The 986,559-nt window shown below is 39.2% G+C and overlaps 1 protein-coding gene and 1 long non-coding RNA gene across 2 annotated transcripts; both read left to right on the top strand.

Annotated features, from left to right (window-relative positions):
- The first annotated feature begins 4,407 nt into the window (after window positions 1-4,407).
- On the top strand, window positions 4,408-713,455 carry LOC131418212 (ADP-ribose glycohydrolase MACROD2-like). The gene is made up of 9 exons (XM_058562207.1): window positions 4,408-4,523; window positions 207,020-207,050; window positions 279,043-279,116; window positions 610,404-610,485; window positions 626,960-627,004; window positions 641,281-641,364; window positions 685,822-685,890; window positions 713,104-713,181; window positions 713,421-713,455. Exons 4-9 carry the CDS (start codon window positions 610,464-610,466, stop codon window positions 713,453-713,455), a joined length of 333 nt encoding a protein of 110 aa, XP_058418190.1. The 5' UTR covers window positions 4,408-4,523; window positions 207,020-207,050; window positions 279,043-279,116; window positions 610,404-610,463.
- Window positions 713,456-772,606: 59,151 nt separating this feature from the next.
- Window positions 772,607-789,400, top strand: LOC131418690 (uncharacterized). Its single transcript, XR_009222960.1, has 4 exons — window positions 772,607-772,780; window positions 782,739-782,810; window positions 785,611-785,679; window positions 789,304-789,400. It is a non-coding gene; the product is annotated as an uncharacterized LOC131418690 (long non-coding RNA).
- The last annotated feature ends 197,159 nt before the right edge of the window (window positions 789,401-986,559 follow it).

Here is a 986,559-nt window from a genome sequence, read left to right on the forward strand (position 1 = left end):
AGAGTAGCAAAATAAAAGAAAGATATACCTAGTGGAGTCATTCTGTTAAAGCCCTTGAAATAATATCTTCTTTTAAATTTGAGTATTTTCACATTTGTAGTGATATAAGATCATCTTTGAAAAACACATTAACAATCTTTATATGAAGTAGGAATATGGTAGATGGAATCCAGGAACATGGTTTAAGAAACCATGTACTCTTTGTTTTAATGTTTCATTTAATTTTTAATAGGTAAGGTATTCACATAATTTGAACATCAAAACATATAACAAATAAACATTGAAAAGTCTCCTTCCCATATTTGCCTCCATCTTTGCAGTTTCCATCTCTCCCCTTATAGGTAACCACTGTTGTGAATTGCTTGTTAATCCTTCCAGAGATGTTTTATGCAGGAATTAGCTAAAACAAACATATTCTTTCCTACAACTATGGGCTATTTTATACTAATGGTGGTATGCTAATCATACTTTTCTGCATCTTTTTCTTTTTTTTTTACTTAGCAATATGTCTTGGATATCTTTTCATATCCATACATAAAGACCTTCATTGTCCTTCTTACAGAAGTATAATAGTTTATTGTATAAATGTACAATTATTTTACTAGTCCCTTATTAATAGATATTTAGGTTGTTTCCTATCTTTGCCTATTTATACAGTGTAGCAGTGAATGATCTACATAAATGCCATTTTGCATATGAGTAAGCATATAATCCATAGGATACATTCCCAGAAATAGAACTCTTGGATCAAAAAGAGCCTACATTTGTAATTTTGATAGATATGGTTAAAACACTCTCTAGGGATGGTACCAATTTGCACTTCATTGTATAAGCCTGTTTGAGAAACTTGAACCATCAATGCTGCTCATTTATCTGGACAAGAATGAATTAGACCACTTAAGAATCTGCAGATCAATTCTAGATAGGCATGTAGAAGAGGAATTACATTTGCGAGCTGCAAAGAATCTTAGAGATCATCTTACTCAACTCCTTTTTTCAGCTTTGAGGATGGAAGCCCAAAGAGGAGAGTGACTTGCCCAAGGTGACACAGCTGGTTAGTGATAGATCTGTGATTTCTTACTTATAATCAGACCTTAGGACTAGTGTCTAGTGTTCTTTCCATACCAGAGGAGAGAGGATAACTGTCTGTCATGCCTGCCTATGTGCTCAAGATATCTTGGATGCTGCTGCTGCTGGTGATAACTACCATTTCTTGAGCCTCTACGTGCACCAGGCATCAAATTGAACACTTCTGTTTACATTATTTTATTTATACCATGGGATCTGCAAACTTATGTGCAAGATAAATCATTGTCCATGGGTTGAATGCATATGTCCACTGTGAATATGCTATTGTGTTTAATAAAATGTAAATTAATACAAAGCATCATTGAAGTTATAATAGCTGTTTGTCTCTAACCTGTTTTCAATCAATGGATTTTGAAACTACTAGTGTGAAAGAGTAGCCCATAATATTTTTGATACTAAAAAAGGATCCTTATACTCACAAAGCTTGGGAGCCACTTAATCATGTTTAAGGTATCCTTTAACAGCCCAGACACCATTCTGTACTCCATCTGTCTCCAGTAAATAATAATGATACCACAAAACACAGATGAGACTACAAAGATCATCTAAATAGCTGATTTGTTTTACAGATAAGGAAACCAAGGCAGGGACCAATGAAATGATGACTTCATCTAGGGTACCAAGCAAGTCAGAGCTGGAGCTGGAATTAAAAGGCAGGCCTCCTGACTGAATTATATAGCAGAAAAAGAGAAACTCCTCTGTGTGGAAGAGTTACTCATAAGTACTATGAACAATTAAAATAATGAAGGAAATTTCCTTTCAAGCCTCACATTGATTCACCTCCAGCCTTGTGGATCTGAGAGGTCATTGTGTTGGTCGATAATAACAGTTGATCTTGGACGCTGTAAGTGTAATATAGAGCGTAAAATACAGAGATCAATATTTTGATGTTGAGGAGGCTTGTTTATTGGCTGTCTTCAGACTTTTAAATTAAATGGAGAATTGAAGAAATGCAAGGAATAATTTTTCATAAATTCCACTCAAGTTATGCGGACAATGATGGCTAAGAGAAAAAGCAAAGAAAAAGTTTATTTATTACATCACTATTTCCTGCTCTTATGGGCTCCTCTGTCTCTCTCTCTTGTCTTCCCATTAATGCCCCTAAGCCCTGTTTTTACTTGGCTGAAGTAGACACATCTTTATGATCTCGGATAAAAGATACTGATTCTTGACCTTCTCCATCCATAAAATAAGGAAACCAAGGTCACGTCTTGTTGCTCCTTTCTGTATTAAGTGGTTGATATACAGAGGCAATGAGGAAGGAGGGAAAAAAACATGGACTTCACCTTCAACAATGGTATTAAGGGTGCCACAATTGCCTGGAATGACATTTCCCAAAGGTCAATTTGTGGAAACTTAGTGTCATGAGGTACTCTACAAAACACAGGTTTCAATAGTCAAACATAGTTTGGAAACAGAGCATTCTGTATTCCCCTCATGGAGATTCACAATTCATTGTAGCATACTAAATGTCCAGAGAATTCCTGCACTAAGGTAATTGGTTTGACTTAATTTCACCTAGTGATTCTCAAATTTAATTGACTTTTAAACCCATATCTTACTGAACCCACTTTGGGAAACGCTGCCCTGTAGAACCCCTGAACTGTTACTCTTCAGGTTTTCTCCCATTTGTATTTATTAGGGGATTTAGAATATCATAGCTGGGCGTCAACTAGTAGTCACAAAGGAGAAAATACAGTAAACCTAAGTACAATCCTCCTTCTTCATGTATTCCAGCAGTCATTTAAAAACAGAAACTGATGTAGAATATTCACATAAAAATTCACTAAAAGGGGTATAGGACTTGTATTTCTTCAATATATGCAACTCTTATTTGTTACTATTTTACAAGAAAATGGTATCATCGTGTGCTGTTTTTTGTTTGTTTTTTTGTTTTGCTAAATATGACCTAATCTCCCTCTATCCTCTCCTTGTGTATTGTAGAGCTTCTCACTTTAAAGCCAGGTTTGCCTGTGAAATAGCATCTGCATGAACTCACTGGTGACCTTTCTACCTATTTTGATCATAAGATATCATCTTTAATATTATCTGACAAGAGTTTAAATACTGTTTCAGAGTTAAAAATTGAAATCAATGTTTTGGGGATTTTCTCAAACATCAAGTAACACTCAACCTTTGGCAGGCAATCAACAAAGATTTTTCCCTTAGTGATTTGTTTTCTGCTATTCAAATTTCATATGCAATTTAAAACTATTCCACAGTCTCATTTTTGTAATATGTTCTTATTCTCTTGTCATTGTAGTTGAAATTAAGTGGTACTGACTAGCCAAAGCAAATAATTTCATTTCATTATAATATGCCAATAATATTAGACTGAATTTAAGTTTTTGATTAAAGTTGATTAGTTGTTGTTACTGATATCAATGAACTAGGCTAATAATCCAGATTAACAGATAAGACTGGGAAGCAGGAGTTATAAGGCGTTTTAAAGTAATTTGGATTAAAATTTAGGTTCTTTCTTGTAATCTTTATTGACTTTTTAAAATTAGGACAGTCCTATTTCATTATGTTCATAAATTTAAAAGTTTATGTATTTGTAGATATTTAAAGAATACAACAATAGCTGGTTTTATGTGCAAAAAAATTCAAATTTTGTGTTTTAAATATAAGTGGTGGTTGAAAAGTATAAATTGCTTTTTGAAAGTTTTAATAGAGTAAAAATTAGAAGCTAAGTAATCATTAGGGACTATTATCCCTAGCATACCTCATGTATGTGAGGATTGGTAGGTTGCACTTTAAAATTGGTAGGGAAGTTTTAAAATTATTCCTTTTAAGGTTATTACTGACTGTTATCAACCCTCTTGGCATATTTTCAGAAACTTGCCTTAATTTATTTGTACAATGCCCAAAACTATTGTCTTATTTGCAAGTAAAGTGATGTGTAGCATTGGTTCTTCCTTCCTAAGTCAATTCAGAATGCAAAATGTTGCAGGCAATTATTTCTCAGTTTATTTTCCACTGAGGCTATTATTTCCACTGGTATCTTTTACCAGGGTGCCAATTATTCACATCATATATTATAATCGGTCTCACTTGGATCTGACCAGTGATATGGAACAATTTACTAGTAGGGAATTCCTTTTCATGATTATAGCCTGCCTGGGAAATTGCCTACTGTGGGAGGCTGTGCTATCTGAAATCTTTTACCAGAGAAGCATTTGCATCATCAATATTTCTTAGCTTGCTTGTCTCCAGGCTCCAACACAAATACCTAAAATAAATAAAGCACCAATTATGTGAAAGTGAAAAATACCTCACTTATCCTATTTTTCTTTCCTTTTGCATCTACAGATGTCATCCATACTGTAGGGCCAATAGCCAGAGGCCATATTAATGGTTCCCACAAGGAAGACCTCGCAAATTGCTATAAATCATCGCTGGAGCTGGTGAAAGAAAATAACATCCGATCAGTTGTAAGTACTTTTATGTTCCTATTTCTTATTCTTTTTTGGCCTTTATATTTTGGAAATCAATCTTGTCCAAAATGAGGGCAGAAAACCATTTCCAAAATTCTGAAAACTAAGTTTAAGGATCTTAGTAAGTGATGTAATCTGTTGGTTATCATGACTCCACTCTTTTGTATGCCCTAAATATTTGCTTAATTGCTCGTGATGTTTTGGGATTTAAAACTATAGAATCCCAGAATTGGAACCATCTCATCAACTTTCTTCTCTCCATTTTGCCATTTTCTTTTGAAGAAAGTGCATGTGTTTTAACTTGAAAGTTATTATTCTTTCAGCTTTATTTCGCTCTTCCTACGCTAATACTCTGTTGTTGGGTATGCCATATCCCTTCTAAGTTTTATCAATTTAGACAGAGTTCAGAAAATGTGAACCTAATCTATTTCCTTACTAGTAGGCTGAGATGAAAAGAAGTCTCCTCTTGCTGGATTTGGAGATATTTATTCACCTGCTTTTCTTTTGCAACATGTACTAGGTTTATTACATCTCAATTACACCAGGAAAATAAAACTATGAGAAAAATGAGAGTGTAAATACTCAATAGTAAGTTAATTTGGGCAGAATCCCTTGGGTCTTTTCACATAGATTATAAACTTGCTGAAATTGTAGGGCAGGAAGATAAACACTTGACTCCTTAGCAGGCTGAATGAATCAGCACTGCTTGGGAGTTCACAAAAGTAGTGGTTTTATTATTTGCATGAAGGAGCACTGAGAGTCAGACACATTTAGATCACCTTGCATGGTTGCTGGACTTTTCACGCACGATTGTAACTATGAAGTTCTTTGCTTAAAATAAGAAACATTGTGTGAGTTTGCTTAAAATAAGAAAACTTTTTGCAAGCCAATAATACAGCCTTCTAAATCTTTGCATAATTATTAACAGGGCTGGATATTTTATTTCACTCTTTGATTTTAAAAAATTTTCTCTTTGCAAATGAATCGATAAGTTAAGACGCTATTCTGTCTTAGAAGAGAAAGCTGAAGTTCAAAGAGAATTGAGCAAAGCAAACTGCTAAACCAGTTGGTTAATTTTGTTTTCTACAGGAAAATAAGGAAAATCAAAACAGGTGTGCACATTCAGGGAATAATTAAAATTTTGTCAATGTGGCTTATTGATTTAAAAAAGCAAGGGGTTGAAGTGCTTGGGAAAATGGATATGTATAGAAGTTTTCAACTTGGGAAATATGGATCTTCAGACCTGAAGAGAATTGGCTAATGAATTTGCTGGCATCTGTAATGATTTTTTTTTTAAGCCAATAAAAAGTAAGAAGAGGCTAGCCCATTAGCAACAGTGTAAAAACAGCACCCATCCTTTTAAAGGAAAAATAAACTTAACTATGCTGATCTTAAAACAATCATATCTGTTGTTACACTACTAGCTACCATTAGTAAGGAGGGGAAGAACCAGTGACTAAGTTAACTTTTATCAGATGGTCTGCAGATAGACTGAAACGACACACTTGTCATCCAAGGACGGGAATTAGGTCTACCTTAACATCATTGATGATGATTGTGAGGGGTTAATTACATGTTACTTGGATAAAATTAGAAGTCATTCCAATATTGGTAAATAAAAATGGAGATGGAAAATATCCACGGAATGTGAAGCAAAACGTCTGGCTAAATGAATCACCCAGTTCTTGCGTGGTTGACTGGTGTTACCATCAAACGTCTTGTCTCTTATTCATAAAAAAGAAAGAATCCATTACCCTTCCTTTCTTCCTTCTTTTTTCATTCTTTCTTTCTTTTCTCTTCTTTTCTTGAAGAAGGAAATGGGGCTTTCTACTTTATATGGAATGTCATGTTCTTCACCACCATTAAAAATAATAATAATGCTAATGTCATCAAATCCTTATTATTCGGTGGGAAATGGAAAATTCTTAGAAACGTGATTGTGACTGGATATGTGTTTTATAGTAAAGGACTGTACCTTATAGACTTATCACAATAGTTGGGGAGAGATGTTTGGTATAAAAAGCCTGGTTATTGGGATGGAAAATAAACTTAACTTGAGCTCATTTATATATATGTCAAAGAAAATTTCTCACAAGCCCTTTTACCAGAGCAGCTTAGTGTATGCCCTACCAATTATCACTGTGTGACCATGGCCAAGTCTTGTCCATGATTTGTAGCCTCAGTTTCCACACACAAAGAATCAGTAAATTATTACTGTTATTTCAGACCTGTCTAACTCATGAGGCTATTATGGGTATCAGTTGAGATAATGGATATAAGATAACTGGAAAACATGAAATTTTCTATAAAAGTCCTTGGCAATATTACTTCAAGTATAAGATATTTTCACATTTTATGATTTGGCAAATTTAGGAGATTGAGATCATTCATGCTTTGATATCTATTCTGAAAACCAGATTTCTAGACATTTATCATATAATTTCTTGATGTTTTTAAATCAGATATAAATTATTATAAAGTATTGTTAGTATATTTGTAAAGGAAAAACTCAATTTTTTCCTCCTCCTATGTAGAGAAAAATCTCATTCTTCCCTATTGTGTGTTTCTTCTCTGTGAGTCTCCTTTACTATTCACACAAAACACTTCACTTCTGGTCCAAAATGAGTCATTTTTCCCCACACTAAGCAATTATGTGTGACACCAGCTAAGTGTCCTACAATTCAACTCACTTCTGACACTATCTACCCGAAAATAGCATCAGATCTCATAGGTTGAGGGTGCAGTCCCACAAGACTGCCTTTCCCTGCCCACCTCCCCCCAACACACATTTCAGACGCCAGCCAATTGCAAGCCCAGATTATCACCTGTGCTTCTGACCAATCGGCTGTAGACTGGAGCTTTCATCAACCCCCTCCTTAGGTAGCAGTTAATTTGCTAGAGTGGCTCATAGAGGTGAGGGAAAAACTTACTTACATTTGCCAGTTTATTAGCAGATATGATAAAGGATAGAGTCATGTGTCACTTAACCATGGGGGTACATTCTGAGAAATGTGTCTTTAGAGGATTTCATTGTTGTGCAAACATCCTAGAGTGTACTGAAAGGGAACAAAATTTGCTACCTCAAAATGTGTCTCTTCAACATGAGGATTATTTTAGGTTGATTATTTTTAAGAAACAAAAGAGTCAGAAACTTTTTCTTGTCACCTCTCCCTTAACTGCCTAAAAGAATTCAGATAAAAAATCCTGTCTCAGGAAACGAGCTATCACCTTAGCCTAACAGGAACTAGGAGGTAGACAGGGATGGGCTTCCCTCTGTGTTCTTCTGTTTCTGTGTGGCCAAACACTTGTTTTCCAAACATTTGCTCCTTTTCACCTGCCTGTGAATTTCCTTCCTTCTCTTTGAAGTCCCTGACTCTCCCCATCCCCAACTCTTTTGTCTTTAGCTGAGGATGGTATTTAAAGTGAGGACTTTGGCCATTTTAGTGAGTTACTCAGTTTTTGTTGGTTTCTCACATGTACACATATTATTAAACTTTATTTTTCTCCTGACAATCTGTCTCATGTCAATTTAATTCTTAGACCAGTCAGAAGAACCTAGAAGGGTAGAGAAAAATTTCTTCCTCCCTTACAGTACTTATACAAACCTGGATGGTATAGCCTACTACACACTTACGTTATATGGTACTATATGGTATTTGTATGGTACTACACCATCATATATGTGGTCTGTCATTGACTGAAATGTCGTTAGGCAGTGCATGACTATACAGATGAACAGCCAGGTGGAGAGATACATAAGGCGAATTCTGGCAGGGTCCCAAGTGCAGGAGCTTATGTCCAGGTTGAGTGGATATGCATCACCCTCCCAGTGTAGATATGTTCACCAACCTGGAAGCTCTCTGAACCCTGAACTATTGAGATTTTATGGAGGCTTCATCACATAGGCGTGATTAATCATTAACTTCATTTCAACCCCTCTCTTCTCTCTGGAGGATGGGGGGATGGAGCTGAAAATTCCAAGTCATGGCTTGGTCTTTCTGGTGACCAGCCCCTATCTAGGAGTCATGCAGGATCCCAACCAGAGTCATCTCATTAGAACAAAAGATGCTCCTACTGCTCTTATTACTTAGGAATTTTCAAGGGTTTCAGGAGCCCTGTGTCAGGGATAGAGTCAAACACAAATATTAGAACAAAAGATGCTCCTAGTGTTCTTATCACTTAGGAAGTTACAAGGGTTTCAGGAGCTCTGTGACAGAAACTGGGGATAGAAGCCAATATATATTTTTTATTATATAATACTATATTTAGGCAATTGAAGCTATTATTAATATTGTCAATAACTATTAATATCATCTTATTTGTAATCATTAATAATATCATTGTTAATGTTACCAACTCATGTCTGTATTGACAGCACAGAGCATACCACAGAATTATTGCTCAGTAGATGCATTGGATTGAATTAAATTATACTAATCGTGTCACCACAGGTAACTATCTTAAATTTGTAGTCTAATTTTTAACTATTCAAAAAATACTCTCATATTGTTATAGTTTCTCCCACTATGTATTGTTTTACAAGAAAGGTACAAAAATGAATAAGGAGTAAATAGTTAACATGGGGTAGGAAATATGTAAGAAAGTAGCTTTAAGGCAATATGGTAAATGCCATAATGAGAATACATTACTTTATTGGTCTGGATCAGCTAGGCTGTGCTACAAATCAAAATCAGATATGCCGGCTTATGGACATTCTATCATCTCATAGCTGTACTATCTGGAACTGACAATCTCCTCAACCATAGAACAGAGACTTCGCAAAAATCATGCATGAAGTTTTTACCGCCTCAGGTTAGAAGTCCCACACATCATTTCTGCTCCCATTTCATTGGTCAGGGCTATTCATATAGCCCTACCTACAAGGGGTCAGGGAAATGTCGGGAATAAATGAAATATTTGGTGAACACCACTTTTCTGCCAATGTTAAACCAAAGGCTTTTGGATCATAGCAGAGGGATCTGAGATATTGCTTTACTCTAATTTCTCCAAAGGAAAAGGTTCTCCAAATTTTTGCTGGAGGTAAAACAAATAGTATGTTCATTTATTTATTTAATAAATATTAATACCAGAGTACCAAGCTATTTTTAGGTATCTTCTAAGACCTGCAAGATATGATGGCTATCTTCAAATATATAATTTGTCTCAATCTCCTGACCATCCAGACAGATAAATAGACAAGATCATCATGTCCATTGTATGATTTGAGACTACTCTCTAGTTCTCCTGGCACTTTTTTTTTTTTAATAATTTTATTTATTTATTTTTCCCCCCAAAGCCCCAGTAGATAGTTGTATGTCATAGCTGCACATCCTTCTAGTTGCTGTATGTGGGACACGGCCTCAGCATGGCCGAAGAAGCGGTGCGTCGGTGCGCGCCAGGGATCCGAACCTGGGCCGCCAGCAGCGGAGCGCGTGCACTCAACCGCCAAGCCAGGGCGCCGGCCCTCCTGGCACTTTTTAATATCTTCCACAGGTGCCTGAAATTTCATAATTAATGAGTAATTTATGATGGTCAGGCATTGTTCTATCTCTGCAATTTTCCTTTAACATGCAAATACTCATGAGATCAGTAGATAATTAATTTCTTAATACCTTAATATGAAGAAATTTATCAAATTACTTTTCACTTTGGCAGGATAAATTAGAGGATGATAAAAGTACTAAGCACCTCAGCCTAAGGGAGGAGGAGAACTGGAAGGGAATCTGAAGAGAGGTTGGGAGAAACAGAAAACAAAGTGAGGTACAAATAAATTTCACTGACCTCCCAGTTTGGCTAAAAGGAAATACTTTCTAAATAGAGAAGAGGGAAAAGTGATAGTCACATACAACTATCTAAAAATAACATAGTTATTTGGTTGTTAGATGTGACATTTGTGGGTAATATTTTTGCTGTGAAAAAAGAATATTCTTTTTATTAAGTTAGGAGAGAAAATTTCCTTACATTTCCCTCCTCTGTCGATTCTATTTGGTGGCTTTTTTTCAATATATACCCACATGTTTGTTTTAGGTTGTAAAACAAGAAAAATAAATTAATAAATCTAATGGCTCATTTTACAGTGGCATTTCTCTTCTGTGAATTATTAATTCGCATAGCTTTGTTAATACCAAGGAAAGTTTAAATTTAGGATTTTAACCATGATTCTCCTTCCAGTCTTACCTTAAAGAGCTTCAAATGCAAAATCTGACCAATCTTTTGTGCTTCCTAGACCTAGTTTGTGCAAGTACCTTATTCCTTCCAACTTACTTGGAATATAATTCAGTTATTTTCCTCCAACTATGAGATCTCCGTGGGCAAAATTCAAATATATGCAAACTTACCTTTGTATACATTCTTGACAGCCTTGAGAATGTTGATTTCCAGTACAGTCATGCACTGCATAATGACATTTCAGTCAACAACAGACCACATATATGACAATGGTCTCATAAGATTAGTACCATATAGCCTAGGTGTATAGTAGACTATACCATCTAAGTTTGTGTAAGTACTATAGAGGAAGAAGAAATTTTCCTCTACCCTTCTAGTTTCTTCTGGCTGGTCTAAGATTTAAATTGACATGAGACAGATTGTCAGGAGAAAAACAAACAAAATTTAATAACGTGTATACATAGGGGAAACCAAGTAACTTGCCAAAATGGCCAAAGCTCTCACCTTAAATCCCACCCTCAGCTAAGGACAGAAGAGGTTGTTGGGGGTGGGGAGAGTCAGGGATTTCAAACGGAAGGAAGGAAATTCACAAGTAGATGAAAAGGAGGAAATTTTTGGAAAACAATGTTTGGCCACACAGAAATTGAAGAACACAGAGGGGAGCCCAACAAGCAGGCTTTTCTAGTTTCCTCCCCGCCTACCTCCTAGTTCATGTTAGGCTAAGGTGATAGTTGTTTCCTGAGACAACTTTTTTTATTTGAATTCTTTTATGCAGTTAAGGGGGAGGTACCAAGAAAAAGTTTCTGACTCTTTTGTTTCTTAAAAATAATCAACCAAAAATAATCCTTATGGTAAGGAGACACATTTTGGGGTGGCAAATTTTGTTCCCCTTCAGTACACTCTATGATGTTCATACAGTGACAAAGTTGCTTAAAGACACATCTCTCAGAATATATCCCCATCATTAACCAACGCATGACTGTATAGGCAAAAATGTAAGGCACCACGTAGAGGATAATTAGAAATAGAATGAACTAGAAATGGGACCATGAAGAAAAGCTGAGAAAATAGTCAAGAATGGTGCAGATTTTCTCAGTAAAACCTTGGGAAAGATAAAGATAGATGTCAAAATACAGACCCAGGTCTTAGAACCACAGTATTCTCATGTATGTGACTACAGAAATGAATAATTAGGCTGGTGAAGTCAAGCTACTGAATTATTTTGATTTCTGGGACAGTGTTGTGTTCTGAGAAAATTAAAAGGGTGTTTGGGGCCTGGAGGAGGACTACACATATGCAGAATATCCTTTTGAATATATATTACCGAAAACATACAAACGGAAATTGTTTGTGTTGGTGAAAATCTTGGTGAAACTTCAGGGTTGAATGAAGGGTTGAAGGCAGTGAGGAAAAATTCCTATTGAGCAATGGAAATTAATAATACTGTATCCATGGGGCCGGCCCGGTGGCACAAGCGGTAAAGTGGGCGCGCTCCGCTGTGGCAGCCCAGGGTTCGTCGGTTCGGATCCCGGGTGCGCACCGATACACTGCTTGGCAATCCATGCTGTGGCGGCATCCCATATAAAGTGGAGGAAGATGGGCACAGATGTTAGCCCAGGGCCAGTCTTCCTCAGCAAAAAAAGAGGAGGATTGGCATATGTTAGCACAGGGCTGATCTCCTCACAAAAAAAATAAATAAATAAAATAATAATAATAATGTATCCATTACCATTGGCATTGATGTAGAAATATTATGAGTATAGATATCTTATATATCATACTGTCTTTGTTTTTGTTTAAGTGAGCATAGAAATATTTTATAAGAATTTTTGTAAGTTATTCTTAACCTGTTTTTCTCTTTTTTACAATATGATCTTAAGTTTCTCAACAGCAAATTCTTCTACCACCTTATTCAATTTTAGGAACCTAATCTATGCCATTCAAAAAAGATCACAGTGATTTCTTCTCTCAGCAACAATTAAAAGGTATAGAGTCATATTTGTCAATGATATTAGGTATGCAAGAAAATTCCTTTTAACTGACAAAATATCGTATACCCAGTTTCACATTCTTTGAGTGAGAACACGTAATAAGAAAATAGATGTTTTTATTCAAATGATCATAATCTGAATATGAACTAGATATCACCTAGGTTAAAATGAATTTTCCCATGAAGTATAACTGATAATTGATATATGTATTTGGTAGTTTTATGTGATTACGGGCAGACTAAAAGTTGGGTGTTTGTTTAAATGGTTTGTACCACTGTGATTTCCATGTCAGTGTCATGGTAGATGATTTATTAAATGGAAAAAAATATTGTAAATCTTTACTGGTAGGAAACACCCAATGCCAATAGAGATCTCTCAAAGCTAGATGATTGTCCCTCCATGAGTCATAGATTTTAAGAATTAATAGCTTCCAATGGAAGAAACGATGAACCTACACCTTCAGTGCTACCTCTAGGTATCACGCCAATAAGCAGATTTTGAATTCTGAATTTAATTGTTTCACTGGAGTGTAGGTTTTTATTTTAAGGCGTAGTCAAGTAAATCTTATTTTCTTATGCAAGTTCCCTTCTGAGAGGGTTGCCATGGCAATGAGTTCTCACCCTGAAATTCTTAAATGCTGGTTTTATTTCATTATCTGAGTTTCCATTACAGGCCACATCAATCAATGCTGTACCTTCTTCAAGAGGGCTTCTGCACCCTTAAAAAGTTGACCCTTTAATTTGTTACCTCCGCTTCTCTGCCTAACTTGATATCACTATTTCTCAGCCAGCTCTTCATCTCAAAGTACCCTCTTCTGCAGAGCCGTCAGTTTGATCTTTTCTCATTTCTTTTTAGCCAACATCTAGTCTTGGATCTCATCTATCTCACTTATAAAGGATGATGCTAAGTCTCTGTGCCCTTCCTGGCTGAGGTTGTAACAGCTGTGTGACTAATGATATTATTAATAAATAACAAGAACAAAAGCATTTTTACATTTGTGCTTCACTTTACAGTTTACAGCAGAGCATTCCTATACATCATCTCGTTTGTTATTCAAATTCTCTAGCTAGCTGCCTGTTTTTCTTTGATTTAGCCGAAGGTGGGGAAAAAGGCTAAATCAAGACTTTCCTTCCTCTTTCTTCCCTATACTCACCTTTTACAAGATCTCCTAATTGGGCACAGAGGTACAAAATCTGTAATAATAATCTCATCAGCTTATTAATACTGGGAATGACAAGTGATCAGGATGGACAGCAGAGAGGAAGAGGAAGGAAAGCATGGAATGATGAAAAATCCACAGGTCATGCCTGGGAAACTTATAATTATACACCTAAACCCATATTTTCATATATTGCACAATTTGTGTCCTGCGGTGGCCACATCAGAAAGATGATTTGAGTTAGAGAGATGAGATCAGTCATTTAGGCATGAAATATAGTAATAAGAATAGCTAATATTTTCAAACCCTTACTTGATTCAGGCACTGTGTTTTACTCATTTAATCTCGAAACAATCCTGAGTTAGAAAGTGTGGTTTCTTCCACTTAACAAATGAGGGACAATCATCTAGCTTTGAGGGATCTCTATTGGCATTGGGTGTTTCCTACCAGTAAAGATTTGCAATATTTTTTTCCATTTAATAAATCATCTACCATGACACTCACACGGAAATCACAGTGGTACAAACCATTTAAACAAGGACGATAAGTAAATTGCCTAAAATCTCACCTCTAACAAAAAGTGGAGGGGGGATTTAAACTGAGGAAGTCTAAATCCAGTGGCTTTAGCCACTGTGCTCTTCCTTTTCCCTTTCCTCTGCTGTCTTATGTCTCTTGTTTGTTTCTTTGTTTAAACCAACGGCTCTCAATGGTACTGCCTTGTAGGGAGCATTTTGTGAGAGTAGTTCTGGGCAGTCATAACAATTGGAGTATGCTGCTAACATTTTAGAGGCAGGGCTAGGGATGCTGCAACATGTGGGCCAACCAGACAGACAATGAGAAACTGTTCCTTATCCCACACAATGTTTTAATGTTTTGCTGGACAGTCATATAAGTAAAAAGCTATTTATAAACAACAGGGTACATAAAAACAGTCTTTTTGCTCTCAATATATTACTGAACTACCGTGAAAGTTAAGGGAAGCTTGTGCTTAGTTTGCTCAGAATTTTACCAAGAGTGCTTGAGAAAATCTTGCCATAGGTGGCAGTGCCACTTATGGTAGTTGACAGTACGTTACACCTGTTTGAGTCTGCATTTGTAAATGTTCTCTTCATGGTGATTCTATGTAGGGAAGCAACTGTCTGACTACTTCATTATGTGCTGCTTAATTCATTATGTGTTGCATTAGGCAATATGTCATCATACATGAGTCTTTATATGTTGAAAACAGAATTTTACTGTGTGACTTTCCTTTTATGTCTCTTTTATATTCCACTTATGGCATTGATTTTTGAAAATTGATGTATTGTCTTGATTTGGGTTCCCCTGGAAGCAGACCCTGAGACAAGGATTTGTGTACTGGTACTTTATTTAGGAGGCTAGGGTAGGAAGCACTGGCAGAGGAGTGGGGAAGTGAGAAAGGGAAGGGAAGGCAGCCAAGAGTCATGTTATCAAGCAAGTTACCACTGGGGGCAGCTGAGGCTCAGTCCTTCTGGGGAGCTCTGGGAGATCACAGAGAATATGCCTAGGAGTTGTCCCATCTGAGGGATGAGGAGAGTTGGGCTGTTTATCTCCACTTCCACCTGTGGTTGGCTGAGGACTGCTCCTGGGACATTAACTCCCCAGCATTTCTTGTCTGCTCCTTGGCCAAGCTGAGAGAAAAGCCTCAGGCAGAGTCACATAAAGAGTGTTTGCTAGAGGATGCTGTGAGTAGGCATGCACCGGAACAGTAAGTTCTGAGAAGATACGAGTGGGGCACTGACACCTTCTGCTTCATGTATTTGGGTGAGTTGTACTATTTGTAGATGTCATTTCAGCATAGTCGAGAGGGCTTTACAAAATGTTTATTATAAAAAGATAATGCTGGGTCTGATTCAATTGAGAAGCATTGGTTTAAGTGAAACTGAGTTTCCTGTGGGGCAATATGCTAAACACAGGTTGTCCAAAGATTTCTATTGTTGAGCTCAGGCATTCAAATTCTCTGCTTCTATAAGTATAGTGTAATATAGGTGTCATAAGGATGGCAATTAATGTGACTAGTGTTATAGCCTATGAAATTCATGGAGTTATGTAAATGAATGTAATGTTTAGGTAGTGGAGAAATAGGATCACAATATTGTGTCACCTTGGTGGAATTTTTTCTCCACGTTTCATAATACTAAACTTGGATTCATCATGCAGACTGCAGAAGAGTTGGCCACCCAAGGCTGGATGTATGTAAAATTGTTCATCAATTAGAAGATACATATTGGGGGTGAGCAATTTGATTAGGAGTTTACCTTTGATTTTATTCTAATATAAAGATTATTTTAAATTGTCTTCTTTTAACATTTTAGGAAATACTTATATTTTCTTCAAAAATCTTACAATGTAACTTTGATCAATTCTTTCTATAAGAGTGTCTGAAACTTCTTTGCTTCATCTCATCTATAGTTTGAAAGAATTATTTTTAGTTAGTTGTGCATTCTGCAGATGTAAATCTACTAGCAAAGGCCAAGGAAAGTCTATTTAAAGTGAAAGTATAAAACATCTCAATTTGGCTGGATTTGTCAACTTAATTATTTTCAGTTTTTTTATTTCAGTTTTACTTCCGTTTCAGGCTAGGGAACATTCCCCGGAAAATCATTACTGGTTTCTTCAACAGTATCTTCCAGAAGAAATACTGGCCCAACACACTGTCAAAGAAAAGTATATTGCAGTGAAATTTGTATAGAAACAGTAAACAGATCTGCAATGCAAGCTTTCGTCTTGAATGTTTTATTTTTCCAAGACCTGAGCAGCAGTTATTAGATCACTGTATCATGAGGAAATAGTCAATTCAAAACATGGACCGCAGAGTCCCAAGCCTGCCATTAGGTTTGAACAACAGGGCAATTTTGGCGTATATCTGGAGGGTTAATAGTCTAGAGCAAAAGCAATGGGTTTAAACTGTGCATTTTTTCTTGCAAATGTCCAGATATGTTTTTTTTAGAAGAGCGATTTCAAGGTATAGAATCTAAGCTATTCTTAAGCTATTGAACTAGAAACTAAAATAGCAAATCAAACAAAACCAGCAAAATTTTTAAAATAAAAATAAATCTGTCAGTATCAAGAAAGCTCTCTAGATTGGTATATGTACAATTCAATAGAGTTGCAAAGGGGATTCTTTTGTATGGAAAATGTGTTATAGATTGGGTCCAAACCACAACCTAACTATCTTTGTTTTGAACAAACATACTTCTAAAATTTGTAAATGGTAAAATACTTGCTTGGCAGATGTCTCATGGAAATGGTATAGTGTTGTAGTTATATTATGGCTCAACTATAGCAGTATATTAACCATCTACATTTTAGCCCCTATGAGCTGAGTAACCTTAGTGCAGTCTCTCCATTGCTTCTGAGCCCATTGTTTGGGAGATGTTCTTGCTGAAAATATACTAGCAGGTAAGCTATCCTAGAAGATACACAACAGAAAAGCTTTACAGACCAAATTAAGAGTTATGACCTACATAGTTTGTTCAATCAAGGGGAAAGAAGCCAGGGGACAGAGAGGGATAGGTTAACACATTTGGGCTGGGTGGCAAAGAGTGGAAGGCCTGCCTACATGCATCTTGGTTACACAGTGTTCCCATGCTCTCTCCCTCTGCCATCTTAGCCTTCTTGCTGATGGTATGGCTATGGAGACCAGAATTGAGGATTGAGCAAGTCAACATGGCAGATGGCCAGTACCTGGGGCCAACAACATACACTTGGTCTATCAAAAAGACACAGGGGCAAGAGCACCTGGCCAGTAGCTCATCAATTAGATGGTGAACAGCACTGGGTTTTATCTATATTTCTAAGTCAGAGCAAATGTAGAGCCAAATGAGACCATGATGGATATCACCAATAGAAGATTACTTTAAGGATGACGTTGTCACCCTAGAGGTGGTATGACTCGTGCTCATGACATGGTCTTGCCATCTCTTTCTATTTAGAAATAACACTCTGGTTTATTTCATCCCTCTTATCACATATCATATCTTAGTGATTACTAACTTAGTACTGTATTTAGCACATTCTATGAATCCTGCCTATATCTCAAAACCTACTTTCTTAGTTATTATCATTACTTAATATGAGAGTTTCATACATCCCATTTCTTTTTCTTCTATAGAGGAATTGAATATTCTCTAATAACACAATAAATATATTATACTTTTTGGATTAAAAGGCATGACATATATCAGTAAATGATTATCATAACTGGGGATAAATGGGTATGTGGGTGTTTATTATCCTATTTTCTCTATTTTTTGTATATGTTTAAAATTTTCCATAATAAAACAAACTTAAATGTTTAAAAATATAGAAGACAATGATAAATGATAGTAGTGTTTACATCCTAGGATTTTCACAGGCTAAAATGAAACAATATTTATAAACTGCTTAGGAGATAGCATAGTAAGGTTCATTAATGGTAATCTGTCCAACAAATATGTATTGAGCAACTACTATGTTCCAGTCACTGTTCCAAGTACTTGAGATATATTAGCCCTTGGGGAGCTTGCATTCTACTGGTAGTAATTTTCATTGTTATTATTATTATTAGGTGGTTTCACAACATTTCTAGATGCTGTGACTTTTATTATTATCACATTCCTGGGAAATCACCTCACCATTGTTGTATGTTTTACCCTATTTCTGTGATTCCTGAATCTTTGAAGAGCTAAGAAGGTAATAGAGCTAAGTATAGATCCAGTAAATGGCAATTCCATGAAATGGTAATAATGTAACTCTCAGTTAACATATATACATAAAGATAGATGATTATGTGACTAGTCCCATAAAGAAAGCACAGCAACTATTTCTGAAGATCAGGTTTTATGGGGTAGTCTGATGTATTGATCAGAAAGCTTTCTGGAGGAACAAGTGAAGCAAACCACTACCAAAAGTCCAAAACAGTGAAAATCCAGAAACAACTTCTCAAGCATTTGATATTTTTCTGTGAAAAAGCTAGATATTAAGGGTAGTTCCCTAGTAAAAAGCAATAGCTAGATTCCATGTTAAATGCTTTAAATTTCTTGGGATGTTTGGCTACCATGAGGAGACTCACATGAGAATGTGGTCAGCAGCATAAGTAAAGAGTAAGTGACATGTTCTACTGCTTAAAATAGAACCTTTTCTCCATCAGGTCCATGCTTCATGCAAGAAGCTGAGCTATATTATTTTTTCCATCAACAAGACCATAATTAGATACCTCAAGACATGTATTAAATACTAAGGAAAGATATTAACTTTATATTGGAGAAACCCAGCTGATACCACCTCAGCCAACTGATCAAGATTAACATCACCAGTAATAAGACATATCAAAATCATGAGCCTCTTAACATGATGGACTAAGAAGGGTACTCCATCTTTGCTGTGGTATTTTTCTCCAAAATGAAAAACCTCAGTCCAATCATGGGAAACCATCAGGCAAACCCCTGATTTTTCTGAGGCACATTCAGAAAAATAACTAATCAATCTCTTCAAAATTGTCAAGGTCAAGAAAGACAAAGAGAGGCTAAGTTTACTTTCTTTCTATTTTATATGGTATATTACATTAATTGTTTTTTGAATATTAAACCAGCCTTGCATTCCTTGGATAAATCCCATTTAATCTTGATGTGTAATTCTGTTTATACGTTGTTGGATTCATTTTCCTAATGATTTTTGAAAATTTTTGCATCTATATTCATAAGCGATATTAGTCTGTAGTTGTCCTTTATTGTCATGTCTTTGGTTTTGGTATCATAAAATGAGTTAAGAAGTGTTACCTCCTCTTAAATTTTTATAAGAGTCTGTGAAGAATTGGTATTAATTGTTTAAATGTTTGGAAGTAGATTTAATAACTCTTGAAATATTGTATGAAAACATATTTCTTTGGTTCATACTTATGGTCTCTAAGAAATGACCAAGAGATAAGAAATAATTCTACATTATTAAAAATGTTGGTGCCAGCCCGGTGGCATAGTGGTTAAGTTCGTGTGCTCCGCTTTGGCAGCCCAGGGTTTGCAGGTTTGGATCCCGGGCACGGGCCTACACAGTGCTTATCAAGCCATGCTGTAGCAGGTGTCCCACATATAAAGTAGAGGAAGATGGGCACTGATGTTAGCCCAGGGCCAATCTTCCTCAGCAAAAAGAGCAGGATTGGCAACAGATGTTAGCTCAGGGCTAATCTTCCTCACCAAAAAAAAAAAAGTAAAAAATAGGGCCAGCCCTGATGGTCTAGTGGTCAGTGCTCTTACCACTACAGTGACCCAGGTTTGTTTCCCAGTCATGGAACCACACCACCCGTCTGTCAGTTGCCATGTTGTGGCAGCGGCTCACATAGAAGAACTGGAACAACCTACATGCTCTAGGAGACTTTGGGGAGAAAAAAAAAAAAGAGGAAGATTGGCAACATATCTTAGCTCAGGGCGAATCCTTCCCTGGAAAAAAAAAAAGTAAAAAACAAAAAACTCCTAGAGCCCACATTGTGTATTTTAAGTTAAAGATATTTGCTTACGGGTTTTATTATTCCACCATTGCTTTGCCATTTGTTGCAGGTTGTGTTCCCCAGGAAACACTGGGGTGGAGTTTAGCTTGCGGGAAGTTAATGAGGCAGTGTTTTTGTGATGACCATCTGCAGAAGGAAAGAGGAGGTAGACTAGAGCGGAGGGAGATGTCAGGCGGCAATGCAGTCTCATGGGAGAATCTCTGACCCTATGTGGAACTCTGAACGCTAACCCTTAAAAGTTGTCCCAAATTGGTGTGAGGAGTCTAGACCTTTACACTGCCATGCCAATTAGTCATTGGTTGCAGGCTGCACCCAGGAAGGAGCATGACCCTGGAGTAAGCAGCTCTCCTCAGTCAAGTGCAATTTCTGGAGAGGGTTGATCGCTGAGGGCTGTCTGCTAGTGACATTCCTAGCAACTACAGAAATACAGCCTTCTGTCCTAGGTGGTACTTCACAGTGTCCATCACACCAGACACTGACAGAGATTGGGACTCTTAAGCAGAGCTTCATCCTGCTCCAAAGCCCAGTTTAGTCAAGAGTTATTACGTATTATCTCTTGGGCAGAATTTTTTAATCTAACGGCTCGAGGAAAATAAGAATTGAGGAAAACTACTTTGCTTCTTTTAGGAAAGTGAATTAAAAGAATGGTAGGCTGAAGATTATGTGTTTACTGGTCAGTCACAGAAACATTTTGATCCATCTATAGATAATAGAACTGCAGCAAAGAGTCTTCATTTGTTCACAGAACTGACCCAGTCCTTTTCTAGTACGTGCACTTATATTTCCTTTGATTCTATAGTTTTCTTGGTTGTTTGGCTCATTTGCAGGAATAAAATACACACACACACACACACACACACACACACACACACACAGATCAATATATGCATATCTTAAATTACAAATATATATATACAGTGGGGCCAGCTTATACTGACTTGTAAGAATTGATTGTTACAATTTCATAAATTTTGTGAGCCAATTGTTAGAACATAGCCTTTATTAAAGATAAAAGTATATGTAGGCTGGCCCAGTGGTGTAGTGGTTAAGTTCGCGCACTTCGCTTTGGCAGCCTGGGGTTAGCAGCTTCAGATCCTGGGTGCGGACCTATGCACAGCTTATCAAGCCATGCTATGGCCGGAATCCCACATATAAAGTAGAGGAAGATGGGCACAGATGTTATCCCAGGGCCAATCTTCCCTAGCAAAAAGAGAAGGCTTGGCAATGGATGTTAGCTCAGGGCTAATCTTCCTCACCAAAAAAAAAAAAAAAAATTTAGTTAATTAAATTAAATTACAATTAAATAAATTATATTAAACACAAAGATAATAAATTATCACTTCCTAATTATTTTATTACATTTTCCTATTATCTATGCTCTTGGGTTTATTTAAGTCTATTGTAACTGTATGGTGGAAATACTATATAATGGTGGGCTACTGTGCATCTCTTCCCAATTCCATGTTCAGCGACATCACATAGGTAGTTTTAAATTGGCCTTGGTGAGAGTGTGTACACCACAGAAATCAATAAATGTTATAAATTAGGGCTTGGTTTATTATTTTGTTGATTGTCTTGACTTAAGAAAGTGATGAAAAAGTATTAATAAAGTAGATTAAACTTAAAAATGTGTTGTGTCCATAGCTATTACATTGTGAATACCACAAGAAACTGCAGAAATATTCCTCCAGTATTTGAAAACTGTTATTCTCTTCAGCAAAGAAGCTGCTCACTTATTGACAAATGAGTGAAGTTCTGGTATATGTTTTTGTTATTTTGCTTTTGTCTTATTTGTTAATATAATGAAAATATCAGCCAACAATGATGTTGGAACTACACTCATTTGTCAATTGCTGCACTAATATGGTTATGTGTATACATATAACTAATACTATATATATATATACGTATATATAGTATATATGTATATGTTTTTTGAGGAATCATAGAAACAATTCCTAAAATTATTTTAAAACTTTGCAAGTGCTCCCAATTTTAGAAACAAAGTTTCATGGATAGAGCCTTTAGAGATTCTAAACATAGTAAATATAATTCAAAATAAAAACAATGCTGAACAGTGAAAAAAATGCAAGGAAGCCCAATAATACTCTGATTTTCCCCCAATGATAACTATTGTTTTTCTCTTTAAATTGAACTATCAAAAAGCAGACTATTTCACACAGGCACACTCATAAGCAAATACACAATTTTTGGTTGGTGCCCCTGCTTTGCCAGCATGTGTGTTGTTGCCCATTGGGTGATTCAGTACTAACAGGGCAGGCAGGGGAGAATGATGAAGAGAACACAAGACTTTCAGAAATAGCTCTCAAACTTCCTAGAAATTACATCAATTATGTTATTTTAAAATGAGTGCAGAGTGCTGCAAAATACATGCAAAAGTGTGGGCTAAATTTGAATTTAACTTCCTCTTGCAAAGGGCAGAGAAATGGCTCTGCACTAAGTTTGCATAAACTAAGGGCTCTTGGTTCAACCTTTCAGGGAAGAGTAACTGCTCTGTCAACTCCTTCTGCTTACAATTTTATAAAAACTTGCTTATCTGGTTAACTACAACTGCCACTACTCCAATCATGTATATTCACGAGTATTTGTGAGTCAAGGTCAGGGAGGAGGAAGGCTAGCTCTTCTCCAAAGTCACACAGTATTTATTCTTTGAAGCAAGTCTTATCTCTCTTCTCCCATTTTATACAGGTTAACATCCATTGTTTATCTCGTTCTGCTATAAACATTAGAAAAAAGATGTGTTAGCAATATTAAGATGATCTTATTACTGCTCGTTTAGTAGTGACACCAAAGCAGATTCTGGTAATTTTATACCTAAGTACTGGTTTTTGTACCTGGCAAGCTGGGATATTTAAGAAGAGTTTTCAATTGCCTAGGTTGGATCTTGAGACGCAGAAGGCTTTGACGCAGGGAACGCTCCTTGGTTTGATGCTTCTCTGATTCCCAAATTGGTCTGACTTATATGGCTGAGTAGGCAGACACTTCCTTCCCTTCTCACCACCCCGTGTGCGTTGTTCTAAAAGTTATGGTTTTGGACAAAAAAGCATAACATTCCTAGAGAAAGGAATTCCAACAATTTTTCTCTGCTAAAAAATCTAAATACATGCTCAGGGTCTAATTTTACTTTTGATATCAGTAATTTTAGCTAACTCAAGCCGAGTATAATATATTTTTTAAATTATGGGTAATTAGAAACCTCCTTTCTTTTAAACAGTGGTAAAGGCAAACTCTGCAAACATTTCTTTATCTGCATTACCTAAAATATAATGTATCAGGCAAAAGATATAAATTAAGTACAAACACCAGTATTTCCATTAGCCTGCTGGTTTACCTGCACACATTTGAGTACTGTAAGCCATTACTTAGAAGAATCATTTTAAATTCAAGCTCAGCAGGACTCTCCATAATATTATATACCTGTAACATTATCACCAAATATAACGTCATAGACTTGCTTTCAATAATGACTATTCACTATGGTAGTGTTAATATGAGACATGGAGAATAAGCATCTGAAATGAAAAATTCTGTATTTATTTCATGGCTTCATTTATTTTCCACATTGTACTGTTTTTATTTAAATAAAGAGAGGGAAACGTTCTCAAAATTCATTCTTAGCTTTCTTATGGAGTTGATTTCTTCCAGACTAGAAATTTTCATTCAGTGTAAGGGTTCTGACATATTGCATCAACACCTTTCTATTGCTTTAAATAAGAAAATACGTTGAATCCATTTCCTGTGACAAGTGAGGGGGATGCTGTTATGGCACTCGAAATGTATTTATATTATTTCCATTAAAGAAAATGTCAGGGACTAATTCGGGGGCCAGATACTGTCAATTTTATTGTTCTAATCATACAACCTTGTGTGACAGCATTTCCATTTTTGACAAATTTGACTTAAATAATAATCAAATGAATGTCAAAGTTTCAGATACCTATTTTTCTAAGGACCTGCCATAGAGAAAATTTAAAGACATTGTGCTTTGTGACAATTGAAGCAGCAGTTTGAAGAACTGGATGCTTCAGCTTTAGACAATACTTTGCCTCTTTCTAAAATAACCCAGACCTGACGGCATGAGTAGAAGTTTCCAGATCTAGTGAACCACAGACTAGAATCACATCATAAATCAATCTGAAGAACTATAAAGACATATGCTTTTAATGCTAATGAATCATCTTCTCTCAGTGTCAAAGATATTACTGTAAATGAAGTTCAACTTCTTTGAAAGCTTCTAATTAGTACACTGGCATTCTGTTGAGTATGTACATTATTAAACCAGTACATAATGAATAGGGTGCACATATGTGAATGTGAATGTATGTGTACTGTGCACACTTGTGTGTTTTGTAAATCCACATCACTTCCCCAAGTTATCACACCTGAGTTTTTTTAAGGCATCATTCTATGCCTTTATAACATCTTGATGTTGGTGTGGTTTCAGAATGACTTTGTGGTATCATAGAAAGAAAGCTGACCTAAGAATTTGAAAACTAATATTTGAGTCCTGGCCTTTCTAATTGATTGCTGTGTAGGCCCATCTTTCTTTATCTGAGAAATGGGGATAATAAAATCTGCATTTATCATATCAATGGAAAATAACAAGTGTTACTGAAGATGTGGAGAAATTGGAACCCTCATACATTGCAATGGGAATGTAAAATGGTATATTTGATATGGAAAACAGTTTGGCAGTTCCTCAAAAGTTAAACATAGTGTTACCATATGACCCAGCCATTCCACTCCTAGGTATATACCCAAGAAAATTGAAAATATATGCCCACACAAAAACTTGTACACTAATGTTCATAACAGCATTATTTATAATAGCTGTTATTTATAATTTATAATAAATAAAATAATAATATTAAATTATAATATAATATAAAAATATTATTATTAAAATGTTATAATAAATAAAATTTATTATTTATAATTTATAATAACAGCATTATTTATAATAGCCCCAAAGTGAAAATAACCCAAGTGCTCATCAATTAATGAATGGATAAACAAAATGTGGTCCATGCATACAATGGAATATTATTTAGCAATAAAAAAATGAAATACCAATATATACCGCAATGTGGCTGACCCTTGAAAACATTGTGCTAAGTGAAAGAAGCCAGGCACAAAAGGCCACATGTTGTGGTTCCATTTATATGAAATGTCCAGAATAGGTAAATCCATAGAGACAGAAAGTAGATTAGTGGTTGTGAGGGGTTAGGGATTGGAGATGAGGGAGAAATGGGGAGTAACTGCTAATAGTAGGGAGTTTCTTTTTGGGGTGATGAAAATGTTATGGAATTAGATAATGATGGTTACACAACTCTGAAAATGCTAAAAAACACTGAATTGCATACTTTAAAGTAGTGGATTTTATGGTATATGAATTATATGTCAATAAAAAAGTCATTTTAAAAACTCTGCCCTGCCTCTATCAGAGGATTGTTGTAGGAATCAGATAAAACTGGAAAATTCCATAGAATATAAATCATATTCAGGAATCCATGCCACTGCATAGAGAACACAGGCTTCAGTGTTTGTAACTGGATAGAGAAGGTTTGCATAAAAATCATCTTTATGTCCAGTTATCAGGAAAGTCACACAGAGGGCTAATGTCACTCAGCACACTCGCTGTGAGGAGCTTTATAAAAGAGTTATTAACTGAACAAAGAAGAATTGATTTTAAAGAACAGAAGGCACAGGGGAGATGTAGAGAACTTGAGCTTTCTGTTGGGATCTGCCGCTATTTACTTTTCATGTTAATAGCAGCTGTATAATAACTGCCCTATTGGACTGAAAAACCCTAAAAGAGAGAGGCTTTATTTGGTTCATCTCCACTTCTTTGCACCCCTGGCCAGGGCGCCCTGCCTGCAGTGAGTACTCAACTAATCACAGATGAGCTTTGATGAGACTTTTTTTTTTTAACCAATATTCTATTTGCAACCCTCAGCAAAGTCTGCTGGCTACTGAATTGGCTTCAAGCACCGCCCTCTGAGGGCCTCGTATGCTGTCCCTTTCTTGTCTAAATGAGGAAGGATGTAAGCTCACCGCAGGGCTCCAGGGAGAGCCAGAATTGAGGTCAGTTCATTCCATGCCACCTCTAGGCCACCATGGTGTGTCCTCTCCAAACTCTTCTGAGGGCTGTTCTCTGCAACTTTCCAGGTATGATTATTGCACAGTCCTCCCTGCCCTTCTTTGCCCTTATCTAACTTGAGCTCACTGTAGTGCTTGACATTGTGACGTATTCTTCTGTCTTAGTTCTTGTTTTCCCTAAAGCACACCATGAGACAAGTATCTGGGTTCAAGAAATTTATTGGGGAGTTCATTTTTCCCAGGAAGCACCATGAGGGAGTAGTGAAGTGAGACAAGGAAAGAGGAAAACCTATAAAGGTTTTGTCAGTAAGCAGATTATTGCTAATGGAAACTGGAGCACAGTCTAGCTGTGGAATCTCTGAGAAACCACGTAGAACCCACTTCAGAATTGTCCCACCAACGACAAGGAAGCTGGGGTATTTATCCAGCCACCTCTGCCCCTCCTTGTTTCAGGGTTGCCCCCTATAGGGAGGAAAATTTTCCCTCTACCCTTCTGAGTTCTTGGCTGAGACCCCTGTAATGAAAGACAGATTAACAAGAGAAAAACAAACAGAAGTTGTTTAACATGTATATCTCATGTATACATGTGAAATACCCAGGGAAAAATGAGTAACTCAAAAGAGTGGCTTACAATTCAGGCTTAAGTACCATCTCAATAGAGAAAGTGGGGAGGGTATATAGGCCTATTAGGAGACAGTAAATGATTTTTAGGAAAGAATGGGCCTTAGAAGAATAGATGGAAGATAATGATAGTTTGTGAAGAAGTTTTTCTGGGTGTGGGGTCAACTTCTAGTCTCTTCTCCTGTGATAAGGGTCAATCCTCCCTGGTTGATGAAACTCCCCAGGAGGGGAAATGTGATGGTTGAATTCCTTTTGGAGGATCTGTCCTTAGGTAGATAAGAAGAATTCAGAGAAAACCTCTTACTGCATTTGCTGTTTTTCAAGTTTCTACACCTCAAAATAATCAATATACCATTTTGAGGTGGCGTGCCCTGAACTCCTATTTTGGCATGGCATATTCTGCTCCCCTTCTCTCCTTGCCCAGTGAGCAGTTCCAAAGCCAGGGATCATCCTCAGGCAGAGATTCAGGAGGCGGTCCAGTGTGGATGAAAATTGCAGAGGACCTCTGGGAAGGCCAGGGGCAGAGGGGTGGATGAGAGTCTCTGCTATACTGTCCTCTCAGCTACCATTTCCCTCCCTTCTCAGCTGAGCCATCAAACTGGTCTCCTTGAAATTTTAAAGTTTTTTAAAACTTTTATTAATTTTTTACACATCCTGCGAGACTTTTTTACACACACCTAACCGTAGCATACCTCCCTTCCCTTTAGTTAGAGATCCTTAGGAGCGCCTCATGTTTTTTAGGATGAAGCTCGATTACCTTAGGCTATGCTTCCCAAACTATATGCAAGTTTGGTGCCCAAGGCACCCAGGGCATCATAGCAAACTCACAGGGGTAGGGCAGCATACTTTAAAATTCTGAGAGAAATAAAGATTCTGAACACCTGTCAGACACCGTGTAAACTATTTGTTTCATGGTAATTCGGTTTTAAAATTCAATTGTACAAAATTCCTTTCTGTGATGCCATATTATTTCCAAGATGAGATTTTGACTGTTATTGTGATGAAAAGTGAGCACCAAGGGAAAATCCCTGTGGAACAGGAAATGTAGGTGGCAGAGTCCCATCTGCTTCCAAGGTTGGAGGACTTGCCCAGTCCCAACAGGAGCACCAGCCCATTAACAAATAATTATAGTTATTTAAGAGTGAAATCAAAGTATTATTTTTTTCTTTCAATTTATCTGGATTACTTTTTCAAATGGCTACTGAGTTGTTGGAACATGAATAATTTGTTTGGACCCAACTACTTTAGAAACGAAACCGTTGGCATTTCTTTTGGCCTAAGGGCAGCATGAAAAAATGACTGAGACACTCAGGGTACAGTGAACTAAAAATTTTGGGAACCCCTACGTTAGGCCCTTCACATAAGGCCCTTGCCGACCTCTTGCTTATCTGCTCCCACTCTCATATACGAATTTTTACTCCATGAAACGTCCTGAAAAGTCATCATGCCTTTATACCTTAGCATGTACTATTCCCTCTGCCATGATTACCTTTCTTAGTCCCTCATCTCCTTCACAACTCAGCTTAAGGAACACTTCTGCTAGGACAAGTTTCCCCTAACTGATGCTTTTTGCCCCCACGTAGAATTTAGGTGTCCCCATAGCATCTGTACACAGCTCGTGTGTGGCGCTCTTTGTGCTGTACCTCCACTGGTGATTTACTTGTCTCTCTTATATGTCATGATATATTTACATATGCCACAGCACCTTTGCATATGTCACTCTCTGTGTCTGGAAGGATCTTCCCTTCCCCTTCACCGGGGCTATCTGCCCTCCTCATCCTTTGCATCTCAACTCTATCTTCTCTTCCTCAAGGAAGAGTTTTACACTAATGTTTGTATGATTATTTGAATATTTTCTTCTTCCTCCCTAGATAGCAAGCTCCACGAGGATACGGACCAGGTCTGTCTTGCTCACCATTACATCTATAATTAAGCGTACTGCCTAACATGTAGCAAATGCTCAGTAAATATTTGTGGAATGAGTGTGGGATGAATAAACGAATGATTAATCTGTGAAAGCTTCATTTATGTGTATCACAACCTGATGACTATCCTAAAGAGATGGTGAGATAACAGTTTTTCCTACAGAAGGTAGGAAGGTTTTCTACTTTGTGAGAACAGAGGCTTTTAGGCAAGGGAAGACAGGGATTGGAATTTTAATTTTGAGTTGAAAAGAAAATGGGGACAATTTTAGGTTTCTGAACAAAGGGGTAGAGGTCAGATGATCAAAATAGGGCTGAGTACAATATCCAAAGTTCTGTTTATTTAACCACTTGCAATAGTTCACTTTAAAATGGATTTACCTGCCATTGAAAAGCTGCCACATTTTCATTTCCTGGAAATTGACGTAGTTAGATAAATGATAATGCCATGTCTTTGCTCATTTCTTGGTTAGAAACTTCAGACTTAAATGTTCCCCAGTGCAAACTCGCACTGAATAAACATGAAGTGTATTGTTTTACAACATGTTGCTCAATGAAATTGCAACACATTTGGCACTATTGAGCATTTTAGCATGAGGAGGGAGAAAACAACAACAAAAAAGGCCCATAAAACAAATTGTGTCCCCTAAAACTCTTGATAAAGGACTTGAGAGTAAAATGATAGGTTACACCAACCTTAGAGAGGATTCATTTATTGCAAAGGTTGGGGAATGTTGGATTTGCGCATAATTTCCTTGTTCTCAGTGATATTTTACTAACATTTCTTTCTTCTCCCTCCCTTTCTCCTGTCTTATTTTCTATTTTTCCATCTTTATTTCTAAGTGACTACCTTTAAAAAAAAAAAAAAAAGTCAGTACTAAACTGCTATTTTTTCCATTTTAAGAGATTGATTCTTAGACATCAAGATACTATTCTAAATTTTTAAATTGAGAAAGTGCCAGGTAACAACCTAAAAAAAAAGACAACTACCCACCACACAGTTAATTAAATGTCTCTGAATTGCTACTGTTTGAGGTTGATAAGCCCCAAGTATGAATTCTTCAGCTCAAAGCAGGAAGTTATATTAAGAAGACAATAGAAAGGAAAAATAATTAGCTAGTCTTTTGTAAGAGGGTACATAAACGGTGTCTGTGCAGTCCTGACTAACTTTGTTAGTTCAGTCTATTTCAAAATTCAGTCATTTGAGGTGTTTGGTATTACGTAGATTTTAGGCACCATGTAAACAAAGGACTAATGTAAAGATTATTTTATTGCATATATTTCTGTGAATTAATTTTGAGCAGATATACTAGGCTTCTGTTTTATTTGTGTCTGTGGGCATTTTAAAAAATGGAGTTACATATATACTGCTAATTTAAAAACTCATCTTGTGGGGCTGGCCTGGTGGCGTAGCAGTTAAGTGTGCATGCTCCGCTTTGGCGGCCCAGGGTTCGCAGGTTCGGATCCCGGGTGCGCGCCGACACACCGCTTATCAAGCCACGCTGTGGTGGCGTCCTATATGAAGTAGAGGAAGATGGGCACAGATGTTAGCCCAGGGCCAGTCTTCCTCAGCAAAAAAAGAGGAGGATTGGCATCGGATATTAGCTCAGGGCTAACCTTCCTCACACACACACAAAAAAACACTCATCTTGAAGTTTGTTAGAAACCAGAGTGTTCGAGATTGTGTAGAATGAGCATCTACTTCAGTCATGTATCAGTCAGGATAGCCTAGGTCACGCTGAAGTGACTCCCAACAATTCAGTGGCTTACAGCCACAGATGTTTAGTTCTCGCCCAGGCTGCGTGCCCATCATGGGCGGCTGTAGCTCTACTTAAACATCACCTTCACTCCGGGCCCTGGCTGACAGGGCTGCCTCGCACTAGAACGTTGCCTGTCACAGCAGCAGAAGTGAAAGGAAGAAGGCAGTTCTTAAAGCTTCTGCATATCACTTACCCTCACATTTCATTAACTAGAACATGTCATATGGCCATACCTACATTTAATAGGATAGGGAAACAAGGAAGTATAATCATCCCTCAGGGATCCTTCGTTTTTTGGACATGAAAACATCACCAGAAGGATTAAGCAACTTGCCCAGGATCACCGGCAGAGATGAGACTGAACCCAGATCCCTGTTTCCCCTTCCCACAACGCCTCTTGTGTGCAGACCATGGACAGGCTGTTGTAGCCACAGAGTCACAAGAAAAGGATGCCAGCTAGAGAGGCTGGCAGCTCACCAGGGCCTGTCTCATGCCATGGTATCACTTTGACGTAGTCAGCACATTCTCTCTTTGGCTCTGTAGGGCCAACATTTGCTTTTGTTAAAGTATTGTGTATCAGTCAGGAATCAATCATGGAAGCAGAGCCATTATAAATTTTAATGTAAGGAATTTATTATAGGAATTAGAACTTAAACCATGTGGGCGGAGCTGGGAAAATGAAGGTCCAGGGGGAAAGTTGGAGGCTCAAAGGAGTCACAAACCAGTTACTCTGATATGCCAAGCATGTCCAGTCAACAAAATAGGGCAGTGAAGAGAAAGTTTGTGGGAATCCAATGGGAAGCTGGGCTTCTGTGTGGCTATCACCCCTATAGCATCACCATTAAGCCTCTGTGGTTGGCCTGGGGCGATAGTGGGTCAACAGGCCCAGGAGTTGGTAGAAGATAATGAGAACAACCTGGAACTCATAGGCTCCTCTGTGCTGGTTTGTAACTGCAGCTAACCATTACAACCTTCAGAGTGTAATGGCTGCTACTTCACTTCTGCCTTTCAAATTGAACCTGGAAATCATACAGGGCAGGGATTCTAGAAACATAGTTCTAGCTTAACCAAGCAGACACAGTACAACCCCTCACACATTCCAAGTTGAAGAGCCTAGACAGACTCATGCTAACGCAAATGTATTAGTTTCTTCCTGCTGTTATAACAAATTACTACAAACTTAGTAGTGTGGCTTACAACCACACAAATTTATTATCTTACAAATCTGTAGTTCAGAAGTCCAAAATGGGTCTTACAGGCTATAATCAAAGTGTTGGCAGGGCTGTGTTCCTTCTGGAGGCCCTAGGGGAGAATCTGTTTGTTTCCTTTTCCAGCTTCTAAGGCCATATCACTCCAACTTTTGCTTCCATCATCACATCTCCTCTCAATCCGGCTATCCTGCCTCCCTCTTTTTCCTTAGGACCCTTGTGATTACAGTGGACCCACCCTTATTAGGATATCTAGGATACTCTCCCTCTCTCGAAAGCGTTAACTTAATTACATCAGCAAAGTCCTTTTTGCTGTGTAAGGTAACATATTTACAGGTTCTGGGGATTGGAGGTAGACATATTTGGGAGGCCAGTATTCTGCATATCACACTAACTCACAAGATCCTGATGGTCTATAGCAGGGATTGGCAAAATAATATCCTGCGGGCCAAACCTGGCCCATTGCCCATTTGTGGAAATAAAGTTTTGTTGGAGAACAGCCATGCCCATTTGTTTATGTATCGTCTTTGGCTACTTTTGCACTATGATAGCAAAATTGAGTAGTTGGAACTGAGACCATATGACCCACAAGCCTCGGATATTTACTATCTGACCTTTTACAGTAGAAGTTTTCTGACCCTTGGTCTATAGGCCAGAATATTGGTTTCTTGATTTATAAGAAACTTGGCTATACAGCAGCCCCAGAAACTTCAGATTTGTATGGTAACATATTATCTCCCCATGTTAAATCTATGTGCAAGCCCAAATTATGATAAGGTTAACTGCAATGTGAGGAATCATTTCATACCATTTATAAGACAATGAACACTTGTATAACAAGTTCTGAGCATGGAAGCTACCACCTGCACTATAGTCATGGACCTCCTACCTGGGCTGGATGCTCATGACCGTGGGTGTGGCTATGCCTTCCCCTGGGACAGAACTATAGATAACTGTAGAAAACTGATACAGTCTTACTCTCTAGATTCCCTTTTCTACGCTGAAGGTCACAATCTTTTTCCCACTGAGTAAAAAAAGAATTGATGAGGCGACATCGACACACTACACACCATGTTTAGAATTTCAGTATTGCCTCAAATTTCTCAGCCACCCAGGCAAAGACTATAACTTGGTGTCAATTGCTTTCTCTTGTTTTATCAAGGGCTAATCTCATTTATTTTAGGTTCATTTTGTGTAATTTTATTCTCAAAGGTAACCTTATCTTCAAATTTTATAGATCACTCTCTTCTTCATCCTATATCACCCCCAGATGAATTTTCCTTGATATGACTTAGAGGACTTTAACAGTGTTTTCTTTTCAATCACACTCCTGTTCAGTTAGTTCCAACATGGGGGAGCACTTATTTTAAAGTCTCTCTCTTCTATCTGCAAGGAAATGAAGTTATTAAAGAAACCTTCAATGCACAGTTTTAACCTAGTTATGTGGTTTCTCTCTCTGTGCCCTGTGAGGCAAAAGAGTGGGATTTCACCAGGTTAAGAGGTAATTAGGTTTTTCCTTCAGTTCAGAAATTTGTAAACACTACAGATTCCATTAACTATCTCTTGGACTTTTCATCATAAAGAAGAATCAAGATATGTCAGATAGAATCATTAATAACTTGGTGGATGTTCAAATGCAATGGGACCTCTTGAAACTTTCATTGTCTTCAGTTTTGTTATCATTTTTGCTCAGCAGCACAGTGGGGAAGAGTGGGACTACAGAGCAAACTGCCTGGATTTGAATCTCAGCTCCCCATTTCCTAACTGTGTCACTTCAGAAGTTATTTCATGTTCTGAGCCTCAATCTTCTCATCTGTAGACCAGGGATATTAATAGCTCTTGCCCCAAGCACAGTAGTAACAGTTAAATGAGTTCATACAGGTCAAAAACTTACAATAGTATCTGCTAATAGATGCATTAATTAGTCCCTTTATTCGTCTAACAAACAAGGTGCTAAATACTCTGCATTATAATCATCACAGTAGCTCTGTGAGGTTGGTATAGTTTTATAGTTGGTATAGTTTTTTATAATTTTATATATATATTTTTTAACAGACAAAGAAATTGAGGGTCAGAGCAGTTAAATAACTTGCTGGTATCACAAGTCGAGAAAAATTGTAGAGGTAGAGATACAATTCAGCTCTGTCTGATTACAAAGCCCAAGCCTGTGGACTTAACCTGCCATTTGTAAAACATGAATTTCTTGAATTGTAAACCATTTAGGGCCAAGGCACAGCATTCCTTAAGCAATTCAGAAGCTGGTAATTGAGTGAATGCAATATGGTGGTACCCTCAGCTAACTGGATCCCCTGGGAATACATCATATGGACAATCTAGTTTTCCAGAAAGCTTTAGGTGTTTGTCAAAACTTTAAAAATGTTATTTAATTTGAATAGAACTCTGTAAAATATATTATACATCTCTTTGTCTTCTTAAACAGATTATATTGAACGTGATTTAAGGTTATATTAATGACTGAGTCATTTATCATTATGAACTTCATTTTTAGCCAGTATTCTAATATAGGAACATTCTGAGTTCATTGAAATAAAAAGGAATATCATTGACCTGGACTGTTATGCATTTTCAGTTCCTCTGCTTGATTTGTAAGGCTTTAGATGTTTCCTGTCCCAGTGGTTACTACCTCTCCTGATCAGTGCGCCTGTTTGGACTGTAGTCTCCGAAAAGTCCACCAGAAATATTTGCTGATCAAGCAAAGGTGGGTTTATTAAACCTATTGTAAAATGAGAGATCATCACTTCGATAGTCTAGGTAGTGTTTCAGAATGAGGAAATTAGGGTAGAATATTTATAGTATAGGGTATGATCTGGGTGATTTTAAGGTCAGTCTTACAAGGCAGGGAAGGGGATGGGATTTGGTAGAGTCTAATGCCGTAATAGCTCTGGACTAGTGAGCACAGCAAGGTGAGAGATCTGAAGCAGGCCTTGACGATCAAGCTAATGGTATTAATAAGCAAGCTGTTTCATTTGGTTCAGTTATATGTTATAAGAACATGTATTTCCTGGTAAGAAGCTGTTATTTTTGCCTGGTTTCAATAAGGAAGTACGCTTGATCCCAGAATTGTATAGTACAAGGACAGGAAAGTATATTGGTTTGGTTTCTCTCTTGCCTCCAAGACTTGGTGCTTCTGTACGCTGTGGAGTGAAACACTTGATAACTGGAATTGTGAGTCAACAGAGAGCCAATAAAAGCTTAGTGGGAGCCTAAGAAATTGACTTGTATGCATGTGTTTTGTGCTTAGGCAGAGACCTCTTATTTTTTTGCATAGTTCCTGGATGGCTTCCTAATGCCATGTAATCAACATGGTCAACTAGCTGAGCATCTGCTAGGTATCTATTACTATATTGTGAATGATGGATTTGTAAGTTCTAGTAGAATGTGAATTAAAGAGCTTCTTAATTCCGCAAAGTAGCACTTGTTTTTTTCCACCTTTGTTAAGGGTTTATTTGCTTGTTTATATTGAGTTTTTCACAGCTCTTCGTATCCTTTTCTTTTGTGTTTGAAAATTTTAAAAGTGATGCTTTTTAGGCCCAGCCCCGTGGCTTAGCGATTAAGTGAGCATGCTCCGCTACTGGCGGCCCAGGTTTGGATCCTGGGCGCGCACCGAGGCAGCGCTTCTCCAGCCATGCTGAGGCCACGTCCCACATACAGCAACTAGAAGGGTGTGCAACTATGACATACAACTATCTACTGGGGCTTTGGGGAGAAAAAAAAAGGAGGAGGATTGGCAATAGATATTAGCTCAGAGCGGGTCTTCCTTGGCAAAAAGAGGAGGATTAGCATGGATGTTAGCTCAGGGCTGATCTTCCTCACAAATAAATAAATAAATAAATAAAACTGTTTAAAAATAAAAAAAATAAAAGTGGTGCTTTTTGGATGCAACTTTTTTTTGTAACCATGAAATTTAGAATGTCTGGGGATTTTATCCATACTTTTGGAAAGTTCTTCTAGAGTCTTTGAACTATATTATTGAAGTAAATAGCCTGAGACATTGAGATTTGCTTTGGAATGCATGGAAGATAAAGTTATTGAGCAAATCTAAAGTGTATAATTAATATCTAAAATAAAATGCGTATTGTTTTACATCTGCAGTCTAGTGATTAGAAAATAATAAAAAAGATTTAAAATCCTAATTGTATAATAGCAAACTGGGAAAAAAATGAATTTGACTCATTACTTAAAACTTGAAAAATAGAATACATATTCTGGCCAATAAAAATCCTTTCTAAGAATTATGTATGGTAAGAGGATATAAGAAACTGATCAAACAAGGTTTTTGAAGTCTCATTAGCCATGGAATTTTCAGTGAAGCAACATTGATATTGTAGGCTTGGATTTATTTTGAAATGACAGAAATTCCCTAACAATATTTGAAGCCTATTTTGGTTACTGCTGTCAATGTCTGTTTTTCTTTTCTTTTTTTTTTCAGTCACATATTCAGTCCTATAATTTGTTTGGCATCTAGCCCAGAAAAGAAGCCCATTTTCAGAAAAAAAATTTCTTCAGCAGCTTTATACACTAAAAAGCAAGTTCAAATTTTATTGTTAAATTAACAGCTTTTATGCAAGGAGAATCTGCAGAAACTACAGTGTAGATGATAATGTGGCCTCTTTCCTTTCTCTTAGCTAAGTTTCCTACTCTTGACTACAATGTGGATATATACATATATACCTTTTTATTAAACATAAGGAGCAAAAAGAAAACCTGCCAGCACATCTGAATATTTCTTAGGATGTACATATATGTGAAGTACCAAATGAGACAGATTATGATCCGTTTTATGTTATGTATGTTAAAAAGCAAAATTCAACCAAGTAAATTTAAAGATTTAATTGGCTTTACTAAGTAATTCATAAATCAGGCAGCATCCCATCTAGCAAATAGAGAGACACTCCTGTTGTACAAAATGGAAGGTTTTTATAGGCAGAAGGGTAGGGCAAGGAAGTTATTAGCAAAAGAAAAGAAAAGATTGTTTCAGGCCAGGTCATCTTCTTTTTTTAGAAGGAAGGGAACAGCAGGGATCTATCACGCAGATTACCTCACTAGTGCTAATCAGGAAATTTCAGATTGACTGTTTAAAGGTCACATTCCTGGAAGAAGTTGAAACTGCAATTATGTCTTGGTTTGCCATCGTGGGGGCAAATGACTCCATTTTGGGCCTGTTATTTCCTTTTTAACAATTTTCCTCCTTTTGAAAAACCTCTGAGCCTAACTGAGAGATGTGATAAAAAATTAAGGCATTAGCACCGCTCTCAGCTACTGCTCTGTAGTTCTTACAGCTTTTAACTGATCCTCTGTGTGATATTCACAAGTCATGACTTCAGGTTCACAACTTTAAAGTTAGTCATTCTCTTCATGCCTTTCCTGACATTCTAGTCTTAGGGAAATCATTTGCTTGGTAGTTAGCAGCTGCAAACATGCTTTCAAAGCTTTTGAGAGGATACAATGCACCAGAGGGATTATTATGATTATAATAAACAGGATAATTCCCAATGTTTGGAGTGCACTTTGGAGTCATGATCCCCAAGAGTCAAACCAATCAAAATGAAATGAGTCAAAGAAAAACTCCATTGAAGGAGCCACCTTTTTAAGCCAAATGGCTTGCTCAGTGATCTTATGTAACTGAGTTTCAACTTTCCCAGAAGTGTTGATCCAGGTACAGCAGATGCTGTTGGCCCCAGCACAGACACCTCCTTGCTCAGCTAAAAGATAATCAAGAGCTGTTCTATTAACAGAAATAACTTTGGCCAAAGAGTCTAAGAATTTTTGTTGAGCAGCTAATGTCTTAGCAATGGAATCTTCAATGTCTCCAAGAGTTAAAAAGAGGTTTCTGATTATATTCTCATTTTGTATTTACTCCTGACCAGGGAATTAGGGCCCTACTGAAGGCAGTGAGTCCTAAATCATGAAAGCCTCCTGGTAGGTCCTTTCTAGAACATTTAGGGGCACAGTTGGATAACCTAAGAGGCATTGTCCAGCTGTGCACCAGCCATCTAGGCATTCATAGGCCCAAGGAGGGTGATAATCACCACAGACAAAGATAAATCCTGTCAGGGCATAAACCACTTCCACTAAAGTGGCACTGTTAATGGGTTCATTTGCAGGCATTGTTGCATTTGCCCATTCAAGCCAGAGGTCAATTAGATTTTCTCCTAGCCTGAAATAAAAAGTTGCTCTAAATTCCAGAGGTTACCCCCCTTAGCAATGGCCTGGGAGATATGGATGATAGTGTTATCTTTCCGGGCCAATTCTGGAGTAAAGGAAAGGAAAAGAAAGAAAAAGCATTTCATGTTTAAAGTATGAAGTCTTCATGCATCATCTTGGGTGGAAGCAGTCTACCTCAATGTCAGCTCCTTCTCTTCCTCATCAATTTGGTTCAGAGGTCTCTAGCATTTGTTATCCAAGGCTCAATGCCTTCTAGCTTTGCAGCAGTGTCAGTGGTCAGGAGTACTTGGTGAAGTGCCTTCCAATGGGGCTTAAGGGCTGTCTTCTTTGATGACACTTCCAGAATACCCAGTCACTAGGCCTTACACTGAGACCAATAGGATCTCTCGAACTGGGATCCAGGAAAGCTTCTTTAACCTTTTGATGATAAACTTGAGCATAAGACATTAGAGACGGTAGCTGGTCATACTAGCGTGAGACAACAAGGGATCAGCAGGAGGTTGCATACCAATAGACATTGATCTGCTGGTGACTATCTCACGTGGAGTGAGTTTATGCTTCCCAAAGTGGGTACTGTAAACAGTCAGTAAGACCAAAGGCAGTACCTTAGGCCAGCACTGGAGATTGTGGAAAGTATACCCCACGTAGGAAACACATTTTCCAACAGTAGGGGAATGCTTCAACCCATCCGGAAAACATATATACAATAACAAGAACATATTGATGGCCCATACGTGTGGCAGTTGAATGAAGTCCAGCTGCAGGCATTCAGAGAGTCCAGAGGGATGAGGTCTGAGGCCTCTGGGGACAAAAACAGTTTTTCCAGGATTATGGACCTGGCTGGTCAGACATTGCCGGTAAACTGTTTCTGCAATTTTTATAGAAGTCTCCCCACCAATGTCTATTTACAATTTGAATCATCTTAAATGCACTATGGTGGGTGAAGGAATGTAAAAACCAAAAAATGGGGTTTGCCGGGGTGCCAGGAAGAACCACGTGGCTGTCTTGGGTTTCCCATAGCCCTGACTGTTTGTTTAATTTACAGCCATTGTTGACATCTTAATTTCTCTGATTCAGGAGTGGACTGTTGCCATGTTACAGGGACGTCAGGACGGCTAAAATCTGGCAACGAGGGGCCATTTTTTGCAGAAGCAGAATGGACTTCATCCACATGTGCCACAATCTTTATAGATTCTGTTGCTGCTGCCCTTGCATGAAAGTCAGCTAGGATATTTTCCTGATACTCAGATTCAGTCCTTTTAGTGTGAGCCTCAATTTTGATGACAGCAATTTCAGAAGGGAAGAGAAGAGCAATGAGAAGGTTGTTTACTTGTTGCTCATTTTTGATTGGGGTCCCAAAGAACATAAGAAAACCCTTTTGTTTCCAATTGTGTCCTGTTACAAGGAGAACAGATTCTTATTGAACCTATGCAAATAAATATATTGTCATGAAAATGAGAATACTGCCTGAGAATTTTTGAACTGTGGAGAGATAAAGTAGGGAGAAAAAGTAAATGTTTCATCTTTGTTCACAAAGGTATATCTTACCAAATTGTAGGTAGCTTAAGAGAAAAGATTTCTTTAAATATGGAAAAATATTAAAGAACCAGCAATATTTTAAACACAAAGTGATAAAAATTATAATCATCCTCATCAGTTCATTCAGTCCCATGTTATTAATTCTTGTTCTGCTTGAATCAAGTTTTTCCATTATTTCTGGAAATTCTTACTCAGTTCAGTTTTATGAGCTTAAAGCTACCAGAAACCTGTATTTGTCAAAAAGTCCTCTCTAGGAATCTCCTTGTAGATGAAGCATTTTTGCAAAAGCATCAGAGTAAAACAATAACTGTCTATAAATGACAAAAGACTTAAAAAATGGTTCATCATAGTGCAATTGATAAAGAAATTTAGTTATTTCTGTGACAGAGAACATTTTAAGGTAATAATTAGAATTATGATTGATAACGTTAAAACAGGACATAGAATTTTAGGAGTCTTATATAATTTTTAAAACATTTATGTTAATAACATTCACTCATGCAATATAACCTAATAAGGTTTATCATCACTTATTTGATAATACTTCCCACATAATTTAACATACTAAATAAGCCTAATTAGTGCAATATCTCTCTTGTATAAAGAGAGAGAGCAAATCCTTTGAAATATTCCAAGGTCCCTCTGGAAAACTTCAAAGTTATTTTGTGGTCAAAAGACTTCATTTTTAGAATTTGACTTTAGGAAGTTTGTCAAAAAAATATCAAAAGGTTTTAAAACACTTGACTAAGTAGGATCACAGGTTATTATGAAACAATAATTATCTATCTGACCAAGGTGACAATGAAAGATTTGAAAGGTAAATACAAAAGGTTACATAGTTGTAAGCAAAGCTTAGCTCTTTTAGTATTAAGAAGACTCAGTTTTCCTAGGTAATCAAAGACCTGCTAAAAGCAACCAGGAAATTATTTTGATAAAACATGAAATCTTTGCTTTCTGGACAGATTACTTAAAAGCTAAAGAAACTTTCACAATCTGTTATCAAAAGCAAAGAGTCCAAGAAAACTTTGTCCTTTAACAAGAGAAAACCAAAGTTTAGTTTTGCACTAGCTACTTTTGATATTTAAACTCATTCACCTAAATTTATTCCTTTCTTAGCCAACCCTGACCATGCATAAAACTACTTTTCAAGGATTCCTTTTATAACTTTCTTTTTCCTCAAAAAAAATGCATCTCCATTCTTCATACCTTTTTTTTTACTGAAAACACACATTTTACTTTTCTTGCATACAGAGTTGTTTTCCTTATTATATTTAGTAGCTTTAATTTCATATATGAATTAGAATTCTTAATCCTTAGAATCCTTAATTTCTAGTGAAAATTAAGAAGTAAGCAATTCTGAACTGTCTTTTATATTAGCATTCTGTGGCTTGGAAAATTTTGTAAATATATTTTATAATTTTTAGAAACATGCTTTCCAACGTGGCACAAAAAGTTTACAAATAGACTCAAATATCTTTAGTTCCTCTGTTAAAAGTAGGTAAACCTAGACTGGTTTATTAACAAGTAATGTTTCAGTACTTTATCTTATTTGGAAATAATCTAGGCATTCAATGAATTCCCATAATTTAATTTAACTTAGAAAAATGCTAAGGTTTCAGATTACCAAAAAGATCTGGGGAGACTATTTAAAAAGTTTGCCTAAAAACTTTTATCCCACTTATATCTAATTTATTTGTTTCAGTCATACTTAGATTACTCATGAAAACTTTATAAGACATTAGACAAAATCAGCCATCATTCTAAGTTATTTTTTTTGCAGACAAATTTTGCAGAGATAACGAATTTAACTAGTAAACCCAGGTGGAATAAAAGTTATCGGCATTACATTTAATGCCGATAACTCTAAAGACATGCCTATTTTAATTAAACCAACAAACTAAAACTAGCTCTAATACCTAATATTTGCCCAAATCATGTGAACCTGAAATTCATTGGGGCTAGTTTTTTATTATATTTCTGACAGTTTAATTTATATAAGTGCTTAAATTTTTTTTTAAGCCGATTAAATAGAGCTCTTTTAACAAACTAATTTTGGCAATACCATCCAGAAGTAAAAGAAAATCACACATCTACAACATATATATAAGCACATACAGACAGACACAGAGACCTTATAGTTACTAATATTTGTGGAGAAGACATTTAAGAATTTTCATTGGCCCAATTTCCAAATACTGCCTTTTATTTTTTACCTTCTAATGAAAAATTTCTCCCTAAAGTTTGCATTTCCAAGAATGGCTCTTAGTTCCTAAAGAAGATAGGAGTAGAAAATTTACATTGCAAAAGCACTGAGAAAAGTATTCAAGTTTTCTCCAAGATGGTGTTTTGGGGACATTTTTGCCTATTATCAGAAGTCTAGAGTAATTTAAACTTTTAAGTGCAAGACAATTCTGTTTTTAATGTCTCAATATCTACAAGCAGCTTGAGAGGAATAGGCAAGATTTGGGGAATTGGCCAAAAGAGCAGGTAAACTTTGAAGTTGTAGAGCCACATCTTTGGCCCTGCCGAGATTTGCAAGACAAATACAATTATGTCAAGGGCTGGGGTTTACACGTTACTGAGGATGGCCAATAGAAGGCCCTGTGCACATCTCCAGCAATTCCCCCATGAAAGCTGGGACTGGAGAAAGGGCTGAACCAGCAGACCCCAAAGAATGGCTGCTGCGGACTGATTCCAAACAAATGGAGAGCTGCAGCTGCCACCAGCAGTTCCCAACATGGAATCTGGGGAAGCATGCCAAACAAATGGGGACTGCAGACTAGACCATCAGCAGTTCCCAATGTGAAAACCGGGAACAGAATGAAGAGCTGGGGGTCTGCCACTCAAAAACCTGGGAACTGTGGGCTGCAAAGCCAATTAGATCAAGAGCTTCAATGCAAAGAGAGGGGAGCTCAAATCAAGAGGAACTTACCCAGGGCCCTCAGAAATGGCGAGAAAGACAGTGAACTCAAAAAGAGGTTCACAGGCACCACGCCTGTGTTTCTTGTCCCTTGTCACTGGAAATTTGCTTCAGATCCTGTCGCTGCCAAATCTGTTAAAAAACAAAATTCAACCAAATAAATTTGAAGACATAATTGGCTTTACTAAGGGATTCATGATTTTTATAGGCAGAAAGGAGGGGCAAGAATGTTATCAGCAAAAGCAAAGAAAGAATTGTATTGGGCCAGATCATCCTTTTTTTGAGGAGGAGGGAATGGCAAGGGTCTTATCATGCAGATGACCTCACATGCTAATCAGGAGATTTCAGATTGACTGTTTAAAGCTTACATTCCTGGAAGAAGTTGAAACTACAATTATGTCTTGATTTGCTGTTGTGGGGACAAATGACTCCATTTTGGGCCCGTTATTTCTTTTTTAACATGGAGCATGAATTAAAATAAAGCCTATTCAGTTATACAAATGCCAAACTAAGGAGAGACAAATATAAGCCTCTAGGACCAAATGTAAGTGACTGTGCTCCATTGATTTATGAGTGTAGTATGAAATTGAATTCAGCAACAGATAAACAGTATTTATTGAGCACCTATTAAGTGCTAGGAACCCATGCTGGGTGCTGTAGATGCAGAAATAAAGGTTCTGGTTCTGAAAAGTTCACAGTATAATTGAAAAGTAAAGCCAGTTAATTAAACAATATGATAAGTAATAGAAGTGTGTAAAAAAAATTGATTACTGCCAAAGTGTAATTTTCAAAACTTTTTAAAACTGTGATTCTTACGCAAATATAAAAGTGTCAAAGATTTTGTTCAGCTCACTAATTAATGAGAGAACCAGCAAGATGATAGAACCAGTTCAAAGAGTATTTGCAGAGCTAGATATTTACAGGCAACTTAATGAAAGAATAGTAAAATAGTAAAATCAGTGAGTTGAACAAAGTTCATTCCCATAGATAATTCTTGGCTGGGCCTTTGCCCATAAATGACATCGTGCTGCCCATCTATTTGCCTTATTTTCAAGTTTTGGATATATATATTGTCGGGGGAAGAGGGAGAATCTCCCTCTGCCCTTTTCCTTAAGGTTCTTATGGCTGGCCAAATAATTAACAAGACAGGTTAGCAGGAGAAAATAATACCAAGTTTAATAACATGTATACATGGGAGAAACTCAGAAATGAGCAACTCGTCCCTCTGTCTAAGCTGCTTGCTTAAGTATTGCAGCTAAAGGCGAGGAGCGTGTTGGGGGTGGGTAGCGGCCTGGGACTTCAGAGGGCAGGAGGACAATTCTTTTCAGGGTCATCTATAGATAATGTGGTCAGGGAGAGACAGAGTTTTTGATAAAAGGGGCTTGGTGCCTTTCCTATTGTAACCTCTATCCTACATTATCTTTACAGCCATCATGATAGAAGATCTGTTCCAGGAAGGAGCCACCATGTCGAATTCTTTAGGCAGTTAGTGGGGGAGGTCAAATGTCCCTCAGAGAAAACAATCAAGGTAAAGAGATATATTTCAGGGTGGCCAAATCTTGATCTCCCACAATATATTTTTTAATAAAAAAGAATTCAAGAATAATGGAAAGCGGGAGAGAGCAAAGTTGAGAGAAGACATCTGAAGTAGGCGTTCTATAAACGAGGAGAAAATTTCCAATGAGACAAAGTCTTTTTTTTTTGGAGAGGGTGTGTGGTCATAGGTAGAAGGAAGGGAGAAATAGGTGAATTCAAAGTGCCATTTCACAAATAGTTTTGTATTTATTTTGTGACAGATGAATCACTATGACTAGGGGCTGATTTATAATTGATATTTATCTGATACTTCGCTGCATTTGTCGTGGTGGTGTTGGTTTTGAAAAAGTCGGAAAATCAAATACGTGTGCCAGCAAATTGTGTGCTGGCAAGGAGTTATAAATTAGTTGTTTTTAAAGCCATCAATTCATATGTCAAAGAGTTGAAACTCTTTTGGAAGGAAATGCCAAGGACAATGAAAGCAGGAGAGAGTGAAGATAGAGAAGACTGGGATCCACTCAGGCACTAAAACTGAGCAGAGCCTCTAGTTATTAGCCATACCTCTGCAATTCCCTTTCTTCACCCCATGGTCTTTTTTTCCCTTCTTTTCTTTTTTTTTTTTTTCCCATTCCTTTCCTCTGTTACCCCAGACACGGAATGAAAACTGGGAGTGATCACACCGTATGTCTCACTGGCTGAGGAGGATGCATCTGAAAGCAGCAGCATCCAGTTTTCCTTCTTAGGCTGCAGGCAGGGAAGGAAGCAAAATGGAATGAAATGTCTCCTGAAACACCTTTTTCTCTAAATTATTTCTGCTCTTAAAAATATATTGTTTACTTAGTTTCATTTTTCCTCTCTGATATTAATTTTCCTTTTACAAAACAAGTCACATCCAGAAATGTTTATTAATTTAAAATCTCTTTTGCTATCTGAGCCTCCCCAGTGCGTAGTAAACTGTGGGCCATGGGGTTATTCAAACTTTTTAGTATTATTTCCAAGGAGGCATTACAATGTGACTACACCACAAACCCTGGGCCTTGCTGTATGAGCTGCTATGATTGGAAATTTCCAGGCCCAGTTTAAAGCAGCATCTCACCAGGAAAGCTCTAAATACAAAATAAATGAAGTGTTGCTCTAGTAATTCATTTATACACAACATTTATTTTAGCCATTTTTTTTCATCTGAATGTTGACAATCGATCATTGGATTTATAGTATTTAGCATTGATTTTGGAAAAGGCCAGTTTGATGTCCACATCAAACATGTTCAATATTTCACTGTTCATGTTGCCCTCTAGGATTAATTAGGGAACAATTTCAAAAGGGCCAGTCTAGGATTTAATATTGTTAATAATATTTGTTTAACTAAAAAAATGAAGAACGCTTATTTTATTCATTTCTAAGTGGGCAGTTTCACATTTTGCTAACAAGTACAATTAATAAGCAGGTTAAGTCTAATTGGCTCGCTTTGACTGAGGGGCTGAATCTTTTCAATAAAGAAACCTAGATTCTTTTCATAACTTGGGAAAAAACATCACAAAATCATTCCTGAACAATTTTTCTTTTAAGGGGACTTCAACATCTTGGGTCTTTTTAGATAAATAGCAGGACTTAAGCTTTCAGAAGAAAGTCTATCTTCTGAATGAAATGGCTTATTTTTGCATGGAACAATTAGCTATAATTAGCATGTAAGTTTTAATGCTTTTGTGTTGTGAAATTGATTATGCCTGTGGGACTGGGGATGCAAGTCACTTCTGTTGTTTATTGTATGCAAATATAGCCACTTAGCTTTAATTAGACATTGAAATCCAGAACAATTATCAGCAATTGCTTTAGTATTAAATGAGCAGCATGAACTGCACATCATGACTTTTTAAATGGCAAAGACTTACAAGCTATTGATTTGGCTTCCAAAAAATGAACAGGCATCTTAGAGCCCATACTTTGCACAATCAAGTCAAGTTTGGGCCAGTCTGGCTGACAAGATTTCTGTGTCTTCCTATTTCCTCTGATTGTGCCTTTTCACTTTGTGAATATTAATGGAAGGTGGCTCTTTGTATAAAACGAAGTTTGAAATAAAACTTAGTATTTAAGAAGAGCCAGAATGTGAACTGTTTTCAATCAGATATTTGATGATTCACAATCTGGTGGGATTCTAAAAGGTCAGTAGGTTGGGTTCCTCCTAGTTATTAACACTTATTATACGCTGATATTGTAAAGGAAAATTGTTACATGAATTAACAGTCAGACTATGATGTTCTTTTAGCTACATGGCAGAACCTGGGGAAAACTGTAAACTGGATGTAGTTGATTTAGTCTTCCTTGGCTGCAGAATTACAAGGAGGAGGTGCTAAGCACTGGCTATCTGATCACCCTGCAAGCTCTCCTCTCTGTTTCTCTGGCTTGTTTCCCCATTACGCTTTAATCTGCCTGCCCTAAAGAGGACATCTTAGAAAGACATTCACACTAAATTGGGAGTGACTTACTTCCATTCACTTTTCAAGGATTCCATTTGTATCTCAAAATGGGACCCAGAGAACGAAAATGCATTACCTGAAAGAATAGATGCCAATTTCCAGCGATCAAATGAGGAAATTTTGGGAGGTCTTCCCTGTGCCCCTCAAATCCAGCCATATATTTACCTATCTCACTCCACTTAAACAATAAGCTGCCCTTTCTTGGCACTTCAGTCTTCTTCTGTCAAGATGTTTAGATAAGGATATTATCAGGTAACTTATTTTTTTTCCTATCTAACTTTAGCTGCATGCAGAAATAAAGTTGTTTCTTAATAGCAGATCTCAAGAAGGACAAATCACAAGAATGTTCCTGTTAAATTTGTATTTCCTGTAAGTATGCCAACCCCACTTGCACTCCTCTTTCTTTTTTCTTATTTTTTTCACTTCCGTACTTTTCCTGAACCTTCTCAGTGTAAAAAAAAAAAAAAGCTATAAGCATTCACACAGACATTGGTCTGTTTTGAATTAGGTTGGTATGTTAACAAAGTTACTGGCTACCATTGTTCCAAAGGCTGATTTCTGATTTCTCTAACTTCTGTTGTGTCTGGCTTTCTCTCCCCATTTTTCAAAGAATGACCCTCAATAGCTTAATAAATCAGCTAATAAAATGTTTTAGCATCTGCTAATGTTCCCTATGTGTTACATGCTTGTTCAAAGGCTTTCTACGGGAGCACAATGGAGAGAAACCACAGGCAATTCTGAAAGGCAACACGATCAGGTTTCAAAATACTGCAGAACCTCAGTCTTTGCTTGTACAAGCCTTTGCTTGTAAATATTTACAGTGTTTGCTCAGATGGTGGCAGAACTGGAAAATGTGGGTAACTTTTTCTTTAAAACATCTATTAATAAACTTAAAAAAAGAAATCCGGGCCGGCCCCGTGGCTTAGCGGTTAAGTGCGCACGCTCCACTACTGGCGGCCCGGGTTCGGATCCCAGGTGCGCACCAACGCACCGCTTGTCCAGCCATGCTGAGCACGCGTCCCACATACAGCAACTAGGAGGATGTGCAACTATGACATACAACTATCTACTGGGGCTTTGGGAAGAAAAAAGGGGGAAAAAAAAGGAGAAGGATTTGCAATAGATGTTAGCTCAGGGCCAGTCTTCCTTAGCAAAAAAAGAGGAGGATTGGCATGGATGTTAGCTCAGGGCTAAGCTTCCTCACAAAAAAACACAAAAAAACAAAAAAAGAAATCTATAAGCTGGGATTGCCAACTATAGCAAACACATTAAATGTTCACTTGAAAAGTTTTGTTGCCGTTTTAATGTTTTTTGAGTTTTTAAATTTTTTTTTATCACACGGGGAGGACATGAAAAGATACTAGTTTTCTTCAGGTTTTGAGGGCAGTATATTCTCGTACTGTTACAGCCCAAGGAGGGGTATTCCGCTCGCTGCAAGACATGCCAATAGGCAAGGAGGTAGGAGAGAAAGGACTTTATTACAGCTTGCTAGCAAGGGGGAAAATGGCCAGCTAATGTCTGAAAGAACCATTTTAAGGGGGGCACAGAATCTTGAAGCAGTTATATAGGCTAGTGGGTTATAGGGGAAGAGGTTAGGAAATGTTGAACCCCTGGTGTCGCAGACTGGGAATTGCCACATCAGATCTTTCAGTTGTCATGGATATCAGCATAGAATCTCTGTCCAGAGGCTATCACCTTCCTAGAGAACTCAAAAGAACAAAGTTATCATCTTATAGTAGCTGAGAGGGGCCATAAAATCTACAGAACCTGGAAATCCCCCAGAGACAGACCTTTACTTATCTAGGCAAATTAAAGCAAGGATTCAAAGGGGCTGGTGAGTCAGTGTTATTCATAGCTCCAACATGGCTTTCTTCTATAAGATGGCTTCCCTTACGCTAACTTTTGACTGTGCCTATATCAGTTAAGTCAGCGGCGCTAACAGTACTGCCCTTCACCTAGATAAGCCTGAGACCTTGATAGCTCCATAATGTTTCAATTCAAGACAATGAACTTTTATTGAATACCAATCACGTGCCGTACACTGTGCTGATGATTCCAAGGGGCTCTGCTGTGTAGTCAGGCAGATAAAGGTTATAGAGTTAAAGGAGAGAGGATGGGACTGCTGCTAAGTAACTGTAATCAGGCCTTGGCCAGAGTCCCCAGTGGAATCCTCTCTAACCAGATGGTGAAAGGCAGTGGCAAGATACCTTCTTCCCTCACCTGGAGAGCTGCTTCTCTCACCTGGAGAGCTGTGGTTAGTTCCTAAGTATTCTCTCTGCTTCCATTTTTCTATCTCTCCAATCCATTCTCAGAACCATAAATTTTCCATGTCTCAATTCCATACCACTTGCTTCTTGTTTCAGTGGATCCCTTCAATGGATCCATGATCCTCGGTATCAAGTCCCAAATCCTGAAGATGCTTTTCAAGGCCTGCCATAATCCGTCTGTCTCTTGGTTACCTCAAAGACCCTATCTCCCCGCACCCTTTTTCCTACCTCCCACTATTTGACTCAGCCACACAGAATTACTTGCAGTTACCCACATGGGATACCTGCTTCTGCCTCTGTGTTTTTCTCTGTGGAAGAAAATCAAGCAGAACACCATTAGCACAAGCCTCTATTTTATTTCAAAATGCCAGGGCATGAGAAGACTGGGCAGAGGTTCTAACTGGGGAAGGAGGGTGGAGTGTTTATAGGCTTTAACAGGAAGAGGGAGGGATTGTTGTTAGGGATTAATAGTTATTGTTTAACAAATTGGATTTTATCAGGAGAAATGGAGAGAAACAGCTGGAGGATAAAGCCATGTGCAAGAGGCAGTGGGAAGGTAGGAACAGCTGTGGGGACAAGTCCACGCAAGGCCTCAGTGCAAATCTCTTTCTCCTTCAGTGTCCCTCACGTGTTCCTCTAAACTGTCCTTCCACCCCTCTCCTCTCTGCATCCCCACCCCTACCTGAATAACACCTAATAACTGTGGTTCGGAGGTTACCTCTCCTTAGAAGTCTCCTCATGCCTCGTGGGAACTCAGCTCCCCACATCCAGCCAATGTCCCTCAGAGTTCTGTGTTCAAATCTGGAAGAGTGCTTATCACAGGGCATTATAATTCACTGTTTGCTTCTCTGCCTACTGTACCCGATTGCTGAATTTCTGGAGGGCAGGGACAGTGCCTTGGCCACCTTTGTGTTCCCAGAGCCTGGCGTAATGCCTGGCTCTCAAAACCTTTTGACCAATATATGTAGTGAACGTACGATGGCATCAGACATTCACTTATGAACATCCCAGCCTCTGACCTAACCCCCAGGGAGAGGCCACTACCCTCTCATTCTCCCCACCCCCTCCCATCAACAGATTTCTAGGCTTTTCTCCTGTGGATTTGGAGACTGGGCAGAAAGAAAAAAAAAAAGACCAGATCCCAGCAGGTGGGAAGTGGGTATGGGGAGTTAGTGAGAGAGGAGAGAGGAAGAGAGGGGGAGAGGCTGAGATTTGAGAAGAGCAAGAGAGAGAGAAGAGAGAATTTTAGATTTGTTTGATTTGATTTGTTTTGTTTGAGAAAGAGGTATCCAAGACCAGTGCAGGATTTCAGAAAATTGCAGTAGAAAAAAGAGGAAATGGAATACAAGGTGATTATTGAGACTTATGATCTTGGTGATATCTTTTAAGAAACACCTTTTAAAAATTGGAATTCTTCCAAATCAAAATGGTATTTAAAAATAAGTTGGAATTCTTTTTTCTCCCTTCTTCCTCCCTTCTTTCCTTTCTTCCCTCCCTCCTTCCCTCTTTCCTTCCTGTTTAAATGGTGTTTTTTTGCATGAGTATAGGGATCAGATTATGAGAATCTAGGATTCTTAAGAGTTATGAATAAATGAATGAATTAATTATTGAATAAATAAGTGAATGAGTGACCGTTGTTTCCCTCAGGGTCATGGCCAAGATAGCGGCTGGAATCTCCACCCGTGAACTCCCCAGAAAAAACGCCTTCCCTGCAGACCTTGGGGAACAGGAAGCAGCAGACCATAATAGAATCAATTTTTTTCTTTCTGCTCATTGTCTCCTCAGAAGAGGAATGCCTTCTGAATTAGCTTTCTTAAAACTCCAGAACCACAAGATTTCTATCAGCCTCTTCTGAATAGATGGCAAAATTTTAAATAACATTCATTTCCAAATCCTCCTGACTGAATGTGTGGTTCAGATTGGAGCTTATTATATATCTTTAAATTATTTTGTTGGGTTATAAATCACTGCTTTCACAGTTCTCTGTAGGACACACACAGAGGCCTGGTTAAAAGATTTTCAGTATCGCAACCCTCCCAGAGGGCATGCCCATGACTCTTCTTCACACAGATGGTCTGACTACACATGTGTGCTCAGGCCAGCCAGGCCCACATGGCTCAGACTAGCTTCCGCTTCCTGTACTTGAGCAAGGCTTTCCCTTGGGATTTGATCCTGTCTCATTGTCTCCAGGCCTTATGTCCACCCATTCTTTAGCTGCCAACTCCCCCCAACCTGTCCGCATGGACCCACCCATCTCCCTGTGGCTGCCTGTGGCTGGCTGAGATACATGTATTGTTTTTAACTGAAAAGTAGAAAAATAAGTACATTTTAAGGTGAAATGGCTGACTACTGATAAATACTGTTTGGTTATAAAGGGAATTGTTGGGAATAAGATTATAGTCAAGAGTGGATAATCAGTGGGAAGATTATTATCTGTTCTGCAGATTGCCCCCAGAGGAGATTTGTTCTTATGCTCTGGGGCCACCTTCCTGTGCTTTAGGATTTGCTGCAGCAGCTGTCATCATAATTACTGAGGAATTTGATGCAACTTTGTCCGTTTTGGGCAGGCAGACCATGGAGAGATTTGTAAGGAAGACAATTCATACTTCATATGCGCTTACCTTCTTAATACCTCTTGTTTTCAACTGGTGTCCCTGAAACTCCCTTGTCCTCCACTTTTCCACTCCCTGCCTCACTAACAAGGCATCCATTTACCCCTTTAATTAATTCATTCATTCAATATTTATTTGGCACCTACTAGCCCCCCTGTGGGATAATAACTCCTTAACTGTGATCTCATTTAGGAGAATTTGCATTTGTTAAAAGACTCTGGAAAACTTAAATTCTTTTAAGTCCCCAAAGAAGTAAATTTCCAACGGTTGGTGACCTACCAGCTGGGAGACACTGATGTAGACTATGAAATAGCAGATTATCAGCATGTAGAGCCCAGAGGCAGATTTCCCGTGAAGTTAATACAGCTTCAGCTTTGGAGTCCCACACTTGCACAGGCCAGTTTTTGTAAACGTGTCTTCTTTTTGGTAAATAGGCCCTCTAAAATGGTATAAACTTCAGGCCCTACAAAATCTGGTCCCCAAATGACCCCTCTCAAAAAATAAAAACACCCAGAAAAGTTTTATGAGGGCAAAAGCCACGTCTGCCCTGTTTACCAGTTTCTATCACTGACACATTGTAGGAACTCAAGAAATATTTATTGGATGTTGAATAAATGAATAATACATGTAAAGTGCCTAGCTCTTTTCCTGGCATATAGTACGGGCTCAATACATGTTTGTTGGAAGAATGGTTACTTTGATGAATGAATGTGTGAATGAATGTGAAAGGCAAGCAAACCCTAAATCTCTGCAGAGCAAGATGCTCTCTCTGCCCTAATCTCCCGTTTCATCTATGGTGCAGCCGAGCTGGCCTCCCTAACCCCAAGACCAGCGATAGCCCAGCATGGATGAGCCCACTCAGAAATAGTTCCAGGACACAAACTGCCTTTTCCCTCAAGGCACCGTGTGGTCCACTGTGGTTCATAAACAGGCTCTTGTGAATGGAGATACAGTTATGTGGAAATACTGCACTTCCATCTATGCAATTCTAGATTTCAAAGTACAGATTTGGGATCTGTTCCCACTCCGCCCACTCCTAACATTTATAATAAAGCACTGCCTAACACAGAATTCTGTTCCTAAGGAAAAATGAAAAACATGTTTTAAGAATTCAAACCTTATTAACACCATTTTTTTCAGTAACAGTAACCATTAAACAGTTATGTATTTAACCTTTGTAGTCTTTAAGCCTGCTAAAATGTCTAATTAGTTAATTAGGAAAATAATTATGTGCTTAAAAAAGGGAATTTGAAAATTGTCTGTGGATGTAAACTTCTATTTTGAGGCTTTAGTGCTGTCCCAGTGTATTAGCATTTCATGATTCTTTATATTCATTAAAAGATTTTTCACAAAAATATTGGAAAGTTTCCCGAAGTTCTCCCCTCCCCCCTCTTGGTGTATATCAAACGGAATATTGGATTTATCTAGTCAAATCATTATTGGAATTGTATTTTATAAGAGGCTATTTCCTTGGAAGTCATTCAAAAGATACATGTAGGGAAAAATTAATTTATAGGGTCAATGTTTCTCTGTCATAAGTCATTTATAAGTAAATTGTTTCTCAGGACTTTCTTTTTTGCTGTTTATAATAATCAATTTGTGAAGCATTTAGCATAGACAAAAACGTGTCTGACACCAAGATCACTGTTAAGAGGCTGCTTTTTTGTTTCTTTTCAGCACTCTAGATACATATTGTTTACATTTACTATGTGAATGGTGGGAACTCATGGTCTTGAAGGCATAGAATGAACAAATAATTTTTGAATGTAGTATGCAAATTGGAAAGGAGGAATTGGTCATTTCGAGATCGTAGTGAGGTCAATTATCTTTTCCAATTGGAGAAGTAAAATAATCTATATAATGTACTTCCAAATAAAGAACATTTTATATGGAGTAGTATTTGCAGTTGCCTATCGATCTTCCCGTCTAATGCCCCTTTCCTATGATTCCCAGTATCCCTATGCCTGGTTAGCCTGGACTTGTCATGATACTTCTGTTGGGAAGTTTTTACATTTGTTCATGCTGTTCCCTTGACCTTGAAATCTGTTAAAGGAAATCTACTATTGCCTGAGATTCTAAAAATTAAATTCCACTCAAGCTAACACCATCTCTACAGTGAATTGCAAAGAAAATGAAAGCCAACAAAGAAGGTGAGATTTTAGCTTTTTAAGAGAACTGCTGACTAGGCATAAAAGACCTCAGGGTGGGGAAAAGGCATCTTCTCCTGAAGGCCTAGAGATGGAAAGGGCAGTATGGGTAGCTAAGTGGTTGATTTCTCCACTGCCACATAGGACATCTGGATACAATTGTTGGCTCTGACAATTGGGTGCTGTGTTTGCAGGAACACAGTGTATAGTAGATGGTGGGAGAATTCAAGTCTTAGAGTTGTATGACAGAAGAGTATGTTCCAATTCTGCCTTCTGCACTGTTGTAATAGCTACAATAGTGGACAATTTATGTAATTACTCTGAGCTTTGGTTTCTTTATCTTTGAAGTGGGAATACTAATATCTACCGGGCCAAGTTGTAAGGATTGAAGGTAATGTATGCCGAGCACTTATCACAGTGGTTGGTTAGCACATAAGCACTAAACAAACAGTAGCTATTATTATAGCTTCTATTAAGGGTGAAGTGAGCTAAGACAGTTCTAAGGACTTAATAAAGCAACCTTGCCTCCTGACTAGTAAGAATAAGGAGACATGAGAGAAGTTGTTTATCACCAGAGGAAGCAAGGTGGACAGGGGAAGCAAGAAAGAGTTGCTACTGTATCTTTGTCTGGAAACAGGGGTAAAACTGGAACACAGCCATCAGCATCTCTGTGTAGTAGGCTGAAAGCCCAGTTGCAATTAAAAGTTTAATTTTCTTGATGAAACAGTCTGGCCTGACTGAGGCTGTGTTTTGAACCCATTACAATTAGTCTCCAGTAGTTCAGTGCCCGACTGCACAGGGGCTGTGTTGTTCTTCAGACTTGGGACATGTCAGACCCATTCCTTCTGCTAAAGTGATTTTGGTCTTTCTTCCCGTTCCTACTCTAGATACAGAAATGTTGTCTGTGCTCTCTGTTTTTCACATCACTTCTATTTCTCTAACCCACTCACGTTCAACTAATGTAGGTGATGTGTTAATAATGAGACAATTAATTCATGTCCTTTGGTATGAAAGACCTGAATATTCTAGCTCTTCCTCACACTTCTCTGAAGTTTTGACTCAAGCAGGAATGAGTGGGTTTAATTCATTTATTCATTCAGTATTGAGCACCTACTGTGTGTTAGGTGCTCTCCAATGTGCTGAGATAAAATGATGAGCAAAGCAGACATAGTCCCTGGCTTCATAGAGCTCATTTCCTCCTGAGAAAGATGAACGCCTATCAAATAATCCCAGAGGTAAAAATGTTTCAATGCAAATTGTGATACTTGAAACAAAGGGAAAGTTCAGGATGTTCTGAGTTTTTAACAGGGGCTCTGACCTAGTCTGGGAGATTGGAAAAAATTTAAGGCTTCTTGGAGGAAGTAACATTGGAGCTGAGCTGTGAAGGTGTAAGTAGGCTTATGGGTTTGGGAGGGGGAAGAGTGAGGCATATTCTAGGCCATTTGGGCCAAGGTCCTTAGCTGAAAACTATGGGGTACTCGAAGAACTGAAAAGGCCAGGGAAGCTGAAGTAACAAGAGTTAAGCTAGAATGCAACAGGCTGCACATTAAGATCCCATGGGGAGATTATAAAAGACTAGACAACTATGCATGGACCCCTCCTCTAGAGATTCTGACTTAATTGGCATGGGATGGGTCCATGCCATTATTAATTTTATGGAAAAAAACAATAACAAAAACTCTCCAGAAGATTTTAGTATAGAGGCAGAAATTCTGAGTTACAATTCAGTGCCCTGTAGCCATGTCTTTCATCCTAAAACCAATGGGGAACCCTTTGAAGATTTTAAGGAGTTGGGCAATTGGTGTTAACACTATCAGATTTGCATTTGAAAGGATTCTTCTTGTTGAAATATGGTGATGGATGTTCATCGCATCTAGCAAATTTTGCTATGCACCCGGTAAACATATAGTATTAGATTCAAGGTAGAGTGGGCATCAAATTTACTGAATATGACATCTCTAGGTCAAAATGCAACTAGTAAATGCTCCTCTGTTGAGAGAAACAAATGAGTAAGTTGATCATTCCATATGAGGCAGTAAGTTCTAGGTGGAATGCCGGCACAGACTTCCAAGCTAGTTTGTAGAAGTCCTTGACCTGGTTTGGGTCCATATGGAGAGGGTTTTAAAGGGAAGAAGAGAAATTTAGGACACAAAGCTGTACCAGGCACGAATGACTTGTGTTTGACCTGTCAGGATCAGGCCTATCTCTGAGCAATGAAGGTCTCTGAACTCCCAGCACTTCTTGAGTGGCTCTCAGATCTCTAGTGGAAATATGGAAACACTTTAAACTCCCTTCATGATCACTGAAGGAAACAGGATCCAGTTTCATCACAGATGTTGCCTTTTTCTAAATGCACCTCAAATGCACAGAAAGTTACTGTAGCCAGAAAGTAAGGAGAAAGCAGGGCATCCTGGGCAACCATTTTACATTCAGGAAATATTCACAAAACACTGGGACATATGCAAAAACAAGGTCCGGGGTAAGGGCTCTTACAATAAAAGTGGTTTGGAATAGCATTGCTATTTAACCTGGCTGAATTTTATGTCTAATGAGGACCAATGAAATAAGTTGTGCTAAGTGTTCTACTGTTAAAATTCTCCTACTGTGAAAGAAGCCCAGCTAGGAAATGAGACAGTCTCATATCCCTCCTCTGGTATGACAACTCATATTCTGCTCAGGTGATTCTGATACCCTGGCTTCTGTGATAAAAATATGGACTATTATTTTTCAAAAAGATTTGTGATTTGAAAAACACAAAAAAAGGAAAAATTAGACCTAATCCCAACACTTAACTTAGGTGTCCACAGAATGAATACATCATTATTATTGAGTGACTATCCATTACCCCATACTTAATTTCTGAATTATATAATATAGAAAATAAGAGTCCCCACCTTTGTTTTCTTTTCTCTTCTCTATCCACACGCTTAAGTGGCTCTGTTTTATGCTTGCTTTACCAAGCAGTGCAGCAATGAATATTCTTACCCAACCATCATTACACATTTGTGCTATTATTTCTGTAAGACAGCATGATTGTAAAAGTAAAATCTTCATTATAAACAATTTAGTAATAAAGTAGTAATCATTTTTTAATGATGTAGTAACACTGAAATATTTTATCAACTGCATTAATTTCACAAAAATAATTTAGACTTCTAGACTTTGAAATTTTGCCAACCTTGCCTCATTCTTTCCACAAATGCTTGTGGAGTCTCTTCTATGCCAGGCAATATGTGATGCCATAAAAGATGAAATGCAAAGTTTTGCCCTTAAGGCTGGTGAATTGTACTTGTGTCTCAGATTTAAGTATCAAGAAAATTTTCTTATCCTAATGTCGACCCTTAGCCTAGAATTTGTCAGGATTTTTGCACTGGATTAAATGCGATTAAAGGAGATAATACCTATAAAGCTCTTAGCACAGGGTTTCACACATAATAAGTACTCAATAGATGTCATCATGCTTATTATCATATTCATTACTACCAGCATCATTATTAATTATTGCTTTTAGATAGGACTATTTCTAAACCATCTCAATATATGAATATTCTCAGGGAATTCAAAAGAATAATTCCCAATTGGAGCATTATTATGCTGTATGAACTTGTATTTTACTTTTTCTGATCACTTGCTTGTTCAAGTTACGAAATTTGAAAAATGCCTCTGTGTTGTGTTTTTAGAGACTGGTTTGCATCATTAATTCATGTGTAACAACTGAACAATGAATTATACTTTGGCCCTGAAATTTGTATTCTTTGAAATCAGGCTAAAGCCCTAACTTCCAAACCTGGGGATGGCTGAACGTCCATTTTAGCAGTCATGGCATCTGCAGCGAGTAGCCAGATTCATCAGCCTGGCTTTCCTGTGAATCTCAGGTGCTTGTCCAAGATGCCTCTCCAAATGTCATATGGATAATTGTAAAGAAGGCAGCAATGCGGGTTCAAAATGCCCTGACCTTTTGTTCATGTGTGTCTCCAAGGACTATTTAGATGTTCTCTACGCTGTACAGGAAGGCCCAAATGTAAGCCATTAATGACATAGAAGAAAATATATTTTAAAGTCTCTCACAGCTTTTGCCTTTAAGGAAGGAAAATTCTACTAACTACTTATTGCAGATATTAGACAAAAACCTTAAACTTCTTTCATCATCATTGAAGGAAACAGAACTCAGTCTAAGCACAGATATTGCCTGGTTTTTTTTTTTTTTTTGAGGAAGATCAGCCCTAGGCTAACATCTGCCAATCCTCCTCTTTTTTTTTTTTTGCTGAGGAAGACTGGCCCTGGGCTAACATCCATGCCCATCTTCCTCCACTTTATATGGGACACTGCCACAGCATGGCTTGACAAGCGGCTCGTCGGTGCGCACCCGGGATCCAAACCAGCGAACCCCGGGCCGCTGCAGCGGAGCGCACGCACTTAACCGCTTGCGCCACCAGGCTGGCCCCTTGCCTTGTTTTGAATGCACTTCAAGTCCACTGAAGTGTAATGTAGCCAGAATTCAAGGAGAAAGCAGGACATACTGGGCAACCATTTTACATTTAGGAAAAATTTACAAAACACTGAGACACACACAGAGCAAGGTCCAATAAGCACTCTTATAGTAAAAGTGTTTTGGAATAATCATCACTGTTTAACTTCACTGAAATTTATGCCTGATGAAGGCCAATGAAATAATCTGTGCTAAATGTTACAGTTCGATCGTGAAAGAAGCTCAGCCACCCTCATTTCTTTAGAAAGAAGGTAGAGAAGGAAGAGCTGGTTGGTTGGTTGCGGCAGGGGTAAGGGAAATGATCAGTGTTATAGAACACCATCCCCTTGCCTGTGAGTTAGTAACACATTTTCGTATCACCAATATTATGGGGTTGGGGGGACAGTAGTTAAGATAATAGACCTCCATGTGATGCCTGTGTGTCAGGTGTACATGGACCACTGATCTATTATTTCAGTAGCTCTTGATGGACACCTATTGTACGCAGCACAGGAACCTCCTTCTAATTTAAACCTTTTATCATGAGTTATTATAATCATATCTGTTCCCGTTTATTAAGCACTTACTCTGTCCAGACACAGTATTTCCTATTCGTCTCTAACATTTACTAAGCACTGAAAGAAAGGTGTTGCTTTCCTCATTTTATAGACAAGGAACTTGGACTTGGAGAAATTAAGCAAAGCACTTAAGGATGTGGGGCTACTGAAAAGCAGGACTGGAAGGAGTCCAGACTCAAGCCTCCTGCCAAGGTCTTTTTAGGGTCTCATTCTGCTGTTGAATCCTGTTCACTTTTTCTATCTCACCTGTCCAGATGGGAAACAGCCAATTATCTTCCCATCAAGTAAGGACATATCCTGCTCTGAAGTTGGGGTAGTTGTGCCATTTAGTCTTCTCAGAATTAGGATTCCTCTTCCTTCACTCTTTCCTCATGACCTGTCCCTCAGTCTGCTACTATTCCCTTCTGGGTATGATGCAGGGGCTAAGATCTTTATCCTTCAAAACGCTGTAGCCCAGAACATAATATATGCATTGTTAGGCATCCCCAAGGCAGGGTAAGTTTTATAATGATAACATCACTGCAGTATTTCAATATAGTTTCTATCACTGGGACTCTGAGGCCTTTTATTCTGTCATACATATACATTTGTCACCATTCCCAGGCTTTTATTGGTACAGTTTATTTATTTTTTCTTCCCAAGTGTACTTATTAAATACCATCCTGTTTATTTCTGCCCAGTTCTCTCATTTGTCACTACAGAATGACCTTGACAAATCAGAAAAGTGAGCAGAAATCCCACTGCTTCAGAGATTTCCGTTATCAAGTATACTACCCTCCCACCCTCCCTCCCTTCCTTCCTTCATCTGAGGCTTAGAAAATTTAAGTAACATACCCAAGATCACACAGCTGGAAATTCCATTCCAGGCTGGGTTCCATCTACCAGACTGCTTTTTATCTAGTTCTCTGGGGTCTAGTTCCTCTACCCAAAGTGTTGTCTATGGACCAGCAGCATCAGAATCACCAGAGAGCTTGTTAGTAATGCAGAATCTCCGGCTCCAGCTTAGATCTTCTGAATCAAAATCTGCATTTTAACAAGACCACAGGCAATTCTAAAATTAAACTTTGATAAACACTGGTCCAGGTTATAGGAACCTATTTAACAGATATTCAACCTTTCTTCCTGTCCAGCAGAACTCTGTTTGTTCACCCATCCTCCACATTACTCAAGGTTAAAGCCTCATTAGTCAAACTCCAATCAGGGAGATCTTGTTTATTTTGCTGGTAAATGAATTGGGGATGGGATTTTGATCCAGTTCTTCCCAATGAGACATCAGAGAAGTAGGCTGGGGATCTCAGAGAAAGGATTTATTTTTATAATTAATCACATAGGAAGAGACAGTTTCTCTTCTACCACTAGATATCATGTTGTCTTCTTAAGATGCCAGAAACTATGGCAGCCATCTTGCAACCATGATGGGATGGGTCCCAAGGACAAACCTAACTGGGTGAAGATGGCAGAGAAGAAACATGGAAAGGGTCATAGCCACCTCATTTCAGGATTCCCTGCTTTTTGAGAAAACAAATTTTGCTTAATGTTTAAGTCAGCTGACTTGGGATGCTACTTGTGGCCAAAAGCATTCCCGCTGATACCAATTATGTTCTTCCTTTGGTGATAAATATATTACAAGAAACAACATCAGCATGTTTGCTAAAGGCAAAATAAATTATACCAATCATTCAGTCCACTGAAAGACCATTAGTTTGATCAGATAAGAAACTTATAAATCAGACTCTAAGATTCCTTTGTCTTCAGGTAAATTCCTGTCTTCCATGACTTCTTCTCTTGTACACCTATCTCTCCCTATTCTCATCTGCTATCTTTTTTTCTATGTACTATCTTAAAATATGTACACTCTTTAATTTTTTTTAGAGAATTATTTTTGGTTTCTACTGAAAAGCTACCACAGAGAGTAGATGAGAGAACAAGAAGCGTGAAATGCAGAAGATAATTTAGGAGTCGAGAGCAGAAAGGACTCAGTAATTACTTCTTAGTTTTTACTTAACCTCCTGATCATTTTATGATGAGACTTACTTGTCTTTTTTGTCTTTCAACGTTGGTCATTTGAAGACATCATATTTGGTAGAAGTTTTCAAATAACTAATAAAATTATTTCTTACAAAGCAAAAGTGATCAATGCAATTTTTAATTAACTTTTTATATTACTTAAATGATATTCTGTTAACAAAAGCTTATATATGATTTATGGGAATATTTATAACTCTTTCCCCCCACAACCAATTTCTGATCCCGTATTGATTAATGACCTAATCTTGAATTTGGAATAATTTTAAGGCCGCTTCTCTAGTAATAATGGGAATTGGCAAGGATGAAATTTTTTCAGCCACCTGGGAAGGACAAAGAAGTTAAAAGATTCTCTTTATAGATCAGTAATGCCTATTATAAGTGCCTATCTTAGAGGCAACATATAAAACATATAAAAACAACATATAAAAATATTGTAAAGATTATTTTAGGAGAGTGACATCATCAAGATGGCAACATAGTTCATTCCCAACTTCAGTCCCCCTAACAAGAAGACCAACTAGCAACTATCCATAGACAAGATGCCATTGTGAAAATCCCAGAACCCAGAGGTGAGGCTGAAGCATCCCCCCGAGACCACAGAGACCAAGAAGGACCGCATTAGAAGGGTAAGAGGAGTGGCTTCATTCTGATTACATTGTCCATCCTCCAGGCCAGCACGGTGAGGTACTAAGAGGGACCCCTTGGGCCTATGGTTTCTCCAGTGGGAAAAAGAGAGTCCAAGGTGGACATCCAGCTCTCCCTGTGCTGCCTGAGAAGCCGATTCAGGTCGCTCCTGATGTGGATGACTAGGGGAATCTTCGGAGATTGACACTGGAGATCAGATAGAGATGGAGAAGGGGGAAGGGGCTTATAGTAAGCAGTGCTCAGGTTTCTGTGGACTGTATTCCTACTTGCAGCAGTGCCCGAGCAGAGATCCCAGCTAGTGGCTCTGACCATCTGCAGAGCCAAGCTGGTGGCTCCATCTGGCCAGGGAGCTTGGTTGACAATTCTGCCTGATTTGGGTCCCCAGCCAACACACCATTCTGGCTGTGGAGCCTGTTCTACAGCCCTACCTGGGCAGGGAAGAAAATTCACAGCCTCGCTCAACTGCTGAGTATAGCCTCCAGGCCTGCTGGACCAGGAAGCCTGGCCAGAGAACTCAGGGAGCTGTGGAGCCCGTCCTACAGACCTGCTTGGGCAGGGAGACAAGCCAGCAGCCCTGCAAACTGTTGAGCATAGTCCCTGGCCCTACATAACCAGAGATCCTGAAGAGTGACCTTGGCAGCCTTAGATCCCAGCCTAAAGTACCATCTAGCTGTGGAGTCCAGCCTACCGCCCTACCCCACAGGACAGCCTATCCTAAGGCCCTACCCAATTGCTGAACACAGCCTGCACCCTTGCCCAGGCAGGGAGCCCAACCAGCGACCCCACTCAATCACGGAGCATAGCCTGCGGCCCCACTTGACAAGGAAACCTAGACAGTGACCAAGCCCAACCACAGAGCACAGTCTCTAGTCCACCCAAATGTGTGTTACAGCTGGAGGCCCCTCCCAATCACAGAGCCCAGCCAGCAACTTTGCCCAACAGTGGAGCACAACCAGCGGCCTACCTGATCATGAAGCCCAGCCTGTGGCCCCACTCTACATCAGGGTACAGTCTGCAGACTCACTTAAACATGGAGTCCAGCCAGTGGCATCACCCTGCCAGGGAACACGAGCCTGCAACCTCACCCAACCACAAGTGATTTCAGAGCCCAGCTAGTGGCCCTACCTGACTGCAGAGCACAGCCAGCAGCCTTGCGCAATCTGGGAGCCCACTCAGCAGCCACAGTTGGATGTGCCCATCAAGCTGGCCCATCCTACTGTAGAGCCCAGTCAGGAACACCAACCCTCCTTACCTCAGAGCACAAGTAGTGGTCTTACCCAGTTGGAGACCCCAATAGCAATCCCTGACTGCCCACAGATGCTACCAGCTGACCCATCTAGTACCCCAAGCTGAGCTGACTGGTGAAAGTCTTTCCACCCCAAAGTGAACCTGTAAAGTCTGGAAGGGGAGACCACTCATTCAAATGTGTGGATACCAATGCAAGGAATCAAGGATCTCAAAGAATCAAGTAAACATCATGTGACCAAAGGAAACTAATAAAGCTCCAATAACTGACCCTAAAGAAATGGAGATATATGAACTGTCTGACAAAGAATTCAAAATAATCCTCTTAAAGAAGTTCAGTGAACTACAAGAACACACAAACAGACAACTAAATGAAATTAGGAAAACAGTGCATGAACAAAATGAAAAGTTCAACACAGAAATAGAAACCATCAAAAATCCTGGAAACAAATAAAAATCCTGGATCTGAAACCTATAATGACATAACTGAAGAATTCAAAAGAGAGCTTCAACAGCAGACTTGACCAAGCGGAAGAATCAGTGAACTGAAAGATACGTCATTTGAAATTATTCAGTCAAAGAAGCAAAAGAAAAAAGAATGAGAAAGAGTGAAGAAAGCCTATGAGACTTATGGGACGTCATCAACTCATAGAAACAGAGAACAGATTGGTGATTGCTAGGGCTGGGGTGTGGGTGGGTGATGGTGGTCAAAGGGCACGAACTTCCAGTTATAAGATAAATAAGTTCTGTGGATGTAATGTACAGCTTGGTGATTGTAGTAAACAATATTGTATTGTATATAAAAGTTACTAAGATAATAGATTTTAAAAGTTCTCACCACATACACGAAATGTAAGTATATGAGGTGAGGGACTAACCTTATTGTGGTAATCATTTCATAATATATACATTTATCAAATAATTACATTGTATACCTTAAACTTACATAATATTATATGTCAATTTTATCTCAATACAGCTGGAAAACAAAAGATTATTTATTACGTTATTTGTTTAATTTATTTGTATACAGCCTAGTGAATTTTTTTCTATCATAGAAAATTCCAAGTATATAAAAAGATAGAAATAATAGGATAGCAAATTCCCATATACCCATCACATAGCTGCAACAAGTATCATCTCATGGCCTAAATGATTTTATCCGTACCCTCTCCCATCTTTTCCCAACCACTGGATTATTTTGAAGCAATTCTCAGTATAGCATTTGTTCTGTAAATATCTCCATATGTATTTCTAACAGATAGGATACTTTAAAAACATAACCATAATACTTTTAATACACTGAAAAAATTAATATTCACTTAATTTTCCTTGATATCATCTAATAGTCATTGCTCAATTTTTCTAATTGTTTTGACATTTTTTACATTGTTTGAATCAGTCTCTCTCTCTCTCTCATTGCCATTTATTTATTTAACAACCTGGTTTGTTTGTCCTGCAGAGTTCCCTCTATCTAGTCCTTCCATGTAGATCTAGCTGATTACATCTCAATGGTGTTATTTAATATGTTTCCCTGATCATTGTATTTTCCTTAAATTAGTAGTTTTGTAGCTAGAGGATTGATCAGATTCAGGTGTGAGATTTAAATTTCTTTTTTTTTTTTTGGCAAAGGTGTATTCTTCTGTAAGGAGATATTATGAGGTCCATTTTTCTCTCTTTTTAAGATATTTGCAGTCTTTGATGATGTTATTTTTTCCTCTCTGTCTTTTGCAATCTGAGGGAAAATTTTGTCTCTGGTTACATTATCTGATTAGGAATCATGAATTTTGGCTACTTCGCTTTGCTGAGAAAATGTTGCTGGTTTGCCTATGAAGTTTAGCTGAGTTAGCCTAGGAGTTTTTCTGACTAAATGAAACAAGGAATGAGTTGTTTTAGCTCTTTGGAGTATTGAAATGCCAATAGAGAGCTGTATGTATCAATTTGTAGATAGTGGCTGGAAAGTAGATTAATAACTCCACTGGTTGGAGTGGATAACACTGGTTATCAATAACACTGGCTGTGTGATGTTGGGCAGGTTAAGACCCATGACTGCCATTTTCATCATTTGTAAAATGAGCATAACTATACCTGTTTTAATATATACATATATATATATATATAAAATAAAGACAATGCTCAATGAATGATAGCTATTATGTTCATATTTAAATTGTGATTTATTTTGATAATGATTAAATAATAATATGGTGTGATCTGCCATATTGTAAGATTGGTTTGCTGATGGTATAGATTTTCCTGTGTATGTGTGGCTGGTAGAACATTTATCTAATCATCAAGTTTGGTCTATTTCTTTCATTTTTATGACTAATGTTAAGAAAATAGTATCCAATCTTGTAAATAGATAAAAAGAATGACTTCATATTCTTTCAGTGTCAGAATGGGATATTATCTAACAGGCCTACCCAGGGATAATTTCATTCTCTATGGGCATGTACTCCTTTTGTTTAGATATTTTACATCTTTCTAAAGGTAAATGTTAGCTTGTAGAAAATTGAGAGTGATACAAATGATTCTTGTCCAATAGAAATGCAAGTGAAATTTATCTGGTAGAAAAGATAACCTCAAAGGTTAGTGTTCAATTGTCTGTTAGAGCAATAGCCAGTTTCGTATCTATCCCAGCAAGCTAATTTCACAATGCTTTCAGTGTCGATATATATTCAGTCTCTCAAGTTCTCTTTGAACCATCTATGCCATCATGCTGTTTCCTTCATTAATTAAGTAAATCTTTGACACATGCTTACTTTATATTTCTATGAGAGCAATGTGTTTAGCTTTTTGAAAATTATGCCTCAATACTATGGTTTTCAACCTCAATGGTGAACTTTGCTGACCACTGTGTTATTAATTATGGATTCTAAGTACACAGATGACATTTCTCTGGAACTCATTGGAGAGTACATATCTCACCTCATTAACACATCACCAGCTGGATCCAATATTGGTTTTAGTTATTTAGCCAAAGAACTAAACATCTTTATTCATATCAAATCATCCTAAGGGTGGTATCACTGAATTATTGGATTTTAACATCGGTCATGGACTATGATATTTTGAATTTGTCAGTATATTCTATTTAGAAAGACAAAGATTTCCTTCTATGAGAGTTAGCTCTCTTTGACTCTTTATTTTTCAAGTGCTTTAAGGTGTAAGTTTCTATTTTTTGGAACATTTATTCGTATATATGCAATAATTCTAAATGTGTAATAAGAAAGTATTCATAAATTCCTCTTTCCTGTACCCTTCATCTCCATCTCTTTCATCTGTATAAAGAGGAAGGAGTCATTCTTGCTTGGAAAAAACAGTTAAATTCAACTACATTTTTAAATGCTGAGAGAGAAGGGAATGGAGAAACAGATGGAGGCAAGGAATTCATCAGAGTTGAGGAACGGGAGGAAAAGTTTTCCAAAGGTTTTAGAGAAAAGAACACATGAGGGTTGTAGATTGAAAAGGGAAAGGAAATTTTAATAAAAAGTTCAGTGAGCAATGTGTTGGACCTCTTTTAATGTACTTTGAGATACTTGGGTATAGAATGGAATTACCATGAAATTACTCAATAAATATGGTTTGATCCCTGAACCATGCTTTTTAATTAAAGAAGTACTTGGAATCTAACAACATGATTCTCCAGGTTTATTAGATCATATTTAATTCTGCCAATGTTTATTGAGCGCTGATTATGTGCTAGGCTCTTATGTGTTAGACAAAGAACCCGCCCTTAGGGAACTTACATTCTCATTGGGGCTTGGTAAGAGTGCAGAAAATAAACAAAGGCGTAAAGATAGGACATGTTTTATTCGTCAGGTAGAGATGAGGGCTATGAAGATATAAAATAGGCTGAGTAGGGTGGAGAGAGAAAGGGTGCTATTTTACATATGGGGATGAAGTAAGGCTGCTGTTTAGGAAATAGTGCATTCCATTCTAGGCAAGTAGACAAAATTCGTCAGATTGAGTAGACCAATCTAAGTAGACGTAAAACTGAATAAAAGTTTCGTAGATCTGGCCCCTGATGACCTAGTGAATTTGCAGTATTTTACATCCTTCAGAAGCTAGTGCTGATATTAAACTTTTTTTTAACAGCATTGTAGAACCCAGAAATATTTTTGAGGGTGAGCATGTCTTGGAGGTACACACTCGAGAAGAGAAAATTACATGATCCCTCCCTAAAAGCATTTTCTACTTAGAAAAAGAGAAGTTATATGATATTTCCATAGTCAAGATTTATATCAGTTCCATGGAATTCTCGTAGAACATGTTTGCTCATCAGGGAAGGAGAATGTGAAGCAACTCTCTTTTATCAATTTAGAGCTCCTTTGTCAAGGGAGAATTCTTTTCCCATAAATTCAATTAAAAGGGAAGGAAACATAACTCACTTTCAAGGTCATTAAAAAGAATAAGAAAAGTTAGATTCTATAAATAAAACTTTAATATACTAAACTAACTGGCAGCAAGAAAGAGAGCTATTTTCTCAATAAATATTGTATGGATGTGCTTTGTCAATTAACGTTTTTTTTTTTTTTGACTGAACGAAATGTAAATGTCATGGATAAATGATAGCTCTAATGATGTTTTCCAGCCTTGTGCTCCATGTTACCGTGGCTTCTTAACAAAGATGTTAAATCATTAGGAGTCATATTTCATGATAATTAACTGCAAATCTGGTAATATTACCACTTTTCATTTGGCATGAAATCATGAGGGAGAACCACAAGGTTTATTGGAGGTACATGGGAAAGGACAGAGTAACTTAATGTATGTATATAAATCTTATAAAACTACCTATTGGACAGCATTTTATGATGGATATAAATTCCCATTCACTCTGCACTAGTGATAGACAGTAGAAGCAGTAGAAGCAGAAAGCTGAGATGGGAAGTCACCCTAGAGAATAGAAAGGTCTTATGGTTTTCTTCTTCCTCTTGCTCACTCTATCTTGCAACAGCTAAATAGTTCCTTGTTCTTGTCTAAGTTATGAACAATTAAAGTACACACTCATTAATTCTGTCTTATTAAATGTTCTCTATTATAAAATATGCAATGATGCTTTTATAATTAAGGAGCTATTAGCATTTGCCATTTTAAACTACTGTTCTATCAGTATTTCTTTGAACTCTGAAATGTACAGCAAGCTCATTCAAGATTTCATTTTAGGGAAATGAAAGTTCAGGAGCACTCTGTGTTGTAAATATTTTTATCCCAACTTGCTGTTAAAATATAGAGACAGTTGTTTGACATAGGAAGGACACTTTTTATGAGTTGGGTGACCTGGTTTGATTTTTCCCTTTTGCTTATTAATTTTTTTCTTGAGCACTGTATTAATCAAAGCTTTTCTGTTGCAAGTGATTGAAATCCAACCCAAAGTAGCTTAAGAAAAGAGAAAGGCACTATGTTGGCCCATGTAATTGAAATTTCAAGGACTTTTGGCAAGGCTGGCAAGAACAAATTGCCCCAACAGGACCATCTGTATCAGTCTCTCCATGTCTCAGCTTTGCTTTCCTGACTGCTGGCTTAATTTTCAGGCAAGCTCTCTCCACATGGTAGGCAGACTCTTTTATCCTGAGAGCTGGAAATCCTGGAAGAAGACAGAAACTGTTTCTGATACTTTTGAGTTAAGTTAAAGTCTCCAAGTGAAGACTCTCATTGGTCCTGCTCAGACCAGCAGTCCATTTTAGAACTAATCCCTGAAGCTAGAAAGAGAGAACATTGTACTTTGATTGGCCAGGTCTGAGTCTGTGCTTGCTTGTCCCAGGAACCAATGCTGAATCATATGGTCTGAAGAGAATAACATGAAATGAAGGAAGAGTAGTTTCCTGAAAAAGGAGTTGTTGAGTAGTCAAGTCATGAATCTGCCACTTGACCTTGCTCATACAATCATTCTTTTCCAACTAACTTTTTAAAACTAGTCCCACCTTTGTGCTATATCAGGCTCTATGCTGGTAGTGATAAAAGGATTTAAAAAGAGAGAGCCTTTGCCTCCAGGAATTTTGTGTAAGCATGTAAGAAAACACATATAATGTAATAAGATAATGTATTCAAAGTCAATGATCTCCTAAGGGAAAGATTTTTCTAGGTTTGCTTGTTAGAATCAGGGAAGGCTTCAAAGAAGCAACTTAGAGCTGTGCTTGACTTCCACTCAATGAAAACAGCATGGATGGAGGCATGAGAACCCCGTGCACACCAGGGCTGGAGTGGTTCCCACTACGGTATGGAACAATCACAAAGAACAAGGAAGGAAGCAGGAGATGGAGCTGAACAGGAAATCAGAGGCAGATCTTGAAAAGATCTTTATTTTGATCAAATGGGGCTTTATTGTTTTTAATTTCTGTCAGATTGAGGGTATTAATTAGAAGAATAATATATATCAAGTGTGTACACTAAAAATATCACTCTTGTGGGCATGTAGAGGGTTGTTTGAAAGATTTTGAAACAAGAGGTAAAGTAGCTGATAAAAAGAAATCCTCCCCAGCATCAGAGGATTCACTTACTCATTCACTTATTAACTCACTCACTCATTCCCTCCCTCCTACTTCCCTCAGCAGATATACAGTAAATGCCTGCTATGTGCTGGGTACTGTGTGACACAAAGTTTAAGGCAATGGCAAAGAGGATAGAAAAAAGGAGACAAACATGAAAGCAATTTAGCAAAGAGTAACTGATTTGATGTCAAATAGCTGTAAAATGGAGAAGACAAAACTTATAAGTTTCCAGCCTGAGCTCTTGGGAAGAGGGTGATAACATTCCCTGAGCCAGGTATTGTCCAAATCTGTTTACTCATGTGTAACATGACAACAATAACAAGAACCCAGCATCACAGAACTATTATGAGGATGAGATGAAATAATACAAACATAAAAAGGTTTTGCAAACTTTAAAACATAAAATGAGGGCAAGGTGTTATTTTAAAATATGTGTAATATATTTTCAAACAATCTCTGTGGTTGATTTTGATTCCATGAGTCTGTAATTTTCTCTCCACAAGATGTACCTGTTGAACAGAATAAATTAAACCAGAAGTCTTTACTATCTAGCTGAAATAAGCATTATTTACTTCGGAAATGTCAGTCTTTACAAGCCTCATTTTTTTGTTGTTTTTTTCTTCTATTATGCAGAGTGTTGGGCTGAGGGGTGGAGGAGGCTAAAAGCCAGTTGAGTTTCTCATACAATTGCACACTGCAGACTTGGGCGAGAATGGTTTTGTTTAAAACTGATTCATTGGGATTTCATAAGAGACACTATTGTACGGGTACAATAACTGTTTAGCGAGATTCTTTATGAGACACTCAGGATTATAGATCCAAAATTTGCATTCATTGTAAACATTGTAACAACTTCCTTTGAGCCATTAAAACGAAGGTATTGAAAGGCTGTTAAGGATGCCACAAAGCAGTGAAATCACAACAGGTTCATTTATTGGAGAAAGTACTAGCAAGGTACAAGGCAACATTACAAATCCAGGCCTCATCTGCTCAGCTGTCACATTTGACTTTTTCCAGCCTCACTGTGCAAAGGAAGAGGCTGTGATCTGAGTAGCCTGGAGACTCTGAAATCATATTGCAGTATACTCATCCAGCCATCCATCCATTCATCCACTCATTCATTTCAGTTCCTAGGTGCTGGGGCAGATGCTAAAAAAAATAATGTGCTGTCCCTACAGAATCTGGAGAGACAGATACATAAAATATATTTGCAATAAAATGAAAATGTGAAATGATAGGCTAAGTGCAGAGTGTTTTAGATGCTGCTGGGAAGACAGGGCAGTTTGCTGAAAAGAACAGAAAAAGAAAGGACATTCCAGGCAGTCAAATTAATAAGTGAGCGTTGTGTTGCAAATTAAGTTGTGAATTCATTTCCCTGGGAGTCACTAATGCTGGCAAATTCCATCAGCTAGCCTTTCACTTCCATCTCCAGGATTTCTGATTTAAAGGCAAATTAAGTCTTTAGACAAAGCCCATCTAAATCCAACAAACTTGAGAGATGAAAAATAACAAGAAGTTGAGAAGTTCCCAGTGATGGCATAATAGAATGCCAGCTGATTGACCTTTGCTGTTGTCCTATGAGGGGTAAAGATATCATTCCTCATATACCTAAATCACCTAGCACAACACTCGACACACAGTAAATCCGCAATAAACAGCTGATATTATCCATCGACAGAATACTGGCTTGGCACAATATTTAAAACTGTAAAAGAAGAATTATTAATCGCACACCTGATTCTTTTAAAATAATTGTACTTCCTTCCATCTCTTAATTCAACTTTGCCCTGTGCCTACAAGACATTAACAGTACAGATTCATTTAAACAAATTAAAAAGAGATTCAAATTTATTTTAAAAATTTCAGACTGTCTTTTGCAGGTGCATAGGAAATGAAATGTTGTTGGTTTAAAGGAAATCATGACAGTTTCATGACCAAAAAAAGGGAAAACTTTTGTGGAGGGTGCAGCACATCTGGTATACATCAAAAATTAATTTCTAATCTCATGTGTTTATAACATAAATCACCTTTATTTCCAAAAGTAATAGCATACTAGAACATCTATGAATTAAATATTATCAGTTTTATACTACTAAAGATAGCTAATTCATTATGATTCAAATAAAGCTATTTTTGTGTATAAATAGGCAAAGGGAATCACAGGAAGGGAAAAAAAAGAAAAATCCTTGTGATCATTGGATAAAGTATCAGGTCTCCTGAGTCTAACCAGCTTTTCTGCATATTTTAACTGAAATAATCGGGGCTAGTTTTACAATCTAGGTGAAAAATTTCAACTCTGATCCTCTCAAATTGTGTGGCCTTAAACAAGCTAATTAACTTTTCTAATCTGTCAAATGGGGATGATATTAATACCCACCTCATGTAGTTATTATGAGAATAAAATGAGACAGTATCTACAAAGGTCCAGCATATGACCCATTGTGGAGAGGATATTTAATAAATATTTGTCCCACTTATTTCCTCTGCTTTATCATTCACCCAGTATTAGCTTTTGCAACGTGTTTTGATTAATAAACAAAGTCAATCAACCTTTTATACTCAGGGTTTGGAGTATGTGACAATTCCAATGCAAAATAGAAGGAAGTGGCTCAGAGTCAAAACTCTGGCTCTAATTCTGATGAGAATGCTGACTGCCTTATGACCTTAGGCAAGTCACTGAACCCCAGTGCCCTTAGCTCTGTAATTAGTTATAGTTATAAAACACTGTTTCATTATTATGAAGTACATTAAGTAAAATAACTGAAATAATGGGTGTTACTTAACATTCTTATGCATGCCTTATATCAATTTACATTGTTTTACTATTTTCCTCTTGATTTAATCCTTCGATCCAACTTTTTTTTTTTTTCAGTTCTTACTTTATTATAGTGGGAGATTTTTTCTCTTCGTTTATGGATTTCAATTTCATATAATCATTAATGTCAGCGTTGGATAGGAACTTACATGTTATTTAATGAGGAGAGGGCTCCCGATGCCATGATTTCATGCTCCCATGTTATAGTAGACATCAGTTGAATGCTTTCAGAACTCTTTGCTTCCTGAAGCAGTGTGTTCCTGTATCCGAGAAGTACCACTATGAGATTCTTCTGTCGGGGGAAGAGGGAGAATCTCCCTCTGCCCTTTCCCTTAAGGTTCTTCTGGCTGGCCAAATAATCAACAAGACAGGTTAGCAGGAGAAAATAATACCAAGTTTAATAACATGTATACATGGGAGAAACTCAGAAATGAGCAACTCGTCCCTCTGTCTAAGCTGCTTGCTTAAGTATTGCAGCTAAAGGCGAAGGAACGTGTTGGGGGTGGGTAGTGGCCTGGGACTTCAGAGGGCAGAAGGACAATTCTTTTCAGGGTCATCTATTGATAATTTGGTCAGGGAGACATAGAGTTTTTTGATAAAAGGGGCTTGGTGCCCCTCCCATTGCAACATCTATTTTTCATTATCTGTATAGCCATCATGATAGAAGATCTGTTCCAGGAATGAGCCACCATGCCAGATTCTCTAGGCAGTTAGTGGGGGAGGTCAAATATCCTTATTGTCTTCAGCTCGAAATAATCCGCATACCAGAGTGGTGCTTCCTGGGGCAGCTTGCTCTGAGCACCATCACTTCCTTGTACTTAAAATAAGCCCTGATCTCTTTCTCAGCTGCTCTTGCCTAAATTCTACCTTTAAGGGTTACACAGAATAAGTTGATACTGTCTGCCACCTGGCACCCTTCAGATATTTGAAAATGGGTAACATACATATCTCCAGTCTTTATTCATTCCTAATATGCAATGCTTTAGGTATTTCAGAAGTATGTTTTTTACCCAAAGATTTATAATTATAATTAACACACTGCCACATCTTATTTATTTTATTTTATTTTTTTGAGGGAGATTAGCCCTGAGCTAACGTCTGTTGCCAATCCTCCTCTTTTTTTTGCTGAGGAAGACTGGCCCTGGGCTAACATCCATGCACATCTTCCTCTACTTTATATGGGACACCTGCCACCACATGGCTTGATAAGCAGTGTGTAGGTCCTGCACCCAGGACCCGAACCTGCGAAAGTGGAGCCAAAGTGGAGCGTGTGAACTTAACTGCTATGCCACAGGCCGGACCCTGCCATATCTTAGAATGAACTGTTTTATAACATTTTGTCTTTCATATATCTATACCTACTGTTTGAACACAAAGTATTTCTATTCCTCCTAAAGTTACAGGGACCTTATGTCCCTGTACTTCCCCACCACTTCCCATTTGTAGTAAACTAGGCCCACTGCTTCCTTTTTATTATCAACTTGCTTCTTGTGGGCATTTGAGACCTTGGTTACTGGGTATCTCCTGGCTGTGCCTGCCTTTATTATTCCAGCAACATCCTTCCCTCTTCTAAACCTCCTGTTCTCTTTAATTTTTTACTCAGCCTAACACAGCACACACATGTGCAAACTGTCTCAGGTGTAATTCTTCAGGCGACACAGGGCTGCTTTGATGCTCAGATCTCCTCCTCTGACAGATGTTGAGACTTCTCACCATCACCTTTTCACCTCCAGTCTGGTGGTTTTCCCACATTTTTTCCTGTCATGTTGCCAGACCAACAGTATTCTCACATGGGACACAGTCTCATTCCTAACAGTGCTCACACTGGGCTGCAGGGAGGATAAGACCAGCTGCTGCTGCGTGCATTGGCTGTAACCTTTGCCCCCTCCTTCCCTTGTCCATGTGGCATCTGACCCTCCTGGTCTTTAATAAGAGAAAACCAGAAGCCAGTTAAATGTTTACCCGGCCAGTAAACACATGTGAAAAACACTTGCTCTCATTAGTAATTAGGAAAATGCAAATTAAAACAAAGTGAGAAGTTTCCCAACCATCAGACTGCGTGTTATATTACTCCTTATAATTTTTAAATGTCTAATATAGTCATAAAAACAAAAGTTGAAAAAAGAAAAAACAAATCTTTCTGTTTTTCCTTTCTTCCTGAGTGCAAAGTCTGCTGAGATGTGTATGAGAAAGGAAATGTGTTGATCTGGCTTTGGAAAACACATGCTGGACCTAGTAACCAAAAATTAGAAGGAGGGAAGTTTCTCTTTATAGAAGCGTTCCTTTCATAAGTGAAAGAACAATGATAGAATGAGGCAGTCACCATTTTGCAACCCTAGTGAATTAAAGGATCTAGGCAGTGCTCACCCATAGCTGCCAACATCATACACATACATACACACACACACACACAACCCACTAGACCTTATGTGCCTCTCATACATCACCACTTATAGAGTAGTTTAGCCACTCGCACCCCCCACAAAAATTGAACCTACATCGGATCAGTCCTCTAGATACAACTACCAATTTATAGGAAATACAAAGAAGAAAGGAAGATGTTAAATGACACGATGAGGCCAACAAAATCCATACTGGAAAATTCTACAGACCAAATGATCCAGCTTTTTCAACATATAAATTAGAAGAGAGAGAGAGAGAATCTATAGAAAATGAGACTTAAATGACATCCCATCTGAAACAAATGTAACAAAATATCATTTGTTCATTCTGCTTGATACTATAAAGATATTACACAGACTTATTCCCCACACTACTGTATTTGTTTAGTTTGCATAATTGTAATTACATTATGTTTCTTGTAGTAAAAAACAAACATAAAAGACCTGCCAACCACTTCCAAACAAAATTCAAATTTGGATCTTATTTCATACATAAAATGTTTAAAAATATGAATTTTGTGATACAATTTGAAATTTGAGCCCTAACGAGGCATTCAATGATCATAAGGAATTACTGTTAATTATTTAAAGATGTAGTAATGGTATAGTACCATTACTATATAGTACCTTTACAATTACTATACTATAGTACCAAGGTACTATACTTATGCCCCTCCCCCACCCCTAAAAAAAGAAAGTCTTCCTCATTTAGAAACATATACTTGGAATATATATCAGTGACATAATATAATGTCTGACATTTGGTTCAAAAAACAAAGGCAAGAGGGAAGTGGGTAGAGGCATAAATGAAATTCTCTCTAATTTTGTATATGTTGCGAATATTCCACATTAAAAGTTGAAATACAAACAGAGAGCAGATGCTGGACCACTGTGCCGCCTTACACAATCAGAATAGTAGCATCCCGTAAAGATTCATCCCACGCATCACTGGACTGGGCCCTGATGGACCCTCAGAAAACACATGATGTTTAAAGGATAATATCCTGGCCTAACAAGACTGTAACTACTCAGCCTGGAAAGGAATTTGATTGTTTCTGATCCCAAAGAAGAAAATCTCATTTATCTCTTGCAATGTTATCAGAGAATGCTATGCAGCAAATAAATGGCAACTCCATAAGTGGATGTTAATGAAACTTTAATGAATTTGAGGTGCTGGTACAGTATATCCCTGCAGAGCTCAGTTTAAAAAAAAAAAAGGGCTGCTGTAATGTTGAAAGCTTACAGATGACAACAGCAGCACTAAGACCAGAATGAAGGTAGCCTCAGTGAGGGTGAAGATTTTTCTCCACCTAGTAAACTATTTGGCCTTCATTTTCCTGGTCTCCTGGAGGCCCTGAGCACCCCATGGTCAGACATCCTGTGGTTTCGCATGCTGGAAGCCTTACACAGAAGGGATCCACAATTTCTGCTCTCATCGTTTGCTGCCTCTCTGGATATTGAGGGCTCCTGTATCACTTCCAATGTTTATTGCAGATTGTTTCTTTTTGCCCTTCTAAGTAGTCTGTAAACTCTATCCCAGGGAGGGGCACGGAGAGTTATTGCCTGTTGATACACTCACCCAAATAAGTGCTGAGTGTTCTTTGCTATAGACATATGGACTTTGGCTCTGGGCCCAGAATACCTGAGTCAATTTCAGAATCCAATTGTTACAGGGGGTTTGTATTTTCAGAGAAGAAAAAGGTGTGCATCCTAAGATCTAAAAGCTGTCCACATTTACATTCCAACTTTCTTTTCAATTAAGCAGACCACCAAGATCAATAGAGAATTTACTGGCCTAGAGGAGCATACTGGAATGATTTGATGAAAGAATTTTGCTGCCTTGACAAAGGGAGGGCAGGGGAGGTGTTTATCAAACCATCTTTAACTGGATGGGTGTTTCTCATTTATTTTAGATTTAATTCTCTCTCTCTACTCCTCACCCCATCCCAACCTTGGACCATACCGCTTCCAGAATGTTAACGATGCCCCATGGCCTTGGAATGTATTTTCCATGAGAGAACAATTTCCCACTTTTACAATGCTAGAACAATCATGTGCATTGTTAGAGACCCCTATATGACTTTGACTTTGTCAGAAGAGAATTGTAATTCTCCATTGACAGCTCCCAGTGACTAAAAGTATAATCAAAGTCAATGCATTATTAATGACTCTTCTTTTTAATGACTCAATCACAGTGTGAGATGCTTTTGAAACATTTTATTTTATATAATTTTACCCCTTAGAGAAGTCTGCCCACAAATTAAAGAAATACAATAGCTGAATAAAACCAGAAGTATCGTGTTGGATGTTCTCCAAACAAATTGTCCTTCAAAGATATTGCCAGAGTAAGCTCTGCTCACTTTTTCCTTACAGGTTGTGGATCAGGTAAATAATATACCTAGGTCTAGTTATCTGAGCACACATGTTGAGAGCTGGGCTGTGGAGTCTGCGAGTCCTGATACATCTGGCTTTATTATTCACTAAAGATGTGATCTTGGGCAAATCTTGAAAAAGCTCTAAGTCTTGGTTTCTTCCTCTGTGAAATAAAGCTAATGATGCCCTTGACACAGCTATCGTGTGAGGATTAAATGAGATAATGTATGGGTAGTAGGTTGTTAACTTCTTATTCTGGTTCCAAGCTCCCAGAGTGAAGACAACAGCATGGAGAGGAATCCTAGCAGCTGGCCACCCATACTGCTCTGAACTCGACAGGGCATTAGAGGAGCGAACATTTACCTTCCTCATTTCCTTCCAACCGGAGAAACAAGTCAAAATATAACTATGGCCCTTGGCTAATTTAATAGATGCTCTCCGAATCCCACCCATATCCCCTTGGCCCACCAGCTTCACCTCCAACTCTCGGCACTTGCACCTCTTTCCTCTGGAGGAACCCAAACTGAGGCAGTTTATTAACTAAGGCTGGCTTTGACCAGCAACAACTGGCACTGAGCTTTCAAGCCTTTTTGGAAAATACAATACAGCTGGACTGGCAAGACCTAATTCATGTTTATGACTACACATTTCAGATGCGCAATCAACCCTGGTAGAGAAGCTTACTGAATTTTCCTAATAAAGTGATTTTTTCACCTCTTGTCCTCTAGATGGTTGAACCACCACTTGGGCCCTGGATTGTACCCTCTTTTGCCTTCTCAGAGACTTCACTCCTAGAATTATCCACTTTCCTTTATGAAAACATCAATTTCTTCCCTTGTTACAAGATAATTCCCATTGGGATATAATAAAAACAATAAAAAGCAAAACCAATTTTTTTAAAATGCCCACGGACCCCACAAAACCTTCTACCTCATTCTCTGTCATTTGTTATCTTTCACCACAAAACTGAAATCATTATCTTTACTACCCTTTCCACCACTTCATCTCCCAATCTCTCTTTAGCCTGCTCCAACCAAGATGTTGCCCTCATTATTCCACCGTAATCATTCTTATTAAATAGCCGGTAGTCTACATCTCATAAAGGCCAGGGATCAAATTTCCATTCTCATCTTACTTGGTCTCCCAGCAGCATTTACTATAGTTGACCACTTTCTCATCTGGGCCGTCACACCCGCTTCATTTCCCTCTTGCCTCACCAGCAGCTCCTTCTAGCCTCTTTTCCTGACTTCTCTTCTTCTAGACCTCTGAATGTTGGAATGCCTGCCTCTCCATTGACACCCATTTCCCTGGTAATCTCTGCAATTGCATAGCTTTAAATTCCGTCTCTGATATATACATCCCGTCTAGACTTCTCCTCTGAGCTCCAGAATGTATATATCAAACATCCATTATTGGCATAATGATTATATCTAATAGAGTAGCTTAAAGAAGGTATGGCAAAAGAAATCTACAAAGAGGCAATTCAGGATTGGCATGGTGGCTCCATGATGCTATCAATATTTCACACTTCCTTTTTCCTAGTCTGCTAGCCTTTGCACATGGCTTCTGTTCTCTAGTTTGCCTCATGGTCTTAAGGTAAATGCCACGCTTCAGCCGTTATGTACAAATTCAGAGCAGGAAGAAGAGGGAAGAGAAAAGTAATTTGCTAGCTGAATCAGATCCGTTTTTAAAGAACTTTCTTGGAAGCACCCCAAAATCTTTTTGTCTACATCCCATTGGGCAGAATTTAGTTACACTGTAAATCCTACCTGCACAGGAGACTAGAAAATGTTGTTTTCCAGGTTGGTACATTGTCAGCCTCAATTAAGAGACGGATCTATATAAAGAAGAATGGAGAAAAGATATTGGATAGCCATACCATAATAATGATAATAACAACTAATAAGTATTGAACACATTAAATGCCAGGCATGTGCTGAGCAACGTCTGTGAATTTTCTCCTTTAAGCCTCACACCAACTTAACAAGGTTAACTACTATTATTATCTCCATTTTACTGATGAAGAAACTGAGACACAAAGCATTAAATAACTTGCTAAGTATGACACAGATGATAAATGTTAGAATCTGGCTTGAAACCTTCGCAGAGACGCTCAAGAGCCCAGGCTTCTAAACTCTATGCCAAACAAAAGTTGATATTCCCCAGCCTGGTTCCCATTCCCATCACCCATTTCTCTTGGCTGATATGAACCACACCTCTCTTATTAAAAACAAAACAAAACAAGTGTGTGTGTGTGTTTAACATTATACTTTAAATTGAGAAGTCCCAAATAGAGTATTATGATAGATTGGTACCTGGACTCTGACCTTTGAAGTCTTTTACCACATCTCAATTCCCTCCATCTCTTCCTCCATTCCAATCTGAAATTCAAGGCCAGCTCTAAGCATCTTCATAGACAGTCCTCAGGGTGGAATACTAATGAGTTGACCAAAGGTGCGCATTCTGCAAATTTCACCATTACTTCTGGTTAGTAAAAATATAGGCCTAAGAAATACAATGGCACATGTCTAGTTTTTGATGTTGGATTTAAGTGCTTTCATCGTGTTTATTATTTCAGTCTATCCTGATATACACTCTGAATATGTCAAGGCAAACATCATAATCCCCATTGTACAGATGAGGACGTTGAAGCTTAAAGACTTGAGGATGGGTAGGTTGCATGTCAAGGGGGTAACACTTCTGAGCCTCACAGTCAGCACCTCTGACACATCAGTGGCACTAAAGTGATGAAGCCACTGGGAAGGGGCTCCTACTTAGATAGGAACCAGGCTTTAGATTTGAAAGAAACTTGTTTAGCTCTTCTATTAATCATCTGTTTTAGAACAAAACTGTGAATACCTGGCAAAGGTAGGGAAGTGGGAGGAGATGGAAGTGGAGTAGGATGGGCAGGGAAGAGAAATGGAGAAGAGAGAGACACTGGTTGGCATATGTTCAGCATGACTGCCTTTGAGATGTAACTACCAAGCAGCGTCCAAGGGTAAAGGAAGGGGTCCAAGAATTTGAGACACAGGTCAAGTTCATGTAGTTACGTGGGAATGATAAAGACTGTGACTAGTGTTTGTCTATGACCAGTGTTCAATAAATTACCTTTTAAAATTTTAATTTTAGGTGGGGTCATGCCAATGGGTTGTTGGGTACATGTTATATTTACATTTACATTTACATTACATTTACTTTAAGGCTTTATTTTATGTATTAAAAGAGTGTTTATGGAACTACAGTGGTGACAGTCTAACTGGCTACCAGTTACTGAGTACCTCCTATGTGCCAGGCATTATGTTTTGCACCTTTCACATATGACCTCATTTAACCCTTCCACAATTCTGCAATGTATTATTATCCCCATTTTACTGATAAAGAAGCTGTGGCCCAGAGAGGTTAGGCAGTTTCCCTCAGTTCACACAGCTTTGGAATGGCAGGAATGAGAATTTGAATTCAAGTTTTTGGCATATTAATCTATGATCTGACCCCTAAACCCATGGTATACCACCTACTGAAATAATGGATGAGTCTACTATTGTGATAATGCTAATAACTGGACGTGATAAATTAAGAAACTGATGCATACTTTCATCAGGGTTGGCTGTTTGGTTATTTTTCTAACTCGGTTGCCTCTGAGACAAGGGCAGGAAAATAATGTATAATTGTGTGTTTGTGTGTAGACTGGTAAATTCCATCCTAATTTATTTGCATCCTTTCTTCTGCTGTTTCTAACTCCCACTTTGAAACTATCTCGAGTCATTATCTAGGGATGCAGCTACTCACGGAACAAAGCAGTCAGGGTCATTTAAAATCTCTTAGGCAGAGAGCATTTAAGTTTTCTTGTCTCTGGCTACCGGTAACAAATCTTCATTAAATCTTAAACACAGCATAAACAAAGCATGAACAGATTGTGAATGCTTCCTAATTCAACAAAGAGAGATTACGGCTTTGTAGATATTGTTAAATGTTGGAACAGACCCCGAGGAAGTAATTTTAAGGCCCATAGTATTTTCATGTATTTTGGCCTCTTTAAATCCGATTTTCCTAGAGGAATTGACATTGCCAAAAAATACGCATTTTTGTTTGAGGTTGTCTGGACAAAGATTTATACTTTCTGTGACCATCTTTATTATCACCCTGTAAGGCAATCAATACTGACTTAACCCAGTCACATCCCTACTGAGGCTTTACGTATATTTCACACACCTACCTGTACAATTGAAGGAAGTCATTGCAGAGATAAAGCAAAGCACATGTGTTAGGACCCAGTTTGATCCAGCCCTTTCACTGGAACCCACCTGGAATCTGCTTGAATGGGGAGAAAACTTATCTAAACAGAATCTGGATTAGAGCGTGCAAGTGTCAATGCCTCATTCAACTGAGAAGAGAGGCAGGAGTAGTAGAGTCTAGTTTTGTGTGTGTGTGTGTGACAGGCTTTGGATTTTTTGAAGACAGCTGTTATGGCCTTTATAACATGGCTCATTAGCCCCCCAAACTGAACACGATATGTGGCCCAGCCAAAGTACAGTGAAAACTATTGACTTTTCTTTTTTTTTTACTTAGAGAAGTTACTTTTATTTATTTGGCTTAAGATCTTGGCTTTGTAATACCTAAAGCCTCCAGATATTTGTTACTCATATTTAGCCCTTGCAAAGATGCTACTCATTTCAAAATAGTGGTTCCCAAACTTGGCTGTTCATTGGAATCACTTGGGAAGTTTTAAAAATAGTGTTTACTGTGTCGCACTACCAGAGATTATGATTTAATTGGTCCAAGGTGTGGCCGAGGCCTGGGGATTTTTAAAAGATCCCCAGGTGATTCCAAAGTGTAGTCAAATTTGGGAACCATTGTTCTAACCCTTTCTACTCAAAATGTGATACATGCCATTGGCATCATTTGGGAGCTCGTTAGAAATGCAGACACTTGGGCCCCACCTAGACCTACTCAAGTAGACTCTGCATTTTAGCAAGATAGCCAGGTTATACATATGCACATTAAAGTTTGAGAAGTACTGATTTAATCCTGATTAAGATATTTCAATTTTAATTTTTGTTAAATTCTACTTTTTTTTGAGGTTCAAGAAGGAGCTATAGTCTCCTCAATGGGGCTCAGACCACGTATGAGGTAAATGGGTTGGGGCATGGTCAAATCAGTGGGGTTAAAGATAGTTAACGACAAACCTGATATGGTCAATACTGAAGACTAAGGTTGGAGTTTCCAAATAATCACTCTCTTCTATTCCTCCCGAATCTGGATCAAGGTGGATGTAAGAATCAGATGAAGATTAAAATATAGTTTTAGCACTTTGCTGGCAAAGCTAGGTTGGGAAAGGAGTGCAATTTGAGCTGGAGATCAAAACGAAACTACCTGTTCATTGTACTTAAATTGATTTACTCTCCTGTCTCAGACAGCTAGTCTCCAGAAAGGCTAGAGAACAGAGGCCTTTCCTGTGGAGTTGGTGTAGGGGAGGAAGACTATCCTCTACCCACTCTGGGTCCTTTGTGGCTGGGGTACAAATTACATTGACATGAGACAGAATAACAGGAGAAAATCAAACAAAGCTTTATAACATGTACATGTGGGAGACAGCTGGAAAAACTGGGTAACTCAACAAAATGGTGGAGGTTCTCATCTTAAATACTATCTTCAGCTAAAGTCAAAGGAGGATGTTGGGGGGGGGAGTCAGTTTGCTAGATGACCAGAAAACACAGTAAACAAGAGTAAGGTTATTATGCAGATTTAAGGCCTCAGCTTCCGCACTGATAAGTTTCTAGAGATGAGGTCATACCCCCCTTCTTCCTGGTACAGAGAGGGAGATACCTTTACAAATGGAGATTTCTCTTACAAGTAAATGTTTGGTAAACAGAACTTTGATAAGAATGGGCTTAACAAGGACCCTCCCAGTCTATCCATACCCAGAGTTATCTATGCTGATGGGGACAGGCCTTCTATCTTAAATCCCTTTAGGCAGTTAGTAGGGGGGAGGTAAAAGTTTCTTTCAGGGTCTTCTGAGCCTTTAGTGTCTTCAGCTCAAAATAATCTGCATACCAGAGTGGCACATCTTGGGGCAGCCTGCCCTGAACCCCATCAGTGGGAAGTCGTTCCCTGGTGAGCTTACCCTGCCTTTGGCAGCACTAGGAGAGAGAAGAACATGTTCCACTTCAGAACAGCTTCAGAGGTGGGAGAGCTAGCAAGATGGTGGCCAGTCGGGCAAGAGCAGTGACATTCACCCATCTCACTGGCCTGCTGAGTCACTTCTTCCACTGGGAGGGAGGGCATATAATTTCCTCAAAGCAGTTTTCTAGCAGCTGTTTCTATTTTAGGGGCTAGGGTAGAAATGCAGGGAGAAGATATGAGTCATGCCCCCAATCCCTTTTGGTTGATTAGGACTAGGGAGCAGATATCTGGCAGGCCTGCCCAGGAGTGCTGCTGAGAATGCCTTAGAGGAGGAACCAGATTGGTGAAAAGGAGGCATGAGACAGACCAGCAAGCCAGCACAGGGGACTGATCGATGGTGCAGAGAATAAGAGGTGGCACCTGGAGGAGCAGCTGGGGTGATGGTCACCGCCTCACACTGTCCACAAATGATGTTTGTTCCTCCGTGTCTCCTTTCACTCAGGAACTTGGGATTTGCTTTGGTGTCCTTACTTTCAGACAGGTCACCACAGGTATTTAAGAATCTTACTTATCACCAGGTAAAAGTTCATGGGGGTAGTGGCTGGCTTCCTCTGATCAGTGGCTGCATTTTTTTTTTTTTTTCCACTCAGAAATCTTGAACTTATATCTCTTAAAGAAGTGATTTTAATACCGAACCAAGTGGGCTCGCCTCCTGGTGAGTTAAATAAGACTCTACACCAGTGGAAGTTGTCTCACAAAGTAAAGTGTATTTGCAGCAAATAGGAGGCCATGAGGAATCATTTCCAAAGTCATGGCATCGCCAACAAAGGGAAGCAGGAACTTTTATTTCATTGGAGAATGAATATTCAAAAGGGAGAGGCAGGTATTTGCTTGCACAGGCTCAGTTGGAGAACATGCTTCCACATAATGAGGCCTAAGCTCCTCCTGGAGAGACCTTTGCATTAAAGATAAGGCAAAGGTCATGGGCGTAGCTCCTGTGGTGAGGCTTGGTCAGTTTCAGGATGACTGGTGGTTACATCTCCCTTGATGCCTGGCTTGGTCAGTTTCAGGACGGCTGGTGGTTACATCTCCTTAACACACAAAAGGAAAAGAAACAACTTGGAAAAACAGTTAATTGCTTCCAAACCTACCTTTGAGTTTCTCGAGGCACCTAGTCGGTGACAATTTGTCTTTCAGGGACATTACTAAATGAGGGATCCAGGAGAGAGAGACCAATAAGCGGCTCTTCACCTTTCCTCCGCCCACTGTGCCGGGACCTGGCCATTCTCTTGCATCTACCTTTCTTCTTAACTTATAGATATGCTAAGTCTGTCTTAAACTCAACGAGACAGAACAATGCAAAAACCCAGCCACCAAGATAAAACACAAACATATCAAACACAAGAAAACTCAATCTTAGCTCCCCTTTCTCCTGCCAAACCCACAGTCTGCTCATTGCCAAACTCTCTCTAAAGCATTGGCAGCACTCTTTGGTACCACTTCTTCACCACACCCTGGCTCTTTGGCTCCTGGCATCTGGCTCCTCCCCAAGTGCTCAACTGAAAGATCTCTTCCAAAGGGCACTGTGGCCTCCTCGTTGCCAAATCCAAAGCCTTTTCTTAGCTGCGGCTCATTTAATCTCTTTCTGAGAGCATTTATTTGACATTGTTGAATATATTTCCTTTTTTTCTTTTGGGTAGTCAAATGTGACCTTGGACAAATAAACTACACATGCACGTGCGCGCGCGCACACACACACACTTACACAGATGTGTATCTTTTCTTTTGCTTTATACAAATGGGATCATATTTTATAATCTTTGCTTCTTGCCTTACTCACTTAGCAGTTCATTGTGGGGAGATCCCTTCAAATGAGCTGGCATAGAACTCATTCTTTTAAATATTGTGAAAGTACTGCAAATTATTCAACCATTCCCCTATTGATGGATATTCCATTTGTTTTCAGACATTTTCTGCTCTGGGTTGGTGATTTCATATTACGGAATAAATTCCCAGTTGGGGGATGGCTGGATCAAAGGACATGTGTATATTTAATTTTAATAAATGTTGCCAGATGGCCTTCTAAAAAAGCTGTCCCATTTCACATTTCCACCAGCAGTGTATGAGTGGCCCTTTCTTGAAGCATTATAGTCCTTTTTCACTTTTTACAAATCTGTTGCATTTTCTCAACTACCACAGAAGTTGAACATCTTTTCAAATGTTTATTAGCTATTTGGAGGTGCTCGTCTGTGAACTTGGCTATTTGTATCCTTATTCCAGTTACTTAACCTCCCTGAGCTTTAGCTGCTTCATAGGTTATTATGAGGATTAAATAAAATGTTTATATGAAGGCTTTGCCGGAAGTCTGGCACAAACTACATGCTTGATAAATGGTAGCTGGTGTTAATTGTTTTGAATTCCTTTTTCCTTATTTAATTGATCTTCATTCTCCATCCTTTAAAATGTAGGCATTTTCCAAAATTCTATTGTCAAATCCCTTTTTTCTTAACACTCCACATTCTCTCTCTGAACAATATCAATCACCTCCACAATCTCGCTTTACATTCCATCATACCCATTTCCTTCCTCTCCACCAATATACCAGGCTTGGGAACGTTTATGTGTTTTTGCTCTGCTGGCCTCTCAGCCTACGATGCTTTTCCCTTCTCCACCTGTTGAATTTTTCAAGGCCTTTTCCTTTACTGAGATCCTCCTCATTCATTTAGTTAGAATGAATGAACTACTTGAGCAGTTTCCCATAGTATCTCCCAATTTAATTCTTCTATAATAATTAATATAGTAGATCATTTACATAATTCTTCTTGCTGCATTAAATTCTAAGCTTCTTGAAGGGCAGAATCTGCGTCTCATTCTTAATTACATTTTCTTTCTTTGCTGTGCTTCCTCGTCTCAGTTTCTTATCTGTTACCTTGTAAGTGCGCCTTCTTTTTTTTAAATTTTAATTTTAGCATAAAATTTAAAATTTTATTTTAAAATAAATAGGACTGGGGATTGGGGACAAATAGAAAAGGGCTGGAGAGAGAAAGCTTTGCCAAGGACCAGTTGTCTTAGATTCTCAGAGGTGGCCAATGATGGCAATGTGACTGATCCATCCCATAGATACCTCTGTTTGCTCATATACAATAGTATATGAACCCATGTTGTACTAGTTGGCCAACATTTACAATCACAATGTTTCTTATAAGCATCTGGCTTCTCTTGAAAGAAGGAGCATTGGCAAGAGTAGGTTTGCATTCTTGGATGGCACAATGGGTGGAGATGAGCAACTGTAGCCTCCCTTGGGCTGGCACAGGCTCTCATCATTGCTATAGCTTCCACCTGGGCCCCCATACCCATGGACATTACCTGCATGAACCCTACAGACATCTGAGTCCATGATCACAGCACTAACTCAGTGTGTGACCCTAGGCTAATCAACTGACCCTTGGGCCTCCTGTTCTCATCTGTATAATGGGTGATAAACCACATCATTCTACATCTTTCATTTACCAAGGGTTTCTTTTGTTCATTTTTTCCCGATGGACCTCATGTTTGAAATTTTTCTCCATGAAATAGTGTACTTAGTCAGCATAACTGCTTTGTTCCACATATGCTATCCTCTTTTTCCAAATTGATTCTGATTTTAACCAATAGTTCATAATTATCTGGGTTATAATACTATTATGAAATGCCATAATTTTTATACTTGTTTTGCCAACTAAGCAATAAAGTTATGAATGCATATTAATGCTTAAGTAGTCTTTGTTGCTATTGGTTGCTAAATTTTTCTTGGTTCTCTGCCTTCTTTCCCAGACTGTTACTGTGACAACCTGGCATGGGCTTCTGGGAACAATAGCTGAATCCACTAGCTAGTAGCTCTGGCAATTCCTGTGATACTATCATGAGCCAGTAAGAGCTATTACAATGCTGAATTGATAAAATTTTAGTATGTATATAAAAAGAAACTTTCAATTGCATGTCTGGTAGCCTTATTATGAATATATGAATAATGCTTATTATTGAAATGACCAAATAAACAACTATAGATAGAAATGTAAACAACTATAGATAGGAATTTGAATGTTTTCCACTCCTTTCCCAGTCTCATTCCCAGTTATTCCTTGATTGTTATGAATATAATTGTCTAATTCCTTTTTCTTTCCTTGTGCACATTTTAAGAAATTGCAAGCATACTTAGATGCAATTGTTATATTTACTTCTTTTCCCCTTACTTCCCAGTATGAATTGGATATCCTTCCATTCTAGTACATTTTCATCTACCTCGTTTTTCTTGATTGCTTCTTATCATTCCAACAAAGATGAGGATCATATAGTATTTAGCAAGTTTCCTGCTGATGGACATTTAGGTTGTTTCCAATTCCCTTTCTAGTTTAATGATCAGGTTCCTTGATGGAGAAGAAGGAGGTAAAATAGTTATTGCATGACTGTATTTCTGGCCAAAATATTAACTATTCATAGGTATTTGAGAATTAACTCCCTGTACACATACAAAATCCTCTAGCACTTGAATTATTCTCTAGTTCACTTTTTCAAAAATGAGAATCTAGACTTAATGCCCATTTTAGTCATAAAAATAACAACTCACACGTTCTGAGCACTTACTGTGTGCCAGGCTCCATGCTAAATACTTTACATAAATTGTCACATTTAATCCTCCCAATAATCTTAAAGTCAGATTCTGTTATTATATCCATTTTAAAGAAATATAGTCCAAGTATTTGCTCAAAGTCGCATAGGTATTAAAGGGGAGAACTAGAATTTGAACATACACAAATCCAAGCTAGAAGCTATGTTCTTCACTTTGATTGCTGAGGGGATAGGAGACCTCTCACAGGGTCTGTTTTCCTCCCCAACTCCCCACGTATGTGAAACTGTGACAGAGAAGTGAAGGAGGGAAGAAAGGGCTCTCCTGTGTCCTAGGCCAAAAGTGTAATGGGACCTAGGCTATTCCCAAAAAGAGCAGCAGAGTAAAAGCTCGTTTCTGTTACAAATTCATAGCCCTATAATGCTTTCAAATTGGAAATTCTATGCACATCTCTTGAGATCAACTTTATGTTTCTGAAGAAACATAGACTGTAGTGGGGAAAGCCTCAGACTCTTAAGATTTAGATTTGCCATGAAGCAGCTGTGTGATCATGGTTCTCTCTGCCAGAAAATAAAGCTTGGATCACTTGGTCTCTGAGGGACATTTTTATTTTGAAATAATTTCAGATGTACAGAAAAATTTCAGAAACAGTACAAAGAATTCTCATTCCCATTTACCTTTCACATAGAATCCCCAAATGTTAACATTTGACCATGTTTGCTTCATTGTTCTCTCCCTCTCTCTCTCTTTCTCTACACACACGTGCACACACACACACATGTGTGTAGATTTGTTTTTTTTTTTAACCATTCTTTTTTTTATTTGTTTGTTTGTTTTTTGAGGAAGATCAGCCCTGAGCTAACGTCCATGCCAATCCTCCTCTTTTTGCTGAGGAAGACTGACCTTGGGCTAACAACTGTACCCATCTTCCTCCACTTTATGTGGGACGCCGGCACAGCATGGCCTGACAAGCGGTGCATCAGTGTGCCCCTGGGATCCGAACCCGGGCTGCCAGCAGCGGAGCGTGCGCACTTAACTGCTACGCCATGGGGCTGGCCCCTGTAGATTTGTTTTTAATACGTCATTATTTTTATTTCTGAACTGTTTAGGAGTAAGATATACACATAATATATCATTTTGTTTTTCTTGAAAACAAAGACATTCTCTTATATAACCATAGTGCAATTTTTAGAATCTGGGCTTTACTATTGATAACAGTAATATTATCTAATCTATACCTTATTCAAATTTTACCAACTGTCTTACTAATGTCTTTTATAATAAAATAATTTCCTTTTTCTGGTCTAAGAGTCAATGCAAAATCACATATTACATTTTATTGTCATTTCTTTTTGGTTTCCAAAAATCTGGAAAAGTTCCTCATGTCTTTTGTGACTTTGACATTTTTGAAGAGTGCAAACCAATTATTTTATGGAATATCCCTAATTTTGTTCATCTAATGTTTTCTTATGGTTAGATTCAGGTTATGCATTTTTCTCAAGAATATCACAGAAGTGATGTTGTGTCTAGTGTATCATAGTAGCAGGTACACAATGTTTATGTGTCTCATTACTGGTAATGATAAGTTTCAAGACCTGACAAACATAGTATATGCCTTTTTCCCTTGTAAAGTTACTATTTTCCCTTTGTGGGTAACTTGTCTTGTGGAGAGATACTTGGAGACAATGTAAATATCCTGTTTATCATCAAATCTAAAACATTATATCTAAGTTGGTTGCCAAATGTGTACTGAGATTCTTGTTTTATAAATTTAATTATAAAGGGTTTATTGGACAATAATAAAAACTGAATATTGAGTCACTTCCGTAGCATGCGGGTGAGTTCATAATTCAAATAGGATCAGTCATATTTAACTTTGCAGATTGTAATTATTGATTGCATTTACTACTGAGATTAAGGGTAAGGATATAAGGAAAAAAATATAGCTCTTAACATCCTGTTAAGTATTTCTTTAAATATATCCAAGTGAAATTTTTGCTTTGTGAGAAAAACCACTCAAACTTCTGAATGTTAAAGTTGAAGGTCATTCACATTGGAATTTACACTCTTTTTAATGGCTTATTTAGAATTGAGGTCCACTTACTTGCCAAATAGCAAACATTTAGGTTCAAGGAATTTCATGATTGTTTTCAAAGGGACAAATAAAAGAAATGTAGACATTCATGACTTCCTGGCTGCAAAATCAACACTAAGGATTAACTTTTATAGCACACATAACCTGTGCTCCTTCCTGCCTTGGCTTCATGGTCCCCATGCAGAGGGCTCTGCAGCTGCACTGTGGTCTTCAGGAAAGCGCTGAGTCATTTGGGTCACACGCTTGGTTAGGCCTCCTTGTGCTTTCCTCCCAAAGCTTGGAAAATTATAATCAAAACATGTGTTCTTTAAGTTCTGAGCAGTTTCACTTCCCTCTGGGGGTTTTGGGCCTTTCACTTCTCTCCCCTAAGAAAACAATATGGTGAAAGACATGCTCATTAAAATTGGTCCATTTCTCTACACATTTAACTGTTCCTTATCATTGTACCCTTCTCTCAGATAGAAAACTGCAGGAAATACTCATATGTATGAGAACCTTTTCTCATTGAGATTATGGAGTTATTTTTCATACAAACTCCTATGTTCGATAACCAGCTGGAGAAAATCTTACAGATCACATTTGAGACCAAAAAGAATGCAGAGATTAGTGAGAAAGATAGAGTCTGCTTCACTGCTCCCATCACTCAGGCCACCCATCTCCCAGGGAAAGACTGCAGACATCTTTTCCTCCAAGTCCTCTTTTTATTCTCTTTCTCCTCCAACAGGGGAATGGAAGGACTAAATTGGGGGAGGACATAGATATCTGCTGATTCCCAAACTAATCCTGGCATCACCCTGAGTGACACCTACCATCTTGTGTTACTGACCAGGAGGAATCCCTTCCTCCCATTTGCTTTTCCAAAGCATCTATAGATCTGACGAATTACCACCATATGTCCTGTCTTCATCTAGTGCCCAAAGCAGCATTTGAGTGACTTCTTAATGGATTGATTACTTAATTTCAGAAATACTTATTTTGTGTTTACTTCATATCAAAAATCATATTATGGACTGGGAATACAGCAACAAATAAGACAGGAGACCTGCTTTGGGAGGAAACAGACATGAGACAAGTAGAATATTACATTTTACTGTGTTTAGAATGCTATAGAGCCACAGAGGAGAGAACAATTAATCATGTCTGCAGAATTAAGGAAAGGCTTCAAAGAGGCAGTGACATTTGTGTTGGGTATTGAAGACTGAGTGCGAGTTCATCAGAAAGAGAAGGGGATAGGGATTTTAAGGAGAGGAAAAAGCGTGTAGAGGAGATGCTTAGGGGTATGTAAAAGTATAGTGTACTCAGGCAAAGATTTAGAGTCCGACGTGGCTCAAGCTTGTGCCATTTAAGGTCTCCTCAAAGTGGCGTGAATTGGTAGGGAGAGCAGGCTCAGCAGCCAGACTAACATGGGTTTCAATTTCATTTCTATGTTTTACTAGGATAGTATGGCCTGGTTAAGTGAGTTAACCTTTCTAAGACTTCATTATCTCATCTGTAAAATGGGGATGATAGTATCCATCCCTCAGGGTTGTTAGGAAGATTCAATGGGAATGTATACCAGGTGCTTGGCACAGAGCCCTAGACAGAGTGATTTTTCTCCCGGGTTTTTTCTACTTTCTTACCAGGTGGAAAGTTAAGAATGGCAATTGATGAACCTGGCAATAGGGTTTGGGCTCAATATTGAGAGTCTCAAATACTTTGCTTTGAAGTTTGGATTTCATGCTGTCTGGTCAGCTTTCTTTCAACCAGCCAGACTTACTTTAAGCTACAAAATTGCGCTCATTTGGTCTTGCTCCAATCAAAATAAATCCTATTTCCTTGAGGGCTGTCAATCACAGCTGAGTGTATATCTGATATCTGAATAAAGTAGTTTGCTTGAAGGCATGACTATAGTAAGAAAGAGAATGATGCAAATCAGAAAAAAAATAGTCTTCAGCAACAACTTCAGGAAGTGTTAATCAGCATTTGGGAACTGATGGGTGAGAAATGCGTATCACCACAGACATGCATGAATCTGGAGGACAAAACTGCATTAAAAAATTGAGTTAAATCCTCAGTGATCACAGCATCTTGCAGAAACAAAAAATTCCTCAGATAAGGCAAAGGTGAAATCCAGTCAACCAGAAAGAGCTTGAGGAACGGCCCTCCTCCCTCATCACCACTTAGACAACACAAAGGAATTCTCAGTCCAAACAGGAAGGTCAACTGTCACCAGCCCATTTTTCAGTATCAGTATATCCCAAGAGAACCTGCATGTAGATTTTTGTGACCAAAGTTATTCCGCGGAAATATTAGGATATTTCAATAAAGAGTGGCCAGCTTGGTTTCTCTTCCCATGTGTTTTACTGCCCAGTAAACCCAAGAGAAAAAGCTATTTCCAAAGTCCAAATGGGATAATAACAAAATAGTGAGCCAATGATTTGGAAGAAAATTATGAAAAATCCAGGTAGGAAACAAAATCTATATTTTAAATGATTTTCCTATATATGTTTTAGGATATGTGCTGAAACTATGCAATAATGGTTAACCAATAGTATTAATGATGCAAATAATGACATGATTTCAAGGATATACAGGGTAGTGATGTTTAATAGCAAAACAAGTATTACAAATAATGACAGGAAATGGTTAAACAAATTAGTATTCCTCATTTGGTGAAATTGTATGCTGCTATTAAAAGTTATGTTTTGGAAAATGCATTTTAGTGACCAAAGAAAACGTCATCAAATAATTTAAGTAAACCAAAAAATAACGAAAGAAATAAAGGTAAGTTGACGATACATAACTGAAAAAACTTCACTGCAGAAAAAACATAATGAAGTTAAAGAATAAAAGACAAACTAGAGAGGACATCTTTGAAACACTTGTGAAAAAGACCTACAGGAATTTATCCTACAGACACTCTCAGATGTTCATAGCAACACATTCACACACAATCACGCTTTTGAGACAATTGGAATTCGAACACTGGAAATTTGAAGATATTTAGGAATTATTGTTAATTTGTTCAGGTGTGATGCTGCTACTTGGTTTTGATTTTTAAAGTCCCCTTTTAGAGATATAATTAGGAATATTTATAGATAAATAATATAATGCCTGGGATTTGCTTCAGAGCAAATCTCTCTTCTGCTTTAGAGCTAGAAGAGAGGCTGGAAGGGTCATAGATAAGATGAATTAATAATTGTTGAAGTTTTGTGATAGGTACACAGGAGATTAGTGTTTCGTTTTCCCACTTTTGTGTATGTTCAAAATGTCCCATAATATTTGTTCAAAGCAATGTACAGAAAAGTGTGCATTGTATGCTTTTGTCTGTTAAATTAAAAGGAATGTGTGTTGTGTGTGTATTCATTCTCTCATGCTTAAGTGTGTATAGAATAATACCTGTAAGGTTACAAGAAAGCAGGAGCAGCATATATGCAAATGCTTGTATAAATACATACACATGTGTACGTATATATATATATGTTTGTGTATGGGTATGTGTATATGTATATGTGTGTGTGTATATATAACTTTGACATTATCTTATCAAAAGAGATCAGAAATAATTTTACACTATGCTTTTATAATTTTCTCCATAAAATACAGATCAGAACATAATTTTCTGAAAAGAAAGTAATACATTTTAAGTGTTTGTTTTCTTTGGGAAAAAATGGAGAATCTTTGCCCTTTAAAAATTGAAATGCAATAACTGAAGTGGATTTCTCACTTGAGTAATATCCATGATATTTCCCTCCTGTTTTGCGGGGTCCCCTCTGGAGCTCTCACCTTCTCTAGGGCCTTTCTTCTCACTTCTTTTGATGAAAAAGTCAAGGAATAATATGTGTTCAGCTGCTCGCTATACTCCTGCCCACCACTACCTCCTCCACTGGGTGGGGTGGAGGTGGGGATTGTGGAGGAGATAAATGAAGTTATGTATGTATGTTGGCTCAAACACAGTGAATATTCTAAAACTCAGATTCCTGAATGTGGCCTTTTTCCCACCAATAATACATTTGGGCAGACTATGAAGTACATTTTGTCTTATCTATTTGCAAAAATGATTTTTATTTCCTGGCTAAAACTCTTCTGCAAACCTGTCCCATAATTGTGTTATTTATTTTTTTCACTATTTATTTTGCGGTTTTAATTAGTTGATGTCTGTGATGAGCTAACTAAATTGGTAGTAATATGGTAATATTGAATATCTAGGTCAAGGGTATGGTCTCATTTAGGACCAATAAGTTTTTACACAGTGTCGTGTCAAAGACCATATGCTGAGCGATGTCAGCAACAATGGAGGAAAAAGTAGCTCCAAAGACCTGTTCGTCACAGAAACATTGAAAAGTCAAGCAAAAACTGTCAGAATCAACTTTTCCAGGACTCTGGAAAACAGTCAAATGTTACAGCAACCAAGTGAATGCTGTATCAAGAAAAAGGCAACTTAAAAATTATAGAAAAACTTTATAGCATTTTTACTTGCCCTTGCTACACACCCCTCCCCAGGTTGGTGGAATTCCTGAAGCCCATGTTCCCAGTGAGGAACCCTGCTCCTTGATTCTGGAGGAAGAAAATAAGACCTTATTCTGAAAGAATTGTGTTTGTCTCTTCAAACCTGCTGGGGCTACCTGAAGGTCTGATGCAAGGTGCTTATATTTGATTTACATAACTTAGAACTCATTCAGGATGGAAAGGCAGTTGGCATTTCTCAAAAACTTTGTAAGACAAATGAACAACCTGCAGCCACCTAGGGAAAAAGATTACACTTGAGTAAAACACTACAGCCCTGAAAGCCTGGGAGGAAAAGCTGGGAAGGGAGTTTCTTTGGAAAATTGAGACATTCAGAAGTGCCAATTTATACTAGAGAAATCAGAAAGCCACAGACTTGCCCAGTGCAGGACACATGCTCAGAAGAGAACTGAGCAGACCCTACGCTTTCACCTCTGGCTGATATATAGGCTCAGTGCAAGCAGGAAGTAAAGGTAAGGCAGAATTCTAAATGGCATGGCTAAGCATTGAAGGAGTGCCCCAACACAGAGCCAATGTCACCAGAGGGTTTTAATATCAGATTTAAGAAGGCAGAAGAGAGATCAGCAAACTTAAAGATAGGTCAACTGAAATTATTCAATATGACAGTCAGAGAGAAAAAAAGAATGAAGAAAAATGAACAAAACCTAAGAAACCATCCAGCATACCAACATATGCATAGTGGGAATCCTAGAAGGACAGGAGAGAAAGGGGAAGAAAGACTACTGGAAGAAATAATGGCTAACACTTTCCAAATTTGATAAAAGATGTGAATCTACCGATTTAAGAATCTCAATGAACTCCAAGAAGGATAAACAAAGATATTCATACCAAGACACACTATAATCAAATTATCATAAGACAAAGATAAAGAGAGAATCTTAAAGGCGGGAAGAAAGAAGTGATTTTCCACATACAAGGGTTCTCAATAAGATTAACAGCAGATTTCCCATCAGAAGCCCTGGAAGCCAGAAAAGAGTGGGATGATATATTTAAAGTGCTGAAAAGGAAAAAAAAAACCCAAAACCTGTCAACTAAGAATTCTATATCTAGCAAAACTAAATTTCAAAAATGAAAGAGAAATTAAGACATTCCTGGATAAATAAAAGCTGAGGAAGTTCATAGCTAGTAGAGCTAATCTACAGGGAATGCTAAATGGAATCCTTTAGGCTGAAGTGAAAGAAAATTAGACAGTAACTTGAAGTCATAAGAAGAAATAAAGAACTCTGGTAAAGGTAAATAAATATGTAGGTAAATAAAAAATCCAATATTACTGCATTTTGGTTTGTAACTCCTCATTTTATTTCTTGCATGATTTAAAAGACAAATGCATAAAAATTATAAATCTATGTTAATGGGCACACAATGAATAAAGATGCAATTTCTGACAATAATAACATAAAGGGGAGTATGGAGCTGTGCAGGAGCAGAGTTTTAATGTGAGATTGAAGCTAAGTTAGTATCAATGAAAAATAGATTGTTATAAATTTGGAATATTAAATGTAATCCCCATGGTAAACACTAAGAAAATATCTAAGAATATACCCAAAAGAAAATGAGAAGGGAATAAAAATAGCACATTAGAAAAAAATCAGTTAAACACAAAATGGAGAAAATTAGGAACAAAAACGTATAAGACATACAGAAAACAAATAGCAAAATGAGAGAATTAAGTCCTTCCTTATCAGTAATTATTTTTAATGTTAATGGATTAAACTTTCCAAAAGGCAGCAATTCTTGTCAGAACAGATAAAAACACATGATCCAAGACACTCACCAACACTTGTTATTTTCAGTTTTTTATTTTTTATTAAAGTCATACTAGTAGGTATAAAGTGGTATATCAATTAGTCTAATAAAAAAGGAAGGTATAGGGTATGATAAAATTGGAAACTTTGTATATTGCTGGTACGGATGTAAAATGGTGCAGCTGCTGTAAAAAACAAGTGCCTCAAAGAGCTAAACAAAATTACCATATGACCCAGAATTACCACTTGGAGGTATATCCAAAAGAATGGACAACAGGTACTCGAACAAATACATATGCATACATGTTTGTCGAAGCGTTATTCATGATAGGCAAAAGGTGAAAATAATCCAAATGTCTATCAATGGATGAATAGATAAATAAATTGTGGCATAAAATAGAATATTTTTCAGCTACAAAAAGAAATGAAATTATGATATTGGCTACATTGTGGTTGAACTTCAAAAAAATTATCCTAAGTGAATGAAGCCAGATACAATAGGTCACACATTGTATGTTTCCATTTGTATGAAACATCTAGAATGAGTAAATCCATAGAGACAAATCAGATTGTTGGTTGCCAGGGGCTAGGGGAGAGGTAGATGAAGAGTAATTGCTTAATGGGTATGGGGTTCCTTTTAGGGTACTGAAAATATTTTGGAACTAGATAGATGTGATGATTGCACAACGTTTTAATGTTCTAAATGCCACTGAATTGTTCACTTTAAAATGGTTAATTTATGTTATGTGAACGTTATTTCAATTCAGAAAACAAAACAGTACAGGCTTCTTCCTTGATTCATAAACTGATTACTAGAGTACTTGGTGAGAGGGAATAGATTTTAGAGTCTGACAAACTTGAGTTCAAATTCCTGATTCATCTATTTTACTTATCTGATCTTAGGATAAAAATACCACTACCACAAATTGTTGTAGTTATTAAAGTAGATAAACAGATGTGTTAGTGAAGCCAGCTTTAGTTGCAAACAAATCTTCAAATTTATGTGGTTTAACACAATAAATGTTTATTTCTCACTCATGCAACAGTCTATTGTGGGTGTTCATGAGTAGGGGAACATTATCCATGGTCATCAGGGACCTCCTCTCTAGGTTCTTGTGGTTTCCTCTCCTGTCAACCAACAAATGTATAAAGACACGGTGGATCACTTACGGAAGGTTTTTATGAAATGGTACTAGATGGTGGAATGTATCACTTTTCCCTAAATTCCATTGGTCGTAACTCAATATCATCACCATGCCTACCTGCAAAGACATTGAGAAATGTAGACTAACTGCATGTCAGGAGGACAAAAAGATTTTAGTGAGGACAAAGCCACTTGGGATAATGTATATGAATCTTCTAGTTCAGTGTCTGATAAAAGTAGACAATAAATGTGAGCTCCCTTCTTTGTGGTAAGAGAGAATTCATCACAGCTTCTGGAAGTGTGTCTCAGAATGCATGCCTGAGGAAAGACGATTAGTTGTGGCCCTGTGACAAAGTCAGTTGATGTGGCTGCCAGGTAGACATTCAGCAGAATTCTTTCTGGGCTCTGTGCCTGCTTGCTCTTGTCTTTTGTGCTTTGGAACTTCCCTTGGCTTTGGTCCAGTTTAGTTTCCAGTGTCTAATTTGGGATTTGCCTTTCTTACACAGCTTGCTCACCTCCAGCTTCTGGGTGACTCAGGCCCTGGATTTTGCCCTCTCAACAAACTCTTCCTAGTCCTTGGCTCAGTATAGGCAGGCCCATAAACTCCCCTTCACCATTCGCTACTTCCCAGTCATATCTTGAAAACTTACAACTTGAACACATTAATTTATTCTTGGTATGATTGTTAAAATTTCTATCTCTTCCTACATGTTATAATTAGCTTAGCTGATTTTTAAAGAAGTCCTCTAAGAACTATTTTTGTGAAGGACATCTGGTAAAACAAATTACTCTCCAAAGAATGTTAATCAGACTAATTGCTAATTAAATGCCCTCTTTGATTATATTAGTTATAGATTGGAAAGTGTTCGTGATGTATGTTAATTTTTGTAAAGACACTGACAAAACATTCTGTTTGCCTTCAAGGTAATATGTGAATTAATCTGCATGTATGGTGTATATGTGTGGTGATATTAAAAGGTGTGCTTTTCCATCTTTCAAATGAATTAGTTGTCCTTAAATCAGGTCACTACACATGATCTTGGAACTTTGAGGGCTGAAATTTATTCTAACCTATTGTTAGTGTCTCAGCTTCATTGTTGTTCAAATGGATTTGTGGTTCATGGAGTTTGGGAAATACATTTTTTAATATACAAAACAATTGCCAGTGGATTCAACTGAATCAAAGATGGGAAATGGGTTTAATTTTATATGTCAATGAATTACTAGTAATTGCTTTGAGTATGCTGTAGAGAAAGACTTGGAGGCCAGTATAGCAGAAGAATATTTACCATGCACACACTATGCCTCCTTTTTATGAGATCGAGTAATGACTCACAGAAGAGGAGCCAAAAAGAATAAAAATTATTTTTGCTTAACAATGACAATGTGAATCTTCAAATAAAATAAAATTGATTGGAATCAGAAAAACTTTAGGGTAAACCCCAGTTCCTTACTGAAATCTCTTTGTCCCAAGGTAGTGAAGTGGAAGAAGATGGAAGGTGGGTTGAAAGCCAAAATCAGCCCCCTCATTTAGCTTGAATTAATTATTCATATATGGAAATGAGTGAGCATTTTTAGTCAAAGTGATTTAGGTTTTATGACTTACTTCTTCCCGTGGTTTTTGGCTACATATTTGTATGAGTATGAATGACATTTTTGAAAGCAATTGCAACCATTCTCCCTAAACTTGTCTTTTATTTAGTGGTGGATTAGTTTACAATTGTATAAAACCTCAAGGATCTACCTTTTTTATTATAGATTCTCCTTTTGTAACTGAAGCATGAATAAAGTGTGCCTACTAGGAATATAAGTGTGAATCCATGAAACATATTTATAAGAAATGGAATTTGGTATCAAGGAAAGAGAATTTTGTCTGAGGAGTCAGATCTGAATTCTAGTCCTGCTTCTCTGTCAATGAGTCCTATGATTGTCATTCCATGTGGTCCCCAATGACTTCAAGTATAAAATAAGAGCTTAGGGCTCAGTTTTCAGCTAATATAAGGCTATATGTTGACATTGACATTTGCCATTCTGCATTAGTAAATTGCATAATTTGCCTTTGTCACTCATTGAGCACAAGGGGGCAGTAATTGGCAGATTGCTCCCTTTATTTCCTCCTGACAAATAGTCAAAAGTCCTTGGCAGCTTGGAACCTTTATTCTTGACTTTCTTGCCATCACTGACAGATGGATTTGACAGGACCATTGGTTTGCAATCGCATTCCACTCTTAAAACTAAACTCTGTAATACTTACAGGAACAAACATACAGTATTCAACTTTTATAATAAAAATGCATATAATATACTTCATCTATCAATGTTGAAATGGTCAAAAACTTTGAGACTTATGTGATTTTCTTTACCCTGAAAATTAGTTTTGTAAGGATTTAAAGGAATTATATACAAAAACTCATAAGCGCTCTCAATCCAGTGGGTCTAAAACTGACTAATTTTGCCCCCACCAATTGCTGTTCCTTTGCAAATATTTTTTATCTTAGTAAATGATGCCACCATCCAGCCTCTGGCCCAAGCCATAAACCTGTGAGTCATCACTCTTAGCCTTTCTTTTCCCTCTTCCTTTCATCATCCTGTGTCCTATCTAATTGATTCTATAAATTTTGTTGATTCTATTTCCTATGTATTTTTATCATCTGTCCTTTCCTCACCAATGGATGTTTTTATGATGCTAGTTTATACTACCATCTGGATCATTGCAGATGTCCCCAGGTTGTGTCCCCAATTTCTAATCACATCAAGCTCTTTCCTTTAACCTCACCGTCAGGCTACACTTGAACAGATAGAGCTGAGACTGCAATGTAGGCCTCATGTATCCAAGTTCTGTTATTTCCAGTTCATTCCTTTGCTTTTATTTTAAAAGCTACCTAAAGAGAACTTTTTCTGTGCTGTTCATGCTGGTGCATTTTTTGCTCAATGTGATCTGATACAAGATCTATACAATGAATTGTACTAATTCTCCAGGAAATAATTACCCCATTGGTTTTTGTTTATTTTTTTTCAGCTTTGTTGAAATATAATTGAAAAATAAAATTATGATGCATTTAAAGTGTACCACTTGATGATTTGGTATACATATACATTGTGAAAGGATTCCCACAATCAAGTTAATTAACACATCCATCACCTCACATATTTAACTTTTTTGGTGAGAACACTTAAGATTTACTCACTTAGCAAATTTTAATTATATAATACAGTATTATCAGCTATAGTCATCATGTTTTAAATTAAATTCTAAGAACTTATTTATCTTATAACTGAAAGTTTGTACCAGTTTACCAGCATCTCCCATTTCGCTAACCCCCTAAGCCCTGGCAACCACCATTTTACTCTCTGTTTTTATGAGTGTGACTTTTTAAAAAAAATTAGATTCTGCATATTAGTGATATCATGCAGTATTGGTCTTTGTCTGTCTGGATTATTTCACTTAACATAATGCCCTCCAGATTCATCCATGTTGCCACAAATGGCAGGATTTCCTTTTTTTAAGACTGAACAATATTCCATTGTGTGTGTATACATATATACACACACACCACATTTTCTTTATCCACTCATTCATCAACAGACAGGTTATTTCCATTCCTTGGCTGTTGTGAACAATGCTGCAATAAACATGGAAGTACAGATATCTCTTCAAGATACTGATTTTTTTTCCCTTTGGATATACACCCAGAAGTGGGATTACTAGATCATATATTAGTTCTATTTTTAATTTCTTGAGAAACCTCCATGCTGTTTTCCCTAGGGGTTGTACCAGTTTACATTCCCACCAACAGAGCACAAGGGTTCCGTTTTCTCTACATCCTCACCAGCATTTTTTATCCTTTGTCTTTTTGATAATAGATATCCTAACCGGTAGGATGTGAGATCTCATCATGGTTTTTATTTACATTTTCCTGATGATTAGTGAAGAACACCTTTTCATATACCTGTTGGCCATTTGATCGTCGTCTTTGGAAACATGTCGTTTCAGATCCTTTGCCCATTTTTTAATTAGGTTATTTATTTATTTATTTTAATTTATTTTATTTTTTTGCTATTGCATTGTATAAGTTCCTTATATATTTTGGATATTAACTCCTTATTGGATACGTGGTTTGCAAATATTTTCTCCCATTCCATAGGCTGCCATTTCATTTTGTTGATAGTTTCCTTTGCTATGTGGAAGATTTTTAGTTTGATGTAGTCCTACTTGTTTATTTTTGCTTTTGTTGCTAAATCCAAAAAATCATTGCCAAGACTAATGTCAAGGAGCTTTTTCCTTGTGTTTTCTTCTAGGAGTTTTACAGTTTCAGGTCTTATGTTCAAGTGTTTAATCTATCTTGAATTGATTTTTGTTTATGGTGTAAGATAAGGGTCTAGATTCATTCTTTTGCATGTGAATATCTAGTTTTCTCAACACCATTTATTGAAGAGACTATCCTTTACCCAATGAATATTCTTGGCTCCTCTGTAGAAAATAAGTTGACCATATATATGGGTTTATTTCTGGGCTCTTGATTCAATCCCATTGGTCTATGTGTCTGTTTTTATGCCGGTACCATACTGCTTTGATTACTATAGCTTTGTAAGATAGTGTGAAAACAGGAAGTGTGACGCCTCTTGCGTTGTTATTCTTTCTCAAGATTGCTCTGGCTATTCAGGGTCTTTTGTGGTTCCATATGAATTTTAGGATTGTTTTCTCTGTTTCTGTGAAAAATGCCATTGGAATTTTGATAGAGACTGCACTGAATCTGTAGATTATTTTGCATAGTATGGACATTTTAACAATATTAATTCTTGTAATCCATGAGCACAGAATATCTTTCCATTTATTTGTGTCTTCCCCAATTTCTTTGAAGAATGGCTTACAGTTTTTAGTGTACAGAACTTTCACCTCCTGATTTACATTTTTTCCTAAGTATTTTATTGTTTTTGATGCTACTGTAAATGGGAGTGTTTTCTTAATTTCTTTTTCTGATAGCTCATTGTTAGTGTATAGAAAAGTAACCAATTTTTTGTATATTGATTTTGTATCCTGCAACTTTACTAAATTCGTATATTAGTTCTAACAGTTTTTTTGTTGAGGGTCTTTACAGTTTTCTGTATATAATACCACATCATCTGCAAAAAGACAATTTTATTTCTTCCTTTCCAATTTGGATGCCTTTTACTTCTTTTTCCCGTGTGATGGCTCTGGAGAGGACTTCCAGTGTGAGATTGAATAAAAGTGACAAGATTGATGTCTTTGTCTTGTTTTTGACCTTATAGGAAAATATTTTAGCTTTCCACAGTTGAGTCTGATCTTAGCTGTGGACTTGTCATCTATGGACTTTATTATGTTAAGGGACATTCCATCTATACCTAATTTGTTGAGAGTTTTTACCATGAAAACATGTTGAGTTTTGTCAAATATTTTTTCTGAATTTATTGAGATCATCATATGATTTTATCCTTGATAAAAAATAATCATAATTTATGATTTATTGATTTATGCATGTTGAGTCATCCTTGCATCCCAGAGATAAATCTCACTTGATCATGGAGTATGATCCTTTTAATATACTGTTGAATTCAGTTTGTTAGTATTTTGTTGAGAATTTTTGCATCTATGTTCATCAGAGATATTGGCCTGTAATTTTTTTTTTTTTTTTAATAGTGTGTGTGGAGGGTGGGGATAGCCATGGGGAGTGCTCATGTGCCTGTTTAACACCGGCTTCCTTATTTGCTATAGTTGTATGGAACTTGTGCATGCAAGTCTTGTTGGCTTTCAGAGCTAGGTGATTTGAGATCTTTTCCTCAGGCGACAGCCTTAAAAGTTGGGGCGCTAGGTGCGTGGTCCAAACGCTTTAGTCTTTAGGGAGAAGATGGAGTTGGGGGTTTGCTTCTGATTCTAAGATGCTGTGCTGGGGTGGGATTGTTGAAAGTGTATCTCAGCTTTCCCTACCCATTTTAATGTGGATATTTTCTCAGTCGTCTGATGTGTAGGAGTCAGGCAACTTGTTTCTAGATTTCTCTCAGAGGGAATTGATCGTCATGTAGCTATAAATTTGGTGCATCCACTGGAGGAGGGAAAGTCAGGAGCTTCCTATGTCACCATCTTGGTGACATCAACTCTCTATTTTGGTTTGTTTTAATTGCTCTAAAATATAAAACTGAAATATTTCTTTAGACACAGTTTTTTATTTTTATTTTCTCTTAGAAAGGCTTAAAGCTTTTATTCCTCTAGGGAAGTACAATTTTCAAATATGCTGAAATCTCATAAAACCTATAGACAAAGATTTAGTTATAACCTGAATTCTTCCTCTTCATGCTCAGTCTTTGATTTTATACAAAATCTTCCTATACTCAAGAATAAGCTTTAGATTTTGTCTCCTCTCTGAGAGCTGTCCACAATACTCCAATTCAGTAATCTTGCTGTGAACTGCTAATGTTCTTCTTGTTACTACATATATTGGGCAGCTAATCAATGTCTTGTGTGAGTTTTCTGTATGTATGTCTTGATTTACGAAAAACACTATAAACATTTTGATGGCACAGACTCTGCCTTTACTTTCTAAGCTCTCAGATTCCCTTGTTTAATTGATAGTTTAATATAAAATGCTCAAAATTGAAATATCATTCTCCTCAGCCCCTACTCTCTTGTACTATCACATTAGCTGACATTAATCAAGACATTGAAAACACCAAAAGAAAGACTGGTGCCTTCTGAAGAGGTCTTTCTTGTCCTTGGAAATTTTGAATAAATCTCACCATCAAGGTCGTTACCTAACACAGGTAGAAAAGGTGATGTTGGTCTTCAGCCACAATTAGAGAATCTATTAGCTGAATCCCAGGCATGCCAAAGTTGAAGACAATATAGATAAGACTTTCTTGCTACCCTCTTGAAAATAAGGATCAGATATTTCCCAGAAGCAGAGACTACCTTCGCTTGCAAAGCGTATTCAAATTGTCCTCAAAGAATTTTTTCTGCCCATAATGTAAAAAGGAATTCATAAGGCTTCCTTCCACAGGCAGACAAATTGTTAGCACTGGGACTTGATAAAAATGTTGACTTTTCTGTGGTAGTGGCAGATAGGGTAGACAGACATGGATACTAACTGCATCCTAAATACTTGACAGTAGAAGTCTTAAGGTGTAAGGTTACAATGACATAAGATCTTTCACCCCGTTGATCCTGGTGGGTTGTCAGTAGTTCCGGTGGCTAGGAATGTATCCCTTTCCTGCTTTGGCCAAGGTTCCACATTTATACCTTGCAAATCTGAACATCTGATCAAAGTAAATGACCTTCCTAGGTATAAGAGTACAGGTTCTCAGTAAAGAATATTTACAAAGTAGAAATTGCAAAACCTCATCACAGCTAAGGTCAGAAACACATCTGTGTTTGTCTATGGCTTGTCACATTTGGGCATCTCCATAATATTAAATCATACCTTTTTATTTTAAAGTTTGCTTTCTCATTTATGCCTTTATTCTCATTTTTATTTGAAGTGGTAGATGGGTAGGTTTAAGGCAGCTCTGGGAAGGCAGGTGTTAAATTCTAAACTGGTGCTTGGTAACCTCCATGATGAAATATGCCACTAATTTAACAGATGACTGCTGTAGACAGCCGTGCCCAGGAGAGAGGAGGTGTTTGTTCCAGAATCTGATCAAGCCATGGCCTGTCTGCATCCTAACTTATGTAGTGTGATCATTTGTATCATTCATAGTGTGTCTTTCGTTAATCAAAGCTTATGCAGGCAACAAGGGAACAGGGTCTATTAGCATGACATATGGTGACCTTCTCCAAGTTTTGGATGTTTTGGAAGAGGGTTTCAGGATTTGTCCCAATCCTACAAGAGCTACTTGATGACTTAGATAATAGCACACTTTTTCCCAGGGAGTTAGTGTCTTCCTCATTTCTTTCTTAGTAATTGTATGTAAGTTCTTGATATACCCTGTGATGTTTTCATATCCATCACATTCAGGTCCAAACTGTTTGATTTGCTGCTGCCTCTTGGCTTCCTTGTATCTGCCTCTAGAAAGCAAATACGTAAGAGGAAGAAACCATCTCTTTTTAATTGCAAAAGTGATGAATGAGATAGGCCATCAGGACCATTTTTCGTATTTTCTAGAGATGCCAAAAATACACTTAGATTTGTTTTCAGGACAAAATGAGAAAGTTAGTTTGGAGAAAAATGTTATAGGTTTGGTCACTTTGGAAATTCCTTCATACTTACCTTGATAACAGCATTTATCTTTGCTAGTCTTATAACATTGTTGTTTCCTTTAAAATTGGACATTTTTAATAAGTCTAAAGATCGCAGCTCTATACATAGCCCCAGACATTCAAAAATATATTTTAGCATTAATTTTTCGCCTTATTGGATAAGCTGATATCTGTTTCACACAATTTTAATTTATAAACTCTAAAGAGCCTACATTATTTTAAATTTCTTATCAAATTATTGTACTTTCCCTACTCTTCCCCTCTCCATATGTTTTTTTTTTAAATTATTTATTTATTTATTTATTTATTTATTTATTTATTTATTTTTGTGAGGAAGATCAGCCCTGAGCTAACATCCATGCCAATCCTCCTCTTTTTGCTGAGGAAGACCGGCTCTGAACTAACATCTATTGCCAATCCTCCTCCTTTTTTTTTTCCCAAAGCCCCCCAGTAAATAGTTGTATGTCGTAGTTGCACATCCTTCTAGTTGCTGTATGTGGGACGTGGCCTCAGCATGGCCGGAGAAGCAGTGCATCGGTGCGCACCCGGGAGCCGAACCTGGGCCACCAGTAGCGGAGTGCGCGCACTTAACCGCTAAGCCACAGGGCCGGCCCCCCATATGTTCTTAAATGTACATTTCCTGTACCCATTTTTAAAAATAATATGGGATTCTGAAATCTTTCACCTATCTATCTTGGAAGAAAATTGTTGGGTTCCAGGACCTAAAATTTTACTCACATTGGGTAGGACAAGGTTAGGGCTCTAAGAAGACAAGCAAGAGAAGACTGTTGTGTTATAAAGAAGACGGAGAACTTCCCTCTCCTCTGCCCCCATCTCCAAGACCAAGCATGTGAGAAATAACCACAGGTGGCCATTGAATGAAGACCAGAAGGCACCCAGGGGCACAAGGAAAGGCAGGGACTATTACACACTGCTGAGTGAGGTAAACTGGTTCAACTTTTTGGAGAACAAGTTGGGAATACAGTGAATCCCCAAAATACTATGACAACAATAATATGAATTTGACTATGATGTGGTTCTGTTTTCTACCCAGCCTCTATTCTCAACTTGGGACAGGCTAAAGTTCTTGAAAATAATATTTTTGTGTTCCTACTATGTGTTAGGGATTGTGCCAGTTGCTTAGGACATCAGGTAACAAAACACAGTTATCACTGCTCTTGTGGAGTTTACAGACAATAAATAGTAGACATAATAAATGACTAAATTACATAGTATATTAAAAGGTGATAAGTACAGTGGATCAAAAAAAGAAATGAAGATAAGATGAATTAGAAGGGCCAAATGGCTGGGGCCAGGGGCCAATGTGGGAAAGTCAGTTCATAGTAATTAATGGGGTGGTTAGAACAGGCCTCACTAAAAAGGTAATATTTACATAAACTCTTGACAGAAGTGAGAGAACTAGCCAAGTACTTTGGGGAAAAGCATTCCTGGAAGTAGGTACAGTAACTTTAAAGACGTGTGTGGAATACAGCAGGAGACCAGTGTGGCTGGACACAGTGAGCCAGAGAGAGAGAACAGGGGATGAGGTCAGAGGGGTAAGCAGGATCTGATCATGCAGGGCCATGCAATGACCTTGATTTTTACTCTGAGTGAAACAAAGTACTTTTAGGATTTTGAGCAGAGGAGATAAACACTCTGATTTATGTTTTTGAAAGGATCCTTCCGGCAATTTATTGAGAATAGACAGAAGGAAGCAGGGGGAATGGCTGGGGGTTATTGCAATGATCCAGGTGCAGAGGATGGGGACATCCTTATCTTCTGGAGAGGGGATGAGGGGATGTAGAGGAGATGGTCAGGTCAATTGGGGAAACAGCAGCCATAATCTGTAGTATTATCCTAAATTAGGTTGAAGAAGCAGGAGATTTTTGACATCATCGCTACTATTCTGGAATTCCCATTTAGGTACAGGACCTAGAATCATCCCCATAGATATTTAAATCAGAGCAAACAAGTGTGACCTGGTGGTGTCAAACTACAGCCCAGACAGGAATGGATTTCATCCCACAGCTGGGATTCCCTGCTGGTTCTCTGGGCTAGCTGGTGGTCATTTCCCTAACCTTACAGTGACACCCACATTATATGTGATTAAATTATTTGGATGCCACTTATCATGTTACGGTACAGTTTTACTATAAGTATCAAAAACCCTAAAGATCTTATTTTTGACATAACTATTACACTTCTAGAAATTTCCTTAAAGGAAATTATCCAAACTGCAGGAAAAAAAATATGCCCTACCAAAGCATAGTAGTATGTATGTATTATATAAGAGTGATAAATCAGAAACAATCTAAATATACATATACAACAGTGGAAGAATGGTTAAAATACTATGGCATATTTATGCACTAAATATTAATCACCATTGAAAACAATTTTAACTATGAGAAAATCCTTACGAAGTAATGCAAATAAAAATAGGATACTAAAAAGGGCTGACCCCATGGCCTAGTGGTTAAGTTTCGAGTGCTCCACTTCAGTGGCTGGGGGTCAGTTCCTGGGCACAGACCTACACCACTCATCAGCAGCCATGCTGTGGTGATAACCCACATACAAAATCGAGGAAGATTGGCACAGATGTTAGCTCATGGCAAATCTTCCTCACAAAAAAAAAAAAAAAAAAAAAGGACGCAAAAATATGGAAAAAGTCTGGAAGGAAATGCAACAGATGTTAACGGAGTCCATATGATTATGTAAAATATTTTTCTTTGTGCTTTTCTATGTTTACCCTACCTGTACCCCCCACTTCTAAATTATTTTCTAATGGTCTTTCTAGAAGGTACCATTAATGAAAAACATTAGAGAAAGTCCCAATATCAAGTTCAGAGGCCCTGTGGACTTGTGTAGGGTGGAGATGTTGTGTCTGTAGGTGATTTCGAGTGCTGTTTGAAGTCTGGCGCTCCCTATCTGCATGTATACATTGCTTATCTGGCAGTCGGGTAGGATATACTTTCCCAAGTAGTTCAGCCTGAAAGAAACACTCATATCATTTGAAAAGATTATCATGGAAATGAATATGTGATATTTTAAAACAAAATCTTTCAGTGAACTTACAGGTATCTGAGAAATACACATCTTTCTCCCACTGTCTGAGAGTCTAGCCTCTGTGTAAATGGTTCTCAAAGTGGACCTAGAAGCTTACTAAAGATACAAATTCTCGGACTCCACTTCCAGAAATCCGTGTTTTAACAAGCCTTCCAAGTGATTCTTAGGCACGCTGAAGTTAGGAGAGCATCGTTCTATGTCAAGTATTCAGAAGTGTCTGACTTTATCTCAAGGGGCAGCCCTGGCTGCCGAAGGCTTTTCCACGGGAGCTGATGGAAAATGCAGAACAGCTTCATCTCCTCATAAAGAGAAATGTTCCCTAGTCAAGGTGTAGATTAGTGGTTGGGCATGTAGGGGAGGGCTGCACAGAGGATAATAAGCAGCCCATTTCTATGGCAATGAAAAGTGTAGAATTATTTTGTATTTTAATTCATATCTCCAATGAACCCAAACTCATGTTCAGTGATCACAGCAAGGGGAAAAAAATGCCAAGGAGGTAAGCTAACTCAGGAACCTGCCATCTTGAGTGGGGAAGTCAATATTGCAGGGTGCAATAGAAGACTTTTTTGCACTTCTGACTAATGGATTAAAGTGATACAATTCAAACAGATGTTAAATCATCCTTTGTGATATTGTTGAACCACTAGGTTTTATAAGCTCAAAAGGCTCCCCAAGTTTAGAGCCAAAAAGTGAAATTACTCTTCTTAGCAAGCTTCCTCCTGCCCTGAGATAATTTCACATGTGTCTTCTGCCCCTGGTGATCACCTTCCTGTGGCTTACATAAGAGTCTCTACATGCACTGCTGTTATTTTTCTTTTCTTTGAAAATAGGGGAAAAAAATTCAGCTTTGCTGCTTTATAGGAACAGAGAATTGTGATGTCTCCTTAATGTGAAAAACCGGGCAAGGTTGTTAATATTTAATTATCTAAACCAGATGCAATAACACATGGGAATGTACTTATAAGTTTGGGATAGGGATTTGACTTAACTCTTCCACAACTTTCCAAATGTATTTTAGTTATTTTACAGAAGCACATACAAATAACCGATGAAATCTACTGGTTAAAAAATTAAGTGGATTTCTAATATGAAGAATTGTTTTTATGCAAACTAATATTTGTCTCATAGATTTTATCTTTAATTTTTAAATCTCTGTTATCTTGATCATGATGAAGTCTATTTGGTTGAATTATTAATGAACCACATGCTGACTAGAGTTGTTGTGATTCTTTCATATATCAGAGTACAGTGCACTTGTAATGTACATCAGTATTTTTCCCTAGAAAATACTATCTGTGTGAAAATTTATGATTTTAAAGGAAATAGTTAACTTCAAAGAGATGCCTTGGGAATTTTATCTTAGAAAATTAGAAAAGTAAAATAATTTAGCTTCAGATAATTTATGCTCAATCCTCAAAACATAAGCTCTAAGCCATGTAAAACCTCATTTGGTCCATTGCTCAGAGGAGTACCAGAGGGGACTATATTCCTAAAGATGGTATTTCTTTCAAAACTTCTCTTCTGATGTCATTTTCAGGAACTTGTTTTGTGAATACTGTTTTCCAAGCTTTCTGATAGCATCAATGTGCAAATACATATATTTATGCATACAGGTATGCTTAAATGCAAATACACACTGACACATGCACACATAACTTCTCTTAGTGTCATTTTCAGACAATAAAACAAAGTAAATTTTCCTGTACTCCTGACTCTCTATGTGACTTTTTTAAAGTATGTTATTCTAGAATGTTACTGACCAAAATTGGGGTTCTCTTGCCCCATGTGCATGAACAGCCAATTAATTATGGCATCGGCCTTTGGGAAAAGAGATCAACTTTATTCTGCGAGATTGATCTGCAGGGAGACAGAGGGTGTGTGCCCTCAGATCTGTCTCCCCGACTCAAGATTTGGGGCAAAATTTAAGAGGTTAGGAGAACAGGCTGGCATGCGGAAATGCTGGTGGGACAGGTTTTGATTGGCGGGCTTCAAACATTTATGGTAAGGTTCTAAACATTTATGATGAGGTTCCAAACTTTTATTATTAGGTTCTAAAGATTTATGATAGGGTGGCGAAGGAATTCTAAGACTGGATCTTCCTGAATGAGGGACCCCTCACTTCTGATAAGAGTCCAAATGTCTGAATTTTAAATTCTGGTCATGTGCCGGTCCTTTGGTTCCACAGGGAGGAGAATCCTTGGTTCCGCAGTCATTTCAGGTCAAGATTTCTTCTTCTGCACATGCTCTGGCTGCATGATTTTGTGAATTTTCTGAAAGACAATTCTTAATCACTTTTTTGATAAGAGATGGGGTCAGTTGGACTGGTCATGGAGGGCCTGTGGTTACAGAAATAGTAATGAAAAGTAAATAGTATTTCTGGACCTGAATGGGCTTCTCTCCAGTTCTCAGAGGAATCTTATTTCTCTGTAATAGAAAAAAGTTTGAGATCATACTTAATAGGTAAAAGCAAGGATCTTAATCAAGATGAGTTCAAAATATGAAGAAATGGTTCATGACTGTATAGGAAATTGGAAAAGATTGTACTGATTGAGTGGGCTGCTCTCTTCAGTGCTGTTGACGTGGGAGTCCCATTTTTGTCTGGGATAGGACAGTATTTTAAATTTTCTTTTGTGTGTAATATAAGCAAAATCGCATTTGCTGCTAAAGTAATGCATTATTTAACATAGCTGAATAAATCTATTTAAGTCATCTGGGAAGTGCACATAATAAAATAATGCTTGTGTTCCTTCAGCTTAATCAATCCAAATCTTCTATTTACTCTAGATGTATAATTCCATGCACTTGTGTAACCGTGGGCCCTCCAGGACCAGTTCAACTGACCCCATCTCTTATCAACAGAGTGATTAAGAATTGCCTTTCAGAAAATCTACAAAGTCATGTAGCCAGGGCATGAGCAAAATAAGAAATCATGACCTGAAATGACCTCAGGACCAAAGATCCTCTTTCCCACGGAACCCAAGGACCAGGACACGACCGGAACTTGAAAGTTGAAGTCTTATCAGAAGCTAGGGGTCCCTCATTCAGGAAAATCTGGTGTTAAAATTCCTTCCCCAACTCATCATAAATGTTTAGAACTTCATCATAAATGTTTAGAACCCTGTCATAAATGTTTAAAACCTTATCATAAATGTTTAAAGCCCACCAATTAAAACCTGTCCCACCAGCGTTTCCACGTGCCAGCCTGTTCTCCCTAACCTCTTAAATTTCACCCCAAATCCTGAACTGGGGAGGCAGATTTGAGGGCACATGCCGCCTGGTCTTCCTGTAAATTGATCTTATAGAATAAAGTTGATTTCTTTTCCCAAAGGCTGATGCCATAATTAATTGGCTTTTTTTTTTTGCACATCGGGAAGAGAACCCCAATTTTGTGCAGTAACACTTGGCGAAGGGAAGACTTTATGCTCTAAAAATTCAGGTCCTAGGGTACAAAACAGAGATCTGAATTTGGGCCTCACAGGCCAGCATTAAAAATAACCTATATGCAGTGAATTCATGCAATTAATTTATAATTCAAGTGAAAATGAGCTTTAAATATGGAATTCTTAATACAAATATATTCATGTTTTACAGAAAGAGTGTGTTCCTTCATTGATACCCTTCATGAGAGGATATCTGACTCGATGATGATGATGATTTATTGTGGTCTTCTCCTGCTGTCAGCTTGTCAGCTATCCCTTGTATTTGCTTTGGTGTATTTTTCTTTTATCAGTTTGTGTAAAGAAGCTATCCCTCTATGACCCTTATATGATAGTGAGTATCCTTTTCTGTTGGGCTATAAGCTAAGTCCATAGCTGTTTTTGCATAGGAATTGAGGTTACTAGTACATAAAGTTAGAAGAGGGGGGAGGCTATTGGCAGGAAGAGGCAGGCCTCCAAAAAGGTAATGGAAACTCAGATGGCTGGCTTTAGCAAAGAGGGAGAGAAAGCTCGGCTTCTTCCTCTGGGTCCCACTTCTCTTAGGCTGGGACCAACAATACCTGGTTAGAGGAAATTAAACCCAAGGAGGAGTTGCTCTTTAGTCTTGGATAATGTGGAAGAACACTTGGATAATTGAACAACTCAAAGTAGAGTTCTTCCTTCAAGAAGGAACAAAAAGCTTTTCACCCAGAATGTGGTCCTCATAACAGCATCAACCTGGAACTTCTTAGAAATGTAAATTTTTAGGCCCCACTGCAGATAAACTGAATGGGAAACTCTAGAGGTGGGGCCTGGGAATCTGTGTTTTAATAAACCCTCCAGATGATTCTAATGCATGTTCAAGTTTGAAAACCATTGCTCTTTAAAGAGTCCCTTGCCTCTTTTCTGCTCTCCCTTCCAGCTGAAGAGCATTCAAATTTCATCACTCAATTTCTTCCCCTCCCTTCTTTTCCAAAGGGGATTATTTCCTTGACAGATTAGATTCTTAGTTTAGATTTTTGTGATGCAGAATTGAGAGGAAGGGGGAGATCAGGTCAGAAATAAGAAAGTAATTTTCACAGGAGTTTGGAGATCAATGCTGGAGGAGGCGTTGCACACCTAGGGGGAGTAGAAATGCAGCTGTAGAGACTGAAGTTGTCGCCAGGTTTGAATCCCAACTCTGCCACCTATATGATACATGACTTTAGTCCACTTATTTGGCTTCTCTAGGACTCAGGTTCCTCATCTGTGAAATGGAGGTAAAACAGCAGTAATAACTCAAAGGGGTGTTATAAGGATCCAATTACTAGTTAATTTATATAAGGAGCATAGAACAGCGTTCAATATTCATTAGCTATCATTGCTGTATGCCGTATATTCTCTTCATGGTGTTCAGAAAAACAAGCAAAGAATCTCAGTGATTTTGAAATTACTTTTTGATTGCTGGAATCATTACTTTGCTTTTAAAAAGTGGTTTTTGAGACTGGACCACATATGTCACAGCTTTAAGGTTTCATAAGAATACGTTTTTCCACTTAGGACAATGTTAAAAGGCATTGACAATCCAGGAAAAATGAAATGTCCGGCTGTGACAAAGCTATTGTAGGCTCTCAGTTGAGTTATCATTGTCTCTGCTGCAAATCTCTGAAAGCTTCTCAAAACAAGCTCACAGTTCTTTGTCCCCAGTTCCCTCATTAACTAACTCTGAACTTCTTGCCTTCTAGTATGTGGGTCTTTTGTTTTAAAGCTGGCTTCTTAAAGATGTCAACTAGTTTTTCTTGTGTACCGGTTTTGAAAACATGATTGCTTCAGCCTTTGATAGAATATCCAGTGGAGATTTCTGTAATAACTCTCTGAGTTTTTTTTTTTTCATCTATCTTGTAAAGTCCCATTGACCAATAAAGAGACCATTTTGACTCACCAAAATAGACTTTTGTTTCTGATCTCTTCTCTGTATTATGGCAAAATAGTAAGACTATGTGGGATAGTGGAAACAGCATGATATTTGGAGTCAGAGACAAGATTCTGACTCTCCCTCTAATTAGCTTTTGACTCAGGAAAGTCTTCTATACTCTTGGATCAATTTTCTCACTTAGATCAGTTTTTCCACTGGGATAATAGTGCCTCCTCACAGGGATGAAGAGAAAATCAAATGGGGGAAAAGTGAATGCTTTTTTAAATTACAAAGTGCCATTCAAATATTTATTAAAAGCTAATGATAGTGAACATTCATTGAGTGCTTAAGAGGTGCTGGGCACCTTGAAAAGCCTTATATGTGCATACGTATATTTACATATAGGCATACGACATTATTGCAATGTATTTTAATGTTCGATTATTAATTAATTAAACTTATATAACTAGCGAATAAAACTTAGAAAATGCAATTTTCTTAATCAATGTTTAAACCCTGACTAGAAACATTTTCAACTTTTGCCTGAAAATAAGAGAAAAACTCTGACGCAAACTGACTTAAACAATAAGGAAATTTACTATCTCCCACGACGTGAAGTCCAGAGCGTCAGTGGACTCCAGTGTGTCTTTGGCCATATTCTTATAGTCTCCACCTTTCAAAACCAGCGTCACAGAAGGCTTCTCATGTCATAGATTTCTAAAGCTGGGAATAACCTCAGTGGTGATAGAGTCCGGAACTATCATGGTGAGGAAAATCAAAAATGGAGAGGTTTGCAATAGCACGGTATATAAGACCCGGGATTCTGATCTCTTCACCCTATCCCTGGTTAGAAAACAACTCTGGGCCGTGGCAGGGACAGTGACTAGACAACCACAGGGCATTATGACGTTATTCAGGAGTTTGCAGCCACTGGCTCTTCACAATTTTTGGCTAGGACTAGATATTGCTCTTTCTTCCTTCTATGAAGAGATTGAGTCCTTTAGGCGCCTTTGTTGTTACTTTTCCATTAAAAGGGGAACATTCTATAGAAATGCTGTAACTGGGTAATTCCAAGTTATTTTTCTTAGCAGGTATTGCGTATAAAGAGATTTGCACCTCCATCACAGAAATAGTCTTGTCTTTCTATCTGTTAAGATACTGATAGACTCTCTATTCTGCAAATGTGATTTTTCTTTTTATTCCTGTTCATTAGGGAAGGGACACATTTTGTTGTTTTGTTTTAGTTCTGTTTTTAAATCTGCATACCAAAAATGTGGTCCTACTAAGGCATGTAAATAATAAATAGTAATGCAAAGACAGCATACCAGACAATTTGGCAGAAAGGGGATTTCTGGCTGTGGTAATCATGAATTCTGGATGCTCTGCATCATAATTCTTTTAAAGAATGTAAATATAATCCCTTCCCTCAAACTTTCCTTATGTAGCCAAAGAACATAAAAACAACATTTAGGAGTTGAAATAAATGAGGCTCTTGAGTCAATCACCACCTCAAGTGTTTGTTAATACCAAGCCCAAATACCCAGGACAGTTGTGGGTATAGCAGGTCAGATCTTGGATGCCATTCCCCTCTGGGCACCATTCTTCTAGCCTAACGCATCTATTTGTATTTTCTAGAACTTTCCTTTCCTAGAACATTTGCCTTGCACTTTCCAGCCTACAGACATTTGCTCACTGCCTTCCCCTCATGGATGCCTGCTTTTAGTAGCTCCACCTGTCTGAACCCCACCCTTTCACCAACCCAGTTGTAATATTGCCTTTTCTTAAAGTCTCCTGGACAAGCCCAGGCCAACCAAAGACCGAAGATCCGATTCCTTTTTGGCACTTCTTAAATACTAGTTCAACATCTCTTTTTGTAAAATTAAATGAAACCTGGTATATTTAAATGTTTAAATCTTATCTCCATACCTAGATTACAAGGAGTTTGAGGGCAAGGCCCCTGTCTTGCAAGTCCTTGTAATTTCCCCCACACCTAGCTCTGTGCCTCTGGATGAAGCACAGTTTGGTGGATGCTTAATAAACTTTTTTTTTGATTGATTATGTGATTAGAATCTGATAGTGCAAACATTTTAGAGTAAGAAGATAATTTTGGTTTACCTAAGAGAAAATTACAAACTAGGACTAACCATGCATATTTAACCAAAAAAAAAAATGATATGGAGTATATTTTTTGTTTGCTGTAAATGTTTCCCTTTTAAGGACTTTCACAGAGATTAGGTAGTTCTGTGTTATCTCTTTGACCCATCTTCTGCCTTCACCTCTCACTCTTTCCTTACCACCCCAACATGGGGCAGGAGAGATGTTTATTTTTTTTTGAATGGAGTTTTCTCTAGGCTCCCCTCTGCCCCTTCAATATGCTTATATATTTTTCTTCTTAGAAGTCCTGGGAAGAACTCAGTGACATTTCAGAAGTCTTGCTTCTTTAAAATTAAACCTTCACCTCTGTGCATTCTGGTTGGGTCACCCAAGCTCTGGTCTCTGCCCGGCCCTGTGAGGTCAGTCGTCAGAGTGGCGTCTCGCTTCCAGCTTGGCGTTTTCTCTCTCTTGCACATTCGATTTCTCCTTTTAACCTTAGCACTGCTGCTTTTAAAAAGTTAATTTTTCAACAGGTCTTTTGACTTTGATAACTTCCCAGCGTATTGTGTGTGGTGTGTTTGTGTGTGTGATTGTGTGGGCTTGTCCTTTACCAAGTCCATAACCACCTTGAGAGAGCTTAAGGAACTAAACAAAGCTATTTCCTTGAGTAAGAGAATTATGATTGAATACAGTTCTATTTTTCTCCATCTTTGTCGTGTATTTAGTTTCCCCATTTATTTCTTCTTTTTGAAATATCCATAACATTTTTGGCCTGGAACTTTATTCCCTCAACCATCCCTATCAATATTGTACAGTTTTAAACTTAGGAGGTCATAAAGCCAGCAAGTAATACTGAAGACTCTTCAGTAGCTTTGAAGTACTTGATAAAATATACTAAGAACACACTCTCCATCAGATTAGCTACGATATTCATCCTGGCAGCACTTAATTCTCCCTATCTGCCTCTCTCTTCTCTTCTCCTCTCTGCACGTAGACACAAAACCCAGTTAAGCCATGATATTGCAGTATAATTTTGATTCTACCCATTATGACTTATAAGACATTGCTTAAAAATATCCTATCTCATATTCACTCATTCAAATTTCCTCATCTAGATTTTCAACCATGCTTTACCTTCATATGCCAATGAGTTTCTTTCCCATAGACTCTAGCCAAATCTTCTGAGGTCTGCTGTTAGCTCCATCTCCAAAGCCTTCACTTCAAAGTGCTCTGCTGCCATGGCTGAATCACCAACAGTCCTTTGCAAAACGTTGGGGATTTTTTCTTCTTAGATCTGGTTGTCAATCAGACCCAGAGGAGCTTATGAGAACTGGCAACCTAAGCTCAAGGTGGTAATAACAACAACTGACATTTATCAAAGACTTAATGTGTGCCAGATACTTTTTTAAAGGAACTTTCCTTGTGTTATTTCATTTAATTCTCAGAATAACTCCATAACATAATATTATTATCCCTCTTTGAAAGTGAGGAAACTGAGGCATAGAGAGATTAAGTTACTTGCCTGAAGTCTTTTAGTATGCAGTGGAGCATGGATTATGAACACAAAGGGTCAGCTTCCAAAATTTCAGTTATAATCACTCTGCCAAATGCTGCATTATGCAAGTATGCTCACCCTCCTTTTGTCAAACTCTGTCAACAAAAGCATTATGGTTCATTTTAAAATATGATTCTAATTTTTCAGTTTATAAGCACAATGTTTACAGTTTAGATGATACCCTTTGGAATGGTACATTCTGTATATTTGGAACATTTCATCCTGCAATTATTGAAGCTTGTTAATATCAACAACTGGCTTTACAGGCTCCTTCAAATAAGCTCGTTTAATCTGTTATAGCTGTCCTCTAGCAAATATGTCATTAGTAGGAAAGATATTGTTGTAGGGAATATTTACTGTGTTTAGGAACTCAAAAGAAGTATTTCAAGCGTGTGCATGCATATATATATAACTATATATGTACAGATAGATAGATACTTTTGAAAATCATTTTCAGTTACTAAGTCATTTAGTATATAGTGGTAACAGAGTTTCATCTCTTGTGGGTGAGGTGTTGGGTTGTGTGTATCCTGATGTTCAGGTTATGTTTTTAAAATAATTTGGCAGAGATTAAAGTATTGGCAGGTGGGTTGCAGCTTTGGCAATTTTCACTCTAAGAAATCAATCGACAAAGCACCAAACAGCAAAATATATCACTCACTGGCTGGTAAGTCACAAGCCTCGGAAGCTGTTGATCATCCTGGCTCCGGGCTGCTTGCCTACTGTAGGGCAGATGGAAGAACTGGCTGCTAAATCGTTTCTAGCACTTGAAGCCCAGCGTGATTGGGGATTCTGAGCATGGCTGGAAAAATATTTCTGTAGTAACGTATCTTGTACTTATCAGTGAATTTGCACAGCCTGAGAGAAGTCTGTTTCGTTGAGAAGACTTCTGAACAGTCAAACTTATGTTTCTGGGCCAATTTCTAATACTATGATTATTGTTGGATATTATTTGAAACAGTTTCTGTTTATGGAACACTTAGAAAAATCAGTTGGAAATATTCATTTTCTGATCTGAAGATTATTTATTGTAGTTTTGTTGGCAATGCTTTAAGTAAAATACAGTTAAATATCGTGCTATTATTTGGCCTAATTTTATGATTCCCTCCCCCCCAAAGAGTATAGTCTTGTTTTGTCTCTCTTCCATTGCATTTTCAATAATGCAGTGGTGAATGGATTATTGACCAACAGTTCCTAGTCTTGTAGCTACAGAAAAAAATAAGTTATGTAGGAAAGCCAGCATGGCCTCACTGGCTCCCAATATCTTGGTAAAATAACCAGGATATAGAGTTAGGTTTTTCTTTTTTTCCAGGCCCCAAAATTTGCTTTTTCCCTCTTGTCCGCTATTTTTTCTTTTTTTATCTCTCCTTTGGATAAACTCAACTCACACGGCACTTTTGAATTTTGATGAGTATAAAACAGTACTTTCTTTGGGTTTCCTGGATTCAGAGCCATGGAAGAGATGAATTAACAGAAGATTACTTGGTGAAGAGAAAACACAGTCAAGTGTCCTGGAGCTCTCTCCTCCAGACTAACTCCTTCTTGTTTCACAACAGAACACACTTTTCTAGACTTTGGCTTTTCACATCATTCCAATTCAGTGTCTTTCTCCCCTGACCAGTGCTGAATGAAAACTACAAATCCTCGCTCTCTGACTACCCAACCTCCACATACATACTTTTTTCCCTTCATGCTTACTATTCTCTTTCTGTTCACATGGTTTTTCTTCAAAATATGGTATTTTTAGATTTCCTTTCCATGAAATTATAATCATGTTATATTCCTACCTTACAGAAAATATAACAAAATTATTTTGAGTAGAGAGTTGGGAATAATAAAAATTCTTTAATTATTAATTTACAGCATTTGAGCTCCTTCTATAGATGGCTAATCACTTACATTTTTGGAAGCGGAGGACTACTTGTTTCATTCTACAGTGATGTATGAAGAGACCCTGCACTTCACTCATTGCACAAAGCACTTCCCACAAAAACATCCCCATATTCACATTCAGATCATTTGGATTTTCTTTGGGACATAAAATGGTTAGGAAAGTATTGGCAGGTATTTGCATATTTTGATTATGTGATTAGCTTTGGTAACTTTTAAGTTTTTAATATTACTCACTAAACATTTAAGCAAAGTCCTATTCATGTAGACACCATCATCAATTCGTGTTATATTAAATAGTAATTGTGAAAATCCATTAACTTGTACTAAGGTAGTATTATAGTATCTAGTAAATTACCTTAATATGATGTGATTCTGATAAGTCCAAGACTACCTCACAAGAAAGTGTGCTTAGATGCAACCAAGAGAAGAGTATAAATAATCTCTAGAGGTTTTTATACATCTGGGCTTCACTATCAGAAAAACATTGCCCTGAAGCCATCTTTGAAGAACCTTTCTGTTTAATAACGGCATTGACATCCATTAAGAAAAATGTTGGCAACAAATCTAGAAGATGAATTGAGGGCTTATTCACTTTACAAAGACGTTTCTTAAATATACAAAAGCATACACCTCTAAAACTCTTTATATTTCAGGCTCCTCTAATATTGATTGGTAGATACTTCCTGAGGAAAAAAACAACAAAGAGAAGGAGAAAAAGTAGATGCATTTAAAATTAAGGCATTAGGAATGATTGACAGTTTGATATGCCTCTAACCTAAGGGTAAAAAATCTATTACATTATAATGTAAATCAATAGAAATGTGTCATATAATTTATAAAATGATGGTGAACATACAGCCTTTTAGAAATACAATCTTTGTGCAGATCACAGCAAGTTGCACAGATATAACTAGGCAAATGACTTCCAGTAATCAGAGCAGGGTTTCTTAATTTAGATTTTGTTAAGTGGGTTCATTAGATCCTGGAGTAGGGCTTGGGGGGTGTGGCAGTGGGAATGGAAGCCCTAGGGAGCAGTCAGCATTCCTATAGTAGGAACTTGAGTCCCAGGAAATCTGTGGATGGACATCAATGGATCTATGAAAACCTTAAAAACATGGATAGGGGCCTCTTGGCATAGTGGTTAAGTTCATGTGTTCTGCTTTGGTGGCCCAGGATTTGCGGATTTGGGTCCCAGGGGTGGATTTATACAGCACTCATCAAGCCATGCTTTTGCGGTGTCCCACATACAAAATAGAGGAAGATTGGCACAGATGTTAGCTCAGGGACAATCTTCCTTAACAAAAAAAAAAAAAAAAAAAGGACAAAATTGTATGGGATGGGGATAAGCTAATGATGTAGTTTAAGTAGTTCAGGTCTTTTCCCCTCAGTTAGGAAGGGTCTTTTATTAACTTCTATTAGACTACAGCCAGGCATATCTGATTGAGTTGCAAATAGCAGAGGACTAAATCACTTTAACATAGTGAAAATGTGACATCAGACGTTAAAGGGATGAGGGAGATGGCAAGAAAGAATGGAGATCCGGGAGGTCAGTTTTTGGAGGGGTTAACTCTATTGGTGGTAAAGGCATAGGTGTGACCTCATTTTGGAGATCCTCTCCATCACCCACCCTCCTTGACATATCTGCATGAAGAGCAGAGGGCTCTTGCTTCAATACTGCCTTTTCTCTTTGCAGTTTCTACCACATCATTTAACATCTTCCTCCTGTTGTTTCTTCATCTGTGCTCCTGGTGTTTTGCTACTGACCTCCCTTGGAGGGATGTTGTAAGGCTTAAATCATTAATGATTATGAAGTGCTTTGGAGATAGAAAGTATTGCTTCAGTGCTAACTCAGATGCACCTAGGAATTGCAGCATGCACAGTGAAAAGCAAAAGGCAAGTTGTCAGAATTCCTTACGGGGCTTCAGATCAGCCAGGCCTCCCCCTCACATCGGGGTGAATTAGGGCCGGGGATCCAGAAGCACGTCTGATGCTGCTTGGCTTGTGCATGCTTCTGCTACAACATTATTTTGACATTTTGTGTGTTCATTTGTTGGACAATTTTAAACCCTCTTGTAACCAAAGGAAACCAAAGTGCCTATTACAAGCATTTTCCAAAGATGATGTCAACCTGATTAAGGATGAAAAATTAATCTACTGAATAAAAATGTTGAAATGGCGTGTTTATTTTATTTGTTTGGCCAGACATAAATAGGGCAATGATGCAGAAGTCTACATGAGAACACACTGTGGATCTAATACTTTGACAATCAATGATATCTTCTCTCTCTTTTTCTTTCTCTTTCTCTCTCTCTATCAAATCTAACACTGACTCATCTCCAACCTCCCATATCACATATAAGAAAGCAGAGACCAATGGAAGTAAATAATCCATCTAGTTAGTGCTAGGATTAAGACTAGAAACCAGATATCTTGTCTCCCAGCTCAATACTTCTCCATGTGAGTATTCTTTGATCATTTCTAAGACTCCCAAGTAGCTTTTAAAGAATCTCAGCTTCTCATTCAAAGATCCTAAGATACCAGTTATTCGCAAAGCGATTGGCCATGCATTTAGAATGTGAGGCTGATCGGCTGTAACATCTGTCAGTTCACCGAACTCCAAGATTGATTTCTGTGTTCTATTCATTTTGATGAGACATCCCTTCTTCTCTTCCAGTCTACGTATCCCCTTCAAGTATGACGTTAGCAGATAGATCAGGGTTGGTACATGAGTAACTACACTTCCCTCCTATTCATTTCTTTTTATCTATTTATAGAAAAGTATGGAAAAAGAAATGGGAGCATCAATCCAAATAAGTTCCTGAAGTTTCAATTATTTGGCGATGCAACGTTCAAAGGAGATTCTTCTAGACTGAATTATTCAGATAGTAGCTGAAATTCTCCATTTTACATTCCAAATACAGATCCAGCCTCAACAATGAACACCTAAGTATAATTTCCAATCTTTTTATTTCTCCTTCTTCTCCCCAAATTCCAGCCTCTTCCTCCCACTTCGGAGACTCCTAACTCTAACTTTTTTTTACTAGTTCTTGCCCTCTTCTCCTTGATACTCCTCAATCTATATACTCTTTTGGATTGGACCAGCCCAACTGAGAAAACATGGGGGGACAGAGACAGGAAGAAGCATGACTCAATCTTGTATGTACAATTCTGGGTGATTGGGAGGACCAGAACAAGCTCTCCTATGCTACAAGCTTGGGGACAAACCAACACTATTACTGTTAAAAGATGTTAATAGAGCGATCAGGGGTTTGACTGCTCAGATGTGGCCACAGCAGGGACCAATTTGGTCTAAGCTCTGAGTCTCACTTTGTTTTGCTTAGAAACATATTTTGTGTGTTCTTCCAGAGAACATCAGCCTTGAAAACCTATTCATGATAACCAGACTCACGGAGGACTGATTTCTGAATATATGTGCCAGTTTATTCAACTCCAATGTAGCTAATCTAGTTTTGCAGCCACAATGGCCCTCTCTGTCTTTTCACTCTTTCTTGGTGTTAATGGGCCCAAGATGTGGAATTAGTGACTAGAAAATTGGTGATCATAGAAAAAGGATTGGCCCTTTTAATGAGTTATTTAATCTGACCTGTAATGGAGTCTAGAAAATTATTTCTATTCCTCTATGCTGATCCCCTTGTAATTAACTGAACCATATGTGTCTGTTCATCCATTCAGTTTTTATTTACTATGCTTCTACAATGTTCTACTGTCCTAGGTTCTTGTATTTATCAATGAGCAAAATAGACAATGATCCCTGCCTTTAATTATCTATATCCTTCAGCCCATGCTTTAAGCCTATTAGAATATTAGTTCCATTAGGGATAGGATCAGCATAGTTTAGTACACATATTTTAGTGGCGTGAATGAATCGGGACTGACCCTCTTGGTCAAATCCTTGTCCTTTGACATTTCATTTCCAGGCTCTAGATCAGTATTGTCCAACAGAGCTTTTAGTGCTGAAGGAAATATTCTCTGTGCTGTCCAATATGGTAGCCCCTAGACACCTGTGGCGTTGAGAACTTGAAATGTGGCTAGTGCAACTGAAGAATTGAATTTTTAATTTTATTTAACTTTAATTTAAATTTAAATTTCAGTAAGTGCACGTGGCTAGTGGCCACTCTATTGGACAGTGGAGCTCTAGATGACCCAGAGCTCCCTGTTGTCTCTGTAAGATAGAGACTGCTACTTCTTTGTCAGGTTGCTGCTCAGGAAACTGCAGTTGGCCATTCTGGATGTCCAGGGCTCCTGAAACCAGACTGCTCACGTGTCAAGTGTGAAGTGATAAGAAGGTGCATAGCTAGGCAAGGAGAGTTTGATTCCTGGAGATGATGTCAACAGGTAGCCACCCATGCAGATGTTTGCTACTTGGGAGATCTTCAAGAGCTCCTAACAGGACATTTCAGCTGGTGAGGAGGCTGACAAAATGCCCTATGTGACCAGAGTTCATGAGGCCTCGGCTAAATAGAGATCTCTTAACACGAGGCTGCTTTTCAGGAGCAAAATTCCTTTTCCTGTGAGGGCTGTTGAGAGGGAGGCAAGACCCTAGTTTTTGAGAAACTGTAACACTGGGATGGATTTTGAGCCCAAGAAGCCAATGTATGTAGCTACTCAGTGACTAGAATTGGGGTACCAGGCAAGAGGCAGATTTCCAAATAAAAGAACTTATTCTCAAAATCATGCAATGAACAGCAGCAAAGCTCACACGCTGTTGAACCCAGCGAGTTAAACTAGCTCCTTCCATTCTTCTTGCATGAAGCTGGCTGCTCTGGGAGGTGGAGACAAGGTTGTTCCATTGGTTGCCAGGGAAGGAATGAGGGAGAAGGGCAGCAATATATTCTCTTTGTTTTCTTAGAGATTCAGTGTGTCTCCTTGAGGATATTTAGAAGAAACAAATCATCTCTTGGAAAGGTTCGATATAAATGCATTATAAATTCTGTCAAGGTAGCTAATACTACCAGTGGTTAATTCTTTCCACTTAGGATGCTTGTCTTAAGCTTTAATTCCGTGATACCAACCACAATGAAGCCTGGAAGAGATGGAATACTGTGGCACGCTGAGTCAGGAGCATCCACCGGACATCAATTTAGTCTGAAATTTCTGGGACTGAGAACCACACATTCAAAGCAAAAGGGGCAGAGCTGACTTGGGCAGCTGAACACATGGCCAGTTGTTAGAGAGAAAAGCAAGGATTTAGGCTAGGAAAACCCTGATAAGTAATTTCACTTCAGCTCTTTGCTTGCTGCCTTGACAACTTTTTGTTGGACCAGTTCTATGCAAGATGCCACTGTTCTGGGTGATTTTAAAAGTCTTTCAAGGCCACAGGTAATTTGGAACTTGCAGCTCCCTACCTCCTTGAAATTATTTCTTGAAAATCATTTGGCTTAAATGGATTCTTGTTCTGACTCTGACATTTGGTAGCCTCATTGGTCAAGATGTTTAATTTTCCTTAACTTCAGTAATTTCACATATCAAGGGATTCAATTGGAGTACATGAGGTCCAAGGTGTTTTTCTTCTGAATAAAAAAATATCTATCTTGGTTTTTATTTGTTAGAAATGGAAAGACAAGCACTTTATACTTAGTTTTTAGGCCAGTGATTTATCACCTGGGTTGGTGCAGGAGGGAAAATGAGTATCAGAATCTCAGGGAAGTGTTATATTTTGACAAGCCGTATTCAGGATTATATAAAATTATATTGGAAAAAATTTAAATACAAAACAGCTAATGAATGCTTTGCTACATTTTCTCATGGTACACATCATCACTTCGTTTTGAGTCATGACCACCGTACTTAAAATTGTAACCCCTTCCCCAATGCACTGGCATTCTTTGCCTCTCCTCTCTCCTCTATTTTTTTCTTCCCAGTCCTAATAACTTCTAATACGCTATAAAATTTACCTATTTATTTTGTTTATTGTCCTATCACTCTCCCTTAAAATACAATCTCCATTTAGGAAAAGATGTTTTTTTCATTAGTATATCTTCTTAAATGGCTTCTGGCACACAGCAGGCATTCAATAGATATATGTTGAATGAATAAATGGATATTCTTGGCTGGTAGGGACACAGAGTATATAGACTCTAAGACAACAGCTTTGTAGGTGGAACATTCTATGAGGATTTATCAAGATTTTCCTGGGGAGTGTGAAAAACACTAATAAGTGCTCACCCAGCCCATTTCCTTTTCTTCCTTGGCATCCAACTAGACTACATTTCCTATCCACCCTTGTTAGATGATACTATGTGATATTGTTCTGGCCAATGAAATTTGAGTGGAAATGATATGGGCTTCTTCAGGATCTGGCCATGACAACCTGCCTTCCTGGTCCTCCATGCTCTTTTCTTCTTCCAGTTGACTCTCAAATGAAGCTGACCCCCAGGGCATTCTTAGACCTCTTTGTTGAAGGTGGCCAAATGCACAAGAAGGAAGACTCTGAATCCCTGAGGAGAGCCACCCAACTGGGGACATGCCCCCCACGAAACCACACACAAATGGATTTTAACATTAGCATTGTTGTAACAGGAAGTAAACTTATTTGGATTAAATTACTGAGATTTGGGGTTGGATCTATTACAACAGCAGTTAGGGTTTTCTTAACCATGAGCATGAGATTTTTATGTTTGTTAAAAGAAGAACTCAAATTTTAAAAGGGGAAGAAACACTGCTATAGAGTGTGACTGTGTTACTGAGACAATCTCAGTGCCCCTCATTATAGTTCAATGTGTCAATTTAAGAAGAAGAATCAACCTTAAAATACAGAGAGAAAATGTCTTTCTTCTGCTTTTTCTAATCAGTTAACTGACATGCTTTCTTTTTTTCCTTTTTTAATGGATTAGTCTCCTTCATGGGAGAGAAGCATTAGGCTCTGGAGAATTTTAGCATACGCTCAGATAATTTTTTTTTACTTGGCCTTTACATTTCTTCCAGAAACCACCCTGTGTGTTGTGTTTTAGAAACATTTTAAATTAATTGAATGTTTGTGTCAACTCGTTCAATTCAATAGTGCCACCGTGAGAGAACCGAGAAACATAATCTTTCTTTTTCAGTTTATTTGATGTAGGTTTTCCTTTTTTAGTTATTTGCTGGAGTTTTTCATGTTTCTCTTTCGTGTCTGGAGTGTAACTTGTGGGCCATATGTTACTACCTAAGTAAGCTGGCACACTGTGTTTCTGTGGAGACACTAATCTTTTCCAGTTTGTCTCTCTCATTAATTTTGGAATTTGTAATTCAAGCAATTTCTTTTTTGGAACAAGCATTAAGAAAAACATGGCTAAATGACGAGTCTTAATTATAGTGGATGAAATGGTCAAAGTGGAAAAGCTTTCTAAGAATTTATTTTCCTTTGCTGGGGGTCTCTTTGAGGGACCTCATCTTGGCTAGAGCAAGATGTTATGGGGCAATGTCGATCCCCTTTATAGCCCCACTGCCATCCTCCACCATCTGAGGCAGGTTTCTAATTGCTGATAGCTGAGAGTAAACTGGGGCTTCCTCTTCCATAAACTTGAAGTGAGTTTATACAGTGCATTACACACACGATTTTCAGCCTGGGTTTTAAAAAGTATATGCAAAGAAAAGTCTAATGAAACTGACCTCGGCTAACTTAGAGATTTAATAAGCTGACAGAGTAGAAAGAGAAGACACCTTTTGGCTTTCAGAAGCTTAATACCCCTTGCTTTCGGCATTCGTTTCTACATCCTTATAGCTTTGACTGCTCGTTTTCAGTAAGGCTGCAATGATCATAATGCTGAGGTTGCTCACAGTCACCCTGTAGGACCTCATTTACACAGGCTAGTAGGGCTGGGGAGGCTCAGGTAAAAATAATAATTATTAAATGTGTTTATATTTAACTTTCAATTGTGAGTTTTTTAAAATTGCAGATGTACTTCCCTAAATAGCATTAACTTTTAGTTCTTATGGATGTAGGTAAATGGGAGGAAGTGATGAGTGGAAGGAAAAAGCCAGCTTGATATTAAATATTCCCATAACCTTTAATCACAAATGCAAATTGGTGTTTACTTGGGGAATTGAAAGTTCTTGATCTCCTATAGGATCCCATATTAGGATTTGAGTACTATGCAGATTAATCTGAACAGGTATTCATCAGAATACTGTGAACTAAATTTATTTAATTCTACACTATTCCAGAAACTTTCATTTTAAATCTGCATGTGCATGCGGACAGCATGTTAAAATATTCTTATTATGTGGGTCAAAAAACCGGTATTCTAGAAATCTCTAAACAGTATTCATTGAAACAAGTTAAACTTGTTACAGGTTCTTGATATTGTGGAGAAATCAATGTGTAACACCTAGAATAATAAAGGTAATTTCGCCTGTAAGTTTTAGTTATTTGCCTTTTTGTACATTCTGGAAAGTGTTAACAGGAGCGATTTTTGCTGTTTTGAGTGAGAACAATTTTTTAGTTTTTGCCCCTGATTAACTCCAAACATTCACTTGGCTCTCTGGCTATTCCTTTCCAAAAAAAGTGTGAGATAGGAGGTATGTGGGAGATGGCATTAAATTGGGGTTAAGTGACTGTTTCACAGCTACATTATGACACAAGAGGACACATTGACACCCCTGAATCTCTAAGGCTGGTTGTTGCCATACGCTGGGCAATAGAGAGGGGAAAGAACTAGTTTTGGAGACTGATAGACTGGAATTTGAATCCCATTTTGGCATTTGCTAGCTACACGACTGTGGGCAAATTATTTAACCTCTATGACTTTTGTTTTATTCATTTGTGTGATACAAAAATTATTATTTTACTGTATTGATGTGAGGATTAAATGAAATAGTATGAATAAAACATTTCTACAAATGTTGGCTTAATTTTATCATTAATTTCTTTTTTAAAAATATCTCATATTGTGTAGTAAAGAATTAACCTCCCCAAAGAAAAGATCTGGCCTTTGCCTTTGACTCCTGGGAAGTAATTCTTGTTTGTTAGGTAGCGTTGGGCTAGCCAGATAGTAACAATGTGATTTAGGGTGCAGAGTGGCAGCACCTGTATAGTCTTGGAATGGAACTGGACACACCTCACAGTTTTAGGATGGGACTAGCCATACCAGATAGACCAACCATGTGATTTAGTTGGTCATCCTGGAGATTGAATTCAACCATGTGGGCATTCAATCAATCAATCAATCATGCCTGTGTAATGAAGTCCCAATAAAACCTCTGGACACTGAGGCTCAGTTGAGCTTCTCTGGTTGGCAATACTCTGTGTATTGTCACATATCAGTATTGGGAGAGTAACACATCCTGACTGCACAGGGCAAGACAATGGAAAGTTTCCGTTTGGAACCCTCTCATACTCTCCCCTGTGCATCTCTTCACTAGGCTTATTTTGATCTGTATCTTTTCTCTCCGTCTAATAAGCAATAATTGTGAGTATAATAGCTTTCAGTGAGTTCTGTGAGTCCTTCTAGCAAATTATCGAACCTGAAGTTGGTTTTGGGGATGTCCTAAACTTGCAGTTGATATCAGAAGTAAGGGCAGTCTTGGGGACTATGCCCTCAAATTTTATCATTTGGCTAACTCTAGGCACATGGGAAACCAAGGTTCTACATTGTTTCCTGTTCTAGGCATGCCAATCATTTTCTTAACCAATTCCATACTCTTTTCTTAGAGAAACTTCCCTTCCAAAGGCTTAGATGAGACCAATCCCAAATAATGCATGACTTCAGAACCCTGGACACAGTTGGTGCAACCAGAGTGGACATTTCAGTGAAAATGGTCTAATCTGATTTGAAATATAAGCACAGAGACTCAGTTAGCTGATGTTGGGTGCTCAACTTGTGAGATCACCTGGACTTGAGGGCTGTAGCCAAAACTGTGAGGTAGCCAGGATTGTCCATGTGCAGCAGAGTGGACAAGTCAGTTTATAGAGAGCATGAAGAATGAAAGTGACTTGAAGGGAGAAGCCGAGCCAGCAGCTGAGGCTTAGCAAGAGGAAAACAGGGCAGATCACTTTGCAGGTCATGCAAGACCCAGTATTTCTCTCGGTGCTTCCTTTTCATGATTTTCCTCTCTATCCTTCCAAGCATCCTCTACCAAAGCACAAGTGTGAGCATTCCCATTCTTTACAACCAAGAGAGTGCTGGTGAAGACACTCCCTGTGATGTTTATGTGATTTTAAAATTGCTACAAAAGAGAGTGGGTTAATGTACATTCAATGCAGAACTCATCAAATTGCTAAAACATATAAAAATACTGATAGATACTCAAAAGATGTCAGAAAGAACTAATTTAGAAGATGAGATTCATTTCTCTTAAGTGGAAAAAATATAAACTTCACTAGTATTCAAAAGAATGTAAGAAAAATACATTAATACAGCAAGAATATACCATGTTACACATTTAAAATTAATATATTAAAATACTGGTAGTACCCATTGTTAGAGAGCTTGTGGTGAAAACATGCACCCTTATACATTGCTGGTGAATGTAAAATGATACTACTCTTTTGAAAAGCAACTTGACGATATGTTTTAAGCTGTAAACATAGTTATATCTCTTGGTCTAGTAATTTGATCTTAGGCATTTATCATATGTAAATTGTATTGTATCTATGCCATGATAAAATTGCATAATAATAATAAGGATAGTGATAATTTATCAATTAACTATAGGTTAGGTACTGTTTTTTGTGCTTTATGTGTATGATTTACTTAAATTTCACTGCCACCCTAAAAGGTGGCACTATTCTTATTCTCATTTTACCTATGAGGAATCGAGACACAGATAGTTTAAGTAATTTACCTAAAGTTCTGTAGCCAAATGAAGAGACACACAGGGCAAGGTCTGGGGGTGGGGGGGACATAGAGCTTCTGTGGCCTCTCCTCGTGGAATCCAGGCATGCGACTCTCCCAGCATATCAATGTGTACATCAACCGGGAAGCTCCACTGAGCCTCAGTGCCAGAGTTTTTATTGGGGTATCATTATGTAGGCATGCTTGATCAAATCATTGGTCTCATGATTGAATTCAATCTCCAGCTCCCCTTTCCTTCCCAGGGGTTAGGCAGGCCCAAAGTTTCAACCCTCTAATCATGTGGTTGGTCTTTCTGGTGACCAGTCCGCATCCTGAAGCTATCTAGGAGCCTACCAAGAAATACTGCATTAGCATAACAAAGATATCCCTATCACTTAGGAAATTCCAAGGGTTTTTAAAGCTCCATACCAGGAACTGGGGATAAAGAGCAGGTATATTTTTATGATATATCAGGTGTCTTTCAGGAGTTAGGAAAATTTATCTTTTGTTCTTGAGAAATCATTAGGCCCTCTGTATAGAAAGAACATTGGGTTCTAACTCTGTTCCAATGCCTTACAAGTTCTGGTTTTGGTCATTTACATGCACTGTGACTCTCCCCAAGTCACCTCACCTTCCTGGCCTCCTTCCCTCTTCTGTAATGGCTCCTTAAATGATATTATATAGCTCTTCTACTTCTACCTTTCCATCACTCTGTTTGTTTGAGCATGGCTTATATCATAATTGGAGGCTATTTGTGATTTATCTTAAAGCTCAGGAGTCGTACTGTCTGGGCCCATGCCCATCTTCACCATTTTCTAGGTGTGTGAACACTGGCCACTTACTTAACCTCTCTTTGCCTCAATTTTCTCATTTGTAGAGTAGTGAGAATAGTAGTATCTCCCTCACAGTGTTGCTAAAAGAATAAGATGTGATAATGCAGGTAAAGACTTTAGCACTGATTTTGGCAGAAATATAGTAAAGACTCAATAAATGTTCTCACAAGTAATTTATATAGTATCAAATTTTTATATGATTTTAAGTCAGATCCTCTCTAGAATAAAAGTTGAATACATCAAGGATCTATTGAACTTCAGTTGATTCTTAATAAAAATATTAGTCATACTACCAGTGATATAGTTTAAAAAGTACACGTATCCAAAATTTTGGGGAGGAAAAGAATATAGTCATTTGTCCTGTAACAAAATACTGTTATTATAGGTTATCCAAATTGCTGTGAAGGAGAATGTGTTATAGACATTTTCACTGTCATGAAAGAATTACAAACTGAGTTCGGAGTATAACAAACTTATTGTATGTAAGTCAGGAGAGAGTAACAGAAGTCTTGGAAAATCCTTTGTATGAATGGAAGAGCTGAGGTGGCGATTATGCAGTCAATGATGAATACAAGATGAACTTGTATACCTAGTTAATGGAGCCATCTCACTGAAGGGTTAGAAAGAGTAGATTTGTCTTAGAACAGTTCTGGTGTTACCATATTCCAGTCCTGGGGCTTTGACTTCTGTAACAAACAAGTTATAAAAACAGCTAATGTGAAATACTTGACTAAATGAGAAGGATTAAATTATATGATGCCATCCTGAAAATGTCAATTATATCTATCTTTTTATATTTGTTGGCGTATATTTTTTTTTTTTTTTTTTTTTTTTTTTTTTTTGGTGAGGAGATCAGCCCTGAGCTAACATCCACCAATCCTCCTCTTTTTTTTTTTTTTTTGCTGAGGAAGACGGCCCTGGGCTAACATCGGTGCCTATCTTCCTCCACTTTATATGGGACGCCGCCACAGCATGGCTTACCAAGCAGTACTTCGGTGCGCGCCCGGGATCCGAACCAGCGAACCCCGGGCCGCCGCAGCGGAGCGCGCGCACTTAACCGCTTGCGCCACCGGGCCGGCCCCCTGTTGGCGTATATTTTATTTTTTATTTATTTTTATTGTGGTAACAATGGTTTATAACATTATGTAAATTTTGAGTGTATATCATTACTTTTTGATTTCTGTGTAGATTACCTCATGTTCACCACCCAAAGAGTAATTACAATCCATCATCAAACACACGTGCTTAATCACCCCTTTTGCCCTCCTCCCTCCCCCTTCCCCTCTGGTAACCACCACTCCAATATCTGACTCTATATGTTTGTTTGTTGTTATTTTTATCTTCTATTTATGAATGAAATCATACAGTATTTGACTTTCTGCTTCTGACTTATTTCACTTAGCATAATACCCTTAAGGTCCATTCATGTTGTCACAAATGGCCAGATTGCATCATTTTTTATGGTTGAGTAGTATTCCATTATGTATATATGCCACATCTTCTTTATCCATTTGTCCCTTGATGGGCACCTAGGTTGCTTCCAAGTCTTGGCTATTGTGAATAATCCTGCAATGAACATAGTGGTGCATATATCTTTACTCATTCATGTTTTCATGTTCTTTGGACAAATACCCAGCAGTAGAATAGCTAGCTACTATGGAAAACAGTATGGAGATTCCTCAAAAAATTAAGAATAGAGCTGGCCTATATTTTATAAATACAATTAAAAGTTTATCTTAAAATTTAATTTACTCTTTAACAAACCAAGAAGACAAGAATATGTCAAGCTTAATAGGAATTTCATTTTTAGCATTCTTTTTGCTTTTTGAAATTTTGGCCTAAAATAATCAGTGTTGCCATTTTGGCGTATATGCTAATTTTAATTTAATTCTCTTGTGTCGAAGAGACACCAACAGCCCTTATAGAAATAATCAATCATGAATATTAATATTACCAATAGCCACATAATTAATAATAATTCCTACATTCATTACATGTTTATCAGGTACATACCTTTATAAGGTTTATTATCTCTGTACTTTTATTTCCTCTTATCTATTTAGTATGTAATTCATGCAACTCTTGGACAAATATATAAATAATTTTAATAAATCTAAACAATATTTTTCTGATTTTGAGATAAGTTGATCTATCAAAGTAAAAATGATATCTACATTACTACTATTCATTCATCATACATTCATTCAGCTAATATAGGCATGAAGTGCTAATGGTGGGCAAAGCACAGTATTAGCTCTATGAGAGGTTGACGAGCATAGAGCATTTAGCAAGAGAGATAGGTAATGTATCCACATGGCTGTAATCAAAAGCATCACACACTGAAAAGTCGTAAGAAAGTAGGAAGGGTTGCAGAAGTTTGAAGAGGAAAGATTTTTGAGGGGCTAAGGTGATCAGAAAACACATCTAGTTTATTGAATGACTGATTAAATAAATGAGTTTTCCAGTGGCATTGTTCTAGAAAAATTTCAGCTGCTCCTGGACAACTGATCAACATTTTTAAAGTATTAACAAATGAATATATTGTAAATATTTCCAAGTTTAATGACTAGCTAAAGAAATTGCTTAACAATATATCATTTTATTCATTTAATTTTATATGGATATAGTTATATTCTTTGGCAAGAAATATTAATTACTTAGAGGTCAATGATCATTTTTTCCTCTTCCAAACATTATTCTCTTGCTATAGCTATGAAATAATTTCACATTAGTGGCCTATTGAGGTGAAAGTTTTATTGTCTGTTCTTCAAGGAGACCAGTGACCTGATTTTTCACTTAGAAAGGCTACAAAGTTGCTTGTAGAGTTTAATGGATTCAGTCTCAGAGAATAGATAACCAACGAACTGTACTCATCTCCCGCATTAGTTCCTTTATGATTTGCTTGCTCATTCATTCATTCCATGTATATATTGATGACTTGATCTTATGAATCAGAACTTTCAACTGAGGAAACTCTTCACTCAGACTGGGCAGATACTTTAGGAGATATTTTCCAGTTTCTTGGCCATCTAGAAGAACCAATTATATTCAATAATATTCTGGCAGCCGCAAAACTATCTGTACCATTCAAATTGGTGAGCTTAAGGAACCTCTAGAAGAAATGCAATCTAAATATTTCTCGGTCACATATAGATGTCCTTATTATTTCTTTCATGTTCTCCAGATTTTGATGAGGAGTTTAGATCCAGTTATAAAATTATTCAAAGAATATTAAGCATATATATGCTTATAGGTATTCATCTATCTATGTATCCATCTATAATCTCTCTCTATATGCATATATAGCACTTATATCCCTTGTCACTAATTAAAAGAAAGCATTTTATTTTTAAAAAGTTTATTTTAAAATAATTATATGTTAGTAGAAAGTTGCAAAAATAGTACAGAGAGGTCCTGTGTACTCTTCATTCAGTTTCCCCAAATGGGGAAGACTACATTTTACATGACTATATTACAATAACAAGCCCAGGAAACTGACATTGGTGCAAATTGGTACATAGTTCCAATGTCATTTGGTCATATGTGTAGATTCCTGTAACTACCACTACACACATGCAGAAATATTACCGTACCACAAAGATCTACCTCATGCTATCCATTTTGTAGTCACACTCACCCCTAACTCTGATACCAAACCAAGTGGGCTCACCTCTTGGTGAGTTAAATAAGACTCTACACCAGTGGAAGTTGTCTCACAAAGAAAAGTGTATTTGCAGCAAACAGGAGGCCATGAGGAATCATTTCCAAAGTCATATCATCCCCGAACAAAGGAAAGCAGGAACTTTTATTTGTCTGGGGAATGAAGATTCAAAATGGTGAGGCAGGCATTCGCTTGCATAGGCTCAGTTGGAGAACATGCTTCCACATAATGAGGCCTAAGCTCCTCCTGGAGAGATCTTTGCATTAGAAATAAGGCAAAGGTCATGGGCATCGCTCTTGTGGTGAGGCTTGATCAGTTTCAGGATGGCTGCTGATTACATCTCCTTAACATACAAAAGGAAAAGAAACAACTTGGAAAAACAGTTAATTGCTTCCAAACCTAACATTTGAGTTTCTCGAGGCCCCTAGTCGGTGACAACTCCACCATCCCTAACACTTGGCAACCATGAATCTATTTCCAATCTCTATGATTTTGCAATTTTGAGAATATTACATAATAGGTGACTTTTTGAGATGAACTTTCTTTCACTTAACATATGTCCTTGAGATCTATTCAAGTTATTGCATGTATTAATAGTTTATTCCTTTTACTGCTAAGTAGTCGTCTATGGTATGGATAGAATACAGTTTGCTTAACCATTCATCTATTGAGAGACAGTTTGGTTTTTTCAACTTTTTGCCTATACAAATAAAGCTGCTATGAATATTCATGTACAGGTTTTAGTGAGGATGTAAAATTTCATTTCTCTGGGATAAATGCCCATCAGTGTGATTATTGGTTTGTATGATAAGTGCATGTTGAGTTTTTTTAAGAAACTACCAAATAACTTTTTGGAATGCATGTGTAATTTTACATTCCCACCAACAATGCATGAGAGATCCTGGTTCTCCATATCCTTGTCAACTTTTGGCATTGTGACTATTTTTTTCCTAGAGGTTCTGATAGGTATGTAGTGTGGGAGATCAAGATTTGGCCATCCTGAAATATATCTCTTTACCTTGATTGTTTTCTCTGAGGGACATTTGACCTCCCTCACTAACTGCCTAAAGAATTTGACATGGTGGCTCCTACCTGGAACAGATCTATCATGATGGCTGTAAAGATAATGTAGGATAGAGGTTACAATAGAAAAGGCACCAACAAGCCCATCTTATTGAAAGTTCTGTCTCTCTGGCCACATTCTCTGGATGGCCCTGCGAGGAGTTGCCAGATAATCATTTACATTTATAAGGGAAATCTCCATTTGTAAAGGTATCTCCCTCTCTGTTTTGGGAATGGGGGGGATGGCCTCATTTCTAGAGGCTTATCAATGTGGAAGGTGAGGCCTTAAATCTGCATAATAACCTTACTCCTGTTTACTGTGCTTTAGTGGTAATCTCCTGTAACTGACTCCCCCCACCCCCAACATCCTCCTTTGTCGTTGGCTGAACATGGTATTTAAGACGAGAATTTCTGCTATTGTGCTGAGAAACGCAGTGTCCCTGCTTTCTCCCATGTATACATGTTCTTAAACTTGGTATCATTTTCTCCTGCTAACCTGTCTTGTTGATTATTTGACCAGCCATAAGAACCTTAAGGAAAAGGGCAGAGGGAGATTCTCCTTCTTCACCCACAGTAGTGACACCTCATCATAGTCTTAATTTGTGTTTCCCTAATGGCTAGTGATGTTGAACATCTTTTCTTATGTTTGTTTGCCATCATCTAAATATCTTCTTCAGTAAAATGTCTCTTTACGTTGTGGGAGATCAAAATTTGGCCACCCTGAAATATATCTCTTTACCTTGATTGTTTTCTCTGAAGGACATTTGACCTCCCCCACTAACTGCCTAAAGAATTTGACATGGTGGCTCCTTCCTGGAACAGAACTTCTATCATGATGGCTATAAAGATAATGTAAAATAGATGTTACAATGGGAGGGGCACCAAGCCCCTTTTATCAAAAACTCTGTCTCTCCCTGACCACATTATCTATAGATGACCCCAAAAAGAATTGTCCTCCTGCCCTCTGAAGTCCCAGGCCACTACCCACCCCCAACACGCTCCTCACCTTTAGCTGCAATACTTAAGCAAGCAGCTTAGACAGAGGGACGAGTTGCTCATTTCTGAGCTTCTCCCATGTATACATGTTATTAAACTTGGTATTATTTTCTCCTGCTAACCTGTCTTGTTGATTATTTGGCCAGCCAGAAGAACCTTGAGGAAAAGGGCAGAGGGAGATTCTCCCTCTTCCCCCTACAATGTCCTTTGCCCATTTATAATTGGGTTGTTTGTATTTTTACTGTTGAGTTTTGAGAATTCTTTATGAATTCTAGATATGAGTCTTTTGGCATATATATGGTTTGCAAATATTTTCTCCCAGTCTGTATCTTGTCTCTTCATCCTTTAACAGGGTCTTTCACTTAGCAAACTTTTAAAATTTTGGGACGTCTAATTTATCGATTTTTTTCTTTTATGGTTTGTGCTCTTGCTGCCATGTCTAACAACTTTTTGTCAAGCACTAGGTCCTGATGATTTCCTGCTATGTTTTCTACTAAAGTTTTATAGTTGTCTGTTTTACATTTAAATATATAATCCATTTGATTTGACTTTTGCATAAGATGTGATATTTAGGTTGAGGTTATTTATTTATTTATTTTGCCCATGAATATCCAATTGCCACAGCAACATTTGTTGAAAAGGCTATCCTTCCTCCATCGAGCTTCTTTTACACTTTTGTCAAAAATCAGTTTGTCATACTTGTGGGAGTTTACTTTTGGGCTCGCTATTCTGTTTCATTGATCTATGTTCAATCTCTCTGCCAGTATCATACAGTCTTGATTAATGTGACTATAGAACAAGATTTAAAATCAGGTAGAGTGATTCTTCAAACTTTATTCTTCTCTTTCATAATTGTATCGTATCAGCTATTCTAGTTCCTTTGTCATATAAATTTTGGAATAAACTGGTCTATATGTACAAAGAATCTTGCTGCGATTTTGATTGGAATTGTGTTACATTTGTATATAATTTAGGGCAAAATTGACATTCTTATTATGTTGAATCTTTTAATCCATGAGCACAGTGTGCTTCTCCATTTATTTAGATTTTCGTTGATTTTTTTCATCAATGTTTAATACTTTTCAGCATGAAAGTCTTATATGTGTTTTGTCAGACTTTTACTGAATTATGTCATTTTTGAGTGATTGTATTTTTAATTTCAGTGTCCATGTGTTCTTTGCTAGTGTATAGAAATACAACAGATTTTTGTATATTGATCTTGTATCTTGTGATCTTGCTGAACTCACCTATCCCAGGAGTTGTTTTGAGATTCCTTGGGATTTTCTATGTAGACCATTGTGTCGTCTGCAAATAAGATTAGTTTCTTTTCTTCCTATCTGATCTGTATACTTTTTATTTTATTTTCTTGCCTTATTGCACAATGCAGGAGTGGTAAGAGAGGACATCTTTGCCTTATTCCCAGTCTTAGGGAATACACATTCAGTCTTTCACCGTTAAGTATGAAGTTAGCTGTAGATTTTTTGTAGATGTATTTTATCAGTGGAAGAAGTTCCCCTCCTTATTTAGTTTTCTGAGAATTTTTATCATGAATGGATGTTGAATTCTGTCCAATTTAGCCTGTTAATATGGTGATTACATTGATTGGTTCAAAAGAACGTTTTTAATAGTTATTCAATTCATGATTAGAAATTAGTCATTCTTGTACAATAAACAAACATTTCATCTTGTGATCAACTAAACTGTTGAATGCAGGTGAAAAGAAAATTTTTAAAAAGATAAAGCTATGGAATCTGATATAGTGTTGATATTAGAGATAAAGAGATAACAGCTCCATAGGAATTCATGATAGTACACAGGTTAACTTAGTTTCTATTCAACTATATTACTATCTCCCTGATATTTCTTCCTTTGTTTATGTTCTGCTACCACATCCTTTTCTTTGTAAAGCTAGATGCTCCCTGACTTGAGAACTCCCGTGGAGTCCAGATGCAGGAGACAAGTAGCCATTTGCTTATTTAGTGGTGACACATTAAATGGTGTGGTGTTCAGGAAGAACCATTCTGTTAATAGAAGACCTAAGAGTCTCCAGTTTCAGCAGTCTGTCTCTGACAGAGAGATAAGGGTAGAGCAAAGAGAGATAAGGGTAGAGCAAAGGCAGGGCAAACAATGAAGGTGAAATAATATCACCATGTAAACCTATGCACTGTGTAATAAGCACATTTAAAGCTTATAAGAAAAAGTTTCAAAACACACAGCGGTAGTATGTCGGTTTTATAGAACAATGCTTGAGTTAGTGGCAGAAATGACCATTTGAGAGGGTTTTCTCATTCCATCAGCTTTTACCAAACAGGGGAAATAAGATGCCCCTTGTGGTTGATCAGGAAAGCCGACTGTGTTGTGGATCATTTGACCGACATACATAAACTACTGCAGGCAAACATTGCCTCCTGTCCAGCCCTGACCTGTCTGACATGCTAAGATTGTATTACTGCAAGAGAAGAGAAAGAAATATGGACCCAAAGATTCATTTGGGAGCAATAAAAGCTCAAATTTACTGTAATATAAATAAATGCTATAGAGATGGAAGACAAGATGAATTATCATTATTACCCAGTATTTTTGTAGCATTTTATATTTTGCAAACAGCTTCACAATCCAGTGTAACGTATCTGTTGGGGGGCGAGTGAATGGAAATGTTGCAGGCTACAGGGAATTGCAGTTAGCGCCTTCATTAATAGTGCTCCGCTTACGTTTTTATTGTCTGATTTGTTCAGATGAACTCACCTCTTTTATTTTCTTTACAATGGTTTTTGGTAACTTTTGGTAATTACTAATGTAATTTTAATGGACATGTTTAAATTTCTTTGGTTTTAAATTTCCTGGTAAAAGCCTGGCTTTATGTGAACATATTATTGCACAGGATACAAGCAGGAGAACTGGGTTAAACTAAGAAATTTTTATCCGTAGTAAAACAATGACTAACATGGCCTTCATGATTGTGCTTAATATTCTTCATTAAAGGTCTCCAAGTTTTTAAACTTTTGCTCTCTCCTCCAACCTCCTTTCCTCTTCAAATAAGCATGGATGCCACTGCACCACTGTATTTTAGAGGCCTTGTGTGTATTGGCCATCTGTCAATTTTACTCCAAGGTACTTGCACTTTGAAGCTTCCTGCCCTGTTGTTCCCATGAACTCACCTGCACTTGTCAGCACATGTACCTTGGTTTTTCATATGGAAAGGACTGTCGCTGTACCCAGGCAGCCCCACTGTCCTTCCCTGTGTGAAGACTACTAGTTTATTATGCATCCAGTCTTGGAGGAATGGTTTCCGATGGTTCTATTACTCCTGGTCTTATTGATTATCCCTCATCAGCCCGGATCGAAATCTTAATTCTCACAGGAGCGGAATTCACAATTTTCCAGAGATTTATTTAATAACAAATGAATGACTGAATTATGAGTCGTGTCAATGGTTTCTCAGATCTTCTTTTCGTCAGGTCATTGCAAGCGTGCATATCTGCCTGCCTTCCCTTTCTCCCTGAGACTACAGAGAGCTTAGCACAGGGATGAAGTTCAGTGCTCGGCAGTAGTGGGCTCTCGGTGTGTGCACGCTCACGGATGAGCGGAGCCGCCGCAGGGGTCCTTGCATGAACTGGAGGTTACAAAAGAGTTATCTTTAAGTTTAAAACCTGTGTAGACAATGTGACACAAAATTGTATGAACTGGGAAATATGTGTGATCCAATTTGTTTCCTCTAACATTCTGGTAGCTGTAGAACAGGAAAAAAGGAAAGTCTCAGGTGAGTCATGAGAGAAAAGTTAAAAAATCACAAAGTTTAATCAGTTCACAGCTGTTTTACAGACAAAGGCAGAATGAAATTCAACAGTGCATTTGTTAGAAAGAATCACATTTTACTCTGATTAAGAATATGCTGAGACTTGCTTTTTAGGGCAACTTTGTAATTGTACCACACATCAGTTTTTAAATAACTAGAAAAAAAATGTTCTGTACTTCTAAATTATTCTTTGAGGGTCAGAAATTTAAGGCAGCTGTTTTAAATCAAAGGCGGTGTTTTGTAGAGAATACATTTCTATTTCTGAATATTGAAAAATCTATGTAAAGATATTATAATGAGAAAAGAAAAAAGCTGTGAGTAACAAACTCAGAGGCTCTCTATCCAAACTTCAAAATCCTGAGCCTTTTTAGTAAAAATATGGGGAGACAAGATTATTTGTAATCAGCAAGATCTCGGATTTCATGCTAACTTTTCATTACAATGAGGAGAAGTTTTTTATTTGATGAGAAAAATTACATTTCTTTAAGAGGAGTAAATTGATCCCACAATTAAAATTTTAACCTGGCTGCAGTTAAAGAAAAACAAAGTGGTTTAAAGTTCTATCCACTAGGAAAAACCCTAGAATATATTTCCCTTACCCTCAGCTTATTTTAAAATATAGAAAATAAGAGAAACTAGTTGGAATGTCAGGATGCAAAAGTGATTGTTAATTTCAAATGGACGAAAACCTGTCCTTGTTTTAACTCAAGAGGAAACTACTCGAGTAAATACAGATATGCGGCCTTAAGGTGATGCTCAACAGTCAGCGGAAGGTGAAGGCGGAAAAGAACGAAGGCCGATATTCTTTTTTAAAAATTTCAGTTGTGTCTTTTGAATGTAAAATTCATCTTGTCCTGGACATTTTCCAGCTTGGGCCAACTGTTTGTGTCCACTAAGCCCTAGTTTAAGATATGAAGAAAATTAAGTTATAGAAGCTTCCAATCTCCTTTTATTCAGTATATATTTTTTTCCCACTAGCTTATTACCTAACTATTCTGGAAACTCTTAACATGTTCTGAGCTTAATGCCAGCTGCCGGAAAATTAAAGTGATACTTTTTGGGGAGAATGAACATATTGATAGGAACATTTAAAAATGTTCATATATTATTAAAATAACATTGACATATTTTTGAAAGAAAAACATAAAAATCATCCATTTTCGATGGAAACAAAAACATAAAAATAGTCCATTCGACTGCTTTCTCTCTGACTCTTCTTATGTAGTGCTATCTAAGCAGAGAAGAAATTTTGAGATCTGTTTTTGCACATAGCAACCTTATGTTGTCACATCCTTCATAACTTTCCTGTTTAATCTTGAAACCCTGTCTCATCAATTTAATATCCATAATCTATTAACTCTTTCTTTGTTTGGAGACATTTAATTTGTTTAACTTTAAAAAATATTGTAGATAATATTGGAAACATTATTTCTGGGCATAAACTTTTTCTTCTTTTGAATTATTTAGTTGGGAGAGTAAAGCCTATGAATATTTTCCGTTTTTACAAGGTTATTTTCTGTAGTGGTATCAATTTACAGTACTAGTAGGTATTTATTAACATAAGAATTTCCCATTAGAAAGACAAATTTTCAAACACTTTAATAGAAAGCCCAAGGAGTCAATGAACACTTAAAAGATCATTACCAAGAAAAGAGAAATCCGGAATCTTTTAAGGTTAGTGAGACTTTTTAAAGTCTTTGTTCCATCTTCTTCTAAGGAAGCCCCTGATAATAAAATTTTGTAAATGGAAAGATTATTTGATGATATATATTTTGGACCTAAGGAATTTGACATTTACTGATATTATCTATTTCTCATTTCACCTTAATTCTTATGCATTAAAAAAGTAAACTGTGTATATCAAAGGTAACTTCAGTATTATCACTTGTCATAAATTGCAATGAGAAGATAAATATCTTCATGAGCTGTATCCCATATTTTTTCAATTTTCAGAGGTTTGTCAGTTGTTTATAAAATGTCATTGGAAGTTAAGGAATCACTTCTTCTCTCATTTGTTTCCAGAATTCTTTCCCAACCTAAAGTTTTCTTCCAGCCAGTGGACCATAAAACATGTTTCTCAACATATATTTTAGGGAACACTAGTACCTTAAGATGAAACTTCCATAAAGAAAAGAAAAAAAAAATCCAATAAAATTGAAATATATTCTTAGGCTCAAAGCTTCTCAAAATATGGTCACTGGATTACCAGCAACCACATCATTTAGGAACTTGTTAGGAATGTAAAATCTCAGGCCCATCCCAGACCTAGTGAATCAGAAAACTCTGGAGGCAGAACCAGCAATCTATGTTTCAACAAGTCCTTCGGGTGCTTATGCTGCTCACTAAAGTTTGAGAACTACTGCTTTAGATTCTTCTTGGTAGCTTATAATGTCATTACCTTTTTAAAGTTTCTGAGAAGTTGTGCAGAGGAAAGCAAAACCACATACCACAACACAACAAAAATCTAAACCTTGTTTGCCCAAATATTGACCGTGGAACATCTGTGGTATGTTCCATTAAACACCACACTCTTATAGAAATATATTGTTCGAGTTTAGGCTCAAATTGCAGTTGCTAGCTTCAATCAATATATTTACATGTGTTCATTAGTGTTTCATGTATTTCTTGTGGCTAGACCATGGGGAAAACCACAGCCCTTCATTAGTCAGTAGCAGGATACTTCATTGACTGCTGAGTTGATTTACCTTTGTTATCCCCTAGTACTTGCCTGTAATGTACATTTTAATATATGTGAGCATGGGTGTCTGGTATGAAATGTATCATTGTAATGGCTCCTGTGTAACCAAGACCAATAGGAGAGATTCTATTTGCATTTGCTTACTATTAAGGATGATAACATATCCTTGTAAAAATTAAGTATTAATATTCAATATGTGAACAGATCCTTGGTGAAATATATTTAGTGCCTTTGGACTGAATATTTATTATCTGTCAAGAGAAGAAAAACCATGTTACAAAATGAGAATATAAAAATAACAAAATTGGTGAGCCAGCCCTGTGGCTTGGCAGTTAAGTGTGCACGCTCCGCTACTGGCGGCCCGGGTTCGGATCCCGGGAGTACACCGATGCACTGCTTGTCCAGCCATGCTGAGGTGACGTCCCACATACAGCAACTAGAAGGAGGTGCAACTGTGACATACAACTATCTACTGGGGCCTTGGGGAGAAAAAGGGGGAAAAAAAAAGAGGAGGATTGGCAATAGATGTTAGCTCTGGGCTGGTCTTCCTCAGCAAAAAAAAGAGGAGGATTGGCATGGATGTTAGCTCAGGGCTGATCTTCCTCACACACACACAAAAAAACAAATTGAAAATTGGGAATAATTAACTTTGTATGTGCTGTAAAGTTGCAAGTTGAATTTCTTGCCTATTATTTGTTGCCAGTTCAAGGGTTAGTGGGAAAATACTGTTTTGATAGCAGACTTCTGACAATTTAAAATAGTGATCAAGCTTTATCCATTTTATTTAAACATCTATAGGCAACATCTTCTATTAGTAGCTCTCTTTATACCTTTTGCAAAGATTAGATTTTAAGGGAAATGTTGTATTTTATCTCAACAAGGAAGTCTTGATTTGTGTATGTTTTACCTTTGCATGTCTCTTATCCTGTGTGTTTAAATTACAAAGAAATTCCATAGTTCAAATGAGCATGAAGTTGTTTGGCAAACTGAGATTATATAGCTACAAAACCCTCGGTAGATGATATCTATAAATAGAAGGATCTAACATGGAAAGTCTTCCGAACAATATAAATGGCCCCGTTTCAAAAAAAGTGAAGAGGAGGAAAGCCTACAGCATTGATTTAAAAGACTGTAATTAGAATTAGATTCCGATAATTAGATCCCAATAGACTTGAGTTCAGACTTTCTGTTTCTTCAAACAAGCAAAACATAAATGAGTGTAGGATGTCATTTCTGCAGGAATGAAAATAGAAATGGAATTTTAAATAAAGATTGTGAAGCAAAATGAGGCATTTTAATTCTTGCACCTGGAATCATTTCATAATGAAATGCAAATTAATTCTAAAAATCTCTGACCTCTGTTTTGCTGATTACAGCCTAAAATCATCCTTTTAGTTTTTAGAAAAAGAGAAAATGCGTATCAAGATGAAAGTATTTAGTACACCTACCTTGAATTTCATAATAATAAAGTTATATGATTGACTCTATGGCTGAATGATTTCACATTTCTGTTATGAAGAAAGATCAAAGACCAAGGATGGAATACTTGATATAAATTGGGAGTGAATCTACTATGATTATTTGAAAACATTCATTGGCTTAAAATTGTATTCATCCTTCACCATTGAGCTGTTATGGAATGTTCACTTATTGTAGATTCTTTATTTCTAACTTTCCAAAAGAAGTAAAACTGGAATATCCTTTTCAGCTTTGAAAAATATAAATCTGACTTTCGTTAAGTAGTGTTTATGAAAAAGAAAACAGACTCTAATTGATACTCTCACATAGATGTTTAAGTAAGAAGTTTTATTGCTATGATAGTAGGATGTATGTGAGTTGACAGAGAAGTGAAGGATTTTTAAATCTCCTGGAGTCTACTGCCCAATTACATCTTGTTCTCTTTATTATTTTTGCGACTGATGTTATCATCAGTTTATCTAGCAGAAAAACAAAAACTAGAATGTCATTAGAAATATGCACTCAAAAAAATTACTATTAATGTAGACGAAGAAGTAAATGGTATATTCACAGATATTCATAAAACAACTATCAAATAAGATTGGGAGACTAGAATGAAAATTTTGAACCTAATGAAAATGTCTTCCTATTTATTTATACCCACACCTCTTTCTAAAAAGAATTTGAAGCTATTTATAATAAGAAAATATTGACTTTATTTTTTTTAACCTTGAATAGAGACGTAAAATCGGAACATATGGGGAAAAAAAAGCATAATGCAGGGTGGTAACCCAGAGGCTTAATATATTTATTATAATATACATAAAGTTAGGCTCTGAGCTCCTTGTGAGTGTGTGTGTGTGTATATATATGATCTATGGTACGAAGGGAAGAAAGCAGGATTGGACAGAGGGATAAACTGAGCCCTTCAGTTGCTCCTCTTTTCCTTTTGCAAAAGCAAATAAAACCTGAATGTTCATATTGTCTTAAGTTTTAACTGTAAATATAGTGAAGGTTTCTGTTAGGCCTAATATAATACAGATACTTAATAAATGTTCATCCATAGGTCACCTGGTTCAACTGTCAATGTCCAAGTCATCTTTTAAAATCTCTCAGTGCTTTTACCTTATTCTTAAATCACTCAAAACCAATCAACCAACTAATAATTGAGTACTTTTTTTTCTTCATTTTATTCACTACTCAGCCTGTTAATGTTGGAAACTTGAGCAATAGGGTGGTTTGGTGATTGACTGGGCTTCTCATCCCAGCTTGCCTTTCAACATACAATATTAGAGTAGTGGTTTTCAAATCTTGTAGCTCAGAGTCCTCTTAGAGGTTTCAGAAGGCACTTCCTAGGTAATAGGGGAAATGATTTACCCAGGACAGTTTACCCACAACTGCTTTACCCAGAACAGCTTAGACTTTCTCTGTTTTACCATGTTGGATTCTACTCAGATTTGCTTTGAAACGAAGTTCTGCCGAGAAAAGTTTGATAAGCACTGGGTAAAGACCACCAACTGTGCTATAGTGGAAGGAATTCATAGCTGACCCTGAGAGGTGAAATTTGTTGAACCTCTAACCAGGAGATTCTAACTCAGCTTGATGGTTTTCAGAATATTAGCAATCCCCTGAAATTATAGGAATATTCTGTATGCTTTACGTGCAGTCTATCTGGAGAGATGGCCAATAGTTTTCTTTGGTTCTCTTTTTATTATTACATTTTAAAAATGTGCAAAGAATAAAAAAGAAGCATGTAGAATTAATATTAATTAATTAATTTGTTAATAAAAAGTAAAACATAATAGAAAAAGTTGAAATCCCTTTTTTAAATATTCTCAATCATATTCTCTGTTTTCTCTCTAAACACAACTACTGTCTTTAATTTGGTGTGCATGATTACTGTCTATGTTTTCATACTTATACTACATATGTAATGGTATTTATTAAAATATACAGTTTTAATTGTGTATTTTTGAAATTTTCATAAATATTATACTGTAAATATCATTGACCATCTTGTTTTCTCATGACATTGTATTTTTGATTTCCATGTTGATACATATAGATTCTCGTTCATTCATTTTAATTGCCTGTTGCAATTCCATATTACGAATGTCACATTTGATCTGTAAATTTCATCTCTATGGAAAAATATTAAAGTGCCTTCTACTCTCTCTGTCTGACAAACAGCATGGCAGGTAACATCCTTGCACATATATTCAAGGGTTGAACTAGGCTGGGCATATGACTAGAGGTGTACTTGAGACTCAGAGTGTGCACATCTTCAACTGTATTCATAAAAGCCAAATTATTATCCAAAGTGGCTGTGCTTGTTTACATTCTTCCCAGCATTATATGAAGGCTTATGTTTTCCTGCATTCAACAGTGGTATTTTCAGACTTTATTTTTTCCAGTCAAATGAGTATGAAATAACATCTCATTGCTGCTTTAATATGCAGTTCCCTGCTTACTAGTAAGATTAGCTTCTCAATTTACTGTCCATTGGGTTTCCTTTCTGTGAATTACCCTTAATATACACCGCTCATTGTTTTTCTTAATAGATTAATGGCTTTGTCCTGTTGTAATGTAGGAGTTCTTTATATATTTATCATAATTTTTTGCCAATTATGTATGTTGCTATTTTTTTTTCTCAGATTGGAGCTGTTTTTTTAACTTTTTCCATGGAGAGTTAAATCATGTTTTAAATTTTATTGTTAAAAAAATGTGCTAATCCTTTTCTTTATGGTTTCTGCCATGCATGTCTTATTTTAAAAATCCTTCCCTATCACAATTGCATAAAACTATCCTATCAATTCTGTAAATTCTTATAAAAAGGTTAAAATTTTGGTATTCATACTTAAGCCATTAATCCATCTGGCCTTCTTTGATAGGCTGTTTCCATAAATGTACGACTGCATTTCTATGACCTTTTTTGATACATTGGTCTATCTCCATTCATTTAAACTGTCTCAATGACTCTAACTTTCTAATATTGGTATCCGGAAGGGCAAAGTCTCATATGTCTTATTTATCATCTTCCAATCATTTAAATATTCTCGACATTTCCTCTTCCAGTTGAATTATAGGATAATTTGTCACTTTTAAAGAAGTTTCTTTTGTGATTTTTGTTAAAGTACCATTGAATTTATAGATTAATTTGGTGAGAGTTGATAACTTTCTGAACTTGAATTCTCCAATCCACGAAAATTGTATGTTTATGTATATTTTTACATTTTCCTTTGCAAATATTTGCATTGTTTTTCCTGATAGCTTTCAATATCTTTATCTTTTATATGTATGTGTTGAAACTTCATTTTGACATGTCTGAATTGCTTTTATACATCCTATTTTGGTGTCCATGTTTTTGCTTTTTGCTTTTTTCCCCCAAGATTGGTACTGATGTCTTTCTTCAGGTCTGGAAAATGCACAGTCATCATTGCCTTTCTCCCATTCTCTCTTTTATTCTCTCTGGAACTCTTGCAAGTTACACATATGTGTATATATTTGACTTGTACTACATAGTCAAATATACATAAAATCTTACAAGCGTTCCAGAAAGAATATATATTCATATATATGGGTACATATATATATGTATATGAGTGTATATATATACGGTCTTTCTTGGTCCTCAAATACTCTTTATATTTTCCGTATATACCAAACCCATTTTCAACCAGAATAATGCTATTTATAGCTTTATATATTTGCCTTCCACTTAAGAGTCATTTGAAGAAAGGATCACAGCTTTCCCTGGACCCAGCTTTCCCTAAGCCTATGCAACTTTCCTTTATATAGTTATGTTTTAAGACTGTAGAGACATTTTATGTGATTTGCCTTTGGAAATTTACCCCCAAAAGAATTCTATTCCTGTGCAAGAGAAAGAGAGAGACTCTTCCAGTTTCATACCCTGAACCTCCCCTCTCTCCCAAACATATACATAAACACATGAACATATTGTATTGCACTTACAACCATCAGAGATCCAAGTCAGAGAATTGGCCAGGATGTATAATAATCACTTTTGCTGCTAATGGTACAGAGCAAATTTTTTTAAAAAGGCATACTGTTTTTCTTGAGGGGCTTAGTTACCATGTAAAATATATGGATTTGCCCCAGACTAGTGCACAACGGAGACCAAACAATTGTGCATGGATGAAGATGGATTGGTTTGGCAAAATTTCTTCACAACTTAAAAGAAGGGATTTGTTTGTTCAGGAAATGAGCTGACACTGGATCAACTTCCATTAGTTTCTGCCTCCACCTGTGTACTCTTACATTTTGCAAAATATGCCAGTCTTCCATTATTCAAGTATATGTTTCAATTGTCCCTATAAATCATTTATCTTGGTATCACTAAATTAGCCAACTTAGAAGGTTCATCTATCAAGGGCTTCTCAATTTGTTGTTATTTTAAATCTATTGGTTTACCCAGTAACAGAACATTTACTGACATAATAAAGTCATATGGATTATAGATAAACTAGGATACCTGGGACTTGGAACTATCGTCCATACACGACACTAAATAATACACTATTGATTTGGACCAAAAAGTTGGAGAAAATTAAGCCTTGCCAATCCCAGCTAGTCTTTTAATTGAAAGAGCTCCAAGAAAGACTCAGGTGCTATAATTATGTGGTAATTTGGTAAGGCAGCTGCTAATTATGAATCAAGAGTGACAACAACCTTGGGAAAAATCTCAATATACCAAGATTCACCCATTGCAGAACTACGGTCTCAGCAAACAGTAATTGGGGAGGTTATTAAAACAACTACTGAAGTAGAGGTACCTGGACCAGATGACTCTCAGCTCCTTCTGAGCTTTGAGTTAACCAGAAATTGTTCAGTTACCTTTCTGGAGATTTTTCCTTTATCCTTTCATTCCCTTAAAAGAAAAAAAGGCAAGATTTAGAGAGAAGCCGACAAAACAAGGAAGAAATGAGACTCCTCATACTGTCTATCTATTGCATACTGAATGCTATGCTAGGCGTTTTTGTATTTTAGCTCATTTAATTTAATTCTCACAACCCTGTAAGGCTAGTCTTATCCCATTCTATGGATAATAAAATTGTGTTTCAGAGGGGTAAGCAAATTTTTCAAGGTCACGCAGTTAATAACCATTCAAATCCAGTCTGTCTTTTTCCAGTCTGCTTACTTTCTTCTACACCAACAGTAATAATGAATATAAATATCAACATATGTTCATCTTAATTCTGTCTCAACATTCCTTGATTTTTATGTATTATCTAGTTTAACTGGGAAATCTTTTGAGACCACGTGTTTCATGTTTACCGGACGATTCTGGCATGTCTGGCTGTTCTTAAGAACTTGTGGGTGGATATAAAAGACAGGAAATATTGTTAGTAATTGTTATTGATACTTGTTTCAGGATTCCCCCACTCTGTAGCCATGGGACTTTTGGGTTGGGAAGTAATGAATAGAAGATAGCCTTACAGAATGTTGATAATTTTACAGCTTGTTTGAAGTCTACACCTAGGAAAGTTGTGTGTGTGTGTGTGTGTGTGTGTATATATATATATATATGATCTATGGTACTAAGGGAAGAAAGCAGAATTAGACAGAGGGATAAACTGAGCCCTTCAGTTGCTCTGGAGCTGAGTTGAATGTTTCAAGATGCAAAGGGGTAGGCCTTTATTATCTCTGGATTGACTGGTCACTGGATGTGGGCTTCCCCTAGAAGGGGACGTGACTTTGAATGAGGTGGCTTTCTTCAGTTGAGGCAATTCCTGGGGAAGGCTGATAGCTGAGAACTTTCAGCCTTCCCAGCAGTTGAGGGAATAAATTTCTTGCATCTTGCATTAGTTTTCTATAATTATATGACATTCTACCCAAACTTAGAAGCTGAACAAGACTCACTTGTTATTTCACAATTTCTGTGGGTCAGGAGTTCAGGCACAGCTTACCTGGGTCCTCTGCAAGGCTGAAATCAAGATGCTGACCAGGATGTATTCTCATCTGAAGGCTTGACTGGGAAATGGTTTGCTTCCAAATTCACTCAAGTTGTTGGGAGAATTTATTTCCTTGCAACTGTAGGACTTAGGACAGCTTGTGTCTTTAAAGCCAGCAAGGAGAGCAAGACTCTAGAGCAAGTCTGCTAGCAAGAAGGATTTTTACATAATGTAACATAATCACATCTCATCATATTTGCCATGTAAAATAACATAATCACAGAGAGACATCCCATTTTCTTTGCCATATTTTATTGGTCAGAAGCAAGTGACAGGTTCTGCTTACACTCAAGGGGATAAAGTTACACAAGGGCATGAACACCAGAAGATGAAGAATCATAGGGTCGAGCTAAAAGTCTGTCTATCCCAGTCCCAATGGGGAAATCTGTGTGGCTCAGCATAGAGACTACAACACCAGTGTGCATCAGCTCCAGATAACATAGACAGTAAAATTTCATAAAGCCTACAGATCATCAAGGAGAAAGCTGAGACAGATATCAGGACAAATGGGACTATAAGTTATCTTTCTGTTTAATAGGTAAGAAAATGCAGAATCAGCGTGGTCTGTCACTGTCATTGTATTTACTGCTGGAAAATAAAAGTGAAGAAATATTAATCAAGACAGATTTTTCTATACTCTGTTGCTTAATAGTGAGAATTATAGAGGATCCCTTCTAATTTCAGTAAAGGCACATTTATCCCATGTTAGCTTACTCTACCAAAAGGATTGTGAGGAAACACTTGTTAAGCTACTAGTATTGTCTAAATTGCTACTACAGATTTACTTTTAGCCAGGAAATAAGAAATTAGAGAATTATGATATTTGAATGCTAGATAAGACCTTTGAGATCACTTCTATTTTACAGATGTGGAAACTGTGAAGTAGAAAAATGAATTAAGTAGTTTAAGGCCAGACAATTAGTTACCAGTAAGACTAAGACTGAAACTCAAATTCTAGCTCAGTGATGAACCGACCATATCATGTCAATTCCTAGTTTTCTGTAGTTTTGTAATTCTTATTTCTGATGTTCATTTGCTTAAGTGCATTGCACTTGAACAATGTAAAAATCATCTTTATTAGAAAACAGTTATAGCTCTAGAATCTCTTACTATTCATTGGTCTCCACAGAGATAATGAAAGCCAGAGGCCAAAACAAAACAAAACATAAAAAAAGCCCTTTTACTTCACTAGTGCCTGCTTACCTTTAGATAAAATTGAAAAGTGAAATCTGGAAACCCTCAAACTCATGACTTACTTTCATTATGAAGGAATTAGAGCTTCTCATTATCTTCCAGCTCACAAGTACTCCCTGCGTGAATTCAAACATTTAATCCATTTAAGAAACACCACAAGAAATGTCCACAGTCTAACATCTTTCCAGAATGAGAATATTTTCCCTAATACATCATCCTCCTGGGTAAAGAAAGAAGCCCTCTCCTTAGTGGTCTGAAACCTAGAGAATAAAACAGTGGTCTTCCTTTAATGGCTTCACATATGTTGGGGTAAATATCTTTTCAGGGTGGTTACAATTCCACACCTAGCCTCCTACAGAGAGGTCTGTGGTGAGCCATACATATGGTGTCATTGGTCACTGATGATGCCCATGAGGACAGGAAGATTGGAGTGGCAGGATTATAGGGAGGAGAAAAGATGAGTGGTGGGGAGAACCGTTAGAGGGCAGCTTTGGTAACCCAGGCAAGAGGAAATAATGCCATGCTAGATTGGTGATAGGTGAAGGAAAAGGTGGGAGCACATGTTAGAGATGCTTTAAAGGAAAAATTGAGAAGATCTATGACTCACTGAATGTATTGGGGCAATTATACTGATAATTATAATAACGTATCTTGTGTTTATAGGTAATATTATACATTTATTTGTGTTCTACAATAGTCTATTATTATATAATTGATTTAATTATTATATAGTATTCCTTTGCTTTGAGAGAGTAATTTATTTCTTAAAAGAAGAAATCAACTATCATAAGGTAAGTCCTTCTAAGTCAAAAGTTTATTTGCCATCAAAATTAATGACACACAATCACCTCAACAGTTAACAGAGTATATGTGATAATTGATTTTTATATATTTAAAACTTTTATGCAAATAAAACCCAAACAGAGGAGTAAAAACATAAGAAGATGAAAAAAAAATTGCAAATGGTGCGTGGAATTATCTCTACTATAAACTGGCAAACTACTAGTACCCTGAGAGGAAGATCCAGCACAACATGTGCCAGCTGTGAAACTGCAAAGATGACTGTATGGTGACTCTCATTTTATGGTCCTCAGCTGCCACTGAGGCGTGTGAATTCTAAATTGGGCCTCGTAAATGTGAAGAAATTCCTTTAAGCCAAAGTAGAGTATTAAAGGAAACCCTTGAAGATGTTGAATTCTCATAATCTGATTGATTATATCAATGGGTATGACTTTATGTGAATGTGTTACAAATAGTACCATGATAAACTATGCTCACATGGTATTTTATGTTTATAAATTACATACAACCTAACAGTTATGTAGGCTTCATTATGTGGACAGCATCTTCACATGTGTTTGATCTTTCCACTGGGCTTCAAATACATATTACATTAAACCATATGAAATCTCCAGTATTCGATCATTTTTGGTCTACAAAAATGACAATTTCACATGGTTTGATCTAATATATGCCACTATCAACTTGACATTTCCTCTTGGCATTGTCTTGGCATCATCCAGGCATATCAAAATAAAGTCTTGTTTTCTCCACTGAAACCTCTTCCAAATGCAGATGTTCACATTTCAACAAACAATTCACTCAATTGCTCAAGCTTCAAACTTGGGCATCATTCTCATTTCTTCCCTTTTCCTCACACCTCACATTCAATTTAACTGCAATGTCTTTCAGCTTTGCCTGGAAAATATACGTCTAATTTATGCACTCTTCTCTATCTCCACTGTCAATACCCTTGTTTGTTATTATTATCTTTTGATTGAATTCATGCAAGAGAATCCTAGCTACTCACTCAGCTTTTCACTCCTGCCTTCTAAACCATTCTCTAAACAACAACATGAAAAACATTTTAAAACGTAAATCGGGTTATGTCACTTCCTTAAAACTTTCCAAGGGCTTCCCATGACACATAGAGTAAAATCTAGACTACTTACAATGGCCACAAGGCACTGCATACTTTGGCCCAGCTTATCTGATTTCTTCCCCTACTCTAGTATTAACCATGCTTAAAGTACATTGAAAATAGATTGAACATCCTCTCTTGGGGCCTCTGCAGTTCCCACTTTCCTGAAAAATTTCTCTCCATATCTTCACATAGTTGGCTCCTTCTTATCAATCAAGTCTTAGTTTGAAAGTCATGTCTTTGGTGAGATCTTCTCTGACAACATATTCTAAATAATCACCTCCATCTACCATTCTTTATCATGCCGTCATTTAAAAAACTGCAGAGCACTTACACTAGCTGAGGTTGTCTTATTCACTTCTTTTTGTAGCAAGATGTTAGAATGAGTTTTAATTGGGGAACATTCCTTTACAAGTGAACAAGATGCAAATAAACTTTCAAAGTAGGACTTGGGAATCAGGTGGATGACTGTAATAATATCTCACTCACAAAAAGAACATAAAAGAAGCACAAAAATGGAGAGTAAAAGATAATTTTGAGGGCCGGCCCCGTGGCGTAGTGGTTAAGTTCATGTGCTCCACTTTGGTGGCCCAGGGTTCGTGGGTTTGGATCCCAGGCACAGACCTACACACCACTTATCAAGCCATGCTGTGATGGTATCCCACATACAAAATAAAGGAATATTGGCACAGATGTTAGTTCAGGGACAATCTTCCTCAAGCAAAAAAAAAAAAGAAAGATGATTTAGAGAGAATTTTTTTCTTAAGATGGCCATTGAAGTGCTATTATTAAAAATTAAATTATATAAACTTATAATTAATAAATTACATTTTGCTATTATTTATGCTCTTGAAGTTACTTAAGTCTATTGTATCTGTGTGGTGGAAATACTATCTATATAGTGGTGTATAACTGCACATGTCTTCTCAGTTCTGTGTTTAGTGACATTACACTGGTGTTTGAAATTAGCCATGATGGGAGTGTTTACACCAAGAAATTGGCAAACACTATAAATCAGGGCTTAATTTATTGTTTGTTGAGAACTTCAACTTAAAAAAGTAATTGAGGGGCCAGTCCCATGGCATAGTGGTTGAGTTTGGCATACCCCGCTTCAGTGGCTCGGGTTTGCAGGTTCAGATCCTGGGCGCAGACATATGCCACACATCAGCCACGCTGAGGCGTGACCCACATGCAGAATGGAGGAAGATTGGCACAGATGTTAGTTCAGGGCTAATCTTCCTCAAGCGAAAAAAAAAATAGAGGAAGATTGGCAACAGATGTTAGCTCAAGGTGAATCTTCCTCACCAAAAAAAAAAAAAAAAAGTAATTGAGTAAATGTTAATAATGCAGACTAAAGTTAAAAGTGTGTCATGTCTGTAGCTGTTTTTCTTAGTCCATTTGGGCTGCTATGACAAAATATCACAGACTGGGTAGCTTATGAACAACAGAAATTTATTGCTCACAGTTCTGGAGCCTGGAAGTTCGAGATGCGGGTACCAGCAGGGTTAAGTGAAAGCCCTCTTCTGGGTTGCAGACTTCTTGTATCCTCACTTGGCAGAAGGGCCTAGGGAGCTCTGTGAGATCTCTTTTATAGGAGCACTAATCCCACTCACGAGGGCTTGCCACTCCTGACCTAATCACTTCCCAAAGGCACTGCTTACTAATATCATCACTTTTGGGGGTTAGGATTTCTGGATATAAATTTGAGGGGAACACAAATATTCAGACCACAGCAATGTTACACTATGATTAGCAAAAAAATTGAAGAAATATTCTTCTAGTATTCCAAAACTATTATCCAATTTTTTAAAAAGTCGCATTACTGAGAACAAGTGAAGTTCTGATATACTTCTCTTTTTTCTTAAGAACCAGCTTTATTGAGGTATATGATATACTTCTTTATTATTTCACTTACATATTACTCATTAATGTAAATGAAATATCAACCAATATTCATGTTGGAATTATACTTGTTTATTGGTTGCAACTATCGGTTGGCTACAGATAGAAAAGTTTGGCAAAAATCAATTAAATCATTCTATGAGAATCAATTGGCCGTGTAGAATTTACAATAAATAGTATTGTATTTATTATTATTATTCTATAAATTGTGTGCTATACCTCCTTTGTTTCAGTAAAATTTATAATAAACTTATGTACATGTATAATGCATCCTTTTTTTTTTTCCCAGAGAGCTCTTTGTTAAACATTTATCAGCATAGCACTGTGCTAGACCCAATGTCTGTCCCAGAGGAAGGCAGGTTATTTCTCTTTTCACCTCAGTTCAAGAGAGGGCACTTTCCTGAGACCACTGAGAGAACACAGACTGTGTCCCCCACAGTTGGGGGAGGGGCACTGTGAATTGAGTCTTACTCCTCTTGGAAAATCTAAAAGATGAGAGAGAGACTTGGCTGGCTGCTGCAAGAGGAGGAGTAAAGAAAATGTTGCTGCTATAGAGACTCACCAGCATGTCCAGTGATGTTGGGGCAAAGTTTGAGTGTTTCTCACAGAGATGAGCTTTACATGGGACAGATCAGGCTCAAGGTCAACTTAAATCCTTGTTAAGGGGGCTGCCCAGATGAGTAAAATAAATTGGTATAAAGAAGCTGGAACTGACCCTTGGATTTCTAAAGCTAAAGAAGGTTCTCTTTGTCTTGCATAAGGAGAATGCTAGATGAGAAGTCTCCAACTGGGAATGGAGAATCTCTAGAGAACCCTTTAATACGCCCAAAAGAGAAGGAGGCAGCTTTGAACCCCTAGAAGAGGAGACTATATTGCCAGTTTGTGACAGTACCAATCCCGTTACTTTGGGGGAAGTAACTTTGCTGCTCCATTTCCTCATGGCTGTCACCAGATTAGCAAGTTGAGGGAGGGGAAGAGAAGTATACGTTGGGAAAAAGAATCAAAAGACATCCATCTACCTCCTCATTCCCCAAGAGCTGGCTTCCCACCTACAACGGGCCTGGCTGTGCTAAGAAAAACTCCTCAACTTTTAATCAGGTTTACATTTGACCTTTATACTAAGTAACTTAGGAGCAAAAAAAGAGCCAACTCTCATCAAATCAACTGAAGGAGACAGTGGGAGACAAAAATATGATTGCCTTATGGTTAAACCCTATAAGCCATTCTTGTTGAATGAACCAGTTATATTTATTTAGTATATTTATTGTCTTTCCTCTAAACTGAAAGCTTTAAGAGAATATGACCTGGCACACAGGGGGCACTCAATAAATATTTGATGCATGAATGAATGTGCAAAGGAGTGAATGATGACTCACTGGTTCTTTCGGCACATGATGAAGCAGGCTCAGAGAAGCTATATATGTAAATTGCTTTCAATATAAATGTTCTCTGGGTAGGAAGAAGAGAAAGGATGAGAAAATTCAATTCTGAATGATTAGAAGGAGGATGGAAATGGGTGGATCTGGAGAAGGAGCCACTTTCACGTGGGAAACCAGTTCATATGGTGTTTGATCAGTGAAAGGGAGGAGCAGTTGTTCTATACACACACACATGCGTGCACACACACACACGCACATTGTCAGTAATTAGAATAGGGTACTAGATTCTAAAAGAGGGAGACAGAAAATGGGCCAAGAGCAAAGGTATTGTTAAGTGATTTGGAATGTTCTCTGAGTCTGAGGGAAAAGAAGAAAGGAGGAACATAAATTCAGAGATATACAGGGGCAGAGAAACCCTTACATGAGGTAGAGCTTTACAAATGGCTTCTGCATTTTTGTCTTCATGTATTTCTCCCCACCCCCTAACTCCAAAAAAGAGTCAAAGCTGAAGCTACATGAAATTTTTAGTCTAGAATGAAGAATGAGAAAACTCCAGGAGGTAGGAGCTTAGTTTTAGTGGGATGAAGAAAAAATAAATTTAATAAATTGAAATTTGAACACAAGTTGTATGAAAAGAACTGGAATTTAACTCTACATGTTTAGAAATATTCCCAAATATTTTCTAACAAATTCCCATGTTGGTAAGAAATTTGTAGTTCCTGTCAGAGTGAGCCAATGTTGGCTAATATGTATTGAGTACCTGCAATAAACCAGATGCTGCATTTTTAATCCTTCCAACAGCCCTGAGAAGCAGATACTATTTTTCCAGTTAAAGGATACAGAGAGGTTAAAGCCTGCCCAAGTTCTCTCAGTTAGTAAGTAGAATTCAAACACAGGTTGAACTAACCAAGAGCTCAGATTCTTTTCACAACAGCATTTGTTTCCCAGTAAGGGTTTCAATTTTATTTTAAGATGATGTTCCTTTTAGATTTAATGCTGTTAAGGGACAAAATGGATGAGGCTGAGCATATTTCGCTGGCTTTCATGAGGATCAAACAATTGGATTTCCTTGTCTCTATTATTTTCAGTCCTCTGCGTGCAGACTCACAACATTGATCTACAGGAAAGCTTGTGTTTTCTGTTGTTATGGTGCACTTCCCAGAAGCGAAACATGATGTGTCTTCTCTTTTGAACACAATTGATAAGTTTCACATTGAGCAGAAACATTTCATTTTCCCAGTCGTTTATCTACTCATCATAAAAGGAGTTATAATAGTATGTATGTTGGTTTCGGTAATCCAAGTCCACTCTTTTTAGTGGATTTTCTTTTGTTAATACTTCTCTACTTAAATTCTGATCTCAAAAAGTGGCCGTTAATTAGCCCTGGGAGCAACTCAGCCATTTTTTCTGGGAAATGGGAAATCTAGTAAATGCTTTGTACTTCTGCTTTGTCAAAAATATTTATTTTTCAAAACTGCTTGGGAACATTTAATGGCACTCCATAAATTTCATATATTCAGTCACATTAGAACGGAGACTTTGGGGACCGCATGCCCTTCTTCTTCTTCTTCTTTTTTTTTTTTTTGTGAGGAAGATCAGCCCTGAGCTGACATCTGACAATCCTCCTCTTTTTGCTGAGGAAGACTGGCCCTGGGCTAACATCTGTGCCCATCTTCCTCCATTTTATATGGGACGCTGCCACAGCATGGCTTGCCAAGCGGTGCGTCCCGGACCTGAACCGGTGGACCCGAACTGGCGGACCCCAGGCCGCCGCAGCGGAGCTCGTGCACTTAACCACTTATGCCACCAGGCCGCGCCAGCATGCCCTTCTTCTTAATGACGTGTTGGCTTCAGCTCAGCACCATGGCTTCAACTCAGTTCTTAATGGACATTAATCTGTAGTGTATACCCTTCAGGTAGCACAACTGGTTATTTGTATCTTTTTTTCTGGAAAGGCCTAAGATAGATCCAAGATTATCTCCTTTCATTTTGAGAAAATTAACTATGGCTTTGAGTTAAAAATATTTCCAATCAACTACATGAAACCTCTTAAGATTGAAGACCTCTTGAGAGCAAAGGATGTACCTTGCAAACCTGTACATACCCTAAGTCATTAATTCTTTAGTTCACCCATTCATTTATCCAATAAACATTTATTGAGCTCCTACTATATGCCCGACAAAGTGCCAACTACTGAGGCAGGACCCATACTTATGAAAATTGCATAGTTATATAGTGTCTTTCAAATCATTACTAATCAGTACGTTTTTAAAATTAAAATATGAAATAAAATTCTCCTGGCCCACACGCGTGTCTGTCTTTGAAGGGGTTATGCTAGCAGTAAAATAAGCAAGAAACCTATTTACCTAGTGTTCATGCTCACTTGCATCTTGGCAAATAGGCAAAGGATTCTTCCAAAACTGGTCTAGTATACACTTTGGTGTTAATCAGGCAAAGTAAGACTCCCCACCTTAATCTGGCCTTTTGTCTTGACAAGTTCCTGTGAAGCTGTGGTAATATTTCCCAGGAAAGAATCAAACTTCTAAATCAGAATACAGGGGAGACAAAGAAAATGTTGGTGCAACAGCTGCAGAGACTATTCTGAAAGTTCTGTAATCAAAAGGGACTGGAGAGCCACATCTGAGGTAGATCATTTCCACATGCACACAGAGGGTGGAGAGGGAAGGAGAGGTTTGGAGTTGGGAGGGCAGATGGTATCTACACATGACAGATTCAAGTTCATGCAAACACCCTGAGGACAGACAGAGAATCTGTCTTGGATAATTTTTAACTTAACAAGATAGAAATTTGACCTCATAAAGAATGGAGGTCAGTGAGTTTTGGAATAAGATGACTACTCTTTGGACTCAAACCATGGAAAGTATTTTCCTGTAGAATATAGTGTATCTATTTTCTTTAGCAGGAAATAAATGAAATTATTTCAAAATGGTGTCCCAGAGAAGGCCTGAGGCACAGTCATATTTTAAGAATCTGAATACTGAGTGACATGATTGCATAATTCAGTGTGGTTTGGATTATTTGAGCAAACCTTAGGGACATACTTGTCTGTTTATTTTCCTATGTGTTCTTGACATTAGTGTCTAAGAACTACCCTGAGACCTGTCTTAATATCCTCTTGAGAATGGATACATGGACTGACATAAATTATTAACTTCTCCCTGGACAGGTCCATTAATATTCTGTGGTTTATTATGGCTTTGTTTGTTTCCCATCAGTTATTCTTGGTATCTTTCCATTAAAGAGAAATTCACTCTTACTTAAATTTATGTCTTACAGTGAAGATGAATTTAGCCAACTGCTCTTTGAATCTATTTAATCCTAAAATTATTTCTTTAGGTAAAATTTAATGTATCCTCAAGAGTCTCTTTTCCCGAAAATGCCAGGGAGAAACTTCCCTTAATTGGGCATAAAATAACTGTTCTTAGACTTGAGTTGTTCTATAAATGACAGTCTGTTCTATAAGGTTACTAGGTCAAAGTAGTCAGAATTGTTGGTGGTTTTTTCAAACTGATACTTGAGGGTCTGAAAGACTGCTCTGTTTCAGTCTCACACTGACAAATATTAAGATGTCAAGGTTCCAGGAGTACCTAATGCACGGAGATGACAGCTATCGGGATATGACCAGGGAGTGGCCATGAAGTGATAAATCATCTGTTTTTTTTCTGTGCTGTCCCAGTAGAGGTGTTCTTAAGAAAAATAGATTACATGTCATAGTTATTGGCGAAAGCAGTAGACTTCAGTACATTTGCCCTGCACTACATTATGTCTGTAAGATCTTAAACAATATTTCAACCTACACCAGTAATATATTAGCTCATTTTCTTCTGTATTCTTAAGTTTTGCTCCATGTGATTGTCAGAATTTTAAAGTTGGGAGGGATATTAAAAATAATTTTGTACAAATCCCTCACTTTAATGATGAAGAAAGTAAGACTCAGAGAGGGTGAGTGACCTAGCCAGATCAAACCACTTATAGTAGTAAAACTTTTAAGAGACCAATGGGAAATTCCATTATGATTTCAATGGAAGTCACTAAAAGTACTACTGAGATATTCAAAACCCCAATGTCAGGGAGCGATCCTGAATTGCTGGGTCCAGGGCTGATGAAAATTCCACTGAAGCTGTAATAGCTTAGCCAATAATTATGTTATAATTTCAGACCCCTTGAAATGCACTCCAGTCATTGGCTGAAATGGTGAGAATGGTAGTAACAGAGGCTATGTTCCTTCCAGAGGTGGGCCTGATGCCCTATTCATTTTTTTTTCCTCCTTGGACAATAAAAGTGGTGCTTCAGGCTTTATGGACCAAATCATTGGAAAATCAATTATTATTGAGTTAGAGCTGAACAAAAAATTTTGAAAAGTGTTTAATTTGTTCTTCATAACATCTATCCTTTTAAAGTTCTTGTAATCTGAGATCCCTGGCTGACTCATCTGTGATTCCTGACTGAAAACTTCATTCTCAAATCTTTTTTCTTTCTTTCCCCCTGCTGTCCTTCCAAATAAGAAAATCACTAAAGGAAAAGAAAAAAAGCATTCAGCACAGTGAGAGAGGAACAATTCAGCCCAACTATTATTAGAGTAAAGCCTATTTCCCTAACTAATCAAAATTCACAGTAAGTGTGAGGAAAACAAAGCCAAACTGGCGGGAATAATACAGTTAGACTTAGGAAAGGCTTAGAATTCAGTCATAGCTCATAAAAAGGTTATTCAGAGAGAATTCGGATGGCTGCGAGGTGTGAAGTTAATGCGAGCATGGAGCAGAACCTTAAGTTGCTTGGTGCTCTGCTGTTTCTGAAAAGGTCACCTGAAGTCAATCATATATTCTACTTTCTTCCCCTCCCTCCATTTCTCCTTCCTCCTTTCTCCTCTCCCTCTCTATATTCCTTCTCCCCTCCTTCTCTCTGTTTCCATTGCTTCTTCCCTCTCCTCTTCTCTTTCTCCATTCCTCCCTCCTTCCTTTCCTTCTTCGTCCCTGCATTCCTCTCCTTTCTTCCTTCTCTTTCTTGCTTCCTCCATTTCTCTCTCCCTTTCTCCATTCCACTTTGCAACTTTATTCCATCCCTCATTTCATTTAACTCTCCTCTTTCTCTCTTAACTCCATCTTTCCTCTCTCTTCCCCCTCTTTTCCCCACTTCCTTCCACAAACATTTTTCCAAGCTCTTCTTTTGTTTTACCCTCTATACCAGGTCCTGGGTCAGCACATGGAGTCCTCACACTCCAGACCTTACAGGCAAGGGCAACGGACAAGTTACCGGTACTAAAACAAAGTGTTAAATATGAAAACTCAGGGATGTTTTAAACTCTTATTGGAGAAGGGGTTTCTCTAAATTAACCCAGCCTGGGATGATCTGAAAACGCTTCTTGGAGGAAGGGAAGAAAGGAGAAGCTGCAGAGTGAGAGCTGAGGGTCCCGCCTTGGGAAACAGTGTGTGCAAATGAGGGAATGGGGAGAGAGAGAGGGAAAAAAGCAAACACAAAATGGAGGAAAAAGGGGACTAAAAGGACACATCATCATCATCATTATTATTATTAAAACCTCAAAGGGACTGTTTGATGGCCAGGAGTACAGTGGTAAATGAACTCTTTCCCAGGGATCTGTGAGGACAAGGACTCTTTCTTGGTTAAGCCCATGAATCTGTCCCCGTATTCAAAATATTTGACATGCAAGGTATTTAATAACAGGCATGGCTCAGGCACTGACCAATAAGAAGGGTCATAGGCTGAAGTGCTGAAACAGGTCTTCGTCTTAGAAGCCCCATCAGTTGCCTGATTAAGGGTGTTTATGAGCATTCCAGAGGAGAGCCTGGGATGGCCAGGACTACTTGAGGGGAATTTAGGGAACTTGAGGAAGCAGCTATTTAAGACCCATCACCACAGGAATCTTAGTATTTTAGCTACCAATATGTATATAAGTAGTCAAAGATGAGGCCTGTCTGCCCTAGAGGTTCAGGTCAATGTCCTAGCCCCAGCCTGGGGTCTCTGGGGGCCCCTGTAGGGCCTTAAGTCAGATATACAAATCCTCCTCCCAGGAAGAGCATGATGAGGAGCTAACCAGTACTCCCCAACTCACTATACCTGAAGTTACTGTTCCTACAGAGCTCCTTCCTCCTGTTCTCAGACATATTTCTCAGCGGAATCAATCAGGAGGATGGTGCCCAGCACAGTTAGATCACATGCTGGTCCATGGTCCCACCACTCAACCCTGAGGACTGAGGAAGGAAAGAGAGGAAATGGCTGAGGGTATTTGTCTCCAGGCTCCAAAGCACTTTGGGGAGTTACCCTGGCAGGAAGCCAGTGGTATCTATAGCCCTCTTTCCCTTCTCCTCTACCTCCTCTATGCCTTGCCTACTCCTAACTGGTCTCTACACCTGCCATGCTCTACCCCCTTCCCTAGCTTCATGAAGACAGAAATTTTGCCTGTCTTGTTTATTTCTAATTCCTCTTCATTCATTAAAAGATTCTTTTGAGCACTGAATGAATTGATGAGTAAATGAACTCCCCTCTGCCCCTGCTCTCGCTGTGGAACAGAGGAAGCAAAAAGAATCCATATTGAAAGGAAAGAGATATAGTCCTGAAAATCCAAGGACAACTCTGAAATTATTTCCCAGTAGACCATCTTAGTTGAGTCCCTGAAGAATAGTAGTAGAGATGATTTAAGGTGTATGTAGGGGATCTGGAACTAGTAAGCATTGTGCAGTTAGAACAAAGCCCAAATACTTAACCGTGGTTGAAAAGGCCCATGTCTTCTGACCACTACCTAGCTCTCTAAACTCACCTCCTACCACTCAACCTTGTCCATGTTATTCCAGCCACACTGGCCATACATTTGTCCTTTGTACACACCAAACATTCCCACCACGGGGCTATTTTTGCTGTTGCTATAATTTCTGCTTAAAACACTCTTCTCCCAGATTGTCTCATGCGCACATCCTTTTGTCATTCAGGTCTCAGCTCAAATGTAATCTTCTCAGAGAGAACATCCTATCAAATATAGCCCCACTCTCCCCACCTGCTCAAGGCCACCCCAGTTAACATTCCCCACCTTCATTTTTTTCTGAGCACTTTTTACTGTCTAAGATGCTGCTGCTTATTCATTGTTTCATTGATTCTTTTACCACCAGGATCTAAATCCCTTGGGAACGGACACCTTGTAGGCTGTGTCCTCAGCTTCTGGATAGTGCTTGGCACACAGTAGGTGCTCAATAACTATTTGTTTAATGAGTAACTGCATTAGTGGGGTAGACAGCACCAAACTCTATGAAGTAAATGAGTATCTGTGACCCCACCCTAGATTCCTATCCATAATTTACAAATCTATTTTTTTTTCGAAAAAATAAGTTCTATAGTTTCACCAAGCAACATTATAAAAAATATCTTTTGGAATACGACCCGTTTATAAATTTCAAAATTTCTGTGTTTTAAAAACAACCAGAAATGAACTATTTGAATAAGTAGACATTTTGAAATTTAAGTCCTCCTAATTGATTGATTGGTCATATAAATTCAACCCTTTGCAAAGCAGATTTATTTAAATCAGGAAACCAAAAAAATTGAAGCTCAGTAGCTGAAGCTCTCTGTCACCATACTTCCTAATCCATGCTGTTTCATTGATGCTTCATTCATTTGGAAGACAGAGAGGATACCAAAGTCTGTGGGTCCAAATATCCTGGGGTGGGGGGTGTCCAACACTATCTTACTTCATCAAAACAAGAAAACAATGTGAGAACTGGCTGAGGCACCTAAGGAAATAGCTAGAGATAACTGGAGAAGTTGGTGGCAGATAAACTCTACTGCTAGTAAATAAAAGTGAGCTAATAAAGATTGGGCTGGACCAGTTGAAAGACTCCTACCTGCTTATGGTATTTGATTGATCATTCTAGCCTTTTAAGGTGGGATCTAGGAATTCTCCTAGAAACTTTAGCACAAACATCTGCTCAGTCCGTGCATTTGTTTTTATGTGTTGGCTTTTAAAAACTAAAATATTTAATGGCTGTAAAAAATGGGAGAGGAATAATCTTGGAGTTATAAAGTTGTGTTCTGGGATTTGATGATTTCATTATGTCACAGCTGGGTTAGTATTTCTTTTGTGAGGAAGATTAGCCCTGTGCTAACATCTATTGCCAGTCCTCCTCTTTTTGCTGAGGAAGACTGGCCCTGGGCTAACATCTGTGCCCATCTTCCCTACTTTATATGGGACGCCGCCACAGCATGGCTTGATAAGCAGTGTGTAGATCCACACCCGGGATCTGAACCTGTGAACCCCGCGCTGCCAAAGCAGAGCATGTCAACTTAACCACTGTGTCACCAGGCTGGCCCCTGGGTTAGTATTTTGAGTCGGCACTTGTAAGCCCTGGTACAAGTGCTTGGGGTTGTGCGGAACATGGGCAAGGTCTGCGCTGATGGAGCTGGCGTTGCCAAAGGAGGGCCAGTGTCCCAGCCACAGTCAGAAGTGGAAAGGAGTCCATGTCTTAAGGAAGCTGTGAGGAGTCATTCCTGCCAGCCATGTGGTTGGATGGCAGTACGAGAAAGATTTTTAGGGAGGATTCTGGGGAGTCACCAAGGTCTTCCATTAACCCCTAAATGCTCATTTCTTCTTTATTTTCTCTAATTTATTGCTTTCTTCTTTATCTGTGTAAGCTCTTCTTGGAAACGGCATAGAATTGTCTGGGTATCTGTCCATTAAAACTGAAAAGGCCCTCTAGCCATCCCAGAGATTTCAATTTAGGCCGCCATTAAAGGGCTACACTTTTATTTATAAAACTTACCTATAAGTAAGAAAAAAAAGGAATTCAGGTTTCATGTTAATCTCTGACGATAAACAAAACAACACAAAGCCCGGAAGTTATCAAGCTGTCATCTAATGTAAGTCAGTCCTCAAACTTTGCTTTTACATCATTATCTCAGTATTTTGGGTCAGGAGATTTTTGGTTGGTTGTTTGTTTTTTGGTTTGCTTGTTGTAAGTGGGAGAAATGTGGAATGGAAAGAGAGAAGTACTCCTGATAGATTATTTAATTAACTTTGCTATATGGTAAATGCAGATAACGCACAAGAGACCGGTTATTATAAACTTCAAAGCTAGTGTAAGATATACTTATCATCTCTAGGAGTTTTTGATAGAGGAACTAGAGGAAAATATCTTTTTATATTCTAAAAAAAAAGAGAGAGAAAAAAGTCCTAATTCTTGCCAGTGTGGCTTGGGTTCACTAATACTAATTATCCACTGTCATTGACTTTTATTATGATTGGTTTTCTAATAGGTAATATTAATATTCAGTGTTTGATTATGTTGCCCATTAGTGTAAGGAAAAGCCAATAATGTGACACTAATATCATATTTAATGTGATTTATTATTTTAATTTTTAAGATGGCTCTTGATTATTTCATATCTTTAATATTCACATTTCAAGATTGTTAGACTTCTTTTTCAATTACTTCTGTTTTTGCATAATTGGTATCATTTCACCTCACATCATTCTCTTAGGTGAATAGTAATGCATCATTATGCCTCTCTACGAATAGGAAAACTGAAGATTCAGAGATGGTAAAGTAATTTACGTAATTTTTCTGAAGTTCCTAACTTCCGTTTTGAATATTGGTGATATCCTTCCTCCTTCCCTCTAGTTCTTCCTTCTTCTTGCTCTTTCTCTTTCCCTTGCTCCCTACCTGTCTTCTTCCTATACTTTTCCCTTCCTCCCCCTCTCCCCCTCCCTTTCTTTTCCTTCCTTCTTCCTTCCTTTATTTTTTCCTTCTAAAGAATATACTGTAAGAAAAATTTGTTTCTGCTATTTTATAAGAAGAAATTGTGCAGTATAAAGTTACAATGTATATTCAAGGAAAATACTTTCTAGGACATGTCTTACTGGACTCTCAGTTCACAGTGCTGGTAGGGAGGGCAGATAAGAGACCATGGCAAAGCAGCTGAGAAAGCACTGGATGAGGAAGCCGTGCCTCATGCAGCCAGTCTCTTTTCTTGTCTGGAAGTAAGATTGCAGTCTAAGAGTTTTCTAAAACTTTCTCCTCTTATTCTGCGGGAAAGGGTGAATCCTATGATCCCTGAGGTTTACATGAAGTAAGAGTGGCCTGGCCTCTTGTCAGTAGATTAATGACAGTGCCATAAGCCAATCATCTTCAATTATTTCATAACACTGATTGGAATAAGTGTGTGATAGGAAAAGAACAGATGGTAACAAAGAGTTAACTCTACCTATCTAAAATCTAACTCAACGTCTTGTTCTCCAATCTGACTCTTTCTCCAGACTTTTCCATTTCTGTTAACAGTTTCATCATTCTTCCTTGCTGTCACCTGGGCTCAAAATATCAAAGTTATCTTTGGCTCTTTTGTCTTTCTATCCCAAGTCAGTCCCATAAATTTTTCTTTTATTACTTTTGAGAAATCTATCTTTTTCCATTTAATTCTGAGCTTTTATCCCCTCCCACTCCTGCACAAACTCTTGAGGCTTTTTCCTTCCTATCGCCCTGACTCTGGCGTTTTCTTTTCAACTCCATTCCAAGTCCACTGTTACTTTAATCAACTACTTTGGCCAAATCTGCCTTTGCCCCAAATCCTTCAGTGCTTTTCTATTAGATACAAAATAAAGTATGAAATCCTTAGTCCAGAGTGTAAGGTCTTCCATAATCACTCTTCACTCACAAGTCCTTTAACACCATCCTTGTTCTAACAAGGCAAGCCTGCGTTTGAGTTACTTCTTGACTACTCACTCCCTCTCTGAGCATTTGCTAACAGGATTTTCTCTGGGAGTAATATTTCACACCTTCCCTCCTCTTGTGTGTGCATGCCCCTCCCCCGAGCCACATGCACTCATGCATGCACACCTGCCTATGACCATCCTTTCCTATTACTCTCTGAATTATAAGTTCCTAGTAAATGTTTTCATAGTGATGAAGATAAAGAGAAAGAAGAGAACAAGTTCAAAGGGGAAAACTTCTGAGGTGAGTTTCTGGCCAGAAGGCTTATGGGTGGAAATGACATACTTGCCCTGTTGCCATTCACAAGAGATTCCCTAAATGAACACAAGAGGGGAGAAGTTCTCTTCAGGTCATTTCTTCTAACAGTGGAGTAAAACCAACTGTGAGACATAGTTGGTACAAAAAAATTATAGAACTGTTTATGAAACAAACAGGTTCTCCCTTTGAGCAAGGAGCACATATTGAAAAAGAAAGAAAGCCAATGGTCACAATTTGGGTCTCTTTTCACAGCAGCCAGGAGGCAAGGGCAGGGTCTTAGTCCTTGGATAGGGCAGCATCTTTCTTCCATTACTTATTTCCCAGGCTCTCGTAGACTTCCCAGCTTTCTGTGGCCTGCCAGTTTCCATCTCATCCCCAGGAATTGTGATATTTAGTGTTAGTCAACAGAAGGGCATGACTGATCCTGTTTTACATCTTAAATTCTTCCTCACAGCACAATCTGATTTAAAGTTGACAATATTAAAAGCAGATGAAGGAACCAAGTAAACCAGCCATCACATGAGGTCACCCACATTTTTCAATCTAAGTTATTCTGAGGGACTGCCTTTACCCGTTTTGAGATTGCTTTAGAACAATAGCTCAGGTCTTAAAAGTCAGTCCAAACTCTCATTCATAAAGCTTCTCGCATGTAAGTTCTACTCTGCTACTTTGTTAGGGTGTCTATCAAATCCCAAAACACTCCGTAAAATCATCCCAGTTACAGGGTCAGCAGTGCACCTGCTGGCAACGTGGCTTCTTTTTTATCCCTTATTTGTTTTCTCTGATTCACAGTTAGAGAAACCTGGCAGTCCACTGTAGCTTAAACTCAATGAGTATTTTGGAGCAGAGATGCCAGACCAAATCTCTTTAGGGTCATAGGGGTCAAGCAGAATAGATTTTATTAATGCCCAACTAAGGAGCACCTACTCTACAAAATGGTACCTGTCCTTCAAGTGCATCAAGGAACTAATTACCCTCTCAACTCCCCCTCCCTCCATTGGATGGGCCACGCAGAAACGAGATAAGGTAAATAAAAGATATTCTTTCTGCTATGTGATTTGATTTCATAATAAAATCCTGGAAAATACCTCATTTTATTTGTCCTTGACTATTACCCTTGCCTCACTCCACCCCCTATGACATCCACCTAACAGAATGCTTTCAATACAGGTTTCAAATATAAGCAGAACACCATAAATATGTGCTAAAGAGTATGCATTTGAATGTGATCCATTATTTAGCAGTAGCGAGCTTCCAGCACCATTTATCTTTCTATTATATGTTTTTGCCGTTTTTTGTCCTAAAGCAAAAATTAGTCGTTCTTCTTATCCTTTTGTTTTTGTTTTTGGAAATGTTTTTAAAAGAATTCTATAATTACATTTATTCATTCGCTCATGTAGTCATCATTTATTTAACACAAGGGTTGGCACACTTTATTTATAAAGGGCCAGCTAGCAAAAATAATAAATATTTTAGGTTTTCCAGGCCATACAGTCTCTGTCACAACTACTCAAATCTGCTATTGAACATGAAAGCAGCCATAGATAGTACGTGAATGAATGGGCCTGGCTGTGATCCAATAAAACTTTATTTACAAAAAACCAGCAAGTGGGCTGTTATTAGCTAACCCCCAACTTAAGACATTGATTAGCTCCTATGTTCTCATTATTATGCTAGGTTCTGGGGGACAAAGATGAATAGAACTTGGTTTCTGCCTCAAAGCACTAATAGGTTAATATTTCTAGAAACAAGGCTGGTCTTCAACCAAGCTACTTTTGGTGTCTGGTCCATCTCTCTGCTGCTCTTTTCCCTGCCAGTGTCTCAGGCCTTGTGCTGTCCATTCTGATATGCCATCCAGAGTGTCTTGGTATTACATAAATTCTCTCCTATTTTTCCCCGTCACAAATTGCTGGCTCTCAGTGCATTGTCCTCAACTAGCCAGAGGACATAATAAAATAAGGTGCGTCAAAGAGTGAATCACTGGCAGTAGCTTAATTTGTTCATCCTTCAAGAGTACTTACATATTAAAAGAGGATATTTTAAATCACAGATGTCTACTTCAACTCGTAAAATTCCTGGCAGAGGGCTAGGGCAGAATTTTGGTTGAGTGAGTCTTCATGAAGCAAACCCACTCACGGTGCTCTGTTGAGTGGAAGAACAGAACAATACATTCCTTCATTAAAAGCTCGCACGTAGACACCGGGACTGACTATGCTTTCTTTGAATTTCCCAGAGGGTAGTTGAAAGTCCTGACAAAACATAGCTAAGGCAAAAGATAGCTGTCTGTTTTATAAAGAATGTAAGGAATTTCCCAGTCAGATGGCTCCAGGAAAGGCTTTGCCTGAGCGGTCTACTTTCTGTAGTGAATTCTAGTGCATTAGAGCAAACTGTTCAATTAAAAACAACCATAATTGTAAAAAAAACTTAAAGTCATATGACACATTCCTACATCTTATGTTTATTGTAGGTATAATTTTAGCCTCTCATGTTTTCTGTGGGTGCGTTTTCATAATAGCTTTTTAAAATCAAGGTGGATCTTAGAAGTAAAAGAAGGTCTAAGTATCATATACTCTTGAGATATGGAAATCCGATTGTGTAACTTGTCATAAATCTAATGGAAACTCACAGCCTTAATCTGCGCCTCATGTTGGGAGTTTATCTTCCCAGTGTCTTCTCAAGATTGGTTCACATAAAATCAGGATTAAACAGCAGGGATATCCTCACCAACTCTGCTGCTGGCTTCATTTTCATTTGCAAAAAAAAGAAAAAAAATATTGGGCAGAGAGAGATTATCTCTACAAATATGTAAATTGTATGTCAAATCTCTTCTATATATGTCTATTTAGGAAGCTCAAAGCAGAGGAAAGCCACAAGTTCTTGCTACAAGAAGTATGCAGAGTGTAGATGCATTGGTTAGCTGCCCATGCAGAGGGTCAGGTAACTCTGAGAAGTCCTAAATTGACAAGGCAACAAAGGGACTGAATATTCTGGAAATATAGAATATGATGGTAAAAACTGGGTGACTTTGAAGCTTATCCAGGAAGAAAAATTGCTATTCATCTCCTACCCCCATCTACTTTTTGATTTACAGAGATTTTCCACCCCATCCACTTTTTGATTTGAGATTCTAAGGCAACCATTACTTTTTTTGTGTTGTTCGGCAAATGTACTGTCAACTCATATCATTCTCTTGATTTTTATAGAAGAAATTGAGACTCAGAAATTTAAGTGCTCAGTATTACCTTGTGGTATAGCTAGAACGTGAAGCCAGGTGTCTTCTTCCAACCCAGATGGATATTCTTTCTACTGCATCAGGCTGCTCTCCATGGTGGGGGTTGGGGCACAGGTAGGAGTGAGAGGGTGGTGCTGATGGTGGCGACGGAGGAGGAGGATACTGTTCGTTTCTCTTCATATATGCTTCTAAGGATATCAAGAGCAAGATTATTATGTCAGGAACAGGCTCACCTGTAAATAACGATTTTCTCACAGTTCCAGAGTTAGGTTGTCCAGAGCAAGTACAGCTGCTCAACATTGTTAAAAAAGACCTAAGCATCTTCTCTCTTCCTGCCCTGACATCTTTAGTGAGTTGGTTGTGGTTTCATGGCGGTTGGATAGATGTTGCTGTTCCAGTTATCACAGCTGTTTTGAAGCATCCATGTCTACGCTTTTAACAGGCAAAGCAGATGTTTACCCAGAGCTCCTGGAAGTCTTCTGCTTCCACCTTGTGCGTTATAGTTGTGTCGCATGGTCACCCCAGATTATGGGAGTGGTTATCTCCCCTGGGGCTCGGCACATTGCCATCCCCGAATCAACAGGATTCTGTTTGGCAGAAAATGGAGAAAATAGATATTAGATAGGCAATACACATTGTCTGCAACAGTTGCTAATAGGGTACCATCAGCTTCCTTCTTCCATGTACCCTAGTCCAGAGATTTCATTGTCAAAACTCACCCTGGTCTCAACCTGGTGATTTTGTTAATCTTCAGGGAAATAAAATGTAGCTGCTGTTCAAAAGAAGGTGGCAGACCCTGATTTACTGCAGGATACATTGCTTGCACTCTTGTAGTGTTTTCCCAAAAAGAAAAATAAACCTGGCCCCAGAAGCCTCACTTTGTGGAGAGTATATCTAGCATGGAATACTATTCTATTTTATCCATTCTGTTTTCTTTAGCACTTCTTGAACATTCCTCTTTACTTATTTTACTATTTCTCTAGGACTTCTTATATAATTTTAGAAGTCATTTCCTCTTATTCCTCTTTAGCATAGCTAGATTGGAGATATCCAAATGATAGAATTCTTCTTTTCTCTGTGGGAAGAATAAGTATTCTAAATGAAAGAAAGAGTATTAGAAATTTAAGTTGTTGCTTCTAAAACTAAGGTTGACTACATAAAGCCATTCCACATTTACGCCCTTTCATGACTGGCTTTTCTTGCACCGAGAAACGAATATTTAACGGTCATCCTACAATGGCGTAAGTACACTGTTTGAATTGAAGATGCATCAGGGGCCTCTTTACAAGGAAGAAACAAAATCTGAATTAGGGCTTAATAGCATCCCACATCTGTTCCAAGTGGATCTTTCTCTGCTGTGGGAGGGGTCATTGTTTTATGTCCCCTTTGCTATGGTGACCCAGCAGTGGTGGAAGCCAACCCATGCAGAGTGACCAGCAGAAATGACCAGAAACAACTCTGAAAGATCCATGCTCACTGTCTTCCAAGAAAATCCACTATGAAAGAAGCTGGGAAGTTGAAAGGAAAGTGAGTTTTCCTTCACTTAGTTTTTCTGCTAAAGGCTTAGAATAGTTCTATATTTACCACTTAAATTTAAACGACAAACCTATTTAAATAACCCACAAAATATAATTTTCTTTAGCTTAGTCTGAATGTTTTCTCAGGCTGTGCCAGTGTGACAGGCTGCCCCCCATTTCTCTCTTGCTTGGGTAACTGGGCACTGCTGGAAACACTGGGCCTCAGGACACCCTCATTCATTTGGCCTCAGCTTAGGTATCTCTTGCTTTCTGGACGCATTCACTGACCCCATGATTTCGTTGCTTGATCCTCCTGAAGTTCCATTACACACTAATTTTTCTTAGAACTCCTATCACTATTTTGTGGTTGAGTTATTTATTGTGAGTCTGTGTCTAACTCACTGTTCTATCCTGAGGGCCTAGTTGTGTGCCTCCTATCCAATGGGAAGTCAGTACATATTTTTGATTTGAAATTGATCTTGTGAGGGAAGCTGGGTATACAGGGTTAGCTTTAGGAAAAAAAGAAGGAATAAGGGAGCTTTTGATGGCAGTTAGTGGCTGAGTGAGAAAAAGGATGAAAATTCTTTGGTTCTGGGTTTTCTCTCTGTTATTTTGAGATGCCATCATACAAATTGGCTTTGATTATTTATTCTTTTCCATTCCAAGTAAAATAAGACATCTGCATTTGGAGTATTTCAGGATGCTCTGCCAAACCACAATAGTGACTTAGTTTGCAAGAGTGGCTGGGATATTAAAACTCTACTGGTTTGCCTCCAGATTTACCAGGTAGCGCTGGCTAACAGAATAGAGAGGCATAATTGCAGGGATCTCATTTGTGCCTCAGGAGAGAGGAAAGAGAAATAGCCACAGTCTCATAACTAGAGACGTTGGCATCCACTTGTCCTTTGTGTTGGGTATGAAGCCAGTCACGTGAGATGAGATTCACCATTAGTGACTTGGATCAAAGAGCAGGAGGGCATTTTATCCTAAGGGAAGAAGGAATCCAAGTCAAAGCTGAAAAACCATCTTTTACAGGGGCTTTCATAGGAATTTCCTGATCAGTAGAATTTGACAACGTGACCTCCAAGGTCAAGACCCCTTACTCCAATGAGACGGGTTATGATTGCTTGGTAGTTAAAGCCTGGAATCAAAAAGCCTGGGTGCAATCCCAGGCCCACCACTTACCAGCTAGATGATGTTGGGCAAATTACCTGACCTTTCCATTTTCCTCATCTGAAAAGTGGGGATGATAATGGTAACTACTTCATAGGATTGTTATGAGGATTAAATTTGTTAATATTTGCAAAGCTCTTAGAATAGTACTAGGAATATAGTATACACATTTGTTAATAAGTTATCAGCAAGAATAACCAAGGGCTTTGAGGCTGATTACAGATAACAATAGAGAAATTGTAGTCATAGGATCCACCAGGTAGAGTTGAGAGCCAGGCAAAGGTGACCCAGCTAATAGATGGAAACCTTGAGGGAATGGTCTCAATGGTGGGTGGTTGAGATGCAGATCAACAACTAGGGCCAGGCATCCAGAGGCCTGGAAATGGCAAGGGCTTTGTGACGTTTCTGGATGCCAAGAGCTTACATTGCCTAAATATAATTTATTCTTTTTGAGATGGTAAGATTTGCCGGTGTTCTGCTGTGATATTTTGCAAGCTGTGCTTCCCTTCTGCACCTTTCATCACCTCATGCTCCTTCTGGGCATTTTCCATGTCTTAGTAAACTCCCTTGACAAGAGAAATGTAGCTGGGGCTCTCAGCAGTGGTCCAAGCCACCCAGATGTTATGGGTCAAGAAAAATCAACTACATTTCCTGAGGTTCTCTTCACTGGGCAGTGGCATTGTGTGGATGGCACTGTAGATATTCATCCTTGGAACCTGGCTGGTTGAAGGTTCAGTAAAAACAAGAGGAAATTAAAAGGTAAACTTCACTGTGTATATCCTTTCCATTTTATAAATTGCCTAAATATTAAGCATGCTGACTGGCAAGAATTAGATCTATAATAAATGCAGTGAAATTGCTCATTAGTTGCATAATTGAGAACTATAAATATTTTAAATAATAAAATTGTGAAAAAATTTTCTATTAATGCTCTGGGAATGTCTTAAATCTGTAAAGACTGGGGAATTCTTAGGGATGACTGAATATGAAATCTTTCCTTTCATATCTTTGAGATCAAATATTTTTCCTAGATGTTTCAAAAGGCTTCAAAATTGAAAAGAGTGAATATATGAGCAGTTATGAGGAAGGAAGTGCAGAAAAATGAGTACAGGGTAGTCCTTCTGGGAAGATGTATTTAGGAAATGGGGGAAGAGCAAAGAAAAAAGAAATGTAAAAATAGAATTAATTTGGTGCTGCAAAAATGCCCTTCTCCATTGCTGTACATCTTTTTTTTTTTTTCCAAAGGGTATAATTTGATGTGATTGAGTAAGGCCTTCTGCTTTAATTAGGTATCTTAGTCCTTGAAAATTGAACTAATTCCCAATGTGGATGAGAGACATGAGATATTTAAATATTAGGAGAGAAATGCAAGAGCAATATAAACTAATATCCCAAGGCAGGTACTCTTAATAGATTTGTAATGGTCATACATAGCGAAATAGTATGTGTTCTAATATTTTCTATAATTCGGTCTTTAATAATTTTGCATATCTAAGTGTATATGTGTGTGTGCGCGCGCGCGCGTGTGTGTGTGTGTGTGTGTGTGTGTCTGTATTATATAATTAATGGCAGACTTTGTCAGTTTTAGAAGTAATATCCACTTTTACTTCTTTATTAATAAGAAACCCAATTTTACTTGGGATGGCAATGTACCCAGCTATTAAAAAAACCCAAAACATGTTTCCCAGACTCCTTTGCAGCTAGATGTGATTGTGTGTCATGGTTCTGAGCAATGCAATCTAAGGGAAAGTCTGCTGGGGATTTCTAGCAAATTTTTTTTTGATATATGGAATGCCCCTGCTTCCTTATACTTTCCTCCTTCTTCTTTGGAATTCAGCCCATGAGGCTGCAGGTGGAGAACATTAGGATGGATGACTTACCCTAAGGATGGCAGAAAAGAACAACAACAATCACTGGGCATTGATAAATTTGTGAAACTATGCCTTCACCTGTTATAGGAGAAAAATAAACTCATATTTGTTTGAGCCACTCACATTACTATAATTGTACCTACAAAGGAATATATGGAGCGATAAAGCAAGAGGGGAAATAAGAACAATTCTCATTCAGCATCTACTTCCAGGACGTGGATAGGCCTGTCTCAGATTTGATACCTTGTGGGTGGATGAACTATTTGGAAATTTACAAGAAGACCCAACCCTCACTACAATACAATATTTCTATATTTACAGTGCTTGAAAGTAGATATACTGTAGATAACCTTGGTGTATTCACTTTTAGAATAATTCTATATTTGTTTTTTTCTGGGTGGGAACATCTCGATAGAAATTTATTAACAAGATTTTTATTTTATACAAAATACATTTAACTTATTTATTTGACTTGATCCTTCCTCAATATCTTGTTTATTCAGTGTTCTGTGTTAGAGTTAAAGAGGATCTAGTTGGCAAGATTGTTTTTAGTGCTGCTATGTAGATAAGAGGACACATTTTCAAGCAAATTGTAGTTAATAAACCAAGAGATGTTAGGTGTTTAAGAAACTGTACTAGGGAACAGAATGTGTGTGATAATTACAGCAGGATCAGGCATATAGGTGCTATTTATTTTCTTACCTGATCCAACCTCTGGGCCAAAAGGGGAAGTTGGTCTCTCTTGGGTATTTCAGGGAGCTACTATTCCACCTGCTTGTAAAAATTCTGTTCCTTTGAGATTTATGCCATTGAGCTACCTCTGCTGTTATCTACCAATCTTCACCTGCACACTCACCTTCACTGACTGAAGACATTGGCCTAAGATGTGCAGTCTTCCTCTCTATTCAGGCCTTGCTCTTCCTCAGTGATTGAAATCTTTATGTGTGCAACCCTCCAACATTGCATCTCATTTGTGGGACATCATATCATTCCATCCATAAATACTTCAGCGTGTACCTCCAAAAGATAAAAACACTAGTAAGAAACACATTTATAATACATTAATATGAGCAAATATTCAGTCATAGTTCACATGTCTTTGGTTGTCTCATTTGTTTTCAGTTTGTTTGTTTAAATAAGGATCCAAACAAGGTCCATATGTTACATATACTTGGTATGTCTTTTAAGTTAGTCTCTCTCTCTTTTAAATTTATATTGAGATATAAAATACATACAGTAAAGACAGAAAAGTACACTAATCTAAGGTATACAGCTCAATAAATTATTGTATAACTCCCACCCAGATCAAAATATAGAACATTTCTGGCACCGCAGATTTCCTCAGGCCCCTTCTTAATCTATACCACTCCCTCTAGAGGTAACCACTATTCTGTCTTAAATCTGTATGAATCTATCAGTCTCCTCTCCATTTCTCTCCTTTTGTCTCTCTGTTTTCCTTTCTTTCTTCCTTCCTTCCATTCCTTCTTTGTTCTTGCAATAGTTTGTTCTGCAGAGTGTCTCATAGTTGGGGCTAATGACATCATTAGTATCGTTTAACATGTTCCTCTGTCCCCTATATTGCCTGGATCTGATAGTTATGGCTGAATTAGATCCAGAATACAAATGCACACACATACACACACATATAAATATACAGACGTGTATATTTATATACATATATATATACACACACACAAACACACACATGCATACACATACACCATTAATTTATTAAGAATTGCAAAATGGTAATATTCTAATTCTATCATTCTTTCTCTATTTATTAACTGCAATCATCTATAAAGAAAAACTTCCCTTCATCAGCTATTAGGTTACCCAGAGTTATAGCTCCAATAGGAAAGGCAGGAGAAATGCTCCATATTTCTGTTTATTTACCAGTAGTCAAAATAGTGTGTTGACTTCTAAGTAATCTCCAAAGGTGACCAATAATTTTATTTTTACATATCATTAAAAAAAAACACACACATGAATTTAAACCTAGTTGGTGTGTTCCAATCCACTGCACTTATTATCCTCATAAATACCCCAATTGTCCCATCACTGGCCAATAAGAGCCTATTCAAATGTTCTCCTGAGTCTTTTAGACATGATCCTAATTGTTTTTGATAGCTTCCTTGCTCTCTGTTGTGACAAGATATTTCAGGCTTATCTTGTACATTTTCTGCCCCAGTTCTGGAAACAGCCGTTTCTCCAAGGAGCATAGGAAAGGAGATATTTTAGGATGAGAGATAAAACCAGTGATACAAATGATCCAGCAGCAAAACAAAACAAAACGAATACTGATGACACAAGAGACAGAGGGAAGAAATACTTGCATGTTTCTGAGTAGGCAAGAGGGTCTGGGCTCTGGTAAAAGGATTGGATTTCAGTGGGAGCACACAGCTAGCCTTTCTATGATAACATGAGTGTATCAGGGGTCTCCAGAGACTCAAATATATATATACTTACAGAGAGAGAGAGAGAAGAGAGATTTTAAGGAATTGGCTCCTACAATTGTTGGAGGCTGCCAAATCCAAAATCTTCAGGGTTGACCAGCAGGCTAGAGACCCACGGAAGAGCTGATGTTGCAGCTAGAGTCCAAAGATAGACTTCAGACCGAATTCTCTCTTCTTCAGAGGACTTCAGTCTGTTTTCTCTTAAGGCTTTCAACTGATTGGATGAGGCCCATCCACATGATGGAGGGTAATCTGCTTTACTCCAAGTCTACTGATTTAAATGTTAATGTCATCTAAAAAAATACTTTCACAGCATCATGTGGACTAGTATTTGGCCACATATCTGGGTATCATGGCCCAGTCAGGTTGACACATAAAATTAACCATCTGAAGGAGTGAAAATGGAGATGCTGGCAGGTAGACAGATATGATGGAGAGTCTGCAGGTTTCTTCATGTCGCTGCTCAACTGTCACCTCAGAGAATGCACCTCTGACCTCCCTGACTATATCCCACCCCCATCATGCACGTATCTCCATCATCCTCATCCAAGCTACCACTATCTCTCATGTGGAATGTAGCACAGGCCCCCTAAGGGTCTCCCTGCATGCATATTGCCCCCATACAATCCAGTTCCTCCATTGCAGACAAGCAGATGTTTTCTTTCACCCCCCCCAAAAAAAACCTAATTACATCATATCCTGCTCAAAACTTTAATGTTTTTCCATTGTACTTAGATAGACTTCTCAACATGACCTTTAAGCCTCTTCAATGCCTAGTCCCTACCGACCTCTACAGTTTCATTTGTCCATGTCCACCAGAGATGCTCACCAGTTTTTGATCCCTTGAATGCTCCATTCTGCCCCCTGTAATGAGACCTCTGCACCTTTGCATATGCTGTACCCTCTGCCTGGAATGCTCTCCCTTGCCCTCTTTACCACAGCAGCTTCTCTTCTTCATTTGTATCTCAGCTAAACTGTCTCCCCACTGCATCTCTGCTGACCCCTCCATCACACTCTCAAGCATCCAACACCTGTCCTTCATAGCACTCACCACAGTTGCAACCTTGCACTCATTTATGGAACCCTTCTATTAATGTCCATCTCCCACTCACAGCAGCAGACTGTAAGCTCCATATGGACAAGGACTGTTGAAACCCCAGACCCCCAGTGCCTGACACATAGAAGGTGCTCAAAAGAAGTTTGTTTAAGTGGTTGAGTTTACAAGGCATGACTATCAGGATTATTTTTTAGGTTACAATATTAAATATTAATTAGAACATACAAAAGTAAATACACGACACATAATAAATGTTATGAGTTCAGAAGACAGAGAAAGTTTACTGTGAGCTATTGAAAATCTGGCGGAGGAAGGACCTAAGATACGTCTTGCAAGATGAGTGGTGTTCAGAAGTAGCACAGTGTCATAATGGATAAGGGCAAAGATGCTGACGTTTGACATTTGAATCCCAGCTGGACCACTCACAAGGTCTGCATAACCTTGGAAAAGTGCTTTGTCATCTCTAAACCTCAGTCCCTTTATCTGTAAAAAATGAGAATCATATTAATGCTAGCTCACATTTACTAAGCACTTAGTATGAACCTGAGAGGTTGCTCCTAGTGGTACGTGGATTATCCAATGAAGCCCAAACCCATGAGATGGATGCTCGTCTTATTCCTATTTTGCCAATAAGAAAATAGAAGCTCAGAAATTTGAACTGACTTGCTCAAGGTCGCATATCATGATAGCACCAACTCCTGAGTGAGGATTAAATAAGATAATGTAGAGATCATAGCACAATGCTTGGCACATAGGAAGTACTCACTAAAGTATTATCTTCATCTCTACCGATACAAAGTGGAAAGGAAGTTGTCTGGCAGCAGGGCAAAGGCCTGGAGATAGTGGAGCATAAGATGGACCCCAGGAAAAGGGACCAGGCCAGTCTGGCTCCTTAAGAGCACATGAGTAAGGGTAGAGTGGAGGACCTGGCCAGAAAAGATGGCAGGGAGGGCCTCTGAGTGCTTGACAAATACTGCTACTCAAGGAGGGGATAGCAGTGTTTGGCACCAAGTTTTGCTGTGTACTACCTTACTCTGCACAACAAATAGTGGATGTAGGTGGGAGCTAAGCCAGAATGTGTGATTTGGGTACCTAATGTGTGTCCCTAGGTGTGTCCCTAATGGTGCTGTTGTTTGCCCACAGCTTATAGGTGTTCCTTCCCTCTAATCAATAAGGGTCAGGGATAGATTTTACATATTTTATAGATTATAGATTTTTGCATTCTTGCTTTTCATTCTTGCTTTCTCCCCCCTCCCTACAAAGGATTCAGGGAACTCAGCAGTGTCCTACAAGATTTTTAATTGAAGGCTCCTTAACTCATTAAGTCTGCCCTCCTTCCCCAGCTCCTCAGCTCTGCAACTTGCTCAATAGAAAAGAAGAATTCATCTGATTCTGCCCAAAGGTTGAGCCCAAGGTATACCTGGGGGCAACTCCAGTCACTGGTTTTCCAAAAGCTGGTAGCCATTAGCCGAATGGGTTGCCACAAGCTGCCCTAGGGAGCATTTCATTTCCAAAGCTGGTGCCAAGAGTTACCTGAAGGACCTACTGACTTGAAGGGGGAATTTGGAAGAGGCTTTAGAGAAGGGCCCAAAGGTGGAATAGCGACCCTCATGGGAACACAGAATATGCTCAACATGGGCCCAGGGACAGACCTGCTCCTACTCCTGAGCATGGAGTGTTGGCTGAGATTCCACCCCAGGTTCTTTAGGTAACACAAATCCTGTGGAAGCATCCCAGAAATCTTTACAGAAAGTCTTATCTGAGAAAGCAGTGGCACCTTAAATAATTAAACGACAAACAAATCCACGCCTCGCCACAGAACCTAAAGGCAAGGGGAGAAGAGAATAACGTTTACCTCAAATTCCTGTTGCCTGTGCTTTTCCTGCCCCCCACAGCTTCATAGTGCTTTGGGCTTGTGCTCTTCTAGCTGAGGAACCATAGGTGCCACTTGGCTGATTCAAAGACATCTGAAAGGCTGTTAACATGACATTAAAAACTAGAACATCGGGAATAGCTTGTTTGGAGTCTGTGCAGATGTGCGAAGAGAGATAAGGGACAACTGTGAATGTCCTGTAGGAATGGGATCTAAATCTGGCGGAGTTTGCTGCAGCTGGCTAGAACAGACCACAAGATGTTTCTATTCATGAGAATGTTAGCAAGAGGGCTCCAAGGAGGCTAGAATGGGTCTTTTGCTATTATTCCATGGAACACCTTTTATATAATAATGATAATTATTATTGTTATTACATCTATCTCAGTGTTAGTATTCCATAGAAATTCTTCTATTACTTTTCTCATTCCACAGAGCAATGGACCGATGCAGTGTTTATAAGGACCCTTATGAACAAAGCATCTGAGTGGCTGTAGTCTTGCCAAAAAAAAAAAACCTGGTGCAACCACTATTCACGTTTCTTTTCTGCTATGGAGCATCTTCCATTGATAGCTGTGTCTGTAGATGTTCAGATGTCTTTAGAGTTAAGAAAAGTGTTTTTTCCCACCACTAGATTTATGAAAAGTCCTCATCTAGCATTTTTCATACTATATTCTACTTGATTAATTAGTGTTTTTCCCCCTAAAATTTTCTTGGTGAAATAAATTTGGAATTTACTAGCTTAAATAAGTTTATTTTTTCCAGAACACTAGAGCTTTTAATATGCATTTTGGCAGTATTTCCAAAATTTACTTGAAAATGAAATACTTTTCTTTTTCTTTCATAAGGAATCACCTGGGGGCTTGTTAAAATCCAGATCCCTGGGTTCCACACCCAGAGATTTTGGAAGAGTACTCTGGGGAGAGACATGGGAATCTGCCTTTTAAATCAGCCCTAAGGTGGTTCTGATGCAGGGTTCTGTAAACCGCATTTGAAAATGCTGACCAGGATGAAGTACCACTTAGTGAGAAGACTGAAGAGGCAAAGAGGGGTCATGGGTGGTAGTCTCTAGGAAAAAATACATTTTCTTTCTTGGAGGTTAAAAAAAAAGTCTGTTCATTCTTTTTTTTTTAAAGAGACTGATTGAAAGACCGTCTATGAAAAACTCACAGCTAATATTACACTTAATGGTGAAAAACTGAAAACTGTGCCCTGAGATAAGAAATAAGACAAAAATATTCGTGATCACCATTTCTATTTAATACGGTGCAGGAAATTCTAGACAGGGCAATTAGACAAGAAAAAGAACTAAACAGCATCGAGACTGGAAAGGAAAAGTAAAAACGTGCTCTATTTGCAAATGACATGTTTTATATAGAGAAAACCCTAAAAAATCTGCAAAAAAACAAAAACCCAAAAAACAAAATAAAAAATCTATTAGAGCTAACAAATGAATTCAGCAAACTTGCAGGATATAAGATCAACATTAAAAAAACCAGTTTTATTTCTATTAGAAATGAACAATCTGAAAATGAGATCAAGAAAACAATGCCAATTATAATAGCATCAAAACAAATAAATACTGATGGATAAATTTAACCAAGGAAGTATAAGACTTTTGCATTAAAAACTACAAAACATTGTTAAGATAAATTGAAAAAAACTTAATAAATGGAAAGACATCCCATATTCATTGATCGGAAGACTTAATATTGTTAAGATGACAATACTCCTCAAAGTCATCTACAGATTCAGCATAATCTCTATCAAAATTCCAACTGCCTTTTTCGCCAGAAATGGACAAGCTAATCCTAAAATTCGCATGGAATGCCAAGGGAACCCAAATAGCAAAAATAATCTTTTCAAAAAGAATAAAGTTGGAGGATTCATACTTCCTGATTTCAATATTTACTGCAAAGTTGCAGTAACCAAGTCAGTGTGATACTGACATAAGGATAGACATATAGACCAATGAAACACAATTGAGATTGAGATACCAGAAATAACCCATATGCATATATATACATATATATATATGTATATGGTCAATTACTTTTCTGCAAAGGTGCAAGATAATTCAATAGAGCAAGAATAGTCTTTTCAACAAAAGGAACTGGGACAACTGGATATCAACAGGCAAAAAAATGAATTTAGATTCCTTTCCTCACATCATATACAAAAAAGGAATTCAACATAGGTCTAAGACCTAAATGTAAGACCTAAAACTATAAAACTCTTAGAAGAAAACATAGGTGTGAATCTTTGTGATGTTGGATTAGACAAAAGTTTCTTAAATATGACACCAAAGCACAAGCAACAAAAGAAAAAACAGATAAATTGGACTTCATCAAAATTATAAAACTTTTATGCATCAAAGGACACTGTCAAGAAATTGAAAAGACAACCCATAGAATGAGAGAAAATATTTGAAACTCATATAACTGGTAAGCATTCTGGTATACATTTCTACAATTCAACAACACAATGACAAACCACTCAATTAAAAAAATGGGCAAAGGACTTGAATAGACATTTATCCAAACATATACAAATGGCCAATAAGCACATGAAAAGATGCTCAGCATCATTAGGAAAATTCTAATCAAAACCACGATAAGATGCCACTTCATACCTACGAGATGTCTATAATCAAAAAGGCAGACAATAACAGGTGTTGATGAGGATGTGGAAAAATCGGAACTCTCATGCATTGCTGGTGGGAATGTAAAATGGTGCAGACCGCTATGTAAAACAGTGTAGAGGTTCCTCAAAAAGTTAAACACAGAGTTACCATACAACCCAGCAATTCTAATCCTACGTATAACCAAAAAGAATTAAAAACAGATATTCACACAAAAACTTGTAGATGAATGTTCATAGCACCATTATTCATAATAGCCAAAAAGTAGAAACAACCCAAATGTCTATGAACTGATGAACAGATAAGCAAAATGTGGTGTATTTATACAATGGGATATCATTGAGCCATAAAAATGAATGAAGTACTGATTCATGGTACAATATGGTTGAACCTTGAAAATATTATGTGAAGTGAAAGAATCCAGACACAAAAGACCACATATTGTATGACTGCATTTATATGAAATGTCCAGAATAGGTAAATCCAAAGACAGAATGTAGATTAGTGGTTGCCAGGTGTTGAGGAGAGAGGAGAATGGGGAGCAGCTGCTAATGAGCATGAGGTGGTTCTTTGAGTGATGAAAGTGTTATGGAACTAGATAGTGGTGATGGTTGTAGGAGTGTGTGAATATACTAACAACCACTGAATTGTACACTTTATGGTATGTTAATTTTATCTCAATAACATAAAAAAAAAAGAGACTGATTAAGCCAGTTATGTTGCTAAGTTCAGAGGAGGCAGAAACAAATGAGGCCTTATCTCAGCTCTCAAACATCTCCTGCTGCACAAAGGGGATGTACAATTGAATCAGCACATCAGTGTGGGGCACCCTCCAGGAGTGGTAGGAAGATACTCCCAAATGAAATGCTGCTGAAGATAAAAGCAAAAATCCCTAAATAAGTCTTTCTGATCTCATCTTGTGCCGTGCTTCTCTTGGATTCTGAGCTCCAGCTCCATCCTAGCCTCTGTACCCCTCCCTACCACAGGGTCTTTGCACATGCATTCCCTTCTGTGGGAATGCTGTTCCCTTACACTTGTTATTTAGTGAATTCTTCCTCATCTTACAGATCTTAGCTCACATATAATTGCCCAGGGAAATCCTCCTACCCTGACCTTCATAATCAGGTCAAATTGCCAACTGTGTGCTCTCTTATCATCTCGCAATTTTCCTTCCCCACTACTTTTAGGGTGCACTTTTACACAGGTTTGCTTCTTTTACTTAAATGTCTTTTCCTGCCAGATTTTGAAGTTGTTGAGGGTAAGGACCTGCCTGCTTTTGCTCACCAAAATAACATCAGCACTTCTCAGTTTCTGGCACACAGTAAGGTCTCAATGAGTACATGATGACCAGCTGAATGAATGAATAGATACAGTGGTCTACTGTCTATATGTCCACCCAAGAGAATATGGGGTTAGGGACTTCTGAGAGGAGAGATTGGTCCCCTCTGACCGCGGGTGATCTGTTCACTGCTGCATCCTTTCTCCCCTAAGTTGCAACCATTTGGTCATCTTATCCTCACAGGAACCCAGTGAGGTAGTTTGATGTTGCGGTTGTCATTTACATTCGAATCACCTGTGGGGTAATGCGAGGATAAGATGACTAAGTGATTGAAATGCTCAGTGCAAGTGTCCAGCATTGTTTTATTGGGCTCTTGGGTCATGTCCAGTTTGCTCACTCAAATACTTCATCGTATTCTGCTGCCAGGTCTGTAAATGTCAAATAGTAACAACCCTTGACCTCCTTGCTCAAAGCTAAGCGTGCTACCAAATGAGGCCTGCTGACCTTCTTTAACAAGAGAATCTTTAATATGGATTAATCATGTTATAATAATATATTTGTTCTTTTTATTGGAGTCCTTGGAGAATGTCTTTTACTGGTGAAATGTTATCTTACAGAGTAATAAGATCAAACTGGGTTTTATTCTTTAATTAAAAGAAGATGAAAAGTTTTGCTTAAAATATTTTTTAAATGCCTTCAACTTGAGCATAAACGGCAATCATGTATCATTTTGCACTTGTACGAACTTTACTAGTCTTGGCAACTGAACTAAAAAATGAGTCTGATAGGTAATGGAACATTTGTGGAGAAGACAAACAAATTGCGCAGAATAAACAAAGCCAGCGTTTATTTTTAATCGATAGCTGAGCACAGGGAGATGCAGTTAGCTCAAGGCACTGATCACGCTCATTAAGGATCCTGGTCCTTTTATAAATCATGGGATGTGTTGAATCTGGAATTAAATCAAACAAAAGAATGGTTCAAGATTCTTCCTGTGCACCAGGCAGAAGCCTGGTTGGCAGAAAGACCCTTGGAGGAAGATTGAACAAGGCTGTTTTTCCCCTTAGTAACTTCTGAGCCCACACAGTTGCCGACATAGGTGATTTGCCTGTTCAGAAGCCAAGGATTGGAGCCACGTGGCCTATGTGAAAGTCCTGGCTCCTGCACTTGCTAGCCAGAGTGGACAGGTAGCAGCAGATGCTGTCAGTACCTAACCCTGCCACTTGGCCTACGCAGGATGCTGCTACCTGTACTTGCTGAAAACTGCCTGCATCTCAGGCCTAGAGGCATTCTCTGGTTGAGAGGGCGTGCTTGGCTCAAGTACGGGCAGGCCAGAAATGCAGACAGTTAGCCAGTCAGGATGGGAGTTGGTGGGCAAATACCCTCTCTAAGTCACCCCTCAATGCAAACTCCGAGTTGTGTTCTACACAGTTCCTCAGAGTGCCCCCAGACGGACTGAGCACCAACTGCCCGCAGTAGAACCCATTCGTTAGTGTACACTGTACTGGCTTTCCTCTCTTCCTGTCTCACTCATCTTCTTCCTCACAGTGCTTTCTGGAATCATCTCCCAAATAAAATACTTTCATCCAAAATCCTAGTTTCAGTGTCTGCTTTTGGGAGAACTTGACCTGAGACGCTATGTAACTGAGGGCCTTTTACTCCTAAGACAGCATTAAGGAGGACAGAGGTGGCTAGAAAGCAGGCTAGCCTCGTGGATAGGAGAGCACTTTCTAGAGGCAGAGTGCCTTGTCACATCCTGGCTTTGCCACTCACTAGCTATGTGATCTTACATGAGACATCAAACCTCTCTGTGCCTCAGTTTCCTCCTCCATAAAATGGGGTCAATGATAAGTAGAGTACCTACCTTATGGGCGCATGTTGAGAATTAAATGAGTAAATCATATACTACTTTTGAAATACTGCATAGCACATGGTAAGTGCTCCTTGAAGGTTAGCTATGGTTATTAGAATCACAGAGCATCAGACTGGGGAAGAAGTTTACAGAGTAGCTAATGTGACCTCATTTTGCACATGAGGCAACAGGCCCAGAGAGACATGAAGTGGTTTCCTCGGGGTCTCACAGCTAATTAGTAACAGCAAGACCCAAAGATCTCTCAGCCCAGTGTCTGCTGTCCCAAAAATCCAGCTTCAGAAAAGGTGTACCTCCAAATATGCCGCTAAGAAATGGGACCCAGTGTGGTCATTTAAATTTGCTGATTTTTAAAAAAAATTCCTAGGCAGGAAATGTGCAGGAATTGTGTAAGGTTTCAAGGATCTCGTGAATTTGAAACCAGACACTTATTTTAAGGGAGTAAAAAAAATCAACCTCTCAATGCCTTAGGCAGAATGTCCTTGTAGAGAATGTATGATTTAGATACAAATGCCCTCTTCTGCAGAGTCTTTTACAAACCTCGGCTTAACCCCTTGACCTGGGTGGATGACAGGTTCTGGCTGTGCAGAGTGGAAGTCCTTAGAGTATTTGATAGCATTTATCTGATTCTAGCTCAGAGCCTTGGTAGTATCTGCCAGCTTATGGAGGTTTGTACTAGGCCTAATAAAATAAAAATACATGTTTCTGTAACAGTCCTTTGCATTTTTAAGCCTCTCTTTTTTATCCACTGTTCCATGCAAGCCACATCTTCTTGTCTTACTTTTGACCTTAAATGATGAAGGGGCAAAGCACATGAAGATATCAGAAGAAGTGAATCGGAGAAAAGAGCTCACTAAATGAAAGCTCTCCCTCCTGTTCAGCCACTGAGATTAGTGGAATAAAACCACATTAAAGATGACCTCTGGCCCTTACCCTCTAGAGATGACATCTTTCAGCGGCAGCAAGTGTGCCTCCGTATAAATACACAAAACATTACAGAAAGGAGAGCTCTGTGGTGCCGAGACTTGTAAATATTTGTCTGAGAGTCATGTTTCTATTTATCTTTGAGTAAGTCTGGCAAAGAAATCTGGAGAGAGTCTCTTAAAAGGTGAAGCAAGTTGGTTTGTGAAAATGGTCTCATTTTATTTCTTCTGCCTCAGGGAAATCTCTTTGGTCTCACAGTAAGTAGCTGCCACCAGATCATCAGGTCAGGGGAGTTTTATTCCTTGGCTTCAATTCCAACTACACATCTTGAACACCACTTATTTCACCAATAAACAATTATTTCTAATATCTCATTTACTTGTTATCTAACCCATTATTAATATGTTGAGACTCCTTTCTTCTATGCCTTTCCTTAACTACAACTGATAATTAAAACTATGACAAAATCAATGTATTATTATTATTATTATTATTTTAAAGCTCCCACGGAAGCCAATTCTGGTTGGATATAGATCAACTCTGTACAAATGGACTATCTGCAAGCCTTTATGCAATAAAATAACCTCTACTCGGGACCCAATGATGCATGATACACATACTGAAGCTCTCCCTCATCATTTTTATGGTTAAATTACCATGATTGAGCATCAAGCTTTCCTAAGATTTCACTTCTCTATTCCCTTGTCTTTATTTTCTGTATATCAAGTTGCAAGGAAGGTTTTTATTTTGCAGTTCATTTTTCCTGTTGAATAGTGATTATATGCAGTTCCAGGAGTCATGATGCTGCAGTTTATAATTCTTCCAAGGGGAACTAGAACGTGGCAATAGAATGCAGAAATAGCAACACAGAGAAGGGGCTATTTGTTCATGTCTCTGGGAGAATAATGATGGTTTAGAATATGTGCTTAATATGGGCAATAATGTGAGCACACATACCTAATATGAGCACGTGTTTGAGGCTGAGTTTCCCCGAAAGCAGACAGTGACTAGCCGAGTGCATGTCGTTGATTTTGGAGGTGATACTAGGACCCACTGATGGGAATGGGGAAGTAACCATGGGAATGGCAGAAAGCCAGTACAGGTACATTATCGAACAGGTTACTGCTGTGAGAAACAAGGGCTCAATCCTCTGATAGACTGCGTGGGGCATCACGGAATTGTCCCACCTCATATCCATCGCCTTCCTTTCGTCACTCATCCATGGCCCAAGAGTCACAGGGGCTTGTGATGAGAAGGCACTGGTGTGCATGGGAACAGTGAACTTCAAGGGGCCATGGGTAGAGCACTGGCAGCATCTGCTACACACCACATTAGAGTGATAACCAAGACTGGCTAAGCTAAGGAAACACACCCCAGTGAGACCTCAGAACTCAGGATATTAAATTGGCTGTTAAAATCTGGCCCACTTGTTTTCTTTTCTGTCTTGGTCTGGGTCTGTTCCTTTCAGTCTTTTTTTTTTTAATTCATTCTTTTTTCCTTTTAATTTCTCTGAAAGATTGAAAATAGATAAATAAACAGAATTAGGAAATAATAAAGTTACTTGTAAGCAAGAGAAAATTCTTTGCCAACTGACATGAATGAATGTTAATGGAAGAAAATGTTTCAATCAAACCAGAGCTTCCCCCACCCCCCGCCCCCTAAATATCTCTAGCTGTCTAGTACTTATTGCCATCAGATGGATCTTGACAAGGAGATATATACTGTATGGTAGCATTAATTTTTGAGCTGATAGTATGTTTTGTAATTAGATTAAAAAAACCAATCACGTCTCCCCTGCGTTAATGGGTTACCTTCCTTGGCTGTATTTGGGGCACACCAGCTGTCTCATGCCTGCTCCTGAGTCAGTCTCTCCAGCATGCTGCGCCGCCTTTGTTACTGTGTTTCTGCCCACAACTTTCAGCTCCACCAACCATCATCAAGTCCATTTGTCAAATATTATTAGCCTCTGCTAGAGGTGAAAACCAGAAAGAGATGAAAATTTTCTACTGATATCTCACAGCCATATTGAACTCTATGTTACAATACGAGCACTTCTCAGGCTGAATTCTGTCACACATACAAATATCCATTAGCAAGCAGTCACAAAAATAGCCACCCGGTCTTATCGTGTAGACTTAGTGATACCCCTCCATCTGCAGGCATTCCAACAAACACTTTACAGGAGAAGTTCATTTTGAGCAGCCTGTCCTCTAGGCGGGTCAGACCTTGGAGTCATCTATTCAATGTGTGATTGTAGTGTCAGACACAGCTGTGGACCTTGGCTTGGCTCCCAAGATCTTAGGTGGCTAAGCTTGCCAGAATCTCTAGACTTTCATACATCTCTCATGCAAAGGTAATGGTGCCCATACAATTTCTCTAGCCACCTACATATCTTGAACACTTCTTATTTCACCAATAAAGAATTATTTCTAATATCTCATTTGCTTGTTAACTAACCCTCTGCTATTTGATAAGGATAGGTGATATGTTGATGTAGCCATCTCTGGAGGGTGAATACCTGATTAAGGTTCTTCGTGTTAACTAATTGCCTCCAGGGTGTATACTTATACACACACACACAAACAGAAATGCACACACACAGAGAGATATTTAAAACCAAATCACAACGAGGGCAATATTCCAAGACAGAAACTCTTTAGAAATCATGCCTTGTCTTTCATGGAAAAATATTTTATTAATGTGAAATTTCCTATGGTTGTTAGTCTGAAGTTTTGGTGAAGATAATCTTAATATTCTTCACATATAGTACTCCTGCCTTTACTTTGTTAAATGGCTTACTTTAGGAATTTACCAGAACTGATTTTGTCTGCTAATGAAAAAAAATTCAGATTTTGAAAATCCTTTTCCACATCCCCTCATTTCATCCCCCTTCTCAGGTAAATTTTGAAAGACTGCATCCTGCTATAGATGTTTTATTAAATTTTCTCATTGGTCCTTGAAAACATGGATAAAACTATATTTGCATAAGTTTGAATAAATCTTATAGAAAAACATGATTTCCTCTAACTTCACAATGATATTAAGCCTAATAAGTTGGTATTAAAACCTTATCCAGAGCCAGCCCTGATGGCCTAGTGGTTAAAGTTTGGTGTGCTCTGCTTCTGTGGCCTGGGTTCAGTTCCCAGATGTGGAACCACACCACTAGTCTGTCAGTAGCCACGCTGTGGTGGTGGCTCACATAGAAGAACCAGAAGAAGCTACAACTATACGCAACTATGTACTGGGGCTTTGGGGGGAAAAAGGATGAGAAGATTGGTAACAGATGTTAGCTTAGGGTGAATCTTCCCCTGCAAAAAAAAAAAAAATAAAGAATTGCCTAAGGCCCACTGTCAAGTAACTTTGAAAAAAAAAAAAAAACTGTCTTCAAATTACTTACCTAGTGTTTTACACTATATCTAAAACTTGTGATGATTTTATGCTTTGACTGCAGTTGAGTTTTTAGACTCCATGTGGAGCTGTGAGAAAAATATGACCTAATGGGAAACACCAGTGTTTTCTTACAAGCTCATCCTTCATTTTCAAAACCATAAAGCCCCTCTACTACTTGCTGAAGTGGAATCCCAGTCTGCAGGAGGATATGCACAGTGGGCTTAATGCTGGTGCTGCATGGAATCATGGGAGTGGGGATGGAAGTCTCTCTGTGCCAGCTGTTGCTGTGGGTATTCCTGTGCCTCTTGAGGCACCTGTGGCTGGGCGGAGGTTCTCAGCACTTCCCAGCACTCTCCTCCCTGCCTCCTCCATTGTTCCTAATGCTCACTATTTAGTGGGTGACAAAGAATGCCTGAAAAGTTCAGATGCTAAATCAGTGGTAATTAGTTTCTCATTATTTACCCAAAGGTGTGACTGCTGTCAGAAAAAGAGCTGTAAATACTATTAGTTGTTACCAGTTGGAGCCTCAAAACACCCTATAATTTTATTTGTGTTAATGAGACAAATGACGACCTGCAGAGCAGAGGTTAAGCAAGTTCAAGGGAATTTAATTTTGCACATGCACTATACAAAAAAAAAGCTGAAAAAAGAGGAGAAAAGATCAAGACGAGAAGAGAATCTGGCCCATTTAATAGAGTTATTTAATACCCTTTATGTGTTGCCTTTTAACCATGCCGTTTCTCACCAATCAGTCATAACGTAGTAACTACAACATCAAAGCATATGGGCTCAGTGAACAGAGTATCAGCACACTGTAGGTTAAAGAAAACCCTTGTCTAAAATGATTTCCATTTTGACTGATTTATCCAGATACTTGCATCGATTTTCTGAAGTTGTGGGGCCTCTGTAGACCCAGATGTTGTTTTCCACCTAGAAATTGACAGCTTTCTGAGATCTTAGCACAGACAGCATACCATTTAGATTATTGAGAAACCTCAGGGTAAAATTTCAGTCCTCTTAAAGCCAGAAAACGGCCCCAGTGAGATCCGCCCAATCAGTTCATTCTTCTGGGAAGCTTAGGAATTATTATGTCTAATGACTTTGCCAGTGGTTCTGGCCTGTGTAATTAAGATCTAAATATAACTCTATGTTCATTCTTTAACTAAATTTCTTATCTGGACAAATGACCCATTTATGAAAGCTCATAAAATATCATAGGCAAGTCATTACGTACTTAAAAATCTCTCTAATAAAATGTACCCAAAGATGTTCATATCTGCATTGCTAATAATTTTCCAAAAATATCCCTTACCATAAGTAACTAGAAAATACTGTATATTATTATTCAAGGGGAGAAAAATAGAATAAAGATCCATAATTATAAATAAGTACCTTTCCTTGATTTCATTTAGCAAAGATATTTGCATTTTTCTTCTATCCTTTGAATTTCTGGGTGTAATAGCAGAGTCACTATCACATCATCATAATCTTGCAAGCTTGCGCATTCACTGCAGAATGCAAAATGTCATGACATTTCTTATAGAAATAGGAAGACTTTTTTTTTTTTTGCAAGTTTTGCTCCACATCAAAGGTGAATGAAAATGAGACTTGAGATTTCAGGCACTTCAGAATTCTGAATGGAAGGACTGGAGTGACCAGATTAAGGGATACACACCACAGCTAAAGGAAACAGAAACTCTTGTCTTTCCCTCCCCTTGTTAACTTTGCTAAAGTTATCCATTAGGAGCTTCAGTCCTATGGAATGACCCAATGTGCCTCATTAAGATGATTCCATTCTGCCAAATCAAAACAAGTAAAAGAGGAGGAAACAGCAGAAGGGAGAAAATTTATATGTGATTGGGGAGGGTTATTAAATATTGGGTTGAGAGTTCAGAGAATCTTTAATGGAGTTTTAAAAAATTATAAATTAGGGGCCGGCCCAGTGGCGTAGCAATTAAGTGCGTGCGCTCCGCATAGGCGGCCTGGGGTTCACAGTTTCAGATCCCCGGCAGGGACCGATGCACCACTTGTCAAGCCATGCTGTGGCGGCGTCCCATATAAAGTAGAGGAAGATGGGCATGGATGTTAGCCCAGGGCAAATCTTCCTCACACACACACAAAAATTATAAATTAACTGTGGGTTTATGTTTCAATCTAAAGGCAGGACATAAGAATTTATATGTTTGTGGCTTTTTTCTTAGTCCTTAATAATCTATGCCTTCTAATTGTGACCAGGTTCCTGAAAGTTTCTCAAATCACTGAATCATAGTCTTTAGAGCAGAAGTAGTTCTCAGAAATCATTCCATAGGGCCTTCCTCTCAACCCAAGAAAAAGTCCCCTTGCAATTTTGACAAGAGGGAACATCTCAGCTTTTGTCTTAGCAAAAAAGAAAAAGAAAAAAAGCACCTGATGTACTACTCAACTTCCTCCTCATCAGGTAGCATGTTCACAACTACTACTACACACATGTGGTTAATGCCAGCCAATTAGCCTAAGTCAAGCAGTTACTTAGTATAGTAAATGGAGATATCATTGAGAAAACTGGATCAAGCCTTACCTGAAGCTATACATGTCATTGGATTTTTTTTAATAAAAGACTACAAATTTATTTCATTTGAGTGAAGTAACTTGGAGTTAAGTTGCCCGTCATTTGCACCATAAGAAAATTTACTAATAAAATGGTCAACATGAGCAGAGGAATCAGAGTGTGAAAGTTCAATGAGTAATGGTCTAAACTCTTGCTACTCAGAATATAGTTCCAAGATCAGCAGCATTGTTTTCATCTGAGAGCTTGTTAAAAATGTAGACGCTAAGACCTCAACCAAGACCTACTAAGTCAGAATCTGCATTTTAACAAGGTCCCCCGATGACTTGTCTACACATTAATGTTTGAGAATTATTTGAGTCCAAATTTCTGGAATACATTGTGGATCTAAAATATAGAAATGACATGGACAGGTAGAAGCAGACAAAATAGTCCCGTCAGGAAGCAATTGAGATTCTAATGTTGACTTCTGTTCGTGTGAGCAGAAGGACAAGTATATTTATTAGGATGAGAGGAGTCGAGTGTTTAAACAGGGGAGTTTTGTGGGAAAGTACAAAGGTCGGGGGAAGAGCTGGGCTTCATTGTCTGGCCTCTTCCTGGTTTATGATTAACTTCTGTAAAGCTTTGGAAGATTGGTCATCTCAGGCATTCATGTGTTAAGTGGAAGCAATAATTTCCTCCCTGCCTTCCCCAGGTTTCAATTCATGCACTGTTATCTTGAAAAGTAGAATTCGAAGTGGCATTATTGTCTAGTTACTTGCTACTATAAATGTACACAGATCAGCAACATTAGCACCACCTGGGAGACTGTTAGAAATGCATCATCTCAGCCTGCCCTGGATCTACTGAATCAAAATTTGCATTTTAGCAAGATACCTAGGTGTGTGAATGCACTTGAAGTTTGAGAAGCACTGGTCCATGCACTTTCTGAGTCAGTGAACTCCCCATCCTGGGAGAGTTCAGGTGGAGCCTGGGTGAGCCCTATCAAAGATGGTGGAGAGAGGAGCCATGCATGGGATAGCTGGAACAGATAACTACCAGGGACAATTGCACCTCTGCGATATCTGCACTTCTAGCAGAACACTAAAAACCAGTAAAGCAGTGTGAAGTGTGGCCAAAAGGGATCATTTAATTTATAGCTTCTGCAGTTAGATATGAGCTAGAGATCCCATGATGAAATGTTGGTTGAGAAATGAATGCGTTTCATGGGGTGGAGGCACCTTGGACAGCTCTTTGGAACGTAACTGGAAATAAATCTCTAGCACAGAAGCCTTTCTAATCATTGGCTTCTTACTGTGTTCTCAAAAACCTTCCTCAATTACTTCAAGTGACATTTGTTACTAATGAAACTATTATTGTCTATGTTGAGGATGTGCCCTACTTTCAAAGAATCCCAAAAAGAAGAAACAGTGACATGAAGGGAGAGGAAAAGCAGGGCAGAAATCCTTCCACACACTCAAAAGGAATATAACTCTTGGCTCTAGTAAGTTTTATCTGAGACAGAGTTACAACTCTGTATGGTTGGTTATGGATGGATGGTTATGGATGGTTTTTATTTTGTTTGTCCCTAATCAAGATGCAATTGTGAGATTGTGGTTAAAGATTAAATCCTTCACTTTGTGAAATTAAACTTTCAATGAAGTCAAAGTCTACCAGAGCTACTGATAGCTAAAAGTGTTCATCTCTAAATCAAGAATTGTTCCATCCATCCATTCATCCATCCATCTATCTATCCTTCCATCCTACATCCATCCATCTATGCATCCATCCGTCCATGCATGTGTGACCTCCTCATTGCCTCTCTAACAATAATGATAGCTAGTGTATACACTAAGTTGACTCCCTAAGAGTAGAAAGAAATTTAGTCTTAACTAGTTCTTAGTGAATCACAGGTATGTCACTTTCTGTGAAACTTGGTTTGTTCATCTTCCAGTGCACTGACCCTCAGTGTATACAGTGAAAGGCCAGCTGCCTGCTCCCCTCCTTGTGATTCTGGGATGCTCCTGGTTGGATTAATGCAGAGATCACTGGGAAATGTGTACAAATAACTCACCTCTTGGGGCCTGAGCTGTCAGACGTCTCCTTGCAGACTGGCTGTTCCCGTCTTGTTCTTTCTGCTCATTTCCATAATAGACTCCAGTTGATAAACCTCTTCACCATGATTGATGGCCCACAAAGCACAGCCATTTTCAGGCCATGAGTAGCAATTCTTGAACTTGGGAAATATGACTACGATCAATTTCCTTTTCCTTTTCCTTTCTTGTTTTCCTCTATTTTAGTCACTGCTACATGGTACGTCCTTTAGACACCTCTTTCTTAGTTATTATTCCCTAATTAATTCCCTTGTTAAATATAAAGTGTACATTAGGCTTGACTAATGTCTTCCTTTGTGACTAAGAAAAGAAGAATTTATTACCTTTACATATTGATTCAAGCTGCATAATCACAACTCGTTTTATTTAAAGCTCTTATTCTTTACAAACCACGCTGTAGTTTAGGCCCCAAGCAACTGTCAAGAGAGTCTCATCTGATTCCCACAAATATGAAATGGAGTCAGGAGTTTGCACGTATAACTGACTTACGAAGTGGTTGTATTCATGTGGATGCCCAGCTCTCTTTCTACGTAAAGTTTTCAAGTTCACACCGTGAAATTATGGAGGGGCTGAATTGGAATTGCCTGATCTGTGAAGAAAACATGCTGACATTTGAAGAGTTGGAACAGAAGTGTCGAAAAATCTGCAGGCATAAAACCTGCATATGTGTTGGTAATCTAGCAATCTGCTTCCTCTCCAGTTATACGGTCTGCGACAGATTAGTAAACACAGAAAAGAAAGGACCTCAGCTCTTCCCAGGGGAGAGAGTCTGTGCCAGATATGAGGAGGTTGCATCCTGGGCTACAATTGTGTGGTGCAGCAGGGGGAAAACATGACTTTGGTTAGAATAGAAAACATAGTGATTCCAAAGTATCCTAATCTTCATTTACACTGTTAAACTAATCTTCAGTTTGATGGCAAATTTAATACTCTTAAGATCTGGTGGCTAGTGCCTAGAAGGGCTTTCATACTGTGTTGATGCTGAAAAAGAATTCTCGTCTTTAAGCAGTCCTTTCTTGTGGACTGAGGATGCTCACGATGGACTCTTCTCTCTTCACCTTCCTCCTTCTCCCTTGACCTCACTGACTCCATTCTGCAGTGGGAAGGGCTTAAAATTTTGAGTCAGAAGATCAGGGCTTCTGTCTGAGCTTTTCCTCTTAGCTACTGTGTGACTTGGGAGAGATTATTCATGCCATCTGGTTAGTAATAATAATGCCTCCTCTCAGTCTTACATGTTATTGTGAGAGACAGCAAGACCCATGTGAAAACATCCTGGAAGCTTTAGAATTTGTTAGGTGCTAACTTTATTCCTATTTGTTTTATTAAGCCACAAGAGGAGAAGAACCTGATAGCTGAAGCTTCTGGACACCCTGCTATCCTGTCTGTTTCCATGGTCTTTCAGTAAATATTTGTTGAATGTGTCTGCTCTCTCTCCCTTCTAAAAGTTGTTCAGTTTGTTAGCAGATCATTAGTGAGGCCTGGAAGAAGACTTGAGACAGGTTGGCTAGGAAATGGTGGAGTTACTGTATCCATAGTGCCCAGTCCGTAGATTCTTAGAAAATATCACCTCACCACCCAACTGTGTCAAGGCTTTTGGGCTGCTCCTTTGTGAGAACATCTGTGTTTGTTGTTTTGTGGTTATTTATTGTTAACAAGTTTTCTTAAATGTTTCCTATGGAAGTGAGACCTTCAACTTTCTAATTAAGAGAGATCTGAAGATACAACTTATTATTAATTGACTCAAAACCATGCCTAGATAATAACCCCTACTTGGATTTGTTTAACAAACCTTTACATGGCGTGCATTCTGTGTGGGGCTTTGCACAGAAGACGTAGGGTCCCAGGCTGCTACCTTCTCCCTACCTGGTCACTCCCTGAGTTTCCTCCCAGTTGTATGTCCTCGGCAGCCCCTCCTTGGCTTTGAACCAGGTCTGAATCACTCAGGTTGTTCATGGTCTTGAGGAGGTCTTTTATTCTTTCTTGTGACTTCACAAGGATTTACTTGCTTCATCTTCTCCCTCTTACCAAGACTGACTGGAAAATGACTATGTGCTTAGTTGCCTCTGAGATTCTCCCAAAGTAACCCCCAGGTTTATTTCACTTTATAAATTCTCCTGCCAGCCACCTCAGGGTACCTAACAATAACAAATGTCTTGTGTTGACTCCCCAGAGGCAAACTCTGAGGTGAGGATTTGAGGAAAAGGGATTTATTAGGAAAAAACCAGGTGAAATGTGAGGAACTGAGATTAGAAAGGAAGGGTGGATATCAGGCCAAATCCCAGGTGGCTGCAAAATCCCGTGGTGACACTCGCCAGACAATGAAGTTCGCTCCTCAACATTGTCCCCACCAGGGCAAAGATGTGGGAGTATTGACACCCTCCCACACCCCACCCGTCAGTCATTGGTTAAGAGCTGCCCTAGGGGATTTAATTCTCAGACTCTTTGCTCTCTGAGTGCACTAGCAAATCGAATTTTAGCAGCCCGAGGGCAGTCCTGTGACAGGTCACCGTGTGTGGGGTCTCCCAGGGGCAAGGGCACACCGGAATGGTAAAGGACAGGATGCCAGCAGTGTCCCTTACAGCCATGCTGAGAACAGCTCCAAGGTCCATAAGTCCTCCAGAGCTCTGCCTAAAGCCCTGTGCTCTTTAGGGCAGTGCTCCAGGCTCTGCGTCCTGTGTGTACAGGGTTCCTCCTTGTCATTGCAACCTTCTTCAGCCAGGAAGGCCCCTCCCTGCAGACACAGTCAGGCCTCGGCAATGGCTGTGAGCTGTGGGCATTTCAGTCTCAGGAGAGTAGTTTACTTCTCAGGGGATCTGAAATCATTGACCGTTATCTCAATTTCCCCTGGGCTCTGCACAGGAAAAGCTCACCTAAGGGTATCCCCTCACGCTGTCCACCTCTCGTGCTAGGGATGCAAAAGTTGCCAAATACATGTACATAATTGTGAGGAAGATGAGGAGCGGATGCTTACAAAATTGGAGGTGATTAAGGTTATTGGAAAGTCATCATATTAGGGACATTTGGTTTCGGTAGGAGCTTTCATACTGCACAACTGGTTTGCTGTTGATATGAGGATTTTTTTTTTTCTTTTCTTTTAACCTTTGTTTTTTCCCTTTACTTCTATGTAAAGAGAGTTTACAGATGTAGACATTTTGGAACAGAATGCACATTCTTCTGAGTTCACCAGGTTTATAGTGACCTGTTCTTGTTTTCACATACATATAGTTTACGGTAAAACATTCCTACCAGTGACACAAGCACGCTCGGACAAAAGGCAAGTTTTTCTCTTTGCTGGTTCTGACATTTTCATCCTAGTAAATTCAGGGTGGAACTAATCCAGCTGTCTTCTTGGAAAATATGAAGTTTGGAAGCAGACTGCTACTATTCATGGCTATGTAATAGTTTGTTTTATACTGCGCGGAGTTGTAGTTATAAACATGAAGCAGCTGGCAATAAATGACTTTATGACAGCTATTTCCAAGGTATAATGAAGAAAACCAAAACAAAGTTATTGCTTGTAATTATGGTGCCTAGGTGAGCTTGCACAGTGCACTCCAAACACGTCACTGGCCATTCCCATGTGATCTCATTCACAGTCTCCTTTAAATGACCTCAGCCTTCGGGTTATTTAGCCTGGGGGATGGGAGGTGCACTGATACTATTTGCATTTTCCAGTGCATTTTGTTAGAGAGACAGCATCCTTTTGCTCTATTCACCCACGTAATGGGGGAAAAAAAGTGAAATTATTGACTCTTCTCTACTGTTGAAGAGATTTTATATTGAAAGAAATTTTTTCAGGGAGCAGTTTGTCAGTATTTTCAAATTTTAAATATACTTTTTCTTTAACCCAATGGTTAAACAAGTTAATTTTATTTCTAGGAATGGATCCTACCGGAATATGCTAGCTACATAAAGGAATAGTCAAGAATGCTTGTTGCAGAGTTATTTGTTATAGTAAAATTTGCAAACAACCTACATTTTCATCCATTTGCAATAATTAAATAAATATAGTGTAGTTTACGTAGCCATAGAATAGTATGTAGACATTAGAAACACAAGATAGATCAATAAACACTGACACTGAAAGATCTCCGAGATCTAGTACATGAGAAACACTAGTCTCAGAACATAAAACACAATGGATGCTCCAATTTGTGTAGGAAAAAATATACGTGACTGTGTTCGTATATGCCGTACAACTCAATTGTTAGTTCATTCATCAATTCAACAGATATTTATTGAGTTCCAGGCCCCATTCAAGGTGCAGGTCATACAACAGTAAGTAAAACAAAGGTCTTCGTGGGAGTTTGCATGCCAGTTAGGAAAATTGAAGTTGAGGAGACAACGAACAAGCAAACAACTGTGTGTCAGGTGGCGATAGGAGTCATAGAGAGATACCAAGCCGCCTAAAGGAATAGAGAGTAATTTAGCTAGAGGCAGAAAGAGCCTCTTTGAGAAGGTGATATTTGATCAGAGATCTAAAAGGAAGTGTGCCGGGCACAGCAAGGCCATAGGCCCTGAAGCAGGATTGTGCTTTCTGTGTTTGAAGAACAAAAGGAGGCCAGTGTGGTTGAAACTGTGAGCAAGGGGAAAAATGGAAGGAAAGGAGGGCAGAGAGGAAGCTAAGAAACAGATTGCTGGGAGCTTGGAGGCCATGCACAGGACTTCAAATTTTATTAAAATGTGATGGGAAGTGATTAGAGGGTTAAGATCAGGAAAAAGACACAATCTCACTTAGGCTTTAAAATGTAAATGCATGGAGTGCTGTGATGCTCGCCATACTATTGACCATGAATTCTAGTTGAATCAGAGGAAGGAAGGGGCATGGCTGTAGGAGAAAGCTGTCACTGATGTCTGCCTACACCTATCTTGTTTGAGCCTTTTGAGAATGTATTCATATGTTATTTGTATAATTAAGAATATGAAAGGTGAAAAAGAAGTAGAATCAATTATGCCTTAAGCAAAATAATAAATAAATCCCTTAGCATTCCTTTCTGTGACCTTGAACAAATTTGCTTTCTTCGCTTTACTGTTCTTCATGTTTATAAAAAGTGGGTAATCTGTTCTTTATCACAGCATTGTTCATGAAAATGAATCAGATAATATGCATAAGGCCCTTAGCCTAGTGCTCTGGCACATTATAGTAACTGAAGAATGACAGCTATTGTTGTTGGCGTGCTGTCACCTCCCTTGTCCAAACACTGTGAGGAATTCAGGATGCTATAAAATTGCCTTGTCTCTTTGTCACCTTTACCTTGAGCTATGGAGAAAGATAAGAGGCTATTTTATAGCATCATAGAATTTAATAGCTGAATAAGCCATCTGGTCCAACTCTGCTTCTTTTATAGATGGGGAAACTGAGGTGCTGAGGGGATAAGCTATGGCTCTCAGATTTATAGCTAGTAAGTAACCCCGGTCTCTTGCCTTCCAAATCAAGTCTCTATTTACGGCATCAGTATTTTCCTCACTTTAAGCATTCACATTTCACCGTCTAAGATGATAATTACCTAATATTTTAATTGACCCTGTAATTACTTTTATTTTCAAAGGAAACTTTATATTGTCACCCTAAGTGGAAAACCAGTATTTCTTGTTATACTACATTATAATAACTTATAGTTTTAGCATGTTTATGTTATTGCTATTGTCACAATAATGCTGTGTAACAAACAACTCCAAAATTTAGTGACATACAGTAATAAGCATGTGTTTCTTGCTCACATGCTTGTGGGTTGGTTGGGGCACAGCTGATCTAGGCTGGGTTCAGTTGATCTGCTCCAATTGTCTCTTAGTCTTTCTGGACCAGCAGCTACATGGGGCATGTTCTTCTCAGGTTTTCCTCAAAGGCAGGAGTGCAAAAGTTCAAGCCTAAATGTCATGTCTACTGTTATTCTATTGGCGAAACCAAGTGATATGCTCAATCCATCATCAACGGAACAAGGAAAATACATCCTCCCATATTGGAAGAGCTGCAAAATCACATAGCCAAGGGTGTAGATAGAAGGAAGGATGAAGACTGGGGAAAAATAATGGAGTATATCAAAATAATATGTAGATATTACATTGAAATGGGCAATGCCCGTCTGTTTGCTGCCTTAAAATATCTTGCATACTCCCAGAGTTAGGCATATCACAGTTTGAGAAATACTCAAGTATGCTGCATTCTGAATAAGGAGACTATGGCTCAACTCACTACGCTGATAACCAAACATCTAAAGACAAAGAGTGGTACCCTAAATTTCATTGATGCACATTTTCTCATATTCTAACTTCTTTGAGAATAGAATACCTCTTATAGCCTGGGATGATTTACAGTCCAGCATATTCACGATGAGGTTTCACTGCCTGTACATGTGCATGCTTGGTTGTCATTTTATCTCTTATTTTATCGATGCTCTAGAGCAAGAAGCGACTTAAGAAATTATCTAGATAAATCCAAAATAGCGATTTCAATGTGTGCAATAAAAATCCTAAATGATAATAAAACATGTGTTATATTTTAACTTACAGAACTTCCTCTTTCTTAGTGGTACACAAAGTACAACAAAATAATGGTGTTGTTTACAATCGACAGCTTTCTCAAGTCAGTGAAATGTGATATATAATTAAAAACACTTAAATGGAAGGTATATCAGGTAGCATGCTTTTGTTTGCAAATAATGGAAAATCTAACTAAAACTGACTAAACAATAAGGAAAGTGTTGGCTCAGCAATTGACAGATCCTAGAGGTTGGGAGCACTTTACAGGTAATTTGCACCAGCAGCTCAATGATGTCAGAATTCTCCATCTCTCTACTCTTGTGGCTAAGGGGGATGTGTGATGCTTACTTAGGTAAATCATCACCTTCCTGTGGAGCTGAGGGTGGAGGCAGTCCTACTCAGATCACACAACTGCTGCATAAGAATGGGTGGATGGTAATGACCATGGATAAGGGGGAGCGGAAGAAATTTCCACTTTGCAGGAACGCCTGAACTGAGAATCAAGGGTCACGGAAAAGCAAGTGATGGTTATGATTTGGCTTAGGGCTTATTGCCTTGGTTTTGAGGCACTGTTAGGGTCAAGACAAAGAAGGTTGAGGGGTATTTCCTTCCTTGCCCTCAAATTACTGAGATGGAAATGGGAGAAGTAGAGACAGAGATTCAAGAGGATGGGAGGCATAGTCTACAGCCTGAAGGAGTTCAGTGTTTTTAAAAATGGCCTTGAAACCAACATATTGGGCTAAGGAAGTATATTCCAGGTGGTAGCCCAATCTGTAATGTCACGAAAGGAAAATCCTCTCTCGCTCTCCAAGTCAAACGATTATTTTTTCCCCCAAGAGAACAAGCACACGCTGATTTGGAAAAAAAACTGGCTAAAAGTCAAATGCCATCAAGCAAGTTTCTGATGGCTCACTGGTTGGACCTGATTAGCATGGAGACTTCTTGCTCCTGGGGCTTGCTAAAAGGAGAATCTGGAGCCAGACAAATTGGGCTGATGATGTCATTCCCCAAGTTCTACAGGTGACTGAGTTATGTGCACTTAAATTAAAAAAAACCAGGCTAATTGGCCTGGGTTTTGGTACAATCTATCATTCTTCCACAGAAGAGGATTTTTGTGGGAGGTGGTTATATTAAATACAACTTCGAAATAAAGAAATCCCACGCTACTCACTTCTGGTGGCCCCATCAGAAGTATATTATGGCAAAGAACACAGACTATGTGCTGTAAATCCTTTAGTTGAGCTCACTTGATCACTCTTTCTTTCTCAATCTGTCTCTTTTTTTTTTCTCTTTCTCTCTCTTAAGTAATAAAAAGTGATTAATGGAGAAAGTTTAATTTGGATGAGTTATATGCACAGTTGTTTCACATAAAATGAATTTTTTCCAAGATATTGTATTTCTACCTCTGCTTTTTCATCACCTTTTTGTTTAAATTAATGCAATAATATTTCCAAAGTCATTCTCTATTACACGACCATTTGCCTTCACATTCAAGGCAACAATGTCATTTTCAGACGAAGCTATTTGTTCTTGTTGAAACAGACAAGTCAGTTGGTACATTCAGACTCAATTATTATGTTGCATGATTGATTCCATGATAGACTGGGAGCTGAGGGAAATGCAATTGCTGTTAACTGTTCAGTATGTTGTCTTTTCTGCTAGATCTGCTGGGAGAACAACTCACATAACCAGGCCTAAGAGGGAAGCAGAAGGGAGTTAACTCAGATCAGTTCCCCAGGAAGCAGACTCTGAGACAGAGTTTAGGGTGCAGAATGTTTATTAAGATGTGTCCTTGGGATCAACACCTGGAGAAGAGAGAGGAAGGAAGCAGGAGTGGGCAGAGGGAAAGATGAGCTGCTATGCAGGCCCAGTAATGGCCCCACTGACCTCATGGGGAGCTCTGGAGGTGGTAGTGCCCTTCAGTGTTGCACTGAATTCAGTCAAGATGAACCAAGGCCTTTATATTCTGCATTGATTAGTTATTGGATATAGATTGTCTTGGGAAGGGGCATGACCCTGAGTGAGGTGGCTCTTTGCATCTGAGGCAATCCCTGAAAAGCTTGATAGCTGAAGTCTGTATGCTGACAGCACTGCTGGGGTCTAGGCCCTGGCTTCTAGGGTGGTGGTCCTCAGCCAGGGGTGATTTTGCCCTGTAAGGGACATTTGACAATGTCTGGAAATATTTTTGATTGTCATGATTGGGGGCATCCTACTGGCCTCAAGTGGATAGAGTCCGAGGATGCTGCTTAACATCTCACAATGCACAAGACAGCCTCCAACAACAAAGAATTATCTGGTCCAAAATATCAGTAGTGCCAAGGTTGGGAAGCCCTGCTCTAGGGCAACAAGTTTCCCCTTGAAGCACAGCCTGGTGGGCATCACAGTGTCCACCACAGGAAACAGCATCAAATGAGATATTACTACTTGTCAGACACAAATCTCTGTGTTCCTTATTCCTCCTAATCCTCCCACAAACCCCTTGAGGTGAGTCTCATAGTTTCCATTTACTAATGAGGAAACTGATGCTCAAAGCAGCTAAGTGAACTGCTCAACATCATGAACTGGAAGGACGTCAGGTGGGATTTAAAGTGGACTTACTTGTGGAAAACACTGTGGTATCTTCTAGCTTTCGCTTGATGGCTCAATGCAGCAGGTCTCAAACCTTTCTCTTTCTCTACTGCGAACACAAGATGGATGATGTTTACGTGTTCAGTTCGCTCCCACGGAATTCCTAGGGCACGAGCTGTGAACTCTCCTCTTTCTACTTCATTTAAAAGGCACAGTGGAACATGAGTGAGCAGGGCACAAATTATTGGGATGACTCTGAATCCTCTCTAATTTGTATTTTTAATAGGCCATTCCTGCACTCTGAGCCCTTACTGTTAGTAACAAATTGCTTACAGTAAACCTGCAGCTGTTTTTTGCGCAGAGTAAGACCTGGTGATAGTCTTGGTGAATGCCTAGAAAGAGGCTACAACATTTTCAGGAAAGTTTGCTTCATACTATCTCTTCAGGGTTCTGTGCCGTTGGATGGATTGAGTCCTTCAAGAACATTCTTCAGATCTTATTGGCACCTCAAGAACCCAAGGAATCAAAGAATTAACTCATGAATTCATTTAAAAAATAGCTCTTACGCTATTACAGAAATTGTCCTATTTTCTTGTTAGAAACAGTAGCATTTACTAGTAACAGAACAGAAACAAAATCCATCCTTTTACAGATGTATAGGTGAACTCAACAGAGTAAATTATTACTTTCTCTAAAACAAAATCACATAAATTGTGACTTTTTAAATAGAACATCCATGTAAAAGGGCTAAACATACAGTCTATAGAGATGTTAAGGAAAATGAAATGTAGTACATGTTTAGCCCAAAGACACAAAGAAAAAAAGACTTAGACTTTTCATTACTGTTGAGCTCAATAATAACATTAGTTATTATATTATATATTATATTATATATATATATTATATATATATATTATAGTCAACAGCAGCTGCAGTTTTTAGATTCTTCAGCACAGTATCAGTCACCTTTTAAAAAATTCTGTCATTAATTCCCACAGCACATTTCTATATGGTGGGTATTATCATCTTCATTTTCAATTGAAAAATACAAAGACCAGAAAGATGAAAACAACTTGATTAAATTTACACAAAGGTGCATTGGCAGAGGACATTGCCGTGCTCGGACCACTTTCTACTGTTAGAAAGCCTAATTTACAGCTAACTATATATTTACATTTGTTCACTCACTCTTTCAGTCAAATTCTTTAAACACTGCTAAATAAAATATGCTGTCTTGGTCAGTTTGGGCTGCTGTAACAAATTGCCATAGACTAGGTGGCTTAAACAACAGACATTTATTTCTCACAATTCTGGAGTCTGAGAAGTCCAAGATTAAGGTGCCAACAAATCTGATGTTTGGTGAGGGCCCACTTCCTGGTTTGCACATGGCTGTCGTCTCACTGTACCCTCATGTGGCAGAGAGCAGAGAGTGCTAGCTTTCTTCCTCTTCTTATAAGAACACTAATCCCATCATAGGGGCTCCACCCTCATGGCCTAATTAACCCCCGAAGTCCCTGCTTCCAAATATCATCACATTAGGGTTTCAACATATAAATTTAGGAGGACAAAAACATTCAGTCCATAGCATATAGTATAAGTAGTGGTGTGCCAGTAAAGGTTTAAAAACTGACCCTAAAAAAAGTATGTTTGTATATAAGTTTATTTTTAAATTTTACTAATAAAAAGAATGTGTAGCACACAATTGAAATGTAAGAGTAAAGTATACAATACCCTTTATTTTAAATTCTGTACAGGCAATTGATTCTTACAGAGGACTTCTGTTAACTTTATCAAAATTTTGTATCCATAGCCAACCACTGGTTTCAATTAACCCACAAGTACAGTCCAACATGAATGTTGATTGATAGTTTTAGATTTTAAGCCACCAACATGATGTCACTTGACATGGAGCTGGGACGAGATGCTCAGCACACCATTATACAGTATTTCCACCATACACATATTATAGGCATAAGTAATCTCAAGAACAGAGGTAATAGTAAAATGTGGCAAAATAATTAGGAAATGATGAGATGATTTCTGAGTATTTGTTTAAATATAACTTATTTCCTTGCAGGTTTATGCGATTTAATTTCTTAATAATAACTATGTTTAACAATCAGTTCACAGGAATCTTGAAAATTTAACAGTTGGCGCTTGCAAGCTGGTATGATGGCTGGTGAGGAAAAGTTTTCAGTTAATCAAATATGCCCGTTTCCACAATGTCTCCTACTCCAACTGAGTGGGGTTTCAGAGCATTTGAATAGAGGGCATCTCATTATCAAGCAAAATAGGTGTTGAAATAGATGATGTTGGAGTCGAGCAGAATTGTTTCTTTAAAATTTATTGTTATTTTTGTGGTTTATTCACAGGCATTTCCCTGCATCTCAACAGGCATTTATGGTAAGTGATCTAGCTTTTGATAATATTTGTATTTCTTTATTTTGTAGTTAAAGGCGAGGTTAATGGGAAAAGTAAGAGGTTCTCTGGTGGATATAGTTTGCTGTGATTTAAAGAGACTCAAAATGCAAGTCAAATCTCGTTAAGGAATCTCAAAAGGCTATTTGGATGTTCTTTTTCGTTCTTGAATTTTGTTGTATTGGATACCAGGTGTAATGATTAGATGCACTGTACCTTAATGTCTTTTGTTAACCAAAAATTTTTGCTTTGGCAGAATTTGACCTCTAATAATATTTTCTTTAATAAAGTCAGATTTTTCTCTTAGATGAATCATAATGCATGTAAGGTTTAACATTATCATTATTTTGTTGTGAATTACAAAACAATAAAAAAATTAAAATACACATGCATGCATATATTTGTATATTTAAATTTTAAAAAATCCAAAGAAGTGACTGTTAATAAAAACAGATAATTTTAATAAACTGCAAATATTTTTTCTGGTATTGATGGATTGTTTTAAGTAGCAACTGCTTCACTTACAGATGGAAGCAAAATGTTTTTATAATCACTTGTTTTCACCAGCTCTCTAAATATTTTTCCACCTACAATGACATTTCCCTACACTTGTTTCTTAGGCCGTTAATAAATCTGTTTTACAATATTAAGGGAAAGTGGAGTTTACTTATCATTTTAGGGTATTCTGATCAGCAAAATGATTATGACCTTTCTGAGCTCAAACCTCTCACATGGAGACTCTTAACAGAAAAAATATGTACAAATGTAAAGAAATAGTTTAAGTTCATTACTATAGGGAAGGGACATCTAGATTGATGTCAGAGGTAGAAGACATTTCTTCTCGATCTGATATTTCTTTTGAAAGTTTTGGTGAGAATAAAATGGAAAATGTAGGCCTGATTTAAATTAAATGGGGAAGGATTTAGTCACACTATTTAAAAATTTAAGGTATTTTTTTTTTCTCTCTGGAATCCATTATAGCTTGTCTTTGTGGAAACACAGTGGACACTGGGCTGGAAAGAGCTAAACTGGACCATCTGCACCATTATTCCCCTCATGGCCCCTCTTTCTCCCTCGTAGATGCCCAGTTAGAAATCTAAAATATTTGCTTAAAGGAAGCATTACGTACTAAGTTTTACCTGATCAAGACGCCGGATCTTCATTTTACTTTGTCTCGAGTCAAATCAGACTCCGTTGCAGAAATGATTCTCATTTTGAGAATGTTCTTTCATAACAATCTTGATATTCCTTCACAAAAAACAAACAAAAAAACAAAAACCCAACTGCTTAAAACAGTACGTCATTTCCCATGTTTATTACTTTGTCATATTGTTGACGTCTGTTTGTTTTGTCTCTGAGAATCTTATGGTAATGTGCAAAGAATTTCAGAAGTTGAATTTAACATGATACACTAAAAGGGAGGGAAGTGGCAGGAAAAGAAAATAGAACAGTAAAGGAAGATGAGGAGGGACACTAAAATTAGAGGCTCAGGAGAGGATAGTAAGAACTAAACCAAAGGGGAGGAGGGGAGAGAGGGAGGCGAAAGGGATGATTAGGCACATGTGTGTGGTGATGGACTGTAATTAGTATTTGGGTGGTGAACATGATGTAATCAATGCAGAAATAGAAGTATAATGATGTATGCCTGAAATTTATAGAATGTTACAAACCAATGTTACTGCAATTAAAAAAACAAAAAAGAATCATAAAAAAAACCAAAAAAGAACTAAATCAAACCTAAAGTGGCTCTTGGTTAATTTTAATCCCTGAAGGACAAGGATTTCTTCTTAGAGAGAGTAATATGACTCAAAATATAATAAGTGGTTCAGTACCATTGTGTTGGATGGGAGAGAAATGTTGAAGACTGTTGAGGAGGGCATTGATAGAGACTCTCAGTCACTGGCTTGGAGGGCTGCCACCAAGCAAGCTTAGTCAGTTTCCACGGTGCTGGGTCAAAGAATATAGTTTTCAAGTCCTGGCTACTCATTTCTCTTCCTCTCTATTTTTTCAGTAAATTTAAAAGTGAGGCCGATACCCACAAAGTCAGGTGCCATGTTGCCTTTGGTTAGCTTGAGACCTAGATTTATTTTTAGCTCCATAAGATCCTGTTTTAGCAACTTTTAGATTACTCCAGTTCTCTTTAGTTTATGGACGATTTAGCATTTTGCAATTTGAAAATTATTTGTTATGTCCCTTGTGAAGTTATAGTTTTCTGATGGGTCCTTGATTCTCTCCTAGTACTTATATATTGTAAATCAATTATTTTCTTGCTCTTATTCAGAACCCTGCTCTGCCTCCTCCATTATCCAGATAAGTTTTACTTTTATTTTTATTTACTGAGATTTGAAATAATACTTTATTTAAAGAAGTAGTTCACAGCTAAAAAGAAAAAAATTAAACAGCATGCAAACAAAACTCCCAACATTTTGTAAGTCATACTAGAATGGATTTAGAGCAAATATTCAGAACTATCTCCTGGTCCCAGTCTGTTCCCTTCTTATTCCATATTCTAAACCTTACTAGATTAATTTTTCTAAAGTACCACTTGGTGCATGTTTCCCATCTGCTCAAGCCTTTGATCATATTCCATTACTTGCAGGTTAATGTTCACTCTTTCTAGACTGAACAATAGGCACTTTATGTATCTACTATAAACCAGTGCTTTCAAAATTTGTAAAAAGGGGGAAAAATCTCTTCTTGAGTATGTGTATCGATGTGCCAAGAAATTATACGTACCTTTGCCTTTGTAGCTTTAAAAGGGGAATTTAGTTTGCAGCATTTCCTAAAGTTATTTGACCATAGAAATTGTCATTTTCTCAACCTTTCTCAGGACTAGTGTTTTCTCCAGAATATAGTTTGAGAAATTTCTTGACATCTACTCATCATGAACACATATTTTGTTATACACAAACAAGATGATGAATCTCAAAACATGTCATATACCTTGCCAGGTCCAATCCCGTGTCCCTTCCTTATAGCATACACATACACACATACACACACGTGCACCAAACTCACACACAGCATCACCACCACTGCTCTCTGTTCTGATTCCCCAAACAAAAACACACCACACACACAGATTGAATCTTGATCTCTGAGAAGTCTTCTTTGAATATGCCAACTCTTAGTGGTCATTATATCTTTTGAAATCGTTCAGTATTTGTAATCTGGACAGTTAGCAACACCCCTTTATATTGTTCCATAGATTTTTGCTTATGTATCCTGTGCTCACCACAACTTTGGAATTCTTAATGAGCAGGGATTCACTTGTGCATATTCTGTGTACACCCAGGCCTAGCATTGTGTCTAGAGGAGAAGCTCAGCAAATATTTACTGTTGGATAACAATGATAATGGTTGTAACTCAAATTCTTGCCTAACTGAAGAGACAAAATCAGAATTGTTGATTGGCAAAATAACAGATAGAGAAAGCTACCCAGTTGACATTTTATTAATGGGCAAACATCTCTATTTTAGGAAAAACAAATATGCTTCTAAAAAGCATTCTCAAACTGGAAATGGTATTTGTAGGCGTGGCGGTGTCCACCTAGACAAAGTAAAATGAAAACTCAAGAACTTGTTCCATTAGAGAACCAAGCTGAATACAACACTTAATTTCACTTAAGAAAAATTCCCTTTGTTGTTTATTTTGGCCCACAGGACGATGGTCAGTCAGAGGGGGACATGTCAGCCCTGAGGCCCTATCCTAACTTCTCCCAACATGCCTTAGTCCCAGCCCACCTCCCCACCTGCCAGAATTCCTCAGATACTTGTTTGCTTTAGATTTACCTTCACTTTTAGATTTATGGCCCACAAACCCACTGTAACTCGAATTCTACTAGAACAAAATTTGGCTATGGTGGCGCCATCTCTTGAAGCGGTTTGGTTATTTAATTGCCAAGATGATCTCATACCAGGCTAATTTCAACAGTAGGCATTCTTCTTTCATGGAAACTCAGACATCATCATCACAGTCAAAGCATGTCTGGAGGATTTGATGCACACCAGTACTTTTGGGGTGCTCAGGACCACAGCAGAAGCTAATTCCTTTTTCAGCCTCTCCCCACTCCTCAGCCTGTTGGGACAAGCCCTGATGGCAGCAAAACCTAAAACTGCACCTTTTTGCAACACACAGACTGAAGAATATCCACTGTGTAACTCAACCCAGTTTAAGGAAGACACACCATGGGAGCAAGCCCTACCTGCTTTGAAGTTTCCCTGGAAGAGGAACCAGACTTTTCCATTCTTTCAGCCACCACTGTTGCTACTCCAAAGTAATGTTTCCAGGATGGTTCCACAGGGCACAGATCACTTGCTTACACTCAAGATGAAAAGCCACATTTGGTAAAATACCAAAGAAAGGCCTGTGTTACTTTTGGAAAAATAGATCCAGATGAGGCTTACAGGGCTCTGAACTCCCAGATTCCTGTTAAAGATTTAAATTGGCTGCTAAACCAGTCTCAGAGGGACAGATCTAAACTTCCCTGATGGACATTTCAGATCTCATGCGTGCCTTCTGCCCTTTGAGCCCGACTTGGACACTTTGGTGCTAATAAGTCTAACAAAAGAGGCTAGACATGATACATAGCAATGGAATTTTTACCGAGAACTGAACAGCAAAAATAATTTTAGTCCATTTTATGAGAGTCAATATAGTTAACAGAAGTGAAGTCCAGGTGGAAAAGTGTATCCCTTGGGTAACTGGGAATATATTTTCTCTGGAGAAGAAGAAAAAACTTGAATCTTGTTTTCCAGGTATGACGTGGTGTTTTTAGAGAGGAAGGAATTTCAGATATCAAGTTATTGGCTGGAAACTTGTGGAAAAATTTTAAGTGCAGCATAATTTAGCTAAAGCAGCTCCCATATTTGGTCATCATATTTCTGTTATCAATGAGGAAGGCCTGGTCTCCATGAAATGCTGCCAAAACACAACTTTCTAAATGAATCCCTCATTTGCATTCAAGTTTGCTCTTCTGCTTCTAACTGATAAAAAGGAGACCAACGTGGTGTTTCCTTAACCTTATATCTACCTGAGAAATATTTTTATCACTGCATCTGTCTAAATTCATGGACATGACTTGGAAAGAAACCAGGGCACTCTCCAACGGCAATGCTAAGGGCATGCCCTCCATCAGCTTTAAATGCTGACAGATTTCAGAGGGTGTGACAACCATTGCTGTGCAATTCTAGGCTTGCTGGAAGAGTTATCTTATGTAATACATTTGGAAACCAGAGCAAAATTGACAAAAATGTGTGCCCCTCCCTTTCATCCCTCTGACAGCTCTCCCCCTCCCTCTTGCTTTCTTCTCTTCCCTTTGATATTTCCATTTGCTTTGAAAACTTCCTTTCAGGTGGTCTAATGACTCTTTTTTCTCTCATAAATTCCCTTCTCTGACATCCTGTGGTTTTTGTCCTGGTCACGTTATTCTCGCTATATGAAGCATTATTGTTCTTGGCAATCCTTGAGTTAATTGCTGGCCCTCAAAGTGAAGTAACATTAGAATTAGTGTAACTTATTTCCTTTTGGGAAAATGCGGTGCTGGGGCCAAACCCACCTCAATTATATCACATTTGAATATTATTTTAAGAGCTCATCATTATGAAGCACTGGAGAAAGAGCTTAACAGGCAACCAAATTCTAGCTATCAAATTGTTCTAACCCTCTGACTGCTTGCCATTTGGATAGATAGTTTTAGCAAATACACTCATGTGTGTACACATTTATATGTTTATCCCACAGAATGTGGTACAAACTTCCCTCGTGCTTTCTCTAAGCTACGTGGGTCTTTAATAATAATAAGACATAAAACTAAGAAACCAAAGGTACTAACTTTGCTCTGGAAAATAGTCTTAAGTGTCCAGCAACAAAATATGCTAGTTCAGCTTACATAAACATGACAGTGAGACCCACAGGCAGGGTTCCTCCAGCGGATCTGCCAAAAGAAATGAAAATCCTAGAAACTTAGCTTCCCGGTTCTGTGGATGCAGTGAGAAACCAGTGTCATTCTTCCTGGTGTTCCGTTCAAAGTGAAAAATTTTAGGACTTAATTAAAAGATTAAGTGTTTCAAAAAGTAATAAAAATTACAATTTTATTACTGAGATCTACCTCCTTGCAATTGTGTCAAGGTAAAAGTTTGACTTAGGACTAGAAGGCACAAATGAATTCCAACCCACTCCTTCCTCAGAGGCTGCCACTTATTGTTATGCTACATTAAAAAAAAAGGCTTTTCTTATAGAAGTATTAAAGCAGTAAGCCTTTTAAAGAAATAGGAAAAACAATTCAGTAAATTACAGAACCTATCCATTTAGTAGTAACTCTGGGAATATCTTTCAGCCATGTTGAAAAACAGGAGAATTATTAAGATGCTTTCCCTAAAGAACTGTTTGGGAGTGTCTAAGAAACGACCACACTTTCAGTTTGATCAGTGAAATAATTTCCGTATGCTTGCTCATTTTTCTCATCTAGTCTTGAATGACATTTCTTTTTCTTGCTCCTTATACATGCTTGATTCTAAAGGGTGAGTTTAAATAAACACAGCTCAGCTCTCTTTAGAAAGGACTTCAAAAATAATTCTGACAGTTCTTAGAGAAGTCAAGTATGTCTAGCTCTTTAGGACAATGATTTTCATGTCAAATCCTTTTTAGTCAATGATTCTTTTTTAAAATGCATCTTGAAATGCATTTGAAAGAGACTATATTAGTTAGGGTAAAGCTAAGCTGCTGTAACAAAGAGACTCTAAAATAGAGTGACTTAGTGAATATAGATGTTTATTTCTCTCTGTGCTGACAGTTCCAGAGTGAGCATTCTCTTTGTGGGAGGGTTTGTTCCACTCTGTCATTCAAGGAGCCAGGAATCTACCATGGCGCCAAGTAGTTTCTCTGCCTTCCTTAATGCATTGTTCTCATATACTTATCTGCCCTGGTTCCAGCAAAAGAAACACACATGATGGGCACATACCCTACCTTATGGTCCCTGGACTCAAAGTAGCACTAGTCACTTCTACCTACATTCCACTGGAGATAAATTGGTATTATGACCAACCTAACTGCAAGGGGATTGGAAATTTAGTCTAGCTTGGAATCCATGTGTCTGACTACAATTTTGTTAGGGAGAGAAAAAAAAGAGTGTTGAATTATGATGGACTTTTAGATATCATCCTTGAGGGTGAAAAGAAAGGCAAATTAAATTAAACAGGTCACTCATAGGTAATTTAGTTTGAGGCAGTGTCATTCACCCAGAATCAGTAAATATTTTTGAATAATGATGGTCCTTATTTTCCAAGAATATATGGTGATTTTGATAGTATCTACTTTATTAAAATGCCTTTATAATCCTGAACCCTGGCAAATGTGTAAGTACAGAATTCTTAAAGCATCAGGACAATAACCTATCATTAGTTGTCACCCAGTATATTTAGACATTTAGATCTCACTTCAGTTGTGTTTACATTTTTTTGTACTATACTTCTTGCAAAATTTGCAGACATATTAGTGAAACTAAAATCAATATATTGAGAATGAGCAAATAATTGTATAATTTATTACATTCTTCATTCTGCCCCATTTCCATAGACATTCTTGGAGGAATCAATTGCAATTTGTTTCTGTAACACCTTGAGCCCCTGACACTATATCCGTCTATAAACATATCAGAGATCCTGAGCAGATATAGATCAACATCCTGTGTACGAAGAAAACCTAGGGAAATGCACGTTTAGGAAAGAGTCTGATCATAGTAGAGTGGAAGTACTATTGAGAGAGAGAAGTTGAGAGAGAGAGAATGAATGATAACGTGAATATGAATCTAAACCTCCTGGACAGACAGAGGAAGTCTCCTTAGACTCTTTAGAACTGAAGAAAATAGTTTATTTACACCTTGTCTCTCTTTTCAGTCATAGTCAACCAGGAGAGTTCTCCACAAGTGACTGAAAATTGAATTGAAATTCACAAAGTCAACATGAAATTATCTCTCTATAATTTGTTGACCTGAATTCATTTCTAAATGTTTTAAATTAATCTAGGTTCACCTAAATGCTCCAGATCTTCTTCCTAAGCAGCTACATTTTTGATAAAACTTATTTTCCCTTTACTCAAGACTTCCATTCTACTGGGACTTCACTTATAAAACTGGGCTCTAAGCTCTGTCCAGTACCTAGCACCAAGCCAGATGCAAAGTAAGTCTTAATAAATATTTGTTTAATTAACAACTACAAAATAAATAGATCCTCAACAAAATATTAGCAAATCAAATCCAAAAATGTATTAAAAAATTATATGCCATGGCCAAGTGGGATTTATCTCAGATATGTAAGGCTGGTTAAACATTTGAAAGTCAGTTAAGATAATCCATCACATCATTAGACTATGGAAGAAAAATCACATGATTATCAATAAATGTAGAAAAAGCATTTGACAAAAATCCAACATCCGGTCACATAAAAACTCTCAGTAAACTAAAACTAGAGGAGAACTTCCTCAACTTGGTAAAGACCATATACAAAAAACCTATAGCTAATGTCGTACTTAATGGTGAGAAACTCAAAAATTTCCCACTAAGATCAGGTACAAGGCAAGGATATCCTCTCTTACCACTCCTTTTCTACATCATGCTGGAAGTCCTTGCTAATGCAATATGGCAAGAAGAGGAAATAAAAGGTATACAGATTGAGAAGGAAGACATAAAACTGTCTTTATTTGGAGACAACATGATTGTCTTTGTAGAAAAGCCAAAAGAATTGACAGAAAAGACCCTCCTAGAATTAATAAGCAATTATAGCAAGGTTGCAAGATAAAATTTAATATAAGAAAGTCAATTTATATAAATAAATAATTAGAGAGAGATTCCATTTTCATGAATGGGAAGACTCAATATTGTCAAGAAGTCAGATCTATAGATTCAATGTAATCCCAATTTAAATCCCAGCAAGTTATTTTATGGATATTGACAAACTGATTCTAAAGTTTGTATAGAGAGTTAAAAGACCTAGAATAGCCAACACAATATTGAAGGAAAAGAACAAAGTTGGAGGACTGACAGTACCTGACTTCAAGAATTACTATAAAGCTACAGTAATGAAGACAGTATGGTATTGGCAAAAAAATCAACAAATAGATCAATAGAACAGAAGAGAGAGCCCAGAAATAGACCCACATAAATGTAGTCAACTGACCTTTGATAAAGGAACAAAGGCAATACAATGGAGCAAAGAAAGTCTTTTCGACAAATGGTGTTGGAACAGCTGGGGATCCACATGCAAAAAAACTAATCTAGACACAGATCTTACACCCTTTACAAAAATTAAATCAAAATGGATCATAGACTTCAATGTAAAATGCAAGACTATAAAACTCCCAGAAGATAACATAGGTGAAAGCCTAGGTGACCTTGGGTATGGTGATGCCTTTTTAGATACTACACCAAAAACATGATCCATGAAAGAAATAATTGATAAGTTGGACTTCATTAAAATTGAAAACTTATGCTTTATGAATGACAATGTCAAGAGCATTAGAAGACCGGGAGAAAATATTTCCAAAAGACACATCTGATAAAGGAATGTTATCCAAAATGTGCAAAGAAGTCTTAAAACTCAACAGTAAAAAAATGGACAAAAAAATGAAAAAAATAGGTCAAAGACCTTAACAGATACCGCACAAGAGAAGATACACAGACGGTAAATAGGCATACGAACAGATGCTCCACATTATTTGTCATCAGGGAATTGCCAATTAAAACAACAATGAAATACTACTATACAATTATTAGAATGGCCAAAATCTAGAACACTGACAACACCAAATGCTGGCAAGGATCTGGAAGAACAGTCACTGAATGAACAGTGACCTCTCATTCACTGCCGATGGGAATGCAAAATGACAGAGCCACATTGGAAGACAGTTGGCAGTTTCTTACAAACTAAACTTATTCTTACCACACGATCCAGCAGTTGCACTCTTTGGTATTCACCAAAAGAGTTGAAAATTTATATCCACACAAAAACCTACACATAGATGTTTATAGCAGCTTTGTTCATAATTGCCAAAATTTGGAAGTAACTGAGACATCCTTCAGTAGTTGAAGGGATAAATAAACTGTGGTACATCCAGACAATGGAATATTATTCAGGGCTAAAAAGAAATGAGCTATCAGCCATGAAAAGACATGGAAGAACCTTAAATACATATTACTAAGTGACAGAAGCCAGTGTGAAAAGGCTACATACTGTATGATTCCAACTATATGACATTCTGGAAAAGGCAAAATTATAGAGACAATAGAAAGATCAATGTTTGTCAGGGTTTGGGGTGGGGGAGAGATGAATAAGCAGAGCACAGAGGACTTTTTTGGGCAGTGAAAATACTCTGTATGATATTATAATGATGGATATATGTTATTATACTTTTGTCCAAACCCACAGAAGCTACAACATGACGAGCAAACTTCAAGATAAACTATGGACTTTGAGTGATTATGCTGTGCCAATGGAAGTTCATCTTTTGCAATACATGTACCACTCTAATGGGGGATGTTGATAATGGGGGAGTCTATGTATGTGAGGGGGCAGATATGAGAAATCTCTGTACTTTCCTCTCAATTTTGTTGTAAGCCTAAAAGTGCTCTAAAAAAAATACTCTTATGTCAGTCAATCAATCAAACAGATAGCTCTCCAGTGGTAGGGAAGGCTGTTGACCTGCCCCGTCTGCTCTAGAGACCAGACTCTGGATTCAGTAATCACTGAGGTCTGTCACACCCTCGTTTCTATTTTTTTACTTACTGGGAGGGATGGTTTCACTTAGATTTTAAGAAGATAACAGAAGAGTCTATTAATAATAACAGAGCCCAATCTTTTTCATGCAGTTAATTTTTAAGCATTTTAGTTAAAATATAGTTTACATACTATAAAATCCTTCTTTTAAAAATGACTTTAGCAGATTCACAGAGCTGTGCAAGCATTATCATAATCTAATTTTAAAAAATGTTCATCACCCCCAAAAGAAACTCCCTGTTAGCTGTCACTCTTCAGCCCCACTTCCCCAGCTTTAGGCAAATAATAATTTATTCTTGGGCTCTATAGATTTGCCTGTTCTAGATATTTCATGTAAATGGAATCATAAAATATGTGGTCTTTTGTGACTAGCATCTTTCACTTAGCATAATATTTTCAAAGTTCATTCATGTTGTAGCATATATCAGTAATTGATTCCTTTTCATTAATATTCCATTGTATGGATATACCACATTTTGTTTACCCATTCATCAGTTGATGGACATTGAGTTGTTTCTACTTTTTAGCTATTATGAATAATGCTTATATACAGTTAATTTAGGTATAACTATATATCTAAGTGTACACATTATAACTGTGATAGACTGGTTTTCTGTAGTTAATTTTTAATCATCCGGAATCCACAATTCCATTCTTTGGCTGCCTGATTTCTCTCAAGCCTCTTCCAAGGCTACTTTTTGCTTTATGATTCTGGTGAGATACTCACCTGGGTGGTGATGTAGGTTTCTTGTAGCGTGGTCTGTATCACTCTGTGTGATCAGTCTTGAGTATTACTGCATTAGAGTTCTCTTAGAGTACCAAGGAATATTGGAGAAGGAGGGCACGTATCAAAGTGGCCATGGGTATGGGTTTCAGGGTCCCAATGATCTAGGTTCACATTCTGAGTCTGTTTCTTATTAGCTGTGTGTCCTCAAGCAAGTTACTCTCTCTAGGCCTCAGTAACCTCAATGCCTGTCACACGGGGTTGTTGTAAGATTAAATTGGATAGTACATTAAAGTGCTTATCATGGTTTCAGAACATAAAGATACACAATTTAACAATTATTATTACTATTACTGTTAATAGTAATTTTATTTTTGCTACTATTGTTATCGTTATTACTCTCCTACTGGAATCTGAGTTCCTTGAAGGTAGGGGCTTTGAGTGTTTTGTTCACTCCTATCACCTAGATTCTGGAAGAGTGTCTGTACTGTTGAACAAGAAATGTATTGTGTGAAGGAGGCTTTACTTAGACTATGAATGACACCAGTCAACAGTCCTTTGTCATGAGAGCCACCTCGCTTTCTGTTGGATTGCTTCTCCTGCTTCTCTGAAAGCCAGTCGTTGCCTCTCAGCCACCTCTGGGTCCTGTGGTTAAGCCCTGTGAGTTCAGCCATCTGGAGATGAAGCCTGTTTGTAACATCATGCCGTGCTTTCTATATCACACTTAGCCATAACCACTGTAGCCTATTGTTTAAAGAATAAAGTCAACTTGATGCAGCAATTCCAAGCTCACTACAGTTTATCTAAGTCCTAAGAATGAAAACATTTTGTTTTGTCTGTATATAAATAAAAGCTTTCAGAGATAAGAGAGACAAAGTAATTGTAGTTATTGTGGTCTCAGAGCGAAGTTCGGTGTCGTAAGACAGCATATTCTTATGGACAAAACAAAATCGTGGTTCTGTACGATAGCTTTCTAAGCTTCCTTCTGAGGAAACCTCAGGGAGTAGATAACAGTTACCCTGCCGCTTGGCTTGAAGAGAGAAAAAGCCCCCTGCTTGTTTCTTGTTGCCAAAAACACCCAGAAAGTTTGCCCATTTTTTTCATTTCTAAGATCTTAGGCTCTTGGGGCTGGGAATCATTTTGGATGTCATACTTGTCTTAGCTCCTTATTTTTTCTGGCTGGGGAAAATGAGACCCAGAGTTGTTGAGTGACTTGCCTAGCCACACCCAACTAGTTCGTGTGAGAACTGAGATCAGATGCTCTCGTAAAGGTTTGGGAATCAGGAGGATATAAGATTACAGTCCAGGCTGGTCCTTTCATTAACCTCTTCTTTGAACCTCAGTTCCAGGCTTCCTCATATGTTCGGTGGGAATAATATTAATATATGCCTTCTGCTATTAGAGGAAAAGAAAACAGTTGAACTGAGGCTCTTCCAGAACTGAGTCCCAAAGACTTAACCCAATAAGGGTCCTGACTCCCATACTTACTCTAGGCCCCGTACTCCTACCCTTGCCTCTTCTTCTACCCAAGCTGCTTCTTCTAGCAAAATCCTTTTTATAGGGATCACTCCACCCCAGGTCATTGGGTTCACCGTCGGTAACCTGTGAAGACTGAGTTAATATAGAAAGTACCTGCACATCCATTTCTCTATCCATCACATCAGTGTTTCTTCCACCTTATCATCAAAGTCCCCTTTAAAGGGAAAATTTGATGCATCTGTATCCTTGGGGTACCAGGGCATAGCCTATGCAAGTGAGGAATTATTTTTTCAGTTGAAATCTCACATTATAATCTAAAGTATAAATATATTGTAATCTATTTCTTTAAACAAAAGCCTTACATTACTACCTGTTAAGTAATTTTATAGCCCTCTTCCAATAAATATTCTTGTAAAATTAACCCTCAGGAAGGTGCCCATCCTGTAGTTTATGGTGCCTCTGGAACACTGCCAACACCTCAGTTTAAAAGCCAGGCATTCGACCAACCTTACAAATGTCAGCCCTTGCATATAATTATAGGAACCTGTGAAAATGATCACCAGCAGCTCAGGGGCTCCAACCTTCCGCAAATTCTGAATCCCTTAGCAAGCTGGAAAGATCTGCTGGCACTGCTGTGGGGAAAGGTTAGCATCTAAATTATTGCCTCTCAATTTTGCAAATATTTTATCCCTTCATCCATAGTGAAAGAGAAAGAGAAGTGTACAGAGTTGCTGTTTTCTCATGTATATAGAAGGAAATGAGGACTCATCAGCTTTTTTCATCCTTCATGAAACAATGAAAATATGCCTCATTGCTAGGATAAAACAGGAATATGCATCAGGGGATCTGGGAAATGTAAAAATACTTGACTTGAAATGCTTTTTTTAGATCTCTGCACATGTTGAAGGTATATTGGAACCTAAGAGTAGTGTATATGTGTGCGTGTGTGTGTGTGTGTGTGTGTATGCACATGCAAATGCAAACGTGTATGTGTGTATAGGAGGTATCCTAGTCCAGCTTTTCTCCCAACAGATGCCATTCCAAGCTACCTGTCCAACCGTGGGGTGAGGTATGAAGTAGAAAATATGCTGAGCATGAGGAGATGATGAAAGAGGAGAGCAACAAGAAGAGACAAAAATGCCAAGCAGCTGAAGCAAGTGGGCTGACAATCTCATGGCAGGGCAGCCGTTCCTAGGCAGAAGGAGACTGATTAGAGGATTAGCTGGGTTATGCAGACCAGTCTGTGCCTAGGAATATCCTTTGTTTTCCAGTTCTTTCCATTTAGTGTTCTTTGCTCCCATCCCTTTCACTACTGAGTCCTTCCACTTCATACCTTCATTCTCTCTTGAGGCAATGCCCATCTTAGATGGGGCTACAGTGGCAGAGCTGCTCATAGCAACTAGGTAAGTGGGAAGGAGGGGGTTCCCCTAATTATTTTCCTGCCAGGCTCTCTTCCAGCCACAGGGCTATCTTGGTCACTTCCTCATCCTTCACTGCACTTCCCACCACATGCCCATCACAATCTCCACACAGCTTCCTTTCCAAGACAGAGGTCCAGTGCCCAATGGAGCTTCCATGCTGAATAAACTGGTCTTGACCTTTTGTATTCCAGTGTATTTTCTTGTCTCCAGTGGCAGTCATCCTCAGGAAACTGTGAGCTTACTTAAAGAATGAGAAAAGGGGGATAGAAGTATTGAAACTGTTTTATATTCTGCAGTAGGGTGAGGTAGAAAAGAACCTAGTGGGGAGGTGACTAATGGTAAGAGATGGTGGCTCCATCCCTCATGCCATTTAAAGAAAACAAAGGAGGTGAATAGAGATTGGTTCAGGACTGTGTGAAGCCCAAGGATATTTGAACACTATAGACCAAATGGACTTAGAAGACATATACAGAATATTCCATCCAACAGCAGCAGAATACATGTTCTTCTCAAGCACACACAGAACATTTTCTAAGATCAATCATATGTTAGGCCATGAAACAAGTCTCAAAAAATTCAAGAAGATAGAAATTATATCAAGTATCTTTTCTGATCACAATGGAATTAAACTAGAGGTCAATAATAGGAGGAAAGCTGGAAATTTCACAAATACATGGAAATTAAACAACACACTCATGAACAGCCAATGGATCAAAGAAGAAATCAAAAGAGAAATAAAAGAATATCTTGAGATGAGTGAAAATGGAAAACAACATACCAAAACTCAAAGGATGCAGCAAAAGCAGATTGAAGAGGGAATTTTTTAGCGAAAAATGCATACAACAAAGATAAATAAAGATCTTAAATAGACAACCTAACTAACTCCTCAAGGAACTAGAAAGAACTAATAAGCCCATGGTTAGTAGAAGAAAGGAAATAATAAAGATTAGAGCAGAAATAAGTGAAATAGAGAATAAGAAAAAAATAGAAAAGATTAGCAAAACTAAGAGTCAATTATTTGGAAAGATAAACAAAATTGACAAACCTTTAGCTAGCCTAACCAAGAAAGAAAGAGGGCCCAAATAAATAAAATTATAAATGAAAGAGGAGACGTTACAACTGATACTACAGAAATACAAGGGATCATAAGAGACTACTATGAAAAACTATATACCAACAGTTATAACATAGAAGAAATGGATAAATTCATAAAAACATACAACCTACCAAGACTTACTCATGAAGAAATAAAAAGTCTGAACAGACCAATAATGAGTATGGAGATTGAATCTGTAATCAAAACCTCCCAACTCAGCCACAGACCAGAAGGTTTCACTGGTGAATTCTACCAAACATTTAAAGAATTGACTCCAATCCTTTTCAAACTCTTCCAAAAAATTGAAGAGGAAGGAACAATTCCAAACTCATTTTACAAGGCCAGCATTACCCTGATCCAAAGCCAGATAAGGACACTACAAGAAAGAAAACTACAGGCCAATGCCCCTGATGAATATAGATTCAAAAATTCTTACCAAAATACTAGCAAACTGAATTCAAAGGCACATTAAAAGAATCATACAACATGATGAAGTGGAATTCATCCCTAGGATGGAGGGGTGGTTCAACATATACAAATCAGTAAATGTGATACATCACATTAATAGAATGAAAGATAAAAATCACATGATCATCTCAATCGATACAGAAAAAGCATTTGACAAAATTCAATATCCATTCATGGTATGAACTCAACAATTGGATATAGAAGGAACATATCTCAACAAAATAAAGACTATATATGGCAAGCCCACAGCTAACATCATACTCAACAGTGAAAGGTTGAAAGGTTTTGCTCTAAGATCAGGAACAAGACAAGTGTGCCCACCCTCACCGCTCCTATTCAACATAGTACTTGAAGTCCTAGCCAAAGCAATCAGGCAAGGAAAATAAATGAAAGGCATCCAAATTGGAAAGAAAGAAGTAAAATTGTTTGTTTGCAGAAGACATGATCTTATATATAGAAAATCCTAAAGACTACAACAAAAAACTGTAAGAACTAATAAAAGAATTTAGTAAAGTTGCAGGATACAGTATCACTATACAAAAATCAGCTGTGTTTCTATACACTAACAACAAATTTTCTGAAAAAGAAATAAAGAAAACAATCCCATTTATAATAGCATCAAAAACAATAAAATACTTAGGAATAAGTTTAACAAAGAGGTAAAGGATCTGTACACTGAAAACTATAGGACATTCTTCAAAGAAATTGAAGAAGACACAAATAAATGGAAAGATATCCCATGTTTATGGATTGGAAGAATTAATATTGTTACATGTCTGTAATACCCAAAGTAATCCATAAATTCAATGCAACCCCTATCAAGATACCAATGACATTTTTTACAGAAATAGAAAAGAAAAATACTAAAATTTGTATGGAACTATAAAAGACCCTGAATAGCCAAAGCAATCTTGAAAAAGAAAGCACAGCTAAAGGTGTTACACCTTGGTGTTATACCTGATTTCAAACTATATTGCCAAGCTATAGTAATCAAAACAGTATGGTACTGGCATAAAAACAGGTACATGGACCAATGGAACAGAATTGAGAGCCCAGAAATAAACCCATATACAGTCAACTTATATTTGACAATGGAGCCAAGAATACTCAATAAAGAAAAGATAGTCTCTTCAATAAATGGTGTGGAAAAACTGGATATTCACATGCCAAAGAATGAAACTGGATCCCTTTCTTGTACCACACACTAAAATGAACTCTAAATGGATTAAAGACTTAAATGTAAGACCTGAAATCATAAAACTCCTAGACGAAAACATAGGAAAAAAACTCCTTGAGATTGGTCTTGGCAGTGATTTTATGAATATGACACCCAATGCACAAGCAACAAAAGCAAAAATAAACAAGTGTGACTACATCAAACTAAAAATCTTCTGTGCAGGAAAGGAAACAATCAACAAAATGAAAAAGCAACCCATGGAATGGGGGAAAATATTTGCAAGCCGCATATCTGATAAGGGGTTAATGTCCAAAATATACAAGAAACTCATACAACTCAGAAAAAAAAAAGAAATAATTCAATTAAAAATGGGCAAAGGGCCTGAATAGACATTTTTCCAAAGAAGATATTCAAATGGCCAGCAAGTACATGAAAAGGTGCTTAACATCACTAATCATCAGGAAAATGCAAATCAAAACCACAATGAAAAGTCACCTCACACCTGTTAGAATGGCTATTATCAAAAAGATAAGAGGCAACAAGTGCTGGCAAGGATGTGGAGAAAAGGAAAGCCTTGTATACTATTGGTGGGAAAGTAAATTGGTATAGCCACTAAGGAAAACAGTATGGAGGTTCCTCAAAATATGAAAAACAGAACTACCATATAATCCAGCAATTCTACTTCTGGGTATATATCTAAAGGAAATGAAATCACTGTCTTAAAGCTATCACTGTCTCAAATCACTATCTCATAAGCACCCCTATGTTCATCGCAGCATTATTTACAATAGCCAAGACATGGAAACAACCTAAGTGTCCATCGATGAATGAATGGATAAAGAAAATATGATATATAAATATATATATAATGGAATATTATTCAGCCATAAAAAGAAGGAAATGTTGCCATTTGCAGCAACATGGATGGACCTTGAGGGCATTATGCTAAGTGAAGTAAGTCAGATGAAGGAAGACAAATATATGATCTCGCTTGTATGCAGAATCTAAAAAAACTAAACTCATTGAAACAGAGAACAGATTGATTTTTGCCAGAGGGGTTGGGGGTTGGAAAAGTGAGTGGAAGTTGGTTAAAGGGTACAAACTTCCATTTATACTCTGAGTAAGTTTTGGGGATGTAATATACAGTCTACAGTTGACAATATATATTTTTATATTTGAAAGTTGCTATGAGATTAGATTTTAACAGTTCTCACCACGTACAAAATTTTAACTGTGTGAGGTGATCGACGTGGTAACTAACTTTATGGTGTTAATCATTTTGCAATATGTACATATATAAAATCACTATGTTGTACATCTTAAACTTACAAAATGTTATTTGTCAATTATATATCAAAGCTTGAAAAAAAAATGCCCAAGGATTTTCCTTAATAAGAGGCTATGACCTCATTCTTCCTCCACTTTCCAACCCTGGAACCCTCATGTTTCTACTCTGCCGCCCTCTCCTCCACCCCTTTTCCTTGAAATACCCTGTTATAGGATTGGAACTCACCGTTAGTAATGTAGAAGTACAGAATTTCCATTCCAACTTCTTGGGAGCTAGAAGGTGGGAGAGTCCTTCATAGTGGAGATGTGTTTCTAGGAACCCAATCCATAACTCTAAGCACATTTTCTTAGGATGAAGACAAAGCTATCCACATGGTCGTGGAGCTCTCACCTGGCCTCATTTTATGCCTGGCTACTCCTAGCTCTCTGTACCCAGTCTCACTGGCTGCCTTTCAGTCCTTCCCATCAGGCCTCTGCCCTGCTGTTCGTGCCCTTGGCCTGGAGAGTTCCTACCTCCCTGTCTTCAGCTATTCAACCACCACAAGCATGGTCTCTGGAGGGATGCTATCCCTGACCCCCATGATCAGACCAAACCTTATTACCAGCTCTCGTGGCACTACGTGGCTCTCTTTCACAGCCCTCATTACAACTGCAGCTTATGTTTATTGGGATTATTATTTTATTAATGTTAGTGTCTGGTTTTGCTCGCCCCTATGTCCCTAGCTCCCAACAGTGTCTGACGAATGTTAGAGTCAATAAATTCTCGTTAAATGAAAGCATGCATTTTCCTGTAAAAAAGATGCTCTATTTTCATTATAAATTAAATCACTTTTGGGCTTGTCCAGAAAACAGAATTACAATGTATGGTATTTTCTCACTGAGAATATGAATTATATGTTCCAAATGGGAAAAAACTGATTTTTCCTTTCAGTCCTTATATTTCATCCTAGGGATTCCTTTTTTCTTCTTTTCTTATAAGTGTTTTTACTTACTTATTATAAAGAACCAGGATTTTGGTGTTTGCGTTGATCCTCCTTGCAGTCATCCTAGGATAATGTTTCTGCAAATGGTCATCTTTATTCTTAGGGGACCATCCCTAAGACTGTTGGATGACTCAGAGCAGATAATCAAACTACTTAGTGACCGATCGTTTGTACTTCAAGATTAGTCTATAAAAATGAATAATTAGATGTACTGATTCATTTTTTCTTCCCCACTCCCAAACATAGCAATTCACTACTGTCTAGACTCTGAGTTACCAGAGGATTGGGACCATATGGTAGCCCTCTCCCCTCACTGTCTAGTATGGACATGCTGAATGAATACACATGGCATTGAAATGAATCACACATTTCCCTCACTTTGCTTTGGCTGATAACTGATTGGAGGGTTCATGATCACCACCCCAGCGTTTAGAGGACTAGTCAAAAAATATGGCTAGAACATCTGAACACTTATATAGCACTAAAATCACCAAGGAGAATAGGAGACTGAGGGACATTTTTTAAATGGTGTGCTTATAATCATTAAAGTAATACATGGCCATGGTAAATAAACAATAAAGCAGTATAAAAGGTCATAAAGTTTTTTAAAAGTCTCTTCCCATCTAAAACACCCAGTATCCCTCTTGAGAGGCAACCATTGCTGAGTTTCTTGTACATTTTCCAAAAAAAGAAATATTCACTGCATGTGTAAGTCTATAAGTATAACCAAATTTATCAGTATTTTTCTGCATGGTTTCCAACTTAGGAAGGCCTTCCCACTTAAAGATTATTTTTAAAAGTTCTCCCAGGTTTTCTTCTGGTGACCTAGTCACATTTTAAACACACACACATGTTAAACCATTTATTTATATATGTTTGTATACATATACATACATATATACACACATATATGCATAAACATACATATATATAGTATATTTGTTTTTATGATACTATATATCATATACATATAGTATATGTATACTATATGTATATGATATATACTATACTATATATAGTATACTATATGTGTGTGTGTAAATGTGTGTATATATGTATATACATATACATATAATAAAGCCTTTATATGCCTAAGCTACTGTATAAGAAATAGTATATATTTTACTATAAAAAGTATAAGTACATGCTTGTACCTATGTATGCATACTTATTTGAAGAAAAACATGAATTGCTTAAAAATGATTTGGGGGATATACATAACTTTACACAAGCATCTAATTAATTATTGTCCATTTCTTTCATGAATGATCCCGAATATTTTTATGTCTTTAGACTTGATCATTGCAAGGCAATATTTTTCGATTATTACTTATAGGTATATCTAATAGATGTTATGTATTATTTCTATGTGTATGTGTGTATATATACACATATATATTATATATAATAGAAAATATATTACCTATTATGTGTGTTTGTTCTTGTGTATGAATGTGAGAGAATCTGATATGTGTGTTTCTGTATCTCAGGTTTATTTTTTTGTTTTTTTTTTTTTGTGAGGATAACGTCCATGCTAATCCTCCTCTTTTTGCTGAGGAAGACCGGCTCCAAGCTAACATCTATTGCCAATCCTCCTCCTTTTTTTTCCCCAAGGCCCCAGTAGATAGTTGTATGTCATAGTTGCACATCCTTCTAGTTGCTATATGTGGGACGCGGCCTCAGCATGGCCACAGAAGTAGTGCATCGGTGTGTGCCCAGGATCGGAACCCAGGCCACCAGTAGCGGAGCGCACACACTTAACCGCTAAGCCACGGGGCCGGCCCTCAAACAGTTTTAATATAGCCTCTAGGAAAATGTTAGGATGTTAAGATTTTCTTTTTTAATCTTCTTGCTATTGAATAATTGTGTTCATTTATTCATCTATTCTTTACAAGATAATAACAATGAGATTTTTCCACTAAAACAAGACCTATTGTACCTAATCCCGCCCCCACAAATGAGCAAATCATGTAATGTGAGAATAAATTAATAGTGCAGCCCTTCAACAGTTGTAGCTCAGGTATTTCTAAAGTGCAATGTGATTTCTTAGAATTATGAACATTGATGTCAGTTTGTCGATGATTTTCTACAAGTGCAAAATGTTATTGCATCCATCTCATTCACCATCTGAAAGCAAATTTGATTATGAGACATACAGGGCTTGACAGCTAAAGACATTTCCTCACTTATCAATCTATTCCTATAGGGCATTGTTACAATTATAAAACGTCATCTCTTCTAGGAGGGGATAAGTAACACATGTTATTTTGCAATAGCTATCAATGTGAAATTGCATATTATCTTTTGGAAATAAAAGGAAAAGAGATGGCATGCGTACATGCGTTTTCTATTCTCTCACCATTAGCACATTCTAAACATCTCAGAGGGGGTCAGAGATACGCTTCCCTTTGGGCTTTTTCAGGTGAAGTATGCAATGAACTCTTTCACACCTTTCATTTGTGCTGTTAAGACTTAAATCAGAAGTACAAAGCATTTTAAATCCACAGAATAAAAAGCAAACCTCAGAGTGGCTTTCCCTCCTATTGTGCTTGCCAAGAAGGCCGGGACATACGTGAGCAAGTCTTGTGAAGGGTGGTAAATAAAAAAATAAGCCACCTTTGACCCCTTCCCCATCTTTAAAACACACTTGAGAATGAGTTCCTTCCCTCTCAGGCTATATTCAGTTTGCTCTGGGGCTGTCAGCCCTGCAGAAAGGCGCTTGTTTGCCAAACAGTCTGAGAGAAGACTAGCTGTAATTGGCAATCCATTTCTCCGTTTCCATTGTACAGCCATCCCTGACAAATTAATCACAATCGAATGTTGGCTGCAGCAAGGGGCACCCTATGTGGCAGGGAAGAAAAATGAGGCCTCACGCTGGTCTGACAGCCGAATCTTTCAACTCACCCCATTAGACTGAACAAGGGGACACTGCGGTTTGCCTGTCACTCCGACCACCCATAAACAAACTGCTCACTCTGCATCTTGGAGCTGGGCTGATCCAATCAGGGATTCCTCAGTGCCCACCAGGTACCTGATCAATCAGTGCTGCAGAGGAAGGGGAAGGTTGAGGCACTGGGCAGTGGCATATAAGATTGGTGAGGACAGCCTGGCCCAATGGAACCCTGAAGAGTAATGTGGTGTCTGACTCTTTGGAAGTTGGTAGAGGTCTACTGTAGGCTCCAAATGAGAGTGTCTGTCAGTCTGTGCTTACTGCTTATCTACCATCTGTCATTCATCCGGTAGATAGTGAGATATCCAGCCTTTTCCATTCATTAGAATTCACATATTGGGCAACTTTTGTCTACTCAGTGTTTAACTAGGAAACTGAAAATACCTTTAAAAATGTTCTTCACATATATGCCCAGTACCTGTAATTAAGTTCATGATCTTTACCCACAGAAAATCTTTTCAGGCCCTCACTTGGGCCTAATCACTCTTCTTTGAGACATAATTCTAACAAATGTTTCTTAGCCTATAGCAGATTAGAAGATGGCCGGAAGATCCTAAGAGTTGACAGTAAAAAGTGGCATAATATTGAAAGATGGAAAAAAAAAAAAAAAGCCAGGTTTGCTTCCCTGCCCTGCCAGTATAGCAGAAGAGAAAATCATATTTTGAAATGTTTGTTCTTCGTGAAAGACAGCCAAGCTATGTGATGGAAAGCCTGAGATGTTAGGTATCCATCCAAAATCGAACAGTCTCTCTTCTCTTACATCTCCTACGTAATGTTCAAGATGTGGTATTTAGTTGAATTGAATCAAGCAGGAATAATGTCGTCTTTTTTCTAATCAAGTTTGCCTTTGGTTCTTACAACTGTGGGCAGTGGTATTCACGCATATGCCGTTATGATTTTCACAAAACTCTGGGCTGGGGTCTTATGGGTAGGTAGTGGAATGTTTTAATTCCTTGGAAAAGCGATCATTGTTTAGACTATAGAATTGTATAGCATCATTTTCTCTAAATTTTCCACTTCGCCTCTCCCAGAAAACTGAATATAAATGAAGAATAATTGAAATGTTGGGTTTCATAACGTTTGAAAGTTGTGTTTAAAACTTTTCTCATCTCTACGGCTAACTCAGAAAGCCACTTTTCTCCATGTATATTTAGGACTAGAGATTCTATTTATTAACTAGAGTTAATAGAAAAAATAGAGATTATCTGAGGTCATAATTATAGCAAAGCATTTCCCAGCACTAAACTGAGGGTATCAGTGACTTGTTCAAAGTCACATAGAAGCCAGACGTGAACACGGCATCCAGGACCTGCTGTTTAGTCTTTCCTCAGAGGTACATCATTTGACATTCTCCTGATGATACGTTTCTTTACACAGGAGAAAAAAAATCTGAGAGGGGAAAATAGCCATTTTCCTCTTATTCTCTCTCTGAGAAAGACGTAATAATTTCCTAGACCTGTTCCAGCAACCTGAAGATTCCAGTGCTCGTTGAATCATGAGATCGTCATTTTACCCTCTCCCTCTCCCCCCTCCACCTCTTGTTCAAATAAAATTTTACAAGGAAGTGTAATTAATTTAGCCATTCCTAACATTCAGTTATTTTGATTTGTTCCTAAAAATACATTTATATCATGTTGGATATTTTAATTTAGATTAAAATTGTTATAAACTGACTGAATTGAGGTGCACCTTTAAGTTAATAACATTGGTTACTATCTCTTGGATATCTATAATTGTGCCTGACGTATTATGTGCTATTTCTAATCCTCACAACAGTCTTGATAGATCAGTACAATTATCCTGATTGTACAGATGAGAGATATGAAACTCTGAGAGGTTAGGTAACTAACTTACGAAAGGACAAAGGTGGGATGAAAACTGTTAGCCTGTTTCTTCAGACATGCCCCTGAAAGCAGTCCTTGCTTCTCCATGTTAAAGAGCAGTGCTTGGAGAAACATCCTTCTGTTCTAAAAAGGGCCGTAGTTCAGGATGTAGATTCCACAATTGTGGTCCTAGTACACATTCATCGACGTCCTCAAGTCTGTCCAGCAAGCATTTGGTCTGAAGAATCCAAATTCTCCTTTCCTGGGTGTATTCCAGCCTCAGTAATTTTTTCATCAGTTGAAGAGTTTGAAGACCCAAGAGTGGGAAATCCATATGCAACTGTGACATTGTGCTGGAATCTGGATATAAGATCTGAAGCCACTGAGTATTCTAACATTGACCTGTGTCTTCTGTACAATCCCAGCTTTGTGCACCAGACGTGACTCTGCTTTGAAAATGAGTATTGGATGTCTGGAGAAAGCTGAACAATTGGGAAGTGCGTCCCTTGCCAATTGCCAATAGAGGCTATGAACTTTAGATGAGGTTTTCAATTGACACACAGTTATGACCAAAGGTTTTTAATCATTTTTGTGTGCTTTAATTATCATGTTTGTTCAGCTGTATCTTTAATAAGAACAGAGTATTATCAGGTTAATAGTTTTCAAAGCAGTCTTAGCTGTATGTTGTAAGCATTGTGCTGCAGTTTTCAAGTTACCTCCCCTCCTTCCATCCTGCCCTAACACTGCCCTCTCCCTCCTCTCTCTCCCTAACAAATACTGTCTCCTCCTCCTTCATTGCACACGTGTGTGCATGCATGTGCACACAAACACACACTATTATTATGCAACTGCTAGTTGCAGGCCTGCAACATTTTTCTAAATGCTTCTAAGTTAGGAAAATTGATGGGTTGATATGGAGGTTTTCTCTCTCTTTTTAAGTCTTATTTATCCATCAGATATGACTTTGTGCATGTATTTATATACATATTAGGTACATTTGTATATATATAGATATGTATACACACAAGCACAGATATATATATATATGTAGTTATATATACATATGCTTATATATTTATTATATATACTCTGAAGATTTCCTTTTCCAATTTCATGAGAAGCAGCTCAACATTCCAGGCCAAGGTCCCAATACTTCAAAGAAATGCTTGGAACTATGGAGGTGACCTGTCATGGAGAAGAATTGATTAATAACAGTGATGGTGGATACTTATTGGGCACTTACTTTGTGCCTTCTGCCTGGTACTATGTCAGCTGCTTTATGTATAGTAATCCATTTAATGTTTGAAACAATCTATGGGGTAAGCTCTGTTACTCTCATTGATGAGGAAACTCAAAACAGCTAAGCACCTGGCTCAACATCATACAGAGACCAGCAGTGTCAGAATGGTGACTGGACCCAGGCATCCCCACTTCATATTGCACTCAGCCAACAGCAAGAATTACATACTTATAATGTTTAGAGGCTTTCTCCTTGTGCATTTTCTGAGACCCCGGGCTCTTCCTCACAATAGAGAAATATTTCACCAGTCACCAATGGGCCCATTTAATAGAAAAACAGTAGATTACTCAGCCCTCCTTTTTAACCAGCGATGTCAGCCATGATGTAGATAATGAGTATACTTATTGGTCCCACTTCTCTGTTGTTCAATTTAATGGAGATTCCAGTTGGTGGCAGCTTGTCCAGTGATTTTGGAGACTGATTAATGAGTTGTCACTGTTTTATTGGATATAGGTAATCAGGGGCAGGAATAAAAGTATCTCCAACATCTGAGCAACCGAGAACATTCAGGAAGTGATAAACGAAACCATCAGGGCCCTTCAGATGTGAGATTTGTGTACATACCCTTGGGTGATTGCACTTATTATAAAACATACAAAGCCTTCTTACCAGATATACTCATGGTTTTATGTTTAAGAATTCTGCTTGTGAAATATCATATGGCTTTGAGAAAATAATTGTCAGGCCTTTCAATATCTTTTCATAAGGAGCAACCTATGAAATTATAGTTGTGAAATTTGATGCATATTTTGAAGAAGAATTAATTACTTAAGCTTTTACCACAGATTCGCTTTCATCATCAGCTTTTCACTCCATTGTAACCTCTGTGCTCAGTTTTCCTATGTAGGTTACAACCTTCTAGACGCTGACTGCCCTCTCATTTCAGCTCATTTTTTTAAGATAGGAATTGATTGACATTTTCACCAGTCAGAATGGCTCCCTTCATAAATCTGTAAACTAAAAATGAGCTTTCTTCTTTGTAAAATCTCTTTTTTATGAGCTTAATAGAGACCTAGACAAGCCTGAGGGATAGCTCTGTTGACCTCATCAGGTTCCTTGCAGCAGGATGTCTCTACAAAAATGTGCTTTTAACCATTCCCTTTTGGGGAACTATGTGTGTGAAGTGATAATTGTGGCGTCTGACAGTAATTCCTGGGACAACTGGAATCCTAGAGGCAAATACTGGGAATCACAGAACTGTTTGGGAATCTGAAACAGAAAAGAATCTTCTATAACTACTTAATCCATCTCTCCTGAAGTCACCCATGCTCCAACTTTTCCTAAAATATATCCCCTGCCTCTGCACTTCTGGGCCTTTGCTTACACAGTTTCTGCCCTGGAACACCTTTCCCTAGACACTGTCTCTTCCACAAAAGTGATTTGCTTAACTCTTCAGCTGACCATCACCTCCGGAATGAGTCTTTCCTTTGTATTACCATTCTGGTTTGCTGTTTGGGTACACAAGTTTGACTGCCCTCATAGCATTCAGTCACAATCAATTACTCGTGGTTATGAATTACATCCTGCAACTGAGTACAAAGTCCTTGAGGGTAGGGATATGGTCTTTGCAGCTGGTAGGTAAACTCAAGTTGACGTGAACTGAGTCTGTAGGCAAGGCTACTGATTCTTACTGCCTTCAGCTAACATTCCTGGGGCCTAGAAGCAGTCCTGGGGGAAGATTTGACATTGATCTCTCCTCCCATCTTCCCTAGAGTGGTGTTTTAAATCTTGGCTGCCTTTTGGAATCACCTGGGAAGCTTAAAAAAACTACCAGTGCCTGCATTCTACCCCTAGAAATTCAGATGTGATTGGTCTTGAGTGTGACCTGGCCACCAGGATTTGCTTAGTCTCCTGGGGGATTCTACTGTGCATCCAGGACTGAGATCCACTGAGCCGGTGGAAATGAAGTTTGCTTGTTGCTTTATAGGCTTTACCGTTTTCTTTTTAGCTCTTGGTTTTTACAGTGGGCAACTGACCTCATATCACTTCATTTTATCTGATCTTGGGCAGACAGGTTAGCACCTGCAAAGACTGAAACTGTGGAAAGCGGGGTGGAACTAATTTTTCTTTTTTTTCTTTCAAATCTGACTTTTGAACATCCATTGGGCTGGATGCAAGGATTAATTAAATCGATTCTGGTTGTCTTATACTTACTGTAGATAGTCTGAATTTTCTAGTGCTCAAATTAATTTTTCTATTATTTTTGATGTTCTTAGAGGATTTAGAATTTGACAAGGATTTCTGGCCTTGACTATTCTGCATCTAAGATGTTTCTATTTTGAGGAGCTAAAACTATGCAATGATAGATATGGCAAGTCCATGAAACCTTTTGTTGTCCAACTTCACCATACCGAATTGGTCATCATCTCCTTATTCTTTCTGATAGCTACTTATACAATCAGGCACAATCTTGCCACATTACACATTTGTTTCATGTAATTGGGTCCTGTGAACACAGAATAACTGAAATATTTCAGGTGGAAATACAAAGCAACTAGATTTGCCTGTTTGGAGAATAGACAGTCCATTCACTTCTTTGAAATGCAGTTTTATCTGAGTATTACTCTGGTACTAACTATGATGACCACAATGACTTGACTCTCTTAATATTGGTGGAAGAATTTGTTACCAAACTCCTCTGTCTTTGGTTGTGGAAATCTCTCCTTTAGTCCTTCCCTGTCTTATGGCTAATGCTCTGAGTTATTTGGCCCTTTGAAGACATGCCTTAGTTGCAGCTTAAATAAGTTTCAAGTCTCTAGGAGGTGCCTGGTGCCCTGTGGTGATTCAGGCCTTAGAAATTGCTTAGACCAGGATTCATCTATCACTTCATCATTCACAGGATTCTTCATTCACCTATCTCTTGCTTTAATTACTTCGTCTCTATGAGCTGGGATTTCTCTTCCTCTGTAAAATGGAGATAATAGAATATAACCTAATAGAGCTTCTCTGCACATTAAATGAAAAAATATGTCTAAGTGCTTAATGCCACATCTGATTCACAGAGACCCTTCCATAATAAACTGTAGATATTATTTAGTTCTATTTTCTAAACCCTCAATCTCAGGTTACATTTTTCCAATTATTTCCACCAGTGAAAGGAAATTTGGGCCATAAATGCTGAATCCTGCCACACAGGGCTTGGTTTCAAACTGTTTTGAGCATTTCCAAAGACAATTTGGATAATAAAGAATCCACATGTTTTCAGAAACCATCCCTTGCTGATCAAGGATGACCACGCCATTCAGACAAATCATATAGGAACTAACTCATAAAAAGGAAATGTACACTGCTTTCTTGTTCATAGAAAGTTCCCAGGAAAAATTAAGCCATTGGCAAATTAAAGCCAAACTCAGGAAGATGTTTGGATTCCCCAGGGAAGGTAACTTCGTTTTCGTAAAGCTGTTGCAATATAAACTGAAATTCATCATCAGTGATAAAAATGTGGATTTAGAATTGAGATATACGCAGTGAACATACTTGTTAAACAGCAGTATTCTTATAGGCTTACTTAGCATTGACTCAAAGAACAGCACTAAGCTTATAAACATTATAAGGTTCTTCTGGAAAGATAAAAGTGATAAGCTGTTAAAATAAGATTGTGCCATTTATTCAATAGGTGTCCACTAAATGCTACACAAGATTGACATTGATGATATTCATTTAGTTCTTTCAGAGTTCCACAAATATTTCCCGAGTCCCTGCCTCATTGTGTACAAGGGGCTCTTCCGGGCTTGGCAGATTGGGGCCAGGATGAAGGAGGGTAGGTTTGGGCCAATGTGGAGAAGGGCCCCTTCACCTGCTCCTGGCCCTTCTCTTTGAGCCCCTCAATGGCACATGCTGTGTGAACTTGGGAGAGTCCTAGGTCCTCCAGCAGAGGTCCAAGGTCTGCTTGCCATCATCTAGAAGGGCAAGTGGAAGTTCCAGTTGCAAGCCAAATATAGACATTTCAGGATGTTCCTGGTTGCCAGAGCCTACTTGATTGAAAGGATGGAGGATGAAATAGTATCAGAAGGCAATTTGTAGGTCTGATGAAATCAAGGGATAAATATTTCTTGAGGGTATAATATCTCAAAAACATTGCTAAGATTTAGAGCTGAGAAATTGGACTCTTTTTTCAGTGATGAAAATTTGTAGAGAGAGAATAAAATCACCAATCTGCAATTTGTTTTTTGTTACTATCTATGCGTTATCTCTACTATCTGCCCAAGTTGCTTGTATGTACGGTGCACCACCCACCCACTCACCCCATTGGAGTGTTGAGGTATTATGGATACTCTTTGGAAGAAGGATGTAATTATCCAAGGGGAAGAAATTTAGAGCATAAGAAGGCGCTAGAGGCTCTGTACTGCATATTCAACATCTGAAGCAGCTTCTTAACAGCTGCTGTATTAATGGCAGCCTTTTTCCACCCTACCATTCTTTTACAGAGGTTTCTTTGATCTTTCCAATGAAACTAAATGCTCTCCATGCTGATCATTATGTAATAATTATCCAAGACACTTTCAGTCTTGATTCTCTAAACTGACTGAAGGATTACAGCTGCCTGCCAAGTTTCTAAAAACTACGTAAGAAGCTGGGCAAGGAGAATGGGAAGTGATGTATGAAGTGAGTGAGCTTCTTCAGAGTTCAGGGGCCCTACTGACTTTTTAATCTTTTTCTAGCTAGTTTCTCTCTCCTGGAAGACCATATATAGTGAGACTCTTAGGTTGTTATTGTTAGGATACAAAAATGACCCTTATAGTAGATATTTGTGTTTCAGTTTCTGAGCATTCCCCCTTCTTATTTCTTCAAATAAGACAAAGCAGTGCTCCAAATTTTCTTGCTGAGGCCACACCTCCACCCTCAGTCCAAATAGTTCTCATGGATTTCCATCGCTAGCCACACAGTTGTAGTTTATAACTTAAGACTGGCTATACTGACTGATCTAGGAATGGACAAATTACAGAGGTTTGGTAAACAGATTGATTCTACCCTTCTGGCTAACAGAAATTTTTTCAGATATGGGCACATGATTATTGGATCCATTAGAGTGGTAAATTTTGGGAAGTTACTAGAAGGAATCATCACTATTGTTTCTGTTGAAATTTGAACCTGTGAGAATGTAGGCTTGTAGTTCCTTGCAGCCATTCTACTACTACTTGAACCCAAGAGTAATGCCGACACAGAAGAAAGAAGTTCCCAGAGATGGAGAGAACCTAGATCCAGGTGATATCTTATGGGTCCCTGGATCAAGCCATTCCTGAAGTGAGACAACTCTTGAACTTTTTAGTTATGTGAGCCAATGCATATCTTTGTTTTTTCAAGCAAGTTTGAGTTGGTTTATTTATCATTTGCAACCTAAATAGTCCCAAATGATACAAAATTGCCATCCAAAGAAACTTTATATGTATATTATATTATTTTTCCAGTTGTAAGGATGGCTTCCAACAGTGTTAAAACAAAAACAAACCAGAAAACTTTTGCCTAATGTTTGATATTCAGTTTAATTATTTTCTTTCCATTATGAAGATCCATTATGTCTATTATGGAAGTGTTTGTTGTCATTTTTTGTTTGTTTTACTTGTTTCATTATTAAAAATCTACTCTATGTTCCATAATTCCACAATTAAAGGTTAAAGCTTCTAGGGTTTTTATGTACCTTCTAAAATAAGTCCACGATTGCTCAGAGCAGTTTACCAGAAAGAACATCCTTTCTGATTCCGTGGCTTCCTTTAGGTAATGTTATGAAGTGGTCTCAATGCATCCAAAAGTTCCCCTCACTGAGTAGAGAGTTCTTAAATGTACCTATGAGTAGTTGGAAACTTAAAGTGAGTTCAAATTTGAACTCAATGGAAAAATAATTTACTTAGTGAATTATGTTGATATAACTGTAATAAATCATAAGAAATAAGTCTATCTCACTGAAGCAGGAAAATAAAGTACATATGAATTAACAACCTACATTTTAAAATAAAAAATTATTGGAATAAATTTTAGGATAATACTTGTATAATTGTGTGAGTGGGAAGACTTTGGATGGATTTTACTAAAATATGGCAAATGGAAGAAAGACAACATACTTGACAATTGGAGGGTTAAAATCCTAATATATAAAGAACTCTCAGGAAAAATTTAAACTCTATAGAAAAATGGACAAAGGACATAAATAGATAAGTTATAAAAGAGGAGATACAAATGACCAGTAAACATATGAAAGGATCTCCAGGGGGCCGGCCCGGTGATGCAAGTGGTTAAGTGCGCACGCTCCGCTGCAGTGGCCCAGGGTTCCCCGGTTCGGATCCCGGGTGTGCACCGACGCACATGCTGTGGTGGCATCCCCTATAAAGTGGAAGAAGATGAGCACGGATGTTAGCCCAGGGCCAGTCTTCCTCAGCAAAAAAAAGAGGAGGATTGGCAGATGTTAGCACAGGGCTGATCTTCCTCACAAAAAAAACAAAAATAAAAGAAAGGATCTCCAGTTATCAGGAAAACAAAAATCAAAATAAAATGTTATTTTATTTTTCAGGCATTTGACTGGCCAAAAAAAAAAAAAAGATGATAACAACCAATGCTGGCAAAGATATGGAGAAACCAGCCTTGTTATATAATGCAGGGGGGAATGTGAATTTTGATCACCTGTTTTTGGAAAGTAATCTAACACTAGCTTCTAAGATTTAAAATTTGCATATCCCTTTAAATTGGTAACCCCACTTTGGGGAATCTTTCTTATGGAAATAGAAATATCAGTATTTAAGAATGTGTATATAGGGATTTCTATTGCCACTTTTTTAGTAGTGATGAAAATCTACAAACAATCTGAATTCCTATGGATAATAAAATGGTTGCATAAATTGCGAGGCATACATAATATGAATTTTTATGAAAGAAATAAAAGAATGAGTCATATCTATGCACATTGAAATGGAAGGATGTCCATGATATATTTTCAAGTTAGAAAGCAAAGAAACACAAAAGCATAGAGAAGGTTGTGAAAAATACATACAAAACTATAATCATTGTTTGCATAGGGGAGTAAAATTGAAGATCAGTAACCATTTTTTCCCCTTTATGGATTTTAGAATTATTTGACTTGCAACCGTGATAGAAACAAACAAATAAATTCTGTGAAGAGGAATTTGAAGAAAGTTTCTCTCCTATGCATGTAGTTTCTCTTCCTTCAAGCTATTGTGTAAACTGATCACAGAGGCCTCGTGAAGCCCATAAACAGAAAGCAAACACTTCCCTGTATGAGTATTTACTTGTTCTTTGTTTCTGTAAATCAAAGAAGCAAAACAAAACAACACCTCTGTTAATCTTAAACACTTTAGGTGTTTTCTTTTTACTCTTTTGGTTCCTTTTTGAAGATTTTCAGGTTCTTAATAGTACCAGATGTTTTACTGCTCGAGAAAGAGAGAGAGAGGGAGCAGGCTGTGTCTTGACTTGGGTTAAGTCTCTGGCTCCTGATTTGGCCATTCTGGAGTGTTTGGTTCTACTACTCCATGGCCACAGCACACATCAGCCACTTTCCAGGACTGACTGGAATTTACTGGTCATGTGCTCATGACTTCTATGTGAGATGCTGCCACAGCATGGCTTGACGAGTCCTGTGTAGGCTTGTGCCAGGGATCTGGGCCCTCGAACCCCAGGCCTCCGAAGCGGAGCATGTTGAACTTAATCCCTACGCCACTGGGCTGGCCCTGCATTTGCTGTTTTTTCTAAACAAGTTTAGCTCAAAATAATCCTTATGGCAAGGTGGCATATTCTGCCCCCTTAGCCCCCTCCTCAGAGTTCTGGGTCCCAGCAACATAGGGCCCTCTTCCAAGCTCCTTAGCCTCCAGTACCAGCTGAGCAGTGCCCATTCCTCAAGGTCTGCGTTTCCAGTCTGCAGGAGGCATTCCTCCAAGCTTCGAAGTTCCAATGACTGAAACTTCTTCCCTTTGTTCCACTAGCCCTTTCAGTGGTAGCTGCTTCCTGCTTTGACTGCATATATTACCTTAAAGTCCTCCAAAACTTATTTTGGATTTGACCTATTGGATTTAACCAATCCCTTCTATTACATTCTCTGTTAAAATAACTGTGGTGTTTCTGGTTGCCTTTCTTGACTTTGCCTGACACAGCACTCAAAAGAGGGAATTTCTTCTCATTTCTATCAAATTGCGACAGCCTTCCTGAAATTTGCATATGATTGGTGATCTTTTCTACTAAATCAATGGTTTTCAAAATGAGCTCTGTATGTCCCAAAGCAAACCATCTAAGTGTGATGATGAATTGAGGGTAGATGCAGAGAAGATGAGTAAGAAAGCCTCACTCTCCTTCACCATGAGTAGTTTCCTGTCAATTTTTTCCATACTGTGTTTTTGCATAAGACTTATGTTAAAAGGATTCCAAGGATGTTCTCCCTTCTCTGTTGATTTAGCTTAGAGGAATGCCGTATCACTGTCTAGCTATTTGAATTGAAGATGTCTCTTTATACCCATGCCAGAAATAAATTCTCCCCGCTCTGTGTGTCAATGAGTTTTCTTTGTATTTTTCTTAACATATTCATTATTTTCTACTTAATAATAGGGTTTTATGTTATATTTTTCTTCTCTACTTGACTGTCCTCCTTAGGAAGGCAAGAAGTAGCACTGTATCATTAATGAGCATTGAACCAGACATAGAAGTCCTTAGGCTGAGTCCTCACAGTATTGTATGTATTCACTGGATTATTGTAGGCAAGTTATTTAACCCTCCTTTAGTCTGTTGCTTCATTTTAATACAAAGATAACAATACCTACCTTACACACAAATTGTATGATCATTTGAGGCTTAAATGAAATGCTGCTATTTTTATTATTAATTTTGCAAACCTCCCCGCTCTATACAGCCCAGTGCTTCCACTCAGTTGGCCCTCAGTAAACGCCTATTGCATAAAATGAACTGTTCTATTTACTATTGCTGCATAGCAAACCAGCCTGAAACTTTGTGGCTTAAAACAGCAACCTTAGGAGTTTTTCTGAATTGCCATATATTTTGTTTATGCATTAAAGGTATAAATGAAGCGTTTTCTGTGTAAAAAAAGCCAAACTGTAGACCTCTATGGGTAAACCTGCTGTGTAAAAATAAGATTTTTTTAGTACTAGAACTAGATTAACCTTACTTATATCTTTTATTGAGCATACTCACAACTGGTGGCATTTTGTTCTTTTACTCCACAAACAAATCAAAATCACAGACGTCACCCAAATTATGTTGGAATCCTTCTAGGTGAAAATGATATGTCTGTAAGAGCTACATGAAATTTAGTTTCCAGATGGAGTTCCCTTCTTGCCAATTTTGGGAATATTCCAATGAGTTTCCCCTCAGAAACCATCTAGGTGAAGTGAAAATTTTACTCCTGAAAAATTATTTGAGAGAATGCTTGTGAAATGTGAAGGTATGACTTTCATATGGACAGTGTGCACATTCACAGATATTTTATGAATGCCTTTGGGGTATGTAATAGTAATGCAGGTTCTTATTGTGTTTGCTCTTTTCTGAAAAGTGGAGACCACCAAAGATTAATTGTACCTAAGAAATATATTTCAAAATGAAGTTTTTATTGTAGGGTAATTGCAAATAATCTATAATAAGGAATGATGAGAACTCCTTACATCTGTATAGCATGTTTACTTTTCAAGGCATTTCATGAACTCTTGCTTCTATAATTCTCAGAAAAAATCCTTGTAAGATAGGAAAGGAAAGTGCTATTACTACGATATTTAGATAAAGAAGCAAATAGTTATTACGGCTGCGCCATTTCAAATACATAAGAGGTACTTCAGTTTCATTGATGCCTTGGTTTATTTATTGATTTGAAGGCCACTCGACTTTTATTCAACCTCAAGTTTGATAAAAAGGAGAATGACATTTACTGACTGAATAGAGTTGTCTTTTTTAATATATTTGTGTCACAATTTTGTGTTTGTACAAAAAAACTGATGATGTCTGTCTTGAGGGGGCTATAATTGCCACTTTGGGCAGTTTTCACAAGGTAAACATTGATGGTCCATGTCCAGTACAACCAAGAACTAGTAGTTCCCAAACTTATCCAATAAAAGGCCTTTTTTGTAAAGTCAAAATAAAGGTCACAGGTCTTTATTCTATAGAAATAAAAAGACAACTATGAAGTCTCTAATATTTTGCAAATTACTTGCATTTTATTAACTGTAATTAATGCATACATTTATAAAGTAGTAACATATACATGTATGAAGCATGCTATTCTTGCTATAGGCAAGTCTTGATACAGACATATGGATTCATAAAACTCTTGACATAACCCCAAAGTCCCCTAGGAGTTCATGACTAATGGGTCCGAAAGCTTTGGCACAACCAGGGATGGCCCATATGCTATATCTCAGGTGTCAATGCCAGTAGACAGGAATGGCTGCCTGATAGGCTGTGTTGAAAAGATTCTAAGTCCAAGTATGGGTTCAGAACAAAAGAATGCTATTATCTATTAGTGATGTCTGCCAGAGGAGAAACTAGGTATGGAAGGGCCAAATATCTGCCATACCTGACTTAGACTGTGTGGACCATTGGATTCAGCTTACTTCAGGAAAGGATAATGGAGGTAGTCACTAATTTATAGATATAACAAAGGCTTAAGCTAAGAAGTTAACTTAAAAAATTCATGTAAAACTTCTCTAAAAAATAAATTACATTAAAAAAAATTTTAGAACAAGTTTACTGGATATTTCATTCCAAACTTACCCTGCTATTAAGCACCTTGTTCTTGCTCCCTCCACTTGAAGAAATCCTGTTTTTCTCTCAAAACAAATTGAAAATTGAAATGTCCTAGCCCCTGCTCTTATTTTAGTCATTTGGTGAGGGACTTTTGCTACCCATCAGTTGATACTCATTTGTGGTGGAGCCATCCCACATTGCTTGTAGGTGCTTGGTTTATTCTAACTGGCTGTTCTTCTCTTGAAAATCAGGTCATTTGCTGAGACCATTTATTCGGAAATGGGAATGGATGGGTATACGGAGAAAAGTATGTGGTAGATGGCTTTGCTCCATCAGCCCAATATTCCTATTTATAGAAATGAATTTTCCCTAATTATTCAAATCATTTACCAAATGAACTATCCAACCTTCTTCTTTAGTGATTTTTGAAATAACTTTGGAGAAAAAAATTCCAATGATATGTTTAATTTGTATGTTAACTATCCCTAGAATCTCCCAGTTCCTTCTAAAACTCTTCTTCCTTAGCTTTGTTCCACTCTGAGCATGTTGGAAAAATTAAACATAACCACATGATTTTTTAAAATTGTTTTAGTGTGGTTTTCTCCCAGTCCAAACTCATCATAATTGCCCTGCTTTTCTGAAAAATGCTCTTTCTGTCTGTCCTTTATGTACCCACTCAGCCACTAATTATCTTTCAAAAATCCATCTTAAGGTATCACCTCCTTTATCATCCCTGAAAATTGATTGCTCTGCCTCCCAGCCATCTTTGTTTCTACCTTCATTATTGCTCTTCTTGAAAAGTATATTTTTCACTTGAACTACTTGAGGGCAGGGCACACGTCTTAGTCATCATTGTATCTCAAATGCCTAAAACTAGGAATGGCTTATGGTAACCACCCCATAAGTGCTGGTTAGGACCAACAGTCCTAGGAGTCACTATCTCCCTGTGGATGGAGACCTGACTGGATCCTTTGACTCCCTTTCTACCCTCTGCATATTCCTCACTGAAAGCTACTTTGTATTTTTTCTTTTCTTCACGCTCTCTTTCTCAATTTTTAGGAAAACATCACTTTTTTGTATTCTATGTAGCAAGAATCATAAATAAAGACAACTGAAGTGAATGAGATTTGCTATATATATATATATATATATGTATACATATGTATTTTTGAAACAGCTTAGAGTGAAATCCCCTTCTAAGAAGAATGAGACCATCTTATATTAGATATTTAAAGTATAAATGCTATTATTTTTTTTTAATTTTTCTGCTATGATACATCATACCTTGAGAATTATTTTTGACGTTTAACATGAAAATCAAACATATTAGAACATATCCCTGAAGTGTGGCCAGGCAGGGTTAAAGTAATATTTTGGCCATATTTCTGTCTATGTTAAGAGCTTTCAGGTGGCCTGGCTTCATTGAAGTTCTGCCCAGGCTGTCATACAAGTGTTTTGTAATCCTAAGATGGGTTTTCCAGAAGAGGCAGAATTTTCTCTGATAACTTTAAGGACAGATGGATGCACATTCCTCTGGAATCCTTGAGGGGAGGTCCTGCTCAGGGCTGTCCATAGTATACCAACAGGCAGGGTGATGTCTCAAATTCTGCTCTGGGCTGGTGAGGCATGAGAAAACAGGACATGCCTGCAGGTTTGGAAGAAAGGGTGGACACAGGGCTGGTCCTAAACAGGAGTAGAGGGTCATTTCATCAACATTGAAAGATCTCGCACGAAGATCTATCCTCCACATTCAACTGCACCCACACGTATTCCATATGCCCTATGAAGTTGCCTTCAATGGTCATCCTTTTGTTCATTCCATCCAGAAATATTTACTGAGCCCATACTATGTGTCAGACACTGTCCTAGGCACCATGGACACAGCAATGAATAAGAAACATGTGGCTCCAACTCTTGTAGAGTTTTCAATCTAGTGAGGAAAGACAGAACTAAAAAGTGACAATTTCACTAAGTTCCATGTACTCTAAAGGAAATAAAACAGAATTATGTAATAGATATTTTAAGTCACTTACTATATGAACTGACTAACCTTCTTCACTGATTTTTGAATAGAGAGTGACTGTTAGGGGTAGGTGTGGTAAGGAGGAGCTACTTTAAATTTTGCCCAAGACTTGATTGGGCAGATAGAGCAAAGGTCTGGGCATTCTGCACAGATCTTTGCCTTTATGGGTTTATTCTCTCATTCATTTATTCATTCATTCAGTCACCATAAATTCTTTCATCTATTTAAGCTCATTGCCTGGCTTATGATACAGTGACGAGACAGCCTCCCAAATTATTTTAGCCCAGAGATTATATGCATTTGATCAAGTCAATTGATTTATTCACTTACTCATTCAGATACCGTGTTGGCAATTTTACCTGGATGCAGCATTGGTATGGGGCAAAGGTTGCTAAAAGAACACCGAGTGGTGTGATTTACTTAGGATCTCAAAACAAGTCATCTCTGGCATTTTTATGAACTGGATCAGCATCTAACAAAAGGTCCAAAGTTGTTAAGCTCCTCAAAATGTGACATGACCTGTGAATATATCATTGACACCAATGTGTTCATCATTTTTTTGGCATCCCTTCACCTCTATGTTACTTCTAGGTCATAAGAATACTTTTTTCTCTGACATGCTTACTGTGAAAACTATAAAAGCAAGGACTAGGAGATATACTAAAAAAAAAAGAGATTATATTATAAGTAGGAAATGAATTTTATTTATTTAAACTCATTGTCTGACATTTGATACTCAGTAAGTAGCCCTCCCAAATTGTTTTAGTCCTAAAATGAGTATATTTCATGACTAGACTAGACAAGCTCTTGAAGACTCTTAAGGCTCCCTGGAGCCTATAAAAACTGAAATTAAGTTTTTTACTTCTGAAGAGGAGCATTTCTTAGTGGGCCAGAAAGTCTTTACGATGTGATAATAATTTGCAGCTATTTATTGAACTGGGTGCCAAGTTCAAAGTTAGGCACTGCCGCAGAGGCTGTGGTTGCCTTGCCTATGTCCCTCCTCTCCACACTCACCATGTCCGTGCAGCCAGCCTGACATCCACCAGCCTGACATCCACCCACCAGAACCTGTGTCTCTCTCTGAGGGCGTCTCTGACTTCGGGAACCTGCTCTGCTGAAGACCAGGGCAGGCCAGAATGCCAAGGAATCAACACCTCCACACACACACCAGCTGTCTGCAATCCTTGAGTGATGGGATTTGGTGGTTACATACCCCACTTCCTGTGCTCCTCAGACATGATGACTCTGAAGTGTATGTTCTACACCATTTCCCAAAGTTCTCCAGTGAGATTGTGCACCAATTGCCCACGATGGTAAACGGTTTGATAGCTGCCCTTTATTAGTTTCCTTCTCTTCCATCTCTCACTTCCCACTTTCCTAACAGCGTTTCTGGGACTATCCTCCAAATAAATTACTTGCAGTTCTTTTCTCAAGGTCTGCTTCTGGGGAGCCAAACTGAGACAGGTATACAGCACATATTATCTCAGTTAATCTTTACCTCCTCTCCAAGGGAAATGTTACTATCCCCATTTTACAGATGAGGAAACAGGCGTTCAGAGAAGTTAATTAGCTTGCTCTCTTTTCCAAGTCCCCTTTCCTTTCTATTTTATTGTGAAGAGACTGGCCAAGGTATGCTCTTTTAGGAATGTGCAGCCATGTGGTTAATGAATTTTGCAGCAGAATAATAAATCAAATATTTGTTGATTCCAGTTGGTGTAGTCTTGGTCAAACATGCAGGCGGTAGAATTTTGTTCATTCAATCTACAAATATTTATTTTCTCCTACCAAGTACTAAGCACTTTGCTCCTTTCTGAGTGTAAAGTGGGAAATGAGAAGATATCCTCTGAGAACAGCTGAATGCATATTAATTTGCAAAAAGTTCTTATTGTGGTATTAGAGATTTCTGTGATGTTGAGATCTTAGACAACTATTCAAGAAGTGTTCAGAAACGACAAACTGGTTTCTAAGTGTCTCCTCAGATGCTAATTAGGTGGCTGTGTGTCAGAAACCATAAACCAGTTTCTCTCTTATTTACTGTTTGCGTAGACCTTTTTATTTTATGTTTTCTTTCTCCTACAGTCTAAATGCCTTTTGTAGGTAATGAATATTTTTGCCACGGCATTGAATTTGAATCAGGAGTAATGACCAAAATCTGAATATAAATGCAGGATCCACATCAACTTACAAAGTTGTATACACAAGACCCCCTTAGAAAGAACCTGTGTTGAGGAAGTATTGGGTATTTTCCCCATACCTCCATTCAATTAAAAGAAGAGAGAGAGAGAGAAGCTACTGATTTAAATCAGTGGGAAGAAATTGGTGTTTAGCCTTGTCAGCATCTTAGCTGCAAATAAAACCAATATCCTGGTGTTATTCTGTTCTGAGTGCTCCGATGATTTCACAGTTGACTAGTGATTTGTACCTTGCTTCAAATTACTTAACATGTATTATGGCATTATCTATGAAAACAGTTTTAGGCTCTAAAAAGACACAACCTGTAGATATGAAGAGGGAAGCTCAATGGCTGTGCAGTCACAGAGTAGGGAGCCCTCAAAGGTCACCTGGTCATGGAGGTGCCATCTTTGTTCAAAATAGTGAATTCCATAAGCTTTGCCTCCTTATCTTTTTTTTTCTTTACTTGTCTTTTGCTTTTCTTGTGTCCTTTCTCCTCAGGTATTTTTCCTGTATAAAAAGGCCACAGTGCTTTGTTCTCAGCTATCTGCCTTAGTCTTCCTCCCTGTCAGCTATCTCAATTTCCATGCAAAGTATCACCTGGTAATGGGATAAGACATTGTCCTCTAGAGAACATTTTCACTTTCTTAGAAATGCTAAAAGATGGAAGATTATTTAAGACCCAAAGAATGAACCCACAATAGTGGAATTTCAGGTACTTTGAAAGGCCTCCAAAAGTTCTGGAGGTATTTTTGAACCATATTTCTAGCCAGTCCATTTCATTTTCACCGAGATCTCTAGAATATAGAGGAATATTCAGGAATGAAAGAAATGAACGCTAAAGCCAATTGCTTACAATTACTGATTGACAACAGCGTATTTAACACTGGCACACCTTCTGTGGGAGATAAAAAAGAACAAAAAGGAAGACATAGTCCTGATCCTAAAAGAGATTACTGCTGGCTGGAAAACATATATAATATGCATAAGAAAAGAATTGATATTAAGATCTGTTGGTTGGCATAGTCAGGGATGGGCTGAGTGGAGGAAGTGGGAACTGGAGTTGATCTGAAATGAGAATCCGTTCATGGAAAGGAAGGAAGGTGGTGAAACAGCACAAAGAAGGGCATGGAAGTTGGAAAAAACAGGGCACAAGTGGAGGCCTGGGATGAGGTTGAAGTGAAGTACATGCTGAGAGTTGTGAAATACAAGTGGAAAGTGAGACAGAAGCTAGGCTGTGGAGGGTCACAAAGAAGATGATGGACTTGTGGTTGTGCGAAGCAGGACCCCAGTATGTGTCCTTAGGCATGGGAGTGCCTGGCAGCTGGGTATAGAAAAGGTTGGAATCAGGGAAGGAGGAGAGACATGGAGATAGGGAGATCAGCTGGGCAACTGCCACAGGAATCTACTCCAAAGGTAAGTGGGGTCTTCGGCTTGGGTGATGGGAATGGGAATGTAAAAAGGGATTCAAAAGGTGCTTTCAAAGGACAAAGTGACACATTTGAGATGGAGAATGCAGTAGAGGGAAAAGATAAAGCTGATTTATGCAAATAGCTATAGATACCTCATCACAATATTACTCCTAACAGTAATGTATCAAACACTGACTCCATGCCAAGCCTTGTTCTAAAGGCTTTATTTTTTAATCCTCAAAATAACTACATGAGGTCAGTTTCTTATCTCCAAGGTCACTTCCTTGTCCTGCAGCAACACCACCAATGCCATTTCTGCCCATGTCCATACCTCTCATGACTCTCTCCCTTTCCACCCTTGCTGCTTCCATCTGTGATAGTCCAGACTCTCTCCCAGTGTCCTTGATGTGTCATTCAAAATCAGGATCCTGGTCAGCTTCTCGTCTACTGTCATTTCTGCCATCATTTCTGGGGATGTCACATCCCGATGTAACAGTTCTTGTCTTCCTCTACTCCTATTTTAGCTGCCGTCCTGGACCTTGCCATCACCTAGAACTTCTGTGTTGCTGTGATTTTGACACTAAAATCCTCCTCTCTGACTGTAACCTCACAATCTTTGAACTCTTGTGCTGTCTCACTTCTACTGCTCATATCATTTGCTTTCTTTCAGTCTTTGGCTTCTGGCGATGCTCTGTTCTCTGACATGCTTCCTGGTCTGTCAAGTTTTTGTTCTACTCCCTCATCCATTTTGGACCTCATCGTTGGTCATATGTAGGTGCCTCTTTTTCCTCTTTGTTTTTTGCTCCTTTCTCTTCTTTCCTTGTAGATCTCTTAGTCCTCAACCTTGGGGAAACACTGCTGCTAACTTTTTCTGATTCTCCCCCAAGATTGTCCAGATTGGCTGGATAAAGATGACAAACTGGCCGTATTTGTTCCACCACACATCCACTTTATTACTTTTCAGCTGGGCCTTTACCACTTATCAGTAGTCCTATGGCTCTTCTCTAATCAGTTACTTACTTCATCCTTATCTGCATCCAGTCCCAATATTCCTGATCCACTCAAGGAAGTGATAGGTGGAGGAAGAGTACTTATTATGCCAACCATTGTGCTGTTTTCTATGATTGTGTCTATTGAAACCTCAACATGTTGGGTAGAGTTATCCCTATTTTTTTCATATGATAACTCTGAGGCTAATGTGGTTAACGTGCACAGAACTTGAAAAAGTTTATGTGTCATATGCTTGACTGTGGGTTTTCACTTTCTAATAAAACCTCCACTCCCGACCTTATTTCCTGCCAGGTCTGCTCTGTAGATTACTTTGTTTTTTCCTGAAATGAGATAAATGAAGCCATATTTTGCAACTTCTTCCTCTCCTTCACTACATTTTCTCCCATATCTTCGTCCATTCCCTTCTCCTTTTTTCCTATCCAAAAAAGAAAGATTTATCCCCACTTCTTTCTTACAATCAGCTCCTCTGTCTTTGTCATCAATTCCAACTCTTCTACTTCTTTTTCCAGATTGTTGATCAATCAACTATCCGCATCTTTCAGATACTTTTTAATCTCCTCTTTCAATCTCTTTCCTTCACATCAAACAATTATCCATCTTCTCATTAAAAGCGAACAAAAAACTTTCTTTGACATTAATATCCTAAACAAGCTAATCTTTTCTCTTTCTTACCAAACTCCTGAATGAAGAGACTTCACTTACTGCTATTACCATTACCCACCAATGACACCAAAACCACTTCAACCTGATTTCTTCCTCCTCACTGGTCTGTTACTGAAACTATTCCCTCAAAGTATGTATCAGTAACCTCCAAGTGATTCAGCTGAGTCATATATTCTTGACCTTCTTTTTTCTTTAGTTTTCTGCAGCTTTTAGTGTTTTGACCATCCTTTCTTTCATGAAACAGGCTTTCTCATTTTCTTATATTGTTTTCCTGGTTTTCTTTTCACCTCTCTGCCTACTTCTTCCCAGTTACTCTTCTTCCTTCATTTCTTTGTCTCTCTTCTTTCTCTCCCTTAACTGTCTTAATTACAGGCTTAATGGACTATACTTTGCCCTAACTTTGACTTTTCAAGTGAGTTCACTTTGAACATCTCCTTCTGATTGTTTCACTGTCCTCAAATTTATTTTTTCTAATATTAAATCCATCATTCTGTTTTCCTTTTTTCTTCCTGTGTTTTTTTTTTTCTTTCCTTAATGGCAACACCATTATCTAAGGCTTAAGTCTCCAGTTACTTATAGTCTTTTCTTTTCCCTTGTTCCCACATGTAATTAGCTGTCAACTATTTTCAAATCTTCTTTTCTCCATATCTATTGAATATTTCCCTTTCCTGCTGTCATCCAAGTTTATTCTACTTCCAATTTTTTCAATACCTGCTTTTACTAACTTGTTTCTTACCTTATATCCCCATCTTCTTCCCTATAACTAGACTTTCTACAGTAAAGTCTGTGCCTTAGACTTTTTAGTGCCCTGTGCCTTAGACTTTTTAGTGCTCTATGCCTTTGCTCACATTGCCTCTGCAGAACTTTGCTCTCTACTTCTTGTTTAAATTCCATTATTCTCTGAGATTTGCCATTAATACATTTTTTCCAGGATTTTCCTTGATCCTACATTCTCTGCCTTTCATCCCCAATTTAGTAAGGATTTTTCTTGCCCCTAAACTCCTAAAACATCTTCTCATACCTCTAGTTTATTGTCTTACTTATAATAGAAAAGAATAGCAAAAATGTGGACTTTTGGGTCCAGTCTACCTAGGGTGACCCAGCCCTCTCTCTTACCAGCTGTGTGGCCTTGAGCTAGTTATTTAATGTCTCTGAACTTCATCTTAATCAGCTAAATAACCAGAATAATAAGGCCTGGCCTTCAAGTGTATTGGGAGGATTAGAAACAGTATATGACACAACCTCTAACATTGTGTTTGGCACAGAGTTGCTGCTCAGTGGAAAATTGTTGAATGAAAAAAATCTCTCTAGATGGAGTATGAGACGCTAGAGAGTACCAACTATGGCATAGAGTAGGCATTCATGAAATATTGCAGTGAAAAGGCTGGAATTATAGCAGACAAACACCTACCATCAATTTCCTCCGTCAGTTTTATAATCTGTCCATCAGGAGCCAGAGAAGATTAAAATTAGACTGGGTGAAAGTCAGGCTCATTTATCATCTATCAGGGAGTGACTTTTGCCTGAAGACAATAGGAACCAGCATTCTAAAATTGCATTTCAACTGTGTAGTGACCACAACCATCGTTGGTCCTATTTTCTGAGTTGAGCATCACATTTACTGTTTCCCAAGCTTGAGGAAATTCTGCTCTTGCATGCATTTTCAAAAATAATAGCTATTGGTTGTGCTACAGTGACTTTGTCAATTCCCTCAGCTTTCAAACTCTGCTGATACGAACACATTCAGCTTTTAAAAATTCCCTGACTTACTTCTTTTCTCTACTTACAGTTTGCTTTCCCCTTGCAAGTGATACCCACTTGGGTTTATTGATTAGATTTGCACGCTTTTTAAGTAGCGTGTTCCTCAAAGGTTAATAGTTTTCTTTTGTCAGTTAAAGGAAACAAAATTGTCTTGTGATTTTTTCTTCTGTTTTCTATAGTAGAAATGTGTCTGCATGTTACAGTGTATGGCTTTGAAGTTCAGACTGCCTAGCTCTGAATCCTGGCTCAAGCACCTATTAGCTGTGTGAGTTCAGGCAAATTTATGCCATTGTGAACTTTAGTTTGCGTCTCTATAAAATGGGTATAAGAATTAGACCTATTTCATCTGAAATAGTGTCACTGGGAGAACTTCAATGAAATAAGGCAACTAAAATCTCTTAACACAATGAATGGCACATAGTAAAAGTTCAATATATATTAAGTATTTTTATTAACACTTTATCCTAAATCTACTATAACTAACAACTTCATGGTTGATTTTATGCTTTAGCTTTCCTGATTGTATTTCTGTTTATTCATTCTAGATTTGTCATTGTTGTTTATTTTGTGTTGGTTCATTTTTATTGTTCTGAAGGATGAAAATTTCACTAAATGAGTCAGTTTTGTGTTGTCCTAGCTTCCCTCCCTGCCCACCCTTGACGTCCAAGTTGGGATTCTGATGGCAAGAGGGACTAGAAGGCAAAACATCCTCGCTGTACTCTACTCATCATCTAATTCACTGGTTCCAGCTCTTTTCTTTTTCCCACTTCAGTTTGCCTAAAATACTCCCATCAATATCAGTAACTGGCTGTTTCTCATGAGGGTACAGATTAAAGACAAACAAACAAACAAAACTTCTCCTAGTTCTAGGACAATTGCCAGCCTACCCAGTGACTTGGTACAAGTTAGAAAAGGTGATTCTTTCTGAACAGAGGGCAATCCTGTAGAGCTTGGCAGTAAGAAAAAGTAGTCCCTTCTTGTGGGGGACAGTGGGGAGATTGTCACCCTTGAACCTGAGCACAAGTGTTGCCAGTTGACCCAGGCTGGATTTCAGTCCTATCCACATCTTGGCTCAGCACAACCTTGCATGGAGGCCCTGCCAGAGGTAGGCACCCCACACCCCACGGCAATCACTGTTCTCCCAGGAGGCAGCGTAACTTTCCTCTCCTTACTATAGTGACATGCGCCTCTCACTCCCAGATTCCCAGCCAGCTCTCTCTCATTTATAATGGGAGATGGATCTCCAAGAACTTTTGAAAACCATGCAAGTAAAACTTTTCTACTGGCATTGATGATATAGCAAGCTTCCTTGGGGGGAGGAATGAAGTGTGGAGACAAATTCTTTTTCAAGAGAACTGCATGAGAGTGCTCAGGAAATCTACATTTCTGATGGGAAAGAATTTAATGCAGCCTATGGAAGGGGGAAAAAACTCTACATTTCTCAGCATTTGCTGCCATAAATATAATCCCTTAGCATACCTCTTCACTCTTCATTAGCTATACCCAGCAGTCATATATCATGCTGGTGGAAGAAGACCTGGCCACTTGCCACCCAAATGCCAAGGGGAAGCCCCTGTCCTGTTTGTACCAGCATATGCTGTGACTTGTAAAGATTTCAGGGAGGAATCTTCATCCAGATAGCTGTGTAACCCTCAGTGATTAGCTCAAGGTGGCTGCTGGAGGGCTGCTGATGAACCTGCTGAGGACTCTTGTGGCAAAAAAAGTTCTGTCCCACTATTCCTAATCAGCCTGATTCTCTATGCCTAGCTTTTTAGGTTCTGCATGCCTCTAAAATCATATGAGAGAGAAGAAGTGCTCTTTATTGTCTCTGTAAGGGAGATATATTGCAAAAGGGGAGCATAGAAGAACAAAAGATGGGGAAAGGAGGAGAGGGAGCCACTTGTATTATCCTGTTAAATTTATGTCACTCAGTCTTGCGAGTCAAGCAAAATGTTTGTGGCCAAATATGTCTTTTACAGAATTGCAATAAAGGGATGATATATCTAGATTTTGGACTAATTTGGCACTTCACAATACACTTCACTATATTTTATTGAATCCAAAATTCTATCAATTATAAGATACCCCTGTAATTTAGAAACATTCAACTATGATATATCTTATTACCCCTTAAAATTTGTATTTTATACTTATCAAAAGAGTATTTTTAGATTTATTTTAGACACCGACTTTTATGATATATCTTTTGCACACACAAAAGCAAAATGAAAGTGAAATAAATGAGTTATGGTATTCCTTAACCTTCTTCACGAAGTCTGAATCTTCTAAATCACTGTGCTGCTCAGAGTCATTGATAGTCATGTTTTATTTCCACATAGTATTATCCTCTGTGATGTCAAAATGTTAGTGAAATGACCTTTCTTTAAAACATATATATATATAAAATATTATTTTCCAGTTTTAAACTGTGTTTTTATTTTGCTTCCCCAGTAAGTATATAAAATCCTCGAGCGTAGTATAGTTGTCAGATTCCTGTTTTGGTATCTCCTTCAGCTAGGAGGGTAGTATTTGGCTGTGTTTGATCCCTAATACATACTCATTCAATTGGATTGCTGCATCCTACTTCAGCAGCAGAGAGGGAAAATCAGCAAGATCTTCTTGCAAAGTATTTCTCTAGTTTTGGAGTCCTGCAGATAAAATTGTATGTCTTCAGGTATTACAAAAATCTGGGTCAGATGCCTCTACTTGGGAACTTGAAAGAATTTTGATAAGTGCTTGATTTCAAGATGGCAATATTTCTCTCCGTTGGTCAGAAACTGGCTCTGACACATATATTTTAAGAAGAAAGAGAAGGACATCCCAAATTACTCATTAGACTATGAAGAATATGTGCATTCTTTGAAGTCGCACTAAAGTCTCTACTTCCCTAGACTGATTGCACCCTGTCTGAACTTCTGTAGCAGTATAGTTCCTTTTGTTTATTTATCAGATTCTGCCTTTGGACACCTCTTATATTCTAAAATAACCTGGTGGGCGGAGTGAGTCTTTTAATTTGAGATAAGAATTTGGATGGAGGAAATTTGAAAAGTAATTCCACAAACACTGGTTGGGGAATAGGAAAGTGAGACAGGAGGAGAAGAAAGCCAATAGAGAGTACATTATTGAATGGTTCACTACTGTGGGCAAGTGGGGTTCATTTTTATTGGAGACTATGGTAGGCTAAATTACGGCCCCACAAAGAAATCCTCATCCTAATCCCCAGAAACTGCAAATATATTGCTTTATATGGCAAAAGGACTTTGCGGATGTTGAATAAGTTAAGGATATTGAGATGGGAGGATATTCTGGATTATCCAGATGGGGCCAATAAAATTACAAGGGTTCTTATAAGAAGGCAGAAGGGTCAGAGTTAGAGGAGGCAATGTGACAACAGAAGCAGAGAAGGAGATGTGACAATGGAATCAGACGTCACAGTGATGTGAGGAGAGGACCAGGAGCCAAGAAATGTGGGCAACCTCTGGAAGCTAGAGAAAGTAAGCAAATGGAATTGTCCTAGAGCTTCGAGAAGGAATGCAATCCTGCCAACCCCCTGATTTTAGCTCAAATGAAATTTATTTTGGACTTTTGACCTCAAGAACTGTAAGATAATAAATTTGTTTTAATTCACTAAGTGTGGTAATTTGTTACAGTAGCAGTAGAAAACCAATACTAGGACCTTCTGAAAAACCATATGGATCATGCTTCATAATTGTGCCACTGAGGGTCAAGGAAGCTAGAGTATTTGTCCACTGACTCTCCCCCCCTTGTTGGGTAAGGATTGTCCCTAGAGGCATTAACTTTCCATTACTTCTGACTTGTTCAAGCTAAGCACCTCTTGTGTTCTCCAGGGGCCAGAGAAAGCCCTTAGTCAAAGAGAAAGAGGTGCATGAAACAGGAAGTCATAGGTTTGTCCACAACTGTCCACTGAAGATGCAAGTGATATGCAGGGTGGGCCAAGGGAATGTGGGTGGAGCACTGGTATTACCCGCCACGGTGCATAAGTACATGTATGTGTTTGTGTGTGTGTGTGTGTCTTGTTCCCCCTTTATCAAGTTCTTTGAGGCTAGAAATTCTCTCCCATTCACCAGAGGCCCCAGTGCAGTGCGTGGCATCTAGGAAAAACACTGGCAGATTGGGTGACAGTGTTTGACAGCTTGTGAAAGTCACAGTAAATAAGGAAGCTGGCTATTTAACTGCAATGTTTTCTCTAATTCTTAAATTAAGACTGTGCAGAGAAGGGAAAGTTGCTATTTCTTGGAAACAGATTCAAGAGATTTTGTAGATCCTAGGCAGTTTGAATGCAAGGTGGCTGTCAATCACAAATGCAAGTTGTCACTAGGCAAAATGGTCTTCTCCTGTTGTATGACTGATCTGCAATCTAAGACTCCCTAGTCAAGGTTAGCAGAAAAATCAATACAGAAAGAGATGAGCATTGCAGGTAGTGTTGATGTCAAACAGCCATTTCATGTTTCTGGCAGAAAATTGAGCATATTGGTAAAGTGCTAAAGACGTCCTTCATGAAAGTGCTGGAATCTCTGGTTCTGAGAGGAAAATCAGATTAACACTCACGAATCCTCCTTGACGTGTGAGAGACAGTTTTCTATTGATAAGGGCTTGGAGAGGACAATGTGATGAATGCCAGCATGGCTTTCCCCTTGCTAGCTAGGTATCTAACTTGACCTAGCTTTTTTGGGCACTTGTTAAGTACCAGATTCTCTTTTTACCCCCTGCATTGTATATTTTTTTTTTAGCAAGGAACTTTAGCAAGTGCTGCGTGGCTGTTTGCAGACGTGTTGTGTATTCTGACTAAACTTCCAGCTCTGCCGGGTACATTAGCCTTCAGAACATATTTAAGATGAAGGCTCAGTGCCCCTTGTTGAAGAGAAACCTGGAACATGGTCTTTATTTTCCACACAAGCTGCTGCTCCGGATTTGAATATGTCAGACAAATGTTTGCTGCCGTTGAATGGTGTTTGACTAAGTTCATTGACATTCACTGACTGTCAAAATGGTCGTAGGGTATTGGAAAGGCTCTTTATATATATAAACACATATGGACATAAACACAAAGAGATATGTTTTAAAAACCATTTTGTGGCTAAAATATTTGAAAATAATAAACATTAAATGTAAAATATGATATTAAAATTAGTTGATCTTGTAGAAGAATCTTCAGGGTCTGAAGGAGATTTTAGTGTAGAATAGAATGTAATTAAGTCCCGATGGATTCAGAATTTTGCTAGTTATGTAAATGTCTTGATTGTCACAGACATCTAAGAAATCTCTGTCCAGTGCATATTCATGGAGAGTGAATGATAAGCTTCTGAAACAAGTGAGGATGAAGTACAGAAACTTTGGACTAATTCTGTTAGAAACCAACTTGCTGTCTAGTTGATAGACAAGCTGCCCTTAAAATTGGGCAGGGGCCGGCCCGGTGGCGCAAGCGGTTAAGTGCGCGCGCTCCGCTGCGGCGGCCCGGGGTTCGCTGGTTCGGATCCCGGGCGCGCACCGAAGTACTGCTTGGTAAGCCATGCTGTGGCGGCGTCCCATATAAAGTGGAGGAAGATGGGCACCGATGTTAGCCCAGGGCCGTCTTCCTCAGCAAAAAAAGAGGAGGATTGGCGGATGTTAGCTCAGGGCTGATCTCCTCACAAAAAAAAAAAAAAAAAAAAAAAATTGGGCAGATGTTGGCATAAGCTGGGATACACAAATTCTCACCTGTTCACTTGAATTCATGTGGTGTAACCATAGTCACAATTAACCAATTCTCGATGACTCCCTGACAAAATCTGGGATTCTGTGCCATTTCTATGTGTTGTCCAATCTTTGAAACTATGTCTAAAGTGATTAACACTTTAGAAGTGATAACCTAGAGAATTAACTTCTGTGAGGGTTATGTTTTACAATAGCACAATTCCCTTGTTTCTTGGTGATTCTGTTTGTCCCCCTCCTCCCTTTGCCCTCTCTTCTCTGTCCTGCTCTGTGCAAGGCTACCTGAGCTTCCTTGCTGTCTAGCCTCTGTTTGGGTTTTGCTGATAAGGGAAGAGAGGTTCAGTTACCTGCAGGGTGGAAAGGTGAGAGGAAGTGATTGGGATACTCCTTACCTGCCCTTACCTCCCCACCCCTCACTCGCCTGACTCCCTACCCTCATATCCTCCCCACCTCTCACATTGGTGCCACATTTCTGGCAGTGGCTAGGCCCCTCCATGACTATGGTTTACTGGGCAGACTCTGCTTCACGGCTCCAGCTCTTCTGCTGGGCTGTGGTAACACTGTGTCCACCCCCTGCTTTGGGGTGTTGACTGCTTTCCTCTTCTGTTAGTCTCTGGATGCCACAGTGTATCTTGCTTGTCTTTTAACCCTGCCACGCCTCTATGAGTGGTCCCTTCATCAAATCTCTCTATTTAAACCATGGAAGGAAATTGTGTTTCCTGCTAGGACACTGACAATTACACTTTGATTTCCCTAACCACAGCATTCTTCAAAAGCAAGGAAGATAGGTATTTGATATTTAATTACAAAATGCTTAAGTTGACACACTGCAATACTATAGTTCTTGTTTGGCTAGTGTGCTGCTCAAAACTTTATTTGTGAGAGAAACAAAAATAGAAGGTGTCATCTTACATAACTTTATAGTATGAGCTCAAGTGCTCAAGTCATTCTGTGTCTGCTGAGACAGGATCTATGACTATAGTAGCCGACTAGGTTGGTGTCTGAATGCATTGGTGCAGTATCTACTGCTCTGGAAGTGGCTGAATGACTCATGTGTTTTTTAAACACGAGTCAGAGGCTGACTAAAGTCCTTTCAGTCTGGATAATAAAAGCTAAGAGAAGTAAATGTTGTATTGTGTTTATATTCTAGTAATACCGTATGTATGGTGTATATATATGTATATTATATATATATTTTATATTTATATATAATATTTTTATATATTTATGTATACACACACATACTAGAAAGAGAGAGAGAATCTGAGCTATGAATGCTGTGAATCGTGCTGCTTAAGTTCAGTGTTAACTAAAAGCAGCACATTGCATAAGTGCTATGGTTCCAGAAAGTCAGAGATGGCCTACTCTCAGATTTGTGTTGTATAGCTCAGGTTATAGAAAATATACACCTTTTAAAAACCTAACATTTGCTAGGTTGCATACAAATGAATACAGTTTAATTTGGGCATAAACAAGTTACATGGGTGCTGAAGGAATTGACTGGGAATAAGGGAAAAGCTGACCAGGCAGAAATAAATTCTGAGACAGGGCTAGCTTCTGCCCTTGAGGAGAAGTAAATTAAATCAGTGACATTATAGTGGCCACCAAAACATTGTGACATCCTGAATTTCTTCCTTCTTTTTTCCTTTCTCTAGAAGTCTCTTTATGGGATGGCTCCTTTGATGACTGAAAAATGTTTAAAATAATTTTCTACGCAATGATATAATCTAAAAAAAAAAAAAGCATCCCAATAGGACTAGAAGGGCTTTGGAGGGATTTATAAATCATTATTTATTTATTTTTAGGAGAAAGAGCAGGAGGCAGTGAGCAAAGGATGAATTGTGATGCCCACATATGATCACCCATGCTCTCTTTTTCTTCTCTAATTTGGGCCATATAGATTACTCCACCATCCTCTTTCCTTTTCTCTCAAACTGCCGTTGCCCATTCCATTCTGGGCTTTCTCTCTTGCTAAGCCTGCCTGGGGAGGAGGCCAGGATCTCCACAGTTCCTTATTTCCTTCTTATCTCTAAAGAGAAACCCACAGGTTCTTTAAGTTTTCATGGTTTTCTGCTAATCATCATGGTATGGTCACAATTCGACATAGAGGGGCATTGTGAACCTTAAGAAATATGTCAAGATTGCAATTATCCTGGACTTGGTCTGCTGTTTCTAACCCTGCAGAGGGGTAAATTACGAACACATAGGGCTGCTTCACTCAGCTCCCCCAGGGCAGAGTTCACTTGCCTCCTGCCTCTGGGCCCAGCCTCTTGGGCAGACTCTGCAGTGTTGATGGACACCCCCTCCTCCATCGCCATGATGGCTCCTCCACTGGTTTTTCTCACCTTCTGTGCTCCCCACATCCCCAGGTGTCGAGGGAATTTTTTCTTTCTTAATATTTACTTTCTTTTTTTTTGTAGTACAAAAATAATAAGTATTTTGAGAGTGATTATCACCTTCATCTCTGCTGTAGACAGATCAGGAAGTAGGAGTCCCCTTCTCAAACTTCGGTTGTCCACTTGCCTTAGGTGAGTGCTAGGCATTTATAAGGGCAGTCACACTGGGCACTTGTGCCCCATCCACTTGGAATGAATTTTTTCACAGCTTCTCCTGAGTCAGAAGGGAAGATTTAAATAAATGTAAATCCATGTGTAACCAACTCCCCAATCAAGATGTAGAACATTTCTATCACTCTAGAAAGTTCCATCATGACTCTTTTCAGTCAATCTCAGCCCCCCTTAAAAAAAATATTGTTCTGATTTCTAATGTCTTCGCTTAGTTTTGTCTGTTCTTGAACTTCATATAAATGGAATCTTGCAGTATACACACTTTGGTGTCTGACTTCTTTCATTCAAAGTACTGTTTTTGAGATATGATGTATCAGTAGTCCATTCTACATTTTTTATGTAAATAGAATGCTTATTATATAAGTCAGAAATGTGCCTGAGTATAATTATGACACGAAATGCAATGAGCAGTACCAAAGGGAATTCCTAATGTCCATGAAAAGTGCTTTGTAATTTCAATGTGTTATTAAAGCCACTATTGACAGTATTACACAAAGAAGAGTTTTGCCTCTGATAAAACGTTCCTTAGTAATAACCAGGCCTCTGTGCTTGACAGGATTGGAATTTTACGTATTTGCTGTCACACAGGAATTGCGTCAATATCAATTCTAAAATGTGCTTCTGAATTTAGGCTTCCAAAAGAACACTAAAGCCACTGAAGGATAAACTGTCATTTAGAAAATATGCTAGAAACAGCAGCAGGAATGTTCATCTGTCAAAGCTGGGAGCTGTTTATTTTATTTTATTTCTTAATAGACTATTTTTTAGAGTAGTTTTAGATTCATAACAAAATTGAGTGGAAGCTACAGAGATATCCCATGTACCACCTGCCCTCACAGGCAAACAGCCTCCACCGCTGTCAAAACCCTGCACCAGAGTGGTATGTTAGTTATAATCAATGAACCTAAATTGATGCATCATTATCACCCAAAGTCCATAGTGTATATTAGGATTCACTCCTGGTGTTGTACATTCTATGGGCTTGGACAAATGTATGACATGTATCCACCATTATAGTACCATAAATAATAATTTCACTACCCTAGAAAGTCCTCTGTGCTACATCTATTTATCCCTTCCCCCTCCCCTAATCCCTGGCAACCTCTAATCCTTTTACTGTCTCCATAGTTCCAGGAGTCATATAATTGGAATTATACAGTATGTAGTCTTTTCAGGTTGGCTTCTTCCACTTAGTAATATGTATTTAAGGTTCCTCCGTGTCTTTTCACAGCTTGATAGCTCATTTCTTTTTACCACTGAATAATATTCTGTTGTCTGGAGGTACCACAGTTTATTTATCCATTCACCTACTGAAGGATGTCTTGGTTGCTTCCAAATTTTGGCAGTTATGAATAAAGCTGCTATAAACATCTGTATGCAGGTTCTATTTTTTTTTTTGGACATAAATTTTCAACTCCTTTAGATAAATACCAAGGAGCCCAATTGCTGGATCATATGGTAAGAGTATGTTTAGCTTTGTAAGAAACTGCCAAACTGTCTTCAAAAGTGGCTGTACCTTTGCATTCCTACCAGCAATGAATGAGAGTTCCTGTTGCCCCATGTCTTCACCAGCATTTGATGTTGTCAGAGTTTCAGATTTTGGCCATTCTAATAGCTGTGCAGTGATATCTCATTGTTGGTATAACTTGCCATTCTCTGATGATATATGATGTAAAGCATCTTTTCATATGCTTATTTGCCATGTATGTATCTTCTTTGTTGAGGTGTCTGACCAGGTCTTTTGCCCATTTTTTAATCAAATTGTTCATTTTCTTATTACTGAGTTCTAGGAGTTCTTTGTATTTTTTGGATAGCAGTTCTTTATCAGATAACGTCTTCTGCAAATATGTTTTCCCTGTCTGGTTTATCTTCCATTATCTTGACAATTTCTTTCACAGAAGAGAAGTTTTTAATTTTAATGATGTCCAGCTTATCAATTCTTTCTTTTGTGCATCCATTGGTGTTATATCTAAAAAGTTATCACCATACTGAAGGTCACCTAGATTTTCTCCTATGTTATCTCCTAGGAGTTATATATGTGTATATATATATATTTATATTTATATATAATACTCATATAAGTATTTATACTTAATTAAATAAATTGTTGCTATTATTATTTTGAATAAATTATTATCTGTTGGATCAATTAAGAATAAGAACAATAAATTTTTTTTATTTTACCTTCACTTATTCCCTCTCTAATGCTCTTCCTTTCTTTATGTAGATCTGTGTCTGACATATCATTTTCCTTCTCTCTGCAGAACTTCTTTTAACATATCTTGCAAGACAGATCTACTGGCAACAAATTCCCTTAATTTTTATTTTTGAGGAAGTCTTTATTTCTCGTTTCCTTTTAAGGATAATTTTGCAGGGTGCAGAATTCTGAGTTGATGATTTTGTTCTCTCAACACTTTAAATATTTCATTCCCTTCTCTTTTTGCTTACGTGGTTTCTGAAAAGAAATCAGATGTAATTCTTATCTTTCCTCTTTAATTTTCTGCAGTTTGAATATGATATGGCTAGGTGTAGGTTTTCTGTTTCTTTGTTTGTTTTGAATTTATACTGCTTGGTGTTATCTGAGTTTCTTGGATCTGTGGTTTGGTATCTGACATTAATTTGAAGAAGTTCTTAGTCATTATTCAAGTATTTCTGCTGTTCCTTTCTGTTTCTTCTCCTTCTGGTATTCCCATTATTTATATGTTACACCTTTGGTAGTTGTCCCACAGTTCTTGGATATTCTGTTCTGGTTTTTTTCAGTCTTTTGTTCTTTGTTTCTCTATTTTGGAAGTTTCTATTGACTTCCAAAGTTTCTATATCCTCAAGCTCAAATTCTTTCTTCAGCTGTGTCTAGTCTACTAATGAGCCCATCAAAGGCATTCTTCATTTCTATTACACTGTTTTTTGTCTCTAGCATTTCCTTCTGATTCTTTCTTAGAATTTCTGTCTCTTGGCTTATACTGCCCACCTGTTCTTATATGCTGTGTACTTTATCCATTAGAATCCTTAGTACATTAATCATTCCAATATCTCTACCATATCTGAGTCTGATTCTGATGCTTGCTCTGTCTATTTAAGCTATGTTCTTTGCATTTTAGTATGACTTGTAATTTTTTCTGGATAGTTGGGCATGATGTACAGGGTAAATGGAACTGCAATAAATAGGCCTTTAGTAGTGTGGTGATGAGGTGTGGAGGGAAGGGAAGCACTCTATAGTCCTATGATTAGGTCTTAGTCTTTTAGTGAGCCTGTGCCTCTGAACTATGAATACCACAAGCACTGCTTAGTTTTCCTCTCTCCCCTTGTAGGTGGGATAGGATGACTAGAGTGGGTTGGAGTTGTGTATTGCCCTTCCTGCACATGGATGGCTAGAGCTGGCTGGAGTAGAATATTGCCATTCCCCCAGGTAGGTTAAGCTCTGGTAAAATAGTTTCTCCTGAAGGCAAGTCTTGTTAAGAACATAGTGGCATATTTCAAAATAGTTCCTTTTCCCCTCTGCCCGTAGGAAGCGCAAGGGGATTTTTCTTTATATTCACTGTGAGAAACTGGTCAATTTCCTGGAGGTAAAACTTACAAAAGTGTGATGGGCTGCTCTAAGACCAGGCCCCCCTGGAGTTTTTCACTCTTAGGCTTGTCTACTCCAAGCTCCAACAATTCATCAATTATAGTGTAGGTTTTCCTACCCTGGTACTGCTTGCTGTGGACATTTCTGCTCAGTGGTTTCTGCTCTGGTAAGTTCTGATTCTCTGTATTCACCTGTCTGTCTCTCCAATTTGGGAGACAGTGGTTTGCTCTGTGACCTAACTTCTCTGATGGGTCTAAGAATTGTTGATATTTTCAGTTTGTTCAGTCTTTCACTTGTTAGGAGGCTGTGACAAAAGCCATTCTACTTTTTACATGCCAGAATGACATTCTACTTTTTAAGAAGAAAAATGTCAGATGTTACATAAGTGAAATATTGTCCACACATCTACTTTATTTTTCTCTCAGGAATACCTGTGAGTGTATACAAAAGTTTCAACTTCCTAAAGAGATCCATCAAAATAAATCTTTAACATTTATGTTTAAATGGATATTTATTCCTACTAAAAGCACATCCTAAACTTCCTTTCTTGCCCCAGCAGATTGTCATGGCACATTACAACTTCATGCTATCTTGTGTCTGCTTACTACAGCTCAAGCAGGAGAACAAATTGATTTCTGATGAGAACTATGCCCTTCTAGGATTTCATTATTCTACCACAAACTTAGTCTAGAGCTCATGGTTTGTGAAATACTGTCATTCATGATTAAGGCTAACAATGATGAGCATTGTGGGAAATTTGCATTTTAAAAAGCAATTTTCCTGCTTTACAATTCTGTGGCTTATTTGGTCTCTTCATTCTTCTGTCATTCCTCAGATGCTGTCTATTCTGCAAGTGCCTCACTGTGGTTAAGAGGAATGAGCCAGGTTCTTTCTGTTTGAGGGAAATCGTACATGCATCACTTCCAATTACATCTCTCTAGACATTTTCAGGAACAGTCTCTTATGTTTGGGTAAAACTTAGGAATCCAAGTCAAGGGATGTTCTATGTAGAAGAGGAAAAGATCGTATATGCAATGAATCAGAGTCGATCTTCAGGCCATGCCAAATTCATTTTAGATTCTTTAAAGAAATGTATTCATATTACTAAAATGCTGTGAAATGCAGAATGTAGTGATTTGAGGGTCTAATTAGTAAGTTCTTTGAGGTTTGATACTTTACAGCAAAGATGGTACAATTCCATCAGAGCTTTAGGTATAAACGAGGTCATTTTGTTAAAACCTGCTCATCTACTACCTGTTTCTCTTACCAAAAATTATGTTTTCTAGTATCAGGAAGGGATCCTAGGAAAAAAAAAAATAGGTAGTGTAAGTCTGCTTCCAAGTTCTTGAGTAAAACAGTGAGACCGTACTTGATCTTGAGAATTGAACACACCTATGCTTTAGGTTGCTACTCTGTGGCATACTGAAAAGCCTGGAGCTCCCAGCTGGGTTTCCAGGCCTCAAGTGCTGAATAGCATTCTTGTACATTTAGGCTTTCTTACATCTTTAAGGAAATAAGATAAATATAGGGAAAGGAGACTAACAAGAAGGCCTGTGAGGGGCAAAATATGTGACTTATACAATTTAATCTTAACAAGAAGGTAGTCTTATCCCCATGATACAGGTGAGGATATTGAGGAATAGAGACAGGTTGTGCTCACACCTACTGCAATTTTCAGGGGAGGATGCAATATCTGGTAGGTCTGACTGCAAGACCTCTTCTTTTTTCCTTATTTCAGGGTTTCTCTTAAACCAATTCCCACGCCTCTTTGAATTCCTTAAACTGGTATGCAGAATTTATTATGTATATGACATTTTTATCCTGGACAGTCAGTGGGTGAAGCCATATTCCACAGACAGCAAAGACCTAGATAAGAATAAAAACCACTCCTGAGTGCTCAGCATCCTCAGTGGGATTTCAGAAAAAGCATATGTTCACCAGCACTGTCATTTCTCACTCAATGTATCAGTCAGATTTTTCTGCATTACAAACAACCTCAAAAACCCAGTGGCTGACAGCAAATGGCCTTTATTCTTTTATTCACGGTTCCGTGGGTTGGCTGCGGTTTAACTGATGGAGGCTGGGCTTGCCCTGGCAAACTTCGATTACAGGCTCCTGTTGGGGCTCAGGTCTGTTCTACCTGTCTCATTTCAGGAGCCAGTCTGAAAAAGCAGCAGCTACCTGGAGCATTCTCTTTTTATGCAGTAAGGCTTTTATTTTACTTTATTTTTTTAAACAAACAAATAATGTTTATTTTCCTCCCTATGCATTCATGTATCATTAGAACTATTACACCTAGTAGAATCTCAACCATTATGTTAAATACTACCTCAACCAAAGTAACCAATTGTTATTTATAACAGACATGTAAAAAAAAATGGAAGATGGAAAACCAGGAACTGTCTTGAAATGTTCTTCCCATCAGCACACATTTCATATTAATTTACAAAATTGATTTTTATTGCAGTAACATTGGTTTATAACATTGTATAAATTTCAGGTGTACATCATTATACTTCTATTTCTACATAGATTATATCATGTTCACCACCCAAATATTAATTACAATCCATCACCCCACACATGTGCCTTATCATCCCTTTTGCCCTCCTCCCTCTTCCCTGCCCCTCTGGTAACCACCAATCCAATCTTTGTCTCTATGTGTTTGTTTTTTGTTGTTTTTATCTTCTATTTATGAGTGAGATCATATGGTATTTGACCTTCTCCCTCTGATTTATTTCACTTAGCATAATACCCTCAATGTCCATCCATGTTGTCACAAATGGCTGGATTTCATTGTTTCTTATGGCTGAGTAGTATTCCATTGTGTATATATACCACGTCTTCTTTATCCATTCGTCCCTTGATGGGCAGCCAGCAAGTGCTTTTAAAGCCTCATATCTGCTCTCATCCCATTGTCACATGGTGAAACTCAACATCAGTGGGCAGGGAAATAAACACTCCACCCACAGGGACAGACTCTGCAAGGTCAGATTCAGATGGCAAAGGATATGGTGATGAGGAGTGACTAATTGAGGTCTCTTATGTGATCCAGCACACTCAGAAACTAAACTGTCAAAAAGAGACACAGCAATCTAACGGTGGCATTACTGCTCACATCAAACTTGAATGTATGTCCTCTGTCTTAACACAGAAATTTTCAGAACTTCTTACTTGATATCTTTTGGAATGTCTTTGAAAATGATATTCAGGATGATGTCCTCCAGTGGGTTTTAATTACGTCAAATAATGTGGTTTTTTTTTTCGCTGAGGAAGATTCTTCCTGAGCTAACATCTGTTGCCAATCTTCCTCTATTTTGTATGTGAGCCCTCGCCACAGCATGGCCACTGACAGATGAGTGGGGTGGATCCACGCCTAGGAACCTAACCAGGCTGCCGATGTGGAGTGCACTGAACTTAACCACTAGGCAACCACAGCTGGCCCTCAAATAACGTATATTTGATCACAAAAATATATCAAACAATGTGTTATTTTAAATCACAGTCTTTGTCCCTAAGAATGCGTTAATCTGTCTCAATCAGCAAAGGAGTGGCTGCCGTTGTAAATTCTATCAAACCAACTGGACCAGCCCTATTTAGGAAAACTCCACACGTTAAAATCGAGAGACTAGTTCAGACACACCTCAGAATGTAGAGTGTTATAGCCAAGGTCTGTCCTGACATTCACATCTGAAGAGGAGAGATTCTCCATGTGAGTGTTCATCATGGGGAGTTGGTTGGTCACCGAGAAGCCTTTCAGAGGAATTCCTGGAGTTATGAGGGAAGTTTACAAACTCAGAGAACTTGACTAATCATTGAAGATTAAAAGCCAATAATCAGAAGCTTTGGGGACTAACTTTTCTTCTTCCACATTGGGGTGGTCAGGGTTAGTGCTTCTGGGAGCTGTGATGGCAGCATTCAGTGTGGCTCCCTCAGGAGAATCTAGCACCTATCTGTGCAGGTGGGAGCATAAAAGCTTCTTGGGACAGAAGTGGTTTAATGCCTGTGAGTCAGCGACAGATGAAGCTAAGAGACCCTGTATGCTGATGTGTCCCTGAGAGAGGTCCTGTGCTCTGCCCCATCTTGGGGGTAACAAAACCCCAAGAGATGTTTATTGGACCTAAAGCCAAGGGAACTTAGCTCTCATTCCCCCACGTCATGCCTTTATGTTGTGCCAAGGTCACATGCATGGGGCGTCTTGGCCAACAGATACCAGAGAGCAGCGCAGAATTAGTTCCTTTCCTGCCCTCCAGTGAGAGGGCTGATTTTCCTAGGCCTCAGGTGGCATAAAATCAGTGCAGGATTCTAGGGAGCCACACAGCACACTGGAGCAACTAGGTATTTCCCATATTCCTAAATACAGCATGATACTTTATTGAGCACATATTTGGCTTTGAGCACTGAAGGTGGAAAGGTAAATAGGACAGACGAGGGCTCTGCCTTGCAGAGCTTATATTCCAGTGAGAGAGACACGTGATAACCAAGCACATGGGACAGATTGTAATAATAGCAGTCAAGGGCTCTGCAAGCCAAAGTAGGGAGTTTAGACTTTGGTCATAAGTGTGGAGGAAGCCACTGGGATCTCCTAGTGTGGACATGACACCATATGCTTTATGTTTAGAAAGATCATTGGCTACTAGGTCCATGCACCATAGAATGCCACCAGCTCAAAAATTAGAAACTGCATTTTCACCTCCCAGTAGATCCCAATATAAATCTTTTCTACTCAAATGGGATGTCCTTAATGAACTCCCTTGATTACTCTTGTAGGAAAAATGTTCTTTTAAAAAATAATTTTAGAAAAATTCTATTCCAGGCGATTCTATGAGATTTTTCATCTCCTTTCTCAGGAGACTTATTCAGGGTTAGCAGGAACAGCTTGCATAGAATAGAATTTGTTTCACGAGCCATTTCTCAGGTCATTATTACAATTCCTTAGGCAAAAGATCATTTTAAAAATACCTCAGAAATAGACACTGGAGCTCATAAGTTTGAGAAGCTGATGAAGCTCGCATAGATTGTAACCTTGTGTCGCGTAAAGATGCAGCTCATTCATACCTGCTTTGTAGAGCAGAGAAGACAACTTGAAAGGAAAACTTCATGTTTCACAATTTTTTAAATAGATAAAAGCAAAAGTAACTCAAGGCTGAGGCTGAATATAGTAGAATTTATGGGGTATCGTTTGCTGTGGCACACATAATGTCAAGTGAAATGAAAGAATGGGTTTGAAGAGATTAAAACGATAAGAAGTGCAGAATTTCCCTTCTCTCTTTTTATATTATGACTAATCCTAGAGGCCCTGCTAGGAAAATCAGTGCTAAGTTGAATAAAATAAAGGAAGGGGTGAGGCAGGACCACGGGGAGAGGCGTGCTGTCACAGAAGTTCTGTTGTGAGCCAGTGAGCTTCAAATTTACAGATTCTTGTCTGGAATGGTGGTACCTAAATATTGAGGGGTAATTGTGTCATCAGAACCCAGCTTTTGTGAATTCCCAAGGGACTTCTTGGGCCCCACCCCTACTCTGCAATGAAGACATTAAATGGCAGACTGGTTGCTGCCACCCGAGAAAGAGGGCAGAACATCAGTCGCCCCAGGTCTATTGGGTGTGGCCCGTGCAGCAGGCAATGTGTTCCACACTCTGAAGCAAGCTTTCTGACCATAAGTCTTCCAATTTTATTTCCTTTCTTTGGAGCTTGAAACAGTGTTGCCCTGGTACTGGAGTCTTTGAAGGAGAGGCATTATGGTATGTTCTATCCATTCTATGGAGATATGAGGATGAACAATGTGGCAGGCACTGGGCTAGGGTGCGGGTGGAGGGAAATCAGGCAGACCCGGGCTTGGGTACTGGCCTTGCGCCCTGCTAAAGCTCTCTGAGGGCTGCTTTTTCTCTTCTATAAAATGGGAAAGATTATATACATCTCAAAGGGAGTTTTGAGGGTTTGGGCTATTTTATGTGGAAGCCAGAGGAAGCAGAGCTCCTAAGGACAGCCTAGACTCTCACCCCATGCCCACCCATGACCACATGCATTATCATTGCTTCCTCTTCAAGAGGATGCTAGTCCAAACCACATTAGTGAGTGATACTGAGTTTACTACAGCTCGTATGACATAGTCAGACTTAACTTTGCACACCTGTTGGTAGTATTTAGTGGCAAATTAGCCATCTTTGACCCCTCCCTCAATACACTAAAGTCACTGTCCATTCATAGACCAACCCATCTTTGTTACTCTTCTCCCTTCTTTTCACTGGGTTGTTGTGAAAATTAAATAAGATAATACATGTAAATGCTAAGTAGAGTGACTTGTACATAATAATTGCTCAATAAACGTTAACAACAGCAGTGGCAGCAGCAGCAGCAACAACAATTTACTATTCTTTCAAGATTTCTGTCTAGTGGGGCCAGGTTTACATGCCTGGCCTATATGACTTCTACACTCCCCCAAAGTTTTACTAGTCATGCATCACTTAATGGTGGGGATATGTTCTGAGAAATGTGTCGTTAGATGATTTCATTGCTGTGCAAACATCATAGAGTCTACTTACACAAACCTAGAAGGTACAGCCTACCACACACCTAGGTTATATGGTACTAATCTTATGGGACCACGGTCATGTACGTGGTCCGTTGTGGACTGAAATGTCCCTTTGTGGCACATGACTGTGTGTTGTGCTTTCAGGCTGACAGCCAGTGAGCTCCCTGACTCTTTCCCCACATGTCATTAAGTAATTTATAAAACATTTCTCTACCGTGCATTTGCCAGAGATTATAACTAGAAAAGTTTAGAGAAAGAGTGTTATCAAGGTAAGACGTGACACTTCCTTTTCTCAAGTTCGTGGATGTATGTTGACTGCTGTCATAGTCCGGCTTCCCCAAAAGCAGATTCAAAGGCAAGAGTTTGGGTGCAAGTAGTTAATTTGGGAGATCATTTCAGGACAAGGAGTGGGGAAGAGAGGTAGATAAAGAAAGGAAGCCAGTAAAGAATGTGTTATTGAGTGATTTGCCACTGTGGACAACTGGAGCTTACTCCCACCGGGCAAATCTGGGCAACTGTGTAGAGCATGCAGCCCAGTGTTAACCCACCCGAGGGTGAGCGAGCTGGGGCATTTGTCCAACAACTCTTGTTACTCATTGGTTGAAGAAGGCCTTGATTCCCTGACACTTTGGACCTGCCCCACATATGGGCAGAGGGAGCTCTGGACGCCAGACAGAGGCCTCAGGTAAAAGACTGCAGATGCCAATGGTTGTAAGTCAAGCCAGTGTGCAAGGATGGCATGTACCGAGGGGATATATGTGGGGCATTGTCAGCATCTGCTATGGTTATTCAACTTATTAATATGCCACATTATGTATATATACACGTATAACAAAACCTGCCTTGTCCTTCTAAACTACAGCCCAGTCTCCACCATCTTAGTGACAGACTGTGGCCACCTCACTGTTGCTTACTGGGGTGCCCTTTTGCTCTCCTGAGGGAAGCCAATGACACCCTCGTTAGCATTCTGCTGCCGTGCTCACTGCAGTCACAGGGGCCAGTGTCACTCTTATTACTTTACCTATTTTATGTTTTGTGAAACTCAGCCTTTAGCTAGAATTGTCTGAGTGGCTGCTCTAGCAATTGCTTAACGGTGAGGCTCCTTCAGCTCATTTCTCTCAAGTAATTTGATTTCATCTTGCTATCAGAATTGCTTTTATGGGTTAGAAAGAGGCCTAGGGGGAGGGGATTGATGGAAAGCAGTTTTTTAGAATAAAAAAAAAAATGTATTGCCCTATACTTTTCCATGCCCCCAACACCCTCCCTCTATATCTGTCTACCTCTGCTTCCCACCCGGAACAGGTGTGTCTGTGTGTGTGTTCAGGGGGGATTGGTGAGGAATGTGTTCTGAGAAAAACACAACTCATTTCACACTTTATCTCCTTTTACCTGAGCTTGTATAGTATACTGTTTCATGTCCCTTTGGTCCCCACACCAGAACTTTTATGGTAAGATGGAAAAATATTATGGTTATACTCTCCAAAAAATCAAGTAAAGTGTAACTTTGCATTGATAGTCAATGTTGACAATCCCAGTTCAACTGATGTTAACATTTCAATAAACCCAGTGACACATCCCTCTCATTTAGGACAGTCAGAGATGTTCATCAACGCTGAAAATCCCACGTTTAATAACTGCATAATATTTTTATTTTATTTGAGTTTGTGTGTGAGTAGAAAAAAAGGCAGCATCATGCTTTCCTCATTAAAGACTTGATGGGGCGGGAGAGCTCAAAAGTGGGCGTGAATTTAATGTGCAGAGTTCAAGGAAGTTTGATGTTTTTAACTACTGCCTCTAACTTCTGGATATTTGTAGCAATTCAGTGCCAATTTGGTGCTTATACTCACTCTGAAGGCTGGTTATTACGACAGACACTTTCTAAATAATATGCAGTATACATGAGGATTTATGATTCCATAAAATTGCTAGTATTTTATCACAACTTTGGGCCAAGTCCCTTGCTGGGTGGGGTGAGAGTATGAATTAAACACCCTTTGAGATAAAAACAACTACAGAAGAAATTGTTCAGCTGAAAATAAAGTGATTCAGTCCATAAACAATAGGTTTTAGATTTATGAACTTCACCTGCACATTGGTCTCTAGATTGTTTTCTTCTTACAACTACTAGAAAGGCATCCATGATCAAAGCAGGGGTGGCTCCTGGTAACTGGACTAGAAGGGGTGTTGGGGAAAATGCAGGAGAGAGAAGGCCTTCGCGATTGTAAATGGTAGATGGGGTTAACATTTTAAAGCATGGCTTAATTTTACCTGGTATTATGTTCAGGTTGATTTTTAATTTTTTGTAGTAAGAACCTCTTTGAAATAATTGACTTAAGGCATTACCATACACCTCTCTGTGATGTGGTAATCTGTAGCTACAAGCAGACCCTCATTTTAAGTTTAAAACAAAAGCTAATCCATTGCTTCTCCCTCCAAAAAGACAATTTTGCTGGCAGAGTAAGTCATATCTATCTTTATTTTAGTAGAATATGCTAAAGTTTCAGTAGAACATGTTTGAGTTTCATATCAAGGGAACTATTCGTTTCTACAACATGGGAACCTATGGACAAAGTTAAAGGTATTGGGGAATTACCAACAGCAAGAAAAGAAACAAACAAAAAAACCAGAGAGGAAAATTGTCTATGGCAAGGTCAAAACCAGATTCACTCCAAATGTGTTGAAAAGATTCCAGGTTTCCAATAATTCCAACAAATAGTTCAGTGGCATGGTAGAACCTTCAATGAGTTTTCATTGCTGTATGTTTCTGCAATTTGATTAAAAAAGAAATATTTGCTTAATAACTGAATGAAAGGAAAATGTCTGCCTAATGAATTATTTGATGTACTGTGGATGAAAACCATTGCAAACTCAACTTGCTATTTTACTTTTTCCCTCTTTTGTTTAAATTGTGCTGATGTTCTGTTGACAGAGTTTGTCCTCTCTTGGCTTAAGTACTCACTGCTTTATAGGGAGAAAACAGGCAGGTCATAAAACTTGTCTGAACTTCTAGCTATAAAATATATTGATTAGTTTAAAGCTCTCCTTAATGGCTTTAAATGTGCTCAAGAAAATATAATCAGTAACTACATATTGACATGCTAACTAACTAAATAATACTTATTTTAAACTTTCATACATATACTTCTAGTGGGAATGTAAATTGGTCCAGCTGCTTTAGAAGACTGGCAGGATCTATCAGAGTCAAATATCTGCATAACCTATGGATCAGTAGCCCAACTCCTGGGTGTATACTCAACAGAAACAAGTGCTTATGTTCACCAAAAGACATGTATGAGAATGTTCACAGCAGCTTTACTTATAATAGCCCCAAACTGGAAACAACCCAATTGTCCATCAACACTAGAATGGGTAAATAAATTGTGGAATATTCATACAATGGAATGCAACACTACAATGAAAAAGAATGAGCTTCTGCTATATGTAATAACATGGATAAATCAGGCAGGCATAATGTTGAGCAAAATATAGACAAAACAGAGTGCACATTGTATATTCATGTATATGTAGTGTAAAAACGGGCAAAACTGACCTATGATAATAGAAGAGAGAATAGCAGTTATATCGGGGGTAGATATTGACTTGGGACAAGGCAGCTTTCTGGGGTACTGGAAATGTTTTATATCTTGATTTAGGTAATTGTTACATGTATGTATATATGTAAAAATTCAGCAAGCAATTTAAATACAAATGTAAATAAAAAGAAAAAATCATTTATGTGTTGTGTAAGTCAACTTTGACATTTACAACAAAAGTTAATTTTAATAATCCATCCTAATGAATAAGGAGCTAAGCTTTGGAATGCTAGCAGAAGAACAGATTCTGTGCACACCTGGGCACACACACACAGCTTCCTGCATGCCTGGCCCTAAATTGTTAGTGGCTTGTTCAGCCTCATTGACCCTCACACTTGGAAGAGATTTTCTATACCATCTAATTCAATGATTGATCTGAAGCTTGTCTGCAGCCTTCCCTCTGGGTAGCCATTCTGCTTTTGTGAACAAAAGTCCCCTGGTGACCAGAATACGGATGTGATCTTCTGAAGCAGACCTTACTGTCATCAGGAGCCCATCGCTGGGCAAAAATCTATCCTTGTGTATTTATTGGTCTTACTTATAACCCTTGGGGTCTAGCAGTTTAGTGGACAAAGGATTGTGCTGTTGCTGTTTACTCTGAACATCATACTTTATCTTGTAAATATATGCCCACTGAAAGCAGATGTACTTTCAGGGAAAGTTGTCTTGATTTTTTTCCCCCTTTTAGTTAATTACAGCATATCTTCCCACCAGGAGCTACGTTTTCTCATATACATCTTCTCAATAATTTTTCCTCAGGAATGAAATACGATAATGTGGATATATCCTTCTATTTGCACATCTTCTCAGAATCTCTTCACCCTCCCCATATTCTAGGGCTAAACACCCTTGTTCTCCCAGTAGTTAGCCTTTTCTTACTGTCAATACAAAGATTCACAAGTCTGCAATCCATTCATTCATTCAACCCTTATTTATTGATCATCTCCTCTGTGGCAGCAGTGTTTTTGGGATACAGTGCTAAACAAAAACAGAAGTGGTATCTGCCTCTTTAGGGCTTTCACTCTATTAAGATTAATCAAATATTTACATAAATAAGTATAAAATTGCAACTATGATGAGTGCTGCAAGGGAAAGCTACATGGTGTTATGAAAGCACAAAATAGGGAGTCAACAGTGTCAGAGAAGCCTTCCTTGGAGAATTGGTCACTGAGAAGAAGACAAATAAAAGTTAAAATAAGTTAGGAAAAGAGGAGAGAAATGTCATTTCAGAAAGAGGAAACAGCGTGAGCAAGGCCTTATGACAGGAAGGCAAAAGAGAGCATGCCACATTCAAAGAACAGAAAGAAGGCCAGTGTGGCTGGAGTGGAGAAAGCAAAGAATGATACGGTGTGAGATGAGCCTAAAGAGACAAGAAAGAGTCAGCCTATTCAGGGGAGAAATGTTTGCATTAATTTGGGGAGTGGCTTGAGGACAGAGTAGGCTTAAATGTTTGTGAGGGACATTCCTTGGAAAGTAGCTGAACAAACAAACTAAAGAGAGAAAATGTTTTGAGAGAGAATTGCTTAAATTAGTAATTTTCAAATGGAAATGTTACATCAAGGTCCAGGGTGTAATCTAGGGAGAAGGAGGAATGGAGATTGTTGTCAAAAATGAGCAGTTCAAGAAACTGGCAGGCCAGGTGCTGGGTGGGTCCTCCTCTTGGATGTTAAAATCATCCAGGGTTATGGCAAGCGCTGAGGTGGAAATGAAAACCATAACTCAGTGCCAGAGTCTTTGATGAGTGTGGGAAAGTGACCAGGAGGTCACAAATAATTGAGAACTGACTGTAGTTGCCATGGTTCTATAAGAACTTGTATAACTTCTCCATGGGGAATTACGTCTTCTAAAGGTTAATGCTGATGGCCATTGCAACTGAGCGTGATTACAGTATTTATTAGCTTTATATAGCCCTATAAATTTATGATTTAAGTACTTCTTAAACATATCAAAAAGTTGGAGAAGAATTTTGTGGGAAGAGAATAAATAGGGGAAACTAAGATACAAGTCTAGAAAGGCCTCTTGGGGTGTGTAATGCCAAGTTAAGGTGCTAAAGTTTATTGTGTAGGAGCTGAAGAGTCAGCAAAGGCTGCCATTGTTTTGTGTAAGGATGTGGTGTGATGATAACTATACTTTAGGAAGAATCGCTTGGAAGTGGTGTGCTGGATAGATTGTAGAAGAGGAGAAGACCAAAGGAGCACAATTATGAGTTGACTGCAGGTGTCAGGGTGAGGGCTCATCAGACCTTAAATGAGATCAATGGGAAAAGAAGGAAAGGAAGGGGTGGTGTAAAATATTTCAGAGGGACAATGTCTTTAGGACTCAGTTACCAGCAAGGAAAGCAGTCACATATGGTGGTGACTAGGAGAGAAATAGAGCCGTAGGCAGAAACCAGAAAATCGGGAAAGAGTTTCACTTAGTGGAAGAATACACGTTATTTCTGGTTCTGGAGCACATCAAGGGGAGATATCCAGGTGACTACAAATGTAGGTGCTAAACTCAGGGAAGAGGTGGCCTGAAAAAGCCTTCTGTGTTTAACCTAGAACCACAAATGCCCATCCTGGCCTCTTTCTTTTTCTTTACAGCCCACAGGGACTCCTGCTTTCTTCCCTCCTTCACTTTCCCTCACCTTCTCCGTTAACTCCTTGCCGCTCACAGCTTACTTATGAGGACAATGTCTCCTCAGCTCCCCACATTGCAGTCCCTCTCCCCAAACATTCTACCATTTCCTAGAAAGCCTCCCCTTTCTTGCTTAGTTCTCTTCATCTGTATCTCCACAACCCTAACGCACTTGTCGTGCTGCAATGCGGTTGCCTCTTGTCTATTTTCTCCTCCAGGCTTTGGGCTTTAGAGGACAAGGACTCATTAAAAGTGCATATATATATATACTCTTTTCTAGTTCAATAATAATTTGTTTAATGAATTAGCTAATTGGTAATTAATTAATTAACAAGTTTTGCTAATTTTAAGGGTTTTACATTTTGGAGCCTTCATTTAAGGGAATGAATGGGATGAAACAATTCAAAACAAATTCATAATCCCAAATGTTGTAAATGAATTTACAAAGTTTTGAGAACTTGTGCACATTTTTCATATGACAGTGGTTCTCGCTGGCTTATAAACAAAAATAAATGGAGCTCGGCCCTGCTTTATTTTGTCCCCCTTCTTAACGCACTCTCTTAACAAAGCGGGTAGAAACCCAATCAGAAAAGCAATATTTATTCTTGAAAATGGGGGCAAACACCTCCTCTTTCTTACTCCTCTTCTCTCACACATTTTCTTTGAAGTTTTACTGAGATTTGAACCATTAGTATGAACTACTGGAAGATGTATTGGCCTTCCAATAAAACTGGTCTTTTAAATCTTGGATCTCTCCATGACAGCAACACCTCTCTCCTGAATCTACATGGACAGTGTCAAAGGAGCCTCTCTGACAAGACGACATCCTCATAGACGTGTTGATGGATGATTCTGCTGCTGGTTAAAGCAGAGGGTATAGAGGGAAAAGAGGGCTAAGTTTAGGATGCTGGGAATGGTATACATTTAATGCATGTTTCTAGAAAAAGGAGCCAGAGGAGATCAAAGAGGTAGGAGGAGACATGGAACAAAGCAGTATTGCAGAATCCAGGAGGAGAATCCGCAAATCCCTAGCGACAGAAAGTAAATTAATGGTTGCCAGGGGCTGGGTGCTGGGGAGTGACTATGAATGGGTAAGAGTTTCTTTTGGAGATAATGAAAATATTCTGGAATTAAAGGTGATGGTCGCACAACTTTGTGAACATGTGAAAAACCACTGAATTGTATACTTTAAAACAATAAAAAATAAGCTTGAAAAAAAGAAAATCCAGGAGGGAAGACATATTGAAATGTGAAAAAGTAGTCAAGCATATCTAATTCTGGAGAAGATGAAGACTGATTGAAAGGCTATGGATTTGGTGATTAGGAAGCCAGTGATGAGCTTAAAGAGAGTAGTTTCAATAGAATAGTCACTCCCATCTCTTCTTTCTGCCCCATATATAACTTATGAGGTTATTCCTTCACATATTTTTAATCTCTATTGGCAGAATGTCTGATGATTCTGCAAGTTCAGGAATGTGTTTAGTTTATATAAGCTAAAGGGACATTCTGGATGAGATTTAGACATTCTGATTATGTGTGCTCATGTTCATTGGGACATAGTACAAGTGTGTCATTGTTGCTGCCCTTCTAAAACCAAACCCATCCTACAAAATCAGATCAGTTCATGTTGTGTTAATCTCAAACATCATCTCAGATAGCCCTAAACGGAGAAGGCGTTACCTTCTTTGAATTCTGACAATAGCTTTCAGTGATATGGCAAGTTGTTTGCTCTGCCTTGTGTCAGTTCATTGGTGGAGTACTGCTGGACTTGTGACCCTGGGTCAGCCATATGTTTTCTCTGAGCCATATTTACTTGGTTTGTAAATTGAGGGTAATAAACTTTAATCTGAGCACTTCTTATAAGAAAATTATATGAAAGTGCTTTGGAAGCTATGAAGCAAATGTAAATATATTTTTAATTTATGTTGTTGTAGAATTGAAGAAATGTTTAAATCCTTTATTGCTTTTTAGCTCTAGACTGGTGTAGGAGCAGCCCCCTTAATGCCTTACATGTAGGATCACAGGCTTCACATCCATGTATACCTTACTAAGGCCTGCCTTGCTCAATACTAATTGGTTGAATTGCATACTGTTTAAATGAGAAAAATCCAGTGTCTTTCCATGATTGACTTCTCTATGGCCTTCTTCTGCTTTTATTAATTTGTTTTATTCTGCTCTTCATCTAGGTTTCCCGAATGAGCCTGCTGCAGTCATTGCCCTCAGCACCATTAAGGAATGGCTGGCCAAGAATCACCATGAGGTAGGGGAAACAACACAATCAGGAAACATTTGAGATGGTATAATTTGATCCTCTATTTCAGAAAAACAGATAAATTTATTCTATAAATATCAAGTAGACCAGTCCTTGAGCCAAAGATAGCTGACCCTGCTTCATTTGGATTACATGGATGATTAAATATTTTCCCGTAATGAATTGACTGAAGGGATTATATTGATTGGTTTTGGTGATAAAGATGAGCAGAATGATCAGATTCATTTAGCCATGGTCTCATTTTTACATCTTTAGACAGTATGGGTTTTCTATGTAAAAGAGAGAACAGGATGGATTTCATTAAGATTAAGAATAAAGGATCATCCTATGGTATTTTTCTTAAAAACTTGTTATCTTTGTTGACAGAGGATTCCTGGTGTACAGTAATTTTTTCATATCCTGAGCTCTCTTTATTTATTACTAATCACTGAGTGTGAGATTGGAGTGGGCTTAAATAATTGATAGCTAAATCGTCATGATCAGGATTTTTTATGAAACTAAATGCTTCTATCAGAGTATTCATCATGCCTCTTATTCTGCTTATTTAATAAGATCTTCGGGATATGTTTAATGATAAATAGGAGAATTACTCAAGCAAAGAAAGCAATACAATAACTGGAGACACTATGGAGACTTAGATTTCAGAGGTTTGGCAATTTATACACTATAACAGCAAATAGGTTTCATATAATGCACAATCTTGTGCCTTTTTCCCCTTTGTTTTTCTCCTCTGATATTCACATGGGTGCTAAAAAGAATTTTATTCCATTTTGTGACTGACCAGGAATTTAGATTTCTCCTTGGGTAGGATATGGATTGTTTGGAAATATTTTTGTATGCAAATAGGCTATGGGAGTTTCCTAATGAGAGATGGCTCTTGGTGCCTTTGTGTGTTTAAAGTGTCTTTTTCTGCTAATTACTATAATTTCAACATTTCTTAGGTGGATATGAACATTGTTAATCTCAAGTAGAAGTAAAGACCACGTGGCCAAACATAACCATTTTGGTGCTTGCTCTTTCTTTCCCTCTTACTTTGAAAGGTATACATTGCATATGACAACTTCAATTTAAAGGATACCTTTAATAACCTCAAAGAAGCAGAATAATAATAAAAAACCTAAAATAGCCAGTTTACAAAACATGTCTTTGACATGTATTATTTATTGTCATAAAAAATCTTATGAGACATCTGGGATAGAGATTGTTATCCTTATCCTCATCCAATATCAAAAGGTTAAATGACATACTCAAGACTTCAAATTCACAGGGCCAAGACTCTGACTCAGCTCTCCTGACTCCGACAGCCATTCCTCCTTGGAATGCTCTGGAGCCAGGGAGAGAACTTCAGTCCTTTTGAAAGCTGGTGTCTTCAATATATCTTTTGATCATAGTAAATGCTCTTCATCTGGACCATCTGCTTTGCAAAAATGTAGAGTATTTGAGGAGTAAAAGTTGATAACTGAGCTAGTGTATTGGTGCAAATCCATCATTTTCACTAAAGCAATAATCCAAGGATATTCCCCACTGATGGAAGTTCAGATGTGTCACCTTGGCATGTGATGGAAATACACATACACACAAATCATCAAGGAGATGTTGCATTTACAGCTCATTGGTGAATTCTACTGATGGATTCTCTTCTAGTTAAACTATTCAGAAAATTATTTTCCATAGAAATTTTTTAGCTTAGTGTTTCCCACTTAATAGTTTTTCTCCAATTTCCTTACTAGCCTACTCTATCGAGTCCTTATTTTGCTTTCATATTTTTGTCTTTCTCGTTTCTTGGGCCCATTGTAGAAAATTTAGATATTTTGGATTGAGGAACACAACTTAGTTATTGCCATTGCAGCTTTAAACATATCCTGTGCTGATTCTCTTTTAAAAGGCTACTTGTTTCAATATGCATTGGCTAATTTAAACAAGCTAATTTGAACAAGTGAGGTTTTACTTAATAAATGAATTATAAGTGGTAGGGCATAAAAGCTATACAAATTGATTTTATAGCAGTATTTTTATTTATTTTTGCTGTTAAAAAACAAACTAGGTTAAGAACTTGTGAAAGAGTATTACTTCTTATTCAGTTATCTCTTCATTGCAATATTGTTTTGACATTCTGATTGTTTAAGCTATTTATTTCTTAATTCACTCACTTAAATATTTATTGAATTCCACTAAGCACCAGACACTTTTCTAGATACCAGAGACAGAAGACCAAAAACCAAAATCCTTTTCTTATCATGTTCATCGTCTAGGAAGAGAGAAATGAATTAAACAAATAAAGAAATGAGATAAATCAAAGAGTACTTTACAAAATCAAAAAGGGTAGTTGGATAGTCAGTTATCGGGGGATGTCGTTTCAGATAATGTAGAGACTGTTCTGTAATCTTGGAACAAAGATTTGTATGAGAGGGGATCAAGCCAAGACACAGAGGTCTTGAGGTAGAACATTCTACACAGAAGGAACAGCAAGAGAAAAACCCTGAGGGGAGAATGAGTTTACTGTTTGCAAGCAACAGTAAGAGAGACAACGTGGTTGGAGCAGAGAGAGACAAGAATGGCAGGAGACAAATAGGCAGAGGTCAGATCATAGACTGTTGTGGTTCATGGAGAGATTTTGATTTTTCTTCTAAGTTTAATGAGAAGTTGTTGAGGGTTTGGGAGAGGGAGTGGCATGATGATCAGATTCACCTTTAAAATAATAATAAAGTTTTACTGCTGCATGGAGAATGGAGTTTAGAGATGTCAGAGTAGAAAAAAGAAGACCTATTGAGAGGCTCCTGCAGTAAATCCAGGCGAGAGATGAAGGTTCTTTGGAAAACAATGATGGTGGAAAAGGAGGTAACAGCATCAAGTTTGGAATATAATTTGACAATAGAGCCAACAGGACTTGAGGATTGTTATCAGTTAGGATAGGCTAGCTTATGCTGCAGTTGCAAACAACTTCCAAATCTCAGTGCCATAAAATAGCAAAGGTTTATTTTTGAACACACTATTTGTATATCTTGAGTCAGCAGAGGGCTCTGGGTGAGTCAGGAACCAGGCTGACAGATGCTCTACCATGTGAAGTATCATCGATCACGTGACAAGAAAAGATAGACAATCAAGTAACAGCTCTTAAATGCTTCTACGAAAGAATGACACATATAACTTTCCCTCTGCACATTTTCCCTCTGGACATTTCATTGTCCAGAGCAAGGTACCCAGGAGACAAGGAAATGCAATTCTCTTGCATGTTCAGAATAGAGAGAACTGGATGTTGATGAAAAATAGTAATGTGTCTCATATTGGTAAGTCAGATGTGGTACAGTATGTGGGTAAAACAGAAGAGTTAAAATGACAACTAGGTTTTTGACCTGAGCACATGGGTAAATTTTAGTGCATTTACTGAGAAAACTGGTAGATGAATATGCTTATATGAAAAACATAAAGAAAATGAGAATTGTGTTGCACACAGTTAAGTCTGAGATGATTTTAGATATATAATGAAGATTTCCGATAGACTGTTGGCTATTTGAGCCTGAAGCTCAGGAGAGAATTCAGAAAGAAAGACATGGTAAAAATTGATCAGATTATTGTAAATTTAACTTGGGTTTGGGTCTTAGTTTGAGATTGGTTGCAAGAAATAGAAATATACTCAAGCTAGCTTATATAAAGGAAAATACATTGTATAAATGAAATATATTTAAAAAGCTTGAAATTCAAGGGCTGGAACTAGAGCAAGATCTCATGAGTAACCGGAATTACAAACTATAAATCCAACAAGAAGAAAGATAGTTAGTTTTCATTCTCTCTCAACCTCTCTGTCTCAATATCTTTCATATCTGTTTCATTATTAATTTTTCTTGCACATTATCTTCCCTGCTCATTTACCTGCTTAACATGGCCCCATTATGACTGTATCTACCCATTCATGGGTCAATCAACCCTGCTTGAAGTAAGACCGGGGTTGAGCTCGATGGGCAAAGTTGCATCTTCTAGGACGCTCAGCTGATCAAGTTCTTTGAAATTTTCTTTTAAAACAATTGAGGAATCTACGTAATGTGATTCTCCCATCAGTGTCCACACCTCTCTCAGTCAGATAAGCATATGATTCAATGGTGTGCATCTTCATCATTTTTGCCAGTCATATACCATAAATACTAGAGGTGATTAGTGAACCTTCACATTTAACCATTTACTTGCTCTCTGATTTCTAAACCATCAGGAAAAGACACTTCTTTTTTTCAAAATAATAGTCGATTTGGTTCTGTTTAACTACACAAATCACCCGCAACTTGTGTGGCTGGACATGTCCACATCCAGGAGGCCTCACTGGAACACTTGGGCTCAGTGGACAGGATGAGAAAAAACATGTTCTGTCATCGACCACTCACTTGTTTTATTTGCCCAAAGTCTGAACTGTGAGGGTGCTGTTGTCACCATATATTTAAAGGGACTCAGGGACTTGAGGCAGGGAACCCAGCTGAACAAATAGTACAGTTGTCTCTGACCGCATTCGCTCGAGTGGGAGAGACAGAGCAGTGCTTTAATGAATAAAATAAGGAGAATCCTCAAGAGGATATAATTGGGGCACAAAAATGACTTACCAGAAGTAAAAAATATAATGACTTCTGATTGAAAAATTGAAAAACAAAAAAGAATATTCACTACTGAGAATTGAATTATTGCTCTGAAAAGACCAAAGAGATGAATTATCTTACAACACAGAATGGAAATTATGACTGAAGAGATAAGGTATATGGCAGAGAGAACCAGGGATCAAACGTGAGGTGGGCAAGGGGTGAAGATTACCCACTGGCATTTTCAGCTAAATTAAAAATTAAGAAATTCTGAGTTCAGAAAACCAAAAGAAAAGAATATCAGAGTTGGCTATAAAAAATTGACAGCACAGGCATGATAACCTTTCCATAAGTACCCATTTTTCTCAACTAGAAACTTTATTACAGAGACAAGTGAGCAAAATAAAGAGCCCTTATGGAAATGAGCAGCGGAAATGCGGCCCATACTCCTAACTTGGGTGGCTGTTCTCCGTTATCATCTGCGGTTTCATGCATTCCTCATTTTTTGTGCAGTCTAAAAATATCATTCCTTGTGATATAGTGATTTACCCACTCGGCAACTCTGAGGCACTCCTTTCGTATCTGGAAGTTAGCCTAAGAAATGTTTTTACAGTGCCTGTTCTATTGTTCTACCTTAGGGACTCATATGACGTTTAGCTATTGGTCTCGGGGGAGATGTACATATTTGTAATTTTTTCCATAGAAAGCAGAAGAAGAACAGGATGTCTTTCACCTCCAAAAGCTACAAATGGCCTGATACTGTGAGATATTTCCACATTGTGGAGGTCATGTATAGTGATTTCAAATACCCCAAAGAGTAAGCATCCTGCAGCACAGAGAACTTGTGTTAAGTCTTCCGGGAAATCATCTTAGGGGGTAAGGCAACTAAGATTAATATTCCAAGCTGGAAGACCAATGGATTTTCTGGGTTTTTTTTAATGTGGAAACTCTAAAGTACTAATCAGGCCTCAGTTGTAGTGTGACATAAACCTGGACCCCCATTCCCCAATTACAAGGCAGCAGATGGGCAGAAGCATAGTATTCTGGGAGGGTCTAATTAAAGATGTGGCCGTGTGCAGCCATCCAGAGGGGAGGCCGTGGTTCACCTGAGACCAGCCCTCAGCTGGGTCTCTGCAGATCTTTGAGGATGGCATTTCCCAGAAATTTTTCCCATTCAATCACTCCATGGGAATTTCCTAATCTCTCCTCTCTTGCTGACATCCCCCTCCTCCACAAGCAGACCACCTTGTTCTAGGGTGGGAACAGTTCAATGGAGACACCTTTGGTTCATCTTTGAAGGCCTTTAGTGGGCACCTGGCTTGACTTGCATATCATTGACAGGGAGGAACCCCAGCTCTGTATTTTCAAAACCAAAATCAGTTTTCTTCTGTGTAGGGGGAAAGCGGAAGTTTTCTCTCATTGCATGCAAAGTTTGGGCCTTTGCCTAACATATAATGTATTTTAATTGTGCTTTTAGCACAAACAGATTGTTTTTCAAAATGTTAAATGTCATCTACTTGTTATTTAAATTATTTATTCTGTGCCTTCTGAGGGAAACACGACGCCTGTGGTATTGCTGTTTGTCACTTTAAGTAGTGTGCCTACAGATGTGGCAGGGCACCATGAGATGCTGTGTGTATGTGGCAGTGTTGTACTGAGACAGATACTCAGCTCTGCAACTTGTTGCTAGCCAAGGTCCCAGACCTTACCCAGTGTGGTCTAGACCTCAAGGTCAACTGATGGTACCAGAGAACAAAACTAGTTTTGGGCTCATCATTGTGGTCCTTTTGAAGTAAAGATATTGGTTTCTACTGTGTGGAAGCAGTTAAGTTGTCACCCTCCCCCGACTTCCAACATTCAGACACACAATCCACAAAAGGATTGTATTGAAAAAGGTGAACAGATTCCTCTACTCCAGAAGATAGAATTGGGAATCCATTGAAGAAATGCACATTCAGCCTCCTGAAAGGTTCGTATGCTGTTCTCCTGCTAATTTGACAAGATCAGAGACATGGCCATTTGTTTTCTCATTACAGATCACAAAGGAACTGTTGCACTTTAGGTTCTGGTGCCAAGACTATTTTTTCCCCTTCTTGGCAGAGGTCTTTGAACATATGCAGTGTTAAAAATTGTTTGTCACTTTTATTTCAGAATCACATTATGGATCACCAAAAAAAACCCCAGTGTGGGGCCTGCCTTATGTCACTGACGTGAAACACCTTAGGATCTTTGTGGTTCTTAAAAGGAGGGCTTAAATGAAACATGAAGTGATGCTTACATTTCTGATGGAAAAATTATATCCTTCACACCAAGTTTCAATTCTTGTGGATGACTCTTTTCAGAAATGCAAAACACATAATGCACCATCCTTCAATTCCATACAACACAAGGGTGTAGCTAACATTCAGAGACCTGGAAGGAGCAAATGAGGTGCTCAGAGTTCTCCCTGGGGAAGTTCTTTTTATGTCTACAAACATCTTTCTGAGTATTTATGCCAGCCTTAGTTTTGGCGCAATATGAGTGTTTAGAAAAATAAATTCCACCTTAAAATATTCACATTCTGTGCAGGAATGTGGTTACGGTAATAATAATCATCATCCTAATATGCTGCTATAAAAATGTATCCTTTAACTAGGCCAAGCATGATCTTCAGGTGGAAACCATGATGCTCAATGGCTGTGACATAATTGAAGAAAATTATTCCCAGACTTTGCACACATGCCATGTTCCTTTTGCTCTTCAGGAACCATGATGACTTGCGAACAGTTTATATTTTCTCTCTCCCTCCATCTATCTTCCTTCCTTCCTTCATCCCTCCTTCCTTTCCTCCCTCTCCCTCTCTTTGAATACACACACACACACAGAGTCACATACACACTCACACACACAATACTTTCCTGTTCTTCTCAGGCTGTTTTTGTTGAGATTTTGTGACAAGCGTTCACGTTCGTGGTTAAAAGTGAGTTTTATCTCTTTATCTTATGATTCTAAATTCCCATTATTAGAATGAAAGCCATGGCCCAAGGGAGATTCTGCCTTTCTTGGTGGGAGTGTTCAAGTGCTTGGTGTCACCATAGGTTGTCCCACATTAGAGCTTGCTGAGTGAGCAATCCACTTACCTTTCCGTCCTCACACTGCTTTAGTGTCTATTCATAATAGGCATGCCCAAGTTCTTGGTGCCAGAAATTAGAACCCCTTGCTGTTGTCTCCAAGTTTCATAACTGTTCCCATCAATAAGAAGCACAGTATATGGAATAATATAAATTTTGCTGCTTTGATTATTAAGCCCACTGCCAGTTAGCCAGTGTGCCTAGGGTAGGAAGGGCTTTAATTAGGCACTGTTAGATATCGAGGTAAGGTTGCCTATGCATCCTTTCCTCTAGTCTTACTCTGTGTGGAGAGATCTTTAAAGTCTAATGTTTTTTTTTTTTCTCCCAGCAGAGGATATCTAGATAATCAAGGCCCCAGGGTGCTCTAGTGACGTAGCCTACAGTCCCATGTAGTTTAAGGTGGCTTGTTGACTTCTGTGCTGACATATAATCAACACATGTCCTCCTCGGCCAGCTGTTCTTAACCCAGAACAGTGTCCAATATGCCCCCATTACTTTTAAATAGATAAAATGAAATGTAGAGAGAAGCTGAAAATATACTCTGTCTTGGCAGGGGGGCAATTATGTTTAAATAGGTGTGGGAAATTCATATGTATGCCACTAGGTCTAAATAGCAAAAGAGGGAAAGGAAACCAATATTTTTCTGGCTTCTATTGTGTCCCATGGCCTGTGTTTGGGCCACATGTGTTTCTATAACACATGCTAATATATCTTCACAAAACTTTCTTCAAGGTAAGTATTTTTATCTTTAAATTTACAGATGTGGTAGTTAAAGTTCAAGGAAAAGGAATTCCCAAGGTCAACCAGTTGGGCATTTTTATGTTCTACTATAACCCTGCTTCTGTCAGTGGCAATTAGTCTAAAACTGGACATCTTACCAGACTTAGCCACTCAAAGTACATTTGTGGGCATGGAACCAAATATAGGCTGACTAGTGCCTTCTTGGAGTTTTATTGCAAACTGGAGCTGGGAAAGGAAAATTAAGGCCCATTTTGGTGGTAAAGCTGAGAGATATGGGGCACAGGAGCTGCCAGCGGCCATATTCCCTGCCATCTTGGGGGAGGTGGTTCTGCTGTAGGAGGATATTTTGCTGAAGATGTCACCGATTCTCAGGCAGTTGGCAGAGTCATGGAACCCATTCTGCTGGCTTGAGTGAAGAATCAAAGCTTAGGCAAAATATGGTATATTTTAGCAAAACAGAATGACTTCCCATTTTTAGTATTAAAAATGCCAGGTAATAATTCTCCACTAGAGAAAAGGAAGCCTTGAGAATCATTTGGAGATTTTTTTCCCCTAAAACTACGTGTTTTAAATAGTTCATTCTACCTCTTTCAGAGAAGCTCTGCCATGTTGAACCACGGCTTTCAATGGAACTATTTCAGGTCTTTTAAATGTGTTGGGTTGGAAAAAATACTTTGAGTCACTGTTCTCAACAGTAGAGTAAGAGTAAGCTCTAATGGCCTAGTGGTTAAAGTTTGGCACACTCTGCTTTGGAGGCCCGGGTTCCATTCCCAGGAGCAGAACCACGCCACCCATCTGGCAGTAGCCATGCTGTGGTGGCAGCTCACAAAGAAGAACTAGAAGGACTTACAACTGGGATATACAATTATGTACCAGGGCTTTGGGGAGGGAAAAAAAAACAAAGGAATATTGGCAACAGATTTTAGCCCAGGGCAAATCTTTCCCAGCAAAAAAGAAAAAAGTTTAAATAGTAGAGTAAGAGTTCTTTTAAAAATTCAGCCTTTCAATACTTACTTTCATGCAGAGGGCAAATTATAAGATTATTTATTTATTTATTCATTTTTCTGATGGCTGTATCTTCATCCTTCTTCACGGTAACCTGGAGGTAAGAAACACGTAATTTTTAATGGAAGCCAGTATTGGGTAGAAGCCAAGAATAAGTAGCATGAGACAGGTGAAATAGAGGCTGTCTACAATTAGTACTTCAGTGCATAGTTCTTAAAAAGGGGGAAAGAGTTTTGCTCTTTGACATGACCAGGATATTACTAGGATTGGGATTAGTGTGTTTGAAAGAGGATGGATCCCTTTACAAAGTATGGCTTAGAAGTCCATAAGACTATGGAACAGCTTCCAAGCCTAAAGGAGTCTATCAGTGAAGCCACGATGTAACAGTAGCTCAACTCCTCCTCCGTGCAGCCAGAATGGGACTTACGGCTCCTGGAAGCTGGGTGAGAGGAGGTAGGGAGCAGTTCACCACTGGCTATTATTATCCCACAGAGGAATCTTGGTGTAAAGTTAATAGCATTGGAGTAAAAGTCAGAAAATTTGGGTTCTAATCAGATTAATTCACTCTTGTGTAACCTTGGACCATTAACTCTGGATTCCTCATCTGCAAAATGAGTAGTGTGAGCCATGTCTCTTTCAGTTCCAGAATTCATCGCCATTGATTCCTTCTGGAGCAGCCCCACTGATGCAGCCACAGTCATGTCTTTGCTCAAATTATCATAGCACAATTAGACAAATAGAAAGCTTTGTCTCTCTGATTCTCAAGGCTCTCCAGGTGACATACCAAACATCAAGCAGCATTTGTATATGCTGTCTGGATGTCTTTAAGATGACTCCCAACTTCCACATGGGTGTATCTTTAGAGTCAATATTAACAACCTTGACCCATTTAATGTAGGAGAAGAGGCCTCCATGTTGCTTTTCTGTAAATGATCTGGATTATGTGGTGGTTTCAAAATTACCAACCTTTAGAATTTCTTATGAGATCAAATCTGATGATTATCCAAATGATGTGACATTTTTATAAATAGAAAATAAACCTCTGAGCATGTGATTGGATCTACATCTGACATGGGATAAAAATGACACTGAAAGTCCTACTGAAGGACATTCTACAGCCATTTTTTGCAAACTGGAAGTATGTGCCTTCCTTCTTGCTAGGTAGGGAGGAAAAACAACACTTTGCCTTATCCTCCACCCTAATTGAATAGGATTTATGTGCTGCCATGATTGAATGGAAAATCAGCAGTCCTGCCACTGTCATCTAGCTCAACTCACGGAAGAACAAAAAAGGTACTTTCTCCTTCTAGTAGATTTCGGTGATTTGCCTGTGAGAACCAGTGTTCTCAGCCAGTACTCTGTTTTTGATGGAAGCTATGGCCAGAGCTGTAGCCATCTCATTGTTTCTCCTAACACATTTGGACGTAGAGGTGGCCTCTATGGAAACCAGACTGCCTTTGATGATGACACTGCTACTCACTATGGTAAGAAACACGAGTAGGTCTGGCAAAGCCATTATTTCTCCAATCTTTTGGGTCTTCAACAGAAAACATACTAGAAGAAACTTCACAAGCATGTGGACCAATGGACGCACAAGGTCAGCTTAATTTTGGATGAAAGTTGGATTGGAGGAGCTGGATTGTGAGCCCAGTGGCAGAAGGACTTGCTAACATGCCCCCTCTCAATCAGACTGAGTTCTCCTCATTTCTATTCATGGACTTCTCTTAGAAGTCCTATAGCATGGGAACTTGAGGGTAGAGAAGTAAGCTTTACTCTCTTCAGTCGACACCAGGGAGCCTCAACATTTTAGTGAGGAGACTATTCATTTGCATGAAGCAGGGAATTGAAGGATATTGGAGGATTTACAGTTCCCTAAACCTGTGATGAATCCAAGTTACTAAAACCTGATCAGAATGAAGTGGTCACATCTTTGATCCCAAGTTTGAAGGCCTCAGGCGAAGAAGTGAGAGCTCCACGTGAATCCTGGACTACTGATCTTAGACTTGGTTCTGCAGCAAGGGTTGCAACCACCTGGCATGTGACCTGCTGGGCACCACATTGCAAGTGATGTCCAATGGTGGAGAGGTGCTACCTTGTACATAGTTTCTGTTATGTGCCCTCTTTAAACAAAGAAAGAGAAAAGGAAAGAGAGATATTTTAAATGATGCAATTTATTTTCAGTTTTATGCCAAACCATTGCATGAGATAAGACATATGAATTCATTTTTCTTCCAATTGGTCCAAATTCTTATATGTTTCTCAGCCTCTATCTGCACTGGGGTGATGCTAGTATGTAAAGACTTTTTGTTGCCATTGTTGCTTCTCTTACAGTGCTCCTAAATATTAGCCAAAAACTTCATCTTTTGCTCAATGACGACTTATAAAAACTCCAACAATTTCTCCTAAAGATGGACGAAAAATGGGCTTTGTTGGACTTATTGAGAGATGTGTCAGTTTGCAACATAGGGCCTTTTAAAAGAAGTTTAAAGGAAATTTTGCCTGTGTGAAATTTTTACTTTATGTGCTGACTTGAGAGGCATAAGAATAACTCAACTGCATTTATTTTGCAACATAAACGTTGGCTGGTTCTGACCAGCAGATATTATTCCCTTGCTCTGGGCTGTTTTTCCTGCCTTGTTATACACTGACGAGTTTCCCTAATGACCCAGGCACTGCTGAGCTTGTCTATGAGGCACTGGCCTGGGAATAAGGAGATTCCGGGAGATGTTACAACCATTCTGGAACTGTCTCTCATCTGTAAAATAAGGTGAAACTCACCTGGGAAATGATTAAATCAGATAACAGGGCCATACCCTAAATCTGGGAGGACAGGGGCCTATATTTCTAAAATTTATCCAGCTAGTGGTTGAGAATGATTAGACCAGTTACTCTCAAGGATCTTTTCCAGCTAGAACATACTAATGTACAAGCTCATACTTATTCTCTTCAATGTGGGAAAGAATCCGCCAAGTGAGAACTGTGAGAACAAATCCCTCTCTCAACCAGCATATATAACCAGTCTTTTAACAAGGAATTAGGAACCTCGGATGGGGGGTATTGTTCAGAAAATACCAGAGTGGCCACCACAGCCTTCCTCCTGATGAGCACTATTTCTTTAATTCCCTAATCCTTTTTGACATGAGTTGGCAAATCAACAAGTTTGATGATGTCTATGTATAAGGTGTAAACTCAACTCACATGAAATATCCGTGGAAGTTGCTAGTCAGCTTTCTGTGGCACCCTGCACATAGTACGGGCCTTTTGCTCTCTTTTAGAAATGTTAATATATTTTCAATGGCCATAGTAATCACTGTCTCTGGATATGTGCTCAGATTCCTCCATGCATGAGATGTATTTAATAAATTAGTAAAAGTTATCAACATATACAACTAAATCATTATTTGAGTAATTGTTGTAGTCGGATTGTAAAAGAAAGCCAACAGTTACAGCTCTTGGATCTTGTGTAATTATATTGGTTCCTGAAAAACCTTTTGAGAATAAAGTGCTCAGTCACATGAAGCAAATTAGTTCTTCCTGGGCATTAGGGCACCGCTTAGCATGGCTGCAAGAGACGATTTTCTGATTGGTACCCTGTTGTCCTTGTGGGAGCCTGTCTACACTACCCATCTACGGATTGGCCCCTGGATATGCAGATATGTGACACTCACAATGTTTCTAGAATCTCTTGCCATGGACAAATTAACTTTATGGAATTAGAAAATGAACTGCCATACTAAAATTTATTGCTGAAAATACTAACCACCTTAATATATTCTGCTGTCCAGAATTTTACTCTGAAAACAATTAGAGCATGATGGGCTGTGTGTTTGACAGTCCAAATTGAGCTACAAATGACCTGAGTGCGCTTCAGCTAAGCACAGGGCAACTTAGGAATGTATTAAGTTGAGTAATCATCTCATATGTTTTTCCCTTGGGGTCAGTGACATCTACAAAGTTCATTTTTCTAAGAAGTTTTTCTCTTTACAAATTTAAACTTAAGAGAAATAGGATCCATATGTTCCTGATTCATTTGCACTAACTCATCAAAACGTTCTTTTCTTTATAAGTTATTGGATGTCTACAGAGGATTTTGACTGTTTTTTATAAGTTCTTTTAAGACTTTCTGTCTAGAGGCAGGAAATGGCCATTTGCCAGCAGTGAATGAACCCCCCAAATAGTCACGTTCTGTTTAGGAGGCAAAGGAAAAAGAAAATTCATTCCCCATTTTCAAAGTGCAGTTGGGAAATGGTTTTCCTTAGAGGGTTGGGATAAATGTATACTCTGGAACGTATTAGTAGATTTATTAAATATGTAATTAAAGAAATCCATGAGGTGGTTGCAGCAGGAATGGGATTTAAATTGCCCCCATCACTATTGCCTTACCTAGGAAACTCTTTAGAGAAGTTGGTTTATCCAGCAGCGTAGAGCCTTGAACTAAATGAAACGTGAAACATCTTCAGTGTGCACAGCAGAGGTTATTGTGTGCGTGTGCGTGTGTGTTTATGACAGAGAGAGAGAGATATTGATTTATTCAAACCCTATTTCATACTGCATTTCATATTTCTCCATATTGAATTCAACAGATCTACTTTTGAAAATCAAAAATAGCCTGGCATACTGCTCCATTGCAAAGGTGAACTTCATGACCTACTAATGATAGCCAAGGATAACTGGATTTCAAAAGCAAATAATCTTGAGCTTCATCTTTCACTAACTATAAAAACAATTGTGTGTGTATATATATATTTTTTTAAATATCATATATGTTAAGATATTGAGTGCTTTCTTTGTGTGAGCACCTCACTTCGAAGATCTCATTTAATTAACAACAATTCTATATAGTAGTCATTGTAATCATTTCCATTTTCTGGATGAGGAAACTGAGACTTAGAAATATTAAGTAAAATTTCAAAGACCACATAACAAATAAATGTCAGAGTTGAAATTTTAACTTAGGATTCCAAGTTCGTAACCATGATTATCAGAAACATCATTTTGTTTTCTTAATGAGGAAAGTAGACTACTACATCAGACATTTCTTTTCAATGCTTACAAATCTCACTGCAGTCTGATTCAGATTTCTTCTGCCATTATTCCATGGTACCCTCCATGCTGTTGCTCATATGACTTATGTTGAGTTTTTTGTTAATTATTTGGTGAAACCAAGATAGCGGGTTCATGGTTTGGTTAACTTTTATTTTCTTGCCCCCAGCACAGTACCAGGCCCAAATTCATTACAAGTTTAATGAAATAGTTAACAAATAGGAATTCTGGCCTATAGCTCTTATAGTATCCTAAGCCTTCACGTGATTAGAATTAGAGCCCAACAACTGATTGGGACACCATTTCTGAGCCATGGATATTGCCATTAATTTGTTAGCCAAATCTGATCAAATGATAAACAAGCTCAGGATATTTTTAAATCTCCCTGAAGTAGGTAGGCCCTGATATGGCTCCAGTTTCTCAGTGATCAGCCTGGTCTTTGTTCAGAGCACACGCGTCTTGAGATGACAGATTCCTTTACTTACTCCTGTAATGTGTGCTCAAATATTGCGTCTTTGGTAAATTTTTCCCTAATTCCTCTATGCAAACTTAGAAGTATCACTGCTTTTACTGTGGTTTTGGATTTACCTGTTGACTTTCCCACTGACTTGAGGACAGGGATTGTAAATTTCATCCATGAGTTGTTTTATGATGTGTGTGTATGTGTGTGTATGTGTGTTTAATCCAAGGAGACAAGGGCCCTGGCAAATAGAAAGCCTTGATAAAAATGCATGGACTGAATGAATGTTTTGTATTGTTTCTTACAATGGTGGAGCTGAACATGCATGAATCCAACACATCTGTTTCATATAGACCTTCTTTCCGATGTCAAATTTTGAGCATGCTAAATAGATTTTTATCTGTATTTAAGTGGATTCCAAATTAAGACTCAAGCCTTGATCTCCATCCCCACCTCCAAATAAACACAGAGACTAGAAACCAGCCTTGTGTGCAGAGTTCCAGCCAGGTCCTAGACATGGCCCAGGATTGGGGAAAATTCTACCCTACTCCTTCCTTCATCTATGGATGGATGGCAGTGTGTTGGGGTTAGGCAGCTTTGAGCTCTTGTCTAAAATGCAAAGCTTATTCTAGGGACAAACTTGAGAAAATGAAGATTCCTGGAAGCTCATCCCCTTGCCTGAGCCTTTGACCTGTTGATCTATAGCTGGTGTGCACAACGCTTAATGCCTTTGCCTACCTGGCCTTCTGATTCTCCACAGAGGCTCCTGTGATATTAAACACTAGAGAACCTTAGTCTTTAGGTAGCCACATTATCTTTTTTTAATCAATCTACTTTTAAATTCTTTTTTTTTTCCTAAATCTACCTGATGTCATCAATGTTTCCATTTCCAGTTCTAAAGTCTGATAATATTATTTTTAAAATGCTGTGTGTTTTCACATTCAACCCATTTCAGGAAGGAAAATATGTTCTTCAGAAAAATGTTGGCAGTGTAGATTCACATGTAATTGTTTCAAAAGCATTCCAGTCTTCAATAATTTACTTAACAAACACTCAATAACCTCTGTCTCAGGCCTTGTGCACTGTTTATACAAAGACAGTTGATACATAGTTCTTGTCCTTACAATCTGTTAGAGGAACCAACACAGACAGTCGTACATAATAATGTGGTGAATGCCAGGACAAATGGTGTCCAGAGCATTGTGTGTAGAGGAAAGAGACAAGGAAGACTCTGGGTATCTCCCGATTTAAATGAACGAGTACACTGGAGCCTAAACTCTCCTCCCAAGGCTTCCATTTCCCTGGGAGTAAAATCCAAATGCCTCCCCTACAATATGGGCCCTTGATCTGTGGTCCACAGACTCCTAAGAGGTGTCAGGGAGTTTGCGAACTTGGGGAAAAAAATACAATTACTTTCGTTAACCTCTAACTGCAATTTAACACTTCCTTCCGTCATGATTGTAGCCACAAACCACAGTGGTATCAGCAGTTCCTGTGACTTTGTCATCAGCTGAAATCATGGATATTTCCTATCACATTACAGCTGTTGTAGAGATCTCAAAACACTACTTATGCTCATTGTAACTTCAAATCACCACTAGATCTCGCGTTTTTTTTTTTTTTTTTTTGGCGAGTGAGATTGGCCATGAGCTAACATTCATTGCCAATCTTCCTCTTTTTGCTGAGGAAGATTGGCCCTGAACTAACATCTGTGCCCATCTTCCTCTATTTTGTATATGGGACGCCACCACAGCATGGCTCGATGAGCGGTGCATAGGTCTGTGCCCGGGATCCCCACCTGTGAACCCTGGGCTGCCAAAGCGGAGCATGGGAACTTGACCACTACACCACTGGGCGGGCCCCCCACTGGATCTTGTTTTAATATGTGGATAAAGAAGCACACCTATTACCATAGCACACATTGATTCTAGATAATTGTTATCTCAGTAAAATTGTTTCCTTTGTAATCTTTTGTATTTTTGTTTTTTTAAATCCTGATATATATTCTGAAAAGAATCTATGGGCTCCACTCAGCTGCTAAATGGATGAGAAAAGTCTCTCTGGTCCTACTCTTACCGTTTCTTCCTTGCTTCCTACCCTCCAGTCTCACTGACTTCCTCTTTGAATCCACCCAGCATTCTCAGTCCCCAGGCCACTGCAGCATAGGTGCAGAGGTGACAAACAGTCTGGACAGACGAATGTTTATTAGAAACAGCCTGACAGCAATGTAGACAGTGTCAATTGTCCTTCCTGCCCTCTCGTGACTCATTAGCAGGGATAAAGCAAGCTCGGTGTGACTCTTTTTATTTTTTTATTTTATTAATTTTTTGTGAGGAGATCAGCCCTGTGCTAACATCTGCCAATCCTCCTCTTTTTTTTTTTGCTGAGGAAGACTGACCCTGGGCTAACATCTGTGCCCATCTTCCTCCACTTTATATGTGAGGCCGCCACAGCATGGCTTGTCAAGTAGTGCATTGGTGCGCGTCCGGGATTCGAACCGACGAACCCCGGGCCGCCTCAGCGGAGCGCACGCACTTAACCACTTGCGCCACTGGGCTGGCCCCTCAGTGTGACTCTTTTTAAAGAGAAGAAAATACAATTTGAAGAATTCATTGATCTTAGACAAACCAGCAAAATGCTAATAGAGCCTGTTGCTTAGCTGTATTTTATTGCCTAACCTTGCTGCCTATTTCACCCAGTAAAGATGAACAGACATTATTTGCATAATGTGCAGGTACAAACTATCAAAAGTCTGGAAATTGATATAGCTGGCAACAGACATTCTTTTCAAAGGCACCCACAATAAAATGAGGCTCCTGAGAGAACTTGTATCACACAATTTTGGGAGCCTGAAGAGCATGCTTTATGAGGGGAAAAAAGGTAATGGGTTCATTGCTGCCAGAATGCAGTGTCTTGACACACAGTTTGAGATGTCTGAATCTGACATTTAATAGCTGAGATGATAGTGGCCAAATACTTCTAGAGGTCAAGTTCATGCAGAGTTCCTGAAAAGGTGAGAAATCGTTGAGTTCTGTAATGATAAAGCTGATGAGAAGATTGATGAAATGATGGTGGCAACAGGACAAGCCTCCCAAATAGCCTGTGAATCATTTATCCCTGTGACAGCAGAGCCAATTGACAATAGCAGAGTGCTAATTAAATACCAACCCCTGGGAAAACACCGTAAATTATTTTTGGCTCTGTGTTGGCAATTTCGTACTTTTAACAAGAAGCCAAGTTATTTTCCAATAATTGTTCTTTTTGGACCTAAATTTTATGTGCTCCCATTTCTTTTCTCTTTTTCCTCAATCTCCAGCATGTTTGATTTGAAACTGAAAGGGAGATGAGGAAAGAAGAAAGTGGGGAAGGGATTGGAGATGAGAGAAAGAAAGAAAGCTGACAGGAAGAAAGGAGAGGGAAGAAAGAAGCTCTCATGTGTATGAGAATGACATTGTATGAGAAAGACTTCCATTCCTTTCCAGTTTGTGGCAAATTCGGAAAATATAATAACTACCATTTATTAAGAACCCACCGCAGGCTTGGCTTTTTGTTAAGTGCTTTATATAGAATAAGACTTAGCATTTATTATCTCCTGTGTGCCAGACATTGTGCTAAGTGTGAATCTTCACCACCACCCTATCAGGATGTGGGAACTTTTTATCCTATTTTTTATAAACAAGGAAACTGAGCCAGATAGAAAGTTAAAGTCTCACTTGAAATATGCTATCTTGTTTTAGTGAGTGTGAGGATTTTCATAAAACAATTTTTGAAAGGCCTTTCATATGGAAGCGGTTTATAAGAGTTATAGTTTGCTAAGAAATACAATTAACGCAAGTTAAGGAAAACTATTAAGTAAATAAGCATTGCATTCAAATTAACTCTTAGCTCCAGTTATGAAAGAGAAAGAGATGGAGTCTTACTCCTCAAATGAATGAGGAGCCAAGTGACCTCAGTTTAGAAAGCAGTTAAGATGGGCTAGAAGAATCAGGCATCCCGTACTTGGAGAAGCTTAATCTCCCTCTGTCCTCTTTCTGGTTTGCACTAGGTTGGAGAGAGATGTTCTTGGAGGCAGGGATTCAAGACTGTGGGGATGCGGAGTGAAAACGGTGTCAGTCTCCACAATAGTTCCATTATCTGAAACACCTATAGCTGATTGCCAAGGGCTAAACTGCAAAGGGTTTTGAGACAAAGTTGAGGAGAAGCCTGGAACTGCATACCAAGCCGAGGAGGCTATTCTGTTGGAGTTAGGGGAAGTGATGAGTCAAAAAGAAACATTTCAATCAATTCCATCAAATGAAATGAGGACTGGAAAAATCTTACCATAGTAGAGTGATTAACGACATAAGTATGTGAATGTTTCTTTAAACAGCTTGTTCCATAGGAATGATCTATTTTGTCAGTTAACATAGATTACATTTGGTGGTATAAAGAAGTTTTATGGGTAAAACCCAAATTGGGTAGGGAATAACTAAAGTCGCATATGAATCTCAGGAGAAGAACCTACCTTGTAATTTTGTGAAGTGTTTAGATTGGGCGAAATATCCACAGGGAGTAGGCATGGCAGGGAGACCTTTTCCAAAACATTGGAATGACACTTTCTAGGGTGTGTCAAAGTGCTGATGAACCAAAATTAATGTAACAATAACTGCATGAACAGAGTATCCATCCCTTTTTGTCTTTTTTTGCACCTAGGCTGATAACAATAACAACGCCTAGCATGACACTGCGTGCCAAGGCAAATTAACACAGGTGTCTTCCCTGTTCTTAAGATTTAAGGTGACCGTGGAGCTTCAAGATTTCCCTTAATAACAAATACCCATAGCTTCCATGACAGTTGAGACTGTGTAAAGATGAGAACAGATTCAACAGAGGAACTGAAAGGTGCCATTGGGCCTAGGGCATTCCAAGTCTCTCTATGGCGTGATTGAAAGTCAGGTGGACACTTCCTTCACTACATACTCTAAAAAGACAAAACACGTGTGTTTGAAAAATCAAGTCCAGGCTTAGCTAGTCTCTGATACAGTTCCCTTTTTTTAGTTTCTCAAAAAGAATACCCTGGCCTGGGTCTTAACAACATCCACATGCCCATTTTCCCATTAGTTTTTGATGATGGGTTTGGAAGACTTGTCATAGGCCAAACATAGATCTTACTAGAGTTCATCATGCTGGAGCCAAAGCACTCAACTTCAGACAGCCTTTCATTCTGTTCCTCATCAGATGCATTTAATAGCCAGGGGGTGTTTAAACCACAGGGAAGGGACAGCAAGAACAAATATATAATTAGACATATTTCCTGGCTGTGTGCTTTGTGGATAGGCCTGTGGATTTCTCTTGGGCGACTTGCCCTAATTGTGTCAGTAGCTTCCCCTGGCAGAGAACTGGGCTGAATTTGATCCACAAAGTTGAAGTTCGAGGTAAAGAATTGTGCATCTACAAGAACAATTATAACTATAATTAAGAATGGGTCGGTTTTCTTTTCAGTTTGCCTTCTTGTTTCTCAGTGAGCGTGGCAGGGATTTCCATTAATAATAAAAACATTCCAGAGATGTAGAATTAGAAACTAGTTGACTGTAGTTAATTGGCATATTATTGTATTCCCATAAATTCTGTCTGGGACCTCTGTGAGTAGATTTAAAGCTATTAGGAAGAAATAAAATATATAGCCCTTTACAATGAAGTTGTTTTAAACTTAAAGCTTTTGTGTTTTAGTGACTTTGGAGCTGGATAAATATTAACTTGAGGATTTTATTTTGGAGAATGCTAAAGTAATATACATGATAAGAGTATCTGGTGGATTTCCATAAACTGCCATTAGAGCTAGGGGACAGAGCATATTTTGAAATTGTATAAAAATGAAATGATAGTATGACACAAATTTGCTTTTTGCCACCTCTTGGGGAATCCATCCACCTCATTACATCTCCACACAAACCAAAATTATTGATAATAAAAACACAACTGTATACATAATTAGGATATGCTAATGGCAGGATTTTAAAGAAACTAACAAGCCTTGATATAAATAGCATTCTCATTTTATAAACAATAATAACAATGATTAAATGGAAGTTTTCTTTGGAATGCTGTCTACACTAGAATTTTAAGTAGAGATTGGAGAAGCCCAGTCAATTCCCATGCAACTTATAAGTGTGGTTTTATTTGGCAATGGCTTTGGGCCATAGACTCTTTAGTGGAAAAAAGAACAGAATTTGGTCAGAAGGTTTATTTACTAGAGGCCTTTGTTAAGTTGCTGAAGATCTCTGAGTATTAGTTTGTCCATCTTTGAATGGAGGAAGATAATGCGTAACTGACAAGGTTGTTGAGACAGGCCAGGCCTTGGGTGAGGCAAGCAAGATGCTTAGGATGCACAATAAAGGAGGCAACTCTCAGGTGCCAACTCTGCACTTGTATGACTCTGAGGGTGAGCACCTCCTTAAATTCTGCACCCCAGGAGCCTCCCTTACTTACTCTAGTCTTGGTACTCTCAAAGAGGTAGTACACAGAAAGCCCTATCACACTGCTTGGATCTTATTGAGGCTCAAAAAATGTTTTCCCCTGTTTATCCTGTCTGCCTCATAGGTGTATTTTGAGAAGAACATACAAGAAAGTGTGTGAATGAGTTGGTGAAGCGCTATACAAATGTTAGCTGTGCTAAATCACTGTTGTAGTTAGTATTATATTGCTATTATCATTAGCAAAGATATGCATGTGTATATATGTAAATATACAATAAATATTTTAGTTGGTGGAAGAATTTAAATAAGATAATGTGTGTTAATTAACATATTGAAGATAACACTTCAAGGTAGGATTGAAATGTTTTATGAGTACAAATTAGGGATGTGCTCAGTAAGGATGGTATGCCCTTGACTTGTGACAATGGAGATGGTATTCTCTTGCCTTGTTGTTTAATATGACTACCAGCCCAGCATCATGAGCATACAATCACTTTGTACCAGAAAATAGGTGAGGTAGGAAAAAAAAAATCAGGACTGAACATTGTTCTAGAACTGGAGAGTGTTATCTGCCTGCAGTAACTGGTGCTAACTGCCTGCTAGATTAGGGGAGAAATTTGGACATTTGCAGTTTAACTTGGGGAAGACGGATGAGCAGGTGATTGACAGGACTGGCATTCTTATCACCCAGACATCAATTCATTTGGGTGAGAGGCGTAATAAAAATCAACCATCTATGGTGATCTCTGAGTTGGCCTTAAGGATTCTTAAAGAACTACCTAACTTCATATGAATTAAAAGCTAAATTTATTCAGAGCAGAAAAAGATTTTTGCTGAGGGAAGGACATTGCCGAGTGTTTCATTACATAAGTGGTGGCAGATAATTTGGGTTGACTTCAAACACAATGTATTTTTGAAAAGTAAATCTACAAAGAAAAGCTGAATATTTAGAGCCATGTTAGTTTTAGAAAGTTTACATTTTATTCTGAACTTGCAGTCAAGTTCAGTGACTCAGGAATGCTATTGGAAGAGACATGTCTGGGTCAGACGAAGGGCTAATTTGAGGCACATTGGCTGTTGTCTTCCTTTGTGTAGGGAAAGTTGTTTTCTCATTGCGTTTCTGTGTGCCAGCAGGAGAAGAAGCTGTGTATGCATGGCATTTGTGTCTGTTATGCAGAACTCATCACAGGCTGTGCTGCAATCGTTAGCACATTGGAGAAACGGGGAGCTTTTGATGAGTATCTAATAACTGGTTTCCTGGGACTGCTCATTTAAGATACCCAAGCAAACTCAGATTTCTACTGTGGTTTAGAATTGATTGGAGAGTGAAAACCTGCCCATGTCTTTGTATTAGCCTGTGGATAAGGCTTATCTACATTTTTTCTCCATGCAGAGATGGTTTCCATAACTGATGGTCCATCTAAAGTCTAGAATAATAGTGGCTAACGTGTACTGAGCGCTTGCGATGTGCCAGGCCCTATTCCAGGTTCTCTATATTCCAACATTTAACAGAAACTAAGGCTCAGCTAAGTAACATGCTCAAACTAGTAAATGTCATTTCTGTGTACTCTGAAACCAGCAGCCTCAGCCTTGGCTCACACTCATCCCGATACAATGACTTTGAATCCTCTGTATCTACATGCATACATATTTGCTTGTGAAGAACAGTGAAGAGATAGACGGGGTTTGTATTGAGGTCTTTCCTGGCTTTTTTGAGTATTAAAGGTGAGAGCAGCAAAGGTAAAACCACTAACCAGGCTTGTCAGGATTTTAGATCTGATGCTTCTGCCTGGAGAAGATTTGTAGACCAGGTCTCTCCAACTCCAGCCCTTCCAAGGGCCAAGACAGGCCACCTGAGTGGGTGAAGTAGGCTGGGCAGTGTCTCCACTGAACTTCAAGTGCCCCTTTGATGCAGTTCCAGATATTCAGGGCAGTGAAGGATTAGTCAAGGTGGCCTCATTGTCTAATTTTTCTAAAGAAGACAGACATTGAGATTAAAAAAAAAATCCATTTTACAAATATTGAAAACTAATTTAAAAACTTTTTTAAAAGTGTAGTGCAAATCAACCCAAGCAAATCTATGGGCCAGTTATGGCTTATGGGCTGTCATTTCAAGATAATCTCTGTTCTGGGTGAATGATGGGTCACCTACAATACATTTTAATAATTTTATTTATTTATTTATTTTTGCCCCCAAAGCCCCAGTAGATAGTTGTATGTCATAGCTGCACATCCTTCTAGTTGCTGTATATGGGACGCAGCCTCAGCATGGCCGGAGAAGTGGTGCCTCGGTGCGTGCCCGGGATCCGAACCCAGGCCTCCAGCATCAGAGCGCACGCACTTAACCACTAAGCCACGGGGCCGACCCTACAATACGTTTTAGTTTCTTGTTCTTCCTTTAAGGAGGAAGGGGAGTTATCACCTATGCGAAACCCCAAGGCAGGGAGATTGTCTAATAAAAAGACGTATTTATTGTCTAGTGCCCAGTTATATCTCTGCATGCTTTCTCCTCAAGATGGGTTATCTCTTAGTACAATATGGTAGACACTAGGTACATGTGCCTATTTAAATTAAAATTAATTAAATAAAATTAAAATTTCAATTGCTCTCCTTCACCAACCACCTTTCAAGCACTCAATAATGACTTATGGCTAGTGACTACCATATTAGACAGAGCAGAACAGAACATTTCTATCATTGCAGAAAGTTCTATTGAACAATCTAGCTCTAGATTCTTAGACTCTGGCAGCCCAGGCTATGTTATGACTAAGTGATATAAGAAGATGCTGACATGATAAGACTTGAGTAAAACTGAATAGCCTGCTTTCTCAGAAATTTCTTTCCTGGTCTGTTTGCCTATGTGATTGGAATTCCCACCATGGGAATACTAGTTTGAATGGTAGTACCATGATTTTTCCTGGGAAGGAATGCTAGTCAATGCCATCAAGTCATTTCAGTGATCCTTGAATTAAAGTCACCTGAGGATATTTTAAAAATTCAAGTTTTGGGCTCTACTTCATATCTACTTTACCAGTAATTCTAGAGAGTTGGGCCAACGCATGTCTGGTCCTCAGGATGTCCCTCAGTGATCCTGAGGGAGGCTTCTGATAAAGCATTACTCCATTAGTGCAAACGAAATTTCCTAGGACATTCCAGCCTTGGGAATATTAAAGGCCTGGATCATAATCAAATGGTATCTTGGCTAAAGCCCACCTATATTTCTTTGAATTTCTGTACCACTAGATTCCTTGGTGACCATTTATGTTGTTACCTTGGTAGAGAAAATTCCAGGAAATCTAGGGGTATTGATCTACCTCCATAGAAAGAGGGCATTTTTTCAAGACTGATAGATATTTCATTTACACTTAGGTGGCCAGCGCCTTCTGCTGGTTCACAACTCTTTGGAGATCCCCCAAAGTTAGCTCTTCCCTTTGAATTTTTAATGCCTCTGGGACACACTGGACATTGAGACCACAGAAGCTAGATTGGAAATAGCTATTAGTAGGGCACAGTTGAGAATGGCTCCATCTGACCATGGACCTCACTGTGTACTTCCCATTCCCTCCTGTGAGGCCACAGATCCTTTAAAAATGGGACCCTTGGAGAACTGTTTGATCTCTCAGTGTTCCAGGATGCTGGACTACATTAGCATGGGTGGGGTTGTGGTTGATCTTACTGTCACTCTGCACAGAAGGAAGGGGACATGGATTGGAATAGGACACATCAGGTGGCAGGCTACAGCGAGTGAGAGGGACCAAGCAGCAGTAGGCAGGAGGAACTTAGAAAGGAAAGCTGGTGAGTACTCTCATGAGCATTCTTGTGGCTGACTCTTAATGGCTTGGCCTGTGGCAACCGAGAAGGGTCATGTGCAGACCTCGTTGATGACCACATAATGACTAACAACCCCTATGAAGTCACATCAATTTCCTGAAAAGGCTACTCAAAACAGGCCCACAACACTATTCTATCAGTAGTTCTCACTTAACATAATGCCTCCCAAACTTTGTTGCACATTTGAAAAACCTGGGGGAACTCAAAAAATTCCAGATGCGCAGGTTGTCACATACCAACTAAATGAGAATGTCTAGGAGTGGGAGCCAGGCATCAGCATTTTTAAAAATCCTAGGTGATTCCAATGTTCATCAAAGCTTGGAAGCCACTGATTTAACACCAAAGCATCACTGGAAAATTATTGTTGTGGGGGTCTTGGGCTGTTGCTCAACAGGGCTCAGAGAAACTGACCATGGTTCATGCCCTCTAATTCTAATTATTTTTTCTTCTATGGCCTTCAAATGGGCTCCCTGTGCATGCAGGACAGAATCCAAGTCTTCTCTTCCCTTTGTGCTCTGTAGGAAAATTTAATGCTTCTCTGGATGTGGAAAAGGCAGAACAGGCCTATTTGAGGGACTGCTGTTCCTGAATCAGAGAAACTCCAGTTTCTATATGGGACATGCAGAGGCCCCAGTGAAAATGATGCTTAACTTCTTTCAGCCTGGGTATCTCCATCTGTAATTGGTCGTGAAGATTCAAGGACATAATGCAGGGGTTCCCAAACACCTCATGCAGATGAGAATCTCTTGAAGAGTTTGTTTATCATATAGAGACCTCATCCTGGAGACCCTGATTCAGTACGTAAGAGTGCAGCCTTGGATCAGTATGTTTAACATGCTCCTCAGATAATTCTAACACTGCTCAAAGTCTGAGAACCACTGAACTAATGTACGTAAAGCATTCAGAATGAAATGGGCATTATTTCCTTTCCTGCCCCTCAATTCCTGTAAATATACTTTCCTTTCTGTCTGGGTAGAGGTTAATTGTGCTCTGAGACATAATTATCTGGTTATAGGGAGAATATATAAAATAATGCCTCATCTCAGAGATCTGTGGATTTGGTATCCAGAGCCATTCTTCAGCGGATGTCCTGTGCACTTCAGGGGTTTAAGTCTTTGAGTCCCATTTGCCGACAAATTGCCTCATACATGAGTACTTCCAAGAGTGGAGGAGGCTTGTCTCTTGATATAACTTGGACTGTACAAGTTATATCACAGCCACATGACCTGATATTTCCCAATTCCTGTCTTGAATTCTGGCTTATTTCCTCATCTTCTGGCTCTTTCCTTGACTACTCACCAAAGTGCCTTGAACTATGCCTCAACTTTGCACCATCTCCGGGAGTTGTGAGCCTAACTTACTCACAACTTCAGGAGATATGTCTCTTCTCAAATATATCTTTGTATGATTTTCTCCCTGGGAACAGACCCTGTAGTCATCTCTGATCAGCTGTTATGCTGTTGGTCCCAGGCCACTGCACTAGGATCTGCCTCCTTGCTTTTAAGTGTCTGTCATGGCATTTTCTGATACTGATCATTCTGCTGCTGTGATTGCCTCAGTGGCTTGAGCTTATTTGCATTGCTTCAGTCTCTCCATTAGTCCAAAAACATCTCAGTGTTGGGCCATTTCCAGGTGACTTACAGTAGGATCATGAAGAAGCGTTTGGTCACTGAGGGAGAAGGGAACTCTTGTTCCCTCTTGCACTTCTCCTTCAGATCACTCATCACAGCTATGATTTTATATTCAATTGGGAAGTGAATGCTTACTCTCCAGTAGAATCCCACTAAGAGCCACAAGAACAGGAATCATGTTTGTGCTTGCCATTTTATCCCTAGCACCTAGCAGAGTTGCTGGCACAGAATGGAAAGCCAACAACTATTAGATAAACTTAGGCCGTAGGTAGCATAATTTTCCTTTATAACAGCATCCAGTATGGGAAAAACCCCATTCCCAACAAGAAAAATGCATAGCTCAAAGAAGTAATTTCCATCATCTACAGGCTTATGAGGTATCATGATGTGATTCAGACCCACATGGTCCCCATTCCTTTTATAGTAATGCACCCAAAGCAATCAAATGCAGAACTGTCAACATGAGTGAGGTTAACCCAACTTGTACGTTCTTATGCATCCAGCATCAAAGTGTTCATGCTACTGTTAACACTGACTAACCAGTGAAACTTTGTGTGAAAACATTCTGGCAAAGAGTCAATGCTACTCAATTCATATGAAAAGGCAGTTTGGGTAGGCTAATTATCCTTTTAAAGTCTTTATTTGTATCATATCCATTTAGCCTCCTTTTATATAAACCTAAATCTCCCTTGCTCACACCGGAATCCAGACACCTGGATACTACTTATAGGGTGGTCAGGAGCACTCAGAGGTCTCTATTCATCTGGTTGCCATGGGTGAGCATCACATTCAACCTAAGGAGAAGGATATTTGTGGCAAGTTAATGTGTGATGATGAGAGTAAAACAAGAGACTGATAAAAAAGAAAGATTTTTTTCTTTAAATATTCAAAAAGGAAAAAATAGATTTAAAAAAAAAAACAGATAAAGGATGTATGTCATTAGTATGAGCTCCAAAAAGGCTAGGCCTATGGTTTTTGGGTCTGTCTTTACAGTGTCTGTCCCTCAGAGCAATCTAGTGAGATTTCTTTAATAAGCATATCAGCGACTGAGGTGGATACCAAAAAAAATTGTATCCCTCAGTCCCTGAGGGTAGACAAAGAAAGCTAGTTGCACAAAAAGATATCTGATCTTGTGAAACAATTAGATGACAATGACAAAATGGCATGTAATTTGGTACCACCAAAAATAGTAGAGGTATAACATAAATTCTCTAGAAATTTGAAGAATGAAGAGAATATTTTGGGCTAAATTGTTCAGGAAAGGCTTTATGGAGAACGTGAGGAAAACTGACACAATGAAAGGTTTGAATAGGCAGGACTAAAAATGAGACCATTAAAGTTGGGCTGAGGAAAGGAAGGGTCTGGAGTGTGATATGAGCAAAGAAGCAAGAATGATCATATATGTTTCTAGAACAGTAATAATTCTGACTTGGCTGGCTTTCACTGAGAAAAGGTGGGTTGATAGCTTTTGACTAATTATAAATGAAGGGATGCAGAAATCGTATCTACCAACTTGATTTAGTTAGGAAAAAACACGTAGTCAGAAATTGGTAAACTATATTGGAAGGGTGGGGCTCTGCCTATGATAGTTGACTTTTTTTTTTCGCTTGACAAGGCTGGCTTGGTTGATCTGGCTGTTAAAGAAGAATGCCCTCCTCCTTCCTTACAAGTACGCACATCCCACCCCAATCTCCATCAAAGAAAGCAACCTTCTCAGATAGCAAATGAAAGAGAATCTTTGTTTAGCGAGGAAATATGGGCAACCCTCAAATAATCAACGTTACATAGGCACAGTTCATTTATCCTCTGTTTGTTTCATAATTTTGCTAGCAAATATCTTACTACATATTGGAAATTGGAAAGCTATGACTATCTTATTTTGGTAACATTGTGGTGGGAGGTGCCAAAATATTATGTAAATTAAAACCTTTAAGTAAGGGGGAAAAAGCTCACTATCTCAGCTTTCTCCCCTCCTCGTCTGAGCTTGTGGCTTCAAGCTGTTAGGACTGTACCAGCAATTACATGTGTTCCTCAGAGAAAACAAAATGAGCCCACTAGATATCAGTAAATATTTCTAAGTGTTTTGGTTTCCATGAGTCTTAAGTGTGAATTTTTGACTAAAGATTTTATTCAAGAAAAAGGCTCCTCATTCATTTTTCTACAATACTATTAGTAAAACTTAGTTAATGGTATTCAGCTACCTGTTCTACTCAGCATTGTAATGCAATCATATGAAATGAGAAACTCTCTAACAGGAAATTTCATTGCCCATCCTGATCTCTGAGTTTCATCAGTATATGGCTTCAGAATGGTCTAAAAGTGCATTGTTATCAGCATCTACAATTCTTCCCTGGAGTCAATGCGAATTGTTTAGCGAATATCTCTCCAGTGGTTTTCCAAGAGGGAAAAACTCGTCACTTGACGTTCCCCACATATGAATCCAGGAAAGAGGTTTGAATGCCAGTTAGCATAGCTGCTGTGGAAACCTCATGTCTTCCATCTCCCTTTTCCTTCTCTCCCTCCATATCTTCCATCCTTTCCTCCATTATCTCCATAGCACTTGTCAACACTTGACAAATTATATCCTTTACTCTTTTAGTTTGTTGCCTGCCTAGCCCCACTACAAAGTATTATGCGGATAAGGATCCAGTACCCAGAACAGTGTCTGGCACACAGGAAGTATTCAATAAATATTTGTAGAGTGTACAACATAGAACAACAGTTCTCAACCAGGGCAGTTTTGTCATTTGGGAGCACCTGGCAAAGTCTGGAGACATTTTTGATTGTTGGGGCTGGGGGGATGGGTAGTGCTACTGGTATCCTACAATGTGTAGGACAGCCCCTCACAACAAAGCATTATCTGGCCCCAAATGTCAATAGTGCTGAGATTGAGAAAACCCTGATACACAGAATTCTCCAGAGTTCTGTCAGGAAGGTTGGCTGCCATCTCTCCTGTGGTTCCCTCTGGTACCTGTTCTGGACTATGACTTTTTCTGCCTCATCTCCTGACCACACATTCCTATTTGCTTTTTGTCATCCAGAAATTGAACTCTCTCATTTGTTCCCTTTTGTATTCCTTTACTGTCATTTTAATGTAGTTTCCTGATGGAGGGGAGGTGAATGCCTGTGCTCAGCTGCCATCTTGAACTCGAAACTCTGTCATCCTTATTTTGTTTAAGTGTCATCTTTTCTCTAAAGCCTTCAATATGACTCCAGCCAATATGTCCTTCTCTCCTCTGAATTCTTAGAATATTTACCGTAAGTTTTGGCCATTAGGGTAATGTTTTAGAGAGGGTTGCTGCTCTAACAAAGAGAGTCTCAAATAGTTTAAATAAGATGGAAGTTTATTTCTCTCCCATGTAACATTCAGGTCAAAGTCCTGATATAGGCCTTTGGATGGCTCTGCTTCCTGTGCTTCTTCAGAGATTCAGACTCCCTCCATCTTGTTACTCTTCCACTCTCAGAGTGTGGTTCTCAACCAAAAGGGAAAAGGTCTGGAAGTAGATCTACCTATTTTCCAGCTTCAGAGAAGGGGAGAGAGAGGCAGTTTTTTGTAGCATTTTCTTTTAAATTGTGATATGTGATATGTCTGTGTGTGTACGTGTGCACGTGTGTGTGTGCATTTGTGTGTGTGGGTAAAGCGTTAACAGTAGTTATTTCTGGAAGATGGATTACAAGTGATTTTTAGTTTTCATTATTTTGCTTTTCTATATTTTTTCAATATATGTATACTTGTAGGCCACTGTAGACATTCTTAAAACTATTTGTTAAACCTTACTGTTAAATGAAAACTGTATGTAAAGATCTGCCAAGAAGAGTAGGAGATTACTAAATGGAAGATAGATGGTGCTTTTTTAAAGACAAGAAAGAACTCAACAACTGTAAATACAAGCCAAAAAAAAAAAAAAAAAAAAGAAAGAAAGAAAAACAAAGCACTTGTTCAGGATTTTAAGTGAATTGGAAAAAAATTATTATCTCTTAAAACATATCTTTAAACTGTAGTATTATGTCTATATGTTATTACCTTTTAAAAAACATATCAAGAAAATCTGATGTTTGATATTGTAGAGTTAAAACTCCTAGCTTAACTCATTTTCACCTTTTGACTGATTATTTTGAGATTTAGCAAACAACAGTTAAGTTTAGAAGCTGAGAGAAGAAGAGAGAAAATACAATGAAAAATGGACAAAACAGTGTAGAAGAGATGGCAGAGAATTAAGGGCAAGAGTGTGTGTTTAGAGAGGTATGAAGATCAATAACAGCAGTTTAAGTCAGCAGGTAGAAGAAATTTGAGGCAGGACCTGGGAAATTTATGAGCACAGAAATTAAAGTGGGGCAGTAAATAAAGCTTATATTTGAAGAGGAAAAAATATAAACTGAAGTAACCGGTAATAAACCTGAGTTACCTGGACCTGAAAAGTTTCATTCTTTACCTGTTGGTCACCATATTTCAGCTCTTCTTTGTCCACATGTAGTATTAGCTGTCATTCCTCTATTTCCTTGGCAGATATGAAAGGGGTACTAAGGCTCTGGATGGGGAAATGAAAGCTCATTCCAGGAACATAGTTGAAATCCATTTGATGAAGGGAAGGGAAGGAAGCATCTGGCGAAAGTTTAAGTGAGCATATTACAAATTAATTCTTAGACTCGGGTACTGTAAACATGGGATAGTTTTCAGAGGTTTCTTTATGTTTAATGCCATAATCTAAGATTACTGTAGCATAATTGTTGAGCAACATAAATAATGTATACATTTCTATATGCTGTGTTTTTATTATTAAAATATTATGAACATTTTTACTTTCCACAAAGATGTAAAGGCCTCTCATTTTTCCATGGTTATATAGTATTCCATTAAATGAAAGTTCCAGTAAATATACTTCTGACAAGATTAGCAAGGTTAGCTATCAGGATATATGTTGATTGAAGAAAAATTTTATTTGGCCTGAAAGTTATGGACTGAATATTTGTGCCCCGTCCCCTCCGCAATCTACCTGTGGAAATCTTAACTCCCAATGTGATAGTATTAGGAGATGGGGCCTTTGTGAGGTAATTGGATCATGAGGGATAGCACTCATGAATGGGATTAGTGCCCTTATAAAAGGGAGTCCAGAGAGCGCTTCTGCTCTCTTTCTGCCATGTGAGGTTACGAGAAGTCAGCAGTCTACACCTGGAAGTGGGCTTTCACCAGAACCGGACCATGCTGGCACCCTAATCTCAGACTTCGAGCCTCCAGAACTGTGAAAAGTGAATTTCTGTTGTTATAAGCCCAATCTATGGTAAACCACCCAGTCTATGGTATATTTGTTAGAACAGTCCGAATAGACTAAGACAGCACTACTTATTAGATTATTTAGTCTTTATCCTCAAACACTTTTTAATAAAGCAAAATCTTTCCGTGTTTTGGTAGTTCTATGTGATTTATCTAAATTTAAAAAAGAGCTTTGTTTTTTTAATGCAAATTGCTAAAAGAATTGTTCATCAATGATGAACTAAAACTTCTTTTAAATATGGAGAATTAAAAATAGGACAAGTGTTATTGCCATTTATTGCCAGAAGGGCGAAGAGATATTCAAATGAAACCAATAAATGTATTTGTTGACTATATCCAGATAGAAATATGAAAATAATTTTAGTGTTCTAAATAAGAAAGCTAGAATATGACATGTTCTAAATCCCATTATATTTTGCTATTCCCAGAACTATTTTAAAGATTATATAGCTGTCAATTCTTTTTCATATTCTTCTCCCTCAACTTGCTATAAAAATCTTCAAACATAAAGTTGAAAGAATAGAACAATGAACACCTGTGTAACCTCCAAGATTCAACAGCTGTTATATCTTAAGAGAATAAAAATGTCTCTGTTGTATGAATATATGTATGGTTAAAATAGAAAAAAAACACCTAAAAAGCAACGTAATGCACTCTTTTATTTCTGTATTATATTATTGATAATGGATTGATACATTATAATATCTTTGAAGAATCACAACAAAATCTAGATTGGAGAAAATACTGGCTCGTGACACTAGATCTAATGAGTGTCCAGCACAATGCTTCTAATGTTGTTATTCTTTTTCTTTTCTTTTTCTCCTTTCCTTTTAAGTCTCCTTTGTCTGTCTGTCTGCCACAAGAATAAAATTTAGCATTATAATTATTTACCAAAGAATTATCAATTTAAATGAATATTGGTTGCATGCAAAAGATTAATTACAGTCATGGGCCGCATAATGATGTTTGGATCAACAACAGACCACATATACAATGGTGGTCCCATAAGATTAATACCATATAGCCTAGGTGTGTAGTAGGCTATAGCAACTAGGTTTGTGTAAGTACCCTCTATGATGTTTGCACAATGATGAAATTGCCAAAGGATGCATTTGTCAGAATGGTATCCTCGTTAAACAGCACATGACTATGATTACGTTCTCTAATAGAGAGGAGTCTGTTGTCTTCGTGGTTGGTTTGCTTTGTTTTGCATGGATTATATTTCATGAATACATAGATAAAATCCATGCATCCTTTGCAAATTACTATTTTATTGTATTCCTTGGGAATAAATCACCACAATTGATACGCATTGACTATTGAAAGCTTTTTTTTTGTTCTTATCGTAGACTTGAGTGAATTTTGTTCTGCATGGTAAGAACTTAGTATATGTATTACGTTAATATTAACTTACCAGCAAGTGACATTTTAATTAAACATTTTAAAATGGGCAGATCTAGGGCTGCCAGGAAAAATATAGGATGTTTGGTTACATTTGAATTTCAAATGAAGAACGAATTTTTGCATAAGTATGTTCCAAATATTGCATAAGATATACTTATATTAAAATAATTATTCATCGTTTATTTGAAATTTGAACTTAACTGGACATCGTGTATTTTTCTTAGCTAAATCTGGCAACCCTTGCAGAACATAACATGTAAAATGTTTAGTTGCTTTGTTTTTTGGTTGGTTGTATTTTTTTGTCTTTTGATTTAATGCCAGTTTCATAATTAAGACAAGATGTTTTGCAAGTTTTAGCTACCTGTTTTGGTATGTTGAAAAAAACATACGAACTTGGCACCATCACTGAGGAAGATAGCAAACCGAGATATTTTTAAATTACTCAACCATTTACAATATTTTAATATTATTTTTTACTCATTGATTACAATTTTTCTCCTAAGTACAAAGTAATACACACTCAATGAGAAAAAAACAAAAATCAAACAAAGCAAACAAAAATAATCACACCTAAAAAACACTAAAATTCACAAACAAATAGGCTAGCTTATATTAAATTTATCACCCTCCAGAATCAGCCCCTTTTCTGGAAAAACATTGGCCTGGGTCTTGAGAAATCTTAATTCCGGTCTTGGCTTTGTCCTTATGAGCTCAATGGTCTGGGCAAGTATCTGACCCCCTCCTAGGATTCCCTGTTCTCATATGTCAATTAAAGGGAGTTGAAAGATTGATATTTAAGGTAATTTCCAGACCTGAGGTTATAGTAGCCCATGATTTCAATTTCAAGTTCCTAGAATAATTACGTATCCATAATTATGTATCTAATAATTATATATTTTATCTGTATAAAATCATGTATCACATGAAGCCTGTTCTTGGTTAGTTAATTTTTGTTTACTTGTTTTTTAAACTGTGCTATTTCTATGTCTTCATTCTTTTTTGTTCAAATGGATTTAGTTTTCACCTTTATTGGGTGCATTGATGTCATTCATGCAACACAATAATTCACAATTAAGTTCAAAGGAAATCTCTCACCAATATTCACATTAAGATGGTGGGTGTGCCCTTTAAATGAAGTAAGCATTTCTTCCTAAGGATTTTGAGGCATTCTAAAAGTTTAATGGTAGAATAAAATGGTATTTTTCTTGAGAAGAACAATTTTGGTGGCCCCATTGGAAATCAGTCTTTTTAAGAGAATTGCAGAAGGTAAGAAAAAATGTACATAGATCATGATAATTTTAGGCGTTAAGACAGTGCTACATGAGACAGATGCTTTGTACTATAATATATAAACATATATTTTAGGCCCAAATAATTTTTCCTATTTGTATTACTTGGATACTCTAAGTGCAGTTTTGATACTTTAGAGTTATATTATTTTATTTATTTTTTTGGTGAGGAATATCAGCCCTGAGCTAACATCTGTTGCCAATCCTCCTCTTTTTGCTGAGGAAGATTGGCCCTGGGCTAACATCCTTGCCCATCTTCCTCTATTTTGTATGTGAGACACCTGCCACAGCATGGCTTGATAAGCAGTACGTATGTCCATGCCTGGGATCTGAACCTGCGAACCCTGGGCACCAAAGTGGAGCACACAAACTTAACCACTATACCACTGGGCCAGCCCCATAGAGTTATTTATTTATTTATTTTTTTGTGTGAGGAAGATCAGCCCTGAGCTAACACCTGATGCCAATCCTCCTCTTTTTCTCTTTTTTTTTTTTTTTTTGCTGAGGAAGATTGGCCCTGAGCTAACATCCATGCCCATCTTCCTCCACTTTATATGGGCCGCCGCCACAGCATGGCCTGACAAGCGGTGCATCGGTGCATGCCCGGGATCTGAACCTGCGAACCCTGGGCCTCCGAAGCGGAGCGCGTTCACTTAACCGCTTGCACCACTGGGTGGTCCCCCATAGAGTTATTTATGAAACAAAAAAAAAGGAAAAGAAAAGAAGCCCTAGGGATAATCCATCTTACTTTTTTTTTTTCTTAAGGAGAAACTCAGTCCTAATGGAAAGTAGTTGGTAAGGGAAGAAAGGGAAGTATGTGACAGGAACTTTGCAGGTATATCTGAGTTTTATCACAGCCACACTGCGCCAGGGAAGCCCTGGAATTTCTGCTACAGAAGGAAATTGGCAGTGTCAGTGTGGTTGCGGAGTGGGGGAAGGAGCTTGTCTTGCAGTTTGGGAGAAGGATTGAGTAGGAGACTTGTCTGGAAGCTATATTTGCATTTCAAGTTCACTGTTTCTATTTAAATTGTTTGATTGTTGTACTTTGATGAGAGAGTCATGGTGACAAGAAGAATCTGATGGAAATGATGGGGAGCTAAATCTTTCCAGCCACTTTTTGGCTCTGGCACTGCCCGTGAGGTAGGAGGTGTTTTTTTTTTTTTTTTCCGCTTGTACAGACGATAGCCCTGAGGGTAAAAAACATTTCATCGATTCACCAAAGGTTGCAGAGTAATGAGCAGGATTCAAATTCAGGTCTCTGGAACCAGAAAATCTAGATGGGCTTTGCATTATACCATGCTGATGGATTAGACATGACCTCCCCAACTTTGAAACACTCCCTGAGATGAGACACTAAGCTTCAGGACCATGTGTGTTTGCTGCATGTAGACACATATCCTTCTAAATACAGTAATTAAAATTAAATTTCTTTGAAATCACTCTGAAAAATATATGACTAAAACTATGTCTCTGTGCAAATTAACTGATAGAAGAAAATAAAACATGATAAAGCTTATTACATAAATAAACTAATGAGTTATTCATTTTAGAGTACCCAGATTGACCCAGTTCCATTGGTTAGTTTTAATATAGCACAATGTTTGATAGGATTCAAACCTTTTCTCCTGAGAACAGCTCTTCTATACAAATATATCTAGTTCTCCCTCCCTTACAGTCTTCTTTCTTGCCTATAGAAAAGTAATATATGCCCATTATTATTTTTTTTTTTTTGTGAGGAGATCAGCCCTGAGCTAACATCCGCCAATCCTCCTCTTTTTTTGCTGAGGAAGACGGCCCTGGGCTAACATCTGTGCCTATCTTCCTCCACTTTATATGGGACGCTGCCACAGCATGGCTTACCAAGCAGTGCGTCGGTGCGCGCCCGGGATCCGAACCAGCGAAGCCCGGGCCGCCGCAGCGGAGCGCGCGCACTTAACCGCTTGCGCCACCGGGCCGGCCCCCTATGCCCATTTTTTTTAACTTAGAAGTTTTTATAATAAAAGGAAGTCTCAAAAGGGTATAAGAGGATGCTAGGTGTGAAGGCTGATATATACGTTTACCAGTTTCAGCCACACAATCAGGAAAACTCTGAATATACAAGTATCATAACCAATGGTATAATTTTTGGTGAATGAATAGATTTGACGTCAGATCCGGCTGCCAAGATAGTGGTAGAGCAAACAAAGACGCGGACGTTCAGGTTGTGTTACAGCCTCAGCTCCATCGCTAACTGCTTTGTGACCTTCGGTACATCACTTAAATTCTCTAGGGTATGTTATGTCTCTGCTTTAAGTCTCTTGCCAACTCTAAATTCTACCATTCTTTGACTGGTTTTATAAAACCGGATATTTCCATGCCAATAGTTTGAATAATCTATGATTCTGGTAGTTCCCAGGAACAATGTAAATTCCCTTTGTTCTTACACTAGTGGTTCTCAAAATGTGGTTTTGGAACTTACTAGAAGTGTAAATTCTGAGGCCCCACCTCAGACTTGCTGAATCAGAAACTCAAGAGGCAAGGCCGGAAATTTGTGTTTTAACAAGCCCTCCAAATGATGGAGAACCGCTATTTTACACTATAAAATTAAAGAGCTATTTCAAAAAGAAGGGTGATTCCCAGATTACTGAACTAAGACCCTAACAACTCAATCTCTACCTTGACCACATCTACAAGGAACCCCTACGCAGAAGAGAGTGAGGCCTAATGGATAATTAGACGATTGAACAACCAGGCAGGCCATACTTCCATTCCCTGATAGGACACTTTCAAGTCTTGTGTCTCCTGCATCTGAGATTTCCATCTCCCTGGACCTGTTTTCAGAATTAATGTTCATCCTAGTATTTCAAATAAATTTGTGTTGGGTAATTATGGATGAGAAATAAATTGGTAACCAGAAAATAAGGATAGCATCCCTTTAAAAACCTATTGGTAAATATCTGGCAATTTTGGGGGGTAACACAGGCGCACCATCTTCAGAAGTAAGACATGATGCCCCCAGAAGAGTAGAAGTAGATGGGCTGAAATTAAAGCAGTAATTTGAGGCATCTCAGTGAACACCAAAGGTGATGGTGTTTTATTTATTATTGTAATTACAAGAACAATGAAACTGCAACAGGCAGCAGGGGCCAGGCAGCTCCGCCAGCCTTCCCTGTGACATGTTCCCCTCATCAGCACTTCTGATTTCCAGAGGCTTGAATCTAATGAGCAGCCTCAGCAAGTACACAGATTAATATATTTGCCCGAGACAGAACAGTTTTCGAGCTGGCAGTTATTGATAAAGATGTGTCACCCTGGTTTTGTTCTTTACTGGAAGGCCTGCAAGCAGAGATGGTGAAATTTTTGTTATCACTTCCACATGGGTTGCCTTCTTGGCACAAATGAGGAGACTGGGAGAATGCAGTCATTCTTCAGCTACTAAGACAAAGGAAGGTGGATTCCATTATTCCAAGGGCCCTGAGGATTGAAGGTCTTCAGAAGCATTCAAGAAAGAAGGAAGCTAAATGTGAAAAGGCCTCAGTGTTGATTAAAAAGTGAGATCAGAAACAAAGCTAGGATGATCTTGCATTTATCGCATGTATTAATTGTGCTGCTATCTTTGGTTTGCAGAATAGAACGTTATAAGGAATGCAATCACCATTTTGTCATATTGAAAATGCCCATTATTAATATGGATTAAGAAACAAAAGTGAAATCACCAAGCAATGAGTTATGCCCATCAAAAGATTTGTTGATGGAATGAAACTATCCTTTATCCACACTCCAACAACCCTTGAATAATTATTTCTAGCGCTGCTTTTGGCTGCCTTTTCAGTGGTCCAGAGCTTTAATGAGATCCTGCCCATCCTAAGATATGCCCCTCTCTTTTTAATATTTTTATAGAATTTGATAAAAAGAAACCAGTAGAAGCGATCCCATAACTCCTTGTTTATAATCCTTCAGTGGATTCTTTTTAGGGTGGTCAGCAAAGGATGCATCATCTCACAACAGCTTATTCCTGCAACCTCAATACACACTGTTTTTCACTTGCTCTCTAAGTTCTGAACCCACTGCCCACCTCTGAGATACGCAAAGGCCCCAAGCTCCTTTCCACATATGGCTTTCGCATGTGTTGCTCTCTCACCAGGAACAGTCCTTTCACTTTTCCTGGGAAACTCCACCCATCCTTCATATAGCAGCTCATACAACTCTTATTATGGGAAGCCTACCCCTGGGTCCCAAACTGGATCGTGACCCTGGTCATATGCTTTCAAAGCATCTTATAGTTTTGCCTTGGAGTAATTATCTGAAGAATGTCTCTCTTCTAACATAGAGGCCACTATTTGTTCATCAATTTACCCCTAGCACTTAGCAGAGTGCCTGCCTAGCTTATCACGGACAATAATAGCCATCAAATTTTTTGAGCAGGGAATGATATGGTTGGCTATGTTTTAGAAGAATAACCCTTATAGTAGGTTTGGAGGTCAAATTGGAGAGTAGAATGATTAATAATTGGGATTTCATAAAGGGAACTATTGAAAGTATCTAGGAAAGAAAATTAAAAAAATAACCTATCTAAACTATCCATTTTATCTTCTATTAACTCACTTGCCAAACATTTATTGAGTATCTACAGTGTATATGTCAGACACTCTGCTAGGTGCTGAGGCGATAAGACTCTATCTGGAAAATGGAAAGGAAGGATGGATTCCAAAGGCACTTGGGAGGTAGAATCAACAGACCCACTGAGCAATTTCTAATGTAGGAGTAGACGGAATTCAAGAGGAATATAAGTTTCTAGCTCAGTAACTATATAGAGGGTGATTCTGTTAACCCCATGTTAGGATTTCAGGAAAAATAGCAAGTCAGAACAAAAGGTAGAGAGCTCAATTTTGAACACGTTAAGTTTGAGAGTCCTGTTAGATTTGCAGGTGAAACAACTAATATGGTCACAGCTTTTGGAATGAAGCTTCACTGTTCAGTGCAGAGCTTCTGGTTCATTGGGAAGGTTGGCCTGTAAATATTGGGAAGATAGCAAGGCCCACTTAAAAATATAAAAGTATAGTTTTTTTTGAAATTGGTGCTTTCTTTTCTTACCTTTAGAATGTGCATATTTTGAAGGAGAGTGAGTAAAAACAATTGATTTTTTTAGTAAATAAATGCTGAAGAAATATTTCTTCAAACATTATCCAAACATGGATAAGGCAGTTTGAATATAAAGAAAACAGAACAGTCATAAGAAGGAACATACGTAATAGAGTGTTCTTATTGAGTGGCAATAGATTAAATTGATATTTGCTATTCTATTGCTTCTTTTTGTACTAATCATATGCCCTAAATATATATTATATAAAATATTTATATGATATAAATACATCATATTATTTATTTATATCATATAAATTATATGAAATATAAATTATAAAAATATACTTTTGTCATTTTAAATGCATAATAGAACAGTTTATTCTATTTTTTTATTATCCTTTTTTCTTAATATATAACTTGCATTTTTCCCTTTAAGGCGATACTTAGGAATGTATGTAACCAACAAATACAGTGATAAATATGTCTTTTGCAGCAAGCTTCAAAATCTCAAGAGATCTAGGAGAGGCATGAAACTCTAACCAGGTAAATCCATACATATTGTGTGAGGCAATTGCTTTCTCTGAAATGAGCAAGATTCAAGTCAGTGACAAGGAGGAGCATGTGGGGCTTAAGCTGCCTGTCGAAGGACACAGGTGTGCATCAGTACCACAAATTCACACAAAATTATCTAAGAACATCTTGCCTTGCCAATTCTTTAATATCACATGAAACTCGGGGCAAGCTTACAGCAATATTGAAACAAACCAAACTTTGGTATTGCTTTTCCAGTGTGTATTCTTGCAATTGCATTTTTTTTGTTCAATAAATTGTTATTTCAACACTGAAGTAGAATTTAATAAACTAAGGTTTGACTGGAGGTATTTTCACTGACTTGTTGGTTAAACCAAGTTTTTTTTTTTTTTTTTTTTCTGGTTTGTCTAGCATATTGATGGCTCATATTTTAAGATGAAATTCTGATTTTACACATTCACTCGATAAATGCCTATTTAGAATCTTCTCCATGGTGAGCACTGTGCTAGACTTTAGGTAGGAGAGATAAAGTGATTATAATAGAGTTATAGCTGGAAGAGAATTTCACATGGAGAATTTAGGGAAAAATATGTAAAAATATAGGAATGGCAAAGAGCATGCGTGCTCAGATTATGGCAAATAGCTCAGCATGGCTGGATGCATGAGCTGGAATATTTTTTGAATGTGGAGAAGTGGTCTGATGGGCTGAATAATTGGTCAGGACCAAATCATGACCAGCCTCGAATGCCAAGCTAAAGAGTTAAGATTTCCAAAGGTCATTAGGATATATACCCTGTAGTATGTAGGGATTTTCAGCAAAGAGGGACATGACCAGATTTGCAATTTAGAAAGATGATCCTGGCCACAATATGAATGATGGATTGGGAGGTGAAACGAGGAATCAGAAGAGAAGGCAGGGTGGCCAAGTAAGAAACTCTTGTAGCAATTCAAATGAGAAGGATGAGCACTTGAACCAAGGTCAAGGCATTGGACCTGGAAAGGAGGGGACCAAATAAGATAAATCTAAACTTTGGATGCTGGGGATGAAGGATAAGGAAGAATCATGGGGTAACTGGGTTGATGGAGGTATATATCAGCTAGGGTTGCCATAACAAAGTACCACAAACTGGGTGGCTTAAACAATAGAAATTTATATTCCCACAGTTTGGGAGGCTAGACGTCCCAAAATCAAGGTGTTGGCAGGGAAAAACATCTGTTCTATCGTTTCTCCTAGCTTCTGGTGGTTTGCTGGCAAACTTGGGTGTTCCTTGGTTTGCAGAAGCATCATCCCTATCTCTGTCTTCATCATCACATGGCATTCTCCTTGTGTGTATGTGTGTGTCCAAATTTCCCCTTTTTTATGAGGACGCCACCTATATTGGATTAAGGGCCCACCCCATTTTAGTATGACCTCATCTTAACAAATTACTTCTGCAATGACCCTTTACCCAAATAAAGTCACATTCTGAGGTACTGAGGGTTAGGACTTCAACATATGAATTTTGGGGGGACACTGCAATCCATAACAGAGTGCTCTTGGAACTAGGAAATGCACGAAAATAGTCCATGTTTTGTGGGAAGAAGTGATTAAGTCATCATTAGTTACACTGAATTTGAGATACCAAGGGGATACTCAAGTAGTGATTTTTTTTTTTCTAGAACTGGACTTCAGAGTCTGGAGCATAGAAATCACTGCCTCTTAAAAAGAGAGACTTTGGGTACACTGCCTGCTATAATCTCTTTCATTCTCTTTATTTAATATAAAAAGTATTTAATTTATACTAACAGAAGAGCAGAAATTTGGATATTAATTGGAAATTTGAAAATTCAAAAGAAAAGAGCTAAGTAGACAAATATAGGAGACCCTTCCCAGATAAATTTCAGCAATTTGGCATTCATATGATGAGTTTGACTAATAGGCAAGCTGCCAAAACTTGATGGAAAGAGCTGAGTCTTTTGATTTTCTTCAGAATATTTTGATTTTGTAATATGACTGACACATATCCATATGTCCCAAAGCAGCATCTTGTGTGACATTGAGGTTTTGCCTAACAGTTTTCTTCAGAAAGCTAAGAACATTTAACCAAGTCCTTAAAATATTATTCTTTAATATATTTTCTGTTTGTAGGAAAAACATTTCTCAGAAAACATTTATTTTTGATATGTATAACTCTTTATTGCCCAACATAGTACCTCATACATGGTAGATGCTAAATAAAACCGGTTGCTGAATGGCTAGTGTGTAAATGTTTGGGATACAGGCTTTGAAAAGAATCTCTATAACCCAGGTTTGCATGTAGTACATAGACCTTCATAGAGTGCTCTCCTTTCCCCTCACATGCCATGTGGGAACCAGCTATGTTTGTTAAAAAGCCCAAGTAATGCCGGCAAATGAACATAACATGGAGTCCAGTCGTTTCTTCCAGTGACATGAGCACTATTGTTAGACAGGAGCATCAGGTAATTGTTGGAAATTACCTGCGGTTTTGCCCTGTATAATTCATGCAGATGAGCACCTGCTCTGTGCCTCTCAATATGACAGGCACCTTGGGGTTGTACAAAAGAAGCTTATCAGACAGTGTCTTCTATGGAGACAGTCAAAAGCCAAGATTGTTGGAGTGAGACTGACTATCTTCAAACCCCACTTAGCCACTCTCTAGCTGTGTGACCTTGAGCAAGTCATGTGATGTTTGTAAGCTTCAGTTTCTTCTTTATAACATGGGGATTATAATAGTACCTACTTCCTAGGGTTATTGTGAGCTCAGCGATTGTAAAGAGATTAGGCATACATAGAAAAGTTCATTAAATAGAAGATATTATTGTCAAAATTGTCATCACCATTATACTAGAGAGCTGAGATCTCTGGGCACTCTCATGGACCTATTAAGAAACCATTTAAGAAGGTAGGACCAAGGAGGAGATGATGCTATAATTGTCGTGAATATTCAGAGCAGAGAGGGGCTGATATGGGTGCTCATAAAATCTAGGAAGTGATCTAGAAGGCAAGACTTCAATGGTCCTTCAAAGATGGATTGCTTAAAAAAGATTGAAAGGACAGAATAAAAATTTATTGTCAGAACTCTACCATTTTAGGCACTTGACTGATTTTGACTTCTCTGAAATCTGTTCCTCAACACAATTTCCGCAGAAGCATTGGTTCTCACAATATTTACTATTGTAAGCTTCATCAAACAGCCAAGTGATTTCTTAAAAAATAGGGGTCTTGACCTTTGCCTTTTCCTTGGCTGGGAACTTGATCATTCTTTGTTGAATAATACCAACTCTGTTTGCAGCCCAGGACTTGTGATTGGAGTTCACGTGAAGGACTTGCCCATTTTCTTTTCAGCACAGCCCTTCAAATCAGAGCAAATGACTCTTCTGACTTCAGCCTGCTGGCAGAGGGTGGGGATCTGGGACGTGCTGAGGAGCTCCTTCTGGGACTGGGCTTCTGGGTTGATGTCCCTGATCTGCACCAAAACATGCTAAACATGGACAGGCATAGATTTAGAATTTTTTGATCTCTTAAGAACAGACTGTAATTCTTACCCCATCTGTGGCTTTCTAGAACTATTTATATAAAACTGCTACTAAAATCCTTTGAGATTTTAAGATGGTTAGGGAAAGTGTGCCGTAGGGGCTTAAATTTTGATTTGAGTCAATTAAACCCAGGCTCAAATATATTAGTCGTAGGTCACAGAGCAAGTTACTTAGCTTTTCTGTCAGTTTCCTCATCTGTTCACTAGAAATGGGCAGTAATGTCCCACTTATAAGGTTGTAGTGAATATTAAGAATATAGTATATGCTGCAAAAAGTGTTTGGCACATAATAGGTCCTCAGTAAAGTTTAGCTACTATTATTTTAATGATACTGCAGTCAGACATTTAAGTTTTCAATGCCACAGCCATTGAAGGCTCATTCTTCTGCTGCCAGGAATGTCATTTCCTTTACTTTCAAGTCATGACAGTGGAATGATGGGACATTATGCTGCACAGAATGAAAACTTAAAAATGGTTTCATGTAAGCAATGAGGCAAAGCTCTTTTCTTTGAATTGCTTAGTTTTCTATTGCCACAATTTTAAGCAAGGGTTTAAAATAATGAGCACCACACCTCTCAGCACCCCCCCCTCCCCCGCCCTGCCCACAGTAAGTGGCTAAAAACGGTAAGCACTTGTTTGGCATATGAATCTATAGGATAGCAATTCCAGCTGAGTGGCTCTGCTGGTCTCAGCTGTACTTGCTTTTGTGCATCTGGGAGTCAGCTGGCTATTGGCTGTTCTAGGCTGGGCTTGGTCAGGTCAACTAGCTCTGTTCCACCTGTCTTTCATCCTCCTGGGAAAAGCAGCCTGCCTGGGCACATTCTTCTTACGGTTATGACAGAGGTACAACACTGAGCAAGTCCAATGACTATAATGCTTTGCAAGACGATGCTTGCATCACATCTGCTAGCATCTTATTGGCCAAAGCAAGTCACATGGCTGAGCACAGAGTCAAAGGGCAGGGGAGGTCACCCCCCTACAGTGGGAGAGTACTGCAAAGTCCTGTTGGAAAAGCTGTGAATATCGAGTGGGGGAAGAAGTGGGGACATCATTGTGCCTAACACAGCTCTAGCGTAACCCATAGCCAAGAGGCCAGTCACCTCACAGCATCTAGATTTTGAGCAATAGACTTTTGCCCTAATATTGATTCTGTCCCTGAAATCATATGGTTTGCTTTAGTACCTGACTGTGCCATCAATTACAGCAGCATAGTAGAAACTCGCAGTGATTCTTGCATAGCCACAGACTGAGCTAAAAGAAAGAACCCAAACTCTTATCTTAAGAATATAGACTCTTTAGCCAGTAGCGAGAATTATTCCCCATTGTTTTGAATAGGTTCTCACTGATTTAACAGCTAGGATAGGGAGGGTTGATTACCGTTTTCAATGTAGTCTCTGAATTATGCCAGTGAGATATGTGCAAAACTAATTTGATTTAAGCAACAGAGAAGCCATCCATGATTAGATTTCCTGACATTGTACTCAACTGTGAATAGAGTCAGACTTGTGTCCAAGAGGCTCAGAGTGAATTTGGTCATGACCGTATCAAAACCGTGCTGGTGGGTTTGACAAACTCGGGGTATCCAGACATTCCCTTCTGCTCAACCAGCTTCTGCATGCATGCAAGCATTTCTAATGTAACTTAGGACAGAGCTGTATTTCATTTGGTTGCTATCGATGGTTTTCCTTTATCATTTTATTTAATTATTGTTAGGTAAAATAATAGATATATGTAGCTTAAGAGTCAACCACGACAGCTGGTTTTTAGAGGAAGCATATCTCGCTTTTACCCTTTGACTTCCAGGCCCCGCAGTCCTCCAGGGAAATTCTTTAACCCACTGAGCAGTGGAGGGGGTCACATTCTGAGCTTATGAGCCCTCATTTTCATGCTGCATTCCTCAGAGAGGCCTCTGAGTACTTGAGGAGCTGATAGAGTTTGGCTGTCATTTGAAAATGTTTTCCTTGTAACTGTTTTCATTTAGAAGCTAATTTATACTCTGCTTTCAAGTAGGCTCAACTCCATTTCACATCTCTGACATGTAGCACACATTGCAGTGACTGGGATAGAAGGAGACAATTCAATCAAAGGATGTTTTCTCCATGGAGGAAATGAATATTATTTGTTCATCTTGCAATTCAGAATTCTGGGCAAATTATGATGTTTGGCAAAGGCGCTGGCAAGACAAAAAGACAAATAAATTGCATGGTGTGAGAACAGCCTTCTTAATAGTAAGGTTTCCTTAAAACAGCGGGTATTGGCTGCAGGCAAAATATTAAGCTGCAAATCACTGGTTTGCAACTCCTTGATCATCAGTTGTAATCCCAAGAACATATTTAATTTCCTATTTAGTCCTAATTTCTCTTTGTTCCTTAATGATATTTCTCTCCACTCAAAATAAGCCATCTGTTGGCAGCAGCCCACAGAAAACAGATACTGCACACTCAGTAATCTTGGAGTGAGGCTGTTACACTGAGAGAATAAAAACAGGTCTCTTTGGAATCATGAGGTCACCTTTAAAATCTCTAATTTTCCTTTTCTTTTCATTTTGGTCATATATATTATTGGAAATAAATCTTGTTTTATTGTATTTTCTAAAACGTTTGTGACCAGAGGACAAAGCTTTGTACTCAAGGAATAGAGAGTTTACAGCTCAGCTTGGAGATGCATTTTGACATTTTTTAACCCTCAATTTAATAAATCCCTGCATTTCCCATGTTTTCAAGAAAAAAATCTGTCTGGCAGTGCACACAGAAATTGAGATGACGGTAGAATAATTCTTTTCACTTGAAGGCTGTGAGATGGATGGGCTGAGAATGGAAGAGGGGGCACCATGATGTGAGGAGTGGGCAGAATATGAAGTATTCAAATTTACCCTGTGCCCATCCAGTCTTTGACCACACCTATCTTTTACCTGTATTTGAACAGCATTCCTCATGGAAAGAAAGGACTCTCTTTGACCATGGACAAACATAATGATAGCTAATACTTCTTGAACTTCAACTATGCGCCAGGCACTTGTGTAAGTGTTACACATGGATTTCGTCCTTTAATCCGCTCAACAACCCCATGAAGTTTCTCCTAATATTTGCATTGTTGAGATGAGAAAACAATCCCAGAGTTCCATAGCTATTAAGTGTCAGAGTCTGGATGATAACCTGGACAGCTTGATTTCAAGGGATCTCCATACTTAAGCTAAAATTGGGAATGTGTTAACAATGAAGTTGTTTTATCCTGCATCCCTGCAGGAAACCTCCTAAGAATAAAGAAAAGAATTCAGATTCACTTAAAAGAAAGTGTTAGAAATATTGAAACAGGCACACAAAGCACATCAATGCAGAGGTGAGTGAGGTGGTGGAGGTTTTGATCTTCCCTTTCACTCCCTCATGTTTTGAAATAGGATTCCTTCTGATGCCATTTCTTCAGTGGTTGCTGCACTTCAGCTTTAGATGACTTTTCTATCTCCCAGAGCGATTAAAAGGTAATATCACTATTTTACCATGTGAAGCTTGACATCTGATTCATATATCACTCAGCCTGAAGGCATATTTTTCATACTCACCTGGGTGCATGTCAAGCAGTAAATTGATCTCTTTTAGGATTCAAAAGGAATTCCCTTTTCCAAAGGAGATTCAGGTGAGCGAACAAAATTAATATCCCTGTTACTCCCCATCTCCTTTAATTAGCGAGCCAGAGAGCTAACAATTATCTCACCTGTCAGCTATCTTGACAGCTTGCTGTTGAGTCAAAACCAAAGAAAGATTCTCCCCTCAATCTCAAACCCTAGCAATTGATATCAATTCTCCACCACCAGAGGTCTACTTAGATCCCATTAGTGTGACCTTCATGATAGGAGAGAACCTTCTACTTTTCTCAAACCAATGTCTCAGATCCTTCCTTCCTCTGTTATATATATTCTGACTAATAAATGTCACTACATGGTGGAGGTTGCCTCATCTCAGAAATTTCCACTGTCAAAATATTCTCAGCAGTACTAGACAGATGGAACCAATCCAGGGAGCAAAACAAATGCTACTTCAGCTTTTTGAGCACTCCAAATGTAATGGTACTAGCTGTTCTTATCTCATAATATGCCCATTGCCATCATTTTTTTTCTCTAACAATCTGTCCATGGTGACAAGTTCTATCTGTCCGTGGTGACAAATTCTATTCCACTTTCTTGATGAGAGATCATGTCTCTAAGCCATATGTTGTAAATGGAAGACTAGCCCAGTTGTAGCCTTTAGATTTTTAAATAAGTGGAATTGTACCTCTCATATTACCTCCCATTATCTTAGTACTTACCTCAGTCTGGTTCTGTGTCCTAGGAATTTCCCTGAGAAAACAAAAACACATGCAATGTGATCATAAATTTGTAGGATGGGAAAAATCATCTAATTGTTCTCCTCTGCCAAATTTTTGGATTCCAATTTTCAGAGAATGATCTGTCTCCTGCCATAAGCTGACATGGTGCTACCAACTCTGTAGCAGAATTGAGCAGCTGGCCAAGACGGATAGACTTCTGTGTTGATCCAGTGAAGTTTCTCCTGTGTACATCTTCATTTTCTCATCATGCCTATTAAGCATTCTTCCTTTCAGAACTCACTCTCTGCCCCAGTTTTACTCTACTTAGTAATTGTTTCTGAATAAACTGTGGTTTTAGCATAAGCACCCTCTAAAAGATATTTGCAACCCCAGTATAATGGTCAGAGTTGGGAGTAGCCACTTAGCATGCTTTGAATTCATCCAAGTAGTTCTTCTCTCATTGCCATTTATCTACATCCATCCATTTATTTATCCATCTTTCCAACCATCAATTCATCCATTCACTATCCGTTCATTCATCTCTGTCCATCTATCTATTCATTTAATACTTCTGAATATTTAGAGATAGTCTTATAACTTAGCTTTACCTTATTATCTGATTATATAATGGTAATCTAACTTTTATCTGTTCTAATTAATCCAGTAAAGGCCTTCTTTGTTAGAATTATAATCAAGAATATTTGAAATACCACAATTGAAGCATAGTGGTTTGAAATAATATCACTAATTCTTTAACACTCCTCCCTTTGAGAGAAGGAGTCTATGTTCCCTTCCCCAAATCTGGGCTAACTTAGTATGCGCTTTTTACCAATAGAATTAAGCAGAAGCAATGTTGTGAAATTTCTAAGCCAAAGCCAGTAAAGGCTGTGTATCTTCCACTTGGTTCTCATGGATTATTGTCTCTGGGGGAAGCCAGCTACCATGTAAAAGCTAGTACTACCCTGAGATCATCATGCAGGAGAAGACATACGTAGACACTCTGGCCAACAGTCCAGTTGAGCTCTCAGCCAACAAACTGCATCAACTGTCAGTCATGGGTGTGAGCTATCTTGGATATCCAGACCAGTCAAGCCTTCAGAGGATTCTAACCCCAACTCATCCTCATGAGAAACCCCAGGCAAGAACTGCCCAGCCAAGCCCTTCCTAGATCCATTAACCAAAAAACTGTAAGTGTAATAAAATGGTTGTTTTAACTGCTAAGTTTTGGATTAATTTGTTCTGCAGTAATGATAACTGAAATAAAATCAATATTTGACTATTAAATTACTGAGGTTTTCAAAAGAAAGCTGACAATTTCATTTTTTAGAAATAGACTATTTTTCTAGTTTTCATCTTTCTGTTTTAAGCTATACTTGTTTTGTAAGCTTTGCTGCTAAATAGAGATTGAGATAGAAATAGATCTAGAAAGTATGGCTGACTGTCAATATCTTTTTCCCCATTGGATCGTATGATTTACACAATTATGGAGAGAAGATCTTAGTTGCATGAGTTTGGAAGCCAATAGGAAAAAAAAGATTTTTAACTCATTTGCTTCAATTCACTCCTAGCTTAGGTTCTCGTTTACATATTGGGTTATGTGCCACATGTATATCATCTCTGAAAGACTGGGTACCTTGCTAGGTATTCTCTAAGTGTTTGGGTAATGCAATTTAATATAGACTGAGGTTTTATTTTGACCTCAAAGTCTCATCTCCAGTGGGTAATGGGGAGCATTGGCATTGCTGTCACAATCCTCCAGATCCTCTTAGAAGGAGTCCCTTTTTCTCGTGTCTGCCCAGTCCCAGTCATCATGTCATAAAATCTAAGCAGCCTCCCTAAATCATCTGTTTAGCGTATGTAGGATGATCTTTTCACACTCAGAGAATATGTTAACTCAAACCAGGTATTGTCTGTGCACTTGTCATGTTGTGCCTAACGTATTTTTTTTTTTGTAGACCTTTCTGACTATTAAGCATTAAGTTAGAGACATTGACACTTCATTCACAAATACATCAACATATATCTTCTAAGAAAAAAGACTTGTTAAACATATAACCACAAGAGTATTATCATGCTCAAGAAATTTGGCACTAATACAATAACATATCCAATATACAGTCTATATTCAGATTTCTCCAGTTGTCCCAGTGATGTTTTCTGTTTTTTGTTTTTGTTAATACAGTATCCAATGCATCACATTTAGTTGTCAGCTCTGCTTATCCTCCTGTAACCTAGAAAAATTTCCCCATCTTTTTTTTGTGTGTTCAGTGACATTGACATTTTTAAAGTGTCAAGACCCATTATTTTTAGAGTGTTCCACAATTTGAGTTTATCTTATTATTTCTTCATGATTAAATTCAGGTTATAAATTTTTGGTAAGAATATTTATAGATGAATTATTCCCTCCCAGTACATCACATCAGGGAGTACTTGTCATCTATTAGTCTCATTATTTGTGATATAAAGTTGGTATCCTTCATATTTTTTCATCGTATAGGTATATTTTCCTTTTAATAATTGCTAAGTAATCCAAGAAGTGACACTTTGAGACTGTGTAAATATTCTGTTTTTTCATCTTATGAAAATTTTTCATTCTATGGTTTTAGCATCTGCTGATGAGTCTCACCTGAATCAATGACTATATTGGTGATTGCAAACTTTCTAATTCTATCGGGGATAAATATCTCCTGTTTCCTGCCGGGGTAAGTTCAAGGAAGAGGAGGGGAGTCAGCCAACATGGGGGAGTCGAGGGCATATGGAAGTTCAGCTGTTCCAAACAGAGACTTGCATTCGATCCTCCTGTTTTCAGTCCCAAGCTTTGCCACTTCGTTCATGGGTACTGGATGTCTCCACTTCCGGATCTTCTCCAGAGTTCTCTGGCAACTGTCACTGGCTTCTTAGTCACCTTCTCCGCAGGCTCTTATATGTTAGTTCTTCTCCCTGACTCTGTTACCTCTTATCCTATATATTTAAAAAAATGTATTTGCTTTCCTTGCCTTTTGTCACCTCACTTCCCATTCTCTTTGTTCTTGTGGGCTTTTATTCGTTGCCACGATTATTTCACCATCACTTTAGTGAACTTTCAGAGGGGAGTAGAGATGAAAACATGTACTTAAAACCTCATGTTTTGTGCATTTTGGTGTTTTTAGTTTTGAGTTTCACAGATAAATGCCTTATATCTCCATTCACATTGCATTGTTTCATGTACGAGAATATTTCCTTCCTGTATGACCACATTACTATTCCTTTTTATTTATGATGATTATATAAGCATTTATTACGTTCATATAAGGAGAAAAATTTTCCTGTTTGTTTATATGCATATACAGTTTTTTCTTCAAGGAAATCTATGATTTATTTTCTTTTTTTAAAAAGGTATATTTTATTAGTTAATCAGAGCTAGGGAAGGTTTGGTAAGTATATGGAGTGGAGAACATGTGTTTCCCCCCCCCTATAGTTTATTAGAAGTTCTTCTCTTTCTTGGACGACAGTTAAAGAAATCAGTGCTCTCTTCCCAGAAGCAACATCTGGACCTTTGGCATAATCCTCAGGTGTTTTGTTGACAGTTTGTAAGCTTGTGTAGATGTCACAATCTTTCCTTAGCTTTCTAGTCCACTTGAAATTCCAGACCATTTGAATTTTTTCCTAACCAGTGCCCTTAGGTGGTCACCTAACTGGATCTAGTCTTCAGGCAGTTCTGACATCTTGGAAATCTCTCGTTATTCAGCAATACTCTAATCTGCTGTTAAGTGGATATGAGAACTAAGAGTTGGTTAAAAGTGTTCAAGTGTGCTGTAGCAGATGCTGGTGCTGCCCTGTCTTTTTGTCTTTGGCCTGACTCTGCTTCTACCTGCAGCCCCACTGGACAGCTCCCATATATGTAGGCAGCTTCCCACCTCAAACATCTCCCTGCTTCCTTTTCCAGGGACTTCTCCAGTGCCATGGGAGTTTTTCTCAGTTCCACTGAAGGGTAGCCTGGAAATGACAAGAATTCAATGCCTCCAATGGCATCCCTTAATCATTAAGGGACAGGAATCAGTGAATAAATACCCTAGCATCTCAGTCCCTCACTGGGACAGTTCTAGGAGTGTTTCATGTGCTTCCTCGGAAGGAATCGGAGCTCCAGTTACCCACATTGGCAACCTACTCATTATTGGTCCTATGTTGGATGTTTCCATTCTCTATCTCATTTCCTACTACCTCCCTTGTAGTTCCAGGGATCACTTCTCAAATAAACTAACTGCACCCAAGTCTTTGTCTCAGAGTCTGCTTTTGGGAGAACTCTTGCAAAGATTCAGGAAAAAAGTTCCAGAGAAAGTACTATTACATTTTGTTGGAAATTGACTCTGCTTTGAGAAGATGCATAAGAAATTATCCTTTTTTGATCTAACCATATTACCCTTCTTTTAACAGGCAACTGGTGAATTTATGGTATAAATAATAGGGTTAATTTATTTAAAAAAAATCTCTGGACTTGCTGTTATGTGCCAGGCTTTCTGCTAGGGCCTGAGAACACAAGAGTGAACAAAATAAACATAGCCCACCTGTCTCCATATAAAGTTTGGACTCTAGTGGGGATATGGACAAATAGTCAGTTATGACGCCGTTGGGACATGCTATGATGGAGGAAGTCTCGTTACTGTAGGGATGCATGGGGTCAGAAAAACTGTCTTTGTTCATCTTTGTTTCTCAACCTCTAGCACAAACCTGGGAACACAAGGGGTATTTCAGAAGTATTTATTGAGTAAGAGAGGTATATTCAAGAATGAGTTGTATTCAAGGAACTACAAAAATGATCAATGTGACCAGAATAAACCAGGTAAAGGAGAGAGAGAGATGGACAAAAGTCAGGACTTGTAGGGCCTTGAATGTTGTGTTTAGGAGTAACAGGAGACAATAAGAAGTGTTAGGCATTAGAAGGACAGAATCAGTTTAGCAGTTTTACAAAATGCCCTTTCTACAGGCATTATGAAGAATGGATCAGAGCCAGCAAAGCAGGGATCAGGGAAATCAATTAGAGAGCTGTGCTATAATCCACATGAGAGATCATGGTGCTCCCAAATCTGCTAGTGGTAGTGGGGATATGGAGACACGGCTGGGCTGGAAAGAGATTTAAGAGGTAAAATGGATGAGTCTTGGCATTTGTTGGATAGGAGAAGTGGGGTACGGGGAGACAGTGCTGTTAATGCCCAGGGTTCTGACCAGCACAGCTCTCTAAGTCTGGGACCACAGAAGTGGTGAGTTTAAAGGTGAAGGTGAAGAGAAAGGAATTCACTCCAGGATGGTGCTGAAAGAAGAAAAGAGATTTTCCCAGTGTTGTTCTATATTACATCTCCTTCTGCCTGTATAGGACTAAAAGAATTATTTATTAAAAACAATAAATCCAAATATGTCACTTAAATACAGCTGGATAATTTATAGCCCTGTAAATCTGAATGTATTTTAACTTAGATGAGAATTTAGTATAATATGTTGATTTTTCTATCAAAATATCTTATTTTTAACACTAAAACCTAGAAATCATGGTAGTCCCATCTGGCAAAGAACCAAACTGTATAATATTCATTTTCTTAAACATAATGGGATTTTATAACTTGTATGTTTAGAATAGTTATTTGTTGGAATGATTTAATGAAATTGATTATAGCCCTTTAGGTGCAGTTTATTATTTTGAAATTGCTTCTTTTGGAAATGTGAGGAAGGGTAAGAAGGTTAAATGGAGCTAAAGTAGCAAGCTGGGCCATTTAAAGAAGGCATGAGTTTAACTTGTGAATGCTGAATAAAAATGTCCTAAAAGACCTTTGTTTGGAAGGAAATGACTTTAGCTGTTTAGCCTTGGAGGGAATAAACAGCCACATGCATACTAATCTTGTGAACCTCGTGCCCATGCTTACAGACTTCTTATCTTTTATTCATTTCAAACTACACAAATCTTTAAGGGAAAGAAACCTTTGCTTCTTGTAGCGTTGCCACTAAAATGCAGAAGCTGTGTTTGTGCCAGTGGAATTTGAGTTATTCTTGATTTTATGTGGTTAGGTTATAGCAAATCTCTAAAGACAGGGAGTATGAAGAGGTACGAGTGTGTGTATCAGCAGAGGAAGGAGGGAGTGTGTGGAGGGGGCTCTGGCAGGCGGGTGAGGACAAAATGAAAGATGGCAGAGGGTGGAAGCTCACAAACCAAGAGCCTTTCGAACCATCCTATGCCAGCTGGAGCCCTGCTATAGAGAAGCTCTCTTATCCGCCCATATCTATTCCCAAATCAGAGCCCTGACTAATTCCATCCACTCTTTTCCCTTTTTCAGAATAGGGAGATGGAGGAGCATAAATGAGATTTGAAAATTGTCCTGCTTGTGGATTGTCATTTGAACTAGATGTTTTCATTTGAGTTTCTTCTTCTTTCAACTAGCTTATATTTTTATCAGTATAGTTTAATACACTTTTAAAGCCATATTCCAGAATGATCTAGCATTTCCCAGGAAAATAAAAAAAGCACATACTATAATTGTTGATCATGGGGAGTGATGGATTGGTTCTGCCCTTTGCTCGTCCAATACAGATCACTGAGAGTCTCGCGGAACAGGTAAAAAGTTGACAGTTGGAACAACAAATTTTCAAATTTATACTCTGAGCTTACCCTACTTATCAAGAAAATTTGACATTAGAAATAACTGTAAATTAACTGCGATTGAAAGTGTGTGACATTTATAGCTTGGCGTAATCTTCAAATGAAGAACATGTTTATTTGGTTTGAAGGTAGTTTACTCAGGATTCATTGCCCTGATCTTTATCTCTCTCAGGTCATAAATGGGGCTATCTGGAACTCATGCATTCCTGACTTATTCGAACCTGCTTCTGAACTGTGCTTGGCTCAGTGAAGCAGAGAGGCTTAAAGAAGGAAAATTAAAATGTGTCATATGCATCTGTGTCCTTTTTGAGGCATATCACAAAAACAGCCATTCTGGGAACATCGTAAACAGTTTTACCCATCTGTCTAGTTTAATCTATTTGGGGATTAAACCTTCTGGCTTCTCAGAGTACGGGGTTGTGCTAGAGGCTCGCTCACTTCTGATACATGTTTCCGGAATGCTGGTTACTCCAATATAAATGATGGATTTGTGGCATTGTGTTTACTTAAAGAATCATGGATCTCTTGATTTATACTCGAACATCTGGCTTATTTTTTCCTGAAACTTTGCTTAAACTAAAGCCGTTTACTCAGAAATAAAATAACCTCTGGTACTCACAGTGCCCAGTTATCAGTAACCAGGAATCTTATACTTACTAAAATATTTTTGGTTAGATGGCATGCATTATTTATAGTAATAGGGTTCTTCAATGATAAAAATATTGGAAGAGACCTACTTGAGCTGTGGTTCTTGTATATTATAATATAGTTCACATGGCCAACTCTATGCTTACTATTCATTTTTTAGAACATAAGAAAAGCATTTAGGAGATATTACCAAAAAGAATCACTGTCCCTGTTTTCATTTTTCATGTGATTACAGTTTTCTTATTAAGAACAAATGTTGGTATAAACTGAGTACATTGTAGGGTTCATTTCTGGTCAATGGACCCTCATTCTACTCTGACTTCTCTCTCTTGGTTGGTAGTGATTTGTTTCAGCTGGTGAGCTTGAATCCAGACCACACTGTGAGACTGATGCTTGTCAGGACAAAGGGAAGAACTCTTGCCCTTAGATAGAGTTTCCAACTTTATTTACTGTTTGGGATTTTTTTCCCATGAATTTCAATTTCACTTATCTTAGGACTCATATCAGCTTGGCGTTCAAGCTTGACCACTGCAAGTAGGGCAAGCTCTGATCAATCATACAGGCATGGATTAATCAGTCATATGCTAATCACAGGTAAAGAGGAACTGGCAGCAACACAGAATTTCACATGCAAATAATAGGTGCTGATTCATTTATTGTTATTTCACATCTAGAGAAAAATTGCAATATAATTTACTTCTCTGCATTTCTTCATTCAAATATCACATTCAACAGGACACTCTATTTTAAGTAAGCAAATTTTGAAACTCCTTAAAAGAATCAATTCTGTTTTCCTTAGGTAAAATTGTTTAGTAAAATTCAGACCAATACTATAAAATACAAGTTAGAACAACAAGATACAAGTTAGGACACCCACTTCTTTCTTTTAGCTCTTTGACTAGGTAGTAGTGTTAGAGCCTTTGATTCTATTAGTGAGATATAGCATGGAGAAAAAGATAACTATGCTTCAGATACAGAGAGAGGAAAAAAAATAAAATAAGCATCCCATTTGGTTTTAAAAACAACAAAGAGAAACAGGAAACACAAAAACCAAAAGAAAAGCAATGTAATCTAAGCTTGATCTTTGGGTTTTCCCAGCCACACAAACTTAGGAAACTTGCCATTGGCCCTTGGGTCATCTCCAAACCAGAGCTTTAAAAATCTATCGTTGCCTGAGACCCTAGCAGCCAAGTCAGACACTCTATGACCTAAGCAAAAGGGCCAATAGAAATTTAGCCCCAGTTGTGGTCAAACATGTTTACTATAGAGAGCGTTCTGAAGTGGTCTCAGATTTTATCTCCCTGAGCTCACAATGGAACGCAGATAGCACGGAAGGGGGAATTGGGCTTAATTCAGCACAGCTGTTATTAGAGTGTCCCCTGGCCTCTGAGCTATTTGTTTGAATTTGGTCTTACTGAGCTCTAGCAGATTATGATTGTTGGACAGTCCAGGACATTTTGCTCTTTATTCATCCCCAGCCATGTCATGTAGGATCCATCATCTCCTCTCTCACACAAGTAACTGTTCAGAAAGCACTTTTAATTAGGATGGGCTAATAGGGTAATCATTTTAAGGTGTGCCTGCCTACTATATGCTAGGCACTATGCTAAACTCTACTCAAATATCTCATGCAATCTCTACCTAATTCTATGTGGTGAGCATACTTAAGATATAAAAAGATGAGAAGAATCACAGATCAGGTAAGATGCCCATGGTTATTCTACTACTGTATCAATTGAAATTCATTAGATCCTGACATAAAGCAAGCAAGACCCTCATGGCCTGCCCATGCATTTTGGCTCTAGAGAGTTTATTACTTTACCACCACCAAAGATGCCAGTGGGTCATTCCGTTCTGATTATCCCGCTAATCTGTTGCCTACTGTGTTCTCCACACCACTCTGCCTCAGCTGCCTAATTAGCTACACCATTCAGTATGTTATGCTAATAGGAATACATTTTTCTTTTGGTATAACGCACTGAATGTTCTCAAACTGATTCTCTCACATGTGGACGAGGGGTAAGAGCTTAGAACTATTTGGTAGCAATAGTGAATAAAACTATTAAATAAATAATAGTCTCAATTAAATCCGTCTTTGGGATAAGATCGCTAAATGCATGAAATAAATATTAACTGAATAGAAGAGATTTGATGTTTAGTTAAAATGTTAAAAAGAGCAATCTCATTTAGGATAAAAGTAGATTTTTACTTATGGAGAAATTATCTGCTCCATCTCCTCACCCATTTCCCACATTCTTGCCACCCCATAAAAAGAGAACTTTCACCAACTCATGGAAGAATTAGAGACAAGAGCTGAATTTTCTCAATCATTTTCTGGCTTCTCTCCTTAGAAGAGAAACGACTAGTTTAATGGCAAGAGGCTGACTCCATAGATCCATTTTCCTTTGTTGAGTGAAATCAATGTGTTAAGGGTCACTGCTCATATGTGGTCACTCCTCTTGGACTAGCAATGCTTGATAACAGGTGAGGCAGATCAAATTTTCTATGAAGTTCTCTACTTAAGTGTCTGTCCTGCAAACCCAGCACCTGTGTGTCCCAAGGTATAAACATGGGGTCAATGGATAGAAAGACTTTTGATCTTATGTCCAAGCTACATTTTCTAATTCAGTCTTCCCAACAAGAAAGCTAAAGTTCTAATCTCTATCTGATTCTTGCATATATTTTTCAATTGATCCATGGCTTGGAAATTAGAGGGATATGATAGTTTATCACATTCAAACTCCAATATCTTTCAGTTAAGTAGTTAAAATTAAGGACACCACAGGCATAATGCAAGTCACTTTCTGCCTCAAATTCCAAGACTTTTGGTTGAAGACATGATTGGCCATGGGAATCTCCTGTAGTTTAAAAAGACAACTAAGTTTTTCCACTGTTTATGCCTGTTCCCCTAGTTTGTGGCTGGCTGAAGAACTGTGAAAGGCGAGAGATGGTGTGTTGGAGTAAAATTAGGAAACCCAAGTTTGACTTTCAGCTCTGTAGTTAACTAACTGAGGAAACTTAGGTGAATTCTTTAATCTTTCTGATCCTTAGGCCCTTCATCTGTAAAATAAGGAAAATAAAAAATTACTTTATAAGATTCTAATACATTAAATAAGATTGAATTAATAAATGCATTCATCTTTTAGATATCAGTATATGATAATGATGACAATCATTCAAAAGGAAAAATACAATGCTACCGCCAGATGCTGTTCTTTTCATCATTAAAAATGACCTGATCAGTCAAGACTGATCGTGGTCTTTCTCGACATGTCAATATTTTTTTTTTGTTCTTAAACAAGAAATTTTGCTTTAAATGAGTCTGGTTTATGTTTAAAACAGAAGGGGAATACGTTGGACAGACGGCAAGGAATAAACCAGATGATCAAAATCAACTTTTTCCAAGATGACTAGATCTAAAAGGCCACAAATTAGGTCTTATTTAAATTATTTGCCCAAAGAAAGGAGAAATTTTAAGGATCTTAAAAGAATGTAGCATAGAAAATGCTGTGGTACTTTCAGTGTAGTCAGAGAAATCCAGAGGTTCATACTTCCCGACATGGAGGCAGTGAGTGTTCTAAAGGGAAAGCCAACGCAATGGCTTCATTCAGGGTCCATTTACAGCACCTTCACCTGCTTTGTCTGAATAGCCTTATTCTTCAAAGTGCTGGTAAATTGGGCTTACTCTCATTATGCATTTGATTGGAATAAGCATGAATTATGCAATTAGCTTTGCCACTTTCCAACGACATGTGCAAAGTGAACCAAAAAGATAAGAGAAAATCTTTTCTCCAGCACTGGTAGATTTATTCAGCTTTGGAATTTTGCTAGCAAGTTGTATTGAGGTTGTCATTGTGCCTACATAATAGCTAAGTTTCACATTTTGGGCCAAGTCTGACTAAGGTGGAAAGGTTACTTGCTTTGACCTTGTTAGAGACTCTCTATGTTGCCTGGTGCCACGAGATTAAATTAAATACTGTCCTGTGCATGTTACCTGACATCAGAACCTTTTGGGCCTCATTTGCCCTCAGTAGAGTATTGCCCCTTATACTTTGTGAAAAGCAAACAAATTTTTAAAATAAATGAGTGAACGAATCAATGAATAAATGGGAGAGCTGAAATCAGAAGAAGCAAAAAGGTTTGGGAGGGATTTTTAGATAGTGCCTTTGGCTTTTGTTATTTTATGCTAAGTTATTTATAAGTAATTATCATTAGACAAGCTGTACTGTGGTGAAAAGCTGCTGCCTTTTCTTCTGTAGCAGTGCGAACTCTGGGGGATGCCGAGGGAGTTAAAATAAGAACAGAGCACACTGCTCTTTTATCTGAGCTACTGCAACATCTCTGCTTGACACCTCGTGTTGAACAAGAGACTATTTAGTAGCTCCCAACAGTTCTGCATGTACTTTTCCTGGCAAAAAATTCTTTGCTGTTTTGTGTGTCAAGATTATGCTGAATTGGCATAAAAATTAGGCCCGACGTATTCCTGGAAGGGACCAGCCCATCTCTTACCATTGGAAACAAGATGGTCATAATGAAGTTTTGAATATAGAAAACTTCTTATGAGTATAGACAGAAAACTTATTCTCATAAAGAATTTAAAATTTAATTTTCATATTTTCTTAATTATTTCCATTGTTACTTATATAATATATTATCAATCACTGCCCCACATTCACCCCCTACCACCCCCAGTTTTGGATATATTTCTAGTTCTATCCATATTGAAGCAACTGCATAAGGCTTTGACAGCTGTTTTTGTCTCTGATGGGATCTGGACCCCTTTGTGATGTGGGGCCTTCATATAAGTATGAAACGTGGAAAATGAAACCCATGTGTGAATACAGAGTTAATTAGTATAAAAAGTCCCATTTTCCACCACATTTCTTGCCAGCAGCTATGAATATGAGCACTTAAACTTTCCAGGTCTCCTAATATTTTTTTAACTAGATCCAAGCATAGAGATTCTAAATATCTCTTTCTGTGATATTATAGATGCATGACAAAAGGGAATTAATATTGGAAGGTATTTTGTGCATGTGTGTGTGTGTGTGTGTGTGTGGGTGGGTGTGAATTACAGGCTTATTCGAGTTCATAGCCATACTTTCTGGACAGAAAGGTGATTTATTTCCTTCTCAATGTTTTAAGCAGTAACAACTTTTCTAAGATCTTTAATCATTGAGATGTTATTTAAGGTAGGCCTTAATGAAGTACTACTTATAAAAATAGCTCCAGAGTAAGGCTGATGTCAAGTTGGCATTTTATCTATATGTTTTGTCCATGGCAGAGATCAAAATAAGATCTTTGAATTGTGTTGAATAAAATAAGATGAGTCAGCTGAATTCAGGGACAGGGTCTTGAAAAGGAAGTAGGAGCATTAGGATGTAGCTGGTGAGAGCCAGTGACAGAGAGCGACTGAGGACACGCCATATAATGCAAGTTATATATAGGTAGAAACATACATAGTTTGAGCAGAGTAAGCAGTGATGGTGGATGTAGGAAATCAGAAAAGAGAATCAGTAGCTTCTGTTTATTGCCAATGCCATGACTGGTGGGCGAGTAGGATCTGCCAAATATATGTGTATGCACCCAACTGTGCACAAATGCTGATTCCTAGGTGTTGATACCCTTAAAAATAATATCTGTTGTAGACTGGGTGGTAACAACGAGAATTAGAAAGGTGTGCTTTTCATGCCTTGTATCAATGTCAATCAGAGAAGATGGAGAAAACTGAGAGATACTGATCTAGCATACTATGCAATCCTCCTCTCCTTTTTACCAAAGACTTCCCACCCTCAGAAGCTAGAAGGTGCCTCTTTTTCTCCTCACCTTACTTACACCTTGTCCAGGATGCTAATACCCAGTCCAGGAGGCTCATGCTGCATTATGTACTTTGCTCCGTCAGGGCCTAGGAAAGCCTTTCTCTAAAAGTCTACTTGCTCTGCACACTTATATTCAGATTTCGTGTGAGGTTTCCAAGCGTTAGACGTAATAAGAAAGAACATGTAGCAAACCGTCTTAAAAGGAAGACTATAAATTATCTTGGCATTAAAACTATTAAAGAGTATATTTCACTTAAGTAGACAGCTGTGAAAATCTTTTTTTTTTTTTTTTTTTTATGAGGAAGATCAGCCCTGAGCTAACATCCGTGCCAGTCCTCCTCTTTTTGCTGAGGAAGACCTGCCCTGGGCCAACATCGGTGCCCATCTTCCTCCACTTTATATGGGACGCCGCCACAGCATGGCCTGATGAGCGGTGCATTGGTGCACGCCTGGGATCTGAACCCCAGGCCGCCAGCAGCGGAGCGCGCACACTTAACCACTACGCCATGGGGCCGGCCCCTGAAATCGTTTTTAAGTTTAAAAGTAAAATGCATTTTTAGCAAAATAAACAAGTTAACAGAGTGTAGTAGGAATTCAAAGAAATAAAAGAATATATTTTATTGCACATTTCTGCTAGTGCTTTTTAGGAAATACACACCTATAAAAATCACTCAAAAAAGTAGTTTGAAAGACAGGGATATAGCACATTGTTTGTCTTACTAGTAGGGAAAATGAAATGATCAATGAAAGCAGAGGTGCGGATGAGGGGATCTTTAAACTGTTTTCCTTGCACATGATTCCATTTAATCAATCCTGGAACAAAGGCTCGCATTTTTCTTTCCTCTTTCCGTGTGTGTTATTTCATGTTATTAAATGAGATTTGAGTGAACTGAAGTAAATCAGCCAAAACCTAGCTTGGTTTAGATCCCCTAAACTTCCTTATGCCCAGATTTTTTCCAGATGGTTTCTCATGTCGCCAGTTTAATATCAACAGTGTGTGACACGCTAGAAGAATATTTCTTAGACCAGTTCAGTCCTTGAAAGATAATTACACTGTCAGTTGCCATCACTGTTACTGTGAAAGGGAAGATAACTGGGGTAAGTATATTGAAATCCAGCCCCAAACCATCCTCACTTTCAGATAGTGTGTTTAAGAACCTTTGCACATTTTTGTTGCTATCTGTCTACATTGCTACACACAGTGTAACACTGATATCTTTTTGACAGCAAATGTCTGCAGGTCACTGTTTAGTTATATGTTGGGGGAAATATAAAGAATTTTTACATGATGAAAAAAATTTACACATGTCTCTTTAAAAAGTCTGCATTCTCTACTTTCCCATTTTCATTTGCAAGTTGAAAAGTATATTTTCACACTGCTACCCACTTTCGATCTTTTTTATTATACCACTGACATTACTTATAGCACATTTCGCAGCTGGGTTTAAAAGCGTGTTAGCAGGTAATTGTAGGTACCATGTCAACAAATGTGGACAACAGAACAGGACTAACAAATAAGAATGCCTGCAATTATGATTTGAGGTGAAAATAAAATGGTTTCATGAAGCTGCTTTTCCTCCAAGTTTTTATTTTAATATAATTGCAATTGTACAAAACTTGCAAGAATAGTGGAGAGAACTCCAGTATATGTTCTCCATATTTACCAGTTCTCAACATTTTGAACTTTTCCCATATGTTTTTAATCGATATATAGATATATTTTCCCCTGAACAAGTTCACAGCAAGTCATACATAAGATGACCCTTTACTTTTAAATAATTTAGTATTTCCAAAGTATAAGAATATTTTCTTAACCACAGAAAAAGTATCATGTTAGGAAATAAGAATTGATACAATACTGTTGTCTAATCCACAATTCATCTTTAAATTTTGCTGGATTTCCTGCCAATGTACAGGATCCATTGCATGTAATTACCATGTTCAATTAGTCCTCAGTCTGGAACATCATGAAGCTGCTTTTAAAAATGCAATGTTTTAAAGATAATATGGAGCAACCACCACTGAAAGAGAATCTACCAGGAGCTAAGCCATGGCCTCTGCATCACTGTTCACCAGGCTCTTTTGTAAACGTTTCTGATGTTCTGATAACTAGCTTGCATCTTACAATCTCCAACAGAAAGCATTTCAAATGCAAATGTTCATCTGAAAATAAATCCCAGGAGATCTTTGAGAGTATAAAGAGGTGAACACACAGCAGTCTAAAAATTACTTTGAGATTGAATACATAGATTTCATTATAAACATGGCTGTAACCATAAATGAGGTCCAACAAACTTCATGGATATATGGTGATTACTTCATAGTAAAATTTTCTTATATGGATAATTGTTTGGAGTGTCTGAAGTGATGAGTAAGAGTGTGCATTCACTTGAGATAATTATTTTAGCAATTAAATAAAATACCAAATAGTATGAGACACTTTCAAACTGTAAGATACTTTTATGTATAATTTCTTGAGGTATAGAAAGTAGAATTGTCAGCTGAGAGGTAAATCAGTCATGGGTCTTACGTGGTATTCTTTCAATGTTGTCTTATGGCAAAAAGCTGGTGGTCTTCTGTGACACAAGCCACACTATGTTTGGAGTTAAGAATCAGAATACTAATCTTTTTCTTGCCACGTGTTAGCCCTGCGGCCTCATTTGTCTCATCTGTAAAATAAAGTGACTCAGTCAGGTGATCTCTGAGCTTCTTTCAACACTATAGTGCTGTGAAAAAGTTGGACATCTGCTTCAAGCCAGGGTGAAGGTAGAGAAACAAACACCATTAGGTTAATAAGTTATTACCACACCGCAGTTTGTTCTTAAAAATAACATACTCATTGGTATCCATTTACTCATTCGTGGAAAGAAATACAATCCCAATTTGAAAATGATTTCATTCGTTGTATGACTGCCACCTCTGTGTTTAGGACTTTTCCGATCGTATACCTTCCTTCTAACTCCACCCGACCATTATATTTTTTGCCATTAAACTGAGACACCTCTTGACATTCCCAGTAGTTTACACTGTCATTATTTCTGTCTTATTGCTTAGCGCCATAAAATACCCTTCAGATAATCACTTGTGTGAATAAACATCACTCTGCAGCTGATCTGAAAACCTTCAGCTGTTCATCAGTATGTCTCCTCTCACACTCAAAGCAGTTTTCTTCCAATTGTCAAGTAATTTGCCATAATTATACGATTTCTTTCCACAGTTATCCAAATATTGGTATTACATAAAATATTGTCTGCTTACACTTATCTGTTCAGCAAACCGAAGTATACCCTATATCTGAAATTACTCCCATCAAGAAGATAAATACAAATTCTGAAGCTACCCAGACTTTTCTTTAAAGTACTTTTGCTATTTTACTAAGCAGACTAATGACTGAAAGAAACACATTTTTCAACATTTTATCTTCTTCTGCTTTAAACAACTGGTGTGTTTTTCTTCAGAAAATTATTTAAATATACTGGCCCTAGTTAAAAATACCTGGTTTCAATTCACAGTTAAAGTAAATATTTGGAATTTTTCAAATGGCAAGTACAATTTATTCAAGGCTTTATCATTTTATGAATTATATAAAAAATATTGTTCTCTTTCATTCATGAAGAGAAGGAGAAAGAGGATATATAATTGAAAAGTGAGAATAATCTACTCAGCTGAGGTAGATAGCTGACTGTTCCTGTCAGGCGAGTTTATTCCAGGAGGCTGGGCCAAAGCCACAGACATAGCCTCCATGTTGCCCAGCATATGGGATATAGGGAAAGCCCCCAACACCTGGGAATAATAGAAAATGCAAATAACTCCCATGAACACATTCGAGTTTGAGCCAGATTATCACAGTATATAAACCACTCTGTGGGAGTAAATCAGGAACATTGTCTGTGAGTCTTAACCCTTTCAAGACTCCTGGATACCCTTTAATGATTTACTTCTGTGGGACATTAAAGGATACTCTAGTGACAGCTTAAAGGCTCTAATATGGCTGCTAAAATTGCCTGGTAATTTTTAAGTAGTGGAGAAGTACATCCTAGAGAGTCTGTTTAAAAACCATGAACTCAAATGCCTACAAAAGCCAGGTGGTAAGACATGAGTGAAGCTTGCACGGGGACCATAGTCAAAGAGAAAGCATGTTGACCCCTTAAAGGAGCAGCCCATTCCTCTGCTCCAGTCCATCGTTACAGGTCAGAATGTGGGCTTGGAGTTATCACCTCTCCTCACCTTCAGGAGAAGCGGAAAATTCAGATTTTTGTGTGAGATCTCCTAAATCTTAAATATTGGCAAATTTAATTCAATTTAAAAAAGCACTAAGCTAAATATGCCTGTGGGTCACCAGTTCTTGAATCCTGAAGAAGAATTCAAAAAGACATTAGTGTACTTGGGCAGATAAATTTCCTGTTGACATTAATTGGACATGCGCCTCAAGGCCTGGGGCTCTGGCTCTACTTTGCTATATAGGAAAATCTCTATCTTTCCTGTGGATTTGCCCTTTCTCACCCTTCCCTATCAGGGCAAGGGTTTGCATGTACTTTAAAAATCTCATTTAGATTTTCAGGGAAATCTCATACCTCTCATCCTTTGTGTTTCTTTCCCAGTAAAATGCAGATTTCTAGGGCTTAGGCTTTCAGGATGGAGGATACATCTTTATACAAAACATTGTTCTCTTTTCTATGTTGATGTATTAGTCAGTATAGGCTAGGTTATGCCACATAACAAGCTAACACTGAATGTTCAGTGGCTTAACACAAAAAATTTTTATCTGTTGCTCTCACTGTATATCTAACCCTGGTGAGCAAGTAGATATACTCAACATAGTTACTCAGTGACCCATCCTGACAAATGGTCTACTTCTTTGTGATGCTACCATTTCAAAATATGACTTCTAGGGACTCCATAGCTTAGGAAGAGAGCAATGACAGGACCACTTCAGTTTTTTCCAGAAATGATACATACTACTTCTGTTTCTGGCCGCTTGGCTAGAAATAGTCATGTGGTTCCATTGAACTACAAGGGAGGCTGGGGAATATGAGGCAGCACGGGAGGTTTTGGCTGAGCATTACTGTTTCTACCACAATGTTTTCCTCATTGTCAAATCCAGGCTTGGGGCTCCTATGAGTAAGCAACTACAGGTGGTTTCACCCCAAAATCCTTCATAGATCTCCTGGTCAGTCTCTGCAGGCATGATCTGAAAGTTATCAAAAGAATCTTCTAGCTTAAGTCTCACGAATAAAGGTTGGAGCTTAGGAACACTAGCATTTTAGAATCCAAAAATTTTGGGGCCGGCACCGTGGCTTAGTGGTTAAGTGTGCGCGCTCCGCTACTGGTGGCCCGGGTTTGGATCCCGGGTGCGCACCGACGCACCACTTCTCCGGCCATGCTGAGGCCGCGTCCCACATACAGCAACTAGAAGGATGTGCAACTATCACATACAACTGTCTACTGGGGCTTTGGGGGGACAAAAGGGGGAGGAGGATTGGCAATAGATGTTAGCTCAGTGCCGGTCTTCCTCAGCAAAAAAAAAAGAGGAGGATTAGCATGGATGTTAGCTCAGGGCTGATCTTCCTAAAAAAAAAAAAAAAGAATCCAAAAGTTTAAAGGGTCCCCCCATCCAGGGCTACTGTTCTTCTGTTGCCATGTCATGATCATAGCATGGAAGAAGGAAGGAAAAATCTTACTGACGGCCTTAACCAGAATATGACTTCCCCTAGTAATCCTCAAACACAGAGCTCAGCCCAAAAACTGTAGGGAAGGATGAGAAAGTACTTTCTGGTTAACTCCTCCCTGGAATGATTCTATTCCTCAATTCGACATTGGCTGATCAGAAGTATAAACCTCCTATTAATGCTAGCATGTTGTATGGGGGCTATGTATAAAAGTTTACGCTTTGAAACAGAGTTTTAACTAATCTGAGCAGAAAGTTCTCTAATATGCATGCATTGGCTGATTTATATGTTTGGGGATCAATCTTGCTGAAAAAAAATGAATAGAATAACTTCAACTTCATGTATCTTTTAGTTATAAACAACAGAAAATCCAACTCAAACCAGCTCAAGCAAGAAAAGGAACTGATTTGCTCTAGCAATTGGTAAGTCCAAGGGAAGGACCTGCTCCACTTACAGCTGGATTCAGAACTCAAACTATGCAATTGGCATCCACACTTTCTCTTTCACTGTTCTGTTATTATCCATGCTGGCTTTATTTTGAGCCACTACACGTTGGCCCTTACCATTTCAGCTGAGTCAAGATAGCAGCTCCAGCTTCAAAATTTCTCAGGCTCAAGTTTAGGAAAAGTATGAGAATCCTTTCTGGCTTCCTCAAAAATCCTGAGATTTACTCTAATTGAACGGCTTAGGCCACATTCCCTACCTACCACTATGGCTTGAACCTGCCACCACGGCTTGGTTTGTATCAAATCAAAAAGTAGAGACTGTTGCCAGAAAACAAAAGGGATAGTAGGGGATCAATACATATCCACTACTTCATGTAAAGTAGAGAATAAATACCTAGATAATCATTTAACCCTATTATACTTTTAAATTTTATTTACTTATTTATTTTTAATAGACTTTATTATTTAGAGCAGTTTTAGGTTCACAGCAAAATTGAGTGGAAAGTACAGAGATTTCCCATATACCCTCTACCCCCATTCATGCATAGCCTCCCCTATTATCAATACCCCCACCACAGTGACGCATTTGTAAAAACTGATGGATCTACACTGACGCATCATTATCACCCAAAGTCCGTGGTTTACATTAGGGTTCACTCTGGTCGTTGTACCTTCTATGGGTTTGGACTAATGTATAACGATACATATTCAAAATTATAATATCATAGGGAGTATTTTCACTGCCCTAACAATCCTTTGTGCTCTACCTATTTATTCCTCCCCCTAACCCCTGGTAACCACTGATTTTTTACTGTCTCCATAATTTTTCCCTTTCCAGAATGTCATATAGGTGGAATCATACAGTAAGTAACATTTTCAGGTTGACTTCTTTGTCTTAGTAATATGCATTTAAGTTTCTTCCATGTCTTTTCATGGCTTGATAGCTCATTTCTTTTTAGTGCTGAACAATATCCCATTGTCTTGATGTACCACAATTTATTTATCCATTCATCTACTGAAGGACATCTTGGTTGCTTCTAAGTTTTGGCAATTATGAGTAGTGTTGCTGTAAACATCCATGTTTTTATGTGGACGTAAGTTTTCGACTCCTTTGAGTAAATACCAAGGAGCACAATTGCTGGATCATATGGTAAGTGCATGTTTAGTTTTATAAAAAACTGCCAAGCTGTCTTTCAAAGTGGCTGTACCATTTTGCATTCCTACCAGCAATGAATGGGAGTTTCTGTTGCTCCACATCCTTGTCAGCATTTGGTGGTGTTGGAGTTCCAGACTTTGGCCATTCTAATAGGTGTGTGGTAGTATCATGTTTTAATTTGTATTTTCCCTGATGACTATGATGTGAAGCATCTTTTCATATGATTATTTGCCATCTGTGTATTTTCTTTAATGAGATGTCTGTTAAGGTCTTTCACCTATTTTTTAATTAGTTTGTTTTTATTTATTGTTGTTTTAAGTTCTTTGTATATTTTGGATAACAGTCCTTTATCAGATATGTCTTTTGCAAATATATTCTCCCAGTGTGTGGGTTGTCTTATTATTCTCTTGACAGTGTCTTTCACAGAGCAGAAATATTTAATTTTAATGAAGTTAAGCGTATCATTGCTTTCTTCCATGAATCATGCCTTTGGTGTTGTATCTAAAAAGTCATCTCCAAGCCTAAGGTCATCTAGATATTCTCCTTTGTTATCTTCTAGGAGTTTTATGGTTTTGCATTTTACATTTAGTTCTGTGATCCATTTTGAGTTAATTTTTTGAAGGGTGTAAGGTCTGTGTCTAGATTCATTTTTTTGCATGTGGATGTCCAGTTGCTCTACCACCACTTGTTGAAAAGACTATCTTTTTTCCATTGTATTGCCTTTGCTTTTTTGTCAAAGCTCAGTTGACTATATTTATGTGGGTCTATTTCTGGGCTCTCTGTTCCACCCTATTATATTTTTATTTCTACCAATTATCATGAACTTTTCTTATACCTGCTGACTTGGCATACTATGTTCAGAACCCTGGTAGTTAAAATTATACTGAAGAACTTTAACCCTTAAGGTATATTTTGATCTATAATTCTAGGTCTAAGTAGTTAATAGGAAGTACTTTTTACTGAAGCCACTATTTTGTTTTTAACATGGAACTGTTGGTACATCTGGCAGCCTGCAGATAGCTGGAAACAGTTTGGATGTCCTTGAAATGAAAAATAATCACATGGTTATAATCTCTGGATTTCTCTTTGGGTTTGTTCAAGTCAAGAAGATTGAGACAGAAATAATTATTTTCCAAATATCTTCCCCCAAACTTTGTTCCTTTTCTTTCGCTTATTTTACAGGTATATCTTTGTATACAGAAGTGTTCCTTTTGAAAATTTTCACTGGCTTAGCGGAAATTTAGCATTTACTTTGTTAGAAAAATACACCCTACTAATTGTCTTGCAAGCATCTAGTTTTTCTTAGGTATAAACTTTATGATTAAATATATTTAAGTTTAAAAAAATAAACTTACTGAGCTCTTTAGATTCTATAAGATTCCATACTGGGGAAAAATTAAACATTGTTTATTGTGCTTTTTTATCTTTAGCAGATTATAGAAGGCATTTGTTTGGGAGGTGTCAAAACGATAATAGGAAATATACAGAGCAACAGGGGCTGGTTAACTCTAAAGCTTTATAAAATGATGATGGGAAATGGGACTTTATTTAAACTTGCAAACATGTATTGACTTAGTGTTTTCCGAAGTATGTTCTTAGAACAATAATCTGCAAGTTGATCAGACAAGTTGGGGAAAATGCTGCATTCTACATTCTCCTCTTGGAAATTAAAAATAGACACTGTCATGTTAAGTTTTCTGAAAAATCCTGTAGCTAAAAAAACAATAATAAACATTGTTTAACTCTAACATGGAATTCTCAAACTTACTTTGACCGTAGTATCCTGTTTGCATGAACAGCTATTAATATGCTATAGACTCACAAGACAAACTTTGAGAAATGTGTTAATTTCTTCACAGTGCTTAAAAAAAGGAACCCATGTTGTATCCTGGTAAATGTCCTTTCCACAAAATTGAAGCTCTTTCCAGTTTAATCAATAGGAAAGGGGACTTTTCACATACAAATGTTGATTGAAAGAATACATTCACTCAAATTTCCCATGTAAGAGGAAAGGGTAAGTTTCCTGGAAATAGCAGCATGAGCACTTGCCAAACCTTTGCATAAATCAGTATTCATTATTATAAATCATAAGTCCACTAGGCACAGAGAGAGAATTTCTTTTGTTTTATTCCCAAATTTGCAATGAAAACCGTACTTAATTCCTTTTGTAATGTACTCATGCAAAGTAAAATAGTCCTTAATATTAACCTTTTCTAACATGTAATTTTCACAGTTAATTTCTGACAAAGCAGAATATGAAAAGAAAAACAAACTTCACTGACATTCATTGTAATCTATCTAGGGTTTATTCAATGTAGTAGGAACTACTGGTTAATTTATTTAATTCCTCAGAAAAGCTGAATGTGGAAATTTTACCTTATAAGTTCATTTATTTGGTTATCATATACTAATAGACAATGATTTTGATATAATTTTAAAGTATATTGTCTTTACTACAATTTACGTGCTCTTAGTTTAAAAATAACTGCCTTTTTCATGAATGCATGGAAACACCACACTAATTTTATGTTTGAATCTAAAAAGCAATTCTGCTAAAGAAACCCGTTGCCAACTTGCTGAAATTGATGGAGTGCATGTTTTCAGTCAGCAAACTATCAAAGCAACATGCAAAGTTTGAGGAAGGAAGATGTAGCCCTAGGAAGAAACCTTCATCTGAGGACTTTGTAAATGCAAGAAAAGCAATTTTAAACTACAGAAAAGTCAAATTATAAATAAGGACATCTTATCCATATTTCATTATTACAAACTATAGCTAATAATATTCTTATACCAATAAACTGAAAAGTACCAAAATCAAAACCACAGGTTACTTTTCAAAATAATGTTATTCAAAATAAATAAATACATAAATAAACTCACTGTAATAATTTGGAAAAGCAAAACACTATAGAGCACAGAAAGAAATACCCCACCATTCTCCTACCAAAACAACTGTGATGTTTTGGTGTATTTCATTCCCGCCTCTCTCATTTTCTTCAGTAAGCCATAGACTGTATATATTTTGCCGCGTCATTTTAAAACAAAATGAACATCATTTTTTATTAGTGGCATAATATGCCCTCACATGGCCAAATCAGAATAGTATTTTTCTTAATTAAGATAAACTTTTGTTGTTGTTTTGTATTTTTCCCCTGAGAATAAAAGCAGGCTCATTGTAGGAAGGGCTCACAGCAGCCCTTTGTTTGAATACCTGTGCAGATTTCAAGATTACTATGGTCGGTTAGGAATATTTCTTAGAGAAATCATGAAAGATTTTTCCTTAATTTCCTTTTTCCTTAATTCTCTAATCAAGGCATAGAAAGAAGAAAACAGTCTAAGATGAGACAGCCCAAGAATTTTCTTATAAGTAGTTCTGTGGGATCGGAGCATTCCACTAGAAATTGTAAAATCCAGCAAGATAAATAATTCCAATAAAGAAACTTTATCTGCTAAATAAAGCTGAAATGTACTAGAGTTATTTGACTTAAGCCACATACCTCATACACTTTAGTTCTTTGGGTCAATCAAAAAGATGCAGCTAAATGTGATTTTGTGTGTGACACATTTCCGGTATTTATAAACCTTGGACATTGGTCTCACATGAGAGGATAATGAATAAGCATACTTTTTATGCAGATGCTTTGGCAATGCTACTCTAACCACTAATCTTTGGGCATAATTGACCAAAAAAAAAATTATATTCAGTTTGATAAAATTCAAAGCATTTGCAGACACCGGGTAGTCTCCACTTTGGGCCAATGCTGCATACTTGGCATTTCTTCATGATTTCTTTAGTCTAACAAACCATGCTGAATTTTAGTGAAACAGCAGAGTGAGAGAAATATCAGATCTTAATTCTTTTCGTTATTTTAAGAACAACTCTGGAATCGTCTAGATTTTGGAATATGTTCCAAAGACCTTCTTTCTCTCTCTCTCTTTTTGTTTTCTCTCATCTTGCAAAGTAGAGTCATATTAGGTGGCTTTTTCATGAAAGTATATATTAGATGAATTTGAAAATTAAGTTTCCCAATCTTTATATGAAGAACATAGACAAGCTCTGAAGGTGATTTCCTCAAACTGAATAGAAGAAAATGTAATGCACCATGAAAGGATAGGAATGTCTTAGAGGATTTTTAGCTCTGGCAATCCCTATAGAATCTTCTGGTTTAAATTTCTATCATTTCAGCTTCAGGATAGCCCAACCCATACAGGACTTGGACTTTATGGCATCAGTCTAATACTTTTTGTTTTTCTTCCAAAAAGGCAAACTATATATTTATTGTATTGAGGTGTGGTTTCAACCTATAAGAGACCATTCTCAGTATGCTCAAAATCTGAAAATGAAATGAATTTCATAACTGGAAAATCCAGTTATCGAGCATGAGCAAATGGCTATATTTGTTTTAGATTCTTTTGTAGTCATTCCATTTTACTCTAATTTAACAAAGCTCATGTATGAAATTAGACTCAACTGTTATTTATTTTGTCACTGAGCTCCAAAGTCTGAATTATTCCTCTCATATCTAGGGGTTTTCTTTTAACTCTCTCTCTCTTTATACTTAGGCACCTACAACATGTTTTCAACTTTCTTGTAATATAAGCTCAAAGTTAATTTTACCATTCCCTGTATTCATCTAGAAAAGACAGGTAGCTGTTCTCTCTCAGTCCACAATCAAGATTGTGCTCATTGAAGAACAAGTGATCAGTAGCATTTCAACATAAGAATTTTTTTTTCTTTCAAGGTTTGTTCGTAAAGCTCTTAAATAAGGATCTACTTTCTTATTTTGACCTTATGATTTATACTCTTTCTACTTCCAAAAGGCATTTGGAGCTGGCTTATAATACAAGGCGCATGTATATATAATAACATCATTAAAATAGAACTAGAAAGGTAAAAGTCCTGGATGGGAGGAGGTAAAAAATATACCAACAGAATAAGTGAGGTCCTAGAGCTGAGCAGGAGATCTTACCCGGATCCTTGTGGCAACCAAGGCAGAAAAAAGAAATGATGAATTACTTAATTCTCGTTAGCTATTGTGGGGAGGCAGAAAAGAAATGTACTGGTTCATCAGGAGAGGGAATTTTGCCCTACAACTGAATTGTGAAAGGCATTTTTAATATGGTTTTTAAAGATAGGCTAGACTTTGAAATTATTTGCTTTTTAAAACATTTTATGGAAGCATAACATACATTGAGAAAAGAGCACAGATCATATGTGTTCAGCTAGACAACTTCCCACAAACCAAGCACGTCTGTGTAACCACCACCCAGAGCAAAACCAGAATGTCTTAGCATCCCACAAGACCTTTGGTCTCCTTCCAGTCATGACTCCCTCCTTCCTCAAAATACCCACTATGTTTACTTCTCATAACATAAATTGGTTTTACCTTTTTAATTTTAGTGTATTTAAAAAATATGTTTCAATAATTGACTCTATCTTCACTTTTAAAATAATAATTTCATTCACTTATTCATCTACTCAAAAATTCTTCAAAACTTGCCGTACAACTAACAGTTATGAAATTTAGAATGTTTTTGGAGCTTTAAATTGTTTTATTTCTTAATTTGCATGCACTAAAATACACTTTCTTTTTCTTTTCTTTCTTTCTTTTTTTTGATGTTCGGCTACATGAATTTTGACTTAGGCATAGATTAATGTAAGCACCCCCTCGAGCTGGATTCCAAACAATTTCATCACCCCACGTACTTCCTCCTGCTGCCCCTTTGTCGTCATATTCCTCCTCAGCCTGGTTCTGGCAACTCCTGATGAGGCCTTACAATTGAAGTTTCGAGAAAGTAATGAGGAAACTTTCCTCCTTCATTTCTCAGCTTCAAATTTTCCATTTCTATCTTTGCATCTCCATCATATTAAAGCCATTTTATTTTTTGATTGCAAAAGGCCAGAGTCTGTTTGTCCATGTTAAGAAAGACATTTTTCTGGTGGTCAGAAATTGCCACATTCCACCCGCTCGACTAACCATGTTTTCTGCACAAGATGTGGTTTCTTTCTTTTCAGAGGCTGGATCACTTATGCTGCAGAACACAGAAATATTGACCTTTGGTTGATGATCACTCTGAATCTTCCAATGTGAATGTAATGTATCCCAAGATGGAGTGGAAAAGAAATACCTAGAGCTGAATTAGGAACAACTGGCTGATGTGCTCTGAAAGGCAGAAATACCCTTTTGAGATTTTCAGGACTCTAGTTTTCTAAGAAAATACTTATTTTCCCCCCAATTAATCCACCCTCAGTAATTTCCCCAAGTTATCTTTTGCATAGGAAGTTCTTTACCACATTGTAGTAACAGTGAAAGAGATGGTATTTTGGAAGGAAATTGATCAGCTTAAATTGTTTTATGCATAGCAGTTGGCAGACTGTTCCTGTGATTTCAATAGTATTCCAGCTTCTACCTTTGAAGGGAAACACTTAGTACATTTATGTATATAAGAAAGGTGAGTCTGAGTTGCAAAATGTGCTTTATCAACAACTTTCTTAATCTTTTATTTAGTATGTCATAGTATAAATGCAAAATATATTTGATAGAGAGAAGCAAGAAAATGCAATCAAGCAAAAGAATGTTGAAAGCACGTGCCCAGAAACATTCACTCTTTTTAACATTTTATAATGGAAAATTTCAAATGTACGCAAAAGCAGAGAAAATAGTTTAGCAAACCCAGTGCACCCACTGCCAGCTGTAACCATCATCGACACACATCCAGTCTTAGTTCACCTCTACCTCCAACCCTGTCTCACACTTGATTATTTTCAAGCACTTGGCCTTGCATACATTCATGAAAGCCTGCATAGGAAAGACTTGTACTTTGGATCCAGATAAACAAAGCATGAATCCTGGCTCCAGCATTTACTGCTGGGTGCCTTGGTATATATTAATATCCCTAAGCTTGAAATTTCTTCACCTACTTAAAAGAGATAATAATAGTGTCTAATCATGAGGTGACTGTGAGGATTGAATGTGATAATGATGAAGTAAAGGGCTTTGCATAGTGCCTGGTACCTAGTAAAACAAGAACTCAATAAATTGTAGGGGCTTCCAGTTATAGTTAAAAGACCAAACTAAATGCCAGATACCAAAGACTACACACAGGGAGATCCCATTTATATATAATATAATAGCAGAAAACTGAATCTATGCCATTAGAATCAAGATGGAGGTTATCACATCAGGAGGGTAGTGACTAGAAGGGCGCACAAGGGGCTTCTAGGGTGTTGATAATGTTCCTTTCCTTGATCTGTGCTAGGTACACAGGTGTGTTCAATTTCAGAAAATTCACTGAGCTGTACATGTATGATATGCAACTTTCTGTATGTACTTTATAACTTTAATGAAAAGTTAACATTGAAAAAAATGAAAAAACAAATAACATCAATCTTATTCCTGGCAATAAGATACTTGGCACATAGTAACGTGATAGATAGATAGATAGATAGATAGATAGATAGATAGATAGATAGATAGATATAGAGATATATGTATGCTAGTCATTGTTTTCCATTTGAATTATTGCTTTCCTATTAAATTTTAGGAAACTTTACTTGAAAATAATGTTGATTTGAGTTAAACATCATAGATATTTTGAATTGGTTTTATTAAACTCTTCTCCTTCATATTTTTGAGAGAACTCTCCATATTCAACTTGGGGGCAAATATTGTCTTGCTCTCTCTGGGTTCCCTTGGGGATGCTAGTACAGCGTCGGGAGCCTCATCTTGTCTCCCTAGACCAGAGCTGCTCTGGTGTGGCTTTGAGTTGAGTTATGGGAAGCCTGAGATGCCCTGAGCAGGTGTGGCCCCACCCAGTAGCAAGCTGCACTTGTCAAGTTGTCCTGAAGAGTACAGTGGTCCCCTCTTATCCATGGGGGACATGTTCCAAGACCCCCAGTGGATGCCTGAAACTGTGGATATTTCTGAACCCTATAGATACTATGTTTTTTCCTAACATACACACCTATGATAAAGTTTAATTTATACATTAGGCACAGTAAGAGATTAACAACAAAAACTTATAATAAAATAGAACAATTATAACAATATACTGTAATAAAAATTACCATAGATCTTAGCAACCTCAGCATATGATTTTTTTTCTTTCCTTATTAAGTCAAGAACTTTCACCTTTTCAGCTAAAGGAAGCACTTTACGCCTTCTCTTTGGTATCTTTGAATTGCTAACATCACTACTCTTACACTTTGGTGCCATTATTAAGTAAAATAAGGGTTATTTGAACACAAGCACTGCGATACCAGGACAGTTGATCTGATAACCAGGTCAGCTACTAAGTGACTAATGGACATGTAGTGGATACAGCGTGGGTACTCTGGACGAAGGGATGGTTCACCTCCTGGGCAGGACAGACCGGGATGGTGAGAGATTTCATCACACTACTCAGAATGGTGTGCAATTTAAAACTTATGAATTGTTTATTTCTGGAATTTTCCATTTAATATTTTCAGACCACGGTTGACACAGGTAACTGAAACCACAGAAAGCAAAACTGTGGATAAAAGGGAACTACTGTAATTCTTTTTTCACAATACCTCCAAGAAGTAACCATGCATTCATGACCAAAGAGTTATCTCCTTTATTTGGGTGGTGACATTTCAAACACTCAGAAGAACATTTGAAGTTTGAGAAAATAGACCCAAGAAATAGACGTTTGATTTAGTCATTCTCAAACAATCACACTCATTTTGTCAAGCAGAATGAAGTGACCTAGGCCCGATGTTTCATATGGTGAAGCCTGCTGTTCAGTGCAGCTTTAGCTGCCAAATTGAGGGGAGCCCTCAGGATGTGTTTGTGAAATCTGCTCTGAAGAAAAATTTCAATTCTCACTGTTGTTAGTCTTTTTGTTTCACAATCATACGTGTGTATTTAAAAAGGCTGAAAAGTAAAATATTTGATAGTCCTCCTTTTGAAGTCCAATGTACACAATATAGTCAGATTTCATAAATGTCACCTACTATAGAGATTTTAACAATGAAAAAATAGTTTAAGAAGATAGATCTTAATCCGTATTTTCTAATATGAATACGGATATGGAAAATATAATTACAAGGGTGTTAGACCTTCTTTTTTGCTGTCATAACACACAGCTGGAAATTGCTTATTATTAGCTCGCAAATCCTACAGGAAAATACAGAATTATTTCTAGTACTCAGCAAATTTATGGTGGTAATTATGGGTACTCGCATCACTTCCGGAATGTGAGAGTCCTATATCTTTATTCTCATGTTGAGAAGATAATTTTTATCACTTGTGCACCCCTGAATACTGATTTCTGTGATCACTGGAAATCAAAGTGCTGTTCTGTTAATGCTATGGGTGACAATAGTCATTTGGCAATATAAATTGTTTGGAGGCACTCTGGCCATGGGTTTTTTAATCTTGAAAATAAAGTAAAAAAAAAAAAGAATCACCTTATTTTCCCATCACCAAATCCCCCAACCTCCCTGCCTCTGGATTCACACATTCTGCCTCCTTCCTTTAACAATGGGAGTAGTGCCTTTGGTTCTATTAAAAGGCAAATTCTTCTCTGGTTCTTACCTGTTACTCCAGAACCTCACTCTCACTGTCCCACCTCATGGCCCTGGTATCATCTGTGTCTGCCTCATTAGTCTACACACACGCCTTAAGAGCTCTGATCTTGAAAAAATAAAACCCTCAGTGGCCTATTCACTGCAAAAGTCCTAAATTTTGCTATGTTAGTCGTCTCTACTTCCTCACCTCCCCTTCTCTCCTCAGCCAACCCCATTGGGCCCCTAAATTCATCAATCTTTTTATAAATGGCACCTCCATCTAACATTTCCTCAGGCTGAAACACTGGAGTCATTTTATGAACTCAATCTTATAAGTTTTCTTATAAACTCAATCTCTAAAATGTATTTGTAATCCAGCCACTTTTCATCATTTCCATCGGTCTCCCAACTCCATCAGTATACAGACATCATTGTCACCAAAACTTTCTTGCTAAATCTAATGGATGGTCAATTATTTGGCTCTTTCTTATTTAATCTCTCTTGTTGAAACTTTTTCTCTAGGCTTCTGTGACAGCACATCCTCCAGTTATTTTAATAAGGAGAAGTTAACAAAAAAGAACTGGGTTAACTAGGTAACAGAAAAGAGTGTATAGAATTATATATCCTTATATAAAGAACATTAACTAGGTCATTGAGATGTATGAAAAGAGATCTCTAAGGTATTATAGAGGTAGCGACTGCAGGAAACAGCCAGCACCTTGAGGGAAGAGGTCGGAATGATTCAACCTAGAAGCTTAGAGGAGGGGCCCTGAGGAATTGAAACTCTGACTTCTGAGAAGGAACTGCTGCTTGGACGGAACTCCTGTTTTTGAGTTCAGAGGAGGGGCCCCTGGGGCTGAGACCCAGACTTCTGAGGAAGGCCTGCTGATTGGTGCTGATGCTGGAATTGCTGAGCAGGGTGCTATGAGACTTATTCTACGAATATTGGAAAAACAGTAAAATGAAATAAACTGCTGCTAAGAAGAAGTACTGCCACTGCCAGAGTGATAAAATGATACTGGGATAAGACTCAAGGAAAAGAAAACCCAAGCCCTTTCTAATACTGACTCCTTTGCACGTTCCCTCTAGCGCCCCCTAGGGCCAGAGCCTAGCAGGGAGCCGCTGGCAAAGCGGGAATGCTGGGTCTTAGCTCGGCATCACAGAGCAGGGTATACTACAAGGGGGAATTTGAAGATGAGGTCAATAGCTTGATAACTGGCACAGTCTTCTCTCACTTGTGCTCTTTTTCATTCTCTTTTCCTGACTCTGTATCATCAGCCTGATATTTAAATGTTGGAGTGCCCTGGGGCTTTATGCTGGATCCTCTCGCCTTAGATCTTCTTCTCCAGCCCCATGGTTTTCAATGCATGTACACATTGATGATTCCCAAATTTGTATCTCCAGCCCTGACCTCTCCCCTAGGTCCAGAGTCAAGTAGCTAACTGCTTATGATACATTTCACAGAGATATTTAATAGGCACCTCAAACTTGACCAGTTGAAAACAGTGGTTTGATTTCCCACTCATCTCCAACCTTCCCCTCCCACCATCTTCTCATTAAATGGCACATCATGTATAATTTCCTCAGGCCAAAATCTCAAAGTCATTTTATAAACTCAATCTTCTAATTATTCTTATAAACTTAGTCTTATAAATTATTCTTATACATGCAATCTCCAAAATATATTTGTAACCCAACCACTTTTTATTATCTCCATTGCTACAATTATTACACAAATCACCATCTTTTTCTGGAATATTGCAAGTGACTTTGAACTTGTCTCCCTGCTTCCTCACTTGTGATCCTATAATTCATTTGCCACAGAGTGTTCATGGGACTTGAGAGTCAGGTAGATCCTATTGCTAGCCTGCTTAAAATCTTCTAGTAGTTATTCCTTGAATGCAAAATAAAACCAGACTCCATGCCATGATACCCAGGCCCTACATTAGGGGTCAGTAACTTTTCTATAAAGGGTCAGATGGTAAATATTTTAGGCTTTGTGGACCAGCCAGTCTCTGTCGAAACTACTCAACTCTACTGTTGTGGCGTGAAAGCAGCTATGGATGCTACATAAATAAATGGGGAGGGCTCTGTTCTAATAACACTTTATTTACAAAAACAGGCAATGGGCCAGATTTGGGCTGTAGGTCAGTTTGCCCACTTCTGCCCTATATGATCCGGTCACTACATACGTAACTTTTACCCTATCTCAGTCTAAATGGCATTCTTTATCATCTTAAGTATTTTATACTTAGTATTCTTCTATCTGGAATTCCCTACTTTCAGCTCTGTGCATAGCTGGCTTCTACCCATTATTCAAGTTTCCACTCAAGTGTCACTTTCTTGACCACCATAGGAAAACCGCTCCCCTCTCTCACCTGTCATGTTGTTACCCAGTTTAGTTTATTTCAGAGCATTTGTTACTATAAGAAATTTTTCATTTGTTCACATGTGTATCATCTATTCCCTCAACTAGAAGAAGAGACAGGGTGTTTGAAATCTTACCAACTATGCCCAGCATATAGTTGCTCAATAAATACTTGTTGGATGAATTAACTAAAGCCCAGAGTTTTAGTCTTTATTTTTTCTTCTTTTTTATCGATACAAGATAAATTGTTGATTTGAGTTGACGTCATGGTTTGTCACTGATTTTCTACCTTGATTTCTTTACCTTGAATTGGTCAGTTAATCAACCAGTCAAGTGGTCAGGAATTAAGAATTCACCAAGTGCTTGGTCTGTGAATACACTCAGCTGGACCCTGAGAGGTGTGTTATGAGTGCCTGGTATGTGTGTGTGTATATATATATATATATATATATACATAGATATATACTTTACCGTACAGAATCTTGACATTTTCCTTGACCTCACAAATAGAAAAAAAATCAATTTGGATGTAGATACATAACCGAGAGTGCTTGCTTTTAACATACAGATTATATAAACATATACAAGCTTACGTATCCTTGGTGAGAGATGTGCAATTATTCACATGGTGGAATTGGATGATTTCCAAACTCCCTTTTGATTACTCAGTTAGTCTATTTGCTAGAATCCTACTTCTTATGTATCTTTTGGAGCAAAATGTCATGCTATAAACTAAAGAATTCACTCACTTTCTGGTTGTTTAGATAGTAGGCATTGTATCTTGCTGCAGTGTGAAGTAGGGGTTGCGAAGGATGATGTATTCTGTAAATCCCGAGACAACGCCAAGATTTGCACACTGCAGTTCAAGTCTCTTCACCTCTTTACATCCTAGGGATAAAGATCTGTTCTGACATTGTGTTTAGTACTAAACTATTGTAATCAAGTTCTGTCAAGGTTGAGAGATGTTTGTTACCCAGTAGAAAATATCTCCTGGAGTTCTGACTGCTGAAACTGGCCTCTACTTTTGCCTGACTTCCCCTGCAGTGAAGAAGAAGTGAACTTCTTATAAAGTTCACCGTAGAAGCCACAGGGACTGAGTTGATGAGATGTTAAGGCAAAATGTCATTTCTTGAAGAGAGAGAGAGAAAGAGAAAAGAAAAATAAGTGTGATATATTCTAAGAGTGCATATCAATCCTATTCAAAAATCCTCTCTAAATGTATGTATCCCTTCCAAGTACAGGAAGGTACCATGCCCGCTTCTTCTTGATTCTTGTGCCTAGTTCAAGACCCCACTCTGCCTTCAATGATACAGTCCCCCCGCACCTCTATGCAACTAGAGTTCTATGGTCCTTTCCGTTCCCTGTTATCCCTACAACTGCTTACTTCAGAGGCGGTCTTAACAAAAGACTACATAGAGAAATGTAAATAGAGAAAATATAAGAAGTGTGTTTAATGGGAAGATTAGGTATCAAGGCTAACGTCCCTCAAATCTCCACTTTCATCAGGACTCTAAGCGTCATCACAAAACTTATCAGTGGAGAAACATGGGGAAAGCAGCTCTGTTTTGTTCTCTTCCTAGTGGCTATGGTTTGGGGCTCAGGAACCCATGTAATCTTGTAATCTTCCACTTAATCCCCTAAGACTCTGGCTGTGTTGCAGAAAAGCCTCTATCCTTCTTCCCAGTGTCACATTCCTGAGCCCATAGGGTTCCAAGAGTCTCTGCAGCCTTCATGCTTTGGGCATTTTGGGATCATTCGTCTCCACACTTGTGGAAGACACTTCCTCAGCCACCCTGGTTTTTAAACAACTAATTAAATTTTAAAGGTCAGGAGCAATTTTCTGTCTGGATATTTCCGTAAAGGATCTCTCAAATTACTCCAAAGTTTTTTAACCCATAGAAGCATACCTCTAAGTGCCCCGAGGCAACTTCATGAGATTTACCTGGGATGCTTGTTAAAAATTCAATCTCTTGGATTTTACTGGGGGTCCTTCTAAATCAGAGTTTCTGGGGATGGGGATCAGGTATATGTACATTTTTAGAATGTTCCACAGTCTATTTTAACTCAAGCTACAGTTTAAGAACTTCTGGTCTATTGTGTAGATTTTTGCAGTAATAGAAAGAAAGCAAATGATAGAGCTGGCTTTGCAGAAACATTGCCTGCTTACCACTCAAGGTATTAGAGATATTATGGGATAGGTTTTTAAAATAACTATGCATTAATTTTCGTGTGTTTTAGAAAAAAGTAAAAATGTAATCTCAAACCAATAATTTCACTAATATTACAGTTGAGGATGAGACTGGAGAAAAATAAAGTGAATAGCTAAAGAAAAATCCTGAGCAAATAAAAATAAAGGAAATTTGACTGGGTGAAGAGGTTCTACTGTTTTGCTCAAATCCCTGTTCAGCCACTAATTACTTGAGTCACCTCAGACTCGGTTCTTCATGTCCTCTTACGTGTAAGGTGCCCCCCGAGGGTGGTTTATACACATCCTGGGTGCGGTTGCCACTTTCCTCTGCTCTCCCTTCCCGCAGGCTGGAACAGTTTCCTGGAAGTACCCCCAGGAGCAGTGGGGCTGGCTGTTGGTAAAATTATGATGTTATTGCCTTCAGGGTCTGCTTCCACTTTCCTCCTTACCCCCAATTTCCCTGGTGCAGTATTTTTCCCTTGAATGCCACCTCTCTCTCTGGCTGTATTGCCCTGTCCAGGCCTGTGAATGTAGCATTCACAGTGCTATTGCTCAACTGAAAAGAATAACAATTTCTATGGATTTCTTTACCAGATGTGCTATTGGGTGCCATACTTTCCAAGATGGAGCTTGCTAATCTGATACTCATAATGAAGCTGATATGCCAGTGTAGAGGCCAACACTGTCACAGTCTAATTTCAGGTGGCACAATAGATGCAGCAGATGCTGTAAGTGCCCAGCCTATGCCCCTTGACCTCTCCAGGTGATCCATCTGATTTCCAGCTGCCACTGCCTTCCCAACTGGAAGAAACCTCAGGTTGATACAATATCTCTCCTTTATTATTTAATTGAAGCAAGAATTTGGGATCCCAACTCAAGTAAAAGGAGAGAGTATCTTTCAGATTGTCAAAAGGCAAAGTTTGGGGCAAATGAAAGCTTTTTCTCTCTTCCTAGTCACCCTATTGCTGTGGCCCCTTATGCTAGTAAATTGAGAGTCAGTTATGACTCTTCCCTACTAATAACCCTAAAAAGCCCTGGTTTATCATCTATTTGATTTGTTAATCTGGCTAAACCAGTGGGTCCTAGATTTTAACTCACATCAGAATTCCCTGGAGGGATTGATAAATCAAAGATTACAGGGCCACTCCACCCCCTAGAGACTCATACAGTAGGTCTGGAGTGGGACCTTAGAATTTGCATTTCTAGTAAGTTCCTAGGTGATGCTAATGAAGCTGTTCCAGGGACCTCACTGAAAACTGCTCCTTGTAAATATGCTTTCACTGTAACCTCCTGAAATACAGAGCCAGGCATTTGCCACTGAGATAAAGCATTACCGAATTTTTCTTTTAAAATTGTATCTGCTGATTTTGATTAAGTGATATATTTACGTGGCTCAAAGGTCAAAGTCTATAAAGAAATAGATGAATTCTTCCTTAGCGTGATAAAATACACTGATCTCAACACAGAAGCCAGCATTATGCTTGACAGGAAAACACTGGAAACGTTTCCATGAAAGGAATAAAACAAAGATGTTCATCACGTTGACCATAATTTACCATTATTCCAGAGGTAGTCTAGATATTATTGTATACATAGAAAGCTCAAGAGAATCAAGCAAAAAAAAACTATCATGTAATAAGAATGTTCAATAACATGGCTGTGTATAATATTGTATGTGAAACTGTCAGTAAACTTACTGTATACAAGCAATAAACAAGGAGAATATATAAAGGAAACAGAATGTCACTTCAAAAAATATATAATATACTAAAAAATAAACTATATTTTGAAAGTTTGCAAGATCTAGATGAAAAAAACCTTAAAATATCCTGAGGGTACAAACAAAGACTTGAACCAATGAAAGAGATACAAAGTTCTTGAATGTCAAGGCTCAACTTCATAAAAATGTTAATTTTATTTAAATTAGAAATAAATTCAATATGAACTTATTATTAATATTGAGTATTAATATTGATACTAAAATTAATATTGAATAAGATTAATATTGATATAATTAATAAATTGATATAATACCAATAAATTAATATTAATATTGAATAAAATACCAACATGAATTTGTCACCTAAAGATGGGCTATTTCTAGAGTGCACATGGAAAAATAAACCAGTAAGTTTAGCCAGGAAAATTCTACAAGAGTAATGAGGAAGGACTAACATCAACAATATTAAAATAAACTATAAAGCCATAATAATTTAAACATTGTGGTACTAGACCATGAATAGACACAGTAAAAAATCCAGAAGTAGCCTTCAAAATATAAATATTTAGTATATTATAGAGTTGACATTTAGTTCTTGGTAAAGAGATGGAATAGATTTCTCCAATATAGAACCTGTGGTCGTTTGTGTTATTAATGTTGTTACTTTGGGCACCGCTTTAGATTCACCTACAACTAGCATTTATTGAGAACTCACTGTGTGCCAGACAGCATGCTAGGCATTTCCCCAGGTTTTATGTTTGATCTTCCCAAAAATCCATGAGGCAAGAATTTTTATCTCCTTCTTAACGCTGAAGAAAACAAAGGCCCAGAGAGATTAGGTATCTTGCCTGCAGTGGCACAGCAGTGAGTGGCACAGCTGGAATTCAAACCCTGGTGTTCCAACTCCCTATTTGGAGCTTTTTCTGTGCACCGAGCTTCAGATCTCATTAAGCAATATTTTTGGCCATTTCTTTTATCATATGTGTATTTTCTATTTATTGTCTTTATTTCATTTGAATCTTCATTTTCTAAAGTAGTCAACATGAGTTTCTAATTAAGAACTTAAATCATGAAATTGATTTAAAGAAAAAAAGATATGTAAGTCTTTTACAGGAAATTGTCTTATTTTTCAGCTCAGACCACCAAGATCATGGAGGACTGATGGTCTGCATGGTCTAGGTTAGTAGCTAAGAGGCTTTGAGCCCTACCTTGATGGTATGTTATCACCGGGCCTCAGACGGAGAAATGCTGTCACCAGCTGGGGACATGGCATGGCCAGGTCTGAGCAAGTCCAGGGAAAGTGGTCATGTGAGCCTCGGGTCCTCCTATTCCTGGGGCCTCTCCCTCACCTCAAGGAAATGTGGATGGGCAACGAGGCTCCTCTCCCCCGTGAAGACTGGCTTTCCAACTACTCCAGGTGCCTCAGAGGATCTCTCTGAGCTTATTTGGTAACTGGTGTGGCACAAAGATGCCAGAAACCTGACACAGCTCTTCAATTCCTCAGCCTTCAGGGAATTTTTCACAGTCCCTCTGTCCCATGAGGAGATAATAACTGAATCATTGTTGCTCACAATGATGCTGGGCCATTCACAGCTGACTTGGAGCTCAACTCCTGATTGTGAGGAACGCCAGTATGTTTTTGTTAAAACAAGTACGATCCACCTGTTGGGGAAATTCATAATTTGCTAGTGATTTATGACTTTTATTTTTTCCTCTTTAACCCGGATGCAGCCCTTGTCTCACTAGGTTTATTATCTTTTTAATTACCTTAGGGACCTATTTGGTGCCTAATTATCTGTATGACAGGAAATTAAACTAAGCTTCTATTTGTCTGTAGGCTCTGGGTAACCTTACTTTGCCTCCCTTTCTCTTTTTTTTTTTTAACAATAACATGAATTGCAAAGCTAGACCAAAGCGGATTTGGTGCAGCACTTTCAGACTAGCTGATTTGTAAAACACTTGATGAGCATTAGAAAGAACAGTCAAATTTTTGTCAATTGGTTGTCATTTGTCAACTGTCAGTTGATTCATTATGTTGTCATGGGGGTACTCTTCCATCGCGCTCAAGCTTAATGTCTCTCAAGTCTGACTTCTGAGGTTTAAATCCTGGCGTTGCTACTTAGTAGCTGTGAAGCATCCCAGTAACTACGACTTCCAATGCTCTCATGTACTTATCTATAAAATGGGGGTAATAATAAGACCTCAGAGAAGGGCTGAGAATTAAATGGCATAATATGTGTAAATACATGTAAAGTACTTCGATGCCTGGTACACAGTAACTGCTCAATAAATAATTACAATTATTATTAAGAGAGAGCCAAGATTTGCAGATATGAGTGAAAATTTTTTTTTACAGCCAGCTGTTGACTATTTCAGATAAGAGATGACCATTTCAAGGAGTTGCGTGTTTCTGCTGACGTTGAGAAAAGTAGAGGCAGAGTTGGCCCTTAGTCTGAAAACAGGAAAACACGTAACCCATGGACTGTATATGCCACAAGCTCTGATCGTGTTTACCCCTGAGACTGGACCAGAGATGCTAATTTAAAGCTGACAGTCATAAGAGATTCTGTTTCCTTCCCTTGTTTTACTTGCTGCTAACTCTTGCAGAAGCTCTCTGTAATGAATTCTACAGGTAGCGTGATCCCCATCCAGAAAATTATGACAGGGAGAGAATGAATGAAATGGAAGCTCTCTAATTCCCTAAATTTTTATTTCTTTTTCCATGGCAAAGCTGAAAACATCCTTTATTTAGAGCCATTGTCCCAATTGTCTTCATTGTTCAAAATCTCGGGAATAGAGTATACTGGGATAATGGGAGAAGGTTGAAAAAATCCAAAGTATACGTGTAGGTCTACATTCGTTTTTCAAAGCTTCCCTTTCTGGTCAGCCTTTGTCGAGTGGATTCGAGCTTTTACCAGTATGGAGTGAACTTTAAATTGGAGCACTTCAATCTCTGTAGTTCAAAAGGAACCCTTGTGCCCCTCCGACCTAAATCTACAAATCTGAGTGACTTGTCTGCAAGGAGGTAATGCAGCAGCAGCCAGAGAGACAAAGAGCACACAAACCAAGCCAGGCCTCGATGATAATTGCTGTGTGGCGGTCCCTGGTATCCTAGGAGTAATTACTTTGACATTCTTTATCATTGTGTGTTAGACGTGATATGAAGCAATTATCCTGTTGCTTTTTGGAATATTGATGCTTGGGCTGTCTTTGCACATTATCCTCATCTCACACTGTGACCCTGCAGGACTTAATTTTGACACCTTGAGTCTCTCACAGCAGATTGATAAGGCACACTGGCTTAATCTTTCCTTTCTTAGGATGAGACTCTGGTGTTTACCAGTGTTATTAAGGAGAAGTGCTGATAACGTGAGGTACTGCCATTTTCTTTTTTCCGCTTGCAAAATTTGATTTGTATCTCAAATTCTCTAGTGCCTGGTCCCCTACTACATATATTGGCACAATGGCATTTACTGCTAATTGTAATCTACCCTCATAACAAAGGCAGGCATTATTGTTTTTCCCTCTAATTACTTGCAATAGTTCCTGGGTTCATAAGAGGCACTTCTTATAACCCTATTTTCATAGTAATCTAAGGAATACAGAATAAGATTTATTAAGACCACATGCATCAGCTCCACACTCACTTTGTGGGAGTAATGCCTGAGGGTATGAAAATTTCACCCTCCAAGAGGTGGTCTATTTTCTTAAGCTGAAATTGGCATTGTGTCAGTATTTCGCTTCTACCTGAGTGCCTATTTCTCAGTTCCTTTATTGGTAGATTTTTTTCATTTTTCTGAGAGCAGAATTTTTTTTATTTGGAACATGGATCAGCATGCCTACATTTTAAATATTTCATATTATATCAGCTCGTTTGTACCACACACAATAGGAGGCATCTGGCATCTTTCATAAAGGCTGGAGGAAGCCACTTCCTGATGCTGTGTGTGGCTGGCCCTCCTTTGCCCCCAACTATGAGGTCTACTGTGTGGTACAGGGTGGTACAGCCCACAGAAGGAGCAATAATGGCCAAACGGTGCTACAGCTGTGGCATTGTGGTAACACAATACACACATCTATCCCTGTGTGTGTGCTCTTCTGTGGTCAGCACTGCCATCCTTGTGAAGAGATTTCAGCAAGGCAGTTTATAACAGTGTCAAGAGCTTGGGCATTGGAAGACGGGCTGCCCTGATCCATACAAGTAGTGAGACACCACCACACTGCTTCCTCTCTATGAGCCATTCTTTATCATTTGGGATATAAGGAGAGCCATACATTTCTTCTGCAGCTGATATAAGAAGTAAATGAGTTGTTGAATATAACGCTTTTAGCACAGGACCTGTAAAAAGTAGGCTGTCTCACTAAGTGTTACTTCCCTTTCATTTGTCTCTCTGTCTATTTGTCTGTCTGTCTGTTGATACAGAGGGTTGAGATATTCAGACACCTAATTTCTTGGCTCACTATGAAAGGGACTTCTAGCTTAATTCATCTTTTAATTCCTTCTTATCCCATAACCAACCCCTTTTCCCCACCCCACTCCCACTTTAAACATTCTATGTTTGATGTAATCATGTATTTGGATGTGTTCTTTGAAAATATTTCTTGTTTTATTTTGTGAATATGACTTAATACAAATGTTATTCTGCTACACCTTATCCTTTTCTCTCTCTTTTTTTGTTAACTTTTGCTACAGTCTAAATATTTGTGTTCCCCCAAAATTCACACGTTGAAACCTAACCTTCAATACAATGTTATTTGTAGGTGGGGCCTTTAGGAGGTGATTAGGGATTAGTGCCCTTATAAAAGGGCACCAGAGAGATCCCTCACCCCTTCTACCATGTGAGGTTATAGCTAGAAGTCACTGTCTGTGAATCAGGAAGCGAGACCTCACCAGACCCCAAATCCCTCAGTGCCTTTATCTTGGACTTCCCAGCCTCCAGAACTGTGAGAAATAAATTTCTGTTGTTTATAAGCCACTCAGTCTATGATATTTTGTTATAGCAGCTCAAGTGGACTAAGACAACTTCCTTTTTTTTTTTTTTCTTTTTGTTTGCATAGCGTGATATTTTAAAGTCCTATCCATGTTGCTGGGTGTAAATCTAGCCCATTGCTGCTCACTGCTCCATGGAATTCCACCCATGGAGTCTGACTTAGCCACTTCCTCAGTGACAGACACTTCGATTTGCTCCAGCTCCCCTTTACCACAAACAACATTCTTGTATGTGCCCCTTGCATTGCTGTGTAAGAATCTCTCCGGTGTATACCCAGAGGTGGAATTGCTGGGCTGAACTCCAGAACAGCTGCACCAATCCTCATTCCCATTGATAATACGAGGTCTCCATCCCCACTTCCCCACTAACACTAGGCATAACTCAGCCTTCCAATATCTGAGAATAAACAAATAGTCCATTGCTATTTTAATTTTTTTTTCTGTAATACTAATCAGTTTGGGCGTCAAACTGCTATCTCTTTGCCCCCAACTATGGGGGCCTTTATTGAGCATTGACTCCTAATTTTGATATAATCAAATTAATCAACTTTTAACGTTTTGATTTGTGCCTTTGAGTTTTCAAGATACCGTTCCTCATCTCTAGGTCATGAAGATGTTCTCACATGTTTTCTTCTTCTAAATTTATAGTTTCAATTTTCAAATTAGTTCTTTAACCTGTCCAGAGTCCACCTCTATCTACAGATGGTATTAGGAAGTGGTCCAGTTATTTTTTTTTAATATATGTGATAATGTTACTAAAAAGTCTTTCTTTTCCCTGTGATGTTATGGTCACTTCTGCTGATTTCTTAACATTTTCTTTGTTTGATTCTTTCAAAACATTACTCCATTGTCTTCCATTTTTTTCAGTGTTGTTTAATAAGCCTGATAACGATCTGATTATTTCTCCTCTATCCTCTATACCTCTTAGCTTTTCTGTTATATTTTCTTGCTTTATCCTTTGCTAATATAATATGAGGCAGTTCCTAAATCAGTTTCCTAGATTGCTAATTTATTTTTCTGTGATATTCATCTATTTATCCAATTCAATGTGTTCTTAATTTCAATTATTATATTATCTGTAGCTAATACATCCACCTGGTTTATGACTTATTATTCTTACTTCAGATTGCTTATCTCCTCTATAGTTCCTTGCATGTATTTATTATGCTTATTTTAAATTTTTGGTCTCTCTTCTCAGTAATTTGGCTTCAGGTTGTATATGTTATTCAGTCCTTTTCTGGTGGTTGTGCTCCTTTGTTATATAGTCACTTTGTTCTGTAAGATCCTGATGGGGAAGCAAAAGTGATATCTTGGAAATACACAGGAGAAATAGGAACAGAACCTAGGTGCCATCCCAGCTCCTTCCTTCTTAGGGTGCAGCAGCCTCCTCTCCCCACCACATGCACCTACCAGGACACACATTTACCAGTTCTCAACAGCCATTAGTCTTCCCCAGAGGATTACACGTTTTAAAGATCAGCGTCTTAGATCTATGCTTTCCTTTCATTTCTCCAGTTCTTTCAGGGTTGATTTTGGGGGATGAATCCAAAAGCTTATGTCTATTTGTCATCTTGTTGGGATCTGGAAACACTTTAATTTCTTTGTCTTTTCCCATCTCCATAGCCTCCTCCTTTCTCCCTGGTGGTTGGCTCCATTTTGGAAGCTACACACACATCATGATGACACACTCATGAGTTTTGGACAACTGGAGAAAAAAATAAACACACCTTTGATCCAAACAGTTGCCACAATGAATAGGAACCACGACATAAACAAATTTCTTCTGTTTGGTCAAACTGTCATGAGACAGTATTTCTTCTTGGGAGGGATTATCAGTCAGAGTTTGAAAAGTTAGAATTATGGCACTGGATTACATTAAGTGAAATAAGCCTGTCCCAAAAGGACCAATACTGTATGATTCCACTTATATGAGGTACCTAGAGTAGTCAAATTCATAGAGACAGAAAGTAGAAAGTTGGTTGCCAGGGGCTGGGAGGAGGGAGAACGGGGAGTTGTTTAATGGGTACAGAGTTTCAGTTTTGCAAAATGAAAAAGTTCTAGATATCCATTGCACAACAATGTGGATATACTTACCACTACTGAACTGTACACATGAAAATGGTTAAGATGGTAAACTTTATGCTATGTATATTTTATCACAATTACAAAAAATAGATATTGCAATTTGTTGAGGAAATAAATTTAAGAACGCTTTAAAAAAATTATAGCAGTGGAATAAACTTTCTAGGAAGTAATTTAGCAATGTATCAAGAGCCTTATGAATGTTCATACCCTCTTCTAGGTGTGTCCTAAGGAAATAACCAGAAATATGATCAGGGAATCATTTAAGTTTGTTCACCGCAGCATTATTTATGATATAGCAAAAAAGATATATTTAATATAAATGCTTAACTAGAGGAATAGCTAAATGAGGGTCCGTACATCCATAGGAAAGAAAATGCAACCATTAAAAACTTGTTTTGAAATATATTTAATGATGTGAGGAATATTGAAATTATGTTATATCAAGAAAGTAGGATACATAACTGCAAATTCAATATGATTCCAATTCTTAAAAAATACACATATAAAAATCAAATAAAAATGGAAGAAAATACACAAAATTTGAACGGTGATAATCTGTTGTTGGTGGGATTGTCTGTGATGTGTGTGCAAGTGATCTGTGAACTGTAACTTGGCACACTAACAAAGGCAATCTACATGTATTACCTTACTCAGTCCTCCCAACCAACCTGTGAGATAGGTAATGTTACTATTCTAATTCCGTAATGGGAAAAAATGAAACCCAGGGTAGTCATACAGCTAGAAAGTTGAGGAGCCATGATACGTGAACCCAGAACTTCCTGACATTAACCCCTACTGTTTAACTAATTCTAAAATAATCTGAATGAAGGAGAGCAAGAAAAACTGGTCTTGATTGCCTAGACATTTTTGTCATTTTATTAGGTAGTGGCTGGGCCAGGTCTGCAGAGAGCTAGCTGGCAATGCCCAGGGCCAGCCTCCTCAATGGCATTGGCTGAGCAAAGATCTCAGCAGAAGGGTGGCTGATCAGAATGCCTTCTCATAGTGGGTGTTCCAATGCTTTTCCTTTGGAGCCTCCACTGGGGCCAGTGAACAGTGAGGTAATGATGTTAGATCATTCCACATGTTAGCTGGTCAAAGTCATGGCACTTGGCAGCCTCCTTGAGAATGTACTCGGGGGTCCGTGGTTATTCCTTAGAAGCATATTGACTCATTGATTAAAATGTGCTGGACTTGGTCAACTTTTTGCGTAGCAAGTCATTTATAACACACATTATTTGGGAAATCCAGAATGCTCTGAGAGCTAATTTAAATTATAAGTGCTCTTGAAAGCCATGGCTGGAAATGACTCTCTTAGCCCTTCAAGCTCTTGCAGTGATTTGCAGTGCACTTTCAAGAAAGGGCTTTTAAGTGGTTTGGTTCATTATATGTGCATCCGACATCAGAAAGAGCCCGTACATTACATAGGAGAAATTATGAGGCCAGAGCACCCCTGCTTATTAGAAATGTCAAGAACACAAAGTTTTTCCCAGGTCAAACATCCCTAAGCCTTTGAGAACCCCAAAACTGGTTTGAAGTTCTAGGTTCAGTGCAAACTCTGAGTATGTGTGTTCTCTTAATGGCAGTACACATTTTCCCAGAATAATGGGGTGTCAAAGTGTGGCTATTTCTCTCTCAATTTTGGCTAAGGCATAAGACAGTGATGCTACATTCCATGGAGCGAACACTGCAAAAACTTCAAACAGGAAGCCTGTGATCCCTTAAAGTACTCACAAACTCCTTCTCCATACTGTTGGTCTAAAAGTGTTGTGGAAAGTTGTTCTTATTTTTTGGTTTTTGTTTTGAGAACAAACTTTTTGAAGATAGGTGCTGGTATGTGGTGAATCTCATCCCTCTCCTCAAGGAGGGGAGGTGGGGGAAATGTTTACCTCTCACCTCAAGCCTAGTGAGAAAATGTTCAGTAAGACTATCCCAAGAACTTTAAAAACATTTTTTGAAGTTAGGAAATATATTGGCCTGGTTTGTGCCACCCATTTGAACAATGTGAAAGGTTAGAAATGTTTTAGCAGCTTGTATAGTGGAGCAAAGGGAAGGTCATTGCTCTATTAGGATTGGGTTTACTGGGGCAAATGATACAAGAGTGGTACACATGGACCAGAATTTGGAAAAGAGCTGGTATAGGATTGTCTTGGATTCTATCCAGTGGGGTCTCCCAGAGGAATAGAGATGTCAGCAGAGACAATCTGAAGATACTGTCAGATTCCTGAGTCAACTAAGGGACTAAGTGATTCACCAGAGGAAACACATCACCTGTAAAAGGCTACCAGAGGTGGGAGGTGTCTGATGATGATGTGGGGTCAGGGCATCTTTTAAAAATTCATAACAATGCTTCATTAAAAATAATTAGTTTTAAAGATCAGCTGGGCTCAAGAGCACAAAGCCATCTTTCCTGACTCTCTGACCTCTGCTTCCTCCCCTCTCTTTGACCCCAAAGGCATCAGAACCTAAATTTTACAAGAGAAGAGAGGAGGGGTAAGGAGAGAAGGCTGCCCACACCCCATTTCCCCAGCTTCCCACCTGTAAAAAGGCCCAGCTAGCAAAAAGGAGAGGTTTTACTTCAAATCACATTTGAAGTTTTGACTATTATATAGGAATCAACAGTCTAGATTTTAGGAGACAATACTATATCTGATGACTTAAAGTGTCATTGAGACATTTTATTTCTTAAGCATGATCAGTAATGTCATGGAATCCACAGAACTTCTTTGAGACAGAGTAAGAATGTCCTTCTCTAAACAATTATCTTCAGCGGATAGTGGGAGACAAAAATTAAGTTGCTTTGTGTTTCATCCCATGAGCTATGTCTGTTCAACGTAAGGTAACACTTTCAGAAGCCTGGCTGATATCATCCTGCCCAACCTTCCAGCCAGCGCTCGGATGTTCTTCCCAGCATGGGAACTGCTCCGGAACATGGTGATAATAAGATCTGGAAAGTGAGATCCCAGGGTTCTAAAGAGGAGTTACCTGGAATATACATTTTGTGAAGTGAACTGGGCAGAAGAGTATGGGTTGGGTCAGGACATCCAGATGGAGAATCAGCTCAAAGTGGGCACACTTCCTGTCACCGTAGGACCAGACAGAAACTAATTTCCAGGCTGACCAGAATGAAGGTTTGAGGTTAACACTTTTTACTAGGGTTGCCAGATAAATCCTGTCATCAAATAAAAATACAAGACACTCTATATTTTTATATAAGGATGTCCTAATATTGCATGGGACAGATCCATACTAAAAAATTATTCATTGTTTATCTGAAATTTGTACTTAACTGGGTGTGCTGTTGTTATGAGAGGTTCTGGGATTTGATCGGAGATGTGAAAGAAACTTTCCATTCCAAACAAATGGACTGAAGGTATATTTTATTATATAGAGGATAGTAAAGGCGATAGTCCGCAAACAGATCCGAATAGGTCAAATAGTAAGAGGGAAAAAACACCAGCTCGACTGGAAAGGGAAAACATCCACATCGGCTGAGATAGCAGCAGATTCAAATAGGTCATATAATGAGAGGGAAAAACATCAGTTCGATCGGAAAGGGAAACACCAGATTGACTGAAGGGAAATGACACAAATCAACCGGAAAGAGAAACACCAGGTTGACCAAAAAGAGAACACCTCATATCAATTACTTCACAATAAATCAATTACTCACAACATCCACGCCCCACTGCCGGGAGAGTGCTGTCAATCGACACGGCTGGGCGGGAATCACACGTCCTGGGCAAGGCGTCCCTTCCACAGGTGGAACTCTCACCAGGTCTCAGTCTCCAGCAGTTTTTTATAGCATCAATAATTTCCAGAGTAAGCAGTTACCAAGCTTTTTTCAGAGCAAGCATCTAGTGTTCCCATGCACAAATGGTTATCAGTGACGTACATGCACTGAGGGCGCCCCCCCCAGCCCCTGGCTATCGTCCCAGCCCAGTAGTTGTGTACGTGCATTGTTTACCCTGCTTATCGTCCCAGCCCGTCACAGATGGCCAGTCTGCCCCATGGGAGAAGGGCCAGTTCCCACCACGCAGAAAGCAGCTTTTATATTTCTTTTTGTGCTGGTGGCTGTATGTCAATGGAGTGGCCAAACATGGCTGTACTTATGTCAAGACACCTGTATGTTAAGTGGCAACCTTAAGTGAACTCTTTCCTCTATTCCTGTGTAGTCAGGTTACATTTAGGTTGTAATGCCTTTAAAAATGCCCAGAGATGGGGTCATATATATCTGCAGGGATCTGAGTCTCCAAATTAAAGGTGGGTACACATGGTTTGGTACCTGGTCCAGCAGTGCGAAAGAACAGCTTAAATTGTTGAAACTAAAATCATTCCCAAATATTCAGTCCTGTGATCACTTTACCCTTGTCGCCCACGTGAGGCAATGTTAAAATCGAAAGAACTATCTCAGGTAGCTTTTCTGCTGAGCTGGAAAACTTCTCCAGCAAAGTGGTCTTGGGCAAGCCACTTAACGTCTCTGAGTTCTCTGTCTTGTCATCCACAAATTGGGAATATCAGAGAATAATAATGAGAACCAAATAAACTGATGAAAGAAAATTGACATGAAACACCATACAGTCCTCACAATTGCCACTACTCTTGGCAGTAGTGTAGGAACCAAAATGTCTAAATTTTAAAATTTCTCTGTTGGCATTCTGTTTGCACAGAAAAACTGCATGAAAATTACTTTAAAAATATCATGCAATTCCAGAGGACCTGACTCCCTCATGAACTCAGGCTTAGCCAGGGATATAAGAACCACAACAGATCCAAGAACTCCAGGTAGCCAATTCAGACACCTTCCCCATTGAAAGCTTTTCCAGAACCCCCTATAAGCAGTCAGACTTCTTCAATGGCTCTGTCTCTCCCTATGGCTGCCAACTCTGGGGCGATACCCACAATACTGAGAAAAAGCTCAGAGGTGAGAAGAATGAGAAACAGCAGATGAGGAAAAGCTGCAAATCAGACCTCAGTATGGAGCCCTCGATGGCGCCTCCTTCACGTCACACGGAAGCTGTGCAGGTGGTTCACGACCACTAGTCCTGAGAATTTGCACTTCTCCCTGCCTCTCAGGCCAGGGCAGGCTGGGCCACTGGAACCAAGCGGTTTGTCTTTCTAGGTGACCTTCCTCCTGTGCATCAGGACTCCAAGTTCATTTTCACTGGCTTCAGCACTCACTCCACATTCTCTTCTTCCAAGTTTCTTCTTTTTTGATTCATTAGTTTTTGCTGTTGTTTTTGTTGTTTCAGCTAGCAAGCCACCAGCAAAGCACATTTGATCTTAATTTTGCATTGCTCATTATCAGTTCTCCTTTAATCATTTTCTTATGATCTTCATCAAAAAGTTACTTGTAAAACCCAGGAAAAAAAAAGCCCTTCATGTATTTTTCCCCCTTTTCTTCTTCCTCTAGCTCGTTTAATGACAAAGCGGCAAGTGACTTCCCAGAGAGCTTTAGGAAATCTAACCAAACTACAAAATAGTTGTGTGATGTCCAATATACTGAAAAATGTCTTACAGAAAAACCTTTAGTGAAGAGCCTGGGGAGGAAGGTAAAGGCATTTTAAAAAATCAGAAGCTCAGAGGAGACAAATGGTGCTCGATGAGCTCTTGAGATGAATACCACAGGCTAATGTGAACAATCAGCAGGTTTGTGGAGAATATGCTGATATCTGCAGAAAAAAATGCAGTAGCAGAGGAGAGCTTACGGATAAACACAGGAGCTCAAAAAACATTATTACTGGAAAAACCTTGACATTTTGACCATCATTTACGGAGCAGCTAGAAGGGAAAGGCTTCAGTTTTTGCGACTGACTATGCTTTCTGTAATAAATTCATTCAATGTGTTGGTTCAGGACTCTTCTCATTCAGCTCCATCACATAGCAACTCAGCCAGGCATCATCACATTAATATGAATATTTAACCACAGGATGACAGAAGCAGCAAGAAACATAGATTGATAACTTTAAAAAATTTGAATCAGGGATTAAATACATGAAGGTAACTCAATTCAGGATCCATATTTATTCCCTTCTGTTGAACACTCTTATAATAACACCCTCAGCCTCACTGGGTTTCCAGTTGCCAGGCCCCATCATTGGTAGAGAAGCTGGCCACTGGACCATCCAAGTTGCACAGCACCCATCTTTTCACACCTCTCAGCGGCTCTCCCATGGATGTTTCTTGTAAAGCCTGCATTTCTATCTTTCCTTCTGCAGAAAACTCAAGCAGTCAAAAACATCTCCACTTAAATTTGTGCACCCAGTCACCCATTCCAGATAGCATATGCTCTGTCAATAAACCTCAGTTGAAATGAGCAAAAAAAGTAAATTTAAGTTCATATCTACATGCAAAAATACATAATCACATTTTGTTCTTATGGAGATGGTAATAAAAGACATAATTAAATAGTTGTCTCTTGGATTTTAACACTAACCTGTCCCTGGAGAAGAGTTCTTCCAGGCCTAATATCCATTGATAATTGATTATTTTACTATCAGTTGACTGGCTGTCAGCCCTCCAGACAGCAATAACAAAGCAACGAATGTTCTCACACATGGCTCATTCATCCTTTTCATTAAAGTGCAGCGTGGTAGACCAGGTAAATTTGCTCGCAGATGAACCTGAACAGTCTGAGTTCTTCAGTCATCAGTGAATTACTAAAGATAATGCGGTAGATGCAGGGATGCATGACCCAGATCCCCCACTTCTTTTAAGAATGTAGAACACACTTCTCCACAGTGCTGGGAGTGCTGTAGGGCAGGAAGCCTCAACCACCGACCCCTACAGGCACTGCCTCAGCTGAAGAGAGCCAAGGCCATGCCCTCATTCTAGTTGGCCCACATCCAATGACTGACAACCTGGGGGGACAATTCCTGCCACCTTTGCTTCAACTCACACCCTCTGAAAGGTCATGTTAATTTCAGACACCCATAGTTGTCTACAGCCTCCTTTGAGACTGTATCACAGCTCAACTTTAATCCTCTGCCCAATTTTACTTCCCTCCCTTCCCATCTATGGGTTTTGATTGCAAGAGCACTTCCTCATTATTTTCTGCATGCAAGTCTTCACTTCAGAGTCAGCTTCGTGGGGAACCCAAACTATGACAGCTTCTTCATTTTGTTTTAGATTATTGGGTTAACACTTGCAGACCCAGTAAGATTTCTTTGTTAGCCCAAGAACTACAAAGAATGTGCTAAAGGATACTCCTCTCCTCCAAATTATCATGCACATTTTTCATAATTTCTTCTAGAAAACAGAAGACTTTTGAGGAGAGATTAGTGGACAATGAGTTTGTTAAGAGAAGAGGGGTCTAGAATAAAAACACCTGTATCGTGAGGGCAGAAGTGAGAATGGTAGGAAAGTAGATGCATGCATAAGATATTTGCTTCAACTACCTAATTATTATTGGGATCACTGCCACTTTACTTCCTACACTAGAATGAGGTGTCTATTAATGGCCAACCTTTGGAAGTCACTATAGATTGTTTTTTAAAAATATATCCTAGAAAATTTTGCCAATGCCATTTTCTTAAAAGAAAATTCTATCCTATTTCTGCTTTGTTATTTTTTTGGTGAGGAAGATCAGCCCTGAGCTAATATCCGATGCCAATCTTCCTCTTTTTGCTGGTGAAGATTGGCCCTGGGATAACATCGATGCCCATCTTCCTCTACTTAATATGGGATGCCACCACAGCATGGCTTGACAAGCAGCGTGTTGGTGCACACCAGGGATCTGAACCTGCAAACGCCTCAGGCCGCCGAATTGGAGGGCACGCACTTAACCGCTGCGCCACTGGGCCGGCCCCATCTATCCTATTTCTTTGTGTTTCAGTCTAAAAATTACACTCGTGTGGGGGTGCGTGTGTGAGGGGAGAGGCTTTATTTATGTTGTCTCTTTCAGAACCTATAGCTACTTATAACTGAAATTCAATAGCAAATATGACTAGATCAAAGAAATGTAAATATTATATGTAGAGATTTCTTGCTTAGACTGAAACCCTCATTGATTTTCTTTGATTCAAATCCAAAATATCAAGTCAAGATCTAGGGGAAGAAAATCAACAAAGCCATCTCTATATATTACAATCTGAGTGGAGGAAAAAGTAAGGAGGAGGACTTGACTGCTAAAGGTGGTTAAATATTTCATAGGAGATGCAGAAGCCCTAAAAGTTTTCCAGCTTTGCTGTTTGTGAAAACAAGTTTATCCAGTATTGTAAGATAAATCAATGTACCAGTTGGCATAAAAGGAAAATAGAAGAGAATTTCACCAAGGTTCCCTCTCAACTGAGAGAGTCATTGTGGCGGTAAAGATAACTCATAAATAGATGTTCAACCTTCAGACCCTTTAGAGGAAATTGAAGAAAGTTTGGTCATGAACATTTTCCTGGGAGGAGTGTGTCTTTGTTTTAAGTTTGTTCAACGACATGTGCTCCTGAAACTGTACTCTGGAATAATTCACCACTACCTAAAATCAGTGTTCATCCTCTGTTCCTTTTTATTCCCCAAACTAGGGTATAACTCTTAACTCCAATAGAGTTCAGAATTAGGCAACAGCTTTTTGTGATGTCCTGCTTATCAGCTAGCTTTCTGCATCCCACTGCTTCTACTAAATTGGCAGGATGTAGCACATCAGATTGCTGTGGGAGTATACTTACCACATGGGCCTCTATTTAGGTATGAGAATGGAAAGGAAATGGCCAAAACCACAGTGTTGTCCAGAATTTTGGAGTCCACAAATATGAGTCCACAATCTCAATACACAGGGGTAAGGATTGATCAAAATGGGCTTATTTGGTTCCCTTCCTTCTGTTCTCCCCCCTCTTCCTCCCTCCTTTTCTTCCACCTTTTCTCTCTTTAGCTTTCAATTCTGGCTATGCAACAAAATTACCAATTGAGTTTTTTTATTTGCCTTTTATTTTTTTAGAATGCGTGTTCTCAAGCACTGCAACAATTTCTGGGAGTCAAGCCCGAACAGCTTTATTTGTAAAAAGCACCACAGGCAATTCTGTAGCATGCCCAGATTTGAGAAGCACAGAGATCCCCCATCCAGAATAAAATTGCCAACGGACAAGAGGACTGATTGGGACATACCGAGTTGTAGGCTCAACCACGAGTCACCCATCTCTACTGATATACCACAGAATTTGTGCACCACCTCTCAGTAACTCTCAACCTTCCTAGAATGTCTCAGTGTTCTGAGAGAGACAGATACACACCCTGAGTTGTGTGTCTGAGAGAATATTTTTGGTCAAACACAATTTTTTATTCTTGGCTCCTCTGGAGTTTTACCAGAGTAACAGAGATTTTTACTTCTGTATGACAGAGCAAAGTCTTTATTATAGGGATGTTGACAACTCATTAAAACTGGTTAGCTTAGATTTGCATATTTCTGTTATAAATCTCAAAAATTATGATGAAACAATTTCTCAACACATTGCACAAGTATCTACCCTTCTTACACTTAGCAGTTCATGTTAATTTTCAGTAATAACCCTTTTGGAGTCAGAACTATAAACAGATATACTGTGGTTGGAATTTTACTGGCAAAAGGCATTTGTTTTATTCCCAGTTGCTCCTTTAAGTGATTTTTTTTCCTTAGAAACTAAAAGGCAAATGTTGAATGATTTTCCCCCCAACACTAGTATGTCTTTTCAGACCCTTACCAGTTCTCTTAAATCTTTCCACTTCCTTCTTTTCCCATCTACCCGCAAGGCAACACACATGTAAGTGCATGGCCTGTGCTCTTTCATTTCTTTTGTATTAGGAGAAAATGTGCCTGGGTGGAAACTCGTGAGTCCTCCTCTCTTTGAGCATTCTTGACTCTGCTGTCTTGGGGCATCACTCTTTGTAATATAGATTTTTTCATGTTTTCCCACAGTAGCAAGAGAGAGATGCCAAATGAAAAGAGAGTATTGATTCTCCTTCTTCTGTGGGGCATAGACTATTTCAGATGACTTCAATAAGAAAAATAGGATGTGCATGTGTGTGTGCATGTATGCGTATGTGTGTGTCAGGCTGTGTTTCTCAACCCTGACGTTTCCTTAGGAGTAAATTAACATTAGATAGACCCAGAAAGCAAAATCAAATCAAATGAACAAAATAAAATACCAATTATTTGCTAGCTAATAACAAGAGTACTAAAATACAAGAGTTCACATAAAATTGTTACATTTGAAAATACCAATTTGGAAAAATCTAGTGATAATTTGGTTTTAATTTAAAAGCAGTGATTCTACGGACTTTTGTATATAAGAAATAGATATGTATTAGTCCATATTTAATTACATGGATATTGTTGTCTAGAGCGGAAATTCCTGAAAATCATGTCCCATAATGTCCACCGAAAACAACATTTCCCAGTTCTCATGCCATGTCAGACCTTCTTGATGTCGTTCAAGGGAACTTGTTTTCCTATTTCGTAATTACAAATAGATTACAAAGCTTACTGATATCTCTTCTTGGATTCCCCACTATGTCAATTCAGCATGTCCCAAAGTGAACTAATTATCTCCCTTAATTTTGCTTCCTAAGTATTTATCAACCTGTCCCCTCTCCCCATCCCTACTTTCAATGCCTTTGCATTCTTATCATCTCTTATTTATTATATTATAATTGCTTCTCACTTGGTTTCTCTGCCTCTAGCTTTGTACTCCCAAAATCTATCTTCCAGTGGTGTGAGCCATCTAAAAAGGCAAACTCACCATGATACTTTTTCACTGAAAATTCCTCCATGCCTCACTATTGACTCTAGCAGAGCATACAAGGATCTGGATGACCTCACTCTCAACTTCTTCTCTAGGATAATCCCTGATTCAAACTCTACTGATTTCTCACACACATCAGGCCTTTTCCTGCCTCCATTCCTGTGTTGTTTCTGCCTCCACCTGGGATGCTCTTGTTTTCCCCTTCAATTGGTTTGTTGTCATCTATCTTTCAGGACTCAAAACATGTTTCAGCCTTCCCATGGCCCTGGGCTTCTTTCTTCTCTGACCTCCCAATGCCTCCTAAAGATTTCCCTTATGGCACTTGCCACGTTAAAATCATATGATATGTTTTGGGTCCCACCCCACTAGGTTTGGAACTCTTTGAATACAGAGCCATGACTACTTCACCTTAGTCAAGTCACAATTCACAGCATCAAGTCACAAGTATAAGTCTAATTAAAACTATTTGAATGTATAAATGAGAAGGAAACTTATAGATTAACTAATAGAATGACTTTATTTCCAAAATTGGAAACTGAGGCACAAGAAACTGAAGGAATATGCCAGAGGCTGAATGTTAATTTTGTAACTGAGCTGAAACTAAGGCCTAGATATCCCCATTGCCTTCTGACACATTTTGAGTTATATAATTTGGCATATTTATGAGAAACATTGGTATAATTTGATTATATTGATTCTCTCTAATTACATTTATTTGGGAAATTGCAGTGATGTTCTCTTTTCTTTCCTGTTCACAGTGACCCAAGAGCTTGCTAATTTCATGCCATTGGCCATTTCCTTTTCCATCTACTCTGCTCTCGATCATATTCTACTGTAGCTTGCTTTGCAATCTTATAAATCTCATACATTATGCCTACTAAAATATTTCTATAGGCTAACCTATTCATTATAATTCTACATGATACATTAATTTGCATGATACTATAAATGTGTTTGCTGATTAAAATCAATACTTAGACATTGAATCAAAGAAATATTATGAGTGGAAAAATAAATGTGTAATATGGTATTTTGATAGGACCTGGCCATGGCTTGGCCCATCTTAACACAGCCACGTGTTTGGCCAGCACAAGTTAATAAGGGAGGAGGAAAAGTAGAAATCCACTACTTCACATACTGGTTACAGAGTATTATGTTCTTTGGCCTTGTAAATATGCTGTAGTTGTATCTTGGTTCTATAATACATGCATTATTATCCCTCATTCAGACTCGCCACAATCTCACTGCCCTCTTGCAGTAGCATTCCAATTATTCTTCCTCATTTACTCCTGTGATTGATTAGAATATTCTTCAACTGTGTATTCCCTCACTGCCACCTCCATGGGAAAAGTATATTTTCTTGCACATTAATCTGTGCTTGGCCATGAGACACGATCTGGTCAATGGAATGTTAGCAAAAGTAATGCAAACAGAAGCCTGAAATGGCTTGACACTTGAGGCCTACCATTGCCACAGAAAGACCTTGCTCTGGGTAGCTATAATCTCCCTCCCCCTTGGTCCTTGAAGAAGCACATGTGGAAAAGACCTGAGACCAACCTGCATTAAGAAGCCAAGCCCAGCTAGGCCCATACCTTGAAGCAGAGTTTTTTAGACAAGCCCAACCTGGAAGAACCAACCACTAGGTGACCCACAGAGGCAAGAATAAATGATTATTCTTTAAGCCACTGACTTTTGGGGTGGTTTGTTTTGCAGAAAGAGCTGACTGACACAACTCCTCCTCCATAAGCTACCCAATTACAAAGTCTTAAGCCTTTTTTATATTTGATTCCGCTACTCTCGTCATGGTCCTCACCTCCTTCCATTTCTCTCTGTCTTAGGCTTTTTGCAATCCCATCTAGATTCTAGATAGCTTTGCTTATGTTCCTTTAGGTTGCTTTTCTTCAATTCTTGTTCCTCTCCTTTCCGCTTTACTTGATTTGCTACTTCTATCTGGAATATTTATTTTCATGTTTTATTTCATTTTTGCCTTTTTCTTCTGCTGCCCCCTAAACCTTTTTTACATTCTTGCTTCTGTTCCCTTCTGTGCCTGCTGCTGCCCATCTGGACTCGTCTTTTTGTTTCTCCCTACATGTAGTTCTTGTGGGATGATGGCCCAATGTCGTCCTGCTGTTCTTTCACCTGCTCTGTTCCTCCAGAAGCAGAAAGGCAGATTAACAAATGATCTGAAATCCTCCCCTTGATAATTCCACTTTGCTTTTTGGATCCAGTGGTCCACCCACCCCCAGCTGCTCAGAGACGACGGAGCTCATTAATTACACTCCCTCCAGGCTTCTCTGTCTTTGAACAGCGGGAAGGAATGAAGGAAAGGAAGTGGTATTGGCCAGGTGAGGGGAGAAAGAACCATGGGGAGCTTGTTAATGGTGTCCTTGTTTTCTGAAATGAAATTTGGAGAAAACAAGACGTAAGGTCTATCCATTGTATCAGAACTGGGAAATAAGCTTCTATTTGTCTTGCAAAATTTTGAAAATGTGTATGATTCCTTCCATTAACTCACAGCAATATTGAAGATGTATTTGGCTAAACTGGAACACATTATCAGTCTAAAATGCCCAGAGGCAGCTCAGTACAGCCATCCATATGCTTCTCTGAGTTCATTTGGAATACAGAGAATTCAGTATTCAAATTGTCCCCATGAACCTTCATGGAATCTTGACTATGTGAGTGGAAAGGGAGATAACTGATTCTTGTCACCATTTGCGAGCTCTGAAGGATGCCCTAGGACTGTGTCATGTGGAATGGAAAGGCGTGACGGGGTATAGAGATTTGCAACTCCTAACTGCTACTTTTTTCATTGGCTTAATTGTACTGCTTTATGGAATCCTTGATTTCTAAACTCTCTCTTAAAGGATCAGTAGGGGCTAGACTGTTGCAGTATAAATGATGTGATTACATTCACACAAATGGATAGAATGGGTCCTCAGTCCCTCACCAACCCTCTCAAGAGATTCAGATGGACCACTAGATACTCAGCCCACATCCAGAAAGTCCCCAAAGGCACTATTACTTCTTTCTATAGCATCATAATCTGTGCAGTCTTCTACAAATTCCCCCAGGTAATTAATTTCATGGAATATTGCCATGTGGAATATTTCTTCTTCTGTCTCCCCTTTTATATACTCTGGGAATATCTGAAACACAGGACAAATACTCTTATTGCAAAATTATGTTGAGTTTTACTTAACATAAACTACTCCCCAGCTCATAATCCAAGTATTAAGTGGGCAGATTGAACATAACTTTCCTGGGCAACCTCAGTATATGATGCCCGTCCACTTCCCCCACAATCATTGCCGCTTTATTCTTTCCCCTAACTGAGTGCTGTCTTAGTTTCCTAGGGCTGCTGTAACAAATCACCACAAATTGGGAGACTTAAAACAGCATAAATGTATTCTGTCACAGTTCAGGAGACCAAAAGTCCAAAATCAGGGAGTCAGTAGAGTTAGTTTCTTCCGGAGGCTCTGAGAGAGAATCCGTTCCACGCCTCTCCTAGCTTCTGATGGCTGCTGGCAATCCTTGGTGTTCTTGGGCTTGTGACTGCATAACTCTAATCTCTGCCTTTGACTTCACATGGCCTTCTCCTGTCTGTTTCTTCTCCTTTTCTGTCTTATAAGGATGTTTGTCATTAAATTTAAGGCCAACCCAGGTAATCCAGGAAGCAGGATGATGTCATCTTGAGATCCTTAACTTAATGGCATCTGCAAAGATCCTTTTTTCCAAATATGGTCACATTCTCAGGTTTCAGATGGACATATTTTTTTTTAGGGAGGGGCATCATTTTACCCACTACTGGCACCTTGTGGGTAGGCACCCTTGTCTTCAGCTCTCAGTGTTTCTCTGCATTTACCACATGCTTTGGATTTGGAGGTAACTCAAAATACCTCCTCAACTACGCTGCAGTCCATTGTCCGTCCCTTGAACTGGTGTTGGCAATGGAATGCCACTGGACCAGCAAAAATGATTGCTTTTTTTGTCTAGCCTTGGCCTCATGTAGGAGACAGAAGAAAAATAGGACACTCTCTGCAATTTCAGGGCAATGCAGGTAATTGAGATTTTCATTGACTTGCTCCATCTTGTCTCTTTCTCTTTTAGACAAAAAATTGTTTTCTATCCTGAGTAAGCAATGGCACTCTGGCCCCTGGGTCTCCTAACACCCACGAATAGTGGTTCCTATGTTGTTGTCCTAATAGACTCGTATCAATCTCTACACTTAAGAGCACATTGGCCTCTTGTTGAGAGCTGGCTCTGTGCCAGACACCACACTTGTAAATTGCATCTTATTTAGTCCTTGCAACAAACCTTTAAGGTTGATACCAATGTCTCATTTTACAGTTGAGGTGGCTGAGTCTCAAAAAAGTTACAAAATGAAAAGCTGCCCAAAGGTAACACAGCTAGTCAATGGCAGAGTCAGGACTGGAATCTTGCCTTCTGATTCTGTGGTCCAGACATTGTCCATTGGCACACTGCCTTTTCCATGCAATATTATGTAGCCACTTGCTAGCTTGGCATATATGCTCTGGTCATTTTTTTTATGCCTCAATTTCCTCAGCAAGATTGTTAATAGGCCTCCTGAGCTCTTGGCAAGCACCTATTGGGTGCCCTGTCTGTTCTGTTACTCCGAGTTGATGTGCGAGAAGGACCACACAGTTATCTTGGTGGGGCAGGCACTGGTCACAGCCCGGAGGGAATTAACATGCCAGCCATCATCCCTCTGCACTTTGTTGTGATTAATTCCATCTGACTCTGATTACTCCTTCATGCTGTGACCCCCCCCTCAGCAGTTACATGCTAAGGTTGTGCTGTATTCATTTGTTCTTTTTGAAATATTGCTTTGTAATTGCTTCTAAACAATTTCATTTCTGCATCTCTTGTAGGCAGAGTGCTAAATCTGGCAGTTTAAGCAGTTCCTAGACAATGTTTATAAAGCCCCAAGCAATTCCTAGGAGTCAGGCACACTGTAGGGATTATGTATTCTCCCTCAACATGTGTTGTTGTGTGTGTGTTTCTGCGTGATGAGCACTCTTAGACACCGACCATGGCTCTTTTTCTTTTATTTATTCCCTAGCCTGTCTACTCTTGTCTCTTTGGAACTCATCATCCAGCGCTCCCTCTCCCCCCAACACACAAGTTGCCATACTTCTCACAATGAGCTAACTTCACAGTGACTGACTAGCTGAGTAGATTTCCCTACAGTTTTTGAGAAAGAAGTGAATGTTTGTAAGATTCAGGCCACAGCACATTATAGGTCCATTTGCTACTTTAGTAAATAAATTACATTGGTTTAATTCCAAGAAGAGTCAGTCTTATTCCAAATTCTAGAGTATAGCAAACACAGCTATAGCAAGGTTCTGCCATGCTGGCTCAGGATTCTTGCCTCTTGGCTGTTGCCCAAATCTGAGCATTATCTTGCCCCTAAAATTTTACTTTTGGCCTGGTAAAGAAAATGCTCTAATCTAATTGTCTGCCTCTATTGTATCAACTCTTCTGCGAGATAATGGTCACTGATGTTCCACTGCCTCACTTTTGGCTACCTTTGCAAAATGCACATTACATTCTCTGTCTTCTCTCATTAAAGTCTGCAAAATCATGGGCAATTGATTAAATCCAAGAATCTACTAGAAATATCTTTTGCAATGAAGCTCTTTCAGAAGTAACACTTTTTTAAAAAATCATATTCTTAGGGCATGTAGCAAAATAAATGAGACTGTAGACTTCCACATTCTGCAGAAGGAATGATCTGCCGCTGTGGCTTTAGCTATTCATCAGGGGCAGTAGAATTAATAATTCTAGTCACGGAAATTCTAATATTGTAGAAGAAAATGAATAGAGATGATGGCTCTGTTGTTTTCTGGTAGTCATTAAAAAAATGTTCTATAGGGGCCAGCCTGGTAGCGCAAGCGGTTAAGTGCGTGTGCTCCACTCGGGCGGCCTGGGGTTCGCAGGTTCGGATCCCGGGCGCGCACCAACGCACTGCTTGTCAGGCCATGCTGTGGCGGCGTCCCGTATAAAGAGAAGGAAGGTGGGCACGGATGTTAGCCCAGGGCCAATCTTCCTCAAGACAAAAGGGGAGGATTGGCATTGGATGTTAGCTCAGGGCTAGTCCTCCTCACAAAAAAAAAAAAAAAAATGTTCTATAGAATGTGCCTCTAGACAAAATGGAATGAATGCAAAAAAAGAAAATTTTAGAAATTTCTTTTAAACATCCCATATTTACTGTAGCCGTCTATCTATAGAAAATAGGGCAGCTTCTTTTGAGAGAAGAGTGTCCAATGCATTTATTCATCATGTACTAATAAAATGGGACAGACTGACAGGCTGCCTGAGAAGCAGCTTCACACCGGAGCCAAGAAATAACTCCAGTATGTTCTGTCCGGTGCATCTAGGTGGAGCGTGATGTCCAATTCCAGACTGGGTACAGTAGCCAAGAGATTGTCATTTAATAAGTGGATGAAGAAATCATTTCCCTGTGGCAAAAAGGGAAAAAAAATATCCAGCTGCATCTCTAGAAAGCTATCAAATGAAAATGAATATTTTAGAGGAATTAAGCTGCACCTACTTTGTTAGCATGACGGTGCCCTGGCCAGTTGGCTATATTAAAATGACAGACACACTGACCCTGTTGAACTCTCTGTATTGGTAGGCAGTAGAAATTAATGGCTTTGAAGAAAGATCTGCTAGATCTTTCCAGATTTGCTAAAAATTACCAACAGCTTTGTCTACTTATTATGATAGTTTGTTCTCTCCTGATTTAAGTCTTAGATTGGCATGTCAGCATTGCAGCATTATATTTTGGCTTGTCTATATAATACTAAAGAAATCGCCTTACTTCAAACTATATTTGGTACCTGTTCCTCCTGTCTTTAGGTAGTTAAGGAGATGTAGTATAATGTTTAGAAATAAAAACTCCTTTTTTCCCTCCCTGTATACTCTAAAATTATTTGAATTTAAACAAGAATGATTTTTTTTCTTATTAATATAGGCTGTTATTTTGTATAAGCCACCATGTTGAGAGCTTTAAAATATCATCCCATTTTGGCTTCACAATAACTGTGAAAGCTATTCACAATGACCCATTCTACTGATGAGAAGACAGGAGCTTCCAGAAGTTAATCTGGCACAAATTCATGTAGTTGGGGTTCAAATCCAATTTTTCTAACTGTAAAGCCTTTGATTCCACCCACTATGAGGCTGTCTTCACACAGTGGAGACTGCCTCTTAGCAGCCATGTTGAAAACGGCATAGAAGAGTGGAAAGTCTGACCATTTTGCCTAAAAATGAATAACGTTAGTTGCACGTGGAGGCAGAAAGACTGGTAATTCAAATGGTGCTATTCTGTGCATGGATTTCTGGCCTGCTGCAGTCATGGCTTTGTAGAGCTGGTTACTGTTTGTGACTGCACCTTAGACCCATGGTAAATGAGGAATGGGAAGAAGTAAACCTTCATTCTAAAATCCCCTAGAACTGTAGAGATCAACCAGGCTACTAGACACAAGTTGCTGCTTTTCAGTTGTCCACAGGAAAGCCAGAGCTTAAGACCAGTTCATTCCTACTGTGTGACTTTGAGAAAGTCACTTTAATTATTTCCAGATTCTGTTAGATGAAAACTAAATAAAATGAATGTAAAGCACCTAGCCTAACGTGACAAATAGGAGGCATTCAACAAATGGTGGATTTTGAAGACTTCCATTATTTGTTCATTCTTTTATTCCTATGAGTGAAAATAAGTGACAGTTTCTCTGATAATTTTCTCCTATACCCAGTTCTCTCAGTTACTCCTGTAGCTCACTATATTTCCTATTTTTTCCCACATTTGAAAAACACTGAAAGTGCTATTCATTTTATAATTGGAGTAAAGGGAAACGTGCCAGCTGCCCAGAATGGCATCACCTGCGAATGTGTGCGTCGGGCCATGTGTTCAAGGTATCTGTTCCTCTGATTGTCAACACAGGCGAGCTATTTGCATTGGCAATACCATATATGGTTTGATTTTAACTTAAATTGGGATCACTATCACTAAATATATTTTATGCATCATTAAAACAAGAAAGAAAGGATTGTGCATATACAAAGTGGATCGTCAGGTGCCTGGCAATGCAATTAAAGGCTGTAAAAATGGGCAGGTTGTTGGAATAGATCAGAGAATTGCAAAGCTCGAAGAGATTGATGTGTCTTAAAGAACCAGTACTCAGGGACTCTGGATTGTGATAAGATGCTGCATAATGGGTGTTAACATTTTTTTAGTTTCTAAGATCTTTGCCAAACTAACATACCCATGTCTTAATGCAAGAGCAAAAAGTAGTAAACTTTTTGTATTCTTACCAGATAATTCTTACTTCTGGCTTTAAAAATAGAATTGTATACCCTTCTGTTTTTAGCTCATTCCCTGTTTCTCTTAGGTAATCTTGTCTCTTTGGTTTGCTGAGATTTTTCTGATCCCTTTTGTGGGGTGTGCAGGATGTGGCGAGTACCCTCAAAACATGCCTTTGCTGCTCCCTTGTCTTGCGGCTGACCCTACGTCATCCCCAAAGGGCAGCCAAGGCAGAGGCTTCCGAGTTCCAAGGAGACAGCTGCACCCAATCTGCATCAAGGTCTACTCAAGAGACAGGAGTGCCTTTGGCACTGGAATAGTTAAATGAAGACCAGGAGTAAACAGCTTTTGAAGAAGGAGCCTAGGAACTCTTTCTCTAACCTGAGTGAATTTCCCACCTATTCCTGTGAAGAGAGGCAGAAACTTCTGGCACACTGTTGACCTGAGACATGAAAGAAAAATTTAGAGAGATGATAGAGGTAAGTAAAGGCAAAAACCAAAAACCATTTCCAGGTTTCTAAGGAGCCAAGTTGGTAAGGTGGGAATTCCTAGTTTTTCAGGAAAGATCTGGAATGGTCACAAAAGCTAGATGGGGTGCAGCCAACTCACCGAGGTCCTCTTGATGCCTCAGAGTGAGATGGAGGATACCATCAGCAAAGTTGAGGGATAGATTCCAGCAGGGAGGCGCCAACGAGGATTTCCAGATGGTACCCAAAGATCATCCATGATAGAGCTAGCACTCGACCTGACCAGCACGAGACCAGACCACGAAAGTGCCAGCAGAAGAGGTCAGCGAAGAAATGACCACAGCACAGCCACCACACCCACCACTGAGCATGGCTTGCATCAAGCTGAAGAAATGGACCACTCTTTCCCATTTCCACTTTGAAATCCCCACGTGCATAAATAGATCTTCTGTCCCTCCCCCCCACTGTCAGGTGACACATGCATAAGCACTCTGAAATTGGAAACAAGACCTGGAGAAGAAGGCAAGGAGAAGCTTGCGAGATGCATGAGGAAGCCCTAAGACGGAAATATTGAACTGCAGTGTAAAAGTATAATAATACTTGAATTTAAGTGAAACTTTCCCAAGAGAGACTGTCTTAAACCAAAAATAACTAAAAACAAATTTAGTTGCTAAAATGGAATAAGATAGATTGTCAGCTCTAGGCAGACCATGAGCCAAAGAGCAAAGCTGGTATCAGCTGTGAGTAAAATGAAGGCAGCCTCATTGGTATACACTTCTGGTGGCTATAGTTCGTTTCCCCACTGAGCCAGCTCTTCATTCTTTATGACAAAGTAGGGAGCAAAGAAGAGTCTCTTTACATTTGGGCTGAAACCTACTCTTGGTCTTTTGCATGGAGGCTCGTTACTATTAACCTGTGACCCCGTTCTTCGCCTTCAGCAGACCCCTTGCTCTGAAAACCTCCCCGGGATGTGACTGTACTGTCTGCCTGCCACACTCCCAGATGCTGGTTTGCTTTGTTCTTCGCCCTGTGAATTGCCTGGATCTAACTTTAATTCCATCCCTAATTGGATCTCCTCTTTTGCCTCTACACAAGCTTATCTATTGTCCCTCAAGCTAGTAAAATTCCTCTTCCAGCTCTAGCTAGAAATGATAGGCTTACATGGTTTTCTGGGCTGTGTTACCAAAGATCCTGAAAGTGTTTGCCTCCAATCATTTGCAGCGGTTCAGTTTTATGGAGCTTCTCACGTTACACATGGCTCCCAGCGTAGTGTTCCATATGGGCTTCAATTTCCTAAATCCACTTCTCCCTGCCTGCTAATGCTTTCCCTTCTGTTCAGGCTGGGCATTTCAGATCTCCAACGCAAATTGTTAGTATCCATCTCCCTAGCTGTGCTAGAAGAATGACTTCTCCAGGGATATATCTGGGTTTGAGGCTAATCTTCCATTCACCACTTCTCAAGATTCTGTTCCTGCTTTGCAAGATAATTTCTGCTGGGCTGTTTTTCATTTCAGGTTATCAGCTTTGTGGTTCTTTTCTTGTCATTTTTCTACTAGTGTTTGTTTTAACTATTATTTTCTGCTAGCATATGTTGAGGCTCGATTGGGCTGATTTGGTTGTGAGAGAAGCATAATTCAAACATGGTTCGACAGATTAGGGACAGAACAGACATGATTAGACAATACAGAAGACAGAAAAAAGAATAGATTTGATTTGGAGCTTGGGGAGTGCAGTTTAAGTCTTCCAAGAATAACCAAGGAGTATTTATAGTAATTTATTAAAATTGTCCTAGGCAAATAAGTTTCATGAACTAGGTACCATCACAGCACTTGGCTTCAAAGCTGATCCAACAATGGCTGATAGATGAAAAGACTATAGTTATATTATGTTTTGAAATAAAACTAGAGGTTCAATTGAGCTGATAAATATGAATGCTCTTATGGAGACAGGTGAACAGTTTTCAGACTGTTTAGGAAATATAAGGTGTACAAGTGCCATATATTTGGTTTTTTTGTTTGTTTGTTTTGAGGAAGATTGGTCCTGCACTAACATCTGTTGCCAATCTTCCTCTTTTTCTTTTTTCTCCCCAAAGCCACAGTACATAGTTGTGTATCATAGTTGTAGAGTTGTAGCTCTTCTATGTGGGATGCCACCTCAGCATGGCTTGATGAGCCATGAGTAGGTCTGTGCCCAGGATCCAAACCAGTGAACCCCAGGTCTCTGAAGCGGAATGCACGAACTTAACCGCCACGCCACCAGGCAGGCCCCGATGCCATGTATTTGTGGCAGGAGAATTTCATCTAATTCATCATTCATTCATTCTACAAATAGGCAGTGTGTAGCCTGTGTGCCAGGCACTGTGATGAGCCCTGAAGTTACAGAGGTAGGAGACATGGTGTTTGGTGTCTTATTAGGAAAGACAATAGCTCATTCACTGCAGGGTGTTTAGTATAATGATGGACATCTGTGCTGGTTGTGTTGGGTGGGGGAAAATTCAGGGAAGGCTTTCTGGAAGTGGTGATACCTAAACTGAATATTGAAGGCTAGAGACAGTGTTTTCAGAAACAAAGAACAAATGATGCAGACATGAAAAACATTTATTGTCTATGAGGGCATGAGAGAGAGAGTGAGTGAAAAGTGAAACAAGAAAGATAGTCAGGGGCCAGATCAGGATGCTTTTTTATTGGTATATTAAGAGATTAAGATGATTTTGCTGATGTCTCTAGAGAGCCATCAATAATCTTAAGCAGGGGGATGGCCTGAACAAATTTTCGTTCTAGATGTTTGAGGCAGAGGTAGGGAGTCTAGGAGGAGGCTGATGTGACGATCTTGTCAGGAAACAATGATGGGCTGAATTAAAGCAGTGCTTCTGGGAAGGGAGGATACTAAAAATATATGATGACTACATGGAGATGGGAGATAAGGAAGAGCAGAGGGTTTAGGATAAGGTGTAGTTCCCTGGCTTGATAAACTAAGGGGGTTGGGTACCATCCACTGAGTTAAGGAGGAGTCAAAGAGCTTGGGATGGAAGAGAATGAGTTTTTATCTCATTATGTTTGTATTCAGGCTCAGGGCCTAGGGGCATCAAAGAAGAGATGACCACTTTGTATCTGGGGCTCAAGAGAGAACCACCCAGGCTGAATATTTAGATCATTTGGGTATGAAGAGAAAAGGGCTAAGGACAACACCTTGTTACTTAAGCTGAATGGCACCTACCTCAGGGGTAGTAGGATAAAATGAGATAATAATATGTTAGGTATGAAGAAGGCACCTGTGCAATGTGTAATGGCTATCAGTTATTATTAATATTGTCCTTAATTTGTTGAAGATGGGGGAAAAGACTTAGATTATTCGTATGGTCTATTTCTGAATTTAAATGGTGATGTCTAGAGACATTGCCAGAGACTCTAGAAGGGGGCTCCACTTTTATGAGGTGCCCCTGATGTCACCCACCATAGATGAACAAAAAGCTAGCTGTTAAAGGCACCAAGCTGCTACTGATGACATCACTGTCAGTTCGATGACATTTTTAAAGTCAAGACAAACTGAGAAAAGTTGAGATGGTACTGTAAGTCATAGAAATAATAGTAGTATTATAAGTGGTAGAAATAATACTTGAAAATGTGTTAGAAAGCAGCAAATGGGTTTCAAAGTTCCAGGAATATATCTCTGAGGTCTGGGATGGTTGCTATCAGTTTGACTTTTAAAGGAGGTCACAGAAAAAAGGTGCCATGAACTATTCTAAGTGATAACTGACTGGCATGCCTGGCATGGAAGTCATCTAGTCCAACTGGAAACATTCTGGGTCACAAGCAGGCCATGAAAATACCTGTGGATGGCAGTGCATTAATGCTATTCTAGAAATCAAGGAGGGTGTTTGGTTGAACTTCAGACTGCTTCACATTATTCCATTTTGGGGTATAACATTTTAACACATTATTCTTTGCTGTCATTGAGTCATGTTCTCCTGTTCGTTAGAAGTCTCTTCTCTGTTTCAAATTACTTTTTCCCACCCATGTGGAGCAATCTCAGCATTGGATCTTGGCCTCAAATGGACTAAGATTCCTTAGTTCAGACTTGCTCTGGTACTATTGGATGTGGGTAGCTTTTTTCAGCCTGAATGGCCTCAAGGAGTCTCAGAATCCACTGATTCTTCCAGGAAAATTGCCTAGGCCATGCAGATTGCAAGAATTAGCTTTTTTCCCTCCACATGTATTAAAAACTATTTAAAAATATAAAAACTTCCTATACGCAGTTTGACAATGGGCCGTTGCAGAAAATCGATAAAATGAACACCCAATTAATTCCTCTCCAGATATAACACTGCAACTGGCAACTTATTGAAAACCAAAAGAGAATAATTTGCATCTGGAGAAGGTGTTATAAATGCAAGTTCTGGTCTTTTCATTTTCCTGATGTCTTTGGTATTTTGCTCTAAAGAAGTTTTTGGGCTTAATATTACATACACACACAGCTCCAATACAGATGGCTTCTGCCATCTAAGGGATGCCGAAACTTCTGGTTACTTAAGGGAAAGGAGAGAATGGGAAAATATTACCAAGGAGATTCACACACCCCACCAACCTACTCAGACTATACTTTTAATAGATGGGGGGTAGTTTAGGCTCTTCAAATCTGAATGGATACTGCAGGCTTTAATGATGTTTTGAAGATGGTTCCCCAAGATCTTCATGTTGTTTTAAGATGGATTTGTCCAAAACTAGACTAAAAGTAGGTTTAGATTTGGGAGGTAAAAATAGACATGTAATAATTGTGTTTGGGCTGAGTTTATGGTTTTGGCTTGCTTTGCGGTTCCCTGGAGGAGACTCAAGACAAAGATTCAACTCCAAGTAGTTTCCCTGGGCAGTGAGGAACTGTTGCAGGGAGGGGAGGCTGATAATAAAGGATGACTTATCAACCCACCTACAACTATGGGAAACTGACACCTCAAGGTCATCCCACCCAAGGGGCAAGGGAGCTGAGATATTTATACATCACTCCATCAGGCGTTGGTTGAGGGCTGCTCCCGGGAGCACTCCCTCTTCTGCACTTATGTGCATGGTACAGTGGCCTCCAGCAGCAGGTGCTGGCAGTTGTGATTCAGGTGGGTATGCACTGAAGTGGGAATGTTGAGGGGATGTAGATGAGGCATCACTAGTGTCTGCCTTGAATGGAGCAGTTGTTTCATTCTGAAAATTCATATGAATATGCTCTTTAGTGTTTTGAGTTTGGCTAATGGTGCTTAATCTCTTTCTTTTGATGAAATGATTTGAAATTGGATGTTGTCATCGTTGAAAAACAAGTTTTCTCCAAATAAGTATGAGGAGGTGTTCCCCTGGGAGAGCAATCTCTTAAATGTTCAATTTTTGTTTGTTTTTTCATAAAATAATGATACAGATTTGTTAATTCTAGAACAATGTTTCACTTCAATTTTGGTGTCAAATTCCAGCAGAGAGTAAATTTTAGGGCTATGAGTAATCCAAGGACCAATGAATGAAGCAGATTGTATAATAATAAGAAGAGAACTTTTCGGGGGGGAGGGATGTGTGTGTGTGTGTATGTGTGTGTGTGCTTGTGTTTTAATATAACTTCCACCTGTGTGGAAGCAAAATAGTGCTTAATTATTTTTAAATAGCTAGAAAGCAGTCTAATATAAACTCTATACAAAAACCCAGATTGCTGTCTCTAAATTTCCTACATCATAGGTATATATAATTGTGATAAAACATATCCACCAAGTATGTTCAATATCTCTGATGACCGTCTTGACTCTTGTATCCTATATACTTATCAAGTATTTGATAAATGTTTGCTGAATGAATACATTACTGGTTGAAACTTGTTTTCTGGGGATGCCTTTTCTGTGGCCCAAGCCATTGTTAGTGAGAAAGGGAGGGGATGACTAAGGAAAGGTTTGTAAAGTAGGGACGGGGGTAAGAACTGGGAGCCATGAATTATTTTCCGAGGTACAGATGCCCTTATATGAGCTAGACTATATGCTAGAAGCTAGATACACAGATCTAGGGAAGATATGGGTTTTGCTATTAACAAGCTTCTTGACTAGTAAAGTCACGAGCTCAGAAATCTTGCTTAACTCAGTTTAGAAAGTCATCTGTCTATCTATCATCTATCTATCTATCTGTCTATCATCTATATCCAGATATATAGAGAGATATATACACACAGGGCCGGCCCCGTGGCTTAGCGGTTAATTGCGCGCACTCCGCTACCGGCGGCCCGTGTTCCCATCCCCGGCGCGCACCAACGCACCGCTCGTCCGGCCATGCTGAGGCCGCGTCCCACATACAGCAACTAGAAGGATGTGCAACTATGACGTACAACTATCTACTGGAGCTTTGGGGGAAAAAAAAGGAGGAGGATTGGCAATAGATGTTAGCTCAGAGCCGGTCTTCCTCAGCAAAAAGAGGAGGATTAGCATGGATGTTAGCTCAGGGCTGATCTTCCTCACAAAAAAAAAAAGAGAGAGAAAGATATACACACATGGTATGTGGTATTCAATAACACTATTGCTGTCAAAGGACATAACTCCCTGGACTTAATGAACACCTATTGTCACCATCTTTTTAGGCATCATACTATATGGTGAATAGAGCTCTTTTATATATAATGACTATTTGTGGACTGTTGTCAGCAAGTTATGGCCTACAGGCCAAATCAGGCTCACTACCTGAGTTATAAGTAAACTGTTATTGGAATACAGCCATGCCCATTCTTTTATGTGTTGTCTACAGCTGCTTTCCCACAAATAATGGCAGGCAATGGCAGAGTTGAGTTGTTGCAGTGGAGGCCAAATGCCCCCAAACCTGAAATATTTTCTTTCTGGCCCTTTACAGATAAAGTTTGCCAATCCCTGGTTTGGAACATTATTATACAATCCTTTTTCATTTTAAGCATTGGGCACCACCTGTTATTTCCCCCAGACATAATAGATATGTAAAACATAACCCCATGGAGCCCAGGCACCTACAGGTCACGACTCAGTTCTTTCTTACACATCATTGCTATAAGTAATTTCTAATATTTTATTCTACTTCCTAAAAACTCCTTTGGTATGGTTCTTTTTAAACCTTGCAGTTTGTTATTTTCATTTTATTCTCTTTTTTCTCTCTCTATTCAAACATATGGGATGCCATATCAGCAGTAGCTGAACCTAAGAAATTAACCTTTTATACATTGGGTTACACTATTTTGTCCAAAGACAAAAAGGGGGACAGAAAGAGGGAACACGACAAATGCTGTTTTCTAAAGAGAAGCACCCAAGAGCAGAGAGGACCACAAAATGACTATAAAATGAGGAAGTTGAGAAGCACCATAGCTGAAGGATGCCCAGGTGGGCATAGAATGTGGGGACTGTGGGAGGCCACTGGTATGCTCCACGGCATTCAGACACTTCCTGCATGCAGAAGCTCAGCTCTAGAGTATTACAGAAAAGATGACGATGGCTATGTAAAGGTCAGTGGCAATGAGTAAGGAGACGGAAAACTAATTATTTCTATAACATTAAAGGAGACAGTTAATTTATCTTGGAAAAGAAAAAGATAAGAAATGGCTTGGTATAATGTTTCTACCATTTAAATCCATTATGATATAAAAGGTAAATACTTGCTGATCAATTAAAGCCTATATAAGATAGAGAATGGCTTGGTAAGAGGTTTTTTTAGTTGCAAATGATGGAAACACAAGAAGAACTAGCTAAGGCTAACGTGTACCTTTATGGCTAATGGAATCCAAGAAGGAGTTGAGCAACCAAGCCTCAGAAATTCAAGGCTGCAGATGACTCTCAGGAATGGTTGGAACAAGGCTCCTGGATTCTGTCTGGATTCTCTTCAGAGCTCTTATATGAGAAGTTTCTTCTCTCTCCTTCCAGTCTTGCCTTTTTCCCCATAACACTGAGCATGGCAGCTATAGCTTGTGAAATTTATATCAGATGTTCTCGGCCACTGGAAAAAGGCTGATCTCAAGCTCTATGATCCCAGAGAAGAGAAAATCCTGGGGAAGAGATTTAATGGCCCTACTTGAGTCAAGCACTTGTTCTTGGGCCAGTCACCTTGGACCAGTGAGTGATGGTGATAATATTGTGCCCCTGCATTAACCATATAGATGGAGGAAGGAACACTTAATTGCAAAGGGGAAATTGGCAGACAATTCTAAGTGACCATTCCATTACTTCTTTATCTTCACTTGGAAAAATCCATGAAAAATAGCTCAGTCTGCAACATGAAGGATTTAGGTTAGAGAGAAATGAGATGATCCTGGCATTAGAGCTTATTACACGCTGGGATATGTTACTGAAAGAACCAGTGAAATATCTTTTCTTAGACGTTTATAAAAATAGAAGTGATTTCTCATCAGTTAAGATGCAAATCGTTTTCAAAACAGATTAGACACACAAAAATTTTGTTTGATGTGCAAACTCTTGACAAGGCCCTGCCTTTTTTGCCAGTAAATTCTGCTCACTTCTAGCCTTTTGGTGCAATTCAACAAATATTTATTAAGTGCCCACTAGGTACAAGGCATTAGGCTAGAGCTAAAAGGTTTGCGTTGTGTTAGGGAGGTTCAGAAAATTACAAATGACTGTAATATGTAGTTAGTTAAGGCAATTGTCGCAAAGGAGGTTCAGATTCATTGCTATGGCATTTTCATAGGAATGAGAGAGAATTGTGCAAGGAACGGAGAGAGGGGCAGGGAGGTTAACAGAGCAACAGGAAAACAAGGAGAGAAAGAATTAGCAAAGGGTCAGTTGATAGGCTGAGGTTTGAAATGAGGTTTGAAGTGGATAGGATTTTAACAGGTAGAGATGAGTGAAAAGGCATTTGGGGCAGACAGAATGGCATGATCAGTGATTTGGATCATATCGAGGGAAGCAGCAAGTTATTCTTTTAGATGGAAAACTCTGGTACAATCATGGAAAAGCTGATAGAAAAGATTAGAAAAGAAAGCTGGGATCATCTGTGGAAGGTCTTAAATGCTGAGTTTAAAGTTTTGTTTTAGGAAAATTAGTATAGTGACACTGTGAGGCGTATGGTCCAAGGAGAGGGGCAAAAGGTGAAAAGATGAGTTTGAAGGTAATTGCAGAGGCCTGTATGAGAAATCCTGAGAAACTGAACTGAATGGTGGCAGCAGAAATGGAAAGAAGAATATTTGTTGGGGGGAAATGGTAGGGATATAATCTATAAGGCTTGTTCTTTCAACACACCAAACATTTATCAGAAAATGGCATTCATCAATTTCCTAGTTCCTTAAGATATGAGACCCTTATTTATATATTTATTAAGCCTCATATCAACCAAATAAATAGGTCAGCTTTTATCCCCATTTTGCATATGAGCAAACTGAGATTTAGAGCAGTTGAATAACTAAGCCTGAGGCCACACTGCTAGAAATCTACTGAGTGGGACTTGGAACCCAAGATGTCTAGCTCTAACACTCATGTTCTTTTCTTTCCTTTTTTTAATTAATTATTTTTTATTGAGGTGAAATTGGTAATAACATTATATTAGTTTCAAGTGTACAACATAATAATTCAATGTTTGTATACACTACAGAGTGATCACCACAATAAGTCTAGTTACCATCCATCGTCATACAATTGACCTCCTTCATCCTTTTGCCCACCCCACAATAACCACCAATCTATTCTCTGCAGCTATGAGTTTTTTATTTTGTTTTGTTCATTTGTTTTGTTTTATAGATACCACATAAATGAAATCATATATTTGTCTTTCTCTGTCTGCCTTATTTCACTTAGCATAATATCCTCAACGTCCATCCATGTTGTTGCAAATGGCAAGATTTCTTTCTTTTTTTATAGCTGAATAGTATTTCGTTGTATATATACTACATCTTCTTTATCCATTCATCTATCAGTGGACAAGCTAGGTTGTTTCCATGTCTTGGCTATTGTAAATAATGCTGCAATGAACATAGAGATACATACATCTTTCCGAATTATAGTGATTTCATTTTCTGTGGATAAATACCCAGAAGTGGAGTTGCTGGATCATATGGTAGTTCTATTTTTAATTTTTTGAGGAACCTCCATACTGTTTTCCACAGTAGCTATACCAATTTACATTCCCACCAACAGTGTACAAGAGTTCTCTCTTCTCTATGACCTCTCCAACATTTGTTATTTCTAGTCTTTTTGTTAATAGCCATTCTGAAAGGTGTGAGATGATATCTCATTGTGGTTTTTGATTTTCATTTCCCTGATGATTAGTGACATCAAGCATCTTTTCACGTGCTTGTTGGCCATCTATATGTCTTTTTTGCAAAAATGTCTATTCAGATCCTCTGCCCACTTTTTTAATTAAATAGTTCTTTTGTTATTGAGTTTTATGAGTTCTTTATATATTTTGTATATTAACCCCTTATCAGATATGTGATTTGCAAGTATCTTCTCCTATTCAGTTAAGTTACCCTTTTATTTTGTTGGTGGTTTCTTTCGCTGTGCAAAGCAAAGCTTTTTCGTTTGATGTAGTCTCATTCGTTTATTTTTGTGTTCATTGTCATTGCGTTTGGAGTCAGATCCAAAAAAATATCACCAAGAGTGATTTCAAGGAGCTTACTGCCTATGTTTTCTTCTAGGAGTTTTATGGTTTCTGGTCTTACATTCAAGTCTTTAATCCATTTTGAGTTAATTTTTGTGTATGGTGTAAGATAGTGGTCCAGTTTCATTCTTTTTTGCATGTGGTTGTCCAGTTTTCCCAACAGCATTTATTGAAGAGACTGTCCTTTCCCCACTGTATATTCTTGCCTCCTCTGTTGTATATTAATTGAACATATCTGCATGGGTTTATTTCTGGGCTCTCTATTTTGTTCCATTGTCTATGTGTCTGTTTTTATGCCAGTACCATACTGTTTTGATTACTGTACTTTGTAGTACAGTTTAAAATTAGGTAGCATAATACCTCCAGCTTTGTTCCTCTTTCTCAAGATTGTTTTGGCTATTTGGAATCTTTTGTAGTTCCATACAAACTATAGAATTATTTGTTTTAGTTCTGTGAAAAATGCCATTGGAATTTTGATAGGGATTGCATTGAATTTGTAAATTGCTTTGGGTAGTATGAACATTTTAACAGTATTAATTCTTCCAATCCATGAGAATGGAATATCTTTCCATTTATTTGTGTCTTCTTTCAATTTCTTTCATCATTATCTTATAGTTTTCAGTGTATAGGTCTTTCACCTCCCTGGTTAACTTTATTCCTAGGTATTTTATTCTTATTGATGCAATGGTAAAAGAGATTTTTTTCTTGATTTTTTTTCTCATAGTTCTTTATTAGTGTGTAAAAAATGCAACTGATTTCTGTATATTAATTTTGTATCATGCAACTTATTGAATTCATTTATTAATTCTAAGAGTTTTTTGGTGAATTCTTTAGGATTTTCTATATATAAAATCATGTCATCTGCAAATAATGACAGTTTTACTTCTCTCTTTCCTATTTGGATGCCTTTTATTTCCTTTTCTTTCCTAATTGCTGTGGCTAGAACTTCCAATACTATGTTGAATAAAAGTGGTGAGAATGGGCATCTTTGTCTTGTTCCTGATCCCAGAGGAAAAGCTTTCAGCTTTTCGCTGTTGAGTAGGATGTTAGCTGAATGTTTGTCACATATGGTCTTTGTTATGTTGAGACATGTTCCTTCTATATCAACTTTGTTGAGAGTTTTAATTATACATGGATGTTGAATTTTGTCAAATGCTTTTTCTGCACCTATTGAGGTGATCGTATTATTTTTACCCTTCATTTTGTTAATGTGGTGCATTACATTGATTGATTTGCAAATGTTGAAACATACTTGCATCCCTGGAAAAAACTCCACTTGATCATGGTGTATGATCCTTTTAATGTATTGTTGAATTGAGTTTGCTGATATTTTGCTGAGGATTTTTGCATCTATGGGCTTCAGGGATATTGGCCTGTAATTTTCTTTTTTTGTAGTGTCCTTGTCTGGTTTGGGCATTATTGTAATGCTGGCCTCATAAAATGAGTTTGGAAGCATTCCCTCCTCTTTAGTTATTGGGAAGAGGTTGAGAAGGAGAGATATTAAATCTTTTTTGAATGTTTGGTAGAATTCACCAGTGAAACCAACTGAAGGTTTTGATTATATAGTCAATCTCCTTACTAGTAATATATCTATTCAGATTGTCTATTTCTTCTTGATTCAGTCTTGGAAGATTGTATGTTTCTAGGAATTTGTCCATTTCTTCTATGTTGTCCAGATTGTTGGTGCATAATTGTTCATAGTAGTTTCATATGATCTTTTATATTTCTGTGGTAACAGTTGTAAATTCTCTTTCATTTCTAATTTTATTTATTTGAGCCTTCTCTCTTTTTTCCTTTGTGAGTCTAGTTAAAGGTTTGTCGATTTTGTTTATTCTTTCAAAGAACCAGCTTTTAGTTTCATTGATCTTTTCTATTGTATTTTTAGTCTCTGTTTCCTTTATTTCCACTCTGATCTTTACTATTTCCTTTCTTCTACTAGCTTTGGGCTTTGTTTGTTCTTTTTCTGGTTCATTTAGGTGTAAAGTCAGATTGTTATTTGAAATTTTTCCTGTTTTTTGATGTAGGCCTGTGTTTCTATGAACTTCCCTCTTAGAATGGCTTTTGCTGCCTCCTGTAGATTTTGGGTTGTTGTACTTCCATTTTCATTTGTCTCAAGGTATTGTTTTTATCTCCCCTTTGATTCCTTTGTTGACTCATTGGTTGTTCAGTAGCATGTTGTTTAATCTCCACATATTTGTGATTTTTCCAGTTTTCTTCATGTAATTGATTTCTAGTTTTATACCATTGTAGTCAGAAAAGATGCTTGATATGATTTCAATCTTATTAAATTTATTGAGTTTTTTTTGTGGCCTAACATGGATCTATCCTGGAGAATGTTCCATGTGCACTTGAGAAGAACGTGTATTCTGCTGCTTTTGGATGGAATATTCTGTATATATCTATTAAGTCCATTTGGTCTAATGTGTTATTTAAGGCCAGTATTTCCTTATTGATTTTTTGTCTGGATGACCTATCCATTAATCTAAGGGGGCTATTAAATTTCCCTACTATTATCATATTGCTGTAAATTTCTCCCTTTAGGTCTGTTAATATTTGCTTTATATATTTGGGTGCTCCTAAGTTGGGTGCATAAATATTTACAAATGTTATATCCTTTCGTTGGGTTGAACCTTTTATCATTATGCAATGCCGTTCTTTGTCTTTTATTACAGTCTTTGCCTTAAAGTCTATTTTGTCTGATATAAGTATAGCTACACCAGCTTCCTTTTCATTTCCATTTGCATGGAAAATCTTTTCCCATCTCTTCATTTTCAGTCTGTTTGTGTCTTTAGATCTGAAATGAGTCTCTTGCAGACAACATATAGAGGAATCTTTTCTTTTTTTAATCCATTCAGCCACTCTATGTTTTTTGATTGAAGAATTTAGTCCATTTACATTTAAAGTAATTATTGACAGATATATACTTATTGCCATTTTGTTAATTGTTTCCTCGCTGTTTTTGTAGTTCCTCTCTGTTCCTTTCTCCTTCTGTTGCTCTCTTTGCTTTTGGTTTGATGACTTTGTTTAATGTTATGTTTAGATTCTTTTCTCGTTATCTTTTGTGTATGTACTGTAGGGTTGTGCTTTGTGGTTACCATGAGAGTCATATATAATAGTCTATGTATATAAAAATCTATTTTAAGTTGGTAGCAACTTAAATTTGAATACATCCTAAAAACTATATTTTTACTCCCCCCATTTTATGTTTTTGATGTCATATTTTACCTTTTTTTATTTTCTGTAGACATTAACTAAATATTTTAGTTATAGTCAATTTTACTACTTTTGTCTTTGAACCTTCATACTAGCTTTATAAGTCATTAATGCACTACCCTTACTATATATTCACATTTACCAGTGAAATTTTTACTTTGATATGTTTTCTTTTTATTAGTTAATGCCTTTTCTTTTCAACTTACAGAAGATCCTTTAAAGATTTCTGGTAAAGCTGATTTAGTGATGATGAACTTTAACTTTTGCTTGAACTCCTTCTCTCTTTCAATTCTGAATGATGGCCTTGCTGGGTGGAATATTCTTCATTGGAAGTTTTTTGCTTTCAACACTTTGAGTATATCATGCCGCTCCCTTCTGGCCTTCAGAGTTTCTGCTGAAAAAAATCAGATGATAGTCTTATGGGAATTCCTTTGTATGTAACAAGTTGTTTTTCTCTTGTTACTTTTAAGATTCTCTCTTTATCTTTAACTTTTGATGTTTTAATTATAACATATTTTGGTGTGGATCTGTTTAGGTTCACCTTATTTGGAACTCTCTGTGCTTCCTAGACCTTGATGTCTGTTTCTTTCCCCTGGTTAGGGAACTTTTCAGCCATTATTTCTTCAAATAAGTTTTCTGCCCCTTTCTCTCTCTCTTATCCTTCTGAGACTCCTATGATGCAAATGTTATTCCACTTGATGATGTCCCATAGGTTTCTTTTTCTTTTTTTTTTTTTTTTTGAGGAAGATTGGCTCTGAGGTGAGGTTGCCAATCTTCCTCTTTTTTGTTTTTTTCTTTTTTCTCCCCAAAGCCCCCAGTACACAGTTGTATATCCTAGTTATAGGTCCTTCTATTTTTTCTATGTGGGATGCCATCTCAGCATGGCTTGATGAGGGGTGAGTAGGTCTGTGCCCAGGATCCAGACTGGAGAACCCTGGGCCACTGAAGTGGAATGCACAAACTTAACTGCTGTGCTGTTGGGCTGACCCCACCCATAGGTTTCTTAAGCTGTCTCTACATTTTAAAATTCTCTTTTCTTTTTGCTACTCTGTTTGTTTGACTGAGCTTCACTGCCCTGTCTTCCAAGTCTCTGATCCATTCTTCAACTAGTCTGCTAGTGACACCCTCTAGTGTATTTTCCAGTTTGGTTATTCTGTTCTTCAGCCCTGTGATTTCTGTTTAGTACTTTCTTATATTTTCTATCTCTTTATTGAAGTTCTCACTGTGTTCATCCATTTTCTACTATTAATGGATGTTTGGTTAATTTCCAGTTGAGGTATAATGAATAGTGCTGGTATGAATATACTTGTGTATGTCTTTGTGTGAAGTATGTTCACATTCTCTGTTGAATATATACCTAGCAGTAGAATTTCTGGGTCATAGCATATAGTTATGTCAGAGTTAACAATGTTCTATACTGTTTCTAGAACTTTACACTCTTGCCAGCACTGTATGAGAATTTTATTTGCTCTACATCAACGGGTAGTATAGATCTTATTAATTTTATCCATTTTATCTCTTTTGAAAGGACTGTTTTGATAATGATTGGTCCAAGCCTTATCTAATTCTCTCCCACTCCATTATTCTCTGCTTAGCTAACTCTTTATGCTTTCCTGAGAGATTATGGGAGATGCCTGCCTGATTATTCCATTTAAGTCTTTCCTTATTCCACAGGGATATGTGGAATCTCTCTGAAAACTCTACCGAAGCTTTGAGAGAAATTATTCAAAACAAATGGACCTCTCCTGACATCTTATGTGGTCTTTCCACATCTTCAAGCCAAATGATATTTACTGTCTTTTGCTGTATCTGTTTCTATTTAGAATCAATAATCTCAGCATCCATCACACTACAACTAAATGTTTAAGAAATGTTTTCAGGTAAAAACTTTTGAATTTTTGGTATTTTGAGGACCTTCAGATTTAGTTCAACTTCATTCAGTATGTTTCTTTTCTAAGTAAGAGACTTAATAAATTTCGGCTCTGCTATCAGGAAGTCAAAGAGAAAATGATCTGTACCTGTGGATATCTATCTGTGAATATAGATATAGTGGAAGGTGTCTGCTCAAATTGCAAATACAAAGGAGCCATATCCACGCATGACCCTGCTGGAATGAATACTTTGAAGTGATTTTGTAATGTGGGAATGGTCAAACTATTTACTTTTCTTCTGTAAAACCTCTTGCCCCTGCCCTTTTATTTTCCCTCTTTTTCATTCTCTTTCTTTCCAAGGCTGGCATAAGGCTAGATAACATAGGGAAATTGCTTGGTGCAGTAGCCAGCTCATAGTGGTGATGATGCTGATGCTGTTGATGATGAAGCTGACTATAAAGGAGATATAGCATCTACATCTTTAAGATATTTTTGAGCATGAAATTAACTTGGTTAGCCTATGTAAGGTACTTTCTAGAAAGTTTTGACATATACTGATCCTCAGAGCAGAGGTTTAAAGGAAGCCAAGCAAGCGAGGATAAATGAAGCAAGCAAGATGTTATAGCAAAAGATAAAACAAGACTTCTCTGCTCTCTTCATATATGCTTTTCCTGGAAGCTGGTGGTTTAACTTTCCTTGGACTTTCTGCAGAATGCTTCTGCATCCAAACTTGAGCAACTTTGAGTGTGTTTCTCTTCCTTGCAAACAAATAAGCCATGACTTGAATAATCCCATTAGTAGATATGTCATATATTATAATAGTTTTTGTCACCCTTTCATCTCTACAACTAGATTATAAAATCCTCAAGGGGAGAGATGTCTAACACATCTTTGTATTCTGCCTTGTACTTGCACAGAGTGGGGAAATGTCATGTTACCCTGCTGATTAAGTCCATAAAGGATTCAGGTTGCATAACTCTCCTAATGGGGAATGGAGAATAAATTCTGCAAGTGAGTTTAATGTTCAGGAAAAGCATCAAGAGCAAATGTAGATGCCCTTTGGCCACACACAAAATGCAAGGGAGAGAGTGGTCTTTTCCCAACTCTTTGTGAATTACCCTCAACTAAGTTCTTACCTCAGGGGCAGGCTGCTATGTGGTTGTTCTCTTATAGATTCTTCCTCATTCTTGGTTTGAAACCACCAACTGAGTTGGAAAATACAAACTACGGCAGGGAGTTTAAAGAGGGGACACAAAGTAGAACAGAACTTCATGTTTATACGGGGTGAGCTTCATCTGTGGAACACAGAGGCATTCGCTCGACAGATCATTGTGAATATACTTCAAATTCCACGTAAAAGAGTATTTATAGGAAGATCTGCCTTTCTGTGTATGTAACTAAAAATTGGTTTGTTGAGTAAAACTGTATTTAAGGCCAAACTCTGATTCACTCTTTTAAGAGTCCCAAACTAACCAAATGAGAGGGACACACAATATGAAAACATCTTCATCCACATACAGGAGGGAGGAGAGATATTGCCAATTGCTTGCAGAGGGATGTTGCAGTCCCTTTCAGCTCCCTAAATACAGTCTTATGAGACATCTCAGTAAAAAATGCCCATCTGCATGTTCCACTGGACTAATGAATATTAATGTGTTCAGCTATTGATACTAGGACAAGAATTAAGTCCTAGGATCAGAATTGAGTGTCATAAACTATTTCTTTAATAAACAAAAGCAAGTTTGTTATCAAAACACTTTTTTTCATCTAGGAAAAATGATTTTTAATCCCAAACATCCTTCCAATCTTGTTTTAACTCTCCGAGATAGATTCTAAGAGTCATCATGAGAGAATAGAAAGGGGCATTGTCCAAATCCTGGGGCTAGGGCCTTTGGTAGGCATTGGGTGTGTGGGAAAACTCTTAAATTCCTCTACCTTGCACCATTACACTATGTCTTCCCCATTTGAAACATATTTGGAGGAGCAGGACTTGGTCAGGGAAATGTCCCTTTCACTCTTTCGACATAAAGCACCAAAAGGAGCTGGAGGCACTGGTTACCAAACTTTGCTGTGCATTGGAACCACGTGGAGATCTTTTAAAAATACTGATGTCCAGCTCTCACCCTCAGACATTTTGATTGTACTGGTCTAGGAGGTGATCTGGGCATAAGGACTTTTAAGAGTTTGGCCTATTCTAAAGACCCCAATAGGCAAGTCTTTTAAAAAGGTCAAAAAAATAAAGAAGTGTGTCAATTCAGTTTATTTTAAACAAATATTTACTGAGCACATACTCTGTGTGAAGCCATATGCTATGCTCTGGTAATACAAACAGAAATAAGAAAACATATCCCTGTCCCTGAGAAGCTCACAGTTTAGTGGTGAGGGGGGCCAGTTAGATGGACAAATAAATGCAATGCAATTACACCTCAATTGACTACAAAACAGTGTGATGTGCACAAAATTAAAAATTGAACCAAAGCAGAGAAACATACAGAAAAAGAGAAGGAGACCAGGGAATATTTTACATAGGAGTTTTTATGATATGAAATAACAAGTGATTGGTATTTCTGAAACTTTAAAGACTAAGGGAAGAATGCAGAACATGGATTGTAGGAAAGAGCTCAATTGTGAAGGGTTTTCTGTGTTGCCTTAATAACTTGGGTTTTCATGGGTAACCAACATCTGTGAATGTGGACTGTCTTAGTAGTGGTTCAGCATAACTAACACAGTTATTTATGCTTCTTGGTTTCCTTCCTTCCATCCATTTCCTCATATCCATACCTACCTACTTACCCAGAGAGGCCCCTATGACTGCCTTTTATTGTTTAAATGAGTTATAGGTTTTGGAGACAAGAATTACTTAACCACTGATCTTACTTTCAATTTACTCTGTGGTTTCTAACTCACTTGTCACTTATGATTTTTGTGGACATTACACTCATATAATTTATTCTCTTCCTCCCATTTGTAGAATCATGAATGTATTGAAATAAAGGTGACTAGTTTCTTTGATTTCAAAATTATACTTAAAGAGAAAAAAACGATGAGGCAACAACAGCAATGACAAGAGTCACTATTTACCTCAATTTGCTGTATTCTCAAAACTGGGCCTTAAAGTAAATACCCTAAGTAAGAGAACAGCTACCTTCCAATGGAGATGTAAATAATGATGCCAGATGAGCAGTGCTCTTGAATGTTACTGTGAGACTTCATTAGTGTGACAAGTGGGAAGTAACAAATTTATTCCCAGAACTAGAAAATGCCATTCAAGCTTCCAAGGTATAACCTTTATCTTTGATTTGTCTTTTATCTTAAGGGGAAATACTAATAGACAACAAGTATTTTGATTAATTCATTTTTAGTAAGGTAGAGCTGTTTCATCCATGACAAGTCTCATTAGTCATTGTAGCAGCATCTCTTGAATTTTTTTGGATTACTTCACCTGTATTAATCATTCCTCTATCATGATCTGGTTATTACCAGGACTACATTGCTATTAATAGTCAATATGTTATTTTAAAATTGAACAAGCTAATATTATCAGCCCATAATTTTCTGGATTTAAACCAAATTTATTACCATAATTAAGTTAATAGTATTTTAAATGAATGTTTATTTCTTATTACTTTGTATAGTAAAATACAATTAGATGTTTGTCTACATGCAAATGGTTTAGGAATATTTGCTCTGTAAATGGTTTTGCACGAATCTGTTGTAAGAAGGGGTTTAACGTTTTTAGCATGTCCAGTGAGTCGAAATTCAATGATATTGCTCCTATTCATTAAACTCAAAGGATTCACTTCAACTGTTCCTGCCTCTTCGGTTTCTCTGTACCATGGACACATATTCTTTATCTTTCTTCAACTTAATGTCTCCTGTGTTTTTTCTTCTCTGGTTGCCTGTTATTGATGGATTGTTTTTCAGACCAATCAAGGAGCAAAGAGAACAAAGGATCAGCACATAGATAGGTAAAATGGCATTCATGCATTTCCTAGTTCCTTGGATACTTAGAGAAGATAAAATAGCAGTTTAAATTACTTGTGGTTCTGTTTTATCTGTGATCCACGCATTTGACATAATTTATTATTGGAGTGGATAATTGGAAGTTCATAGGGTGTGATTCCATATGCTTATCATAAAGAACAGATGTAAGAGTCAATTTCCTGTTTGAATTGTTATTTGAGCACCAAGCAATTTATTTAATCAGAAAGTCTTTATTTATTATTCATAAAACTTCTCTAGTCTGATCTCATGTGTTTGCTTCAATTCTAAAAGTGACTCTCTATTCAGGGCTGTTAAACTCTGTTGTTTGAATTAGAATGTTAACCAGAAAAGGTTGTGTGTCTGATCCCATGAGGACCAATTAGTGTCAAACAAAGAAATCTCTGTAAATTGTTACAGATTTCAGTACCAGAAACCCAAATCACTTACCTTATGGGGATTAAAATTGCTACAAACTCTGTACCAAACTGTCCTCATGGCTGTGATAATGGTACCAAGGGCATGCTCTATTGAAGGTAGAGATGGTAGCTAGGAGTCATGTGATAGATATTGTCAATGAGCACTCAGCATCCATTTCCACCTCTTTCTATGTGATTTACTATGCCACAGGAACTTGAGAGTTAAAAACCAGATTTCCAGATTCCTTTGAAGCTAGGGTTCTGGATGCAAATTATGTTCTGCCAATTAGATACACTTGAATAAGATTGGAAAGAAGCTGAGGCAGAGGCCATCTTCTTGCTGCCGTTCCTGCTGGTGAGGATGGCTATAGCAATGAGTGTTTGGGAGTGGTTGTGGCTGTCAGACTCGGCCTCGTGGATATTTGGAAACAGTCATGGAAGCAACAGCAATAGCATACTGACCTCTGGTTACAGCAGCTACAGTTTTGTGTCCCTGTCTCCTGATCCATCATCTCTTCTAAGAATTGTGCAAGGAACTAATTTCCTGCACTGAGTACTATTCTGTTTTAAATACTAGGTTTGTATTGCCTGCAATCAACTTTGACTGATACAAAAACGGTAATAACCACAGTAGCCAAAAGAGTTACAGTTTATTGAGTATCTACTAAATGCCAGACAAATAGAGCCTCAGTGAGAGTGGGTCACTTGAACAGGGTCACAAAGCTAGTGAATGGCAGAGTCGGTATTTGAGTCTGAGTCCCTCTGTCTGCAAAGCTAGTATGCAAAGAAATCAGAGACTTTAGTAGGTCTGTTTCTATTAAAATTTGAGAAATCTCCAAGGGCTAGGGCAATTTACAAAATCTAAATGTAAGATCTATGATGTCATTGACTTTAACATAAGAACACACGATTGGTGAATCAGATAGAATATGTGCACCCTTGACTCCTTATTGGAATAGCTACATCACTGAAGCCAGCCCACATCAGCCTCCACCACTACGGTGATGCTAGGTGTACATCAAGAGCAATTCTTTAACCTTTCCCCTTTATCCATTCTTTTTGTATTCCTCATCACAACACTGAGGGGAAAATTATTGCCTTAATGGGTTAGGTTTTACATTTCCGACTCCCTTGATGTTGTTTGTGTGTCTTTCAGAAAGTTCATGTATTTCTAAATCTTTCTGAGGCTGAAGCAGACGCTGAAAAGACAAAGTGCATCATTTGGCTGGGTCTTTCAGCATTTTGTGGCCTAATTTAAAACAAAAGGCAAGACAGTGGGAGGGTGATAGGGCGGGAAGTGCTGTACTCTTCCCATTGTCAACAAAGACTCTGGAGGACGGTTGCTGGGACTGAGAGCACTGCTCTTTTCCGAAGTGAGTGGGACTGTGATTAGCCTGTGGGAAGACTCAACACGGGGGTTATATGATGCAGAGGTGAAAGGACTGGAGATGTTTTCCCTGAGGAGGTATGACTCTGGTGGCCAAGCAGAAGGGAATGATCTGTCACATGGAAGAGAGAGAAAGCTGAGAACTAAAACGAAAGCGGAAATTACGAAGAGGTAAGGGGGTTTCTAGGAAGAACTGCCCGGACAGAATGGGGCTGCCCCAGGAAGCAGCTCCATTCCTGGACTCCGTGCAGAGATGTGCTGGCTGTTAAAGAAGGACGCCGCAGATGGGGTTCAGCTTCATAAAAGAGTGTGAGGATGCCTTACCTCCGTGAAAGTGTAGAGTGTGCTCCCCAGGAAGGGGCTGCTTTATTTCCTTTTTTCACTCATGGCTCTGGAGGCAGCCAGTTTAGATTTAAATCCTGGCCCCATCATTTACTTACTATATTATTTTAATTCTGTACTTCAATTTCTCTATCTGTAAAATGAGCAAAAGAATAGTGTCTACATCATGGGGGTAAGTGTGAAATCAAATAATTTAATTCATGTAAAGTAGATTAATCTACTTATTCTTATGGGCTATATGGTGATTGACATTGCAGCTTCCAAACTGTTCAGTGGAAAGGAGTACCCTCAGACCCTCACTCTAAAGTCTTAAGAACAAGAAGAACCCAGGGACCCGGTGACAAACTCTCAGCACCCTTTCTCCTGGCATGTGGATTGTCTCATACCGGCTTTCTCAGTTCTTGGGAAAGATTCTAAATTTCTCAAGGCATTTATCTCAAAATGTTCAAGCAGCTGCTATATTTCTGAGAATAGGGACAAAATGCAGGCTCACAACATTGGAAAACATTAAAGCAAGGAGTGGAGACCATGAGGCCCAGGTCATTTTAGGGATCAGTACTTTCCCGCGTCCTCCTCTATGCCTACACAATGAGGGAAGGATTGAGAAGCTGAGGTTTCTGGGTTTTTAACCTCAACATCAGTCAGATCATTCATTATTTTTTAAATTCTAAACTAGAAAACGATTATTGCTTGTCTTTCTGTCTTTGCCTAATAAGTAATTGAAGTTTACATAAGTCTTGGCTTACTTTGGCTGTTTCACTGTTGGCTATATTATGTCCAAATTTAATTAAAGACCATGCTGTGGGCTATAAACTCCTTTAGTGAAAGGAAAATAATGGGAAGGCCTAGATATTTTTTTATTAGGTTTGTGTTGATTGAGTTAAAGCACGCACTCTGAGTTCCCTTGGAATGAGCCATGCATTCTTCCATGCCACCTGGCTACGAAACAAACATGAAGAGTTTGGCTCTGGCATGAAGAAACTCTCAGTATTAGGGAAATGGAGCTGCATTCCACATGGAAACATGGCAACTTCAGGCTCTGTTACTTTCCTCTCTCCTGCCAACCCTCTGTGTGTCTCTCTTCTTTCCAGGAGAGGGAGAAATAAAAATATCTTAACAGAAATGGAAGCCAGTTTTTTCCCCTCCTAGCAGGGTACACTGCTTACTCAATCATACCAAATATAAGTGTGAGAGGGTTTGGAATGGGAAAGAAATATCTACTTTGTAAAAGCTAAAAATATTCATAGAAGGTGAAAGTCATAGGCTGTAATTTCTGTATGCATCAGAAAAGAATTCCAGGTCATTACACAAGGCAAACAATCATCAGTGGAGAGGGCAGTGTGGTTCAGGGCTGCGGGCACTTGCCTGTCTTTGTCTTGGGTATTGACTTGCTGACTGGCCTCCAAGAACTTAATTAAGTTCCTGGATTCCTCTTTTGACAAATCCAGATTACAAACAATAACCACCATGGACCAGTGCTATTGAATTCATGCGATAGTAGAGCATTATAAAATCAGAATTCTACATAAGAGCTGATAATTATACAGGAGAGAATAGCATGCTCACTGGGTCAAAGGGACCAGGTGGTTAACTTTTCACGGTTCAAGAATTGGTAAAGAGCGTATGAATTACGGGCCAGTGAGACAGACATTTTGGTGATTATTCGGAAATTCTCAACCCCAGCAAAGACCAAGTTTAAATAGTCTCAAGTCAGTGGGGTGTGAGTAGATGGCTAGTTGACGACCCCAGTGGTTTGGAAGTGTCATTTTTGTTTCCTAAAAGGCCCTAGATAAATGCTTTCTGCAAGACACCAGTGAAAGACATTTGGAATTTAAGAGAGTCATCAGTGGACAGGTTCGGGGCTTATCTCTGGCTGCTTTATAGATGAATCCTGGGCACAGTGGAAGCAGCACTGATACAAACAAGCTGTTTCTGAGAAGCTTCAACTTCAAAGGAAATCGCCCACAGCAGAGGGGCTGATGCGGAGCTGAATGAATAATGAAAAATACAATAAAGACCAAATCTGATAGGGATTTGAATTATATGTAAGGAAAGTATTTCTGAGGAAAATGAGATGGTGGGGAGGGTTTGGAACAGATTGAAGAATTCAGAACTAGAGCTGCTCAGAACTTGTATCACTGAATCCTAGAAAATGTCAAGGCTCTGTGAGAAAGCAGTTAAGTGAAAGTGCTACATCAGGATCTTTTCTCTGAAATTTGAAGTAACCCATGTCTTGAGACAGCCTAGAGTTCCCTCTCCCTACTCTCCCCACCCTACCCCAGCGTAGGGAAACTCTGACCTTGATGGAGCCATCTGCAAAGATGCTCCACTCACTCGGAGCCAGATATAGATCTGAGCCTTCACAGGCATATACTCCCCATTCACAGTATACCTGCTGCAGCCAGGTTTGGGCATGTGTCTCTAACCCATGCTCCCCTTCTCTAACAGTGACCCCCAGCCATGGGGGCAGTGGTGTCCCCATGAAGGGCAGTGGTGCCCTTCAACCATGTTTGTTCAGTGGAACCTCAAGACTCTTCCCCCCCACCACCACCGTGTTGGAGAGACAGACAGTAGAGGGAAGGGGGAGGGGAGAAAGAGAGAAAAATAGTGAGAGAGAGAGAGACAGAGAGAGCTAGAGTGAGACAGATACAGATGTAACAAGATACAGAAATAATAAGGGAATGAGACAGTGAGATGGAGATACAGTGAAGGAGGGAGGATGGTGTGAAAGAAAGAGAGAGACAGTGGCAGCAGTGAGTGAGATGGAGAGCCAGACACAGACAGTGAGACACATGCACAGAAGCAGAGTGACAGAGTTGGGGAGAGGTTGGAGAGCGGCCAAGCTTGATGTTTCGATGACTTCTGTGGTGCCGGGAGGATGGTTGGCAGTGTCTCCAGCCCTGTGGGCATGGCCTGCTGTCACAGCAAATCCAGAGGCACCCTGCGCCTTTTCCCTACCCACCATTACACAAGCTACGAGGCAGCAATGCCCATGCAGAGAACAGAGCCAAGTGGCCTTTCTAGTTTTGTTGCCCCCTCACTCTTTCTGGCAGCTTTCCTCCATCGTAAGCATGTGTTCAAGGGACCCTTGAAGGACAGACATTATGCTGTGCTCAGAACTGCCCTTCCCATCAAACTCTGGCCTGTTCTCTTTCCACGAAGCTTGGATGCCTCCATTCTCTCCACTTAGCATAGTCTTTCCCATGAGCCTTCTGAGTCCCACATGCAAAGAGACACCTGGGGGCTGTCCTGCTGGGCCCACAGCCATAGGGAGATGGACACACAGGGGCCTCTGCTACCTAGAATACCACCCCACAGCCTACCCCCCAGGTGGACTTATTGCAAGCTTTCCTTTAAATTTCACTTAAGTCTCACATTCCAGACCTGCCTCATTTTCTTCAGGCCAATGGGCAGGGTGACGTGACCCGGTAGCTGTGCATGTTGATGTTATTTCACAAAGAAGCAATCCAACCAGAGCAGGCATATTGAAAATAAAAGAATTTATTGGAGATGCTGATTGTGGGGGCTTGTAGAGAGCCCTTTCCATTTTATTAAAAGTTCTATTACTCCAGTTACAGATCAGGCTCCCTTGATCACCTTATCTACTCTCCCCTCATTCATACTTTTTCCTCATTCTTTCCTTCTCTTTTATTCAGCTGCTTCACTCTAGGTCTCTACTCTTGCATCTAAGCACTTTGGGCTTTGGTGTTGTTTCAAGGCAAACAGAGCAGAATATGTTGGCATTAAAACAATAGATGCAGCAAAGTCAGCTTAGAATGAATTGTACAGATTAATGGAAGGAATATGAAGAACTGGAAGGAGGTCCATGTCTCTGTGGAAATTCATGCCTTGCTGAACTTCTAGAGATTCCATGGTCTTCACTAGATGTGTGTGTCTTTCATCATCACCCAAAAAGACAAGATATTGCCCCCATGGAATCTGATATATAATGCAACAAGGGCTGCATTATTCATGCGGATGATGTACGGACAAAAATAAAGACCATTGTAGTGTGTATTTTGGTAGGAACTTCTTTTTCCTCCTGACAGATAAACCTCTCAATACCTCTTTGCCTTTTTCCAAGAGACAGATATATTTTGAAGTTAATTTCAGTGAGCAAATTATCAGCCTGGATGGACGAAAAATATATAATATTTAAGTTTTATTATACTGCTAAAGAGATTTCTTTTGTCTCCTAACCAAAAAGAGCTCCAGCCATTGCCAAATGAAAATTAGTTCCATGTATCCTTTCTTATTAAAATTCTTTTCTAAAAACTTGTTTAAAAAATCATGGCGAGGGCCGGCCCCGTGGCTTAGCAGTTGGGTGAGTGCGCTCCGCTGCTGGCGGCCCGGGTTCAGATCCTGGGCGCGCACCAACGCACTGCTTCTCCGGCCATGCTGAGGCCGAGTCCCACATACAGCAACTAGAAGGACGTGCAGCTATGACATACAACTATCTACTGGGGCTTTGGGGGAAAAAAATAAATAAATAAAATTATAAAAAAAAAAAAAAAAATCATGGCGAAAAATCCATGAAACTATGACTCACTGTAATGGATGAAAAAATATGTATATATACATACATATGTTTCAAAGTGTTCTCCTTTTCTGAGTGGCCTGAAGGTGGCTTTGCTGCAACTGCCCTTGAGGCATAAGAAGCCCTAAGAATCCAGAGATGACTTTGGAAAATCTATTTTTTTTTCCTGTCTACTCAGTGTTTGTTGGAAGACGAGAAAGAAGAGCACAAAGAAAAGCAAGCTCCCCCAAGCTTACAAAGATTCCACATCTGGTGATCACACGAGCCACAAAATAGAAGTTTTGAAATCAATGCAGCTTATTTCTGGACAATGGAGGGGGCTGTGGCAGTAGTTTAGCGTTCTGTCCTCATTTATTTCAGAAAGGATAGATAGTATCAAGGAAAAACAATCCATACAGGAACCCTTGAACAAACAATTACAAGGATCATAAAGCAAGCAGGTCTGGAATCGATCCCAGCAACCATTTCCCATTCTCACTCTTCTTTAACTTTGCCTATTAGGTGGTTTGCGGATTCAGCCTTCTGTGAGTGTTCTTAATGGTACAGTATCAATTTCCCCGTGTAAGGAATGTCTTTGCCTATTGCCCCTTCAGTAAAGCAAAATATCACATCATTAAGTTGCTTTTCTCTCTGATTTGTGGTTAGACTAAAATAAAGAGGGAGGAGATGAGGGAATTACGTGGCTGTGTACCTGCCACACACGCGCGCGGGCGCGCGCGCGCGCACACACACACACAAAACAAAACAAAAAAATACAGACACGGCTCTCTGTGCCAGAACATTTCTCCCCGGAGCACCTGCTGGATTCTATAGGATCTTCATCCCGTCTTGTGTGTGTGTGTGTATATATGTATGTGCGTGTGTGCACACATGCTCTGTTCAGCCTCCACTTTCCTTTCTGAAGAACATTGTACCCTTCACCGCACACATATACACCTATATCACATTGTGTTTGGGCTCATGGTACAAGGTATTATTTGCACTCCAACTCACTGCCTTGGACATCCATCAACACCTAGAGGTTGAGGGATAAGGGACTTCCTTATTGGATCCAACCATGCATAGACCTATATAAATTCATAACATTTTACCATCAATTGGACATCTTGTTGGGATATTTACCTACTCAGCTTTAACTGGAGAAGAAAGTTCTCAACATTGTGAGAAATAAGTACAGAAACACGTGACGGTGCTTAATGGGATGAATCATGGATTTTGGCATGACCTGGATTTTATAGTTCCTACTCCCATGATGTATATTTATGGGTACTTCTTCCACCAGTTGTTCAAAGTCCTACATGATCTGGACTGTGCCCACCTTAATCTCATCTTCTACCTTAAACCTTGTTCTCCATGCTGCAGCCAGGAAGGCTTCTTTTGATTCCATACTAAGGATTTTCCTGCTTCAATGCCCTCCTGCTTACTCTTTCCTCCACCTGGATTGTGCTTTCTTCAAAATCTGTATCTGACTCTTCTTATTATTCTGATGTCAGTTGAAATGTCATTTCCTCAAAGAGACCGTCTTTGACCCCTGTAAAGTAACTCTCTTCAATCAACTACTTTGTGCAACGTAACTTCATTAATTTTCTTCTGTGGGATATCCTTCTCTGTCAGATTCATTTATTTCATTGCATGTTTATCGTTTGTCTCTTCCCTGGAATGTGATCTCTTAATGGCCTAGACGTTACAATGTTATTCACCATTATGTTTTCAATGCCAAAGAGAAGGTTTGTTGCAGAGTAGCTATGGTAAATATTTAATGAATGAATGAATTTGTGAATATATAAAAGCAGACTATGTGCTAGCCACTTACCTGGCTTAGCCTGTTAAATCACTGCAAAAGCCTTATTGGATACATACCATTATTATATTTGCCTTAGTTGGAACTTAGATTTGACTACATGTGCCAGAAAATCTCAATAGCAGTGGTGCAAACATGATAGAAGTTTATGTTTGTTTCTCTCATGTAAAAGAATTTCAGGACTGTTATGGGGGTTCTAGTTGTCATCTGTTTTACCATCTTTATTCATGTTCAAAATGACTGCTAGGGGTCCAGCCATCACTTCCGTTTCTAGGCAAGAGAATGGAGGAAGGAATAAAAAAGGGAATGCCTCTCTCTCTTTAAGAAGTTTCAGAATAGTCCCCACAACTTTTCAGATTGCCTCTCATTGGTTAGAATATAGACAAGTACTATACCCACTTATAACTGAAGCTGATGAAAGTAATCTAAGGCAGCAATGTGCTTTCCTAAAACAAATTTGGGATTCTGATTCTAGGCAGCAAAAAAAAAAATAGCCTCTGTGCTGTATCCCCATTGAATCTCACAGAGAGAAATTAATTCTCCCCAAGTCACACAGCTAATAGATTACAAAGCCAAGATGGAAACCCAGGTCTAATGTCATTACATTCGCCCCAAAAGCATCTAAACCTCTCACACAAAGCCAGTAATGTAATTGCTCTCCAAGCTCCTCTTGGGGTATCCTTGGTGGACTGGAAAGCCAAGGTTGAATTCTTCTTTCTTTTTCTTATTCCCAGAATCCAGGGAGGATCACGGTAATTGTCAGGCAGACATTGTGTGGTGTTGCATTCACCCTACCCTACCCCTCCTCATTTCACTCAGTAGCCCTGCTCCCTGTCTTTCCTCACATAAATACTCCCTAGTCTTCATGCTACTAATGATAATAATAATAGTTTCTATTGAGAATTTGCTTTTATTCACTATGCACGCTACCAAGTGTTTTATTTTTGTAAGAATCTCAGTTCATTCAACTCTCATAATTGAACCCATTTGAGAGACAAGGTATTCAGGCTTAGAGAGATTAAGTAATATTTCCAAGTATATCCAGAATTCGACTCCAAAGTTCGTCCTTATAACAAGCCTTCTCCAATTCAAGAAGCACTTTGCCTTTCGTGGTTTCATCTCTGCTTTCTCCAACACCATCCTGTTTGAAGTGCATCTTGGTGACTGAAAATAAGTGATTGTCTTTGAGCTGGAGGGAAGTTTGTGCCTTATTTTGTTGTTTTAAGTAAACTCTGCTCTTGCTGTCATGTTTCCTGTGCCTGAGGCTTGACAGACCAATTTGGCTGGAAGTCAAAAGAGTCTGCCTGTCTGGCCTCAGACCCAATTTCTCCATCCTGGGATGTTCTAGTCCTGTCTGGGTGAGGAGGACAAGAGGAAGGTCAACATGCAAAGTCAGGGAAGGCTCTGAATGTCTTCTGGGAATGCCGTACCAGATGCCCTTCCTGGCTCTAGGTGGGGCTGTAGAGTCCTTGGGTTGGAAACTGCTCACCCAGAATTTGACTTTGACCGTGTGTGCATTTTACCTGAACCCCAGAGTAGCTGCTGCGCTAGAATGGTGAATGGTTTCTTCCTACTCGTGTGAAATTACAGCCAGTGACCCCGAGGCAAGAGGGTCGCCGTGTCAGTACAGCGCTCCAAGCCCCTCATTCACGGTAGAAATGAATGTGGAATTTTCCTATTGCTTCTGTGTTTCAGTCACTGTCTAGACATCGTGTCATGATAATGTATTCGGCTATGTCATTTTTCTCCCATTATCTGAGCGTTTCCAGGGATTCTAATGTGGTGAGATATAGGTTGAAGATGGTTCAAAGAAATGAAATGAGGAGTTTTCTCTGTATAACTAATCATTTTCTTTGAAAACTCACTGCCTCATCTTACATGGGAACACTCTACTCAGAGTTTTTTAAAAAAGAAAAGCAGAAAAAAATCTGGCAGAGGAAAGACAAGTATTATGGAAACTCTCTTTTAAAAAATATTTTTTATCGGGGAAAAAATAAGTGGAAAGAAACCTCATGAGTTCTCTAAGGAAATGTTTCTCAAAAAGTAAGAAGACCTGCTCTGTTAAGTTATTATAAGTAAGCTGGAACTAATAAGGCAAACCATGTAAATATATAATATATGGTATTGAGGACGGGCTAAATGCATGGGTAGGTTTTTATTTTTAAGGAACATATATTTAATGCATTGCATTCCTTCCTTCAGCTTTGTTACAGTCCATTGAATTAAGAGGTAACTTAGCAGGCAAGCTAATTTTGAAATCACATACACATGCTATATAATGGTAGACATGGCTTTCAGAAGTATTATTTGCTGTTCACAAACCCATATTATGCAAATTACAAAAGAATGCCTAATATTTCCTTCTAGTCAACATTTTTTCGATGGCTCTAGGTCTATATTACCTCAACTCCTCCTGCTCCTCCTCCTCAGCATTTCTGGTATAATTCACACTGGACTGTCCCACATTTCTGAGCTCTTAGGATTGTATTATTATTCAGTTATTCCTCTCAGTACACGCCTGAGGTAGGTCAAAGGTAAATTCATCATTATTATTTATTAACTCACAGCAAATATATCAGTGTATCATTTAAAAAATCTGTTGTCGGGGGCCGGCCCCGTGGCTTAGCGGTTAAGTGCACGCGCTCTGATGCTGGTGGCCCGGGTTCAGATCCCAGGTGCGCACCGACACACCACTTCTCCAGCCATGCTGAGGCCGAGTTCCACATACAGCAACTAGAAGCATGTGCAACTATGACGTACAACTATCTGCTGGGGCTTTGGGGGGATAAATAAATAAATAAACTTAAAAAAAAAAATTAAAAAAAAAAAAAAAAGTCTGTTGTCAGAACCCATACTGGTCTTACAATGAAAGCACCTTGTCACAACAGGAACTAATTTCTCTGATGAGCTCCAAACCTGAATTTCTCTCTATCATAAATAGCAATGGAAGAGCTTTCACATTTATTGATAGAGACTAGCTAAAATTTCTTAAGGTGGTACTTGTGCTGTGAAGTCTTCTATATCGGCTCCTTTAATCCTTAAAACAATCCTGTGAACTAGGCATTATTATATGACCCGTATTTCACAGAGAAGGCAACTGAGGCTTGGAGTAATTAAGGCATCCGGCCAAGATTACGCAACAAGAAAATAGTGGAGCCAGATTTAGAACCCAGGCGGTCTGGCTCTTGACCCACACTGTGTTTCCCCTTTACCCTACCATGATGTGTTTCCTTTTATGGTGTCATTCATTCATTCATCCATCCATTCATTCTTCCCACCCCACCCCAGAAACATTCAGTAAGTGCCTATTCTTTGCCAAATGCTGTCCTGGATACTGATGATATATAGATGAAATAGACACTATTTTTGCCTTCAAGGAACTCTTGAACCAGCAGGGGTGAGACACAGAACAGTTAATGAGAATATAGTGTAGTAAAGGAAAGTGACAGAAGTGCTATGGAAGCTTAGAGTTCTTCTCACCCAGCCTGCGAGTGTAGTTGTCATGGAATAATTTCTGGAAAATATGTTGGCTAATAGACTCTAAAAGGTTAAAGAGAAAGGTAGAATGAAAAGAGAAAATGACAAATGGAAGGAAGAGCTTGAACAAAGGCACAGAGGCAAAAAATGAAGATGGTATGTGTGGGGAGATACAAACAGTTTGCTTTTATTACAGCACAAAGATGAGGTGGCAGAATTAGCAAGGGGCTGGAATATAAGCTATGTTAAGGAGTCAGCAGTTTCCACATTACGATGCATAAAATGACGCATTGAGGCATAAGAAGAAAATATTAAAATTTATATTTATTTTTGTTAGATTTATTTCAATTTTTGATAAAGCTTTAAAATACATATCATGCAAGTATAATAATGCAGGTATATAATTTGTGTGAGAGAGTTAAATGCTAAAATTCTTTTACTGATAGAGTCAAGATCAATAAAAGTTTAGAAGTCACTGCCATAAGTAATGGAGAGACAATAGACAATGTTAACTGCAGACTCTCTTGGCACATGCATATGTTTATAGACTGTTCTTGAAGCACTGTGAAGGATGATAGCAGAGGTGTAAGATTCAGGGAGGAAAGTGCATTGAGGAGATGGTTACCACCAGGGAAGTTAATGCTGATGAAGATATGAGTCAAGGCTCCAGGAATAAAGAAGAGGAAATGGATAATAGTGATTTTTAGGTGGGAGAATCAATAAGGCTTGGTGATGGATTGGCCATAATATTTGACAAGCACCACATCACTCCACAGGAGCTCCAGCCACAGGCCTCCTTGCTGTTGCTTGAATATGCTCAGTACAGATCTCCACAGCACTTTGGCCTTCCTTTATCTGATCCTAGGATGCTATCCCTTCACCCTCATCTTTGCCTGGCTGGACTCTTCATTTCCTTCTCATCTCTATGCCAATATCTTACCAGTGAGACCCCTGATCATCCTATATAGTTCCTCCTACTCCTTATCAACCTCGCTAGTTCCTCAGTACTCCCTATCAACCTCGAGTATCTCCAAAGCATTAATATCTGATAAACTCTGTAATCACTTTGTAGTTTGTTGTGTAATAGCATGGCATCAGGGACTTGGTCATTTTTGTTCATTGCGATCTTCCTCGTGCAGAGGTGCCTGACACACATAGAATGTGCTCAATAAATGTTGATTGAATAGAGGAATGAATGGATACATGAATGAATGAGTGAGTGAAAAAGCGACTCTTCTTAAACTTAATCCTCTGACACGTCCATTAAAGAGAGAGTATTTTTCTACTGTGAGATGAGAAAAAAAAGATATCCTAAAGGGATTAGAAACTTTACTAAATGTATCCTGTTAAAACTCTACATAGTCCATAAAGAGAAAATTCAATCAATGCGGCTTATGTATATATGACACAATTTGTTGACTCGAGTAACTGAACAGTTCAGAAATAGAGCAGCTTAGGAGTAGTTTGATTTAGAGGTTTAAGCATGTATCTAGGGCTGGATCTGTTTCTGACTCTCTGCTCTGAGATGCTGGCTTACCTCATGGTGTCAAAACAGCTGCATCTCTTCCAAGCCTCATAGACCCAAACCTCATTGCCCAAAAGGAAAGAGAACATCTGTTTCCCAGATCCCCAGTGAAAGTCCTCAGCTTTGCCATGACTACGACACTCCTGAACCAATCACAGAAGTCACTGGGATGGTATGTGCCATTTGGCTTAGGCCTGGGATTCCTCAACCAATCTCTGTGTCAAGAGAGATGGGATTACTCTGACTGATTTAGACAAATTAGGACCTACTTTTTGAGCTGGAGATAGAACCAATAAAGTTTAGTTTCATGGATGCTACAAAATGAGAAAGGGGTGGAATAGATATTGCAGGAGGAAGCCAAAATATCCTCTATAGCTTGGAAATAAATCCAGGCATTTAAGAATGTCTGCTCATTTATCAAGAATGCCTTCCATAATAAATCTAAAGATGTCACATAAAATTTGAGCAGTGGGTTTTGTTCTAAAACTATTAAACATATTTTATAATCCTTAATTATGGTATACATATTTAGACTTACTCTTCCTTCCCCATTGAATGCTATGAAACATACATGATTAAGAATAATACTTCACTATTAAATATAGATAATAAAAATTAATATTGTAAAGTAATATCTTGCCTTAAATTCTAGTTCTCTCTGCTTACTTGATGTGACCATTAGTAGACAAAGGAGAATGATTTACATCTGGGGTAAGACTTGCTGCTTCTGGTTTGTGCAAAGGAATTAAGCAGGGAATGTGCAGTAGATCCAGCTGGGCTCAGTGATGCTGACTTTCACAGAATCCAATCAGTTCTCCTGAAAAAAATGACCCCAAGAAAGCTGAACACCAACTTTCCTTCCCTTTTGATAAAGGACAATGTATGACAAATTGTATCAACAGTTCTGTGGAGCGGGATACTTTTCTCTGCTTTGGGATTTCTGAAAAAGAAATTTTTTATACTGTTTTCCAATATCTGATCTCTCCATTTTTTCCTTAACTACCTCCTCTTTCCTTGACATTTCTCTCACATGTTTGATGTCCTCTTTAATTTTATTCTTTCACTTGGTAAACACTCTCAGCCAACCAGTTAATCCAGCGTACTCGTGATTTGAGCAAATTCTTCACTTTAGGCTTGCCTAAAAATGGTCATCTTTGTCCCAGTTGTAGAACAAATGAATATATACTTCAATTTTTCCATTTTCCACTTACTTTTTATAAAATAAAGACAAAATTACATTACATGCTTGTTTTCTACACACCGTTTAGCTGTTAAAGTCAATGACACTGCTGGTTAGCAGGCAGCACTGACATATAATAGCACAAAAAAGGGGCTTTTTTTGTTTGTTATTCAGTGAATTTAAATGTGATCTAGCATGGAAAAGATACTAAATTAGGGGAGAAAAGGTATAACATATGAAATCCAAGGACCCCTTGCGCTCGCCGTTCCGCATATCCGTCTTCTGAAGGCTGTACTCTGTTGACCATGTGGGTATCATCAGTATAGCCCAACAATGATCCTCCCATCCTTACAGAACTGGGACATCCTAACCTTTCTATTTGCTTTTGGCATGCCCTCTCTCTTCTCTTACAGAACTCTATGTATTACTTTTTGGAACTGAAGTGAATGCAAGTTATTTTTTTCTGGGAGTATATTTTGAGAATTTCATGAAACCCTTTGGAAATCTGAAAATGGTCAGCCCCACGGTTTCTTTCTGAGGCCATATATGGGGAATACCAACTTTTGAGGCAAACAACATTTCCATACAGCTGGCCCCACAGGTGGTCACCATGCCAAATGCATCCATGTGATGGTTGATCCTTGTGCCAAAGAGTTCAGAAACACAAATCCAATTTAATTCTGGCTCAGAAAAGCGATAAGTGTTTAAATTGGATTTCTGTGGAGTTTGTTCTTATTAGGTTCAGCATGCAAACTGCTTTATAGACATTTATTATTTAATTATTTCTAACAAAGGGTCTTATAGACCCAGCATCTATAATTAATTGGGAATGAGAGCAGAAGGGGTCTTGATGCTAGCCAACGTGTGCTCGGTGACCCAGAACTTGCACTAAGAATGCTATCAGGTTTATGCCAAACACTAGGTTCTTTGGCAAAAGTTTGTTTCATTAAATTCAGCTTTGTGGTTTTATGCTTTTAATTCAGGCTTTCATGTGTATCTACCTGTCTTTCCTGCATGATACACAAAGTTTAACAGGGTCAATAGGATACAAAGAGGTGGCACCTGGGAAGTGCTCCATCAGTGGTCCCACTTTCAATTCACTCATCCCTTCCATCATGTCTCCTCCTCTTCCAAGGAGCTCCACTCCCAGTTCTTCCTGGACATGTGCCCATCCTCATGTGTACCATGCTTTTCAATGATTGGTCCCATTCCATCATTCTTGATCTTTACTATTTCCTTTTCTGTTGGGGTAATAATGAAATAATCTGACAAATGGTTGTGCAAATGAGTTACTTGGTGCTTGGTTGCTTGATTATCTTTCTATAATTGCTTTGCATTTTAGTAGGAACCTTCCAGAAACAGAACCTTAAACCAGTGGCTGTAATGGCACAATGGCAGCTCCATGGAGGCTAATAGGGATGAAAGCTGGAGCCAGGCTAATTGCATGGCCATGCGAGGTCTGGCCCTGCTCACCTAATTCTTGTGCTTGGCTCAGAAACTTGCTAACACCATTTGATAAGCATCATGATAAGAAATCATGTTTTATTTCTGGACAGTCATGTCAGAAGCATTGATCTGCTACTCTTGGTCATAAGCCACGTGAAGTTTTACAACAAGTCTTTTTCTTACTGAGACTGCTATTCAGTAGACCCTTTATAATCACAAAGGATAATTCTCACAAACTTCAATAAATCCTAAATATGAGAGTTTGGAAATGTTAGTGTTTGTTCTAGCTTTTCTTGGTTCATATTTCTAAGGAGAGTCATGTATTTTGCATGCATATATCACAATTAACTAGTTTTTCATCTTTCATTAAGATTTTCTCTCGTTTCATAATCATTTTTTCATAAAAGAATAAGAATGTTTACTACAATCAGTGATATAGGAAAGAACAAAAAGAGAATAAAGAAGGTGTGCTAAGAAGTGACTGCTGGGTGGATGACTAGGTTCACTCACTAGCTGGGGGACTTTTATGTCAGCCTCACAGTTAGTGCTGTCCACATTTGTGCATCTGCAAAACTTTACCTCACTTCATCATGGACTTTCGGGTCAATAATCAATATGGGAACCCATAAATCCTAAATGTGTGAATATCAGGGTTGTATTTTACTGACTTTGAGTTTTGTGATCTCTCAGCTCTTCTTACTTACCTATGTGACCTTGAGTGATTCACCTACCCTTTCTTCCCAGTTTCCTCACTCATAAAACAGGTATAATAATGGATAAAAATGCTATCTTCCATAGAGTTGTCACGAGGATTAAATACATTAATATAAGTAGAGTGCACTCTGTGCCTTACACAGAGTAAGTGCTAAATATGTTATTACTGTTATAACACTAAAGCTACAATTAATATTACGACTAAAATTATTGTGTTACTGTTAATTGGCCTGATAATTCATCATCTCCTCTGGTACAATGGTGGGACAGAAAATCATTCAGGTTGGAAGGACCTAAAAGAGAAAACAGTGAAAAAGACAAAAGTAGAAGTCTTAATTTCTAGTTTCTGCTCCAGCCCCTAGAAAGTGTTCAAATCCTAGATTACTAGTGAACCTTCTAGAGATAATTGCCATCTGCATGGGTAGATGTGGCTAAAAAGATCAGCTCTCTCTTTATTTGTGCACATAAATTGCTATATCTTTTATTCAATAAATAATTTTTGGTCACTCACTCTATTCATGACACTGTGGGTGATAGAGAGGTGAGAAACACATGATTTCTATTTTCAGGGAGAAAGAAGAAAAACATATAGATGTGTAACTAAAGTCAAACATGCCGTATCTACAAATATGGGCAGAATTGGTTGTCATGCAGTAGATGAACATTTTGGCTATATGCAAGATCAATGGAGCATCAATCACTCAGTTTGAATGTGAAGCAATTAGATTCAGTTAGGATAATCACCGTTACTGGATTCCACCAGTCCATCATCTGGTTGGCTCATAAAACTGTTTATTATCTTCATAAATCAGTCTAGGCTCACTCTAGGATGTCAAATGGAGCATCAGCCGTGATAGGATACCAGCATTCTCTCCCTGAGGGGCCTGAGACTGCTGTTGCTCAGGGCTTTGCAAGGACTATAAGAGGATTCCACGTCCTTGAATAGTTTCTCACCACCCCCCAGTGCACTGGGTTGTTGTGGTATAAACACAGGAACCTACAGAAAAAGAAACCCTCTTCATGACATTGACTCCAAATCCTTATTCTGGAGAACTGGTAAATCCTTGTGATCTTCAGCATTCCTTTGGTATCTGAGGATTAGGGGCTGGAGTTGAGGCCAGCTCTTTTCTAAACTCCACTCTTGATGTTCCCACTCTAAATGAGAGAGGAAGAAGCAAGCAGGAAAACATGGAAAAGAGGCGATGACCCATCTCCTCAGACTAGGGAAAGGTTGGGATAAACATCCCATTCCAGGTCTCATTCTCGGGTTATGCTGTACTTTTCAAGGTTGACAGGGTTGGAACCCTCCCAAACAGCAGGCTGCTCTGTCCCCATCTTATGCTGCCAGCTACAAAGGGGAGAAGGCTTGAGTGAACATCAGTTACAAAAGCATACACCATGCAGAAGAAGTTCAGAGGAAGCAGCAAGAAAGAACCAGAAAGTCAAGAGCAAACAGATTATCAGACAAAATCCACTTATAATGCTATTTACTTCTCCTAATAGAAGCTTCACCCTTACCACAGCGACCTCTTCCTCCTTAAGAATGGAGTAAATAGGTGGACGCCATGAGCTCCCCCCTAGAGTTTAAAATGTGCTGCGATCACTCTTCACAGCCTTTGGGGAAATGCTTGACTGGTGGGCCTAAAGCTCAGAGGATACGGGAGTTCAGAATTCTTTGCACAAAATTACATACCAAAGCATATATCTCTCCTCTCTTTCCCCAGCACCCCTCCACTTTAAGCGATTTTTTCCTATACGACGTTTGAAAAAATTCAAAGTACCCCCTTCAAAATGACGGGGTGGCGGGTAGGGAGATGGTTAAATCTGTCATCTAAACTCGCCCAGAGTTGTCAGGGTCAGAGTGGAGATGATTCCTTTGGCATCTGTTTGATGTTACACAAGGAAGAAAAGGCAGTTACACATCCGTGTCTTGCCCTCTGGCAGCAGATCACAAATGTCATAGCTTGTGAGGGTGCCAATTCATACACTTGTAGCCTAACTCACCTGCCACAGAAAGAAAATGCCAGCCAGCTCTCACTTTGTCCTTGTGACATGGGGCCCATGCTTCTCTGCATATAGAATATCTAATTTTGAAAGCTTCACTGTAGATACCAGGATGCGGTGATTCTCTAGCTGGAATGATGAAGGTGGAGGCTGCCCAAGGGATTCAAGTCACTGTGCTCCACGTGTACTGCAGCAAGTTAAGCAACAGTTAATAGAAGGGCCATGAGGTCAGATGAAAAGAAATGATTTCAGTCACTTGAAAGGTATGTCTTCAAACACAGTGTGTGTGTATGTGTTGTACGTATGTGTGTGTTGTGCATATATGTGTGTTGTATATATGTGTGCATTGTGTGTATGTGTATGCATATATTGTTTATATTCTTGTATGTGTGTACATATTGTTTGGTGTGTGTGTGTGTCAGGGAAAATGGATGATAGTTTAATACTTAGATGTGAAAGAGGACAACCTTGATAATTATAGAGAATTAACTTGATATGCATACATACACATTTTTAAATATATAGATATTTAGGAATTTCATATTCATTTTTAAGTGTCCAACTCCTTTTACATCCTCCTCTCCTTTCTGTTTTGATTTACAGATTGAATAGGTACATGTTGGGACATTTACCAAGAGAAAGACAGCTGGAAGCAATAGGGGTGGGTTTTGTTTGAAAAGCTGAATTTTCACAAGTGGTTTGGGGTTTAGGTGTGAGTAGCAGAAAATCCTGGGCTTCAGAATAACTTTTGAAAAGTTGCTCCCTTGACATAAAGATGTGAAAGAAGTTATTCATAGCCTTCCTTGCACTTTTTAAAAGTTGTGTAAAATTACACCACCTACCACAAAAGAAAAAAAAAGATATAGGAAAAGTCATGTCAACATTTCTTAGAATGATGTATTTTTTAATGTCACAACTTTCTATTACTATTTCATCTGTCAAAGAAAACATATGCTGGAAACTTGTGTGACCCCCCCCCAATACACACACACACACACACACACTTTTCTTTGCCAAAAGTGTGTAGCTAGGGTCTGGAATGCTTCTCCTGAATATGGCACACATCTTACATAAATAAAACAGAACAAGCAGCTCAAACAAAGAAAAGGTAATTCATTCCTCAATCTTTGATTTCTGCTCTGTCGTTGCTCCTTTGTGTTAAATATTAAATCATTACCATCATTTAGAAATAAACTGGAAATGTTAGCAAGTTATCTTTACACGCACCATCTCCATTTTAAAAGAAACTTCTCCAACCATCTCCTATAAATAGTAACCTTGTGGTTTATCTAACTCTCTTATTGTTTTTATTTTATATATGCAAGCCTTTCTAGTGCGAGCTGTGGGGTTCTTGGGGTGGTGGTGGTGGTAGAAAGTTGTAATGCATAGTAGTGCTGGGGTTGCAGTACTGAGGCATACCATTGTGATCTGTTTCCTAATTTTAATGCAGTAGCCTGTCAGAAGCAGGAGTCTTCTACTTTTGATAACAACGCTATTTCCTGAAGTAACACATGAAGAGTCAGGTTGTATCGACTGCAGAGTCTTGAATTGCTGCAGCTATGCCCTGCACTCTTTAAGCAGGAAATATAAACATGTACCAGCTATAGAATGTGTAAGAACAGGACTAGGGGCAGCGATCTTTTTTGCATCCCTCAAGTATGACATACAGAGGAGAGCTGTATCTTATTACTAACCTTGTCGATGAAGCCAATGTTTGTATATTGCTTTTCAAGGGCCTAATGGCTGAGCCCTATCTCCGAATATTGGATAAGGGAACAATTAGAGTCATTTGTGCCAAACCCCAGAGCTGGCACTGCAGGCCCCTTTTATATGTGTCCAATAAGGGAAGGGTTTAGTGTAAATGAAGATCAGCTGGCAAGAGTCCCCAGCCAAGGCTCTGTGCCAGAGCTAAAGGAGCTGGAGGGAGTTTTCTGTGCCTGGCTTTAGACTAAATGCACCACAGCCCTACAGCGTGCAGTTGCTCCTAAATAGCTACGTCCCCTTCACAAGGACTTATAAAGTATAGATTAAGTAATTAATTAGACATAATGGCTCTGGTCCTGCCCCTGAGAATGGATCCTGCTACCAAGTTTTGGCAAAAGTAGGAAGAGACTATAAAGGGATTAAAAAAGGAAAGTATAATTTTTTAAAATCTGGCTATTTTAGAAAAAAGTCAATATATGGCCAAATAAAGATTTTTCCAATTTAATTTCTGAAGCTTTGCCCCTTCAGTGTGTTGGTGTATTTGCTTGGCATGGAAGGAAGAAAAGAAGGACTAAAGGAAACAAGGAAGGAAGGGAGAATTGCAGGTAGGTAAGAATGAAAAGGACAGGAAGAGGAAAGCAAGCAGGCAGGCAGGAAGGAGAAATGAGTGAATACACCCAAATGACTACATGCAGCATTTTGAAATTACCCAATGCTGAGTAAAATCTATTACAGCCGTAAACAAGCCCATTCCCCCTGTATTAGATATTGTCCCAATGACCTGGCAAATGGGATGTTTTTAAAAGTCACAGCAATATTCATTATTTCTTTTATTCTTTTGATTTTTTTGTTTCTCTTGCTTTCCATTCTTTCACAAGTGTTAGAGCATATGACTTACTAGAGAGACGGCACAGAGAAATCTAATTCAGCTATGTATTGCTGAGGGTGAATGAAAGCAGTTCCAAGCACCTGTGGCTGGTTTGCATGAAATTGTTTTCACTTAAATCAATACCATTTCAGAGTGCTTAGTTTTTGGACAGTCTTTACAAAAAAAGAAAAAAAGAGGTACTTTTTCTTTTAAAAAATATGCTGAAACTCTAATGGTAAAAAAAATACCAAATTTACATTTGCTAATGATTTAATAGGTTACAAATAATGGCTTTTTGTAGTAGATAGCATCTTAGGTTGGAACTCAGGCTCTGTTTAACAGACTCCTAATAACTAGTTTTGTGACGTTAGGTAGATCAAGGATCATCACTTGATTTTTTTCTTAAGCTTTATTTCCTCATTTGTCAAAAGGAGCTACTAGCAGTCCTTGCTGCATCGAAATTAATAATTAATTAAAACCAAATTTAAAATAATGTTTGAAACTGCTTTTTAAAAATAAAAGTATAGACAACATAAAAGCATTTTTTTACTTGAGCATTTCCATTTTATTCTGTGAAACTCACGAAATCCTATAAAAACTGCTCAGTGCTTGGCCATCTCCATTTCTCCCGGAAGCACTGAGCTTACTATGCGATTAGGCGTGTGTAGTGCTGGGGGAACCGGTTAGATAGGTTCACATAATTTCCTTAAACCTGTTACTGCTTTCTTTGTATGCAGCTGATTCTTGACTGTCCTGCTTTGTATTAGTGACACCAGAGATTGCTGGCTGTGGGCTGGAATCACCCACAAGAAAGGAGGCCTCTGTCTAGCGGGCCTTAGTGTTTGGGGACCTCTGTATGTGTGGTCCAGTCTAGAAGCTTCTCTTCAGAAATCTAGGACTAGAGGTGGGGGAGGAGGGGGGGTGGTCAGGAGGGTCAAACAATGAAGAGGAGTTCTGATGACCCATAGACCAGCTGTCATTGTATCAGCAGTTACCTATCAGCTTCCTCAATCACTAGCTGACCGATTGACCTGGGCTACCCAATCTACTGCCCCACCTCCATCGCCTTGTTTACATTATCTGCTTTCCAAAGGAACTTTTTTTTCTAGATGGCAGGTACTTTGCAAGCCTCAGCTCTGTGGGAGCTCTGCTTGACAAACTCTAACATATCTTCTTAACAGCCCCCACTATAGCTTCGGTAAACACAAAAATGTAATTCTCAACTGTCTGGAAACTGGAGTCAGGATTTCCTACCCATGAGCCCTGAAGACAAATTGTACTGGTTTAACTTGACTAGTTAAGTGTTCAGTGTGGCCAACCTCTTCTATATCTGACAAACCAGCCAGTCTATGTGCTCACGTGGCATGGTTTTTGCTAAAGAAACCCCAGTGATAAGATGGTCAATTCAGGATTCCTCAGGTTAGCACATCACCAAAGGGCCCACAACAACCTGTCAGGATCATATTGATTCTCCTGGCTAAAAGAGACTAAAAAAGGTGACTCAAGTATCAAGCATGCTTAGATAGTTTCTCAATACAGATAGTGAAATATTTGCTTCCAACTTTTAACTTTTGAGAGTTAAATCTAAATGTGATTGCAGATACATATGTACTATCAAGTCTAATCTTTTTTTTTTTAATGTATACTTTAACTTTATTTATTTTTTCCCCCCAAAGCCCCAGTAGATAGTTGTATGTCATAGTTGCACAGCCTTCTAGTTGCTGTATGTGGGACACGGCCTCAGCATGGCCGGAGAAGCGGTGTGTCAGTGCGCGCCCGGGACCCGAACCCAGGCCGCCAGCAGCGGAGCGTGCGCACCTAACCGCTAAGCCACGGGGCCGGCCCTCTAATCATTTTTTGAAGAACCAAGTATAGTAAAATGTAATGTTCAATAGACACCAATACTTGTTTTCCACTGCATGTGATCTTAGAAACCAATTTAAAAATACAACTGTGCAAAGTGGATTGTTCAGGTCTTGGTTTGTAGGTATATGATAACTTAGTTATTTCCAATTATTTTTAAGGTCAGATCTTAAAATTTCCCTTGTTCATGCCTGTCTTCTATGGAAGCAAATTAAAAACATGCAAGATAGCGAAAGTTTTCTGTTTCCTTTTATAGAAACAAATCAAAAACTTGCAAGATAGCAAAGGTTTTCTGTTGTCTGTTGCTCTTAGGATTAGGACAAAACTCCATGCATAGTCTAGACCTGGGCCTTCCTCCACCTACCTCACCATCTTTTCCTTGGCCCTATGCCTTATCCCCAAACCCACCTTCTTTTAGTTCTTCAAATATACCATGCCCCCACCAACCAAAGGCTATTGTTTGTTTCCATGTTGTCTTGACCACATTGAATGCTTTCCTGTTCCCCATGTGGATACCTCCTATTTATCCTTCAGATATTATGTCAGGTAAACCTTCCCTGACTTCCTGATGAGACAAGGGTCCTCCATTTAGGCTCTCATTGAAACAGTTACCCATCTGCTATAACTCTTAGGTTAGAACTGAAGGCTTTCTTTGCTCGAGTGATATTTTGATTACTTCCTACCTCCCCCTCTAGATTTAAAGTTTCATGAGGGCAGGGGCTGCATCTATTTTGGGTCACCATTATATCTCTAGAGCTTCATAGAATGTCTGGCATATAGTGAGCACTTAGTAAATATTTATTAAGTGAATGACTGAATGAGTGAATCACTGAAGGTAAAGGCTTGAAAGGAAAAAGCATGAGAGAAAAAGAAAGAAGGAAGAAAGAGAGAGAGGAAGAGAGAGAAGGAAGGAAAGAGGGAAAGAAGGTAAGGTATCAGTATGATGTGTTTATTGATTGATTAATTTCAAACCATAACATCCATATGGTACAAATTCCTTCTCCAATTTACTTGGAAAGAATAGATGGAAAGAGAAGATTGAAAAAAGTAACCATTCGGGCTGTTTTCATTTGACATATTGTTCATTTAAGCGACTCATTTTTCTCCCACAAATCCTCAGTTGAGAAAGTTTGTTGATGATATCCATGCGCACAAATTTTCCCACTGAAGCACATTGACACCTGGGAAAGCAATGTAGTTTTGCAGATTTATTTAGCAAATAGAAAGCGTCTCTAAAAGTCCTTCAAAAGCACAGCAGCAGGACTTTGGTGTCAGTAATCATATGCCATATTTCAGGCTTTTAATTTCCTCGAGATGATATTTCTTATGATCTGAAAGCTTTTCTCCCTCCCATGCATCAGATCTTATTTTAACATACTGATTGAGCCTCTTTATTTTACACTTCCTGCTGGGAAAATAGATGCTAAAATGTGTGTAATGTCAATTTGCTGTAAGGCTTCATAGGGTAAAATTGCAGGAACGGCAGGCGTGGACTGTGGTGTATATGTGTGTGACTCCAGACCTCCATTAGCAGCTCATACTGTACATTCAGGCCCATGAATGCTTATTTAGTTGCATTCTATTCTTCTTAAGCCTTAAGCTGTTTTTTTCTTTAGTTTGTACTGAGCCTTTTACAAAAGAGTGATCTCTTTTTTTTGAAACGAAGTTTTAATCTGATCATCTCTATTTTGAGCTAATTTTCTTTGCAAATGTTTCAGAGTTTGAGCTAGGCAATTAATAGAATAACACTAAATTCTGCCTGGCCACTTACTACTTATGAGACCTGATTTGTAATCATTTAAACCAGTGGTTCTCAACTAAGAATTATTTTTCCCCCCCAGGGGACTTCTGCCAATGTCTGGAGACATTTTTGTTTGTCAAATTGAGTGGGGGAAGAGAGGAGCCACTAGTGGCATCTAGTGGGTAGAGGCCAGGGATGCTCTTAAACATCCTATGATGCACAACGCAACCCTCCACATCAAAGAATTATCTGCCCCAGAAAAGCAATAGGGTCGAGGTTGAGAGACTCTAACATATACACTTAAACCTCAGTTTCCTCCTCTGTAAAATTAGGACAGTGATATCACCTGCATCATAGCCGTGTTGTAAAGATGAAATAATGCAGGCCACATTCTTAATGTAGCCAATAGCTCATGAGTGCTTTAGCTGTTGTTATGAATCTAATTGAGTTATTAAATCCTTAATGATCTGAACCTTCTTTAGGTCTCTAATCTCATCTTTTCCAACTTTCTCTTCTATTCTCAGGAATCCCTTACGATTTCCTCACCGTACTCTCTTTCAGCTGGCAAACTTCCTACTCTTTACCCTCATTGACATTAGATGTTTCTATACCTCCAGCCACTGGACTGGTCAGGACTAACCCAAGGACTCATCTAATCGCCTGGTTTACCCCATTTCAGAGCCCAGTTCACATTGCATTGAATTGACTGATATTCTTCAGAGTGTCATCTCTGCACACATGCTAATATTACCTTTACTAAAATTCATATTCCAGAATTCCACCCAGGAATCAGTATCCACCCAGATGTATCAGTATCTGGGCCTGGAAATCTGAATATCTAGCTCCTGAATTCATTCTTAGCCATAGTAAAGCACGAGAGCCACCATAATAGAGGCTGAGTTTCAGAAGGGCCAGGTTAGATCTTACTTCCCTTTGTGTCTTTGGTGGTTAGCATGGTGTCTGGTACACAGTGAGGACTCACAAATAATGGCACTATTTGAAAGAATAAATGGCATAATAAAAACTCATTCTACCCTAGTGTCTTGTTCCCTTCTTTTCTTTTCGCTTTTTCCTACTCATACATCTCATTATTGCCGAAGTCCTCACATGTTTACGTAATAAAAATCATTTATCTTTATTATTGCTGTCCTTTAACATATAGTTAACAAACGCAGATACTTAAAGGAGTTAGACAAAAAAAAAGATACAGGAAAAAGTAAGCTGAGTATAAGACAAATCATTCACTTAACTTCCAAAAGGGAAGCCACAGTGGTGAGCTCATGTTCCCTCTTCAAGGGAGTGCTGCTTCTCTGATAGCCAACGTTTGCTGGGTGAGAATGGAGGAATGGATTAATGAGACCTCAGCATTGCCAGATCTTTCTATTCTTCAAGAGTAGTCAGAATATGGTTTTTATATGGTGTCTCTAATGTTAAATGTTGGCCACTAATACAAAACTTAAAACAAACAGACTAGCAAAACCCTGTTGGGGCTCGTTCAGGCCAAACAAAACTCATCTATGGTCTTTGTTCTGTCTAATGATTCCCACTTTCAAACTTTGCTAAACAAAGGCATATCTTGTCCATAAGACACTTAATATATTAAGAATAGAAGAAGTAGCATTTTCTCCACACTGAAAGCTAATACCAGTGAGCCTTTTTCTTCCCAATAAGGCTGTCACTCATCAACACACCAACTGCGAAAACAGAAATAAGGCAAAAGCAGTGCATGTCGCTTCCATGTGAGCTGAAGTTTAATCACAGTGGTGCGTGCAATGATGGCCCCACAGGTGTTGTTGTCTCTGAAAATCTTGGCTGTGTCCCTATAAGATATAACTCACAGTCTGCGGTGAGGAACAGGGTATAAATCAGTTGGTCAATCTCTCTGCGTCATAAATCATGAGTGTGATGGTTTGGCAATTTAGATCAGCAGTAAACCCTGGGACTAAATTAAAGAAATAACCCTCAGCTAGAGTCTGCACCTAGATTAGACAGTTGTGACTTTCCAATAAATATTGCCAAGTGTTCTGAGAAGGTTCAGACAAGTCTCACTTCACTGAGGGAAAAAAGGGAAAGAGCAAAAGAGGAATTGAACCTTCAGGGAAGAATTGAACATCAGAGAGGGTTAGATGAAAAGATCAAAGACAACAAGAGCATGTGCAGCCTGCTAAGTGAGCAGAGTGGATACCTTCTCTTTAATGGGATCTGGTTTAAGCAGCATAAAAATATATCTCTTGTAGTAAGTAATTGAGATTCCCAAATTGGGATAATTGGTTTGAGTTAGTCAATGTACCAATCAGCTCCTGTTGCATAACACCCCCCTAAACATCAGAGACTCAAAACCACAATCACTTATTCTCACTCGTGTATCTAGGGATTGCCTGGGGTTGGGTGGTCTAGGCTGGGCTTACTTCAGTGGCTTTGCTTTAACCTGTGTGTCCAGCTGGGCTTGGTGCCACGCTGTGAGTTGTGCTCAGGTCTGCTCGTCATGTGCTTATTCTGGCACATCAGGCTGAGGAGCAACAGCTAACCAGGAGAAGCTCTTTTTCACGGTGATGGCTGAAGTGCAAGAGACATGCACAATTACATAAGTGTATTTCCAGCCTCTGTTTGCATCAGATCTGCTATCATTCCAATGGCCATGGCCGATCACATGACCAATCACATGACCAAACTCAAAGTTAGGGTGCAGGGAAGTATACTCTACCTTTAGTGGAAGAACTGTAGAGCCACAAGGCAAAGAGATTGAATATACAGAAGGGGTGAAGAATTGGGGGCAATAATTCAATTTACCATAGGCTTGTTTCCAAGTGTGATATGGTGTCCACAGATGATTGTATGGGTCCTGTGGACATGACATTACAGAGTAGAATCGCGTAATGAAAAAGGGATATTAGCCAGTGTTGAACGGATGTTAAAGATTTACATAGAGACTTTCTCCTTAACATAATTCAAAGCCTTTAAAGAGAATTGGAAAGGAGGATGACTACATTTGTGGTCCCAGTGCTGTCTGTTTTACTTCTAAATGATTGGTGAGCATTTGAGCTAATGTTTAATTCGATCAAGCTTCATCAAGAGTTTATATGCCAGTTGTGAGGCTTCTTCTAAAGGAATTATTTATCCACCTATTTTAGTATGCTTTGAGAGCCTCAAAATTAAATGTATGGGTGATAGCACATCATAGTTGGTACCTTGATTGACATGGAGTGCACTCCCATCCTCAATAAACAACTTGATAATAAGGGGACATAACTCACCTTTTAGTTAATTATGAAGTTAAACTACTTCCATAAAAATTGTTACAGACTCTCTGACAACTCACAGTATTTTCTGTGGAAACTTGAATAAGCAAACTTGGGAATTTGCAAGGGGACATGGAGAAGTAGGGCTGCAATGGCAGCCACAATAGAAACTGAAATCAGTCAGTTGGGCTGCCCTCCACCTGCAGGGGATGGTCAGGAAAGAGTAAGAATTTGGCAATGTTTCTTCAACCCTATTCTAAACCTAGAAGAAAGTATATTTCTGTCTCCAGAGAGAAAAAAGAGCCATGGGTAGGAAATGGCCATTAAGTCATACTTCCAGCTTGAGTCATCTTATTCCCTTGTCCTGCTTTCGTGCGTATTAAGCAACCTTCCAATTTTTGGTTTGGACCCCCAGGAGTTCAAATGCTGGGAAGAAGATGGTAGCTGTGGTTATTCTGACAAGAAATTTTTATAAATATGAATAAAAAATTTGTCATTTTTGTTTATATATATGAGACTCATTCCCTAAGCATCCTTACTGCTGGGTGTCTTGACAAAATGAAAGTCCACAATCAGACTCCAACCTGTGTTGACCCCATTCAAAGTCACGCCACCTGGTGAAGCTCTCCCTTGTTGGTGAACTGGCCTCCTGGGTCTTATCTCTATTTTATTTCTCTTTGAGATTTGCTTGATATTTTGTACTATATAGATATTAGTAAAAGAGTGCAGTAAATGCAAAAGTAAATGAATAGCCTTGTAATTAAGAAGTTAGTTAAATTATACTTAAACTGAAGTTTTATCTGCTGTCGTCTTATTTCTTCAGACCTTCATAAAATTGGTTCCTATCCCATTGCATTACTGGACTGGAAGTTTGAGAACACACAGAGCAGCTTACATCCCAGAAAGGCAAACAATTTGAAATTGAGTGTTAGATACCTCTTATTAAAGAAAAAAAGTCTCCCTCTGGCAACTTCATAGGGGAGGAGGAAAGGGCTAAATAAATAATCAATTAATTAATCCATTCCATCTCTTATTCAGAAGGATCCAACCCTCCCTCTTTATCTCTGCTTTATCCTTCCACAGCCTGCTCTAGTGTCTTTCCTTTTCACACATAATTGTTCATCAGGATACTTCTCTAAACAAAGAGTCATTTCCTCCAGGGAGGAAATCTGATGCTAGATGTTAAGAAAATTATTTGACCCTGGTAAAGATTTATGTATTATTTTTCTATCTCTATTTATTATTGATTTCAGTTTATTCTGAACACTGAATTTTTTATGTTACATTTCATTATGTATCAAAAATAAATGTGTTGTTTTCCAAAATCAGTTTATGTGGTTACTCAGTCAGTATATAAATTTCAGTTAAATTCAGCAAATATTTGCTATGTGCTGGCTATGTGCAAGGCACTGGGGCTTAACACTGGAGATATGACTGATACTTACCAGATATAAACCAAACTTAACCTTTGACCTCAAGAAGGTCACAGTCTAGTGGAGAACAAGCACCCCTGCAACACAGAGTGACAAGGGCATGACGGAGGAAGATCCCTTTACATTGTTAAACGGACCCACTCACCCTTATATTTGTATCATTTCCCTTGGAGGAAGGTACATTTTCCCCCAATGTATTTATTGTGGAAATTTTCAAACGTTAAGTTGAAAGAGTAGTGTGATGAACACATATGCCCTCCATCTAGAGTCAATGATTGAAATTTTCTCTATTTGCTTTCTTTCTTTCTCCATTCATCTATCCACCTATCCATCCATCCATTCTTCCATCCACCTATCTTTCGTCTATCTATCTGTCTATCACTTATCTATCACACGAAAGCAAGTTGGATAAATCATGGCAATTCACCTCAAACATTTTACCACATATCGCCAAAGAATAATAATATTGTGCTGCACAGCCATAATATCATTAAAAGACCCCAAAAATGGAAAAAAATCTGTATCATCTAATATCCAGTCATCTTTGAATTTCCTCAATTGAACCCCAAACCTTTTATGACTTTTCATTGTTCTTCTTGGAACCATCATCCAATCCAGGTTTAAGAACTGCATTTGTTTTTTATGTCCCTCTAGATTCTTTTAACATAGAACAGTGCCCTCCTGCTTTTGTAAAGTCCAATAATATTCTGGATTTTACTGATTGTTTTCTTAAGGAGCTTTATAATGTGCTCCTCTAGATCCTCTATTTCTTGTAAACTGGAAGTTACATCTTGAGGCTTGGTTAGATTCATATTAAGCATTTTTGGCTAGCAAACTTCGTATGTGATTCTGTGTATTTCATTCACATTAGGAGGTTCCCAATGTTATTAGTGGTGCTATGTTTGATTGCTTGGCTATGATGGTGGCGACCAGATTGTCTCTATTATAAAGATGCTTTTTTTCCCCTCCTTGCAATTAGTAAGTAATCTGTGGGATGACACTTGGGAAATGTTGCGTCATTTGTTTACCCAAACCTAAAGCTTGTATCATCCGTGGATGAGCCTTGTCTGAATCACAAAGGGGGTTAGCAAAATGGTGATTTTCTAATTCTATCATTCCTTCTGCATGGATTAGTTAGCATTCTTCTGTAAATAACTCATTTTTTATCTGATTTTTTGAAAGAAGGTATATATGCATAGAGCATGACCTAGAAATGGCACATATCTTGCCTTATGTAAACATTGGAAGCTTAGGAACTTGAAACAAATTTAGAAAAATCATAGCAATTTAGAGCTAGAAGGGACCTAAAATAGTATATACTCCAACCCTTTCTTTTAACAGATGAGAAAAATGAGGTCCAACTATGCTGTTTATTTTGCTCTCATGGCTAATGAATTTGCTGTAACTGAGACCTTTGAATAAAGGGAAACATATTGTACCTGGGTAGAAATGAGGTCAAAGTACCCATGTACAATTACTGCTCATTTGTTGGCAATATTGTCTGCTGAACTATAGTTTTGTAGGATAATAGGAGATTGTTTATTTCAGCCATGGTAAATATTGTTGCACACCTGCAAAGAGTAGGGTGTGAATTTTTGTGTTTTCCTACATTATGTGATTGCCAAGGCTTCATTTCTAACACTAAGGAATTTTCACTAAGCTTAAACTGAACTGATTTATGTACCCAGGATCTTTTCTAGTCTTGGAATGGTCAGTATTGTCACAGTGTTTCATAGCTGGAAATACAACATCCGTATCACCAACCTCCCCACCCCCCATGATATTTCAAGAGGGGACAGTTTGTTAATCCAAGGGGAATTTTGAAAACCTCCTATGATTAGGTTTAAGTCCAATAGTTAGAGTTTACATCGATTAAATGTGTAACACAATATGAAATGGCCAACACTGGAATGAGTTGAATGAGGAAACAATGGACAAAATATTGATGGAGGGATGGGTAAGAGAATAATGAAAATCCTGGTGAATAATATCTGATCCCTATTTTTAGAAGAGCACCTTAAGCCAGTCATTAAGGAATGGAGAGAGAGGGTATCATCAGAGAACTTGCCTAGGTGGAATAATGCCTAGACTATGAGGAAAACTGGATTTTCTACTTGCCAAAGCCAAGGATAAATTCTAAATCAAAGTTGCTCAAACTAGCAAGACCTAAGAAAAGAATCAAGAGGTAGAGTTTGTAAGCAAGGGCTTAGCTGGCAAGTGAGAGGGTGGACTGGATGAGGACTGGGGACAAAGAGTGTTGCCAGCAACTGGCTTTATGTTTTCCTCTTCATACATGTATTGAGTGCTTACTATGTAACAGACATTATGCTATGTGTTTTGTGTGCATTATCTGTTGTAATCCTCATAACAGTGTAGAAGCCATTATTATAAGCCATTGTTATTCCCATTTTAGAGATAAGGAACTGAGGCAAATTACTTAAGGTCATCCAGCAAATAGCATTGAGGTTTTCCTGACCCCTGTGCTCTTTTTATTGATGTCACATTGATTTATAACATTATCTAAATTTCAGGTGTACATCATTATATTTCACCTTCTGTACAGACTACGTAATCTTCACCACCAAAACTCCAGCTGCCATTCATCACTGTACAAATTTGCCCTTTTACCCCTTTTACCCTCCCCTTCCCTCTACCCCTCTGGTACCCACCAATCTATTCTCTGTATCTATCTGTTTATCTTCCATGTATGAGTGAAATCATATGGTATTTGTCTTTCTCTGTCTGACTTATTTTGTTTAGCATAATACCCTCAAGATTCATCCATGTTGTCAGAAATGGTTTCATCCTTTTTATAGCTGAGTAGTATTCCATTGTACATATATGTATACCATGTCTTTATCCATTCATCTGTTGATGGACACTTAGGTTGTTTCCAAGTTTTGGCTATTGTGAATAATGTTGCAACGAACACAGGGGTGCGTATATCTTTTTGAACCAGTGTTTCTGTGTTCTTTAGATAAATACCCAGAAGTGGAATAGCTGGATCATATGATAGTTCTATTCTTAATTTTTTGAGGAATCCCCAAACTGTTTTCCATAGTAGCTGTACCAATTTACATTCCCACCAGCAGTGTATGAGGGTTCCCTTTTCTCCACATCCTCTCCAACACTTGTTATTTCTTGTCTTTTTAATAATAGCCATTCTGACAGGCATGAAGTGATATCTCACTGTGGTTTTGATTTGCCTTTACCTAATAACTAGTGATGTTGAACATCTTTTCATAGGCCTGTTGGCCATCTGTATATTTTCTTCGGAAAACTGTCTGTTCAGATCCTCTGCCCCCTTTTTTTTTGGTGAGGAAGATTAGCCTTGAGCTAACCTCCGTCGCCAGTCCTCCTCTTTTTCCTGCGGAAGATTGGCCCTGAGCTAACATCTGTGCCCATCTTCTTCCATTTTATATGTGGGACGCCTGCCACTGCATGGCTTGATAAGCTGTGCGTAGGTCCACACCTGGGATCCAAACCTGTGAACCCCAGGCAGCAGAAGTGGAGAGCATGAACTTAACCACTATGCCACCAGGCTGGCCCCCTTCTGCCCATTTTTTAGTCTGTTTTTTTTTGTTGTTGTTGTTGAGTTGTATGAGTTCTTTATATACTTTGGATATTAAGCCCTTATCAGATATATGGTTTGTAAATATCTTCTCCCAATTTTTAGGTTGTCTTTTAATTTTGTTGATGGTTTCCTTTGCTGTGCAGAAGATTTTTAGTTTGATATAGTCCCATTTGTTTCTTTTTTCTTTTGTTTCCCTTGCCTGAGGAGACATACTCAAAAAGATACCATTAAGACCCATCTCAAAGAGCGTATTGCCTATGTTTTCTTCTGGGAGTTTTATGGTTTCAGGTCTTAAATTCAAGTCTTTAATCCATTTTGAGTTAAATTTTTTGTGTTGTGTAAGATAGCGGTCTAATTTCATTCTTTTGCATGTGGCTGTTCAACTTTCCCAGCACCATTTATTAAAGAGACTTTCCTTTCTCCATTGTATATTCTTGGCTCCTTTGTTGAAAATGAGCTGTCCATAAATGTGTGGGTTTATTTCTGGGCTCTCAATTCTGTTTGATCTATGTGTCTGTTTTTCTGCTAGTACCATGCTGTTTTGATGACTATAGCATTGTAGTATATTTTGAAATCAGGGAGTGTGATAGCTCCAGCTTCGTTCTTTTTTCTTAGGCTTGCTTTGGCTATTTGGGGTCTTTTGTTCCATATAACTTTTAGGATTCTTTCTTCTATTTCCATAAAAAATGTCATTGGGATTTTGATGAGGATTGCATTGAATCTGTAGATTGCTTTAGGTAATATAAACATTTTAATTATGTTAATTCTTCCAATCTTTGAACATGGAATGTCTTTCGATTTCTTTGTGGATTTTTCTATTTCTTTCAACAATGTCTTATAGTTTTCAGTATACAGATCTTTCATCTCCTTGGTTAAGTTTATTCCCAAGTATTTTATTCTTTTTGTTGCAATTGTAACTGGGATTATAGTCTTAATTTCTCTTTCTGCTATTTTGTTGTTGGTGTATAGAGACACATCTGATTTTTGTATGTTGATTTTTGTACTCTGCAACTTTACTGTATCTATTTATTATTTCTATAAGTTTTTTGGTAGATTCTTGAGAGTTTTATATACATAATATCATGTCATCTGCAAGTAGTGATGATTTTACTTCTTCCTTTCCAATTTGGATAACTTTTCTTTTTTCTTGCCTAGTTGCTCTGGCTAGGACTTCTAATACTGTGTTGAATAAGAGTGGCAAGAGTCTGACCCCTGTGCTTTTAATCAGTAGAGAATAGTATCTTTTTCTGGATAGTAAATGTTTCCTTTCAGGGAAAGCAGGGACAAGTGTATAAATTGAAAGGTTAAAACAGAGGAATCCAAAAATGACAGATCAATAGTGTGAGATGGCCACTCTTCCCTCTTAGAATTTTGGAATACCTATGGACTTTCAGCCACTAAAGCAAAGAAAATTCTGGCTGGCATGACATCATTCCCTGAAATGTCAGACTGTTATGGGCCTTTATACCAATGGAGGAATAGCATGGTTATTCCCTACTGATTAAAAGCATGGAAAGGAAATTCAATGGCTCTAAAGAGTGCTAATAAAAAGTGTCATTGAGTATCATGAAGGACATGATAACAGCTAGACCAAGGATACTTCAGAGTAAGCACGGCTTCTCATGGTCTGCCTTCGGTTTCTCCTGGTATCATGCCCAGGATGGGGGTCAGCAGCCTGTCCTGGGTAAGGAATCTTACAGCTTTGAGAGACTCCTAAAAAAGAAGATCCAGGTTTTTACTTTCTCCAATTTGCTGAGAGGAAACTATAGCAGTGCCTGTGTTTCCATGTGAGGCAGACACTCTGCCACAAATCCCCATGGCCTAGGGCTCATGGCCAGTTGCCATCCTCATGCAACCTCCCTCTTCCTTAGAGGCTTTGCCCAGGCAGACCTGAGCAAGGCCTGTCACACTATCTGTAAAATGAGATGGTTAAGCTAAATCAGTGGTTTTAAAACATTTTGGAGATGCACTTAAAAAAAGAAATATAATTACAAATGAAGTGTTCAAATAATACAGAATATATAAAAGAAGAGAAATGTCCAATTCACCTCGGATCTGTTCTCCAGGGACCCCACCTTAGAGACAATTGCTACCAGTTTCTTGCATATCTTTCTGGAATTGTTCCTTGCACAGTTTTTTGTTTGTTTGATTTTCTTTATTATTTTTTAATGTAAGTACATATATCCAAAGCTTTCTGCACCTTGTTTTTATCACTTGGCAATAGATTTTAGAGGTCATTGTATATCAGTACATGTAGATATACCTTATTATTTTTAATGGATCCATCAAATGGCTGTACTTCTTTCCATATTTTTAAAACAGCTGAACTCCTTATTCAATAAAACAAATCTTAGATCAAACTCCAGAAGTAAAATCTATCAAACAACAACACTGTAGTTGATGGGAGGGTGAGGGAGTGCATCACTGCCTGCTTAGCTCTCCTCCACCTGAGGAGAGGTCTCTAACACATATCCATGGAACCCTTTAGGACACAGTGGGGCAAAATTTAAAAATACCAACTAGCTTGTATCTAGAGCCCCTTCCAGCTCTAGTATCTCGTGACTGTGAAAAATATCACTTGCCCACCACTTGGTATCTAGAGAGTCTTCATTAACAATATTAGGAGACATTCATTTGAACAAAACACCCAATGGATCGGGTCCCTCCTTCATGGTGGAATGCCTAGATATACAATTTGTGGGCACTATGAACAACTGAGGTTGATCCTGTGAACTCTTTGTCTCAAAATTAGATTCTGAAAACTTGCAGCCATTGCTGGACTTGGCTTGTAGTTTTACATTGAATTATTGAACTGAATTATTTTATATTGTCCCAGTGTGCCTTGTCAACAGAAAATATTTGTCCCAGAGAGGCAACACAACAATATTTTATAAAGAAATTATTCCTTCAGGGATGGAAAGACCTATTAGTAACCTGAGTCTCTGACCCACTGTAGCAAACAGACACACAGGATACTGGAAGGGTCTCGAGCTCACTAAGCTGCTTAAATCAAAAGGAAATAGTAAAGCTTAGATTGGCGACATGAAGCGGAGTCTCCTTTGGGTTTGGAGTAGATTTAGACTCTGTGCTTATGAATTGTCTGTGCACTGATGAAAGAATAAATATTTTAAAGTCTATTAGTACTTATAATTATAATTGGCTTTGGGTCTAGGTTAGAAATTCTTCATTTCCCATGTCAAGGACTTGCATAACCCTCAATAGTGATTAGTGATGTTAGCTAAACATTCTAGTTCAATCTCAAAATCTGTCCTATTTTACACACACACACACACACACACACACAGAGGCACATTTATTTATTTATTTATTCACTCATTCATTCATTCATTTTAAAGGAAGTAGCATGTAGTAGACATCTCTTGTTTTTGTCACCCAGAATCCATTCATTTTTCTACTGACAACAACACCCTGACTTTATTCTGGGGGACCACATCCTCTGTCTCACTCTTACTCTGTGTTCTTCAGATGAGGTGGGCCCCAGGGGTAGACATGTGACTCAGGTCTGGCCAATCAGCATGACATATTCTCCTGGCTATTGTGATTGGTAAGAGATGGCATGTTCCCCAGTCAAAGCCAGTGACGTGCAATACAACTTTCACTGAGACTGTTGAGACAGAAGCTATCTATCCTTTCTTGCTGGATGTGACCTGGAAGAAGAGAGGTCTGGTGATCTTGGCCACCATCTTTCTACCACATGGAACTCCAGAATGAACCTGCTGTACAGGAAATTGGTACTGAAAAATAGGAAGAGAGCAGATCCTGCTGATATCTGATTCTAGCCCTCAATCCCAGTCTTTTCAGAAATAGGAGACAATATATTATCTTTTATTTTTTTAAGACATCTTGAGTTGAGTTTTCTGGCACTTGCTTGTGAAAGTTCTGATATGATATTTCATTTAAAAAAATTCCAAAGTAGTTTTATTAGATATCCATCAGGGAGGGAAAATGAAGCCAGCTCATGGAATTTCACTATCCATACCATCAAATCTAAATATAGGTAACTAACTGAAGTGTCAGAAGTAAACCCCTCAGTCCTACTAACTCCTAATCTCTAGAATAGGAAACCAAAGAATCTCTATTAATAAAAAAAACAAAAAGAAGAAAAGGAAAAAAAAAATCTTGTTAGTTCATGATATAGCCTCCTTAGCAGGTGTTCATGGTCCATGTCCCAGAGATAGTTTGAAGATCACAGATAATGGGAAGGAAAATAGCATTTATTTTGTGCCTTCTGAGGGCTAGATACTTTTTGAAGTACTTTAACATATTTTCATTCATTATATTTAAGAAAAAGTTTTGCATGCCTTTCCTGTGTTCCAGGCATTGTACATGCTTTGTGCTCAGTGTGAGAAAAAAATGACCCTGCTCCTAAGGAGCTTATAGTATATCTATAAACTAGCACATCCAATAGAACTTTCTGCCATTATGTAAATATCTCTAGCTGCACTGTCCAATATATTAACCACTAGCCATATGTGGCTTTTGAGCATGTGAAATATGGCTAAAGAAAAATTGATTTTTTAATTGTAATTAATTTTAATTTGAGTAGCCACATGTAACTTGTGGCTACTGTATTGAAATGTGAAGGACTCTCGATCATTTCTTCTTAAACTTTCATGTGCATATGAATCATCTATAGATCTTATTAAACTACAGAATCTGACTCAGTAGAGTCTGCTGCGGGAGTGGAGGTTCTGCATTTCTAACAAGTGCCCAGGTGATGCTGATGTGGCTGGTCCATGGACCACACTTTGAGTAGCAAAGAAAATCATCGAAGTAAATAATAATTATTACAAAAAATGGTAAGATGATCAAGGAGAACAGGGTGTTGTAAGAGAGAATGGAAGGGGCAGGGTTTGGAACTAAATTTAAATTGGAAGTGAGTCATATAAGGCCTCAGTGGAGAGAGGTTCCTGGAGCTGAAACCTGCAGGATGCATATGAGCTAGTCAGGAGAGAGGGGTGAGGCAGAGGCAGTCCAAAAGGGAGCAGCAGTGGTTATGCAGGCCTCTAAACTACCCTTGTAAAAGAGTTTCTCTGTGAAATAGGTTAGTCAACAATAATATAGGTATCATTACCATCAGTGGCTTCTTATCTATTCCTCCTCTTGACCTCCCTGCCGTGTTCAGATAGGTGCTCCTCTTTGTATCCCCATAACTTGTTATATATTTGCCCATCGTAATCACTGACACTTTGAATTGAAATGTCCCCTCTATCTGCTCCCCACTGAACTGTGAACTTAATGTATTCTTATTCTCTGGATCCTTCTGTGGTAGGCATTTCATAAATGTTTGTTGAAGTGTAGCCAACAAAGATAATGCATTTATTTGTGTTTGTTTACGAGATATCTGGAATTAAGGAAGTATATATACTGCATATGGAGATGTATGCAGTATTTTTCTCCCAAATAGATGAGAAATATTTTTGGAGTGGAGCCAAGCCATTCATGGCCTCTCCATTACTTTTAGTTTTACAGCAGGAGATTGCTCTGGTTTTGACAAGCACTAATTAATTCCATCTCTGGGGAATAATGGGAAATGTAGGCTTATGCTGTTTGCACCAAGGTTATCAGTTATATTGCTTTTAATGTTCTGCTCTGCTCTAGATATAAAACACATCGAAATGCACAGTCGCCTCCTCATTAGCTGTAAACAGTGTATTTCAGATTTGTCAAGCATACATATTTATTTTTACATCCAGGCATTTTTATTTATCTTCCTTGCAAGTCCGTGAAGTTTTTGCCAATAAATTAGGAATGCACTAACTAGTTCTGAAAACTATGGCACCCAGGAAATTATATTGATCTCATAATTTACCGGATCTTTTGGTTAATTACAGGTTCTGTCTAGCTTGGTATGCTTTTCAAGTCAGCTGTGCATCATAAATATGTAACCTCAGCACTTACCCTCCCTACGTCTCTGGCAGCCCTGCATGAGGTCAGAGGTGTAATAGCTACAATACCCAGAGTCTCTAACAGGTTTAATTAAACTATTAATCTACTTTTATCTTTGACACAAGGAAGCAGGCAGCATTGAGTTTTCAGAGTTCTTCATTGCAATTTACTTACGGTAGATATTTCCAAGCCCTGTTTTCAACAGTTCAGCACTGGCAACTCTTTTAAAGGCAATTTAAAAATTTGGGAATGTTGGAGGAATTACTGTATCAGCTAATAAGAAAGTGTATCATTTACAATGATTCATACATTTGCTTACTGACTAAAACTCTATTGAAAACAAAGCAGATAGAGGCTCACTAAAGATTTGAAAATTGTGGTAGATCAGTCAGCAGCAGCCTCGGAAGGTCCATTATTTTAAAAGCACGCGGAGGATCATTAGAACGGGAGTTATCTTTGTTACATAACCTACGAGAACTCGCTGGGGACAAGTGTAACTTCTTGTGGCAGCGATGACATTTTAAATGGTCAGGCCTGGTTTTGTGTTCATTACCACACTGGAGCCTCGAAACTTGAGTCTTCAGAAATGTGTCTCTGCGAAGCTTTAATTAGGTTAACAAGGTTCTCCCGTGTCTATCTCTGTCCTTGCCTGTGAATCAACTGGTAGTAATCTACTACATATGTTATACAATTAAGGAAGCAATTTGCTTCTTTTCATTCTGTTTCCTGTGCTCCTTCTTGAGCTTGTGGGTTAGAATTATGTGAAAACTTTAAGTTCTTCCCACCTGCGTGCACAGTTTTTACTCTTCCTTTACTAAAGGAAACTGCATCTTGTGTGCCTCCATAAAGCCTGTGAAAATATGACACCATGACCTTCTAACTAATGTTGCTGGCTTTAATTCTAACAATGATTAAGAGTGATTTGAGTCACGCATTTCAGCATTCCACTTAAAAATCAATTTAGACAGGCAATGCCTATGTAAATATTGATTATATACCCACTGTGTTTCTAGCAAGTTAGATTACTATCATAAGCTAAAATTTAAAAATCTATTTTTCTTTCCTACTTTGTTAAAGAGTATAACCAAAACCAAATCCATTTGCAGATTGCTCATATATTTTGCAAATGCCCACAGGAATAAAATGTAATTTAGATACTCAACACATCTTTCTCCCGCCCCACTTCCAGTCAAAATAATCAAAACCACGACTCTTTTACATTTATGGAGCAGTTGAAGCTGCATATTTCACTTTATTTTACTGTATTTTAAGTTTTTGTACTGCATTTGCTGTGACTTTTCCATGTATCTTGCTAAAGGCGAGCAGCTTCCTTGAAAACAAGTCATTTCAACTGACATTTTTTGGCTTATGTTCTGCATTTTATAGCCTATGTATCAGAGCCATAAGTTTATAATTTGAGATGCCACAGACCTTACTTATTCATCATGATTAGGGGTTTCTATCTGCTCTTCTAGTGAATGGCCAGCTAACACTGAAAAATAGAGTCAGTTTCTAGTTTAGCAACAATAACAACAAAAATAGGGAAGAAAATAAGAGAAATGCATTGGGTTGATCTCCTTGATGAGGGTGGGATCTGGGTCAAACTTTTGAATGACCATTGACTATTTAGACAATGTAGAATATAAATTGGTGACTTTGGAACATTTGTGCTGTCCTGGTGCTTCAGGATTAAAATGATTAGTTTGAAACGATAATTACTGGCCATATTTACAGAAAAAGTGAGTTTTATAAATGCATTTTTATGTGATGTGTGTGTACATAGTTATTAAAGGCTAATGTTTTACTTTGAAGAATAATTTTCCTTTTTAAACTGTTGTAGTAATCCCTTTGTAAATGTTTAACTTTTACCCTATGTAAGCAAAACTTTGTGGGCTCTCTTTCCTACTGTTCTGAGATAAAAGCATCTAGAAAATTTAGAGGGCAACCCTAATGAGATTGTCTGACCCACAGAAATTCATCAGTGATGACAGAAGCTCAGGCATAGGGGGTGTTGTGTTAGGGGAGGAGCTGGTTGACTTCTGCATGTGCTGCCATCGCTTACATAGCCTCCACTTACAAAGGCAGGGCTGGCCAGCACTGCAGGGAAGCCTGGACGGTGTGTTTGTCTGTCCAAGTCGGGGCCTTTGCTGCTGCTGCTGCTACTACCAGGAATAGCGTGAGTAGAGAAGAGGACACTGGACGTTGTGTGGCTGGCCAGGACCCCAGCCTTCCAGGTGCTTTAAGCTCCCCCATCAGAAAAACATCCTTAGGGAAAGGATCAGAACTAACAGTATTCAGCCTTAGAGATTCTTGTTTTACCTTTAAAAATGTATATCTCAACTTACTTAACACTCATAGCTATATTACTAGTCTGTATTTTGCCTGAGAGTGGTTAAGTAACTTGCCTCAGAACATATAGGTAGTAAATAGTAGGGCTAGGATTTGAAACCAAATGAGTCTGTAAACCAAAGCCCATGCCTGGTTCACTATATAATGATCCTGTCCATGGTGGGGAAACACCTTATGTCATTATCAGGCCATCCTTTATGAACCTAGCAGCTGAGAGCCAAAAAGGTACAGGATGAGAGTGGAGTGCAGATGGTGGTGTGTTAGGAAACTGGCAATCCAAAACAAGCGGAAAAACGAACAACAACAACAAAACAAGCTCTAATTTGTAGTGTTTGCCAATTTTCTGTGGTGCGAATATTCCCACCATGGTCAATTTCAAGCTTCCAAAGTGAGGTCACTGAACGCAGAGTTAAGAAGAGACACACAGAATCAGCTCTCACAAACTGGCTCCCACACACCATTGAATGGGGAGCCCACATATGGGTGAGGGAAGGAAGGGAGCTAGGGTGGTTAGAGAAAGGACGCATTGCTAAGACAGACATGTCACATAAACGGCATATGAGGACTCCAATAGCCTTGTCCCTTCTGGTGGTAGTCAGTTACTTCAGCAGCTCCCAATGAACCCCACCCCCCGCCAGATTCATGCCCTGTGCAGTCCCCTTCCCTTAGGCTGGGCCTGTGACTTGCTTTAGTCAAGAGAATGCAGCAGAAGTGATGCTGTGCGGGTTCTATGGCTCAGCCTTAAGAAAGCCTGGCAGCTTCTGCTTTTGCACTCTCAGAGTGCTGGGTTGCTAAGAAGCCAGTACTCTCGTCCAACAGACCACGTGGAAGGGCCATACAAGGAAGCAGAGGCCCTGACAACATCTGGAGGGGAACCAAAGAAACCACTCAATGGAGAGTATCTGGGACCCCAGATTGACCCCTGGAGAGCCATCCTATCCTAGGCACCACACTTGTGAGTGAAGAGCCTACCTTGAGTGTTCCTGCTGTGTGTTGTCTGAATTCCTAACCCATATAATTGTGAGAAAACAAAATTTTCTTTTAAGCCACTAGGTTTTGGGGTAATTTATTAAGTAGTGATAGACAACTGAAAAAAAATTTATTTTCTTCCAAGGCAAGCATCTTGTTTTTACTTACCTGCAATGCTTCATGGTCAGGATGGGAAGGGAAGCCCTACTCCAGAAGTTCCAGATGCACCATGTGAACCCCCGGGTCGGGGGAGTGCCCTCCAACTCACAGATGCCCAGTTCAGTGCTGCTAGTCCCTTCCTCTTATGATAAGCACAGGAGAGAACCATGGTTTATAGCTGTTACATTTTGATATCACCATCTCCCTTTGTGATGCCAGTGTTTCCCATTGACATAAAAGGAAAATGAAGTAGAGAGAGAAGAATTCTTTACATTATTGTTCAAGAACCAAGAATACAACAAATCTCAAATCTGTAAGCCCAAGGTTCTTTCAAGTATAATTCTTATTGTGTTGACAGTTTGGTGAGGATTTTGCTGATGCTTCTTTCTTCTCTCATCAACTAAAGAAGTAATCAGGAAGAAGAAAGAAAGAGAGGGATCATCCTGCCAGAATACTTGGCCTATATCATGACTTGATGGAATATCGTGAAAGCATAAATTTGAGAGAAAAATGAAGTTCTCCATTGTCTAAACACCGAACTAAACTTTTGTATAACCTTGATTAACCACCACCTATCATCTCAGACACTGGAGTTAACCATTGTGAATCTGGAAATAAGCAAACATCCAATGGTGTAAAGCCTGCTGTATGCCTCTAGTTCCAAAAAAAAGTATCTAGTTTGAATGGTTTCATCAGATATTTTCTTAACATCAGTAAGATGTTGATATTTTTGTCATGAGATTAACACAAACCAGACTAGGATTAAAATGACTAGGGAGATAAGGTGATTAATAACATCATAACAACAGAACATATTGACAATTTTAGAGCAGAGCAGTAAAAAGGCTGAAAAATGAGGCAGAGATATTAATTTTATTAAAGACAAGAAAGAAACTTAGGAAAAGACTGTTTTAGCCTTTTTAAAAATTTTCATTTTGAATAAAACTCATCACATTAGGCTCTCCAAGGTGCCACACAGCAGTATATACATTCTGCTGTCCAATTTTAGAAGAAAGACCAGTAACAAATTTGGGTTGCTATGTCAGTTCAGTATAGTTTCAATGCCATGTTTTAAGATGCTCCTGAGTCTTTGGGAAAATAGTGAAATCACAGCCACCGTAGTCCACTTACCAAGGTATAGGAATTAGTGTAGCAGTTCGGTCTCCTATTTGAGGTTTAACACTTGACTCCAAGATGGGTCATGTAAACTTTTCCAGCCTAGTCTTCCTCGTGTGTAATTTGTCAGATATTTTATCTCTCTTATACCTATCTTATGACATTGTTTTAATGCTCCAAAACATACAGAAATGATTGATGAATTATAAAGTGCTGACCTAAAGCAAGGTGGCCTAATGACAGGTGAAATACAGTGCTACCCAGAAAGCATCACCCCAACCCTGCTGGACTCTTTCAATAGGCAATCCAGATAATTTAGGCCTGACTTTGTGCTTCTTAGAAATAGCTCCACCAGTCTGGCCTTCCATGAAAACCAAACAACACGGGCATGAAGGAGAAGATGCATATTTTCAACCCATTTTAGATCAGTTGCGTCATCTGTATTAGATGTGACGTGATTTGTTTGGGGCTCCAAGTATATGAATCAATGCTCATTTTCGTATCAGACTTAGGTAGCCCTTACAACAGGAGGTGAGAAGCTGAAGGATGGGATGGCTAGCAGATGGCTGATATTATGTTATTTTCCAGTGATGATAAGGACATTGCCCGACTTACGGCCATTTGATTACATTTTTTTTGTTCTCATTTAAAATAATCAGAGTTTATCCTGAAGTTTTATAAGTAAATTTGAATGTTATATGGGGTGTATAATGGAATAAAAATGGAGTTACGATGACTCCTGTTCAATTGCCAACATGCTTCTTTTCTATTATTAGAGATGGTAGAGTGGTTTTGGGGACTAAAGAATTTGGACATTATTCTGTACCTAGTCTTTGGTCCTTTGCGTGGTCATTTTCATGGTTCACCAGGCAATAGCTCCGGTGGCCGTCCTTCTGAGTAGCGCTTCCAAAAGTCTTGGTGATTTTGGCTCGTAGTCTTTGCAGAATTGTGTATCATGAATTTTAACTTTAATGATAAAACAAACCTTGTTAATCCTGTGGGAATATGAATTTTATAAAGTATAGCCACTTATGGGACTAAGTAAGCACTGAGGTCATTGAGGCATTTCCAAATGAAGGGAGAGTTTGAGTTGTGTACATCAGGGTGGGTCAGGTGGTCCAGGAGAGAAGGAAAAGCTAAGTTCTGAGGCACAATAAAGAGAAACACAAAAGAAGGAACCCACATTTCAACCATTTCTTCTAATATTTGAGAATTTAATTGGAAGGTTCTTTAGACTTTAGTTGAACAAAGTAGGAAGATAAAGTAAAATCTCAGTATGATGCTCATTTTGGTTTTGCAGAACTGGGGCAGCTCATGGGGAAATACTAATTGATCAGGATAGATCTGCAGATGTTCCACAGAGATTGTAAGAATAATCAGATTTCATATAAGGCACTGACCAGTAATATAGTAAGGATTAGTGGGGTGGTACACGAATTATAGCCATTGTCAAAATGCAAAGAATTTTCTTCATTTTTCAAGAGGAAAACTGCAAGCTTACTAAAGTTCCACTTATTGTTTAGAATTTGAAACCAGTGAGAGAATTCTTTTTAATTCCACTTGAGGCTCTGTTGGGCATACCGATGGAGTTTTACCAAACCACAGACTTAAAATTTTATTTTCTTATCATATTTGACTATCAAAAACATGACCCTCCCCTGTGACTCTTCTGTTTGTGTTAAAGCATCTATGGTTAATGGCTTTCTGTTTCTCTTATCATGATGGACTTTAAAAAGAGATTATCCTCTGAAAATAAGCACATTGTTGGTAAACATGAGTTTAGCTTGGCAAGCTCTGTCTTTTTTTGCCATCCTGTGTTCTGGAAATAATAATGATGAATAATTCACATTAGTCATCTTTTAGAAACTGTAGGTCATGTCTTCCCTGCCATGATATCATGCCCTGGTAGCAATCTATTAAATATTTCCTGCTAAAAACGACCCCAGGAGATACTAATTAACCTACTCTTGAGTGTAATAATAGAATCAGAGATTGATGAACAATTTTCTTCAAATATTTTAGGTAATGGCATAAAACTGAAAGGCCACGCGTTGCTTGTCTTAGAAAAACAGTATGGAATACGTTAGAATATCATGAATAAATGAACACTTTCATTTATGAGTTTTATATAGAAATCATTGAGTTTCCCTGCTCGAGGTGCAGCCTGCATAGTAGTTAATCTTCTCATGGCACTTACTGTATAATGCAACACCTCTTTGGGCAATCTTTTGTATTAAAATATAATCTAAGGAGAGCGTTTAAGCTCTCCTTTCCTTTACAAAGCGACGCAAGAATGAATTGTTCAATCTTTTTTTTTGATAACATGCTGGAAATTATTTCAGAAATAACCAAGATGGTAATTTCCCTTTAATATCTTTTTTATAGCCCATTGGAAAATATGAAATATTTTCAAACCAGTATAAAATTATTGGAAATGAAAAGAGCTCTACATTGGTAACCAAAAGACTCCTGTCTCAGCATCACCACCATCTGTGTACCCCTGAGCAAATCATGTACCCTCCCTAAGCTGTTATCATTATTATTTTAATCATTAAAATGAAAATAGTAAGGGGCCATCCTGGCGTAGTGATTGGGTTTGCACGCTCTGCTTCAGCGGCCCAGGGTTCACGGGTTTGGATTCCAGGTGCAGACCTATGCACCGCTTGTCGGGTCATGCTGTGGCGGCATCCCACATACGAAAAATAGAGGAAGATTGCCACAGATGTTGGCTCAGGGACAATCTTCCTCACCACCACCACCTCCACCAAAAAAAGGAAATATTAATTTAATGACCTCCAGGTAACTTCCATTCTAAACTATCCTTCTCTCTGATTATATCCCTTTCTTCATAATTATTTCCATCCACCCCATCCTTTCCTATTGCACTGTAATGATCTCTTATTTTAAGCTCCAAAAAATTATGGTGCATTGCAGATCGGCTTCTGATTTCTTCCTATAGAAGAGAATTGTCTTTCATTCTCATTGCAGTCATATGCCATCTCTCACTCTGTAAAGGAGATTGAATGGCAGGGACCTGCTATATCTAGAGAAGAGCTTAGACCCTATAACATAGGCTAAATCAGATAGTGCAAAATGCCATTTCTGAAGAAAATTCCCCAGAAGCTCTTTCAAATGGTGAAGGAGATATCTTCTGATTAGAGGAAAATAGCACTGCCAACACGAAGTGAGCATGCTAGGATGGCTACCGCAATCATCTGTGAAAGTTGTTTAGTACGAGTACCACCTCCTCATAAATTACAGGGGTAAGTTCATTGAAAATGGACATCCCTTCTGAGCTTTGATCCATATTTGGCTTAGTAAAATACCAACCCGGAAGACTTAACAGTCCAATTAAGGATTTTTGAGGATTTTTTTTCAAAATGAAGAATTGTCCATAGGAAATTTCCCAGTGAGCTCCAGGTAGTATGCATGGACTGTAAATTTCCCTTTGCGTATTCCAAGTGGAAAAATATGCTCCACCAAGAGACACCAGCATGCTATGGAAAATAAAATATAACTATTTTTAAAATTAATATGTGGCCATTATTTTATTTCTTGACATAAAAGGAAAAATTGAACACACATGTTTATGCATAAATGTTAGGCCATTCATAGCATTGTTATTTTGGTGCAAAAGGATGAAAATTACGCATTTTTGGTGAAAGGAGAGGAAATTGCTCAAATCATCTGTGACACTAGTTCATAAGCTGTATGAAATCTTTAACAAAATGAACTCCAGAGTTTATGCAATTCCCCCAAGAAAAATAGATTATTTAAAAAAATAAATCATAATGAGTATTATTATTATTATTATTATTCTCACTGGTAGTGTAAGGGTCATTAATAAAACAGTCTCTATGATATGTGAGTTCTAATATAAAACCATAAAAATATTATAAATGTTCTACGTAGAGTGAAATACCCATATTTATGAAATGGATTTGACTGGATTAGTAGCCACCTTGTAACATGGGAGCAAAGAGACTCTAAGTCTGCTCCATGAACATTTGCATTTTCTGGCATTTAAACTAGAGGATAGGTTGGAGAGGAGGAATAATAGCCTGCTTTTCGTGTCTTTTATTTGTTTGCCACCAAAGCTTCCAAAAACACAAAGAGATGGCTATGACCTTCTCTGCTAGACCAGGAGATGAACACAGATGTCTCAAAGAAATGTATTAAGAATTTATATAAAACCTAAAAGGGTCAGAGAATTGAGATATCATTGAGAGCTGAGATGGGAAGGGCTTCATGGAGAAGTCCTCACTTGAATTACCCCTAAGAATCTAGATTGAATCTAGAGAGGGGGAAGATTCATCTCTCATCACACCCTACTCACCAGCTCCTGCAGCTGTGCTGAATTTTTTACTTCTCCTAGTGAACCAGGACCTTCTAACCTCCAGGCTTTCACCTGGAAGCCTCTTTCTCTTCCATTTTTCCCTGGGTAATAACCTTGCAATTGCAGTTCTCAGTCAGGTTGAGACTTCCTGGGATTCCTGGGATCTTTTGCAGGTCTCTGACAATTTGGGTCCATTGGTTTTTCATAAGCTGCCAAGAAGACTGCACGCACTGTCTCCATCAAAACATCTGCCACTCTATATTGAAACTGACTGTTTAGATCTTGATTTCCTCCAAAAGACTGTGGCTCCTTTGTGGCCCAGAGTTTGTGTCTGTCTCATTTATCACTTTATTCATTACTCTTTGCATAGTGTCTGGCACACATTAGTTATAAATAATTATCTGTTGTTTTCTATTGATAAGGTAGGAAAGAAAGAAGGAAGGAAGGAAGAGAAGAAGAGAGGCATGATCTATATGAAAAAAGTAACAGAGGTGGGAATGATGGGTTGGCCCAAAGAAAATGAGAAGACTAATGGGACTAAACTTTAGTGCTGATGTCATTTTCTTCTAAATGTGCAAGACGACATAAATCTTTCCACGGATTGTGGATTGGGACATTTTTCCTCTTTGAAGACAGACAGAAAAGAGGATAAATCCATTATATTTGCCAGTGATAATTTGTTAGATGCCTGTATAAGAAGGAACTTAAGGGTTTCAGGATTCAAACGGACTTATCAGGCTTCAACACAAAACAACTTTTAGACTTTTATAAGGGATTGAAAATCACTTTAGAAAGGCAAATTCCACTTGAGGGAGGGGGTTGCCAGTAAAATGACATTATTGCAACAAGTATAGTTTATTTAAATAGGTTTAATATATCTATCTACACCGTCCCCACCATATAATGGGCCAGCTGAAAATAGAACAGGTAGTAGGAAGAGGCTTTCAACGAAAAACTACAATTATTAGTCTGTTCAAGTGTTTGCAATTTGTTGTATATATTATAACTGGTTGATGGGCCCCACATGAAAATAATAATGTTTTACCCTGAAAATAAAAAATAGAGCATATAAATCCCTCTGAACTCAGTTTCAAGATGGGTTCTTAGACAGCTAACATGGCAGAAAGGTTGTATATATGGCATCTCATTTGTGCCACCCTCTAGTATCTCACTGGGATAATACTCAAATTTTTATTTGATGCTTTAGAATTTTTGAGAAGTGAATAATATGGATGTTGTAATAATTCAGTTCAATTTAATATATCTACCAAATCCATATTCTACGCTAGGTTCTAAGCTAGGCACTGAAAATATGATGGGGAATGAGGTGTGGTCTCTTCAGTCCATGAACTCAAATTGAACAGGGAGAACATGTTGGAGCAAGTCTAGCAACCCTGAGAACCCTATGCTCTGAACACACCAGGTTATTCACTTTTCCCTGAACATCTCAAAACACGCTAACTTATCTGTGACTTTGCTCATCTATTTATATACTTAGATTTTTGAGACACAAAACCCCTTTCTCTCAAAGTATGTCTCTATGCAGAGTTTCAAAAGCCAGTTTAGAAATTTGAGTAAGAACCTTCTAATATTTACTTTCTATTCTACTATAACAGCCATGCCCATTCCCTGAGGCCATGATCTCTACTACAAGTTTAGTTTTAACAAGCAAGAGAAAAATTATTGGGAAGGAAAATCATTTAGGTTAATAGCAAACTATGTCCTACTGCATGGCAATGTGAACTGCTAGCTACCATATACTGGCATATAAAAAGTGCAAAAAGGGACAGAAGGCTTCACAGAAGATCAGTCTTTGAGGTGGATTTTGAAGGGGCAGTGTGAGAGTGGCAGGCAGGTGTACGGGGGAGGGAACACGTGAGCAAAGTCATGGGGAGGTGAACGTGCTTTGAGATGTGAAGACTCTTGAATGCCATAGATTGTGATCTATATTTCTCCAAATGTAAGTTGAAAAAAATGGTCTGAAATATGGGAGAAAATGAAAATGCCTATGCTTTTTTTTACTTTTTTAATGCTTATAACATGCCCAAATTTTCTGAAAGTTAATTTGACCCAAATTTGCTCAAATAAATTACCTTTTCTTTCTCATGTATTTTATGCCATATGAACGTGAAGAGAGAAGGGCATGAGTTTCAGTAAAAAGAAAAGACAAAAGAGGACATTTTATTATTATCAAAATATGAAAAGTATAAAGGGAAATCTCAATGGCTAATAATGCTTTGTATTAAACAGGTAATGCCAACCACTGACATTTATCACATGATGTGTTGCTGTGGATAGCAAGTATTTACTGTGCGCTTAACACATGCCAGTCGTTGTGCTGGATACTACGGGGATGCTGCTCAACAGAACAGACTGGGCCCTGCCTTTTGGACCTTAGCTTCTAGAGCACAGAGTCACACAGTTAAGTGTAGACAAACAAAAATAAAAAAGATGACAGATTTTGATGAGATCTATAAAAAATAATGATAACAATAGCATTGTGATAGAGAACAATGGGAGAACTTCCTTTAGGCAGGGTAATTAGCAGACATCTCTAGGAGAAGGTGATATTTAAAATGCAAACTAAAGAAGAAGGAGTTGGCACAATAAAGAATTGGGGGCAAGCATTCCAAGCAGAGGGAACATCTAAGGTTGGAATAGCCCTGGTCATTCAAGAGACTAAATGAAGCCAGTATGCCTAGATGAGTGAACCCAGGGAGGGGAAGAGTGGTCTGGAACAACGCTAGAGAGGCAGGCAGGGAGCAGGCTCTGCAGGATCTTAGATGGAAGTAGAGCTGAGAGCAGGGGACACATTGCTTTCCCTGAGCACATTCTCCGATAATGGAACTTTTTAATGGTTGGGGACTACAATGAAAAGATGGTGAAGGAAGCCCTGTGAGATTCACAGTGTTAACATCATAGGTCAGACTGTGGGTCTAGCACAGGACAGAGTCCTCTGTGGAAAGCAGTTGTGTACCATCCAAAGGCCGAAGACCTCCCATACCCCTTCCCTTTACCATTATGGCCTGCAGCACCACCACCATAACCAGGCTGTGAGAATTAGCTAGAGCTTGGCCTGCAGGATATGGTAAGGAATATCTCTGTTTCTGAGTGCAATAGAAAACAATAGAATGGTTTCAAGCAAAGGAGTCCATGCCCAGATTTATGTTTTTATAAGATCTCTGTGTCTGCTGTGTGAATGATTTAGGGGGTAGGACGAAAGGATATAAGCAGGACATCCAGTTAGGAGGCTATTGCAGTAGCACAAGTGAGGGAAGATGGTTGGCGGCACTAGGATATTGACAATGGATATGATACATAGTAGATAAATTTAAAATCTATTTTGTAGGTAGTCTAGATAGCTTTTGTAGGTGAATTTGGGGTGGGGAGGCAAAAGGAAGGGAGGAATCAAGGATGATTCTTAGGAGTTTGACTTTAGGAACAGAATGTACTGTGGTGGTAGGATTTACTGAGATAGAGATGAGGAAGAAACAAAGTTCCATTGTGGCCATGCCAAGTGGGGCTATCTCTAAGATGGCTAAGGTAGAGTTGGCATATGCCTATAGGAGGTTGGCACAGCCATAACGGTCTGAATGTCAAGGGACATGACTGGACTGGAAAAATACATTTGGAAGACGACAGCATGTGGATGGCATTGTAAGTCATGGGCTGGATAAGAGCATATAGGGAATCCTTGCTTTTTAGCAAAAATAATTTATGAGTTTAGATTTTTTAACACCATGAACCCAGCTCTTTCCCCAGTATAATGTCTCCCTACGTTGGCAGAATGCTTGTACATAGTAAATGAAACAACTGTGGTCTTTGCTTTCTAGGAACTCACCGTCTAAAATAGGCTCTGATGACATATCCAAGGGAGATTCCATTTCCCCTCTTGTCCTGAGCCTTTGTAATAATAACTCATACTAGTATTACAGTGTGCAGGGACTTTTATATTCATTATCTCTTTTTTTCTTGTTTGTCCTTGCAGCAATCCTTGAAGTGGGAAGGTCAAGTACAGTCTTTTATTTGATGGACTGAGCAACTCTTTAAGCAGATTTTCTTATACCTACTTTCAGCAGATGAGAATGTGAGCCCCAAAAGGTTAATTAAGCAACTTCTCAGCCAAAGTCACAAAAGTAGTTAGCGAGGTGGGTAGAGGGAAGATTCCTCTGACTCCATAGGTCCAGGGAATCTAGTTTTGGATGGAACTTTCCTGGATCTATCAACCTTTCCAAAGAAATGGAATAACAATGGAGAACAGGAGTTCTAGAATCTGTCAGAATTGGGTCAAATCCTTGCTCTCCATTTGCGAATTGGGTGACTTTAGAAAAAGCATAGCCTTTATAGCCTTGATTTCTTAATCTGTAGAATGGGGATGCTAATATCTACCTCTCAGGTTATTTTTAAATTCGTACATCCATCCGTTTATCCAACCTTCATTCATCCACCAAATATATAGTAAGCTCCTACTATGTGCCAGGCACCATTTTAGACATTGGGAATGTGTCTATGCAGAAAATAAAGCTGCTGTCTGGGACCCGCGTCCTTTGGGGAAAAAATGTCAATAGCCAATCAACAAGTTAATATAGATTAGAATGTGTGTGGTGACAAGAGCTATGGAGAAAGTACAGCAGTATTGAGGATCATGAGAAGTCAGAGAAGGCTTCTCTGAGCAGGGACCTGGACAGGAGTAAATGAGATAATGTACAAAATGTGTTTAACATGGTATTGGCCAGGCAATTCTGGAAAAAGGAGAATGGAAAAGCAGATAGTCGTGGTGCCCAGGATCACTCGCTCATTGCGCCCTAGAGAAAGCCTCAGCTTTTGGAGTTATTTCATCCCACTGGCTAAGTTATGAGATAGTCTCTGGCTGCTTTAGCTGATGTCATTGAACATGTGATGACTCTAACTGCTGTTTTTCTGAATCTGAGCTCACCAAATACCTTCTAATCATGACTTAACTTTCCATGTAAACCTGCCCACCTGGAGAGAATATTCTGATCATATAGACTTTAAGTACTTTGCTTCAGTTCTTAGCTATTTCTCATTATACGTTGATACAGAAGCACTCTAATTATGATTTGGTTTCCCATGTAGCTTGGCCACATGGAGTGAATATGCTGATCGCATGGACTTTGATTATTCCAGTTTCTGTGACAGCTCTTGCTCATTATAAACTAAGCAACTGGAGTTCTGATTGAACACATTCACCTCCTGAACTTAGGTAACGTTGGTGCCTGGTGTGTAGTAGACATTCAGTGAACGTTCACTGATTGATGGATTGAGACTTCTCTCAGGTCCATGGCAAAATCAGACTTTCAAGGGTAAGTTCACCAGGAAGATGATGAATGCTACCCTGCAGGGCCTCCCAGGAGCCGCCTACCCATCTTTCCCAAGCATCCACCCACTGTCACTGCATGTACTGAGCATGCGGGCTGATTTTTCTGCAACAACGGCTTTGAACTCCTGCTTTAACCTATTCCAGGGTTGAGAGAGGGAAATGGACAGTCAAGTGGGGTGACAGGAGGGGAAGAACTCCCCACTCCAGATGAGCCCAGCTGCCAGACAAATTCAAGAGCTGGGGTCCCAAATCCAGTTATATTCCTGGCAGCATATTTCCCCTCACTTCAGAGCCCTGGAAGGGCAGAGTTAAATGGGCTGAGGGCAGGGGCAGGGTGCTGGGATCCACTAAGGTCCTGTAGATGGCGAGGCAGTGCGGGACCTCTAATCATAATGATAATAGCAATATGATTCATTTATGATTCAGCAGGCACTGCATTTCATACTTCATACCTATCGTTTCACTTAATTTTACCCACCCTGCAGCCCATTGCATATATCAGCTGGAAACCTCTCTTCCTTTTGAGTCAAACCCACATTTTTCAGAAATGTTTAATAAAGGTTTCTGGCTTTTTGGCTAAGCAAACATCATGCACGAACTCATTGGTTTCTCTGTGAAATCCAGCCCAGCAGTTTTCTCTCTCCGAACTTCACGCTAAGAGATACCATCTTGTATCCTCTTAGGTACGTGGGAGTATCTTGCTGTTTGCCACCTGCTGATTCATTCTTCCTGTGGCTTAGTTTAAGTAAACCTTCTTTTTTTTTTTTTATAATTTTATTTATTTATTTTTTTCCCCCAAAGCCCCAGTAGATAGTTGTATGTCATAGTTGCACATCCTTCTAGTTACTGTATGTGGGACGCGGCCTCAGCATGGCCGGAGAAGCGGTGCGTCGGTGCGCGCCCGGGATCCGAACCCGGGCCGCCAGCAGCAGAGTGCTGCGCACTTAACTGCTAAGCCACGGGGCCGGCCCTAAGTAAACCTTCTTGAGGAAAGGACTTGATGGTTGGCGGCTGATGGAGATTTCCATTCCTCTACTTTCCCACCTCACTCTCTTCACATACTTACAACCAGCTGCTCAATCTATGAGGCCGAGCAGAATCTGGAAACTTCAACTCCACCCAGTTGTTAATAAATTGAGAAAACTGAATAGATATAATTGAGACCTCATTGTTAAAAATAGGATAGCATCACTGTTTTCTTTCCTACTAGGTCATGTTGGCACTCTTTTTTTTTCTTGAATGTTTGGTATCTCTGGCAAGCTCAAATACATAAGATTATATGTAAGGCATATTTATTTTATAAAAAGAACTGTTTTTTTATTACATGTTTATTTGGCCAAATTATTAACCATAGTTAGCCTCAAGTTCTTTTTCTCTGCAAAAAAGTCAGCTGTATTAGCCTAGTGGTTTTCAATGTCTTTTAGGTGGTGGAGCGCCTGCAAGCCATGGTGTGTTTTGTGGGATACTGTGAAATGTTAACAGCAAATCTAGACTTAAAATAGCCAAACATATAATTTTGTGACATCCCAAATACTATCTCGTATATGATTCTAATAGAGGCAAAAGTTAGCGCATATGGAGAAGTCATTCATTCATTCATTCTTTCATTCATCTATCAAATAGGTGTTACTGAGTGCACAAATTTTCTCAAACTAGCCTTTTTCAGATTCACCTGGACCGCCTATTAAACCACAGCTCGCTAGGCCCCAGTAAGCATTTTAACAAATTCTCAAGTGATGCTGATGTTGATGCCCCTGGTCTGGGGCCGTACTTTGCCAACTACTGGACTACTCTATTTTAGGCCACCTATTGGCAAACTACAGCCCATGGGCCAAATCTAATCCATTCTTCTTTTTGTAAATTAAGTTTTACTGGAAGACAACCACACTCATGTATTTATGTATTGTCTATAGCTGCCTTTGGGCTGTCATGGCAGAGTGGAGTAGCTGGGACAGAGACTATACGGCCTGCGAAGCCTGAAATATTTACTATCTGGCGCTATACAGAAAAAGTTTGTTTTCTAGGTTATCAAGATAATCTTATATAAAAGTATAATATAGTTCTATCCTCATGGAACTTACATTCTAATATGGCACTAAAATTTTTATAAGATTTAAAGAAAAAGTATAGGAGAAAGCCTTAATTCAGGAATTCTACCTTCAGTTATTCATAACCTAGTTATTTCTTTCTTTCCTTTAAGGATCACTTCTCCATTCATATTTCTATAATGCTAGCTTATGCTCCAATCTCCTCAAGCCTTCATGATTAAAATGCCCTTCAAAATGATCTTTTCCTCTCAGTACTTTCTGCCTTTAGTATATTCTAGATAGCATTTCCAGAATGAATATCCTAAATGTAGCTGTTAAATGATATTTGTCTCCAGAATAAGATCCTGTTGTTCCAATTTTTCTACATTGTGACAAGAAACTGTTTTATCTACCACCTGAGATTTCCCACAGTTGCAGGCCCTGCACTGACCTGCTCAGAAGTGGAGATAGTAATGAGTTTTGCCGGCAGGAGTGGCAAGGCAAGTATTCAACGTATTACCACAGGCTTTGCCACTGCCTGTTTTTCTCCCTGACCCAAGCAAGAGCCACTTCACTCACTTAATTTTTCTGTCAGCCCCTGGAGGCATCTGAGCTTGCAACCCCAAGTCTGTAAACTCTCCATTAAAGCCACACTGGTTTATGCACCATCTTCCAAATTCCTTATTAGTTATGTTTTATTATAAGTAATTTATTATTTATATTAGTTCTTTACTAGTTATTTATTACTAATATTAGTTATTGATTACTAATGACAAATTATCTCAGAATAATGTGTCTTAAAACAACAATAGTTTTTTTTTTATTTTGTATTTTCTGAGGGCAGTATTTGGAGAGTTTCTTTTCTAGGTGGCTTTTGCTCAGGGTCTCTCATGAGGTTACAGTTAAGATATTGATCTGGATTACATTCATCTCATGGCTCAACTAGATCTACACTATACAGCTGGCCGGTTGGTGCTGGTGGTTGTCTGTAGACCTCAGTTCCTCACCACCTGGATCCCTCCTCCTCATGCCACGGAGGCTAGCTTCTCACAGAGCAAGTGAGCCAAGAAAGCAAGGCATAAGCCACAGTGTTTTTTAATATGTAGCCTCAGAATTGCTACTCCATCTCTTCGGCGATATCGTATTTGTTACACAGGTCAGTCCTCATCAAAGTGGAAGTGAATGACACAGGAATGTGAATATCAGAGGGTGGGAATTGTTGGGGGCCATCTTTGAACCTGGATACTATATAGTTGTAACTCTCTCCTACTCCAGGCAGGGACTTAGCCTTCACCATTTTCTCCCTATCTGGAAAGTTCTCTTTTGTTTTTTTTTCATTTCCTGAATCTAACTATCTTTCAATGCTCATCTTGGTCCTGTCTTTCCTGTGACATCTTCTCTGAATCCTTTAGCCTGAAGAAATTGCATCTTCCTTTGTTCTCCCGTGGCCTCATTATCCTTATCACACATTTTAGCAGTTACTCATACACAGGAAATAATTCCTCTTCACAAATGAAACAGTCCAAAGAGCTCAGCAACTCCTGAGTGAGGAAATCCTTTAATAATACTACAAAAACCTGTGTGAGGCATTGAAAAAAAATCCTTAATTAAAGATTTAACTGTATTATATTACATACTGTATTATGAGTAATATTAATATGGCATATTTGATATATTTAAGAGATCAGTATCTATCAGAGCAGAACTACTCAAACTCAAACATTCATATGAATCATGTAGGGATCTAGTTAAATACAGACTGAGATTCAGTAGGCATAGGGTGGAGTCTTAGATTCTGCCTTTCTAACAAGCTCCCAGGTGATGCTGATGCTACTGGTCCACGGTACACAGTTTGAGTAGCAAGATACTAGGATATGGGCATAAAATAGAATATGAATTGAAAATAGATTGAAAAAAAGAAGCAGTGAAGAGAATCATGGCTGTGTTTAATCACTAGAATTGGCAAGGCATAGATATTTGAAATCATGAATCACTCAAGTATTTCTTTATGGTTTTGTTGTGCTGCCCATTATTTTTATCCGTACATATTTGTCTTACCTCTTCCAGTCTTGATTATAGGTTCTCTTGGATCAAGCACATTCATGTCACCCACAGAATTGAAGCATAGTTCCTCTTCCTGAGTAGGTGCTCAGTAAAAGTCTCCTGCTTGATTGCTCTGCTGCTGATTCTCAGCCAGCCCTTCATCAATTCCCATCCTTACCTCCTAAGATTTTTCCCTTCCCCAAATATTTCTGTTTTCAGTGTAGGGACCTCAAAATGCCTTTCTGCTATAAATATGAGTTTGTTTTGTTTACAATTCCTTATAATATGTACTACAATTACTCATAACAAAATAAAACATTAGCTAGTAGTTCTAAATACCTAATACATTAAATTAACGTGATAAATTAATGGGAAAAATCTGATGCACAGTCACACCCTGGACCAATTAAATCAGAATCTTTGAGGGTGGGCCCAGCTATAGGTATTTTTTTAAATCTCCCTGAGTGTTTCCAATATGAAACAAAAGTTGAGGACCACTAGTTTAATTCATATCCTACTAGATTTTAACATAGAATGATTACACTTTTATTAGTGTGCCCCAAAGCATATTTTTTACAATATGAAATTTGGAAATATTGACAAATACCAGTTCAGAGAAAAATTTTCAATTTTTTTTCTTACAGGATGTAATTGTATCAATTTATGAATAAATATAGATAAGCTATGGTAATTTTTGTAGTCCTAGAACAATCTAACTTTTCCTTAAATGAGTATGGTTTCTTAATCAGACAGAACTTATCGATGTGGGTTGTACCTTTTTTTTTTTTTTAACAAACACTTCAGATCATTTTGCTAAATTATTCTAGCCATTTTAAAAACATGAAGGTATTTTGCGAATATTTTGTATCTGCTAGTCAATGTCAGTCTCATTTTTAAATAGGACATTGTTAAACGCCTGCCTCATAAATGTTAGCATCATAAAAAGATCTCTGTGTCATTTAGGACTGTTTTACTCAAAGGAAAATAATGTCAATTATTTTGCTTACTCAATGTCAGAAACAGCAAAAGGTGAAATAAAGGCAGCCAAGTACAGTTAATAGAGCCCTGAACATAGAGTCAGAATACTTGGCATCTCCTGAAGCTCTGCCTCTTACTAGCTGTGACCCACGGCAAATCTCTTAACTTCTGATGGTTTTCAGTATTTTATTTGTAAAATGAAGGAGTTGAAGTAGAAGGCATATTGAATTCTTATAGCTGGAAAGGGGTAAGGTAAGAGAGTAATGTGCTTTGAGTGCTTCTAAGTCAGGTACTTTGTGAAGTGATTTAAAATAATTCTCATGGAACTCTCAAAACTTCAATGAGAATTTTCAGGTGGGAAGACACAAAAGTCACTAGATTGTTAAATTAAGTCCATGAAAAATCAGATAACATAAAAAAAAAGGACATTAATTGCTTTGATTCTGATTCTCTCACAGAAAGGGAATTTCATACTTCATTAATTCCAACCACTTTGTTTCACAGATGAGGAAACTGAAGCCCAAAAAGCTCAAGCGACTTGCTATTACTGACACGTGAAATAGCACACTAGTAGGTGATGAGAATTTGTCCAATTTAACAGTGCAATCCTTTACTTCTACCAAAAGCTTTGTCATCATCATAATTCAACATTGTATTCTGCAGTGAGAAGGAAGTGGCTTTAAGATTTATTTTCATGGTAATTCCAAACTTCTGAAGTTCATATCTCAGGAAGATTTTCACAAGTGGCCCAGAATGTGATACATGGATCCTAATGTTACAAATCCAGGTTGGTATACCAAGGGCTGCCATCACTGGGACCATCTAACTTGTATGCCTTTCTGGATAAATAGTTTTTGTAGCCGGATTCCCAAAGATTGTTACCCTTCCGGGTAAAAAGATATGGTTCTTCCACTGCCCTAAGAGTCATAGATAGTAAATTAAACAGTAACATAGTAATGTCATACATATATATATATATACATACATACATGTAGTCATACATGGTAAATTACACAGAAACATCACTGGTACCATACACTCACCTGATCCTGGATGAAGGAATTGAGTGTGAATGCCTGAAACAGTCATTCTCAAAGCCTAGCCCAGGGAGAAACTAATTTGACATCATTTCACTAGGGGTGGTAAAGCTATGCCCAAGTGAAACATGTATCTCAAGTCCTGATGACTTGTCCCAGATGACTGTGCTAATCATCCAGTTAATCAACAAAATCAACAAATAATTATTATTCCTCTACCATAAGCCAGGCACTTGTTAGGCCCTGGGGATATGGTGATGAACAAAACTTTCCATGCTGCCAAGGAGTTTATATTCTAGTGGGAAGATAAAGATACCAAAACATGTTTATGAAACTTAAAAAAAAAAGTAAGCTCACTTTAGGTATTGATTAGTGTGATGAGGAAGATAGATGTGATAGAGGATGAAGAGTAAGGGCTGGGGGCTGTGAGGGGTCATGGAGCTATTCTGTTAGACACAGTGATGTTTAAACTGAGGTTTAAATGGTGAAAGAGAAGCAGTGTCAGAAAGATGTGGGGGAAAAGTGTTTCAAGCAGATAGAGCAGAAAATGCAGTGGTCTTCAGATGATAAAATGAGGAGCTTAGCACTTCTGCAAGAGGAGAAGTTTTAATAGTGATCGGCCTTTGAAATCTTTATTTCACTTATACATTTACTCATTTGTTACTTATTCATCAAACTATGTATTGAAGGCCTAATATGCATCATGCACTATTCCAGACATGGTTCCCTGGCCTTGTGATGTTTCTGTTCTCATGGAGGACATAGACAATAAGTAATAGACAGTAACAAGCAAATTTTATAATATATTAGAAGATAGGAGCTCTGAAAAAAGAAAAAGTAGGATAAAGAGTACCAGGAGTGTGGGAATGGAGTGGTCAGGAAGGGCCTCCTCATTGAGAAGGTGAGATGTGAGCCAAAACTTGAAGCATGTGAGGGAATTAGCCATGCAGATATGTGGGAAAGAGCATTCCAGGAAGTGGGAAGAGCCAGCACAAAGGCATGTTGGAGAAACAGCAAGGAAGCCAGTAGGGCTGAAGCAGAGTGAGGAGAGAAACAGTGGGAGACATGATCAGAGAGGTGATGGGAGCCTGACCATATACAATAATGCCAGGACTTTGGCTTTTCCTCTAAGAGAAATGGGTAGGTATTGTAGGGTCTTCGCTGTCATTCTAAGATCACTGTAGGCATAGACACCAAGGAATACTCTTCCAAATGATAGGAAAAGCACCTAGGAAGGACGGGCTTCTCATGAATTGGTGAGACCATGGGATAGGGTTCCACCACGTCAGTCCATGGTGGTCCTGTGGACGGTGGTGAGGAGAAGAGTAGACTGGCTCTTGTAGGTGCCAGTTATTTAAGAAGTGAATAGCTTTCCTTCCTTGGGAAAATATTTTTTATTATTTTTTAATCTAGGAACCATTTTGACTTCCTGAAATGACAATAAAAAGCTATTCCCTAGAATTAAAATATAAACACACACCCAAAGCCATATAAAAAGCAAAGTACCTGAGGCAGTCCATAAAACTTTAAATTTCAGCCGAGCACTAATTTAATCAGGGAAACTACAGCATTTTTGCTGTCTTCATTAAGCATGTTATATGGTCTCTGAGAATCTGACTATCTTCATCCAAAAGGGAAGTTATATTCTCCTTTTATCTCTAACAGATGTGGACATCAAATGTTTATGGGTGTGAAAAAGTCTTTCCATTAAAGGAAACTCTGTCAAGTAGCAGGCTTTTCTTTTATTATGTTGTTTTATGCACAATACATATCTTTTGAAATCACGGAGGCCACATAAACATTAAAGAAGCAATGTAGTATTTTCATAACACATTTGTCTGTCACTGCTGTTTTTGGCGCAGTTTGTCCCACAGTGATGTTTGGGTTAGTGGTTTCTAAGTAGCTGCCAGTCTTGACCTTCCGGGGGCCTCGAGAACAGTGATGCGTTGGTCCATGTAGACCGCTTTTGGGGCTCCAGCTTTTTGCTAACACACAAGCAAAGTTTTCCTAACCTGAAGTTATTTTGTTCATCCTAGTCATTTTCTTCCACAGTCCTTTATAGAAACGGAATTAAATTGTGTTGGGAATAACACGGAGGAAAAATAATTCATTCATATTTTATTGTTTCAATATATTACATTAGTTATCACCAGTGATTTATGTTTTCTAATCCTTTGTCCCTCTGTTTTGTATTGTCCATGTGTATCAAGAGTGTTGAATGAGGATAACCAGTAAATAGGTTTTCAAGGGAGAATCTGTGTTTGGGAAGTATGGGGTGAGGTGCATCAAGATGTATTTTCTCATTGATCTTTCACTTTGCTTTCCAAACCGGGGGACAGTGATTTAATGCTTCTGATGAGTTACAGGGAGTGGAGGTAACTTTCAGTAGTTATTTGTTATATACTATCTATTAATTGCTAAAATAAATGGGAAAGCAAAAAAGGTGCTTTGTGTATATGGAAAGCTCTGGACATTTGACAATGTTGCACTTCTCAGTATATTGAGAACCATTTTTTTTTTTGTCCATAGACTCACCCAGCCTTGACTGTCATGTTAGCTATTTTCGTTTCTCCCTGCTTGGCACCGAGCAGCTGCCAGCCCTCCTGGGGAGAAAGCGCCTCCATTTGCTCTGAGCTCCTTCCTGGGTGTAGTGATTGCCTGCACATCCCGTTGTGACCGCAGTAGGCACCCCAGCTCAGGGAAATTGAGTGTGCTCTTCCTTACCACTACATTTTGCTTCTGTGCTTTGATGTCAGAGAATTAACAAAAAGATAGATATCCGAATATTTGTTCTTGGATGCTGTTGTATACATTCCTACTGGCATACGCTTCCAATCCACTCCTGACAATTGGCTCGAGTCAGTCTCTGCTTTGGTGTAATATCATTCTTGCTTGAGGTTTCTTAGGCAAAAACCATGAAGGTTCCTATTTTGCTGAATCCCTGTGTGTTACTGATTAAGAAAGAATAACTCATGAGGTGGGCATCTGACAACATTTCCCAAATATTACTAGCATTCTGTTCCCCTGGGACCCCTGGATTTCAAGCATTTGATTTGGTTTTTTTCTGCTCTCTTTCTTGAAACACATGACTAAAAAACTGTCACTTTCTTCAATGATTCTTGGTTATTCCCTTTGAAAAAGGAGGCAAAACAAGTATACTATTCCCTGAGAATAACTCAGCCCCGTTCTTTCAGGATGTCACCTTCTAATTTAAAGTGATCTGGCAGTCCAAATGTTGCTTTTAACACATGTGCTTGTTTAAGGGCATAGAAAAGGCATCTTCAAACTTTTTCTCGACAAGGCTAGAGAGTAAATATTTTAACCTTTGCAGGTCATATAGTGTCTGTCACAGCTGCTCAACTCTGCCTTGTACTGTAAAAGCAGCCATAGACAATATGTGAATAAGCATGGCTGTGTTCTAATAAAACTTTATTCATAAAAACAGATGGTAGACTGCAGTTGGCCCACAGGCAATAGTTTGCTGACCCTTGTTACAGAAGACGATTCTTGGAACTTTTGACACAGCTGGTATCCGTCTGTTCTTAGTTGATTAAGAAGATGTTGCCAAGGGTCCTAGCAGCAACCTCTCCCCCACAAGTGATTTCTGATGACCTAATTACACATCTTGTTTTCACTCTTTTTGCTCTAGACCCATCACCAACAGAGTAGGCAAGAGCCAGGGAATTTGTTGTTAAAAAATAGAGGCTCCAGAAGCCCAAACTCTCGATAGTGTGGCTTTATTTTGTCCTCCAAGCTTGGAAGGGCAGCTCTCATTTTGGCTTCCAGTCCCTGTCCATTGCCAGCTTTCTCTATTTCAGTCCTGGCAGGCTGAGATCCTACAGTCTCCTAACCTCACATTAGCAGCACAAGTAGCCCTGGTAATAGGAATACCATCCATGTGCTAGCCCTTGATAATGCAGAAAGCTTTCTGTGTGCCTCACCTGGTGTGATCCTGGCCCAATCATTTGAGGCCCCTGTTATTACTTTTTATTTACTGTTTTACTAATAAGAAAACAGCCCTGGAGAAGTTGAGAGACTTGCCCAAGATTCTGCATCAAATATGCAGTGGATCTAGGTTTCACCTTCACATGTCCCAAATCTGAGTCTTGGGATCTGTCCTCTATCTGGCGCTGTTTCTCAGTCCTGATTCACCGAGGGTCTGGCTTTCGCTACTCCTGTTTCACATCTTTTCTTGGATTAATTATCAATACCCTCAGATGCCAGACACCATTCTCTGGAGAGAAGAGGAAAGCTACAGAAGACCATCCAGGCTGAGAATGTTTTAAAATACCTGGTGCTGACCACCAAGACTAATGGTAGTGGGAGATGAGTCTTTGTTTAAGAATTTTCAAAGATATAGAGTCTGTCTTTTCTCTTAGAGTTGAGAGAGACCAATGCTGTCCAGGGATGCCCTTATCAGCTTTAGTTCCAAGTGCTACTCTTGTAAATGGCTGAATCTTCATACTTTGTGAACTGTGGAGCTGGGCTGCAGGGTCTGATCTGGTCAGGGGTAGGTTGTAGAAGACGAAGGAGCAAAGTGAGGTGGTCTTATCCCAGCAGTGCAAGAAGACAAACAGAGAAGTAAATGGTAATGTTGAAAACCTATAATCTGTGAAATCCCGGAGGCCGGGAGGGAAGGGAGAAGAAGGTCTAAGCAGGTGATGCAATTAGCATATGGAGCCAGGAATCACGTACTAGAACACACACACACACACATATGCACACACACACAAACGAGGTGTAAATGAAGAGAGAAGGTGATAGTGGTGGCTTAAAACCATGTGCCACCAGGGTATTCCACCTGCCCTAAGTTACTGTGTTGACTACACACATTAAAACAAACAAACAGGGGCCGGCCCGGTGGCGCAAGCGGTTAAGTGCGCGCACTCCGCTGCGGCGGCCCGGGGTTCGCTGGTTCGGATCCCGGGCGCGCACCGACGCACTGCTTGGTAAGCCATGCTGTGGCGGCGTCCCATATAAAGTGGAGGAAGATAGGCACCGATGTTAGCCCAGGGCCATCTTCCTCAGCAAAAAAGGAGGAGGATTGGCGGATGTTAGCTCAGGGCTGATCTCCTCACAAAAAAATAAAAAAAACAAAAACAAAAACAAACAAACAAACAAAATCCAGTCACCCTAGGCCAGCTGATCATCTGCTTAGCTCTTTAGCAGGGAGCCAAACAGAGGAGAACTAAGACTTGACTTAAGTAAATCTGTAAGGAATCTCTTTTCCTCTTCCTCTGTGTCTCAAGTAGAGAAGTTCATCAGCAAGTCTTTGCTCCACTAAGAAGTCCTTGGCTTCTGCCACTTACTGTCCCTTACACAATTATCTTAAATCCTCTGCTACAGGATGTTTGAGCTACCTTCTTCCAACAGCTACTTTTCTTATATCTGAAGTGGAAAGAGATTTGAAGAAAAGAGAAATAAATAGCCAAAAGCCAAAAATGCTTAAGAAACCAAGCATAGGCTCTTTCCTGTTAAAAAGAAAAGTCTAGAGAGTGATGTCAGCATCATGGCGGAGTGAGATTTCCCGTGAATTCTTCCCCCACAAGATACAACAAAAGCAACAGCCACAGACCAACAACGGAATCCCAGACAGTGAAAACCTAGAGCGGAGGGATCCACACTGCCGTACATCTGAGAGCCGAACGTGCTGGGCCCCCTGAGGAAGTGGGGAGAGGTAAGGAGAACTCCGCTCCCTCCCCATCAGGTCCCCGATCCCGGTCCGTGCGGCTCCCAGAGAGGGGGGAGGGGCGGCCCTCGGGGGGAAAACTGTGGTGGGGAAACCGTGGCTCTTCGGACTCTCTCAGCCAGTGGGAAACTCCCGCACAGAGGACTCAGAGGAACCACAGGGCTACCATCAACATCTGAGCACCCCAGAGAGCGGATAAAGAGGGGCAAACGAAAAGCCTCCCACGTCAGGGACCCAGAGGGCAAAAGAGAGAGCTCCCCCCTCCCCGCAACCGGGAGTCTGCAGCTCGACCAGACCTAGCGATCTGAGGCAGACCTGAACAAACTGGACTGGACCCGTGGATCGCAGCGGGGAAAAAAAAAAAAACAACAAAACTGCGGATCGCAGCAGAAAAACTGGGGCAGAGCGCAGGGGGCTTAGACTACACAGCCCTTTACCACCAGACAGAGGCGGCAGGTGGAAATTGCAACCAGAGACTTCCAGGATGAGGAAAATCAAAACCAACACAGGAACCACAATGCAAAAATATATGAAATCACCAGACCAGAAACAAAATGACAAGCACCCAGAAATCAACCCCGAAGACACAGAAATCCATAAACTAAATGACAGAGATTTCAAAATAGCTATCATAAAAACACTCAACGAAATACGAGACAACACAGACAAACAATTCAATGAGATAAGGAGTTTCTTCACAAAAGAGATTGAAATCATAAAGAAAAACCAATCAGTGCTGATGGAGATGAAGAACACAATGGAGGAGATAAAGGAGAATCTGGAATCTTTAAAGAACAGAGCTGACAATATGGAGGAAAGAATTAGTACTTTAGAGGATAGGAATACAGATATACTCCAGATGGAAGAAGAGAGAGAGCTAAGACTAAAAAGAAATGAAGAAAGACTCCGAGAAATATCGGACTCTATTAGAAAATGTAACATAAGAATTATAGGTATTCCTGAGGGAGAGGAGAGGGAAAGAGGAACAGAGAGCCTATTCAAGGAAATAATAGCTGAAAATTTCCCAAATCTGGGGAAGGAGCAGGAAATACCAGTAAGCGAAGCCAACAGAACACCCATATATATTAACAGACAAAGGCCTTCACCACGACACCTAGTGGTAAGGCTAGCCAGGGTTAATGACAAAGAAACAATATTAAGGGCAGCTAGACAAAAACAAAAAATAACGTACAAAGGAACTCCCATCAGGCTCTCAGCGGATTTCTCAACAGAAACTTTTCAGGCTAGAAGAGACTGGAATGATATATTCAAAATACTAAAAGACAAGAACTTTCAGCCAAGAATACTCTATCCAGCAAAAATATCCTTCAAATATGATGGAGAAATAGTAACTCTCCCAGATAAACAAAAGCTAAGGGAGTTCATGGCCACGAGACCCCCATTACAAGAAATACTCAAGAAGGCCCTCAGGCCTGAAAAAAAGAAGAGAAAGGGAACACAAAGCTTGGAGTAAGGAGAAAAGTAGGTAGACAATATCAGAGAAATAGTAGATCTTTACCGGAATAGGTTAGCAACCACTTAAATACTAAACTCAAAGATCAAAGGAAGAAATTCACCAAAAATAAATTTAACCTCATCACTGTAAACACACAGCCACAACACAAGATAGAATAAGGTATAACAAGAGCAACTTAGAAGGGGAAGAGGAAAGTGACTGAATTGACTTAGTATAAGGAAATAGGAGGCTATCAGATAATGGACTATCTCATACACAAGATTTTTTGCCCAAACCTCAAGGTAACCACTAAACAAATAATCAAAGCAAAACCACATATGATAAACAAAGAGAAAACTAGAAGAGTCATAAGACAGAACAACCAAACTGAATTGGCAGTCCAAAACAAATGGGACAAGAAACAAAGGAAATGCAAAAGAACCAGAAAATAAGTGACAAAACAGCAACATTCAGCCCTCATATTTCAATAATTACCCTAAATGTAAATGGATTGAACTCTCCAATCAAAAGATACAGAGTGGCAGGATGGATTAAAAAGCAAGACCCAACAATATGCTGCCTTCAGGAAACACATCTTAGCACTAAAGACAAGCACAGGCTCAGAGTGAAAGGATGGAAGACAATACTCCAAGCTAATGGCAAACAAAAGAAAGCAGGTGTTGCCATACTCATATCAGACAAAGTAGACTTCAAGATAAAACAGGTTAAGAAAGACAAAGAAGGGAAGTATATAATGATAAAAGGGACACTCCATCAAGAAGACATATCACTTATAAATATATATGCACCCAACAACCCAACATAGGAGCACCAATGTACATAAAACAACTATTAACAAACCTAAAAGGAGAAATCAACAACAACACAATAATAGTAGGGGATCTTAACACCCCACTTACAGCAATGGATAGATCATCCAGACAAAAAGTTAATAAAGAAATATTAGACTTAAATGAAAAACTGGACGAGATGGACCTAGTAGACATATACAGAGCACTCCACCCAAAAACAGCTGACTACACATTCTTCTCAAGCGCGCATGGAACATTCTCTAGGATAGACCATATGTTGGGAAACAAAGCAAGCCTCAATAAATTTAAGAAGATTGAAATCATAACAAGCATCTTTTCAGACCATAAGGCTATGAAACTGGAAATGAACCAGGAAAAAAAAACTGGGAAAGTGACAAAAATGTGGAGATTAAACAACATGCTACTGAACAACCAATGGATCATTGATGAAATTAAAGGAGAAATCAAAAACTATCTGGAAACAAACGAAAATGATAACATGCCATATCAAACCATATGGGACGCAGCAAAAGCGGTCCTGAGAGGGAAACTCATAGCGATACAAGCCCACCTTAACAAACAAGAAAAAGCCCTAATAGGCAACCTTAAATTACACCTAACAGAACTAGAAAAAGAAGAACAAACAAAGCCCAAAGCCAGAAGAAGGAGAGAAATAATAAAAATCAGAGCAGAAATAAATGATATTGAGACCAAAAAAACAGTAGAAAGGATTAATGAAACAAAGAGTTGGTTCTTCGAGAAGATAAACAAAATCGACAAACCCTTAGCCAGGCTTACTAAGAAAAAAAGAGAAAAGGCTCAAGTAAATAAAATTAGAAATGAAAGAGGAGAAATTACAACGGATACCATGGAAATACAGAGGATTATAAGAGAATACTATGAGAAATTATATGCCAACAAATTGGACAATCTAGAAGAAATGGATAAATTCTTAGACTTATACAACCTCCCAAAATTGAACCAAGAAGAAATGGAGAATCTGAATAGACCAATCACAAGTAAAGAGATTGAAATAGTAATCAAAAACCTCCCAAAAAATAAAAGTCCAGGACCAGATGGCTTCTCCAGTGAATTTTACCAAACATTCAAAGAAGATTTAATACCCATCCTCCTCAAACTATTCCAAAAAATAGAGGAAGATGGAACACTTCCTGAATCATTCTATGAGGCCAACATCACCCTGATACCAAAACCAGACAAAGACAATACAAAGAAAGAAAATTACAGGCCAATATCGCTGATGAACATTGATGCAAAAATCCTCAACAAAATATTGGCAAACCAAATACAACAATATATTAAAAAGATCATACACCATGATCAAGTGGGATTTATACCAGAGACGCAGGGATGGTTCAACATCCGCCAATCAATCAACGTGATACATCACATCAACAAAACAAAGAATAAAAACCACATGATCGTCTCAATAGACGCAGAGAAGGCATTTGACAAGATACAACATCCATTTATGATAAAAACTCTCAATAAAATGGGAATAGAAGGAAAGTACCTCAACATAATAAAGGCCATATATGACAAACCCACAGCTAACATCATACTCAACGGGGAAAGACTGAAAGCCATTCCTCTGAGAACAGAAACGAGGCAGGGCTGCCCACTCTCACCACTCCTGTTCAACATAGTACTGGAGGTTTTGGCCAGAGCAATTAGGCAAGAAAAAGGAATAAAAGGAATCCAAATAGGTAACGAAGAATTGAAACTCTCACTATTTGCAGATGACATGATTGTATATATAGAAAACCCTAAAGAATCTGTTGGAAAACTGTTAGAAACAATCAACAACTACAGCAAAGTTGCAGGGTACAAAATCAATCTACAAAAATCAGTTGCATTTCTATATGCTAATAATGAACTAACAGAAAGAGAACTCAAAAAGATAATACCATTTACAATTGCATCAAAAAGAATAAAATACCTAGGAATAAATCTTACCAAGGAGGTGAAGGACCTATACAATGAGAACTACAAGACATTATTGAGGGAAATCCACGATGACATAAAGAAATGGAAAGATATCCCATGCACGTGGATTGGAAGAATAAACATAGTTAAAATGTCTATATTACCTACAGCAATCTACAGATTCAATGCAATCCCAATCAGAATCCCAATGACATTCTTCACAGAAATAGAAAAAAGAATACTAAAATTTATATGGGGCAACAAAAGACCCCGAATAGCTAAAGAAATCCTAAAGAAAAAGAACAAAGCAGGAGGCATCACAATTCCTGACTTCAAAACATACTACAAAGCAATAGTAATCAAAACAGCATGGTACTGGTACAAAAACAGACACACAGATCAATGGAACAGAATTGAAAGCCCAGAAATAAAACCACACATATACGGACAGCTAATTTTCGACAAAGGTGCTAAGGACATGCAATGGAGAAAGGAAAGTCTCTTCAATAAATGGTGTTGGGAAAACTGGACAGCCACATGCAAAAGAATGAAAGTGGACCATGTGCTATCGCCATTCACAAAAATTAACTCAAAATGGATCAAAGACCTGAAGGTGAGACCTGAAACTATAAAACTCATAGAAGAAAATATAGGCAACACACTATTTGACATTGGGTTTAAAGGAATCTTTTCGGATGACATGCCTACCCAGACTAGGGAAACTAAAGAAAAAATAAACATGTGGGACTTTATCAGATTAAAGAGCTTTTATAAGACAAATGAAACCAGAATCAAGATGAACAAACAACCAACCAGCTGGGAGAGAATATTTGCAAAACATACATCTGACAAGAGGTTGATCTCCATAATATATAGAGAACTCACACAATTGAACAACAAAAAAACAAACAACCCGATCAAAAAATGGGCAGAGGAAATGAACAGACACTTCTCCAAGGAAGATATACAGATGGCCAATAGGCACATGAAAAGATGCTCAACATCACTAATCATCAGGGAAATGCAAATCAAAACAACACTAAGATACCACCTCACGCCCGTTAGAATGGCTATAATCACCAAGACAAAAAACAACAAATGTTGGAGAGGATGTGGAGAAACAGGAACCCTCATACACAGCTGGTGGGAATGCAAATTGGTGCAGCCTCTATGGAAAACGGTATGGAGATTCCTCAAAGAATTAAAAATAGAGATGCCCTATGATCCAGCCATCCCACTACTGGGAATCTATCCAACGCACCTGAAATCAACAATCCAAAGAGGCTTATGCACCCCTATGTTCATTGCAGCATTATTCACCATAGCCAAGAAGTGGAAGCAACCTAAGTGTCCCTCGACTGACGATTGGATTAAGAAAATGTGGTATATATATATATACAATGGAATACTACTCAGCCATAAAAAAAGACAAAATCGTCCCATTTGCAACAACATGGATGGGCCTGGAGCGTATTATGTTAAATGAAATAAGCCAGAAAGAGAAAGACAAACACTGTATGATCTCACTCATATGTGGAATATAAACCAACACATGGACAGAGAAAACTGGACTGTGGTTACCAGGGCAGTGGGGGTGTGGGGTGGGCACAAGGGGTGAAGGGAGTCATATATGTGGTGATGGACAAACAAAAATGTACAACCCAAAATTTCACAATGTTAGAAACCATTAAAACATCAATAAAAAAAAAAAAAGAAAAGTCTAAGGGGGAAAAAAAGACAAATAAATAAGCCAGATGATTTCTAAACGAGATGTAGAGATTTCAGGCCTGACTAGGTTCTTAATACAACCTCCATAATAAATCACTCACTCTGAATCTAATGCCGGGGTATTCTTATGAAACTTCAATAAAATGCCTGGAGGAAAAGCCCAGAATCTTTGTACAAATATGTGCCATATACTTTACTTTTTACTGATATATATGCATATATAAACATGTATATTTATATGATATATATGTGTATATCTATTGTGTATAAGTATATAATATGTGTGCATATACACATGTATATCTTGTTTAAATTATCTGTGTATGTATACCCCCAAATTTTTAAATTTAAAAGTTTAAAACTCCCAAATGTTTTCAATTAAATGCTCATGAATTTTAAAGAGAATAAGAAGTCTTCTGGTGAAGACCCTACTCAATGATGTACTGTCGTTTTAATTACATACACATTGCTATACTATTGTAGGAAAATGCCTTTTAAGATGTTGTTTAGGAGACAATGTGAAGAGTTTACAGATTTACATTAGAAATTGTTACTTTGGCTTCTTTGCTGGAATTTAAATTTACGTATAAAATGCTATTCTGTTCAATTCTTTTATAGTGATGAGAAAACCAAGTCCACTTTGAATTATCTTTATTTTTTAGAGTGATTTTTTTTTCATATCTCCTATGGAGAATATTCTAGGACACAAAAGAATTCGCGTCTCACTGTTTCTAGTATATGGTGTTTTCTAGGCAGCATCTTTTTTTTAAACTCAGGTCTTTTTTTTTTGTGACTAACCTCTGTTGCCAATCTTCCTCTTATTTTTTTCTTTGTTCGCCCCAAAGCCCCAGTACATAGTTGTGTATCATAGTTGTAGAGTTGTAGCTCTTCTATGTGGGATGCTGCCTCAGCATGGCTTGATGAGCAGTGAGTAGGTCCGTGCCCAGGATCTGAAGGTGCAAAGCCCGGGCCGCCAAAGGGGAACGCACGAACTTAACCACTACGCCACTGGGCCAGCCCCTCTAGGCAGCATCTTGAACTGAATTGAATTAAGAATGAAGCCAAAGTGAAAACCAGCTTTGTCTCTAAATTTTTTTTTTAACTGTGGCACCTATACTGTTGCATTGTAGGTAACTAACTAGAATGTTCTTTCTAACTCCTTGTCATTAGTGTTTTACCTACCTGGAAACCCAAACTTGTCAGGAGAGGCCCTTACTTGACACTAAATTTATCTTAATTTTTTGAAGGTCCACTATACCTCTAATATTCCAACATTCTTTTTTTTTAAATTTATTTAAGCAAACAAAAAAATTCACCCATTTCTCTCACCCCCGACCCCCCACCTCTGGCAGCCACCAATTTGTTCCCTGCATTTATGAGCTTGTTTTATATGTATATAGATATATAGATATTTATATCTATTTATTTTTTTATATCTATATTTATTTATATCTATTTATATGTATATAGATATTTATATCTCTATATAAAACTAGATATCTATTTATATGTATATAGATATATAGGTATTTATATCTATATATAAATCTAGATATCTAGATAAAAATCTAGATATTTATATCTATATATCTATATATATATTAAATTCCACATGTAGGAAAGATCATATAGTATTTGTCTTTGTCTGACTTATTTCACTTAGCATTATGCCCTCAAGTTTCATCCACACTGTTACAAATGGCAATATTTCATTCTTTTTTATGGCTCAATAATATTCCATCATATATATATATGGACACCACAGTTTCTTTATCCATTAATCAATTGATGGACACTTAGGTTGTTTCCATATCTTGGCTATAGTAAATAATGCTGCAATGAACGTGAAGATGAATATATCTTTTCAAATTAGTGTTTTTATTTTCTTTGGATAAATACCCAGAAGTGAAATTGCTGGACCATATGGTAGTTCTACTTTTAATTTTTTGAGGAACCGCTATGCAATTTTCCATAGTGGCTGCTCCAATTTACATTCTCACCAACAACGCATAAATGTTCCCTTTTCCTCACATCCTCGCCAACATTAGTTATTTCTAGTCTTTTTTGATAATAGCCATTCTAACTGATGTGAGGTGATATCTCATTGTGGTTTTGATTTGCATTTCTCTGATGATTAACGATGTAAAGCATCTTTTCATGTACCTGTTGGCCATCTGTATATTTTCTTTGGGGAAATGTCTATTCAGGTTTTCTTCCCCTTTTCTTAATCAGATTGTTTGTTTTTTTGCTGTTGAGTTGTATGAGTTCTTTCTACATAGTTACTAATATATATTAGTGTGATTTTTAAAATTAATTTGGGAACTACTCTTGAGCATTGTTTAAAAAGTGATGGAGTACTGTCTTTAAGTCGTGTGGACAAATGTGTACATCACAAGTCAGCTCTGCCGAAGAGAACAGTATTTCCTTTGGTCAACTAAGGCCAATCTGAACTTACCTTGGGGGATTTTTTTTTATTCTTACCTAATTAAAAACATAAACACATTAATGCAAAATAAAAATCAACAAAGATTACAATATTAAAATATACATCATTTTATACATATATAAATTTATAAGAATTTTATTGATTTTTATGGCATAATAAGATAAAATTAATCAGGACTCCATCTCTACCAAATTTTTAGTCATTTAGAAAGGGACCGGACAGTGTTTGGTGTTTTTTCTCTCTCTGAGATAAGATTTGTTAGTAAATCAAAAAATATCACAGTAGATATTTTGCATATATTTTGTTAGCTTAATACTACTCTATCAGCACTTCATCTAGAGACACTTGCTAATTTTATGTAGTATATATCTTAATTAAATAACGTTGATAATTGGTGCCATTTATTGAGAACTCTTTCTTATTCTAGGCCCTAAACTAACTACTTGATGTTTTTGTTGTTGTTATAGTCGTTTAGTTGTCACAGTCTTAGGAGGTAGATCATTTTATCACCCCCATTTTATAGATTAAAGACTGTCGCTCTGCCTCCTTCAAGTTCACTATACATACAGTAATAAACAATTTCATTAAGATTATGTAAACATTTTTTAAAATACTGCTCCAGGGCCTGGCCCCACGGCGCAAGCAGTTAAGTGCGCACACTCCACTGTGGCGGCCCGGGGTTCGCCCGTTCAGATCCCGGGCGCGCACTGATGCACTGCTTGGTGAGCCATGCTGTGGTGGCGTCCCATATAAAGTGGAGGAAGGTGGGCACAGATGTTAGCCCAGGGCCAGTATTGCTCAGCGAAAAAGAAAAAGAAAAAAGAGAGGAGGATTGACAGATGTTAGCACAGAGCTGATCTCTTCACAAAATAAAATAAAATAAAATAAAATAAAATACTACTCCATACAGTATGTTGTCATTTTTACTCCAGATTATGCAAAGTGTTACAGCATTTTGCATTTTAATATCACAGGAGATAAATAAAACTTTTAAATTATTTATCTTCATTCATTGCAGATACTGTGCAAGAGAAGGTCATCTGCTAATTCTCTTTCAACCAGCCCAAGGAGTGACTACCATTAAAAAAATAAACACGTAAAAACTTGCCCTAAACGTCTGCTCAGAAAAATGTTTTCTGATCAATTGATTTCAATGATGTTATTTTGCAGCTACAAGTTTTCTTTCACAAACTATTAAAGCAAGAATCTCTCCTATGGATGGTTTTATTCTATAGCAGTGTCTCATTCTCCAGATATATGAATTTTTTAGCCAGTTTAAACTGTTTGAAACATGGCTAATTCTACATATGTGTTCACATTTTGATTACAACCAAATGTTCCAGACCCATCCCTATATTTCACAGGCTTACTTGGAAAAGTACCAACAAAACCAGCTGGAAGCCGCTGGAGACCATTTTAAAGGGTTAATACTCAAGAGGTCAGCAGGGGGTGCTGCATTTTGTACTCAAAATTGAGTTTTTTAAGATCTGCAAGCTTTATACTTTACCGCCAATTCTATTTGTGGAGTTATAAAAACTTGATTTTTGTTAAGTCACCTTATTTTTTTTCCCTCTCATCACAAGACGGCTTTACTTTTAACGAGAAACAACAAAGGAATAGAAAAGAATAAAATGTAGCAGTGAAAACTATCAACAGGTTTTCTTTTTTGAGCACCACTTCTTCAGGCCTTATCGTTTATAATAGGCCCTACTGAGAAGAAGGGGGAAAAAGAAACTTTACGTGATTAGGAAAGCAGAGGAATTGAAGATACTGAAAGATGTAATAGGAAATGAAAATACAGTGACAGAAAAAGAAAAGTAATTCTCTGTTGGCCAAAACATCATTTTCCATGACTCATTCACACTGACTTTTTCTTGTGGACATTTATTTATTCCTTCCTTGAATCCCATTCTGTTGGTAAAAGAGTATTACTATGATCAGCTGTAAACCAAAACATACTGAGAAGACCATCTCTTGGTTGTAACTGTTTCTTTCTTTGTTAAATACTAAATGTATCCCCTGAAATAACTACAGTGGTTTTTAATTTGTCTCTTTAGATTTAGGGGTAAAAGTAACAAAAGAAAAAAGAAAAAGAGTCGTTTCTTCCCTAAGAAGCCTAGGGCATATAACTAGAGTTGTAATTTCTTTTTCACCATAAACCCAATCAATTTGAACTCTTTTTCTCCTAAATTAAAAAATAAGCTGAGGCCAGCAGAAAGCCATACTTGGGTCACTAATTAAATGTCAGACATCTACTTACTTTGTAGAGTTGAGGGCTAACTAGCAGAAGAAAATAAAGTCATTAACTGATATTTGTGACAATGTATGTGGAAAAGGTGAGGGATAAAGCAGGTATGTTCACTGCTGAATAGAACTACTTATTTATGTAACCCTATGATTTATGGAGATAAGTGATTGGGAAAGTATAAAACATTAAATAGATTGTGCTAGAAGTTTTGCTTCCAAATGTCTTCAGATATGTATTGGCACTACCCTGTGGATTAAAGAACAAAAGAGGTGTGAGCACTCAGCCTGGATCTAGACACCTCAGAGACAAAGATGTACCTACGAGAGAGCCTATAAGGAGCAGCCCATGAGCTAGGGGGAGAAACTAGATAGGGTGACACGGCTTGTCATTAGGGCCTGAGGATTGACCAGTACAATGAATAGGTCAATGGAGGATGTTGGTTTTGGTGGAGTTGTAGGGAGGTAAGCCTGATTAGAGTGGATTCAAGAGAGATTTGGAGGTGAAGAAATGGAAGTAACAAGTACAGGCAGCTCTTTCAAAGGGCTCTGCTCTAAATAGGTGTAAAGAAATGGGGCGAGAGATGGCAGGGAAAACGGGGTCGACAAGAGTGTTTGGACTTAGACATGGTGGACTGGAAGTCTCCCAATAACATGATAATGTCTATGTTTTCATTTTGCTTTTTTAGCACATGAACAAGTTTATTCTTTAATCTCATTTCCTCATGTCACAATATGTCTTAATTTCTACCAAAAGCATTGGCTCCTGACTGTAGATCAATTACAACTACCATAAGTTTTAAGTGTCTATTGCATTTCTTCATTATGCTGCATTTATACCAACAGGTAATGCCAAGGGCATGGAAATCTTTCGGACTTGGGAAAATATAGTGTTTGTTCCAAGAGCTACAACCCAAGCCCTGCTTACCAAGCCCTGTGCTCACAAGGGGAGTGTCTTTGTCTAGTTCTCACCAAGGCATCTTAGGACTCTGTGGACCAGCAAACCTTTTTCCTCAAACCTGGTTCTCAGTCTCCAATCCTCAGAGGGCAGAGGCAGGAAGTGTTCTCTTTCAGCTGTTATTCCAGAAGTCCATGGATATATTCAGGAGTTTCCATCTTAGATCCATGACATTTATGGGGAAAATTATACCCCAAAACTACGTAAGAGGATGATAGTAAATCTAGTGAAAGCATGTATGAGGAGAACTGAAATCTCTCCTTCCATTTTCCACATGACCTTGGATAAGGTTCTTGGTTATCATCTGTCAACTCAGATGTGAAGATGGTGGTATTAGCCACCAGAAATATTTTCAAAGGGCAGTCTGCACATTAAAGGTTCTAATTATCCTTCTTCAAATCAGCATCAGTGCTGATTATTAAACAGTTTTATAATCCTAACTGGCCTGAATTTTCTTCAATGCAGCCCTTCAAATTATCCTTCTGCAGTGATGAATCTTTCCCAAAGCATTTAATTCTGCACACAAAGAGAAATATCACTGCTTATTCATGAATGCTACTGAACAAAAACTATATTTATTTCATGTTCAGGCTGTAAATATTAGAAATTTATGGATGATGGTTTCTTAAGAAATAAGCACTATAGGCTCTGAAATGACTGGCCGTTCTATTATAAGGGATTTTGAACAAGCTTTGAGGCAGAGGCTCCTGGAGAAGAATTTATGCGCTTTGCTAACTGTAAAGAGGTTCTGCACTGAAATATTAGAGATTTACTTGTTCTAACATGCCATGATTGTTAGGATTGAACTCCTAAGTTTTGCTATGTATAAAATAAGCATCTTTGGAGTCATCTATTTCATGATTAGCTGTAATATGTTTTTCCTAATTAAGAAAATCCATTCAATCAGCTCTACCACAGAGTCTTCTGAAAGCCACTTTTGATTCTCAAAAGTGAAAACGACCAATTTCAACCAAGCTTCAATGAAATAACCCAGTTAATAAATTAAACATAATTACCAAAAAATAAATTTTGGTTTGCTTGGGCATTTATAAAATGGTGATTTCTTTGCCAGTTGAACAAACACTTGTCTGTGTGTTTTGCCAAATTTCACTTTTGAAATTCTACACATCACCTAGCTACCTCCCTTTCCTTCCCCTTCCTTTGCATCAATTATAAACTGCCCTAACTCGGGGTTTTCACTGACAGAACCAATCAAGCAGTGCACCTTTGTATTCAACATTGGCTGATTAAAAAATTGATGCATCATTAGAGATGCAATTTATGTTTTGATTAACGTTCCAGACATAGCTTTGGTTGTCCTAGAACTGGCTAGATTAATCAACTCTCTTTGGTTTGGATCACTGTGGACTGTGGGCAGCAAGAAGTATGTCTGCCTGAGTCTTCACTGACAGATCCCTCTTCTTATTTATTATACCCTTTTGTTCATCAGAGGGACAAAAAGCCTGGCAAGTCCTAATTAATGCCTGTTATAAAGAGATGATTAAGACATTATATAAAGCTATGCCTTCTGGTTTACCTTCCCTAAAATATAAATGTAATTAAGTGAGATGCTTTCCTCAATAGGGTGAGTGCAGCAATCAAAACCAGCCTGGTTCATTGCTTAGTTTTTTCTTCCCTAGACCAGTCATGTTGAGGTTGTGTGTTTCCTTTCTCAGTATCGAGTCTCTCCACTGAGCTTTGGTCAGATGTTAAGCAGAAAAGTAAAGCATTTCCAAAAATCCAAACAATGTTTTTAAAACCTCAAAATCCATCCAAATAAAAACATTTGGCTAATCTATGTGATGCCTTGTAACCTACACATATGCTAGCAGATTCCCTTGTAGAGACCTTAATCAGCTTGCCATGAGCATAGCGCCATCTTTAAATGAACATTCATGGTGTTGGCTTGTAGATATGCTTTCAGTAGAACATTGCAGTGATCTGCATGTCTACAGGCTTGTAACATATGAACATATACAGGAAAGCTTTTTCTTTAGAAGTAATTGGCTTGTCATTCACAAACCTCATCGAATGGTATAGGAATCATCTTGCAATGTAAGTTTGTTTGCCAAAATCTAAGTGGTCATTTTGCTAAAGACCAATTTCTGAGCATTTTTTAAGTATGGTTTCATCCTTCGCCCTTCCTTGGCCTTTGTTGTTGTTAAATAAATGTATTTTTAGTATAAATTAATACATATCATTATAGACAATTTATAAAATACAAAAAAGTAGAAAACAGCATCCGTATTTCCACAGTCCAGAGAAAACGACCATTAACATTTTGATGTATTTTTGTAGGTTTTTCTTTATTATGTTAAAATAGTTAATCACTCATTTGTTTTTATCACAAAATGAGAATGATTTTTATAACACGTTTTAGGGAAATTTTGTGGGACCTGATTTATTTCCTCATAGTGTGCGTATGGTTTGTGTGATGTATCAGAAGAGTGCATAAAATACATCTGAACAGTTTCAGGAATAGTTATAAACACTCCTTATAACCATCCTCCTTGTCAAGAATAGCCAGCCACGCAGAAGCCCCTGATTGCATCCCGTCTTTCTCCCCTGAGGGTAACCAGTCTCTTGACTTTTGTGATAATAATTTCCTACAGACGCATCCCTAAAAATATAGCTATTTTTCTTATTTTTGAACCTGCATAAATGGGTCATATGGTGTGTATTCTTTTCCAAATTGCTCCTCTTGCTCAAATATATATTTGTGAGATTCATTCAGGTTGTTGAGTCACCTGCAGCTAATTTATCTGTAATACTGTATAGTATTCCATTGAATGAGTTTGCCATAATTTACATATTCATCTTACTCTTAATGGGCATTTGGGATAATTACAGTTTAGGGCTCTTGTAATGATGTTGTGAATAATTTTGGACATGTCTCCTGGGGACTATGTGCACATTTTTCCCTAGTGAGAATACATATGCATGGAATTGCTGGGGCAAAGACATCTTAAATTTTACTAGATAATGTCAAACTGTTTTCCAAGGAAGTTGTGCCAGTAACTACATCCTCACCAACATTTGCTAATATCAGATTTTTAAAAATATTTTTAGAACCGAATGGGTTTGTAATTTTATCTCAAAACATTATTAACTTGCCGTTCTCTAATTACTAATGAGTTTGAACGTATTTCTATATCACATTATATTAGTCACTTGGATTTCCTTTGTGTGAAGTGTATCTTCAGATCTTGTATCCATTTTTCCCCTATTGTGCTTACTGTACTTGTCATATTGATTTGTAGGAGTTCTTTATTCTGAATACTTGTCCCTTACCAGATATATGGGTTGGAAATATCTTTTCCAATTCTGTGACCTGTCTTTTTACTCTCTCATGGTATTTTTTGATGAAGTAAATTTATTAATTTTAATGAGGTTGAATTAATCAATCTATTCCATTATGATTTGTGCTTTTAACAGTTTATTTAAGAAAACCTCCCGGTCGGCTCCGTGGCTTAGCGGTTAAGTGTGCGCGCTTCGCTGTTGGCGGCCTGGGTTCGGATCCTGGGCGCACACCGACGCACCACTTCTCTGGCCATGCTGGGCCCGCGTCCCACATACAGGAACTAGAAGGCTGTGCAACTATGACATACAACTATCTACTGGGGCTTTGGGGGAAAAAATAAACAAATAAAAAATTTAAAAAAAAAAGAAAAAAGAAAACCTCCCTACTCAAAGGTCATAAAGATATCATCCTATGTCATTTCTCTAAAAACTTTGTAGATTTGCCTTTCAAGTTTACTTCTTTAATAGATCTAGTATTGTTAAGTATGAGCAAGAGATACAATTTCATTTATTTTCTAGATGGATATGCAATTGCCTCATTGAAACTTGCTAAGAAGTCCATTTTTACCCCTTGCCACCGTTGTTATGTATCAGGTGTCTGTATATGTGTAGGTCTGATACTAGGATCTTTATTTGAATCTTTATGTCAACATCTCTTTGCCTTTGATTTTACCTGTGAAGGTACAGGGTTTCTCTTAAATGCAGTTTACTGTCTTTTTTTATTTTGGGGAACTTATATCCTGAGTTTTATCCAGCCCCTGCTCTGTCCTTGCCAGCAAAACAATTGTGGTAAATTATCTTAAAACTGGTTTACTGTACTTGTCTAGCACCCTCCAGGACATGAACAGAGGCAAAGGCAAAAGAGAAACTTCAAAAAAATTTCTTATTAAATTGTTGAACTAATCTTGGGCAAATTGGTCCTTGGGTGAACTGAGATTCAGTGAATTGGGGTCTTCCTCTCACAGGCTTCCATTGGCCTAGACTCTCCTGCATTTGTGTTCTAAGGTGATGCCTGGGCATGAATATTTCTTTGCTATCAGCTTGACAAGGGCACTGACCTCCACATTGGACCTATGAGTAACTTGTCCTCATATACATCCTTTTAATGAATACGTTTGAGCTGTTGAGGCGTGTGGCTACTTAGTTCAAAGATAAGACTCTCTGAACTCTTGCTTTCCTCTCTTAACTTTAAGGGCTCTAAATCCCAATATGTAACTGAAAATAAAGGATAAAACTGAGAAAAGTTGATTGATGTAGTTTTACAATCCATAATTCAGGTTATGAGATTTAGGGAAATAGCAAGAGGTGATTAAAACCAGCCACTAGAATGAAAGTTCCTTGAGGGCATCTCAAGTTCACCACTGCATTCGCAATGTCTAGAGCAGTGTCTGGCACACAACAGAGACTTAGTTTTACAAAACATGTTCTTATTCAGATTTCTAGGCAGGGGTCTTCTGTTAGAAAAGATGTCTCCTGAAAAAGTCTAGCATCTAGCAAGTTCAGAAGAGAGTAGTATATTGTCTCTTTCTTTTCCTACTTCCAGGGCATACCTGATAAGAAAAGTAAAGAAAGTCTCAAAAGAGACTAGAATCTAAGTCATTGCTTTCTGTCCCCTTTTGTTCGCAAGCTATGGTAGACTTCCCTAAACCCAAAGAAAGGTAGTAAAGATAACATCCTCATGTGCCCTGCCTCTAGGAAGGAAAATTTAACAATAATAACAAAGGTAATGATGATAATAACTACAGCTGCTAACACTTCTATAGTGATAACTATGTGCAAGTGTGGTCTTAAACTCTTTATGCGAAACATCTCATTTAATCCACAGCAATCATATGGAGTTAGCACTCTTATTCTCTCCATTTTACAGATGATAGGGCAGAGGCAAGAAGAGGTTAAGGTACTTATCCTAGGTCACCCAGTTACTAAGACCAACTGATAGGCTAGTGCTAGAGTGTGTGCTCTTAATGGTTATTCTATGCTGTGTTTAGGCAAGCCAGTTCCACTCCCCTCCCAACCCTATGCATTGCGTACACACAACACACCAATAATTATGAGAAGTAGAGACTGAATTGTACATTTTATTTCCATCATCTGGCTTTTTGCCTTGTCTCCTTACTGGAATTCAAGTTCTGTCACCTTGAGACGTTGGAGACAACCACAGGTCAAAAGGACAACCACATGTACCAGCCACTAGAGGCCATTAGGTGATGAATAGGACATAGATTTCAAGGAGCACTGTATACTCAGGAAAAGAGATGCAAGAACCAAGAATTATGTGCTAGGAAATTTGTGTTAAAGTAGAGATGTATGCAGAACACTGCAGGAAGACCTAGAAGGAGTACTTAACTCTGATATGGGTGGGAAAGAGAGGGGCCAGGATGTCAGGCAAATTTTGCAGAGGGTGTTTTGAAGGATGAATAGGATCTTGACATATGAGAAAGTGGGATATTGGGTAACAATCCCAAGGTACCAAGCTCTGGGAGAGGTTAGCATCCCGGATGAGGGCAGAGGGTACATTAGAGGAACGATCCAGGACAAAAGAGCAAGATGGAAGGTCCAGGGTCCATGTAGAGTCAGCAGATTGGAGTTCTGCTGGGCTTGAAGTCATAATCCAAGGTTCAGACAATCTTCCATTATCCAAATGAGTCACCATAACTGATGAAGGTCAACAAGCCAGAGATAAGGAGAGGTTAAACGACTTGTCCTGGGTCACTCAGTAAGATTTCATGTGATTAAAATAAAGTTGCTGGGGAACAGATGAGGCATTAGGGAAAATAGGAGACTCTGTGTGAGGTACTTTTCTGGCACATAGGCAGCCACAGTATTTTGTTGCCTGGAAGTAAAGGGCATAATTAAGATGACTTCAGAAGATAAGAATCATCTTTGACAGGATGCCTTACCCCTGTTTCTTGTTCCTTTTATATAATTCCTGGGATATGTGTCTGTATGTAAAAATTCCCTTTAATTAAATAATTGCAATGACTTACATTTGCAAATGTTTACTTTAATATACACTTACCCTTTTCTGTGATTCAAATAAATATATTCAATTCTACTAATTTTTCATAATGTTCTCAATTATGATAGCAAAATAACTCAGCTCTGGGAATATACACCAATAACTACTTTGAATTACAGCAACAATAAAAATGAGAGAGTTTTAACTGAGCAATTTGAGTGTTTTAATTGAAATATTTGTGCACAAAAGCCCATGATGTCACCACTAACGGCTAATTTATTTGTTTGTCTGACTCATAATGAATACGGGAGAATTGTTTTAATAAAGATGAATTGCTTTTAATAAGGACTAAAATCCCCTTAATTTAGTTTCACAGAAGCCACTGTATTGGCAGTTTTTCTGGAAGAAATGCAGGAGTCGGTTCTTTCAGTAGTTCCATGCCAGATTTCAACACTTTGCATGAGAAATCAGAAGGACGTTTTAACATGCTCTATTTCATTTGGAACAATTTTAACTTTTGGTAGTCAGCTCAATAAATGGAATTGACTGCTTTTAACCTGGGACAATGACATGGTGCACCAGGATATGCCACTGGTTAAGTTGTCATTCTTTCATTTTGTATTGGAAGGAGTTGGTGAAAAATTTCAGTGTAAGTTTCCATTTTCTATCTTTGGCTATATATTTGTTTTTTCACCTAACAGGGTTACAGAAGTAATTTAAGGAACAAGCTGACTACCCAGGCTGTCTCTGCTATTTTACATGAAATAAGGAAGTCATTTTGACCCTCAGCATGATAGAGGACAAATCAGTGTACACCATGTGTCCTCCCATGTCTCCAAAGGAGCATCCCAAATTCTCACATTTACTTACTATGTCTTTATCAAACACCTAGTACGTGCTCTAAACTATACAAAACTCTTGAAAGGATATATATGTGTAAGAGATATGGTACCACGGTAGAGAGAAAGGAGCCTAGGCTCTAGAGTACCTGCCCTAACAGCCATTCACTGGCTGATACTTAACTTTCCTGAGCCTCAGTTTCCTGTGTACTAAATGAGAATTATAATACTTATTGTGGACACTACGTAAAATAACACAAATAGCATTGGGACACTGTAGATGCTCAGTACCTGTTGGTTTCTCGTCTTCTATAAGTCATGAGTCCTGAGTTACATTAGTGAGGTCCACATCCACAGTCAGACGAGAATTCAAAGGACTCTAGAGCAAGTGCCCTATGTATGGCATAATTAATCGTCACGAGTAGGAAGGGAAGGCTAGTGGGTCACCAATACAAATACAGTTGCTATTTCTTGGAGTTGAGGTGATCAGGTGAGGCTTCATGAAGCTGGCAAAATTTGAGTTGGGCCTTAAGGGTGGCTATAAGCCAGATGTGTACAGAGGAAAAGAGGTGAAAGTACTGGTTGGGTAAAGAGTGTGACCAGTGTCTTCGGGGTAGGACGACACATGTCCCTTACAAGAACTAACAGCAGAATAATTTGACTAAAGCAGACCATTTAGATAGGTAAATGGGGAACAGATACAATTGAGTGACCAGAGTTTCAATAATCAAGGCCTGAATGAATTAGGATAGTGGCAGGAGCAGTAGGAGAAAGAAATATAGAACTCCGATGAAGGAAGAATTGATTGGCTTTGGTTGCTGATTGTATTTGGGGGTGAAAAAGAAAGATAAAAACTAAGATTGATCTAAGTACTCAAGACTTGTTAATTGGGATGATGAGAGAAGGTTGAATTAATTTTGGAAGATAATGTGTTTGCTTTTAGATATGTTCAACTTGAAGTGATTACAGGGCCTCCTAATAGAAAGCTTTAGTCAATAATTGGCATATGGGGAAAGAAATTCAAGAGAGAGGTCAGGAAATCAAGATGTGCGTCATTCATACACATGGAGTAATTTAAAATGTAAAGGCAGATGAATTTTTTAAAGCAATGTTTCTCAACTGTATCTTGTCTTGTTAAATATACTCATTCAACAATAAAAACTTACTAAGACACTGATGCATGTGCTACATGCTAGGCACCCTTCTGTGTACCAAAGATATGGTGATGAACACCAACCAAGTTCCCACTGTCATGGAGCAGTCAGCACATGGTAGTTGATATGCGAGAAAATATTCCGTTCCATTTGACAGCTATAATACCATGCCTGTCAAGAAAGTCTATTTGCATGGAAGTGAAGAACAGTGGTATTGCTATTAAAATAATTCTAAATCTGCTCTAATTTATTAAGAAAATAAGTCATCACAAACACTTATAACTTATTGTAAATAATTTACCTGTGACAACCATTTTACCTCCACACCTTGGATGAGAACCTTTGCTTTAAGGAGATGTTAGGAAGATGGCAAAGTAACTCAAAACTGAACCTTGGGGAATAGACACTTACAACAGATGGGAAAAGTAGCAATAGATTAAATAAGTCAAGAGATGGATGGATGGACAGATAGACAAACAGACAGATAAATAAAAGTAGGTAAGTAGAGATTAGAGAATTTAAAGGTCTAGGAAGAGAGCCAATTGGGACAATGCCACTGAAGCTGAGAGAAGAAAAATTAAGAAAGAGAACATGTTTCCCAGCATTTAATGATATAGATAGGTCTAGAGAATGAGAATCGAGGAATTGAAAGCTCACTGATAAACCTTTCAAAGAGCAGTTCAGCAAAATAGAAAGGAGTCTAGGTAATATCCATGAGATTATTGAAAATATCATTCACAGAAAAAGAAAGGGACAAAATGACACAAAGTTTTGTCTCACACAATTTATTTGTAAACTAATGATCAGTTAGTTATTGGAAAGAGAAGTAAAGATGTTCAGAAGGATGGATAGGGTATTGTTGGGAAGTTGTACAGAATCTCAGAGGCTGAGGCACACCCAGTAGAACCACCTAATGAGTGTGTCACAAGAAGTGAAGCTTGGGATTCATTGAATATTTTCACGAAGCAGGGATATCAGGTCCTAGGACTGAAGTTTGAAAAAATGCTTTGTTGAGGAGGAGACCCATCAACCCTAGTATTACATGGGAGAGGCTTGAGCTTGGGAAGTCTCAGCCAAAGTTGTTTAGGGTATTGCTTTTTATAATCACTTTGGTACCCAGGTAAAGGATAAGTTATATATAGGTGAAACTTTTGGCAGAGAAGCTTGTTGGAAGGTTAATGCAAATCTAGACCAAAAATGCTAGGTTTTGAGCTATGGCAGTAGCTGTGTGGTTGGAGAGAAACAGATTGATAAAATATTTAGGATTAATGTGGCTTTGTGACAAACTGAGTATGAGGGTGAGCGATTAGTTGAAAGGAGGTCTCCATTTATTGGGTATTTAACCTTCCAACCAGTCTCACAGGAGAAGGAGTGGGTTTGCCTGTGTTGGTTGGAGGCAAGATGATGAATTAAGTTTTGATGATATTGAGTCAAAAGTGCTTTCAAAACAAACACTAAGTTGGAGATGCTTATCACAATTAGAAATATTAATTTGGAGAGAGAGAGAGATGGGTTGAAATCCCGATTTGGAAGTCATCACTTTATATATTCAACCTCTAGCCAGAGAGACCATTATCCAGTGAGAAGAAAGCCAGTTATCAGACCACATTTAAAGGGTTAAGAGACGTAGAAGAGGTACATGGAGATGCAAAAAATGGGCTACAGAAAGCAGTAGTCTCACAGAATCCAGGAGACAGGAAATTTCAGGACAAAACCAGAACTATTAGATAAAATGGGACTACAAATTACCTATTAAAGTTAATAAGGACATTTTCAGTCCAGTAGGGAGTATGGAAGCTAGGCTGCAAAGAGATGATGGAAAGTGAAAGTGAACATTAGAAATGTTAGCATAGACTCCTATGTAAAATAAAATATCAGAAGTCTGTTAAGCAATTACAACAGTTGACACTGGACAGCAGTAGTGGGCTAGGTCTGCCTTGTTGTTTAGCAAAAATTTTGGGTGAAAAACAGGAGAAAAGAAATTACCTGATGGAGATGATATAAGGGTAGGAAATGGCGTAAGAGAAAGGCAAAAACCACTTGGAGGAAATTGAAGACAGGCTTGGAAGTATGAAATTATCCCTGTCTTTTACCTGCTGCCTTCAAGGAGAGACGTAAAGTTCACATAATAATGGCATTATATTTCAAGAGCTTAGAACCCTGCCTGGCATATAGTAAACATTCACTTTCTCTATTAGTCAAGATATGCAAACTGCTATAAACAACTTCATAATTTCGGTAGCTTATTATGACAAGGTTTATTTCCCCTTCAAGTCATAGTCCAATATAGATTGGCATGAGAGCTGTGCTTCATGCGATCATTTAGAGTCCCAGGGTCTTTCCAGCCAGCGCTCTGCCGTCCTCCAGGGTCTTTGAACAGTTCAATGGATCCTTTATGACCAGCTGTCAGACAAGGAAAGATAAAGAGTGTGGAGAGTAATTTTAAGGCTTGGAAATGCTATATGTGATCTTTGTCTGTGTTCCCTTGGCTGAAAGTCAGTCACATGATTCCTCCTAAGAGCAGGGGAGGCTGGGAAATGTGTTCTAACTGAGGGCCCTGTAGGAAAAGAAACAAGTTTTGATAAAAACAAGAGCAGTCTCGGTAACTGCTGCTATGATTGCTATTATTGCTATCTACAGCAGTCTTAGTCAAATTAATTCCCTGCAGAGTGGAGATGAGATAAAAGACAAATGGTTTGATGGACACTAGGGGCGGGCAAGTTAGACCCATGAACATGCCAAAAGAAAGCTGAGGAAGCTGAGGAAGAAGGACTGTCATCCTAAGAACTGCAAGCAGTAGGAAGAGATGGGAGGACATTGAAATCCTAAACTTACGCTTTTTGTCCTTAGCCAGACCTCCCTTGCATTTCTGACATAAAGTCAATTGCTGCTCTACCTTTCCATTTGGGTGTCTATAAGTATCTCAAGCCTAACATAGCTAAAACTAAACTGATCTCCTCACCTCCACCAGAAATTACTCTACCTGGAGCCTTTTTTTAAATTCCAATTGATGGTAATGCTTTTCCTCCAGGCTGTGATTCAAATCACAAGTCTTGGAATCTTTCTTGACTTCTCTCTTACTCTCATATCCAACAACCAGTCAGTCAGGAAATCCTGTTGGTTCAACCTTCAACATATATTTATAATTTGATCACTTTGAGCCACCTCCATTGCTGCCATGCTGTCCTAAGCTACCACCATCACTTGTCTTTGCAGTCTCTTTTTCCCTACAGTCTCTTTTCAACACATGATCATGCCACACCTCTGCTCAGAGCTCTCCTCAAATAACCACCTGAGTCCTTACAATTGCCTACATGATTCTCAGCTCTCAAACCCTACTACCTCTTGTTGATATTGTGCCTCAAATTCTGGCCTTTTTGCTGTTCCTCACACATATCAGATATATTCATGCTTCGGCATCCTGGTTCTGGATGTTTTCACAGCATGAAACCCTCTATCCTCAGATATCCACATGGATAACTCTCTCACCTCCTTCAAATCTTTGTTCATGTGTCTCATTTTGAACAGAGTCTTCCCCTGGGCACCGTATTTAAGGAAGTAACCTTCCCCCAACCAATAACTCCTCAATCTCCTTCGCCTACTTTGCTTCTTCATTTCCTGTAGCTCTTTCACCCTCACACACAGTGTATAAATTACCTGTTTATTATGTCTATTGTTTAATTGGCCTCCCACCTCCTTACTAGAATGTTACACTCCATGAGGTCAGGAGTCTTGGCTTTTTTTCTTCCTTGATGTATCCTAAGCTCCTAGAAGAGCATCTGGAACTTCTGGTTTAGTAAATACTTATTAAATAAATTAACGAATGAGGTAATAAATGCATTAATTAATTAATTTTGCCTTAAGCCCCATACCTCCTATATTGCCTGACAAATAGCAATTTTCTTCCACACTTTGCAAATGATTCCTATAATAGTGGTATGGGCCCCACACTACAGACAGCAACTGGACTTTAATTTGGCACTTTGGTAAAGAAGAAATTACTTATTTTTCATGAATTACTGATTTATCTCTTTAGTTTGTCAGTATAAATATTCTCTGTGTTTCAAATTGCATCTGAAAACTTACAGGCCAGCAAATGGTTGGGAGTGGAGAGCATGCATTACTTACAGCTACAGTGATTTTCTATCTCTGAATCATCTGAAAAAGCCTTAATTGAGTATTTATTCTTATGCTGCAAGATCCAAAAAATCTTAACTGCCATTAAGATGTCTACAGAAGCAAAACGAAATCGAGAATTAAGGCAATTATCAGGATGATATGAACCATAGAAAACATGTTTGCCTCAATCTGGATGTTTCTGGGGAACTTATTTTTGACCTAAATTATCTGAGTAATCCCCTCTTCAGTTTCCATTTCATTTTGCACAGATAGACAGTAATTTAGTGTGGAGAGGCAAGAGCCCATAATGTAGGGAATCAGTGTAAGAAACTTACCATCCAGGGTGTGTATGGCTGTGTCTTCTATTTTTACTAAACTTTGTTGCCAGAGGAAATAGAAAAAAAAATAAAGACTTTATAAGGACTTTTTGAAAATTAACAACTGATTTACTGAAGATATGCTTTGACACCTGCCTACCTTTGATGTTAAGTAAAACAACTCTTCAGTTTGCATTTCTTTTAGCTCCTGTTTAGACCGTAACTTTAGATCCATCTTTAAAAAGCCAGTGGGTAAATAAACCAGGCTATTAATCATATGTTCATTCCAAAGCAAATGCAGATACAATTGGCAGAAGTGTGGGCTGTTTCTGGTTTACATGAAAGCCAACTCCCTAGGGTATATCAAGTGTGTGATAATGAGGGATTTGCAGGTGGGTCCCTCCACCGCTCTTGTGGGCCGTATTAAGCGCTTTGTCAGGTCAATTGTATTTGTTTGATATCTTCACTCTCTTTCCCCAAACATATATTTTTCTATAAGACTATTTATTAACTTTAGAATTTGATATTCAAATTACCCCCCTCCCAATAACTTCAACGGTAAGTGGAGGAGGACCTGTGCAAAGTGTTGCTCCTGCTGAGAAATCGGGCCCTGTGTAGCTACATAGATTTGCTTCTTCCTACCATATGAGCATCTCAAAGGGGCCATGACAGACTCCCACAAGGTCTCAGCTGATATCAACTGCACACATATGCACTTCAATTATTCATTTACCTCAAATGCTATCCCCTGTCTGCCATTTGGCTGTAGATTCACTGGAAGAAGATAAAATTAAGCAGAAAGATTATAAAAATTTGAGGATGTGCTACAAATAAACATGGAGGTTGTCTATTTTTATGTGGCATAGGAAAAAGGTAACTGAAATGCAAAAATATTCCCCATGTCTATGTCTCAGCAGTCAAGACCTCAATTTTTATTTTGGCTTTTAAGGTCCCACCTGATTTCTTCCTAACCTACCTTCTAGTCCTCTCTCACACCCCTCTCCATTATGAGATTTCTTTTAATTTTATTTATTTTTATTTTTTAATATTCTCCAGCATTGTTGAGATATAGCTGACATATAACGTTGTGTAAATTTAAAGTGTACAAACTGGTGATTGGATACAATTATATATTGCAAATGATTACCACTGTAGCATTAGCTAACACCTCCATCACATCACATAATTACTATTTCTTTTTTCTGGTGAAAACATTTAAGATCTGCTCTCTTGGCCACTTTCAAGTATATAATACAGTATTCTTAAGTGTAATCCCCATGCTTTATATTAGATCACAGGACATATTCATTTTATAACTGGAAGTTTGTATTCTTTGACCACCATCATCCATTTCTCCGAGCCCCTACCCTGTAACCACCATTCTACTCTGTTTCTAAGAGTTTGGCTGTTTTAGATTCCACATATAAGTGATATCATACAGTGTTTTATCTTTGTATGACTTATTTCGCTTAGTATAATGCCTTCAAGGTCCATCCATATTGTCACAGATGGCAGGATTTCCTTCTTTCTCGTGGCATAATAATATTCCATTGTATTATACACCACATCTTCTTTATCCATTCTTCCATTTACAGATACTTACCTTGTTTCCATGTCTTGGCTATTGTAAATAATGCTGCAATAAACATGGGGGTGCAGACATCTCTTTGAGATCCTGTTTTCATTTCCTTTGGATATATACCCAGATGTGGGATTGCTGGATCATATGATAGTTCTATTTTTAATTTTTTGAAGAACCTCTATACTGTTTTCCATAGTAGCTGCACCAATTTACATTCCCACCAGCAGTGCACAAGTGTTCCCTTTGATCCACATCATCTCTGGCGGTTCTTATCTCTTGTCTTTTTAATAATAACCATTCTAACAGGTGTGAGGTAGTATCTCATTGTGGTTTTGATTTGTTTTCCCTGATGATTAGTGATGTTGAGCACCTTTTCACGTACCTGTTGGCCATTTGTATGTCTTCTTGGGAGAAAGGCCTTTTCAGTTCCTCCACTCATTTTTAATGGGATTGTTTTTTGGATTGTTTTTGTTGTTATTGAGTTGTATGAGTTCTTTATATATTTTGGATAATAACCCCTTGTGTCAGATACATGGTTTGCAAATACCTTATCTAATTCCGTATGTAGCCTTTTAATTTTGTTGATGGTTTCTTTTGCAGTGCAGAAGCTTTATAGCTTGCTGTAGTCCCACTTGTTTATTTTGCTTTTGTTGCCTTTTCCTTTGGTGTCAAATCCAAAAAACACATTGCCAAGATAGATGTCAAGGAGCTTACCCCCTATGTTTCCTTCTAGGAGTTTTACATTTTCAGGTTTATGTTTGATTATTTAATCCATTTTGAGATGATTTTTGTGTATGGTGTAAGATAGCGGTCCAGTTTCATTCTTTGGCATATGAATATCCAGTTTCACCAACACCGTTTATTGAAGAATCTACTCTTTCCGCATTATATGTTCTTGACTCCTTTGTTATAAGTTAATTACTATATATGCATTGGTTTATTTCTGGGTCTCCATTCTGTTCCAGACAGATCTCTAATCTGTTTTTAGGCCAATATCATGTTGTTTTCATTACTATAGCTTTGTAATGTAGTTTGAAATCAGAAAGTATGATGCGTCTAGCTTTGATCTTATTTCTCAAGATTTCTTTGGCTATTTCGAGTCTTTTGTGGTACTCCACAAATTTTAGGATTGGTTTTTCTATTTCTGTGAAAAATACCATTGGAATTTAAATAAAGATTACATTGAGTGTGTGGATTTCTTTGGGCCATATGGACATTCTAACAATATTAATTCTTCGAATCCACAAGCACAGAAAATCTTTTCACTTGTGTCTTCCTCAATTTTTTTCATCAATTTCTTATAGTTTTCAGTATACAGATCTTTCACCTCCTTGTTAAATTTATTCCTGAGCATTTTATTCTTTTTGAAGCTATTGTAAATGGATTTGTTTTCTCAATATTTCTTTCTGACAGACTGTTTTTATCAGAAATGCAACAGATTTTTGTATATTGATTTTGTATCCTACAACTTTACTGAATTCATGAATTAGATCTAAAAGTTTTTTGGTGAAGTGTTTAGGGTTTTCCATATATAATACATTATCATCTGCAAAAAGTGACAATTTTACTTCTTCCTTTCTGATTTGGATCCCTTTTATTTCTTTTTCTTGCCTAATTGTTCTGGCTAGAATTTCCAGTACTTTGTTGAATAGACATCATGAGAGTTGGCCTCCTTGCCTTAATCTTGATCTTAGAGGAAAAGTTTTCAGCTTTTCATCATTGAGTATGATATTAGCTATGGGCTTGTCATATATAACTTTTATTATGTTGAGATACATTTCCTCTATTTCCAGTTTGTCGAGAATTTTTATCATGAAAGAATATTGAATATTGTCAAATGCTTTTTCTGCATTTATTGAGATGATCATATGATCATATGATTTTATCTTTTATTTTGTTAATGCGGTGTTGAATCGCATTGATTGATTTGTGGATGTTGAACCATCCTTGCATCCCTGGAATATATCCCACTTGATCATGGTATATGATCTTTTTAATGTACTGTTAAATTCAATTTACTAGTATTTTGTTGAGGATATATGCATCTATGTTCATCACGGATATTGACCTGTAATTTTCTTTTCTTATAATGTCCTTGTCTGGTTTTGGTATCAGAGTAATGCTGTGTCACAAAATGAGTTTGGAAGGGTTGCCCTCTCTTCTATTTTTTGGAAGAATTTGAGAAGAATTGATATTAATTCTTCTTTAAATGTTTGGTAGAATTCACCAGCGAAGCCGTCTGGTCCTGCACTTTTTTAGTTGGGAGGTTTTTGATTACAGATTCAATCTCCTTGCTAGTATTTGGTCAGTTCAGATTTTCTATTTCTTCATGATTCAGTCTTATAAGTTGTATGTTTTTAGGAATTTATCCATTTCTTCTAGGTTGTCCAACTTTTTTGGTATATATTTTTCATAGTAGTATCCTATGATTCTTTGGGTTTGTATGGTATCAGTTGTAATGTCTCCTCTTTCAGTTATAATTTAACTTGAGCACTCTCTCCTTTTTTCTTGGTAAGTCTAGCTAAAGATTTGTCTATTTTGTTTAACTTTTAAAAAAACAGCTTTTAGTTTTATTGATATTTTCTATTGTCTTTTCAGTCTCTATTTCATTTACTTCTGCTCTGATCTTTGTCATTTCTTTCCTTCTACTAACTTTTAGGCTTCATTTGTTCTTATTTTTTTCTACTTCCTTGAGGTGTAAAGTTAGATTGTTTATTTGAGATCTTTCTTATTTCTCAGGGTAGGTGTTTATCGCTCTGAACTTACCTAGAACTTCTGCTGCATCTCATAAGTTTTGGCACATTGTGTTTCCATTTAATATGTCTCAAGATATTTTTGATTTAATCTTTGACCCATTAGTTGTTCAGGAGAGTGTTGTTTAATTTCTACATATTTGTGAATATCCCGGTTTTCTTCTTATAATTGATTTCTAGTTTCATATCATTTGTGGTCAGAAAAGATGCTTGATATGGTTTAAATCTCCTTAAATTTATTAAGACTTGTTTTGAGACCTAACATATGATCTATCCTGAAGAATGTCCCATGTGCACTTGAGGATGTGTATTCTGCTGCTGTTGGATGAAATGTTCTGTATATGTCTGTTAGGTCCATCTGGTCTAATGTGTAGTTAAAGTCCAATATTTCCCTATTGATTTTCTATGTAAATGACCTATCTGTTGTTGAAAGTGGGATATCAAATTTGCTTTTTGTTATTGTAGTGCTGTCTATTTCTCCCCTTTAGGTCTTTTAATATTTGCTTTATATATCTAGGTGCTCCTATGTTGGGTGCATAAATATTTATAAATGTTATATCCTCTTGTTAGATTGAAACGTTTATCATTATGTAATGACCTTTATTGTCTCTTATTACAGTGTTTGTCTTAAAGTCTGTTTTGTCTAAGTATAGCTACCTCAAATTCTTTTGGTTTCCATTTGAATGGAATATCTTTTTCCATCCCTTCACTTTCCATCTGTGTGTGTCCTTAAGGCTGAAGTGAGTCTCTTATAGGCAGCATATACATTGGTCTTGATTTTTTATTTATTCACCCATTCTATGTCTTTTGATTGGAGAATTTAATCCATTTACATTTAAAGTAATTATTGATAGGTATGGACTTACCTTTGCCATTTTGTTAATTGCTTTCTGATTGTTTTGTAATTCCTTTGTTTCCTCCTTCTTCTCTCGTTCTCTTCCTTTGTAATTTGAAAATTTTCTGTAGTGATGTGTTTAAATTTCTTTCTTTATCTTTTGTGTATTTACTATAGATTTTTGCTTTGTGGTTACCATGAGGCTTACGTAACACGTTTTATATTTATAAAAGTGTATTTTAAGCTTATAATAACTTAACTTCAAATGTATAAAAAAAAAGCTCTATATTTATACACTACCACACATTTTTTGTTTTTGATGTCACAATTTACATCTTTTTACTTTGTGTATCCATTAACAAATTATTGTAGTTATCATTATTTTAATACTTTTATCTTTTAAGCTTAATGCTAGACTTATAAGTGATATACTCACCACCATTACAACATTAGAGCATTCTAAGTTTAACTACATATTTACTTTTACCAGTGATTTTTATACTTTCAAATGTTTTCTTGTTACTAATCAGCATCTTTTCATCTCACCTTGAAGAACTTCCTTTAAATTTCTTATAAGGCCAGTCTAGTAGGAATGAACTTCAGCTTTTGCTTGTCTGGAAAACTCTTTATCTCTTCTTCAATTCTGAAAGACAACTTTGTTGGGTAGAATATTCTTGGTTCGCAACTTCTTTCTCTCAGTACTTTGAATATATCATGACACTCCCTTCTGGCCTCCAAAGTTTCTGCTGAGAAATCTGCTGATAGTCTTATGGAGGTTCCCTTGTATGTAGCAAGTTGCTTTTTGTCTTGTTCATTTTAAGACTCTCTCTTAGTCTTTATCTTTTGACAACTTAATTGTAATGCATCTTTGGGTTTCTTTGCATTCTTCCTGTTTTGTAATATCTGAGCTTCCTGGATCTGGATGTCTGTTTCTTTCCCCAGGTTAGGGAAGTTTTTAGCCACTATTTCAAAGAATAAGATTTCTGCCTCTTTCTCTCTCTCTTTTCCTTTTGGAACCCTATAAAGTGTATAGTGATCCTCTTAGTGGTTTCTTATAAGTCCCTTCAGCTATCTTCATTCTTTTTCATTCTTTTTGTTGTTGTTGTTGCTCCCTGATTGGATTAATTCCACTGCCTTGTCTTCAAGTTTGCTGATCCTTTCTTCCACTTGATCTAGTCTGCTGATGAACTCCTCTATTGAATTTTTTACTTCAGTTATTGTTTTCTTCAGCTCAGTCATTTCTGTTTGGCACTTTTTTATATTTTCTATCTCTTTGGTTAAATTCTCACTTTGTTCATGTAACTGTTCTGATCTCCGTAAGGATCTTTATGACTATTAATTTGAGCTCTCTCTCAGGTAAATCACTTAGCTTTGTTTCATTAAAATCTGTTTCTAGAGTTTTATCTTGTTCTTTTTTTGGAACATATTCTCATGTTTCTTCATTTTCCTTGAATCTGTGCATTTCTTTCTGAGCATTAGATAAAATAGCCACCTTTCTCAGTCTTCATAGAGTGTTCTGTGTTGGAGATAAAACTCATCAATCAGCCCAGTCTGTGCTGCTGGTTGTCTCTTAAGGCTTTGTGATTGTTTGAGCTGCCTTCTTTATTTTCAGTGCCTCCCAGTAGTTGAAGGTGTGCCAAGACCCTTCAGTCCCAAAGGGGAGGATTGCATTCAGCACCTAGATACAGGCTGGTTCGAAACTGGGACAGCAACTGGGAATGTATGTAGTTAGGCCCCTTCCAGGGAGAAACTGAGGGTAGGGCATTTTTGCCTGCTCCCTCTGCACTGATCCCAGGTGATAGCACCAAGGGTAGGGGTGCTTCTGAGCCTGTTAAAAACTTCTTCTTTGTCTCTTACAGTCCTGTGGGACTCCTGAATGCAAGCATCTTTGGCTGTCAGAGCCTTGTGATCCAGAGGCCCATCTCTTAGACAGCAGTCACAAAAGCTGGGACACTAGACACGTGTATAAACTCTTTCCTTGGAGATACTGGCAACTTGGAGTGGGCCAGAGGGAGATGGCAGGGGAGGTGTCCACAGGCTTCCTTGGCAGTCAGCCTCTTGATGCATGTTTAATTAGAAGCCTGACCATTAGGCAGCAGCTTTTGAAGCACGCAAATAGAATTCTTTTAAGGAAAGGCTGGGAGATGTGTGTTTTTGCCTGCTCCCTCTGTGCTGAGGCTTGGGGTTTAGCCAGCTTAGAGCTGCTTCTTTGTTTGCTACAGTGCTGTGGGACTCATGAATGATGCCTCATTGGATGTCAGAACCAGGAGTTCTGAGGACCTGTCTCTTGGGCAGCAGCTGCAAAAGCTGGGGTGCAGAAGCATATACAACCTCTTTCCAAGAACATACTGGCAACTTGGGGCAGGCAGCAGTGGTGGGGGAGAGGTGTCTTCTGGCTTCCCCAGCCTCCAGGGAGGATGGCTGTCTGCCCCCAGATGCATGCTAAGTTAGAAGCCTGACCCTCAAGCAGTAGCTTCTAATGTTTAAAAATAGACCTCATTCAGGGAAAGACTGGGAGATGGGCAATTTTTGCCTGCTCCCTGTGTGTTGAGCCCTGGGGTGGTGGCTTCAATGAATGCTCATGGCCTTTAATAACTGCTTCTTTGTTTGCTATAGTCTTGTGGGTCTCATGGAGGCAAACAATGTTGGTCTTCAAATCTAGGTATTTTGGGGACCCAGATACCTAAATGGGAGTCTTAAAAGTTGGGACACTAGATGTGGGGTCCAAACCCTTCACTCCTCAGGGAGAATCTGGGAACTGGAGGTTCCCACCTGATTGTATGGTGCTGTGCCAGGGGTAGAGTTTATGACAAGAGCATGTCTCAACTTTTCCTACCCATTTCGATGTAGGTATTTTCTCGTTTGCCCAATGTATAGAGTCACTCATCTAGTTTCTGAATTCTTTTAGAGGGGATTGTTCCATGTGTAGCTGTCCATTCACTGTGTCCACGGAACCTGGAGAGTTCAGAAGCCTCCTATGTCACCATCTTTACAGACTCTCCTGAAGGGTTCTCCATTATAACACTTTTATGCACATTGACTAGTTTAATTTCTGATCCCTGAAACATCCTTGAGCTTTCCTACCTCCAGGCATCTGTACATATACTTTCCTTTGCTTGGAATGCCCTTACCTACATTTCTATGAAGCAAATCTAATTCACACTTCGTGGTCCAGCTCAAAATCCTTCTCAATAAAGTTCTCCCTTTTAGCATGGTAACTGTAATTGCTTCCATCTCTGAATTCACATAGTATAGCTCCTTTGTCCCTTGTTTTCTTCCTTCTTTACTCTTCTGTCTCACATTTTCTTATTATTTCTATATTTTTAATTCTTTTAATCATGAAATATCACTTACACAGAGAAATGGGCCTAAGCTCAAATTTTCAGTTTGGCAAATAGTTCTAAAATGAACTTCTGTGTAACAGTCCATGAAGAGAACTAGGACATTGCCAACACCCAAGAAGCCCCCATGTGTCCTGTCCAATAGACAGTCCCCTTCTTCTCTAACAGTTTTACTTCATAGTTTTACTACATGTATGAATTCCTGAGCAATATAGTTTAGTTTTTATCTTTTTTTGAATTTTACATAATTTTGAATTTTGTATTTTCTATAAAGAAGATAAAACTAAATACTGAACACCCGAAAACACACTAATACAGTATATATTTGGGGTCTTTTTTTCCCATCACTATTATTTACAATATTTAGCACATAAGTGATAGTTGTTACTATTATTAATTTTATGTTTCTCTGGCATCTATATGTATTCCTGACTTGAACTGTTGATTTAATTTTGCATTAATAACATCTTGTTTTCTTGAGGGCCATGATGCATCTTAAATTGTTTTTATAATCTTCTGTATTGCCTAGTACAAAGTAGGTGCTTATTAATTTTTTTCATTTTATTCAGTACATCCAGACAACCATTGCTCTATTATGAAAGAATATGAAACTTAATATTGAATGATCATGTGCAAAGATTCTCACTCAATCACTCACTATTCCAATAGCCATTTTTATTTTCTTCATAGTACTTGTCACTATTTGAAATTATTTTGTTCCATTATTTATTTAATTGTTTATTTTCTATGTTACCCCAAGTAGAGTGTAAGTTTCTATCCCCCAAATTTAGGACAATACCTATCAGAAAACAGACACAATGAATCTTTATTGAATTAAGGACATGAATGAATGTTTATAGGAATCAAGGAGTTAGAGCCTTTTGTGACATTGATTTTTTATTGATGTTTGTCATCTTCAGAACTCTATTCATTTCTCAGCTCCTATACCTCTGGAAGACATTTATTCTGAACTTGGCTAATTCTTTTCTTTCTTGAGATATAAAATTTCTCCGAAGGCTGAAGTTTGGATAGAGAGTGAACAAGATTAGCTGTTACCTCTGACACAGGTTTAAAATGTTCTCCTTACAAAATGAAGGATGATTACATCTAGAGCTTTTTATTAAATTCAAACAATAACATGATTAAAGTACTAATGTTTTCCCACAGTAAAAGTAAGATTTTTATTACTTTGTCATAACATATGGTATATCCATATTTGAAAGAGGCAGAAAAATAACACTTGGTAGCTAAAAACTGTGTGCTGAACTTTTCAAAGCTATAAATCATTTCCTTATTGAAGGGTAACATATTCACTATTTTCAAGGTTTTGAGAATTTTGTTAAATTAAAACTATGTTTTCTTGAGGTCAAAGACAAGAGATGCTTCCCTTTTACCCTCTTCTCAGAGTGTCCTATTGTTGTTCCTAGAAATTACTCACTTGGCAATAGTTCTATTCCTTGAGCATGAATTTCTAAGATATGACAGAAAACTCTAGCTTTGGAGGCTCCACATAAGGAAAAATGTAAACTGTGGAAGCATCTTCTTGGTCCAGAAATTTTCTCCTGACATTCTGAAGGTCTGTGGATGAGAAAGAGGAAGTGTTATACAAGCGGGGAGAATTGTAGCTCATCTCATGTAGGTAGCAGCTTGCGTTTTTGTTGTCTGTGTATGTGAGAGTTTTTTCCAATCAGTGTATGTTTTCCAAACACTGCATTGTACCAATGTGGACGTCTTTCATTTCTATTCCTCTCTACTCTGCAATAGAGAAGCTGAAGTCACATCAAGGTCCCATGAGTACTTGTGGTCCTGGAACTCAAGATGTCATCTTTATAACTGTATTATTGTTTAGTTCAGGCTTGCTTTGTCATCTAATTGATTAAAAATAACCAATGGAGAGGCTGGTTCGGTGGCACAGTGGTTAAGTTCACGCACTCTGCTTTGGCGGCCCAGGGTTCACAGGTTCGGATCCCAGGCGCGGACTGCCACACCGCTTGTCAAGCCACGCTGGGGCGGCATCACATAGAAAGTGGAGGAAGATGGGCACGGATGTTAGCCCAGGGCCAGTCTTCCTCAGCAAAAAAGAAGAGGATTGGCATCAGATGTTGGCTCAGGGCTAATCTTCCTCACACACACACACAAAAAACCCAATGGCTACACATAGAGATGTTTAATATTTATGTTAATACTTTATAGTTTGTAAAAATCTTTGCAAAATATCAAATCTTCATCACAGCTCTTACCTTGTTGATCTCAGGGCTCTAAGAATGCTTAGTTGTTTGCACTCCTTCCCAAGCAAGTATGAACTAGATAATAAAGCTTTGGGAAGTCAAGATTTATTCCTCCTTATGAAAAATTTGGGTGTACCTCATCTCTATTATTAAGTACTTTCTTCTATACAAGACCACTTTCTGAAGAATGAATTCAAGTCAGCTTAGATGATAGATATTTTAGTACTTTCAACCCAAGGAAAATATACCATGGTAGAAGGAATCCTTTAAACTGCCTAACCGCGGCCTTTTCCCCCTCACTCAAAACCCATCTGCTGGTTCTTACAATAGTACAGAAGTTATGCCTCACTGTGTTGACCATGCCAAGCCAAGTGAGCCATAAAGTCCCTACTGTGTCTCCACTGCCTCGCTCCCCTCAGCCCCTGATAACCACCATTCTACTTTCTGTTTCCATGAATTTAACTACTCTAAATATTTCACATAAGTCGAATCATATAGTATTTGTCTTTTTCTGACTGGCTTATTTTACTTAGCGTAATGTCCTCAAGGTTTATCCATGTTGTAGCATGTGACAGGACTTCCTTCCTTCTTAAGGCTGAATCATATTCCATTGTATGTATATACTACATTTTGTTTATTTAGGGATTTTGTTTATCCCTAGTTTCTTTCTTTGGCCTCAATAAACCACTCTGATTTGGTGAGAATACTAGTTATGTTTAAGAGTGACCAATCTGATTTTACTCCCAAATGATATAGGCATAATTTTTAATAGATATTTAAATGCAAAATATTACGTATAGAAAAGTGAAATAATCAGCCAAGCTGTTTTATCTACATGACTCTCAACTAAAGTTAGTTCTTTGTTTGTTTTTCTTTTTACATGTAGACAAAAATCATGGTCTCTTCAGGAAAAAAAATGAGAATAATTGGTTCTTTAACATTTCACAAGAAACTTAATCTAATTTCGATAGAAATAATGTGTTTAATCTGTTTTTTTAGCACTCTCCAAACAGAACTCAACTCAACAGACATGTTGATGCATTGGGCATTAGGAACACACTAAAGAATTGGTTTTCAAAGTTAGCTTACGTTAAAAACACCTGGAGGGCTTCTTCAGACAAGATTGTTGGGCCCACCCCCCAGAGTTTCTGATACAGTAGGTCTGAGAAGAGGCCCAGGAATTTGCATATCTAACAAGTTACCAGGGTTGCTGCTGGTTGGGGGCCACACTTTGGAAACCACGGAACTAGAGTACAAAGAAGCAGCAGTTTATCAAATATACCTTAAGTCACTCAAAGAATTTACTTAGCCTTCCTGATATGTTTAAATTAAGTATCTTTCAGATTATCAAGATTTGAATAGTCTCTCCCACAAATGGGAAGTCCCTTTAAAACAAAGACAGCATGCATCAATTGGCTGAATAAGAGCATTAGCAATGATACAGGTTATTCCTCCCAGTTTTATTTTTTTCCTTTTACTTGCACCTTCTAACCCTAGAGCCTTAGGGTTTTGAATGTCTTGAGTGGTTGAATAAGGGATCCCTAGGAAACTAGAAACTAGGTTCTGATAAAATCTTAGTCAGCAGTTCTAAAGCATGCCAACATGTGGTTGCTGAGCCAGAATTTCCCATGGTGCATTTCAGACATGGGTTGACATAGCAACAGTCCTAAGTGTGAAAGTCCTAAGCAATGCTTTAAATAGGAACAACCACCTCAAATGTGACAAGAAGGACAAATACGCAATTCAGTGTTGAAGAGAACAGTCAGAATGAGCTGTAGAGAGATGCTTGCTGGGGAGCTACCAAAAATGAGAAGACTTTACACTTCAGATTATGCTCAACTTTCTCCATCACCCAAAGCCTGTACACCTTTGCATTAGAATATGCTCTACCTTCTGATTCCTCTGTAAAAGATTCAAAAATCTCCCAGGCAAAGAGAGTTCTTTTCTATGTTTGTCTCATACATGCTTTCGTGAATAACATAAAACAATGTTGTGCAGTGACTGCTGGCAAATCTGTTTCCCACTAAACTGGAAGACCATTGAAGGCAGAGACACTTTATTTTTTGTCTTTGATTATCTTGCACCCAACATCGTACCTAAGAATATATGTGCCAATAAATGCGTCTTAAATGAAAGCCCTTCAAGAGCAAAGATCTCAGCGCCTCCCCTAGTCAGCATGTCATCCCAGCACTGGGAAGAGTGCCTCATACTGAATTATAATGTATGAAATTAAACTGAAAGAGCACAGCAGGAGACAAATCCTAACATCTCTCAGTATTAGATTCATTGAAAAAAATAAATCCCCAAACACTTATGACCTTATTCCCTGTTGAACCACTCTGTGAACAGGCAGATAAAACCATCTGCTCTTGATCCAATATAGAATAGATGGTAGCCGGAACTAAAGGAGCTGCCCTTGCTGTGCCACCTCTGTCCCCTTGCCACCATCTCTGCCCTTGGTCAGTGCATTTTGTGTTGTTTCTCCTTGGTAACTTGGCACTGGTTAAAGCCACAACCCTAGGCTGGTGCCATGGGATGCAAATTGCCAGCCCCAACATAAACCCCCTCTCTGAAGAGCCTCTTGGTTGGCAGAGTGAAAACACAGAGTAACGAGATGCCATCTGCATTTCCTACTACATAGCTCAATTAGTTGATTGATTTGTAACACTTTAAAAAACATTTTCTAGGCAAAGCAAATTAGGAGAGTGTTTTATAATGTATTCAGTTTAATTAAAACTGCACTAAGTGGAGTACTTTGCTTCTTGCTTTCAGAAAAAAAAAATCACATGGAAGTCACATACCATATTGATTGTGCACCCCCTAACCAGGAGTAAAATAACATTGTTCAAGGTTGCAGCATCTAGAGCTACACAAGTGCACCTCTTTAAAAGGTTTCTGTAATTAGAAAATAGAAGATTGGGTGGCAAGAGAAGACATCAGGATACCGGTATGAAATGGGGAGGGGGATAGTAGAGGGAAGCTGGTAACATGATCCGAATTTGAATAACCAACACCTGCTCCTTGTTGTACACAAAAATGCTTTTATCTTCTGAAAGGGAAACGAAAATCTGCAACCATTCAAGATCAATTCAAAGGCTTAAAAAGAAGTTGGAAAGGTTGAATATATATGTAGGTCATTATTGATAAGGTGAATGCGTAAACAACCTGCTGTGATGAGACTTTTCCAAGTTTGGATCATTTTAGATGGTAACCCAGCTCTCCTTCTCACATCTCAGATTGTCCCTCCAGACTGCTTTCTGTGCATTCTTGCTGCCTGTCACATTACTAAATGCAAGAGGGCTTCCAAATTGTTAGTCATCTGATTAAACCCTCAAATTGTTGGAGACATTTGCATGGGTAATTATGATTCATTTAAAAGCACTTTGTTTGCATTGCTCTTGTCTCAGTTTCTTCAAAGCCAATTACTGAGAAATTGATTGGATTGGCTTGATTTTTGAAATCATTTGGAACTTCAGAACATATCTCTTTGCATAATTTTTTTGAAAGTAAAACCAAAACAAAACAATGAAAGGAACATCCTGTGGAAATCTGTACATTTCACGTCTTCAGAACTTCTATGGCGTGCTACTAAGTGGTTAAAATAAGCAGTAGAAACAGTAATAGTTACTTTTCAGTAGAAGGCGAGATTGCAGTAGACCAGTTGAACTGACTGTTTCTGCTCCATCTCATTTGGCTAAATCAGTAATACTTAATAGGGCAAAGTTTCTTCTGATTCTATGGACTTCTGTTCCTGCCTAGAAGATACCCACAGGATGCTGGCAATAATACTGTCCCATATCATAGAAGATTCTTTTTCATATCATGAATATTTTATAATACTTCATTACTTAAATTCTATTGGAAGGATCAAAAACTAACCAGTGATATGAATTCTACCAAGCACTCTAGGAAATACCTCCATAAGGAGGTTCTGACGACTTACTTCCAGTCCTTCCCAACCTACACACAAAGAGCCTCAAAATAATGCCTTGGGCTTGTCCAGTCACTTTTTACAAGCAGTGCCATAAATTAAACAAAAGAAATAATTATCACTGGTTTCTTAGGATAGACAGTTGCTTTAAAAATATTGTGGGAAAATACTCGTTGGGTGTTAATTTCTTAAGGTTGATAATATTCTATATAAACTACCAGCAGCTCATCTCTAAATGTATGCAATGGGTTAGTACCAGCCATTTCGGAATAACACATTTGTGTGATTCTATTTTTAAAAGGCCCCCATGGTCGCCCTACCTATCCAAAGACAAAGATGCTAAAAGATGGCTCTGTAGGAACGCACTGATTCTATAAAATGTGTTTTTGTTAAACATATAGTGAATCCAAGCCAAAAAAGAAGAAAGACAATATAGCACTTCCGATTTTAGATATTACCAACGGGACTGGAAGTAAAAATAATTGCTATTTAATTACAGAAATGTGTACTCTGATGGGCAAATGCCTGATAGAGGATAATAACATTGGACACTGAAAATGTTCCGTGGCTGCTGGGAACATTTGACAATAATTTACATGTTTAATTGAGTTGCTGTGAAAGGCTCATTGTGCAATTACATGTTCACTTAGGTGCTCAAATAGTTACTGAAAATACCTATGTTTCACTTGTACCTATTGCCCAAACTACTCCTGCAAAAAATGTTTCCATTTACTCGTGTGTGGGACTCTACATATGACTGCATTTTACTGTGTATTTAAAATGCCTCTGCCCTTAGGTTTGATGGCTCAGTCTTGCTGGAAGCACTGGTGCAATGCAGACTATTTATGGAACAATATTGCCCTCTGGCAGTGAGGCAGCCAGTGGTTTTCATAACTGTTTTATGTCATTTTGACAGCTTTTAAACTAGTCACACCCAGCAGTTTAGGCCAGAAGGGAAACATCAGCGAATGCCTGCAGGAGTTTTATACTACAAAACCTGCATGTGCGTTTATATTAGGAAAACACTGTAATTCTTGCTTTAGAGAAAAGCTGCCTTCCCCAAGAGGCGGACTGAATTTTTGCGACGTAAAACATAGAAAAGTGCAAATAATAATGACAATATTGTGCTCATAGTGGAAGCAGAGAACCGTTCTCCCTTAGAGAGATTCATGAGCTGGAGCTTCACAAAGATCAACCCTGTAAGCCGATCACAAAGCTCCTTCCTGTACTGCACGTTCAGACGCGCCTGGGATCAAAAAAGGACTGCGGGGTCATAGCTGATCCTTTGGATTGAATCATCTTGAGGAGTGTCTGGGCTTCGTGAAAATGACCCAGAGCTGCTCGCTGAAGCTAGAGAAACCAAAGACTTGGTAGCAGCGGCCAGTTCCTGGAGGGTGTCTCAGCTGCCGCTCAGCCACTTACTCAAACTGAATGCCTCCAAAGAGCCAGGTGGGCTGTGCCAGCTGGGGCTGGAATTACAGCGAGGGGGGCTCTGCTATGTTTAGAAGTGCAGCCTCGGCAAACAGCTGAGAAAGGCACAGCTCTGTGAGCACCCTCCTTTCCAGCCCAGTGGGTGCTGCTGAAAGCATTTCCAGCTTGGCAGACAGCAACTCTGGATCTCATCTCTGACACTGGGACTGGAAAACCAGGCCTTGCGAGGGGACTCCAAGCATCTCGTCTCACTCCCGCGAGCACCCTTCCCACTGGGGAATAGGTCATGCACCTCGGGGCAGAGTGCAGGGACAGAGGCCAGGAGGCGTCCTCAGAAGAGAGAAGAATAGATAAAAGGAGCAATTTACGCTTTTACTTCAGACACGCACACACCAACACCTTCTAACAAAATGCCTGGAAGTACTCTGCACACTGATTTTCAGCTAATATTTCCTGAATAGACACAGACACCATGGTTCAGAAGGGACCATTTTTGGAATTATAATTCAATAATGCAGAAATTAGAGATTTGGAAGTTAAAATAAGATATGAAAGAAAACCAAGAAGAATTGTTACTATAGAAGGGGGGATAATAAAGGTGCTCGATTCAGAAAACTGAGTGTAAATGAAGCCTAGAAAGGAATTTCAGACTCTTTCTACATATACAGAAACAGTCAAGAAAGTCAATAACATTAATTAAATGTATTATGTGTAATCATTTAGATAACATTTTTTAATTTTTCTGAATTGTCCTTTTTAAAAATTAGTTAAATTATTATCATTCAAATACAACCTCAGCGGAAAATGAATGGATTTAGCTTAGTAGAGAATTAAAACAACTACTTTGTGTAAGAAATAAGCAAAAATAGCTTCAATTATGTGCTCAATGGAGAAGAAATGTCTATTTGGGTGTATTTCAGCTTACTCAAGAATAGATGTTACATATATATCCACTTCTTATGGGTAAAATGCCAGAACATCAGGAGTGTCACTGACTGTGAAACAAAGCAGATGGCGAGAGAGAGTTGGGGCTGCAGCGTGGTGAGGTCATATTTCTAAGCAGATCCAACCCAGAAAAAGCTAGAGAGCTGCTACCGGGACGGGTCCCAGCCCCGGGCAACCATTCAACCACTGATCCTTCCAAGCAACCTGTTTCCCAAATGATTTGAAAAGAAACAAATGATTCCAAAACCAAAGCAACTCATTTTCCCTAGGACATCACTGCAGGAAGATCTTTGATTTCCCTCTCTGAGTTTCTTCACAAAGCTTTCCTCAGGATGCCCTACTTAGACACTACATTTCACTTCATGGAGATTCTGCTTTCAAGAGCTGTGTGGGCCAGGAATGATGCAGAGGACATCAGACCTACAATTTTCATTTTGTTCTGTTTGGTTTCCTTTCATGGACAAAGGCGGCACAATTCACACCTGGAAGCATAATTTAGGGAATAAATTGAATATGCCAACTTTGATAGAATAAAAGCCCCAGCTATTTCTAGCTTTGAATAGTAATGATAACAATAGTAACAATAGTGATAACAGTAACAATGGTTATTTGTATCATTACTTCTGAGAAGATTACTATGGACTAACTACTATTCATAAATTATGTCTTTTAGTAATGACAGAAATCCTATGAGGCAAATGTTATTATTTCCATTTTACTTATGTGGAAAATAAGGACAAGGGAAGTTATGTTGATCGCTCAAGGGCCAGAGCTAGTAAGGATTTGAACTCAGGTCTGTCTCTCCACAAATCCATGTTTTTGTTTTGTTTTGTTTTGGTGAGGAAGATTGGCCCTGAGCTAACATCTGTGCCAATCTTCCCGTATTTTGTATGTTGGTCACTGCCACATCATGGCTTGATGAGTGGTGTAGGTCTGCCCCGAGATCTGAACCTGTGAACCCAGACCACCGAAGCATACCAACTTCAGACCACTGAAGTTGGTGGTTGGTTCACCACCGTGAACCAGTTAACCCACTGGTTGGGTTAACCAACCAGTCAGTGGTTCACCTAGACTGAACTTAACCACTACGCAACCGGGCCGGCCCCACAAATCTATGTTTTCAATGTATTATTTTTATTTCTCCAGATTAAAAGATGAATGGATGGTCTGTGGTAGATGGCATCATTGACCACGATTCTTAAACCTCCCTGTACCCACACCCTTTGCCGTGTGACTTTAGAGCTCCTCCCACTAAAGGAGCAGAGTCTATTTCCCCACCCCACCCCCTTTGACCTAGGGTTTGACCCTGTGACTTGCTTTGGCCAACAGAATGAGACAGAGGTGACAGCGACTCTTAGCAGCTCTTAGCCCAGGCTTCCCTTGGTCCTGGCACATCTGCTTATCTTCTTGCACCTTGTCAGGGCTGTGAGAAGAGAATGACCTGGCTAGCTTGCTGGTACCAGGAGGAGTGCGAGGAACACGTGAAACAGGTTGACTTGCTAATAAACCTCAGATGATCTAGAGATGCATGAGTACTAATAAATGATCACTGCCATCTGAGTTTTGGGGTGGTTTTCATAATTACAATGGCAACAGATACCCTCTATATGGTCTACTTTGACGAGTATGTGCTAAGTGAATGGGTGTGCACCTGCACACACACATACAGGTAACTAATTAAGTATTAGTCTTGGTGTCTTACATCCAGATAACCATTTGGTATAAATAAATTCATTATTATCAAAGGAAAGGGAATTTCAGTATTATTTTCCTTTAGAAAACCGTAACCATTCCATTTCCTTCTTGGTCCTCCCATTAGAAGTCAAGGAAATGTTTTAAGACAGTTTAGTTGCTTAGCTCTGGCTTTGGTCTTTGATGAATTTTATCTAATAACTGACATTTAAAGGGGGTCGTCTTTGCACGGCTAACACATCTCAGGAAGAGGGAGGCATCGTGACCATCCCCAGGGCAGTGATAGTTCAATGCTCCGTTGCGGAATCCCATCTTGGTTGTTCTCAGCTGCAGGACTACCTGAGGTGGTTTTGACTTGGAATAAGATCAGCAGTGATGAGTAAATGTGAATTGGGAATTAACTTTGCAACATCAAAGTCAACCATCAAGTGGTATCATGTCATTTTATGATATAAGACACTAGACAAAGCTAAATGCAGAAGGAAAAGAGTGCACGTACATACATTAACACACACATATGCACACATACACATTTCACAAGGCATTTGAAGCTGTTCTCAGACTTGATTAGGTCAAAGAGTTCTTTGTAACTTTGGCTTTTGGTATACTGACCTATGTGGTACTTGAAATGAATATTTGATATAGTCATAGCTACATTCTTGGACTATGACTAAGTATATAAGATGAAGTGTAGAACTGGCTTAATTTTGACAGAAATCAGATCCAAATAATCTTACCTAAAAAAAGCAAATTTTTGTCTCAGTGTTCTGTCTAACATGGTTTGTGTTAATCCTACTGAGAAAACTGGATTTGGCTCAATTGTTACAAACAAATACAAGCTGATGTATTCAAAGGCTATATAGTTTTATGGCCAATTGATTCATTTAAAGTAATATTTGCTTTTATAATGCATGAATAAAAATGTACATTTTATGATAGTAGGAAATATGTGAAATATGCACTCATTTTCTAATATCAAAATGGGGAATAAACATTTTTTATTTATTTATTATTTATTTATTTGTGAGGAGATCAGCCCTATGCTAACATCTGCCAATCCTCCTCTCTTTTTGCTGAGAAAGACTGGCCCTGGGCTAACATCCGTGCCCATCTTCCTCCACTTTATATGGGACGCCGCCACAGCATGGCTTGCCAAGCAGCGCGTCGGTGTGCGCCCGGGATCCAAACCAGCGAACCCCGGGCCGCAGCAGTGGAGCGCATGCACTTAACCGCTTGTGCCACCAGGCTGACCCCTATTTATTTATTTTTTTGAGGAAGATTGGCCATGAGCTAACATCTATTGCCAATCTTCCTTCTTTTATCCTTTTTTCTCCCCAAAGCCCCAGTAGATAGTTGTATATCATAGTTGTACATCCTTCTAGTTGCTCTATGTGGTACACCACCTCAGTGTGGCTTGATGAATGGTGTATAGGTCCGGGCCCAGGATCTGAACCGGTGAACCCTGGGCCACCGAAGCAGAGTGTGTGAACTTAACTGCTGCGCCACTGGGCCGGCCCCAGAATAAATATTTTTATTTTATTTAGGCTAGATTTTTAGTAAGATTTGTATAATTTCAATAACACTTAAAGAGTTGCATTTGTAAATGAGAAGATTTCAGGGTTTAGAACAGAATATGCACTTCTTCTGCCTTGGTGGTTTGAAGGGGTATGTACTGGAGATGTTTTCTCTGGAAGAGAGGCTAGAAGTGGTCAGCCAGTTGAAAAAAAGCCCTGCTACCATTCCCCAGAAGAGAAGTGTGTGATTCAGAGAAGGCTGACTGTATCATGTGGATCATTTGCCATGTTTGCCTTGTTAAACTTGCAACCCAATTAGATACAATCTAGTGTTTATATTCCATTTTGAAGTTCTTCTATGTCCTCTATTTTATTTTCTCCTGTGTTATTGATCTGGTTAATGTGAACACTACTAACACATGGAATCGTTAGCACGTCTTGATTTGGTTGACTATTACAAAGAATATTTGTTTGTTCAGTGTTCATCTGTTCAATACATCTTGACATCCGTAGTTCTCTATATGGATGTCTAATAGACATCTTAAAATTTACTATCTGAAGAAAACTTCTGATTTCTCTCCTTCCACCAAACCTGTTTTGCCTCAGTCTTTCCCACCATCATAAATGGTCTCACCATTCACCTACTTACTCAGGTCCAAGCCTGGGGATCATCCTTGGTTTCTCTCCTTCCCTCATACCCCACCTCCAATCCATGTGCAAGAACTACCGTCTCTAGCTTCAAAATATATTTTCTCCCAATATCACCATAGTTCAAGGCACCATCATCTTTCATCCAAGTGGCTGATGGGTTTCCCTGATTTCACTCTTTCCCCCAGTATTTGCTTCTAACATAGCCTCCACAGTGATTTTTTTAAGCACAGATCATATCAATTCCTTGCTCAGAACCCTTCAATTGTTTCCTAGCACCCCTGGAATGAAATCTAAATTTCTCCTATCAGCTAAAAATGACCTTTATGATTTAGTCCCTGATGATCTCTCCAATGTTTTCTCCTTCCACTCTCTGCCCTGTTCATGCTCCCCATGCTGGCCTTCCTGCTATTTCCCAAACATCCCATGTTTGTTCCCTCCTCAGAGCCTTTTCAGCTGCTGTCCCCTCTGCCTGGAATACTACCCCCTAGATCTTCACTGGCTTGCTCTCTCACTTCTTTCAAGTTTCTTTTCAAAGAACAATGTCACCTCCTCAAAGACATGTTCACTAGCTACTCTATCTAACATAGCCCTCCACTCTCTATAGGCTTTTACTCTTGGCCTTCACTGCTGTGCAAGTTGCCACTCATTGACAGCTGGGTGCTTCTCTCTACGAAGGGAATTCTGGATACAATTGCTAGCTTTTAACAGTTATTATGTTTTTTTTTAATGCAGACAAAAGGGGTCCCACTGCCAGTTCAAACACTGAGCTCAGGGTTCTGGTCTCTTCTTCTCAAATTTATAATTCTACCACCACTCTTCTGGCTCTTTTTGCCTATAAACAACTCACATATGGACCAATGTGACTTCCACATTATACTGAAGACCTCCATTTACCAATGACATGTGCTCTAATTTGCATGACAGAAACACTCATTATAGCAGAGCACATTATATAGATTTGTAAATGCATAGACAATGGCATGCACACACTGGAAGGATACATGCACATTGATTAGAGTAGAAAGGGAGATTTTTATTTTTTAATCCATAAATTCTGCTATTGACTATTTCTCTTATACTGTTTGCATATATTTATGTGTTTCTTGTGTTAAAGAGAGAAAACCAAATGTTAGACCCAAACATGAAATAGCGAAGATGTTTACAGAAACAAAGGGATAAAACAAGATAGACATATCACAGATATATACATATGTGTATGTGGAGAGATAGATAAAAGGATAGATCTCATCTTTGGCATGACTTCATCTACTATTCCTTTCACACTGCAGTGACAATCTATACAATGCAAGTATTTGTACTTTTTACACTTTCAAGAAAAGCAGATATAATACAAATGCACATACTGTGTTTCTGACATTTTTTCGTGGAACCAATAAAATATTCGGTGGTAAGGGGGAGGGAGGGGACGAGAGAGAGAGACACACACACACACACTAAGAGAGGAAGGAGGAAGAAGAAAATAAAGATCACTCTTCTTCCTTTATTTGAAGACAATTCTGGAAATATTGGTGTATTTCCTTTGTGTGTTTCATTTGTTAGTTGTTGTTTTTCCTCCCAGTGAAGCATGCTTTTTACTGTGGGTCTCATCATTGATTTCACAGGTTCAGAGTTTGTCTAAATTTTGGGACTGCCTGGAAATCCCCAAACTGCTATCTCACAGTTCTCTCTGGAGCCTTCTAAAATCTCTATATGTTCCCTTTGGCAATTTCTAATAACATTTCTGACCTGGAGATTTATTTCTGAGAACCAGATCTCTGGCCATCTCAAGCCTTGTCCGTCAGTGTCGTTTCTTCTTATGGTTTCCTCTTCACCGTGTAACTCCTAGTGTTCTTTCTTCAGAATAGGAGCAAGTTGGCTTTTTCTAAGGGAAAGACTTATTTTTTTTGTCTACCCTACTATTCTTTTTTCAGAAATTAGGAGATATTCCTTTCTCTTTTTCAGGCCTTAATTAAGTAATTGGTTATTTCATAAACAGTGGGGCAAACCTTCACAATTGTCAAATAAAAAAGTCATGTAAAGTCTTTTTTTTTTTTAATGTTTCTTTTATCTTCTACTGAAGTTAATGGTAATCATTAATACTTGTTTCTTGGCCATCTGCTAATGAGATTCCTTTTCCTTAAAAAGTTCAAGTTGTTGGAACCACCCTCCAATCTCATCTGGGTCCAAAAAAAGATGTTTCCACAACCAAGCTCTGTGGACATGACATAGGAAGATTCCCAAAGAAAAGAGATTACTTGACCCATCTTTTATTACTTAGATAATTGATGGAGATAAAATGGGCAATTACAGCAATTCTTTTCTTCTTTGAGACACAGTAATAGTTGCTTTATGCTACATAACAAACCACCCCATTATAATGACTTAAAAACAGGTATTTACATCTCATGATTCTTTGGGTTGAGATGTCTCTCCATGTGATATCTCTGTCTCCAACTGGCTAGCTCAGGCTTGTTCATATGGTAGCAGAAGGGATCCACTCAGCAAGAGAGGGCAAGCCCCCGTACACAGGCACTTTTCAAGTTTCTGATTGTGTCAGGTGTGCTACGGTCCCACTGGCCAAAGCAAATTATGTGTCCAAGCCAGATTCAAGGAAAGAGGTCTTCCACCTCTTCGTGGAAAAAATTTCTATACATTTTTGGCAATCTACTGCATACAGCAAAAATGAGAGTGTAACTTGTTCGCTTTTCTGTTATAATGGTTACAAAGTAGCACAAAATGCATTTCTCTAGACAGTGAGTAATTACATTTTATGTGTCCCCTTCTTCCTTTTGTCAAAATTTGTATAGATCATCTTTTGGGAGCAATAGCAGATCGCTTGTGGGGACGACTTTCCAAGCATGCTGGCGACAATTTATTCAACCTAGAGTATCTGCCTCAGGTTGTACAGTCTGTGTACTGCACGATCTAGGAGATGCTATTCACACCATATTCTTAGTAATTTTGTATATTTAATGCAATAATTTCTTGGAAGACAATAATTAAATTTCTTGAGGGAAGGACATTTTTTCTCCCTCTTACAAAAGTGACTTTTTGGCTTGGTGACGTATGCTGACAAGCCCATCTTTTCCCAAATGAAGAAAGATTTGTTATAACAAATGGCAAAGAAGTCCCCAACTTGCTTAGATTTTCTTTAGCTGCTCATTTCTTCTACCTCATTTCTCATTTCTTCTTCTGCTTGTCATTTCCTGTTTCCTAAAGGACAAAGTCACCCTAGTCTTAATTCTTGTAGATTGTGCTTGTTAACATTCATATTTACAAGCCAAAAATTTCACAATTTTAAAGTATGTTTTCAATGTTATTTGATTTTCCAAATCTGGAGTTGTTTCTGGACTCCATTTTGTTTGAAGTTCATCACTAAATGATTTTTCTTTTTCTGTTTTACTATATGTATATATTTTTTCTTTCTTTCAGGGAGTTTCTGCTAATCTCTTTGATTTTTGATTGCCAAAGACACTCATTACCCTCTAGGTTCCTAGAGGTTGTGGTGTTGTCTGTTGGAACTGGAAGCTCTAGGTTTAGGAGATCTGGAATGTCCTATAATCAACTAAGCATGTTTTGTGTGCTTCTATTTCCTGTGAGTTTAATGGTGCATGTTGTAGCTCATTTGAAAAAGTCAGCTGTATATTTTAACTCAATATGTTCTATTCTATTATAGAAACACTTCATTATTTGAATTTTTGTGCTGCATTTGTACCATTTATTAAAAAAACATTTATTTGCACCAAGAATCTTTTCAGGAGATTTTACAATCCTTAGTTTTTATCCAATTGACAAATTCCATTCTAACAACTTTGGAAACTTTGACATAAAATCACAGTGCAATTTTTGGATTAGGCAGAGGTGCCAATAACTTCATGGCTTGTTTCTGTGTTAACCAAGATTTTCTTTCCTTTGAAATAGGTGACATGAAGCATTAAAAAATATATATCTATGAGCAGCCACCATTTATAAAGTTATGTATTAACGTAGAATTAGGTCTGGTATTAGAATCAGTTGTGAAAAAAAAATGAAGCAACAGATAGGAAATAAAAGAGGTGTGTGTGCATGTGTCTGTGTGTAGTGTTACAGTTTTACAAAAACTAACTTTGAGTCTCCATATTGACTTCTTTTGAAAGAGCTTAAAGGATTCTAAAATTTCTATTTAAAAGTGAGTGCATAGAAACAAGGAAGATCAGAAAAGGTTTAAGCTTGTTAATCTCATCCTGAGAGGGTGTTGGTTGTAAATTAAAAACACATTTATTTTTCATCGATAACTGGCTCACGTGCCTTGAAGTATTAAAGTTTCCAGGTGGACACACATGCCTGTGTGCATATGCACACATACACATGCATGCAAAGTTGTGTTTTATTTTTGCATTTGAAGAAAAGAATGCTAGGTTTATGTTGCCCACAAACTTATCAGTGTGACAATGCTGCATAACAAACTATCCTAAAACTCAGTGGCTTACAGCAAAAAGCATTTCATTTTGTTTTTTTTTAGTTCAGGTTGGCTGAAGCAGCTCTGCCTCAGGCTGTTGGTCACTTGACCTTGGCTTCAGGCTAAGGTCCTAAAGATAGAGCTCAGTTCCACTCCATGTGTCTTATTCTAGGGCTCAAGATAAAGGGGCAGCAACTTCCTGGGACATACCTTTCTCGTGGCAAATAAACACAGAGCCAAGCCAAACACCCAACCATGTTTAAAGCTCTGTTCATGTCACATCTGCTGCTAGTGCTTTGACCAAAGCGAGTCTTGTGCTCAAACTGCAGATCAATGAGGCATGAAAATATATTCTATCCACAGGGGCACGGGAAAAGCCATAAATATTTACAGAACAATAATCCAGTGTTTCACATTCACCCAAGAAATGTTATAAACTGAAGTGCTCATAGAGACTGGCAGGAAGTATTTGAGTGAAACAGTCTAGGTCGGGAATGAAACAAAGAGCAGAGGAAGGGCATCGTCAAAAGAGGATAGCAGAAACTCAGCTTCAAGTGTTACTGTTTTGTAGGAATTCCCAGGGAATTTCTGCCAAATATTTGATTTTTAGAAGGAAGACATAGAAATTCATAATCTTGTATTAAAATTTTTCATTTTTAAATGTTGGAAAGCAGTTTACTTTTAAAAAATTGTGTTTGAGCAGAACAAAACATCTCTGTAGACCAGATATCATTTGGAGACTGGCATTTGCAATTATTGCCCAGAAGTCTCTTTTGATTACCAACACGCAACCCTATAATTACACATTTAATTATAAATTATAAAATTTATAATTTTATAAATAATTATAAAATTATTAATTATAAAAATCTTTCTTTTGTGTCCAACAACAGAAAGGCTGTAATTTCACCATGAAATTATGGTGAAATAATTATGGTGAAATAACCTACCGCAAGCAAGGTTAACATTGGTCAGGATCTTTGGCCTATTCCTCTGTAGATCTTTCCTAAAAATAAAAGATGGCATACATATAATGATACAATGCTATGTTACTAGAGAGCCACATAGTTTATACAATGCTTTTAAGTACCTACATTGATTTAATCCTCACAGCAAATGGTGATATTATCATTTTATAGATAAGAAAACTGGAGCTCAGAAAGATTGTGTGATTTTTCCAAGGTCATAGGGTTAAGGTCATAGCAGAAGTAAGATTCTAGGTCATTTAACTCTTTCCTAAATGGCAAGAAGGTTAGATAATCATCAATCTACAAAACACCAAAGCTATTTTGGTTTCTGTTATAATTTGATTCTAATATTTAATATGTGGCAGAGTGTATTTTTTAATATCTTTCTTTTTAGGCATTTAAATCCTTTCTTTGATGGAGAGCTAGTGAAAGCCCTACAAGATAATCATGATGTTGCTATTCTCCTGTTTTACGCTTTCAGTTACATCTGCTCCTATGTTTTTAAACCTCATTCCCATCAGATGGTTATATAATGATTATCTTGTCTGGAAATAATTGGTTTTGTTTCGTGGTTCCACTTGACCTCCAGTGACATGATGCAGGTTTAGAATGTCGCAAATGTTAAGTGATAAAGCAGAGAGTGCTACTTTTTTTATCAGAGAAATATGGTGATTCAGTATTTAAAACATATTTCTAAAAGCGAAAGGTAGAGACTGATTCTCTTGCAAGTCAGCTCTGTGATTTTCAGCTGTGACATCTATTTTTACTCTCTGGATTGTCTATGGAAAAGTAAGATGATGCAAAAGCACTGGGAGCTCTTTGGAAAGACACAATTTTAATCCAGGTTCATATTACTAATTAATTAATTAGATCAATTCCCCGTTGACTCATTCTAACAGTTCAAGCTCTGTTGACCAAGTATTACAGGGATTTCTTTTCACATTTATTAGAACCACGCAGCATTTCAATCACAGATTGATAATCTAAGCATTAAAAAGTTCAAATGGTGTTCAAATGTTTTTTTTTCCGGAAGATTGCTGATAAAAGACACCCTTTTAGGAGATGCTGACTACTTCCCCCAAATGATGAATAATAAACATAGTGAATAGATGTCATGAACAGTATTGCGCTTGAGAGCGGTCACCATCAGTCCCAAAGCAAAGTACAAAATAAGAAAGAAGATGAAGGGGAGATGCAGTTTCCATTTAATTTCCTTTCCTAATGTTTTGCTGCTGTTTTATTTTTAATATCTCCCTTGGAACAATGAGTCAAATGTCTGTCACCAAAGGAAAGAAATAGTGATATACATTTTGCATGTAGTAAAATCTGTATAATTTCACAGCTGCTAAAAAGGAAAATATTTTCCCTCTTTCCCTCTTCCTGTGTTTCTTTAGTGTAATAAAATAGTTCCCCTTGGAGGTTGAAAGATTCTGCCATTTTTGTTTCCTGTGCTCTAAGACAGTTTTAACCACCTGCTTTGAAACTTGCTTTGTTTTGGGGAGAGTTTTAATAGCTGGTGTTAAGAGGTGCCTAAAGGGGGCAAAGTTATCTATATGTAAAAGCAGTGGAGTTACAGGAAAGTAGCTATAAAGACACTAAGCAATGTAAGAGAGTTATGTTCATTGCTGTTTCAAAATGTTTCGTCCCCTGTCTTCACAGCCTTAGGCCTCTGGAGCTCACTTTTCTCTCAGTGAAAACATTTTGTCTCTTTTCCCGTGTATGTTGTGCCCTTTAGAGTTTTCCAGCTCTCCTCTCCTTTGAAATCTCAAAGGCTGTCTCCCGGAGGATCCACTGTCTGCTTCTGAACACTTTCTGGAGATTCTGAGGTGTCAGAAGTCCCCCTGGGGGCCAGTGAAGATCCATATCTCTTCCTGCACACTTGTGAAGGAAAAGGAAAGACTTTCACTTCAGAGCAGGTCTTCCTAACTGGCGAGCCAGGCGAAGATGTGAGGGGCACTGGCCAGAGAGGGAGAGTGTAACACACTGGACTGCCTCACCCCAGCCTTTTCATTGCCATCCCCTTGGAAAGAACTGTGAAGAGAATAAAGTTTCAGGGGAAAAAAGGAATAAAAGTATTTTGTATGGGAACAGTAATATTTTTCCCTCTATTCATCTTCCACAGGAAAAAAAATTATATTAATGACTTTCTAAGAACAATATAACTATATAAATGTGACCAATTAAACTAATTTTGAATTTGACCCTGTTCTCACATGCATTTAAGTTGGATTGTGCTCCTATGAAATATTCTACGGAATAGACAAATACTTTGTGAAATACTTTGCTAGATTGTGAAATGTTTGGCGAATGAAAGAATGGAGGGCAGGGAGAATCTGAGAACTCACCCTAGGATATGTTGAAGAGATCAGGCTAAACTTAAGACGAGACCACCATATTTCTTGAACAGACTGCCATATTTCTTGAACTTGAGGAAGCTTCTTTGGATCCCAAACTAAGAATAAAGCTGGCTTCTCATAAGTACTAGGACAATTTATTGAGGAAGATTACCCAGACATAAAGAAATGGCTTATAACAAAACTGGGAAAATGTTTATAGAGAGTTTTACCCTGAATCAGGGCCCAGTTTGTATGCACACAACTACAAGCATAGAATTCCAAACGTGATAGCTCAAACTTGAAGCCCTAGGGCTTCATAGGTCCTGCAGATGTGTTCCATTTGGTCAGCATAAAGTTGCCTCCATTTTCATAGTATTTTAGAAACCAGATGAAGTTATTGACTATATTCAACAATTGAAGATTTCAAATAAAAATCCAGATTTCTGACTTCTCATGGAAAACCTAGACACAGATGCCCAACAACTAAATAGCAGCTACTTCTTTTAGCAGTAGCCTGTACTCACCAGGTCTAGATAGTCACATCTCATCCTTGTACCCCAATTCCCTCCCACGCTCCCTCCCACACACATACTCTCAAGTTTCTGACTCTTGGCACTGTTCCCTTATTCTCCTGACCTACTGGGCTGTCATTGATGTTGTGTTTATCAAGCAGCCTCTGTACTCTCCCAGGATGTTCCCTGGAGTGATGGGCTATATTTATCTGTGAGCCTTCTCTCACCCCAAGGGCCAGTTTGATCTTCCTTTGTGCCTCTGCTGGCTGACACTGGCTACTCCCTACATCAGCTCTCTACCTGAGTCAGTGCTGGTTCCTTCTAATTGTGGATCCCAGACTGTCATCTTGACCCTGCTCCAAACCACCTAGGTGTCAACTTGGCAGTCATTTAAATCAAATTATATAATAAAACAATTAAACTGATAAACAGTGATGATATACATTGATGCTACTGATACTAATATGCACACCTACAAGAGTGTTCTCTTTCTAAACTAAATGACAACAAGAGCATCCTCTTTTAAAAGTTAATATTTGCAGATCTTCCCAAGAGCAGCATATTAATTCCAAAAATAAATTTCTGTTTTACAGGACGTGGGGAACAAAAAAAGCAAAGCTAAATTTTATATCTTGATTACTCAACAAGAGAGTGTATTGATGACACAAGTTGTCCTGAGCTAGGTAGTGATTATATTTAAGTGCCATAGAAGATTTTCTTGGAAGAGATTGCAATCACTCTAAGTACTTAGCATTGCATTGCTTACACGAAAGGAATGCGACTGTTGAGAGGAAAAGAAACCTCCTTAGCATAGATTCGTTTGTCTATTGTCCATTAACTATGAATGAAAGTTGAAATTCAGCTCATTGTGATTCAATGCTAGATTCTATAAAAACAACAGTCCTTGTTTGAAGAACTGCTGGAATATCTACTGAGCTTTTTTGCTGGAGTGATTACTTGTGGAGGTTATAGGAATTTAGGGACGCAGTTTCTTCTTGCTACTAGCGTAAATATGTTGCGATATACATATATATATGTGACTATACAAGCAGTGTGTATGTATGTGTGTGTGTGTTATTTTGAGCCTCTCCTACTTCAACTAGAGCAGCATCTACTTTTTATTTATTTCGTTTTATATAATGGGGTTCTATGTAAGATTATACTTAAAGAGAAAATGCTGATGTTGATAAGCAAAATTTAGAAAAACGCTAATCTAGTCCAGCTCTCCCATTTTCTACATGAGAATAAGAGACATTATGAGACTTTTTCAAAGTGAAATACTGGTTAGTGGTAGAGCCAGGTTTAGAACACAAGGCTCAAAACTCCTAGTCTAGTCTTCTTTGCACTTTATTTAACTAATATTTATTGAGTGTTCGTTATGTGCAGACACTGTGCCAAGCATGAATTATCTCAGTTAACAATCCCACTAACCCCGTGAAATCAATGTTACCCATGCTAGAGATGAGGATAAAAGTCCTCAGGGAGGGTAAGCAATTTGGCCAAAGTGGTATAGCTAGAAAGTGCAGAATCAGAATCAAAGCTTAACTTAATCGGATTCCAAAGCCACTAACTCTTCTCTTAACCACTTTTCTCTACTGTCCTCATAACCATTTTTATACAAGATGGTTGAAAGATCATAAAATCAAACTTTATGTATATCTCTACATCCATGAATAGAATAATAAAAAATATTTGATCATGACATTTTTATTAAATGCTCTGTACTATTCTGAATTCCTTGAAGAGCTGTCAAACTTCAAAAATTCGGGTTCCCAAAACAAGAACTTGTGAGATTGGAGCTGAAAATTCTGCAGATGACTATGGAGACTGATTCCCGTTGATATGAGGAGGCAGTAAAGAGTATCTTGGTGTGTTTATGATGCTACCAATCAATACAAGGTAACAACAGTAAGCCAGAGCCAGGAGAGATGGGAAAATGGTAGCTGAGGAGTAACCATGGAATACTAACTGGAAAAGAAATCCAATCAAACAGTGTTTGGAAGATTCACAGATAAGGATCTGGGTGGTATTGTGCTCACCAACCCAATCTTTAAACAATCTTACAGGAATTTTACCCTAGCTGGGCTCTCCTGAAAACACTGTGGCAGATTCTGTGTTACCTCAATAAAGTCCCAATGGGTAAGGATAGATGCTACTGAAGGGCACCATGGCAGGACCATCATCCTGTTTTGACAAAGACATATATCTTTGTCAAAATCAATCTCTCACAATTGCTAGATAATGGATGATTATTTCAGTCCCTGCTCGAAATGGCCAGATTCCATTCCTAAAACATCTAGATCAAGCTATTTTCAGCAATGTGCTATTGCCCCACCCCTTGAAGTGCTCATTCGGTTTGGCTTTGTCTGCACGTGGGAAAATAAAGCGGCAGATAGAAGTGTTTCAGTAGCTAATAAAAGTCAAAACAATTCACCAGTCATTTCAGTTAACAACGTTCTTCAGCTAAACGAGATGCTCAGAATCTTTATATGGACTTGGGTTCAGGGTCAATGTACCTACAGGATACCAGGTACAAAGATGACCACTGTGTTAGGAGCAGTCATACATGCCATTTGGGATGAAGAATAAAATCACTCCCTCAGCTCTGGAGAGGGAAATGGGACTTCTGGAGTCGACATTAAATCTTTCAGGCAACCACTGTATCATTTAGTGCACCGAAGTAACCATTTACTAAATGGTACCTCTGCCATCTGGTTTGTTATTTATAGAGGACTTCCTATGCCCCAGCTGAAAGGAACTGTAGAAGGAAAATTCATGACCCTTATCAATATTATCAGTTGAATGATAATGGTGAAGATACGTTATAATCTTTAGCTCATGAAAATAATGAATGATTTTTAGACATTTTTAAGAGATAGCTTATTCATGGTGCATGTGTTTCAGAAGAACTGAAATGATTAAAGTAATTAAATTAAAGTGATTTTAGAAGTACTGTTTTTTTGTTTAAATAGCATTTTTGCCCCAAATACTTAAGTATTTCAAAGATTATTGTATCTGATCTAATTTCCACTGTCTCCACATGATTCCATGCACATTTTCAAAGCCACAGAGGTTGCACATATAGTATTTTCTAGAGGAAGAGGAAACTCTTTTTTTCCTAGTGGTTCCCAAGCTTAAAATAATTCAGCAGTAAACCCCTTAGTACACCCCAGACATCAGCAGCCACATAACTGCAGCTAAATCCAAGTTGACACTGGGGCAATTCTTGCTTCAAAGATTTCAGGGAAGTGGAAGAGGATTTGATGAGATTATTTTAATCCCTGATTGCGTTTTACTCTCCCAGATAGCCTGAAGTTTAGCAAAAGACCTTTTAACCCTAGACATTTAATTACTTTACTTAAACTACAGCAATTGTAAAACACAAAATGATAGAGATGAAGAAACTGTTAGCTTAGGTCGTGTGCCATTTTGACATGAGAAGAGATTCTGTCCATCTGCAATGGATTTATTCTCCACAAGCACACTATAAGATCAATTTTATACTGTATTCCTCCCTCTGGTCTCTCTCTTCCCACCTCTGACCACCAGGTCTCAGTCTCTTTCTGTGGATCCACATCTTCGGTTCTCCCTTTGAAGCTTGGTGTTTCTCAGGCTTCTCTCCTTGGTGATATCATGAATCTACTTTATAGATGATGAAGGCTCAGAGAAGTTCAGTAATTTGTCAAAGGCACACAGCTACTGAATGGCTGGTCAACTGTCACTGTTTATCTCTTTTTTCCCTACTACATCACACAACCATTTATGGATATGAACTCAGAGGAGCTACTTGACCTGTTTGAGCTTCATTTTCCTCATGTGTAAAATGAGATAATAACAGTATCTACCTCCCACGAGTGTGAGGACCAAATGAGTTATTTCATCTAAAGCAGGCAGAACAGTCTTGATACATAATAAGCACTCACTGAGTTCATTGTCATTAGTATCACTAATATCATTTTTGGTGGAGAAGATAGAGAAGACCAGAATGACTGGATGAGTTCTCTCATTCTCATTCAACATGTGATTTATCCAAAAAGTCAGATGATGTGTTGTCCAAACTTCTTTCCTTAGACAACTCCTAATGACAATCCAGAGGCTTTGGGAGCCTGAAGAAATAGAAGAAGAAAGATATATTTTATCGTGGTAACTCCTAATATTACCACTTTGATCTATAGGCATAAAACTAAGGAGAGAGATGATAGACCAGACGTCCAAATACAAGAATCTAGCTACCTTAATCTTAAATATCCACCTATATTTTAAGTGTTATTAATTCTGGGAACCTCTGGCAAATCTACATTCATGGTTAAATAAAGTAGAAGTCTCAGATTCCTATTCTATACATCCATTTCTTTCTCTGATGGATGAAAATGTTGATGGATGTCTTCAAGAAGTACTTCCAGTCACAATTGAAGGAACTGACCACTAAAGAGAGAGTAGAAAGAAAAGCCTTTTATAGCTCATGTGCTATCTTGTAAAATGACTTTGATTTTCTGGAATAGTATATATAAATTCTAGGTGCCAAGAATTCTATGCAATCTTATCAAACAAGAATTAAGGGGCTATGAGTAAAAGAAAAACACATAAGAGCAAGGAAGCAGTGGAGAGGAGTGGAAGAAATAAGCAAGTAGAAATAACACAGGGACAAATAGTGATGATTCCATTTAAGCTGATCCTTTAATAGTCGTATCCCACCAGGATCCTGGGAGCTACCTAGAGACTTGACATTATTATTTAGAGACCATTTGGAATTAACACCATCTTTATTGTTGAAATTCTCCCTGGAGTTATTTGCATACACCTTGATACTGATACTCTAAAAAGCTAGTGTGTGTGTGTATGTATTAGATTGCAGAACAGCTAAATTAGAGGTACTCGTGAATTTTGATTCAGTTTAACTAGCATTTAGCGTTTGCTGCCCCAGTCCTAAGGGTGGCTCCAGGCGTTCATCCTGGAGTTCTGATATTTGGCTGAAGAGGTGGTGTCAACTGTTTTGCTGAGATGTTTTGCTTTGCTTAATTCAGTGTAGTGCTGTGGAACCCCAGCCAGTAACAGTTGGAAAGTGTTCCCATGTATCCAAGTACCAAGTAGCAGCAGCAGAAGTGTCCTCTGCCGCCAATAGCACTTAGAGATGCACTAAACCGGCTGGTCGAAAAACCAATGACAATCGCCACCAACTCAAGGAATTTGACTGTTCTTTTCCTCTACAGCTGATGGGTCTAAGGATTCAGAAGGTTCAGAAAAACAGTTAGAAAGAAGTCAACACTTCATGTTACTTCTTCCCATGAGACCCTCTCTGACAGATAAAGAAATAGATCTGTATGACTCTCACTATTGTAGAAAATACAACCAAGATTTTGCCACAAGAGATAGCCTAGAAATCATTGCAGCACGTTGTGCGTGGAGAGATCCCTGCTCAGTCTGCGCTGGAGCCTTATTGATACCTGGTGTTGTTATGTATTGCTATACCTTTCTTGTAAGAAAAAAGGGAAAAGATAAATTATAATGCATTTTGGCACCGGAGAGCACATTTAAAGCATTTAGCACAGAGAAGTTGTTCAATTACAAAGTTACCTCTTTTAAAATTACATATTTTAAAAAAATGTGTCTCTCTTCCCAGGGAATTGGCCTTTGAATGTTAATCTTTAAGTGAATTAATACTTAAATTCCATTAAGTACCACTGTGATTAACCAACAGTCTATGCCCTAGCTCATGTCTGCCTTCTAAAATAGAGTCTAGTGAGGAAGGCACACATTAAACAAGTAAACAGCAAAATATTTACTTAGGATTCTGGTAAGTATCCTAATGGGACAGAGAACAGTGCTGCCACAAGAGAGAATAGGAGTGGCTGGCATTAGGTTTATTGGTCATCTCTGAGGATATGGTTTAGCTGAGTCCTGAAAGATGAGAAAGTGAAACCGTTGGGAGACAAGGGAAAGAGAATAGTCAAAAAATAGGCTGTGCAGAAGCCTTGTGGTTGGAAAAAGCTGAGTGGGGAACCGGAGGAAGCCCACTACACCTAGACAGTAATGAAAAAGAAGAGAGGAAGTGTCAATAGGTAGGCAAGGCTCTCTCATGTAGGACCTTGGGAATACTGTGACTACAGTGCTTTGAAACAGAGGATTTAAAATACCTAAGTATCTTTTTTTTTTTTTTTTCTTGAGAAAGATTAGCCCTGAGCTAACATCTGTGCCAGTCTTCCTCTATTTTGTATGTGGGTCACTGCCACAGCATGGCTGACAAGTGGTGTAGGTCTGTGCCCAGGATCCAAACCTGAGAACCTGAGCCACCAAAGTGGAACACGCAGAACCTAACCACCACGCCACAGAGCTGGCCCCACTAAGTGCCATTTTTAAAGATATTCTAACTACTCTTTGGTGAATGAATTGCTAAAAGGCCTGGGGGTGTCGGGGGGAGTAGAAGCCCATTGAGAGGTTGCTGTGGTTATTTACAAAGAAAACAAGGATGTCTCAGACTAGGGTGATGCCACCGAGATAGAGATAAGTGGGCAGATTCAATATGCATTTTGGAGGAAAAATTGAGGGATGTATACTGATGAATTGAATATGAAGGATGCAGGGCTATGGGACATCTCAGGAACGCCTCCCAGGTTTCTAGTTTGAGCTCCTACATTTGTGGTCTGAGCACCTGGTGATGGTGACATCGCTTACTGAATTAGAGAGGACATTACCTAGACTTTGAATACTTTGAATGCATTCCTGCCTTTCTCCCCCATCCCTCTTCCCCTCCTCTATCCACCGTGTTTCTCTAAATCCTATCTCTCTTTCCAGGTTTGTTATGTTCAACAAACGTATATTGAGCAATAATAAAAATAATAATGAATTAGAATTTTTTGAGTGGCCCTAAATACAATACACAGTCAACTCATTTAATCCTCACAACAAAACTCTATGGGCGAGATTCCAGTTTACAGGTAAAGAATGTGGAGGCACAGAGAGTTTAAGTAATATGCCTAAGGTCATACTGCTATATAGCAATTGCTGGGAATAGCAAATCCTTGCCTTTACAGAGTAACAGTCAAATGCAGATGGCAGACTTATAAACAAATGATACAGTGCAGTGGTGAAGTTATTATAAGAACTGAATCAATGGTGTTCTGTGTGATCCAAGTAGGGACACCTGTTCTAGTCCTGGGCAGAGAAAGTCAAGACAGGCTTCCTGGAAGAGACAATACCTGATCTGTGCTTTGAAGGGTAGGTGAAAACTATGCAGGTGAAGTTAATAGGAATAGAGAAGGTCTTTCCAGGTAAAGGAAACAGAGGCAAGAGACATCATGGAATAGGGGATGGGGGACAAGTAACGAGATAATATTGGAGCAGAGTTGAGAAACATGCTGGACAGATAGAGAGAAGTCTGACGTTTGTAGGTGGGCCATGGTTTAGTTTGCATTTTACATAACTCTCTCTGCTTACAGTATAGAGGATAAGTTGGGAGTGGGATCAAGTCAGAAGTCTAGGATTCCAATTTGAAAGCTTTTTATTCCTTTTTTTTGCTACTGGGGGAAAAATGAGGGTTTGGTAAAACAATGGTATTAGGGATGATGAAAATAAAGGGGATTTGAAACTTAAATGAGAAAGTGCATATAAAGTACTTATCACAAGGTTCGGCATATATCAGTTACGTAAGAAATGTTAGTTATCATTTCAGAAATTTGTTGCTACTTAACAAGACATTGTAAAGCTTTGTGCTTAATACAGCACAGGTTGATTATTTCTCTTAATTCTGTGTGTTTGCTGGTCTCTACTGGGTAGTTCTTCTGTTCTAGTGACTACGACTGGGGTCATTCACGTAGCTGCATTCAGCTTGAACTGGGGTGGGGTTGGAACTAGGAATGACCTTTCTTCCTCGAAGGCCTCTCTACACATGGCCTTTAGTTGTCCAGTAGTCTAGCCTAGAAGACATGGAAACTGGGCTTTGAGAGGGAGAAAGTGGAAGCTGCCAGTCCTAAGCGCTGGTCTGTGAAACCTAGAGCCATACTTCTTCCACTTTCTACTTGTTCAAAGCCAGTCACAAGGCCACTGGATTCAAGGAAAAGAGAAATGGAATCCTCTTGATATGAGGAGCACATGGCAACACAGAGATGGAAAGAATTGTTGGTAACCATATTTGGAGACTATTGACTGCAGGTATTAAGATTGCCCTATGCCAATTTAATTCTTCAAACAACATTCTTTGCGTTTTTTTTTTTTATTAGTTTCTTCCTCTAACTCTGCAGCCTCCCTTTCTGTCTCAGATGATGTCTTACTTTCATATCTTTCATTGAGCCCACGTTTTGTTTTTTTTCCCTTAACTTCTAAGAATACAAAGGAGGATTCTCTTCTCCAAAATTCTCAATTCGTCTTCAAAATTATGCTCTTCGTTTATCTCCCTTCTTTCTTTCTTCTTTTGTTTCCTTTTTATTTGCTGAATGTTTTCAAACACACTGGTGTATGCATGTACATGCCTGTGTGTGGCTTGCTCATACTTCTTGGCAGACTCGAGCGAGACAGGTCTATACCTGTCTTCTATTAGCCCAAAAAGAATTTGACTAGATTCTCCTTGAGACCAGGGAAACTAGAGTTTTCTCCATTTATCTGGACTCCTTTAATTCCTAATTTTGAAGATTGTGTCTTGAAGGTTTATAGTCTGCAAAGTGGAAAGACAGTTACAATCCCAGCTGAGAAATATTTTCTCTGCATGGTTTTTGTCCTGTTTGTTTTGCAAACAACGTATCAGGCTTTTATGTTCACCTGACCTTATTTATAGATACACTCTGTGGTTCTCACCATTTTCATGCTGGAGTTTTTACCTACCACGTTGGGGAGTCACAAGTCCTATAGGAGGGGTACTTATCCAGTTAATTAAAAGTCACCTCCCAATTTAGTAATCTATGTTGGTTAAAATCATAGGAGAAAAGATTCCACTATCTTTCTATTCAGTGATGCTTTAGGTAAGGATACAATTTATTATCCAAACTAGGACACTTTGTAGGATAAAGGGGTATTGATAATATAATAATAATAATAAATAAGACAGTAAACCAGGACTGTCTCAGAAAAACTGGGATATGTGGTCACACGTGACGTCATGCCTGGAACCATGGCAGCCAGTGTGTCTCCAGCTTCCCTTCTCTCCCATTTCAGACCTTCGTCTTCAGATTGTCCTCCTCCAGACTGGTGGGTTTTACCCCAATAAGAGTAAGTTCACACTGCTATTATTAGTAGAAGCCAGGCTGGAGAAAATCTACTTGAAGTGGATTCATGCCTTTTCTTTTCACTTCATACTGATGTGAATCCATGATGAAGAAAGGGATACGAGCTGGCTACCTAAGTCTCAGTTCCTGACCCCTTCAAACTTTGAAGATATTAAACATCTTATACTTCTTCCTCTTCCCAACACTTTGTGCCACATGCCCTGGAAGGAAAGTTACTTGTTAGTTGATGCTCCATGCAATAGTCTCAGATGTTAAATCTGTGGCAGATAACTAAGCATGTGAAAAATTCTGGTGGGTTGGGTGTGTGACCCTGCAATTTGAAAAAGCTCTTAAGCTGTTTTCAACAGGCAACATCTCCCATCCCCCAACACACACAAATTGAGAACCACTGTCCTCTTTGATATAATAGTGAGGCGAGTTATAACAGGTCCCTAGTAACTTGTGCCAGGATCAAGAAAGATGAGCTATAAGGAAGGAACTTTTATACTTTAATTTCATTGATATGATTGAGTAAACTTGCTTTTTGTTTGAGGCCAGATGCCCCAATGGACCAAGTCACACAGGGAAGAAATTTATGGATCATTAGGTCCCTATAATAACTATACATAATATAATTCTATAATAACTGTACATAAGGTAATAATTGATTAAATTATTTATTACTTGATAACATTACTCATTTTTATCAAAGGGCTACACAAGAGCTTTATTATATCTCTTATTTTTAAACTGACTGCTACTGTAAATGAAGTTTTACTACTTCCTAATCATCTTGCACTGGCAAATTGCTATTCATTTTTTTTTGGCAAAATAAAACAATAATCAAACATGATTAATTTGTTGGTAGATGGATAGAGGAATAGATAAATAGATAGATATGTGATTAAATAAAAATAGTAAGATCTTAGTGATAGAATCTAGATGGTATATGAGTGTTCATTGTAAAATTCTTTCAACTTTTCTGTATGTTTGCCAATTTACGTAATAAAATACTGGAAAATGGTTATTTATTGTTTTCAATTAAAACTCATTTAGTAAAGGGAATTTTTGTTGTGCTATTTTCGGGGAGGAGGAAATTCCCCCCCTCTAGTCCTCTTGAGTTCTTGTGGCTGTACGAATACAGGCACACCTTGGAGATATTGCGAGTTCAGTTCCAGCCCACTGCAATAAAGCTAATATTGCAATAAAGCAAGTCACACAAATTTTTTGGTTTCCCAATGCATATGAAAGTTGTATTTACACTATACTGTAGTTTATTAAGTATGCAATAGCATTATGTCTAAAAATAATGTACGTACCTTCATTAAAAAATACTTTATTGCTAAAAAATACTAGCCATCATCTGAGCCTTCAGCAAATCGTAATCTTTGTACTGGTGGAGAGTCTCGCCTCAATGTTGGTGGCTGCTGACTGATCAGGGCGGTGGTCGCTGAAGGCTGGCTTGGCTGTGGCAATTTCTTAGAAGAAAACAAAAATGCAGTTTGCCACATCTATTGACTCTTCCTTTCACGAACAATTTCTCTGTAGCATGTGATGCTGTTTGACCGCATTTTACCCACAGTGGAACTTTTTTCGAAATTGAAGTCAATCCTCTCAAGCCCTGCTGCTGCTTTATCAAGTAAGTTTATGTGATATTCTAAATCTTTGGTTGCCATTTCAACAATCTTCACAGCATCTTCTCCAGGAGTGGATTCCATCTCAAGATGGAATTCCACTTTCTTTGCTCATCCATAATAAGCGGTTCCCCATCGGTTAAAGTTTTGTCATGAGATGCAGCAATTCAGTCACATCTTCAGGCTCCACATCTAATTCTAGTTCTCTTACTGTTTCTACCACATCTGCAGTTACTACCTCCACTGAAGCCTTGAACCCCTCAAAGTCATCCATGAGAATTGGAATCAACTTCTTCCAAACTCCTGCTAATGTTAATATTTTGACCTCTTCCCATGAATCACAAATGTTCTTAATGGCATCTATAATGGTGAATACTTTCCAGAGGTTTTTAGTTTACTTTGCCCAGATATATCAAAGAAATCACTATCTATGGCAGCTCTAGCCTTATGAAATGTATTTCTCAAATAATAAGACTTGAAAGTTGAAATTACTCCTTGATCCATGGGCTGCAGAATGGATGTTGTGGTAGCAGGCATGAAAACAACATTAATCTCCTTGTACATCTTCGTCAGAGCTCTTGGATGACCAGGTGTATTTCCAATGAGAAATAATATTTTGAAAGGAACCTTTTTTTCTGAGCAGTAGGTCTCAACAGTGGGCTTAAAATATTCAGTAAACCATGTTGTAAACAGATATGCTGTCATCGAGGCTTTGTTAATCCATTTATGGAGCACATGCGGGGTAGCTTTAGCATAATTCTTAAGGGCCCTAGGATTTTCAGAATGGTAAATGAGCACTGGCTTCAAATTAAAGTCACCAGCTGTATTAGCCCCTAACACGGGAGTCAGCCTGTTCTTTGAAGCTTTGAAGCCAGGCATTGACTTCTCCTCTCTAGCTGTGAAAGTCCTAGATGGCATCTTCTTCCAACATGAGGCTGTTTCATCTACATTGAAAATCTGTTGTTTTGTGTATATAGCTTCATTAATTATCTTATCAAGAGTTTCTGGGTAACTACTGCAGCTTCTATATCAACCCTTGCTGTTTCACTTTGCATTTTTTTGTTATGAAGATGGCTTCTTTCCTTAAACCTCATGAACTCACCTATGCTAGCTTAAAGCTTTTCTTCTGCAGCTTCCTCACCTCTCTCAGCCTTCATAGAATTGAAGAGAGTGAGGGCCTTGCTCTGAATTAGGCTTTGGCTTAAGGCAATGTTGTGGCTGATTTGATCTTCTATCCAGACCACTAAAACTTTCTCCATATCAACAATAAGGCTATTTCACTTTCTTATCATTTGTGTGTTCACTGGAATAGCACTTTTAATTTCTTTCAAGAACTTTCCCTTTGCATTCACAACTTGGCTAATGGTTTGGTGCAAGAGGCCTAGCTTTCAGCCTATCTCAGCTTTCGACACGCCTTCCTCACTAAGGTTAACCATTTCTAGCTTTTGATTTAAAGTGAGAGATGTGTGACTCTCCTTTTCACTTGAACACTTAGAGGCCATTGTAGAGTTATTAATTGGCCTAATTTCAATATTGTTGTGTCTCAGGCAGTCATGAAGCCCAAGGAGAGGGAGATAGACTGGGGAACAGCTGATTGGTGGAGCAGTCAGAACACACACATTTATCAATTAAGTTCGCTGTTTTATATGGATGCTGTTCATGGCACCCCAAAACAATACAATTCGAGTAGCCTCGAAGATTATTGATCACAGATCACCATAACAAATACAATAATAATGGAAAAGTTTGAAATATTGCTAGAATTACCAAAATGTGATGCAGAGACACAAAGTGAGCAAAAGCTGTTGGAAAAACGGCACAGATAGACTTGCTTGTTGCAGGGTTGCCACAAGCCTTCAATTTGTAAAAACAAAAACAATATTTATGAAGTGCAATAAAGCAAAGCACAATAAAGTGAGGTATGCCTGTAATAAAATTGACACAAGACCAGATTAACAGGAGAAAAAACAATTTAATATGTGTGCACAAGAGATCTTAAAAATGATGCTCAGAGAGTGAGCAAAACGGGCAGTTTACATATCTTTTTACAGAAAGAAACACTAACTTTGTGAGGAATTGACAGGACAAAGAAACTTAAGTTTGGGTGCTTAATTAGTAAGGAATTTAAGCAGAGTTGGGGTTTGGGGTAGTAAATTAGTAAAGAAGTAACAAGATTTGTTTATACAGGCTTCTCAGCCCTGAATTCCCTAGCTCTGGTGATAAAGGTGCAGGGCGAGCACACTTCACATGGGAGATATATTTTGTGCTTTCAGGGGGAACAGAGAGAGGAAGGGTAAAATATCCTTTTTGCTTTGGCTGCTTCTCAAGTAACTTTAATTCAAAATAATCACTATGCCATTGTGGGATATTTTGGGGTGGCCTCCCTGGGTCCCAACACTACCCTTTCTCTGACCCCCCAGAGGCCAGTAAAAGTAGTTAGGACAAATTTCCAAACACAGCAACACAGCACTGACTCTGAAGTTCTCATACCTGCCATGCATCATGCAGTCCAGGTGGACACATGGGAGCTCAGAACTGACTTTTGCCGTCTTGATTCTCTTGGCACCAAGTGCCATCCTGGAAGACAAATCTGAAGATTCTTTACCCAGAATTATAAAATCTCAGGTCACTAATAAGACCTGACATTGGTAGGAGAGAAAAGCCATACTGAGGCAATTGAACAGAGAAAGAAGATGAGTTTGGGGGAAACTACGCAGATAAGTAATTTCTATGTTTTGTAACCAGGTCTTTAAGCTGAGGGGTGTTCCCTGAGGCGAAAGTGTGTGAAGGAGAGAAAGGAGGCAATGAGTGTCAGATCAAAGCAGAGGGAGCCCAAACCCAAAGGGTTTTAGCTGTGGGCCTCACTGACGCAGGCCCTCAGGTGTCTGACACACCTCAGCAGCAGCTGCAGATGTTCCATCAGACCCATCCCACCATGCTATCCGTTCATTCTCAATACTATTCAGCACAAAATAGACACCCTAACTCAAAAACGAATAGTATTATGAGACCTATGCAAAAGAGAGAGAGGAGAGAAAAAGAAAATGAAATTAAGGAACAGGAGCAAAAGCAGGTAGAAATCATATATCATAGGACTAATTACCTAAAGAAGCAGAGGAATATTTTGTAAAATAGTTCTTCATATTCTCAAAGAGTTCCAGTCAACATGTCTTTTCAAAAACAGATCTCTAAGAAGAGATACAAGAGCTCAAATAAAAAATGTTAATATTTCAAAGCATAAAAGCAAAACAGAGATAAGCAACATTAAAAATAACAAAAGGAGAAGAAGTTAGACTAAATTTTGATAAAGAACTGAGAGACTAAATTTTGATAAAGAACTAGGAGACAAGTTTTCTATATTTCACAAAATAGAAAAAGAGCAAAGACAGTTCTAGATTAGATGATAGGTACAGAAGACAGTCAAAAGTTATCCGATATATGTACAGTTGATGATGCTAAGAACAAGTAGAAGAAAAAAATGTATTTAACGATAGAATGAAAAAATATTAGTTGAAAAGAAGATCTTAATTTGTAAGGAAAAAAAAAGTACACAGTGTGAGCCAGGAAATATTGATGAAAATTATCAATAGCAAGGAATTATAATATTGAAATTACTGAACTACAAGTATAAAGAAAAAAAATCACTATTTCTGCATAAGCAGAAAAAGTAAGTTAGATGAGATGCTTGATGTAGTGTTCGATGCCAGAAGAAAGTTGGTCAATAGCCACAAGGTTGAGGGGAAAGAAATTATGATGGAAAAAAATAATACCTTCCTTGCCTTTGAATACAAAGTCCAAGGACAGATCATCTCAAGTATGTAATTGCTAAGAAGATCAGGTGCTCTTGTGCCATTCTTAGTGAGAGGGACAAGCGGACATGAAAAAATGAAATTCAGCCAACTAATAGAACTTAAATCTTAGGACTAAAGAGCTAAGAAAGGTAAAGGGACAGTGTCACTCAATAAATATATTTAAATATAGAAAGAAGATACAACAAGTAGGATTATAGTTTCAAAGTGAATATAAACATTTTAAACTTTGACAATAAAAATAATAATATAATTAACAAAAATTAAGTGACAGAGATGGAAAACAAAGTTTAAGTGTACCAATATCTGTATCCCTTTGTAGAAATATTTTCTACCATTGGAATATGTAGTTTTAAAAAGCACATATTGGGCTGCCCCAGCGGCATAGCAGTTAAGTTCACATGCTCCGCTTCAGTGGCCCGGGGTTCACAGGTTCAGATCCCAGGGGTGGACCAACACACTGCTCGTCAAGCCATGCTATGGCGGTGTCACATATAAGGTAGAGGAAGATGGGCACGAATGTTAGCCCAGGGTCAATCTTCCTCACCAAAGAAAAATAATTATAAAAAAAATAAAAATAAAAAGCACATATTAACTCCAACTTTTTTAAAGATTTTAATAATCTTTTTTCCTATTTTTTTTTTTAGTTTAAAGAGATTTTTTAAGAAATATTTTGTGTTATGGAAACATCACATGAAGTTCAGAGAGCCCTTCAGTTTAACTTTTTCGTCACTTGAATTCAAGTTAAATCTGTCTTGTGAATAAGCCTAAAAAGCTGTATGAAATGCCATTTACCAGCGGACGACAAAGGTTATTTTTGAGTTTGGGAATTTGTAGTGGCTGTTTTTATATTTTACTTTGTTGAATCAATCGTTTTAAATATATTTTTTCAAAAACCATAGTCATATTTTCTTAAGAAATGTGATCACATCTGTTTTGGGTGAACAAAGGCACAGAAATAACTTTGAGGATAATACTCTGATCCTTTCCTCTCTATAGGCAGCTCATTTGTGCATGACCAGTTACTTTGGATGGTCATCTGTATTAGCCACTAAGATAGTAAAATCTCTGGAATGATCAATTCTGTTTAGTTTCTGGTAGCTTAGACACAAATTGACTAGTTTACTAAAAAAAGTTAGAAAACACCTGGAAAATTTATGAGAAATGCCGTATCTTATCGTCATTGCTGAGATTCATAGCGTTTTCTGTTTTTTATACGTTTTAAGGCTGCCTCTAAATTCTCAGAGCCACAAGAATGTAAAGTATTGCTCTTCATAAGCCTAGAGCTGAAGTTCATGAAAGTTGCTCAGGAAGCTTACTCAGTGTTTCCTCCTATGCAGTCGGTGTTTAAAGTGTGATTCAAATGTTTGTAAATTGGGTTACATTTTCACATGATGACCTTCTCACCAATATATTTGTGTAATTTTGATGTTAGTGGATTTGGTTTGTGTTGTTAAGGTGGAAAAAATGTGTTACTGGGAGGTAATTACTGTAAAGCTATTTAATTATTGATTTCTCCAACATAGCAAGGTTGACATTTTAGCAGATATAATGAAGGAAAAGATATGCATTAACAGAATGAGAATGGAATAAATGCACATTTTAAAGGGAGACATGATTCATTTTAATAGGTATGCAGTAATTATCCAGGAACTGTGACTGTTTTCTTCGTAAATGACATTAACTATTTCAATTAAATGACAGAACTGTAGCATGCAAGGATATTAGAAGGGTGTTCAGAACCCTAGCATGGGCTAAGGGATACATAAAAACTTCACGTTTATCATGTCTTTTTTTGTAGTTCCTCTCTTCATTACCCTTTATCAAAGGCACACTGTTTTGAAGTATTTGTACTCGCTTGTGCTTCATTCTTCCTTTAGAAAAACAGATTTTTGCTTTGCATAGTCGTCTCATATCTATAAACAAGCGCAGCTACTCCTCTTACAGTGGACAACATCGCCTTCTAGACTAAGTGAAAAAGGTCAGCTCAAGACGACCACAGAGATCCCAGCCTTGCTGAGTCTTGGCTTTTCATTCGTGGTTTATCTGCCTTTCTGATTTCAGCCACTGTGAACGTGCATCTCACCACATGGTAATGAGCCCTTAAAATGACAAAAGTAAGTGCTTACACATCCAAAGGAATGTTTCCCTCTAAAGAATAGCCTTTGGTGAAAACATGTTTTGAGCTATCTTTTGGATTGCCTTCAGAGTCAGTGTATGAGACCCACAAGAAACAATGCCTCATTTAATCACAGAGGCACATGATTTTTGACATAAAATCATATGACCGAGCTGGTCAACCATCTTATCAGGCAAGCTTTGTTTGAAATAATATTTAGCCACTTTTCTTACACTACAGCATCAACACACATGAGAAAAATTTGTCACCATTTATATAATTCAAAAGAATATAATACAGAGTCTTAAGAGAGTTCCCAAAATGAAGTTTCAGAACTGCCCTGGGCTATGAAAGACTATTTAGCATCTAAGAAAAAAGTTAGAAATAGAATAATTGAAAAAAATCTGCAGAATGAAAAGAAGGAGATAGCAAAGATAGAAATTTAAATAGTGGATTAGAAAATGGAAAAATATTTTCAAGTTGATTAATAACCCTAAGTACTTTTTTGGAAACATAGAGAAAAGAAGGAAGAAAATACAAATACACAGAATTAAAAATGGCATGAAGGAAATGCTATATTGGAAAACTCTATAAAATGCATTTAAAAATTCCCCAATTTTTAGGGATCTAAAAATTAACAAAAGTGACTCCAGAGAACTCAAATTGATGAAAAACTATGAAATTTATTTAGAAAATTACTAAAATTTTATAGCAAAAAGAAATTTCCAGACTGAAATGGTTTTCAGAGGAATTCTTCTAAACTTTCAAAAGAGCTAATTTACAAATTATTTAAACTTTCCAAACATAAATTCAAGCTTCTAAATTCTTTGAAAAAGGACATCATACATTTAAATAGAAATCTGATAGAGATGACAAAATACAATATTCTTACCTATCACAATGTTACTTAATGCAATCTTACTAATGTTGGGGCAAAAATATTGAATGTTAACAAACAAAATAATGTACTTTAAAAGAATATTATACCATTTACCAAGAATATATATTTCTCAAACAAATATCCAGCATCAAATTTAATAGTTAAACAGTAAAAGTTTTATTCTCATATCAAGAATAGGATACTAATGCCTACTCTCCCTATTACCTATTCACATTGTTCTAGAAATAACACATGCAATTTGACATGAGAAATGAAAATTAAAGATGTAAATATTGGTAAGGATGAGACAAAAGTTATTAGTTGCTGCTTATATAATTGTATTCCTAGCAAATGCAATAGAATCAATTTAAAAACCGTTAGTTAATGCTGTCAGGTGCAACATAAACGATGTTTCAGTCAATAACGGACAGTGTATATGACAGTGGTCCCATAAAATTAGTACCATACAGTCTAGGTGTGTAGTAGGCTATACCATCTAGGTTTGTGTAAGTGTACTCTATGCTGTTTGCACAGCAACAAAATCATCTAAGGATGCATTTCTCAGAAAGTATCCCCATCGTTAAGCTATGCATGACTGCATATAAAAGTCACTAGGAATAAAATCATCAGCTTTGGCTTTTCATATTTTCTCTTTCATCAGTTTAATTGGTCTGTTTAACTATACCTAGAAAATAGATATTTTTATATATTTGCATGAGTTTTATAAAGTATTACTTTTTTATTTGATTTCCTCTATATCTGTTATTGCCCCATTATTATTTTTAATGTTTTGTATTTGTGTTCTCCTTTTGTCATTTTCATTGTGCTTTATTTCTTAAAATTCTTAGACTTACTAATCAATTCCACTACTCTTTTTATTTCTAAAATATTTTTAGAAATTAAAAAAAATATTTCTTGTCACCATTATTTATTTATTTATTTTTGGTGAGGGAGAGTGACCATGAGCTAACATCTGTGCCCATCTCTCTGTATTTGCTGTATATGGGATGCTGCCACAGCATGGCTTGATGAGCGGTACGTACTTCTGCGCCTGGGGTCCAAACCTGCTAACCCCGGGCCACTGAAGCAAAGCGTGTGAACTTAACCACTACATCATTGGGCTGTCCCCTTGTCACCATTATTTTGAATTCAATAGATATATTCAGTTGTTCTTGTAAATTCTTCAATGGCATCTCAATGTTCTCTCCATTAGCCAAGGCATTTCTGGAATTTCATATTTACAAATTTCTTTAGGAATGAATATTCTATTTTTTTGAATATTCTAAATTGTAACAGATCTTCCTCTGTTTATTTTCATAGGATAATATAAAAAAGTGGTTGTGTTTGTCTACATAAAGCTTAGCTGTTATACTGGTTGACCAAGCAAGGCCATGTCAATCTGTGACAAAAAATGATGTGCCACTATGAAGTAAATGGGACACTGTCTCTTGTGGGCAACTCCAAAAAAATAATGTTCAAAATATGTTCTCACCAAGGCCTATTCATGTCTCTTGTAGTTAACACCATTTAGACGTGTAAACATTTTCTTTTTCACACGTGTAACCTTTAAGAATTCATTGCATGTATCAGAGGTATCATATATATTGCAGGTATATGGAGAATGATATAAAAATTAGTAGCTTTGTATACAACCAGTAAGCAGTTAGAAAATACAATGGGAGGAAGAAACCATTTACAATAGCAACCAGAAAGTAAGATACCGAGTATTAAAGTTAACTAGAAATGTGAAGGAACTTTATGAAGAAAACTTGAAGCTCTAATGTTATATAAAAAGACTTTAGTAAAATTAGAGATGATTGTTTTGTTTTTTTTCAGTAAGGAAGATTGGCCCTGAGCTAACATCTGTGCCAATCTTCCTCTCCTTTGTATATGGGACACTGCCACAGCATGGCTTGATGAGCCGTGCATAGAACTGCACCTGGGGTCCAAACCTGTGAACCCCGGGCCACCAAAGCGGAGCATGGGAATCTAACCACTACACCACTGGGCCCCCAGAGATGATTGTATTTTTTATAAGAAACCACAATATTGTGCACTGAAAAAATTCCATTTATTAAACTATAAATTCAGTGTGTTAACACTCCATATAAATTTATTTTTGTACTTGACAAAATGACACAAAAGTCCCCATGAAAAATAAACAAATGAAAAATACCATGACATTTTTCAAGAAGACTAAACGAGGTAGCAGTAGCCATATCTAAGATACAAACTGCTAACAAAGCTACTAACTACAATAGCTTAAAAATAAAGAACCAATAGGTTATAGGAGAATGTCTCCAAATTGTCTAAATCAGACGTAATGATGATACTCAAATCATTGGGAAAAGAGAGCCTATTTACTAAGTTATGTTTGGACAAGAGACTAGCTGTGTGAAAAAACATACACTGGATTCCAGTCTCATTTCTCTGACCAAAGTAAATTAGGGAAAGTAAAAACTAAATTATGATATTCGAAGAAAATCGTGGTAAATTTATTTAGAATTTGGAATTGGTGGAAGGTCTTTCCAGGAAGGGCATAATACACAGAGTGTGAACAGGAAATCATTAACAAATCTACAAAGTTATGACCTACTGAAAAAATCTGAACTAACCAAAAATACAGTAAAGACAAGTGATAGGCCAAGACTAGTTTTCTTAATTTACAAAAATTCATGCAAATCAGTAAGGACAAAATATACTTAACCTAAGAGACAATGGACAAGTCACTGAAAAAGAAATATCAATGGCCAATAAAAATATAAAATGACAATCTTCATCCTCATAACTAAAGAAATGCAAATTAAACAATAATGAGATGCCATATTTAATCAATCAGATTAATAACAGTTAAAATAAGTTTGATAATATCTAGTGTCAGTGAAGATCCAGAAAAATAAGCACTGTTGGTAAACTGTTGCTTGGAGTGTAAATTGGTGTAATCTCTTTTTCAGACAATCAGATCATATGCATCAAAAGTTAAAATATCCATTTCCTTATGACCTTGAATTTCTTCTGCTAGGAATTTTTGATCTTGAATTACCTCTGCTAGGAATTTATTCAAGAACATACACCACATGTATTTTAAGATACGATCTTTCACCAGCAAGAATGTTCACAATAAAACTAACAAACCATAAATACCAGAAATGACCACATAAGGGACCTGGTTGAACCATTAAGGCAGATGGTATATCCAATGAAAGGCCATATAATCTCCTGAAACATGAAGTGGATCTCTAAGTGCAGACATGGAAAGACCTACAAGATAAATGAGTTCAAAAAATTAAAACAATGATCACATAGTGTGTATAATGTATTTCTTTTATTGTAAAGAAAAACTGTTTATGTGTGTGTATGTGAGTGTGTGATTAAATATAACTGGAAAGATATAAGAAATTTAACTCTGATTGCCTTTGTCTAGAATACTGGTTCCAAATTTCAGTGTGCATCAGAATCACCTGGAGGGTTTGTTAAAACCCAGATTGCTGAGCCCAACCCCCAGAGTTTCTGGTTCATCGGATCTGGGGTGAGACCTGAGAATATGCATTTCTAACAATTTCCTGGGTGATACTGATGCTACTGGTCCAGGAACCACAGTATGAGGACCACTGATGTAAAAGAACTAGGCTTCTCAATTTGATCTCTCTCTGTTCATTTGATTCTTTTTTAATTGTGCATTCTTTTTTTTTTCTTTGATGATCAAAGGTGTCAATCTGAGTAGTGAGATTCTGGGGCATTTTAATTTTCTTTTTTATACTTTATCATATTGAAAAAACAATAGTCAAATATTTTTTTTAAATCTACCGAATAAAATCAAGTACAATGCTTTTACTTAAACTTAAATATTTTGTTTGGTTATTCTTTTCCTTAGAAATGGACTTAGTAGAATATTAAATTTTTCCCACCTTTTAAACCCTGCTAGATACATCCTTTGCCCCAATTTGAACTCAGAAGTTAAATTGTCTTAGATAGTATGCCAAGAAACCAAAATACTTTAAGAACATGAGGATTCTCATTCTTTCGTAATACCAGATTTAATGCTAAATTTATATATATATATATATATATATATATATAAGACAATAAAAGAACAAAAGAGCTGTTGTTATGTTCCATAAAGTAGAAATAACAAAGATAGAGTATGCAATCACTCTAAGAGGACACCACCTAAAATGCCAGACAAGATGACAAACTCCTGAGGAAGACTCCTTGTGTTGGCATTTGCCATCTTACTTGTATTTCTGTTAATACATCTTTATAATTACATTGCCTCTTCTTGTTCAGAATTTTATAAACCTTTAGAACAATAACAACAATAAAAAGAATGGATTGTCCAAATCTATCCTGTTCCCCTTTTTCTTTTACCAGGCCATATTTCTAAAACCCTCTCTTGGTATTATTTTTGTTTTGTTTAGATTGTTTTACTTATTCATATCCATTGTATAGTGTCCCTTAGGAGCATTGTATAACATTATGAGAACAAATACAAAATAGCTAAAAATTTGAATCCCTGTCTTGCCAACCCCCATACCTTCTGTTGGGACAGAAAACCTGAGCAAACAGGCATTGCGCTAGACCGTGTCGGCAGCAAAGCAAGCGGTGGTTGAGTTATCAAGGAAATGGATTCTTGTGTTTTGTTTTCCATACCAAGGCCATCTTTTTCCTTTCCCCTAAAGATCAAACCGGTGATTCATTAGCTATTCTGGCTGATCCCAGCTTCTGCTGTGCATGCTCTTGTCTTCCCAGCCCCACACTCCAGGGGTTTTGATAGAACAAAGTTAATACTTGGAATCATGGTCAGGAGCAAATTGATTGCAAGTAGAGGATGTAAAGCTTGTCTGTCACCATCTCCCTATGGCCTCGAGTTAAGCAGGCAGTTTGCATCAACTGAAGCTTTAAAATTCTTTTTTTTAACTGACATCAATAGCAGAGAACACTATTTCTCTCAAACCATATGCCACTATCACTTGATTAGCTATGATCAGATGGACTGATATGCCATTGAAAGGAGCTGAACCCTATACCTAGTTCATATGAATGTTAAATAAATTGTCTTCTTTCCTACCTTTGCCCCAACTATGCTGCCATTATTTAATTTAGCATCCATTTAATGAACATCTTCTATATGCAAGGTAGGTACTAAGAAAAGATTTGCATGCTGCACAATTCAACAACTTGCCACTCATATAGATTTTGAAGTGAATAGTATCAAAGCACCCCTTTTGTGTCTACAGGTTGAGAAATGTCTCTCCATAGATATCCCAGCCTTTTGTGACCCCGGGAGTTGTGCAATTACAACCTGCCCAGCAAAACATGGCACTAATCTAGGCCGATGTTGGTGGCGGACATCATGATGAGTTATAAGACATCATCTGTCCTCTTTTAGAGCTCATAATTGGGGGAGGGGCTGGGGAGGAAGAGTCACAGGCACAGCTTACTATAACTCACAACTCAACTTATATTTATGTTACTATAGAGATCTGAATCAAGGAATCCAGGATAAGCAAAGAGGGCCTAATGAGTTGTGCTTTGGCTGGGGTGTGAAAATCAAAAAAGGCTTCATAGAGAAGATGACATTTGATTTGGGTGTTTCAGAATGAGTCACTCTTGGATGGCAGAGGAGTGAGCGGGTGGGGCATGGTATAGATGGGAATAAGAATGCCACTGTTGCCCACATTTATCTGGGGTGAATGCTAACTGAGGATAATTTAAATACTTTCTCTTGCAATTTGAAGAACACAAACCATGATTTCTCTCTCAGTGAAAGACCATTCTTCTCTAAATTGCTTAATCTGCAGTCTCAATTTATTAAGATATGTATGACTTGTCTTGGGAGTCTGAGTAATCACTGGCATTGTATAGGGAAATAGATTTGCATGACATTATAAGAATGTCAAGTTGTCTTTCAAAACTGGGCATAGATAAAAGACCTCCAGTGCCTGGGCTATCTCTGAGTGCTGACCGTGGGAACATCCACCGATGGCATTTGCTCTACTGTATGCACACTTTTCGATCACCCAAAAAGGCCTCCTGTCCACAAAAGGCTGGACAGTGCTTACCTCTTACTCATAATGCCACATTAGCATGTCTATTCTCATGCTCTGTGGTCACAAGAGGCTGGGAGATCTACAGAGAGACATTTCTCAACCTGTAGGCACAAAAGGGGTGCTTTGAGCCCCCTGAAGGGCACCACATCAGTAGGGGAGTGTCTGTTAAAAGACTCCATATTGCACTCCAACACCTCCAGAGACTGAAAGGGGAGCAATTTCGGAAAGCAGAAATGGATATAAGTATTCATGGAAGGAGATTGTAATAAGGAATGTAAAGAAAATGGTGTACACACACACTGCCTTATCCGAGCAATTTTCCACAGTGACGTTGACTGTATGAAGCCCACGTTAACACTCAGGGAATCTCTCCTCTTTGATCCCTGCAACTGTAATTCTTGCTAAGATGCAAGGGAGATGGACACACTTTGAGGCTCAGGCTAACATTTGTTGAGCTGTCCAATTTCACAAATTTTGAACTTCTTTACCACAAAAAACATTTTAGGCATCTTTCCTCTTGATTGACACATTTGTTGCAAGATTTTGCCTTTCAAAAACTTCAGATATAACATAATAAATGTTGAATATACAGTTAAAGAAGTCACTTAATATTAGCAGTGCTTGGGAGAGTGGGCTCTGAAATCAGATTCTCTAGACGGATATGAATGGTATACCAACTGAAAAAGTCACTTTTTTGATTTACACTTTAGTCTCCCCTTCTGAAATGGGGAGAAGTGGGGATTATGGCAAAAAAAAAAAAAAATGAGGTCATGTAAGTAGAATGCCAGGTATTTCTCTATTGCGCTTGATAATGCTTAGATAGAATTATCACTTCCCCCGAATTCCTTTGGTGTCAGATGCAATCAAACTTAATTTCTAAATAACATGAAAGGATTACTGTTAACAGAGTGAACTGATATAATTCCAGCCAAAAGCAAGCACACTTGGCCTTTCATATAGCTTTTAGTGCCCCTTCAAGGCCAAATTTGCATTTTGAGATTTTTTTCGAGAATATTGAAAATAATTTATATATTTGTATGCCTATTACATGAGTTAAGAATGTGTTTGGCTACAACTAATGATGGCCTAGCCAGCCCTGGTGATCTAGCGTTTAAGATTCAGTGCTCTCACTACCAAGGCCCGGGTTTGTTCCCCAGTCAAGGAGCCATACCATGCATCTGTTGGTTGTCATACTGTGGCAACTACATGTTACTATGATGCTGAAAGCTATGCCATCAGTATTTCAAATACCAGCAGGGTCACCCGTGGTGGACAGGTTTTAGTGGAGCTTCCAGACTAGACAGACTAGGAAAAAGGGCCTGGCTACCCACTTCTAAAAAAAAAAAAATTGGCCGTGAAAAAACTCTATGACTAGCGGTGGAGCATTGTCTGATATAATAGCACTGGAAGGTGAGAGGATAGTACAAAAAGACTGAGCAGTGTTCAGCTCTGCTGTATACAGGGTCACAAAGAGTCAGAATCAACTCCACTGCACTAACAACAAAACAGTGGCCTAAATAATTAGAGGTATATTTTCTTGTGTATCAAGGTAGGAAGTTACTGTCCTTTTTCCTGGGCTCAACAATGTCCTTAAGGATCCAGCTCCTTTGTCATTTTCTTCCAGCAGCCTTACCCTTCAGTCTTCTAAACTAAAGCTAATTACCCCATGGTCACAAAGCAGCTGTGATATCCAGGCCTCTAACCAACAAAAGAAGGAGTAATGGGTCATCACCAGATGATCTGTCATTTTTATCAGTAAAGCAAAAGCTTTCCAAGAAGAACCTCCCGCAGAGTTCTTCTTCCATCTCATTAGCTAAACCTGACCTGTGATGTAAACCTGCATAGCTATAAGGGAATCTGGAAAAGCAGGTAACAAGATTGTCCTGGGTAGACTAATCGTAATCTATCAACTAAGGTCAGGGGTATTGTAGCCTCAAAAAACATCAGGGTTTTGTTAACATAGAGCAGTGGTTCTCAAACTTCACTGTGCATAAAAATCACCTGAAGGGTTTACTAAAACAAAGCTTTCTGGGCCACGCCCCCAGAATTTCTGATTCAGTAGGTCTGGAGTAGGGGTCAAGAATTTGCATTTCTAACAAGTTCAGTGATGCTGCTGCTGCTGACCTGGGGATCATACTTTTAGAACCTGTGTATAGAGTCATGAACTTCTCTGCAGAGGGTCAGATAGTAAATACTTTATGCTTTGTAAGTTGTACAGTCTGTCACAAACTGCAATGCAAAAGCAACCATAGACAATATGTGAATGAATGAGCACAGCTGTTTCAATAAAACTTTATTTATGAAAACAGCTGTGGATTGGATATGGCCCATGGGTTGTAGTGTGTCAACTTCTGGCACAGAGGATGACAGGAATGAATATTGTGTAGTTTTCCAGTTGTGGCTGCATAACAAATCATTCCATTTTATTATATTCATGGATTCAGTGGATTATGAAAGAGAACAATGGGAATGACCCCTCCCTGCTCCACAATGTCTGGGGCTTCAGATGGAAACACTTGAATGCCTGGGGACTGAAACTGTCTAGAGGCTCCGTTCACATATCTGGCACCTGGCCTCGGATGACTAATAGACCTGCTCTGCTCTGATTATGGACCAGAATACCCACATGTTGCCTCTCCTTGTGACCAGGATTCCCATAGCATGGTGGCTGAGTTCTGAGAGGGAGACTTCCAAGAAAACCAGGGAGAAGTTCAAGTCTTCAATGATCTAGCCTTGAAAGCCATAAGCATCACTTGCATCTCATTCTGTTGGAGAAAAGTGAGTCACAAGTCGCAAATTCAAAAGGAGAATTAGACTTCACTTTGACAAGTGAATGACAGGGTCGCATTATAGAACATGTAGGATGGGAGATAATATTGCAGCCATCTATGGAAAATACATTCTACCATAGGCAGATACGTAACAGTGTCTGTCACGTCTCCACTGAAGGATTCTTAAGGCTCTAGACGTCCTCATTAAAAGCCTCTGTCCTAGCATCAGAGCACAGAATGTAGGTTCACCAGAGCATCATATGGGAGCATTCTGGAGATGACCGCTAAGTTTGGCTTGGCCAATGCTGCTGCTTTTCCATGTCCCCATTATCTATCAAGTCATTTAGGTCTTAGTAATTTCTCATTTCTGCAGAATCTTGACCAGCTCTGCAGGGATGGAATAAAAACAAATGAACAAAGAAAGAAATCCAGAGCAGGTATCATCCATCAATCAATATCATTATTAAGCAAACCTTGAATTTCTTTGTGTGTAAGAATAATGTTGGAGCTGTAAAGTCCAAGGCACCACTCCCCTCCTCAAAGAGCTTACGATCTTTGGGGACATTGGACTTATACTTAAAAACAAAAAGATGAATATCAATAGAGAGGTGTATATGGTGTGCCAAAAGAAATACATTTTGATGGCTTTAAAATGAGGCTGAGATTCTTCTCAGCTGAATAGCTGAAAAAGACACCTTAGTGGAGGGATTTCTTAATTTGCACCTTGAAAGACCACAGAAAAAGGGGATGGATGGATGGATGGATGGATGGCTGGCTGGCTGGCTGGCTGGCTGGCTGGCTGGCTGGCTGAAAAAGGAGAGAGAATATATTTCAGGAGAGAAGTACCTAGATCCTGATGACGCAAGAGTGGAACACCACAGGTCTCACTGAAGTTGAGGAATAGATCATTATGTCACTATGTCAACACAAATTCTGCCCATATGTGTGTGAAAAATCATTATGCTTCATCACTTTGTTTTAAAAGCACCCTAACAGTTTGCTACTTAGTACTTAAAGAGTCCAACAAAAGGGTCCATTTTAATCCTATAAATCAATGACCTCTCCAGTTCCAAATATTGACTTGTTCTGTGAATCATGACAAACTTTCATTTGAATAACATTTGATAGTACATTTTTCCGTAAAATGTGAAGTGCTTTAAAAAGGTTGCCTTTTGACGTGGCAGTAACAACTGCCATAGAGTTTTTGGAGCATGTGCATTGTGAAAAAGTCACTAAGGTATGTTTAAAAAGTTTTCTTTAGAGAGATGGGTTACTGATAAGTAGCCCGAGTCACTTTTCCCAAGTACACTCAGAAAATCAATACTTGGATCAAAACTAAAGGCATACTTTCAAGAATTATCTGAGCAATTTTCTGTGTTTAGAATTTTCCAAATTTTTCTAATTTAGAAAGTGCCCATCCATCTTTTTAAATACAGTGTTTATTGACTGCCTATTGTATATAAAGTCTGTCTTTAAAAAGTGAGGTATAAAGAGAATACCAAAGAGGAGAACACACAATCATTAACTTTAGTGAATGCATGCCATGCTTACAGCAATGTGATATTACTACTATTACTCATATTAATAGCAATAATATTAATAATGAACAAACATTTATCAAATAATTACCACATGTTATGTACTACCATAGGCAGTATCTAACTTAATCCTCACAATATCCCTATGATGTAGTACTATCGTCTCCATTTTACAGATGAAGAAACCAAGGCTACATAGATTAAGGTTCTTGCCCTTAGACAACTTACCCTAGCAAGGTGTTGGAGCTGGGACTGTAATTCATATCCACTTGCCTTCAAAGTTGATGTTCTTTTCGAATTGCAGTTTTGTTTACAGAATGTGTCTAGATTAAATTACTAAATGCAGTAAAACAACAAAAATGAATATTGTACTTGTGTTGAGGTGGTGTCCAATGGACAGCTTGAATTAATTCTGGAGGATGTGAGTTTTGATCAGAGTTTGAGAAGCCATGTCAGGGGAAAAAATGGAAGAAAGCACATTGATAGGACATTTCCTTTATGAGAAGGAAATGCTCAAACTATGAGTTGGAGATTAAACATATCAGATTAGCTGGAGAAAAGAATTTAGCTAAAATAGAATTGATGGTGATGGTCTAGTCGAGGAGCTTCCTCGGGGCCATTGCATGTGGTTGCTCAGGTTTACTGCACAAAGGCTCACAGATGAGAATATAAGGTGAGTAGGGCTCTCATCAAACTATGCATCTGGGTGTGAGGCTGCCATCTGCCTGGAGAGAGATGTCAGTGCTCATCTGTATCCCCTTGGTACTCATAAATCCCATGAATACCAATCCAGTGGCTTCCAGCTCCAAGTAGATGTGACAATTTGCCAGAGGGCCTTCTCTCACTATTGCAGCCCATTCAGCCCATGTGTGAGGCAAATAGGAAGAGCTAGGGATTAACTATCCCCTGTGTCAAGAGTTTAGCTCAAGTACTCCATGATACTGCTGCCTCACCATTCATTTTATGTGGCCAAGTGGTCTACAGGGTCCATGAACTGACACTAGCCCCTTCTGCAAGCGCATGCCCTAGATAACAGTCCACAGAGTCACAAGCAAATGTAAGCTCCTGATATGACTTCCTCAGCAGCCCTTATGAGCAACAGTCTCCCCACCTCCCAGCACCTTCCCTTTGTGTACCCCTTAGATAAGACCTCACAAAGCTTACCAAAACTCTGCTCTTTTTGGTTTGAATTGACCAATCTGGCCTTAGCCTGGGAACCCCAAAGCACTCTACCCATGAACCCTAATAAAGGCAGGTGCCCCAGGTCCTGCTGTGTCTCTGCCGGCACCCTGACTTGATCTCCCTATGTGACCCCTCAACATGCCATGTACTTCCCCTAGGACTTATGAGTAATAAACTTCTCTATTTCAATTCCCCTGTGATCTTTTGTTGAACTGGATCACCATCCAACACCCTGGGGCTCTACTTAACAAATGTTAATTTAACAAATTCACAACACCCTGAGTGGCTTTCAACCAAAGATCAATGACATTGATTCATTCATACCCCAGCTCCCTCAACCACCAGTGGGATAACTCCAAGACATTTTGTACACTGTCTCCTAGGGCTCTCCAGCAGGACTGAGCCCCAGTTGCCCACAGTGGTTACCCGCTCTAAAATCCATCCTTATGGACTCCCTTCCCTACCTCACTTTCCAACTTCTCTACTGGTGTTTCCAAGGATCACATCCCAAATAAACAATTTAAACTTTAGTCTTTGCCTCTGGTTCTGTTTTGGAGAAAACTCAATTTAAGATCAAGACTGATCCCCACAAAGGCACAGTATGGGTTAGCTGCAGCCAAGGAGAACTAAGAAGCCCAATAATTACATAGACTAGACAATGATTTAGAATCGCTGCAGGCTCTTGAATAAGGTATGGGTGTGTTGTTTAAGGAAATGATCCTAGTTGCTGTGTATAGTATGCTTTGCACCGAGGGGAGGGTGGTGGCTGGTACAGAGCCTGGAGCCCAGAGAATCAAGTTTTATCACTATTACTGTGATTATCTAGGAGGGCCAGCAAAGAGAGTTTGGATTAGTGGGGAGGAGGTTAAAATGCAAGTAAGGAATGTATCTAAGACAAGTGAAGGAGAATCACTGGGGATTGCTGTTGGTAATGGAGGCATGAAGAGGATGGAGGAAGCAAAAGTAACCCTCTTGGAGAACTGGGAGTATGGCTGTGTCCTTGGCAGTTTTGATCTATGCCTAATTTGTAGACTCTGCATATAGAGAAATATTTATTGGTCTTGAGACTATTCTAAAGTAACCTTATATAGTTCATCAGGACGGAACTCATTTCTCCAAAAGAACAGACCTTGTGAAACCTTTGGCGATATAGTCAGTGTTTCATATGAGTTCATGGATTTTTCTTCAGCCCTCCATTACACATAAAATTTCTTATCTCTCTTTTCCCTGCACTGAAATCCTCAAACATGTCTTTTCTCTTTGTGAATAAAAGGATAGGCTTTTCTTGACAATAGACTTTCTAATGAGTGGTCAGAGCTACATTTTTAATATGTCAAACCCGGGCCTATTTAACAATTGGTGGCCCTCTCTCAACATCACAGCCAGTGGCAGTTTCATTTACGCTTGCTGTGTGAGGATACTTAAATGTTCCCTGCCGCCTAGCAGAAGCTAGGAGAAGGGAGCTACACTTTCACCAGCTCTCACTTTGCACAGCTTTTCAAGCCACTTAACACCTTTCAACTGTCTAGAAGGTACCAGAACACTCTTTACACACAGCTTCCCTGACTGTCACAGCTTCCTAGTATTTTTGTTTGTTTATTATGTGTCTGTGATAATTTATTTATTTATTGCTAAGAAGAAAACATAGCGGTCTTAAATGTTGACAACAGAGGAAGCATTTCGCAGCTGGACTTGATAATCTTTTTCAAAGAATAGAGCTCTCTGAGCTCTAAATGAAATGTTTCACCTGACAATTACCAGTGTCTTTTACTATTTTAATTTTGTTTTTCAGCTTATTGATAAAATATTTAGTGTGGAGGAAAGGGCATGCAGTCTTAAAATGATGTCATTTTTGCACCATTTGAAAACTGCTAAGGACAATATATCATTATTTGAATGAGCCAGGTGAAGGAAAAATACCATGAGCTTGATTCTTCCAATGCAGATAAAGAATTTTGAAAAGAATAGAAAGAGATACCTGGGAAAATTTGCCAAAAGACTAAAGAATAATAATTTCCTAGGGTGACAGGTTTGAGCTGTTCCTCTCCACTCTAGAAATGAGCCAAAGATGTATTTACCCATTGACCCCGAGTAAATGACTGATCTCCAGTTGGAGGGGTTCATGACATCTGTTTTGCCTGTTCTTAAGGAGAGACCATGCCAGTATTCTGTCCATACAGACCTATGCACGTATTTCCAGAGTATTTGTGATGAAAAGGAAAAATTATGTTCACCTTGGTGGGGTTTGTACATATTATCTCTGCCATTTGTGGGTACAGCTGGTTACACTGACTCCTACCTACACTGACCTCCAGACAAGACTAGAATCCCAAGAATCATTGAAAGAGAAATCAGGTAAAATGAAACGTTGTATCATATCAGACATAGGTAACATCTACAAATTGACTTTTTGCTTTAATTCAGTCATATTATTATAAATTATTCCAATAAGTATCCCTTTGGGTTATTAAAGCAGTGGAAAAGACTAGGTGCAGTTAGCTTGAGAATCTTAATGACCAAAGCTGGGCCTTCATTAGACCATGATTTTGATGACTGAAAAAGGAATAAGGCTATGGATCATTATGTGGACCACCCTGTGAGTTTAGAAGGAAGAACCATTTTCTGAATTCACTGTGGGTCACCTGCTTTCTACTTTCACGCACACACACCCACCTTTCCAATGTAGAAAACTTAAAATGAAGATATGACACTCACGGTCCAATACAGGAGCCACTAGCCACATGTGTCTGCTGAGCACTGGAAATGTCCTGAGTTCAATTTGAGATGTGTTATAAAACACACAGTCTTTCAAAGACTTAATACCAAGTAAAGAATGTAAATTAGCTCTTTTGTAATTTTTTATATTAATTATAGGTTCAAATGATAATATTTGGATATATGAGTTACAGTGTAAAATTAATTTTACATTTCTTTTTACTTTTTAAATATTGCTATTAAAAAATTTAAATTACATATGTTGCTAACATAATATTTCTATTGGACTGCTCTGGAAATAGGGAACTTACTTAAGTGCATGGACTGATTTTTCTCTCCTTCACTACTTCAGAAAATAAAGAAAGTGAGCTTCTCATTTGCAAACATATGTTCATTCCTTTAATTCACCAAACAGCATCATACCTATGAATCTAATGAAGAATGATGCCAATAAACCCATATAATTAATGAGGCCAACTACTTAAAAATGTTATTTCACAAGTTAAATGGTTTTACAAATATTTTTAAATTCTATACACATACACAAAAACTATTAAAAAGATATTTATTTTCTTAGAAACTATGAAAATTCATCACATTTCAACTTAATTAGTATTTTATTTATAAAAATATTATTTTTATTATTATTTGTATCAGTTTTATCCATTAAATTTTGTTTCACTAATAAAACTACATTTTGGAAAAAAAGGCATAATTATCATTTAATTGACTCTCCAAGTGTCTAATTTAAATGATACATATTGAGAAATACAGGATCTACCCCCAAAGTAAATAATACTAATTTATAAGAGCATCTTTGCCACATTTCAATAGTATACAATATAAATGTGTTTTTTATCACTTAGGAGGCTCATATTTCAATATCCCTACCCTAAAGCATTGGCTTGGGTGGAGGAATTAGTTAATGAGAACAGAATCATTGAAAACCCAATGATTTGGCACTAAAGAAAGGACAGGAAAGGATAAGGCATGTTGAGATGACATGATTGCCAACTCCATCTGGAAGTAGCCATTTCCTGTAAGTTGAGAGCTCTTAAAATATAAGAACTTAAAATATAAGAGCTCTTAAAATATAAGCCATTATCCTCAACCATGGAGATATAAAGACATATAAAGTATATGCCCTCTACTTCCAAGAAAATATAATATAGTGGAGAGATATAGATCATTAAGCCAGTAAGTACTATTACTGTTCTCCAGATTAATCCACCCTTTTTCTATTTAGCAGCCATTTTCTATGTAGCAGCCACAGTGATAGTTTTTAAAAACAAATATGCATATTTATATTTTTACCCCTCACACTTCCACCACTTTAAATCCCAGAGTGGATTTCCAATGAACTTGGAAAAAAATCTTACCAAAGTCAGCAGACCCTGCATGACCTCACCTTCTGCAACTTCACTCCATACTACTGGTCCCTTCATGCTCAACTCTCTAGCGGGGTGCTGCCTCAGAGTCTTCACTTCTGTCATCCCTTTGCCTGTAACTCTTTCTTAAAGTTTAAGAATAATGGAAAATAGAGGAAGGGTCAGCCCTGTGGATACTTCTGAGTTGCCTTCCGTGGCCACCCTCTCCTAAGTAGCTCTCCTGAACTCATGACGGTAACCTTGTATCTCAATTTCCCTATTTAATTTTTTATAGTGATAACAACTATCTAAAATTATCTTTAAGTTTATTGATTTGTCTATTGTCTATCTCTTCTCACTAGAATGGAGAACACAAGCCTTATTTCTTTTATTTAATAATTTTTTCAGGCACATAAAAGGCCCTCAATAATTAAATGTTGGCTGGCTGGCTGGTTGGCTAGATAGAGAGGTGGGTGGATGGTAGATAAAGTTTGATAGTGTCAAGGCAGAGGGAATTCAGGATGCTAGGGGAGGGAATAGAGGTGGCACAAATCCAGATTAGGAGGTTAAGGAGTATTTTCCAGAAGGATATAGCACCTTCGCTGGCACGGGAAGTGAGCAGGAGCTGGCCAAGCAATCAGCAAAGGGCTGTACCTTCGGGGCAGATGAACAAGGGCCTGGTGGCCGGAAGGAGGCTGCCATGCTCAGAGAACTACAAAAAGTTCAGTCAAGTTGCAGCAAGAAGTGGGATTATGTAGAGAAGTGAAGACAGGTAGGTAGGGGTTGGGTGAGCCAGAGCCCACCACTTCATAAATAGTAACTCTATAAGAAGCCTGGTTTGGACTGTCTTATAAGCCCAAATGTCTGAATGTTCTGCAAAATGAGGCATGCTGTGTGTATCAGTCTGCTCACTCCATCTCAATGTTTAAGCTCCTCACGAGGCTGTAAACTGAACAAAATTGGGGCTGTCTCCCACCTTTTGAATTCTCCTTCACATCTAACACATTGCCTTATACAAGGTAGGCTCCTAGCAAATGCCTGTTGAGGTAAATTGAGCCTTTTCTCGTATTATTCTACAGGCCATTATCTGAACTGATATTTGGGGCTGTCTAGATTATTCGGAGACATCACGCAAAGTGCAAGAATAACTCATGCTCCATTGATCCTCCATAATAGTTGCTTTGAATTAATATGGAGGATGGACATGCACAATAAATTGACATGCTCCAAAGCCTTTCACTGTGGAAAAATACCACAGTGACTATAAAGAAGGCCCAGGAGAGAACTTTCAGAGATAGAGCGTTTATTATTTTTTTCCTGAGTTGGAATAAAAAAGGGAAACCAAATAAAGTCCGGCATACTGGATTTTTTTTTAAATCAGGGAGTCATCTGAAAAGGCTGCTTCCTTGTGTGAATCATCATTTCTGAAATGGCTGCCCATTTTCCAGAGATTAGTCTTCATTAGATATGATTTCAGCGAGGTATTCAAAGACGTCTGTTTGAATGACTCTATAAGTATAAACTTAGATAATTCACCTGCTGATCAGAACTCTAGGATTGGCTAAGTAAAGTTGTTTGCTTTGCTTTTGTCTCTTCAGTGTCGGAAGAACGAATGGTGCCTTGATTGCACCCCATTCTGTAAATTATCTCCTGAAGTTGCATTGTCTACAACAGGCTGAAACAAAGAGCCTTGGAATTTGTTTCTGATTATTATGAGAGAGAAATATGAATAAAATGGAGAAATGATATATTAACAATAATGATGTTTGATAAACTCAGCTGGAATATGAACAGGTTCAGATTCCCCAGAAGTATCTCAAAGCCTTCACCTTGGATTTTATATGGTTGATTTTTTTTTTCACTTATTGCAGAAGGCTATACTTTTCCTATATATTTTATTAATTTTCTATGTCTTTATTTCTGTGTGGAACATCTTCCCTTAATCATTAGCATGTCCTTAGAGAAGCACAAACTAAGGTAAATTTACAGAAACCCAACTCGAATCACAATTCAACAACTCAAAGTCATTAGACATTTCTAAAACTTTAACTACTACCTCATCTGACAACCTGTTGCCTAGAAGATTTGCTATTTCTTCAGCTCACTGGTCTAAAATGGTAAATGCTCATATAAAAGGCAAAACAAGGTAGCCCTGTAGAATCACATTAAGTCTACAAGTCAATTGATTTCCTATGAGAAACCCTTGACCTAGGGACACATGGACTGAAGACAGTTTTGTTCCTTGCCAGATGCCCACTGAATAGAGTTGAATATATTATCAACTCTTGAATATTAAAACATCCTGAGCGTCAGATATGTTTTAGAAATACCAGAGCGATGTGTGTGGACACAGAGTAGAAATTAAATAACCTACATAGTTCCCAATCACATGAAACAGCTTGGTTTATGTACTATTGCTTTTCCTCCAAGTCTTTGTGTTTCCATAATCATGTTGTTTGTAGAAATATACTTTAAAGTGATATTGCCAAGTAAGTGTGAAAGAATTTCTTCAAGGGAAAAATAATAACTAAGAAAGAGATAGGTCAATCTCTCTGCCCTGATACCACTAATCAAGTTAGATAAGAAGGACAGAGATGGAAAAAGAAAGAGAAAAAGAGAGGAGGGAAAGAAAGAGGGGAGATACAAGAAGGTAAAGTCACGCCACTGCAGGAGATGTTGCCCAGGCCCTGTTCACATTCCTCGGACCTTAACATTTCACTGTGCTCCAACCAATTTCCAGCTGCCTGTACCTGCAATTCTGTGCCTGAGGGCTTTTTTCCATAATGGTGGAAATCTTCTCTACCAGTAGAAGGTCCCCTTTGAACCTCACTGGCAACCAATGATTCTCCAGTGTATAAATACCCCAGCTCTACTCCTCTTGGGTGCCATAGTTTTAAGGCATCTGTTTTATACCTCTTCTCAGAGTTTCCCTGCAGCATTAAGCTCCAGTGGTCCATTGTGGGAGCTGGCTTGAAAACTCACCCTTTCTTGACTGTCTTCCCTCCCCTGTATCACTTCATCACTCTTTCCGTGCTTCCTGAGATCACCTCCCAAATAAACCATCCCTGTCTTAGGCTCTACTCCTGGTGGAACCCAAACTAAGACAACTGCTATTTCTGCTCATAGCAGTTTGCCTTTGAACTCCAATCATCAGAATTATAACAGCTTCTATATTTAAGAACTATTTCCAATTTTTGATGATGTTGCATTTACCTGGGTCATAAATTCTCCCTGCTTTGCTTAATACCCATCACAGGTAAGTGTTTCATAAATATTTTCTGAATGTAGACCAACTCTCATGAATGGAAAGCTTGTACCTTAGCGTAGTTCTTACACACAATCCACATTTAATACATGTTTTATCAGATGAAGTGTGATGATTATGCCCTTGGCAGTGAAAAGGTCTTTATCCAACTTTTAACTGTGTCCAGAACAATGGCAGAATATGTAGCACTTGAAGCCATCTGGTTGAAATCCACCTGCTTACATAGGTATTTCAGGGGAGAGAGGGGTGCTTTATCTATCTCAGCATCTGGAATAATTCATCACAGAGGCGCAACTCATAAAACCAGTCATCTGGACACCTATTCCCTTTCAAGTGAGAAGGATTTGGTTTCAAGTGCTGGACATGGAAGCTGAATATGTAGTGACTCATGTTTTAAGAAATATGAATATGAGAGAAGGAAGGTTTTTATCACTCAGACTACAGCAAAGTGAGAGTCTGCCTGAGTTGGGTAAAACGCACATAATTTATTTTACGAACACCTCTCTAAAGCGTCTTACAGCTTAGAGGATAAAGAACTCAATGGGTTTCCACTTGGTTATTTGTCCCAAGCCTAAAACTTGTGGCATATTTTAACAGAGTTTTTTAATGGTAAAACAGTTATTCTTTTTTTTTTAATATAGTCTAAAATGAAATGGAGTTCCAGGCCTATATGCAACAGCTGGTGTTCATATGACATTGTAAGATGCCTCCTTTATCTCTATCTCAGCCTCCCCTGGGTAGAAAAGAAGTGAGAGAGAATAGTTAAAAAATTAGGAAACACTTCTACTTGAAATATGTCTTCATTAGCATAGTAAAGGGAAATATTATGAAAGTTGTCCAGATAACTCAAAGTCTTGAAATTTTGTTACCCAAGATATCTGGATAACTGAGGCAGGGATTCCCTGGAGAAATAATCATCTCAATTATCTGTTTCATGTTGAAGTTATATGAGATGACTTTTAGACTTTTATTCAAAATGTGCAACTTTTCTTCCTTCCCTCACTCAGTCAACCTATTGTCACTCATAAATAGAATGAGATGCTAGAAGTTGACAGGATTTGTTTTTTCAACCATGTTGATTATTAGATTTCAAAGATTTTAAATCTAAAGACTATGTAAATAATTAGTTAATTGGAACCTGAATACCTGAGGAGTTATTAATATGCCAAGCTAACATTATTTAATCATTATTCAAGGGAAAAGCTATTCTCCTTTCCCAATTTCTCTCTCTCTCCCCCCCATATATATATATATATATATATATGTTATTTATATGTATATAAATAACATTAGAAGACCAATAAAGACCCTATTTGGCCAGTAATACTTTGCTTATAGGCCTAATTGAAGTAATATGGGAAAAGTTCATGGTAGAAAGATCAATGAACTGATGTATTGTAAATTATCTGGTAGATAATTCAGCTTCTTGTTCCACTTAGCAGATAATGTTTCTTGTAAGTGATCTGTTCTTCAGAGGTGACCAGCAAGAGTTTTCATCTGCTAGATCCATGAAGCACGAGATTGTACTGGAACCGAACTTTCCTATCAAGTCTTGTAAACTAGACTATTGCAAATGAATTCTTCTGGCAAATGTGAAACTTCCACCTATCCACAAATGGCTTGAAACTCTCATTTTTTCTTATTTTAACAAGAAGTTTTGGATTTTCGTCATCTACAAGCCATAGAATATGTAAATTTCAGCCACTAAGCTAAACTTACTAGATACAAATAAACTTATATAATCATAGACCCTATATCCTATCAAAAAGACCTTGATAACTTCAACACATTCTTCCTTCTGCTCCTCTGATATTTGACAGGCAAGCTTATGTCTGATAGCATGATCTACCCCTGATCAGTTCAATCCCAGAATGTAGGACTTCCATTACCTCTAGTTTGTGCTAGCTATTAGGATAGTAAGTCCAAAAGCAAAGAAAGGGTGTGGCAGGACCCCTGTCTATACTGTACTTAATGGCCTTGCTCGAGAGGGAGGACTTTAACCTGTAAAAGACCCAGAGAGTTTTGTGAAAATAGATAGAAGCATTTAAAACTCTGATAGTGATAAATTGATAAACTCTGATGGTGGGGTTTGTCTAATGGCTTAAATGAGCTGCCATGTTTCCTGCCAGTGGGTGTTCAATACCTGCTTGTCCGCTTACAGAAAAACGATGCTCATTACCTTATCTCATGGAGCTCATTGAGAGTGGAGGCTGAGCCTTTGTAAATTCCCAAGATTCTTCTCGTATGTTGTGTGCTCAATCAACATTTCTTATTAAAGAACTTTTGTTGGTTGGTGTTTGATTTGGTACTGCACACTAAAGCCACAAAGTCAGCTGGAGAGGGAATACTTCAAGTATTCAATGCTCTTTTAATCAAAGCAAAGACAGAGTTCTAATAAAAAATTTTGTTCTAATCAATTTATAAGCTCAGTCATCAGCAGGAAGAATGAAAGAGATAAGCTGTGTTTATTTGGAATGCCCTACTGTTCCTCTGATAAAACACTCTTATTGGGTTCATTGAAAAAAATATTAGAATCTTTGTCACAATTGATCAGCCTCCCTGAAAGCAACCACCGAAGAGTAATTTCTTCAGAGCAGACTTTGCTGTGGGAGGTTGTGGAAAGTAAGAGTCTCTCCTAGAACTCATGTTATTCACATTCAAATAGTGTCTAATGAGTCCACATTATATGATGCCCAAGCTAAAAACCCAAATCTTCTTTTGACACCCTAATCTTCACCATGACCTGTATCTAATCAAGTTCTGTTAATTCCTCCTCCCTAATGCCTCTCAAATCTGTGTTCTCTCCAACCCCAAAGCCAGTATCTTAGGTTAGACCACCATCATATCTTTTGAATCACTGCCACACCTTCCTAATTAATCTCTCCGCCTGTATTCTTGCCACCACCATCCCTTCCATCCTATCGGATGGAGTCCCAATGACACTTTAAGAATTGCAATTCTCATTGGGCTGTTTCCTTCCTAACGTTCCCCATTGGTCTCAGAATAAAGCTTCGGAGGATCCTTACTGTGGCTTGGCCCTTGGCCCATCTGTCCTGTGATACTTCTCATCATTTTATGCCTCGCATGCTAATTAACTATTGAACTACTTGTCTTTCCCCCAAGAGCTATGCTTTCTTTGTCCTCAAGGATTTTCACATGGGGCTCCTCTCTCCTCTCCCTTCTTTCCTTGATGAAGCTCTGCTCTTCCTTCAGGACTCAGATTGCATGTTTTGTTCCATCTTCTGGTGGCTTTTTCTGGCCCCTCAAGACTGGCTTTAGTATCCCACTGATATGCTCCTGGAGCAAGTGCCTTGTGTTAATAGACTCTGCCACAGCCCTGACCACGCTCTAATGAAAGCAACAGTTAACTTCTTTGTTTCTCCCACTGAGAAGTCAGGAACTGTGGCTCTTTTCAGTTGTATATTCCCAGCAGCTGACACTCTGTGTCTGTTCAGCAAATATTTGCCAGACGGATGAAGTCAAAGGTCATATAACTAGTAATTGGAGGAGCAGGAATTCAAAAACCAGCTCTTTGAACTTCGAGCACAGTACTGTGATATCCATACCCTGTTCCAATGTCTTCAGAGGAGGTAGACCTCGTGCTTCATGGCCAAGACTAACGTACCTCCACCAACCACCCCTCACCCCCCTTCTAGTTTTCAGTACATTAGCTTGAATATTTTAAGAAGATGGGGTGTCCCGCTGACTAAAATCCAATTGAATGATTTACACTAAGTCTTTACCTATTCTCAATGGCCTGTTAGAACTGGGGAAAAGCCCTTAAAAAAAAAATTGGAGTTTGACATGTATTTACTTAAATGTATTCACTGGTATCTTTCCCCTCCAAAATTCTGCTAGCAAGACCTCCCTGTGAGGACAGCTGCTTTTTTTATTCAATCGTACTTTCTTTCTTTCCATTGTCTCTATTTCTGCTTAAGAAGTCATCTGAGTTTTTCTAATATGTGTATTTGGCATTTCGCATTCGTGTTATACCAACATAGGAAAAAAAGTCCCTCAGTTTAGACTTCAGAGCCCAAAACTGCCTGAGTGCATTGTGCTCAGTATTGGGACTAGGCACTGACTGCTCATCTTACCCACCTTTCTGAGAAGCTTGCCACCAAATAGACCAGCCGTCATGCATCTTGTGCTAGGAAATCATATGTTCTTGCAATAGCTAACTTGCTCTTGATAATTCAGTTAAAATGAATCCAACATTGAAAAGTTAAATGCTATTGTATATTCATGTATGTATGTTAACATCAATATTAATATATAATTTGTTTCATTTGTATATTAATACATAAATATATGCATTATTTATATATAAAGTTATTATATACATTTATGTAAAAATGATGAAAAATTATCACTGAAAAGGTTTGGTATTTATAGAGAATACATTTGCATTTATTATTAAATAGCAAAATATAAAACCTTAAAAGCGTATATTGGCTTTTACTTTGCTTTACCTGAAGCAAGGTGAGTAAGGAAGGCTTCATGACTGCCCACTTTCCAAATTAGAAGCCATCTCTCAGTGGGTTTGACAGTCTACTCTCTGATCTGAACATTAGATATGTTTGAACAACTATGTGAACAAGTAGCTTCTCTCATAAAGACTACAGTTTTAGACCACATGATGTACGTTATAGAAGTAAATGTGTATTGTACTGGAATGTTGCCCATATATAAGCCAAAACAATAAGGTGGTCCACTTATAGAATCACTGACACTTAGAATGAGAAGGTTCCTTGGAAAATATCTAGTTCAACCCATGCATTTGCTGGATGGGGAATTTGAGATACAATGGTGATTGTTGCAGAGTTGGAGCTTAACACCAAGCCTCCCACCTTCTTAAACAGAACTATTTATATTATACTCCGCCTTTCCTGCTATATATATTTTTCATTTTTATAAATGAATTATAACATGCATTCTATAAATTGCATGCATCTTTAGTGTACAGCTTGATGGATTTTTGCAAAATAAATATACCCTGTACCCATCACCCACATTAAGATAATGAGTGTTACCAACACTCCAGAAACCTCTCTCAAGTTGCCTCCCTGTATAACCATCCTTTTTGTCCCACTCTTCAATTTCTACCCCCATAGATTTGTTTTGCCTGATCATATAAATGGAATCATATGGTATTTGTTCTTTTGTGTCTGGCTTTTTTTGCTGAGCACGATGTTCTCTTTTGTTTTGTGTTTTTGCTTTTTTTTTGAGATTCTTCTGTGTTGTTGCATGTACCAATACATGATTCCTTTTCATTTTGAGGAGTATTTTACTGTATGGATATAGCATGATTTTTTTCCCCAATTTTCCTTTTGAGTTGTTTCCAGTTGACCTATTAATAATAATGCTTCTCAGATTATTATTGACATGTATTTTGGTGCAAATAAGTATTCACTTCTGTTGGGTACATATCAAGAGTGGAACTGTTGGATCCTAGGGAATATGTATTCTTAACTTTAGTATAGATTGCCTAAAACCTTTTCCAAAGTGACTGCACCATGAGCAGAGTATGAGAGTTCAATTTGCTCCACATCCTTCCCAACTGATAATATCTGATATTAAAATTATTATGTTTAGCCATTTTGGTGCAGGAATAGTGGTATCTCATTGTGGTTTTAATTTGCATTTCACTGAGCATCTCTTCATATGATTATTGGCAATTTAAATATCTTCTTTGGTGAAGTATATATTCTATTCTTTTGATCATTTTTTTAAAAAAATTTGGTTATCTGTCTTCTCTTATTAATTTGAGGGAATTCTTTATATATTCTGAACACAAATCCTTTTCATATTGTGAATATCTTCTCTGTGGTTTGTCTTTTTATTCTCTTAGTAATGTGTTTTAATGAACACAAGTCCTTTACTTTAATGAAATTCCATTCTTCTCCTTTATGGTTACTTTGTTACTATGGTTACTTTCCTTTAAAGCATTATTTACTCATCTTCATATCATTAAGTTGTATATATTATAATGTTTGTATAAATTATTTTAAAATATTTCCTCATTTATTCTATTATTAAGAAGTAGTTTCTAAATAACTAGCAATTTTCTTCCTTTATTCTATTAGTTCCACATCTCCCATGACATCTTACAAATTCTTTGGTTGTAATTAGTATCTATATTTAATATTTATTGCAGAATTATTAATATTTTTAAATGTATTATATACTAATAATAGATTTCTTACCCTGACACCAGAGTGATACATTTGCATTAAATAAAATCCAGACCCCTTCCATTTGAAAATACTAATTCATAGTTTTATTACTGAAATGAATTGTACATACTTATATGCATACATATGAAGAGTGTGAAAATTGCATTATTTTATAACACTGTATCTTCCAATGCAATATCAGGACTTGAACTGTACAACGTTTTTTAGAGCACTTGGTCTAAGGCATTGGAAGGCACAGGAAGCACATTGAAATTCTGTCCAATAATTATTGCATGATTGCTTTGTCACTTTTAGTCAAGAAGCATTAAGAAAGTGAGTAGCCTCATTAATCACCAAAAATATCAGAATGCACTTTAAGGATCAGGAAATTGGGAATAGATAGGTCAAGTCAATTGGCCAAGATCATGATACAAATTAAATCAAGGTCCAGCCAGGGAAAATAATCCAGCTTGAATCTCAGGGTCTGTCCCTGCATCTTTATGGCATACACATACCAGACGATAGATTTAAAATTTGATGAGTATGTTTGCTAATAATGTATTAATGTAAACATTAATAATATTCTCTAAGCCAAATGATGTATGATACATTCTAAACTTCTGTTTGAATATTGAATTTTCCTTTATTTCTTTCATGGAGAACTTATGGAAAAGTTATGGTTAAATATACCATGTTTGAAGTCATAACTTAAGTTACATTTGTTAACAAGAATTTATAATGTATGGGAATGAAACTGAAAGTTACTTTACAATTATTGTTTTTAGTACATTTTTATAATAATGGAAAAACTGGTTGAAAAGTAGAAAATGTAACTTCACTTTTGCATATAAGAAAATAAATCTTAATGACATTATTGAACTGATAACATTATTGAAATAAATTTAGTTTTGCTAAATTGATTCCCATTTAGTGTTTATATAACTAGATAGACCAGTCACATTTTTCATATACATATTTGAAATTACCCATCAATATTCCATGTTATGTTCAGTCTGGCCTTTTGTGAGGGGAGGAGAGAAGGAGATTTTAGAGATTACGAGAGGACTATAAAGTAGAAAAGATTACAGAAGATACAGCAGGTGGCAGAGGGAGAGGAGGAAGATCTGCTCTAGTGACAACTTATATGCTAAATTATAATAATTTCTCTGTATTCTGTGATACTCATTAAACAGGATTCCACTGATGCTCCTATAGGTCATGAATCAGCCAGCATGATAGTTTCCACAATCACACCTTCGAATAAACTGCTGAGTTAAAACCTACTGTAGCAAGAATGGCTTGTGGCCCACAGAAAATAGCTTTTCTTCTAAATATATTCACAAATGCCTCATAAATGTTTGCTTGAGTGTTTTATTTAGAAACAACGTGGATAAATATTTGAAAGAGTATTGCTAATGACAAAGCAAAAGTGAACTATAAAATATCTCTAATAACTGTTTTAAAATCTGCACTCTACAAATAGAGCTGACTGAAAAGAGGGAGGAAAATGTAAGATAACAGCAGGTGAGCTCTTCATGGGGTGTGTGTGTGTGTAGATGTCTATGTGAAGCAAATCGTATTCGCAAAATAAAACTCATATCTGCTGAATAGAGAAGAGCTTCATTCAACAGATACGTTTGCCCGGAAAATCTGGTATTGTAATTCAGGTTTTATAGTCCGAGAATGACTAGATTGCTTTTAAAAGCATTACTTCTCCAATGTTTTTATTTCATTCTTTGAACAAATATGTCAGCCAAGGAAGAAAATAGTCATTTATTTCTTTTGAGAGCAGGAAAAAAAAAGAGATTTACCTTAAATAGCAGTCATCACAATGTTCATAAAAGTTTCCAAGTATTTATCAACATGCCTGGTTTGCAACTGCAATTTACTTAATCGGATTTGTGTCTTCAGTAACACTGCAGCTTCCATAATGAGGTGCTAGAGTTATTTCAAGCTATGGGCGGCTGGTCAAATGTACATATGGCTATGTGATTGTCAGAAAATGTCCTTGTGTCAGATGGGGCCATGGCTTATAGTGAAAACAATCCTATTAGTGCTTCTGCAGCATATGAGGAGACAGCTCTACTTTATTAGTGAAATTACAGTGGCCATGGATGACTGGCTGTTTTGATCATTTGCAGGCCAATTGTGAAGCCATTGACAGGGTCACTGGGCAACCCTATCCAATTCAGTCATTAGGACAACTGGAGTAACCAGACTGTAAAATGGTTGGTCTCGTTATTTCTTAATGGTGTAATTGGATCGACCAGAGAGATCCAATTAATTGCTGAGCAATTGGTGGCTGTGGTGGTCTCACTGATGAGTTCGGCTATCAGTGATACACTTGAATTGACTATACAGCTTCCTAATCAATTGTACAATTTGCAATTACCAAGCTGGTGTGGAGAGAATTGATTTAATTTTGATGATTTTATTGAACCCATAGATGTACCATATATTTAAGTACGTGTGTATGTTTGTTATTTTCTCAATTGCAATACATTTGTGAGACATCAATGATGTATAACGCTATTTTAAGGTATGGCTATTTTACTTGCCTAAGTAAATTTCATTAGAAAACTCTATAGACTGTTATAAAGAACTGTGGGGCAATTTTTTACTTCCTAGGGTGGGAAGGGAAAATGTAAGCTTGAATGGAAATTGTGATTTTTGAAGGGGGAAAAGAAAAGCATCCTTCCTTCACCCTTCCATGCCCAATCTGAGAAAGCCCACTGCATTATTACTGCAGCCTATTCATGACATAGTCACGTCAGATTTCCTTCTGTTTTGCTGAGTTACCTGTAAAAAGAGCTTGGTGCCAGTGTGACATGACATGAGGAAGTAAATAATTCCTATGATACTTTTATGGGAAAATATGGAGCCAATGAGCATTTCAGCTCTCCCCCACACATCAGGAGAAACTGCCCAAGGCAACTTCCCTTAAAAGAATTAGCTACTCACACAAGCTCTTCTTGGCCAGGGCTGCTGTGTGGACTAAATTCTCTATATCCACCGCCCAACTGTGCCTGGAATAGACACTCAATAAACATTCGTTGAGTAAGTGAAGGAATGTGTTCTTAAAAGAAATTTCTCTCCGAATAGTTGATGGCAAATAGGTATGAAGAGGAGGTAACTTCATTTTTACCTGTTTTAAGAGAAGAATAAATTTATGAGTTGCAAGTGACTTTTGAGGTGAGTCAGTCCACCGGTGATTTCCTAACAATGGTCCACAGACAGGTGACAATCTTTGACAACATTCTCACCAGACCAAAGCAAAATGAGAAAAAGATAGAATGATAGTTTGGGGAGATTAAATATGTTCACAATTCTTTTTCATGACCCCTACTGAGAGGCGGAGTCTGTTTCCCTTTCTCTTAAATGTAGAAGGGCCCTGGGACATCTGTGCCAGTTTAAGCCTAGATGTTAGGAAGACCGGAAGTTTCTGCCTCCTGTGTTGGAACACTTGCTCTTAGGACACTCCCTCCCAAAACCCACTCGTCATACTATGGAGAGCTCAAGCCTCATGGAAAGACCACATGTAGACGCTCTGGTCAACAGCCACAGCTGAGCTCCTGGCCAACTGCCAGCTGACTCACAATGAGCCCTGCTGAACTCAGTCAACCCATACTATTGTACTGATAATACAATGGTTATTATCTCAAGGCAGTAAGTTTTGGGGTGTCTTGTTCTTAGCCATGGATGCCTGTAACAATGGTATATATTCACCTGTGTAAGATTGTCAGCTCCCGTTTCCTGAGGATTGCCTGTTAAGATCGCACCCCCTACTGTGTTGATGTTAAAATATTCTTTCTTTTTTTCTCCAGCTTTATTGAGATATAACTGATATATAACTTTACATAAGCTTAAGATGTACAATGTGATGATTTGATACATGTATATGTTGCGAAATGCTTACCACAATAAGGTTAGTTAACACGTTCTTTACTTCATATAATTACCATTTTGCTGCTATTGCTGTTGTTACGGTGAGAACATTAAAGCTCTACTTTCATAGCAGCTTTCAAGTACACAATACGGTGTTGTTAACTATAATCACCATGCTGTACATTAAATCTCCTAATCTTTTTTATCTTATAACTGAAAGTTTGTATCCTTTGACCAACATATCTCCGTTTCTCCCCCCCCACCACCCCCTGGCAACCCCCATTATACTCTCTGTTTCTATGAGTTCTGCGTTTTTACTACATATAAGTGAGATCATACAGTATTTTTCTTTCTCTTTCTGACTTATTTCACTTAGCATAATCCCCTCAAGGTCCACCTATGTTGTCACGAATGGCAGGATTTCCTTCTTTTTGATGGCTGAATAATATTCCATTGTGTGTGTGTGTATGTGTGTATGTGTGTGTATATATATATATATATATATATATATATATATATGTATGTATGACGTTTCTTTATCCATTCATCTGTTGATCCATCGACGGACATTTGTTTTTGACTTGATGCTCAGAGTTGATGGCAGTGACGTGTATGGAAGTATATCTTTAATTGGGATAATAAAAAGTTGAGACATCTGTATAGCACTCAATGATTTTAATGCATTTTATTTATCTATGGAATTCAAAACCTCTACCCAAATCCAACTTCACATCCTCTGCAGAAATTCCCTCTCTACCAGGGCTCTAATATCACTTAGCCAACTTCTGCTTAAACAATTTCAGTGAAAACAATTGACTCATCACAGGCAGCACAGTCTATCTTCAAGTATATGTACTTATTAGGAAATATATTAATATTAAACTTTTGTTTTAGTGAGAAGTTTTGCACATATTTTGGTAATTTTCAATTTAAAGAAATACTATGGCATTTGTTAATCATGTATGTCAATAAATTTGCAGGAAAATTTGTCCCTGGACATTCTATTCAGATAACTCATTTCAAACTGTACTATTTCACATTATTGTTGTTGTTATCCTTCTAGGGGAATAAACTGGGATGGGGGTGCAGTAAGTAGGGGAATGGGAGGGAGAGAAAGGTGAAAAAATAAAACATTGAAAACTTACTGTGTACTAAGTTCTATATATATATGCCATACTCTCAAGAATTGGAAGTTTTAGAGGTTTTATAATGCAAACATATCTATAAAGATGAATATTTTCTCTACAAATTAAACAGTTTATGAGTAAACATTATCTTACTTAAAATCTTTTCTATGCTTTTGAACAGGGAAGAAATCTCCTACCTTGAAGCATTATTGCTGTGAAATTATTTTCTTCCAAAGTCAATGGATTTGTTTTCTATAAAAAGCATAAGCAAAGGCATGCCTGAAAACAAATTCTTTTGTTAAACCCCTTTTTTCACAATGATATTTAGTATAATACCTTATAAATTATATTTCTGCAAAACATGAAGAGGAAGAATAGTCTGTACAATGGACATTAGGAAGAATATAAGTAACAAAATAATGTGCGGTGAGGTTTATCTTTGAAGTGATATGGCTTTTACTTCTACCATCTGTGTTTGTTATGGTGCTTCTAAAATTCCCAGCATTTTTAATAATAAAAAATGTGGCTGATGTATGAACTTTAGCCCTATAGCATTAACATATTCTTGTACTAAGGAATGGTTAAAGGAATAATAAGTGAGGTAAGTTGTGTTTGTCATCATTAATGAGAATATTTAGTTCTGAGTTATGGTAAATGGTGAACTAATTGCCTTAAAAATAGCAGAACTTTTCTTTCGGATGGCTATTTCTTGAAAGCAATTTTCTTCTTCAGAAGCTATCTTCAAAACTTACCATCTTCCTGATGGATATAATCTTTGTTTCTGCATTCATTGGTGTTACAACAAAAGTTTTCAAAGATAAGAAAAACAAGGACAGTATTTCAGAGAATGTCAATTAGCCTCAGATTAATTTTTCAAGGATATTCATGATTTAGACTCTATTTCCAGAAAGAAACCTTAGCTCTTTTCAATTAATATTAAGGGAGATTATTGTATTGAGGATATTCTTCACATAAGAGAATCATTGAACACCTCAGATACCTTTTCCTATGACATACTTAATAAAGAAACAAAGTATTCTGCACAATCCTAGCCTTCACAAGAAATAAGACAAAATTTGCAAGAACTTTCTTCAAAACCCACCTTAAGAAATAGGTATCTTAATAGTCTTAAGGGTCTGCCTGGTAGCATTATCACCTGCAATGGAAGAGAAAAAAAATGTTATGTTTATGCATATACATTTAAAAGAAGAAGAAGTAATATTCTCTGTTGTTCATTGCCTTTCCCTTTTCTGCTTGTGGGAATGGGGTTGGGGTGGGGGGGGAGGCAGTTGGGAGAGGTATCCAGAATTAATTGATAAAATCAATCACCCAGGAAAGTGATCAGCACATTATAAACTCTCAATGCGTTGGCTACCTTTCGTTATAATTGGTGGCCAAGCCTACACTAATTAGCATTTGCATAAAGCAATGTGATATCCCTGGCTCTGAAATGTGTGTCTCCACAGTGGTGGATAGAGCAAGCTCCTCTGCCTGAATGATTGACAGTGTTGCTGAGCCCAGGATATATGGTTTCTGGGGGCTTCTCAAAGGGATTTCAGCTGGGTGTTCTAACTGTGCCTGCCCTTTCACTTATTACATCAAAGCCAGGCTAGAGCAGTGGCCTCGTGGTCTTTGTGCATCAACAGAGGGAGTCTGGAAAAGCACAGGATGAACGTGGGCAACACTTAGACCAGGACAAGTGGGGTCATTTCACATTGCCTTGGTTTCTTCTTGGTTATAAGTGTTTATGTTGAAGTGAAATAAACTTTCGACGGCCAAATTTAAGCTTACCTCTCCTATGTGCCAGAAACACCACTTTCTCCCCTTAAAACTCTCAAACTCAGTTCTGCTTCAGTTTATAGGTGCAAGGTAACAAATACTGACATTAGTTCTTGAGGGGAAGAAAATTAAATTTCTGCCAATTTAAAGCCATGAGCGAATGTCAGAATTAAGATCAGTTTTTTGCATGAATTTTTAATTCCATATGAAAGACCTAAAAATTTTTCACAGTGATTTTTACTGTCCTGCATTGCAATGTAACATTGTTACAGTGGGTACACTCCAAAGGACTGTCTAAAATGTGTTTTCTGGTTTTCTTTTTAATACTTTAAGTTTTTGAGCACTAGTGGTCTTATATTAACTATGTTCAGCCATACCTGTGTATGCTTTCATTGAAAAAGTGGTTAGCACATAATAGACACTTTAGAAATATGTTGAATGAATGAATGACTGAATGATATGCTTTAATCTCAGGAACTACTTTAAGTGCAGAAATGTTCCTATGGGCTGTGATCTTTCAATTGTTTATAAACACCATAATTTTTTTAGAGAAGAATGAGCATTATTTTAAGAAGTTGATGTTTCACATGCCTGTTATTTAAAAGCAATTGTTTTTGAATTATGTTTAATGATTATTCAATAAAAAATTACCTTGTGCCCAAGACAATCTTTGAGTGGCATAGATTGTTCTATATTCATCTGATTATTATAAAGAAAAGAATGACCCTGATGTTGAACATGATGTCAGAGTAGAAAGACATTTAAAAGCAAAGGGTATTGCTTTTCCTCAGAAAATATTCCTAGAATTTAGTCTATGCTACTCAAAGCTGTTGCCTAACAATCAGCTTACTCCCACCCCAAATCAAATTTTACTGTGTCTCTGAACTGTAAGATATTCCCCTTTCTCCTATCTCAAGAAATCCTTTGCAGGACATGTCAGTAAAACATAGTCCATTCTGGATTGTCTTACCAATTCATGTTTTAATTAGCCCCCAGCTACAAGCTAAGTAGAATCATTTAAGGGAAACATGAATTTAAAAACAGAATGAAACAAATACAACATCATCCACACAGGCGGTAGAAATCATAAATTATATTAAATGATGACTGTGATCTCCTTGCCCCACCTCTGTGACTGACAGGCTGTTTGAAGATTCCTGAGCAGATTCCAGTTGGCTGCTTGGTGGGGAGCAGAGCTTCACTCAAAGGTCAAAATTGTGGAGAGCTTATCTTTAATCCTCTTTAAGTTAGATTCTACATTCAACAAAGTCATTCAATCACCGATTCTTTCTCTCTTTTTTTCATTCAGAAAGCATTTGTGGAGAGCCAGAAATACAGAGAAAAGTTTCCCCACAGTCACAGATCCAAGTTCCTTTGGTTGAGGGTGGTGAGGGGTGAACATAGATAAGTAAATGAAAAATTGCAAAATGATATAAGTGTTACAACCAAGCTATACAAGGACAACGTGAGCATACAGGAGAGAGGTACCTAATACAGCTTAGAGGGGCACGGTTGAAGCAGGAGTTGAATCTTTAAGGACTATTGAAGGAAGAAATTTTGAGGGGAGGAAGAAAAAGACTTCCCAGATTCAGGGAATAGCATATGCAAAGCAGCAATGCAAACACACAGCATGTTCCAGAACCTGCAGGCAGGTGTGTATGACTGGACTGTAAGGTGGATTTCAGAAGACTGATGAAAGATGGCAGACACTTAAGGGCCTTGTGTTCTCATGACAGTGAGGGTGATGGACAGCCATGCAAGTCTTATGAGACCCATTGCCACAGCGGACAATATGGATAGAGATCATGCCAGGGGCTAAGTGTTTCTCCCTCGTGCCTCCATATTTCAAATGAAAACCTTCCTAAATCAGTGAGAATCCACTTAGAGCAAAGAGAGGCATGCACAATATACAAAGTCTCCAGGTGGGACTGCTGATATGGGATAAGTGAAAGTCTCTTAAATCTCTGTGAGTTGATCTGTGCCAGGACAATTCCGATCTGCCATAAAGTCTTCTAAATATCCAGGCTGGTGTTGATATATAAAATCCCAGGACCAGGATGTTTCTTTGTCCCAGGAACGTCCATTCATATAATATATATCCCTGAGGAACTGTAACGCATTAAACCCCGTGAATCAAGCCGTTTGGTGGAAGAGAGTAGGTAAGCACTGAATGACGTAGAATGAGGAGAGGAAACACCCAAAGATGTGAACAAAGACTCCAAAAGGGGAGTTTTTGCACATTGATCTGAGAGGGTCCCTCTGTTGTGTGTGGATTTGTAGAGTTAAAAAAGGCAGTAATTCTGGGTCAGAAGACCTGGGCTGTATTGTTTGTTATTATTTGATATGGAATTCTCTGAGGCTCTGTTGTCTCAACTTAAAAGTGATATCATGAAAACAAAATAAAATAATACCCATCATATGAGATAATGTATATTAAACCATTTGCAAACTGCAAACCACAAGATGATTATCATCTGTGTATGTTATAAATACATAGATATATATACACACTTCTGAAGTTGATTTCTTTCTTAGAATCTTTACAGTGCGATAGTAAGATAGCACTTTGTTCTGTTCAAGGAAGGACTTTTGTTGGATTATGTGGGTTTTAGGGTGTTTATATTTAAAGGCTTGAAGTAGTCATATTATTTAGGACCAAGATGAATTCATAATGGGAATTTTTGAAATATGAAGACATTAGATGTTACTATAAAACCAAGGACTACAGTCATGAATGCCATCAAAAAAATATACTACTACTACCCTGGATTTCAATGACAATGATCCCAGAGCTCCCCTATGGGTGTTGTCTCATGGATCCTGATAATTATAGGTCATATAGACCCCATTTGCAAAGAAAGACTATGAAATTGAGCTCTGTTATGTGCCTTGATCAAAGTTATTCTCAAGGGAAGTCTTGGTCCTGAATCTCTTAGGCTGTTTCTGGGATTTGCTCTTCTGCAGGCTTCAACTAAAGACATTTTCCCTGCCTTAGTCAAAGAGATGTGCTTGCTTGCAAGAACTACACTGAAGAACCTGAATGCATGAAGAATTAGTGCAGTGTCTGGAGAGAGGAGGCTAAAGCTTGCATGCCCTTCCCCTGGCTTTACCTGCCCATAGAAGGAATATACACAGAATTTCTGCTCTCATCCAAGGGTGACCCATACCAGCTCTCCCTCTGTCTCCATTTGCTTTGTGCCCCACCCACATGGTGCTTCATCTTCCTGTCTGTCTCAGCCCCTGCTCAGCTTTGAGCCCTTGCTTGCACATTACTCCTCTGGCCTTCCATGCTCACAACCTGATCTTCTCTTCTCCCTTGACATTGCTTGGACCATGCCCAGGATTTTGTCTTCCCCCTCCTGGCCTCAGGACCCTAGGAGCAGCGCTGGTAGTTGTGACCCAGTCACTCCTCAGACTCTGCCTCTAGAGCATCAGGTGCTGGACAGCTAAGCCAGTCCTGAGTCCCAGGCCTTCGTCCTGGAAGCAATCTGGCTAAAGAAAAATCAAATCCATCTCCAGGTGACCTATCCTTAGCTCCCGATTTCATGTGCTGATATGCTTGTATTGTTTAGCAAACTCTCACAGAAAATGTTATCTAAATGTCACTCTGCTGTCTCTGGGGTTTGTTGGACTTAATATCTAAGCCTTAAACTGAGACCAGAGCTGAGAATTCAGATTATTTGTACCCACATATGTTCTTTGTTGGAGCTACATGATTTGATTTTACCCAGTGGTTCAAAGTGGAAAAAAGTTCTGATACTGAGAATACTGATATCAGTGGCCAAATGATATGTGAGGGCTATGTTATAGTTTTTTAGTGGTCCTCAGTGAATTTTTACCCAGGGAAAATGTGCGTGTGTGTGTGTGTGTGTGTGTGTGTTTGCATGTGTGTATGTATATGTGTTTGTCTGTAGCTTCTGAAAGAGTATCAAGCTAGAGATGAGAGAGGGAGACTTCCTATGGGGAGTTCAGAGTCTGATCCTCTTAGTGAATGTTGTGATGTGCTGTGCAGATCCTGCCTCAGAGCTAAAGAAGATGACCAAATGGAAAACAGTTAGACAACTCAAATGTTAGCCACAGCAGAAAGCCATTACCAGACCTTAGATGGAAGGAACACAGGTGGTGGTGTTTGTTACCAGCCTAGAAGCCAGGGTCGTTAGACAGGAGCCACGAAGGGATGGGCTGTCCTGTATGAGCTGGAATTTCAGAAGAAGCACAGCCACTGCCAGAGATGCCCCTGAAACAGAAAGAGAGGCGAGTAAATATCCCAAGCTTTTCCCTTCTTAAGTTGCCAATCTTGTTTCAGTCATTCCCATTGACCAGATGTAACAGGAAACGACAGGGCCAGCGTAACCAGGGATATGTTGGTCCCTGCAATACAGAGCAGAACAGGGAGTGGAGCTGCGGCAAATAGGCAAGTGACACCTACTAAATCAAATTTCTGAGAGTGGAGCCTAGAATCTGAATTTTCAACAAGTTGCCTAGATGATTCTTATGTGCACCAACATTTTATAACTTTTCCATAACATGGAAAATTCCTTACCTTGTCAAGCTCTCGTATAAGGCAGGATAAGGTAAAAAACACTATAGACATCAATTCTGATAGTAGGAAGATGTTGAGTTTTTTGACCTTCCCTCTCATCTGATTTTTTAACCAAATATGATAAATAATATATATAGAACATATGACAAATTTGCATTTAATAAAAAGTTCCTCCCTTTTGCACAGCCCCTCAGGAACCATTAAAAGTGAACCATTAAAATGACATTGGACAGCAATCCAAAATGCACAGAAAAACTGAGGTACATTTACCTAAAATTGGCTCCACAGTGTAGTACAACTGTTTCCAGCATTCATCATTATTAACGTCTATAATTGACGACTGAAAATAGAACCCTCAAATGAGAATAATGTCCAAAATTACACTCACATTAATTGTGGACTACTCAGCCCATGAGCATGTTGGCTAAATGCTCTGCATGCTTTGACTTCTTTTCTCAATTAAGCTCTAGACTGTGCTTAATTAACTCTTTCTTAAGATTTTAAACTGCCTCTCCTGTTTAACACACATGGCAATTTTTATGTATGGAAATGTTCTGTGTGTGTAAACATGTGGGAAGCAGATACAAACATTCTGATTTAATCTGGTGGAATTCTATGGCAAATGAGCTCAAGATGCCTTAGGGGGAAACTGTGTATTGGCTTTAGTTGTTTCTAACAAAAGACATCAGGAACTGTGTCTTTGAGTGTTTTTGAGATTGTATGTAAACTAGAAGGGAAAACAAGAATATGGAAGGAGCATAGAAGAGAAAGATATATCTTAAAATAGGACTGCTACTCTTTATAGAGAATAAAGGTTTGGAGGAGTCAAATACTTGATTCACTGAGTAGATCTGACATATCTTTAATGGCTAATTTACTTTTCTAATATAAGAAACTAACATCATTATAAATAGATTTCTGTGTCCCCATTCCCCAAATTTGTCTCATTAAAAACACTGCTGATGATTGATGATTGATGATCACCCTTGAGCCAATCATTCTTCTCATCACTGGTTTCATGGTCTGAAATAAACTAAGGGGAGGCCAACATGTGTAGCAAATGGTGTTACATCTCCAGTGCCCCCCAAACTCTGTCTCCAGATGACCTTGGGCAACTCCCACAAAGTCTCTGGTCTTTGGGTTCATTAACTAAAATGACAGGATTGGAATTAAATGATCTATCAGGCCTTTGGAACATATAGTTCAATGATACTATAGAAACTTACCTGTGTCCTACAAAGGTATATCAGATCTTCACCACTTATTGTGAATCATGCCTAACGATTTGCTGTTATTTAAACATACTGTATATTTTCCAATATTTGTACATTTGCTCAAACCCAAATCCCATCCCAATCTGTCAAGTACATCTCCATTTATTAAGGCCAACATCAAATCCCAAAGGTTTCATTGCCTTACCTTTTGGGCCAGTTAGATTCACCTCTCCCCATTTTTTGCCCCCATAGCTCTTCCTGTATATGTTTCTTGAATCTTGTCATATAGAAGTCTGTCCAGTTTTAAGTAATTTTTTTTTATTATTGACTCTCTATTTGACTAAGATCTCTTCAATGATTATGATTTTATCTAATTCTTTGTATCCCTGAAGGCTAGCACATAATAAACACTCAATAAACATCTGATTAATCGAGTTGAATAGTTTTATAGATTTCTTTGCTTAGTTAAAAATTACGTTTTGTGATAGGGAGCCTCAAAGATGGCCCCAATCATCCTCACCTTCTGGTATTCGTGCCCTTGTATAGTCACTTCCCATATTGAATCAAGGCTGATCTGTAGGCCGACAGAATATGGTGGAAGTGATGATGTGTGACTCTGAGGCGAGGTCATAAAAAGGCGTTGCAGCTTCTGCTTAGTCTTTGGGATCTCTCACTCTGGAGGAAGCCAGCCACCATGCCATCAAAACATTCAAATAACCCTATGGAAAGGTCATGTGGAGAGGAACTGGGGACTCCTGCCAATAGCCAGCACCCAATTATCAGCCATGTGTGTGCCACCTTGGAAACCAGTACTCCAACCCTTGTCAGTCCTTCAAATGACCACAGCCACAGTATCTGACTGTAACCTCAAGAGAGGCCCCCAAGCCTCCTCGCCAAGCCATTCCCAAATTCCCATAGAAACTGAGAGATAATAACTGATTATACTGTTTTAAACTACTCAGTTTGGGGATTATTTATTATGTGCCAATAGATAACTAATACAAATATCTTCTTCCCCTCCCTTCCCACGGGAGGCAATATGACAGGGTAGAAAAGAATGGGTCTGCCATTGAAATCTTGTCTGCTACTTAATATCAATATTAATAATGTATTATTGATAAATAAATTATTGGTGTTTCTAATATATTACTACATTAAAATATTAACAGCATTGTTATGTTATTAATTATAATTAATATATTCAAATTATTATATGCCATTAACATATTAAAATAATAATAATATTGTTATATTATTAAAATACTAATGTTTTGATGAAAATACTAACAATAATTTTTAATATTAATTATTATTTTATCTACTTGTGAAAGAAATATTGTTATCCTTATTTAAACAATGAAGAAGCGGAGGCTTAGAGCAGTTAATTTGTCAAAGTCAAACAGCTAATAGGATACTGAGCCACGATTCAAGGTAACATCTGTCTTAAGCAACAAAAACTAGCGCTAGAGCTTGGAGTTTCCTCATCTGCACAATTGGTACAGCGATACTTAACCCGACTGCTGTTGTGAGAGTTAAATGAGATAAAACTGTAAAGTTCCTTCCATGATGCCTAGATAACGCACAAGCAACAAATGTCATTTTCTCTCCCTTCTCTTCACAATGTGCCAGAGAACTTCCACAGGAGGGAGTCTAAGAAGTGCCCAGCAGCCCAGGCCATTAGGCAGAGCTCCCAGCAGCAGCAACCCCAGGTGGGAAAACAGACCAAGTCTGTTTCCACACAGAACTCCAAGTGTCCTCTGGGATTGTGAAACTTGAGTGACTCTTCTATTTCCTGTGGAAGAAATAGTGTTTCAACTCAATATCTTTCATTTCTCTCAAACTCAGAAGAGATATCTAATAATAGTAATTCTTTACCTTTTAACAGCACTATGGAGATTACAAAACTGTTTTCTTTTTCTATGTGTGAGAGAGTAAATCAAATTGATGCAGATGTAAATCCCATTGACCATGGAAGGAGAGTTGAAAAGTTTTCGTGACAACAAACATCTTATGATTGACGTACATGCTCCTTCCTTAAAACCTGTATCTTCTGCAAAAGCAATCTCATTGTAAGCGATTGGAGGTCAGTTATACAGAATTGAGTCACAGGAGTCATTATCTGTGGATTATTTTTTTTTCCTTTATTCACAATCAAGGCATGATCTTTTCTGAGAGATAAAATTCATCACATCAATCTACTACAGCTGGTTTAGTTATGTGTGGTTGGTTGAAAAACATTCACTTACCTGAATATGTATTTTAGTTTCCAAATATTTCTATAATTTTTTTATAACGTGCAATGTCTCTTTTATCTGTTTTACAAATTGCTTTCAGAGAATAAATGATGCATTGAAGGGACTGACCGTCCATAGCAGCTTTGACATGAGAGTGGCTGGTGGGCTTAACCACTTTGATGAGATCTGGCTGAGCTTAAGCTGAGCAGTAAGAACAGCAGTGCCAGTTACGGTAAACCTCAAGAGCTTTCAAGGAAGCAGTATGGGTCTAATTGGGCAGAAGCTTAGCAAGTAGACCACAGCTATTTCTTTGTAGAAGGTCCAGTTGTATACTAGAGAGATTGTGCCTGTGAGGATTGCCTTGCTAAATGAAAACCAGAAGAAACACTAGATGTCTACTCCTGAATCAGAGAAAAAAGGGGGCTTGGACTGAGTTCAATAAGTATATCTGTTTTTCTTTGCAAAAATATGGCTCTATGCACCCACGCACACATATGTACTTAATCTGCAGGTTTCTCTTTATGTTACTGAGACCATAGGTTTTAATGGACTGGGCTGTACCATGAAGGAGAATCAAGACGTTAAAGAAAGCCTTTCTAACCTTTAAACAGCATTAAACACCCAGTATTTCCCAGCATCATTTAACCACAGAAACCTTTTAAAAAATATAATATTCATTGTTTTTTGCTCTGTGGAATTTGCTTGAGTAATCTGGACTTTTAACAGAGAGATAAAGTCTGTGGGAGTGAGACACAGAGAATCTTGTTGAATGGGATCCTTTTCCTTTGTGTTAGAGCGTTCTGGTCCCTCAACTTTTTCCTTAGTCTACAGCCCACAATCCTGCAGACTCATCTTCGCCTGGCAGGAACCACTTGTCATCACAGGAACCCCTTGAGGCCTCTGAGGAGTGGACCTTGTGTTGCACTTAGGTTCTTGCCTGGTTACTAGCTCCGTTGATCTGTTTTTTTTCTGACTTGCTGCATTTTGCACCCATTCCTTCCAGATCACCAAGGCCCAATCTTTCTTTTCCACATTTTTTGAATTTCTGGAAACTTAGTTGCTGCAAGCCATTGATAAAACAATTTATTAGCTTATGTGTTGGTTTCTGGCTGCCTCTCACCGTAGACACCTTACATTCCTCTTGGTTACAAAAACTCTGGTCTAGCTCTGACGATATATAAAAGAAGGAGGCCCTTATATCCTGTTTGTTGGTCCTAAACCCCTATTTAGCCTCCTTATCTTTCGAGACCTGTGTAATTTTTATGAAACACCTAGCCCATCACCAACTGCTTGGTTTCTCCCTCTAACATCCTGGGATCTGCAGTCCAAATTGAAAATGACCAGATATCCTAGAATCATCAGCTGCTGAACCTTTTGAACTGTTGGTTGTTGAGTTTTGTATCACTAAGTAGGGCCTCATTCCAGGCTCATAAATTTGTAAGACTAAAAACTTTGAGAATAACTGGTATAGAATGTTCATTAAATATCCCAGGGATTTGCCCAGGTTAATTTTCTTGCCAAGGTTGGACAGTTTTCAACCTAGACTATCAAGCCCATTGTTTCTATGGGACTATGATACATTCTATCCTTTCCTTTTAAGTTAGTAACACTATTTTTTAGCAATTGTGTTTCATCCACTTAGTTATTTCTGTGGCAATTGTGTTTTAATGAGAAGAGATTGCCCAGGGTAGCCACATCACAATAACTGTGAGATAAAATCCAGTGGGCCCAGCTAGCTTTTGATGAATTCTTGGCTCCCATGCACACAAAAGAAGCATATGAAAATAAAAATGATAAGCATCACTTCACATTCCAAATTTTTCTGATTTAAGGCAGAGTGAACCTTTTAAATAAATACATCAGTAAAATTGTGACCTTGCATCTGATTTTATTTGATAGAGCATTTGTAAAACTAAGAATGGATCCCTAAAAGTCAGCTGTTATTGTAAAAAGTACAGTAGAAAGCCCAGACAGTTTGGAGAACTGCTTTGGATACTCAAAACATACATGTATATGAGTATGTGTATTTCATGTGTTTATATATACATACACATACATACATGCATATACAATCGCAGTTATGAATATGGCTATAGATATAGATATATGCACTGTCTTTTGCCTAAATTATTTCCTGACATGTACATGTGTAATATTTGCCTCATTCTACATGGAGAAATCTTATTTCAGCTTAAATCTCAAATGTTAGAGCAGGCCTCATTTTTTATCCCTCATCCCTCAAAAGAGGCTCCTTAAAATATATCTCTCCATAAAGAGAAGAAATGGAAGCATCTCTTGAAAGGAAGTAGAGCATTGCACTTAAAAGCAAGGACAATGGAATCATATTGCCTGAATTCAAATCTCTTTTGTCTCCTTGCTGGATTGTTTCATTGGCCTCAATTCTCAGCCATCCCCTGTATCTGCACCCTTGCCATTGTCTCAATGTGGGAAAAGAATATGTCCTAATTCCTTGAGTTTTGCCTCAACCATGTGACTGCTTTTCCCATGGAAGGACACAGGAAGTGATTCTGCATTAGTTCCAAGGCTAGGCCTTAAGAGACCTTGTGTGTTTTTGCTCTCTGCTTTTACATTTTTGCCATTGCCACGAGAATATCCCCTAGGTAACTTGTTAGTCCAGAGGGGAAGCGGAACATGTAGAGCAGAACTTAAATAAAGCAAAACACTCTCCTGAGGCAAGCCATGAAAGACTTTAGAACATGTTAAATGTTACCCACATTGGTTAAACTTATAATAAGAGTCCACACACACACTAAGTCAGAGAATTTTTTGTCCTTATAAAGAAAAACAGATATTTTTTCCAACAAAGAACTTCTGAATTCTGTTGACATTTTAATTAAAAAAAATTTTTTCATAGCATCATCAAACCTCATATTTGTATTTCACTTTTAAGTTTCTGAGAGCATTCCATCCTGTGATCTCATTTTCTCCTCACGTCATCCTAGTGAGGTCATGGCTTTATCTGCCTTTCACGTGTTGGCCTTGATCATGCAGTAGCCCACCCTATGCTGTGAGAAAGAGAATGAGCTGAGCAAAAGGTATGTCAGAACAGAAGGAATATGAAGGCAGAGGAAGATCAAAGGCTGTGTCCAAGGGAATACAAGCAAACTTTATCATCTTTTCAGATATCAGGATCTAGTCGTGTTGGTGGGGGTCCATTGTGAGGGGGTGCTTAGAGTGATTATAGAGGCCCAGGCTGTGGTGCCTGACCAGGTGCTGGTGGGAGTTTGTTTGTCAAGGGACAGGTAATTTTGTAATGTGTCCAGCTGGATGTCTAGCCCTAGAAAATAGAGATGGCAAAAATTAGACCAAGGGATTCAGTTCTAACCCCATTTCCTCCCATATAGCAGTGGGATTTAGGCTGAATTTAAGGGAAGGAAAACAGAAAGCCAAAACTAGGGGGAGAGGAATTAATAGCACTTGGGCAGCTGTGTTGTGTTTGGTTGGGGAAGGAGGTTGAAAAGGCTCTGACACTAGGGACCCAAGAGAAGAGAAAATGAGATAAGGAGTCTGAAGCAAGACTCCAGGGTTATGGTGGCACCATCCAGCACGAGAGTAAGGCAAAATAAGATTTGACTCTTGCTTGACACTACTTACCTCTAAGTATCAAGGACCACTCTCAGGGTGGACTTTGTGGCTTACTGATTCGAGCAGGGCTAGCTCTGCAGGTGCCAGGCACTCATTTGGGATGCCTAGAACATACAGAAGTGGAGGCATTGGGAAAGTTACAGCATCAAGAATTATAAAATTCGACGGGGCTGGCCCTGTGGCCCAGTGGTTAAGTTTGGTGCACTGCACTTCAGCAGCCCGAGTTCAGTTCCCGAGTGCAGACCTACACCACTCGTCGGCAGCCATGCTGTGGTGGCGATCTATATACAAAATAGAGGAAGGCTGGCACAGCTGTTAGCTAAGGGCGAACCTTCCTCAGCAAAGAAAAAAATATATATGTATATATATTTAAAATTTGAGAATAATTAAGCTCTTGGAAACTTCCATTTTAAATCGCTTTATTTCAAAAATGAGAAAATAGAAGTTCTGAGTGAGTCTGTGATTTGTTGACAATAAAGATTCAGAACCAATAAGCCAGAAATCCAGAGAATTTTTCTTTTCTTTTCTTTTCTTTTTTTTTGTGAAGAAGACTGGCTCTGAGCTAACATCCATTGCCAATCCTCATCTTTTTGCTGAGGAAGATTAGTTCTGAGCTAACTGTGTCCATCTTCCTCTACTTTATATGTGAAATACCTGCCACAGCATGGCTTGATAAGTGGTGTGTATGTCCACACCCGGGATCCAAACCTGCAAACCCTGGGCTACCGAAGTGGAATGCAGGAACTTAACTGCTACGCCACCCGGCAGGCCCAGAAAGACTTTTTCTTAAATCCAAATAATGTTACATTCTTTTTTTTTTTTTGGTCTCTGGAAGACACCAAAGAATTGGCCAATGTTAGTTTGCTTCTTCTTGATTTTTCTCTTGTCTCACATTAATGAGAATAACAGAAACACATGCCACAAAAAGCATCATATTGGTGGCTTTGCTATTTTGAACATCATAAATAATTCTTGTTTTAAATTCTATTGTTACTTATTTTTAATGCTTGGGTAAAAGAGATAGATGGATGGGTGGATGGATGGATAGACCAATTGATTGATAGATAGATGACTCTGAGCTATAAGTGGTTGGACAGATTACATGTAATATTCTGTATGGAACATGTAATATTCTCTACCTCCTTTGCCTGGGAGTTCGCTTAATCTCTCAAGAAATCAACATCTGGCTTTGCTTAAGCAAGATAATTCATTTTTGAATATGAAGATCTATTGCCCAAAAGAATTTGACTACAGATGAACTATATTCTGAGGCAGAATTATTTAGTGGAGTAAGCATCTGGAAAGAAGACAGGAAACATAAGATCAGATTTTAATCTCAACCCTTTTCCTCACCACCTGGTGGCACTGAGCTCACCATTTCACCTCTCTGTGCCTCGCTCACCTTGTTTAGGAAATGGGGCCATTCATCACATCTCCACTCTGGACACCACAAGTGTAATAGTAAATTAAATATGGTAATCAACATGAAAAACACTTCGACAATGAAACAGAGTTTTATACTGATGCCAACTGGCATTGTTATTATGCATTTATCATCACAATTTCCTGATCCTTACCCACTGACTAGGTTAGAATAAATTCAAAAAAGACAGGGGCTCCTTTCCGGAAGTTGTCTCTAATTTGTTATTTAGGTAAAGTATGATTACTGCTCTTCCTAAACACACAGTGTGAGCAGAGTAACATTTTTCACATTGACAGTTTATGCCAATTCATGTTTGTCTGTTGGTACAGTTATGTTAATTCTATGTGATAGTCTCTCTCCAGTGCTTTTGCTTTTGAAACAGCATAATAAAGTGGCTTCTGCTAAATAAATAGGCCTACTCACAATAACTGATGGTTAAGAGAATTTATGTGGGAGGTATTTTGGCGTTGCAGACCAAATTAACTAGCTGAAAATCCATTAACTTCAAGGCTCCAGATGGATATTTAGGATAATTTCTGAAGTACAAATGTAAAAGTCATGGTAGAATTTTATTTGGCATATGCATAGAATTTCTGCCATGGGCCCATTTAAAAAGTCAATATCATAATAATTACATCAAAGCAAAAATAACAAAGCATTATGGGCATGATCAGAAAGCTGCAACCGAAAGTCCAGCCACTCCAGAAAAATGAAAGATATGTAATTAGCATCTGCAATTTGCATTGCTCCCTGATGCCCCTGGATTTTATGGCAAATCATGCTGTAACCTATATGAACTAGACTTCAGTAATGGTTGTGGTTTCATGGCCTTCGAGTAGGAATATGATTGTCCTCTTTCACTATTCACCCATCTCCACTTCTGCCTTATATGCATAATCTTGACCCCACCCTCACACCCACTTCACTGGGGTATTCTCTCTTGCCAACTGTCAATCTACTACCCCCTGCCATCTGCCTACAGAGATCTGAGTGACAAAAATTTACATTGCTTAAAGAGTAAACTATGAATAGAAGCAGAAACCTAGAACATGTAAAAGTGAGAATCACTCAATGAGTCAATAGACCAGGACTGCATTTGGTGACATTGTACAAATCCCCTATGAGGAGCTGATCTGCCAAGAGTTATGAGAGATGCTAGGACAGTGTAATTATGAGGTCCCTGCAGTCAGGAAGCTTATAATCCATCAGGGAAACACGATAAGCACACAAAATATCATCACCAGCCTCTCAAACATCCCTCCTTCCCCTGGGTTCCTTGTAATTGCTAACATTTATGGAGAACTGGCTGTGTGCTGAGCACTTAATACAGATCATTATTTATTCCTTGCAGTGGCCTTGTGAGGTAGGGGAAAGCATCATCCCCATTTTACAGACATGCAAACTAAGCTCTAGCAAGGTTAAGTAACTTGCCCAAGGTTATGCAGCTAGTAAGTGGTGACAACAGGATTTGTAAGCAAGCTCAGAGCTGGCACTGCCCACCTAGCATTCCAATATTTGTGAAGGGCTTGTCTCCTCTGACCAGCAAAATCTCCTTGAAAACAGGAAAATTTCGGTCTTTCACAACCCCTGCTATTGTTTGCAGAATGAATACATACCTTCAACTCAATATTTATTGAGGGCATGCTCCATATTTGATATACAGTGACCTGCAAAAGAAGAAGAAAAACTACAAAACAGTATAAAAATGCCTCATTAAAGAACCAGAATATACGTCAGCAGCAGATTTTCTTCTCAGAAACATAAAGATAAGAATAGGATTTTTTTATAGGAACCATAAAAGTATGTTTCAGGGAGATTATTTTATGAAAATATCATCACACAGTATTCTGATAATTACCTAAAATATTAATAAGAAAGATCATACTAAATGGCACTCATTTACACTATAGTCTGATTGGCTAGTAAAATGGGTGTTCTCAAAGTCGAGGTTTGGGGAGTGTACTGGGTGGAATAGTGTCCCCCCAAATTCATGTCTACCTGGAATCTCAAAATGTGACCTTATTTGGAATAGGATGTTTAGAGATGTAATTAAATTAAAATGAGCTCATACCAGACTAGAGTGTGTCCTAAATCCAACAATGGTGTTCTAAGAAGACCACGTGAACACCACGTGAAGAACCACTGATTACCTACATAGCAATATCCAGGAGTGTGTGTGGGGAGGGTTACGTGTTAAAAATGCTGATTCCTGGGCACCACTCCAAACTGACAAGTCATAATATCTGTGAAGGGGATCAAGAATCAGCACTTTTAGAGGCTGGCCGGGTGGTGCAAGCGGTTAAGTGCTCGCGCTCCGCTGCGGCGGCCTGGGGTTCGCCGGTTCGGATCCTGGGTGTGTGCCAATGCACCGCTTGTCAAGCCATGCTGTGGCAGGCGTCCCATATAAAGTGGAGGAAGATGGGCATGGATGTTAGCCCAGGGCCAGTCTTCCTCAGCAAAAAGAGGAGGGTTGGCAGATGTTAGCTCAGGGCTGATCCTCCTCACACGCACAAAAAAAAGAATCAGCACTTTTACTCCAAGGTTTTATGTTTACTAAAGTTTGAAAACTATGATATTTGGGCAAGTGGAAATGTATAAGACATAGTAACTCTGTCTAGTGGGTGTACTTCTCAGTTAAGGAGCTAAATCATGTAAGGTAATATAACAAGGAATAATCTTACTTGTGGTAATAACCTGTTATAGATGCTGAGGAGAGGAGGCCATTGTGGATGAGAGTACGTTAGATAAGTGTGTTAGGAATTTGCAAAATTTTACTTTGGCCTCCAACTTCAGTACACAGTGAATACCCTGGAGATGTTCAATAGGGGTTTCCATGCAGACCAAATCAAGCTTAATTAAGAGTGATAGCTACCATTTATTCAGCAGTTACTATGTGATAATTACTTCACACATCCCGTTGAATATTCTAGACAATGCTGTCCTATCAGTCGACTATTAGTTCTATTTAACTGACAAAAATATGGAGATTAGAGGAGTTAAGCAATTCACAGAAACTAACAATGTAAGCAAGTGGTCAAGTCCACACACAAAATCTGGACTGTCTGAATGTAAGCCTATTCCCCTTTCTCTTTCCCATTCCACCACAGGCTCCAGAATAGACCACCTTTCTTGTGAAAGCCATATGGCTTGTCTAAAACTGAGCCTTGTCATATGGACTGGGTGGACTTGAGGTCACAGGGTAGACACGCCATCACTTCCAGGTGCCCTAATTTTACATAAACATTTAGGGAGAGAAACATTTTTTATACTAAAATAGGCATGAGTATATAATTGAGTAGAATTTTTAAAAATTGAATGTGATTTTACGATAAAAGTTGTATGTTTAAGGGAATTTTGCAGTTGACCAGAATTTCTCGGCCATCCTGAGTGATGGATTCCCATTTAAAACTCTCAGCATTCTAGGCTACTTTATGGTCAGTGTTGTGAAGTTACCTCATAGATTCCCTCACTGGTTGTGTCCCACACTGGACTGCCTGGGTTGTCACACACTTTTGTTAGTTTGCTTTAATTTTCCATTGATTTCTATGTAAGTTTGCCTCTCCAGTATATTCTGCAAAATGGAGGCATTCATACAAATTTATTTACTTGATGGGGCAGTGATTTTCTCTAATCCAAGCACCCTGACTTTAATTTCTACTGTATTTTCCCAGTGGGTGGCAATGAGAGAGTGGTTTTTGTCCATTTTGACAGAACAAAGTAATTTCCTGGTTGGGCACCAAAGGGAAAAAATGGTCTTTTTACTACTGAGCGGAATCAAGAGCACCATAACAAATCTTATGTAAGCTCATGACTCATGCAGTCTAGAAAGGTCCTGTTAACCATTTCACACCCACTGGCTAGAAACGAAGCATGGCTGAAGGTCAGAGTTGGTGACTGACATAGAAAACATATAGGCTGCTGCATGACTAGAATATATGGTAAACCAGTATGGTAGCAGCGAGATACTCAGCATCAAGGAAAAAAAATAATATAATTCCCTAAAACCCAGAACTTTTCTCAAAGTGGACCTCAACGTAGTTGAAAAATTTATGGCTTCTCCACATCTAGTTCCCCAAATATTTAACTTAGGAGTTAAGTACACTTTAAATAGTTTGTTTTCCGGAATGTGTGTATATGTTTCACAACTTAGGAAATTAAATTAAATAGCAAAATAGAATCCTGGTTAAAGTTTTTCAATGAACACATCATCAGTGGGTCTTTCCAAGTACTTTTTACATCTGTTCACAAAATTAAATTTTGGCTTCCCCTTGCCAACCTTCCCAAAAGTATAACATACATAATTGACTTGTTTTTAACGAATAAATCATCCAGTTAAGTTCATGAAACAAATCCATACTTCAGGTGGAAAGTTTAGTGTAGACTTCTGGCAATGTTATTTTAGGAATGTGTCTCTAAGCAATTGAGTAGTTACTGTAAACTGTGCCAATATGCCAATTACATTTGCACACCTTTGTAATTTGGGGACTTCCTCTCCTGCTGAAGGATGGTTAGATGGAACATTATTGAATACAGCACAGATGTGAATAAAGCATCATTTTCCTGCTGAAAATGTAAACAGAGTCTTTATTATTTTTACTGCTTTTAAATTTTGACCTGTAACTCACATTGGAAACATCAGTGGAAACCAGGAAACAGCCTCTGTAGCATTTAGCATCACAGATGCTGGAGCAGAATCAAGTCTAGAAAATAGATTTTTAAGGGATTACAGCAGCCGACGTTATATAACAAGCGTCAGTATAATGGATGGGACATCTGCTGGCTATTTTCGGAAAGCCGTCATTCTATAACCCTCTATTAAAATAATCTTAGTGGATACCTGACTTATATTGTTCTTTTTTTCCATATGCTCCCAGTGATTAAAAAGTTGACATGCAGTTGACATTTCTATGCTCTAGTCTTGTCTTCCTTTTTCTTTTTTCTCTTTTTTGTTTTTGGTCTTTTGTTTTCGGTTGGTCGGTTATTCTTTTGTTGTTGTTTTAATTGTTTTTTCTTAAAAAGAAAAAAAAGACTGTCTTACTACAAAATTAGGATAATACTAGTTGTTTCACCGGTAATGTTCTGGATGACCTGAGCTTACACATATGAAACCACATCCCTTAAAGTGTAGCAGAAAAGTACTCAATAACTATTAGTTCCCTTCCTTTCTGTTACCTTCCCCTGAGAAGATTTTGATATTCATGATGGACTTGGGTTTAAAATGTAGAGTTTAGAAGACTGAATTATACCTTAAGATTGTAGTATCTGGAGGATAAATACTTTTAGAAGTTCAAATATCTTTATTTCCGTTTACCAATATTTTTCTATCTATGCAAATGCACCAATATACCAGGCACACTGGCTCTATGTCATTAAACCACAATTTTCTGGTGGGAGTGGAGTTCTAGCCCCCATGGAGGGTATGGAACAATGTGCCAGGAAGGACGTGAAGCCATTGTAAAGCAGAACCCATCTTCCTCGAGGATCGGTAAAGATTGGGAGGAGAAACATTGTTTTTTTTGCTGTTGTTGTTGCTGAGGAAGATTGGCCCTGAGCTAACATCTGTGCCAGTCTTCCTCTATTTTGTATGTGGGTCGCTGCCACAACATTGCTGACAAGTGGTGTAAGTCCACACCTGGGATCCAAACCTGCAAACTGAAGGCGCTATCCCTGAAGCGGAGCACGCTGAACTTAAGCACTTCACCACGGGCCATGAAACATTGTTTTTATATGCATATAAGCATCAACAATTTATACAGTCCGTTAAACAAAGACCATATGATAAAACTCAAAATTAAATAAAATTTTGGAGGAGGCACCTTGGCACCATCTCAAGTCCCTGAGGGAGACTTAACAACCCCTGGGGACATTCTCTGATAAACATTTGAAAAGAACTTAATTGATAAGACCACTGAAAGTTGTGAACTCTATTTTCATAATATGAAGATATGAAGTGAGGACTAACCTTATTTATTTATTTATTTATTTATTTATTTATTTATTTATTTATTTATTTATTTATTTATTTTTGTGAGGAAGATCAGCCCTGAGCTAACATCCATGCTAATCCTCCTCTTTTTGCTGAGGAAGACCGGCTCTGAGCTAACATCTATTGCCAATATTCCTCCTTTTTTTTTTTCCCACAAAGCCCCAGTAGATAGTTGTATGTCATAGTTGCACATCCTTCTAGTTGCTGTATGTGGGACGCGGCCTCAGCATGGCAGGAGAAGTGGTGTGTCGGTGCGCGCCCAGGGTCTGAACCCGGGCCGCCAGTAGCAGAGTGAGTGCACTTAACCGCTAAGCCACGGGGCCGGCCCTAGGACTAACCTTATTTAAACCTGTCAGAGTGAAGGCAATGTGGTTTAGAGAGATGGCGTGGAGGATGGACATATCACAGAGAGTTAGAGGAGGGAGAGTAAAGCCTCCTTTTTCCAGAGAGAGAGAGCCAGGGGCCAATGCTTCTTTTTGGGGTCCCTGAGTCAGAGAGTTGTGGTAATCAGGTCAATGAAAGCCTACTGGTCCAGTGGAGCAGTATGATTAAGATCTTTTTCTAACCCTTTCAGTTGGCTACATCAATTGCTAGGTGGTAGGACAGCTAAAATAAAAGGTGGTGTCTCCCCCAAGAATTTACAGTCTAGTTGGGCACATGTTCCTTTATCTGGCATTTAAAGAGAGAGTTGATATGAAATAGCTACAAGTAGATAAAAATACAAGGTAACAATCCACAGTTTGGAGCAGATAGTACATGCTAGAGGAGATAGAGAGAGGACGGCGGGTGGCTGAGAGGAGAGACAAAGATGGAACACTCTCTTTCACTCCTCTCTCTTTTATACCCTCCATATAGCACACAAACACCCACTCACATATGTACCACACACACACACACACACACACACACACACACACAAACACACACACCACTACTGCCACCACCCAGCCCTCAGGGGGCATTTTGGATGGAACCGCTTTGGTTTGCTGATTCTTATTATGTGAGACATGAACCTATGGAAAATTACCCACAAGTGATTGTTCTCTTGGGGCTTGACTTTTGAACAAAAGAAATTCTTTCTTGCAGGAGTGGGAGGGACACCAGCTTGAGAAAAACAGCTTTTGTCCTCACAAAATGCTCTTTCGGGATAATATGTTAATGAGCTTCCTTTGAACTCTAAATGGCATCTGCGTGAGTGTCAGATGCTAATGGAAATGTTGAGAAAACGAGAATGCACAGGACGACTGCACAGTTATGTGGTGGCCCGCGTTCCGCTGAGCACTGTGACCAGGCTTCAGAGCCATCTTGTGACTTGGCATAGCGTTCCTGTTTTGAGGAGAGTTTTTATTTCTCCTGATGATGACATTTTTTTAAGGTTGTGATTTGTTGGCTTTATAAACCACTGTCCTCTATGGGCAACCTCATAGCAGCAATGAATGACAATTCTTCCTTGAATATTTTTAATTACTGTGACAAAAAAAGAGTAATTATTAACTTTTGTAGCTGAACCACCTCTGCAGATGTTCTTAATCAAATAAAAGAAAAAGGAAACAGAGTTCTCAGAAGCAGGAGTATGAAATGTACAATAGTGGGTTGCGGCTGGGTTAGCCGGGTTGACGTGAGCGCCGCATGAGTGCTTGATAAACAATAGCTCGGTCACTGGAAGGATAATTTCATGTCATTTCATGTCATAGAAGAACTTTGAGTCAAGAGACCTATTCCTGGCACTGTTTTCTCAGTTTAAGGGTACTGAGGGCACCATGCGAGAGATAGCAAAATGTGGGAAAGAGGTCTATACCTTAACAGAATTAGAAGCTGAATTATATTAAATTAACCTTTGATAGGCTGGATCCTGAGAGAACAAGTTGATATTTGACCAATTTTCTTCTAAAAGCAGACCCTAAGACAAGGATTAAAGTGCAGGTAGATTATTTGTGGATGAAGAAGGGGTGAAGAAGGTCAACACAGAGCATGCAATCAAGTTACCACCCTGAGCAACCAGAAGTTTATCCTCCTGGAGAGCTCTGGGTTTTCTTGTCCAAGGGCAATGGAGTGGGGATATTTAAACATCAACTCCTGCCAGTCTTTGGTTCAGAGCTGCTGGAATAGGAGGCATTAATTCTCCAAACTCTCAGCTTACTAGATATTTTCTCAGAATCTTCTAGCACTAAGAAAGCCTTCTGGCAAAGAAATGCAGACACTTGGCCATTCTCTGGCTTCCACAACACTGCTAAGACCTGAGGGGATATGGACAGGGCACCACAGTGCCCACCACACTTCCAGACCACACCTGCAGACCATGTGGACTCACTTTTTCTTTTATGGATTGTTAAAACCCGTCTGAGTAACCCACTTCTGACACAAAAGGAAATCCATTACTCTTATACAAAAGGATACACTTAGCATTAGAAATAAGAAATATATCTGCAGAAATGCGTCTCAACTCTGGGGGGCTTCCCATTAAGATATGAAGCCGTGTTAAGACATATCTCACCTTGACTTTGTTGTGGCTGTCACTGCACAGTTGCCCACAGGCCCAGTTTCCCATCCTCAGAATAGAGTGCACAAAGAGATTTGAGAGGCTCATTTCCCAGTGATGAGTATCAGATGGAACTCCAATCTCAACAAATCTACTGTCACTTTGTTTGAGTCTTATTTACAGTGTAATGTTGACTTGGAAAGCTCTTTTAAAATGAATCCTGGCCTCTTAACCATTGGTCAGCCCAAGTACAGAATATGGTTGCTTCTGCATAAGGAATGGGTAGCAGAGTTAGCTATTGGGTAGACCTTAGGCTGTCAGCTTCATGTGTGATTGGCTGCTGCCATTTGCATCATTGGAAATGATGTCGAAAGTGGGCATGAAAAGAAAAAATTCAGATTGCCGAAAATAGCGGGTTATTGTCATAGGTCAAGTTTTCAGGGAATCAGACTGAGAAGGGATTTGCAAGCAGGAGGTTTATTGGATCATGCTCTTAATCCATACTTTGAGGGAGAGGGAGTGGAATGAGGGAAGCAGAGCTGGGAAGAGGGAGAAGTTGAACCCACCAGGAACTCTGAAGCTGGGATGGTGTATTAGTTTGCTGGGACCGCTATAACAAAGTATCACAGGCGGAGTGGCTTCAACGAAAGAAATTTATTTTCTCACACTTCTGGAGGCTAGAAGTCTGAAATTAAGGTGTCAGCAGGGTCAGTTTCTTCTGAGGCCTCTCTACTTGGCTTGTGATGGCTGCCTTCTCCCTGTGTCTTCACATGGTCTTCCCTCTCTGTGTATCTGTGTGCTAATCTCCTCTTCTATGAGAACACCAGTCTTAGGTTAGGCCCACCCTAATGATCTCATTTTAACTTAATTACCTCTTTAATTAATTTAATTACTTAATTACCTCTTTAAAGGCCCGATCTCTAAATATAGTCACACTCTGAGGTACTGAGGGTTAGGACTTCAATATATGAATTTCAGGGGGACACAATTCAGCCCATAACTGATGGTCCTTTAGAACTGTGTCAAATTGAAGGAAGGGGTCTGAGCCTTTGGACTGCTGAATGAGTTGGTCACTGGGTACAGGCCGACTTGGGGAAGAGAGGGTCAGCATGGGTGAGGTGCTGTCTTCAGCAGAGGACAATCCTCTGAAAGGGTCTCCTCAGAGCCGTCAGCCACCAGCACTTCAGGAAAAATGACTGCTCTAGTCCTGAAGGGAGGAGAGGGGGCTGATATGAATAGCACACCACAGCACCCTCTCCCATTATGATAAGGGAACCTGTTCTTTATCTGTGGCTGACATTTCCTCTCAATATTTTCTGGGATCATTTCTTTGGTTACAAGGGCAGGGCAGGGCATGCTTGCCATGCTAGCATTTAGAACCGCAGGTCCTAAGCCCTTGTGAGTGCCTGCGTCTCTTCTATGCTAAGCATATGGAGCAGCTTCAAGGACCACGACAGATGTGTCATTTGCCAGGGTGTCCATTTTGATCGATATGAAGCAGGCTTGAAAATGAACTTGTACGAATCACCCTCCAGCTCAAATCAAAATAACTCTTGGTTCTTCAGATACACGGCTGTTTTTTTTATAGAGTTGAAGAAAAGTAAAAAAAGAGCAATTTATCCAAACAAGACAAGAAGACTCTGAATTGTGCTGCCACGGAGTAATGACAGATGAACTGGGTTTGCAAAAAGCCCCCCAAAATAAAGGATCCTTTTTATGCATGCAGAAGCCATTTCAAAATGCAAAAATGCCCTTTGAGTGTCTATGGATTATAAATGCTCTCCAACTCATCCAAGCATTTCTGGGAACATGGAGAGAAAAATTTTCCCTTTCTGTAATTTGGAGATTGAAATACTAGTTTCTGTGGTGAAGTGCACAAATATGAACATACTTAATACCTTCAAGAACCAGAAGAATGATATTCAGTGACATTTGATGAGGCTATTAAAATAACAGACACAAAACTTGTGAAACCTTTTTCATCACTGCAACTCAGCTGTTAGTTTACCATGTTTTTCTGTCTCTCACTGGCTGATATGGTCAGACAGAAAAAAAGAAGCTGTTTTATATATAATATAGGCCATTTTTGTAAATGTCTCTTTTAAGATAGGATTCCTCAGCAAAGTTGAAACCGGAATGAAATGGCCTTTCAGCACCCCAGCCAGACAAGCGCCTCCACTGCTCTCTATCTGGCTCGTGCTTTTGTTTGGCCTATTCTAAAGAGTGGTGGAAATGAAGGGCTCACCAAGCCAACAGGGATCACATCAAGCTGTCAGCACTGTGCTGGGTGTCTCGGGTACCTTATGAATAATAACTTTACAATAAATAACCGATGTTTATGGAGCATTTGCTATACATCAGGCCCTTTGCCAGGCACTTTACATAGAATATTTCACTTGGTCATTGCAGCCAACTGTGGCAGGTAGGATTCTGAGATTCTCCCAAGATTTCCAGTGTGTGGTGTACACACACCTTCTCCCAGTTATTCAAACAATAATCTGGATACTGCTGTGATGGGATTTTGTGCAGATGTAATTAAGGTCCCAAATCAGTTGACCTTAAGATAGGGAGACTATCCAGGTAGGCCTGACTGAATCACAGGAGTCCCTTAAATCTGGGTCTAGAGGTCAGATATGGAGGAAGTCAGAGATTCCAAATCAAGAAGAATTTGACTCACCTTTGCTGGTTTGACAGTGGAGGTGGACATCTGGCAAGTAATGCACGTGGTCTCTTGGAGCTAAGAGTGACCCCCAGCTGACAGCCAGAAAAGAGATAAGGACCTCAGTCCTACAACTGCAAGGAACTGAATTCTGCCAACAACAAGAATGAGCTTAGCCTCCTCAGCCTCCAGACAAAAATTCAGTCCAGCTGACACCTTGATTTCACCCTTATGACACCCTGAACAGAGAAGCCAGTCACATCATGCAGACTTTTGACATATAGGACCATGAGGGGTTTATTGTTACATAATAAACAGGGGTTATTTTAAACCATAAAGTTTGTGGTTCTGTGTTACATAACAAGATAAAACCAAAATACCAGCCCCCACAAGGTCAATGTTTCCATTTTAGAGATGAGGAGACTGAGGCTTAGAAAGGTTAAGTGACCTGTTCAAGGTCACAGAGCTGGTAAGTCCAGATTGGAACACAGGCAGCTGGTTACATGGAAGAGACTGGGTGTGGCAGGCAGAAGTCTTAGATGCCTCCAAGACGTCCGCCCCTGGTGTGCACACCTCGTCCAATCTTCTCCTCTTGAGTGTGGGTGGCAACTGTGAATACAATGGGGTAATCACTCCCTGGATTGGGCAAAAGAGAGTATTGTAGATGTAATTAAAGTATTTAATCAGTTGATGTAATTAATAGGGAGAGGGTCTTGGTGGGCTGATTAATTATGGGGGCTCTTACAAGGAGCCTAGAGGTTGGAGATGGAGAAAGTCATAGAGACACACTCCTGCTGGCCTGGAAGAAAGATAGCGTTCGAGTCCTGAACTACCTTCCAGAGCCCCGTGGCGAGGAATTGCAGGGCCTCTAGAAGCTAAAATCTGTCCCTGGTGGACAATTAGCAAGAAAAGGGGTCCTCAGTCTCACAGCTGCAAGTAACTGGAGTCTGCCAACAAGCTGAATGAGCTTGGAAGAGGCCCTCGAGCCTCAGGTGAGAACTGCAATGCAGCTGACACCGTGATTGCAGCTTTGGAGACCCTGAGCAGAGGACTCAATTATGTTCGGCCTGGGTTTCTGACCTAAAGAACCTATGAGATAATAAAACTTTGTTTTTTAAGCTGCTATGTGTGTGATAATTTGTTATGCAGCCACACAGAACTAACACTGTGGGAGCAGGGCAGATAGCTCTTCTTTGCTCCACTTGGTGGGAGGGGAGGGACTAGGACCCAGGCATCCCAACTTCTTGTTGTTGTTCTTTAATTAATCAATAGTGATCTTATCCTTTTGTTACTCTCTTTAACCTTGATTTACTCATAGCACCAAGCAAGTTCTAATTGTCTGGTCTTCCACCTCCTCTCAAACCTGTCTTTGTACAAATTTGATACTTAAGCCCTGAAATTTAATTCACTTATTAGCAGCAGCCACTGTTTTATGACAATACCCCAGTATCTAAGCCTGCACTGGTGAGGCTGTTGGTTTATCTTTCAGGAAGTCTGCAACTTCACTCTCATTGCCCATCAGGCTGTATGTACACAGGATAGCCCACCATCAGTCCTTAGTTAAAGCAGTATTTGCATGCACACCAGATCTCTGAGTGTTTGTCATTAGTGACACAAATTGTGTTCATCAGAATCCATTCATTCTCCCCGTATCGCTGAACACAGGATAATCTTGGCTGTGTCAGCTGCCCTAGGACTGGTAGCCATGAAAAATGGAGGTCGGCTGCAGATATTTCAAACCTGCTTCACTGTGTAACCCTTTTCAGGAGCAGTGGATATGATGCTGAAAAAGATTGATAGAACTTATGTCATCATGTTTATGGGGCATAAAACCCCAACTGCGGATTAATAGATACCTTGGTGAAAGAAATACATCTTTACCCCTTTATTCCTTGATGAGTGAGCTACAGTTGGCCTCAGTGGAAATATATGAAGAGATTGCCTTTAGAAGGTCAGCTTTTAAAGGACTTTTTTGACTTCTAAGTCAATGAAAGTAGATTTTTGATTGTTGGCCAAGACAATTGTAACAGAAGACTTTCAACCTTTAAAAAAATTCTTATTGAAGTGTAACATACAGAAAAGAACAGATCCTAAGTGAACTGCTTGATGAATTTTCCCAAACTGAATACATCCATGGAACCAGCACCCAGATCAAAAACCAGGATCCCCAGCATTCCCCTCAGTCTCTTCTCACCAACCCTCACCCCAGAGTAATTGCTATACTAACTTCTAACACCATAGGTGATTTTGCCTGTTTCTCTAATGTTTTTGAACGTTATAAAAATGGAATCATCCCATGTGTACTCTCTTCTTCTGGATTCTTTTACTCAATATTATGTTTGTTTATATTATTGTGTGTAGTTGTATACTGTCTCTTCTCATTGGTTTGTAATGTCTCGTCACAATTTAATGTCACAATTTAATTATCCGCTCTGCCATTTTAGACATTTAAGTAGCTTCCAATTGGGAGATATTACAAATAGCACTGCTATGAACATTGTGATATGTGTCTTTTTGTGAACATATGTGCACATTCTGCTGAGTGTTTATCTAAGGAGTAAGATTGCTGGATCATAGGGTATGCACAAATTCAGCTAAGTTAGTAGATACTGCCAAATAATTTTTCAAAGTGGTTGTACCATTTTATTCCCAAAGCAGTATATGAAAATTCTTGTTAATCCACATCCTTGCGAACTCTTGATGTTGTTCTTTTCATTTTAAAAAAGCTTTTTAACTTTTAATACATCTTAGTTTATAGGCAGCATCATTGTTTCTATTGCGAAACTAATAAGCCCCCCATATGAAAACATCAGTACTGGGTTCAAGAGCCATTTTACTCAGCATAGTATCATCGGATAAGATGACAGTTGGTAACAATAAATGAATCGTGCCCCTTATAAAGCTCTTTTCTACTTTGCAAAAGCACCCAGGATCCTCTATAATTCTGTTCTCGGGTCTTCTGGCAAACATAAAGCAAAGTCTACCTTCTAAAGAAGTTATTTTTTGGTTCTGGGACTAAATACCCTTGAAAAATATCTGCCATATACTTACATTTTAGTCAAATCTGTTTGCCTAAACATATATTCTGCAAATGTTTACAGAGATCCTGTTATGCATCAGGACCTACACCATGCACGGGAGATACAGAGATGAGCACTACCCGATTCTTCCCAAGGTTCTAGTTTAAGATACGATGAAGACTACGGTTAAGTTGTTAATTCCTAAAAATATTAATGTTGCCTTTTGTATTATTTGCAATTATATTTTAGCCTGAGGACCCATCTGAGTTTACTGACAACTTCTTCCATTAAAAAAAAAAATGTGAATCATTTTAAGTACACAAAGTTGCTTTAACTACGAAAGAGTGGATGCACACTTTAGGAAGTTCATCAAGAAGATGGGCTAGGACCAATGAAAGTTCATCTTGAAGGAAGTAATTGGAATTTGAATAGCCTTGACAGGTTACATATCTCCAAAAAGGAACACTTATTATTTTTTGCCCTTCATTGTGTTCCTCTACATGATATTCAGTGAAATGATATTAAAGGTTACATCAGTTGGGCTTTAATCAGGGAAGCAGAAGCCGTGAGTAATACAGAATAAGGGATTTATTATAGGGATTAGATCTTATACAATCAAGGGAGAAGCTGCGGAAGCAAATGTCCAGAAGGGGAGGGTTGGCTGAGCAGAGAAAAATCCTAACCAGGACACACGAGAGGGAGCTGGTGAAAAAGTCTATAGAAGGCCGTTGACTCTGCATCTGACTGGGCCTGCAGTGTGTCAGCAGGGCAGGTGCTCCAGCAGCAGGTCAAGAGGCGGGCAAGAGGAAAGCTGGGTGCGCAGCGGAAGAGAGCAAGAACAGAGCGGAAGCCCTGAGGGCAAACTGGAATCCATGGGGACAAACTGCCACGTACATCTGTCTCTCACTGCGTGGAACCCCAAAGCTGCAACGCCCTGCAGAAGAAGCTGGTGCCGTCGCTGCAGAGCTGCACGTGTGTGCCCAGCCCAGGACTCAGAAAACCTGAGGCAGGACAACCAGCAGGAGCTGGAGAGGCTGCGGGTCCAGCTGCTACCCCACGCCCAGGTGAGCGAGCTGATGAGCAACAATGCACGTGACCTGCCCGGAGCCTGACACCCTACACCCACCTGTCTAGTGCAATGACTGCAGCTGCCCTTCTGCCCTCCCAATCTCATGGAAATTTCTCTGTTGCCAAATCTAACCTAGAACCATTCAGAGAAGTGTAATTCCAGCTTAACTAAATTGATAGCACAAAACTACCACAGAGATAGACTGTAACTGAGATTAAAAAAAAAAACAAACCTATAGAGATGATATAATTCAATTCTTTCTTTATAAAGACATGAAAACTGGGGCCCAGGGGGACAATGGCTTGTCCAATGTCACAGAGCTAGTGACAGGCCTAGAAACTCAGCCCCATGTGTCTCATCTGGGTGATATCACAGAAAGAATGCTGGATGTGAAGCTAAGACACCTGAGATTTTGCCACTAATTAATTGTTTAGCCTTGGAAAAAAAATCACTCAATTTTGGATTCAAGTTTTCTTGAGAGAGAACAGCACATGGGCTAGGCCCAACAAATTGAAGGTGCTCAGTTGATATCTGATGAATAAATGAATAAATATAGTCTCTGAAAAACAACCATTTTACAAAATTGTTCTATTTCCTAGCATAAAAGAAAAATTGAAACCATGCTCCTGAGCCTCATAGTGAGGCATTCTGATATATTCTCATGAAATTTATCTGGGACTAGAATGAATCACCCGGGCCCTTCCTCCTTTGCACAAGTGAGATTTCCAATCTCTCAGCTGTGTAGCAATTAGACTCTATATTCTTCTTGTCACCTCATTGTGGCTTCTACTTGATCCTTTCTGTCTGGGCTTTTCAAGAGGAGTCCAGTACCGCAAAGCTGGAACAGCAAGAATCAAAAAATGGCAGCAGGAAGAAGCTGGAAGAATATCAGATTTCTAGCTACGTATTTCCGTTTTGCTCACACATCTGCAATTTGGGCAGAGTTCAGCAGGAAAGGCTCATCTCGGCTCCATGTGGCATCGCCTGGGCATGTGGTGTCTCAAAAGCCGAGAGTGGAAATCGTCTAGAGGCTTCTCACTTAAGCTGAGGCTATTGGCTAGAATTTCTACACATGAATTCTCCCCGTGGTCTCTCTGCGTCCTTGTGGCATGATGATTGGGTGTGAGAGCAAGCCTCCCAAGAAGACCAGGTGGAAACTGTATCGCCTTTTATGACATGGACTCAGGAGTCACATATCATTTCTGCCAGTTACAGACACTCCCAGATTCAAGAGGAGGAAATAAAGGTCCCACCTCTCAATGAGAGGAGCATCAGCATTACATGTTAAGAGGAGCCTGAAGGATGGAGCAGCGTATTGCATGCCATCTTGGAAAATGCAGTCTACCACAAGCAGTGGTCAAAACCCACAATGAGTTTATAAACACAGAGCTTGTCAGCTAAGTGAGATCTTGTCCAAAAATAACCCCAGAAATATGTTTATGCACACATATATAAATGCATACACATATGCATACATAACAAGGACTTGGTAAATGAGGTTAATTCTTGGATTCAACTTCCTTCCAAGATATTTTCAGTGTTATGTCTGAGGGTAAGGGCAGGGAAGAGGGCCATTCAATTAGTTTAAAATCAAAGCACTTTTCCCTCATCATCCGTCCCCTCATTGGAAAAATAAATCAGGCTGCTGAATTTTGGACCCACACCATTTCCATGGTAACAAAGCTAAAGTGCTAAAAGGTGGATTATAATTCTTTGCAATATTTAAGAAATCCATATTTAGTCTGTGTGGTGTTTAAAAGTGCACTTAGTAGCGGTGAATGCCATTACCACGAATCCACGAACACACGCGCACACACACACACACACAAGCAATACGAATGTTTAAAAAATGCCTTAATTTATACTAAGTAGACCATAAAAATAGGGGGAAATGAGTAAAAATGAGACTGTCCAGTTTGGTATTCTTAGATCTGCTTTGAGCCAAATTTTCTTGTTTTGATTTTGATCTCAATTAGGTGGGCTTTAGAAATAATCTGACCATTTGAAGCCTGGAGATGGAGAAAAAGTCAACCATCATAGGTATAGAAGTGAGAATAATTACAGTGTTTGGAAACTACAAGTATTTCAGTGCAGCTGGAGAGTAGAGTATGTCTAACACAGAGTTTTGTTTTTAATGTTAGGACTTTTAATTTTGAAGTATTTCAAATATACAGAAAATAATATATCTATGTACCTACCCCTATAGTTAATAGCTATTACTGATTTCCCATATTTTTCTCAAATCTCTTTTCTTTCTAAATAAATACAATATTAACTATTTTGTTAAAACCTTACCTGTCCATCCCTTTACCTTCCCTCCCTGCCCAGAAATCATTATCATCCTGAAGTTCATGTGTGACATTCCTTTGTACATTTCTGCATATTAGTGCTTATGAATGAATCCCTTCATTGTTGTACCTTTGTCCTTTAAAAATTTGTATAAATGTGGGGCCGGCCTGGTGGCGTAGCAGTTAAGTTCATGTGTTCCTCTTTGGCGGCTGGGGTTTGCTGGTTCAGATCTTGGGCGTGGACCTACTCACCACTCATCAAGCCATGGTGAGGCAGCGTCCCATATAGAAGAACTAGAAGCACCTACAACTAAGATATACAACTATGTACTGGGGCTTTGGGGAAACAAAAGAGGAAGATTGGCAACAGATGTTAGCTCAGGGCCAATATTCCTCAAAAAAAAAAAAAAGGGAATTCCAACAGTTTAAAAAAAATTTGTATAAATGGTATCATAGAGTATATGTCCTTTTATAACTCATTTCTATTGTTCAACATTATGATTTTTATCTTTAGCCACAGGGTATAAACATGCCATAAGGAGAGTGGAGATGAGCATTCAGTATTGCACAGATAGTTCATCATTTATTCAACGAAATTTATAGTTCACCTGGAGACTGAGTTTATGGTGACAGTTTTTGCATTTGTAGAAAATGTTAATGATATGCAGACAGGACTGGACAACAGAAACTCAAGTGAACACAAGGAAAAGACAATATGGTTGTTTGTACCCCAGTCCGTCCATTTCTGAGGGCCAGGTGCTTTCTCTTATAATCCATCCTATGGAGGCAGTTACTGGGGCTGCACGGTCTTTGGTGATGATACCATAGAAGTCTAGTGACTGCCCAGGAGGGAGTCTATCTAGATGGGGGTCTAGACTTGTGCAGGCATCGGGGAGCCACATCTCTGAGCTTCCATCAGGGAACCTTGGTGATTCCTCGTGTCTTACGCTCCTCTCCCCCTCCCATCCCAGTAGATCTTCTCTCCTACTGGTGACTTTGCACTTGGCTGGCGTGAATCTGTACGCCACAGGCTGGGAGAGCCAAGGGACTAGGGGGATGACATCCATTTGGGCTCTTTCGGCCCCTGCCACATGCACACCCTGCTTCCATTCCCTGCCATCAGAAACGCCTCACTTGATGTTCTATTCAATTACCAGTTGCAGTTTGATGGATTCAGTAATTTTTAACTTTTTGTACGTTGTTAAAATAAAGGAACTAAAGGAGTGTTCATTCTCAAGACATGAAATTGAGTCACTGATTTAATATCAGATATACGTGAGCTATTATGTGTACTCCATCTCTCTTCTCTGTTTGCCATATTACTCTCTCAATGTCTCAAAGAAACTCCTTACATGCAGAAGCTCTCTCGAAAAAGAAAAAAGGGACTGCACACACATTTTACCTTTGAGGTGGCATTTACTTATTCAATAATATCTATCAGATTAAAGTTATATTGACCTCATGTCACTATCAGCTCATTATATTTTACTTCTGTTGCATTTCTGAGTATGTTAAGCTAAAAGCAAGTGACTTCATGCAAATTAAACTGCAAGAAGCTTTTTAGATCATGTTCACATAGGAACAGGTTTGATAAGTATATTTGTCTAACAAGGGTAGGACAAACAGCTCTTTGTTTACTGACATACTCTATTGTCGTTCCACTGTACACCTCTCCTCTCGTGTGGCTGTTTTATAAGACATAAAGTCTAGGTATCCTGTCGGAATCTCAGATATTATTTATAGCTTGCTACAAAGTGGCTTATTGTCACTTACTATTTCTTATTTGATTTATATAGCATCTTTCCACCAAAGAGCCCAGGGTTTATTCACATAAAGGGTACACACACACACATACACACTCACTTGAACTTCACTCAGTGCTGTCAAGTAGTTAGCAGTATAGCACCAAAAATCTGTAGGTTTTTCATTTGTTTTATGTTCCCAGACCATGTTCTGGGACGGCAGTCACCATATTTCCTTTCACTTTGAGTGTTTATTGTTTACCTCCAGGTGGATCGGATCATCTTCTGTGTCTTCTTAGAAGTCGACTTCAAAATCTACAAAAAGAAGATGAGCGAGTTTTTCCCTGTAGGTGAGTAAAGCAATTTGTTTCCTTACAATTGAGGATTGAAGAAGTGGAGGCATCGCCTATAGTATTTCTGTTTCATTTCGCATCTTAAGGACTGTCACAGATGTGATCTCCATACACCAGTCACCCCTGGCAACTTGTGTCATACTTTTTAAGAGGTCAAGGAGGTGATAGGAATTCTAGGCCCTAGACCTCTCTGTCCCATGAGGTCATCGTGTTGTCTTGGGGAAGTCACTTCATCTTTTGAGTCTCAGTTCCTCGTATCAAAGGTGAGGGGCTGGATAAGATGATTTCTAAAGACTTTTCCTCTGGCCCTAAATTGCATGATCTGTGATTTCCTCCCCACACTCGTAAACTGTCTAGGCCTGTGCCTGCATCCACCATGTTAAACACAGTTGTTGGAAATTGTTAGGAGCCCATTTATATTTGTAGCCAGAATTCAAACTGTTCCTGCATTCCATCCCTATTCCGTACAATTTTCTCCGCCCAAATTGCAATGAAGATAGCAGCACTTCTAGGGCAATATGAGAAAGGTAGTCATTCATCCTATTTCACAGTTCTTTTGAGAATGTAGAGAAAACTTCAGAGTTATTAAAAAACCTTGAGTAACGGATTTACATCAATTCCATGTGCCATTAGTTGGATTTAGTTAATTTGAATATATCCCCCCACTGTCCCTCTTCTAGCCTGGGAAGGCTTGTGTAATACCTTGTTATTTTTATGGTGCCATTGAAGTCACAATGCCTAAAGCCCTTTCCTCAGCCGTGGCACGAATGGCTTCCAGGAAATTTCCAGCACTGCGAGCATTGTTGGCACCTGCCTTTTAGATAGCTTTCTTCTGAGGTTTTCACATCCGTTTGAAGTGGCTTTTCAGGTAACTGGGGATTCCGACAGGTAGGAAGCAGATTGGAGGGTGCTGCCGCACATGCACCTTCAAGCAGTCTATGAGAGCCACACAACAAGGAGGATGCCCTGCCTGCAGGTCACAGTAGGACGCGGGTAGCTGTCAAGAACAGCTACAGAAAACTGCCAGAGATGTTCAACCCTGGGCTCATAGTCAAGGTGGACTAAGTTCTTCTGGGTAATTTGAAGTACTTCTCTCCAATTTTACAATTGAAAGGTGAATCTGCTAAGTGTACTTAATTTGGGAGTTGAACTACAGTGTTTCTCTAACTGGACCATAACGTAAATTCAGAAAGACTCCCGTGTGATGAAGAAGAGGACTGTGATTATGGTCTTTTTTTCCTCCTTTTCCTTCTCTTCTTCCTTTTCCTCCTCCCTCTCCTTTTTTCATCTTTCTCCATTTTTTGAGCAACTTGGTGTTTTACAGAGTGTAAAGCACATAATAACTATTTAATAAGTAGCTGTTGATATAAGTTGAATTCAATAAATTCTTCTCTCCATAATCTGATGGCTTTTTTCTCTGTTTCAATCTCCTTGTTTCATCTTTTCTTGTTATTTCTCATGTAACCACAGTGAGCTGATTGTGCCTGCATTTCTTTGTTTTTAAGCATTCTTAAAAGAAAGTGTTCATTCATGTAAAAATGTGACTTGCCATGGTGTGTGATGCAAATATTCTCATTTCTTGTCAATATCACAGCATATTTTATAAGATTTTATAAATTTTTGACTTCTTGAGATGTTTAGAAATGATGACATAATATTTATTTTCATGTCTTCTAAAATTAAAACTTGTTTTCACTCTAATATATGATAAAATATAATTTCATAAATATGATCCATTGATATCAAAAGAAATCTATCCAGCATCAGATATTTATAATGATCAAGGCCAAAAATCATACTACAAGTTTTTAAAAATGGGCCAGTTTTAGTGGTGCAGAATGTATTTATAACTATACCAATAAATTATTGTTTGAAAAATTGCTACTCTAAATAAATCCAAAATGCATCTTAGTACTTGAGCAAGTAAAATAATAATAAAATCATTTTCAGTTTCACATCAAAGCTTTGAATCATGGTATGTTCAAGAAATTATTTCCAGTGCATGTTTATAACAGCAAGTACATTTTTAAACTAAATGTCAAAATCCTCCAAAATTGTTGAGTATTTCTGCAATGCTGAGGCATCAGCCATTTGTAAATTCTACATATGCAATATGAAATAAAGATGACGTCTGATGGAGTATGTAACTGTTAATATAGATGATATATATTATGTGTCCATAATCTGAATTTGTGGTTAACTCATAACCATACCATCTTTGATTGGAATATAATTTTCCTGACTTGCCATATATTCCCTCTAGACAGACTTATTAAGTGTATCTCTAACTAGTCTTCTTAACCCTTCCCAATGCAATAATGATAATAATCTAGGGAAAAAAGTCATTTTTATGTTAATCTCTTCGTTTCAGGGTACTTGAATCCCATGTCTTTAAATTTCATAATCAGGTATCTGAGACAAAATGTACGAGAAAATAATACAAGTTAGACTATAAAAGATCGTATTAAAGATATAACACATGCATAACTACCACCTAATTTTGTGTGTGTGTGTGAGGAAGATCAGCCCTGAGCTAATATCTGATGTCCATCCTCCTCTTTTTTGCTAAGGAAGACTGGCCCTAGGCTAACATCTGTGCCCATCTTCCTCTACTTTATATGGGATGCCGCCACAGCATGGCTTGACAAGCAGTGCGTCAGTGCGTGCCCAGGATCCGAACCTGTGAACCTCGGGCCACCGAAGCAGAGCACGTGCACTTAACTGCTGCACCACCGGGCCAGCCCCACACTACTACCTAATATTAATGATAGGAATAATTGGTAACATTTATGGATTGCTTTCTATCAGTCAGATACAAAGGGTAAATCAGTTAATCTTCACGATAACTCTAAGAAAGTGGCACTGTATTAACCATATATTTTAGATATGGAAAATGATACGTATCTGAGAAAAGTGAGGCATACAGCTAGGAAGTAACAGAGCTATATTTTAAAATTGAGAATGGCATCTGTCATGGCACAAGTGATAATAGATTAGTTTCTCCTCAGGGCGTCTTCAGAGACAGATGAGTTCAACTTCTAGGATGCATTTGGAACACTGACAAAGTCTCACTCCTAATTTCATCTGCTTCCCATTATTTTTCAAAGCTGCCATGCTTCTCTTTCTTCCAATACCTATAAATGTCCTATGGAAACTTTTCTAATATGAGTCAAATTGGTACTTTATCATGGATCTCAAAATCAAATTCCATCCAAATCATCCAGGCAGTGTGGTGCTGTTACCTGCAGATGAGCAGGAAAGTGGTCACCAGAAAGCCACAAGCTTACAGCATGACCTTACAGCATGACCACAGGGGAAGATGGAAACGTGCCTGTATCCATTTGCTAGGGCTGCTGTAACAAAGTACCACAGACTGGGTGGCTCAAACAACTGAAATTTATTTTCTCATAATTTTGGAGGTTAGAAGTCCAGGATCTAGGTGTCAGCAGGGTTAGTTTCTTCTGAGGTCTCTCTCCTTGGCTTGTAGATGGCCACCTTTTCTCTGTGTCCTCATGTGGCCTTCCCTCTGAGGTGTCTGTGTCCTAATCTTCTCTTCTTATAAGGACACCAGTCGTGTTAGATTAGGGCCCACTCTAATAACGTCATTTTAACTTAATTACTTACTTAAAGACCGTATCTCCAAATATAGTCACATTCTGAGGTACTGAGGGTTAGGACTTCAATATATGTAGTTTTGGGGACACAACTCAGCCCTTAACAGGGCCTGTCATGGAAATCCTATAGGAACATCAAAGGAAAGAAATGAGCAATGATTTTTTTTTTCCATAAGTTTTATATCTTGCTGTGGATGAAGCACATTGGACTTTTTCCTTCCAGATGTATTATTTGGAAGTCTAGTGTGGCGGCTTTATGAAATTACCATACACTTTGGTTGCAAACAATTTATAGTTATAGTGCACCATTGGTGCACTATACTATATACTACAGCAAATAATATTTGTGTGATTCAACTCAGAAATCTCTTTGTTCTTTACATAAAAAGTTTGTATTTTTTAGTGTGTAGGATTTATTGTGTGTAGTCTTCATTGATTTGGAATATGGAAGTCAATTTTTTTTATTAGAGTCTAGGTCCTAATAGAGAATTTAGGGATATTAATTTTCCTCACAATAACAATGTCAAATTTACAGTTTTGGAACTATATCAAAGAATCCTGATGTTGGAAACTTGACAGACGTCGTGGGCAAACCGCCTTCCTCACTCACTTTAGGGAAAGCCTACATTTGTTTACTGCAGTGGTTCTCAGCTAGGGGTGATTTTGCCCTTCAGGGGACATTTTGAGATATTTTTGTTTTTCACAACTGAGGAAGGGGACTGGCTAAGGGCCTCTAGCAGATGGAGGCTAGGGATGCTGCTAAACATCCTACAATGCACAGAACAGCTTCCCACAACAAAGAATTATCCACCTACAGATGTCAACATTACAGAGGTTAAAAAGCTCTGGTCTACGGTAACCATCCTTCTCTTACCATTGAGGCCACTGAGGCAGACTTTGCCCTGGGATTGCATTTATTTCATAGGGTTCTGCCTGCTGATGCCTTACCCAAACTTACCTGTCTAGCTGAATTTGGAACCTGTGCCCTCAGCCCAACCTCTGGTTTTCTGGATTCATGATCCCCTCCTTGTCTAGACTTCTGGGTTTGCCCTTTCTCCATTTACTCTGTATCCACAGATTTCTATGTGTTTACCTCTATTAACCATGTTACCCAGAGCCCAACTGCTTTGTTCTCCTGGCTCCAACCCACTCCTGGTATCATTCATCTATTGCTGCCCATGACTCTAGTGTATTAGTCTCTGAAAATATGATTAAGTATCAGACAGGATTTATACACCTAATAAATAAGTGTGGAGGTAAAGTCTAATATACAGATCAAGGAAGAACAAATTCACCAATTATTCTCTCAACATACCTCAAGTAAAGCTTATTGTTTCTTTGGCTAAAAGTTTCACTTTCATCACTGACCACTGGTTTAGTTACCACTGGTTGATAAAATTACCTTGTGAGTTCACAAATATGTTTGGATTTTAGAAATCTTCAACCCCCTACCAGTATCCAAGCTCAACTGATTCATTCACAATGAAAACACCTATGATTAAAAACTTCATCCATATTTTCTTTATTTTCTAACTTTGGAAGCAATGAAATTTGCCTGCTTTTTTCCAGCTAGGAAATTTATATAGCTTATACACAATACTTGTGTCAACTTATTAACAGTTAAATATAATTATTATATGTCTTTTGCATAATAACTAGCTAAGAAAACTAAGATAGGAAAATGATTCCTGGATGCAGACGTGCTCATCCTAAATCTGCCACTTGTCGCTAAGACAAAGATGTGCTTTAGACAGAAAATTTATCTAATAGATAGCTTTATTTTTATATTACGATTTATTTTTTGACCTCTTTGTCTTGTCTCACCAATATAAAGGTAAGTTTGTTTAAAACAGAGGCCATTTTTAACATTCCATTGCACTTCCATAATCTGGAAATTTTCTAATATATAGAAGATTATTTTTATTACCGTAAATAAACTACCATGAGCTTCAGCTAAAACACTATTTAACCAAAGTCTCATGTAAAAAGTCAATTTTTTCCCCAAACCATAAGTATTGTTAACATAGCTAGATGAGGGTATAGCACTTCTTTTCATATAGTTTTCACCTTCTATAGTAAGAGAAGAATATTTCTCCAAAAAAAAATTTTTAATTCTATCCTCTGACAAATGGGCATGATATTTTTAAAACTTTTACCTGGATCTACTCCTTAAAAGCTAACAAGAGAAACTATTCACATTACCTTTTCTGCATCCCCTCTTCTCACTGATTTTATAAGTTTTTTTCATCCACTCTCATTCATTATCTTTCTGTCTATCAATCAACAAATAATTTATTATATGCCTACTGTCAAAGCCCAAGGCTTTGATCACTGCTACATTTAAGATATAGATCTATAATATGCCTGAGAGGCAAGTATTTTGCAGAACAGTTGGAAGACAATATTAGCAAATAATCAAGTATAGCATTGGTGTGGTCATAGTACTTAGGAATTTAGAGGCAAACATGTTTGAGGACCAAGGTGCTTGGAGTAAGTTTCAATGAAGAATGTGGCACTTGCAGTGATCTTTAAAAGATTAGCAGGAGCAGAGAAGTGATGCCAAGTGTTGTCTAAGTGACATAGAGGAAGAAGGGCAGTTCAGATGGGAGAATTTATGAAATAAGTAGGATGCTTGTATCCAATTTGTGAATCCCTGACTGAGAAATGTTAACACTCATCACCATGTAAGAAGCAGCTGGGGCTAAGAGTAAGTCCTTGAGTGGAAGATTAACATGATAGATCCTATATTTAAGAAGGATTAATTCAGTCCTGACTTAGAGACTGGCCTTCCAACAATAACGCTATGGCATAGGTCCACCATTAGTTTTTATTGGGATGGTAGTGAACAGAGGCTGAAGACAGCTCAGCGAATTGCTCAACGTCACATGCTTGAGTATTTCTGACCTCAAAGCATTTCCACTGTGCAATGCTTCTTCTCACAGAAATCCTAAAAATATGGACAATTGTTTGAAGCTAGACTTTCATCTGCTAAAAAAGCTATACTTGTCTACTTGCAGTAATAGTGCTAGAGCTCTGAAAAGCTAGTGTGCCTCCAGCCACATGGCACATCCACATGTCCTCTTTCCTTCCTCTTCTTACCTGCTCATCAGTCATCAGTTTTCCAAGAACAATAATGAAGCACAGGGTGTCATGATCTGCTAAGATTTTCTTACCTCTTGCCATGTCGACACAATGACTGCAAGACAAAGCTGGAAGGCAGTACTGGTGACAGGGGTGGTAAAGATCTGAAAAAGGCAACCAGTGACCAGTGAAGAGCTGTGAATATGTTAGGTTACATTACAAAGGGGAAATAAGATTGCAGATGGAATCAAAGTTGCTAATTAGCTGACCTTAAGATAGGGATGTTATCCTGGATTATCTGGATGGGCCTAATGTAATCACAAGAGTCCTTAAAAATTGGAAGAGGGAGGCAGAAGAAGAGAGTCAGTGGGAGACATGGCTATGGAAGGATGTTGAGACAGATGCAACATTAGCTTTGAAGATGGAAAAAGGGGGTCACAATCTAAGGAGTAGGGGTGGCCTCTAGTAGCTAGAAAGGCAAGGAAGCAGATTCTCCCCTGGAGTCTTCAGAAAGGAATGCAGCACTGTCAACATCTTGATTTCAGCCCAATTAGACCCATGTCAGACTTCAGACCTACAAAACTGTAAGATAACAAATTTGTGTTGTTTTAAGCCACTAAATGTGTGGAAATTTGTTACAGTAGTGCTAATAAGCTAATTCACTATTGTCTTTGAATAAGTAAGAGAAGCATAAGAAAAACTGCTTACCTAGTCTGAATTGTATGTTTTTTTTCCAAATGGCACATTGTATAGAAAAAACTACAGAGTGAAAGAATTCAGAGTTTTCCTTAATTATGAACATTTACAGGGACTTGGCACATTTGTGCACATTTGTACACTTTTAATGTATGGATCACATTGGTGTTTAGAATTATACAAGACATGTTCTCTGTAATGTGACATAAATGAGTTGACTGCCTTCTTAGGAAATGGGTGCTAACCATTTCCACTTGATGGGCCTTGAAAGCTACAGACACATTTTGCCTTCAATGAAAATCCAGTGAAGTGTTGCTGTAACCAAGCAACCTGAACGCAAGAACAAGCAGCAGGCATAGACGGAAAGCAATCCGTCCCTTCAAAAGTGAGGAATGTGCAGTGTGTGTAGCAAATGCTGATAACAGAACAAATAAAGACCTGGGGACACAAGCCTTGACTAAGCAGAGTTTGATCTCATTAGTAAGTTCTGATAAAACAAAGACAGGCAAAATACTGCTTGGAGCAGGGAGCATGCTGCAGGCCTCTATACAGAGACCCCTGCAGGGTGCTTTTGAAAGACCCGTCAAACACTCTGGGTAGACTAGTTTCTGTTCTCTAGCTGAAAACATTGAGGCAAAGGCAGGGAAAAAAAAAAGCCTTTTAAGGAATAGTAGATGAATGAAATAATTCCTAATATGACACAGAAGTAAGAATAAAGATAAAAATAAACAATAGAGTACATGAAATCCTCCAACCTTTCTTCCACTTTACATATGGGCCTAACTTCTGCTCTCAGCTACGTATCTTGGAAAAACTGTCTGTGTCCTTCACTAACTGTTCATTCCATAATCCACAGCATGTGATTATCACCACCCTGCTAACACAGCTGTCCTTGCTGAGGTTATCAGAACCTCCTTGATTTGTGGAGCATGGTTATTGAAACCAGCACATATTTGATCACAAGCCCTCATCTTACTTAACTGGGCAGCCGTTATCCTGTTGACCACTCTGTCTTCTACTTTTTTTCCTGCCAGCCCTCTAGTATACTCACCTATGCACAGACCATCTCCAGCTTGGAGTCCTTCAGGCATCCCTAACTCAACACGTCTAAAACTAAATTCACAATCTCCGCCACCCCATCCCTCTCCTCCTGAATCCCATATCTCAGTAATTGGTACCATCGTGTGCCCCATTGGCCAAGCCAGAACCATGCAGTTTTCTAAGCAGTACCTTTTATTTATTGATTTATTTATAAATTAATGAGATCTGAGTGCTCCTCTTGGCCAACAACCAGTTGGAGAAAAGAAAAATAAACTTTTTTTTAAATTTCTCCTAGCCCTATCAATTACCTTGCAGAAAGTGGATTTAGCAATTTGTTCAATTCAGTGAGTCCAAGTTTTCGACTTAATGGCAGGAGCCCTGCTCTGCAACTTCCCATTCATCAGTCATTCTTTACTTAGAATTTCTGCTTTGTCAAGTTTCACAAGAAAACATGAGGATACCAACATATTCCCTATTTCATGGAAATCCTGAAAAGCTTGGAGCACTTTATTTTTACTAATAATATTTCCTTTCTCTGCAAATGCAAATTGCTCCTAGAAGCCCTTGGTGATGAAATATTAAAACGATAAGGAATACAGAAGCCTGTGGGAAGAAATTCAGCCTTAAGAGAGAGGACTTGGGAGCACATGAAATAAAAGCCACAACAAGATCATTGTAATTGTTCTGCTTGACAGACCTCCCCACTTGTGTGGATGTCTCTGAAATTTTGACAAGGGAATTGTATGATCTATTTCAGGTGTCTGACCTTTTTTTCCCTTGGGAGCGGAGATGATGCCTTAATAGCCCATAATGGTAACTTTCTCCTTCATAACACAGTCCTTTTTCCATGCGGCCCACAGTCCTCTTTAAAGCTAGTTTCCATCCATGTACATGTCCCTTAGCCAGTCTGAGGGTCCTGGCCTTGGACCGCAATGACATGCTATCCGGCTGCATGGTAGCTGGGTGACATCAAGCACGGAAGAAAACACAAAGTATCTTAAGAAGAGAATAAGCGTTCCTCCGTCCCAGCAACCACGTGGTGAGGGCATCCTCCAACAGCATTAGCTTTGGTTAGACGTCACAAGTCAGCTCAGCTTGGATATCCAAAAAGTGGGACACTACTGTTTTTGAAAGATTCTCCTCCAGGACACCAGCATCAGTACTTTAGACCAGTGGTTCTCAAACTTCAGCTTGCATGAGCATCACCTGGAAGGCTTGTTAAAACACAGAGTGCTGTCCACCCCTCCCCAGCTTCTGATTCGATAGATCTTTAGTGGAACTGAGAATTTGCATTTCTAACAAGTTCCTAGGTGATGATGACACTGCTTCAGCGACCACACTTTGGACTAAAGTTCTGTGGGGTTTTGTAATCTGTTTGTTTGTTTATTTTTATTCTTTTTATTTCCCCAAACGACTGCATTGATTATGGGAACTCTAGATAAAGGGGTAAAACAAATCTTAAGTTATTGCAAAATCCATGGTATATTTTGTTTTTCAAAGAAGTGTGGGACTATTTGTTATTGGTAAATGAGATGCTTCACTGAAGACAGGTATCATGGTTAAGAATAACAATCTTTAACATTAACTCAGTCTCCCATTAAAGAAGGTGAAGTAGATATTGTAGACTTCAATGTAGGTTAGATAGATACTTCGTTATGAGGAAGTTTCTGAAGCGTGTAAAGCTAGATGTTACTCAAGACTGGTTATTCACAGGAAACTAGTTGGTTTTCACACTTGTTTTTGATAAAAATAAGAACTTTAGTCACATTTCTACTTTTTGTGCAGAATTTAGAGTAATCTGACAGAGAGTGATGCAGTGAATAAAAACAGCATCCATTATGAAATTAACATCAAAGAGGCCCCGTAAGATGAAATGGAGCCTTAGGCACCGGCTGGTCTCTGCCTAGAAAGGAAAGGGAATTTTCTGGAATTGGCATTCTGAACACACAGAACAATATCATCTGATGGATTGCTCTCTATTTTGAAACGGTATTTGTATCACTTTGGCTAAGAACCTTTTATTTCATTTTTGTCCTCTAACAAAGAAGTATGATGCTTAAAGAACTGTTAAAAAGGGCAGCGGCTCTGTGCCCAGGTTCCATCAGTCTCCTAACTGCTTCCAAATTTTGAATGGCATAACTCCCTGTCTCCATAGGCGATCATCTTCTTTTATATATTGTTTTTTGGTTCTTGGTTTTGTTAGAAAGAAATTCTTGCTAGAAATTTGCTGCATAAATATGGCTCAAGTGAGCACATTATATAGAATAATGTTGCACTAAAGTGGATTTCATTAATAAGTAACGGCACATTAGGTACTTTGCAGACCAAAAATACTCTGTGCTTGATTTTAGTACAAATAATACCAAAATATTAACGCATGTATTTTATAGTTTTTTAGTAAATTTCTTTCATGAAAAAATGTTATCTCTCAAAATGTGGTGTGTCATTCTCTGCTTAAAGTTGTTTAGTCACCCTGTAATTTTCAGGATAAAGTTTAAATGCTTCTACCTAATGTATTAATCAGGATTCTCCAGAGAAATAGAACCAATAGTGTGTGTGGTGTGTGTGTGTGTGTGTGTGTGTGTGTGTGTGTGTGTTCATATATTATAAGGAATTGGCTTACTCAATTATGAAGGTTGACAGATCCTAAGATCTGCAGTTGGCAAGCTGGAGACCCAGGAGTACTGATGGTGTAGTCCCAGTAAGAGTCTGAAGACCTAAGAACCAGGAGAGCCATGGTGTAGTTTCAGTCCAAATGTCTGCAGGCTTGAGACTCAGGAAGAGCCAATGTCTCAGTTTGAGTCCAAAGGCAGGAAAAATCTGATGTCCCGACGCAAATGTAGTCTGGCAGGAGTTCCCTCGTACTTTCGAGAAAGTCAGCCTTAAACTTATTGGATGACGCCCACTCACATTAGGGAGAGCAATCTGCTTTATTCAGTCTACCAACTCAAACGTTAATTTCATTTAGAAACATCCTCACAAACACACCCAGAATAATGTTCGACAAATGTCTGGGCACTCCATGGCCCAGTCATGTTGATACATAAAATTAACCATCATACCCGGCATGGAAGATCCTTCATTATCTAGCCAGAACAGATCACTTTATCCATAGTTCCTCCTATAACTCCTCCCTTCAGCCATTCAGAGCTAGTTTTATTTCCTTAAAAGCATCTTGACGGTTCATATCCATGCGTTTTCACAGCTGCTTTTCCCTCTACTTAGCGTGATTGCCTTTGTCTTAGTTTGAATCCCTCCAGAAGCAGACCTTGAAACAAGAATTTAAGTGGAAGTCATTTATTTGGAGGGTGATCCCAGGAAACACCAGCAGGGGAGTGGGAAAGCAAGACAGGGAAGAGAAGGAAGGCAGTAAGTTTAATTACAAGCCCGTTATTGCTGGACCACTGGGGCTCCAATCCCATAGTTGGGGAGGAGGAGACTCTGGAAGACAGCGTAGAATGTGCTTCTGAATTAGCCCACCTGAGAAGCAAGGGAGCTGGAGTACTTATATATAAATCCCATCAGTTGTTTGTGAAACACTGCCCTCTGGGGGGTGTTAATTCCCTGATATTTCTTGAGTGGGCTCCAGCAACCCAGAGAAAGCCCTCAGGCAAAAAGACCCGGGATCTGGTGGCTGGAAGTCAGGCTGGCAAGCACTGAAGCTTCAAGGAACAAAGAGGTGTAGGCAGTGCACCCACATCTGCTAGGAATGTACTGTAGCCTTTCTTTTCCCCTAGCTAACTCCAACTCACCCTTTGGGACTCAGGTTAAGCCTCATCTCTTCTGAAAAGCCTTTATAGACCTTCTCCCTGACTTATTTGCCTCATATCTGTTTCCTGGTAGAACCTCTGCTTAACTGCATCCAAGAATCTGTTACAGTCATGCACCACATAATAACGTTTCAGTCAATGACAGACTGCATATACAATGGTGGTCCCATAAGATTAGCGCTATATAGCCTAGATGTATAGTAGGCTATACCATATAGGTTTGTGTAAGTATTGTAGGGGAGGAAAAAATTTTCCTCTACCCTTCTAGGTTCTTCTGATTGGTCTAAGAATTAAATTGACATGAGACAGATTAACAGGAGAAAAACAAACAAATTTTAATAAAATGTATACGTGGGAGAAACCCAGGAAAACTGAGTAACTCTCCAAAATGGCTGAAACCCTCATCTTAAATATTATCCTCAGCTAAAGGCAAAAGGAGATGTTGGGGGTGGGGAGAGTCAGGGACTTCAAAGGAAAGGAGGCCAATTCACAGATAGATGAAAAGGAGCAAATGTTTGGGAAACAGGAGTTTATTTGGCCACACAGAAACAGAAGAACACAGAGGGGAGCCGAACAAACAGGTTTTTTCTAGGTTGCTCCTTGCCTACCACCTAGTTCATGTTATGCTACTGTAATAGCTCTTGTCCTGAGACAGGTGTTTTTATCTGAATTCTTTTAGGCAGTTAAGAGGGAGGTAAGAAGAAAAACTGTCTGAGTCTTTTGTTTCTTGAAAATAATCAGCCTAAAATAATCCTCATGTTAGAGAGATACATTTTGTTGCCCTTCAGTACACTCTATGATGGTCCTACAAGGACGAAATGACCTAAGTACACATTTCTCAGAGGTATCCCCATGATTAAGCAGCATGTGATGTACTTCTTCTGATTGTTGTTTTACTTTTCTATACCATTGACTTTTTTGTGAGTTCTTTGAGGGAAGAGATTGTCAACCTGTATCTTCAGGGCCTTGCATAGTTCTGGCACATGATGTTAGTCAATAGATGGTTGTTTAAGTAGTAAAAGTAGTAATAATAATGACATTATAACAGTAATAGCCAGTATTTATTGAATGCTCATTCTATGTAAGCACTTTACACATATTACCAGCTCTAGAAGGTTGGTACTTTTATTATTCCTATTTTCCAGATGAGGAAGCTGAGGTATAGGTTTACATAATTTGCCCAAGACTGCACAGTTACATATAGTTGGGCCTGGAAGTAAACCCCAGCAGTCTGAATCTAGATCCTGGATATATTCTTAACCACTATATGAATAAATGAGTGAATGAGTGAAATGAATGAACAAATGAATAATAACACCAAGACTGATCCTTCAATATATGCCAGTCATTGTGAGGATGATGCTATCAGTAGTCTATAAAGTTCAAATGTCAGTTCTAATGTCACATTTTCCGAGAACCCTTCCTAGTAGCCTGATCGGAAGCATCTGTCACTTCTCTGACACCTTTTGTAATGGCACTGGCTACTCTCTACCATGCATTCGAATTTATCTGCGTGTCTTTGTTTCCTCACTAACGATAAGTTTCTAGACAACTGCCTAAGTGTCTGATTCATCTTGGTGTTTTCTATTGCCCCAAACACAAAGCCTTGTACACAATACGCTACCAATGAGTGTTTACCAGATGGACAAATGGATACGTGGGTGACCAGCAAAGAGATCTTTGACTCTTCCTTTATCTTTCCCTGGAAACTATGGAGACTCTTTTCTGCCCACCTCTGAGATCCCAGAAAGTCTGTTGTCATAGAGATTTTAGATGGTTCTAGAAAAGAAAATTCTGTTTAAATATATCAAGTTCAGAGAAGAATCTGTGAAGAATTTACTTTGTAACATTTTGATAATCATTTCGTTAGAAAATTATATTTCTAAAAAAATTGATATTCTTCCTCCCAAAATTGCATTCATAGAAAGAAAGAAAGAAAGAAAGAAATTATATAGACTATCACTAATGTTTCTAACATACTTGACTAGAAGAAACTTTACTTATTTAAATGTTAACTATGGCCATCAAGAATTACCTTTCTAAATTTATACAACGTTATAAACCAATGTTACTGCAATAAACAAAAAATTAAAAAAAATAAATAAATAAAAAGTAAAAGAATTACCTTTCTAAAACCTCAAATTAAATGCATTTCCATTTCCACTGATTAATGTATCTCTAATCTTCATTAATAATTAACACTTAGAAGAATTCCATATTAATAAATTTGGGTAAGAAATGACTAAATTATAGAGCACACATCCAGGAGGAAGTTGCAAATCTTTACTGAGGCCTCATTGTTTGTATACCATCATATAGTTTGTCCTGATATGTAGGAGATAGATAGGAAATAACGGAAATTTATTCAGCAGAATTTTTTTTATTGATTCTAGTGTATAAAATGAATTGCGTTTGGTGTCAGGGAATACAAAGGAACATAAGACACGGTCTTTATCTTTGCAGAATTTGTGATCTAGAGATGGGTGTGTAGAAGACAGATACATTAACAAGTAACTAGACTGTGGGATTTGATGGTAATAATAGTTAATATTTAGCACTTAATGAACATTTCAGTAGCTGTCCTAGTGGGGTTTTTTTTTTTTTTTTGTGAGGAAGATCAGCCCTGAGCTAACATCCGTGCCAATCCTCCTCATTTTTTTCCCCCTTTTTCTCCCCAAAGCCCCAGTAGATAGTTGTGTCATAGTTGCACATCCTTCTAGTTGCTGTACGTGGGACGCAGCCTCAGCATGGCTGGACAAGCAGTGCGTCGGTGCACTCCCGGGATCCGAACCTGGGCTGCCAGCAGCAGAGCGCACGCACTTAACCTCTGTTAAGTGCCCCCTGTCCTAGTGTTTTATGTGGCATTATATTATTTAATCATTACAACAACTCTATGCAGGAGACATTATTATTATCTCACTTTATAGCTGATAAACCCGAAACTCAGGAAGGTTAGGCAACTTCTTCAAGATCACATGCCTAGTGAATGGGTGGGTGGAGGAGCCAGTATGCAGACCTAAGCCCAAAGGTCCTTAAAGGTCATACTCAGAAGGCAGTCAAAATAAATAAGGTACACCAAAGAAAACACTCTTCATTCAAACTTGGGTCAAGCAGATGTTATGGCAATTGGCTTGGCCTGGAATGATAAGTGTGAATAGAGATGAAGAAGATCTTCGCTTCTAGGACTGAGGCAGGTAGAGGACACTAAAAGAGCCCTTGAGAAAATAGAGAAGAGCCACACGTTGTCATCTGTGTAGGTGGTAGCATGAGTGGAACAGGGGTGTTGAAACTGAGAAAAGTGGTTGGAATCAGATACTGTTGGCCTTGAGCGTTACCTCAAAAAGTCTAGACATTCCTCATTAGGCAGAGAGGAGTCACTGAACAGTTGTGAACCAGATCAGAGCTGTATTTTAAGATTGATTTGGCAGCTACACATATAAAAGGAATTGGAGTCAGGAGTGGGAAGGAGAGGAACAGTTAGGAAACCACAAAATAGGGAATGCAAATGGCACTGTAGTCTGAATTTGGGTTTCAATAATATGAGGAGAGAGGAAAAAACAGGGAGGCAGGACAGGATTTGGCATGCACTAGATGTGAGGAATATTTAAGGAGAGAGATCACAACATCAAAAGTTGAAAAAAGCAATTATGTCGTCTAGAGTGCAGAGGAAGTACACACCCTTGAGCAGTAGAAGGGAGTTACACTGAGAGACGAGAGGAGGGGAGTTAGATGGGAATGGTGTAACTGGTGGAGGCTCTCGGGAACACGTGGTTAAATGCATGGATTTGCTTGTGTAGCAAACTAGCACTTCTCCTGGTGCAGAGCAGGGCTTGGGCGCTGTGTTGACCTACTGCCGTGTGGTGATGCCCACGTTTCTCAGATACTTGAGTTGAGCATGGATACCTTTAATAAATTCAGATAAAAACTGTGGCATTTAAAGTCTACGATTTTTATTTCTTAGGAATTGAAATGACTGAAGTGACCATGAGTTACTTTTTATTAGTAAAACAAATTATTGCATAATTTGTTATAAATATATAATAATTTTGTAAAGGAAATGTAAATTTTAAATTGTACTCTAATGTGTACACTTTCTTCCTAGTTTAGCATACTAATATAAAACAATAGAAATGCATGATTTAACACTCTCTTTTCTACTGAGGTGTTGTTTTTTACTTTATTTTGATTTTTTATTAATCAAATTGAAGAAATCTGGTGTTTCTAGCTTTCATATGAGTTTTTCTTTGTCTTTTCCTATTTTTTTAATAGATGATAATAATGAAGAAGAAGATGTTGACATGAAGGAAGATTCAGGTATTAAATTTATGATTTTATTCTTATAGCAGAGGCAGGGATCATTTTGTTGTTTGTGCACACTTCACATTTTTTCAAAGAAAGATAAAATATGGTTAATAAAATAGAAATGACAGTGCCAGCCTGGTGGCATAGTGGTTGAGTTCACACGCTCCACTTCGGTGGCCCGGGGTTCGAGGGTTCGGATCCCGGGTGCAGACCTACACATTGCTCATCAAGCCACGATATGGTGGCATCCCACATACAAAATAGAGAAAGAGTGGCACAGATGTTAGCTCAGGGGCAATCTCCCTCACCAAACAAATAAATAAATAAAATAAAATAAAATAGAAATGTACGCTCAAGGTCATAAAATAAGGAAGTAGTTGTGCTAACTCTTATGGCTAATACAGTAACTATATTTAAGCATTAAACATGACTTTGAGCTTCCTGACAGCTAAGGTAAAAATGGAACATGACGTTGTAGTAATAGTTGTGTAACAAATCACCTCGAGAACTGAGAGGCTAAAACAGCCACTTGCTATGCTCATGTATTCTGTGGGTCAGGAATTCAGACAAAACACAGCCAGGGTGACTGGTCCACAGGTCTGAGGTCTCAGCAGGAAGACTCAACAGCTGGGGCCTGGAATCGTCTGAGGATTCATTCGCTCACATGTCTGTCTGACGATTGATATCAGCTGTGAACTGAGACCTTAACTGGGGCAGTTTTCCAAAACACCTATACATGGCCTCTTTATGTGGCCTGGGCTTCCTCACAGCATGGCAGCCAGGTTCCAAAGTGGTTTCTCTAGAGAAAGTGAGTAAGCCAGAGGGAGCTGTACTCTTTTTAAGACTCAGTCTCAGGGTCCCATAGCATCACTTCCACCAAAGTCTTTTCTTTGGAACAGTCACTCACAAGCCCACCCAGGCTCAGGGGAAGAGAAAATAGACTCAGTCTCCTGATGGGGAGTGGCAAGGTTCTGCAGAGCATATAGGACCTGAAATATTGCTGTGGCCATCTTTGGAAAACACACCTTGTACATATGATATATTGCTCTCATTATTAGAAATTAAGATGCATGCCAACTCCTCAAGAAAGACCAATGTTTGAGGAGGGAAATCTAGTGGCTAAAAGCATAGATTCTGGACTAAGGCAGCCACTCAATATGTGCTTGATCACGACTGTATGAATCAGTAGGCCTGAATTCAATCCTAGCTCCACCACATGTTGACTTTGGGCAAGAGTCTTTTCTCTGTGAGCCTCAGTTTACACCTCTGGGGACAATAACTTACCATACAGTCTTGTTTGGGGGCCTAAATGAGATATCATACCTAAAATGTTTCTTAGACCATAGTAAACACAATAAATGATTGCTTTTTTCTCTCTCATTCTAACAGATACTGGAAAGGTATAGGACTTAATTCTATGGTATAAGAGCTCTGTGTCTCCATTTTGTCAACCACACTTCTAAGGAATGATATGGGGCCAGGTTTCAACACTGAAATAGATATACTAGAGGTCCTAATTTTGTGTAATCTCCTCTTTGATGCCAGAACTCCCTACAAATCACTGACAACCTCCATCTGAGCATCTCCATTAACAGGAATCTTTAAGTTCTGAGGAAAACAATCTTGTTAAGCAAGGTTTGGTTAAAATTGTCCTTCTCCTTGTTAGGTTAAATCTGTCTCCCTCTCCTGACCACCGCTATCTTCATGGAGAAATAACGCAAGTTCCTTTTCTTCATAACAGTTCATTGGAACAATGATCATAGTTTCTATCTACTCTTCTCCAGTCCGCACATGTCTGATTCCTAAAGTTCCCTTGGTCTCCCAGGGCAATGGATTCAGAGGGGATGAGAAGTAGAGGGAGGATCTAAAAGTTAGGAACAGGAATGAACGAGGTGGAAGAGGGACTGTGACAGCAGCTGTCAGTTCCCTACCTGTGTCCCCTTGGCACTCACTGTTGTTTTACAAGACCAACAGCTTTATAAGGAAAGTTCTTGTGACTCTCAGCTGAGTCCTTTTCACTGATCCTGAAAGCAAACTCAGAGTACCAGGGAATTAATTTCTGTGGAGCAGCCTTCAACGAATGATGGACAAGAATTGATCAATACCCCTGCAGGACACATCTAAGGCACGTTCTATTCCAACACTGTCCAGTAGAAATACAATGTGAGCCTCAAATGTGAGCCTCATGTATAATTTCAGATTTTCTAGTAGTCACATAGAAAAAAGGAAAAAGAAAAAATGAAATTAATTTAATAATATTTTAGGTCACATAATATATCTAAAATATTATGATTTAAACATATAATCAATATAAAAATTATATTAGTTGGATATTTTACATTCTTTTTTTTCCATGCTAAGTTTTTGAAATTTGTGTATATTTTACATTCACATCTCAGTTTAGGAATACATATCCTAGCCACATTTCAAGTACTCATTGGCAATATGTGGTATTGAACAGCAAGATTCTATATCATCACCCAGAGGTTCCCAGTAGAATTGAGTCCTGATTGTCCACAGGGGTACTTGGTCATTAACACCCAGTATTGTCTGCCTTCCTTTTCTCATTTCCCTACTCCCCTCTGGCTCTTCCTGGGATAATCTCTGAAATTAAGTGCTTGCACTCAAACCCTTGTCTCAGTGTCTGCTTCTGAGAGAATCTAGCCTAAGACAAGGACTCTGCTTGCCTTTTGTAAAGCATAAAGCCCAAAGTAAAATTTCAATTAAAATGTCAATATCTAGGGGCCGGCCCGGTGGCACAAGCGGTTAAGTGCGCGCGCACCGCTGCGGCGGCCTGGGGTTCGCTGGTTAGGATCCCGGGCGCGCACCGACGCACTGCTTGGCGGGCCATGCTGTGGCGGCGTCCCATGTGGAGTGGAGGAAGATGGGCACAGATGTTGGCCCAGGGCCGTCTTCCTCAGCAAAAAAAGAGGAGGATTGGCGGATGTCAGCACAGGGTTGATCTCATCACAAAAAAAAAAAAAAAAAAAGTCAATATCTATACATACGTAGAATGTGTTTTTCTTTAAAAGACCCGTATGTTGAAAAAAGCCTTTAAGTGATCACTCTGTCTTGGATTAAATTCCATGAATTTAATGTTAATGTTTGCTGTTCTCATTTATCCTGCTCATGTGAAGTATCCTTGGAATATCCTTCAGCTGTGGGGAGTACTGCCCTTTCAACCAGCCAGTTTAAGGACTTTATCTTGCTAACGATTATTTGCCTAGCTGCCGTAAGTACATATTTCTAGGCAAAGGGAGTTGACTTCTTAATGAGATGCAGCTAGCTATCCAAACTACTGAGTGATTTTAAGGAAATCATTATTAATGCTAATACAGAGCCCACCAGGCTGGAGTCAGCATTTGAGGTTTGAGGGCATAAATTGGATCATCATTTCTGATTTTAGTCCCACCAGGTTTCCTGGGGGTTTTGTCTCCAGCAGCTGGATGCAGCTGTGAAAGTCACACTCAATGCCGCAAGAACGCTAAGTCATGCAGGCAGAATGGGCTTGGGGAGCTGCTCTCCATTTCCTAATCTCTGAGTGCTGAAATCATGGGGGACTTCTGTGCAGGATGGTTCCATGATGTGCCAGCTGGCCTTGCCAGACATTGGTGAGCAAGCTGGCTTCAGTTCAGATCTCACACTTGGGCATGTTGGTCTCCAAGATGAGTCTGAACCAGCCCCCCAAGACTGTTAACTCCTGCCTTCCCTCTGCCCTGCATCACCTCTTCTTCTCATGCAAGTAGAAATGCTGGAGGGATTTTTAAGAATGCAGTTGACACTAGTGAAGGACTACGTGAGTGAATCAACCGGCCAAGAAATGCTAGTGAATGATAGTGAATAATAATTTGAGGTGCTGGTAAACTGACTCTAGGGTGGGGGAAAACCCGATTTGAAGAATTTGAAGATTTCTTTGGTGTAAATACACCTACCATTGTATTGTTCAAGCTACCAAACACGAGGTCAAAGGATGCAGGAGTTGGGGAGAAATGGGTACAATCAGCTGGTGCGAGCTGGCTCAAGTCATCCCCAGCACACCTCCGCTGAGCCAGACTTTAACTGAGCTTGTATCTTGTGCCAATCAGTCAACATACATGAGCTCATTTAAGACATGTAACAACTCTAGGAGGCAGGGACTGTTATTATCTAAGACTTAAGAGGGAGTAAATAGCAGAGCCAGAATTTGCATCCAGGTTTGTCTGACCCCAAAGCTTATGTTCTTAACTCTTGAGCTCCTGTCTCTAGACTCTAATAGTAGTAGAAGCAGGAGCATCTCAATGATGTCAGACAAAGTCATCTTCAATGTTAGGCTCTGCCTCCATGGGAGGTGGTATAAAGAGGCTTAAATGTCTAGAATTCCTTTTAAGTCCTTTAATCAGTTTCTTTAATCCTAGTATAGTAAATGTTTCCTCATGTCCTTCCATTTCCAAGACCATGCAGTGCTGAAATGGGCCTCAACCTGAGCCAGCAGGGACAGAAAATCAGTAGCCACCTATGGCGGTCTAGCCACATCAGAGCCAGGAGTACAACTGAGTTCCTTAGGAGGGAAAGCCATGCTCATGGCCAAGCTCCAGGTTTCCACCCTCTGCCAGAAACAGAAGCAACACAGATAATAAGATACACTGTCAATGAGAAGCATGGGGTACTTTTGAAGAATGTTCCTTTAGCTTCCCCAGGCCGAGAGAGGGAGTTGTTCCTGCTGAATCACAAGTAGAAACCTGGGCACAGAAGCCCTATGTATCAGTGACTTTCATTTGAGTGCCTCCAAAACACCTTACCCGTGGGTGTTACAAAATGATACTATACTTATGTCATAGATGACTGTTCATGATTAACATGTATCCATGCCTCCTGACTACCCAAGGAATGCCTACAACTTATTAAAAAATGAAGTACTAATATGTTTTGGGTGCTTAAATATCTCAAAATGTGGGCAAATAGATGTTTTTTAAATCTCACCCATTTCTCAAGAATTCCTATTCAGGTGGGAAACCAAGAATTAAGAATTTATTTCTCAACTTGATTCTCAAAAACTCACTTTCAGGAAATGCTGGCTTGGAGTTGAATTCCCAGCAATGGAAACTCCCCTCTTTGTTCCGGTTGCAGACGATACATTTCAGGGGCATGGAAGGGTTAGAGTCTTCTCCGAGTGAGACTGTAAATGTTGCTTTGCCCATTTGTAAATCCCTTTGAGCCCAGCATCCGTGCTCAGTGAGCTGTTCCAAGCATCTCATTTCTGTTTTTGCTGAACCCATTCTGAAGGGTCAACATCCATCTCACTCACACCTGGTGACTGAAGTTTGGGGCAGTTGCTAATGCAGTCATTGGCAACATTTTTCACCCTGGCCATGGTAATAACCTTAGATGGGACTGACTTGCAACTACAAAAAACCAACCTCATGCCCAAAAACCCTTGTAGTCCATAATGCCAAAGTTTTTAATAGCACATCTCTATCAAATGCATTTTTGTTCTGTTCCTTTTTTAATAAATGGGAAAAGAAAAATGAAACGCCATAGTTCTGTAGTGTAATTTTAGAATCCTAGCATAAGGCAACAGCTGCTAAGAGAATGAGAGTTAGGCATGGGCCCCATTATATGTTGGCCTTAAATAAAGGGCTGGGTGAAGGGGAAGTAAAATAGAATTTGAAATGAAACTTCTAGGCACCAGAGACACAAGAGAGATTAGGAAAGACAAAGGCCCTTTTCTCATGGAACTTACATTCTCAGGGGGTGGAGTGGAGAAGGGTGATATACAATAAATAAATAAACAAGAGAACAGGATAATTTCAGATACAACAAGTGATGTGTTTGAGAGACACTTCCCTTGTAGAGACCCTTCAGATTAGGTGGTCAGGGAAGACCTTTCATGAGAGTTGAATTGATCTGAGATTCAAAAGGTGAGAAGGAGGTAGATATATGAATATATGTTTTGGGGAAAGAAGAACAGAAGGTGCAAAAGTCCTGAGGCAGAAGCCAGCCTAGCAATGATTGAAGAATACAAAGGGAGCCAATATATCTGAAGCTAAAGAACAAGTGGGAGATGAGGCTACAGCTATAGGTGGAGCCCAAGAGACACGTTCTCCTGGGCTGTGGAATTGGCTTTGGATCTTATTCCAAGAGCAGTCATTTTTAAACAGGCTAGCAATACGATCTGTTTTATGTTTCAAAAGATAACTCTGGCTGCTACATGGAGGATAGGTTATAGAGAGATTAGAAAATTAGAAGATAGAATTTAGAAGGTTATTGTAGTAACCCAGGGAAGAGACGCTGCTGGTTTGGACTAGGATGATGGTTGCAAAGGATAAGCACAGTGGATAAATATGGGATATATTTTGGAGGAGAGCTGCTAAGACTTACGATAGGACTTATGATTGCTTCACTGGAAAAGTAAAAGAAGAGAAATATTAAGGATGATATCTCAGTTTTCGGTTTAAATTCCTGGGTAGATAGTAAGACCTTGAGATGTGGAATACTACGGAAAGAAGAGATTTGCAGACATCAGGAGTATTGTTCTGGCTGTGTTGTTTGAAATACCTAATGGGATTATTTACAAAATGTGAAATGCCTGATGGTTACTGAATGAAGGGAAATCATTAGGGCTAGGAAGAGTGGGGCACAGTTAAATCCCAGCCCTGAAGAGACAACAGGGAGGTGGCAGTTACAGAACCCAGGAGACAGAGAGGGCCATATGGAAAAGGCTATCTGATAGGAGCTCTGACCTTAGATTGAGGGATACCATCAGCCCACGAAGACTACCGGTAGGAAATAAATACCCTGAGTTTCCCATTGGCTGAATCTACTAGGAAGCCAGAGAGCCGGGGAGTTCATTGGTGAAATCCACAGACAGCAGCCTCCCAGAGCACAGAAGTGGGGGGTGGAAGGGTGAAGTGTGGACACTGGATCTGGAGGGGCAGAAGACACCCAGTCCAAATGCAAAACAAGGTGCCACATAGGCAGTTAAAAACATAAGCCTTGAGCTCAGTAGAGAGACCAGGACTGGAGATATAAATTAATGCCTAACAAAGTATCCTGTATCAGAATGGGATCAATTTAGAGATATGTTTCCTAAAACTGTCTTCAGAATTTAATTTATTAGCCACCTTGGATAGACTTGTGGGGAGGGACACTCAGAAAAGTGAGAAGCACAATAATTTAACTGGGAGCATATAGATGTTGTTTAGAATCTGGATTTCCAAAGAAGTCTGTTAAATAGAAGGAGGATAATTTCAAGCCCTATCCCACCCCCCAAAAATGAGATGACATTGTAGCTCATCTAGCCCTATTTTGAGGATGAAATTGCACAATGACACCTGTGCAATTAATCCACAAAGTTTTAAATCAAACTTTCCTGGAGAAAAAAAATAATAATTTGAGGTTGCCTTATGGGGAATTTTTTAATTTAAAAAATAGTACTTAAGATTTCACCTTTGTGTGCATCATTAATGATGGCAACAACAACAAAAAAAACGTTTAAACTTTAAGTCTATGTTCATTGGAGAATCACAGGTCCTTGCCAAAATTTAGGTTGGCCATGATGACAGATGAATCTGCATGAATCTTCACTGTATGTGTGTGTTTACTAAGAAGAAAACATCTCTATACTTCAACATAATTTTGAACCCTACTGGTAAATATTTAAATAAGAATGTGTTAAGGGAGTGACGTCAGCATCGTGGCGGAGTGAGCTTTCCCGTGAATTCTTCCCCCACAAGATACAACAAAAGCAACAGCCACAGACCAACAACGGAATCCCAGACAGTGAAAACCTAGAGCGGAGGGATCCACACTGCCGCACATCTGAGAGCGGAACGTGCTGGGCCCCCGGAGGAAGTGGGGAGAGGTAAGGAGAACTCCGCTCCCTCCCCATCAGATCAGCGATCCGGTCCGCGCGGCTCCCAGAGAGGGGGGAGGGGCGGCCCTCGGCGGGAAACTGTAGCTCTTCGGGCTCTCTCAGCCAGTGGGAAACTCCCGCACAGAGGGCTCAGAGGAACCACAGGGCTACCATCAACATCTGAGCAACCCAGAGAGCGGATAAAGAGGGGCAAACGAGAAGCCTCCCACGTCAGGGACCCAGAGGGCAAAAGACAGAGCTCCCCCCTCCCCGCAACCCGGAGTCTGCAGCTCGACCAGATCTAGCAGTCCGAGGCAGACCTGAACAAACTGGACTGGACCCGTGGATCGCAGTGGGGAAAAAAAACAAAACAAAACAAAACAAAACAAAACTGCGGATCGCAGCAGAAAAACTGGGGCAGAGCGCAGGGGGCTTAGACTACACAGCCCTTTACCACCAGACAGTGGCGGCAGGTGGAAATTGCAACCAGAGACTTCCAGGATGAGGAAAATCAAAACCAACACAGGAACCACAATGCAAAAATATATGAAATCACCAGACCAGAAACAAAATGACAAGCACCCAGAAATCAACCCCGAAGACACAGAAATCCATAAACTAAATGATACAGATTTCAAAATAGCTATCATAAAAACACTCAACGAAATACGAGACAACACAGACAAACAATTAAATGAGATTAGGAGTTTCTTCACAAAAGAGATTGAAATCATAAAGAAAAACCTATCAGTGCTGATGGAGATGAAGAACACAATGGAGGAGATAAAGGAGAATCTGGAATCTTTAAAGAACAGAGCTGACAATATGGAGGAAAGAATTAGTACTTTAGAGGATAGGAATACAGATATACTCCAGATGGAAGAAGAGAGAGAACTAAGACTAAAAAGAAATGAAGAAAGACTCCGAGAAATATCGGACTCTATTAGAAAATGTAACATAAGAATTATAGGTATTCCTGAGGGAGAGGAGAGGGAAAGAGGAACAGAGAGCCTATTCAAGGAAATAATAGCTGAAAATTTCCCAAATCTGGGGAAGGAGCAGGAAATACCAGTAAGCGAAGCCAACAGGATGCCTATATATATTAACAGACAAAGGCCTTCACCACGACACCTAGTGGTAAGGCTAGCCAGGGTCAACGACAAAGAAACAATATTAAGGGCAGCTAGACAAAAACAAAAAATAACGTACAAAGGAACTCCCATCAGGCTCTCAGCGGATTTCTCAACAGAAACTTTTCAGGCTAGAAGAGACTGGAATGATATATTCAAAATACTAAAAGACAAAAACTTTCAGCCAAGAATACTCTATCCAGCAAAAATATCCTTTAAATATGATGGAGAAATAGTAACTCTCCCAGATAAACAAAAGCTAAGGGAGTTCATGGCCACGAGACCGCCACTACAAGAAATACTCAAGAAGGCCCTCAGGCCTGAAAACAAGAAGAGAAAGGGAACACAAAGCTTGGAGTAAGGAGAAAAGTAGGTAGACAAAATCAGAGAAATAGTAGATCTTTACCGGAATAGGTTAGCAACCACTTAAATACTAAACTCAAAGATCAAAGGAAGAAATTCACCAAAAATAAATTTAACCTCATCACTGTAAACACACAGCCACAACACAAGATAGAATAAGGTATAACAAGAGCAACTTAGAAGGGGAAGAGGAAAGTGACGGAATGGACTTAGTATAAGGAAATAGGAGGCTATCAGATAATGGACTATCTCATACACAAGATTTTTTGCCCAAACCTCAAGGTAACCACTAAACAAATAATCAAATTAAAACCACATATGATGAACAAAGAGAAAACTAGAAGAATCATAAGACAGAACAACCAAACTGAATTGGCAGTCCAAAACAAATGGGACAAGAAACAAAGGAAATGCAAAAGAACCAGAAAATAAGTGCCAAAACAGCAACATTCAACCCTCATATTTCAATAATTACCCTAAATGTAAATGGATTGAACTCTCCAATCAAAAGATACAGAGTGGCAGGATGGATTAAAAAGCAAGACCCAACAATATGCTGCCTTCAGGAAACACATCTTAGCACTAAAGACAAGCACAGGCTCAGAGTGAAAGGATGGAAGACAATACTCCAAGCTACTGGCAAACAAAAGAAAGCAGGTGTTGCCATACTCATATCAGACAAAGTAGACTTCAAGATAAAACAGGTTAAGAAAGACAAAGAAGGGAAATATATAATGATAAAAGGGACACTCCATCAAGAAGACATATCACTTATAAATATATATGCACCCAACATAGGAGCACCATGTACATAAAACAACTATTAACAAACCTAAAAGGAGAAATCAACAACAACACAATAATAGTAGGGGATCTTAACACCCCACTTACAGCAATGGATAGATCATCCAGACAAAAAGTTAATAAAGAAATATTAGACTTAAATGAGAAACTGGACGAGATGGACCTAGTAGACATATACAGAGCACTCCACCCAAAAACAGCTGACTACACATTCTTCTCAAGCGCGCATGGAACATTCTCTAGGATAGACCATATGTTGGGAAACAAAGCAAGCCTCAATAAATTTAAGAAGATTGAAATCATAACAAGCATCTTTTCAGACCATAAGGCTATGAAACTGGAAATGAACCAGGAAAAAAAAACTGGGAAAGTGACAAAAATGTGGAGATTAAACAACATGCTACTGAACAACCAATGGATCATTGATGAAATTAAAGGAGAAATCAAAAACTATCTGGAAACAAACGAAAATGATAACATGCCATATCAAACCATATGGGACGCAGCAAAAGCGGTCCTGAGAGGGAAACTCATAGCGATACAAGCCCACCTTAACAAACAAGAAAAAGCCCTAATAGGCAACCTTAAATTACACCTAACAGAACTAGAAAAAGAAGAACAAACAAAGCCCAAAGCCAGCAGAAGGAGAGAAATAATAAAAATCAGAGCAGAAATAAATGATATTGAGACCAAAAAAACAGTAGAAAGGATTAATGAAACAAAGAGTTGGTTCTTCGAGAAGATAAACAAAATAGACAAACCCTTAGCCAGGCTAACTAAGAAAAAAAGAGAAAAGGCTCAAGTAAATAAAATGAGAAATGAAAGAGGAGAAATTACAACGGATACCATGGAAATACAGAGGATTATAAGAGAATACTATGGGAAATTATATGCCAACAAATTGGACAATCTAGAAGAAATGGATAAATTCTTAGACTTATACAACCTCCCAAAATTGAACCAAGAAGAAATGGAGAATCTGAATAGACCAATCACAAGTAAAGAGATTGAAATAGTAATCAAAAACCTCCCAAAAAATAAAAGTCCAGGACCAGATGGCTTCTCCAGTGAATTTTACCAAACATTCAAAGAAGATTTAATACCCATCCTCCTCAAACAATTCCAAAAAATAGAGGAAGATGGAACACTTCCTGAATCATTCTATGAGGCCAACATCACCCTGATACCAAAACCAGACAAAGACAATACAAAGAAAGAAAATTACAGGCCAATATCGCTGATGAACATTGATGCAAAAATCCTCAACAAAATATTGGCAAACCGAATACAACAATATATTAAAAAGATCATACACCATGATCAAGTGGGATTTATACCAGAGACGCAGGGATGGCTCAACATCCGCCAATCAATCAACGTGATACATCACATCAACAAAACAAAGAATAAAAACCACATGATCGTCTCAATAGACGCAGAGAAGGCATTTGACAAGATACAACATCCATTTATGATAAAAACTCTCAATAAAATGGGAATAGAAGGAAAGTACCTCAACATAATAAAGGCCATATATGACAAACCCACAGCTAACATCATACTCAACGGGGAAAGACTGAAAGCCATTCCTCTGAGAACAGGAACGAGGCAGGGCTGCCCACTCTCACCACTCCTGTTCAACATAGTACTGGAGGTTTTGGCCAGAGCAATTAGGCAAGAAAAAGGAATAAAAGGAATCCAAATAGGTAACGAAGAAGTGAAACTCTCACTATTTGCAGATGACATGATTGTATATATAGAAAACCCTAAAGAATCCGTTGGAAAACTGTTAGAAACAATCAACAACTACAGCAAAGTTGCAGGGTACAAAATCAATCTACAAAAATCAGTTGCATTTCTATATGCTAATAATGAACTAACAGAAAGAGAGCTCAAAAAGATAATACCATTTACAATTGCATCAAAAAGAATAAAATACCTAGGAATAAATCTTACCAAGGAGGTGAAAGACCTATACAATGAGAACTACAAGACATTATTGAGGGAAATCTACGATGACATAAAGAAATGGAAAGATATCCCATGCACGTGGATTGGAAGAATAAACATAGTTAAAATGTCTATATTACCTAAAGCAATCTACAGATTCAATGCAATCCCAATCAGAATCCCAATGACATTCTTCACAGAAATAGAAAAAAGAATACTAAAATTTATATGGGGCAACAAAAGACCCCGAATAGCTAAAGAAATCCTAAAGAAAAAGAACAAAGCAGGAGGCATCACAATTCCTGACTTCAAAACATACTACAAAGCAATAGTAATCAAAACAGCATGGTACTGGTACAAAAACAGACACACAGATCAATGGAACAGAATTGAAAGCCCAGAAATAAAACCACACATATACGGACAGCTAATTTTCGACAAAGGTGCTAAGGACATGCAATGGAGAAAGGAAAGTCTCTTCAATAAATGGTGTTGGGAAAACTGGACAGCCACATGCAAAAGAATGAAAGTGGACCATGTGCTATCGCCATTCACAAAAATTAACTCAAAATGGATCAAAGACCTGAAGGTGAGACCTGAAACTATAAAACTCATAGAAGAAAATATAGGCAACACACTATTTGACATTGGTTTTAAAGGAATCTTTTCGGATGACATGCCTACCCAGACTAGGGAAACTAAAGAAAAAATAAACAAGTGGGACTTTATCAGATTAAAGAGCTTTTATAAGACAAATGAAACCAGAATCAAGATGAACAAACAACCAACCAGCTGGGAGAGAATATTTGCAAAACATACATCTGACAAGGGGTTGATCTCCATAATATATAAAGAACTCACACAATTGAACAACAAAAAAACAAACAACCCGATCAAAAAATGGGCAGAGGAAATGAACAGACACTTCTCCAAGGAAGATATACAGATGGCCAATAGGCACACGAAAAGATGCTCAACATCGCTAATCATCAGGGAAATGCAAATCAAAACAACACTAAGATACCACCTCACGCCCGTTAGAATGGCTATAATCACCAAGACAAAAAACAACAAATGTTGGAGAGGATGTGGAGAAACAGGAACCCTCATACACAGCTGGTGGGAATGCAAATTGGTGCAGCCTCTATGGAAAACGGTATGGAGATTCCTCAAAGAATTAAAAATAGAGATGCCCTATGATCCAGCCATCCCACTACTGGGAATCTAGCCAACGCACCTGAAATCAACAATCCAAAGAGGCTTATGCACCCCTATGTTCATTGCAGCATTATTCACCATAGCCAAGAAGTGGAAGCAACCTAAGTGTCCCTCGACTGACGATTGGATTAAGAAAATGTGGTATATATATATATACAATGGAATACTACTCAGCCATAAAAAAAGACAAAATCGTCCCATTTGCAACAACATGGATGGGCCTGGAGCGTATTATGTTAAGTGAAATAAGCCAGAAAGAGAAAGACAAACACTGTATGATCTCACTCATATGTGGAATATAAACCAACACATGGACAGAGAAAACTGGACTGTGGTTACCCGGGCAGTGGGGGTGGGGGGTGGGCACAAGGGGTGAAGGGAGTCATATATGGGGTGATGGACAAACAAAAATGTACAACCCAAAATTTCACAATGTTAGAAACCATTAAAACATCAATTAAAAAAAAAAAAAAAAAAAACACAAGGGATATGGGCACTATTGCAGAGACATGTAAAACATTATACAGGAGCACAAAGGTTAGAGCAAGAGTCAGAAAAAGTCAAGAACATCACCAAAGAAGTAGTGTTTTAATTTGTTCATTAATTCAACAAAGTGAATTAATGTGCCTTTGATGCTTGAACTTAGACTACCAGAGTGAACAAGACAATGTCCTTGCCCTCACAGAGCTTACATTTTAGTGGGGAAGTATGGTAGGTTGAATAATGGCCTCTCAAAGATATCCATGTCCTAATCGCCAGAACCTATGAATATGTCACATTACGTGACAGAGAATTAAAGTAGCAGAAGAAATTAAGGTTGTTAACAGCTGATCTTAAAATAGGGAGATTATTTCAGGTCATCTGGTTGGGCCCAATGTAAGGGTTCTTAAAAGTGGAAGTGGGAGGCAGAAGAAGGGTTAGTGTCAGAGTTAGTGTGATGTGAGAGAAAAAAAAAAAAAAAAAAAGAATGTGTTAAATTTTTGTGCTTCCAGAGGGGTTAGAGCCAAAAGGTTTCTCTCCACCCCACAAGAAAAGCAAAGCAAAGAAGCCAGAATGTTCAAAAGACTCTAGTGAGGGTACGTCCTGTTCCTTCTTTCTTTAAAACATTATGCCACGAAAAGAAACTTCTACTTAATCTTTAAATTATGTGTATGCACTCATATTCAGATATCTCTAAGAGTTCAAAAATCATGGAAGGTTTCTTTATCCTTTCCTAATATGTTTACTATCTTCTGAAAGTGAGGACAAAAAATCAGATTTAGGTTTAATTTGTTATGGTAAAAATCAAATTTAAAAAATCATTTTCTTGGTGTGATGTATTTTCCATTTCTGCCAAGTGTAAAGTTGTGGGTAGCGCTTACAAGTTAGGTGTTCTGAAGTCACGGAAGGGTGAAGGTCAACATCTATGCATGATGAGCAGTGCCATAGCTATTGCTTATTGGTGTAATTTATTTTTCTCGTGAACACATTCTGAGTCCAGAATCAACCCTCAGCAATTGGGATTGGAAATGTTTACTGTCTTTAGTGTTCTCTTCCACTTTCTAGAAGTCAGTGTATCTTTGCATTTATGCACTGAATAAGTGGGCCCAATTGGGCTCAGTTTTACGAAGAAATGACCACCGTCTCTCTTCCCTTACAGCACTAGCACCATTTACAAGACACCCCAATTTTTCTTTTAAAATGTAGATTAGGTGTTTTTTTAAGTGAGCCTCTAATCTAAGAGTATGCAAAAACTTCTAAAAGGGAAACATATTTATGCCTACTACTTTCTTTTTTGGAGCCCCACTTCATCCACCGTGAAAGGGAGAGTATAATAATACTGACGGCGTCAGCTTGGGTCTTTCTGAAAGAAGATGCCAAGATGAAGTAGAAGTGCAGGAAATTTATAGGGGACAAGCCCGTGAAGGAGAAGAGGGGCAGGAGCAAGAGAAGGAGCAGGAGCAGGTGAAGGGAGAGAAGGCAGGAAGGAAGATGAGCCAGGAAGAGCCTCAGGCTGCAGTGCTGCAGTCTTGCTTTGAGAAAGTCCGGAGAGGTCAAGAGCAAGGACAGGCCATTAGAGGAGGCCTGAATTGGGCAGGAATGGGAGGGCTCTAGGATTCCCTTCCCCTGCTCGCTCACTGGCTACGAGCAGCTTGGGAAGAAAGTGGCCTCGACATGAATATAGTGCTGCAGTGGATCCCCAAAATGTGGCTGCTGGATGCTGGCAGCAAACTTCCCTCCCAGAAGCAGGTTCTCTCTTGAAGGGAGATCTTGAGCAGCTCACTTCCATGATTGCACAGCATCTGTATCAGTGTGGGGGTGCTAAATGATAAGCAATTACTCTGCCTTCACCCTCATTCAGGTTCAGAACCAATTGAGAAGGCAAAGCAATAAGAAAGTTTAAAATCAAAAACATTAACATCATCACTAATGATGTTAGACCAGAGCATCTGGTTGCTCTGCTCCCAGATGGGCTTCCTAATGCTGGATTTCACTCCTGAATATGAAAGACTTAACCCCTGTCCCCTCAGGAACAAGAACCTGTGTCCTTGGTATCCTTGGCTGCCTGGACAGAGGCTGCCCTGGTGTGCTTATTCTATGGAGAACAGATCAAGACACGCCCTCTCTGAAGGTAGATCTGAGAGAGACTCAAGATGGTGCTGTTTCTTCTCCCAGGCTCGCCATAAGTGAGGGGATGTGGAGAAGGGCATGGCAGTTAATGTCTCTGTCCTCTGAGTGAGGAGCAAGGAATAAACATTTCTGACTAACAGTAAACAATAGAAACAGTATGTATAAAGTGCCTAGCACAAGTCTGGCCTTCCATTAGTGATGGCTATTATAATTACTATTATAATCGGGACCGTGATAGGTTACACACTGTCCTAATTCATTGAAATGTGCTTGAAAGTGTAGAATCATTCAAAGAACACTTAGAACCATGGAGAAAGCTAGCAGCTCTGACTGGTCCAAGGTGGTAAGCTTTGTCAGTATCTGATTGGGAGAGTAACCAGGGCTTCCATCTCCTACTATAATTAGGTCATTTCTTGGACAATCTCTTAAGGCCATCATTAGGAAATGGACTAGGGAGAGAACAACAACTGGCTTTTCCCTGGAGAGGCTCTGTCTCACTGAATGGTTCCCATCAAAGGAACGACCTACGTCAAGGGTTGTTTTCCAGAGCCTGACTCTGTTGTTGTTTCCAGGTGTCACATGGTAGGCCATAAACCACAGCAGTTCTGTCAACTTTAATTAACAGGGGAATTCCTCCAAGTTATTCCTTCAAGTGTGTGAAAACTTCTTCTGCATCTTAAATAATTTACTTTGTTTAGGAATGTCATTCCATAATCCTAATATGACTAAATAATATGGCTTCACCTTGTCCAAAGCTATGGTCTCAGAATCTACTCTGAGTCACAAAAATGCCATCACTGTGGACTTGTTGCCAGGGACATTTAGTCTGTGGCATCATGGTGAAATGTAAATATTAGTCATTTTACAGAAACACGGGAATGGTGCATTTGTTCCTAAGATGTCTTCAAAGACAAAAAAGTGAAAATTGCTGGGAAAGGAGTGAAAGGGAGCATGATCTGACATGCCAGTGGTAGATGATTCCATGAGAGGGCCTTCATTATTTATCAATGTTTCTATTTTAACAAAATAAACTATGTCCTGAATTCATGTGTTGTACTGTCGCGTATGCTTCACTTCTTCTCATGACTCAAAGAGTTACAATCATTCTTTCCTACTGGATATGCAAATAGAATATTGTATCACTGGGTAGAGGGGTAATGTGGATCCTGACCCTTCTGTGTAGTCTTCCCGTTTTAGAGTTATCAATCCTTTTCCAACTTGATTGTCTCTCTAATATTTTTTTATTAAGAGAAGCTTCTGGTATTTTTATTTATAGATCACTCAGCTTAACTCCCCATCACTTGGCCTCATCTCCCTGCTCTCTTACCTTTGAGTCCCCTGCCTTGCTTCCAGGCCTCACGGGTACTACTGATTACCTCAGCTTGTATTATTACCTTATAATATATGTTCTCAGACAGGATCATAGAAAGTGGAATTGGAACACAAACTTGCCTAGATTTTCCAGCATATATAACCATAAGAACCATATTTCGATCCAGAGGAAGAATTTTATGAGCATATGGTCAAATTTTCTCATTCTAAAGAACTGTTTTTAAAGCAAATGCTTCAACTTGCCCAAGTCCATGCAGTTTTTTAATATCAGAATCTCTTTTTTTTCCTGGAAACAATGCAGCTTCTCTGTTCATTTTCCCTTTCTCTTCTATGGAAATTAGAACTAGTTTTGTTGAAGGAGGAAATGTTGCCATCATTACTGAAAGCATTATTGATTGAATAATGCTTATTGAATAATTATTATTTCAACTGATTAAAAGCATTACTACTTTACTAAATGTTCTATTCAAGTATTAAACATCAAAATAAAAACTCAAACCATTTCCAAATGTGTTTATTTGCAATTTTTTATACTGTAGACTTTTGGATGTAGAGTTTTGTTTTCATTATTTTGATTGAACTTTCATGGACCACGGTATATTTTGATTTAGCCCACTCCAACACTATGCCAACAATGAAATGATTAGTAATTTCAGACCACTAATTGATTGGCTGGCATCTGATATAAATGATAATGCTATCTATGAACCAGCAAATCATAGGCAGAATTATTTGCAAGAAGCCTGATTGATATCAATTGCAGCAATTCCAACTCACAATAATTTAGACCAGTTTTTTTCTTACAAAAAAATTAATTGAAAGAATATCATTAGAGAAAACTTAGAACTTTTAATAAAACATGTTTTTCTCACACTCTTTCCTCCATCCTTCCCAAGTAAATCCTCTAGAAGTTCCTTTAGTGAAAGTCTCTCAAGCTCTCAAGCTTCGTTTGTCTGAAAATGTTATTATTTTGCTTTTTTTTTTTTAAAGGCAGTTTTGCTGGGTAAAAATTTGAGGTTGATGGTTATTTTCTCACAACATTTTAAAGATACTTTCCCACAGTTTTATCAATTCTGTGGTTGTTAAGAAGTACTTTCTCTATCTAATTATTGTTTCTTTTTAGGTTATCTGTCGTTTCTTTCTGGCTGCATTGATAATCTATTCTTTACCTTTGGTGTTCCTTGGTTTTATCATGATGAGCCTTTGCGTGGATTTCTCTTTATCCTTCTTAGGATTTGATATGCTTCTTGGACATGGAAATGGGCATCTTTCCTTAGTTCTGAAAATTTTTCACCTATTGCCTCACTAAATATTAATTCTTCACTACCTTCTTTTCTTTCTTTCTCTGTCCTTCATGATTCTTAACCTACATTGCATTTTTTGTCTGTGTCTCTGTCTCTCTTTGATCATTTCTGGTTATTTTTTTCCAGTCTATCATTCAATTTGCTAATTTTCTGTTCAACTTTATTTAATCTGATGTTTATCTCTTTGCTGAGTTTCTCATTTCAATTATTATAGTTTTCATTTTTATAAGTTTTATTTGGTTCTTTTTTCAAATATACCTGGTCATTCTTTATTTAATTAACACATACAATATCTTTTTAAATAATCTGTTTCTGAAATTTCAATATCTCCAGTCTGTGCATCAAATTCTGCAGACTCGTGCTTGTGATTATTTCCTTGTATATTTTGTCTTTTTTATTGCCATAGTCCTTGGATTTTTATTTGCGGGAATTTTCTGAAGTTGGATTAAGAGCTTATTTATTTACATTTTGTTTTCTGAGATACCTCAAGATACTACCAATTTAGGAATACCTTACACTACATCTTTGGCTTAGAGTTTTATTTTTTGTTTTATTTTGTTTTGTTTGCTATTTGTCCTTAAGCCAATCTTAGTGCATGTATAAGATTAGAAAATCTCAACAGAGACTTTCTTGTTCCTTTTTTCCTCTCCAACCAATGCTAAAACAGAGCCAGCCCCCTATATTCAGATAGTCTCACTATATTCAGGACCAAAGCACCAGCCCCTCTGTGCCTCACATGTGTGGCTCATTCAAACCCAAGCTCTAGCTAGTGATTCTCAAAGAGTATTCTTGTATCTGCATCACCAACATCACCTGGGAACTTGTTAGAACTACACATTCTAGGGCCTCATCCCAGACCTACTAAATCAGAAATTCTGAGGTGGGGCCCAGGTGTTTTTAAAAGCCCTTCACGTATTCAAATACATGCTCAAGTTTGAGAACCACTCTTCTTGAGTCTAGACCATCTGGGATGGGCAAATGCCTCAAAGCAAACAATGATTTCAGTGCTTGATTACAAATCTTGATTCGATCTCCTTCATAATTTCTGGCTTCTAAAAAGTTCGCTTACAAAAACACTAGCTCAGCCATATATTCAAGAATCAGATAGATAGTTTGATAGATAAATAGATTGATTGATAGATTGGTAGATAGATGATAGATAGACTATAGATAGATAGGAAGAATACATAAATGATTGGTAGACGGGACATACCTACAAATACACACGTAAAAATGCATATATACTTACCTATATATGTATATACATACATGCATACATATAAAACAAAGTCTAGAAAGATATAAATCAAATTTACCTCAGGAATTATCTTGGAGGAGTGGAGAAGGGACAGGGGCAAATTTTGGAGAGTTTAAAATTCAACTTTCTAAATTTATGTATAATTGAATTATATATATATAGCAAGAATTATTTTATATTTATAAAACAGAAACAAACATGTTTTCATTAAGAAACTAAAGAGATTTTATGCTTCTAAAATGTAGTAACAAGTTTAGAACAGTAATTTTCTCCACACATTCATCTCCAAAGCCTTCAGTGGCTTTTGGTAATGAATTTTTCCATCATCTTTACAGAAAGCACTAGCACTTTGACTCTTGCTCTACACTTGCCTCTACACGGAATATTCAACAAGCCGACATGGGATGCTCATTCTTCAGGAAGCAGAGCCCTTGCCATGCGAAATCAAACAGCCCTATACTGCACTTTAAAATATTAATGATGTCCTTTGTCAGATAAAATTATGTGTAGAAACATTTCGCGAACTAGAAAGCACTATATAAGTTTGAAGGATCTAATGTTGCTGTTAGAGGTATTATTATTATTGTTTTTACTAAAATAAATTTTTCTGAATGCATGAACCATTGGTAGAATGCTCTTTGTATTTCCTCAGAGGCAGAATTTTCTCTCTGCCCTATTATTTTTCTCTGCGTATTAAAGTATCATGTGACATCCTGTTGTGTGAGTAACTGGGCAGAAGGGACATTCTATCTTTCAGAATGCCATGCAGCAGTTCATGCATTATATTCATAAGCGTGATCTTTAATTTAATTTTTTGACAAGTGCAGTGAAGGATAAAATCAGGCAGTCATAATTTTGACTTTGCCATCACTCAAACAAGCTTAGTGATTGACCAGTTTAAAAAAAAAAAAAAAAAGCAGGAATGAGGAAAAGCATCTTTCTCATGAAGAAAAGTTTTGTTTTATACTCTAGACCTTAAAATACCAAGAATTTAAGCAAAATGTAAATTTCCATGGTGAAAATAAGAATACAATAAAAGCCTATGCCACCATCTTGCTTTAATTATACTCTTTATGTTCTGCTTGATTCAGGGCCATTCTGAGCTAACCCCCTGCCGCAAATTACCAGAAGGACTCAACAGTCTATTTCATGTTTAGTCACGCTCTCCACATTTACCCATTACACAGAGCGTGTGGTTATGACCAGGGAGTCCTATTTCAGAGTCAGCTGTAGGATTTTAAATGGGGCTTAGAGAATGTGAGTATTGAGACATTTTCCACAGTGAGAAGGGCTGAACATACCTGGACAGAGTAACCATAAGTCCTGTGTGACCCAGAATGATCCCTGTTTATGCCTCTTGTCCTTGGCATATCATTAGCAATGTTCCCTTTTGCTCTTGGAGATGTCCTGGCTTGGGTGATAACATATACAGAATCCTCCACCCACAAAGAGTTCAGCATGAGTGTGGACAGAGCTCTTGATTGTCCAAGTTCTGCTTCCTACTTGGGCAGTTTTTCTAACCTAAAAGTCAGAGTCCTCATATTAAATGAAGGGAAAAAACCTACCTTATGGGACTGCGAGGAGATTTAAACAAGATGGTATGGAAACCACCTGGCACAGTCTCTGAACACAAGAGCCAGTCAGTCAAAGGGTATTGAATTTGAAACAGGAAGAGCTCCCTCCCACCAAAATCTCACCTACCTTGTTTGTTTAATTTTTTTTTATTTATTTTTGGTGAGGAAGATTAGCCCTGAGCTAACATCTCTTGCCAATCCTCTTTTTGCTGAGGAAGCTTGGCCCTGGGCTAACATCCATGCCCATCTTCCTCTACTTTATATATGGGACACCTGCCACAGCATGGCTTGATGAGCAGTGCATAGATCCACGCCGGGGATCCAAACCTGCGAACCCCAGGCAGCCGAAGCAGAGCACACTAACTTAACCACTACGCCACTGGGTCGGCCCCACTTACCTTGTTTATTAATACTTGAAATTCCTTTTAAGATGAATGAAATAGTTTTGCAAATGGAGATAAGATTTAAAATGCATTGACTGAATCTCATATCTTGCTAGGTTTTTTTCTCTTCTCTCCTCTCCCTCAGGTTCACTTAGCTCTCTGCCCCCGCTCAACCACATTAACTCCTGTCCCAAATGGACTTTCTCCCAGTCTGTCTTCTTGCTGATCTCAATTCTCCTTATCTTCAAGTTTGGCTTCCCAAGAAACTAATCTACCCCCAATATTTACACAACCTCCCTGCTCCATCATTCCTCAACCTCTGCTTACTGCCGCTAAAACTTCATGGCGGGTACCAGGTTAGGTCAGGGGCATGAGGGAAGAGGTGGACTCCAGTTATTGGACATTGGTTTAGACCTGCCGCTGAGACATTCATTGTCCAGCCCCCATGGTCTGTTGAAGTTTGGTGACTCTGCTATTTTTGTAAGAGGCTGGGAACAAATATCTCTCTTCTAAGGCTGGGTCTTGTTTCAAGTGCCTGTGGTCTTGTTCTCCTGGATGAGTGTTTCTACAACTGTGGCTGATGGAACCCCATGGGGAGTCCCCAAAGCCCATTGGATCTGCAAGGTCAAAATGAATTGCACATGAGCTGTGCTTTCAGAAGTCTCCATTCACATGGAATACGGTGCAAATGGCATCCCCTGGAGATGTGCAAAGTAGTGATGTCACAGAGATACCCCACAGTGCCCTTCCTCCACCACATCAACATAGCTCCCCACCACCCAGAAACAACTTTTCTAAGCATTCAGTCCACATACTTTTGTTAAGTATCTACTATTGGACAGTATAGGCACTGAAGAAACACACACACACACAGAGACACACACACACACACACACACAAACCCTTCTTTCTTGGAGCTTATATTCTAGGGTGTGTGTGGGGGGCAGTTGATAGATTTTAAAATATTAAATAAAATATATAGTAAGTCAGACGGTGGCATATGCAGTATTGATTATCTATTGCTGCCTGAATTTTTTTCCCAAAACTTAGCAGCTTAAAGCAATAATAACATTTATTATCTCAGACTTTCTGTGGGTCAAGAATTTGAGAGTGGCTTACCTTGATGGTTCTGGGTCAGAATATCCCATGATAGTGTGTATGACATTCTAGGTCATTAAAGTCTATGTCGTCAAAGAGTGTGGCTGTCTCTTAGATCACTTGTTCTTGTCTGAGGTAAGGCAGCTGCTATGTTCTGAGGACACTCCAGCAGCACTGTGGAAAGGGCTACGTGGCCAGGAATTGACGCCTCCTGCCATCAGCAAGCACCAATCTACAAGTATTTTGAGTGAGCCATCCTGGATGGAATCATCCTCCAGCCCCAGGCAAGCCTTCAGTTGACTGCAGATATGGCTGACATCTTGACAGCAAATTCATGAGAGCCCCCAAGCCTGGTGCCATGCAGAAAAACCAAGCAGGGAGGAGGAGATGGGAGATGCCCATGTGTATATAAGTTGGTGGTGGGGGGAGACTGAGAGAGAGATGGGTTAAAGTTTCAAATATGCTGGACCTTACTGAGTATTAAGTTGATATTTGAGAAGAAACTTGAAGAACATAAAAAAGTAAGCTGAGCAGCTATCTGGGAAAAGAGTGTTCCAATAAAGGAAACAGCAAGTACCAAAGCCATAATGAGAAAGAGGTCTGGCTTGTTCTAAGAAAAGCAAGGCCAATGTGAGTAACTGGAAAGGTCACTGGGGGCTGATCCCGTAGTGGAGAGGGTCTCCCACTTGAGTGTGCATCAGAATCGCCTCAGGGCATGTTAAACCCAGTCTCTGATTCAGGAGGTCTGAAGTGCCCAAGAATTTGCATTTCTAATAATTCCCCAGGTGATGCTGGTTGGTGCCCTGAGCTGAGGACTCCACTTTGAGAATCACTGCCTAGGGCATTGTGGGCCATTGTAAGAACTTTGGCTTTTTCTCTGAGTGAAGTGAAAATAGAACATTTTAAGCAGAGACAGGATATGATCTTACTTACACTTTAAAAGGAATCATCTGGATGTTGTGTTGAAAATGGACTGGGGTCAGGGCGCTAAGGGCAGAAACAGGGAGATAGTCTACTGGAGCAAGAGAGGCTGGTGGCTTGTCCCAAGTAGCAGTGAAGGGAAAGAGTGAGAGTTGGTCTGATTCTGGACAAATTTTAAAGGTAAAGCCAGCAGAGTTCACTGACATTGGATGTGGCATCTGAGAGAAAGAGAGGAGTCAAGGATGAGTCTTTTATACCCTCTCCACAACTATTGAATCTAGACTAGGAGTTGTACCCTGCTTATACTTAATTCAAACTTTCTGGGAAAAAGAATGCTTCCCATTCCAATCCTCCATCACGTCTGTACGGGTAGTTCTTGCTTGTCCCTCCCAAGGAAGGCCACAGTAGCCCAACCTAGGGCTAAATTTCCAATTAAGCAAAAGCAAAATATTCAGACGCGAAGGAAATTCTCATAAATAACAACAGAAAAAGAGAAAACACAAGAGTATTAGCAAAGAAGATAACTCACAGAAAATAAGATTGTTTTAGATGATTTAGATACTATGGATTCCAATATGTTCTCCTCCCCACAAGAGGTGTTTATTATTGTTGTTATTTTGTTTATTTTCAATTAGCAACTTCCTAGTTAGTGGATGATGGTGGAATTGCTGTTGTTTAGGATTGCCAAGCCCAGGAGGGAAGGAGGAAAGGCAGAAAGGAAGGAAAGAAGGGAGTGTGAAGGGAAGGAGGAGAGAAGAAAGGAAAGGGAAAATATAGCTGTAAGCTAGTGGAAACCAGTACACCTGAATTCTATTTTCATCTCTTAGGCACATGATCAAATCCTTCACCTAATATCCCTGAGGCCCCTTCTAGATATCAAATTCGGTAATTCTACGTAACCATCAAATTCATGAAAATTGATTCTTTATGAGCTCTTTTCTTCATGCCCAGTAAATATTTCCATCCTTAATTCTAAAGCTCTGAATTGTGGGTTTTAAAAGCCAAATAGGCCTCTGAGAACATCTAGGGCAACTATTCATTTCACAGATGGGGAAACTTTCTTTTAAATGTCCTCTAAAATTGTCTGGAGGACTCACATGAAAAGTGATCCTAAATTAGCCGCTAAAAACCCAAAGGAAAAGAGCAGCTTATCGGGGCATATACAATGGGTCTTTTAATAATTTTGTTAAAGTATCTTTCTTTAAGTCTTGGGTGTCTGTGAGTAATTCAGACTATATGTGTTTAACTGTCTATTTTGATTTCCAAACTGAGGATAAAGAATGCATCACTAAGATGCAGTCATCTTTGTTTTGTTGAAAACTCAAACCCTGGGTTTATAGAGTTAAAACATTAGAGTGATTTTTTTCAATGCTGACACCATGCCAATAGGACATTTGATAGTTTATAATATTAGATTCTAATTTTTCAGCAGAGAAACATTTTGTTTTGTTTTGTCTTTAAGAAGAAGCATTGCTATTTGAACAGTATTAGATTTTCATGTTAGAACTTTGCCATTATATTTCTAGATTTCAATTTTCTAGTGTACCAAAGTTGTGCTTTCTTACTATACCAGAGAGAGTCTTAAAACTGTCCACCACGCTCGAGTTACCTGGACGCACACCATGCTCTCCTAATGCCTTGCTCAAGCATGCCTGTTCTCTCCTAACTCCTGTCACTCTGGAGCCGTCAGAGGCAGTCTTAGGAAATGACTTCACCTCCCAGGATTGCCCTGCTCGAGGAATAGTACACAGAAAACCGTAGAACTCTATTCTTGGGCAAAAACACTAGCAGATCACTCAAATCATTTTTCAGTTCTCTATCCTGAGAATTTCCCACTGATCTCTAACAATCTTTGTTGCTGGCAGAAAGAAAGTAGATACAGAAGTTGGGAGGAAAGAGATGGAGGGATGGAGAGGCTGGCTCTAGAATGTGGGGTGAAAGTGGGGTGGTTTTGCTGAATGTTGGGTGAACAGTTGCAAACTGCTGCTCTTGGGGGAGCTTCTTATTTCCTGGGTCTCAAGCTGTCACTTATGGTGAATGCTAAAAATGTGGATTCTTGCCCCCAGTCCTAGCCCTCCACCAAATCAGAAAACTGCATTTTAACTCGATACAATGCATCTTTGGAACGCCATTTTTTTTATGTACTTGTTTTTTATTTTAAATGATCTCAAACATACAGCAAATTTGCAAGTACAATAAAAGAGCCATTCTCTTCCAGAACAATTTGAGAATAAGTTGCAGATCTGGTGCCCTCTACCCCCAAATATTTTACTGTGCATTTCTACAAACATGGCCAGTCCTCTTATGTGGTGAGCACAATACAAGATCAAAATCAGAAAATGAACATTTATACATTACTACCTTCTAATTTTCAGACCCCATTTAAGTTTCACTAGTTTTCCCAATAATGTCCTTTATAACAAAAAGATCCAGTTCAAAATTATATGTTTCATTTTGTTGTCATGTCTCCACTGTCCTTCAGTTTGGAAGAGTTCCTCAGCCTTAATTTGACTTTATTGACCCTGACACTTTTGAAGATTGCAGGATGGTTATATTGTAAAATGTTTCCAATTTGGGTTTGTCTGATGATTTTTCATGACTGAATTCAAGTTATGCATCTTTGCAGAACTATCACAGAAGTGATATTGTGTTCTTAGAAGTGTTCTTAGAAGTTTCTTGAAATGATATTGTGTTCACAGTATGCCATGAGGTGCCCCAAATTTCACATCCACCCATTACTGATCAGTTCACATTGATTATCTGATTAAAGTGGTGTTTGCAAGTCTCCTCAACGGCACAGCTACTCTTTTCACCAGTCTTAACGTGCGTCACGTGGGGAGGTACATTGAAACTATGTGAAACTCCCATTCTTCATCAATCTTCCAATTTATTCATTTATTTGCTAATTTATATCATTATGGACTCATGGTTTTCTATTCTGTTCAATGGATTATAATCCATTACTATCAAGGACTGCTTCAAGGTGGCTTCTGTGTCCTTTTGACATGTCCTCATCATTCTTTGAGCACTTCTTTGCTTTCTGGCCAACCAGATGCTCAAGCTCATTTTATACTTTCCTTGCCCCAGCCCTGACATCAGCCATTTCTTCAAAAAGCTTTGGTTCCTGATGGTGGAGAACAGTATTTAGAAACCAGATCTGGGTGCCAGGTGCATGGATCACAATTTGAGAAACATTATATAAAATAGAATCACCAGATTATTTTGATGTTTAAATGTGAGGAACCAATTGGCAAGATTAAGCCTTCTCAATGACTTCCTCCAATTGCCAGAATGGTCTTCCTATAAACTTTCCATTACAACTCTGGCCAAGAGAATAAACTGCCCAATTTTGGTTAAACCTTCCAGTGTATAGCCCAGCATGGTTACAGATAGTGGCTAATTCGCTAGTAACTGGCATTTCAAAAAGAAGATGATTGATGATCATGATACTCCAAAAAAAAAAACTGTTTCAGGTTAATTGTTGATCAACTGCCTAAGCCAATGTTGGTCAGGCTGCCTAAACAGCCCTGGCTACACATTAGAATCATCTGGAGCTTTTAAAAGTGCCTATTTCTGTGTCCCACCCCTGACCAGTGAAGTCCAATCTCTGACAGTAGAACCCAGGCAACAGTATTTTTTAAGAACCTTGGATGAATCTAATGTGCAGTCATTGTTGAGAATCACGGGTTTAAGCATCCTGTCTCCTGAGAATTTGGTCCAGCACCACAGGTTCTCTCAACCCCAAGAGTAACTGCCCTGCCTGTATTGATTAGGCACTTCAGACAGCAGCATTAACACTTCCAGACTCCTAAGGGACCTTTTAGCTAAGGTTTTTCGTGCACTTATTCTATGCCAGACATTGTTCTAAGCACTTCACATTTATTAAGTCATTTAATCTTTATAACAACACTATTGAGCATGCACTGTAAAATCCCCATATTACAGATGAGGAAAGTAAGGCATAGAAAAGTGAAAAACTTGCAGAATGTTACCTGGGTAGGAACTCTGGAGAATCAGGCCTACAAATGCCAAACCATAGGCCAATGTTCTCAAACTTTGGGTTTTTGATTTCAGAAACACCTGGAGAGTTTAGACAGGACATTGAGGCCCAGGATCATGGAAGGAGGATAGGGGGATAGGGAGTGGGCCTTTAAACTTTTACCAAGGTCCCCAGGGGTTCTCCACAGGACACAGAATCTGCAGGAGAAAAGGAATATGAGGATGGCTACAGAGAGATATGAAAAGGAAGAGTTTTAGAACATGGAACAGAAGCAAAGGGCTCAAGTTGCCAAGGGGTTGGAGTTAAGGGTGGATGTGGATGGAGGCTCTATTAAGAAGAACTTGGAGAAACAGGCAGAGGAGTTTGGACTTTATTTCCTGGGTATCAGGCAGCCATGGTGGCCTTTTTCACTATCAAAGTGACACAGTGCTCCTTATATGAACTTAATAGAAAACACAAAGTGATGCTCTACATGTTAAAGCTAGATCCCAAAACATAGACTGACAGAAAATTTTACCAAGACATTTTCTGTTTAACAAGTTATGGCAATAATGCCTTTGATAATAATGGAGCTATGTGGTCAGAAGATACACAGTACCGCTGTTACTGGTCAAAGCTTACTGTACTACCAATATCGAGACTAAACCTGTGCTCTGAATATCAGTAAAGCAGGGCCACCAAAAATAAACAGGAAAATCTCAGCTTTGATTAATTAGCCAGACTATTACAATCAGGTAATTCAAAGAGAAGTTTTCTTTTAAAGCACATGTGAAGATTGAGCCAGGTGAAAAAAAAAAAGAAAAAGAATATTTTGATTTGATGATGGGGGAGAGTACCAAAATCCATTTGGTGTTTAGGATTTCTGAAAGTCTTAATTCAGCCCTGTTGTCAAATTTTGCTTGTTCATTTTATAATACCAAATTAACAAATTAGCCAAGGGTTAATATACACACGTACGTATGCCCTTGAATTATCTACTCATGTTTTGTAAGTATTAAAATACATCCAAGACAAAGATAATTTCTAGACTGATGGCAAGGAGAGTCATTTTGCTAATTCTCCTCATCGGGTCTTCTGCGGAATAGATGGTTTCCTTGGATTAACCATCGTAACTGCCATCTGTTCCCGTGCGTGAACACAGAGATCTTAAGGGCAGCACTCAGCAAGGATTTTAATAAGCCCTGTGTGCTCAATTGCCAAGGGGCTACATTGACTGGACTCCATCATCCTCCAGCTTCAAGTTGGTTAGCCAGTGTTTCTCAAACTGTTTTTTATTATCATGCTCCCTACAGGAGCTGTTTTAGGCATTTTGTCCTAATTCTACCCCCCAACCATGAAATTTTAATACCACAAATATGCTGTATATCTGCTTATGTACTGTGGCCTTTTAGAGAGGATTTTTTCCTTTTGCCCTGCCAAGAACAAATGTTTGCCCCACATTGAGAAGGCGCGGGCTAGAGCAGCGGAAGGTGTTCGCAGGAGACTGGAAGGTGGGGGAAAAGCGCTTAGGGCATTTATTCTCCTGGCCTCTGGCTGCCAGAGGGAATAGCTGTGTTCCTCCACCCGAGGCCACAGCACTTGCTGGTGGCCCTGTCCATCTCTAGCTATTGCTTGGCTTCAGTTAACCCCTTCCTTCCTCCTCTCAGGCCTGGGGGTGATAGTGGCTCTCTTCCGCTTGCTGGCCCTGGGGAGCTTCCCTGTTCTTTGTTGCTTCCCTTGATTCTGCCCACATCTTTTAAAATATCCCTTCGTTAAACTCTTCACATCTTTTTTTTTATTGAGGTAACATTGACTTATAGCATTATATAAATTTCAGGTGTACATGATTATATTTCAGTTTCTGTGTAGACTACACCACGTTCACCATCCAAAGACTAATTACCATCCATCACCACACACAAGTACCCTACCACCCCTTTTGCTCTCCTCCCTCCCCCTTTCCCCTCTGGTAACCACCAATCTAACCTCTGTCTCTACGTGTTTGTTTGTTGTTGGTGTTGTTTTTATCTTCAACTTATCAGTGAGATCATACAGTATTTGACTTTCTCCATCTGACTTAGTTCACTTAGTGTAATACCCTCAAGGTCCATCCAAGTTGTCACAAATGGCAAGATTTCATCTTTTTTATTGCTGAGTAGTATTCCATTGTGTATATATACCACATCTTCTTTATCCATTCATCCAATAGTGGGCACTTAGGTTGTTTCCAAGTCTTCGCTATTGTGAATAATGCTACAATGAACATAGGGGTGCATATATCTTTATACTTTCATGTTTTTTTCTTCTTAGGATAAATACCCAGCAGTGGAATAGCTGGATCATATGGTAGTTCTATTCTCAATTTTTTGAAGGATCTCCATACTGTTTTCCACAGTGGCTGCACCAGTTTGCACTCCCACCAGCAGTGTACGAGAGTTCCCTTCTCTCCACATCCTCTCCAACACTTGTTGTTTCCTGTCTTGTTAATTATAGCCATTCTGACGGGCGTGAGGTGATATCTCATCGTAGTTTTGATTTGCATTTCCCTGATAGTTGATGATGTTGAACATCTTTTCACGTGCCTGTTGGCCATCTTTGTATCTTCTTCGGAAAAATGTTTGTTCAGATCTTTTGCTCATTTTTTGACTGAGTTGTTTGTTTCTTTGCTGTTGAGATGCATGAGTTCTATATGTATTTTGGAGATTAACCCTTTCAGACCCTTTTGAATGTGCCTCTGCTTCCTGCTGGGGCCCTGGCTGGGCTCTTCTAGTTGGAATCCCTGTCACCTTAAGTGACCATGCCTGTAAGCCACAGTGTCCCTTGACCACATCCTAGCTTCACTCTTTTCTCTCCCCTCTCTGTAGTCTTGCTCTTCTTTTATTTCTGTTTTAGCAACAGTTTTTACTCTTTAAAATGCACTTTATGGTGAGTGTTTGGTTTTCTTCGTCTTTCTTATTTTCTCCCTTCCTGTTGCATTTTCATTGGCCTTGCATGCGATTTGCATTTGGATATTAAACCATGGTATCTTTTTTAGACATATTTTTAACTTTTAAATATGTTTAGAAATAATTTTAGATTCATAGGAGGTTGCAGAGTTAGTTCAGAAAGGATTTGTGTATCCTTCACCCAGTTTCCTCCAACGTAAACCATGGAATCTTAAGTCCTTGCCTGCTTGAAGTTTCTCTTTCTTAGTTTTACTAACACCCAAATTATCCTGACAGGCAGCCTCTTTAACACCTTGTCCTTACAATTTAGTACTCTTAACTGGCAAGAGGGAATAATGTCTGTTCCAGGTACTATGGCTGCATAACAAATTACCCTAAAATGTATTGGCTTAAAATAATGAAAACATTTATTTTGCCCACAAATCTACAAGCTCAGCAGAAACAGCTTGTTTCTACTCCACTCGGCATCAGCTAGAGTAGCTCACAAATTGGGAGGTAGAATCATCCAGGTGTTCGCTCACTCGCTTGTCTAAGCCCAGGCAGGGCTCAGAAGACTCAAACAACTGAAGGCTGGAATAACTGGGGCCCCTTGGGCATCTTTGTTCCTCAGTGCAGTCTCTCCATGTGATCTACCAGTGTAACGGGCTTCAGGGCAGTGTAACTTCTTACATATTGACTCAGAGTTCCTAAGGTACGTATCTCAAGGGTAAGAGCCAATTGGAATGCACATCTCCTTCTGTGGCCTCACCTCAAAAAGTCATACACTGTCATTTTAACCACGTTCTATCAGTTGAGAACAGTTAACAAGTCCTCCCAGGGTCAAGGGGAAAGAACATAGACCGCACCTTTTGATGGAGAGTGTCAATGTCATGTTATTAAAATAACCATGGAATAAGATATGTATTGGTGCAACCATTTTTTGAAAACACAGTCTGCTCCAATATCCATTATACATACACACATGAATACCTACATATATAACTTAATTTTTAAAACCCTGTGGAATGAGATTCTGAAGAAAATACTGAAGACTACTAATGGAAAGCAAGCAGAGACAGGAAGATGGGAGTATGGAAGTCTTAACATCTATTTTATATAATCATGGGGCTTATGATTCAAGAGTGGGGCGATTAAGAGTGGGTATAGTTGGGAGAATAAAAACTCTGGATTCCCATCTATGCTTATTGACCTTCGCAAGTCTCTGATCTCTGTCAAATGAAGGATTTAATGTGTATAATCTTGATAGTCTCTTCCAAAGCCCCTGGTTCTGTGAAAGGTTGAAGTTCAGTTATACCATCTTATACTCACTATTTCTGTTTCCTGTTTAAACTTACTCTCCTACAAAATTTGCTGACTCTAAATTCTGTTGCTTTTGCTGAGCAGTCACACTCTGCTGTCTATGCAGCTCTACTAAATCAAGTGTGAGCTTAAGTCCTCAATGATGGCACCAAGCGTTATTTCAAGAGTTATTCTTCCTTTGTGTATGACAATTTGCATTTTGAATGTGTGCCATCAGAGAAGTAATAGGAAATTGAGCATTGTACTGTAGCCAAGTCAAAGGAGAAATATATATATATATATATTTATATATTTAACTGGCACTGATCTTCTTCTCTAATAGACAGTTCTGATGGTAGATGAGGGCATAAGAGCACTAAATTCAAAGGATGGGGGATATGAAAAAATGGAAAACAGGCTAAAAGACAATCCCAGAATTGTCTATGAAACTCTCTTTGGAAAGTGTATTTACATACAATGGTACACTCAGTAGACGCTTTCTGATGGTGATGACAACAGAGCTCAGCATGGGTGAGACCCTGAAATGGTGAGCACTATATATGAGGTTGCACAAACCAGTCCATGGATATTTTTAAATCAGTAATTTTTAAAACTCCCAGGGTGTTGCCAGTGTACAACGAAATGTAAGAACCATAAGCAGCCCACTGTGTAGTTTATGTAAGCCAGGACTCTTAGATTTAAGGACAGAAAGCCAAATCAAACTGGTTTAAGCAAATCTGTATCTGAAAAATCTAGGCACTGCTGGACAGAGAATCAAACAATGGCATTAGGACTAGGTCTCTCTCTTTATCTCTGTCCTCTGCCTCCCTCTGTGTTGGCTCCACTTCAGAAATCCTTATCTTGCTGAGGCAAAGGTGGCCACCAGCTATCCTCTCATCAACCCCAGTGAAAAAGATGTACTTCTTTCTCAACACCTCCAACAAAAGATCTGGAATTGAATTTCATTGCCTCAGATTGGCCAGTCTTGGGTCAAGTGTCTACCCCTGAACCAATCTCTGTGTCCAGGGACCTGCAATGCTCCGACTAGGCTTAGGTCACATGAAAACTCTGGGACTGGAAGGGTGGAAGAGAGAGGAGGTCAACTATGCTTGAAACGCATGGGCTGAGAACAGGGGTGGAGTGATTTTCCCAGAAGAAAACGGGAACTATCAGCAGGAAAAATGGAGCATCCTACCACAATCCATCATCAATAAATACTATTGATTGATGAATTGTTGTGTCTGTGTTTTCTAAGATAGAGAGATGATAACAGTTAAGAGGATACAATGTTAAGGCTAATAATATACTTCGTTATCAATTTCCCCTTGCCACTCTTGCTTCATTATGAAAGATCATAGTGAATTTTTTTATTGATGTTTTAATAGTTTATAACATTGTGAAATTTTGGGTTGTATATTTTTGTTTGTCTATCACAATATATATGTCTCCCTTTACCCCTTGTGCCCACCCCCCACCCCCATTGCCCCTGGTAACCACAATACAGTTTTCTCTGTCCATGTGTTGGTTTATATTCCACATATGAGTGAGATCATACAGTATTTGTCTTTCTCTTTCTGGCTTACTTCACTTAACATAATACCCTCCAGGTCCATCCATGTTGTTGCAAATGGGACGATTTTGTCTTTTTTTATGGCTGAGTAGTATTCCATTGTATATACATATACCACATCTTGTTGATCCAATCATCAGTCGAGGGACTTTTTTTTTTTTCATCAAAGTGAATTCTTAAGGAAGCATTGACACTGCTTAAAAGTCCCATCTTGAACAGTGGAGGTGTGGAGAGAAGCTAGAGATAAGGTGTACCCAACCAGAGGCAAATGCCAAGGATGGGAAAGAAGCAGGGGCAAGTGAAAGTGAATGGAAGGATATATAAAATGAAAACCAACGTGGTGGGAGAAGTGATAAAACATCAGAGGGGAAATGAAGGCAGAAAAAGAAAAGGCCTGCTGTGATTGTCTGTGGTGGCTGAAATGTTTCCATGGGAAACAGACTTGTGGGAAGAGATCCTCTGACTAGTAACAGTAGGACTTTGAGAAAGTAAACAGTACTGTTAGTCTAAAAGAGAGTGCGTTGGAAGGTGGCATGGAATTACACTATTAAAATTTGTGTGTTCACTTTTTAAAATGTCATTCTCCATTGCCAAGTTGTTCAACAGTGGGTCAAAGGAATGCCAAAAGCACTGTTTATGAGAGGCTTCATTTTCAATGGCAGCCCCAGGCAAAGGCGAAATTTGAGCTTGTATTTACACTCGGAAACTCTTTGGCTTGTGTATTAACGTTGTCTTTAGAAGCCTGATGTTTATATATTGGCAGCCAGAGGGAATTGCGTCCCTCTTGGTGTTCAGCTGCTGCTGATTTCCTTATCTACCACTCATTAAATTGGGGAAGTTGGACCTCATCATCTTCTTAGCTTTCTAATCACTTTACCATCTCCATGTTCCAATAACTAGTGTCCTTCAGTGTTGTTTCTGCAGGTCAATGTTTCCTCAGGATGCATTTTAGAAAAGAGATCTTAGAAATAATGTAAAGAGCCAGTTGATGGGTTTAAGACCTGATTTTGAATTTCAGACATCTATCTTGGGAGGCTGAACCCTGAGGTTTTACTTTTCAATTTGTTCGTTGATACTGTAAGGTGTTAGATTTTCAAAAACTAAGTTTCATAAGAACAATTTTGAAGCAGTCTAGCTCATTGACCACAAAGTTAGTAATCTGTGAAACGTAATTAAAACATCACATCTCTCAACTACCAAAAGATGCCTTCAGAGGAGGTGATTGGCATGCAAAGAGAATGTTCATTGGGCCAGAGAATACAAACGAAGTCCTGAAACAAAAGACAGTGATGATTTTGCATTGAATCTATGCCTAGAAATTTAACTAACTTCCAGTTAAAATATAATTCTGCATAAGACTTAATTATTTGACAAGGAATATTTTCATACAATAAGTTGGGAGTTTTCCTAATCTAAAGTCAGTTGGAGAGGCACCACGTCATGGCAGAAAGGGCACAGGTACAGTGGCAGCCAGATCCAGGTCTGAATCCCACCTCTGCTACTTACTGGCCTGTAGACTTGGATAAGTCCCCTCTACGCCTTATTTCTCTCATACTTAAAATAGGAATAATAATCCTTACTTTCTGGGCTTTGGGCAAGAATTATATATAAAAGAACAAGCCTAAAGTCTCACATGTAAACATATAATAGACTCTCAAAAATGATAGCTGTTATCACTATTATTATTGCTATTATTTTATTACTTCTTCTAGATGATAGATATCCATTTTTCCTCTCCACAGGAAAAAATCCAGAAGACAAAATGCCTTTTTAGTCTGAGTGTAAAAATGAAACTGACTCAATCCAGTAAAATCATATCCAGAGCAGGAAGCAAGTCTTGCTAGTTTCCCAGAAAAACTATGGTTAAATTATTTTTTCCCAGTCATGTGTATTCTTTCCTTACAGATAGATTTATAACTTTACTTTCCCTTGTGTAGAAACACTCCTGGCCATCTCTCAGCTGCTATGCCTTCAGTAAGTCTGCTATTATTTCTTCAACAGGTGCTAACCAAAAGAACCATAAGCCCTTATGAGCTAACGGTGAAGTTTCAGCAGAGAATAGAAATAAAAAGCCAGTTTCCTGAAAATTGTAATGTACATAAGCTTGAAATGTATTTGTTTGTTTGTGTCTTTCTTTTTTAGTTTATAGAACACTCTTTGCTCTTTATGTTGAAAAACTGTTAATTATTACTGGCTGTTGGCCACTTTTTCATCTCCGAGGTAATAGATTTCTACTATGGAACTTCAACTTTGGTCAAAGCAGACAGTGTGTTATAAAAAAATATACTGAGCACAAATGCAGCCATAAAGTCTCATATATATTCACCTCTGAAAATGAAAAGGCTTATAGCACTTTAGAAAAATGACATTTTTTTAATACTAGGCACTCAGTAAATATTTGTTAGTGTCCAAATGAATGAACAAACGGACAAGCAAATGAACAGAGTGAATTTGGCACGACTGCAAATCATTTTTCTTGAATGAAATGTACGGCTTGTTTTTCTGGGGGGAAAAAGTTAAATTAAGATAAATCATGTTGAAAGAGTTCTTCAGGGACTAAAAGAGCAGTGAAATGGTAATAAAACATTGCTCCCCAAAGCAGAATGTGGTAGTTACAGTCACAGGAAGCCTATTAATCCCTTTCTTTTCTGGGATTGCCTGCCTTGTGTATAATTTAGGTTTTGAAATCTTGCTTTTCCTTGGCAGATAATAGCCCCCAGAATGTCTGACCTCTGGTTGTTTGACAGCAGTTAAATCTACCCCAGAGCAATTTCTATTATCCTTATTAATAAAGATCTTTGGGAGGCGAAGTCCTGTGATAACCAGCAATAATTTGTTAGGGTGTTTCTCAAATGCTGAAAAGGAGATGGGAATCAGAATAGGGACATAATCTTAGGGTGGTTAGACTGGGTCTAAATTCTCACTTGATCAGTGGGATTTGGGGTACATTACTTAATTGGAAAACTCAATTGCCTTTTCTAAAAAATGAGGCAAGGATGGTATCCACTTCATAGTAGTTTGGGTGAGGATTAAGTGAGACAACACGTGGAAAGCATTTAGTACAATGCTGAAGTACTACCACCTCTATGATCTCTTTCTGCTCACATCACTTCTGATACCAAATGCGTGGGTTTTTCCTCACACCAACCAATTCTCCAACTCTCCAACTTCACCAACTTGCTGTCCCTCGATTTAATTCAATTCCGACGCCAACTACCCGGAGTTAGCATCAGACCCCACAGGTGAAGGGCTCAGTCCCGCAGGACTACCCACTTCAGATGCCAATTCCAAGTCCAGGCCACCTGTACTTCTGACCAACTGGCTATAAAGTAAAGGGGTCCTCACAACTCCCTCCTTGGGTTTGATAATTTGCTAGAATGTCTCACAGAACTCAGGGGAAACAGTGTACTTAGTATTATCAGTTTATTATAAAGGATATTATAAAGGATACAAATGAACAGCCAGATAAAGACGTACATAGAGTGAGGCCCGAAGGGTCCTGAGCACAGGAGCTTCCAGGGAGTTCAGATGTGCCGTCCATTCACCACTCGGATGCTCTCCAAACCCCATCGTTTAGGGTTTTTATGGAGGTTCCGTTACGTGGGCATGATAAATTAAATCATTGGCCATTGGTGATTAACTCAATCTCTAGCCCTCTCCCCTCCCCAGAGGTCAGGGAGTGGGGCTGAAAGTTCCAACGTTCTAATCACATAGTTGAGTCCTCTGACAATCATCCCCCCTCCTGAAGCTATCTGGGAGCCCACTAAGAGTCACTTCATTAACATAAACTCAGGGGCTTGCTATGAATAACAAATGATGCACCTATCACCCCTATGACTCAGGAAATTATAGGAGTTTTAGGAGCTCTATGCCAGGAACTGGGGATGAAGATAAAATACATATTTCTCATTACATCACAGTAATAGTAAGTGTTCAATAAATGGAAAATAAATGGTGGCCAAACCACACTTTACATGTTTTGATGCTAAGCATCAACAGGAATGTTTCTGAAATTCCTCTTACGTAAGTTTCAGTTCCCTCCTTTGTACACTTGAGACAGCTGGATCAGATCAGGAGGAATGACATTTCACACTTATGGTTCTTTGAGCTAAAGGTGTAGGGGTGTGGAGGTGGGAGGGAGGCAGGGTGGGATGCTGGCAGTGATGTGCCAAAGAGCACAGGGCAGGGAAAATGGGGAATGGATAGAAGAGGGACCCGTGAAGTAGAGGAAAGGGAGGTAAGTATGGAGGGGAGGTGGTGAGAAAGGGAGAAGGGCAAAGGGAGAGTGCCAGTGGTGAACAGCTTAAATTGCTAGAAGGTAATTCTCTGTAGGCAATATTGGCATTTCTTGGAAGGAAGCCCACTGTTCTGGACTTAGAAACTAAAAATCATTTTCCACAAAAGAAGGAGGATTTGAAGGACAGAGTTGGACATGAAGAGCTGCAATCTATGAAGATAAAAGTAGACTGCCAAAAGAAAAGAACAAAAATACATTAAAACTGACTCAACCTCTGGTGGGTCCTTCACACCCACGGCTGATTGAAGGTGGGACAAATCTATGTAACATAGTATTTGCGGATCCTACTCAGCTCTATGTCCCTGTATACTCACCACACCCTCCCCCACGTACACTCTCTTTGGGGAGACTGGCTCTGGGCACTTTCTTACTGACTGTTGGCCAAAAACCTCAGTTCCTCACCATGTGGGCTTCTCTGTAGGCTGATATGTATTCTCATGACATGGTAACTGGCTTCCTCCAGAGCAAGTGACCCAAGAGAATGAAAACACGTTCAAGACAGAAGCATGTCCTTTTATAACCTAATCTCAAAAGTGACATACCATCACTTCTGCCACATTCTATTAATTAGAAGCAAGTCCCTAATCCTTAGGGACTAATTAGAAGTAAGCACATACTTGGGCAAATTAAGCTCCACCTTGTGAAAGGAAGAGTATCTAAGAATTTGGAGGCATATTTTAAAACCACCGTAATCCAAAACAGTTCTCTACTTTCCCATTCCAAGACTTCCTACACTCTTGCAGTGCCTCTGCCCTTGGATTCTTTGGGATCCCCGCAAATATTAAATCCTCTTATCGACTTAAGCTCCTGTTTAAGTCAACAGTCCTTTCTAATACTGTCTGAGGTCTTAGAATCAGTGAACACATGTCAAAGACAGGGACCTTGCTGTCTTGCAGACAGTGATGTCTTTGGTGGACAGGAAGAGGTTGAAGTTTATCTTAATTGTGGATCAAGTCAATTCCTATGCCACATGGATAATCACCCCTCATCAAGGCGTTCAGATGTGTGGTTTTGTAGGCTGAGTCATCTCCCGAGATTTCATCAGGTTGTTCTAAAACAGGAGTCAGCACACTTCTGTAAAAGACCAGATGGGAAATATTTTTGGCTTCATAGGCCACATATGGTCTCTGTCGCATATTTTTCTTTGTTTTTATTACAACCCTTTAAAAATGTAAAAACCATTCTTAGTGTGCAGGCTGTACAAAAACAAGCCTATGGGCTGGAGTTTGCAGACCCTTTCTCTAAAATAGTCATAGAAAGATGCTCATCGTGTCCTTGGGAAATATTTAGGTGTGCTTCTCCAGACCACTGAGCCATGATAACAGAGTCTCCTTTCCATGTCTCTAATTTATCTTACTTCAGGCAAGGAGCTGAGGGGCCTCTTTTCAGATTGGATACATTTTACATAGGATTTCTCTTGTTCCTTCAGGGAGACAGAAACAGGTTCAAAAATTAAGTCACTAAAATGACTAATGTGGTACTGTCAGAGAAGAATTATGGACCTGCAGGGTTATGGTCTCTCAGAGAACTCATTTTGCGTTTCTATCCATCACGTGAATAACAATAACCTTCTCCAACAAGCAGAGTGAAGAATGTATGGACTGCCAGTAAGTATTCCTTACTGCTCACCAAATATTGGCACCACAAAGACCTTATACGGCAATGGTGGCGTTTAGGGAATTTGTGTCAGATCTGGTTTTTAATGGAGAGAAATAATCCAATCTCATACTTTGACTGTTATGTCTTTGCTATTTTCCCTAAAATCAGCATGCCTCGTAAATGACATTGAATGCACCAGAAAAAAAAAAAAAAACATCCTATGTGTTTATCAGCAACTGGAATCAAAATCTTTGGATGAGAATTCTTAAAAAAAAAAAAAAAAAAAAAACCTACATTTTATTTTCCCAGAGCATTAGTAAAAGTATATTATTTAGCCCATGAGTCAACAAAAGATAATGTGTTAACATGTGTATGATTAATGAATTCATACTAGAAGAGGCAAAAATAAATAAATAAAACTGAAGGGTGAAATTAAAAGCTGTTCATCATATTTAATGTGTCAGATAGCCCCAGATAAGTCATGCTGATTTCTTATTTTACTACTATGCCCAAACCTGTAGCACTACAAAATTGCTAATTCAAGGTGCTATAGGGAAACACGGCAAACTCATACAAGAGTGAGTTTGGGTTATGGATAAAGGAAGTTGTTTAAAGGGGCAATGAATCAGGTATCTGTCTCTGCTCCCTGATCATAATAACTGCAGTCTTGAGACTTTGTTTAACCCTCTTAAAGCTTACCTTGTAGGACTCATTATTAGTTGTAATTAAAACTGACCAAATTCAGAATTTAATTAGTTTTAATTGGACAGACTTTGAAGGGTCATCTTTCGTTTTAAATCCATAATGTTTCTCCCTGTAATTATTTGTTCTTGTAAATTATTCCAATCATAAATTTAATAGCCAGTTTCAGAGGAAATTATTCACTTGCCATTTGTTTGAATGGCTCAAGTGTATATACATATATATATATATATATATATATATGTTTGAGTATTTGTCCAGACTTTGTCATGTGAGCAGAAAAACTGCTCTAACTTGGCATGTTTTTTGATTGACGTTTGCAGTCACAAAGCAGCATTCATTACAATACTCTTATTTTGGGGTTTTCTGAAGAAAACATTCACAGCATAAATGTTAAAAACTCAAGGCCATTTTGATACTTCCAGAAGCTACAGATCTTCCGGGGTAAAACAGGGAAGTTGTTCCACCAAGTCCAGGATCATCTGACATTTGTAATGAGAACTGGAAGAGGCAGAGTAATTTATTTTCATAAGCAAACTGCCGAGAAGATAGAAAGGTCTAGAAACCTTTCTCAAGCTGTTGTTCTTACTAGTAGTGTTCCATCATCCCTCCACCATCGAACTGTTTCTGTCTGTTGCTCCCTGCTGCCTCCACTGCCTCCTCATGGGGCTCCATCAGTTTAGGTCAGAACAGGCCCTACGTATTAAATGATTGTCCCTAGAACCCATGAGAGGGAATAGGCCTATGTCCACCAGGCAGACTGATTCCCATTTTGAATGCATGTAATCACTTGCAGAGACTTCTCTTTTCATTGAATTTGGGGCTGTCTGATACATGTTTTTTTTTACTAAATATATTTCTGTGGAGAGGTGACAGCTGTAATTTCTTTAGAGTTATCCAAAAAAGTGCATTAAATAAGAGCAAACTTCTGCAAATTGACCAATTTGGCAGAAAGAGCAAAGCACATGCCAGAATACCATAGCTAGGGATTCATGTGTGGTTTCATGTCTATAGCATTGCACATACTGGCAATACTTAATTATCTGTGGCCTACTCTGCCACCAGGAGAGTCTTTTGATGTGGTTTCTGATATTTACACCGACTTGTCTAAAATAACATCAGCTGTGCTAGACAATTTTTCCCTAGTCCTTGAGTCTGTTGACTAATTGTTTCAGGTGTCTATTAAGAATGTGATTATCATCTTGAGGAGTTGATCCATTGTCAGCAGATATTGCCCTGGCACAGGGGAAAGACAGATACTATTGGGAAGAGAACATAAAGAAAAAAAATACATAGAATTTTATTTGTTCAAAGTGAAGTAAGACTTCGACAACTCTTTTTTGAATATGCCTAATAGAAATTTTGGGATATTTAAATTCAAGACCGGGAGGTCTTCATGCTCAGGATAGTAATTATAGAACTAGTGTTAGGAATACTAGCTATGTAGACTGCTATCAGTAGTCTTGGGAGAGGTGATGGGTTAATTACCAAATAAAAGTAATTTGCACTAAATTGAAAATGACAGCTGATGCCTTCTTAAAGCACAGCTTGATGGGAAAGAAATCATGAGGATATAGGACATATGTAGGAGAAGAAGGAATTTCAATAGGTCTGAAAATCACAGAATGTATGCAGAAATGAGATAAAGGAGACTAGAGTACTCCTTTTTGCCTAGGCTGGCCAGGAGGTCTAACAGTACAACATATTCCTATTTGTGACATAAAGAGAATAGATATTGGAAGCAACTATTTCAGACCATCAGTCAAAACATACAAGCTAGACAAGGTCACAAAAGAGAAAAAGAGAAAGCTAACCAGGAATTTCAGCAAGTTGCATAACTACATAAAAAATGACCATTATATGCAGACTTCACTTATTAAAAAAATCTTATACAAATTTTCTAAATATTATTTTAGAAGGATTTCTCCTGGGCTATTTTTTCTGTCCATCTATTTGGCTTCCCTTCCTTTTTACTGAAACATTTCTACTCCATATCTCATGGTCATCTTAAACCAACATGTCCCCCTTTGTTCCTAGGCTCAGTAATAGCTCCTCAACCTCCAGTTTTCCCAGGTCATATGCTTGGGTAGGATTCTGGGTAACTTTAAGCATAGTGATGAACAGATTTCACTTTGGAGGCAGATGACCGAGGCTCAAATCCTGTTTCCGTTCCCTACTAGCTGGAGAACCTTTGGAAGAGTAATTTAAACCATCCAAACATGATTTCCTCACCTATAAAATAGAATATTTATATATCTGTACCATGAAGTTGTTATGAGTGTTAAATGGAATAATTTAGAGCTTTTACAGCAGAAGCTGGCGCCACTCCTCATCCTTCACACCTTCATCTAACCATTCACCAAAGTCAGTTGATTCTATCCTTTGAATATATCCTCAAATCATCCTGTTCTCTCTCTCCTCTCCTGCCACACCTTTATCTCAGACTTCTGTCATCTCTTGTCTAGAGTATTTTAATCCATTCCATGTGGGTCACTTGTCTGCCCCTACTGCTCCCACCCCACCCAATCCATGCCACACAAAGCAGCCTCTCCTATGGCTCCCTACTACTCTCCATGGAAGCATCTCTTTCCTTAGCAAAGGGTACAAAACCCTTTGTAATAGGATCACTTGTTCTTCATCTGGCTTCTCTCCTTGCCCCACTCCTTTTGTTATCAGTGCTCCAGCAGTGCTAAATCACTGACTCCCCAAACATACATGATCACTCTAACCCAACCTCTGGAACATTCTCTCTCGCCTCAATTCGCCCTACTCCATTTGCCTGGATATCTTTCATTTAGGCTTATCTCATGGCACTCACTGTCTGTGCTCCAGCCTCACTGGCCACCTCCAAGTCTTCAAAGATGCCACAGTCTTTCCTGCCTAAGGGCCTTTGGACATGCTCTTCACTCCAGCTGAAACACTCATCCATCTCTCTCTTTTTGACTTATTAATTTCTACTGATTAATTTCACATAATACATGCCTTAAACTTGTCAGCTCAAATACCCTTTCCACAGGGAAACCCCCTCTGATGACCTTGTTAGAAGCCTTCTTGGCAACCTGCACTTCTCTCCTTGAACTATTAGTATGACTGGGGATAATATGTTTGTGTAATTATTTGGTTTAAAAATGTCTTGGATCAGGTCCCCCAGAAGCATACCCTAAGACAAGGACTCAAGGCCAAGTGGTTGATTTCACAAGTGATCCTAGGAAGCTCCAGAAGGGAAGCAGGGAGGTGAGACAGGGAAGGGAAGGAAACAAGTACAGGTGCATGGGCAAGCAGATTGTCCTATGGGCAGCTGGGACTGTGTTCTGCAGGAGAACTTTGGGAGACAATGTGGGATGTGCCTCAGAGTTGCTCCACTCAGGGGGCATGAAAGCAGGGTGTTAATTACCTACTCCTGTCCATCATTGGTGGAGGGCTGCTTCCGAATTGGCTGCACAGGACAAGAATCCTGTTGAGACCAGAAAAAAACCCTAAGGCAGAGTGCCACAGGTGTTCACTAGGAGAAGCCACTGGAGTGCACAGAAATCAGAGGTGAGTGCCAAGGGACAATGGTTGTGGATTTGACAGCTTCGCTACAATATCTATCTGCTCCACTGGACTCAGTTCCCTAGCTCCTTCCCTTGCTAGTTATCTCTAGAGCAGCGCCATCCAATAAAAATATAACGAGTCACAATGCATATGTAATTTAAAATTTTTGAGATGCAATCTTAAAAAAAAAGTAAGAGAAACATGGGACATGAATTTTAACTCTATTATTTTGTTTAACACAAAATATTGTCATTTCGACATGTAATCAATATAAAAATTGAGATATTTTACATTTTTTTGGTGCTGTCTTCAAAATCAGACGTGTATTTAACGTTTACAGCACATCTCAATTTGAACGCACCGCATTTCGAGTGCCTAATAGCCACACGTGGGTGGCGACTATCACCATGGACAGCACAGCTCCAAAGGACAGAGTCTAGTAGAGACTGGGTGCCCAATAAATATTCTCAACAACTAAGGTCTCAACTGGAGCAGTGCCTCATTGGAGAAATTTCCCTGACCCCTCAGCACTGGTATTGGGTGCTCCTCTGTGAGCACCCAGAACCTCCCTGCTTCTTCCAACACAGTGTTTGTTGTACTTACTTGGGGACGTGTGACACCCATTGTCTCCCCAGTAAGCTCCTGGCAGGAGTGCACTCGCATCTTTGCTCCTGTGTCTGCAGCACAGGCACAGTGTCCAAAACAGAGGAAACCTCCACAAAGTTTTGTTCAATGATGAATACGTTTTAAGATAAGGTGATTTGATTATAATTTTAGTGAAACTGAAATGGTAAATTTTATACATTTATTTCATGAAAAGTCTAACACTTTTTTCTCTCTAAGAAATATTACTGTAGTCTCAAGGGATTATGCAACTAGTGGCTACAGAGATTCAGAAGTTGGAAAATGAACAACACATTAATGAAGTGAAGAGTGGGCTGTTCATAGCTATATTTAGTGAATGAAAACAAATCGTATCATACTTCCTGTTCTTACTAGTTAATGTTCTAGAGTCTAGACCGATGGCTCTCAAAGTGTGGTGCCCACAGCAGCAGCATCACCTGGGAACTTGTTAGAGATGCACATGCTCAGGCCTCATCCCAGCTCTACTGAACCAGCACCCAGCAATCTGTATTTTAAGAAGCCCTCCAAGGGATGCTGGTGCACAGTGAAGTTTGAGAACCACTGTTCCGGATAGAGTAACTTCCAGGTTACTCCTCTAAAAAGAAAACACTGAATCCTAGGGAAGACAGCTTCCTGGGCCTAAATTTCCACATGAATAAAACATTTCCTCTCTCTGCCTAAAACATTTGCTCTCTCTGCTCTCTCTCTCTGTGGTTTCTGCACTTGTGAATTATTTTCATGTGAAATAAAGGGAATAATACGTTGAAATTTATTCTGGTATGATGTCAAATAGCTATTAAGTAAACGTTTGGTTAAACAAAACCATTACTGGGATTCTGCAATTTTGAACGAGAGATAAAATACATATATGGAACCCTGCTGGTTTTCAGTTGTTAGTAAGCCTAGGAGTGGTTGTCAATTTTTATCATCTACAGGATTATAACTTGAGTGAGGGCTCATTTTATAGAAAGTTCATATTGAATCGTGGAAAACCCATACATTGCTTTCATCCTAAACTTCAAAATTCCAAATCAGCACCTTAAAATTTTTATTCTCACCATTTAAAATAGCATGTTTTAACACTGAAGGAACAACTATTTTAATGAGGGAAAATGGTAGAAACATGAAAATGAAGGTGTTAACTTCCTACGATAACATGAGACCACTTGCGACTTCAAATATACGTGTATTGAATTGTACCCTTCCTGAGGGATGCTTGCATTCAGCACATGTACATCTTCAATCAGTGATTCCCAAAAGAGCCATGCAGACAAAGCAAAGTGGAGAACTGAAGCACTTACTTAGGTATTCCTCATTTAATTCAGCTCAAATACCCAACATTTATTCAGATCTACATATATGAGATAAAATTTTATATTGTTCTCTGAATAATTGTCTCTAGCCTCAATTTCACCTTGTGCAAGCAAATACATCTCATGAAACCACTCTATCCATCTTCCTTTCGTCAACTCCCAAAGGGAAAGGCTTTGTCTTCCGAATAGCCTAATTTATTCCCTCTCCACCATCTTGAACTTGGTAGGTACTCAAGAGACATTAATTGATGACAAAGATACCTAACAGCTTTTGAATTTATTCATGGAATGATTCTTCCATTCAAAGAACATCATTACATACTTTCTATTCTTCAACAAAAAAGCAAAACAGTATTTCGTCTTGCCAGTTCTATATTTAACATCTGCACAGAGCACAATGTGTGTCTGCTTTAAACAAGTGTGTAGGCACACTGGTTATCTCAATTCAGAAACATAAATGACAATACAGAGAAATGTAGTCTTTAGAAGGAAATTTAACCTTAGGGCTTAAAGTTAATGGAAAGTACAATTTTTGTTTTGTTAAAAAGAGAGGAAGAGAGAGCACAGAAATCTCACTGTAATGCTATGATGCTAACTTTATTTTGGTCATAATTTTCCCAATTATGGTATAGAGACCAGGTTATGTTCATACCTGAAAGCCAATGTAATTTATGGTTAATTCACAGCATAGGTTAACTAGTGGAATAACCATCAGCATAAGTTGACTTCCTAACCCTAGTTGTACCATGAAGTCATTGGAAGAATTTGGGAAAGTTGCTTAATTCCCGTTTGTTTGTTTCCTAACCTTTTTTTAAAAATGCCACATTAATATATTTCTTATTATTGTGGTTCCTTAATCATGTGGTTATTGATTATGTGCAGGATGCTTTGTATCTCTGTGAGGCACTGCAACTTCCCCAAGGGAGACTGTGCTAATGAATAGTGTTTATAAAGTACTTGGAAATCCTTGGATTAAAAACTAACCATATCAGAGTAAAAGTATTTGTATTAACATGCCATATGGAAGAACCATATGTTATCTATTAAAAGGCTATATGTGATATTGAAAATAGCTCTCTGGTGCATTGCCTTGTGCTATTTTTATACCAAGATATGCCATAGCAAGTTTTGGTATACCAGGGTCATACCTGCAGTGTGGAAATGCTACAAAGTTCAGTCCTTCAGCAGATATTTGTTGAGTTTCTTATTGAACACTTGGCAGTCTACTTACCATCATACAAAATATATAGAAGGGACAGTTGCATGCTACGGTCTCATGTGTTTCCTTTCACTGCACACATGTCACTCTTAGGTCTCCCTTAACAGACACATATGTTTTAAAAATAACAGGTTCAATTATTTCCTCTTCCCTCTGCATGGACAAGTATGCTGTTTTGGGATATTCTTAGAAAGAGAGAGGACCAAGATGATTGTCCTCTCTGTCCTATAATTGAAGACCAACCATGGGTCTTACATGCCTTCTGTGAATGGGGCATGGTTGTAATACTATCTGAGTTTATTTCGAGTAGAACTGATACTGGCAGCCAGGAGAGCACAGCTCAGCATTTCCCCAAATGGGCTGTGCGTGTCTACCACCATCCCACGAGGTTCTAAGTCATCAGTCTGGATAACTGTATTGTAACAAGCTCCACACATAATCTCACTGGCCTGGGGAAGGGATTCCTTCTCTAAGGTAACTGCTCCAGTAAGAAGACAAAATGGTGACAGGCAGAGTATTGTAACAAGAGTCTGGGCTCTGTGTCCGCCCCACATGACATATGAGCCTCATACTTCATAAGTAAACTGATGATATTGGAATAGATAAATTTTCTTTTTTTTTTTCCCTGATTAACTTGTGAACTTCCCATGTAAGTCCAAGTAAGGGAAGAAAATATTTCACTAATTCATAAGTATTCCTGAACACCTGCCAAGTGCTCATTCTAGGTATTTAAGAGACGTTAGGCAACAAAGCAAAGTCCCTTGCCTTGGTGGAGCTTACAGTCAAGTGAGGGCAGATATCCATAAACAATGGACATAATACCTACCTAAATTATATGTTAGAAGATGATAGATGATTGAAAAAAACAAAAATAAAAAGTAGATCAAGATAAGGAGGATGGGGTGTGTGGGGTTGGGGAGATGTTGCACTTTTAAGTGGAGTGTTCAGCATAGACCTCATTAGAAAGAGGACATTTGAGCAAAGACTTGAAGAACCTAAGGGAAAGCAGTCCAGGCAGAGCCAATATGCAGTACAAAGACTGGGAGAAGACACCCTCATATGCTGGAGGAACAGCACAGGGGCCTGTGTGGTTGGAGCAGAGTGAGCCTGGAGGAGACTAGAAAGAAGTCAGGCAGGAGAACCACAGGGTCTTCAGCATTGCCTTTGAGCATTTTAGAGCATTTAAGCAGGAGAATGGTATGATCTGACTTGCAAGTTAAAACAAACCTTCTAGCTTCTAGGTTGAGAATAGACTTTGAGAACAAGAGCTGAAGTGGCAAACATGTTGGGAAGCCATTGCCACATCCCAGGAGAGAGGGGATGGAGGCTGGACTCGGGTTGTGGTGAAAGCAGATGGACTCGAACTACTTGTGCTCCCGATATGTCACCACATTTTATTTCTAGGAACTGCTATTTGTGATCAGAGAGACATGACATCTTAAAACTAATCCACAATTTAATGAGGTTCAACCGGAGGCTCAGATAGATAACATACCTTTTCTATGTCGAGAACTGAAATACAATTCAAGCGAAAAAATAATTACTGATTAGGGAAAAAGGAAGTTTTCTTCTCAATCCCTTGACAAGTTTTTCTGGAGTCCCTAATGGATTTTAGGCGCTGTGCTGGATGCTGAGGATACCACAGGAGCAAGGGCATCTCTCTCAGCAGAGGACTTACAATTTGGCTGTCAAGGGTCAGAAGAGGTCACAAGACTCCGCAAGGCAAGAAAGAGAGACCTCAGGCTTTGGCATCATCTGGACCTGAGTTTAAATCCCAGCTCCGCCACTAATTGTGGGACTTCGGGGAAGTTACTTGACCTCCCACAACCTTGATTTCTTCATCTATAAAAATGTAGAGAGAAGTCTAACTCAGTAGGACTGTTGTGGGATTCACGGGAACGGGTGTGAGGTGCATAAGTGCGTAAGTGCCTGATGCCAAGGAGGCGCCTAGGAAGCAGCAGCTACCGCTTGTGTTAGATGCTGACTACTCAACTGTACAGCTCTTTTTATCAGCACTGCAAGACGCATTAGGCTTTTCATTAGAGTAATAAGGCAGTCAATTCAGGAACTTACTTTTCTAAGATTAATTTATTAAAATAGATCAATGGCTGATGACACCTCCAGAACAAAATATTTAAATGTTTGGAACTAACTTTCCCTCCCTCTCTCCCTCCTTTCCTCCTTCCCAAGGCTGTTAAGAAGGCTGAGCAAGGTAGGCGTTCACATAGAAGGGGGTCGGAGGTGAGCTGGCAGACACCCAGCACAGAGCTTAGGTAGAGTCAGGAGGGCATGTCTGTCTCAGATTAAAGAAGACTAAAGAGACATGACACCTAAATGCAGTGTGTGATCCTAGATTGCTATGAAAGATATTACTGGAAAATTGGCACAACTTGAATGTGGTCTGTGGCTTAGATAATAGGAATGTCATCAGTCTAATCTCCTGATCTTGAGGGTTGCATTGTGGTTATGGAGGAGAATGTCCTCCTTTGTAGAAAATATATACTATTCGGGGCTGATGGAGGTGATTAGGGGATGATTATGTCTGCAATTTACTGTCAAATGGTTCAAAAAAAAGTTTCTTGTACTGTTCTTGTAACTTTCTGTTGTTTAAAATCATTCCAATATAAAAATATCTTTAGCATTAAAAAGACAATTGTAGTGGCTGGCCCCGTGGTGTAGTGGTTGAGTTTGCATGCTCCACTTTCACGGCCCAGGTTCGCAGGTTCGGATCTCGAGAGTGGACCTACCTCACTCATCAGCCATGTTGTGGCAGCAACCTACATACAGAACAGAGGAAGATTGGCACAGATGTTAGCTCAGGGCTAAACTTCCTCAAGCAAAAAAAGAGGAAGATTGGCAACAGATGTTAGCTCAGGGTGAATCTTTCTCAGGGAAAAAAAAAAAAATTGCAGCACTGTACCCACCTGGCTTAAGTGTCAGACAAGCTCGATTCTCGATGTTCTTAGTGTTCTATGTTAATCTGTATGTGATTATAGTTTAGCTCTTCAGCTATTATTATATTAAGTATCATTTTTCCACATTTTTGCTGACCCATAATTTAACTATTTTACTCAGACAATAAATACTAGTTACATTTCTAGGGAGGCAGTAGTGGGCTCTGGTATCAGCTGAGTGGGTTGAAACCCTGCTGCCATCACTTGCTAGCAAATTGGGATTGTGGGATCTTAGGCAAATTATTTAACATCCCTATGTCTCAGTTTCCCCATCTGTGAAATGTGGATAACACCTACCTCATTGGGTTGTCATGAGAATTAAATTTGATAACCTATGCCAAACACAAACACTGAGCAGAATTTAGCCAACATACAATAAATGTTAGCTGATATGAACTAGTATTATCCTGCTGCCCACATAGTTCTATTAAGTAAAACATAAACATATTGACGGCAGTGCATACTCTTTGAGAGCATTCCTCCCTTACATAAGCTAAATTTATTTTTCAAGTATGTATCTTCTAGAGAGTTTGGAATGTGTGAGATGAGAATGTAGCTGGATGGCAGCATGCAAAATTAAAGACAGAATTCCTTATAAATAAAAGAGTGCTAACTTTAAAAAAAATAACTTTGAGCCTTCCTGACCTGAGAAAAATTAATATACCATTTATAGTAATCAGCTATTGTCATAATAATGCTGTGTAACAAATAACCCCCAAAATGCATTACCTTACAATAAAAATATTCTTCTCATGCTCAGAGGTTTGCAAGTTGACTGTGGTTCATCTGATGCAGGCTACACTCAGCTGGGCAGTTATGTTTCCAGCTATGAGTTGCCTGGGCTTGGCTTCAGACTGTGGCTTGGGGTCAAGTCTGCTCCATGTGTCTCTCATCCTCTTTAAACCAGTGTCTGAAAGGCATTTCTTGCCATGGCCAGTGTTAGGAGCACAAGCACCAAGTCCAATTATGCAGCACGTTTAAGCCCTTTGCTCTCCTTGTGTCCACTAGCATTTCATTAACCAAATCAAGTCACTTAGTCAAGTCCAGCATCAATGAATGGGGAGGGAAGTATTCTGCCCACAGCGGGAGAAGACTGAGGTGTATAATCCATTACAGGGACTAAAAAGTTGGGACCAATGATCCAATCTGCAAACCACTGTATTTGAATTGCCAATGCTCTGTCCGTGTCCAGAAATCTTGAGACCTTTATAAGAAACAGTAATAGTACACCAGCAGGCAGTCATTTCCCCAGTAGCCAGGATGGATTAGCTCTGATTTACTTCCCCTTTCTCTTCCCATCCTCATGCACAGTTCACAAAGGGAACTACAAATATCAGGGTAGCCATTTGTGGTCATGGCATTGGGGTTCCACCCTCGTGAAAGTCTTCTATGTAGAGCTAAACATGGGCTGCATTCTTCCTATTATGCAACCAACGCTGCGTTGCTTCCACTTCCATGAACTTGCTTTACAGCAGGAATCTCTTATTTTTATTTCTACAAATTTCCTGAAACATCCTTTCATTATAGTACATGCTCAATAAATATTGATTGAAACAGTGTGGGGCAGGGCACTAACGCTGGAGAGAAAAATGATGCAACCACTAGAATTCTCACAGATTACTGCAATTTTTGGCACAGGAAAGTAAAGTATTATGTGACATTCAACATGAAAGCTATGGAAATTTATTATCTGAAATAAATATGTGATCCTAAAGGTGTATTAACTAAGAGAAGTTAGCTTCTGTGTGACATTTTTTAAGCTTACAAAATAGCCTGTCACTTCCCTGTATTTCTTCACATTTATTGTAAGTCTTTTAAATCTCTTCTAAAAACCACAAGTTTACATTCCCCACTCTACATAACTTTTTATTGTTTGTGTGCTTCCCGTGAAGATAGCTAGACAGACAACACTGATGAAAGGAAAGCTTGTCCTTATCAAATACTTACCGGTAACTGTGTAATGGGATTTTTTTTCATACCAGTGGAAACCCACTATTTCACCTAAGAACTCAATCATTTTGAGGCATTTTAAATGGATGGAAAGTTATAAGCTAGCCAAAATGTTCTTCTAAAAGAGTGAAATGAATGCTAATCTAACTGTCCGAGAATGCATAGGCTGGGCTTTGAAACAAGACCTCTATGCTGGTTCCCCCTGCTGGATTTGAGGATGCGCTGTTTGGAAATTGATGAAAGCAAAATTCCTAAACCTTTTATTTGAGGGCATGTTACTCAAATGGCAAATCCAGCATTCTTTTAGAATGCATTTACTCCATGATAAACATGCCAAGTGTTTCCTGAGTTTGCTTCCTAAGAGCAGAAATACTGCAACTAGAACACTGTGCAGCCAAGACTCAAAGTGGGAAACACAAGCCTGCCGCTGGGGTGGCTGCGTGAGGGAGTGAGATGGCCTGCACGTGGATGAGGGTAAAACCCCAGTAGCAGTAGATTAGGAAAACAGCCAGACTGGTTTTTATTATTATAAAGCTGGACTTGGGGGGTCTGACCATGAATTTCCTTTTCATGCATTGGAACTGCTGGAAGCAATCCCTCACCTTCCTGTGACTTGTTTCTCATTCCTTCTTATCTTCCTTTCTTCACAAGAAAGCTTTTTACCCCCACTCCGTAGGAGGTGTGGCAACCAGACTAATTTTACAGGCAGCCTGTCACTGCTGACTTCAAGCCTATTGTGAAATCTGTGTGAAAAGATCTGTCTGTGGGGAGAGACAGAAAAGCTGGCAGATTTTTTCTGCTTGACTCTGAGTCCATTTGATGGGAGGAAGGGGGGGAAATACTGATTTATGTTTTTGACAATTACTCCTACACCAACTTAGCCTGGTTAAGGGAGCAGGGGCAGCAGTGATGGCTATTTCCTTCCTAAAGCAAAAGCCACTGTTGTTGCCTACTCGGAGAACCAGAACAGAGAAAATGTCAGAGCATCATGTGGTTCTTGTAAATATGCCCTTTAGAACATTGGATTTAGGTAGCTACAGAGCTGCCCCAGGTTCTCATATTAAAAATTATACTGTGTCCCCTCTGACAAATGGTGCTGTGCTGGACAGAGGGGATTCTATATATATTGATGTATTCATTGATGGCATTCCTTCCCCACTTCAGGGTGTCACTCTCATTTATTTATTATTACTTTTTTGTCATTCTATTGTAAGCTTTTTCTTTCATTTAGGTCAATTCCAAATGTTTTCTCATCTGCAACTCTCTCCAATATGTTATTTTTCAGAGCCACTTGGTGAAATGTTTCTTCATTGCTTCTGAGGCTCTTGTTTTAGTTCTAGGAGGATTCCCCATCCTCTTGCCTCTGGAGTAAGAGCTGGTAGTAGTAGCAGATGGGGGACCAAAGCACTCAAGCAAAACAAGGTTAAGTGATCTGAGCCTGGTGGTGGGTCAGGAATTTTTAAAGGGCTCAGCTGGGCGATTCTCCTGCTCCTTGCGGCATTGGCTGAGGTCATCATTTGGCTGCATTCAGCTGGCAGCTGGGCTGGGTTGGCAGGAGTGAGAAGGCTTTACCCACGTGTCTGGCCCCTCGGTGCTCTGCCACGTGGCCTTTCTGTCTCTCCACGTGCCTCTCTCCATTTGGTAGGCTAGCCTGAGCGTGGTGGCTGGCTTCCCAGAGGGAGAAAGTGGAAGCTGCTAGTCCTCTGAGGCCTTGGCTTGGAGGGCCCAAAACGTCACTTCCACATTTCACTAGTCTAAACAAGTCACAGAACCAGTCTGTATTCAAGGAGAAGAGAGATTCCACTTTTTGAGAGACAAAGGATCTGTGGCCATCTTTAACCTACAGTAATATATGCTGGTAACTTCTGCTGCTTTGTTCTCTGTACTTTAACTACACGTTTTATATTTTGTTCCTGCGTCTTGATACAAATTTATTGCTTTTTGTTTCAAACAAAAAGAGATTTGGAAAACCTGCCAGCAATGAGTTATAAAATCATGCCTTTATTTGCCTTTGAAAAGTTTATTTTTTCTACACATAAACCCATAGATATACATTATACATTTTAAGCCAAAAGAAAATTTTAGCTAGTTTCTAGTATATAGCCACCATTGCACCTACCCAGTTATTTATTTTTCAAGGAGTTATGTACTATGGCATAAACTTGACCAGCATAATCTGTTCAAGACAAAATATTTCATAGCACAGATATGTAGGACTGTCATGTGTAAGTTAAATAAAAATAGATACTTTTTGCAACATATATCCAACAGGAAAATAAAGGGCATAGAACTTAATCAACCAAGTGTTCTTACACAGTGCATATTGCTTGAGTCAAGGGAGAAAAGCAGATTGGAATTGAAATCTGTATTGCATTTGGGGAAATGCTGTGCAAGAAGAGATGTTACTAGGACTGCTGAGTGAATTTTGTTTACTGCAGTTCAACATTTCATCAAGCAAATCATGTGAGCAGGGACGAGTATAAATGCACCTATTTATGTAGGTAATTTTTCTGTTTCACGCTTCTGATTCATCTCTCTGCCTTGCTTTATGGGGAGTCATGCTACACTGGTTACAATTAATTTCAGTGCTGCATATTAGCCATAAAGAGATATTTCATAAATTGACTTTGATGTATTTTTTTTTCCTCTGTGGTTTTTTTGAAAGACCAGAACGGTCCAGAGGAAAAACAAAGTGTGGAAGAAATGGAAGGGCAGAGCCAAGAAGCAGGTGGGCTCAGATTTCTTTTGAGGAGTCTCCTAAGCCTCATCCGCAGAGGCGAACAATGACTTTATTCACTGCTATTTTCTGAAAATTTCTGAATTTTCTTTTCGCCGGGGTAACTTCGTGTTCTTTCAGGTTTTCCTCAGGAAGCCACCAACTCTGTTATGAGTGACAGGGCTTCCAATCAGAGGGGTACATTCCCACGTCTCGCTCACGAGTTCCATTTTTCTTCCATGCAATGACAGTTTGCTCAGCAATGCTCTGAGAGGCACAGGCAGAGGCTGCAAGTGCCAAGGCAGAGATTGGCTGACTTAGGGTAGGTCAAAATTAGCAGATTCCATTTGGAAAAAGATGAAATGAAAATGTTTAAAGAAAATAAATAAGAGTCTTTCCCTTCACAATTGGTAGAGTGTTCTTGACTGGTTCACACTACATTTTGAATGCTTCCAGTTATTTCTTTGCATGTCGTAGGAGGTGGTGTCACAGAGCCTGACGACCCCATACACAGAGCTAATGTGAGATCCACAGCCTTCCTGACATCTCCTCTGTTCACTAAAGAACAGACATGTCAATTGAATGTTTATAGATTCTCTACTATAGATTATAAATCGACCATTTTTAAATAAAATAACACTTAAGACTCAAGAGAGATTATCATCACCTTCAATTTATCATCTCTTCCTACCCATTTTTGTACTCAAGCATGCTCTCCTTTAAAAGAATGATAGGCACAATTATGCAGTTATCAATATAACCACCAAAATAAAAATATCCTTCTTCTCTTTAGTTTCCAAGTCATTCTCCCAGTTCTAATGAATCCCACGGAGTAGAATTTTTTAAATAGTGGGCTCTGCCTAGTGTGTGCCAGGCACGTCCTAGGCCATATGCTGAACTCTTAGAAATAAACCAGGTGGTGGGATAAGTTTTTCACTGAAACCTTCCTACAGTAACCTTGGAACTTTTGCTAGAGAACTGGAAGCTTTTATTATTAGCCTGGAAGATGGAATTGAAGAAGGCCAATCAGAGAAAGCACTGAAGCAAGGCAGCAAGGACCTTGTGTACCTGCCACTGGGTCAGCCGGCTCCCTTTGCTGAAACGCAGTCCTTGCAATGAAATGAATTTCTGATACAGCAAACTGTTATCCACGCCCTCCCCCCGGCTCCCGACCCGCACATCATTATGCTCCACGGAAGATGAGTCTTATGTGAAAAGCTCTCACTGTTTTTACTGTTTGGGGCTGACAAGTATTAGTCAACTAACCGCTAACAGCTGAGGCCATTCTCTGACTGCCAAGGTTTCACAGGTTTTATTCACCCACCGCTCCGTCCCAAACTATCTTTACCGACAGAGATTTTTCCCACTAATGTTCATACACACAAATGCACACACGCACACACACATATACATACACACACATTTGCCTATGTTTTATTTATTCATCCTTTTTCCCTTAATCAGTTGAAAACAGGCAGTTTCTTTTTGGATTTGGGATCATCGTGTCTCTTAGCAGAGAGGGGTAGAGTGTAAGCCCTCTCCACCACCTCTTGGATCGACAGCGTTATCCCCACAATATGGGTGCCTCTCAATGGAAAGCAGAGACCTAGATGCACACCGGAGGAGCTCCTCTTGCTCTTCCAAGGGAGCCTGCTGGCTGGCATGGAGGCCAATGGCAGGATTCGTCTATAATCCTGGCTGGTGTGAACGTACATTATGTCCACTCTGCTCATTTAATCGCCTCTCTAATCCAAGATGCAGTTCTGTTTATTAAGGCCTCTTTGCTATGCTGTTATTCTTCCGTAATAAATATACCTGCTTTTCATTCCATATAATTTCCAGCTTCGATTTTGATTATACAACTCTGCAGGCCTCTTCCACATCATGAAAAAAACACAATCTCAAACTAGCATAATCCAGTTTTGACTACTGTCATGATCAAATCAAATCAAAGTTGTAGATAATATTCCTCAGATAGTTATTCAACAAATACATACCCAGGCCTTACTTTGACCCGGGCACTGTTGCGGGCACTGGGATACAGCAGTAAACAATAAAGACAATATCTCTGCTTCCTTGAAGCATGTATTCTGATGGGGGGGAATCCAAAAATAAACAATAAACAAAAATGTATAAGATACTAATAAATGCCTTGCAGAGAAATGAGGGAAGGTAGAAGGAATGCAGAGAAGGCAACTTTCCATTGGCTGGATTTGGGGACAACTCCCTGAGGAAGCAGTAATTGAAATGAGATCTAAATGATGAGATGGTGGAGGAGCATTCAGATGGAGAGAACAGATAATGCAAATGCCTCTAGGCCAAGGTGGCCTTAGCCTGTTGGGGAAAGAAGGCCCGAGTGGCTGGAGCATAGTGGACTGGGCGGAACATGGTGTGAGATTTGGTAAGAGATCGTAGAAGCAGATTATGTCTGACTGTATAAGATTTGATTTTGTTAGAACTACAAAGGGAAACCAATTTTTTAAGCAGTGGAGAGACATAATCTATGTTTTAATAAGCTCACTTTGCCTGTGAGTAAAAATGAATCAAAAGAGCCAGAGTAAGACCAGTTGGAAGGCTGTAGCAGGAAAGCAATGGTGGTGGTTTCTGGAAATGGAGACAAAATGGACTGATTTCTGTTAAGTTCCAGAGATAAAGATAGCAGGATATGCTGATGGATTGGGTGTGGGGTATGGGAGAAAGAGGAATCCAGGATAAATCCTAGGTTTTTAGCCTCAGTAACTACAGGGATGATGGTGCCACTTACCAATATATGGAAGACTGGCCACAGGGCACAGTTTTGTTGAGAAAGTTAATAGTTCAGTTTTGGATTGTAAATTTGAGAGGACTCTTAGCTGTACGGGATGTCAAAAAGCCAGTTAGATATATGAGTCTGGATTTCTAGGGAGAGGCGTGGACCAGAGATATATGTTTGAGAGTCACTGGCATATAAATGATATTTAAAACCATGGGACTGGATGAGATTCACTAGAGAGAACATGTAAATAAAGAGAACAACGGGGCCTGGGACACCACGACATCCAGATATGTGGCAATAGAGGAGAAGGAGCAGCCACAACCAGAAAGCCTTTCAGAAAGAACAGAGTAAAAACTCTGTGAAACGCTACTGAGAAGTGAAGTAAGAGAAGAAAAGAGAAATGACTGCTGGATTGGGCAAAAGGAAGTCAGGGGCACCTTTGATAAGAGAATTCTTGGAGGAGTATTGAAGCCAGTTGGAGTGAGTTACGCAGAGAATACAAAGTGAGGAAGTGGAGAAGAATAACAGAGACTGCTTTTCTAGGGAGTTTTGCTGAGAAGGGAAGTAGAGAAATGGGAAGATGTGACATCAAGGGAAGCTTAATAGTTTGTTCTTTTTTTTCAAATGGAAGATTGTCACCTAACAAAAGAAAGTGATTCATCATCTCCAATTATCCTCCTACTGAAAATTTTACTCTCTCTTCCAATAGAGACATGACCTAAAAGTAATAGTCATATACATTATGTACAAAAGTGTGCTAGAAAATATAAGATTTGCCTTTACATGTGTGTTAGTTGTCATGCATGTATGAGTTATCTTTAGTTCCATGACCCTGTTACTGCATGAAAAAAATATATATTTCTTTTCCAATTGTCAAGTGTTAACCATTCCAAATGCTTTTGATAACGTTTTGCATCTTAAATTTACTATTTTAATGTTAGTAAGTTAATTTTCTGTTATCCTGGAGGCCAACATGAGTGGAGTCACTGTGGTGCCGATGATACTGAGAAGAAAGATCAACTCCCATGAGGTTGATTGCTGTTATAAGGGAGACAGGGACCTCCAAGTTCCTTCGTCCTCGCTCTGTGCTTGGGTGATGTGAAATTTCCAAATGGCTTTTGGTGCTTTCCTACAAACGGTCCCCTTCTCCTGGGCCTCTGCACTGGCAGCCATCAGACATGCTCCCTGCAGTTTGACAGCCTGGCATAAAGGAGCAGAAGTGCAGTGCTAAGAAAAACCAAACTTTAAAAGCACTTAGTAGAAATTTGCAAGGATATACTTTCTTCCACAGTCTGTTACTAAGAAGAATAATGTACTATTCTTCTAGAGGTGAGGAAGAAGGAAAATGCCAAAGTATAATAGTACCAACAATTAGTATTCTTCACCAAAAAATAACATGTAGTTCCTTGGACTCTGTCTTAACTGAAGGCTTCCATTAATTATAATTATTATAAAATTATATTAATTATGAAAGAGAGCCAAAGACCCATTTAGTATATTAGAGCATGAAACAGGCTCATCCTTCCTTTGGTGGAGTGGGGAGGGAGGTGTGGCAGGTAGGGAAGCCCCAGCTTGACAGTATTAACTCTGAGGCAGTATTGCTCTTTCTGCTTTACAGATGGTGTCAACACTCCTACTATGCCCAGCCCTGCTTCAGAAGAGGCAGTTGAAGTCTGTAAAGATGAAGGTATGGGGCCACTTACTACAACTAAAAATCACAAACTCTTAGAAGACCATCTGGGTTTTGTTTACACGGAAAAATAAAGTAGTGAGCAAATCTAATTCTTTTTAAGCATCTCTATTCCTACACAATCAAATATCCCACCCACTCTGTTTTATTCCATATCTACCCTTTTCGGAATTTATATATACATTTACATTTGTTCCTCTGAAAAGTAACTGTTTATGAAACAAGAGAATGATCAGAGAAATTATGTTTAAAGAAGACGTTTATTTGAAACACTAGAATTAGGCAGTTCTGCTGTTTACAGCCACTCATCAAGAGTTCAAAAGAGTGGCATTTGGGAACCACCTACCAGAGAGCTTCATTATCCAGACAGAATAAGAAAGAAAAAACATTTGAAAGGCATCCTTAGAAATAAATCTTTGGCAAGAGCATCATTCCTCATGCTATGGACAGCTACTAAGAGAAAATGTTACCAATCCAAGTATCTCCAGAAGAGGAAAAAATTAAAAGAAAAGTTTATTTAGGTTCTAGGAGAAAATTTGAGGGAGAAATAGTGGGGACATTCATGTGCGGATAATAGAGTTTAAAAAGTAGGTATTATCCTAAGGAAAATAAAATAGTCCTTTCTTTCCTTTTACTCCCGATTAACTGTCCCCCACACAAAAAGGTAGTATTATTTTATATCTGTCATTGGTAACTACTAAAAACCTTTCTGTGATTGGTACACTAGATTGTTGTATTTGTACAAATGGACATCTTGTAAACCATGCCATCTACCTGGAAGTTTTGGATAAATATACTGAATGCATGTCTTCAGTTTGGAGTGATGAAAATAGATCCACACTTGACATTGGTACTAGCTATTCCTTGAATCAGTGTTGAAAAAATCGAAGTCGTTTTAAAATTTTAATACTTAGCTGTTTACATCACTCATTTCATTTCGTGTTGCCTGGTAAATGGATTTTTCTAAACAAGGTCTCCTTGTGTACTGAGGGTAGTTACCAAGGTTGTGAGCTCTGGGGCCAGATGGTTGAGGCTTAAATCCTCTATCTGCCACTTAAAATGTATGTAACCTTTGACAAGGAATTCAAGGAATTAACAAGTAATTAACTTCTTTGTGCTTCAGTTTTCTCCTCTGTAGAATGGGGAGAATAATAGCATTTACCTCACAAAATACAATAATACATGCCAATTGCTCAAACTGTTAACCTGGCACCTGTGCAGAATGGACCTCCCAGAAGACAGACTCCGCGATGGAGATTAGAGAGCAGACGTTTATTAGGGAGAGCTCTTGGAATCAACACCTGTGAGAGGAAAAAGAAGGATGCAGAACTGGGTAAAGGGAGAAGTTGAACTGTGAGGCATTCTCAACAGAAACCACAGCTGGTCTGAAGATAGCATGACCCTTCTGAGAGTCCCAGTTAGGGTGAAAATCTTGGGCAATTAAAACCTCCCATTGATAGGCACCTGCCACTGGCTGCTTTGGGAAGGAGGTGTGATCTTGGGGGAGGCAATTCTCTTCCGTTGAGGTAATCCTGGAAGCTTGCGATGGATGAGGGCTGCCTGCAGAAGGAGGAGAAGTTCTTCATTCCCAAAGGGGGATCTGAGTGGCCCAACACAACATCCACCATACTGCTATTTTTGTGGTCCTTTTCTTGTTCTTTGCCACTTTTTAAATGAATCCTTTGGCACCTCCCTTCATTCTACTCAGATATGTGTTCTGATACCCCTAGTTTTAAAACCATTTGGTATATCTAAAACTGTAAATAATGTCAGATATCCACATAATTTCTGATATGAAACTCTAAGTCATCTTAGAGAGAGAAATAACCCTGACCAAGTCAGAATGAAAAGACAGAAAATGATGTTCATTCTAAGAAAATCATTTTGGACATTTCAATCATTTAGCTTGTGATAAAAAATTTTAAAATATCATGAAGTTGAATGGCAGAGTTTAGGAAACAAAAGAGATAATCTAACTTAAGTACTTCAAGCTGAGATTTTTCCTGTTGAGTTGTTTGGTTTGCAAATTTCACATCTTTATAGAAACACACTGTTTGTGATGTTTCCTGATGCTTTCAGGATCTCACACCATTAATTGCTCATGCCAGGATCAATTTCTCAGAATACTTTTAGGATTTTTTTTTTACATAAAACTTTTAACTGTGGTAACTCCAACGAGTTCTGTCACATATCACAAATGCAGTTCTCTAATAAGACTAAATGTTAAGTTTTAAGAATTTTACTGAAATAAATTGTTAATATCCATTGACCTCTTGATCTAGGGAAAGAAAAAGTGTTTTGAAATCCACATTAATATGTGATCCAGTTTCAGTTAAAAATAGAACACACAGGATATGATTTTTGCCTTTTCCTTCTGAAATGGCATGTACAGAAGACCACTATTTTTAGTTGATTATCAGTCCAAAGCCTTAGACCAAGCATCTAATACTTACAGAACTGCCATCTTGACGGATAGATACATAGCTTAGAATGAAAAAGAAATGAATTCGCCATTGAAATCCTCCAAGATTGAGGTCAAGTTGAGGTGAAAAGGCAGTCACATGTGTTGAGGATTCATTTCAAGCATTCATCATTATTAGTTTCATGCAGAAATATGTCTCCTTGGTGACATCTGGGCTACTTATGAGCTCTGCAGTGATAAAATCGCTTATAAAGATGCTTATTACCCTCTCCAGTGTAAGTGGCAGAACACTTTTGCTGACCAAAGGTTCTGAAGGAGCCCTTGCTCTCTTGCTTTTGTTTCCAGACTTTGATACAACCCAGTATCTTCTCCTTGAGTTTTGGAATCACTGATATTATGGACTGGCCTTTTTTTTTTTCCCTCTTTCCAATATAATTCCCAAAGATTTTGAGACTCATCAGTTATTTCCAGCTTTGCTTGTTGGTTGGCTGGCTTTACATTTGTTATAACTTTGGTTCCCCCAGGAAACTTGTGTCTTTTAGAGTGCAAGGATTGAAAACAAGCAAACAAAAATGGGCTGGATGATGTCATTTGTTTTGGGAGATTCGATTTTTTAAAAATTAAAACAGGTATGTGAAAGTTGAAGAATTTTAAGAGGAAGTATCTTCTGGGGTGTCTTTTATGCCAGCGATTTTGTTCAAATGTTCTAGACGTATTTCCTACTGGGTACCGAGAATGGATGCTTATTGCCCATTTACCCCACATAACTGCTAACAGTGCAAGCTGCTAACAGAAGGAGGTACAATAAATTGGCTTATGGATAAGAGCTAGATTGTGAGCTACAGACAGAAGACACCTGTTCCCGATGACTCATTACAGCCCCTGGGTGGGCAGGAGTTGAATTGGGAGGATGAGACGTGAGGAGGAGGAATGCTGATGAATAATTCATCTGCACAGGGGGTGCATGCTAGGGATGCAGCCGGGACTGAATGGAAATGAATTCCAAGGTAAAGCTGACCTGAGAAGCTAGCTGTGGGTTGATAGGAGTTCTGAGGTTATTTATAAAATCAGGCATGCACTTATCTATGAAGGAATTTCTTCCTTTACTGGTAAAAATACTCTATTTATTTAATGGTGGTTTGCACTTTAAATACTTAAAAACAAACCAAGGAGTACAAATGTTAAGGCTATTTAAGCTAACAAATATAGAGGCAATCCGATGAAGGAGAGAATAAACACAGGAGTAAAATTCATGTTAGGAATATCAAGTACTCTGGTTGAAACTGCTGCAAAGTTATTACTGCTATTATTATTATTATTATTGTTATCATTATTATTTAAGCTGTAGTCAATCTCCTTAATTCAAGGAGAACTCTCTGCTCTAGTTGTCTCAACACTCCTAATAGCTCTTCCTCTCTCACAGCCAAGGCCAAGTCCAGGGCACCTTACTGGGGGAAAAAAGTTCTGTTTAAATATATCCTGATTCTCCTGTCTTATTATTTAATCAGGACCTAATTTGAATTTGAAGGTCAACTAGACCAAATAATATGCTCATTAATATTAAAAGCAAAATAAATTAATACTCAGGTGCAGGCACACCTGAGCTTGTATTCCTTTGGAGCTCTGTGTAAGTCACATCATTGCTGTTTGGTATTTATGAAGTGGGATGTCACCTGACAAAGGATTTCTTAACTTTTAGTCTAGTTTCAGACCTCCTGGAGGTCAAATTTCTGTAGAAAGCTAGAACAAGAATCAGCTTTGCTAAAGAGAGCAAAAGAGAAAGAATGAGGTTACCTATGAAAAAGCGGATTCAGGAGTATACAAGAAATGAGTATAAATGCTCTCAACCACTGGTCACTGTAAGCCTGGGCTGGTGACGTGGGCTCCAAATGGCTCTCTGCATTGTTTCTATTCCTTGTCTAAGTTGTTGGGGAGAAACAAAACATTGGGCACCCATGAAATTCCCCTCAGGCTTCTCCAGTCTAATTTTTCTTAGTCCTTTTCCTATTCTTTTCTTTTCTTTTTCTTTTTTTGGTGAGGAAGATTGGCCCTGAGCTAACATCTGTTGCTAATCTTCCTCTTTTTGCTTGAGGAATATTGTTGCTGAGCTAACGTCTGTGCCCATCTTCCTCTATTTTTTGTATGTGGGACACCACTACAGCATGGCTTGATGAGCAGTATGTAGGTCCACGCCCGGGATCAAACTTGCGAACCCTGGGCCACAGAAGTGGAGTGCACAAACTGAATCACTACGCCACTGGGCCAGCCCCTCCTTTTCCTATTCTTGGTGTCCACCACCCCCCAACTAAGCGTCCTCCCCACTACCCAGCAAAGTGGGACAAAGCTGTCCCCTGTCCTAGAGCTGCCTTGATAGAGTGTCTGGATACATTGTTACACCCCTGAGTTGTCACTCTTGAATTTTAGGAGTCTAAAGTATGGAATGAAAGCCACTGCCCTCTGGCAGATCAGTGAAGGGGAAAGAACTAAGATATATGGAGTGTCTCCTGTACTCAACACTTTACATTTATGTACAGTATATTTTTCATTTCACAAAAGGGTAACCTGAGACTCAGGAAGGAGAGAGAGAAAGGTGTGCATGTAAGGGGTGGGGAGCGAAGAACTGTTTTATTAGTGTTGACTCCCATAGCTAATACTACATGAGCTTACATAATCCTAGTATTTTATTTCTATTTTTAATATAACAATTATTTTTTTCTGTTTATGAAAATAATACATATTTATTGTAAAATATTTTAAAATGCAGAAAAAATATAAAAGGTAAAAGCATATGATCATTTTTCCCTTTAAGGATTGAATTGTAAAAAAATGTCTTTAATCCGTTTTTATAGTTAACAGTATACCCTGAATATTTCCCCATGTTTTTAAATATTCCTCAAAGGCGTGATTTTTATTGGAGGCATAATATTTCATCATACGGTTGTCTGACAATTTACAGAGCTGGTGTCCCAACGTTATATTTAGTTATTTACAGTTTTCTCTCCATTATAAATAATAGGGAAATGCAGGGCATACATTTTAAGCAAATCTTTGTGTGTATCTATGATCAGTTCCTCAGGATAAATTTCTGATTTCTTTTGTTAATTTACTAGGGAAAATGTCAAAACATTTTTATTTCTTACATTTATTTTCTTATTTTAAAAGTAATGTGTGTTTGCTATATGAAAAAACAAGCAAAAGAAGAAATGAACCCATAATCTCAATCCCCAGAAATAAACATATATAATATGCTGATGTATAAACTTCTAGTCTTTTTCTAGGCAGCCATACATATATGAAATTTTTCAGGGTATTCTGCAATACATATCATTTTCAAACTGTCTTTTGTCTTAAATATAACAATAGATTGTGAATCCTCCCCATGTCTTCTGATAGTCTAACATCACTTAAGTGTATGTTCCAATGAATGAATGTCCATAATTTACTTACCCAGTCTCCCTTTTCAGTCATTTCTTTGGTTTCAGTTTTAAATTCTATATTGGCCAGGAGCATCCTTTTAACTTTGTAAATATTCATGATCATTTCTTTAAGAAAATTCCAGTAAATGGAAATGTATACAAATCTTTTTTTTCCAATCATGAATAAAGTTTATTCCTTGTTTTGATTCTTTAAATAATATATGTTCATTGGAGAAAATTTCAAATAATGAAAGACAGTATAAAGAATAGATAAAAACCATGTGCAATCACATCACCCCAAGATTACCAGTCTCATTTTGGGGGACCATCCTTTCATACATCACTTTCTGAATATATGCGCACACACAAAATTTTATATAAATCAATCACATAATGTGTGATTTTAATGCAATTTTCCCCTTTTTATTGTTTGCTTACTTCCGACCTTCCAATTATTCAGAGAGTAAGATACACTATTTAAGAGTCTAGTCTCTGGCCCCAACTTCCAGAGTCCAGATTCCAGCTCTACCCTGAGCTGTGTGACCTTGGGCTAATTTCTTAGTCATTGTGCATCTCAGTTTCCTCACGTGTAAAATAGGAGTGATAATAGCACCTCCATCACAAGATATTGAACATCAAAACGAGTCAATCCATTTAAATATGTCAAGGAGTGCCTGAGAGGAGGCTCAACATTTATATTCCACACACTTCTGAATCTTGTTTTGTTACGGACAGTAAAACTTTGTGGTAATCCCTCCGAGTCATTTTGTGTACATCTAATTCATCCATTTTAAAGCTCACGTGACATTCCATAGCTTGGAAGTACCATAATTTATTCAACCTTTCTCCTACGATGAGCCAGCACTTTCTTTCCACTTTATTGCCACGCAAACAATGCTGCAAGGGACGTCCTTGCCCATATATCCTTATAAGCAATGCTTTTATTTGTATGGGAAAGATTCCAGGAGTGTGAGTTCTGCTTTGAGGAGTATGTGTTTTTAAAAGATACTGCCAAATTGCTTTCCCGAAAGGCTGTAACACTTTGTTTTTCCATCAGCAAGCATTATTTTTGTTCTTTCTAATTTTTGCATTGGATGTGAAGTGATATCTCATTACTTTTAAAAGTTCAGTATTATTATCCCAATTTTGCAGGTAACTGAGGCTCATAAAATTCAAGTAACTGGTCTAGTTACCCAAAAGGTAGAACCAGAATTTGGAAACCAATTCTGCCTGAACCCCAAACCCATGCTTTTTCCATGCCACCATGCTGCCTCCCAAACCACACTTTTGGAGCAGGGGACATTTACTGCCTGAGGAGGGTAGGATGCTGTGGGCCCAGAGCAGTGACAGGGCAGCATGGGAAAGCTGAGACCCCAGCACCGTGAGCGGGGCAGTGAGACTGAGGAAACAGAGGGGAGAGTTTGGAGCCAGCCTACTTGGTCCACATCACAGCCTTGACCCTAACCTGGATCCTACAATGAAATGTGTTTACAGATACCCCCAACAATATACCCTGCTGGACCTCCAACTATATACCCCGCTGGATATAACGTCCAAACCCTTTTGTATAGTCTAGTTCCATGCTTCCTCATACTCCACATGTACCCTGCTCTGTAGCCCAACTCACTCATTTGTCATTTCCCAAACACCACTGTACTGCAACATTCTGCCATCATTCTGCCATATCTATTTTATTCAAGATTCACTTCCAATATCTTACCCTTACACAGATCTCTTACTCCATTGTTCCCCTCCTCCCTCCCTCCCTCCCTTCCTCTCTCCTTCCCTTTTTTCCTTCTTTTCCTTTCCTTTCTTCCATCAAAAATTATCTGAGCAAACATTTCAATGACAAGAATTATACTAGATAATTCGGGGGAGGGGGGATGCACATTTTCACCATTCTTGATTTCTCCCCTGTTTATTACATTTCATCCCATACAATAGTGAACTGTCTCTTCTACTGTTTCTCATAAATTTGTTTGCAAAACTTCAAACATTATCATGTGCCTCGTATCAATATTAGTTATATACATGACATGTCTAACTCACTAAAATGTAAATGTCTTAAAATCAGGTACCACATCTCATTTATTTTCTTGTTCTGTACAAAGCCCAACTCAGTGACTTGTGCATACTAGGTCCTAAATATTGGATATACAGCCTATCATAGATAATGGACCAATTACAACTCTTCTAATATCATGGCCACTTTCCCAAAATATTTATTACTATCATTAGGGCTCCTAATAGAGGAAATTCCTATTTCAGAAGTGAATTTTCCCCAAAATATCATGCTGCAAAAACACAAAGGTAAATTCAAGCCAAAGAGTTCTCTCGGGCCGGCCCAGTGGCATAGTGGTTAAGTTTTCACATTCTGCTACGGTGGCCTGGGGTTTGCCAGTTTGGATCCTGGGAGCAGACCCACTCACCACTCATCAAGCCATGCTGAGGCAGCATCCCACATAGAAGAACTAGAAGGACCTACAACTAGAATATATAACTATGTACAGAGGATTTGGGGAGAAAAAAAGAAAAAGAAGATTGGCAACAGATGTTAGCTTAGGGCCAATCTTCCTCAAAAAAAAAAAAAGAGCTCTCTATTCACTTTCAGAGAACAAAATAAACTTCTAAATGGTGAGTATATAGAGATTATTTGCTATTACTGAAGCTAGTTATTTAAGCTTAACTTATGATGAAGCTTTTCTGATAAGCTTTTCAAATACTTTGGTTAATTTGTTTAAAATTGGATTAAACAGCTGAAAATAGATAAAATCAACTATCTACTTTTTAGTATTAAAAGTATATTTATCTACCATTTAATGAAGTTTAAAATATTTTTAAGTGGCAATTGGAAGGCAAGTACCAATTGCCTTCCAATTACACTTTCACAAATATATTTTTTCCTTACAAATTAAGTGTGGCTGTCACGATATATTTGTAACATTCAGTTCAGTTATATGAGCTCTTGGAACATATTTCTAAAGATCTGGTGAGGGTGGCTTGGAAACAAAATCATCCCAGACTAGGACATGGGGATTATCTGAGTGGGGCGGCAACCCCTTTGTCCAACACACAAGTTCGGATCTAAATTTAGGACCAAATAGGTCAGAATTAATATGAACATTCCTGCATTCTATTTTCAGATTCACTCGCCTACCTATTGAGTTCTTTGCGGCAAACCATCCAGTCTCAATTTATTTTGAATTCACATCACCACTGCTGTGTGACCTTAGGTAACTTTCTTAGGTTGTGACTCAGTTTTCCCCTCCGTAGAATGGAGATAATAATAGTATTTATCTCATGGGGTTGTGAAAACTAAAAGAGTTGAAATATTTAGAGTGATATAACAGCTTTTCAAACATAGTACACTTTCAGCAGGTGTCGGCAATCTTATTTTTTTACAATTATTGTTATTATTAAATTTATGTGCTTGCTTTAGAATCCTAACTACTCCAAGTAGGACTCCCATATCTCAATGAATCATCACCAAATCACCAAATCTGTTGACAGGTATTAAGGTCAGAGAGGCTCAATCAAGGGTAATATTCAAAATCTTTAGCAACAGATGAGTCCAGTCTCCGACCGTCAAGGTGAACATCCTCTAGTACATCGTGCTGGCGTGTACCAGTTGGATATTGCAAAGCACCTGCAGTAAATGATACAGGCAAGGAGGAACTCTGCAGAACTCTCTGCTAGCTCCCATTTACCACTAGGGATTTGATAGCTGGGTAGCCTGGCTTGAATACCAGACATAGACTTTCCTTTTGTCCCTTCTACAGATCCTTCTACCTGTTTTACGTTGTATTCTCTTAGTGATAAGACATGGAGTGGTATATCTGTAAACCCATGTTTTAGGATGCTTTTGTCAGCATGACCCAATAAGAGTAATCATATAGCTTCAAAACGAGCACACTTTTGAGAGTGATGGGGGCACTATTAATAATTATACCAGGACAATTGACCACGTTGGGACTGGGGAAACCAAGATGTGTTCTCACCTACCTAAAATGCACCAAGTCTTTTCTGCCTACAAATTAAAATCATGATATCTCTCACTCATATTCAAAAATGTTTCTTGAACTTTGATTCCTAAAATTCTTAGAGTATAATTTTTTCTGGCCTTGTCACTTTCTTGTTAATTAGTATAAAAAATAATAGTTGGAGTAACTCTTTAGAATATTCTCACAAAAGGTGTATTCCTAGCCAATCTGGATAAACCCAGAACATCTGGTAACTAAGTGCAGTCTATTTCTCTATGAAATGTCTTTCAGACTAGCTCAGCGACGGTCAAAATTAAATGTGCATTGGAATCAAATGCATATCTGAATTTAAAAAATGAATACTATACTTTAAGGGTTTTTTTTTTTTTTCCCTGAGGAAGATCAGCCCCAAGCTAAGATCCATGCTAATCCTCCTCTTTTTGCTGAGGAAGACCAGCTCTGAGATAACATCTATTGCCAATCCTCCTCCTTTTTTTTTTCCCCAAAGCCCCAGTAGATAGTTGTATGTCATAGTTGCACATCCTTTTAGTTGCTGTATGTGGGACGCCGCCTCAGCATGGCCGGACAAGCGGTGCGTCGGTGCGCGCCTGGGATCCAAACCCGGGCCGCCAGTAGCAGAGTATGCGCACTTAACCGCTAAGCCACGGGGCTGGCCCTAAGGGTGTTTTAAAGGATTTCCAGAGCCAGTTTTGAAGATATGTGTCTTTGCCACTACTAAAGATATGATTTCACTGAAAAACAGAGATCACGACAATGGCTCAGGTAGAATGGCACATGATCATTTTTTGACTGGGCAAAGACACAAGAGAAAGGCAGTGTAAAATAATTTACTTCCAAGTCATAAGCAACATGGTGGGGCTCTTTCTCAGATATTCCCATCTTTAAAATTTTATAGCATCCATCAAGATGTTAATGTGTCCCTTGATAAAAGAATTCAGCAGCCAAAAATTTTAGAAACTACAAGGTTAGACAAAGTTAAGTAGTTTCTATGGTGCAGGACTTCTCAGAGCCTTCAACATGCTAACATGCCTTGAGAAGCTCAGGGGGGACTGAAGCATGAGGCATTACCTACAATAACAGACCAAATCTTATTTTAAAAATGTTGTTTGTTTGTTACATTTTTTTTTATATAGAACATTTTTAAAATATCTAACAAAATACAGTTTGGGAAACAATCCCACATCCTATCCAGAAGAATTAAAGAACATAGTTTAAAGTTTTGATTTCAATAAATGATACTATTACAACACAAAATAAGCATTGGTAAAATTACTTTTTAAAAAATGGAGTGTGAATTTCTTTAATTCATCGTGGACAACGTTATTGAGGAAGCATTCTCCCAAGTTTCAGAAAAGGATGTAGCCTATCATAGTTCTTGAAAATAGATTTTCATGAGCAGGAGTGTATTGTCCTGCCTCACTCCTAACAATGTTTTTTGTTATCTATGTTTCCCACCACTGTTCCCAGGGGGTAGATTTCTTGAGTGAGAGAGACAGAGAGAGAGACAGAGAACATCTCAGAACTGCTGCATTCCTTAACAAAAAAAAAGAAATAATTGGCTAGCAAGTGGCAAAGACTAGAACGTTTTTTAATCAAGTACAAAGACAAGATTTCCTAATAAACATTGACGGCATTTAATGAAAAGTTTTTCTTCCTATTTCATTTAGAAAGTATTTTTGCACCAGATGTGTCAAATTAAAGTGGAAAGGCAAAGAGGTTATTTTCCTCAGGCAGAAGGGACAGTAACACTCACATACACGTGTGTATACACAAAACAACACACGTGCACATAGACACACACATGCGTGTACACACACACACATATGCACGCACAGATGCACTCTGTTTTGAGACCCAACACAAATCTGTATATTTTTCCCAGCTTGATCTATGATTTATGATGTCTCTCTGATACTAGGAGACCCATAATGATCTAAACTTTCAAAACACGTGTCTCAAATGCCATTAAACTGCTTCAGTTTACCTAAACCATCCATAAGTGTTATCTATGCCAACCACATTTTGAAACAGAATCAATTACTAAATATTCACTCAATAACTCTATCCTAACCATGTAATGAGATGAATATCTCTGTCAACCTCTTCCTCAGAGTAGACAGTGAAGGCCTTGAGACCACTCCAAGCACCAGGCACTGGGTTTCTCTGAATCTTTCTTTTCAGTTTTGAGAAAATAAGCAACCATATTTTCTCATCCCGCAGTTTCCTGCTTCTTGCTTTCTGGAGCTTCCGTCCAACCAGAAGTCCTGGTGTAGACTAGTCTAGAGAAGTTGGGTCTATAGCCACTTCTTTATTACCTAAGACTGATGTTTACCAGGATCAGCGGGAGGAGCGAGAGAAACACAAGCAAACTCTTCCACACATAAGCCTTCCTCTTCTTGATAATATTCTTTGTCCCTGAGCAGAGCCCCTCCCCAGCCCAAAAATCCTCAGTCTAAGGTTGAGCTAACAGAGCACATCAGACTCTGCTCCCACTTTATTCCCTGAAACAGTGTCTCCTGACATTACTAACATCCAGTCTTCCATCTCCACTAATGACTTTCCCCTCCTCCTACTTACTGGATCTCCTCTCTGAACCATACTTCCTACTCAACAATCTCCCTTTTTCATCAAGAATAAAGAAACCGGGAATTCGCTTGTGGTCCATATGGTGACCATATGCCCTGGATTTTTAAGTACAATTCTAACTGCAAAGATTCTATCTCCTTATCAGACCACATAATATGATTTCTGGGAGGAAAAAAAATAAAAGAAAAAATAAGTTCCTCCTGAGTATGGACTATCACCCCATGGGAAACTAGATCTGACTGTCTTCACCACAACTATTTGGCTAGTTTTTCAGGAGAAAAAAATGGAGGTGGGATTAAATTATAATATTTATATTCCTCTTCCTTGCCCTCAAAATATCTTCGCTGTCATGTCATGTCATCTTTGCTATTTTCTTCCTTTATTTTGAAAATCCTATCTGCAGTAATAAAGAAATTGTGTGTTCTGAGACCTTTGTGCACAGATCCTAAGTGGTTGGATTGAATAATAATGACAATGCAAAAAATATCTTTTAGTGCCAAAATATCATCTCACTGAATTCTTTCAATGACTCTTTAAAATGGAATATGAGCTAGGTAATGCTAGCTGCAGTAACAACAACGCCAACTTTACACAAAAGAAATAAAATTCACAGTAAGAAGTCATGTTCCATGTAGTCGTTCAGGGAGTCAAGTTGATGGAGGCTTGTGAGTTTCAACCTGTGGTCCCCAAAGTTGTCTTGAGTCTTGAAATCCAGTCAGCAAATAGGGAGGGATGCACAGGAGGTTTATATGGCCAGGCCTAAAAGTGGCATACGTCCTTTCTACCTACTTTCCATTGGCCAGAACTCAGTCACACAGCCCCACTTGACTGAAAGGAAGGTCTTCCTGAGTCTTGAAAGTTCCTCCTTCCTGCGTGACTAAGATAAGGGAAATGGATTTGTTGAACAGCTATCTAGTATCTTTCAGAGATGGCTGGTATTATTATTATTGTTATTATTTCCCTAATTTTACAAATGAGGCAACCAAGTTACCAGGTTGAGTAACTTGCCCAGGGCTACACAAGTATTGAGAGCTAAAGAACAGACTTGAGCTTGAGATATTTTGGAAAAGAAAACAACAAAAAACGAAAATCTCCCATTTTTTTTTTTCTCCTTATGCCATGCATCTGCTCTGTATTAAGAAATACGTACACATACTATTAAGGCTTTATGGGATGTCAGCTAATCCCACAGGGAGAAAATGAATGGTAAATACTTGATGTGTTCACATTTCTGTTTTCAAGGACAATAGTATGTTTCAAACTGTCTGCTGTTTTTTAAAGTCGGCAATGCCTAGAACTAAATGATAATTTGTTTAGATTTTTGCATGCTGTGTTTTATGGAAGACTCACTCTATAATTTTTATAATGTTTTCATTCTTTATATCCTTCCTTATTCCAAAATCATATTTGAAGTGGTCGCCTTAAAAATGAACAAGAAGGTCTTTACATAAGCTAATAAATGAGAATACGTCACAATGAAGGCTCAAACAGAACTCTGATTCATGAATTTTCTTATTGGTTTTCCTAGTGGCAGATATCTTATTATATTTGGACTTGGATTTCACACACTCATGTGAAATATATATACAGACAGCTGGTTTTAATGAGTCTAAGTTCAAGTGTATATATTTGACCCTATATGAATCAGCTAACATTATATAGGTCTAAGTTCATGGCCATATTAATATATCATACCTGAATATGATCTCATTTCGTAAGTCAAGTGAAATGTGACAGCTCCTAAGGCCTATTGCTATCAGCAGACAGAGCAAAATAAACAGATCACAGCCCACTCCTTCTTGAATTCCTGTAACACCTTCATGTTTCCTTCAAAGTAAAATGCAAACAGCTAACTATAACCTGTGAGGCACATCATTATGGACTCCTCTTGTCCCTCAATTCTTATCTCATAGAACCGCCTTTCCTCTCACTGTGCTTCGGTTTCATTGTGGCCTTCTCTGGTCATCTTTTGTAGAGCCCTTCTCCACCGAACCTCCATCCCAGCCCCCTGTTCATTACTTCGTTACACTTACTGCTATCTGTAACTATGTAATCCTCTTTTTTCTTTAGCATACTTCACTTTTGTCCATCTCCCTCCACTATAACTTAAGTTTCAGGGGGGAGGAATGGTGTTTATGCTGCCCATCATCATTATCCCTAGTGATTAGTACAGAGTCTGGCCTACAGAAAGTACCAATTAAAATGTATTGGTATTTGCTATGGCCATCAACAGATATTTATTGGGTTTTAACTCTTTGTAAGATTTTCTGCAATATGAAGAAGAAAATATAGTTCCTGCCCTTCCAGGAATTTACAATCTAGATGGAAAAATGAGGTATGCAGGCATGTGTTACATAGCTAATATCACTGACAATAATAATAATAGCAGCTAATATTTATCTAATCTTTATCATACACCAGATTCTATTCTAAGAACTGTACATGATTTCATTCATTCCACTCTCATCTGTGAGATAAATACAATCATCATCCCACTTTACAGACAAGGAAAGTGAAGCAGAGAGCAATCAAGTGTGTGGTGTGAGGTCACATAGCTAGGATGGGAGACAGCTAACAAACCAGAGAGAGCACGACAAATACAAAGGAAGGATTACACTGAAACATATTAAAGGAGTTTGGAGTCAAGAGCATCTCTGGCCTGCAGTTATCTGTGATATGTGGCTGGAGAATATGAGATTTGAGCTGGGATCTGAAAGGTGTGCAAATGTAGAGTGGAAAGAAGCTATTCTAGTTGGTCAGAAGAGCATCACGAAAGGTTGGAAGTAGGATATCACAAAACTATTTTAGGGGGCCAGCCTGGTGGCATAGCAGTTAAGTTTGCATGCTCCACTTGGGCGGCCCGGGGTTGGCAGGTTCAGATCCCGGGCGCGGACCTACGCACCACTTATCAAGCCATGCTGTGGTGGTGTCCCATATAAAGTAGAGGAAGATGGGCATAGATGTTTGCCCAGGGCCAATCTTCCTCAGGAAAAAAAAAAGGGGGGGAGGAGGGAAGATTGGTAACAGATGTTAACTCAGGGCTAATCTTCCTCAAAAAAAAAAAAAACTATTTTAGATTCAATGAATAGACCCACTTGGCTTAAATGATGGATCCATCCATCTTCTTATTAATTAGTTGCTAAGACAGAGCCCTGGTTATGGAGAACTCTGAATGCCAAGCTAAGAAATTTGGGTCAAATTAACATGAAGCAAAAATTTTCAGCCATTGGATATTGTTTGGGTGTAAGTAGTTTTTTAGTGTGGTAGTTGTTACAAATTTATCATTCTCTTTCTTCCTCTAATCCTTCTCAGAACCTCCTTTCCGATTATACCTAATTAGACTCTTCTTCTTCCCAGCCATTCCTGTTAGCATTTGTAGATGCTTCTCTATAAGCCAAATTAGATTTTCTGATTTCTGATGGACCATCCTTTGGCAAGCTGGAATTTTCCATCTTCATAACTCTGCCTTTCAAATAAACATGTCTTTAATTATTTGTATAAGTCAGGCTAATACTAAATTCTCTAGAATAGCACTGTCTAATAGAAATAAATGTGAGCCACAAATGAGAGCCACGTATGTAATTTTAAATTTTCTAATAGCTACATTAAGGAACAAAAAGGAATAGGTGAAAATAGTTTTAATAATATATTTTATATAACCAACATATTCAAAATATAATAATTTCAACCTGTAGTCAATATAAAAATTATTGGTGAAATATTTACCTTCTTTTTTGTTTTGTTTTGTACCGAGTCTGTGAAACCCAGTGTGTATTTCACACTTACAGAATATGTCATTCAGACTCACCACATTGCAAGGAATTACTGGTCACATGTGGCTGGTGGCTAACATATTGGACATTGTCCAGAATTAGCTTGAGAGGAATAAGTTATAGCGACGGTTTATTACTTTTAGTCTTAAAGCTTTATTCCTTAGGACGTCTTGCCTGCAGGGCTTGAGGCAAAGACCTGGGCCTTTCTTGATATTTGGGCAGGTTTTTCTCTGGATACATGTCAAGCTGCAAGGAGGTTCAGCTTTTTGACAGTAAAATCTAGTAGATCTAATATTGAGGAGTGGATGCTCTGAAAATGGCTCTCACATCTTCACATACTGATATGGATCTCACAGATTCAGGCACTCCTAGAGCTTGTGTCCTTCCTCACCACATGCGAGATGCTGCCCTCCCTGCAAGGAAAAATCCATGGTCAGGCTATATAAGGACACTTATTTTTAAAAATCCTACTTTAAATGAAAGATGACTTAGATATAGAAAAGAATGCACACAGATGGGCTGTGGTTAGCAAATTCAGCATATTCTAAGGCAGTAGTTCTTAAAGAGTGGTCCTTGGATCGGCAGCAGCAGCAGCACCTGGGAACTTGTTAGGAATGCAGATTCTAGGCCTTGCTCCAGACCTGCACAATCAGAAACTCTGAGGGAGGAGCCAGCAGTCTGCATGCTAAAAAGCCCTCCAGGGGCTCCCAGCACACGCCAACATTTAAGCTCTGCTGCACTAAGGAAATAATATGCTGAGGGCGAAGTAGGGGGAAGCAGTGAATGTTTGATGTTTAAAAAGAGAAAAAAAGTTATTCTCACTCCTCAAAGAAGATTCACCATTAGACATATTAACATGGCCATAGTGCAATTAAAATTCACTATCTCATGCAACAATATGAATGAATTTCACCAGCGTAACATTGAGCAAAAGAAACCAGACATGGAAGAGCACATATTGTGTGCAATTCCATTTAATTTTTTGATTTGTTAGTGCTGTCCGGTCAATTCCAACTCCTAGCAACCCTGTGTACAGCAGAGTGGAACACTGCTGAGTCTTTTTGCACCATCCTCTCACGGTCAGCACTATATCAGACAATGCTCCACTGCTGTCTGTAGGGTCTTCATGGCCAATTTCTCGGAGGTGGGGGTCCAGGTCCTTCTTCCTAGTCTGTCTTAGTTTGGAAGCTCCAGTGAAATCTGTCCACCGTGGGTGACCCTGCTGGTATTTGAAATACTGGTGGCATAGCTTTCATCATCACAGCAACATGCACCACCACAGTATGACAACCAACAGATGGATGGTGTGGTTCCCTGACCAGGAAACAAACCCAGGCTGAATCTTAACTGCTAGACCACCAGGGCTGGCAATTCCATTTATATAAAGTCTGAAAACAGGAACAACTGATCAATGCTGTTGGAAGTCAGAGGAGTGATTTTTGGCGTGAGGGTGGTGACTGGACGGGAAGGTGAGCAGGGCTTCCTGAATGCTAGATATGTTCTATTTCTTGAGCTGGTGCTGGTCATACAGGAGTGTTCAACTGGTGATAATTCATCAATGAAGTTCGCACTTTTCTTTATGTATGTTTATCTTCAATGAAAAGTTAAGAACTCAAGTTTTTTCCAAAAATTATGAACACAACTTTTTAGACAAGTGTTCAGTAGTGTAAATAACATATACTTGAATTCAGTAGACTTCTCTCTCTCCCCCTCAGTTGCCCCTCCTAAACAGCAAATAGAGATTTCGCCTTAAAGTGACCCCATTTATTACTTCTCGGAGTTAGAAGATAAATGTAACCTGCCTTGATGCTCTCTTGTGTCATCCGTTTAATTAAGGTCCTTCCCTCCCTCTTGGTCTCTGCTCGGTGCCATCCTTTTCTCGTTCTCAGCTGGATTCAGACCCACTTCTAGCATTTAATTATTGAATCCTTGAAGCAAAGTGGCCTCAAATGGGATCCTTCCAAGGAGATCTGCATTTTTAAAAGTCCCGAAAGACAGAAGATGTGTCAAGTTCCAAAAGAATGACATGCTCCTCTGGGAATAATGAGAGGAGAGAGGACAGGGTGGATATTTTGGAACAGATGGTCTTATCTGGTGTCCCATTACATCTCACAACACAGATGGCCATTAGGCCATCAGCTTCATCACTAACACAGTCGCCCTGATCAAACATGTTTTCCTCACCAGTGCTGTAGGAGCAGTAGAACAGTGTGTGTGTAATAAAGGGGCGGGGGGGGGGGCGGGAAGGAGGGTGATGCCCAAACAGGATGTGGTGTTCCAGACAGAGGTACCACTAACCTAAAGTTTTTACTGATTCTATCTGTAGTAGTGCTTTATCGGGTAAGGCCACCAAATAAGAGATGACCACCAATGTGTGTTTGAGGATTATTCAGTCCTTACATTGTAGGTTCTTTGGGTCTACAACAACAAAGCTACTTCTCATTCTTTTCACCAATAATAGAACATTAGAACTGTTGGTTATTAAACTACTCTGATTATCTTTTTCTTAGAAATTTATCAATATAGTTTTCTACTATAAGCAGAACTGATATTCTGCCAGTATACCCTGGTACTACTGCAAGAATTTTTGAAATACTGAAATATTTACATGCTGTTTGGCAAAGAGTGACTTAACTCCCTTCCTTGCAAGTAACTCCCACCACTACTCTGCCACCCCAGACAAACCAGTGAGGATCCAGGCAGTTGCCCCAGTGCTGTGGATATGTCCAGTCTCATTGGCTGACACAATGCTAATTAGTAAGTGTTTTGCATATCACATCAGATTCCCTTATCCACGCTATCCACTTATCCATGCTACTTTATCCATGCTGCTTTATCCATGTTATTCAAACACTGACTACTTGATGCAGTTCAAGATCGATGAAAACTGACTCCAGAGAATTGGGATGGGGAAAGAGAACCTTACATTTAGGGAAGATTCCACTTCAAAATCCATTTTGAAACTTTGTTTTGATGTGTGGCAGGGATACCAACTTGAATAGCTAACATTCAAAAGAAAAATAGACCATCCAAACAGCGATGTGCACAAATGCATTTTGCCACTTTTATGGATAGAATATTTGTGTCCCCCCAAACACACACAGATTTCATATGTTGCCCTAGCCAATGTGATGGTATTTGGAGATGGGTCTTTTGGAGGTAATTAGGGTTAGATTTTGTCATTGAGGGTGGGGGCCTCATGATAGGACTAGTGGCCTTACTAGGAAGAGGAAGAGGGAGAGATCTCAATCTTTGTTTCTCCAAGTGGACACACCCAGGAAAGGCCACAGCAAGAAGGTGGTGGCCATCTGCGAGCCAGGAAGAGGGTGCTCACCAGAAACCAAATCAGCAAGTATCTTATCTGGGACTCCCAGCTTCCAGAACTATGAGAAAAAAAATTTCTGTTGTTTAAGCCACACAATCTATGGTATTTTGTTATGGCAGCCCAAGCCGACTAATATAGTCAGTTATCACATTAGGAAAATCTATTATAATGCTTCTAGAACTCATAGTTAAACCTAGTCTAAAAATAGTAGTGGATTAAAATAAAATCTTCCTGGAAATAGAAAATAATACTTTTAAGTTAATCCTTAGTCTACTTCCCAAAGTCTTCATAAAATAACATTTTACAGTGTTTTATTTTAATGCATTTTTCTCAGTTTATGAGGGAAAACATTGCCCTCATCATATAAATGCCTCTATACACCCCATTTCCTGTAATACCAGATGTCATCTGAGCTTTTTCCCCACCAGGGTCATTTTTGAAAATGAAATTTCCTGAACTTGTTTTATTCTGCATGACTGGGCTGTTCCCCTCTTTAACTTTCTCTAAGTTTCTTGGTCCAGTATCTTTCAATCTGTGAACAAGGTTCACGAGGGTGTGGAACATTTTAAGTGAAGAAACAGGTGAATGTTTTAAAAAATGGATCTAAAAGAATGCCAAACTTCTTAAAATAATGTTTCTAAAAAGCACCTTAGAAATATTGAAAGTATATAGACACCTTAAAATTAGATAATGAACTTGCAAGAACCACAAAGTAAGTGAAGTCAAACTCTTTTCGGGTTATGCGAAAGCGACACACATTGAAGTCACCTCAGTTGGTAGGAAAGTCAGAGAGTGAGCAACTTCCGGCCCATCTGGGGCAGGAATGCCCTAGGTCAGAGTCTCAGAAAGCAGCTCATTACCTGGAACTGTCTGCTGCAATCTAAGGGGTAGTCCAAAGGGATGTGGGTGGGGCACTGTAGGCTACAAGGCTTAGCTGATGTGGGCTCTTTCTGTTCTGCTACCCTGGCTCTAGAGAGATCTAAACTCTCTAGATCTCAGAGGTGAGAGTGGGCTGGGAAGAAGTAAGAGACAGAGGAGAGGAGTGAATTCAGCCTTGGGATACCCAATACAACAACAATGTAGGATTAGTTAGAATGGATGAAAATTGGATTCAATTTGAATGTCCAATAGCAGAGGCAATAGTAACATAGCTTGTGGTAGATCCACATAATGAACCACTCTGCAGCCATCCAAATTATAGAACTACATATATTATAGAACTATGTAGGAAAAAAAAAGTAAGCACATCCATTTTAATTTGGATGGGTTTGTGGATCCTTCTATGTGTGAGGAACAAATAGGTGCTAATAAGAAGTAATCCATGTCTTTGAAACTCACATAAAATGAGTAACTCCCACAAAGGGTCCAAATGCTTATCTGAGTCTCCAAACATGTCCCTTTACATTACTTGGGAAAAAAAATTTAAGTTGTGCTTCAACAGGGTGGGTTGTGAGGTAGTCCTTGAGGACTGTAGGAATCCCTCGATCTCAGCAGTGTGAGGTCGTGGGATCTCAGCCACACTCTCCAAGTGTCTGGCTGAAACAACCTGAACCCAGAAGTCCAAGCATTTATGAACCTGGAGACAGATCATCTACCTCCTCAAAGTCTCCATGAAACAAAATAACTGGGAAGCAGTGGCCGGCCGCTGGGCTGACTCTGCTCAGCGTTAGGGCCAAAAAAGCCCTCATTCTTTCTCCTACCGGCAAGGTCCTCTCAGTAAGTAGTACAGTCACAAAGACTTTATATTATCAGATCGAATTAAACTAAAGTGTAAATAAAACTCTCGTCTTCTCCCTGATTTATAGATGAATGTTCTAATAGAATTCCAAGTCACTTAACATCTAGAACCATAGCTACTTTTCATGTCTGTGGCCTGGTCAGATTGGTAAAAAAAAAAATGTCAAGAGAGGCTGCAGTGCGAGGTTTAGCAAGAGAGAGGGAGGCAAGATCAGAAAGGAATCAGAAGGATGGAGGTCAAGGATAGCAGGTCACAGACAACTGAAAACAAGAGCAGATTTGCCTTTGTTTACATTGCCAAAGGGGAAAACATTAACTTGATGGAAAGGGTAATTAAGCATTTCTTTTTCCATCATGGTCCAGCTCGGCTTCATATCCAGCTGTTCTGTCTTACATTGTGATGATTCTTGGTTGCATTTCTGAGTTAACGATAGCCAGTGTGGCACCGATGTCACGTGGCACTACTTCCCCTGCTATTAACCTTTATTTTATAAATAGACAGTACAAATCTCAGAGTGAGAACTGTTCGACTGAGGTAGGCAGATAATGAGGGAAGCATGGGAACATTTACAGAGAAGTGTTGTCCGGAACAAAGAGATATTTTGAACATATCAGCAGATTAGCACTGTAAAGTGTTTTAGAGGGATTATCTGGCTCAACACCCTCAGTTCCTAGGTGCAGAAACTGAGATTACGTAAACAGAATGGATTTTCCTAGAGTTATGAAGCTTGTAGTTGTAAATCTAGAATCACAACCCCAACTAGTGCCCATCGTCTCATGATGGGTTCTCTTATTTGCTTGTATTTTCAGTAACAACCTGCAGAAGAATATCACTTTCAGTGGAGGAATGAGCTGGTTTATATAAGTTTACTGTTTGGGATTTGGAATGTGTGTGTGTTTTTTTTTTTTTTTTTTTTTACTTCTTTTTCTTTTGAGGTAACATTAATTTATAACATTATATAAATTTCAGGTGTATGTCTGGGCCCGCCTGGTGGCGCCGGTTCGGATCCCGGGCGTGCACCGACGCACCGCTTGGCAAGCCTTGCTGTGGCGGCGTCCCGTATAAAGTAGAGGAAGATGGGCACGGATGTTAGCCCAGGGCCAGTCTTCCTCAGCAAAAAAAGAGGAGGCTTGGCAGATGTTAGCTCAGGGCCCATCATCCCCCCCCAAAAAAAAATTTCAGGTGTATGTCATAATTCAACTTCTAATGGAATATATTTTCTAGTAGAAACAAAGTTAGTGGTACAGGTTCGTAGTTTTCCCAGCCATGTCTGAAAGACTGTTAGTACTCAGATTCCAGAACTCTGGGAATGATTGGTTGCTTTTTAATGGGGGTTGATGATCGCATAATGAAGACAAATGACCAACCCTACCTCCGTAGAGCCGCCCAACACTCAGGGCAACGTCCTGTCCTGTGGACTCCATTGCTTTTCAGGTAAATATAGGTCAGCCTTGTATATCCAGCCTCACTGGGACAAAGCACACTTCAGATCCTCGCCATTTGAATACTGTGAGAATGTACTGCAGGATATATTTTCCCTAAATGGAGGAATAGTCACTGCAAAGCTTCAATGAGACCATAATTGGCTGTGGAGACTCTAGTTTATTGTGGATAAGCACACTGTTCAGATGGAAGAAAAACTACTTTATTCTAATTGCTTCACATAATAAACCAGCGATTCCAATGAGCAGGCCAGGATAAATGTTTTGCTTGGTATAAAAGAAGCAGTTTACAAAAATCAAAGGAAATCCAGGGGATTGTGTTTCTGTGCAACTTTTGCATCAAGCTAAGGTCCTCGTGTGTGGATGCTTACACGTTACAGAGCAAGGAGATTTCGCCTTTAGCTGTTTGTGGATGGCCTTTGTTTTGTTCATACCCATTAGAACTTTACACCAAAATGACTTGCAGCCTCGGCTCTAAAAAGAGGTCGGAGCTCCTCTCTTACTAGATGGATTTTGTTACCTCCTGACTTGAAAATGTCTTCCAAGACAGTTGATCATCTATTCAGTTTCAGCCTTTACAGTCACCTCTAATTTTGGTGTAAAGTGTTTTTTGCCAGCTGGATTGTCCTCTTCAGTTATTAAACACATCTCCCTAGTTTTTTGGCTATTTCCTCGAGTCAAATCCACCTTAAGAATTCAAGAATTGCCATCGTTGATGAATTCATGGAGTGGGCATGAAGTTCTGTAGCTCATTCCCCAACAACAGCCCTAAAAATCTTTTGTAAAATGGCAGTGTCACTGGCATTGGGGTATACATTTCTCTAGTTATTTTTAACCTTGCTGGGATCATGGGTCCCTGTGAGAATATAATGGAAAGTACCTCCTCCCAGACAAATAAACATCTGAATATATGTACACGTTTTCCATATCATTTCAAAAGGGTTTGTGGATCTCTAGAATATATTCAGGGATCTCCTATGGTTAAGAACTTCTGTTTTAAAGGGACATCTTCGAATGAGATAGCATTTATTTTGATTTGTAGTTTAGATATGTTTGTTAAAAATTCAATAGTTTCCTCATGTACCATCACAGCTTAACTCTATACATGTACTATTCTATGTAGACGTATGTAATAGACTACATTAAAAATGATCTACTGTTTAGAATTTCTGTTTTATGTTTTTTTTATTTTAATCTACTTTAAATATTCTTTTAAACCTTTTTCAACTTTCTAAATGAGGAGTTTTTTTTTTAATTTATGAAAGTATTTCTTTTTTATTCTTGTTAATCTTAAAAGATAATCTTTGTCTAGAACTTTGGCTTGAATATTCTACGTAATATTTGCACTTGAAAAAAATTCTCTAATAGGACATTGACCTTAAAGATTTTGAAAGTCAGAATCTACATATAAATTTAATTCCAGTTCTCTGCTATTAAAATAACGTTGACTGATCTCAGAATTAGGTGAAAACTCTTTTACATTTTTTTGAACATTACCAAATGATAATTTTTAGAATTAAATAAAATATGAATCCAAGGTGCTGCAAGAATATATACAACTACATCTTTCATGGTAGTTTATAGAACTGACATAGAAATAATAAACTCTCTTAGTGACCATATATGGTAGATATATTTTCTCTCTTGCTCATTATGAATAATGATTTTAGATACATATGCAGTGTAGCTTTCATCACCTCCTAAGCAGAAAAGCTCCATTGTCATTGCAAACCCACAACTAAGTGTAATGTAATAGGACCCATGATTTAAAACATTCAGGATCAAATCCAATTTTGCTAAAGTTCATGAGACTGGAAATTCAAATAGCCCTTTTAATAGAGAAACTATAGTAGAAACAATCTTCCTTAGCCACCTGGTTATGTGTGGGTGCTGTCATGAGTTTATACTTTTTATCCTGCTTTATTGCTGTATGTGGAGGTGGAATATTTCTAGAGAAGAGGCTCACATACAAGATAAAATGAACTTGTGGGTTTGGTGATGAGTCATATTGATATGAAATCCTTGTCATCACATAAAGACGTGCATTTGCACACACACGGAATATACTCTAACGTCATATTTCTAGGATGCATAGTCTTTCATATACTTTATTTCTAAAATCAAGACATGTTCTTAGATTTGATAGTGTGTTATAGTTAATTTGGTAGCATTATTTCCTAATCCTACACAAAATAATTGTGCAAATAACAACTGATGGTGTCTTGGGTTCAATGAAATACATTATATATAGATTAGAGCACATAAGATTAGAGGTACGTTAGCAATGTAAAACAACTTCCCAAGGAAATTGAAATTAAAGGGTCAATTAATTTGCTAAAGACACAAATATTGGTGATAAAACAGGTACCTTCTAGAGATTAATTTTTGTAATACTTTCACTCATCTTATGTGAATCATTGGACCATAAACTTTTAAACTCAGTGTAAATCACTTTTTAAGAGACATTTCTTATGTAATATTTGGTGCATGAAACATAATGTTTATGTAGGTTAGAAAGCATAACGAATTATTGTTGAGTGTTAATGAATAAATTTTAACTACATGCAAAATCTTGGATAATCTTAAAATGTTAAGGTTGAGAGAAATGAGTTTTGCCCAAGACTACATGTCAAATAATGCCATTTTCTATAAACAAACAGAAAAACCAAAACACTTTAAAAATTAAAATTTCGCCTGATTCATGTGGTACCTTTTTCAATCATTGCTCATTTTCAGTGTTAATGTGGAAAAAAGTATTCAAATGATTTTTTTTAATCCACACGTTAGAGCCAAAATTAAAAAAAGGCATATTTTAATGGGAGCTAGTTTAAAACAATTTGACATGAGTGAGATAACAGTTTGGAAAATGTGCCTATGCTTAGTTTTGCTTCCAAATTTGGACTTTGAAACTTATTGTCAGTCTCGGAAAGAAATAAGAAGCTGTGCAGATAATTAAACATTTGCCTTGGGGGAATTATTTGCAGTTAATTAAAACCATACACTTTGGGTGTATACTTGCTTCACTGGTTATTAAATTTGAATCATATGTTAACCACCTGGGTTTCTCACTTGTCTATCAAATGTTGCTTGTGGCAGTTTCAAGAAACAAACTTTCTCATAATATTCCAAACCATATTGTTTAAAGCTATCTCCTAGTTTGAGAAGGAAAAGAGGGAAGAGAGGAAGGTAAACAAAGAAAGAATGACTTATTTTAGATTCCATTTCATTTAGCTCTGTTAGGGAGTTAAAACTCAACTGAGTGATATTAAGTCAGTAGAGAACCCGTTTGTAAGTAACAGAAGTGCCAGTCTACCATCCCCACCTTTCTCCATAGCCATGTGTGTACAAAATTAGCTCCTGGCACCAGAGGGAAAAGGAGTGAGAGGAGGGCAAAAGGTGTAAAGGGGCACATATGTATGGTGACGGATAAAAACTAGATTCTTGGTGGTGAACACGATGTAGTCTATACAGAAACTGAAATATAATCATGTACACCTGAAATTTACACAATGTTATGAGCCAATATGACCTCAATAAAATACTTTAAAAAAAAAAGATTAGCTTGTGGCTTTTGGATATCTCTCAGTTACCATCCTTTTAGCTGCATGAAAAATATCATGGAGGTTACTAAATTGTAGCCTCTGTGAGGACAGAGACTGGGTGTTTTGTTTACTCTTGTCTCCCCAGCATCAAGAACAGTGTCTGGCACAGAGTTGACCCTTAATAAATATTTGTGGAATGAATGAAAGAACCTATTTTCTGTCTTCCTGCTGACCCACTCACATGCTCTTTCCAATGGCTCTTTAAAGGGCCTCCTGAGAGGCCTCAAACATCCAACAAGGGACCTTTTCTTGCTTTCCAAGAGTCCATCACTGAAATTCTTTTACCTACGTTATTTCCTGTAAAGTACATCATATGACAAAAAAAAGATTAACTTATGCCGATTCCACATTTAAACGTGCCATACGAGGGAGAGGATGAAATTGCACAGAACAGAAGGTTTGCATTCCTCCTTTGCTATTGTTCTACTGCTACGGTTCCTGAGGAAGATGAACTTAATTACTACTGGTTTCAAAGCTCTACATCTGGCTCTTTCAAGGACTCAAGGCTCCCATATATGAACAACTACAGTAATGGAAGCATTAAGAACATTAAAATTAGATATTCCTTTAATCTTCTCTATTTTGCCTTCCTGTCATATCCTTTTGCACAATTCTCCTAAGATTTTCACTGATGCATAAAACCTGCTTATATTTTCTTCTTTGTTGCAAAAAGATGTCCCAACCAAATCTCTACCATCTTTACCTTGTAAACTTTGTGCAGATATGTTATGCAGTATTTTAAGAAAAGCTAATTTACTGATTAAAATATTTAAGTATTTTAATGGTATTCTTAAAAAGTAGTAAATTCTGTCCCCCAAATATAGATCTATCATGTTTGTTCTGGAAGCTGCTCTATTTCCCAGGTAAAAATGCTGACTAGAGGTTTTACTTGTTTGTTGCGTCAGATTCTGCAAAGGATGACAATATTACAAAAGACAATGAAGTAATAGATCATTCTGTGTGTGACCAAGATCAACCCAACGGTAAGTTGTGAGATCCTTTTTCGATTTTTTTTTCTGCTGAGGTATATTACATTTTTAAAAACTCAGATTTTAGTTTTTCTGGAAAAATATTGAATCTGATACTATTTTATTAGAGCTGAATACTGATTGGTAGCTGCCACATTTAGAAAGGACATTTCTTCTCTACAATTCTCATCATTCATTATTTTTTTGTACCAGGCTGGCTTCATTTATTTTTGTTACTTTCCTGAACTCTATAGGCGTTGGGTTTGCAACTACTGAAATGAAGATATGATAACAATGAGAATAAATGTAAGACATATACAGAATAGATCCAGGAGATAAAATCTACATATCCTTGGATACCAAGAAAAGAGAATAGAATAAATGGAAATGAAGCAATCTTTAGAAAAATAACAGAAAAAAAAAGTTTTCCTAATGCAAACCAGTTCCTCCACCCCAAATGTGAGAGTACACATTATATTTATAGGCAAAGATAATAAAATCTCAAATGAGAACAGAAACCTATAAAGCCTCATGGAATTTATGAAGATCAATGATAAAGAAAGGCTTTTAAAGCATAGAGAAAAGTCAAAACCAGGTTACAAGCAAAATCATCAAAATCAGATTAGCATTAGCCTTCTTCTTCCACAACTCTAAATACTAGAATAAAATGAAGTAACATTTCCAGGCTCTAAAGGACACAGTTTCTATATTTAGTGAAGCTATTATTCATGCATGAAGTCAAGAGTAATATTTTCTTAGGAATACAAAGATTAAGAAAATATGCCACCCAGTATTCTTTCTGAATAACCTAGCAAAAGGCCTGTGCAAAAACAATATATATAGAAAGGAAGGAACAATTCAAGACTGAGAAAGGCACAGTTGAAAAAGACTATATAACAAGAGACTCATTAAATGGATGAAAATGTTGAAATAATTATTTCAAAATTAGTATCAAAATATCTTACTTAAATGTTTGCTTTTACCTTTGAAAATTATAGTATGTGTTGTTTAAAAGTGAGAAAGAAAAATGAGACACTTCTGCTGTCAGTAATGAAAGTCTAAATAATGTAGACCATTGCTCCCACTGAAGACAACTAGACAACCTAAACAAAAAAAAAATACATATATATATAGAGAGAGAGTCTGTTTAAAGGCATCAGAGAGCTAACAAGTTACAGAAGAATTGTCAGGCTAACTTATAGGAGAAAAGGGATATCCAGAGATGTGAGCTCAGAATTTGAAACTGTTTCTAACTTAGGGCATTTGCTGATTCTGTAAAAGGTGTCTTAAGTCCCATTGCTCAAAAGGACAAAGGACTCTGGTAAACTCCCAGTGTTTTGGGTTAAAACTCCAAAGATATGTACCCTAGCAGGAAGAATAAATCAGCAGATCAGCCTTCTAAAAGATCACTGCCCAGCTTTGAATCATCTCAGTCCTCAAATTCAATTAAGACCAACCCAGATTGCTAGTCCCTCTAGGCACCTGAAAAAAACACATGTAAAATATTTACTACATGAAACAAAAAGAGTGTTATAGGTTTCAAACCATTTGCATAAACAGTCTGTTAAATATAATGTCCAGCACACATGTACAAAAAATTAGCTAGAAAAAAATGAAACAAGGTAACATGAAAACAAATAGTCAAGAGAAGCAGGGCCATTTGGGCTGAAAATATTAGAGTTATATAAACACAAAGTATAAAATAATTATGCTGACTATGTATAAGGAGATAAAGACAAGACTGAAAATTTTAGCTGAGAACTAGAAATTCAAAACAAAATAAAAATAAAAGAAGAAAAACATGAAAAGAAATTCTGGAAGTAAAAGATGCCACAGTTGAAATGAAGACTTCAATAAATGGATTTGGGTTTAACAGCATATTAGATACAGATGAAAAAGAGTTTGTGAACCAGAAGTTAGGTCAGAAGAATAGATCCAAAATAAAAACAGTAGAGAAGGAAAGCATGGCAAACATTAAAGAAAGGGAAAAGATGGAGGGTAAAATGACAGTCTATCATATATGTAATTGGAGTCCCAGACAGAAAGGAGAGAGGCAATTGGGCAGAAGTAATATTTGAAGAAAGTATGGTGAGAAATTTCCTACACTGATGAAAGAGATCAGGCCACATGTTCCAAAAGCCCTTTGATCTCCAAGCAAAATAAATCCACAGTAGGCCCATCATAGTAAAACGGCTGAAAGCCAAAGATAAACAGAACATCCAAAAAGCAATCTTCAAACAAACAATTGGACTGATAACTGACTTTTCAATAGATAAAATGGAAATAAAAAAGACAATACAACAGAATAGCTACCAACCAAGAATTCTAAACCCAGGGAAAATGTATGTTTCAAGAAAAAAGGTTAATTAAGGACATTTCAGACCAAAAAAAGAAAAGGGAAGTTCATCACCAGAGAATTCTTGTGTTCATGAGGTGGTAGGATATTGATCTCAGATAGAAGGTCAAAGACAAAGAAGGAATTAAAAACAAGGTAAATGGTAATTATTGGATAAGTATAAATCAATATTGATGGTACAAATCAATAATGATGATACTAATAATAATGTTTCCTGGGAGTTAAGACATACATAGAATTAAAACATACCACAATAATGGCATTTATTGGAATGAGGTAAATTAAGTTTGTGTTCTAATGTTTTTCCATTGTCATGGAGAGTAAAAGTATCAATTAATACTAAAATCTGGTAAGTCTCAATGATACCTGAGAGTTAAGAAATTAGGTGAGCCCTGTGGTTACCCCAACGGACTTCCTGAAGAGACTTTCCAGGCCACAGTGCAGAGAAGAGGAATCCAGGCAGAGTTCACCACACTCCCTGAGTTGAGGAGACAGAGCTGAGAGTCCAGGGAGGCTGAGGTATCTAGCGTTTACAGAGCAAAGTACTGGAGAGAAGAGAGCTCCACAGAGTGCACACTCTAGACAGCTACAGAGGGAATCCCACAAGTCTTCAGCTGAGCACTGATCAGTTCATGCACGAGAGGAAATTATCCAAGGCTGGGTAAAGAGGACTAAAGGATTTGAGGGAGTGATACCTGAAACTTACACAAGGCTGGGAGGAGTAACTGTTCCCCCCACCCAGACTGGAAAACCTAAAACATTATAGAGAGCTTAGAACGGTTTGCCTCAGTGACGGAGCAAAACTGACAATATACTAAACGCGGCTCTTGTCCTCCCCAATACAACGTAAAAGTGAGACTTGAAAGGATCAAACTGCTTCTGAGTAACTTAACTGCATCCCTGAATGAAGCTGAAGAATATTATAGGAAAATAAATGTATCTCACATCCAACAGAGTAAAATCGACAAAATTACCAGGCATGCAAAGAAGTATTGGAAAACAAATCTCTATGCATCTCTAGTTTTTCTGCACATTTTATGAACAGAGGCACTGATTGCCTTTGTTTTGGCCAAACTTTTCAAGGTTGTTTGTATAGTGAACAATCTTGGAAGACAGAGAAAATGTCTCCCTCTGGAGCAAAAAGCAGGCTTGCTTACAGCCTTGGAAGATAGGAATAGTGCTTCCCTCCAGATCAAAGAGTAGACATGCTTACTGTTCATTTAAAAAGATTCAGGGCCAGCCTCAGTGGACTAGTGGTTAAGTTCGGCACCCTCCGCTTCAGCAGCCTGGGTTCACTTCCCGGGTGCAGACCTACACCACTCGTCTGTCAGTGGCCATGTTGTGGTGGCGGCTCACATAAAACAACTAGAAGGACTTACAACTAGGATATACAACCATGCACTGGGGCTTTGGGGAGGAAAAAAAAAAAGGTTCAGATTCTCTAAGATCAAAGTTCCTCCCCTGTAATACAACGACTGAGTGTACAGGTATCATCTGGTCACCCTGTAGGAATTAGGGCTCAGGGAACAGGTACAAATACTCTGGCTACTGCTATTGCTCTGAATAATAAACTGTTCTTCATCTCTGACCTGTAGTCTTAATGTCTTCTGTCAGCATCCATGGAATTGTGGCTAGCTAACTTGTTAATTTGCAAGTAGGATGAAATCTCAGACCCTTCCCAATTCTGGACAAGAAGTGGGAAAGTATGACCTGTAGGAGAAGAATAATAAATTAATAGAAATTGATCCAGAAATAGCACAGATGGTGCAATTAATATGAAAGGTCGTGTTACAAGTCATTATAACTGTATTCCACACCATCCAGAAGCTAAAGGAGGGATTGTCCATGTTAATTAGAGATATGGAAAACATAAAAAGGCCCAAACTGAATTTCTAGAGATCAAAAACAAGAATGTCTGAGATGAAAATTACACTTGATGGGAATGATGGCAGATTAGACACTGCAGAAGAAAACATTAGTGAATTTGATGATGTAGCAATACATACTATCCGAATTGAAATACAGAGAGAATAAATGATTGAAGAAAATGAAAAGAGCATCAGTGAGCTACGGAACAACTCCAAGGGTAATTCCAATTCCAATATTCATGAATTGGAATCTCTGAAGGCAGGCGTGGGAGGGGGAGACAGAAAAAATATTTGAAGTAAAAATGGCTGAAATTTTTCAGAAATTTGATGGAAACTATGAACCCACATATCCAAGAAGTTCTGTCACCCTCAAGCAAAAGAAATATAAAGAAAATTATACCTCAGCACATCATAATTAACTTACTCAACACCAGTGATAAAGAAAAAAATCTCAAAAACAATCAGAGGAAAAACACACATTACACACAGAAGAACAAATACAAAGATGAAGCAGAAGTCTCACTGGAAACCATAAACTACAATTACAAGCTAAAACATGGATGAATCTCACAAGGATAAGGTTAAACTAAGGAAGGTAAAAAAGCATATATATTGTACAATTTCATTTACATCGAGCTCAAAAAGCAGAAAAAAATAGGTATAATATTTAGAAAGGCATGTATAAGTGGTAAAATGATAAAGAAAAGCTAGGTAGTGATTACTGTGACTGTAATAGTCGTGTTACACTGACATGTGCTTGGTGACTGGGGAGGAGGTACTGATTGGGCTATGAGCCAACCATCTGGGCTGGATGGTTATTATCATAAGCATATTTAGTTTTTCTATTTGCTTTTGGTTAATTAATTGAGTTCTATATATTGTTTGTGTGCTTTCCTGTATGTATGTTGCATTTTAATAGAATAGTTAAAAGAAGAAGGAAGAAAGGGAAGAATTAAAAAAGGAAATGAGGAGAGAGAAGAAAGGCAGTATCAATGGCAGAGTTTATAAAACAAAGATTACGGTGGGGGCAGGGAGGGTTGCACACAATGCTGACTGCAATAAAGGTAATCAAAAACCAGAAATCCTACTTTGCTATGGGTTCTGACAATATATGTTAGGTTTCAGAATAACTGAAAAATTTTATGATAATCACAAATAGAATTAAATCAAAATAGAATTAAAAGAAGATATCTTACTTTCTAAATTTCCCCCAAAGATCATACCAAGCATTAGAGTATATTCAGTAATGTAAATAATAACAATAAATAAATAGCAGTGTAACAAAAACATAGTATATCAAATAAGATGACAGAAACACAGGCAAATAGCTATGACAGTAAATGTAGTTAGGTTACTTTATTAAGTGTAAAAAACATGCAGCTTGAATTAATTTCAATATAATAGTGAAAGTTTAAAATATGAAGTTAGAACAAGGTATATTTGGGAAATGAACATCAAAGGGAAACATGAAAAACTGCTTTAGAATCTATCCAGTTAGAATTCTAGCAAAAAGTCTCTAGTCAGAAAGAGTTGGTCATTTTATGTCAATAAAAATTTAAATCCCTGATTAAATATAACGATGGGTTTTTATGTGTCAGATGATATGGCAAGACACAATATGAGTAAAATCCTATTGGAAATGCAATAAAGAATTCATAGATATAATATTATCAGTCAATGACAGAATACTAGACTAAAAATGACATGGAATCTTTGAAAAATGTGATTAACAGTGTAGACCTACTGTAGGAATGGACAGGCTGATCAATGAAACAGAATAAAGAGTTTAGAAATAGACCCAAGTAGATCCGGGATTTCAAGTATATATTTAGGTTGACATTTCAAAGACACATGACTCAATAAATGGCATTAAGTTGGCCATTTGGAAAAATAAGCTGAATTTCAGTCTCATTCCTTACACCAATTTAAATTCCAGAAGGAGCAAAGATGAAATGTAAAAATGAAACTATAAAAATACTAGACTAGGGGCCGGCCCGGTGGCGTAAGTGGTTAAGTGCACACGCTCCGCTTCAGTGGCCCAGGGTTTGCAGGTTCCGATCCCGGGTGCACACCAACACACCGCTTGCCATGCCATGCTGTGGCAGCATCCCATGTAAAGTATAGGAAGATGGGCATGGATGTTAGCTCAGGGCCAATCTTCCTGAGCAAAAAAGAGGAGGATTGGCATCAGATGTTAGCTCAGGGCTGATCTTCCTCACACACACACAAAAAAATACTAGACTAAAACAACCAAAGGGTATTTTTTTAAATGACTGCTTTTTGAACTGTGAATATATACACATAGACACATGCTTGTACTCATATATGTTATAAAATATGCGCTCAAACATGTATATCTGCAATATGTGTGTGTGCATATGTCAATATGTCATAAAGGAGGGAAATGGCTAAATCTGAATACATAAATTTTGACATGATAAATAAAGGTAATAATCAGATTCTAAGAAACACTACTAGAAAAAGTATTCTCAGCCTAAATGACAGAGAATTAATGTTCTTATTACCAAAAAAACCCCTCATAAATCAATGAGAAAATAAAACACACAACCCAAGCGAAAATGGGCAAAGGACTCAATTATAATTCACAAAAGAAGAAATACAGCTATTATAAATATGAAGAGATGACCTATCTCTTCATTACATAAAGAAATGCAAATAAAACATGATTTCAGTGTCTTCTCCTTTTGAATGTCAGATGTCTAAGTAGGATTGAAAATACACAGAATTGGTATGGATAGCATATAAATATGCTCACACACCGTTGGTAGGAAACTAAAAGGGCATAGCGTGCTCATCAGCAATTTTGACAAAATCTAATTAAAGGTAAAATGTTCGTACTTTGATCCAAGAATTATGCCTTAGGAATTTATCTTTAAAGTAGCCCCCATCAAGAGTAGAGAGATATTTATTTACAAAAATGTTCCTTGCAATACTGTGTTCAATGGCAAAAAAAAGAGGAAACATCCAAAAGTTTGTTATAATATGGAATATAACACATCCTTTAGAAATAAGGTTTCTGAAGAAATTCTAATGACAGTGTAAGATGCTTATAAAAATATAAACTAAAAAAGCGTGAATCGAAGTGTAAATTCGTTTTGATCCCAGGATATGTATATATTTGGACATACACATATAAATATATACAGATACATATATTTGTATACATATATACATATATTACATTCAAATGGATGCACACACAAGAGAAAGATGGCAGTTTATAATATTAACAGTGGGAATCCCTTAGTTGTAAAATTATCCATGATTCTCAATACTTGTATGTATTTTTTAGTGTTTCTATAAAGAAATTGCCTATCTTTTGTAACTACAAAAAATTAATAATTTTAGAAATAAGTTACATTGGGGGAGTAAGTTTTATTGGCCCTAGGAGAAAACTAAGGGTGATTAAAAGATAATCAAATTCACACTTACGTAGGTTTAACTTTTGCTCTTATTCTGGAGTATTTTTAGACATGGTAAAAAGTAAAATTTTGAATATTAGCAGAAATCAAGTTTCACGTTTAACAAAAGGATACAATTTCCATTATCTTTAAGACAAGCATCAAAGAAACAAAATCTCTGTTCTTAGGAAGATCTGAACATCTGATAATCTGCAAACAATAAAACTATATTGTGGTTACTATTGTTCAAAAACAGTCCATTTACAAAGTGAGTTTAGGTTCATTCTCTAGAAATGTTTAATTCCAGACTGATGATCCTAGACCAATTTTTATGCAAATTAATTAAAGCATTAGCTTGAGCCAAACTTAATTACCAGGGCTCCAAGAAGCAATCATGTGATCTGTTTCTAAAGAGAAGTGAATAGATTTTTGGATTATCTGTTCTAATGGTCCCCTCCCATTAGTATGGATCATTGAGTTCACTGTATAAAATATATATATATAAACTGTGGAACCCTTTCTGTTCTTTTGTTTCCTCTGCCAGGAGGGATTAGAGCAGAGGATAGTGGATGGAATTCAACTAGACTGAATGTGGAGAAGCAAACATAAAGATTGCCCCCATGGGGTCAAGAAAGCAAGATGGAATGTGGAATGTCTGAGTGAGCTAAAGAGAAAGGCAGATGGGCTGGAGACCCCTGGAGTCATCATTAACACACAGCAGGCCTGGGTGCAGGGCAAGGAGCCCACACATACCTCCTCTATGTAATATGCCAAATACTGGTTTGGCTCAGGAGTGAGCACATATGATTATTCTTGGATTTCAAAGCAGTGCATCTCATTTCTTTACCCATTTTTTACTAACTTTATTTCAGAAAAATTAGAAAGAAGAAAATATATGTATTTCCATTTCAAGAAAAGATTGCCAAAATATGTAAAGCACACAAGTGAAACAGATCAAGAGGGGGAACATGTGAAAAAGGCAAGAGAGAGAAATACTCCAAAAAAGCTTTGCAATGGCCTCTCATCCTCAAAGTGAAGTGCCAGACCTTACTGGTCATGGAGAAAAACCCTAGTATTCCTCCACAGACTTAGGCTGCCACCTCAGGCAGTCTCACCTTATCAGCAGTGCCCCAGGCCCCATTGGATTGTGATCTTCCTATTCTTGATTGAATTCCTCTGAAAATTTATCAAGTGGAGCGCTGGACTGGAGACACACAAGAAGGCAGAGTGGCTGCTTCTACTCTCTGGAGGCTCTACTCTTTCCCTTCATTGTACAGACAAAGCAGATCTCAAATAATGAGTTAAAGGTCCCAGCAGGGACCTGGGAGTAGGCGTGATGGTCAGTTCCCCATATCAACAGTGACAGAGAATGAGGCTCACTGGATAAACAGTGAAGGTTCCCTCTCAATATCATCCTCCCAATACACAGATGTAAATAGTGACTAGAAACTTCACCAGGAGACATATCCTTATATAATGCCAAAGATAGAAGGATTCTAAGATATTACCTAGTTTTTCAGCCTTTTTTTAAAATAGAGAATGAAATTGAAGCTCAAAGAGGTTGTGATTTGCTTAAAACATTCAGTTCTCTTCCCAGGGTTCTTTGCAATAAATATAGTATATAAAATGCTTAGTAGCCAAAGGCACTTACCTTTTTGCTATAGGGTGCAATAGGAAGTAAATTATAGTCCCTAATTACTATTTACAGACATTGATGAGTACTATAATAGAAGGCCAATGAAATAGACATTTATTAATTACTCCTTATTAGTAGGTGCAGGAAAGGGAAATATGAATAAAACAATTTCTATCTTCACAATGCTCATAACCTAGTAATAGAGACAAAGACAGATACAACTATGTTACAGTGTGATAGGAGAATAATGAACAGATGAAAGAGCAAAGGAACTCAATAAGCAAAGTGAAAATAAATCAATCCTGCTTAGTGACTCAGAGAATGTTACATGAAAAAGGTAAACTGATGGCTTAGCTTTGAAAGATGAAGAGAATTTTACCAGATAAAAAAGGGGAAGAAAGGGTATTTCAGCCATTGAGAGCACATGTTAAGTGGACACAAAGGCAAGAAATAAAGTAATGTGTTTAGAAAATGGTGAGTAGGTTGGGATATAGAGAGAACAGGGGATGGTAGATGATTTGGCCAAAAAACAAAAAGCAGACATTCAAGAAGAAAGAGTTACTCAACAGTTAGATTTCTTAAGTGTTTTCTAGAGTTAAGTAGAATAGGTACTGAGAAAAAGTAATGGGCTAGACACACACACACAAACACACACACACACCTTTTAGCCAGAAATTTTTCTTCTGTGATATCGCTGAAAGCATTTTTCTCTATTTTTAAAATTGTTTCATAATAATTATTAAATTATAGGCTATGAAATTGTATAAATATAAATATAAATGCAGTTTAGCAAAACAAAAATCCTGTAAATTAAAATCCCACCTACCATTCAAAGATGATCAATGATAACAGATAAGGTCTTCTAGTTTTTGTCCCTGCTAATATAAATATGCATAAGGGCACGTGAGATGTGTATATAGTTACAAAAAATAAAATCGTATTCTACCTTCTACAATCTTTTTAAACCTTATAAAATGTTATTTAAATGGTTGCCATCACATAGGTAAAATGCTGATGCTTAGACTTACTAGAATCCTTAGATTAGAAATTCTATTGCTATTTTCTGTCCTCTGCATCTACCCCATCTGCATGTTTCATTTTGCTCACCCCCTTTGCTTTCTTGGTGAACTTTAAGTCAAGAGTTTGATCTCTAAAACATTAGTTAATCTATAGTGTTTATTCTCTTTTATGACATCCATTGCAGATGTTAAGACTATCATCATGTTTTTAGGCCTGAAGAATTTTCTTATAGTCTTAGTCAATTTCCTCTTCATTCAGTCCATCTTTTCATTTCCTTATTCATTCCTTATTTCATTTCATTGCAAACACAAAGACACTTTCTATATTTTTCCTTTTTCTAAATATATCTTTTACAAAAGTATTTTTCTCTTAGTATAATTCTCCTCTTGTATTATGTTTCAATTTTTAAGTCCCCTATTTGTTTGGATAGCTAAAAATAACGATCCAGGCAAGATGTTTGCCAGGAGATCCATTGAGAATATTCCTTTTACTTTCTGTGTGACAGAAACCTCCTCTCTATCTAGCCATTCTGGTCTCTATCCAGTATTTATCTAGAGTAGACCTAGAATGTGAAACCTATGGCATAAGTTTTATCAGAAATAGGATTGATTTCCTCCCATCTCATTCCTTGTGGTTGACTTTTAAACTTGATTTTAGAATTTTACATTTGTGCTTGTCAAATTTCATCTTGTTTCATTTAATCTATTTAAGAATGTTTTAGTCTTGATGTTGTTGTCTAATGTGTTAGTTATCCCACTCAGTTTCCTGTGATCTAAAAATCTGTTAAAGGTGAATTTTTCAAAAATTTGGAGCTCTGTTTGTTTTACATCTTACTAGAAAAAACTTTTTCCACATTTAGTGCCTGTGTCCTTGCAACCATATCCATTGTGAGGACAAGCACTGTATCTATTTTATTTAAGATCTACTCCCAGCACGTGACATGTTTGCCATTTAGTAGCATTGTATAGTATAGTATAGTAGCATCAATACATTGTAGAATACATGACCACTAGTGTGGTATCATCACTCTATATGGTACCCAAAGGTGAAAAGGGTGGAAATGGTTTTGGGGGAAAGATTTGCATTGCTTTTTTCTCCATATTAAAGTGTAGTAGTATCATGACATAGTCTAAAGAATAAAGTACACACATGGAATTCTCATACATTTCTGGCGGGAGTGTAAAATGGAACAAACTCTTTAGAACACTGTTTTTCAGAACCTTGTAAAGCTAAACATATGTGTTGCCTATTGCTTAGGAGTTTCACTCCTGGGTTTATACTCAAGTGATATGAGTACATATGTCCACCAAAAAACACACACGAGAAGGTTTTTAGCAGTGTTATTCATAATGGCCCCAAACTGAAAACAATTCAACATCCATATGACATAATATATCCAGACAGTGAAATAGTATACATCAATGAAAAAATAAACAATTGATACATGCAGCGACTGGGATTAATCTCACAGAAAATGTGTAAAAAGAAAAGTAAGATATAAGAGAGCATATGCTGTATGTTCTGTTTATATGAATTTCAAAAACAGAAAAAAACTGTTACCATTTACCTATTGAGGGTTGTCCACAGGTACCAACAGAGGGAACCACTGGTCCTAGAAATATTCTTGGTCTGGGAGGTGATCACACAGGGAGATAGATATGAGTCTATGTAAAAAGTCATCAAGCTATGTATTTACAACTTGTGTGTTTTACTATATGCAAAGTATACTTCAATTTAAAAATTAAAAGGCAAAATAAAGACATTTCCAGGCAAAACAAAAATGAAAAAGGGATTTGTAGTCAGATAAACCTGGTTATAAATTTTGAAAGTAGAATGGGGATCATGATACTTACTTTACAGGGCTAACACAATGATTGGAGATAGTGTATATGAAGTGTTTAGGCAGTCTGGAATTTTTTATGGGATGAATAATTTGCAGATATACTTATAACCTCTGGGCCAGTGCTTCTCAAGCTTTAATGTTAATCACCTAGAGATTATGTTAAAATGCAGACTCTGATTCTGTAGGTCTGGGATGAGGCCTGAAATCCTGTGTTTTAGAAAAGCTTCCAGGTAATTCCAATGTTGCTTGTCCATGGACCATACTTTGAGTATCAATGGGGAGAAATGAGGATGAATGGGGTTTATCAGCAAGAAACAGGTCTTGATCAAATCCACGTTTTAAAAGATAATTCTGCTAGCAATTTACAAGATAGATTTTAGGAGAAGAAAATGACAAATTCAAGAGAGAGACAATAGGGGCTGGCCCGGTGGCGTAGCAGTTAAGTGCGTGCAGTCACTGCAGCGGCCCGGGGTTCGGATCCCGGGCGTGCACTGACACACCGCTTGTCAAGCCATGCTGTGGCAGCATCCCATATAAAGTAGAAGAAGATGGGCACGGATGTTAGCCCAGGGCCAGTCTTCCTCAGCAAAAAGAGGAGGATTGGCAACAGATGTTAGCTCAGGGCCACTGTTCCTCACAAAAAAAAAAGAGAGAGAGAGAGAGACAATATATCCCTGAATGAGGAAAGGGGAAGGGGACTGGAAAGTGGGAAAAGAGAAATATTTTGCAGAATCATCAAGATTTGGCATTTCATAGAATTTTAGGAGTGATGAGAGCAAGTCATCAAAGACAGCTTGAGATTTTTAGCTTCAGTGACCAGGTAGATAAACATGCCTTAGTTGTAATTATTTTTTCAGATCCTTTTGATTAAAATTGAGCTTGAGAGGAATGGATGTCAAAAAAGTCCTTTTTTTTTTTTTTCAGTCTGTGTCACCTTAGCAGAGAATGAACCAAGGGGAAGTAGTATTGTGGGCAGTTTAAGAACAGTTGTATTAAAGAGGAAGTTATAAAGATGAAAGGTTGTATAAGTCAGTTTTGCTGCAGTATCAATAACCCTAGAAGTCCCATTAGCTTACAACAATGAAGGTTTGTTGTCTCTCTGCTTGGCTCTGCTCCACATGTTTTCATTCCAGGATCTAGGCTGAAGCAGCACACTGTATTAGGAGCAAGAGAGCTGGTGGAAACACGCAATGGGTCTTGAAGCTTCTGCTCAAATGTAGTACAACTCATGTCTATTGTCATGCCATTTTCTAAACCAAGTCCTGTGAATAAGCCTGCTGTCAATAAGATGGGAGCGTACACTTGTCCCACAGGGGCCACTGCAGGTCACATGGTCATAGACAGGGATGTGGAATCCTCTTACAGGAGGAAGTTGAGACAAGTTGGAAGAACAAGGCAATCTACCTCAGGGATGTACCCAGGAAAAGAGCCCAGTTCCTCTGCATCCCCTTTATGCCTACGACCAACCCTAGCTCTGGAAATTTTTTTTTAATTCAACAGCTAAATATGCTCAGCATAAAATCTTTCATTAAAATGAGGTAAAATGGACAGATTTCAATTTCCTCTCTTAATGAGCACTTAAATGTTCCAAACTCTACAGGGGAGGGGAGGAGGAGAAGCCAGGGGTGTGAAAGAAAAACCATTATTAGATAATTAGCCTTGGAGTAATCAAGAGTTGGCTAAATTCTCTCCTGACCTTTGCTATATTTAGTAGGTGTCTTAAGAGAATGGTTGAGCTATTAGATGACCCAATCCCCATGTGCTCACATTATTCAAGTTTTTTGTGCTCTGTTGATTGAAGAATAAAGATACAAGTAGTGTTTTAATTTTCTAGGAATCCTCAATACAGGAAATATCTATATCTTAAAGGAAAATTAAATGTAGATAGCCCATACAGCCCAGAAATTATTTAAAATTTCAAAACTTCCAGGTTGTGTCCATTGATGTTCAGTGCATTGATGAGTTAAATACTAATTACACCAATGAGTTCAAAGAAGAGGTTTTTGCCTAAATTATCTGGATATTTCTCATAAAATAATTGACATCAGTTTGATGATTTGCAAAATAATATCTTCACCCTCTGCTTTGATTCAAAATTTCTCTACCTCTCCATGCATGATCAGAGCATAGTTTCTGAAATTTTTGCTTTTTCAAACCAAGGATAAAGCTATGGTCATGCATATCACCTTTCTTTTATTTTTCAATCATTGTTCTTAACAGGACAAGAGAATGATTCAACAAAGAATGACATAAAAATTGAGGCAGAGTTCCAGAGCTCGTGTATGGAAACGGAAGGTATTGAAACCAGAATATATTGTTATTGGAGAATGAGATAAAACTGTGCGTGATGACTTCTGTATAGACTTGTATGTATGAGTGGTGTGCCTGTGTGTTTTAGGCAATGATTACTAGAGAATGGCAACAGTGTTCTGCTCTGTGTGCCTGTTGAAACTTAGAGGGAAAAAGAAGAACTTTAACTCTTTTCTTTTCTTTTTTTGTGAGAAAGATCAGCCCTGAGCTAACATCCATGCCAATCCTCCTCTTTTTGCTGAGGAAGACCGGCTCTGAGCTAACATCTATTCCCAATCATCCTCCTTTTTCTCCCCAAAGCCCCAGTAGATAGTTGTATGTCATAGTTGCACATCCTAGTTGCTGTATGTGGAACGCCGCCTCAGCATGGCCGGAGAAGCAGTGCATCTGTGCGTGCCCGGGATACGAACCTGGGCTGCCAGTAGCAGAGCGCACACACTTAACCTCTAAGCCACTGGGCCGGCCCCCCGAGAACTTTAACTCTTTATGCATTAGTCACTGTATTTTCTCAATGATTCCAACTAAAACATCCCTGAGTATCCTTCTGTCTCATTCTATTTAGAGCTTTCATCAGACCAAGAAGATGCCACGACTGTGGAGCAACCAGAAGTGATTCCACTAACAGATGACCAAGAAGAAAAAGAAGGTGAAAAAGGTAGGACTGCTCTTAAATTAACCTGTCAAGAATAGAGTTTCTTTGGATTCCGGCCTAGAATTCAACTATCATTTATCCTCATGCAATTGCAGCCTGTAAAGGAACGTTTCTTTAATCCTAAACCTACTTTTGAGAGTAGAATAAAATCTAGAAGTGGCAAAAGGAGATACTTGTAACTGTTTTTTGTCCTTCCAAATAGTATAAAGATGTTTTTACTCATTTAGATTCAATTTAATTTGAAGTTTATAGTATTGAGAAAGCCTATGAGAAACCGAAATCATGGCCTAGATGGATACGAGTCTTAGAAAATCTGAGATGGCTTTAAAACAAATAGATCAACCTTTTGTATTGATTTCATTCTGTCATCCTTCATATGGTAGTGATTAAGGAAGCAATTTATGTAAAATACGCACATTATACAAACCTTCTAAATTGCAAGCTGTGTCGCTAATATTAGGATACAATAATATTGAAAACTGTTAAAACAAATAAGTGAGCATTAAAATGATTTCTGAAGACGTGGGAGGAATGAACACTTCATAAATTTTAAAGCAGTATTTGGGGTAAGAAGCCAATATACTGGAGTAAAGACAGACATCTTTTTAAAAAATCTATTTTAAAAAAGCTATTATCAAAGAAATTTAGCGTTTATTGAAGAACTTGAAGAATTCCATTTTCGAATATAAAGCAATCTCTTAAAAGAAGCTCAAATATGAAATAAAAAATGAAATAATTTGTCTAGTGTACTATATCGTAAATCATGCTGCTTTTAAATAAATGTGTGTTTGCAAAGCAGTTGCAAAGTAATAACTTGACAGGCCTTGTTTACAGAACACGATGATCAATTTTGCTTCCAAATTAAAAGGTAGACATGATCTCAATTGTAAAATCAGGTCAATAGTAACTACAGCTTCCAAATTATGAACTCTTCTTGGCAGGGGCATTCACGCAGTTTAATTACTAAGCCTTGTTGGTGATTTTGACATCATTTTCTTATTTCCACTGTATTTAGAGCACAATATTCTTCCCTGTATATGCCTCTAGTAACCTTTTCTCTATTGCAAATCCTAGTTCAGGCTCATGACACCGCGTTCCTGGCAAGTCAAGTAAATGGTATCTTTGGTGTATTTTATGTCTGACAAAGATAATAGAGAATTGATGCAACCGTTACTTCAGATACAGATACATGGCACTGCTCCCTTCATTGTACTCCTAAAATGTAAAATACACAGTGCTGTGCCTACTGGCTTAATTTATGTACAGCAGAAATTATTTACTTTGTATGTTATGCTTCAAGACATGGAAATGAGGAACGTCGAACAACTGGTACATTTTCCTCTTTTTAACTTGACCTACAAAGAAAGCTCACGTTCAGCATACACTGACATGTTACCCTTCTCCCAGTGGCTTCTCCAGCATTTAGTACTCTTCCAATTACTGAAGAGTTCAATACCCGTTTTTCCCCTCTCCCTTGTAGGATACCAGTCCTCTTCTGCAAATGGTGGAATGGCATGTGAGAAAGAAGGGAGGTCAAACTCTGCTACTTGCTTGTAAAAACTTTGAAGTTGAACTTATTAAAATTTGATGTTTCTCTATAGGAGAGTAATAATGCCTGCGGGCTTGAATTAGAATTTTGCATTCCTTCTTTGCCACAGATACTTCACTTGGCCCTGCCTTGAATATTTCTGTTTAAATTTGAAATAACTTAAAATGCATCACTTTTATCATCTTATTCTTCGCTTCAAAGTAAGAGTTAAAAGCTATTCTGTTACATATATGAAAAGTAACCACAGGAAAATGAGACAGTGTGTGTTCAGGGTGCTGTGCAGTAGCTTGGCCCCCTGCTGACAAGCTGCATGACCTTGGGCAAGTTATTTCACCTTTCAGTGCCTGGGTTTCCTTATCTGTAAGATCGTGATGACAAAAGTACCTGTCACACACGGTCGTGATAAAAATTTAATGAGTTAACACATGTAAAGCAATTACAACAATACCTGGCACTTAGGAGGCACTTCGTACGTGTTTAGTATGTATCATAATTTGATAAATTGATGACAAAGTCAAGAGAACCCACATGTGGAGTTCCTCAAGTCCACTTACTGTCCTTCCTAACTGTTTTGAATCCATGAAAACTCCACATATTCTACATTATCCTTCAGCAACAAGTTGTTCTGCACATTTCATTTTCAGCACCATCTGTGGCAGGCAGTTTCAACGTGCACATTTTACTCTGGAAAGATAGAACAACTAATGAAAGGGCGAGGTGGGAGGCATTTCCCTTATTCATGAAGCCCTTTTTCTTTGTCAAGATCTCAATCTTCTGTTTGAGAAATGCTGATTCAACCATAGTTTCTATTTTTTAAAAAAGGTGCCATTGATTGTTCGTAGATCCACAGAATAGAAGTAGTAAATAAATTCACGGTATTAGAATTTTTCTTTTTGCTTTCTTTTGATTCATGTAGTTATTAAAGAGTCTTGTTTAAAAGCTTTTGAGAATATAGCTCCAGGTTTTGTGTATATTCATAGTGTCTCTTAATGGAAAGTTGCACATACCTATTAAGAATTACTCTTGGGGCTGGCCCTGTGGCTTAGCGGTTAAGTGTGTGCGCTCTGCTACTGGCGGCCCGGGTTCGGATCTGGGCATGCACCGACGCACCGCTTGTCCGGCCATGTTGAGGCGGCGTCCCACATACAGCAACTAGAAGGATGTGCAACTATGACATACAACTATCTACTGGGGCTTTGGGGAGAAAAAGGAGGAGGATTGGCAGTGGATGTTAGCTCAGGTCTGGTCTTCCTCAGAAAAAAGAAGAGGAGGATTAGCATGGGTGTTAGCTCAGGGCTGATCTTCCTCACAAAAAAAAAGAATTACTCTTATCTGCAAATAAAAACCAATGAGCATTCTATTACATTTGTAGGGATATTCTTTACAGTTTTAGAAATATTGGTTCTCTTTTATTTTGAGAATCTTTCTAAGGAGACAGAAAGTGGTTCCTTTCAAAAAATTCCAGACCAGGAAAAATGGGAAAACCTTTTTCTCTCATTTTGTAGCATTCTATAAGATTAGAAAATGTAGATAATCTTCAGGATACATCTTCTATGGCTCCCAGGTGTATGGGCACAGATGTTACAACACTAAGTTTTGAAGTTAGCTCTACCAAAATATGGGTTTTGAAAAGAAGAGAAGATATTCAGCAGAAGTTCATGCTGATAAAATTACACAATAGCACAATGGACATGTCCCTAGGAGACCTGAAATACAAAAATTTCAATAGACATAAAGTGAGGTTTCACATATGGCAGCTTTTCTCATATAGCCACGTTGCCTCTTAGCTTTATGCTTTCCCAGCATGATTTGCAGCACATATGAAATTCAGTAAAATAACATCATTTAGGTTAATAACCAAATGGGAAAGTAATATTATAGGAGATCTCCTCTAAAAAGGATCTCATATTTTAGCATAAAATATAAACCCAACATTAAAATGTTTTTTTAAGATTTTTATTTATAGTTGATTTTAGAAATATTTGACATAAAATCTTAACTGTATCAACATTGTGTCATTACCATATCACATAATTTTCATATGTTTTATTATGAATATATCAGACATTTTCTCCAAGTGTTATATAGAATGTATACATCCCAATTATTTTTCTCATGTCAATTAATAAGTATAATTATTACTGGAATTATAATGGCATAGTAATCCTTTATCTATTTCCCTAACATTGTCCAAAATGTTGATGGAAACTTAAGGTAAATTATGGTCTAAGGTCTTGGAAAAAGATGGATATAGAAAAGCATGCAAGTAGAAAGTGAAGTGCAGCCAGCAACAAGGATAAATTATCAGTCCTTAGGCTCATGTTTTGTCCTCTGACAACAGGACCGTGTAACAAAGTGTACAGAGATCCATGGCTTCTAGCTCTGGCTATATGATTCCTGGCAATTCTTTAACTTCTATGAATCCCAGTTTCTGGAGAAGTAAGACAAGGGGCATGAACTCAATAATGCAATTATTAGGTTCTCCAATTTTATAAATTTTCTCAGAATACCAGCTCTGAAGAACTACATTCTTGGTGAAGCAAGAGATGAAGACATGGGAGCCAATGGCCATCAATACACTGAGAAAGCTGAAATCATAGGTTTTACTCAGTTTTATTTATTGTGTTCTATTGATAAAAATGCAGAGGTGCCCTAGACCAGACAAAAAGATCAGCCCGATTAACCATAGTTTATTTCAGGACTTAACCAATAATTGGACAGCTAATTATTCCCTGGAGATACTTTAAATGGGGAAAAATGCCTTTTAGCTCAAATTAGGTTTACTCATAAACTTTGCTCAGAACCAGGCTGGATGGATTTCCGTGACTGTCTTTCTTAGTCCACATGGGAAACATCCTTTCTTGCAGCTCCTCTGGCCACTGTTTCATCTTTCAGTGAACACATAGTTAGTGAACCACTTTCTATTCTGCTCCTACCAATCAAATCCATTTGAGATTTATTTTGTCTACAAAGCACCACTACACAGCCCTTGGTGATTTCCATTATTGATGGGATTCTTACATCGCTGACAGAGCCCTTTTCTCTCTACTTGAAAAGCAGCCTCCACACTAGGATTGCTCAACACAAAGACATTCCATGATATTCAATTTTCAAACTCCAGTCTGCATTCTTTGCTACAAAGAATCACAGTTTGGGCATATTTTTGATTCAGGCAAGATGTTATATGAAGTTGCATCTTAACTAATTAACTTACTGGAACTATATTTTCAGAAGGTCTTTATATCTCATCTTTTCAAACGAAATCAACTTTAGTAATGCTGTATATTTCACATTAGCAGCACTATAATTTAGGTTTTCAGGGCAGTTTCATTTTCAAATGGTTTCTTCTGCTGTTGGCCTTCTTTCCTAATCATATTTTGTAGCTGGAACTTGTCAACCAAAATTTTGTTTTAGGATACAAGATAAATTAATAATGCTGGTCTCTGTTCAGGTTTTATGAATATTTTTAAGTGTTTAATGAAATTCCTTGTATTGGTTAAATACATTGAACAAAAAAATTATAAAGTTTTAAGCTAAATTACTTAGTTTTTCTGCATTTCTATATGTATGCAATATATATAGATAGAACTAGTTCATTCAAATTATACTGTATAAGATAAGAAGATATAATTTTTATATTCACATTTAACATGATTTTTTAAAATTTATTTTTAGAATGCTAATCTTCATGTTTCTCTATCAAATAACAACATAACTAACCTATAATTTTAAAGTTAAAAACCATAGAAGAATGCAAAGTATATTCGCTGCTACAATAATAATTTTGGTTTCCATAGTGTGTATGTGTATGTACGTGTGTAAATTTAAACACATAAATTTCACATGGAGCTACCCAATAAGGAAGTATATATCAGGCCTCTTGAATGTGGCCAGATCCTCCAGCTGGCTGTGATCATCTTGTCTTTTAAAATTAAGATAAAATTGCGCTGAACTTCATTTTACATGTTAGGGGGAACCTATGGTCCTTTCCAATATCTCTGAGAATTCTTTGGGATGAGGATTATTTCTTCTAATCTCAGGCTCCAAGTTCCTGCCTCTGATGACTTCTCACTTCAGCCTGTGTCTTTTCTTTTCATCATAAGCTGTCTCTGATCCTCACGGTGCCTACCACTCAGACTCCCCTTCTTGGACACCTCTCAGCCTTTCACTCCCTGAGATACCACGAACCCGAGGATACGTGCAGGCTTAAGTGAACGTTAGGATTGAAACCTGTAATTGTTAGTCCATCCCCATCTGGGGAATTTTCAGAGACCATCTCTTCTAATAAGTCTCTAGCATCTAGCTATGTTCCTAGATCCCCTTTGTCTTTTTTAAATTTCTCCCTTCCCTAACTTCCCAATTTCATTTACAGTTTAATTTTGTATCATGCCTAGGTCTGGTCTTGCTCTGAGGCATATGGCAATGTGGCTTACCAAAGTAATTTGCAAAGACAAAATGTGAATACATGTAAAAGATTTTATTTAAATCATTAATTCATGAGGGGACCAGTAAGATGTTAAAACTGGTTCAAAAAAGAATTTATATATATACACATACAATCAGGAACACTGAATATATACACACATTCACACATACACACACTATTCAGGAGTACTGAGATTTGAAAGAGTGGTTAATATCATATAGGACAATAAAATGTATTCTTTCTTCCCCACCAGACAGAATACATTTGCACTGCTATGAATAAGTCTCATTTTTATTACTACAAGTTTTCTACAAGTCAACATTTACTCCTACAGAAATGGAAAATAGTCTAGTTGATAGAAAGTTAGTCAAAGGAATAACACTCCTGTAGAATCAGATAATCCCAGAGAGTATGCTGCACAACACCCAGCATTCCACCAAAAGGACACCCAGGGATCTCTTTTGTCCACTGTCAAGTCTTAGACAATTTTTCTTGACAGTATGCTGAACGTAAAACTGTCATTTTTACCCTTTTTTTTTTCCATTTCACTGAATTCATCAATGTTAGCTATTTGACAGGTTTCACAGGCAGTGACAAAATATCAAGGCAGAATTAGGGTAGGGTAGTAACCTCTAATTACATCTCTAAGATTGTAGTTTACTTGCTGTCATTTTGTGCTGAGGGCTGCTATTCTACATATACTGTAGATGTACACATACTGTGGCTGTAGACATACTTCTAAGATACCTCAATTGTCAGATGCACCATCATTTTATGTATCATTAAGAATTTTTTTTTAACTTTGCCAGTTAAAGTAAGATACAATGTTTTCTTATCATTTAGGCTTTTTATTTTATAACTATTGAAATAACGATTGAACAAGACAGAATTTTATCAAAAATAACTTTTGAGATTACATAAAAGGAAATTTATTAAATAAATCAGTGAAGGTATTACTAAAACTTCATCAGATTCATGGTCCTACTTCTAAATCACTTTCAATCAGAGTCATCAATATCTGTTTGTTTCATACACAGTGTCCTCTGTGCCATTAAACACTTTGATAGTTCAGAATTTGAAAGAATCCATAAAGGAAGTAAGTCTTTGGCACAAAGCTTATGTCTGTCTTGCGTTATGTAGAGCTGCCTACTTTTTTTTGCATCTACTTAGAGACAGTTGCTAAACACTTCTGATTTACCACCTCCCCAACCCCCTCCCTATTTCACTATTATTTTCAGAGATTTTCATCCAAGCCATTGAAACCCATTCTGCAAGTTTTGGTACTTCTGTTTTTGATGTTGGTACATTATGGATATAGTCAATTTCACCATGATGTCCTGGCCAACAAAAATTTTACAATTCACTATTTCATAGATTTTAAGACGTGAAAACAATGCACGATAGTATAATGAATAGATTTATTTCACAGTGCAAACTACACTGAGCCTAGATAAGGAAAACTTAATTACTGGTAATATAATCAAGTTATTTTTTTCCCACTAGCTCATAAATCTGACTAGAAGTGGGATTCTTGCCAGCACATTGGTACACCATTTCCTACTGCATATCACATAATGGAAAGTCATAAGTTGTTTCATTCATTCATTCATTCATTCAATCAACAAATACTTATTGAGCACCTAATATTGTTGTATATAGTCAATAAGGACCATATACATATTACATTTATTGCACTCTGCTGGCTTTTGGTATAGGATTCATATGGAATAGTGGAAAAAAACATAGGAAATATGAATTTTATGTCTGTAAAATTAAGCAAACTATATAATATAAAGTTTGCTTATATACAATGTATATGTATTTTGCTTATTTTATATATGTGATTTATATGTGCAAATCATACATATGATATATTACTATATGTAATATATTTTACTTATATATATTTTTTTACCTATTTTGATATACATAATTCATGTTTCCTCTGCTTTTTTTTTTACTATTTTATATGAATCCTGTACCAAAGGAAGGTGTGTGTGTGTGTGTGTGTGTGTGTGTGTGTGTGTGTGTGTGTGTATTTCATAGGGTTAAGATTCAGAAGATCTGATTTTTAGTTCTGGCTTTGACGCTAACTATCTATAACCATGAATAATCTGCTTAAGCCTCTAGGATCCTCAGTTTCCTCTTTAGTGAGAGATGTACTTATCCTCATGCTTCTTAGAGTTGTTGAAAAGATGAAATAAAACAATATTTGAAGAATGATCTGTGGCCTCTACCAGGGGTCAGCAAACTACGACCCACAGGCCAAATATGGCCCGCTGCCTCTTTTCATATGGCTTGTGAGCTAAGAATGGTTTTTTAAGTGGTTGGAAAAAATAATAATAATAATTTGTAAGACGTGGAAATTACATTAAATTCAAATTTCAGTGTCCACAAATAAAATTTTATTAAAACACACAAAGCCTAAAACATTTACTATTTGGCCCTTTGCAGAAAAAAATTTGCCGACCCCTAGTCTATAGCATATGTGAATATAGCCCCAATTACCCTGAATGTGAAACCCCTCATTTTCATGCGGGAACTCCTAAATTATGCAGTCTTTATCAATACACACAGACATATATGCATGCATATTTCACTACTACTGGGAAAACAGGTTTGTTCCCACAATGCCCTGCCCCTCTGTAGGTACAATGTTTGCTCTGTCCACAACCTTCCTCAGGCCGGTGGATTGGAAAAAATAGCTCCCTCTGATGTCAACCTCCACTAGAGGCATCCTGAAGCAGCATGTCTTGGGCCACAAGCATTTGAGGCTACAGATGGTGTGAAGTCATCCCTACTGCCTCTGACTTGGCCTTGTTACCTGGCCAGACACATTTAGCTTGGCTTTTTTTCCCTTAGAATAAAAATTTAAGTTTCCTTTAAACACATTTTTTGCCATTGGATATAAAAGGGGGTTTCACCTACTTACCAGTAAACTGATCTTTGATTTCTATGAGTATACTACAAGTGAGACTTGCATTATGACTGTGAACTAAATGTCATAATCATAACCATTTTTACGAAAGACCATCAAGGTGACAGAACAGACAAACGAGGGACTAATCTATAAAGTGAGTGGGGCACACAAAGATTGTAATAATATGGATGTGTAATTATGTTCATTTACATATTTTGTTGTTAAGACCAAAATATTGTCAACCCAAATTTTAACGTATAAACTTAAACTCAGATATTGGTTGTAGTATCTGCTTTCAAAGACCATAGAAGTTCAATATCTATTTAAAAAGGTTTAAAAAAAAAAACAGCCACAAACTACTATGTCATATATATTGGACAAAATATTTATTGTACTTGGGTTTAAACTTCACTGCTTCACTTGACTCATCAGAGGAAGGAACTTCCAGACCCTATTGGTTGTACAAAAGGTATATCCATTCTGATTTGGATTTCAAATTTAAGTGCTACTTTTCTCTCTATTTTAGAAGGAAGTTCAATTTCTCTTCATTACTCTTTTATACTTCAGATGCCTTTATCTCAGCACAATATGTAAAGAACAGGTGGTATAAGGAGTATTTTGAATGTTAATTATTTTTTTCCTTTATTTCACTGTGAGGATTTACCTTTCAATGTGTTTTTATAATCAAGATGGAAAACAATTAGGGAGCTTGCTGCTCGAATGTTTCACTACATTTATTTTATGACATCTGCTGCAATGATTAAAAAAAAATAGGAAAAGGGAAGTAGGCATTTTAATAATAGCAAGGGGTTTGGGTTGATTGTATACAGTTGCTTTATTTCATTGTGAATCTTCAAAAGAAATGTTGAGATGAATCAGTCATGTTTCTAACCAATAAATACCATCTCGTTGTTAGAGCTAACATTTTTGACATAGAAGCACATCTGCTCATTTTTCAGAGATGTCATCATCGTTTATTAGCCTTGGATTTTAATTGAAGCTAATAAAAAAAAAACCCTGCAGGGAAATAGGAATGAAAGGGAAAAAACTGGATATTTCTTCTTAAAGACATATTTCAAAGGAGAATGTTCCTTTTCCATTTATCATATTTAGTTTTTTCCTCAAATATACACAAAGTTTACCTGTCCTTCATTTTTCATGTACTTTCTAATATAGTTTATAAAATAATAATGTTCAGGATTAAGAGGTGCATGGTCCATAATAAGATGACAAATAATTTCAAGGTAAGGGAGTACTTTTCAAAATTGATATAGTCATTTCATACTGCATTACATTACTCTTGTTTTTCCCATTAACAAAATATTAGAGACAACCTTATGCAATCAGAACATAAAACTTGCATAAAATATAGTAATTGTATCTAATTAGATAGAATAAATAATAGACAAGATTAATATAGATATAATGTGTATGTCTGTGTGTGTGTGAGAGAGAGAGAGGCAAAGAGAGAGACAGAGAGAGGGAAACAGAGAGAGAAAGAGATTGTGAGTCTGAGATTTGAAGATGCTATGTTGCTAGCTTTGAAGATGGATGAGGAGGCCATGAGACAAGGAATGCAGGCAGCCTCTAAAAACAGGAATAGATAAGGAAATGGATTGTTCCCCAGAGCCTCCAGAAGGAAGGAAACTCTGCCAACACTTTGATTTTAGTCCCATAAGACCTATTTCAGACTTCTGTTCTCCAGAACTGTAAGATAATAAATTTGTGTTACGTTAAGACACTAAGTCTGTGATAATTTGTTACAGCAGCAATAGGAAACTAATACATTACCTCTCGACATGGTTTCTCCAAAACATGGTGAAAAATTCAGGCTTGTCTTAATAGATCCCCAGAGAAAAAGAGGCTCCAATATCTTTCCATGTTCTAGTTGGAAATTACCATAAAGTTATCCCTTCTTCTACAATCTATGCTAAATTAGGCAGCATTTTTATTGTCATGACCCATCCCTTTTTAATGTCAGTCTCTGTTGGTTGCACAACTGGAATTTAATTCAGGTAAATCCAGTCACTATGGCCACAGTAAGTGCTGATGGAATAGTTATGCAGCTCTAGGAGAGCAGAAGAAAAGGAATTACGGGCATTAGGGAAATGAAGGAAGGGATGTGAGAAGGAAAAAGAAAGAAATGAAAGATACAGGAAGAAAGGAGGGAGAGAAAGAGGAAGGATTGAAGGAAGAGAAACAGTTGGTTTCTCTTTTCTGGGCTGGGAAAAATAATTATTAAGGTAAGTATCCAACCAAGACTTCTTGGAAATGGAGGAGATATAAAATTCATGTCCAACAAACTTTCCAATTTGGCTCTTCCTGACTGAGTGATACCACAAAACAAGAATAGAGAACTTCTTGACCCTAATAGTTTTCTAATAGTTTAAGGCCAAACTGACCACAGCATAGATGATATGTTATCAACTCTGTGTACAGTGACTCTGTATTTCTCTGTAATTCTGTTTAAGAATTAGAATGTTTGGGCCGGCCCCGTGGCTTAGCGGTTCAGTGCGTGCGCTCCGCTACTCGCGGCCCGGGTTTGGATCCTGGGTGTGCACCGACGCACCGCTTCTCCGGCCATGATGAGGCCGTGTCCCACATACAGCAACTAGAAGGATGTGCAGCTGTGACATACAACTACCTACTGGGGCTTTGGGGAGAAAAAAAAAAGGAGGAGGATTGGCAATAGATGTTAGCTCAGAGCCAGTCTTCCTCAGCAAAAGGAGAAGGATTAGCATGGATGTTAGCTCAGGGCTGATCTTCCTCATAAAAAAATTAATTAATTAAAAAAAAAAAAAGAATTAGAATGTTTGTTAAAAACAGATTCCTGGACCCAACCTCCAAAGATTCTGATACAGTAGGTCTTGTTAGGACTGGGAATCTGCACTTCTAACAAGCTCCCAGGTGATGGTGATGCTATTGGTCTGTGGACCACATATTTGAATGGCACCACTACTCTAGTATGTTGCATCCAAATGTAGAGCATTCCTTTTGAAATTCCCTTAGACCTTTCCCTCTGCCTTATTTTTGTTGGGGGGTGGGGTGTTTGAACAAGGCAAAGATGATAGATAGATAGATACATACATACATACATACATAGATGATAGGTACATAAATAGAAAAATAGATAATATAGAATATACCCCTTCTCAGTAGATCCAAATCACCTGGAAGCCTTGTTACGGCATGAATTTCTGGGCCCTATACCTTGAGTTCCTGATTCAGTAGGTCTGGGGTGGCAGACAGGCAAGAGTTTTCATTTTTAACAAGTTCCCAGGTGATGCTGATGCTGTTGGTCCAGGGACCACACTTTGAGAACCACTGACAAAGCCCTCGTTCGTTATCCAAATCAGCTGACTCACATCAGGCACCATGGGAGGAGATGCTTTTTTAGCATCATTGTGGATTCCCAGGACCAGCAGCTGGGACACTGGACATTATAGTAGCTGTGGGAAGGATGAGGACCTCTTCCCAACTTGAAGCCCAGTATGTCTGAGCTCAGCTGCCCCTAAGCCTCTCTTCCCACGTATGTTCTCTTTGTGGTCAGTGGCACAGTGCTTCCCTCCCACAGAGGTAGGTCTGGGAGGCGATGTGAAAGAGGGAACAGAGACTGTGTGCTAGGTTAGGAGGGTGCAGAAGAGGGCTGAGTTTGTCCATTGGAAAGCAGACCTGGGGTACTCCAGCGGCATCCTGAGTATACATTTGAGTTGTGTATCTGAACAATGTGTTCACTACTGAAGGGTCATTCCTTTCCTGGTTTTGATGAAAAGAAAATAATGAAGATAAAAAAAATTTTCCTGTCATTTTAGTAGTTTTACCCATCTTCAGACACAGAAGCAAGACAGAGCAACATGAAAGAAAATGGCATTCCCTCTGCAAAGGTTGAAAAAAAGGATAAAAATAGGATTTGGGGCATAACTGCTGCTCAACTTGCCGGAGTCACCCTACACAAAGTAAAAATAAACTCTGATTTAGCAGTCCCCTATCTGATTTAAGTCAGTTTGTCTTCCAAAATCTAACATTTTCTCAGCTGAATTTGAGGAGATTAGTTATTTTAAAAAAATAAAAGGAGAAACTGAACAGGGCCTTTGGAGCAACACACATAAGCTGTTTGCCATATTGAATCAACACCTGGGGCCTTGATTTGAAAGCTAAATGCAGGCTGTTCACCTGGATGGCCAAGTATAACAGAAGCAACTGTCTGGCTGACAGCAATCAGAGAGAACACGCTTCGCCGGGGCTCCATCTGAAACTGCCTTTGAGCATCACAGATAACCTGAAAAGAAGTACAGCGGTTGTTTTGAAACCTAATTCCAATTTAGGGTCATGTCTTTCTCTCCTTTCCGTGAATTACCTGTGATTTCTAATTAGAATCACTTTTCTAAACCAAGCTGACCTAATTCCCCTTTCTCCCTCAAAAATGTATCCCTTTTTTGGTGTCGAGGTTTGGCTTTGCTTATTCCCTAAGCACTGTTGTTGCTTAGTCTTCTGAGCTTGCTTGGCCTGCCTTTCCCCACACTCCAAGCAGTAATAGTCTCATTGACCCAGTAATTAAAGAAATCCTGTACCTTTCCACTCTGGCTAGCTGCCCTCTTTCTTTCCCCCTATTGTTCTTGTAGGAACACCACCAGCAGATGTTTAGAGATTTTTCACCCTTTCAAAAGCTTTATATTTTTCCCATCTCATCAAGCATATCTCAGCCAAATGTAATTAGCTCAAGGCTTTTGAGTCCTAACGGGAGATCAGTTAAAGACCTGAGCAATTTCAATAAAGAGCTTGAAAAGCGAATCCTGGAAGGCTACACACAACCACAGGAGAGCCTCTATTTAGAAGCAAAGAAGGCTCTCCTTCTCCCCATCCCTCCTTCTTTTGGCGTTTTAAAGTCTCAGAATATTCATGAGGCCCTCAGGGCTTTGGAGCTCTATTTGAACTATTATTGGGTAGGTGGGATATTTAAGCTCACTTCAGCGAGGTCAGTGTTTGGTTCCTTTTAATTGATTTCAGTCAAGGGACGCTTTTTGGGTAGCCCTAAGTTACTCCCAAATGGCAAACAGTTTGTTTGCTAAATCTCTTAGCCTTTTCATTCGGTTTTATATCCTCTGGTTGTTGGAAACTAGCTAGTAAGCCTTCTTTGTAGTTCCAAGCATTTAATATGAAGGCTAAATTAATTAACTGCAATACAGATTTGCCCCCACCTTTGAGTGGTGGTGAACCCCCTTCATTTCTGAAGAGCCACATATATTGCTGCAGTTGATCCCACAGCCCAAGCCCTTTTTCCCCATACTTGGGAAAAAGCAAGTTTTTGAGATCAAATTAAATTCTATTTTTATTGAAATGGAGTGAAGTAGCGCTTAAGTATGTGAAGCACAGATTTTTCGTGGGATGTTAGGAGAGGGGCATGGGCTCCCCCTTGAATTTGTGATGCATATTTTCCCCGAGCACTCAAGTGGGAGGCTCTGAGCCTCAGGTGTTGGGTAGTAGGATGATTAAGTGTGTTCTCCTGTCAGTTTCTCATTACCAAGATTTGGGCAAAAGGGGAATTATTCTTTGTAAATCCACTACCATCTTTTTCAGATAAAAGGAGCCAATGCCAACATTTGATTAGAATGACTTTTTTTTTGTCTCAAGTGAGCTAATCAGTTTCTTTTTGAACACTGATGCATAAATATGGATATGTGCCTATAATGAAGATTTTATATATGTGCCACAACTTTAGAGGACATTACAATCACAACTTAGTGGAAAATTCCTTTTAAAACGTGGGACGTGTGTTCTGAGCCGTGTTATGCCATGGAGTAGGCTTGAAAAGCAGACCCCAAACACTTATGAATTAACTTGTTGTCTCCAAAATATGACAATGTTTGAAGTACAAATTGACTTACAAAAAGATATAAGCAGGGTGCAAGTTTTCTGTAGGTAGGACAAATAAGAACTTGGTCTTTTATAGATGTTTTTTATAAATGTTAGTTTTGCATAAAAGAATGAAAAATTAATTACAGTAACGCTGCACTGTTATTGCTTTGACTACATTAGGCCCAAAGAAACTAGACTATCCCAGCCAGCAGCACAGTTCTGAATCACAGAAACTAGTTATATGGGTGCAGAATGAGTAAGACAAAGGGGGAAGGAAAAGAAATTGCTGACAAGACTTTCACTTTATAACAAGATAGAGAGAGGCACAAGGACGATTAGCGAGCTTGATGTTCAGAAAATATCTTCTATAGAGTTCCTTATGCAACAGTTTTGCCATTAGCCAGAGTGCTATGGGCAGGATAATGTTGGTATATTCCGTTTTCCAAATAACTGATGCTTAATCAGAAAACTTTTGGGGCCAGTTATCATTATTTTAGAAATTTCCAAAATGATATTTATTTTCCTCTATTTTGAAGATACAGAAATTAAGGGTGTGAGGAGTTAATGTACTTGGCCAGGGTCATACCTTTAGTTGGTGGAGCCAGAATGTGACATTTGTTGTCTAAGTTGTGGCCCAGCATTCTTTCCACCCTACACTTTTCCCCTATAAGCTGCCCTGAGAGGTTGTGCCTGATGGAGTATGATCTCAAGGAGGTGTCTGCTGGATTTCAGCTTAGCTCCTTCCTGAAATGGTAAAATCGCCCTCCTATAAATCTTGGAGTTGGGGCCGGCCTGGTGGCTTAGCGGTTAATTGCTCGCGCTCTGCTACTGGCGGCCCGGGTTCGGATCCCGGGCGCGCAGCGACGCACCGCTTCTCCGGCCATGCTGAGGCCGTGTCCCACATACAGCAACTAGAAGGATGTACAACTATCTACTGGGGCTTTGGGGGAAAAAAAAAGGAGGAGGATTGGCAATAGATGTTAGCTCAGAGCCCGTCTTCCTCAGCAAAAAGAGGAGGATTAGCACGGATGTTAGCTCAGGGCTGATCTTCCACATAAAAAAAAAAAAAAAATCTTGGAGTTGGAATTGATCTTGGAGGTCACCCAGTTTAACCTCCCACCCTGATGCACAAAGACCCCATTCCTTGCTGGTGGATGCTGTAGCATCTGCTACAGGACATACATGATGGGGAGCTCCCTACCATTCATAGCGGTTCTTCCATCCTCCAGTGCTTCTGAGTGTTCAGAAATGGACTTGACTTGCCTGTAGCTTCTGCTCATTCATCCCAGTTCTGCCCTGCACAGGGAACTGAAATGAGCTTGTCCCATACGGTAAGAGCCCCTTGAGTATTTGAAGGAAGTTTGCAGAGCCACCTCCTGTATCTTCTTGTTATTCACTTAATTCATTCCTTACCTATTCCAAACAGCCCTCATATTACAAGGTTTTCAAACCCTTCATCATCTTGGCTGCATACATCTAAGCAATCTAGATTTGCCAACTTCTCTCTCAAAACATGGATATAGAATTGCACACAATGATCCTTCTTTGTCAAATCAAAAGCTAGAGATTTATTTTTAAAAGAAACTGCTTCAAGCCCTGGCAACTCTGTGTATGAACATCTCCCTGGGTGAGATGATGAAGTATCTGAGCAATGAGTCTAAGAGCCAGCCTGATTCTGCAGCCAGACTCTCCGGGCTTGCAGGCAGGCTCTTCTCTAATGGGCCATGAACAGGGCCATGAACCCTGGACTTGGTTTCCCCAACTGTAAATGTGGATAACAACAGCAACTACCTCAGAGGATTGTTTATAAGGATAATATGATTTAATATGTGTAAAGTTCTAGCAATAGCTCCAGACACATAGTAAACTCTTAACCAACATTAATTATTGTTATCATTGTTCTGAACAGAAGCCCATACTCCAAACCAAGGAAAATCCTCACATTTCTGTGATGACCAGTGAGAAACCTAAGAACTGTAGGAACACCCAATTAAATGTTACCTTCTGCTCTATAATTACTGGGCTAATCTACTGCCTTAGTCCCTACAAGCACAGTGTGGGACCACAAGGGCACCCTCAGAGGCATCCAGCTCCTTTCATCCTCCATATGTGCCCCAGCTACAAGCCTAGTAGTTTTCCTTTGGATGCTGACATCTTTGATGGTAAGAGACCTCATTAAAGGGATGTAGCTGATCAAGACAAACACCCTGCAGCCCTTGGCTTCTGGCAGATGTGCTATGTCATGAGAATGCATCTGTCACAGCTGGTTCTGTCCCCATGCAGAAATGACAGGGCCATGCAAACAACTCCAAAATCTGGCAAAAATGGGCCTGCAAACTTAATGAATAAAACATTAATAGAGGTAGATCTATGTACTCCCAGTGACATTGTTTTTACTTAGACACCAAATAGCAAATGCTGCAGCATATATAATACGACGGTCATAATCGTGGTTGACATTTGTATAGAAACCTGGCAAAACAGCGACATAGGAGCATGGAAACAGCTATCCCTTAGCTTGGAGATTTAAAGTTTCAGGACTTATCATTAATTCCATTCCTTTACTCATGTTCTTTGTTATGGGGTTTTATATTTACTAGAACTTTTTCCAACTCTTGCTATTGTAATCAAAGCATATAGTAAAGCAGGAGACAGAAACGACATCCTCTGCCTTGCTCTGTATTATTCCCTCCACTGCCCATCCTATGAAGAAACTCAAAATCCCCAAAGAAGTCACATTCTCAGAGAGAAGTACTGAATTGAGGATAAATATAAATTTGGATTCTGGCAAATCAGTAACTGGAAGGAATTGCTGAGTGAGGCAGTGATAACTCTTTTTAATCCTTCCAGGTCATTCCTGATGGGTTTAATCTTAGACTATAATGACAGATGTCCAATTTTTCTCCCCACTGTACTTGATTTTAAATGCCAGAGTTGAGGTTCTTGCTTTATATAAGGTACATTATTGATGGTGTCTTAATTATTCTTAAGATTATTAATGATTATGAAAATCTCACCTTAGAAAAAGACGAGAGAAAGAGAACCAGATGGGCCTGTGATGCAGGTCCTGGTGCATTTGGGTCACGCAGCAGCGCCACACAGCCTACCTGCAGAGAACTGACCTTCAAAGTCTCTTCTCGGCAGGGCTCCCACAGGACAAGCATCTTGTGACACTTTATGCTGGGTACAGAATCTCACAGGCACTCACCTCTTATCTCAGCATATGCCAGTGACCACAGCCACAAAGACCAGGGGACAGAATATAAAAGAATGGTGCTTTGTCTTCTTACCATTTTATCTTATTTTCCCTCTAGAATTTATATTTTGTACCAAGCATATTGTGACAATAAAGGCAGTTCTAGAGAATGGGGAAAAATAGCGCTATGACATTATATCAAACTGCTTGGGGCTTTACCCTCTTTAAAGTGTGTTCGTGTTTTCAGCTACAAGGAAGTTTCTGAAAGCCCTCGTGGGCTCCTCCCCATATCTTCCAAGTGTGCTGCTCCTGGGTTATGGTCTTTGGGGTTTTTAGGAGCTTAGAGGATGAGAGTTATGTTGGGAGACTTAGCATCTCCTCCATCCCTCGTGGGGAATAGACTAGAAGCCCCTGGCAATCACTTTCCCCCAATCACATTTTTTGGCCCTATGAATCCAGATTCCTCATGATTTAGATTCTGGCAAATCAGCTACAGGAATAAAAGCAGCCAGATGAGGGAATACAGACTTGGGAACCCAGAGACAGGGACTGTACCCTCTCAACACACAATTTTATATGGTCTTATCAAAACCTTTTGTCCCAAATGCCATTCACTCTTTACAAAACCAAGCCAGTCCTTTTCAAATGGCAGAAATGCATGTTAAATATTTCACAAGCTGTGAGGAAAAGCTTCCCTGAACAAACCAAACCCATTAAGCTTGGGACTTTGAGTATCTCACCCTAAGTGGAAAATAAGATGTTTTGGGTCAACTTGTGCTGGTCCCATGTTGCTGGGCCAGAAATGTTTGGTGTCATTGGAAGCTCTGTGAACCAGGAATCTGAAGAAGTGTGTCCTAACCCAGATTCTGCATCCTGCTCCCTATTGAACAATGGGGTATGAGACCAAATACTGAGGATGCAACACTTGATAGTTGAAAGTCTGTCATTGCTCACCGACAGGATGAAATGGCACCAGCTGGGTATAGTCAGAGTTTGTGAGGCCAAAACAATAACTGCTGTCCTAGAATGAGCCAGTTAACCACACCCTTTGGCTGAAATGGCTTCTGTCTGATGTCTCTGAGATAGATGCGAGGTCCTAATTGTCCAGAGTTGAACCACAGGTTGAAATACCTGCAAATTCTAGTGGTTCTGAGCAATACAAGTTGTTCTAAGGTGCAGAACATTAGTCTAGGTCTTCCTAGGAGCAGATGCTAAAACAGGATTTATTTGAGAAATTCAAGGCATTTCTTAAGGGAAATGCCTGTGTGAGAGAAAAGGAGGGGGCTAGTGAAGGCTGAGAGAGCCATCAGACCACATTGTAAGTGGGACCCCCAAGTGAAGGAGACAAGGAAGGAAGGTTGGGAAGTGTGCAGTGTAAGAAAGTTCCAGCAAAGCACCTGGGAGTCCTTGAAGCAAATTCAGCCAAGAACAGACCTGCTTTCATTCCCCTCAGTCATTGGCTGAGAGCAGTCTGTTGGAAACATGGCCTCAGAACAAATGCAGTGATGGGTTCCAGAGCCCAGCAGCTGGGCACTCCAGCGATTATGCTCCCTGTGATTGGAGGTCTGCAAGGTGCGTTCTCATGGCCGCCACACAGAGTCCTGGAAACTCGGATAGGCATCCAATAAATTACTCTACTTCTCAAACATGCAATGTGGACGTGCAGCTAATTCTCAAAAACAAGCCCATTTCCTCCTAAATTGATTATACAATGTATGAACCAAGATTTAGACATCCAAAATAAGCAAAATCTCTTTCAAAACAATTGCTTTGAGAAGTTGTATGCTGTTATTGAGGGCTCTGAGGTCAATCCTAGTTGTAGTCACATCTGAAGGTTTACTCTGTACTCACCTTCCCTCCCCCACTCTGAATATGCGTGTGGCAAGGAAAGCAAGACTGAGGCTGTGCAGAGGATTCCTCTGTGAGAACATCCCAGAGGAGCCCCACGTGCCACACTTACCCTGCAGTGGATGTGAAGAACCAAAGGTCAGAAGATTTCTCTAGCAGCACCTCAAGTTGCATCCCTCTTTTTTCCCCATATTCTTCACACATCACATAGAAGATAGGGAGCTTGTCTTCCCTTTTCTCTGACCCAGATTTCCCAAAGTAGTTCTCAGTTTTGATGAGTGAAGTTTCTCCTCTGCATGTTCTATCACTCTAAAATGGTGCTAGTATATATCAAGGCAGAATGTTTGTGAGAACACCACCCCAATTCACTGCCTCTATTATTATGTAGCACTTTACTAACATTCTGGGGAGTAGCAAGTATTTTGATGCCAATGATCCCTCCCTTTTTTGGGACCAGAACAACAGAATTACTGGCTCTCTATATTATAATTGTTTTGGTACCACATTCTGGAACATGTTCCTAGCAGCCCATGGTCTTAGCAGCCAAGTGACATTTGCTCATCAAAGTTCTGGAGAACATATTCATGTCCTCAGGTCACCAAGGATCATGCTTAGAGTATGAGAGACGAATAGTGGTGCCTTAGGGAAATACTCGTGGGAGCAAAATATGCCAGATAATTTGTATCACCTACATGCTTTTTCATCTTTGTACTTTTGGAATATGTGATGGATGCCCAGTTGTGTCAAAAGTGTAATAATAGCCAGAGAATATGAACTGAAAAGGGAGTATGAAGACTTTACTGCCATATCATAACTAATATATTTTGAATTGAATACAGTTATATGGATATGGACTTTTTTTTAATGTGCAACCACATTTCTAATGTAATTTAAATTTTAGCATTATGTTATCCACTTTATTGTCAAATTGAATTAAATGGGGAACAATAATGTCATTAATGGTTCTCACATGGACGACAACATATTAAAATTTATCCTTGATCATTCCTCTGCTCAGAAAACTATATCCGTGGCTATTATTTGCTTAAATTCAAGTTGTCCTAAGAAACACACATTCAACAATGAGCATTAAACTGAGCTTACTGGCTTCTGTATTCTACCTACCTCTGGTGACTAGTAGATACCAGTAATCTCAGACCATTGGTAGATGATATGCTTACTGGGTCAGTGGTGATATATTTTCGAAAATAGTGTTGTTCTAAATATGCAATATTGAACAGAGGCTGGGGGCTTCAATCTCACATTTTCAGCTTGATTTAAAACCAAACAGGATATCAGTTCAAGATTATAGGATGAACATATGTATTTACTTTCCTCCTTCCAGAGCACCCCATAGAAACACAAGTTTGTAGTAAACCCCAACAGTGAAGAAATCAGGAGATGAACAATGGATTCCAACAAATGTGTGAACATTGGAAAGCAAACGGAAATATGTTGAAGATGAAACAGAGTCTAAAATAGACTGTAAGAGGCCACAGTGCGGGAGGAAGTAGAGCTTCCACTTAGGGACCCAAGGAAGCTCAGGGTTGGTAGTCAGCAGTAGAGTGACCATATAATTTATTTTCTAAACTAGGGCACTTTTGGAAGTAAAAGGTGGGACTGTCAGTGATTATACTGGGTAGGACAATAGACATAACCTGAGACTGTACTGGGAAACCAGGACGTATGCTCAATAGGCAAGAAGAGGAGCTGGATATAGGGGGTTAACTGAAGTTCTCTTTGGAATAACCAAAGCGGTTAGCCTCCCCACCATGGTACCTAAGGGAGCAGGGAGCTCAATTCTAAAGAAATCAAGCAAATAAAATGAGGAGAATTAGGGTTATTAAAGTGGATGCTACTATCCCAGATTAATACCCCCTCATTCTGGCATTTGAGGACCTGACACCTGTCTCCTTGTTATTTTACCCTAAGGTAAAACCTGTCCATCAACACATACTACTCAATTATAGAACCTCCACCCTATCAGAAATCCTCCTTATGGGAGCTGTGGGCAGGGAGACAGACCCCTGCTCCTGTCAGTGGAAACCTGTATCACCCTGATTTCTCATTCATGAATGTGAATGGCAACCCTGAATCAGCATACATAAGAGAAAATCCAGCACTGAAAATGGGAATGAGTAAGAGAAAGATTGAAAAACAGAAGTAAAAGAAACAGATAATTCAGCACAGTAATTTTAAAAAGAGCTATCACAGGAAACAAAAAAGTCACGATAACTTACAATCTCTTAAAGGAAAAGAAAATTTATCTTCAAAATAAGAGGCTATAATTTAAAAAGCAACAATTAGAAAGTAAGGAATGTTTAAAATGTAAAATGAAATTGCCAAAATGAAAAATAAAATCAGTACATGAGCTGAAAGATAAAGTTGAGCAAAAGACCAAGAATTAGAAAATATGAGAGAAAAGAAATCTAACTATCAAAGCAACTGAAGGAAAGTTCCCAGAGCTGAAAGATGTGATTGAAAGGGCCCAGTAAGTATTAACTGTATGAATGACAAGGGATTCATACTGAGATGCATCATCATGAAATTTAAGAATGGAAAACTAGCAATAAAACAAACAGCAGAAATCAGTCTCACAGAAGATTTTTTCAGCAACTCTGAATGTTAGAAGTCAATAGAACACAGCCTTCAAAATTCTGGGTAAGAAAATGGTTTTGAACCTGAATACCCTTCTCTAATAAGGGTATAGCTAGAATAAATTTATTTTAAGATATATAAAACCTCCAAATGTTTACCTCTAATATACTCTTTCTTAGGAAATTACTTGAGGAGACACACCAACAAAATGAGGGAGAAAATCGAAATAGAAGAAAACAGAGGATCCAGTAAACACTGGATTCAACCCAGAAGAGAAGCAAAATACTGTACAAGAAAATTTACTCTAATATGATGCAAACTAAAATGTGGTACCATTTTAATCAATTTGACTTTGATGCCATGAACATTCCATATTGTGTGACCCTGGTGCCATAACTTCGGCTTTGTGCAGAAGATCCATGACCATAGTGCACTTCTTGACCCACTTGGAAACAATAGTCATATCATTTTGTAAGATGGCCAACAATTTACACTTATTAATTCAGAGACGCAAAAGGATAGATATAATAATCCATACATAGATTACATAATACTGGCAGATACAATAATCCTTAAGACTCTATCCTATTTTGTAACAAAGAAAGGAAATTAAATTTGATCCAACAATTTAAAGTGTCTTTGGGAATTTAATCCTTTTCATGTATATTCTCAGTCTTTCATGTTTTCTCCCTTTTCACTATCCTCTGGCTTCTCTGGCAATGTCTTCGTGCCAACTAATAATTGAGCACTCTGCTGCCATCTAACACCAAAGTCTGTGGTGTGTTTCTCTCTAGTCCAGTTCAGGCTTGGTGATTCTCTGATGGCTTCATCCCACCTTGACTCTAGTTGACCCTTCAGAGTGACTGTGATTCCTAGTCTTTTCCCACCCCTGGTGGTTCATCTTGCACTTTTCAGCTACGGGATCAGTGCTCCACATCTCACAACTTTGGGGGGCACAATTGACATCAGTGCCTTTTGCAAATGTGCCATGCATAGTCTGCTCAGCTTCATGTGGTGGTCCTGCTCAGGGTCACTTGCTCCCCACTGTGGTGACTGCCCAGGTAAACTCACCAGTCAGCATCATCAGTTACATTCTGGGTACCCCACCCACAGGGCATGTGGGGACTTCTGGTCACCACTAGGTGTGAAGAGATTCTGGGGAGCTAAACCTAATCAAATAAAGACATCACTTTTCTCAGCTTATGCAGAAGTGTGGAGGGTGACACCCTCCCAGAACATGTGTTCTAAATCCCAAATAAGAAGTGAAACAAAAGCCCCTCCTAAATTCTTGGCTTTCCGCTCTACCTATCTACATGTCTTCTTCCTCTGGGCCTTTGGCTTTTGCCCACATTTGAAAGGGAGTGCCATAAAGGGTAGACTTTGCATTTGTTTTTCCTTTCTGACCAATACTTCCTCTCAACTTTAACCATAAATGAGAATTACCTGGGGAGCTTTCAAAAATCCCAAATCAGAGGCTGTACTCTAGATCAATTATATTAGACGCTCTTGGGATGAACCAGGTATCAGTAGTTTCTAAAGCTCCCCAGGTGATTCCAATGTGTTGGAAAACCCTGCTCTACATTTCGCTTCTTTCTGGGGTGGAATTGGCCTTTTCCACTTTCCAGTGACTAAAATGGTCATTGGCTGCTGGAAAATGTGACATGTAGGGAAGAAGAATAAAGCATAATCGGAAAAATATTTTTACTATATTATCTCGTTACAGCCTTTATCATAAAAATGCTATTTCTTAGTTTTAACATTTAGAATAGATTGTTTTGGTTTATTATGGTTGTAGAACAGAATATAAATGTTCTTCTTAACCACGTAAAAGTAGATGTATGACAGAAGGTGGAAGTATAAAGGGAGTAAGGAAAACTAGAGGGAAAAGTTGGAAAAGTTGTACACTTCCAGTGCATTAAAGATTCAAAGGTAACCAATTGAAAAGCTAGAAAATTATTTCAGCTATCAAAATCTAGGAAGAGAGAGGGTGGCGTAAGTGATATATCGCCATTGGTCATTGTAAGCGTCAATAGCTATCGTCTAAGAAAGGTAAATAAAAAGAGAAGCTTAATTCCATGTTATTTAAAGGTAAGAAAGTGACCACCTGGAGAACTAGAAGTAAATATTTTATTGATTGATTGATTGATTGTGAGGAAGATCAGCCCTGAGCTAACATCCATGCTAACCCTCCTCTTTTTGCTGAGGAAGACCAGCTCTGAGCTAACATCTATTGCCTATCCTTCTCCTTTTTTTTTTTCCCCAAAGCCCCAGTAGATAGTTGTATGTCATAGTTGCACATCCTTCTAGTTGCTGTATGTGGGATGCTGCCTCAGCATGGCCGGAGAAGCAGTGCGTAGGAGCGTGCCCGGGATCTGAACCTGGACCACCACTAGCGGAGCGCGCGCACTTAACCGCTAAGCCACAGGGCCAGCCCTAGAAGTAAATATTTTAAAGGCTGTCTCTTAAAGGTGGGTCTGGGATAGAGAAGAAGAGTTCTGTATTTCTGAATACAACTTTACCTTGTACATATATCTAACAAAAATTACAGATTTAAAAAATAATAATAAAATTGGGATTCCATACTGTGGTGCACATCAAGGGATGGTTTGGGAGAATATCCCCTCAAGGCCATTTTGTTGGTGGTAACTGCAGCCCCCCACTGCCATATGCGGAATGCTAGAGCCTCTGCCCTTGCTCACAGCAGTGTTACATGCCTAGACAGTGGTGCTCTGATTCTCCATGGCCAAGTTCTTCAATTTTAGTTAGCAAATGTACCACCACAGTGTTGCTACATTTATAGTCTTTTAAATTTTGCGTACTTCCAGGAGAGATATGGAGAAAGTAACGTTTATGGAGAATCCACAGAGTGGCATTCCAGTTTACCATCTTGCAGATTCTTCTGATTATAACTATAAGTACTGGCATTCTATTAGTGCCAGAAGGTTTTAGCAGATGGTTTTGGTCTATGTGTCACATGCCTTTAGATGTTCTGAGAAATATCTGTTGAGCTGGACCATAGGTGAATAGAGCACCGAATTGAATAGAGGAGCTGTGATGTCTCATCCTAGCTGTACCAGCCATAAGCTGGTTCTGCATCCTCAACTGTGTCACTTAACTTCTGGAGGATCTGCAAAATGAGGGATCCCCTGACTCAAGTTCTCAATTCCCTTCCAGCTTAACACTTTGCACATCAAGAGTTTCTTCTAGATAGTAAGTGTCTATGTTTGTCTCTGGGCTTTCTTAAATTTTTCTCTACAACCTCTACTGAGCTTTAAAATATGGGCCTACCTGTTATGCAGGTCAGCAACATGCCTTGTCTTCAAATAGATGGGATTAAAATTCCAGCTCTATCGCTTTGTGGCTGGATGACCATAGGCAAATTTCTTAACTTCTTCAAGCCTCACTTCCTCGCCCAAAAAACGGAGATCAGATGTTTACTACTAATAGGAGGATTTGATGTGGTATGTACTTTCTAGTCCAAAAAGCTTCTCAGTAAATGGCAGCTTGTTATGCTGAGGAAGAAGACAGCATTAACAGCCTAATGCATGTTCCCTAGATTGGAAGACAGATTGTCATCAACTCCTAAGAAGTCCTATGTGAGTTTGCAGATAACCAGGTCAGATTTCCTGATTTTCCTCATTTGCAAAGCAACAAGCCTTCTCTTCTCACATGGAGTGTGTGTACTGGGGGAACCTCTGATTGCCATCCGGGTTCAACAGAAACCAAGAAAAATAACAGGATAACAAATTAAATATCTCTGGGCCATGTCCCTTGCCCATCCTTGGCCATTTTCCCCAGCCTCAGCATCTGCTGACATGGTCAGTACACTTGACTCTCCTTTTGGGACAGGTCTCCCTTTGGCCAAGGAAGGGCCCTGCCCTTGCCTCCCAGGGTAACCAGTGGTCACCATTTGAAGTCCCATGGCTTGTGCACTTTCTGTCCATGTTGGGGTTAAAGCATCCTGATAACTCATTAGCCAAGTCATTATATTCTCGTCTTCAGCCTATAGAAAGGGGAGAGAGAGGCAGGAAAGGAGGACTGTATCCCAAAGGCAATGATTTATTTGCTGTGAAGTATCACTTACTCTTCAGGGTTTTCTTGTTTTTTAGTGTGTTTTGAGTGTCTACTGATGCATCATCAAGATAACTAATAATTATTTCTTGAATACCTCGTGAAGCTTCAGGTACTGTCAGGATATTAAGCAGGACTCCTGGCTGTCTAAGAGCCCATGGCCCACTGGGGTCAAAAGAGTGATTACAGTAAGTTCACTGTGAAAAGGAAGAGCAAGTCCCAGGCTGAGGCCTACAAGGAGGGAAAGGTAAGCTGAGCCTTGAAACAACCTTTGCACTCCATCCATAAAAATGATCACTTTGCCAGATAGACACAGTACTGGCAATCACACACATTATGACTTTTTCTAATATGTCCCTTCCACAAGTGCCTCCCGTGTTGATATGAGTAGGCTAACTGCAGAACCACCTCAAAAGCTCAATGACTTAACATGAGAAAAGTATATTTCTTACTCACCTCACACTCCAAATGGGTTCTGAGGAGGGAGAAGGCTGCTCTACACAGTCATTCAGGAACCCAGGATAATTCCTCTTATACATCTTGTAACTCTGCATTTCTTAGGGCCTCAGTATCTAAAATGTGGTTCCTGGCCCGGCAGCATCAGCATCCTGGTAACTTGTTAAAAATGCAAATCTTTGGGACCTGCCACAGATGGGCTGAATCAGAGGCTCTGGCTCTAGGATCCAGAAATATGTGTTTAACAGACTGTCAAGGTGATTCTCCAGTTTGAGAACCACTGCCAAGGCCTGGCGGGTGCGGGCAGGGAGCATGGAGCATCACACAAGAGGGTTTTTAGGTGCCAGTCCCAGAAGTAGCACTTACTGCTTCTGCTCACAGTCCATTGGCTGCTCCTCAGTCATGAGGCCTCGGCTACCTATTTAAGACGCTGGGACGTATAGTTCAGCTCTGTGTCCACAAGGAAAAATGCTCCTCTCCTAACTGTTCTTCACGCTTTTAGTCTCTCCCCCTTAAATTCGTTCTTCCTTCAGCAGTCAGACTAATCTTCCTAAAAGGCGAATCTGTTATGCCACTCCCTAACTAAAACCTCCACGAGTCTCATAGCTTTCCGAATAACATTCCTAGGCCCTCCAAGGACTAGTCCCTGTTGCCTCTCTGACTTCGTGGTTTGCCACCCTCTCTTGAACTCTAAACTCCAGCCATCTTGAACTGCTGCAATAACCACTGGCTGGTCCTTTCACCAGCCACCTGCCCTTTCCTCTGGGCCTGTGCGCCTGCTCCTCTTCCCATGCTCTTTTCCTCCAGCCACTCCCATTCATCCTTCAGGGCTCAGCTGGCATGTGACTTTGTCCAGAAACATCTCCCTAATGCTACTCCTTATCTCTCTCTCATGACTGGGTTAGAAGCCCTCTACTATCCCAGAATAATTATCACTTTGAATTTCAATCACAGAAGTCTCTGGAAGGCAGAGACTATATCCTACATAGTGTTGCTTCCTTGTTTCCCATAAAGAGCTCGACACATGGTGGATGCTCAATGAATGTCTGCAGAGTAATTAATTCAAAGTGGCTTAATGGATGCTCAGTGGGTGCTAATAGATGAGAATGTTGATTATCTGTATCATACTTTGGCCAGAATTTGTTATTAAGTCCAATATGCTCACTCTTTCTTAATTAAGTACTACAGCTAAAATACAGCCAAGACCTTCACCTCTGAATGCAAGAGTGCTGCCTACAAGTGGGACTGGGATGAAGCAAACTCATCCTCATCATCAGAAAATCAACTCAAAGCCCCACTCTGGTCACAGTCAGCCCATCTTTTTTATGGACAAAAGTCTGCATATCTTCATCCCATGTGAATTTACATATGTGATTTACATAATAAATAGGAAAATAGGAAGCTCGATATTTGAAGTGTAATCAAATTACATTGTTTAGAAAACAGAGAAAATAAATCTTACTGGTGCTGGTAGGACAGCAAGGATCTCTCAGTAGCTTAATTATTGGATGACTCAGTCCCCTAGTCTATCAATGCTTCTGCCATGACTCATTCTGATAGACTAATTTTTAATTGAAAATGATAAACTCAGAGGACGTTATCTTAAAAAAGTACAGCAACATCCTTCACAGGGATATGAAAATAAGAAGAATTAGCCTCCAAAAGTTAAAATAATTTCTATGCACAGAACACGAGCAGCAGCAACTGTTTCTGCCCCAGGTCTTCCCCTCACCTATGCCCTCGACTGCCTCATGATCTCCTTCTCTCCTGCACCCTGCCTCATCAGTTACTTCCGTCTCTTTCTCTATTGACTGTCTTCTGAGTCTATAAGCATGACTACTTCTCCCAACCCAAAACACGTGCCCAAGTGACAGCTGTGTCAGTTGCGTTCTCTGGAGAGTAGATACTTGGATGGAAGTAGGAGAAAAGGGTTTATTGAGGAAGAAGATATGTGAAAGTCAAAGAGAGGAAGCAGAGTCGTGCAGGGGGAGACAGAGGGGAGGTGGCGCCGCCTGCCCAGAGTCACACAGCCAGTAAGGGGGAGAGCCGGGATTGAAACCTCACAAATCTGGCTCCAGAATCCAGGTGCATAACCACTGTGTGCACTGCCTGTGTCTTCTCCTGCCCTGATAGATCGTGCATTTTGTTATTATTCAAGTCATAGCTTTTCATAATTATTTATTATGGGCCAAACACTCCACTAAGTGTCCTATTATATACATTACCTATTTTTAAGGTAGGCATTACTTTCTGTCTTTTACATATTAGAAATCTCAGTCTCAGTGAGGTTAAATATCCTGTCCAAAATCATTCAGCAAATAAATAACAGAATCAGAATTCACACTTCAAACTCACACTTTCAACCCTGACTCCATGGTCCTTCATGCTGTCATTGCCTTTGAGTTAGAGTAGAGTTTCATTCCTCTTTGTAATCACATAACCTAACAAATTATAGGCATTGAATAAGAATTTGCTAAATAAATGAATGAATGAATAACATGCTTTTCCAGAATATCTGTCTGGAATTATAGAATTGTGGTCATTTTTTAAAAAGGGCATGTTATTGAGATAATACTATTCCCAATGTTTCAGTTTTCTTTTTAAAAATATCACTATAGCTTTTATGCTATGAATAAAACTTCTAATAGTCAATACATTAATCACATGCACTAGAAGAGGTCCAGGAACACTAAAGATGTTATTTTGGTGAAAAGCTGTCAATAAGAAGATGATTCTCAAACATCCGTGCACATAGGAATTACTGAGGAAGCTTATTAAAATGCAGATTACCAGGCCCCACCAACCACAGGGTCTTATGTGATAGATTTGATAAGAAACCTAAAAATCTGTATTTTATAATAATCTCCAAGTGAGTCCAGTGCAGATGGTCCATGAACCACATTTTAAGAAACTTAAGTGGATCACTGGGGTTGCCATCAGCTAATCAACCTCCATGTCATGTGTGAGAAATCTTAAAAAACACATAGCTTTTCCAAAGGGTAAAATCACTACCAGAATACAACTGTTTGATTTCCATTATTTCCTCTGACAATTTTTAGCACTATATAATAAGACCTAGCATGGCACACGTAGGTGCCAGCTTGGCTTAATTGGATCTGGGTGGACAGAACATTTCACAACTATTTGAAAGTTTATACTGATTTGGGGGGGAAGAGTTAATGACTCATTTTGCATATTCAGTGTTTTTATGTCATCCCAGCAGAGTTTTATTTTTCCGTTAATAGTATGTCATTGAAATTAAGATACCATCAATTATAAAAATTACTCTTCTGTTAAATATCACTGAGAAAGAAAAAAATCCCCAGCTGGAGAATTCAATATAAGACAATAAAGAGCTACACTCTCAGGTGAGGTTAAAGGAGAAATAGGGGACAGTGCCTTAGTTTGTGTCCCTCCAAAAGCAGATCCTAAGCCAGACCTTGCACACAGGCAGTTTATTTGGGAGATGGTCCCAGGAGGCCAAGAGAGGGAGTGGGGAAATGAGACAGGGAAAGGAAGAGAAACAGCGAAGTATGGGTCAGGAGCGGATTACCGCTATGAACCAATGGGCTCATTCCCACCGAACACCTTTGAGGAACCCTGTAGAACACACCTTAGAATTGCTGCATTGAGGGATAGGGAAGCTGGGGTATCATCCAATGACTGCTTTCCCTCACTGGTTGAGGGTTGCCTTGGAGGTGTTAGATCCCCAGCACTTTTTAGAGAAGAGCAGTCAATAATCAAATAATTCTTAGATTTCCTTGTTCACAGAACCCCCGGGCTGTCTTGTGCTATCCTCGCACTGCTGGTGGAGAAGCAGAGAGATGCAGGCGCTCGAAGGGGGAAACTGTCCACTGCAGCTGCAGGGGAACTCAGAGGTGGCCCGGGGGTGATGGCCCAGGCACCAACAATAGCTGTTCCAAAAAGCTAGGAGACTTGGGAGTCTTACCTTTGGCATTGATAGAAGAAGGTTAAAAAAAAATGTCTCCCTTAAGAAGTTGAATCACAAGCTAGTGCTAACCGTGCAGGTTTGTGTCCTGAATTCATATCCCAGTGTGGTCCACAGAAACCTCAGGCAGGGAATTTAAGTGATCTCAAGTAGGTAATGCTGTCCAGTGACTAACAAGCAAATGCAAATCCTCTGTCTGAACTTGACTTCAATCCAGGTTATAGCAATTGTAGGGCCATTGATTGTTGGATTCATCTCAACTTCCAGATGCTAAAACGTGGAAAAATATGCCCTCAAATCAATGAAACGCAATAGGAACAATTTATCCACAAACAGATATAACCTCTTTCCTACATAATAAAACCTTAAGGAGCACTCCTTTTCTTTCCCCCAACACTTGCACGTGTGCACTTCAGTGTACACACACACACGTACACACACACACACACGACCGCACCTCTAATAGATGTCTCTTCATAGTGGAGGACACTTACTAGTATATGAGAACCCGTCTTCTTTCTTTCTCTAAGGTGTACAACCACACAAATAATCAATGATCTATTGAAGTCAGCCAAATAGCAATCAGATTAAATGCAACAGAACCAGAAAGCTGAAATTTGAGAGCAGCTTTTAGTATAACTCTTCCCATTTGCCCAGAGGAAGCCACAGGGCAGGGGAAATGTTTCTGCTTCTAGCTGCATTATTTTGAACTTTCAAAAAAAATTTTTATAAGCAAAAATGTCTATATAATTCTGTAAAAAGAAAGAAATTGAACTCCTGTTTTTTTTCTCCTTTAAAAAGCCTGGTCTTCAGGCTATTTTTCTGACAATCACATACGGACTGGTCTACACTTCTTTTTTAGAAAAGCATTATGTTCTGAGATCAATAAATCAAAATTGGATTGCCTCCTCCTCGAGGATGAATTGTTATCTTGCTGAAGAGTTTATGTGACATGATCTCTAGTTTGGTAAAATAAGCAAACAAAAAAAGGAGTAAGATTTCTTTGCCTAAAACGGAAAATTCTGGATGTTATTTTTTCTACTATGGGAGAGTTTCATGAATTGTCTCCTAGAACAAGAGACTAAATGTCAAGAGAAAGCCGGAGCGAGACTCATTATTTAGTGCCATTGGAGTCTGTTCTCTCACTGGAGGCGCTGTTTCCATACGGAGAAAGAAGACAGCTTGACCACTACAGGAGTATCTATGACAGTCTGAGAGAAGAGGCAAAAAGGCAGCTGAACAGAGGGCTAGGGATCCCTCAGTTGTAAAAACTCTGGAAGCAAGAGATTCATGACTGTGGGAGAGACCAGGGTGCCTGGATATATCAGCAGTCAAGACAAAAGCAAAATTTAGCAGTCAGAAGTCAGTCAAGCTTGTGAAGCAACAGTCCAGTTAAGATGCTTAGCATCCTGGAGTTCAGGAAGAGTACAGAGCAACCCAGTGATGTCAGCTCCTAGAGGGGCAGGTGCTGCAGCATGAATCCAGGAAGATTCTGGAGGCCTGGAGGGTGATGTCATCACAGACCCAACTGCTGTTGATTGACCACTCCCTTTACTCTTGGGGCCCCCAGATCCTCTGATGCCAAGGAAGCCATGAAGCCTTGTGCTGCCTCATTTTTAGAATCTTTTCCCTAGAATTCAAATCAAGCCATCATATACTTCTAACCCCAGTGGTAGGAGTTCCAGAGTAACATTAACCTGGTATTCCAGATTAATGAGGCCACGGCGTGAGCCCATCTTCAAAAGGAGAATCAAACCACCAAGCCTTGACCCTAAAATATCTGGCTCAGTAATGTGGTCCATGCTACAGGACCCTGCAGATCCTGTGGGAGGGGACACCCTCGGCATGCCACCATTTCTACTGAGCCTGCTGGTGCTGACTAGAGAAGTCCCTAACATTCGACAGGGACTTACTCTCTTTACTGTGAATAAGTTTTTGCTCCTTTCCCTCCCCTAAGCCATCTTAGGGATATGGAAGACATTTAAGTACATTGCTTTCAAATGGATTAGAGTTGACCAAGAAGACCAGTGAAAGAAGATTCTAGAGCACTTCCCAAATTCCAGTCCCATTTCACCCGCCTCCTTAGGGCTCTTTCACCCCAGGCAGTAGCATTGGGTGATGTAGTAGAAATAGCCCAGGAGTGGAGTTAGAAGAATCTTTAGTCCCAACTTCATGGCTGGGTGGCCTGGGGCAGCCATGCCGCTTCTCCAGGGCCCAGTGTCCACATGTGTGAAGGGGTTTGGTTGAACTGGAACATGGTCTAGGATCTTTTTTATTTCTTGAAGAAAGCAGTCTTATTCAGACAGCAGAAGACAACATGGGCCTACAATTTAAAAGGGGAATAAAGCCCCTAGACGGAGGGGGTTGGCAAACATAACATCAACTCACAGGTAACTTTAAATTTATTTAATAAAAGGCATCTGGCTGAGTTTAATAGCAGTGGTAATTACATGTTTAAAGAATGTGGCCTAGACAGTCTTTTAGGGGTGTGTGTGTGTTTGCTCTGGTAGTGATAAACTCTCAGAAGGCATAAAAATGGTTAAATCCAAAGAAGTTCAAGGATTAAGATTCATGTATCTGTGATAGAGCTTTGTAAAGAAAAGCTAAATGGAAAATGGCTTTAGTTTAACACAGGTATGTTTGAAAACTTCTCCTAGTAGAAAAAACTCTACCATTTTTCTTTGAAGATGAAAGAATTGATGTTGAGGGGCCAAGACCAAAAATGGAATTGGCTTAGCACGACTGAACGCACTTACTTCTAGTTCAGAGCCCTCTGATAAATGTCCTCTGGTGCTTATAAATCTGCTAGTTATTTCTTGGATGCAGCTTTATTCCTAGGAATAGCTTTCTAGTACTTTGGTCATGGACAATGGTGATGCACTAGATTTTATTAAATGTTCAGAATAAATTGTGCTATTTAGGAAAATAACATACAAAGAGGGCAAAATCTAGTGGAAATAATTAAGGAATCTATAATTAAGGATGTATAGGATCAAATTATTCTTTGACTAAAAAGCCATATGCATCATCATGCAAGATTTCAACCCAAGCAGTCAGAGGCGCTTTCTTAAGTATATGAAAAAGTTTCTGAGAATCCAGATTGGTTATTTTCAGCAGTAAGTTCCTTCCTTAGGAAAGACTCCACATAAAGAACCATTGAAAAGCCTGCAGCTGCCCCACTGTGGCTCCTTACATAGTTAAAACTCTATTAAAGTGAAAGAATCAAGAGACTCCTCTGGAAAAAACACATATCTCTGTGTTTGCTAGGACCCTGCTGTGTGCAGATTTATCTGGTTGCTGTAGAGAAACAAAAGCCACAAAGGGTGTGTGCCGGTGGGTGGGGGCGTTTGAGAGACATCCAATTTGTATTGTTCTTGCTGGAAAGACCCTGATCTGAGACCAGCTCTGGCAGCCCGGGCTGAAAAGGGCCTCCTCGTAGTCTTCACTCCTACCAGGCCATGGAGGGGGTGGGAATGCATAACAAGGCTGAATGAGAATTAGATACTTATTTGGGGCCTGGAAAAGGGAAAGAAAAAGCCAGACGTGTCGAATGTGATCAGAATCCAGCTCAGTTAAGCCAAGTGTGACAACACCTGGGAAAGCTTCGGTGGTTGTGATCACGTACAGAGGAGCTGGAGCCGTCTTGTAGATTTCCGTGGGAGCAGAACCAGCAAGCGGAGAAGGAGGAAGAGTAAAAGGGCCAGACCAAGGGTAGTCTGGGTGAAGGCATCAAAAACCGAGTACTCCAGATGTTTCACACACGGGAGATATCCTACCTATCTAAATGCTTGGCATCAGTGCAAAACGGTTGAAACTGACTCAGCCATCCAGCTCCAGCTTAAATGTCATCTCCTTGTCCTCAAAGACTTTTCTTGACCCCCTTCAGAAAAGGCGAATCACTCTCTCCTTTGCACCTCCACGGTTCTCGGTTCATAGCACAGCCCTTGTCACTTGGCTTGTGGGTGGTTAACATTCTCTCTCTCTCTCTCTCTCTCTCAGCTAGCCTGTGAACTCCATGAAGGCATCAATGTGCCTTGTTCATTTTGTATCCCAGCACATGGTAGGCACTGAAATGTCTGGTGGACATTTTTTTTTGCTTTGCTTCCTAAATAGTGGGTTTCTCCGCAGTTATTCTGACAATAACTCATGATGAATTTCCAAACCATTCTCAAAGTGACTGTACAGAGGCACATCATCTGGTTAAACAGAAAAGAATGTTATGTATATCAGGATCTCATGCCCACCTCAGGCTACCACCACTGCCTTTCATCTCCTACTAAAGACAGCTTCTGATTTTGATAGGGTAGATTATTCCCAATTAAAACGTGAAGAGGTGTGTTGCCATGGAAAGTGTGTTTTATAGAAATATGCACATTTTCCACCCATATGATCCTATCAGCTTAAACATTCATTATTTGACTTTGGAGAGGGAGCCAACAGCATGTGTCTAGAGGTGATGAAGAGAGCAAGAGAGGACAAGAGGCAGCTTTAGGATTGGGATTATTTGGGAGAAAATAGATTAAATGAGGGACGGATGGTTTACAATTGTACGTTTGTCCCAAGGAAGTATGAACTAAATGTAAATCAAGTGTATCAGTCTGCTCAGGCTGCCATAAGAAAGTACCGTAGACTGGGTGGCTTAAACAACAGAAGTTTATTTTCCCACAGTTCTGGAGGCTGGGAAGTCCTAGATCAAGGTCCTGGCTGATTTGGTTTCTGGTGGGTGCTCTCTTCCTGGCCTGTAGATGGTCACTTTCTCCTGTGTCCTCACATGGCAGAGGGAGAAAGAGACCTGTCTCTCTTTCTCTCCTCATAGGGCCACAGTCCTATCAGATCAGGGCCTCACTGTGCTGACCTCATTTAAACTTCCTTACCTCCATGAAGGCCGTATCTCCAAATACAGTCACGTTGTGGGTTGGGACTTCAGCATATGAATTTGGGGAGTCACAAACATTCAGTCTATAACATCAAGTCTGATCAGAACTATCATTTGATAAATAGTCCTTAAACCAGCTGCTGACAAAGATCAGGTATTGTGATACCTGTAGTGAATACCCAGGCACACAAATCAAAGGAGTCTGTGCACCTGGTCTTGGCTTTAATAAGATGGTGGTGTTAAGTCAGATTTCAAACCTCACTCTCCCCAAACATAACAATATGAAAGCAGATAAGTAATAAAGCAACAAACAAACAAACAAAAACAGTAATCAGACAAAAGAATGGGCTGGTAGCCAGCAAAAGGAAAGACACATTTCCAGAAATGTGGAAGGCATGAGCCTGGTGTCACCCCAATCCACCCCCTAACTCCACCAGGCACAGAAATAATCCTGAATAGAATCTTATTAGCCACCATTGACCTACCCAACTGGGAGAGGAGCGGCCCAGGGAAATTTCCACAAGTGCATGAAGTCATCTGTAGGCACCATTATTCCTCTTTTCCCCAAAGACACAGGCAAACCTGCTGTAATTCTCCCTTTCACTATCTCCTGCTGGGAGGAAAATGGGAGAAAAAGGCAGACCAGCAACAAAGCCTAGAACTAATTATCTCTGGCAAAAATAGCAGTGTCACCGAATACAAAAGAAAAAAGAAAATAAATAAGGCAATATCTTTGAGTGAGCAGGAGACAGGGCGGAGGCACTCGAGAGCCCCAGGTGAAGCTTCCTTGAAGAAGGAGCCCCCTGCCTTCCTGAGGAGTCTGTGTACGGTTTGCACAGGGTTTATCACCTTCTGGTTTGGGAGGCTGAGAGAGAAAACAGCAAAAGAGTATAGAGAAGCTCCGAGGCTGACTCTCTCACTCTTAGAAAGTTCTGAGTCTCATGTTGAATTAAAAAAACCATCCAAACACCAAGGATAGCCCCCACTGTGACAGGCAACAGCGCAGACCAAGTGAGGCGAACCTGGGCTGGGCACAGGACACACTCGCTGAGAAATCCAGCACAACGAATGTGGTAAATGCTCTGGCCCTCCCGAAGAAAAGCTCCAAAAGAAAATACTTCTTCTGGGTCGCTCCTGGAGGACCAAAGGCCGCAGAGACTGTGAGAAAGGAGTAGCTTGCTAACGTGTGTGTGCCATGCACCTCACCCTGCAAGCACGCAGAAAGCATAACAGAGAGAGAGAGAAAGAGGAGCAAGGAAGAAAGCTAGGAAGCACGCAAGCCAGCAGAAGACAGATGAAGCATCTATTATGGAGGAAAATACAACCTAAGAAAAAGATTAAAATGTCCTACAATTACTATAGAAGAACTTCCCAGGAACACTAAACAGCTTGAAAATAAGGTGATAAAATGGCAGAATGATCTGAGAAGTAAGAACTAAGGAGATAAATTTTCTACCATTAGTGAAATCAATTTAAGAACAGCAAAGACCAAATCACTGACAATGAAAAAAAGCTGAAGATTATCACAGTGAAAAATAACACAGAAACTCAAACAATTAGGGAAAAAATAATATATATGGAAGAGAGAACAAATAAACTGTTCTATGTGGAAACAATTGGTGTCCCTGAAATTTAGAAGTCAACAGTAGAAGAGAAAATTCCCTAAAATGAAAGGAAAACTGAATTGATCATCTAATGGGCAAACCATGTTCCAAAAATTCAATTGTAGAAATCTCATCCTGAGAACATATCTTTGAAAAGTTAATTAATTTGAATAAAGAATTTTACAGCTATCTTGGCACATACGTGTCACTTAAAAAACAATATCTAAAACTTTTAGAAGAAGGCATAGTCAAATTTATTTACTGTATCTTAAAGAAAATCAAAAGACATGACAATTCAGGAGAAAATATTTGCAATATATTTGACAAAGAGAGGGTTAATTTTCTTAACTTATGAAGATTATAGAAAAGTCAGTAAGGAAAAAATTGAACAACCAAATAGGAAAACTGGTAAAATACAAAAACAAATGACAAAAGAGAGGAAGGGAAGAAGGAAGAAGAAAGAGCTGGTGCTTAACCTCCCTCATAATGTAATGCAAAACAGTGAGGACATATCATATTCTCTTTGGAGAGTTTGAGGATACTCAGTGCTGGCAAGACTGTGGGGAAATCAAGAACTTTCATAGCCTGCTAACTGGTGCACGGGTTGATTTGACATTTCTAGAAGGCAATTTTGCAACATTTATAAAAATTAAAAGTGCACATATACTTCATCCAGAAATCCACTAAGAATTTATCCTAGATAAATATTTACAAAATTTGACGAAAGATAAGAATATTCACTGCAGCTATTTGTAAAAAGCAACAATATAGAAACACATCAGAAGTCCACCAATACAGTACTGGTTAAAGAAATTATATCTATATCTATATCTATGTAATGAGATATTAATACATCATACAATGGAATACTCATTGATGCATATTAAATACATATATTAAATATGCATTAAATTGAATGTATATATTAAAATACAATACTAATCAATGCATATATAATGTTATATTAATACCTATTAAAATAACAAACCATGTGTATATTATAGATACATACATTCATGTGGAATATGAAAAGGCCATACTTCAGAGAATATAAAGTATCATACGTATTTTATGTAAATGAAAAGAAAAATGAGAGAGATTGTGAGGGAGAGCAAGCGTGAGAGAGGAGACAACAGAGAGAGTGAGAGAGGTTGGGTTACATGCATTATTTTTTCAAGAAGGTAATAGGAGAAATGTAAATGGAGACAGTGGTTCAGGGTCATTTTTCATTAGCATTTTTCTGAACAGTTTGAAAGTTATAATCACGTATGTGTTCTTTTTTTGGTTTTGTTTTTAATGTCACTAGACTTATGTAAGGGTTAGGTTTATTGAATTTTTTCCTGTCTTGGTTTATTTCTTTTTTTTTTTTTAATTTTTTGTTTATTGCAGTAACATTGGTTTATAACATTGTATAAATTTCAGGTGTACATCATTGTACTTCTATTTCTGCATAGATTACATCATGTTCACCACCCAAATACTAATTACAACCCATCACCACACACTTGTGTTGAATTATCCCTTTCGCCCTCCTCCCTCCCCCCTTCCCCTCTGGTAACCACCAATCCAATCTCTGTCTCTGTGTGTTTGTTTATTGTTGTTATTATCTACTACTTAATGAAGGAAATCATACGGTATTTGACCTTCTCCCTCTGACTTATTTCACTTTGCATAGTACCCTCAATGTCCATCCATCTTGTCACAAATGGCTGGATTTCATCGTTTCTTATGGCTGAGTAGTATTCCATTGTGTATATATACCGCGTCTTCTTTATCCATTCGTCCCTTGATGGACACTTAGGTTGCTTCCAAGTCTTAGCTACTGTGAATGACGCTGCAATGAACACAGGGGTGCATGTGTCTTTACGCATTGGTGTTTTCAAGTTCTTTGGATAAATACCCAGCAGTGGAATAGCTGGATCATATGGTAGTTCTATCCTTAATTTTTTGAGGAATCTCCATACTGTTTTCCACAGTGGCTGCACCAGTTTGCACTCCCACCAGCAGTGTAGGAGAGTTCCCTTCTCTCCACATCCTCTTCAACACTTGTTGTTTCCTGTCTTGTTAATTACAGCCATTCTGACTGGAGTGAGGTGATATCTCATTGTAGTTTTGATTTGCATTTCCCTGATAGTTAATGATGTTGAACATCTTTTCATGTGTCTGTTGCCCATCTGTATATCTTCTTTGGAGAAATGTCTGTTCAGGTCTTCTACCCATTTTTTAATTGGGTTGTTAGTTTTTTTGTTGTTGAGATGCATGAGTTCTCTTTATATTTTGGAGATTAAGCCCTTATCAGATGTATGGTTTGCAAATATCTTTTCCCAATTGTTAGGTTGTCTTTTCGTTTTGTTGATGGTTTCCTTTGCTGTGCAGAAGATTTTTAGTTTGATGAAGTCCCATTTGTTTATTTTTTCTATTGTTTCTCTTGCCCGGTCAGATGTGGTGCTTGAAAATATGTTGCTAAGACCTATGTCGAAGAGCGTACTGCCTATGTTTTCTTCTAGAAGTGTCATAGTTTCAAGTCTTACATTCAAGTCTTTAATCCATTGGAGTTAATTTTTGTGTATGGTGTAAGGTAAGGGTCTACTTTCATTTTTTTGCATGTGGCTATCCAGTTTCCCAAAGCCACTTGTTGAAGAGACTTTCTTTTCTCCATTGTATGTTCTTGGCTCCTTTGTCAAAGATTAGCTGTCCATAGATGTGTGGGTTTATTTCTGGGCTTTCGATTCTATTCCATTGATCTGTGTGTCTGTCTTTGTGCCAGTACCATGCTGTTTTTGTTACTATAGCTTTGTAGTATATTTTGAAATCAGAGAGTGTGATACCTCCAGCTTTGTTCTTTTTCTCAGGATTCTTTAGCTATTTGGGGTCTTTTGTTGTTCCATATAAATTTTAGGATTCTTTGTTCTATTTCTGTGAAAAATGTTGTTGGAACTTTGATAGGGATTGCATTGAATCTATAGATGGCTTTAGGAAGTATGGACATCTTAACTATGTTAATTCTTCCAATCCAAGAGCACGGAATATCTTTCCATTACTTTGTGTCTTCGTCAATTTCTTTCAGCAATGTTTTATAGTTTTCCGTGTACAGATCTTTCACCTCTTTGTTTAAGTTTACTCCTAGGTATTTTATTCTTTTTGTTGCAATTGTAAACGGGATGATATTCTTAATTTCTCTTTCTGTTACGTCATTGGTAGTGTATAGAAATGCAACTGATTTTTGTATGCTGCTTTTATATCCTGCAACTTTACCATATTCATTTATTACTTCTAAAAGTTTTCTGGTGGATTCTTTAGGGTTTTCTATATATAAAATCATGTCATCTGCAAATAGTGACAGTTTCACTTCTTCCTTTCCAATTTGGATCCCTTTTATTTCTTTCTCTTGCCTGATTGCTCTGGCTAGGACTTCCAGTACTATGTTAAATAGGAGTGGTGACAGTGGGCATCCTTGTCTGGTTCCCATTCTTAGAGGGATAGCTTTCAGTTTTTCACCATTGAGGATGATATTAGCTGTGAGTTTCTCATATATGGCCTTTATTATGTTGAGGTACTTTCCTTCTATACCCATTTTATTCAGAGTTTTTATCATAAATGGATGCTGTATTTTGTCAAATGTTTCTCTGCATCTATTGAGATGGTCATGTGATTTTTATTCTTCATTTTATTAATGTGGTGTATTACGTTGATTGATTTGTGAATGTTAAACCACCCCTGCGTACCTGGAATAAATCCCACTTGATCATGGTGTATAATCTTTTTAATGTATTGTTGTATGCGATTTGCTAGTATTTTGTTGAGGATTTTTGCATCAATGTTCATCAGTGATATTGGCCTGTAATTTTCTTTTTTTTGTGTTGTCCTTGTCTGGTTTTGGTATCAGGGTAATGTCGGCTTCGTAGAATGAGTTAGGGAGCTTCCCCCCTCCTCAATTTTTTGGAAGAGTTTGAGAAGGATAGGTATTAAGTCTTCTTTGAATGTTTGGTAGAATTCACCAAGGAAGCCATCTGATCCTGGACTTTTATTTTTGGGGAGGTTTTTGATTACTGTTTCGACCTCCTACTGGTGATTGGTCTCTTCAAATTCTCTACTTCTTCTTGATCCAGTTTTGGAAGGTTGTATGATTCTAAGAATTTATCCATTTCTTCCAGATTGTCGAATTGGTTGGCATATAGCTTTTCATAGGATTCTCTTATAATCTTTTGTATTTCTGAGGTGTCTGTTGTAGTTTCTCCTCTTTCATTTCTGATTTTACTTATATGTGCCTTCTCTCTTTTTTTCTTAGTAAGTCTAACTACAGGTTTGTCAATTTTGTTGATCTTTTCAAAGAACCAGCTCTTGGTTTTATTAATTTTTTCTATTGTTTTTTTGGTCTCTATTTCATTTATTTCTGCTCTGATTTTTATTATTTCCCTTCTTCTACTGATTTTGGGCTTCGTTCGTTCTTCTTTTTCCAGTTCCTTTAGGTGCATTGTTAGATTTTTTATTTGAGATTTTTCTTATTCTTGAGATAGGCCTGTATTGCTATAAACTTCCCTCTTAGAACCGCTTTTGCTATATCCCATAAATTCTGGCATGTCGTATTTTCATTTTCATTTGTCTCCAGGTATTTTTTTGATTTCTTCTTTGATTTCTTCATTGATCCAGTCATTGTTCAGTAGCATTTTGTTTAATCTCCACGTATGTGTGGCTTTTCTGATTTTCTTCCTATAGTTGATTTCTAGTTTCATACCGTTGTGGTCAGAAAAGATGCTTGGTATTATTTCAGTCTTCTTAAATTCAGGGAGACTTGTTTTGTGGCCTAATATGTGATCAATCCTGGAGAATGTTCCATGTGCATTGTAAAAGAACATGTATTCTTTGGTTTTTGGATGGAATGCTCTGTATATATCTACTAGGTCCATCTGTTCTAGTGTGTCCTTTAAGGCCAATGTTTCCTTATTGATCTTCTGTTTGGATGATCTATCCGTTGGTGTAAGTGGAGTGTTAAAGTCCCCTACTATTATTGTGTTACTGTCTATTTCTGTTTTTATGTCTGTTAATAATTGCTTTATATATTTAGGCGCACCTACATTGATTGCGTAGATATTTACATGTGTTATATCCTCTTGTTGGATTGTTCCCTTGATCATTATGTAATGCCCTTCTTTGTCTCTTTTTACAGTTTTTGTTTTAAAGTCTATTTTTTCTGATATGAGTACTGCTACCCCAGCTTTCTTTTCATTGCCATTTGCATGGAGTATCTTTTTCAGTCCCTTAAATCAGTCCCTTTAACATTTCTTGTAGCACTGGTTTCTTGGTGACAAACTCTAATTTTTGCTTGTCTGGGAAATTTTTGATCTCTCCTTCCATTTTGAATGATAACGTTTCTGGCTAGAGTATTCTTGGCTATAAGTTTTTTCCTTTTAGCACTTTAAATATATCGTGCCACTCTCTTCTAGACTGTAAGGTTTCTGCTGAGAAGTCAGCTGATAGCCTTATGGGGTTTCCTTTGTATGTAACTTGACTTTCTCTTGCGGCTTTTAGGATTCTCTCTTTATCTTTAATTCTGGACATTTTGATTATGATGTGTCTTGGTGTGGGCTTCTTTGGGTTTATCTTGTTTAAGGATCTCTGTGCTTCCTGTACCTGGATGTCTGTTTCCTTTCTTAGGTTAGGGAAGTTTTCATCTATTATTTCTTGAAATAGATTCTCTGCCCCTTTGTCTCGCTCTTCTCCTTCCGGGACACCTATAACATGGATGTTAGTGCACTTGATGTTGTCCCAGAGGTCCCTTAGACTGTCCACACGCTTTTTAATTCTTTTTTCTTTTACCTGTTCAGCTTGGGTAATTTCTTCTAGTCTTTCGTCCAGCTCATAGATCCATTCTTCTGTATCCTCTACTCTGCTTTTGAGTCCCCCTAGTGATTTTTTCATTTCCAGTATTGTATTCTTCATTTCTGATTGGTTCTTTTTTATATCTTCCATTTCTTTGTTGACATTCTCACTGAGTTCATCTATTCTTCTCCCCAGATCAGTGAGCATCCTTAACACTCTTTGTTTGAACTCTCCGTCGGGTAGGTTGCTCATTTCTGTTTCACTTAGTTCCTTTTCTGGGGTTTTGTCCTGTTCCCTTACTTGGAATGTATTCCTTTGCCTCCTCATTTTGCCTCTTTCCCTGTGCTTGTGTCCACATATTAGGTAAGTCAGCTAAGTCTCCTGCTCTTTGAGAGGTGACTTTATGTAAGTGATGCCTTAGGAGACCTGCAGTGTGCTTCCCTCAGTTCTCAATGTTCCAGGAGTGACCCCTATGTGGGCTACGTGTGTCCTTCTGTTGTGGCCTGTTTGCTCTCCCTGTAGGTGCCCAGGGAGGCCAAGTTATGCTCCTGGCCCGTTGTTGTAATGCTCAGCTGCTTGTAGTTGTTGTGGGCCCTTCAGTCTCTTTATCAGGTTTGGGGAGCCCCAGCACAGTTGGTTGCCAAGTTCTAATACCACATTTGTGTTGCAGTATTTCTTTTAAGTGAGTAGGCCCCCAGTGTGGCAGGTTGTTGGGCTCAGGGCCTTACAATTGCTATAAGCCTCCAGCCTTTATGTCTTTTGTCAGCTCTCTGAGGATTGCAGCTGGGTGGGGCTGGCCTCAGGCATGGGAGCACTCAATTGTTTCAGGCTTTGGAAGGTGGGGCAAATCCCCTATGTGGGTCTTTGAGAAGCACAAGTCTTCTGCAGCTGACAAGCCCTGCTGCCCACAGGTCCACACACACATTCAACACAGTCCTGCCCCGCGTGCACGCCCCGACCTTCCGAAGCTGACCCAGACTCTCCACGACGGGAGCCCTACACACTCCACCCGCTCCTTGTACCCGCCCTGTCCCACTATAGTTGGCTCAGTTGCCAGGCTGCAGAGAATCCAGTCACCAATCTACGCAGGCCCACAAGTTTCCTGAGGGCTTGTTGTTGGGTGGTGCCAGTCTCTAGGGTGGGCTGCCTGCCCTGGCTGAGCTGGATTAAATTGGTGCTCTAGTGGGTGGGGCAGACCCTGGGCTAGCAGGCCTGAGGGAGAACTCCAATGGCGTCTGTGTCAGCACGCCCACACCAGGCCACAACAATGGCCGCCGCCAATGTCCCAGTCCCTGGAGAGGTCTCACCTCTCACCGAGATGCACTCAGGGCCTATCAGGTGAGTCTCTTTTCACCAAAGCACTGTGCACCTTTCTTTCTGGTGATTTTAGGTTGCTTTCTGAAACGGGTGAGTTTGCGCGTGGGCCCTTTAAGAGCTGGTTTTAGTTTCTTTGTGAAGCAGCTTTTCTGGGGGTTCTCCCCAATGTTTTAGTAGCAGGCAAAGTCAGATATTGTGCCACTCGTCTCGATTGTGCTGGGTCCACAAAATGCCCACAGCGGGGGTGCTCCCCAGCGCAGGGCCCCGCGCCTCCAGGGAGGCTGCGTACCTGTGCGCTGCTCTCGGGCGGCGGCCGTGAGTTCTGCGGCTTGTGAAGGCGGCGTTTTTCTCTCCAGAAGGGAGTTTCTGCCTCTTCCACCTCAGTTAGGATTGTCCGTTGTTGCAGGAGTTCCTCTTATCCAGTTTTCAGTTCTGTCTCAGGGGTAATTTTTCCATGAGTAGTTGTAAATTGGCTGTGTCCGCGGGAGGAGGTGAGTTCCGAGTCTGCCTATGCCGCCATCTTGACTTCTCTCTCCGGTTTATTTCTATTTAGAAATAAGTGCATGTTATTTTTTTAATTAGTATATGTCTCATTAAATTGTAGTTTGTTTCAGTTTTTTAAATTTTCATAAAACTTGAAGATCTCCTTAATAACAAATCTTAAATTCAGGAAAAAAAGAAGGAAGGAGGGAGGGAGAAAGGAAGAGAGGAGTCAGGTAGGAAGGTAGGGAAGAAGGAAAGGAAGGAAGGAAGGAAGGAGAGAGGGAGGGAGGGAGGGAAGCAGGAAGCGGAAGGAGAAAGGAAGGGAAAGAAAGGGAAGGGAGGAGGAGGACAGGAGAGGAAGAATCTGGACACCCTACAGCCAAGAGGTAAAAACTGAAAATGTCTTTGAAATGCAGGACAACGGGTTAAAAACACCAGACTTATTTTAAATGATGTGGTTAAAGAATTTAAGCATTAGCTTTTGACAAAGAAATAATCCATTCTTGGCACTGATTAATTGAAACATACCATCTCCAACCAAAAATTTGAAGAAGGAAAGAAAAATAGATACATGTCAATAAAATTTATATCTAAAATTTGATTTTTTATGGAAGACTCTGGACCAACTACCTTTAGCAAATTGAAAAGAATGAGTCTTGTTTCAAAGCCAGAAAGAGAGAATTGTGTGGCATTTTATTTTTGATACTTATTTGTTCTTCATCTATAATGCAAAATAGCTAATTATGGACAAGAAGAAGTAATAAAAGAAAAATACACTACTTAATAACAATAGTGCTTTCTCCTCTGAGATTTAATCCAGCTAAGCGAGACCTATGCTCCATTCAATTCTTTTCACTAAGCTTCATATATAGTAGGGACTCAACATATAGGCTAGCTGTGTAAATGAATGAATTAATGAATGAGTGATACTAGATAGGAGAGAAATGTGATAAATTATTATTTTTGTGTGTGTGTGAGGAAGATCAGCCCTGAGCTAACATCTGCCAATCCTCCTCTTTTTGATGAGGAAGACTAGCCCTGGGCTAACATCCGTGCCCATCTTCCTCCACTTTATATGGGATGCCGCCACAGAATGTCTTGACAAGCAGTGCGTTGGTGCGTGCCCGGGATCCAAACCTCTGAACCCCGGGTCGCCGCAGCGGAGCGCATGCACTTAACTGCTATGCCACCCGGCCGGCCCCTGTGTTAAATTCTTGAATGATGCAAAGAGGTGATTCAGCTAAGTTTGTGTGCTTAAGCGTCAGTGATGAAGATATATCCACAAGGAGATATTAAACTCGCTGTTTCTTTCAGCCAATAAATATTAATCAAGCATTTATTATAGTCAGTCATTATCTCTTTTGATCCTCAAATGTTATGAGGGAGATATCATTACCTCCATATATAAGGGACAAAACTGAGACTCTGGCTGTGAACAGGACTTGCCCAAGATCGCGAATATAGACATGCCAGAGCTTAGAATTGAAACTAACTCTGCCAACTCTAGAGAGTTACACTCCATCCCCTTTCACTAATGGTGATACTCCTGGGAAACGTGGCCAGCAATTGGCAGTCCTGAGGTTCAGAATCTATCACGGGTAACAGGAAAGGAAGTTACAAAAAACAAAACAAAAGGATATTCAATGGAAAGAAGGAATTTATAGAGGCTGGACTTGTGGGTTGTTGAGTGGCATTCGTTGTAGGGAGTGGGTAGTAAATCTTTGTTAAAAGCTGCCTGGTTTATTTGGTCCTCCTTCACTTCAGAGGAATTTTCCCAGGAGGAGATGTTTATCCCCTGCACCCTTACATGTTATGGCACAACACGTGGGTATGAAACCTGGATGCTACTCAAGCAGCTATGTGAATAGATAAGCCCACGCCATTACCAAAGACTGGAATTTTCTTTTGAGGTTAAATATATTTAGTTTATGGCTGTTGGAACCACATCACTGAGAAGAGTGACTTCTATGATAAACAGACTTGGTGACTTGACTGTAGAGCAGTTTGTGGGAAAGTACCACTACCACACGGTGTACCACAAAGACTCAACTTCTCTTCAAGTTCTGTATTTCCATTGACACTCTGTTCTTCCTCAATAAATTGGTCTTTGATCTCCTTTCACTTACTTGCACTTGGATTTTACACCTAAAAAGTGATCTTGGCAGTCTAGGGTAAAGTAAGGTCTAATTGAGCTCATCTCCCCTATCAGTAGCTTAAAAAGAACATAAATTGATGTCTATGCATGTGGAATAATAGCCTCCTACTATTTGAGCTTGAAAGTTAAATGTATGTGACAAATGCCCTAAACTCTAAGACCAATTTTCTCCCATTTTAGTACCGTTATGAAGTCAGCAGAATTTAGCCTGTTAAGGGACATCTCATCTGTATATATTAATTCAGGGTTTCTCAAAGTTTTATACATGCACCATTTGTAGTTCCATACATGATTTCAGGTGATGTAGAAATTAATATGTTTATTATCATGTGTTAAAAAATTAGGCACAAATCAAGCTCATGATTTTATAGCAGTTTTATAATTGCTATGAGACAAAATTAAGAAGCAATGTTAGGACTGAGTCAATTAAAAATATATTATTAATTATGCTAGCTATCACCACAATAATGCTGCATAACAAGCCATCTTCAATCTCAAGGGCTTAGAACAATAATCATCTATTCTTTTGTTCATGGACATGAGGATCAACCACATCTAGTATGGGTTAGGAAGGCCATTAGGCTGTGAGTTGAGTCCAGGTCTTATCTTCCTTGGATCAGCCACTCCCTAAAGCATATTCTTCTTGGGATAAAGGCGGGAGCACAAGAGGGCAAGCCCTAACTGTGCAAATGCTCTGTTTGACCAACTTCTGCTAGTATTCTGTTGGCCAAAGCAAATTCCATGGCCAAGCCCAATGTCAAGAAACAGTGAAGTAGACTCCCATGGGGGTAGAAGATAGGAAGTGAACATTTCTGAATAATTACCTAATCCATTACATTAATAGTGAAGTTGGAACATAGATATGGCCAAAGTTGTCAAGATAGTTCAAGAATGTTTGCTTTGGGTCAACACCACTTTTACTGAATCCAGACCGGCCCTGCTCTCTATAGTTGTCATGACTCCTGTGCAACTACATACTCCCAGAAATAATTATTTGTAATGCTATTTGTTATGTGGAGTTTATTGTCAACACAAATCTCAAAAGAAAAACTTGAAGGATGCTCCAACATCTCTCCATGTTTATGTATTTAAAAATCTGGTTAACCACATTCTCTACGTATCTCAGTATCTTTTCTTTGTGATGAGACCTGCTTCATTTATTACTTTTTATGTAATACAACTGACCTAAGAAAGGTTGGCTGTGAAGAGGACAGTTGCAGGTGGTAATTGAAAATGAAAACAGTACTGAATGTCCCAGACTCTTCCTATTTCAATATCTTTTATCTCCTGCTAGGAGCCCTGAAATTTACCTCTTGTTTGTGTTCCAAGCAACAGCAATCAAAATGGGGGGAGGGTCAGGCAAACTGGAATAAATAGGCTATAGAGGCAATTTTTGTTTTGATCAGATTCTGTTGTCTATGTGCAATGGACTCATTTCTCTGGGCACTCAGTTGCACTGCCCAGCAGGGGGGAAGCCATTAGGATAATAGCAGTTTCACATGCATGTCAGAGTTATAAATGTCTGTTCTTTCTCTCTCCCTCTTTCCAAATACACAACACAAACACACACAAATACACACATGCACATATGCACACTCACGTAAGCATACCACACACATGTAGTTATATATTCATGCCACATGCACACGTACATGCATGCATCATGCACACTCCTGATATTAAATAAATGAATAATGTCTGCCAAACATAATTTTAGAGTCTTTGAAAGCAGATCTAACAGACTATGCCTCCCTCTGCTCTAGGAACCTAGCAGTATATAGAGCTACAACTTTGATTTCTGTTTTTCTCTCTCTCTGTCATAGATCTCAAACCTGCCATTTCATCTCATGCTAATCTGTGCCAATATGGTGGCACAACCTGAGATTTCTCATATAAATGTATTGTATTGTAAAATAATGAGATTGAACAGACAAAACATAGGGCAAGCAACTTAAATGTTTACTATTTTCTGATATGCCTTTTGGGTTTTGCTCTCTTCAACTTCTTCCTTCCTCTCTCACCCAGTTCTTAACAGTGTTTTGTATGTTCCTTCATTTTCATTGAGCATTGTTTAATTGAGTAGCATCCTGGCTATTACATACAAAGTGCCCCATGATGCCACAGGGGCTTCTCCATTGTAATATCACTGGGGTTATTATCATTGATAGTAATAACTTGGAAAGAGATTTCATGGAAGAATCAGCCCCAGGTACCTTCAGATCCCATCACAAACAATGACCCTGAGGAGAAAATCAAGGAAGTAATGTTTAAATAGTGTTAGGTTAATTAATTTTCCTTCCACAACAATCATTTCTTATAAAAAATAACAATAATGTTGTATTTTAGTGAGTTCTGATGGTGTTCTGGAGAATTAGACAAGGAGTTAGAACATTTTACAGTCATTTTGATAGCAAAAAAGCCAAAGCTTTTAAATATTATGAGATTTGGCAAAATTCATTAAAAAAATTAAGTGACTAACAGGATATCCTCTTTTGTGACATGTTTGTTTGTGTCTTGCCCATTTTCTATTGGGGTCCCTGTCTTTTCCACGTTATTTTGTACATTGATTTCTTTATATATTCAGTAAAGGAGTCCTTTGTAAGTGATATATATTGTAAATACCTTCTTCCACTCTGGCTTATTTTGCACTCTGTTAATGGTGTGCTTTGTTAAACTAATGATGCTAATTTTAATGTTTTCCAAATTACCAGTCTTTTCCCTAATAGTTAGTGTTTTGTTTTTCTTGTGTAAGAAATTTTCACCTAATGATGTGAAGGTATTTTTCCATGTTGTCTTTCACATTTAGTTTTATAATCTATCTGGAATTTATTTTTGATTATGGTGAAAACTATTCTTTCATTGTAGGTCTACTGATAACAAATTTCATTTTTTTCCCTGAAAATGTTTTGATTTCAAATTCAAATTTGAAAGAAGTTTTCTTAGGTATGGAATTTTATGTTGGAGATATTTTCTTTTAGTATGTTGAAGATGTCATTGCATTATCTCTGGCTTCCATTACTCTTATTGAGAAGTCATCTGTAAGTCTTATTATTGCTATTTTCAAGTTAATGGGCCTTTATTCACTCAATAATTTTATATTTTTTTAACCCTGGTTTTCAGCAGTTTTAAAATAATTAGCCTGAGTGAAGTTTGCTTTGCATTAATTTTGCTTGGAGATAATAACATTCTTGAAGCAGTGGTTTAATATCTTCCACTACTTTGGGGAAATTATCGGCCATTACCTCTTAAAATCTTCCTCTTGCCCCATTACACACTATCTCATATTTCTGCTAACTCTTTTCTGTGTTTTTCATCTGTACTTTATTCTTTATATTTTCTTCTAACCTAGCTTTCAATTTACTAATCCCTTTTTTGGACGTGTCTAATTGATGCCAAATCCACCTATTGAATTCTTAACTTTAATTATTGTATATTTTTCAGTTCTAGAACTTATTTAACTTTTTTAATAGTGTCTAGTTATTTGATAAACTTCTTTGCCAGAAAATTCTCCAACTTGGCATCCATTTCTTAAACACATTAGTCATTATTTTAAAGTTGTGTCTACAATACAGTAATACACCTTATAATGACATTTTGGTCAACAACAGACCACATATACGACAGTGGTCCCGTGAGATTTGTACCATATAGCCTAGGTATGTAGTGGGCTATCCTGCCTAGGTTTGTGTAAATACTGTAGGGGAGGAAGACATTTTTCTCTACCCTTCTAGGTTCTTCTGGCTGGTCTAAGAATTAAATTAACATGAGACAGATTAACAGGAGAAAAAAACCCCAAAGTTTAATAACATGTATACATGGGAAAAACCCAGGAAAACTGAGTAATTTGCCAAAATGGCTAAAACTCTCACCTTAAATACTATTCTCAGCTAAAGGCAAAAGAAGATATTGGGGGTAGGGAGAGTGAAGGACTTCAAAAGGAAGGAAGACAATTCACAGGTGGGTGAAAAGCAGCAAAAGTTTGGAAAACAAGTGTTTGGCCACAAAGAAACAGAGGAACATAGAGGAGAGCCCAACAAATAGGATTTTCTAGATTCCTCCCAGTCTACCACCCAGTTCATGTTATGCTAAGGTGACAGCTTGCTTCCTGAGATAAGTTTCTTTAATCTAAATTCTTTTAGGCAGTTAAGGCGGCGGTAACAAGAAAAACTTTCTGTCTTAAAAATAATCAGCCTAAAATAATCTTCATGTTAAAGAGACACATTTTGGGGCAGCAAAGTTTGCTCCCCTTCAGTACACTCTGTAATGTTCACACAATGATGACACAGCCTAATAACGCATTTCTCAGAACATATCTCCATAGTTAAGTGATGCATGACTGTATCTGGATCTCTGATGTGTCTGTTTATGTTGTCCTATTCTCTTGGTTTTTAGTGATTTGTTCTTGTTCTTCTGGAATGCCAGGAAATTTTTGATTGAATGCTAGACACTGTGCTTGAAAAATTGTAGCGATAACTTGAGGATCTGGGTGGTTTTATCTTCTTCCAGAGAGGATTTACTTTTGCTTCTGACAGGCAGGTAGATAAAGCAGAACGCTGTAATCTAATCAGGAATTGGTTTATTGGTCTAATCAGAATTGGTCTAATCAGGACTTCAGTTTTATTTTTTTGTTTTTTGTTTTTTAAGTTGGTCAGAGAACTTTATTCTGGTCTTCCTCATTCATTAAGCAACCTACACAAAACATTTTCTTTATCTCTGCCCCCAAGCAGCAGCAGCTGCATCCAGGTCTGAAATGGAAGACACAAGTAGTGGAAGACCTTGCAGAGAAAACCTAACAAGTGAGATCTCTGCATATCCAGCTTAGGTGAAGGTAGAATAGGAAAGTGTATAAGTGCAATGTTCCAAAGATTCTGTTCTTCACAGCTGAGGCCTGCAGAGAAGGGCCTAGCTGAAAGATGCAGGTGAAGGCTCACAAAACTGCCCAGCTCAGCAATCTGAAGAAACCAAGCTGATGGACTTCACATTTTTTAAGAGCCAGTCTATTTCAAGTTCATCCTTGCCCTCAGAGCATAACACTTCAGGGAGCCCCAGAGAAAATTTGAGGTACTTATTAGGGTACCTCTTCTTTTGTGGGCTCTGACTTCCAAGTTTTTCCCCTTCTTCCTGCCCCCACCCCCTCCAAACCTCATAAGACATCTAGAGGCTCTGTTCAACTTCTTGGCACATGTGGGATGTCAGACTCACCATTTTGTACTTCCTCAAGTTTGTGCTGCATTGATGGCTCTCTGGTGCCTTAAAATAATTTCTTAAATAATCTGTTCAGTGTTTCTAGCTGTTCTTGGTAAGAGGATTGGTCTACATCATGGTAATCCACCTTGGGCGGAAATCCCTTTCTCAGTGTGATTTTAATTTGCATTTCTTTCATTATTAGCAAAATGAATCATCTTTTCACACGACTACAAGCCATTTTTATTTCTTTTTTTAATGAACTATTTGTCAAATTTCTTGCCTAATTTTCTATCAGGTTGTTGGTCTTCCTCATCTCTATTTTTAGAAGTACTTTATATCTTAAAGATGTTGTTAACCCTTTGTCTATGATAAAAGATATAAATGCTTTTCCTCAATTTGTAATCGTTCTTTTTTTAAATGTTTCTTATATATTTTCCATCCAAAAGTTTATTGTTTCTAAAGTCAAATATTTCCATTTTTTCCTTATTACTTCTGTGTTTTAAGGAATAGTTAGCAAAGATTTCCTGCTCCCAGGCTTAGAGAAATCCGTCAATGTTTTCTTCTAAATTTTGTCTTTAAGGAATGTGTTGATGAGCAATTGAAAAATGGTCCACTTTCTAGAATTAGCAGAGTGAGAAAGGATACTATATGGTGTTAAGTCCAGTTTGAAGTTTCAATTTTTGTTTTCCCTTTCCCAACTTCATCCTCAAGGACTAATGAAAAGAACTTATGGACACAGTTACTTTCATGTTGTCCTTGAAGGGCTGGGGAGCCCATGAGTCATTTTTTCTTGCATCATCCTCTTCCTGACTTCTCTCATCTACTCTCATATCGTCAATGTTACTTCTATATTGGCATCTCCCAAATACCCACATGTCTAATTCACAGTTCTCTTCCCAAGCACTGGATGTAAAAGTTTGTTTGGCATCCCCACTTCAATGATCCTGCACTTCAGACTTCAAATATAAAATGGCTTTCTTCACCTTCCCCCATTCTGCTTGTTTTATATATCTTCAAGAACTGACCTCTCTACCAGTCATCCACCCAGGATCAGAAATTGGTCACCTTTGAGTCATGCTCCTTGGTTGTCAGCTTCAGTAAATCATCACCAAGAGTGCAAGTTCTGTCTTTGAAGGTATTTTCCTTTGAGGAGATTATAAACTGGATCTTTCCCATCCTTGCTTTATCCTCACCAACAGGCACACCAAATTTAACATATTCTGGGCTCAATAAGTACTTGTAATGACAATGAATTTAATCTTCTGTTTAATAAAAGTGCAAAAATAATAAAAACTTTGAAATTATGGATCTTCTAGCACGTTATCTGTGTTTGTATTTTCAAATGCCCTGGCTCTTCAAGTTGTGAAAACATAATAGATATTTAACTAAGAAGTAAGAGATTATTGTCCTTTTGACTCTCCGGAAAATTTCTCACAATAAGAAAAACGGATGTAACTAGACTTATTGTGGTGATCATTTTGCAATGTATACAGATATCTAATCATGAAAAAAAGAAAAACAATCCCCTTACTACTACATTTAAGCATGTTATACAGCTCAGCCACAGCCATGGAAGACACGCCTTCTGAAGCGGTGCAAATGGAGAACAATCACAATGGAAATTAACTAAAGACTGGATTCTAAGTAATTCAAAATGGCAGCATCTGAGAAGTTCTCCTAGGGAAGCAACTAAGCCATTCATTTGTGTTTAAACAAAAAACCTCACTGCCAGGAGAATGAGCTTTTCAGCTTTCAGTCATGCCTAACCAAAATAAGTTTTCTTTTTTTTCTCTCTTCAAAGGTTAAGCTACACAAACTCATGCACACACAAATTTCCCTAAATTTAAATTGTAGGTTGTTCTGATTAAACTAAGTTTTCCTGCTTTCACGCTACCAAATTTCTAATTTGAGAAATTGTGTATGTATGTTTGTGATTATCTCATAAATTAAAGAGAATTTAGAAGATGACAGCACTAAAGTATTCAAGCAACTCAACCCACTATTTCCTCCTTTAACCTTTCTGCAAAAGAAGTTGAATCCCAGGAGTATTTTTAAATTTAAGAGGGCAGTGGAGGGTGACAGAACAATTGCCAGTCAGGCTGTTCTAATTCTCTATTAATCAAAGACTATCTTCTTTCACTCTTTCAACTCAAGGCGAGGATGCACCTCGAGTTCCTGTGAAAAGTGAAGTCTCCTGCGATGCAGAAAACTCTACATGTCCTGATGGTAAGGTTCTGAGCTATGTAAGCTCATGCAGACTACAAATCCGGCACATTTTCTGTGTGTAATCTAGGATTAAGGGAGCTGTCTATTCTATGAATCAACATATTCAGTTAGAACAAGGTAAAGTTCAAAAACCATCTTCTACTAAGAACTTATAAAATTGGCAGCCTTTTTTTAAACTGACACGGGCTATTTTAAAACAGCGTGTGCCTCGGTTTAAACATACCTTGCGATACTGAGGCCACAGTGGTTAATTCCAAGGCTAAACTGGACTGAAGTATAGCTGTTGAACTTTACTGAAATGTAAAAAGTACTTGCCCAATTGTTATCCCTGCCCCACTCAGCATTCAGGGGAGACTTGGCTTGAGTTGCTCTTGGACCTTCATCACTTCACCTCACTGCATGACATCAGATGGCTTTGCCAAAAGCATCGTGAGCCTTTAAAAGCACCTTAGAAATAAATTGACAAAAACCTTTCTTTATTCACATCTCATTTTGAAGGCATCTAAAGATTCTGAGCCTCAGGGATATTAATATACCTTTGCCCCTGCACAACAATGCTGGGAACCCTTTGAAATATCATTACTCGCATTAGAAAAACATCTAAGCACACATGATTTAATAAATATTTAATTCCCCTGGCCCATAGAGCTTAGGAAAACCAGAATTGGTCAGTGATCAACTATGTATATATATCTTGCTGTTTAGGTTATTTAGCCAAAAAAAAAAAAAACGAGATTACTTTGAGTTGATAATGACCTTGGGAAAAATTCAACAACTGGTAGAAGTTACTTGGTGGTTTTAAATAGAGTTTCCTATACCAAGTATCCCCCACTGCTATAGGTTTGCCATCATCTGAATTGCCTCCCTTAATTATAAGCCTTTCTGCACAAACTGACGTTTTTTGCTCATGGGTATGCATTACCTAGGAGAATAATGTTTTTAAATCCCAGATCCATCCATTAAAAGCCACCACATTAGTCATGCTCAGTTGAACAAAACCAGCCCCAGCCTATTTGTGACACTATAGACATGGCTCTTAACTAGTTGTTTACAAAGCATGTTGTGAAGAATACTAGGCCCATATAATGCTCATTGAATAAAAGGGAAATAAATGTGAGAAATACTAGGTTTTAGTCCTCACTTGAACATTCACCATTCGTATTTCAGGCTCTCAGAAGTCTCAGCTGTGAAAAAACTTATTAACATGGTTTAACATTGCTTTTCCCAACTTATTTGATCATAGAATGCATTTTATATTAACACTTGTTAACAGGTTTTGGAACTAGTGACCCTTGGGTTGGAGGAAGAAACAGAAAAGGAATGCTCTCCTATACCTTATTCTGCACACTCCCACACTGAGATGGTGAACTTACAATAATGGAAAGTGTATGCATTATTCTCTTTATATAAGTAAAGTTGCTGCAGCTGGCCAGTTTACACCTGGGGTTTAGAATGAGCTCACGCATCGTTAGAAACCCAGGATAGTTTGCAGGTGGAACAAAGAGACCTGCTTTTAAAACCTTCCTCCTTGAGAGAGAGTTGGGTGGGATGCTATATAATGTAAATCCCTCTTTTAAGCCTCTTTGGAGTGTGAAAACCAGCATCTGCCACTGTTTTACTTCAATTGAGCTTTCATGTTCAAGAAAAAAGAGATTTGGGTTGTTCATTTTATGCAAATAAACAAAGACTACCCAAATGATAATAAAGATTACTTATTCAGAGTTTACTCTCACAAGGGTGTCAGCCATTATCACTTGTCTTTGGCCAACTCAAGGGCAGGCAGGCAAGTGGGAAATCTTTATAGTTAACAAGAGAGAAGCCTTCAAGCATCCTCTGATTGGAGGTTGTTGGCGTGGGGAAGCAGGACTTGGGCTAACTAGAAGTGGGGCATCTTAGGTGATTGGCTTGGGAACATATTTGGCTTTCCCTGATTGGTCCTATGTTAGAAGCATGGGGCAAAATATAGGGAAGCTGGCAGTCACTGACCAAGTCTTGACCGTTCTGAGCTGATTGCTGTAGAGATTGTGGTTCGGTTGCTCAGGCTGGTTGCTACAGAGGTGTTAAGTTAGAGTTCTATCGTTATAAATGGTCTGGCCATTATCCATTCGTATATTGTCTCTCAGTTTATAACATGAGCTTTGATGCTTTAAAAATATCAGTCTAATTAAACCTACTGACCCTTGAAAATTTCCAGAGTAACTGCTATGCCTGCTCTGGTCTACTTCTGGACAATGGCAGTAATTATGCATTGTATTTTTATGCAAACGCTCACACAGAACAACACACACGGTAAAGTAAAAGCACACTTTTTATCCTCACTGTGTGATCTGGTTAGATGTCTTGCTTTTCTATTTCATGGCGTCCACTGCCACTGCCCCCACTGGCAAGTATACAGGGTCTGTTTTGAATTTCAGAATTGAAAACATGGGAAACCAAACAGGCCCATTGACATTGCCATGGTAGAGGGAGCTCCCTACGTGTCAATGATCTGTTTTGCTTTGTTTTCTCTTTATTTTCTTAGACATCTATTAAGCCTTTGGATTTACCTAAGAATGGTGATAAATACACTCAAAATGTCAACCCAAAAATCTGGTATGAAATAACAACTCAGCTTCTACAGTTCAGTAAAGAACCCCACCAGAAAAACTACAAGAATGGTTCTAAAATCTTAAATGAATGAATATGAACTAAAAAGAGTTAGGAAATCAGAAAAGTATTGATGCATAGGCCATTTTAATGTGTTTAAGAAATTTGGGTTTAATAAATATTTGACCTTTTTTGTTTTCCTTTCTGGTTACAGTTGAAATGAATAGTCAAATTGACAGTGTAAATGACCCAACAGAGAATCAACAAGAAAATTAACTAGTAGGTAAGTTGCCCCTGTGGTGGGATTTACAATTGATTAAACCAGCTATAGAAACTGTTTGTAAATGGCGTTTTTAATATCTCTCGTTTCTACCAAGTCCCACAGCATGGCTCAGGCTAAACTTTAAAAATCGTTATACCAAATAACATAGTGTAAGGAGCAAAGATTACCCCTAGAAGCTTGCCATCATTAAGGGAAAAAGATAAGCCATAGCATATCTAAATCATGCAGTTCCCTGGTTTTCTGAGCTTTGACAACAAGAAAAAAATGTTTTCATCCATCTCACTCCCTGGCCTCCTGGAGTGATCAAATTATTTCAGTAACCTCCAGCTGATTCTGAAGCATTGCTTTTCCAGAAGCTACCTGCTGAGTTGTTTAGTATATCTGTTTTTAAGCATAACACTAAATCTTTGCCTTGGAGAATGTATAAAGGCACTTGAGTGTGATCGGGCGGAAACAAGCTCGCCTTATGTCCTGTCCTCTCACACCACTACCTGTGGACCTGTGTGTCTGCACAAAGATTTGCTGAGTGGAATGAGCTTCAGGGAACTCCACAGGAGAATAAAAGTCTGGGCCAAACTGTGTTTAGGAGTTTTTCCAGACCAACATTCTAAATCTCTAAGCAAAGACTGAAGTATCTAGAATGATGAGTAATCTGTAACCCTTTTCCCTATCTTGAGGGCTAGTGAGAAGAATTAGAGGAAAGAAGTCAGGCTCACTATCCCAATTCCTAGCTTGAAATACTTATCTGTGAAAAAAAACCTATGGAATAAATGAATTGTGGGCCATGCAGTAGAAGACACAGATGTGTTGACCCCGTTGACTGCCTGCCTTCCCTGCATCTTCTCGGTAGGTCTCCGCACTCTCCCAGGAGCCATCTTGCCCCAGCCCCTCGAGCTCTTACATCATGGCAGAATAAAGTGTGAGAACGAGTGAAAGTAGCAGGCATCTGTCCTTCCCATCATGGTCTTGAACATAATTTAAAACTAAATATAATTGCATGTGTGTAATACATGTATAGCATAAGAATGCTAAAAAATATAAACTCATACAAACGTGGTCTTATAAACGTTTCTTCTTTCTTTTTTTTTAACCTTGTTCATGTATTTAAAATATTCTACTAAGCTACAGAAATGATCCGGTAGAGAAGTTTCCATTAAAAATTAATGAAGTGAGACTAAACCTGAACAATTTAAATGCAAGTTCCTCAATGTTGTCTTACCTTTTTCCCTTTTGTTGCCAACAAACTATAGACTTCATGTGTAGATTTTTTCTTACAGACACTATTATTTTCCTGTGTAATCAATATCCAGCTAAAGTACTAGGATAAATCTATTTTCCTTGGTTAATGTGAAAATATTTTCCTTGAACATAAACATGAATCTATTCCTTTACCCAAATGAATCAGTTGTCCAAACTTAAAGTTCAAAATTAGTTTAAGGAAACTCAATTCTAAGAAGGAGAAGTGCCTTGCACAAGGTCACTTGGCTGATCAATGGAAGTTCAAACACTCTCAGTGCAAAATTCTTTGGTGGCACCATACTGTTCCCTAAACAATAGTGAGTTTCTGAACATAATTGTCACAGAGAACAGTGTGACATGAGGAACTTACCTGATTCCAACAGAAATATTGACACAGCTGGGTTTGAGGAGGTTATCTGGTAGTTCAACAGGAAGAAGGAACCTTTCGTTCCACGCATCATACCTTGAAGGAAATTAAATACAGTGGAACGGAGTTAGAATTAGAATTATGGAGTTCAAAGACATAATACAAGAATGTTTAGTATTGTGTAATTTAATTTATAATTGTAAAAAATCAGGAATATCATAATTGATAATAGGGGAATGGTTCAAAAATCAGGAATATCGTAAATGACAGTACGAGAATGGTTCAATGAAATCAACAGAACACTCTGCAAATGTAAAAATAATTTTTCAACAAGTATTTGAAGGCATGTAAAGATGTTTATGGAATCTGAACCTTTAGTTCTAGAGAAATATGGCAGGCTGAGTGTGGCTTCCAGGTTGGGCTTTAAGAGTCCTTGTAACTTCCATTTTTGCACTCTCAGAATGCTTGCTCTTAGAATCCAGCCACCTTGTAAAAAGCTCAGGCTCTGCTGTAAAATGAGGAAGGCTGCATGGAGAAATCCTGGAAACTGAGAGGCCATTTTGGAGGTTCTGGCCCTAGTGGATACCACCTGGAGCAGATGAACTGCCCAGCTGGGGATCTGCCCAGGCCAGGTTATAGAATCATGGGAAATAATAAATCATTGATGTTTTCAGCCATTAAGTTTTGGGGTTGTTTGTTATATAGCAATAGGTAACTGAAACAGTGGGGTAATGCAGAACCCCTCCCAATACAAATGCTTAGAAATGAGAGATAAACTATAACAAAAATATTTTAAAATACATAGTTCAACTGACATGAAAGCAAAGGTACTAGAGGTGAAGAGGAATTTGAAAGCCAAACAATCATCTGGTGAGCTGAAGATGGCTACAGATTGGTTGTTGATACAGAGATAGGCCCTACGGTTAGGGACCTGGGTTCTAATGGCCACCTGGGACCTTGAACCACTCAAGGTAAGGAGTTGGAAATGATACCTCTACATAAATAAATCTGGGACTCCCAGCTGAAGAAATTAACAAGGAGACTTGTGTCTGCCCAGGGTGCTGCTTGGGGAAAGAAAAAGGCCCCCATGATAAGTAGAAAACACAAATGCACCATGAGTTTGAAACACAAATTTATGCCATTCAAAGTCACACAGTAATATACAAACTGAGATTAATTTAATAGTTGATTATAGACTAATATTATCCCTGGTGTGGGTAGCAAATGGAAATATGAAACTATCACTTGGAATTCCTACAGAAGAAAAAAATTTCTGAAGATGAGTCAATCTTGATGAGTCAAAAGACCATCAATGACTTTTGCAAATCAGCATTATGTAAATTGTTGTTATTATTATTATTTCTATGTTGAGCTCTGGAAACTAGAGTGTATGAATTGGCCTCAAAAGGGAGGACACATGAATTCAAGGTTAGATTTTTCAAAGAATACTTTGAAGAGTTGAGTTAATCGTCCCCATCAGCTGAATGTGGCATACATTTATTAGCAGTGATTTATATGCTTTTTAAAGATACTCTGTGCCAGCAATTACAGCTCAGACATCCAAAGCTCTTTGATAGTCAACTAAGATATTCTTAGGCCTGTTTGAGGGGTAAGAAACATTTAAATGGCTGCCTTACAAAGATATTTCTTGGGCCAGCCCCGTGGCTTAGCGGTTAGGTACCCACGCTCCACTACTGGTGGCCCGGGGTTCGGATCCCAGGCGCGCACTGACGCACGGCTTGTCAGGCCATGCTGAGGCCGCATCCCACATACAGCAACTAGAAGGATGTGCAGCTATGACATACAACTATCTACTGGGGCTTTGGGGGAAAAAAGGAGGAGGATTGGCAATAGGTGTTAGCTCAGGGTCAGTCTTCCTCAGCAAAAAGAGGAGGATTAGCATGGATGTTAGCTCAGGGCTGATCTTCCTCACAAAAAAAAAAAAAGATATTCCTTCCTAAGCCTATGAAGATGGCCTATCTTTAATCTAACAAATGATTTCTCCTTGTCTTTGACAGAGGCACAAGATGACGCGAAGGAACAAAGAAATGGAAGTCCTCAATATCGCAGGCCTCTCCTGGCCCTGGGGCTTGTGGGAGGACAGCAGCGCCCGCTGTGGAGGAGGGTGGGGGTGGGGGGAGGCAGTCCCATGGAAGGACAGGAAATCCTTTGCTCTAATTTCTCCAGCTGCATTTTGTTCTGTTTACCTGCAGAAAAACAAAAAGAAAAAAAAAAAGTTGTTTCCTTTAATTTGGTGGGGGGACCCACCTTAACGCATCTTTCAGGCACTATTCCTGTAATTTCTGTCTTTTCTCTCAGATCTTTGCCCCAGGGCCACAGTGGCACAGTTGAACCCTCACATGTGTATCCTGGCTCCTGTCTGCTTTCTCAGTTATTTCACAAAGCTGGTCATACAGTGGTTTCTTCAAAGAAAGAGAAGGAAGATGATTGTTTGATAAGCTGCAGGCTAAATTTCAGGAATCACCAAGCCCAATATCACTATAATCCGCAAACAAAGGAGGCAGGATAGAAAATAGGAAAAAGCCTCAAAAATCATTTGGAAAAAGGTTAGAATGATGAATTGAAAATAATATTTTATTCAGGGATTCCCAAGATACAGTTTTGTGCCCTGTGGTTAATAAGGACTACGGAAGCAGGATTTAATCCAGAGCAGAGCGCAGAGGCGTAAGCAGGAACAAGGCCCGGACAGCTGTCGAGTCTCTTCCCTCATCACCAGGACAGCAGGTGCATTCTTCCTTGACGCCGCCTTCCAGCAGACCTCACTTGGTTCATGAGGTCTTTACCACGTGCTTCAGCGTGCAGCCCTCCAGTGAGATGTGACTCCATGCAACCAATTGTAAGGGATGGCACTTTTCTAGGTGTTTTAATTAAGTGAGGGGGCTGCTGCATCTGGGATCCAAACACATGCCTATGAATATTAAAAGTTCCACTTGAAATCTCTCTTTATATATGTGCTTTTCGTAAAAGAACATCTTATCTTTACCCAAGGTTTGCTGGCCCGCAGAACAGATTCTTTCTTGAAGTTAGAGGCAATTAGAGGTTTGCTTGCAGTTTTGGCTTCCTAGTCTGCTTTTAAATAGTGTGGTTTGCTCAAGACTAATTTGGTGGCTGGTTCCCTCTCCCAGCCAACCACTGATTATAGCCTTGAAGGGGAGCAGCAGTACTAATAAGCCAAGATGCCAGTGGCACAGTGGGGACAAGGAATGAAGGGCCCAGGAGAAAGTCAGAAGTTGTCACAAGTGTCTACCCCCAGAGCCAACATGAATCACGACCCTCGCAAGGCAAGGTGCCTGCTTCCCACAGCCTCACTGGGTTCTAGGGCAGTTCTATTTTTTTCTGTGGACACTAATATCATTTCTTGCATATCTTCTTAAATCTATCTTCCTTATAAGGGCTTTAGAATTGTTAAGTTATTCATATATTTTTTCTTAGTAGAGAGATAAAAGTAGTGGATCAAATTGAGAATGTCTAAAATAAAAGGATGTTCTGCTTTCTAAATATTCCATGAAATTCTTCAGTTTCGCCCTTTCCTCTATCTTCCCATGAATTTTGTTTTGGCCTTTCTGAGTTTATTGCTTCTCTGCCTGGCTTCTTTGATATATTGGAATAATTAGCAAGTTATATTTCTGTACATGTAATATGTTTTAACATGCTGTATATTTTTAAAGGCTTCTCATCAGCCAAGCAGCAATGATATTTAAGTGACCTGATGATTTTGGAACATGGCCATTTCTCCTTCTGCCATTATCCTAGAGTTTGATATGGAATCATATACTGCCATTAGACATTGCTTTCTAGAAAAACAAAGAAAAGGCTCATTTTAAATAATTCAAGGAATGATGCCATATGAATAATGACAGTTTCTATATTTTATGTCATCTTTGTAACTTAATTGAAAGTCTCCATTATTCTTGTGAAGTTCTTGACAAGCGTGATCTCCTAGGAGCACATTTTCCTGTGACTCTAAAACGTTAGTGCTACTCGTGCTCAGTAATGAGTTACCGCTGAAAACAACATGAGAGAGAAAAGAGGGATGGAGATTTTTAATAGACAAAGATGAAAGGGACCTAATGTCCCTGCTAGGAACAGTTGGGATTGGAATGATTTCAGTCCTGGTGTTCTCCTTATCATCAGTGATGGCCAGTTTATTCATTCATTTTAAATGCAGGTGGGGTAGGAATGGGAAATTCGCTCCCTGAAAACTGTAGAAAAAGGAAAGTAAGCTTTGTATCCAGGGAACTAAGAGAATGAGGAACGAATATCATCAGCCCCACTCCTGAATTTGTTTAAACTTCATTTTATGATTAGATTGCGTTTTCATTTTTGCCTCATTATGCTTTTTGGTTGCTATTTGGCCATAAGATTTTATGTGTTAAAACAAATAAGGAAGTTAATTTCCGTTTCAATAGTAAAATATTAAAAATCTAGCTATTGGGCAGATCAAAGACACCTCAACACAGGAAACCTTTATTTCGCTGGAGCTGTCATTGCACAGGATGTGCAATGGAAAATCTGAAAGGCTGATTGATTCTCCCGCACGTGAGTTCTGGATGTCAATTTCCAGCCACACTGCAGCCAGGCTGTGGCGTGAGGGGTTACAGGAGGGAGGGGGGAGGAAGATAGCCCCATATTAGTCATGTTTGCATACAGAGGATTGAAGTAGGCTTGCAGCGTAATAGTTCTAATTAAAAAGGTACTCGTTGTAGGAGAGACAAAGGGGCTTTTCCTCTAGCTGGTAACCATTCAGATGATGGACAAGTCTTCTTTCATAAAAGCTTACAAAGGAGGCATCCGAAACACTGTTTGTGATACTGGGTCACATATTAGTCACCGCAACTAATTGTAAATCTTTCTACGAAACCCTGAAAAGCCTCTTTGTGAATTAATACAGTTCTGCTTGATGCACTTGATTTGAAATGACATTTCTCTGTATGTGGTGCATGTTGGCTTTGCTTTGAAAAATAACAAATTTAGCAGAATATGTTCAATATATTTTCTTGGGGAATAGGGTTTTTATCACATAATTCATTAAGGATTTGCCTTACCCTGACATTTGTGATATAAAAGAAAACCAGAAAAAAAGTAATTTTCTTGATCAAGATATGTTTTTACTTAATGCAAATAAAGGTAGTCTGTGGCTTGCAAGGAAAAAAACGTCTTCTGATATCTGGTATAAACTGCTAACTAGAATAATATGTGCCTCTTTTGTTAAACCAGCATTTAAATGCTGTACTGCTTCTAAATCTGTTTGTTTCTTTTCATCTATGCCATACACTAAGAAACTTAAACAACTGTTGCCTTCACACTATATTTGTTAGAGCAGAATACAAATAAAATTTGTTTGAGAGGATAAGGTGGAATTATCTGTGTTTTGTGAAATTTGTTCCTTAGCCGTGAGCAATTAACAACTCAAAATGTTCATTTAATGCTCTATTTATTGTTAGTGCCGAGTCGATTCTGATTCCCAGTGACGCTGTGGACAGCAGAGCAGAGCCCTGCCCAGTCTTTGTGCTCCATCCTCTCACCTCTCGGTGCTATATCAGACAATACTTCACTACTATTCATAGGAGTGTCGTGGCCAATTTTGGGGGGAGTGGCCAGGGCCTTCTTCCTAGTCTGTCTTAGTCTGGAAGCTCCACTGAAACCTGTCCACCATGGGTGAGCCTGCCTGTATTTGAAATATCGGTGGCATAGCTTTCAGCACCACAGCAGCATGCAGCCACCACAGTATAACAACCAACAGATGAGTGGTGGTTCCCTGACCCGGAAATGAACCTGGGCTGTGGTAGTGAGAGCGCCAAATCTTAACCACTAGACCACCAGGGCTGGCCTTAATACTATATTTTTTGTTGCAAATATGTGTATTTAAAATTGCCTCTGTAAGTCAACTTTACCTTACCAATAGTCTTCCTTTACTAAGACTGGTCAATGTTTTGACCATGTTTTTCAAAATTAAACTATAGAGTAATTTGTACAGACACAAGTCCAAATATATAATTTTTCTCTGAGTACTAGTTAGGTAATTACCCTAGCAACAGCCTCTGAGGTGCAAGATGTAAGTTGTTGAGATGAAACTAATGATTCCATGAACATTGTTCCATCCTTCGGAACCCATCATACGCTACTGAAATTCTTTTTGAGCACCTTTTATGAGCCAGTCACTGTGCTGGCTGTGTGATCACCACAGCCATGCTCCTCCTCACTCTGTTTCTGATGGAATTATGATTGAATTACACAATTGTTAAGAGTTTGGCAATGGATCAACAAAAATCGCTATAGGAAAAACTGAATGTTCTTTTGAAAATGGAAATGCATATTTCATCAAATTTAATTCCCTCCATTTCCTACAAAGGAGGTGCTATCAGGTTTATTGTTCTAGAAGACAAAACGAAACTCAATCCCTTTATCCAACAAGACCAGAGACGTAATAGTTAAAGGAGAATAAGGTTTTTAAAATTGTTGTAGCAGAGGAGCATTTTTCCAGTAATAAACAGGGTTGGATGAGAAAAAATTGTAGGCAGGACCATCTTATGCTGCAATGGGCAACCTCAACACAAATGCTTCAGAGTGACGGCAAAGATAATTTGACGTGATTCTAGCATTGCCAGATGCAGTTTTTTTAGCTACATTCGATTTTTTGTCTCTTTGCCTGTCACTCATGTTTCTCCCCCATATTTCTGCCCCTTTGCCTTACTTAATCAACGTTGCCGTTAAACGTTGCTTAACTTTACTGGTGGTTCTCAGGACTAAAATGGGTAATGGTCCCCATTTACATTGTTCTTGCCAGGACTTTGGCCTAGTTGTGGGGCTTTGAGAAACAAAGTGCCTCCATTTCTTGGTTTGGAAGATGGAAATACTAATATATTCCTAACTCTCTTAGAAATGTGAAGATGAAGAAAGGGCCAAGATATTATACTTGGCCATTTGGAAAAGCACTTGGTACGTTATTAGCATTAGATTCTGCTATTTGATAACTGTAGGCAACTGACCCTCTCTTGAGCTCAAAACTTTTTACCAGAAGAGTAAGCGATCCTTACGACTGGGTAGTAAATACAAAATCCTTTCTACTGAAGTTGATTTAGATTTTGCCCTTAAATTAAGAACTGACAAGAATAAGAGAAAATTGTTTTATAAAATTTAGAGAAATGGAAGATTTGAGTTCTTAAAATATATACATACAAAATACTGACACAGTGTAAATCTTTCTAAGTAATCACATCTCTGATAATAACTAAAGTGATCTATGAATAAAGGAGAAAGCAGGTACAACTCGACCTCTTGGTTAATATGCATGGAAGGATATAGATTGTCAGGGAGATAATTATACCGATATATTCTTCCCTTCCTTGGGAAGGAGTAGACTTCCTTGCCCCATGGAAATTGGACTTGATGATGTGATTTGTTTTGGCCAATGATTTGTGGGCAGAAATGGCATCTGTTACTTCAGGCAGAAGCTTGAAGACTCACGCTCTTTTTTTCCTTCTACCATAATGAGCAGCAACATCCCAGAAGGGCTGCTCTGTCAGCAGAGAACCTGGAGTGAACACAGAAGTCGAACTACAGGCAAGACTCATTGAGAGTTGACATGAGTGAGAAATAAACCTGTGTTTTGAGATTCGGGTGCCATTTGTCACCCTGCATAACCTAGCCTATACTAACTGATACATATGGCATCAAAGCATTTAAATAACACGTCCAAGAACCTATACGATCTGGTTCTCTAGCCTCACAATGCTGCCAGCACACTGACCTTCTGTCCCTTCCTAAAAAGGCCAAATTCTTTACAGGCTCAAGGCTTTTGAACTTATAAACTCTTTCTTCCCATTCTCACTTGGCTAGTACCTTGTCATCCTTGAGATCTCAGCTATAATGTCACTTCCTAGAGATGCCTTCCCCAGCTACCCTATTTCAAAGTAGATCCCCCTCCCCAAGTTCTGTTTGCCTATGTAATGGCCATATTTGCTACTTCAGAACACCTACTATAATTTGTAATTGTTTATTTGTTTACAGAGCAGGGATAAAAAGGCATATGTCTCAACTGAGATGTGCAAAATATGTAGATTTTTTTCCCCAATAACTTAGCTTGCCTTGTTTCTGAGCCTCTGTCCAACTGGTTAGAGGGGACTGTGGGAAAATAATTTAATCTGTCAAAGGTATTTCAGTTTTTCTCCAACTTAGAATACTAATTTTGGGATAAAGATTTGCTCGAATTCAAGGTTTAAACTCTCCACTGAGGCTATTTCTTGCCACTCACATTTTTGTGCCCCCTCTGTTAGATAACGGCTTTACTTTCTATTCACTATGCAATAAAACTAAGAACAAATAAATTTAAACATTAAAACAATAGTTACTATAACATTTAAAAGTAGTTTTCCAAATATTTTGTCAAGGAGGATATCAAGAATAAAATAATAGACTATTTAGAAAATAACAAAAATATGAATACTAACTATAAAAAATGTGGGATAAAGCCAAAGCTGTACTTAGAGGAACATTTCATCTTAAATGCCTTAATTGTTTAAAATGGAAAAAAAGGAGAGAGAAAAACCACTTTTGAAAGCATTCAAATTGAGATTTTGGAAAAAGAAAAATATCCAGAGAAACTGAGAAATTTTTAAAAACATAAAATATTAAAATAGAAATATTGGTTCTTTGAAAAATCCATTAAAATTTTGAGCAACTATCATGAATAATTTTAAAAGGATAGCAACATAGGAATTTTAAGTACAATTAAATTTTATGCATAACTATATAACCAAAAACAAGCCAAAGAAATTGGAAATTTTTTTTGAAATAAAAATTAACAAAATCGATACAACATGAAACAGAAAACGCACATAAAACAAATTCATTGCAGAAATGAGAAAAGATGTCAAAAACCTCCCACGCTATGTCTATTTGTCAGTCTATCTATATCTATCTATCTATCAAAATAATATGTACAAATTGTCAAAAACCTAGGAATGATCACAGGTAATATTCTCAATTTGTTTCCATTTCGTAGCATTTTCATAACTGAAGCATACAATACACTGCTTTTTCACTTGGAGATATCACTTTCTTGTCAATCAAGGATTTTCCTAAGCCATTTAAAAATATTTCATCGTATGGCTTAAATTTATATTATCACTTCCGTATTCTATGACACTTAGGTTACTTGATGGTTTTCCCTATTTTAAATAAAACTACAATGAACACTTTAGGTCAGAAATTTTTGTCTTCATCAGGTTATATTTTCAGAAGAAGGCTGCCAGGGTTCATAAACAAGTGTTTATGCTTTTCACCAAATTTGCAAAGCCATACTGCTAGCAATTAGAAAATGAGAATTTCCATTTTGTATAACGCTCACTGACCTTGAGGGTCCCACAAATATTGACACTAAAAGATGTCAGTGTGGGGGCCGGCCTGGTGGTGCAAGCGGTTAAGTGCGCACACTCCGCTGCGGCGGCTGGGGTTTGGCAGTTCGCATCCCGGGCACGCACTGACACACCGCTTGTCAAGCCATGCTGTGGTGGCGTCCCATATAAAGTGGAGGAAGATGGGCATGGATGCTAGCCCAGGGCCAGTCTTCCTCAGCAAAAAGAGGAGGATGGCAGATGTTAGCTCAGGGCTGATCTTCCCCACACACACAAAAAAAAGATGTCAGTGTGAAAAGTGGTTTGTCAATATTATTTTAACTAGCATTTCTTCATTTACTGATGGACAGCTTTCTGTCAGCTATTTGTATTTCCTGGTTGGGGAATTAATCCATTCATGTTATTTGGTCATCTGTCAATGGGGATTTTGATTTTTTTGTTGACATTTATGAACTGTTTACATATTGAGAGTATTATCTTGTCATATTTCCTGCATATAATTTTCTACTTACGCTTTGTTTTATAATTTTGATTGTGATATTTTCTGACATACAGACTACTTTTTCTGTTTCTATGCAATCAAATCTCTCTATCCCTTTGTACTGGCTTTCATTACTATTGTAGTTGACATTTATTATTTTTGCCTGCTGAGCATCCATTCCCGCTTCTTCAGGTGATGAAGCCTAGTAGAAAACTCCTTTTATGTGTTTTCTGGAGCTGACTTTACAACCCTACTCTAGAGGGGACAGACATGGGATCCAGGCTGACCAAGACAGCACACTATCTCCCTGTCCTCAGTGACTGGTTTAGAGAGGCCATGTGACACAAACCAGACCAATCAGTCTCTTCCCTAAGACTTGATATGTGGTTACCTGGAGGGAGAAATTTACAAGTCACAGTGAGCATGTAAACCTGGAGATTTTGGCAGCTTTTTCCCAGACTCACCTATGTGAGCCAATAAATTCCCTTTTTAAGCAAGTTTGAGTTAGGTTTCTGTCTCTTGTAACTGAATGATCTCCATTTCTCTCAGATTATTTATTTATTTTTTAATTTTTTGCTTATTGCAGTAACATTGGTTTATAACATTGTATAAACTTCAGGTGTACATCATTATACCTCTATTTCTGCATAGATTACATCATGTTCACCATCCAAATACTAATTACAACTCATCACCACACACATGTGCCAAACTATCCCTTTTGCCCTCCTCCCTCCCCCCTTACCCTCTGGTAACCACCAATCCAATCTCTGTCTCTATGTGTCTGTTTATTTTTGTTATTATCTACTACTTAATGAAGGAAATCATACGGTATTTGGCCTTCTCCCTCTGACTTATTTCACTTTGCATAATACCCTCAATGTCCATCCATCTTGTCACAAATGGCTGGATTTCATCGTTTCTTATGGCTGAGTAGTATTCCAGTGTGTATATACACCGCATCTTCTTTATCCATTCGTCCCTTGATGGGCACTTAGGTTGCTTCCAAGTCTTAGCTACTGTGAATAATGCTGCAATGAACACAGGGGTGCGTGTATCTTTACGCATTTGTGTTTTAATGTTCTTTGGATAAATACCCAGCAGTGGAATAGCTGGATCATATGGTAGTTCTATCCTTAATTTTTTGAGGAATCTCCATACTGTTTTCCAGAGTGGCTGCACCAGTTTGCACTCCCACCAGCAGTGTAGGAGAGTTCCCTTCTCTCCACATCCTCTCCAACACATGTTGTTTCCTGTCTTGTTAATTATAGCCATTCTGACGGGCGTGAGGTGATATCTCATTGTAGTTTTGATTTGTATTTCCCTGATAGTTGATGATGTTGAACATCTTTTCATGTGCCCGTTGGCCATCTGTATATCTTCTTTGGAGAAATGTCTGTTCAGGTCTTTTACCCATTTTTTAATTGGGTTGTTAGTTTTTTTGTTGTTGAGATGCATCAGTTCTTTCTATATTTTGGAGATTAACCTCTTATCAGATGTATGGTTTGCAAATATCTTCTCCCAATTGTTAGGTTGCCTTTTCGTTTTGTTGATGGTTTCCTTTGCTGTGCAGAAGGATATTAGTTTGATGCAGTCCCATTTGTTTATTTTTTCTATTGTTTCTCTTGCCCGGTCAGACATGGCGCTTGAAAATATGTTGCTAAGACCAATGTTGAAGAGCGTACTGCCTATGTTTTCTTCTAGAAGTTTCATAGTTTCAGGTCTTAGATTCAAGTCTTTAATCCATTTGGAGTTAATTTTTGTGTATGGTGTAAGGTAAGGGTCTACTTTCATTTTTTTGCGTGTGGCTGTCCAGTTTTCCCAACACCATTTGTTGAAGAGACTTTCTTTTCTCCATTGTATGTTCTTGGCTCCTTTGTCAAACATTAGCCATCCATAGATGTGTGGGTTTATTTCTGGGCTGTTGATCCTATTCCATTGATCTGAGTGTCTGTTTTTGTGCCAGTACCATGCTGTTTTGGTTACTACAGCTTTGTAGTATATTTTGAAATCAGGGAGTGTGAGACCTCCAGCTTTGTTCTTTTTTCTCAGGATTCCTTTAGCTATTCAGGGTCTTTTGTTGTTCCATATAAATTTTAGGATTCTTTGTTCTATTTCTGTGAAAAATGTTTTGGGAACTTTGATAGGGATTGCGTTGAATCTATAGATTGCTTTAGGAAGTATGGACATCTTAACTATGTTTATTCTTCCAATCCAAGAGCACTGAATATCTTTCCATTTCTTTGTGTCTTCTTCAATTTCTTTCAACAATGTTTTATAGTTTTCAGTGTACAGATCTCTCACCTCTTTGGTTAAGTTTATTCCTAGGTATTTTATTCTTTTTGTTGCAATTGTAAATGGGATGGTATTCTTAATTTCTCTTTCTGCTACTTCGTTGTTAGTGTATAGATATACAACTGATTTTTGTGTGTTGATTTTGTATCCTGCAACTTTACCGTATTCGTTTATTACTTCTAAAAGTTTTCGGGTGGATTCTTTAGGGTTTTCTATATATAAAATCATGTCATCTGCAAATAGTGACAGTTTCACTTCTTCCTTTCCAATTTGGATCCCTTTTATTTCTTTTTCTTGCCTGATTGCTCTGGCTAGGACTTCCAGTACTATGTTAAATAGGAGTGGTGGCAGTGGGCATCCTTGTCTGGTTCCCATTCTTAGAGGGATAGCTTTCAGTTTTTCACCATTGAGGATGATATTAGCTGTGGGTTTGTCATATATGGCCTGTATTATGTTGAGATACTTTCCTTCTATACCCATTTTATTCAGAGTTTTTATCATAAATGGATGCTATATCTTGTCAAATGCTTTCTCTGCATCTATTGAGATGATCATGTGATTTTTATTCTTCCTTTTACTAATGTGGTGTATTACGTTGATTGATTTGCGAATGTTGAACCATCCCTGCATCCCTGGAATAAATCCCACTTGATCATGGTGTATAATCTTTTTAATGTATTGTTGCATGCGATTTGCTAGTATTTTGTTGAGGATTTTTGCATCAATGTTCATCAGTGATATTAGCCTGGAATTTTCTTTTTTTGTGTTGTCCTTGTCTGGTTTTGGTGTCAGGATAATGTCGGCTTCATAGAATGAGTTAGGGAGCTTCCCCCCCTCCTCAATTTTTTGGAAGAGTTTGAGAAGGATAGGTATTAAGTCTTCTTTGAATGTTTGGTAGAATTCACCCGGGAAGCCGTCTGGTCCTGGACTTTTATTTTGGGGGAGGTGTTTGATTACTGTTTTGATCTCCTTGCTGGTGATTGGTCTATTCAAATTCTCTACTTCTTCTTGATCCAGTTTTGGAAGGTTGTATGATTCTAAGAATTTATCCATTTCTTCCAGATTGTCGAATTGGTTGACATATAGCTTTTCATAGTATTCTCTTATAATCTTTTGTATTTCTGAGGTGTCTGTTGTCATTTCTCCTCTTTCATTTCTGATTTTACTTATTTGAGCCTTCTCCCTTTTTTTCTTGGTGAGTCTAGCTGAAGGTTTGTCAATTTTATTTATCTTTTCAAAGAACCAGCTCTTGGTTTTATTAATTTTTTCTATTGTTTTTTTGGTCTCTATTTCATTTATTTCTGCTCTGATTTTTATTATTTCTCTTCTTCTACCGATTTTGGGCTTTGTTCGTTCTTCTTTTTCCAGTTCCTTCAGGTGCATTGTTAGATTGTTTGAGATTTTTCTTCTTTGATGAGATAGGCCTGTATTGCTATAAACTTCCCTCTTAGAGCTGCTTTTGCTGTATCCCATAAATTCTGGCATGTTGTATTTTCATTTTCATTTGTCTCCAGGTATTTTTTGATTTCTCCTTTGATTTGTTCATTGACCCAATCGTTGTTCGTTAGCATTTTGTTTAATCTCCACGTATTTGTGGCTTTTCTGATTTTCTTCCTATAGTTGATTTCTAGTTTCATACCATTGTGGTCAGAAAAGATGCTTGGTATTAATTCAATCTTCCTAAATTTATGTAGACTTGTTTTGTGGCCTAATATGTGATCAATCCCGGAGAATGTTCCATGTGCATTTGAAAAGAACATGTATTCTTTGGTTTTTGGATGGAATGCTCTGTATATATCTACTAGGTCCATCTGTTCTAGTGTGTCCTTTAAGGCCAATGTTTCCTTATTGATCTTCTGTTTGGATGATCTATCTGTTGGTGTAAGTGGAGTGTTAAAGTCCCCTACTATTATTGTGTTACTGTCTATTTCTCTTTTTATGTCTGTTAATAATTGCTTTATATATTTAGGTGCTCCTACAATGGGTGTGTAGATATTTACAAGTGTTGTATCCTCTTGTTGGATTGTTCCCTTGATCATTATGTAATGCCCTTCTTTGTCTCTTTTTACAGTTTTTGTTTTAAAGTCTATTTTGTCTGATATGAGTACTGCTACCCCAGCTTTCTTTTCATTGTCATTTGCATGGAGTATCTTTTTCCATCCCTTCACTTTCAGTTTGTGAGTGTCTTTAGGTCTGAAGTGTGTCTCTTGTATGCAGCATATATATGGGTCTTGTTTGTTTTATCCAATCAGCCACCCTATGCCTTTTAATTGGAGCATTTAGTCCATTGACGTTTAAAGTAGCTATTGATAAGTATGTACTTACTGCCATTTTTTAATTTTTTTTTTCTTAGTGTTTTAGTAGTCCTTCTCTGTTCCTTTCTCCTTCTACACAGAATTGATGGTCTCTTTAGTTTGACCTCTGTCTGAAAGCTTTACTCTTTCCCCTCCTCCCTGATTTTATGTTTTTGATATCATATCTAACCTCTTTTCTGTGCATTTGTATCCATTACCCTCTTATCAATCTTGGAAATAGATAATATTTCCTATTTCTGGTCTTCTCTTTTCCCCTTAAATCAGTCCCTTTTAACATTTCTTGTAGCACTGGTTTTTTGGTGACAAACTCCTTTAATTTTTGCTTGTCTGAGAAACTTTTGATCTCTCCTTCCATTCTGCATGATAACCTTGCCAGGTAGAGTATTCTTGGCTGTAAGTTTTTTCCTTTTAGCACTTTAAATATATCGTGCCATTCTCTTCTAGCCTGTAAGGTTTCTGCTGAGAAGTCAGCTGATAGCCTTATGGGGTTTCCTTTATATGTAACTTGTCTTTCTCTTGCGGCTTTTAAGATTCTCTCTTTATCTTTAATTCTGGACATTTTGATTATGATGTGTCTTGGTGTGGGCCTCTTTGGGTTTATCTTGTTTGGGGCTCTCTGTGATTCCTGTACCTGGATGTCTGTTTCCTTCATTAGGTTAGGGAAGTTTTCATCTATTATTTCTTGAAATAGATTTTCTGTCCCTTTGTCTCACTCTTCTCCTTCCAGGACACCTATAACACGGATGTTAGTGCGCTTGCTGTTGTCCCAGAGGTCCCTTAGACTGTCCTCACTCTTTTTAATTCTTTTCTCTTTTACCTGTTCAGCTTGGGTAGTTTCTTCTAGTCTTTCGTCCAGCTCGCAGATCCGTTCTTCTGTATCCTCTACTCTGCTTTTGAGTCCCTCTAGTGAATTTTTCATTTCCAGTATTGTATTCTTCATTTCTGATTGGTTCTTTTTTATATCTTCCATTTCTTTGTTGACATTCTCACTGAGTTCATCTATTCTTCTCCCCAGATCAGTGAGCATCCTTAACAGTCTTTGTTTGGACTCTCCGTCAGGTAGGTTGCTCATTTCTGTTTCACTCAGTTCCTTTTCTGAGGTTTTGTCCTGTTCTCTTACTTGGAATGTATTCCTTTGCCTCCTTCCTTGTGCTTGTGTGTATGTATTAGGTAGGTCAGCTGCGTCTCCTGCTCTTGGATAGGTGACCTTACATAAGTGATGCCTTGGGAGGCTTGCAGTGTGATTCCCTCAGTTCTCAATCTTCCGGGGGTGATCCCTATGTGTGCTACGTGTGTCCTTCTGTTGTGGTGTGTTTGCTCTCCCTGTAGGTGCCCAGGGAGATTGAGTTATGCTCCTGGCCAGCTGTTGTAATGCTCAGCTTCTTGTAGTTGTTGTGGGCCCTTCAGTCTCTTTATCAGGTGTGGGGAGCCCCAGCACAGTTGGCTGCAAGTTCTAATACCACGTTTGTGTTTCAGTATTTCTTTTAAGCGAGTAGGCCCCCAGCGTGGCAGGTTGTTAGGCTCAGGGGCTTACAAACGCCATAAGTCTCCAGCCTTTAGGTCTCTTGTCAGCTCTCTGAGGATTGCAGCTGGGTGGCACTGGCCTCAGGCATGGGAGCACCCCATTGTTTCAGGCTTTGGAAGGTGGGGCAAACCCCCTATGTGGGTCTTTGAGAAGCACAAGTCTTCTGCAGCTGACAAGCCCTGCCACCCACAGGTCCACACACACAGTCAGCACAGTCCTTTCCCGTGTGCATGCCCTGACCTCCTGATGTGGACCCAGACTCCCCACGGCGGGAGCCCCACACACTCCACCACGGGCCCACACTCTCCACCCGCTCCTTGTGCACACCCTCCCCCACTGAAGTCGGCTCAGTTGCCAGGCTGCAGAGAATCCAGTCACCAATCTACGCAGGCCCACAAGTTGCCCGAGGACTTGTTGTTGGATGGGACCAGTCTCTAGGGTGGCTTGCCTGCCCTGGCTGAGCTGGATTAAGTCAGTGCTCTAGCGGGTGGGGCAGACCTTGGGCTGGCAGGCCCCAGAGAGAACTCCAATGGCGTCTGTGTCAGCACGCCCACACCAGGCCACAACAATGGCCGCCACCAATGTCCCAGTCCCTGGAGAGGTCTCACCTCTCACCGAGATGCACTCAGGGCCTATCAGGTGAGTCTCTTTTCACCAAAGCACTGTACACCTTTCTTTCTGGTGATTTTAGGTTGCTTTCTGAAATGGGTGAGTTTGTGCGTGGGCCCTTTAAGAGCCGGTTTTAATTTCTTTGTGAAGCAGCTTTTCTGGGGGTTCTCCCCAATGTTTTAGTAGCAGGCAAAGTCAGATATTATGCCATTCGTCTTGATTGTGCAGGCTCCACAAAATGCCCCCAGCGGGGGCGCTCCCGGCTCAGGGCCCCACTCCTCCAGGGAGGCTGTGGACCTGTGGGCTGCTCCCGGGCGGCCGTGAAGCTGGCGCCTTGTGAAGGCGGCGTTTTTCCTCCAGAAGGGAGTTTCTGCCTCTTCCACCTCAATTAGGATTGTCCGTTGTTGCAGGAGTTCCTCTTATCCAGTTTTCAGTTCTGTCTCAGGGGTAATTTTTCCACGAGTAGTTGTAAATTGGCTGTGTCCACGGGAGGAGGTGAGTTCAGAGTCTGCCTACGCCGCCATCTTGACTTGTCTACCCATTTCTCTCAGATTAAAGAATAACGTTCTTAAAATGTCCTGAAGGTCTCATGTGATGTCACACACACACCCTCCATTACCTCTGAAAACTCTTGTCTTCCTATTCTTCTTCACGAGCTTCGCTACTCCAACCACAGTGGCCTCCTCAAATATGTCAGGCATGTTTCTTGCCTTAAAGCTTTATGCTAGTCCTTCTAGAATTCTCTTCCTCCAGATGTACATATGGCTACTTTGCTCACCTCCTTGGGGTTTGTCCAAAGCTTTCCCAACAAGGCTTGTCATGATCACCCTCTCTAATGCTGCAAAGGTCCCCCAGCTCTGGCCCTCCTCCGGAGTCTCCTTTTTCTCTTTTTCCATGGCGCTTATCACTTTCCAATATACCATATACTTTCCTTATTCATTAAATTTATTTCACAAAAAATTGTTGAAAAGCTCTCCCATTCTATGAGGAAAAGATAGGCTTGATGATGGCAGGGATTTTTGTCTGTTTGTTTACTGGAGAATTCCAAGTATCAGGCAGTACCTAGCACATATTAGGTGCTCATTAAATATTTTGTGAATAAATGAAAGAATTCTGCTCAATACTTTGGTCTAAGAAACCCTTGGCAAATTTTCTTTTATGAGACTGGTGACTGCCTGACTGGGTTTTTGTTTTTTTTTTCTTTCTTTCTTTTTGAGAAAAAATATAGAGGCGAGATGAAATTAAACTGTGTCTATTAAGCAAGTTAACAGGAGGCTCTGCACCCTGTCCCAGAAGACAAGTATCAGGACAATGGGAGAGTTAATAATGTTTGCAAAATTGTTGTGAGAACACCCTTTGGTTCGGAAATTATGCCTACTCTCTACTGAATGCCAAAAAACAATACAGATCTGTTCATTGATCCTGCCTCAACCAAACAAAGACTGTGTTTGGATGTTACCATGGTCCTTCTCTTCATCTGAGAGTAGGTGATGGCAGAGGTTGTTGAGGTAGGATTGGCTAGGCTACTCCGGGAAAACAATGTCGTCTCAATGGCTGAGCACAGCAAAGACTGGCTTTTCACTTACATCAAAGCCCCTTGTGAGTTCAGCAACTTTCCTATAGGCAGTGACACAGGGGCCCCTGCTTCTTCCATCCTATAGTGCTCCCACCTTCAGAATCTTTTCTCCAAAGAAGAGAGAATGGAGATTGTTATGCGCCAAGCACAGGAGGGATTGCACAACTGCTGCCTATATTTCACTGGCCACAGCTCAGTCACCTGGCCCTACGCTAATGGAGAATCCTAGAAATGTTCTAACCTGGAAAACGTAGGTTGGCCAAGTGTCCAGTGGGAAAATGAAATGTGTTTGTTAATTACCTAGCATTACACCTGCCTGGGAAGCGAACAACTCCCTCCTTTGAGACATAGCTGCATGTTGACAGCAAGCCCTCTACTTCCACTCCTCAAGAAGGAATGAGCCACACCAGCTTAGGGAGAGAGTGTCGTCTGGACATCTTAGATGATCAAAACAATCCCACGTTGGACAGAGGGCTTAACAATGGTGTGGAAAAAATCTCAATGTTGTTCTGCAGTGTCATGGACAGAAACTTAAGGGTGTACTAGAATAAGCCTTCACTGACCTCTATCACTTGTCCTGGAACTGTTCCTTCATTTATTACTAAGAAAATCAAAAGAAGACCTGGTCCCCGGAGGTGTGAATGTCTGATTTTTCCAGGTCCTCAAATGTACAGCTTTTGAACTTCAAAAATCTTTCCCTGTCTAGAGCTAGAGAATGGCTCCAGATGTTGACCTCTATTTCCTTTTCTTCTTCTGTTCTGTGTTTATGTGTGTGATTCCATTTCTACAGCTACGTCTTTAACATGCTTTGAATTTATTTTGATGTTGGGTATTTGGTGGGAAGTAACTTGATTGAGTAGCTTTAAGAATATTCCCAGCACTAAGGATTAAATAACACCTCTGGATCCCATTGCCTTAAGTTTATTTTTTTAACATACACTTATTTTACATTTAAACAAGGATCTAGTTTCTTGGCTACATCTTCCTTTGGTTTCTCTAGTGCCACTCTGTGTTAATTAATATGGTTTTATGATATGTGCTGATGTCTATGATGGCAAATTCAACGCTTCCACTCTTCTTCATTTTCAAATGTTCTTGGCTATTACTCATTGTTTAGTGTTCCAGCTAAACCTTAAAATAGCTCTGTCATATTTCCCTCCTATAGATAGTCTCCCTGTGTCAATTCTCCCCCTCTCAACATCCCCAGAAAAATGGAGGAGCCAGTCAGTTTTGTCAGCCCACGCTTAGTTCAGACAGTAAGAGGAGAGGGCATCTGTTATAAATGCAGCTTCCTGAAATGTTTCTGTGAAGAACAACACTCCTGTTCATCCTTGGCCTCCTGACAAGGCTAGGCTGTGGTCTGAATAACAATTGGTTTCCAAATATTCTGCTCTGAAGCCTTTTCCTGCCTAGCTTGGCATCCACTCCCTTCAATCTCATTTGAGTCATTTGGTTCTGCATAGTGAGTCGGGAGGCAAAAGCTAGGTAAATATCACTGTGTCTTGAGCAATCATCATCCACTTTGCAAACAAGTACTGAAGGGCCCAACAGAGCTGGTCCACAGGACTCTGTCTGCAGAGTCCAAAGACATAGAAATACAGCATTTGGCTACCAAATGCTGTATTTGGTACCAAATGCTGCTATCGCTGAGTGGGTCTGAGTTCTTCCTAAAGCGAACTGGAATGCAGTCCCCTGGCTTTTGGTTCCATTTCACCTGATACTGGGCATCAGTACTATCCGGCTCAGCTGAGACTCATTAGCAGCCTCGCCTGACAAAGACTTACACAACTGCGTCAGATGTGCTGGGGCATCTTTAAAGGATCCCAGACCAGCCAGCAAAAAGAAATAGGCGTTTTTTGGCAAACAGAAAGTACAATAAATATGGAAAGAGAACATAGCTACTGTTAAATAACATTATTTATTGTTCAACTCACTTTATCTATGTTAACTCATTTAATCCTGACAATAAGTTAGTACTATTATTATCCCCATTTATAGATGTGTAAACTGAGATGCCAAGAGATGAAGTATTTTGCACAAGGCCATAGAGCTAGTCAGCAGTAGGGCTATGATTTGAAGATGGGAAGTCTGCAACTAGAGGTTACTGTCCTAACCATTGTGCTAGAGATTCTCAAAGTTGGGCAGGCATCATAATCACCAGGAGGCTGAATAAATCACAGATTCCTAGACCCCAACCTCAGAGTTTTTCGTTCATGAGGTCAGGGGTGGGAAGCCAGGATTTTGCATTTCTATTAACTTCCATGTACTATTGCTGCTTGCTGCCCCAGGGACCACACTTTGAGAACCACTGCACTGCACTACACAGAAATGAGTGGCGAGTGTGTCCTGTGAATGCGAGAAAGGATAAACAGATCTGGAGAATAATAAGCCATGCAGCTAATTCTCAGTTTCCAAAACCAGAATATCTGTGTTCCAGTTCCTAAAGCAACCCAAAGCTGCCATTGTCTGCAAGGTGCCACCTGCATCCTATTTACGTTTGGCTATATATTGGAGAGAATTAAGAGCACTGATTGGAGCATCAAAACATCTGGATTTAATCTCAGTCCTGTTGTTTACCAGCTGACTTAACCTTTCTAAGCCTCGGTTGTCATATCTATAAAGTAGTGATGATAATTATTTACTACTCGGGATTTTAGTGAAGGTAAATTTTATATACATACACACATATGCATGCACATCGCTTGACACATAGAAATAATGGTGGTTATTTATTTTATAAGAAGAGGGTTTCTGGTTTCCTTCTTCCCTCTCAGACACCAGCAGAGGAATTTAGCTTTGAGAAGCCACTGCAGTAAGATTTGCCAGGGTCACATCAGGCACCCATACTTTCTTTACAGCTTATAACTGCGATAAGGATAAAAAAGAATGTATGCGAACCTGACAGTCGGCTCCCATCCCACTCCTGCTGAAAGGAGAGAGAATTATTGGCCGACTCATCTCAGGGGCCATCTTTCCTTGTGCAGAAGAAACAGTTGAACTGGAAAAAAGGAAGATTCCAGGCAGGGGGTGGGACTGGGGGGGGGGGGGGCGTGCGCAGTGGGGAATCTACACAATTTTCTGGAAAGAAAAAAGAGAACATGAAATAATATTACTTGGTGTTATAAATGAGAACTCCTCTCAGTCAATAATTAAACTTTTCTTTAAATTCTCTTTAATTACCATTTTATTCATTTATTCAACAAATACATGTGGAGCCCCTGCTATTTTTCAGCCACTACTCTAGGTTCTAGAGAAGCAGGAGTGAACAGAACGGGCAAAGATCCCCTCCACATGGAGCAGGAGAGGGAGATGTGAAGACTGTCAGGGGGAAAGTGGGCAAGACCGGAGAGTAAAGCCCGGAAAGCAATGAGGACACCAGCCATGTGACCATCTGAAGGAAGAGCATCTGATAGAGGAAACAGTAAGTGCGAAGGCCTGTAGGCTGGCCCATGGCCAGCTTTTGAGAACTCCCAGTGTGAGTGAGTGGATGAGAGGGGGCTGAGAGATGGGGTGGGAGCAGAGATCAGCTCCCATCACAGAAGCCCTTTTAGGAAGGTTGGTCAATATTCACAGGCTTTTAAGCAGAGGAGGGACATGATCCAACTTTGAAAGTGAATCTGTGTAATGCAGCACGAGGGAGTGGGGCTGATACCAAATGAAGTGTCTGATGTGGGGCCTAGAGATAGAAGAGGAAAGAGAGAAAAAGAGAATAAAGAGCAGAGGTCCTGGAGGAAGACCTGGGTAGAGACCAAACCAAAGATGGATCCAGATTCTGTTGGCCCTGACTCTCTTCTCTAGTCCTCACCCCACAGTTTTCTCATGACCCTAAGGGGTAATTTGCTAAGTATAATGATCTTGTCCCCAACCACTGTGGATCAGTGTCCTCAATCTTAGATGCACATTAGAATCATCTAGGGAGATTTTTCAACACACCCTGCCCAAAACCAGATTAAGGGACATTTTACAAAATAACTGGCCAGTAGTCTTCCAAGGTGTCAAGGTCAAGAAAGACAAAGAAAGACAGAAGTATCCCAGATCAAAGGAGACTGAGAAGACATGACAACTAAACGCAATGTGGGATCCTGGAGAAGGACGTGAGTAGGACAATGGACAAAATTTGAGTAAGATCTGTAGAACAGATCATTACATGTATCAATGTTAATTTCCTGATTTTGATCATGGTACTGTGGTTACCTAAATTATGAATATTAGGGAAAGCTGTGTGAAAGATACATAGTAATCCTTTGTACTTTTTTTTGCATCTTTTTTGAAAGTCTAAATTATTTCAAAATAAAATTTGAAAAAAGTACCATTGTGCAGGCCACACCCCAGACCCAAACATCAACATCTTGCGGACCAGCGCCTGGCTATAGGCACCTTTTAAAAGCGCTCTAGATGATTCTAAAGTGCAACCAGTTTTGATAATCACCATCTTGGATTTTAAAAGTCTATAGGGGGCTTTGCCTTAAAGTTTTCTTCTGTCCAAGGGGCACTAAAAGGCCCCTCCCTTCTGAGGTTGTGTCAGCTCCCCCAGAGTGTCGGTTTGCTATCCAAGGCTGAAAGGGAATATTTTCTGGGCAGAATCAGAGATGACGTTGGAGTAAGTGGGACGGGATCATGTAGTCACAAGAGAAGCGTCCTTTGAGACTCTGAAAGATGTTTCTCTAGAAGAATCTGAGTCTTCCTCCTGGAAGAGATCAGCACTAAGAAAGGTACCTATAGTTCCAAAAACCCTCCCTGCCCCTTGGGAAAAGGAAAGAGATCAGGTGGCATCCTAAGATGTCTCCAGACTGGGACAAGTATTTAACTCCACTATCAGCTTTTGGAGTGTTCCTTTTTCAAACAATTTTATTTTATTGCTACACAGTAGGATGCATCCTTCCCTATAGAAATTGGCAAACACTAAATACCAACCTCTCCCAGAAAACACAGCTATGAGAAAATGAAGCTCAATCTGCTTTGATTAATAAGGAGGCAGCAAAAGGCTGAGCATGGGCTGGAGGCTAGCAAGAGGAAAAACAAAAGACAGGTAGAAATGTGCCCAGAAGAGCAAAGGGAAAAATCACAGAGGTTAAGCAACATAAAAAGACCTCTAGATTCTAATTCAGTTTTAGTGGTTGCAAAAACAAGGCTCTTGGCTATTTGCATATAAATGTGCCAGGGGCGGAGGAAACGCAGTACTCAGCTGTGCATCCTAACTTTCTCCTCCAAATCTGTTCCAAAGCAGCTGCAGAAATCAGCTGCAAATCCCAAATCTAAAAATGGAAGTCACATGGCTGAACTGGGGAAGAGGTAAAGAGAGGAGGAAGGCAAGAACACCGAATGATGCTCCAATTAACCCATTGGGGCCTGCAGCCCACATGCATTGCCTGGGAGCCTTTAGACACCTCAGTGCCCAGGCTGCACCCTAGAGCCGTTAAGTTGGACTCTAGGGGTCAGGCCCAGGCACAGTGTGTTTGAGACTTTCCCAGATTTGAATAAAGAGCCTTGATTGAATACTGGGGGTCTACTCTATAGCAGGGGTCCACAAACTTTTTCTGCAAAGGGCCAAATAGTAAATATTTTGAGCCTTGTGGTCCATACAGTGTCAATCCTAACTACTCAACTCTGCCGTTGTGGCATGAAAACAGCCACAGACAGTAGGTAAACTAATGGGGTGGCTGTGTGCAATAAACTTTATTTGCCAGAACAGTAGTTTGCATCTGCTGCTCTAGATTGTTGCTAGCCAAAGTATGGTCCTTGGCCCGGCAGCATCAGCATCCCATGGGAGCTTGTTAGAAATTCCAAAGCTCCTACCCTTACCTTCCTGCATCAGAGTCTGTTTTTAAGCAAGGTCCCAAGATGACCGGAGCACACTGAAGTGGGAGAAGCAGGCATAAGGTGACAGGTGTTGAGAGCTGACCAGCACTGGGACCCAGAGTGCTGGGCTGAGTCTTGGAGCATCAATCCCTTTCTCCATAATACTGTCCTTGCAGTTCAGGGTTACTCAGGTGTTCCAGGGGTCTTTCGCCTGTATAAGGACTTTGAAAGGCAAAAAATGCTGTAGGAATGTGAATTGACGATATGTGACAGCGCAGCCCTGGCCTCTGGCCAGTGAGGGAGCTGTCCCTTGGGCAGGTGCTGGCCTCTCTGGCATCAGGCATGATGAAGTGGAAAGGGCTGGCCATGCAGGCCCTCATTTCAGAGGCCAAGACGCTGAAACCCAGTCTCTGCCAGCCTTGCCACTCACAGCAGCACAACTGCAAGCCTGATGCAATTACCCTGAGTCTGAAGAACTCGAGCTTGGAATAGACTGGCAGGGCTGAATGCCACCAACCTGATTCACAGCCCTAACATGTGGCTTTCTGCTTTTACATCTCTCTGCCCCATGCAGGGAGGGGGCCTGTTCACTGCTGCACCCCCAGCGCCTTGCATAGCATCAGAGCTCAAAAATCTGTGAAGAGTAAACGATCACAGAGGCTAAACTGCTCACTTCAGTGGCATCTGTCTTTAGGTCATGAGTGCCCATAATTGACGACTGACCTTCATACGTTAGCAAGAAGAAGGGCTGTGGGTTTTTATTTTTTCCAAAAGAGCCGTCTCCACATCCCTTGCCTTTACAGAACCCTGACAAATGACAACAGAAGCTATTTTTTAATCTGTTGCCTGGAGCAGAAGGCCTAAGGGCTGTGTCCTGGCCCATAGAGTTAATGGGACTTCCGAGGGGGCTTCGAGTATGTTCTGTTTTCCCACAAGCCCAGACTGTGCTGTTCCGCAGGAAGTAATGGACTGAGCAGCTCTCTCTCTCCGAGTGCCTGTCTGCCAGTCAGCTGGGACTAGCCTGTTGTCAGAGGATGTTTGCCAGGTGCTAGAAAAAAGCTCTCTCCAAAAGCCCTGCCAGTGATTAGAGTGTGAGAGGAAGAATGTACATGCTGCTTCATAAAACCTTGCACCTGTCCCTGAGGGGTCTCTGTGGACCGCAGTTTTGACACATTGTGTGTAGTGGACTTAGAGAGGAAGCAAGAGGGGAAATCCACACAGCGCTTGAGATCTGGGATGATGCCCTGGGCATCAGCAGCCAGAGGAGCCAGCGTGGCGTAGAGAAATACTTCTCAAATCTGTGGTGCAGCTGCATCTCCTGGGCTTCTATTTGACTATAGGCCTGGAGGCAGGGCTCGGATTCTGCACTTCTGTGTTGCTGATGCTGCTGCTCTGTGGATCACCCTTTCAATAGCCTGAGCATAGAGGAAAGAGCAGCAGACTTGCAGTCAGGATACCTGAGCTAATTCTCTCTCTCAGACGGCCCCCAAAAGCATTGGGTGTGACAGATCTATTTTCCAAAGGTGGCCAAATAATATCTCCCATCCACATACTTTTCACACAGTGTGACTTCAACTCTCCTCGGATTGAGAGGTGGGGCCTGTGTTCCCTCCCCTTAAAGGGGCCTGGCCTTGTGACTGCAAGGAAGTGATGCTCTGACTTCTGAGGGGAGATCATCAAAGGCAATGCAGTTTCCTCCTGGTTCTTTTGGGACACTCCCTCTTGGAACCCAGCCACCATACTGGGAGGAAGCCTACGTGTCCGCAGAGAGCTCCTAGTGAAGAGGAATTGAGGCCCCTGACTCACAGCCCCAGCTGAGCTCCCGGCTGAGAGCTGGCACCAACTTACCAGCCACAGAAGTGAGCCATACTTTAAAACTCCTCAGATCCATGTAGGAAAGGGGTCCTCTCCCTCCAGTCAGGTTGCCCCATTTCAAAGTATGTGACATAGAGATGAGCTGTCCCCACTCAGCCTTGCCCACATGGCACACTTGTGAGCAAACTAAATGATCATTGTTTCTTTAAACCACAAGGTTTGGAGGTATTTTTTTATGCAACAATAGTGTTTGGAAGGTGACTTTAACTACTCCCTGGGTCTTCTTTTCACTCTGAAAATCTGATCACTCCCATTATTTAAATTACCATGTGCTTGGATCCCCCTTCTGAGCTACAGAGTTGTATGTCTAATTGCCTAGCAGATATTCTCAATACATACAAATCTTTATCTCCTCTTCTAACCCCATCTCCACCTGTTGGTTTGAAACCTTGGGAGCTGCCCAAGTGAAATCTGAAACTGGCCCTTGTACATAGAGGGCAAGGAGAGACCAAAGAATGAGGCAGACAACTCGGATTGGTAGGTGGCAAGTTTAATAAGCAAGGGAACTTACATATGAGACTTGTATCTCAGCACCTGCCCACCAGAATCTTAAAAATTTATACAGAGGCCTTAACAGTGTTCAGTCATGTATCCAGTCCAGATGGTCTCAACAACACATTGCTCTCTCAAGGCTGCATCCTTGAAAACAGCCCCAAACTGCAGGAATGGTGGGCAGAATGTACATTCCAAGGACAGAGGAGGGGGTGAGGAGCCTTTGATTTCCTGGGTCCAGCTCACAGGTCAATCACGTCCTCTCGATGGCCTCCTCCAACACCCCCCCCCCCCACCACCAACTAGCTTTCTCCTTGTTTGTTTGGTGCCATCATCAATTTGATTAATTGAGCTAGCATTCCCTGACTCCAACTCCAACATCAGGTTGGTGATGCCATCAACTTAATTCCCTTAACATCTCTGGTTTCTGTCCATCCCTCCGCGTTCTCGGGGGCTCCTACTGCCCCAGTTTACGCCTGCAGGGTCTCCATCCTGAGTTGTTCCAATCACCTCCAGGTGCACCTGTTGTTTCTTAGACCCAGCCCCGTCACTATCCTCCAGGCTGCTATCGAGGTGACCTTGGCCCTCCCCTTCACTGGCTCCCCATAGTTTGAGAATAAAGTCTCAGAATAGGATGGAATGCCCCTCATGGTTTGGTCCTCGCCTACTTATCAAAGCTTGTGTCCTATAGTAACTACCTTGTTCTGAGTTTACCCTCTCACAGTATCAAACTTCATGGAGTCCCCAAAATACCCTTTGATCTCTGTGTACCTTTGGACATGTTCTCTCTGGCTAATATTGTTTATTTTGCCACTCCTCCCTATCCTCCTCACCCTTCTAATCCCCCCTCAGACATCACCTCCTCCATGAAGCCCTTTCAGACCCAGGTCCCTCTCTCTTGCTCCCACTATATATGGTTCTATCACTGAATTTCTCACATTTTACTGCAACTCATCTATTCACATGCCTGTCTTGCTTCTAGACTAGTGGTTATCAGCATGTGTTCCCCAGACCAATAGCATCAGCATCACCTGGGAACTTGTTAGAAATGTAAATTCTCAGGCCCCACTTCAGACTTACTGAATCAGACACTCTGGGGTGGGGCCCAGCAATATAAATTTTAACAAGTCCTCCAGGGGAGTCTGGTGCACACTGAGGTTTCAGAACCACTGTCCTGGACCAGTTGGACAAACATTAGAATAACCAGTGAGGTTTTCAAAACTCCCAGCCCGATTAAATCAGAGTCTCTGGGCATTGGATCCATGTACCAATATTTTTAAAGCTCCTCAGGGAATTCTAATATGCAACCAACCAAGATTAACAACCACTAACCTAGATCCTTTCTTCTCAAACTGTAGTCCCCAGGCCAGTAGCGTAAGCATCACCTGAGAACTTATTAGAAACGCAGAATCACAGGTTCCATTCCAAACATATTGAATCAGAATCTTCAGTTTAATAAGATTTCCCAGTGGTATGAATGCATGTTGAAGTTTGAGAAGCACTATCTTATACATCTCTGTATCCCAGCTCCTAGCAAAGAGCTTGGAACATAATAGCCACTTGATAAATTCTAAAAAAATTAATAAATATGTCTATTCTGTTTCTCATGGCTTAAAGAATAAAATGGAAATTTATAGTAAAGTGCTTTGTAAGCAGCTTTATAAACATGAGGTACTAATATTAACTGATATATAAAGAATTGGTTCATTAGGTCATTCATTCCAAAATGTTCAATGAGAGTCTACTTGTTGCCAAATAGTTTTAGGCACGAAAGAGATTATAGTGAACAAGATAGACCTAGCCTCCAAAGTCTAGTGGGAAAGACAGATATCAAACACATAATTACACAAATAACTAATTAAAAATACAATTTTTATGAATGCCATAAAAGGGAAGTAAGCGGTGTTGTGAGTACATATTACATTCACTTCCCTTTGTCTCAGTGAGTGGACTTTACCTCTCTGAGTTCCCTGTAAGCTGGGGTGGGAATACACCAGAGAAAATCAGTGATTAGAGTCAAGGGACCTAGAGTGATGTAGATAAAAGACTTTGACTTGGTTTGAGTTCCTCTCAAAGCAGAGTTGGAGGCAAGGATTTGGGTGCGAATCACTTATGTGTGAGAAGATCCCATAAAACACAAATGAGGGAAAGGGGGAGGGAAAAGATGGGAGCCAATAAAGGGAACATCAGTGAGGAGCTGGGGCCCAATCCCACTGGGACCCCATGGGGAACCATGTGGGACATACATCAGAATCATCCCATGGGAAGTTCAGGTGGCTGGAGCATTTATCCCGTGACTCCAATTCTCCAGTGGTTGAGGGTGACCGGGAGGCATTTATTCCCCCACACTTCCAGGTTATTCCTTTGAGCAGCTGAGCTACTTCACTGGAACAGTGAGTGGTTCTCAAACTGTGGTTCCCAAACCAGCAGCAGCAGCAGAGCAGCATCACCTGGGGGCTTGTTAGAATGCAAATTATCAGGTCCCATCTGAAACAGCTTGAATCAGCATATCTGAGGGCGGAGCCCAGCAATCTGTGTTTTAACAAGACTTCCAGGGTATTCTGATGCCCAATGAAGGTTGAGAACCATTCTATTGGAGAAAGCTGCCAGGCAAAAAAGAAGAGATACCAGGACTTGAGATGGGAAGCTGAGACTGTCCTTCCCAAGTGATGAAGTATCCACTGCAATTTCAGGTGAACTCAGATGAGCTGTGGGGCTATGGGATGGGGCATCAACAGCCTCCACCACAGTTGACCTGTTTTTACTTGATATAATCTGGGTTTTTTCATTCATTCATTCACACAAATATTTGCTAAACCTCTACACTTTGTCAGGTACTATACTCAGGACTCAGAACATTATTAAGAAACAGGATAGACATGCCCCTGCCCTTGTGAAGTTTGTAATCTAATGGGAAGGACAGTTGCATATAATCTGGTCTGAGAGGTCAGGACAGCTTCCCTGAAGCTTTTCAAATTTGAATGTTCATCTGAATCACCTCGGGATAGTGTTAACTGTAGAATTAGTTAAGTAGGATTGGGATGGTAGTCCAGAGACCACCATTTCAGTTCAAGTCCCTGGACAATGTTTAGGTTGAGACCTGAATGACAAGTAATAGGTAGTCAGGGTGAAAATAGGTAAACCAACTGTCTGGTTTTCCTGGGACTGAGGGGTTTCCTGGGATATGGGACTTTAAGTGTCCAAATGGGGCTGCTTGGTCACCTAGTAAAAAGGGTGGTAGAAGGATAAGGAAGAGTAGGCCAAGTGTTTATGAAGACTTTGAGGTGAGGAGAGCATGGTATGTTGCAGAAATGGAAGAGCCAATGAGACTGAGAAGATGCAGGAAAGAGTCTTAAGAGTGTCTTGTAAGCTTGGGTAAAGCAAACTTGAATGTACATTTCCGAGCCTCCCCTTGTGGTGAGATTTCCCTTGCTACATCTCCAGCTGGATGTTTCACAGGGGCCTCAATATGGTAGCCCCACTACACGGGACTACTGTTTGAGTACTTGAAATATGGCTAGTGCAACTGAGGAACTGAACTTTTAACTGTATTTAATCTTAATTATAAATTTAAATTTAAATTGCCACATGTGGCTAGTGGCTACCATATTGGACAGTGCAGGTGCAGAGAATGGATTGATTGGAGATAGGCAAAAGTGGATACTAGGATACCAGTAGAGTAACTACTTCAGAAGAGAAATTATGTTGGCTTAAATGAGGTGGTGACTGCAGGAAATGCAGCAAAATATTATATCTGGCTCAGAGAGTATAATGGTATAAGGGTGAAGGGGATGAGTTAAGGATAATTCCTAGGTATCTGGTTTGAACAACTGGATGTATGGCAGGGCCATGCCCTGTGGAGGATCAGGTTTGGGCACAGCATGAGAAAAAGATGTTGAGTTTGAAGTGCTTGTGAAACATTCAATGGAGATGTAAAGTAGGAAGTCCCATATGCAGGTGGGAAGCTCAGAAGTGAGGTAAAGTGGACAGCTAACGTTTGTTCTAAAATTGGTCATCCCCTGGCTCCAACCTGCTGCTTCAAATTGGAATGCCATCTTCATACAGCCCCCACTCTTCCTTGGTAGGGAGGAGGCACAAGACACAAGGGGGGCCACACTCCCCTAACGATGGTGATTGGCCCAAGGGTGGCCATCCAACCCAAATACAAGCTCTCAGAGCTCTTCCTGGGCTTTTAAACTTGGGACCAGAAAGACGGGTGCTCCACGACTCTCAGGCCAGGGGCTCTTGGTAACCACGTTTCTATCATTTGGGAGAGCCGGTGTGGGATAATTAAATGGGCATGCAGAGGGAAGCAGAGGCAAGAAAAAGAAAAAGAGAGAGACAGGTGCGGAGGCCCTATTGCACGGTCTAACTCCAACAGTATACTCTTGAATCTTAGTTAATTAATCAACCACATTCATGGGCATTTCCTTCTTACAAGGCACTGTGCTGGGCTTTGAGGGAATACTAGAAAAGCACATATCTTTGCCTAAAAGAACTCACTGTCTAGTTGGGGGACAAAACTGTGGGAAAAGCTGAATAGCAGTAAAATCGGAGGACGCTACAGCAGAGGGTGGACCTGAAAGCAGAGTGCGGCCTTTACATTCCTTTCCACTTCACTTTTCACATCCAGCAAGTTGCCAAAACCTGTCGACTCGGGAAAAATATCTGTTAAATCAATTCCTCTTAGAAAGCCTGTAGAATCTGTAAAAAGCTTTAACTGAACACTATCACAACGAAAAATAAAACCAAACATTTTCAAATACTCAAAGTATCAAATAAGATTACTAGAAAATGCCATTAAGTAAGTAAATAAATACGCAAGCCTAAGACAAGGATTGCTAGTAAATTAGGTCTTTCCTACTTAGATTAATCTCTTTCAACTCAAGGCCTTTAAATTTCATGGTAATGAATCAAAAGCTTAATTTGCATGAACATTTTTCTAGAAATAAGTCCCCAGGTTAAAACCCTCCAATGGCTCCCATCACATTTGAGAGCAAAATCTAAATACTTTGTAATGACCTTTAACAACCTACATCATTTGTTCTTGCTCATTTTCCTACCTCATTTCCCACCATCTTCCCACTCTCACCCTCACTCTCCATATTCCACCCTCACTGACCATTTTTACGTTTCTAGACCTCTTCACTTGCTGGAGTATTGTTTCCCCAGATATTTTCTGGTCTTGGCTTACAAAGTTGCCTTTTCTCCCATTCCATCTCTCTCTCTGTGAAATAACTGATTTATTTCCCCTCTTAGTAGATGATTTATTTATGTATGTTTTCATTGTTTATTTTCTGTCTTTGCTACTAGAATGTACTCCCCATGAGGGCTGAGACCTTGGGTCTCTTTCATCACTATATTCACAAGAGTTCAGAGTAGTGCCTGGCACATGGTAAACCCTCCAAGCAATAGGGAAAGGACATGAGGCAAAAGGTTTTATCTTCAGATGTCTCTTATATTTTTATGTGGGAAGAGTTAACCTCCCGAGAGACTTCTCTCATGCCTTTTATTGGCCCATCCTGCATCACATGTTTACTTCTTGACCAATCACCAGCAAAGAGAAGTGGGGTTGCCATGATTGCATTGAACCAATTATGACTCATTCCTGGGGAGAGGCCAGCCTTCCTGGAAATCACAGGATCGCCCGCTCACTACCTGAAAAGAAAATTGGAATTGTCTTAGCAAGGAAAAAGAAAAGATGGCTGATGGATAGGCAAACAGCAGTGTCAGCCATTGTACTTGGTGTCTCATTTGCCATGTTGAAGTCAAATCCCTTTGAGACCATGAGGAAGGTCTGCATGTCACATAGAATCACACCTATTGCTTTACATTCTTTAATTCACCCATTAATTTGTTCATTCCTTCTCACAAACATCTTTGAGCACCTACCAGGAGTCAAATTGCATTAGGCTACATTAAAATCTGGAGATATAAAGAATCAGATAGTTGTTATTTTAGGAGAGATCACAGTCTATGGTACAGATAGGCAGTTATGAAAACAGTTACAATACTGTGTGTCAAGTGCCTTAATGGCAGAAAGTGGAAATTGCAATTAGACATGGGAAAATTTACTAAATCTCTAAATAGGGAGAACATTTGTTGAATGAATAATGAGTGATTAAATGACCAAACAAAATAAATGAACGGATATACATGCACTAAGAAAACTTAAACTAGCCCTTTGTGTTAATGTCTATATTTACAGGGGGGGATGAATTGTAGAGATATGTGCCCAGATCCATATCAACACCACCTTTATTTTTTTTTAACCTTGGTAAAGATAAAAGGGAGAATCTGATAGTGGAGCTAGAGTATTGCATGACTAAATTAAATTCAAACTTTGATTACCTCAGTGATCTAACTAGAAAAGAGCTCCCAAAGAGAACAACTTGCTCTGTATAGTATGTACTTTCTTTATTTATTATTTTTGTGTGTGTCTGAGGAAGATCAGCCCTGAGTTAACATCTGATGCCAATCCTCCTCTTTTTTCTGAGGAAGGTTGGCCCTGAGCTAACATCGATGCCCATCTTCCTCTACTTTATATGGGATGCTGCCACAGCATGGCTCAACAAGCAGTGCATATGTGTGCACCTGGGGTTCCAAACCAGCGAACCCCAGGCCGCTGCAGCGGAGCGCGCGCACTTAACTGCTTGCACCACTGGGCCGGCCCCCTGTATTTTCTTTTTAAAGCAATGTTATCTTAAACTTTGAATGGATGTAACAATATCTACTCAATAATTTTCTAGGAGATTATAGCTATACTAGCTAATTATGCAAGACCTTTCTAGAAAATTGCCATTAATGTGCCACCATTGTTACATTTCATCAGTGTAGAAAAAGACACATCCAGAAATCAATTAATGTAATACACCATATTAATAGAATAAAGGACAAAAATCACATGATGATCTCAATAGATGCAGAAAAAGCATTTGACAAAATTCAACACCACTTGGTAAGAACTCTCAACAAACTGGGAATAGAAGGGAACTTTCTCCACCTGATAAAGGGCATCTACAAAAAACTTGCAGCTAGCATCATACTTAATGATGTTACAGTAGAAAATGCTGTTACATAAAAAAGTCTGAATCCTTTCTCCCTAAAGTCAAGAACAAGGATGTCTGCTCTTGCCGCTTTTATTCAACATTGTCCTGGAGTTTCTAGCCAGGGCAATTGGGCAAGAAAATTAAATAAAAGGCATCAAGGTTGGAAAGGAAGAAGTAAAACTATCTCTATTTGCAGATGACATGATTTTATACATAGCAAATCTTAAAGAATCCACTAAAAAATATTAGAACTGGTAAATGAGTTTAGCAGGGTTGCAGGATATAAGATTGATATAAAAAATCAATCATATTTTGGGGCCGGCCCAGTGGTGCAGCAGTTAAACGCGTGCCCTCCACTTTGGCAGCCCAGGGTTCGCAGGTTCGGATCCCAGGCATGCACCAACGCACCGCTTGTCAAGCCATGTTGTGGCGGCGTCCATGTAAAGTGGAGGAAGATGGGCACGGATGTCAGCCCAGGGCCAGTCTTCCTCAGCAAAAAGAGGAGGATTGGCATCAGATGTTAGCTCAGGGCTGATCTTTCTCACACACACACACAAAAAATCATATTTCTATACAGGAACAATAAACAAACTAAAATGATATTAAGAAAACAATACTATTTACAATAGCCTCAAAAAGAATAAAATACTTAGGAATAAATTTAACAAAAGAGGTGTAAACTGTTCTTTACAAACATGAAACACCCACGTGAGTGGAAGAGCACCCATGACGATGGCGTGAAAGGCGAGAATGTTACGACAGCAACACACCCCAAGGTGACCTACCCATTCAACTCAATCCCTGTCAAAATCCCAGTGGCTTCTTTGAAGATTGATAAGCTGTTCCTAAAATTCATAAGGAAATGCAAGAGGAGCCAAAACAGTCTTGAAAACAAAGAACAAAGTTGGAGGACTCACACTTTTTGATTTCAAAAGTTACTACAAAGCTACAGTAATCAAAATAGTGTGGTACTGACATATAGGTAGACATACAGGGGAATGGAACAGAATTGAGAGTTCAGAAATAAACCCACACATCTATAGTCAATTGATTTCAACAGTAGTGCTAAGACCATTCAATGGGGAAAGCATATTTTTTTCAACAAATGGTGCTGAGATAACTGTATATCCACATGTAAAAGAGTGAATCTGGACCCCTATCTCATACCACAGAGAAAAATCAACTCAAAATGTATCAAAGACTTACCTGTAAGAACCAAAACTGTAGAAGTCTTAAAAGAAAACATAGGTATAAATCTTCAGGACCTTGGGTTAGGCAATATTTTCTTAGATATGAACCCAAAAGCACAAACAACAAAAGAAAAAATAGATAAACTGGATTTCAACAAAATTAAAAATGTTTGTGTTTCAGAGGACACCATGAAAAAAATGAAAAGACAACTCACAAAATGGGAGAAAATATTTTTAAATCTTATATCTTATAAGAAATTATATATGGAATATATAAAGAACTCATAATTCAATGATCAAAAGACAAATTACTCAATTAAAAATGGGAAAAAGATCCAGACAGAGAAAGACAAATACTGTATGACTTCACTCATATGTGGAATATAAACCAACACACAGACAGAGAGAACAGTTTGGTGGTTCCCAGGGGGAAGGGATTTGGGGGGTGGGCACAAGGGGTGAAGGGGCGCATTTATATGGTGACTGACAAATAATAATGTACAACCGGAATCTCACAATGTTATAAACTATTATGACATCAATAAAAAAATTAATAAAAAAGTAATAAAAATGGGCAAAAGATTTGAATAGATATTTTCCCAAGGAGGTATTCAATCAGCACGTGAAAAGATGCGCAACATTACTAGCCATTAGGAAAACGCAAATCAAATGCGTTGATTACGAATCAATGCAAAAACCACAATGAGATACCACGTCACAGCCATTTGGATAGCTACAATAAGAAAGGCAGGTAATAACAAGTGTTGGCAAGGATGCAGAGAAACTGGAACCATCATACACTGCTAGTAAGAATGTAAAATGCTCCTGCAGTTGTGGAAAACAGTCTAGCAGTTCCTCAACATGTTAAAGATAGAGTTACTGTGAGACCCAGAAATTTCACTTCTGGGTATATATCCAAGAAAAATAAAAACATACATCCACTCAAAACTAGTACACAAATGTTTGTAGCAACATTACTCATAACAGCCAGAAAAAGGAAACAGCTCAAATGTCCATCAACTGATAAATGCATAGATAAAATGTTGTATATCCATTCCATGAAATATTATTTGACAATAAAAAGAAATGAAGTAGCGATACATAGGACAACACAAGTGAACCTTGAAAATATAATGTTAAGCAAAATAAGCCAGACACAAAAGGCCACATATTGTATGATTCCATTTATATGAAATGTCCAGACCAGGCAAATTTATAGAAACAGAAAGCAGATTCGTGGTTGCCTAGGGCTGGGGTGGGGGGTGTTGGAGGGAAATGGGGAATTGGGTATGGGTTTTCTTTTGGGAGTGATAAAATGTTTCTTTTTGGAGTAATGAAAATGTGGTGATATTTGCACAATTTTGTGAATACACTAAAAATCATTATATTGTACTCTTTAAATGAGTGAATTGTGTGGTATGTGTTATATTTCAATAAACCTGTTATTTAAAAAAAAGACATGCCTTTCTGTTTTCTATATTCTTTAGAGATTTTATCGACCAAAACAAGTTAAAAGCCGTGTAGATAAAATCAATGGTATGAGGCAGGCATCATGATTTGGACGTTAGGGACTTTTTATTTCACAGCTGAAAGCCACTACTTGAGAAAAGCCTACCCAGGGCAATGTTTGCTGCAGTTTTCAATAGCAAGAATTGATTTGGGCCTGTGATGTGCAAACTTCAGCCCTGACACAGAAGTCCTATCCCTTCCAATTCTTATACCCAACTTCTTGATTTTTCTTTGGTCCGAAACACTACACGCTTTATCAGGGCAACTCTGTGAAACTGCTGAGACTGTGTCTCAGCATTGCTGCCTCCTCTCTAACACACACCAGGGGCTGCCACTTCTGCTGTCTTTGGCCGCCTCCTCGCGTCCCTCATCTGCCATGCTCCCTGCCAGGTGGGCCTTGGGCCCCCCAGCCAGCTACCTGCCTGGCCCACCTGCCCCTCTGGGGAAAGCCACCCTTTCCAGTTCTTTCAAGTTCTCTCTCTAACACCAGTAGTCACCTGTTTAGCTTCCTTCCTGCACAGTAATTATACTGTATTCATAGCCTGATTTGACATTTCCATAGAAAAACGCAATTATAGCATCCCGAAAGGCGGAAATCACCTGCTGATGATATTTGCAAGGAAGAAAATCGCTTTCGAGATGTGCTTCAGCAAAATGTCTCAGAACAGTGTTACCAAATGCTGTTGGATGCTGGAGGCTTGCTCATTTTCTTTCACCTAAGTATTAAACTTTGCCCAACGTCGAGTTTCTAAAAAACACCAAGTTAGGAGAACTCACACTGAGCAACTTAGAACTTTAAGAAGAAAAGTCTTTAATGTGGGATAGAAGATGAGACTAAGCCTATGAAAGCTCTTATAAACTCATCTCGTTCATGAAAAAAAACCACTAAGTGCTGATTAGGAGAATACTACTTCTATTTCCCACATTTTAAATTAGTAACAGAAGGTACTGTAGTATTCATTTCCATCTGCCGTCACCTGCTGGCCAGAGGTTTTGAGAATTTCAATGATGATGTTTTTCTATATCTACCAACAATAGATACTAATTTTTTTGAGCCCTTAATAAATCTCAGCACTGTGCTAAGTACTTAATACACATTACCAAGTCGCACAGACCCAAATTCAAATTGTTATTTCACAACATTAGTTGTTTGACCTTGATCACCAAGCCCAGATTCTCCATCATTTCTAAGCAACAAAATGCTCTACGAATCTGAAATATTATTATAACTTTGCCGTACTGTGAGACATCTGCTCTGCTTGAGAGATACAGAATCTGTCTTGTGTGTACAGGAGATTGTTAGACATCAGGGCATTACAATTAAAGGTCCTTCGTGAAGTTGAAGATGAGTCCTTGGGTGTAGCCTGGGGCCCCAGAATCCTCAACAGCCCGGGGCACTGACGCTATTTTCCCTGAAGCCCTTCCAAGCAGTCTTCCTCCTCACCAGGCCTTCTTTTGTTTTTCTCTGGCCAATCATCATTTTGGATGCAGCTCAGTCCAAGGGCAGCTTTAATTAATGAGCCAGGTTTCTGGCGTTGATAAGAATTGCAAGGATAAGGTCGAGTGTGGAGGGCAGTTTTCCTTAAATACACTAAATGTGGTTGCAATTTGAAATGATATCGTCTATCTCTTCCTGTGCTGCTGTTTTATTACAACAGTAGTCATGGCCTTCCAAATTCAAAAGCAAAGTACAAGGCCTCTGCAGGGAGAGAGATTTCCTTGTACCTCAACTCCTAAAGTTAAACGGTTGTTGGCCTGCTTGCTGACCAGGGTGGGATCAAGTGACATCCTCGCAGATGGTCTGCTCAAGCACCCCTCTAAACCCTGGGGTCCCTGGGGCTTGTTCTGAGGCTCTTGATCTGTTCTCATGACAACCAGACATCAGATATTTTGGGGGATGCTTCGCAATCCAAAAACCTAAAATAGCAGCACAATAGCATTTTTTTACTGTTATTTTTTACTTATATTTATTGTTTTTTTTATTTTCAGCATTTTTTAGTGTTACACAGAGCTTTTACTCTTTAGAAAGGTTAATTTTATAGAGCTTTTATAGTTTTTTTTTCCCTCCCCTACTATGAACAACTCACACCAGAGTGATGCATTTGTTACAACCTACATTGACACAATACTATCACAGAGAGCCCATAGCTTACATTAGGGTTCATCCTCGCTGTTGTATATTCTATGGGTTTGGACAAATGTATGATGACATGTATCACCGTGACAGTATCAGACAGAATAGTTTCACTGCCCTAAAAATCCTCTGTGCTCTGTCTGTTTGTGCCTCTCCCCCTTACCTCTCAGCCCTTGGCAACCACTGATCTTTTTCACTATCTCCATAGTTTTGCCTTTTCCAAAATGTCATATGATTGGAATCATACAGTATGTAGTCTTTTTAGATTAGCTTCTTTCACTTAGTAATATACATTTAAGTTTCCTCCATGTTTTTTCATGGCTTGACTGCTCATTTCTTTTTAGTACTGAATAATATCCCATTGTCTGGATGTACCAGTTTATTTATCCATTCACCTACTGAAGGACATCTTAGTTGATTCCACATTTTGGCAATTGTGAATAAAGCTCCTATAAACATCTGTGTGCAGGTTTTTGTGTGGGCATATGTTTTCACTTATGCCCACACAACATACCAGCTGATACCCAGCTCTTGTGTAAATACCACAGAGCATGATTGTTGGATTGACTAGTAAGAGTACGTTTAGTTTTGTAAGAAACTGCCAACCTGTCTTCCAAAGTGGCTGTATCATTTTGCATACCTCCAGCAATGAATGAGAGTTTCTGTTGCTCTGCGTCCTCACCAGCATTTAATGTTGTCAGTGTTCTGGATTCGGCCATTCTAATAGGTGTGTGGTGGTATCACATTGTAGGTTTAATTTGCAATTCCTTAATGACATATGATGTGGAACATCTTTTCATATGCTTATTTACTATCTATAGATCTTCTTTGGAGGGAGCATATTATTTTCTATTTACATTTATTGATTTATAATATTTTATAAATGATTTATTTATACATATGCTGCAAACATTTATATCTTAAAAACCCAATGAGTGACACTATAGGCACCAAAAGAATGAATTGCCAGAGAGATTGTTATATCTTCTAATGGAAGGATTGCCAGTCCAAAAGCATGGGAACTAAGCCTCAACATTAGCACCAAATACTGGCACTCTTGAGTTACCTATAAGATAGCAATTTTAAAAAGCAATAGACAAAAAGCAAGCAGAATTGTGATTGTAACAAGACGCCCTTTATTGCAGCAAACATACATAGGCTTTACTCTACCCTACACTTGCTGCAATGTGCAATCAAAGAAACTCAGTACACCAACATTAAACCACAGCATGACCCAGTCATGTAGAGGGGAAAGGCAGGTATGATGAGGCTCTTGACCAAGTGGTTTCAGTGGTGAAGGTCACTATCTTGGACCAGTCTTAAGACAAGAGATGGCTTAGTGAGAGCAGGTCTTGTGTATAATGGGATGCAGCCTTTCCCTGCAAAGTCTGACTTGAGGGAGAAAACTTGTTGTCCCTTCCTGGCCCAGCCGCAGATGTCTGGCATTCCTACTCCTGTTTGTTAAAGGCAGAAGTTTCCAAAGTGATAGTGTTCATCACCAGCTACAGGTTGTGTTCACTAACTGCAGACTAGGCAGGTCCTCATCTTCCTGACCCTTCCCCTTTGAATAACTTGCTCAAGGCTCAAAGTCCCATCAAGACTCTATTCCCTAGTGAATCAACTGAATTGTCCTACTCTCAAATGCGTCCTTTCTCAAAGTTGGTCACCTTTTATATCCAAATGACCTCTCTTGCCTTCTTTCTCATCCCCCACCCCCCTGCCATCTCTCAACACTGAAATGAGACTGAGTAGGAAGATAAGTGTGAAAGAACTGGGCTGCTGTCTCAGGGCTGGTGACTGGAGTGGGACTTGCTCAAAGGGATGGGTGGAGTCTCATCAGGAGCATCCACTTGGCTGTGGCCCTATGCTGTGTGCTCAGCACTGGCTGCTAGGATGACGAGAGACCAAGTATCACCCCAATTTTTTTTCTTTCTTAGTGAAAAGTGGGCTCTGCCTCTTGTCAATGGGAGATTCCCCTCAAAATTAGGAAATGGGCTCAAAGCAGAGCAGCTAACAAATGACATATATATATCTACTATTCCTTCTTTATCTTCCTTGAAAATACCAGTTAAAAAATGAAATTAAAGGGGCCAGCCCTGTAGTGTAGTGGTTAAGTTCACGTGCTCCGCTTCAGCAGCCTGGGGTTCATGGGTTCAGATCCCAGGCACAGACTTATACACCACTCATCAAGCCATGCTGTGGCAGTGTCCCACATACAAAATAGAGGAAGATTGGCACAGATGTTAGCTCACGGCCAATCTTGCTCACCAAAAAAAAAAATAAAAAAGATATTAAGAAAACAATCCCACTTACAATTGCATCAAAATGAATGAAATACCTAGCAATAAACTTAACCAAGGAAGTGAAGGACCTATATATTGAAAACTACAAGACATTAATGAAAGAAATTGAAGAAGACACAAATAAATTGAAAGATATTTTGTGCTCATGGACTGGAAGAATTAATAGTGTTAAAATGTTCATACTACCCAAAGCAATCTTTACAGATTCAATGCAATCCCTATCAAAATTCCAATGGCATTTTTCACCTAAATAGAACAAACAATCCTAAAATTTGTATGGAACCACAAAAGACCCCAAATAGCCAAAGCAATCTTGAGAAAGAAGAACAAAGCTGGAGGCATCATACTTCCTGATTTCAAACTATATTTCAAAGCTGTAGTAATTAAAACAGTATGGTATCAGCATAAAAACAGACACACACATCAGTGGAATAGAATAGAAAGAAATAAACCCACACATATATGGTCAATTAATCTACGATAAAGGAGCCAAGAATATACAATGGGGAAACAATAGTCTCTTCAATAAATACTGTTGGGAAAACTGAACAACCACATGCAAAAGAATGAAATTCAACCACTATTTTATACCATACACAAAAATTAACTCAAAATGGATTAAAGATTTGTATGTAAGACCTGAAACTATAAAACTCCTAGAAGAAAATATAGGTGGTGAGCTCCTTCGCATAGGTCTTGGTGATGATTTTTCAGGTCTGACACAAAAAGCAAAGGCAACAAAAATAAAAATAAACAAGTGGGATGACATCAAACTAAAACACTTCTGCATGGCAAAGGAAACCATCAACAAAATGAAAAGGCAACCTACTGAATGGGAGAAAATATTTGCAAATGACATATCTGATAAAGAGCTAATATCTAAAATATATAAAGAACTCATACAACTCAATAGCAAAAAAAAAAAAATAATCCAATTAAAAATGGGCAGAAGATCTGAATAGACATTTTTTTCAAAGAAGACAGACAGACGGCCAACAGGTATGTGAAAAAATGCTGAACATCATTAATCACCAGGGAAATGCAAATCAAAACCACAATGAGATATCACCTCACACTTGTTAGAATGGCTGTTATCAAAAAGACAAGAAATAGCAAGTGTTGGAGAGGATATGGAGAAAGGGAACATTTGTGAACTGTTGGTGGGAATGTATATTGGTGCGGCTACTATGGAAAACAGTATGGAGGTTCCTCAAAAAATTAAGAAGAGAACTACCATATGATGCAGCAATTCCACTTCTGGATATTTACCCGAAGAAAACAAAAACACTAACTCAAAAAATATATATGCACCCCCATGTTTGCTGCAGCATTATTTACAATAGCCAAGACATGGAAACAATCTAAGTGTCCATTGAAGGATAAATGGATAAAAAATAATTGTGGTATATGTATATACAACGGAATATTATTCAGCCAAAAAAAGAATGTAATCTTGCCATTTGCAATAACACGAATGGGCCTCAAGGGCGTTATGCAACTGAACTCAGTCAGACAGAGAAAGACAAATACCATATAATCTCTCTTATATGTGGAATCTAAAAAAATAAATAAAACAAAAAAACCAAGCTCATAGACACAGACAACAAATTGGTGGTTGCCAGAGGCAGGGGTGGGAGTGGGAAAAATGGGTGAACTGTTTTGGGATTTTTTTGTTTTTTTAGTTTAAATAAATTGAAAAAAAGAAAATGCCAGTTTTGTCTCTTTTTCCAGATCTGTGCTCTTGCAGTGCCCTCTGGCAGCTGCTTTTCACCATTTTAATGTGGCTGGTTCCTTCCAATTCTTCAGATTTCAACTCCTCTGACCACATCTAATGCCCATTCTTCCCTGAAGTCACTCTTAAGCACCTCTCCCTTTCCTTCCTAACTCTTGTCACTCTGTGATAATTACTTGAACACTGTTTTCCTTGTGTATTATGCATCCTGTTCCCTCCACTAGAACCTAATCTCCATGAGAACAGAGATGTTGGCTGTCTGCTGCTCAGTCGTTCCCCAGTGTAGTGCCCATCATGACCACAGTTCACTAAATGTTTAGGAAGAGTGAATAGACTTAATGACCTCCAAACTCTGCCCTAACATTCTGTTGCCCCCATTTATTACAGATGCATCTGCCTTTATTTCTCAGGTGCCTGGATTCTGGTTTCAGATCCTGACTTAACATCTGGCTCCAGCAGCCAGCTGGATATTCCAGCTGTTTTCTCGGTCTTCTCCATCCATCATTCCTTTCAGTGAGCCCCACTCCAGCCACCAGCCCTGAGACACCAGCCCCAACTCTTTCACACCTATCCTCCTACCCAGTCTCATCTCAGTGTTGAGAGATGGGGTGGAGGAGTGGCAGGAGTGAGGAGGAAGGTAAGAGGGGTCATTTGGACATAAAAGGTGGCTAGCTTTGAGAAAGGACAAATTTGTGACTAGGACAATTCAGTTGATTCACTACAGGGTGGAGATATAGAAAAGCATTAGGCATCTCACGGGGCGTGGAGCAGGGCCTTCTAAGAAGAGGACCAGCAGGAGAACTGTGAATAGGGATAAAGAGAGCATGGAAATAACTCTCGCCATCAAGAGTTTGACCACAGGCTGATAGATGAGATTGGAATTCAAAATACAACTGGATAAATATTTTTAATCTTCTCTTTACTTAATGCCATCATTGTGCTAGCCACCTCAGAGGTGGGAACATAAAGACAAAAGCTACACCCTCCAGCACCTCCTTGAGGCTCCTGATCAAGGCATCTCCTGCAGGACTCCGGGCAAGCGGCTCTGCGTGTTCTTCCACCATGCACTAAAGTGTTCCATACATTTGGGCTAAAATTAATGTAACAGGGAAAAAACATCACAACATGACACGCCCTTTCTTGCCTATGGCTGAAATAATAACAGCTGATATTCATTGAGCCCTTCTAAAGCATTGAACTAAATTCTTTTCATGAATCTCTTCATTCAATTCTTATAAGCCGTTTGAAGTCTTATTGTTATGATCAACATTTACAGATGAGGAAACTAAACATGTTCCAATGGTCACACAGCTGGCAAGGCGTGAAGCTGAGGTTCCTACCAGGTAGTTCCTCTTCTGTGTCCTCGTGCTTAACATCTGCCTTAACTCAAGCTGTTCCAGGCAGCCTTTCGCCACATCTCTTTTTCTCTTTATTAAAAGGACACTGATTCTTCAAGGCTCTGCTCCTGTAAGACTTCCTTAATGAAGTCAGAATCAATTTCCCTTTCCTCTGCACTTATATTCTATACCAACTCCCTTCTACCACTATTTAGCCTCTATTTAATGCTGCCTTATATGATAATTAGCTAGTTCATTAAGTAGTTAGTTACATACAGGAACCATGCAGTCATGGGTTTAAGTCTAGCTCCATCTTTCACTGACTGTGTGGCCATTACTTATAAGCTGTTCTGAGCCTCAGTTTCTCCATCTATTATTCAGGAGTGATAAAACCCACCTTAAAGAGATGTTATAAAGATTGGATGAATGCTCCCAATAAGGTAGTTATTTTTCTGGTTGCTTCTCTGTCCAACTCAATTGTGAGCTTTGTGAGGAAAGGACCCATGTTGTATTCACGTGTTTTGTTGCTGCAATTTCTACCACAGACCCTACCACCAGCTAAGCCCCTGATATCCACTGACTGGCTGGACCATTTAATCAGACATGGGGAAGTGGAGACAGGAGAAGCTCCTCCGCTTGCTATTTCGTCATTGCTTCCCCACCTACAGTCACTCAAGTATCACAATGCTTGTCCCATCCAGGTACCACCACTATTACTTTATTTCATATTTTTCTCCGCTTCTACTCATTTTCCCCTGATATCTTATTATGAAAATTTTCATAATAAGAAAAAGTTGAAAGAATTTTACAGAAAATATCTATATACTTACAACCTAGATTCCACCAGCAACATGTTATGTTTGCTTTATCATATTCCTCTATCTTTCCATCAATTCACCTTATTTTTGATGCACTTATAAGTAAGTTGCAGACATCAGCATACTTCTCCCTCACTACTTCAGCATGCATATCATTGACTAGAGTTAAATACCTTTTATGATGTGTTTTGTAAAATATACATAAAATGAAATGCAAAAATCTTAAGTGTAGTATTTGATGAGTTTTGACCCAAACCTCTATTAAGATATAGAACATTACTGTCACCCCAGAAACTCCCTTCATGTCAATCCGCAACCCCACCCCAAGACAACTACTCTCCTGATATTTTTTCTACCATTGTCTATTCTAAAACTCTAATATAAACAAAATTATATAGTAATAACTTTTAAAAAACTAAATAAATTTATGTTTAGAAGTAACTTTTTACCATTAAGTATAAATAAAAATCATATCACTTGCCAAAAGTAGAACATACCCATTAGTATACATAAACATAAAAAAAAACAGCAAAAAATGAGTATCTGTATACCATATAAAATCACCCTTGAACCACCTGTGTTTATTTCCCATCATGGTTCTCAGAGAGTGGTCCAGAGACCTCTGGGGCCTCCGTGACCCTTACGTGTTCACAAAGTCAAAATTATTTTCATAATATTCCTAAAATGTTATTTGCCTTTTCACTCTCATTGGTCTCAGGAGTGTACAGCAGAGTTTCCCAGAGGCTATGAAATTAGTGATGCCACGATGGGTTGAAGGCAAAATTAGATATGAGAATCCAGCTGGTTGTCTTCTATTAGGCCAGATATTAAGGAGATTTGCAAAAATGTAAAGCAATGCTGCTCTTTTCACTAATTTTCTTGTTTGGTAAATATAGGTTATTTTAATAAAATATGTTTTTTATGTCGACGTGTTATAGGTTTATTATTGTTATTTCTAAGTGAATTAATAAATAAGTATAATATTTAATTTTTTTCAATTTTGTGTTCTGATATGGTAAATATTGGTAAGTTTAATCCATACGAACAAAAGCTCTCTAGGGTCTGCAATAATTTTTAAGAATGTAAAAGGTGCAGAGATCAAAGAATTTGAGAACAGTGATATACTGTATTTGGGTAGACGCTTCCCTAAGTGGTAGGAGAGGTTCACATGCAGATTGCAGAACAGAGGCTCCGTTCTTTCCCAATCATGCTGGCAAAGCCCAGCTCCTCCTCCTCCATTAGTCACCTCTCTGGGCTCACTCTGGCCACCAGCAAAGAGTTGGCTGCAACGTCTGGGAAAATGCCCCAAAGCAGAAGATGCAAAATCTTCTGCAACGCTCCAGAAGATGCACATCTCCCCATGATGCCTAGATTTGCTTTCTAATTCCCCACGTACTGGCTTAGTCTGGAGTGTCTCCAGTTGAGGGAACATGGAGGAAATCAGGGGGCACTGGATAACCCAGCCTTCCCTTGGCCTCCCCAGTCTTTGAAGGTACACATGCTCCGTTGCTAAATGTTGGAGCCAACCTCATTCAGTAAGCAGACACTTCATGCGGGCCTGCTGGACACGTATTTTAAGCCAAATCCCTTTTTGTACTTATTTGCTTGAAAAGAAAGCTCTGATTACAACATTTAAAGCCAATTTTTAAAAATCAAGCTATAGTTCTAATCTGCAGAAAAGCAATTCGGCATGTAGAGAAGCAGAACGAACAGAAGAAATGAGAAAGGAATCAGATCATTATGAATGGGATGCAAGGCACATGTTTACAAAAGATTGATTTGAACAGCCCGTGTAAACAGTCCAGGCTGTGGGGGGAAATGTCCTTCACATTTGTCTTCTTCTCTCAAAACCAACGTAGAGTTTACTAGTTTGTGTTTTTTCCTATTGGCTCTGAAGTCTTAAAAAAATTGTCCTCTCCTCTTAGGTTGCAACAGCTTTCCTATTTATCCCAGCTGAAGGAGAAGAGAATCATGTTTCTGGCTTATGTGGAAATTATGCATTTCAAAACTTGGGCTTATGTTCCACTCTTGTTCTTCAGCATTATTTTTTAAGTCAATTTTTTTTTTTTTTGGCATTCATACAGGCTAAGCTGTATTCTTATACCCTTATATTCTTATACCCTTAGCCCAAAATGCAAGGTCAAGAGGCAGCATTTAAAGACATCATCCCACACGGTCTAATTTTGGTCTTTCTTCCTTGATGGCATGTAGTTTTGGTCAACACAACTTGGAGATATTCACTGAGTACCCTTGATGAGGTGACAAATGTCACAAGAACTGAGAAGCCATCTCTTCCACGTGATCCCAAGATCTCTAGCTATTCTTTATCTCAGGTAAGACTGATGAAAACCAGCTTCTTCAAATACAAATGAGAGCCTCCTTTTGTCAATCTGGAAAGATGAGCTGTCATGAAGGTGGGTGTTCTCCCCACCCCAAGGACAAAACAAAGGAGGAAGCACTTCAACTGCAACCAGGAGGATTTAGGCTCTACATCGGGCAAGACTTTGGTGAGTAAATGCCCTCTACCAGCTGAGGAGTGACCCAAAGCAAAGGTCAGGTAGGAGTCTCTTCCAGAGAGAGAATGGTGTCTACCAAATTCAACTGCGAAACAAAGTCAATGTCAGTTGTCAAGAGCCTTTGATTGGCAGTCAAAGTGAAGAATATCAGTGACAAAGGGACCAAAGGAGAAAACATGAGGAGCAAAGGGGTGGGTGTGAGTGGGCATGCTACAGAGCTCATTTTCTTTTCTCATACTTCCTTTTCTCATCTTCCCTCCGCATTCCTGGGAAAATCCATTAGAGATGAGAAAATTTTGAAAATCTTAGGGAAGAGAACAGATCAAAAACACAACCCTATGATGATGTAGCTAAAAAGAAACCTTGGAGAACAGAAACTTCCACAAGGATTTTAAGTCATTTGCCTCAGAGTATGCAACAGAAACCCCTTCCCACTCCATTCTGATAGCAAAATCTATTAGGCCACTGCTGCTTTTGTGAGAGTAGATTGTTAGGGAAATTCAAAAGTGTAACGAGATCTGTATTCAAGCACAGAGAACATAGAAATAGCACTGTGGACAGCGAGAACAGAGGAAGGGACAGCTGACTTCAGGGTGCACACTGCTGAGACAATTAAGGGAGATTGCTACTCTCATTAAAGGCAGTTCTCAAAGTTAGAATAGAAGCCACCTGCTTGTCCTGCATGCAGACAGCTGCCTCCTAGACTTGAGCCTTCCTGCCTCTCTTCTTCTCTCTCCCCCTTCCTCTCCCTCTCCCTCCTGTTTCCCTTCTCCCACCCCCCTCCAATCCCTTCTGCTGCTTCCAGGCTCACAATACCAAGAGGCAATGGAACAGATTCGTGAAATCAATCACACAGGTGAATTGCCCATCGGGGCAGCCATCCAAATCAGAAGGCTTTATTTTCTAACTTGAAGTTAAATCACCCTGCACATCTCTTAAGGACAGAGCCACTATAGAGACAGAGCGTTGCTCAAGTCGAGCCTGACAGTGTCAGAGGGTCAGACTCATTGCTTCATCCTTGGAGCCCCAGAGAGAGAAGGCAGCTGGAAGAAACCAGCAGGATGATCTCACTGAGCAATGTAATAAAAGCTGAAGGGGCAGGGCTGTTTTATAAGCTTTTGATTAAATTCAATGATGCTAAACAGACTGAGGGACTTTAATAGGCAAAGGAATTTATGAGTAAGAACTGCCTTTTCTGATTTTAGCTCCTAAAAAAACAAAATCTCATCTTGGACTAAGCCTCTATATTAAAACAGATTCACATCACGTCTCTCCTGGCATTTGATCCTCATGAGATCCTGTCCTTTTTCTCTGTCTTGCACCAGTAAGTGATTCTCTCATATCAAGAAATTGAAGGAGAATAAAGGGGAAAACAGTCTAAGGTATCAGTGGGACCGTCTCTGGTGATAGAATTTATGAGTTAATGCCCAATTCCCTGCTTTACCTTGCCTATGAGACTCTGTCTGTTTTTGAAGAGTTTTTAGGTCAGTTTTGTTTTTTATGGTCTTGATTTTCAGCCATCAGTAACAGTCGCAATGGAAAAGACCACTTGTGCAGTCTATTTAATTTGGTTATTTGCAGTGGTTTTAAAACAATAGCTCTCTACCTTGACTCACACTGGAATCATCTAGGGAGTTTTAAAAAATCCTGATGCCTGGGTCTCACTCCCAGAGATTTTGATTTAATTGGTCTGGGGTATGTCTTAGGCATGAAGAGTCTTTAAGTCTCCCCAGGTGATTCTAATGCGTAGCCAAGGTTGAAATCCACTGGCTTAAAGCAATTGTTCTCAAATATAGCATGCCTCAGACTTGTCTAGCAGGCTTGGTAAAACCCAAATTTCAGGGCTACACATCCAAGAGTTTCTGATTCACAAGTGCAAGGTGAGGCCCCAGTTCTATCAAGTTCTCAGGCAATGCTGATGCTTCTGACCCAATTACCACCCTTTGCAAACCACTGGCTTAAAACTTTAGTGCAAACACTTTTCCCTAAGGTGCTTTTCATTCCATTTATCTGGCTCTAAGGAGAGTGTTCCAAGAAACTGACATCCAGTAATGACAATATCATTGGAAAGAGAGTCTTCCTGTTCCTTAGACCCCATGGAAGTTCTTGAGTTCTGAGCCTTGTTCTTATACATGCCAAGAGAATAGACTAGACTTCGCCAATGGGTATCTAGTAAAGTGGGAACCAGGTATAGCTTCTGCTGTAGTTTCTAGACTTGCTTCTCTCATTTATGTGTCCTGCCAACATCTAGAAGGCACCTGAGTGAGTCTACCTGCTTTCCAGATTCATGGGGAGGGTTGGCTCTGGCTCACAGGCAAGGCTGAAAGCCCCTCTAGACTCTGCAACCTTGTAGTTTGAGGATCAGGTTGAGTGTGGAGTGTGTGTGTCTGTGAAAGTACAGTGTGTTTGGAGCCCAAGAAGAAGGCAACTCTAGAACCTGTCAAGGTGAGCAAGAACAACACCAGGCAGGAAAGATTGCCCCCTGGGCTGCACAGATCCACCTGTGCAGTAGAAGAGGCAGAAGGAGCCACAGTGCCTGCTGATCATTCTCCAGGCCTCTCTCTGAGCAGCATCTGGAAGCAGGTCTGATGCTTTAGTTCCATAGAAGTAAATCCTAGGACATGTCAGACAACTTGGGGTGTGGAGGCCCAGTGAGGAATTCCTATATTCCTTGGCATGTGGGGTCATCAAAGGAATATGACTTATAACTTTGTTTTTTCCCAAGCTGAGGAAAGTAGTCATGCAAGTTGCATGTACATGAGACAAGAACAAGCCCATCATTAATATTCTTCCTACTGAACAATGATCATAAAACACTATGAAACCATACCTGTGAAATATTTGACCTACTTAGAACTGTAAAGTAGATGGTTTAGTTGATGCAAATCATGTCACACTCAGGACGAGGAAACAAAGACACAGAGAGGTCACACAATTAACTTAGTGCCAGAACTAGGACTGAATTTCCGAGTACCTCCTCCACACTGAGCGGTAGAGGGAAGGGACCTCAGGGGCTGCCTTGGAGGTCAGAGTAAGATGGGTATACAAAGTCCTTCCTCCTCTCTAGCCTAAGAAATCTCCTTAGGTCTGTGTATACCCCATGTCTCTATCTAAGATTTTATTTCAAAGATTTTTGATGGAACATCCGGAACTCCATACTTGCAAACTGCATCTCACCTCTCCAGAACTCACCTTGCAAAGAACAGGGGTATTGGAGTTTTCCTAAGATGGTTCTCACAGACCCCATTTCATTTGAAAATGCTGGTAAATCAAACTTCAGTGTGCATCAGATTCACCTGGAGGACTCGTTAAAACATGGATTGCTGGGCCTCATCCCCAGAGTTTCTGATTCAGTAGGTCTAGGGTAGGGCCTGTGAATTTGCATTTCTAACAAGTTCCCATGTGCTGCTTTTGCTGCTGCAGGTCTGGGGACCAATCTTTGAGAAGCGTTACAATAAGACATTGGTTCTCAGCCCTGGTTGTGTATTAGAATCACCCAGGGATCTTTTTAAAACTCTAAATACCAGAGTCCACCCAGACAAATTAAATCAGACTTTCTGCAGGTGAAGCCTGAGCATTAATGTTTTTAAAATTGTCCCAGGTATAGCCAAGGTTGAGAACCTCTGCAATAAGGGGAACCCCACGTAGAATTGTAAGGTATTCACACCCTTAGGTCAGAACCAGCAGCGTCAGCATCACCATCTAGCATCCCATGGCAACTTGTTAGAAATCCAAATGCTTCAGCCCCATCCCAGACCTATAGAATCAGAAATCCTGGGGATGGGGCCCAGCAATCTGTCTAACAAACTCTCCAGGTAAATCTAAGGTTTGCTAAAGTTTGAGAACTACCACTTTAAGCTCTTGGCTTCCCTCCAAATGACCCCCTGAAAGTTGGACTCTTGTCCAGGAGCAGTAACTGAGGCAAGGCCCACAGCAGGCCAGATGCATCAGCTGCTCAGTCAGTAGCTGGGCTAGTGGAAGGATGAGGAAGGAGATCGTTTATCAGGCTGTCACTGAGGCACTACGGCACACTGCTGACATCCTTTCCTGACACCTGGCTTCTAAGCTCTGTGAGGTAAGTTCTTCAAATGACTTTGTAATGGGTCTTGCCCCTGAACACCCAAATGCAGGTCCAACTTCAGGCAAAATTGGGATGTAGCTAAAATCAAGCTTGGGTCTCCCCCTTTGCTTTTCTATCCCCCTTCTCCCATGTTCCACCCACTTCCACCAATTCTCCAATGAAATTGCTATCATGGTTTTCATTGCTATTAAGTTATTCCTGCCCTAGAGGACAGCTCAAACAAAGTGATTAATTACACTTGAATATGTCACCACCTCCCAAGGGTATATTCATTCCAAAAGAGGACAACTGGGATGGACAATGCTTAACAGAGCATTCCAAAGATGGAATGTTGGACACTTGACACCTAGTTGGGAAATAGATCATATCATTTAGATGATTATGTGTTTCTTTGGCATGAAGCTCTCTGCGCTCCATATTTCATATATCTCTGTCCCCTTTTGTGCTCTGTGCCCTGAATATAAACAATATGATAGATTGAAAAAATGGCCAAAAACTCCTCCCCTTCCATCAAGAGGTGGAGTCTATTTTAGCATCTCTTGAATCTGGGTTGGCCTTGTGACTTGCTTTGGCTAATGGGACACTAGAAACCAGGATGAGGCAGAGACTTGAATAGCACTTGAGCACTGGGGCTTGCTTTCTTGATGAAACCACCATGCAAATGAGCCCAAGCTAGCAGCTTGAGAACAAGAAGCCATGTGGAAGAGAACCAATGCACACCAGCTGTGACAGAGGCCATTCTAGATCATCCAACCAGCCAACTTGCCCAGTGACTACAGATGTGCAAGCCCAGCAGAGATCAGCCAAGCTGGCCAAGACAGAATAACTACCCACCTGACCTCCAGAATTGTGAACTAAATAAATTATTGTTTGGAGCCACGAATGTTTGGATTGTTTGTTAGGCAGCAAAAGCTAATTAATACACTTGATTGCACTAAAAATTATCTTGATTACATCTAAAGATTACCCAGGAAAGAAATCATCTCAGAAGTGTTGCCTCCTCTGTGATATCTTCCCTGAACATCCCTCCCCCATACACCCTCCGTTGCTAGGTTGGTGACCCCTTCACATGTTCTCCTATAGAATCAGTGTTTACATCTGCCTAATACTTGCCACTATAATTTCCAGTTATGCTTCTCTGCCTGTTCCTGCCCCTTAATGTGAGACCTTTAAGAGCAGAAACCATGTCTCAATTATCTTTGTATTTCAAGCCCCTAACTCATTTCCATGATTGTTATGTTGAGTTGAACAAAATGGAATACTTGACTAAGAGGGGTATAGGAGGTGAGGTGGAGAAAGTAGCCAGCAATGGTTTGTGTTACTCACAGGCTGGAGCCTAGAATCTGCCCCCAGAATAATCCACACCCACCAAGCTCATAAGATCCAAACGAACTGATGCTTATCTGGCCCAGGACCCATTGGAACGTGGAAGTCTTTGTTTTATGAGCCATAGACTATCTGCCTCCTTCACTTCACAAGAGTTCACAGGAAAAAAAAAAAAAATGTTTTATTCAAACATTCCAAAGCCGTCAACTTTGCATTATTTTCCTCATTTTACCACCCATGATGGGACAGGGAGGGGCTCTGTTTACCCATAATGACAGATCACAAATCCAGGATTACCGTTTTGACTCCTTTCTCCAAACTCCTGTTTCCCTCAGTCACAAGGAAGAGCTGGACATAACTAATGATACAAAATAGCTCACTCTTATCCAGCCGTCATTGGGGTCCAGGCTTGCACTCTGAGCTACATATGCCTCACCTTGCCCAGTCCTTACAACTCTCTGAGAAGTTATTACGATACCCATTTAACAGATGAGGGCTCAGAGACACAGAGATGAAAAGATCGATGCACAGGAAGAACTAGATCTTTCTGATACCAAAATGTTCTTAAAACCACGGTGATGCTGAAATGGATGATATAAATGCTGTTTAGATATCATTTTGATATCTTGCTTCTCTCATCCACCCATGGAGCTGACTCACTTTGCAAAGGAAAGAGAGAAGGGAAAGCTTTGTCAAAGGTCGCACAGCAAGGGAAGGTGATGGTCCCTGACTGGGCAATTTTGCATCCTTTGGCCTGTTACGAAGATAGGCTGCCTGAAAGGAGCTCTGCAGAGCTGCCACCTGAGTACATTGTTAACAGAAAGGGTCGATGGGCAGTGGCAGGGAGTCAGACAGGGACAGCAAAGAAGAAGATTAAAATAATTACAGCTCTAATTGATCAGCTCTGCTAAAGAGGGGATTAAAAGGGAAAAGGCATATTGAAGAAGGCACTCGACGTCCGCCCTGGGCCAGATTCCATCTGCCACTGTAGCCAGATCTCCTCCCCTCCCTCCTGCCCTCGGTCCAGCAGCCCCCACTGTGAAGCCCCATGTCACAGCCTTGATGAAAGTCATTCTTTGTGGAAGGCATCAGGCATGCTCCCGTGAAGAACTGCTTTCACAAACAGCAAGGAGGACGCAGCTCCAAGCAGCACGCAGTGTCCTGTTGGCAAACCCCCAGCATCAGATTGCCAACAGCATGAGGAAAATGGGGAAGGCGATGCCAAGAGCAAGGCCAGCCCAGGGCAGCGCACTGGAGCAGCAAAGACAAGCCTGCGCCTTGTCATCCGATAACCTCACCCCAGCAGACACAGCCTGGGCTGCAAGCGGCATCAGCCCTGATTTCAGCTTAGCACGCTTCCTGACTCAGCTTTTGGCTCCCTGCCATTTGGGAGCAGGGCCAGGGAGCAGTTTTGCCTTGTCCCTGGCACCCTTCTGTAGCAATAGTAGAGGAAGGGCAGAAGCAGGGACTGCGGCCAGGAAGGAAATGGAAAGGCAGATTAGGAGGGAGTAGCAACAGCCCGGGCATTTGCCAACTCCGTCTGTTTACACAAGGCCTGAGCAAGGGCAAGAGCAGGAGATGGGGACAGGGAGCAGGAGCAAACCTCCAGGTTGCCTTTCCCACGTACGTGGCAGGTGACAACACCTGAAGGAAGGAGAACTGGACTGAATACTCATTCCTTATGATTAGGCCCACTTCTGACTTCTGACATGATGCAAAGAGGACCAGAATGATCAGAGGCCAGAAACCTCGAGGTTCACTTCTTAGTAGAGGAGCTGCAGCAGGAATCTGTGCAGGATCCAACAGAGGGAACGGTGGATCAAGAGGTCCCAGGCAGGGTGGTCAGACAGTCATCCACCGTGGGCGCTGTGGAAAACCAAATCTTTTCCCTCTCCTCACCGCCAAGTGTAAGCCAGTGCTTCTCAAACTGCAATGTCCGTACCAATCACTTGGGGTTGCTTTTAAAATGTGGATTATGATGCAGAAGGTCTGGAGTGGGACTTGAGATTCTGCATTTCCAACAAGCACTCAGGTGATGCTGATGCTGATGGCTCATGGATCACCGTTTGAGTAGCAAAAATCTAAGCCATTCTGGAAACAGACAAAAGAACCTAGGTGCGATCAAAGCACTCTTAATGGTGCTAATGTGGTATTAGAGATCAAGGCTGGACATAAGGCTACAATGATCTCCATATCTCTTTCTCCCTTCCCCCCATCAACCAAATTGAGGATAGCTATGCCTTCAGACCAGGGGCATCCTGACTTATCCAGGGTCATGGCAAGAGAAAATGGAAACTGTAGAGCTGAGGCTTGGCTGGGCCAGCCAGGAGCAGACTTTGTTTGGTCTGCTGTATCAGTCAGGACAGGCTAGGTTGTACTGGGTAACCAAAAACACATAAGTCTCAGTGGCTTAAGAAACAAATGTTTCTTTCTCACTCACATAAAACCTGCTGTGGGTATGGGTGACTCTCTGGGAATTTTCAGAATTCTAAGTTGGCTTCCACCTTCTAGCACCTCCACAGGAACCTGAGCTCCCATGATCTCCATGACAAGGGGGGAGTGGGCTAGAGAGCCAAACACTAGCAGAGAAATGCTTTCATCTGGAAGTGACTCATGTCACTTTGCCCACATTTCATTGGCCAAGCCAAGTCACAAAGGGAAAAGCAGATGAGAAAGAAGAAAGAAGGACAAAATAAACTTACTTCCTTGGGGGGAGAGTGAAGTAGAAGTTCCCTGCCTGCCTTCCGCCACAACAGTTTGTTTTGAGGATGAATCCTGTTTTTATAAGAGGCACTTTTTATAAAATTGTATTTTTGCATTTTGAATATTGTAATATAACAATCTCCTTTGGGAGACCTAGTATAGTTTTTGGGTTTTGGATTTTTCATATGTTCTTACGTTCCAATCAGGAGAGCCCAGACCAAGGATCCAGGAGACCTGATTTTAACTCCAACTCATCCTCTTCTAGTTCTGTGACGTTAGGTGATTGATTCATCTCCTTTATTCTGTAAAGTTGCACTATATTGAAAGTGGGATTGCTATAAAGACACAATGAAATAACAGATGAGGAAATGCTTAGGAATGTTAAAAGTGTAAAAGTGCCAGGCTATCGTTATATGTATAAGCCTGTCACAAGACATCTCTCTGGTCTTTCTCTCATCCTTTATATGAGAACACTAGACCATCCTCAATGATTTTTGAAATAATTCTGAGTTTCTCAGGGGCTATCTTCTGAGTCTTCTAGAGTCTTCAGACATTCCATGGCTCTATAGCGGTGCCATCTTTTTCCTCTCTCCCTCTAGCTCAGGGATGGAGCAAGAGATGGGTTGAAACTCAGAAGGTGAATGCAACAGTCTGTGCTCATAACCTTGCCACAGCTGAAACTTTAATAGCTCATTATAGGTCCTATAAAAATACATAGGGTCAAAACCAACACGACAAAATATCATGTCTTCATGCCTTAATTTAATAAAGGATATTTAATAACAAAGCAAAACTATACCTAAAAGCCATCCAACATCATCCTCGGTAAAATGATGAATGCTTTCCCTTTGAGAGGGAAACTCCGCAGAATAAATCTAATAAAAGATGTTTGAGGCTTCTACCTATAAAAGCATGAAATTTTATTGAGAGAAACTAAAGAATACCCAAATAGATGGGTTTGTAAGACAACATTATAAAGATGTAAATTTTCACTAAATTTATGTATAGATTTAATATAATACCGAACAATACACCAACTCTCTATGTATGTGTCAAAATTCATAAGCTGATTTTAAAATTATAAACAAATACAAAAGGCCAAAAAGCCAAAACAATCTAGAACGAGAGGAATAAAGTTGGATGATTTGCTCTCCCGGATATCAAAAATTATCATAAGCTACAGTAAATCAGTAAACAAGAACAGACAGAGCAATGGGGCAGAATGGAGGTGGGAAACAGATGCACGCATAGATGGACACCTGATTTATGACAAAACTTGCACTACAGAGCAGTGGGAAAACAATGCATTCTTCATTAAATGGGATTGGATCAACTGAACATCCACATGGAAGAAATGAGGCTTTTAGACAAAGTATTCATATCCACATGGAAACAGTGAAAAATGATGTACGAAAATCAATTAATCAGTTCCACATGGATTCTAGATCCAAATGAGAAAAGTAAAGGAATAAAACTTCTCAAAAACACATAAAAGAATATCTTCATGACTTTAGTATAAGCTAAGATTGTTTTAAAAGTATACAAAAGCACTAATCATAAGGAAAAAATTATTAAATTGACTACATTAAAATTAGGAACTTTTGTTCACCAAAAGACACCATTAAGAAAGTGAAAAGTCAAATCACAGAATGGGAGAAGATATTTTCAACACATACAACTGATAAGGGGTTCATATCCAAACTATGAAAAGAGCTCCTACAAATCATTGAATAAAAGACAGAAAACCCAATAGAAAAATGGACAAAATGTTTGAGTAGGCACTTAATTAAGGAGTATATCCAAAATCAATAAATACATGAAAAAGTAAACACATGCCCAACCTCTTAATCAGCAAGAGATTACAAACCAAAACCACAAAGAGATAGCACTACATGTACTCTAGAATGGTTAAAATTTTAAAGACTGGTGCCACCAAGTATTGGGAAGGATACGAAGCAGCTAGAATTGGTGAGAGCATAAACTGGTGCCCCCACTTTGGAAGACTGATTACAAGTATCCATTAAAATTGAACATATATTTGCCCTATGACCCAGCAATTCCACATGCACCAAAAAACATGTACAAGAATGCTAACAGCAACATTATTTGTAACAGTGTAAACCTGGTAACAACACAGAAGTCCATAAACAGTGAAATGGATAAGTAATTATGAGACATTTATGCAATAAAATACCACGTAGCAATTAAAATGAATAATCTACATAGCAATAAGCATGAATCTCACACACATAATGTGTACTGACAAAAGCCAACCGTAAAAGAGTATATATCATATGATAAATGATAAAACAAGTAAACTAATTGTGATGTTATAATTCTGGATAATAGTTATCTTCAGGGAGAAAGGAGGAACAGAAAGTGATGGGATGGGGTAGGAGGGGGCTTCTGCAGTGCTGACAATGTTCTGTCTTGACCTGGGTGTTGGATATACAAATGTCATCACTTTGTAATAATTAATTGAGCCGAACATTTACCATTTGTGCACTTATCTGTAGGCATATTATACTTCAATAAAACATTTATTATTAAACATTTTAGATCAGTTTTTAAATGTCACATTTCCTGTTGGACCTAAGAGTGAGAGAGAATCAATAACCTATAAGACAATGTCTCTAAGGAATTTTTTATGAAGGGAATGAAGGGAAAACAAGGTGTGCAAAATAGTTGGGAAAACAATATTATTTTATTCAAAAGGATAAAATATTTTCAAGCTTTTACGATAATTATTATTTGTGCAAAGATAACATTTATCTTATCCACTGAAAGAAGGTTCACTAGGCCAAAGAATGGGGTTCATTCTCATATCTCATCTCACCACCAGAAAGGTGGGTGAGTCTAGATATTTTTACTTGGAAAAGTTCATGTGAGGATACTACTGGCCTTACCAAGAGCCAAATGGATGGGATGAGGAATTTGAATCCCCTAGAAGTACCATAATTAATTGTTAGCTTGGAATTTGGTGTTTCTCAAAGGCATCCTTTTTGTCCATCCATCATCCAGCACACAACTCTCGACATTTATTTGTATTGACTAACTTAAAGGGCACCATCTCTCACTCACCACGCTGTGCCCAGACTGAGATTCCTGTAGAGGAACTGAGCAGGGTCAAGCTGAGAAGCAGTTTGTACTTCTGCCAGTGTTGGTATATCCATGAGTATTAAGGAGCGACGTGCACGTGGGCATGAATTCTGTCTTCTTGGTCCTTGCGTTTCACAGAAGCAAACTGTGAGGAATCAGGATCTGGGATGATAAACCTGGCAGAACTACTCTTGTCATTACCAGCAAGTTCTCCTGCCTACAGTCTTAATAGGTGGAGGGCACAGATAGGAGCATCGTGGTACTGCTTTTGAGAATAATAATGCTTCAAATATTTGGAGCACCTTTCCTCTAAAGCTCTCAAAATGCTTCCCATTTGGTGATTTCATGAACGTCTATAGCACTTAGCTCTTCAGGTTTCTCAGACACCAAAGAGTAAGCATTTCAAAGAAACCATCTGACGGTGAAAATTATCGGTATTGTTCAATACACACAATACCTACCCCTTGAACACTTGTCAAACATTGTCCCACAAGCAACAAAAATGTACTTTCAAACGCTCAACAAAAATGAGAGTTCAACAGCAGACAAGTCTAATTGTACCAGTGAGAAGCCAACCAAACTAGTATTCTAAAGAGGATAAATGTCTCGCTCCATTTCCACTGCCACTGCCTATTTCAGGGACCTTGTTGTTTCTCCCTGGACTGCTGCAGCAGCCTCCTAATTCACCCCAATACCAACGCCATCCAATGGAATTTTCTGTGTTGTTGGAAATGTTCTATATCTGCACTGTACAATATGGAAGCCATGAGCCACATATGACTAGTGAGCGCTAAAAATGTGGCTCGTGTGACTGAGAAGTTGAGTTTTTAAAATTTAATTTAATTCTTAATTTAAATTTAAGTAGCTACACTCATTCATGGCTGCCATATTGAACAGCACAGCAGTAGCTCCTCCACAGTTCTCCTAGCTGATGTCCTCAGAAGGACAGCCTACAGCAGTGAAGCAAGTGACAAAATGCACAGAAGTGGAGAGCGAAGGTTGTAGAAAACTACAGCAATGTGGCCTGGCACACACAGATCTCCATTTTTTTTCTTAAAGAAAAGTTTGAAATCTGCATTATTTTTATAATGTAAAGCCTCTGTCATGAAAAAATTTATTAAAGACAAAGTATCTTGGAACCAAACCAATCCTTCCCGCTGGCCCCATCCAGCCTGCAGGCCACCAGTTTGCAGTCTCTATTCCAGTTGACTTCCGAAGAGTAGACATAACTTTTTTACACCTCTGCCTCAAAAATTGTTCTCCATCACCTATAAATAAAGTCCAAACTCCCAATCTGCAACTGGAAGCCTTCCCCATTGTGGCTTCAACCTCTTCTCCCAGCCTCCCACACATCTGGCCATCCACTTGTGCTGGATTGATCTTGGGGTTAGTTTCACACTTCACCCTCTAAAAGGGTTTTCCATTTCTCCCAATCCTTAAATAAGACTCATCTCTTCCTATGATGCTTGCTGTCTGCCTTGCCTCAGAGCTAGGAGTCAGCCCACATGCCTCTTGGACTAGGCGTTAGCCCCTGGACATCTTTCTTTACAGCCCTGGTGTGAGGGCTAAGCCTGGCCCAAAGCAGCTACTTCATGAATGTTTGCCAAACATTCAACATTCAATCCAATCTCAGAGGAACTGAACAGAGATCCCTTACCTTACCCTTCCATAGCATTTTCCAGAGCTCCCTGAAAACTTTGAACGCTTAGTTTGTTCTGGATGAACAGGCAGTTCACACAGGGAAAGACAACAAAGCTAACTTACTTAAGAAGGAACATCTTGTTTGAGTTCTTGGTCACACAGTAGCACGATTCTTGGATTTTTACAGTTTAAAGCAGTCAGGAACCCAGAAGGAAAGAAATCACATCCTAACCAAAGAAGATAACAAAACAACTCAGTTGATGTGTAACCACCCCAGAGCAGGTATCTAACAATGGTAGTTATTTTTCCAGAGTAAAGAAATAAAGAATAATTCCAGAGGGAATTATATTCTTCCTGTCTTTTACACATTTTTAATAAAGATGTTATTATAATTATAAAAGCAAGCATGATTATTGAAGAAAAAAAAGAAAATAATAGAAGTAAAAAATAATCACTCGTAATCCCCATTATCCCCAAAATACTAAGATACATACATTAGGCTTTTATGTATCTTTGTATATTTTTTGTTTTCTGCCATTATTTGATATTCCATTTTAAAATTATCATTATAATAGGAGAATTTTTTCTTATTATTATACATATAAACATAATTTCACTTTTTGTAACATTCCCTCAAGTGGATATACTATTAGCCACTCCTTTCTTGTTGGCCATTTAAATTATTTACATTTTGCATTCCTATAAAGTTTGAGAAATATCAACACACCTCCAAGTTTTTCTGTATTTGGAATTATTTACTTGGGAGAGATTTTAAGAAGTAGAATTCCTGAGGCAAAGAGTCTGAATATTTTAATGGTCCTTATATATAGTACTAAATTCACCAGTTTTAGGTTGAGACCTCAGAGATGGAAAACTAATTTAATGAGAGGAAGAGAAAGCAAGCTATTGATCAGCTTTCTTTTTCTAGTTCCTTGATGATCTGCCTGATCTTATGGCAACATTGTATGCTGCGGTGGATTGCAAACATGGCTACAAAGTCTTTCCATTGCTGTTTCCGTGTCCCTCTGCAATGTGACTTTGAAGCTACTCTTATCAAGATGTAGAGTCTATTTTTCTTCCCCTTGAATCTAGGCTTGGCCACGTGACATGGCTTGACCAATGGACATCAGTACACACGATGCAACAGAGGCTTAAAAAGCTCTTGCTCATGGAGTCTTGCCCTCTGGCTGCTTTGGAACTGAGCCATCATATGAAGCAGTCTGAGACAGAAGACATGGAGCAGAGACAAGTTGCCCCATTTGAGTTCCCCCAAAACCAACCAGCCTGCTGATCTCCAGGCACATAAATGAAGTCATCCTAGACCATCCGACTCCCAACTGGCCACAAACATATAAAAGAGCCCAGCAAATATCAGCGAAGCCACCCAGCCAACCCAAGGAATTGTGATCTGAATAAAATTGTCATTTTTAGGCCACTAAGTTTAGAGGTAGTTTGTTATGTGGCAAAAGCTAATTGATACACATATAGAGGCTAAACAGAATGAAATAATTATCAACATACCCGTATCATCATCACAGCAAGAAACAATTTCTCCATTTAGACATCTTCAAGACCTCAGTCTCACAACCAGTAGCACCCAGCTCCTGGCTATGTGACAATGTGTCCTTGCTATGTTACATATACCAACTGATTCATTTTAAAGTAGAGTTGAAGCAAATCTGATAACTGCATCTACCCTGCAAACAGAATTTTTCTTTCAAAAGCATGACCCTTCATTTTGTAAATTTTAGTTTCAGATATAACAAAGGCCTCCATTTTTCTCTCGCTTTGTCTTGGAGTCTGCTTACCTATGGGAAGAAAGGGACAAGGAAATGTATAGAATCATAACATGAACCCATTCAAGACAACTCTGGCTTACACCTTGAACACAGAGAGCACTCCATCTCCCCACTTCCCCACCTCCCACCAACCACCAGATACTGTGAGCCAAAGAATGCGATAAAGGGGAAAGGAGAAGTGTGGTTTGGGAATGGGACACATCTAGGCACCATGCCGTATGGTAGAAGTCAAATTACAGAATTTATTGATTTTTCAAAATATCATTTTGTGAGAATGTTATGTTTGCTAGTTCCTCATGAGATCCCAGAAAGCAGTCCCTTTACAGCTGGGTTGGATGGCCCTTTAAATGGGTCCTTCTATAATGGAAAGAGGCCATAGTGCTGCTTGCCTGTCAACACAGCTCCAAAGGAGAGTCTCCTGTCCCTTTGGCCATGTCTTTCATATGCTGGCATCAGGAGGCCCTGTGATTTGGCTGAAAGTTACCACACCTGTAGCCCAAAGAACAGCCAGTGTTCTCACTGGAACCTGGCAGCACTCCCAGAGAATAACAGGAGTCCAAGTACCAGCTCTCAGTCAAAGGCTTTGTGACCTGGGGCGAGTCATCTAACACCACTGAGTCTCAATCTCCTTAATCATTTCACTGATTTCCCTAGGGGGTTGGGAAAGTGCAGAGTTGATTATCAAATGCAGAATATTAAACCAATTTTGCACTAATGTAGACAATTGGCAAAGGGTAGTATTGAACAGATTCTATGATTCAAAGTCTTCCATCAGATTCTAAAAGGCTGTCCAAATTCTTTGCTGTAAAATTTTGTTGTGTGGGAGATTGCAATCTATAATTGCCAATTTTAGTTGTTGTATGTTGAGGTTTTGCTTTGATGGTATTTTGTTCTGCAACAGTTAGTTGGACCACAAAATATGGCATGTAGCTTCTGGGAAGCTAAGACATATGTATTTTAGAATCCATGTTAATCAATGGTTCAAAACTGTCAATAGATTCTATAAAATCACAGAAAACACCAAAACCTTCCAAAATCTGTTCTTATCCTTCTTTTCAGGCTTCCATTCCAACTCTTCATTTTCATGTTCTCCTTGAAGGAAATTTAGGGTGATTATCTACTGCTTACCTATATCGTATACATTAATACATGCAAAGAGATTTAAAGCAATGCCTGGTGTAAGTGCTCAATAAATGTCATATAACATTGTTATTACATTCATCCTGAGGGAAAATGGGCATAACTGCAATATCCAAAATATACTCTTATGTTTGAGGACTCTACTTACTCTTTTTGATAGGTATGCTCTCATAGATAGAGGAGGGAATGCTTCTTCTTTTTCATCTCAAATAAGGCAGAAGCAAGTTATAATTGTATTTCACTACGAGCCTGTGATTTCCATCCCAAGGAAAGAGGAAGAGAAAGAAGATAAAGATAGAGGGGAGATAGAGAAATATTTTTAGCTTTGTCATCCCTCCACAAATTTTGCTGCAAGCTGTGTATAAGGTCTCTCCCAGCCCCAAACATTGAGCAACCAACACTTTCTCCAGGGCTTAGGATGGTTCAGATAAATGATGGGCTGGAGGCAGTGTGGTTAATATGCATATGTTCTTTGGCTTTATACTTGATGGTACATATGCAAACTTTTGACCATCACTTTCTCTTAGAGTCTGGAATGTGCATTTCATTGTGATCAAAGGACACAAGAAATGGCCTAGCACAGAGAAGGCCAAAGGGCCCCTCCAAGTCTAATAGATTCTGGCACAAAATCTCTGTTTGACATTTCCCAAGAAGCTGTGGAGCACTGGAAATTCTTAATGAGGAGTGTTATCTGGACTAGTCTCTTTGGTGTGCTGGTAAATGACAATCAGCTTTCCAGACCTTGGGTGGGGGAAGTAGGGGTGTGGAGAGAGTTCTGAATTGTAGCACTTGCCAATTTCTGTGGTGTAAATTCTTCCAACATGACCAATTTCAAGCTACCAATGGTTCACAAAATTCCTCAGAATTTAACAATAAGCTCTCATGAGCCAGAATGAACTTGCTCACACCATTGGATCTATTCTGGTTTGCCAGTGGCAAAAGAAAATGTAACTGTTGGTTGCCTGAGTATTTTCTCTTCTTTTTTTTTAATAAATAAAATGTTCTTTCTTTCATCGCAGTCTTTATGTATGTAAGGGTAAGCCCATTGCATTATCCAGTGGAAGCATTTTCTCAGAGCTTAAGCCAGTAGTAGGGTGACTCATGAAAAGCTACTCAGACCTTCCTCTTGCCAATTTCTTTTGACTTATTAAAAAAAATGTTGCCCCTATGACCAAGCCAGAATTTGACCTACAGCTATAGTTTCAAATAGATTCACAAAATTCACGACACAAAATCTATGTATTTGAGACTTGTTCTATCTTCTTTAGTCAGAGGCATACAAAGTAACACTAGAATATACCTTTGGGATGGAGCAGTGGGGAGCACATGAGAACATGGTGGGAGGACATGGCCCCAACCCCTGCCTCTGCCTTTTGGTTTGTTCATCCTCTTCTTCTTTTCAATGGGTCTGGCAGGAAAAGAGACTGAAGGGGATGTGGAGAACCTACTATTGTATATAAATAGTCTCTTCAATAATCCTGAGAAAAGAGGAAATTCTGTTCTTTCAAACTGGGAATACTATTCTTTTCAATCAATATTTATTCTCATCTTTGTATTAAAAAATGAGGGAGTCAAGTTCTTGGGGTTAAGTTCTTGCCCAGGTGACTGTGAATATTTTTTCCTTGCCTTTTTCTATTTTTTTAAGGAATGATCAACCTGTTCTTGATCAATTAATAGGAAAATTTGAGGAAGGCAGGGCAGTGGCCTCATTTGCTCACAGCTATTGATAGCTTTAGCTCATCCTCTAGTCTTTCACATGCCTTCTGAGTATGTGTCAATATGGCCTTATAGTCCTGGAGGCTTAGAGCCATGATCATCATTAATCCAATACCTAAAATGCCACTTCTGCTCCAAATTACTTTTTATGTGTGTGTTCTTGGACACAGAACGTCAGAGCTATAAAGAAGTATTAGGGGAGTTATTAAGCAGGAGAATATGCTTGACACGCTTCCCACACTGACAGCCACACCACATCAGAGCCAAGCAAAGCTTTGGATTGTTTCCATGGGGCAGCCAGAATTTGTTTTGTGAAGTCTGGAGTCTCACGTGTCCAGACCAACTCTCCCCTGGTACATTTTCAAGGAGGTAGAACAGATGCTCATCCAACATTAACAAAGAGAATGAAGTCCCCCAAAAGAACGCGGGCACAAAAACTTGAAAGCAAAGAAAATATTTTGCTCTTGACATTTCTTTGGAAAACCTTCAGAAAGTATGGATTTGGGGAAAGCACCTTAGAAGTTTAATAAGTCCAGAAGTGGAGTCATCTGAAATGAAAACCAGGAATCTCAGCTTGTCTGTTTGAGACCAAACTCTGTCTCTGAGGATGGGTCTGAGTTCCAGTGGACGCCACCTCCTGCAGTCCACACAGTCAGCAACGTGCTTCTTGCCAGCTTTGCCACTTTCTGATTAATCCCCCAAGAAAGGAAAATCTCTCTCCTTGGAACAACTTCCTCACCTTCCGTTTTGAAGGTTTTGTCAAAGCAAACAAAACAAATCTCCTATTGTTTCATCCCATTGACAGTGACCTGAACAAGAAAGAGGAAAAATACAGTTCATGGGTTTTACTTTTACACCCTCCTAAAGGGACCCCTCTCTTCCCGTGTAACCTTATCACTCACTGCTGCCAGCCCGGGCACTTTGCTCTGGCTAGGCCAGTCTTCTAGATTTCCCTGAACACACCCTGCAATTCCAGCCAGAGTCCACACTGCTCCCTTCTCATCTTCTGTTTAAATGGTCTTCTTCTGAGCTGGTTTGTACCTAACACCACCCTCACCTTTGAGGCTCAGCTGATGTTCCACAATTCACGAAGCCCTGCTTCGTCCTCTCCTTCTCTGAACATCTCTCCATCCCACATAGTTCTTTTCCTCCCAGGACGTCACCTGTGGCCATTCCTCTCCAGTTTCCCAGCCATGCTAGAAGAATCCCTAGGGCAAGAACCAGATCTTAATTTAACTATATTTTTGTCTTCCCAAGAACCTAGCAAAAAGTAGAGTTCACAAGAAGTGATCAGTAAATGCTCCTGCAGTGGGGAAATGAAAACACCGAGGGTCAGAGAGGTTAAAAAGTTTGCCCAAGGACAGAAGTTAATAAATGACAGAACCAGCATTCAAATCCATATTCTCCAACTCACAAGCCCCTGGGTTTTTTCCCCATATAAAGTGGATTTATTTTAAAAGTTCTCAAAATGCAGAGTTGATTTAGGCAGTTTGACTGAGAAACGATAATAATAGTTGTCCTTTATCGAACACCTGCTGTAGACCCGCACAATGCAAAATCCTTACAGCCGTTGTCTCTGTCCCTCTTTTTCCCCCTAGCTTTATTGAGGTATAATTGACAATTAAAAATTGTGTATATTTAAGGTGTACAATATGATGTTTCCACGCACATATATATTATGAAATGTTTACCACAATCAAACTGATTAACATATCCAGTACCTTACATAGTTATCTTTTCTCTTTTGGTGAGAACAATTAAGAGCTATTCTCTTAGAAAATTTAAAGTAATACAGTACAGTATTGTTAACTATAGTCACCATGCTGTACATTAGATCTCTAGAACGTATTCATCCTGCATACCTGAAACTTTGTACCTTTTGACCAATATCTCCCCGTTTCCCCTGCTCCTCACCCCCCAGCAACCACCATTCTACTCTCTGCTTCCAGGAGTTTGACTTTTTAGATTCCACATATAAGTGAGATCATACAGAATTTGTCTCTCTGTCTGGTTTATTCATTTAGCATAATGTCCTCCAGGTTCATCAATGATGTCACAAATTACAAGATTTCCTTCTTTTTTAAGACTGAATAGAATAATATTTCATTGTGTGTGTGTTTATATATATATATATATATATATATATATATCACATTTTCTTTACACATTCACCCATCAATGGACACTTAGGTTGTTTCCATATCTTGGATATTTTGAATAATGCTGCAATGAACATAGGAGTGCAGATATCTCTTCAAGATCCAGATTTCATTTCCTTCAAAATATATGCCCAGAAGTGGAATAGCTGGATCATATGGTACTTCTATTTTTAATTTTTTGAGAAACCTCCGTGCTGTTTTCCACAATGGTTGCACCAATTTACAATCCCACCCACAGAGAAAAAGTGTTCCTTTTTCTCCATACCCTTTTCCACACTTATATTTTGTCTTTTTGATGATACCATTCTAACTGGTGTGAGGTGATGTCTCATTGTGGTTTTGATTTGCATTTCTCTAATGATTAGTGACATTGAGCACTTTTTCACATACCTGGTGGCGCTTTGCCTTAAGAACCACAAATCTCACCTGCTCCAGGCATGACTGGCGTAGCCCTCAGTTACACGTGGTTGCAGTTCCCCAGGTTACAGAAAAGATGATATTCCCAAGAGTTTTGAATTCCTTTTGGGCTTAGCTAGAGTCCACTTTATTATACTTATTTTACAGACTATATAAAATGAGTTGAGACTTTTAGATGACAATCAGGTTAAGGACAGAAACAAGATTAGGAGCAAGCATGGTAGATAATAAATGCTTGTAGAATGGATGGATGAGTGAATGATGCAACGATGCCTTAAAGAAGAAGCACCATTGATGAGCCTCCAAACTGCACTGCCTAAGCTGCTGTCTTTTCTGTTTTCCCACGAGGGCAGTGTGAATGGATTTTCCATGCCCACTGAGAGCAGAATCAGAGAAAATAAACTTAGATATTTGGGCTAACAATGCAGAGGGACCTCTTATTCCAGAAAAGGGAAGGCCTGCAATATTTTCATTGTACATGTGAATTTTCTCTGCTCATCAGAGACTCAGCGCTGTGCACATTATGAAGATAAGATGCTCTTGACTTAGCCTTAGCTGGAGGTAGGAACTGGACCTCGTGACCTTTGGCAGCATTGCTAGGCCTGCTTAGCTTATTGCAAGAGGCAGTGGGGTATAGTGTAGGGGGCATGAGCTTCCTGGGTTTGAGTCTCACTGCTTGTGTAAGCTTGAGTGAGTTATTTAACATCCCTGGGCAGTGGGTCTCCCCCTCTGTGAGTGGGAAACAAGAATAACACCTGCTATGTTGTAATGATTACAGATAATACTCATAAGGTGCCTGATTCGTAGACCTGTTCAATAATTGGTGATGGTTGTTATTAGTACTGCTTGTTAACACTGTAAAGATAAAACATCGTTGCTGTCAGCCTCCTGAAGAGCTAACTGGACTTAGCACATGCCCAGGTTTCCCCCCTCTGCTGTAGGAATTGTGCTGGTCACAATGCTCAGAAAATGTCCAGGGCATACAAGAACCCTGGCTGCCAGGTGAGGAGCCCTGGCTAGTTTCTGACCACCAACCCCTGAGTGCCACCAGAGGTGACCCAATCTCGGCTCATTCTCCAGTTCCTCTCAGCCTCACTGCCCTTTCAGCTTCCCTAAGAACAACTTTTAGAGGGTAAATTCAGTCTCATGTAACTAATCTTAAAATCTCTTTCCCAATTCTGGGAGGTAAAAAAAGAGCCCAACTTTCTAGGCTGGAAATAAAAAAATCAAATTGAACTCATGTACTGCCTCTGAATAGCCTCTGTGTAATAACCAAGCCACCTCCAATTAAGTCTAAAATGATGATCTCCTATGAGCAGTGCTGTATTGATTACATCCAGCTACTAATCAATCATTCTATCTAGGATTTCTGTTGCAGGTGGGAGCTGATGAGCGACGCCTCATAATGCTTTATGGGGTGTGTATGAATGCTCATACTGCAGGCTGGGAGGTGTACTAAGCCCAGGCAGAGGTTCCTGCCAGAGGTCTTTGATGCATTTCTCTGTGTCCCAGTGAAGCCCATGTTGCTGGATCAACGAAATTCTGGTCTGCAGACACAAGGTCTACCTGCATTCCTGAACCCAAAGGGAAAAAGACCCAAACTAGTCCTTTCTGACGTGTCACTAATGCTCTGTCTCTGGAGAGTTGGTGTATGAATTATCTACAACTACATAATAAGCCACCCAAAACTTTGTGGCTGAACCCAACTATTGATTGAACTCATGATTCCATGGGTTGGCAATCTGGGCTGGGCTCAGCTGGCTGGTTCTTCTGCTTGTCTCACCTGGGCTCACTCATGTATAGGAAGTCAGCTGCCAGGTCAGCTGGGAGATGGTTGATTTAGGATGACCTCTGCTGGGATAGCTCATCCTTCATGTGTCTCTAATTCTCAAACAAGCTACCTCAGGTTGTTCACATGGCTGCTCAACAAGGTTCCAAGAGCCATAAGAGAGCAAGTGCTAATGCACAAGCATTTTTCAAGTCTCAGTTTGCATCATGTTTGCTTTTGTTCCAACAGCCAAAGCAAGTCACATGGCCAAACCCAGAGTCAGTGTAGGAGGACATGATCCATAGGCATGCACACAAGGAGGCATGAACAAATCAGCGTCAATTACTCCAACAACCTACCGTAGTTGATGACCTTGATTCTCTAGCATAGTTTAAATTTATCCATGCTGCCTCGTTTCAGCTAATTTTTGTGGGACATGGACTTGAGTTCCTATTTACCCTTCATTATCAAAATACTATCTCTTGATTATCTATCATGTACCAAGCACGATTGGAATCATTTTGCATGTGTTGTATGATCCACACAAGTAATCCTACGGGACAAGTAGTATTGTGTCCACTTCACAGACAAGGGAAATAGGCTCAGACTGTAAAGCAACTAGTCCAAGGTTGCCTCTGTTCCATAAATGGTAGAGCAGAGATTTGAACCCGATTTCATCTGAGGCCAATTTTCAAGCTCTTAACAATCTATTTTACAACTACTCCTCCCTATAAACCACTACGTGTTTTTTAAAATGGTTTGGTGGATCCCTTTTCAATTATGAGACATCAGATAATTTGCTAAAGGGGATGGTAATTACTATGCATACATTGCTGCAGGAGATGTGTCTGCTTCCAGAAGGTTCTTCCTCAAGGGCCAGGGAAGCCAAATGGTGAAGACAATAAAAAGGCCCAGATCTGCCCTCAGGCCTCTTCTGAAATGGGGCAGGTGAGCACCTGGGAGCCATGGAGGCCAACAGCTGTAGCTCCTCCCGCGGCATTTAGGGCTGCTGTGGGCCTGCCTGAGGGTATGACAAGACACTCTAAAAACAGAAAAGAGAGTCATTCTCTCACTTTCCAAGATGTCAAAATCAGCCTTCTAAAGTTTCCTTACCTCATAGAGAACTTTGGAAAACTAACCATCTTTAGCAAAGAGCTTGGAAGGTAAAAGTGCCCTAGGACCACTCAGTGCTCTCGGATAAGAACTGTACAGATAAGAACCTCAGATTCTAAACTGCTTGGTTCCATCTGCAGAAAGGAAGCTGCTGTTGCATCAGTGCCTCCCTCTAGGGCGAGCCCTTGGGGTCTCCCCTCTTTGCTCTGCCTATCTCAGCCTTGTGCTAACAGTGGCCTGCAGAATTACAAGCCACTATGTTTAAAGAAGAGTCTGAAAAGCCAGACTGACTGGATGTGTGGGAAATGAGCAGGCACTGGAAGCAGAACAAGTTTGCTGCCCTTATTCATTACACTGACAAGGAGACTGATTAGCGCATTGCAGCGTGTAAGGTATTTGACTTACAGCATCTTATTATACTTTTATTACAGCCCTGGAAGGAAAGTCAGGAAGGGTCAGCCACTTGGATTTGCAGATGAAGGCACTAATCTCACTAAGCTCAGTGGGTAACTTGCTCAAGGTAGTTCGATGATCAGGTGGCTCAGATAAGAACCACAACCAGGTCTTCCAGCATCATGGTTGATGTTTTATTTTGCTTTAGATTTTCTTTTGGGTTGGCCTTACTTGGATGCCCTTGATACTTAAATAATTGGGGGAAATGTGTTTTTCTGTGAATCTAAGCATGGCATCATCTGCCTCCCTAGTTCAGTTCTTGCCGCCACAAATAAGACCCCAAAACCAATTCCTGCTGTGGCTTATGGCACCAACATGGGACATATGAGAATCAACACAGTAGCTACTACTTGCTTCTATTTTCAAGTAATTTCAACAATATTTTTGCATACCTCTGAAAGAATAAATCGCAGATCAAATTGGCCTGAAGAAGTGATTCAATAAGTGTCTAGGGTCTCATTGACTTATTTCCAAAGCTCTAAAGTCCCGTGGCTTGTAAACCTCCAGTTGCCTTCCTGTGCACATAGGACAACAGTCATGTTCGTCAGCATGGTCCACAAGATCCGCCACCGTTTATCATGCCGTCTTCTTCATTCTCCCTACATCCTCAGCTTTGACCAACTGACCCCCCAGAGGTCTCCCCAGTTCCCATAGTTCCCATTTGCATGAAACAGACTTCCATTTAGAATCCCCCGTATCCCCTTCTTAGGGAAATCCTGTCCATCTTCACTGTATAGCTCAGAACAAAACCTCCTCCTTCCAGTCTACACCAACCAATGGCAACCCTATTGGTTTCGTGGCTCTGGCAAAAAATCCTGGAATCATCCTTGATTCTTTTTCTTTACATCCCATATTCAATCCATCAGCAAACTCTGTTGGCTCTACCCAGTGGCTCAGCCATTTTCCTTGCCCCATTTCACTGTGGCTGGTCCAAGCACGTAGCCTCCTCAGTGCTTATTATTCAACATGATCACTTACTACACTTTGTGTTAGTTATTTTTACTACACTGGATACTTTTTGAGGACAAAAACCACAGTTTATATATCTTTATATAATAATGCTACCACCTCATGTATGAATGGCAATTTACAGTTCACAAGTGTTTTTATTCACACATATTGCCCCTACCATTTCACAGGTGAGGAAAGAGGCCCAGAGAGGCTACCTGTCACAGCCAAAGGCATAGATCTCTCAGGTGGGAGAGCTGGACCTTTAGGTTCCAAATCCGTTGCCTTGTACCCAGCAGGCACTCATTAAATGGTCACTGAAAATATGTCCCTACCCTTTCCAAACAGAGCATGGGGAAGTGGAAGGGTCCATAATGTAAGCGGACTTGAACCCTGCATCTATTCAGATGTATATTCTTGATGTGTGCACTAGGGCAATTTATTAATTTAATTAGCATGACCAGTCAAGATATTATTGAGGGTTTTGTTTGCCTTTATATGAACTCCTCAAAAGGAATTGAAGAATTTTCTTCACCCCAGAGTATTTATAATACCAAAACAATGTACAATTTATGATACTAAACAATTATAAATTTTAGTATTTATAATAGCCCAAAACAATCCAAATTTCCATCAACAGGAGAACAGATGAATAAATTGTAATATAGTCACAAATGGAATCCTATAAAGCAACCCCAATAAATATAAATGAACTACTGCTACATGCAGCAACATGGATGAATCATGTATACATGATGTTGATGAAAAAGCCAAGACACAAGGGAATATGTATTGTATGATTCCATTTACATCAAGTCCTAGAACAGGAAAAATAAATACATTATGACAGATGTCAAAATAGTGGCTTCCTCTGGATAAGTGGGGAAAGTTACCATTGATTATGAAAGGGTACAGGGAGGCGAATATTCCGTATCAGCGAATATTCTGTATCAAGATTCAGCAAGCTATGGCCATGTGCCAAACCTGCCCTACTGCCTGATTTTGTAAATAAAGTGTTCTTGTAGCTCAGCCACACTCATTTATTCACATATGGCCATGGCTGCATTCGCACTGCAATAGCAGAGTCTAGTGTTGTAACAAAGACTATATGGCCAGCAAAGCCTAAATTATTTATTATCTGACTCTCTACAGGAAAAGTCTGATGACTTCTGTCTACACCATGATCTAAGTAATGGTTACGTGCACGTTTATGTATGAAAAATTTCATCAAGCTATATACTTTCCATTACAACACTAAACACTGTAGAAGGAAGAAAAGGAGGGAGGAGGGAGAGAGGAAACTTTCAAAATACAGAAATATGTCCTAGAGAAAGTAATTTGTAAAGGTCATGTCATGTATCACACTAGTAGATGGGAATAGATACAACCACTTTGTGAGGGAGACCCATGTCTTGAGGTACCAGAAGGAGGAAGTAATGTTATTTTCTAAATGGGCTCATTCAAACAAGATGTCACGAGTTTTCTGGGGTCACAGACACTCTTGTGGTACAACCTGAGCTTGAAGCCTTGCTCTCCTACTTCTTCAACATGCAACCTTAAATAAGTCACTTTCCATCTCCAGCCCTCAATTTCTTCATCTGTAAAATGATTATAGTAGTAATAGCTACCTCAGTGGGATATAATAAGAATTAAATGGCATAAATGTATGTTAAGTGTTTAAGACAGTACCTGGAAAAAAATCTCAGTAACTGTTAATCAGGGTATATAATGAAAACTACAGATGCTCTTGCCAGAAAAATAAACTCATTCATATTCACAAACTGTGAAACAGAATAATAGCAGAGTCAGGGCTGTCCCTAAAGCCCACCATGGGCCCTAGTTCTTGCTGTTAAGGCATCGCAAAGGCATGGCAGGCCCTGTGCTGGCTCCAAAGCCCCAAGAACGCTCAGGGCTGGTGTGCAGCATCCCCTCTCATCTCAGATAACAATCCACAGCCCTGAGGGGGCCCCTGCCAGCCTGGTAGAAAACTGACATCTAATTGTACCAGCTTCAACACTAACTTGCCAGGTGAATAATGCAGGGAAAGCACTGAATGGCACCTGCCGTGGGTTGAAGCCAGTCCTCCACCTGGAGCTGTGCCTGTGAGTGTGGAGATGCAAACAGTAGAGCCCGTGGCAGCAGTGCTGAGACTAGAGCAGCCGGAATAATGACTACTCAAATTCATTCATCTTCAGAGGCCATTTGTCATTTGCTGGAGCACAGTTGGCCTCCCCGGAGGTACATTGTTTGTGAGAACCAGGGGCACTCATGTGCCAGACAGCTGGAGAGGCCAAGTTTCCACCAGACAGGTGTAGTGATGTATTCCTTGGTGTGGGTGCACAGACTTTCTCCACACTCGGCTTGAGGAAGGCATGAGCAGGTTCCTGCTGGTGCTCACACTGCTGGGAGATGTGCATCTGATGTTCCCTGGCACTCATGTGGCGAATCATGTGGGAGATAGGGCCACTTGCTACTCCTGTAGCCAGGCCTCACCAGCATCTGGCTGAGGGCCCTGCATCAGGTGCCGTGGAAGGGCTGGGAATCAGATAAATTGCTGCCTAACCACAGGGAAAGAACAGAGGAAGCTTTGATTCCTCTGTGAAGGACAAGGTAGTCTCTTATCTTCCTACCGTTTCTCCAGCAGGAAGACAACCTAGATTCCTTACTGTTTTCTGACATCTTCTTCGTATTTGATCAACAGGAATCAGACAGTTATACCATCTCAGAACTTTTTTTTCTAAGTAGAGATTATCATTCTGTTCCACTTGGCTTTAGAGGTTCCTGTAAGAATCATTGACTGCTGATGGATCTGCTTCCAAATTCACTCAAGTTGTTGATAGAATTCATTTCCTTGCAGCCACAAAACAAACCTGTTGGCTGAAAGCCACCCTCAGCTTCTAGAAGCCTCCTGCAGTTCCTTGTCATGTGGCCCTTCCCATAGGCCATGTCGCACAACATGGAAGCTTACTTCTTCAAAACCAGCAAAGGAGAAAAAGAGCAAGTCTAGCAACAAGACAAGAGTCGGACATAATGTAACGTTATGGGAGTGACATCCCATCACTTTGCCATATTCTATTGGTTAGAAGCAAGTCCCAGGTCCCACCCACATTCAGAGGGAGAGGATTATCCAAAGGCATGAATACTAGGAGGCAGGAATCGTGGGGCCACCTTAAAGTCTGTTCATCACAGAAAACAGAAAGAGAAGTCCCAACTTTGGATGCTACGGGGATCAAGAGGAAGTAATCAGATATCCAGGGTCTTGATCCACAAGAAGAAAAAATCAATGCATACTGGTATTATTTCCCCTTGAAGTGTAGGTTAGAAAAAGAAATATCTTATATGTGTAAAGCTCTTAGAGTCTACATCTCATAAAGTTTGCAATCTCATAGATAGAGTTTGCAATCTTATATGTCATTTAATATTCCCACACGTCCTGCAATGGAGCTTCATTTGACGAGAGAAAAAGCTGAATTTCTGAGAGGTTAAATAACTTTCCCAAGGTCACCAGCTGACAGATGACTAAGCCAGAATTATTCTGCAGGATTTATAATCCCAAAGTGCATGTACTTCTGTAGTCAGGTTGAAAAGGTGGATGAACTGACAGTGACATCAACAGGAATGATGGAGTAAGGACTTCTGAAAATCCTCTCCAACATAAAAGCAATAAGAACACTGATCAAAAATGAAATTGTCAGAATAAACTTCTAAGAACTCTGAAAGTTAACCAAAGTCTTGCAACAATGTGGCGAGTGTTTATTTAAGAAAAATATCTGAATCTTGGTAAGAACAGAGAGCTTTGTGGTGTTTTAACTTGTCCTATACCCATCTCCCTCTCCCCAGCTCCATAGTAGCCTTGAAAACTAATAGCCACAGTCACAGGGAAAACCAGCAGCCTAGGAGCCACTGTAGGGCAATACCCCCCAGATTGATCTACAAAATCAACGTAATCTCTATCATAATCAAAATCCTTACTGACTTTCTTGCAAAAATTAACAAACTTATCCTAAAATTCTTATGGAAATGCAAAGGACCCAGAATAACCAAAACAATCTCAAAAAACAACAAAGTTGGAGGATTCACACTCCCCAATTCCAAAACTTACCATAAAGCTACAGGAATCAAGACTGTGTGGTACTAGCATAAGGATAGCCATATAGATCAACAGAATAGAAGTGAGATTCCAAAAATAATTCCTTATATTTATGGTCAATTGACTTTCAACAAGGATGCCAACACAATTTAATGGGGAAAGAATAGTCTTTTCAATAAATGGTATTGAGACAATTGGATATCCACATGCAAAAGAATGAAGTTGGATCCCTACCTCACATTGTATAAAAATATTAACTCAAAATGGATCAAAGACCTAAATGTAAGAGCTAAAACTTTTAAAAAGAAACCTTAAGCACATATCTTGTGACTGGGTTAGACAATGGTTTCTAAGATATGACACAAAGAGCACAAACAACAAAGAAAAACAGACAAATTGAGCTTCATCAAAACTAAAAACTTGTGCTTCAAAGGACACTGTTAAGAAAGTGAAAAGAAAACCAACAAAATGGGAGAAAATATTTGTAAATCATATGTCTGATAAGGGACTTGTGTTCATAATACATAGAAAACTCTTATACCTCATTGACAGAAAAACAAGTAACCCAATTTTTAAAAGGGGAAAAAGGATTTGAGTAGGCATACATAATTGCCAATAGACACAGGAAATGATGCTCAACATCATTAGTTATTAGGGAAATGCAAATCAAATCCACAATGAGATACAACTTTGCACCCCCTACAATAGCCATAATCAAAAAAACAGATAACAACAAGTGTTGGACAGAATGTGGAGAAATTAGAACACTCACACACTTCTGGTGGAAATGTAAAATAATGCAGCTGCTATGAAAGACTGTCTAGCAGCTCCTCAAATGATGATAGAGTTACCGTATAAGCCAATAATTCCACTCTTAAATACATACCCAAGAGAACTGAAAACATATGTCCACGCATAAACTTGTACACAAATGTTTGAAGCAGCACTATTCGTAACAGCCAAAAAGTGGAAACAGCCAAATGTACAACAATTGATGAATGGAAAAAGAAAATCTGGGATATTCAAACAATGGGATATCATTGAGCCGTATAGATAAAAGAAGTACTGATACATTCTACGACATGGATAAACCTTGAAATCATTATGCTAAGTGAAAAAAGCAAGACCTCAAAGGCTACATATTGTATGATTCCACTTACATGAAATGTTCAAGATAGGCAATTCCATAGAGACATAAGATAGATTAGTGGTTGCTATGGGGTGGAGCAAGGGGAGAACGGGAAGTGACTGCTAGCGGGTACAGGGTTTTCTTTTGGGATGATGAAAATGTTCTGGAATTAGATAGTGGTGAAGGTTGCACAACTTTGGTATTGTACTGAAAACCACTGTATTAAGTACTCTTAGAAGCGTGAATTTTACGGTATGGAATTATATCTCAATTTTTAAAAAGACCGATGAGCTAATGAATGGAAAACAAAGTTGAATTGTGAGAAACATATGATCATACAAATCCACATGCTTATTATTAGCATTTGGATCTTTTCTGAGATTGCTACCTAAATATTTGCCTGAATAGACCATAGGTATACAAAACTCTATCCACAGATGCTTAGAGCATCTTAAACAGTATGTCTGAGTGGGATGGGAGGGCAGACATCTCTAACTTTAGAAAGCTTCTCAAGAAGAACATACATTTCTGGTCGGAGTGTAAAATGGTACAATCGTTGTTTGGCAGCTTCTTATAAAATTAAACAATACGATTTACCCTATAATCCAGCAATTTCACTCTAAAATATTTACCCAAGATAAATGAAGAAATATGTCTACAAAAAGACTTGTACAAGAGTGTTCATAAAAGCCTAATAAAAATACCTCCAAACTGGAAAATAATTCAAATATCCATCAATAAGAGACCAGAAAGAAATTGAGGTCTATTCATGCAGTGGAATACCATTCAGCGATAAAAAATGAAGGAACCTCTCACAACAATAAACATTGAACTTCACCAACATTATATTGAGCGAAAGAAGCCAGACTCAAGATAGTATACACTGTATGGGAATAAGCTAAATTAATCTATATAATAGAAATCAGAAAGTGCTGGTCTCCAGGGGAGAAGAAAATTAACTGGAAAGAAGCATAAGGTAACTTTCTAGAGTGACAACAAGTTTCTTTATTTTGTTTTGCCTAGTGGTAATGTGATTGTATAGAATAATCTAAGCTAATCAACTGAACACTTACGATCTAATACATTTTATTATATGTAATTTATATCTTAAAACAAAACTGCTATGTGATTATAAATTTGTCTTTAAATCTCAGATAATCCTGATGTGCAACCACTTTTATGAAACACTGATTTCACCTAAGAACTCTTTTTCCTTAAGTTTCAGGAATAGCCTGTACAGAAATTTTTATTCCCCAATATTTTTGGACTCCCAAGGCTATAGTAACGGGTCCTCAAGAGACTCAGCCTCAACAGCCTAAGGAAGCACTGTTTTAAAGAATTAAGTGGTATATTAATTTATTTTATAATTACAAATCCAACTTTCTTCTAAGCCTTTAATTTCAATCATCTGTCTCCTTAGGCCAGAGCCTGGCGAAATTTTGTGCCTATGCTTTTTCTCTAAAATTCCTAGTGCAGACAGAGAATATAGTTCCAAGACATGATTGATAGTTTAGGGAGCACATCGTCACACTCGCTGGTATGGCTTTTGTAGGTGCGCTTAGGTTCATGTGAACGTGAGGTTCGTGCTTATAAGCTTGACAAAAGAGAGCATCAAAGTGCCTCAGCTACAGCTGTTGGTCACATTTATTTCATGGAGAAGTTGGTGGTACAATCTGTGTACAGAAAATTCCACTCCACATCAGAAAGTCCTGCATCTAGCGCAAGAGGTACCTTTGCCAACAGAGGCTCGCAGATGACCTCCCACCCCTCGGAGCTACGCTTGGAGGGGGAAAGATTGAATAAGCATTGCGGATAAATGCACAGGGACTACACACCAAGAGAATTTAAAACCAACTCCAGAGCTCAAAGTGACACGTTTGACCAAGAACACCAAACAACTAGTATGCAGAACCCCTAAATTTAAGGAAGAAGATTCACTGCCCCCATGAAATGTGAACATTGGCACTAACCCCAGAAGCAATCAACCACACACTTTCACTCTTGATTTCCTCCCATGTAAAAGAAACGAAATGAAAACAAGGTTCAAGTATGAGACCTTGGTATTGCAATGCAGTGAACTCTGAGTGATGTAAATGAATTAAATTTTGAAGGATGGTGGTCAACTCGTATTTTCTAATAAAAATATTAATAACTTTAATTGAGGGCATACTATGTGACAGGTACTGCTCCAAGGGCTTTAAATATAGTAAATCATTTATTTCCTCAGAACAACCCTGTGAGTTCAGTAGCAAATATCATCAACATTCTGTAGTTGAGGAAATTGAGGCCCACAATGGAATTTAGTGATTCCCAAGGTCAGACAGCATGTAAGTGTCCCAGCTGGGTTCTGAATGGTACTGGTCTGGCAAATTTGGCTACAATTTGAAATCTCCTAAGGAGTTTTTTAAAATTCTGATGCTCAAGACCCACCCCCAGAGATTCTGATTTAGCTGGTCTAGGCATCTCAATTTTTTAAATTTCCCCAGGTGATTCTAATGAACAACGAGAGTCAAGAACTACTGGTCTGAACCTCTCGCATTTTATGCCTCTGACCTACTGCCTGCGCTGAATCAATTGAGTCAAATTCTCATAAAGCAGGTCTTCTTTAACCTAGGATTTATGGACACCTAGGCTACAAACGTATCCAAAATTTGATATTTGGGCATGTATAATTTCCTTAGTAAGATCATCTCATCAGACTCTCTGTAATAACCTTGACTCAAAAAACAGTTAAGAACTATTCCAAAGGGTAATAAAAATCACAGCACACTGTAGCAAATGCCTCAGTGAGTATTTTGTTTGTTTTTTGGGGGGGTTAAAAATTTCTCTTCTTTGGTGACAGAGGAGCCAGAGAGTCACTTAGTTGTTTTCAGGAGTAAATCACAGTAGAACCACAAAGAAGTCCTTTTCCCCTCAGAAAGAAGTAGAAGCCCCAGAAACAGTCAGGGGAGCTCTATGGTCTAGAAAAAGGGGTAAAATGGGAGTTTAGTGTGCTTGAGGGAGGAGAGCTGCCATTCCCCTGAGAGGGAATGGTGTCAAAAGGCTGCAGGTCTATGATGGGCTGACAATCCATCTACCTGCTGACTTCCTAGGGGTCCTGGTTATACTTAGGGCTGATAAGCTCTGCACTTGAAAACCAAGAAAGAGTATGCTTGGCGCAGCTGGCCTTGAAAGAGTAGGTGGCTCCCCCCAGGACCCCTTGCAGCTTGGGCCAGCTTTGCCCACCAGGCTGAGAAATTCTTAAAAGGGAAATGGTGCCGACGTGGTGTAACTGGGTGTTATGAAAGGATACTGGAAGACATAACACAGAGACCGTGAAACACCTCAGGTCTTTTGGAGGATCCATAAACGAATAAAATAGTTTTCCTCAGCAGCCCATCCAAGTGCCAACAGCCACTTTGTTGGCTGCCGGTCAATCAGCCTGTTACCAAGGAAAGAGAAACAAAAAAGACAATGAGGTTTCCTGGGAATTTTCTGATTTGTAAGAGCATAAGGATCAAGAGCTTGCTCTCTAGAGTAAGATAAATCCAAAGTCGAATGTCCTATCTGCCATTGACAAGTGATGTTGCTGTGAAAAAATTCTTAGACTCTCTGAGCTCTCATCTGGGAAATACGGATACTAATGTTATTTACCTCCTGAGGTTGTTAAGAACAGCAATGAGATATGCACATAGAGTGTTGACAGTGTGGGCACACAGCAAGCCCTTAACAAATGCTGGGTGTTATCATTGAAAGGTGTTTGACGATGTGGCGCATAGTTGGTACTCAGTAAATGTTTCTTTCCTTCACTTCTTTTCTTTATTCCCTTCCCTTCCCTTCCTGTGATGGATTAAAATGGCCACAAAGTCTTTGCAGCACTTCCCATTAAATGGTGGAGTCTATTCCCTCACAACTTAACTCTGGGCAGGCCTTTTAACTTGCTTCAATGTCATGCAACTTCTGAGTTTAGGCCTCAAGTGGTCTTTCTGTGTCTGCTCTTGCCCTTTTGGAATGCTGTTGCCATGTGAGGAAGCCTGAGCTGGCCTGCTGAGAATGTGTGACCTGGCAGCAAGCTAGCACCAACCTGTGAGACCTGTGAGCGAGGTCATCTTCGACCTTCCAGCCCCAGATAAGCCTCCAGATGACTGCAGCCACAGAGTGACCTGAGGCAAGGCCAGCAGAAGAACCACCTGGATGTGCCTAGCCCGGAGGGCTGACCCACAGAACCATGAACAAATACAATAATTGTTGTTGTTTTAGGCCACTACTTTTTGGCATGGTTTGTTAACGCAGCATTAGATAACTGATACATCTTCCTCCTTTCTTGTTCAGTACCAGTGAATCTCCAGATGAGTCAAATTTATTAGAAAGAGTTGAGAGCTAAGAGTTAGAAGACAATGGGGGAAGCCAAAATTTTCTAATAGGAGAGACTCAAATGCTCCTCGGCAGTGGCAGTAGGGCTGCTTCCACTGGAGCAATGGATGCGTGTGTTTGGTTGATTGTCTCAAGTACGCTCAGTAACTTCCATCAATATCTCTGCAATTGCCGCTTATCCCAGCTGAAAAAGATAATGCAGAGTTGAATGGAAAACAATCAATTTAATTGCGCTATATAGACATACCTAGATAACAGCAGCTTAAAGAACAAAAGGCCAAATTATCTCTTAGCACCACAGAAAATGTGCACTGTGCAATTTTTATGTTAACCTGTTAAAAACTCAAGACCAGTTAAGACCATATCACTCAGTTGCCTGATCAGAAATAATATAAACAGTCTCATTTATCAAGGACTTTGCATCAGACACTACCTAAATGCTTTATATGTGATTAGTCCTCCCAACTACCCATAAGATGGAGGTACTGTTTTGTCCATTTTACAGATTAGAAAACTAAGATATGCTCCATTTAACTTACTTCCCAAGCTCTTACAACTAATCACTGGCTTAAGTAAAACACAAACTATCAGATTCTTTAATTAGAGCTCTTTATCACTTCTAAATGCTTCAACTTAAGGTCCATAATTGAGGCTTTCAAGTTATTGGGCAATAAAAACAAAGATGTTCAGAACATACCCTCCATAGATGGACTTGGAAATGTACTCAAGGGTAGCTCTTTTACCTCTGTCTTTCTTTCTGGAGACATCACTCTATAAACATCACTAAAAAATGGTTTGTTGGTAAAGTCTCTGCCACCAGTGCTCCTAACCTGCCTTGAGAGACAGAAGTTAGGATATGAAAGAAAGGGTCCTCAAAAAACCAGTCTGCAAGCTCACAGGAGATACACTTTACAAGATGAGACCCAAATCTACCCAGTGCATGGCCCTGGCATCTCTAAGTAGATGACGATTTTCCTTGGGCCCTGGTTCTTTAAGGACTTGAAGGCCTCACCTTCCAGACAAGTAGTTCTAAATTTTGACTGAATGTGTGAACTACCTGGGGATTCAACTGACTCATTTTTTCCAGCAATTCCTAATTAACCTGTTCAACTTTCCACTCCTGGTAATGTCCTAGGTCACAGTCAGTCTATGGATTGGTTGCCCCATGGTAGAGAACCTACCTTTGGTGTAATAAGTTCTGCTCTTGGAAGTGAGGGGAAAATGTGACAGAAAACATGGTTATTCTTTTAGGCATGCTGTGTCCCGGGAGAGAGGCACATTTCCTTAGGAGTAATTGTGGACTTATCAGGCAATGTACTGCTTAAGTTTGGTCAAGATCCATCTTCCTACATCTCAGCCTGCAGCTATATACAGTATGTGCCTGGTTTGAAGAACAAGAAATTTCACATTCTTTTAAGGAACCTGAAATTCATGACTTTCACTACATGGTCATTCTGTAGACTATATCCAGAAAATGCTGTCTGGATCTAGCTCTAACTAGATCTCCTGGCATGGATTCTCAACATCCAGGAACACTTTCTTCTAGATCAAATACAAGTTCTGCATTTAGCCATCCCCCAGACCCAAAAATAAAGCCTCATAATTGTACAAGCACCAGTAGGTAATTGAGCAAGTCTCCATATATCCCACACATCTTAATTCATCGTGGTAGACACCTAAGCTCTAGTTAAGAGACACTGAAGCACCAGCCAAGATCCATTGCCCTACAGTCATTGTCCTTGTTCAAGCCTCTCCATCCACTGCCATAACATATCTAATGCCTGAGATTTAGGATGGTACATGGTATTTTATGGCCACTTGTGAAATCACAAACCAGAGTGTTTTCTCCATCTGTCACCCTATCACACAGTGCCCAAAACAAGTAGACACTCCATAAATATTTATTGAATTAAATACTACTGAGTGACCACTTCACAAGCCACAATTATGCTGCAATCACTAAGGTCCTGAACACAGGAACTGAATTAGCCCCAGACACTTGATAGAAGCAGCTGCCCCTACCTAGAGTTCAACTAGGCTCAGTCCTCCACAGATTCCCAGATAAGATTATTTCAGACTGTGAGCCCCCAAGTCATATCACAGTTTTACTAAAACTTCTTTTTATTTTTCAAAGTCTAATACCAACCCCACCTCTTTCTCTTCACAAAGAAACCAAGAGAATAAATCTTACTTTAGAATGTGACTTCATGATTGTACTACTCACCACAGAATATTCATGCCATGCCCTAGAATCATTCACTTACCAGCCTTGCTCTTGGTCTTCCCAACACAGATCAATTGTCTTGTATAGATTTTTTCAGTCTATGAAGTTCCATCATGTCTATTTTAAAAAGGTATTCAGAGATGTTAAGGACATTTCCTAAGACTACCCTGCTAATCTGCAAGAGGATCAGATCTAGCAACAAGGTATTTTGACTCCTGGTCCAAAGATTCTTTTGCCAACATCATAATTTAATGATCACTTGGAAAGTGATAAGATTTAAAATATATGAAAGGAGGAAAACCACACATAAGGTGGATTCATTTGTTATCGCCCCCTCTATCCTAGAAGAACATTTCTTTTTTTTTTTTTTGGTGAATTTTACCAAACTTTTATTTTTTTTACAGTCTTCTTTTTTATTGAAGTAACATTGGTTTATAACATTATATAAATTTCAGATGCACATCGTTATATTTTGAGTTCTATGTAGACTACATCATGTTCACCACCTGAAGACTAATTACCGTCTGTCACCATACACATGTTACCTGGAAGAACATTATTAAGTATTAGCTCTCCTCAGTATGCCAAGAAAGTGAGCCATCTCATAATTGCTTCTCTTGCATAAAGGAGAAAAGAATGCCAACTCAAGTATCTAGCTTGAGTACAGGAGAATAAACAAGTCCAAAATAGAAATGATCCATTTGGTCAAGGAGTTTCACCAAGATGATCCTTCTTTTTTCTCTTATTTCATTGGAAAATAAAAAGAGCTAATATTTAGTGAGTGCCTAACCTGTGCCAGCCCTGTTAGAAATATTTTAGACATGTACTCATTTCTCATTTTATCCTCAAAATAACCAATGGGGTGGCTGCCATCATTATCTCAATCCTATATATGTGGAAACTGAAGCATGGCATAGATTGTTTAACAAACTTAATAAAAGCCGTGCTGCAAATTAATGGTGAAGTTTGGATTCAAATTCAGGCTGTCTGGGTCCAGAGTGATGCCCTATACTGATACTGCTTCACTATGTCATAGGCAATATTAAGGCTGAGGCAGACAGATTTTTAGAGACAAGATATATTGTTTCCCCTGGATTTATTTTGCTCTGGTAACACAGTCAAATATGGGATTTCCAAAGTCTCATAGCCTTAAGATATGAATCATGGTGGTTTCCATCTGACAGGGCAGATTGCATTGTCTTCCAGAAATATAGTCTGTAACAGGTTTTCTGGAGAACAGGATAGAAAGCACAGATGCCCCCAGCCTCTTCCTGCTGCCTACTTGGGATATATTCAGCTGGTGCCATCTTGTCCTGTGAACTTGTCCAGCTTGGACTAGGACTGGGTGCCCACTCGTAGAATCAGTCCTAGATACTACCGGGCACACACAGGCCTTCCCATTATTCATTCCCTGGCCTTTTTAAAGCTTCACAGCTGAAGCCAGTGTTAGTTCTTTCATTGGTTGTTAAATATATTGGTGACAAAGCCAAAGAGAAAAATGGCATCTTTCTGAAATGCAATCCTATAGAATAAGTTGGGGATTATCTTAAGAAATCATGACTTAAGCATGGTGTGGTAGATTGAAAAAAGGACCACAATTTTGAAATTCCTCCCGTCAGGGGGTGGAGTCCATTTCCCCACCCCTTTAGTCTTGGTTGTCTATGTGACATGTTTTAGAACATTAGCAAGTGTGACACAAATTGAAGATTAGAGTGTGGATTGAGCCTTTCTTCTGGGGTTATGCTTGAAACCTTGAGATCACCATATAAATGAGTGCTAACTAGCCTGATGCAAATGAAGAACCAAATGGAGGAAAAGGTAGCCACCCAAGTCAATAGCCACCAAACCATCAGACACGTGTTGCCATCTTAGATCAACCAGCTCTCAGAGGACCCACCAGCTGACCACAAATGAATGTTGAAGCCCGGCAGAGACCAGACCAGCTGGCCTAGTCCAGAAGAACCTCCCAGCCAACCCACAAAATTATAAAATAAATAAAATGGTTGATATTTTAAGCCATGTAGTTTTGGAGTAGTTTGTTACATAGCAAAAGCTGATGCACATAGCTAGCTTTGCTAAACTAGTTTGAAAAACAAAAGTGCACAGTTCAAATCACATCAATTTAAAAGAAAGACAAGAAATGAGAATGTAGTGAATTTTGTTTCTCTATACCTGGAGCTAGTTAAAGTGCAGATAATACATTTTCCAAAGAAGAATTACAAAATGATAGGAAATTTTAGAAAACAGAGCTTTGGTTAAAAGCACCAATGGTCTCTTCTAGAATAGAGACAGCAAGATCCTATACCCATCTTGCAGATTGTCAAAAGGTCACCTAAGATATTCTAAACAACACTACACAACATATGTGACCCATTGGACCTTGTCCATGTGAAATGTAGAAGAAAAAGTTTCTGCTTAATCACTGAAACCGTGCATATTCTGTTTAGTTGTTCTCACTATCAAAAAGATTCCACCTTCATTCATATAATCATTCCACTCATATGTGTCAACATGTATTCTGTGTTAAAGTACTGTGCTTGATGCTAGAGCAAAATCAGTCATGGTTCCTACCTTAATGGAGCTTATTCATCAGGGAGGTCGTGGAGATTTTCCTTTGGAAATAACGCTTGAGCTGATATCTCAAGGATGCATGGCATTAAGTACACAATTTGAAGAGTAAACACTTATCTCAGCAGAGCGATCAACAGATGCAAAGGCCCTACATTGAGAGAGAGGAAATGAGCAAGGAAGAGGGACTGAAAAAAAGACCAAGATGCCTGCATCAGTAAGTAATGAAGCTTAAGAGGAGTGTTGACCTTCAACCTCACTAAGAGAGGCCCCAGACTTTAGAAGGACCCACCTTTAGAAGGCTGGATTAGTCCAGCCCAGTCCTTCCTCATGGGGCAAGGAGCTTTTGGAGCTGAAGAGATGTTGCCCTCCCAGAGTCCATGCTCTCCTTTTCCTAGACCATTCTTCAGGTAGAGGATGCACAGAATTCCTTCTTCAAAGAGCCCACTACCTGCTTCCAAGGCCTGAGGCCTCAACCCTCTTTCCTGGGTTCATACTTCTAAGGGTGGACCATGTTGTTGGCAAGGTACCTCTAGACCTGAAAAGTGGCCACAGGACAGCTATTGGTGGGGCTATGGACAGATAGATGATGGATAGGTGGATGGGATGTCCATTCATGCTTAAGACTTCTTTGGTATGTTATGGCATGGAAAAACAAGAGTCCAGGAATTCTAAAGGAAACCTAGCTTTCTAGATCATTATGAAGGTGTGTTTGTCTAGATAGACGGATAGAAAATATTTTGTTTAACAGCTAGGTTGATTTATTATTTTTAAATATTTAAGCATTGGGCTCATGGGCCTCCATTTCTACTCTTGCCCAGACACCCACAAATGTTAGGCAGCTTTGCTAGATAGGTAGATAGTGGCCAAAGAACACAAAACCCTGCAAGTCAGGGCCTCTTAAACTTTAACATACCCGTGAATTATCTGGGGATCTTGTGAATATGCAGGCACTGATCCTGCATTTCTAACAGGCTCCCCAGAGACGCTCACCTTGCTGGTATAGGGACCACATTTTCAGTAGCAAGGTTGTAGAATACGTTAAAAAGTTTTATTTCTATTTTATTTTTATCCAAAGAGTTATTAGAAGTTCTTGAAGGATTTCAAGCAACAGATTTCATTCTGAAAAAAGGACAACAGCTGGGATGGGAAGAACAGATTAAAGGGCAGAGCAATGTGCTGACTACATTGGGCAGGAGAAGAAGTAAACATATTTAGAGTGAAGGATGTAAATTATGTTAAAAATTTAATATGTTAACACCTTAAGGGGCAGTTGGGGCGAGTCTTCTATGAATAGAGTCTATCGATCCTAACTGACTCTGTTCGCGGAAGACTCACCCTAAACTGTTCAGAGAAAATTGAGAACAAGGGAGTGCTACAGAGGGATAAGTTTGGGAGGGTCGGGGTGGAGGGGGGCCAGGTGGGGACATGTGTGTGCACCTTGATAGCTGTTTCGCGCCGTAGCAATTCGCGCCATAAAATGTAACTGTCTGAATGTTTTGAATTAACCAATCATGTAAAACCGCGCCAACCTTTTCCCGCTTTATGCTCCCAAATCCTATAAAAGAACTTGCCCCCTAAGGCTCGGGGTCGACCCCTCTGTCTCCTGCGAGGGACACGAGTCGACCCGGAGCTCCGCTCAATAAACCTCTTGCGTTTGCATCAAGTTCGGTCTTCTGTGTCTGTGGGCCCGCGTCATCCCGAGACCTGGTGAGTTGGGATTTCCCTCCCCTTCCCCTTGGGAATCCAACAGAGACATTTACAAGGTAAGATTTGCAAGACTTGTTGAATGGGATAAAGGAGGAAGAAAGCACTGCGACCTCAGGAAGGACAAAGTTCAAAAAAGTAAATGAGGGGCCGGCCCGGTGGCGCCAGCGGTTAAGTGCGTGCACTCTGCTGCGGCAGCCTCGGGTTCTCTGGTTTGGATCCTGGGCACGCACCGATGCACCGCTTGGCAAGCCATGCTGTGGCGGCATCCCATTTAAGTGGAAGAAGATGGGCACGGATGTTAGCCCAGGGCCAGTCTTCCTCAGCAAAAAAAGAGGATGATTGGCAGATGTTAGATCAGGGCCGATCTTCCTCACCAAAAAAAAAAAAGTAAGTGAACGAATGAATTGCCTCTCTGTCATCTTCTCAACAAAGGTTTCAGAACAGCAGGACTTAGCATAGTTAGTTGTGTGTGATTTCAGAGAATTGAGGGGCATTTATTCTGTCCCATTGTAGATAGCTAGAAGCTATTTTCATCCAAATTACCTATAACCTTCTTTTTTTTTTTCTCAGAGAGCTAAAATAATAGAAGTGATAGCAATTATAATTAGAACCATAACCATCTTCTTTCATCTGCATTCCTTCTGCATTTACTAAGGCCATCTGAGCAGTTTCTCCCTTTAATTAAGTGGTTATAACTGGCATATACTCTCCTCTAAGTGATTTCTCCAGAGCCCAAGTGATTAAATGTAGAACTCGGCTAACCCTACCCTTCCTTGGAGAGACACTCAGGACCCCTGAGAGCCCAAGCATCCTACAGGAAGACACTCTCTCCCTGGGGAGATCCTTCTCAGGAGAGGCTTGTTTGCATCCAGGTTGGGCTCCTGGGAATGCTTCCTGACTTCAGAGGAACCCTCACTTTGGGACGTAGGAACAGGATTCAAAGTCCTGCTGGGTTAAATTCAGCTGTACCAGACACAGAAGCACACTCTCCCAGGGGAGCCAGTGCCTTGAGAGAGCTGTGGTTATCTCCAGCAGCACATGGAACACTGGGATATGATGCCTACAATGGTTTGCTGCTCTGCTAATCCTCAACCCCACCCTCCCCTCCTCCAGCTTTCTGCTGTGACTCACAAAGACATAAGAGGTAATACTTGGAGGAGCTTCTAGGCTAAATTCAGGGAAAGTGTCTTAGCTTTCTCATAAATACCCAAGGAAAAAATTTAAATTCAATGCACAATACTCTCAGCCTAGTATATTTCCCGTTCTTATACTGTTAATAGTCCCAAAGATGGCTGGCCTGATTTGCATACATTTCAAGAGCATCTTGATCTTTTTTGTCTTTATTTATTGTCCTCTCCTTGTCCTACTTGCTGCCTTAGAACTCTGTATCAAGTATTTATATGTGTTTACTTCCTGGCTTTAACCCACTTCATTATCCCCTTCCACGGTACTTTATGCTTCGTGAAACCTGCTGCCTTCCCACACCCCCCATGCACACTCCCTGACTTCTCCCTCCACAGTCACCGTGTGAAGCTGCCAGACTTCAGTTTAATTCGTGGGAGTCCTTGTTTCTCCCTCACTCTAAGACATCCTCAGAAGACAGCATGTGGGCGATGTGCCCCATGCTCAGCATTTCCTTGCCTGGGCGCAATAATTAGTGGACAGGACCAGATGCCTGGAGCTCACAGCTGCTAACACAGTGTGGGCCTGCGGGGGCAGGAGTGCGGGGCTTGCGGCAAGCTGGAGAGCGCACAGACCTCTGAAAGGCGACAGCCACTCCTCAGGTCCAGCCAGTAAGGTCACATGGAAAGTTATTCTCGTACCTTCCAGTTTTTCACCAGAAATTGGAAATCCAATTTTAATGTGGAATCTTCAGATTTTTGTCTTCTGGCTCAATTAAATAAAAAATAGTGAAATAGCAGTTCTGCAGGCCAGCATTTTATGTCCTCCAGTCTGCAGTTCTCACGGCTTAAAGCACCCCATAACCACATTTCAGATTATAACCTGAATATATCTGGGCAACCTTGAGGCCTCTGTTTGCTTGTCAATGCATCTAACAACAAAATCTGACTTTAGAAGCTCGGAGAATGACATTTGTCTTTAATCTAGACTTTCTTAGAGGAGTAGTGTAAGAGCATTATCAAGGTCATGGAATTCCTCTTAAAATTTATCTGTAGTTATCTCTTTTTCTGCCCAGAGTTTCCCACTCAGCACCTGCCAAGCATCTCCTCATCTCTCTTCCTGCCTCTGTGTAATCCCCAAACATTCATTTCCCCCTTTTAGTATCTTTCTGCTCAGCTCTCAAATCTTCCATTTGGGGGAGAGTACATTTCTTTTTTCCTCAAACAAATCAACCCTCCTGCCCTGGAATTATGGCAAGAAAAATCACCCATCTAGAATAGAAGAGTTATCCTCACTGTTCAGATATTCTGATATTCCTCCACACAACAGTATGATCTCTAAAGAGCTTGCCACCGTCTTGTAACGTTCCACCATCACTCAAAATCCCCACAGCATTAGCCATGATCGCTCACAGCTCCCGGAGAATCTTTCTGAACTTGAGCTAATTCTCCTTAAAGCTAATTTGCTTAATGATTTGTCATCAAATGATCAAGTTATCTAATATTTAATCCCACTCTGACTCCCTTCTAGTATCTATCCTTTTTTGAAATCTATTTGGCTTTTTAATCATTTTTAAACAAATTTGCCTATGGGCACTTCTGAATTATTCTTGTATTTTAAATACCAAACTTGCACCATTCTGCAAATGTGCCCTTTGGGTATCTCTTGCTATTTTATGTACAATTCAACAATTTAAGAATATTTTAGCCAACTAGCTCAAGAACTTATTTTTGTATCTTATTGATACTTTAAAATCAAAAAGTTTTGGATTCTAGATGATCCGTAATTGAAGCGATATGCAATGGAACTTTCTACACCACCAGGAGCAGGGTGACTGCATTACTGTGTGTGTCCTCTCCCCACAACCAGTTCTGCAGAGTGATGGCCTCCCAGGCTGGCCCCTGCCGTCATAGGTGTCCAAAGATTCTCTCTACTGGAGGGAATTTCTTGTCCCTTCTAGAGACACATTGGCCCTATAATCTGCATCACCCAAACTCTTCCTGGGAAACTTTATGTCTATTCTGGGGAGCCTAGCACTAACTACCCAAAGTAGCCAGGTTCCCCACCACCAGGGTATAAAACCTCCCATACAGCAGGGATTTGATGCCCACCTCAAAGAGTTAGTAGCTGGTGGCTTTGAGTAACTAACTGGTCTTCATGAACCTCTACTCTAGAAGTTCCTTCATCTTTAAATGAGAAGAATCATAACCACTCCCATGAAGTTCTTGTGAGAATTTTTAAAAATCTATGTAACGTGTGGGAATACACGGAGGCACTCAACGAGGGAGGAGGAGCAGGAGGCAGCGGCGTCATTATTACTCTACAGAGAAGAGCATTTGACAAAGAACCAGCAGAAGGACACAGTCTAAGAATTAGGGAAAACTACTCATGTCCACTGGGCCTGTGACCTTATGAAAAAAAATCATTCTTTGACATCTTCTCTGAAAGTAGCCAGAAAAAACTATGAAAACAAACTGTAAAATGTTACTTCTAGCTAAATAAAAATTGTGGGGGAAAAAATGAACCTTTAGTCCTGCCCATTATCATATTATAACTCTTTTTTCTCCACAGTTTGTGACCTTGGAAGTATTCGGGGCCATGTATTTGTGCAGGAAACCTTCTGAATTACTGAGACCAGGTTATGAGTGTTTGTTCTTTCCTGGTTACTTCAGCCAACCTCCCCCTCCACCCCAACTGTCACATTTCCATCTGCACCTGCCTCAGACAACCTCTCTTTATGAAAAGATTAACAGGTGACAAGAGAAGGTATGAAAGGCCAGAAGCACCCATGTGAGGCCTTTGCCCTAATGGAGTGGAACTTGGCAGTAAAGATACAGAATATTGATGGCAAAATATTTGAATCTTGTACTCCGCTTTCAGGGATCTGTAGAACATGTGTCTCATAATATAAAGAGAAAATATGTTAGGGACGGAGAAGATATGTGCTTTCTGAGATGCCTTTAGATGCACCAACACCATCTGGCCCCCCAGAAAGCTATGAAAATGAAATATCCGAAGTGTGGGCTCCTTCTCCCCTAAAGCTGGATCGTTCTCATTTCCCCCTTAACTGAGGAAGCTCACTGTCATTAAACTTTTTCTCTTTCCTTACTCTCAAGTTCAGCTTCTTACAGAATAAAACTGTCACCTGTCATTGGATATGACTGACGACTGCTAAGGTTATGGCAACATGCAGTCCAGCTTCCATAAAATCACACTTTGCTTTCCCAAGCCAGAAGCACCCAAGAGTCCTCAATAGATACAGTGCCACAGGCAAGACGCCCGCTGGGAGTGGAAACATGTCATTCCACGGAAGGCGCAGGCAGCCGTGGCTTGTCAGTTCACAGCCGACGGCAGCAGGTGGAGGAGACACTTAGGCCCCTGGCCAGGGCCTAAGAGGCCTGTGCTCCCTGCCGGGCCCTGCCATTAACTAGCCGTTTGGCCTTGCACAAGTCTCTCCCCATCTGACTTCCACGTCCCCAAAGCCAGGGACTGTACATGATGATTCGAAAGTCCCTTCCAGCTTCCCAGTGCTCCTCAGTCTGCGCAACCACCCGAGCTCCCCAGGCCCCAGAAGGTCAGCTCCCCGCACACATGTGCGGAAACAATAGCTTGGCCCCAGACATTTTCCTTGTCTTGTGAAATAAACACAGATGTTTTCATCTTTCCAAACCCCTTCTTCTTCTGCCTATATTAATTTTTTCCTTATTACAAAAGCAATATATGCTTACTATAAAAATATTCACACATACAGATAAGCAGAAGAGAGAAATCACCCATAATGCCAAATTCTTTCAATCTGTGATGTATAGGTTGAGTTCTACATACTAGTTGTACTGTTTTTCAACTTAATCATATATTGACATACTTCTCCTTATGTTTTTATATCATTTGAAAACATTTTTTTGTTTTTTTTTTTGGTGAGGAAGACTAGCTGTGAGCTAACATCTGTTGGGAATCCTCCTCCTTTTGCTTAGGAAGATTGGCCCTGGGCTAACATCCATTCCTATCTGCCTCTATTTTATATGTGGGACACCGCCACAGCATGGCTTGATAAGCGGTGCACAGGTCTGTGCCCAGGATCCGAACCTGCAAACCCCAGGCCACCGAAGTAGAGCATGGGAACTTAACCACTACGCCACTTGGCCAGACTTGAAAACATAATTTTATGGCTATGATTGCTGTATCATAAGATTGTACCATGACTCAATTTACTGATTTAGATTTTTTCTTTTGTTCTTGTTTGTCACCCTGTCCTCTCTTTGAGTGATACAACTAGTTGTTCTAAAGAATATTAATACACGAGTGAAGTGCTCTTTACTCACTTGTGGCAATTTTTTGAACGGCTGAAAATTCTTTGAAACTCCTCTAATTGAGAAGAAGAATGTAATCCCACTCCTCTTTAATCTGGGCTGGTTTATTACTCACTTGTAACTAAGAGAACCAGGCAGAAATGATGCTGTGTGACTACTAAAGCTAGATCAGAACAGGCCATGCAGCTCCCACCTGATTATCTTGCAAGACTTGCTCTTAGACTGCTCGCTCTCAATATACTTTCTTGGAACCCAGCTGCCATGTTGTGAGGAAGCCCAAGCCATGTGGAGAGCCCATGTATAGGTGTTCTGGTTGACAGCCTGTCCCTCAGCCCAAGCATCAGACATGTGAGTAGGGAAACCAACGGTGGAAACTAATCCTCCAGCCCCAGCTGTCCAACCCCCCAGATGTTCAAGTCACCCCCAGTGAGTTAAGTCTTCCCAACTGAGTTCTCAGTCATCATGGAGCAGGGAAGAGTCTTCCACTTTGCTATGTTTGAATTCCAGGCTCAGAATCTGTGAGCAAATAAGAGTTGTTTCACACCACCAGGTGTAGGTGTTTTGGGCCAGCAATAGTGCTTGGAACACCACACACTAAAACCAACACGATTAGGAGGCATGATGGAATGCCCATTCTAAAAGACCAAGTTAGAAAAGAAAAGTGGCTAAATGAATTTATCTTAACCTGCAAGGAAAACAAAATATTGTAATTCTGGGAGTAGTAAGCCGTAGACAATTCTGTTTGTCTCCAATGTAAATTCATCAGCTACATCATGTTTTATATTTGAAAAAACCAATTATGAATACTTAAAATACAACCAATGTTCTTAGAAAAGGGAAGCTTACAGGGAAAAAAAATCACAATGAGTTAAGAAACAAAAATAAATTTTGCATCTCACTTCGGAAGGATTGTGGCTTACTCAGAAAGGGGCAATATTGAAAAGTGGTTCAGAGCAAAAGTTTTGGAATCAGATTCACCTGAGTCCAAATACAGCCCTATTATCACCTTTCCAATTCCCTCATCTCTAAAACAAGAAGAAGACTTCACTCACAAGGTCGTGTGAGGACTAACAGATGTAACAGACGTCATGTACTCAGCACAGCGCCTGGCAGAGTAGTGCTTGGCCAACTGTCACTGTTATTATTGGTGTTCCTGTTATTGCTACTATTACTGTTAGAGTTGTTCCAGCCTAGCCTAGGAGGGAGGATGATTATTTTGTTTGGAGAATGAGAAAACACAATAAAGAATATATTATTGCATCTGTGACCCAAAGGGCTATTTTATGATTCTGGTCACTGCAGTAAGAGGAGAGAGTCTATGGAGTAAAGCAGAAGAGAGAGTGGGATGGTTGGATGGAAAAGGAGAAAAGGATAATGCTCAGTCCACGTGGACTACTGGGGTAGAGTCCTAAGAGATTTACATTTAAGTCAGAAAACCAGGGGACCTGAGTATATTTCCTTTCTTTACCTTAGGTTTCAAGTTCACTCACTCAATCACTCATTCATTTAGCGGATAGTTATTAAGTATCACTAAATGCCGGGATCCTGGGTAAGTAGTGATGATACAAAAAAATTAATAATAAACAGGACCAGTCCTGTGTAAACCCTCCCTGTTCATGGTCAAGCGCTGTGGCTCACATGTACTGTGATGTAAGACTCTAACAATTGCAAATTGCCTTTGAGGGGGAAAAAGTAAGAAAGAAAAAAAAACTAAAAAAATTCTAATAGTATCTGGCGCTTTACAAAATCCTTTTTATAGTCACATTTACCATATCAATGAGCCTTCTAAACAACCCTGAAAATAGATATCATTATTGTAATAGCCATTTTACAGATGAGAAAACTGAGACAAAGAGGATAAGAAGAGGAGCCAAGGTCACGGGGCAAGTAAGCATCAGAGCTGGGCCTTGGGTGCTGTCTCCTCCACCTGGGGTGGGAGGGCGTGTGCGTGGCATCACTGGAGCTCCATCAGCTGCGTGCCTTTGCTGCACTGCTACAAAAGCACCAAGCCCTCACCAACGGCTACCTGTGCTTTGAAGCCTCCCTTGCAGCCAGTTTGGGCCACATGACTAGGATTTTGAACTAAAGCAACATGAGTACTACTGGGCTAAACCACTTCAGAGCCAGTGTGCCTCTTCCATGGCTCTCTTCCTCTTGGGAAGGTACTGTGGAGACCATGTATTGAAATGGCAGAGCCTGTAGTGGAAGGAGCTGGATACCTGAGTGTCTGCTAGGAGGAGAGCCTCTGCCAGTCCCTCTCAGATCTTGCACAAGAGAGAAATTACTCCTTGTTGTATGAAGCCTCTGAGAGTTCAGGGTTTATTTGTTACCCAGCAGAGCCTCTCCTACCTGACAAATACAATACCCAATAATCCTGTATCTGGCATCATGCTGGGTGCTGAGGGTAAATGGAATTCTAAGACATCCTCTGCCTTCAAGAAAGCAACAAAGTTACTGAGCCATTACTCGAAGTGTTTTCTGAACAGAGGGCCAGCCTAAGCCAGCAACTTAAGCCCTGTAAACACCACTGACAGGCCCTGTCATCCTATTTGAGAAGAGTACTTATGGAGGCACCGTTAGGTGATGGCTGCCATTTTTAAGATGTTGCTGCAGTGTGAGCTAGAAGGCCAGCACTGAATCTGGGCTCTTAGAATAACCCAACTTGCTTGTATCTCCTCCTGGAGCCTCCACATTTGTTTTGCTGATTCATGATTTTGCTTCATTCAGGTCTGCGATTGTGGCATCTCTCTCGGCATCTTTTGTCCAGGCACTGGGTCAGTGGCCTTGGCTGCACTTCCCTGCTTCATGCTTTGCCTCTTGTCTTGGAGCTGAGGTTTTCCCATGATGGCTGGTTTCACTCATGCTGTAACCCCTCTCTTGGAAGCCAAGGAGAGGCACCATGCTCAACACCCTGTTGGCTAAATAGCTGGTCACCTCAGTCAGGAGAAAGTGTCGGTCTCACCTCAGTCAGTGCCTTGTGTGTAAACTTTAGCAAGCCACTTAACTGCTCTGGGACTCAGTCTGCTCATCTGCAAAGTGAGAGAATTGGACAAGATAGGCCAAGGTCACACAACTAGTCAGAGCCACAAAAGGAAATAGAACTGCAATTTGGGTCCTTTGTCCTTTTCCATCCCATACATGTAGGGCTCAATGATCACATTTCATTTGACGCATGGGAATTTTTTCAGGATGGCCACCCAGAAACTGGGACAATCCTTATTACTTTCACAAGTGGTGAGTGTTTTGAAATCCCAGTTATTGGTTGAGAAAGCATGTCCCCATAGCCTTGCCTTTTAAGCCCTGTCTGTTGTTGTTTTCTCTCTGTGAGAATTTGCTGCTTTGTTCATTCACGTAATAAATATTTATTGAGCATCAATGCCATGCCAGTGCTGTGCTAGAGCTGGAGATACAAAAATAAAGAAAACATGATTCCTGTTTGGAGAACCAAAAGACTTTTTCAGAAGATAGGCCCATACTCGGGGGGAATATGGGAGTTATAAGATTGGGTCCCCCACTCAGGGCCACTTAGAAAGGGATCTTGGAGTTGAGTCTTAAAACATAAGTAAGAGTTTGCCAACTCTCATATCTTTGTGAAGATTGTACCCAAACTTACTTTTCAGGGATAAATTATCAGTTCTTCTAAGGAGAAATAACAAACAGCATATTCCTTTCCTTTCCCAACTGCCTGGTTCTTTCACTTGCCTTTTAAGACTCATGTCTCACCATAAACTCAATAGCACCTGTTTAGAATCCCAAAAGCCAAGAATTCAACCTTTGGTTTCCTCTGACTAGTTTTGTATCCTCCTTTCTCTGGGGCAAACTCAGCTTCTCTAGTTTTGTTGTTTTGTTTTGTTTTGTTTTGTTTTGTTTTGCTGAGGAAGACTCCCCCTGAGCTAACATCCTCTACCAATCTTCCTCCTTTTTTTTTTTCTGCTTAAGGAAGATTCACCCTGAGCTAACATCTGTGCCAATCTTCCTCTATTTTGTATGTGGGCCACTGCCACAGGATGGCTAACGAGCGGTGTATGTCCATGCTTAAGATCTGAACCCACGAACCTGGGTCACGGAAGCAGAGCACACTGACCTTAACCACTATGCCATGGGGCTAGCCCCTCAGCTTCTCTAATTTTAAAGGTGCAGGCCCTATAGGGAAAATGATTTCCAAAAAGAGTAATTTCAAAGGGCAATATTTCAAAATATTATCCCTGTTATGGGGTTAGGCCCAAATATCCATGAGGTAGCAACATGGTCCTCTTCTGAGCCAAGGAATCCAATCCCATATACTATGAAACTGGTACAAGGCCAAAAATTTGAATCTCACTCGCCGTGCAGGTGTTATGCAGAGAAAAGTCCCTTAGTGAAAGAGGCATGACCAGGCCTCCAACATGTCACCAGCAGGTTTTGTGCTTCTCTTCTCCTCGTATAAGCACTAATCCTCTTTAAGGGTCTGAAGAAGCCTTTTACATTTTCAGTAACATGTTGATTTCTCAGAGAATAGCTCTCAGAGAAGCTGCCTTCACCTCCCTGACCCTCTCATAGACAGCATCAAATGCTGCTCTACAATGGAGTGTATGCCATTGTGATTTCTTGATTCTGAATTAATTTATCAAAGGGATCTCTATTTTTACTCACTATTGAGTCCTCTTGCTTAGAAGAACAGTGACTAGAACATAGTAGGGACTCAAAAAACCATTTTTTGAGTGAATAATATTTGCAAATAGAAGGATTTATAAAATCTTTAAGGAAAGTCTACAGTTTGCCTCCCTCATTGGCCTGCCACTGGATTCTGCCCTTGGGGAAATACTTGAAAGCTCCAGCGAAAATGCAAATATGTTTTCTGAGAGGATTAAGAGAGGAAGCTGTTATCAGTCAAACCCAACTCATTTTACCAAATACCTAAGATAGTCTACATCCAAAATGAACCCCAGAGAGTCAAGGAGCATATGGGATCTTACTTACTCTTCACAAGGAGAGCTAGGTATGGGCTGGGTAATACCCAAGGAGTCATGCCCATGGTTCTGGGGATGGGAACAGGGGCCCTCATTCAAAACAATGGGAAGGAGGAGGGGGACAAAGATTTTGGAGAGTCAATGTGGAAAGAGTCAGAAGAGTTGTTAGATCCCGGGGTAGGATTCCAGAGTCATACACTAAAGTCTGGCCACAAATCCGAGAGTCAGATCTGAGAGGTGAGATCAATCAAAACTAGGTAACAGTTGTGCAGGAGTGAATGGGACTGGGCGGGGAAGGAGAAAGCGATCTAAAGAGCATTACCACCATGATACCATTACACCAAGACAACAGGGGCTGCAGCCCTGGGCCCCATTCTTTATAACGCCACTGTCTGAGAGAGCCACGAATGCAAGCCATGTAGGTAATTAAAATTTTTATGTAACCACATTTTTTAAAAAGAGGAAAAAGAAACAATTTAAATACATTTAATGAAATATTTTACATTTTTTTAAAGCGTTTTTCTTTGAAGATGAAGAAGATTGGTCCTGAGCTAACATCTGTTGCCAATCTTCGTCCTTTTTCTTTTTTTTTTTCTTCTTTCTCCCCAAAGCCCCAGTAGATAGTTGTATGTCATAGTTGTACATCCTTCTAGTTGCCCTATGTAGGACGCCACCTCAGCATGGCTTGATAAGCAGTGCATAGGTCCGCGCCCAGGACCCGAGCAGTAAACCCCGGGCCGTGGAAGCGGAGCAAGTGAACTTAACCACTATGTCACTGCGCTGGCCCTTTACATTCTTTTTTTCCCATTGTACTGTCCTCAATACCTTATATGCACTTTATAATCAACTCTTTCGGCACATCTCAGTTCAGACTAGCCACATTGCAAGTACTCAAAAGCCATATGTGGTTAGTGGCTACCATATTGGGTAGCACAGCCTTAAGGGGCTCCACTCTGATCCTCTTCTGGCTATACCCTTCACCATGGGGCGAGGAATCTGTGAGGCCAGAGGGACCTGCCCACCTAGATCTCCCACACCTCCTTCTAGATCATATGCCAGATATCTGAGACTTTCAAATTCCCTGCCCAAAGGGTCCACGCCTACTTCCAGGGTTTGCATGGATCCTTTCCTTGGGTCCACCCCAGGGGAGGGTCTACCCTTCTAAGGTTGAACTATGCTGCTGCTCTGTGTACTCCTAGACTCGAGAAGGTCCAAAGGGATGCCTGCTTATGGGTAGGTAAGGACAGAGCATGGACATGTGGATTGAGATTCCCGTGCAGTACAGAGTAGTAGTGGGGAAAAGAAGAGGGACGGGTCAGTTACCGAGGGAGCCTGACCATCTCTCTCCACACTGCCACGTGCCAGTATAGAACTCCAAGGTGTCTGAGAATCCTACATTAACATATTTTATTTAAGAGTTTGTTAGCCTAATTTATAACTCTAAAATATTTAGCCATAGTATGTGAGCCTCCATTTTTACTCCTGCCCTTGACCCCACAAATGCTAGAAGCAAACCTGATTTTCAGATTTATTATTTACTGTGATATCTGTTATTTATTTATTTAAATTCTTATTTGTCTTTAGGGAAAGTGTGAGGAAATTGGCCCATCTTAAAAGATCAGGGGTACAATGAACTCTATGCGACACACGAGGAGAAATAAATTATTTGGCATAAGGGTTCCAGTCTCAATTTTACTGAAGGTGATCTCAAGGAGATGAAGTTACATCACTTCCACTGTGAGAGCACCCCAATTCCAATTAGCATAATTAATAACTCCTTTCCCTTTGTTCTCACAGAGCACTTTATTCAAACATTTTTTTTTGTAGAATATATTATATATCTATATTTTCTTCTGAAACACTTGTTCTTAATTTTTGGGAATCATAGATCCTTTTGAGAATAGTACAGTGAAAGCCATGACTCCTCTCACTAGGAAAAAACACATGTGCACAACTGGGAATACGATTTCAAGAAGTTCATAGACTTGAGGTTAAAACCCTGAATTTGACTAGGCTACATGAGGGAAGGCACTGATTCCATTCTGTGCCATCTGAAAAACAGTAAGTGCCCGAATCAGATAGCGTGAATAAGTAGCATGTTTCAGGTATCTATTGCTGTATAACAAACCATCCTAAAACTTAGTGGCTTAAAATAAGAGTGATGATTTATTGGTCAGGATTCTACACTTCAGGCAGGGCTTAGTAGGGAGGGTTCTTCCCCATGTGCTGTTGGCTGGGGCAGCTTGATTGGGGAATGGCAGAGCCAAGATGGCTTCACTCACATGTCTGGTGCCTTGGCCAGAACCAACGGGGGCTGGCTGGACTTGTCTCTTTCTGTCTCTCTCTCACTTTCCCCATAGTCTCATAGCTTCCACGGATCTCTCTACATGAACGCTCCAGCAGGATAGTCAAACTTCTTCATGGTGATCCAAGGCTTCAAGAGGGAGCCTCTGTTTGTCTCTTTGGCCAAAACAAGTCACATGACCAAGCCCAGAGTCAGTGTGGGAGTGAATTACACAAGGGTATGAATACCAGGATATGTGATTTATTGAGGGGCATCAAGTCAGCAGTCTACCACACAGTCTTCCTGAAAAAAACTGGGCAATTGTTGAAAGGGCATATAATCCCTTAAAGGTACTCTGCAGTGAGGGTGGCGTGTCTACCTAATTCCCCCCATCATTTAGGCCTCAGACCAAAAACCTCTTTCCTAGGGCATCTGACTAGATCATATCTTCTTGTTAGGCACCATCCAAGAACCTCATGCCTTTCTTGATACATGATAGATACATATCACAGCTCATAATGATGTATTAGGATGAATAACTGATTTCTTATCACCCAGACTAAATTATGTGCTCTTTGAGGACAGAGACCATAACTGTTTTCCTTACCGTTTCGTCTCAGTTCCTGGCACAGGATCAGGCACATGGTAAACTTCCATAAACATTTGAAGAAGGAAGGGAGAAAGGGAGGAAAGAAGTGAAGGAAAAGGCAATTCTACATGGTGTAAGTTATAGGAATTCAAGATGTGATATGATTAACAGCATCATTCATTGCATAGTAGTTATGTGCCAGATATGATGCTAAGGCTAATATTTCATTTAATCTCCAACAAGCCTGTGAGAGAATTAATATTATTCATTCCATTCTATGGATGAGGAGCCTGAGGTTTACAGTGGTTATGTGATTTGCCCAAGGCTAAAGAGCTGGCAAGTGGCAGTGCTGGCATTTGACCCTGAACAGTCTGACCTCAGAGCCCACACTCTTAATCACTCTTAACCACTATATCATCTCTAAGGACAAATTAATGTTTAGAAGCAAAGGAGAGTATTTAAGAATGCAAATTAACTTGAGTGTCCTCTCAAGGACTTTCTGCAAAACGATGAAGACATAGTCAATAGAAAAAGAAAGAAATACTTGTTGCTTTGTGTGGGAAGAAAAGGTTTCAAAAGAATGGTAGAGATCAAGCAGAAAAATGGAGTGAAAAGTGAAAGCATCAAAGAGATAATGAGGCAGAAAGGAATGACAGGGAGGGACGCCTGAGTGGGTGGACCCACATTTCATTAGGAATCGGGTGATGCAGACACCTCCCAGGAGGTGGGAAGGAGAATTAGCTAGTTAAAGCATTCAAATTGGCTTAGCAAAAGGCAGCTCCCAAGATGAGTCATAATTTCAAAGAATTATGGACAAAAAGTGTGCAAAATAGAAAATTTTATAGCAGGTACAAATTTTTATTAATCACAAAACCCTCATATGAGACTTCTGGTTTTCTGCTGCACACAGATAAGATACATAAAACTTTCTCTAAAGAAAAGTTAAAAAGGCATAGCCCACACCCACCAGAATAGCTAAAATGAGAAAAGACGAATAAAACCAAGCATTAGTGAGGATGTGGAACAATGGAACTCTCATATCCTGTTGGTGGGAGTATAATCCAGTACACTCACTGAGGAAAACCATCAGCAGCTACTGAAACTGAACACTCACACGTATTCTATGACCCAACAATGTCACTCCTGAGCATATGTCCAACAGAAATCCATCCATATATTCATCAAAAGATGTACTAGAATGCTCACAGCAGCGCTATTCATAATGGGATCCAACTAGAAACCACTCAACTGCCCATCAACAGTAGAGCAGATAAATTGATCATGGTTATTCACACACTGGAATACCACACAATAATGACCGCGAACAATGCACAATTACATACAAAACTATTGATGAACCTCACCAACACGAATATTTAAAGAAAAAAAAAAAAGAGGCAAACTATCCTATAGGAAGTCAGGATAGTGAATCTCCTTGTGGGGAGATGGAGCTGTGTCTGGAAAGGGCCTGAGGGAGACTTCTTGGGCAATACATGTACCTCTCTGTATGGATATTATACTTCAATAAAAACTTTCAAAGAAGTTATAGCCATGTTCCAAAACAAGATAAACATCTTCAAGAACTCAAAATGGAATAGGAACACAAAGAGATAAGAGAAGAAGTAGTGGGCAGGAAAAGAGTCAACAAAGGTTGTACGGCAATCTCCTATTCACAATCTGTTTAGGGGACACAGGGGATCGTTCTGGAGGTTCCTGAAGGAATCCTTAGGCTGGAGATCTCAGGATAGTTCACATCCCTCTCTTGTGACGTCCTTGTTTTAAGTCAATTCTAGGAAACAGGAAGTACATGACTCTCATCTTTTTTTCCCCAGCTCCCAGCATTGTGCCTTACACATGGTGGGTTCAGGGTAAATGTATGGTGAATGATGACGAATAAACAGAACTGAGTGTCTCTTTTTTAAAAGCGTGCCTTCCTTCAGTTGGATTTCTCTAGCAGCAGACCCGACACAAGGAACGTATGAGTTTATGTGGGTGATGCCCCCAGGAAGTACCTGTAGCAGAGCAGGGAAGTGAGACAGAGAAGGGAAGGAGACAATATCAGGTGAGTTAATGAATAGATTTCTACCTTGGGCAACTGGGGCTCAATCCCACTGGGGAGCTCACAGTATGAAACATAGCTCAGAGTGGCCCTACCGAAGGTGTGAGGAAGCTGGAGTATTGTCCCTCCAGGTGGCATTTGTTCTTGGCTAAAGGCTTTGCCCAGAGGGCTAACTCCCTGGCGTGTCTTGAGAGTCACAAGTGCTTCCAATAGGATATCTTGTAATGGGGACTGCTGAGGGGAAGAGGGAGGGGCACCAAAAGCATTTGCTACAGGTGGTCATGAGAAATCCTCATTGGAAATGTAATTTTGTTTTCCTCCAACGATGGATATGGGCCATGACTGAGGACCAGAAAGACAGAATTGGGGTTCAAGAGCTAAAAGTAAAAATCATAAAAATCTCAGTAGAAAACAATTTTAAGGTCCTCTTCCCTGGCCCCTCTTTGATGTTTAAATCCCTTCCTCACACTGTTCATTCAATAAACACCCCTGAAGTAACCTACCTGAGAAGCTTTAAGAAAAACAGCACCTGAACTCCACATATTCCATGTCCCTCTTTCCATCTGTCTGGAGCCCCATACTTTTAAATAGTTCACTCTGAGAAAGGACACAGCCTGTCTGGTCCACGTTCTTATGCAACTTACATGAGCCACTATAGTTTTCAACCAGGAGGTATTGTACAAATTGGCTTTCTGTCTTCTGTTTCCATTCCAGGATCAATTAGAGGCTGGAAAGAACACAAGATTCATTTGAAATCTCCAGAAATGTCATTCAAATGACAAAATTTAAAATCAGTGTTTAGACGATCTAAGCCTCAGCTACTTTGGCTTTCCCCTGCCCTGCTCTCACACAACCCCATCTTTCTCATTAGAATTCTTCCCAACCATGGCTGTTAATACTAATTCCATAATGACAATGGAGCATTGATGTAAAGTTTAACAGTTCCTCAGTTAATCATTGAAATTAGCCTAGGATGGTAAAGAAAGGATCTTCTACTTTTTCAGTGCCATGTAATTTCAGATAATAAGCGAGATGATGAAAGATTTTTAATGTATTCTAACCACACAAAAGGCATTGAGACTGCTTGCATAGAATTTTTGAAATGCCAAAAAAAAAAAAAAAAAAAAAACCAAGCTCCAAGCGAAGGCCATTCGAATGTAGTTTCCAAAGGGAAAGTCATCAAGGGCCTGATGATCTGGCAAGGAAAGGTTACTTAGAGATGTGCTTTCATAACTGCTCCTTGGCAAAAAGCAAAGTCCTTGAACTACATTTCAGGTTGTGATATGGTGAGAACTTAAAGCCACCAAAGCTAAGACCAAGTCTCTATTTTGAAAAGATTTATGACTGATTGTGAATCTAAAAAATTTACAGTACAAGGAATACTTGCACATTGAGAGTTATTATCAGCTTCTTAAAGGACTGACTATACCTAAGTAACAATAAGTATCACTGTTTATTAATCTGCAATGGCGTCCAGCCCAGTAGTGGATACACAATAGGTTCTTAATAAACTATTAGTTAGAATAAATATTTTAAGGCATTTTCCGTGGAGCTGCATTTAAAAATATTTTTATCTGGAAATAATTTCAAACTTACAAAATTTGCAAAATGAACTGCATCTTTTAAAAAAGTGAAATAATCTGGTATACCTGGGAAACAACTGCAAAACCCAGAAGCACATTTATAAGGGTGCTGGTAGGAGCTGCTCTCTCATCCTAGAGCAGGAGCACATGTGGGGGGAAGGAACTGGTTTAGAAGACATGACTTGCCCTGACAGCCTACTTCTGTTTCTTTGTCTTCGTGCCTCATCTTGTGGGAAATTGCAAATGAGAGCATTTAAACTGTGAACAACACCCCCTTTCTTTTATTTTTCTTTTGTATTTAGCTTTTGCACTAGTTGAACAACATTTCCCTAGTGTCTATAATCCCAGGGTTTCCGGAAGTTTTATAGACAGTAAATTAGTTGCACACAAAAGATCTGAAAAATATGTGAGATAATGACATATACAAGGTGGGTTCAATCTGGGTGGCCCCTCTCAGCTTCCTTCCTCCTCGTGGGAGTTGAATTCAAGGCTATTCTGATTAATGAAGTTTTTGGCTTTTTTTTTTTTTTTAATCCATTGTCCTCCCAGACTTCTGAATTTCCTCATCTATTAAACAGAGCAGAATTACTCAGTGAACAGCTCAAACTCCTTTGGTCTTAGACAATTTTTTCACCTTTGCTACTGACTGTCATGTTGGGTTTTGGGGTTTTATTTTGCTGTCTAACTGACTTGTAGCTGCACATGGATGGAGGCAGGTAGTTGGGGAGAAGGATCCAAATGATAACACTGTGCCAATTCTATTAATGCCTGGGAAACACGGATCAAAAAATAGATCTAAGATCAAGTCAGAGATTTTGCCTTTGCTATCTGTGGTAGATTGTATGTCTAATGATATCTCCCACCCATTGCTCTTCTAAAGATGTGAGTGTGACACTACTCCCATTGAGATGTGCGGTCCACACCTTCTCCCCTTGAGTTGGGGCTTGTGACTATGGCAGAAGTAATGCTATGTGACTTCTGAGGGTAGGTTATGAAAGGCCAGATAGTGCTCTCCTGGAACACTGGCTTGGAGTCCTAAGCTGCCATGTAAGCAATCTGACTGTCCTGCGGCAGCCATGATGTGAAGAAGCCCAAAACAGACCATGCAGAGACCACACTGAGAGGCTCTGAGACCATGCAAAGGGAGAGAGAGTTCTGCCGGCCACCAGCTCCATCAGGCCCTGTTGCTGCGTGGCAGCTGCCTTCTAACTGCAAACACCGGAAACCTGAGCCGGAACCACCCAGCCAGGCCCCTCCTGAATTCCTGACCCTCAGAAACATGAAAGACAATAAAATGATTGTTGTTGTTTTGAGTCACTACGTTTTGGAGTGATTTGTTACCCAGCAGTAGATATCCAAAACACCATTCATATCCGGAAAAGTTTGACAATCTCAGGAGGAAATAGTAATTAGATGAGATTCCATTGATGTTATATTATTTTCTTAATGATAATTAGTGTAGTACATTTTTGAAAACCTGAATATAGATGGGAACCATGTGATTTTAGTTCCTCTCAACTAATTTACTTGTTTCCAAAGCCTTGGGGTATAAGACCATTTTAGGAATATAAACCTAAACCAGGTAGACTCAACAAACCAAGTTTTGATCTTGGTGTGCAGGGAGGAAATTACTTTTATTCAGTCTGCCAGACATTCATGAACATGGTAACATGTTATATAACCGGTTTTGAACAGGAATTATCTCCAGTTGTGATAGTCTGAGCTTGCAAAAGGCTAACTCAATAGAAACTTGGTTTACTTGAGTCAGATGTACTTGACTTACCTTGATCTGTATTGTGCAAGAGCTGAGATGTGTACTGAATGTTGATTTAATATTGAAAGGGGCCTTAAGGATGTCACTGATAAAAGCATAGGTCTTGAATGGAGAGGAGCTAAATTCTTGGAAGCTAAGTCCTTCAGCATGTGAATTTTTTACATTATTCAGTTTTCTTGACCTAAAATGTACCCCATTTGGGTAAGCTGCCACATATTTGAGAAGAAAGGAGTGTATCAGGCAGCTTTGGCTGTGTAACAAACCACCCCAAAACTTAGTGGCTTAAGACAATAACATTTTATTTCATTCATGATTTTGTGAGTCAGTTGGGCAGTTCTTCTGGTCTGGGTTGGCTCAGTTTACCTCTATTGGACTCTTGTGTATCTATGCTCAGTTGGCAGGTTAGCTGGTGGCTGGATGATCTAGGATGGCCTCACTCACGTGATTGACAGTCGGCAGGCTGTCAGTCAACTGAGGTTCTTCAGTCCTTCTCATGCTCTCTCATCCTCCAGCAGGCTAGCTTAGGCTGGGTAACATAAGGGTCTCAAGATTCCAGGTGCAGCAAGAGAGAGGAAAACCCAAAGCACAAGTACCTTTCAAGCGTCTGCTAAGATCCCATTGGACAAAACAAATCATATGTCTAAGCCCAGATTCAAGGTGTGAAGTACTGACTCCACCTCTAGAGGAGAAGAGTGACAAAGTCACATTGCAAAAAAGTGTGCATTCAGGGAAGGGAGGAATCCAGGGCCATTTTTGCAATCTGCCATCGGGAGTTGCTCCTGGTCATACCATGAACCTATAGTGAAAATCTGAGAACCGCAGATTTCATTTCATTCACCAGTTCCTGCCAAGAGGACTCAAGAAGCAAACAAACAAACCCACCACCCTTTCCAGATTTTTAACAGCCTGTCTTCTCTTAAAAAGGGCCAGAATATTTAGTTCTAAACAGTTAGCTCTGAGACATAGAGCATAATATCTTTTTAAACACATAATGATACTGATTCAATATAACAGCTGTGAAAAGATTATAAAAGGAGAAGTTAGGGAAAGTTTCACTGGAAATAAGATTAGAGATGCTGTTTTAGCTCCTCAGCTTTCTCTGGGCCCTGGGAAAAGAAACAGAAAAAAAGGTTAGTTAACTTTCTCCCACCTAATGAACATTATGAGGACAAATATTCTGTTCATATGTACCCTTTCGCCAGCCTGGTTAATTTGTTAAGCCCAACTGGACACATAAAGAGAGCCTCTTTATCTTCATTAAACCTGATGAGAATGAATGGCAAACAATCATTAGTCTGCCCTGATTGGTTTCATCAAGGTCCTGGAAAGCTCTTAAAAACCCAGATGCCTTTAGAGTTGGCTGGGCTAGGGCTTGTTCATCTCTTGTAACAAACATTAGCTGCTCTTACCTCAATCCATAGACTCAGACAAGCTGTAATCAGCTTCCAAGTGCATGCAGCAGAGAAAAACACGGGTACACAAGCACATGTGAGCATATGCACATACACACACATCCCCACCAGTTTATCAACCAGCATGATAACTGGGATGGACGTATAAGGGACACAAGGATGATGGAGGAGATAGTGTGGCCTCTGTTCTCTCTGGCCATATTTACTGGATGTGAGCCCATGAGAAGCCATCAGAGACAGTGGTTAAAAGCACAGACTTTTGAACAGCTGCCTGGATTTGAATCCTGGCTCTACCACTTTCTAGCTAGGTGACCCTGGGAAAGTTACTTAACCTCATTGTGCCTAGGTGTCCTCATCTGTTAAAACAACGCAACAGCATAACTCACAAGGTTATTATGAAGGTTAAGTAAGTTAATATTCTTAAAGTGCTTAGAATAGTGCTTGCCTCATGGTAAGTGCTATGTAAGTGTTATTGAAGAAGTATGGCTACCAGGGCCAGCATGAAATGGCTAAGGAGTGGCTTTGTAACACTGTGAGATGCTTTGGAGCCCAAGTGACAAAGTGTGGCTGAAAATTGGAGACATGATTCTCTTCCTGCCCTAACACTGAGTCTTCACCAGCCTTGGAATGCACTGGAAGACTTGGAATAATTTTTCTTCAACAGTGACTTTGAATTGAGAGTTGGGGGAAGGGCAAAGGCAGGGAGTGGGTATCTCCAGGCAGCATCACAAACAGGAGAAGAAAGGCAGTGACGATGATGGATATGTGACAACAGCTGAGACAGCAGACAGACTGCCTTGTAGATATCTGTGAGAGATCTTTTGTGGACCTCCCAGAAATAACATGCTGGGAGGGACTTGATGTTGGGGTTTGGGATCATCAGGAGGTGTCTTCATCTATTATCTGGCAATTGATGCTGACTTTCATCTGGGATCTTCTCCTGAACTGTCCGTTGGAGCACCCACACGTGGCCTCTCCCTTGGCCTGAGCTTCCTCACAGTGTGGTGGCCTCAGGGTAGTCAAACTTCCTCCACAGCAGGTCAGTGCTCCCAAAGAAAGTGTCCCAGCTCGCAAGGTGGAAGCTGCATTGTTCCTATGACCTCACCTCAGACGTCACACAGTATGACTTCTGCCACTTTCTATTCGTTACTAATGAGACATAAGCTTGCCCAGTTCCAAAGGAAGAGAACACAGACTGCACATCTTGGTGGATGAAGTGTCAAGATCACATTGTAGAAGAACATATGGAATAGGAGATATTGTTGCAGCTAAGATGCAGTCAGCAGAGGGACATCAAGCCAGAAGATATTTGCATTATATATTTTTCATTTAATTTAATTTAACTTTATCTGGATGACTAAATTTTCCACTTGGCCTACACAATTTTTATCTTTCTCTATGGCAGTATTACAAAGGTCAATCTCAATATTATGTAGCTGTTAGGTGCTTCCTTATGGAGTGGAAATAGGAACCTAGGAGCCGATTGTGTCCTTTGAAGCATAGCAGTTCTATATGGTAAAGATTGACAAAACTTGGTATATTAGTAAAATTGGGTTAGCAAACACAAAAGGGAATATATTGACTCTCATAGGCAAGGAAGTTGCTGAATGGTTCACAGAACTGAAAGGAAGACCTACATGACTTAGGATCTCTGGGACAATGACTGGGGTCTGCGTCCTGCCAGAAATTCTCTGCCATCTCTTTTTGTATGTTGTCCTTGTTGTCTCCTACCAAAGAAATGGGACCTTCTTCAGGAGGCTGGGAAAATGACCAACCGGTAACCACATGGTAAGACTGAGCTTCTTTCTTCCAGTGTCAATATATCAGTTGCAGGGAAAGAGTCTGATTGCCCTACTTGGGTCACATGACTTTGCCTTGGAATTATTCTTGCTGGAGGATGATGCTCTATACTTAGCCAGGGGGCCACATATTCATTCTTTGGCCCAGGGGTTAGGATCTGTTGCATCTACTGAGTATATTTCTTTATCTAAAGATATGTGTGTATGCACATGCTTGGTCATGAAAATAAACAGTAACTCAAAGCCCTTATTTACACATATTCTAACGTATTCTATTTTCCCATAGGAAACTTGGTTGGGAAAAACAGCTGACTATCTTAGCTGTAAGAGCAGACCAGTATTTCTGTCTGGCAAGGACTGGAAAATACCTACGGACATTACTTGGCACCGGCTGGAATTCACAGGCAAAGGAATTAGACGGTGCACAAGTTCTCAATTCTAGTTCACCAAATCTTGGAGGGTCTCTTGTTCTTTGGAAAGCTGATTTTGGGTGCAATGTCATCCCCTCCTTCTAGAAACATGAGTAGCTCCTGGATCCAGCTAGCTTGTTGCTAAGCAACCATGGAAGAGCTCCCAGGGTCATTCATTGGCAACGAGAGGGGGTGATACTGGGAAGTTATGGCAGGGATAAAATAAACATTTTGGCAACCTAATGAAATCCAAAACTAAGGTTTTTATAAATGATACAAGGTTTGCCCAACCCAAAGTGATGAAGAAATGTCTAGAGTCCTTCCAGAAGATATTAGGAGATTGACTTCAGCTCCATGTTGTTTGGCTCAATAATGTAAATTCAGTTTTAATCAGTCTCCTCTTTGGAAGATATCTTTAAACCAGCCGACAGACAGACAAGTGTGGAAGTCAGATCATCAGTGAGGACCTTGACCACTCTGTAGCATCACCTTGCTAGCATGTTGGCTTATCCTGGTGTCCATACCATAAGTGACAACCAAACTTTGGACAGTGCTGCTGCTGGAAAGAGACAACATATCTCGACTGTTTCTCTAATTATAGTGCTCAGGGATAAAAGGGCACAGCACTGACTTTCAAAGCTGGTTGAACATTCAAAAGTGATTATAGTGTCACCATCCATGGCAGATTGTTTCCTAAGATGGCCACATCAATCTCTCCCATCCTCATGCTCTTTGCAGTGTGAATTTGCTGCTTTCCCCACCAAAAGGTGAAGTCCATTTCCCCCTCTCCTTGAGCCTCAGCTGGCCCTGTGACTTGCATTCACCAAAAGAATGTGGCAGAAGGGAAGTTGTGGAACATCTGAGTCTAGGCTGGAAGGCATGGCAGCTTCATTTTTGTCCTCTTGCCATGTAAAGAAGTCCAGTATCCTGACAGATTGGGAGGCCATGGGGAGCAAAGAGCCCTAAAGGAGAGAGACCACACAGAGGAGAACTCAGGTGCCCCAGTTGACAGCCATTACCAAAGCCCCAGCTGTGTGAGTGGTGTCACCATAGCTCCTCCATCCCCAGTGGAGATCCCCAGCTGACACCACGTGGAGCAGAGATGAGCCATCACCCCTCCCCCACCAGCCCTGCCCAAATCCCCGACCCACAGAATAGTGAGCAATAAAATAGTTGTTGTTTAAAACCACTGAATTGTGGAGTGGCTACACATCAACAGAAAACTCATCCGCCCTCTTGTTCTACTTGGAGGAATTGGTTCCGCAAATTGGGAAGGCCTGCCAAAAGCTGGGCTGTTAAAAGGATCATAATACACTTCATGTCGTTATCACTGGGTACAGAGCATTTCTCTCAAAAGGCTAAAACCAAAACTAAATGAGTCACTTTTCTGCAGAGCTGGACCATGCCATTCTAATCCAACCATCTTATTTAGTCCTAAAAACTTTTCCAGTGACCCCTGTGTAGTCAGTGAGCAGCCTCAGTTTTCTGAGAGCCGCTGGGTGCCATTTTAGCAACCCTGCATCTCTTCAACCTTTATTAATCTTCTTACTGAGCTTGACAAATGGCTGTTGACAGAAAATTGTTAACATAGGAGATTTGATGTCTCACTGGGTATAACTATGCAACAAAGTTTGTATTGGATATCAATGGGAACCTTTGGGCTGCTGGACTAATTGTTTCCCATGTTAACACCTACACCCTGAAAACTGTCAATTCTGCCCATCAGTCTCCATGGACTGAGGAGAACTTTCCGGCAGCTTAGGCATGTCCCCTCATTATCAGGTGGTCAATAAATCATTTGCCTAGCTGCATTTTATGGTTACCTAACACACTAACATAATAAAAGTTTGAATTAGGTAATGCTCCTTTTTATTATCAGCAATGAATTACCTCATGGGGCCAGCAGATGCACAAATACATTGTGCCCTTCCACTAAGTGGAAGGCTTTTTTCAATTGGCTTCTGGCAAATGCAGAAGGCCAAAACAAAATAACCACATTCCAAGACTGCTCAGTATCAATATTATAGGTTTATTTTACTGGATTCATTTTTGCTCTTTGTTCAATGATAGACAGTATCATAATTTCCAGAACAACCATAGCATACCATCAGGGCAATATTACACGTAAGCTCCAAACTTGCAATGTCTTTTCTGAGCCCAGAATGGGAGGCTTTCTACAGGGCATGGTGAAAATTTCATGCTGGAGAAAAGTTCCGTTTTTGTTTCCACTAGGCCCTGGAATGTGGGTAAAACAGCACAATCTGCTAATAAGTATATGCAATAACACCAGCATCCATGTTCACCATAAAAAGGAATAGCATACTTAGATATCTGAGTGGTGGCATACTCCTGTGGCTTTGAAAGTTCACGCTTCATTTTTAACTTTTAAGCAAAATTCGTCACATAACGATTAAATGCTTCCTGCATACAAAGAATGGTCTCCTGATTGTCTCACTCTTTGAAGCCCATGGACTAGAACCAGGACACTTGGATATCCAATCTGTTTGTTCCTCAAGGGTGAAGCTTGAGTCTTCATCTCTGCTCTATCTCTAACATCTGGCATACAGTAGGCACTCAATAAATGCTTAGAAATGAACAAACACTTCTTGCTAACACTGAGGCAATGAAAGTGTGGCAAGTTTTCCTGGAATAAGAGACCCACAAATTGAGTCTGAAAAGATAAGCAGAGTTTAGTCCAGTAAGGGAAAGTGGGAGAAGGACGTCTCAGAGAGAAACAATAGGAAGGAGGCATGGACAGGAGAAACAGGAGGTTGTGGACTCTGAGGATCTTTGAGCACCAAGTCTGTGGTAGGCTGAGGGCAGAAATGAAGCCAGTGGGGGAGGCACCTGCCAGGTCATGGAGCGCCACAGAGCCTGGGCTTGAGTCTGTGCACCATGGGGAATATTGAGGGATACGAAGCAGAAGCAGGTCCCGGTTGGGTTTCTGATTTAGAAAGATTATTCAGGCTTCTGTATGGAGATGGCTATCCAGGAGGTACAGCTAAAGAAAAAGAGACAACTTAGGAGGCCAGTAGAGTTTTGGGCATCCTGACAACCCTTCACTGCCACTACGGGTACATAGCGCAGGCTGGTTTTGGCACTGTTTCCATCCCAATGCCACCTGAGACTCTCAACAAGGTCAAACAAAGTAGCTCAGGGCCCCAGGTCTTTAGGGATCTCAAGTTCTGGTCGCTGTATTCAAGGGAACGCTTTGTTCCCGAGTAGAAAGCTGCCCTCTTCATCCCTTCTTTCCACCCTACCCCTTCCCAACCTCCCATGAGTGGGCACAGCCAGGAGGATGGGCAAGGTGGAGAAATGGGATGAAGTTTCACCACCTCTTTCCCAATTTCAACATTTCTGAGGAAATCTTCCCTTGGGGGACAAAGAGTCCTTTGGGTCTTGAGTCAGCATTGGAGACAAATCTTGAGTGGCTACAATTGCCAACAAAGAGCTTTCCACCAGACCTGGGGAGGAAACCACTTTTTGCTCCCTGATGATTGCCATTAGAAACAGATCCAAAATCGTAGGTATTTAGGTTCACAGACTTTTCCAGTCCAGGGCACACCGTGAACCCACTTGAGAACCAGGCATTGTTTTCAACGTGCTTTCAAGAACACTGTGGGTTTTGGAAGAGAAAAGCCCAAACCTTGTACTATTTTGTAAACATCAGAAACCACGCACCTAATGTGGGCCCTTTTCAGATTAGTCTGTGAAAATAGTAAAAAGTTTCTGAGGAAACATTCAAGACATCAAAATTACTCACGGTAGATAAGATAAGCAAGGACTCACCAAATCCTTTGAAGCCAGGTTGCTGTTCTTTATGGCAAAGGGGGCCTAACTGGTTTGCCAGCTCCATCAAAAACGCAGACAAGGCAACCTGCCTGCTTTGCAGCAGAGGGATTTAATTTGAACAGAGAGAAGAATTACTGATAGGTTGTTAGGAACTACAGTGGATTATAAAGAAAAATCCCTTCAAATTCATTCCTTCTGCAAATATTTATCGAGCATCCACTATGTGCTAAGCACTGCTCTGTGTTGAGGGAATTTATTAGTGGGTAAAACAAAGATTCCTGCCCAAGTGGAGCTTACATTCCAGCACATGGTCTAAGGGAGACCAAACCAATGAGGCTCAGAGTGACTGAGAGCTGCCATGCACCTGAGCCCAGTGTGGTATGGTCCAATGTGGGACAGTCCAGTGGGGGTACATCAGGTACAGTCCAGTGTGGGACAGTCCAGTGGGGGTACATCGGGTACAGTCCAGTGTGGGATAGTCCAGTGGAGGTACAGTGGGTACAGTCCAGTGTGGTACAGTCCAGTGTGGGACAGTCCATTGTGGGTACAGTCCTGTGTGGGACAGTCCTGAGTGGGACAGTCCAGGGTGGTAGGGTGCAGTGTGGTGCAGCCCAATGAAGGTACAGTCCAGTGAGAGTACAGTTCAGTGGGATAGAGTGTGCTGTGGTACATTCCAGTGTGTGGTACAGTCCAGTGTGGTAGAGTACACTGTTGGGTACAGTCCAGTGTGGGGATGGTCCAGTGTGTGGTACAGTCCAGTGAGGGGACAGTTCAGTATGGGGACAGTCCAGTGTGATACAGCCCAGTGAGAGTACAGTACAGTGTGTGGTACAGTCCAGTGTGTGGTACAGTCCACTGTGGTACAGTCCAGTGTGTGGTATAGTCCAGTGTGGTATAGTCCAGTGTGGGGACAGTCCAGCATGATACAGCCCAGTGAGGATACAGTCCCGTGTGGGACAGTCCAGTGTGTGGTACTGTCCAGTGTTGTATAGTCCAGTGAGGGTACAGTCCAGTGTGATACAGTCCCGTGTGGGACAGTCCAGTGTGTGGTACTGCCCAGTGTGGTATAGTCCAGTGAGTGTACAGTCCAGTGTGATACAGTCCTGTGTGGGACAGTCCAGTGTGTGGTACTGCCCAGTGTGGGACAGTCTAGTGTGTGGTACTGTCCAGTGTGGGGACAGTGCAGTGTGTGGTACAGTCCAGTGTGATACAGTCCAGTGTGGGGATGGTGTGTACAGCCGGGCACAGTGATCTGGAGGACATGACTTACCTCCAGGAGAAACCAGGATGTGAATAAAGTATTTGGATGGGTTAAGAGGCAGGGAGCGAAAGAAGTGAAGCTGGAAATGTGGTTTCAAGTTTAGACAAGGGCAGAACATGAAGAAGCTCACAGGCCATGCTAAGGAGTTTGGGCTGCCTCCTGGAGAGAAAAGCAATCATGGCACGGTGGGAGGTGAGAGCCAACCTGATGAGATGAGTAGAGGATGCACGGAAAATGGCAGGGCCCAGAGCAAGAGACCAGTTAGGCCACGTTAGTGATGACACAGGTGAGAAAAGATGAGACCCTGAGAGAGTGGCTCAGAAGATAGGATTCATTGGTCATTGGGATGAAAGCTGTGAGAAGCAGTGGCCTTTAAAAGAGTGACCAGGCCTTGTGCTCGGTTACAGGATGTCAGGCAGTGTCATGAACACACATGGGGAAAGAGGGCAGGAGTGCTGGGCCATGTTCAGTATTGACTCTGAAGTGCCTCCTGGGACGTGAGAGCAGCACGAGCATGTCTGCACCAGGAGAGATGACTCAGGGAAATTCCCTGCAGGGTCATCCGTATGAGCTGTACGACCCCAGGTCTGGTGGCTTAAGGTATATGAGGACCATGCATGTGGGTAAATGAGATGACACAGCCTCGGAAGAGAGCAACGCAAGCCTTCTTCAGATAGATTGTGGGGGAATCAGTGAAATGCAAAATTACTCACCGCCTGCTGCCTAGCCGAGGCCAGCTCGGTCCTGGGGTGGAGCCTCATCTGCTAATGAGAACCCTTTAGAAATGCGGCTTCCAAACCCCTCACCTACAGTATGACTCAAAACTCCAGGCTCTGACTTTCCCTGGATGTCTCACAATGGATTCAGCCCAGGTCCTCAGAGAGCTTGAAGGGGGATCTATCAGAATAGGGGGTGCTTATCCACATCGCTGCTAATCCACCCTGCAACTGATTGGATTTACCCCTCTTGACACCCAGGCTCTCAAAACAGATGCCTGGGTGGCGGGGCACAGTGAGTAAAGGAGAAGCATAGCATGCCTTCTAAGTTCTCCAGCCCCTGGCCCTCAGTCCTGCAGGTAACGTGATTTATAGCCGGGGCTCCCTGCTCTGCGGTCCCCTGGGAGCAGGAGCAGTGGCTGCGCTAGAGTGACTTCTTCTCCAGCTGGCCCGGCAGCCTGACCAGGGCAGGGCTTCACAGTCACCTGTGCTGCAGGAGGACAGCAGAGCAGGCTCGGCCGGTGTCTACTGGTGTGTCCAAGCACGGTCGAGAAGTAGCCGTACTCGCCCATCCCCCTGACTTGTCTCTGTGACTGTGGTTTTGATTTTTTGCTTCTTGATGTCAGAGGTTCGGGAACAGTCCCAGGCAGGTCAGCAATTCTATTATCCATAATGGGAAATCTCCTCCTATTATTCACGGACTCCTAATAAGGACCTGCGGGGTGTCATTGTTGTCCTTTCATATCCATCCACCCACATGAGACACCCTGAGGCATAATTCTCCATGAGATGCTTAACGAAATTTTCACAGTAACCAGGATGTGCTCCTATTTGAAACTCCATGTAATTTCAAATAATAGCAGACACCAAAAGATGACATAAAGAATGCAACAACGAGGCACTTTGGAGACTTTTATCCCCTTACAAAGGGGCAGAGTCCCAGTTGCAGGCAGAATAGCACAGGGTTGGCTAACTCCCTCTATAAAGGGGCACAGAGTAAATATTTTAGGCTGTGTGGACCAGAAGGTCTCTGTCGAAACTGTTCTACTCTGCCATTATAGCGGCCATTGACAACACAGAAACAATTGGATGTGGCTGTGTTTCTTTAAAAATTTGTTTACAAAACAGGCAGTGGGCCACATGTGGCCTGCAAGCAGCAGGCAGCAGTTTGATGTAGAAAAAGAGACAGAATAGGAGAAAAGAGAGGACAAAGCCTTCAGTGACAGCAAAATGTAAAGGATGGGCAGTGCAGAAGGGGTTGAAGCCAGGTTTCAGTGGATTAAAGTCATGATTACATCTGTGTATATGCATGTGTATACACCTATATGTATATAAAATATGTGCATGCATACATATAAGTATAGACATGTGTATGTATATGGGCACACATATTTCTTGTGTGTGTGTGTATCACACACATACATTTGAGTATTTTTGTTTCTGGCAGTTTAGAAGATTGGATATACTGAATAAGCTCCCCATTGGAAAGGCAATTCTGAATAAAATAATGCATCCCTGACCTGGATTGGGAGTAAGGAATCCTCAGAAGAAGCCAGAAACAGAGTGAAAGGAGGAGCCCTCCAAGTTTGCAGCAAACCATGAAAAACATTGAGATTTCCCTTTGTCAGCTGCATGGGGCCCCAAGGAAAGACCTTGAAGTGTCAAGCAAGGGGGGGAAGACGATTGGAGCCCCTTGGTGTGTTTATTACACACCAATCACCTTAGGTATTCCCCTACTGGAAGGACTCACAAGACTCAGTTGATACTCACAGAACAGCTGACAAGGAATTCAGCACAGCAGCAGCAGCTGAAGGACGTGCATGGAAAGGGATCAGGAGACCGAAGGGCACGGCTTCTTTGCCCTCCCATGGCTGCTGCTGAGTGTGCATGTGTGAGTGTGTGCTTGGTGGGGGGCAGATGAATGAAGCACTTTGGTATCTTGGTACCAGGAAACCTGTTCATGGTGGGGGTCTCTTATAGACACATTCTAGCTACGTGACCAGTCCCAACCATTGAACCCCAACCCCTCTGTCCAGCCTCCACCAAAAACAGGAACAAAGCATAAATCCAAATATTATTACTAAACAATGCTGACAGTGTTGCTCCCTTCTGCTCTGAAACTGCTCACTGATCCATGATTATTGTTAGTGAACAGATGCCAAAGCCTTGGCCAAGGGTCAGTAGCTTGGGAGATGAGCATGTGTCCGTGCAGTCCAGTGGAGGTGACCCCATGCTACGTACCACTTCCAGCTAGGACTCCTCGGTGTCAGGAATACCTCTGTGGTCCAAGAAACCTTGAGAGATAATTTGACTTAAAGTGGTCCCGAGTTGGTAGTGCCCCAAGTAATAGGCAGGAACAGATATTAATCTTTATGGAGAAACTCAACTTCAACCAGAGCCTCCAAGAACTCACACAGATCAAGTTCCAGGGAAAATGGGTGGTTCACAGACAAGCTGCGTGAGCAGGAACAATACAGGGCAGGAACAGAATTACCAAGTCTTCCGGTATTGGAGTCATCAGGCTCACGGAGTAAAATACCTATTTTTTCATATGCTTAAAGAAATAAAAGAGAAATTTGAACATATGAAAAAAGAATCGATACTCCAAGGAGTGGTCAAAACGATTTGAAAAAGAGTTAAATAAAATTTCTCCAAATGAAAACTATAATAATTGAAATTTTTAAAAAAAATGAATTAAACAAAAGATTTGACACACATAAAAAGAGCATAAATAAGAAGATAGAATGGAATTATCCGTTATTTAATCCAAAGGTACAAAGGGATGGACCGAGTGAAAGGAAGAAGTGTGGTGGGCCATCTGCAAGGAATAGCCAAGACTCCCTCCAGGTGTTGCTGCCAGTTAGCACAATTTGCTAGATCTTCTCTTTTGTTTTGTTTGGGGTTTTAATGAAAAAAATGACTTTTTCTGTTAAATCTCCTGATCTTTAAATGTTAGATACTAATTCAATTAAAACAAAACAGGTCTATAGGCATTGCAGCCAATTTGTGACCAATGTTTGACTTTACAGTACTGAGGATAGCAAGAAGGAAGTCGAACTCAAGGAGAGGACAGAGAGAACCTATAGTGGGAGGTCATTACGGGCCAGGAGGGATGTGGTCTCTAGGATGGAATCAGATTGAGACTCGGGCATTGAGGGTATTTTCCTAGACAGGAGGGACAGAGCTGCACATGGATGTGGGTTAGGCTTAGTATACCCCGATCAGCTTGAGGAGTTTAAACTAAGATAGTCTATGAACGTTTGTTCATCCCAGGTCATTCAAGTCAGGGAAGTTTCTGTAAAACCAAACTAAACCTTCACGTCACAGCACTGGGACAGTAAACTTCCTAAGTAAATAAAACACTGGGACACTGGATCTTACATAGGTGTGATCACATCTGAATTGTCGGAAAAAATCGTGGAAATGTAGTCTCTCTTGCTGCCAGGCAAGTTGACAGAAATTTCCTACAGGCAAATTATCCTTAAATATTCACCAAAGGCTTAATGGGAATCCTGGAACAATGTAATAAGGAAACAGCTTTTCTGATGTTGATTTCTAAAGGAAGACTACCTATAGTTTAAGAATCCAGGGAACAAGGAGGTGACAAACAAGGTAAAATGAAAGAAGGGAAGAGAATGGATAAAATACCATGCTGATGTTTTGAAAGGCACTAAAAAGTGGCAAGGTGGATTCTGGGCCTCAAGTAAAACAGTAATATTGTGCACTGAGGTCCTCAAGAACTTCCAGATGACCTGGCATCACAGAGAGAGAAAAGAGGTCTGGGTTCACATCCACCTCCACTCCATGGGCAAGGAGCTTATCTTCGAAGACCTGGTCAGCTTACTGTCCCCTGTATTTGGAGCACCCAGCATGGTAGCCAGCAAAGAAGAGCTCAATAAAGGCAATTTCTCTTCTCAGCCTAGACCTCCCCATATCTGGGTTTTTATCTTTTTGTGTGCTCATTCTCAGCAGCTACTGACCTCTCTTTTCTGCTATTTCAAATAACTAACACTCCGTGTACAAAGGCTGTGTGCTGTGCTGAAGTCTGCAGCTTAGGATGGGAAGGCATATTTAACCAAGATCTATGTAAATTTCACCCACCAACAGAGTGAATATTTTCCTTCGCTTTGAAAATACAGTTCACCTCTGTCAGTATTTGTGTTTCTACAAGCAGCAAAGCCTTCATTTATTGTTTTCAATCTCCCTTTTATATTCAGCCTCTCCCATTTTAAATTCCTTCTTGGAAAAGTAATGCCTCCCCCAACAGATACAGGTCTTTACACACAAAAAAATACCTTGTGTCCTTTATGTGAGATGCTTTCAAGAGCACCACTAAGCCAAACAAAGCCCGATGCTTGCCACTTATCTAAAATACTGTCTTGGCTACAGTTTTAAATCACATTTTGCCAGCAAAATTATTAGGCAGCTTTTCCTGAAGTCCAAACATACTTTTTTATTTTAGGCATTTAAGTAGTATTTTTTAACACATTAAAAATGTGTAATAATATGGGATTCATTTTCACTTTAATCTGTCACATTAAGATAAAAAATAGAGACTGCCTTTTTTTCCCTCCTCTGAGAAGCCTTTTTACTAGATTGTCCAGAGGCACAATAAGAACTATGTGGGGATCTTGTTAAAATGTGGGTTCTGATTTGGTAGGTCTGGAGTAGAGCTAAGATTCTGCATCTCTAACAAGCTGCCAGGTGAGGTCGATGCTGCTGATCCAAGACCACATTTGGAGAAGCAAAGGGACCAGAGCAGTGGTTCTCAGCCTTGGCTCCACATACAAATCCCCTGAGGAACTGTAAAAGCACAGTTGCCCTGGTCTCACCCCAGAGAGTCCAATCTATTAGCCCGGAGGGTGGCCTGGCTGTCAGAAGTACGTGAAAGCACACTGGGTGACTCTAAAATGCAGCCTAGCTGGCAAAGAGTGCTGTAAGGCAGGATCCAGCTGGCAGACATCCACCTCCTTGACTGGGAGTTCCTGCAGGGCAGAATCTACAGCTCTGACATCTCCTCCTCCATGAAGACTTTATATCTAGATCATTATGGTAGTACAGCATTGTTCGCAATGTCATCGGTGTGCTTAAAATTAAACATGACCCCCATTGGGTTGATTACCAGGCTCCCTTTACCACTTATATTGAGAACCAGCACATTTGGGTCAGTGGCTCCCGTGGACAGTCTGAGTGTTCTAATGGGAGAGGTGTTGGAGTCTTGTATCTTTGATCTCATTTAAGCATCACGTACAAGAACTCTGGGAGGAAGGCATAGTCTTCACAGTCTCCAGATAGGAAGACTGAGGCCAAGGTAAATTAAATATTTGGATAATTAGGGGCTAGTCTAAGGCTATGTTTCCCAAAGACAAGCAGTATTCTATCACCTCCTTGTAGAACAACGTAAGCACACTAACGGCTTTGGCAAAAACTTAAGGTAAGGAAGTTTTGTTGTGGAAGGCTTCACAGACAGCTTATGATTTCTCAAAGAACCCCAGGCTTTGGCCCAGCTGATATTGAAGATGGGCAGTCTCGGTTATGCCCCTGCCTGGCTTAATGACCCACTAGGGTGTTCTCACACCTGCAGAGACCCACCTGTGAAGACAGGTACTGTGCGACTATCAAGGTCCCAACATGTGTTGAAAGACACAAACAAAATAAAAGAAATGCATTGTGAAAAACAGATCTGGCTGAGGCTACAGGTAGAGAAGATATGCTAGATTCAGGGGAGTCCTTGGACAAATTTAAAAAGCCTCCAAGCATCTACTCCCTGGTTTGGAATTGGTGATTAGTGATACTTCTCCACTGATCCACTTCTGGAAACCCATCTTAGGTCTACAGTTAGAGCTCATCACATTACTATCTACCGGGAGCCTGGGTTCTGCTGAATTTTTCTAATATAGTTGAACTTCTATATGAAAGGTCATCATTTCCTACATTTATTTTTATTTCCCCTCTATGACCTCTAGGATATAATCCATAAATACTATTGAATAATGAGAAGACCTTGAGGACACCAGATGAGCACTCCAGTGGACAGTTTCTGCTGGGTCAGCAAGGATCCAGGGGCTACAGGCGTGGTAAGGTTCCTACCACACACATCCTATTCTGCCACATTGATGTCTTGGTAAAACAAACCACTGCAAAAGGATTCTTTCCATTGAGAGTCCAAATCCAGGACTCATGGTGAAGGCCGGGTGTAAACAATCATCACCAGCATGTGGGTGCAGACGAGGATCACAATGTGAGGGTGGCCGTCAGCTTGCACTCAGACTTCAGCAAATCTATTCCATGTAATTCTGAGTCTCCCAAGGGGAGTTCTGACACGTGTTCAAAATCTCAAATGGCACTGCTGCTGTCCTGCCAGGTCCCACTCCCCTCTGACATTGAGCCACTAAGTACTGCTGCTCTGCAATCTTGCCCCCAGAGCACCAAGTTAATTCACATTAGAGGGGTCCCCAAGAAGGTCTGCTTGTATACCAGTGTGTTCCAGTATTTCAGACTCTGTATCTAGAACCCACGTATCCATGAGTCTCTCTAAAACAAACCAAATTTGAGTCCCAGCCACCACATTTATTCACAATGTCTATTCCCCTCCCACATCATCTGAGACTCTTTCTAAAGTCCTTTTTTATGATGCATTTCCTTCCAGGAGACTCCAAGAAAATAAATGTCAGTTGCGCTCTCCCACCAGCCCACCAGTCACGTCCAAAACTTCTGGACACAGCAGTGGGCACAACCGAGACTGAGACAAAGATCAGTAAAAGCAGAAAGGTATTCGGCCATAGACCCAAGAAAATGAATGGAAGAAACGCCATTTTCACTTAAGGCCCCTTTTTCAAAGCCAACAAGCACATTTTTAGGTTGACAAATGGTGGGCTGTTTGCTGCATCTGACGTTTGAAATGAAGCTCATATTTTCCAGAACAATAGGAATCTACCATGTGGCCTCATAATAGATGTTACTGGGATCAGAATAAACTTGCCAAATGGGAAAACCCAAATCAAATTATTATTCAGGTAAACAAATAGAAAATGAAGGCATTCCCAGATGCTTTTGACAAGGGGCAAATGGACTAGTAAATCAAACATTTCACAAATAAATTACCAAAATGCATTATGTAACACTAACATTAATGACACACCAGATTGCGAAGGTTCTTAATCAAATCTTTTCAATCTAAGCCCTTCTATTGTGAAAGGGTCAGTTCTTACAAACAGCTCATAACATCAAGCAAGTCTCTCCAATGATGTTTCTGCCATCACCAAATGTTTTTCTTCTGATCTGTCTTCAGGCCTGACATTTTTGCAAATTAAACTGGATTACATTATCCAAGATGGCTTAAATTCAATTATCCAAATAAATAACCAGCCAGCTCCATGACTAAATTCTCCACCTGCTGCCTGAAGTTTTTGGGTTTGACAACATGCTGGTTTCATTTCTATTTTGAAATGGAGAAGTAAACCTGGATTTCTCCTGGAAAAGAACCTAGACATTGTCTTTCCTTTTTAAACTACATCAGGGATCATGGTGAGATTCTCACTGCAAACGATTCAACAATGCAGAAGTGTTCCAAAGCAAGGGCTGAATGTTCTTCATCTCTCCACTTCCCCTCTGCTCCCAATGTTATTCCTCTGGTCTGCTTTCTTGGCCTTTTATTTAGACTTCCAATTTTACACAATCTCAAACAATGTCAGAATAGACTTCTCTACATTTGTGCCCATCTCTAGATCAAAGGGAGGTCATGTTTTTATTCATGAAAATACCGTCACATTGCCTTTCCATAAAAGACTTTGTAGGTTTATATTCCCTCAAACAGTATATAAAAGCACGTGTTTCCCTTCACACTCATCAACACTTCATATTATACATCTTTTAATTTTTGCCATATGACAGGTCAAAACAACTCATTATTTGTGCTTACAGTCCCATGGTTCCTTGAAATTGTACATCTTTTCAGGCTATTGGCCCCTTTTACACATAGTTTTTAAACCTGGCATAGGGAGTTAGAACAATCTTTTACGGTGTTAACAAAAAAATTGTAAGATTAAAAATTGCCAAAATATGTGTCGGCAGAGAATTTTTAATTAATGAGTGAAGACACTAGAGTCAAACTTCCAGCCAATACTGAATGAAAGGTAATAGGCATAAGAGAAACATATTTGAATAAAAGAATAGAAATGGAGAAGATCTTAGATTGGGAGGCAACTCGGAAAAGGAAAGTGTTTAAAGATGAAGACAGAATTGAATTATTTGGGCTTTTGCATTTTGATTATTGTATTAGTTTTCTATTGCTGCCATAACAGATTACCACAAACCTACTGGTTTAAACAAAGCAACACAAATTTATCATCTTACAGTTCTGTAGGTCACAAGTCCAGCAGGGGTCTCACGAGGTGAAAAGCCAATGTCAGCAGGCAGCATTTCTTTCTGGAGTCTCTAGTTTCTAGGGAAGCATCTGTTTCCTGCCCATTTGGGTTGTTGGCAGAATTCAGTTCCTTGAAGTTATAGGATCGAGGTCCCTGTTTTCTTACCGGCCAAAAACTGAGGGCTGTTCCCAGCTTCTAGAAGCTGCCATATTCCTTGGCTCATGGCCCCCTTTCTACATCTCCAAAGTCAGCCATGGCTCTTTGAGTTCTTCTCACACCACATCTCTCGAGCCCACTCTTTGCCTCTCTCTTCCTCTTTAAAGAGTTCACAAGATGAGGTTGGGCCCACTCGGATAATCCAGGCTAATCTCTCTATTTTAAGGTCAGCTGATTAGCAACCTTAATTCCATCAGCAGCCATAATCCCCTTTGCCATGTAATGTAACATAACGCACAGGTTCTAGGAATTAGGATATCTTTATGGTAGGAGGAGGGAGGCATTGTTCTGCCTACCACAATTAGCCTAACAAATGTTCACAGAAGCACCAAGGAATGATGTACTTTGTGTTTTACTGGTTTTTGTCCCTAACTGCTGAGTTAAAAACAAAAACAAAAACTCTGAACCTCCTTAAAGCTTATTTGTGGAGGCCCTTGATTCAGTCAGAAGTCTCTTTCCTTTTCTCTTCCTCTTGACACCCTCCCCTAACTGCCAGGCACTGGACATCATTATGACTTTCACTTTGGTCTCCCAGTGTGCCAGAGCCATGCCCTGCTTCAAGAGAAAGAAGGGGACATAGCCCCCCTCTCAAACGTCCCCACCTGGGTACCACAGCAGCATAGCTTTCGTTGCCAGCTCTCCCCGGGTCTGTTGTGAAAATGGTTTCTCCTCCTTCTCATGAGTCTTGGGAGGAGCTGTGACATATAAGGATCTCTTTTACCCCCTGTTCTTTCTCCTTAATAGGGGAAAAAATTCAGGCAAATTGACACTCGGTAGGTCACAGCTCATCAGATATGTACAGAGGGGTCTGATTCTCACGTATATATACATACACACCCATACGAATGTATGCTTGTATAAATGTGTGTATATATATGTGTGTACACGTATATATGAAAGACAGATATATACACACACACACACACAATGAAATAAATAATCCACTTTTCTCCCAAGGAGTTCAAAACACTGTTTTTATTATATTATTCATTCTAAATAGGTCTTTGTAGGGTACATATAAGATAATAAATAACCTCATTTGCCAGACTGCAATACTTTGACCTGAGAATAAGTCTTTCTCTGAAGCTCTTCAGGACAACTACAGCTGTCAACCCTGGCACAGGGCAGTCCTGACCAGAAATGGACCATCATTATGCTCTACTCAAAGAGTTTATGCTCTACGGAGACAACCTACACTACACACCATGCTCTAAGGAGGCTTAGACCTTTGCTGAGATGCTTCCATCTTAGCATCCTTCCTAATGGCCTTTCCAAAGTGGAGCCAGGAAAAAGCCTACTCCCCAGGAATAACAAAGCAACAGGGCTATGGCTAATTGTTAGCTTCCTAATAAACATTATCATCCCCAAAGATGGCATATGTTTCAACATAGCAGCACTGCTAGGACTTTCTGTCTGGGGATAAACCTGAAGATGTGGGCACCGTGGTCAGAAGCTTACTGTGACCTCTGCCCTACTGTGTACACTAGGATAAAAACACTAAGTAAGATGGTATTTTTACACCAGAACTTCTTTTATCCAAAATGCTAAGAAAATGGAGCTGTTTTAATCAACTCAGAATCCTGGGAAATTGAGATATCATGTAGAATCACTGAAGAGGCTTTCAAGTTTATCTAATCCAATGCCTCATCTCACAGAAAGAAAAACTCAACAAGAGGCACTGACTTGCTCAAGGTCATGCAGCTAGTTCATGTCAAAGCTGAGTCACCAAACTTCCCGTAACTCCACTGCCCTCTGTGCTCTGCTACCTTTCTGTCACTTATTGTTCCTGATACTCAAAGAATGAAATTAACAGGCTTCTGGTTCAAGATGACACATGGAGTAGACTCATTTAGACCCCCTTCCTCCCTAAACTCCACTAAAGCAATAGTAAGGAAATAGGAGAAAGCACAGAAACAAAATGTTGGAATCTCAGAAGCAGATGGATCAGAGTTAATTAACTCTAGAAATCTGAATCGTTAGCCAAGAAGAACCTAAAATACATCACAGAACTCCCCAAAGGTTCAGGAATTATTTGCACCAGGTACCTTTGGGATTGGCAGGTGTTGGTGGAGTGTGAAAAAGGAGAATTAGTTGAAAGTCAGCTTAAGAGGCAGTTAAAACCCAGATTTCTTCCATATGTGCATGCAGCAAAGTCCCAGGCTCTCCCTCACTGCAAGGGAAGAATGGGAGCTGGTAAGTGAGATCTGGTTTGTAGGCAGTTCGTAGATGTTGAATAACAGTTTTGACTGCAGAACCAAGGGCTGATGAGTCTGACAAGATCAGGTATCCAGTAACCATCACTAATAGTATTAATAATTGTTTTCCTAAATATTTGCCAGGTATCAACTCCCAAATTAAACACAAGACACGTAAACAGTGAAGATCAGAGCTACTCCTGCTGTAGATTCACACTGGGTATGACACCAACAAACTCCCTGGGTCATCCCTTCTTCTGGAGACTTTGAGTTAATAAAAAAGACGTTGCCCTGGGTTGACCTGATTTAATCAGAGGAGCCTTATAAGACGGTGAAGCATCAGAGAGACAGTCTCATTCTGAACTGAAAGTATATAGCCATGTTGTAAACTGCATACGGGGCCATGTGGCAAGGAACTGTGGGTGGACACTAGAGCGGTCCCAGCTGATAGCTAGCAAGAAGGGGGCGTCATTTCTATAACCAAAAGAAGTGAATTCTGCCAACAACCAGTGAGCTTGGCAGAGGATCCTGAGCCTCAGATGAGAATCACAACCCTGGCCAACACCTTCACTTCAGCCCAAAAAAAGCCCTGAGCAGAGGAGCCAGCTAACCCATACCCAGACTCTTGAACCATGGAAACTGAGAAAGTGAATTTGTGTTGCTTTAAGTCAGTATGTTGTGGTCATTTGTTATGCAGCAATAGAAAACCAATACCTCTGGGTAGTATCAGTGGAAAAAAAATGACCAAGAAAGAATAAGGCAGAAGTAGGCCACAGGCCAAGTCCACTGCTACTTTAGCAGAAGTGAATTTTTTTATCTTATATTCTCCACATGTTCCCCCCACTTCTAATTGGAAAGCAGACTATGTTTCCCATTTTCCTGCCTCAAATGCGAAACAGGCTTTCACACTTACTCCTCTCAATGGAGGTAATGGAAAGCCCAGACCAGGATCTCATCACATTGACTCCTGGGTGGGGGTAGGCTCATTCAAAAGTTACCAGACTGAAGGCAGAGTGCTCTTGACAACGTAATCCTAAAATGAAGGTGGCCAGAAACATGAGTTAGGATCAATATCCCAAGAGAGAAAAGGCAAAGGCAAAAAGAACAAAATGTGGAGCCCTGATTACACCCAGCCCAAAGCCAAGAACTGGAAACAGAGACCCAGAGCAAAGGAGGCCCTGTGCCATTTCTCGGAAAAGCCATGCCACAGTGGGCATCTTGGAGGTCAGCAGGTGAGTGGTGTGGGGTGTGCCAGGATACTGTAAAAGGATAGACTTAGGAGACACATGATTACTGGGGGCCTTCACCAAGTGCTAGCATGCAGTTTGGGAAGCCCTCATTAGCTTCTCCGGAAAGCTTCTACAGGTCTACTTTGGAATCTCTGTATGGAGAAGTGAACCAAAAAGAATCCACACACCATGGCTGGGATCAGCTGTGTTTAGGAAACCTCCCCCTAGAAGCTATCCAGCTTAAGGCAGGCCTTGCTGGGGACATGCTGATGGAGGTCTCAGTGGATCTCCAGTGGAGGTCTCAAATGGAATCATCATAAAGACAATTCATAATCTCAGATGTGTCTCACTTGATAAGTCAATTTGTCCTATCATAAGAACAGTAAAATAGAAGACCCAGCACATTCTGGCACAGGCTCACCCTTTGATAGCCCATCCTAGAATCTAAAACTTGGGAGGTACTTTAGTGAGCATTGGTCTCAACCTCCTTACACAGGTAGGGAAAGTTCAAAGAGAGGATGTGACTCTAGAAGAACCCAATACTTATCTTCAAATATCCAAACACTGCTATGGGACAAAGTGAGAAAGAAAGGACAGATTTGGCATCCCAACTCTGTGTTTATGAGTGATGTGATCTCAGGCAAGTCACTTCACTTCTCTGAACTTAAGTTCTGCAAAAATGGATATAAAGAATACATGCATAGGATTGCTATGAACATTGAACAAGGCAACTATGGAGAAACCCACAGCATAGTGCATGGCATATAACTCTTCTACCCATTTCCTCGTGGATCTTAGGACCAACCATTCTTCCCTCTCTACTCTTTGGACCCATTCCCCAGAATCATCTTGGAAGAAACCAAAAATGCTGAGTTTCTGAATCTGTAGTCCTAAATCCTGAATCTTAGAACAAATCCATCACACTCTTGAGACCCAGAATAAAATATCGTTGGTATTCCCTGTATCCCACAACAGCTGGCCTTGTAAGAAAACTTGTAGCCTGGTCCACAGAGTAGAAGTAGGAAAGATCAAAGCCCTAAGTCCCTGTTCTGAACAAAGGGAAAGACAAGCTATCTTGAAAGGATCAGCTTGCTCGATTGTAGATGCTTCCAGCATATTAAACAGGAACTGAACAGCAACAATGGAAACAAGACTCAGGGCAACAAAAGTGCAACCATTAAATTTTCATGATTTCAGAACTTAGGACATGCATGTTCATCACTATGGCACTTTTTATGTCAGTGAATTTATAATGAACATAGCTGTTGAAAATCAATGCTATTCACGGCCATAGCTTAGTGCATAATGCTGGCACTTTAGAAATTGTTATCAAAACTATTTCACTATAAAACTAATGAAACCTTTAATAAGTAAAGGAACCTAAATGCCCCAGAACCACTACCATTTTTCAATAGGCTAAAAAAGTTTCACAGCTGTCAGCTAATGCTTTCTTATCATGGCACCTTGGTGAAGTCAGATGGGCCATTTTTTTTTTCAGAAAGGAACTTGATTCAGATTTAGTGATCTGCTTCATTCACAGGTACTGAAGTCTAGCTGGTTTCTTGTTCATATCCCGCAGTCCAGAGTCATTTTCACATATTTCAATCTCCAACCCACCACACACACACACAGACACACACATATTGAATAAGAAGAACTCAAGGGGCCAACTTGTGTTTTGAAATATTCGCTGCCTCTTTTCTATCCTAAGAGCATCACTCCAACTTGCCACCTATTGGTTCCACAGTTTAAGGACCTTCTTTTTAGTTTGGGTTCTCCTAGACAACAGACCCTGAGACAAGGATTTGAGTATAAATGGCTTATTGGGGGGAAAGGGTGACCTCTGCACTGTAGGGCGTGGGGAATGAGAGAGATGGGTCAATATAGAGTGTTTTGATGAGCAGGTCACCTCTGTGGACAACTGGGCTGCATCCCATGGGGACCCCTGGGAGACTGTGTAGAACACATCTCAGAGGAGTTCCCCCTCCAAGGGGTTGAAAGATTAGGTATTTATCCACCAACTTCTTGTTGTCATTGGTTCACGGCTGCTCCGGATAAACTCCTCTGCACTCTGGGCTGCCCCCCACACAGACCAAGAACTCTCCTGCAGCCAGCAAAAGCCTGCAGGCTTTTTTCAGGTGCTAGCAATGAGAAGCCATCAGCACAGCACACACAGGAATGTGGAGTGGCAAGTGACCACAGACGGGGCACCAACAATGTCTGCTTCATGCTATATATAAACCTCCTCAATTCCAGAATCTCCTAAGCGGCCCTTTACCACTTGCCTTCTTTCTTCTAACAGTCGGGCCACTCAGAGATGGGCCCTGGACGCTCTCTCTAGAGGACCCTACCTGTGACCTGCCTTTGTACACAGTCCCGGCCAGGACCAACACTGGCAAATAAGAGAGGGCAGATGCAGACAGGCACCCAAAGAGAGGCAGTATATGCAGTGGTTAAGAGCATAGATGCTGGTGCCCCATGGTCTGGGACTGGAGTCCAGAACTCTTATTCCTCACTCTGAAGTTATTTCAACACTGGACCATGATATTTCCCATGAGCCAACCCTATCAGCTAGATTTCTAAAAGACTCCCCAAAAAGCAGCAACGAAGATGTGTCATATTAATACTAGACATGTACAAACACCACCACAAACCCAGCAGCAGAGCTGAGCCATGCAGCAAGAAAAGGCCATTGTTTTCTGGAAGAGTCTTTAGATATTCTGGGAAGGAGTTGTTAGGGATAAGCCCCAGTTTGGCAAACTAAAAGCAATGGCAGAGACTCACAGATTCATTATAATCCCACAGACCACCAGCCAGGGAAGGATAGCCATGTGGAATTGATTGGGCATAAGTAAGACCCAGAAGATTTTAATTTAAAAACAATTTAATTATAAAAAGCAAAGAAGCAGACCCTGAAGGGAAAAAAAAGGTGGAGGATGCATGGGAGAGAAAATTTTTGTGTATGTATATTTATGAAAAGAGACAATGAGAAAGAGAAAAGCACAGAAATAAATAGAATGACAGAGAACTAAGTTTGTGGGGAGAGCGAATAAGAGAAAAAGTAAAAGAGGGGAGAAGAAGGGAAATAATTTGCCAGTTGAGATTTTTAGTTCTGAACAACAGAAAACAATTCTGGTCGATTCAACTTTTAAATTACCTATTGGAAAAATAGTTCAGATAGCAGGTGGGGTGGGAGAGCACAGTTAAATAAGCAGGCTTCAGCACAGAATGAAGCAGCTTCCCAGATTTAGGCAGCAGGAAGAAGTGGGTCATCTCTTCAAGTGTCTGCACTCAGTACTCACCATTTTCTATCAATACTCCTCTGAAGACTCAAATTCCTGGAGAAAGATTCTGGGCCTATTTTTGATCACATGACCTGCCTTTGGTTGAGTGTTTGGGGCATGGGTCTTGTTGATAATCTCACACAGATCACATAGAATGAGGGAGAAGTGTCTTCACGATGGCACTAAAACAAAGAGCAAGAGATGCCAGGCAGGCAGAAACATCAGCTGTCCACTACCAACAGGAATCCCAAAAGAGAGGAAGGCAGTGGGACTCAGGGATTTTGGAGACGACCATATGTAAGCCTGGGAAAGACTAGGATATAGGAAGGGAAAGAGATGAACAAAGAGAAAAAGGGTAAGAATATAAGAAAATGATACAGAGGAGAGAGGCTAGATAAAAACGGAAGAAAACTGGCTTCTGTAGGAGAAGTAGAAGCCAGACAAGGGGAAGGGAGTGAAGAAAGTGATATGGGAATGGAGATGAGGGCAGGGAATCACATAGGGCTCACTCATGACTTCATGGGTCTGTGATGATGTTAACTACAAGCATACTACCTCCTGTGTCTGTGAAGTGGATGGCAAGTAGGAGGGGTCCCAGGCCACCCCAAGAGAATGACATTTGGCATCCTCTCCACTCAGCATAGACATCCACTAAGTGATGTGGTATCCATGATTGGTGTTGCTCAGTTCTCTATTGCTGCACACCAAATGACACGAAACTTAGCTTGAAACCACTTATATCTCTCTTGTTTCTTTGGTTTGACTGGACTCAGCTAAGTAGTTTGCACTTGGTGTGTCTCATGCAATTCAGCCAGGTATCAGCTGGGGCTGCAGTCATCTGAAGGCTCAGCTGGGCTGGAATGTTCAAGCTGATGCATTCACCTGACTAGCAGTTGATACTGCAGCTCAGCTAAGGCTGTCAACTGAAATACCTCTGTGTGGCTTGGGAGTTTCACAGCATGGCAGCTGGGTTCTGAGGGAGAGTGTCCCATGAGTGAGCATTCTAAGAAGAAGAAAGAGGAAGCTGTCAATCAAGTTAAGCTAAGCCTGAAACTGGCACAGCACGACGTCTGCCATATGCTATTGATCAAGGCAATCATGAAGCACACCCAGACTCAAAGAAGTGGAAAATAGATTCCTCCTCTTGATGGAGGTTTGGCAAAGTTACACTGCAGAGGAGGATGTGGGATGAATGGCCATCTTTAGAAAATATAATCTGCCGTCAGTATCTAGCCTCTTGACAATGAAGAATGATTTACTGTCTGTTTACACCTTTCTGAGTTGTTAGTTGCAAATTGAGCACATAAATTATGAACTTCTAATACCATTTGACCCTCTAGAATGGTTTCATTTCAAGTGCAAGTTCACTGGTCAGAGAAAATGCTATTATTTCTAAGAATCTAACTGACACATTCTTCTTGGATGTAATTGTCCAGTTGAGGGCACACCTCAAGACTGGTGTTTGCAGTACCATATTATTCTCTTTCATTCATTCATTCCACAAATGTTTTAGTCCTAGGCACCATGTTAAGTATAGGGGATGCAGAGATAAAGGCATAGTCTCCACCGTCATTCACATCTCATCTTATAAAAGCCCTTAGGGGGTTAGAGTTTAAATTCAGCAAATAAGCTTAAAATTGCATATTCGCAAAATCACTCTTAAAAATCCCTTAGGAAGTCATCCCTTTGGATACTCTCTTGCAATAAGCCCAACACAGATGTTTTTCATCCATTGTTGGAAACTGATCATTATTTTGTTTTGTTGAACATCAAACAAAATAGCTGCTTTCCATTTAGGAGCCACTTTTCTCTTCCACGACTCTTACCATCCTAGTTCTGCATACTGAAATGGCCTCTCAGTTGCTCTCCCTGCTTACACCCTTGCCCAGCTATAGCCCGAGTAATCCTGCTTAAGGTGAAGTGAGATCACGTCACTCTTCTGCTCAAAATAGTCCAATGATGCCCATCTCACTCAAAATAATATCCAAAGTCCTTTCCATGCACGTCAAGGCCCTACATGATATGGCTTCTCTGTACCTCTCCAACATCATTTCTCACCGCATTCTTCACACCTTACACTCCAGCCACATGGACTATTTTCTCCTTCATGCCAAACTCACTATGCCTCAGGACTTTTGAACCTGCTGCTCTTTCTGCCTGGAACATTCTTTCCTCAATTAGCTCCATTAGCTCCTTCACTTCATCCAGGTCACTGCTTAAAAGGAATCTGGGCAGAAAGTTCTTCCCTGAGCACAGTATATAAAATAGCATCCTCTATAATTTTCTGTCCTCCTTATCTTGCTTTATGCTTCTTCAGAGCATTTATCACTACCTGAAATTGAGCATCTGCTCCCTCATAGGAATATAGCTTCCATGAGGACAGCTCTGTACACTAGTGTATTATCAACTCCTAGGATAGTGACTGACACATAGTACTCACTGAATATGTATTGAGTAAATGAAAGGATGGATGGATGGATGGACGGATGGAAATATGAATGAGTGGATAGATAAATAGATATATGCAGTAGAGGCTGTACCATATCACTCTTGTAGGACTAAGGCAGCTGTTTCTCACTGCCAGGAATATTAGTTGCTATTGGCTCCCAGCTGTTTGCCCAAGGTTATGCCTCCTTCCTGGGGGCAGCCTACATCCATTGACTGGTTGATTTAGGGTCTATAAGCCTGGCCCTTTTGACTCAATTTGGGACAGTTCTAAAGCCTCAGTTGCAATTGCACCACAGTTTAACTTCTTCTTGCCCAATTCTTCTCCCCCAATCTCTATGGATGTAGGTCCCAAGATTATTCCCCAATAAATCTCCTGACCACAAAATTCCATCTCAGAGGCTGTTTCCTGGAGACCTGACCTAAGACAATGTGGTACCCAAAAGTACCCATGTTAAAACACTGGAATCACAAGCAGTTCAGATAAGAACTGAGAAAAATTGAGGAGTCAGCAGATTAGAATCTTCCATTTCAATCATATCCTAAGGTATTTGCTCACAAGTAGAAATGCTGGCAAAGCCACATGTGCCATTTGACCTCTGGTGCTCCCCTTTCCCCTCCCTCTGTCTCCCTCTTCTTCTCTCTCCATGCAGCTTGTGTAGTTGAGGTCAATTATATGCAGATAAGATGCTATTCCACTGTGTCCACTTTGACCAGGAAAAGCATCTAACCCAAGGTAGCCAGACTGAGGCTTGTCATATAGTCTGGAAAGAAAATCTCTCCCCCAAAAGGGGTGAGCTGGATTCTGATATATCTGAACTCTGAACTGCTAATTGCCGAAAGTCAGAGGGAACTGAAAAGATGCCCCAACTAGCTGTTAGAAGGGGGAGAGCAGGCAAGATATAATCAGAGAAACATAAATGGAGAAGGAGTCAGGTTAACAGGGAAACTCCAGAATAGAGAGCCACAGGCTCCAGCAGCTGACAGCCCAGAGCTTGCTTGGACGCTGAGTGATGATCCAGTTCCATACCGTGCGAGACTCAGACATGCCACGGGCCCCCTGGCCTTCCCTGCTTGTTGAGCTTTCCCCGCTTTCACTACTACTAATACTGCTGTGATCCCTGTTTTTCTAATTCACATATGTGTTCTTTCAATAGATCCAATACTTGAGGCTTACAGAGTTTTTTAAACCCCAAAATATCTTACTGGCAAATACAATTATTACAAAATAATAATGGTCACCATTAAAGAATGCTTACTATATACCAGGCACTCACTAGCTCATAAATTCTCACAATAATTTGAAAGAATGTACAGGCAAGGAAACTGAGTGTTTAGAGAGCATGTCCAATACTAGGGATTGGTTGGATAAATTTTTCAGTCTGGTCAAAGTAGCTGAACTGGATTCAAAACTAGGCCCACCACATTCTAAATTCCAAATCAGTCTTATTCTTCAACACAGTTTGTAGTGGTTGAAGTCTCTTCTGCCGTGATATGTACCATCTTCACCACCCATCAGAGTAAGACAGGGAGATAGGTGGAGAGCCCTACACTGTCATTGGTATCACAGTTTTGCTCTTTGGGAATCCTCGGTGGATTCCTAAAGGCCAACATTCAGGAGAGTTTGCCTCCCGGTGAACTCCTTCTGGTATGAGAGGGGAATAAGAGGACCATTGTGTAGGCCAACTCTGTGGACATTCCGCTGTGGATTCTTAAAGAAAACCAAACAAAAGACTGCAAAGAAAAGTCATCCTGCCACCGGCTCTACTGGCCATATGGATAAACAGAAACTCTCCCACTGCAAAGTTCCTCTCTTTCACAGGTGATCCAAACATCTATTTACCTAATTGTGCTTCTTTTTACGGACACACATACATATATATTTTACAACAGTGCCATCTGTGTTACCATAGTTATGGCCCTGCCAGTATTTCCATAAAAATGATAGTAAATCTTTGGTTTTTGATGTTCAAAAATAGCCTGTAAAAACCAGGTCTAGGCTGAAACTCATTCCCAACAAGCTCCAGCCAAGACACTAATAGATTTTGTTGGCAAATTAAACAAATATCAATTTACTTGACAGACTAAAAAAGTACAAAAGTTTACTATTTCCAGAGGCAAATATGTATTCATAAAGGAAAGAAAAAAAATTAAATCCCAGTATAAACAAGATTATAGACTTAACCTTAATTTTAATAAGTCTGTAGGCCATTCCCTTGATTAATTTAAAATGTTAAAAATTCAGGTTAGTATGTACCATCTATAGATGTTTCCTGATTGCATTTGCTAGAGATTTTTTGACACAAGCAGCAGAAATGGGCAATGGCTACCTTAGGCAAGAAGGAAACTCATCAGAGGGCTTTGCATGATCTCACAGGATTAGGGGGAGGAAGGGGAGAGGACGCTGAGGAACCAGAGTTGAAGTGGATGGAAGCAGATCCAAGCAGTCTTAGTAGCATGAACTGTTTGGTGGCACCATGTCTAGAATGATGGCACGATAACTCTCTCATCCTTCTCTGCATCATTTCAGTCTAGATTCAAAATCTCAGGAAAGGGCATGGTTAATCAAGCCTGTCATGTGGCTACCCCTTGTTTCTACTGCATGTGCTCCATGGGGCTATCACAGTGGTGGGGGAAGCATCCAGCAGCATCATGTATGACTGTCAAGAAAGAAAGAGAGAGAGACATTGAAAGAGAGGGAGAAAAGAAGAAGACGACAAAGAGAAAAGAGAAGGGGTTGGGGGAGGAGGGAGGAGAGAAAGAGAGAGAGGAAAGAAAGAAGGAAGGAAAGAAAGAAAAAGAGAGAAAGATGGGAAAGACAGAAAGAAAAACAGAGAGAGAGAGAAAAAAACATATGAATGCCCAATACTAGAGAATTGGTTAGATAAATTATGCTACAAATGCACAATGGAATATTATGCAATCATTAAAAGTTATAGGAAAAATATTTAATGGCTTGGAAAACTGTGGTCGACATAGTGTTAAGTAACAAAGTAGATTACCAAACAGTATGTCCAATATAATCCCATTTTAGGAAGGAAGGAAGGAAGGAAGGAAGGGGGAAATAGTTAAATAAGAAAGCATGTATACATGAAAAAAATTGGTAAGGGGATTCTGTTATTTTTAATTTCTTATTTTAGCTAATTTTTGTGATCTAAGTTTTTAAAAACAGATGTATATTGCTTTTGAAAGAATGATTGAAAACAAAAGTACTTTTTAGGCTTCAAAACCTCCTCCTACATGCACCACCACATTCACTGCAGCATTATTCACAATAGTCAAGACATGGAAACAACCTAAGTGTCCATCGAAGGATGGATGGATAAAGAAGTTGTGGTGTATGTATACAATGGAATATTATTCAGCCATAAAACAGAAGGAAACTCTACCATTTGCAACAACATGGATGGACCTCAAGGACATTACACTAAGTGAAATAAGTTAGAGAAAGATGAATACTCTACAATCTCACTTACATATGGAGTCTAAAGGAAAAAAAATTGAAGTCATAGAGAACAGATTGGTGGTTGCCAAAAATGGGAATTGGGGAGTGGGGGAAATGGGTGAAAGAGGGTCAAAAGTTACAAACTTCCAGTTGTAAGATAAATAAGTCTGGGGTATGTAATGTAAAAAACAAGCAAATAAACAAAAAACACCTCCTTATGAATCTCTGAGGTAAATACAACAAAGAGTATTATTACTCCATTCCATAGTCGGAGAAGTTGAGGCCCAGAGAAGATATGCTCAGGCAGAATCATGAAGCAGAGCTAAGACAGGAATCTAGAGCCTTAGTCTCAAAGTCTTGGTTCTCTTCCTCTCTCTTCTTGGAGGACTGGAGTCGTCTGGATGTGACCTGCGACAAAGGGAGTACAGACAGTCAACACCCTTCTTGTGACTCACGCGGCCTGCCTGCTTACTTTAGCTTCGAGAGCTGCCTTTGAAGCATATCGAGCTTAGGGTTTTTCTCCTTTTCTGCAAGAGAAGGTCATTAAAGTGGTATTGGAAATTCTGTGTGTTGTATTGGAATTGCTGAATGTTATCTTTCACATGCCATTTTGAAACCATCTCTGTGTCTGAAAGGTCACTACCGCTGGTTAAACGGCATTGATTTCCAGGCATTTACAGATGTACATGACCACTCCTGAAAGGCGCTTTCATGGATTGAGGAGCCGAGCCTATGGGATGTGAGTAGTAAATATCTCCTTGGAACAGAGTCATTGTAAGAGAAAATAAACCTGGAGGCGGTGTCACTAGTAGGCTTGAAATGGAGCCAGGCTTTCCTGAGATGACAGCTTTCACTGCAACATCCTCACAGCCCAGCCGACCCCTGGCCTGATGCCCATGAGCTCGTTTGCAGCTCCTTCCTCCACGCACCAAAGTGACTGATGTTCCACAATGGAAATTCAAGCTAGGCTTAGTGGTCCGCAGGGAGTGGGCTGAGGGAGGGTCCATGGATGCTGCTTTTCACCGGGAACTTGGAAAGCTCTTAGAAAGCGCAGTCAGATTTCATTTAAATGCTTTTAATTTGAGATACATCTGTCAGTGCTGATGGCTGATGGTAATTTCTGATTTCAGGAAGTCAGTTGAGCCATGACCTACCATTTTTTAGCATCAAGTGCAATGGCCTAATGTCAGCAATGGGTGTGTCTCATGCCGCCCCATGCGCCTGTGTTGGGTGGCCCGCCCTCATGCCCCACAATTAAGCCCTTGAGAGCTTCAGACTAGGCTGTGTGTGAGGACACAGTAGACTTTCATCCCAGGGAAGAGACGAGATTGAAAGCCCAAGCAAGTTCGTTTGCTAATCCCTCAAATCAAATATGTAGGCCAAACCAATCCAAAGAAACCTGTATTCCAGGAGAGATGACTCCTGCCTATTGTGTGGGCTTCTATTGCTTGCATATTTCCTAGGCATTTAGGTAAAGATTCTTGATTCTTTCCTGTGTAGTGTCAAGTTTTTGATAGGGATAAAAGGAACATTGGATCTACTATCAGACCTGGACTGAAATACCAGCTTCACACTTACCAGCCACGTCACCTCAGAAAATTATCTACTCCAGTGGTTCTCAAGTATGGTCCAGGATCCCCTGAGGGTCCCTGAGACCCTTTCAGGGCTATGCAAAGTCAAAACTATTTTCATAAAAGTACTATGATATTATTTGTCTTTTTCATTCTCATTCTCTCACAAGTGTACAGTGGAGTTTTACAGAGACTGAAAGACATGTGATGTTGTTATCACATTGATGGCTAATGGAATGTGTGCTTGTGTACTCTTATGTTTTAAATTTTTGTTTTAATTTCTAATAAGATAAGTACTGATAGAAATAACCCACATAAACAAAAGCTCTTTTATATCCTCAGTAAGTTTTAAGAGTATTTGAGAATCACTGATCTAATCTCTTTGTGCCTCTGCTTCCCAATGTATCAATAGGCTGTTGTGAAGATTAAATTAGATGAAGTACATGGCATTGGGAGCAACACACCAAAATCTATCCTTCCCTGATCAAATTCAGGCATTGTTGCAGCTTGCTCTGAGCACTCAACTTTATTCTCTATGGGAATGAGTTTCATACTGCTTAGAAACACCCATTGCCCCCTCTCCCTAATGCTAGACCCCCGACAGTCTCAGATTGAGTACTCCCGGGCCTTTCTCTTAGATCAAATTTCCTGCTTCAACTTCCCACCCCGGCTTCTCTGTGTGTCATTTATATAGATATTAAGTGCACTGTACCTTATTCAAGTATATCTGGTAGATACCATAAGACCACACCTCTGTGGAATGAGGACAGGCTCTTTCTTAAAATGAGTGGTCATTCCTGGTGTCAACCATTCTATTAAGTGGAGAGTTCTAAGATAGCACCCAGAGCTTGGAGAGGAATCCCTCGATAGTGTCTCTCTGGGTCTCATTCTTGGGCCAGGATTATGAGGAATGTAGGTGGATTTGTGATGGCTCCTGAAAGGAAAGATGCCCCTGGAACCTGGAGCCCAGCAGAAAGGATGGCCACATTGGCAAGTTTCCTCATACCTGTTAATTCCCAAATCTTCTGTATTAACTTCTCACTGGTTCTTCAGAAAAATACAACCCACTCATTTCCCCATCCTGTCATATCTGAGATCCTGGCATACCCATTTCCTCTATAAGAGGTTGACTCTGGCATCCTGTGTCATATGAAATGGAGCAGGAAAAGTTTGGTTGCAGGAAAACCCACAAAAGACAGTGGGGACGGAAAGGAAGTTTGGACTGAATAGATATTTCTCAAGTAAGAATATAAGGATTTATGATTGATTAGATGGGGGGAGTGGGAGGAAGCAACTGAGATAACACCAAGGATTCTGGCTTGAATTACTGATGGAAGAGAGGTCAATAATTCAGCCAGAGAGGAGTGGAAGGAGAGGTGGATTGGGAGGGAAGAAGAAAAGTAGTTAGAAATTCTGGTCTAGAGGTCAGCCTGAAAGTCACAAAATGGCAGCTGAATCCCACAGGGACTGTGCTATGCCTCTGAGACATTTCTGAAGCAAGCACACCTGAATTTGCAGCTGGAACAACAAGGCTGGCAGAAAAGCCGCAACCTGTTTTCTAAGATTCTCCAGAATCACCTGTTGCTGATTCTTACTGTCAATTGCCTTTCCCGCCTGGACTTCTGGTCCCTGACTGGATTTCCATCCTTGGCCTCCAGATCTGCTTTTGTACTCCAAAGTCTTGGCTCTCCTTCTACTCCTCACATCATCCCTCTTCCCAGACTTTGCCCTCCTGAATCTACCTGGAATGCTTAGAACATCCGAGGCCAATATATCACGGCAAGTCCTGCTGCTCAGTTCAGCACACACTCTCATTCCTTGCACATTCACGTGACCAGGCCAGGAAATCCTTTATTCTTCCTTTGCTGAGTCCCTTTATTAGAAGCTAAGGGAGGGGTGAGATCACAAAGGAATAACATGAAGAACGAGAAGAGAGAAGGATCCCAGGAGAATAGGAACAATAAAGGAGACATTAGCAAACTTGAAAAACTCTCTCTCTTCTGTGGTGTGCATTTCCAAGTCCTGCTTTCAAGGGAATTACTTTAAATGGTTAACCTGGAGACCTTGTGTCATTTTGGTATATTTGGGTTAGAGCCAGATCTCTTACCCTCAAAATGATTCACTTCATTGCAGCCAGTGTTATTCCATTCAGAAGTCACATGTACCAACAGAAACAACAACAAAAATAATCTGCAACCTGTGCAGTGGTTTGTTGGTCTCTAACAATTGTTTATACAAATAATCTCTCATATCTTAAGAATATAGGTTGTCCCTTATAATTCACTATTGACTGAAATTTGTTATTTACTAAATATTTTGCAGGAAGATGAGAAATGATACTAGTTTGGGGCCAAAAGTTTGTTTAGTTTGGGTCACTTACAAGTTTTTGCTCAGAGATGGGTAAACTAAACATCTATCATAGCTAAGTTTCATCCTAGGTGGTATTACAGTGTCAGAGGTATGGTTTATCTGTCAATTTTGACCTAAGTAACAATTAATAAATTCCCTAAAATGCTGCTTGTCAATAATCTGCTTGAAATGGATGAAGAAAGTTGTACTAGTCAGGATAGGGTTGGTTACGCTGCAGTGACAAACAGTCCCCAGATCTCAGTGGTTTAAACAGCAAAGATTTACTTATGATGAATGTTCATTACTTGTAGACGGAGGGGTTTGCTCCACATCATCTTTACGCAGAGACCCAGGCTAGTCACAGTAGCAGGAGGGAGAGAGAGAATGAAGAATCATCATTCGTTCTTAATCCTAGAAGTGACATATGTCATTATGCTCATATTTTTTTAATCTACAAGTCACATGAGTTGGCCTAAAGTCAATGGGGAATTAAAAATAGAAAACTAATTATTTGTGAACAAGGATAAAATTTAACAGAACAAGAATAAAAACATCTTCATTTTTAAACTCTAATCTCATCAGCAAGATATTTTGCATAGAGATGAAAGCAAAGAGAGTAATAAAATATAATGATCCCAGAACACAGGTTGAAAATTTGAATTATTTCAAATGATTTCCTAATGTTAGGAACCAGATATTTGGGGGGAAAAAGATCACATCATGCATATTTAATTTTATTAATGAGACTCAAGCACTTTAAGTGACTTGCCCAGGATCACACAGCTAGTTTGCAATGGCCTGCTCACTTTCCAGTAGTCTTTGGAGTAGGAGCCCCGCAAAGGCTGAATTGAAAATCCACAACAATAATAAAGGCACACTTTCATGAGAACTTTTTTACATTAAAAATCATTGGTTACCTCTTTATTCCATTTGTAAGGAGTTAATTGTCACTTATTCCAATGGGAATAAAATTAAATCACCACACAGAGACCCCATGTGCTCTGCTGTAACCTGGACAATCAAACAGATAAGCAGTTGTCTATTACTTTCTCCATGAGCTTTTCTTTCAGTAAAACCTCAGGTAAACTCTGAACATATGCTTAAGCATGTCATGTGAAGTCAAGTAGAAGGATTGGCAAATATTAAAGATACCTGAGAGAGCTTAATTCACCCCAAACAGAGTTCTCCAATAACCATGTGCTGTTAATATTCCACAGAGGAAATGAAAGATATGGGAAATTAATTGCAGAAAAATATATCTTAACCATAAACTTACGCCAATTAATTTTCCTTCTGAGCTTGCTTAAAAATCAAAAAAGAAACTTCAAGTTGTTTGCATTCCTTTCTCATAAGACGACGTTTTTGTTGGAATCAAAGAATTGTCTCTAAGAATCGCAGAGAAACATAAAAATAAAGTAAATTCATGAGAAGAAATGATACCTCTATTCTGAGATCTGGTTAGGTATGTCTGAGGACCTTTTAATCATGTGTTGATAACAGGATTGAACATCAAGGACTGTGGTTGAGAAAGAGCTGGAGAGAAATTATCTGTCTTTAAGAAGACAATGTGGGTTGTGATACTCCTCTAAGAGTAGGAAGCAAATTAGTAAATCAAGGCATCTTAGAAGTTTTCTGCTCCAAACATGGTCCCAGTGTGGGACCTTCTTCTTGACCATCTGCCTGATGGTCCCACTACCCCAAGTCCTGTTATGGGAAAGCTCACAGCAACTCAAGCTCTGAGAGTTAGCAGGTCTTCCACTAAACTGAGCTGTAATTTTCCCAACCAAACTTCTTCTACCATTTGTTCCTAGCTTTGTCTTCTAGAGTGAAACAGAAAAGGCTGTTCCTTCTTACCCTATTCTTTCAAATATTTTTAAGTAGTTTTGTGTTCAAAATTTCATGATACAAAGAGCTTCCTCCTAAGAACCTTATGGATACCTCTAGTGTGTCCAGGTACTAAGTAACCAAACCACGGGTCCGTGCTCTGCTCACCTATAGAGGTTGTGTCCTCTGAGGTTGCATATGCTGTCAGATGTTAGAAGTTGACACTACCTGGCTGACTGCGTTTCCTGGATAAGGATTTCCGGAAAAAGAAAAAATAAATTGAGGGAAAGCTGAGATCCTAAGGGCACAACTCTTAGTAGAAGAACTTTAATCTTCTATATGTTGGGAGTGAGTTACCCTGCCATAGCAATGACCAGGAAGCTTTTTGCCATCTTGTTCTTGTTTGCACTGCTGCCCTTTTGGTTATATTTGAGGGGTGAGAGGGCTGACCACTACAGGAACATAAGCAAGTCATTTCTTGTTTAGCTTTTATTTAATAATCACAAAATTAAATGTGAAATTCATCTAGACTTGGAAGGAAGTTAGGAAGATATGAAACCCAAAGAACTACAGCAAATGATTACAGCCCAGAGATTATAGGATATGAGAACAAACTAGGGATGGAGGGTGTTCTCCTCCACTAAAGAAGGAATTGTTTGGTGGTTAAGATAAAACACAAAGTCAAATCTATGAGAGTTGCTTACACTTATCAATAGCAATCTTCCTGCTGTCTAGCCAATCTTAGATCTAATGCATTCCGTAGATTCCACAATATTCCTACCAAAGACCATATGCTTGCCATCCAGCCATTCAAACTTAACAGTGTAGATAAAAAAACCAAGAATCATTTGTGTTGGGGCCATCATTTGTCATGGATAAGATCTCAAAATTCACATGATTCAGTGTGGAGTTCTCATCAGGAAATTTCTTCCCATGGATGGACTTGATACCAGGGCCATTATGGCAGGTGAAGTCTCTACCACGGCACATAAATTCTAGAATAATTCTGTTAAAGCATAATACTTACAACCATATCCATTTTCTCCAGTGCTAAAAGCACTGACATTTTCTGCTCTCCTCTGAAACTGGGACTGAAAACAGTTTGAAGGGCTATAGCCTGGGTTCTCCCTCAATGCTGATGTGTTGAATTGTACAAGTGAGTTGACCATGGCTGGGAGTAAAAGCAGAAAGGGTTCATAGTTAATTGGCACCATTGTGGCTCTGAGTGATGTCATCTGCAAATCAGATACCCAAACATCTTTAAAAGAGCAAATTTTGAAGTACATATGTGAAAAACTCTAGAAGTATGTTAGCACATTTATGATTTCAATAGCATCCCTTACATGAGTGCAGGATGAATTATACAACAGTATTTAAAAATATACTAGAATGGAATTTGGAGTTGAATGTATAGAGCATCTTACCATCTCCATACTTTCATTGTTTTACAGAATGCCTTTGCTAAAGAGGAGATGCTAATCTGAACTTTGTCCATTTTACAAGCAAGTAAATTGAGGCACAAAATATCGACTACCCTACTTGATCTCTCAGCAGCACTCAAAACTATTGACCTCTCCCTACTCCTTGAAATATTCTCTTAGTATGACCAGTGCCCCACGGAAACCACACAGTCCCACTCCTTGTACCTACTTAACCAAAAGCACTGCTTCTGTCTGGAGAGACCTGTTGTTGAGCTTCACCTTCTGGAGAGACACCAGAAGATAGAGAGCCAGGTCTTCCTTGACTTTTATGACTCAACATTGTTTTGGTTTACTTCCCACCTCTCTGGCCCTTCTCTATCTCTACTATAGGCTCACCATCCTCTGTCTGGCCATTTAATGTCGGAGATCCTAAAAGTTTTGTCATTAACATTTTTTCTTCTCCCTCTATACTCTAGTATAATCTGTTAAACTGAGCATTCCGTGGTAATCCACAGCAGTATGGTACTGTAGTCACTCATTCCCACTGATTGTGGTCCCATTCTGAGACAAGATTGGCTCTATATCCAAACATGATCAAAGCCCCATGGTAAACCATGGCATCCCAATCCTTGCACCTGCCTGACAACAAGCATTGTTTCTGTCTGGGAAGGCTCACTCTTGAGCTACACCCTTTGGAGAGACACCAGGGGATAGAGAGCCAGACCTTTCCACATACCCATAGAACTTGTGATTCTGACTGATAATCCCTCCCAGGAGTATCCCATCCCCACAGACAGGTGATTCTCCCAGTCTGAATATCATCTTCTCCAGCTTACTTCTCCTCCTCCCAGGCTGCTATTGTGCTGTAGGGGAGTTGAGAAACAAAATTCATCTTCCTTGAGATTGGTTTCCATTTAATGCCTTTTCTATTGAGTATAGGTCATGTTTTCCTGTTTCTTTGTATGTCTAGTAATTTTGGATTGTATTCTGAGCATTGTGAGTGTTATGTTGCAGAGACACTGGATTCTGTTATGTTCCTCCAAAGAGTTCTGTTTTCATTGTTGTTTTTGTCTTGTTTTGTTTTAGCCAGCATTTAACTTTGCTATATTCAAACTCAAAACCCTATGCTCCCTGCAGTAGGTGGCAGTTCAAATCTCAGATCAGTTCTTTTAGCCATAGTTGGGATACTTGGATTCTGCCCCATACATCCATGGTTGAGGGCTCAGCAAGAGAATTGGGATGAGTTTTTGCATAGAATTTGGGGCTCCTCCTCTATGATTCTTACCTTTTCAGGATTCTGTCTTTGTAGTAGCTGAGTAGTCCTGAAATTTGTCCTCTGGTTCCTCAAACTAGATAAAAGCCTGTGGGTTTTATTGAGTTTTAGCCTACACACATGGTGTTGAGTGAGGCCTTTCCTCATGTTAAAAGTTGTAAAATATGGGAAAATCACCCAGTGCTGGTCCCTTCTTCCAAGGGTAAAACCCATTCCAGTTCCTGTCTGCTCTTGGTCACTTTCCAGTGCCTTTAGTATATATATTGTCCAGAGTTGCTTCATTCATATTACTTTTCTTTAGAACCAGCTTCAAAGCAACTCTAGAGTTTGAATCTCTAATTCACTAGTTGTGTTAGTTTTGTGATCCTGGGACAGTTTTCTAAAGTATAAAATAAATATAATGATCTCTATCTTATAAAATCATTATGAGTAATAAATAAGAGAGAATGCACCAGTCATACAATAAATGCTAGTTTACTCTCCGCACCTCAGCCCCCAAATGAGCTCATAGTTAATTGTCTATCAGAATCACATGAGAAGTTTTTTCTCTGTTTGTTTTTGTTTATTAATGAAGCATTGAAAGATTTGCAGAGGAGATTCTGAAGTTGGTCAGGGAATGGGGTCGTATTTTTAAAGATCTTCCCATGGACTACATGGACTACTTCTTAGACAGCTAAGCTATTTTTCCAATCAAATTGATTATGATATGCTTTTCTTTCCTCTACTGAAAATATTCAAGAATTTCCTGAACAACAGCTATATTCCATGACTGAGTAATATGCTATAGAAGTTCCAGTATCTATTTAAGGAAGAAAAATAAAAACAGTATCATAAAACTATTCATAATATCACCAAAAAATGCAGTAGCACATAACCTGTTTTTTTAAATTTCCCACAAGACTGAAATGCAAAGTCATAATAATATGTACAAAAATAACTTGAAGGGGGCCCCCCCTGGCCTAGTGGTTAAGTTCAGTGTGCTCCACTTCGGAGGCCTGGGTTCAGTTCCTGGGCATGGACCTACACCACTCATTGGCAGCCGTGTTGTGGCAGCGACTCACATACAAAATAGAGGAGGATTGGCACAGATGTTAGCTCAGGGCAAATCTTCCTCAGCAAAGCAAAACAAAACAAAAATTTGAAGTTTGGAGTATATATACAAAGTTTTATTAACAGGAGACAAACTAATGTACAATTGAGCATGAGAATCAAATTATAAATAGATCAATACTTTTTAAATTTCATTTGTTTATCAAAAACTGCTTTTATCATGTACATAACCCCCTAATGAAGACATAGCCATGAGTTAGGTAGAGTATAATGGATTAACTTTGGAGTCACTTGCTAGTCATTGGCCATGAGGGATATACACAAGACAGTGCCTGTTCCAAGAATGGGTATTTCCAGGCTGGCCCCGTGGCTTAGCGGTTAAGTGTACACACTCCACTACTGGCGGCCCACGTTCAGATCCCAGGCGCGCACTGACGCACCACTTCTCCTGCCATGCTGAGGTCACGTCCCACATACAGCAACTAGAAGGATGTGCAACTATGACATACAACTATCCACTGGGGCTTCGGGGAAAAAAAAAAAGGGAGGAGGACTGGCAATAGATGTTAGCTCAGGGCTGATCTTCCTCACAAAAAAAAAAAAGAATGGGTATTTCCTGGAAATGGTCTCCCTCTTATGCCTATTCTCTTGAAAGTCCATTACTATCTATATACTTTGGCCACCAATAAGTGGATTAGTGTTGCCTTTCAAACTAGATTGGTGTTCCATATTCATTTAATTAAAATGGACCTCATTCCATCATCCTTAAGAGCAAAATAACGCAGAAAGAAATCCCTATGTGCAGATATTGACTACAAATGTGTTTCCCACTTTGGTCCTTAAAGTGATCCAGTTGGCTGCAGAGTTCTGCATTTCTGGAATAACATATAAATTCAGTGCTTTTTCTCCTGAGAACAGAAGTGTTAGCTCTTCTATGAGTGGGAAGGAAGCAGGGAGGGTTATGTTCCTGGCGTGACATAGGTCTCACACTTTCTAATAAGGTCCCACTTGCAAGTTATTTTGTTAAATGGTAAAAATACTATTACCCTCCTCAAGTTGATAAAGATGCAAAGGGAGAAGTCAAATCAGGATGTTTCTCCAGCACATAGATGGACTAAGGTCATTAAGCATGCTCTCATCAGACAGTACCAACTCAGGACTCATTAGTGTCATGAACATCAAAAGAAATGATTCCTTAGTGGGCTGACAGCTCTTATCCACAGGCTGAGGTCTGCAGCTGGGTTGCCATTTTATCTCACAATAGCGTATAATTCAGCTCTGAACCATTTATGAGTCACTTATTACCTGACTCTTTTCACAAGGACCCTAACAAATGACCACAAGGACCCTAACAAATGACCACAAAATTCCTACCCCAGTGGTTTGCAACTATGGCTACCCGCTAGAATCACCTAGGAATCATTTTAAAAATTGCATGCCTGAGCCTCACTCTCCGAAATTCTAATTCAACTAGTCTGGAGTGAGGCCCAGGCATAGTATTTTTTTAAATCACCCTAGGTAATTCTGCAGTCAAAGTGGAGAGACAAGGTGGAGAACCGCTGTTCTCTCCAAGTCTCTCTCTGTCTGGGGCTTGCAAAAGTGAGAGTTTGTGAGTTCCAAAAAGATAAAAATCTTGCTTTCTTGCCTTTTTAGTTAATTCCCCAAAGAATATTTTTATTTACACTAAAGAGAATATCTGTCTCTTGCATCTGACTTTGCCTCTATTGCTTGGCTTTCAAAATGCTGATGGACAATGTGTGGGAGAAGGGAGCAGAGGGGCAGAGCACTCGGGAGGGGAGGCCAGGCTTACCTCATTCCTGCTGTTCTTTTTTTTTTTATATTGCAGTAACATTGGTTTATAACATTGTATAAATTTCAGGCATACATCGTTATACTCCTATTTCTGCATAGATTACATGTTCACCACACAAATACTAATTATAATCCATCACCACACATATGTGCCTAATCATCTCTTTTGCCCTCCTCCCTCCCCCTTTCCCCTCTGATAACCACCAATCCAATCTCTGTCTCTGTGTTTGTTTGTTGCTGTTGTTATCTTCTACTTATGAGTGACATCATATGGCATTTGACCTTCTCCTTCTGACTTATTTCACTTTGCATAATACCCTCAATGTCCATCCATGTTGTCACAAATGGCTGGATTTCATCGTTTCTTATGGCTGAGTAGTACTCCATTGTGTGTATATATCACAGCTTCTTTATCCATTCATCCCTTGATGGGCACTTAGGTTGCTTCCAAGTCTTGGCTATTGTGAATAATGCTGCAATGAACACAGGGGTGCATGTATCTTTACGCATTGGTGTATTCATGTTCTTTGGATAAATACCCAGCAGTGGAATAGCTGGATCGTACGATAGTTCTATCCTTAATTTTTTGAGGAATCTCCATACCGTTTTCCACAGTGGCTGCACCAGTTTGCACTCCCACCAGCAGTGTATGAGAGTTCCCTTCTCTCCACATCCTCTCCAACACTTGTTGTTTCCTGTCTTGTTAATTATAGCCATTCTGATGGGCGTGAGGTGATATCTCATTGTAGTTTTGATTTGCATTTCCCTGACAGTTAATGATGCTGAACATCTTTTCATGTGCCTGTTGGCCATCTGTATATCTTCTTTGGAGAAATGTCTGTTCAGGTCTTTTGCCCATTTTTTTAATTGGGTTGTTAGTTTTTTTGTTGTTGAGATGTATGAGTTCTTTATATATTTTGGAGATTAACACCTTATCAGATATATGGCTCGCAAATATCTTCTTCTAATTGTTAGGCTGTCTTTTTGTTTTGTTGATGGTTTCCTTTGCTGTGCAGAAGGTTTTTAGTTTGATGTAGTCCCATTTGTTTATTTTTCCTATTGTTTCTCTTGCCCGGTCAGACATGGTGCTTGAAAATATGTTGCTAAGACCGATGTCAAGGAGCATACTTCCTATGTTTTCTTCTAGAAGTTTCATGTCTTACATGCAATTCTTTAATCCTTTGTGAGTTAATTTTTGTGTAGGGTGTAAGATAATGATCTAGGGCCGGCCCCATGGCTTAGCGGTTAAGTGTGCGCGCTCCACTACTGGCGGCCCGGGTTCAGATCCTGGGCGCGCACCGATGCACCGCTTCTCTGGCCATGCTGAGGCTGCGTCCCACATACAGCAGCTGGAAGGATGTGCAACTATGACATACAGCTATCTACTGGGGCTTTGGGGCAAAGAAAAGGAAGAGGATTGGCAATAGATGTTAGCTCAGAGCCGGTCTTCCTCAGCAAAAAAAAGAGGAGGATTAGCATGGATGTTAGCTCAGGGCTGATCTTCCTCAAAAAAAAAAAAAAAAAGATAATGATCTACTTTCATTTTCTTGCATTTGGCTGTCCAGTTTTCCCAACATCATTTGTTGAAGAGACTTTCCTTTCTCCATTGTATGTTCTTGGCTCCTTTGTTGAAAATTAGCTGTCCATAGATGTGTGGGTTTATTTCTGGGCTCTAGATTTTGTTCCATTGATCTGTGTGTCTGTTTTTATGCCAGTACCATGCTGTTTTGGTTACTATAGCTTTGTAGTATCTTTTAAAATCAGGTAGTATGATACCTTCAGCTTTGTTCTTTTTTCTCAGGATTCCCTTAGCTTTTTGGGGTCTTTTGCTGTTCCACATAAATTTTAGGATTCTTTGTTCTGTTTCTGTGAAAAATGTTGCTGGAACTTTGATAGGAATTGCATAGAATCTATAGATTGCTCTAGGAAGTGTGGACATCTTAACTATGTTAATTCTTCCCATCCAAGAGCATCAAATAACTTCCCATTTCTTTGTGTCTTCTTCAATTTCTTTCAGCAATGTTTTATAGGTTTCAGTGTACAGATCTTTCACCTCTTTGGTTAATTTTATTCCTAGTTATTTTATTCTTTTTGTTGCAATTGTAAATGGGATGGTATTCTTAATTTCTCTTACTGCTGCTTTGTTGTTAGTGTTTAGAAATGCAACTGATTTTTGTGTGTTGATTTTGTATCCTGCAACTTTACCATATTCATTTATTACTTCTAAAAGTTTTTTGGTGGATTCTTTAGAGTTTTCCATATATAAAAACATGTCGTCTGCAAATAGTGACAGTTTCACTTCTTCCTTTCCAATTTGGATCCTTTTTGTTTCTTTTTCTTGCCTGATTGCTCTGGTTAGGACTTCCAATACTATGTTAAATAGGAGTGGTGACAGTGGGCATCCTTGTCTGGTTCCTGTTCTTAGAGAGATAGCTTTCAGTTTTTCACCATTGAGCATGATATTCGCTGTGGGTTTGTCATATATGGCCTTTATTATGTTGAGGTACTTTCCTTCTATACCCATTTTATTCAGAGTTTTTATCATAAATGGATGCTGTATCTTGTCAAATGCTTTCTCTGCATCTATTGAGATGATCCTGTGATTTTTATTCTTCCTTTTATTAATGTGGTGTATCATGTTGATTGATTTGTGGATGTCAAACCATCCCTGCATCCCTGGAATAAATACCACCTGATCATGGTGTATAATCTTTTTAATATATTGTTATATGTGATTTGCTAGCATTTTGTTGAGGAGTTTTGCATCGATGCTCACCAGCAATATTGGCCAGGAATTTTCTTTTTTTGTGTTGTCCTTGTCTGGTTTTGGTATCAGGGTAACATTGGCTTCGTAGAATGAGTTAGGGAGCTTCCCCTCCTCTTCTATTTTTTGGAAGAGTTTGAGAAGGATAGGTACCAATTCTTTTTTGAATGTTTGGTAGAATTCACCAGGGAAGCCGTCTGGTCCTGGACTTTTATTTTTAGGGAGGTTTTTGATTACTGTTTTGATCTCCGTACTGGTGATTGGTCTATTCAAATTTTCCATCTCTTCTTGATTCAGTTTTGGAAGGTTGTATGATTCTAAGAATTTATCCATTTCTTCTAGATTATCCAATTTGTTGGCATATAGCTTTTCATAGTAATCTCATAATCTTTTGTATTTCTGAGGTGTCCATTGTAATTTCTCCTCTGTCATTTCTGATTTTACTTATTTGAGCCCTCTCTCTTTTTTTCTTGGGAGTCTAGCTAAAGGTTTGTCAATTTTGTTTATCTTTTTGAAGAACAAGCTCTTGGTTTTATTAACTTTTTCTATTGTTTTCTTAGTCTCTATTTCATTTATTTCTGCTGTGATTTTTATTATTCCCTTCTTTTACTGATTTTGGGCTTTTTTTGTTCTTCTTTTTCTAGTTCCTTTAGTTGCATTGTTAGATTGTTTATTTGAGATTTTTCTTGTTTGTTGAGATAGGCCTGTATCGCTATAAACTTCCCTCTTAGAATTGCTTTTGCTGTATCTCATAAATTCTGGCATGTCGTATTTTCATTTTCATTTGTCTCCAGGTATTTTTTGATTTCTTCTTTGATTTCTTCATTGACCCAGTCGTTGTTCAGCAGCATTTTGCTTAATCTCCACCTATTTGTGGCTTTTCTGGTTTTCTTCCTATGGTTGATTTCTAGTTTCATACCGTTGTGGTCAGAAAAGATGCTTGGTATTATTTCAGTCTTCTTAAATTTATGGACACTTGCTTTGTGAGCTAATACGTGATCAATCCTGGAGAATGTTCCATGTGCATTTGAAAAGAATGTGTATTCTTCGGTTTTTGGATAGAATGTTGTGTATATATCTACTAGCATCTGTTCTAGTGTGTCCTTTAAGGCCAATGTTTCCTTACTGATCTTCTGTTTGGGTGATCTATCCATTGGTGTAAGTGGAATGTTAAAGTCCCCTACGATTATTGTGTTACTGTCTATTTCTCCTTTTGTGTCTGTTAGTGATTGCTTTGTATATTTAGGTGCTCCTACATTGGGTGCCTAGATATTTACAAGTTTTATATGCTCTTGTTGGATTGTTCCCTTGATTATTATGTAGTGCCTTTCTTTATCTCTTGTTACAGTTTTTGTTTTAAAGTCTATTTTGTCTGATATGAGTATTGCTATCCCAGTTTTCTTTTCATCACCATTTGCATGGAGTATCTTTTTCCACCCCTTCACTTTCAGTTTATGAGTGTCTTTAGGTCTGAAGTGTGTCTCTTGTATGCAGCATATATATGGGTCTTGTTTTTTTATCCAATCGGCCACCCTATGCCTTTTAATTGGAGCATTTAGTCCATTGACATTTAAAGTAGCTATTGATAAGTATCTACTTAGTTTGGGTTCCTTTCTCTTAGTTTTTTCTTTTTCTGGTTTCTGATTACCATGGGGTTCATATACAGTAACCTACATATATAGCAATCTATATTAAGTTGATGGTCTCTTTAGTTGGACCTCTATCTGAAAGCTCTACTCTTTAACTCCCTCCTCCCACATTTTATGTTTTTGATATCACATCTAACCTCCTTTTTGTGCATTTGTATCCATTACCCTCTTATCATGGAAATAGATAATTTTTCCTATTTGTGGTCTCCTCTTTCCCCCTTAAATAAGTCCCTTTAGCATTTATTGTAGAACTGGTTTCTTCATGAGAAACTCCTTTAACTTTTGCTTGTCTGAGAAACCTTTTATCTCTCCTTCCATTTTGAATGATAACCTTGCCAGGTAGGGTATTCTTGGTTATAGGTTTTTTCCTTTTAGCACTTTAAATATATCATGCCACTCTCTTCTAGCCTGTAAGGTTTCTGCTGAGAAGTCAGCTGATAGCCTTATGGGGTTTCCTTTGTATGTAACTTGTTGTCTTTCTCTTGTGGCTTTTAGGATTCTCTCTTTATCTTTAATTCTGGACATTTTAATTATGATGTGTCTTGGTGTGGGCCTCTTTGGGTTTATCTTGTTTGGTGCTCTCTGTGTTTCCTGCACCTGGATGTCTATTTCCTTCCTTAGGCTAGGGAAGTTTTCAGCTATTATTTCTTGAAATAGATTCTCTGCCCCTTTGCATCTCTCTTCTGGGACACCTATAACACAGATGTTAGTGTGCTTGATGTTGTCCCAGAGGTCCCTTAGACTGTCCTCACTCTTTTTAATTCTTTTTTCTTTTATGTGTTCAGCTTGGGTAATTTCTTCTAGTCTTTTGTCCAGCTCACTGATCCGTTCTTCTGTATCCTCTACTCTGCTTTTGAGTCCCTCTAGTGAATTTTTCATTTCCAGAATTGTATTCTTCATTTCTGATTGGTTCTTTTTTATATCTTCCATTTGTTTGTTGACATTCTCACTGACTTCATCCATTCTTCTCCCAAGATCAGTGAGCATCCTTAACACTCTTTGTTTGAACTCTCTGTCAGGTAGTTTGCTCATTTTTGTTTCATTTAGTTCCTTTTCTGGGGTTTTGTCCTGTTCCCTTTCTTGGAACATATTCTTTTGCCTCCTCATTTTTCCTCTTTCCCTGTGCTTGTGTCTATGTATTAGCTAGGTCAGCTACGTCTCCTGATCTTGGAGAGGTGACTTTTTGTAAGTGATGCCTTATGAAGCCCAGCAGTGTGCTTCCCTCTCATCACCACTTCCAAATGTTCCAGGAGTGACCCTTGTGTGGGCTACATGTGTCCTTTATTATGGCAGGGTTGCTCTTACTGTAGGTTCCCAGGGAGGCTGAGCTGTCCCCCTGGCCAGCTGTTGTAATGCTCAGCCACATGTAGTTGTTGTGGGTCCTTCAGTCTCTTTATCAGGTGTGGGGAGCCCCAGCACTGTTGGCTGCGATGTCTAATAGCACATTCCTGTTGCAGTTTTTCTATTAAGTGAGCAAGCCCCCAGCATGGCAGGTTGTTAGGCTCAGGGCCTTACAATTGCTATATGCCTCCAGCCTACAAGGCTCTTGTCAGCACTCTGAGGATTGCAGCTGGGTGGGGCTGGCCTCAGGCATGGGAGCACCCAATTGTTTCAGCCTTTGGAAGGTGGGGCCAATCCGCTATGTGGCTCTTTGAGAAGCACAAATCTTCTGCAGCTGACAAGCCCCACTGCCCACAGGTCCACACACACAGTCAACACACTCCTGCCCCGTGTGCCCGCCCCAATCCCCTGAAGTGGACCCAGTCTCTCCAAGGCAGGAGCCCCACACACTTCACCAATGCCCCACAGTCTCCACCCGCTTCTTGTGCACGCCCTGCCCCACAGAGGTGGGCCCAGTCACCAGGCTGTGGAGAATCCAGTCACCAATCTATGCAGGCCCACAAGTTGCTTGAGGTCTTGTTGTCTAGATGGGGCCAGTCCCTAGGGTGGGCTGCCTCCCCTGGCTGAGCTGGATTAAATCCGTGCACTAGTGGGTGGGGCAGACCCTGGGCTAGCAGGCTTCAGGGAGAAATCCAATGGCGTCTGCCAGCATCTGTGTCAGCACACCCACACCAGGTCACAACAATGGCCGCTGCCAATGTCCCAGTCCCTGGAGAGGTCTCACCTCTCACCGAGATGCACTCAGAGCCTATCAGATAAGTCCCTTTTCACCAAAAATGTTGCTTTCCAAGACGGGTGAATTTATGCATGGGCCCTTTAAGAGCCAGCTTTAATTTCTTTGTGAACCAACTTTTCTGGGGGTGTTTCCCAGTGTTGTTAGTAGCTAGCAAAGTCAGATATTAGGCCACTCCTCTCGGTTGTGCTGGGTCCAAAAAATGTCTATAGCAGGAACGTTCCCCAGCTCAGGTCCCTGCTCCTCCAGGGAAGGCTGCGCATGTTTGGGCTGCTTCCGGGCGGCCGTGAGGCGCTGCGGCTCGTGAAGGCGGCCTTTTTCCTCTCCAGAAGGGAACTTCTGCCTCTTCCATCTCAATTAGGATTGTCGTTTGTTGCGGGGGTTCCTCTTATCCAGTTTTCAGTTCTCTCTCAGGGGTAATTTTTCCAAGAGTAGTTGTAAATTGGCTGTGACTGTGGGAGGAGGAGCGTTCAGAGTCCGCCTAGGCCGCCATCTTGACCGCTCCTGAGCCTCCTCCTGCTCTTTGAGCTGCACGTGGACATCCAGATAAGGACAGGGGACGGGCACAACTGTAGTGCAGAATGCTGCTGTCCCACCCGGCATCAGAGGAGATCATAAGTGGTTTGTGGGCTGGTAGGGGGCTAGTTGGGAGGGAAAAATTCAACAATAAAGAATGATCAAGTGGAATATCTATGGCTGTGGACATTGGTGACTGTAGCCACTGTGTGGACCTAGTGACCCAGGGACTCTCCCAAGAGCTGTCTCTAATTTGTTGCTCCTTTGGTTGTAACAGAGTCAGCAAAGCCTCAGGGCATTTCCTTTCTACCCCAGCTTCATAGGGCTGTGCTCTAAGATACCATTTTGCCAAGTCTAAGTTTCTCTTTATCATGCAATTATCTCTCACACGTACACAAAATCTTCACTCTAAAGATTGTATTGGGTTTTACAGATGCTTCCTCAGTGACCCACCAAAACGATGTAATGACAACGCCTTATCTGTGAGGACACCTGAGAAAGCACAAAATAACACAAATGAGACTCAACTTTAAGCATTGATGATACCGAGTTCCATATTTACTTCTGATTCAAAATTTACCAGAGATAGCAAGACAGCCAAGCGGCATTCCCTCAGAAAGATCCCGAACTGTCAACCCAGGTCCCCAACGTCCGTTCTCTCCTGCGCTAGGACTCTTCTGGCTCAGGTTTCACGTGTGAAGGGTAAGCACTGCATGCTGTACATTGCTTGAACAGAGGAGCCATTTCAGTGATGAAACATCTCCTTTTTATCCCTATACCTAGGATGGCACCTGACATAACACAGATAATGCAAATGAGAGTCAACATGAATCATTGATCAGATCTAGTACCACATTTTCTTCTGATTCAGTTTATAACCAATAGCAAGACACAGTAATTAGCAAATAAATTATATAGCTTATGCAACATTTTCCAGTCAGCCACGTCCCACAAATCCATAAATTTCAGGCTTATTTACAGTAAGCCACTGACATAGACTAGGTATATCCTGATAAAGTAGCTCATAAACAAGGATTTTTCTCTATCTTTCTGCCGATAAATACCGTGTGTGTGTTTTCCAGGAAATCTGGTTACTAGTGAGTTTGCAAGGGAATTTGTCTGGTTCATCTCTTTCTTTCCCTGATGTCCCAAGCAAAGGCCAAAAATCGGTGGCAGGCCTGCTGCTAACCTTTCCCTTTCTAGCACTTATGACTTTTTAAAAATGGTTCTATACGCATTGCCATCTTGACTTCCCAAGAAACCTCTGGCACAGGCAGGTCAAGATTATTCTTCCCTGAGTAGAGCAGGGGAAATTCAAACACAGAAAAACTGAGTGAGTCATCCAGAGCCTTAAAGTAAGTTAGGAATGAAGCAATTTGAGAAATTCAGCCCTTGCTTCTTAATATTTTGTCTTATACTTTCCCTCATGGGTCATGATTCTTCATCAAGAACAGTACATGAGTCACCCTTGAAACTCATATATACATAAAGGCAGAAAAAAATTTCAGAAATACTGTTTTAAACAATGACCATTGGATAATGTACTATGTGCTATTGTAACTTCCGAGAGGAATAAATCCTAGAGCTCTGAGCTGTGTGGGTGATGGAGGTGCCAACAGATGCCTTTCCAGCCACTGCTTTTAAGGAGAAAGGAACTGCCCTGGAGGGTATAATAATAATGATCTGTTTTCTTATGCACACATAATGTTCCACCATTTAGCATACATTGCATGTTCTTGTCATACTCATCTTTGAATCTCTGGTGCCTAAGATAATGTGCCCTACACATATAAGGTGCACAGTAAATTTTTTTGTTGGACTAAGTCACCTGCATTTGGAAACTCACAATAAGCTTTCAAAGCAGGTAGTTCAGAAATAATTATCTTTACTTTGCAAATGAGGGAAATAATGCTTAAGGAAATTAAATGGCATGTTCAAGTTTACAGCTGGTAAGTACCCAAATCAGAGCTTACCCCTAGATCTCGGTGAACTCAAAGAAGGTTCTCCCCCCTCCCTCTGGGTTATGTGCATACTATGGCAGTGATTTCTTGTCTCTTTTCACAACCAAGGTCAGCATTGTTATTCAACAATCTCTTCATTGACTGTGTGACATTTTCCCCTAATAAACTCCAGTGCAATTTTTGTTATTCAAAACGCAGACATTAGAAAACTTCTGGACCCTAGTAGTCAACGAGGCTGCAGGGTGAGGAGTGAAAACTGGGCACTTGGTACTGAATGCTCCTACAAGTGCAGAGGTCCTTGGTACTAAATACTCGTGTGCCTTGAACGAGTCCCTTAACCTCATAAGCCTCTGTTTCCTTAACTGGAAAAGAAAAATGTTAGAAGAGTTTGTCACCATGCTTCGAGTTCTAAAGTCTCTGATAACTCTTTTCTTTTTCTTTTTATTTTATTTTATTCCTGCATTATACACCTATTTAGGTGGGTCTGAAGAAACTGGAATTATATTTTCTTTTATTTCCTATTCTTATGATGAGGCGGTTTAATTCCACTACCTGTAAGATCCCTCAGGTGAGATGCATGGCCACCATCTTCAAGCACCTTCTGGAATAATCCAGAGTAGAGCAATGAACCTCATCTTGACTCAGGGTATGACTGACTCAGTGCTGAATCACTTTTGTGCCTTTTAGATACATGTCCTTCAATCCAGAAATTGTGGGGGACCAGAAGTCACATTTAATACAACTTTCACTTCAGAATAAGCCAGAATAACCCAGAGCTCCCATTGACTAATGAAACCCTGTTTAAAGTTTACTGAAGAGATAAAATAAATATCAAAGCATTCAAAAGAAAGAGGAAAAAAGAGAGAGAGGAGTGAGAAATGGAGCAAGAGAAAAGGGAACGAAAGAAAAAAGGAAGCAAGAAAGAGGAAGTAACTGAGTTCATGAAGGGCTAACCCTGGGCTGGGCACCTTATTATCCACATTGTTGTGTTCGATTTTCACCACAAACCTGTGAAGCAGGCCTCATCCGTGTTTGGCCGTTCAGGAAAATGAGGCTCAGGGTCGTTGCAGGCTTTCATCACCCCAGGGACAGTCAGATAACAGACATCAGTCAAGTGGGCGAGGGGCAGTTGAGGCAACAGTGAGGATGGGAGAGGGTGGTGAACTAGAGAGGGCTTGTCACACTGAAAAGAAAAAAATTCCACACTCTTCCCAGCTAAATCAAATATATCTGCTGGCCAAATCCAGCTAGGGACTGCCTGCTTGTGACCTCTGGTAAAAGAAAGCTGGTATATAGGGGGTTCACTTCCGACGTGTGCTTTGGCCACAGTGCTGTGTTTCCATCAGCAGAGGCCAGGATCAATTTTGTCAAGGCTTATTTTATTTCTGTCCCTGTTCCTAGCAGCCCAGCAGAGTCAGCATTTCCAGACCCTGCAAATACTGCATCATGAACTTGCCCAGACACTCGGTAAGTGATGGGGGAGATGTGAGGTTTGAGGATCTGTAAGCACTAGATCAAGCATGGCTGGGATAAGAAATCCAGAAGCCTTTTAGAGGTTCTCCCTCTGCCCACTCCTTTCCATCCTTAGTGGGGTAGGGGACGGTTCTCCCAGGAAAGCCGTTGCTTACAGTGATGACTGCCTTTCATGGCTCCACACCTTTAGAAAGGAGGGAGGATGATACAGCCCGAGCCCAGATCTTTACCCAGACACACCCCAGTCAACCCACAACTCCTCCCGGGTGCATGTCTTCACTGGCCAAGAGCACTGGAGCCTGGTGACATGCCCTCCACTGGTTTAATTTTTCAAAAATGCATGCAACTCAGTGACATGTATTTACAGGAATGCTTTGCTTAGCTAAAAGCCAAACAAGAGCTGCTTTCTGATAATTCAAATGACAAAAACCTGCATAAGAAATCCTACAGAGCTCATGAAATTGTGATTTTTATCCCCCAATTCTAGTCACACAAGAATCTGGGAGGTCTTTCCCAAACTTAGTCACAGTAGTGACCACCTACCCAGAGGTATCATTTCTCTATCGTTAATTCATGATATATACATTTATGTACTTATTTTTATCTTTTTACTTATAATCATCGGCAAGTCGGGGTAGAGGAGAGAGACCTTTGAGTGTCCTTGGGGTAATTTCAGTGTTCTTCGTCCCAACTGCACGGCTGATGCTCAAAGCATCAGTGTTAACACTCTGCTCTCTCTTTGATGCTCTCTTTTTCCCTAGTTCTGGGTCCAGTGTGAAGTCTTATTATTCTTATGTGATAGATTTGATTATTGTTACATTCCTTCATTCCCCTTCCCACTATAAAATTATACATCCATACACGTCGTTATGCGACTTTGGAAAACCTCCCTCTGCACTAGACAGAGTATATTCCCCCACCTACTTGGTGTTGGGCTTGGCCCAATGGTTGCTTTGGTGAATGTAATCTTAGCAGATGTGAAACAAGCAGAGGCTTTAAATGTGCTGGCATGACCGCCATGAGCAGAGCGGGCCCAAGAAGCCGCTCCCTTTGAAAAGCCTGGGCCCTAGAATGAAGACACATGAGCAGACCTGAACCCAGCCCACAGCTTGAAGCAGAGCCATCCATCTGACCTGAAGTCACACAGGCAAGAAAATAAACCCCTGTTGTTGTAATCAATTGATGTTTTGATGTTTTTTGTGCCACATTATTGTAGTCACAGTGATTAATGCACATCTCCAGTAGACACTCCATGAATCTAAGCATTGTGAGCCTCTGTTAGAGATTACAACCAAAAGCAATTGCTACCTAGAAGACAAGGCCAATTGGACACATGTAGAAAATAAATTTGAGTGGCCCTCAAACCAGCAGCCAAGCAATTTCTGCCTAAACATTAACTATTTGTCTGTAAGTCTGAAGGTTACACAGCCCCACTAGAATATAAAAATTCACAGTCATGGGCTCCATATTTTGTGCTGTCATCATTGAACAGGTTGTGGAAGGCACATCTCCTACAAGAAAATGGAGCTTTTAGAGCACAGATCTTCCCTTCACCTTCTCCTGATTACAGGCACAAAACAAGAACCGTTTAGGGGGCAAGCAGTCTGCTAGAGTTCATGTGTAGCCTGATATACATTGATATGCCAGCTATATTTTATACAATCTCCTGACCATTCTCTCCTGCTTAACATAAGCAAAACCTATTTGCAATTAAGCTATTAATTAAAACACAGGTACCTTTATTGAATACTTACCATGTGCCAAACCTTACATCAGATCCTTTGCGTGCATTATTTCATGCAAAAGTCACAGCAATTCTATAAACTAGGAACAATTAGAATTCCCATCTTGCAGATGAGGACATGAGGCTTAGAGGTGTTAAGCAATTTGTCTGAAGCTACACATCTAATTTATAAGCTAGAATTTCAATCCAGGTCTTTCTGAAGCCAAAGCAATCCCTTTCTCCAGCATCTGCCCATCTTTTTGCCATCACTCTTCCCCCCTCTCCAATTTTATGTAATTTCTCAGGTTCTGAAGGCCAGTTCTTGAGCTCTATTGGGCTCCCAAAGTTTATCTACCCCAGGGCCCAACCAGTTCTTTTGCAGGCAGATAACAATGACAGGATCATGATGGTGGTTGCCTGACCTCTAGCTTTCAAAGGAAATAAACACAAAACCATCGTGCCTCACTGTGATATATCCCACATGCTAGCACTGTGTTGGCATGGAAGATAATTTGGGCATAGAAGAAGCTACAAATCCACTTACAAGGAAGATGTCTTTTGGGGTAATTCTACTGGGGGAAATCTATTGACCCTAGCTTTCAAATTTTAGCAAAAACCAAATGAAACCCACCTGCTGAGAAATCCTGACAAGTAGATTACATTCTTCCCAAGAGTTGCTGCTGAAGGTGTCTTGACTTCGATCAACTCTTGGTCCCCCAGCAAAAAATACTCCTAAAAGGGAACAAAAGTATGACAATACACATGAGCTTTTCCAAGTTTTCATACACCAATACTTCCTCTTTGGAAATGGGCTCTGCAGGAGATGTAAAGAACACAGACTCTGGAGTCGGGACAGGTTGTAATTCCCAGCTCAGCCATTTACTTGCATGACCTTGGGCAAGCGAGTGACTTCATCTCACTATAAGCTTCAGTTTTCTAACTTACAAATCAGGGATAATGTCTTAAGTTAGGTCTCCCAGAAGCAGATCCCAAGATAAGGATTTGCATCATTAAGGAAGTGCTTCCCAGGAAACTGGAAATTGAATAGGGGAAGCAGGAGAGAAAAATGGAGGAAGCCAAGCAGGAGTGTAATCTCAGGCAAAAGTCCTGCAAATGGTAGCTTCAGCCTGACCCTGAAGGGACACTTGGGGCTGAAAATTGTGTCTCAGAGTTGACCCTACGCAAAGGTGCTTTCAGATCTCTGCCCCCGTCAGTCATTGGTTAAGGGCTGTGGGGAGGAGGGTAGACATAAATTCTGAGGCACTTCCAGCTCTGCCAAGCCAGCTCCACTAGCCCAAGAGAAATCCTATGAACAATTGGCAAAGGTGCTCACTGTTGGAAGCAAACACACATCCAACCCTGGGGGTGCACAACATACAAAACAGATGAAAAGGGACCCAAGGTGATCTGGGTGGAGCACCAATATTTTTCACCACAAATAATAATACTTCTCTTGCTGAGCTATTCTATGTAGATCTATATAGATAGCTCTTGACACACAGGAGACACTTGACAAATTATGTATTAGTGTTGTTATTATTATTATGATTGCACTAATCTTGCCCATAAAACCTTCCCAAAGATGGCCTCTCCAGGAGGCAGCCAGAGGTCCGTTTACTCTGCACTGTGATGCTCATGTGCTCCACTGGCCAGCCAGGCTGATGCTTAAATGCTGATTTCACATCGTTGGCTTCCTCTAGTTGGCACCATGCTTATCGCCCAGTCTCGCGACCACTGTCCTTTTGGGATCTCCTCCACTAGGGTCAGAAAGGAGCCACTTCCTGTCCAGGTGGGCTGTTTGTGAGGGAGGCAGGTAGCCGAGGGCTCAGGTGTGAATGCTGCCCTCTCTCTCTCTCAGCAATGCTATTAGTTCCCCAGCAGGACTTGCCAGCCGCAAATCCTCCTCTCTCATTAAATAAACCCTTGGCCTTTTTAAGTTTTGCCTATTCATCTTTCCCCTAAAGGGCTCGGGATTTCTTGGAATGACCCACAGTCCACAAAAGGGCTTCTTTGCCCTTTATGCCTCAGATCCTACCCCAAGAGACCTGGTGCAGCCCCTTCCCCCCTAGGGAGCCTGGGACACCCACAGGAACAATGTAGTCCGTGCTTTATTTAATTAATCTTCTTTAACAATCAGCCTTTTCCATGTGGCCAGCTCATCTATGAAGCAGCCTCCCCTCTGTTACTAATCCTGTATGTTAAAAGACTGTGCTTTGCTCTGAAGCCACCCTTTAGGTCAGCTCACAAAACCTGCATCTTCTCACAGTGCCAGCCAGCCTCCTTGGCCACACTACCCCGGGGTCTCATTTTCTGGGCTGCCGTGATGTCTGAAACTAATTTAAGAGGGACCCCTCTTACAAGAGTGGCAGCAAATATCCAATTCAATTTGCTTTCACCCAAGATTTCCCAGGAGTCACGCCGAATGAGATAATCAATGATGATTATAGGGCTTGGCCTGCCTCGCTGAGCCAAAGTGTTAAAAAGAGGGAGAATTTCTGCTTCGGTGCTCACCCAAGTCAGGTGTTAATTCAGGCAGATCCATTACTTTTCTCAGCGGCTCTAAACCATATGTGCTGCAATAATCATGCTGGGTGGGTAGAGGCGATCGGCCCTCCTACCTAAGAAAAGAGAATTCATTCTTGCTTCTCCTCCCACCCAGAACAACAACAACAAAAATGTATAGAGCGTCTGGAGCAAAAATAGGCAGGCTGTTCCAACCAATGATGCCAAAGAGATTTAATTTAGACAGGCTAGCTTTCCTTGCCTCAGCTAGAAACTAGTCAATGCCTTCACTCCTAATCCAATCACAAGGAAGTGTTAAATTACTTACTGCTACCATCTTAAGCCTGAGAGGACTGTTTTCTGCTTGGCTGATCTTTCTGTAAGACCACAACACCAGGGAAGGAAAGGAGGGGCAAATGGCTCATGGAGGCCAAAGAAACTCTCCAGATTCCCCCCACCCTCCCGTCACTTCTCTCTTTCTTGCCTCAGCTAGTCTTGCACTCCCTGTCTGGGGGTCGGGGGCTCCTTGGCTCTGCACATTTTTACAAAGGCTGTGTCCTAAAGTGGCAATGTGATTGTGTATTAGTTACCGATTGCTGTGTAACAAATTACCCCAGAATGTAGCAGCTGGAAACAATGAACATGTATAATCTCACAGTTCCTGTGGGTCAGGAATCCAGGATCATCTCAGGGAGCGTTCTGCCTTGAGGGTCTCTTACAGGCTGCACTCAGGGTGTCAGCTGGAGCTGCAGTCACCCCAAGGGTTGGCTTGGGGAGGGTCAGCCTCTGAGCTCTCTCGTTCACATGGCTGCTGGCAGGAGGCCCCAGAAGATCTCAGCATGAAAATGGAAGGGTGTTGTCCTGTTAGGCACTGAGCTTGTGTCTGAGGCAAACCCCAATGCCGGTTGCATTTCTGTGGTGCAGGGTGTTATCTCCAACTCCAGAGAAAGAAGAAAAGGTATTTGCATGTCTACAGAATTGGCCCAGATGCTCAAGGTCAGAATCAGAGCTGGAAGTAGGGCCTGCCTTCCCAAAAACTTCACCAAGGGCAATTAGCCACCACCTGGAGGCTAAGGATGTGCATGCTGGCCTAGGTGCTTCCTGGGTCCACTGTCTAGCACCCATGGTCATCGCACACAAAGGACTGCAAGTAAGAACTGCAGACGTCAAAAGGTAGGAGAGACAGGACCTGGGCTAGAGAGGTCTCGTTGTTGATCTCTTCTCTCCTTTTGTGCAAGACAGTTACAGTCATGGTCCAATGAATCACACCTCCCAGTATCTACACCTCTGTGTAGTGTTCCCTCCCACACTGACTCAGGGCTTACCCATGGGACCTGCTTTGGCCAAGTCCACACTGTGTAAGCACTTGATCAGTGCTATGCATTGGGGTTTATTCTCTGGGATGCTGCCCTGAAACCGTGATGCCATGAAGACTCCTACTGTGAAGAAACCAGGATGAAGACCCCATGGCAGGAAGTTCCAGCCTTCCTAGCTGAGCCTGGCTCCAGCCATCCTGCCCCTCCAGCTGGATGCAGTCTCATGAATGATCCAGACAAAACTGGCAGAGAATCAATCCAGGCAACTCCCAGAATTGTGAGAAGTGAAAAATTCTTATTGTTTTAGGCCACTAAGTGGAGGGGTGATTTGTTACACAGAAATAGTTAATCGATACCCTCTCACTACCACCAGAACTGTCAAACCTACTGGGGAGGCAATGGTGGAATTTGGAACAATCCTGGGGTCCCAGAGGCCCCCAAGCCAGAAAGCAGCACCTGCCCAGTGCCTGCTCTCTCTCAGTTATGTCGTGGAAGTAGTTAACAAATATCAAATATCTGGTGTTCGTTTCATTCCCCAGAGGGAATCTGGACTCAGCCAAAACAGCTGAATTCCACCACAGATGATTCTTTGACTTAAAGGAGACTGTCCTAAGAAATCACAAACCAAAGGCCTTTTCCAAGCCAGGGCTTCCTGTGAGTCCAGGGGAAATCGGATGCAGGATCCAATTTCCTTTGTGGGGAAAGCAGGCGTCACTACATCCCATCGTGCAATTCCCATGGACAGCGCTCAGTACTGTGGCCGTAGCGCCACAAGGTCACCCGCCCAGGTTGTCTCAAGGGAAATTGTTTTTCACTTCACCAGCAGGTGAGCAGACTGGATCACGAGGGTGGCTCGAACGTCCTGGGATGCAACCAGGCCATCCTTCTGTTTGTCGAGAAGAACACGCTCTCTGGGCAACATGGGGCCACAAATGTGGGTAATTCCTTATCCATATATCTCTGGGACCAAGCCTGTCGCCTGAATCAGTGTGCAGAGTGAAAACCCACTGGATGTGAGGGACAGCTCTTTACCCTGCTCCGCCGCCTGGAAAATCTCCACTCGCTTGTCCAGACTCAGGCCCAGCATTGCCTGCTCAGGGAAATGTCACTTGCTTTAATCCCACTCCCCCCCATGGTAGAACAAGACCCCCACGGGCGGCGTCCTTACCACTGCTGTGCAGCACTACCGCATCACACTAGGGCTGGCTCTGCGTCCATCCCAAGGCCTCGGGGTCACTTTAAGAGGAAGGATGTTGCTGTGATCATCTCGATACATTCCATATGCACCTGACACACGGTAGGCATTTGGTGAATAGATGCTGAATTCACTCATTCATCAAATATTTACCGAAGTCCTACTTTGCACCACGTACTTGCTCAGAGGTCACAGCAGGGAACATAGCACACAAATTCCCACCTTCAGAGAACTTCCATTACTAAGAGGAGACAAGCAACAAACAGAAAATAATAGGTAAAATACGGAGTGTATGAGAAGGTATTAGATGCTATGCAGAAAAATAAAACAGGAAAGCGGAATGAGGAGTAGCAGTTTTAATAGAAGCTGAAATTTGAGCAAAGACTTGAAGGCAGAGAGGGATTTAGCAAAGCAGATCTGAGGGAAGAGTGTTCTAGGCACAGGAAACAGCCAGTGCAAAGGCCCTGAGGCATGGGGATGCCTGGATCATCTGAGAAACAGCAAGGAGCCCAGAGTGGCTGAGCTGTACGAACAAGTGAGCACCTTTTAGAAGATGAGACTGGACTAGTGATGGGGGGGTGGTGTGCAGTTCGTGTAGGGCTTTGCAGAGCAGAGTGAGAATTTCAGCTTTTACTCTGGGTGAGATGGGAAATTCCTATGGGATTTTTGAGCAGAGGAGTGACCAGGTCTGACTTAGGCTTTAAACGGATTGACTTGGCGATTAAATTCAGTGAAAAAAGGGCTGTAGGAAGGTATGAGTGGAAGCAGTTCGGAGGCAATAATAACCCCAGTGAGAGACGGTGGGGGCCCAGAACAGGCGAGGAGAGGTGCTCAGACTGTGTATTCCCAATAGTATTTTCTACCAGACCAGATGTGATGGTGAAAGAAGATGTGAGGAACCACGAGTAACTCCAAGATTTGGGGGTCTGAGCAACTGGCAGGGAGGACCTGCTGTTGGCTGAGGAGGGGAGAGTGCGGGGCTCAGGTTTGGAGAGATGGGGCCATGCTTGGACCTGTCGAGTTGCATATTTCTGTCAGCAGAGATGCTGAGGAAGCAGTGGGATATTCAAGTCTGGAACCATAGAGGAGGTGTGGGTTCGAGACGTGAATCTGAAGGAACTGATAAACTTGAGTGCCCTATTTTACTCTTTTGATTTTTCTCTCCTCAATAGTAAACTGGGGAAGAGGGAGAGGATATTGGTGAGTTATTAGGCTAGATGATTATCTACAATCCTTTCCAGTTCTAACCCTAGTCATTTATCGAAATGACAATTCAGCATCCCACTCTGTTCACCTCTTTGGCATTCTGCCCTTGCTGGCCTCTCCATTTCTGATTCCATTTTTCAGGCTCCTGCAAGACATCACTCTTTCAAACAGAGAGCCAGGTGCAGCAGGAGAGCCAGCCTACGGCCATTGGTGAATAGCCCAGCTCTTGGGGACCCCAGGCTTCTAGCTGAAAAGAGGGCACAGCCAGCAAAGGGAGGCACAATAGTTATCACTGGACAGCAGTGGCTGCAAAGGACAGGCATGCAGCTGCCTACCTTGCAAAAGAAGCCCATGCCGCCCACTGGGCAGAGGCACAGATGACTTTATTCCTTCCAACACCGAGCAGGAGGCTCTTAGCCGGACCACCTTAGAAGTAGGGAGAATTTCTGTCTTGCTTTGCACAGGACAGTCTAGATTGGTGTCTTTCATTCCAGAATAATTATTAACAGCATCCCCTTTCACTCTCAAAATTACTATCTCAAAATTACTCTCAAAATTGCATGGTTACCTATCTTATAAGCTTGCCTCTGACACCTTTTACCCAAAAAGCCCTCAGTCTTTCCCTGATGACCCAGAACTTTCTGACTTTTGAGCAGTTATGAATTCATTCATTCTCCATGGGCCAACCCTGGAAACAAGGCAAAAGCACCAATTCTCCTCTCCTTGCTGCCCCTACTGGAGAGGGAAGGACGAGGACCCGGGCTACAATCCGCTATGACCCTCCACTTAGGAATCACTGGGGTCACTGTAGCTTTCAAGGCCCTGAACTTATCTTCTGAGTCCAATCCTCCTAAGACTTTTATAGCTGACAGTGGACAGTGTACATAGCTCAGGTCACCTAGGCAGTTGGGGGTATAGACCACACTTCCTGGTTCTAGACCCAGTCATATAATTGATCATTAATAACCTTCTCCATCCTCTCAAGGCAATGAATACTGATCAGATGCTTCCTATGCACAAGATGTAACGTTGTTGTTAGTGCCGTCCAGGCAATTCCGACACCTAGAACCCTGTGGACAGCAGAGCAGAACACTGCCCGGTCTTTTGCACCATCCTCTCACCTTCCGGTGCTATATCAGACAATAATATACTGCTATTCACAGTGTTTTCATGGCCAGTTTTTTCAGAAGTAGGTAGCCAGGGCCTTCTTCCTAGTCTGTCTTAGTCTGGAAGCTCTGCTGAAACCTGGCCACCATGGGTGACCCTGCTGGTATTTGAAATCCCGGTGGCATAGCTTTCAGCATCACAGAAACATGCAGTCACCAAAGCATGACAATCAACAGATGGGTGGTGTGGTTCCCTGACTGGAAATGAACCCTGGGCCACAGCTCTGGAATCTTAACCACTGGACCATCAGGGCTGGCATAGGCATAATGGGGGATACAGAAAAGATTCATTCATTAATCTTACACTTGGACTGGGTCTAGCACAGAACATAAATATGTACAGAAATCAGGAAGACTTGATGCGGAAAGTGAAATGACAAAAAAAGCTCCAGCTGATCGAAGGCAATCTGATGATATAAAATCCACCTGCCCTTCAACCAACATTTCGTACATTGATTATTCACTCTACAAACATTTGTTGAAGTGCCATTTATCTAGCGCCAGCCACTTGACATACTTTATCTCATTTAATCTTCACAGTTGTACTGAAGTCAATGTAATTATTTCAGCTTTGTAGATGGGAAGCATGAGGCTCAGAGGAGTTAGATCACTTGCTGAAGGTCACATGGTTGTGGAACAAGAATTGGAACCAGGTTCTGCATGCATGCTTTTTCCAGACGCCATCTCCACACAAGGTGCTGCTGAATCCTTCTTCCTCAACTCTGCTAAATGTGACAGCCAGTTCCTAGGAACACACAGCTGAGCCCTTGTGGAAGGACCCGCACCCACTTCCTCTCTGGCTGAAGGCCGGAGCTGGGACTAAGGTGAAGAGAGTGGGGCACTGGCCTCAGGTACAAGACTTAAGGGACCCCAAAAACCTCAATAATCAAGATAAATAATATTTTAATGCAATGTTTTTTTTTAAAAAGAATCTAATTGACAAACTACAGCACTTGGGCGGGCTGCCTGTTTTTATAAATAAGGCCTTATTACACGTCACATGTCACCACAAGCCACAGCCATAGCCCCATGTGCCTGGTTTCATGTGCGGAAAAGAGACTTTGCCTTTTTAGCCCGGAGCGCCTGTCTGTAAATAAAGGCCACGTGGTTCTGGACAATCACAAAGAGTGACACAGGGAGGCGGGTTGCCCTCTAATTCCTCCTCAGAGCCAGAGCAACCCTCATGCGATTTTCAGACAGAACAGGAAACAAGCAGCCAGTGCTGGGAGAGAGTAACCAAGAGGCTGGAGGACCGCGCGCACAGATGGCTCCAGCCCCGATTCCCGGGAGGGATTAATTTGGCCATGTGCTGTGCACATAGAGGGGCTGGGTGCCACGTCTCCAGGCCATGAATGTGATGGGAGCTGGAGCTACTTTAACACACATTCCCCGCAGCCGCCCCCGCTCCACCACACACACGCAGGGACTCCAGCGCCAGCGCCCAGCCATTATTAATGAGAAAAGAGAGTGCGGAGCCCCCAACAGCCATTGTTAACTGTGGACGTTATTGCTCAGTTTTGAGCTGTACCCAGGGACTCGTAAGAGGAAGACATAATGCTTGTTTGTGGAACTTTTATAGCTAATTGACATTTTTCCAGTGCTCCCCTGACAACTGTAGTTACTCCTGATTAGGATGGCCGTGGAAAGCATCAAGTTGTGCACTGTTTCCAGATGGGGCCATATTTCTGATATACCACTGAAAAAAAGAGACTAAATAAAAAGCTGTCAAAATAACCACATTCCAAAGTGATAAAGAGGAGCTGAAGTGATTGGCAAAAGCAGTTCTCTTTGTGTTAAAATATGCATGCTATTTTCAAACTAATTGAGGATGTTTTACTATCTGGGGCTGTCAGATTTCCTCCCTTACTGGGAATATTCTCCTCCCTTTTATATCTGCTCTTTGCTCTACTGAGAAAGGAGAACATGGAAGCAAATTTCTTCTTTCCCGATCTATGCACCTCTTCCCACTTACAGGGTCCCAGACTCTGTCCTTGGCGCTAGCAGTAGAAGTCAGTGCATCATATTCCAGCTGCTCTAAGTCAAGTTCATGAGACAAACACAATTAGAATCAAGCTGAGAAATCAAACTCATGCTAGAAATTCCACTTTCATCTCTGGACATATTCACATACAGATTACCCAGGAAGATTAGTAACTAGGATAGCACAAGATACACCAATAGAAGTGAGGAATCACTTGGCATAAATGCCAGTTTGGGTTTGTAGAAACTAATAAGTGTATGTATGTATCTATTTACTCTATGCTTCCTTCTAATTTTGTTGGCTTGAAAAAGTAACTGTTTCATGTGGAATGAGTTCATATGAGAATGTTATTTCCAAGATAGAACAATATTCCAGACGGAGACCACCCTATACCAACCAAGTTTTCTGGTTGCATAGATGAATATCACATCTCACCTATATGGAGATCTCCTAGCCCATACATTCCCTGATTAAAAATATATCTCGTGACAAATATAAAAATCATAAAATGCAATTGAAAAGCCATATTTAATGTCCAATGTCCATATATCAAAAACTTATGCACTGAAGGCATAGCGGAGTCTGTCAAGTATTTGCTTAAAACCTACTTTCGGTGACGTCAGCATCATGGCGGAGTGAGCTTTCCCGTGAATTCTTCCCCCACAAGATACAACAAAAGCAACAGCCACAGACCAACAACGGAATCCCAGACAGTGAAAAGCTAGAGCGGAGGGATCCACACTGCCACATATCTGAGAGCGGAACGTGCTGGGCCCCCGGAGGAAGTGGGGAGAGGTAAGGAGAACTCCGCTCCCTCCCCATCAGATCAGCGATCCCGGTCCGCGCGGCTCCCAGAGAGGGGGGAGGGGCGGCCCTCGACGGGAAACTGTAGCTCTTCGGGCTCTCTCAGCCAGTGGGAAACTCCCGCACAGAGGGCTCAGAGGAGCCACAGGGCTACCATCAACATCTGAGCACCCCAGAGAGCGGATAAAGAGGGGCAAACGAGAAGCCTCCCACGTCAGGGACCCAGAGGGCAAAAGAGAGAGCTCCCCCCTCCCCGCAACCCGGAGTCTGCAGCTCGACCAGATCTAGCGATCCGAGGCAGACCTGAACAAACTGGACTGGACCCGTGGATCGCAGTGGGGAAAAAAACAAAACAAAACAAAACAAAACTGCGGATTGCAGCAGAAAAACTGGGGCAGAGCGCAGGGGGCTTAGACTACACAGCCCTTTACCACCAGACAGTGGCGGCAGGTGGAAATTGCAACCAGAGACTTCCAGGATGAGGAAAATCAAAACCAACACAGGAACCACAATGCAAAAATATATGAAATCACCAGACCAGAAACAAAATGACAAGCACCCAGAAATCAGCCCCGAAGACACAGAAATCCATAAACTAAATGACAGAGATTTCAAAATAGCTATCATAAAAACACTCAACGAAATACGAGACAACACAGACAAACAATTCAATGAGATTAGGAGTTTCTTCACAAAAGAGATTGAAATCATAAAGAAAAACCTATCAGTGCTGATGGAGATGAAGAACACAATGGAGGAGATAAAGGAGAATCTGGAATCTTTAAAGAACAGAGCTGACAATATGGAGGAAAGAATTAGTACTTTAGAGGATAGGAATACAGATATACTCCAGATGGAAGAAGAGAGAGAACTAAGACTAAAAAGAAATGAAGAAAGACTCCGAGAAATATCGGACTCTATTAGAAAATGTAACATAAGAATTATAGGTATTCCTGAGGGAGAGGAGAGGGAAAGAGGAACAGAGAGCCTATTCAAGGAAATAATAGCTGAAAATTTCCCAAATCTGGGGAAGGAGCAGGAAATACCAGTAAGCGAAGCCAACAGGACGCCTATATATATTAACAGACAAAGGCCTTCACCACGACACCTAGTGGTAAGGCTAGCCAGGGTCAACGACAAAGAAACAATATTAAGGGCAGCTAGACAAAAACAAAAAATAACGTACAAAGGAACTCCCATCTGGCTCTCAGCGGATTTCTCAACAGAAACTTTTCAGGCTAGAAGAGACTGGAATGATATATTCAAAATACTAAAAGACAAAAACTTTCAGCCAAGAATACTCTATCCAGCAAAAATATCCTTCAAATATGATGGAGAAATAGTAACTCTCCCAGATAAACAAAAGCTAAGGGAGTTCATGGCCACGAGACCGCCACTACAAGAAATACTCAAGAAGGCCCTCAGGCCTGAAAAAAAGAAGAGAAAGGGAACACAAAGCTTGGCGGAAGGAGAAAAGTAGGTAGACAAAATCAGAGAAATAGTAGATCTTTACCGGAATAGGTTAGCAACCACTTAAATACTAAACTCAAAGATCAAAGGAAGAAATTCACCAAAAATAAATTTAACCTCATCACTGTAAACACACAGCCACAACACAAGATAGAATAAGGTATAACAAGAGCAACTTAGAAGGGGAAGAGGAAAGTGACTGAATTAACTTAGTATAAGGAAATAGGAGGCTATCAGATAATGGACTATCTCATACACAAGATTTTTTGCCCAAACCTCAAGGTAACCACTAAACAAATAATCAAATTAAAACCACATATGATAAACAAAGAGAAAACTAGAAGAATCATAAGACAGAACAACCAAACTGAATTGGCAGTCCAAAACAAATGGGACAAGAAACAAAGGAAATGCAAAAGAACCAGAAAATAAGTGACAAAACAGCAACATTCAGCCCTCATATTTCAATAATTACCCTAAATGTAAATGGATTGAACTCTCCAATCAAAAGATACAGAGTGGCAGGATGGATTAAAAAGCAAGACCCAACAATATGCTGCCTTCAGGAAACACATCTTAGCACTAAAGACAAGCACAGGCTCAGAGTGAAAGGATGGAAGACAATACTCCAAGCTAATGGCAAACAAAAGAAAGCAGGTGTTGCCATACTCATATCAGACAAAGTAGACTTCAAGATAAAACAGGTTAAGAAAGACAAAGAAGGGAAATATATAATGATAAAAGGGACACTCCATCAAGAAGACATATCACTTATAAATATATATGCACCCAACATAGGAGCACCAATGTACATAAAACAACTATTAACAAACCTAAAAGGAGAAATCAACAACAACACAATAATAGTAGGGGATCTTAACACCCCACTTACAGCAATGGATAGATCATCCAGACAAAAAGTTAATAAAGAAATATTAGACTTAAATGAGAAACTGGACGAGATGGACCTAGTAGACATATACAGAGCACTCCACCCAAAAACAGCTGACTACACATTCTTCTCAAGCGCGCATGGAACATTCTCTAGGATAGACCATATGTTGGGAAACAAAGCAAGCCTCAATAAATTTAAGAAGATTGAAATCATAACAAGCATCTTTTCAGACCATAAGGCTATGAAACTGGAAATGAACCAGGAAAAAAAAAACTGGGAAAGTGACAAAAATGTGGAGATTAAACAACATGCTACTGAACAACCAATGGCTCATTGATGAAATTAAAGGAGAAATCAAAAACTATCTGGAAACAAACGAAAATGATAACATGCCATATCAAACCATATGGGATGCAGCAAAAGCGGTCCTGAGAGGGAAACTCATAGCGATACAAGCCCACCTTAACAAACAAGAAAAAGCCCTAATAGGCAACCTTAAATTACACCTAACAGAACTAGAAAAAGAAGAACAAACAAAGCCCAAAGCCAGCAGAAGGAGAGAAATAATAAAAATCAGAGCAGAAATAAATGATATTGAGACCAAAAAAACAGTAGAAAGGATTAATGAAACAAAGAGTTGGTTCTTCGAGAAGATACACAAAATCGACAAACCCTTAGCCAGGCTTACTAAGAAAAAAAGAGAAAAGGCTCAAGTAAATAAAATTAGAAATGAAAGAGGAGAAATTACAACGGATACCATGGAAATACAGAGGATTATAAGAGAATACTATGAGAAATTATATGCCAACAAATTGGACAACCTAGAAGAAATGGATAAATTCTTAGACTTATACAACCTCCCAAAATTGAACCAAGAAGAAATGGAGAATCTGAATAGACCAATCACAAGTAAAGAGATTGAAATAGTAATCAAAAACCTCCCAAAAAATAAAAGTCCAGGACCAGATGGCTTCTCCAGTGAATTTTACCAAACATTCAAAGAAGATTTAATACCCATCCTCCTCAAACTATTCCAAAAAATAGAGGAAGATGGAACACTTCCTGAATCATTCTATGAGGCCAACATCACCCTGATACCAAAACCAGACAAAGACAATACAAAGAAAGAAAATTACAGGCCAATATCGCTGATGAACATTGATGCAAAAATCCTCAACAAAATATTGGCAAACCGAATACAACAATATATTAAAAAGATCATACACCATGATCAAGTGGGATTTATACCAGAGACGCAGGGATGGTTCAACATCCGCCAATCAATCAACGTGATACATCACATCAACAAAACAAAGAATAAAAACCACATGATCGTCTCAATAGACGCAGAGAAGGCATTTGACAAGATACAACATCCATTTATGATAAAAACTCTCAATAAAATGGGAATAGAAGGAAAGTACCTCAACATAATAAAGGCCATATATGACAAACCCACAGCTAACATCATACTCAACGGGGAAAGACTGAAAGCCATTCCTCTGAGAACAGGAACGAGGCAGGGCTGCCCACTCTCACCACTCCTGTTCAACATAGTACTGGAGGTTTTGGCCAGAGCAATTAGGCAAGAAAAAGGAATAAAAGGAATCCAAATAGGTAACGAAGAAGTGAAACTCTCACTATTTGCAGATGACATGATTGTATATATAGAAAACCCTAAAGAATCTGTTGGAAAACTGTTAGAAACAATCAACAACTACAGCAAAGTTGCAGGGTACAAAATCAATCTACAAAAATCAGTTGCATTTCTATATGCTAATAATGAACTAACAGAAAGAGAGCTCAAAAAGATAATACCATTTACAATTGCATCAAAAAGAATAAAATACCTAGGAATAAATCTTACCAAGGAGGTGAAGGACCTATACAATGAGAACTACAAGACATTATTGAGGGAAATCCACGATGACATAAAGAAATGGAAAGATATCCCATGCACGTGGATTGGAAGAATAAACATAGTTAAAATGTCTATGTTACCTAAAGCAATCTACAGATTCAATGCAATCCCAATCAGAATCCCAATGACATTCTTCACAGAAATAGAAAAAAGAATACTAAAATTTATATGGGGCAACAAAAGACCCCGAATAGCTAAAGAAATCCTAAAGAAAAAGAACAAAGCAGGAGGCATCACAATTCCTGACTTCAAAACATACTACAAAGCAATAGTAATCAAAACAGCATGGTACTGGTACAAAAACAGACACACAGATCAATGGAACAGAATTGAAAGCCCAGAAATAAAACCACACATATACGGACAGCTAATTTTCGACAAAGGTGCTAAGAACATGCAATGGAGAAAGGAAAGTCTCTTCAATAAATGGTGTTGGGAAAACTGGACAGCCACATGCAAAAGAATGAAAGTGGACCATGTGCTATCGCCATTCACAAAAATTAACTCAAAATGGATCAAAGACCTGAAGGTGAGACCTGAAACTATAAAACTCATAGAAGAAAATATAGACAACACACTATTTGACATTGGGTTTAAAGGAATCTTTTCGGATGACATGCCTACCCAGACTAGGGAAACTAAAGAAAAAATAAACAAGTGGGACTTTATCAGACTAAAGAGCTTTTACAAGACAAATGAAACCAGAATCAAGATGAACAAACAACCAACCAGCTGGGAGAGAATATTTGCAAAACATACATCTGACAAGGGGTTGATCTCCATAATATATAAAGAACTCACACAATTGAACAACAAAAAAACAAACAACCCGATCAAAAAATGGGCAGAGGAAATGAACAGACACTTCTCCAAGGAAGATATACAGATGGCCAATAGGCACATGAAAAGATGCTCAACATCACTAATCATCAGGGAAATGCAAATCAAAACAACACTAAGATACCACCTCACGCCCGTTAGAATGGCTATAATCACCAAGACAAAAAACAACAAATGTTGGAGAGGATGTGGAGAAACAGGAACCCTCATACACAGCTGGTGGGAATGCAAATTGGTGCAGCCTCTATGGAAAACGGTATGGAGATTCCTCAAAGAATTAAAAATAGAGATGCCCTATGATCCAGCCATCCCACTACTGGGAATCTATCCAACGCACCTGAAATCAACAATCCAAAGAGGCTTATGCACCCCTATGTTCATTGCAGCATTATTCACCATAGCCAAGAAGTGGAAGCAACCTAAGTGTCCCTCGACTGACGATTGGATTAAGAAAATGTGGTATATATATACAATGGAATACTACTCAGCCATAAAAAAAGACAAAATCGTCCCATTTGCAACAACATGGATGGGCCTGGAGCGTATTATGTTAAGTGAAATAAGCCAGAAAGAGAAAGACAAACACTGTATGATTTCACTCATATGTGGAATATAAACCAACACATGGACAGAGAAAACTGGACTGTGGTTACCCGGGAAGTGGGGGTGGGGGGTGGGCACAAGGGGTGAAGGGAGTCATATATGGGGTGATGGACAAACAAAAATGTACAACCCAAAATTTCACAATGTTAGAAACCATTAAAACATCAATAATAAAAAAAAAAAACAAACAAAAAACCTACTTTCACTTACTTTACACACAATTCAAATAAACTCAGAAATCAGATTTCTAAGTCAAAGTAGCAATGAAGGAGGAGGAGAGGGGTTGCTAGAAGCAATCACAGTGACAGCAGAGAGAAATGGCAGAGAATAGCCTGGCAGCAACAGGAGAGATTTTTAATTCAAAACAATTAGGCAGGAGGCCTAATTGAGCCCTATACACCAAGTCTACTTAATACAGATGCAAGGGCCTGAGGTAGCCCTGTGGGCATTAGTGTAAAATGCCCGCCAGTAAGTCAAGGAACGTCCCAGAGCCATTCACGAAAAAGTCATGCTCTGGAGCTCTGCTTAAGAAGCAGGGAAGGATACGTTTTAGAAAAAACTCTAATTCTAAATGTTCATTATTATTGTTGTTGTTGTTATTAATTGAGGGCAATTAAAGGGTAAACTCTCTGTACCAAGCAGGACTCTTTTGGTCTCAAATAAGAGAAAGTCAATCAAATTAACTTAGGCAAACAAGAGAATTCATTAATTCCCCAAGTGAAACTTCGTAGTTCAGAAACAGCTGGATTTAGGTGGTCAAATGATGTCTTCAAGCATCTCCATCTCTTCATCCTGCTTTCCTCTGAAATTTTCTTTCATCCAGTCAGTTCAGTACTCCTGGACAAAGAGGGCTTCTTTGTCTCAATGGCTGAAGCATAAGCCCCGGGAAGGGTTCTTATTGGCCCAGCTCAGGTCACATGCCATCCCCCAACCAATCCCTGTAGCCAGGGCAATGCAGAGCTCTGATTGGCCAGGCCTAGGTCGCATACTCACACAGGAGGCTACGCAGGGGTGGACTCAGCTCAGTTGCAGCATGGGCTCAGAGGAGGGGTCCGCCGGGTACCCAGAGGAAAACCAGGAGGCTGATACAAGAAGAAGGGATAAAACAAATGATGTTCATTGCACCATTAGCTATCATAAAAGCAGTTTTCTGCAATGACTCAATGTCTGAGAGTTTTAGAATCCTGGGTCCCCTAAGAAACAGACTCCGACATGGAGAAGTTGGTGCAGGCAGATTGTTGCAGAGGACTCTTGGGACAGCATCGGGGAGGGAGGGAGGGAGGGAAGCTAGATTGGGCAGAGGGAGGAGTTGGGCTGTCATGAAGTAGCAACAGCAGCCTCAGCCCATCCCACAAAGATCTCTAGAGTTTGGACAGCCCTTCCATGTTACCCTGAACCGAGGTGAGAGGCCGGCCCTTTGCACTTCCCGCATTGAGCAGTCATTGGATGTGGACTGCCTCTAGGGAAGGGTCCTAGTCTTGGGGAGGAGGCTCCCCTCAGCCAAGTGCAATTTTGTGGGGAGGGACTCAGCTGGGAGCCATCACCAGGCAACATTCCCAGCATCTAGAGAACTGGGTGCCCCATGCTGAAGGGCAGATTTGAGAGGAGCACCAGAAAGAAGAGTGCCCACGTGGGAGGCAGTGTAGTGAGGGGAGTCAGAGTAACACTCCTGAATGTGAGGCCATGGACTTCAGATTCTATTTACCCGGGTACCAGCGACAGGTGTGGCCTGAGTGCACTGACCTCAGGAAAGATGGTGAGTGCTACTGCAGACAGGCTGAGGCCATGCAGCAGTCTGGAGCCCTCTGTGCTGAAATGACGGGCAAAGGAAAGACACTATCCTTTATTGAGCACCTGCTATATGCTAGTTCTGTGCTGGGTTCTTTCTATCACACAAGAGATTCTATGAGTATCAGATAATGAGAATGAAGAGTCTCTGTAATTAATAATCTATAAGTAAGAAAAAAGGGACAAGGAACTTAAATGGTGGTTCTTTGGGCTTCATTTTAAGAAAAATCTTTCCAAATTCGGATTACAGAAATCATACCAATAGAAAAAGAAAGAGGGAAACAAGGCTTACACTAAATCAATTCAATGACAAGAAAAAGAGTAGCTGTTCAAAAGTGAGCCCCAGGGGTGAACAAAAGTGTGTTTCTAAAAGTGTGTCAGGGGAAATCAATTCCCAAGAAGAGGTAGGAAATTAAGGGAAGGTTTTAAAAAGTGTAATCACAGAATTAGCCTCATTTTTGAAGGTTTCTTCTTTTTTTCTTTATTTTTTTGGTGAGGAAGATTGGCCCTGGGCTAACATCTGTGCCCATCTTTCATCTGACGCCTGCCACAGCACGGCTTGATAAGCGGTGCGTAGGTCTGCGCCCAGAATCCGAACCTGCGAGCCCGGGCCACCGAAGCGGAGCACAGGAACTTAACCACTATGCCTCTGGGCCGACCCATGTAGGTTTCTTTTTAAAGGAGAATCACAAAGAAATCCAGAAAATTAGGTAAAAACAAGGATGGGGTGTTCTAGAAAAAGAACAATGAGATAAATATGGTGGGACATGACCAATATGTATAGTTTCTAAGAGGGAAAGATGTGAGAAACAATGTCCTCTCATTTGCCCTCCACCGTTTACTTTTTTTTTTTCTTACAGGTGTTATTAACCTAGAGTTTGTAACTGAGCTGAAGAGGTCCATGGGTACCCTGAAATTGAATACAAAATTGTGTGTGTGTGTGTGTGTGTGTGCGCGCGTGCGCACACATGTACATTCTTTGAGGAGAGGTTCTGTGGATGTCAGCAGAATTAAAAGTGACCATAGTTCCCAAAATATTTAAGAACCAATGTCCTAGCTCAAATAGTGACTCTAGTGGGTAAATAGTTGCAACAGGAAGAGAAAAAGATTTAGGAAATACCTTTCTTTCCTTTTTTAGTAGATTTCTCATTTTCATGGTTCAAAATTAGAAATAGAGTACTCACTGAAAGGATTCCCTCCTTCCCCTGCCCACATCTACCTGATTTTCCTCCACATAGCAAACAGTTACCAGTTTTCGTGCAGCTTCCCAAATGTATTCTCTATATATTTGTGTGTGTGTGTGTGTGTGTGTGTGTGTGTATTCTATATACATATATTATTATATGGGCAAATTTATAATATACTCAAGCATATGTCTATAGTGTATGGGCATATACATGTATATATAATATATATTATACTATGTCACATATATATATTTGTGTATTCATTTAATGTTCGTATGTATATTTTTACCCAAAGAGTAGTGTAGTATATCCTCTACTTTCTTTCTTTCTTTCACTTAATATATCTCTATCTGGACATAAAGATCTTTCTCATTATTTCTTAAGGCTCTTAATATTCCTACTCATGGATGAATCATAATTTATTTAACCAGCCTCAATGATAGACATCTTGGTTATATAAAAATATTTTACTATTATGGCAACTGCAATAAGTAAGCTTGACCATGCATAAATTTGTACGTGTAAAAATATCTGTAAGAAAATTTCCTATAAATTGAATTGCTCGGCAAAATGGTAAGTGCATTTGTAATTTTGATAAATATTGCCAAATCGTTCTTTGAGCTTGTACCAATTTGACCTCCCTACAGCAATTATATGAGGATGCCCATTTCCTTACACTCTTGCCAACAGAGTGTATTAACATACTCTTTATCTTTTCCAGGATAATTACTGAGAAAAGTATCTCAATGAAATTTTATTCACATTTCTCTTATTTTGAGAAAAGTAGCAGCTTTTCATATCAGTACTATTTGTATTTACTTTTCTGTGAACCATTTATTTATATGCTTTTCCCATTTTTCTGTTGATTTTTAGGAAATCTTTATTTATTAAGGTAACCATCTCTTTGAGATGTGCATCAGAATGGGGTTTAAGTGGCTCTGAGGTGTATAAAAAGAAAAAGAAGCTCAACTGTAAATATCTTCCAAGAGAAGTGGAAATATACAAAAAAAGGCAGACAGAATTAGAGGGGATGAGGATAACTAGGCTGAAATGAAAGAAAGGCAAAGGATTCTTAAGAGTTAAAAATTAAAACTTGGAAGAGAGATAGATCTCCTATAGAGTAGGAAACAGGGGATATGTATTAGTTAAGATAGGCTAAACAGCTGTAGCAAATATACCCTAAAAAGCAACAAATAAATATAGTAGCAATGTATTTGTTGCCCAGTAACTCTTTGGGGCAGTTGGCTTTCCTCAATATGGTGATTCTAGGGCACACAGACACCCTCTAGGGGTTTGTCATGGTTTGTATCCACTTGCGGAAAGAAAAGAAAGTATAGAGCAGGTACATGCACTTCTTAAAAGCACTGGCCTTGAAAGGTTCACATCACCTCCACGTATATTCCATTGGTTAGAAGTAGTCACAGTCCATACCTAGCTGGGATATAAAGAGCCTGGCTGGGTAGCCACTTCCTAGCTACAACTCTGTTACTATGGAAGTGGGGAACAAATTTTCCTAGTCAGCTAGCCATCTCCACTACAACTGGTAAGGGACGCAAAGGGATAGACCTGGTACCCACGACTCTGAGAAATGGGGACAAAAAGCATTTATAGTGAGCAGAAGACCTTACCTGGCTTAGCATCCCAAGATCTAAGTGGTCAGATGCTCGGGACCTGCCCTGCTGTCTGCTCTTTTCCCTATTATCTCCTCAGCGTCTGGAACAGTACTTGGCACATTGCATGTGCTCGGTAAAGATCTGTTGAATAACTGTTTTATACCAAAGAGGAACAGAAGCTGAGGCTAGAGGGTGGGAAGCTGCCCTTGCAGGAAAGCCAGACAGCAGCTCACAGAAGCTCAGGCCCCACCTTGTTTATCCAAGCGCCTCCTTAGTCTAGGCCCCGGGATCTTCTTCTTTCACCTGGGGGACTTCTGAGCATCTGAGCCGGGCTCCATATTTCCAAAGTTCAAAGTAGTTTGTCATCAGCCTTCAGACTCCTAAGGGCTTCTCTCTAAAAGTCTTGGTTTTTAGTATGAACAAGAAATATTTTAGTATGAATAAGAACAAAAATAATAATATTTGATTATTTTTTATTACTTTCCATACGTTCAGCTACTCCTTCCGAATTCCTGCTGCTCCTCCTATCCCTAACCCTCAAAGCACACAAGACACAGACGGAGAAGGAGACTGGGGACTTGTCATTCCTGTTCCTTCCCCCAAAACACTTGAGTCCCCTTAAATAGCTTTATGAACTAGGATGACTTTTTAAGCAGCGATCGGGTTTATGTGATGCATTCATCAAGATTTCAGCCTCAGGACCTACAACTGCAGGCTTAGATTCATAACATTTGTAATGACCCCACTCCTGTAGGCACAGTCCCCAACATGGCAATGCGTTCCACTGCCATGGCCGCCAGCGGAGGGTGCTGCTCTCTGGTCGGGAGATCTGCCTCTGAATTTTTCATTTTTTAATTTAAAATGGTATGTTTTACACAGAGGAAGTCATTAAAGCTGTATGAAGTAAAACAAAACAAGCCCGGGCATAGCTTGTTGTGGAAGAAGTGACGTATGTGGTGATTATGTCAGGGTTTCTGCAGAGGGAGGAACAGACAGACACAATCTTGGCTTCTGCTCACTGCCCTCCTGATTTGGGCCAGGTAAAGCTAGGGACCACTAAGCATTGATGCTGACCGGGTGGGCCCGGTGCCGACAGGCCAGCAGACAGTGGGAAGAGAGCAGCGGGCATTTCAAAGTACGCACTGTGTCCCGTTTCTGACGTGTATTATCTGATTTAATCACTAAAACAAACCGGGGAGGCCCTCTCTCCATTTCATAGGCAAGGAAGTAAATGTACCTGATAGGAATGGCTCTACAAAATATGGATGTCAAACAGGTCCACAATCCCTTCTCAAAATCCCTTCAAACCAGCTGAATTCAGAATGTTTCAGATTTGGAAAAGGTAACGCGAGGCAACAATCCTAGATTCTGTGACACTCCATCAGGGGCTGAGGTGGAGCCCCATTGTCTAACAGGAGTATTTCTGCAGCAAAACATAGGAATATTCTCACGGAGAGGGATGAATGGAGATTATAATACCCTTATGTCACTTCCAGTCAAGTTTTGCCAGCTAATGAGACTGCATCAAACTTGGGGAAAAAAACCTTTCTGATTTCAGAGCATTCTTGAGTCTGGAATCATGAGTTAGAAATGATGGACCTCGGGGGCCGGCCCCGTGGCTCAGCAGTCAGGTGCGTGAACAGCACTGCTGGCGGCCCGGGTTCAGATCCCGGGCCCGCACCGACGCACCGGTTGTCCCGCCATGCTGAGGCCGCATCCCACATACAGCAGCTAGAGGGACGTGCAGCTGTGGCATGCAGCTATCTACTGGGGCTTTGAGGAGGAAAAGGGAGAAAGGGGAGGAGGATTGGCATGGATGTTACCTCAGGGCTGATCTTCCTCACAAAAAAAAAAAAGAAAAGAAATGATGGACCTTATTTATTTTCCTTCCTATGTCATTTCCTACCCTCCTTCCTTCTTTCATTTCTCCCTCCCTCTCTTCTTTCCCTCCATCCTTTAGTCCATCCATCTCTTAATTACTAGAGTGTGTTCTGTGAGATAATAATAGATCTTACTTCTATCAACAGTCCCCTCCCCTCCCCTCCTAAATAAACAAATCAACAAACAAAAATATTCCATAATCAAACAATTTGGGAAATTTTGGATAAAAATATTTCTTTATTGCATCATTTATAGGAAATCTCAATATTATAAAATGCCGTGTAAATTTCCAAAAAGGGAGATATGGTCTGTATTTGACCATGGACAACCATGGCGGGCTTCTAAAGAGAGCACCCCTCTCAGATGATCCATGATGTGAGTCCCCTACACATCTGGTCCTTCCTTATCCCACTCCATCTCCCGAACTTCAGGCTAGTCCCATGTATTAGCTTGGGAAAAACTAGCTGAGACTTCTAAGGATCCCTGTTGTAATGCTGAAAACTAATCCTTAAGTTCATTCAGAAAGATCCCATACTTTAGGGACCTTTTAGTGCTAATATTATAAATTTCTTCTTTTTTTTTTTTGCTGAAGAAGATTGGCCCTGAGCTAATATCTGTTGCCAATCTTCCTCTTTTTGCTTGAGGAAGATTCACTCCGAGCTACTATCTATGCGAATCTTCCTCGAGTTTGTATGTGGTTTGCCACCACAGCATGGCTGTTGACAAGTGGTATAGGTCTGTACCCGGGAACTGAACCCAGGCCGCTGAAGCAGAGCATGCTGAACTTAACCACTAGGCCATGGGGTTGGCCCCCTAAATTTCATAATAATATATAATAAAGTACAAGTTCTTTATTAATCTAAAAACTGATTTTGTCTACTTATTTTCTACATTTTATGCATCACAAATGACTCTCTTTTAAAAAATGGGGGGCCGGCCCTGTGGCGCAAGTGGTTAAGTGTGCGTGCTCCGCTGCGGCAGCCCAGGGTTCGCTAGTTTGGATCACTGACTGAAGCACTGATGCACTGCTTGGCAAGCCATGCTGTGGTGGCATCCCATATAAAGTGGAGGAAGATGGGCATGAATGTTAGCCCAGGGCCAGTCCTCCTCAGCAGAAAAAGAGGAGGATTGCAGATGTTAGCTCAGGGTTGATCTCCTCACAAGAAAAAAAAAAAAATAGTATGTCACATTTCCATAAGCAATTTTTCACTAGGTTTAGGGGAGACAAGATGTTCTAATGTGGATTCTAGTGGAAAGTACAGATTCACCCAAGGCTTTGTTAAGTGGTGTGTTTAGATCAACAGTACTGGAGCTTATTACCAATCGTGGGTCCGCATTTCTGGAACAGCAGCATCACACGTGAGGAACACAGACACACAGTCTAGGGGAGCGCTTCATAAACACAGCCAAAGTAAATTATCAAGACGTGTGGAAAACAAATGCTTTCTTGGTTGGCTTTTTAAAACTTAGAAATGGGCATAAAAAATAAAATATATAGCCTACCATAAAAATTCTGAAAATAGAAAAAAGAATAAAGAAGAAAATAAAATCTCTACTAACTCCACCATCTTGTGTGTGTGTGTGTATGTATATATATACTTTATATATGTGTGTATAATACATATATTTTAGGTATACATATAAAGGTATATATTTTTGTAATATAGTTTTATTACTTGTTATTAATATTAATACAATACATTATCTAATAGGATGAATATTATATAATGAAATAAACTAATGTTAATATTATATTAATAATTATATATTTTAATAATGGGATCATAATCATAATAGTAGTTACTACTAATTGAGCTCCTACTATGAGTTAAATTTACACTTACTATTAATAAGCTGTTTACTTAATTACCTCATTTATTTCTCATAAATTTCAGACAGGTGCTGTGATGACTCTCCATTTTGCAGATGAGAAAACTGAGAGATCAGAATGGTACAGAGCCTTTCCCCAGGTCACACAGCAGCTTGGAGACTACTGTTCAAACTCAGTCTGGCTCTGCAGCCTGCACATTCCATCACTAAGCTATTCACACTCTCCTATAACCTGATTTCTTCATTTAATTTATCACATTTGTATTTCTATGTCAATAAATACAGACTGCACTCTCATTTTGAGTGGCTGCATTGTATTTCACTATACTAGAGGCACCATAATTTATTAAGCTATTCCTCTATTTACAGGCATCATTACAGCTTTGTCCCAGCATTTTTGTTGTTACAGAACTACAATAAGTGTTCCTGTACATTCTTGTGCATTTGTCTCATTATTTTTGTAGAATTCTAAACATATGTGTCAGGTGTCTGTTGCTATGTAACAAACCGTCCTAAAACGTAATGCCTTAGAACAGCAACAATTTATTCCTCACTATTGTGTGGGCTGGCTGGGCTCAGCTGGGCAGTTCTGCTCTGGGAGGTGCTGGCTGGGATCACTCACACGGCTGCAGTCATCTGGAGCCTTGGCTGGAGCCAGGACATCTAAACTGGTATCCCTCACACGTCTCATGGCTAGAGCCTGTCTATCAGCCAGAGCCTCTATCTCCAAGTGGTCTCTCCAGTTACATAGCCAGACTTCTTTACATGGTGGCTCAGGGTTCCAAGGTGGGAAAAATGGAAATTGCTAGACTCCTTAAGGCCCAGCTTCTGAAGTTGTCTAATTCACTTCTGCTGCATGCTATTGGTCAAAGGGGGTCTCCAGGTGAGCCCAGATATCTGATGGGAGAATAGCAAATCACACTGCAATGGGGCATGTGGGATGTGAGGGATTGTTCTTTATAATTGTTCTTTACAAACAATCTATGGATAAGTTAAAGCACATGAAAATTATTAAGGCTTTTGAAAAATTCTGTACCCCAGAGAGACAACACCAGCAACATCCCTACAGCAGAGTCAGAGTCTCTGCTCCTCCGTGCGTCCACTAGTAGGGTACCAGAAACCTTTTTAAGTCTTTATCCATCTCAGGTGTCTCAAATGATAGCCCAGCGATGACTTAATTTTAATTTGTAATTTCTAGTAAAGTTGAACATCTATTGGTATATTCATTGACCACTTAAATCTCTTTTGTTGGAGTTGTGTTCATATTCTTTGACCGTGTAAAAATCAAAGAGTTATAAATAGCTATTTAAGAAATAGATTGTGGATCCCTTTTGTCAATTTTAAAGAGTTATTTACATGTCATTAATTCTTTATCTGTTACATACGTTGCAAACTTTTTCCCCAGTTTTTGTTTTACGTTGTTTCTGATGCAAACACCATGTGCATCCTTTCATACCAACATCTGTGCCACATTCAGGCCCGGCTAGTCTAGATTCTCCTGGGCAGCCCATATTCTCAAGCACATCCTCAGAGTGAGTTCCTGGACTATTTACCCTGTGGAGTATCTAAAAGTCTAGTTTAGGAAGCTTGCTCGGGTGAATGTGCTGGCTGACTTGGCTCACCGTGGGCTGTGTTTTTGGAGTCAGAAGTTCCCACCAATCCTATTGGATAGTTTTATAGTTCAGCCTGGATCTTGGAAAAACAATAGCATGCTTAGGGCATCTCAGCAGAGTTATCACAGCAAATCAAGATTCTCATCAACCGGGCGGGGGTGGGGGGCAATGAGTTAAGCGTGTGCCGAGTCCCTGGAATGACACCGTTACTGTTTTCATGCTCGTAGAGACACCTGGAGACCATCAGCTTCCCTTCCCCAGCATCAGAGCCCAGCCCGGGGCACCTCGGAAGAATGCCATTGGGCCCACAGAGTAAGTCAGACCTCTTAGCATTTTTCCAGGTTTGGAGCAGATTGAGTGGCAGCTTGGTGGGCCTGGAAGCCCTGAATTCAGAGTCAGGCCTCTGTGATGGGTTTTTGATGGTGAGGCTCCAGTCTCTAATTATTCAATCAAATACTAACCTAGGTGTTGCTGTGAAAGTATTTTGCTGATATAATTAAAACCTCTAATCAGTTGACTTTAAGTAAGGGAGGTTGTCTTGGAAAATTTGGGTGGGCATGACTGAATGAATCCTTTGGAAGGCCCTAAAAGCAGGACTGAGATTTTCGAGAAAGAGAGAAGAAATTCCACCTGTGGATGACAGCTTCCATCTATGCCTGCGGAGCTGCACTCTATGCACAGTCTTCCCTTCATTAACACTGCCCTATGGAACTCAGACTTGCTTATCCAGCCAGTAATTGCATAAATGTGCTTTTTGGATAAGGATGTGAGCTCATTGAAACCACCCCAAGGACCAGAATGCCTTAGCTAGTCCTGTACTTGGGGACTCCAGGCCTGGGTTTTAAATTTTGTCCCTGGATGGAACAGTGGAGGGAAGGGGTAGAAAGGAGAGAAGAAGTGCGAGGAAGCAGGCTTCAGGGGCTGGGCCAAACCTGAGCCTGCCAAGGACAGAAGAGAAGGAGAAGGAAGGACTGATGGGCTCACTACAGTGTCTGATGATGGGTCAAGACAAGACAAGACGCGATGACCGAGTGTCCGAGCTGAAGAGGGGCTGTGGGAGGACTTTGCACTAAGGCACTCCAGTGCATTCCCTCCCTCACCCCACATCTGGTTTGTTGTTTGTAGGCAATCTCTGCCTGAGAACCCACACAAACCTCTGGCTGAGAATCGCCCGCCTCCCAGGCCTCTGCCAAACCAAGCACTCCTCTCCCTCCAAAATCTGATTTCACGCTCCAGTATACCGTGATGGTCCCCCAGCTTGGGGCCATCTGGCTGCAGTTTGCTGTTTCCAGACTTCCTGGAAACCCAACTATCTCTATTCTTCCGTGTCCCACAGACACACACGGGCATCCGTTGCATCTGGAATGTCTGTGAGCCTCTGGTTATAAACCTTCCCTTTGCTATCCGCTCGGGCCTTTTACCAAAACAAGAAATAACAATACTTTAGAAGCCGGGAAGCAGCTCTCCACCTTTGGGGTTTTGGGGTTTGAGGGTAGCACCTCCAGTTTGCTCATGCTGAAGCAAGGAAGGTCAATCAACCCAAAACTTGACTCTTCCTTTCCTGCCAAATACTAAAAGGCCCAAGGATTTAGGCCAGAACGTAGTTTTAGAACGCGGTGCTCTTTTTCATCAGCTTTGTTTTGGAATCACCTTTGACGCTCCTCCATCAAATCTTGTTGATCTCCCCTCTGTGGATGCCCACTCTGTCTTTCTGTCCCCACAGAGGCCACCCCAGGGGAGGCTCCCATCACCTGCAGTGCCCTATCCCCACAGAGGCCACCCCAGGGGAGGCTCCCATTACCTGCAGTGCCCTCTCCCTTCTTCCACTTTGGCCCCCTAGTCCATTTCCAAGCAGTAGCCTGAGGGAGGTTTATAGAATGTTAGTCATCACCAACCCCCAGCCCCCAACACACACACCAGTTCAACTTCATAACCATGGAACATGCTGGGCACTGAACTAGTGGAACCAATGGTGAACAGAAGAATGTGGTCCTCCCAGAACTCACCATGCAGGAGGGAGTCAGACGGGGAACTTGAAGCCTTCCAGACAGTTGCTAAATGTCTTATATTTCCTACCAAACTTGGGATGAAGTCTAACCCCTCACTGGGAGCTTTTCTAACATGGCCCTAGCAGCCTCAGCATTCACCCTACCCCTCCATGAAGCCTCACCATGCTGGGTCCCCATGGACCCCTAACACACTGAGGTCACCCTCGTCTTCCACTCCTGCACGCATGCTGCTCCATATGCCTCAAGAGCCCCTCTGTCACTTTCCTGGTGAATTGCTGGTGTTTCCTGGTGAGTTCTGATATCCTGCCTCTGGGAGTCTTTCTAGAGACTTGTAGGGCTGGGAAGAAACCCTTCTGTATTCCTGTAAGAACCATGCTGACCTGGGCCAATGGTCTTTTAGCTGCAAGATGGTGGAAACCCTTTAGCAGGGATGGGGCTGGGGAGGGAACAGGAAGGGAGGGCAAGATGGAGAGGGAGAGAGGGAGGAAGGAAGAGAAAGAAAAGGGAGTGTGGTGGGAGAGGGAAGAGGGCTCCCTCTGGCTTGGGCAATGAACCACCATCCCTATCTTCTATCCCACAACTTTTATTGAGCACCTGCTGTATGTAGAATAAGCCATGGAATGTTCCCTGCCATCTGCACGCTGATAGGCTAATGGGAGGAGACAGATTTGCAAACAAACCCATGTCCCCATGCCAGTCAGGCCCGGGGTCCTAGGCTCACAACTGGATATTGGAGGGTGAAGTTCTGTTTTTATTTTTCTCCCAGGACGGTTAGCTGTCTGATACAAAGGAAAAAGAAACAGGCATGGTATGGAATAGTCAGTCAATCAATACCCTTTACTGACTAAATTACTGAATATATATATGAGGCATAATTTTTATACAGTGAAAGTCACCCTTTGCAATGTACAGTTCTATAAGTTCTGACAAACACATACGGTGTGTAACCACCCCCACAGTCAAGATACAGAACAGTCCCCTCACCCCAAAACGTTCCCCCACACTGCCCTTTCATGGTCAGCCCCTCCCCCACCTCACCCCAGGCCCTGGCAACCACAGATCTGTTTCCTTTCCCTGAGGTTTGCCTTTTTGAGATTGTCACATAAAAGGAGTCTTACAGTAATTATATTAAAGTGTCATTATTGATTTGTTGCTTGGCCTAGTTCTATAATACTGGTTTCCCACCAGTTTTCCCACCACTGGTTTCTTTTGCTGCATTTTCTTTGATCACCTCTACATCAGACAATGAGGCAACATCATCTTTAGAGACAACAGAAAGATAGTCAGGCTTTCCTTGGTGTCACAACTTGTTAGTGGCAATGCCACATCTTGTGGGCAGTGCTTCTTGCCTAAGGGCAGGTCCTGGGAGAGCACCAGCCCTTCCATCTCCCTAGCGCCAGCCCCTCGGGCCTCGGCCTGGGCAGTGCTGGTCCAGCTCAGCTCGCCCCATCCCCCCCCACCCCCACTCTGCAGCTGCTCTGGGGGATGGAGGCAGCCTGCGGGCTCTGCCGCAGTGCTGGTAGGACCACCAGGTATGGGGGTGATCCTCAAGCTGGGCAGAACTCTCCCACCCATGCCACCTCCCGTGAATGGCAGGGCTGCCGCTTCCTCCTTAGATCTTCACAGGAGAATCCAGGGACCTTGGAAGGAGCCCAGGCATGTGAGATGCTTAAGCTTAAACAACTTCACAGTAAGTCTGTCTCCGCCTTTGAATTTCCCTCAGGAAAGCAGGGGATTTTCAGGAAGCAGCAATTCCCCTGAGCTTCAAAAGATACATCCCACTGTTCACAACTCTTCGACACCGGGGTGCAAAGATGGCGCATGAGGCCATTCTGTGTGTGCCCTCCAGGCCTTCTGAGACAGCTCTTCCAGCTCACAGAAAAGGGGCACAACTCTAATTAGTAGATTCTGAACTAGAGATTTTTGTTGCAAGGCTGGTGGAGGAGGAAGATGAACTTAAGTGCTTGACCAAATTTTCTGAATTACCTGTATTTTGCCATTTCCTCTTTACCAAGTGGATGATGTCTAATTATAGAGATGGCTTAAAACATGTTTTATCTATTCAGACTTCCCCTTCTGAAAAACCTCACTTTTAATTGAGTTCCCTTGGATTCATAGGTCTGGTTTTGGCTTGTCTCCACTGATAAGCCCTGTGACAGCATATTTCTCAGATGGCAAACAGAGACCGTCACAGCTCATGCTCCTGGCACCTTCACAAGATGAAGCTCTCTTTGTGATCAGATGTACTCTCAACCACTTGTCATCTCTTACGCCGATGAGCTGATCGTCTGTCATTGATACCAATAAATTTAACGAAAATAAATGAAGTTCTTTGAGCTTCCTGGACAGCATCCATTTAAAGAGGAAGACAGATGAACACCAGTCCAGCCATTGTGGGCTGGCTGTAGGGGGTGAGATATGAAAGCAAGCAAGTATTAAAGGTTCATTTCACTTCTTGAGGATTTTATTACAATATTTACATATTTTTTAGCCCCAGAGCCAGAAGGCTTTTCTATGCCATCAAAGTTATTTCTTGTGATCCTGGAATCTCTGGCCAGTTCTCTTGCAGAACTCCTTTCCCACATGACTCCACCACTACCCAACCCTGCCCACTGCCCTTAGATCTACCTCCTGGCATAGGTAAGCAGAAAAGCTCAGATGGGAAGACCACTCTTGGAATCCATGGCTTAGTAGAACTGGCCTTCCTATGAGAAAAGCAGTCACGTGGAAAGGCCAACCAGAGACTGGGAAAAACAAGACCACGACTACACCACTCATGTCTTCGCTCACGGGATGTTAAATGTCTTCAGAAAATAGCTATTCTCAAGTTCTGAAGTTCAGAACAGGCAGGAACACAGCCGTCTCAGGTGTCCCAAGGTCAATGTCATGGTTCAGTGCCAGGAATGTTATGGCTGATCTCACCTGTCATGTGGATAAACAGAGAAGTCATTTCTCAGGTGAGTAGCGCTTCAGATGGCTCAGGTAGAAGAGACGAAGCTGCCTACCTTGAATGGAGAATCCACAGGGAATAGAGGCCATTCCAATACAGATTAGTGAGGGCACTATTGCCAGCTGCAAACAGACCACAAGGAACCACTACATTTAATCCATAGCTGGAAACTCTGAGTCCCCAAGCTACGGACCATGAAGCTTACTTCTCTGCCTGATGCTCTAGAAACATCCTCATCTATGCCTGCAGGGCCTACTCAGACTGTAGTTCGACCTTACACAGCCATGGAATTAGAGCAAATCCTCCCAAATCAATTTTCTTAGTTACCAAAGCAACTTTCTTGGTCATGTAAGAGAAGAACTAGGGGCTGGCCCAGTGCTGTAGTGGTTAAGTTCGAGTGCACTCCGCTTCGGTGGCCTGCAGTCTGCAGGTTCAGATCCCGGGCACAGACAAATGCACCACTTGTCAAGCCATGCTGTGGCAGCGTCCCATATAAAGTAGAGGAAGACGGGCACGGATGTTAGCCCAGGGCCAATCTTCCTCAGCAAAAAGAGGAGGATTGGCAACAGATGTTAGCTCAGAGCTAATCTTCCTCACAAAAAAAAAAAGAGAGAGAAAGAAGAACCAAAAACCAACTATCATTTTGGTCCAGCGATGGGTGTCCTAGGATGTTGTGGCTCCTTGCCTTTTAAAGCAGTCTTTGAACAATTCTTTCCATTTCAAAAGTCCAGGAGAGGCAGGAGATGCTCGTGGTACCATTTCCCGGGTGATGAGCATTGCACCATGCAGGCACCACATGGCCATGGCTGCTTCGAGAGAGAAAAGTGTCTAGTCTCTTAGACCACCTGAAAAAGGTTTGGAACAAATTTTACCTTTGCAGGTAAGCTCCCAGAGAGCAGAGGCCATGCATATTAACTCCCAGGCTCGAATGTTCCTTGCCCAGCAATTGGATGCAACTCAAGACAGCAACTCAAGGATGCCTGGTGATGGCTTGTGGTGAGGGGCTGGGGGACATAGATTCCAGATTGTTCTCCCAGAATCGACTGATAGCTGATGAGTGTTAGGTTCAGGCTTCAACTGGAACAAAAGCTCAGGGGGCCAGTTAGTGAGCATTTACCTCCCAGCTCCAAGCCTATCCTTGTCTACCCCACTCTGGGATGCTGGGGCTGGGACTCGGCAAAACTTATTTCTGCTTTGCCAGCTGCTCCCAGTTAGGCTCTGCCTAGTCAGGGCACTAGGGGGAGACCACAAGGCTGGAGTCAAGAGAAAGGATTTGCTCCTTTTGCTTTCTGTTCCTGTGAGCATCATCCCAGCAACACTTCCTGTCTGCCTCCTGTTGTTAATTAGATTACTTCCTGTTCTTGTGGACGTTACCTCAGCCTCATTCCTGCCCCCCAGCAGCAGCAGCTGAATCCAGTTTGCAGTTTTCCCAGCATTTGCCAACAAGCTTCACTGTGACCTCTCAGAAATGCCAGCACCCCCTCCCCAGAGGCCGGGGTCCCAGCCCCACAGACCTTGCCCCCAGCTCAGAAACCAGCACCAGCACTGTTTGCAATCTTCTTTGGGGGTTGCAGTTTCAGCTCTGTGGGGGCCTTTCCTCCACACTTCTAAGTTGGAATAATTCCAACCTCCTTCTCATGTTCCCCTAGACCTCGAGGTGGCAGCTGCTTCCTGTGGTTACTACCTCCTGATACCTTGGAGTTCTCTTGTTTTTACCTTTTCAGTTAACTCTAATTATTTTAAATTCTCTTTATGAAAATAGCTGGTGTGATCTCCATCTCTTGACACACCCATGACTGATGCATTTTCCTCTAATCCAAGCAGTGGCAGGGGGCCTAGTGTTAACACAGGACATTGAGACTCAGGTCCCAACTAGCTCTGTGACTTGGGTGAGCCACAACCTCCTGCAAGTTGCTTTACCTTTAGTAAAATCAAGAGATGGATTTCAGAGATTGCAAATGCTAACCACGGGCGGAGGGCAGCATCTAGACGTGAGAGGCTCGCCTGGTGCCTGTGTGTGTGCTTCTACAACACAGTCTGAACTTCTATCGGTGGAGCGTGTCCTCTCCATTCACTTCTGTATTGTCTTTCTGGATCCAGCATGGATCCTGGATCCAGATTGTTTTCAAGGCTCCTTCCAGCTCTGACATCCTTTTCTCTCCAGGTAGGTGCAATGCTGTCCTGCTCATGACCTGAGGTTTTGCTGGGAGCTTGGAGAATGTCCCACAAGGGGGTACAACTGATGGAATTTCTGCCCAGCCGCAGGCACAGGAAAAAATGCAAGAAATAACTCGCCCCTCTATTCCAGCCGCTCTAAGCGACACAGATGCTCTGTAGGTATTAAAAGCGTGCTAAAGTTGTGCTCTTTTGGGTTCACATGGATTGTAACCCATTCCTCATTCACAGTGATTGCTGCCTTACTGGCAGGTTTGCTGGAACAGTTGGAGACTTTGCTTCCATGCTTTGCCTGGCTCAAAGATGCAACAAGAGTTTGACTGCTGGTGGCAGAACGTTCATGGTTTTCTGGGAAACTCATAGGGCTCCTGCCATCCCCACAGGTCTCTGAGACTCTCAGGCAGGAGCCCTCAGAGCTCACTGAGGTCACAGCCACATGTGTAAGGAGGTGGCACACCGAGAAGGCATGGCACTCATCAGAGGCAGCAGGATGCCAACTTACCTAATGTTGAAAAGAAGCCTCATGTGCAGCTAGAAGGCTCTAGAGGTCCTGCTTCCTCCTTCCTCTGGCTTTCAACCTCAATAGACTTGTCCCTGGACAAAGGCTACTAGGGAGACTGCCTCTGAGGGGTCCCCACCTCCACCTCCCCCAAAATTAACTCTTGCTTCTGCACACACTTGCCCATTCTGACTCTGAGAATGGAGGCCTTTGAGCCAGAACAGCTGAGGGGTATCGTCCCCTTGAAGAGAAGGCGTGTGGGCCTGGCCATTTGAGATACATGGGGGCCACTACGCAGCGAGGGCCCCCTTGTCAGGCTGAGCACAACCCATCACCCTCCATTCCTGCTGCACCGTCTCCTCACCTGAGATGTGTCCTGGGCCCTGGGGCCTCTTGCTTTTGTGAGAAGTTCACTGACTCAGCAAGAAATAACTTGATATGGGGATGGGGCTGCAGGTCCTGGCAACCCCAGGCTTGAGGAGGACACAGTGCTCCTATGAAATTGCCGGCCTACGTCATAAACTGAGCCCCACAACCAGCACGTAGCTTCGGGTCAGCTGCGCCTGCGTGGGGCTCCCTGTGCTTCCATTTACAAAGCAAGGATTCAGTAGGAGCCCAAAGACAGGACGTGAACTATCCGTGGGCTGCCGGCTACTGCGGGACAAGGTTTAGACACACCCCAACTGGGCATCTGAGCGTCTGGGGAGACCATGCTTCTTGATGGCAAGAACCTCTGACACCTCAGAACCCCAAACACACCAAAGGTCAAAGCACAGGAGATCAGCCGGCCTCTGGATGGCATGGGAAAGGACCCTTGGCCCTGAACTTGTCCCTTGGTTGTTCACGTGTCTTTCATCAGGAAATTCATTTCTCTCAATTTCATGTGATTTTAAAACATGTGGCCTTGTTGCACAAGCTCTTATCTTCCTCCCTCGGGACTATCTTTCCAAAATGGTGACAGCTGATGGGAACATGATCCCATTTACAAAATTCTGGTGTGCACCTTTCAGGTGCCCTTTCACCTGGCTGCTGTCCCCCTCTCCAATCTGTCACTGTCTCTGACGTTCTCTTCCTGTTAAAGCCACAATGAGCTTTTTCCCTCCCGCATGCTCTTTCCTCAATTTGAGGCAATCTCGCTGCCTCCCCGCCACTCACTGCTCCTCATCACTCAGGTCTTTGCTCAAATGTCACTTGCTCGAGGAAACCTCGGAGCCTCCCAGGTTCGCTCATTTCTCCAGTACATTCTCTCCTACACCCTCTACTCTTCCTTTGTAACAATTATCACAATTTGCAATTATCACGTAATTATGCAATTATTGGTCTGGCTGTGAGTGGAATGCGAGCTCTCTGAGGACAGGCCCTTGCCTGCGCTCACCACTGTGCAGGGGGCCTGGTCCCGTGCCGGGCAATAGAAGATGCTCATGAGTGTGTGGAATGACTGAACGGTGAAGTGTGGGGTACCGCTGATGAGCAGGCCAGTTCTCTATCAACCAGGAATAAGGAGAGCACAGCCAGTTTGCTCTACACTCTCTGTGCCATGCTCTCTCACTAGGACCTTGACACTTAGCATGTGGCCAGTGGAGACACAAGAACGGCCAGAGTTTGGGCCTATCCTCCCTGCACCATCCCCACTGTAGAAAGCACCTGGGGCAGTGGCTGGGACACGAGTCTACACAAGTGGCTTCAAGTAGGGCAAGCGTCATCCATACCTTATGAACTTCCTGAGGTTCACCTCACTGTGCTCGCCCCTCCCTCTCCCAGCCCCCAAGGGGTACGGAGCAGGAGAGGGACCAGTGGGGAGAAGAATGGCCTACACTGGGTGCTAAGGAGGAGGGGAGGCCTCGTGCTGGGGACAAGGCGGTGGTGTTTGCAGTGGGGGCCGGACCAGCTGGCACCAGTTTTCTGATCAGATTTGTACACATGGGCAACACATCCAACAGACAGCGAGCCCAGTGGACCGCAAGCTCTTCAGCTGAGTCGTCACCCAAGGACACTCCATGCTCCAGACCCAAGGGGAGTGCTGCCCTCTTTGTCACGAATTCTTTACTAAAAAAAGTCTACACATGGGTGCACCGAGGCTGCTGCCCTGTATCAGAAGGCATGGAAAATCCTTTACAAATGTAAATATGCCTTCCCCATCCGCTTACAAAAAATAAATAGCCAGTATTTTAACATTACTCCGCAACCAAAGGCTTGCACCCTCTATGAATCGACTTTTATTACATTCATTGAAATTAGGGTTTAAAACACCATAAACAAAAAAGAAGTCATTTATGACTGCCTCACCCCCCTCTCCTTTTCCGTGGCTTCTAGCTGGTTTTCAGGAGAAAAGCTGACAGTTTAGAATGAACCCAAGTGCAACTATTAATGACGCTCTTCATCACCATAACTGGTATTACATCCACCGTGGTTCCTCTCTCTGAAGCTGTTCCCCGGCAGTTTTGAGGCAGCAGCTGCAGACTCCCCGTCCCCCTCCTCCGTGTCCTTCCTGCGCGTCTGAGAAGAAGGAGCCCCAGGAATAACAGACCCTCAGGCTGTTCTCTAGTGAGAAGTTTTCAGGCACAACTTTAAGTGCTACTGGAAAGACACAAACACTTCTGTAAACATTAACTGTGCATAAGGATTCGTGACACTTGGAGGAAAATAACTCTGCTGTCAATGATGTCTAACTATATTTTGCACATATATTTTTCTTCCAGATTTAAACTCTGGAGAAAGGTTTCTCTCTTGCTGGTGACCTGCTTTAATGGTACCAACTAGCTCTGTTGCTAACCCTACGGGGCTTTTTGCATTCTGCCGACGCATTTTCCTCTTTCCATTTCTAGTTTTGTACCTAGTGTACCTCCCCATTTCAAGTGCTTAAAAAGAGATGGCTTGTGCCTCTTTTTGCAAAGACATCTATTTGCCTCTCTCTGAATGGGGAAGATTCTGCCTTTCCAGCAACAGAGAAGAAGCAAAACCAAATTGATGAATCTCAAATTCTCACGCAAGAGTCAGTTTCTGGAGAGGTAACCCCTAGGAAAAAAGCTTCATTATTTAATTTTCAAATAAAGGGGTGCCAGAGGAGATAGTAAAAGAAAGGACGTTTTGTATTTACTCATTTTGCAAGAGATGCACAAAAGGGAGAACCTTCTAGAAAGGCATGGCGTAACCTTTGGAGACAGCAGCTTAGTGCCTGAAACTCCACAGTGTGTAAGTGCATGCGAATGCTATTTGCAGGAAACAAGGATAAGCTCATATCCTTGAACCGCTTGAGTTCAGTCAACTCCCTTTTTGTCTCTCCCACCATTTTAAAATGTAACAGGTTTCTACTGGTTTGCAAATGAAGAAGCCTTCTGAAGGCAACAGCCTGGCCAATACCAATATCACCCAGATAACTCTCAGGTACTACGGTAGGATCAATCTGAAACTTGATGCTTTAGAAATTTATAATAAGAAATGGATTTGTTGGAAATAATTCTGTATGTGCGAAATTCAAAATTTGAGCAGCACAGAATCATTATCCATGTAACGTATTATCATTGGAAAAGCACTCTAAACAGAAGGAAAAAACGTCAGTAGCCAGGTCCTCTTCTTGCACATGGAAAGAGCCTGCCATTTAAAGGAGCAATACAGAGGCTTAATTTGCCAAGAGTGAGTCTTAGATTAATTGCTATTAGTTTTCCCAAAACATATATCACCTGTCATGATAATTTAAATTGAAGCAGTTGATTTTGCCATGGAGTTACTTTACCTAAATTTCCTTACTCCTCTTATTCAAAACAAAAATAGGCCTTTCCAGTAACAAAGTCTGATCTGAACCACTCCTGGACGTGTGTGTAGGAATATGGGAGCACAAGGGCCTCACGCGGCAGAAATGTCCAACTCTGGACTCATGACACCTTGAGGCATCGTTTCAAGCATTTGTGAGAGAGAGTGTATTTAAAAACCTCTTTCCAACACAACTGTTTGGGAAGCAGGACGTCTCTGAATATTCTCTGATGTCAGGCTTGAATTATTGCCCACATTCCTCTGAGGGGACGAGGCTTGCCTTGTGGTAGATAAGGAGCCGGGTCACAACACAACACTGCTGTCCACCTTTGAGAGCACATGTGAGGAAACGGTGGGGCGTGTATATTGTGTGCTGGAGATGTGTCTGGGGGAAAAAGTCTCGTCTTTAAAAGTGGAACCCAGTACACCAACGTGCCCCAGCTCTGAGGCTAGGGACCGCAACCTCGCAGCAGCTGTACTTCCAAGTTCACGAATGTTCTAAGCTGTGAAAGCTTCTGGTTGCTTCTGCCCAGACCCCCAAGCACATACTGTCTACAGCACTGAGTGGGTAGACGGGGTCAAGTGAACTAGCTCTTTCTGCACACAAGTGTAAACAGAAGAGGCCCTGGGGCCTGGGTACCCTGCTCATGAATCTTCAAAGCATCTCCACATGATGGGCCAGAGAATCTTCTAGATGCCTGTCATTAGGGAGCCAGCATGACTTGGTTACTCCCTATTCACATGCCAAAATCAATCACAGGGTTGAATTTGAATCTTTTAAATTCAGAAACAGCAAGGTCTGGGTGGGAGCCAGGCTGAAGGTTACCATACTACTTGTGATTATAAAACAAGTCTGGCGCACATATTTTATTATATTATAAGCAAGACCTAGGAGAACATGCTAAAACTACTTAAATAAAGAATTCTGTTTAAGTTCCTTAGATTTGTCCAACTGACTACAAAAATATTTATAAGTTGCTGGCACCTCCATCTGAACTGCCTGCAGTGATCAGGTTAGCATTACTTTGTTGTTTGATGCCCTTGAAAGGAAGAAAATACACATTTGCTAATTTTCTTTTGCTCCTTTGAACTAGTCCAAATTAACAAAGCTTCAATTTTGTCAACCTGACTCTGTCATCTGTCTTATCTTCACTCCAGAAAGAGATTCCATTATTTGTTTAGGCGGCACTTTCCATTGCCTTTTCAACACCCCATCATATTCTATTCAAATCAAGCTGCCTTCAAGTTCAATTAGAAGTTTGTACTTCACATCCCCACACAAGGGACGTAACTGATCCAACTGAAGCAGTTACTCCTCTGCTTGTAACCATGGGCTAGGGCAGAACTTAGAGATCACCATGTGTAACGGCTTCATTTTCAGATGAGGAGACTGAGGCTCAGGGAGGTGAAATGACTCCCTTACGTTGGAGCCGGCGTCAGCCAGAGCCAGCTCATGCCTGAACTCCAAACTCAGCACTAATTACTTCAGATGGGGATTGGATCAAATGATCTTCTCATTCCTGCACATCTGACAAATACATGTCTAATTATTCTTGCCAAGTCATTATTGCACCTGTGTGACTTCACTGAAACGCTTGCCTTGAGCCCGGCCTCCGACATAGGTCCAAAGGGCAGGAGATAGATTATCTGGTCAGCTGAAGAAAATCATTTAATTTACTCAGCAAACGAGGGACAATCTTCTTCGACTTCTTTGAAATGAATGACCTAGGGTTAATTATCATCATTCCGGTTTTAACCTTTAATCTCTAGGTTTAACTTCTCTAGTGGGAACTGCCCCTAAACCTATGTCTGTAATCAGGACTCCAGACAAAAGCAAGCCTTCCTGTAGCAATTCTTAAAGTCCTCATTTTTTTCATGCTAAACTATGATATCTAATTAGTGCAGTAACATTTTTTCCCCTTATTGGCACAATTGCATCTTCAAACGTATT

Source organism: Diceros bicornis, chromosome 19, assembly GCF_020826845.1.
Source record: "Diceros bicornis minor isolate mBicDic1 chromosome 19, mDicBic1.mat.cur, whole genome shotgun sequence".
NCBI lineage: Eukaryota > Metazoa > Chordata > Mammalia > Perissodactyla > Rhinocerotidae > Diceros > Diceros bicornis.

Bases quoted from the DNA above. Each gene is read 5' to 3' on its own strand.
- LOC131418212 (XM_058562207.1), top strand. From the start codon at position 610,464: ATGAGCGAGTTTTTCCCTGTAG. The intron at 627,005-641,280 runs GTATTAAATTTA...TTGTGCTTCCAG, and splicing joins TGACATGAAGGAAGATTCAG to AGGGGTTAGAGCCAAAAGGT. The intron at 713,182-713,420 runs GTAAGTTGTGAG...TGAACTCTATAG, and splicing joins TGACCAAGATCAACCCAACG to GCGTTGGGTTTGCAACTACT.